The sequence below is a fragment of the Sturnus vulgaris genome, chromosome 9 (assembly GCF_052056855.1).
Source record: "Sturnus vulgaris isolate bStuVul1 chromosome 9, bStuVul1.hap1, whole genome shotgun sequence".
In the NCBI taxonomy this organism is placed as follows: Eukaryota; Metazoa; Chordata; class Aves; order Passeriformes; family Sturnidae; genus Sturnus; species Sturnus vulgaris.
Window position 1 is genome coordinate 6,628,214 of NC_142251.1, and position 1,153,433 is coordinate 7,781,646.

A 1,153,433-nucleotide genomic window follows, 5' to 3' on the forward strand; every position below is an offset into this window, starting at 1 on the left:
CAAAGTGTAATTAAAAGGAAAAGCACACCCAACTAACTGGTTTGTACTACAGAAGAACAAAAATCAGCATTATGTTCACAAGAGGGTTCTTTCATGGAAAGACAAAATTCAGTATGTAAAGAATACTGCTATAAAATATGAACTATACCTTCAAGCAAATCGAAGACAACTTGATAAGATACTGCTATGACTTACTGTGGCTTAAATTCATTTATGAAACCACTGTTGCACGCATCAGAGCACAAGACGGAAATACATGGAAAGGATCCAGTGTTCAACAGCACCTAAGTCTCCCAAGGAATCAAACCATCCCTATTCCATCATGCCTGCTATTTAAGCTATTTAAGTATTTTTTCTCCACTTTATTTAAGGTCAAATACCTCAAGAAATACTTCCATTACTATAAAAATAATACCAGTTCACTCAACGCTCTACAGCAACACCCAGAGGCTTGAATGAGATTGGGATCTTTGTGTTAGGTGCTGTACAAACACATTTGAAAAGTAATTTCATACCCAAAGATTTACAAACAACACTTACAAGACTGAAAAGACAAAACAGAGATGTGAGAAAGAACAATAAACAAAGAGCATCACAAAATGTCTTTACTGGCTGGGAAGAATTGGGCATCTCTGGCAACTGCTTGTGTTAAGGCAAAACCCAAAAGTTTATTTACTGAGGTTAAAGAACAAAAGCATTAGATGGACGAGGGCTTCTTTAGATTTACCACCTACAAAACACCATCACCTATTTCTTTCATTTATAGCAATCCATGCTGAGTAAGTATATGCAGAGTAGTGATTTTCTTTGCTGGCCTTTAACTAATATTAAAGTGATGCAGTAATGACTTAACCTTCTTGAATATGTATTGAGTTTCAAGTCATCCCTTTTTATATGAGAAAGGTTATTTGCATCGATTTCTGTTTGCATGAAATAAGCTTATTTTCTCATTCACCATATGCCTTGAACACTAATTAAAAGTGTCACTTTCTTCTAATGTAAAAACGTAATCACTTAGTAAATAAGTATTCTTGGCTTTTTGGTCCTTGTGATCATCTATTTAAGCACTTTTTATTTCAATGTAACTTCAGTGCTTTGATTACCACACACTCCTCTAATGTAAAAAACCAGTGGTTTACAAATACACATTTTTGTTGGATTTTTTTTTTAATGAAAAAAAAAATCTAGAATTACATCTTTAAGGACCCACACTCCTATTACCCCGAGGCAAATCCATCCAATCAATATGAAACCATTCACATGCCACCATCTGCCGAGCTGTAGAGCAATGTGGCTGGAACAGACCTCTTATAAAGCAGCAGTGGTCTCATTTTCAGTCTATTAGGGAAGCACCAGAGCTCTCATGTGCAAGGACACAACACTCCAAGTCAGACCTCCTCACACCACTGTCTCTGCACTGCTGCAGAACTCCGTAATTTTTGCTGCTTGAGTTTTCACACTAATCATCAAAGCAAGAGGGAGGAGAAAATGATCAGTAACAGCCCTATTCCACTGCAGCACAAAATAAAGAACTCAATTTAATTCTATCCTAATATGATTATAGCAAACCATTTAAATGCTGCTGCCTGTGAACTACAACCTGGCATTTTCCATCACCTCATTTTCTACTCTTCTGGAGAACTAAACATTTATCTCTGGAACAGTTTTACTCTTTTCCAAGACATTCCTCTCATACAATTAATATTTAATTCTTATCAAAGAGTTATTTTGTTGTTTGACAGATGGGAGGGTGCAGGTGGATGAGGAACCAAGGAGAGGCATGCGTGAGCAAGAGATGGATCTCGTGTACAAAATGATTTAATAAAGATAACGGGCAGGGAAAGGACATTACACAATGCAAGCACCCGGGTTTGTCCTATGCAGTAATTCAAGAACCTCTGCGGAAACAGCCTCCAGTTCAAGATACCACATCAACACTGTCTTCAACACTGAGCTCACACAGTTTTTCCATCAGAAGATCTCATAATAATTTAAAATATCCTCCATCACCTATAACCCCATGCAAACGCACTGCATGACTAGCTAAAAAAGAGCACTAGGAGAAAATGGGAACATGAAGGTGTGCAAACCCCTCATAAATATACACACAGAGAAAAAAAATTAACTAATTTAAAACACCTATGAAATTACAAGAAACTGAAAAGCTAAACATATAATTCATGTGCTGCTGACAGTCACAAACTCAGATGAGAAAGCTACAGTTGAATTGTTCATGGCATCTAACCCAAAGCCAGATTTCAGTAAAGAGAACAGGAAAGAAAAAAAGAAATCAGCCCAGTTAAGCTGACTGCCCTTTGCTGTACATGTGTGCAGGAGGTGGCAGGGACTAGGGGGGTAGAGGGAAAAACAATGGCTAAAGAGGTTAGATACAACAAGGTCACAGTTACTTGAACAGCTTACAATTAAGTGTATATATATGTAACTTGTTTAGCTACTGGGTAATTAAAGAAACCCAGCAAAATAAAACACCTTACCAACTGCCCTGTGGAAATCGAGCAGCAGTGGGGGATTGAGACTAACCTTGCGTGACACTGAAAGTGCTTTTCAGGCTCTTAAAGGTTAGTGAATTAATGTATTTGATGAAACAGTCAAATTTTTAAGGTTTCACTGCACAATATGTAAGTCATGATAACTGAACACTAGCCATATTAAAAAAAACACCAAACAATTTCTGAGAAAACAGTAGATGAAAAAGATGACTGACATGGTCTTGAGCTATTATTAGTTTTTTATTTGATGATCCACTCAAACACAGGAACCTGTCCCTGCCTCTTGTCCTGTTCCTGCTGTGGAACCCACTGACAAGCTGTACAAACTCTGCTGCCAATGCAATGTTCTGTGTGGTGCAATGAAATTCCTCCTGATGCAGAGGAGATGAAATATAACACACAGCTACCTGGAAAAACTATCACCTTTTGGATCTGAACCCAGAAAAGAGAGAAAGAAAAAAACAAACAAACCAACCAAGAAAAGTAAAGAGTAGACAGATCTAGCTCCTTAAAGAGCTAGACACTAGATGCAAAACAAGACAGAAAGCCTTTCTAAATACTTACAACCTTAAATGAGGAATTTAGATGCACAAAGCTTAGGCAAGTAGTCACAGTTCCCACAGAAATCACACTTCAGCTGCTTTTGCACAAATATACTATTTAACATTGCTTGCCCACTTTCTTTTTCATGCCTTATGAGATGTGTAATTTGGATGCTGCATAGCTGCTCTAAGTATCACATGCCAATTTTCCAAAGATGTGTGTATTTGCAAACCCCACTGTGGATACTTATGTTTGAACGCTGGGAGACTGGAACAAAACTCTCCAGGGCACAGCAGAGCACAGAGGTAACAAAATGAATAGATGTAAATAGCTCTGATGGAGAGAGAAGCCTTCGCAGTGATAGGAACCACATCCTCAATTGACAACTGGAAGCTGGGCAGCCACACAGATTAAGGCATGCATGTGTGCCAGTGAACAGGCTCAGCAAAGGACTCCTGTGACTGTCAGGGCACAGGCCAGCCAGGGAAGGGGGCCAGCAGCTCTGCTACAGTGCAAGAAGGGTTTGGAGAATATGATTCAGCACCTTCCCAGCAAGTCTGAAGGCCAGCAATGCCCTTGGCTCCACATTCCTCTCCCAGCTGAGCTGCTGCTCTGCAACACAGAGCATCCACTCGGTCCCAGTGTGTCCCGCCTGACCAATTTCCTATGCATTTTAAAGAACCCACTGCCAGCACTGCAAGACTGAAAAGCAAAAGGCAGCATACACTGCAGGTAAACATGTTAACACAGCAGTAAGGTACCAGTAATTCTTTCTTCCCTTTCCAGTTCTTTTACTTTTGGCTCAGGAATATAGATTTTAATGCCTCCAGTCCCCTGATTTTGTTTTCCTGCTTTTAAATTCAGAGATATTAAAAGTTGTATGCGACAGACATCCTAAATCCTACAGCTTGCTTTCCTATCACTACAAGCAGGACTCAATCCTACCTACAGGGAGAGTTAAAACATTTCTACACTGCTGTCAATTTTGTATAATACAGTTAGCAAAGTTTCAACTGAGCACAAATGAAGATGTTTTCAAAGATTTATGACTGCATTTTTAAAATGTATTTACTTGTAAATAATGAAAGGACCTAGACACTGAAGAACTCCAGACTTACCAGGGAGATTTACATGAGTTCAGCCATTTTTAATGTGCCTATGTATAAGCACAAAAACCTTCATAAAAAATGTGAACAGGGTCTTTCAACCAGCACTGCCTAATTTTAGAACAGCTGATGGATTTGCTTTAAGCCCATCTGTAATACAGTGTGCTATACACCTTCACTAAGGCCAAATAATATCAATAACAAGAACAAAGATAAAAACCTGAAAGGGGATTAATGGGCTGATGTTTCCAAGCTTTGAGACAGTGATCAGAAAGAGATATGGGGAAGAGTGTGAGGTGGCTGGATCAGAAAGAGGTACAGGAGGAATCAAAGGAGACCTGTGAACAGCATGCAGAAGGGTTATGCCTCCTGCAACTTGCAATTACACAGGAAGGATGAAGAACCAGGGAAGATACAAAAAACAAAGACAATAAAAAGCATCAAGAGCTATTAATTGTCCAAATTACTTCTTATTAGAGCAGCTGGCACTTACATAGAGCATTTTAGTAGCAGCAGGGAAAAGGTAAATAAGTATTACAATTTCATACATTAAAAAAAGCCAATTCTCAATTTCCAGGTAAACCCTTTAATGCAACCTATCACCAAAACAAGGATGCTGGAAAGGAGAAAAAGTTTAAAATGGCTTTACTGCAGAAACCAAGCTTACCTCATGCTCCAAAGCTTACACCTGTATCTGCAAGTGCCAGGACGTTCAAGAAGCTTCCTGTGTACATCTGTTTTATTCTACCCCTTAAGAAATAAAGGCTAGGTAAGCTAAATTTCAGGGATAAACAGCTCCCTCATTAATATGGTTCACACAAGTCTTTAGTGTATAATTTAGATTACAGAAATGACAATTTTATAATAAGGAAAAGAAGGTAAAACACAGAGAAGGTAATGGGCATAAAAAACATCTGATGCAGTATTTAAGAGAAGAGCAATGCCAACACTGAACTTTCCATACTGACACAAAAGCAGGGGGAGGCTAAAGACAGACAATCGAAAGAAATAATCTGCAGCTCCTCTTCTTGCCCTCTAGAGTTCCTGGATCTCATCTCTTGGGATCTGGATGACTCTAGTTTTCCTATCCAGTTCTCAGATTTTCTTGTGGATTTATAGTTTTCTTTAAACTTCTCTTTGCAAAGTATGACATACCTTAGCAGATTATTTTTAGCTTCTTTTAAAGGGGGGCAGATGAACAATGTATTTTTAATACAGTCCTTTAAAAAAAAAACAACCCTAAAAATATAGTAGTAGGTATAAAAGCAGTTCTGCAGGCCAAACTTCCTAATAAATAATTTTGGGTTACAATTACCTAGCAATAGATGTTTGGTGCTTTGGCTTCAAGGGATTTGTGCAGCCCAGCTAGAGAAGCTGGCAGGTTGGCACCCAAGAGTGAGTTCACTTCTGTGCTGAACTGCCTCTTCCACAGCCACAGCTGTTTTATTTTTTTTAATTGAACAGGCAAGTAAAAGATGAGGCAGCAGCCAGGCTGCTTGTGTTTTCTCCAGTCTGTGGAGAAAAGCTGTATGTGAGAGGATTGGCTTGACCACTCTTTAAAGTCAGTGTGGATGAATTTACCTCACCCAAGGTTACCCATCTGTTGGGCAGCTGCTCTCTCCAGCCCTTTGTACAGGAAGTTTTAGGAAATTGGCACTTCCAAGACACAGTTCATCTGTCCTGCTCTACAAATCTCTGAGAGAAAGATAAACTGTGCTCTTGTTCACTGGCTGCACACTAAGGAGGTGTCCAGTCACCACCAGGGGAACCTTGCTTCAACAAGTCACCTTTGGTCAGACCAATCCCACCATGGGGCTACCAGATGACCAAGGCAGGTGGTCTCCAGCTGACCCTCACCTAAATGAGCTTTGGCCACACTGGGGTCTCTTAACACCACAGTGCAATCCTTGCTGTAACTCAGCATAGCTGTTTGTAAGCACAGATAAACACTTCAGTGAGCAGTGATTCAGGCAAGGCAAGTTAGCACAGAGCCACACCCAAGGCCAACACTCAATGCACCCATAACAGCTACACAAAAGCAAATCCTGCAACACTACATTGGTCTGTACATGGAAAAAGCCTAACATCTTTGGAAGCATGTAAACAACTTATCAAAAGGGGAAAAAAAAGCCCAGCAAAGTTTATTTCGTGAACTCTGGGGTAGATAATCTCCCTTTCATAACAGAAGCTTTGATTCTGGACCTCCAAAGAGCAAAGCCTCAAGGAAAAGAAAGGGTTCTAGTACATCCAATTTATGACTGTTGGGAAAAACAACAATCACATCAAAACAGCTGCTCTGAAAACCTATCCAGCTACAGGCCATCACCCTGCAGTTTAAGAATATTTCACTCCATTGCCTGAACACATTTATATTCTTCCAGGCAGTTTTCCTGATGTTTTATAAGGATTCCCTAATGCAACAACAAACGATCTTTCTTTTAATAGTATCACTGGATGCGTTGTAACCTGCACCTAGGGACACCCTGCTCTGCTCAGATAAAACTTAATTGTTCTTCTGACATCGTACAATGAAGGAACTCTAAACTCACATAATAAATGAAACAGTCCTATTTTTAACATTTTCCATAGCCCCAATACCTAAAAAACTCACTTAAAAAAATGTTCCAAGCGAGCACAGATAACCAACATAGACCTAGTGTGCAAAAAAAAATAATTACTTTTTAAAAAGGTGTCAAATAAAAGGTAAGATTTTATTCTGCTGTGGTAGAGGGTCCTACTTCTGTGGGTAAAGGAAAGCCAGGTATCAGTGATGCTGTGGAACACATAACAAAGAATTTCAACTGCTGGCAACAAATGGCAAAATCCCTCCAGCAGATCTGTGCTGTATCTTTCTTTAGACTATTTCCACAATTCTGTGCTTTCTGCCAAAGTAACCGGGCAGCATAGGTGCACACCATAAAATTCTGTGGTTTGGTAGTGGAAGTTTCAGCTCATGACCTTTGAGGTTAATGGTGCTATTTAAATTTAAGACACAATGAAGCTATTAACCAATTACTCCCACTGACCTCACTGTTAACTGGAAGACTGTCAACACAGAGAATGAGGCCAATTATTTAGGAGCTATCATTTGTTCAGGAAGCCACCCTCTTAGGCTGGTTGGGAGCCTATCCCAGGCTGGAGGATGATGACATGGCTTTATCCATTCCTGCCCTTGTCACTTCTCAGCTGCCACATGAGCATAAAGACTTCGATGTTTAGGAAACTCCTACTAGCACAGACCATTCCTCAGCAACCTGAGGAATGATGACTTGACATGCACAAAGGTTTTCTTTTCTCTTTGCACTGGCCTTGGTATGTTCAAGACTCCAACCATCACCATCAGAGAGCCTCCCATACACAGGGCCTGTGCCCACAACACCAGGTATGAGCACTGCCATGATAAGGACTGCAGCTCTGCACATGCTGCTGACAGATGCAGAATTCCCTCCAGTAATGAACTCCCTGAATTTCATCACTTGCTGTTCCATGTGGAAAGCAGAGCCAACCTCTCCTTCTGTATCATTAGGATCATAACAGTAATTTATTAAAAAAAATCTGTCAAAACTAGATGCTATTGCACATTTCATAAGCTTTTAAGTAATGAATGAAGGAAAAAAACATCTCACAGATAGAGTCACATCAACTATGCAAACCAAAATAAGACCAGATACTAAAAATGAATGTTGGGAAAAAACAACATGTAAGTGTATACAGTAAAATCTTGCTCCAAATGCTTCCATAAGACCCAGATAGAAATAATTTTAAAAACACTGCAATCAAGCTTAATGGAGGCTTTACTTGATTCATCTATTTAAGAATCCAGAAAAAAAAAAAACCCTCAATTTCTACACAAGAGACTGCTTGTAAGATTCAGATTAAGATGAACAGGCCAGATGCTCCAGTGTACCAAATTTGCTCCTCAGCATTTTCCTATGCTGCCCACAAACTCAGCCTCACTATTCTGTGGAAGGGCAACTGCTGGGCATCAGTTAACAGGATGGAGGAAAGAAAAGCACATCAGCCAATGACATTCCCATACCACAAGAAGATCCCAAATGTGTTGTTCAACACTACAAAAAGCAACATAACCTGGCAACATTTCAAACAGGTTTCCAGTAGAGTGACCTGCAGAGAGCAGCATGAGATTCAGGGAGTCAGGCAAGGAGGAAGAGCTGGGAGCATGGCACTGCCATGTACTCCCATGGTTGAGTGTCCTGATGGGTCCCACCTGCAGCCTCCACCACCACCCCCAGTCCAGGTGCTCCATTTAAACTCAGGGCTCAGGCACAGAGGGCAAAAATCTGGCTTTTCAGTTTCTAAGTAGGCCATTTTACCATTGAGGAAGTGGATGGAAAACCAGACAATGGCTGCATAGCTCCAGCTCTAATCTCCAGTACTATACCTCCAGTTGGGATTTTCATCAGTCAGATGTTTGCAGGGTAAGGTTAGTAAGGTGCACAGAGCACACACAAAGTGAGTGCCTGTACCACACAGGGCATCCAGTACTACAGATGATTTAACTCTGTGGTTCTATGACGTGTAGTTAGTTCTGGGTGTTAATAACCCTGATTCAGAACTGTTCAGCAATGTACTCTCATTAGCCAGACCATCTGTGTAAAGGAACAACCTACGCTGTCACAGCACATGGAGCCTGGGGCTGACCTTAATATCTTCCCCCACATACCAGCAGAGGACAAGAGGAGAGAAATCTGGCATCAGTTTGTCTTTCTTGCTGCCAGAGGAAGATATCTGGGCTGGAGAGGAAGCTTCTCACCTCTCCAGTCACTCTGCCAGCTGTGGCAAATGCAAAGTGGCAACTGCTCTTCCTCCTAAGGTCCCACTGGTGAAGTGGGAAATTTGGCTGCCCTATTATGACAGGATAAGTCTAGTTTAGGTATCACAGGATTCTGACTTATTGGGAAAGAGAGGCTTCACAGATCATGTGAAACAGTAAAACTCCTGACATTATTCAGTCAGTGTAAATTATCTGATGGACTGGAAAGTGCCGGGCACAACACAGAATTGCATTCCAAATATAAAGTATTTGTTTTTTCTTGCTCCTTCCTCTGTATCATGTATCTGCTAAGACAAGCTGCCTGGTGGACATTGCTGGAGGGTCTTCCTACCTGCACAAAAGTCTGAGATCCTTGGGGTGACTCCTACAACTTACACAGAAAATTGATGCAGATCAGAGGGAGTACAGGACAGTAAGGATACATCCCAGCCCTGAGTCAAACATGCAGCAGCCATCTTTAAGCATGCTGAGGTTTAGTCCTTTCTTTCTAGGCACATCATTCTTCCAGAAAGCTTTTCTGGCCAAAAAAATATCATGCTTCCTCCTCAGAACAGAAAACAAGCAAAACAAACCACTCAGACCCAATATGCTTAATGCACTACTTCCTTCCAGAAATGCCATTTTTTCCTTCTCTACCAATCTCTTTTCATCTTTGATTCCTTCCCTGCTTTCATCTGTTGTGTTTATTAACTTCCTCTGACTGGTGCCACGTCCAAGGAGAGCTGCAGAGAGCAAACCTGGTGCTATTGCGTGCTCTCTGCTGCTGAGAGAGCCCGAGGAGAGCTCCAGTGGGCCCAGTACAAACCACAGCACAGAGCCCCGAGTGAGAGGCATTTGAACGACTCTTCCAAGACATAATTAAAGCTGATGCTTTCTTCAGAGCAGTGGAATTCAGCAGTGAGTACATTAACAGAAAGCTTGGTCTTGTGAACACCAACAAGCATCTCAATTCAACCAAAAGTAAATTGTCTGGATTATGAGATGTTACCTAGGATGCCAGTAAGTGTGTACAAAGTGCTTTATCTCTTCTCATCGTGGCATGGCAGAAATCATCTCTCACACATTAAGGCTGCTAGCAGGAACCTTGTCCTGTGGAAACAATGCTTTTCTAAGGCTTCAGCATCCACTTCTGCTGCTGTGCAATTCCCTTGCAAGGGATGAGATCAAATGAAGACCCTTTTTGGACATTTGATTTCACAAAACCTGCGGTAGTTTGGCATCTTTGGAAACTGCACCTTTCTGCTTTCTATTGAAGACTTGCCAGTGGGTTAGAACTCTATTAAGCAAGGAATACATGAACAACAGACAAGTAGGGTAGAGAAAGGACTTCTCTTGAAAACTAGGAGCATAATCAAATAGAACTTATTTCAAACCAGAAATACTTGAATGAGAAACAACAATTAAAACTGTTGGCAAGTGACAGACCTGGATATAGGAGTCTGTGTCAGACCAGCTTTGCATCACATCAGCTTAACAGGAAAGCTTCTCTTTTGACATACAAAGCTTCTCCAATATAAGTTATTTCTTTTAAACAATATCTATTTTTATATTCCTTTGATAATTTAGGATTCTGCATAAGCAATGAGCAACAGCTTGGCAAAAGGTGACTTTACACGGGCTACTGCAACTAAGGAAACTGGCATGTCAAAAATGTATTGAGATATTAAAACTCATTAAAACACATTTAGAATTATGCATTTGTAAGAAAACAAATACAAATCATGTATAGTAGTCATGATTTTCAGGAAGCTCAGGAAATCAACTATTTATAGACTGGACATAAGAAAACATTGCCATGTAGGTATTTTACAGAAAGTGACTGTGCCTAACTGAAAAAGGCCTAAAGAATAAGGGAAAACGAACTAAACAGATGCAATGACTTCAGCTACACAAAGACTCTTTAGCTATACATTGCATGAAAATATGGAGGACAATGGTTCAAATAAAGTCAACTATGTTGGAAATAGTGCATGAAATCCCAGAAGTGATAAAACTACTAGTCAGTGAAGAAAATGAAAGGAACCAAGTGGAAGAAATCAATCAAGAAGAAAAAGTAAGCTTTTTTTTTTAATAAAGTCAGGCAAGGGGCCAGATAACATAGATGGACACACATGCAAAAAAAAAAAACCACAGAAAAGCAGCTCTAAGTACAGCAAGTGATAAATTTGATAATAAACTAGGAAGCTCCAAACTAAGGAATGACAGCAAGCAGTGAGGGGTGAAAATTTTTCTTGTGCTCAGAAAAAAAACCCACCTTCTAATGCAAATGGATGAGCTGATTAACAAAGCTTGCAGAGCCTGTTGTGAAAGACGGGTGAATGGAGAGAACCCGAGGGAGACACTAAGAGCATGTAAACCAAATCAGGGAGCAGCTGACTGCATTCAGAGGGAAGAGGCTGTAGGAGCACTCAGAAACACGAAAACAAGAATATGACCTAGGCTGCATGAAGCACCAGTAAACACACTGAAGTGGAGGGCAACAGGAGGCATCTGTTCAATGTGTTCTTAGACTGCAGAAGTGTCAGCAGTTTTACAAATACCACCATTTATTATTAGTAGTTTTTATAACCAGGGGAAGCACCAGAATGCTTATTTTTACTGAAGTCATACAAAACCCACAGAGAAACGACACTTGTTTTTCAGTACTAAAAACCCAACTGTTGAAAGGTGAGAACTCCTCTTAATTTATGGAAATCCCAAACCAAATCTCCCATGCATTAACTTTAAATCTTTATGGAAACAAAGGCTGCATATTTTGCCTATTGTAAGGATACTGAAGTACTTTTTTTTTCTAAAATAGTTGACTATGTCAATGAAATTGCAGATGCTTCTGTGCACTTCAGGGACTTCAAACATTGCATCAATTATCTGAATAAGTAATGAAAAGACATTGTGAATAAAATGGTTCACCAAGCCTGGTTCACAAGTCAATTGCTTTCTGAATCCAGTTATATACTGTAATAGTTGACATGTTATTTCTTTTTGCAAGAGGTTAAGAGTTTTGTGTGCTTCTATGCTACACTTGCTGCAGAGTTTGGAGAGGAAAAAACCCGACAAAATATTGAAAGACTGCAAGAAGGACAACACACTTTTAGATTCTCCACTACAACTTTCTTTTCACACAAAACAAAGCAAAGAAGGTCACTGAAACCAGAACTTTGAAGTCCAACCAAGGCAGAAACATGAAAATCCCCTAGCAGATTGCTTATCATTACAGCCCAATCTAATACTTCAGAATTCCACCTTTGACAAACTGGACTAGGTGACTGTAGAACATGAAATGTCAGTTTGTTGAGCTCTCGTTTCCAGAGAGTCTCTTTCTGGCACCTGGAAACAGAGCAAGCATAAGGCTGATTATCATTTCCATAACCCCCAAGGAAAACTATCGTGCAAGATGTTTGAGTAAGAGCAGTGCTGTTTGAAGGCAGCATTCATAAACAGAACAAAGACTAAACAAAAGGCTAAACAAGTATATCACAATTAACAACTACCACCAAACTTTTAATTAAGATATGCAAGAAAAATCAAGGAGAGCTAATTAAAAAAACACCAGCGTATATACTTTCTTAGAAAAATCTGAATTGGTACCATGAAGTAAACAGGCTAATTAGAAGTGACCACAATTATTTTGTCACTGTTACTGAGTTTAGTCATGATTTTTCAGCTTGTTTTTTAATCCTACACCTTGTTTGAACTCCTCTATTGTTTGAATGCAGGATTCTTCCATCAATTTATCCAAAAACTTAGCAAAAGTGAAGAAAATACCAGAGAGATTTAACTTTGTATGGCAGGCGTGTTTTGTCATTAGTTTTGAGACACACTCCTTTCTGCCTAGAACAGTATCATTCTTGCAGGGCCAAAATTATAATTATTATATACTCCTCCCATTAATCCTGAACAAATCCACAGTTACTACAAATGGATCCTGATAAAACCACATCAATAATGCTACACTCCACATGTTTTCTTTCTTTTATCCAGGCAGCTAGACCAGTATAAGACTATGATGCTGTTTCACACAGATTTTATACTGTTAGAGGTATCAACTTCCCTTAGGGCCAGAAAGCAGTTACAGATAATAGGAATCTAACTGGCAATATTAAGGTTTTACTTCTCTCTTCTTATATACTACCCTTTCATGAAAATACATCCATTCTCATTACTTTTGCCATTCTTCAAAACTGTTACAAGGCTGATTTGAACAGTAACAGTTAATGCTGATAGAAACAAGCAAAGAAAAACGCTGACACAACCTAGAGTTATTTAAGAACTTATTTGCTACACATCTATTTCCAGAAAAATTAATAAAAAGTTGCTGACTCCCAGCTGTAAAAACCCCAAGTATACCTAGACAAAGTAAAACTGGGTAAGAAAAAGAGTTCCCACCCACAGCCCAGAATGCAAACAGCAAAGCGCCTTGCAATTAACAACTTCTGCCTCTCCCCTACAGCGCTGGCACAAACCCCAACACTCCATTGGGATACATGTTAACTCTTTGCGATTCCCAAACTTAGGAGTCCTCTTCCAGCTAATTTCTGTGCCTACACAGAAGACAAATTGCACTTTAAAAAAAAAATACTCTTACATTTAGCAGAAGTCTGTGGCCTCCTAAATTCGATTCTGATATATCACTATACACTAATAGGGTAACCCTTTAAACTATGTGGGAAGATTTGGTTGCCCACAACAGCACCTTTGTCATTCCACATTTAAAAGTTCCAGGCACTGCTGTCCTGCCTGTAACTTTCTGACTTATGGCTGTAGGGTGCCACCTTTTCCCCCTTTATCAAAATTAGTAAACATGTAAAGCTTCTTAACTAAAGACACAGTATACATCTTCCTTGGAAGTCAGTAATTTTAAACTTGTAAATTTCAAGTGTTCCCTCCATATTGAGACAAAAATAACAAGTCCTTCCTGAATATGGCTAAAAAGAAGTTAACTGTGTTTCAAAAACCCTTTAAAATTTAGATAAAAAAATACACATGCCTGTGCCAGGTAACTCACCAGCAGTGCTGAAATGGGATGGAATCTCCATTTCCTCAGACTATTTCCAGGCTTCTCTACTGCAAAGCTAGACAAGCACTTTCTCCCTAGTCTACATTTTTCTGTTCAATAGGTGGAATAAAGTAAAAGGCTTATTTCTGTGCAAAAGCTTCTTCCTCTGCATAGCAATAAGCCTCACATTGTAATTGATTTTTTTTTTAAGTGTCATTTAAATTATTTTGGTATGATTTATCTTCCCTTACTTTTTCCTAAAACATCTCAGAATATTAACAAGGAAATAAATGTAGTAATACTCTAACATCTTCAAACATTACCTAATTTAAAAATCTAATTTACTTTCCATCATTTAGGCTTCCTTACTATTTCGGATGTCACTCAGTGTGGATAGTAAAATTAGACTATCAATTTCATTTTTGCTTTGAATGCATTGCAGGCTCTGCTTCTCAATCACTAGAACTTTCTTGTTTAAGGTTTCCAATATTGTTCTGGAATTTTTGAATTAAAAAACAGGGGGAACTATTGCTTTGTTTTTATTAAAAGAATTCTCAACTGCTCTCACTGGCCCTTCTTACAAGAAAAGGCCGAGTGCTGGCACAAAACCAAACCTCCAATATACCTGTTAAATAATATTTAGTGGTCCTCTATTAATACAAGGAGATAATAAAAGTCTTAAATAGCACTGAGGGTGCCACTGGATACAACGACCTTCAATGACGCCAGTGGGAGACCTACTTAAGAACCAGTAAACAAATTGAGCAAGTGTTGCAATATGAGCTGTCCTGCTCTTGCTTTGGTGAAATTTAAAAGATGATTTATCACTGTAGGCAGCCTCACTGCCAGCCAGCCTCCACAACCAGTGAGTCTTACTCAAGGCGTGCCATTGCACTGAAAAAGAACTCAGAAAATATTTAGGGAAATCTATATTCTTTAACACAGATGTTCGTTGCTAGAATTTGCTTTAGGAATTTTTTTAAATATATATATAGAATAACAAATGAACAGAAATTTAAACTCTATCCATGGCAACCTTTTAACACCTGGGAATATTTCATATACCATCAACCTGGCGCCGGAAAAACAAAAAAAAAAAAAATCACGCTATTGGCACAAAACCAGCGCTGACTTCCAGAGTAACTATTAGGCAATTAGGCAAAACTACAGAGTCATGGGTAATGACTTTAATTAAAAACACCTTAATTGTACTCATCACAGTAAACGGGACTGAGCCCGGAACTGGCGAATGCATCACAGAGCGGCACAGGTAGAGAAAGGCGGCGGCCCCGGCGGGGAAGGGGCAGCGAGCGGCCGGGTCCCCGCCCCGCCACATCCCCCGCAAGCCCCCGATGGACAATTCCTTCTAAAAAATCTCTCATTTCAGAAACGCAGTGCAAAATTATTTTTTGGTTGTCGTTTAAAAAAATAACTAATGAAGCCTTTCATTAGAAGCGGAATTAACTCAGCCGGCACCACCTAAACGGGTGCGAGCGCGGCCCCGCTCCCGGCGGCACTCGACGGCCCGGGGGCGGATTCACCGCCTGAACCGGTGGGAGAGGGAGGGGTTTGAACCTCGCGCCGCCGACGGGAGAAGGCAGAACGCGGCCAGGCCCCCAGGCCCCCGCGCCCCGTCCCCGTCCCGGGCGCTCCGCTCACCGCGCTCCGGCCGCGCATCTTCCGCCGCCGCACGTGGCGCTGGCGCCTACGGGGTCTCCCGCTCAGCCGGGCAGGGCGCTAGGCAGCGGCGTGAGGCGGCGCCGCCGCCATGTTCCGCTGGCAGCGCTCGAAGGGCCGCGGCGGGCGGCGCGGGGAGGGCTCTTATGGCGCACGGAACCGGCGGCAGCTGTGCGGGGCGCGGGGACAGGCCCTGGCCGCGGAGGGCGCACACGTGTGGGGCGCGGGGGTGTCGGGAGAGGAGAGCCGGGGTAATGCACGCAGCAGGGTCCCCACAGCTCCGCTCCCTCCCAGGTGGCTCCCGGTGTGGGAATGGAAGTCAGTGGAGTGCGGCGGGCAGGGTGAGGTGTGTGCTGTCCCCACCATGCAGGTGCTTCCCCCTGTCTCTGACTAGGTCCGTGACCCTCGGCTGTAAAGATGTATGAGGAAGAATTTTGAGTAGGTTAAAAAGCCTCTTTTTCAATCACCGCTCAAGGAAAGGATAAAATGATGTGACACAAATGTATGATCGTGTGCCACAAATAGAACATTGTGGGAAGCTTTTCCTTAGACATAAGCTTTGTCCTATATTTTTTCAAACAGTTTATTTTCTAGCTGTGTAGGTCATTCTTAACATTAGGCTAAATTTAGATTAAGATGCACCAGCAGTGAAGACAGACTGCCTGAGGAAGCTGAGTTAGACCCACAGGCTCAGCTGTGGCCTGGTCGGGAACCTGGGTGTGAAATTATTTACATTTTTACTGACTTATTTTTGTTTTAGGTAGCTTAGTTAAAAGTAACAGAATCTCAGATATTTAAATAAAGTACCTGGAATCGAAATGAATTAGAAGCTTCTAGCTTTTAGCTTGCCTGGTTTAGTTCAGTGCTGCAAGCCATAGATACAACTAGCATTAATTTCAAGGGTATTTCTACCACAAAGTAAGGAAAGACTGAACATCTTGGGCCTTTTGAAGATCTGTACCTGAAACTTCAAAACAGGGTCCAATCTTTGCTTCCAGTAAGGACGGCAGAATTTGTACTTGTTTATGCACTTTGATTTTCAGTTCTTTGTGTATAAATTTAGCTGTGGGTGGAGTATCCTGAGCCAGATTCCTCCCTATATGCTATACATACAGGATTAGAGAAAGACAGGCATGATTCTGTGTTAGATTGACAAGGAATTGCATTTCTCGGCAAATGCTGGATCAGAGCCATCTGTTTCAGAAATTAGCATAGCAGCAATTTGTTTGTTTGGCTTCATCTGTCTATTAGTTTGGTCCAAATCCTCTTGTTTTAGAGACATGCTATCACATAGGGAAAGGATCTGTGATACACTCTGTACAGACAGCCCCTAAAATACATGAATTATTCTAAACAGAGGAGATATGAAATGTCATTGTCAGAAATCCAGACGAAGCTAAAGTAAGATTATTTGTTTTCCTGTAAACAAGTTTGACTTTCTCACAGCACTCATATTAAATCATCTGTCCCTAACCAGTGTCCTGGTCTCTGAATGCTTCTCTCCTACCCAAAGTAGTGTTGCTGCACTTTTAGGTGCACTGGATATTTTCCTTGTGCTTATTTTGACAGAATGATGGAAAATCCTTCCTGACTTACAGCCTCTACAACTTTTGAAGAGGTATTGATATTCTTAAAAACTGAGAAGTCTAGCTGCAAACAACAGTCAGGAAAAGGGCATCAATCCATTAAATGATAAGGTATCACCACATTAGACAACAGCTTTTCTAAAAGCGTTTCACTTTGAGCTCTGTATGCCCAAGAAAATGACATCTCTCACACAGCTTTTTTACTTGTGGCATACCCAGGCTGCACTATTCAGGATTTCAGTTATTTGCCTAGATTTTTTAGGTCCCAGGAAAAAGAAACCAAACCATTTAATACTCCAAAAATGTGCATCTACCATTTTATAGTTCTTTCTGGATCTGGTTACAGTGCAAATATTTCTCCAAAGGTGTAGAGAAAGGTGTCTACACTGTTGTACAGCTAATGATCATCATGTGGCATTGACCTGATGATTCAAGTTTCGATTCAGAGGATATTCCTACCAACTCTTTAAAAATGTAACCAAAAATAGTCATAGGAAAGTCTTCTGTACCCTTGAAAAGTGTAAAGACCAATGTAGTTATTATTCTCTAAAAGAGAATTTTAGATATGCTCAAGTAGGAAATAATCGTGAATGTTTCTTGTAACTGAATAGTCCTAATCCATGATTTAGAGACTACACAAAGTAAAAGATTTTGTTCATTTTCATGTTACTTCATTTCTTAGTTACATGGCAAAACCACCAACAAAAACACCTTCTAAAATAAGAACTTACGTTTCTCCTTCAGAAAAATGAGTCGTATGTTGTAGGCAGTGAAAGTGAGGTGAAGTCTCAGCTCAGAGGACGTGTGTGCTCATTCTACACCTGCGCTGGAGATCACCTGTGTGCTCGGTGTGTCTGTCTCTACCTGAGCACCTTGCTCACCATTCTCCTCCCACCGCCCGCCCCGTTCCTTTGTCTCCTGGGAGCCACCAGCAATGGGATCTGCTGGCGTTTGGAAGCCTGGCCTGAATGGAGGGGGCGGGAGCTGCCAACGAGAATTGCTTACCCAGGTCACTGCTAAAATCATAACAGCCGAGGCAGAGCTGAGCTCGCATCACCTGGTGATGAAACGACAGCAGCAGCCGAAGTCAGACGGTGACAACATCTGGTGGCTTTGTGCTGTCAGAGCAGGGCAAGGAAATTGCCCGTTCAGAAGATGCTTTGTGAATCGATACACGGGTAATGCACACCACGGTGTTTAGAACAAATAGCAAATGTCAGAAGTAAATAGTTCTGTATTTTAAGCAATGGAAAGAGAGTGGAAGTGCTTTTCCAGGGTAACTGTAAAAAGCCATTACAAAGCTTATCTTTGCAACTGACCTATAAAAGCTATAAACACATCGAAGGCTTTGAGGACATCAGATACAAACTTTAATTCTTCACACAGTCAAAACTCCCATGAAGTCAATGTCCCAGGATCACGACTCCAAGTATGTTCAGTAATGCTAATGGAACTCAGACTTCCATAGGCAGCTTCATTCACAAGTGTAATTTAATTCAGGTTGCAATTTATTAAATAGTGATTTCTTGTAATGATTTTTCCTCTAAATCGCTGGATATAAGGCAACACAAATTTTTAGAATATAATTTATTGGAGGTTTTATTATTATAGAATAAAAAAAATGTAGCTGAAATACTTATTCTTCAAGACGACAGCTTTTTGTTTACATTTAGCAGGTTAAGAGGTTATATTTGTGTCATAAGTAAAGGCAGGCAAAATTTCTTCCAGGTAAAGAGTCTAGATTTTCATAGCAATGTCAGATTTCAGCAGCAAACACTTTTTCTTATATTTTTGTCCATCTCTAACCATAACACATTTACTCAATCATAGCACCATGAATTTTAGTAACTGTGGCTTTTTGATTTTTTTAAATGCTATGCAAAGGTGTCTTTTACTGTAAATACTTAACGAGTTAACCTGATAACATAAGCTACCAAATACAGAGGGGATGAAAATGCCAGTGGATCCCTCTGAATGTTTTAGCCTTAAGGCTCCTGCAGGTTTTATTCGGATTCACAATAGTAGGAGTGGGAAGGAGGAGATAAATAAAACATTTGTTTCAGAAAGTAGGTGACTTTGACAGAACACTGATGTAAACCATGAAGCCTCGCAGATCAGAGGAATATTGTTAAGAAGGGAGGCTGGTGAAGAACACTCAACACCAGCCCCCGAGTGGTGCTGATCAGAACAGTTCTGCTTTGCTTTTAAGTATTATTGCACCTTCTCTGCTATTCTGTAAAGAATTCAGTCGGTGACTCCTACTGATGTATCACAGTCACTCAAACGTGTTTTTACACCACTCATTGGATATTTTGGTGAAGGTCTAATCTCATTTGGATTTAGTACGATTTATCTCGGATTAAGCATTTATCTGCTAAGGATTATGACCCATACTATGAGGTACTGATGAACCATCAGAGTTCAGGAATGTCTAAGCACATTAGAATGAATCAGCAATATTATTTTTTGACACAGTCTTCACATATCTTTTTTCAATCAACTTTGCAACATTCATACAGATAAGTATCTAATTTTCCTTAATACGGCAGTAACCTGGAAAGCTCTTAACATCCAGTAAGAGCAAAGCTGCATTTAATTAGGAGCAGCTTAAAAGATCAGGCCTCAGAGCCACATGACTTCATATTCACTCTGCCTTCAACTGTCAGTTTAACTATTGATTTTTTATATACCAATTTAAATATTTTTTCTTAGTTTTTAAAATGTATTTTGGTGAGTCTTCCACTGCTATCACAACTTTCTACTTTTTTCTAATTTGCATAGCCAGGAGTGAAAAAAAGAACAAGGATAAATAAGACTATGTTGTTTATATCTTTCTGGACTTTTAAGATGTTTTTTTCTATTTGAAAATGTTTAAACTGCTTCCTCTATTTATATACACAGTACTGTACCTCAGGAAATGTTGGATTTCTCATGGGTTTAAAAGAAGGTCTTTGGCTTCAGTTGGTGGCAAAGCCACTGATGTATGGTGTAGTTGCCCCAAAAAGCCTTCTGGCTATTTTCATGCTTAATCACTTTGTATATATATATATAATATCTTAGAAATTCCATTTTATGTTGTTTTAATTGCAAAAATTTGGCGAATTCCAGTTGTTACTTTAAATGTGTATGTTTGGGAGTTTTCCTTACAATTCAGTTTTTTTCTTTATGAAGATACACACAAAGAAGGTTTAAATACTTTCTGGTACTGTTTTATAATGCTGGAAATAAGACCTTGGTTATGAAACTACACAACTTAATGTGTTTAACCACTCTTACTAAAGGAATTAGGGAGAAAATATATGGTTCATTTCCAGTATGCATTTCTACTGTTTGCTAAATAGAGTCACATTTAGAATGTTCAGTCCTGTGACAAATGACTACACTGCAGTGTTATTGTTCATTTTGAGGATTGCCTGCAATGTCTGATTTGCTAAGCAGGGAGCTTGCAGTACGAATGTAGCTGTGAAGAGATGAAACCTCTGAAAGGTTGTAAGGGACACCAGCTTCAGTGTGTTTGACTTCAATACATGGAGTAACGTAATTTAATTTTGGATTTCACAAGAACAGTGCAAAACTCCCATTTCTTTACAGTGTTGGGATATAGCATGCCCTTTTACCAATTTGTATCACAGTTTCTTATCCAATTAATGTTCAGAGCTATGGACACAGTGATGCGTATGAAACCTTAGCTCTCATTTCAGTTAAACAAGGAAAATATTCAGCTGATGAAAAATTAGATGAAACAAAAGAGAAATGGATGAGCACAAAAAAAATTGATCTGCCATAACTAAAAACATTGATGAATACGCTGTAAAGAGACATAATCAAAGACAAAATTATTTTTCAGTACCTTTTCTGAAAAATATTGAATAGAAAATCATCTGGATTCAGAAGAGAAAGGTTCTTTACCCGCTTTCACATGAGTCCGTGTGCAAGGAGAGAAAAATAGTGAGTGAAGCGTATTTTCTGCTAATGGGATACATTAACGTTGCCATGGAATTTGGGATCAGCATGCACAGGGTATTGATCTTAAACCTGCATTTGAGCTACAAGGATGAGGAGGACATGTTAATTTACTTATTTTTGACATCAGCCCAAAACTACACATGTATAGAGAAAACCTAAGGGTAGGATGGATGGCAAAGGCGAACTTTGAAAAGCCTCTTTTTCAGAATCATAGAATCATTCAGTTGGAATGGACTTTAGGAGATTTTCTAGTGCAAACTCCTGCTCAGATCAGAGTCAACACTGAAATCACATCAGTGTGTTGAGGATGTGATGCAACAAGGTTTTGAAAATCTGCAAGGATCGAGATTCCCCAACCTCTCTGGGCAACCTGTTTCAGTGCTTAAATATCCTGAAAAATAAAAAGGGATAAATGATCTGTACTCTGTGTTGTCTTCCAGGACACTGACAGATATTCTGTGGCTTAGGTTTAAGGGTAGGAGCCCAAGGAATGCTGCTGGGAAGCATCTGCCAGGTGGAGTAGGACTCCTTAGCTGCTTGGGCCTGGTAGCAGATTTTCACCTCTGTTGCAGTGTGCCCAGCCCCACTATAACATTCTGGCTTGGATACAAGTGTGTTGTGGAGACCATGATGAAAGCCTTGCTGAAGGCAAGGTAGGCAACATCTACGTCTCTGCCTTTGTCTGTTCATCTTCCAGGGCATCACAGAAGGTCATTAGGCTTGGTCAGGTGGGGCAAACCTTGGAAAATCCAGGCTGGATACTACTTTTAATCACCTTTCTTTCTTCGGGAATGGCTCCTGCAGACTTGCACCATTATTGTCCTAGAGGACAAGCCATAGTTCCCTAGATCATAATTCTTGAGTTTCTTTAGCATGATGGGCTTTTGGATAGATTTAAGTGTGAAACTAGTCTTTTAACTTCACAGTAAAAAGATTTGACATAGTCCACAGTGATACCCTCCTTACAAACTAGGACTAAAAAGTCTGTAAACAATTATTGATCTCCACATGCTACTGGGGAAATTTTCCAAGATCAGTGACAGCTGGGAAATCACTGGCATTTTAAAATTATATATCAGTGATTCACTTTTTTGGCATTTACAGTATTGCATTATGGCAATGAACATGCTAGATGTGTATTTAAAAAACCAAAATGCTTCTAGCATTTTAGTATATTTTGTTTGAGCCATATCACAGATGAAAATTTCTTGATAGAATTCAAAATAATGTTTTTTTTTAATTAAAGATATATGCCCATTAAGAAGAAGTTAGAATGAGGAAAATGCTTATTTATGTGAAAATAATTCTGCTTTCTCACCAACAGCATGTACTGACTTTCTTTGATTCATACCTGTTTACTTTAATGACTAAACTACGTTTTAACTCCTGTTAACACTGCAGAATGTTGAGAGCTATAGAAAAGTAAAACGTATTTCGCCCTCCTAAGTCACTGTTGACACAGCCTTCAGTTACATTTTATTCTGGAATTATTTGCAAGAGAGAGGTTTGGTTTCAAGTCATTGTCGTGTATAAGATTGCCAAAGCCTCTGGTCAGTCACTGAGCTGTCATAATTTGGGAGGAGGATCTGGGTGCTTGCCCACAAAAGGGCACAGGTGCATGAAAGGGAAAGGTTTATACTGTATTAGGTAACACAATGCTAAAATCACCTCTTTGCTGGAGAATAAAAAACGTGGTGATCCCAAGCTTGTTCTGTGCTGCTGGGCAGGAAGGACTTCATATTAACACAGTGATTCCTCTGGCTGATGAGGGATCTGCTCTGACGCATTCTGAAGGATGTTGCATATGCCTTGGCTGGGAAAATGATGTTTTCTTTGTACTGGTCGAGGATAGAAAAGAAGGGGAAATGGTGGGAGTGGTGACTCGGGTGATCTTTAGAGAAAAAAAATAATGCAAATAGAAATTGAAGATGAGCTCTGCATACTTCCAGGTTTGAAAATAATTAGTCATAGAGTTTGCAGTCCACTTTCTCAGGTTTCTGCACTGCAAAAACATATTTTAATATAGATTTAAAAATTGGTTAATGAGATTAGCTGGCTAATGCTTTAATGTAGGAGGTATGTCATAGAAAATTACAATCTGAATTGGGAGAGAAAAAAAACATAACAAACAATAAGCTGATTTGAGCTGAGAACTTTGAACACAGACTAAATTGTTGAAGATACAAGAGATTTTATTCTAATTCCATGACAGCATCATTTTATCCACTGTCTTGACATGAGTCCTGTAAAGGTTTGTATTTTGCCTTCTCAGTGTCCTTTAGGGAATGATTTGTGATCAGGAGTACAGAGACTATTTCAAATGCCTCTTAAAATATGTGGTATTGCAAACAACGGATATAAAATGAGATTCACACACATAGCTTTGCTGGTGGCCAAGAACTGCGTTGCAATATGCCGGAAATCCAAACATCCTCCTACTCCCAGAGCCTTGCTGACAGATCTACAACAACTTCATTCTCTTGAAAAAGCTACTTACAGAATCAGAATAAGAAAGAGAGAAGCCTGCTTATTCTGAGAAACTAATGTGATACATAAAATGGGAGGTTAAAGATTCCTCATCAATATGAAAACCACATTTCTTTTTGAAAATGTTACAGTTTAGACTATCTAAAATCCTCACAAAAACCAGAGAGGGGAATATCATGTCATCTCTGAAAAAGCAACAACCACAAACCCTTAGGATTAGTGTCATTGTTGTCTTGTCTAGCCTTTTAGACCTACAAATCCTTGGGCTTCTGCCTTAGTACAGGGGTGTGTATCAATGGAACTTGGTACAGAAATAGAACCTCAGCTCAGCAGATCCTCCTTTCTTGAAAAAAACATTTAAAAAGGCAAACACAAGGGAACAGAAAAACAAGTAACTTTTCCAGGGATGAGTATTTTAAACAGAGCACATTTTGCAAGAAAGGCTGTTGTTAGATGCTACATATTTTAATTAGCTGCTTAGAAAATCAGGTTGACAATGTCCTTTAATTAGTAGACATTGACTTATTCCACGTGTATTATGGCACAGTGAATCTTATTAAGATAAATGTTTCTCTCTGAAGAGATGAAAAAAAATCCACTATCATTTGTTTGCTTACCAGATTGCTCACCATCAATACGGCTGCTATTTAAAATGATGAATTTTAGTCACATATTTAATTAGCTAATAGCTGATCTCACTGTAGGGTCTTGATCCTTCTTATATGTGTTCTTTCATCCTGAAAAAGTCTTTGGTTATATCTTGGTTTTGAAGTTTTTGTTTGAAATTGTCCTTGCTACTTTCAAACCTAAAATGCAATAAATTAAATTATTAAAAGTAAAAATTCTTGTGAAAACATTTAAAGTTTTGAGTATAGTTTTATACCTACTGCTCATTTTAATATATTGCTAGAGGCTATGAACTTAAAAAAAAATTACAAATTTTTAATGTTAGGTTTTCACTTGCTGCAGGTGTTTAGTTTGTGAGAAAATTATGTGCACTTTAAAAGGCTATAAACTAACTTGTCAGTGCATTTGTCTGTCACTGCTCTACCTGCAGCCTTCTCATAGAATTCACATTGTTTGAGAACCACAGTTGGAAAGTGCAGCAAATGCACTGTAGCTTATGCTATGAACTATTAAAAAAAAGCCTTAATGGTGTTCACATAAAATACATAAACTCCTGTGGGTGTCACTGGTTTGGAAGAGGCTCTTCATTGGAGATTCTCTATTTCAGTTGTTCATTGTATGTCACAAATGATGCTTCTTAATCCCACTGATTATGTTAGTGCCTAGAATGGCATTTGAAGGCATGTGTCCCTCTCTCTTCACAGGTGACATTCTGAGTCACATGGATTGGGAATCATGCAAGGAGCAGGGAGTTGGCCTTGATGATCCTTATGGTACCTTCCAACTTGAGATGTTCTGTGGTTCTGTATGACTGCCCTCTAAGCCTCTCATTTCCCTTCCCATTTGCAGCATTAGGTCGTTCCAACAGTACAAGGAAGATAAGAAGGAAGTTAATAAATCAGAGTTTTCTTTGTTATGGAGACGGTCTTTGAAGGAATTGCAATGGCAGGTATTGTGCTGCCAAGGAGAAATGATGCTGGAGGTGCTGCAGAAGGTCCAGGCTTGCCTATGAATAAACCCGAAGGCAACCGGGGGGGGGTGAGGTAAAGCCAGGCTGCACCCATTGCAGAAGGTCTGAAGAAGTTCTGCAATATGGGTTTGCAATATGGATTTGTAGCTACATGGACGTGTACCTGCCATGGAATTTGGATTAGTTCAAACTTTATATATAACTATCACCAAAATTTGTGAATGAACTTGCTTTGAAAGGACATTTTGAAGTAATACATTGTCAATGATATGAGTTCCCAGAGGAACTTTTATGGGCCAGAGGGCTCAAAATCAAGAGAATTTGTTTGCTGAAACCAAAGACATGAGAGTGCCTAGAGTTTGGTGGTGGTGGGTCACATAAGACACCACCAGACAGGGTGGGATATCCATTAGGCTTGTTTTGCCACTGCCAGTTTCCTCACTAACATTGAACAGCAATCAAGCTTCAATTTCTATCAAAAACTGGCTATGTTACTTAAAGACAAAGTATTCTCTGATCTCTGGAGCATGTCATTACAAAAAGAAGGGCATAAGTGACTTTTTGGGTATGCAATTTTTTGTTCTCGCAGTTGTCTGTCCCACAACAGCATGGATTATAAACCTTACATCTTAGTCAGGCAGGCCAAACTCAGTTACCTTAGCCCTGCTGTTTAATTAGCTGGACAACTGTTGCTGTTTACAACTGGACATTGTTTATATCCCAATAAATGTTGCCTGAGTGAAGACTTCCCCTTAACCAGTTATACCAGATGCTTTTCTGGAGAGGTCCTAATTAAATAGCATCTATTCTTACGTTTCCTTTAGTCATGCCTCTTGTGTGAATCTGTCAGAATGCCATGCAACAGTGGGACACTTTACCCACATTTATGTCACTTTCAGGTTCAGTGTCTGGCTGCAGCTGCTTCCCTTAAAAGCTCTGCTTGCTCTATGGGAGGAAGGTGCTGATGGGCAACGCTGGGACTTGGGAATCCAAATCAGTTCCTTGCACTGTAGCAGAATCCTTAAGTGATTGCTAAGTCACACATGACCCCATCAGGATGGTGTAACTTCAGGTGGCTGATGGGGTCACTGCTGTAGTGTCCAATCCCACAGGCTCCAGCACAGAATTTTAAGCAAAGCTGGAATTTACTTGGAAGCCCTCCTCTAGAGGCATTGTCCAGGTGCAGATACTGTGCCTGGCTTGTGAGCAGTTCTGCCCCTCATTACCATTTTGGCATAGTTTCAGGAATGGTCAAGATTAGCTGTCCTGGATAGTGCTGTGCCCTTTCCTGAATCATATCCTCAGTACTGAGCTTCCCTTCTCCCATATAATGGAGAGAACTACTTTCTGGCAGGTAAGATTTTAAACACTTTTCTATTCCAGGTCCTTTTTTCTAAGAGCTGATTCCTAAGTTGCCACCACTTTTATGTGTGCTTAAAATATGAAAAGGAAATCAGCTTCCTTTCTCTGGTACAGCAGCCGCCCTCCTAAGTGAGTCAATGAGTTCCCAAATGTAGTATTTCAATGCCACGTGAAAAAGTATGGAGTGAGAGATGTATTAGTGGGAACACTGTCTCAGTGCCAATCCTTATGGGTCAGAGGATTACGAAATAAAGTAGCCCATCTGTGCTTCACCAAATATCTTCATTTAGGAGATAAACATGGTAATGTAACCACATTTTTTACTCTGTACTTCCTTCATCCAAACTTCAAGTGATTCTAATTTCATATTAATGCCTTAATTTTTTAATTGTCCTTGATTTCAAGATGGATTAGTTAGTAATTACATCAAATTATTTCTGCAGATTCTGATCAGATACATATATACCCATTCATTTCCTTAAGATCTTAATTTGAAGAGTTTTTTATCATCTACAGTGTCAGGTTGCAGTGAGGGGCAGAAAGTTTGCAGGCTGGAAGGGTCACTGAAGCTTTAGAATGCAGAAAATATTATTGATACAAACCTTAAAAAGTTCATGTAATTTTTTCTACAGACTCTAGGTTCAAGGTTGGGGACAGATAATTGGGTGTGATTACATCTTACTGGATATTCACTTCTTAGCACTGCTATTATAACAAGGGAAACAATTTTGGTAATCATGGTGTTCAGGAATACCTAGAATTTTGTATTACATGGACAAAATAGAGAGATTAAAGAAAAGATGCTATGTGTTTCATGTCTCCAAGCATCTAAAACAGTGATTTTAAAATGTTACTGTGAATGTAGCCTTGGTGTAATGATTCTCTAGCACCAGTAAAGCCAGGTGTCTGCCTATCTCACCATGGTCAGGCTGGAGTTTGTGTGGGGAGCACTAATCCCTGATCATTTTGTGGACCATCATCAGAAATGACATTGTCCTTAGGGGCATAATGATCTTTTACTCTTGAGTTCTCATACTTTGCCATAGCAGGTAGCATTTAGGACTAGATTCACTGAACAACTCTATTTTTTGTATTCTTGAGGGAAGGTTGTTGGCCTTGGTAGGTCCCATATTTTGCTTTACTCTATACCCTGGATTCCACAGAGAATGGGTCTAACATGTTCTTATCCCTTTCCTAAGCTGATGGAGTGCCGCTATGGGCTTGAGTTTTCCTTATTGTACTATTATTAATGGCAAATGTTAACAATATTTTGCACTACAAGGACTTGTTTTGGTGGCACTGAAGGGCTTATGGCATAAGTGGGAAGGCAGCAATGTTCCAGTGAAGGTACAAGGGGAACCAGGACCTCAAGGGCTGACAGTCTCGAGCTGTCAAGTGTGTTGGGCTCAAGCCATCACACCAACTTAGGTACCAAGGGCAATCAGCCTGCAGCAACTGAGTTCATTCCTTGGATTCCTAAAAGGAATAAACCATCATTGTTCATTCACGTGGCTGACGTTGGCATAGATCTCCTCCACTCCTATCTGAGTACTTGTAGCACTTGTATATGATAGGAGCAAAAAGAGTTCCTTGCCACTTAGTGTGAGAAAAAAATGCTAGGGAAGACAAGTGCATATTAGGGTGAGCCAACTGTTTACCATGATCTGCTAACAAATGTGAAAACTAAAAATGGCCTTTCTGCACTGGGATTTTATCGTGTATTAGTTGCCATGTGTTAGTGAACATAAGCTTATTGCATTCTCAAGTAAACTCCTGCCATTTCAGTTTACCTCCTCTCTCCCAGCTGCTATATGTAGTGATTGTCTCTTAGAGATTTGCTGCTCCTTTTTCTGTGCCACTGGAACCTTGAGAAATCATGAATTTATTTTATAACTATGGAATTTAACATGGTTCCTAAATTAATTATGAATTCTCCTTTTCTCTAAAGAATTAAATTTCAGTTGAGGGTGAAATAATCAGTTTCAAGAGAGCAAACAATTGTTAATCTGAAATTAAGTTCTCATTGTACCTCTCTCATTTTTCCAGATGTTCATTGGCTACCTTAAAAGAATTTTATCAGAGTAGATACTGAAAAGGATTAAAAGATAGCAGAGAACCGTAAGGTTTATAGATCATTAAAATGCAATGTATAAGATGTTTCTGTAAATATAGATATGGGATTGAGTCTGGACAATGTCCATAATAATACTGAAATATTGATGAAAAACGAATACCTAAATATTTCCAGTAAGTATATTAAAACATCACACAAGCCTATACTTTAATTTCTAAGTATAGGTGTAGTAATCTTTGTCACTGGGACTGGATCAGGATCCTGAAGAACCCTTGGGAATGCCTGTCAAGTTACAGACTGTGTTTAGCAGCTACACAATTAGAATGCCCTGGAAAGCGCTTTCCCCACTGAGGGCTTCCCAGGAATTCCAGGGTTCCAGTGTAGAAGAGTTCTTAGGGCTACTCCTCTGAGTGGCACAGAATTCTAGCTTAGCATTATTCTTTGGGTTTGAAATTCTAAACCATCTTGATCCACATGCTCAAATCCCAGGAGAACTGACTTAGCCCTTCACCTTTCCCAGATAAAGTGTGCTTTTATCACGTTCGTGTGTATACCTTTCAGATGGGAACTTAAAAATTAAGGTTATTTCCTGAAAAGAATTTCAAAGTCTCAGTTTTGTAACCGCAAGGGTTTACTTGAGTAACATTTCCTTCTCCATTCTGCGCCCAGGTGGCTGGCACTGACCTTCTTTCCCTTTCCTAGTCAAACGCAGGGCAGAAGTGCACGCTGGCAGCTAAGCCCTTGTCAGCCCTGCCTGGCTTACAGGGACACTGAAAAAGCAAGGACGTGCACCTGAGAGAGCTCTACACGTTGGTGATCCCCGGCTTTTACAAGCCCACAGTGCTTGTGGAAGAGTAGAAAAGCAAGGTAGCATTTCATATCCCAGAGGCACAAGTTGTTCACCATCCCTACAGCACAGTTGTCGTTTGCAGCCTGGGTTCCTTTGGGCCGACAGTGTCTCTGTAATTACACAATATTGATGCACATCCGTGAGAACAAAGTGTTAGGAACAAACAGTTCAAAGTATCTATAAAACGTAGAATTAAAAAAAATATTTTCAGGTGTGAAATGAGATGATGCTTCGCCTCCATGGGCACAAATTGATCCAAGTTTTGTGATGATAGTGTCACTGGTTTCATATCAGTTATCTCAGCATAACTTTTTGATTATTTCTGAAAGCCTGCACAGAATGAGGGGAGAATCAGTTTGACCTTTCCAGACTTGCTGCATTTTAATTTTTCCCATGCTTAGAAATAATACAGAAAAAAACCCAGCAGGTAATATTATTTTTGTATAAAGCTCTCTAATTATACTAGGCATGCTCAGAATACATTAGAGATACTGTCCTGACACAAAAAAATTTACAGTGTGCTTTTAGATATTACATAACTAATGAGAGCAATAAATGCTGGGAGAACGAATGGATCAAGGTTACAATAATAAGATTATAGGATTCCTCCACTATGTGTGCATAGTTTAAAATTCACTTCCAGTTTGCTACCTCAGTCTGGGCTTTGGTTTTTCATTTTGGCTTTTTCTTTATCAGATCTAACTTTCTCTCTGAATCCATCAGACCATAACAACCTGGCTAAAAACTCCAACCAGACTTTTGATTTTCTTTTTCCCCTTCTTTTAAAATTTGGATTGTGCTTGCTCTGCTTGCACAGCCACCATCGATGCCCTGTTTGTATCAGAACCATGTTTATGGCCTTTTCTCTGACAGCAGTCACAGCTGAAATATACTCGAATGCTTGCACTACTTTATTCTACACGGGGAAAGGGATACAAAAAAAGAGTAATTAAGTGATTTCTACACAGTTACACCTGGATTCTTCAATCCCCACATTGAAGACCCACAACATGCATGTGGTGTGTGAAATGCATGCAAAACTCGTGCTAATGCTCCATCTTCTCCTCATCCAGCCTTAACAGTCACTTACAAACGATTTGTGAAAAATCAATAATGCACCTTACTGGCTTTTTTGTAATGTATAAGAAAGGGCATTTTTTTGCCAATTTTTTAAACACTGAAAATATCAGGATTGTAAAATTGGATTTTTATTGATTTTCTTGGAAGATCTTTGGGGTTTCAACAGACATATTGACAGCAGCCACCTCTAGCTGAATCAGAAGTATTGAATGTATAACACAAATCATTCGATCTTCAACATATTTGAATTATCCTCATGTTAAAAAAAAAGTGATCAGGAATCTTTTCTCCTTTCAAGTCTTTGCTCTTGTATTATTATTCTTTCTCGTGTTCTTTAATCATCACAGCCTTGCAGGCTGCAAACGAAAGATAAACAAACAATGGAATATCTAATGTTTCAAATACAAGCACAGATAAAAAAAGTAAAGCATACTCCTCAAGTCCTTATAGATTATAAATAAGTAGAGAAATGGCACAAATCTGTATTTAGAAAAATAATTTACTTCTCAATATTTGTAATGAAGGGAGCTGTCAGTCACATTAATTTTATGTAAATTTACCTAAGCTGATGAATCATAACTGAAATATTGTCTAATCTTCCTGGTTTTGGACAGCATTTCCATTTCTATTTCGATTGCCTCAATTTATTTTTGTTTGCTTATATAACGAGTTTTACGGGCCCATCCCAGGACCCATAATGAGCAGAGTGAAAAGAGGAGCTGCTTCAAGGCACTGCCAGTCCCACACAAGCAGTGGCTGCCCAACACATCAGACCAGTCCCCATGACAGACACTCAGCTTGGCACACAGCTGACGATTCATTATCATTCCTTCAGTAGACATCACAGCAGAGGAGATTTTTTAGGGAGGGATTTGAAGGAGGAAAATTAAGTGAGTGGGAGTGCGAAGCAGCAGCGAGGGAAAGCATGAAGGTGCTGGTTTGAAAATGTAACAAGTAGAGAAGTTATTACTGAATGAAATGTGTGGGGGGAAGCCGTTGGTTTCTCCATAGGCTATTAAAAGATGATGGGGTGGGAATAAGCTGCAAAGAGCCACAGAAGTGAGGCAGCTTTTGCTTGCCAAGATGCAGAAGGGAGCTGGGGGACACGCTGGAACAAGGAATAGGGCTGAAGCAGCAAATGTGAGGACAACCAGTCCTCACTGGGGCACCAGTGGCTTGCAACAGTGTTCTGTTATTTGTTGTTCTGTAATGTCCAAAATCAGATTGTTGGGGCCAAAGGCCTCTTTGGACTAATGACAACCTCAACCTGTTCTCAGGTGCTCTAAAAATGCAGAAATAAAAATAAGCAACTGCTTCTCCTGAAACCATTTCCCTCATTCCTCAGCCCTGATTCGAGTTACACCATTCAGTTATCTATTTCCAAAAGAACCTTCTATATGAACTTTCCAGTTCTCTCTTGTCAAATTATCTTACTGTTTTTGGAAAGACTGCATATCATCTATATTTAACACCACTTCAGCTTGGTGAGGTGACTATAACATAGCATTAAACTCAGACTAAAAAAATGAGTGTGGCATTTCTAGGTTTTTCAAGTGTGTTAACTCAGAAGAGATAATTTGACTGGAAAAAGTGCTTTCCCCCAAATGTCTCTGATTTCAATAGAACTTCTTGCAGGTATTTGAGTTGAGTTAATCGGCTGGCAATTAGATGCAAAAGGCCTTTGGATTAGTATTTGTGGTCACCATAGAAGCGAGTCTTAGAGAAATGTGAATAAAGAGGTCACCCGAAGAACAGATATGGAAGGTCTCTCCACAGGCACTTAATTCTTAGAAATTTACAGATGAAAAATGCTATATGGGTATTAATAGATAGGAATGAAATATGGATGAGGGGACACTAAAGCTGGAATAGCAAGTAGAACAAAGGGAATAAGGGGATGTAGGGACATGGTACAAAACCAGACTAGAGCTGCAAACTTGGACAGAACTGTTTAAGATCTAAAAAAGCAAAAAAAAAAGAAACATGAAATAAAGGAATGAAGGATCAGTATTATGAGAAATTATTTGAAGGAGAGTTGGGATGGGACATGGCTATCAGGGAACATAAAAGAAAGAAGAGAAAGATCAGAGTATATGTGGCATATTCTGAAGAGGGAAGTCTCAGGATCATTTGCCCAGCAATAAATAAGGAAGAGCAGAAGGCCTGGGTGATTTGCTGGCCCGGAGCAAGGCTGTAAGGGAAAGAATGTGTCTGTGGGGGTGTGTGCTCTTAGTGTAGCTCACTGTCAGCAGTGAGACAAATCCACCTTTTTAGTATGCGAGTGACCACCTATAGTTTATAAAGACTGCAGAGGGGAAAGTCTAGAAAATATTTTTGCAGAGCTTGGATTTAGATGGCCTACAACGTTCTTCTGTGCAAGGGTGTATCTTCCAACCCCATCATAAAGCCCCCTTGGTACACCACTTCAGACAGGTATTTCATCATGGAACAGGAATGTGGCTAAAGTAATGTTCAATTAGCTTATATAATACTAAAGTAAGATATTGAGAGCAAAGAGAAATAGATAAAGAAAAGAGGCCTAAGTGCCAGTGAAAAAGAAAGGAAACAATAAAGGAGGTGAAACCACAAAAATAAATGCTGCAAAAATAACCTGAGAACTATGAATTGAAAGAAGAATGAACAAGACTGCAAAATGGAGCAAGCTTTCTCTTTTCCAGGGAGAAACTGACCCCACAGAAAAATCCAAGCATGTAGAACCTGTAGGTATCATCCACATGACTGTTGTTACGAGGAGCTGAATCGGAGTAGAAAAGGCACATACTAGGTAGGAAAACAAAGAGGTAAAGTGATGTTTAAATAACAGAACTTGGAGAAAGATAAAATTTTACATGCCTTAATTTTTAATCTTGGATTGTTTCTCTGACTAGTCACTGGTCACTAGGAAGTGGTTGCATTAATTTACTAGATCTAAGGAAGCAAACACCTGAGTGTGTGCACAACCACAAACAAAGTCCTGCCTATTTTCCATTGCTTAGCATTGCTCGAGCACTCCCTGTTTCAGAGTTTTAACAGCCCGCTGGTTTGGGGTGTATTCAGCCCCACGTCTGCCTGTGTACGCACATAAATATGAGTCGTGATGCTTGTGCTTGTAACACTGCGCTCGTCCCGCGGTCAGCCTTGCTTCCCGGAGGCTGGAGCTGTCTGCGGAGAGGATGCACAATGGAGCTTGCGCCTCGGCATTAGTGAGACACGCATGATCACACCCAGCCTGCCGGGTCTCCCCGGCACACATAATTAGCCCCTGTGCACCAGAGCCTTCATCGCCGTGTTTGCCACATGGTGAGTGTCACCCAGCGGGCCCGCGAACACGCGCACACAGAAGCCCTCCCGTCCCCAGCACTGCATTTGCCATATGGTCAGGCTCACCTGCTGGGGCTGGGGCAAGGAGACAGACGGGCAACACTCACACACATAATGAAGCTCCCCACTGGGCTGCCTTAAGAAATTAAAAAAAAAAAAAAAAAAAAAAGTTGACATAACTGCCACATGACCAGACTCACCTGCTGAGTCTTGGGGCAGGGTGGGGCAGTCACGCACGCATGAATTGGCCATGTCTGACCGAGCTGCACCTCAGTGCCTGGGGCTGGAACAGGAGCAGGAGAGATGTGCTCCCTTCCCCTAGGGCGAGGACACCCTGAGCTGTGCGGAGCGGGACGTGCACCTCCAGAACACCAGGACATCGGACAATAGGGAGAATTTCTTCACAGAAAGGGTGATTAGACGTGGGAATGGACCGCACGGGGAGGCGATGGAGTCGCCATTCCTGTTAAAGGAAAGACTGGACGTGGCACTTGACGTCCTGATCTACCAAGTTGACATGGTGGTGTTTGGTCTTAGATTGGACTCCATGTACTCAGAGGTCTTTTCCAACCTAACCGATACTCTGTGATAACGAGCCTCTCCTCCTCAGTGGCCCGTGAGCACCTCAGGCCCACACCGACTCCCACGGGCAGGCACGAGCCCCGGGAGGAGCTCCGGCACACCCCGTCCCCCGGGGCGCAGTGACGGCAATTGCCGAGGTGGCGGGCAGCCACCAGGGAGCGGAAAACGAGCCTTGCTTTCCCCATCCGAGCAGCGCCGGTAAACAGCAGCCGCGGGAGGCGGGGCGGGGCGGGCGCGGCCGGGCGGAGGGAGCCGTGCTGCGTGAGGGGCGGGTGGCCGGCGGTGCTCCCCTCACGCCCCGCCCGCCACCACCGCGGCGGCCGCCGGGCTGCGCGAGGATAGGAGCGGGCGCCGCTTCCCGCGCGGGCTGTCCCCGGGCAGGCGCTCCCGAGAAACGCTCTCTCCGGGCAGGATGAGCCCGGGAAGCCGCTCGCAGGGAAGGCTCTCCCCGGGCAGGCTGTCCCTGGGGAGGACCGTCAGCCCCGCCGCCATGTTGGGGGCACGCGGGGCTCCCCCATGGCGGTGACGCGCGTTGCCATGGCGACGGCCGGGCGGCGTTGGGGGGGTGGCGGGATGACAACAAATATGGCGGAGAGGAGCAGGACGGCAGAGACGGGTCAGTGCCAGCCGCAGTCGCCTGGGCGGGGGGAGAGGGGGAGCCCCCCTTCTCCAGGGGCTTCTGGCGGTAGAGGGGGCCTGGCTCTCAGCGGAGTGCGGAGACAGAGCCTTTCTCCTAGGGGAGACGGGAGGGAACACCTCTGGCCGAGGGCACTGAGGTGCTGAAGGGAACGCGGCAGAGGCCCCTGCCCGGGGAGCTGTGACGAAGGGCAAAGCCCCTTCCCTTGGGGGAGGAGGAGAGTCTTCCCAGGGAGGAAGTGGTCGTGAGGAAAGCTCCTTCAGGCAGGTAGAGAGGGAAGAACCCCTCGGCTGCCTCCAGGCCTGCCTGAGCGGGACTGACCCGCTGTGGGGTGGAAGATGTGAGGGCCAGAGGCCGGCTGAGCCGGCTGGCGGTGCGGGGCCGAGCCCCGCCGGGGCAGAGGAGGAGGCTGATGGTGGGGCAGTCTGCACCCTGCTCCATCCTCCCGCACCCTGCTCCATCCTCCCGCACCCTGCTCCATCCTCTGCACCCTGCTCCATCATCCCGCACCCTGCTCCATCCTCTGCACCCTGCTCCATTCTCCCGCACCCTGCTCCATCCTCTGCACCCTGCTCCATCCTCTGCACCCTACTCCATCCTCTGCACCCTACTCCATCCTCTGCACCCTACTCCATCCTCTGCACCCTACTCCATCGTTCCGCACCCTGCTCCTTCCTCTGCACCCTGCTCCATCCTCCCGCACCCTGCTCCATCCTCTGCTCCCTGCTCCATCCTCCCGCGCTCTGCTCCATCCTCCCGCGCAGGGGCAAAGGTGGCGGTGGCGAAGAGCAGAGCAAACCGGCGGTGCAGAGGAGCTCCCCTTACAAGAAACGACCGCCTGCGTGAATTAGCATGAAAAAGTAGTACATGAAGACACAGGTCTGGAACTGAGACTGCAGCACGAGACTGGTAGCTTGCAGGTTGACCTGCAGGTGCTGCTTGACTGTCTGGGAGGTGTAAAGTACCCGGAGGCTGCAGAGGGACAGCGAGCAGCACATCTGGCAGCTCCCATCCCTTACACTGTTACTGAGGATTTCTTTAAGGAAGGTGCCAAATGTTATTCTTCCTATTCAGGATGGCTTTAACTGTGTATGTGAGATAAGTTTGTCTGTGAAACTGAAGTTTTGTGTCTCCTCATAAATGATAAGGACCCTCTTGGTATAGGGGTCTTTACTGTTGTAAAATAACAAAACCAATTAAGGTCTTTTCCAATCCACATAAAAATGAAAGCCCTCAAAATACATTACAAAAATTAGAGATACTAACATTTGGAAGATGGAACAAAGATGACAGTATTCCTGAATATTTAATCTCCCACAGTACCATACATAACTTATCTGGGTTCCTGAACCAGGAATTCATTTTCCCAGCCTGCTGTGTTAGCTGCTGCACCTCTGCTTTTCAGCCTCAGAAGTGGCTCCAAATAAATATGCATTACCTGTAGAACTGATCCTGGATTTTTGGGCCACTTAACGTGAAAAAAAAGGGATAAATATGTCAAATGGTCAAATGCTGTTGTGTTCTGGGAAATGATACTACAGAGTCTACATCTGAATGGATTGTCCATGTGGTTCTTGAGCTCCCTGTGTTCAGCCATACTGTTTATGAACCCGTGGAAAAACACTGTGAAGTTTATTGTGTGTTGAACTTGTCCATGAGGCAGGTGATTATTTTCATCCTCTGCACTCTGCAACACTGCTAACACAGGTGGTGAGCTCTGCCTGAGCTGTGGATCGGGGAACAGATCTCCAGTGGCCATTGGACTTTGTCAGCATTCCTGCCTACCCCCTGTGCCTGTGCCCTTGTCAGTAACTTCACATGGAATGTAACTTTCATGCTATTTCCACATTAACTTACATTGTGTTCTCTGCAGTATTAGTTAAACCTGCAACTTCACAGTTATTTGCTATTTAATTTTAACCTTACCCAGAAATTTTTCCACTTCTGACCATTGCAGCTGACTAATCAATGATTTTCTCATAAATGTTGTGTTTCAGTTTGTGCCAAATTCATGTTTAGTTGCATGTCCTGGTACACGTCCCCTTCAGTTACACTATGCTTGTCTGGCCACTTTGCGAGTTTAATTTGCAGGTCCTTCTGTTTTGGAGAAAGCAGATAAGGAATTAAAAATGCAAAGATCCACAAACATAGGGAAAAGACCCAAAACCCTCAGAGAAAAGGAAGCAAGCTTGTGAGCTTGGCCCACTTTTAAGAAAGGTCATGGAAACTAAGCTGTGGGAAAAAAAGGTGAGGTGATTTGGATTTTTTCTGACTGTCAACTGACACTAAGTCGACAGGCAGGTTCTTTCCATGGCAAATCCCTCAAATAATCTCTTTTTTCCTCCCTTTTACTGCTGGGTGACACTGACACTGTTGTTGAGCACATAATTGAGCAATGTTCTTGCTTGCATCCTCCCTGCTTAGTGTGTCTTCATCATGTGTGAGATCTTGAGCAGTCTTTAGGAGATACAGGAACCTGTATGTAGCTCTGGAACCTGCATTTTGCACAAATGCAAGGAGAATAAAGCCATTACAGAAGGACTGAGCACTGTTCTAACCATATAAATCAATTTAGCCTGTGTGAGTATGTTCTATTTGGTGGATTTTTTTTTTTAACAGCTGATCGTATTTTTAGTCGTGGATCAGAAAACACAAATAATAACTCATCATCTCATCTTCCCATCCTGAAATACTGATTGTTATTTGCAACTTTTGCATAAGGAAACTGTGTTGCAGAGGAATTGAAGGTAACTTGTTCATGCTTTATAGCAGCATAGATTGCTGTGATGGACCATTCTTTACTGATTTAGTTCAGAACCCAGGTTTGACAAGAGTCGGTGTCAGAAAAAGTACAGTGTGCACTTAGAGATAAGGGATTATAAAAATTAGGTTTCTTCCTAAAAGTTATCTGGCAGTGAATTATGCACATCTAGGATGCTTATGACCCCTCTAAACTCTTAGATTTGAAAATACACTGTGTCAAGATGTTTTGTAAATCAGTTACACTTTATGGAAAATCCATCTTTTTATAATACAAGAATTTTTCATTTCAATTTTATTAGTACCTCTTTCTGTTACAGGGAAGTAAATATCTTAATCTGTATTATCCTGGTAATTATTCTTACTCTTTCCCTATATACAATATTTTCATATTCCATTCCTTTTCCCTGTAGAAGATTTTTGTTTCTGTTTTTGCAAATTTTTAACCTTTTAAATTTTTTTTAGTTGGGGAGGGAGATTAGGACAATAGAATTGCACAAAGCATTTCAGAAGAGGGATTTCCATCAGCTTTTAGTCTACTGTTAGGCTCAGCATTATTCTCTATGTCATGGTTTCAGCCAATCTGTGTATTTCAAATAAAATTGAGACTTAATATGGAAGGTAGATTATCTCACACCTGTCTAGTACAGAGTTCATATTCTGCTGCTGTCCTCACTGGACTAGGCAGACATCTGCTCTAATCCATTAAAATAGTTTCTGTATTCTGATGTTTGGTTAAAGTGCTGCAGGTCAGCTCACTTTACTCTGAATTAATCATTTTCCAGTTGTAGTTGGCTCCTTAGTCCTACCTGCTTTCTTGAAAGTGTTTAAATCAGTTTTTTGCAATAAACTCTGAATTTGTTTGCCTCCTGTTTGGTTTTCCAGGCTGAAACCTTCATGTCTCAAACTGGGAATCCAACTTAAAAGCAACGTAAATCTTCACAAATGGAGTCTGCAGGAGGATGAAAGTGATTGATTCTAGTTAGTTACTCTCAGGAGCTTCTTGGTTTGACTTCCAGTTGTTCTGCTCAGCTGACCTTGCTGTCATAAACCTCTGGAAGATACAACAAAACAACCAGTTTAGTTAAGTTTCCAGTAACCAGACTGAATGTTATTTTTCCAGTTCTGTACTAAAGAGGACATTGTAGCTTCACTAAGGAAGGTTTAGGAGTAGGTTGTAGTGAGTACAGAATGCCTGTATTTGCTAAAGTTTTTGACCCATGAACCAGATTAATGTATTTTCTAATTTAGAATTTCACTAGTTATCTCATTCTCCCCAGGTTTCTGTTCAAGGCATCAGTATTACCTTCAGAGGACTTGCATCTGGAGACCTGAATGATCAAAGGGTGCAGGTTATCTCTGAGTTCTGTAATAGTTTTCTATCTGAGGCAACTGCATATTAGCCTGGATTGACAGTTCTAATATGTGTTATTCCACAGTTGCTAGTAATTTTGTGGATATTAGTATTTCTGGTATTTCATTGTGTCATCATCACTGAAATCATAGTGAAAGCAAGAAAAGACATTTACTCACAGTACTGGACAGGATATAAATAAATGTCTTTAGACCAAAAATCCTGGTTATCAGAATAAACAGGCTTCCCAGCTGAATGTGGAATTTTTAATGTTTATTTACATGTCACAGTCGATACCTTGCAGAGTGGTGAGTCACATTTCATGTTAAGAATGGTTGGAATTTTCAGTGTTCACAGCCGTGCTGAGACCTGGCTTCAGAGAGGAAATCTGCAAACCTCTGCTGAATGCTCAAGCCCCACCCAAAGTTTGTGTAGTTATTAGTGTTCCTAGAACACTTAGTGTTAAGCTCATTGTTTCAGAGTTCTGCATGTGAAGGGGCCAATAGAACTGCTGTGTAAATTCTGCAGTGTTTTCTAGTTGATTTTAATATGATAGTGCTGAGCTGGATTGCTTTGAACATAGCTTTTCATTATTCTTTCAAAAAAGAATAGTTATTCTTTTAAAAATATTGAATCACATATGATATGACAACATTCTAGTATCAGGAACATAACTGCTTTCTTTTCAGTGGCCTTAATTTTTAAATAAAAAGCCAAACAAAATAAGAATACAATTTGTCTTTAAATGTAGGCATTTTTGATAACTGATTCAGCAGCTTTATCATGAGGAAATTTAAAATAGGAGAGATCAGCTAATTACTTTAACAATATTATTTAATCTCAGTCATTAAAATAGCACCCTACATCAGCGGTACTTCTGAGTCTCCAGGTAAACTTAATTTCTTCAGTGGAATTAACTTCTCCTGAATTATTTCTGAATTTTAAAGTGCATATGAACAAAAGAGCTCATTTTGTAATATACACAGCAAACCTGTAAGCAGAGCAGAATTCCAGTGTTTGGGCAAAGACATTTCAGCCTTGATGCTGAAAGGGATCTGCCCACTGTATCCTCCTATCAGCACAAGGAGGCTTCAAACGTCAGTGGAAAACTGTGTGGGGACTTGGCCCAGCCTTGCAGATGTTCACACAGCAGAAAGAGCTGTTTGCAGTTGTTTATAAAATGCTGCAGGATGGATTTGTAAACAAATCTAAAATGGGTTTTGTTCAATAAAGACATTTGCCAGAACTTACCAATTGCATTGTTGCGTTTCAGCCAGAGCAGTTGGAAGTCCAGGGAACATTAGAGAAAGGTTTCTTAGTAAATCTGAGGCCCTTTGCAAGAGTATTAACTATTTCAGTTTTAACTGCATGAGTTGAAATAGTCGTTGAAGTTCTATACAGAAATTAACTCTAGAAACTGCAGAAAGGTATTACAGTGATCATTAGACTCTGTTGCCAGTAGGCTGCTATTGAAGTAATTTCCAACGTTTTTCAGTTATCCAGTGGAAAAAAGAACCCCCACTAGAAAAATTCATCGAAGAAGAGCTGCTAATATATTTTTGGTACTTATAGCTTTGATCATATTTTTGTTACATAATTTGCCATATAAGGAGACCTGAGAAATACTAATGAAGGCTTTATACAGCCAGAAGATATAATTTCAGAAAAAGAAAGAAACAGGAATGTATTGGGTGTTCCAGTTGCCATTTTTGAATGGTTTACCATTTCTTAGCCATATTTTATAAATTTTTTTCTTTGACGAATAATCAAAGCTTTGAAAAGTTACTTACCTCAAGCCTCCCAACTTTTTTCTTTCAGTGAAGTTCAAAGCACCCTATTAATTACTAGCACTTGTGAGAGGAGGCTTTTGAATTTGTAAAAAGTAAAATGAGACATATTGAGAATTTTAATAGGTTTCATACTGAAATTTGTAAAACAGAAGTTTCTTCAAGTTGCTTTAGTGTGGCTGTCACTGCTTTTAGTAGGCAAAAGTCTCATGCAAAATACCAGACTAACCTCAGAATGCATTTATGTGGCCTACGTAGCTTTTCTGGTTTTGGAAGTGGAGCTATATAGATTTAATGCTCAATAAAATAGGTTTTTAAAGTCATCTCCCTGTGTTACAATGGAACCAGCTTGATCTCCACGTGGGGCCACTAACAGGACTGGACACTCAGATCTGCAGCACCAGCCCGCCCTCCAGGTGGGACACCTCACACAATGGCTGTCAGAAGAAATGGACAACTTGTCTACGCTGGGAAATTTCCCTTCTCCTCTTCCTCTTTCCTCCACAACAGCTGCGTAGGGACAAAAGTCACGGGGGGGAAATGGCTTAGTCATTGTTACCTTTTTGAAAGTTTTTTAATGAAGATGTCTGATAACTTAGTAACAGAAAGCAGCAAGCCCTGGATAAAGGAGGTGCTGGAGGACACGGAGGAGAGTTTGTGCAGCTGTTTCCTGCTGATGTTTCTGAGATGCAGCCGTGCTGCTTTGCTCACAGTGGTGCTGCTGGATACAAGGCAGCTCCAGCACCCCACCTGGGTGTGTACATTGGGCTGCATCACTCTTGTTTCTGGAGGATTGATCGTGCTGCCCTTTTCCAGAACGATGGGAATCTGTAGAAACCAGCTCGGATTTCTCAAGTGATCCCCCAAGGTACTTGGCATGCAGAGCCTTGATGCAAAATTCCCCTGTTTAGATTGCATTGTACCTGAGATAATAAGTTCTTCTGGGCTCAAGCTGTGTCTGCCATTAATCTCTAATAGAGATAAACCAATTTACAGTTAATTGAAGTTGGTTATGGGTACACATCAATGTATCCCATATCCCAGCTTCCTTGTCACATTGTCCCCACAACTCATTTTCTTGACTTTGCCACAGAGACTGAGCTGCCATTTAAGAAGTGCTGTATTTGTTAACTTTGGATTTTTGCATACTTTTTTGAAGTAATTTTACTATTTGTATGTTGAAATGATTTGGAAAACTGCTCTACCAAAATAATAATGACATCCATTTCATTTTGTCACAGATTCTCAAACTCGGGATGTGGACTTTAGTAATAAATCTAGGGCTCTCATTCTGCAGATGTTTGGCAATGAATTTGATGTGTTTGTGTATAGTAAATGCTTTTCATGATCGGTTCTCTTTTAGGATAAGTAATGTATAAAGGTTAGAGACTAAAACTTACATGTTCTGATACGTGTATTTTCTAGTATACATATGTATCTCTCTTCTCTCAGTATGGTAAACTACCTGATTTCATAGTTTCAATATGTCAAAAATTGAGCATAGAAAAGGGGATGGAGGAAGAGTAGTTGCCCTAAATTATTATGATTAGATGAATAAACTCTCTAATGATTCCATTTACCTACTAATTCACAGAGCTGTTTACTTAGCAGTGGATCTCACAATCATGAGTGAAAACTGGCAAGATTTTCCTTTTACATTTTGTTGCATAAGCACCTTGAAAAAGGTGTTGAATTTCAATCTCCACTAAAGCAAGTGGAACATCAGTTCCCGTGAATCACCAGGGCAGAGCAGCAGGAATCCATTGCTAAGAGAGCCTGTTTGGATTCATTGCAGCTCTGCTGATGTGTTTTCATTTGCAATAAGCAGCAGAGTCACTTTGCCATTACAGACAACTTCAGTGCTGGGAAGCCTGGCAAGTGGCTATCAGGTTTTCATGCATATGAAATGCAGAGGGGATAGTATGATGTGTTTGATTAATGAAAAATTCCTCAAATAACTTATACAAATCCAAAAGCAGCAGCATTATTTCATGGGAACTGTCCATGGGAAATAGGATTGTGAGATAAACTTGCCTCTGTACTATTTACCTACACCCAAAGCCTGTGTTGCTCCAGAATAGCAGATGTTTTGTAACCAGGCACAATAGCACTATATCTGCTGGTTATTTTATTTCTGAGCCATACAAATAAACAGCAATTTGATCTCAGAACTTCCTCTGTGTAAGCCTTCTTGAAGGTGGAATTTTTGGCTTGTGTTCTGAATATTTGAAATATTTTGTATGCATTTCATATTCCCATAAATATTGTATCAACTTAGTATTTGCTTAGTTAAAAAAACTGCTGAATATGCTGTATTAGTTAGTAGTGTTCTCTGTAGTTTTATTCCTGTTATGTTGCTGATGCAAGACAGTTAATAGATCGCTTGTTTTTGCTGACATTTTTTTATGTTAGAAAATGGGAATTCTGAAACAATATTTAAATTTGTTTTTGCTATGCAATACTTTGTGAATAAAATAAAACTGCAATTATCTAATTGTTTGAAATTAAATACTAGATTATGTTCTTAAATAAAGGGAATGTGAGTGAGCAATGCTTAGATCAAAGAAATTCTTAATTGTTTAAAATGCTACTTTTTGGAATGGACTGTTTTGGAAAGTAGGGAGAAATTCTGTTAAACAAAGAAGTTAAAGGAGTTGTTTCAATGAGTAATTATAACCATGGCACTAATTAATAGTGTAATTGATTTCAGCAACCTGGGGGAACAAATTATTTCAGAAGTAGTACTAAAATCCCCAAATTATTTTAAATATGCAGTAGTGAAGAAGAGTGTACTCAGAAGTGAAGAAACTGTGGCTGAAACTACTGCTGGCTTAAGTTAACTGGCAGAAGACATCCCTGCATCCCTAAACAACAGGTGAATAGGAAGCAAGAGCCAAGGAAAATAGCAGTTTAACCCCAAGAAGGATACATGAATGGGTATGTAATAACCAGGATGGAAATTGTCCGTGTGCTGAGGTTGCAGAGTTTTCAGTTACTGCACTCATGATGAGAGCCCAAGCAGCTGCAGTGACCACCCTTCTTCCAGTCACTTGGGAAAAGCGAGGTCTTGAAGAGAGAGATGATGCTGTACAAAGCTGCTGATGTGTTTCCCCACAGGATTTTGTGCCTGCCCTGGAGCCCTCATGGAATTCCCATGGATAAAGATACATTATGACCGTAATGATGTTAATGGTTGAGTCAGGAATTGAATTGAAGCCTCCTGAACACTTGAATTAGTGATAATCAAATACTTTTTAAAAAATTTGGACAGGTGCATCTGCAAGAAATTTACAGTAGTTGTAGTTTAGGTATGAAAAATTTAAAATAGCTGTTATTAGTGGGTTTGGTGTAGTGTCACAGCTGACCTGTGTTGAGACTCATTAGGCTGATTGCTTCTGAAAAATAGCTGAAAGTGAGATAAAAGCCCTGTCCAAATTAGAAAGCAGAGCTGTATTCCCTCAGTTCTAACCCATGGAATAATGTCCATGATCCAGATTGCCAGCTCAGCATCACAGCTATGCTGTCTCTCTTTGGCCTTCCTAGAATTCAGCAGATAAGCTCATGCTTCCACACTATACCATAGACATCTCTTTAAATATAAATTTGGGAAGTTCCTGTTCAATCAGCAGACATAGTAAGACATGAAAACTGCTAGGGAACTTGGCATGAGCCAGGCTAATTTTCATAAACAGAAAAAGTACTGTTTATATGTTCCATACGTGGCCTTGCTGATATTCTTGACAGACTTCCATGATACTTCATACTTGGTATTTTTAGGAGATGTCTTTTGTGGACAAACAGTTTGAATGTGATAGTCAGGGCTGAGGACTCTGAAAACTAGGGCAAGAAATAAAAACTTGGCCTTTTGCAAATGCTGAAATCAACCTACTTCTCTGCTATATCAAGAATATTTATTACCTATAGAGTCTTTTTCAGTTTCCCAGCTGAGAATCAGTTGGTCCCCAAGAAAGGAGACACACAAAGTTGTTAACTTGGAGAGATTAAACTTTGTTAGTCACTGAAGGCTCTATAATCCTGGGTCAGGGTCATTGCATGGGTTGCTACATATAAGATGCTTTAGTTACATTTAGCTTGGCTCATGTGAGTTATCTTTAGTTTAGAAATTTATTTTGTCATGACTTCTTCCACTTATGCTGTCAAGTTTAAGCGAGATAACGCGCTTTTGTTAAATCAGTGCCTCACACCCAGGGCAGCTGTTGAAACATGGCTATATACATATTATCCAGGAGTATATATATGTGTACACAGCATGTATCCATGAATCTCTCCTTCGACTTCTTCTATCCTCCCTCACATATAACACAAACCCAGGTATATAAAAGCTGATTTTTTTCAGTATTAAGTAGCCTGGGAAATATTTACAGCATTTTAGGATAGTGTCAGTAAATCCTAATGAGTAACTTCAACCACCACCATCTTTTTCCAGTTTTGTGAGTAATTTCAGGTTTTGCCCTTACCTGAAATTTCCTACAATACAATTCCAAACCGTGCAATTGCCTGCCTGCTTGACTCGGTATTTTTTGCAGGTCACATGCCCTCCTTGTCTTTGGGAAATCAGTTGTATAGAAATTTCAGACAGATATAGGATGCTATGGAAGAATTTCACTTCTCGAAGTTCTGTAGTACCACACAAGGGATTGGCTTTAACTCTTCAGTTCTTTTCCTGCCTCAGAATCCCTATACACATAATTTCTCTGGAATAGAAGGAACATCCCCAAATTTTTTTTCTTGACCCAGAACTTGAATTCCTGTGTACAATTCGACTGGTGTTTCAGCATCTCCTCTCATTCAGATGCAGACCTAATTCTCTGAGCCATTCCTTATTTCCCAGAGAGGGTGGACTTGCTGATACTTTTTTGCAGATGCAACTCTGAGGACTAGTTCAACTCAATAGCTATTATCTTCTCTTTTCTCTGCCAGCTGGGGTTGCATATTACATACTATATTTTTGTTTACTCTTTAGATCTTTTATGCTTTTGTTTGATGTGGTTTTTTTACTTAAGTATTGCTACTATAGCAACTGTTGCATCATGTGATACCTCTGATGTTATCAAGATACCAAATACTTGTTAAAAATAAATCTCTATATAATAAAACTCACTGATCCTTACAATGTTTTTAAATAAACATCTTTTCAGTTAATGTATTTGATACAACTGTATTTTCCATTCTTCTTAGTTTTCATTTGTGGTAGAATTTTAGTTTAGAGCTTATAAGTGAAGTAAAAAAAGTAATGGATTTTTTTTTCTTGCTTACTGAGTTCAAAGTATTAATTGCTTTTAAAAATTTTCATTAGAAAAATCTGTTCATACGTTCTTGGACACTTTGGATTTCACTAAAAAATTCCATTTGTCTCTAACAGAAAGGCAAGGTATATCCTTGGGGATAGCCCACTCTGAGATAACAAATGAGTAGTCTTGAAATAAAGCATTTAGGTTGAGGATTGGAAACAAATATCACGTATGAAACAAGTGCAAGTCCACACAAGCTGACTTTCCTTCTTTTTCTATAAACTCATAAGACAATGCCAGCCCCTGGGAGTGAGGAGTCATTGTGCAGAGCAGTATCTGTCTGCCAGATACCTTCAGTTGAATGTTCTTTGTAGGATTTTGGACAGGAGCTATAACTGACCTTGGATTGATAGTTGTATCTCTGCGTGGATCTGGTCTTTTTGAAAGGACCATATAGTGGAGATTTCTCACCACCTTTTCACACTTGACCAGCCTGGTGGTCAATGCTTTGTTTTTGTGCTAAGCATACCTTTTTGTCCCTACTTCCCCTGGGCTTTCTGCTTAGTATATTGCAGGCAAAGTCCTCTTTGTGGTGCCCCTGAGCCTTTCATAGACACCCCATGAGTCACCAGCTTTAGTGATCATTTTGCTTTACGTATTTGCCTATAAGAACAAGATTTTCTACCCTGAGCTTTGACTCAGATACCTGTTCCACAACCTTCTGCTAGAGTCAAGGAGTTTGGGTACTTGAAGACATATGAGGTATTTAGATCTACTTATGCTTCTAACCCAAAATAAAAATTAATGGTGGATTAGCTAAGCAGTTGTGTTAGGAAGGTTGAAAGGTAATATTGTCTGGTAGCCTCTGAAGAAAGAGTAATTTGTGCAATGAAATTAAACACCCAAACCATAAATTTTGTTTCCTTCCTATTGTGCAACAAGCCACAGGCTCTTTCAAGTCCATGGCAATAAGATTGCAGTTTATTTTTCCTGACTACTTTCAGAACCTGTGCAAATCTCAGAATTTGCCTAATAATCCCTGCTAAATGCAGTTCATCTTTACTTTGCTTGTTTTCTTGAATATCAATATGATCTCACAGTTTGGAGACAGACTTGACAAGCAGTCTGTTGGTCAAACCGTAGGAGGAAAGTAATTGAAGAGACAATTGCTGTAAAGCTGCTTTATCTCAAATTTGTTTTTAAAATGACAACACGATGTTACTATTTTTTAGGACTACACCAAGCTGTATGATAATGCCTTCTTGTGGTAACCAGTATTTTCCTTGTTCTGTTGGACCTTTGAAATAGGTAATGGTTACAGTATGGGCACAGTACCCCAATGTGAGGCAGTAGGTGTGGCTGCTACCATGCTAGTTATTGTCTCAAACCCTGGGATTTGTAGTCTAAACATATTTTTTCCCTTTCTTTTCAGATCACAGTGCCTGTGATTTAAGTACATCTCAGATTGACAGCACTCTGGAGTATGTTTAGATTCTCCAGGTCATGCCCAAGACTTGCTTCAGGATACGTGGCTGTGAAGATCAAAATGACAGTTGTGTTTTCTTCTTTTTCTTAGCATTATAGTCAGTGGAGCTGGAATTCCAAGTTCCTGACTGCTGCTGCTGCCTGTAGGATTTTTAGAATGGCTGCAGAGCACTCAGAAGTCATAGCAGAAATAGCTTGTCTTCCTGAATACCAGTGTTTCTGAAGCCTAGGGACAATGATATGAAGGCTTTTATTAAAAAAAAAAAGTCAAAGAACAAGATAACATAATCAACCATTGTACTAAACGATATAATTTAAAAGCATAAAAATGCTAAAATGGCATTGTTTTCAGGTTTGTGGAGGAGACACTGTTATTGGCAAAACTTCCCTAAGTGCTACTTAGCCAAAGTGTGAGTTGAGCAGTGTTCATCTGGAGACTTGGTATGTTTTGGAGCTAGTAGGAGTTGCTGTTGGTCATCTGAATTAATATTTTCGTTGCAAACGGTACTGAGAGTTCAGATTCACTTCTTTGTGTGGGTTTCTATTAACAGTACTTCTCAAGGCTGATGGAATTTTCTAGGATACCTGGAAACTTTTCCTGGCCCCTGGATGATAGGTATTTGGCTATTAGATCTTTATACCATAGATGTTTCCAGCAGCAAAATATACCCTACTTTTATACCCTTTTATACCCTATATCCTAAAATGAGGATCTCATAAGAGAATACAGGGTATCTTGATGATATTTGTAATTAAAGAAAGACTTCTTCAAAGTTGCCTTGCAGCTGTTGTAGGTTTTTGTGCTACCTCACCTTTCTAATTGGCTGTCATTGTTAGGCAGTAAGTGTGATTAGAAGAATGATGCAGGTTTTTCAGGCAAATTCCTGATATATTTTTCTGTGTCTGTTTCAATGTAGCTGTGCTCTCCTACCTAATATAGAATGAGGGTAGCTGCTGGCTGCTAACTCCGTGGGTTTTCATGTTTGGCACTTTTGGAAGCTGGGCTCATCGTTTACCCAATTCTAAAGAGGTTCCTTCCTCTAGAAACTACCGTGTTTAAAGAAAATGTACTTAAATTTGCATGATGTTTATTGTAGCAAATACTGATTTCATATTTTCCTAAAAAAACAACAAAAAAAGTTGGCTTTACCCTTTGAATTTAAAAAGGGCAAAGAAACTCTGGAAATTTCCAAACTCTCCCTCCCACGAATCCCAGTCTCCTGGAACTGATTCTATTCATTTTCACTAGTTTGATGTGAAATATATCCACAATGACAATAGTGATGAATGCAGATACCACAAGACTCTGTCCAGGTTTTATTTTAAAGCCTTATATACTTACAGAGATTTTAAGCACCTACAGATTTTATACCTGATAGAAAATTACCATTAAAGTTTAATACTGCGGTAAAAGTAAATCCTAGGGATTTGCTGGAGCCTCCTGGAGTTTAAGCTATGAAGAATTAGAATAAAATAGCTATGTGTCTTACAACCCATAAGAAAAATAATTGACAAAATAAGAACTACATTCTGAGACAATTTCTTTGCTAGGTTTTGCTTTGCTTTTCTTATCTAACCTTTTTTTCAAAGGAGAATCTGGTCTCTTTAAGTAGAATGTGCAGGATGTACTTCAGTTAATTCTCTTCTTTCCCTTTCAGTTTGTTTTAGATTGAAGAGCTATTTCCCTTCCCCACAAGGTTCTGTCATACATCTGTGCCTCCAGCCAGGAAAATCTGCTTAGGGCTCCCCAGTAGTGAGGATGGGATCTCTTTATTGGCCAGAGGACTGGAGCCCAGGGTAGCCCATCTCTCCACCTGAGGGTGGTAATGTATTCCCAGCACCACTCTCTGCATCTGCTGAACAGACAGGCATGAAGCCATGTTTTATAATGGGCTCATACAGGCTCCTTTTCGGGCAGTGGTCTGGCCTTTTCTTTGTCACCCAAGGAGAACATGCCAGAAGGGACGTGGTGCTGTTGTGCTGTTTAATAATGTGAGGTTCAAAGACAGCAGTTTTGCATGTTTATAGATTAAAGATAATATAACTCAAATATAGCAACAGGGCATTCTGAATATTCTAAGTAATGTGGAGTAACGAACATGCTAGGAGAGTTATATTGTTAAATGACTGTGAATTACAGGCTATTTGATGATTTTATTCTCATTCCTGGAGGGCTACATTAGGTCAGGAGGAGCAGATGGAAACTTTTTGCTGGGACACAGTTACTTGACAGCTTCCTTCTGCATTGTGTAAAGACTCCATTGGCAGATTTTCTAAATTGCCAGGGAGATGTAACTCTCTCTTCTGTCTGCTTTTCCTCCACTGTCTTATGGTGGCAGTGCTATGAATGTAATCCTTTCTAGTTTCTTAATCTTTAAGAGGTGTTTCTTAGTTATCTTTTACAATTTCTAAGAGACCTATTACTTTTAGCTGAGGCTTGAAAGGGAACATTTACCAAGAGGAGTTCAGTCCTCAAACAGCTCCACTCAGGTGACTCCCTGCCTCCCATTCTTTCACTTTGGTCCTTGGCAGCTCAGGCACTCGTGGTGATTTGCAGGTTTTCCACCAATTTTTCTTTGTATCCTTGATTCCACAATGTTTGATTGCAAATGACCAACTTGACTAAACTTAACTGCAACACGTATATATTAATCCAACCCAGGTGAAACTGAGGAAGTGGTTTTCCTCTGGCTGCTGCTCTGCACTGCAGCTTGCACAGGGCAGAGGGGTGAATTTTATCAAGGGACAGGATCACAGCATGAAGATGCACAGATGTCCCATCCAGGCCTCAGTTTGCCTCTGGTGCTCCCAGGCTTTAAGCAAATTGTTTCAGCTCACTAGTAAAAAACATCCAGCTAAAATATCCTAAGTAGCAAATATACACTTAAAGAAAGCAATTTAAATGCCAGAGATTGCTGTCTGTGGGTAATTATTCAGTCTAAAACAAATAACCCAGAGGTTACAAATAATAATTTTGCTAAAAAATACTATCATGCATTATTAAATATCTACATTATTAGATTATGATAAAGTAAGAAAAGGTCTAAATTCTGTTTGTTCTGTTGTAGTACTTCTCAAAGAGAGTAAGTTCCAAATTTCTTCCTGGGGAAGAATGGGGATTCATATGCCAAATGGTGACCTGGATTGGCATATTTTTTAATGTGGGATTTATGTACCTGTGAAAATATGGGTGTATGATAGAAAGCCTGACAGACCCTTTAACTATGGTGTCACTAATACATTGATATAATTTGTTACCTCAGCAAAGGTGTTTTGCCTCAAGAGGTGGAATACTTTTATATATGGAAAGGTCACTTTTAATTAATAAGCTGTTTTCATCATTCAAGGGCAATATGAATTGCTTGTAACATTTGTGTGAAATAGTTTTCAATATAAAAATAAAACAAATTGAGCTTTATGTCACATTTATCATCCTCCATAACCCATTTAAATGTCAAAAAAATCAGTACAGACCAAAAGTCTATTTCTAGAACCTTAGTAGCCCTATTTATCAGAGTGAAATAAGATATTATCATCCCATTATCCCATCACATGCCTTCTGCACTTGAAGCCATACCATTTCTTCATTTTCTATAATACAGAAGATAGTTTTTCTGTTGTTAAATATTCCTTGTCCAAGCAGTAAGTAGTGAAGAATGTGCTGAGTGTTTCTTACACTATAATATGAATGCATGATATAATATACAATTATTTACTTTCTTCTATATATTTCAAATTAAAAAAAAAGTTTTCTATCGCTGTTTGGAAACAAATATTTTGCAGACTGCAATTTGTTAATATAATTTTACCATAAGGATAAAGCTTTCAGTGTATTCACTACTGATATATTTTAACAAAAGTCATGCCATTGTGTGGAAAATTTATGTCCTTATATATTTTACCATTAAATAAATGCCACATTAAAAAAAAAAGTGTTAATTCAAGTTCTTTTCCTGAGTTTTGGTTCCTAACAAAGAGGACTCAGATAATCACATGGCTCCATGGGTGTATGTCTTTTCCTCCTAGTAATTCTAAAATTTCAAATATGAGTGGGACTGAACAGTCTCAAAGGTTCTAAGTTTATTTAAGATGCAGGAAAATAGGCAGCAGGATACAGGAGAAAGATCCCATAAATGCTGGCAGAGAGGAAGATCCTTCTGAGGGCTGTGATAAAGAAGCTGATAAAGGAGTTCAATTGCAGGGAATCCAGCAGGATCTAGAGCTAGAGAGTTCCTGTTGAAAGAAGTAGATCCAGCTGAATAGCAGACTAATGCAGATGAGAAGGCTCAGCCTCTATGACCTTCAGGTCATAAACATGCAAGAAACCAGGCTGGGTGGTTTGTTCCTTAGAGAGGCTTTGACAGATAATGCCATTATTATATCCAAATTCTTATATCCACTTTGAAAAGAAAGAATTCATTTACTAGTGCAGATGTTGAATGGTGCAAATTTTATTTTATGTAGAAATGCATGGCGGAGTAGCCTTTTACTGTTTTTTTATATATATAGATATATATATTTATATATATAGATATATTTTTAATGTGCTCATGGTGGTTTTTTCACTTTTACTGCAACAGGCAGTGCCATCAGAAGTGATGATATCATAGCAGGGAACGTGAGCAAGTACATTGTTCTCCCAGCTGGTTACTGCGGACAGCCTAAAAAAGGACATCTTATATTTGATGCCTGTTTTGAAAGTGGTGAGTATTTTCAGCATTATGCTCCTAGTTTTCAATATATTAAAACTTTAAACTCTATCACTCATCTTTTTATAAAGTGTCATTATTCTATAGAAAACTCAAATACTACTTAACAAATTTAGCTGATTCCATCACTCACAGTATGACTTCAAATCAGACTTCAAATGTCAAAAAGGTTGTGAAGTTTGCTGTTGCCTACAGTAAAAATTTCATCAGGTCCCTCTTTAACCACATGTGGATACATAACTGGATTTTATTCTGTCATTATTTATGTGGTAGTATTTATGTATTTATGATGTAGTATTTAAAATATGCTATTTAAAGATTTAATTTAGAACTTTACTGGGGCATTTAACCCAGTAAAGTGCCAAGCCCATCCTTGCATAATTAGAGAATTTTACAAATGTGTATGTGCTGTCTTTAAATATATTACTTTGGGTTTCTTGTGGCCTGATCCTATATTGTTGAGGTTAATGGCAGTTCTGCCTCTGATCTCAATAGGAGAATTAAACTTTAGGAAGCTACTGGAAACTGAAAGAGAAGTATTTTTTACAAGAGTTATAGTTAGCATATTAATTTAAAGAGTAATTTTAATTGCTTATATGCATGTAGGATATGTAGGTAAATATATCCATGAAAATGTAGCTTTGTTTAAATTTTTGTGTTGCATACATGTGTGCTACCAGATTTTTAGCTTAAATCTATTATTACTGGCTTTCAGATCAACAGAGCACTGTTAAACACCACATGTAGAAAAGGCATTTGGCAGGATAAACTATCGTTTTCAGCATGGTTTATGTGAGAGGTGCTGGTAATGCCAAAACTGCTCCAGTGTCTTGTAAAATGAGCTTTTTATGAAGAGTTACGTCCCTCAGGGTAGAATACTGGCTGCCAGTTCCTGGAAAAATATTAAATTGAGTTATTTAAATCTTGTGATCACATTATGTAAAAAGTGCAAATGATGCAGTGAATAATAAAGAGTATCTTTTTTTAAGGTGTGTCTCTGAAGGTTCAGACAATGGTTTCGTATTTTTAAAAATACTTTGGGTGCTATTTCATAATAGTTATGTGGGTTTTTTGCATTTTTGTAACAGAAAATGTCTTACGAAATGAATCATGGCCAAGCAGGGAAATTTACTTTATTGTGCTCAACTTCTCTGCAATGAAAAAGATCAGTAGCAGTCATCAAATTATTTGTGAAGTATTGTGAGTCATTGCATGATGGTTTAATTCCAGTTTTTGAACAATGGTATTAATTATATTTTTAAATTAAAACATTTATTCAGTTCAAAGGTAATGTTCATACTTTATATACTTTGGTAATAATAGAATGTGATAGAAGCAGGTGCTATTTGAAATACTGTGTTTATTTACATTGTGGCATGATGAGGCTGTGATGTTGCTTTGCATATTCAGACGCTTCCAAAACACAAATATGAATGAAATTAATACCTTCATTTACTTCCTCATGATGACAATGTATTAGCAAGAATGAGAGTAATATTGTGTACACTTCATATGTAGATTCACTTCATCTTTTGTTCTATGTCAGCCAAGTAATTGCTTAGAGTACCTTTACTGGTCAAAGCAAATTAACTGATATTGGGTTACTTATGAAATTGTTATTCATGTTGAAATCTATCCCATCCTATTGTCCAAACAGTAGGATAAAACATTTATGAATTGTTTTGATGCTCTTTGAGTACCACCTTAAACATAAAATCCTGTTGAAATTGCCTTTTTCAAAGAAGAGATGGTAAAACTGACCCCACCTGCAGTACTGCCCCCAGCCCTGGGGTCCCCACTACAAGAAACACAAGGACCTGCTGGAGGGGCCCAGAGGAGACCATGAAGATGCTCCAAGGTCTGGAGCACCTTTCCTATGGAAACAGCTGGGAATACTGGGCTTGTCCAGCCTGCAGAAGAGAAGGCTCTGGGGAGGCCTTTTTGTGGCCTCTCACTACGTAAAGGGGGCCTATAAAACAGCTGGAAAAAGAGTTTTACCCAAGCCTGTGGGGACAGGGCAGGGAGAAAGGGGTTTAAACTGAGAGGGGACAGGTTTAGGTTGGCTATGAGGAAGAAATTGTTTACAATGAGGCTGGTGAGGCACAGGGTGCCCAGAGAAGCTGTGGCTGCCCCATCCCTGCAAGTGTTCAAGGCCAGGTTGGGCAGGGCTCTGAGCAACCTGGGACAGTGGAAGGTGGCTCTGTCCCAGACAGGGAGTTGGAACAAAATTATATTTATGATCCATTCCAATCCAAGCAATTCAATGATTCCAAAATATAAGTTGTGTTAAATGTAATTCCATAAGTGGCTTTTCTTTCTTTGACTGCATTCTCTATTTTCTTGAAAGGTCTGGTTGATAGAACTGAAGGTTTCCTACTAAACCTATTTTTCAATGACTATGTTTTATATTGTAGAAATGGAAGTAAATAGATTTCAGAATAGAGAAGGGGTATTAAACTTGTAAAAATCAGGAAAAATATTAATACATACAGAAGAAATGCTATTTAATGCAGTTTCATTTTTGTAATTGCTATCATTATTGTATTAAATAGCATTGAAAAGTATGAATTTGTTTGAGACAGAGGTGTGTTTTTATGTAGGCTGAAAACCAATGTCCAGCTTGTTGTTTTGAAGTGCTGTGCTTTCAAAAACTCTTAAAAAATATAATGGGCATTGGGATTTCTTTTTAGTCCATTCTGTTGTTGAGAGGCAAAATAAACTATTTTGCCATTCCTAAAAGATATTTATCTTTTTCAGACACTTTCAGTGAGTTTCAATGAGAAAGCAGCAATTCATTCTAACACTGCAATTTGCTCAATATAAGAAACATTTTCTTTCTATGTAGAAATGTTCTTACCAAAAAGGCATTAATTCTTGTCCAGTCCTATGGGCACAGAAAGCAGATTATTCCTTTCTTCTTTGACTTAATGGAAAGCTGCTATCATATCTTTCCTTGGCCTTTTCCTCCTCAGGTTAAATAACTGCTATTTTTTTCAATAGGTCCTTAGTGCTCACATTTTCCAAATTTTCTCTCATTCTTTATTTCCTCTGGCCTATCTCCAGCTGTTTTGTGCCTTTCTTGATTGGCAGTGGTCCAAGGTGAGCATGATACTCAGATAAGCTGGTGCCAATCCTATGTAGAGTTTATTACATGACATGCCTTGCAATCTATTTACTTCTGCAGTGTGACAGTCCAATCTTTGTCACAATAGCATGGTGCAGCTGACTTCTATAAAACTTGTGGACCCTTAGACTGTCCAGATCCTTTTCAGAAGGAGGTGGCTTGCACTTTACTTACCCTTAATGACTCTATTAGTAGGGAAAAAATTATTGCTGTAAAATAAATGCAATTATTGAAAATGAAGAATGGTGCCCGAGCCCTTTATCATATTAATAACTGATAGAGAAGTAAAGAAGAGTGAGAATGGTCAACTTGCAAATATGTTGGGAATTTCTATTTCCCATAGTTCAAGCTAATGTTCTGCTTGGAATCTTCCTTGTTATCCTTATTAATATTTAAGATTATATACAGCCAAAAGAAACTTTTAACATTGATTTATCATTAGCATAAAAGAAACTGATGAAAATTCAGATTTATTGCATACCACACCATACTTTTTGGATTATTTTAGTTTTCACAAGAAACTTGAGTTAATTTCAGGGGAAAATGGAAGCACAGCTACCTATGCACAATAGAAATTTAAAGGAAATAAATGCCACATCTGAAATGTATCCATTTGGTCAGTTGTAATTTTGTTTCCTAATATTCATTAATGCATTAAATTATTAACACAGTTTCAGTTTAACATCAATGCACAATTGTACAAATGTTCACCTCTCATCCTACCTACTGTTCTGTTAAAATTACATTTTGTAAAATATAGTGTTTTGGGTAAAATGATGTATTCATTTCTGTTATGCAAAGAAGTCCTTCCTGATTGAGGAAGGCCCAGATTTTGATATGAACATGTTCTTCAGGGAATCTAGCATTTCATACTCAAGGTGAGTTGGTATTTCAGACATTTTATCTTAAGGACTTCAAAGTTTAGTTTAGCCAGCTGCCCATACTGTCTTGTGTTGCCTTAGTGCTTGTGATTTCTGATGGCATCCGTTAAGTCAGCAGCCTATTCTGTATTGTGGCTAAGAGCTGTTTTATCTGCTTAGTCATTTTAACTGTAAGAGATGTTTTTGGAGATGATACTTTCAGTACTGGAAGCCAGTTATTTTTCTGGAAGCTTACATATCTGCAGTAGCTCTGCTTCTGCATGAGGTCACAAATTTTTAGTCAATTTAACATGATACATGAGAAGCTTTTTATATGTCTTTTGCAAAGTGAACAAAGAAAACATAAACCAAATGACTCAGCCCTTAAAAAAAACCCCAACTTTTTTCTCATTGTGCACAGGCTGTTTGCTGGGTGTAGCCACAAGTTGCCTTCCTGGCTCCATCACGGAGTGATTCTGAGTTATGTTCTGGTTGTTCTCCAGCTTTTGCCTCCCTGGGCTCTCCACGAAGAGAACTGGCAATGAAAAACAGGCTGACACTGCCAGGTGTGTCTTTGCTGCAGAAAATGCTGGGGAAGTTGCAGTGTTGTTCGTTTTGCCTGGTGTCACTGGGTTGCCAGTCCCCAGGGATGTGTTGGTTGGTGGCTCTGCCTTGTGTACTCCGGGGTGCAGCCCAGTGCTGGTGGTGGCCTGGCATGTCACAGGGAATATGGGAGGCAGCTGGAGTCAGGCTGCAGACTGGGATGTGTTGTGAGGATGGTTATAAACCCCAAGCTCGACAGTTTCTGCTGCTTGTGGCTCAAATTGCTTGTTTTATAATTACTTTTGAGAATTGAAGGAGCAGTGTTGGCTCACAGAGGTTCGTAAATCTCAGCATTCACACTGTTAAATACAGGGGCTTTTAATAAGGCTTTGAAAATATATATTTTGGCTTGTTAGTCAAATATAATGCTGTTTAACTGTTAAAAAATACTGTGTTTCTTGAAATTAGAAATGAAGCTGCTGTCTGCTTTTATTCTCATTTCAACCAAAAAGTGGAACTCCGCCAAGAGTCATTAAATCTTCTATCCTTTGGATGAATTCTTATTTTTTTATGAAAAAATGTTATGATTGGGTAATTTCTGTATTGTGGTTTATGTTCAAAAGGTTTTAATTAAAGTTTTGTAAAATTTTAGATTCAATCTCAATTACTGTAAGCCTCAAATTATGTTAACTGCTGTACCACCACCTTGCAATGAAAATGATTCACAAACATTAGTTTGTCTTTTCCTACAGCAGGTTTGTAAAATATTTTGCATTAGAAACTTGATAAAAAATTCAGTGCTGATGGATTGCAAATGATACTAATCAGCTGGAAAAAGTTAAAATTTACAATGTATTAAGAGATCTCATATGACTGAGAAGTACCCTCGTATCATTTTTGTTAAGGTTTTAAATATCTTTCTATATTTCAAAAATAGGATAATGTACTTATAAAACACTTTGCACAACACTCAAAATTGCAATAAGTGATTGTAATTCCGCTGATCTCATTGTAAGCACTTACAGGCATGAAATAGGCCATTGAGCTTTACCATGAAAGATATCTTCTGAACAAAAGCACAGATAATATAGGATGGATTGCCCTTTGGGGGTGCTTGTGTCCCAGTTAAGACTTGACATGTAACTTTAGACAGCTAAAATTAGGGGTGATTAATCTTGGTTGTGATTAGTAAAATATCGTAAAATTCGATTTGCAAAGCATTTTCTGAAATGGACATTTTTGTTTGTAGAAAGTTTAAAAATGAAAAGTAAGACAACACAGATGATGATACTGATAAGTATCATGTTCAAAGAAAAACTGAAATCCAACTGAGGAAATAGTTGTATTTTTGCCATCTAACATAGAATTGTAACGTACTTCCAAAGTTATTAAACAATCTGACGCTCTGAGTGTTTAAATGAACAAAAAACCCTTTCCCCCTCCTGATTTCAGTAGCACTGCAATGATATCCTAGAACAGGAATAAAATAATACAGGCAAGTGTCATAATGGCCTATCAGTAGAAACAGAAAGTGCAAAAGTTCTTCCAGTGCAAACACTTTTAGTAGTAGGCTAAACTGTGTTTTGGAGCAAAAACTAGTTGATATTCCAGATTTCCTGAATTATAATCTCTAATGTATATCTAGAATCACTAATTCCAGTGGAACTGTTTTGGCCTTCAGTTCTACAAGGATACTCATCTGTAAAGCAGAAACAAAGGAATGAAAGTTGCTGTGTTATTTCAGTAATGATATCTGTTTTCAACCTGCTTTTGGGGCTTCAAGGTGTGTCTGATTAATGAAACATTTTAGTTATTTCCTTATTTTTGACAGTAATTTATGCCACATTTCACAAGAAGACATGAAGTGGTTATTGCTGCCAGTAGGGATAATTTAGCAAATGCTTCCCATTTCTGAACATGTCTGTCCCCAGTTCACAGCAGTGTTACTCTGTCAGAGTATCAATACCTTTGGATCACTGCAAGTTAAAACTCAGAAAAATAGTAAGAACAAAAGATTGATTTTAATTTTTTGGTGTGTTTTAATGATGACACTAGGCATAGATTAATGGATGTAGCATGCACAGAGTGCTATCAGTTAACATATATGGCATTACTCAGATGTCTCAAACTCCGGAAAAAGCACGTGAATGATTTATGGAATTGATATTAATCTCTTTCCAGTAAATGCATTACTAAAGTTACATGGGAAATTGATGTTACTGCTGTAATGCCAAATTAATTTCTTTCTTGCTGGGTCAGCATTGCAAATGGAACTAAATATTAACCTTTCAAATATCTAAACAGATATAGTGTGGAAGACATTTTTACAAATGGGGAGTGCTTGGTATCAATGTGATACCAGCCAACACATATGGCATTAGTCAGATAGCATAACTTGTGGGAAATAGATATTAATGACCTATGGAACTCATGAAAATGCAGGAAGTATTACTGTAACAACCAGAGTAAAGAATTAGGATGTTACTTGCAGTTGTTGTGCTGATTATGATTTTCACAGTCGGTTTACCATCTGATTCTCACACTACCTTCTTCAGGACCAATCCTTTCCTCCCTCCTACCATGTGTTTGCATCTCCTCAGCTGATATTAAAGCACATGTGTTAATTTGCTCTTTGACTGACCCAAAAGGGACCAGAATAAGCAACTGGAAACAAAAGCAGAGATGTCTGTGATCAGATATTTTAAGCTCATAGCAGATTTTCAACAGCCTCAGTTAAAAAAGCAACCAAATACACTCTGGATCCATAGTCTGGAAAAAAGGCAACTGAGGAATAATGTATTAAAGATGTGTAAAATCATGATTTGTAGTTAAAATATTAGTGTTTCCCTGTCTGTTCTCTTTGTACAAAAACTAAAGGCCATCAAATGAAACTAGTAGTTTATGTATTGCAAGCAAACAAAGGAGAATGGCTCCTTATATGTTGCTTAATTAAGCTGTGGAACTTCTTCCTGCAGAACATTCTGGATGCTAAAACTTGAAATGTGTCATGCTTTCAATAAAAAAAACCCAAACCAACTGATAAGACCAGGAAAGAAAAATCAGTTGAGAGCTACTAAACACTGACACCATTTCTGGCTCAGAAAGTTCATAAACTGCATTGTAAATTAGTGAATTATACTGGGAGGTGTCTTCAAATGATTGGTTTTTTTTCTTATGCTATTCTATAGGGATCCATTTCTGGCATTTACTGAGCTGGACCTTGATCTCACCTGATAGATTCATCTGATTAAATGGTTAATCACTGTTAGTACATTTAATAATACTCTATTATTTTCTAAAAACTGATTAAAGGTTATAGTTGCAAGCCAAAATTAACATCATGAAAAACTATTCTTTGATCAAATAATAGGAAGGAAAATTTTACAGTTCTTGTTTCCATTCAAACTATTTTCTTAGGAGGGCAGTGGCTGAAGATGATGTTGTCCAGAAAGAGACCTGATGCAGATCCATTCTTAAGATTTTGCACATTTGTGGTACTTACATTTCCATCAGATTTTAAAGTTTTCATGGGATTTTTGTAACCTTCTCTGACAGAGGAATTAAAAAAGACCCTCAACAACAAATATACTTTATGTAATGATGGCTAAGTAATTTTTGAGAATAAGCAAAAGGATTTTCCTACATATCAGGTTCTGAGATAAATTTTCCAGTTTCCATTTTTCTGGCTCTGTTCAAAATTTTCCATCTGGAAAAATGATAGAGGGAAATACAAGAAAGAATAGCAATGTCCCTGCCAGTGTGAAGGAACATTACATTACACTGAACAAATATCCTTATCTGAATGTACAATCACTGAAATAAATGCAGCTGTGTTTATTTCAGCATAATCAGATATATTTGAATATAAAATCATTGACATAAATGCAGCTGTGTTTATTTCAAGCTGCACATGTTAATATGAACATGAATGTGACATCAGTTAATCACTCAGGAATGTATGGAGGTATGTATATATAGTGACACAATAGGAGCCTGGGACAGTTGAAAGTATGAAGGAAAAATCTCTAGATGAGTTTGTACAGTACCCAAAGATTTTTTAACACCATTGGAAGTCACTAATGAGGAGATGCAAAATTCTTCTCATATACAGTCCTTGGATTTGAATAAATCTGTGGTTACTCTATAGAATAACAGGTGACCTCTGCCTCAATTACTGACTAAGGAAATAATTGCTTTGAATAATTGCTTCTTAAAATAGAGAATTGTGTTAGTTTTGAGTGATTGGTAGGTCCAGGTCAATCTCTTCTGATGGGTGCAGTGCAGACCTTAAATGTACCTCAGGTTTTTAACTGATTTTTGAGCTTTTAAAAGAGCTGCCAACCATCCTTCCCAAATTTCATCTTGCTGGGTTCTCAAACCCAGGGAAAATACAGTGTAGAGCAGTGCCAGTGGAAAAACTTTTGCATTGTTTATTTTTCCAGGAATGCTTCTCCTTGCTATTTTCTGAAAGTAGTATTCTGCCTTCACTGTCCTGTTCATATGCTTAACCTCTGTCTTTTGAAATCAGAGCCCTTCAGAACTAGAAGAAATTGAAGTGTTCTTAACTGTGCTTATGCAGATGGTGCTATATAATGTAGACTATCACAAGGAGTGTCTGTACTCAGAATAGAAGAGAAAGTGGCATCAGAACAGTAAATATTTGGGAGCTAAAGAGGTATTGGAAAGGCTCTGTTTTCATCTTGGAAGAACATTGAAATATTCTGCTTGACTAAATAGTGTTTTTTTTTTTCAGTTAGTTCAGTAACCTGTAATATTCCTGTTTTGCAGAAGTCAGGAACACAAAAGCCCTGGTTCTTGACTGCCTAGTGCCTTTTGTAGTGAATTTCAGCTGTGTGAAATGAGTGCAAAACGGCTGAGAAACGTTAAGAGTGCTTTGCATCAGATCCATGTGAGCCAAATTCAGACTGAAATGTAGGAAATTTCATATCTTGTACTATGTCTGCTAGATTTGATCAAATAGGGATGCTATAAAGAATAGGGGAACAGAAGGAAAAGCACTAAAGCAGAGAAGAACCATTTGAAATGTTCATGTGAGCCCCTGCCCTGGCAGGGCTGCTGGCCATGGGCACAGCAGTGTCCCTGTGTGACCACGACATGTGGTGCTGCTGTGGGCTCAGGACAGGGCTCAGGCAGCACCAGCTGGGAGAACAAAGTTCCTTGTACTTCCTTCCTAGCCCCAAATACAGGAATACCTTTCACAGAATCGCAGCATGGTTGGAAGGGACCGCAGTGGGTCACCTTGTCCCACCTTCCTGCTCAAGCACCTGGCACAGGGTTGTGTGCACACAGTTCTGGAATATGTCCAGTGAGGGATATTCCCCATCCTGGCTGGGAATCCTGTTCCAGTGCTCAGTCACTACACATGAAAATTCTTCCTCATCTCCAGGTGGAATTTCCTATGTATCAGTTTCTGCCCGTTCCTCTTGTGCCATTGCTCTGGGTACCACTGAGCAGAGCCTGGTCCTTGCTCTGATCCCTCCCTGCAGGCTCTGACAGACAGGGATGAGGGCTCCTCTCAGTCATCTCTTCCCAGGGCTGAACAGGCCCAGCTCCCTCACCCCTTCCTCGCAAATCCTATCCTTTGTGTGGTCATGTTTGATTTTTTTTTTCCCAGTGGGCTGAAGACACTGGCACAGGCTGCCCAGAGGGGCTGTGGAGTCTCCATCCACAGAGACATTCAAAACCTGGGCAGATGCAATTCAGAGCAGCCTCGTCATGCTGACCCTCTTCTAGGACTCGACAATCTCCAGAAATCCTTAAGAGATCACTTGCAAGATTAACACTTTCTCTTTTTTTGCCCTGAAATTAGAATACACTTCAGATAGATTCTGTTCTTGTTGTTCTTTAAATCACTTAAAAATTCTCAACTGCCTGCTGTTCCAAAGTTAACAAGCCAAATTAAGATCTTTGCTTGTTTGAGCTGCCACTCTATTGCAAGAAGAGACAAAATGCTGTGAAATAAACAGTGGTCTGTACTTTTGAAAGAATACTGGCTGGAAAACATACTTCAGAAGAGGTGTTTCATAAACAGAAAGCATTTTTATTCTTGGGTGGATACTATCTGATATTTTCAGGAGAAAATATTTTAGAATTTTTGCTCTGTCGAACAGGAATTTGGATGCAAGTTATTAGGTGGGAAACATTATTTTGGACACACGCAGAGCTTCATTTTGCATTTATCGATGCTATTTAGTAACCTAATTGCCTTCTAGGTTCAGCCTTTAGCATGCTAATTTTGATTTAGTGTTTGTATTTCTGAAAACAAACTAGGAACAAACCATAAATTATCACTGTGTGTTCTTTAGACAGCTACTGGAATTCCAGTATCTACTACAATAACATAATGTGAAGGTAAATTACCATAATATATTAAGGGTTATTATTATATGCTAACAGTTTCTAGTAGAATCACATCTCTTTTTCTCTCATCTGAAACGGTAGCTTTTTCATAAGAAGGATAATTTATTCTGTTTTAAAAAAAATTTGGTTTGAATGTTTATTGTTGCTACTGTACTATGTTATGAATAATTCATTTTTAGTAGCCTTTTTTTAAGATCGTAAGTGAATGTCATATTTCTGATGTGAAAAACTTTTAAGCCTTTATCATGAATGCAATATAAAATATGGACAGCTAAGGAATAATACATCTAGGGTTTTTTATTTTTCCTTTTAGCATTTTGGTGGTCAGCTTAAGAAATTATGTTCACAGTGAGTTTTTTGAATGATTGACTAAGAATTTTTTTGACACTTGTGTTCCTTTCTAGTCTTTCTTCTTACTTGCAGTTTTTATTATATTAGGATCCAATTATATAAGACTTTACATATGTATTTCATACTACTGTTAAGTTGTGTAATGAAACACCTTCAATGCAACATAAGACTGCCCCACGTACCTGCACTGGCCACTTGAAGGCACAATTAAAATAGATTGGTTATCAGTGTTGGCACAGCCCAAAATGTCTTGAGATTGGATGGGTACTGAGAGGGTGAGTTTGCTCTCGGGTTTTGTGCTGCTACAGATCCACTGCAGTCAGAATACCAGAGCTTTGTGCCTGATCTTGCTGGGGTGATGGATTGTAGCTGTGCTCCTTACTAAAAGTAAAGTTAAGACAAGGAATGGGGCAGCAATGTTATAATTAATTTATGCTTTCATCTGAAAAATAAAAGCTGATAGCAAGTTGGAACTTGACTTCTGGTTATTACTGCATGTATTTTCAGTGGTCCTTCTGTTTCAGTAGCTTCAGGATGATTCTCACTCATTCCAGACACTTCTCATTCTCTTACTTGATTATCTCTATGCTATCCTGCCTGTTATTTCTCTTTCCTCTGCATTTGTGTAAATGTTATTTTTAAAGTATCTTCTTTTGTGTGTTGATGGAATGTTGAGCCTCACTTCTTGAGCCTGTACATTAACTGCTAAATCAAATTAAACCTTGCTATTATCACCTCTAGGACTCCATGCTATTGGTCTTCCATTAGCATTTGTTTTGTTTTCATTATTCCTGTCTCTGTGCTCTTCTTTATCCTTTTGGATTTAGTAATCAATTTATTTCCTTCACTCATATTTGCATTTCATTTTCATCAGTAAACATCTTGTCCATTTTATTATAGTCAAGGTTTCCCATTTTCACGATTTCCTCTACCAGTATCCCTCCTTGAAAAATCTTTGTAAATCTTTTCAAAATGCTTCCTTTTTTTTTTTTCTTTTTAAATGTTTTAATTTCTATTTATATATATTTAACATTTAAAGGAGCTGGGATCCAGAGATGATGTCCAGATGTTTGTTTATAATTTGTCTCTATTCAGGCTGCGTGCTCTTTTGGACATGAAATGTTTCTTGCCCAAAACTCCAACTTCAGCTGTGCAGTCTAGATATTTTCTCTAGCAGAGGGGATCTATGTTGACAGATGCCAAATCTTCAGTGCTTGGTCCGGGGCACAAATCAGTGGAAAAATTTCTGCATAACTACAGTTTCTGTTGGTTTTGGGTCAGACCATAAGCTTGTGAAACTTTCTATGAATGAATAGTCGTGCAGCAAGCAGGCAAATGCTCTGTCACTCAATTTGCTGAAGGTCAGTCAGAGTGACTGCCAGAGGAGTCAGAACTGATTAGATGGCAGGAAAAGGAGACCATTCCCAGTGATTACTGGGAGTTCAATTAAAAGTGTCTGTCCCATATATCTGCAGGGTCACAATGACATTTAGATACTTCTTTGGATGTGAATATGTGCCTTTCAAGACCTCTGATTTTATTTTCTATTTAGGATGTTAGCCTAGTTAATAATAACTTATACTGGTAGTCTTTTTACTGCAGGAGATCACTGTGCTTTACAAGGTACTTTTGTTTTCATTTAATAGTTCCAGAAATCTGGGGTCCCCAGAAGTTCAGAGCTTCAGTGTTACATGGTAGAATCACCATTGGAAGCATTTTGACATTATCTTCGTTGAAGCACACTAATTGGATTTAAGCCCACACCTTTGATTACTCTTTAAAACTGAACAAAGCATGTGTCATCCTGAACCATGACAGATAAGATGGACTTTCCTTTGTAGGGACGCTATTTTATAGTCTGCCATGCTTCAACAGATATTAGGAATAATAGATACTATTTCAGATAGAATGTAACAAAAACTGATATTATTTCAGCAGTACGGGGGAAACTTAAATACTGTTGGAAAAATTGTGTTAGGTTATCTCCTCTGACTCAGACTAATGAAGAATGAACCAGCTGAGTAAAGAAAGAGGAGGGAGAACAAGCATTATCTTTTGCAACCTATTCAGTTTTGGCTGATTTAACCTAGATGAGGAGAAAAGCAATATTGTGTTATTTGACAGTACTGTAACAAGCTTTGCTAACTGATAATAACTTGAAGACATTTTAAATTGTTGGTTCTTCTGAGAAAGGAAGAATACTGAAATCAGAAAGTTGTATTATTATAATTTAATAATTGTGATTTAGTCTTTTTTATCTACATGAGTTCTTAGTGAGAGCAAATATAGGCTACTATATCTTAAGAAAATAAAATTCCACAAGGTATGAACTAGAAAATGTGGAGAAAATTCAGTGTTGGGTAGTTAATATGCAATCCAAAGTAATTTTACTGTGGTTGTTGCATTGAAAAGATGTTTGTGAATTATTTCCAATCCTGCAGAAATATTTCAACACCAAGAAAATCTAACCAAATAAAATAACCTTCTTTATTAGTAGTATTCTTAATTAATCTGTCTAGTCCTATAAAATTATCTTGCCCCCTAAAAATTGTTAGCCAGTCATTCCTCCATGATTATTATTATTATTATTATTATTTGCTGGATGATATTGGAAGATTGTGCTGGTTTGGTGTCAGACGCCTTGCAGAGGAAGGTGGAGGCTCAGTTTGAGCCCTGGGCAGTGTCCCTGCCCCACACACGCTGGGGCCACCTGGGGCCACAGCCCTGCAGTGCAGGGTGCTCAGGGGGAGGTCTGGGGCTGTGGGTTCCCTTCCAGAGTCTTCTAGGTGCTGCTTGATGAGCAGCAAAATGCAGCAGAAAATGCAAAAATAATTAGAGAAAGGGGAAAAAAAGAGACACAAATATCCATGTGGCTCTGGAATCAATGGTGCTGTACTCTGAGGCCAAATCCCTCAGTGTGTATGGAACTGATTTTTGCAGGTGAAGTTTTATAAGAGCTTAAAAAAAAATCACTTTGCTGACAGCAAAACTTAGTTTCTAAATAAAAATAAAAATATAGCTGCTAGCCCTTTAGGTTTCCCAATATCCCTATTTATATAGTTATTTGTAAAGGACTTTATAAATTGATATTTACAACAGCTCTGCCATCTTAGTAATTGTAAGAAGCTGCCCACCTGTTCAGGATTGGAAATCTTTTAAGTTCTAATTATGATTCCTAAAGTATAAACTATTTCCATCTCTAGAGGGGACAGTGGGGTTGCCATGTTTCTCTTGAGTCTGGGATGTTCTAAAGCCAAAGATCCTTCTGTTGCTGACTGCCTTTCACATCAGCAGTGTGACAGAAACTCATCTTTCAGTCACAGAGATAATGTTTTCCTGTCAGCGTGGTAAAAATATGAAAATGAATAGACAGACTTTATGAAGATTCCTGGTTTTGAAGGCTGGCTTTTGAAAAAGCAGGTCTGTTTGGTTAAAGCTAGTGACCTTTGTTCACTTCTTTATTTGAAAGTTTTCACTATGGATAGTAACATGTAAACATTTTTTTACTAACACGTTAAATATCTGATTTTTTGCTTCCAAGTAAATAAACTAAAGAAATACAGGTTATTGAGGTTAAAGTATTAGAATTTTATTAAAGTTAGGAACCAAAAATAACTATTTTCTTCTTAAGGTGATAATTGTTCTGTTATCTAAGTCCTTGTCCAGTGTTTAATAATGTATTAAAGCTTCCCAGTGCATTTAGTAAGAAAAAGATTTTTGTATGTCATAATGAATGAATGTTGTAAAGCAAATACATATAGATTCAACCCAAACATTTGAATTAACCATGGATATATTTAAAGAAGTAATTTTAATTAACCCTTTTATGTCATAGTTAATGTGCATTATGTTCTAAAGAGCTCATATTGTATCAGTAGCTTCTTATATTGTCAGAGTATATTATTAGAAGTATAACATAATACGTAACACAAGTAGCATGTCTTGTTGTTATTTTTAGCTGAAAAGTTGTAATATTTCTTTAAATCCTTATGTAGACTTAAAGTGGCACCTCTTTTCATAAATTCAGCCTAATTTTGAATAGAAATAGTATTCAAAAGTGTATCTATGTCTCTGCCTTTGAAAAGTGAAAAGCAAGATTGAATCTGTATAATTGATCAAGGTCACTTCATGCCCATGAGACACAACAATACAGCTCAACAATCACTGTAAGGTTATTTAAGTACTAATTGCTTTAGAAATATTGATTTCTTTTCTGAGTTCATAAAATAATTTATGAGAAAATTTTGTCTATTTTGAAAATCTACATATTTCCTTTTTTTAGATTTTTTTTCCTTTCTTTTTTGGAAAAAATATGTTCCTACCAAACACAAACCCAGTGAGAAAAAAAATTTTGTAGATACAGTAAAATAAAAGAAAATTTAATTTTAATACACTTAATTGGAATCCTAAATCAAGCTTAAGTGGGCGTCTTGGTAGCTAGAAACTTCTGGATATCAAAGAATTATTAGAAGAGCAGAAAAAGTGAATATGTGATGTGATTGGCTTTAAAATCGTAGTTTCCTCCACATTTTGTGAGATTCAGATAAAAGTGAAAAGTAATAGCAGAAGCACAGTGGGCAAGGGAGTTCTGTTTTGATTTTTGTTCCTTCATACTTTGTCATTTTGAGTTTTCTGTATTTAAAAGCCAATTAATCTAGTTTATTATATAGCAAAAAAACCTTCTTTTTGTTTAAAAGCTTTATTGGCTTTTTGGAATATTCACTTATAAGAAAAAGATCTAGGCAGTTCAATTTCAATAATATGTCTGACTCAGATTCTCATCCCATCCATCTTAAATCCATTTTCTTTCTCTAATCACCTGCACGCCCTGCTCACAGTTCCCAGGCTTGCTTTGCTTGTATGGGAGTTGGCAAATTGCACTTTTTAGGTACCTGTATGTCTGAGAGACAAGGGAAATTACACTTCTTTTGTGCCTGGAGCACGGGGGGCTGTGTCCAGGAGGAAACGTGAGTGCTCACTACCCAAACCAAGGAGAGAAGCTCAGAGTTAGAGAACTGAAGTGTGACATTGTGGGAGGATGGAGAAAGGCAGTGCCCTCTTTTTTGTCACACTCGTACTCTTCAGTCTGTTGCTTAGCAGGCCAATCCTAAATGTCTGCAAATATCTGGAACTGAATTACTTGTGCTCGTTATATAATTATTGCAAGGGGAAATTTCAGGAACATGTGACAGACAAGTCATTCCTTTGAAGTGGTTTGGTGTTTGCATGCTTAGAGACAGGACATTAATAGCTTGGTTCTGCAGAGAAAATATTGTTAAAATCCAAAATCTCATAAAGGAAAATGGCACAATTTTAATGGACATAGCAGTGTATTTGAAGGTAGAGATATACAAATACAAATGTCTATACATATATGTATACTTTATAGATGTGAATGTGAATTTTCATGAAAGTTCCTGTTTGTACTTTCGTCTGATTAAAATTTAAGATTAGCATTTAATGTTAACATAATACATGGACTTATAAAAGGTGTATCTATTGTAGAATACAAATTTTCATTGCTGGCTTTATAGCAGTCTTCCCTTCAACTTCCTACCTTGCCCTCTCCTTGCCCTTCTCTCTCCCCATGTTTTAGGCATCATTTTCTGATGAAATCCTCATTTTGTGTTAACATGGGGAGTAAAATAATATGTTGATGGCTTGGATATCTGTTGGTGTTCTGATGATCCCCGAGTAGAGAGAGTGATGTGCTGTCACTCTCTCCATAACTGTCCAAGGTTGAGAATTCTATTACATCTTTCAAAATGTCTTTTTACTTTCATCTGAAAATGAAAATAAGTTGAATCAAATCCAGTTTACATTTGAGCTGGGCTGCATACTCACTTCTGTGTATAAAATCAAACTTGATTTCCTAAGGAGTTTTTTCTGTTAATACAACTTTTTTTCCTCCTTATGACAATTATCATATATGGCTTTTTTTGGTTTGCTTGTTTTGTTTTTTTTTTTTGTTTTTTTTTTTTTTTTTTTTTTTTGTTTTGTTGTTTTTATTTTTTTGTTTTACTGCCACAGTTTGAAGTGAAAGCATTAAGTTAAATTAATTTGACTTTGCTTGGCAAATGGTGATAGTAGCACTTTAACAGCTGTTTGCTTTCCTGGATTGTCCTTGGTGCTGAAATTGCTTTTGTATCTAAACAGCAAAATGTGTTTATAGGGCTACAGAATATGGAGATAAATTTAGCCTGTCAAACAGATATTATTGGGGCTTTTTTTGTGCTGTGTTTCTGGGAGTGGATCCTGACTACGGTGCTTAATTCCAAGCTGTGTGTGCCTTTGGACATCATACAGGACTGTTGTGGAGCTTTTCTCTTTGATTTATGACCTTGCCTGTATGGACTTCTGATCAGATTTTATTCTCATTTAGTGCAAGAGGGGCTAATTATGAAAGTGACAAAGATTCTTTCGTTGTGCTAAAGCTTTTTGAATGACAAAAGGGGGCTTTAAATTAAAATGAACTTTAACAAGGCATTTTCACATTGAAGTGATACACACTCTACCATTGATAGAGTAATTCATTTTCAACCCTTTCTGATTCTATAAACACATTGTCTCACAAGATCAGTAATTTTTTACCTCTCAGGCTAATGAAGAGTGGATGGTAGACCAATGAATTCTCTTTTTGCAGAACTGTTTTGACATTCTTAATTTTTTCTTAAATATCAAAGAAAGGACAAAGAGCTGTGATTTTATTGCATTAATATTAATAATCATTTATCTGCCAGAAAAACATTTAAATATCACTTGACATTTGCAGAGAAAGATTAATGTTTAATTTACTACAAACATAGAAATACTTTGAAATAAAAGGAAACGCTTCCGGATTCAACAAAATAAAAAAACAAAACCAAAACCCCAACAAAATTAAGACAGACATTCAGATATAAAAACCATTGTAACCATAGCAGAAATCAAAAACATGGTGCCATCTAAAATGTCAATATTTAAATTATCACTTCTGATTGAAAAAATAACATCAACTGGACAGTTTTTTAAGGTTTAATTTAAGCTTTAACTGAACAAAGATAAATGAGGTAAGCAGTTTTCTGCTACATCCGTGTGGGTACAGTTACAAAGGCTTGTATAAATTCTAGCAGCATTTTAAAAACAAACCAACATAATGTATTTATGATAGGAACAGTATTGGCATTTCATAACTATTGGTAAATCTGAAAGTCAAGGAGGGACTTCCAGAACTGGCTGGTGTCTGGAGGAAAGGAAAATAGCAAGACACAGGAGTCAGAAAATTATATAAGGGAAAATACAGGAGCAAGTTCCATTACCTACAGAAGGATCAAAATGCTGTGTAATAAAGAGAAAAGTAGAGAAATCACCTTGTTCTACGAAAGAATTTCAGAGTAGGAGCTACGGAGGAGGAGGAGATGAGCAGAAAAGTTGTGTATCAGTCTAATCTGATGAAATGGCTAAAAATGTACCCAGACTGCAGGAAAGTCTATCTGTAAATTTTATCATGGAGATTATATGGTAAGATACCACTTTTAGGCAATGAAATGATGGGATTAATGTATTGAATGAGAATAACATTTCTAGCCCCCAAACTGTTTTTGTGACTAGATTGATAATGGCATAGAGAATCAAGTTCGGTTTTATAATAAACTAAAATAAGACTGTTTCTTCTGCAAAAGCTGTATGTAGGACAGATGCTATTCACATTCAGTATTTCCATGGAAAGTCTATCCTGGCAGTACCTTTTTCCAATAATTTTTTATAAGATAAAGAAAGTTTCAGCTATAAACCCAGTAATTTATTAGTTAAAGGGAGGTTTCTTATCCAGGATCCATCTCAAAAAGCAAGACTCTTTTATAAGGCAATACCTGGAACTTTTCCATTAATACTCTTTAATAAAAAACTTCTGATTTTATTTACAGCTCTGGTGACTTTTGAGAGGTCCTTGAGAATATAATATAAGTCTCTGATTAGAGTTTCCATCTAATAATTTTTATTCAAGTGTCAGTGTGTAGTTATGCTTTGGAAGGATTCCCCTGGAAAAATGGTGATTCTGTGTATAAGGCACCAAACTAGGCCAAATGCAGAATTATAGCATTAATGTTCAGTAATATATCAACAGGAATATTCTCTCTTGTAGGATGAAAGAACTTCCTTGTCTTTTGCATTACAAGAATTCTCAGGGTCTTCGCAAAATGATGAATATATTGAGTAGGAAGCATTACATAAGTAGGATGGCTGTGATGTGCTAAAGAATAAAGAATTTTCAGCTTTTAATTTTTTAAACCATTTTTAATACTTCTTGTGCACACTTGTGCTGTTAGGCAGCAGATATATATGAGAGTGCTTTACATCAGAGGCTGTAGAGAGCAACAGATTTCAGTGGTGTACACTGAGCATCAGGCCCTGACCGAGTCAGTATTTGGAACATGTTCCTGTGTGTGACACACCAGTGGTGGTACATCCCTCTGTGGTACCACAGTTCCTAATCCCTCCTCTGCCTTGCCTGGTGGTTGCTTCCGTGGTTAAGGCTGCAGACGTTGTTATAATTTATTTATTAACTCATTAATTATTTATTTAGGATAGCACCCATTATATGCTAAGTGACTTCCAAACAGAGCTTTCCCCAAATGCTTTTCCTGTAAGAGCTCTGCTCTGAAGGATGTGGTACAAGCACAGCCGTGAGAGACCCATTTTGGGAGCGCACGCTTTGTTAAAGAAAGCTGAGTTTCGTGACACTAATGCAAAACCTCTTTGTATTCTGATTTTCCTTTAACAAAGGTTCACTGCCGTGGATAAATAACTGCCCATCTGTCATTGGAGGCCTTTGGGGAATTGATAAAGAGGGAGCAGAGAAATCTGTTTTTCTGGGGATTTGGTGGATTTGGTGTAGTGGGTGTGCCATGGCCATCTTAGTGCACAGGCCTCTGATTTTTAAGCACTCTTGACACTCCCTACTAAGCTGCTGCTTTACTGCTGCCAGTTTGTGTGTTTACATGATTTTGTGACTTTTTGGAGCATTTGTCCTGCAGTCTTGGGCTCTGTTGATATTTCTGTAATTTATAATACTCTCACAGATGTAGGAGAAGGAGTGAAGAGACTGACTCCATTTTATTAATCTTTTACGATTTCCCTACGCAGTGAACATTGACATTTCATTCTTTGCAGCACCAGGTTTTTAGGTCCTTTAACTGAAAGCATTAGATTTTATTGAAAAGGGCAATTTTGAAATAAGGCTCTTTGGCTGCAAGTGATTAAATATCAATCTCATTTGATCAAAACTATCGAATTCTTTCAGCAAGATTGTATTGTATAATTTCTTAATACGTATGAGAGCCTGCTGTTTACACAATGGTCTTTGTAGTATTTTGGGATATCTGTTACTTGTATATTGTGCTATTTTGCTCATAGTGGTTGTTGAGCAATCATGATCACTGAATATTCAGGAATACTTGTTGCTGTTTTTCACTGTGCTTTAAACTAGCATCACCATTAGGACTGCTCTACTTAATGAACATAAAAATACAGAAAATACTCCAGTTCTAGCTGCTTGTGTTGTCTTTCTAAATTGCATTGTTTACTCTCCTGGACTATAAAACAAAGTTGCAAGTGATGTCAGTAGGTGGCCTTAGGGATTAACACATGCTAGAACTTTAGTTATTTATAATGTGAAATCTCTGTAACTGTATCCTCATTGAAGGAGGAACCTCAAGCCTACTTAATAAATTAATCCCTCTATTCCCCCTTCCTCTTTACCCAGGAATTATTCAAACACCTGTGACCAAGAAAAGTATTTTTTTCTGAAAGGAAGAATCCATCCTAAAGCTATCCATTGGCAGCCCTGTCTGGACTCCCGGTATATTAGAATCATTTTGTAACTGTTTTTAATAAAATAAATCATGGCATTGGCCACCTCACCCCTCCTTCTTTTATATTCAATGAATAGATTTAAGATTGATTATGATTCTCTCTTTTTTTAACCAGTCCTTCTTTCTTAAAGGTTTTCAATTTCCTTAGTTTTCTGTGTGGAAGACAATTCTACCTCCTACTCCTAATTCAGCTAAAAGTTTTAATTTATAAAACTCCTGTGGGTGTTTTAGTCTAGGCCACACACCATTAATATTTCTGCAATTTAACTCAATACAAAGGAATTAAAGATTTGTTCATTACACTTGTTTGGGACCACTAAGAAGCAGTAACTCTGTTCCCAGAGCCTGTGGGCAGAATGCCCCAGGAATGGATGCAGTGCACCTTATTTATGTCACTTGGGAGGAAAAGTATTGGAGAGAGTGGAACTCTGACTGTGATCCTGAAAAGGTCTGGAAAATCAGATCAGCCTCTCATTGTTATGGATTAAGATCAACAACAAAAGAAACAAATAAACCAATAGAGATCTGTAACTTATGTCGTCCCCCCCCCCCCCCCCAAATAGATACAATTTATTTTAATGCTGTTTACACTGCAAAACAAGAAAAGTTTAAAGCTAGAATTTTCACGTGCTCTCAGTCACAATTAGATTTTATCTCTTTGTCTACTTACAATAAAAGCTCAATCAGAATTTCTCGGCCTCTATGAGTGCTACATCCTGACCTACCCTTTGCAGAGATGGAACCTGGCCTTTTACCAGCTGCTGCTAACACCCAAGTCATTGCTCCCATACAATCTTTTTCACAAAAACGACTTATTTACTGTTATATGGATGTCACTACTGATAAAAAGCTTAAAACATTATGGAAACAACAATTTCAACTTAATTGAGGAGGGAAGATAGAAAAGAGACTGAAAATCGTCTGAAGCCTCTAGCTTTTTGAGCCATGTACTTCTGAAATGCTTTGTCTATTTGATATTCTGGACTATTTTTCAAAGAAAATCTGGATTTTGACCAAAAGTGGGATCACGAGCATTGCTGTGGTTTCGACTGAAACATCAGGTTTTTAAAAGAATGCTATATTGCTGAAGAGTACTGAGAGATTTTCTGCAGAACATTGATTTAACTGTGGTACTGAAGATATTACTTTCTGTTGCAGAGCTTGATTTGTGCAATTTTAATAATTTAAACCATAATTTACAGGTGTTGTATATGTGGGTTTTTATAGTGTTGTCTTCTTTTTTCAAATCGTGCTTTGTGGTTTCAGGTATCCTGAGCTGACATATGCTCTGGGCATGAATCTAGGAAATGATGCAAAAACTGTCCTGGGTGTTCAGAGCTCATCCCTATTTCATTAGATGTTTTTTCCTATTTAGAAATCAAATACTACTTAGAAGTTCTTTAGGACTTATTGCCAACTATTTATTGTGAATTCTTTTCACAGGCAAAGACCATAAAGCAAGTGGGAATTTACATCTGATATTCTTAGATGCACTCCTTTCAGAAGATACCTAATCCTTCACTCAAGAGAAGATTTTACAGATCTCAGTCCCTGTAGTTCCTGTTCCATTTAGAACATATCAATAAAATTTCTTTGCATTATCATCTCAATGTGTTTTATGATCCATGAGGATGAATTCCATTGAGATTATTCCATATTCAACATTTTACCTTATTTTGGGAAATACAGAGTTGCATGAAATATAGATTAATGCTGTTTGGCTATCTTGGACTTGATCCCAGGTTCAACCGGTGAAAATGATGTATATTCCAATCTGTTCCTTGGTTGTTTTTGTTTAAAGAATTTGTATAGATTGAAATGCAGCTGCAAGTGTATTAGTGATTTTCTATTGCTTACTTGTCAAGATTTTTATTGTGTGGATGAAAAATAGCATTTCAAAACCTGGCAGCATATTGACAAAAACAGAAGAGCACTTTGTGTAATTCTCTTTTGAAAAACTACCTCTTTTAGAGACAGAGATTGCCTCAGCTACTTCCATTCATATGTATCTTGATCAATAGATTTATTGATAGCTTTTAGCCAAGATTTAATTCTTTTTTATCCTCAGTTCACCATGGTGCTCACTTTTCTGAATTAAGAAACTAGAATTAGGCTCCTATAAGCAAGGCATACAATATGCAAGTGCTCTAGGTGTAAAAGGAGGCATTTGACCTTTTGTTGCTAATCTGTGACAGGTGCAGGCTATTTTCTTCCAAATGGTGTTAATTTTCATGTGCAAATCCACCCCCTGAAACCTGCATTCTATATATCCACCACAGGGGAATTGGTGGTCATCATGAGTACTGTAATGGACAGCTGAGAGGGATAATCACTGATATTTCAGCACATTTATGCTCGCGACTCAGCCGGGTTTAGTGCACTTCTGTTTTCACTGCTTATTAGGGAGGCTGAAGTTAGTTATTCATGGCCGGACAAAAAAAAAAAAAAAGTCTCTGAGAAAGTTCATGTGCCGGGAACAGCACATTGTTACAAATTAGTTTCCTTTACCATTTCTGGCAAACTCATTACAAAGTAATCGTGCCCTGCGCTGAAGTGCACTTCCTCTGGGACCAATAACTGTAAATAAGCAGGGCTGCAAGCTGGCTGATAAGTTGTTGTTCTGAAGATAACGGTCCTTTTTAGCAGAGTGTTTGACCTTTTTCTTTATATTGCCTCAGGCTTGTCTAAGACCCTCAAGGTCTATTTTTCATCTTAAAAATTCACTGTAGGCAAGCACAATGTGCGGTTTAAGAAGATTTTAGGATTGCTTAACATATCTGTATTTTCTTTTCTCGCATTTTTGTGATAATTGTTAGAATGTTTAGTAACTTTAGCTAGCATTTTCTTAAGCAGGTTTTCTTTGTGTAAAGTACACTTTTTATTGATGTAGGAAGCAATATACATTAATATTTTATGAGGACTAAGTGTATGTTGCATGATTAATAAAATAGTATCATTGGGCTTTTTTCTGACTTTGAAAGAAACTTGAAACATGCTATTGACCCCTTTCACTATTCACATTTTGAGAGCATTGCACTAAACATTACTCTGTAAAGCAATTTAAGCAAATATAATTAAGAATTTCGGCTTGAATGATTAAAGGAAAGTATGTCTCCTCTTTTCTCAGTATGCTAAGAGTATTGAACAGAACTGTGACTGAAAATTGAGCGTGTCTTAAAAACAAACCCCAAGGCTAAGTGAAAGTCAGTTTATAGACATTTGGGAATTTGATTTATTCACATCTTCTCATCAGTTTAAAAAGATCTGTGCTAATATTTTTGTAAAGTAAAATAATAATAGAAAAAAATACCCTGCAACTAATTTCAGAGTGCATAAGAGAGAAAATCTAAAATGTCTTGCAGAGTGCTGGCTACCCTAATAAATTACTTGTGTTACTTTTAAGATATAGTCAGAAAGTCATTTGACATCCAGATGTGCACCCAAATTATTGGCTTAGAATGCCAACCAGTTCAGGTTTTATTGCTCATAATGTTGTTGGGGTTTTTTTTCCCTTGCAAGTCATGCTACTCAATCAGTTCATTAATCATACATATACCTTAAATAACATTAATATCTTGTGTTTTATAATGTTAACCCCAAAATACAGTGCTAATCACAAGATATGGAGGCTTTGGAGAATGCTGTATACTCTCATATATCCAGCTTCTGTATTTACGGAATGGAGTGGTGATGAGTTCATGTGGGCATGAACTCAAAGTGAAGTAAAACAAAGCTGATGAATTAGTAGAGTGAGACTTTAAAATCTGCTTTTAGAAGAATATACTTAACCAATGAGGTTATGAACAGACTCTCTAACTGATCTCACAAATGACCAAACTAGAAATGTGCACAGCATAACTGTGCACACGAAGGGTCATACAGTGGTTGTATCATGACTGAAAACTGTTGGTAGGTACATTACACAAAATTGGTGCTATCTGTCTTTCTCTTACATTTGTCACAATTTCAGCACAGAAACTGTTGGCTGCAGGTGCTGCAAAATACAGTGTATGCATTGTGGAATTGCACAGAAGTTCCTGGGACACAGGAGGAACTTGCTGTCTACCCACTTATTAAGGAGTTTTCTCTCTTGCTATATATTTAGCAAAAAGACAAGAAAAAAAGTTATGGAACCTTTCACAGTTATTAAAAAAAAAATCAGTTTAGAGGTGGTTTGCACTTAAGAAAAATATTGTTTCTTTTCAGTGTTAAAATGTTAAAATGGCTTAATATCTAAATGGAATGCTGTAATCAATATTTTAATTCCCATTCCATAGTTTCTAATGCATGTCACTGTGGTAGTGGAATACAATTCTCATCCATTATAACAAATGTATTTCCCATGATTACAGCACTGTGAAGGCAGGACAAAAAACTTGTTCGGTTTGTTTATGAGATTAACATTGGGAAGTTTATATCCTTTCTTGGACACCAAGAAATGTTTTTCAGTGGCATTATCAGTTTTCTACAAAGCATCTCTTAAAGCGAGGAGGTGTTTTGTTCCTACAGTTCTTGGCTTCTTTGTACCAAAACTGCTGTCTTGTTTAATGACATTGCTATGTGGGCTGAAATTAGGCTGACAGATTGTGAGCAAAGGCTGTGATATTACAAACAATAGTCTATTGAGCTTGAGGAACTTGTTGAATTAGTTACCGAAGGCATTAGTGCTCAGTGCTCTTTAGCATCTGGAAGACAGAGAAGAAATAGTGGGCTAATGAAATGTCCAAATGACACCCAACTGCAAAGGGCTGCAGGTGACAATGGCAGCTGACGTGTGCCTGGTAAGAGGCAAAAACTAATAATGAACTAATAAACTCACAAAAGGAAAAAATAGTGCATTCAGAGGGAAGAGAGTATTCAAATCAAGAGAGAAAACCATGTTGGAGTTCCTGAGGAATAAAGCACCCAAATGATTAAATTTTAAGGGCTCTGCTGGATTTGAGATGGGTTTTCCAGAGCAGATTAGATGGCAGTGGCTCCAGCACATCAGCTCTTCACCATCCGTGATTCCCCTGACATCACTACAGTTCTCCAGTGCTAGTTTAGGGATCCTGAGGACTCTCTAGAGCAGTTCTGAGAGGGTCATCTGTTCCCCATCCAGTTCGGGTTAGCTTGATGTTGAAAAAGAAACTGAAATGTGCACAAGGTCAAAATCAAGGTCTCATTTTCCTCTGTTTTAATTATTCACTTAACAATCTTTTAGTTTCTTATGCCTTGCAGTACAAGTTTTTAATGGTCTTTGAACTTTAAATATGAATTTAATTGCTTCCATGTCCTTATTTGGAAGTAATTCCATCAAAATTTGCACCTCTGCTCTATGCTGCAGATAACTTAATCCATATCTGGAATTGCTGGGATAGCTGGGAGGCATGTATTAGTTTATTAGTTTATTGCGAGATGGACCAAGCCCCCCATCTGTGTTCACCCAGCCTGCTGCCTTAACCCGAGAGAATCTGCCAGGATCACATGCTCAGGCTGGAGTGAATCCACACAGCAAACTTGGTCCAAAGACATCTAAATCTGTGACCTGTAATGCAACTGGAATCTAAACTTCAAGGATGAATACCTTGGACTACCTAAATCCTGAAATATCCAAGGAATATTATTAGCCCAGCTATATCATTTATGCATGATGTTTAATGAAAAAATACAGCAAAACGAAGTCAGTTAATTAAAGGTATTACAATGCAATAGCTTGGTTTTACCATTTTTATTTACTTTGGATAATAATCTGTAGGAAATTGTAGTTTATGCTAAGATTTGAGTTCAGGTGTCTAAGGGATGTGTCTGACCCCTGTGGCAGAATATGCACTTAGATGTGTTGGGGACTTCAGCTGAAGCCAGGAGCTGTGGTGGGTTGGCTTTGCCCACCCAGTGCTCACTCACTCCCTCCTCACCAGGACAGAGGTGAAAATAAGGGGAAAAATCTCGTGGGTCGAGGTGCAAACAGGGAGGGCACTCAACAATGGGCTGCACAGGCAAAACAAGTAAATTCAAGTAAAATTCAAGGAGAAATTAAAACAATGCCTTCTCCCTGCCCTTCCCAGTTTCTCAGGATCAGCTTCCCCACTCAAGGAGGGGTGCAAGGGGCTGAAGGCTGATCCTTCCTCACTCCCCTGCTCCACCTTTCCTGCCTTTCCCTTCCCAGGGCTGCAGTCCTGCCAGGAGCACCTGCTCCAGCCTCTCCCCACAGGACACAGTGGAGTCTCTGTGCTGGCTCCCAGAGCATCCCCTTCCCTTCTCCTCCTCCTCCTCCTCACCCCCCAGTTCTCCTCAGGCTGCCTTGCCTCTCTGCCTGTGTAGGATTTTGCCCTTCACTGGACCCATTTTCACCCCCTGGGCTGAGGGGCTGGGCTGTGCCATGGGTGAGGCCATTCTGGAGCCGTCTGGGAATGTGAAGGACAGGCTGGAATGGGCAGGGGCAGCGCAGCCTCTCCCAGAGCCGGGGCTGCAGCCCCACTGCTGGCACCTGGTGACTTTATGTTTGCCACAGGTGTTCTGGCTCCCCAACAGAGCTGTTTTTTCAAATATTTCCAATGCCAAGTGTCTCCTTGAGGCGAGCCCTCAGGAACAGATTGAGAGCGTGGAGCAGAGGGAAGCAGTAGAGAGAATTTTCTTCTGAAAAGAAGGATGTGGGTAGGAAAGTAGAGGATAACATTAAAAATAGAGAAGATTAAACATGTTAGTAAAGCCAGAAACAATTTAGGATAAGGTAGAAATCCTGGAACTGTATTGATAAACAGAATTAAAAATGTCTTTTTCCTGCTTCTTTTCCAGCCCAGAGCAGCAGATCAGCTGAATTTTGCTGCTCGTGCTGGTATTGAGCAATGTGTTGCCAGAGAACAGTCCTATTGACTGCAGTGGGACTTGCTGAGGAGGGAATTGTTTAGCTCAAATAACCTTATAAATACACATTAGAACCCAACGGTATATTTCCAACCCAAAAATATATATCGAACCCCCAAAATATATTTGAAACCCTAAACCCAGGTTTTCAGTGCTACTTTTTAGAAAGAAATATAATTTAGCTAAAACATGGCCCTGTCTTACAAGACCTGATGAGATGGGTTTTGGATTGGATCAGGAAAATGCAAAGTCTTATTTTTGTAGTGTATAAATGGAATGGACAGTCTAAACCCTGCCTCTAAAAATCTTGGCACACTTCAGAGGAAAAATGCCATTTTAGCAATTTAAAAGCACTTAGTGGGTTTTCCCAGTGCTGAACTTCATTTCTATAGCCAGTGTGGTTGCCTGCTGAATAATGCCATAGGGGACAATGTAGCTCTGACTATATTTAAAAATACTATTCCATGAAATTCACTAGGAACAAGCTGAAGCAAAATCTCATTTGTGTCTTTGGAATGAGGTGATAGTGGCTGTAAATGGTGAAGGAAAAGGGTTGAGATGGTTTTTGAATCACAGAGGAGATAAAGGCAAGACCATCTGTGGGGAGAGAGGGATGCTTAGAGCAACAGCCAGAGGGGCCAAGCAGAAATCTGGAGACTCTTTAATGTTACAGGGACTTGAACAAGAGCAGCAATTGGAAAGAAAGAAATCCTAACAGGTGGGGACTAAAAGATGTGCAGAGACATCATTAGAAAAGTGAAAAAAAGAAAAAAAAGGAAACAATTAAAAGGATGTTAGGACGCATAATTGGAATATATAGATAAGACGAGACAAAAGGTCAATTTGATTGAATAATAAAAATCTGTGTTGTCTTCTTTTTGTTGTATTCATATGCATGTAGCTTACTGCTATATATTTTATTTTATGACTACAATTAAGCCTTTAAAAATAATTGTGAACTACCTATAAAAATTAACTCTGAACTGTTGTAAGGCCTGTTATACTTGCATATTTTAACCAACAGCAGTGGAAGTTTTAAAATCTTTTGTCAGTGTTGTTCCTGGAGAGTTGATCAGCCATTCATTAAAACACTTCCTGTTCTGTCTGTTCTTGGTAGGGAACCTTGGGCGGGTTGACCACATCACAGAGTTTGAGTATGACCTTTTCATCAGGCCAGACACCTGCAACCCACGCTTCCGAGTCTGGTTCAACTTCACTGTGGAAAACGTGAAGGAGTCACAGGTAAGTGACAATAAATTAAATGGTATGGTAGCTTCAAAAATTGAGTTTGCAACTCAAAATTTTCTTTGAAATGTATCTTTGTTCTTTGAATTTTTATAAACAAAAGCAAGTATCAGCAGGAGTGGGTATGACCGTGCTTTTCAGCTATCCAAGACAGGAAGTAATTGCAAAGAAAATGTAATTTTTGCTAACTAACAGAACTGGTATTTATAATGGCTGCCATGTATTTGTGCTTTTGCACTCCGACCAAATATGTGTGTTAATATATGGAAAAGAAGTCCATCATGGATGTTCAAATATTATCACTCAAGCCTTCATTTAATGCATGTAGAACAATGGGGTAGCTTTGCAAGCAGGCATTTCCCTCCTGACTTGTAGCACAGGAGTTGCTTTGCCAACGTGTCCCTTGTGAAAAAGGAGTTTTAAATGTGAAGCAAATTGATAGGCAACTGTTTCACTTACTTTTAAATAATATTTTTTGCAGTAAAGATACCTCTTAAGAAAGAAACTTCCTTGCTCTATTTTTTCACTTGTATACTTATAAAAGTTACATACTAACTTTCACATTGAAGAAAAAGGAAAAAAACCTCATTTCACTTTTCACATGCACCTTGAATTTTGTTCTGGTGGCCTGCCTTAGTTAATCAGAATCAGTCTGTCATTTTTACTTAATGGAAATAAAACATATTTAGTAAGAGAAAAAAAACCTGCAGAAGCTTGATATTTGTACTCCTGCGAGACTAATATCTTAATATCCAGCACTGTATCATTCCTGTTACAACTGGAAATCATGAAATTGTTTATCTATCGTCCTGGAGCCTGATACTTTATCAGACAGACCCTTTCCCCTGCTGTGCCTTACTCAGCTATGATCAAATTATATAGTCATGAGATGAATGGGAATCTGTCTCAAGGAGGCAAAGAGATCGGGTAGAAAGATACAATATATATCTAGTGCTTACAGGATATTTGTTTTCATGGTTGTCTACATGAAAGAGAATGGTTCCACTATTAACTTTGACTTGTGAGGTCTGTTTTTATAATGTGTGCTCCTATAATCTTTTTCTCATCTCTCCAATTTCCGTTAAAATGAGACCTGCCTGGACGTAATCTAGTCTGGAACCTTTTTTAGGTCTTTGTACTACAGGCCATGGGCAGCATTAGTCATTGCAGCTCAGCTATATTAAATGAAAGTTAGAAGTTGCTACATCAAACATACTGTGTAATATAATCTATTTTCTGCATTTTGATTATTTTATTTTATGTTTTACTAGAAGATAGTAACAAGGAAGCCCAAACTAGTCAGTATTACTTCAAAATGTTGCACTAATACAAATATAGAGGACCTTTGGCCACGTTATGTATAGAAGTAGATATTTTAATAGCTCTCTATAAATCGTTACCTGGATAATATTGTATTTATTTTTGAGGTATCATATAAGTAATTTGTGAAGAAGGCACATCTATATGTTTATATTTATTAAGTCTGGTTTCAGCCAGTTGGATAATGACTCACAAAGAGTAGCTACTTTTGTTTTTATATTATCTGTTAGTGCAGTATTTAGTGTTATTAATCTACTGGTAAATGAAAAGAAAGACCAGTTATACATTCCAGCCAATCTTACCATCCACGCATTATTGTTCTGCAAGAAAACAGGTTCTTTGAATTCTGGTTTTAATTTTCTTAAGTCATGGAGCTTCCACTTCCTATTTCTCAAAACTGTTTTATAGACTCCTCTCACTTACAGTAGTGTTGCTTGATTTTTAGCCTAAAGCTTTCCTTTATTTAATCCCACAATTCCCAGTTGCAATTCTGCTTAGTAATAACTCCTCTTGGTGCAAATAAATCCTCATCATCCCTGACTAACATTTATATTTCTGTAAATTATAACATTCCTCATCATTTGTGTCTCTACCTAGCTATCCTGTTTGGTTCTTTCAGCCCTATATCCCATAGACCACTTTACCTTTTAAGTATTTTTCCGCTTTGGGGCCTTTGGACTTTCATCATAAGTGAATCTTTCAGTCCTTTGATAATTAGCCCAGTTTCCCAAGGAAGCAAAGCTCGTATGATCACAGCCTACTTGCTAGCCTAGGTTTTGTGTGGCTGCTGTTCCCTCTCCTCTCTTTTCTCCTTCAATAGCTTCTTAACTCTTGGCCAGTTTCAGCACCACTGGACAGGAATTCCTGTAAGTTTTGGGGAAACAGGCTGCCAGATGGGCAAGAGACCCATTAGTGTTCCCACTGGCAGACAGGCTATAGTATGAGATCATTTCTTATTAAACATCAGAGAATCCACAGAGGAGATGAATAGGAGAAAGTACTCATTGGAATTTGCATTTTTAAGATACCAGACAATCCAACCATGAAATCCAAATCCATAGCATTTAGTAATTTTTCTTCTTGCAGAACTTCTTGTTTTTATTATTATTCTTCCTCTTCCAGTTCCTTCAATATTTTCTTTATAGTGCGGAACTAAAATTTAATGGATAATTCTGAGTATGCTAATCCCAATTTACAGAGAAGGGGCTTGAGTCCCTTTGCTCTGTTACTGCCTCACTATAGACAGCTGGAAATTGCAGCAGCCTTTTGTTGCTGTATCACTATGGAAACTCAGGCCTAATTTGTTTTTCCCTATCATACAGAAGTCTTTTTCAGAGTGATTGCTTCCTTGCTCCTGTTACGTATATCTGAGGTTACTGTTGTGCTTCATAGGTAATAGAGCTAAGCTCTGTACCATGCCAGTGACAGCCCTAATATTTCCAGAATTATTTTTATTTGGTTTATTTGATGTTCACTTCCCGATGTTGAAGTAGAACCAACAGGTCTTTTTTAATTTGGAAGCTGGTAAATTAATTTCTTCCTCCTTATGATTTGGACTTCTACATCAGACATTTTATGTTGTCAGTTTTATACTTTTTTTAACACGGAAAAAAGATTTTTAAAAAATAGCTAATCCTTATATTTATGGGAGGAAATGAATCAGCATGTAAGATACCTGCAAGATGTAAAATTTGGTCTTTTGGTCTCCTTATATGGTTTCTGTCTTGCAGGTCAGTTGGTCTGAAAAGATCTGAGCTATGATTTTTTTTGTCTCTTCTTTGGTGAATTCAATTAACACCAATTGAAAAGAAAAAACCGAAACTGATTTGTTATATGTAAGGAAAACACATGGACTTTTATGATTTGCACATATCCATGAAAGGGAGAGTGAAGGAAATAGGATTTGCTGTGGAACACATGGTCTCATGGGCAAAGCCTCCAATTTCTCTAATTATATACATGTCACAGGCTGCTCTCTATTCCTGATAATGCTCTTTGCTGGGCAGGGTTTGCTTCCTATCCACTTCAGCCATGGCCCTTAAAACACCATCTACGATTTTGCTAAATTTCTTCTCTCTGCAGTCGGAAATTGGATGAACAAATTTCATCTCCCAATTGCATTTCAAGTATTTTAAATACACAGTGCTTCAGGTTCAAGATTACCTCTGAGCTAGAATGGCTGTAATGCTATTATTAACAGCAGTGATTCATTTTAACTTTTTGGGAAAAAAACCCAGTGTATATGTGTGATAAATTATAAAAAATATGCTGGTGTACCAATATTGGAGGATTTTGCAGGTGAAAATAATGATTATTGTTTTTTAGGGCCGTAGCCAGAAATTCTTCTCAAGTGCTTGACATTCACTGTTCCAGATACTGTAACCACACTGGAAATAAATGATCTTTGTCCCGAAAAAATTATTTTTAAGCAATTTGAGAAGAGATAAGAGTTAAATACAGGAAAGCAATGAAAGGATTAAAAATATTTGAGGATTTTTGATTTAACATGCAACAGCCATATTATACCCCTAAGCAATGCACATCTAGGCCTCATGACAAATTCTGTGTGTGTGTACCCTGAGCAGCTCTGCTGTCTGATGAATCATGTGGAGAAATGGTATTTTCACTGAGATTAAAAAAAGAATTTCCAACAGAAGGGGTTTCCTAATAGTGCCAAATTTTGTTCTGTAAGTGTTGATAAACACATTTGGAGTTCGTCATCACAAAGGTACTGACAAAATATACCAAGAAGGATAGAGGAGAATGGATATTTGGCAGCTAGGACTTTATCATTACTTACAGTTAATAAATCAATCCAGATTGAGGTTAAAATCAAAGAACCAAATGTTATTTACTTCAAAGACATTCTCTCTGTTACTTCAGTTGCTGTTGCACTGAAACTAGAATTTTGACTCATGAAGTTTTTTTTGTTTTTTTTAATGTGTGAGTATGGATCAGGAAAAAGGATAGCCTGTTTTTCAGAAATTTAAACAGGATGCCCAGGTAAGACTGAGATTATCATAGCTGGACATTATTATGAATGCATGGAACTGTCATTTTCTGTTTTTTTGTTCTACACTGTTTTGTAAAACATAAAAGGCTATAAGATCTCTATTGTCTTTAATTGATTAGATATTCAGGAAATATTTGTTATTGACAGTGGATTTTACAATATGTTCAGGCATGTTTTTACTCTCCTAAAACAAGTCAATGATCCTTAGCAGACAATGGCTTCTTTATGATGATACAGCTGTGATTATTTAAAGATACGAGTGATACATGTATAGGGAAAGATAATGTCTCTCTTTATACCAACTGATACATTTTGGAGAGGCAGGGGGAAAAAAAGAAAAGCAGGCATAATTTGAGGTACTCAACCTTTTTTTCTGACCTAAGAACTCGTTCTGTGCAGTTAATTCCTGCATCTAAAGTAAGATGGAGTGAATATGACATCAAAAGCAGGCTAAAGTTGGAAACAGGTTACCTTTTTACTTTCTTCTTCTTAAGCAGACATGCTCTGCTCTTCGGTCATTTGGGGATTTAAGTTGCTGGTATCAAGATGCTTTACAATGTCTTAGACTCTTTCCAGCTTCTCAATTGAGAAGAGAGATATTTTCTTAACTGTGCATTAAAGACTATATGGCATTTACCTAGCTTTGGAAAATGAATATGTAGAAGGGCATGTTTTTTTGAAAGAGTACAGATCTGAAATTTTGAAGTGAATACATTTGAAGTGAATGAATAAAGCATTTTTTGCAACAATTCCTAACCAACCTTAAATGCATAATTTCTTTTGTGTGTTTCATTGCATATACCTTCTTAATAAGTTAGGTATATGTAACTCATTTATTAATAATTTACGTTAATAATTTATTAGTCTTCCTCTGGTCGGCTCCTGTAATCTCTCTAAATAGCTATTTATAGGAATTTTCAAGGAGAATCACTAGATTATTTGAATTTGCCCTGTTTTGGAAGCCCCCAGCTGTTACCCATCTTTATGTACTCATGTGAATTTTTCGCACGCTAGAAAGAGACGTCCAATTTTGGTATTTTAGTCACCGTTTACCCAGGTAGGCAAAACCCAATCTTTTTCATGTCCCAGTTTCGTTTTGTCATACGAATTTATTTTGTTTCCTTGCTTCTGATACTTTTCTTGAAAACCCTCTGTATTTGAGAGGTTAAATGGGTATTGGTAACCCAGCTGACACTACCAGCTCACATTCCCATTTTGACTTCAAGATGTAACTGTGAGTAGCATCACTGCTATAACTTTTCATTACTGCTTACTGTTGTGTTAGTATTGATTTAGTTAGAGCAGTATCAAATTTTTATTTGCTTCATACGTGAGTGAAGTTTTTGCTTTTCTCTTAGCTATCAAATAGTGGATTTCAGTTTTTGTGGCTGAACTTAGTTGAGATTTAAACTTCGACATGCATCTAAGGCTTCTGGGTTTGTCAGTCATTATCATTCATCATTATCATGTCATATCATACCATGATTTATTTTTCCCTTGGAGAAAAGCAAATACTGCATAAAGGTTGAAGTTACAATCATTTTTCTAAGATTAAAAAGGAGAGAAAGCTGTCTTGAAAGATTTTCATCAGGAAAAATTAAGTACAAAAAATTAATCCGAATTAGAGAATGATTTCAGTGAAAATTCCTGAGTGTTTACTAGCAAATACGACAACAGTTGAACAAAATAAGAATTTGTATCCTTTGCGATACCTTTCAGAATTTAATAGCAGCAAAAGTCTGGACTTTGAGTTGGTTTTTGTTTAATTTGATGGCATCCCTGTGTATGACAATGTTGCACTACATATCCTGCACTGGCCAAGTTCCTTAAAGGTGTATTTGTGTGCAAATGTATATTTTATATATAAACATGTGCCTAAATCTATGTCTATCTGCCTAGAAAACATGAGAGGCTGAGGTGAGTGCATTTGGATAATATCATTTTAGTAACAGCTTTACTACAGGGTAAGAAGATTATTTCTTTGAGTAGCACATGCCTTTCAACTTGAAAAAGATGGGAAAAGAAGGATGGAGGCAGAATCATGATGTGAATTTTGTAAGACCTTGTGGTACTATAATGCTGGGTAATATGAGTCTGTTACTTTTTATTAGGGAAGGGGTTGAATTATCTGGAATTTGTATTAAAAATAAAAATGGATTATTTCAAAGCAGCCTTTGTATTTTTAAAAGTAGTTTTACCAATCCCTGTGTTGGAATGTAAATCAAAAGTGCATAGGGTCAGACCATACCTATAGCAGTTGAGGTAATCATTTACTTACTGAGGAAGCCATAAGAAATGATAATTAAATAAGGGACAAAGTGATGACATTTAAAATAGATTGCATGTGCCTCTCAACATTTAAAAAAAGAAAAATCAATTGAACATACTGCAGTTTTGAAGAAAAATAATGGTACCATTTTGGAAACTTGTGCCTGTATTGGTCATGTATAAAATTAGGTTTATAAATGATGATTCTTCCAAGTTGGAATCCTTTCAAGTATGTATAATTTTATTTTGGATCAATAATTCAGTTGTGCTTGGAATAGATTGAGGGTGCATGTGAAACTTTGGTAAGTGCAATATAGTGTGCATCTCCATGAAATTTTCCAAAGCTGTCATGACAGGCAGCATCCTTTGAAAAGTAATGAACGCAGGTAACTTGGTAAACACAGGAAATAGTCAGCGTTACCAGAACAGCATCTGTCCTGGTGAAATAGTCACTCTTGGCAAGGCAGTGTTAAATTCATAAACTTTTTCTGTTCCAGGTGTCTGTAAGAACATTTCAGATGCCAGTGTTCAGTAATTATTATAGCACACACACTGTAAGCTTCAGATTTAACACTGTCTTTCGCCTGCAGGAATCTAATGGCCAGGTGTGTTTAATTTCCTATGATGGTGGCATCTGTCACTCAAAATGTCAAAAATACATTATGGATGTCATCAACAAAATCAGCACTGTGATAATCTTGATGTCAGTGATGTGACATGCTTGCTTTTCTTTCAATTTAAAACCTTTTTGATTTCTGATTAAATACTCCTGTTTTTAGTTCCAGAGTGAATTGTCTTCCATGCAAATTTGGTTTCATTTTCCTTTTATTACTGAAAAGTTTTTATATTAGAATGTGGAAGCATACATTGAAGAAGTGAAGATGAAATGTTTAGAACTTTCCTGGATTTTTAAATATTTTTAATTCAGAATAATTTTCAATTCTTAAAATTCAGTATAATCTATTTCTCCCCTTGATTTCTGAGGGAGCAAAGTTCCTACAATGTTAAATGCTGCAGAAAAATTCCATCCTCATCTCAATTAAATATTTTGTTCCTTTGCTATACTACTTGTAACTATATGTTTAGTTTATAAAACTCTGGAGCTATCACAAATTAAGATATGCACTTTGAACTTTTTTAGGGAGCAGAAAAAAATGCCACGATTTGTAACTACTTTCTTTTTGTTTGTTAGTTTGTTTTTACTGTTAATTGAAACTGGAAAACTGCATCGGTTACCCGAGATAGTACATTCTATGTAGTTAAACTATTATGTTTCTTCCAACAAAATATATTTTAATTTATCTACTGAAGAAGCTGTCAAATACTCTGTAAAATGACTGTGCCATTTTTTTTTTCTTTGAGAAATTAAGGAAAATTAACTCTGGATTTTTTAAACTGACTCTCAACCCAGAGCTGCTTTATTTTATATACAAAATGCAAAATAATCAGCTGAGTGATTCTGATGATTGAGTACAGTTCCCTCAGTTTAGGGTCTGACCTGTACACCCTGGATATGCAACATCTGCTGTTATACCACAGCTCAGGATGGCTCTGGTAATTTTTTTGTGATTTGAGAAGCTCTGTGGAAGCTTCTAATTTTCATAGTAGCACTACCATGATGAACTGTGGCTCATTACTGTAAACTGATGGCAGCTGTTAATACTATTACAGGCAGAGACTTTTTATTTAAGGGAAACATTAGCCAGTAACTGGTAGATTTCTGACACAGTATTACATAAGGCTTCCTGTTAGGAAGGAGAGCAAAGAGAAATGGATTTGAACCCATTAGTATCAGAATTACGTGTCAAAAAGCTAGAGCAGAGTTCAATTTATTTCTGCAATAAAGTGTAAGCTAGAGATTGACTTGACAATTATTTTACCTTACATTGCTCTGGTTGTTCTGAGATGACTATTCCAACATCAAATCATCTTGTTTGGACATCTTTTACAGAATAACATGATAGTCTAAATATGCATTATGTTATGTAGGAACTAAAACTCGGCAGGTTTTTTCAAGTAGAAATGAGTTTTTTATTACTCCTTTTACTAGAGGATGTATATACAGTGGAACACATTCAGCATAGATTTAAAACAACTGCATGTATTTTCTGCTAAATCTAGTGCATGTTGCTGAATGGCGTTTACATTGTAATAGAAAGGATAATATTTCTGAAGCTTTTAGTAGCTTGGTAAAAGGAATACAAATAATCTGCCCCAAAATATTTGTTTTCTCTAAGCCAGTCACTGAGCAGAGTTGTGGCTTCTTTTTTCCTAATAATTTTCCAAGATAAGAGACAACAAATTTGACAAACACTTCCTTATTATAATTTTCAACTTTGAGAGGAGCATTCTTACCAAAATTTGCCCACTTAATATGCATATTGTCCCACTGAACACCAAAGTCCATGAATTTAGAGCCTTAACCTTGTACATTGTAACACGCTTTTTTGGAATACCAATTTTTCCTGTCTTGAACTGATAGTCCTCTACAGAACACTTATTTAATTTTCTAATTGTGTAATTTTTGAAGGGTGTTGTGTTCATTGCCCCTCTAAAAATTCCCATGAAGCTTTGTAGATGTTTATTAAAACTTTAATAAAAGTGACATTTTACACCAAAGTGCAGATTCTCCTAGCAGGTTTTCCTTCCCCCCTGCCTGGTTTAATGCAGACCCGTGTCACCAGGGGTGATGCAGGGAAGCAGAATCGCAGCTTTGCAGTTTGTTGTGTGTTCCTGTTCTGATCCTCTGTGAACTCTGGGCAAAACTGATCCCACCATCAGAGCACTGCAGAGTATTGTGGGGTCCATGGCAGGGCATTTCCTGGCCCTGCAATTCGACAGTGATGCTGAGTACCTCCAGTGTTGGGTTTAGAATCACCTCAATAGCCAGATTAAACTGAATATCCTTCCTGGCAGGCATGTGGAATGGCAATTCCATGGCTTTGGAATATCCAGGATGAAATGACAATAGCTGTTCCTTGTGGGTTTTCTCTTCCCTATGGCTGCAGAAGGATTTCTTTGAACCAGAGGTTAATATAGTTACCTACCTAGGTCAACTGTTATTTTACGTGGAGTTATATATATATTTATTTTATTGATTTAAAACCTGTTCATTATAAAAATCAACCTATAAAAAGAGATGGCATGTATGCAGGGAGATAATTTCTATTTTTTTGCCAGTAATTTCTCATGCATAGATACAAACGAATTTTCTAAATGTAAATGTTTGGCTAGATTATTCTTCAGAGACACATATTGATTTCTGTTGTCACCCTTCAGTGAGATTTAGTGTAGGTTACTGGGAAATCCTTTCCAAGCACATACTGAAAAAAATGTAAAATATCATTTCCTTGACAGTTAGTAAAAAGAGACAGAGTAGACGTTAACAAATTAACTGTGTTTATTCCATCTTCACCAGTTTAAGAGTCTTTCAGCTTCTAAAAAATCAGCTTGTTTGATGCTTACAGAACACGGGTCCATATTGCACTGGGTGAGCTTGAAAGCACGTTTTGAAATTCATAGCTGAGCAAAAAGGAAGCTTTGCATTTCCTGATTTTCCTTTGCAGATCTAAAAGAGGAGTTGTGGCTCTCTTGCCAGAGTGGGAAGGACTGTATAATTTTGCAGTTTAGGCTATTCTATAATGCAAGTAGTGTGAGTCTCATGGAAGACTGTGTGTGATAGCCCATCTTAATCCTAAAACGTGTTTCATTCAGCTTTCTAATAAACCTGAAATTCATAAATTTCTGTGTGTTATCGTGGGTTTGATAATTATGGATTATAATAATTTTACACTTCAGTGCTTAAACCCAAATATTGTTCTACAAATACTTTTAATTCTTTTTTTCCTTTTCTCTTTGTTATTTAGAGAGTACAAAACGCCTTCAGTAATACCAGAGTACAACCTATGAAGAATCTGTTTTTATAACAATATAATTTTGTATCTATTAAAAAAAGTTATTTTAAAACTTAGATAATATTTTTATGTCTTACAAGGACTGTTAGATAAAAGTGTTGAGCAGTTTGTTATGGTTCAGTCATGATAAATATCAAGTTCACCTAAAAATTAATAAAAAATTATTATTTCAACATCTACAAAATCTGATTAGGTTATGCATTCTTGGCATTGTGGTATTGTTAAACTCCATTAATTTGCTTTGTAAATGGTTTAAAAACTATTAATGTCATGTCAGTTATAAGGTACGGTCAATAAATGTTTGGTTTTTAAAATACATTTTAATATATAGGAGATGAGACTACAATATTGCCATAAATTACTGCATTTTAATGAGATTTAAATCATAATTTCTATGCACTCCTTTGATCGTTTTGTAGATAATAATAAATGTACAGAGTTGGATGGAAAACTCAGCTTCCATTGTTTCAAGGGAACAGTGATGCTTGGGTTTGTATACGATTATTAGTGAAGCTACAAATATTAAAATTATACAATGGTATTTTCTCAAAACATTTGGGAACATTTTGAATTCAGAGGTTTTTTTATGATCTCTCTCTGATGTACTTAAAGGAAGAAAAGCAGAAAGAATTTTGGAAAAAATTAATCTTTGTGGTAAAAGTGGCTTTATAAAAAGCCAAACAAGCAGAGGCATTTTTAACATCATTTTCTCTTGACTTAAACAATCTTAATTTTATCACTTTGCCAAACTGTGTTCCTTTGCATGAAGTATGTCCAGGAGATACTTCTGAATTTGCATTTTCATTAGATTTAGCATGCAGCACCTAATGCCATAAATTTGTTTTTGAAACTCTTTAATTCCCCTGAGTGTTCCAACATATTGAATGCTATTTGCTTTGTATTATGTTGGCAGCAAATCTGCAGTGAAAATGCTGTCAATATATATTCATAGCTAACATTGTTAACTAAAAGCAATATTGTTTTTCTATTGTAAGCTGTCACAAATGTTTGGCACCCTGTTGTGTAAGCCAAAAAAATGTCAAAGAAAGAAAAGAATATTTTTGAAGAAAAGTGCAGTGATAGTGTCAAGTTTTCTGTATTAAAATACATTCCTTGTTTGTGCAGACCTTTACAATTTATGAAATTGTGTTTTGTAGTAATGTAAAGTTAGAATATTGTGAGAAGATGCAGGCTGTTACAGATATATTAAATGAGAGGAGCACAGTAAATGATACAGCCATTTTACTTTGTGTGTAATGCAATGCTTATCAGGCTGTAAAATGTATTCTACTAAACCCAAAGATTATTTTATTAATAGATGTGCTATATATATGTGGAAAATGAATGAACAATATTTTGCATTTTTTCCTAGTTTTGAAGATGAAGTGTATAATTAACAAGAACAAATGCAAAGTTTTGAACATTCTCCTAGGGAGTATCCTTATCTTTCTGTAAGAAACACTGATTTTGTTTATTTAAATTGTGTATTCCTTTTCCCAATCATTCATTCTTTTCTAATTTTTTTTTTGTATCTGCATGCTATTATAATAATGTCTTAGAGTATTTTAGAGAACTTCTGTGGGGAGAAATGAAAAAAGAAAAATCCTGTCTGCCATGCCAATAACCATGTTGGTGCTAATAAAAAATAATAAACACCCATAAGCTAAAATAAGACAAGTGGCATCTTTTGTGCTACTCTCACAAGTGTTTTAACCCAGAGAACCTGTAACCTAAGCCATGTAAATGGGAATTCTGGGTGAGGTACTTGAGGCACAACCAAATTTCCTGGCCACAGGCTGAGTTACTCTGGATCCAGCAGACTTCAGCTGGGGCAGTGGAGAGCACTGAGAAAAATCAGTGTTTCAGCCCCACACACGGCTCTCACTGAAGTACCAGAGCTTAAAAGATACAGATTTCCAAGGTAACATTTTTCTATATTCACCTAGGTGAAAATACTAATCCATGTATAGTGAAGTACTGGCAGCCCCAGAAATGTTGTCAAAGTCTTGACACTTTGTGTCATTCTCTAGAAAATTTGTTTTCTTACTGAATCATGATGTGTTGAATTTGGGAAACTTTTTTTGATAAACCTTTAATAGATTTGGACATTGGTCAATGTAGTTTAAAAAAATCCCCAAACCTTAAATATTCTGATCTACTATCTATGAACAATCATTGGTAAATTTGTTTGAGCACTCTATTTAATACAGCAATGTATTGGTGACACATATTAACATGTATAATCTTTCGTGGTTCTGGCACATGTTGTGAACACATACTGCCTGATCATGCTACACGATGCCAATAATAAGTCTTTTTTTCCTTGGAGCTGATTTCACCCCTCTACTTCAAAATAACCTCTGCTTTCTGCACTGGTATTTGCTCTGCTAGGGGAATACAGGTGCCACAAGTGATTTCACAAGGTCCCTGTTATGGACTCGCTATTTTCAAACATTTTCTAAGAAGTGCAAAATAACCCAAGTTTCCATTGACTTTAGTGACATTTCAGTACTATTAGAACCTTGGAAAAATGGCCTTTATATTCCTTTGCACCAATCTCTATAAATTCTCTCATGTGCTTTCAGGTAAAATTGCATAAACCTTCAGAGCTAAGTCTCCCACTACTGTCCAAATTAATTTTTTCCTGCTTTTTAGCTCCCAATATTCTTTCCTAATTTTCATTTTAAAAAAGAAATCAAACAAAAAACCATAAAACACATTTGATGTATGGAATTGCTCTCTGGGTCTTTGACTGGCATTATAGAACAATGTCAGGGATGTTTATTAATGTTCTAGGTGTATGTCCAGCACATTCAAGTCTAAGAGAGAACGTGTCTTGCTCCTCTACTTATTCTTTTCTAGATTATTCCAAGAATTTGCACATGATTGAGTCTAATGTATATCCGGAGAGGCAATATACTTGCACAATTACATTCACAGGTGAATAATATTTTTTAAACACAATAAAAAACTTTAACAGTTTTTTAAATGGCTCACTAGATAGGGATTGCTGTTACAGAACAGGAGATAGTACTGCATCCTGCAGACAATTGACAAAATGGACTAGCAGTTTTCATCCTTAATTTGATTCTTTTTCCTCAGTGGCAGAGAGATGCATGGTCTTTCTTACATTGTTTATCTTATTTTGGCATAACAGATTTAATCATGACTATATCCATTTTCCACAAAGTGTCTTGTGTCTTGAATCATAGAATGTTTAAATCTTTTTACAGATGTGGTTTAACTGTGCAGCTCATCCTACTGGAAAGCTTTGGGTTTCTGTGCATTGTGGAAGAATGTACCTTTCCCCAATTTTCAGAAATGTTTATGAAGCTTTAGAAAGTGCTGTGTCTTCTATCTGGCAGTTAGATTTCTATCACTTCTTGCTATTGTTAAGGTTCCTTTTTATGACTGACTTTATTATATATTGTACAGGGGGACCTGCTTTGCCTTTTTTGCCTTTTAACTTTTTTTACTGTTGTTTTGTTAGCATAAATTTGATGCTGCAGGAAGAATGAAGATGTGCAAACTCAGTTATTAATCATGCTCAAATCTTTTCCATATGTGTGTCTTAAAACACTTATTTTCCTTCTATTAGCCTTATATGAAATAAAATTGTATTTTTCTCTTTTGTGCTTGAGAGTTTTGACTTGATAAAATTGAAGGCTGTTGCTTGCTCCCCTTTGCAGAAGTGATGTCAAAGAAAAGAGCAGGACATTCCTCACTTTTTCTCTTAGCTCGAATTATGCTCATCCCTGCTGAAGTATTTAGGTGGAGGACTCCTCCAAGATATGTTCTCTGCTTTTTCTTCTAGCAGGAGTGACTCAGAATTCTCTTGAGGGTAGCTATTGCAATAACACTGGAGCACAAAGACAGAGAAATTAATAAAGTAAATAGGAAAGACAGTAAATATAGACCAGACCATCCTCATTTACTGTTAGAAATAAGAGAGGAACAGTATTAAGGTACATAGATGAGACAAACCAGCACTTATCCATGGTGAAATCTATAAAATGTCTTCAATTGCTCAAGGGATCTTTAGATATAGCATTATTTTCTCTATCTTATGGATGACTTGACCACCTTCACTATGAATTTTTCATGATTTTCCTGACCCAGCAGCTCTTGCCTGTGGAGAGAGTAATACAGTATTGATTTGGGTGTTAGGTTTCTGCCTTTTTTGCCATAACAGGATTTTTGTAGCCTAGAAACCTCAATCCCTGATTACTCATTAGAGACTTGAACAACTTTTCTTAGATCTGGAATGTGAAAGAAGAATCACTTGGTTACTTTTGTCATAGGTAGCCTTTGTAGTGGAATTTCAGCTCATCTTGGTAATGAGTGCTGTTATTAAGCTTTCCTGATTGAATGGGCTCTACTAGGCCTTTGGATTGCAAAAATACTGTTGCCTGTTAACAATTAGTGTGTTTGAAGCAAAATTACACTGGTGAATGTCTTTATTTAGCAGCATACTGCAAACCAGTGGAATAAGTAGGGGTCTGCATTCATCCTGGCATTGATGTCTTGGTGACTTATTTTCTGTGCCTCTTGGGCATATTAGAAAATTGAAAAGAGGCCATGATGTTGCTATTTCTCATTTAAACAGTTGTGTTTTTTTTTTAAATAAAAAATCCATATCTTACATCCTCTGAAAACTTACTCTCAGCATTGCCATGGAAACAAGATTTTTAAAAGGGACTTAACTGAAATTTAGCAGCAGTTTTTATTTCTTTGTGATTCATACTTCATAAAAATGCAAATGTCACACTAATACATATTTTACCTTAATATTTTATACTACCATTTTGTCTTAATTGGTCTAATGTTTTTCCTAATTAAATTTTGAGCTTCTTTGAATGATTTTAAAACTGTACTGTGGACCAATCAAGCTTTAAATTTTGACTATGTGACACACAATTTAAGAAACTGTCATAGACAAAAATCAATCACTTCAACCTGTAGTCACAGACACAACAAAAGATTTAAAAGATTTAAAAAGCCTTTTATCTTGACTGGAAATTTCTTGGCCTCTATAATCTTCATTTCTAGTGAAGTAACACAGCAAATAGCTTTTAATAATTTCTATTCCTTTGTTTTTCACTTTATTCCCTCTAACTGTGTGAAGTTGTTTAGAGGATAAATTACTGCTGTGCTAAATAAAGCTTTTATTCATAGTTCCCTTAAGAGGAGTGTTTTGTTTATGCAAAGCTACAGTGTGCACGTTGGTTTATATACATACTTGCATCAGCATGTGTAAATAAACGACATTAATTTAACATTTTATTTGTGTGTGAACATGGAGCAGTCGATAATGTTAGTTCAGACATGAAAGGGTATCTGGCATTCTCTTCTGAGTGCCTGTTTGGTCAGGCCTCACAGAACATACAACATTTTGCCTTTTAAAAATGAAAGTTTATATGATTAGAGCAGGGATCCTGGTGATCAAGACTGAAATCATAGAACTATGGAATCATTTAAGTTGTAAAGATCTTTAAGATCATCATGTCCAGCCATTGACCCATCACTGCCAAGCCCACCACTAAACCATGTCCCTGAACACCACATCTACACATCTTTAATTAACTCCAGGGATGACAACTCTACCACTTCCCTGGGCAGCCAGTACCAGGGCTTGACAACCATTCTGGGGAAGAATTTTCTTTCTAATAACCAATCTGAACCTCCCCTGGTGCAATCCGAGTGTTCTATCATTTGTTACAGGGGGAAGAGCCCGACCCCCACCTGGCTGTGACCTTCTTCCACGGAGTTGTAGACAGTGATAAGGTGTCCCCTGATCCCCCTGTTCTCCAGGCTGAGCCCCCCAGCTCCCCCAGCTGCTCCTCACCAGACTGGTGCTCCAGACTCTGCCCCAGCTCCCTTGCCCTTCCCTGGACTCACTGCAGCCCCTCAATGTCAGTTTTGCCATGAGGGGCCAGAACTGGACACAGCACTGGAGCTGTGGCCCCACAGTGCCCAGTACAGGGGACAGTCACTGCCCTGGTCCTGCTGCCACACCACTGCTGGTACAAGCCAGGTGCCATTGGCCTTCCTGCCCACCTGGGCACAGCTGGCTCATGTTCAGCTGCTGTCACCAGCACCCCCAGGGCATTTTCCCCTGGTTACTTTCCAGCTGTTGTGCCCTCAGCCTGTGGTGCAGCCAGGTGTTGTGATCCAGTTGCAGGATCTCACTTTGTCTCATTGAACACCATTCAGCTGGCCTCAGCCAGCCTGTGCAGATCCCTCTGCAGAGCCTTCCTGCCCCCAGCAGATCAACACTCCTGCCTCACCTGGTGTCACCTGTGAGCTGAGTGGGGGTGGCCCCAGTCCCCTTGTCCAGACCATCAATGAATGAGGAGATAAAGCAGAACCAACCCCAGCACTGACCCTTGGGGGAAACCATTTGTGAATTGGATGTAACCCCATTCACCACCACCCCATGGCTTTAAACTGGGACATCCAGCTAAAGCCAGTGTGTTTTTTACAATTCTCTCATCTATGAAACCACTGTTCCTTGTGACATTAGAAAGAAAAGAAAATGGTGTGCACCATATACACCACTGGCCTCACTTAGAAATTGTTATTACTCACAGCTCGAGCAGTATGGATCACAGATCCCACAGTGCTGAGCTGTAAATGAACTGTATTCTCTCCTTTTATTGCACTTTTATGAATGTTTTCAACAGGTAAACCAAGCAGATGGAGATTCATGTGAAGTTACACTTTACTGTAGGAAACAAAAATGTAGTCACAGAGACAATACAGAAACATAGGAAGGCTTCTGCTTTGAGGAATTTGTTTTTTTAATTAAAAAATTATTAACAAATAATTTTACACCCTTTACCCTAAAATTTGCTTTGTACATGCTGAAGATTTATTGACATATATATTGTCCACACTCTACCCTTTTCTGTAGAGTACCTTATTCTGATTAAAGGCATCATGGATGCATGTTGAATGATGAAAAGAGTCTGAAACTGTATTTGAAGCTCAATTGTATGCAATTTTCCACTGAGATTAAACAATACTAAGTATTTATGATTATATTTTTTGTAAGAAGTGAGTTATCTCATGAGGCAATGGTTTCATGTATTTGGCCATACAGTAAAATTGGTAGAAAATTATTTTAGATATATTTGTAGTGCTTAGAGCAAGTGAAAAAAAAGTGTTTTTATAACTGAAATTGCCAATTATTTAAATACATTAACCTATTAAATGAATGTATCATCATTGCCTATGCTACAAATGCATTTAAAAGCCCAGAAACGTGTTGGTCAGATTCCCAGGGCTGCCCACTCAGATTTAGCTGAGTGTGTATAAAAGCTTTCTTTTGTAAACACAGCGAGTCCTGCAGTTTGAGCAGTGTGTTTGCCCATTTTTGCATGCTCAACTTCCGTGCAGCCTTCTGAAGGATAATGCTTGACATTCTGGATAGGTGGCACTTAACAGGAGAGAAGACAAAATTCCTCAAAATATCATAATATTGTGGGGCATGCAGACACACAGATGTACTTACAGAAACAGTAGTGGAGTGTCAAATGAATGCATTTGAAATGTAATTACATCTGACTTTTATACTGAAACAAACAAACACAATTGTTCAACAGTGTCTTTCTTCACAGACTTGGTTGCCAGTGAATTAATAATCCCACCTAATTGAAACTATCCCTGTTTATATTATGTGTACTGTACTATTTGCAATCTTCAGTTTCTCCTTTTTAAAGTAACTGTTGTATCTGCCTCTCTCTGAAGATGAGCAATATCTTTTTCAAGTTAATGAGATTCCTATTTTACTTAAACAAGATACATATTCACTATCTTTCTGTTGTTTTAAAATATAATTGCTATGAATGTGTTCAACAGTTTGACTTGGTTTCTTCAAATTGAGTGAATTAATTAAAAATTGGTGTTTGCCCATAAAAGAGTGAATGAGCACACTCAGTTCTTGATGTCAGAAATCAGACTGTAAATGAACATAATTATGTTTCACCTTCCTATTTAGTCATTTGTGTGGGCATAAGCATTTAGTTGTTTGCAATATTATTTCTTAAACAGTTTCATTTACACTTTGGTTTTTTAAGAAGAGAGGAAGGGTAAAAGAGAAGTTAATGACTAGATAATGATTTTTTTCTGAAAGGCTGAGCATCACTTCTAATATTCAATTTGCAGAACATCAGGGTAGAAAATACTTCTCTGTTTTTTTGCTAACTGTATATTATTTTGAAAGAAATTCTCACCACAGAATGTGAGAGATCATTTTGGCTCCCTGTGCCAGGGTGTTATTCCTACACAGGTTTATGGTATGATGTAAGCACCATGATAGGAAAAGGTGTTTTCTATCTGTGTTGTGCAATATATTGGTTCAAAGCAGCAGACACTGATGATGGCTGCCATTTTGTTTAAAATAATCTGTATTATAGGGTTAAAACAACATGGCTTTTTTCCTTACATTTACATACCCAACACGGTAGTCTTTTTCTATTTTGACTGCTTACTGAATGGAAAATGGAATGCAGTTCAACCAGCACATTGTTTGTTATAATTTTGCTTATTGTAGGATTGTTTTTCTTGTCCCTAGAGAAACCCAGCATTATATTCATGATTTGGATAGGCTTATTTAACAGTAAGCAGTTGCTTTGTCTCCATGAAGGATTCCATGACCCAACAGCTCAATCAGATAGGAGAATAACTTGGCATTTCTATACAGGAATATTGTCTTGCTGCTGAATCAAACCCCACTTAGATTATTGTGGTTTTTGATATACATCAAATAAGGAAGTCCTCAGTGTGGGGAAGGATGCTGCATCAGTTCATTCTAAGCTGAAACAAATTAAATAGGATGATGAACAAAAAAATGTGCAACTGAAGATTTTAATTTTAAAAGGCGAAAATTGGAGAACGAGGGAATGTAGGATGTAATGAGAACTTAGTGGTGAGCACCTGAATATCCCTCTGCTATCCTGTCTGCTGCATGAAATATACAGAAATAATACAATGCTGGACAGGAAGAGAGTTTCTCTTGTAGACAGTTGAATTCCCTGCTATTACAAATTCCTAAATTTGGCCAGCTATCCTTTAAAATGAAGTATTCCTTTAGCAAACCTGTTTGAGATGTTAGTCCTCTGAAAGTTTGAGGCCCTCTAATTTTTTAACTAAATGCCCCAATAACCACTTAATACTCATTTGTTCTTTTGGCAATATTATTATTAAGAGTCAATTCTGCCTCCCAACTGTTTGTGCTACAACTTATGGAGAACATAATAAGTCTTATCCATTTCCATCTGAAACTGAGGGATGTTTTTGTGAGAGTACCCAAATAGGCACAAGAGTTTGCCAGTTCAACTTCATGTGCCTGCATTTACTGGCTCATATGAAATACCAGGTGCAAATTTTCAGTTTCTTTTAGAGCACTGGAATTCTACCTCGAGGTTGAAATAACAGTGTCAGGACTGAACAAAGAATTCTCTGTCAAACGTGCTCTTTGATCAATGCATTAATTCTCTACTTCCATTAATATCAGCTGTAATCTCAAAATCATAACATATAAATAAGATAGTAATGAGCATAAATTGTGACCTCTTATTTTCCTTGGATAGCCCCTGAGCAGTAAAGCAGTGGAAGAAATAGATCTGTAAGGCTGGTTACCACAGAAGTGTTTTTTCAGGTTTCAGGTTGTTACTCAGCAGGAATTTAATCAAATATGAGATATCAGTGGAATGTTTTTCTGTCTCATAATACTGTTTCAATTGACAACACAGATGCATTTTTAAGCATTAAAAACTATTCTTAATCGTCTACTAAAATTCCTGAAAATCTCCCTTTTACACTGTAGTGCAGTGCAATTCACTAGAACCACTTTGTTCCTGCAGAAAGGTGACCTCAGAAACTCATAAAAGGTTGTGTGATAATTTTATAACAACTACCAGAATTTTCCATTTACTGGTTAACAGCTTGTCATGGATTAATAAGTAGAATATTGGTAGTTAAAGGCAAATATGAGAAGAGATGCATGAATACTAAATATAAATAGTGCAGTGCTCGTTTAGCTGCCGTGTTAGACAATGAGAAGTTATTTTTTAATGACATGAGACACAAATCACAAAATGTAAGATACCACAGCCTAAAACTGGTATCACCTTGCAGTCATGAAGGCTGTATGACCTCAAAATCTTTAGTTCAAAAGATAAAGAGTTTTGAAAGATAGTTACCTTGTGAGTATCTGTTCTGCTGCCCAAGGATACAATTTAATCTTCAATTTGTATATATGGTGTGCTTGGGAAAGTGTGAATCAAAAATGTGCTAAAGGAAAAAAAAAATTGATGGCCCAAAATTGTTGGCTAAATTTTACTGTCTTCTAGTAATAAAGGAAATTTAAAATTTTGGTATAAAGATAGCTATTGTTTACATGACCGAGGCTTTTATAGAAATATAGTAACCAAAGATGCAAAAGTGAGAGCCAAACATACCTATAACAAAATAGATTCGAAATTAGAGAGAAAACTCCAGTTTGTGCAGCAGCAGATCTATAATAATAGGGCTTGATAATAGCATTTGATAATGTTAATCATAACTTGATAATAACAGGTAGCATCTTATGTCACATTGAAATGTTACATATTTCTGGTATCATTCATCCTTTTTCCTCCAAGACTGAAATTCAGTTTCTTAATGATAGTGTTCAGTGATAAAGTGATTATTTTGCCATATTTTGCCAGGCTTATTTTTTTTTTAGTGGTAGAGGTCAGAAATTCCACAATTCACTTTGCAAAGGAAAATATTATTTTAGCTAGAACTTCAGTGGAGAAAAAATAGATGTTCTGCAATAATGAATTGTACTGAGATGATTTGAAATCTACATTCTTGCTTATTTTAAATAATTCCTTTGATGTAATACTTACTGTATGATTTAAATCTAAAATAAATTTATTTTGCAAAATTAATGGTGGGAATTCCCTCAAATTCACAGTATCTTCATAATTTTAGCCCGTAGAAATCAGTCAGATCTCATTTTGTCATATGAAAAGTGTGGGAGGTACCCTTTAATGGTTGCAGACTTTCCATGTAGAAGAAAGGAATTTTTCAGGATCATGACTTAAATACAGAAGTTTATGCTAGTTGGATATGGCACTATTAACTTTTAAAAGTTTGGTTTTTGTTTTTTTTTTTTTTTTTTTTCCTTAAAAAACCTCCCCAGCTGTCAGGAAAATACCAGAAAACGTGAAAAAGCAAACTCTATAAATGGAGTAATTAAGTAAGGGTAAGAGAATTACCTTGGAAAGTATCCTGGAAAGCCTTATGGAATAATGGGACAAAGTCTAAGGAGACAGTGAGGAAACAGGGACCAGTAGGTAGCAGTGATTTATGCACTTCTTCAGGAACATGTGTAACTACCATTGAGTTCCTTTTAGAATAATTAGCAGCAAAAGCAGCAACGCCACCAATAACTAAACAGCAAGAAAATGCAACAAAACACTCTACTATGTCACTTCCTAATATTAATTATTTCTTCAAATTTTTATATAGGCATAAAACAATGTATGTAATGTGGTACATAGAAATTCCAAAATGAAAAGAGAAAAAAAATATTTCTACTGGGTAAAATATAAAAGTTTATGTAATTTCTGGGAAGTAGAATGAAAAATCACTGAATATACACAAACAAAAAATAATTACAACCAAGATGAAACTGCTCATTAAAGAGCTGCCAGGTTTGGTGATAAGTCTAATTTTATTTGACAATTTCATAAATGATGTGGGGGAGGAATAGACCTTGAATTACATTCTTAGATTGTACTAAATTGGAAAGTGCTGTATATTAATGAGGACAATAATACTTCAAAGGTAGTGGAAGATTTTAGAAATGTGAATATAAGGTAATAACGTTATTTCAGTTTGGGTAGAAAATGAGAATATAAAAAGGAGAAGCCCTGAAAAGAAAATTAAACCATAAAGAAAATGTTGACCATATTTTTAAAAACTGAAAAACAGAGACTTTAGAAACAACCAGCAAGTGATGCTTTTGCTGAACTAAAGCTATTGGTGATTTAAAAGAGAGGCTTTTATTACTTTTCAAGATTGCATTCCTTTTGAAAGTCTTTTTGCAATGTAAAAATATTTACTTAGATAAATCTCATTGTCTTTCATGATGCAAATTACAAATATAGATATATATATGTGTGTGTGGCATTACAGAGTGATTTTTTCTCCAAATTTGAGGGGTTGTTTGTATCTGCAGAACAATATATTCCCAGACATGATACTATCCTGACTTACATTCTGTAGAGATTTGTACCTTGATTAATTTTACAATGAGTAAGTCCACTCCAGGTAAATAATACAAAGTTATGAAGTATGTATGCCTTTGTAGGATTTTCTGCAAACTGCTGCCTGCAAAAATTGACTGATAATTTGTCTGCAAGTATATTAACACAGAGTTTTAAGTATTAATACCTTCATGCATGAACTTTTCCAATCTTTCTTTCAGAAAGTTAAAAAAGAGTGGGCAGACTATGGGATGACATTGTAGAATCCTATAACACCCTTGTAATTAGAAATAAAGCAATTTTTATTATGGTATTAGGTGATTTATGAAGCTTGCATTTCAGTCCTATGTTACATAATTTAAGAAATCATTATAAATTTAAAAAAATTAAAGAAACTTAGCTAAAGAATTAAATAATACCAAATTACTTACTGCATTTCAATTTACTCAATTAAAGTAGAGTATCACATTCTGCTTTTATTAAAGGAACACATATATTATTATTGGTTTCCTTATTTTATTGTTCTGAACATTTACTTCTCTAAAGACGTTATCTTATTAAAAATTATTCTCTTACATCTGTTTCTCATTTTCTTGTTATATTTTGCTGCTCCTAAGTTCCTATTTGCCACCTCCCAACAGTGTTACATATTTTAATCCAGATCCCATATTGCAGTAATGTTCTGAAGTCACACGAATTTTGCTCAGTGATCCTGATACTGCAAAAAAATTAGAGATGTGTTTGGCTCAAGGATGAAAGATTCCTAGTTAGTGAAATAGTTGGTGCACCAGGTAACCTCAGTCAAGCTCTAAGGACCCCAGCTTTAACTCCCAGTCATTACTGTCTCCATCCTGGTAGACTCCTTGATTTATTTTCCCATCTCATGCCCGTGGAGATTTTTCAGTCTGTTCTCCATCTGTCCTTCCCTCTGTAAACACAGATGTGGGTCCCTTGTTTTATGAAGGGACACTGTGGAAAGGTGCCTTGTCAGTCCACAATAATTATATTATGTTCAGCAAACCATTTCATAGAATCATGGAATCATATCGAATTTTAAGGATTACAACGGACCTTAAAGATCATCCAGCCCCAAGCCCCTGCTCTGGGCTGGGACACCTCCCAGCAGAGCAGAGTGCTCCATCCATCCTGGCCTTGAGCACTGCCAGGGATGGGGCATCCACAGCTTCCCTGGGCAGCCTGTGCCAGAGCCTCACCACCCTCACAGTAAAGGATTTATTCCGAGTATCTGACCTAAATTCCCCCTTTCATTTTATACCCTTTACCCCTTGTCCTATCACTGCAGTTCCTGACCAAGAGCCCCTCTCTGGCTCTTTAGCCCCTTCAGTTCAATCACAGCAACCACTGCAGCAACGTTCATTCATGTCCCAGGTCTGTCTGTGGGTAAAAATACCATGTCAGTCCTGCTTTCCCTTGTTGATTCTGGAGTATTTTAGGTTTCCTTTTATTTGCATTAGAAGGAATGCCAGACCAACAATTCAGTGGTTCCTCAGTGGAACAGGGCTTTCATCTGCATCTTGGTATCTTCAGAAGGAATTTTCTCATAACTGGATCACACCAATGAAACAATATGACAATGAGAAGTATGGCCATTAGAAGCAAGGGTCAGGCTAGGTTATATTTATCCTGTAGGGAACTTCAGTAGCACAGTTGAGGTAAGGTATGACAGTGTGAACTGTAAGATTTAGGAGTTAATCTCATGAAGCTATCATAAAGAGGAATCCATTAATTGCAAAACACAAAGGGTGGGAAATGGTTGAGTGTATGAGCCGAGCAGCTGTGGCTGTGAGACATCAATATAATGTATTTATGAACACAATTTTGAATATACATTAAGTGAATGTAACATCAGTGTCACCAAAGGCATCAGTAGGACCTAGAGTCTCCAGTTCGTGGAGTGTTAGAGGAATTGAGAAAGGAACCAGGGCAGATAAAGCTCATTACAATTACTGATAAGTGCAAAGCCTATCTTACAAGAAATGACCGATGCTTTCCTTACCTAACATCCATAAATTGGGAAAAAATTGTCCCAGTTGTTGTTTTAGTTGCTAACTGTCTTCATTAACAGGATATTCTTTATTTCTAGTGTGCATTTGTTGAGTTTCAGCTTCAAACCTTTGGGTATCATTATGCCTTTTTCTGTTAGAGAAAATAGCTGTTTTTAACTGTCTGGCATTTTTTACTAAACTTCAGCCACATCATCCATTTTGTTTAATAAAAATGAAATTGCTTAAGTCTCTTTTTAATTCCTATTTTCCTTGTTTGATTAGTGAAGGAAGATGGATAACTTGCTGCTCATATTGTGCTGTCATAATTGCAGAAAAATTCCAATCTCTATGCAAGAATTGTGGCTGTATAGCTATACTTCTGACTTTTGAAAATAAAAATCCATTTGCTTTCATGCAGTTGAGCATGTTTACTGAGTCCTTAAATTCTGGGCAGAGAGCATACGGTGCCTTTATAACTTTATAGAAAAATATTATGGTCTCAAAGTTTTGGATCATATTTATATTACATGACCTAAATTTTAAGGGAAGATGTTAAAAGATAATTATATTCTCATTTGCATATTAAGCGTGTTTACAGATATCTATATTGTTTTTCCCACCAAATGGCACTAAAGTTAGCTTAGCTAAGTGTATTGGGATTTTGGAATTGCAGGACTATTCATTCCAAAGCAGTTTTGTGTGAATTCTCTTATATTCCAGCTCATGTCAGTAAATCAGCAGATTATTCTTTAATTAGTAATTCCAGAAGGACTGCTGATGGAGATGTTATTCTCTGAAGGTGCAGATAAACTTGAGATTCTGATCTCTGGTGAACATTAAAGCTTCTGGGACCCTTTTCAAAGATAAAAGTATTGACTAAATATATTGACTAGATTGTGTTTTGGTTTTTGTTTCTCATCTCATGGTTTCCTGCTGTTAGATAACGTAGGTTGTGTTTCATGTGCTGAGCACATGCATTAGTAATGGTGCACTACTACAGTTGGAAAGTTAGGCTCAAAATACATGTCAGTCAAAACAGATTTTTTATAGAACAGCTTAATTTCGTGAGGCTTAATTAGATGCCTATGTTTCACATTACAGAGTTATATCCTACAGCATTTTGTCCACGACAATGGAAGATGAAATCTCCTTCCAACCATATTTCAAATACTTTTCTAGTTGTCTGTCTTTCTTGTCTGAGGATTTTTCTACAATGATATCATACACATTAATTTCACAGGAAAAAGGCTTTGCATTTAAAAGTCCCTCTGATTCTGCTCCAATATGTTATGGAAACCGTACACATATAAAATGCAAAATTCCAGAAGCTCTGGTTCTGAAAAGATGGGAAAAAAACCCCAACATTCTAACAATGCAATTCTCCAGAATAACAAGGTTTACTTTTTATATTAAGTAGTTTAACTCCATATATATATGTGCCTGTAAATATATAGGAACAGAGAACTGCATCTTTACCTGCAATCAGAGTGTGGAATAAATAAGGAATGTGCAGAATATTTACTCTTTACAGAAGTTTTAGTTTATGTCTTCAACTTTCTCAGCAGCAATTTCTTTTAAAATGCTGGTACATTGTGGTGATTTTCACAGAATGTTCTCAGGTGATAGCAAAATTGGTGGAAAATTTCCCATGGAAAAGAAGCCCACCCAAATGCCAGGTCTTTGCCATCACCAGAGACTGGTCTCCAAGGCTGCTATACTTAGATTAGTGAGGAAGTGCACATTAAAAAATTGTGCATAAAAATACTCAATATAAAAAATACTGGCAGCGCAAGAACTATTTCTATTTGAATATACCAATCACAGAAATATTAACTGTACAAAGGTAGCTTGGAATATGAGACCAGTCTATGTATTTCAGGCAGCTGGTGTGGTTTCCCTTCAGTATAAACAGGCACACGCAGGGAAGTGGAGGAAGTCCTTTATCACTCCACTAAGTGTGTCCAACACTGAAGCTGAAAACTTCTCCTTTATTTAGCAGAAATAGCAACTTACATAGTCTTTGTAGGCCAGCATCTGTTAGAAGGAACCTAATAATGCTGTCATGGTCATAAAGCCAGTCCTAGGGTATCTAGCATCCACAGGACAGGAAATTCCATAATTCAGGACTTCAGGAGGGTTTCACCCACACCCCAACCCTAATTTTATCCTATTTCCACGGTCATCTGGTTCCAAAGATAACTTTAAACAAACACCAAAGAAGAAGGTGAGCAATATTTATATTGCATATCTCTGTCTTTCCTGTGCTGGGCAGGAAGTCTTAGAGCTACATGGATTAACCTCCTCTCTAAATGTGTAGGTGGCTGGGTTTATGCAGCTTTGGATGATGGAAAACTTTAAATTGTTGAAACTTCCATCTTTCTGCATAGATCAAAATAAAAGTGGTAGAAACATTTAAAAACCTCAGCATGTCCAGAAAGAAAATGGACCCTTTGGCTGAATATTAGAATTTACTTGGCTGCCTCTTTCAGGAGGGTGGCTCCAAGGGACCATTCTGACATGAGAAAGGACAGCTGAGGGTCACAGCTCAGGGAAGTTATCTCCCACTCTGGACACAGAAAACTGAAGAACATAAGTGGTTACACCTTACTTGGTCTTGTATTACACATTTTTTTGTAACTATTTCAAGAAAAGCTTTTAAAATTTCAGGTCATGATTGGGAAGTACATGTACTGTTCAGTAAAATGGGACAACACAATGAGTTTCTTCTAAGGATGCTGGCCTGTTTGTAACTTGAAGAACTTCTCTTTTTTCCCCCAATTTTTCTGTTCTAACTTCATCAGACAGAATAATGCAGAAGTTACTGAGCAGAAATTCTAAACTGAGGACAAGCAGACCCACCCTAAAACCTGACAGAAAAACATAAAATCAAAATAAGTGGCCTTAACAGATACTCTTCTCACTTTTCTTGAAACATCAAAAAAGACTTATTAAATTTCTTTAAGTAGAATTTGGCTGGCAATATGATCAGAAGAATGAAGATTGTATATACTTGCTATGGCTACTTTGTTAAAGGAGCAGAGAAGAAAAAAATTTCTCCCAATTAACTATTTATAAGATTCCCTGGAAATTATAAAATATTAGCTTTGAATATGGAGGATGTCCATAAGACTTGCCAGGCAGAACTAACATGCCCGTGGGGTTTCTTTTGAGGTCAGACTCTGGAAAGCTGTGTTCCTGGAGAGATTTGTATATATACATCACATAGTTTGAGTATTCCCACTGAAGTCAGTGTAGAGGTATCCTGGTGCCAGAGGACACCAGGATAATAAGAGTTTGCATAGTCTGTAGAGATAATTAAATATCTAAACCTGTGATTGACTTCTTATATAAGAACTTAATACGTGTAAGAAAAGAAATAAGAAGGTTGGAACATAGCACAGGTGTATAGTTCATAGTTGCTTACTCATGCTTTTACCTTTCTAAAAATCTTTTGTTCTTCTTTAGCATTTCCTGTTTAAATAATCCTTTTTGTTTGCTCTTTTCTGTTTGCAGTGTAGTCCATTTCATTTTCACTTTTCTTCCCTCAAGCATTTGTGAGCTCTCTTCTACCTTTTTCCTCTTTGACCTGGTCTAACAACTGTGTCCTAGCCTATTTCTCAGCTAAGTGAGGCTCAAGGGTATTTGAATTCAATTTGGGGCCATCTCTACTCTGAGAACAATGTTGCTCAAGTAATACCATTAGGTCGCTAAGATACTGTAGGAGGCAAGAGAACATGGCTAATAAATTTTATTTCTTTTCTGGACAAAGTGACTGTGCATTGGTGTAACTGACGTTCAAGGAAAGTACTCTGTTATTTATACATTCTAAGCAATGTGTGATGTTCTGCAAAATGCTCATTTGACTGTTCTTTTTCAAAATTGATCCCCTATAAGAGAAGAAGCTTTTTTTTCCCTCCATGATTCATTTAAACTTGACATATCTTGTGAATTCTGAAGCACTAGGGAGGACATTTTTCCCCATCTCTGTTCTTACCAGACGTCTTCTGCTTGTCTCTGAAGACGAAAGATTCCCTACAGTAAACTGTAAAAGCAGTGTGATTCTTTTTGTTTAACAAAAGAGATTTAGTGTTAGAATGCTTTTAAAGTTTTGCTTATGGTTAGGAGGTAGATAGATGGGTTAACTTTGCCCTTTTTATAAAACAATTCTGAAGTGAAACAGTTCTGTGAAATCAAATAGATACTGAACTATAAATTCAACAAAGTCTGTGTAGTTTTAAAACAGGAATATTTTGTAAGTTTTATGGTTGGAGAAAAAATGGTAGGTGCAGTATAATCTTGGTTTAGCAGGGCTTTTGTCCCTGTTACTAATATTATCATCAACAAATGGTATCATTAACAAATGATATCATTAGCAAAATGTGTGTATAGATGAGATTATGTTATAGCTGATATAATATTTCTTTGAAAGCTTATCCAGAGAATGGTTTAATGGTTCACACTCAAAGCTGTGAAAAAACCTATTGGGTAGTACTCTGTGGAATTCTATTCCTCATTAGACTTAGATGATGGAATTAAATTTCTATGTGTTGACAACATTCTAGGACAGATTTTTAAGACAAAAAATTAGAATTCAAAATGATCTTTCACTCGGAGAGAGCAAAAAGCATTCTAAACTGTGTAAGCAGAAGCATAGCCTAGAACATGTGTGGAGTAATTTTTTAGCTTTTCACAGCATAAGCAAGGACAAACTGCATCCTGTTTTGCATAATTCACTTCCAGGAAACTGTGGGCTGGATGGAGGCAACTGAAAGAAGAGCAGAAATGATGATTAGAAATGTCGTAGGTGATCTGCAATGAAAAATGGAAGAACTTAAGCTTATTAGTAAGGAATTTTGAGATAGAACATGGCAATTTTGAGTATGTGTGGTCTCGTGATTTGGGCAGTAAGTAACAAACTTGAACTGTTGTAGCACATTGGAAGTGCTGAAGGAGAATTCAGAGTAGGTATTAGGTAGAGGCATTTTGCTGTAAAGGCAGAGAATCCCTGAAATGACATTCCAAGGAAAGTTGTGATGTCCATCATTAGATATGTACAACACGGATTAGACAGGAAGCTGCCCAGAGTGCCAAACTATTTTGTATGGTAGTGAGATGAAGAAAATGACATCTGAGGCCATTTGCCTTAGAGATATGCCTATTTTGTTGGTAAATCAAACTAATTCATGTTGCATTTGTACTAGCTGGAAAACAGCAGGATCTAGATTTACATCTTGATTACCTCCTTTACCTTCTCATTACCTGGGGGAAATTAAACAGTTTGCATTAGAATTGGCTTGCATATAGAACAATGTAAAATATTCACAATGAAATATGTACAAACAGGATAGTGCAACCATACTTGCATTCAAATTAGCATCCTTTCACAGGCTCCTTTTGATAAATTATAATAATAGGGATTAGTTTACAAACCTTAATTCACAGGTGGAAACCTGATTTACCCAAGTGGTTGAATTAAACAACTTGCTTTTTGGATAAGTGATAAGTTCCAGGATCAGGATAGTTTGGAAGGAGTGCTGCTAAACTCTGTAAATGATTCTTAGAAATGAGTGTCAGCTAATATTTAACTGGGTGTGCCCATCTTCAGAGTAAGTCTTGTTGAAAGGGATGAGTGTGCTTTACTGGATAAAGGCCAGGATAGGCTTCATCTTGGTTGGACTCCATCCTATTTGTTCAAAAACCTCATTTGTTACTTTCTAGGTCTGAAAATTATGATATATGATCAGCTTTGAGACAATCAAAGCTTAATTATGTCTTGAAAATAATGGTGCTAGCCATGTGAGCTCAAAAGTTGAGAATAAGGAAACTGTGTGCTCAGATTCCTTCTGTAGCCTCTTTCCAGGGCTACCTAAAACTTTACTCCATTTTCAACAATTAGTAAAAGAAGACACTGGTACATACTGTGTTCTGTAAGTACTGTAGACATGCATGTAAAATACTACATGCATCATAGATATTGCTATTAATATTTGTTAAATTACTTTTTCTTACTCATTGTTTATTTTGCAGAAGCACCTCCAGTTTGGAGCTGTTAGTGCTGCTTGTCTCTGATTAGATTTGAATAATAACTGTAATGATGTAAAATGCCCAAATGCTGGTAGGTATTTTAGTAAAATTAATATCTTCATGGAAGTTGGCTGCATATAACATAAAAGAAACAAAATAGCCTATGAAATCCTTACAACTGTGGGCATCTAAATTAAGGCTGTTGGCAAACAGATGAAGTTTGAGTACATATATGTGCATCTATTGATTTAAATGGGTCTTACTGCCAAGGCATTACAAATGAGACTGTCAGTGTTGCAGCAGAGTAAATCAGCAGTATCAGGCAGAGCAAGGAGACTGGGACAAAATTGTTAATGGATAAATCTCTAACAGCTAATTTAACTCAGTTTTCTTTCAGTGTTAAATTAGGAAAAAGTGTAACCTATAATTTTGAGTAAACATTATATATTACTTTTAAACTGTCACTAAAAATGAATCAAATTTGGGGAACACTTTTCTGGGGTAAATATGTTGTTATTACATAATTTTTTTGGAAGTGTCTTCTGGGGGGCCTCTTCACCAAAAAGTATTCTATATAAAGTATTCTATAAGAAATGTATTTGTCCAACTCAAAGTAACATGTGTCTTTATCTTCAGTTTCTCATGCCTATTTCCTTTTCTTTCTCACTGTTTTCAGGAGTTGTCTTCCATCAGTCCTTCTAGATTCAAACCCCTCTTTTCCTTTCTCTCTTTCTCTTTGATTTGAGATAATTTTAATTCTCTCTCTCCCCTTTTCTTTTTCCCCACAGCTCCAGGTTATATATATATTTAAAGTAGCAGTGGCATAAAATATAATTGCTTTCTATTTAAGGGAAAAGGGAAAAAAAGAAAAAAAAGAGAAAAATTCTGAAACAAATCTACTAGCCTTGAAATAGTTTTCAGAAAATAATGCAGCTGTTATGTTTTTAACTATACAATAATACACAAATTTTCATTACGGTAAATTCTCAGGGCTATACTTGAACTATTTTTGTGAACCGGGCTTTTATCTTTAGACTTTTTTTTTCCTTTAAAAATGGGATTTTGCTCTCAGTTGATGAGATTGGAAGTATTAAACTACAGTTGTCCTTGATTCCTTTTGCTGCTTCTTCATAGTCCAAATTGCCCTTCATGCAGAGCTGAGCTTGTAATATGTACTCTAGATGCTGAGTAAATGCTTTCCCTGACTGTCCCTGGCTTACTCACTCAGCCACTCTGAGTCACCTTCAAAACATCAAGATTATGTGTGTATACACTGTAATAAATAACCACCTGCTCTGCGGTAATGCAAATTGAATTTGTTGAAATATGGTCTATTATATTAAAATTTATGTTTCTATTATAATTTTTATTGTATGAAACGAATTTGTCCTGTGTAAAATTACTGAGAAATAAGAACTTTATCCATATATAGGAAGGCTTATCTTTTCTTGGGAACTATTTAATAATAGATTCTTACCCTACACATATCTACTGCATCCTCTTAAAACCACAGAGCTGGATTTTGTCATTTCTAAAACAGGTCAAGTAACTTAATCATGATGTACTCTTTGTATACATCCTGAACAGAGATAATTAGAGAGTTGGTTTCTTCTTATGCTTTAACCAGTTCTTTCTTAAATGTTGTCAACAGATAGAAAATACACCTATAACATTAATTCAAGAGATTTCAAGATGAAATCCAGCTGTAGGGTGATTTTAGTTTGGGATCTGTACGAATGGTGACATGGTGGGAATGAGGATGAGATGTGGTGAGAACAGAAGGACTTTTTAATACACAGTTCTGAAGCTAACACAACTCTGGTGCTTTTATTGGGCTGAAACAAGTTAATGACCTGTATAACAAATAGTTATTTTCCTGAATGAAAGAAATAAACATTAAAGAAGAAAATTTGAAATCAATTGATAAGTATGCAGGCACTAAATTAGCCTTATTTCATGCTAATTCAGCTTTATTGAATTCATATCACCATCCATAAAAGCTGCCTCTGCTGTTCAAAGTAATACCCAGTATATCTCAATTAGCAGTGTGTTAACCTTTCATCCAAGCTGGCTAGCAGAGTGAAACTAAATAGATTAAATATATAAAAAAAGGAAATAAAAATCTAAGAACAAAAAGAGAAGTTAAAAATACTTTTATTTTTGATAGTAACTTAAAAAAATGCCAGTAGAGTGGACAAAATAACATTAAACCATGAGTATTCCTAAGTTTGATAGAATATTTATTTCCTTTTAAAGGCTGAAACTAATAATGAATATTTGAAGGATTTAAAATATGTTTGGAATAACAATAGACCATACCTGTTGCTAACCACTGAAAGAAATTAGAATCTATGACCTCACCCTTCATTCCTATAGCTGTAGAAACATTTCTTGGCATTCAAATTCAAATTTGGCTTTAAAATTCAAATTCAAATTACATTTGATTAATTTATAAATGTTAGTTTTGATTAGTTTATCCTTCCGATAACATAGTTTATAAAAGTGAGGGCTAAAGGTAATGATGTCTCGAATTTTTGTCTTTTAGTTGTGATATTTAATCTTTCAGGACGGGACACTAACTCTGTATTTTAACTCTCTTTTCTTCTGTATTTTGTAAGTTAATCAGTTCAACGCTGAGACATTCTTCTTAATTAATTGGTCTTGGCTCTATTTAAATATAAGAAAATAAGTTTTTTTAATTTTTTTAATTTTTTTAATCACATGTAAAAGCACAACAAGAAATACAATCCTTGAGGTTTGAACAACATATGCAACAGATGCTTATTGTAGTGTATTTAAACCTCAATTTCTTTTTAAATGTAGCCTAATATCTACACCGAGTATTGCAGAAGTTTATGGACTAAAAATACACTCTAAATCCTCCAGGGTGGGTGATGTTTCAGAGTTATTGTCTCCATTGGTACCTTAATTCTTGAATCCCAAATTTCATTTCAGGCTTTTTCTGCTGCAGTCTGAATATGACATTAACTTTTTTTTCTCTTTTAGTCACTAATAGAAATTGTGACTATCATGAATGGAGGGACCATATGCTGCTTTGAAAAGGCAGCAGGGACCATGGAAGCAGTTTATAAATGATCTGAGTAAGAAATGAACAGAGACCAATTAAGCTAGTTAGGAGGCCGAAGGTTTTGGAAAGCAAGGATACTAAATTTGGTTCCCTTCAAAAATGATAGAAGATAGAATTAAAAATTAGTGCAATTATTTTCTGTCTTTTTGCTTTAAAATTCCTTTGTCACTTGCCACAACTTAGCATGGTTTATTTTCTCTTTATAATGTGGGACAGGGATTTTAACACTGGAAGTTGTTGCATGTGAGTGAAATTACCAGGATGGGACTTGCAGCCACTCACAATATGGCTTTTGTCACTGAGGAAAGTCTGTGCACTAAATAATGCATGCACAATTAGCACATTAATCAGGCTGGTCAAAACAGGTGATCCAGTGAATATCTTTGTGCCCACTGCCATTTAATGCTATTCACACATGTATCTATTATAACTATTCATTTAACACCACAGGTGTGCTCAGTGCTTTGCAGATAACAGGGAGATGAAGGTTCCTTTCTTACAGAATTTAAATTCAAAGTATCCAGTATTGGATGGTAATAAAACGCAGGACAAGCTGAGTGGTTTTTTTTTTAATCACACTTTAGTTTATTTTTTAATCTTTATTTAGCTTTTCAGAGATATTTTGGGAATATGTTTTAAGCTTTTTTTTTTGAATCTCTGAAAAGTATCCAATTAGTGAGAAAAGAGGATGTAGCCAATGAAGGGTTTCCAGATGTAAAAGGTGGAATGAAAAAGTGCCACAGAAGAGAGCAAAGGGACAATTTGAATACCAAAAGTCTGCAGGTAAAGTCACAAATGGCTTATTATAATTACATTTCTTTTGCAAATGCCAAAAAGAAATAATAAATTCAGTATTAATTATATATTGAGACAAGAATGGGAAAGATATAGTGCTGGCTTAAATGCAAAGGGGAAAATCATATTTACGGTTGGGACAGCATCTATTTTGAAACAAAGAAAACTCCAGGAAAGAACAAAGAAACAAAACAAAAACAAAAACAAAAACCCCAAACAAACAAAAAACCCCCAACCAAACAAATAACACCCCCCCCTCAAAAAAACCGAACCAAAAAAGAAGATTCTCCCAGGGAACATCTAAATTCTGTTAGAAAATCTCAGAGGTTCACACATAACAAAAATTTTTAAAAAGAAAGAAAAGTTATGATTCCACCAACAACTGCCTCAAACTTCCCACTGCAATGCCTGAAGGGGTGTGACTTGGTGTCATTATTTAGTTTACTGCTTTGTGGTTACAGTCATGAAAATAATCCATTATTCTCTTTTCCTCTCGTGTAAATCTGTTTTTTCCCCCTTGGCACAGACGCTGAGACAATGTGACCACACTTCTGTGCATGGCCACAGTGACTGGGGCTGACCAACGCTTTTTTTTTTTTTAATTGTTTCCTTGTGCTTTCCCACCTCTCTGCCTTGAGCTTAATGCTTAAAACTCCTTCAGCCAACACCATTTCTTCCCTCTGATTTTGGGCACAATCCAAGAAAAAAAAAAAAAGAAACTAATCAAGGCCTGAAACTCCCAAACATGAGGGTAATACCAGCAGTAAACAACAGTAGCAAAATAATGTGAAGAATGTAGATTTCTGTTCTGCCTGGATAAATAAGACAACAGAACATGGTGTATCTGAAGTGTAGTGCATATCTGAGTATCTGAAAACGCTTCACGGATTGTAGTGATTCACTGTAATTGCATCATGATATTGCCATTATGTTGCAGTCATGTTATCATTTCCGTAATAAACATTTATCTTAGGAATGCTTGTGTGCACCACATAATTAGTTCTGGAATAAAGAGTGCTAAACATGAGGTGTGATTCATTAGGAGAATGATAGAATTTGATTTTTAAATTCTAACAATTTATTTTAACTGTTACTTGTTGAGAGTGAAAACAAACTGAAGTTCTGTTAATTGCAAAACTGATACAAAACAAGCTTAATTAATGATTGAAAGCTAATATGTATTTAAATATTAGCACAATTAGTTATTGTTGAGTTTTTAATTTCATGTCACTGTAAAATTTAATTACTAGGTCTGCTCTATTTATGATCAAGTAGAACAGTTTGATCTAGAATCTTAAATAAGAAAACCCTTTATTCATCAAAATATAGCCAAGGATAAAAATTCCACCCAATACATTATTGCCTGAATCTGACCGTATCACTCCAATAGCAGTTTTAATAAAGTATTAATAAAAATAAATAATTATACATACTTATATATATATATATATATACAGTATTAATAAAAATAATTACAAATAATCTATTCTGCTATTGAGATGCCAGAAATACAAGGGGAAGCAGAAAACCTTCATTAAAGAAAAAAAGAATCACTTTAGCTTAAAAGCAAAATATACTCTGTTGCAAGCTAATCACTTAATTATTCTATTCTGCACAACTTTTGCCTTCTGAGGTTTGTCTGCATAAGCCAGTGATCTAACTCTAACTTAATTAGCTTGGTTAGTAGAAGAACTATGGCCATATTAGCTCCAAATATGTTTGTAGAGCACTGAGTTATGTGTGAGAACAGCATCCAGAGCTTCTGACACTTGGGGTGTTGTTCAATTCTTGTAAGGATGATATATAAACCCAAACCAAACAAGCAAACAAAATCCACAAATCCCAGTGCGAAATTAATGAAAACTATTTGGCTTTCTTAGCTCCCAGCCCCTGAGAAAAGATCATATAATGTGATCCTTGTGATGCAGTACAAGTGTGTAGTATCAAACTTTTTGTTTTCAGACTAGAGAATTAATAATTCTCAAGCATTAATCCTATAAAAATATGAATAGTAGGGTGAAGATCCACTTTCAGAGTTAAATTTCCAGGTTTACCATGCCAGCCTTCAAGGAGCCTGTGGCTTCAGTGGTATCCTAACAGTGGATTGGGAGAGTTGCATCTCTAAGAACAGGATTTCAGTAGGAAATAGGCTATAGGTGACCCATATCTGCAGAACCAAATTCTTTTCAGACATATACAAGGGGCACCCCATAATTACTTCAATACTATTGACAGAATACTTCGCCTAAAACGAAAAAGGGAGCAAAACTGTAGAATTTCTTAATATGTCAGACCAACTACATAATTTCATATTAATTCAGTAGAACAACTTCTTCTTAACTCACACACCAATTTCTTCTTTGAGAGCTGAAACTGTTAGATGTGTCATTTTTGTGATCACAGGTGTCTGAGATCAGTGCAACTGAGTGTAGATTGAACAAACTCATTGACATGCCTTTTCCCCTGCAGCCTTTGGCAGTCTATTTTTGAATAGTGTGAAAGTTGAAGTATATTTACTCTTTGGTTACCTGTGTAGTGTCCTATTTTTTAAATGTTTTTCCTGAGCTGCCTGAATTTCATATTAACTTGCAATTGCTCACTATGTGTAATTACATAATATTTTCCATCAATAAGAATATTTCAGAGCAAGGGGAGAAGCGTATATTAATATATGTATCTTGTATCATATTGTGTTAATTTTTGTAGAATTATCTATATTTTTAATTTTGTGATTTTTTCCTAGAGTATTATTTTTTTCAAGTTCTAATGGTATGCAGAACGAATATTTTTTTAAAGGTAATTTGATAAGGAAAGAAATTTTAAGGTTAAACCCTAAGTTCAAGGTAAGGTTATTTTGAAGAAGATGTATTCTTGTTATTAATGGGGTTTGTGTGGTTGGATTGTGTACAAATGATGAAATCCCAAGAGAGTTAATTAGACAGAAGATAGGCATAGTGTAAGCTCAGTATCTAGCATGACAGAGTCTAAGAAGTGCTTCAATAATGGTGTTGCATTTATACATTAAAAAGATTCCTTCAACTCTGAATTACTATATGTATGCACTAATATACACACTAATATATAGTGTATGTGCCCATATATATGCTAATTGCTCATATATATAGTAAAGGAAGATATATATATGTAGCATTTAAATTAGTTTGCACTTGGGAGAAGATTTCTGTAGATGGTGAATCACAACTGAGCTTCATTCCCTTCTGCCTGATCAAAATATAACTCCTGTAACGAGCACATTTCTCAGTATGCACAGAGAAAATGATAGCTTGTGTTTATGAAGACTTTTAAGGACAGAAAGGATCTATGGGGAATGCAAGGAAATGACCTAGTTATTTTCAACACCTACAAAAGGCATCAAATAATGGCCAGGTTTTTGCAAAGAATGTTCTTTTCAAAATTAACACCTATCAGCAATAACGTTTTTCTACAGTGCTTGTAGTTATTGTAGTTTTTGTCTGTAGGTTTTAAAAGTAGTCAAAACTGAGTACTCTGTGCCTTTATAGGAAAAATAACTATCAGCTCTTTACCTGTGATTATAGGTTAGTCACATTAGAATAGAATAAAGATTAGAAATCTGATCAAGAAGTGACCTATCCAAATATTTTTTTCTGAGTGTAAGTCTACCCTGTATTCAAGTTAAAACTCTGCCCACTTTTCTGAAAAAATTAGATCATATATTCTTCAAAGTGATAAATGGCTGTTTACCATAGGTAACAGGAAACTTTATTTCTTAGAGGATTTTTTAGCATAAAATGACACCTGGTCATAATGCCAACTATCTACTTTGTTCAAAGCTTTTCAATGTTATTTTCTCTAAATAAATCACTAAAGCATTTAAAATGAAATGACTAGAGGCTACCCGTTTATTTTCATGGTTTTCAAAGGAGTCCTGCACTTAAGGCTAAACTTTAATTACTATGTGTTTAAGTACCATAGGAAACTTGGGTTTAGTTCAAAATTATTTTACACTTGTTCTAGGCATAGCCGTTTGTAATTAATCTTCTGATATGAGGTCTTGGGCCTTTATATGATAATTCAGATTGTTTCAGCATATTTTGCTACAGAATGTAACTGCTACCATTGCTATCTCTATGCAATTAATTTTAAAATTCTTTCGTTGTTAATGCAAATGGAACCTTAGTCCCAGTCCAATCCTAGACAGAGAAGAACATTCCCAAAAGTATCTGCACTTACTTCAGATGTGCCTCATGCACTTTGAAAACAGAGGGACAGACTGTGTCTTGTCCAGATGAGTATTCCCATTTCATATGGTCCATGTAAATTACATTTTCTATATCATTCTTGCCTTCTTACATAGTATCTGCTTTTATGGAGACAGGAGAAAATAAGGGGCAAAGATATGAGAACTCTCTGTTGTGTCAGCCGAAATAACTAGATTTGATACAAAGGAAAGAAAATGCCACAATTCCTATGGAACAATTTCTGATTTTGATTTATTTAAGTCTAGAGAAGTGTGGAAACTGTGATAAAAGGTATCTGAATCATGTAGTTGGCAGGGAATAACATATAATCATCAATGACCAATATGTGTTTATCAAAACCTGAGTGGAGAGTCCAGGGTCAGAATTATATCTTATACCCACCAATTTTCATTATAAAAGAGAATAAAATAATGGAATTAATAGAAAGTGCTTTTGGACATTATGTCAGACTAGAAAATCCTTTGGCATGTTTGAAAGACAATATTAATATACTTTTTGTATAACAGCAGTTATTATTGCTTATTGTACCATAGTAGTCACACAGGTGATGATCAAATAAAGCTCAGTAGATTTGAAGTTTGAAATCAAGTGTTACTTCTCCTGTGCAGTTTCCTCCTTTCAAAAATTTTTTTATATTAAGAAGAAAATACTCTCACCTTTGGAATTGGTGTCTGAATCTGAGTATTTTTTTCCCAAGGAAATTTTTACTGAGATGTGAGTTACTCACTGGAAGTATTACTCAAATCTTTGAATATAGGACTTACATAATCAATTTTTTTCTTTATTTGTGTATGTTTGCATGACTTCAGCAAAGAACAGCTTTCTTCAGTGGCAGGTAGTTTTTTTGGCCTTTAGATCTACAATGTTTGACATCATTACCATGATTTGAATGAAAACATAAAGCACAGGAAGATCACAGTGATAAAGAACTGAGCAAGTAATAAATAATGGAAGGGATAGGTGTTCATGTCCATCTAGATGAAAGAACTTTGGCATACGAAAAAGGACCTTGAAAAAACCAGAGATTGAATCAAGTTGCTTTATGAATTGAATGTATAAGGTCAAGCAAATATAAAGTCTGGCTGAATTAGAAATGCTCCAGAGAAGAGCCACAACAATGAGTAAAATATTAGGAAACAAAACTTTGATAATGAGATTTTCAATTCAGTAAATAAAAGTATAAATAGAATGACTGGAAATTGAAGCTGAGATTATTTATCACTGTAGGTTAATTAATGTTGGAATGATTTACCATAGACTTGTTCATTCTCCATCAGTGGCAACTGATGGATATTTTCGCACTAAAAAGTATATACTTTAATTCAAAAGAAAATTAGTACATGCCTTTATTACAAAAAGGTTAGATTAGATCATTGCCATGATCCCCTCAGGCCTTTAATCTATAAATTTGTGAAATTCTCAAGCTGCTTTGGTTGCTCTGTTGCACTGAGACCCTGCTGATGGTCACTGCATCTAAATGTATTTCAGTATGGCCACACTAATGTGAATCTATTGAAACATATATCTAGAGTTAACTCTATTATAAACTCTGGATTGAATTATTTTTCTTCCAGTAAAATGCAAAAACCCGCTTATTTCAGGATTCCACCCCAGATACAAATACTATCACACACTGTCAGAATGAAGTGAGCATCCTGGGGATTCTGAGAATCATTCACCAAACCCAGCCTGTGTGCCTGCCTGAGATGAGGCACCTGTATGAACAGAAAGTCTGTCCTAGGCAAATGCCAAAAATAAAAACCTGTCATTGTATGAACAGGATGAAAAAGAAATTTCAGGACTGTAAGCTCTCAAACTCGAGAAAATAGGTTCCTTCTCTTCAGTATTCCTCTCTTGCTTCTTCCACAGGAATGTTTAATATATTTTGGATAAAATTTTCCAGACATGTTAATTTTGTTGGAGTTATAGACAACTCCAAAGCTGTTTGAAGGAAGACCATTAGAACTCAATGATTAACAGCACTGCTACCTATCCCACCTCTGTATCAATGTATTAGAAAAACTTCATTCTCATTCTTGACTAAATGCTGAAACTATTCAGAAAAAAAAAAAAGTTTTCTTTGAATTCATTACTGTTATTAGTTCATTCCTATTAATAGTAGTAATTTCTTTAGCTAAGAGCTGCTCCAGTGTGATACTGGCTATCTGATAATGGTGGCTTGTTATTGTTGACACACTTGCATTCAGCAATGCCATATTATACTCTTAAATTTGCAGTTCTTTCAAGAGCAATGGTGCTGTAGGAGGTTCCTCAGTCTTTATTTGTTGCCAGTCAGCCAGGGAATGAGTCAGCCTCATTTTCTCAGAACTGGAACTCTCCTTTCTGAAGTCTGTTCAATCTTTTACCTGGGTTGTGTTTTGCAGTTTTATTCAGCAAGAGACTGAAGTGTTGGAGAGCAGTTTTCCATGAAAGGAAACAAAAGATCTTTTGGTTGCATGAATCTCGGTTACAGGAAACATGGATCTTTTAGTTAAATGTTCGCTTATATACCTTGTTGCACACAAACACTTTTCTGATATTTAAAAACACTGAGGAATTCCTATTACCCTAAAGGTTGTAGGAGTTATGCATATCACTATGCAGATGAAGAAATTTAAACAGCTGATTTTAGATTCTTTTGTGCCCTGACTTGTGGCTTAATTTGAACCTGTGTGGGAAAGTTGACATGAAAATGCACCAGTCCAGACATAAATTCACTCATCAGCATTTTGCCATAGTGATTGACGATAATAGACAAGACTAATGATAATTTACTTACCTGTCAAAAGAATTTCTCACCCCAGGCAGTGGGCAATTAGGACTTTGCAAGGCTGACTTAAGGTTAGTTACTGTGAATTCTTTCACTTTTTAATGTTCTATGATATTCTTTGTCTTCTTTTTAAACAACCGATATTTGCAACAATTGCTGCATTTGAAAATTGCTTTTCTCTGTAGTTGTTTTTATCTTTTGAATGGATGATATTGACTTCTATATTAATGTCCCACTAAACACATTAAGAATATTTTTCAGGACTGTTCAAGTTACTAGGCAAATATCCATGGGAAATGGATATAATTTCTTCTTTTTAACTCTTCTCCGAACATAAAATTTTTGAAAACCTCTACTTTTATTTTGTTAGTCATTTAGTACAACAGGGTCTGGTGAAGAGAAAACTGTAGAACTTGTTATCTGATATATCTGATCTCTTGATAATGGCTGCAGTATAATAGTATTATAACTATATTAGCAGAAAGTCACATTCTGAAAATTTGGACCTGAGTTTATTGCCATGTGATGAAATTGTGATTCATCACAGGCTCACTGGCATGAAAATGATCAAAATGTTTTCATGCCTTCTTTCTGCAAAGATTTAATTTTCAAACAGTTTTATTTCATAACTAGAGTGAAATATCCATAGTAGTGGTTGGTGGTAGCTGGACTAAAAATACCAGTTCTGACTGGGGAAATGCACCAGACAAATTCGCTTGGATCTTTTGATTAATTGTCCTCGTTAATCCTAAAACTCATCTCACTTAAATGTCACAGTCCAAAGTTTAGCTCTCCAGTCTAGATTAGGTGTCTAAAACCCCTCTGTGCTTCTCACCCCACTCAAGTCACTCTGAAAGGCTTTTCATTCCACTTTAAAGCAGTTTGTGAGAGGGAGTGGGGTGATGGATGGCTCTGTAGAAGTGCCTGCCTCTTTCCATTCCTGCAATCCCAGGCTTTTGTTCAGCCCGTGTCCAAGCCTTGCCAGTTTTTCCCATGGCATCTGTCACAGATGTTACTTCCTCTGTACATGCTCCTAGAACTCTTATTCCACACTCCTTCCAACGTTTGGGTATGTGGGAGATGAAGGCTGGATTTAAGAACCCCCACTGTTCTATGCACACACCTTACACGAGTTCATTTGACCAAGAGCCTCATTAAACCAAGCCCTAGTGGACCCACTGCTCCGTGGAGATTCCCATATCCTCTGTCCTAGGAGAGACCATGTCAGTGTTCTGCTTTGCTTCTGTCACTGGTTTGTGTTTAATCCCAGTGAGGAGTTAAACTCCTCTTCCCTGAGCCACTTTTGCAATAGGCTGCTCACATCTTAGCCAATAAGAGAAAGCTTTTATTTATAAGCCTGGTGCCAGCATCTGAACAACTTGGAAGGACTAAAATATCTCCTCAAACCCTCAGATACAAATCGTGCAACAATAAAAAATTCCCCAAAGTATGATGTTAGTCATTTTGCTATTAAGTGCTATATATGTAAAGGACAGAAGACTGACTTTCTGGAAGGACTAACATCTTCTTGACAGATACAATTGGCCTTGAGTTTGTCTGTTCCCTATCTTAATGGATGACACCTGTAAAAAAAAAGTAAATCTATTTTTAATGGGATAGTCCCTAAATGACCCAATTTCAGGAAGAGTGCACTTTCATGAATATTTATTTATTACGAAAACACTAAAGTAAACAAGAAACTACACGCTATAAATAAAAAGAGCCCAGAGGGTCAAACAGTGATAGACTGTATGATATGAAAGCTAATTTTGTATTGCTTTATGCACTACGTTAGCAAAACAGATCCCAGTGTGTGGCTGCTGCTCACCACGGCAGTCAAGAGGTCTTTGTTACCTCTGCACAGGCAGCTTCTGTGCACTGAGAAGGGCTTGAAGCAGATACCATGTTTTAAACATACATTCTTGTATGTTTTCTGTAAAAAACCCTTCCAATTTTCTTCTGTCCTCCTTCAAAATCCTTAACATTCATTGTCAGTATGGGTTGCCATTCCAATTTAGAATGTGTTTATATGGGAGGTGCTTTTGAGAGGGCATGCAGAGACAAGTCCCTGGTTATTCTCCAGATTCTTGTTAGCCAATTTAATTCCATCTAGGTCTTCCTATTTAGTGCAGACTATTTTTTTTATTGTGGCAAAACAATAGCTGGTGTTCTATAGGGTGTCCTTAGGAGGTGAAACTAATAGCACTGGACAGCATTTGGGGATATGCAATTATTATGTTCCAAACACTTAAAAATGTATTGACAAAATAATTGGCAGAGTGTATCTAGTCTTATTCAACTCTCGCCCCCATCAAATGAGTTATATAGGCCCACCACGTCATGTTTATATTTTCTTGGGCTGCACATTTTCGTGTGCAGTTTATTTCTAAATATATTGTTTCACTAGTTTCTGAAAAGGACCTCGAAGTAGGCCACTAAGAGCTGTCATCATATGCACTAGAACTGGATATTTACTGGATATTTACTCTGTGTGTAGTATGCTTGCCCAGGACAGGAAGTGATCTAGCTAATGAGAAGAGCAGCACTGGAGCAGAATGAAAAATCCCACTTGTATTTTCATGCCTTTTTCAAAGGCAAGTTCAGAATGATTTAAAATAACAATTATTTCATTAAGCTTTATCATAAAACTGCATTTTAGCCAGAAAGTCAACATATCTAACATCTTTATCTCTGCTTGAATTATAAGCAATTATATTTGAGAGATTGCTATAAAATGTTATAAGTTTTAATGTAAATTTAGCTCTTTTTTTAGGTATCTAAGTGCCAATATACCTCATACATGACCAACGTTTAATTCAAAGCTTTAGTCATTCAATCACAGTTAATATTTCTCTTTCTTTGTGTTTCCTTAATAAGAATAATATACTTTCATTTATGGAATACTCAGCATTCGAGGCTAGGCAACATGTGATATCACTTTTTTTTTTTTTATGCAACACCAAATCATCACTCTTTTGGATTTAAAAAATACCAGTTTGAATGACAACATTTATAGGAAGTGTGTGAGAACTGCTTTCCTACACAGAGACAAGCTATAGCCAAACCATCTGGTTCCAGTGAGACAGTAACTTGTGAACCCACTAAATTCTTGTAGGTTCTCTGTAGCTGACTGTCCTGTGAGACTTTCCTTGCAGTAAACAAGATATTGCCAGTTAGGGTATCATTGGTTGCTTTCTGCAAGTTAAAGATCTCCACAGTATTTGTGGGAAGCCACTCTTCACAGAGTCTGGCTGGAGCCACTCATGAGAGATTGGTTTTCTCCTTGTTGAGGACCAATTCCTAGTCCAGGTTATTTTAGTAACCACATAAAGCAGCAAATCTTATCATTTTTGTCTTACCTTGAGGATAGAGAGTGTTTTACACACTGTTCTCCACATTTTTAAAATTGCAGGAGGTGCAGGAAGAAGAAACATTTTAAGAGCTGGAGAAAATGCTTTATAGTGGGAGATTTAAATAGCTCAATCTGTTTATCTTATCAAAAGAAGATTGATAGGTAACATGATTACAGTGTGCAAGTAAATTCACAGGAAGAAAATATGGGGTATTAAAAATCTTTTTTTATTCAAGCACAGAACCTTGGTAGGAACTAATGCTGGAATCTTAAACCAGATAAAACAAGTTGGAGTGAGGTGCAAATTCTTATTGATCAGAATCATTGTCTGCTGGAGCAAATTCTGAAATTGAGGCTCCATATCCTGTGGTACCTTTGAAAAGAGACTCCATGCCCTGACTAAAACCATGGCATTGTCCTAAATAAGAGCATGAGTGGCACATTTAATGGCCTATGAGCTGCAGGAAGCTATCCTAAACATTTTATGAACACTTCTGTCCTTCCCCTTTATTAAAACTACGAAATGCCAAAATTCTCTTCTGTTGGAGACATATTGAGCCCAAATGCTGAGTTTGTAAAAAACACTTATGCACATGCTGAACCTTAATGGATTCCAAGAATCTCAAAACACACACACAGACACACACACACAGACACAAGAAAAAAAAGAAATTAGGGAATTTATTATTTGCCAAGACTTTTAATATCATTTTGACATGACATTTTAGAGCTAGGATTCTCATGCTGAGGTTCACTGCTAGTCTGCTCACCTCTTGCAGCTGGGCATTTACAGAGAGCCTTGTTTCTTTGTTTTCCCCTAGCAACATGCATTAAAAGAAGAGAAAAAATACTCTTTGACTTCACTGAAGTCAAAGGCAAAACTCCAACAAGCAGTGACAGGGCTGAGATTTCACCTTAATATTTAGCTAATGCTTCTGTCTTGATATACACAATGCTTGTACTTCTCACAAAGATTTTAAGAATTTCCAGCTTTGCAGGTGGAAGGCCTTGGAATGCACAGTTGTGAATGAAAGGAAGGACAGATTATGAGATTATCTCTGTGAATACATATGGATTGCTATGAAAAACATGATGAGATTTTGTTTTGCAGTATCAGAGATTATACTTATTGTCATTTTATTGTTATAAGTCAAGGTAGTACATTAAAATGTAGGACCACATAAACTTTACTTTGGAACATTTGCTATGTCTCCATGCACATTATGAATATTTTTATTTTAAAAAATCAACAAAATAAGAGAATTACTCTTTCTTATTTTACCAGTGTACAACTTTTTCCTAGGCTGCTGCCAGTTTTTTTCATTTTCAAGTCCCTTTTCTCCATCCTTTCTGTCGTACATGCTAATCCCCCTTTTTATAACACCGTCTCCGAGTGATTCATTTGTGACAGTCACAGAAGCATGCACTCCAACACCCACACGCAGGTAAATCTGCTGTGGTGATATATTTTAATTACAGATTTAGTCAGAAGTAATTAAGGTTTTATGTCACAGGGATAGCGGAGAGTTTTAAAAATTCATGTGGTTTCAGTCTTTGTGAGCGCGCAGTTTGTGACACAATGGCTTGCAAAACAGGAACGATCCCTTAGTGCTGTTAGATTAATTAATAGAAAGAGAATAAACTTAATGGGGCTAGAAAAGTGCAAAAAATTGTGGTTTTTCCACTGTATATCACACAGATGGAATGGTCGTCCTGGGATTGCGGCGGGGGACAGTAATTGCATTTTAATTACAGTGCTGATGGCTTCTGCTTCCTACCAGATGGAAGGCCCTTTTAAAATAGAGGCACAATGGCAAGCCTCTGCTTATTTTCTCTTCTGATGCTGGCTAACATATAGTGACACAAGACAAAAGCTATTATGGTATGGTTTGATCAGAAAGACTTTATTCAGTGCTATAATACTTCATAGTAGGAAGAAAATCCATTCTCTGCCAATATTAAAAAGGCTTTTCTTCTGTCTAGAAACTAAAATGGAAATATGCAGGGAACTACCTACTACTTTTATTAGTAACAATCATAGTTAATCACGTTGTTGCTAGGTTGATAATATTTATAGAAGGAAAGAGAGATAACTGAGACTTCCTTTGTTTAGAATGCTTAGCAAAGATGGTTCTCAGGATGGCACTAGGCAGAACAAGGAGCAGGTTAGATTGAAGTTAAAAAATGCAAAGATTGCTCTGTGATGTCCTTTATTTTACAGATATTATTGGGAGTTAGCAAACATAAAAGTGCTGATTATTGAGAAACTGATGTTGCAGAGAAGGGTCAGATCTGTAAATAGTGTGAAAATTACATTCAAAGCCATTAAATTACATTAAGAAGCATACCTTTGTAGATTCACATACAGTATTCATAAGTGAATAAATGAATTATATTTAATACTATTTCACCTTTTTGTCATAGTTTAACTGCTTCATATATTAGTTTACTTCAGCAATATGCCCTTCCACTGTCATTGCACCTTTGAGACAATAGCCCCTGTTATTTTTTTATTGTAAAGATATATATCAGAATCTTTTATCTATGCTTTGAGTCTTTAAAAAGTGCAGGTACCAATAAATAAATTTGCTTCATAGTTAATGTATAACTGATTTATTAAGCTACTTCTTTGTGCCAAGGGTCACTCTCTGTAATTTTTATGGAAGAAATGCAGTGGTTATCACGCTTTAATGGTACTATTATTTAATACTTGTAATAATTAATAAAAATTAGCACATTATAGCTCAGAAAGATGTGACTTTTAGTGCTATGCTGCCAGCAACTCAGCTGCCTCTCGGGCAGTTTCCAATTAACCCACTGGAACAGTTTCTGTGTTGTCAAGGATGTGCTCAAAAAAATCTCTGAGCAGGCAGCCCAAGGTTCATCCTTGGAGAATGGGAAGATGGAGGGGACTGGGGAGGGACGTTGGAAAGGTCCAGACAAAGGATTTGTGTTGTCCATTCTCTGATTCTCTGGAATTTGAATACTGGTAATAGTGGGGTGTCTCCAGATGGATTATTCTTCATTAAAATATGTCTGCATAAGTATTTATGCAAACAGTATTTTTGCAGGCCATTAACACACCCATAAATTTCTTTCATAACAAATTTAAGTTTAATTTTTTACTGCTGCAGTCCAAAAGGTCACTTTGATTATTGCATTAAAGGTTCAAAAAAAATAATCAAAAAAACCCCAAAGAAGTGAAAACGCAAGTGAAACATTTAGTGCTTTCCTCACTTGGGTTTTCATGAGGCTACAATCAGTTAATATTTTGTAATCAGTTAAAGTGGGAGGGCCTGCAGATCCATTGGAAGGAGGTCTAAGTATTCTGAGTGATCTTGAAAGAACTACAGGAATGATCCAGTAACAAGAAGACCAAAGTGTAACTTTAAAGAAGGAAAAATAAATCTCGAGTACAAAATGTAGTCATGGATAAGGGAGTTGCACTATCTGAAAGTAGGAGGGCGATAGAGAAATAAAAACGGAATTTGAATTATTGCAATTGAATGGCAACACAGGACATATTTTTCTGTGATATGTAATTAGGAGTGTTGTGTTTAAGACATGAGATAGTTATTACAGTTTCCCTCAGGCTGGTGATGTTGAAGTGCATGACATCTCTTCCTTTAGGATTTGCTTCAAGAAAAATACAGGTAACGATGGAATTTTGGAGGAGGGCCCTCTAAAGATACATAAACCTTGATTCTTCATATTGTCATGTCATAGAACTTTACCCACAGCAAAAGATTTAAATTAGATTGTAAAGAGCTTTTCTAACTACAGAGTTAGTGAATGGAACAGACTGCCTGGGTTGTGAAGCCTCTTTCATTAGAGATTTAGATAAAAATGGTCTCAGAGTAAGGGATGTGTGATCAAGATGAAATCACAGGGACGTAAATGGTAAATATCTGAGTAGTTTTGGTCTTTGTCAATGTTTATCATAAATTTCTTATAGTCCTGCAATTACCCCTCATGGTTCCTTTCAGCTCTTCTTTCCTATGGTTCTTGGATATTTGATCTTCTGCTTTTCCTCTAATTACCTCTGTATTTTCAAATTGATGTAAAAATGTAGACCAACAACAGAAAAGGCAAGTTTCACCTGGGACAAAACCCATTCTTAAAATCAAATACGAAATATTCAAGTACTGAAAATTAAGTTTTTATTGAGAGTTTGTGAAAATGTTATAAAGTGTGAGTTTCATGTTGGAGCAGCTTAAAATATATATGTAAAATGTTTTGTACTTCTCATTCAATTCAGAAAAGCACTCGTTTTTTGAAGTCAAGAGAAAATCTGCAGAAGTGATAAAGAGATGGCAAATAATTGTCTAAGGCCATGGTGCAGTGAGGGAAAATGCCTTCTGAAAGGTATAAATAGATGTTCTGGCTTCAAATTTAGTGAATCATTTGGTTAAGTGCTGCCCTGGGTAAGAATTGATTAAATAATACCTAAGATTGGGAAAGGTACATGGTGATGCCCTGTAAATATTTAAAAGTAAGGGAGAGTATTTTGAGACAGTATGGGAAACTATTAAAAACGAATGGAGGGAAATAAAATACTACCTTTGTGCAATTTCAGGAAGTGACAATATCGAAATACACTTGAGGATGAAGATTTGATGATGAGATCAATACACTTTACAATAGTTTTCCGAGACTAGTGGTGCATAAAAACATAAAGGTCATAGTACAAGGTCAGAGAAAATGTCTGTCTATAACAACTTCTTGGCACCAGCAGATGCTGAAATTAGAAAATAAAAGTAGGTGAGATTAAATAGCAGCTACACTAATTAACATTTAAAAAACAGAAACAAACATCAGGAGAATGCACCATTGTAAAAACAATGCAGCACTAATTATTGGAGTAGGGAACATGACTTGTTTCTTCCTTCTCCAATTTCAAAACATCTATCTTAGGAAATGTCATTTCATCATGATGAAAAATCATCAAAATTATCAGGAGTGGCTAAGAACTTACCAGTATCAAGTATTCCCTCCTTATTTAGAGATGTTTATACAGGTATATTAGTTCAGGCATTAGAATTATAACATTTCTCTCACTCTTATGCACCGTGTAGAGAGAACAAAGATGGCTTTAAACCTGCAAGAATTAATATACAATTCTTTGTGTGAAATTTGCTGTTGGCCATCACAGCACTTGTGAGCACTTCATACAATAAATGTCTGATGTTTTTAGTACTTCTGGGCTGAAAAAATTAACATAATTTGGCCTCTAATTTTCAAAATATAAAATTATATTTCCTGTTATTCTAAGGTAGGCTGTTCTAGCACAAGAAATATTTAGGTCCCAAAGGACTGTGGCAACATTAGCAGAGCTGCTGGACATTTGTATAAAATATCTATTTTAATTGTTCTATTGTGTTTCAAATAATAAATAACAGAAGATTCATCTATCTAGCATAGTAATAGGTGCTATAGAAATTAGTAAAAAGAAACAAATATTTGACATGTGTATATCCATATTTAGGCAAATTGATGATTTCTGGCACGGTTATAAAATTCTACACTGTAGTGAAAGTTTGCCAGCAAGGAACAGAAGGAGTATTGACTTTTTACTATAATGACATTTCTGTCAAATTAATTATAAACTTGGGAAATATTAATCTAATTGAAATAATACTGCTAAAAGAAAAATCAGTTTAGTTTCTTTTTTTCCTGACAGTTCAGTGGTTCACAAAAGTTGAAGGACATGAATACAAGAATATTAGAGAAATAATTGCTAGTATTATAATAATTTGCATGAATATTGTTGAAAAGTATGAAAATGTCTATTCATGTCTATTAAATGTCTATTCATGTCTATTAAAACTCCAACTGACAACAATGGAAGAAATTTATCTTTAATAAAGAATAATAAAGAATTAAATAAAATAATAAAGAAAATGATGAGCAAAGCAGTAATAAAGAAATATTTATATAATCCTTATTAATTTATTATCAAACACATATTGATCAGCAGTCTATCATGTCATAAACTTTTCATGACACAAAAAGTGGCAATAACCAAATTAAAATGAGATTCAGCTGCCTATCATGCATGCTTTTGCCAAACTAAAGAAAGAGTATCCTAAAATAGATGACATGATTTAAATTAAAGAAAATATGAAATGCTGAAGGATTCTATATGGTATTGCACTATAGGAAGGATAGACACTCTTTTCCAGGTGAGTGAAGGCTGGAGGTAGATGCACAAACCCAGCTCATGCTCTGCTGGACTGGGCTAAATCCAAACTGAAAGCCAAAACTCGAGGGCAAGCTGGGGAGTTGATGAGTGCTCAGCATTTATTGAGCATTTATTGAGGATTTAAGTGTAGAATGGCATAAATGAGCACCTCTATTGAAGCAAAAGAGACACACAGAAGTTGGAAGACTTTGACAAAAAGTCAGTGACAACACTTTGTTTGTACCTTTGTGCCTTCAGTGAAGGCAATGATCTGAAAACTCTGAACTGGTCTCTTGATGCTGTTTTCTTTGCGGGTGCAGAAAGTAAATTTGGTGCATCTGGAAAGTGTGAAAGTATGACAAGAGAGCTCTTGAACCAAAAAGGTTCCCTTGAGTATTCATGGCATCTTCTGGTTTACATGTGAACAGACTTAGCAGGCTCTGGGAAGTGGCTAAAGCAATCTTTTCACCTTATTTTGTATTGGTTGTCTAAACAATGGCCTCATAGGCACTGGGAAAGGATGTTGCTTAGATTGAGTTTAATAAGTGGTGGATTCTTGAATCAGATATTTTACTTATTCACCACACCTGGATCTTTAAAAGAATTGTTGACTGAATTATATGACACGATGCAAACATACCCAGCTGAACTTACCTGAGGGACATGGCGTGGTCTCCTTTTGCCCCATGCCATGAACAATTTACTGATGGTTTCTTGGGGCATAGACTGAAATCTTTCTCTGCACCATGAGAAAACCACAGAGCTCCTCAGTGACTGTCACTGCATATTCATTTCCATCCAAGCCATGCATATGTTAGGTTACACTTCTGCAAGAGGACTGCCTTGTGTGCTGCAGTGCTCAGTGTCAGCCCCAGCACTGCTCCTCTTGCTGTATCTCCCTAACTGGGCACTCCCAAGGAAAAGAGAGGGGCAGAGGAAGGAAAACTCTGGGAAGTCCCAGTGCCACAGGGTCAGCACAGCAGGGCTTCCAGACATGGATCCTTCTGCATCAGGGCATCTTTGGATCCCTGGAAAGGGACATGGGCTGGATGTGGTGAGCATTAACAATTCATTCTTTTCTCTACAAATGGTCTGAAAATTATTTGAAGTGTAATGTCTGAAGTGTAATGTCTTGAACAATCCTGGCAGGTCCTGTTGTTGGTCAAAGCTGCTTTGGGCCTAAGAAACTGATTGGCTGACTCTTAAATATTAGAATGGGCTTTCTAAGCTGCAAGTCTATTAGATTCAGGCAGGGTTGAGGTATCTAGAACCTGACTCAATTCTCTGCAGGTCCTGTATCTCACCATGTGAAAAAAATGGTACCGCTAGTGAAAACAGCATGAAGCTTGTGTTTTGTTAGATTTACAAGATGGAAAATAATTGGTGCTGCTTTAGTATTAACAACTTTCTCATGAGAGACAGTATTCACAGGAAAAAATTGCTTTTTCTGATTTTTGAGTAGGTGGGTAATACTAAAGCAATTTAGGTCTGGTTGTTAACTAGAGAATAAAATTAACTCCACTTTAAATTCTTTGCCATATTCCAGAGTTGGATGTTGAAATCAGAGTTCTTTTGCAGCAGTGGCATGCTGTGACTGAGAGCTGCACTTACTCTTTACCACAAGTCTTGTTAATCTGGGCTTTCTAAAAATACAAATGTGCTTGATTATCTGTTCCTGTTCAGACTTACCTTTCTGCAGTCTTTCCCAAATTGCAGTTCTTGCTCTGGAAGGGCTTTGTCTGTGTAAAGATGCAAAGTGTTTTGGAATGGGATGGTTTTCAACGTTAGTGATACCTCTGGATGGCACATTATAGAGAGCTGTATTCCAAATGTGTGGCAGTATTAACTCCACACTTAGATCAAACACTTGGTTATTTGGCATAAAATTTGGTTACCAACTTGGTTTTCTCATTTTCTGCATAAAATGTGTGGCTCTGCTATAACTACATGTTGTTTGCTTTTATTGTCTTCAACACATAGTTAACATAGTGTAAGAGTTACTCAGAAACGTCTCTTTTTTCTAGAAGTGTATTTGTTTAGGGGTTCATTTGCAAGTTCACTATATGTTGATCCATCACTGAAGCAGGCAACCCTTGTGTAAATGCAGCCTACATAAATAATACTGTAAATATATAAAAGACATTTATCAGAGAATAGCTAAATGAACCCTGCATAATAAGAAAATGATAAACTACTTTGTATTAATTGCTAAAAGCAGTGATTCTATTTGACAGAGCACTGAACTGAAACTTAGGAGATCATATTCACTGGCCAGAGAAAATTTGCTTATCAACTTGCTTCATTTTCCACATCTATATAATGGGAAAAATGTTATTGGCTTGCTTTTTAAAGCAGTCTCAGGATTTAATACTGAATCATTCCATATATGAGATATGTATTGTTTATAATTTACTGAACAGAGAAATACAAAACCAAAGTGACACTTTGTGTCTAGGAACTATTTGGAGTAAGGATTTGCAAATCTTCAAGAGAGAGAATTCCAGATTTATGGCTTTTAAAAGCACTGACAAAAAAAGTGATGTGTCTAAATGGGCCAACTTCCATACAGCTTCTGGAAGTTTTAACTGTTGACTATATTTTGATTTACTTGTGGCAGATAATTCCAGTGTGCATGTTTGTATTGCAAACACAGGGGTTGTATTGCTCCTTTGACAAACAGAGTAGTCTGTTCTGCACAGATTTGGTTCCAAACCCGGGTATTTCCTGGACTGCACATCAGCTCCCTACCACTCATCCCAGTGTCCCAGCCCGTTCAGTCAGGGTGGTTGTTGAGCCACCTTCCACAGCACTTCTCAATGGGCTTGATGAGCACAGACAAAATGGAAATTATGGTTATGGAAGGCCATGCCCAAAACAGCTTCCTTATGCTTTGACACTTCCTGTTTGAATTCTGCTCTTCTTTAGTTTCCCAGGTCCTTTATACACCAATCCATCATATCAACAGTTTTCTGGTGTGATTGAATGAAAATATATTCATCTAGGTGAGCTTCTTCAAATAAGAAATATGAGAAATATAGATAAAATGAAGCCTGATTACAGTTCCTCTTAAACCCAAATAACATTCTCCCTACAGTTTCTCTAGAGTACATGCCTCTTTCAATTTTTGCTATGGTTGATTAATTAATATTTTCTTAGAAAATTCTTAAAGGAATTTATTTTATTAAAAACAATTCTTAAGGAAATAATTTAGTGATTCTTTGTAGAGAAGCCTCTATTCAGTCACACTTTTTTGGGCATAGAACTGTTTTTATCTCAAAGACTGCAGATGCATTTACACTTCATGGACAGAGTGTTTCTTTATAGACTGCTTCTGTTCTTGAATCTCTCATCTTCCCATTAAATAATATTTATTACCATGAATGCTTGTAGAGGAGCTTTTCAACTGTGAGGAGTATCTAAGGAAAGAGAAGAAAAAAAATTATTATTATTACAGTACAAATGACAATTATTCAATGCACATTCCTAATAAAATGTGTAAAGAAAGGTGAGTTTTTTGTGTGTGAGGAGCAGTCTACAAACTTAGCCTTCATTACTTAGCCTTCATACATTACATTCAATGTTGCAGCAAGAAGTTCATTTAGTGTTTATGCAGAAAAAAAAAAAATTACCAATTAAGTTGTAGTCAAGGTCAGTGAGATGAAAGAAAAATGTGATAGAAATACTTAGTATTAAGTCTACAGCTTGTATTTAATTTCTTCCCCTCTTAGTTTTGGAATAGTAAATTATTTGATGCCAGTTACCTTGGTTCATGTCTTATATCCAAATTTATCAACACTTTCTTTCCTGGCATCTTGCATAGTTCTGGAATCAAAGAGTGAACCTCAGTATTTCAGTATTTATTGGGGATTACTGTGTATGTGTGATGAATTTTGTCATGCTGGATAGGGTGATGAATATTTGAGTCAATATGCATACGGGATAGGTTATTCATATGCTCTGGTTCATATGCAGAACCATAATTTCAAGCTCATTTCTTGACTTCTCTGCATTAAAATTCTCAACCACAGTGTTTCATTAATGGGTTTATTGCCCTAGTAAGTTTCAGTGAACCCCAGGAAAATGATAGAAACTGTCATAAGTAGATTTTAAAAGTTTAGATGTAAAAATCTGTAGTTGAAATATCTAGTCATTGTAATATTGTGTGCCTTGCAGACACTGTAAGAGGTGTAGAGAAGTGAATTTTAGGTAGTGCCACAGAAAAGACTGATATTCCCTTCTCAGAGGTTCCAAGTGATACATCCATTATTATTAGAAATAGGCTGGGGTCAAATTTCCAGAGCAGCCTAGCTTATCAAGGGCTGACAAAAAAAAAAATCTATATCTTATTTCTGAATAAAATTAACACATCCTTACTCATTATTGCCAAAGTGAAGTCTGGAAGAGAGAGGACAATACTATGCAACCTCCTGAGAGGAAGCACAAATCTAAAATGACCTCTTAGACTTAAGAAGTGCAGGCTTTTGTTTAGGGACCTGCCTGGAAGAATCCAATGGGTTACAGCCCTGGAGGAAAGAGGGGTCCTGGAGAGATGGTTGGTTTTAAAGGAATCCCATCTCTCCTGTTGGGAAAGAAATCAGATAAAGACAACAGGAGTCCTGCATGAATGGACAAGTTGGTCCTGGAAAAGCTCAAATGTGAAAAAAAAATGGGTAAGAGATGGAAGAAGGGTAGGTGACCTGGAAAAAGTAGAGAGACTCTGTTTGAAGTTGCAGGGATAGGGTTAAGAAGGCCAAAACCATCTGGGTTTGGATTTGTCCAGGGACTTGGAGGGAAACAAGAAACTTACCTGTAAGTACTTCATCTGTAAAAGAAAAAAATAAAAGAAATTATGGGCTCTCTGCCAAGTGAGAGAGGCCGTGTGGTGATACAAGACACAGGGAAGGACGAGGAGTTTTGACCAACTTCTGAGTGTTGGTCAGACTGCTTTTCAAGACTCTCAGTTCCCTGAGGCCAATGTAAATTCTGCAGCATGGAAGGCTTAAAGATGGAGGAAGATGAAGGAAAATTTAAACAAAGTAGATTGTCGGGGAAGTGGGTCTAATCAGTGTGCATAAATACGTGTTGGGAGCTGCCAAGAAGACAGAGCTGGTGTTGAGGAGCCTGGTGCAGCTCAGTTTGCAGACTGAGATCCAGGCTGAGCTCGGGGTGGGAGCCTGAGACAAGAGGCTGTGAGCTGCCAGCCCTTGGTTAACCAAGGGCACAAGGTGACACCATCCAGGTGAGCTGACCCCGAGAGCCACAGCAGCAGCAGGGCACTCAGGAGGGAGTGTGGGACTGGTGTGGGGAGACTGTGAGCACATAATTATTAAAAAAAAAAATTCTGTAAGTCTGATGGGACACTGAAACGACTTGCCCTGAGAGGGTATGGAGTGTCTGTCTCTGAAGAGATAAAAAATTTGGCAGGACATGGTCCTGATCAGCCTGCCTTAGTTCACACTGCTCAAGCAAGAATATTGAACAAGACAACGTGCAGAGGTCTCTTCCAAACTCAACTTCTCTGTGATTTTGTGAATATAAAAGAAAGTACTTTTTTGCATGAGAAAGAACAGTATTTAAGCATTTCCCAACTAACAAATCCCTTAATCAAAGAAAATGGACTATTATTCTTTTGTAAATACTCACCCAGAATAAGAAAAAGGACTGTTCTTAAGAACATTAACTGATGACCTCTTCTTTCTTTATTGTAATTTGTGATAATATGGGATGGTGTTAATGCCTTGAAAATGACAGTGCATTGTAAGAATGCTTTGCAAGAATGCTTTGCATAATTTTATACTTTAAACTTTAAGCAGGAGTGGAGATTTTGTTTCAGTTCACTCACATATAGAATTTGCATGAATGTTTTGAAATAAATACTAGTAAATACTAAATATATTCTTCTCCTGCTCTTCAAAGCATTGCTTCCCTTATGCACATGCTCTACCTAGCATGTTATCTCTTCTTAGAAACATTATTAACAGGAATAAAAATTTGATATGATCAATAATCACAATCAATTATTTGATTAGTCTTTAATATAGATTATATTAACAGTCATGTACGGTTGCATTTCCAATAATAAACATTTAAAGCAATTATTTATATGAAATATCCATACTGTGTTCCCGTACTGCATTTTTCATTAGGATCCCCAGAGAGATGAGACAGTAAACATAAAATTCAAAAATTCATAACATTTTTTATTAGAAAGCATTCAAGGACCTTCAGCATTCTGACTATGTTAAAACACTCTGTCAGTTCTCTGTGAGGTTACTAAGATTAATTGCCTTTTCTGAGATTCAAAGAGCTTCAAATGTACTTGGTCTGAATGTGAATTTTCTGTATATTCATGTTTGTTGCACAACAGTAAAATATAAGCTAGTTTGTCCACTGTGCATAAATTTCAAAGTTTATAATAAATCCTAATTTTTTCATATCTCCTTAAATAAAAGCTAGGGACAGGGAAGCCAGTGGATGGCGAGGGAGTCTGATTTCCTCTTCCCTTTTTCCTGTGGTGCATATGGGAGTTTCTTTCTGTAACTGTGGACCTGAGAAATTGGATGTGAATTGTTCTGCTAAGAGGAGGGATCTCTGATATTTTTTCTTAGCATCTCTATGTTGGTCCTGATGTCATTTTCAGCATACAGAAACTGAAGATTGGATACTTGCTTTGCTTGTGTTGGTTGCAGACATCTAACTTGCTTGTTTTACAAGTTGAAGAAATATGTGCATGAATAATAGAATTCTAGAAGGCATGAATGGTTTTTAATTCATCTCACTTGAAGTTCAATTTTTTTACATTTTTACAAATATTTACACATTACAAATATTTTGGCACTCTATTTCAGGGACATTTTGGTTCTTGAGTCATTGAAATAAGCGGGAATTAGGAAGTCAGCAAGCCTTTGCAAAGCTAACTTTAAATCCTCTATAATTCTTGTATGGTAGGATGAAAAACAATAACTACAGAAAGCAAAATAGCCAGGTCCAAAGACTGCTTTTATTTATCTCCTGTGCATTAAAAGGGAAGAAATTGGATAGTGGTCAAGCCTTTAATTCTTTTAAGTCATAAAAAGTACATGAGCTGATGAAGATCTTGCAGAAAAATTCCACTGTGTAGTTGTATTAGAATTGACTGAATCCTGGGCCTTGTGCTTGAGCCATTGGTCATATTGCCTCAGTCAAATTATGGAAGTACTGCAATTAACTAATTCAATTACTTGGCATCCCAGTCAGGAGACTGGGAAAAAGGAAGCCTCAGCTGGGTCTGTAGATGCCATTTCTGAATTAGCAAAAATGTTTTTGCTATTTACTTTTTTTTGAGGCCTGATAGGGTAATGCTTCTACTCTCTTGAAAACTTGTAATCAGTAATAGGCCAATGTTTTAGTGTACAAATAGCACGGACTGGGCTGTGTGCTTGTGTCAATATATTGTTATACACAGCACCAGGCCGTGCAGGGTCCTGCAGTATTTGCTGTGAAGTCTCCAATGACTCCTGCTTGTTCCACAGTGAAGTGCAATATTTTCCCTCTGTACTTAGTTTAGGCACTGAGAACAGGATTGCATTTCTGTCAGAAACTGGTGGGTGATTCACTAGAGACAGAGGCAGGAGAGAAGCTTTCCTCTCTTTTTCAGAGGCTGTACCTGTGATCATGTTAGCATCTGAGCCTGGTTTAATCTCAGACCTAGTTAGGCCAAGCAGTGCAGTCTCCATAAATACGTGAAAGTGAGCCTGGCTATATTTCTGGCAGTGCATCTTGGAGAAAATGATTAGAAAGTTCATCCACAAACTGTTTTTTGCTGTTTCAGATGCAGGCAGTAAGAACCCAGCTTGTCATTCAAACACAAGGCTGAGTTTACCTGGCTAGCAGTAAGACTAATTATCACTTGAATAATAATTTAAACAATTAGATATGGACATCACGGAAAGAAAATTAGCAAGGAAATCTATAACACTATCTTTGCCACCCTTTTCCACCGTGTGAGTATACTCTGAAAACCAGCAGAAGATGGCTTATGGTAGTCAAGGGTTACTCTTCACATTGTAAAATACTGGAGAAAAAATTTAAAGCAAAGTTATTTCTTTGAAACATAGTGGGAGTGCAAAGGAGGAAACTTCCTGTTGTGCTGAGATGCTGTGAAATGCATCACATTTCAAAACACTACCATCTTTTCTATACTTTAAACCCACCATACCTACTAAAAAAAGAATGCAAAAGTTTCAGTATCTCACATGTATAAGTTAGGCTGCCTGCAGTTTTAATTTAACTGTATGATGGGATACTGCTTCTTCCCACCAGGGAGGAAAAGGTTAAACAGTTGATTTTGAGAGATGATTATGTGAAAGTCATAACAGGGCTGGGAGAGTAGGGATTTACAACCAGATGATACAAATAAAGGATGGGGAAGTCAGAGGATCAGAAGTGTGGAAGTGTTCTGCTTTTACAATTTTTAGAGTGAAGGTTTAGTGATGTTTTTGAGATTGTGAGGGCTTGGGGATGGTGGGAACTCTTGCAAAGACAATATTCTGTCTTGTCAATGGTGACTCACTTGAGGATTATGATTAAAAGCCCATAATTGATAACAGGAAAAGATATGCAAAATGGGGGTAGGACAAGCACTGGAGGCAGACTGCCCCTCTGAAAGGTGTGAGGATTGGTTCTGGACTGCTGTGGAGCTGGAGGGTTTCTGTGCTGGGGGCTGCCCAAGCAGCCTGCCTTGTGAGCATGCACTGCTCTGCAATCTTTAAATATGTAATCTCACATTGCTTTCACATAAGAGATAAGAATTTAATGAGCACTGATCCAGTATTTTGTTTTATCATGTTCAGTGTGTGGTCCCAGGCTGCAGTATAGGCTGTTTACTATACGCTATTTAAATGCTGTGCTGAAGGCAGAATAATTAACTTCCTCATGGGCTTTTCTATAGCACTCATTGTGGTGAGATTGGAGTGTCTTACAATGTGAAATAAATTGCCACCTTAATGCATGTTTGTTGAGGAGAGACTATTCCTGCTCTCGAGCACAGACAAATGTCAGGCATATTGTATGTGCCCAGTTTGAAACATCTGAGACTTGATTTTTGTGTGTACTCACCAATATACAATACTTCATTTGATGTATAGTTCTTATTTTCTCCAGTTGCAGCTGAGACTATTCAACCATTCCACAACTCTCCAACCGAAAAGCTGAACTAAATAGGGAACACCTGTGAGAATCTCCCGTTTGAGTGTTTGAAATTTCTGGTAGAGAAAAGTGTTATGTGTAGCTGTACTTTTATATAAGTGGGATCTTGTGTGCTCCTGCTCTTGTGTTTAGACTTAGATGCAGTGGTTTACAATGCTCCCAGGAGCTGACTGTTTGGAATTATTTATCGTCTTTACTGAGCTGGGACAGGTGAGTAAAATGATAGAAAAACTTTCAAAATTGCTCAATAACGTAGACTCACATTTTCAAAAGCACATAACTTGTTTATGAGCTTAGGTGCTTTCAGAAAATTGCTTTCTCTTTTATTCCGTAATAAAGATGATGAAATAATAACTATATCACTGTTATAGGACAAAAATTTCTAATTTGTAAGTGCTCTGCATGCAACTTTTAACAATACTCCAAAATTTAGTTGAAAGCTATTAAAGAAGCATATCTGAATTAAATAAATACAATATATCTGCCTTGTGAACAATGTATAATGATAATTTATCTATTATGTAACTAAACTGAATCTTTAGAGAAAAGAATGCTTCTTGAGAAAACATCATTAACTTTATTGCTGCTAGCAGCACCAGAAATTTTCAGTTTTATATTCTTACCTAGAACACTCAAACAAATTAGCTTTTCTGAGAGAGGGGAATCCTTACTTGACTTAGAAAAATAAGTTTACGACTTGGAAGTGAATGTTTCACACCATTTTTAAACTCTGCATTGAATATATACTACAGAGGGAAGGCCTAATAATAAAGGCCACCAAGAGTATAGCAACACTGTAGTGTTTAAAACTGATTATTTCTTAAATTGCTGCATGTAATCGAGTGTATTAACATTGATTACTGCTGACAGCCTAATAGAAAGAAGATATAAAAAAGTGCTTCAAAAAGATGCATAGCAGAGGATAAAATAGTACAGGCAATACCACTTGTGAAGCTAAAGAACATTTTCATAATTAGTGACTAATTTGTATGATGCATAATGTAAAAATGTGCTTGATTTTAATTCTCTTTATATAGTTTCTTTTTTTGGTCTCCATTCCTGATTTCATGTGCTTGTCATTGCCCTTAAATACTTCTATCTGCTGTAATACTTCTCTGAGGTATTTGAAGAATATGCTAATATAGATTGTAATGTTTTATCATGAAATAAATAAATTACATTAGCATAATGCTCAGTTTGAACCAGCTTTTGACTGTGAACTGACCTGAGATCTCCAAATTCACTTTTGCAGTATCTTTCAGAGGCTGTGGTACTGATCTGACTATTCTTTGTACTTTTAGTCTCTTAAACTTTTGAAATGCAATCATTAACTTGGCTGTACAGTGTAGTTACAATTAAAGCTTTTCAGAAAAATAGAATCTATCTGCTTTATTACATGACATCAATCTTGCATTTTATCTGTTAATGATAAACTGTGTTTAATCAAAATATATCTCCTGAAAATGTATCTGATCATTATTCAAAGATCTCAGTCAATAGAGTAAAGAATTGCTAAATTCAGTAATATCTTCCAATCTTTGCTTTTTAAATTAAAAAATTAACAGTATAGGTTCTTAAGAACTGTCTGGCTGGTTACATGTCTAAAAAGCACTTAGAACAAAGTATTTATTATCCTTTGGAAAAGTTTAGCATACTCTATTTAAGCCACTTCTCTGCCCTTGCCCGCACTGGCAAAGTTGTGTGTGAAATTTCCTCATGAAGCAGCAGCAACTCCGTGAGAGCTGCGTGTGATACAGGTTCCTTATGCTGCTTCTGTAGTGGAAGAAGCTACCTTGGATAAAGGCCAGAGTATAATTTAAAACTGTTTGTATACAGAGCTAATGCAGTGTAATTCATACTCTGTGAAATGACACTTTAACAGTGTGGTAACTTCTTGGACTATGCTTGTGTTTAGCCTTTTTTTATTATTATTTTTTAATTAAAAGCACGGAGCTCCAGCAGTTTTGCTGTAAGGTACTTTCAAATCACTTTGGGAATTCACTTGTCAACAACCACTTAAAACCAGGAACACTAGAATTATGTACAGCCCAAATGTCAGGCTTTCCAGTGTCTTAAGTAGAATTAATGTTGTAGTTCTTATTTGATTCTTTATTTTCTTGTTTAGGCATTCAAGAGTCAAATTTGCCCCTTTGCAGCACTCTAGGGAGTTGCAATATTTAATTACTCATCCAGTATGAACTTGGCATTTCCTACATCTCCCGTTTCTTATATTATACTTAGCAAAAAGTTTGTTCCTGAAAGTTTAAAAATAGAAATTGTGATTTAATATATGCACATAAGGCAAAATAGGTGTTTCAGTTCACTTCTGTAGCTGCCTGTCCTCTGCATTATTTACTTGCAGGTTTTATTAGCAGACTGAATTCTTACATTCAGATGAACATGTTCCCCGTCAGGTTGCACATTAATCCCTCCAATGCTTTTCTAAAACAGCTGATGAGTTTCACAGAGTAGTTTCCAGTGGGAATCACTACCAAGTTAACTGGCTCCTGGTACATCTAATACATGCTTTGCTGATATTCTGTACAGCTAATCTGTAAATTGCATGCAGTATGGCTTGAAATAGCTTTAAAAACTATATTACATGTGAGATTAACATGATCAACCTCAGTTTAAAATACTAAAATAACTTTTTACAAGTCCCATTTTCCATAAAATCATTTTGACTGACTTTTAAAAATGTTTTCTCCTTTAATTCTTTATTAATTGAATCCCCTGTCAGCTTTTTCCTCTAACCTCCTCAGGACTGATGGGGTGAAATGGGGCAATCTGCCTCGCCCTTTATTAATATTTTCATGGCCTTTTAAGACTGTAAGAATTTGTATTTTTTACCCACAATACTTTGTTAAAAGCAGCAACCAGTGGCAGATCACTCCAGCATCTCTTTAGTCTACAGGTCATGAGTCTTTTAAGAGTAACTGCTTTAAAAAATTATCCAAAGTTCCTGTAGTTGAGCACTAAAGCACAAAAGGTCTGAATCATTCAGATAGCTTTCAGCAAAACTGCACAAAATCCCAAACTGGTCTCAGATTGCCTGGCCATTGTGGATTGTACTGTGGTTTTGGTTTTTTTTCAGCAGTGTCCTCTGTGACATTCAGGACTGATTCCAGCCCTGAATTTCCTTACTGTTTTCTCTGCTACAGGAAAATAGAGTGCTTTCCAGAAACTCCATCCAAGATAACAAATGCCTGTCATGTGTTCTGCTATCTCTAAATCTGCATTTACAAGATTTATAAGAGGCAATTGTTAATTTTGTTCGCTGCAGCCAGCTTGGTGAAGAGAAACGGACAAGAAAGGAAATAAATTCAGTATTTGTTGCAGAGTAAAGAAAATGTAGGAAAGTAAGTTTTCACCAGTCTTTTATCATTGAGTCTCCTGTGCTCTGGTCTCAGCATCATTTATTCCTGTCCTGGCAGTGATCAGTCTTTTTGGACACCATTAAATTCATCGTGTCTTTTGCTCCTTGCAGACCATTAGGAAATTGCTATAGAATTGCAGTTTATAATATTACTTACCCATGCAATCCCTGCTAAAAAGTTATCTTCATACACAGAGTGAACATCTTGACTCTGTTAATGGCAAAATCATAATTCCATTTAAGTAGTGAAAGGATTTTTCTCTAAATCTTAATTCATTGTCAGGCCCTTGAGTTTTCAAGGAAGAGGAGAAGATGGTCCCCTAATGAAATTGAATTGGCTTTTTAAATTTTTCTGGTTCAGATGGAAATTGTAATTGCCACTGGCCACTCTTGAATGTATTTGTTTTTCTGAAATATTCACAATTACAGTGGGAAAAGGATTGCTGCAGCAACACTGCGTTTCCCAAAGGCTGGTTTAGGGAGTCAGCCTGCAGAGAAAGCTGAACAGGAATTTTAGCCCTAACTCTTGACTTTCCCCCTCGTGACTCCTCCTTTCTTTTGTGTTTATACCTGTGTTGAGAAAGTATTGATCCAGTCTGTTAGCCCAGGGCAGAGGGCAGATTTCAGTAAGATGTGAAATTCCATGAGGGAGAAGGGGAAGGATGAGTGGGGAAACATCACAGCAGCAGAGTTGTATTCCTAGATTTTGCTATGGAAAATTTAAATATAAGTAGGTGGCAATTCATATTCTCACTGGAAAAAAGTTGAATTTATTAAATTATCTCAGGTATAATCACTGATTTCTCATTACTGCTGGCACATTGCACTCTCAGGGCTTGAAATGTTCTCTGAAAAAGTATTTTTTTAAGAACAAAAAGACACGTGTATCCCATGTTAAGTGCTGGAAATGTATTATAGTACATGTATAATAGAACAGAATTTTATTTCAAAGAGTGCCTTTCCTAAAATGGTTCTGGAACTCCTGAATGAGTCAAATGCTGTAGTTCAGTGCTGCACAAGCTCTCTGAGTCACTTTGTGTGTTCTTGACAAGAGCCCAAGCAGAATGCCGATTGGGAAGGGGATGCTTCTCAGTGCTCAGAGTTTCATGCCCTGCTCCCACCTAGGAGATGCTGAACTGTCTTTGAGCACACCTGAGGAGTCACCTCGGGAGCTGTGACTGAAATTAGCCCGGCCTGGTTTTTATGACACAATGTGCAAGTGCTTTTCCTGGCAGTTCTTTCCCCCCACTTTCCCCCTCTGCATGTTTCTGTTTTATTTTGGCATTGATCCTGCAGCTCTGCTCAGACACGCTCCTACGAGCCCACACAATGTGAGGTAGGTGCAGCAAATTGCGCAATCAAGTCCATTAAATAGAATTGCACTTCCATAACAAAATATGACAGCTGTCATTTAAAGCTGAGAATTCCCTTCCCCAGAAAGCATATTTTATTCTGAGGCAGGAGCAAAGAAGATATTCTTCAATCAAAAAAAGACAGAAAAATAGAAACTATAATGGGGGTTATTTAAATCTAGCTTAATCATCTGAGCAAATAAATGGCTTGGATATGAACTGATTTGTGTGGTTGGTGCCACAAAGGGAGGGAAGACAATTCCTAACAACTCATCCACACTTCCTTGGCATTGAATCTGTAAAGTAAAATGGGCTTTAGAATTTTATTTTAATTATTCCATCTGATTCATACAGAAACTCTTCTAGACTTGAAACTCTGTGCAGCATAGACTTAAATTTCTACGTGACCTTTTGTGCTATGTTTGGATTATTTGGACATGTTCCAGCACTGACCTGTGCCTGATTATCTGCCAGAAAATCTAAGATAATCATAGGTAGAGCACAGAAAGAGAACTTTCCTCTGGGTTTTGGACTTATCCTACAGTCTGTAAATAAAGAAATTCTGGTGCTCATACAGCAAAACTCATAAGTGGACTTCCAAGAATAATTTTCATTCCTTCCGATGTCTTTCATGAATAACCATTATGAAATGCAGATTATAGGGATAATTCTGCATATATGTCTACGAGTTTGATGGAAGGCAGCAGGCCAAAATTTGGCTAGCAAGATAAATTCTTAGTAGTTAGACAATGCAAAAGAAATTAATATGTGAATAACTCTGGCGAGTATGATAAGTGTGATAATACAGTGGGCCAAAAGGACATGTGGGTGCAGATTGCTAAAAGTGTAAAAAACCTGTAGTACGACTTGTTCAAATGGAAGTAGAAAACTTGTCAGGTGCTCTGTAGACTGAAAAAATATTTGCCTGAGGTTTCTTAGGTCTTCAGAGCTCTCACTGGATTAGGTTTTGGATTGTGTTCTATAAAAAATGAGATGATTTCTTCCACTCTTCAAAATTTACCTCAAAATCATCAAGTAAAACTGTTCTGATTTAATTGTATGACTTCATGGGATCTTTGCCAGTGTGGGACCTGTGCAGCACAAAGACTGCTTCTGCTGATAGAAGGAAATTATTTATTCCTATGGATACTTTCAGAATCATAATGGGCTTCAATATGTATTTGAATCTCTCTGAACAAAAGAAAAGGTGCCTGTGCTACTGGAGCACCATAACCCATCTCTTTAAGAGCTGTGTTTTACTCTGGTCCTCTGTGATGGGGTAATTTTTGCATGAGTAGAGGGAAAAAAAGTTTTTGATAGGTGATACAAAAAAGTTACTCAAAATAGGAGCTTTCATGTGCTTGGTGGCCACACTCTGATATGGAAATTGGAATATGAATTGACCAGTGTTAGGAGAGAAATACCCAAGTTACAGAACTTAAAGAACCTTGAGCTTTGTTAAAAAATAATTTATTTAATAATAAAACACTGACGATCTGAGATTAGGAAGTACCATTCTGATGTAGTTTATTTTTTAAGATATTCACTTCATACAGCTGCATATTTGTTCCTGTCACTCTCTTCAATATTAAATTTCATGTCTCTAAATGATATGAGTTCATTTTATTTTCCTCAGTCAGAGACTTTAATGCTTATTTTATTGATTCATGCTAAAAAAAGGAAACAATGAGGGGCTTCTTCAGGATACTTGAAATCTGATCAATTTTTTTTCTTTTAAATTGGAAATATAATATACCTATTACTCCAGGATATGTGTCTCTAAGTGCAAGTGGTTGCAGCATACATATTAATTTCCTGTTGTATTTGAATGTACAGGCTCAGCATCTGTATTTTATAAATGCTGACACCCTAAAGTTAACTAGGCTAACATGGCAGTTTTGAAGTAGTAATTTATGTTGCAAGTAAGGCATTATTGAAGTCAAATAAGTGTTTCACAACTTGTGTTATCATGCACATATTTCATATACTTGGTGCAATGTTTGTAAGTACAGCTCCAGGACATGACAGGAGTTTTTAGAGCAGGGGCTGAATTCCTGTCACTTTCTGTCCAATACTGATTTTAACCTTGTACATAAGATTAATATGCACATAATTAATAGATGAGTGACAAAAGAAGGTTGAGAAGGCAAACAGAAAGGGATTTCTTTAGACACTGCCTTAGGACTGTTGGAACATATTTATACCTTTGTTTTGATTTAATTTTAGTCACTAAGAGAAAGAACATTTGAAAAAAGAGACATCTTTATTATGTGTCACGGGTAATAAACTAGGGAGGAATATTTAGTCAATACAGAAGGACTCAACTCTAAATTTCTGCTTCTTACACTCATTTCTGCAAGGTGAAATGAGATATGCTTGTTTCCTGTTCCAAAGTAATTTCTATTTTATACTGAAAGCATTAAAAGAAATCCATAAAGATTTTGTGAGGGTACAAGAAGATATTTAGATTTTAGTTAATTTCTTTGAATAAAAGACTGAATGCACACATAGAACTAGGAGTTACAAATGAGCAAGGGAAGAATTGAGAAGTTCATAAGTGCCAAAATTTACAGTTGTTTCTGCCTGCCTGGATGTAAAAAGCAGATGGGATTTTCTTAAAATGCCCTCCTATAAGTAACTAAGAACTGAAAGCTGTTGACTGAAAGCTCACTTTTGGACGGTCCTGGTTCCCCTCATTTTGGTTGCAGTTTCTGGCTGGTGTTCCAGGAAGGGAGGGGTGTGTGCCTGTGAGGAGTGCAGAGCCCAGCCACACCTGGGAGGGTGGCCCAAAGTAGAGGAGAGGGTGTCAAGGCTGTATCATACAGAAGAAAGGACAATTCCAGAGGAAGAGTCCCTGGAAATTTCATATAATGGACTCCTAAGTGTCTACCATTGGGACTTTTCTACTAGGGAAATAGGATCACATAATAACATATATCTATAATGTTGACTTTTGAGGACTATTTTGCAAAAGCTGTTTCATTTTTTGTTTTTTTTCTCCTAGTAGGTTGCATCTTAGTTCTGAGAATCCCACGTTTTACAGATTGCTACTAAAGCTGCATTCTAAAAGGGTCATAGTTTGAGAACGTTCAAAGTATAATGTAAATGAGAAAAAATAAAAGGTGTATCTTTCATTGTATCACGAGGCCAGGGTGCTTTCTATTGCATATTCCTACTCACTTTATAAATTCCTGCAGAGCTTTTATTTTAACAGCTTCCTTTATGTATTTCCACACGGCTGCCCACCTTCTTTCATGCTGTTCCCTGTGCTTGTTTCATACTCCTCCTCTCCTGCATTAACTCCCTTCAGACAGGGGCTCTGGGTCCTCTCAAGAAATGACACAATCTCTGCTGGTGAAATTTGCACTTCTTCCTGCAACATGGGCAGCCATGGTGCTTCCTCTGTTTAATAGGGTTTTATACCCACTCTAGTAATAAAGAGTACTTTTCATTTTCTTTTAAAATACAACAGCCATAAATAATTAAAGGTTAAGTAAAGAAATTATTCTTAGACAAGTTCTTCATCATGCAGGACCTGGAGTTCTTTATTCATATCAATTAATGACAGAATTAGTACGTAAAAAGGACTGTAAAGACTACAGTGTCCTATTCTGTTTTTGCTTCTAAAATACCATCCAACTATTGCAAGATGAGCACGGAGATGAATGACTAAGAGTCACACTCTTAGAGCACTTCTCTTATTAAACTTTTAATAGGAACATCAGTAATTTGCACTAATGATTTCTATTTGTATTAGAGAAGACCAAAATATAAATTAGGAAGCAAATGAATACATGGAATAAATATCTCAGAGATACTGCATTATGTTGTGTACTTTATTCTTTAATTGAAAATGGTATTTTAATTTAATTAATAATGATGATCATGCAACAGAATGTGTTTTGGAGTATGACTTAGAAAAGAAATTCAAACAATTGGGTAGTAACTATCCTTCAGTGCAAAGGGACAGGGCAAGGACCATTTTTTGACTTTTGTGGCTTTCAGCACTTAATGTCATTAGTTTGTTTCTGTAAGTGAAGAGAATTATTTTCTAGAAACACAGAAGCCATTTTTTTTCCTGTAAAAAGTGCAATTCTGTCAAACTGCTGTGAAAATTCTATTTGCAATCCTCAGAGCTACCCAAGGAAGACTTTTTAAAAGCAAATAGTTTGTTCTCCTATATTTTCTATTTTCACAGTCTTTTGCATAATTGTTTTATTCTACAACATTGTATTTTCTTATTGTTAGAAGACAAAGTATAGTAATAGAATTGCAACTGTCAGGAATACATTTATTGGCAGGACTAGTAAACAGTTAATTTTTTTTCAAACTTTTCCTTCTGAGAAATAACATTTCTAAGTCCCACAACATTGTTTCAGCTTCTTGCCATGTGGCTGATACAATGAGCCTTACTAAGATTAAGAAAAGCTATAAAAAACACTGGAGGGTTTTCTTTGTTTTGTGTTTGTATTTTGAATAATAGGTGGCAAGACATGTTTGACATAAGACTGCAGAATGATTAAACTAAGGATTTGGAGTGCAGCTGCGCTGATGATATTTGGCAGCTTTATTGACACATTGTATTGCCTCAGGCTAATGGTTTTTGCAGTTTTTCAGTCATTTCTTGCAGTCTGTTTAGGGAGAAAGCACTTAGGCCTGCTTATGAGCTGGGTTTGTCTCCAGCCTGTGTCTCACAACCTGCAGTGATGAACCAAAGCAAATGGCTGTGTTGGAGAGGAGGAACCCCAGATTCCAAACTGGGCCTCTTTTCAATGCTTTACATTAATATAAGTTTTTATTAGGTCAAATGTTTCTCGATGAAATGGCCAGATTTTAATTTCAGGTAATCTGGTTATTTTCCTTCACGATTCTTCTCCAAATTTCATTGAAACTCAATTTAAATGCATATTTGAGCTGTAAGAAAGGCAGTGTTCTGTCAAGATATGGTTACTGGGATTATTGCCCTAAACTCCTTGTAGCATTTACAGGCCAGATTCTGGTGCAGTCCATCAGAGTGTGACTTTCCTGGACAGTTCCAGGACAGTCTGTTCCCTGCACTACTATTCCATGGCTTTCCTCAGGTGTAGCCTAGCACTGTCTGTGCTGCTGCTTCTTACTGTGCCTGTGCCCAGGCCTCCCTTCCTGGTCACAGCAGAAATAATATAGAAAAAATGAGAATATTTGCTATGAAAAAATGGTTTGATGGGTTATTTGTTGTTTTTCTGGCTGTCTGTCTGAATACACCTTGTCCACATGAACTTTGTGATCCAGGCTGCACTTGCTACCTGAGATCCTTAAGGGGTGGGAAATAGCCCTGTGTTTGCATTTCTGACACCTGTGGCTCCGCTGATCTCGAGGCCATTAATGAACCACGGACACCACTTTTAAAAATAGTTGTTTGATGCCATGAGGCACAGGCATGTGACATGTTCAATAGAAATCACAATAACTCGGAGAACTGCTGTTGCTGGAAGATATGCAACTGATCCTGAGGTGAGATTGTGTCATTAGATATATAATTCATATTAAACATCTCATCATTGCTGCTCTAGAAAATGGTTTTTACTCCGTGGTTACAAATAAAAATGTCAGCCTGGCAGGAGTTTGAAGCTTTTTTTCATTCCCTTGGCTTTGCATCACTTAAACGAAATGTTCATTCTGGTGTCCTGGCTCTATGAGTGATTTTGAGGCCATTTGCTCTAATGTGAATTTTAGAAAGGCAGCTGTACACTGCTGAGTGACAGTTCTCACTGAGCTTCCCTGTGTCCCTGAGATGTTCTGATCTTTAATGTCTGTAACTGTGCAGTCACCTGTGACTGAACCTTTTACCTTTTCCTCTCCATTGGCATGTGGGTTATCCCTTAGATGGGGAATAATTACACTGGAGGCAACTTTGTGTTCCTCCATCTAAGTCTTGCCGTTTGAAGACTCTTAAGGAGTTTTTACAGGCTCAGACCTTTGTGGTAACTTATTGAGGTGAATCCAAACACACTTTGCTTAATCTCAAAACTTCTTTTTGTGGTATAATCAAAGTATCAAATTATCTTACAGAAATATTTCTAATCCAGAATTCAAGATGTGAATCAATGAGTAAAGTTTCCTTAGGGATTTTTTTTATGAAAGTTTTCATTGTTATGAGTATCTTCCAGAGAGGAATGAAAAGAATGAAAATGATGAGTTTTTTGCATCCACTTTTAACATATTAAAAAAATTCACAAAACATATTGAAACTGATCACAAATGGAAGTGTGTTGTCAGTACCAATCAAGATTTAAAATGTTTTATGTTCCCCAAAACACAGAAAACATTGGATAGTTTAAACTTGCCTGACAACTTTTTTAAAAGATATCTCAAAATGTCTATACTTCAATCAGATGGCTTCCATATCTTCTAGATTTAGTTAAGATTTTTCTTTGTTTTATATCCTTGTACATAGTTAAATACTAAAGACTTGGAATTATTTGCTGCAGAGCATTTTGTCACTTTAATAGTTACATAGCTGATTTTAACATGCAAAGAAAAGTTAGGTGGTGTTTTTGACATGGTTTGTCCCTCAAACAGTTCATACTCTTTACTGCATGATAAAAAACCCAAATAAACAAAAAACCCCAGCTCAACAAAACCAAATAATCCCCCCTCTCCCCTAAACCAGGAAATATGCTAAAATGAAGTATAATGCATCCAAGCTAAAAATCCATTTCCAAATCAGAAATCAACTTTTTGGCCAAATGACATTTCTTACATTCTATTATATTAAAGGATGAAAGCTCTGCCTCAGTTTCTTCCTCATCTGATTGAAATCTGAGTTTGTGGCAACACTCTCACCATGAACTTCCTCTGCAGTCAGTCTGCTTGGAGGAATTAGCTATAAGATTAATTAGATTTAAGGTTAAGAAACCATTTAGTTGCCAGAACAGAAGCCTGCAATGTTCCAGAACAGAATAATTTAAACAATTTTTTCTATATTTGGTAGAAACAACCCTCCCCGTCCCCCCCAAATACATTATTTGGAATAAATTAATTTCAGCACTTAAAAAAATGAGAATTATTATTTGAAGAAATAATTACTAGTCCATCTCAAATCTTGAGAAGGTATAACTCAAATTTCTTGTGTAACAGGATTACCTAGGAACCGAAATGTAATCCCTGTAATTATTTTCCTTTTCATTTCTAATATCCCTTCTTGTGTTATTTAACATGTAAAGTGGCATGTACATTTGGGCTTTTTTTCAGAACTAAAACAAAACCCTCCAAACCTTGATTTGCTCTAACTTCAGTATGTCATTTAATGAGTTTGGGATATTTGAACTTTCAGCAATCATTAAAATGATAGCTTAAAGTAAGTAGCTAAATATTAAATCCCACTGAACAGAACGAAATTAAGTCTTTTTAATAGAACACAAAATATTGGTTAACTTGAAAATAGTGATCTGAACCAATCACAAGCTGTTGACCAAACTAAGAGAGAAGAGAGAGAAAATTTTTTTCACTACCATTGGAAAGGTGGTTGGGTTACAGCCACTGTAATTGTAGACTGTAATTAAAACCGTTCTGAGATTTGAAACTTTTTTTGTTAAGATTGAGTGTGAAGAACTGTGGAAGTAATTTACACAAACTCTAATCCTTTGACAACAGTGGAAGCTTTAATAACTGCATACTTTGCTGACAGGAGTGAAAACTTCACACGTATATGTTCCTCAACATGCTATATTGCTGTTTTCACCAGTTGATTGTAATTTTAAAATTATTTCACATTTTTAAGTTAAGATAAATATCCATAATTTAAGGTCTTCAGTCAGTTCTGTGCTCTGATCTTTCAGAGCACTGTGAGTGGTGCACCTCACAAATACTTTCCTGGGCTTCCACAGTGAAATTATTGGTAATTTCTGGCTTCATATTTCTTTCATGGGACAAAATGAGCATTACAAACATGCTTTTTCAGAGATTAATGCTTTTACTCAATAATGTCCGTATCCTCATGAGTCCTCAGCAACTGAGACAGAAGAAAGGGAAAGGCTGAGATTTGTTTGCTGTGTGGTTGCATAATTATTGTGTGACTAATGGGAAGAATTGTGCTCAGTAGGACTAATTTCACAAAAATTGGACTTTTATACAATTTGTTTACTCAGACTGAGTTAACTTGCCCTGACTTTAATGTTTGCCTGAAAAGCTATTATTTCTCCTCTTAGTACTGCCAGTTACTATATTACAGTTATTACAATGTGTGCCTTATGTATTTTTATGGTGTCAGTCAACATTATGGAAAGTTATCTGGAAAGATTTTAAACCTAGAGCATTCTGCCTGAGGGACTGCAAGAAGACTGATGGCCATATCTTTGGAAGGTCATTAAGAGGATTTCAAGGATTAAACCCCTTCTTTTTGTCTGGGTGGAGATTAGTGGAGGAACCTGCACCAGTGGGCATTTGGTGTAATCAAACCTGACTGTGGAGCTCCCTTTGTGTTGTGGAGGCAGCTGGACAAAAGGGAGCTTAGTGCTGAGCCTGACCCAGCCAGAACAGGCTGTGTACAGGCAGGACTGACAAATTCTGAAAAAAATAAAGAGGGCAGGCCTCGGGGAGGAAAGTCTGTGGTCAAGCAAGAGACAAAAGAAGACATTGTTGTGCGCAGATATAGAATCTATAAATGCAGAGAATTCATAGAGAGATTAAAAATAGCAGTGGTTTAGTTCATTTTCAAGTGAGATGCTCATCTGTAGCCTTCCCATTTTGCAAATCCAGATGTAATGTAAACAGGGCAGTGTGTGTTGCACTTACATAAACAGCACAGGAGAAATCACAGGAGTAAAGGACATACTCTGGTTCTTCTGTCTCAGTAAGGACTGAAAGGGCATCTGTGATGGCTGGGGAGAGGGAGAATGTTTGCCAGATCAGGAGTTTCATACAGGAAACTATGGAAACTATGCTGGAATGTCATGGGGAGGTCTTTAAAATCAGAATAATCAGGAAATAAAGAGGTCAGCTATGGTACTGAACACAAATGGCTGAACATGGTATAGAATCACCGAGTGGTTTAGGTTGGAAGGGACCTTCAAAGATCATCTAATTCCAACCCCTCCTTCCACCAGATTGTGTTGCTGCTCTCCAGTGGTGATCTCCAGTGATGGGGGTTAAGCAGAGGCAGGGTCAGCCTGTGTAGGATGCTCTCACAGCAGTGCCTGTGCTCCCAGAGCTCTGTGTTGGGGTGGTCTTTTGGTTCTCCTTGTGGTCTCTGCCTATTGGTGAACATATATATATATGAGAGAAAAAAAGGAGAAGCACCTCTCCTTTCTGAGTGGCTTTCCCAAACTGCAGTGTGTACAGTTTCTGCAAAAAAAGTCCATTTCAGAAAAATGGTTGAGTATCTCAACTTTTTGTCCGGTACAAGCTAGCTTGAAATATCTTCCTTTTCAGTCACTCAACCCTCTACAAATTGACTTGAAACACTTGGAAAAGTTTTTATTTAACATCCTAGTATAATGTTTGTATTTGGAGTTACTAGATGAAAGCTCTGTCATCCTGTTTTCAGATTTTTAATGTTTATGCTGTTCATTATGCATCTAATACTGAAGGTCCCTCAGACTTGTATCTGGGGAATTCTGGCATATCTGGATTACTGGGACAGTGATGTAACTCCCAATGTATGTTGACTCCTTTGTCAACATATTTCGCATGTCTGCTGCTGCTGTACCTTTACCTAAAGCTTAGACACAGCCTGAAAAAGACATTTTAAATGGAGTGTGGCTTCATTTCTTCCTGAAGCTGGACCAGGGGATTTGTGGTGCTGGGCATTTGGCTGAAGGTCACAGTGGAAAGTCTGAGGAATGTGGTTTTTGTCTTTTTTTGTCTTTCTAGGCTGTCCAGAGCAGATGAGCCTGGGCTTTGTGTTCTGACATGGAATGAAAGCTTTAGAAAATTTGGTGTGGAATTCTACAGAATTCATGTCCTTGAAGGAATTCTTAATTATCTTCTACTAAGAATTTTTAAAAAAATATATTGTAAAAAAACTCCAAACCCTCTCACTTTGAGATAACTGTTTTATGACAATACTGGTAACCTAACTGATCCTGGTAGTAGTGCTGCTAATACTTAACACCATTAAGGATAAATTAATCTCTCTTTAGAATAAATGTGTTTTTTCACTTGAGTATTGTCTCTAATAATAACTACAGTTTAGCTCATAATGCAACAATCAAAGTTCCAGTGAAAAGTTATCAAAGGTGACAGATCTATTCACATGACTTTCTAATTGAAATCAATATAATCTCTTTGTGTACTCACTGTAATGTTCAATGAAAAATATCCCCAGCCTTAGGTGGGACAAGTAAATAACTAAGATTCTCAAATATTCCTCATTTTAGAGCATGCAGTTTTCCTTGTTTGCTTAAGACCAAAATCTACCAGCTAAATAATCATTCCAAACAGATGCTGTTTATTTATTCTTTCTTTTTCTACTGTTTTCTCATATTTATGTATAAGAAGCTTTACTACTATCTAAAAACTCATAATCAATGAAACTGATGAGAATGGAAAAATTCTCAAGGGGTAGAAAAAGCCACTGTAACAGAAATAACATTTGTTGCATTTTGGAATTTGGCATTCAAATTCACTGCCATCATATTTAAATAAAAGTGAATTTATATAAGATATGAAATAATTTATGTTTTCACAATCAGAAATTAGTGAACTATTAGTCATAAATCTGATCTAAACTGGATTAAGGTATAAAAGGATGAATATTTCTTCTTCAGATATCAGAATTTTTAAAATATTCTCTATAAAAGAATATATAATGATTGTTTACTGAAAAGGCTTTCAATGGAACATAGGAACATTGAAGAGGGAACTGTTGTTTCATCTGTGCCAGTCTTGCATTGCTGCAGGTGGCTGATGTGGCAGTAAGTTTTTAAATTTCACCTTGAAACTGGTTATTTTGCTTTGCTACCAATGCTTTTACTGGAACACTGTCCCAGAGCTTGACTTATTTGAAAATTAGAACTTTGGAAAAGTTTATTATGAATAGTTTAAGTTAATATACCCTTAAGTATTCTTGATAACACCCCCTGTGGTTTATGGATAAACAGGATTATAGAAATGGTGAGGTTCCTCTGAGAACCAGATTCCTGCCCAAAACAGGGCCAGCTTAAAAGTTGGTTCAAATTGTTCATGGTCTTGTCACATATGTTGGATGAGACTTTAGTTTGCTAGTTCCTCTATCACTGTAAGTTGTTACACTTATTTCTGCTGGACCAATACTTGTAGGATGTGATATAAAACTCCGTGATTATGTCACACAGACCAACTGTGTTTTCAAGTAATGTTTTCTCTCCATTATACCTTTCTTAATCTTAATAATAATAATTTATAGAATAGCAATTAGTTTGTGTGTGTTTTGCTATTAAAAATCTTGAAGGGTGGGTTTTTTCCTCTAATTCGTAAAGATGTGGATTTTCCTTATGCATTTGAAAGAGCAGTTTGAGCTAGCTCACAAAAAAATCTATGTATGTTGCACAACCCGTACTGAGGTTTGTGACACTAAATAATTGTCTGATACATCCATAAACTTGGTGAGAGTTTCAGGCAGAATTGATGCAGGACTATTGTTTTAAAATAGCAATGATAGTTTGACAAGCAGCCTAGAAAACATAATGGATTTTAGAACAAGCATTGTCTGTTCCATTGGCTAATGCATTGATTTTTATTTATTATTATTTTCTGAGGCTTTTTAAAAATGTATATTGAGTGGAAATAAAGTAGTGTCAATGAAATCAGTATTACTTTAGCCATTTTAGGTTGGCTTTTTCTTTTGCCATGCAATAGGTAAAATAATTTTAAAAAGAAATAAATACTAGAGAAACAAAGATCTTTCATACGTTTGGATTACACCAAAGTGCTTGTTGTAAGAATGATAGAATTTAAGGTGTAATCGAAAAATAAAATGAAAGATACTTTCCATAGAATAGATCGGAAATAATGTTCATGACTTTGGAGTATACAAAGCAATAAAAAGCTTTCACGGGTGATTAAATGCTGAAACGAAGCTAAGATGTTTGATCACCGTGCAAGTAATTTATTTCAACACTATGAAACATGATTCCTATTATAAGACAAGATAAAAGAAGATACAACAATATTTTTCTTCTCTTGTGAAGGTCGGGTAGAACAATTAATAATGGGGGGACCAGATGGCTCAAGGGACAGGCAGTGGGCTTAAGATTGTTCTTTTAAATGTGGAACATATCAATAGTAAATAACCTTTGGTATCTTCTGTTTTCCTAGCATATGCAAAGCAAGGCAGTTTTATCAGTCCCTTTCTCTTGGAAAGTGTTTGCAGCCTCGAAAGTCACTCTCGTGGTTGGCACACTTGATCCTCTTTCAGCAAAAAGACTAAAGAATACATTGACAGTGTCAACCCGGAGTGAAGGAAATGAATTTATGAACTCAGATTTGTGGAATTAGGTGTGCACAGTTGCCCACATATATTTGCAGACTAACAGACCATGTGTAAACACAGATGTATTCCAGGCTTCGGTTCATCTCACTTAAAATTTTTTGGCTCATATCCTGTTTTCTTTTGGGGATTTAACTGTTTGAAAGTAGTCTTTCATACAATTGGGTATCCAAATACCTGAGTTGTGAAATACAATAACAATGTGAACTCACCACCATAAACCACGTGGGTTGACTGACAGCATGATAAATAGCTTTATAAGTGAACATATTTGGGGGAGGGTTTGTAAATCAAACAATAGAAAATTTAAAATTCCAAAGCCTCTTGTCATTGTAGGTGCTGGTAATGGTTTAAGAACTATTTTAATACTGTCTATTTTATACAATTTCTATTACTAAAGAACTCTCTCGCTGAACTTTCCAGGTCACAAAAATCTCTCCCATGTCAGTAATCCAGACTGTGTGTGGAATCTTAATGGGCAGTTTTGTACACACTCATGTTACTACTGTACTGTTAATTATTCTGCTATATTTGCATACATAAATATCTCCAGTCAGTAAAAATGTTCATTTGTAAGAAAATGTATCAGAAAGCCTAACAGATTTCCTTCACCTAATGCTTTAATGGGGCAAAGAAACACTTTTGCTTGGTTTTGTGTGATTTATCATATTTTGGTTTGCTTGCACTTTCGTTGCAGACATCCTCAGGTTATAAATATTGTGTTTCTGTGACTTTTCAGTTGAAGAGCAAATTTTGCATGTCAAAAGCAACCTTTTTTATTTTAAAAAGGAGGATTTTCTCCAAAGCAACAAGCCTTGACACTGATAAGTAAGAAACATTTAACCAAAAAAATGATTGCTTAGTACAGAAGACTTTCACTGTGCAGATTACAATGTCTTGTTATAATAGGAAAGACAAGTTTTGCTTAACCCAGAGTTCTGTCTTTGGAGTAGCTTCCACTTTGTTCATCTGCCTTATCCTGATAATTATTAGGGGCCAAACTGTGGTAAATAATTCCATGTTTCTTGTTTATTGCAAACCTTGGGGTTGCTTAAAACTGCTGCTGCAGCAGCATTGGCTGCTCTAGATGAGTCATGGAGCAAAAAAACTTTGAGGTGGAATAAACTCAGCTTCTCTGCACGAGATCTCAAGATCTATTCCCTTCTATAAAATTCCAAATGCAGGAAAGTTCATGGTTCAGTCTAAACCTTGGCAGGACAAAGTGATTTATCTTGTGCCTTTTCAGGCCTACCTGGTGCTTTTAGTTGTGTTTGTATATTTCTTAATTTTCTGTCACCTCTGACTTTGGCAAATGATCTGTACATTGTGCAGCAGTGACAGGTCCTCTTGTTAGATGATTGATGTGTTTTGCCTTATTGTATCTCAATGATTTAATTTTTTTCCCATGTTAAATTGCTTTGAGTGAAGGATGGCTGAGTGAAATGTTGGAGCAGTGAATGTAGGCTTAACTCTGGTATGCAGCAATATTCCTAAATTCTACTGCCATTTTCTAAGCGTGCTGCTCTGGCATTCAGTACAAAGCACTACCTCTGTAATTCTTATGAAATATTGAACAAACTTAGCTATATGAAAATATTCAAAATGTCTGCAACAGCTTTATTGAAAGGTTAAACCCCATCTTTAATGCAGTTCTCACTTTTCCTGAAGGCTGAGATAAAAGTAGAAAGGGCAGTTTTCTTGATTCAGTTCACATGGCAACATGTTTATAAACTCTTGCTTCTGAGCACAAACAATTATATTTGAAAAAAAAAAAAAAAGCATTTTATTGTTGTGTACCCTTTGGCAAAAAAAAAAAAAAAGAAAAAAATCTGTTGCTTAATAACTGGTACCATTATTTTCTTAGACAAATGTAGGAAGCATGCAGAGTCTAACAATAGATGGAGGTGAATAATCATACATCTGATATAATAATACCTCAAAGGGCATGGATGATGGGATCCGTGTTTCCTTACTGCAAGTTTTGCAGGAAGGTTTTACTTGGTCATCTACCTGAAGTCTCTCCAGTATAGCAAATTATGGTAGGGAAATTGCCATGTAGGTGGCTGGTGCTTGGCTGGGAAGGTGGATTTGCATCCCCTGCACGGAGGTGTGGAATTTGCACAAAAACCTTGCAGAGAGCAGGGACTCACTCTTAGCCATCAAATACCTCAAGTCCAAACTTTCCCGTGATCCTGAGGCATCAGAGCAGAGACTGTAAGAGAAGGAAATCCTCACTGGTAAAATATTGGTGGGAAGGGGAAAATCAGAAGGCTGTAATGTAGCATTTGGTGGTTTGATTGTGTTGGGTTTGCAGAGGAATTGCCAGGTTCTGGTTTCACCTGGGAATCTCAGCACTGCAAGGGATCAGCACACACAGCCCGTGGCTTTCAGGGAAGCAGCCACTCCTGGAATGTTCTTTTGCAACAATTCTGATTTAGCCAGTTTGAGGTCTAATGCCACATTCAGGTTCCTGTGGTAGATGAGTATTTCAGCTAATTTTAGTGCTCAAGGACATCTCTGCTTTCAGTTCTTCCTTCCAGCCTCAAAACAAAGATGACATTCATACTTGGGGAGTTCTGACATTCAGATTTATTACGAAATTCTAATTGGAAACGACTGTTTCTCAAGGAAAAGAAAAATCCACAAAAGAAATAAGTAAAGAGGATAATAGTGCAGTACTGTGATGGTTTAATTAATGTTAGGCTAACCTTAGGATGTCGCAGATGTCATTTTCTATTGGCTGCATTGGGACTGAGCCGGGTTTTAGCCCAGAGCAATGTGCGGGCGGTGGGTGGGCAGAGCACTCCGAGTGTTCTGCCTGAGGATCGTGCTGCTGTTCTCCAGTGCTTCTTCTTCTTTTCCCAACACCCTGTGGCTCAATAGACATTTTATTTTCTCCCTTTTCTACTCTTGCTGTTTCCCAGTAGTTGCCCATGGCTAATCCAGAGGCTGACATTGGCATGGAAACAAGTTTGAGTACCTGATAGAAGTAGGTGTGTTTAATTAGAATATCTGGGTTAGCTGGTGTTAGTTTTTTGGTGTTTTTTTTTTTTTTTTTTGGTCTTACAGAGTTCTTTGCATATATCTTGTACCTAATAATAATTCTTAGCACTTTTACAATATTTGCAATTTTCACAACACTGTACAAACATTGTTTAATTTATCCTACCTGTCTCCTGCAATGCACATATTGAAGTGGCAGCTCACATGAAAGCTTGGACCCCTCCGGGCCTTCCTTTATGCTTTGCCCCTTGCCCTCAGAGATCTGTATTTACCATCATCCCCCCAAAAATCTATTTATTCCTCTCTTTAAAAAAATTCCTGAGGAAGAAAACAGAGATCACGCACAAATATTTTCATGTTCCCTCCTTTATCCTGCTGTTTTACAGGCTTTACAATGTGCTTTTCCCCCTGTCTCTATTTCTGATGTATTTTCTTCCCACATGAAACCCAAACCTAATCTCTGATACTGCAAGCTGATATTGCACCTCTTCAAACTTCAACTCTAAACTCTGAGTAAATGCAAAAACCTGCTCAATATTTCTTCTGGTGCAGCACTGCCTCTAAGACATGGGGAGGATGACAAGGCATTCTTTTCCTTTTTTTTTTTCTGGGGGAAGGCAAGCTGCCACAAGAATCTCTGTGGATCAATAAAGCACAATTTATGTAAATCGCAGCAGCTGTCTCCCTTAAATTAAACAAATGGAGCTGGTCCAGCACGCAGTACTTCAGTGGCCCTTTCCATTTTGGGCTTGCTGAAAGTTTCCCTGAGCAACTGAGAACTCTACTCTTGCTTCACCTTGGGACTCTGGCAAGTTAAGAAGTGCAATTGCCTGTTTTTTTTCTCATTATCTGCAACTTGGGTCGGAGAGTACCTTCTGCACTATCATTTGGATTAATTAATTCACATTTTCCTGTGCTGTTTTGCCATTCTGTCCATAAAACCAGGTCTCCAAACTCCTGTAAAGATAATACAATATACATGTAATTTCACTTCCATTACTCTTAGGGTCCCTGCTAGGCACTGACATCATATTTGCAACTCTTATTCATATGTTCAGTTTGAAATCTCATATTTGATTTTAAGATAATCATATTTTCATGAAAGTGCACATAACTTCAGTTCCATCTTAACTCAGTAAAATTATTTATCATACTGTTATTGGAGTAGAAATTATTGGAACAGCACTGGAAACTTGCCAGCTAACAAACACTGAAGCTTTGAGGTATTCAGTCATTTTACATAATATGCTGAGGTAAATTTATGTAGACTTTGCTTGCAAATTGTAGTAGTTTTCCAATTATTTTCTCCCCAACTGAAGATGGTTGAGGAAACGATTTAAATGTTTTTATGAAATGCTAAAAAAGAATTTAATGTGGAAAGAGAATAAATTTAAAGGCTCACTTTACCGTTCCTCACATAAATGAGTGGAATACAAAGAAGAATGTCTGTGATATGGCTGGAGAAAATGATCTTCCTGAGCATTTCCAGGCTCCAAGTGACTGCTTTGGCTTTTCTTGGTCCCATCCTCCCCTCCTTTTTTTTTTTCCTTCCCCCTGCTGATACCTTTCTGTGTCAGATTGCTTCTGAGAATGCTCTTTATAGATGAACTAAACACTGCTTGCGGTATCTTATACTTGAAGTAGTCCTTGGAGTCTCTCTGAACAGTTAATTTTTGGGTTTCAGACACGAAAGGCACTTGGTATATGTTAGACTGACCTTACAATCTTCTTGAGCCGGCCATCCTCAATTTGCAAATCTCTGCAGCCTCCTGGTTACAGCTTGTTGTGAGCTCAGACTTGCAGAATCCAGGATCTGAGATAAACCTTTCCACAAGCCCATCCTTTCCTGCCCTGTGTGGGCAAGATCCCATGACTGCAAATGCATTGGGAAGCAGGAACAAGTTTGCTTGTCCTGCCTGAGGCAGGTCATTTCTAATAAGAAGTGGGGATGGTTTTTATCTGTGGATACCAATAAATGCATAGACGAGGGATGGATGGCTCAGGTCTAAGACTAAGAGTGACCTTCAAAGTCAGCCTTAACTGACACTGTAAGCATAGATTAAAAAAACTAAGGAATATGTTACAAAACATGTGAAACTTAACATGCCTTGAAAAAAACATTCATAGGAATGTTGAACAAGAACATAGGAAAAAAGGAAGATGGGTTACACAAGTCAGAATCCTGAGTCCTACTATGGCAGAAAACGTCATAAAGGCCCTTTTAGTTTAAATTCCATCTTAAAATAAACTTAGATTTTTCCTATAATTGCTTAGAGTGATTAGATTTTTTTTTTGCTTTCAGAACAGAATCATGAATAATGAAATAGAAATGTGTGGAAATATTATTAAAATTAAGAGTAAAATTGCATTTCTGTTTAATATAAATGTATGTAGCTAACAAAGGGAAAAACATTGATTATTCTTATACAATCTTAAGTAGTTATTAAGGTGCTGAACCTTTTAATAAAGAACTAGATTATTTTTAGAGTGAACGCAAAGTAACAAAACCCCTTTAACAAATTATCCTTAGGAGATTGTTAGAGTTTTAATCGGTTTCTTGTACTTAAACTCATTTTCCCAGCATGATGTACGCTATCTGTGGGAGCTTTTCATAAGAAATTCACACTATGATTAAGGCACCAGCTATTTCAAGTGAAAACATTGTGAAATGTTACTATTGTTTGGGCAGTTGGAACTGAAATGATTGAGTGAAGGATGATAGTTATGCTGCAGGCTAATTACATGGCTAATGTCTTTGCTTTACATATGAATAGATGCTTCTAGAGATGAGCAATAACTGAGACTCCATTATCAGTCCAATACAATGCACTTAAATTAGCCACCATTTATGGATACTATTAAAATAAGAGCTGGCTAGTGCTTAGTGATGTTGCACTTGACATGTTTTTTGTTATCAGTCTGTAGATGCTGGATATGGTATACAGGGGAGTTTTGACATAGTCAGAGAAGATGTTTTTACAACATTTTGCTGTTAACTATGTATTGATTAAAATCACAGGATTTTTCAATGAGGTAAGAGATCACAAAAGGCCATCAGAACAAAGGAAAAATGGCATTAGAGGTAATTGTTGCCTTTGCAAATGCAGTATAAATTAAGTGTCATTGGTGAGAGGTTTCAAAGCCAAACAATGAAGTTCAGTGGAGCTAATGGGTGCTCTGTCTCAACTTTTGATACAGAATATTTCAAGCTGACCGAATTTTCAGCTTTAAAGTCAAAATGAAAGACATCATCCCATGTCTGAAAGTGCTTGCCGTGGTTTTTCATGGATACTTAAGGAGTTATTGTACTCTGTGAAAGGCTTAACACAGATTTTGTGTTAAGCAAGATATTGTCTCTTTGGCATTACCTCTGAGTTCAGTGTGTGTGGGAAAAACCACAGCAATGTCACGCAGGCAGCACATGGATTAAAAAGAATTAGGTTTTGCTGACAATATGCCTCTTCTAAGTGGCAGCTTAACTGTTTAAAAGCAAAGATTAAAAAGGTGGGATTAATTATTAATTCCTACTAATCACAGAGTTATTATTAGGTTGTTGTCCCCTTCTCTGCATTTGGGCAGCACGGTGTTCCTCATGTGGGACACTTCCCATATTTTGACAGTAATGCTGGAGCCTGGTGATATCCAGAGCTGATTGATGTCTAGTGACAGCAGGCTTTTGTCACCTACTTACACAGCACCTATTCTCCAATAATGTACAATTTATAGACCAAACTATCAATCTTCAATGCAAACATAATTTATGCAGTGCTGTATAGCTGTGTAAGCTGGAAAGAACATGAAGTGTACAGTCAAATTTCAAAATGCTTTTTAAAGCAAATGCTCAGAAAAATATTATCTAATTGAATGGAATCAATTCATAGCAATTCTGAAATTCAGCAGACTTCAACTCCTTGCTTAAAAATTAGAAGAAAAAAATGGAAGCATTTCAGATGTGTTTGAAGAATGAGGCCTGAGTGTGTTCCTTGCTGCCCCTGACACTGGACAGAAAAAGGTGAACATGAGAAAAAACAATCAAAATAATTGCTCGATGAAATGGAAGGAAAGAAAAGGTACATTGGTGGCATACACAAATGATAGACAAGCACTGTGAACCTTTCCTTGAGAAAAGAGCTGCTGTATATGTAGTTTATATATTATTGTTTAGCCAAAATCTTCATTTAAGACTGCTGTAACAGAATGACCATTAAATTATCTTTTTAATGTATATTTGATTAATTGTAGCATTGTTTTTTTGCTTTTTACAGCAAGACTTAGGAAAGTTAAATGCTCTCTGTTACAATCATCTTGTTTCACTTATGGGAGTTGATATTAATATCAACTGATTTCATTCTGTTTTTTTCCCATCAATTGTTTTGTTTTTAATCAGTTTTATGTCATACTTATAGATAAATACGGCTTGTGAATGTAAGCTTGCTTGCTGTCTAGGATGCCTAGACCACAGCAACTCCTCTTAAATACAAAATTGCAATTACAGGATGCAACCTTTACATCATGCCTGAGTCTCAGGTAGCAGGTAAATGTGAATAACCTGTGGTAGAAATGTCAGTGTAGGAGTGAACACAGAAATATTCCTTAACCACCTGTATTTTGTAGGCACACAACTGCATGCATAAGTCTCAGTGAAGTTACTTTTCTGGTTTGCTTAGAAACCTATGCAAAGGGAAAGCTTTTTATTTTTATTTGGCTTGTAAAGAATGGTAGAGCAAATCTGAACTCCTATGATTGCATTCCTAGGAAAGATTATGCATTCATTTTTTCCAATAGTTCAGGTAGAAGACAAATCTTCCAGTGTACTTCGAATTCCTGCCTTAAGTGCAGATAATTTTCTCCATTTCCATGTAGCATAGCTTAAACCAAAAATTAAGATCTTACTTTAGTTTGCAGATAAGTCTCACCTCACCTGAGACAAAACTGAAAGATATTCCTTCTTCAATGCATGTCAGACTTGCTTTTATTTAATTTCTTTCCTTTTCACAAATGGCAATACAGCCCATATTGATCATCTCTAAAACCTGTACAGATTTCCTTTGCTCACAAAATTAGAATATATAAGAGCAAATGACCTCTACAGTCTCAGGATGCAGAGGTTAGTTAATGCTAGTTAATGCTAGTTAAATGTGATTATTGCTTCTCTTTGTTTATCTCATATCTGCTAAGATCACCAACTTCTGTTAAATTAACATAAAAAATGTTTGTGGCCACTGTTTTGTTACATGCTTCACAACCTTTATCTGCATTCAGTTTCTTCTCTCAGTTTTCCTAGTAAAACTAATAACTGGATGGCCTCCAGGATCCCCACTTGGAAAGGTTTAGTGTGTTTACTTCATCATGGATACAGCAGTGAATGTGACAGTGAAACATGTAATAAAGTTTCAAATTTCAAAGCTGGTAGCACATAGTCAGGATAATTGAGCAGAAATATATCTATCTGGCTATCTAATGCACGAATAAACCACATATATAGGTTTTCTTTTCCTGTGCCCATTACATTTACAATTGCATTCCTTTGTATCCTTTCCTGCACTTAAGGAAATTGTCCCCACCAACATGTTATGCAGCTGTGAGTAAATTCCTGGCATGGAGAAGCGTTTTGGATTATCTGAAATATTTTTGAAAAGTAATGAATTCAATATGAGGCTTAAATTTATCTGAATTGATTTTCTGACAACATTACCAACGATGTGCATTATGTAAGTTTTTAGTTATCATTTTGTTATTGTCATTTCGATGTGACCCATATGTGGAGAGCATTATTGTTGGTTCTCTGGTAAGCAATTGTTAGTGCTCATTTTCCTTTAGTTTTCGTCTCCTTTATAGGGGAATACTTTAAATTCAAGAAGATATTAAATTTTTACAGACAAAAAATACATGTGCTGTATTATAGTGTACAGATATTCCCTTCAATCTATGAAGAACAAACATGGATAATGATGTCTACCCTCGTTCTGTGTGTGTAGGTAAAAATTCTTCATATTCATGGGAGAAGTGGTCATGGTGCTCCAGCTCAGGGGTGACTGTACTTAGGTCAGTTTACCTCTGCCTGTTTATTAATTAGATAATTTGCTGATTTTGTTAAGAGCTGGCCCAATATCAGAATTCTACTTAGTCTACCAGCTTTGAGGATAATTTCTATTTTTTACCTTTTTTTTTTTAAATTTTTTTTATTGCCACTGGACAACATAAGATTCCCTCAGCCAATAGCAGGATATCCATCCCAACATACCAACTCAAGGGATGTCCCCTGGATGGTTTCCTGTGAGAAGAGGTTCAGTCTTTGCTGTGTGACAGAGCTTTGGAGAAAGCTCCTGGCCATTGCTGGTTAAAGCATCCATTTAATGACAGACACCAGCATAGCTGTGCTTTGCATGAGCAAGCAAGGAAGTGTCACATCAGCTCCTTAATGCAAAGGGGTGATTTGTCTGGGGAACTGCTGTGTTTTCCCACAGAATAACAATATCTGTGATTCATCTCCTCTGCTTTAGAAATACATTGGCAAGTCCTATTGGCAAACATTTCTCACAAAGTCTGGAGTGGACAGTCAAGAGTTTGATCTTTGTGCCTGTGCTGGATCAATGGAATTGGCTATTCAAATGCCATAAGGCCTTTCTTGCATTTCTTACATTTGTAATGCTCCAGAGCAAGACAAACTATGTAGGTTTTTATGGGAATACAAGTTCAGGCATGGCTTATGCCAGGGTTAGCTGCAATTTTTGACTGCCAGTGTTTGTACTACTGGTCTCAGCCCTCTAAGCTGAATAAATCCAAGACCCTCAACGATTCTTTGTATTTTAAGTTCTGCAACACCTTAATCATTGTGTTGGCCTCCTGCTGAATCACTGGCAGGTTTTCAGGAGGACCAAAACTAGACATCTTATTGTTTGTGGGTCTGAACAAGTGCTGACCAGAATGGGGCGTTTATTTCTCATTTAATTACACATTTTTAAGAATCTTGTTTATTGCCTAAAGCTATGTACTGTTGTTGTTGCCTAAGTTAAGTGATGTGTTCTAATGTGAACGCTTGTGAGTAGATCTTGAATGTTGCCCTTGTGTTTCAGCCTTCTGATTGTTGACGGATTCTTTTTACAGTTTCTCACACCCTGTTCTTGTAAATAATGAATGTTTTGCATTCCTCTTTGGAGGAAGAGAGAATTGATGGACTGTTGATTGGACAGGAGGTATTATCCTCACTGTCCAATCTATGGTCATTGTTGGAATTCTATAAATAGACATGAAATGTAAATAAAGTGATTCTTTTCCTGCTTGATTCCTTGGAGTCACTGAGTGTGAGTGTCTTTCCTTCTGTGTCATTTCAGTGACACTTGAAGGTGCTTATGTATGTCATAAGAAATATTATTGTCACCTTCCAGATGGGGAACTGAGCCATTCCATGGCAAAGTGATTTTTGAAAGGTCATCTCACAGACTGAGTCTGGGAAGCATTCAGGTATTGGCTCTCCCTTAACTGTCACACAGAAAAGGTGCTAAATCACATGAGAAATCAACCAGTCTTCTGATTCTTTATAAAAATATATTTTTAAAACTATCTGACAGATATACATGGTAGGATAGCCTGAGATCACAAGTTGATCCTTTTGCTTCTGGTGCAGGTTATTACATAAGTTCCTATCATACCAGATTGACTTTATCTTGTTCCTGTGCTTATAAACCAAATATTAAGAAAAATTGTACAATCCTTCTCAAAACACCTTATTCTAGTATCTCAGAAATCAAATGTGACAATTTAACAGTTGCTGCCAGCCTTGCCTGTGTCTTAAGGGTGTATAAAGTGTATTCCAAAAACTGCTTTGGTTCAAGATTAACTCCTACTTTTATAATATACAGAGATACACACAATAAAACCCTGAAGATAAAGAAAGAAAGAAGTGTCCCCACACAGTACTTCCTGTGATTGACTGTAAAACTTTAGTTGGAATTATCAGTGTCAGTTTGGTGAATTACTCCACTTAAAATAGAAACAGGTCACATGGATTATAATAAGATTCTAAATGCTTTGGAGACAAGTGCTGAATGGAGCTTCATCCCACAGAAATACACTTGTCTACCAAGAAATAATTAGTTCCAGATTGACCAGAACTCCTGGACTGCAACACTGTGCAAATGAGTGTGGAACATGCCAAACACTTTGGGTGCAACTCTACAGCACATTTAATCTTTTTAGCCTGGTTCTGTGATTGTAGCCACATTCTTTTGCTCCCTTAACTGATGAAATATAAACTCCAAGCCCAGTGTTAGATCAGCCTGGTCCTTTTCTCCCCACTGTACAATTCCCAGTGCAGCATAAATGATTTCCATTGCTGATTTGGGTGAGTGGCTGTAGTTCACAAGACTCATTCAGGAGTCTTTCTCTGGGTCTTCTCTCTGTAGTTTTTGTCTCCCCTCCAAGATGTGATGGGCAAGAGGCATAAAATGTCCACTCAGCTCTCTTTTTAATCTGAGCCACATTTTCTGATACACACATAATTTAGTCATCATCATCAAGAGGAGCTCTTCTCAAAAAAGAAGTTGCCATGATAGTGGAAAACTATTGTAAGTGTGATGAGAGACCACAACCATCATGTACAGAAGGACAAATTACTACTTACTTAAGCAAGTTGAACAGAATTTAGATAAAGGAGAGGAGAATAACAACAGGAAATTACTTTTGAGAGTGATCATATGAGGAAAAATACTTGGTGAAAATTATTTTCATTAAATAAAAATGTGTTAGACTCAGCAAGATGTATATAACACTTCCCAGATAAAGTTGGCTTGCAATGACTGAACCAAATAAATATACATTAGCGTGCCTTTCTGATTAATCTAATTTAAATGCAAACTAAATAGCCATACAAGTGAATATTTTTTAGAAATCTCCACTCTAAAAGAAAGTTTTATCTGACCAGACTACAGACTTAGGAAGTATATTTTAAAAATATGATAATATTTTTTGAATTTCAAGTTTATTGAAACTTCTTCCTGGAGGAAAACATTTTTGGCCATTTTTTGTAACTCCAAACCAATCAGTTTGTTTTCAGCACATGAAAGTCGGAGGAAACACAAACACTGAGGGAAGGATTTGAGATGTCCCTTATTCAGCTGAGTTAGGGTCTCATTTGATATGGAGAATCCATCTTCTAAGCAGGTTAGGGATTGTGGGCTGTAGGTGTTGGTTTTTTTTTTTTTTTTTTTTTTTTTTTGTTTTTGTTTTTTTTTGTTTGTTTTTTGTTTTTTTTTGTTTTGTTTTTTTTGTTTTGTTTTGTTTTGTTTTGTTTTGTTTTTGTTTTTGTTTTTTTTCCAGATGTACTGATAAAATTAATGTAGGAGGGAATAAACAAAATATTAAGCATGGAAGTGTTTTGGGGATCAAAAACTTACCACCCAGGTACCCCACTTGGCTGAAGAAGAGATGCCAACTCTCTTCAGAACCTCTCTTACACCAGAGCAGCCCTAGGGATGTGCTCTTTGTGCCTTCTCCCCTGGCTGGAATCATAGAATTGTTTCAAATCATCAGCTGGGTTAATTTATTGATGTGGAATACAGAATTCCTCTGGTAAGCCCTGACTCCCCCACTGCTGTCCCAGGGCAAAGGCTGAGGCAGCCACCTCTTATTCAAATGTAACAATATTCTGTTTCAACAGCATTACCTCAAATCTCCACGTGCTCTTTAGACTTATTTAAAAACATTCTTATTAAAAACATTAAAACCACGTGTATGTCCAGTGCCAGCTATTATTAGGAATCTATTATAATAACAATCATATCAATAAATAATGGCTTTCTTTAGTCACAGTCATAAGATCTGAGCATGATAGTTTTGCTTACTAGATCCTGGGAAGTGAACTTCTCTCTCAGTATTTAAGGGGACTCCCAACCCTCTGATTTATTATCTTTTGGCTGCCAGAGGCAGCCCTGAGGGCAACATCACCTCCCCAGACAGATCATATTTACCTGTAATCTCAGGCTTTAGCCCAGGACTGGGGTATTGGTACAGCTACAGTTGCTTCTTCTGAAGAAGTGATGCTAAATAGATGAAAGAAGGACTATGGAGACAGGTTTTCTGTGGGCAGGTTGCAAAATGACAGAATCATTGACAGAATGTGCCAAAGGTATTATTTTCTTCATAAAAAAAAAAAAAAAAAAAAGCAAAAATCAGCCCAATGCTATCTTCAAAAAGAAGCACAGAGATTAAAGGAGAAAGAATCAGTGTTTCCATTTTGCCATTACAGAGATATATGCAACAAATTGTTCTGTCAGGAAGCGTGTATTATATTTTGTTTTTTGTCTAGGTGTTAGAAGCAGAGGGAAGTTGTGTGGCACTTTCATACTCAAAGCAGGAATAGAATCATGGGTCCACAGTCATAATTCTGCACTCTGAAAACTTACTAAAAGTCTCTACTTTATGAATATTTTTAGACTGAGTGGAACTGTAATATAATTATGGAATTGTCTCTTTGCAGCTATTTATAATATCCTGTCTTTCAGCCTGAAAAATCCATGTGTTTGAAGGGATTTAGGTCTTCAGGGATGTCAGCTGTGACTGGAGCTTAAAGAGATATCTATCAGTGTTTAATTGCTCTACTCCTAGACTTGCATACATGAGTACTGTGGGACAGGACACTGAGTTATTTCTTTCCATAAGTAAGAAGTGCAAGATATTTTGATATTTTTGGTTTTGTTTTCCCCAAGAATAGACAAAAGATAATTTCCACAAAACAGCACAGAAGAGAGGCAGGAGGAAGGATGTAGCACTAAACATGCTTGGTTGCAGTATTTCTTATTAGTTCCTACTGAGTGTGCTTAGCACTTTAATATCAATTATACTGCTTTTGTTGTAGGGCTGATAAATTTTGTATTAAGAAATTACTTTTCATCCAGCATTTCGTAGTACTTTGCAAAGTTGGGAAATATAATTTCTTTCCACAGATGTTGTATTTAAATCTGGGGGTTCTGTTCATTCAAAGTTGCACAGATAATGGATAGTAAATTAGGAAGAGTGTCACTTGATTGCTGCTCATCTACTCTTTTTACAAGAGACATACTTTAAAAAAAAATTTTGTGTACAGAAACATGCAATAACCTACTTTTAAGGCATACTACAACCTCAAAGCCTTCACAAGCTGATGAGAGCAGTTAGAAAGCATTTATATCTTGCTTTTTTGGGTGGCTTTGCTAAATCTTTCCAGGAAAGTCTTGACTTTTTGTGCTCAGAGAGGGCTTTAGGGCATAATGTTACAAAAGTTTTTCCTGATTAAACTATTCTTCCCACTGTTATAGTAAACTATGAAATAAACTGTGTTCCAATTGAATGTCTTCAAGTACAGAGTGCATTCCTTAGTTGCTTTTTTCAGTTTTCATCTATATGTTCAGTGGTGTTTAAGAACAGTGAGGTTACATTTATGGTACTCTGTGAGGCATGAAAGGCTTTCCTCAGAGGGAAGACAGTTCTGTAATGAACAGCATAACTCCCAAACGCTTAAAATATTCCTGTGTTTAATGTCTGATCTGACGCGCGTGTATAAAATTAATAATTGCTTGAATTTTGAACAATGAAAATACAGGGGAAATTACAACATAACAAAGGCAAACTATGCAAGTGAAAGTATCAGCTGGAAGAATAATAGCTTTATTTGACAGTGTTTTGACATCATTGATGTACTGTTGTCACTGGAGACTTTCCTTTCTGTGTTTGTGATATACTATTTCAATCCATATTATCCCAATAGAATCACAAACATTGAAAAGATCTGATGTGTGATAGTCTCTTACTAATATGTGAGTTGACATGTTGATTGTTCTTTCATATCTGGGACTTGTGAGAATTCTGTTTAAATACAATTCACCAATACTAATAAAAGATGCACAGTTGACAAAGGGGATACAGGTGTTTTGAAAGTGATTAGCATGTAAAAAAGCAAAGTGGCTTCTCTAGTCCATTTTGTGGAAAGTAAAAGTAAAAAGTAAACTATGATTAAGAGTATCTACAGTGGTTTCTGCCTTAAGCTAATGACAAGTTTATTATCCTCAATGAATACACCAATAATGCAAACTGGATGCAAGAGACTTCTTGAAATCTAAAACTTTAAGGTTTCTATTTTTGAGAAAGGTACATAATGGTTATAATTATTCCTGATTTTTATGCAGCTCTATCAGTTGGTGTTTTTTCCCCAACAGACAGACACACATCAGAGCAAGGAGGTCTGGGAGAAAAGGGAAACACAAAAGCAGTGGGGAAATAAACCTTAGGAAAATGTAAAAAATTAACAGTTACTGCAACTCTCAGCCAAATGGACTGACCTGTCCAGGCAATGTCTGGGCAAGCCCACAGGCTCCACCTGGCAGTGTTTGGTGGTCTGCAGCTTAGGTGTGCTCACAAGTGAGGAAGGAATCCTCCTCTACTGTTTTGCTGTGCCACTTCCATTTTGCTCTCCCTTGTTGCTTGTGTGAAGGACAATTTCCCCACCACAGCAGGCAGACTGTAACAGCTCTAGCGGGCTTGTTAAGATTTCTCCAATCATATAGTCAGTAAATTTGTGTGTTTAGACGTGGGTAGGGTGACGTGGAGGAAGCCCCTTGGAGAAAGATGGGATGAACAGAACTTCCAAGACCAGGTCTGCTTCCACTCAGGTGCCACTTATGAGAGCAGTGAGAAGAAGGAGGTGTTGGTGGAGAAATTTGGTGTAGAGCAGCCACCTGAAGACAGCCCATTATTCTTTTGCTAATCTGTCCTGCTGTCACCTCCAATCTCATCATAGGAGCACAAAAGTGCTGTGACGTGATAAAGCAGGAAGGAAAGATGAAGTGTTCATGCCTACAAAACCTGGTGAGTAAGGACTCCTCAGTTTTTTTATACAGTATTGGTTGAATGTGAGAAAACATGGGTTTGAGTTTGAGAAGAGCACACTGAGAGGAATTTCCATATGCAGTGATAAAATTTTCAGGGTTTTCTTTCTTGCAACTACCGTGTGTCTCTCTAGGTCATAAAGAAATAGTTTTCTCAAATAAACTGTGTCTTGGGTTTCCTTTTAGATACTTCTGTTTATCCCTGCCAAAAGCTGCTTCTTTGTCTTCCCAGTATGGATTAGAGGTATCAGTCTATCCATCTGAAGATGAACAAGATGATTTGGTTTGCTCTCTACATATTGTCTCTGGAAAATGGGCTCCATTTCTTCATTTAGTTCACTAGTTACTATGTTTCTGGTAAATATTTCAATCCTAGGCATAAAGCAGCAGATGGGAATAAAAATTGTGGGTGCCAGGATGTGTGGGAGAGGAAAGGACTGTTAAATTATGAAAGGGATTGCAACATTCAAATAGAATAGTCTTTGTGGGAAAAGAGGTGGACAAAATCAAGGGCAGGGCTTAGAATGCATAGTGAGAGTGAAGAAAGAGATAAAATAAGTGTGAAAAAAAGAGGGAACAACAGATTCCAAAAATCATTTATATAAACTCTGTGATGCTGTGGAGGAAAGAGGAAGCACAGTGCAGACGAGAAAGCAAACAGTGGGTGGAGAACTGTGCTAATGCTCCTAATCTGCTGCTCGTGTCCTTGGTTGTTCTCAGTGAGTTTATATCCTTGGTTGTTCTCAGTGAGTTTATATCTCTGACACTCTTCCATGGAGATGTGCAGACGATGGTTTTTTTTCAGAGGCTGAGCCTCACAGATTGGATGGATTAGGTTATTAACCCAGCACTCATAGTAAGACAGGTTTCTACAACTTCACTTCTCAGATGGTTAGAAATAGTCAACTAATTCTCAGTCTCAATTTAATCGTGGCTGTTTTCTTATTCTTGCTTGGGGTTTTCTTTAGTATAAACGTTTTTTTTTCCCTTCCTTAAATGACAGTTTCCCTGCTATATTTGATATGTACAGGTTTTAATCCTGCCTTTTTCTTGTCTAAGCAGCCCTGAGTGCACCCTGAGTGGAGGAGGTTGTGCTCAGCCCCACCCTGGGGTTTGTGGTGCCCCACAATTTTGTGGCTGCCCCATAAGAGCTCCCAGCAGTGTGTGTTCACTGCAGCATCCACCCAAGCCTCTGCCTTTCCATGGCTTGTGCCTTGGTAAAGCTCTTCCTCTTGACAGTTCCTGACATCCTCTATATAATGGAAATAAACCAGGAGCTGACAGTTTGCTACATTATAAATAAATACCTCATACTGTGAGTGATACACAAATGTTGTATTCCTTTCAATTGTAGAAGATGAGGCTTTTAGAGCATGTTACCACTGGCATTTTTGCCTGTAACAAGGGGCTTAGACTGCAGGCTAGGGAATGTTAAATAAATTTCTCAAGCTCTAATGCCATCTATTTTTTTAAACAATGTTGAATTGGAACTGGTGACCTTGTCATTTCAGAAATAGAAAATTTTATTTTACAGTTTTCTCTAGCTGTATTAGCAAAAAGTATGTTGCGAAAATGGGCAAAAAAATACACCCATGTTAAATACAGGGTTTTATGCCCAGTCTAATGAAGATACCTTCAGCAATCAGGAGCCACTTAGGTGACAATAAACAAAACAATACGCCTTTCATTCTCATAAGCTAAGTTATATCATATTAAAGAAGTAACAAGTAGAACTACCTATGCAGAATAATTCTAGTTTGCAATCCCAAAATTTTCCTCTGCCTTTTTTTTAATGACAACCTCTTATTCTTCTCAGAGTATTATTGCAAGCTGCTTTAAGCACCCTATCATTAATCCTGAAATATGTATATATCTTCCTGCATTGTTAGTCAGATAAAAGTGCTGTAGCTCTTATGATCACCTGAAGAAAATTACAACTCTGTGAGAAATATTTATATTGTAAATTTTCAAAATATTACATGATCTCAAGTCCAAATATATAATTGCCTTCTATTACAGATAGAAAGGATGTGATTTAAAGAGAAAAATACTTCCAGGAACTGGCAAGCAAATGGTGTCTAAATTTCACCTAATTTATATGATCTTTTAAATCCTTCAAGCCAGATGTCTAAAGTCTGGTAGATACCCGAGATTTTGCCACTAAAGTTCTTTCTGTGTCTTCAGTCCATTACCTGCCAGAGCTGCCAAGGTCATTCCTGGCCACCCGAGGCACAACCCATGCTCTGGAGATGAGTGCTCAGTCCATGATTCTTTAATTTAGTTTATAATAGAGGGGGAATCTCTTCTTGCCTCTTGCCTAGAGTGATCCTGAAGGAAGGCTTGTCCTTTCCAAACTCGTGTTTAAGGTCTGCTCTTGTTCCTAAGCTCCCCTGGTTTGCTGGCTTCTCCAAAGGTTGTCTCCCTGCTGGGAATTGCTAAAGCACATGGCCTTTTCCAAGATTATTTAGGGAATTTTTTCTCCTGAGGTTCATGTCCCTGCTCCAAGCTGTGACAAGCTTTGTCACCGGGCCAAAATCTCTTGGTGGTCCCACACATTGATCGCCTGTTAAATTCCAGGGGAAAATGTGTGCCCAGCTTTTCTAGGTGTCTTCCAGCACCCAGACATCCCAACAGGGACTCCTGGACAGGGGTTTTATCTAGCAGTGCTTGATGTTTGTAGCTGCTAAACTGAACCAGAAAAGACCATTGCAATCGTACTCTGTACTCTCCAAAAATCCTCTTTCTACATGGACAGATGGTAAAATTGTTCTGTTGCTGTCTTGTAAACTGATCTTAATCTCTTCTGTAAATGATAAATAAAACTCTAATCTGAAAATTTTCCTTGATACATGAAAAAGTTCCCAAACTTGTAACCAGGAATTAAATAAGTAAATGCTCTGATATTAGTCTACAATGTATTAGAAGATGCAGTGATGCTATTTTTATTTATTTGATCAAGAAAACCTAATGGACAAAAAAATTTTAAAGTTTTAGCTTTTCTGTGATGTAATAGATCTGTTCAACTCTAGCAGGTTTTTGTACCTTTTATTGAGACAAATCCTGAAATCCTTATTCTTTCCTTCCTCAGGACAATCTCCTTTTAACTTCAGCGAGATAATAAGGCTTATGCTGCTTTGTAAAGTACTTTGAGATCTATGGTGAACAAGATTTAAGTTTAAATTAAATAAGGAACTTCAGGATTCAGTTTATGGAGATTGCTCTTTTTCTTTTTTACCACATGGTTCTTCATGCATTCATAACTTCAGACTTTGGTTGCAGTAGTGAATTGCTCTGCCCTGTGGGAGAGTGTGGGAGGGACACTTGTGGCTGGCCTTGGAGCAGGGCTATCTTCCTGCTGTCCTACACAATCTGGCACTTTATGGATACATTTGCTAACAGAATTACTTGCTTAAATAATTTACTTTGACATGTGGCCGCAGCATTACAAGGAAAATACAGATTCTTTATTTCAGCTTAAGTAAAACCTGACTCACACCAGAGTTTGTTCTATTAGCTGGGGCCAGCAGGGTCAGAAATTTAATGTAGGAGCCCAGTAAGGTAGATTACAAGTAATTTTAGTTTCTGAACTTGGTCAAATTCATGAAACATGAATAATGCTGCTTAAATAAATGAAATTTCATGAAGATACAGGCATGTCTTTTGAGAGAAAATGATAAATGAAGCGGAAGTAAAAATGGAAAAAGTGTAATCATATCAGTTTCCTATTGACTTTTATTGAATTAGTCATATCCGCTACTTAAGTGTTTTGTAATCTACTAAAAATGCTTTTATAGTGTAGAAATTTCATTTTATGAGTTTCACATAATGCAATCAAAACATTTAGACTAACATCTTCATGGTAGGAAATTTCATCCACATGTTATTTTGCAATTCTTTTTGATGGAAGGTAATGCCTCTAACGTTAAACGGAAGTATCTTGAAAGAAAATACAAGAGTTATGTAAAAGCATAGAATTCATTGTTTGCCAGTGATCTGGAATGAGAAAATAAACTTGTGAAAGAAATGCTAAGTTTAATCTAGCATTGGAATATAACTTGGCACCATGACTTGACTTGCCATGTCCTTTGAAGCTCATGGAAATCCTGACGTTGACTTAAAGTAAAATCTGCTTGACACTGAAACAAATTATGTGAGATTTTCATGCTTCTCAGTACAAAAAGGAAGAGGGAACTGGAGGAGCGAGGCCACCCAGATTTGGATCATACACCACAGAAATGTTGACAGTGCCAGTGATTTGGGAGAGGATGAGGAAGATGAGGAAGAGGAGGAGGAGCTCTGTTGTAACCTGGGAGGTGAAGGGTGCACTGGTAACCCAGTAATGTGAAACTTCTGACCAAACCTCATTTTCTCTCACAGTGGGGAGGGATTTCCTCATGTAGGCTAAGTCAATATAATTTCTTTTATGTCACCTGCTATACTGGTACTGCACTGCCAGCTGATTATTGTATTGCCATGTCTGAATGAGAGGGACTCGCTGAAAAGGAAAAAATTTGAATTAACTTGAAAATGGTTGTCTTCAGTGTTGCCCTAATGTAAAAGTATGTAAGTTTAATAAGTGATGAGGGTAGATTTCATTGGGTTACACAGACCCAAGCTGGGGAGCACTTGAAAATCAATTTTCCCACCTGTTGGTAGAAGCCTTCCATTCCTGCTCTCTAGCACAGCTCTTTTGGGGAGTGCTGGTCTGAAGACTTGGGCTTTGAGGTACAATAATTCTTGCAAATGAATATTTGAAAATTTCCAGGCACTTCATGTGTCTGAACATTTCAAGCTGCACCTTTGCAGTATTTGTGGAGGCTGCAGCTCAGACTAGGCTGGACTCCCGTGTGATTGTTTTCCAGAATTTGGTCAAGGATTGCTGCAAAGCCTGAATTGTGGGCAGGCAAATGATGTAAGACACTTTATTTCTGTCTGTCACTGTATCCATCACAAACACAGTTGACTGGGTCAGGATTCCTCCTCTAGGCACTGACAGAGGAGGCTGCTGGGTTTGGCTACTACAGCAGATCTCTGTGGACTGACTTCCCAAGCTGTCACATCCCAGTTGTGGCTTCCACCTAGGGAAAAACATCTGGTTTCTAACAATGTTTTGGGCCCAGTAGCTGTGCAATGACTCTTTGGAGGTCAGGTACAATTATCAAAGAGGTCTTTCTTCCTTTCCTCTTGTTTTTGTGGTGTTGTGGTTTGGGTTTGTTTTTTTTTTATGTTTTTATATCTGCTTTGAATTAAGCAAAAGGTGCAATATGTCATTATTTAATGAAAAAAGGAACTTGTTAGTGTTGTCAAAAAGCAATATTTTGTAAAAGGGAAAAATATGGTTTGGTGAGGTAAATGTCACTTCTTTTAAGTTTGCAGGATGTGGTGACAGTGGGAACTTTGCATGGTGGTACTTAATTTTTGCATGAGGGAAAGCTTGGTTTGTGAAGTCTCTGTGCATGACTTGAACCACTTGAGAGCAAAATAGGAAACAGATCATCTGAAGCAGATATAATTAGAATGATCCTCCATCTTTTAGTGAGGAGGACCAGAACCAAAGATATTGTTCCTGAACTAAGGCTAATATAACTTCTTGAGGACTGTTCTACATTTTATTCCCAAGTAATGCTTCCCCCTATCTTTAATTAATATCTATTTAAACACTATATTTAAATACTGTATTTAAATTCAAATAATTAAGGTATTTGAAAAAATTGAAATCCAAGTATTTAATATACTTAAATAATACCTTTATTTGCCGAAACCAGGTTTTATCTCAAATTTTAGGGAATCTATTTAGCCCACAAGAAACTAATTTCTTATTTCTCAAAGTCTTCCATCTGGAATGAATGCAAATAGGAAGACATCTTGAAATGAGAAAAGATTTACCTTTGTGTACCCAAAGCAATGGGTGATTTCATACTCAAATAGAATTTTTTCACCAACAAATCAGGGAGCTGAGTGTACACATGAGCACTTGTGAATAAAGTTTAAAAAACAGCTGATGTGTTGAATTCCTGGAGCCCAAAATTGTAACATTTCAACATGCACCAACTAAGCACATTTTAAAAGTTTTGTTTAGTTTTTTCAACTGATGAAATTTGGGACAGTTGTAGTGCTAATATACAAAAGGATTCCAAATGTAAAATCACATAAACTTTATTCCAGGACTTGTTCAAGCTAGTAAGAGTCTTTCCATTGACTTGGATGGACACTGGATTGAACACAGAATGGATATTTTTGTTTAAATAAAAAAGAAACCTATAGCAGACAACTGATTCTCTTTTGTTTGCTCAGTTAACAACTTCTTGAGAATCACTGCATTTGTTATTCGTATATAGATTAAGGATGAGCTTAAATAGTCTTCAAATTGCCACCCAAGTTTGTTCAATTCTTGGAGGCAAACTGAGTAAATTAAACCCCGAGATTGGTAACTAAGATATCGTAATTCAGAATATTTGTCCTTCCACATCTAAGCTGCTTTCAAGAGACTGAGGCCTTTTTTCCCTCCCCAGTTAGTTAATTCAGCTATTGAATCATTAGAGATTTTTGAAAATAATGGCTGAAAACTCAAAAATAAAAATACATATTATGCTTTATTTAGCAAACATTTATTTAGCTTCTACTAATACAATTCCTTTTATTCATGTTGTTTGCTGCAGGTGCAATACACCTCTTTTTCTTGTATCTGCAAAGCATTAAAGGCTTCTCCCCATGAAGAATACTTAATTTTTTTTATTCTTTTCTTGCCTTTGGCTGCTGTTACAATATGGCATTGGTGTCTGATTGTCTTCTGCTGGAATACATTGTGATTTGCTGCCATATTTTGGTGTCTCCTGGAATGTGTGATCGCTGGGCTGAGCAGTGGTGGTGGCTGTAGGCTGCAGTGACCGAGTGCTGTCCTAGGTGAGTGTTTCAGCAGAGCTGTTACCCCCCTCCAACCTGGTACAGCACATTAACTGTGCCAGCAGTAAACTGAGGCCTGCCTTTAACCATTTTCATTCATAGTTCATCTCCGTTTTGCTTTTGTGCTGTCAGGAGATTTTTGTTTTGTTTCTAGAACTGTTTCATATCTTAGCTTTGCTTTCTTTTCTCTTGTGTTCTCCTCTGTTGATGTTTCTCATGTTTCTTTTTTCCCCCTCAATAATTTCTTTTTATTCTCCATTTCATTCCTGCAGCTCAGTGCTGTTGAGGAAGAGGCTGTACCTTTTGTCTGGCTGTGTGTGTCATGCCAGCTTAACCTACTGCCTATTTAACATCTGCATCTTCAGTTTCCTGCCATGCTCTGCTCTCCCTTGTCCAAACTTCTGTCTTCCTTCTCCTCCTGAGCAGCCTCTCAGACACACTGTGTTTCTGGCTGAGTATTCCAGTGTGTGCAGAGAGCAGATCTCTGCTTGCCACAGCTGCCAGCACCACTTGCCTCACTTTTTGTGGTGCTTCAGAGGACCAAACCCTCCTTGATGTACCAGAGTGCAGGGGGGAGGTTTAGGAAGTTTTACACACAGGGCTCCTCTCTGCCTTCCATCACTGCTATTTATCAAATTGCTGACACATGGATGGAAGCATTTCCCTTTTATGTTAAGCTTGGTCTATACAAAGGCACTGGAAAGTAATTTATACACTGCTGCAGCTTGTGGAATGATCAAGGTGTTTTTACAAGTTTGAGATATTATCACAGTTAAATAAACCAGGGTAGTGATGAGGAGGAATAAAGTGAAAGTGGCTGTAGCAGCTGCACTTTTCTGGTAGGGAAAAAATTACATGGGAATTATGTCTTGCAGCTTATTGGGGTAACATGTGTACAGCTGCAATACCTGAGGCCACAGCTGGGCTTGGACACCATGGTGCATTGCTTTGAAATGTACACATTTACTGACCTGTGGAAGGTCCTTGCTTTGTCTTTGCCTTGTCCAAGTCATCTGTGACATGTGGCTGCATAAAGTTTTAGATAGGAATAATGCACAGGAAGTGGGGGAAAACTGTGCCAAATAGTCAAGTTAAATAGTTTACCTACTTAAAGTTTGGTTTTACCCTTCAGTATGGCTTCAGTGATGATATTTAGGTCAGCAGGATGATTTATGCTGATATCACTTCAGTATGAGACAAGATGAGGAGCCTGGTCTGATAGGAGAAATGTGAACATATATGATTTGGTTTGTGGTTTTTAGTTGGTTTGTAAATATATTAATCATTAAGCAAATCCATTGTGACTAAAAAACGAAGGTTTGTACACATAGATTCCTCCCTACAGCCACAGTTTATGTTTGCATCTGTGAAGTGTACACCCCTGGCTTGGATTTGTGATAATTTTTTTTTAAATGCTTCTCAGAGTGGAAATGTAAGTGCTAATTGAAATTCTTATTCTGCTTTGTTCTCATCCTAAAATTGCATCCACTTAGAGAGGAGTTAGGCTTTAATTGTTTAAAATCTGCTATATCAGGCAGTGTAAATTTTTAAAGGATGTATGTTCTGCTTTTCACTATGAAAGAAAGGCAAGTTATTAAATTTACCAGAATGTAGATAATCTGAAGAGATGCGGGGAGAGGATTTCTCTCCCTCCTATCCATATCGATTTGTCGGTGCTACAATCACCCTTATTTTCTTTTGTAAAAGTTATAAACTCCATTTTGTCTATGTGTAGTGTCCCTGTTACTGCTATGCCCAGAGTCTCCAGCAGGAGTTCTGTGCAGACTGAGGTGAAATTTGCCTGATGTGTTGGCATATATTACAGTCGATTAAACCTTACTGCTTGCATCATCATCATCAATTTTATTTGGTCATTTCACCAGTGTTTTCCTCTGACAGTGGTTTTTAAGTCTGAACTTCAAACCATGTCTTTGCTAACAACAGTAAAATAGGTATAAATCTTACATTCAAGCAAGTACATACTCTTGTATACATTATAAAATATGCTAACACATTTATAAAGCTCCAAGAAGGTGTTTAAATTACATCATATGAATTTATCAGCAAGTGGAGCTTCTCCAAGTGAAGGTTGTGGTTGTACTGTTTTTAACTGCAAGTTTTTATTCAGAGGGAACCTGAGGGTATGGAGAGAGGAAAGGAGAGCTCAAATTAAAAAGTAAAAATAAATGGCAAATGGCTGACCTATTCCAGTGGCTTATGAGTGTTGTATCTCCCTAAAACCCTTCTTTTCTGTGACTGGACAACAGTGTTCTGCTCTGGCTCCTGCCTACAGCAGTGATCACAAGCATCTTGTCACCTTCCATCCCTCTCCATCTGTCCATATTCCCCTTGTCTTGCAGATGGTGAGCTGTCTAGGGCAGGAGCTGGGGTTTTGTTCTCTGCTTATGCAGCATTTAGTGAACAGCACTTGGCACAATGGAGTCCTGGTCAATGACAGAAACTGTGAAGTTTTATGATGATGAAGCAAGTAAAATTGTCAACTTCATACCCGTTAGAAACTTTAGTTATGTAAATAATGAGTTTTCCCCCAGAGTTTTTTCAAATATTTTACATTGCTGAATTATTTACGGTAAACACATTGTTTTACTACTCAGCATAAATTTAAAAGATAATTTTAGCACGGTAAGAAAATATTCATGAAGGAGATACCAGAGGAAGAAATAAAAGTGATAAATTAATGAAAATACACTGATAATGGCAATGGTCCAGATGAGAAATATCTCTCATCTGAGAGTTCACTTGCTATTGTAAGGATGATGTTGCACCTGTATATATAATGTGCTGCATTTGCCCACCTTTGTGATCCATGTACAGCTCGGGAATAGTGGAGGACAAAGGCGTTCTGAAAAGATTTTGGAAAAAAAATTACCTTGAAGTACAGTAGGCAGTGAGGAGCAAGAACACAATAGCGCTGCTGGGAGGTGTTAATACCATTTGAAGTTTCACTGGGAGCTGTAGGAGCAAGGGGGAAGAAATCAGGGGCGTTTGGGGTGTAATAACAATGAATAACCTTTAAAGAATTGCTACAAGATAGAGGTAGCAGGAGCAGACAGGAGAGTCCATGGCCCTGAAGCAAGAGGCCGTTCATAGCAAGGTGTGCCATTTTTGACTGCAGAAAACTATAGGCTTGCCTCAGGGAGAGGTCCCTCATGGAACAGGGAAAGGTTGTAACAAGATCTTTCTATACTGTAAATATCATATGTCACCTCCACACTGGGTCTTTTCTCCTCTAGTTTATGTAGACTGAAATGTCAACAACACGCTTCTACTCAGTTTCATGTCACTTGCACAAAATCAACTATTGCTAAGAAAAACTGGATTATGAGTGTTTGCCTAAAAATAATCCAAGGGATGATGGTTCTGACCATGGCCCCAGAATCTATTATTTAATGCAGATATACTTTTATTTCAACAGTTTAGAAAGACAAGAAACTTTTGCATTCTGCAAAAAAAAATTATGAAAATGGTATAGTCATTAATTCATTATATACTCATATATATGTATATATAATACCTAATTAATATATATTAATATATAGTCATTATATATTGTATACTCATTTATAATGTAATATTTTTGGAATTAATCTTTATTCCTACAGAGATGGAGACAAAGAAAGACATTTTGTCCAAGTAGAAAACATGGATAATGTGTTTGTACCAATCATGAGGAGTTTTCAATAAGCAGAGTTACCTGAAAAATGCTGTGGATGTGGGCACACAACTAAGCTTTGCTATTTTGTTCTAAACAGCACCAAAATCCAATATCCTCCTGGACTCTGCTTTTATATCATTATCCTGGATTCTTGCATGAGTATTCTGTTTACTCTGACAGGAATTATAACAAAGTAAGAGGTGGCAGCACTGATTGTGGTCATGAAGGCTTTCTGTTCCAAGGATGTTTTCCAAGAGGCAGGATTATCCTTGGTCTCTGTAGGAATTGTTTCAGTTGTTTCAGTCTTGCTCCTGGGGCATGGAAGGCTTCAGGGAATTCCCACCCTCACGGCACCATTCCCCCATGCTCTGCAAATCTGGCTGGAGCTGAGCGTGTTTATATTTGTGTATGTTTGTGATTCTGTCCCCTACCACATTTCTAAAGAGTTCAAATACCAAGAGAAAACGTCTGCCTCTGGAAACAAATGAAAAAGATCATCTGAGCTGTGTTAGTCATAGAAATATATTTTTCTTTAGGTTCCTGGACGAAATTCTTTCGTGAGCAATGTCAAGCATTGAAGATAGTGGGTTTACTGAATTTCCAATCAAATTTGCTTTTCATCTTGGTGAGGTTCAGCTCAGAGTGCTTTTCTGCAATCAAATACTCCTTAAAATGAGTGCAGTGGATGCATTTTAGTTTCATAAAATTAGTTTCAGGAAGTTTCTGCACAATTGCACTATCAAGGCAGATACAGGAATGCTAGTTGTTTGTTTGTTTGTTTTCTCCTTATTTCCCAGTGGACTGTTAGCAAAAATTTTGGCAAGATGGAATGTCAGGAATTTTGACTGCCCAAATGGCAAACACCACGTCTTTTATCACTGTCATGTAACACCCTCTGTGCTGTAAGTGTCTTGTGATACCTTTAGAGACTGCAGAGAGCAGTTTCACCTCTGCACACCTGAAGGCAAGGGATTTGTCTGTCCTGCAGCTCTTTCATCACTGGTGACTGCAAATCACCGTGTGCATGGCTTGTGAGTGGCATCCACACTTGGGAACATGGAATATGTGACTGGTTGAGTTGTGGTGTCAAGTTTCTTGGTCTGCCATCAGCAGTGAGGCAGTTCTGCTCCAGCCTTGCTCTCGAGAAGAGCACATGAAGTTAAAACAGGGACTTGACAATGTGATGTTGAAACCTCACAGCAAATTCTGCTGCTCTGGTATTTTGTTGTCTTATATTGCACTTTTCCAGTGTTCTTACATATCCAGGATATTTTGGGCATGCTTTGGAGAAGCCTGACAAAAGCCTTTGCATGTACAGACAAAGAGCAGTGAAACTTGATAAAGGTGTGCAGAAGGGAAATTTTTTGATTTGTGGAGTTGCTGTCCTCTCTGTTGGGAACTACAGTCAAGGACAATCTCTTCATGGCCCTAAACTTGAAAGCAGAAGTGACACTGCACTACAGAAATGGCAGATTAAAGCCACTGCCATGAATACAGGGAGCACGTGTGTGACACATGGAGCTACCAGTGTGCTGTGAATGTTTCCCTGATTTCTCAGGGACCCTTCATGTACAGAAAGAAAGAAATCTCCACAAGGAGCTTTAAACTACAAGGAATGACCTCAACTTTACACTAATAGGAAAGAAGAAGGGATTTTTAATATAGGTCTACCGAGGTATTTAAGTTTTAGGTATCACTGCAGACCACTCTGGATTTTGTTGCTGGTTCATGGGAATCTCAGTTGTCACACAGGTCTGCTGAAGAATTCATAGGCTATTGTTTTTTCTTGTAGGGCTTATATTTTTGCCCTTTAAGTTAAAAAAATGAGAAAAGGCATTACACTCATATTTTACTTTTTCCTTCAGTGAACTATGGAAGTTCCAAAATGGAAGTGTAGCTATTTCAGGACTGGGAAGATTAGTTTTAAAACTGTGTTATGATTAATAGAAATGATCTATACCATTCCTTGGTTACAAACTCTTCACAAATTTTCAGAGTAAAAGAAACTGGGAACAATGGATAAGTAAGATTATTACCGTTCTTTCTGGGCTATACTTACCTATCAATATTTTTCAGAACCTTTCCCAAAGTATCTCTATGGCTAGAGACAGAAATCTGGAGAAGACAAAGTTCTTTGGAACTGAAAGAGTAGGTTCTGTTCAAGATGACCCTTGATCTGGAGTTCTTGGAGTCCTCCTGCTTTTATCTGTCCTTCAAAATAAGAAGGTTAAATTTGGTTAGATTTATGGGAAGATCTCAGCTACGTATGGAGATATCCCTTTTCCTCTAATCCTCTGCCAAACAATGCCAAAGTGATGCATCCATCATTGAACACTAAGAAATGCTTTTGGATCATTATCAGGTAAAAGATTTGGAGAAACCTGGGAATACACCAAAGGTCAAAGCTCAAATATTTGTGTAACTTTACAGTTGACTTGAAGATAGATTAATCCAGTGGTAACAAGCAGCACTATATGCCAGATTTATAAAAGAAAGAAAGAATATGCAGAGTCACTCTCCCCATTGTGAAGAAGCAGCTCAGCTATGAAAGCAGCAGATTTAGCAATGTATATCTCATATTTCAACTCTCTGGAAGATACATTGCTATTTTGGGATTATATGAGGAAGCAGCATTTTCATCAATTCCCAAATTGATGGTGAAAGGAATTAACTTCAAGTGAATATTCAAGTAGTTATACAAAGCACCCAAATGGACATTAGAGGAATGGGGTCATCCATCATTAAACCATTTGCATTAGAGAAACAGAAAAATTGTCGTTGTTTGGGACCTCTTTTGCACACTCACATACCCAGAATTTTGGGTCTTTTTCTACATCGGCTGATTAATTCACCAGCTCAATTCACAGTCAGTTGCTGGCTGTGAGCCACTAATAATGGATTGCCTATGCAGTAGCCTTCAAAGAGAAAAAGAAAATAAATTTTTATTACCACAGCAATTTTGGCTCTGCTATGAAAATGAATTTTACGATCTTTTGTTCCAAGCTCAAGCAGAATGCTTTGTCATCACGAGTTTGTGGTAAACTCTGGGGTTTTAACTGCTCTGGGGTTTTACCCCCCTGGATATGACATCATCTCTGTGGATGTTGAGGGACAAAAGACTCTGAAGTAAAAATCTGAAATACTAATTTTACTTTATGGGAGGTAATTAACCTCTGTCAAAAAATGGGTGAAATTGTCCCCAAAGAGGACGATGCATGGATACCTTGAATAAATCTAGTCACATCCTTCTTCTCTGCCACTGATGAATATTCAGTATGAAATCTACCAAGAACAGCCTGTTCACATGACATCAAACCAACAAATCAGGAAATCAGAAAATATCTATGTTAGTTCTAAGCTTCTAGTCCTCAGTGGTATCTTTTTTGTTCATACTTTGCATACAAAGTAAAATAATTTGTAGTTTTTCATATATAATTACCTATGAGTTATCCTGAAAGTGATGGTGTGATTAAATTTCCAAAATATTTTCTTTTTCTGTTCCTGACAACTGTTAATAAGATACAACTATTAATGGGAAATATGAGTCCAAACTGGGACCACAGGTGACTATTCTCCCTCACTTGTAACACTCTGCTCACTAAGGCAAAGCTATTTAATTGGTTCCTAAGCACCTAATTTTTATGAGTGGGGCTTAAGTGCTGAAATATAGGAAAGCACATTTCTTTTTGCTTGCTATCAGCACAGAGGAATATAAAGGTAGTTCAAAGAAAATCCTAGAAAGCTTCCTAAATTATTCCTTCTTTGGAAAATGGAAAGCATTATCCTGTAATCTTTGTTTTTATCAGAGAACAAAGGGGTTTTTTTTGGAAAAGCACAGTACTAATTTCTGATTACTTTTAGTGAGAGTTTCACAGAGGGGTGAAGGAAGAAGATGTGACTTTTTTTTTTTTTTGGTGGAAGGGTTGATATTAATGCTTAAAATCTCAGAGATATGAGTGCTATGGTGTAAAACACAGTGGTACTTCTTACTGGTGTGAGAAACTGAACTTGATATTATGTTCCTGTCATCTCCATCCCATTGATTTTAATCCTTGTAATTGGAGATTCTGATTGACTTTGTATGTGAAGCTTGAAATATTTCTTTAAAGTAAAGAAAAGCAATGTTTTCTGTTTTCCAAACACCTGACAAAAAGCAAGCATATTAAACAATACCACTCTACTTTTTTCCCCCGGGCAAGATTTAGGATCTTTACAGGTTTATTCTGATGAGTTTTTTCCTCTCTTTAAATGAACATTAAAATAACAGTAACGTTTTTCTAGTTAGTTCATTGTCTTTAGGAAGCAACATAATATAAACTAAAATTATGTCTCTGATTGCTTTCTTTTGTAATGCGAGACTTCTATGAAGTCTTAATACTGGTGTCTCTTATTTGTATCTTATTTTCATAAAAACAATTGCTTGCAGTATTCTGATTATGGTAGGTGTTAATAAAAGTCAAATTACCAGACTGATATGGATAAAGTCTACAAAATACCATCCATAAAAGATGGAAGATATCAGCTTAATGAACAGTGTCATTGCAGTTTTTATTTCTGAAAAGGAAAAAAGGGTAAATTGAAATGCCTAGATAAAAAAGTATTTTGGCACTTATATTTATTTATTGTAGCTATTATATTAAAAAAAATCTATCCATGAAGACTTTATTTAATGATTGTAATGGTTTAGGGTAATATCCTGGCCCATAGTTCAGGGTTGGTGGCAGGACTGCAGCACAGATACTTATACTAAAAATAATCAGAGCTGTAGAATGAATAATTTAAAAAAAATCCCTCTTCATAAATGAGGCGGAATAAGTGATAGAAATAAAGTACTTCACTTACATTTCTCTTTTGTTTCTGTGTTTTGATGTTTTAGGGTTCTTTTTGTTTTTTTTTTTAAATATATTTGACATGACTTTTACATGCTGGTTTGTACCCTTTAAAATATGAGGATGCTTGCATTAAAAGTTCAAACATGTGCTTTGTATATTGAAATCAAATGGGAGATGTTTCCATCTACCACTGATGGGAGATGGTGCCTTGATGTCCTCACCCCTGGCAGTTGAAATAAAGAAGAATTTATGGCTTCTAATAAAAGCTTATGCTAATGAATGAACTTCAGTACTTGAAGGTGCTAAATCCACTTGCCAAAAAAGGTGTCATAAAACTCTTCTTTTTCCAGCCAAAGAGAAATGATAGAACAACTGAAAAATTAACCATCATTTAAAAAAAACACTTTATGCACACGCACTACGCATAAAAGTTACAGCACAAACAATTTAAATGTTTTATCTATTAAAAGTTTATGTATCTATGGCATAATTTTAATTCTAAAAAGCTCAAAAAACCCACAACCTTTGGCAAGGTATTTTAGCTCTTGATTCTCTCTCTTATGCGTGTGTAGTTTAATCTGCCTCAAAGGTCTTGTTCACTTAAGTGTGTGCTATGAATTATCCTCTTCCATGTGCTGTGTACACACCATGTCTGACTCCTTCCCCCTCAATGGAAGGAAAAAAGAATCCAGCAGCACTATTGTCTTAAAAATGGTTATTTTCATATTTTATTCACCAAAAATTGCTATAATACCTTCTTATGAATAACGTGATTTCTTTTTTTTCTAGTAATTTTAAAAGAGAAAGCAAAGTAAACTGTGGGTGCCATCTGGTAGGATATAGGAGCTGCAGGTAAGCACACTAATAATACTTAATGCTGCTGCAACATGCTGTGTTTTCAGCACTGTAGGCATCAAGTGATGAGTTCTCAGAACATTTCCTGTGCTCAAGGTAAATGTTACTAATCTCTTTAAGGAATCTTCTTGGTCTTGCTGAGAATAATACCTGTGTGCTTGCCAGCCTTGGAACCCCTAAAATCGGCTTAATATTGTGTTTGCTGAAGTTTGTTCTTTCTCTGTCCAGCTCTTCTTTTTCCTTCCCTTTTCACCAGAGAACCCTCAGTGGAAAAAAAAACCTGACAAAATTAATGATTTTTTTTTTTTTTTTCCGGAGAGATCTGAGTGAGCACAACGAAGTTTTGACCTCCTGTCATGGTATAAAGAAAGGCAGATTTCCTTACTACTGTCCAGACATTGCCCAATAGAAACAATAAATACTGTTCTGTGCAGGTTTTTGTTACAGTAAATATGCAGACATATTTGCCAGTCAGGAATCCCTGCATGTTGCTAAGTTCATATTAGCTAAAAGAGACAGGCAGCAGTAAGTGTAATATATTGTCACAATTAATGTTCTAGCCTGTGACCATGTTTAATTAATTATTTGTATCACACTAGCAGTATGCTTAGTGTATAATTAATTAGCCCAAAAGCAGAAGAGTAAGGAAGAACAACTTGAAAACTGATGGTGAAAAGGTTCCTGGCATATCATATTTAGGTTTGTTCATTCTGTCTTTCTTCACTGTGGAAGCCCTTGCAGTGTTTTTGCTTTAAAGTAAACAAAATGGATCCCTATGTATTTGCTAAAGAAGTTAATGTATCATTTTCTCTGTGTGGGACATGGCATTAGTCTCAGTGCAGGATGTGTAAGACAAGTGCATGAATTTTTTTGATCTCTGTGTTACCTCTTAGGCAGGAAAAGCATCAGCTCCGATTCAGTATCTGTCAATGCTCCAAGTGGATGTGTTACATTTTTCTCACTTCCCAACATGACAGACACTGGGACTGTGGCTGTGTCTTGGTCTTTCTAGTTCTGGCAGCTGAATTCTAATACTTGCTCGGGGCTCTCAGTGACAAGCACACTCTTTGGTAAGGATGTGAGGAGCTTCCTCTGCCTTGGCACTTTAAAGCAGTGCAGAAGCAGCTCTGCTGCTGCTCCCTGGGGCAGGTGGGCAGTGCAGCAGCCCTTGCCTCTGCCTCTGCCCCCTGACCTTTGTGTCAGTTTGCTGGAGTTGGTGGAGCTGGGGGAGCAGAGACACAAACCAGGGCAGTTTTCCAGACCTGAGGAGGGAATCAGCACAGCACGGCACTGATGCCTCCCCCAGGAGTGCTGAACACAGACCTGGCACCTGACACCGGTGCTGGAATGTGGCAAAACAGACCCTCGTGGAAAGATGTGGAATGCAAAATACATGTAAGTTGAAAACATAAATACAAAGACTTGAACATCCAGGACTCCAGAACACTGGAATCAAGGAAAATCACCACTTTACAATGTGCTGTGAAAGTTTTTGCCCTATTAACAATTGGATCCAAGAAAATGAAATGCTGATTCCACTCTTTCCATTGTGTTTAACTGGGTTTAACTGGCTTTCAAATCAGAGTCACCACTGGATGAGTGAGTCTGTGGTGGTGCCAAATAGCTGCACAGGCATAAAATGTGACATCAGAACAATGCAGTGGGTAAGATTCCCATTGCAAATGCCACCTGGATTTGTAACTTCCTCCGTGCTACTGAAATTACAACAATAGCATTAACAATTCAAGTCAGGCAGAAGTTTTTCTGTCTCTGAATAGAGATCACTACAATGCTTACACTCTCTAAATACAGATAATTAGAGGCTGTGGCATAATTCTCTTCTCCTTCGACCTAAAAGCAGTCACAAGTAAAGTCACTGCAGCAATTGGTTACTGTCTCAGAGAGCTAACAGAATGCATTGTGCCTACAGTGAGATCCTTGACTTGCATTAATTTGGGTGGCAGGATCTTTACATTACTTCTTAGGGTTGTTTTTTTTTTAACTTAAATTGCACAGTCTCATGGCAACTGTTATTTGGAGGTGAACATCAGCAGATGTAGGGAACAGTTGTGATAATGTCTAAACAGTAGGCAGGAGTGGAACGGGGATGCCAAATTTTAAGAATTTTCTCTTTATTTTTAGTGTTTGGGGAATAAAGGAATCTATGCTATCTACTTTGCTTATAATTCACTAAAATGGGTCAATGCTTGAGCTAGCAGTTGCTCTGAAATTACAATGACTGACTGTAATTAAGAACTAATTTGTAGTCATAAAAAAGCCAGATAAGGGGCTATCCACTTCATGAGAAATGAATATAATCAGGATAACTGGCACAGCTGGTGGCCATAGTCTGTCCTCAGTGAGCACACACAATTCCCATATTTCATAATAGGACTTATGTATCTGCCTCAGAAGGTGGATACTTAAGAAAATTTCTTTTAAAAACTCACAGAGTGTAGAGATGGGGCTTGGGGAACACAGTTCAACCATTTATTAACTATACCATATTAGCATTTTGATAGGTGACATGTAAATGAATTGTGGAGTTTTCTTTTGGTTTGATAGAAAATGTCAGGTTTGTTTCAGAGGAGTTGTATCCAAGCTGAATGTGCCATTTTATAAATGTGAGCAGGAATTGACTTCAACTGAAGCCATTCCTTCATTGTATTTGAATTTGTGGGCTTCTTTTCCTTGATATCACAGGCAGAGCTAGCAGGACTACCCTGTAACCTTTTCATTTGTGATATTCAACTAACTTTTGTATGAAAACAATAAGCTTTAGCTTTACTGCAGAAAATATATCTATAAAACCCTGTTAACTGTTTTCCATATGCAGAACAGCAATTATGACCTCTTTGACGTAGCACTTATTCTACAGAAATAAGCAATTGCCATTTGGCTCTATTCATTTTGTACTTTGTTTCACACTTTCTTAAGATGTATCAGCAGACTTTTAATTATCCTGCAAATGATTCTATTAAGCATTCTCCTTGCATATTAAATGCAGAAGACATTGTTTTGAGCTTCCTTTTCCTCTTGTGAATAGAATGTGGGCAGACATAGAAAAATCAAATTATTTTACTAAATGAAAACAACCTGAGCAGAAGAAATCATTTTGAATAATGACAGCTTGGGTGAGAGTGTCACCATTTTCTATCAGTTTGCTCTGCATCACATAGGAGCTCACTTGATGGAATGTTAAAAAAAAATGTCTAGTAAAAATAAGCTGTGACAGTCTCTAAGTAAATGTAATAAATCAGGAGGATTTTCAAAGGGAATAAAAAGTGTCATTTATGATGGTTACAGCTTATACGCCCACTATGATTCCTGTACTGGTACAGTTTATACTCTCCCATGGTAGATAAAATTATTACTTGATCTGTCAAAATGGAGTGACAAAATTTTTGTGGGTAGACAGCTTATTTAAGAATAGTAAAGTTCTATTGTGTGTTTGCTATCCTAACTCAAGTACTGTAGAAAACAAAAAATGAGGGAAAGCAATCATTGTTCAAAAAGTTGAAATAAAATTGGGAAAAAACAGTTTAACAGCAAAAGTCCTAATGTTTTACCCATAAGAATCTGGAGGAATAGTAAACATACTGTCATCTGAGAAGTGATTATTTCAGTACCCTGTGAGACCTAGATTTGAGCAGATTTCCTGTGCTATAGTGAATTGATAATTCTCAGAAAAAGTCTTTGCTCTGCTGGAAGTGGACTGGATTCATCACTCAGTTCCAGGTGTTCCTTGGAATGGGATTAATTCTGAGAACTGACTGTGGTTCCATAGGGCTGGCTCAGATTTGCCAGACACCCATATGTGACCAGGAAATTCAGAGACATGGAATATTTATGCAGCCTCAAGCACTGAATTATTGTCATTTACAGAAGTTCTGTTTCTCTACTTTTTGAGCACATAATCGAGAAGTCACCAAGTCATGGTGTGTAACTGCTCATGTAGGTAAAGGCATCTAATACTGGAAAGCTTTTAAAGCTAGCTGAAAATGTCTTATGGCCAGAATTAAAGTCAGCAAGGTATCAGAAATAAATAAAGTGCATATGTTTTGACAGTGGGAAGGAATACTTAGCCTTTGGGATGGGTTGTGAAGGAATGTATTGAATCTGTCATTACTTAAAGCCTTTAAATTTTGATTCAGAATCCTTCTAACTCCCTAAACTCACCACAAACTACTTCTGAAACCTGAATAAAGGCCAGGCATACTCTTCTGTACCCTTTTTTTCTTTGCTTGCACATTTTGAAAGAAATGTTGTGGAGTTACACTTCCAGTGCTAAATGTGGAGTTGGAGTTCTGTGCTCTGTTGGAAATGGCATTTAGAAGATGAATGCATTTGCATATTTTCTGAAGAAGTGATCACAGTTGAAAGCAAAGGATGATTCCAACATGAGCAATAAGCCCCATATTTCAAAATTGCTACTAATTCCCAGTAACCAGATGGTACCAGTTCCACTGGGCAGTTGAAACCCCAAGTGCTCTGGAAGGAGCATGGCTCTAAAAATTTTAGCCTGATCTGTAGTGTCTTGAACTCCCTTCACTGACAGAAAAACTCCTTTTTCTCTGCTATGGCTATTTCTTGAAGCTATTTTCTGTTCACATAGCTTCATAGGGCATTCACTTAACTTTGGTAAAGGAAAAGGGGAGCTGGGGGAGAAGAAGCAATCCAAATTGGGAAACTATTCCCTCCTCTTCAGATGAAGGACCAGCTGTAAAGTGAGGATCTGGATTTTCTAAAATGCTTGGTGAGAAGATGCTTTGGGTCTAACCTTAGTGAAGATAAGCTGGTTTTCACGGATGTCAGCTTGCTCCTACTGCTTATATAGCTGAAAGAATGTTTGTGGCAAGTAGAGTCAAACTGGACTTCTCCCCCTAAAAAATGGACATTCTAGGAAAAAGAAAGCATTCCCTTGTACCAGTAGAAAAGTCAGCATAGTGTAGTCTCACTGGGTGGACAGCAAAATTCATGACAAAAATAAGCAGGAGACATCAAACACACCATAGATTTTTTTTTCCCCAAGAGCAGAGTCTTCTAAATATAGGTTATAGTAATTTACTTTCAAACAACTCATTTTCAGCATCTGACATGTTCATTAACCCCAGGTAGAAAAATTATTGTGGTGCATTAATTTTTCACCAATGAAGACATTAGTCATATTTGCAAGTATCATTAGTGTCTGCCACCGAGGTGGAAAAGTCTTACTGTCTCTCTCCAAATGGAGGATGCATTAGAATGTTAACTAGGGTCTGCTGAGTTCTCTGGGTTATCAACCCTTGCACGCTCTTATGCATTGAATTTTAATTAGACTCTTCTAGAAGTACATCATTAAAAGACATGTTTTATATGTGAATGGGAGAGATACGTAATCCTTTGGTAAAATAAGGCAAAATGTACAAGGATTTAGTGTAAGTATTCTGATAGTTCTTCTGACAATATGAAAGGTACAAGTTCGTATATTAAACTGTGTGTGTGCTCAGCAATTATAAGAAGGAAATGAGATCAGAGGTATTAGAGTACACTGGGGGGGAAGGGAAGGTTTCAAAGGTGCCAACAACAGCAGGTAAGTGAGGTCAGAGACACTTGGGTGTTTTTCTTCCCACTGTGTCAGGATAAATCCCTTACACAGTACATTCCTAAAATAAAAGTCAAGTATGGGAAAATGTCTCTGAATGATTGGCTCCTATCTTAGATGCTTTTTCTCTACATTATTTCTACTAGATGCTCACAAAGTCTTTTATCAAATCTTTATTTAAATGGTTTTGCTTTGGATTTATCTATGACCTATTTTTTTAATCCTTCAGGGAATAGTCCTTCTAGCTTTTGTTAAAGACATGATGAAAAGGAGACCAAGTTGAAGCAATGTTGCTCTAGTTAAATTTTTTCACATTAAAACAATGCTCAAATTTTGTTCCCTGAAGTATAAGGCTATATGTTTGTACAGTGGATAATATTTTAGAACATTGTTTTTGTAGGTAGAAGGATGAACATGTGTATAACTGATGAATAGGACTAAATCTTGGTCAGGAGCCAAGGGGAACTGACATTCCCTTTAGTAGTGCTTGTAAAACTTGTAATCAATTATTCCCTATTTCCCCAGTTCCATCCCCTTTTACTTTCAATGTCCAATTTCCACTTAAATGAAAGTGGAAAGTCTCTATGCAGAACCTGCTGAGAATAGTCAGCAAGTTCACTAATGGGAGTAACATAATGTAGTGGAAAACATACTTGATTCTGTTCTTCCCCTAGTACACTCCAGGTTTTTTTTGCATCTTTCCTGATACTTTTTGGTATAATAAAAGCAACAGTCTGTCAAAAAAACCCAAAACAACAAGCCCAAACTATTTATAATTCAGTTATTTTCTGACTAATCTGTCCATTATTAGTACAGAAGAGAATAAATTGTGGAGTCCTCTTAGTAAAGACTTCCATTATTAGGTTTGTAACTTACTACTACTACTTACTACTATTTTTTACCACTCCTGTAAAGTATACTAGATCTTTCTGATTACAAAGAAGATTTTTTTCTTTTCTTGGTAGTGTAGGTGTTAGTATACAATGTGAAATTCCATGAGATTCTCCAGGGAGATAAAATATTAGAATTGGTAATGCAGTTTAAAAATGAAGGCAGGAATGCCCTTTGAGCTTCATGTATCAAAATAAAAGTAAACTTATTAGAACTTTGTTGCATTATTCATGGACTTGCCTTGATTGTAAAAATTTGGTTTAACTGGTATTTAATTTAGTCTTTCAACCTAAATTTTTAAAAATAAAGGTAGTCAGTCTCATTGCTGATTATATTAGTAATGGAAACTTTGGCTCACGCATCTATGAATTATTGAACATTTGAGTGATTATTTGATCACATCATGAGTAGTTGAATAGGTACAGATGTTGCTTGCTTAATTTCAGTGTTATAATTCAAATTTTTTGAATATAATAATAAATCCATAGATGAAGCCTTTGTGTAACCATTCTTTTCAGTAGGGTTTTCCTGTGGAAAAAGTTTCTAGGAACTAGAAAGCTCACCGAATATTTAACCACTGTACAATTTAATGGCACCTAATGTTACTTTTCTGGCATTTACACAATACAAAAGCTATTTGTTGCATTTTCATTTGTTTGCCTTTGAGCTCAGCCACGGAAAGTTATTTTCATCTCGAGATAGTTGTATTATTTAAGCACTTTTTGTTTTGATGGAAATTACTTTTGTAGGCAGAAATTTACCGCTTTGACTGCGATCAGGGCCACAGCTCAGTCCGTAACATTCACTGCTGACATGCCTATTTCCTACCTGTCAGAATGAAATACTAATGGTAGGTCCTATGAATTCTGACATTGCTTTCTTATTTTTTATAACCAAGGTCACTTTGCTTCAAGTTTACATTTGGCATGCAAATAGCAACGAAACTGTAAAAAGGTTTATTTTCTTTTTTTTTTTTTCTTGCAGAAAAATTTGTGCTAATTATGTCCTATTTTAATATTTTTTCATTTCAAAGAATAAAACGTTGGGAAAATTTAAGTTGATAGATAAGGCATTTACTTGTTGGAAAGCAGAAAAAGCTGTTTTTTCATCTTTATTAAACACACATGCTAAATCAGACTGGCTAATCAGCTGGTTCTTTTCTCAGCGTCTATGTTATTGCACATAGTTTAAATGAAGCATTTGAAAGGTGTTTAAGGACTATTGTCTAACCCTTACAACATTTCTGTTCACAAAGAATCGAAAGGAAGCTTTAGTCTCTGTAGGAAAGGGAAGTGATGGTCTTTTAGGGTAAAAGACATTGCATTTCCATTGAATGCACCAAGGCTTGCATTTCAGTTCCCGGGGCCTATTTCCCACCAAATCTTTGTTCTTTAATCATAATTTTCACTACTGTCTGCCTAGAATAATTTCATTTTTTTCAATACTCACGAGTAAGAAGCCTTGCTTATGGTTCTGTCAGATGGCAGAATTGCACTCCAAGGGAATCGAGGGAAAGCAGTGCCCTCGTTTTCTCTGCCTGCTTTGCCAGGGCAGGCAAAGCTTCTCACCTTCACTGCCAGTGCCCTGCCCCATCCCCTGATGGACTCTGGGCAGCCCATGAGAACTGACTCACATTAAAGTCAGTGTTTTTGGGGACAGCTTTTTGTCTGTTACACGTTTTCAATTGCAGTTCTCATGATCTTAACAGTGAGATCAATCTGTTACACTGAGCTGATTTTGTGTCTGTTTGGTTTTGTTTTGTTCTAGGTTTTTTGGATTTTTTTGGGTTTCTTTAGCCAACTGGAATAAGCTTCTTTTAGCACTGCTCTGACAAAAACATTCTCATAAATTGGGACAATAGGCAGGTTTTGTGTAACAATCTTTTTATTTATTCCAAAACTATGAGACACTGTATTTCCATTGTTAAGAGATGCCAATAAAAGGAGTAGTTTTCATGGTATAAAACAAGCTGCTCTTCTGATGGAAACTCAGCAGCAGAGTGCTTAGAATTAGAGTCTCTGGATCATCAAAATATACCTTAATAAAAAGTCTGCTAGGCAATTTTTGGAAGAGAAGGGTGTGATCTCTAGACTTTCTTGCAGTGCACTCAATTTTACATCTATGCCATTTTGCAGCAGTAAATTGATACAATGATGCAGAACACCATTCTCTTTGGAATACCAGAAAGAAACAGTGGGCTCTGTATACTTATGTGTGACATAATTTTTGTAATTTTATCCTTATTAGGGAAATTCCCTTATTATATTTTGAACGGTTGCATTTTATTTTTGTTAGTATCAAAGGGTATTTCATGAACTGGAGGAGGCAGAGCAGGAAAATCCTGTTACTGCCATCCCTTTCCTTTTGGCAGTCACTGGGACTTTGTGCTGCTTTACAGAATCAACTTCATTCAGTCTCCATCCATTTAAATCTAAAAATAAGTAAGAAGCTGAAAGTAAAGCAAAAGTAAGGCTTCTGGACTGTACTTACCTCTGTTATCTAGTCAGAAGTGTAGTTACTAGATTTGTTTCCATGTCTGTGGATGATGTGGTTATGTCTATTATACATCTACAGTTTTAAAATGCCACCTCTCGTGAAGGAAAGGTATCTTTTTTCTTGACTTTCTTAATTTTTTTCCTTTTTTTCTTTTCTTTTTTTTTTTGGGTTGTGGGAAAGTCTGAACTCAGTGTCATTCAATGGCAGTAGCCATGCAGGGTGAGAAAATCCATGGAAGGCATACAAAAGCCACTTACGTCTTTTTTTTTTTTGTTTTTTTTTTTTTTTTTTTTTTTTTTGTTTGTTTTTTTTTTTGTTTTTGTTTTTGTTTTTGTTTTGTTTTGTTTTGTTTTGTTAAAGAAAACGTCTCTACTTATATACCTTTTGAGTAATAATGAAAAAGCTTCTATTGTAATCTGTGTACCTGGCATTGTATCTTTTTCCTCTCAGACACAAGGAATTGGATTTATTTATCTAATCTGCCAATCTAACCTGTGCAATTCTGATGCAGACATTTACCAGAGGTCCGAGCACTGTTTGTGCTGCTCTGATTTATAGAGAGTTCTCAGTGATATATGGCCTTGATGTTCCTCCTCGTCTGTATTTTAGCTGTTGGTGACTGTCTTTTGATTGTTATTTGTTAAGTCTTGTTCTGCATGGCTCTAATTATAGCTCCCATTATTTTTAGGGAAATGCTGAAATACAAGCTCAAAAGGGGCTTTAGAAGTGCTCAGATGAGAATTGAAGATGTGATAAGCACTCGTCAATAGGCTACTGGGGCTTTTCGTTTATCATCATTCAAATAATAATTAGAATATTTAGATGCTAAGTACATATCTGAGGGAGAAAATCAAATGGAAAGGTTTGGGGCTTTTTAATGTATATATAAATAGAATATAATACAGATCTTCACTTGTGTGGATTGACTCACAATGTAGAGTTATGTGTATTTTGCCTTTGTTTTGCAGAGCTGTTCTTTACAGGAAGCACTGCATACTTTTTATAGTAAATGAACCTGCTAAATATGGATTTTGTTGGAGCAGTATTGGTAAAAGACCTGCAGAATGGCTCTGTATTTAAATGCTAAAAGAAAAAAAAGGCACAGTCTAAATTCTCTTGGTATGGACAGTCTAAATAATTTCTTCAGCCTAGTTTTGATCATAGACAATTGTCAGAACTTTTTGAAAGAAACATCATAAAAGAAGGGAAACTTATTTATGGAAATAGGGGGGACTATAACCCTGAATAAATGGTAAATAGGAAGTAAAATGAAACATATAGTAGAAATACCTGGAGAAGTGATCATTATGTGTATGTCAGGGTCCATATGAAAGCATTCCCAACTTCCCATGTTTCAGGATTGGAAGGCTGCCTGAAAGCCATACAGTAATCTGTGGTTGCAAAATGTCTAACTTTGCAAGGATGACTCCAGTTCCTTTGCCATTTCTTCACAAGCATTGGAAGCAGCAGAGATGGTTCTTCTACACTGGTAGTAAGACCAACGATTTGCTGTGTTTTAAATCCTTATCTTACAAAACATTTTGCTTTTGTAGCTGAAGCCTTGCTCTCTCGTGACTATTGACTCTCCATGAAGCTAATTCTGCAGTAAATATTTTTTCCTTTACCAATGTAAACGTTCCTGATTTCTTATGCATCTCACCCCCCTCTCTCTATGCCTGGTGATCTTCCCTATAGATCCCTTCTGTTTGGATAACTGTGTGCATCAGATGGCAAATAGTTGACTGCTGGTTTACATGCTGCAGGGATCAATCCTTCACTGATAGGGCAATGGACTGGATGACCTAAGATATGTCTTTCATCTCTATTTTATCACTGCAAAATGCAAGTGGGCGTGCAAATCCCAGCTCTTTGCCAAAGCCATCTGCTCAAAAATATTATACAAACAGACAAGGAGGGTTTAAACTAATTGCAACTTTTGTCTGTTTATGAAAATTCTTCTTTGCTACTGCAATCATATATCTGGGCTTTCTCTAGTTGTGTCATCTTTTAATATCAGAACATCTCCTCCGAGGATAAGCTGAAGGCTTTGGGCATTTTTCAGAGATTTTTGGATGTCCCTAGTCCACTTTCTCTGGAAACTAGCAGTTTCTCTGATTGCCAATCAGTTCAATGCACTCATTGTACAAAGATTGCACATATTTTCCCCTACAATACCACAGACAGCAATAGGAAAGGCCTAATCTTGGTTTTTTATTAAATTGTTGCCTTTTTCTTGCTTTTTCACCTTGAAAGGCCTGTCTCTTGGGAAGAGCTAGGATTCACATCAATACAAATTTTGTCTTTGGCGTAGGAAACTCTTTACTTGCACAAGATAGTTCATTCTGCCTGTGTTGAGAGGAACTTCATTTCACATGGGCTGGAGAAATTGGACTGAACATAACCCACTTCTAGAGCCTCCCAGCAAACCACAGAATGGTCCTGCTGAACTTCCATGCTCTCCTCTTTCCCTCAGAGTTCACTGCGCCCGTTTCCGATTTCCCAATTTTATCGAGAAATGCTTCCAGGGTGACGTGGACAATTTCCCCAGCTGGCATGGGTTGTCCCTTCTTTTGTGTGCCCAGCTGTCCTGGGCAGCCCTTCTCCATCCTGAGCTGTGCAGCAGCCAGATGAGGAGGGAATCCTCCCCCCATGCAGCAGGTCACCGAGCTCAGCTCCGAGGCTGTGCCGTGTTACTGCCGGCGTTTTGGGCGACAGATGGAAAGCCATAAGCTTTGTCACTAAGTGTTGCCTGAGCCAGTAACAGTTGTATGTGCAGTTCAGGGTGCTGGTGTATTCAAAGTTTTATTTGTGTGTTTTGCTTGTGTTTGTGTGATATTGTAAAAAAGAAAAAAAAAAAAGGGATTAATCTCTTGGCTGGTTGAAGAGACCTCCCCTTAAAAATAGTATAGAGGAAAAGGAAAGCTGTTTGTATTTATTTTTAATTGGATTTTTCAACTAGTATGGATTTTTTTCCCCTTTCTTTTTTTCTTTGACCAACCCTTTATGGCTTTTACGTTTCCAGGTGGTAACTAAAAATATTTTTGGCTGTGTATTGTTTTAGAGGCATCAGCTCCAGAGAAACTCTGTATCTAAATAGAAGGCTCACTGTTGGCTCAATCTATGTAAGCTGAGTTTGATCACACTTTTAACACTCTCTGAAGTAATTACATTATTTTTCTGTTCCATGAATCTGTATTTCAGCATGTAGAGATCTTTTGCTACCAAAAGTTCTTTTGGAATGGTTAAATTATCTGTGGTGATCATGTATATCCTTGCTGCCATTGACTCAGTCCTTAGTCTCAGGCTGAACAGTGCTAAAATCTGACCTTAGAGCAGGATATGTGAATATTTGCTTAGAATGTGTGAGGTTGGTTCATCAGAGAAAGCAACCAATGTATTTAGCTAATTATTGGACAATTTTTACCATTGTATTAGTACATAATTAACAGTTTTGCAACTAGCTTGATAAACAAACAACAATTAAACTTCCACATATGGCTTACTTTGCAAAGTTACACCGTCATGCAGAACTAATGGGTTTGCCACCACATGTTAGGAACAATTCTGTAATAGTTTAATGAAAGTGGTGGTTTGTTTGTTGCAGGAATAGCTTTATATTCATATCAATATCAAATAAAGTATTGGCTGCAGGTTGCATTTTATTGCCTTTTACCAGACACCTTGCATTGGGATTTGCAGGGAATTTTAGAGTGAGCACTTTTTTCTTATGTTTTAATGAGGAAAATTAACTGAATTTGAAGAGGAGTCACTGCAGTGTTTGGCATCTTAATGATAATAATGAGATATGATCCTCATCTTCTGCAGGCTCCATGTCAGTCAGATATTACTCAGCTTGGACATCCAAAATATCAAGGAAGATTTTCATGGCTGGAAACTGTTTTGAGAGCAGCAGAGCAGTGTGGCTGGAATGGCACCAGGGGCAGGGCTGTTGGAATCCAAATCATGGATGGGTCCAGCCTTGTTCCAAGCACAGGGAATGTTTTCTGCTTGCACTGCTCATAATGCAAGTTATAATGGCCAGGTAGATGTGGCTGAAGGAGGGGTAGACATTTCCTTCACTAAAGCCATTGTAGGTAAAAACTAAATACTGCACAGGTTTCTCATGAGCTGTTGCTGCCCAGGAGTCCTGTCCCTGAGTGGGACATGTTACACATGTTACACATTGTTCTGGGAACCAGCAGAGGAGGATTTTTTGCATTTAAAGTTTTGTTTTCCAAAGTTGCAGCTCTGGTTGGAATTTGCAGCTGCTGAGGGTGCAGGGCCAGCTGTGAGCCCCCTGCAGTGCTGCAGTGGCAGCCTAATGAAACTCTATTTGTGGGCATTTCATACCAGTGACATTAAGGGCTGCTGCTGCACCAAAACCCCTGAAATTCAGGAATTTCTGTGTCTTTATTCTCTTTTTATTAATAAATAAATAAAACAGGAAATTGTCTAGATACACAGACTTTAATGCATTTGAAATGCATTTTAATGAATTTTCCTTAATAAACCAACGAGAATTACTTTCTTCTCCCTTTTTGTGTTCTTAAAGAAGTTGAATTATTTTGAAAGGGGAAACTTGTCATGAAGGGAGATTTGGTTTGTATTGGTTCATGTGCAAACTTCAACTTCACATTTATAACTTCCCTGTGCTGTTTTATGCCTTATGACATTTGTGTCAGAACTTTTTTTGTTTCACAATGCAGGCTATATTCTTGTACACTTCTGACTGTATGTCATCCCTCTACATGAAAGAGAGCAGGACAGAGGTTAGGATGTTATCTTTTTGGAGCTAATTAAGTTCCAGCATAATCATTACACATAGCCTGTATTTTCTTCTTGAATATAAAACTTGCTTTGAGCAGGAGCTCAGCTGAGATAACCTCCCAAGGTTGCTTCTGACCTGAATTATTCTGATTCTAGAAAAACAACAGTTGAAGGTGTGTGTTTATTGTAGAAAGAGACGTTTCATTGCCTAAAATTCTGTTTTTGAGAAGTCAGAGTTCATTGTAGAACATTCTGACTCGTGGTAACAGAAAATGAGATTTCCCAGAAGAAAACTGTAACTCTAACATGGACACAGCTAAATACATGCTTAAAATTCCCATCCTCCAGCCTCTGGGACCTGCATCCTGCAGAAAATACCTGTTCTTCTCAAGGCCATGTAGCTAACAGAAGGCAAAGATTTTTTTCTAAAACATCTTACTTTTTAATAAAAAGGATTGAAATGAACTGGAAGACTATAATTTAAAAACAAAAGTCTCCACAGTTGCAGGTTGTGGAGAACTCATGCTGTATACATTTTTTAGAACACCAATATTTTAGTGGCTGAGTTGATGGATGAACTTGGCAGCCTGTCCTCAAACGATCTGAGATTTTTAGAAAAACAAAAAAACAACACCCTTAATGCCAGGCTTTAAACTGTATTTAATAAAAAATAGAGCTGTGTGCAATGTGCTTATTTTGCTTTTTTTAGCTATGAGGCCTGTTGCTGCATTCAGCCATTAACTTCTACCTCATTCTGTCAATATCCAGGATTGGAGATACAATAAGCCACCCTGGCTGCCTTCAGGAGGATGCTTACTGAGGAGAGAAAAACAGCTGCAACTTAGCCATGGCTCTCTTAACTATTTCTTCTCCATGTCCTGCTGATCATGTTTATTCTCTCATTTACATCTTGAGAAACTAAAAACTAATTTAAACATGATCCAAACTCCCTCATGGGACAAGAGCACTGAGTACTGTGAGCACAGTGTTCATATTCAGCCACTAAGGAAGACATATGAGCTTACATCTGGGGTGGGTAAAAGGTCCATGGGTTTTGTGTGCTTAAACTTCTCTGTGTGAAGTCAAAATAGATAATCCCAGAGAAGCAGGCAGGAAGGGCAAGGAAATATGAGTAGGATATGAAGAGATCACGGCCTCTGCTCTTCACAGAATAATTTCCATTTCATTTTCTAAAGTCTCCAAAGAAGCAGGTCATCTGGCCTCTACATCTGACAGAATACATATAGAATAGAAGGGTTCTGCCTCCAAATCCAAGTGGCCACTGTTTGTTGTTTTCTGTTCATGAGATTCCACAGACCTGCTCATATGCAAATAATTAAAGGTCTGACTAAAAATGTATAATGCTAATTAGGATAAGATTATAATTCTTGAACTTTACTGTATCTTTTGCAGTTTCTATTGCCTTTAAGATTGGTACATGCAAGAGAAAAGTACATTAAGCAATGCTTTAGTAAATACACAGGAAATTTAAAATCAGTAAACTAGTCCTTGATTGCGAATCCAGCTGTGCAATAGTTTCTTTCTTAAGTTGTTCTGAGTCACAGGCAGTTTCGATATAAAAATATACACATCAGGCTAAAAATCCACATGCTTTCTCCACTGCACCAAGCTCCAATATGTCAAATTTTGTGCAGTCAGTCAGGCTACATAACTTTATTTACTGGAGAATACTGAAAGCTAGCTCTCCCTGTCAGCACTCAGAAATAATTAAACAAAAAGTAGTTTGACAGAGGGTTGGGGTAAGAAGAAAGCAATTTAATTTCTTTCCAGCTTAGGTTTCATGCTCAGTTAATTACAGAATCGTGGAATCACAGAATAATTGAGGTTGGAAAAGACCTCAGGAGATCTCTAGTCCAGCCTCTTTCTCAAAGCAGAGCCAGCTGTGAAATCAGACCAAGTTGCTCAGGGCTTTATCCAGTCAGATCTTGAAAATCTCCAAGGATAGCAGTGGCACAACCTCTCTGTGCTGTCCTCATGGGAAACAAGTTTCTCCTGTGCCATCAGATCAGCTCTAATATCAATTTGCATCAGTTGTTGCTCATCCTGCTGGGATGGACCACTGTGGAGAGGCTGGTCTCCCTTCTGTGGAGCCCTTGGTAGGCTCTGGGGTCTGCTGTCTCTCCTCCAGAGTGAGCAAGTCCTGCCCCTCCAGCCCCAGGGCAAATGCTTCACCCCACAGCCATCCCAGGTGCCCTCTGCTGAACTTGCTCCAGATGATCAATGCCTCTCTTCTATCTGAAGGGGCAAAACCAGGCTAGGGCTGAGTAGAGGGGAATAATTGCTTTGCTACATCCCCTGTCCATACTCCTGTTCACACATCCGAGGATGCTGCTGTCCTTCTTTGCTGCTAGGGCACATGGTTGGCTCGTGGGAAACTTGTTCTCTCCCCAGCCAGGCAGTTCCCAGCCCTCTGTCATGGCAAGGGGTCTCAGGACTTTGCATTTCTCCTTGCTGAGTTCCATAAGATTCCTGCCTGCCCTTTTCTCCAGCCTGGGTGGCAGCCCTGTTCTTGGATTTTGACTTATCCCCCTGGTCTGGTCCTCTGCATTTACAAAATATTGCCACGCATTTCTAGTAGAGCCATATCTGCTGTATTTATTATAGTAGAAATAAAACAACACAATTTAGATTCAGTGTTTTGACAGTATTTTTGTTTATATCATAGTTGTAAAGATGTGGGACAGAAAGCTTAATAAAACTTAACTAAATCATACTGACAGTTAAATACATTAAAAATGTCTTTGTGTGCCAAATACCTATTTTACTTAGGTTTGATTTTAATTCATACATCATGCTGTCCACATTCAATTACATTTGGAGCCTCTGTGTTGGACTTGTTCTTGGAGAAAGGTAGATGCACTCCTGTCTGTTTCCTGAGTGTGTTAATACGTCAGTACATTGGCTGTAAAATGCATGGTGATATCCATTTGTAAAATGGATATGAAAACGCTAAAAACCAGTGGCTTGGTGCAGTGTCCCATGGGGCTGCAAAAAGAAGCCAAATCACAAGTCCCATTCCACTGCCCAGGCGTTAGATTAATACTCTTTCTGGCAGCTATTTAATTCAGAATAGATTTAGATCAGAACTTTTGTTTGAACACAGTGGCCATTTAATCATGCCAAAATGTTTCCACTGTTCCCATTTTTTCTTTCATTACATTGTGTGCTAAAGAAATTATAATCAGCAAAGCACTAGAATTATCACCTGGCTATCCTGAATCATAATGAAGTACTGTGTGGCATTTTACCGTTCCAATTCCTGATTTGTGGTTAAATTTGATATGCAGCATACTGAATTCACATTATTGTGTAAATATTCTCATTATAAGCTATAATTTGCTTTTGATCTGAAAAGGTCATAAACATGCCATCAGTTATTTCATAGTAGTATATAACAATTCATTGGGTTTTTTCTCCACTCAGAATGGGAGGTGTCTGCAGGAACTGTATGGTAATGCCTGGCAAATGTTGACTTTTATCAATGGCTTGTGTTTGCTTCACGCCTTCAACTCCTACATATTATAGCAGTGATTGCTGTTTCTGTTTTATTCTATGGTGGTTTAGTATTATGCTGGATATACTACTTTGCATAATGTTATCAAATTCCTACTATTAGGCCTTGGAAAATATTCAGCTCAGATTCCAAACTGTTCTGACATAATGGTAAGTTTAAATCTAATTTGTAGTCAATCATTCAGGGTCTATAAATGATTGTCAACCATCAATTTCACGTATCTTTAATTCTGTTTTGAAAAACAAACATTTGAATTTTATCTTTTTCTGGTCCTATCAAAGTCTGGTTTTCCCTTTTTCTTGACTTACTATTCCTTCTGGTCCTGTCACAATCTCTCCATGAAATCAGAGCAACAACTGTGGTGCAGAAGCTTTTCTGAGAAAGCACCTCAGCATCTCATGGGACTTAGGGACTCATACTGAGCCAGAAAGGAAAAGATGGAACAGGTGACTTCTCTCTCACATAAAGGTGTTAGGGGAGGTGACAAGTCAGCAAGAGCAGGAAATAGCATTTTTATTATTTCAGTTCAAGTTATTGCAAATTATGGGTGGCTGCTGCTTGGAATTGTCCCAAATCTGAATGGGTGCTTTATAATAAAGTAGAAATGCAGTAAAAGGAAGAGTTATTAAATGCAGAGGATCTTTGGGGCATGGCAAAAGCATGGATCCTTTGTTTTGATTGCACAATTCACTTCAGTTTAACTCGCCACCAACATTGCATTTCTGTGCATGGAAATTAAACTGTAAGATTAAACAAAAATTAGCCACTGCCAAGGGCTGCCAAAAGTTCCCTACAATTCAGGATTTGGCAAACCTGACAAGCACTCTGTATTCCAGCACCCTTTGGGCTCATGGAGAGGAGGGACAGGGGCTGTGGGCTCTTCCCTGTACTGTCATGGGGGCAGATACGCCAGGTGGCACAGAGATGAATCCCGTCCATGAATTCCTGGTGGAAAGCTGGGAGGAGTTCAGTGATGACACTTCCCGAGCTGGGATGGGAACCTGAGCCCCAATGTTTGCAGGAAACAACAACCCCATGTCAAACTTCTCAGCCAGGCTCTGCAGCTTGTTTGCTGATGGCTTTTTGGGGCTGCATGGCAGCTGACAACCCTTTCACCTTGGTCTTGCTGCTTGCACTTTGTCAGAGCAATCTGTGGGAAAACTCGGAATTATCAACAATCCAGAATTACGAAGTTTGGTGATTAACTTGCAATCTTATTTTGTGACTTTGCTGTCTATCTGGTGAGGAACATCTTCTGTATTTTAAGGAGTTTTCCTGAAGGCCATCACATAATATGGCTTTAATTAATTTCCATATAGGAACATTAATAAACCCAAATCATAGATGAGGAATGACTGTACTGGTTCTGAAGTCAGTGTACCAAATTCACTTGAATTTTCATGTTAGCTGAATACACAGGTGCTGTCTTACAAACCTACTCAGACATTTCACTGCATGCCCTTCAAAATGTAAAGGGAGGTGATGAGCAAGGATTTTAGTGTTACCTGAACCCTCTTCATACACAGCAGCAATTGACTCATGCACTTTTCCCCTACCATGATATACACAAAGGAGCAACACTTATTTTCCTTTTTCAAAATGTGTTGAAAAGCATTTTTTGTGGCTTAAGACAGCTACTTTTATGCAAGTTTTCCCTACAGCCTCAGAATTTTGACGGAATTTTCAAGGATGTGCTGTGGATTTAATCTTACCAAATTTACTAAATTTACTCCAGCCAAAGGTATTTTAAAATCAAAAGCAAATACATATCTAAGAAAAGTGCCTCATTAACAGTTCCTTCCTCAATTAAAAGAACATATTCAAGATTTCCTTTTCCTGGGATTCTCAGTCTTTTGATGGTAAGGGTGTGGATGTATTTACCACAGAAGTCATAGCTGAAATTCCAAGACTCTATTTGCTGTGTGTTGTCAAGGATTTTAGTAATAATGGAGATCAGTCAGAGAAAGCCCAAATTTTTCTGGCAGACTTCCTTGGCATAATTTTGTCTGGAAAATCTTCACATGGCTCATAAAAATTCATTTATTTCCACTATTGCCTCATGTGATAGAAAAAACCCACATAAAATCCTTATCCTCAGATGTTTGTTATATATATGGGTAAGAAAGTCTTATTGTTCCCATGGCTGTTGTTCATTATTTTAACCTCAGCACAGAAATCAGATAACAAAGAACAGTAACTTTTGTTTTCATACTTTTATTCAGAAAAAGAAACAAATTATCTCCCTCATTTACATTTACATTTACAATCCATGAGACATCTTGTATTTTTTTTTCTGAGGAGCAGGGAACAGATTTGTGTCCAGATAGATAGTTTACCAGGATCTGCCTTTGAAGGCCTATTAATTAAAATGTGGATATCTGCCTTCCTGAATCTGTTTAAATATGCCTTAAATATGTCTTAGCCTGAAGATTACACTTTTGCTTTTATACAAATAGCATTAAAAATAATAAAAATAATAATTTGTAAGGCAATTTCTGTGATAAAGGAAATTATTTTTGTATATTAACAATGTAGGAGCCATCAATTTTTGTAACTTTTTCCTGTGACTGCTTCTTAGCAATTTCATAACACTGAGGAGAAGCATATTAGTAAAATGCATTGTTGTTAGTTTTTCTCTATTTATTTTCACTGATGTTCTGGATGTAGAAGTCCTTAATATGTCAAGCTCTTTCTAAAGCAGGTGCATGCTTTTGCTGAAAAGACTCATGATGCCAAGAACTGAGGAGCAGGATCGTGTCAAAATATCCCAAAGTCAGCAGGAAATTCTTTTCTAGTTAGAGGGCCTGCACAAAGCTCAACATTTCAATGGTGCCTCATTTAATTCAGGATGCAAATGAGGATTAAATACTGCCTAGGACTACACGCAGAGCTTGCAAAGTCCAAGAAGAGGGAGAAACTGAAAAAAGAGGTTTTATATAGGCACGAAATTGAAGCTAGGAGTAAGTTCCATAACATATAGGATAAGACAAGGTGGCAGAATTTGTTGCAAGCAGCCCCCTTTCTTTATGTTTAAACATTCTGGTTAATATTCCAGCCTGACTGAACAACTGACATCAGTGGAGCCAGGATTTCACTCTCTGGCTGAGGGAAGCAGTAGATCTTCTTTATTTCTCCCTTTCTTTAGAACTCAGGCTCCAAGGAGCTATTTGCTTCACATTTGACTTTGCCCATGGGACATCTGCTTTTCCCTTCAGTAGGTGATCAGTCCCTTCCTGGCAGGAACCTTGGAGCTTCCCCTGTGTGTGTGTGTGGAGGTGCACACGAGAAATGGCGATTTTTCCTTCTATCCTTTGTGATTATGTCAGGGGAAGATGTTTATAAATGTGCTATTTTTATTTGGGGTTTTGTTAAGGATGTGGTGTTCTGAATCAATATATCCCTTTTAACATCAGTCACCAAACTACAGATTGTTCTGCCAAGTGGCAGAGCCCAGCAGAAACCACCCATGCAGGGAGCACAAGTCACAAAATGGTATGGGAGCAAAACTTGTTAGGCTTTGGTTAATTCATTATATTAGCAACTCTTTAAAAAAAAATTCGTGGGGGTTAAAGAACTCTCAGTTCCTTTAAAGGCAATACTTGCCCTGTTATCAGAAATAAAACTGCTTTTCAAACTTACCTTTCATTAGTTTTTTTGCCTTCTTGCTCTTTCCCTTTCCTTCTTTTCTTGATCTTCTTCATAATGGCAATTTTTTTTTATTTTTTTTTTTAATTCCTCATTTAACATTTGGGTTGTGCATGATGTTCCCTTTCTGTTTGGGAAATACAAAGCTGTCAGTATTCCACAGCTGCAAAGTTACTGCTGTCTTGAGGCTGACACAGAAACAGACACAGAGCTTTAGTCTGTTTAAATGGAGATTAAAATTTTATGTAGCAATTAATGGTTAACTGGGGGTAAATGATCCAAAATTACCCAGCAGGGTCTTTGTTGAACAGAAACACTGCTTAATGTGCCTTGTTTACTAACAATCTTTTGATGAGTGAGAAGACATTTCTTGTATTCTGTCAGGTCTGTACAGAAGCCAGGATGTGCTCCTGTGGAACGTGGAACAGCTCAATAGAGACCTGAGAAAGCTGTGCCAGTTGCAATAAGATGCAGCATTCAAAAAAGTCAGCTCCCTGACTTCTGGACATGATAGAGAATGTGAGGAGAACCAGATATTTGCTTGCCAGTTTGATCACTCAGGACTTTTCTGTCCACAAAAACAGTTTTCATTCACGTTCTGGGCACCAAAAGCAATGTAGGTGCTGGTTTAAAGCACCTACAGGTTAGGATTGAAACTCTTATTTTGGGGAAAAAAAAATTATTTTGACACTCCCTCCTTGACTCTGGGTTTCAGGCTGAGTAGGATAAATCCAGAGGCTGCATCCTGGTGCTGCAGCTGTGGGAATGAAAGAAAATATGGGAAAAGGATGGGAAGGTGTGTCAGCAGGCTTTACCTCCTGAAGGTGGAAAGAAGGAGAGAAGAGGAATTTTGTGAAATGTTCTTCTAAGTAAACTGCTTTGTTTGGGAAAGTTTGCATTAATGGACATTGATGACTTGAGATTATTGTGGACAGCTAACTATACTACAGTTCAGACACCTTTCTAAGGACATAATTTCCTATAAAGCCTTTGGATATAAATAATGGTACTGTAAATATTGGAAGAGGTGAGTTTTGCCAGAAAGTGGTCCAGATCCCCTAAGTCTTACAAATCTACTCAGACATTTCATTGTATGCCCTTCAAAATGTACAGGGAGGTGATGAGCAAGGATTTTAGTGCTTACATTTGGAGATGGTGATGAGCTGGTTGTCCATTACTATTTCCTCTAAATAGGAGGTATTTTCTTCCCCTCTTAAGCTAAAATATAGTCCTGTGACTTTAGTGCAACATATGAAATAGTAGAATTTCCCCCCCCAACACACACTTTCCACAGCAATCCTCCAAATTTATCCATGATAAAAGACTCCAAGCAAATAGGAGTAGGAGTTAAGTCATCTGCTATGCATTAAATGTACAAATACTGAAAATTAAAATCCTATTTGCAGCATGCATCCCAAAAGGTTTAAAGATTGTTCTGTAAGGAAGAGTGGGAAGGCAAATGTCTCTCAATGCATTTTATATATGCTACCTGTGACAAATATTTCATAGACTTGAGGAATGGAAGGGAAAAGAATCCTGGGGAGGGAAGAAAATTGCTGCTTGGTTTTCAGTACTTGTAGATCTACTTAAAAATTAAAATGGAGAATATACAATAAGCACTTTAGCTTACATGATAATAACTACCAGAAATTTTCTGTAAAAATTAGGTTCATAATGTGCTGAAGTATCCCGAAAATCTTGGTAAAAAAATTGCAAATAGCCACTGATACAAAATCCGAGCGTGGGCAGATTACACTGCAAGGCGACGAGCCATTTTGCATTTGCTGGCAGGAGCTGGCATCTGTTTTTAGATGTAACATCCTCAGTGTAGCTGAAGAGCCTCTCAGAAAGAACGTTGCTGGGAAGAGCTCCAAGTGAAGACAAAGCCAGGTTTGCAAGATGTGGAAGTGAGCTGGTGTTAGACTTCCACCACTCAGCAAGACCTGCTCTGTGTAGTGAGCTCAGGGAGGTACAGAACCCGTTCAGATTTGGCAGAAACAAGAGTCACTTGAGTTTGAGGTTGTCATGATCTTTTCCAAATAGCTCATTACATTTGCAGTTTCCAGGTGGGCTGGATGATAATCTTTGGTCTTTGTTATTGCTTCTTGGATGACTGGGATTTTCCCCTGATGTTCCTCAGCTTGACTGTGTGTGACAGTTCTGGCATTGTCTTGGGGAAATCGAGAACTGGCAGAGAAGTGCCTGAGCTAAGGAATCAGAACTCGTTCTACATGGTGCCTTTACTGACACCACACTGTTAAACAGCTCAGAAAGACAAGATAACACTTCCTTTTTTTTGGCCTCTTTGCCTTGATCCCGTACTCACATGCTGAGGTGGGACTGTCAGAGCCCTGACAGCTGGCATGATGACACACATACACACATCTCTAGAGCTTATTTTTCAAACTAACTCCTCAAAGGGCTCGAGGATGTGAATGACAGTGTCTGCCAGGCTCCACTGTACCTGAGTCAGCACCAGCTGTCTCCAGCCAGAGAGATATCCATGATTATTTATTCTTCTACAGGCTTTTCTATGTGCAGTGTGTGGTTCACCTTGTGCCTGTGCCCTGGCAGAGCCAGCTCATGAAAAGGCAGTTCGGAATAAAACGGGTAATATATTTATAATTGCTGAGTATTCAACTGGTAATAAACCTGTCTTAATCCTTGAGAGATATTCCAGTAAGATGACTCCTTGAAACTATCTTGTTTCAACAATGCATCATTCATACAGATGCTAAAGGTGTGTAGAAGCCACCTCTCCAATCACACTGGAGTTAGCAGCCACTTACAGCAACAGCAGAGCCCTGCCAAGGTCCTCCCTGACGGCCACAAACAATTCTCTCCTTTGGCAAATGGTCATTATTTTAACTTGTCCAGGAAGCCATGGCCAGCTGTGTGCCAGCTGCTGAAGGCCTGGGCATGCACAGCCCAGGTGAGTGAAAAGAGACCCAGAGCTGTGGTGTTAAAAACCACACACATGCTAGGAACTATTTTCTGCTTCTAGCATGACTACTGTTCATGGGAAATATTTTCTGGGATCATGGCATTTAAAATCAGAAGTTGTGGGATTTTTTTCTGTGGGAAGGGTGATATTGAAATACTAGCAAGCACATCACTGACCTGGAGTTCAGACAGTCTGTTGTAGATATTTGTGATTTCTCAGCTGGTGAAGATTTTCTTTGGGAGAGGAGGTTTCTGATGGTGTTGTATCTAACATCCAGGGTCTTCCAGCTTTTGCAGAGCTCTCAATATGGTTGATTTGAAAGCCTGGCTGTGCTATGACCTTAATCTTTGATACTTCTATTAGCTTCCACAGATGCAGTTTCAGCATATTTATTTTCTGGCTGACACACTCTAACAAAATACAACAGTCCTTTCAGGAATGTTAACTTTCTGGGGGTTTTCTGCAGCCATTTCTTGTACTGTACTTGTACTCCATTTTCTTTTCCTCTTGGACTTTCTCTGGCAAGGTCCAAAGGGAAGCATATCATGCAAATAAGATTTTTGCCATTACAGTAATTAAGAAGAGACTGTAACTAAAAAGCATTGATCAGTTGGTTCATCTCAGTGATAGGGGACTGAGACTCCTACACACTCAGACTTCAGTATTCAAATAGTAAAAAATCAGTTTAGAATGAAAGACTTTACAGAAAAAAACTGGAGGATTTTTTTGTTTGGAGTCAATTATTTTTCATATCATCGTGAAGCATTGGTATCTTTACTTATAAAAATGACATCTTGAATGCAATATCTCCCTTTTATTCTACAGCATGTGATGAAGGCAGTTTGTAATTGCTGTGTGGTGGGACTTTATAGAAGTAAATCCACTGTACCTTGTATCCCATTTACTTTTATTCTAAATGCATTTCCAAAGAGTACTTTTTAAAAAAGTCACTTAAAAGCATGTGATCAATATTTCTTTGATTCTAACTGCCAGATACTGATTTAGGTAGTTATTTTTATCTAAAACTCTTCAATCTGCCCATACAACCTAGAAAAATGGTGTTTGTGATCAGAGAGTTTCACCTTGGAAAATAAAAAAAGTCTACAGCAATACTGGAAACACATTTGCTGAGCTGCAAGAATTCTTTCCTGGCTATAGACTGTCCATAAAGAAAGTACCTAATTGTACTAGACACACTTTGGAAACTTTCCCAGAGGAGTAATAGATAAGTTAACGGAGCACTTTTTAATTTTGCAAAGTGCACTCTTCCTTATAATTTACTTAATATAGAAATTTAATGTACTGCAGTTTACTGAACAAATTACATTTAAAGTATTTCAGAGTTAAGTTGAAAGCTCTGCTTTGGTAGCCAGTTGGACTTTATTATTTGATTATCCAGATAAGGACAAGCAGTAACAAAGTTCTCTGTCTTAAGTGGTTCCAGGGATTATCTCTCAACCATTACCACTGTTAAATACAGATTTTAAATTCCCTGGGAAAAAAGCCCCACAAAACAACAAAAAAGATACAGTAGTCCTTTCCTGCCTCTGCACTAGTTAATGCTTAGTTTTTATTTGACCTAAGTCTCAGAGGATTTTATGTCTGTTCCATGACAGCTTTCATAAATGAACTATAACTTCATTAAATAAAACCCTAAAGTTATAGGAAAATACAAGGATGCTAGAAATTAGTATGGGCAGAACCAAATGTCCTCTTTGTGTGTTACTGCAGCCCAGCTAACTGAGGTTCTTTTCCATTTATTTGCCTGAAACATGACAAAAAGCACAATCCTGGATTTGAAGTAGGAGCATATATTTTCATTAAGCCATTGCCACAGACCCATGATTCATCATGAGTGATACTTCTGTCCTGCCCTCCTGTAGGGCAATCATGTAATGTAACCCCCTCCCCCTCCATTTGTTTTTAAAATTATGTTAGGGTTTTGTTATCAGACAACAGGTCAAATGAGTGTTTGTACTTGGAATGACATAGACTGTGGCATAAATTATCCCAGGCTCCAAAGAAGCTCATTAAAAATTTTCATCTGATACATGATGGAGCTGCACCCATCTTCTGTGTCAGATGTGGAATTGTGATCATAAAATGCTTTTCATGGAGGTTTTTGCCCTGGATGGGCACATAGATCATTTGGAGGAGAGAATTATTTAAATTTTAGGAGAAGCTGATGCAGAGAGTAGAATTCAGAACTGTTCTTGAAAGTCTTAGTGACTGAGGAGATGTACTGCTGTGTACTTCACTGTTCAAATTTTCCTATGAATGGTTTCTCTGTCAGGAGGAGTTGTAGGAAAACAGGGCACCAAAGAAAAGGAAGTATTCCTGAACCTTATGGTGTCTGCTGCTGGTGTGTTCTGCAGATGGGAGTTTGAAGAACTTGATGGACTGTGGGAGAGGGTGGGATGAGAGCAATACATGGCAGCAGACTACAGTAGCAGACATCAATGAAACCAGGCCATCACATTAGGCATGGAACAATTTTATAGTCAAATTGCCAGGCAGTTCACAGATTCTGCAATGAGGTGGAGTCTGAGAATCATCAGACTGAAGAATGGCTCAGACATTCCCAGCTGGGAACTTCCAAAAAAGCCTTCACTGCAATGGCAATGCCTCAAAATATCACCTGCTCTCTCTCAGAGCTCTCAGAACCAGTACTGTTCCTCAGTTTAGTTTCAGCAGTTCACTGATGGTTAACCTGATCATCTTGGCTTAACACAAAGCCAATCTGGATGAAAAGATTTCTGCTACTGAAATGTGGAGAGGTTGTGTAGGGTTTCATATCTACCTTGTGCATGTATCCCTCCATGCAAGGCATGGGGTGTCTGAAGGAATTTTAGCAGACATCCCGTCCTGTGGTGTATCAGAAAATTCTAGTGATGAAATCTGTTGTATGCTGCTGTGGTCCAGGGGGAAAAGAGGTGAACAAATGCCCTCCATCAACAAAAAACTGAATGATGCTGTTAGGACAACTTCTGTTCCTAATCCTTGCTGCAATCCACGTTGGGCTAATGGAAGAAGTTCAACTCAGTTGATCTTTTATGCAGCCTTTGATATATTTCCTTATGGGTACCCTCAGAAAACAAAGCTTGGAGTTGGATGGTAATTGACTTTGTTTTATCAAGATAGGCAAGGAAGGTGAAAGAGAATTCACTATTAAAGAATTTATTGCATTCTTGAAGAAGAAAGAAAATGTCAAATTGGGCCAAGGGAGGATTTGTCACTCCTACATCTCTTTTACCAGCTGTGAAAACAGAGATGAAAGGGCTAAAAATTGGACAATCGTTCATATTTTTTTGATGAAAAGCTGTTGAATTCTTGAAGTGAAATCAAGTAGTTTCCTGGCTGGTAGATGGACATGACTTGTGTATTAATAAGGATTCCAAATGTAAATGGTCATGGAAGCAGGTAGGCAGGATTTTCGTGGCACTTGGATCTGGGCAGTACTGCTGTCTGTGGATAGACTGATTATACATCTCAGAGTTTGAATAGCTTTTTGGTGTGAGACTTGATGGCTGCAGGTGAAGAATGAAGTTTGCTTCATCTGGCATACAGCCTCAAGATAATATCCAGAAATATATTTTATGCTTCTGCTTCTTTGAAAAACGTATATGTGCTGTTCGCTTTTAGTGAAAACATAAATGGATAAATGGGTAAATGGCCTCATGAGATTAACGTTCAATTAATGGATGATTTCTGCTATACAAAGATTTTTATTAGCATTGTGATTACTGAGAATAATTAGTCATAGAAGTCTATACTATCATCAAGTTGAAGAACATGACTGGATCTAATTAAAGCTAATGTGAAGAATTGGGTATTGCATTTTGACTAGGATGGCAATGCAAAATCCCATGCTCCTGTGAAGTATGAGCTTCAGTGACATCCTGTGGTCGGGACTCATTTTGTTGCAATGAGAAAAGGCATTTTCAAAACCTAGGGATGAAGCCATCCTGTTTTCTGAAAATCACATGTGAGGTGTGGGTGTGTGTGGTGATGGCACCTTGTCCATGGTCACCTCCTGGCAACCTCAAGGTGACAAACTCAGTTTCCTTCTGGGTCACGAGGTGGTTCTTCAATTCAAGGAGGAACAAAAGGTCTTCTGCAAGACCAGGGAGTAGGCAAGTGGAGAAAAGCAGCAGGCAGTGTTCTAATAGTTCCTCAGAAATGTGATTTTATTATTGGAATACTGGAAGTAATTTCTGCCTACATTTTTGGATTGAGTTAGAAACATAGTTAGATACATCAAGTTGTTATTATTCACAGACATGAAGATATTTAAGGTAAAGATCATCATTAATTTCCCTGTAATGACTAATGCTTTATATTCCCAGAGGCCTACCCCTTCTTTGATGAAATACCTGCCAAGCTTTGGCTCACACACAAGGTTTTCTGCCTTCTCAATGAAACTCTGCTTGTACATCTTTCAGGGAAAAAGGATCTGGTGATGTTGATACAATGCACATGCTATAACAGAAGTGAGATGATCAGGTACACAGATCATTCAGAAAAAATCACTATCCACAACTGAAATGAAATGTTTTCTTAGGTTAGAAAGGCTTAAGTCAGAGCTTTATTGTATTTTTGCCTCTATTTTTTATCTCTAGCAAAATGTTGTAAAAGACAATCTCCTGTCCGTTGGGAATAAATAAGTAAGATTCATAGGGAATTATCTCACAAATATACCAATATGTAGATTAAGTGGGCAGATTGACTTTTTGTATAACAACTCATATTCCAAGCCATTATCTCCAGTGAATTTGACTGCAAGGGAAGGAAATTCCTGTATCTCAGTTACGGTGATAGAAAAATAATAATTAAAAAAAAAAAAAAAAAAAAAAAAAAAGAAGGGGCAGTGTTTGTTGCTTCTTTCAATTTTTTTTTCCTTTGATGTGCACATAGTTGATACGAATTATCAATTGTTTTGTAGGTGAATACTGGAAGTCATTTAATGAAATCAGCTTGAATAGTTTTCCAAAGATAATCACATGTGCATCCAAAGAAGGTTGACTTCTACTTTTAACTTATACATGAACAATTTCTTTACATTTCAAGAATACAATGTTGGGACTGGCAATTTGAAAGAATTTTCTATCATTTTGTGTAGGTTGTTACTGCTGCTGGGTGTTAGCAAGTGCATCTCTAATATGCATTTAGAAGTTTTGAGAAACAGAATTTTTAAACATTTTGTCTCTTTTCTAAACAACAATTGTTGCCATCAGCTATTTTTTCCCCCCTGCTTTTCTCACAGATCTCCAAGAAAAAAAATAATATTTTCAACTTCTGTGTATGAAGACAGAAAGGTCTGAAAGACAGACTTGGATATCTAGAAATACCACTCATCTCATGACTATTCGGTATTAAAATCTACGTGAAAGTGGTGGAATGCAGGGAGAACAGATTTGAAAGCTCACAACCCAGCAAATTCTAAAAATCTGCTTGCTCTTTGTTTAGATGGAAATTTCAGAGACTTGATAACACATCAACTACGAGATAAGCTGGAGGTGTGAAACAGCTCAGTGTCTCTACCTCCTTTCTTTTTTTGTTACAACTCCTCCTTATTTTATTCAGGTGCATTTGCAGTCAGAAGACTCTTATCATATGTGTGCTTATAGTTGAAAATGACACACCTGCCCAGTATCTATGGTAACAAAGGCTCTCTTCAATCTCAGACTTCTTGGTGCTCTTTTCTGCCTTTTTATCCTTTGGAAGAATAGATAATAAAAAATATTTGTGACAGTTTGTTTTAATTTCTATTACCATTTATAAATTTTCTGTAATAATCCAAGCATCTTGTCACTGAAAGCTTTTCTCCATGATTACAGAGGATTGGTCTTTTGTGATGATGCATGGCTTTTGTTTTTCTGCTTAGGAATATGATTAAAAATGCAAGAAATGGTAAAATCAACATTGTCTTTTTAGAAAAGAATGACAATGAGAGAGATATGTATAACAAGTAGAATACCTACAAATGCATCAAATAATTCTGTTTCTAACATAAGAAACTGCAGATCTACAGGGAAATTACTTTAATCAAAATGATAAATAAACTCTAGTCCATTTATTATTATGGGGAACTGATCCAATGTACTAAGCTCTTTTCTCCTGTTGATGAAAAGGCAACTCTCAGTATCAGTTAGCTTGGATCACTGCAGTGAATCAATACTTCACAGAAAATAATTGGATTAATAACTTTCTCTTTATTTATAAACCCTGACAATTAAAAAAACAAAAAAACCAACAAACCATAAGGTCTGTTTTTCCTCTTAAACCTCTCGCTCTTTCCAGACTTATAAGTACAGCCAGTATTAGCTAAAGGAAAGGGCTTCAGTACCATCTGTTTTGCCTTTTTCTGAGATTCTTTCAGTGAAATCAGAAGACAGCCTGAGCATATTTTAAGTGGTATTGTTTGTACGTTCTTTTAAATCAAGGTGAAGAGACAAGTCCCCCTGTGGAGTTCAAGAATCACTTAGCAAACCAGATCCTTGTCAGAAAACATAACAATATTCTTTCTTTATAGTGCAGTCTATTCAAGGCTGCCTTTCATATGACTACCCATGACATAAGGCTGCTATTCTTCAGTTCCTCCTGCTCTCCTATTTCTCATTTGACAAGCACCTTCCAACAAGTGCAAAACCCTTCACTTCTAAGAACAGGCTTTCTATTAAAATGTGATGTAATCCTCACTATGCCCTACTTACAAAACCTCACAGCCCTAATATACTTCCCCGAGGTCTGTGGGTCAGATTTTGTCCCCTTGAACATCCATGTAAATCTCAGTGAGTTCACTGGAATTACTATAGATTTAAACTCGTGGAGCAGAGCAGTGCTCTGCTGTAATCAGTACATAATTCCTTAACCACTGCATCATTTTAATATGATGGTTAGGAACGTGATAATTTACTATTTTGTTCTCATTACAGCTCATCAAATTTGGATATACAGTATGCTGGGATTTGTGCGAGGGCTTAAGGAGAGAAACAAAATTATTGTAGCCTGTTTTAATCTGAGCCATTAAAGAGTTTTGCAAATGAAGGTGAATAACTTGGATACAGCTGTGAAAAAAATGTGTACAGGGATTTTAAGACTAATATGGTCAAAGCAGCTGACTTGGGAGAATAAACTTCTGTCAACAATTTCTTGAACAACTCCAATCTAAGCAAGGACACAAGCATTCAGAAATGACCTGATAAGGGATGTTGTGACATTATAAATGCAAAATAATGTTGAGAGGATTCAAATCTGCAAAAATCCTTTAATTTAGAAGCTGAAACACTCAGCTCAGTGGTGGAAGGAAAATTTGGAGTCCGTTTCCTGTTTGACTGCAAGGCAGTGGCCATATCCAGTGGAGATTTTCCTGAAATTTCCCAGATTCTAGGACCAAGTCCTAATGGACTTCAGTTAGTTAGTTTCTTAAGGCTAAAGAAAACTACTTTGCAAATATCAGACCTGCTAACCTGATTCAGTTGATAACATTTTTGCTCTGTCTGGGAAAAGTTATTTTCACATCTCTGTTGCACAAATTGTGGCTTTTATTTCTCTCCCAGCATCTACCTCAGCCTTCCCCACTGCAGTTTGTTTTCCAGGTGTGTGCAGTGACTCTGGGGGAAAGGTTTAGGGCTGGACTGTGCCTGTGTGGGGTTGGGTGTGCTTGGACACCTCTCAGCTGGACCTGCTGCAGGGAATCATTGCTGACAGGCAGAAGTGGGAGCTCATGATGCCAGGGCTGGAGCACTGTCTCAGGTGATGCTGCTCCTCTCTCCCTGGTGAGAAATTTACCTCACACAGAGGCTGTTGAAGAAAGAATGGGTGAGGCAGGGCAGCATGAAATTTCGTTTGCTACCTATGAGGAAAACTCTTCTGTTCAGCCTGTTCTTCAGATGTGACCAACACTGATTGCCACCTGATGCCTGATGTCTGGAATTTCCTGACCTTGGAATGGTCAGCCTTCATGTGGAGGCTGGGTTCAGGGCAGAAGAGCAGAGGTTTGTGCATTTAGTTGTAGGTGAACGTGATAGGTACATATATAAAAATATAGAGAAAATCGAGAGTGCACATTATCACTCTCCTTTAATTTCTACTTTTGTACTACAGAGTCCATAGAGGACAGTGATAGCAGGGAGCAGAGGTCGAAACTATTAATAGGATCATTTAGTGTTCTAAAAGAATTCTGTTTTTCAAGGTTATTCTAATATCCCAGTCAATAGTAATATCATCACAGTGTCTTCACGTAATCAAGTTATGCTTAATAAAATATAGTGCTGAATTCTCAAATTTAAAATGAAGATGGAATAGGAGGGGAAGATTGTGATAAAGAAAGTTATCATCATTTTATCAAATAACTTCTACTGAACAATAGTAAGAGTCCACATAGGTTCAGTGGCCCTGTTGCACAGAGGTCACCCAGAGATAACATGTCCTTCCCTGTCACTATTTCAATTGTTCAGTTGTTTCCATTTTCTTACAGAACTGGCAAGCATTTTAGAATCCATGGGATTTGCTGCTCGAAGGGAGAAAAATTCTCTTTATTCAAAGTACAAAATCACAGAATAGCCCAGTTTGGAAGGGAGCTTGGTGAAAACCATTTTGTGAGCAATGAGTTTAGATGAGATTATTTAGCATCCTGAGCAACTGTATCTCAAAAACTTCCAGTGAGAGGGACTCTACCGTGTCCTTGGGAGCAAATGAAACATGAAGAGCTATCCAGTTTTCCCCAGCTCTGAAATGTGGGTGTAAATACTCTCAGAAAAGCTGTTTGGGAGAAACTCCTCCTTTCTTATTTAGTCACTCTCTACATCCAAACAAGGCAGCAATCCACAAGGAAATTTGTATAGAAGATGAAAATGAGTGGGGAAGAAGCTGAAGGCTGGGAGAACAAAGGAAATGATTATTTCTAAGGGGAAGAGAATGTGATTGCTCAGGAAATAATTACACTTGTTACTTAATAAATAGTGTTTCTTCCATTTATTATGTAGCTAGAACTTGTTTGGTGTCTATGAAGAAATAATTGATTTGACTTTTAACACACACTTAATGAGTTATAGAATAGCTCAGAAATCTTCACACTGTGAATGCAATTGTTTTCACAGCTGATTTGTGAAATTCATGAAGATGGGCCCAGAGATCAAACCCAGAAGTGAACTCCTCCCACATCAAAGGTTTATTTGGATCATCCCTCATGCTCAGCCCACTTGTAGCAATTGGATTGAACCTCCAAGATGAAATTTTACTTTCTAAGCTTAGGGGTGTTTGAGACCAATGTGCTGTTGTGAGGTCCCCTTTGATTTTTTTTTTTTAATTAGTGATTGGCAATATCTTCACATAGGAGAAAACGAGGGCACTCCAAAGGCAGTTTGATTCACACTAAATTTCTGATGGATGCTCTCAGAACCATGAATTTAAGCATCACTCTATGATTTTATCTTGGTTTATTAACATGCAAAAGCACATAGAGCGTTTTGTTGTTGGTGTTTTTTTTTGTTTTTTTTTTTAATTGCTTGGAAACTGCAACATGCACTGAGTACTTTTGCTGCATTTTTACTCCACTTTCAGCCTTGTCACTTTAAACAAGGGGTAAAAAAAGTCTCTTTTGCAGTCTCAAGGGCTTAAAACTTACTGGACTGAAATGTGACTGTGGTCAGTTACCAGATTGTGAGTAAATGCTGATTCATTTAAAAGTAAAAGAAAATAATCTTTTCTCCTTAACTTCAAATGTAAGGGAAAAACTGGATATGGAGACTTTAAAGTAAAGGGTGCCTTTTTATTCTCCCCCCACCCCCTAGCTGATCAAGGCTGATTTGTAACTGATAGTCAGTAAATTTTGGGAAATATCTATAAAGACTGAGGTTGCTTTTGCAGCATTTGATAAGAGCCTCTGTGGGAAGCAGATAAACAAGAAAATTATTTTTTATATCCTGATCGAGTATTAATGTGTTGCACAATTTTGTATATATAACATGTCTCTATAAGTAAATACTTTCAACCACAAGAACAGATTGTTCCAATAAAAGGAAACCTCTTTTAATGGAACTAATAGATTGAAATGCTGGGAATTTTGTTCCCTTCATTTTAAATGAAGCCAAATATAATCCAAGTGGGGGATACAGAGAGTTGAGGAGACTGATTGAAGGAACCAGTGTTTTCAGCATATGGCTACTATAAATACCATAAATGCCATTTTTACCTGCTTCCTGTGATTTTCTTTTATTGTTGTAGCACTCAAGGACCTGCAGCCCACACTGCTCAGACACAGGGTAGGGACAGCTCACATTTCGTGTGTCCAAAGGAGTGGGATTATCCAGTCAGTGGGAACAAATCCAGGCCATAGGAAGGCACCACACATTTGCAGCAGTGGGAGACATTGAACATTTTCAACCAACTTAGGAAATAATGGACTTGTCCATCATTTGAAATCTTTAATCAGTCTGATATCTTTTGTAAAAGTACATTATTCCATCAAAAATTTTAGGTTTGATGAGAGTTATGGAGTGGTGATATATGCACTGTGGAGCCTAGGCAATAATTTAAAATGCAAAAGCAAAGCTACTACTCGTGTTCAAAATCTCAATACATCACCCTTCTGTAACTGTTTTTTTCTTCAGAACAACCAAAATATTCTTTTGGGTAGGATGAGGGCCAGAAAGGAATGCAGTAGTCCAGCTGGTGGGTAACAGATAACAAGATCATAAAAATTAAAGTTATACTTTGGGTAATTAGGAAGTTTGCTTATTCTATCATTAATTGTGCAGCTGTTTAATTTAAATATAATCTGATTCAAAGTGTTAAAGTTTACTCCAAGCTGAATGTTACTGTTTTCCCTGCAGTCTGCAGCATTTTGCCAGGGAAATATAAAATCTGGGAATAAAAGGAAAACAGTATTTTTTGTTTGCAAAATTACATGTTATGCCTATCTATAATTTTTTTTTTAATAAAAGGAACTTGAAGTAATGCAATTATTTCTACTGGGAAAACCTCTCAGGAGCAAGTTGTACACAGTAATTATGATTTTAGACTGAGCTGACATCTTTACTAAGTTCTGTGTTATCTTACCCTATATTAAGTATGTTCGGTTTTTGAAGTGGGTGTTTCAAATGTCTACTCTTAATTATCACTGTGTAACTGAAGAGAAGTACAAACTCACAGCCCCATAAATGTGAACACTGTTTTGATTTGGCTTGTTTTGATATTTTTTTTTTTTACATATAAATCATATGGGCACATCTGTGACTGAAATGGAGATAAGCCTCCTGGTGTTATTTTATTTCTTAATTGTAGACTCCTTTTCTGGGGAGGGTGTTGACTTGGTCCTTCCCTTATCATGCCCTCCTCTGCTGTTTACTTGCTTATTTACTGGCAAAGCTGCTTATATTTTAAACCTATCTAGGCAGAGCAAGCTTTAAAAAAGGCATGTCAGATTCGTTTTAATTCAGAAACCATTTTGTTTAGCAGCACATGTAGGCTTGCTCCAATTTTCTATTTCCTTTTTTCCTATTTCACACTAGAGTCATAGAAATGCCTCCTCCAGATAACAGAAGGAGGCAGGTGTTATTGAGAATAGTTTTTTTTGTGAAAAAAGTGGAACCATTATTAAAAATACTCTCAGATAAATGTCAGTCTTTATACTTCCTGATATTTAACACACATTTCAACTTTTTCTACTTGCGTATCTCTGGTGTGAGATGCTCTTTGAAACGAGGCAGTCAGACACAAACCAGAGCTGCTTCTGCTGGGATGCTGCTAGTGCTGAAGTCCCAGGCTGAGAAAGCCTCGCAGGATTTTGGATCTAAGCTCATATTTTTTCATCTGGCTGCAATGTGATTAGGGATAAAATCCTGCTGCACTGCCTGTGGTCGGATGCTCTTTCACCCTGGCACTTGGTAGTCATTCGGAGCTTCCCACTTGATCATTGCACATTGCCTGTGCCACTTCATTTGCAAATATACTTCCAGCCTTATGAAGTACATACAGGGTTTTTTTCCACTGGAAAAGTGGAAATTGGAGTGTTTGAAGCAGGAAGGACTGATGAGATAGGATAGCAATGGGAGAAAGCTGATGCACTGGCAATCAAGGTTCCCTTTCTTCTCTTTTTCTATCTTGTTTGTCCATTATCAAAGCTATTCAAGTAAAAATCTTTATAAACTGTTTCAGCTTTCAGATATTAATTACTTAAGTCTAATTAACTAAGGGAAGACAGGTTAGTGCTGCCATTTCAGTTCTGGTGATGGAAAAGTGGAGTCCAAGGGGTCTTATGATTTAGCTCAAGGTTAAAAAATGTGCCAGTGCCAGACTCAGGGCTGTGAGATGGGATCAAGCAGCATCCCTGGGAACGTGCCCAGTGCCCAAACAGCCACAGCTCCGTGTCTCACGTTTGAGAAAACATTTTCCCTGCCATAGTGTCCTGCTTAATCGACTCCTGCTTGGCCTTACATGTGGGAGCAGTGTCCCAGGGCCCTGGTATCCCTTTTTGTGAACTTTTTGAAGGTCCATTCTCCATTTTCCACAGCTGTTATATCCTGTCACAGTTATTTCGTAAGTAAAAAGTGTATTTTGCATCTTGTTTACATGTGCCAGATAAAATGGGGAAATGAGAAATGCGAGTGGGATTAAAAAGTAAAGGTTTAACCTTGCAGACAGTGCTGAAGAGAATCTTCCAGATGTGATAAATCCATGTCTTTAGATGATTTATGTTGCAGTTAGCGGTGCACCCAGGCAGAGAAAAATTAATAGAACAGAACCTGAAAGTTTTGAAAACAAACAGGAGATAAAAGTATTTGGAAAATATAGAAACTCTTCTTCACCACAACAGTAATTTTAAACAATTCAGTTCTGGTAATCAAGTGTTCTGAGAAGAAAAAGCAAATTCAGAAGACTCCAGACCTAGAGAAGCAGCAGGAATTTTCAGAGGTTTAAAAGAACCACTTTCCTCAAATATTGCTGAATACGTTTCTAGATAAATTTATAGTGAATGATGCATTTTGCTGAAATTTCTCTCAACTTATATATAGGACAAGTGGAAGAGTCAAATAAGAATAATCTCATCTGTGAGTTTCTGAATAACCTAAAAATATGCTCTTAGAGGATAAATAGAAATTTCAGAAATAGAAGTCAGAGTACAGTGCTTTCCATTTTTAAGTCAGATGTCTGTGACACAGACACAAAATTCAGAGATCCTTTCTGCCTGAATTCAGAAATATTTAGGAGCATCGCGTTGCTGTGTATCTGCTAGACCAACTTCAGCAAATAAGTAACAAAGAATTCTGTGTTATGTTGGATACTGTGATTTTTTTCCCCCGTTTCTCCTTGGAACTCTGGTTATTTAGTATTTATTTTTCTGTAATTTTCTGTTACATTTAGAAACCCCAAATTATTTAGATTTATTCCTATCTGATCCTTTGCAAGTTTTGATTTGTCAAATGTTTAGGGAATTTGAAAAAAAAACCAGTCTGGACAATGTGCAAAGAATTTTCTAATTTATTGAGGTTTTTTTTTTCTCCCTAGTAACATCCTCTTCCTTAATTTATTTATATTTTATGTTTGTCTTTCTAATTAAAGTAGATCAAAAATTAAACCAAACATTTCCCTAATGGATAGAAATAATAGACTGGCATAATTAATTTTCAGCATTTAGATATATCCTTTGCATTGTGCCCTCTCTGTGGGTAGTTGAGGTCACTCCGTATGGTTTACATTGTGAAGACCACAGTTTAAAACTGTTCTAATAAAACCCCATTTCAATTGCAAGTTTTTTCATTATCTGATCTTTTTACTGTGCCCTCCAGTATGCCAGTTTGCCTGAAATTTTAGTCCTGTTTTAAAGTTTGTATGAAAAAAGAGTCGCTGTCCCAGGGGCAACAGGATGGCTAAAGTAAGATTTAATAAGAATTAACAGAGAATCACCTGTCAGAGCTTTTGTGTGCAAGGCAGAAGCCTGCAGGCAGGACACTCCATGCACACTGGGGTTACTCTTCCCCTCCTCTTGAACCCCAAAATTCTGTGGCTCAAACTGCCTCACTTCCCTTGTCCAGACAGAGTTTTACCTGGGTTTATTCAAGGAGCTTTTCCTCAAGACTCCTGGTATTAACAGCAATGATACTCTGGAGCCTGCAGCCGTAGAGAATCTGTAAAAGAAGGATGAGACAGTAGGTATGGCCCTGGGAATTTCCCACACTCTAAAGCACGCAGGCAGGTAGGTGTAAACCCTGGAGAAAACATTTGTGGAGGCTTCTGCAAATGAATCCTGCAGGCTTTGTGCCACTGCACTTAAAACGCCTTTCCAGTGGGAATAACACTGGAACTGGTATTTTCACCCAGACTGGAAGCCACAGTTTAAAGTGTTATTGTGCATCCTTTTTCTTAGTAGCACCTCGAGCTATTTATATTTCATTGAATTTAATAGTTTGTTGTCATGCTGTGGCAGATTTGCCAAATAGTTCATTACAAAAGTATTAAAAAAAAGTTGCTGGGGTTGAGGAAGCATTGTGGAAGCTGAATTCTTCACGGCTTGAAGAAATGAAATGTTGTTTTTTGACTATAAGATAGAATTGCTGTATGTTTGTGCTCAAATTATCCACAGTGAAACAGTTAATAATAGTAACATCAGAGAGATAAAAAGTGCAGTTCACACAGTTTAGAGTTATCACCTCTACCTGTTTGTAGGAGGATATAACACTGTGTTGGATTATATTCTCTTGTTAAGTTGTTAAAAGTCACAAAGGAGGAATACTTTAATGTGATCATTCTGTTTTTTTTTAGTAAAGTGAAAGAATCACAGAGTGCTTAAATGCCAAGATTAGGGAAAAAACAACAGACTGGGATAACTGGATTAAACCCCAGACTACAGCACAGAGACACCTTTAATTTCAACCTCTTTAACATTTCCCTTCTCCCTACTTCTTTGTGGATGGTTTTAGGAGAGTAATTCTAAGGTAACTTAGAAATGTGCCCAAGTCGTGCCTTTTTGGACTAAAAATTTTTCAGCACCTCACGCAGTACTGGACCACCCACCAAGGGACTCCACTTACATCTTTGCATTGTTTTACTGATAGGGCTAAACCTGTTTTTTCATTAATTAGCTTGTAAGCTTTTGTGGCAGGGACCAACTCATTGTTATGTCTCTGTGCAATGCTGAGTCCAATGGGATCATTGCTTATTATTCATATCAGAGGCAGCTTAAGGCTTGTCAGCTGCGTAGGCAAAATTGAATTTTGCTGCCCCTGGGAGGGCTGGTGTGGTTGGAAAGGTTTTTTCAGGGGATATGGCAGAGGGGACATGGAGGGCTTTCAGTGTTGGGAGTGTTAATGTGTTTGAAATGATTGTGAGATATGTGGGGATGCTGCAGAATAAACTATGCTAGCTCCTTTCTGCAGCTGGGGAAAAATAATTAAAAGCTTGGTTGAAAAGGTATATTCTTCTCCATGGCTCCTGAGATTTCAAAACTACAATATCAATTTTTTTTTAATACTTTTTCAGCCCTATATGTCTATTTGATTACTTTGAAGAAAGAAGTGAAAGTGTTTCAGAAATACCAGGTAATATAAAAGGTAGAGTGTGACCAAACGTTTTGAACTTTGAGAGGATGTTTTTCTTTGCAGCTGATAATGTTACTGTTCACTTACAGAGGCACTAGACTGGCTGCAGACTAAGAGAAAATAGGAATAAATATTTAATTTTAGTTATTGCCCCTATTATGCATAATATAGAAATATAGTTGTTACTTGTAGGCATATAGCAGGAGTCCTAATAATTTCTTCTTGAAATACTACCAATACCTCAGTTGGTCAGCCTTTAAAACATGAAAAGGGTGAGACATGGCCATGAGATAAATATCTTTATATCCTGTAGAAGTAAAGATCTTAAAAATGTTTTATGTACAAAACTTTTTTAGTTGGATATCAAGTGAAGATTGCTCAATTTTAATCTTACATTTCTGGGAGAATAGAAAAGATGGGCATGACTCAGTTGGTTGAATGTTACTTAGGTTTCTGTCACAGTGCTTCAAAACTATTTCCGTTTCTGATGCTGTCTAAAATCTGATCACTCCTCAGCTTTGAAAAAATTCCTTAATTAATGGATAGGTTACACCATTATATTTGCAACAAGTTCTGTCAAAAATGCAGCTCACCTGAAAACAAATCATGACAGAACTGAAATGAAGAAGGATCTATTCAGTAAAATGTATTTAATTTCTGAAAACTACCATGGCCTAGAGATTTCCATGCATACTTCTGGACTCTTCAGCTAGGAAATGTTGAAATCCTTCAATTATTCTCCATTACCTAAATTTTGCAGAATTTTTATCTGTTTTCATTTTCAAATACATCAAGAGAAAAGATAGCTCATCCAGCAAAAAAAGACTTTATGAGTTTATTAAAGATAGATTTGAAAGTTTAAAAAATTCTCATAAATCTGATCTAAGTAACATATTCAAGCTTCGAGTAACTAAACTTGATACCTGATAAGAGTAGACTTGCACAGATTAGAGAAAACATGATGTGCCAAGTAAAATGCTGTTCTCCTGAATTATGCATTACAAAGTTTTCTTCTTGTGTCTGCCCCCAGGTGCCACCAGGAGGATGAGGTCTCTTACCTCTCCTTACACAGAAATATCACCAGTCTGTGCAGCCCAAGCTGTGATCTCCCTTTGTGGGATTGCTCTCCACAAACTGGGATTCCAGCTGTCCTCATTATTTTAGTTGTCACTCCTTGTTTATTTTTGTGAATGTGCATCAACAGGTCCCAAGCCATGCATTTGTCCAAAATGGTGCCAGAGAACCCCTGGTGGAGTGGTGGAGCAGAACAGCTCAGCTTCCAAGGTGCTGTCATTTATTTTGGGGTGCTAAGAGTTATTTAACAGAGAAAATGTTCTCTTTCTGATATAAAAAATAATTTGGAGAGAGGTGGAGAATGACACAGAAAAGATGACCTTTTCCAAAGGCACCCACTCTCATCTTGCAAATTTCAGAATACAGTAAGTGTCAAATGATTTCTGGTTCATAAAGTTGTGAGGGAGAAGAATTTTAATTTCAACTTAATCCATGGAATATGTATGTTACAGAGAATATAACCAAAGAAAATCTGTAAATGTGAGCCTTTTGCCTGGCTGGAGCATATTAATGGGTTAGAAGGAAGTATGCTGCACTTGAAATTTTGGGGAAATGGAAATTAATTTGGCTTTGAATTTCATATGGTTTCCTTGAAAGACTGTTCAAACAGTATTTTGTGCATAAATGTCTTGTGGAGTGGGAAGTGGTTTGCTTTCCTTTTTGGAAATTCCTTTTAAACTCATGCTTGCTGCAGATATTAATTATCAGTATTTAATAGATTACATGCATGAAGAATACTTCTTTTAGTCTCTCATTCCCTCTTTGTTTTTTTAATAAAATGGGCAGATATCCATACATAAGACATTTTCTTCACACAGCTGCCAATAAAAGTTCTGCATTCTTACGGGCTGTAAGATAACAATATTAGAATCGTGTTATAAAATGATAAAAAAGGGTTCACACCACATTTATTTATACACATAGCTGGATACTCTTGGTATAAGAAAAATAAATGAATGCATTGGAAGTAAAGTAATATTTAATTTAATATGGTTCCAACTTTTCTGTTCAGAAGGTGATGCTCTTGATAGTGAGATTTAAATTCTTATCTCTGCTCTATGGCTTTGGACATTACCTTCTATTTGGCAGCAAATGAGAAATTTCAGAGTAAACAGCTACAAGTAAGCAAATATTGTAGACAAACTCAGTTGCTACTGCAGTTCTTCTGTGTAAAAGCTTCTGAGATATGATTAAAGTTGAAACCTAAATGGAGATAAAACAAATAGGCCTAAGCTAAGTCCAAAAGGTAAAGCAGAAGAGGTTTATTTATTTTTAGGTAATGAGATTACAGTTTAAATTGCATTTCAGCTCATTAAGGGACTGTTAACGTCTGTTACCTCTTTTTCTGACATTAAGTTACCATATACCACAGATTCCAGCTAATGACTTTTTGAGGAAGACATTTAGGACATTTCCTAGGAGAGGTTATATTCATTTTTCTACTCCAGGAAAAGATTGAAAAATTTTTTGAACATACCAGTGAGTTAATTTATCTGATTAGGGATTAATTGGGATAATACAGTCCCAGTGATTAGGTACCTTCAATGTAAAATTTGACTTCGTATATTACAGATTTCTAGATTAAAGATCCTGATAGTCTTTGACCTGGTAGTGACCCCATGTTTGAAAGTAATTTTTTTGAGTAAGGGGGGGACAATTGCATTTATGGCCAAGTTCTGAAACCTCAGTTTGGGCTGATTTGATTTTTGTTTCAGTCAATTTTTTTTTCTGTAAAGTTAATATAACTTCTGGTCCACCATAAAAGTGATCAAATCCCTGTATGCAAGTGTTGTGCTGCAGGGCACGTTCTGCTCACAGGTCAAAGCTGCTTGGTTTTCTAAAACCTAGGAGAAGTAAACTTTTATATATTGAAGTTCAGAAAAAATTAGACCGACCTTCTGATATTTTTTGTGGGAGTGAACCATGCAGTTTAAACACTTATTAATCCCTCTGTAAGTGCTATGACAGAATTCTGTCACAGCAGGCCAAGGCATGAACGTAATTTACTGTTAATACCAGCTGAAACCATCCCTGGTTTCCTGGTGAGCACTTCTGTACAGTGAACACACAAATAAAACCCATAACAAATGAGAGGACCTTCAGTATATTCTGGTGAATCCAGGGGTGATAGCAGGATGTCATGCAAAGGCACTGAGCTGAATTTTGCCATTATTCCTCAGATTTTGTTCTTCTTGGTAGCAAAGTTTCTATTTTTCTGTAGTCTGTATCTTTTAGTTTGGATTTACTCATTGAAAATTATCCCATAATAAAATGGTTATCCATTAGTGAAGCTGAGGGAAATGAGAGAACCCTGAGACAGTAGCAAGTTAGTTAATAACCTCACCAAATCTGTATTAAATGTCTGTCTTGCTATTTAAAAGAAATAGAACACAACTAAACATAAAAAGTGAATTGAAAGTAAAAAAAGGTCATGGAGGAAATCTCTACGTGAATATTACCCCATTTGTATGCATCCACTTTCAGATTTTGTAAATTCTAAACCACAAACATGCTTCCTGCCTCATTATAAGAACTTATGAGTAACAAACTTTTATTTCTACCTCCCATGTTTTTCATGTGATGGAATAAACAGAGCAATGTCAGCCTTTGGCCTGGCTGGGGTATATTTAGGGATTAGAGAGAAAATCTTTCTGCATTATTTAGGATTTTTGAAAAGTGTTCTGGGTTTGTTTGAATCTAATGTTAAAGGCAATGATGATGATGTCTGATAATGCTTTCTTTGGGGGTGCTGGATCTGTTTTTCAGGATTTTTCAGGATTGTCCATGCTCTGGGATGGAGCAGACTCCATTTCACTGTGTGTGTGCAGCCCTGTGTAGTGAGCTGAGCAGATCTGATGTGTAATTGAAAGGAACAGCTTTGTGACTGAGAGTAATGGAGATTAATTAATGTGTTGTTATTGCTAGAGAACTGTTTGTGAGAAATTTTGCAGTTATTTTGAATACAATAGAAATATGGGAGACTGGATTATAATTGGCATGGGTTTGAAGCATGTCCCAGTTTATTTTCTCTCACTGTTGCATTTTCCTCCCAAAATTGTTCATTTTCCAAGCCAGATGTTTCTTTCTGTATTTAATTTTAGTAAATGGTTTAAATTCTTGAGATCAAATTCTGTCAGTAATTTTTCAGTAAATTTTCCCCTATATATGCCAGGACTGCAGTGGCTGGACAAACAGGATTTGTTCAAGCAAGGATTTCAACCTGGACAAATAATGTAGCTTTAGCTATTGCCCAGCAAAATCCCATTATCCTTAAATTATTCTCTTTAGTCAGCTTTGATTGTGTTATAATACTACACAGTTTGAAATGCTAGTATAGCAATAATAATGCCCAAGATTAATATCAATATTAGAATTTTTTTAGTGATTAGTTCAATTTTTAATCTAAAATATTAAGAGAAAATAACAGTGGGGGTTTTTATTTTGAACAAATTGCATGTAAAGGATAACTGCAGCAATAGTAGTAAAAGGCAGGAAGCTATATCATTGCTAATCAATCTAGAGAGCTCTGTCTCTTAAGATGTCAATACAAAGTTAAGTGCTAAAATAATTGTAGTGTAGGCTTTCTCATAATTACTGTTGTTCATTTGGTGTGTTGTGCAAAAAAAAAAAAAGAGAAAAGAGGAATTTGCTTTGCAGTCAGCAGCCGCAAATCTCTAAGGAGAAAGAAAAAGATAGCAGAAGGCTGATAGTCATCCATCATTCCTGACAATTTCACAGCCTAGAATAACTTGACAGAGACCCAGAACAAAATGTTGTTGAGAATTGAATGCTGCTAAGCTGAGTGAATTGACTTTCTGATGTCAAAGCAGGACCTGCTTGAAGTGGCTGATGGTTTTCCTTTTCTGACTTCAGAAACACTGACGCTGAAAGTTCCTTGTGGTACAAATGGGCAAATTTGGAACCTGAGGAACAGTTTTAAAACTTTCAAGGTTCTTTTGAAGAATTTATAGGGTGATTCTGGTCAGCAAGTGTGTGGGTGAGTAGCACACCCTCTGTTAAAGAGTATTTGATCATTACCTTCCTCACAAAGCAGGAATAAGGAGTCAGAATTTTTCCCAGTTGTCCCGAAACATAAAATTTTTCAAGACCTGGTTCATTTAATCTAAATTTGTCTCTGGTGCTGTGCCAGCCCCCCTTTTACAAGCCTTGGGAAGATAGGCTTAGTTTGTTTCTATCCAGAACATGGGGTAAAATTTGCTGTATTCGAATCCACATATTTATTTCTTATTTTTCAGTTTAAAAAATTCTTGCATTTTGTTCAGAAGAGGTGCAAAATTTCTTCATGATAACATTAGAATGATGTAAGTTATTACACAATCTTGATTTAAGTATTATTGTTGGATGAAGGAGATAATTTTTGTAGCTATTTATTTAGAAAAAAACCCGTGATATTGGAAATGTTCCTAAATTATTATAATTAGGCATTTATTTACCAATAAATATTGCCAGTTTTATCTACTATTCAAAGACCAACCTAAATTGCTTACAGCCATTAAATTGTATGAAGAACACAAACTGCAGGGTTTAAATGGAAAGTGCTCTTGTTTTGTAAAAGACACATTATATCTTAGAAGTGTAAAAGAAATAAAATGTAAATAGGACGTGTGGGCTAAGCATGCCATCCCTGATCAATAATGCAAAAGGTTAGCAGGTTTATTTGTAAACCTAACAGCAAAGATTTAGTCAGAATGGGACCTTGTACAGTACATGGAGGTATTTAAAGGTTAGGAACAAGGAATTTCATTAGTCTGGCAAATCCTCTGCTGTCATTCCCCAATCTCTTTGAATTATTTCCAAATGTATTCTCACTTTTTTTTTATTTAATTTTTTTTTTTTTGCTAGTGGCTATGTTACTAATACAGAGCTTTATTGCTAATTTAACTCCACCACAAACTGGCACAAGGAGCAAAGATTTTCAAAGTGCCTTGATTCCCAGTAATGATATTATAGCAACTATCTTTATGTTAATGTAGTTATAGCTGGTACAAAAAGGTTGCTGTATCAAGCCTGCTAGTCTACAACATTTTATCTGTGCTTCCAGTTTGCTTAAAAAAAAGAAATAAAGCATGATGTCTAATAGATTGAGGCTTAGATCTGGTATTTTACAGCATCCACTGCAACCTGAAAGCAGCACTGAGGGACATAAACCTGAAAATTGGCGAAGCACTTTTACTGAATCTTTGTGCTAAAATAAAAAACAAACAAACAACCCGACACTTCTTGTAGCTCAGCATGGTCCCTTCCCTCTCCTTCCTCTCTGCCTTCCCTTTCCATCACCACAATGAAAAAAGAAAACCTTAAGCTTTGCTAAGAGTTAAAGAATAACATATTAATAGAGCACAAAGCCAGACATTCTCCCATTTGAAATGTACAATTGTTTTCTGCATTTGTCTAGAGGTCTTACCTAAAACATAGACTATCCAAGAAGAGGTTTCTAGGGATAAAATAGCTCTCATTGTCACAGAAATTATTTCTTCAAATGATATAAAATATTTTGCCTCTCATTTATTCTGTTCTTTTTCAATAAATCAAATATGAGAGCATTGTTGAAGACAGTGTTCAGTGGAGCTCTTGTATCCTTTTTCTGACAGCTATGTTGTGACTGGGTACATTTCTGTGGTGTAGAAACATGCAGGGATCTGTTTTTACAGGGACTAAATGTCTAAAAGAATGGAGATATTTGAATTTTTACATGAATGTCAAAAAAAGAATATTTGTTGTTTTAATAATTCATTGTTTTCGTGTACTTTTTAGTTTTGGGTTGTAAAACAGAAGTTTGTTTGCAGATTGCAGAGTTTCTACAAATGCTTTTCAAGTGATCTGAGGTTGTCATCTGTCTGACAAAGACATTTTGTTTGAGATATTCATCATTTTGTGACGTTTGTGTTTTGTTTACACTGCTTCAGTAATTCACTTCTGGGACTAAAACTTGCTTTTGAGGTTTAGGCACACTGCAGGATGCCAAAAAAGCATCAGATTCTTCTGTATTTGAAAGCTTTTGGGCCATCAAGAGATCAAAAGCTGCCAGAATCAAACCTGAGATCTGCCATTATAAATAAGGCACTGACAATTCTTATTGTGAGAGGTCGTCCCAGGGGTGAAAGAAGCAAAGAGAAATGAATTGCCCTGACTCTTTCCTAAGAAAAATCTGGCTATGCAATGGTTTCTTTCTTTGGGAAACTTAGGTGTATATTAGAAAATAGAGTCTGCCATGACATGTTCTGGTGAGGAAATAACCATATTAGCTCAATTAAAAATCTATTAGGATTGAAATAAACCTTAACATCCTTCTGTGGTCAGCAATGCCAGATTCTGTCGACCAGAGCTGCCCTGGTTTCAAACTATAATTTACTCTGCTAATCTTGTATTTATATACAGAAATTTATAAAATGTAAAGAAAATATTTTTATAAACATCGAAACAGATATTTTCAATTTACCAGACCATTTCTCTGGTTTATATTTCATGCATATATAAAGGATCACAATTCTTTACCAATTCTATTCCATTACACAGGTCTCAGCAGAAGTAACTAGCTAGAGCAATTCAACATATTTACCCGGGTTGTGTTTGTAATGAAACTCTTTCTTTTTCCCAGCTGTGTTTTAACAATTTTTTTTTTAATAGTAAACATGCTGTTAATGTGGTTAAACCCTTGAAGCTATTTACAAGAGACTTCATATATGTTTATATCTGAATGTCTCCATTCTTCTGCTTGTTTGCTGATGGTAAGGACATAATGCAGAACTGCTATAGTTATCACATTGAAACTCAGCAATAAGATCACCAAGCAGACGTCTAGAACAATGTTATTTCAAAGCGATCTATAAGAATTGTTCAATAAAGAAAATGTTCCTTATATGTATAATTCAGGTTTATCTTTATTGATTTGTTCATATTTTTAATAGGTTTTAAAATTGTCAGTGTTCTAGTAAAATATCCTATAATCTGGTTTATTGTTAGGGTAATAGAGTTACAAACTTGGACAAAATTTTAATCTACCCTGCAAAGCAGTTGTTATTTTTTTCCTATAGGCACACTTTTAAAAGTCTATTCCTTGAGGAAGAAAAGGCTCAAAGCATGTGCTGTGAGGAACAATATGAGAACAGGAATTGTTCTTTCCAAAAGAGGGAACCTGACTGCTACTCATTTTTGGAAGATGGGCATTTTTTACCTTGGAGAAATCTTCATGGCCATATTTTGATGCCAGCATTTCAACAAACAAACAGTGTTAGACCTGCCTTTAGACACAGGGAAAGCACAAGGGTTATTGATGTGAGGGTCCTGTTTGTCTGCAGACTGTCACCTGAGGCTGTGCTGCGCCAGGTCACCAGTGCAGAGCTGTCATTGTCACCCCTGCAGGGAAGGTCCCCATCTCGGGAGCCCTTGGTGACAAAGTTTGCAGTGGGTGCTGCCACAGAGCGTGGATGACTCAGCTCTCCCACCCTGGGGATCTCAGCAGCTGGGGTGAGGCTGTGCTGTTTAGATTTCTTTGATTTATGCTGAGGAAATCCCTAATGATCCAGAACTAGGGCAGTGCTAAGCCATGTATTTCACCCTCTTGAGACAGCACAGTGTGCTGCTCTTGCAGCTGACATCCCAAATCTGAATCACCATTTTATTTCTCACAGTCACATTTACAGCTTCAGTCTTTATTGCTGGCATATCTAAAATTCCTGTCGAATCCAGTGTCAGGCACATAAGACCCACAGAAAAGCACTCTCCTATGCAATGGGAATTTGTGTTTTGGTGACAGAGCACTGTTTCAATTTTGTGGGAAACTCCTCATTATTTTTAAGGTCATATTAGCATTTTTTCTTTATTGAAAGTCTTCTGCTGCTGCCACTGCAAACACTTTTTTTGTTGGTATTTTCCTGCCTCCCTAGTGATAAGTGGGTTCCTTCCCCTCCCCAGGCTTCACCACCAAAATAGTGTTTGCAGACTTTTCCTCTGTGATACACGGTTATAGGCTGGCTGTCAGAACAGCGTTCATGAGGTGATGTAACTATAGATATAAGTAAAATCAGGGGAAAACTTATCATATGCATTGCAGTAAAAATAAGTGTAAACTGCATTAGTGTTCTGGAAAGCTCAGGGTTGAAATGATACTCTGGGAAATGAGACATGATCAGCTGTGATTACTTTGTAAGGGAACTGAGGAATGTCTTGGATCTTTGATTAATTTTTGCTAATAATTTGTATCTTCTGCTGTTACAATTTTTTAAAATTCTAAGAAATCTGAATGGAATTAAATTTACATATGGTTTCCAAAAAAACTCTTGAGTCTTTTCCAAAATGAAAAAATTGAACAACATAAAGTGTGAAAGATCTTTTTGCAGCATTACGGTTAATATTGAGATGTTGTATTAAAATACTGAGTTATGAGAAGCAATGTTATCAATTTTCACATTTCCCCAGAAGGGTTTTCAGCAACTTTGAATATTCCATCAACCTGGCATATTAAAGAGTGCAGAATTTACCTGTTAAAATGCACAGAGCATTCATAGTAGCCTCATAGCAGCCTGCTGTTGCTGTTGCTTTGCAGAAGAATAAGCAACCATTTAGAGATGATGTTTTCTCTACCAGAAGGGCACTTCACAGCAGATTCCTACTCTACCTTTTGGAGTGATCTGAAGGAAAATCAGATCTGTATCACATTGAAAGGGGCTTTGGCCATACTTGATACAGTTTTTTTTAAGAAAGATGTTCGGCACTGTACCATATTTATATCTTTTTGGAGTCTTGCTTTTGATGGAAAATTACCAGAATTTGTGCTGAGACTTGCTTAGTATCTGAGCAATATTTCTTATAACTCAATATAATAGTTTGAGCAAAGTACCAAATACTCAGTACTTCAAAGCCAATAAAGATGAGCAATCCATTTCCAAATTCCTTTTATTCATGCAGCAGATTGATTTACATAAACTAACAAAACAATATTACACTTAAAGTTGATCTGTAACAGTAATAAAAATGTTGCTTCTTCCCAAAGCTGCAGAAACGTCACTTCCAATCTACAGTGATCACTTACTAAGGATAAATGGTGCCTATGGGATTTTTGGCAAACCCAGCATTTTTCTCCCATAATTCTAGGCTGTCTTAAATCCTGAATCAGAAATCCACCCATATTCAGCAAGAAAGTGTGAATGTTTGGTTAACTTTAAGCCTCTAGGAACACTTCAAGTGAGGCTAAATATTTATGTGTTTGAGAGCTTTTCTGAACACTTTTTTTTTTTTAATCTACATTTTAAACTCAGGCAGGGCAAAATGAAGTTTTACCTCTGTCATTTGAGAGCAAAAGGACCTGACTGACTGAACTGCAGTAATACTGCTCACCCCAGTAATGAGAATTTGCCATTGCTGAGGTTTTTTCTTTTTTTCCCCCTTTCCAATGCCAGGAAGGAATGCCAGAGGGGAATGACACCTGTGTTACACAAACACAGCACAGGGCACCTTGCTTTAAGACACTTGACTTTCCTATTGAAATCCTCCCTGTTCCTTTGTTTAGCTGTTCTGTTCATGACACTGCCAAAACATGTTTATTCCACATGCTGTGAATCACCTTTGCAAACAGACAGAGATCAGCATTTGAATCTAACATTCAGCATTTCAGCTTCAGAATGGGATTTTCAAAGCTTTGAGTACAATTCATTTATCCCTTCACTATTAGGGCTGGTTAAGGCAGTTCTGAGGTCTTATTCTAAATGTCAAATAGGTATACAAAAAATAGCAGGAATTACATCAGATTTCCTTCTAGCTACCCTTGGGTTTTCTTTTGAAGCACAGAACTTTGAGTAGTTTGTTAGTACATGAGTTAGACTCTTGGAGTAGACTTTTATGCAGTGAAAATTGGAAATACAAGAAATAGTGCTGAAGAACTGTAGAAATCATGAGCATTTTTTTTCCAAATCAATACTGCAAGCTCCTGGTTGTCAATGCTAAGATTCCAATGTACACTAACACATCGATTACATTTTCTTATAGAAATTGGTGAGTTGTGTGAATGCTGCAGTCTTGCAAAAGGATCCGGCTAGAAAGAGCAGAAAAAACCCAGTATTTTAACCCTGCTATCTAGAAATAGAAGGGATTATTAATTTTGCAAAGGAAAACTAGAGGGTACATGCTATAACAGTATCCCTTATTTTCATGAAATTGATAGCATATAGTTTATATTTTCCTTTAAAAAAAAGAGGTTTTTTTTCATCAGCACTGCAGCTACTCCAATTCAAATTCTGTCTAAATATAAAGGAGCTGTATAATATGGGAAACCTTTATTCTATTACTATTCAGAGCCATGCATGGAAGAACATAGAAGGTTCAAAGGTTTCATTGTAATAGCTACTAAAATGCTTGAATTAAAGAAAATAAAGGGAAAACCAAGGACCTCCATGAATAACCTGGACACAAAGCCCATCTGTGCTTAGTTACTGGAGAAGTAAATAGAGAGAGTTTACGTTTGCAAGGCTGTGATCCCAGTAACGTGACCAGGACCACTGGCAGTAATAACCAGGGGTTGTACACATCAAAATGTCATTGTTTTGTAACCCATCAGAGAACACTGGGGCAAATACATCGGTGCTGGTTTCTGAGCTCTCCCATATATCCTGTCTTGCCTTCTATGTGTTATCCTCTCCTTCTTTTCCCCCACAGAATTTTCCCACAAGCTCCAGACAAACATTAGCTTTTAACCGTGAAAAATGCCAGCTGCAAAAATACAAAGTAAACAATTGCTGGAAAAGCTTCATCCAAATCTCTCCCTTAACAGGGCTTTCTTTATCTTCCTCACAAGGACCTACACTTGAAAAGGCTTTTTCATTCTCATCTTCCAGCCTGGGTATCAGATGGATTTCTGCCTTTCTGTTTGCATGCTATTTAAATCGTGATTATTACCTTCTGTGTGTTTAGGGGTTGAGCAAAATCATGATCCATACAAATATCAGTGCCACTCCGTCATGGTTAGTGCCACTGTCACCTGATGCCTGGCAGCATTTTGGGTGAGTGTTCAGCACTCCACCTGCATGCTTTAAGCTCTGCATCACTTTGGTCTCCATCACCAGGGTCTCCTTTGTTGCTAAGTGTATCCCTTGGTGGTAAGGGAGGTTTTCATTCTGGATCATGGGATTGTTTGCACTTTATGAGGGGCCCAGAAAAGCAGTCTGTGCAGGGTGTGTGGAATCCTCCCACATCAACTTAGTGCCACTTCATGCTCTGCTCTTCAGGACACACTTTATGCCAGTGCTCATAAGCATGGCCTTTTGGTTTTTACCATAGTTCCTATATGTGGTGGCTTTTTCTGGCCCTTTCCCTTTTCCAGGCTGATCTTATTGTTTTGAAGCCTCCTGTGGGCCCTGCACCATGAAGGGGATTTGGACTAGAAAACATTTAGTTGATATCATTATCTTATTGTACCACCAAGAAGATGTCGTTATTATAACTATTTCAAATCCTACAAAACTTTGTAGCATTTCTTCTCACTGGCTAAATAATTTCTATTAGGAAAAGGAAAATGTAAGTCTTTTCAGCTGCTTCCTCTTGAGGGATGTAAGATATCCGCAAATTTTGCTAACACGTTCCAGAACAGCCAGCTGTTACTATCCACCTGCAGCCATAATATTGATTGAAAAGAATATAGAACCTAAACATGGATAGCTTCTGTAATTATGCAGAATGAGTTTAATACATGATGCTACTTCAAATGTCATCTGGCAGTGGCTGCAATGTGGCATGGAATCTATTAGGAAATAATTTAGCTGGTTGAGAATGTCTCAGAGAAAGACTATGAACTGTTTTCTTGTATTACTGATTCCTGAAAATATTCATGGATATGGAAAAAGGCAATGACAAGACCAACAGGACTCAGGCACCTGTCAGTTATCAAATAAAAAGTTGCTCCCACATTCCTGTAGCTCTGCAATTTCCCAGCAATGGCTCTTTTGCCAAAGCCTGCCTATATATTAAGAAATGGGAAATAATAAAAGTATACAGTTTTATTCCCCCCAAGCTGATTAAATAAAGATGCCTTTGTTATTTTTGCAAAAATCTTGACCTTTTGCTACAAAAAATGGAAAAAAAAATGGCAAGAAGGTTTCAGCTTCAAACCTGTTTTAAATAACTCTGTAGCCTGGTTATATGCCCTGTCAGGACTTGTGCTATTTTCTTTTTGATGAATCAACACAATCCAATACATGTCTTGTGACACATTTGCAATTCTATTGGAGATTTTGGCCCAAGGGAGCAAGGAACAGGAGTCAGTCTAATTACACAACTGCTGGCTTTCCAGCTGAAAGTGTCAGATTATTGATGTTCAGATGAAAAGTTAAAAGGGAAAGCTGACTTATGATTTCAAGAGAACAATATTTTTATTCTGTTCATTGAAAAAGTTGTTTTTCCAAAAAAAGTTGAGTTGGGATAACTTGGAGTGACTCTTGCTCTCATAATTTTCAAGACCATCAAGTCACACAGAAAAGCCAGGTTAGTGGTCAGTCCACAGCATGGCATTAATCAAGGAGTAGCAATTCCTCTGTAAATCCTTTTGGAAGCTTTCTGCTGGAAAAGGGTCTTCTCCACGGCTTCCCTCTGCCATAGAACTTAGTGAGGTAAAAGTGAGATTTCAGATGGGGAAGGAACACTGGCTTGCACAGGTCTTACACCTCCTGTGGGTCTATGCTTACACATATTTGTTTGAGGGCAAAGAAAGAGCTGCCAGAAAGGACAGATAACTGGGAAAATGCCTAGACTAGTATTTATTTTTAAAAGTATTTTTTGCCATTGACATACAGTTAAACCCCGTTACCTGAAAAACACTCATACAGCTTAAAGGTGCTGGGCTAGCATCAAACCCAAGAATTTCTCCCACACACAGATAAATACCACAATAAATGCTAAACTAATTTAATAGTTAGCAAAGAATTGTATCAGAGGTCTTGCTGTATTAAAATCCTTTGTGTCTCATTTTAAAGTTGCTCTTTGCAACATCCCAGACTTCAACATTCCTTGCTTTCAAGTAACTAAGCGAAGATCCCTACCAAGGGAGAAACACTAATAATTCACAATCTGTGATACATTTGCTGCGTCACTTTCCTAAAATTTTGTTGTGTTGTAAAAACTCGACAGTTTCCAGTTAACAAGACACAGGTGCAGCTGATGAGAGAGGTAGGTGGAGCTTTCAGTGGTCCCCAGCATCCTCCCCCCTCTGAAAGTGAGAATTTATGTTTCCCTCCTGAGCATCAGCAGGTTTTGAAAGCTCCTTACCTGAAGAGAAAAAGGCTAAATGCTGTCAATATTAAAAACTGTTCCATTTGAAAGGACAAGTGTTCCTACAAAGGGAAAAGAAAAGCATGGGTTATTTTAAAATGTTAACAGTAATGAATGATTTAAATTTGAAAAGGTCAGAAAAACGTTATTTGTACATTCTCATTGGGGATTTTGCACAGACCTGACTGTTATATTACTTGTTTTCTTCAGCATTGATAACAGTTGCAGGTGACACTTTTTTCTTTCCATTTGGAAGTCCCTCCAGTGTAATTTATTTTTGTACAGCTTTGTATAAGGTGCTTTGTCAGAAAAGATCCTAAAGACCTTCTGATTAAAATACAAAAATTCAACGCTTTTTTTGGTGAGCAGGCAGCAATCCCATATTGCCACTTTCTCACATTCATAAATGGTGTCTCAAAATCCCACAAGTCATGGGGTTGGTGAATTTTTCTTTGTGTTTTGTTTTTAATTCTTCTGAAGTAGATCTGCCCTTTAAAGGGATGAAAACTTACATCTTTTCTTTTTAAAAGGAAGGAAGGAAGGAAGGAAGGAAGGAAGGAAGGAAGGAAGGAAGGAAGGAAGGAAGGAAGGAAGGAAGGAAGGAAGGAAGGAAGGAAGGAAGGAAGGAAGGAAGGAAGGAAGGAAGGAAGGAAGGAAGGAAGGAAGGAAGGAAGGAAGGAAGGAAGGAAGGAAGGAAGGAAGGAAGGAAGGGATAACCAATATTCTTGCCAAGGCAAGAACCCAACTCAAAAAAAGGTGCAGGTTTCAAGAATTCACAAAACACTTTAATATGTAAAGAATTAATAGGAGAAGAAAGCAAGATACCAAGCAATGTAAGCGAGGCAGAGCCCCATGGTATCCACCTTTGGATCTTTAATGTTCATTCAAAGCACACTTAGATAAAATTAATAGACTAAATTTCAGCTGAAAGGTCTTAGTAGTAATAGTGCCCAGTTCTCTTATTTTGGCTGGTTAAATGAAGAAATTGTTCATGACTGATTTCAAACAATTGGTCCCCAGGTACTTTGATAGCTCATACTGGTAGCATTCAGCATTGTCCACTGAATTAAACATATTATGCTATTAGTATTAAATATATTATATAATTTAAAGTATTTAATATATGTATGTTACATCAATATTAAGAAGGCCTGACACTTCCTACTGCAAACCCTATTTTCAGTTTGTTAAAACTTCTCGTACTTGTAATGATTTGACACAAAATTTTCCCTGCCAGGTGTCTGCCTCAGGCAGAATTTTGTGGTGTTCTATGGTGTGTTTGTTTTTTTTTTCCCCTTTTAATGTCAGCCAGAGCTGCACAGTTATTTCTGTGAGCAGCCGGCCAGGGAAAACCATGCAAAATGAACCTGTGAGCCTTTTTGAAGGGACCTAAGTGTGTCCTTATCCTGAGGGAAGGCACTTAACCTTTGTCAAAGGTGTGACTTTCTTTTGGAAACCTGCTTCAGTTGGAAAACCTGCTGGGAGCTGGGTGAACCCTGTTGGAATATGATGCTCAATACAACCATCCACTCTCAGTGTCTTCAGCTCCAAACTAAAACTACCCTGCTGTGTGCCTAACCCCCAGATACAGCGGCTCCTTCCAGCTCCAGTCAGGAAAACTGCTGGCAATAAGAAAAAAAGTGACATATTTCAGCCACCTTTCCTCCTTATGTTCATGGTTCATCTTTTTCTTGCTCGTGTTAAGTGTGCTGAGCATCCCTTAATTCCTGTTCGTGCTTTTAATTCCTGAAGTAAGTCTGCAAAGGACTACAAGGAAAACTAGACATAATCATTAAATTTTAGGGCTAAATGAAGTACCAAGCTTTTCCTTTGTTTTCTCTCGAAATGGTTTTATCAGCAAGATACCTTGAAATTCAAACTTATTGCCCATGTTATGGAAAGAGGTTCTCCTCCTTTTTCTTCTCTCAGTGGGCAGAACTTGCCTGCCTCATGTTCTCCAACCTCTGTCTCAGATTTGGCAGCCCAAGCACAGAGCCTGGGACTGCAGCATTTGTCTTCCCTCGTGCTGTGAGGCCACAACACATCCTGGTGCATCCCCAAGAGCATGGTTTGACTCAATGCTGTCCTGAGAGGCTTTTCTACACCCTGCCTCTTCTACCTACCCAGAAATTGCAGATCAGCTTGTCAAAATAATGCAATAGATTTAAGATTTTATCCTAAATGTGAAGTGAAAGCATAGAATTATAATCTCTGGTACAGCATCAGTTTGAATATTGCTTCTTTTAGTGGTATTCATACACTGCCAAATACTCAACAAGTATTTTTATTGTAAAAATTTCCACCATTTTTCTCTGTACTGATGTTCTGGAGACTAGAACAATTTATAGGGATTTTGAGTACATTTAATCTAGTCTTATTTTGTTAACTTGACATTTCTTAAATTCTTGAATACTCAGTTTGGAGTATCTCAATTATATTGCTTATAAGATGACAATGTTGTACATCTCTGTAACTCATATAATCATTCAGAATAGTGATAATTTTCTTGAAAAAAAAGTGTTTTAATGTGCACAGTTTGTTTTTAGTCCTTTTGCTCTTTATGCTGCATAACGGGTGTGTTAAGGGATAGAAGTATAGATAGAAATTAGACTAAAAATTAGATTTGTTCAGCAAAACTTTGATTGCTGTATCACAGCCTTTTATGATAGCATTCAGTTCAAAGCTGTTTGCATACCTTATTGAGCAAGCTGCATATTTTTCCAGCGTGTGTATCCAGTGTGTATCCTGCAGTCATTACATTTTCGCACACTCCACTGGCTGAGCTGCATGGACTGTTTTAACTATCACCAGGAACACTTGACGGAGTTCAGCTGCTCATTTGAGTGCTTCGGTTTGTGTGCTTTATTACTTCAGTGGTGTGTGTTGATAAAGTCCTGTTCTGTGCTGTTAAATTTTTGGTTCTGCCAATCCAGCTCGGTGCCATGCTGGGGGAATTGCACGCGTTGCTAACGGCGAGCAGGAGTGCTCGGAACGCTGTAATCTGCAGTGTTTTGTTAAATGAGCTGCATATTTTTGTTTTTATATACATTGCTTACCCAGTTGTGTACATTTGCCCAACTCATTATACAAAATAAGCTTGATTGGAATAAGAACATTCTCTACCAGCTGTCTGCTCTGAGTCAGTATGTAACAAAATTAGCAACTTTCCCTTTCCAACAGTGACATGATTGCATCCAAAGTTTAAGGCAATTGGTTTGGAGATCTTGTTTGTTTCATTCACTCCATGCAAACATCAAGATTAACAAACCAATTTGTTGCAACTTAATTTGTTTTCAAAAATATGAAGAGAGTTAAGTAACAGAGGAAAATCTGAGCATTCTAATAGAGGGAAATGTTTCCATGTAGAGCATAAAGCATGTAGAGACCTAGATATCATTCTCCACCTTGAAGCCATCCATGGTAAATGTAAGAAGATTGAAAACTGGAGGCCTCCCAAGGTGGATATTTCATCAGATAAGCAATGTCCTAAATACTTAAAATTACAAACATAACATTCTGTAAATTAAGTGCATTCTTTCATCCAGGGTTATAAAAATAAGTTAATTTCATGACCATTAGAAAATCTCAAAATACATGAAAGCTCTTGTGCAGGGATATGTAGTTTCCTCACTACCTTTGGTGCAAAATTGAATTACTACCTTCAAGAAAGTGATTTTCTCAACTTGCCAGTTTTTCATGTCAGTTCTAGTCAAACCTACAGGTTATTTTTAGATTTTGCTTTTAGTGATTTGCAGAATTTGCAACATAGATGTATTTGCTCCCATTCACAAAATCTTCAACTCTACCTTACCTCAAAAAAACTTACTTATTTTTTCTTGAATACAGAGCTACTTAGGGCTGTGCAGATGACCTGGCTTCCTCCCTGACCCATATGAAAGGATAAATGTTCCTGGTTCCTGTTTGTGTCCCACTGCTGATTCCTCTCTGTTTAATCTTATCGCTCCCTGTTGCCTGAGCAAACTGCCTGGAAGGTCCAGATTTGTTTTTGCAAAATATTACATATGAAAGCTGAATTAATCTTATTGTTTTAGTCAAAATTTGTTTGATTTTAAACAGTGATCAATGAGTTCTTAGGCTTCTCATGGACCATTATGAAGGGTACCAGCATTACAATAGTTTGTTCTAAAAGAAAAGTGTGAATATAATTTTTAGTGATTTGTCTTCACTTCTACCTTTAAAAAACAAATGTAAAGAAAGACATAGAGATTGAATGTACCATTGTGTATATTGTGGACTGTTTTATAAAAATGAATTTAGACTTCATATTTTATTTTGTTGGAGCACATCAATGTTAGGTATCAAAAGAGTACAAGAAATGAGGGACACTGCATTTACCATCTGAAAAGTCAGTGTAATCCATGAGATGAGCCAGATTCAATTTAGACTTTCTTAACAGAGACACAATAAGTGATTTTGTATGAAATGACTTGAAGCAGACAGATGGTAAAGAAAAAGGTTTTGCCTCTGTTTTCTCTTGTCTTCCCCCTGCATTAATTTGCTTTTAGTATCAGTCCATTACCCTTAAAGATCTAAATTTTGCTCTTCTCTTGACCTATTAAATATCACCTACAGTTTTCCCAAAGTTTTAGTTTAAACTAAGATCAGATTTAGAATCTTTTCTCCTTATATATCCACACAACTGATGACTATGTGCAATTTCTGTTTAGGTATCCTGTACACTTTTTTGCAAAAGAAAATTATTCCTTTCGCTAGGGGAAAGGAAGAGAAATATTCCTATCTTTGGATAGAAAAATCAGAAAACTTTTTTTTTTTTTTTTTTTTTTTTTTTTTGCTGCTGCTGCTGTGTGTAGGCTAAGAAGGGTGGGGGATCAAGTGCACCTTTGGTCAGTTTGCAGATGACACCAACTTGGATGGGAGGGTTGATCTGCTGGAAGACAGGGATGTGCACAGGATGGGTTGATGAGCCAAGGCAAACTGTGTGAGGTTCAACAAGGCCAAGTGCCAGGTCCAGCCTTTGGGCCACTACAACCCCTGCAGTGCTCTGGGCTGGGGCAGAGGGGCTGGAAAGTGCCCAGGGGAAAATGTCCTGGGCGTGCTGGTGACAGCAGCTGAACATGAGCCAGCTGTGCCCAGGTGGGCAGGAAGGCCAATGGCACCTGGCTTGTACCAGCAGTGGTGTGGCAGCAGGACCAGGGCAGTGACTGTCCCCTGTACTGGGCACTGTGGGGCCACAGCTCCAGTGCTGTGTCCAGTTCTGGCCCCTCATGGCAAAACTGACATTGAGGGGCTGCAGTGAGTCCAGGGAAGGGCAAGGGAGCTGGGGCAGGGTCTGGAGCACCAGTCTGGTGAGGAGCAGCTGGGGGAGCTGGGGGGCTCAGCCTGGAGAACAGGGGGATCAGGGGACACCTTACAGGTACCTGGAAGGAGGTTGTAGCAGGGTGAGGGTCAGTCTCTTCTCCCAGATAACAAGCAATAGGACAAGAGGTTTTACCAGAGGAGGTTTTAGATTGCATATTAGGAAAAAAATTCTTCACTGAAAAGGATGTTAATTATTGGAACTGTCTGCTCAGGGAAGTGGTTGTTTTCTCCAGAGGGATGCAGATGTGGTGCTCGGGGACATGGTTTAGCTGTGGACTTAGCATTAATGATTGGACTTGATCTTGGAAGTATTTTCCAACTTCAGCAATTCTATGTTTCTATCCTATGATTCTATGAAGCAGCTAGAAGGTTTTCACAGGGAATGCTACCCCATCTCCCAGCTTTCCATCCACCTCTGCAATGTTAACTGCAGCACACTGGACTTGCTCTGCTTATTTTTTCATCTGGCTAGGGTTCCTACTGAAAAATCAGCATGCTAAATTAAAAACATATATTTTATATCTACCAATGCAGTGTAAAACAACATAGACATTTTAAATACTTGGAGCAGACAGGATATCCATTATCTGAGGTCTATGGAGAATAACAATAATTCATAAGGTACACATCTATTTCATATATTAACTGTGTATATATTTATGCATCTGGTATAGACAGCACATATAGAAACTCTTTCAGAATTTATATCTGATCTCTTTTCTTTTCCTTTTTCCCCTCCAGAGAGTAATTTTCAATGTTGTCAACTTCAGCAAAACAAAAAGCCTCTACAGAGATGGGATGGCTCCAATGGTGAAATCCACAAGCCGACCCAAATGGTGAGTTATTCTCTCAAAGAATTAATGAGATAAATGTGTTTTTCTTGGCACTTATACCAAAGACCCCCTGGTTGAGGAGCACTTTTACCTGAGATGATGAGAAACCTTGATAGAGCAGTGTTGTGAGGACAGGTTCTCTTTGGAGCAGCTGGACAATGTGAATTCTGGAGGCCCCTTTGTAGTGCCTTGTTTCAAGTGGCATGACTGAAGTGATGTCCATTTGACCAAACTGAGACGTCAGACCCTGGGGAAAATTCTTTTTCAGCGACTGTCCAGCTCTTAGGACAGTAACTGTACCATTTTTGGCCTGTATTAATCTCCAAAAAAACCCCTGCAAATATTATGGGAGATGAAGTGGGTTTGGTTTGGTTTTGAAAAGGTGCTTGGATTATTCTGCCTGTTTTGGGGTGGCTGGAGTTTGGTGGAGGAATGTGAGCTCTGCCGTGTGAGTTGACCTCAGGTGAATGAGCAGTGTCTGGTCTAAGACAGAGGGAGGCCAAACAACCTCATCATCAGCTACAGAAAATGTACAAAATGGAAAGTCATGTGCATATTAAACATGTGAATACCCATATAGATTGTACATTTTCTCAAAGCAAATGTAATGAAACATCTACTGTGAATAATAATATGTAAATCTAGTGAGTCTGAATGCATGCAAGACTCCCAAGAATTATATGATTTGTCTTTACCAGGAGACTTGTTTGAATATGGATAGTGAGGTTAGGCCAGAGGTGTACAGTAAGTTATTCTTGTCAGCCTTCACCGCTGCTACTTTTTATTGGTTAATTAGCAATACATTTGATCAAGCTGGACTTTATGTGGGCTTCATAAATATATATTTCTTAAATGCTTCAACTGTCACAAATTTTCCGCTCACAAGATGGAAATGGTGGTCAAAAGATTGTTCTCATTATGTGGCTTCCTCTTCATATGACCAACAGAATGGATATTTGGCTTTTTGTCTAGATGATAAGGTCATATGGACAACAGAACTGTCTCACAGTACAGTTAGTGGATTGAGTCAATTCCAGCTCAATAGGAACATGTAATAGCATTTAAAATTAATTAAAAGTATCCACTGCATTTAGTGTTTTTTTGTAGCAAAAGTCATGTTAATTGTGTTTACTATTTAACTTCAGAAAAATCTTTTGGGGCATTTCAGGGCCAAATTTATCAAGCATATTTTAATCATCTTTCAAAACCTTTTCCTTCTCTCACTGGGGTCTGGTATTTGCAGCTAAGTGTATTGTGTTTTAAGTTTATCTATAAATCAGATATTGCTTTCATACAAATTTTATGCCTTACTTTGGTTTCAAATTAAAGTGTAAATCTTACAAAACAATGCAAAATGGACTTATTTTTTTAGAACATAGAGGCTCCTTCACTATTTTTAAAACAGATTTCTCTTCCATTTCCCCGGAGATCTATTTATTTTTATGTTTTATATTTTTAGAGGATGTGTTTTGCTCCCATGAAAGCGAGGAATGAATAACATTGCCTGAAGCCAGGCACAGTGCAGGCAGCAGGTGCTGAGCATCTTCCTTTTACAGGGCTACTACCACACTTTAATCCTGTTTCAAAAATTTAAGATGTAATTTTTTTCTTTTAAAATATGATTATTCTATTAAGATATTTTTATTTTTTTCTAATAGTCTGCATATGAAAACATTGTGCTCTGCTTTGAAGGTGAACATTAATTCATACTGTTATCAGGGACCTTAGTGATATTGGGGTCTACTCAGTATAATTTTCTGTCTTGATGTTAATAGGATTTATGCATGTGTTTTCCAAGTGGGAAAACATATATATTATTTTTGGATATATGAGCTCTATCAGGACTGTCTTCCATTTGGATTATGCCTTTCAGAGTTACCTCTGTATCTGTTTCCATGGCATTCTAGTGCAACCTGTAAACAAAATTTTCTCTTTCTCTGTTTGCTGAAATAGGATTTAGCAGTACTTGCAGCTGCTGTTGCAGCACACAGGTGGTTGTGGTCCTTGAGCACGAGCAGGGCAATATCCAGCTGCATTGATTGGATCCTGTTTGATGTTTTGTATGTATTAGTCTTGTAAGCAATGCTGGATCATTCACTGCTGTAAATGTGCTGAGCTTTACATGAGAAGTGGGAGGTGTGGAAATAAACTATTGAAACTCTCCACCTCATATCAGGGTTTATGTCAGCATAGCAGTTTAGTGGACACAATGTGATTAAATTAGAAAATTATATATTAATTACAAAAGCTGAAGAAACACTAAAGGTTTTAAAATCCAGTTAAAAGGAAGATTACCAGTAGCCATGGGCTACAAATACTCTGTAGCTCAGGCTTCATCTCTGAACTCCTCTGTATGAAATACTTGAGGAATTAATCATTATTGTGCCTGCCTGTGGAGGTATTTGTTCCATACTGAAAATCACCCAACTTCCTCTGGCCACACTGATAGGCACAACTCTGTGTCACACAGAACTATTCCACTCCCTTATGTAGATACCCAGTTTTGAGTTTTAGATGAGAAAGTGCCTGTTTTCCTTTTTGCATTTGAGAGATATAGGTACATTATCTCTCTTAATAACAGATGTTCAAGCCTGAGTTATGGCTTTTTGATTTAAATGAGAAGCTTCTTACTGTATTCAGGCTAGAATTTGACCGTATTGCTCACAAACCCCTGCATATCAAAAGTAGATTGGCCTCCAGAGACTGAATTTTAATATTTGTTTTGAATGTGGTTATGCAAACATGGCTCCGAGCTTTGCAACACTTTGTGAGTTTGATTCTTGACTCTGGAACAAATTGCTGCCAAGTGCTCTTGAAGTAGAGAGTGTATCAAACAGAGATCAACATTTTTGACCTGTATTCTCTTGCCCTGTGGGGTAAGATCTTTAAATGCAGACAGCATCAAGGTTCAGCTCAGTGTTACTGATGTAAATGGAGTATATCACTGTCATCAAAGCACTCTGTGTGGACACAGATGTTCTGGTGTTGACATATTCTTCTCTTTTGAAGTAAGGCCAAACATTTCTAGTGATGAGCTACTGGAAAAGAGGAAGCAGTAAGGATATCCTTGACAGCTAAGGAAAAATATAGGTTTCACTGTTAAAAAAAAAATATTTCTTTAAAAAAAAATTAAAAGCCTGAAAAAAAATTCTGATTAAAAGGATATATATGTTTTTCCCACACGTGGTCATGGACATTAAATTATAAGGGATTGTATCAGTTGTGTCAAATTTCACTGCATTGAAGCACAGCTCACATATAGAAATACAGCAATGTGCCACACCTCGTGACATCACTTGCTCTCCATAGCAGACTGGAGAAGATAAAACTCAAGATTTTATTACAAACCAAGGAAATGGGCCATGTCACTTTAACATTTTTCTTAAAATTAACTGGTTTTTCACCTATATTTTACCAAGATTTTAGAGAATTCGAGAGGATTTTAAAATAAAAACTACTATATACAAATTTTTAATATAAAATCTCAGTATCATAGAGACCTGTTCTGATTTGCCTGTGTCTGTTTTCCCTATTTAATGGAGGTGAAGAATTTGAAGGGAGATGGATTTGAGGAAATTGAATTTTGGCTGTGTTTATGGACTTTATACTGTAATCCTATTTTTCTTTGCTGCTTGATTTAAGTACGACATTATTTTGTTGCAGCTTCTTAATCATGATTTCACACTAAGAGCTCTGTCTTTGGAAGTAAAGGTAGTAAAGCCTGCCATGTGGGCATAGCAGTGGAAGGCCATCTAAGTATATATACTGTACTATTATATTGATTGACAAAGTTTTCCAAGTTTCTCAAAGTTAAATAGAAGAGTGAGTTGCTTGAGAGGCAGCAGATTTTCCAAATGATGAAGTGAGCAAATATTCCCTTTGGGCAGAGAACAGCTATAACTCTTGATTATTCAGTGTGAGCATTGCCTCATTGGGGACATTAGTTTTTCAAATTGTGCTAATCTTTTAAAAGTAACAACTGGCCACTCATCACCTTAGGTATTTCAGCAAGATCATGTGCAAAACTCTAATTAGTATTTATAGAACAGCAACTCCTCCCAGTAGAATAGTAGCAGTAGCTGGCAAATATCTGGTTGACACCTGTTAAGTCTTTAGACATCCATTGTATTTTATTCTGCATTTCAAATGAGCAGAGAGCAGTAGGTGAAGTCCCCATAATTAAGGGATAAAGGATAATAAATAACATGGCTCTTGAGTGGATGAACACAAGGTTAAAGGCTGTTCTGGAGTTTTGATGCTGTATTTCAGGAACTGTTTGCTTGTAAGTAATAATGCTAGCTAAAATATTATTGAGCCTTCAGCATACGGAGGATTTATGTCTAGATCTAAATGTGTTTTGTTTATAATGTCAGATTTCAAACTGCTTCCTGGCAAAGCAGTTGCTTTCTTCCCTGTCTTTTATCTCAGTCAGCATTGATGGCTTTTAACTGGGTAGCTCCCTTCCCCAGCAAGCACTCTGCTACCTCTGCTGCTACAACATCTACTGCTAAATGCTCACAACACATTGCTTCTGAAGTGTTTTTCTTTTCCAGCAAACCTGGAAGCACAGAAAAACTTCTGGGTAATTAATTCAAATTGGAATCTGTATGTATCTTGGTAAATATTGTCATGATGAGGAATTTTGGTAGACATCAAGAAAAGCAATCTAAGTTTTATGAACAATACTCCCATATGTTCCATTCATCAGAAGGGGACAAGTCTGAGAAAATCTGAATTTTGAGTAGCTTTGAGTGTTGCTTCTTGCCAAGTTTCTTTAACATTTGTGTCTACAATGCAGTGTTACAATCACTACCATGTCTACCAGGCTGCATTATACATTCTGAGACTTTCAGCAGCATTTTTAGTATGTATTTATATATCTTTAGCCATAAGATAAGCTGTTTGTGAAATGAGCTGTCATTTGTGGTGAAACAGTTTGAGAATAAAGCACTAAATATATATATAGCTTGCTAATCTGAAAGACTAAAATTGCTTACTATAAAATATATAGCAGGCTGGGGCTAGTGATACCATCACCTGAATTTAGGTAAAGATGAACAAGCTGCTATCATTACCTGATTCCTTCCTTGGCCTATTTTACAACTTTGGCTACTCTTGGAGGCTCGTTCTTTTGCCAGCTTTATACTGTCACGTGTGCTTGCTCCTGCTTTCCTGAGGGATGTGCTGAGGATGCTTTTGGAGTTCAGGAATATGTCCCGTGGCACAGGTGGGTGTTGATGCAATCCTCGCCAGGTGCAGCTCCAGCTCCTCAGAGCTGCCCCTCCCTCATCCTGGAACAGCTCTGCACAGGAGCACCAGGCTGGGAGTGGGACCTGGGCAAAACCAAAATTTCAAGGAAGACAAAGAGGACTTTGTCTTGGTCTGGGTCATCACAGAGATCCAAAATCAGCTGTATAGCTCCAGCCACAGGAGCAGTAAGGGAGTTGGGAATAAGTGGCTGAAGCAGGGACAAGGGAATGGGGGTAGCAGCTCCCACAAAAATCCGTTGAGAATTGTCTATGTCATTTCAATAACTTGTAGCATTTTATTTGGAGAAAATACTTGGAGAAAATAAGGAGAAAGACATTTCAGTGTCGACCTCTTGAAACCTCACGTTGAGTGAAAAGCCGAAGTTTTGTCTTGGTCTTAGTGCAGATCTTTGGAAGAAAAGATCTTTTTAGACAGGTTTCAGGTTGGCATGTATATTAAATTGAAATAACTGCCAATCCTGGGGCAGATTAATGTTTATGAGAATCTTGTGAAATAACAAAAGTAAAGTTCTAACCACTCTACAAACCTATAAAAGAAATACACTCTCTTCCTCTTTCCCAGCTCAGCAAAGGTGGTTATTCCTGGAAGTCTAGAGGAGGTTCCATATCACTGTTATTGACAATAGCTTTTGTGGAAATAGAGGAGAGAATATATTCTGCTGAAACAATGTATGAATCAGATCCCAAAATTAATGTGTTTATTGTGTAGATTAAATGGGATTTGTTTGTGTCATTGTGTCAAGTTACATTTTATTGGAGGGATACTTCACTGGAAATTTAAGATGGAATTATATTGTAGAAAACTAATAACAAGGAAATTAAATTAATATAAAAGAAGGCAAATGAGTTTTAGGATTCAAAGAGAAAATGATGAAGAAGTTCCAAAGGCTGCTACTATGCCATCATGAAAAACCCTAGCTGTTTTATATGTAAGTGTGTGTTCCCTTATCATTTATCTAACTGATCTCCTATAAATCAATTTCTTTAGATTACAGCAGAGTCAAGAGGCCCCAGCCAGGATCAAGACTTATTGTGCTTAGTGCTGTGGAAACATATAAACAGACAAAGTCCTTTTCTAAAGTTGTGAAAATTTTATGATTGATTTCAGTAAGAGCAAAGTTAGGCCAATATGGAGCACTTCTGAAAATTCCATCCTTAAAGATTTATTCCAAGCAGTAACTGTTTAAAAAATGACATACTGCTTACATAAGAGTCTAAATATTTGATGGTTATAGTATTTACATCTGAAACACCAGAGGCTATGTGCTTTAATACCTCAATCTGTTTCCCATATTCTCTGTCAACATGAGTTCCCTGTGTTGATTGAGGGCACCCTGTGATCCCTAAGGTTGTATTCATGAAAGGTTACCCTTGGTACTACTTTATTCATGAAAGGTTTGAAGCACATAGGAAACAAATGGGTTTGTTCCTGTTAGGTGCATTTTTGTCATCTATAAATACTTAATTACTGGAGTTCTGATGAGAAATTCAAAAATCTTAGAAGAGTACAGTTGTGTGAAAATATCTCCCCCATCACTGGTGCAAACCACAATGAAATTTGCAGTTGGGACATTTTGTGGCAGTTTAAAACAACTGTATTGTAGGTTTTTCCCACTACAGTCCATGGTATTGAGTTTAATAGCTGAAAAATATGACCAGAGCTGTGCATTATATCCCATCCTGAAACAGGTCATTCTCTCTCCTCAGGTGATAGGCATTTGGTGGAACTGATTGCATGAAAAGTGTTCACAGAACTGGGTCCCTAACCTTGGCAGGTTTAACAAAAAGTACATAAAATTGAAGCTTTTTTTCCCCCTGAAATGAGTCTGTAAGTTAGATAAATATGGGCAGCACTGAGCTCAAAGTAGAGTCAAACTACCAAGAGGACATTGCAGCTTTTCATTGCAATTTTATACTTTGGACTAATGGAGTGAAGCAGAATGAAAATCACCTCTGTTAAGAATGGCATTTATCAGCTGTAAGTACTTAGTAGTAAGAGCTCTACACAGACAAAGCTGAGTGTCACCAAGAAATGTACTTGAAAATCAGACTGTTAACACAAGACTACACAAATAAGAGCCAAAAACTGTAATCAGAAAATGTAACATCTCTTTAAGAATCTTTTAATGGTCTGAAGAGTGCTAGACAAGTTGAATTTAACAAGATGTAATAACCTATGACATAATATAATTGAGAATGCACCAGGACCCAGTACAGTCAGGTTAAATTTTGGCTTTCCTTCACTTAGCCTTGCAACTTTAAAGATCTTTCAACACAGGGTTTTAAAAATACATAGTACTGTTTAAATTTACATATGACATAAAAACATAGAATGTGCAATACATCAGAAATACAATTCTAAGCAAAGTTAGGGCTGCAACATCCTGACTAATATTTTAAAATGTTTGTTTGAATCATTAACGAAAAAGTTTTTATTCATTTGCTGTGAAGAAACAATGTTTAATGCAGAGGAAAAGGTGCAAACTTCTGCTAAAAGTGAGACTTGCCTTATATTCGAAGTGCCATGGTAAAAGTCAAAGCAATGAGTTCAATTTCTTTTTTAATAGAACTTAAAATAGAAGACAAAAACATTTTGCTGTACTGTGGAAAATGAGAATTGTAGAGAAAATAAGCAGTGAATAAGTATGGCAAGTGATAATGCAGGAACAGAACATTAAAATAATAGGTGCTGTATATTGAACTTGGACTCATGGGATTCAACAGTTGTATACAAACCCAAAAGATAAAAACCTGATTTTTATGCTGTGATTACTAGGGATAAGTTATGAATTAACTTTTGTATGATATGGCACAGGTTTGAGAGAATTAAAATTTAATGATAATACAATAGGGATAAGATCTTTCCTGTATCTCTAGATGCTGAGGCAGTGGTTAAAGTTTGTTTTTAAAACTGCTTCAGGTAGGATTATTGAATTCCAGCTTGAAAGTGAAACTTCGTCTTCCTGCTTCACTGTATTAAGCATCTCTGAGATTGAAAACCTTGCAAGAGCTCTCCTAGTGTGATTAGAAAGTATCCAATATTTTTTGGCAGCAAATACTAATTCCAATCATTCTGTCTAGTACTGCTCAGGCAGCACGAGGATAACTGGCTGTCAGATGCTTTGGGTAATGGAAAGGTGAGGCTCCAGGCTCTCAGTGGAAAGCTGGCAGCTTTGCTGACAGCTCCCTGCCTCTGGAAGATCAGAGTGCTGCTGGGGAGGGGACGGGCTGTGCTGGGTGAGTGGCGTGGGCAGCGCTGGGTCTTGGCTGGAGCAGCATCCCTTTGGAAACCATGGATCTTTGGTAGAGGTGTGAACGACACAGTGCCTTCATTCCCACCCCCAGACCCTCAGGTTTCCTTGCAGGTTTCCCTGCCTTCTGCTGAGCAGGTCTGGGTGAGATGCAGGGCTGGTTTATCTTTATGGGCTCCTGGGGTATTTGGGAGCATTTCCCCGGCACCTGTGGTGGCATTCCCAGGCTGGACACTGGACATGCCCACAGCACAGCCGTGCAGGTGGGTGACAGGAGCAGTGCAGGTGGGTGACAGGAGAGGAGAGCAGTGCAGGTGGGTGGGGATGAGCAGTGCCAGGTGGGTGACAGGAGAGGACAGCAGTGCAGGTGACAGGAGAAGAGAGCAGTGCAGGTGGGTGGCAGGAGCAGTGCAGGTGACAGGAGAGCAGTGCAGGTGACAGGAGAGCAGTGCAGGTGTCAGGAGAGCAGTGCAGGTGTGTAGTGGCTGAGCCATTCAGGTGAGTGTACAACCCTCAGGGCTGTACCTGCTGCCCGAGGCTCTGAGGCAGGCAGGGGAGCCTCCCACATCCCGGCCAGGGGACAGAACCTACACGCGAGCCCTTACCTGATTTTGTCTTTTAACAATGATGAGTGTGTGAGAACTGTTCAAAATGTTGACAAAGAAGCCATAAAATGTTTATTTCAGCTGGACTGCTTTCTTAGAAAGAGAGTGCCCAGGCTGAGGGGGCCCTGCCTGTGGATCCACCTCCCCTCAGGTGCCCTTTTCTTGGCTTATTCTCTGTTTTTTTTCACATTCTGTGCTCTTGCGCAGACACCACCAGGCCCCATGGAGGGTGACATCCATGGTGAGGGGATGTGGGACTCCCTGGCACAGCCTGTCCCTTCAGAGGCACCTGCAGGTGTATGAGCAAGGTGTGGGTGCCCACCCTGCTGCCACCTGCCCCAAAAGGTGTGGCCAAAGGAATGGTGCCGTGAGAAGCACAGTGTGTACAAAGTGTCCTCTCAGCAGCTCAAGGATTAGATTTTTATTAAAGATTGGTTGTTAATTTATTAGGGACTTGCACTGGGTAACTGGACTTCTGGTAAACTGATGTGAAATGGCAAAATTAGCGACTTCCCTAACAGGAATTGCTATTGAGATTGAGGAAGAAAATGGTGTTTCTGTTTGCTTTTTGTTTAAAGATGTCACTTTTTTTTTTTTAGCCTTTCTGAGGTGCTGCTGTAAAAAAAAAAATCGAATTCATTCTATGGAGAATTCTTTTGGAATTGTTTATTGGAAATATGTGATACCATTTAGAAAAATGATGGGCAGAGGCACTTCAGCTCAAGATAAAGAGATTCAACCTAAAGGATAGGTTTACCACAGAAAGAAATTGAGGAATATCCAAGTTAAGATTAGGTTTACCACAGAAAGAAATTGAGGAATAGCCAAGTTAAAATAACTTCTTGTGCCTTTTAATATTCGGTAAAGTCCTCTCCTAATATTTTTCCTAGAGGAGTTAAAAAACATCACTACCTCATGGCTTCACAACCAGAGTGATATAATAATTTAATTTTGATAAGAAAAGGAATTTTTTCCCCATCTGCTACGGTACTGAATACTTTAATGTTCTTCTGGTTGTTTTTTAAATGTCATTCAGTCAATGAAGGGGAGTCATGTAGCATGTGTATTTTTCTGTGTAGTTTTTTTATTAAACATAATTCTCTGGGCTCTCCTGAGGGACTGTCTCTATCCTGGGGGTACTGCTGGAAAGGATTGTGGTGCAAATCCTGCCCAGGAAGTGTTTGGCTTGTTTCAACTCTGTGAACTTGAGGGATGACTCAGCCAGGGGAAAAGTGCTGCTGCATGTGCAGTCAGAAGGGCTTTACCTTCAGGAGCAGCTTCTGTGGCTAAAAGCAAAGTAAGTCAAGATAAGTAGGGAAGGAAACACATTCAGATTCACTGAGTGTTAACCCCTGCTGGGAAAAAGCTTGCTTTGAAAGGAGGGGAAGAAAAGAGAAATACTGGTGAAATGAAGGGGAATTGATTTAGGTGGGAATGATGGATATAAATATAGTTTTCTGTATAAGTTAAAAGACAAACAAACAACAGACCCTGTGCTACATGTCACACTCTTTAAGAATACATGTTCATGTTAACTGTTCCATTCCTGCCTGAAATCTGGGGTTTTTAAAACCAGAAAATTATTTGCAATCAGTGAACGTTCACTTGGAGGAAATTTCCACAAGAGTGGAAATTTCCCAGCTGATGTGAGGTACCTGTAAATCAGAAGTTAACATCTGTGATCTGCGTGGCTGCTGTCTTTGACAAGAGTCTCAGCGTACAGGAAAGTGAACAGAGCATCCTGGATTTGTCATTTCTAATACTCATCAACTTGTTTGTGTGTGCTATGAAAGTACAGAAACCAACAACCTAAATGAATCATAAATGTCTGGGGTGGGTGTGTTGGTATTTTCATATGGGGGATAGTCCTTCAGTTTGTTTCCCTTTCTTTTTCTTTTGGCAAAGAATTCCAAGTGTGCACTAAGGAACTGGGCTTTACAAACATATCTGAGTAGAGGAAGGGAAGGAGTGGATACAAATAGCAAGGAAACAGTAGCCTGGAGTGAAATGTGTGACTGTGCTCGGATCTCTGGGTACTAAAATTAAAGAAGAAATAAATTGCATGTTGACTGCATGTTCTCCTGTATAGAAAAGAAACAATCAACTTAACCATAACCAAGGATGGAAAACTGTATTTTAGCTCTTAGCAGCTGCTGCACAACAGAACAGAGTGTTTGCATTCACAGTACTGCCACTGTGTGGCTTCCCCTGAAATTCTGCAGGTAGGGAAAGCTCTTCTCTAGCAAATTATCAAGACACTCAAAGCTGCACGTAGATGTGGGAATGAGAGTGATGGCAGTGAAAATGGCGTGGTGCATTTCCAAAGGTTTGCTTTTTTAGTTTTGGTTTTGATTTCAGTCTGCCTTCCTTGAAGGAGGGATTTCATACTTGAAATTTCATACTTCTGCCCTCCAAATATAGGTTTTCAGCACAACCTGGCATTTCAATACCTTAATATTTACAGTTGAAACTGAAGATTTCCTTTTGTTCTTTGTTTCAAATGTTGGTACAAAATTTTAGGTCCAAAACAAACTTGTTGTTAGAGTTTCTTTTGAAGGTTTTAGTTCTTGGAAAGTACAGTGCAATGAAATAAAGATATCCACTGACAGAATCTTGTGCTAACATAAATAAAGGCTGTTTGTAGCTTTAATTTAACATGTAATTAATAAAAGCTATCTCTCTTGAAGCCACCAAAAATGTGAATTAATGTTTAGAAAACCTTCTGGTAAGTGAAGCTGAGATACTTTATAGCAGATGCACAACATTTACAAGTATCACTAATATGATCTGCCTGACAGCATGAGCCACATGCATGAGAGCTTAATCATCACTAATGCCTCAATAAAAGCTATTTATTGGAGTATATTTTTTAAGATACACCTTTAAGTACAGATACTTGGTATTTTGAGTTCCAGTTTCAAAATGTGCCTCTGTACTCATTTCTTGTATTGGTATCCTACCATTTGTGCATTGGGAGGGGATTATAACCAATTTAAAATATCAAAAAACACTCTGACCCTAAGTGACACAGCACAGATATTGGAGTCAAGCTTAAAAAAAATATAATTTAGGTGCATTTTATTAAAGGATAGATACATAAAAATATATCTCGTTACTATTCTATTGGTAAATGAGACTTGAATTTGGACAGTTTTTGAACAGTACTCATTTTTTACCTTCAGTTTGTGCAAGATTCTGCTGGATATCTTCCATCTTAGCTTCAAATGAAACACTTGTAGTTTTGAAATGCTGGTCAACTACTCTTTTTTTCCTATCTATAAACCTGCAACTTAGTGAAATGTCTCTTAATTTTTTCCTGTTGTCTCTAAATGCCACAGTATATGCCAGAGTCAGAAAATCTGGAAGGTAATAATGAACTGCAGTGTCTCTGACATGGTTTGATTTCTCCTCTCCTCCTCCTGTTTAATACTGGATTTCCTTGAATGTGAGATGTGAACTTCAGAAAGCTGTGCCTTGGAAACAAGCATGTTACAGCTGTGAAAATTCAGTAGTGTTCAGAAGCTGGAAATGGATGCAGTTACACCACAGTAACAACAAAATAATTGTGGAACTTTTTTCGTTTGTTTTGCAAAGGAGGAAAATGTTTATTCAGTAAAGACGACATCTGTAAGAAATAGAGAATAGAAAAATCCATGGTTCTATAAATGATGGCACCAGACATGGATTGCACAGCAGAGCTGAACCTGCTCCCCAGGCCAGCAGCCAAGAGCTGCCTTGGATGTGGGTAGAGATGAACACAATTGACTTGCATGGATAAAAGGAAAGTCAGCTGAGGTGGAAGGAGAGATTTAAATGTAAATCATAGTGACTTGATGGGTTTTGAAGAGTTAGGGTTATTCTAGTTAAGTTTTTGGGGTTATAGAATGTGAGGCTGACTTTGGAAATTCAGCCAGCAAAAGCAAAGTGTTTATAAGGTTTTGCTGTTTTCCTCTCAGAGCTCCATCCCAAGATAGAAGATCTAATTAGTATTTATTATCACATTTTACAGGAGGAGAGATAAAGGCAAAAGATAATAGATTTTTTTCAAGGTCATTGTAAGGAGCAGCTTAGGTACAACCTCAGAATTTTTTCATTTTATTTGTTTCTCAGTTCAGTGATCTGCAAGCAGTAAAAAATCTAGTACCAAATTTACTACATTATACTGTTATGTTATTACCTTAAAATTTCATGCCAGACATAGATGACTGTAAGCAAGCACAACTTGGGTTCTGGGGCTTACTTTGATTTTTTTTCCTGGAGATTTATTTGTTTAAAATCCCAGGGAAAACTTGAAAGTTTCCAGGATTTCAGACATCAGAAAGTAATTTGCTCTTTTTTTCAGAAGTATACTATTGGTCCTAGCAGATTTAGCACATCTTATTAGTTATAAAAGAGTATTTATACTCATTTATTATAACCTGAGAGCTAGAATTTTCCTCTCCCAATATTTACATAAGAGTTATCTCTTGCTAGATTACTGAAAAAGAAATCACCCTTCATCACCTCAGAATACTTTTTTCTCTCTTTTTTTAATGCTTTAAAGCTGTCTAAAAATACATCCAGACACTCCAAGCTAAAAAACAGAAAGGCTTCCCATAAGTTCCAGAACAATTAAACTCAGTGCTCCCTTCTAAATAAACCATGTGCTGGGTCAGGAGAGCCAGCAAGAGGCAGCCTCTTTAGCCCCACTGTTTGCACAGTGTTCTGCTGGAGCCCTGCACAGGTTTGAAGTTTTTCTCAGGTCTAACTGCCAAAAAAACCCCCCTTGCACATGGTTTTAAATTCAGGTTTTAGAAGTTTTTCCAACTAAGTTTGAACCGCTGAAATGAAGGTTCATAACACAAAGGTTGTCGTACCCTTTGTGCTAATGGTGCCCTTATAATGTGGCATATTAAATATTAAACATAGTTTGCAGCAGATAAAAAGCAATTTTGTTTAATTTTTCCTAAATATTAATGCTATCAGGCACCTTAATCCTTTCATTATAACAAAAATTTGTTCAAGCTCATTCTTATTAAACATTTTCTAATTTATCATGATATGGATGTTTTTCTTCTGATCCTAATAATTAAAGGCAAAATGCCATTGTCAAGAAAAAATCTGAGAGCTGGGAGGAGGAGTCTTCACTGGAATATTGGGAAGAATTACAGACGAGAAAAATAGCTTTATTTTACCCAAGGATACCAGAGACAATGCCTATCTCTCAAGTAATCCAGCTCAAAGTTTTGGGTCAGTTGCCAAAGAATGAAATGGAATACCTGCAAAACACTCAGTGAAATGACCTGGAAAATAATGTATAAAGAGGTTGCCAGTCACTTCTGAGTGAGGACCATTCTTCCATCTCTATCTCTGAACTGCAGAAAAAGAAATAAAATTCCTGAATTGGAATTAGTTTCAAATCAACTTTTCTCTGCATCCCAGAACAAAAATGTAGTCAGCAATTATTTATAATGCTAATTAAAGACCTGTTCTAACAGGGTTACTGAAGGCTGAAAGCCCTTGATACGACAGCAAATGTTTTCCATAACCACCCATTGGCATTCAAAGGCAGTATAAAGGTAGAGGAGGGGTAAGAACAATGAGAAAGAAACAATTGTAGGGAAATACTGTTTAGAAATTGAATATATTTAGGTGATGTTATACTTACTCCAGGCAGACTGAAGTGGCAGTAAAACTACAGCTGACAAAAAAGGGGACTGTGGCCCATTTTTGGAGTGGGTCCAGTATCTCTAGGTTGTTTTAAGAAAAATGATGTTTATTCTTATTTTCCTTCTCTCCCATCTAATTCTCATTTATGCACTCTCACAAAAGGACATTCACACATTTGCTTTAAAATGATATTATTATTATTATTATTATTATTATTATTATTATTATTATTATTATTATGATGCAGCTTTTCTCTCCTCATAGAATGACTGTTTTTAATTTTCAATGTCCACAGCTTTTCAGTTGAACTGAAGAAATATGGCTAATTTGCTTGTGGGCAAAAAAAATTTATTGCTATTTTGGTAGATGCACTTTAAAAAAATGTTTCTTTTAAATAGTAAGCTGCTTAAAAGAGTCTTTGCATAATTCTTGGGTCTGCTGAATCCCATGTTAGTTGGCTTTCTGAGCCAATATTACTCATGCATAGAATAATTATATAGATATTTCTGTTGAGAAAGTAAAGAATGAACTTACAGGATAAAGAACTGAGTGTGGTGGCTGTGGAGTTTGTGAATGCAATAGGTCAGTACTTACATCAGGGAAAATCTGGAGAAACCTCTGGATTTAGCTGGAGTGATTTTTAGATTTAAATCAGTGTAAGACAGGCTCCTTTCCTCCATTATATTGTTGGATTTTGTGATCTGAGGTGAAGCATTCGCTTTATTTTGAGAGTTTGATTGAAGTCAAAGTTGAGCACATTTTTAAATGCCTTGATGGATGTAGACTTCTCCCAAATTCCACAAATGCACAGGTGGCCATCAACCCTAAATCCCACTTTCACCTATTCCTAAGGGCTGTGTCCCAAACATCCTTTACTGGGTGGGATCAGCACCCATGTGTGAAGAGCAGCTGAGGTCAATCTAAAGGCAGATAGAGATGGGATTGTAGCTAAAGTCAAACTCTCCAAGGATGGGAAAGCTCTTTTATTTTAGAAACTGGTTCTGGATCATGTGCTGCCTGTGGAAAATTGTGGTAGCATATAAAAATCCCCCTCAATTCACTTCCCTCGGTGGACAGCTGGAACACTCTATTCTCTTCCACGCTTGCATTCCTGCCAAGACATGTTTGAATACACCTGCAGCTTCTCTTTAGCTGTAGCAGCTACTGCAGATTCTGTTGTGCTGCCTTCCTGGTGTCCTCAGAAAACACAGGGAAAATCCAGGTTTAGTCTCACGGGCTGAACAGCACTGATATCTGTCTTAAAAGCTGCCATGTATCTTGGCCTAGGATAACCAACAGAGACAGGCTTGGTCATGAGCAGTGAAATTCAAGGTGAAAGAAGACAGTTCCTCAGCAGGGTTTGCATTTTGATCTCTTTTACCAGAACAGATTGGAAGAGTGAGGAGTCTTGCTGTCCTCCATAAAGAAATGGAAAACTTCTGTCAGCAATTGTGGTGAAAACTAGTAATAAACAAGAGGAGAGAAAGAACAGAAAGTAAAAAGAAGAGATTTGTAATAGTAGGAGAAGCTCTAAGAGAAAGAAGGAAATATCCTAACAAATCACCAGTCCTAACAGAAGCATGATACAAACCAGAACACTTGCCTCTGTGAAACTGCATCTGCATTGTACAGGATCCAGAGCCTGTCCTGGGTAGTCACAGAAGAGACAGATAAGTGAACAGACATTCATATTTTCTTCAAGGAAAGTGAAGATTTAAGTCAAAAGGTGAAATAAGGTTGTTTTTTTTTTTTTAATGACTTAACTAATTACGGTACATTCTTTTCTTTGGCACTTATAGATGGACCTCCATACAAGAGGTTGAATCTGGTAAATCTCAGTGACTTACAACTGTGAGAATGTACCTGGCAAGCTTAGAGGAGAAAAATGAGAGTAAAGGGGAAGGAATAAGTCGACATTAATGTTACATGCCCACATACTAACTTGGCTTAAAGTAGATATGGAAATTGAAGTCTAAAATATCTCTCAATATCGTTAGAGGAGACAGATTTTTAATGTTTTTCAAATAAAAAAGGTTCTTTCAGTTCATGAAGATCTATAAAAGTGTAACTGTTCTCTTCATGTAATTGAAACGTTAATTTCACCAACCTTTCCATGGAATGCTTGAATGTCTCATACTCGTGTCTCTCTTCACAAATATCAAGTTTAAAGGAATTTTTCTTGAACCTGTGAAGATTTCTTTAGTTGCAAAAAACCAGGTTGTTATGAAACCCACAGCTCTGTACATGAAAAATATTGAAGTTCTATTTTAAGTATTACTTGGCATATCAAAAACTTTACACTGGTAATTGCATTGTCAATCATGTAGTGTCCCATTGCTAAAGAAATAGGTTCAAATCCAGCCATTCTTTATTTTCCAATGGCTAAAAAAATTGAGTTTTATAATGAGAAAATAATACAAATTATTCCCTTCAAGAATTGCACAGCGTATATTGCACAACAAAATTATCATAAGCAACAGTTAGATCATGAATTATGCTTGAAATATCTGCATTTTCCAGCTTCCTACAGTCTTTTTTTAAAACACTTTGAGCTGTGCTAATGCCCACTGCGTATCGCTTGAAACCTGCAGAAGGTTTGTAGTCAGTACGAGCTGATGTGCTGTTGATCTCTGTTTGCAAGCTGTTTAATGTTAAAAGTTCTGCTGAAACTGTCAGTAGAAAGACTATGAATAATTTCAAAGACCCTCCCAGGCTTATCTGTTCTCTTGCTTCCAGCATGCTGCTTTTAGTAATGAAACTATAGGTGCTGCCTGGCTGCTGGAAAAGTGACTTTGAAGCAGTTTCACCACAGCTGTGTAAGGCTGAGATGGTGCCTGCACTGCTGGATCAATTGCCTCTCATTCCTGGTAGCAGTGATACTCCTTTTTCACCAGACAGTGGTGAAAAAAATATTCAGTGCCTATGAATGGATGCAGTGTGGCCCCTGGATTGTTAATGAGATCCAACATTTCTTGCAGAAGCCTACAGCACTTATAGGGTTGCTACTTCCTGCAGGGTGTGTTTGCACATGGTTCTATGTATGGTGGGTGCTGTTTTTAAAAGTCCAATTCTCTTTGGAGCATGTAAAAGCCATTATTTGATGGAAATTTTGAAGTACTGGTTGATCTCATAAGATATTTCCCAGTATCTTGCGAAAATCCTTATGCTTTTAATAAACTGGTCTCATCTAAGCTTGAAAAAGGTGACAGATTTGTTCTGTTGTTGATGAAAGTCTAGCAAGAAACAGGAGTGTGGTGATTAGGAATCTGTATTTCCCATAACCACCCTTTACATATCTGGTATTCAAATCTTTAAGAGTTTTTCATCATCTTGGTTGGTGATTTCTTTTTGTGGCTTATTTTTCCTTTTTTTCCCCTTTGTTTCTTTTGGGGATGGGTTTTTTGTATTTTTTTAGTGTTTTTGGTTTTTTTCCTTTCTGAAATCTGTTTGTTGGGAATTGTCTTACTTAATGGAAGACTTCAGATAAGAAAAAAGTTGAAACTGAGAAGGGCAAATATTTTAGAAAGCTTTTGGGGCTTTTAGGTAATAGTTCAGTAAAAATAAAGAAGAAAAAATAACCAGTATTGAGGTGGACTGCTTCCTTTTCAGTAGAAGGGTGGTGCAGTAAAAGGTGATCTGCTGTTGTAGAGTCTCTACTTCTCATACTTATTATGGTACCATGGTAACATCAGAATTAGACACAGAAAATGGGGTAAGTAGCCTGATAGAACATAATCAAGAGCACACAAACAATGTGTTACAGGAAATCTATAAGAGAAATTATTGGCAAATATTGTAGGGTTCTGGGAAGGAACATTGTAGAGCTCTTCGGGGAACAGCTCAAGGAGAGGATCTGTCTGTAGGAAATGTGGAAACTGTTGGAAAAACACATTGTCTGGGCTGGTGAGAGGAGTGGGGAACATGGCACTGCTGCTGCAGAGGGGTGGTGACACTCTAGGTTGGGAGGAGTAGAAAAGTTAGCTTTGGAATCTGTGAGAGGTGTGATAAACAATAATTCACTCCTGCTCTGCCTGTGTGCTCAACCAGCAGGGTCTTAATGAGGTCCTTTCAGTGATTTTTGTGTCTGTCTGGAAGCAGAGTGTAGGCTGGTGTGTTGTAAGTGTTGTTTAGGGTAATCACCTGTCCAGACTCTGCAGTCCCACAGAAGACAGAGGCAGTCACAAGCATTTTTGGCATGCAGGAAGGCACAGGTAGCGTGGCTTTGACAGACTGTAATTGTGAGGGATAAAACTACAGTACAGGGAATATATGATCCCACATCAAAAAAACGTCTGACAGGTCAATATTCCTGTCTGAGAATTCAGCAGTCGCAGATTATAAAGCTGGGATCATGGGAAAAGAAATTAATGCAGAATCATAGGCATGACTGCATGTGAGACATTAAATAGTGTAGATCACAGCAGACTGTTGTATTTTCATTTTTGACTGCTTTTGTTTCTCACAGGAGGTGTTTATGCACATTGTTTCAAAGGGTTTGTGTACACATTGTGAATTTACTACAACAATGTTGTTGATTTTTGTTCCCCAGCTGCTATGGGTAACATGGGTATCTTTGTACCACCTGTGCAGCAGGAGGTCCTTCCTTCCTTCAGCTGATTGCAGATTACAGGTTTGGATGTTATCAAATTAACCTCATGAACTGCTTTGGTTATTCTCAAATCAACCTTTTGACCCACATGTCAAAATTGTTGCAGCTGAACGTGTATGAGCATGTGAGGATTAAGGTGTTGGGAATGCTATCCTACCATTTAATATCAAAGCCAGCCTGGAAGACATTGCTTATGAAATTGATTGATCTTTCTGTTGTGAGGAAATGATAAGGTTGGGAGACACAGACAGCATAAAAAGTGTTTTGTGCAGAGCAGATGCATTAAGTGCAGCTCCCACTCTTACACTGGTTATTGCAGTGCTGGTGTGACAGATTGAGGGACAAGACTGCAGGAGCAGGATGTCCTCTGCCACTGTCTATTGCCTTGCAATGGAAATGGAAACAGGGAGAGTTTCTTAGTGACTGGAGAAAGAAAAAATATTGTCCCCATCTTCAAAATAGCCAAGAGGTCAGCTTGGGGAAGCACAGGGCAGATGAACTCGCCTTGGGCCCTGTATGGAGCAGGTTCTCTTGAAGATAGCTATGGGCTTGTGAAGAGGAAGGCATTTGGATGCTTGATTGACCTGATTGCCTTCTCTGATAGGATAAATGGATTTGTGGATGATGGGAAAGTTGTTATTTACCTCAACTTTAACAGGGCTTTTGATATGGCCCTTGAGGATATTTTTCTAAGTTGTGTTGGTCTGAGTGCATGGACAATTAAATAGTCTTCAGGTATCAACTCAGGTATCTAAATGTAAAAAGAGACTCCCAAAATATCTAGGGGAATTCAGTTAGTAGTCTTCAGAGAATGATTCAAAATTATTCAGAGTGTTTTCAAGTGATAAAGTCAACTACTGTTTGCAAAGCTGCAAAGCATAAACAGTACTTGAATCTTATTTATTAGGAAGGCCATAAAATTTCTTTTTTTACACATAGAACTCAAGCCAACAGAAGATAATGAAGAGTATGCATAGTAATATTGTAAAATTAAAACTCCTACTTGTTATCCCTTCCTCTTAATAAATAATTACTGCTTTTGTTCATTTTTTGGTAATACCAGGCTGTGAACAGGGAGGGCTAGAGGGGAGGGAACATGTGCTGTCCTCCTCAAGAAGTGGGCAGTGGCCACTGGGAAGGTGACAGGCACTGATGGCCCAGGCAGGTTTCCTCCCCCTCTGTACAGTAACTCAGCAAATATGCAAATAATTCACTTTCTGCACAAGGTTTCTGCCACATCAGTCTGCTGCAACCAGATGCTTCAGGTAAACAGGGGATGAGGATCAAGTCAAACACCAAAGCAGCTTCTTTCTTGCCTTTTCCTTGAGTTGTGGGTGCAGTTCATCATTAAATGGAGTTTACAGCCCTTTAAAGCTGACACTCCAGCACATTTACAGCAAGGACCTACAGCACACATAGGTTTGGCAAAGGCTTAGAAGCAGTCATGGGTTTGGGATGTGAGAATCTGTAAAACTGTGTTTACTTTTCCATTTTTCCTCATACTTATGGGAGCACTGGTGATGAGAGAAACTTGGGATGGGTTTACTGTGTGAAATAGTGATGTATTTTTGCTTTGCAAGTCGCTGCACTTGTGTAATAGAAGATGTGATAGTAAGCAGAATGGTGCCTGTCTTAAGACAATACTTCCTGGAGAGCTGCACTAAAAGCAGTTTCATTTAAATGAAGACACATGTGGATTCAGTGAAGAAATAACTGGTAACTGATTTAGCCTTATTAGATGAATAAAATAACACCTGGTTTGCTGGACTTGGAAAAAAGGAAGATTGGTGAATATTGTAATATCTTTCCCTGAAAAGCAAAAGCAGACAGATACAATGGTGAAAAGAGCAGGCAGTGATTAAAATGATGAAAGTCTACAGGAGGCTACACTGAGCCATTCTGGACCGTGTGTGTGTGTGCTGAGTCACTGGCACAGGAGCTGATGAACACTCCTGCCCACTCCAGGAGCTGCTCCAGCCCCTGCCAGAGCTGTCCCCAGCCCTGGGGCTGTCACTCGCCCAGGCCACCAAACCCTGCCCTGCTCACTCTGTGGTGGCTCTCAGCTGCTCAGCACAGCGTGTGGAATCAGTACCTGACAAGTGCAAACATCCCTGCTCAGATGGCAGGGCCTAGGGATATTGTGGGAAATGGTATCCTCATTATGTAAAATGTTTTCTCTTCTTGCACATACCCAGGGTTGTTAGCTTCCTGTCAATTTGAGTTTTTTTTATTAAAAGTTTAGGTTTGGATGTATTTTGAGATGTTTTGGCACGAAAGATCCAGCATAAATGCAGAACTGAAAATGAAAAGCTGCATGAATATAAGCTATTACAATACTATACATGATTTATCTTGAATTAGACCCAGAAAAAGATGTGGTAGAGCCAAAGCATATAATATCAATGAAAAGGCAATCCCTACCTCTGCATCTCTCTGAGCTGTTACAATTTGATTTTTCTCTTTTTCCTTGAAATTGCATTAGCAATTCCAGATAGACACTCAGTCTCCGAAAGAAAGGCCCTTGACATTAAGTGTACTGAAAGGTCATTGAACAGTCATAGCTTTCTTTTAATTTTAAATGCATTTATCCAAGAAAGCACAGCACTGGTACAACATCTGCTTTTCAAAGGGACTTTGTCTTTTAGCTGAGCTGACTGAGGCTTGCAGAGGTCAATTGAAATGCCTAAGGTCACTCAGAGTGCCAGAGTAAGGGATGAGTATCTGGAAAACACACTAAAACAGCAACCTACTTCCCCCCCCCCAGAAATTACAGGATTCTCCTTTAAACTTCTGGGTAAACAGCAGTATGGTTCTGAAAAAAAATATAGGAATGTTAAAGATGGTAAACTCCTGCTGTGTTGATTACTATTGATACTGTGAGTTATTTGTAGAGGATTCTAAAAATTCCTGTCTAGAAAAATGATCGAGTTTCATATTGCAAAAGCAACAAATACTGTGAAGGCAAAAGGCTGGGGAGGGCTTACAGCATTGTTGCCACATACACGCTGCTTTTTCAAACTTGTTTTTTAATAATTTTTCTGTGATTGACTTCAATTAGATGGCACTGTCTAAACTGGCTGATGAGCACACTCATAAGATCAGAGCTATTTTGGGAATGAAAGATCCTTTCCCCCCGTCATTGAGCAGTGAAGTAGGATGCAGTGATGACTGTGATTAGCAGAATACATGCATTCGCACGAGGGGAAAACGCTACGCTGAGGATGGAGTACAATTTTAGCTTTGGAAATCTGCACAAAAGTGTCTGCAATGTTGTAGTGATATCTTTCACTTTCGTGGCATTTAGCCCTCTGACTGTAGAAATTCTGTAAAGTTTCACCCAATTTAATAAATTCTGCCATAACTAAAGAGAAGAAAATACAAGTGATTTGTTTTAGATGGGGGTTTTTCAGAAGTAAATTCTGTTGAGGAAATGCGTAGCCTGTCAACACTTTTGTGTAAAGAACTCTGAAGAATTGCTATGAATTAAAAGTAATTTATGAACAGTGGTTGTAATTCTGCCTTCTGTACCTGCCTCCATCTCCCATTGACAAGGATGTTTGAGATGTACAAGGAAAGATGTACAAGGAATGCAAGTTATAAAACTAAGTGTCAAAAAGAAAGGCAGCTGTGGGATAAGTTATAGGAAGCAATCTTAACGATTAACAAATTTATTTAAAGATTGCCAAGGGCAAAAGCAAGGAACTATCTTCCAAGTAGTACAGTTGAAAGATAGCATGACTATCTTTCACCTTCATTGCTGACAAAAAGAGCATTACTATACTCTGATGGCCAAATAGGAATTCATAGAGGCTATCTTTGTAAGGTCAGATGGGAATGGAGAACATGAAGAGGAATACATGGGAAGTACAGCTATGCTTCCATTATGACAGCATGCTGAAGAATGATCAAAAGAAATGTGACCTTTTCTGAAGGTGACTGATGCATTCATTGCTGGCTTTAACTTTTTCTGCCAATATTCTGATGTTTCATTTGCCATTTGATTCCCCAAAAGGCTTATTTTGCACAGAAAATAGAGTGGATGTTTAAAATCTTGTTTGGGGTTCATCACCCACCCCACCCTCCCAACCACTCAGGAAACAACCTGGGTGCTGGGGAAGAAAAACTCAAATCATTATTTCTCAGAAGGATTCTAATGTTTTTTGGTGGGACACTTTGTAATCTTGTTGAACATTGCAGTTCTCTGTATTGACTTCATGTTGTCCAGTAAAAGCTCTGGCTGGAATATTTTTCTTCTGCTTCCAAACTGCATGTACCATGTCTGAAAAATGATTTTGCTGAAGTAAAATACAAACTGATCAATCACACAAACAAGACAAAACTCCCACAGAGCACATGGGAAAAGGAACAAAGATTATTTTTGTCTGTCTAGTTAGAATTTTGCATATGCTTGAATATATCTGACAGGTTGTTTGTGCCTTTTAGAAGATTAAAAAAATATAAATAAATATATATGGAGAGAGTTCTGATAAGTACAATAACAGTATTGTTTTTCATACATTTGGGGTGCTGAAACAATTCACAAGGGGCAAAGCAGACCAGGTTGTCTTATGTTGTGCCCTGCAAATGAAGATAAATACCTTGTTCTTTATCACTCTGGGTTACATTCATGAGAGAAGGATTTTAAAAATGGATTTTTAACTTTCTATTCCTTTTTTCCTTAGTTATATCTGTATTTAAATTACAAAGGAAGCACTTGCTGTTAAAGCTGGGCTCCAGCTATGTTAGGCCCTGAAATATTGTGGCTATCCTGAGGAAGACAAAAAAGAGAAAAAAATTATGCTAATCCTAGAATATGTAGACCTATTGGGACTGTAAAATTTCAGAATGTGATTGTAATACATTTATTGGAGCTAAAACCATAAAAAGATTTATCCTTTTTTGCTGTCATTAAGAATTATAAGAAAATAGAAAATAAGTTTCAGTACCTTGTTCACCATATGGAACTGCCCTGCTGGTTTTCTCTTGTCTCCACTGAAATGATATCTCCTTAACACAGCTTAAATTGTGAACTTCCTTGTGTTTGATTCCCGTGCTTTCTGATAAACATTTCAAGACATCTATGTCTTTGCTTGAAGGGGCATCCATTAAAGGCAATGGCAAGTCCAAATTTTAAGCAAGTCCAAAAGAATATTGAGTGGTGTCCTAGGGACAGCTGAAACACACAGATCTGCCTGAGTAGCTATGAAAATCCATCCTGAATGATTATGCAAAGTTCAAACCATCTCTAGAAAAAACCCAACCAAACAACCAACCTCAACAACTGTCTAGACAAGGTTCTGCTTCTCTGCCCTTCCACTTCTGCCTGGACCTGTGAAACATTCCACTTTACACTGGATTTGAACCCTTGCAGTAAATATAGTTTAAAGATCAGAAGAACCCCGTTGATGGGAAGTAGGAATGAGGTGAGAGATGTGTCCTGTCCATTGAGATGTGTCCATGGTGTGGATTCTGAGTGAGGCTTCACTAGGGGAATTTATCCAGGCAGCTCCAAACCAGGAGGCTTGGCCGGGTGGTCTTTGGAGAAGGGAGAGCAGGGAGTGTCCACTTAGTTTACAGACAGGATCTAAAATGGGATGGAAGAGATGTCAGGCCCTGGTCTGAGACATGGAAGGATGGAATGAAGAGACCTGTGTGGAAGCACAAAACTATTTTGTGGTGGAGGGCATTTAAGAGAGAACTTGCACGTGTGTTTGAACTCTTGTGGGTGTTAACTCCAAACCTCAAATATGTTCAGGAAAGCCTAATGAAATCAGTTTTGGATTCAAAAAAATTGTTCAGACTTGTTAATATTTGATGGTAGAAATTCATCTGTGTCTCCATTCATGTGTGACCCACTTTGTGTCCTTTTGGGAAATACATATGGGAAGGCCAAGAAATTGCACATGGTTCTTCTTGTTAGTGTATGCACTGAAAATCTGCAGCTTGGGAAAATATGTTTTTTTCTTCTCTGTAGACCCCAGGGACATAGCCTTTAAAACTTTCTGCTTCTCTGAGATTTGTGTAGATCCAAACATCCAACAAGGTCAGTAAGTGTCAGTAAGTGTCCCTGTGCCCTCGCTGTAACTGCAGAAGTTCTGCCCCAGGGGACACTTGCAGCACCAGGTGCTTCCAGCTGGTTTGTGTCTCCAGTGTGCTCTTCAGAGAATTTGCCAGTGAAGATTAAAGAAAAAAAATCAAACCCAAATACTACTTGTGGAAGTATTCATCCTCCTCTGGCTGGAGGAGGGAATATTTGGCAGCCTACCTGTCCTGTGCCCATGGCCAAACTCCTCCCAGCTGCAAATGTCCATCCCTGCAGAGAACCTTCTGCAGAGCCCAGCTGGCTGAGCCACAGGGCAGCTCCCTTCTGCTGCTGAGCAGAGATGGACAGGGCTGGGTGCAGAGGCTGCTGCAGATCACTGTGATTTACAACCAGCACAGCCAAGAAGTGACTCTCTATACAATAACCTTTGGTTTTGTAGAGCTGGCTAAAACACAGTCAATTGAATGTGAAAGAAGCTAATTAAGAAACAGTAGACCAAAGTAGTCATCACTGTAATTTCTTTGGCTTCAGTGAGCTTATTGCATGGATGAGTTTTATTGGAGACGTTATTACTAATACAGAAAGTATGTGCAAAGTTAGGAGTTATGAAGTCAAAGCTGTAATTCACCTGGGAATACTGTTCTTGATTTTCAAAGAAGGCTGAAAAGAGTTAAACATAAAACTTCTACTTTATTTCTTTTGCATTCGGGCACTTAATCTTCTTGAACTTTTAAAAATATCCTACCTAGTGAGGCAGTTGCTTAGCTTCTGTGAAGAGGAGTTCCCAGAGTGCTAGGTGATATGCCAAGGAAGCTCTTGCATTAGTATTTCTCTGAATGTAAGTAGTCTGAATTTTTAGCATGCTTGCTCAGTCAGAAAAGGATGGAAGAAGCTGCTTTGTGCAACTGTTTCTATTCCTGCACTTTCCATTTAAGTTGCACTGGAGATTTTGTACCTTTTCACACTGAGAAGGCAGAGTTCTTCATTCCAGGCTAACTGGTTTGCCTCTCTTTTGGTTTTCTGTCTAACTGAACTCATTTATGGAATTCCAGAGATGTATTTTATGGGTGCCTCACAAACAGAGCATTGAACTCTGCCCATGAGCTGCTGCTCTGTGCTGTGAGTCTGAAGGACATGTTGGCTTCTCAGAGTTTTTGCCTAATTGACAGGGGTCTCAAGTGCACTGAGGTGATGCATCCCTGCCATAAACTTCACCAAAATAAGTCTCCTATAATGACATATACCAGGATAGAAAGAACAATCTTGGCGTTCACAGCTTTGGCTCAGATCAGATCTGGAAATTTTAATTAGAGTTTTGATCTGCTTAGGTTTGGAAACTGAAACGACGTTGAAATCTTTGGAAATTTGGTGTCTAATTACCTCTTGGGGTTCTGGGACTGAGTGATTTACTTAAGGTCACAAATGGAGTAGAAACAGAAACTGTGCAGAGAATTCCCAAATCCCAGTCCTTTGCCATTTATCCTTGACTAATCTGCTATCTTGTGATCTAGGTTTCACTTCAGCCAGCTGCCTTCATCAAGTCGTTGGTGTCATCCTACCCTGGGACAGCTGGCCAGAGTTTAATGCAGGAGGAAGTGGCATCTGCATATTCTTGTTTATAGCCGTGGCATTATGGGATGCCCACTGGCAGCTCGGCACAGACACAGGCTATAAAATGGGAAAGAACAGTGTCTGTGAGTCTCCAAGGAAAACAGAAAGTTTCTGATCAGAGATTTCAGAGTCTGAAACACAGTGCTGTTTATTTAGATAAATAAATGTAGGAGTGAGGAAATTTAATCTCACAAAGAATATCTGCATTTCAGTGTATGCATACATACTGAATATATATAATATATAATATAATAATATATACTATATATTATATATCTATATCTATATCTATCTATCTGTCTATCTATCTATATATAATATATATATATAATGGACATATCTAAGAGAATGAACTAAGAATATGTCCAGAGATTTCTGTGCCATTCCTCACTTTTTTCCCCCTGCTTGGCTAGGGAAGGCTTGCAATGATTTGCAAGGAAATACTTTTTAAAGAAATATTATAAGTAATGAAATGTAAAAAAAAAAAAAAAAAATCCAAAGTATTGAAAGAATGACTTTTAAGTATTTAAAATCCAACCCTGATATTTGAAAAGAAAATGCTAAGTAATAAAGGGGATGAATTTCCACACAGCATACTGCACAGGAAATTTGCACATGCAACCTTTTATTTGTTTAATGGATTTTCTGTGAATATCTTCCATTAAATGTTTGTAAAACTTCAGCCCAAGAAATTTAGCTATGGAAGTGAAAGCATTTATATTCATTAAATGAGCACAGACTTTTTGCTCATGATTTGGGTGGAATTTAAAATGATTAATGCAGCTTAAAGTAGTTAGGTGATAGGAATTTTCTAAAACATTTTATCTATATCTAATAAGCCCTCTTGGGGATACAAGAGCTTATGATGCATATAAAGAAATTTAGAATCAGTTTATTAGAAACACACTTCCACTTACTTTATTGGTGTTCTTCCATTGTATCTAAAGGCTTCCAGATATTTTATTATCTAGTGAAGCCAGTCCATAGAGAATAGAATCATATAAACACCTATATCTGAGAGGCCCAGCCTTTTATTGTAGACATGGGAGTTGCAGCTGACAAAGGGTGAAATGAATCCAGGAATATGTCATAACTGAAATTCAGAAAATCCTTCACAGAAACTGAAAATATCTTAAAGTGAATTAGTCTACCGAGGAGCTCTTAAGCAGTACTCTGTAAAATTTTAAATGTAAAAAAAAGCATTCCAGTCAGACTATAGTCTCAAATTAAGCCTTTTAAGTGGCTTTGTGATAAGGTAACACTAAAAATACTGAATGTAGCAGTTTATTCAAATTTTTCTAGAGAAGGCCAATTTGGATTTGCTTAAAATTAAATGAAGGACTATTCCAAGTTTTTCACTGACTTTGTAGTGATACAGAAATCAGTGTGTATGACAGTAATAAATAATTTACTGCGTTCATAGAGCAAATTAAAAGTGGTACTAAAACACTTGGTGCTTTGGATCCCTGGTAAGTCAGCCTCTGCAAAGTCACCATGGGCAGCATTCAAAGCCAAGCCCCTCTTGGATGGAAAATGAGTGCAGTGGTGTGTGAATTATCCCGGGGCAGGCTCTGCAGGTGATGGATGGGAAGCAGGCTGCAGGCACTGAGACACTCAGTCCTGCTCGGGATGAGTCAGTCTGCTGTGAGCAGTGATGATCCAGCTCTGCTGAGGGCTGGGCAGCTCTGATTCAGCATTGTCACTGACCTCTCTGTGCACCGTTTTTTCCCTGCTGTGTCCTTCTGCAGCCTGATTTACAGAGCAAGAGGGGCTATAGGCAGTAAGGTGGCAAGTTAAGCATTTGTTAATCCAGTTTGCTGAATATCTGTCATGTTTGTTGTGCATTTCTGACCTGCCAGGTATCGTTTCCCTGAATTTCTTTCAAGAGTTGATTTTACTGAGTTAGAGAAGCCAAAATTTTAGAGTTGGAGGGTAAAAAGCACGAATGAAATGAAGTTATTCCACAAAAGTTGAAACATGTATCAGTCTCTGGTTTCATGTATGAGGTCTATGCTTAAACTCTATGCAGAAACTCTTTCCTAGGATAACATTATGATGGAGTTGCTGCACTTTATGCTGGTCAGTAGATTTAGATTATGAGTATTCAAGTGAACCCTTCCAGTAGCAGGGATTTAACTGGTACTTATCCACAGCCATTGCAGTGATGCTGGCAGAAATCTGTAGCCTTGACATAGCCTGAAACTCTGTTCACCTCAGTTCTTCCAGCCAGTCTCCTTCTCCTCACAAGGACTCACTTTAATGTGGCTATAAATTTTTAAAGAAACGTTCTGAACTGAATGCCACAGCAAATAAACCATTGTGATAGCACACAGCAAGGCTTCATTTCTCAAGGAATGGTGAAAAAAATAGAAAAATTTGTTCTTTGTTAATATGTGCTCTATGCTCAAAACAGGAAAAACAACTGATATGTTCAGCCCCTGCTGTGCTGGCTGCCCAGGTGGCAGTGCAGGGTTTTTGCAGAGTCAGTTGTGCAGGCAGATTTTGGGATGTGACAGTGAAGTGTCAAATTCTTCTGGACCTGTCATGACATGGATGGATGTTTATAGAAAGGATAAACAGAAAATTTAAAGTCCAGGAGAGACAGGCTCTGAATACTTACTGGAGGAAGTACTCTTCTGATTGTTCAGTCAAAACACAGAAATAGCAAAATTCAGGTAATTTCTTCTTAGTTGCTATTTGTTTGGTGTTCAGTGGCCTACTTTAGGTATAGCATATGTTTAACAGATAATCCTATGCAGAACAGAATTTTTCTACACTTAAATTCGAGGTCACAGATGTGTTTGTTTCTAAAGATTTATTGAAAGGCCATCCACTCTTTGGGCAGAGAAATTTCTACCCCCTTTTCTGCTGTCAAACTGTGTGATTCTAAATGTCTCCTTGAAATACACACTGCCTATTTCTTTGTAGGTACAGATAGTTTTAAAAGCTGTCTTAAAATAGGTGCAGGGTGAAGAAATTGTCTGCCATCAGATGAGTAAGACTTGGCGGGGCTTCTCTCTTCCTATCATCTACATATGCACACCTCTACAGTGATAAAAATATCCTTTTTAAAACCTGCAAGGATCTACTGCTACTCTCAGAAATGCCTGGCTGCTGTGGGGCAGTTGTGACTCTTTGTAGCAGTGTAGGGTATAATGTGTGTAGTTCTGCTTCTGGTGGGAATGTCTCTGCAGGCAGACTAAAGAGTAAAGGCTGAACCAAAATTAATCCATGTTAATCTCCCACTATGCTGGACACAAGGACCTTGCTGAGGTTCGACTGATGAATTCTGATCCTTGCTTATGAAGTTACAGGAAATAGAATATGCTGGCTTGAAGAAGAGTGATGAATCCATAGGAGTAGAAACAATATGCCCCCATACTAGACTCATATTTCCAACTCCAAATGCTCCTTTTCTTTGCATTCCAACATCCCAGATGGCAGATCTCCTTAGCACAGTTTAAATTTTTCAGCTTACTGAAACTGATTTATTATTTTTTTTCTTCTTTTAACCATCTTGTCACTTAAGACCCCTTCATTTAATGAGTATCTCCAGGGTCACATCGGAGAATGAGCTGACAGGATGAATGACAGTGTACATGGACAGGGTGAGAGATTCCACTTCAGTTTGCAACCTTGTTGGCACACAGTCCATAGCGTCTCTAATAAAAACGAGTCATGGCTCTCTAGATTTCTCAATTGTTGTTTTAATTTCTTTGCTCTGTTTGCTACTTCATCGCAGCATGGGATGTTGCTCTGATTATCTTTGTTGTAGCATTTTAATAATAAAAAACAATGCCCTAACTTATGTTCTCTAGAATAGTTAAAACAGGCAAAGGGAGAAAGTTTACTCATTGTAGACGTTGACATTTTTGGTCATCTGGATTCAAAGAGAACAAGCAGATGTCATTTCAGGTGCTCTAATACCCACCAATCTATGACTATTTTCCTCAGATAAAAGGATTGTAATTTTTTAGTCTAGAGACATCATTAGTGATTTCATCGACTCTAATGGAAAGCAGGCATTTATTTTAACTGAGCAGTGATTTAGCTGAACCCTACAAACACAGGCATAGCTGCTGCAATTTACTTTCAGGAACACTTGAGGCTGAGGTCAATGGTGTCCTGCATTATTTCTTGGAAAGTCAGCGATGTGTGCAACCTCTTTTACTAAAAAGCCCCACGGTTCTTTCTGCACAAGTAAGAATTAGTTAGTCTTAGTATTCTAATTATATTCTTCCAAAAATTTCCCTCAAAATTCCAATTAATTATCGTCTTCACTTCCTCTTCTGATGAGCTGTCACGTCATGTAGTTTCTGTGAAGTGCCTGATAGCCACTTCAGATGCAGAACTCTGTGTTTTGCTTAGGAACGAAGCCTTGCTGTGGATAAAGGGTCAGATCCACCACCAGCATGTGTCAGTGTGATGTGCTGATTACAGGGAAGGTATTTTAAATATAGCAGTGATGAAACTGAGTCTAAATATTCATGCTTAGGGTATGAAATGAGGTGTGAGTTTTCCCTCCTTTCACCATATTATCTGTGGTATTCTGCACTCTGAGAGCTCTGTTCTTATACCTTAATCATTGTGCCCAGAGTCCTTCCTCACTAACAGGAGGGAAGAGCAGGGAAAAGCCTTCTATGGTAAGGTAATGGTACCAGCACATATACTGCTTACAAAATTTAAAAAGGGGGATGGATACACCACTAAAATGCATATCTGCAATTCAGCTATACTGATGTTGCCAAGATTCCTGTTGTTGGCTGCTGTTGAAATGGAAACTTTTAAAAAGTCAATAAGAAGAATGCTTTCATTCTTCTTTAGAGAAATGGGTAAAATACTTCTGTTTAAAAAAAATGAAATCAGAAGTTTGGTATTCTAGCTATTTAAAAATCCTTCAAAATGAGGCTTTGTAAGAGACATTAAATAGATTTAAGAAATATTACAAATATTTTCCTTGCCATTTGGTTTATAACTACAGCTTCTTCCAAAGGATTACAAAATATGAGTGACGGAGATGATCAAAATACCTGGGTGCTGGAAACTCTGTGAAGCTTTAGGAAATTATTTCACAGAATCAATATTTCATTGTGTTGAAAATGTGCTGGAAAGTGAGTCACCATCTTGAATTTCAAATGTAGAAAGAGTAAATTATAAAATCAGGGTATATTACAGCTGTATCGTTTTTTCCACAAACCACAACTCAAGGTGCACATCCTTTCAAGATGCTGATATATTAAATAGGTATCATTTCTTCTCATACTACTGCTTTCATGAGCAGTACTTAGTGACATGAGAATGCATTTAGTTGAAGGAAAGGGTGGAAAAGAGAGGTTGTAGTGGGAGATACTCTTTTCTGTCTTTCACCTGCATATTGATAAGCTGGCTTTGAGGTATGTTTCCTGTTTGTTTGCAATTGCAAATTCTTACTAAATTGCAGTAGAACATCTTGTCTGCATTTTATAAATTCACAGCCACTCTACTTAAATACAGTTCTCACCCACACAGAGTTTCATTTGCACAAAAGTCATAGCAGCAGAATATCAGCAATTCCCACAGAAATGACAGCCTAAGCCTTTAGTTCATAATATTGAAAAATTTCCCTAACTTGCAACGTTTCCTGAGGGAATGTCAGAGTTGGCATACATTTCTGCTGCTTTTCTCTAATTTTTAACCTCTTATTACAAATGAAAGCTTGTAGGGCTTTTTAACAGGTGGTTTTTGCCTGGGAGTACATGACAGAAGTAGAAAGCCAGAGAACTGTGATAAAAATTAAACTCAGCAAATCTAACTAGTTCTAGTGAGAATGCAGTAGGGAGTTACAAATCCTCAGTGAAAAGAGCTAAAGATTGCTTAATTAAACAGGGTTGCAGAATTAGATTTAACTTTAAACTTGAAATTTAAATGAATTTCTTTGGTGAGGAGACAGTGACTTCTTGAATGTCTTCCTAGAATTTAAATCAAAGTGGTTGCTTATTTCACACAGAAGATTTAAAAATCCTAGAAAATAGGCTTTTATCACTATATTTATAAATTGTCTATAAAGAAGTATTAAGTGATGATTAGCGACTATAACCCAGCATAAAAACCCAAAAGAAAAGGAATAAACATCTTTGTGGGCTGTGAGTACTCAGTCACTGCACTGATATGAACAGGAAATATTTCACATACATCAGGTTTTCAAAACCTCATGTAACAGCAGATTTCACAGAAGATCTTGAAGGCCCTTGGAATCTGTGAGCAAGGATTTATAAACACAAGTTAAAAGCAGTGGAAATACTGTTGGGAAAGCAGGTAGAGATAAATTAGTCTTGACGAAAGGTTTTGGGGCAAGTATCTGAAAATAAATTTGGTGTCACTTGTCCAACGGGTTGTATTTATGATTTGTTGTTTCCTTTGCAACTCAGAAGCTGTAGATTCCCTTACAAATTATATTTCTACCTGTTACCTTTTAGCTTATTGAAAACGATCAAATGGCATTAATTGAATTTTGAGGAATAACCCATTGACTTTATGGTTAACCCCCAGAAGTTGTATTGTGGGTACAAGGTAAGCAGGACTAATTCAGCTTTGAGTATCTTGCCACTGTCACCTGAGCATCTTTGACAATTTTCACCTGTCCAGATTTTTATTAATGTAAATTTCTGCCTTGTTTTCATCAAATACTATGACAAGAAGTTTTAAGGCACTGGGCTTCATGGTTTCAGAGGTCCTTGGCATAGATCTTCCAGCAAAGGGCCCTGAGGCACTTTATCTGAAAATGCAAAAGTGATGCTGACTGGGGATGTGGCAAGGCCAAGGTGCCTTAGGGAAATGATGGTTCAGTGCTTCAGCAGGACAGCTTCCCTTGGATGATGCCAATTAAGCTGTAGCTGTCATTTAAAGTTGCTGTCTTCTGGATCGCACCTCCTGTGCACAAGCAGGAATCAATCAGTCTCTGGTGCTGTGTTATAAATAAAAATGAAGGTTCGTGGTAGTGTAAATGTAAAAAAAGTCCCCAAAACAACATGTACCCAAATGTTGCTCGTTTCCAATAGTGGCAATTATTTCCTGGGTTCTTTCAGGAGGTATTGAAGTCTGTCATCTCAGAAGTTTCATTTACCAGCTGAATTAAACTAAAGCCACCACTTAAACTCCTCTATAAGGCTGTGAATTATTTTAAATTCAGGCAGTGTTATATCAATAAACAAGCATGTAAAAAGATATAGTGTAATCAGGTTTATTGTTTCATAATAGGTTTATACAAATTATGAATACCAGAGTTTTATTAATTGGACTTTTAATTATCTACTAGAGTGAAGAGTGATGTAACATTACTAATAGCTCTATTAATTAATATGGAGATTCAATGGTTGTTAATTAAGGGCAAATGGGACAGGGCTAACACAATCCCCTTTTGACTATGATGAATAAAAAGTCAAACCAATAGCTTATTTCCAAATTAACATGATTGATAAAAAGTCAACTCTGAGCACAAGTCATTCATCCTAAGGGAGCTGCAATTTTAATGTTTAGATCTTACAAAAAACCAGAATATGTCTATAGGCCTTGAAATAAAGGGAAAGGCTGCAAAAAGCTTCAAAGGGCTAAACTACAGATTTGTAAACTTGCTTTTAAATATGTAACTTTGTGCACAGTGAGGCTTTGCAGATCACTTTCATTCCTCACAGATTTAAATAAAGGTGGCACATGAATGACTAGACAAGTGTAATATATTCCAGGAAAATTATCATTATTTGACTTTCTTTTCTGGTTATCAGATATTCTGAACAGCACTTTACACACTTAAAAAAAGGAGAGGGTGGTGTTGAGGGGAGAGAAGCACCTTGCCAGCAGCTGGTTTATCAGCCTGCCTCTGTGATCATTGAAGTCTATCCCCTTCTGATGGCTGGCTGCTCATTACTTGCTTTCCTGCGTGTGGCTAAACATTTGAAACTTGTGTTTAAAATATTCATGAAGTCAAATCTGGGTGTGTACATCTAGAAAAACCTCCAAGACAGAATCCAGAGGGTTTTGTGGAGTGCTTTATGTGACACAGATACTGTAGGATGTATTAAGAGTTTTCATGTAGTATGTGAGGTCTTGAGTTTGATTTCCCCTTTGCTGAAGGAGGTTAAATCTTGTATTTCCCATGATGAATGACTACCAAGGTAAAGACTGCTTTGTTTTGGGATTGATTCTGCTTGTTCTGCTACACAAAGGTTGTGTAACACGAGCAGTGAGTACCCAGGACAAGAAGTCAGATGTATAAATGTGGTTTCAGGAGCAAATATTTAAGGCAAGTTTGAGCCTATTAGGAAAAACAAAAATTCAAAACATTGAAAGCTATAATTGAAACACGCTGAAACTAGAGGAAAAACAGGAAAACATTTTGATCTTTATGAGACAGAGATGTATGTATGCTGTTTGACATAGAGTGAGGGTAATTTGCATAGTTGAATATGAATTTAAGAATTTGAGATTGGAAGGAATCTCCTGAAACCATATTGCTTGGTCCTCTTGTATCACAGGCAATTATTTCACATAAAATTTTCACAATCTTTCACATTCCAAATTAAAAGAAGCATTTTTTTCTACCTTTGAATTCTGAGTCTGTGCTTTGGTTCTCTGATGGTTAAAAGCCTCCTAATCCCTAGGCTAAATTTATTCATGACTGATTTATTCTGATTTTGTTCATGACCATTTGTTTCTGTTCCAGCTCTGATTTTTAGCTTGATTTTCCCCCTTGAACAAGTATTTCTATCTGCAGGCTTTTTTGACTTTCCAAATGGGGCAATTCATATTGGGCTCCTTTATGGCCCTTCCTAATTCCTGTATTGTATTTCTCTGCATCTTTTCCAACTCCTTTCTGTGCCCAGGCAGGGCCTTGTCAGTGCTTTAAGCAGTCCTGGGAGTATTTTTTAAGCTCTTTGGGAAATGAACTGGCTGATGTATCCTAGCTGTGATCATATTTGTCATTTTTTAAAGTCTATATGTATCATCCTATATGTCTTTTTCTCCCTCCCTTTTTCAGTGTCCTGCAGTTCAGGTTCATAATTTTCAGTTTCCAGTTACATACCCTTCACTGCACTGAATTTCATCCTACCTCTATTCCTTTACTCCTCAAGGTTTTTCTTTATATGTGATAGCCCAATCTTTTATGTTGATATTTCCTCCTTTTTTGTTTATTAGGAAATCTCATTTTAATTCTTACCTTTTTTGATCAATATTATTATGAAAATATTGATTGTTCTACTAACTTTCATTCTGATACAGGTAGAGGTTTTTTTTTACTTTAAGAATTTGGTAAAAAATATCTGTGGGGAGTGGTCTTCCCCATGCTTTGTATTTCAGTAAAGGCATAGTAAGTTACATTTCTTAAGTCAATAGGTGCTATGTTATTGTGAAAAGATGTTTTTTATGATACAGGGCAGGAACTATGTCATGTGCAGTTTGGTTTTTTGAATGTTTGGCTTTTATTGCTGCCAATACATAAGAGTATGTATATGAAAAGCTATATTAGCAATAACATTTTCTTTAATTAATTTTTCCATGAATGAATTCCTATTAGAAATTCATTCTTACTACACTGTATTATGTTGTGATGCACTTTAGTGAAATTAACTCAAAGAGCTGCTCTTTGCAATTTTAATATTCCGCTGGGTTTTCCATTCTAGAAAACTCATTATTATACATGTACAGAGCTGAAAAGAAACAAGAGAGAGGCATATTGTGTGAATAACAGTCAGGGAAAAGAGACAGCTGGCATGATAATTTTCTAATAAAGCTTAGAAAAGGCTGCTGTGTCTTGAAAAAAATGAGAGTTTTAATTTGAGTATTCCTTTTGTTTGGATTTGCTTTGTACTAAAAAGTTCTGAATCCTATTCACACCTTTTATGAATATTAACTGAAAAACAAATATATCTTGTCAAGCCCTTCTACTTGGTAGGTGCAAAAGAATCAGTGGTGTGTATCCAGCGGGGGATGGTATTTCTTGTTCTTCTTATCCACTTATTCTCCCCCAACCAGACTGTGCAGTTTGGATCTTGATAAATAGAGATTTTTCTGAATCATGGACAACTTATTAACACATGGAGCCTTTAACTATCTGTGTGCCAAACTGCAGCCTCTAAGAAATGTTTGTACCTTTCTTAATTCCCATCACATTTAAGATCCTGACCTTTGGAGGCTGTGCCTAAAAGCCCACTAGTGGGAAGCTAGGAAGATTCTAGACAACAGCCATGGAAATTAAACATTTCACTTCTGACCTTTGAAGTCACTCAAATCTTGTTATTTGTAAGTAAAGCTTTAATTTTTTTCAGATGTGACATTTTTAAAAACTACGTGCTACTTTCTTACAGAGTTTAAACCAGATTATTTTTAAAAATGTACTAAGTATTTACATTTAATTAGAAAACTCAAACACACAGCTTAGAGAGGCAAATTAAGGTGAAATTTAAATTAGTATGAGGGAGAAATGTTAATCCCTTGAAGTGAAAATTGAAACACCAAATTCTATGCTTGCTGCTACCTTTCAGGAGAGGATGGCCAAGAAATCAGGTAGCCTTCCCTAATCTGCATTTCTGAGTGGTTTCTTGCATTTTGTAAGGCTTTTAGAAATGTAACAAATGCAGTTTTGAACACATTATCATGGCAGTGTTTTAAAAATGTATTATTCCTGTAAAATATTTTCTGTTTTTCCTTGGCTTGATGTATTGTACTAATGTGTTGCCCTGATATTAGATTATCCTAACTCGTCTCTATTTTCATCCATTCATCCTTTTTATACAATATAATGTTATTTGCATTAATGAAGTTACTGCTAATTTATGTCACAGTGAGAAAGGAATCAGGCTTGTTATATCTGGTATCACAGTTCATGAGAGAATCAGTTAATTGCATTCCATTAGTAATTAACATAGAGGAATATGAAATACTAATGTTTTGTAAACTGCACATGTAATAGTCCTTATTCTCAGTAACCACAGGGCTGCAGGTGGCAGAGAAACAAAGGTCTCCATCTCTAGATGGGACCTTCGCTGCTCTTAAATGAAAACCACTGACAATAGTTCTCTGAAACCACAGTATATAGTCATGGACCATGTGCCACTGCTACCAAACTGGAGATATTTATCTGACATTTGGTTTCATTATTAAACAAATTATTAATTGGTCCCTTTTTTCCTATGTAGGTTGAGGTTGGTTAATTTAATTTTTTTAAAATTGTTGTCAGCTTTTTCAGTACTTGACACATTTTAACTCATTTATTTGTTCGACCTTGTCTCCTGAACTGTGTGTATCACAGTGGGTTGCTGTCACTGGGTTCAGGCTCTCAGAACCCTGCCTATACCCGGGGTAGTTTCATCAGGTTCAGTGCTGCAGGGGGGAGGATACAGCAAAAGGGTCAATTTTAACCATGCTCCTGCTCCACTGGAGGCAGAGATTGAGTGACCTGGCAGGAAGAAATCCTCATGATAAAGTCAAGGGAGTTCAGGTTAAGAAATCTTTCAATTTAAATTAAACAGTGTGGGCTCTGTTCTGTTAGAAGTGTTTGGAAGCTCCCTGCTAAGAGCCAAAAACCACAGGTACAGGAGGTAAACAAACACTGGGGCTTCTTTCCCACTTCTTGGTCTGTAGAATTGATGCAGGCAGCTTCCCCGTGTAGACAAAGAACTTTCCTTTACATTTCTAAATGCCATTCACATGTATTTAAAATTAATTTAGCCACAACTTCATTTCATTCATTCCACTGGAACAAAGATTTTAATTGGGCTGTGATGATACCAGGTTTTGTGGCATTATGAAAGACTTGAGTTTGATGCTGAAGAACACTGGGAGTTTGAGCACAAGTCTGCTAATGGAGTGGCTTTGCTGTTTAGAAAGCCACGTCTAGATGTTTTCAAGAGAATTTTTTTGCATGTTCATTGTTTCAGTAGTGTTTGTCTGTGAACCCACTTTGTGGCTGGTCTTGGACAGGTATTTCTTCCATTCATTGGATGTTGTCTCTCTCATCTCTAGGTCCATTCCTATATCTATCCTTTTTCTTGGTCTTTCATTCTCAGCCATTTCCTCATTCCTGCACAGAACAAATCCTCAGACATCTCGTGTGCATTGCAAACTGATTCACTTAATAGGTGATACTGTTTAAAAATACAGTGTATGCAGTCTAGCTGTGAAATGGGAAGTGTTTTGCAAAATCAGTGAGCAATTAAATTTCACTTCTTTCCTGGTGGGGACTATGTAGAAGTCCTTTGAATGTCAGAAAAAAATACCAGCAGCCTCTAGAAGGATCCAGTCCACTTGATCAAGATGTAACAAATTAACCCATTAGTTCTCAGTTCCATTTCCTGCTGTTGTAAGTGGCATTGTGGCATCTCCCATTGATAGGAACTGAGCTGCTGAACTCCTTTCATGGGAAGGCTGAGACTGCAGTGGGTATCAAAGTGCTTGCTGACAGAGCTGGTTCTGGAATCATTTGAGATTTTACTACCATTTTCATGACCAGAGCAGAGAGGGACCTTGAAATATGGGGGACTCAGAGCTTTCCTGTTCAGGATTTTTCATCTGGGAAACATCTTTACATAAAATAAGTATAAGCTTTTATCCCACCCCCTCCTCAAGTGACAGTGGGTGAGGCTGGGCCATAACTGAAAAGTCCTGGCTGAATATTGCATTGTGCTTAACACGTCAGAAAAGGCACTTATATTTGCAGTAATAGTGCACCCAGTGTATTTCCCCACTGCTTCATGGCTTCACTGTTTGCTGCTACTGTAAAATCTGGGTGTGAAGTGTGTATTTAAACAGTGTTTCTTTATTTTCCCTAACTAATTTTAGTCTTTGACTTTGAATGACAGTTTATTTGTAAATTAGGAATAAGTGTGAGTAGGAAGGAATGGATAGCCCAGGTGATAGGTAACAGATAGAGAGCCTTTCATTTGTAGCTTGCCAGTTCAAATTTGGCTCGGATCTGTATTGACAGAAATTCATTATCATCTGATGGTTGTTTGGGAGTCTGTGTGAAAGGAACTGATGGTATTCACATTCAAAAAAAAAACAACAACAAAAAACAAAACCTGTCACAATTACATTCTTTTTGGCAGCTTCTGTGAGCATGAGGATGAACTTCCCTCTGACATCTTAAAGCAATCTTTCCAGATAAGGCTTCAGGCAAATTGGCAGGACGGTGTGGAAATTTGCAGACACTGTCCAAGTTTTATCTATCCTTTGTCTAATCAAGAGATCCTAAGCCTGCAAATGATGAGAAACAAAAGTGGCTTCTATGTGGCCTCTATCTTTTGCTGTTTCAGGTGCCCAATATGCAATTGCTGCCCTCTGATTACAAGAGAATACCAAGCATCCCCAGCAGCTGAAAAGAGATAATTTGGATGAGCCACTCTAGCTTTAAAAATATTCATCTGAGAGATTTGCCCTTGGGCAAATGTAAGTCTGCCAGACAATCAGAAATATAATGGAGTAATTTTTGTCCCTTAGCCTTGTCTGCAGTTTGGCAAAATTAACTGCTAAATGCCAACAAACTGCCAAAATCTTGTAGCAAAGGTAGAGACCAAATCTCTCAGCAGAGCATTTTCTGAGTGTGGTGATATTTAACTTAATTGGGAAAGTGCAGTATGTCAATATGAACTTTTCCCACCCCCTAACTGTCTCGCTCTGAGGCAGTCATACCATTTCATTTTAGCAATACAGAAACCTTCAACCACCAAAGGATGTGCCAGCCAAAAAACATCACTGCCAACAATTATATGCTAGATGTGTGTGGGCAATAACATACGCACTTAAAAGGACTGAAAAAGAAGGTATACATGGTTCTTAGCATTTTATCTTATCTTGAGTTTCAGTGTCTCCCTAAAATTAGAATTAATTTCAAACAGCAAAAAGTCTCTGGAAACAGAACAAGTAGGACCCCTGTGATGAGACAGGAGATTTTCAGACCACAGTTTTCTTACTTTTACAAGGGAAAGCATAAGCAGAACTGTCTATATTACTCTTAAATAATTAATGCTTTCAGTATATTTCAGCATTGATTATCTGACCGGTTGTTAATGGACAAAGCTAGGCTACCTTATGGTATTTTTTAATTTCTACTTGAAATCTCTAATAACCCAAGCATATGTTGATACCCACGTAGGTACAAGAAGTAGGATTTTAGTGGTGACTGGAGTGTGACATGACTCATCTCCAACATATAAAAAATAGGCAAGATGTATTATAAAGGCAGACTTAATGCAAAAAACAAAAAATAGAAAGTGTGCAGGATATTTCTATGCATGTATAGGAATGAAAGCAAGGAGATGCAAAAGGTCCATGATCTACTGGGGCATTTTCTATTGCATTTCTAAATATATTTCACTGTTGATCCAGCAATAACTGGAGTCAAATTTGGGCGAATTTATATTTTTGGTCATTCAAGATCTAGTTAAAATATATTTTTAATACCTCCCACTTCAGCCTTAGACAATTAGATAGTCACCCTTTAAATTAAATTATCCTGGGGCCAGGAAAGGAGAATGAAATAACATAGGCCCAGTTTTTACTTTATGCAAAAAAAAAAAAGACTTATCTACACCTGTACACTTCTTAGTTTGGCTTTTGTGGATCAGATGACTGTCTCATTTTATGGAACTATTATATAGTATACCCAATGAAGAAGGTGGACTGATAGCTTGGAATTACTCATACAAAGAATGTAAATTTGTCCATGTGTGCCTTGTCTTTCCCTTCTGAGTACTCAAAAAGTCCTTCTCTGGGCTGAGCTGGGGTGTACTATATATTTATTAAAGCCAAAGGATGCTCTGTGCAGTGCTGTGTATGATTTTTACCATCTATTTTCATAAAAGGTGACTACCCTTGGCACAGGTACAGACAAGGTCAGGGAAGTAAAGAGCAATCATACAGAAGAGCTTTTTTTGTTTATTCCTGTAAAGTGAAGTCAGAGAAAGGGTAAAATTTACCCTAGTAATATAATTTAGGATTGATATCCAAGAGGAAAAATTGGCATTAAACTAAAACCACATGGGTAACACTGTCAATGAATAAATTTAGACTGGAAATTAGAAGAAGATTTCTAAATACTGGAGGAGAGAGGTTTTGAAACAGCTGTCCAATAACAGGAGAAATAATTCTACCTCGTATTTTGAGACAGTTATGAAATGACATAAATAATGTGTCACCTTTAGTCATTAGAAACTTAATGAGTCAAAAGCTATTTCTAGTCCATGCCCAAGACAGGAGAAGCAGAAATTCTGACTCCTGAATTCTTACCCCTGTCTTCTGGATGAACAACTTAATCAACAGGTGGATATTGTTGTGTTTTTTTATTGTATGGGTCTTTCATAGTATAATAAGAATTATCTAGGAAAAATATTTGAGAACTTGTCACAAGAAAGGATCTTATTGTAGTGCGAGAGGTGCAGGCATGGCCATTCTGTCTGTATTTCCTTCTCCCTCTGGTATTGTAATCAAACACAGATATTCTGTAAAAATATCACACTATTTGCCTGGGTTTAGCTCTGGTTTTAATGCCAGAGTAATTTTTAGCTACAAGCATAGTACAGAATCCAAATTAATAATCAGTGTTCAAATGCTATGTAATTATCTATCATGTTTAAAGGTTTCGCTTTTGCTGTCGATGGTCTTACATTTTTAAATGTGATTTTTTTGCACTTGGTTATTTCTGCCTCCCCGTTTTGTTTGGTTGTTTTGGGTTTTTTTTGGTTGGTTTTTTTTTTTTTTGACCATGCTAGTATATGCAAAATGGAGATTTTACATTTGCTTTTATTCTACAGTTGAGTCATGCTTTCAAAAGTAAGGTCTACCTTTCTAACTTATAGAACTGTGGCAGAGATTAATAAACTTCATATAGTGCTTCCTATTACAGCTATAATTAAAGCCAAATTATATTCAGGTTGTGTCTATGTATTGTGGTTTGAGAGAATCACTATGCCAAGGACTTTACATATTATGCACTTGTTCTGTTACTAGTAAAACAGCTACAAATATATTCTTGAGCATTTGAGTTTTAATCCTAGTCTGTTAAGAGCTTTGTTAGCCTCATGCCTGAGTAACACAGAGCATCAGTGACATAACTGAGAGTTATTGATAAATGTCTAAACCTGTAAATAAAATGTGCCTGCTGCTCTACTCTGCTGGCTTTGATTGGAGATGCAACATTTCCCCAGATGTTTCACTCACTCACAAGCTCACCAGTATTCTTTTCTGGTGAACAAACAATAAATGTTTGGAAATAGCTCTAGCAAAATGTCAGTGCTATCACAGGCACGGTATTCATCAGAAAACTAATGTTTACATGTGTGTCACTTTATGCAAAACTCATTTTAAACGATGGATCTGATCAGGGATCTTTTTATTACCTAGATCTTCATCATCAGGGTTGCAGATGGTGCTTAACTGGGAAACAGTAAGTTCTGGTTTGCCTCACCTGGTTCCTGATCAACACAAGCCCTGCAGCAGGTGCTGATGACATGGACACCTCTCACCTCTTGTCCCTGAAAACAGAGCTCTGCCAGCCGAGCAGGGCAGGGTTTGCCCAGTGCCCTGTGAGAGGAGAGGGGCAGAGATGTCAGGCAGTGCTGCAGAGTTTTTCCCTCCCGGGACCTTGCCCAGGTGAGACGTGCCCAGGTGCAGTGGAGAGCCCTGGGCCTCCCTCTGGCTCTGTGGCTTTCTTTGCTGCCAAAGGTGAGCATTTGTCTCAGAGCCAGTGCAGAAGGCTGAAGAAACAGCTTAGCTGTCTGTGGTTTGTGCATTTGATTACACATTCTAGCTTGGTGAAGTTCTCTAATTCTTGCTTTCCAGTTTTCTAATTCTTGCATTCCAATGAATGCATTTAGCCAAAAGTGTTGAATTAATTTTGTTTAGTTTTATACTGACCACAAGGTCACGGACAGCAAGATAGCAAAGTTAGCTAAGTTGATTCCTCCCAGCCGAGGCCAAATGTGTTAGAATTTCTGTAGTTAAACAAATCTGAGTAGAGTGAAAGGGAAGATCATTCCTACACTGCCATTCCATTGGGACCCTTTAGTCCTTTGTCCTGCTGGTTTCTATTTTGAAAATAAATTGGAAAAATCTTTTAGAGGAAAGACTTTAGAATATAAAGCCTTCGGGACTTTCCAGTTTGAGAGAGAAGCGTAGCTTTATTTGCCTTTAAATAATAAAGTTTATTTTTTTCTGTTTAAGTATTTATAACAAGTGAGACTGGGGCTTACAGTATGCAGTGAAGAATTCCATTTTCCAGAATTCCCTATTACTTTTTAATTGATTTATGTTTTTAAAAAGTGATAATATAAAATGCTTAATCATTCAGATTAATGAAACAATCTATAGAACAGGCAACTACTTTCTATGAAGTTTGGTTTATATGCTATATATCAAAGTAGCAGCTGTACATCCCATGGCCAACCTTTTATTCTGAAAATTGAAGAGCAAAATAAAATCTGTTTTATCTAAAGAAATGCCCTGTACTTGCCCTAAATTTTTACAATACTGCTTTCCTCCTTGTCCAAATTATTTTGTATCAAAACCACTTTTTCATTGACTGTATTTTTTGTAATAATCTGGCAGTCTCAAAGCAATTCATTAACTTTAATTAAATTTTTATATTACCTAAAAAGTGACTTTTGAAAAATGGTATTGGGGGAATACAGGAATCAAGAGGTCATTTCACAAGATTATTACTACCCTGAAGTGCTGCTGAGATTTAGCTTTTGGTTCCTCTACCTTTGGTTTAAATTTAACAGATGAAAAGAACCAGTTTGAAATGTCAGAAATCAAAATATGTCACTAGAACTAGCAGAGTTCAGAGATACAATAATATATTTGCAATCTCAAAGAGCATTGCAGTGATTTGATTTTTAAAGGAGTATCATACTGAAATGCCCAAAACAATTAAGATTTTCCAGGATCTGTACCTCAAGTTGCTTTGCTTATAAACAGATGTGTAAATCTGTTTGGCCAATGAGCAATTGTTGATAAAAATAAGCCCCAAAATATTGGAAATAACATAGGTAAATAATGGATTGAAGTGATTTCCTCACATAATAGTGTGATATAATCACTGAAAGGAAAAAAAAAAAATGGAGAGAGGTTGCATAGAATGTACAGCATTCTGGATGCAGAGGATTTCAGCATTTTTGTTAGTCTCTGTCTCAGACTCCTTTCCTGGTCTGTGTGTTGTTTCTCTAGTAGTGAAGCTGGAACCACAGCTCCAGTTTCTCTCTAAAGCCAGTGTCTGTGCAGCCAGCACGAAGTCTGGATAATCACAGAGCATTGCTCATGACTCATCAGTGTTTTAATGCAAAGGTGATTATTGATGAGATCTTAGTGCTCTTGGCTAGTAATATCCTTTAAGCTTACGTGCTATGCACATCCCTGTCTTCGTGACCAGACCCCAAAAATATTTTTGCTGACAGCTTAAGCCAGGCCCTGATTTATTATTTGGCTGGTGCTATGTGTGTGGGGTTAGGTTTTAAAACCATATCTCTGTTGGATGATACACAAGAAACCAAATCAATGTCGGTATGAATGTTGATTTAACCTGCTGAGTCACCTGATCTCGACCCTGGAATCCAGAGCAAATTGATGGGCATTGCCTTTCTGAGCTAAGAGATAATTTTGTGACCATTTTAATGCAGATTTCTCATTTTTAAAGGAGGAGGGGGAATGATGCCCACCTGTATTGCTTTTCTCTTTTCTGCCATGAGAAAGCGAGGAGGCACTAGGTGTGGGGTTGCCCCTCAGCCTGATGGTTGGCATCAGTTTAGCTCCTTGCCCACAAGGTGGGCAGTATTAGCTCCCAGGTGTGCTACATCCCAGTGTGTGACACGGCTGGGTGGGCCGTGGGTGCTCAGCCATCATCCGAAACCCGCTGCAGTTCTCATCTCACCTGTGCTTTTCACACAGAGCATCTTGAACCTTCCCAAACCTCAGCCGCAGGTCGCGAATGAAAGGGCTCTGTGAAGGTCCTCATTTGGTTAATGTTTGTCCTTTATTAAAAAATTAAAAAAAAAAAAAAAATTAGAAAAAAAAAAAAAGAAAAAAAGAAAAAAGAAAAAGGCTTTGATTAGCATTATCATTCGGTTGCACAGGGAGCCGGGCCCCGAGCAGAACGGGAACAGGGTGATTCAGCGAGCGGCGTGGGGATGCTCTCGCAGCGCCTGCCTGCAGCCGGGAGAGGAGCCTCGCTGCAGAGAGAACAGATGCATTTCACAGTCGCCCGCCAAAGGGAGTATATTATGCTCCCTTTTTAAACTTTCCCAAACACACACCATCTGTTTCACACTAGATACTTACAGGGTTTGATCAAATTAGAAGTCATACTGAAAGGAAAAACTAAGGTTAGCATGGACAGCTTTCTTAAAGCTACAGGCGTCCCAGTTCTGTTCCATTAAATCGGGAGTATTAACCTCTGTAAGCTGGATGAAACAGTGCTGCGTAGTGGCACTGCCAATTGCATTTGTTCACTTATCTGGTCTCAATCAGGGTAATATTTGCAGAAGCAAAATTGAGAAAATATCCTATAAAATGACAGCAGGAGAAAACAAGAATGGTGGACATGGAGTGGCTGCTAAAATTGAGTTAAAAGTACTGAAACAGATGTTGGCTGTTTCAGAATAGCTACCATTAGCTATGCCTGACTGCCGAAACAACCTCTGCAAATACTGGAGTTCAGAAATCTTCTGGCACAGGATGGAAAGATCTAGTCCCTAAATCTGGGCTAGGGAAGTCACCTAGTAATTGTATGACAGTGATACAAATGAAACTGAGACAAGTGGAGGAAACAACATATTGTGATAGGATGAGAATACTTTTAGTGATCAGAAAGGAAGGTAAAGAGAAAAGAAAGGATGGCAGCTTATAGATCTCACAGGTTTTGTCCCTGTTTCATTTCTGAGGTTGTGATTTGCAAAGGTATTTAGTTTTTGTTTCAGCATGGCAAAATGTGGTTTGCATAGCTAAGGCATTGAGGCTCCAGAAAAATCCATCACTTCTGAATACAAAGCTTAGTCTGTTTGGGGTATTTTTTAATAGCTGTTCTTGAGGTTTGGTTTAAGATCTTGGAGCTAAGTGGCTTGAGTCAAATCCAAAGGAATTTTCCTGCCTGTCCTTAACCCTTGCTCTGTGCTCCCTGGCAGGTCTGGGTGCCAGTTTTTCCTCTACTGCAATTTTTATACACAAATGCTGTGATGCCATAGACAGTGGATAAACCAGGTGGGCACTGCTAAGCTGGGGAGCCCTGCCCAGGTATCCTGGGCCTCAGCTGCTGGTAGTGAAATGTTGTACAGGTCATCTCCTTGTCCTGAAACAAAAAAGTGGGAAACCTGAGATATGAATGTGGAGAAATCCTTATCAAAAAACTTTGTTTTAGCTGTGTCAAAATTGTTGTAGTTAAATTTGAGACATAGTCACAAAAAACATATGTCACATATTATCTTGTTTTGTTAAGCGTTGTTTGGCTTATTCGAGACAATTCTAAAATAGAATTATAGACATATAAAACACTTCTAAAATAATGCCAGAATGCCATGGAAAAGGCTGTGTTGGAGATATTTCTAACACATCTTGCAGCATGAAGTAGAGAAATTCTTTTTTAACATCCAAGATCCAATTATTTCAAAGATGTTCATCTTACTTCAAAGTAAAATCTTTTAATGTGGTGCTGTAGTTAACTGCCAGATGTGGATAATTATTTAAGCCAAATATCCAAACTCTGTAAAGTTCATTCATAACTTCTCATTTCTACCATTCATTTAATGTACATTTTAGTAAAAGGAGCCCTAGTTTAAGGCATGCTTTTAAGTCATTAATGTTTGTAAAGCCCCTTGGGCATGAGTGGAACAGATTTGGTGGCAAATTTGAAATAATAATTTGATTTTTTACTCTGTTAGAATATTACCTACTTCTTTCTCTTCCCTCCCAAAATAGACAGGCACAAGACATCTTACTAGCTTGGGGTTTTCTTTGAATTATATATGTAGAACTTGACATAAAACCGACAGATACAAAGGAGATTGTTCTTCTGTTCACTACCCTTCTGGAACCAGGAGGCATTGCAATTTCCCATGTGACATCTTGATTACATTCCTTTGGAAGATAGCATTTTTCTAAAAATTAATTTGCTTTTTAAAGATCATTTCACAAGCCTACACTGACATTCCACATGAACGGAATGTGATACTGCCAAACCAGATAATCTATACCACAAAGTCTTGACAATATCTGCTCAGAGGACTTTGAAAGCAGAGCTGCGGGGGTTACTCGTGGCCTGTGGGCTAAGGGAATTTAGACTAGCAATGTTGCCAGGATACTCTTTGCTGATTAGGAATTAATTTCAGATCCTTTCTCCCATGATAAATTTTGTACACTTCCACATAGGTATGATCTAGAATATATAAATACTACAGTGACACCATGGAAAAAGGGATTGGCGAAAGAACTGCGCACATCTGTCAAAGTTTTATCTTTACCTTGAATTATTTTTGAATTAACCTTTCTTTTAATCTACAAGCTTCTTGCTTGAGGCAAAACAGTCTTTACTTCACAAAACCATCTGCCTGGTTTCAAGACTTTCATGTCAATGGACAGACCTAGAATAAGGCACCATGTAGCGGTAGGCAATTTGACAGGAGCTTTGACAAATTGGAGATAAATTACATGAACATAAAGAACATACCATTGAGTGCTGAGTGATATACTAATTATATTTTTATGCTTTATGAGTGAGAGACAGCTCAAACTGAAGGCAAAGTCACCAGTCCCACTAGTTGGGAGGTGCATTGAGAGCATTGCATACTTCATCAGACAATCTGGAAGTTTGAGTTTAAGGCTTGCAGAAAAGAAGCAGGCATTTATCAAGGTAAAACTTTGTCTTCAATTTTTGCATATCTCAAAGAAAGGAAATTAATTGAGAATAAAGTAGGTTCTATATCAGGCAGTGGTATCTGCATAACAAATAATCTACTCCCATTGTTGATAGTGTTCCCACTTTTTTAATATCGTTAAAACTAAAATCAGCAAGCTTGTGCAGCAGTGAAACCCAACCCTAAATCTAGTGCAAAATATGTCAATTATTCTTATGTTTTTCATAGAGAAAATCCTGAGTTGTAAAAAACCCACAAGAGTCACTGAAGTCCATCTCCTGGGCCTGCACACATCAGCCCCAAGAACCCCACCATGTGTCTGGGAGTGTTGTCCAAGCACTGAATGTCTTGGGAGGGTGTGCTCTAGAATTTCTGGAGATTAGGGGAGAAAACACAATGTTTGCAATGTTTATGGATTTTTATCAGAGCTAGATAGCAGACAATCCCTCTTACTCTTTTTCCAGAACAAGTGTGGCATTAGTGAGATCAAGCCCTGTGTGAGATGTCATGGTAGCCCTTGGGAATTCAATGGGACATCAGAAGCAACTGGTAATGGACAGGAAGTGTCTGAACTGAAAAATAAAGGTTGTAGTACAACAGTAAACAGAGCATATTTATAATATTCACATCATGCTTCCTTTCCAGCTGGGCAAGTTTTTGTTATATTTGTACTGCACCTTGCACAGTGAGGCCTTAGTCTGTAATAGGAGCTTCTAAGTACACATAAATAACAGTGTTTCTGTTGCTCACTGAGCAAATTTAACTAAGAATGTTTTCTTCAGAAATGCAATATGGGGTGAATAGACCATGAAAACTGTCAGTGGGCTTTTTTCTATAATCTATCAGGTTTTATGTGCTGTTCCTGTAGTACTGGGTTTAGCCGTAACGTCTCACAGGGGCACTTTTCAAAGATACACCCTGTTTTTATTTGCAATTAGAGCTGTTATCACTCTCCTTAAATAATGCATTTCATAATTTAAAGCAGACAGGGAAAGCTACACAAACATGAACTTAAGTGTATCTCTACAACACTCCTGCAAGGAAGTTTAAAATTATGATATTGTTGTTACTTTCATTGCTAAATCAATGTACCAAATACAGTAATCAAATTTTAGACAGGGGTTACTAAACGAGTTTTCACTGAAAATTGCTTGCAGTGTTTGGCATTATGAGTTTGTTTATAATCTACTAAGCAGTTGGCAAACATTAAAGATACACCTATTTTTACGACATCTTCCAAGTAGAATATTTCTACCAGATCTTTAAATTTCACAAGCCACTACTATTAATTTATGAGAAAAGATAACGATGGAGTAAAATGAAAAGAAAATGAAGACTCACTCCTGAGTATACCTGCAGTCAACATGGTATACAGGCCCTTTTCCAGAACTTGTTAGGGAGAAGGAGGATTCTTTCACTGTTTTCACACAGATTTTATCCACTGAGAAAATGTAGAAACTCTGCATTTAAAAATGTTGCAAGGTCCTGTAAAGGATCAAAGGAGAAAAGAATTAGTTGGAATCCCATCTTGTCTCCTGGACACAATGAGGTCCTTTAAAAAAACTCATTACATTCAAATGCCAAAAACTTCTGAGCAAGTGCAAATCTGGATGTAAATAGTTTGAAGTGCTTCTTACCTGTCTTGATGACAATTCCAGGTACAACCTTCACTTAGAGAGGAGAGAATACAAACAGCAGAATTATTAAAATATTAATAAAATATCAAAGGCTAGACTCTTCACAAGTGTCTCATCTTTGTTTTAAAGAATTTACATTTACTTAAACATATATTTTATAATATATCGATTCAGGGTGAAATTTTATAATGCTTACCTGAACCTCATTTCCATGCTCAATGTTTAGCAATGTTAAGCGTGGGGGTGGTGGTGGTGGTGGTAGTATTTATTTATTTATTTACTTCAAAAAATATTTGGTGTTTGGCTTGGAACTTTTTTCCTAGGGTTGTATGAAATATATTGAACTGATCAGTGTTCCCTTAAGGCAATATTTCAAATACTACTGTAGAAAGCATCCATAGCAGCAGACAGACCACACACATTTCAGTTCACATAATTTATTGGTTTCCTTCCTTAGTAATTGCCCCTTGGATCTTACAGCTTCAGTGTAAAAGCCTAAGGCCCTCTAATAGAGGTCACTCAGTGATTTCCATGGACTTCAGCTGAGATAGCTTAAGCTATGTTTACCTATTTTGCAAACAAATTATGTACTGCTCAGTGCATATTTATCTGCACTCACAGAAATGGATCAATTAATAGAATAAGACCTCCCAGAATTCCTGTTTGTCAGGAAAATGTATCCTGACTTGCTGAGACATTCTTAGATTCTCAGCTACCAAAGAAGTTAATCAGGCAAATGGGGGCAAAACTCCCTTCAAAAGTAGGAGAAAAGGAGTTGAAACAGAATTTGGGCAAAATTCGTACTGAAGTCAGTGAACTTTATTTTAGTAACTGCTAAGTAACAAGGGTGTGGGAAAAGGAGCCTAGGAGTCAATTCCATATGTGACAGAAAAAATTGTGTTTAATTATCATATTCAAATAGTGCGTTGCTATCAAATCTAGATTGCAGTGTATGGGAGTGGTAAACACCTGTCTGGTATTTAAGCTTTTTAAAATTACTTCCCTTTCACTCTTTTAAAGTTAATGTGATCACAGTGTTCTTATTTGCCGTGGCAGCAGCATTGCCATGTAGATCTGCCTTTTTCTGTAGTGGGGAATGAGTCTCTTTGCACTGCCCTTCATCCTGTCACAGAGCTGGGAGCTCTGTGGCCCCTCATTAGGCAAACCTGGCATCTGCTGGCCCCAGATGCCCATCACTGGGAGCATTTTTTTCTCAAGGTAACATATGGACTTTAGCATCCCTGTGTGCTTTACTTGCTCCTTTCTGTGTCCCTCTACTTCTCCACAAGAAGCTGAGACAGTATTAATGTTATTTTCCGAGAGACTTCTTGTCCTGTTTTGTCTTGTTTTATATGTGCCAGTCCACACTTTGTTTACATTGCTGTTTATGAATATATGGGGAGTTCTTTAGTAGTTGGGAATGTTCTAGCAAAAATATACAGGATCTTCGTAGTAAACCAGGCCTGGTAAAGCATGTTACTCCTCTCTCAATATCCTGGGATATTGAATATGGCAAAATAGAGCACTTGTCTTTGTCATAGCACTGCATGAGTTTATGCTGGATGTGAATGTGCCCTAGGGAAAGCAGATACAAGCAATGGCTGAGAATAGCTGGGTGGGCATACAGGCAAGGCAAATCACAAAGAACTGATGTAAAGGCTGCCCTACTGATCTAAGAATAGTCCACCTAATATGCTGCTACATTTGTGGAGTCATGGTAGAAGAGTATGGGATACATGTGAAAAGGCATCATTGAGTTATCCTGAAACAGGTTAGAGGGAAATTTTTCTAGAATAATTTGTTTGTTGGAAACTTTTGCTGTGTGCAGACTAATTCCTTTGGAACTGCCATCACTGCCACTACAGTGCTTTATTTTAACAATTCTCACTTTTGTTACAGCTGTGAACCTTTCATAGTTTCTTTGTCCTTAGGATGTCAGACATGAAAGGGAGGCAGTGTCATGCTGTTCATGAATTCTAGGTGCCTTGATCCTTGATCACTTTGTTAAATCATTAGAGGGAGGTCCCTCTGGGAATTATCAAAAGTCTCTGAAGAGTCACTTATGAAAATGAATGTACCTCTCACATAACATATATCACTTCCAATCCTGTCTCCAGTCTGGCTTTTCTCTGAAATGTTTCTGAATGTTAATCAGCAATCAGGGCACAGATTGGCACATGCTGCTGGGCTTTGAAGCTATTCCTATCGTATGATTTGTCACATCCTTAGTAGTACTTTGCATGATTTCCATACATATCCTATTAGACTTTCTTGCTTAAGGACTTTAGATTTCAGCAAAATACTTGACAGCACCCAACTGTTGGACATTCTTGAGAGTTTCACATTAGCCAAATACAAGGTGCCACTTGACAGCTCCAATTGACTAGAGGATTGAGAAGTGGGTTATATTGCTCTTCTGTTGTAACATCACTGCTGGATAGCTTTTCCAAATGTCAGGGCATATCTGTGCTTCCCAGACTGGATGCTGTGAGACTGCACCCCAGCTATTCTTCCCATTTGCTTGGCAGGACACATCCCAATATTATTTGCTGTGTAGAGTTCGGCACAGCTGCTCCCCCAGGGTGGGAAACTAGTTTTATTGTGATGTAAATTTTCTTCTCTCAAAGAAAGGGTGTAAATCACAAGAATGGTTTATTGTTAGTTGATGTTTCTGTGTAAGCACTGCTTGGCAATAACTGAAACATACCTGTGCTATCAAAACTGTTTTCAGCAAAACCAAAAATATAGCTCCATTCTGGCTGCTATGAAAAAACCTACTCTGTCACAGTCAAAACCAGCACAGTATATTTAAAACTCCTTAAGGAAATGTTTAAATACCTTTAAAATTAGAAAAATCCCTTTCTTTGGGCTAGTTATCATCATTCATCCTGGGCAGAATCTCTGCAGGTGGTTTTCCTTTTTTTGGTCTGGTTGTGGTTTGGGTTTTTTGGAGAGTTTTTTTTTTTTTTTTTTTTTTTTTTGTTGTTTTGTTGTTGTTGTTGTTTTTGGGATTTTGTTGGTTGGTTGGTTGATTTTGGGGTTTTTTTGTGTGTATGTCGGTTTGTTTATTTGTTAATTTTTTGGGGGTGTTGTTTTCGTGATTTTTGTGGTTTTGTTTTTTGTGATTTTTTGGGTTTTTTTTGGTTGGTTTTTGTTTTGTTTGTTGTCGGTTTTTATTTGTTTTTTTTTTTTTTGGGGGGGTTTTTTTAATGGCTTTAAACTGACAGATGGTAGGTTTAGACTGGATAGTAGCAAGAAATTCTTCAGAGAGCAAGCTCTGAGCAACCTGGTTTAGTGCAAGGTGTCACTGCCCAAGGCAAGGGCTTTGGAATTAGATAATCTTGAAGGTCCTTCTCAATATAAACCATTCTATGATGTAAGAAATAAACTGCAATTCAGACATAATTAAGAAAGGAAAAGAATTCTTGTGCTATTCTTTTTTTCAACAGTGTGTTTTTGAAATTTCAATTTTAATTTTCACATTTGTTTTAGACTTTTATACCCATCTTTAATCACATGCAAGTGAAGGAACAGTTGAGACTACCAGCTGTAGATTAGTGTTTGTGATGATTCTAACATAACTGAGAAATCAAATTAGTTTTTAGCAAAGTCTAAATTTTAGCAGTTTTTCATTATGTTTACAGCAACTATTTACTCTCACTTCCTGTGTGTATATATGCATGGGGTTTCAAAATATTTCTAGAACAGAAACTGAACTTTTTGTGATTAATATGACTGGCTGAAGGGAATTAAAAATATTTTTATGAAGCAGTAGGGAAAACATTAAATGTTGATTAGATAGTGTTCGATTCTTTATAAGATTAGGATGGTGGGGAGAAGAGTCAAAAAATGAAAATTATTTTGAATTAATTGCTGTATCTGTTCTAATATCAGTCATCTGCCACTTGTTTATATCTACTGTCAAAACACCTGGAGAATTTCTTAACATTTTAAAACAGTTTTTTATTGTAGTCTACATTTACTGACCACTAAACAGGTTGGACCTAAGATATCCTACATTATTCTGCTCCTTTTGCTGGGAAAACCCTCTGGTAGGTGCCTCTCTAGTCATCCCCTGCAGGAATGTGAACAAATAATATAGAAAGAGGAAATACAGAAACATTTGCAGTGGGGTTAGCTGAGCTGTTACTGAGGAGCACAGTTGCTTTATTTTTGTGCTGGGCTAGCCAGAAGCTGAAAAGGGAATGTGTGGTACCATTTCCTATCACAGTTGGATAAGGAGAATGCCTTCCACAGTTGGGGAAGAGGCATTTACTGAAGAAATTATTCTGTAAGGAAATAACAAATAGGAAACAGACCTGCAGTGGACATAAGAAATATCTAAAGACGCTCCTGGGAGGAACTTTCAGCTATGCAATGTTAGCAGATACAATTATAGAGGATTGTGAAACCACATCTGCCAACTGAAATAACTGGCAGTGAACAAAAGATGATGAGTGAAAGAAAATAACCATTGGCATGGTTGTGAAATGCATTATCTAGGCATTTCTAGCATCTGTAACAGAAAGCACATTCCTATTTTATTTGTGGAAGCACAAGGAAGGTTCAAATCTGATGGTACAGCAGTGAATGTATTTGTAAAATTCAATATTATAACTTTACAATATTGTAAGGCATTTGAAAATCAGGTGTATTTGTGTGGTGTCTAGAGTTGCAAAGAAAGATGACTTGTATACTCTGGAACAGGTTTTCATTTCTCTTTCATTCCCTGGAGTACATATTGAAGAATGATGACTGGTGCATAATTTTATGTCACTGGCTAAGTCTGACCTGACCCTGTCACACTGCCAGGGTCACTTTCTCTACTTGAAGAACCAGTTTCCTCCCAAATAAATAAAACAACACACAAGCCTTCCAATAGGATCTTTCCTTTGAGCACAGTAGTTTTCCTTCTGTCATAAATGACAGACAGTAGTCTGAGATGAAAGGGAGCACTGGTAATACAGGTCTCCCAGAAGTATTTATGGAGAGAGAGACCGTCCAGAGGTGTGAATGATGGCAAAGCCAACTTAATTTGCTTGCAAATGCAGTGACCTCCATGGGTGGTTGTACTGGAGCAGCACATGTAAAACAAAAAGAACTGAGGAAGGTCAAATTAGTTCATCAACCAGGCACTATCTCCAAGAATAGGACCACTTTCCTGAGTATGCTACCTGCAAATGATCTGTCTTCTGTGAACTACTTGCCACCAACAGGCTGGCTAAATCAGGATTTAAACATAATTTATGACATCAGAAGCAAATATGTGCTAGGAAAAACAGGTTCTCTGCCAGGCTAGAGCTTAATCTCATGAGCTTGTCTCTTTCACAGAGAAGTGAAACACATGAGCAAGCTTTCCTAAATTACACACTAATCTACTTTTCAGTGACTTTAAAATTTATTACTGAAAGTACAAATAGCTGTCAGTTTGGAACTAATTAAAATGTTAGGATTAACCTAAGGTGTACTGTTGCCCAGGCTTTCAGCAAATGAGAAAGGCATAGAAAAAAATAAATGGATATTTAACTGGTACTGTCATAGAATAGAGTTCTCAATGTAATCTGATGACTTCAGAGAAGGAATGGATTTCTTAGCAACAATTAGAAGTTGCACAAGTTAGGTGTATCGTGTAATGTACCACATTACCTGAAGTAATGATGTTTTTAAGAGTGGGACTGGGAATCTGATTCTTCTGATTTAAAAAAAGCAAGTGTAATTTAAAATGTGCCATTTCTTACCGGCTGTGGTAGCTGAGGGTCCCTTCACCCCTACCTGATAGATGTGAAGTAATTATTTCATCTAATGGATTATATGTAAAAACATAACTGCACACCAATCTATAAAACCAGAGGAATTCTTAGGCCAGCCCAGTTCCTCCATGTGCACACTCAGGGGTGTGGTGCTGCACAGCCTTGATTTGCACACCCTGTAGCAAAAACACCAGAGCTTGTGTTTGTGTATGGGCAGATCAGAGGCACTTTCAGCCTGGGGCAGGACTGTGGGCTATGGGAATGCCTCCTCTGACACAGGGCTGTGCAGGGGCTCAAACTGCAAACCATTCTGGCTGCAAACCCAGCTCTGGTATTTCCAGTGGGGCGGATAAGCCATGAGGAACAAATCCCATCTTCAATCAGTTTCTTGGCCACTTGGTCTGTTTTTCGTCTTTCCTTTAGTTCCTTTGGTCTCGATCTGCTTTCAAGAGGCTTCCTTGTCCACAGAACTTCATCATGGGGAGGACATAAATCAGGAGTATGGGAGGAAAACCTTCTGGCTTATTTTTCAGATCAGCAACTGAACCTAAGAGGAAAACATGATGAGTACTACAAATCAGAACACGAATCTTGGGGGAGTTTAGTTGAGATTTTAAAAACTTGTACAGAGAGGAGCAAATTGTGATGATATGAGATTTTTTAATCTGGACAGAGTTCATACAACAGTCAAAGGAACATCTAAGTCCAAATATTCAGTGTGGGAAGCTTCGGCTTAAATCATGAGCTTCATCATAATTTCAACAACTGAAAACCATTCTTAGTGAGTTATGATTCAGAAAGCTTGAAAAGAAGTTATTGTCAATCATATCCTTAATTCATCTAGCTTTGCAGCTAGGAGAAAACTAGCACAGTACCTTTTAAATCAATTATTGCTTTCATTTGATGATTTGGCCCCATTTGCAGCTCATTGCTTTTACCTCTGCAATATGTAGCTATCACATTTTGCTCATGTTAAACCAAAATTTTTATATTTTAATTTTGAAAACATTAAATGTTTATTTGCTGTTTCTGCCTTGAAGTCATCATGCTTCATTGGTGACATAAATTCTATGGAGAAAAATGAGTAAAACATAATGGTTTCAGATGAAGACAAAAACAGAGGAACAAATTAAGTTTCTAAAATCAAAGGACTTGCAAAAAATTTACCCAAGAAAACAGAAAAAATCGGGGGTTTATATAGAGAAGCATTTTAACTAAAATCCTTCTCGAAGTTTTCCATTAAGTGTGAGTCTTAAATTTCATGTACTAACTGTCTGGATGCATGTGGCAAAAAAAGTAATTGGGTAATAACTTATGAGCATCTGCAATGCATTTGAGAAAACAAGTCATTCCTTGTTGGTCTGAGGGGCACTGTGAACAAAGTGAAAGTTCTATGTTTTGTCCAGAAAGATGGGCAGTTGAACTTCACTTTCTGCCATTGTATTTTTACCACAATGGAGCTATCATTCAGCCAGCCAGACACATTAACCAAGCAAGCCATAAATTCCACAAGATCTTGCAATTGTACTTTTCAGCTTTTTACTTCTTTTAGCATTCCTAAAAGTTATTGCTCTTTCCCTGGCATCTTCCCACATATATAAAGGTTCTGTCAGCTCTGACCTTCACCGTGGACTTTTACCAGGTGCTTTCTATCACTTTCTGTAGTTGCTCTGCATATGCACTGTGGAGCCATCATCAATCAAATTGTGTCACCTCGCACCATTCCCATCTCCTGCCTGGTGTCATCCTGGCATTGAAAGTTTCAAAAAATACATATTTGACTTCTACTGACCTGAGTTTTAAATCCATACTTACAGAAAGCCCCGGTATAAATTAGCCATTGTGATAGTTGGCATCTCTGTGACCTGAAGGACTTTGTCACCCCCAGCCACGCCCCCTTCTCTGCTTTTTGGAAGTGATGAGCCTCTGGACCAAATGGACCCTACAGCCTAGTGGGGAAACAGCCTGTGCTTAGTGCTTCATCCTGTTCCCACATCTGCTGCCTTGTCACTGCTGTGAACTCTGTCACATGGCCTGGGGAAGGAGGGTTATTGTGGGCTTTCAGTAAATGTGAAACAATTGATTCCCTTTACTGTTACATGACTGTGACTTCTAAGCAGTTTCCTAAAAGGGCAACATAAGAGATATTAATATTAAAGCAGGCAAATGTGCTCTGCCCTTATTGCCAGTCCTGGTGTGCATGGGTCAGAAATCAGTCCATCAAAAAAAAAAAAAAAAAAAAAATCACAACATTGTCTGAAAAGTCATGAGACTGAAACACTAATTCTGTGAAGAAAAAGGCTTGCTCTTAGGGGAAAGTGGGAATATGGAGAGCCTCAAAGGGAGACACAACTTCCATAAAACCAGGTGCCATCACCACTGTGCCTTCCCTCTAGATCCCAAACATTCAGATTCTCCTGTGGGTGTCTTCTCAAAATCCCATTAGCTCTTTTTTTTACTTCCTTACTCTTTGCAAAGTGAGGGTAATGGATAATTTAAATTCAGCTGAAGGGCTTAGTACCTGCCTCAGTGCCCTGGGAGTGTGTCCTTTCATTGTAACCTTGCAATGAGAAGCTGTGCTGAATTTGGGTTCTGAATACCCTGTCTGCACCCCCAAAACTACTGTTGTCCTTCCTTCTGCACTGCTGTTATGCAGTCGTGCAGTGTTAGAGCCCTTCTCAAATGTGGGAAACCTGGCTTCAGCTCCCGTTTTCATGTGAACAAAATCAGGGTCTCGTTCCTTAATTTGGTCTCTGATCTGGAGGTTCCAGAATAACCTCCCCTATCAGAACTTCTCACACAGTGAGACTGAATGTCTGATGGAACCTTGTTGCTCTGTGCTGTCACAGAGCAGCAGAATAGCCTGGCTTCCAATGATTTTGTTCTAATTTAATCATATTTCAGTATGAAAAGTAAACTACTTTTTGAGAGCATGTATAGGGATGAAGACTCCCCACCACAGGTGTTTTCTGAAGATTGGGGCTGGCAAACTTCGGTTCTCTTCCCTTTCCTCCCTCTCGCAGCCAAATCAACAGGGAGAGCTGAAAGCCTCTTCTCCCAGTCCTGTTACCCTTTAGCAGAGTGGCTAAAGTGCTTTGAGGCCTTTGCAGCTGAAGTGAACAACTCGTGCAGCTGCGTTCTGCTACCCAGACACTCATCTGAGCCCTTCTGGAGCAGAGTGTGAGTTTGGAACACATGCATAAGCAATAATGCATTAGCAATTGCTTAATAACTTATTAGAGCCTGGCTTCTGTTGAGACACCAGGGAAAAGCTACAGCCAATTAGTTGTAAGAGGGCGGTGGAACAAAGTTAAACTTTAAATTACTGCTGGAAAGGTGAGCTGATAAACTTTAGACTAAACTAGTGTATCAGCACTACAATGGAACTATCAGCTTCGTATAAAACATTAGTATGACAAATTAGTGCTTTGATTGTGCTAGATATAACCATATTCATTTGTTTAATTAAACAATCTAGGCTTCTCTTAGTGTGGGTCATTTAAAAAAATGTTAAAAATAAAATTAAACACATAATTAAGCTGACAACAGATAAAGACCCTTGTGCAGCAAGTTGAAGGCAGTTAATTTATAAGGAGCTTGGTCCCTGAAGGCTGTGTAGTTTATTAAAGTTACTGAGGCAGAGATGTGATAAAATATTTTATGTAGTGCTTTAAAGGCTAAATTGCTCTGACACTTTTAAAGTCCATGGGATATAGTCAATTAGGATGTCTTGTTATCATGTTTTTTACTCATAAAGTAATCTAAACAAAATCCATGGTTATACTAATAATTTTTTTAAGTTCCCAGATTAACCTTTTCTCAGATACTTCACTCTGGTGCATGTAATGGCCCTCACTGCTCTCTCTGGTCATAATGAAACTCATCTGAAACATCATGTCTCTCCCAAAATACTGAGGCAGAGACTGTCAGGGATTTAGGTTGGACTCTTGGTCAAAATTTTAAAAAAAACAACCCACCTGGTCCTGCATGTTTCCAGGTACAATGTCTGTAAATTTGCTGTATGAGGGGGGAAATATTGGTCTTGCCTTAGGTGTGTGGAGCTGAAGGAATTCTGGTTAGGTATTTTCCAATACTTTCGTCTAGATTTGAAAATAAAGCATTGATATACCTATGACAAAATGTGCATTAGATAATTAATTAAGCATTTGCATTTACAACCTGCTCTCTTGAAAGATTAGAGATATGTTTGAAAAGGTATTTGCAATACTCAAATTGTTGTCTTACATTTTTGGGAGTATGCAAATGTGTCAGCTTTATCTCTGATATTTCTGAGGCCTGAAGGGGTTATTTCTCCTGTATTTTCTAATGGGATATTTCCAATATTTTTTTGCTACTGTCTTAAGTCAAGTCTATCCTTCATCTTTATCAAGGTCACAAGGGCAGCTACTAAATTTCTGTTGGGCTTCAAAGAGTTTTTTATGTAACCCTCAGACTTCTAAAACAAACAGGAAGAGGGGGAAAAACCAAAGGATAACAAGCTGTATTCAGGAGAAAACAAAGGAAAGGCACAATAGGATGAAGGCAAAGGGACATAACCCAAAACTTGTAAAATCTCCTTGTTTTAAAAGGACAAAGATTTTGGAAAGGATGTGTTACTTTGTAAAAGAGATTGGGTGAGGTCAATCCCTGATTTTTAATACTCCTGGTCATCTCTCCTCCTCAAAATATTTCTTTTTCATCTGACAGTTTCTCTGAGCCCTGTATTTGTCATGCAGTGTAGTGTGATAGAGTTGGAATACAGTCTCCACTTAAAATTTACTGAAACATGGGACATGCTTACTTTTACCTATGTTCACAAATAGCTAAAAAAAACCCCACAAGCATATTTTTAATCATCTTCATAGAAAATATCTGATCAAATAGATATTTTTCGCTGGATTTTGCACTGTCTGTGTTTCAGAAGCACGATTTAAATTGAAGTTGTAAATTTCTGAGGGTTTAAAGATTTGTCTGTAGCACTGAGGTTTGCAGCTGTCAAAGCCACGTTGAAGAACTGCAGCCAAATGCTCCCTCACAAAATATCCTTCTCCAGAGAGAGGGAGTGACAGGGGTTGGCTGCTCAGGGATGGGTGACTGTTTGTTCTGCAAGCAATCTATAGCTTTACATATATATATTTTTTTTTTCCTGAAACTTTTCATCCTTCATAATTTGAAATTAATACCAAGTCAACTGTGCCTAAAATTTCGCTACTGCATTGGGTTCCAAGACTTCTTTCTTATCTTTTAGGGCAGGCCTATCCAACACTGAAAAGAGAATGGGAGACACAAATTCTGTGCTAATCTTTTAAGGGAAACAAGATGACATGTGGATGCATTGATAATATTAATGTAGATCTCCTGCCAGGCCTTATAGCCTGTCTCCTTCCAGATTTTGGAGATCTGCATTGCAGATCTGAGGGCCAGCCTCAGATCATAGAAAAATAGCTAGCAATAAGTGATTCCCAAATGAATTTTTGCTGTGTCTGCACATTATTCAGCTTTCTAAACTTCTATTACTTTTGACTGTGGGTCAGTTTTGATTTATCATTTCAACTATAGTTACTATGTGAATATAAAAAGAATAAGAAATCTTCCTCTTTGTTATTTCAGTGTCATCAAGAAAAGCTCCTTTTAGCTGAGACTTTTTCACTAGTTCATTATATTCAAATATTCTTTGGGGTTGCATCTACTAACCCATAAACACAATATTTGACAAAAAAGATTAATATACCATGGTTTAAGATTTTGTATGCAGGACAAGCAAATTATTATAACTAAATTTCTTTTTGTTTAGCACAGATATTTTGGAAGCATTGGAAATTCATGCTTGAACGCTTTTGTGTTTTTTTCATAAAAACTACTTTTGCAGATGAAACTAAATATTCAGTGTCTGAAAGTAAAGGGAGAAATTTGGTTCACTGTGGGATAATGAAAACTGAAAAACAATTATGTTGCTGCAATCAAGATCTCAGCTACAAATAACTAATTTCAGTTCTCTTCCACTGCTCCAAAATATACTGCTTATTGTTCTTAAAATATTTATATGTCTTTGAATTATTTACTGAGCAAAGGACGCTTGCACTCTTTTAACATAGAAGGAGATGAAAGATTATTTCGTGTCAACATAACAGAAGACAATAATAAATCCATAATGTAAATAATATGCCTGGAAAAAGAGCTGTGTATGATTAGTGTGTGTGTGACTAGATTGCAACTGGGCTTTGCTTATGGAAATGCTTTTTCTAGCAGTGTGGAAACACTTTGTTTGAGTGAGCAAAGTAATCAGGAAAAACTCTTCTGCAGTTGGCTTCTTTTTGAAAGATACTTGAGTAGTCACCTTGTACTAGTTTTAGATTTGATTGCTCAGAAGACTTGAGGATATGGAAACCAGCAAACAATGAATTAATTTCAATTTGTTTCCCATTTCTGTAGAGGTGGATTTGCAATATTAATGCGAGCAGTGTGAATTCTGACCTTTTCTGTCGTTGTGTTTAGGAATGAGATATTAGGGAGAAATTCTTTACTGTGGGAGCAGAGAGACATTGGCACAGGTTTCCCAGAGCAGCTGTGGCTGCCCCATTCCTGGGAATGTTCCAGGCCAGGCTGGATGGGCTCTGAGCAGCCTGGGACAGTGGGTGGTGTCCCTGCCCATGGCTGGGGCTGGGAATGGATGATGTTTAAGGTGTCTTCCAACCCAGCCCATTCCAGGAATGGTGCCTTAGCTTTGCCATTCCTGTCTGGCCATGGGCCCTTGTCCTTTCATTCTTAATTTCTTCACAAAATTCCTTCGTGAATTTTCACTAATAATGTCTGCTTTATTTCAAGTATACTGATAAAAACCCCACCTAACCAACAGTGAAAAGCATCCCTATAGGAAAAAAATTAGATGGAAGCAGGGTAATTTTATGTTTTTCACTTGTACCTAAACAATTTTTGCGTTTTTTCTTTTCCTTCATGAAAATCTGACCCAGTTAATCTAATACTTTGCATCTTCAGGCTCCTGTATAAAAAAATTAGCTATAATTTTAATGCAAAGCACAAGTATAATTCTGTACATCTTTCCAAAAAATGGACAATATCCAACATAGAATTTGACACTGTGGAACAGATCAGGAGTCTTGCCAGCCAGCAGCCTCTGAGAGCTGACAGTTTAAAATAATTCAAAGGTGCCCAAGAAATACATTTCCCACATGGCAGTTTCTTTCTAGCCCCAGCAATTATGACTGACTATTAAAATTTTGAAATGTGGGGCAAAAGGAAAAGAAAGGATAAATGATAAAAGAGGGAGGGGATAATGGTCACAAATGTTCTCCTTGTGTTTCCTCCAGAAAGGCGCATGAATGGAGCCTCAGGACGTTTCCTGCTGCCATTGAAACCAATTAGATTTTTTGCATTAACTTCAGTAAGAGCAAATGCAGGCCCCTCGAGATAAATATTTCTGTCAATATAGCAAAAAACCTGTTTCGTTTCAGGTCATAATGTAGACAGAGATATGATTTTGTCTTCTAATCTGGTGTAGGATTTATATAACTGAAGGAGAAAGGCACTTTAATCCTTGGGTTAAAATGATTATATTTTGTCTTCTAAAAAAAAAGAAATCACACGGGAGTTGTTCTGTTATAAAACTATTGAGATTCTTTCCTGTACTAAAAGAACAATCATCTGATCTTTGCAATTGCTGATTTGTGTAGTCAAAGAGTCACTGAAGCATATTCTGTTGCTTCTATTTTAGGAAGACCAGATACCTTCATGATGCTGCCAAAAATTTTTCGCTTTTTTGGGGGGTCTAAAATTTGAAATGCAATAGACCTCTACTGCAATGCTTCATCATTCAAGTTGCCCTTTTAAACCCGTGAGAGTAAAGATCATCTCCAAGAATTAGAGCACAAGGCATAGATCTGTGAGAAAAGGTCTCTATAAGAATTGGAAAGTTCAGTAGTTTGGGGTTTTCTGCTCTGAAAACAGATGTTTTGAATTTCCAATATAGCTAAAGCTTTTTCATCAGAAAATGCTACTTGGCTTTAAATGAAAATATGTTATAGACATATTTACATTTGTAATTTTTTTTGTTTCATTTTTCTGCCAGCCCTCCTGCATAGGAATCTAAACCATGCTTGAATTATTGATTTACGTAATGGTAAGCCATCAAACAACTGATTATTCAAGTGTAAAAGTTTTCACATGGCAATAGAAGAATTCATTAGGGAATTGGAAGGTGTATATAGATAGTAATTTTTTTTTCCTCTGGAGAAACAGTTACCAGTATGAACATATAAATAAGTTATTTCCCTGCTGAAATAAATCTGAAGTCTTAATTCTGTCTATTGACAATTTAATAGATTTGATTTTAGGGATCCTCCTTATGATGTGATTTATTAAATAATGTACAACTTTAACTGTGAAATTGAACAAAAAAGTCATCTGAAGGTGGCAGAAATCTAAACAAATGTATTCTTTTTTCACTTTCAATGAAAAAATTGTGCTTGGTCGAGGTTTTGAAAAAATTATTTGTGAAAAAGTTCTTCTCAAAGTGAGTGCAAAATCAGAAAATATGAAAAGAAGACCCAACCCACAGTATAATCCTGCAAATATTTGTTTTGTAAAAATCCCGCATTAGTTTCCTCATCAAAGACAACCCAGATTGTTTCCAAGGGGAAATAGATAAGATGCAGCAAAGCCTTGGAAATTCCTTGTAACTGTGGGCAGAAAGTAACACAATTCCCACTGGTTGTGTTTGCCCACTAATAAATACCACTAGGGCAACTGATCAGCCTGTTAAAACAATTCCTTAAAACATAAACAAGGCTGGAAGCGTTTGGCAGCTTTTTTGTTCAGTTGCCAGTGCTTCCAAGACCCAAAGTGGCTGCGACCAGACCTTTGACTGGAAACTGGCTCCAGAGGGACTGGAAGCTGGGAAGTCCAGGGAATTCCACAGTGAGCTGACCTGGAGCAGCCAGCATTAGGAACAAGGACCTTGAAACCAGACTGGTCCCTGAGCTGGGAGGCACAGGCAAGAGTCGTCCAGGTTAGAAATGGAACTCTTCCTGCAAAGTGTCTTTATTTCCGTATTCAGCTAAAAACATATCTGAGATTTTCTGAGGGGCTTTGCTTAGATGTTTTCAGAGGTCTAAGAAGTGGAGATGTAGCACAGTGGACCCTCCTTGAAGTTATTATTTTTATGATGTAAGCTGGAATAAATCCATGGTGTGACCTCCTTGGACAGATGGGGCAAACACTTTAACAACTGCAGGAGCAATTTCTATCATCCAAAGTTGATGGGACAAACAGCCCACTCTAAAAACGTGTCTAGAGGATGCTGAAATACACACAAAAACTCTGACTTGTTTTGCTTGACAAATGAAAAACAGATAGCATGAGTGGCTGCAGAATAAAATAGCAGATAAATTCAGTGTAGGTAAATGTCAGGTGATGCACATGAGAAAACCAAAATCCCTTACTGCCTAGATCTGTGATGATTCTTGTGATTTTATCCTCTGTACTGGGGTAAGATATTCCAGTGGCAGTAGGTAAGGCCCTGAAGGTGTCATTTCAGTGCTTGATAATGGTTAGAAGACAAATCAAATATTAGAAATCATTAGAAAATTAAAAATAAAAAATAAAAATAAATTGAGAATATCATTATTGTGCTGTATGTAAATTCATGATCTACCTCCAACTAGACTCTGAGAAGTTTTTGCCACCCCTACAGACCTCCCTCCTCCCCAGTCTCCAGAAGGCTGTGATAGAAATGAAGAGGGCCCCATGGAAGGGCTAAAAGATAAGCAAAGCATGGAAGAGCTTCTGTATTAGGAATGATTAAATAAATGAGGATCTTTCAGTCTGGAAGAGAGAGGGCTGATGGAGACTGTGATAGCAGTCTATAAAATCATAAAGTGCAGATAAGGCTCAGTTGTTCACATTCTCTTCACAGTATCTTGTCCAAGAGCCAGGGGAAATCAAATGAAGGTAGCAGGAGCCAGATTTAAAAGAAATAAAATGACACTGATCTCATGTAGTGGGTAGGTGATCTTGCCAAAAGATTGATGGATGGTAAAATTCTCTATTGGCCAAAGGGGAGAATGGTCAAGTTCATGAAGGAGAAATTCACTGAGGTTTAGCTGAGCATATGGATATTGTGTCTGGTTCAGGAAATCCCTAAGTTGAAAATAAGTGGAACCTGGGTGAATATTAGGGGAAATATTGATTAATACTTTTCTTATTTTTATACTTTTCCCTATTTATCCACTTTTGGCCATTGTTGGAGGCAGAATACTGTGCTAGAGGTGTTTCTGGTCTCACTATGGCTGTCTTTGTATTCTCAACTGCTTTTCAAATTTACCTGAATTTGAGAAATTATGTATTCTGTGTGTGTTAAAAAAAAAAAAAAAAAAAAAAACAGGTCAGACTTGTAATCTGAAGTTTGAGTCTAAAATGCAATTTCTGACCTTGATGTGAACTTTTAAATCTGGAAAGGAACAGAAATTCCCCAGTGGTAAATATATCATTATAATTAAATAAACACTGTGCCTGAAGGTGCAAAATAGAGGAATATAACCCCAAGCAATTCTACACTGATTTCCCTTTGCCAGTTCCTGCTTGTTTGCAATGCTTTTTCAAGAACTCTATACAGAATGAAGTAAAGGGACAAGCATTTAATTCAAAATTATCATGTAAAGAAATAAGAAAAATGCACTGTAGATAAATGAGCATGCATTCAGCAATTTATGCCAATTATCTGTCAAGTCTCTATCAATAGGTACATGTAAGCAAACAAATTTTACCATATCTGATGGGCCAAGTGCCTATAGGAGAATTTGATTAAAACTTTTGAATGGGGTACTGCTCCCTTCAACTTTATTGCTCCTTGCTCTGATACATTTATGTTCATTTTTCTATTAAAAAGCTTTAGGAAAAAATGCATTCAGAAATGCTGGCAAGAGGAAATCCAGAACTCGACACTATCCTTATGATTTGACACAGGCAAAATGTCTGGGGGAGCAGAAATGTTGGTAATAATCTTTGTGGCATGTTTTATGAACTGGTGGTGCTTGTTTTGTAATTGCACTGTGTGAAGTTCAGAAATTATTCTTATAACTATTTGCAGTGATGACTGTGTGAAGGTTAAGCAATATATGTAACTGTGAACAGGAAAGTGAAAATTCCAAGTCTTCTCCCCAGGCTTTCCCAAAGCTGCTTTTTACAGAAACAAAGGATATGGAAGGCACAGCATTTCTCATTCGTGGTCATCGTGTGCAGAGCATCAGTGGCACACTGGATGTAACCAGTGTGTGAGAGCAGAGCTGGTCCCACAGCCTTGCTGCTCCTGCTGAGCTCTTCCAGGGGTTTGCCCATCCGGAGATTCCTGGTGTGATTCTCAGCAGCAGCTGCGAGTGATGTGTGGGGAGCTGGTTATGGCCCTTCTTTATCTGCCCTTCTCTTCTGGCCGTTTAATGCTCTTAAGCACAGTTTTAAGAACGAGTGCAGGGAGAGAGTTGTTTTTCTCTGAAAGTGAGTGCAACGTATTCTGCAAGAATGATACGGGCTACAAAGAGGAGAAAGGGAAAATATGTGTGATCAGGAATGGAACTGGCTGTGAAACAACCTCTCTTAGCAACATGACTTCCCTTTCTTAAGGCACCAGGCTCCAGTTCATGGAACAGCCGCTGGCACTCAGCAGAACATCAGGGGCAGATACCACACAGGCTGTCTGCTCCTGCCTGGCCACTCGGCTGAGACCAGGCTCTCTGATAAGACAGACCTGTGTGGGAGCCTTCATACTAAATCTGGGAGTGTTTTGTGGAGGAAAAGGTGGCACAATCTACAGTACATGTTGCAGGTTTTTTAGAAACTGCTATGGCAGGAAATAAAACTATAAATATTTCCAGCACCTTTAATCCATAGCCTGCTACTTATTTCTCTATTATCCTATGATGCTGCATGAGTATAAGGTAAAGAATCACTATATAATCCTATTATATGCACACTCTCTTTCAACATTCACTGCTTTAGACAATTGTGTAATTACTTTTCATTCATTTCCACCACTTATTATGGAAACCTTTTCTTTCTACATCCTTGAAGCATTGCATCCCATAGGTACGATGGGATATCTTGTGCTAAGAATAATTTTCCCCTGTAAAGCGTTGGAAGCATTATAGAATCTCATTTTTTCTAATCAGCACTCTAGTTTCTTGTGGGCTAAAATTAGGCTTCCTGTCTCTGGCATGCGAGGCGTCAGCGTGTGTGACCTTCAAGCTGCCATCCGGCCTTGAAGTGCAATTTTTGCATCGGGAAATCTAGAGGCAGCAGCTTTACCCTTTTTTTTTTTTTTTTTTTTTTTTTTTTTTTTTGCATCAGCAGCAGCAAGATCATCAGAAACAGTCAAGTGAGCAGCAAGTGCAGGGATCTCACTCCCGGGAAGCCATGTTACGGTGATGCACAGAGAGCTCTCTCCAGAGCCGAGGCACCCGCGGAAAACCGGGCTGATCCTCCTCTCTGTGCCTTCCTGCAAGGTGACCAGCCCGGAGGGTCTGCATGAATATTAATGGCTAAACTATGGAATGATGAAGAATCAATACTTTAATCTGCATGAGGATAATGTGCGTTCCTTATGCATTGTAAAGCTGCTGCACTACAGTGTCTGAATTTCACTGGTACGCTAAACTCATCTGCAAGCTCTCTCTCCTTCTGAATTATGCATACATTGCATAGCCTGTTGCCTACAACAGATTTATGACAATCTCATTGCACCTATGCAAATCTTTTTTGGTTTTAAGCATCAAGCACTTAATGTCTTTACCGAGGGAGAAAAAAATCATTGTGCAGGAGTGGATGCAAAAAGGTTTTATTGCTCACACTGTGTGCTGCTCCTCCTAACTTTCGTATTAGTTCCACATTGTATCTGGTCAGTTAAATGACCATTTTTGCCATGCTCTCAGCACTTTGTTCACTGCAGCTACAGCACAATATTCTTTGTCCTCTTTTTCTCTCACGTACTGAGAACAGCAGCTGATAATAACAGAACTCAAGTTACAGCTTGGAAATCACCGTTTTAGGTGATTTTAATTATGATGGATGAAGGAGAAAAATGGCAAAAACATGCTTTCAGTAGTACTGAGCAAATATGACATGGAACTGATACACAGAGCTTATATTACAGATCTGTCAAATTACCCAAGGATAATTTGGGTAGCTGGCGGATTCCCAGCTCATCAGTTCAGTAGCACAGGCAACACATGCTGGTTAGTTTTGCTTGGGCTTGACATATAAATTTCTGACCATCACCAGAGCGGCTTTAATTGATAATGGACATCTAATTCGAAAATAGGTGTGTTCCCCTTTAAATGGTAACTGTCACATCACATCACGTCACATCACATATGTCACGTCATGTCCCATTAAATCACATTATATGCTGGCATGATGCAGGATAGCATGATGAGGGGCTAATGGAACGTGACAGCTAATACCTGCTAACAATTTGAGTGGTGGGTATCACGTCTGAATGGGTGCCAGACTTCAGCGGGGTTTTTGTGAGAGAGAGCACAGTCTTTGCCCAAAGACTGAGCTTTTCCTCAAAGGGTAACTTTAGCAGCTGCCCAGCTCCAAATTTAAAACCAGTAGTGGTATATATTCTAAAGTAACTTATGACACCTTAAGGGACATGCTAAGGGAGAGATATAGGTCTGTCAGAAAACATGCAGAAATTTGACATACATGGCTTTCATTTCTCAGCTCCTGGCTGATTTTAGGTGCCAAAGTACTGTGGGGATTTGCCTAATATGAAAAATTAATTTATGAATTGGACTAAGCCCTGCTTAACGCAAGAAAGTTCAGCTCAGTGATCTACTGGAAAACGCTCAATAATCTGCAAAATCTGTGATACAGTTTTAATGATCGGGTTAAGTTTCCTCACGGTGTTTGTACAGCCCCCTCTGGGATCTCCACAGGTTAAATTACAGTATATGCAAGAGTGAGTTATGACTTGAGTAAAGGCAACAGGGAAAGCACAGTATGTGCAGCTTCCATTTTTCATTGCTTGCACTACATTTGCAGCAATGTCAGTAACACAGACCTTGGGGAATCGGAGTCATTGCCAAATCACAGGGGAAATTTCTCATGTAGCTCTTCCCAAATATTGATTGTTAGGCAATCTTTGAAACCTGCTATGTAAAGAATTTTTTTGCTTGTAGACTGAAGGGATGCAAAAGTTTCTAAGCTAAACATAAAGCAGGATAAAAACTCTCCTAATTGGTGAGGTTTTGCCTCAGGATTTTTGCTGTTGCTTTCTGCACTAAGTCTCATTAAAACCCTGAATAATTCCTGTGTCCTGTGTTATCTATTTAAAGAACTGATTGAGTTGTGGGGTGGCTTTCTCCCCAGTACATTCTCTTTGAATCTTGATTTAATGGGGAAAAAAAAGGACCAGTCCTTTTCTAGACTTGCTATGGCATAATCATTTACTCTATAATTTTAAAATCTGGGAAAGTCTGCCTCAATCATAGATGTATAGTAATGGCTGGGATAACAGTTTCAGGGTGCTTAATTATTATGAAACATTAGGATTGTGTGTGTGTTTGTAATCCTTCTGTTAGCCTTTTATTCCCTGCACCATATCTGCCATATCTTCCACTTCATGGAGTGCATCAGTCTCTCAACAGGTAAGTCCTTCTGAATGCTCTTAAATCCTGGTATCCTCGGGTACTTTAGGAACAGTTAGAGTGGTCATTATACTGAGAATAACCATTTTTCAATTAAATTGATTCTGATAACTCTCAAAATGTCAAGACTTTAGCTTTCTGGAATCGCTCATGGGAGATGCTAAATTGACAGTGATCATTAATTATAGATTTTCACCTCTTGCTGGGGTTTACTGTAATGGGGTCTGTTTAAGATTACCTTTGGAGAGTTACTTGGATTTGTAGCATGTGCAGGGAGCAGCAGGACCAGCTTCCTGCTGTAGGGTAGGTGTGCTTCAGTCTTGAGTAAACTCTATGTGAAATTTCAGAGACACTATTTGTGTGTTCTTTTCCTTGTAGGCTTACAGATTTTAGTGTTATTGAACTCTAGTCTTTCTTAAAATCAATATGACTTGAAGGGACAGTGGGAGGAGGGGTAATCCAGAAGTCAGGGCTTCTTTCCTATATTGTTGGAAAGATGGGCATCAGTGCAGGGCTGCCTTGCTGCTCTGTTCAGGTGGGGTAAATTCCACTTCAGCCTCTGGATCTTGTTTCCATTTGACTTTCCAGTGAAGGTGAAATTCCAGGTGCAGTGGCTGGGATGGAGTTTGGGTTACCTGCAGAGAGCACCAGATGTAGGTGCCCAAGAAGGCTGAATATTTTTGGTAAAACCTGTACATCTCTCACCTTTTGGCGACCTGCCAAGTTCTGTGCACTCTACAGGTACCTGGTTTGGATTGGACACTTTATCAGTGTTTCATTACTTCGGAGGTTTTTCTTCTATTGAGCATGGCTTCTCTAATTTGTCCATTTAATCCAGTTATTTATTTATTTTCATTTTTAATTTGTTGTGTTCCTAGAGACTGTGGTTTGTGGATGCATCAGATAACTGAAAATATGTTATCACAGCTGTTGTGTTACAGCATAAACAAAGAATGAGAGAACAGTGACTTGTTATTTTTAATATATAATATTTTTAATATATTAGATTTTAAACATTTGATTAACATAAATACTGATAATTTTTTTCCAGGCTGTAATGCAGATGTGGAGGCTGTATAATATTTGAGTTTACCAGCAGAAGTACTGACATACTGTTCTGGTTTCTATCACCAGCTATATTTTATCTGTCCAGTACATGGTACATATTTTTTCTTAGTCAACACAACTCTACGAAAGCTTGCCATCCCTCATCTCCACTCTTATCTGCTACTGTACAACTAAATCCTGCTCCTTGCTGAGAATCAGATTTGTCTGTCCCATCACCCTTCACTGCAGACACTGGAACAACTGGTTTAGGATTGTCACTTCAGTTCTGGCTTTTATGTATTTCCAATTTGAATGGGTTTCTTCTCCCTGATCTGTTCAAATTCTGCTATTAAAATAAGAGAAGTCATCAGAATTTGTTATTTTCTTTCCATCCTTAACAGGCCCTCCACAATTCATTCCTAGTTTTTCTTATTCTACAAATGAGTTTACACTGAATATAGATAAAGGCACAAGATATACATTAATATATGGAACTTAACCACTGAATGAGTAATTTTAAGGAGCTATTTCTATTGTATGGTGATTTAAAGACTTGTAAGTGATTTACCAGGCAAATCCTCCTGCCCTTGGCACTCATGCAAAATAATAATGCAAAATAATTCTCTTAATTTCAGTGTAATTACAGTACTCTGTGGGTAAGGAGAGCTGAAGTTGGCCTGCTGAATCATTTTAATAGAATTGTTTTAAAGATGGTTTTGTCTGCCTCAAAGTCAGCAGTCTGTGAGAGGCCCCATCTCCCCACTTACCTGGCTTTCCTGTGGCATCTGGTTTGTTATTTTGTCTTGTTTTGTGTCCCTACAGCAGCTTGGGATCCAGTTCAAAAAGGAGGGTTGTTTTGGGGTGTTTTTTTTGTCAGTCTCTATGTTGAGATAAGTACTTGGAAAGTGAGGATTTGGGGCCAAATGGCCTTTTTCTGTTCTGATGCAAATTCATGTTCTTCATCTAAATTACGGCGGGTCCTATGGAGATAACTGTGTGCAAAGGATCGCAGTAGCAGTGGGATGGTGATGAATGCAAACTGCTGCCAGTAGTAAACGCCCCAGGTGATGGGGATTTGTGCAGCATGCAAGGGTTTTGTTTCTACATTCATGCCAGTGATCACCAGGAGCTCAGGTGCTTTTGCTATGACTGGCTACAACGCCAAAATTATTAGCAAAAGAGTGTGATATGTAAGCTGTGTTATCATTTTAACTACTTTTGTACTTCCGTTTTAAACCATGAAATATTGGTGTTTTCTTTAATAGTTTGCTACACTGTAGTTTGTGATTTTTTTTTCCCCTACTTCAGACATATAAGGTCATAAATGAGTTACAAAACTGTTGTTCCAAAATTGAAGGGATTGATGTGTCTGTTCAGCAACTTAGGGGGTTCTGTTCCAGCAGCATCAGTTGATATCAGGTTTTATCATGAGGTGTATCATTTCATCATAAAGGACCTAATTCCTAAGTGTGAAACAGCTTCCACTATTGGTTTCAATTTACTCTACAAAAGCATTTTCAGTGCTGGCTGAAGGCTCAGTAAGAGGGGGGAAATAACCCCAGAATGATGCACCAAATTGCAATATAATTAACTAAAAAAGGAGTTATGCAATGTGCTTTATATTTTATATATCTTCTAGTAATGCCACTGGTTTTAACCATGGAAAATCTCAAGATAAGTGCCATTATTTTTCCCTGAAAAGAAGGCTTTTATTTGAACAGCATTAACAAATGTAAGTGATCTATGAGTGTCCTAGTACTTCAGGTTTTTTGATGCAAATTCACCACAAAATGCATAAGGATTTGTGTTTTGCCATCTTGACAGAAAGAGATCTAGGATCAATTATTTCTTTTAATTTGAAAAACTGGTGCATTTTCTATATATCCCAGACAGAGCCACTATCTTGCTTGTCTCCTGCCCCTGGGGGAATGTTTGCCATCACTGGATTGAGATCAAGGAATGCCCTCCACCACTCTTGCTGTGTGACTAAGGACCAACTGGGAATTGTGCTTCTACCAAAGGACCAACTGGGAATTGTGGTTCTACCAAAGGACTAACTGGGAACTGTGGTTCCTCCTGCTCTGGAGCTGTGGATTTAGGGAACCCCCAGCTTTGCCCACGCAGACCAAGGTGTTGCAGCTGCACTTCTCCAGGCAGGAGGAACAGCTCTGTTTTACCTCTGCTTCTCCTCACAGGATGCAGTGAAGCTGCTCTGAATGTAACACTTGGAAAGTATGGGAACATGGGACCCAAATGATTGCTTGTGATGAACCCAAGCACTAATTTGCTGATTGCCCCTTCTGCAGAGTGTGCAGTAAGTCATGTATTGAGCACTAAAGAGAAAGCAAAGAACAGCTGCACAGCAATAACTCTGTCCTGCCTTTTGTTTCCTCAGTGTTGCTCGAATTCCATGGAAAATACAAGCAATGAAGATTTCGCTATGCAATGAAAAATTCATTATTTAGCATATGCAGAAAGGGTATAGGTCAAGATTTAAAAATTCATCTGTTTAATTTTGCAGACTAGCTGCTATTTTGATATGCCCTTTATTTTTCTACCCATTGTGCTTGTCCATGCTTTCCCATGTGCTATGTATGGTGCAAGTGCTGACCAGAATGTAACTGGGCATCTGTGCAAAACTGCAGACACTTCAACACAGCTGCTGGAGTTTTTCCAACTTCTATTATTGGTCACATGCAGAGAATGACAGTAGGAGGCAAAGCACCTCATGCAATCTTGTGTTGATTCACACATTTATGCATTAAAAATTTGTCTTTAAATGCTGAGGTTTTGTTGTCTGGAACAGGCTCATCCTCCTAGAATTATGTATCTGTAGTCACAAACAAGAACATCCTGAAAATTAGTGATTTATTCCTGTGCTCCTTTTTATGTTTTAGCTGTAACACTGGCTACGATGCTAATGCTTGTACACGTGTCACGGTGCAACATGAAATTGCTGTAAGATGTTCTGTCAGTTTAAGTTGTTTAAATTAGCTGGTAGTAGTGACTGCATAGTCAGCTGATCCCAGAAAAACTGAAAGTATAAACACAGGCAAGTTTAAGAACATTTCTTACGTTGCCTACTTGGCAATATAGTGCAGTATATATATGAACATGTGTTCTTACATGCACGAAACTTGTAAGAAGAAGTGATTAAAAATCCAAGTTTATAATGAGAGTTGAGAACTGTTCCTCTATGGGGGATGTCAAGGAAATGGTCTGCTTCTAGAATGAAGCACACAAAATGTATGTCTAGAGAGGAATACTTGACAATCCTGCTGCCACCTCTTGATCGCATCCTGTAGTTACAATTAGTGGTTGAAAATTTCATCCAAAATATCAAAGCTGAAAAAAGTGTAGATATATATGCATCTATAGAGGAATAATTATTGAATGCATTGATGCTATAATTTTAGCTGAGCACGGGGCAATCTTAGGCTCTGCAGTTGATGTACGGTTTTATTAAGCAGTTTTGCTCAAACTGTATAATAACTTAAACATTTAAAATGAGAGGACTGATAAAAATTATAAATAACTAATGAATTGCAGCTATTTTTCTAGTCATTTTCTCAACTTATCAGATCTTTACTGCAAAGCATTTTTATTAAATGTAGCTTAAATCGGGGCCGCTGACCTTCTCTGTCATTAAACTGACCTGGCTCTCTTGCTCTCTGCTACTCCTTTCCAAGGGGTTTCTTGGAGATTCCTCAAGTGTCTGCAGGTCATCTCTTGGGACTGAAATGTCAGCATCCCCTCTCATGTGAATGTGTTGTGAATGTCTCCTATATCAAGGTTGCATGTGTGTGTCAGATTGTGTGATGGGGCTCCTTTTTGGGTGAACACACCTCCTGGTAGGGGAGAAATGTCTCATTTTTAAGCAGATGTCGTGCACTTCCAAGCATATGATAGTGTGTGGTACTCATGTGCTGTGCTACAGCTTTAGATAGCTCACCCACACCACAGATTTGAGCACTGGCCTGCTTGGTTTGTGAGAGCATCTTGTGAGGGTGGACATAGTGCCCACTGGAGTGTGGGTTGGTTTTTTTGGATTTTTAGGAGTCTAAATAACAGATTCTGGACTTGGACTGGGGTGAAAAGTATGATTGCCAGGTCTTGTGCTCATTCCTTGGTTAATTTTCAGTATTTTCCTAAATTTCCAATCCATAAAGCATAGCCTGCTGTGCCAGAAACTTGTTTTAGAATTAGTTCTTTAAGGACCAAATAGTCCAATTCTATGCTGTGGTGGCCACATAAATAGTGATAATAATAATATAAAAATTACTTTAAAAAGTCAGTTCTAAGAATAACCTGAATATTTGAATCTGTTGCCAATAGGGAGATATTAAATTATTATACTATGAAGATAATTTTGTAACAAATGAACAATCTTCTTCACAGTGAAATTTCTTAATATGAGAATATGAGAATGTGAATCTATGCTTCACTGAATCACAGGCCAAACTTGCTGCTGCCATGGGAGAGTGTTATTCTGGCAATACAGACGTTTAAACTTGCTAGAGAGCTACTATATCCTTTCCAAGTTTACATTTCTGTAGGGTTGAATCAGTGAAGGGGTTAACTTTGATCATTTCCTTGGGCTTAGATTAGTGTTTAGAGGGGAGAGTGGCCGGGAGCTGGTTCAGAGCAGTGTGGTTACAGGAAATGTTTGAGGGGGCTGCCAGCAAGGGGGACAATGTTTTTGTTGGCATGTCAACAGGCAGAAATGTGTATTTTCCAATTCCTGCTAAGAATGGGAAGAACCTTGGAGTGCTGGAAGTTATTGGTCAGGAGTGATTAGCAAGAGCCATGACTTTATGGGAAAATCATTTGAGAGAGAAGACATGGTCCCTCAAGGAGGCAGGGGAGCACTGGAACACAATTCTGGAACACTGCAGCAGCAGGGATGCTGGTTGTGCAGAGCCCAGAACTCCTCACTGTGGTCAGCATTATGGATAAGATGTGTGATTATTAACAAACATTGAACTCTTGTCAAAGCCAAGGGCTGAAAGCAGGAGTGAAATGCAGGGAGGGAGTTCTAGAACAAGCTGGAGCAATCTGAGAACAAGAGCTAGAACCTGTTTTAGATGGCCTTTTGTTTTCAGGGCAAATTTTACCACAGTACATGAGAAATCAGGTTTGTAATTTGCAATAATGGTTGATGCACCTGACTGGTAATAGTCCAAGCAAAAACATAATGCACACAATTATTTCATAAGACTGCCTTGTGAACAGATTTTGCTCATTTGCAGCTGAGTTGTTTGTGCTTCTGTTTATCTCAGATACCCATTACACTTTCATTTATAGTGTGACAGTGTTTGGCTATATCTGATTCTCACCAACTCAAGGCAATTAAAACTGCTGGCCCAGTGTCACTTGTCTCAAAACATGCTCAAGCATAGTATGATTACTACAGCTTTCCTCTAAGACTGAAATGTGTGTTTTTAATAGTTTCAGCAACAGTATGGAATAGGCTAATTAATAAAAGCATTGGGTAAGTGAGATTGTTGGAAAGAAGATGTGAAATTAACCGTGGTGTTATCACCTTTGTGTGATGATGCCTGCATGGAGGTGAAACAATACAGAGCTCATTATGGCAGAGTGCTGAGCCAAGTGATGTATGTGCACCAATTTCACCACAACATATTCACCTCCTGGTAGTTGTCCCCTATAACAGACCAAACACCTTAAAAGACAGCAAGCTAAAGTGCTCAAATTCATAGCTACTAGATACTAGTCTGTAAATGCACAGAGGTTTGTTGCTTATCACAAAGGGAAGGAGAGTTGGAATGTGAGTGATGAAGCTGAGACAAATGTATGGAGCTTGGATTTTGTTTTTAATTTTTGTTGAAGAATAGTGTCTCTGTGTGAGAAATGAATGACACAGCCCAGAAATGTTGGCTGCTTCAGGGTGAAGTAAGTCAGGTGGGAGAAACCCTGATCACGAGCAAATGTCAGCTCTGGAGAGGCACCTATTACCACATCCTTCTGTACTTTTTTTTTAATGTCTTATGTCCTTCTGTCCATTTCCTGTTATTGACCCTTTTCTCACATGCTAATTTAGTTGTGGCAAGTCTGAAGAGCTCAAACCAATTGTGAGGGGGAGGTGGAACAGGCTGCCCAATGAAGGGGTGCAGTCATTAAGATGTTAAAAAAATGAGCGGGTGTGGCACTTTGCACTATGGCTTAGTGGGCACAGTGGTATTTTCTTGAAGGCAGGTCTTGATGATCTTGGAGGTCTTTTGCATCCTTAATGTCTCCATGATCCTATCACAGTGAGCCTGAGCCCTGTGATAGAGCAGAACTGTGAGACCTACCAGCAGGGTAATGTGCAGCAGCTGAATTGAATAGTGTTCTGTAATCTCCAGAACATGCACAGAAAGGTTTGTCTTATCTGCTTCAAAATGACAGCTGCCTGCACACAAGAAATGAGTGGTGTTATTCATTAAGTATGGTAGTGGTGAACCTTATATATATTTTGCTTTTTAACTGATTATCATTGGTGCTGGCCCAGTTTGGCACCTACCCCAGATGCTTTGCTATTGCTAGGAAAGGTAAAAGTCAGTAACTTAATATAGCAAGTGTTGGGAGGGTGACATAAGTTTTGACATCTCCTTATTTTATAGCCACAGCTATGAATACTTTGGACTTTTCAGAATATTTTCTTGAAGTACCTGTTCAGCAAAACGTGTAGGAATATGGTTAACTTTATCAATTTCAATGTGATTTAGGTGTTTGTGCAGAGTTGGATTGAGAGGGGTTGTGTCTTCTCTTATGGATGCTCAATGTAGCAAAGCACCCACATGTGGCAAAGAGCAATGCTTGGCCTGTGCCTGCACTTTAATAACTGCCCAAAATTAATGCTTTGAGACATTCCAACCTTTAGCATTTGATACAAATTTCAGATACCACTGAGACCGGACTGGACCGATGGCAAAACATCCTGGCCTAAAATTGTCTGGCTTTAATGGAACAATCAGAAATCTTACTTGTGGAAAGGATTCTGGTTTTGTCTAATGGGTAAAAATGTGTCCAGTAAAATATCTCATTATGGTAGTTCTCAGGTGCAAACTTTCATTCTTTCACTATATAAAGATGAACTAGACAGGGGGGTAAATGCACTGCCTGAACAAAATTTTTACTGTCTTTGGAACTCTTTTTTTTCCCTCCAGATCTGTATTTAATACCAAAATCTTACTTCTTGTTATTTAATATTATTACATATAATTTGTTTTTTTTTCTGTAGCCAATTTTTTGCCCCACCTGTCTTTATGGACTAACATTAGGCATGCTTCTCCCACATGTTCATTAATGAAAGGTCTCCAAGCCTTCACATTCAAATAATTTAGTTCAGTAGATGATGACTCAGATGTATAAACAACTTGTTTCTTTTCTTGCAGTTACCCAGCTGCCAGGCCATAATAGGATTATTTTCTTGGATATTTCATCTAAGCTTACACCCCACTCTGGCAAAATAGTCATATCATTTACACTATACTTAATTTCTGAGAATGCAGTTGCTACATGAGTCATTATGAACTGAAACTCTTGCTTTAGGACAACTATTACTGTTGCCATATCTTTTTTTGGGGATATGAGTGTGTGTGTGTGTGTGATCCAGTAAGGCAATATGTCAGCTGCTTCAGATGATGAAACCACCTCAAGGTTAAGGCTGAGCTTTTGATTCCTTTTTTCAGCATGAAATTTCTTTTTATTATGAAGTATTAGCAAAGGCTCAGAATGAAAGTCTCTTCTGACTGCATTGTTGTTGAGAGGAGGGCAGCACAGCCTGGGTCACATCCGATGTTCCCAATCACATCTGTCACACTTGTCATTAGTCACCTCCACCAGCTCCTTCTTAGAAGTAATAATGAAGTCACTGCAATCTTGCTGGCAGAGACATCTTACTCAACTCAGAAAAGAGTGGAAAGGAGCCTCTCTCTCCACTTTGTCACCCTCTTTAAGAAACTTCTCCCAAATTCAGCCCTGCTCTGTCTGCCTGCTTCATTACCAAGCAAGCAGCAGGTCTCAGCTGAATTCTGGAAATCCTTATTCTCAAGGGCCCAGTGTTCTCTTACAAAGCTTCATTTCGAAGTGCCAAAGACAAAAGTAGGTATTCTGAGGCAACTGTGTCCCAAAGCCCACTGGCTAATTAGGCAGTGGCAGACACTTGTAATGGAAGCTGCCTCTCCAATATCCCTGAGCAGAGTAATATGAGTCTGCTGAAGCTTTGAGATGTTGCTTTTTTGGGGAGATCAGATATTCTTGCTGGATGAGATGTGATCAAAATATTTTGTTTCTCTTACTCTAGTAATCTAATTCTTGAAATGTAACGTGATCCCTTTTTGTGGAGCATCACATCCAAATTGGCGTATAGAATAGAATAGAAACTGTCTGAATAGAAACTACCAGTTATTTCACAAAAAGCACAAAGAACTTATGACTCCAGTTTTATTGATTAGGGAGATAAATATCTACTTTAAGGCGTTCTTGGAAATTTTGTTTGAATTATATGCTTGGCAAGCCAGCATTTTGTTTTTACCACGTTAAACTACTCATTACCCCGTGGAGAAATGCAGGGGTATTTGGACATTTTTCTCAAATGTCCCTGCAAATTTTCACAGGTAATAAAGGCCAGAGATCTGTGATTTGCAAATCTATATGGTTTATTTGGTGCTTGTATATGAAAAAATTAAGATAAATCAAGAAGTCCTGGATTCTTAATTTTCTGTTGTAGATTACATGAAAAATATATTTAAATCAAGAACTATAAGGGGAAAGGATGAAAAATTTTAATACTCTGTTATCCCCCTTCCAGGCTCAGAGAGCAGCAGTGAAGTGTCCCCTGGTTTAGGCAGAGCAGAATGCCAGTGCAGGGAACAACCCTCCAGAAAGCTGGGCCTTACAAAGCCTGACTCAATACAGTGAGATGGGTTTTCCTGGGAACGGCTTGAGGTGATCTATTGTGGTTCCAGAGTTCTGAACTGGAAAAGGAGCAATCTTCTTCTTAACACAAATAATTAGCAGTGGCCATAGGTGATGGAGAACATATCAGTCTCTAAAAAGAGGTAACTGAATCCTGGTGTATCCCAGATTTATTACATGTGGTGTTGGTATTGTGCTATTAGCAGGTGAATTATCATTGCTGTGTTGATAGAAGTGTGTGAGCAGTCAATATCACTGATGAGCTGCATTTTCAGGACACAAATACATTCCTGAAATAAAAATTGGCACCCACAAAGTTGGATAGTGAAATTATATTGGGCTCCAGCATCATCCTTGCTGGATGTACATTTGCAGTTTGCTCACAGCAAGCAGTGGAGAAAACAGGGCTACCTATATCTTGGCAAAAGATTAAATCCTGACCAGCTGTATCTCCATTTGCAGGGGTGACTTCTGAATGAGGAGTGATTGGCAAAATCAGCAGCTACTGGGGCTGGACACATGTCTGAAATAACTGTGGGGATGCACTGGAGAAGTCTGTGTGGAAGGGTCACACAGGTGTGAGAACACATTCTCGAGCTGTTCCCACACACTCAAGGTGCACCATATGCTTTCTGTAGGTGCTTAGCCAAGAGTGCTGGCACAGCTCTGAGAAGAACATGGACACATGGGGAGGGGTTCACGTGTAGGTTGTGGAGGGAACCACAGCAAGCAGCTCCTGTGGCACCCTGCTGCTCGTGTGCATGTCAGGGGTGTGCAGAGGCACTGAAGTGGAGATGTAGCCCTGAAAGAAGATGTGGATGCCTCTGTGCAACAAATTAGTTTGACCTCATCCTTGCTGTTTGCTGACCAGCTCCAATGTAGGGGTTTGAGCACTGATCAGGCAAACTGGGTGGACTTCCTTTCTTATTTTCTGGTCATTTTATGTTAAAACAAAACCTTGAAGCACCAGCTCCTGCCCTTTCTGAAGCAGTAAAAGTATGCCCTGCAAGGAAGTGTATTGTAAAAAAAACTCAGTATTTCTTCCTCCTAAGTGTCATGGCTTAGCCCCAACAACTAAGAACCATCCAGCTGCTCGTTGATATTCCCCAGTGGGATGGGGAAGAGAACTGGAATGATAAAGTAAGAAAACTTGTGGGTTGAGGCAAGAGCAGTTTAATTATTTAAATAATAATGATATCATTGATGTGCCAAAAATAAAATACAAAAAGCAGAGACGCTTAAAAGTCCTTGACAAATGTAAATACTGCTCAGCAACAACTGAAACACCAGTGTTAGCAATATTGTTCTCATTCTAAATCCAAACCACAGCACTATAGCAGCTACTAGGAATAAAATTAACTCTATCCTACCAAACCCAGCACAAACACTAATGACTGTTGCTGTAATTAAGAAAATGGTATAGACTGTTGTTGTACAATAGCAATCTCCTGCTGCTGCATAAGTGTTGAAGAATTTATTTTCCAAGCAGGAGACATTGATCCTGTGGCAGAGTTCTGTTGCCTTAACATTGTTTACATAAAAAAGGAAAAATGATTGATGTAATCATTTAATTTATGGTGCTAAGAAGTGTCAGTTGCTCACTCCACTAGTATTGATTTAAGGCGTTCTGACTGGCTTATGCATCAGGCCTTTCAAAGTTTTGGATAATTGGAGACCAAAGTAAAAGTACAGTTTGATAAGCATGATGTTTCCCAATTACTGTTGTGCCATTGATTGCACTTTCCCATAAAATGGCATGACCAGTGAGTGACTACTTGTTATGAAATTACAGTTTTTAAGAGGCATCACAAGGCTTAAGAAAGCAGCTTAAGTAAATAAAATTATATATATATATATATATATATATATATTTATAGATAAATACTGGGGTGTTTGAGTACAATTCTTCCTGACAATTCTTTTGATTTGATTGTGCTTGCTTTCACTTTAGTCTCAAATATCCACCTGGGAAGATTAATTTTCAGAAATAGGATCTTAGGGCAGCAAAGCTGGGGAAGGGACTGAAGCACAATTCCTGTGAGGAGCAGCTGAGGGAGCTGGGGGTGTTTGTCCTGGAGGAAAGGAGGCTCAGGAGGAGCCCCTTCACTCTCCACAATTCCCCCAAAGGAGGCTGTGGTGAGGTCAGGGTTGGCCTCTTCTCCCAGCTAAGAAGGACAGGACGAGAGGCAATGGCCTCGAGTTGCAGCAGGGGAAGTGTAGATTAGAGATTAAGAAACAAAAAATCTCAGAAAGGGCTGCCAAGCATTAGAACAAGTTACCCAGAAAAATGATGGAGTTGCAATCCCTGGAAGTGTACAACCAATGTGTGGATGTGGAACTTGAGGACATGGTTTAATGGTGAACATTAAATGGTGGCTGTTGGACTTGGGGATGTTAAAGGCCTTTCCCCACCTTGACAATTCCATAATTCTATGAGTGTGTTAATTTCTTTTTTTTTTTTTTTTTTTTTTTACATTTTAGTTCATATATATGTTTTTATAAATGTAATCGAGGTCTTTTCTTGAGGCTATATGGATATACATAATATATCAAGAAGGAAAAATAATTAACATTTAAAGAATATGCAATATTATAATAAGCAAGAGTTTTAAGACACGGAAAAGAAAGTGTAAACCTTTTTAAGGGATTCAAAGGAATAGCCTTTAGTATTTGTAAATTTAAATTAGTGGGATCTAAAATTAGTGAAAACACCATTCAGATAAAGTTTGTGCTTGAATGCAGATGTGTGGGAGCATTAACCTTCACAAAGTTTTAAATATATTTGAAAAGAAAACCCACAAAACCTAATTATACACCATTTTACTTCCCACCAGTTTCTCTGAAGAATGAAGAAATTGCCCTCTTTAGGTCCTTTTCTACAGTTTATACCATTAAAAATAGATCTTTCTTCTGCACAACAGGAAACACTGAAAGCCTGGTTTAAATTTTCAGGAAACTCCTTTTATTTTTGATCCTTTGAAATTGTAATGTTAATACATTTTCAATTAAATAGGAACAACTCTCTGTGCATCTCAACATGAAACACAAAGGGATTTTGGGACCCTTCCAATTACTAGGGCTTGAAGATTTTTCTTAATTATTTAACTTTTACAGTATTTCTTTTTATTTAAAATAGAAATTGTGCTGTGGGGCTCCTTCTAACATGGAAAGGAATATGACAGCATTCTGTTTGCCCTTTCAAGCAATTTGTTAAATAAAGTCTGAATTTTAAGACAGATCTTTTTCTGTAATGTTCTTTTGCTTTTACCATCTGCATTGCTGTCCAAGATGAAAGCTTTTGTTTGTTCCTGCAGGAAAGACGAGGACTGAATCAAAACTACGATAAATCTATGTTCAGTTATTTCATCTGTGAATAAATATGTTCATTTGATTGCCACAAAATGGCTTTGACATCTCACCAAGCAGTTTGGGTAGTCAGGGTCCTTTGTGCAATATCCTCTCTCTGACACTGTAATACAAAGTGTTGATGAGTGAGAAAAAGGTGTTTTGCGTGTTACCATGTCTAAATGTGCCTTCAGGTGACAAAAGTTCAGAGATAACCTCGGGCTGACAGACATGGGCTGAGTGTTCCCGGGCTGTGAAAGGCAGAGCAGGGGGAGAGCAGCGAGCGCTGAACCGCAGGTGACAGCATCAGTAACAAATCGTTATATTTGACTGATGCCATTTAGCAGCTCCTGCTTTCCATCACTCTCATGGAGGACACAATGCACTAATGACACCCACTATGGACTTGGTGCTCTTAAAATGCTGTTTCATTAAATATCTGCCACCTGCTCAGCTGAGTAAAACTGGAGGTTCAGGGCGCTGAGCTCACCTGACTCCTCGGGCGGTGGCAGGAGTTACAAAGTGGTGGTTTGTGCATATTCCTACCTCCCATTTTTTGAATTCTTTTCCTGAAAATGGGGAAACAAAATGGTTTTACTCTCTTTGTTTTGTTCCCTCATCTTAAACATATTCTGTTGTGTTACAGAGATAACGAGAATTCAATTCTAGTCATCATGGTGACAGGTGTGTCCCTGTCTCTGAAAACGGTATCTGTTGCTGCAACCTCAGAGCAAGACAGCATGCAAATTACTTTTATGTCTTGTAAAAAAATGTCTGAGAGGTTTTATTTATCATCTACTCATATGCTAATTTTAAAAAATCCCCAAAACTGAAGAAAACCAGGGGAATAAAGCAGTGATATCTACTGTTGCTCACAATAGCATTCATCCCGACTTTGTTTTACATAGCAATATGTCCCAAGGGCTCCTGCAACTGCGTCATCTTCTTAACAACTCTTTAATTAAGAATATAGGTAAATTGTTTCCAAACTTGGGTTTCTAAACTGTTACTTTAAATCTACATGTACAGCCAGTAACAAGGAGTTTGATTTTCAATCACAAAGCTGCACTACCTGCAGCAAAATCAGTATTCAAAAATCTGTAGGTGCTCTGTAATGGATTTATCCTTCTGGCCTTAGACAACTCAGAGTGAAAATCACGATAGTGCTTTGGAGCTTTGACATTTTTCAGGCTGTATAATTGATATCAGTGGTTTTAGGGATTCTCAATATGGAAGTTAATGTTTATCACATTTAGTAGTGAAGTTTATCATGGTGTATATCCCATTCTATGCTCAGAGCAAGGAAAATACCATAGATACATTTCACAAAGACAAATGCTCCTGATATTTTAAAACAGCCTTACTTTTTTCACTGAATGGAAAATGTTGGTAAAATTTGGAATTCAGGGCTCTTTGTCTGTGTTTAGCAGCATGTTTCACATATTCTTTTAACTAAATGAAAGTGGCAGTATCTGAATTGTGGGGTAGCAGATTGTGGAGTGTGTGGTTTTTGTGGTCAGATATTCTGTCTTGACCAGATGTGTATCCAGCTCCCATCATGGAGAATTTCAGGTTCCAGCCAAGTATAAAAGCTTGTCAAGTGTGATGGGCAGCTCAAGTAAAATTTCTTTCACACCTGTTTTCTTCCTCTGTTTCAATTTGTGGGAATACAAATCAGTTTCTTCCCTTCTTTCACAAAGGTGGTATTGTGTTAAGCAGGATTGGATGCCTTCATTCCTTACTCAAGTGTGGCATTCGTGCATCATTTGTACAACAAATACAATTTCTGGTATTTTATAGTTGTTTTTATGTTCAACTCAACAACAATAATTTGTTTTTCTAAAAGTTTATTTTTTTTTTTCGTCAGTGAAGACGTGATTTTTGAAGCTAAATTACTAATAAGAACGATTGAGGTCATTTGAAAGATGAGAACAGACAAAAATAATTGTTAAATACAAATGTCCTGTGAAGACTTTGGTCTTTAATAAAAATTTTTACACTAAACAGTTTTTTTTTAAAGATGGGTTACTGTACTTTTATAGACCATATGTACTGAATATCCTTGAGTTACTCTTGAGAGCTTTCACTGATGACAGTTTGGTTTAATTTAGCTACTACTACAAAGAGATTAGGTTGTCAAGAAGATACTATTGGAGGTTTAGGGATTGCTGAAATCCTTCTGAAATGAAAAGTAATATACACTGTAACTTTCTTTGATAGTTCTTTCATGAAGAAACTGGATGAAAATCAACCACAAGGGAACTTTTTTATTTTCTGGACAAAAGAGAGAAAAAAAAAAATCTTCTCATGTTTAGCAGTTCATGAAAACGAAAACAAAAAAAAAATAATAAAAAAAAGACCCCCAAACCCCCAACCAAAAAAAAAAGCACTTTTATTTATTTCTTTCACTATTATAGGCCATCGAGTGACTTCTGTCACTGTATGTAGACTGATAGTTGAAGGTATCCTCCTATCTAAATATAATTTTGCTTTTTGTTCTGTCTACACATATGGGATCCCTCAGGTCTTTGCTCAGTTATTTTCAATGCAGTCATAGGAAGCAAGTTAAGCCTGAACCACAAAAGCATATTTTGTTAAGAAAAAGGTGTTTGTCAAATTTAATGGACCCCATTTTTCCATGTTAATGGAAATATATCAGAAAAGCCTGTTGGATTTAAAACCTTCTCTAATTTTAGATTATCATTGCTATATTGCTTCTGTTTAATGCTTTCATTACTCTAAAATAATTTTTAAAACATTAATGTCATATATCTGAGGCAAAATGTTTTATTTTTGCAAGTTCTAGGCACAATAATAGTAAATAATGACTATGGCTGATTCTACCTTTTAGTTTTACTTTTGCTGCTTAAATTTGTGTGAAGAAATCTGAGTCATTGTCCCAGTGCTATAATAAGTATAATCCTTGATCTCCCATAAGGAGACTTTGATTCAGAGTAATCTATTATACTTTGTTTGCAATTAACTAATCCTCCACGAAATAGTTTATTCTGTTCTTCTACTTCAAATGACATTTTATTGCATTGGATATGAATTCAGATTAGCTGCAATTTTCCAATATACAAACCTTGACAAGAGACAGTTGTAATTAATTTGACCTCCCAGGTTGGCCTTGCACTCGGACTGTCTTTGGAAGTTGCAAATATGGAAACTGAGCTCATTGCCCATGTAAATAGAATTTATTTTCTTTTAATGCAATTGTAGAAAGACACTGCCAAGTTGGAGGGTTACTGAAAGCATGAACTTGCAATTTCTGACAATTTTTTATAGCCTCTAGTGTTTTATCTGGTTTGGGCAGTGTTTTGAAAGCTATTTCATAGAAAATTGTTTACAGCACTTTGTCTCTTTTCCCCTGAATAGCTGTGAATCTTTAGCTGTATGTGCTGTTAGCCATCTTGTGCAGTGAGTTGCATTACCTTGTAAACATTTTGCTTTATCCTGGGAATTTTGGCAGATTGGTCTCAAACAGATATAATTCAGTTGGCATAGTTTCAAGCAAAATGAATCATAAATGGCTACAGAGAGTTTTCATTTTATGTAAGAATGTGTGGAATTTGTCCACATAATCCCAAATAACCTAATCTCCTCGAGCCATGGTTCTCCTGCTCCCTTGTCTCAAATGGAGCTCATATGCTGATAAAAGGCAACAAAAAAGGACAGCAGTTCTAGGCAATCATGGTAGAGGGGAAGTTCTCTGTGTTTTTCAGTTTGACAATTCTTTTCCTGTGATTAATTCTGAGATTATTGTGTTTTGGCCATAATCAGAAATTAGTGTAGATTGGGGATTTATTTATGCTCTCCAGAGTAAAAACAGCTGGACTTCCAGTTTGTACCCAACATTTCTCCAGGTAAGAAGCTGCACTTCATGTGAGTTTACTTCATATGAGATCAAAGACAAGCATCAGAATATTGGTTAATTTAAAAGTAGCAGCAGCATCATCAAATCTAAAAGAATAAACTCAGCCCATCATGGAGCTACATTTTCTCACTGGCTATTTACTGCACAATGGAACAGTCTGTAAGTTTCCTAACCTGTGAAATGGCATGGGGTACTTTAAGGCTATGCTTTCTAGCACAATATTTGACCTTGATCTGTTCAGTCTGAGCAGCAGCATTTGAAGCCTTTGTGGGTTGCAGTTCGGGGGACTGGAGGAAGCCTTGTAGAATTCAGTGGCTGATGCGAGAGCTGTCTCTGATTTAAACCCCTAAATGACACAGGAGATGCTTGAAAAATTCTTTATTGTAACTGGAACGTAAAATGAGCTTTCTTCCTACACAGGGCAAATCCCAAATCTCTCTGGAACTGTAATTGACTCAGAATGTGATTAATGTAACTTAATTGTCTTGACTGTACATACATCAGGCACATCACCACCATCTGAGTCCAGGGTGCATTGAATCGCTGTCTAATTTCCAAAGGCACTTTAAAGGATGTCATCCTCTTTGTCTAGACACTGACACCTTTTAAGATGAGGAATACCATGTTCTGAAGTCGGTGTTGCACCTTGTTTATACCAAAGATCTGATCGCTGCCTACAATACATTAGGCACATCAGAATGGCATTTTCATTCATCAGCTCCTATCTGAACTGTCACTTGCAGAAAAATTGAGGAGACTGACAAAACCTTCTTCCTTTTCAACCTGAAATGAAAAAATATATTAAAAATATTGTCCGTTAATGGACAGCAGCACATGACAATAAATTGCAAAGCTGCTCTCTGATACAATCTCAAAGAATGAGGCAGAAGTGCAGTCAATTCACTTAGTATTTCTGTGCGTAAGCTCAGCCAGAAAGTTTGAAACTAAAAAGCCATTTTTATATAACTGGTGATTTAGCTGCCTGTCCCTCCCTCTTCCAGGTCATTAAGTAGGTGGTGCTGTGTTTTTGTTTGGTTTTAATATGTCTGTGCAATAAAAATATAATAGATTTCAATGTTTTTTATCCGTTTGCTCCTGAAATGGAGTATAAATGAATTGCACCATGAGGTGTAGAACAGTGTAGGGATTCAGAGGTGACAATACCAGCATATGAATTCAAATGTATACATATGTATACATTGAAAAGGACATCTCAATTCTGACAGAAAGCATTAAAGACATGAAATTCATGGATATAACTGAAATGTACCATATGTCCCCCAGCACTTAGACACAAAGAGCACATTAGCAGAGTAATTAAAGGGCACCCTGTTGTGGCTAGGTGGTGGAAGACATATGGTGTAGCATGAGTAACCATGAATTTTTAAGTTCATATTGTTTTTGATCATAACCTTGTTTTCTGTATTTAATATACTGTAATTTCAATGCATTACTATATGTTTCACTTGTGTTGGAGGTCTCCATTTCAGCAGAGAGGTCTAAATCTGCCAGCCTAACTAATGCATTTTTTTTTGTGAATTTATTATTTTAATTTTAATTGACTTAGAATGTTGAAGTCACAGAACACTGACTTCATGATAAAGGGGGCAGCACATGTATTCATAGCTTTCTTCTCTTTCACACTTGCACTTCCTTCTCACCAGTGCAAAAGACCCCACAGGACACAGAGACACTTGAAAAACATGGATTATTGCAGTCAGATTCTGCAGATTCCACTTCCTCTTGAAAACAGAACAATTCTTTTGTCTCTTCCTCTTTGTCACTCATAGCAAATATGATGCTGCCAAAATTCAGCTGAGAGTTTTTGCTGATGATGTACAAAGTAAGATAGGATCCTCCTTGCATGACTTCAGGTGAAAGATTTCCAGCTGGAACAGAGCAAACCCATTGATTTATTTGTAAATGTGTTATTCAGGGACCCAGAGCTGTGTAAGTCACTTTATTTACACAGCTGAATTTCTCAACATAGCCATCTTCTGGAAATGCAAGTATCTGATAGGGATATAAAATCGGAGTATAAATAAGCCTTTTGTCTTTAAGCAAACAGAACACCTCTGAAAGTTTTGTTTTAAGACAGCAAAATTAAATAGCTGCCTCAGCACGAGCTGTTAGTTGAAACCAGGCTTTGGCTGTGTTTTTGCCCTGGGATGTAGCTGATCAATGTGAAACTTGAGGCTGACCTTGGGGAAACAGCAATGAGGTGATTAGCACCTGTCTGGATTTGGGTCTACCAAGATGCAAATCTAAGGATGCTCTTGCAGCTGAGATCCTTGAAACTGCAAGATATGGTGGAGGCACTAATCCAGTTCAATACCAACATTCCCTGGCAAACCACGTTGTTGATATATGTACATGGACACCGAGCCAGATCTGTGCCAATTGCACATCAAATTTGGCAGATGTCTTCAAACTACTTCTAGCACTATTTTTCTCCCTCTTATTCTCAGGAATTAAAGCTTTTACTTGGAATGTGGGTCCTTCACAGATCTTTGAAGTCCAAGAAAGTAATATATTTTTAAAACAGTTCAACTTTTCATCAAGTACTTAAAGATTCATAGTACCATTTACATCAGGTGACCCACAATATTTCTTTTTATCCAGGGAAGATCTCTTGTAAAATATATGTACATTGCAGGCAGTGGAGTGTGGAAACTCACTTAGAGTCATCAGGCTGGAGGCAGGGATTTAGTCATTCTCCCAGGACATGGAAGATACAAATTTGGTTCCATCAGACTGTTCAGAGATTTGAATCCACTGCCTCCTACTCCCAGTGTGAGTAATCCAACCATCATGCTGCTAGAAAAAAGCCAGGCATCAGCACCAAAGAGTATAGTGCTGACCAAATTTGACTGTTCAAGTGCCTCTGGGAGGCTTTAGAGAGGTTGTATGCTAAAATCAGATTGTGGAGGCTCAGCTCAGGAAATTAAGGCCTAACTCCAGAGCTTTAGGGTTCTTACAGTTTTTTGTGTCTTCAAGATTGGGTTTCCCAAGAAAAACAGTGGGTTGGTGGGCTTCAGATGGACCAGGTTCAAGTTTCATGGCCTGATTTCTTCCTGCTCCGTTTGGACAGAGCTCTCAGCATTCATTGCAGCAGGGAATGAGAGCAGCTCAACCAAAAAAAAGAGCCTGCATCTTGAGAGGTGGACAATTTTAGCTGAGATGCACTTGGGTAAAGGAACTAATTGAATAAGTGTTTGGCACTCCACAGCAGTGCTCAGCCCTACGCTCCAGTGAAAGGTGGAACTTCGTTCTTAACTTTAATTTCATTTCAGTCTTGACTATTATTGTGTTAGGTGCCCAGTTCCAGACTGTGCCTAACCAGAGCTGCATTAATTGTTCAGAAACAAAAGAGGAGAGGGAGATTTCCTGTATTTCTCAGACAATAAACCAATTTTCTCAATTCAACATCCTTCTGCATGTGGTAGTGCTGTGAGCTTCACATTGTGTATCATAATGGAAGTTGAACTAGTAAAAGTTTTCTACCATGTTGCTATTCATTCAGTTACCTTTTCTGATTTTTTTTTCTTTTCTTTTGAGTGGGTGTTTAGCTCACTATCTCAAATAGATAAATGTTTAATTTAACTGTGAGGTATTTCTTTGTAGAAATTAAACACTCGCATGGTCCTAGAACAATTATAGTCTGTGATGTCTGGGTAATGCAATGTAGCCAACTGTAACCTTTAATTAGGTTTGCCTTCAGAACACTGCCAAGTGAGAATCTGAATTCAGACAAATGTCCAGATCTCCTTCTTGGCATCTACTTTTAATATCTGTGAGAGCTTATTTTTAGCTTGCTATGCTGTTAGTCCTACATGCTCCATTAGTGTTAGAAGAAGTTGTACAGGAAGAGTTTCATTTCTAAAGTGTTGTTTTACAAACTGACTTTTCAGGAATCAGAATTTCCTCAGCTGTCGATTTCTATTCATTTAATCTTCAATACTTATAAGAAAAATGTGCACATTAACAAAAAAAAATTATAATCATTTAACCTTTTAACTGAGAAGAGACTTTTCTTGGGATTTTTTGTCTCATTCTTTTTGGATACAAAAATTTAAAAGTAAGCTCTTCTGGGCTTGGGGTCTTATTTCTCTCTGTGCAGCATTACACTGTTTGTCTCTGGATATTCTCTGAACTATCATGAAGTATTTTAACTAAATGAAGTGTTTGAAAAATGGAAGAGAAAAGAATGGGCTTCTCTTTTTTTAGCAAATATTTCTTCAGGTTTCACTGGCTCAAAAAATTCCTAGATTCAGGGTGGAGTTTTGGTGAGATTCATGAAGTTATTGAAGATGTGTAAGACACATCTCAAGTACTCTTATGGTTTTGCCACAGCTAAAACCTTGAACCAGAGCTTGTTTTACCACATGCAGGAGCACCCATTGCCAGGCTCTTGGCTCCTATGAGAATGCCTTGTGCTCATTTCCTGGATTGGATTTGTTTATATAAGTATTAATTTGGTGGAAGTGTCACATTGATGAATAATCTCCTGTGTGTTTGTTGATTACCCCACCAAACCTTTATTTTCTGAAAAAGCAGTTTTGAAATATTTTGACCCATGCATAGGTGTAATAGAAAGTGCAGCATTTCAAGTCAAAGAAACAGTTTTTCATAATTCATCATAGGAAACAACATCTTAAGATATTTGCCTTTATGTCAAACTACCTGCCTTTTACTCCATAGTGATTCATAGCTCTCCTCAGCAGTGAATTTTCCTTTTCCTACTATTTTTATATTGCACTGAGCTTGATTTGTGGACAGGAATATAATCTTGATAATCAATATTCTTCTGATCCAGGAACTGCCTAGGATGTATCTCTATTTTGTACCTTCCATCATAAGCTGCTCTTGAACAGAAACACTCTGGCAATCCTCAGTTGTTGTCCTGTTCTCTTGCTCCTTCTGTTTTTTTGTTTCCCAACTCCTTCTTACTCAAGACTGTACTGAGTTTTTTGAAATATCTTTTTGCTGATTTTCTTTTCTTTTTTTTCTTTTTTCTTAAATTAGTCACTGCAAACAAGCAGTTTGTAAATAATTTGTGTCTAAACACACAAAAATAGAAAAGCTAAAATAGGTACCTCCAGGGATAATTCTATGTAAAACCCAGGTCCCTGTTGAATGTGTAAGGCAGTGGTCAAGGTTATGTTAGTTGCATATTTTGCTGATCCCGTGGTATAGCCAGGCAGAAATAAAGCACAAGGATATCTTCAGGATGTCCCTTTGGTTTAATGAAGAAAGTTGCTGATGCTCTGCAATGTTTCATCTTTAATATTTAATCAAGGACATGAAATCTGAAAAACAAGAAATGTTTTGTTCAAGGAAGTTTATTTTAGAAGCTACGTTTTTGCTTTAAAAAGCCCATTTTATTTCCATCTACATTTTTTTTGTTGAAAATGATTGTGGGGGTGAGTCAGAATCTTATGGGAAAAATAATCATGCTGAAATGTCAACAAAGCCTACTTTGTCTTGTAGTGATGGCAAATTTCAGCACTGCTGAATTCCAGTGCTGACTTTGCCATTTTCCTGGTCTCCATTTAAAGAAGTATAAAAGTCTACTTTCATTTAGTAATGAGATGTGATTGAAAAATGTATCCTTGTTAGATTATCATCACTGGGAGATTAAAAAAAAAAATTAGTGCAAGTATCCATATCTTTCATTTTCTTCGATGTGGTTATTCAATTGCAATATTCAACCTACTTGCAAATGGGAGGAAATGTTATGTCAGAAGATTCAAACCTTTCACACACAAGTTCATTTTCCTCCACTGCTGTTTGATTTAAATCAATGCCTGAAAGGTACTTTTAAGTCCTTTGTATCCTTTGGAGTAGTGATGTAAGCTGTCAGGGAGCCACCAACATTAAAGAAGCAAAATAACTCTTGCTTTAAACAGAATCCTAGAAATCCAATAGAAACTTTACAATTGGCATTAAGAATTCAAGTGCAGTAGCTTAATGAAGATGTTAGCAGGTGATGTTTTCTTAAGCAACATGTCACTTTAATGTTCTTCTTAGAGCAGATGTTTTTACAAAAAAGAGTGGGGAAAAGAGCATTGTAAATCAAAGTCTATTTGGTTATTTATGGGTCACTGGGAATTGAGGACTCACAGGTCCAAAGTTTGCAGCTCAGGTGCCTGAACTCTTTCTTAGGGCTGTATTCTTTGAAAAGGATGGATCTGTTCCCAAACATACAGAATTTGCATCAGGAGTGCTCTGGAAGGTGTCCAGTCTCATCTGCTGTCTGGCGTCCCCCATATTTGCCTTCTATTTTTGCACTTCAGGGAGTTCCCAGAGAGGAAGAATACCTGAATACAGTTATAATTTTACTTGAGACTTCTGATTTTTTTCCATCTTTTTGAAAGTGCAAGGGGGAGAAATGGTGATATAGTTTTAAATATCCTGTTTTAATAGTTTTAATTATCCTGTAGAACAGAGCTGTGGTCCTGTGATGTGTATTTCATCTGCTTGCATTTAATTTTTATAGACTTTAAAATATGAAGCATTGTTGAGGGGATACATGTGGGGATATATTTAACACTGGAGAGGATATAGAAACCTCTGCTAGGCTCACACCAATGCAGGGTGGTTTACCCAAATCTTCGTGTTTGCTCTTTGAAGGTGCAAAGGGTGTGTCCAGCTCCTCCCCATCCCAGCATTTTCCATTTGGACACCAAAGCACACCTTTGTGGAAGTGGGGCTCGAGGAGTGCCAGGAATTCCTCCCATCCTGACACCCCTGGCTCAGCCTAAACCTTCGTTTGTGTGCCCCCATCATCTGTCTCAGATGTTTTATCTCAGCAAATGAAGCTCAGATTCAGGATGTGTTACCAATAGGATCCTGACAAGATTTGCAGATGTACAGAGAAAGGATTTGGAAATGGTTTTTATTGAGTATTGAAGACCTGGGAAGCATTTAAGAAAGCTCTGACTGAGTCCAGGTGGTGTTCAACTTTAATTTCAATCTAAGATTGAAATTTTTGCCCTCCTTATGGGCTCTAAATATTAAATTCCTTACATGTATTTAGGAAGCAAGTCAGATACTGTAAGTGAGCAGTAACGGTAAAATATTGGAACAACAGCAATATAGTATGTTTTTTAAACATATATTTATAGAATGCTTTCTGCTCTAAGGATAAGGGGAATAGAAGCTGGGATTTTTCTGCTCCTTGATGAGTGTTAGAGAAGCATATTTGCTAACACAGTTTGACATACAATATATTTCAGTGCTTATGGTACCTTATGGTATGGTACTCCTGGTACAGTACCTTATGGCATTTTATTTAATGTTTGTGAGGTTTTCTGATTGCTTCCCAGATAATTTATTTTTATTGGCAGCTAGCTTTGTGCCCTTGTATGGAAATAAAGCTGAAGCAGGGTGTTTTTTAGCATGTACAGAATTTCTGAAGCATTTAAAAATAATAATACCTTGTTTAGCTGTTTTGGCTAACAGATTTGCCTCTAATCACTTGAAAAGTAGGGAAATTCTTATCTTGAATACTTATGTGCTATGAAATTAAGATAAGCCCAATCAGATACCATAGAAATTTTCTTAGCTTGGAATTTTAAGAATCTAATGCTCCCACAGTCATTTCCAGTCTGTCTGCATGGATCCAAAAGAACATTTTTTTTCTGTTTAAGCCATGAAGGATGGACTCATCTCTCAGCTCAAGATATAAACGTTCTTTCTTGCTGAGAATTGATAAAATGTTTCATAGTTATCTTCCTGCCTTTTGTTTATATTCTGTAGCATACACTTCTCCCCTGTAGTTCCCATTTGTTTGCTGCCAAGTATAATTGCAAATCCCAGAGACTTTAGCAGCTCTGGCTTTATAGAACCCTATTTTAATCATGGTTAAAATCCAATATGAAAGAACGTCCATATTGTATTTTCTTTATGTAGCATTATGTCTTACTTGATGATAAAAGAGAGATGACTTCTCAGATAAAGACAATATGGGAAGGTCCTTTCCCACACAAAACCACGTCACAGTTATTCCTATTTTAGTTTAGAAAATACTTGTGTTAAGATTTTCCTCTAACTGAAAACATACTGTAAATTTGTAAAGCCAAGTAAAGACCTTTCCTTCAGCAGATGTTTTGCTGTTTCATCACTCATTTTAATTAAAAAGCATGTGCCTACTATTGTGTTTTGTATGGTCCAGTCACGTATCCAGGTCACTTTTTAAACTCCTTCACGCCTGAGGAGCAGATGGTTTGAAAAGCAAGCCTTAGTGCAACAAAATCCAACATCTCCCTGCTTTCATTGTTCAGAGCCCTGCTCTTGTTTCTTGTGCTGTGCTCCCTGGTGCTCCTCCCAGCCAACTCTCAATTTGCTCAAATGGGCTCATTTCTTTTGCTTGTCTTGGAGAAACCATATCAGAAACCATATCAGAAACCATATCAAATCAGCTTAGCTCTGCTCTAAAATATTGCTTCATTTTTATTGTTATTTTTCCTGGGTTTTTTTTTGCTACACACAAAGAAAAAAATTCTCTAGTAATTCTCGGTTTTACTCACTGCATGCCAAATTATTGGCCAGATTCATAATGCATCTGAAGAGAGATGGAAGTAGATAAATACAGGTGGACAGGAAAAATAAAAAAAGGGAAACTAAAATTATTACTCCCCAAAGTAATAAAATGTGTATCTTGGAGACAATGGGTTAAATGTTGGAACAAAAAGAGGTATCTTATTTTTCCCTCATTCTAAATATACTTTAAATGCCAAAATAATCTTCTGTTCTATCCTTACAAATTGATTCCAATTTGTTAGTCAAAGACTGTAATGAAATGACTCAAACCATAGTCTTGTTCCACTAAGCAGTTTTCTACAGCTTTTTTTTATTAATTATATTCAGACTGCAAGAACTGTCAGAATGTTAAAATTCCTAAGGATAGTTTGCCAACATCTATCACTAGATTAGAAACAGCTCTGCAAAACCTTCAACAAAGCAAATAATATTCCATCATAAAATCAATACAACTAAGCATTGTCAGCATAGTGCTGACAGTTCCAGCTAAAACAATTTATAATTTTTGAAGAAGATATGTTGTAAATAGAAACTAAGAGGTCTGTGAAAGATGTGGCCAGTAAACAGAACCCAGATGTAAACATTTTATTGCTGGTACGTGTGTGTCAGTTCTGCTTGGCCTCTCTCTTTACCCAAATTATCCCTAATACAAATTCTGAGTTGCATGGATCGAGTTTATTTTTCACAGAAGTACAGCACCCTGTACACTAGAAAGAGTCCAAGGGCCTATTTCCTCTCCTTTGCTGGAATACCTGCTTCTAAGAACACTGAAAAAACCCGGGGGAATAAACCAATATGAGCACTCATAAGAATAGAGAGCACTACTCTCCTGGCTGCTAAGAATATCATGCACCACCATGGTCATCTGGTACTGCTTGTCACAGAGAACAGATCTTAGAGTAATACTCATAAATTCTGCAGTGAGCTCTAAATGTTGGTCTGAGTTGCAGTGTATCTCCCAGAAAATCTTCTGGTCTTGATTTATGGATGTCAGGTAATACAGGGCAATTAACAGAATCTTTTAAGATTTATTTTTTCTTTTTTTTTTGTTTTCTTTTTGATGATCAATAATTCTCATGCTGTTCCTAGTTTGAATAACTTTAGTTTCAGCTTTCAATCTTGGGTCTTCACTAGCCCTTATTCAGCTGAGGTTACAAATGTTGCTGCCTCCTAAATGTCACCCACAAACCTGGGCAGTTTTTGGGCTGTTCCAGCTGCCCGAGCATGACTGTGCCATCTCCAGCCTGCACTGCTGGAGTGTAACCACACTCTGCAGCATCAGCAGAGGCTCTGCTGCAGACATGCCCTTTCAGTGAGCCACAGATGAAATATGATTCTCTTCCAAACTTTTCCATTATTACAACTTTTTTCTTTTTTTCTTGAAGTGTTGCTATCAAAACTTTATTCTGCCTGACGGTGCAGACCTGAGCTCATTGCATGTATGTGATCTGTATTTGTTTTTGCTGTTCCATGTTTGTTCATTGAATGTCCAATTACCACGGTGTTTCATCCTACCCACAGTCTCCTTATTCTAAAGTAAAATAATTGCTGAGTGATTTTTTTTGTCTCTTTTTAGGTTGTGTCCTGCAGAACTTGTATTTACCAAATGCAGAGACAGTTTTAGATGTCAGATGGACCACTGACTTAACCCAATATGACATTCCTTATATTAAAATATGAATACTCCAGTGATTTCTCCATGTCATTATTCTCAAAGAATATTCTGCATATGTTACCCAACATATCACCATGTTTTCTTTCAGTCTAGTTTTCTTTTTTTATTCATAAAGCAGCCAGAGAAGGGTAAATTTACAAGGGGCCCACATTAGAAATATTTCATGGAGTGATTCCTCATGTTCAGAAACCTTTCTGGCTCCATCAATGTAGTCAATTTAATTAAAGAAAATGGGGGTTCATGACATTTGGATAGTGCTGTTTTCATTCCAAATATTATGAGAGAGGAAGCCAAATACTTTGTGAAGCCTGAAGCAGGGGATGTTGATAGAGTGCCTGACATTGCCCTGCAAAGGAGAGATCCTCACCCCAGGGTGTACCCAGCTTGCCACAGAAGTGAGAACAGTGCAGTTGCTTCCATGTGATCCTCTCCCTCACCTCTAGCCTCCCTAAGAAGTGGGAAATACTCTGTTGGAGGTGTCAGTACTGTGATAAGGCACATTTCCAGGACCCAAGTTAGGCTCTCTGGAGCCTTATTGTTTCCTCAGCAATCTCTTAGATGGGATAACTGTTATCTTTAGGAAACTGTAATCTTATTTCTTAGAAATTACCTATGCTCTGCAAATCCTGATGTTTGTTAATAATTATCATCTGTTTTTCTTCCTTCCTGATTTTTGCATTTCTCAACATTTGTCTGTGGATTGCACATGAGATGAAAAGGTCATATTTTGAATCTTTTTTGCACTATAACTCTTTTTGTAATACCTGCACTGATGTTGTTATATTTGTCCTCAGAGCCTGTTTGTGTTCATTATTAGTCATTGGACAGCAATTTGGATGAATCTTTGTTCTATCCTAATGCAGCAGTTTTTACACAAACACATCTACTCTGTGTATTTTTTTTTTCCCTGGTAATTCATGCCATTGGGCGTGAATCCTCTTCTGGAACACTAAATATTTGCAAAGGTGTTACACCTTGAAGCTTCATCCAGATTCTAGAAAGAAGTGTGATGAGTCCCTCAGTGAGAAATCCATGCTCCTGTTTGGATTTTGAGCGTAAATGTGTGCAGTTGTAATAATTTTCTTCTGAAACTTAAAGGCTTGTTTTTCAAAGTGTCTTTGAACAAACAGTTGGGAGCAATGATTTGCCAAACTGTAATTAAAAGGAAATAGACTAATTCTGAGAAGTGTAAATAACGTGCTGAAGATAGCAAAAATAGGATCCTTAAACTGATCAATCGTGAGCCCGGAACAGGACTTGAGTTTGAGGAGGATTTAATTGCTGGGGTGAGACCCAGCATCTTGCAGGACTATGCATTTAGTGTCCTGCAGTAACATGTGCAGTTTCTATGGGTTTGCCAACAAATTCATGGAATTTTTTGTCCTCAGCTGCATCAGCTCCCTGTTGCTCGTTAACATACTTTGCCAGGAAATTCATGGCATTTTTAGGTCTTCAGCTGTGCATTAATCAACTCCCTGTTGCTAGCTAGCATACCTTCTTTTTCCTCTCTGTGATAACAGGTTTTTGCTTTACAAATAAAATCTGAAAGTAAAAGCTTGACCTACCTAAAACTAATGTCAAAACATCCTTTTTCTTAGAAGCAAAGCATGTGGATTTCTTACAACACTGTTCTCAGAACAACTCTGCTTTATATAGAAGCTGTTATATTGAATCTGAGAACTGTGGGGCCATATTTCCATACTGAACCCTCATCTCATTTTTCTTTGCTGTTGCCTTTGATCTTATTTTTTTCGTTAACAGCTTCCAATAGTTTAATGTATTTTCATTAACCTAAGAAAGCCCATAAGATGCCAGAAGTGGAAGCAGTGAAGCATTATTGGAAGGATGAGGGAGAGGATTCCCCTTTTCCCTTCAGTGCTGGTGGGACACATGTGGGATTCTGTGCCTCCTTCTGGGCTCCCCAGGACCAGACAGAGATGGAGAGCTCATTCTCACAAAGCTGGTCAGGGACTGGAGCATCTCTCACATGCTGACACTTTAGCATGGAGCAGAGGAGGCTCAGGGGGAATATTATCAGTGTCTATAAATACCTGATGCCCCAGAACAGACAAGGCAGAGCCACTTCTATTCCTGCTGGTGCCCAGTGACAGGGTGAGGCAAAGGACGTAAATGGAAATGCAGGAAATTTCCTTCAAGTGTAGGAAAAAGCTTTTGTAAGATAAGGATGGTCAAACACTGAAAAAGGTTGCCCAGAGAGGTTGTGGAGTGTCCATTCATGGAGTTCTTTAAGCCTCACAGAAAACATTCCTGAAGAACCTGCAGTAGCTGACCCTGCTCCGAGGCAGGGCTTGGACCAAACAATCTCCAGAGGTCCCTTCAAACCTCAACCATTTCTTTAAAATCTGTGAGGAAAAATGAATTCGAAACAGAAGATTTTCTTGGTTAGACTAACAGCTTGCTATTTAACTTAAAATATGTACAGTCACTTTTGTCTGAATCACTTTTATAATTATTTTGATATATTTTGTCATGTATTATCATTTTGAAATATTGGCTCATTCAGACACAATTTTTTTTTTTGTTTCAAAAATGTGTCTTTTTGTTATATTTCTAGGATGTGTAATGAAAACATGAAAGAGAAAATTTGCCTGTGTAGTTTCTAAATATCTTATATACTTCTTTAAACTATGAAAGAAGTATAATTATCTTATAAAGAAATACCTATCAATAAGTTATTTTTTTCTGAGTAAAACTGTCAGATACCTATAAAATGTTTCTCTTGTAATTTATCTCAGTGTTTAATTTTTTTATACATTTGTTAAACATGAATGCTGGGCTTTACAGGATTTTGAAAAATTTAAATGCATTAATGTAGTAATATAAAAAATTGAGACATTTTTCTAGGCACACTTATGGCATAAAAGTAGTCGGGTTTTATAATAAAACAGTTTCTGCAGGTTATTCCAAAAACTGTACACTTTTTCCTGGAAATGTAATTTTTGTGGTCAATTGCTGGATAGGCACAGGTATAGTTTGACACTGGATTTCTCTGTAGGCTAAAGCTGTTTGTGAGAGGTTCTTTTAGCCATTTCCCATCTTTCTGTTTCCTTTCTGCTCTATTTCTGCATCTGTTTTACAGTTCATTGTAAACTGACAGGTGAGGTGGTTTAAGGGCTATGGAGTATTTTTAAGTCTTTTTTAAAAGCCTTTAGGTCACTTGACTGCTTAGTTTAGAGTCCAGTGCTACAATCCCATGGAGTAAAGATGTCCTTGGAACACCTCCATTGGATCATGTATGCTGATAACTTAAGTAATGGATTTTTATGTTAATTTTTTCTATTTTCCTGTAAACTGTGTAGCTCTGTGTACATGTGAGCCTGTATAGATCTCTCAGTAATCTGATCTGAAGAAAAAAAATGTATTCCAATTATTCATTTTTATTAATGTGCAGAAATCCATCATTCATGTTCAACTCTGCAATTTGTTAGCCATGTTGAGTCAAAGTGACCATGGAAAGTGCTAGGACATGGTCAAGCCTCATTAAAGGGAGGAAGTTTAGCACCCTGTGTAATGGCACCCTTTATGCAGTGAATGGCTTTTCCCATTTATTTCTATATTCTTGTTTCTGTCTGTCAGTGGTAGTAAAACTACTTGAAATTCCTTCTGTATCACAGCTCTTTTTTGCTTCAGTAAAAATTGGATATTTCTTCTGCAGTCAAAATGAAAAATTTCCACACTTGCTGACTGAGAAACATATAAGGCAAGGTATACTCACACATTGGTATCCACTCAAGATAAAAATTTTATTTTACTACATCATCATATTTTGAGAGAACATACCACTTGTTTTACTTTTGACATTTCTGATTTAGAATTTGTGTGGGCCTTTTTTAAAATCTTAATCTGAAATTTGTTTCAGCTTCTTTCTAAAAAAGAAGAGAAATCCAAGTCAAGATATTAACCTTTTTAGTTAATAATAGTGTTCTCACAGAGTTATTACTGACTGTATAATGGAAACAGTGTCAAAAGCTGACAAGAAAAATGATCTGTCCAACAAAGAGTGCTCCCCTTGTAAAGCCTTTTGTCTCGTGAAGAAGAAAGGCCACTCAGGGCATTTTTATCTCTTTTTGTATTCATCCATTTAGAAATTCTAAATGCCACTGCTTGCAGGCCAGCTTTAGGGTTTGGTGGATTTGGTTTATAAACCTCAGTGTATTAAGGTTTGCAGTACTTTGGTGGGGGAAAAAAAATGCATGTTTGGCAAGACTGATGGTGCCAATTTACCAATCACAGTGTTGTAGAAATCACAGGTTTTAAGTTTGTGTTGCTTATAATGCAGTAATTGCTTATCTTGCTCTGAAGCACTGTGAGCCACACATGTCTCCAGTACACAAAACTGGACCAGGGAAGAAATCCTTGGAGAGGGAGAGATCCAGCCAGAGGGAGGACTTGCTTTCTGCCTTAGACTGTGTAGTATTTTGTGCTGGAACAGGAATAGTATTGGTGTGAAGATGGAATTGCTGAAAGTATTGGCTAGACTAAGTTTTATCATCTTATTTCAGACCTTTGGAAATGCATAACAAATGCTACATCTTTGGTATAAGTGCATCCTAACCCCTTGGAACTACATTCTCCACCAGACTGGGCACAACCATGAGGTCCATGATCTCCATTTCCAGGCAAATACTGACAAAAGAAAGGGAAATGACAATATCTACCGTTATTTCTGATTATTGTTATTCAGACCTGCAAGTCTTCTGGGGTTGTGAAGGTGACTTAAGGGGGCTGTAGTAATTTTTGGAGCATAATAATGGGGAGTATTGCTATCTCCATTATTTTTCCAGGTCACTGTCTAAGCCATTCCAAATACCTTCAGAATGTCTGGATTTGCGTACTAATTAGTCTGAATCAAATATTCATCACATCCATGGTGATGGGATTGGTTGGAGATCTGATTAACCTTCAAGTGGCTCAGTGGCTAAACACAGGTTCTTGTCTAGCTGATGGGATAATTTCCCTGCTACATATATTTCTTGTTCCTCCAATATGAAATTATTGCAAAGAGATGCCCAACCTGAGCTTTCTTTGACCTTAGTTAGGCACAATATAAAAATCTAAAAGAGACCAAAGCTATCATTTTAATAATAGAAGAAAGAATAAGCCCTATTATTAAATGAAAGGAAGACTTCTTTTGAGGGAAAGGATGAGGCTATGAAAATGCTGGAGGTGTTTTCATGTCTTATTCTTATAAACCCATTACTATGGTTCACCAAGATTCATCTTTGAAGGTTATGATCAGGTTATAAAAGAAAGAAAGCTGTGTGGAAATAAAAGTGAGTTTGCACGTGGTGTGAGGGGGGAGCAGGTTGTTCCCATTAACCATTCTGAGACAGTCCCTGCACTGCAGTAGGGCCTTATCCTCAAATCCATGACCAGGGCTGCTGCAGAGTTCTCTTTAAATATCCAGAACTGGAAAAGCACTCAGTGTAAAGTTGTGCACAAAATCTCTTGTATGTTCTTGAGCAAATAAGAATTCTGTAAAGCTTAGCAAAACCCAAGCAGCAATACACAGTCTGTTCAATAAAATCATTACAAATATTGTAGTAGTGTAGCAGCAACATGCACTTATCAAGGAGATGTTCCTAAAACAATAAGTTGCTTTCAATAAACGAGTCTTTAATATCTCTAAGCATGAGAATATTTAATTTCAATTTTGGTGTTGTGATGGGGAAGGTAAATTAACTTGTGAAATTAATCATTTTATTTTTAATGAAAAAATATAAATACAGAAGCAATTTTCTATCTATAGTATGACTTGAGGGGATGATGATTTATATTTAAAATTCTATTCTCCTGGAATTTCTGCTACTATTCGAGATAATTTAATTTGTGTAATTTGCATATGAAAATATGCATTGAACTAGAAGCAAAATAACCTTTACACAATTCTATAATAGCATAAAATACAGTACATTACACTTTCAGTTATTAAGAATAAAAATACTCCATCCAATTTTGCAAAGAAAAATACTTCACATAGTTAAAAACCCACACAGAACTTGTATCAGATCTTTGCAATTTGTCTTGCTTTGTTATCAGCCAAAGATCTGAATTAGCTAAAGGTATTTCCACGTATTTTATCTTGCTTTTTCTTTTTAATTAGCTTCCTGAGGCAGAGATGCATTCTGTATTTTGCATGCTTCCCAGTAAGGTCATCTTGACAATAGCTCACAGAACCTGCCAGGGATGGGCAGGACACAAGGTCTTGAACCTGTGTGTAATGCTCCTCTTACCTGTTATTATTCTCTCACTGAATAGGCATTTTCTCCAACAGCAGCTCTTCCCTGGCATAGGAATATCTTGCTAATAAATCAACAGTAAGCATTCCTCATCAATGCTTGGTCTATTACTGACGTTGAAGGCTCCCATCAATTAATGCCATTAGCTGCAGGAGGGCTGGGCTCTGTTTCTTTACCATCTTTATTTTGTCTCTACTAGAGGTACATCCATTGTGGTAAATGCATTCTGAGTAGCAAGATTTCCCCTGGAATGGGCCAAGATGAGGAGATTATCAAAAATACATTGCTGAAAATACTGAGGACTATCCTTCCCTGCCTAACCCTTGTATGATTAGGGAACGTTGTGTAGATTTCTAAATGCCATTAAGAATTGTTCCATAACTTCTTCCAAATTCATCCCTACTTAAATGTATTACATAATGTGTGGAGGTTTTTAAATGTATTCCAGTCTGCCCTTTCATCTCTGGTGGGTTAAGCAAACAGTCCCAGGTTACCTGAAGTGCACATTCTGTCCAAAGTGCCATTTTTTTCCTCTTACTCTTTTCATTTATTACTATTTTAAATTATTTTTACATTCCAATAGCCAGTTTCTCTAATCATTCCTTATCATACTTGTTGTTTTCTCTGGTTGCTGCCCTGATAACCAAAGCCATCCCTACCCTATGGACTCAGATCCTACCATGGCTGGATCTTCCCCCTTCATGCCCAGAAAGCAGCTGCAGGTTTCTGACTCCACTCAGCAGTCTGCCATCAGCCCTTCTCCATCACATTTATTAAAAACACCCATTTTCCAAAGAGTTGGCTCTCTCCACCTGTGTTTACAGAAATTTTCCCTGAGCATTTGGCCTACATTTTAATTGGCTTCTGGAAGGTTATTTTTTTTATACATCTTTCTGAGGTACTCTAGCAGCATCTCTTCCTTAGTGACAGCAGGGAAATTTCGGTGAAGGCCAAGAAGCAGCAGTGTGAGACGAGGAATAACTTCCTGCTCCTCTGGCTCTGAGTGGGACTGTCTCCAGACACACAGCCCAAAGCAGCAGAGGAGAATTTCCTCCTTATTAAACCCCACTGCCTGCGAGGGCTGGCACGGGGTGAGGTTTGGCTGCTGTTGATTTCCTGAGATGGCTGCGAGTTCCTGTGGAAAGCCTGAGCTACCTCTCCATCACTGCCCATGCTCCTTGCAGCAACTTCTCAATTCTATTTAAATACACCAAAAGGAAGCTTTTTTCTTTAAAGTTTGCTTTTCCCCTCTACACACTTTATAATCCTGAACTGGCTTCATTGCTCCTTTTGAACCTGCCTCTGGAGGTGCTGAGGTTCCCTTCAGTATTTGAGATCTCTTGGTGCCAAGCTGGGTCTTAGAGGGCCACTGGCTTTAGTGTCCTCTAAGGCTGCCCAGTGCTATGTTTGGAAATAAAGCTTTGTGCATAATTTCATTCGTGTTGATTACTTTTAAAATTCTTATGCTTTCTTTTTAGGTACCTATATCTTTTACAAATTAAATCTTGATTCATTTCAAAATGAGTTTGGGGTTTTTATTAGGACATTTTATTCTGAGTAAGTAAAAGCAAAGTATTTCTTCTGTGATAATTGGTCTTTTCCTCCCCCTTTTTCTTCTGGATGAAAAGTGTTTTGACTAGTTTCAGTCATTCTGAAGCTGCACTTGTACATATGCACTCTTGCAGTCCAACTGTAAATAAAAATTGTAAGATTCTAGTTGAGTGTCTCATAACCTAATAAACACACCTGTTCTCTCTATTCTGTGAGTTCTTCACAGTAGAATGAAGAATAACATTCAAGAAGGAAGCAGCATAGACTGAAGAGTTTATTTAAAAGAGTAATCTTGAAAGACTGAACAGACACATGCAGATCAGCAGATCAGTATAATTACAATAAAAAGTACTACTTCTTTTCCCCACTATCAAGATAAAATGCAAAAGGATATGCTAAATCTATTCTGATGTTGATTTTATCTTACAGAAGTGTTTAATTTTATTGCAAGGGCAGTTGAGCTCTGCAGAGAAATGGATCAAGCAACCTTCTTCTTTCTCAGCTTTGGACAAAAAAAGCCCACCAAAACCAAAGATCTATTAAAAGACTAATTAGCTTGATTTTCCTCTCTTTTATGCAAATAAACATACATATCTCAAAAATGCTCTTTTTATCTCTTTAAAAATTATTTTTCAAAGGGATGTTAGTCTTTCAAAAAAAAAAAAAGAATTACATACCATTTTCTATACTTTATAGTAAGAGCTAAACTTTCCCTACACAAGTAAAGACGGTCTGTGTGAGATCTATGCAATCACTGTAGATAGTAAAAGAAATCTTATGTTGTAAAATAAAGATTTTCTACGGAAAAAGAAAACTTTAATAAATCAGCAATTTCATAGTAACTCAGATTCACCCTCTGAGTGACTTGTATCAATTTCATAGGTTAATTGGGGGTAAGGTCAGAAAATTCCAATTGAAAGGGCATAGAGAAGACAAAAACCCCTTTCCATCTTTGTGTGGTGTGCTTTTAGCAAAACCTGAACTAGCTTGAATAGTTTAGAAATCTGAAAAGCCTGCCAAGAAGAATGAGTAGTTTTACAACCAGTCACAAATTTGCCACCTCTTGAGAAAACTCTCAGCGCCAGCTGCCCCTTGTTTCCTTGTCATCTCATGGTTTTAGACAGGTTCTGGGTCAAAGACTCTTTTTACACCCTGGGCAGGTGGCCTTTGCAGGGCCCATGATGTCCACAAGTCTTGTCTCTAAAGAGGTTAGAAATGGAAATTATTTGTTTTTCTCTGAGTTGTCCCACTTTGATGTTCATTGCCTTATATACCAGGACTGCAATTTCACAGATTTATTGGTCAGAGTACAAACCTGTGTGTGATTGCCAAATGCAGCACCTGAGAATTCTCTTTTTTTATCAAAAAAGCTTACCTGTTCTTTCTTCTTCATGCCTCAGGTATAAAATTTCCTTCTCATCTAAGTCTTATGGATTGCTGTAAGATATGTGTTTTGTTTTAATACTTATTGTGAATCTCTTTTGTGCATTGATCTTTATATCTTTATGTGTATGGTTTGGAATTATTGTGACTAGCAGACTTCCTGAGGACAAAAACTGAAATCCAGGTTTATGTACCAGTATCATAGTCTTGCCCTCCAGAGTGTAAGTACACATTTATCTGAACTGCATCAGGGCCCAGGGATCTCACTGTAATGCAACTTTTTTGATAGATCCTGCACAGTCAGATGAAGGAGAGTGGGCCCTTTTAGATAAATGTACAAAAACCCCACGTGTAGCTCCTTGAGTGAGAATGTCAGCAAACCAAGGCATTTTTTTTCATCCTTTTTTCCTTCAAGAATGGCATCAGGCAGAAGGATTCAACAAGGTTGCCAATAATTCTGGAATAATTTCCATCTGTGGCCCTTCTTTAGTGGCCAGATGTTGATGGCCAGAGCAGCGTGGTGGGGAATATGGAATGTTCCTGTGTTTTTAGTGACAGGGGAGCTGTTTGAGAAGAGATGACAAAACATAACTGGCATGTGCTGAAAGACTTGCATCAGACAGATACTTTCAGTGTCACATATCTGGCATTTACTGGAATACCTATTCTAATGGATGTCACTCACCAGCCAGTGCATGTGTCACCGAGCGACTCTTGATGCCAGTTCTGTTCCAAAAGCTGCTGCCTGCTGCTCTATTCTGGGTGATGCTGGGAAAGAGAACATTTCAATGCTACTGAAAAGTACAATTATTTTTTCCACGGGGTGGTATTTATTGCTATAGAAATTCCAGGTAGATCAAATCCTTCAAACTCCTGATGGCAGGCCAAATCTGTTGCTTGTTTACTGTTCAAATACAGGTAATGTAGGAACTTTATGTTCCCTGAGGAATGGGCCACCAATTTTTCTTTTGTTCTCTCATGAACACTGGTGGGGTGAGCAGGCCAGGTGAAGGTATCATGGTGAGTCAGTTTACCAAACAGGGACTCAAAGAGCAGAAATTGAGAGTGAGGGTATCCTTCCTCACAGACATGGTATGATATTGCTTGAATTCTCTGCATAAAAATGTTGCACATGCTCCTCATCAGTGCAGGCAAGCACAGCTCAGAAGATGAAAGGAGTTTTTCCACCCGGTGGAGGTTACTGCATTTATTGTTTGAGGCTCTTGAGGAGAGTCACCAAAGCAGCAGTTCCAGCCCTGCCCATGTCCCCGCTGGCAATGCCACCTTTGTGCAGCCTCAGTCCTTCCAGCCAAATAAATGAATCTGGCCATCTGTATTTACACTCATTGTCTCACCAGCTCCCAGAAAGCTCCTCTATTGCTTATGTATACAGTACTTTAATGATATGGAAATTCACTAGTCACAACTTTAATGAACAACTTTTCTTGTATTCAAATGAATAAGATGCTGATGGCTGTTTCTTTGTACACAGCAAATGGTACTTCTATAAAAGCCACAGTAAATCAACAGCATAAGCTGATTTAATTACTAATTTGTTGCAGTGGCTATTCCCATACCTAGCATAACACTGTGTATTCAATTATCTTTCACCCTAATGCAGGTATGCTTTTGGGTTACATCTCTAAATAGGAAAACAGTTTTTGAATTTTTCTGTTTGTGTTTTTTTTGTTGTTTCTGTTGTTTGTGGGGGGCTGTAGTTCTTTTCCTTTCCTTTTTTTCTTTGCAGCTGGTAAAACTAGCAGCAACTAGCATGTGTCTAGTGATTAAGACTTTTTCTCTTTGTAATTGTCAGATTGATTGGGACAATTGAATGATAATGAAAAACAGCTTGTTCCCTCATTTCCAGAGGTGACACTTTCTGCATAATACTGCAAAATATAACAAAAGGGTTTTCTTGGACGCTGCTTAAAGTTAATTGACAGCATCTGTTGTTTGGAACAACGGAGAGAAATAGCATTCCCTTGGCTCTTGGTCACGTTACTCAGGATTAGGCACTGTCACGCCAGCTGATATCTGAATGCACTGTATCTATCCACGGGGTCTTAGCTGGGCTTTCTCTTACATCAAGGTTCCCCTTTGTACACAGCTGAGTTGAAAAAAAAATAGCTACAGCTCATTAAATGAATGATAAATTTCCTGACAAATCTGTGGTCTTTATTAAAAAAAAAAATAAAAGAGCCGAATTACAATAAACAGTGGGATATGGAAATAATGGAATCATTATGAACTTTTAATGTTTTTTTTTTAAAGGATATTTTAGTTTAAAAATCTAACATCTTTCCCCTGCTATTTTATATATTCTCAGGGTCTATATATCTATAATAACAATAAACACTGCAGGCACAGGGATTGTTTATTTTGGCAGATAAAATTCAAAATATTTTTGAGAGCATGTGAAAGAGATTTTGATTCTAGAATTCTCACAAAAAAGAAATATATATATAGCTTAATTTTGCTCTTAGAGTGGTTGTCTGCGTTCTGAGAGCCTGCTGCCATTAAATATGCACATCCTTTTATCTTTTGGCAAACTTTTGCTTTCATTGCTGCTCTTTAGTCAGATGTGCATTTTTCTTTATGAGATTTAATATTTCTCTTTTAGAACATTGATCAGTGTCCAAAGTCACTTAAGACCAGCAGAAAAATCAATAGTGAGTGTGGATTGGCTGACTTGGAGCTGCTGCTGCAGCTGATCACCAAGAAAGCAGGGATTTGATTTGATTTTGCATTTTCAAGTCATTCTCTTGCTCTGTACTGTCTGTCAGTAAACTTCGAAATTGCTGATTTGAAAATAAATGAACACATGTTACTGTTTGAATCCATTTATTTTCTTTTCTTTTTCTTTTTTTTTTTTTTGGTCCTTAACACAAAATGGCAAACACAAATATTAGCATTATTGTTGCTTACATGGCTGCAGGTGTGTGGCGAACTCCAAGCTGAACTCAAGGTCAGATACTTTATGATGTAAACTCTTGAAGTTAAGATTTGTGTTTACATGGAGGGTGCATCAAGCAGCATATGTTAATGAGCCAGTTTTGTCATGTTATTCTGGCAAGTAATTTGACATTTTGCTGTAATACTCTTATATTGAGCTCGGTATCATTGACAGTCAGATATTGAACTGATTGTAATCAGGACCAAGAAAATATTTCATAATCTGTGCTCTAATGTACAATAGGTTGTAATGTAAGATTTTTCTCTACAATATAAAATGTAACAAATTGCCTTATTTCTTATTCTGAACTCTTAAGATATTGGTACAATTACTGAGTTGAAACAAAACTAGATTTTTGCTGGAGTTTATTGTTCTATTTAAGTTTGATAATGCACTGTATTATATTTTTTGTGTTTATAAATAATGCTTTGGAGAGGAAAGGCACTAAAAATGCTCCATGTTATAATAAAATACAGAATAGTCACACTGTGTTAAATTACCTGTTTTTAAATTATGTTTATGCCTTTAAAATATTTCTGGGTTTATATATTTATATAGGTATATATGTGGCTATTGCTGCATAGTATTTCTAATGATTCTTATATTAATGCTTATTTCATATTTATTACTAAGAGTAGCTATAGCAAACCTGTGCTGTGTTCTGTTTCAGAGCTAAGCAAAGGAACACGTGTAAGGATCATGTTCTTTTTAATATCAACTAAGTTATAACACTTGTCATAATATAGCTGATGCAATATCCACTTTTCTGTGCTCACACCTCAGCAACAGATCTAAATTATGTTTTAAAGAGAAACTGTAAAGATTTTAAATAGTCATACAAGGTTGGTGATGCTACTACAACACTGAGAAACCTAGATTCCAAATTATACAATTTGAAAGTCCTTAATGTAATTGAAAAAGATCCTAATGCCATAAATACCGGTATGAAAGTTCAGGAAATGTATTTCTCTCCTACTTTCTCTTCTCTTTTGGACTGGTTAGGGCTGATCTCAGCAGTGTCAGTAATTATTATTCTGATGACTTGCCCCTGAAAGGCACTGCCTTGTACCTGTGGGGACAGAGAATCCATTTGCCTGGCGCCGGGGAGTCGGAGGCACAGGCTGGCGCCAGCCAAGAGAAGGGAAAGATGATTAATATGTCTTATAGATTCACTGTCTCTTCACTTGTCCTAGACCTGCCAGTAATTCCACTCCCCTGTGGTTCCACCTTGATCACAGATAATGGAGGCAGATTGAAAGTTTGAAGACACAAGCCTTTCTCTCCTCCTGATCTGACATTACTCACCCAGGCTAAATGAGCTGTACAGCCACCAGCACCTGCCTATGGGAAGGCATCTCAGTGCACTTAGCAGTAATGCTGCAATAAAGCAGCAACTGTACTCTAATTAACCAGGTTCCCTTTCTTCCCTTTTTTCCTTTCTTCCTTTTCTTCCCTTTTTCTTTTTTCCTGCTCAGCAGGCTGCCATTAGCAAAGCTATGATATTGCAATGGAAACAGTAACATAAGTATTCCTTCACCTCTGAAATATATTATAAGTTACCTTTCCCTTTTTATTTCTTTGCAGAAATAGTAAAATGCAAGGTTATTTTGTACCAGCAAGGTAGCTGTTGCATTCTAAGAAGTGGAATTATGAATGGAAAAAATAATCCTGTGAAGAACATCTTTTAAAAATTTTCTTACAAAGGTGTATCTTTTTAAAGTTAAACCCCTCTTATTTACCTTTTTTTTTCCCCCCCGAGCTAAACTGGACTTTGCAGTACAAATGTCAAAGGGTAATCTCACAAGACCATCTTTGCAAAACTTCTAGCAGAAGTATGTACACATGTATTGGAAAGAAAAATTATTTCAGAAACAATACAGCAAAAGCAGAAAACAGAGTAATCACTTTCTAGGGGTGTTTTAGGTGATGTCACAGCATACAGTAAATTACAACATGCACCTTCATATGCCCAGTTTGCATCTTCCTTTTAGAATTATGCCTTATTCTGAACTGGACTGTTAGAGACAAAATGTCCTTTTGTCTTTCCAAAATCAGAGTGAGCAGAACATATGAAAAGGTTTTACAGTGGGAAAAGACAATGTTTCAATGTTTTATACAGTCAGGGAGTTAAGTCATACATCTCCAGAGAGATACGTCATAATAAGGACCTCTAAACATGAGCTTTTTTTGTGTGCCTGTGAAGTATTTTGCCCTGTAGTTCTCTGTGAGGGATTGAGCATTCTGAAAAAGATATCTGGTATTTTAAAGTGTCTTTTATTTCTTGGGAGAAAGCCTGACAATCCTTGGTGGACACAGTAAGTTTTAAATACCTTTGGCTTGTTTTAATTTTTAAGGTTTGTAAAAGCAGATCTATTTTTTGGGGGGGGAAGTTCATAACTAACTCTTTAAATTAAGTTAAGCCCTGTGCTGTATATAATTACACTTCTAATAGAGATACTCCAAGCATCTGTAGATAGTGAAATGTATTCTGGTTAAAATAACAGGTCTGTATCTTCTGAATATTAAAGAAGACTAGGTCTAGCTAGAGAGCTAAATTCCAGAAACTGGCAGACAGCCCACTTTCATATAAAAGTGATGCCATTTTCAGGTATCTAGGGTATTATTATGAGTAAGGAAGAAAAGAGGAATAAATAAACAGAGTAGCCCAAAATATTTCCAAATGCAATATAACCAGGAGTATAAATCTTAAGAGTCGTGTTCCTTTAGCAGAAAAACTCTAGTTACTGTATAAAATAGGAAATGCTTGCATGCTACGAGGTCATAGGGAGTAATTTAGTCAGCAGCAAAGGATGCTAGATCTATTAAAAAATAAAAAAAGAGAAATCCTCTGTGTCATTGCTCACCTCATGTTGCCACTGGGGAGATATCAGTTTGGGGGTGACCTTTGAACTTCCAATTCCAGGTCCTGCTAGCTGGCTTCTTGAAGGGATTAGCTAATGCAGCACCAGGGGCAACCATATTAACAAGGAGAGAGAATTGGGGTTATTGTGAGAAAAACCATGACTCATTCACATGGAAATTCTGGGCTCAGAAGTTGTAAAGGTCTCCAAGCTGGTTATGGGTAAAGGCTGATTTATCATAACAAATAATGGGGGAAAGTTTTAATGATCTTTCAAGGGAAAAATTCTAATTTTAGAGTAAAGAAAAAAGCCATAGCAGATTAAAATTTCATAATTCAGGCTATGATCCATTAAAACCTTCATAGTCATGATGTGTAAGGAACTTTCAGACAGGTATAAGACAACTTTCACTGGTCTGCCAGGATCAAGGACTTTATGTCCTAAAGATTCACACGAGTTTACAATAAATTCCAGAACCTGTAAAAAAGCTGATATCTTAAAAAAATTAGAAATAGAGAAAAAAAAAAAAAGGTACCTGAATGTTTCAATTTTTTTGGTGTTTTTTGTTAAACGAAATTACTTCTAAAATCTCATGGAGCAGTACTTGAGTAGATGTCAAGGCTGAAAGCAGGTCTTGTACAGTCCATTCCATGACTTCAGCTGTGGAAGTGCCTTGTCTTTTCAGCAGGATCAGCTGCTGGCAGGCCTGTTCACAAGGGCACTCACTGATTTCCAGGAGTCCTCCTGCAAACACTTGTGGGCTATTAAGAAACAACTTGTACTTTTCTTGTCCTGTTGGGTGTAGAGCCTTGTGTGATGTTTTCTTTTTGAAAAAGGATTGCAAGCCCTAGAAAGCATGTAGAAGACTAGGCTACCTGTCTGCATGCTACTTAAAAATCACTTACTAGTGGTCAAAAAATCTGCGGGATGGAGCAATAAACTATGCAGTGTGGATAATTTATTTCTTACAGCATTGGAGTAACAAACTTCCATTTCCTCATTGAATCTGTATAGACCATGAGTAAAAAAAAAAAAAAAGAAAAGCCAAATATGTTTTCAGCATCTATGTAATTTTTCACAGTATAGTTTGGCATCTTATTAGTGCTATAGCTAGAAAAATCATAGTATGACATTTGCTGGGCTGGTGACTATAAACTCTTACTTGTGGGCATAATGCTTACAGCCATGAGTAGTTTCTCTGATTTACTATTTGCCACTCTGATTTAGAGCAGTGCTGCTAATGATAGCAAGCATTACACCTGCTGGTAAATTATTTCAGATTTGGCATTTTTAATACTGGATGTTGGAAGACTAGATGTTGAGTTTAGATGTATAATTTTGTACACAGTGCCACCTGGAGAATTTGGGAATAAGGTTTTGAATATTTAATTTTTTTTTCCTTCTGCTTTGCTTCATATTTATTTTAGCTCTGTGAGACTATTAATGAGCTTTCTTGAAGTCTGCTGTGTTTTGGTACTGTTACCATTTGGTATTGTGACATTCTGCCAGTTGTCTGGTCTAGAAGATGGATCTTCACAAGAACTTGGTTAGAATCGAGTCTGATTCCAGTTATTGAAACCCAAGTATAGATATGAAGTTATTAAAATCCCTTCAGAGCTGCTGTCTAGCTTTGTAAGTTCACAAATATTTTTGGTCTCTATGTTCCTATGTTTTGACTTCTGAATTTCTTGGATGCTTAAAGACCTATCTCTGGATGCATCCATACACTCATCAATTGTAATAATGTCAAGAGCCAAGTCCTAGACTTTGGCTTCTGCCAAGACTTTTAAATTGGGAATTCTTCAGCCTCTTCTGGCCTGATCTGCTGAGTGGGATCAGGTCACAGAGAACTTCCCAGGGTTTGCAGAAAACAAGTATATATATAAGGTAGGTGCTGAAAGTTTTCTTATCCAACAAATCTCCAAATTCCCCTCATGCAAAATGGACCATGCATGTAAGATCAGAGGCATTTCCTGTGCAAGCCAAGCCAGCAGCACACTGGTTAGTCCCTGCCCTGAGGGGACAACTCCTAGGCAGAGGTGAGAGTCATGGCAGGGTCTCCTTCAAGCTGGGCAGGCAGGTGTCCTGGGTGATACAGCAGCCAACAAATGACTGCCACTGTCACCAGGGTCTGCATGACCTGACTGGATAAATCTCTTGAAAAACCTGGTCTGATCTCATGGCTGACCCCGACTTGAGAAGGAAGCTGGATTTGATGACCTCTTGAGATCCCCTCCAACCTGAATTATCCTGTGATCACAGAGCAGATGAAATTGTCCAGGTCCTGGGCATTTCCTGCAGCCTCAGAGGTGTCTGACTCTTTGCTTGTATTGGACAGGCAGCAGATGCACTTTATTTAGACTTGAGAATCTGTTGAAGATTTAACTCTAACTATCAGCCAATGTTCTAAGGAAGAGTTTGCCCTCCAAGGACTCTTTGGTCTTTCAGCTGTACAAAGTACAGTGGAAGATGAAGCAATGGAAGTTTTCCTGCCTCATTTCAATTCTTATGGAAGCCTTCAAGTAAATCTGTCCCTGCACTGAGCAAACATAGGCCTAGATTTTAGGGAATTCTTGTTCAGTTTATGGTTTACATCAAGGTCATAAGAAATTTTTATGCTATGCATATTTTCATTGTGAATCATCATGGTTTTGAACAAGTGTTGTTTTAAGAGCTTGACTTTATAGTCTTACAAATATTTTGTAGTGGTGAGAGTCTCAGGATAAAATCTCTAATTTCGGAAGAATATTATGGTAAACATAAAACTGCAATAAACAAATACAAAGCAGTATGAAAAATTAATGGGTTTGGTATTTTCGATCATTTTCCCCCTAATTTAAAATACAATTTTCAAAGGTTCTGCAGGAGATTGACTCTCACTCTGTAAACAAGGTACTCAAATAGAGAATTTTCATATTCTTAGCATGTGTCATCTTGATATTCAACTTTGTCCAAAGATTTTATCATTCCTCAAGTGCACTCCACAATTGAGCTAAGTTGGTGAAGCTTTTATAACACAGTACTATCATCAGATGATCCTATTTTTAAACACAATTGAAATCAAAGAGCTGGTAGATGACCTGGTGTTTAAAAAACATGAATCTTAGTCAGTATAATGCATGCTTTCAAAGATGATCAAATGCACCAAAAGCTATTTTCATTCATCACTAGAGCAAGTTTGGGCATTTTTTTGGGTCTCTAGAATCCCAGCACAATAGGATTCCATAACCATGGATCAGTAGGTTTCGAAATAATTATATGGGAACTAAATTACCTCTTTGTGAATTTTCATGTCTAGCAGAAATGTTGAGCTGGTATGAGGGTTTTGAAATTGCCTTTTTTTTTTTTTTTAACGTTTTCTCTCCGAAGAAATAAAAGGTTTAATTCACTTATAGGTTTTCCAAGATGTAGTAAGAGACAGAGACTCTTGTCCAGAGTTTCTCCAGCCCTACTATCCCTTCCTATCTGTCTCCTCACAGAGGAACTGGGCTGATAAGCACTGCTCAGTAAAAAGGCTCAGCTGTTACCTCAGAAATGAGCTTCCTTCATCTTCCAGTGTTGCCAACTTCTATCATGCCGACATAATTCCTCTTGGAAGAACATTCTGCTAATACTTGTAGGATCCTCTCACAAAGAGATTTGTTCATTTCTGTGATGTGTGGCAAGAAGAGGAACAGAGAAGAGTGGTCAGAAATTAGCATTCCCTCTTTCCCAGCCAGCACCTAGATTATGGGGCAAGGTAGAATTTACCTGCATTTATAATCACTGTGTGGTTCTAGGACTCATTCATTTCTGTCCATGATTTTTTTTATGCAGAAGGGGAACATATGGTCCTAACTCCCTCACTTGTTCTGAGGAGAATGGCAAAACAGAAAATCTAAACTGCTTCAAGTCAAAGCCTTTCATAAATTAAGGCTTTTATATTCTACCTCTTCTCTGAATGGCTCAGAATTTTCTTTCCCATGTGATGTTTTGGTGTGTTTAGTTGCTACATATGAGCGCAGTGACATTTATGTGAAGTGAATCTATTAAATTCTTTATAATGAATAGCATGTAACTGTAAAACATATACAGTTTTCTCATTTTGCCCTCCTCTGGGAGACTACGACAACATTTTGGCAAGTAGGAGTAAACAGCTTTGTGTTGGCATGCAGTAAATTAAACTGAGTAATTAAAATCAATAGCAAAACACTAGCTAGGCAGAAAGGTCATATAACACAACAGAAAACTGTTGGGTAGCATATTGCAGGAAATCAAAATAAATTTCTGAACTTTTCATTATTCTTTACATGCCTGAAACTGGTCTTAAAAAGCTAGTGAGATACAAGGAGGTATTGATAGAGACAGGATCATTCTCTGACTTGGAATAAAATGTTTTAATAATAATATATGAGATTTTGCAGGTTAAAAGGCTGCCAGACACAGTGGAAAATAGAAGACAGGCCTTTAACTACTGTAATATAAACTTTTGTTTGTTTAGATTGGCTTAATGTATTACATAGTAATGCCTGCAAGTGCTGAAGTCAGGTATTCCAGTCACTCATCTCTGTCAGTGCAGGTGTCATTTACAAGTTTAAAGTTAATGTTTCCCTGGCCAGCTTGAATGTGGCCTAGCAATTTAGGGGATAGTCCAGGTTTTAAGCTACACATAAGATCTTTACTCAGATTATCAGGTTCGACTGACAGATAACAATTCTGATTTTTGCATACTGTTCTAAATCATTGCACTTCTCTTATGACCATGGCTTTCCAAAGGAAGCCTGTGGTGGGTTTTTTGCATTTTTTTGCTGATGAAATGTGTTACGGTGGTGGAAGAAGGTGGGAGGAAATCATGAGACACGATTCCGGGAAAAGTGGAGATGTGGGATGAGTCACTTAGAGGAGTCTTTGCTTGGGAGAGACCGAAAAGGAATCAAAGGCACAACTAACCTGTAACGAGTATGCTCAGTCATGAAGTGGATATGAGCTAAAGGTAAAATATTTTATGAAATGAACTGGCCAAGTTGAGAAAAGCAGAAAGCTTTAAGGCCCATGAGCTCTTCTGGCTGGATGTGTTTGCTTTTCCCAGTTCAATCTGTTGTTCTAATAGGCAGTGCTACTGTGCCTTTCTTATCTCCTGAATTTGCTAGCTCCATTAGCTTTCTCTCAGGCAACTGTCAGAGAGATCTTGTGTCATCATTCAGGGGGTATGAAATGTTGCATTTGCAAGCCTTTCTTTAGGTCTTCATTTTTTGGATTTGCAGCATTTCTCCTGCACAGTTTTGAAGAGCTTTTCCTGACGGTGCAAATCCTGGGACACTGTGTGGCTGCAACAGCAATTGGCTGATCAGGGGGGTTTTGGGGGTAAATGATCAGTTACAGCACGTTTCTCTGGCAGATCAGAGGCTTCAACCAAGGGAATGGAGAGACAGTTGTGAAACAAAAGCACTGGCTTATGGTTGGTGTGTGCTCTTCCTATTTATTCCTGAGGTCATTTAATTTCCCTTCTGATGCTCATAGTTTCAATTTAAGACAATACCTTTTTTTTTTATGTTTCCATGTATATTGTCTGTTTTGAATTTAATAGTTGCAATTGTAAAATAATAAGAATGATAGGCAGTTTTTGTGCTGGCTGTCTGCAGTATCTGTGTCACTTAAAGCAACACTGCAATCTAACAACTGAGTGCTGGAACTGGCTGAGAGCAGCCACTGTGCAAACTGATCTGTCATTGAAAGTTGGGTTCAGATTTGGTTTTCTTGAGTTATGAAAATGCCCTGGCCTTTTAGCCCATTGCCCTGAGAGTGTGATGTGTCCACACACTGCAGCAGCATGGGACAAACACAAACCAGGCATCTCCTGATGGGAGACTCCAGCGACCTGGGCAGCAGGAGCACTGCAGACCCACATTATCTGCATTAGCATTGCTGTGTGCCATGGATTATATCTGGTCTAAGTGGCTTAACCAGCCAGGCCTCCATGGTTAATGGACAGCAAGTTTAATGATTCTGAGACAGAGATTCATAAAGGAATATGAGCATGATCACATCCAGTTGAAAATGCTATAAGCCACAATATCTTTTTTCTCCCAGTTCTAATCTAGGTAAATAAAGCAAAGAACTGTTAGAGATTTTATATATTTTCATTTTTAGTGCTGTGGGACTTAAACAAATACATACCTATATTTTTATATATACAAATGGTGTATGAAACTACACAGAAATACTTTTTGTTCTTCTGTTTTCATGTTTTAATGTACTGTGTGGGCTTCCTTTTTAAAAGTCAGCTGTTAACTTTTAAGACCTTTCAGCATATATTTTTCCCATGCTTGAATTTTTATAGTTATTAATGGAATAGGAAATGACATCTACCTTCCTGCCTCTTAATGCTAAAGCCTAATTTATGAATCCTACTTACAACTGTGGTTCATGTTCAGCAGGACTGTGCATCTGCTTAAAGCTAAGCTAATGTACAGCTGTGAGAAAATGAGACTGATGCAATGTCTTCTACAAAGATTTCAAACCAGTGGGCTAAGTAAGAGCTTGATGTATTTTTTAAAATTAATTGTATGTTTATGTGTATTGAATTTTCCCGCTATTTCAGTGAAAATACTGTACATTTTATCTTCAGTATTACCTGGCTAAATTTCCTAAGATGCTGGCCATAACAGTTAACACAGACTTGTGTTTGGATATATAACACCTCTGTGCCTTCTGGTCCCATTTAAAGACCAGAGGGACAATGCTTAATACATGGTATTGCCTGGAAAAGCAACAGATAATAAGAAATTGTCACTCCTGCTTGAAAGCCTTTAAATATTTAAGGATATTACAAGCTAAATTTTCACCATTTGTGTTTTCAAACTGATAGCTGTGTATATTATTTGTCAAGTACTCTTACAAAAATTTCCTGCAAGTATTTTGACAAATGTCCTGTCATTCTCCTGGAAATACACAATATATGGAGCATTTTGAAAATGATTTGCTTATAAAAGTTTTTGTATCCCATATGTTGCTTTCTCTTATTTTCTCTTATTTAAGCATAAATATTACTGCTTCTTGACACTGTTTGGAAGATTTTTTAGATGCTTTGTTTCAACACCTCAGCCTTATTGCAGTAAAGACTGCTGTTTTTAACAAAAAGTGCCAGTTTTATAAAGCCTTACTTGTCCAAAATGGAAGTTAGTATTTGGACCAAACCTTTAGAAATGTGAAACAGACGAGTTCCTGGGAGAACTGCAAATTAATCCCCAGGAAGCCTTACATCAAATATAAATAAAATGCAATGATAGTCCTACTGGCTTTTCTGTAGGTGTTAATGTTTTGTATGCTTTTGTCTAACATAGTGAAGGTAATAGAAGGGTAAAAACCTGAAAGAAACTGAGGACCATTACTGCTACTTACTAATATTTCATTTGGAAAACAGAAAGACAAATATTATTATCATATTTTGCTTTACATAAATTTGTCACATCCTTCCATGTATGACTTCATGTTTAAATTGTATTTTGCAGTTTTTGGTTCTGATCAGTTAAGGAGATACTGAGGAACATAGAAAGCTACTCCATCATCTTGGGTTCTTTTCTGTTTTCCTTTTTTAAATTTTATCATTGGAGACTGTGACCTAAGACTTTCTTTTAGGGTTTTCTCTGCCCACTTTTTCCTCATCTGAAATCTACGAGCACCACATATATTTCACAGTACTAGGAATATGTGGTGATTGGCCTGGATTAGCAACTAGTGCAGCATCTGCTTAGATTGTCTCATTGATTGGGCCCTGGAAGTGCAAACCTTTGAACAGTGATTTTAAGAGTAACCTCTCTGGAGCCTTACAGTGTGTGCCTAGAAATCATTGGAGGCATGGTTTTTCCAGGTTCATACCTGTCACTTGGAGCTCAAACTGTTCTAAACCTCCATACCTCCTCCCAGAGCCTCCTGAAGATTTAGCTCAGAGAATCTTGGAGGGGTGAAGAGTGAGGAGGGTCTTCTCTAGTTTGATTACATTTGCTGAGAGCACAGAAAAAATGCTTTTTTTGACCAGATATCAAGCTCTGCACTGCTTGGTGATCACTGGCTTGTGGATAAGTACCTGATATACAGCTCATACCATCCTCACACAGGTATCAGCCTCTGTGCTGAGCTGGGAGCAGTGTCTATGTTCTCTCACCAGGTTTTATAACAGGCTAAAGAGGAAGGAAAGTGTTAGAACTTTGTTAGCTGCAGGAAAATGTGAAGACTCTTTCAAGGCTAAATAAAACTTGTAATTTAACAAAATGTATCCTACATTTCCCTTCCCCTCGCCATCATGTCTAGTTATATTGCAGAAGAGGGTAAAGGAGGTAATGCTCTTGTAGTCTAAACAAACTCAGCACGGTGAAATGGGGCAGTACTTTTAAATATGCATAAGGATTGCAGTTGCTCCATTTTGTGACACTGACTGTTCAGGTAGAGGAAAAAAAAGCAAAACAACAAACCACAGAGTTTTCCCAAAATGAATATTTTTTAAAAGGCTATCAAGAAAAATGATGCTGTAACTATTATTGTGAAAAATTGGAGTGGCCTGGGTGATATCACACATGCAGTTTGGAAAAACAAGATTAGAGCAACACACCATTTTTCAATTTCTCCTGTCTTCAACAGCTCCAACCATTGCAGCATCTCATTTTTTTAACTTTGTGTCTGGGATGAGAAATCCCATGTGTGTACAATGGTTTCTGACTGCCCCATCCTCCCAGTCCCAGTTTTTCCCCTTTGCTCCCATGTTTCCAAGTGTATTGTAAATAAGGAGTGACTGAGAAAGCAGGACACTTGGTCTCCTCTTTAGATCAATATACTCTGGGGGTCAGCAGCTAGGAATGTTTGAGAAGAGGGAAGGAGGGAATTGTCTTTTATTTCCCCTGCAGACTGAGGCCAGCACCTCTGCATTGGGTTCATCCCTGTTACCTGGGCAAGAAAACCTGCTTAGGTTATTACTGAAACAGCATCATCTGGCTAAAAGACCAATGTGAATAAGATGGCAAAGAATTTAGGTAGTGAGAAAATCTCAGAATTTTTTCCCCTCACTAAAATAAGGATTTTATTCTCTAGGTGGCCTTCTAGGTGATGTTTTTGGTTAAAGCTGGGCTCCATGGGGAGAGGGATTGAGGTCAGCATGTGCTGGAGTTGGAATGCCCAAGGTGTTTGCAAAGCAGTAGCTCTCGGTCTTTAGAGCCAGAATATTGAAGTCCTGTTTCATTCATTTTCATCTTTCAAGAAAAGGGCTTGCCATGTTTGTTGCTCCCTCTTGACTGGGAAAACCGAGGCTTTACCTTACAGGCTTCTTTTTTTTTTTTTTTTTTTTTTTTTTTTTTTTCTGTGTGTTTAATGTGATAGCTCTGAGTGCTGGCTCCAGAAGAGATAACTAAAGGACACAAAAGGCAGGGCTGCCCAGCACAATGCATGTTTAGCCCTGAAAATGCAGTATTGCTATTGCTAACAGGCCACATGCTGGCACAGGGGATAAATGGGAGACCTACAGCCTCTCCTTGTAGCAGAGAAATGCAAGCACCCTTGGAGATGGGTACTCTGCAACGCTCTCAAGAGTAGGAGGATGTTATAAAGTAGTTTTTCAATGGAGGAAGGTGAAAGGAGGGAATTTGAAGGAGTTTACAGAGGAGCATGGAGAATAAAATTTGTGTACGTGCAAGATGTGTAGCCTGGGGAAGAAATAGAAAACTTTGCGATGCTGAATTTAAATTATTTTGCTCTCACATTGTCATGTCTTGTACATGTTTTAAAATTATGTGTTTTCATGCAAAGAAATTAGGTTCTACAGCATAAATCAGTCTTTATAGCAAACAAGGAGGTACCTATCTTAGACCTGCTCTTCTCTGGGAATAAAGATGAGGCACTATCAGAGATTGAGAAGATGGAGCAAATTGATTAATTAAAAAGTAGTAAATCATCAGTCCCACATGATTTATGTATAAAATAATTCTGAGGAAGATTAGGAATGAATTAGCTGAACTGCTAACAAAGATATGCACTCTCATTAAAACCAAGCTCTTTTCCAGAGCGTTGGCAAGTATCTGGGGTTTATCCTATATTTAGACCAGTAAGCATTGCATCTGCACATTGCAAATGGTCGAAGCAGGAATTTAAAAGGGAATAATAAAACACCTGGAAGATCGTGATGTGAGAAACTCTAATGAGAACAGGTTCAGCAAAGGAAAACCATGTCTCACTACATTGCTTAGAACTCTGTGAATGTGCCCATAAAAAGGAATTAGAATGATCATCCTGGATCAGACCAAAATTCCCTCTAGCCCAGCATCCCACCTCTGTCAGTGCCCTGTCACAGCCACACAGGAAAGAGGGAGGAATAAAAAGAGTTAGATAACCCTTTTCCCCTGGACTTGATTGACAGCAACAAAGGCCACGTCTGAATTTAAGGGGGTCATCTGCTGACATGCTGCCATCATCCCTTTCCCAGAAACCAGTCCTGAACTCACTGGTGCTCAGAGAGAGAATTTCCCCCACTCACAAAATGGAATTGGGTGGTAAAATAAACAATGTTTTCCTGAAAAGGATCAAAGAGAACTCTGGCAGGTTGGATGTTTAGAGTAGCAATAACCAGTTCCTGAGGTATAACTGCACCATTATTTTCATCTAGTGAGGCCACTGGGTTGTTTTGTTAGCTTTCCTTCACTCCCCCAGCCAAACATTTCCTGGCAGGTCACACGTGGAGCTCCTGCTGGCCACAGCTCTGGGTGCTCTGCTGTCCATGGTGCTCTGTTCCCATCAGCTCCCACCCCTCTGCTTGCTCCTTTTGCTGTTTCAACCCTTGGAAAAGTAACAGAGTGCTGAGAACCAGGCACAGGCTCTCAGCTCTTAAGAGAGGCTTAAACAGCTTCTGGCACTTGCATGTCTTGCAGAAGGCTTTAAGTCAATTCTCCTTTTTATCCCCCTCTTTTTTTTTTCTTTTTTTTTTTTCCACCTAAGGTGTAACCTTTGTATTTTGTTGCTATATACTCTTCCTGGATTGACTCACTTGGACAGTTGGTTGACGTGGGCTTTTCCACATTTTCTCCTTGTGTAACTCCTTTTGTAACAGAAAAAAAAAAATATGATTTCACTTAGATGTATAGTTGCAATATGTGCCAAAGAAAGGTGTTTCTGGCTTTCTCACCAACCTTTCCAGTTTATCTCCCTTCGACCAAATTGGATGCCAAGGTGCACTTTCCCCCCTGGGAATTCCTGGGAATGTTCCCTCACCTTTGGGTTTCAGCTCCCAGGCTTTTGAGACGAGCTGCCTGACATAATGTATTTTGACTTTTTAAAAGCATGTGACGAAGTCTGTCACAAGACAGTGCTGCAAAGGCTAAGTAGTCACATATGGTGACAGGGCAAGTATCCCCATAGATCAAAACCCGACAAGGAAACAAAGAGGCAGAGGGCTAAGTGGTCAGTTTTCATCCCAGTAAAAGGCCAGCATCTGTGTTTTTTAAAGTTAGCTATCAGGTCACATGCTAAATATCTTTATTAATGATCTTGGGAGAGAGAGGTGAAGGATTAGGTGGTAACATTTACAAACGACGTGTAATTACTTTTGTAATTTAAGCCTGTAGCACACTGTTGCAAACTTTTGTGTGATCTAGCAAGCAGGTTCATTCCTGATAAATGAGAAGTTAGTCTGTGGAGGAAACCACACAAAAACGTTATCCCCCGACTAAAGGGAAAAAACCCCGAACATTGCTGTTGGCAGTTCCACAGCAGAAGTCATTTGAGATGCTGTTATGGTAGAAAAAATGAACAAGGTGCTAGAAGGCGTAAGAAATGGGGCATTAAAAATGAATTACTGAACTCGGTCTTCATTGTGTGTAGACAGATGAGAGGATAAAGCAAAATATTATGGGGAAGTTTCCCCAGCTAACAAAGTCTGATCCATGATGACAATTTCCTGTTTTCTTTTGTCTTTATCCTGCTCATACATCATCTTCTATCAGAGATGCACTGATCTCTATCAGGAATAATATACTTTGGGAAGGCAAAGGCTTCCAGAGAATGTGAGATTTTGCTAAGGGCAGTTCAGTGTCAACCAAGCTACAATTGGCAAAAACCTCTTTCCTATCTGTTCTCCTTCCTTTGGTAGTTCCTTAAAATTCACATCTAAATGACATAAATTAAAAATCTCAACTTTGTGTTTAGACTGTTGAAATCATCAACATTTTAAACATGGATTTCAGAATTCATATGTTACTGAAAAGCTTCTTCAACTTGGGGCTCTTATGAGATTTATAAATTATTCTTGCATAGAGAAGTCACCTGAGACTAACCTAAATGAAGTTAACATAGATTTAAAAAATTATTCTTGCAGAAGAACAGGGAGTGGTGGGAATAGATGAACAGATGGGAAAGGGAGAAGAGGAGGCTGAAGAAAAGGCTAATTAGGTAATTGAGGCTAAGAGGCTATTAGAGCTGACCCAGTGGTCTATTGGTAGTGCAGTTCAGGGACTTGAATTTGGGATTGAGGTTGGTCCCTCATTCCCAGGCCAACACATGCTCCAAACATCATAAGGACTCAGTTTCACAGCCTGTACCATCCTGTAAGTATGTGTCTTCCAGTCAACATAATCTGGAGGGATTGTATGTCAGATTATAGTGGAGACAGGAAAGAGTTATGGAATAAAATCCTGAATGTGGTCATGAAGATGTTAAATTATTATGTTAATGGATAAATTGTTCTGTGAAATTCTTTGGAATTCATATGAATTTTCTGTCAAAAAAAAGAAAAAAAAAGAAAAAAAAAGAAAAATTGAAATAAATGTGTTACAAAGAGATTCTTAGTAAGAATTAACTACTTCTCACCAAGCAGCCTTTCCTAAAATTTGTCCAGGTCGTGATTCTCTCAAGAATAATTTTTCTTTCCAGAGGTAGTAGACAAAGAAAAGGCCTAAAAGGGCATTTATTTTAAGTCATCCCATTACCTTGTTCCTGGCCAATTTGAAACTGGTGTACTCATGGTGTTCCAGTCCTGTCCCCTTCTCTCTATCTCCTGACCTACCTTCATTCCAATGCAGTCAGTGATACATATCCTTCTGGATTTTATTTGCTTATTTTCTCCCTGATGTCAGTATATTCAAAATATCTTCTGAAGTTGTCAGGAGTGTTGCTATTTTATGGCCAGAGTCTGGTATAGGTCAAAGCCAGGACAGGCGTTGTGCTGAGGTGGAACATTTCTTGTCCTCACCTTTTTGTGGTACAACATTATTTATGCTGACTTTATTCTTTTAAATTTTTCCACTTATTTACAGCATTTGTGGCTACTCAGTTTCTTCCAAACCCTTTTGTTTTTCTGTTCTACATTGCAAACTTTGGAACTACAGTTGTGTGTCACTCCTTTGCTTCCCTTGTTCCTTACCTTACTCAGTGATTCTTATCACAAAATCTCATGTGCCAATTAAAGTATTTTTAAAATTTATTTTTAATCTCTATGGGTTTTTTATTTCTCATGGTAGCTGCATTTCATTACATAAATGCTGGCCCCTGCATCCTTCTCTTGCACTCATGATATCTTCAGAGGATCACACCATCTGTATGGCTAACTAGTATTTTTGTGGAAAGTTGAAAGTTGGCTTCTCTCCTTCTCTTTCTTTTTTGTAATTTACAAACACTGCATAGAGATATTTCCATTGAAACAATCCATGGCTGGAATACCTGTGGTCAGTAGGCAAATCATATTTCAACAGAAGAAAAAATCAGCACCATTCATTATCCCTGCAGTTTAAAAGAGAGTTTCTGTAGAATAATTGCAGTATTGGAGCTGCTGCTTCAGAGGAAAGTCACTGCAGTTTAAGATTTAGCAACTGGACAGAATAAACAAAAGATGGAGGGGGGAGTACAGCTTTGGCTCTGAGGGTAGGCAGGGGGGATGAAGAAGGGGAATTGGCTGCTTGTCCACTGGAAATCCCACTTGTACCTGCTGCTGGCAGAAGATTTTGGATTTTGCTATCAGCTGACAGCTGCTCTCAGACATATTAAAGTGTTTTGTCAAAAGAGTGACAAATTTTGACTTTTGTAGACAAATTTCATGTTTAGGGGAGATAGACAAGCGAGGAGTAATAGAAGGCATTGAATGAAACCTCCTCCCACAAAATCAAATTGAGATTTGAAGAAGCTGAAACTAACACTTAGGGAAACACTAGATCCCTGAAATGCAGCTATCTCATATGAAGTTGCTTAAAATTAATTTAGTCATTTAAAAATTTATTTCTTGCCAGTTTATACTCTATCAGCCATCCCTTTCATTCTCCTAATTCTGGCAAACTGAAGGATGGTGCCTTCATTTCTGCCAGCAGAACCTGAGGACAGGTTTTCAGCATTGCTTCCTATCTCAAAATCATGACCCTTCCCTGCTTCTTCCCCATTCTTCCCACAGTGCACCCACTTTCCTCACCAATTCTTGTCACTCTTAAGAGTAATGATTCCACTTATTCCCTCTGGTTTTTAGGTAGAAAAGGTTTCTTTAAGTTTTTGTTATTGTATTATTATATAACAGACCTACAAGACTGGCCTGTTGGACCACATTTGTGTAAGGTATTCTGCAAACAGAGGAGCAAGGACATTTCCCACTGCTGTGACTTTGTTTATTGTTTTTCTTCACTACAGAGTTTTCCTTGTCAAAACACTGGGCTGTGCTCAAGACATAGTTTGGATAAAAACCTTTCTTAGCAAGTTCCTCCTGAATGCATCCAAAGTATGAAATCTGTGAAATAATTCTCATTAGCATTTGCTCACAAAAATCTAATTCAAGGTTTTGGCTTTCAAGTAGTAAAAAAAGGAATTATGTATGTTCAGGATATTCTGTTATCTTAGCATCAGCTAATGAGACTGATTCATCTGATGTGCTGGTCACATTAAAAAAAAGACTAGCACTGATAGGTACCCAATACCATGTTTATTATAAACATTTACATGCTAACTCTCTCTCTCAAAAAAACAACCAACCAACCAACCAACCAACCAACCAACCAACGGCTTAATGAATTAATGGAATTTTAGGGGAGAAAAACCTTAAAAATGCAGTTTTCTTGAGGTTGTAAAGAATGGAGAGACTTTACAAGCAGTCTTTGTACAGTTCATTATTTGGATTCCTGCACAGTTTTGATAGAAGTTGCTTAATTATTTCAATTAAAAAATGAAAGCTGCATATTTAATATGTAGGGTTTCTGATTTTATGAAATCAAATTACATAATATTTTGATTTTTATATTTAAGAAGAAGTAACCAGTTACTGTTAGAGGTGGAAAACTTTGAGGTCTTAAGTTATGAAAATATTTGGGAAACATTGTAATACACAGTAGGAAGAATAAAAGCAGGACTTATTTTGCAGTGTCTGAAACTGAGTTAGCTGTGCCAAAACCCATTCAGTTGTCTGCAAAAAATATTTAACACCATCTGACATATTCACTGTCACTCCATGCTCTGTGAATCAAATATAAAATTATGTGCAAGAAAAAAACCCTAGAAACTTATTTTGTCACAAGTAAGCTAGGAATTTTGAAGATGGTCAGCTCCACTTGTCAACAAGAATAAGCAAGAAGAAAAATAATGGCTTAGGCTACAGAGAAAGTAGCCAGGAAGGCCTTCAGAGGGAAAGGGCTGCCTCCCAGAAGAGGAGTTTGCAGCATATGATTTACATCCTTAGATTTTGTCCAGAGCTTGTTGGAATTCTTGCAGTTGATAACTGGGGGCATCCAGATTTAGGACTAAAATTTAGGCACTCAGAAAGAGTAGCCAAATCTAGTATTTAGGGCAACATCAGTAAATACCTGGAGGTTATTTTTCAAAGTTGAATCAGAATCAGGTTTTGGGTCATCAGGCTTAATTTTGTCTGGGACTGTGACTCGGGCTCACCCCTTTGAGTTCTATAGGCAGGCTTGGAAATTTGTAAATTCGTGAAGTATTATCCCTACCCGTGCAAACTGGTGGCAATTGAAAATGATCACCACAGTGTGTCACCACAGCTAACACTGCACCACAACTTGAGCATTTCTCTACAAGGCAGATCCCATAATTTTTCTTTTGGCCATCGATTTTTCACAGCACCTGCAGTTTTTTGTTTTTGCTCCAAAGATCATCATTTAACTTTGAAGTCTACTGACTGTGGTGTGTCTAACCCGATCCTGTGGAGGCAAGGAACTGAATAATTACTTTGTCAGTGCCATATTAAAAGCAGTCCAAAGACTATTTATGCTGCTCATTAAAGTCATTGGGAATTTGGCTGGGCCAGAGCTCCCTGCTCTGGTCATGCAACAGGGAGAGGAAAACCTTCCAAAAATTGTTATTTTGTAATTACTTGTGCCGTGGTAGCACAAGAGGATTTGATTAGCACCCTTGGATGTTTAAAAGTTAGATGCCACGAAGCAGTACCACCAGTACTCCCAGTGTTTGTCCTCCAAAGCATTGATTAACTTCCTATTTTCAAATGGAAATAAGCAAAAAATAGCAGGAAAAAAAGAAAGAAAGAAAGAAAGAAAGAAAGAAAGAAAGAAAGAAAGAAAGAAAGAAAGAAAGAAAGAAAGAAAGAAAGAAAGAAAGAAAGAAAGAAAGAAAGAAAGAAAGAAAGAAAGAAAGAAAGAAAGAAAGAAAGAAAGAAAGAAAGAAAGAAAGAAAGAAAGAAAGAAAGAAAGAAAGAAAGAAAGAAAGAAAGAATCAGGAGAGATAGCAAAGTTTGATTTTAAAGTGAAAATTCTTAGAGTTGAAGTTAAAATTATGTTTTAATTATAAGTATAGTTAGGATAAAATTTTTGAAGTTCTCTATTATACTCTTTACTGCCTCTTGTAGTGCCAAAGACTAAAATCATGGGACCTCTAAAGTCATCAGATATTTAATACTGGATAAGGACTACGATTTGGATTGTTACTTTTTGTACACTGACAAATTTGATCCTATGGCACAGTACCAAAACAGAGCAAATGTCCTGACTCCAGACTGCAAGGAGACAGGAACAGGCAAGCACATGCACACTCACACTTGGAGCAACAAATCCACTGGCTTGAGAGTGCTGCCTTGTCAGATACGGGGAGAGGACACTCAAAGGCTCGAGCTTTTGGCACTGGACTATTAGCATCAAAATAGAGAGAAACTCCTCATTTCTGTGCTTCCTTCTTCCTTGACAGAAAGAGTTTTGTGTTTATCTTTAAAAGTAGGCATTCTGAATTTGTGTCAAACTGATGTATAATATCAAGCTTCGTTTCTTTAAATGCATCTAGAAAACAGACTGGAAATGAGATGTTTGCATGTTATTTTCTGTGGCTGAACTTGGACTGGGAGTGGTAATTTCTCCTTTAACCATTAAGGAGCTCAGAGATCCGGGCAGTTGTGTATCAATTAGCAGGATGCATTGCTGAGTGTGAGCTGCCTGGAAATGCAAAGGGACAAATCAGAGCATTGAGGTTTCCACCATCATTTTGCCTTCCTGCCTCTAACTACAAATCAGCTTCATTGTGACTCACAGCGTAAGAAGTTGGTGCATTTCTGCAGATCCATGATAAGATATTTTTCTTTAGTAAGAAATGCAGTTAGACTGCATTCTGAATCTATTCCTGCCAGGCCCTAGATGCATTAGTATTCCACTGGCAGCTGCCTGTAGGTAGGAATATTGTTTTTGTCCATAACCAGAGGGAACAATCAGACTAAGCCGTTCCCCAGCTATAAACCAGCCAAAGTAATTGGGTTTAATTTTAATTTTTGTAATAGCTTTAAATTAATAGGAGCAGCTGCTGCCACAGTGTGTGGGTGTCCTTTTCCAGAAGGCATAGAACAAAAAAGGGAAAGAGTAAACAATAGTGTGTCTAGGACACAAAGGTTAATTCAAGAACTGAGCAATGTCTTTTTGTTATCAAAAACTCGGTTGGTGATATCTTGCACTTTGTCTCTTTTCTTTCCTTTTCTCTCCCTTTTTTCTTTTCTTCTTTAATTCCCTGATAAGATCTCAATCTGATTAAGCTCCTGTGTGTAAAGATGTGTTGTTGGTATCTAAACGCTAACTCTCTTTCTCTATATGACTCACAAATAGATTAGCAGTGACAAAGTGCTAGGAGAGATAAAAATAGATTAGCACTGACAGGAGTACTATTATAATTATTTTTGGAAGATATGGTTTGAATTAAGAGTTTGGGCACTTTTTGCCCTGGGAGGGTGAATTTAAACCTAGGAACTGAGGATGGTTTCTGCTGTTGTGTCAGACACCAGATAGTGAAATGTCAATACCAGATGTCCTAGACATCAAGATTAGCCATAATAGCCAAATGCAGCCATAAAGTGATGTGTCAAAGTGGATAATAAAACAGATGCTTAGCTTTTATAATGAAGGGGAAAGGGAATGAAATATCAAAAGTGCCTTTAATACATTAACAAAGTTGTCTTCAACTTGCTTAAAAGTAGAAAGTTATTGAACCAAGGAGAACTATGTGTCATTTAAACATTAACTATCAGCAGATGAATTTCAATTAGCATTAGCCTTTCTAAAATCCTGAATTTCCTCCTATTGGTCTCATTTTACATGAAATTTTTATAGCACAAAGTGAAGCTTGTCCTTTATTATTTTTCCCATGCTAATTTGGAAACAAATAAAGTTCAACAACTCAGCAACATACTGTTTAAACTTGCATTACGGTTTGAGGACTGGGAGCTGGAATACATTTACCCACTGCCATATCATCTGCTTGATTTGAGATCAAATGAGGGATGTCCTATAGCACTCCAGAGTGAGGGTGAATGATAGAAATATGTTAAGATACTGAAGAAAACCATTAGGTAAGAGTGCTGCATGCAGATGGCTGGTGGCATTTTTTCCCTACTGATACTTTTAAAAAAAATAAAAGGTTTGTTTTCCTGTCTTTTATATTCATGTGTTAAATATAATTTCTGGATCTTAGTGATGAGCAAGTGTCTTATTTAGCAAAAAAAAAAAAACATCAAATCATAGATTTCATTAGGTTGGAAAAGTCCTTTAATATTATTGAGTTCAAATTTTATGCTGGCACTGCCAATGCTGCCCCTAAAACATGTCCCCAAGTGCCACATCTACACATCCTTTAAATACCTTTGGGAATGGTGACTCCACCACGTGCCTGGACAGCCTCTTCCAATGTTTGACAACCCTTTCATTGCAGAAATAAATCCAATCTAAATTCGAGGTGTGGCCCCACAGTGCCCAGTACAGGGGACAGTCACTGCCCTGGTCCTGCTGCCACACCACTGCTGGTACAAGCCAGGTGCCATTGGCCTTCCTGCCCACCTGGGCACAGCTGGCTCATGTTCAGTCATGATGGTGAAGTTCTTGAGGCCCTGAATGTTCAAGAAGCAGGGCATTAAAAAAGGTAAATTATTTTTCTGAGTGTAATTAACTGCATCACTGGTTCTTTATTTTCCTTTCTCAAGAAGATCTCAATTCCTTTCTGTTTCTCTTTGTAGATCCTGAGTCTTGCTGGTCAGACTCGTTAACTGCTGCTAATTGGCAAACATGTACCTGTGTATAACGAGAGGGTTTTGTCCTCTAGTCCATATTAGCAATGAGAGGCCAAAACTGAGGCTCTGCAGCAGATCAGCTTCTCGGAATGATTACACAGAGATGCATTACTGGTGCTATGTCTGTAAATCTTGTTATGTTTTTCCCTCACCATGATCCCAGTTTAGCTGAGATCTGCTTCAATCATTAGATGAGACCTGTTTATAAGGTTGTGTAATTGAATCAGGTAGAGTCTGCAGGACCATAGCATTTTGTTGCCAAACACAACTGGTAAGTTACTTACATCAAATTACAAGTGCATGGCATGATTGGAGACTATTCCTGTCTGAATGAAGCTGGAAATTCCACCTAAGAAATGAACAAAGCATACAAACAGATATAGCCAACATCTCTCACCCATAGAACAAGTTTCACCCCCCACCCTTCAAAATATTACTTATTTCTCTTGAAAAGTAAGAAAATAATTGGAGTTGTGTGAGAGATTGCAGGCAGATATTTGTTATTCCTCAAAGAGATACCATCTTGATAAAAATGACATAAATGTCTTTATTATAATTATTTACCACCATGTATATTCATTTCTATCTTGTCAGATAAACCAGAAATATTGAGGAGGGCAGCAGTCCAATTTGGAATGGGAACAAATACTCTTTTCTCCTTAGCTTTCTATTTTAAGACAGGGTTATTTTCCATACCTGAAGGTTTTATTTATGATTTTTAGATTGTTTGTTTGTTCGTTTTTTAACCTCAAGAATTTATCTTTTGTTCTATTTATTGGCTAGATGTCAATATGTATCCTGACCATATATACACATTTATGTGTGTGTGTGTGTATAGATGTTCTGAATTTCAGTAATAGTTTTGTCAGTGTTGCCTTATACTGACATTCCTTCATTAGTTGTGCCTCCTGTCTGTGCTGGTGAATTGAGCCTGTAAGAAAGGGTGTAGGATTGGCTGGAGCCTGTGCTTGAGCTATGAGTTGTGGGAGGTTGCAGCAGCCAGGTAGTTGAGTAGAGGATATTTGGGCACCCCATGCATCCTTTTCACGTTGTGGGAATGGGTTTCCCTGGTTGTAAGATGCTGTGATGACTCTGCCAGCTTGGGCAGAGCTGCAGTCCCTGTGGTGACAGTGGCCCCAGAGCTGTCACAGCCCTGGTGTGCACAAGTGCTCCCAAACACAGGCTCTGGCATCTCCTGAACAGTTCAAACTCCTACACCTCCGGTACTTTGGAGGAAATCTGAATCTCACACGGCCCTTTTGGTTCAGATTTCTTATGTCCGTGTAGAAATGCATCAATTAAATACATATCCATGCATGGTTTTGTTTTTCAGGCAAAGAATCCCCTCCAAAAACGTGTACTACTACCGCTGCCCAGACCACAGGAAGAACTATGTCATGTCCTTTGCTTTTTGCTTCGACAGAGAGGACGACACTTACCAGTTTGCCTACTGCTACCCCTACACCTACACTCGCCTTCAGCACTACCTGGACAACCTCCAGAGGAGGAACATGGACTACTTCTGCAGGGAACTGCTGGGGCTCAGCGTGGTAAGTACCAGGCATGCTTGCCAGCAGGATTCATTATGGGTGTCAACCCTTAAATGCTCCCAGAGCATCATTCATCATCCTTGCTAAAGTACCCACAAACACATATTTGTTTTCTTGCTATCAATGACACAGGAGGAAGTGTATTTGCATGGTGAAATATAGACAAATGCTAATTTAATTTCACATAAAATATTTCCTTTGCGATAGCCAAGGCAATGCTAGATTCCTATGTAGGATCAGTTCACCTCCAAAGACATTAAAAGATGAAACTGAAACAGCTTTATTGAAGAAATGTGATTTTTAGAGTACTCTGACCATTTGTCTTTCTGGAAGAGCTTTTCTGTTCAGAAAGAAATATGGGGTTTTGAACCCAGAAGATAACTTTTCTTGATAAAATAATGCAAAACATTCACAAACTAGCTATTTTATTTTCTCTTAAAAATTCGTGCTTTGGTGATTTGCAATTAGAAAGGATTTAGTGGTCTCTGTACTGATCCTAATGGCCACATAAAATGAAGTGTCATAGTTCTTCTGGAGCAGGAAGGAGGGTTAATGGTAAGGCTGAACTTCTGCTCACTTTGCTATAATCTTCCTCTGAAATGTTGCCTGTCCAGGGGATTTGGCAAGCATGACTCAGCCACTCCCATGTCAACTCAGAAATCATCAGATTAAAAAATAATAGCTCAAATCTCTTTTTAAAAAACTTTTTCTTTCTCAGACTTTATAATGCACTTGTACCACACTCTTAATCTTTTCTCTGAGATTTGATTTGGTCTAAACTTGTAGTGTGTGTTTCAGAATCAGAAAGCTGTGAAGGCTGCTGATTCCAGCAGCAGGGGCTTTGAAAAGAAACACAGCATATATTGTGAACATCAAAATGAAATCATATATATACCTTGCATTGAAACAAATAAAAGGCTTCCATCATTGAAGCAGGCCATTGAGATTCCTATGGTGGCATAAAACTTGGAGGAAAAAATTAACTTACAGACAAGAGTAAAAACAGAATTAACAAAAGAAGTATTTTTTAACCCTTTTTGTAGGTTAAGTACAGTTCTTGTTCTAAAGATGACTATTGCATAGCCACGAACTGGCATTAATTATTAATCATTCCAATTAGGGGGACAAACAATTATAAGGGAAAGGGGTATTAAAAAATAGAAAAGTAAAATCTGCAGAGGCTGTGCAGAAAGAGCACTATCATCTTAATGTGTGTAGGGCTTTAATTCTTAATCTTAGAGGACAGAGCTGTCAATTCTATAATGAAACTGAATTTGTTTCCTTTCACTCTGAAACTAGTGTATAAACAGTCACATTTGCATATTCATCAAACCTCTGATCTGACTGATTAAAACACAGAGATAGAAGGATTTGTCTTTTATCTGCATTTTGACAGACAGAGCTGTACTCTTAAATCTTGTTAACATTGTGTTACCAGTAGTTGCTAAATATTATTTTTCATATTTCAGCACTAAACAAACAGATGCCACTCAAAATGTGGCAGGAAATGTGCTATGTATAAGTCCTGCTTTTATATCTATATGTACACACACAGTATGTTTTGCAGAAATTGATATGGTAACATTTTGCAGCTCACCAAGCTGTATAAAAAAGCTTCTGAATCAGGCTCATGCTGTAATCTTTGTGAGCAACATTACAATCTCAGAGCATTTCTGGCTTTTCTCCACACACAACTGTCCTAGAACAGCTTGGTAATTTAATGTCTTTGCTGAGCTTGAATAGACAATTTCCATAAGTTCTCTGCGAGTTAAATATTTTAACATAGAGCTTTGTTGCTATCATACATCTTTAAATGGTGAAAAACAGGATCCTTCATTCTTCACTGCACAGTGCTTCATAAAAGCAGAAGCTGGCTGTACTTTGGAGAATTGCGTGCCATATAGGATAGATTTAGAGCTAAGAAAGCGAGCTCTGTCCCTGCCCTGGCCCCTTATGTAAGATAAGAGGAATGAGATTGGCATAAAGAGGCCCTTAGAAGCTCTATTCCTGGCCAAGGGACGATACCCCTGGCAGCTCATGGTGAAAGGGAGTTAGAGATGCTGTCTGAGGACAAACTCTCCAGTCCTCACGCTGGGCACGGGGCTGAGGAGGGATAACATGGAAGGGGAAGGCTGCAGCACATCTGTCCAGATGCCATGCAGCTGCTGGTCCCCTCGGGTTCATTCCGTGGGAATTTTACAGCCCCCCTGCTGCAGTCTGTGATTGTGTGGCTGGGGAAGCGTTTGAAACAATTTCACTTCTGGATTCTGTGGTTTTGAGCTGTGTCTCGTGGAGATGACAGAATCTCACCACAGATCTTTGGAACTGTTGTGTTTATTTTTTTTTTCTTTGTTGTAGAAAACTAAAACTCAAGTCACAAGAAGCCATGCCTAAAGGATTACTCCTGAAGGCTTTCTGAGTGCACATTTTGCTGCATATAATGTTTTCAAGGCAATCTAATTTCTGATCTAATTTCATATCTACTCTAAAGAAAGTACTCTGCCTCTGTTAACTCCTGAAATACTATCACTAATTCTATGAAAATTGAAAGTGAAATATCAGTATGGGACATGTAATTGTCATTAGGATGCAGAATGACAAAATGGTACAGAGCCAAATGGCAAAGTTTCTCATTCCCATTTAAATGGATAACTTAGCTGCACTATTTCTGACCTTTTAATGTTTATATTCTTTACTTCAGAGAGCTATCCCACATTCTAGATGTGCCAAATGTTCTTGAAAATAGTCTCTCCTGCAAGTGAGCTGATATGGCCACCCAGGTACCATTTAAACTGCTATTTTCATTCTGCTGTTATTGGCCTTGGGTAACTTCAAATTTTCTTTGGTTTGCCCCAACAGATTAGAAGTTCAAAATCTGTGAGCACTTTTTAAAATTGTGTAATTTAAATTTTTTTAATTTAAATACTTTTCTGCATATTATTGATGTGTCTCTCCTCTCAGCAAATACTATGCAGCATTTCATTGCACAGCGCAGTAAAAAATAATTTTTGTCTTTCTGTGAAAATATAAGCACAGACACATTTTGCATTTACAGTACCTATTTTATGATACTTATTCAGTCTCACATGCAATAGCTATGTGTGTAGCATTATAACCAATTTTTCAGAGTTGGCAAAATTTTGGAGTGTGCTGTCATTTGAAGTTGATAGTTCAAATTGCCTGTGTGTGCTTGAAGTGTGTGGACAATTGATGAGACCTGTACGTCCACCAGTATTCCACAGACACACATAATAAATTAAATGAGTTTTGGACAGCCTGGCTCAACTCCTACAGCCCACTTTACAAATTGACACTGGCTGGGCATTATTTTCATTACTCACTCCAAAGAGAACCAGGATTAATCAGAGCCAGATACTTCCTTTCACTCCATTAGGCAATGGTGCTTCCAAATTACACTTGAGGAGAGTTGTGACTGCACATAGAAAACCACGAGCCTCAAAGGGACTTGCACAGTACACAGAGACTGGAATATGGAATTCTGTTAAATTAAATATTAAACACACATATTTTAAAACAAGAAGGCAATATGTCTAATGTAGGGCTCTGTAAATGAGCCGATCTCTTAAGTCAGATATGGAGCACTGAAAGACACAGACTGGAACAGAGAGTGCTTCCTCCTGACTCCACACCACTTTGGGGTGTGCTTTTAATTTACATGAGTTACTCCTGAATCATGCTGGTACCAGAGAGAGCAGAATGATGCCCTAAGACTGTGAAACTGCACACCAGATGTCACATTGCCGGTTCGTTGATCAAATTTCCTTTATTTACTGACTAAATGACTTCGCACCCTGGTAAAAATACTTGATAGGTTCTACCGTTTTCTACTGGTCCATTTTTAACTGCTCAGTTATGAACGTTTTAAAGCATGAAGCAAAGAAAATAGGCAGTTTTTCTAAGGTTAAATTTCCCATTTCTGCATTCAACTCTAGGTTATGTAATAACAGCTCTGTAAAAGAAAAGTATACTCTTGGTCTTTGAAAAAAAATAGAAGTTACAGGCTTCTGTGTGATGTAAGGTACCTTTGAAATCCTGTTGGTGTCAGATACTGTATTTTCCAATGGATTTGACTGTAACGAGGTTGAAATGTCATGTAAATGTAATTTGTGGCAATTTACTTGGCCTGAAAAAGGCCACAGAAATGTGCTTAGGAAAAGTAAATCTCCTTTCTCATTTCTCAGTAGTGTAAAAGCACAGCTATGTATATGTTCAGGACACATTCTCTTTAGTCACTGGTGTATTTTTTACTCCTATAGTACTGCTGTTCCCAAAACATTCATAATATGCATGTCATCCCAACACTGTATGTGAAATTTTAAATGTTCCTACAGCTATTTTCTTAGCTGGATTGGATATCAGCAGAAGTAGATTTGGACCTAAAAATAATACCACCAGCAGTTCTTTCCAAAATAAAATATGATTTATAGCATATAATAACACAGTGTGCTACCAGGGAGATTATATAAATACCATGAAAAATTACAGGGGACTATTCTATACCATCAGTTTTGAGGAAAATTTCTTTGTTACAATTTAAAGGGAGTTCTGGGAGATAACCTGGCCTGTGGGAATCACAGAGTAGGAAGGATAGGTGAAATGATGTCACTGTTGAATGTTGTGATCTGTCTGTAGGATATATACAAGGGCTCATGGTAAAACCAGGAAATACTTTGCTTTAAGTTGGCAGCAATATAGAGTTTTTGAAGAAACCAAACTCAATAACATCATCATTTGCAGATATTATCATGTGAAGTTACTAAATGCATAAGCAGGTTGTTTCTTAAATTACAGAAAGAACACTGTTCGATAAAGTACAATAATTTCTAGAAAGATTTGCTTTAACTGCTCTTTATCTAACTATGAGTAAAAAATCTTAAATTGTGAAGAAGGATTCAAATCTTAAGTCCATTTTGCAGCTCACATTTTATAACTACCATTCTCCATTTAAAAAACTCTTGGAAAAAGCACTTCATCAAAAAAGAAAGATTGAGCGCAAAAAGTCCATTGAGGTAAGAAATCATCTGAAGAAAAAAAGATGTTATGATCTATTTTATTAAGGAAAAAACTTCCTGAAAGAAATGACAGTAAATGAATTATGTGTGGCAAAGTTAGTCTACGCAAACTGTTTTCATGCTCAGGTCCCAAATTTCACCCTTTCATCTTGTAGCCACTCAGGGAAACCTTTGGAAAGTCAGTGACCTTTCTGAAGTTTTCACTGGACTTTTTGCAGCTGTTCAGGTTGGCCTTTTGCTTCATGGCTCTTCCCATTTCCAAGTCAGACTCTTCATCTCACCTTTACTCCACACTTGTCCTTCATCTGGCTTGCCCTTTCTTTGCCTCAAATCTAACCTTCCCTTTTCTTTCCATTTAGTTTATACTCTCCTAAGATAACTAGAAGAAAAAAGCTGTGGTATTTGTTTTCTGCTCTTATGTTACTTATCCTGCTTTGTTCTTTCCTATTCATTCACCTTATCTCTTTGAGGTGTGAAGGGCAAATCCAAAATAGCTGTGAGGTCTTTTAAATACCAGGACTGCACAAGGCAGTCATGTTCTCCTCTGGGCACTCGATATCCCCATCTCAGTGCCATTTCACATGACTTCATATCCTGCTCTAGGACTTGTCTTCCTTGTCCTTCTGTCTTTTGTGTTCCCTATTTGCTCCATCCCTTAATACATACTCCTGCATTTCCAGACAGGCTGAAATAACAAGTTACTTGTCCAGTCCTCAACCTGGAAAGGGAACACTAGTGATCTAGTCAGATGTCCTGAAATGGCTGAACTAACTCCTTTTTTCATGGCAATGGCAAATTTCAAGTAAAAGGTGTGTTTTACTCATTCCTGTCCTCAGCACTTTCTCCTACTTGGTTGAGTGCCACAAAACTCCATGGGATAACTTTAATCCCAGTGGGAAACCTACTGGTTTTGTCCACACAGAGAGTTCAACCTCCAATCTAGGCAGTTGCCCTTAGTTACTGCACCCTAAGCTTCTGGGGACATGAAGAATATATTTTTACTTTCCATTTTCAGTGCTGACTAGAATCCTTGTTTTTTAGTTGGTTCTTGGGAAATAACATAGCACAACCAATTAATATAATCTCATAAAAAACCCTCAGTCTGAGGTCCTGTGTGTACACCAGCATAAAGCTTTTTCATGGTTTTAAAATTTATTTAGCTGCCCTGCAGGCCGTTATGTATTTTGAGGGTATGTAGGGCCCTTAGAACCCTGAGAAAACCCTAGAATGCCTTCAGCCTTCTTGCACTTCCATTTCCAGAGATTTGTTTTCCCTGCTTTGCAGCACAGCATTAAGCAATAATTACCATGTTGATAGTGATGCTGAATGTACTTGCACGGAGGGGAAATCGTGCTATGTGGAGCTATTAACTACATTTGCCCCGTAGCACTTCACTGCATTGACTCTGCTGGGATTTTGGCTATGTTTGAGTTGGTTTCTGTTTAGATCTCCTGAGTGGTGACTGTGTAATGCATCTGTGGGGCTGGAGCAGTATTTTAATCTGTATTCTTTGACTGAAGACCCAGAAGATGGTTAGCCTGGCTCACATTACCTGTAGGGCTAAAACCTTGGGATTGAAGACTTATTTAACAGTTTCAAAGTTTGTTCAGTCCAAAGGATTTGGATTTATGCCTTTTAATTTAACCACAGAAAGAACTATTTATTGATTTAACTTTATACCAGTTCTAGAATGTAAGTATAATGTATTAAAATCTCTAAATACCTCAGGCAAAATCTTGTTCACATAATTTATGTAAACTGAGCATTGTGGCTCTGATCCAGCAAAACACTTAAGTGTAGATTTAAACTTAAGCATGTTAAATAGACATGGTAAAGTCACTTCAAGTTTAATGTGTGTAAAGATGTCTTTAAGCTCCAGGGTCAAAACAATCAGCACTTAGGCCTGGTGCCCTAATGTTTTGTTGTGAACTTGTACTACCACTATAACAACATGACTACAGGCAAAAAATAATAATAAAACCCCCCTTTTTTTGCACTTCTCTATAAATATGCTGAATGTCTCTGTGTAAAGTGAATCCCACCATTGCTCAGCAATCTTTTTTTTTAGTAGTGTAAGAGTAAGGTGTGCATTTGAGGCCTTCTGCATAAGAGATTTGTGCTAATCCTGGAGTTCTTTGTCTTTGCCATGCACAGGTTCTGTAAGACTTTATCTCTTTTGTCCTTAAGCCTTGAAATCTAAAAGCTGGCTCTAAGAAGACTTCTGCCTGTATGTCAGAAGGGATTTGGGAAGATATCATATAGAAATGAGAAAATAAAGACATAAGAACATATTTTTGATGCAGATTATAAGATAGTAGAGACCAAGGCAGTGTAGCTCAGGTGGCCCCAGCTGGCTGAGTGCATCTTTACTGTTGACCCAAGTATTTGAAGATACATCCTTGAAGAGAGGAAGGCTCATGAAAACATAATACATGTAAGGAAGCACAGCTGAGAGATATTACGTGTAGCCTATGATCTGTTGTTGATTTCAGTGTGATTTTAATGACCCTTACTTTTCTGCACTGTTAGCAAAGCATTTTTGAATCAAAGCATAGTGCAATGATGAAGCACATCAAACTTACATGTAAATGAGGCCAGTGCCATCCTTATTTTAAGACCTCATGTTGCATTCAAGCATATTTTATTTTAGAAGATTATGATATTCCTGGAAAAGACAAAAAAGAGTGTTTTCATAGAAAAAGCCTGCTGCTGTTGAAGTGCTGCTATTATCCACAAATACTGAAAGCAATATTTATCTTTGTTTTGAAGACAAAATGACACACAAATAACACGAGGAGACAGGAGCTGTAAAGCAGTAGGTACTTAATTGAAAACCGTTTTTGTTTTACTTCTTAGGAAATATAAGATACAGCTTAAAGCCTTTTTAATACTCTTTAAAAGAGATCTTACATGGCAACCAGTCATATTGGTACATGAAAAGAACTGCAGTCTCTGATAAAGATCCTCTTTTTCATGTTTTCAAACAGCAGCTGAGCACCATACTGTGGCAGCAGAGAACAATCTGAGAAAATGAACACGGATTGAAAAGGCCCCAGTTACATGACATTTCCAGTGGAAAAAAAAAAACAACCAGCCTTAGGCCCACAGTCAAATATTTTCACTCAGAATTCCCTAGAATTGTGGACATACCTTTCTACAGAAAGTGTGTTTTTCTGAACAACCTTTTCTGATGTTCTAATAAATGTGCAACATGGAGGAAGACAAAGGACAGATATCATCCATTTCAAGAATTTTCATGAGTATGCATGAAAGAAAATTCTGTTTTCGAAATAGTTTTCCTCTCATTTATTTTTAATTTCTCATTAATTATATCCAATTTTGCACTTACTCCTAATTAGTTAAAATTTAAGATGACTATGACTTTCTCAAAATATGGCAACTTCAGGATTTTATGATACATACTTTTCCCCTCCACTTAGATTTTCTGCATTATGGTGGTTTACAATAATGCATTAATATCCATAATTCTATTTTTAATCAACTCCTTAATTCATTAGTAACAGCTGCATATTGTTAAATGTTGTTTGTTTTTCCTCCCCCCCCCCTTTTTTAAAAAAAAAATTTCTATGTTGCTTAGAATTAAAATATTAACTAGTCTTTCCATATTTATGAATGCTGCACAGTTCTCAGCATGGAATAAGGGAAAATTTCATGCCTGTCTTTAAAGAAAACCTTTTTTTCTTTTCTTTTTTTTTTTTTCCAACTTTTGCTCTGACAGCCTCCAAAATATTGCATAAATATCAGTGAGTTAAGGTTCATAACATTCTTCTGACTGCAGTGTCGTTTCATGGGAAAGGACACTATTGCAGAAACCCGGACTGCTTGGAAGCAGCCTGTGGAAAGCCTTGGGTGCTCATTTTCAGAGGTCAGCCGTGGCAACCAGGTAATTTAGGAGCAATTTCGAGCAGGATCGAGTCTTCCAGTCCTTGCCAGGACCCTGGACAGCGCAGCCGGCCGGGCTCCCGAGCCCGTCCGCACATTCACTTCAAGCTGAGAACACGAACTTATCTTTTCAGAGCTCCCGGTACACAAAACTGAGCCCCAACTTCTGACATTTACACCCCAAAAATAATTCTAGCGTTTTGGAAACCGGGCCCTCTGTGTAGCTGCTGAGCTCCTCAAATTGTGGCTGTGGTTTTCAGGAAAAGAGCTAGAAATGGAGTCTGCTATTTTGCACAGTTTATGTGATTCAGGACCTCAAATCTGTTTTTCTTATTTGCCTTCTGAGAATGAAAAATAGCCTGTAATGTGTTATGTCTGATGGGAAATTTATAGGAATGTCAGAGATGACTGATTAAGGGCACTTTATAGATTAACAGATGACGACTAAAACAGAGGTTGATGGTACTGTGGTGAAAAAAGAGGAGATATTTTGGCAATACAGTGAGATCCATCAAGACTTGTCTGAGACCTAGACATAGATATTAATCCAAACAATGAATATTTCAAAGTCTGAAAGGTACTGTGTAGAACAAGAAGAGCATTGCTGCACAAAACAGGGTGCTCAGCAGCATTGCATCTTCTTTGTCTCCCCTGAGTGGATATAATATACTCTCCTTCTTCCTTAGTCTGTCTTCCTCTCTAAAGCTTAAGGAAATGGTCCAAATCTTTGGCATGGCCTATACAATCAAGTTATCACCATAAATTACTTTGCTATCTGCTATGTGGGGATCATCTATCTCTTGTGGGAATTAATGATACAGAGGTTCCTAGAGAATCTATAAAAGGTTTTGGGGTGGGTTTTTCTTGTTTTGGTTTTTCCTTTAAATTGTAGTGGCTTCTTTATGGAGAGTCCACACAATTTATATCCTTGCTCTCAAGAGAACAAACTGCTCAGAATGTGAACTCAGGAAAACAGAATATGTGTTCCAAAGGTGTACTTTTCTGCTGTTGTAATCACCCTTATGAGATACTGTGGCAGCACGAGATTTGCCTTCAGCTCCAGCTGATTTTGAAATCCTTCAGAGCTTTAGGAATAAAACTGCACATATCCCCTAGATTTCTTTTATAGAAATAGATAAGGTTTTGTAACAGCAAATAACACTGCAGAGCTGAACAAAATTGTCCTCCTATAAGTGAGACTTGGATGCACTCAGACCAAATAAGATTGTAGACTCATACTACACAGACTCATAGGAAAACAGAGGAAAAGGTATTATATTCCCTATGGTCAAACAGAATTCTTGTCCATCTTGGCTGAAACTCCCATTAGCCATGGCAACCAAGGAGGGAAATACACAGCAACAGATAACATCTAATTTAATGCTGACAAAGAGTTGGGATGCATTGATCTGTTAGGAAGAAAACTTCATTCTTTTTCATTCCTATAATTCAGATTTTCTCATTACTGGACACAGATGGCAAAATATAATTTTATTAACTATGACCATTTGTTTTGTGGTTCATCAATTAAATTGCAGAGATTACAGAGACTGGTTCATGCCAGCCATTAACAGAAACAAGTTAGTAGCTAGAGCTATACTGCAAATGGCTATAGATGTTGCATACAGCGCTTCAAGATCATTTGTTGCTATGACAATAATGGAGCAGAATGACTGTGGTCTCTGAAATCTCAGATTTTTCATCTTCCCAGAGAAATACAGGGAAATATGAACTCTTCTTTTAGGAATCTGGACTTCCTTTGTAACTACAGTGAATTTATATATGTTACAATACAATGACTTTATGTCTGCCACTCTCTCTCTGCTCATTAGAAAGTTAAATCGGAAAAAAAAAAGGAAAATCAATGTATTGCAAAGCTCCTGAACAATAACCACTTCCCCTTCTATGTACTGCAAACTCAGTCTGAACCGTCAGGTAGTACCAAGAAAAGTAAACTGATGGTTCCTGCAGCAGGCATCTCCAGAATCTCCTATACCAGCAAACAAATTTTTGGTAGAAATGAAAGAGAACTGCATGCCAAAACCTTTCCTATTCTCATCTGTCTTTCCTTATTAGATAAGAACTGCACCTGTGTTCATTTTTTAACAAATTGGATTCTAGAAATTATTTTCACTCCAGTTTCATGTGCTTACATGTAATGGCACAAATTTCCTGACATGCTCAATCTGAAAACTTGGAAAAAAAGAAGTTCTCTCCTGCAACTGGGGACCACAGAGTTGCTCCATAATCTCTTTTAAAAACAACCCAGGGACTGATCCTTTTTTCTATCTATATAATTTTTGAAATGCTAGTAAATCTCTCTTCCCTTTCATACAGTCACAAATTATTAACTTTACATGCAATAGTGCTGCATCACAACAAGAGGTTTAGAGGTTGGGCTGATGGTGATGAACATCCCTAAAATACTAATTCACTTCTTTGCTTAACTTCAGAAGTTGCTCCATGTGCTAGAAAGTAGGATAGCCTGTACTCTGTTAGCAGCACACACTATATGATTTATTGGAAAACGTCAGAGATCTTCCTTTAACATGAACCCATGTTCAGACCACTGGGCTTTTCTGGGCATTGCACAGAAATGTACTGGAAACCACAAAGGTGTTTCAACATATTCTTTCCTGACTTCAAAAAACCCCATAATGATGATAAGGCGAGGATCACAGCTGACTGTGTAACAGTAATATGTCGTGATAGAAAACCTCTGGAGCTGATCACACATCATCATATCTCGCTGGCTGCACTTAGCATTGGTGGCAGATGCATTTCAGCAGTGACCATGGATAGAATTCCTTACAGCAGCTTCATGCCACATTCTGTGTGCTGGGAATACCCATCTGCACCCCAGCTGCAGCCAACACAAGCACAAAGTTTTACACTTTTTGTTCCAGGGACAGTCCACGTTTAATCTCTCTGGGAGACACCTTCACCCTATCAGAGTTATGTAAACTGATTGTTACTCAAATGATCCCAGATTCCGAAAGCCTGGAACAAGTCTCCTGTAAATAGCTCACATCTAGCCAAGATTGCTTATTTTCAGAAGTCCATTGCATCTCAAAGCATTTCGTGTGGATATATCCTGATTTCAAAAGGTCAAATTCATTACAAGTTGAAACATCATAACTAACAATAAACGGGAATCTATCTGAATGGCATTAATTTCTATACGGAAACATATGTGATAATTCTCACATTTCCTGTCGTCTGATCAATACCATTTGAAATATTTAATGTTTTAATATTGCTAATTTTGGGCAGCCTCTCCTTTCAATTTTTTTCTTTATTTCTTCCTATTTCATTCTTAATCGACAGAGCATCTGAAAGTGCAGCAGTCGAGTATTTCATCATGCTGCATTCAGTATAGGAGTGGGTAAAGACCTTTTTTTACTATTATCAAAACCACTTCCTCTCATTTTTTATGACACCTGCACTGGAGCATTGGTCACAACCTCCTTACCCTCCCCCTGCCCAAGCTGCCTTCATTTGGAGGCCAAAGTCAGTGACAGAGGCAAGAGGACAAGGTCTGATTTCTGGCTTCTGAGCTGTACCTCATTACATCTAGGTGGTTTGTTTGTTTCAGAATTAGCCAAATTATTATCTCTGTCTTTTCCTAGGCTTCTTGATTTGAGTATATAATAATTTCTAAGATTCCAGGAAATCTTTAGAGATCTGCTTTCACATAACTAAATTATTCAGGAATAATCTTGATTCATCGGCTGTTTAGGTGGTTTTAACACAGGTCTCCACTCTCAACAAAATCAAAGAAGCCACAAAAGAAACACAGACATGAAGTTATTCAGTCGTACCTTGTAGATACATTCTGACTGTTGGGTAAATCAGTGAGGGACCTATTGGAGTTTTTAACATCCTTTATGTGGTGAGGATTGTCTTGTGGTTTAGATTTCTTTGCATAAAACAGTTCTGACATATTTTCTTCTTCAGCAGAGCAAGGATTAATTTGTTTAATTTACTGTTTGGGAGTTTCTCACAGTGGCATGCACACAGAGGCAACCATGCATAAGAAATATTCAAGTTACGCACCAAGAAACGTCTTTTCTTGTAAAACCACCTTGCACCTTCCTGCACCATGTGTTTATATAATTTAAGATGGCAGAGAAGACAGGAGCTCCAGAGCCATGGCCAGCAGTGAAAACAGGGAAAAATGAGACAATTCTTTGAGAAAAACAGATGAGATCATGTGGGTAGCAGGAGATCCATGTGGATGCTTTCAGGGGCTGTTTGTCTCTCAGTGTCACAGCTGAGCCTGTGGGGACACACAGCCTTTGTGCTTGCCTAATATTCAGAAGACACTTATGACAAATAGGGTCATGAAATGATGATGCCTTACCAGATTTGGGAATATGTATTGCTGCCATTACTTCAGAGGTCAGTTTTAGCTTTTTTCAAATTAGGGTGCAGTCATCTTCAATCACACCGTAAATTTTGGGAAAATGTTTGTGATGAAATTTGGGAAATGTCTGTGAAAAATGTGCAGAATCATTTGCTGCAGTTTTTTTCTATATATTGGTAGTGTTTGAAGTAAAGTTGTTTCTTTCCTTTATGTATTACAAAATAATGTGAAATACAAGAGCCTTAGAGCAACTGTGCAAATCAAAGAACTGGTATGTGTCCATGTTGGTGTTAAACAGGATGGAAATGCACAACACTTTCCTTTATTGTGAGAATAAATGCTAATGTGGGTCATGGCAATAGTTGCAAAGGCAATTTTTAATATTTTAGCGTCTATAATCCTCTGCAAGTGAGCCAAGCAATGCACTCAGGAGTGTCTTCATTCTGCTTGAAGTCATCCTCAAGTTCCACTCAGTGAGCTTCCACAAGAAAGACAGTGCTTCAGAAATTGTAAAATTTCTGAAGTGTTGCATTTTCAGAATGGATATCCAGCCCCTACTAATATGCAGCTTATTAATTTAAAACATCTATTTTAATAAGTCCTCAAACAGGATTATTTCCCTCATCTGTTTTGGAGACCTCTGCGCATTTCTTGGAAGAAATGAAATGGTAAAGAGCAGCTGTTGGAATTCAGGGATGCTAGAAAGGGGAAATATCTTATAGTCACATAATCCAAATATCTAAAAAGAACTTGCTTAAATCTATCTGCCATTGTTAAAAATCTGTCTTCCTTGTAAGTGCCTACTTGTTCAGGAAAGAGAAGTGTGTGCATTTGGTTTTGTCCATCAGAGAGCTCAGAGACTGAATAATGTTCAATCATGATGTTAATCCCAGCACAACAGTTTCTACTGAAGTGACTCTATAGAGGATTTATTCTCCCATCTATGCAGGTGAACAAAGAATTCTTTTAATGGGTGGTGCATATACTGTTGTAGAAGAATAGACCCCTTTGTATTAAAATTACATGCCTGGGATTTTAACATAAAAACTGAAAAATCCCACTGTGTAAAACTGACTTAAACTCAATTTCCCTCTCCTCCTTTTACAATGTCAAGATGCCTGAGTGCTCAAGTGACTGAATAAGTACTAAATATTTAATGCATGGAGGTTACATTAACTGAGTCTTTGATCTGAAACTTCTTAAAAACATCTTAAAAGCCCTTCAAAAACCGGTTAGTATTTCATTACAGTCACTTAAAATAGATTTATTTTATCAAAACATCCTGTCAGAAACCCCAAAGCTGTGATTAATAACCTGCAGCATTTTGACTAAAGCATCTCCTAATACTGGTTTCATAGTGTATCAACAGATTGCCTGTTGTGGGTAAGAAATCACCAGCCCGATTGCCTCTGTCAGGCACTTGCAGGTGTTCAGAGTGTGTCTGCTGAGAGTTTGAGCAGGTATGCACAATGGAATCCACACTGGGATTCTGCATGCTTGCTGCTTCTCAAACAGAATGTCTCTCATGTAATTCTGAGATGAAATTAACTTTTTTTTTTTTCCTTCGTGGAATAAATTTATTAGGGCAGTTTGGTACAGATGTTTTTGTATAGTAACATTTACAAGCATTTGGGCAACATGAGAAATGGGATAGATCAATAATTTATATCATCCTGGGAAACTCCTGCATGTTTTTAATCTGTGCAGCATAATTTGATAGCATCTCTGGCTGTGTGAAGGCTCTGCCCTTTACATTGTTTTTGTTGTTCAAGGGTAACAGACTGCAGTGTGAGGCTGTGTGAGTATCTGCTGGGTTTGTAGAAGATGGAAGCATGCACAGCAGCAGCTTTCTATATAATTCATTTCTACTGCATCCAGCAGACCTTCTGTGCCAGAGCTTGTCCCACCCAAATCTATCCTTACCCTTTGTTGTAGATTTCCTTCTCATTGGCTTTGTGCACCTCCAGATCCCACTCTGAAATTCCCACTGTTGTTTTCCTAACACAAGATGCTGTGTCCTAACACAACGTGAACATGAAACTTGGGATCTTAAATGATTAATCACAGACCACCTGGTCACTCTGGTGCTGAATTTTGAAATATGCTTCTGGTTCAGGAGGTTTTAGCCTGTGCCCATCATTTCTACTTCTTAACTTATACCTGCTTAACCAGTGGAAAGAAACTGAAACAATCAGTTTGATAATTGTTCTGTTTCCTTCTCCTCAGTAATCAGTAGATTAAAGCAAACCATTAAGAGTATTCTAGGATAATAAAGGAAATTAAACACTAGGTTCTGAGCTCACTGTGTGTGCACTTGGAGTCACTTGCCATTATTTTCTCAAAACAAGAGTTAAGGATTTTTTTCTCAAGTCTCCTACAATATTAGCAAAAGGCACATGGCCGAACCCTCATGAACCACTTTGAAAACACATTCCTTGTTTCTTCAGGGAAATGTGCTTTTGTCAGTGTATACCTTGTGTAGAAGATGTTTTGCATATAAAAACCACGTGGAGATTGAATCCTGTTATATAAAGAAAAGCTGGGTTTCTGTGGAGTTCTTTGTAGTACCAACATTAAAAGGGTTGTTATAAATAAGAGTGGAATATAATTATAAATGCCCTTCTGAGGAAAAAAAATTCTTGATTACCTTTGAATTCTTTTGCCCTTTAAAAAGGTTATATTTAACTGGTTCAGTTTCTTACTTGATGTTTCAGTTTCCCAAGGGAAATCAACCTCCAGTACGAACAGTTTCAATTGGGTTACATGACTTTACTTTGTGTCTTGCATTTGTTAACAGACAGGTTATATAACACTGCAGGCTAAATATACATTGCTCTGTTTTCAGCTACCTCTGGTACTCCTGTGTTCAGAGGGATGACCAGAGAAGTGGGAAGTGGCTTTCAAAAGTTCTGCTGGAATTAACCCCTGCTGCTAATAGCATAAATTGTTTAGAAGTAGAGACTTCATGAGTAGCGTGAGGCTATAAGTCTTAAACTATAAAATTATATTTAATATTTTGATGTGCTCCCTATCATCCTTGAGGCTTTTTTATGATCAAAAAGAAGTGGGTCAAATTCTGCCCTTGTTCCCAATGGCATATAATCTGTGGAAGCACTATTGACTGGAACAGAATTTCCTTGAGTTACTGAAGTTGTAACTGAGAAAGTAATTGGAGTGCATGTGTGCTGCTTCACTGAAAAGCAGGAGGCTCAATTCTAGGGGGATCTTTTCCATTTCTAGGTAGTTCGGTGTTGAACAGCTTTAGATTCATTATTCTTGCATTTCCATCAAGTAATGCTTTCCTGGTAGAGGAGGAGATGAAAGGACCTTTTAAAAAATATCAATAACAAAAAAGAAAGGAAAGAAAAAGGGGTTTCATCCTGGCTTTTTTTCTTCACTCACTGATCAATAGCAGCACAAGCGAGCTGTATTTAGAGAAGAAAGGCAAGCAAGCAAGAATCTTAACTAACTAGCAGGAAGTTGATTGTAGCATGCTGGTGTTCAGGCAAATGATAAGAGAGGAGGAAACATTTATGCTGAGAATCAGCAAAAACAGGAGCATGTTTTACCACATGCCTATTTCATTTCACAAGTCCAACATGCTGCACATAAGCTTTGGAGATAAATTTAGAATAGTTTTGTTAATTGCATGATATTAAATTTGGAATGGGATGAACAATGAACTATGGCAAATTATATTTTGATTCACAGTACAGTGTTTGTATTTGAGATTCTGGGCTGAAGTAAGGATCAAATACTGTATAATTGGCACCAATTCCTATGTCCCTGGTGGTGCAGGATGGCACACTGGGGGTATCCCCCAGTCCTTGTCCTGGCAGCCAATTGCTTGCAACAGGAATGATGTATATGGTGTCCTCATTTTTACCTGCAGAAAGTCAGAGAGCTCAGTTAAATCTCACAGTGTTTCATTGTTGTGCTGTCTATATATGACTGAAAAAGGAGCTGGGCTAAGACAATGCTTGCATTTTAGAGCTGGAATAAACTTTATGGCCTTTTTTTCTCCGTTGAAATTGATTTTTTCACCCTTTTTGTTGGTATTTATTAAAAATGCATATTCTACCTGGAATGATTCCTAGAGTTTTTTTGAGCACTGCTGAGTAAGCCAAACTAAATATATATTTCTTTAGAGGCATCAGTGCTCCTGGCAGACACCATTATTCTTGCCGTCACTCACAGACTGGATTTTAAAAATAAAGTCTTTTTTGTTCCTTTTAGTCTTAGGTTAAAAATATTAAAATAATTACTTTGAATTTCAATATGTAATAAAAGAACATAATTTAAAAAACCAAATCTTTACAGAACACTTTTTTTCTGTCCTGCCCCCTCCAAGTTTATTTCTTTTATTCACTGTGAGCATGTCTTGCCTTGCCCAAAGTTTATTTAAAGTTGTTTAAGAGGCAGAAATAAATCCACCTCTACCTTCTCCATTATGATATTCTCTGTGCCTGAATTTATTCTATGTTCACTGAAGTCAGACTTCTAAGAGAGTTGGGAATTTTGAATTTTATTTGCAGTTCTGGAGTGGTTGTATGTATTTTTAGCAAAATGCTGGCATGCTTTGTAGGATTTTTCTTTTCCTGTGGTTCAGTTAATATTTGCACAGGAAGTTTGAATTAGAATGATGAAATATTCACTCTGATGCATAATGATTTGATCCCCTTCACTGCCACATTCTTCACAGCTGGGTTTTTTTGCTCACGCTATTTTGCATATGAACATTTATCATGCAATAAATTGATTTTCCTGTCTACTATTCTCATCTCCTTAAACCTGCACATTCCTGCAGTGTTGATTCTGCTGTTCCTTACTTGTCCTATGCATAATTTCTTAGTCACGACTAACTTTAGTTATGACACATTTTGTAATTCTTACAAAATTATTGTAACATTTTAAAATGTGCTTGCTCAATGCCCCTTCTTCAGATAAGCTGTAGATTACTTTTTATCACTGAAGTTATTTTAGCTCCTTAGGTACCGAGCAATTTAGTTTTTATTTTGCAAACTATTTTAACAACTGTGTTTTTTCCCAAGAAACCTTTCAGTACTTAAAAGACTGACCTGTAATCTTTTATACAGGAAAAATATCTACTGAAACATGGTAAGGCTGTTACCACAAAATCTCAGCTGGCAATTAATTTCTTGCATGTGCCATGTCTGTGTGGCTGATGCTCTGGGTTCCATTTGATCCTGTTTCCTTCTCTGATGAGGGGTGAGTGGGAACTTACCTTGACAAAAATGTTTCCCTGCCTCTCTTTTTGCACAGCTTTTATTTGACTCAGTATCAGAGCAGTAAAGATTCAGGGTTCAGTGTGATTAAGGCTTTCCAAGCCTCTGAAGACAATTTCTTGGCTAAGTTCAGTGGGTGCCCTGAAGGTCTGCAGCAGCACTGTGTCTTTATTGCCTTTAGCTTCTTCTCCCCAGCCCTTCCTGCTGTGTCAGCTGAGGCATTTACAACTCACCCTCTCTGCTGTTCAGCATCACCCAAAATCAATCTTGGCCTTCTCTTCCCCATTTTGACTTGCTGCCTTAGCACACTGTGTACCCTGGTATGTAAATTGCTTCTTTAGTTTTCATCAGGCTTTTTGGTATTTGGAAGCAAAATTCTGTAATTTATTTCAGAAGTAACTAGTATGATTTTCTTTTGTTTGACTTTGCCCAAAATTATTGTATGTCACTAATAATTCAGGGCAATAACTTGGGAGCAGGAGCTCTTAACCATTTTTGTTCTTGATAATTATTAATATTGTTCTAGCATTCAACTTGCAGCCAGGGCAATAGCATGTATACTCTGTGGTTTTAGTGCACTTTGCATCAATGTTATCCCTGTGTGTGTTCAGAAAAGATCCACTAAACCTCCTAATGCAAAATAATTCTATTTGTGGGCATATGGGAGTTAAACTTTCTTTCCCTTACAATTTTCATTAGACAGGGGCTTACTGGTACCATGGCAGAATGATCAAATAAGCATTTTAATGTTGAATAAAGGTCAACACACTGGAATTTGAAACCATTAATCCTTTTGCTCTTAAAGCAGGCAGAACTTTTACAGACTAAATAAGGCATTAAAAAGTAGACTCTTAAAGTTCTGAAAAGGAGAAACATATCTTCAAATTACCCATTTAGCTTTCTAGAACTTTTCATTTTCTGTTAGTTCAGCAAAATATGTTTTGAGGGTTTGGGGAAAGATGTGTTTTTTAAATATAATTTCTTCATTTCCCAACTTTATGTTGGGAAAGGATATTTCTGAGTTCATAGAGCTATAGAAAAGAACCTCAGTGTATGAAAATATGATATCTCAGTGGAAATACTGCCATTTCAGGTTCTAATACCAGTCTGTGGGTGTAGGGACCCTCCTGTTCAGATGAAAAGAAGTTCAGGCTCACTTTAAATTAATTCCTGGACTTTGAACAATTGTGGGATCCCTCTAGGACATCACAGACTGTTAAATTAAACCTCTATTGCCTTGGGTTGAACTTTTAACCTATGTATGACTGAAGTCTGTCTTTGGGGAAAGCGTCCAGTCTTGAATACAAGGCATCAGGAAGCAGAGTATCTACTGCTTCCTTTGCTAATTTGTTCCAGTGTCTGATTACTCTCACTGTTAAAAACATAAATCTAATTTCTGAGTTGAATTAATCTTGGATTATATAATATTTTTTTTCCTCTGGTAGCTAATTTTTTGCTACAAGATTAAGAAGTCATTAAGCTTCTATGAGGAGATAGAGATGGGAAGTTAATGGTAATGGTAATGCAACATATTGTAGTACTTGAGTCTCATGTCAAGATATTATATTCAGCTCTTAAGTATTTTCTGTGGCTTCTTGCTGTGTCTCTTTCAGTTTCTCAACATCCTTTTAAAAAATATAAGTTCTAAATTTCCATAATTTTGTTCAGCTTTTAAAATACTTCACTTGGAAAAATATAGATATTTACTTCTGCTCACTGCTCCCAAACATTTGCAAGGATTTCATTTCTGGGACATTTCAGGAGGGCTCGTGGAATCACACAAGTGGGGAAGGACCTTTGGATAATCTGGATCACGCTTTTAGTGTGGCAAGATCCACATTTATTTTGGACAGATTTCTGTGTTATTTCTGACAGCTTTTTCCAGGAGTATTCCAGAAGTTCCACAGGCAATCTGTCTTCTTTATTGTTTATTGCTGCTTACTACTTGACAGTTTTTTCCTAAAATCTAGCCTCAGTCTCCCTGGCTGCTCTTTAAGTCATTTATGTCTTGCCCTATCTAACATCAGCACAAAGAGCAGTTTACCAGTTTTGTGGTTTGGGGCTTTTTTCCTTTCTTTTATTTCCCCCTCCATATTTTTCTTTGTTTGTTTTTAATTTTTTAGGGTTTTTTTCAGCAGCATTTTACTTATATCTATACTTGTTTTTCTTTTTCTTTTTTTTTTTAACAACCTCAATTCTTGTGTTTTATAAATCACAAATTTCTTCTGGGTTATCACAAGTTGGTCCTCACTTTTCAGAGGTGCAGTTCTTCAGATTGGATCAAATAATGCAGCTGCAGCTTTCCTGGTGCTGAGTAGAAAGATTCTTCTGTGTCAAACAAAGTAGAACTAATTTATCCATTTCAGTAGGACATTCATCTTTACTGGAGCAGCATGATATTGTTGATGGATTATCCAGCTTTGATCCACAGTAAGTTTTAATTTTCTACAGAATGGCTACCAATGTCAGTGCTTCTCCATCCCAAGTAGTTAATTTTTCTTGGCTCAGTGAAGTACTTTGCATTTATCCCTACTGAAAAAGTGCTGTGGATTCCAAATCAGATCTTTAAATTCATCACGTTTTCTCTGAATTCTGGTCATTATAAATCCAGTGTATTTATAATGTCTCTGAGAAGGGTATTGTCACAACAAGTATGTATGTGATATTATTTTCCAGGTCATTAATCAAAATCTTAAACGTTACCAGACTTAGGAGGGTCTCCTTCAGATTGCCACTTGAGGTAACTTTTCATGTCAATAGGAACATTGCTAATCACACCCCAGGTATGTATTTCTGAATCCGTGTTGCAGCCACTTTGTGCTGTTTTCATCTGAATCATGCTTCCATGGCTTGCTTAGAAGATTGATAAGTGGAAGAGGATCAAAAAGAGTCCAAAGTACAAATGACATCTGATGCTTTTCCTCTGTCCACAAGGCCTGTTACCTTATCAGGGAAGAAAATTAGATTGCTCTGACATGATTGTTCTTGACAAATCCATGTTGGATGTTATACATGTTCTCATTACCTTCCAGGCACTTACAAAGAGTTGGGCTATTTGTTTCAGTATTTTTCCATGAATTGAAGATAAGATGATTGGCTTACAATTGTCAGGCTTGCCTTTTTCTTTAAAATACTTTTTAAAGGTAGGCATTACACTGGCCCTTTCCTAGGACTTCCACTTTATTCACTGTCCTTTTTAAGTTCTCAAAGATAAGCTCTGATGACTTTGAGATTCCCATTTAGCTCTATAAGTACTGGTGGGTGAAGTTCATTAAACTCAGCCTGTTAAAAACATCCACCTTATCTAATACTCTGAATATTGTACCTTCCTTATTTGAGGCTCAAGTCTGGCTCTTTGTCAGTGATATTAATTGTGATAGATACATGATTGCAATTGACCTTATAGTAAAGAGTGAGGTGAAAAAAATAGATATTCATTAGTCTTTTGGCATCATCCATCATGTCTCACTTCTTCCTTAAGGAGTAGGGTAGCCTTTTCCTTGATATCCCTCTCAATGGAGTACCTATAAGTGGTTTTTGTTACTCCTGATGTCTCATCTACATATTTATTTGCATTTTTAGCTTTTATCCCTACCAGATGTGTAGTTCCTTTCCATTGCTATACCAGTCCTTGTCTGTGGGTATTTTTATTCATAAATGTGTACTTCCATATTTCCTTGCATCTAGACCACAGAGTTTGAAGTGGTCCAAGTAACACAGTGGCCAGTTTTCTGATTAACCTGCTCCTCATCATCCATCACCTCTCCAGCTGTCTGTTGGCCACAGATGACATCTGTAGTGCATCCACCTTTTCTTTTAGATCCTCAATTCAGAGACTGGACACTGTTATCTAATACCTATTTTTTGGAATTTCCGTCAAAAATATCTTCATTACATGTTAATTCTTTAATTACTACTTCAAGGAATTTTATTCAATTAGCACTTCATGCACTGAACATACACTTTATTGAACTCATGGAATTATCCATTTTTAAATCCTAGTGACAATTGGAAGTAAAAAGCTTCATGAAATTATTGCTGCAGACATCAGTTACATACCCTGGGCTTGTTCCTACCCTTGGATCTGCTCAGTGCTTGGGAAGGAGGCTCCATTGCTTTGGTGATCACACTTTATAACACAGGGCTATTGCTTCTGACGTTTATATTGACTGAAGGGCAGCTTCACCCAGGCCTGGGATTGCTCATAGATCAAGGACAGATTTGCCAGCTGTCACCAGCCCTGCCCAATGTAATGAGATGCATTGACAATTATGATACTAAATGCACTGTGATTGTTTATAGATCATTTTTTGATTTAACCAATTGAAGAAGCTATAATATCACTGTGATGCAACAAATCTAAAGAGGGAATAAAAGATTTGATTAATATTGTGAAATAATGAGGTAGGATATTTGCTCACAAGGAAACCTGAAGGTTAGTCGTTCATACTCCAACAAAAATCAGACTTTGTGAGATCATATTATAGTTAATTGAAGAAGTCAAATGCTAAGGATGATGCCATGTGTAGCCTTGTTGATTATATCAGTGGAGCTAATTTGGAAGTTTGGATTTCCTCGTGTAGAAATGTATTTCTCTCTCTATTTGGAGGATGGCAGTGAATGTGGCTGTGTCAGATTTCATTACTTTAGACTTTACTCTTTTTCATTTCAGTCTGCAGCAGAACTGTTTCTGAAAATGGGATTATTGACCCCTGCCATTGATCACACTGCTCTGGTGTATGCAACTCTGTGTGCACAGTTAGCACTACTATCAAAATATGTACATCTGAAGGTAAAAATAATACATGATCTGCAGGGTAAACAATATCTCTGGATCTTCCCATTCTCCTTCTTTTTTGCCCCTCCCTTTTTTCTGAGGCTAGCTTAGTCCATCAGTAGGATGAAAGGAAAAATTGCTACACTTGTGTTAAATTTCCCCTGGGAAAGTAAATTATGGACAAGCCTCCAAGGACAGCCCAGAAAGAAAGGGATAAGATATTGATGCACACTGTACCTCTCACTCTTTCTTCCTTGTCCCACAATTGAGCACTCCTTCAATGAAAAGTTACGAGTTCCTTGTTAAATTGAATTTCTCTTCTCCTTGTCTCACAATTTATTGTGACGCTGAAAATTTTATAACTTGGTGAAAACTGGCAGCAGCTCCATTTGTCCCTGCAAAAGGCTATCCAGCTTTGAAGAGGTTTTGAAACAGAGCTATGAATGCTCACACTTAAAGACAGATAGTCATGCCAGTTCCCAGCTTATTCTAGGAACTTTTTTAGTTATTGTATTTTTTCATGCAGTTTAAGCGTTGTATTTTGTGGGGGGCACCAGGAGAGGAGGGAGGGGGATGGATGGAATATCAGCTTGGAAGAGGAAAATTTGGAATGGTGAGTGAGTATCCTTGTGCCAGAATCACTGCAAGCATCATCTGCTGCCTTCTTTAAAGAAGTACTGATAAACCTTGTCTCCTAAATTTCATGCTGTACCATTTTGATGGTCACCAAAAGCTCAGGGGTCAGTTTCAAAGTGAGACTTTAAAGATTCATTTCCAAGCCTGTTCATGGATGCTTTGGGTTTGATTCCTAGGTTGTTAAGAATTCTGCTTTGTTTTACTCCACCAAGTAAAATCTGTGTCTTTTTCTCAATATGTATTTTAATAGCGGACAGAAGATAGGATACTTTAGATTTAAACTTTGTTAGATTTGATCATAATGTCTTTTTTCCTGGATACACAGAGTATGGCACCTCTTGTATCAAATCTAAATGTTGAAAATAAATTGCTTTTTCCCCCAGTAGCTTTCTCTGAAGTCATTCAGGGTGCTTAATTCTGGTGAAAGTGAAAGCAGGAAGACTGACATGCTACATGACATTCCAGTTATGGAAGAAAAAAACTTAGCAGATTGGCAGGCCAATAAAATACACAGAAGGTTTTTCTCCTTTCCAAGGATGCATGTGTGAGAATGTGAGAGAGGAAAAGGCTGGGGAGGGTGAAATGTGATTACATATAGGCACACACATATAAGCCTATATGCACAGGCAAACATTAATTCAACAGGTAATGATGTATGTTCAAAACACCTTTTGTCTTAATGTTGGCCAAAATGGTGCAATTCTCAGTGCTCATCACCTTAAACTGAGTCTGCCATTGGTGTGACAAATTTGGAAGAACTTCTTCTGTGTGAGTTGCTGCAAAGCAGTTAGATGAGAATATTTACATTGTATTTTGGGTTTGATGTGTTAGTTTGAGATTATCACATGAAAAAGGCAGGGGTGGTTTGAGCTGACCTTCCTGAGGATGACTGCTAGTCTGAAGGTGCAGAGAATTAAGAGAATTATGCCAATCTCAAATTAAGGTGTGGCTTCCTTTCCTATGGGAGAAGATTAAGATTTTCCCACAAATGTATTTCCTCCATTTGCAAAATCCTGAAGACACATTTGATATTTTTCTAAGAGCACCAGGTAGTCTGGCCTATAACAAACTATTTTTGCATGTACAAATCAGCCAGTTTTGGTATTTCTGGTAGCACTTTTTTAGTGACTTTTCTTAAGCAGATATTTTTCTAAACAGAAGAAAAGAACGAAGAGGAATCCCATAAACTCTGACACCCTTTGGCATAAACAGCAAGAGAAGGCAGCTCTGCCTTTGGTATGTAGCTTGATTTACAGCTTTACCATAAATCAGATACTTGCACAGGGTCCCTTGTGGCATGTAATATATGGAATGGAGGCACCAAGGGAAATGTCACCCCACTGCTGGATATCCCCTCCCTTCCATTCCCTCTTTTACATCATCTTCTCCTCAGGAAGGTATTTCACCTGTTTTCATGGTTTAACCCCAACCAGTAGATAAGCACCACATGTTTTCTCTCTCTCTTCTACACGAATACAGGGAGTGAGGAAATAAAGAGGTAAAGACAATTTAATAGGTAAAACAAAACCCACACACACAAGCAAATCAAAACAAGGAGTTACTCCACTTCCCTCGGGCAGATGTATGTTCAGCCATCCACAGGGAAGCAAGGCTCCATCACATCTAATGATTACTGGGCAAAACAAACCCTATTGCTCAGAAAATTCCCCCCTTCCTCCTCCTTTGCCCAACTTTATATGCTGAACATGATGCCATACAGTCTGCAATATCCTGGTGTCCCATCCTAACTCCTTGTGCACCCCCAGCCCACTCAGTGGTGGTGGGGGGTGAGCAGCAGAAAAGGCCTTGGCTCTGTAAGCTCTATCCAGCAATAGGTAAAACATCCCTGTATTACCAACAGTGTTTCCAGCACAAATCCTAAATATAGCCCCAAAACAGCTACTATGAAGAAAATTAACTCTGCCCCAGCCCAACCCAGCACACCTGTAATCCTGGGAGTAATGTGATATTTACCTGCAGACAATAGACAGAAGAAGAGAAGGGATGAATAGCAGTGAGCTGCTGTTGGCATTTGGGGTGCTAGAGGCATTTCTGAGACTAGTAAAAGTGGGATGGGTGGTGGGATGAGGATTGGAGAGTTTAAGAGAGGTCATAAAATTTTGTACTTGTGTGCATTGTGAGAGAGACAAGGCACAACTGTTAGATAGGAGAATTTTGAGAACAGTGCCCTAAATTATAAGAAATAATGCTTCTGCTTGGAGTCTGTAAATAATACCAGGACAATCTTTAAAATTGCTGAATACACTGTCCAAATATTCTCTCCAAACATGCGTGGAAATGTTGGACTGCCAATAACAAAGAGTAAATAGCCCTAGTGATGCATTCCTTATGATTGTTTCTTCCAGTTAAAGAGTACATTCATCTTTACATGAAGAAGATGGAAGTTTTAGCTATTACAGTATAACACTATATATTGCATATTTGATACATTAGACACTGACTTTTGCAGCTTGTATGTCTATATATGTCTTTTACTGTGAATAAAGAGAAAAGAAGTATTTGAATTCTACTGCCATATGTGTAGGGTATGTCTCTGGTTTTTTGTTGTTGTTTTTTTTGTTGTTGTTGTTTGTTTGTTTGTTTGTTTGCTTGGTTGTTTTGTTTTTTGGAGGTTTTTTTTTGGGGTGGTTTTTTGGGGTTTTGGTTTTGTTTTGGTTTTGTTTTATTGTTCAGATTGCAATACTGTAGTTCATTCTTTTACTACAACTGTTTTGCTGAAATGTTGGTAGTTTATTAAGGAACTCTTTGAAGATGGTGTACTTTATGGTCATATATACTTGTATGTATGCAACCAAACACTTGGGAATGAACAATTCCTTCCCTGCTTGGAACCTGCAAAACTCCCCATGACCAGGTGGAGCAAGGATCACCTGAGCCTGCTGCCACCTTAGTGTCTTACCTGGGTTTGGAAGAACTTCTGTTTGCTCTCTCCTCTTTGCAACTTTGGGAGAGCAATTCCTCCTGGCTTTATTCAGCTTGTGTGGGTAGTTAGGGAATGACATTTAGTCTATAGTAGTGTTTAACATTCCCTGCAGTGTGAGGAATCTAAGTGCAAAAGCTTAAAGGAGAAAGAAATCTAGCAGTTCTTGCACAAATTATGTTGTTCCTATCTGCCTTTTCAGCCCTTTTCCCTGGTGCCTCTCCCTCAGAACACTTGCTGGACTTCCAGGGAGGTGGAGGTTGAGAGGAGATGGTGCTGTACCATGTGTAATTTTCCTTTATGGTGATATGGTGCTTATTTTGAGGTATTCATGTGCCTTGTCAAAGATCTCAGTGGCTGCTTTTCAGGTTTTGATGTGTGCACACTTCCAGAATCGTGTCCATCTGAATGCTACAACTCAAAGGGAAATATTTAAAGAACCTTTTTCTGTGTGCCCTCTTGCACTGTTAAAGGGAATAAATTTTGTCATTGATTTCAAAAGCATTTCCAGGTGTCAGCTTCCAGACTTGCCTATGGATGATGACCATGTGATTTAATTTTCTTTACAGATACTGCTCTGTGACAAAGTTTTAAGGAAATACCAAATGTTATTTCTTTTCCATATTATTCTGTTGGCACCAAGTATAAAATTCCTGTGAGAGTTTGTCAAATTGTCAGGCATTCTCAGTTCTACTGGACTTTCACAGGAACTGCAGCACCACCAGACCTGGAGGCAATTGTCACCAATAAACTCCTGAAAGATGAGAAAATAGTGACAAAGCTTGAGTACTTTGTGATTACAGTTTTGGTCTTGGTTTCTAAGTTCCTATGTCTGAAAAAATATATGTAGGGACAAAAACAAAGTTAGATTTTGTGCACTGCACCAGTGTGTTCCAGGAAGTGGCTGGAGATCCATTATATTACAGATGGAATGTCATCCAGGGCTACTTTAGCAGAAGAGTTAATGTGCTGTACCATTGTGTGCATAGAAAAACCAAGGTCTTAAATGCAAAAGTCAGGCCATTCTCTACCTCTGCTAATGATTAGAATTACTCTATTTCAGCAAATTGAAAAAATGCATTTAATTCTCCAAAAAACTATTTTCTTTGTCATCAGCAATGCCAAGTCTCCTTTTGCCTGACTGGGTTAAGAGCCAAACTGCTCAGCTCTGTCAAAACTCAGGCAATTCTGAGCGGGTGCCAAAGCAGAACTTGCTAGTCTCTAGTCAGCTTTACAGCCACAAAATGCTGAATGAATGGGATACAAGTGGCAGCTGAGGTTCACAACTCAGGATCGCAGCTCTGGGTTTCTCTACCAAAATTCCTCCTGATTTCAATTTTATGCCTTCAACTCCTTTTTTTAGACAGAGTCCCAAGTAATGTAGCTGACATTCCTGTCAGAATATAAGCTCTGTCGAGGCAAGATTGTTTCTTTCCTCACTTAAAATGGCATACACATATACGACTGAAAAGTCTGAACAGATTATTTCTGTGAGGGCATTCTTGAGGGCCAATATGATCATTCATCTTTTGAACAATAACAGTGTGAATATTTATTCTCAAAGGATTTCTTCACTGTACAGCAATCACACAGTTCTGTTTTCTGATCAAATCTGAAGTAGATATGCAATAGACTTCTATAATGTAATTTACATTCAGTATCCAACTGTGATCTTAGAGTCAACTTCTGAGCATCTCTGTGCTTCGTGTCCCATGGCACATACTCTCTGTGTCAGATCCTTTGTTGGTTTGCAGTCTCTTAGGCTGCACAATTTGACGGCCTGGGTATACACGGTAGGAGAGGAATATCTAGGTGACTTACCTGGCTTGTGTCTGCATTCTCTGCTGCACAGTGCAGCTATACACTAAATATTCCCAATGCAGTGGCTTCAGAGTCTGCCAGGAGCTGAGCCAGAGCCCATGGTGAGTCCCAGGATTGTTGTTCTAAGAGTAACAGAGAACGCAGAAGGTGCTGTCTGCTTCTCTCATTGTCAGGTGAATTGTTTGTGCCACTATCAGCATCTCGAAAATATCAATTTACATTTTAGTTGCCAAATCAAGTGGATGTGGCTGTAATCAGCTCTGTGTTTACCCTAAACAATGTGTGTCCTTATTAGTGTCTTTTCAGTCCCCTCAGACATGCTGATATTGATTGAATAAACACGGACCATAATCTCGATTAGCAATAAACCACGATATGCACACATCCCCTAACCTTGCTGCTGCTGTCAAAAAGGCTGCGAGATTTCACTTGCATTCATTGCTTGGGTATAAACCTCACAGGGTGGTTTTCTCAATCTGTCTGAATATCTCCTTGAGTGCTGTGTGTGGCTAAATGGCTGCTGTCTTGGTTAATGTTTATGATAATGCCACTTTGAGATACTTTTGTGAAAAGCACAACAGAAATACAAAGGACAGGTCCCCGACTCCAACCCGGAGGAACCAGATCACAACACACTCCTCACCTCCCTGGACGGGGAGAACAGAATGAGCTCTATATCCAAAGGAAATTGCAAGAGCAAGTTGAGACAGGGAGAAAGGAGCAGTTTGAGAATTTGGCTGGGACACATTCCATTACAACAGCCCTGGATTATCTGATTACAAGAACGGTCAGGACAGTGATTCTTGCACTGCAGATGAAGGATCAAGTCTTGTATTTTCATAGGCTTAGTTCTGACTCACCTAGTGATTGGAAAATCATGACCTGCTGAGTCATAAATGTCTTAAAACAAAGGTTTGTTTACTTGCATTTTCAGTTCCATGATGTTCATATTACTCTATCAGTAGGCAGTGTATGAACAAATAAGATTTCACGTTTGGCCACAAGATGTTGGAAACAGCTCCAATAAAATGCCTCCATACATGTTTTTTTATTTGATGGGTTTTTTGTCTGTTTGGGTTTTTTTTGTTGTTGTTTTTTTTTTTCTGGAATGACACACAAAATACCCACCCATCAAATTCTGAACTGCACATGTGAGCTCTGTTCACTTCTTCCTCATGTGGGAAGCAGTCTCATCCATAAATGACCAGTTAGATGATTAAGGCAGAATGACAGAGCAAACATGATCTGTTTTCTTTGACTTCACTGTTTGCTCTTTGCCTGCCTTTCATGGTTTCTTCATGCAAGTAAAAATATTTTGTGAAGCATAAAGCCCTGTGGCAAATGCTAATCTAACCAACAATCAAGAGAATAATTGTTTTGCAGGGAATATTCTCATTCTGTAATAGAGAACAAAAGCCTTGCAATTAAGACAACAGAGCATTAATAACACACATTTATCATTCTATATGAGCTTATTATTTCTAGTCCTTTTCAAATAGTTCTAATTTATATACCATTCCTTACAAAGCTGTATGTTAATGTGCCCTGCATTGTTGTGTTAGTATCTAGAAATATTTTTAGCTTCTTGCACTATAAACTTCTCTGGATTCTTTGAAGGAGAGTGCACAACCTTGAAATTCATGAAACATACCCTCAGCCTTTCTAGCCTAATACTCTCTACTACCTCTTCCTTGAGGTCTAAGAGCTGGATTAGAGTTTCCTTCTAAACCAAACCAAATCCCTTCATTTTCAGCTTGGTGTTATCCAGCTTCTTCCTCCTACCCAGCTCATTTTGCCCTTCATTCTCAGACATTCCTTGCTCTCAGCTGGCTGTTTATGCTTAGCTGTTCTGGCAGTCCCATGCTCCTACAGGAGAATCTGTGCCTTTTCCTACACCACCCCATATGTCTGGGCTATTTTTCCTTTCTTGGTCAATCCAGATAAAGTTTCCATAGTTGGTTCTCATGCATAATTCCAATGTTAGGTTCTCCTTTGCTCCCTGAGACAGATGAATTTACTGGGAATGAAGCCATGGCTTCATACTGGTGTCTGTCGGTTAAAGAACCACTGGCTGAATTCAGAGGGGAGAATAACTTGCATATGTTGAAGTGCCATCACTGCTAGTCTGCAGATGTGAGCACTTAATACAGAATTCTTACCAAAAAGGTGGCTTTGTTCCATTTTAGCCACAGTCCATATGCTTTCCATATGCACCATTCCCCAATATGTATTTTGTGTGTAGAAAGCTGGGTGGGGGTCAAATGGTTCAAATATTAGTGGAATTTACTTTTAATAATCTATTTAGCAAAGTATAATTTTTGTTTTGTAAATACTGAGGACTTGAGTGTTGAAAGAATATTTAAAAATATTGTAAAATTATATATATGAATGTGGCTTGCTTATAACTAAATTTTTGTCTTTCCGTGGCTGTTGCAGTCTAATGCAATTCTCTGGCTAAGATTGAGAGAGTGAGCATGTGAATAAATTAGTGATATTTAAACAGAGGTGTTAATTTGCAATGTGTGAGCTGCTCCATAGTAACTGCTTATATGTGTGCTCTGACCTGGTGATAAATGGAAGATACTGTCATCTTACAGCAGTTGAAGTTAGTCCAAAGAGAACAACTCTTCTTCAGAATGACTTGTCTTTTCCCCTTAGAGGGTATTTTCATAGAGCTGATCATGAAAGAGTGCTGTTACAGACAATGTAAAAGATAATCAAAGGTAGAAAATGGAGTCAGAAGCATGAGAAAAATATTTGCTTATTGGATCTAGAATAACATTCATCATAAATTAAATGAGATAATTTTCCCAGTATGGTTATTGATTTTGCAGAGTGGAAAGTGTGTAACATCTTTGAGATCAAGCCCTTTTATTTGATCTTCCTCACACTTGTTTTTGGAATTGTTTGAGGTAAGGCTGGGTTGTTCAGAAGTCGTTTTAGGACTGCTTTAGATACCCTTGAGTAGCTGAGGCATTTGGACGGGGACAGCAAACAGGGCAGAGATCCCCAGGAGACCAACACCATTCCAAAATGTCAGAGGGAGGCTCTTGAAGTTACACTAAGTAATATATGAAATATATGAACTCGTGTCAGAAAGTTCTATTGGAAATTTGTCATTGCTAAGTTGTTTGTTTTGTTCAGTTACCAGTATATCAGAAGAGTTCACTACTTTTCTTAACCAATATTTGTCAGCCATTTGTAGACTGAAGACACAGGCAACCTTCTATTAGAAAATTATTAAAGCAAAAAGGACTTTTAAACAATCATTAATAAGTACATTTTAAGTATTTAGTGTTCTAACTTGGGTTCCCAGACCAGCTTTATCTAACTTCAGCCCCTGTGTAAATCCCTTTGTCTTTAGCAGGGTGCAGGGTGAATTACAGGTGGGTCATTAGACTTTCCTGCACAATTAGAATTATTTATGCAGCTGTCCTGTCCTGGTTTTCATCACTTATCACTAACTATGCACATATTCATTATTTCCTACATTCCTATGGTAAAAGAATGTGGAGGTTAGATTATGGTCCCACAACAGAAATTGCAAAGAATGAAGATATGTAAGGGAAAGCCAGAGACTTCAGAACATGATATTAAATTTTTATCAATATAACCACTTGGAGGAAAAAAATTAACTCAAAGAATAAAGGGTTATGTCTCTAGAGACACAAGTTCTGTATCAATATGGAGAATGAAGGAGAAGGACAGAAGTAAGGGGTATATATGTTTTTGTTTTATTTCCTGGGAGTTTTTTGTACTTTGGAAGACTGAGTTCAAATTTGGGTTTGACTGAGATAAATATAGCAAATATATTTTTGACTTTTCCTTTCCCAAACCAAAACAAACGTTTTGCTTCAGGGTATTTTTGGAATGTACAATAAATCAGTAGAAAAAGGAAAAAAAAATATTTAAACACTATCAAAGTGTTCTTAAACATCCATTGCCAGAGAATAATGATATTCTAATGCTGCCACATAATGTAAAAGGAAAATAGGACACTTAGGGAAAGTAGCTTTTGAGATAAATTTGACGTATTTATTTTGGAAGGAAGAGAGAGGATCATATGAGATTGTTCTATTTTATTGATTTGAATTTATGAGAGCTAATAATTTCTGCATCATTATAGGAATGTGACATGACATAGTTATTTTTTGTGCCCCTTGGAAGTAGATGGTGAAACTTGGGTGTAGACAGATCCTTCCTCCATCGAACAGGCAGGGGGCTGCAAACAAGGCAGTGAGATTTTGGCTCCTTTTTTTGGTTGGTTGTTTTTTTGTTTAGAGCAGCTCCCAGAGTTCATTAGACAACTGTGTGTCCTTTCATTCAGCCCCATGCTAGTCTAACCAAAATGTGTGATAAAGGTTGTGCTGGAATGTGTATTTTTCCATTCATCTTTTATCTGAGGGGGTGACATTTTTTTTCCATTGCAGGCACATTGCTGATTTGGTCTGTTGTTATAGCCACCACATTTCTGGTTAAAGGAAACAGAGCAGGCTTCAGTAGGAGCTCTCACACTGTTGGGATCTGGAATCATTGCAAATTAAATGGCGTTATGTAAGTTTGCCCTTCAGAAATTTGCTTTGGGAATTTCTAAATCTAAATAAAAAAGTCCTTTGTTGCCAGTTAATGGAAAAGTTGCCACCAAATGATATAAAGTACATGCTGTTAGGTATTAGTGCACAGGCTCAACAATGTTACTAGGGGGCTAGAAAAGCTGGATTAGCTATCTTTTGGGAATTAATTTGTTTATATCACTAAGTACGTGGTCAGCCATACAGCAGTGTGATTAGCTGCCATGGATTTCTGTTGGCACAGGATCACTTCTACTCTGTCATGTAATTATTGTATTTTAGACAGGTTAGCAAAGGAGAATTCTTAGCCTGTAGTTACTTACTCTCCACTATCTTTTAGGGAAAAAAAAAGTAATACCTCTTTCCACCTTTATAATCTCCCATTACAGCAAGTGTTCTCTATCTCAGAAAATATATAAAGACCAGATTTTGCCCTCTGGATGCCTGCAACTTAGTGGTCAATCTGTAAAGCTCCTGTTAAGTAACAGAGTGACTTCTCAGTATTTTTTTTTGTCCTTCATCTCTGTTCCATTTTAGGGATAAGGATCTAAGTATCTGAGTAGAAGCAAAATGAACTACAAAATGAGCCATGGCTGATACTTTTGTTCTCTGAAGTCTGGATTAGTATAACTTTGTTTGGTTTTCTCACGTATTATGGGCAATTTGTCAAGTAGATAACATTAGTAGAATTGTAGTTTTAAAACACTTCTGATCACAATCTATTTGTCTGCAATAGGAATGTGAAAAAAAATGTAAATTGGTTATTACTCTGAGTGCAATTTCAATATAAAAAAATTCCTCTTAAAGTGAGACAGAAAAATGAGAACTTAAATCAATGAGAAGGTGTGTGCTGACTGTTACAAACATAAGGTCTTGTTGGTTTCTGTGTTCTTTTTCTGTAGAGGATAAGAAGGATCACAGCCCATTCTCTTGCTAAATAATAGGTCCTGAATTACTGAGCCTGCTCTGTCCCAGTGTATGAACTGCCTGCAGTAGCCTGGGGCTTGTTTCCTGCAGCAGGAGGAGGGAAGGCAAGGACAAAATTGTCATTGATGATTGGCCAAACTCTCATCCCTAACAGCAGTGTCAGGGACACCGTGTTGGAGACTAAAGCTTTATATATGTCTAATTTGACCTTGCCATGTGTTGTGCACAAAACCAGGTCCTCTCGGGTGTGAACTGTAATCCTCTTTAAAAGGACAAGGTGACGTCTGAAGAACAAAGATTTGGATGTTAATGTAGGACCTACACATTGGATCATTTGTTTATTGCTGAGCACAGTGGAGTATCCTGAATATATGGTGTCCAGGGCTGCCTGAATTCTATAGCATATTGTGTGTACAGTATTCTGCACAGCCTGGCAAATGTTAGTGAATTCAGTAGCACTTCTGTGGCAGTAATGACATGTAACCATCTGTGATTTCGCACCTGCAGAAGCCAGTGTCAGCTGTTGAAGATCAGCAGCCCTGGCTTTGCATGAATTTATTGCCAAAAAACTCACTCATTTACTAGCCATGGAATTCAGATAACCCTTTCAGTGAACTTAAAGCTCTTGCACGTTATGTGGCAGAACGACAGTTCAGAGAGAAAAATCTCTACCAGGGTGCCTTTCTCAGTGAGTACTGTTTGTACGCTGCAGTGCTTTCATGGAGTAAATAAGTTTACATAAAACTGGTACCACTGCTGGGGCTCATCCTGGGACACTCCCACTGGTACTGTGGCCTTTTCATGCAGGCACTGGATGAATGCACCCGGGGGAGAAAAGCTCCCCTCTGAAATGTAGAAAGGGGAAAGGTAAACAGAGGCACAGAACGGTGAGCTGGCGTTACAGGCTGTACTGCAGCACCATGGGGAATTCAAGATTAAAATCTCTCTCTCCGTTTTCCCACCAGTGCCTTAAACACTATTTTATACCATCTGTCATGAAAATGAACAGGATTGGCTGCTTTCTTCAGATTCTGCTAGCAGGCACTCACATGAAATGATTTTATATAACTAACTGCAGAATAAATAAAAACTTTGTTTATTCTACTAGCAAGAGTAGTTCTATTAAATGGGAACAGATATCAGCTGTTTCTTGCCAGAATGTGTGCTGAGCATGGTATTTCTCACATGACTACCCAGATTCATCACAGATGTCATTGTATTACTTTCTATATCCTTTTACAAAAGATTTTTGTGGAGATATGCAGACTTTATGGCTGGCAAAAACACCATCATCCTTTTCACTTGAGCCCTACTGCATAGGCAAAATATGCAATGAGGGGATGAAAAGGACGGGGGGAATGATGGAATATGACACATGGCAGATCGTTCAGTCTCTATGCCATACTTATGGGGCAAATGCTTTAGATTTTAAGGTGGATAAAAAAAGAAAAAGTATTTTAATGTCTTGCTAACATTTCCCATCTTGAAAACCTGTTTGTTTTGTCTAGAAAAGTTTTTGTTACAAGGCACATGAAGAGGTTATCTTAAACCAACATTTTCTCAAATTTCAAATTTTTCCAACATGCTGATAAAGTCACATCAGATACAGTCCAAAGTATTCTTCTTTCCAGTGGGACAATTAAAAAGGTTCAAAGACAATTATAATTTTTGAGTAGTGAATGAATCAAAAAATATTAGTTGCAAAAATTGGCCTAACTTAGGCAGTTTCCTACATGATGACAAATGTAATAGCTTTGCTCAACTTACTGACATCAGATAAATGATCATTTTTCCTAATTCCTGCTATTATGTGATTTAAAGAAGAAACATAGATTTCCAAGAACACACAAAATGAATGAATGATTTTCTTTATCGTGAAGACTGGGGGGAAATCAATTTGTTTAATAATAGTTGGGTAAAAAATGATAATGGTTTAAATGATGTTAGTCACAGCCTTTGAAGCTGTGTTATTTCAGCTACAGAACAGGAAATGATCTATGGCCTTTGGAGGAGCAGACAATGTAGAAGGGAAGAGCCAAGAGAAAGCCACATGAGGCTGGGAAAAACTTCAGGAGAACTCATGGAAAGTTAATTATAAAGAATCCACACTAACTTATTTAAATCTATATCTGTTCCTTTAGCCCTAATTAGGTTGTTTGCAGTGCAAGAGCTTACATGTAGAACTATTAAAAATATGAAGAGTTTTGTAAACCTGTCAAAAGGGGAACAGCCCCTTAGCTTTTAGAATTAGGAAAATAAACCCCTTGTCTTGTGTGCTAGAGTATCAATGCATTTAGAGAGAGTATGCAAATATACCACGAGCTTGGAAGCTTAATTAGTAGCTAACTCTGTTGATGAAAAGACTCATTACTAACACCTAGGAACTGGATCCTACTGACAATTTGTTTTTAGTACCATTAGTTATAACTAAAATTTTTTCTGTAGTTGTTACTGAGCTTCTTCTTCACTTCTCGAAGTAAAGATCCTAATGGATGTAAAGAGTATTTATAGCTCAAACCATACCAGTGCATAACCTCTAGAATCGATGTAATTAAGGGAAATCAATAACAATAGCAAAATCTCAATGTGTCAGCATTTAACCAGGAGTTGGTAGGACCAGTACCACGGAACACATTTTCAGAAAAACTGTGGTGAGGTTTTTATTAATGTAACACTTCCTATTCCTCCTGCTTGTTTCCTACAAGCCTTGTATTAGCATATACATTCATCTCACACCTAGTGCTGTTTTTTTGGCTTGGACATAATGATATTCCTGCAAAGAAAACCATCTGAGTGCTCAACTCCTTTCTGGCAGTTCCTAGAATTTCATGTCCATTTACAGGATTACACAATTGGGCAAGGCCAGGCAAAAGGGGTAGATTTGGAAGTTATTATTTTTCATGACTAATATACACAATGATTGAAGTAACCTAATTGAGATGAGTAAAAAAGAAATTATGGCGCTATTTTTTTTAGAGGCAGAAAAAACCCTCTCGTTGCTGATGCTATGTAGGCATTGACTTTTAGAAGCAGCTAAGTAGCAATGTCATCCCTTCTTTCTCTTGTCTTCCACAATGGCTTTTGTGTAACAAGATCAAGGGTTAAGTTGAATCAATTATCACCCACTTTTTGTCCTTTCCTTAAATACTTCTTACTCACTTGCTCTGAAAAGGAAGTCAAGAGGCAAACAGCTGAATTTATTCCTAGGTGCTATGAAACAATTGGAGGGTAAATCCTTTTCTCATATTTTAAGCTTTGCCCAGCCCTTTACCAGAAGAGAGCATTGTGGTTGTTCTCTAAGTCATAGTTATTTGAGATGAGTAGTGCTCAAACAGAATATAAAAATAACACTCTGCAAGATAATAAGGTAATCGGAAGAAGTTAATGCAATACAGTTGAAACAAGTGATCCAAAAAAATTGGACAAAATTGTTTCTTGATATGACTCATGTAACTCATCAGACTGCTAAATACCCAGGTTTTCTTTAAAGCATCTTCAGTATTTACAGAAATAAAATTAATATACTTTTAACTAACACATATGCATCATTAATATAAAACAGATCTAGCACAATAAATTCAGTGGGCCAATTGCAGGTCAGAATCACAAAGTACCTTGTATTTATTACCTACACAGGTATTTAATATATGTGCTAAGTAAGATTATCTCAAGTTTTCAACAAGAAGGTACAATGATAGATACAACCCAGAAAAAGGTTTTCTTCATAACACTGTCAACATGCACTCCAAATGAACACTAAAATAAATAGTTTCATGAAACCTTTCAATTTTTTAATAAGTCAAAATACACTTTTCTGACAGTATAATTGCTTTTCATACTAGGCCTTAAATCTCCACTACTATAAAAGAATAATGCTACAGTAGATCATTTGTGAAAACTTAATGAAAACTGAGTTAGTGAACCTTGGAGCCAGTAGACCTTGAAATTCACTTTCAAAAACTAATTTGCAGTAAATGTATGAGAAACATATTTAGACATGATAAACTTTCAGTCCTCTCTTAGCTAGGTATAGAAGTTTATCTTGATTAACTATTTTTTCTTTTAATTACTCATTCATGGAGGTAGCCAAAATGTGTGGGGTTACATGTCCACCAGTGACATTCATCCAACAAGAGAAAATTTATTTCTTTTTTCTTAGCTTCCATAAATAATATACCAAATTGTTCTGTTTCAGTAGCCTTTGATTTCTGTATCTTACTGATTAGTGAAGATCCATAGGGTATCTTACTCATAATTTCTACGAATAAAAAAATATAAACTGCGTTGCAAAACAACAAGAATTTAGAAGCTCTAAGAGCTCATTTTGTGTGAAAATAAATACTTCACACTGCCATCAGTCTGTATATGAAATTTTAACAAATGCAGTCAAGAGATCTTTCACATTCTTTCTTCAAAATTCTGCTTCCTCTGGAGCCCTTGAGTTGGAGGGAAATGAGAAGGGAGTTGCACTGTTTTCTATGGGAGATCCATTGATAGAGGACAGCACATAATTTCAGTACACCAATCTATTTTCCATTAAACAAGAACAGGTTAGCTCAGAAATGTTTGTGCTCAGGAGTTCTGCAGTAATGCACCCTTTTAAATGAGCTTCCTACATTTGAAAGTGAACTGTACTTTATTTATTAAAAAATTATGAATTGTGCAATTTCAACTCCTATCTCAATTTTCTAGTGCTCAAGGTGAAATAACTCTAGCCTGGAGATGTCTGACTCTGGCAACTGAGCACAGGTTTTCTGGATTTCCTTCTAACTGCTAATTCCTCAGCTCCTTCCAGGACTTTGCCTCAGCTGCCCCTGCAAATTGCAAAGCATGGAGTGAAGGCTTTGCTGGTGTCAGAGGGATTTATCTCTGGTCTACTGGGAATGGGTTGCAGTTGGTTATATGGGTTTAACATGATAAAGTTCCTGTTCTTGGAATAAAAATGATGCTTAGAAGATGCCACTGTGATTAACTACATATTTCAGCTTTCAAAATATTTTTTGTAGTAGGTGAGAAAAATTTAAGGTCAAAAACCTGGAACGCCAGGTCTACAGTCCAATAGGTTTCCATGGCAAACTTTCTGTGCATTTGCTTTCTCAATAGCTTTTCTAAATGTAGGAGTGTGCAATCACTAAATTACCAGAGGAAGAGAAGGAAAGCACAGTTATGTTAGTTTTGTTACAAGAAAATCAAGTTCTGTTTATCTTGGCTCACTGGTAAACAGAAATTATTAGATTTTATTGTCTGATCCATTGCAAAGCTTTCAGTTCTGATAATAATAAATAATGGTGAACAGTTACACAGCCATTGCCATCAATAACTCAGCCCTGCCTAAAGATGAATAATATATATTTACCCCGATTTAAAGATGGAGTAAACAAGATGAATGCTTTTCCCATGGTCACAAAGGAAGATAGTCTAAAGAGTAAGTTGTTTCTCAGACCCATTCCTCATCCACAAAGTCTTCATTAGTTTCTTGGTTAAAGCTGAAATATGCTCTAAGGTACTTTGGCATATCCAGGTACAATAGGTGATTTCTTGTTCTGCTGTAACTCCTTGCATCTGTATCAGTTGATTTGAAATCCACTGATAAAACCTAAACGTTTATAACCATCTACTTAGTATTGTGGCTTAAATTTCTACTAAGAAATTTCTTTTTGAATGACATCTGGCAGCTCTTCCTAGTCAGTGCAGGAGCACACTGATCAATGAGAGTCTTGTTCCTGTTCCATTACAGTGTTGGGGTGGGGTGATTTGTAGCCCAGTGGTCCATTCATGTTCCCATTGAAGGCAGTGGCACAATTCCATTGTACTGAGAGGCAGGAAGACCTGATCCCTGGGTCCAGGCCGAAAATATATGGGAATGTGTGTCCCTTTAATGCAAAGTTCCTCCTCCCTATCCCTGCATGCCTTTAAGGAGGTGAATAGAAGCTAGTTTAGGGAAATGAAGCTGAACCATCCCTGAGTAAAGTGCTTAATATTTACAACAATAAAGCATTTTGGGTCCAAGTCATTGCTTTGTAATAATAGAGGGGAAAAAAAGTGCACACAAATGCATTACTTGCCAAATCATCCAAGACTGGAGTGTTCCTTTCTCTTTCTTAATTGGATAGATAATGCCCTAATCTGTTTGGTATTGTTTCACTTCTATCTATCAGTTGCTTAAAAATACTGAAACAAGGTTATCACAAAACTCCAGATTTGCCCAGCTTTGTAGCCCAAATGGAAATAATTTACTGAGAATGCTTTTCCAATCACCGTTCTTTAATTGGCTCAAGCGGAAATAAATGACACAGATCAGTTGCAGTTTTTGTAAAACTTTCCAGTGTGAGGTATGTTATGGTGATAGAGTGGGTATGACTGAGCAGGATGTGTTTTAAATAAGGTATCAGCAGGGTGCTATGGTGGCCTCCCTCCTCAGGCTGCCAAGGAACTCTCCTGTCAGCCTTTGCCTACTGCTGCTAACGATTACCAGCAAGAACCAAAATTATTTGTCCTGCGAACTTCTTTGGGTGAACATTAGAGTTTTTTTATTTTCAGTGGTTTATAAAAATATGTGTAAAATAAGTATGCTTTCTTTACTTTTGAAAAGTCTAGTAAGAACGTCTTATTTCTCACAAACCAGAGTTAAGTTCACGGACAGGGAAAAAATGTAGGTAAATTCCTTATAGAAGACTGATTTATCTAAAAATACTTAAAAACATTGCTTCCATATTATAAGCATTTCTCAAGTGAAAAAAGGGGAAAAAGGGGTTAGTCTGTCATTAATGTACTTTTATCTACTGATATTGAAACAGCACATCATAAATTTATGTATCAATCAAACATCTAGAACCATTTGAGTTTTACAAAGTTGAAGACATTCCAGTGGCTTTTTATTTCCCAGCACTTCCACTTGGGTGGTTGCTGCTGCACTCAGCAGGAATCCTGTGTCTCAATCCAAGCAAACAACCAGGCTTTGACCTCACTGTTCTTGGTTTCTGGAAGCACGTGGAAGAAAGACTTTCTCAGCATGCACAAAGTAAAACAAATTAAAACCACAGTGGGATTAAAGTAATGCCTCTTATTGATTTCACCTATTTAAGTACAGATTCAAAATAAAAAATAGAAATAGTTTAATTATTTGGTCAACAATCCATCAAAGCAAAGAAATGAGATTATACACTTAATCATAGAGATATTTGCTGTCAAGAGTAGGTGTAAACTGCAAAAGGTGAGGTGAACAATGAGGGCTTTTCTATGACGAATATTGGTTGGCACATTCCTTGGTGGCACAGGAGAGGGATAATGCAATATATATTGCTTTTTAATCTTTTCATTTCTAAAAGAGCAACAATCCTGGCATTTGTACAGCACCATTAAATTGCATTTTCAGAGCTTATCAAACAGTTGAATATGCAAAGCATCATTTTATGGTTACCTGCTTCTCCTGCTCTCAGGTTTAGAGTTATTGACAAGCCTCCTGACATCCAGGGCATTTCTCCTCAGTTCTTTGACACGCATAATACTGACACATCCTGGAAATCCTTCTGGACAGCATCAGCCATGACATGCAAAGCTGGCCTTTAGCTGGTTTCTCTTGCTATTTGACCTGGGATTTAAAGCCTTTAGACGTGGCATATCTCAGACTTAGAATAAGAGACCACAGTGGGACTCAGTGTGACTGCCAATAGGGAGGAAAGCAGTGCCTGCTTGGATCCAAACTGTGTCAGTGTGATTCTGGATACAAAAAAACTTTCAGTCCTAACTTAAGCTGACTGAATCATCCTTCCAGATCCAGGAGCATAGTTTGCAGGTGTGGAAATTAGGCAGCTTGCTTCTTAAAATAAGATGTGTGAATATGGCCTAAGTGCCTTAAAGGCAACTCATTTTTGTTCATCACTGCTAATTGCTAAGTGAATTTCAAGGTTCTTCATTGTGCTAATTACAGGATAGCAAGAAATCCCGGAATGAATCTCTGTGAATTCAGAGAGCAGTGCTGTCACTGTACGCCTCAGTCTTTAATTATGATAAAATTACAATGGGATTGCCTATTTTGAAAGTTGGGATTTTAAAGGGGAAGAAATTAGACCCAGTTCCTGTCCCTTATGTAGCAGTAAGGAAAACTACTGTTGTGTGCCAGCCTTGTACTAGGCTGACTCATCCTTCAGATGATCAGCTTCATTACAGATGAGGACAGATGAAGCCAGTGTGGAGGTGGTGTTTGGCTCACATAAGAGCTCCACACCTCTGCAAATCTTCTTCTCTCTGTGGCCTACATCCACTGATGTACATAAATAGATGGGTAAATCTTATTCCAGGATTAGTTCTACTGAAGTTGGAAAACACAAAGCATTCTGTTTTCGCTGCTGTAAGAAGCACACACTGAAGAACAGTTTTGGAAAATAACCTGCTTTGCATTAGAATGGAGGGGATCATAAATTTTGATTGCTGTGGAGAAGACATTTCCAAGAATTCAAAGAAATGTTTTGTGGCCAGCGGTTCCTGCAGGCACATGTACAAACAGAATTGAGTAAGGTGAATAAAATACTGACCACAGATATTACTGACAATACAAATTACTTTTTTTCCAATTTGTTCAAGGACCTTTTATTTATAGGAAGTCTCGGATACATTTCTCAGTAAGTCAGTAGCCTGTGGGTCAATTAAAATTATGCCATTAGGTTAATGTAGCAAAGAGAAAGAATCACTGCAAAAATAAAGTAGATTCTAACATATTCTGTGATAATAATGAGGCCTGATCTATATTCCCTGTTTTGAGCAGCTGAGTAATAAACCTTGTTGAGACTTTGCTTGATTGATAGATGGCTTCTATCCAGTGACTCCAGATAAGACAGTAGGGAAAAAGCAGCACAAAAACAAAAGGGAAAAAAATAAAACTGATCTCAGACTGTTATGGTCTGATGGCTCAACGTGCTACTGGTGTCTGCCAGCATATTGATTTTTCACATTTGATAGCACTAAACTGGCACTTTTACCAGCTGAAAGGATGGGATCAGGAATGACAGAGCAGAGGGAGTCAGTGCCTAGTTTCTGTAGCTTCAGGGCAAACAAATTGCATGGCAACGATTTACTTTTGATAGGGATAAAGGAACCCAGTGAAGTTGACCGTTGGTTACTAACCTCGTGTTTTACAGGAAAACCTTTGAATGATTTTCTGCTGGTTGTTGTTACTCAGCTGTACAGAGATATTATAATTCAGAATGAACTCACAGGGCTCTCTGTGTGAGTTATCAGCAAGTTTACCAGATGTGTGTGTTCATGTGGTATTGCTTGGGCAGAGAAAAGTGTTGTAAATCAGTATTTCTGTATATAAACGAAACACAATCAGCACTATGTTCTACACAAAGTACTGGCTGTGTTTGAAAGCACTGTATGACAAAAACGGTTAATGCTTTACCAAGCAGACTTCACAAATAATTTACACGACAAATTTTGTTCAAATTTCTACTGTATTGATTTGGATTCCATCTCCCTATACATATAAACTCCTCTTCATAAAATTGGCTGCCTATGCGTGGAGAGAGCACAGAATATTACTGAAAGTATCTGCTGTGTAAATGGCACGCTGGTTTATGTTCAGGAGCTCTAGCAGATATGAATGAAACTCTTGAATCACATTAACTTGTACAGGGTTTTTTTTCTGTGTATGATTTTAATAGGGTGAATTTTGCTTGGAAAATCTGTTTAGATATACTAGAAACTGTACTGTGTTATTTACAAGGGGTCATTCCTGTTCCTGGATTTTAAAAGGAAATATCTTTGTCTTCCAATTATATACCATGATTAACATTCACACTGAAGATCTTTTAATTCTTCCCAGCTTTCCCCATGAACAGTTTAGCTTGCTGCTTAGGAATGTATTATACTCTTGGATGTGTGGTTGAGGAAGATGTAATCAGGTCAGACACATACTTGAAAAAAAGCCATTCAGACAACATTCCTCAGATGTTGCAAATAGTCAGATTTTACTATAAATGAGCAGTATCTAGCAGTGTGCAGGGAGCAATGTGGGAATGTTACAGAAGGCTGTATTTCCTGTGTGTGGGTTAAAGATTTAATCCTTTATGTAAGATGAAAGGCACGGTAGGTTTCTGAAAGGGTATATGCATTCACTGAGCCAGAGAATAATTATAGCACAGTGAGTTATAAAATTGATGTTTCTATGTTCAGTTTCATTGTCTTGTTGTAGCCTGTGTCTTAATGGAATAATTATCCCTCCATTAGTGTGTTTACTCTGGGAGGTGGAGTAGTATCTGCTTTCATTTATCTGACTTGTTTTTTAACTCTTTTATGAAATTTGCTTTTTATGAAATCATTTGATTGTGAAATTTCCATTTCTTAGATGAATAAAAGGTGAGGGGAAGAAGGAAGAGGTACTTCAGATTTGATTTGTATCCAAATTTTTTTTTTATCTAATCAGGATTCAGATTTTTGTAGTGTTGCTGGTGTGGGTATTTAATGGTAAAATTTTTACTTATAACAGGGAAATTATATATTTAAATTGGTCTACATTTTGTTATAAACATAGCTTGTTTGTCTTGCCACATCCATTCTCTCAGTGACTCAATCACCTAATGTTCCTTGATCAGGTGCTGGGTTTTGTGATGTCAGTCTCAGCAATTGGTGTCTGATGCTTCAGTCTATTTCTGCCTTGGAAACCTTTGAGGGCTTTGGACCTTGTTGAGATGATTGCTCTCTCCCCTTTGTCCATCCTTCCAGGAGAAATGCCATCAGAGTGAGATTGTCAAAACAGCTGCCTGAGTATTGATTCAAGGAATACAGGCAAGGCTTTAAATGAGCTGTAAGAGCAGCAGATCTAAAAGGCTGGAGCATTGGTCTGCTTATCCAGCAGCACCAGCTCCACTCCTTTTTCCCTATAAGTATGCTTGATAAAAAGATGCAAAGAATTCTAACCTCATTCCAGCTTCTTACAGATTTCTTCCATTTCTTTGTACCTGCTCTTTCTGTTCCTTATTTCTGTCTGTGGGTTATATTTAGTGTTGGTGTCACAGCCAGTCTGTGAATCCTACAGGAATGAAAATTTCCTTTCCTACATGGAATGAAATAAAGACTCACAGTAAGCTCGTGCTGTACTGTTTCTCTAAACCAACTCTAGGTTTTTTGCACACAGTTCTAACACATTGCACTGACAACTTTATTAATATTGACATTAATTTTGCAGATTTCAGTTGCGTGCTAAGATGAGGGGTTTGATGTGAGACTAGATCATGTAAGGGAAGATTACACGAGGGGAAACATTGATTGCTTTTACAAGCATTCATTTCTGCCAGAGAGTGAGTCTTTGGTACCTGCTGTACATCAGAAGCAGCATTCCTTGCCCTGTCGATAGAAAATGTCCACAGCAGGGTTTACTGGGGGACTGGAAGGGCACAGATGAGTGATGCCTCTCACACTTTTCAAGGCACTCTTTGGAGGAGCACACAGGTGAGCTGGGCTCCCTCCTGGGACTTTGCCCATCTTTGTACATCCATTTTACAGATACAACACTGCACAGTGTGAAGGAGGCTTAAATACAGTATTTAATTTAATTATATATCATTATACCTCCTTTAAAATAGGCAGGGTGTTGATAAAGAAAGAAGCATAAATTCCATTATTTCTTTAAATAACAGGAATGAACTCTTCAGCACAAGTGAAAGCAGACCATATGCCTTCCCTTTGGGTATCCCTTGGCTCTGAGGTTCTGGCATCACAGTCCTTCGTGTAGAAGCCAGCAAAAGATGTTTAATGGCTTTCAGACTCTGAAATGAGTTCTGCGGCCATGTGTGTCCCTCTCCAGTTGTCTGAGGAGATGAGCTTGAATTACAGCTCAGCCACTGCTGCCAAGTACTTTCCATTATTCCAGCAGACCAGGTTGCCAAGCAGGATTTATGGTCCTTTTAACTCAATATCGGGCGATGGAGCAGCATTGTGTGATACAGGCTGTGTACCAGATATTCTTATCAATGGAACAGGACTCTCTAGAATCAGGGAGATAATCAAGTCTGCAACTCTCACATTGGTAATTGGCACCACTCAGAACACAGTTAAATATAAAAATACAAACTAGGAGTGCAGAAGAAATGACTTTGTTTTTGCTGTTGATTAAGTTACTATGCAGATCATACAAATTGCTCTCACATTAAGATTTTCTAACCTCCTTCCTTGCCCTCTGTCCATGAAGTTTTGAATATGCCTGCAAGACAGTAGCTCTTTTGATTGGGTACAATTTTGATAATTGCAATTGAATATTATTTTTAATCAGTTGTGATCTGAGACGAAGCTGGTTTTGTGTTGCTAATAGCAATGAAACTCTGAATATATTAAGCTTTATTTTTCATTCCTATGAACAAAGAGATAGTTATGATATAGAAGTAAACATTTACATTCACATGTAAAAGAACAATTCTTTTTCTGTGATATTCATAGTTTAAGACTCAGTTTTAGCATGAACCAGAAATCTATCTTTCCAGTTATTTATAGCCAGGGAAGAAAAAAGGCAAATCATTTTAGAGTGGTCTACATATATTTGCAGAAAAGATAAGCTATATAACTGCCTGTGCTGTTGTATCTCTACTAATTTGAATATAATGAGCAAACTCTCACCTCACAAAAATTGGGTCCTGGGGGTTAACATATTAGCTTTTTATCTCCAGTGCTATAAAAAATGTCATTGCCTGGCAGCTAATTATATTAAATAGTTACAGATATAAAATACATTGGAATAGTAGTTTAATAAGCAGACAAAAATAAATGGCATTGCAGCTATAATTTTCTTGATTCTGTTTTCCCCAAATATTGCTGATTTACAAGATGTTTTAAATGTCCTTGACAGGGATACAAGCAGCCCTGCTGACCTTTAGTGTAAGCTCGAAAACAACAGCTGTAAAACACAGGTAAATTAGAACATGGCTTCTGTCAGTGTGATTACAGTACCTTTGTATAGCTAAATAAAAAATAATAATAAAAAAAAGAAACAGTAAAACAAAGAGCAACATTTGCTCTTTACTGTTCACCATGAAATATTCAAGTATTGAAGCAAATGATTCTTGTTTGATAAATAACTGCTGGTGGATTTTACTGGGCATTGGACTTGGCTTCCGAAAACAGCTTATGCAGTGAATCCCTTAAAAATCTATTTCTTTTCCTGTGTCTGTGCTAGACACAAGCTTCAATATCCTTTATGTTATATATGAACCTTCTCAGATTCCAAAAAATCCCTTTAATGGCATATCTGGTGCTCACTATCATGAATACATGCATGCTTCTCCTCTTATATTTCATCTTATTGCTTGAGAAGAAAGGCATTGCATTTATGCTACAAAGCAATTTAACTAATGGCTAAATTAGTGGTATTCAGAGGATACTAACTAAAGCTAAATTTGTATTGATGTTTACAGTTTCCATTAGATTTCTGGATTACTAAAGAAACTAATTATTAAGCTGATATAATGAGACCTGATATCCTTATGTGATTCTACCATCTCAGACTGTGCCAAGAGAAGCCATCTCAAGTTCTGAAAAAAAAAAAAAAATCCACAGAAAATTCACTCCCAACTGTACTAAACTCTTAGATAAATAAAACATGACTTGAGCAAACCTGTACTGGAAGCTCAACTGCTTTCTCACAGTGGTGTCAGTCTTCATAGTGTGTTCATGGTTTGCCAGTAACTCCATTTTCAAATCTGTTCCTTTGGTTAGCTTTAGCTGGGTTTAAACTTATAGAAACCCAAAAATAACCCACAAAGAAAGACTATTTCTTCTTCACTTTATTAGGAAGGGCCCCAGAGCTGCTGCTTTCTCTCTGCCTCTTTCTCTGCTCCAGTGGTGAGCTGCATCTGTAAGGTTCCATTAAATGTTTGCCACTGTGGCTGTGGGGAGTGAATGCCTCAGACATTTTCTGTGGAGTGTCTTTGTCTGTCCTAAATTGCATCCATCTGACTTATTTGCTGGTATTTTTTATTTGAAGCAGTAGAAAAAACAAGGTTCTGGTAATGTACACTGGAGCTGAAAAGGACAGTTTTCAGTGAGGAAGTCTTTTGAGGATTTTACTGTTTGGAGGAATTAGGATTTGTTCCTCTATGGCAGCACTCCTCAGAAATGTAGGACTTCATTTCTCAGTTCCATGAAGTCATTTTGGTATTTTATGTCAGCTTCAGTTTCCCTTCCAGAGAAGTTTTAGTGGTTAAAGGATGTCCTATTTAAGGTGATCAGGTAGAGGTTACAGGAGGCCTGTAGATTTTGGAAAGTGTTATGAATTTCTCCCTGGTAGTTTTCTTATTTTCCTTCCTCTGCCTTCCAGCACGTGGATTGCAACTTCCTGGAGCACTTGAGAGTGCCTGGAGGACAGGCATCCAATGCTGGGCACTGCAGGGATGGGATCATCTCCATCCTGGTGCCCATTCACTGGCAGAGATCCTTTTGTGCACAGATTCCCATTCCCACCACAGGCAGGTCTGTGGGAAGACTGGGCCTGTGGGGATCTCTGGCTTTGTGCACCCTGTTCATTGTGCTCCTTGGACACAAGGGCTGCTTTGGTTTGTATAATTTTACAAGCTACTGAAGCAGGACCTATTGATATTTAAAAAATAATTAAAGCAGTCAGAGTATTGACTATTAAAATGCTGCCTTTATGCAGTATCTACTTTTTATATTACAGCATAAGACTTTCACTCTACTTTTGCTATTATGAATCCATTACATGTAAATGAATGAATACTATTGTTAATAACCATTTACAGCATACAGTGTTAAAGCTCCAAAGGAGCTATTAGAGTTTACTGTATGCTGTGAATATATATGAAGAACAATACACAGACCTCAGCTAAACCGTAATGAGTGCATTGACATAACATCAGCCCTGAAAAGAATCTGACTCCATAGCAGGTGAATGGCAAAACAAAGAAATTCAAGGTCCAGAGTCCTCTTTAAATCACCCAGCTCCAGTGCTGTGTGATGGGTATCATTACTGGAAGCAGTTGTGCAGTGCTGCTGGTAATGGACTGTGCCCTAATTGCCTCTCGTAGTGTTTAGTTCACTGTGTCACCTCCTGTGGGGCTGGGATGGCCCCCACGTTTGGGATATCCTGCACATCAGCATGCAGAGTGCACAGGGACATCCAGAGCTTGTCTGCTTTGGAATATTTTAGGTAGAACACAGCCTAGGTTTTGGGTATATATAGGTGCATTTTTGTCACAAGAGTGTGAAGTGTCTCTGTAGCAAAGTTAGAGATTTGATTGTACTGTACTTTCAGTACAGATCTGAATAAGTCCAAACACCCAATAGGCTTCCTTCAAACCACTGCAACACGAATTCCTGCTGCTTCTCAGACAAATCTGGAGACAATTTCTTCAGAGGTGAGATACCTTTTGACTCTTTGTTGGTTTGTTCTAACACTCCAGTGACAAACTTTGTGGTACTGTCTCATTACCAGAGTGGTAAGGAACAGCTCAGAGGGAGCAACAAGAGCTCACAAATTGCTTCAGTTCTTATATCCATTAGCCTGACCAAGGACTTCCAGTTCCTACTTTTTCAATTATATTTAGTGTTTTAGTTTAGTGCTTTTGATTGCAGCATTAATCTGTTCTGGAGGAAATGTACTGAAATTCTTCATGTTCATTGACCACACTCAGAAATTACTGGAAATGGAAACTTAAATGTCTGTCCAAATTTGGTGCTAATTTCAATACCCTTGGCTTTTTACATTCATTTTAAAAACTTTTCTCCTTGGTGATGTTTTACTGACTTCCCAAAATACGAACCAGATTATTGCTAGCTGGCACAGACTTTCATGATGAAGGTCACTAAGGTCATCCTTTAATTTTAGATTCCTCTGAGCCAGTTGAAGCTTCTGAAAGTTTCCTGAGAGCCAGGAGCACTATCTAACAAGCAATCCTTGTGAAGTTAGAATTCTTGCTTTTCTGAAATGCAGGTGGAAGGCAAGCAGAAAGCAAAGTTTTGATCTTTGGAATCCAGACACAATTCTCAAAACATAGACAGCTCCAGAGGGTAATGTTGCCTAGAATTTTCTGACTATCCACAGTTGTGTCCTGCAGAACTCAGTCCTGAGCTCCAGTGGCTTGGTAAAGGCAATGGTGAAATTACATTTGAAGTTTTAAGAACTGATTTTCTGTCACATGGAAAAAGTGAAATTCTTTCTCTCATGATGTCAGAACATGAATTAAACTTGTTAAGCCAAAGAAAGGATAATAAAATGCCCATATTAATAAAAAAAAATAAAAAGGAATATCACTCTGATGTCAGGTATAAACTTCTTCAGGCCAGAACATGAATGAAATGGAGGGGCCCTGCAGCAAGGCTACATTTGAGCATTAGTTGAAATAAAAAGGTAACAAATGTGCAGAGACTTGCCATACCAGCCATTTATTTTTAATCAATAAAACATCTAAACAGTAAATTCATGGTAAGTCTGTTCTGTGCATTTTCCCTCAGCCATATTGAAGTCAATCAATTAAAACTTCTCCTCTCTGTAGTGTATATTTCTGGTGGAGCAGGGTGTGCTCAGTCGTCCCTGAAGAGTTTGTAAAGTGAACCTTTCAGAAACACACAGAGCCATTGAGGGCACTGCCTGGAGCTGTGCTGCTACCCACAGAGTTCTAACAAGTAGCCTGCCTGACAACCTCCAAAAATAAACACCCTAAAACTCATACTCTCTCTTCATAGTTCATCTCTAGCCCAAAAGTACTCGTCTGTCATTTTGGTATCTGTTTTCTAAGCACGTCTCCTTTAATTAGGTCCTGTGCTCTTCTCAGATTTGTTTCTTTGCCAATATTAAACAGTTTTCTGTATAGCAAGCAGATTCCAAGGCAGATGTCCAATCTTTTTGGATTTTGCTAGCTGATTGTAATAAATTTATTACTTCTACTATGCAAACATAGAGAAAAATTCTTTTGTTGAGCAACAGACCTACACTGAGTATCTGTAAAGCCACATCAACACAGCAGGAGCTCGCAAGCATTAGTGGTAATAACTTCCACTGTGGCATTTCCATGTATTTTACTTCATGTTTCTGGGTTTTTTCTCTCTTCCATTTCTTTAGCCAAGAATTTGGTTCAAGCTTAAACTTCGTGTTACATGCACTCCATTCAAAAACGTTCAAGGAAACTTGTTCGGGAGACTCCTCCAAAAACTCAGTACCAAAGCTACTCATAGTTTAGAGTGTAAATGTAGTATATATCAATAAAAAGTTAGAACTAGCAAAGGGCAGACTTAATTGGATTAAGTCTGGTTTATTGTAGAGTAGTCTTTCAACAGATTTACTATTAGATAGACACAGAGCAGATTTTGTTTGTTTCAGATAGCAAAAAACTCAAACATGCTGAGGGGAGAGACCAGAAGGAGGTTAGGCAGGAAGGATCACGCCCTTGACTATTATTCTACTCTCTTTAAGAACTTCAAAAAGGAATAACCAGAGAATAAGTGCCTGATTCTATTTGAAGCTGGTGTTGTCTGAAGAGGTGGGTTTCCAGAGGTGCAGGCTGCACACCTGTACCTTGAAGGAGTCTCTGCAGACCCATCAGCCAATGCTGTATCTGTCAGCTCTCTGTATTATACCTGCTTTTTACATATTATAAGGTCACATTCTATGTTCTCTATAACAGATGTGTGAGAAAGAAGTCCTGAAATATTATTGGAGGCATCTATTTTTCTAAATAGATAGAACCATTTTGAAAATCAGCTACAATTTATGCCTTATTTATGTCCTTTCTTATGCTATACTGAGTCTCTCAGACCTACTGGCCATACATGGGGTCATTCCCAAGCTATGTGCAGTGGTTTGACTGGCTTTGTTTCCATCCTCAAGTGGCTTTGGAGCACCACCATTCCCAGGGCCACCACTCTCCCTAGCACTGACCACGCTCAAAGGGTCCATTGTGCAAACCCACAAATTCAATGAGCCTGCCTGAATGGATAAAGTTTCACATGGGGTGAGTGTTTGGGACCCTACTGAGCCCAGCCAGGTTGTGTTGCTGTCAGGCAATTAACTTCCCAAAAGAAAGAAAATTGAAATGTGTCATTTAGGCCATTCTGTGCATTGTTTGCACAGAAAGGAGAACAAAGTATATGCTCTTAACAACTAACAGGAAGAGCATTTTTTTGTTTTCTCTTTGTCCCTGTTAAGGCACTCTCAACATGCCAGAGCTGAGAACCTTTAATTTATCACCTTCCTGTGCTTGGGGCTTTATTGCACTCATTGCTTAAGCTAATGCAGGTGGTTGTGCCCTGCTTTGCAGCTGCTTTTGCTGCTTCTAATGGTTGCAGTTTAGGTTTTTTGCTCTGCTCCTGTTTCTTAGACATAGGAATTGATGCTTCAGTTTATTCCATTGACATTAATCAGTCTTTTATCATTTTATTGCCACTTCTCTGCTGTGACTCTAAAGGAAGAACAATGTTTATTCCCTCTGCCCAGCAAGGTTTAACACTGATTCTCTGTGCTACAATTGTTCTTTGTTTCTTTATAATGCAGCTTCATCTATTGTTTACAGTGTATTTATGAGCAGCAGAGACTTGATGCCTTTTAGAACGAAATGCCTTCATCTTTCTAAGAGTCTCCTTGTGTTTTTGTGAAGCACTAAGTATCCTGGTGGTGTTCAAAACAGGGTCATGATTATGAGCACAACAGAGAGGAAGAAAATGGTCACTCTAAAAATGTTTCCTCTTACTCAGCAAATCCCCTCTGTCTGGATTCTGAGCTGTTGGATGGTAGTGGCACAGAAAGCTTCTGGTAATCTTTATTGCACCTGTTCACACTGCAAAGTCAGTATAACTCTCAGGGCTTCAGCTGGACTGCACTTTGATCACACATGTTGGTATCTATAGCTCCAATCTGGAAAGGAACTGCTGCGTGTAGAGTACAATATTAATTATCAATTAAGTAATCTAGGGGCTCAGTTCTATTTTCAGACATTATTTAGGTACCTCAGGCGCAAAATCTCTTGGCATTTTCACAGCAGTGAGATTTTAGTGAGTTTTTTTTCAAGGTAGTGGTTGCTGTCATGTGGTGAAAGCATTTTGTTTACAAATAACTCACATAGGGTTGGGGCTGGGTACCCCCATACCAGAAATTGTATAGCGTTCATTAACAGGAAGAACTATGATTATATTTATGTTAAATTACACTGAAGAAAGTAATACCAAATTCTAGCCATTCCCATGCAAATAGATGAAGGGTGAAATTAAAATTTTGCTGAAAATAATATGCTAATATGGAAATTAAGGTCATTAAATGAAAGGGAGTATGAAGAAACAAAACAATCAACTTGATAATAATTTTTTTAATACTAAAAGTTACAGCTTGAACACTCAAAGGGCTTTTCAGACATGGAATGTGAACTGCTTGCATTTTCATGAGGCCAACTTTAAAATAATGTCCTTCCTGATTAGCACAGTGAGCATCATTGCATTTAATTGGGTAATGACCTCTGCTTAGTGAATGTTATAAACTAGAGTGAAATTTGAAAAGAGGTACAATAGCAAGCTGCAGTAATCATGTTTCTATTGGTATTGCCAATTGAAGATCATGAATGATAAACATTAAACCACAACATGTAAACAGTTTTTTCCCTGCAGAATTTAGGCTCAGACTGATCACTTGTCTCTCTTAATATGATTTGTCCTGGCTATTGAAAACAAGGACTCCTCCTTCCCCCGATATCTCTTCTAATGTAATTAGCATCTAGTCAATAATGTTCAGCATTTCATTTTACCGCTTTAATTAACAAATTCAATTTGTTCAAACCGCTGTGAAAACAAATTAAAAGCCCAGTGAATAAAAACCTTAGTGCCAGAGATGTGTCTAAGGTGTTCACCAACCCTTCCTCTGTTAGAAGATCACCTTCTGTGGTTTCTTTCCCCCTATGAAGATGATGGGGATTTTCAAAACTTGGGCTGATTTTTTTCCACTGCAGCAAGTTCAGATTCATTGTTGCAGGGTTTGTCTGGATTTTTAATTCTGACAGAGATGTTTTCACACCAAATGCCAAGTCCAAGGAGCAGAGCAAGGCTGTCTGGTCATGTCAATGTCGAACATTCAAGCATTTCCAAAGGTTCCTCATCTTGGCTCTTGCTGCACCTCTCCCATTCTGCATCAAGAAGTACAAGACAGATTTTTGGTGCAAAAAGTAGCAGAGCCTGTACATCCACAGCTGCCTGTGTGTGGCCAGAGCAGCTGCTTTCTGCTTCAGCTTTGAGGAAGTGGAGTCTCTCCTGAGGCTGCAGCACTGGCTGCCCAGGTTGGTCTCAGCCTCTCCTGTCCCCACCTGGGAAGCCACCAAGCCTCTCTGTCCCATATTATCATTTTCCCTTTAGTTTTTTCCCCCAGTTTCTTTCGTAGATGACAGCATTTATTGTACAAACATTGTCAGAGCTCTGGAAAGGTTGAAACAATACAGATTGAGTTTAATAACTACTGTAAATGTCCCGCAAACTTGGTCAACAGACCAGCGTGTTTTTATATGCACAATAAACACAAACACAGGCAACCCCCATAGGCTGTTTGGAGGTCAGCCTTCCCTTCCCAAAGAAGGTCACTGGCAACTGTGGGCTTCCTGCCAACATGCAGCATTTAGCTTTGCAATATTCATGCAATGGCTTTTTAATATTTACAGCTTTAGATTTGACACAGCTCTCCTAACGTATTTTGATTGCTTTGGCTTTTTCCAAGACCTTCCTGAGGTGATTGTTTGAGAAATACGTTTAAGAGAGTAAATGTTAGCTACTGAGCAGTGCTGGAGTTGGAAATTGAGGCTGCTGAGGTAAGTGTTGCACCTCCACCAGCCAGAGGGGCTCAGGAAAATTTGTTGGTTTGGATTTATTTTGCAGATCAACATGGAAGCAGTGGACAGTGCACGCAGGCTCCCTGTGGCACTGCTTTGCATGGCAGCTGTGCTGTGTAACACAGCAGGAAGTTTAGGCTGTTTTTCCTCAGCTGTGGATCTAGTTTGAGTGTCTGTCCTTTATTTACCCCTGTACAACCTGTCTAACTGCAATATAATAGAATGAAAGCCAGAGTGGTTTGGGTTGGAAGGGATCTTAGAGATCACCTTGTCCCACACCCTGCCATGGGCAGGGGCATCTTTCACTAGAGCAGTTTCCTCAGAGCCCCACCCAACCTGGTCTTAGCCATTTCCAGGGATGCAGCATCCCCAGCTTCACTGGGCAACTGTGCCTAAACCACCAAATATTCATATATCAGTCAGATGTCCTTGAGAGATTTAGTGAAAATTGGCTAGTGAGTGCAGTGATGGTAGAGAAGACTGACAGATTAATAGAGATTTTTACATAAACTTAATTCTTCAAGAAGCCAGGCTGAAAAAGACCTTCAATTTGCTGTGTTTCCCTTTGCAGTGCCCTGGAGATGATCTGTTATTTCTCAGTTTGGGAACGTGTGGCGTTTACTACTCCACTGAGCTCATCTCCACTTTTATGTGCTCTGAAGTTCATTACACTGCAATTGACCATCATATTTGAAATTCTTTTATTATGATCACTCCTAAAATTGATCTAGTATTAGCTGGAACTTTACCTGTTCTTTGCCGTACAAGAAAAATGGTAGTGTTTGCTGCAAGCTGAAGTCTGGAGGAAGTGAACCACTGAAACCTGATACTTTTGGATGAGCGAGAATATGAAGTGAAAAGCATGATCATGTATTAATGTAAACAAATGGATGCAAGAGCTTTCTGAGATCTTCAGATGAGGGTGTTTAAAAAATAAATGTTTGTATTGTCCACTATAATTTCTCCTTGGTGGAGTCACCAATCCCTTTCATTTAAAATTGCCATTATAATATTTAGCGACACATACTGGTGGTGTTGCCTGAGCAAATCTGTGTCTAGTGATTGCCTCTCTGCTCAGTTATGTATAGCTCATGCCTCTCTGTCTCTCTCGGTTTCCTTTATTTTCTCTTCTCCTTTTTTTTTTTTTCAAATGTAACCTCATGCCAAATGGTATAAATTATCCAACCATCTGTCCCCCTTCTTCAAAACCCTGAGGGAAAATAGATCTGAAGTGTAGCTCATTTTCGCCAAAAATGCCAGTTGTAATAGATCCTGACTTTTGTGTCCACTCATCTTGTAACTGATGGGAAATCCCATAGCCTTGAATTTTTTGGTAGCTATGTCAGACCCTTTAAGTAGCAGGTGGCCAGTATTGCCCCAGCTCAGCGATGGCAGCAGCTCCTGGACCTTCTGGTTTTAATCTCACCTGTGACCAGTAGAGGAGCTCCCCCTGCCTGTTACTTCTACGCCATTTTAAAGGGACGAACCATTCACATTTCCCAGATATTTTCTTTGAGGTTTAAATAATTTCATGTAGTTATATATCTGCATCCACCCCCCCCTTAATTTTCTGTCTCGTAAAATAATAATAAGGAAACTGATTTTGCTGCTTGAGTCAATTTGCAAATCAAGCAGCCTTTACATTATTTCCCTGTCTGCTGAGTTTCTGTGCCATGTTTCTCTGTCTCGCATTCAGCTTTCCCCTACTCTGTCTTTCTGACTTGTCAGCTGAAGCTGAAATGCTAATTGAAATCGAATGGGCCTGTCAAGTGTGCTGCTCTCCCCCGGTGTGCTGAGCTGGTCTGTTCACTAACTGGGAGGATCCAAAGCTCGGGGAAGATGCTTTTCTTCCTCACAGCATCACATCGTGCAATGAACCAAACTTGTGGTCCTGTGTAAACTTCCTGTACTGGAGGCATCCTCCAAAGCCATGTCTATAAACCAATCTTCCACTAAACTCCAAAAGGAGCATGAGTGAAGGCAACTGACCTTGGGACAGTTCTGAAGTCCTGGAAGCTTCTTCTTTGTAGCCTAAATCGTTGTTAAATGGGGAACTCATCAACTATGCTTCCACCTTTCTCTCTAGTATATTGCCTCATCTTCTGATTGAAGAGATAAAGAGAATCAGATCTGAGATTAGGAGAGCTTCAAATGTAGAGATCCTTCAAAGATACCCAGCCCTGGTGGCATGATGATTTATATATTATCACTAGAGCTCTGCAGCTGAGGTGAACTGAACTACATGGTCTTCCATACTTCATACATAAAAACCTTTTATCTTTCAAAGAGATCCATATGACTCTTACACCGGTCTACAAAATCTTTACAAGGTGTAAAAGAGCCCATGTTACATCGGGGAACTTGAAGGAAGAGGTAAAGCACATAATTTATTTCTCCTCATTAATAATGGCCCTCATATTAGGTGAGAGCTTTATTACTGGGACTGCAGCCAATATTTCCTCACCGTTGTGTTAATTTTATGTAGCACTACATGGATAATACACCGTCAACTGTGCACTCCCAGAATTTGCTGTGGTCAGTAAGATCTGTCCTGGCTGAACCCACGGGTCTTAATAATAAACCACATAATTCTGGCCCCTCACCAGGATATGCATCTCAAAAACAGTTTTCATCAGTTTGAAACTCACCTATTCACATTGCTGTGCCAAGGCATTTATGCCTTCAGTCATCCAGTGAAGTATTATTGCAGTTGTGCAGGGGAACACAGATGTTTATTGACTCACTTCTGTTAAGCTGGCACTGTGATAGGTGCCGAGTCATGATAAACACAAATATATAAGCAAGCACAGAGAAATTCGTATACGTTTTGGTATGTGCACCTCTGGTATCCTTTGAAAATATTTCCTTTTACTCTGTAGAAAGTAGGCTACTGGAACTGTTTACCTTGCTACAGAAAGAATTTCCAGATAGCAATTTTTAGTAAAACAAATTTTTAGTCCTTGAGCTTATCTCAGTGTGACAGCTCTTCCATTTCAGAAAGATTAAGATCTTTTCCAAAGTACTCTGGACTGGTGGCTATCCAAGCATATGTCATTAGGCAAAAATGAAGGATAGATATTGAAAGATGTACTCAGGTGCTTGATTTTTTTTTTCCAAAAGGACTGGTTTCTGAAATTAATTTTATGTTTTAACTAAGCACACATAGATATTCTTTCAGCAGAACTGTTTAACCCTGCTATCCCATAGATCCCTTTACTGTGTCCCCCAGCCCCAACATAACCCCACCTCTTCCCCTTGTGCACAAGATGTGCTCCAGGGGATCCTCTGGGCAGAGGAAAACAAACCAGGGCTTGTCTTGAGTTTTATGTTCATGTTGGCTATCAGGTATTGTTGCCAAATAAAAGGTCTGGAAAATGTAGACCTTGATGCCAGAGGGACACTATGTTGGATCATTGCCTTTGCTTGCCTCCAGACTTCAGGAGGAAATTACCAATTATTGAGACTTCAGTTCTTTCAAATGTCACTGACCATCAGGTTCAAAAGCAATTTCGTATGATCTGGATTATACCAACAGATGAACTGATAATTCTGCCTTGCTTCCACAGAAGGCCAGCATTTCTTGCAAAGACTGTATTTAATGCTTGCTCCAAGTGTTAATCTAGCAAGATGTGTAGAATCTGTCTGCCTTTAGTTTAATATCTGTAAAACAAAGATAATAGTGCACCTCCAAGATGAATTGCCAAGATTAATCCATTAATTTTTATAAAGTTACTTTCAGCTTCTGAGATAGAAGGCTCTAAAACAATGCAAAGTATTATTCATACAGACGCCCAAATATTGATACCTTTCTATTACTTGTGGTTTGTAATGTCAACTTAATAATCTTGCAATTTCTACAAGCTCAGGTTGATAACCACCGTGCTGAAGCTGGATAAATTGTTTATTTTTTTGGTCTTCCAGCTTTGGAGAGATCCTTAATAATGCTTAAAAAAAAAAAAAAAGAGAGAGAACTGATTGCATCTAATTGATGTTTTATGAAGCTATCTGTTCTAATAACTTCAACCTGGATAGGAAACAACACAAGTGTGTTAAATACATCAAAAAGTACAGATGCAGAGTTCCACATGCAAGATGATCATTCCAAATCAAATGCATTAGCATAAATGCAGAAATCTTAGCTTGCTGCTTGCCTAACCAGTGCCAGATTGGAGTGACTTATAGCTATCACTCAGAGGCAGAGGAAGGTGTTAAGAACACGTTTAAATGAGAAGATGATGGCAGCTCTACAAATTTTGACAGTCAGTTTATCTGACGCACAAGTTCCTTGCTCTTTGTTCTTCACCAGTTCCCGAGGGGCTTGATTTTGAGAAGTGCTGAGCACTTGCAGCTTCTATTGACTTCGAGTGGAGTTTTAAGTGTTCTGCACTTGTGAAAATCATGCCCAACTGGATTAACACAAAGAGGTTTTTTCTTTCAACATCGGCCAGAAATCTCTTTTCTTCCTACCTGACGTTTTCAGCAAAACACAGTTACCATTTCCTAGCAGGCAAAATTGTGTTATTTTATTATTTATTTCAGTTCCTCAGTGTCTTAGTGAATATGTGCTAGAGTTTATTATGCATTTGTACCATTTCTCACAGAGTCAAAGAAATAAGAGATGGAAAAGACCTGCTAGGTCAGCTGCTCCATGTCTGCAATAGTACAGCATTGTTCCTTTCAATAAGTTTTCTTGTGTTTTGTCCTTTCTAAATACAGGACTCATCTTTGGGGTTTTTTACAGCGACAAAGGCTGCACAGAAGTTTATTTTTCCTTCAAAAATAATACCTATAGTTGTAAAGAAAAGAAAGAAGAGTATTTTTAATCTTCCCTGCAAATTGAGAAAGTTATTTCTTTTGATTTGACAGGCAGAGACAGTTGCTGTCATTGTAAATAGGGATGTAAATGCAGGATGCCTCGCAGATTATATTTTGATTGAAAAACCCCCCAACCCATGACTGCATAACAAGGGACATCTTTGTCTTTCTTAAATTCTGCTTTTTTTGCTGTTTCATGGCCTCTGTTTGTCACGATTTCTGGATGTTTCTCCACTTTGGCTTGTGACCAGGGAGGCAAAATACCCCCAAGAATACATTCAACAGTGTGTTTTAGTTCCACATTCAAATATATATCTTTGGCCACCCTCTTCCGGAGAAGTCATTGCAATAGACATAATGGGCCATAATTCTGCCATTAAATCCAGCCTGATGATAGGAAGAAGTGTAGTCATTCCAGTAATAAAACTGACTGCCCAGTACAATATGGGCTTTCTCCCTCCCCATCTGCATTAAATATAATTATTGGAAGAGCAATCTCTGGATGCATTTCAATAAAATACTTTCTCATAGTACTGTTTTCTAGGGCAAAATAATTTGTTGTCTGTGCTAAATGCCCTTATGAGAAAAACTGTCATGTGAAATTTTTATTTAGAAGATGAATCTCTCTAAAGTTTTCTGATATGAAGATAATATTCATTTTCTTTAAATTTTCATTGTTATATCTATTAAAATATAGTACCTGAAGATTTCTGCTTTTATTATTATTATTATTATTAAAATGACTGACTAAAAACTGAAGGAGGAAGATAACCTTTAATTTATACTCTTTCTCAAGAAGAGGTCTTTTTATAGTTACATTCAGGTCATTTTTTTTTTTTCCTGTGGATCATCTATACTATTAAATGGGGTTTTATTCCAATTCAGGAGACACTTCATCTTTAAACCTGTACTTACATTAACTTTTGTACGTGGTTGCCCAGGCAACAATGTAATTGCGTGAAACAATGGCATTCTCCTATGTACCATTTGTGGCAAGTTTGCATTTGAAAAAACTTCTTGTCATCAAAGCAGAATTTGTAACCTTCTGACAGCTGAAGGAATGTTCAGGGGCCTTGATTCATTTTCATTTTCCCTTGTAATTTTAACGAGTACCATCATCTTTCGTTTTCAGGGTGTTTCTTTTTCCCCCCTCATGATAGTCAGTGTTCTAAATGAAAATTCTAGAGCAAGCAAAAGAGGCTGGTTAAAAAATAGCTCCCAGAAAATGCTGCTGGTACCATTCTACTACGGCTTGTAGCCTGTGAAATTGCCACTGTTTAATTGATCTTCTATAAGCTTATCTTTCCAGTGAGATGTACCATTATTGTGCATTAATCAGTGCCTCCAGACATTATCACTGAGGTAACCAAGAGCTAATCAAGCAAGAACGGAGCTGGCAGATGCCAGGATGTCACGGGTGCCTTGCTGTGTACGAAGTCTGTCAGAGTTGCAGCTTCCAGAGGAACTTGTTTTCACAGAGCTGCAGACTTTGTGTAACCTTGTCATAGCAATGGAAGAAAGGGCAAAGCATCCTGAATATCAAATAGTTGGGCCATGCAGGGAGCCAGAGCTCCTGGAATCCTCTGGATGGCAAAAAACAAAGTTACTCTCCACTAATAACAACAACAACAGCAACAACAACAATAGCAATGATGCTATTTAAGAATAAACAAAATGTTGACAAGTTGATTCATTTTTAAATAGTTTCCTAGGGAAGAGAATCAAGGCAAGCAGATTTATGGTGGAAAAATATTCAAAATATATTAATCAGTCATTGCAAAATGCCACTAGAAATTGCATTCCTGCTTTTTAATTGATTTTATTTTATACTTGCTCAAAAAGAGCCAAAACAACCACAAGCCACTGAATTTTCCTGATCATAATTCCTGACAGCTAAATACCATATTACGAAAATAACAGAACAGAAAAACAATGTAGAGGTGTAGCAGATTCATTTAATCAATTTAACTAAAACTATGCTCATTCTTGCTGAAATCTCTGTGCAATGCTTTTTTCGTCAGTTGACAAAATCTGTGATTTGGGATAGAATGGAGCCTAAATTGCGTAGGGAAGTAGCTGAATCTTTGTGGCATAGGTTCTGTCATGTGAGACAAGTTCCAACTGATGGCATGTCAGTGCTGCTTCTTTCTTGCTGGCACATCGATGACTCCGTGGCATCCTTCAAAAATTTCTTCCTTCCTTCCTTCTTGCTGGTTGTAGTAGAGAAACTACTCCAGAGCTGGCATCAGCACTGGTGCAGGGCTAATATTCATTTGTGGGATTTATCCCAAAGATATCCAAGGACTTGGGACCAACAACTGCCCCATGATTGCATCCCTTCCTAGATTTACTAGAAACCACAAAAAAGGTGAGAACAAGGCTTTTCCCTTAAACAGAGGGTAAAAACCAGAGCCTGTGGTTGGATACCTGGCACTTCCAAGCTTGGTGTTTCTGATCCCCTTTTTTGCAGCCTGAAGCAGCAGCCAGGTTTTCTCCCCACTCACTGATTTTCATGCGACTTCCAGTTGCATTGGAGGAAGAGAACTATTTTTGGCAGACATAGCAAACAAAGTCACTGCCATACAGTTTGACTTCTGCAGCTTTTTTCCTTTAGGTTTTGGTAAGTCACTATATTTTGCATGGTCTATTTTTCCCAGTTCCCAATAAACTGTAAATTAAAGAAATACGGTATGAAAGCATTAATAAGCAGATTTTGCATAGTTTTCACTTTGTGATTCCACTGACTTTTGTTGATGTGCTCCAAATATAAACAGGTAACAGATCAAAATTTACCCACTGAATACATATACAGTAAATGTAAAACACTGAACCAAATTGCCTGCTGGCGTTCATCCATTGACAAAAAGGAGTTTTGCCAGAAGGTAGTTTGGCTCATTATAGCTAGTAATTTGAGTATTAATAAGTGGAAAAATATTACTAATCATTGCTAAGCTTTATTGATGACATTCTTAAAACTCTATTACTTCCCTAAGGTGAACCTGTCAGTGCTGCCTTCCACCTCTCTTGGATTTCAGTGAGGATTGTACATTGTTGATGGTTTGCAAGGGCAAGGTCATTAATGAAGATGTTTTCTGTTGGGTAGGAGGAAAGGACTGGTTTTCTTTAATTAAAAAACCCCATGAAATAGGAATACTGCAGAGGGATAAATGTTTCCCTTTCTGAATATAAACATCTTGGCATCACCTCACTGTTTATTTTCAAAAACTGCCTAAGTTTTGCTTCCATATTTATCTAACAGCAGGGGATCATTATCCTGTGACAAAGTTCTATTCCACTGACATTATCTCTTAATTAGAATTCATCCTTTTCTAGTTCTACGTAGTCAGCCTGTAGTTCCCACAAGTCCCATAAAGCAATGTACATTTTTGGAGGCAGAGGGAAGAGGGAAGGTCTCACAGACCATTAAGAGCTGTTTAATAAGCAGCCTGGTGTGGAGAAGGCTGCTTTTATTCTACATGGGCACAGCTATGCAGAATTGCTGATGAGGGCCAGTCTCTGTCTGCCCTTACATCACACCAAGTGACTTGGAGTGATGTGCCAGGCCAGGAAGGAGGGCACTGCTGCAGAGGAGAAAATAAATTGCTTGTCTTCCTTAGGAGACAAGGAGAGGAATCGGCTCAGGGCTGTAATCACAGCACTCTTGGAAGGTTGTGGTGCTGATGGAGGTAAAGAGCAGTGCTGTAAGGTGCTCTGCAGTGCATTGGGAATGTGCTCTGGGATTGTAGTCATCAATGGCATCATTCCTATTGCCAGGGAAGGTCACTCTGCTGTCCCACGACTCCTTTTAGAGCCATGAAAGCATTTGCAGCTCCTAAGGCATCTTTCCCTTCTCTCAGGAAGCGTGAGCAGCATTATTCTGTGCGTCCCTTCATGACAGCAGATAAGCTACCTGACACCAGAACTATGTGTTTGGGTGTGGAAAACAAAAAAAAAAAAAATAGAATTAATATATTAATGTAGAGATGTTAAGGCCCTTGCTCTTGCATCATGACTTGTGCTAATCTATTGCAGTTACAGAACCATTAAAACGTTTTCATGTTTGAGCAGAAAGCACTGAGTGAGAATACTAAAGCAGAAATCACAAATAGAAATTCACAGATCTATTTCCATGTCCTCTGTTTTGGTGGGTAGAGATGTGAGTAGTCCTTCCTGCTGGTGTGTGGACACTCTGCATCTCCTGAACTAATTAGCATCTCATATCCTGGGTGTGCCTGTATAAGTGAGAGCTGCAAAGCTTGGCAAAGGTGATGGAACACTCAGCAGCTGCTACATTGTGTCTTTACATAGTGCATTGCAACAAAAATCACATCAAACAGACAAAAATCTACGGAAAATGATGGTTATCCACAGAGTGCCGAGAATAGTGCTTGCTACTGGAGTAGTACCATGAAAAAATCCACTGTGGAACTGTTAGACACCAGGTGTAACAGAGACCAAAAATACAGAAACATTCCCCTAAGATGAGCTCTTTGAGTGCTTATAAAGAAAAGCTAGAGTTCTAATTGCCTAACAAGTTTCCCATAATATTAAAGCATATGCTTCAGCATTAAATTATTTCATTTTAGTGATTGTGAGGAGACCAAAGGGAGTAACCTTACAGCTGTGTGCAGCAAGGCTGTGGGGCTTTTTCACATTTTCTTCCAAAATACGAGCTATTAGACATTGTTAAGGAAAGAACAATGGGGAAGATCGGTCCATGAGATTCATTAATTGTGGCAATTCCTAAGCTGGCATGATTTTTTGAAATGGTTTCCTGATAATGTTTTGCTATGAAGTAGCTCAGGAGGATAAAAGAAATTTCCCTTAAGAGTCCCTAGTCTGTAAATTAGCCCATGTACTATTTCACTTAATGTTTTAAAGTGATTTTCCCAGTTCTGCTTTTCACATTATTGTCATCTGCACTTAGACCCTGTAAACTTGCTCAGATGTTCAAACTTCCTCTGTCCAGAGATGCAAAAAAGAAAAACCACAAAAGATACAAAAGCAAACTGTCCACAAGTTTATTACATCCAGGATGTGGCATCTAATTGAAAAGTTTGCTAAATTTATTTAATGACGTGGCGCTACTGAGAGCTCTTATAACTTCAATGCATTGAATTTTGCAATATGATACTCCATTGTCAAATATTTCCTTTATCCTCATTAAGGCTATGATTCATGATAACATTACATCATTTAGACAAGTTCCTGAAGCAGTGTTTTATTATTATTTGTTAATTTATGAAGCATAGTTTCGCTGCATCATCATACTTTATAACAATAAGGAAGGATAGAATATTAAACAACAAAATGCATCAGATACTTAGGGATAAGTCAGTTTATAGGAGACAGCATGTGTGAGGAGACAAAGGAGATGGATTACATGCCATTCAGGAACATCTGACAGTTTTCCTAAATGGAGTCTCTCCTTTTACATGGGCTCACATTCCTTTCAGCTCTTTGTCTGTGTGTTGCTAGGTATTCAATGTGAGTGTTTGCATTTCTTGCAGAGTCCTTTGATTCTGCAAACTTCAAGGAATCTTCAGCCATCCTGACCCTTTTCTGTGGCTTATAGAATCACAGAATAATGGAATGGTTTGGGTAGGAAAAGCCCTTAAAGCTCAGCTGGCCCCAAGCTCCCTGCCATGGGCAGGGGTGGCACTCACTGGATCTGGTTTTTAGGGTCTGATCCAGCCTGGCCTTGAAGCCTGAACCCAATTTCTGCTGGACCATCCAAATTAACCCAGTTGTGGATGTGGCCAGGGCTTTTCTCTGTTTGCAGAATGGGGACACAGCAGTGCAGGGTGGGCCTGGCCCACTTTGGCAGGGTGAAAATGTTGCATGGGGAGAGAAAGAACAGTGAGATTTGTGCTGCTCCTCCTCTGGTGTGACTGACATGAGTGGGAACAGCAAGGCCCTCCAAGTTCCTGCTGGGGACACCCTTGGGAAGCCTAAAACTCCTCTGCCAATTATTTATTTTGTGGATGAGGAAGCAAATTGGAGTGCAAAACTATTTAGTTAAAGTATGGTTCCTGTGATTCCTGAAGAAAGGTGTTATTTTCCTGACTGCAAATAGAGAGGAAGTCACTTGCCCTCCTCTTCATGTGTCTTTCTCTATTTTCTCACTGAATTTAAATCAAGATATATTTTTGAAGAAATACAATTACAGAACAACGTGCCATTTGTTTGTTTTCATTTTTTTTTTTATAAAAATAAAGATCTTGCACATAGAAGGAACTGGCTGATTTGAACCTCAACACCTCAGTGTCATAGAAATCTTCATCCTCAATTCAAAAATTAAAAATATTTATTCAAAGAATATATAAAATAGCACAAAAGTCATTCTCACATATAGAAACTTAATGGATCTTCCAAGAAAAGAGCTGTACTAGCTTCGATCTCGTATGATGCATTTTGCTTTTATTTAAGGGAGGGAAATCTAAGTTTCTCAGCAAGTATAGAGGTCTGTGACTGTGTATTCATCACACAATGCCAAACAGCAAAGTGCTTACAAAAAGTACTGCACTGAACATGGTGATATTTGTCTCCTTTCAAACACTGGCTGCTCCTAAATTTTTCCAATTCCATTTGTTATGAAAGAGAAGTATTAAAAGCCTAGATTTTGATTTTTTCTGTTTTCAAGTTCCCCATTAATGGTCATTATTTTCCTGCTTTTGTCCTTTTTTTCCCCCTTGCAATTTTGCTGTGAGTGATTCTCTCTGTCATCTTGCCGTAAATTGATTAATACTGCCCACTGATGCAGTGCACCACATGGCTAATATATCAGTTAAATGGAAACAGCAAACACCACCTGCTCCTTCAGGCAAATGGCACTTTGGAAAATGGAATGTGTAATCAATAGAATTAAACCTTAAGCAAAGCACTGCAAACAAATCCAGGGGCAAGGTCTTCGTAACTCTGTGGTATGAAAGGTTTTTTTTTTTTTTTTTAATTATTGCTTTGGCTTCCTTTCAGTTTATCAATTAATCTCCATGTGATATACAGTATTATCACTTTAACTGTTGTTATACAGTTTGATACTGCTTGGATCAAAGGTGATTTTTCTTATAAGAGAATTTTTAGATGGGTCTGTTTCCCATTGTATGTTGGAGATACACAGGACCTATTCTTGTCAATGGCAGTGATAGGTAATAGGATAAATCCTTCCCATTGATGGTGAGATAAATGCTGCTTGAATTTAACTTTCAAATCTGCTAGAGACTGCTTAGCATTAAGGCATTTTCCTCGTGAGCACTTTAAAGATTAAGGATTTGAAGAGCAGATACAAAAGACACACAGAAGCTTTCAGCTGATGTTAGAATGATCTTCCCCGAATAAATATTTTTTAGAAACAGCAGCACTGCTCAGCTTTACTTCCCCAATGGAAGAGTGAAATTTTAAGATGGGTTTTTACAGGGAAGGGCAATAAATACTGAGGACGAAATAGGAACTTGGGCAATTTGCACACAAGGAGAGAAAAGGATAATCTGTGCCTGAGATCATTTGAAAGCAGCATTCAGCTCCTTTGGGAAAGCAAATCATCACTTGGGAGACTTTAGGCTGCCTAACAGTGTCTAATAACCGTTTTAGTTCAGCAAAGAAATAAGGAAAACGAACTCTGCCCTTTTAGGCAGCCTCCCACAGATCAGAGAAGGCTCCCAGCACACTTTCCACATCCACGCAGTGCCAATGGCCGCAGACACTCCATGGATCCGTAGATGAAAGCTCACGCAAAGCTCCTGTCGCGCCACATTCCACACCTGCACCTCGCTACCCCTGACGGAGCCCTGTTTGTTTGGAGATGTGTTCTGTCTGGGATGGAGCCCATCAAAAACGGGCACCAGGCCGGCCATGGGCGCGCGGGCCGCCCGATGAGCGAGGAGCTCCAGTGGCACTGCATTGGCACTCCATTGGCACTCCATTGGTGCTCCATTGGTGCTCCATTGGCACTCCATTGGTGCTCCAGTGGCGCTCCAGTGGCGCTCCAGTGGCGCTCCATTGGCACTCCATCGGCACTCCAGTGGCACTCCATTGGCACTGCATTGGCACTCTAGTGGCACTCCATTGGCACTGCATTGGCACTCCATTGGTGCTCCAGTGGCACTCCAATGGCACTCCAGTGGCACTCCATTGGCACTGCATTGGCACTCCAGTGGCACTCCACTGGCGCTCCAGTGGCACTCCATTGGCACTCCATTGGTGCTCCAGTGGCACTCCAATGGCACTCCAGTGTCACTCCATTGGCACTGCATTGGCACTCCAGTGGCACTCCACTGGCGCTCCATTGGCACTCCAGTGGCACTCCAGTGGCACTCCATTGGCGCTCCATTGGCACTCCAGTGGCACTCCACTGGCGCTCCAGTGGCACTCCAGTGGCACTCCAGTGGCACTCCATTGGCACTGCATTGGCACTCCAGTGGCACTCCAGTGGCACTCCAGTGGCACTCCAGTGGCACTCCAGCAGCCCAGCTCTATCCCATGGCAGCTCCAAGCAGCTCACAGCAGACCCCACTCTCTGTTTGTGGTGCAGCAGTAATTACGTTCTCGCTGGCAGCGCGTCGGGCTCGGTTGCCAGGGCCCGAGCACCGTGTAGCAAGTGTTTTGGTAATGAATAAAGACGGCAATCAGCAGCAACCTGAGAGCTGGCTGAATGAGACAATCTGGCGGGCACCGAGGGGGTCCTGCTGGCCTGCTCAGATGGGCAGCAGGCAGGGATGAGATAATTGATAGGAAAGGGTAATGAAAGGAAAGGAAGTGGGGGGCGGGGGGGAGAGCAGGCAACAGATTTAGAAAATAGACAAAGACTTTGACCTTAAAGCTAATAGGCTACTTAGGATATTATTTTATAAAGACCAGGATGAAATGAGCTGGCAGCTGAATGTCAGCATAAAATAATCCTTTGTGTGTGTGTGCGTGTGCACATGCACATGTGGAGGCAGGAATCCCCATGTGCAGATCCCAGATGATTTCTAGGAAATTTTATAATAGAAGCAATGGGAATGGTTATCCATAGGATCCATACGATTGCAATGTCCTCTTACCTACACAGCCCTGCTGGGACATTTTGAAGTCAGGGAAAAATTCAAGGCAAGGGAGAGATAGGACCTAGAGAAATGCATGTAAATATGGAAGAGTTTCATGTTTCAGAGAATCGAGTCCTCATTTGAGACATACTGCAGTCAATAAAAGAGTTTCACAGATTTTTAAAGACCTCAAACTATCCTTACTTTGAAAAACCATGTGAATATTTGTCTCTCCATCATCAAAAATAAGAAAACCATATGAAAAAAACCAGCACATTTTCCATTGTATGACCTGGAAAAGGAGAGATTTTAAGATTAACAAATGAAGTTGTATATAACTTTCTTTGCAAATAAATACTTTTCTTAGGTTGAACTCTTGCAATAGAATTATTCCTTTAGCCTTCACAAGCATGGAAAAAAAATAATAATACCCCCCAAAAAATGCATAGTCACAGAAATCAAACTCCTCCCAAGACACAAGAGGCAGATTTTTTTTTGAGAGCTCTTTCTCTGTAATTTTGCATCCTTCTGACATCAGGCATGCTTCCAGCCTTGTGAGCATATGAAGAAAACCACATTTTTTCACTGTTGTTTCACTGAAGATAGACAGATAGACAGATAGACAGATAGACAGACAGATAGATAGATAGATAGATAGATAGATAGATATTGTAAGAATGGGCACAGACTTCAAGGAAGACAAGGTAAGAAGATGGCTGTCTGAACCAAGTGGAAATATTTTATACTTGGTAATAGGCCTTTGTTTTTATCCTCTCCTTATTTTAGGCATATATTTTTGTGTGATATTGACAAGCCTGTCAAATCCAGGCCCTTGAAGATTTTCCCTGCAGCAATCTATCTCTTTCTTTGTTTTTTTTTAATTGTTTAAACACATTATGGCTTTTAAACACAGATCATCTTTCCTAGATACTCAGGTGAGATTCCAGGAAGGTTTTGTATGGTTTACTGACTGTTAAATAACATAGGAGTGTGAGATTTGCTGTGTCACATGGACTGGAATCTCTTCAGTTCTGATAATTCAGATCATCTTGTTCTGAACTAGAGCTTTGATAGGAAACCTCGGTATTGGACACGGATTTTGAAGGGCATATTCCCTGTGATTCAATAGCTAATGCTCCTCTTCTGAACTTACTCTAAAAAAGTTGTTACACAGTGCACAGCTGTGCTGGATGTTCTTGGCTTTGGACAGAAGGAAGCAGCACTTCAGAATGTTTGCTATTGAAAATGTACTATGCTAGTGAGGACTTTCCCCCAAACACTGATTTCCCTGCCCAAATTTCAAACAGAAATGGTATTCTTCCCTTTCTGGGATTCTGAAAAATTTCATGCTGTGCTGCTGTGTAGAGTTCATCAGTGCACTGCTTTCTCAGAAATATGGGAACGTGTTAGTGATAAAAGAAATTACTCCATGTAGAGTTTTACAAAGTGCTCTGGGATCCTTTTGATAAAAGGTATTATATCAGACATTATGATAGGTAGTACTTATTAATACCTGTCATATTGTGACTTTCTCAATCACTTTTATTCTGCTCAGAGCAGTCTCAGGAAACTGTGTTTTACCCAATTTACCATAATTGTGATGTGACCCATATTGTACCCTTCTCCTTCCCAAGACCTTTGGAAATATATTATAGATGCTCTCCATGACCTTTCCTAAAAGCTTTTTAATTGAAATGTTGTCATGCAGCTTCCATATTTAAGGTAATTTCATATTTTGATGGCCTTCAAGCACAAGCTGAAGGAACATTGCAAAGAGGGAGGAGGGTAATGGAGTTGGTTTTTATGTGAGACCCATTTAGGGCTTTGCTGATCCTGCCAGAATGCTGCATGCCAGGTTCATCTCCGGCTTTTAGTTTTACCAAATAAATTCCAAGGTGTAAAGACCTCCTGCAAACCCAAATTATACACAGAGAGAAGATGACTTGTTGCAACACAGTAACATAAAGTGAATTTGCTTTTACTGCTCCATCTTTTGCTCTCTGGACTATAGGAGAGGTTGTGACAGGATTTCTGTATTGTTATTTTTGTAACTCTCACCTTGGTTGGCATTTGTGCAGTGCTTAGCTTAAAATAGTCCTGTTTTCTTGTTAGGACATTTATAGTGCTATAAATTATTATTAAAAATTGTAATATTTGTGGCTTGGAAAAATGAGTTCTATGACTTGATTAAAATTATTGCCCAAATGTTTATATCTGGTTGACTGAATGCCTGTGTGGAGGCTTTTGATCTCTATGAACACTTATGTTACAGACTTGTAATCTGTAAGATAGTGAAATATATTTTATTAGAAATGTGGATCCAGGGCTCTAGATTGGGTAAGTCATAATCAAAGAAGAGGAGAGAAAGCTACATATTTAGCAGTGGCTTCATTTCAAAATAAACATTTGAGCCTATTTCCATTTGTACATAACACAGAAGACTATAAAAATCAGCACAATAAATAGTCAAAAGAGAACTTCCCTCCTTTCCTGTAGGCAGGTATTTGTTAGATAGAAAATTATGCTATTGTTGCATCACAAGAAAAGTCAGACAATCACAAAATTCAGAAAAGAATGCTGTTTACTATATAGGGCAAAATTCTGTTTTACAGTCCAGAACTGAATTTATTCATAGTACAGCCTTTGTTTTATTAAGGTTTCCAGCAGTTTCATCTTATGACCTTCCACAGGTGAAGAACCACAGAATATGCAGAAAAAAATCAGTCATTGCAGATAAAAAATTCTGCAGTGTTGCTTGGACTAAAGAATTATTCATTGGGCCAGATTCTGTGTTGTGTAGTTTTCCTTGGCTGTATCGAGTTCATTGACTGTTTTTATTGACCTTATTTCTTTGACTTCATCGTGGGTGTTCTGATTTACTTCAGCTCAGGATCTGGCTCTTGGTGCTTAATTTGCACAGTAAATTTCAGAAAGTCTTTAGAAATGGAATCTGCAGTGTAGATAATGAGAGCTGATGCTTAACATTGGATCCTTTCCCAATAGCCTGTTATGTGGCATTAAATATTATGGGCCAAGTACTGATTTCACATTTTTACGCCAAATTCCTATTGACCCCAACAGGAGTTTCATGTGAGAAATGATAGCAGGATATATCCTATTATTTCCTGAGAAGGTCAGTGTTCTGAGAGAAGTGGATGAAGCTGTCTTTTTCATAGCTGTCAAGCAACTTGGCTTAATGTAGTGATGGAATCTCACCATGATAATAGAAAGCTGGCATGCCTGCCTTGGTGCACCACATTGTATCTGACCATGAGTCCTTGTCCTTGCTTTATGGGATGGCTGAAATTCAGACCTTCTGAATGAGATATTAGTTACTGGAAGCGTGAGCAGCTCCACTCAGAGGAAAATGTATGCCTCTCACACCAACGTTTGATAACCATTTATATTTATAGTTGTATCAATTCTTTGCTGGGCTTTTACTCCCGTGTTTCCTGTTCTGTGCAGGATGAAGGAAACCCTTGAGTAGATTTTTGGATCTCAGGTAATGGTAGCATAATAACTACAGTTCAGACACTGAACAGCATTAGCTGACAGAGAAAAATCAATCCATTGCTGGTCACTCAGCATTTGTTCTACCTCTGCCAAAGAATAGAAACAAAATATCCTCTGAATTTGCTATAGCTGTTATTTATCATATTACAGTTCTATGGCACCTATAGTTTTAGTCTTTGAGTTTTATCTGCCTCTTGGTCTCCCAATTTGCTTTAAATGTGCTTAGACAATGCTGTTTTGACTGTTACCATGCAAAGAGACTGCTTGTCCACATAAACCACCAGAGGAGGGTAGAAGAGTATAAAATCAGAGCCATTCAAGGTTTTTGTGCCATTTTTTCCCCTGCAGGGTGGCTCAGCGGGCTGCTCCAAGCTGGAAGAGCATTACCCCCATCACCCCCAGCTATAGCTTCCTCTCTAGGAACTGAAGCTTGAACTCTTTGGATGTCTCTCTCCTTTCTTCCCTCCCAGGCCTCCCATTTTCCCTTCCAGCTGCCAGGCAATCACTGCTCCTTCTCTCTGCTGCTCTGGATCTGCAGCTTTGCCCTCGGCTCAGTGGGTAAAGGCTCAGGCACATTTGTCCCCATTTGGTGTCTTTTGCCCCAGTCTTTGTCATGACTGTATAAAAGCCTGGTTGTTCTTCCAAACCACTTTTTCAATCCAGTTTTTCAAGGATTTTGATGCACTTCATATGTTCCTTCTAAAGGGGCAGGAGGTTCAGATGTTTCTGTCCTGATGGTTCTTGGTCTCCTTTAGTTTGTTTTTCAGCTTCTAAAATTCTGTGTCAAGAGAACCCTTCACATGAGCTCTCAGAAGAATGAAGTGGGGAAAAGGCTGTGGAGTGCCTTCTGTGGCATTTAAATCCTTTCCTTTCCTTAGCAAAACTCAAAAGGAGCTTGCTGGACTGTATCTTGTTACAGCAAGACAGGAAAGGTCAGTAACTATTATTAAAGTGGTTTTTTTTAAGTATGTATTTTGGGATACCACTTATCAGTTCTGGGCAAAAATATCATTAATCTTGGTATCTCAGTTTGAGAGCTGAAGAAGTGAAGGCCAGTTCTGTACTATTGTCTCCTGAACAGAATTCACACTTTTTGCTGTTATTTGTGTGAACACCTGGCACATGCTACGAGCACAACTTCCCTAATATAAATGTGGATTAGGAACACCATCCTCATCATCATGGCCTTGGATCAGGCTCATCTTGTCCACATACAGTGTTCATACAGAACACTGTATGATATATTTCCCTGTTTACATATATGAATAGAAATATGTGAAATATGTGAATATGAATGTAAAAATATATATATATATATATATATATACATGTAACTACAACATATATAAATAGAAATGGCTAAAGGGGAACCTTCCCCTTGTGCCATCGGGGAATGGAAGAAGGCAGGTGAGTTTAGGTCAGTTTTGTCCCTCATTTTCACTGATGATCCACAGCCCTTTGCATGCTTTGGCTTTCTGTACAGAACAAGGAGTTTTCTTAGAGAATGCTGGTGTAAAATGGGAGTAGATATTGTTAGTGAGCTGTGATAGCTACTGGCTGTCTGGTTTGGATTAAGGTATTGGCCTGCCTCTGCAGATGTCTACAGCCCTAACTGATCCTTTTTTTAGCATTTTGCTGAGATTTGCTCTAAGCTAGGAGCTTGATCTGGGGCTTTCTTGGTAATCAGTGAAGAAAAAGGCACTTTCATAGTGAATTTGATCTTAGGTTGGCTCAAATGCTTTCTGCAGGTGTCTGTCTCTCTCCCTTAGCTGTTTAGGTTACTTAGGGTGACTTAACTCCTAAATAAGGTGTATCAATTCAGTTACAAAGGAGTGTGGCCTCCTTAACCTAATCTGGGGATGAATGGATCTAAAGCAGTGTAAAAGAGAGAGTGCCAGGTTTTCTTTCCAGGAAAGGATCCCTGATTTTGGGAAGTACTTCTGAAGTGCTCTGGATGTTGTTTTTTTTCTCCTTAGAGATGTATGCTCTAAGGCTGTAGTGTGTCCCCAGGCTTTCTCAGGAAGAGGGGAATGGCAGGGGTGTTTGAGGAGTGGGTAAGACCTGATTGCTGACAAGCCTTGTATTGCTTTATTATTTTAAAAGAAGGCTGGTGAAGTGAATAGCACAGAGGCTTCTGTATAGACTTCCTTTTTTGGGAAACAATGATCCCATCAGATTGCCAGTATGACTCATGCTGGGTGTTTGAATCATTTTTATTGCACTGCTGATGATGGCTTGGAAAAGTCAAGTTTTGGTCATCAATTCATTCTACATCTTTTATATTGACTGACTCTTGTATATCAGAAACATGGTCAGTTAGACACTTTTATGAGTCCAAGGAAAGATGTTCTGTGTAAATAACATATAGTCAAGAATAAAAAGCCAAATGTGCACATAGGAGCTGATAATGGGAAAGTATGAAGGCTTTAAAGCTTTATTTTGTTTGTAGTATACTAAATCAGAGAACTGGATAAAAAGATTGCTCAGCTGACAGAAATAAACATAATGCTAAAGGATTGAAAAGTTTTAATATTACCCAGAGCCACCTAGGTTCTGAAACAACGGAGAACAGACAATTTCAGGGGAAAAAAGTATAAAATAGCTCACCAAAAAACCCCAAACACAAGTACTAAACCTCTTCTTTCCCCATTTTTGTTTCTTTTCTGTCCTGAACTGTTTTTCAAATATTTCCATCCTGATTGAAGGTTGGGGTGGAGAGGTAGGGAATCAATTATATTATTTTAAAGTAGGGTTCTAATAGCCTGGCAATGGTTATACTGCTTAGGCAGCAGCATAGATTTGCTGTAATTTTTCTCAGGATTTATTTTTTTCACTTTATAGCTCTTTCTTTGCCCATATTGCAACTATTTAACACCTCTCTCTACAAGTCTCCCACCTGATTTCTTTTATAAGTCTCAGCTACCCTTTACAACTCATATTTTCTTTACCTTGAAGCCTCAACTGAGAAGGCTTGAGAATATCAGGCGAATATGGGTTTGGGAGCTGAGAGAAAACAAAAAAAGTTATTTCCCCCCACAAGTTCTGAGGATGCTGTGTGACCTGTCAGGGATACAGGGCAAAGGAAATTCTGTGTGGGATGAGCACCAGAAGAACTAATGGGGGAGCTGATGAGGTGTCCTTTTCCCCATCACCACTGATTTATAACTAATTCTGTTTAGAAGCAGAAAGTAGTTAAATTTGTGGGTTTAGACCTGAAAGATTACATGGCTTCTTTTGCAAAAGGATGCTTAAATATATTCTATTTAAACACCTCAAATGCCTAGATATAAATACTGTATTTGAGGCTTTTTATCTCAACATAGGCTAAATATCAGGATGCTTGCACTTTCCAATGAAGATGTTTTTTCCACTTTGGCAGTGCTTTAACCACTAGATTAGACTGTGTTTTAAAATCTCAGTAACAAGCCTCAAGAAATGCTCCAAGAAAACCCTGCAGCAGAGTCTGAGTGTGTTTATCTCATTTCACATTAGTTAAGGGTAAGGCTTGATGTAGTCCCATTATAATCAGTGGGACTACTCCCATTAGTATGGCAAGCAGGATTTGGCCCTTTGTTTGTGATTACACATTCTGTGCCTGGTCTGTTAGACTGAAGGGTATAATAAAATTAAACTATTGGATTAGAATGGTAATTTCAAAACACAAATCAGCAAGGGAACATGATTACATTTGCTTTTGGAGGATAAAGGGAAACATTCCTATTTCTCTCTTGGTGTATCTAGGCTGCCTAATGGAAGTAATTGTGTGTATCCAGAACAAGAATGTGAAAAAACTGCAGAAATATGGAGAGAGAAATGTGCTCCTAAAAAGAAGCAGAAAAACCCCTACAAATTTTTCTGATTCTTCTTGATGTGTAGATCAGCACACATTTCTAAGAGCTCCCAAAATCATTAAGGGCTGCTCCTGTACAGATTTTATCTCTACAGAACTAAGAATAATTTTTCAGTTTAAATAGCCCTCTTTATCCAAAAAAAGAACTCACCTTTTTATTTTTCTTGATGATCTAGGATGGTGACTACAAGATGATGTGCTCTGAAGGGGAATTTACTTCCAATTTCATTTGGTGTTAGGAACTTAAAAGTTCATCCATCCCTGTTTTCCTCCAGAAGATGATGAGAGCATGGTTTGCAAAACAAATGCCCTCATGGATCAGTTTGCTGATAAACCTGGTGTGCAGTGCTAAGAGCTGGCTTCCACAGGGCATCTTGGAAATTATTGAAAATTGCCTTATTGAATTATGCACATTTTGGATCCATCTCCAAGCAATTTGCGTTTCAGCTTCTACAAAATTCTTTGAAACATAGCAAATTAAGCTTCTGTGTTTTCTGTCAGGCTAAATAGCATAAACCTCATTTAACAGACAAGCAGAACTAAGGCCACAAATGATTCATGCTCTTCCATCTGCACTTGGGTATCCACCACCCTTTCAGTCCTAGGAAAACCATTTTCCCATTACATTTCTGGTTTCCATTCCTCTCACCACTGGTCCTTGACACTTCAGATTCTTTTGCACTCTAATAGACTCCAGTATCCTTTCTCTGTAACCCCCTAAAAACATGTCATATTACATTTTTTGCTCAACTTATCTCTTTTTATTTTTAAACCTACCATGTAAAGGTGAAATCTGCACATTTCAGAGAACATTCACTTTTGCAGAGCAATATAGAAACATCAGAAAGGCCCTGCTGAGGCAGGCAGGGGTCTGTCTAACTCAGGGCACAGTTTCCCACAGTGGCAGCAAGAGATGCTCAATAAAGAGGGTGGATCAGGCTGGCCACTGCTTGCAGTCCCTTCCCTTCTCAACCTCTCAGCAGCCACCAGCATTGGATTAGGGATATTAAAAAACACATCCTCACCTATTCACTTTAGGATCTGTTTGTGGACCTGATGTCCCTGGAGCTCTTTTTAAACTTGCCAATGCTATCTGTCTCCATGGCCTCCTGTGGCTACATATTCCAGAAGTTCAGACCCTGCTATTTAAACACTATAATTTTGTCTGCTTTAACCCTGTGTTTCACTAGTTTCAGTAAGAATAATGGCATCTGGTTTTAATTGGGACATTTGGTGAGTGGCAACTCTGTTTTCTGATTCCCTATTATCCCCAAGCTCCAGGATTTTGTAACCCTCTATCCCATCTTACAGACTTCTCTATAAGCTGAAAAAAACCCAGAATTTTCAAAATCTCCTCATTAGGCAGATTTTTCATCCTCTTACTCATTTGTAACTCTTCTCTGTACCCTCTCTCCTTCTGCTATGTCATGGATTCATAGAAATGTAGAATCACAGAATGCTTTGGGTTGGAAGGGACCTTTAAAGGCCATCTAGTCCAAACCCCTGCAATGAAGAGGGAGATGATCAAGACCAAGCTGTTTACAGCTCTGTCCAGCCTCACCCTGATTGTTTCCAGGGATGGGGCATCCATGATATCTGTGGGCAACTTGTGCCAGCGTTTTACCACCCTCACTGTAATAAAAGTCATCCTTATATCTAGTTTGAATTGATTTTTTTTGGTTACAATCTTTTCCCTTTTGGTTTCCCCCTTGTCCTACTGTTGCAGGCCCTGCCATAAAGTCTGTCCCCATCTTTCTTACAGGGCCCTGTAAGCACTGAAAGCACAAGAGCTTTCACTTCTCCAGGCTGACCAACATAACTCTGTCAGCCTTCCCTCATGGCAGAGGTTTCTCCTGATCATCTTTGTGCTCTTCTCAGACTGCTCCACATCCTCCTCATGTCCCAGAGCTGGGTGCAGAACTCCACATGTCCTTCCTAGAATGCAGGAGCCAAACACAGGGTTCAAAACATTCATGTTCACAAGGGTGTGTATAGCAGAAAAATCATTCTGGCTTGTATGCAACAGCTTTCCTGGTGGTTCCCAACATCCTGTCAGGGATTTTTTGGCTGCCATTGTAGCAAATACAAGTGGGAAGTGAATATTTGACATGTTTTTTTCTTAACACAGAGGGGGAAGAATGGAAAGAAGTAGTTTACTTAAGCCTTAAATTTTTCAGGATGGAGTCTTTAAATAATCATTTGAACACAAGCTACAAACTGAGCCATTTGACATTTTTCTAGTTTTTTTACAGGTCAGGGATTTTCTCTGCTCACAGTTTAAGAAAGCGACAGAAATGTAGTTCCAGTGGTGATTAGGATGGTTTATGGTTAATGCCAGAGGTTTATGGGTAGGAATGTCCAACACAGTAGGTTATTTTTAGTCTGCCTAAAGCAGCTTCTATGTGTTTTATTCTTGTTGTTTTTCAAATTAACTGGTACTGAAATGGGAGCAAGATTTTAAAAAGTGAACAGAGAACAGGTAGAAAATGCCTACTCCATTAAAATGATACTCAAATATTTTAAAGGCTCTGTCATTCTAATGGCCTATGGAAGACATATCAAACCCTTTGCAGGCCAAATCAAATGATAAATATCTTCCCTTTTCCTGATCTGCTTGCAGCCTTTTGGTGTGATTTACTTACAACACAAGGCATTTTGTTAAGGCAGAGAGACAGTAAGGGCTGAAGGATTAAGCAGAGATGAGGGTGGAGCAAAGGGGACCCTGCACCAGCCCTTCCCAGACCCAGAGTGTCCAGGATGTGACCCTGGGACTCGCCTGGAGAGGGATCTGAGCTCCTTTGCAGAGAGCTGGCCTTCCCACTGCAAATGAAAATCGTGTTTTGCTTCACCCTGCTGGGAGCCCTGAATAATTTGCTCGTGGTTCTGGCCTGACCTAAGCAAGCAGGACTAGGTGCAGAATGAACACAGACCAAAAAGACAAAATGTAGTAAAATCTCAGTAGTTTACAGGGCATGTTAAATGGGATGACCATATTTTTCAGCCTCTCAGATGACCAAAATCAGAATTGCTCAAAGATCCACATTCTACCCTAATGGAGCTGTACATATACTGAGGAGGACAGGGAGCTGGGTAGAAAAGAATATTTCAATCTCTGTTCAAAACTGAGTAAATTTTATTACAATTTTTTAATATAAAGAATGCTGAAAGTACATTTTAATAATCTAATATGTTGCTGAGAAAATAAAAGAGGACTATTCAAAAATATATTTATTCTCATGGCAACCCCTTTGAGACTGTCAAGTGTCCTCAGGTGAAGCTGTATAACAAAGACATACAATTGTCTCCCCTACTTGCTAACGACTCCCAGTGATATCCATCCTTCAATTTCTTTGTCACCAAGAGAAGTAGGTAGTTAGTAATTAAACACATTGAAAAAAGAAAATGAACAGAAAATATTAATTAAGGATTAGGTACAGCTTGTTTAACTGAACACATGCAAATACTGTAGGAAGGAAATATGGAGCTGCTATACAGAAAATGACCTACAGAGTTTGCTCTGCTAAAGACTCGCAGGGAATTGTGATGAGGGAAATGAACACAGCCTTCAGAAACTGGTGGGGCTTGTTCCCATTAGGTCTCTGGAATTTATAGTAATGTCTTTTTAAACACAGAGTGGTAAAACTTAAATTTCCATGACCTGTGTTAGGTTGGAAATATATAGGATTATTTTCAGAAAATGGAAGAGGGAGCTTGAAAGTCTTTTAAAACCACATTGGGACAACATTTTGGTGTCATATGAAACAGAAATTCAAGCAAAGGCAACTGATTCAAACAAGATATAAACCAATCTTACGTTGCTATAACCCACAGCATTCTTTAAGTCCTTTTGGAAAGAGAGCCAATAGTAAAGGAAATAATTTTCTTTTAATGGTACCTGATAGAGACAAATTTAGAAAGCTCACAGTAAAAGCCCATTTGCAAAATCCTCAAATTTCATGAAGTTTCAATGGAGGCAATGCCATCTGAGCCAGGAGTGGGTGGTTAGTGGCAGGATGAAGCACTACCTTCTGCACATCTACAAAAAACAATAATTGCTCAGCTCCATCTGACAAACAGACCTGAATATGAAAACTGCCACGATACTTCAGTCCAGCAAGGCATCAGTGGAGTTAATGCATTTCAGCTGCATAAACTGCAAATACATATAACATGGCATGTATGGAAAGGCCACTGAATCTTTAAAGGGAAACAGGCAGAGCTAATAGGTTTCTTTGAATATAAACATCAGTATATATTTTTGTGACTCAACTCAGCATATTCTATATGGGTTGTAATTTTAAAATTAGTGGTTGAAGGGAGAGATAAGCACCATCAATAAATTAAACTGTAACCCAGCGGTTTAGTCATGAAAGGTTAAAATAAACTTGCTTGATTGATTATGAATTTTAAACAGTTTTTCTTCAATGTAATCAGTGCTCTACCAATGTCATTGCTCATTAAAGAAAAGATTTTCATTCCAACATTTGATTGAGGATGTTTTTTCTCATTTGCATTTTGCTTTCTACCGAGTAAGCATCTTGCCTTCAGAATTATTAGATTTTTTCCCCCCTTGTCTGTCCATAAAAGCCGTAAAGTGGGATGGAGCAGTGATTTAGAGGGATACTACATAAAGATTGAATGAAGATATTGACTACAGGCCCTAATGCAAACAGGACTGTCTGATGGACTGCCTTTGACAGGAATGATGGAAGGGAGCCTTGTGGCCTACTTAGCTGCCCTTCTAATTGGCCTTTATGAATATTTAATGAAATCAAGATGAAATTCAATCAGAGCTTTTACCTGCTGAATCTTAGGGAAAAAAGCGGGATATTATTAGATTTCCCTAGCCCTTGTATACAATAAAACTGTACAGAAATCTTTGTGTCTTAGTCAGGTGGCCGAGATGTGCTTTTTATCCAGGGACTTGGTTTCTTCCAAAGGAATTAACCTTTTTACCACAAAAAGCAGCACAATTTTCCATTTGCATGCATCACTGGTATTTTATTACTGGCATAGTATAATGTTGAAGCCATGAACAAGCAACAGCTATTTCCCTTTGAAAACATACCCTTAGCAAATTCTTAGTCTATGCCAATTTGAAGCCTTTTAGGGAACTTTGAGGTCATATAATAGTTTCAGAACTACATAATGCTGTAGCCTAATATTTTGTGCCACATTGGTTGATTTATGAGAGAGAATTTGCACGATCTCATTTCTCAAACATAATCTAGGTTGCATCAATAACATTAAATTATAGCAATGAGGTATAAAACAGTCTGACAGGCTCCTGCTGTAGTACACTCTTACATTCATTTAAATGTAGATTTTGTTTTTCTGAGTAGAATGCCAGAAAAGCTTTTCATAGAAGCACAATGGACAGATTAATCTATAAATGGTAAATTCAACAGTGAAGGAGGTTTTCCCCATTTTTAGTTTTGTGAATTTTATCTTTCTCCCCCAAGATAAGCTGTTTATTCACAGTATGTTGCTTTTATGCATTTTCAGTATCAGTTTTTTTGGACAGAAAGGAGTTTGGTACTTAGAGATAAACACAGCATGTTAATACTAAGCAATGCATGAGTAAAACCTTACAGATGTGACTAAATAAGAACATTTCAGTATCGTTATTTAAAGGCTTGCTGTCTCTAAATAAAAGCAGTTTTGTGGACATCAGGAATGCTCCCTTGGGTCACTAGTGCTGATGTCACCACATATAGAACACGTACTTGAAAAACAAACAGGTGCAGGTGCATGGATGAATGGATACCTGGCTTCCCTTGTTTGTAGGTATTTGTAACTCTCCCTGAACACATATACAAATGGTAAAGTTTTTAGGTTTATTTTTACAGGGCTGTGCATGAGGACAGTGTGGTAAGCTCACAGGTTCTGTGAGAAGCTCCTAGCATGGTGCTTTTACATCCATGCGACTGGCAAATATCAGAAATAATAGTAAATAATGAAATAACATTCATTCTGGGGGAGACCACAAGCCTGTGCATTCCAGATTCTTGCTCCAGCAGTGCCCAGTGGTCAATACTCAGAGTGGGTCCCTGATCCTTCTGAATTTCCACCTCTGATCACTGTTCCAGTGTGCCCCATGGGGCAGGGCTTCTTGGACTCTGTGGGCTGCTGTAGGAGCTATAAATACTCAGAACATAAAAATACTAGGAAAAAAGGGAGTGATAAATGTTACAAGGACACTGATCAGAGGGGCAGCACTGGTGTTTCTGGTGGTATCTCCCTGAGCTGCACCTGGATGTGCAAACACCTGACTCTGGCTTTGCTCCAGTGACCTGGGCTGACACCAAACGTGCCTGGCCACAAGGGAGCAGCTGCAAAAGCAAGAGCTTAACAGAGATGTGCCAGCACTTTCCTGCTCAGCTCTCACACTGAGGCATACTTGATCTTCTAATTGCATTTTTTTTCTTCTCCCCTTCAGTGGCGTATGAGCTGTGAATCTTGGGAGTTGGGAATTCATAAGCAGGTTCTGAATTCGCAGAGAAAAAGCAGTTCTCCCCAAGGCCCCATTCCTTCAGGTAGCTCTTTACCCAGGGGATAGTCATCTAGTGTAAACAGCAGCCTACACCCTGATGACTAAAACCATCTTAGAAGCAAACTAAATGAAGTTATATCAGCATATTTTACTTTCTGAGTCTTCTCAGTGTATACAAAAAATTGAAGAATGGTTAAGAGATTGAATGCTTATGCATGTATCTGCATGCATGAATGCTGAGCTAAGGAAAATAAACTTGACAGTCTTTCAGAGGCTAAGGACTTTGTATAAAGGCAAGTACAGAACTGGCAATCAGACTATAAGGCTCTCCACATCAGCCTTAATTTGGATTTATGTCAACTGTACACATGGATGAGATATTTCTGCCCACTGGTAACAGAAGTGTGTTCTTTCCATCTTATTGTCTAAAGTCTTTTTTTAATCTCTCCATATAGAAGGTGTAGGCAGCAATTATCTTTTCAAACATCTGAGAAGAGAGAATTCACCAGGCACAGTACCTTCTGCAGTGTTTTTCAGTAACCACTTAAATTATTTTGTGAAGCTTTTTTTTTAATGGACTGTGAATATTCACGTCACACATTTGCTTTCAGTAGATTGAACACATCAGTTTGTCTTCAGATCAAACAGATATGCAGTGGATTTCCACACAGAGATTGGATTGCTTATTTAAACACAAGTTTTAGTGGTGATAATTAAAGAGAAAATAGGGTTTTGCACAAAGATGGTCAAAACAAAGTAAATTTTGATGCACACACAGAGCAGAGCTTAGAAAGAGAAGTCTGCTTGTTTTCTCAGAAACAAGATACCAGTAGCCTTTGGACCATGAAAGCCATGACAATGAATGATAATTTTTGAATGTTTTAGAACTGCCTCTGTTAAATTCAAAATGCACATCCCTTTGTAACATCTCACTAGTCTGCACTTGATGTATTAGACTTTCATCCAACTCTCACTCTTTTTTGATCCCCTGGCAGTGACCTCAGCAGGACTAAGGCAGGATATGATTTACCAAGTAAATTATATGGTCTGAGTCTGACAATTAAGTTTATGTTCGAGTCAAATTCAGCTCTGCACAGGGGATGCATTCCTTCCTGATGTTGATCAGAAATGAAACCAGATGCTTTAGATTTGGGGAGGCTTGCTGGCAGCAGTGGAAGTTAAGATGAAGGTGCTAAAGTACATCAGTACATCCCAAAAATTCTGAGATGAGTGAAGGGTGTCCTGCTTTAGGCTTAACAGGGTTCAAATAGAAAATTAATTTGTGACATATCTCTGTGTATTTCTTTTGTCATTACTTCCTGGCAGAAACTTAGTTACTTGAGAAACCACTGGTATCTAGAAATGATGGATTTGATCTCAATCTTTTCACCCAGGGCAGAAGTTCAAGTTGCTAATTATTTTGTGGTTAGTTACCAGTGTGTGAACAGGCAATAGAAATCAGAAGGGGGCATTAACTGTTGTTACAGAAGAAATATTACTAGGTAACACTTCTGAAATTCTACAGATTTAAAAAGAAATTGGTATTACTTGCTTCTTCAGCTACAGATTTAGAACCAGAGTAGCACTGGGGAGTTACTTTAGAGGTCTTGGCAAGGCTAGGATTGGATCTGGGGCTAGAAGCAGGGGCTTGGAACTACATCCTTCCAAAGTTAATGTGCCTTCTTTCTCTGTTGAAGAGGTCTTTGTTCCTTTATTTACAAAACTGAGAAGCGAGTAGTGTCAACTTCTTAGCTCTTGGAGCTGAGATACAACCGCCTGGGATCTGCTCCCAGTTGTGTCACTGATTTTCTCTGTCACCTCAGGTAAATCACTCTTACCTCACTCCAACCATTTGCAAAAGAGTAACCATACCAAATCAGATCAAAGAGTAACTTCATCCTGTAACCAGTAATGAGCTGTAACAAACACATCATTGAGAATTCCTAAAGTGGATAACCATGGAATTACATATTATGGCCTGATTTCTTCTTAAAATACCAGAAAATTATTAAAGTCTTACTCTAAGCAAAGAGCTAATTCCTTTACTTCTTTCTAACCAAAAATACCCCTGAATATTCTCATTAGATGTACAGAAATCAAGTAATTCTTAAATCATACAAAATCTTTCTTTTCTGGTTTGTGCTAGAGTATTTCAGAGATTAGCTATGCATATTGTAAGAATTATTCATATAATGTTTCAAATGTTCAGCCCTTCCGTTCCATTGAACTGTCCTTGTCTCCTGCCACTTAATAATGGTAAATGTCAGTCAGATTAATTCTTTTACACCATTACTTACTGTCTGTAATGTTTTTTTCCTTCTACATGAGGAGGCCCCAACCTTTGCTGTATGCTCTGAGCTGTGTGCCCACACTTATTTCATCTGTTTCAAAGAGTTAACACTCTTTGAGATACAGTGACCAGAATTTAATGCAGCAGGTAAAGAAATATTTCTAAGGTCAGGAGTACTAATGCTGTCTGATAATCAACTCCAATCTTCATGCTTTACTGAACTGCTGTGCAGTTCACTCCATGTAATACATTTTCAGATCATTTGAGGATAGATACTACCCAGAAGCAAAGGACTGTGAGAGTATTATCTGGTGCTTTGTATGTCCAAGAAGTGAATTCCGTTTCCAGGATCAGACAGAAATGAAACCAATATCCAGGCCACTGTATCATCTATATACAAATTCAGAATGCTCTGATCTCTCACCCTAAGAACATGACACAAGGTCTTTCCTTAACTGTTGTGGTATTAAGTTGATTAAAGATATTTTATCTAAGACTATCTCTGGACTCCAAGGCTCAGAAGTTAGAGCTTTTGCCCAATTTCATTTACTTTAATCCTGCTGTTCCCATAGAACTTCAGCAGAGGGTCTTCTCTTTCTCACATTTTGTAGAAAATAGAGCTGAGCTGTAACACAGCATTTTATCCCAGCAATTCAACCCCAATCCAATTTGTTTGATTCCAGTCAGAATTGCATTGAACAGTGATTAGCAAACATTTCTAAAACACAAGCAGTAAGCAGCAAATACAGCATGGAGCCTATAAAAAGGATTTTTTCCCTGTGCATTGGATCAGGGAGTTTTACAGAATTTAACTTTGTGGGTAGGTTCTTCACCTACACCTTCCTTCAGCAAACGAGGACTGAAAGAAAGGCTATGACAACTGCACAAATGGAGCTGATCAAGTTGAAGAATTATCACAACAGTCTGAGAACTGAAGTGAAACACAGTTTGAAATGAGATATGAGACCTTCAGCTGGTATAAATCAGCTAATGCTATAACACCTGAAGAGCTGGCCAAACATCCTTGGACTAGGATAGGATAAAAAATTTTGTGCAGAATTTCCAGCAAACTGAATTTCTCCACAGAAGCTATGATTATGAAAAGAACAATTAAAGGGGAGGAGTGGCATGTTAATATTAATAATGTAATATAATATAATAAATATAAATCAATCCCAGAATATAGGCTATAAATGTTTCATTGCCATGAATCTAAGAAGTAGGATGAATTTCAACTAGAATGCATAGGAAAAACAATTACACAGATGCATGTACATTATTGCATTGCAAGGCAGTAAATGAAAACCTTAAATTGTTACTAAATAGCTACAATTCTTCGGGCCCCCCCCCCTTTTTTTTTTTTTTTTTGTTTTGTCAGGAATAATGACTATGTTTATGTCCCAAAGGAAGGCAAATATGTGTTAGTCAGACTGCTGGTTCAGGACTGAAGCCTATGACAGTATTTTTAATAAAATACAGAGTATTTAATATCCGCTTTTTTGTGTCTGCACAACTTATAATTATTGCCAGCAGGCAAAAAAAGGAACAGTAGGGGAAAAGAAAACAGTGAAAAAAAAATCTTTCCCGATTGCTAAAAAACGGTATGAAAAGATAGGCAGGACATATTAGCTACAGTGCTTGCATGCAAGTGAGAGTGAATTGCACATGTACAGTGAGACAGTTAAACCTTGGAAAAGTCTCACTAAACCAGCATTACCTCACAGGAGATGGAGCATTTGTAAGATCTAAAACCAAATCCAGTTTCAGCCTGCAGGCCCCTTAGGAGCCTGGACTGTGCAATTACAGGTACTGCAGATGGTGGAAAGCTGAAGGCACTATTTATTTTTTGGTGGCAGACCAAAAGTACTCACATGGATTTAAAAAAAAAAAAAAAGCGCCTCTTATTTGCTTTGGTCTCTGTGTGCCCTCCACAGCACATTCTGTGGTTGCTTGGAAATGGACAGGTTTTCAGAAAACCAGCTCCAAGTTCAAGGGCCAAATTCTCTGTTGGCACAACTCCACCAACACTAATGGTGTTAAGCCAGCAGAAAATTTGGCTCCAAATGCTGTCTGATCAAGTGGTCTGCCCATAGACTCCAAGAAGCCCAGAAATTTTCAGCATGGTTTAACTCAGGGTAGCCAGAATGGAGTATGGGCTGTGGTTTTCCTTGTATAATCAAGATTGGAGGTGCTGCAGGGTATGGAGTAGAAACACATTTATCTGTGTTACTAACCACTCCCTGTTGGAGAACTTGGCTCAAATTTGTAGGAGCTATGGAGTCAGGAGTTTAGTAGCCAAATACTATTTCTATTCCCTTAAAATAGACCCCAAAAATCCCACTCCAAGGAGATCCTTATTGCACTGTGGAAGTCTCTTCACATGACATTCCCAGTTGGTCAAAACCAAGGCACCCACTGAGGGTGGGCAATATGCAGGAGTGGCCTCTCCATTTCAGGTTATATTTCCAGACTCATTTATTTCAGAGATACTGCTTCACTTTTTTCAGGGTTTTTAGGGAAAATGCTTGTTGGCTTTCAATACTGATAGATGATTCAACAACTGGTATTTGTCACTTCAGTGTGCATTTTGTTTCCTTTCAGATAGGTTTAATGAGATGGGTTAGCTTCTGTTTTAATTTGATGATCATAAAATGTACTTCTTACATAATTAAAATAAGAATTGACAAATATATAAAAAATGGCCATTTACAGATTTATAGACAGTAACTGGAACCAGTTTAATTGGCTGGCAGTGCCTGTTTTAGGTTGCTGGATACAAATGGATGTGAACCTCCTTAATGTAGAGTAAACAAGTCCTCCATTATAACTGACATTGGATATTTACTTGGAGAGACATTCTGATTTCAAAATTATTCTCAACAAATACAGTTGTTTCCAGATAATTGAGACTGCAAGTTGCCACCCATACTGTTTATTTTGTTCCACCTACAAGTTCCTCATTAAAGAACGTTGCCTATCTAGATTGATAACCTTGTCCCAGACCTCTCAGAGAAATCCTGTTTCTTTTCCTGGCTTCAGTGCTGTCCAGCTTTTAAGTTCTATCTACCACTTCTGTGAAATCTCTGAGCTCAGTTTTCATAGAAGCAGAGGAAAGGTTTTTTTGGTGGTTTAGGGGGGTTTTTTTTGTTTGTTTTTTATTTTTTAGTTTTTGGGTGTTTTTTTACTGCTACAGCCACAGGCTTAGAACATAATTTATGGAAGCACTGGTAACCCTGCCTCCATGTAAAAGCAGGCACTGCTTCCCTCACAGTGTTCATACCGATGTGGGCATAAACTCCAAAGGCTCTTTACTAGAAGGACTGATGTGAGAAAAGAAAACTCAGTGGTTTTCACAAGCAAGCCAGAGCTGGAATGCTCCCAACAAATGCTTTCACTGGCACTGGTGCCCCATAAACACTGAATTCGTTTTCTCATACCAGGCTATTTATGATTCTCATGTGAGGCATGACAGCCATTCATCTTTCTCACAGGACAAGCAAACAGGGCAGGACCAGCACTAACACTGAGCATGTTGTTACCATTACTCAGAAGGAGATTTATTGGCATTGTATCTTTCAAAGTAACAGGAGGTAGCTCAAAGCCTTCCTCTACAGCAGCTGTTTAATAAAACTACTCTGCTCTAGTTGCTTTCATATTTTAATCCCAAATCAACCGCAGTAGGGTGAAAGAGGAGAAGCAGCACTAAAGGGAATACAGAGTTGCATGGACAGCAATGAGATGGAGAGCTGATTTCATGCCTTTCAGCTACAGCCAATTTTGTTGGCATTCTGTCTAGCGCTATAGGGATCCAATTCTGCATTCCCTCCCTCAGCCAAAGCTGCTCTTTATTTCTGAAACATATCTGTGACTCCAGGAGAACATGCTAATGTGTTGTCTTACTGGGGAGAATTATTCTTGTCTGACCTTATCAATTAGAGTTGGATTTCTTCAGGAATAGCTGAAGAAAAAGAAAAAAAAGCCTCACATCTACAGGGCACTGTACTCCATCCTGAGCTTGTTGTGTACAATAGATGAGACTAAAAGTCCTTTGGAGGGACCTGTTTCTCTTATTTGAAGAAAATCCCAGTTGACCAGTTCAGCTTTGATGCATATCCTGTAAAGATAAGTGAGATGGATCCCACAGAGTCTGACTTGAGACAATGCCATTTTCAAAACATGTCTATACAGAGAAGGTTTTCCTGCAAACTTAGGGTTTGAGAGAATATAGATGGTCCAGAAATACAGAAATCCTACTGACTTTGGGAGAGCACAAATCCTCAATTTGTGTGGTTTTCCTTCAGGTGTTTTTCTACCTTTGCTGCCAGCTACACAAATTACAATTAGTTTTGTGTTAGCATTTGTATTTTACTGATATCTAGTATCTCTGAGCTTAATTTCCTAATATTTCTTATTTTTAGTATAATAATCCAACAGAAGTTAATATCAGTTTCCACACTAAAACTCCATCTTGGAGATACAGAACTTTTGGGTGAAAATGAGAGAATGTTTTTGCCTGAAATTAGCTGAAATTCCCGTTCAGTACAACAAAGTCACTTCATCCCTGGATTTCTTGCAGGGACTTAATTTGCAAAGAAGCTTCCCCACTCCAGCCATTATATGAAAAAAAAAATTAACATTGTGCCTGTCATTGCTCACGAGCTGCTTCCAAGCAGGTTGTTTTCTTCATATACAAATGCAAGCATAACTAATGTCAGGCACACCTAATTCTAGTAGTTGAATCCCTGGTCTGGCTTTTATCAGTTTCTGGAAGCTGGATATACACCTGTATCCACGTATTTGTTTGGTTTTATGGTGTACCTCTCTCCTGGGTCAATCCTGACTGTTCAGTGTGATGGAGCTGTTTTCTTTTACTTTCTTTGTACATGTTCTTGTGAAAGCACAGCACCATGTGAGGCTCACGTTGGGCATGCATGGAGTGGAAGGTTGTAGCTCATCCTGTCAGAGTTTACTCCTCTCTCTTGTTCTCCTCTGTGACTGAGTGCTTTTCCCTCAATGCTGCAGAAGCATCAAGACAGATCCACCTCCATTCATCTTTGTCAAAAGTTTTTCTAGTTACTGAGCTTACAAACTTAAGCTGTGTTTGTAGCACACCTATATTCCAGTACAGTAGCTTGGCTTTTTCTTTTCTTTTGGGGGGAGATTTTTTTCTTTTTTAATTTTAAATCACTAACAAATTGTTTGTGCAAGACCTACTTATGCATCTCAACTTTTCTTCTTGCCTGTGCATCCAAGGAGCACAAATGAGCCCCTAACCCCAGTGCTGAGTGGGTGCCACCCAGCAATTGTCAGATGCTGGTGCTAATGAATACAGGTATCTGGCACAGGCAGCAGGGCTGGATTTCAAGCTTCTGGAGGTGATGACTTTAGAGGCACAGAAAGAAGATCAGAAATTACAAAAATACCTCCATTCCGGACTGTTGGGAAGGGCTCTTGTTTCTTTCATGCCTAATTCAAAGAATTTACCCTGTTGGATGTGTGGTGATGTTTGTATCAAGAGTTCTTCCTGTTCCTTCAGGAGTCTCAATCCCTTACATTTCTTCAGATGTGTTCTTCAGGCTTTGTCTTCTCAAATACCTGAAGTTAATTGGATTTCAGAGAATAAACAGAACAAAATGTTCAACCCTTAACCTCCTTTCGTTTTGTTATCTCTCACAGAAGTTATGTCCATTAATGCTAACTGGCTTTCTGATTCAGAAAATCAACCTTCTAGAATGCTATTATTTACAAGGTTATATTTAGTACCATTTGAAATTCATTTGACTTGTTTTGCTTGTTAGTCCTGCTTATGTAATGTGGTCTAAGTGTTTCAAAATTCCTTTCCCTATTTTTAGATTTTTCTTATTCTGTAACACCTCTTGCTAAAGGGGCTTAAACTAGAAATGGAAGTTTCTGCCTCCTTTCTTTACTACTGTGTTGAGAATCTTTCTACAAAGATTAAGTTTAAAATACCCAATCCAGAAAAGCATCAGCAGCTGGATGGCTCAAGGAAGTAGCTGTCCTCAAACTTTAGGGTGAAATTAATTTCATCTGATGAAAAACCTTAGTTAAGACCTTGTTTGAGCTGCCGATTTGGGCTCTTTCTAAATTGCTGGTGTGTGCAAGGAAACTCTAAAAGATGATTCCCTCTCCCCTAAGACATTTATCCAAGAGAAGTAAAAATCATCCTATAGAAGGGATTTTATCCATCCATTGATACTAAAGAGAGACAAGATAGCTAACTTACATTAGATGATTAGTTTCTAAATATCCAAGGCTGTGAACTTCAGTCAGTCCTATGACACATGGAACATTCACACACAATATTACAAAAGTTGCTCACAATGCAAATGTGTGCACCATTATGCAAATCAGTGCACCAAATTGTTTCTGAGTGAGAAATACAGCCAAGCTTCACTTGGGCTGCCTCAATAATACCAAGTTTTCAGTGGCTTTGGCATGGCAGCAACTTTTGAGAGAGAAGTTCAAGATGTACCTTATCCCAATCTCAGGAGCTTTGGTCTCCAGTGGACATTTTTCACTTGCTGAGCATAGTTTTCCACACATGTGGAATTCACTGTAAAGATGGGCAGAAAAAAAGAAAAAAAAATGTATTGATTCCTGAACAATGCTGAAAAATCTTGGCACTTATGGCCTGACTGTGGTGCTGAGGCATCTTGAGAGGAGGATCAGCTCAGGATGGCTGCAAGTGCTGGTAGGGGCCTCTGAACTGCCCCAAATTGTCTCTCTTGGCACTACTGGAAATGGAGCTAAAAGGGAGCCCCTACAGCCAGATGCTGTCAGTTCCAACAGTGACTGGATCCACAAGTTTGTGTTTCTGTTCTGAAATTGCTTGTAGTTTACAATATAGGGGTAAAAATTTTGAGACTTTGTGGGCCTTGCTTCTAGACACTTTCTGAAGATGCAGGTCTAGAACCATTTACATCAAGTGAGTGTTTCTCCTGCAGTCTTTAAAGAAATATAAGGACAATTTATAAAATGTTGTTTAAAAGTAGGTACTTTATTTCCATTTTCATACCCAAGAAAATCCTTATTGTTCAATTTCTTTGAGTAAGTATTTTAAAAATAGCCTGGTTGTAATATATTCAATGTGTACTTGGGATCAAATGCAATTTCTTCTTGGAGATTTATATGTAATTATTTTATCCAGGCTCCTTCCCCCTTCAGCAATCTTAACGGTGCCCAAGGTTACTTTAGACCAACACTGATAAAATTCATTCTCTGATTAAAAAATAGTCTGATATCGAAACTCTATGTACACTGTAGAATTCCATTGTTATAGAGTCCTTATTGTCTTGGGTTCATAGGCTGCAGTCTTTGGAATATTGTATTACTATACAGCTTTCTGTATTCTCTCTCCCTCTCTGCATTTTAAAGAGTGTTCATAAACCATCATTTTATTGATGCCATTTGAATACCAAAAAATTTGCAAATTCTTTTAAAAGCAGTGGATACCAGGAATGCCTTTCAGCTATTGCACAAAGACTTCCTTTAATGTTCCCTGGTTGTTAGAAAAGGAAAAAAAGACAAGCCAAAAAACCCTAGTATTTTAAAATTGTCTCTCCTTTAAGACACTTAAAAATATCCACCTATCTGTTTTTGCCATTATATTTATTAAGGAAACCATATAATGTCTAGAACATGTAGAGCACAGTGTGAGCTTAATTCCTTTAGATGGTGAATTAGTAACTTGCTGAAGATTACACAAGAATTTATGGGAAACCCAATAACAGATAACTGATATTTTAGACATGGTATCATCTACTGCTGATATAATGAGCCCAAAGTGTCCTGTGAGAGAAGGATATTGTTCTACAGTGAGAAGAAACAAAAAGTAAGGACTATTTCTGTTATTTTCTGTCACTAAATCAGGATTCTATTCAAGTTGCATTGTTATTAAATTTGAATGAAACTAATTATTAAAAACTGCAAGATTTTTTTTTTCTTGGAATTTAATAAATCAACACTTAGCAAGCCCAGCCCACAAAAGAACAACTACTGCTTTAACAACGTTGGGAAGGAAGCAGTCAAATGATATTACATATTTAAAGTAAAGGAGTGAAATTGAAGGTCTGGAATTTTAGCAGACTTCAGCACCACTAATACATTTACAGGGATTTAATGTGTGAGCACAGTAGAGACAGAATGTGCAAAAGAATAATTCTGTCGCAGAGAAAAGGACCAAACAAAAACTGGCAAAAGTTGTTGAATTTCTCAAATGGCCAGTGTGTGCTGAGCTCCCTGTTGACTGGATGAAGTAGGTCATAAAAAATTCCCTTCCTACAACAGTGCTCATACCCAGGGAACTGAAAACTTGCGTCAAAGTGTTTTGTTGCCACTGAACAGATCCACAGAGGGGGAATTAAATGTTGAGTGCATTGAGAAAGGGACTGGATGCTCCCACAGCAGTGCAATGCTGGCAGCTGGGCCAGTCACAGCATCTCTGGTTGTGCAGCAGGGTCTTCCCAAGCCCTTGGGACCAAAGCTCTTTCTAGGAAATGAGGAGGATGGCAGGAAGAAGGGGGTGCTGGAAAAACACAGAAAGCAATTTCTAGCAGGCAGAAGGGCTGAGGAAAGCAAGCAGCTATTGTTAGAGAAAGGAGCAGCGACAGTCAGCAGGAGACTGAGAAGCACTAATCACTGCTAAATCACTGGAAGATGTCCCCACTAAGCAGAATTGCCACCCCTGCTAACCAGCAGCCATTGGCATTAAATATTGTGGAGCTGAGCTCGGCTCTCTCAGAGGCATGCTGATTAAAAATGCCCTGATGAAATGGTGTGTACAGTAAGAAGTGGTACTTAGTATTTTGTCTTCATAATGCTTTAAATTGCTCTGTATCCCCACAAGGTATTTTGCCATTCTCCATTAAAAATGGGCAACTGAGTTTCAGAAGCACAGAGCTACTGCAGGACTCCACCGACTTAATTTTTGATTTGAGGATGCTCAAATAATTTTTGAAAGGGCCTGAGTTTACACTGTTTGATAGGCAATAGTGAATTCTTTTTCTTTAGCATACCTGTTTTCAAACTCTGACAGTGTCTCTAAGTCAGTCTTAATACTTCTTGCTTAACATAGATTAGAAGTTATATAAAAGACCAGAAACTGTTCCTCCCACATCAGTGCAAAATATTATGGTTCATTGTTTTGCCCATGCTGATTTATGATTTCACAGCAGTAGCTCCATAAAGCTCTAGAATGGATTTTCACATCATAAAAAGCACACTGTTTTGAAATTCTTTATATTTTAGGACAATTTAATGAAGTAGTTAAAAATTATTCCAGACTGAAAATGTTTTCTGCAATCAAGAAAAAAAACAATTTGGTACAATATAGGAAAGCAATTAAAAAAAAAATCAAATCAAAACAGCTCATTCCTGATCATAGAATGATACTTCTGAAAAAAGAGGAGTTCAGTGGGAGAGTTTTCCTTTTTCTTTCCTACTCTCCCAAATGCTTGTGATGTGCCCTGCAGTAATGTCACTTTCTTTGCACATTGGGGAACTTTCAGGGGAAATAAAAAAAAAATAAATAATGCTCTTTTTATTACTGACGAAGGTCACATTTTGATTTTGCCAGGCAAATATTTTGAAATAGTGGGGGCTAGGGACAGTCCTTTATGCCAGATATTTCAGGGCTTTTATCTAACATTGCAGTATCCAGAAATCTTTCATGTGAAGTGAATGTCTACAGCAATAGCCATAACTTATTTGAGAGAAATGGAAATTTTCCCTTTTAAGCAACAACAGTTCTGCCTGGGCTAAGATGCCAGGATATGGTCGTGTTTGTTTGTTCCTTTTATTTTTATTAATATCTTAGATTTGGAGAAGCTTGTGGAGTCCACATGGGGAAGGGGACATCCAGAGCCTGGTACAAAACTTCTCCTTTGAATGGTCCAAGAAAATCTCTCAGACCCAAAGCAGTACTGACAGTCCTAAGAAGGAGCTGTCTCTCTTCAAAGCCACATGTGTTTTGTTTCTCTTGAATCTGCAGAGTGCTCCCTGAGGCTTCAGAAGAGAGACAGGCTGGGGGAAAAGATCCCTCATCCTCCCCATCACTTGACTCCTCACAATGTCACAGGGAAGCTGCCTCGGGAAGAGCAGCCCTGGAAATCAATACTTGATCAGATCTGCTTGTGTTTATTGACATAAGAGAATATTTCGTAGAATCGTTGAGGTTGGAAGGGACCTTGGGAGATCATCTAATGGATGCTTAATGTCAATAAGCGTTTTCTAATGTGATTGGTCCTTCTCCATATTCCTCTCCAGAGGAAAGTGACTGTGGCTGCAGGGCTGCTGAGCAGCCTGTGACAGCAGCACTGCTTGGCAAGCTCAGCACCCACACTGCCACTGCAATAACTGGGCTTGCAGCTCAGCCTCCTGCATTTCACATGATATTCACATGAACTGCACACCAAAATTCTTCTGCCCCGATACCTGGGCTTGTCCTAATGGTTGGCAATGCAGAGAACAATTCCATGTAATGACACTGTAGCCATGAGGAGTGAAATATTGGTAAAATGGGCACTAATCTTCCAGGTGGTTATTATCACATTACCTTAGCAAGGCCTCTCTCCAGCTCTGGAGTTCTTGTGCAGCTGTTGTCAAGTTTCACAGCTTACAAACACCCAGTTCTGTACCTGGAGGTTTGAAAAACATATTTTATTCTTGCATAAAACCCTCTTTTCATTACTTATTTATTATTACTAACTGGAGATCCTGTTCCAACAGAGAGCTGCATATACCTACCCCCCACCACGATTTTGCTATTTTGAGAGCTTGTTGATATGCAGTTTGCAGGTGGCTCAGAAGGTGACTCATGACAGTGTTTCTTCTCTCTCTAGAAAAGGCCAGTGCCTTCTAACCAGGTTTTGGCTGCATCCCTCACACAGCTGCTCAACCCCATTGCTGCTGCAGTATGACCTGAATTCCAGAGTAACCATTTTATTTATTTATTTTTGTCTTGCAAACCCAGTCATTACTACTGTACTTCTACTTGGAGTAATGCTCTGCATTTTGAGACAATACTTGAGAACATTTCTAAGCAGTGAAGATACATAATAAGATATTTTTTTTTTATTTTTAGGGATTCATAGTGTTTCTTGTGACTGTGTTTATATTTGCTTACGAGTAATAATTATAATAGATGGTAATAGTGCTCCTGTAGTATTTAGTCATGTTGTAGGTATATTTCTCTAAGTACAGTACACATTACTGTCTGAATATATCTTCTCTGCAGTCAAAGCTGCATTGCCAACTTGGGTAGAAATATCCAGTCTGGCTTCAAACTTTCTTGAGTAGCTGGAGCAGAATGGATCTCAGAGTGGGGTGGAAAACTTGCTAATATCAGGATAGCATTTCCTCCAACAGGTTACAAATTATACTGTTCTGATGCTGTTGAGAATGGGGAATAATTCATCTCTCAGAGCTATCACTGCATATTTGTTATCATGTATTGCTATAGATAGGTGATTTCCATAACCCTATTCATACCCCATGGAGTGGAAACGAGTTTATCAAGGCATCTGTAATGAATATGTGAATGCTGTGGGGAGGGGCGAGACAGGACAGTGCTGAAAACAAAGGAGAAAAATACAAATACTCTAAGCTTTGGATAGTAAAATGCCAAATGATAACAGAATATTACATGTTTTGTTACCAGAGGTTTTCTATGAGTTGCTTAATATTGGGGAAGGGAATAGATAAGCACATGTGAGGGAACTAGGATGACGAGCAATAAAGCAGAAAATAAAAAAAGAAAAGGTTTGAAGAAGCAGAAAGTTGCTTGAAAACTGATTTTCTAAAATATATACAGACACCTTAAGAGATCAAAATGGCTGTTGAAAGTGAAGCTGCAAACAGGAACCTTTCAGGGAGGTTTTTCTACATGCCCAGATTGTCATGGCAGTTTTCTCATTCCTGTGCCTTTGCTCGGGAAAAGGCTGCTGGGTGTCCGGACACTCAGACAGGGCTGCTGTGCCTGCACAGTAAATCCAAAATGTCTGACATGCACTGCTCTGGCTGCAGGGAAATAACTGTACATTACAGCCTGCTTTGGAGGATGGGATTGCTTTTTTTCCAATTCACTGAACAAATGTGTTAAAAGAAGTAAAATGTGATGCTTTTGTGTTTTACCAAAACTGCAGGGAAATCACATTTTTTTCTCCCCTTTCTAGTCATCAACATATTTTCTTTATTCATGTAACAGTAGGTGTCATTTTTCTTTAATTATGCCCAGCTATCATATGTTGCTTTTATTTGTTGAGGATGTTAGTTTCAGGGAAAATAATTTAGACAGTTCCATTTTTCAGGCAACAATACACTAAATCCTGTGCTTACAAATTGCAATTAGATAAGAATTCTTCTTTCCACAATCAAATGTGGCAGTTTCTTACTGGAAAGTAATGATGAATCAAACTTATAGCATAAAATGGGAAGATCAAAGCATTCAACGAAAATGTAATGAAGAAAATACACTTTTATGGCTTGGCATTTTAAATGTCCTCTGTTATATATCACCGTGGCAGCATACAATGGTATAAGTCTTTCTTTAGGAATGAATACAGATTAACACAGCCCCATTTTCTCTGCCAGAATTTCCTTCCTCTGATGATGATATTTCTCTTCCCCCCGCCTCCCCCCACACACATACCCCTCTCTTCCCACCCTCAGACCTAAAAGTATTTTAAACATGTTTAGCCTGTCAGCATGCCTTTGCTAAAGGTTTTTGTAGCCTTTGGTAATGACTTCTAATTTACGTGACTAATTATCCTGGGATAAATAGAGATGAGGTGCTTTAGGATAAGGCTCGTCTGCATGTCTGCTGGAAGCTTGAATGGTGCATTTTATAAAGATACAAAACTCAGCAACTCGATGAAATTAAGGTTGTGACAAAAGGCAGGCAAATTCAAAATGAAGGCAAACACTTTTCTTCCTGAGCTGCTGCAGTTGGGTGCAAGAAAGGCACTGATGGGATGTACTGAAAAGAAACATCACTCCAGATTCTGGAGGTTATTCAGCTCCAAACTGAAGCCTGGACAGATTTTACCTGTACTGTTTGTACAAATATATTATCATACAGAATTGCATCGTCATTTTCTTGTCTTCACCATCCACCTTTTTGCATTTTATTTTTGCCTTCATTCTTTAAATCCTCGTGGTTATCCATCTATTTCCACCTCACTCCTGTTCATACCAAAGGATAACCAGGCAGTGATGTATGGAATTGTGTATATACATGTAGCAAAGGACAATCTGCACAGAAAACTTAGTCTGACACCTCAACACTGCATGAGGCTCTCCCAGATAGGACAAACTTCTGCTGGTAAGAGGGAAAGAACAAAAGAAAGGAAATACAGCAGCCTTTTTGCTGAGCTGAGTGGTTCGGTTTTCCAAAGAGCTCTTGAATTTAGAACTTGACCTCCCCAGCACTATGTAGAGTAATGCATAAGTACTTTAGGTAGTTTAGTCTCATTTTCAGAAGTGGTTTGAGGTGTCATACTCCTCAGGATGCTTTTCAAAGCCCAGTGCAGGCTGCTCGAAGGCAGAGCACTGGGTTCAGACCTGCCCTGTACATTCCAGAGCCCTCAGCAGCTCCTGCCCAGCCTCACATTTCACAGCCACGGGTGGTTCTCACTGCCAGGCTCGAGATGGGCAATGCTTGGTTGTCTTGGATGATGTGGCCATGCCTTCCATCCTTACTGGCCACCTTGTCGAGCTCCTTGAACCTTCTTAGTCCAGGATGTTGAAAAGACCACAATTCCAGGATGTGCAAAATGTAAAGAAAATACAAACTTTTATTTAGGAATGTACCCAAAATTCTGCCTTGCTTGCTGAAATTGCTTTTGGGAACATGATGTCTAACTCTTTTAGGAGCCTACAATGCAGTGCTTAAGACACCCAGAGCTAAGTTGCCCAGAGCAGGGAGAATGACAGATTACTCAATTCCCTTTTCAATTACTTAACCACAGGATCATCATTCTACTTCACTCAAATTGTGGTATATTGATTTCTGTTGTGACTCAAAAGATTTTAATTTTTAATAAAAAGTTAGCATGATATTCTCTTTATGTGTATAAATCCAGAATAATCTGCCTTTTGCAGACAGGGTATTTAAATTGAAAGACCCCATAATATCTGTCATGTTTATAAGGAGCTCTCCCTGAGTTCACAGAACCAGCACCCCCTTGCTCCATTCCCCACAGGACAGCAATAACACAAAAGCCTTTGAGGCCTAGATGAGACAATTATAACATAATTAACTTACAAATTTCAATAACCCTTACTAAAAGTTGCTAAAAAGCTCCTATTGTAAAAACTCTCAACTTCAGAATATCAGGTGATATAAATTACAGAGAAATAAAAGAAAAAAGTTATCCAAAGCCTTTCCTATCTTTTATAAAAAAAATATATATATATTTATATATGCACCTATAAGGCCAAATTAATATGAATGGGTCTGGAGTTTTAATACAATACTAAATAACTTGCCTTAAATTGCCTATAGGTTGTGCATACTGATCCCAAACTCCATTTTACTGAAAAACGTGGTAACAACTGAGGTGAACAGATTTTCCTTCCTTGGACATCCCAGCCCCCAGGTAGCTGCAAATTCAGGTGTACACCCTGCAAATTCAGGTGTACACCCTGCAAATTCAGGTGTAGCACCTGCAAATTCAGGTGTGCACCCTGCCAGTGCAGCCACACTCAGGGCAGGGCCCCTTCCCAAGCCATCAGCAGCTCTTAGAAACCCCGTGCCCAGGTAAAAATCTTCTGTGCTTCAATCCCAATAGTGATAAAAAAAATCTCTAGATGTTTTTCCGTTTGACAGCTTCCTTGGAAAAGCTGCACAGTGAAACTTGGCCTGAGGAAATTTCTTGGGGACCTTCTGTGCTTTCTGGCACACTTCCCAGGAAGGGACTAATCAGAAAAAGGCATTTTTCACACTTGTTCTTTGGCCTGTCCTCTGTGCCCTATTTTCTTGACTAATCCTGTGATTTTTATCCCAGCCAAATTGCTTTTGTTTCTGCCTGCTCCTGGCCAGTCCTGTAACTCTTAGCTCCCAGCAAGATTTTGCTCCCAGCAAAATGTGGAATTTTGGGTGGTTCCTCTTGCTGCAAGTACTCTTCAGAATCAATGGACAGGATAAGTAACTCCAAAATTCAAGAGCAGCAGCATTTTTTCGACTGCTAAATAAAGGCTTTTGGGCAGCTGAGGTCCTCCCTAGAAGATAAAATACAGTGAGGCCAGGCCATGTGTGATGTGAGGTTTGTACTCCTGAAAGCAAAGAGCTCCTTGGAAAAGCTTTCAGTGATGATCTGCGAAGATTTTATTTTGTTGCCAAAAGAGGGAGCCCTCACAGAATTCTCTCTGCTTCAGCAAAGGTTTTGCTTTTGGGAGCTGCTCTTTTAAAATGCTCTGAATTTTGTTTTTCTTACAAAATTTGAGGCCTTTTAGGTTTAGAATAAGTTTATGGCACAGATAATGTGAGCTGTGAGTTTTGCCCTCTTAGGTATCAATGACCTCAGAGAACAAAGAGAGAAAATAAGCTTTTGGTTTTCAGAATTATTCAGCTGGCTATCATTAAGTACATAATGCAGCTTCATTAAATACCATATTTTAGCATTCCAGTGTTAGAAATAATAATCCTGCTAAACTGGACAATGCTTGCTAGGCACAGCATTTGTTTTAAATTGTGTATGATTTTGTGTGTTGTAATTTGGGTTCCACATTGCCTTCTGTTTATGTGAGCTGGAATTGTCAAAACTGGTTCGTGATTCACCTCTTGGCCACACCAGAATGAGAGTTTAATTCTGAAATACTGAATTAATTCTGAAATTCTGAATGTTTGAGACAGGTGAGCAGGATCTGTCCAGTTTGCCTGAAGATATAAAGGGTAAATTAGTGCTGGATTTATTTGTAATCACTTGTAGAACGTAATCCAATAAATTTTGGAGGGGTTTTAAGAAATAGGCAACTTGCTACTGATTTTTACCCATGGGTTAGGTTCAAAGCAGAAAGAGAAAATACAGGCACTTTTATTAGTGTTTACTGCAGAGGGAAAGCCTTTGTCTTGAGTTCTGCAAGAGACTGCAACAACAAATAATAAGTTTACCAGAGAGACTCAGTGAGTGTTGATTCATGGTTCACCTTACCTCTTTCTGAGCTTGAACTGGTTAAAGGAAACTCTGGCATGAGAGATTGCAAGTATTTTAGCTGATCTCTGCCATCTTTTCTGAACTTGTACTGATCCCTAGACTAGTTTTCATTTGAAGAATTTATTTTCAGTGTAATGGTTCCTCTGTCTCTGTGGCTCCAATGCCCCATTTGGTATCTTCTCTGTTTTGCACAGAAGCTCTCTCTTCCCTTGGGATGTAGTCTGAGTGGATATGACAGTCCAGACTTTCTTATCTCCCCCCAAATCAAAGCAAAACTTGCAAAGCAAACCAAATAATTTGCCAGTATGATTTTAAAAAATACTTTTATTTGATGATCTGAGATATTTTACCTTGCTGTTTTTTGGATGCAAAATCAGAGTCTCCAATCTGACCTGTTTAGTGAGATTTTGATGCTTAGAATAATTCTGAAAAATACATTATTGTCTAAAAATTATTTAGGTGTCTAATTCACTCTGAGGTCAATTGTTGAAAAATGTTACATCCTTTCTCTTGGCAAGACCCGGAGTGTGATATAGCAGAATTATTAAATCAAAGCAAAATCCCATTTTAAATGCATATTTCTGATTTGTTGTTGATCAATACTGTGTTAGGGTTGCTGTAGAATTATTGTACCCTAATGGTGGTGAGATTCAGAATAAGTGCAAGGAGTAGATGGGCTGAGATAGGATGGATCACATTTAGATGATCATTTCTTTTTCTCTTTTCCATTATGTTCTAGTTGTTGTTTTGAACACTATTAGCATTCCCAGTGCACAGAAACACAGGGGAGACTTAGGGCAGGAGATAAGTTGATTGCAATCAAATTACATTATAAAACAGAAGAATAAACCCAGAAATAATTTTAGGCATTTTGTTTTTAAAAAAAGAACATTCAGAGTTAAGACTGAAATGGCCCAAATGGGTGTTTCTGACATTTTATGGATGTTCTGCATAGGTAGTGTGCCTCCAAATATTGGATACTCTGATATACCATATGTGCTGCAATTCCTAAGCAATACAGCAGATGTTTTAGGTGATCAATTCAGAACTCACTGGCTTTGTTTAGCTCTCCTCATTCCCAATTTTATATGATGTGAATGTGCCTGTCATCATAAGTAGAGGAACAGTTCCATATTTAAAAATCTGTGCATAATTCAAAGTTGACACAGTAGCAATACTAAAACACTCTCCAACCTAGAAAATCTCATGTTCCTCAGAGTCCAAAACACATAGTTAGGGAAAGCCAAGGCCAGCAAAAATTAGCTTTGTGTGGCTTGAATCAAAACTTAACTATTCTTTTGAGTTTAGGTTTATTGTACAAGGCAGATGAAAGCTGACAGTTCTGATTTCTTTGCTGATCAGAGCGCTGGGGGAGCTGCTTTGTTTGCTTATTTGGTTTTAAGAAAAATTTCATCTTATTTCTAAGTAATCTGCTCCAAAGCCATCTTCCTAATGGCACTTTTTTATCTTCAGTTCTCTTAACACTTTCTTCTCTGCTGCTCCTTGCTTTGCCAGTTCCTTGTATGCAAAGTGGCTTTTCTGCCCTAAGATCAGTTTCTCTTTCTTGTTTCTTTTTTCTTTCTTTTTTTTTTTTTTTCCAAGGAGCTTTTTAACAGTAATCCCCAATGATTTTACTTAGTTTTCCGCTCATGTGGGCTGGAAATCTATTCAGGCTTCATTAAAAAGCTCATTTGAAAATACTGATTCTATTGTATTGTCTGAACAGTTCAGTATATTTATTTGGGGATATAAAAGACGTGAAGTCTCATATTTTTTTCCACTTGTAAATTAGCACAGATATATTTCTGGTGGCTGAAATAGCAGAGAGACTTTCTTCTGGAGTGTTCTGTGGGGAATAAACTTCTCTCTGGGGAGGCTGGGACTGGAGAGGGCAAAGCTGAGCTGGGCTCCTGCACCTCCTCTGTAACCCAAACCTGCAGGACTGTGGTGAGGGGAGCCACATTTCAGAAGGAAAAATGTTCTCTGTCTTCAGTGCCCAAAAGAAAAATTTAAGCTCACTGAAAACAAGAATGAATCTGACACCTAATATTGCCACTATAAATTGGAACATTTACATTTGTGTTGGTCTTTCAAAAATAAAAATAAAAATAAAAATAAAAAAATCTGAAATATTGCTGTCTGACACAATGGAGTTCAGGCTAAGAACAAAGATAAATTTTCCTGGCATTTTCACCTGTGGAAACTTTGTTCACCTTTCCTGCAACTGTGAAATTGATTTGAAATGATGGACTGATGCGTCCTCCTGAGTTATTCTTGACATACCACAGCTTTTTTGCTAACTGAAAAATAGGTACTCTTTGGGGAAGCAAATTGCTTTTCATAACAGTGTGTAAATGTTGTTGTAAACATCTAGATAATTAATTTTTAAGGTTAATTCTCAGTGGATGTTTGGAAACCTGTTGGATTTCCTCTAAAAACGGAAGAATGTAAATAAGGTCCATGGTAGCAATTAAAATATGGAACTATCTATTTCTAAAAAAAAAAAAAATGGAAACTTCAGAGTGACTCACAGATCATAGCTAAACATCCACATTTCAAATTACCCAGAGAAACATATTTTCCATGCAGCCCAAAGGACAACTGCTTTGCAGTATCTCATGACAGAGTTACCACATCCTTGGTTAAATGTTTGTTACACTGAGCAAATCTCAGCTTCTCTCTTGTGGGATCTGGTTCTGAGGGGCACGATCTGCCCTCAGTGATTGTCTCACCAGGGGGAGCTGGGGAAACTCAGCCTTTGGCTGGACTGAACCTGAAATATCTCCACATTTGTGATGCAAAAAATGAGCAGTTTCAGGTTAAAATTGGTTAATAGGGTATTTGGTTCCCTTCTCTGTTCCACTAGGTCCTCGTGCTCAAAGTAGTCCCCAGCTTTCCAGTCCCCAGATTTTTCACAAGTGTGTGCTCTGGGTGTTTTAACCACCATTAGAAATACATCAGGTAGCAGGTCCCAGTGAATTGCTTATAGAACAACTGTAAAAGAGAGATAATTTGAACCAGCTAGCAATGAGGCTAATGAAATGAGGGCTTCAGACCTCTTATCTCTGTTCAGCTGACAGGACAAATGTTGTCCCCTATTTTATTAGTCAGAATAAACTGACATGGACTGAGGAGAGGAGCAAACTTGTAATATGTGGATGGCCTCATTTTCTTAGATGAGATGGATGGTCTCCATTCGAGGCTGCTCCCAGGCAAACTAACTCAGCTCGGTGATTTTGATGAACCAAACTTTTATTTCCTCCTTTAATATAACATAACATATTATTTACAACATATATAACTCTCTTCAACTGCTGTGAATAAAAATTCCCCAGGAATGGTTTTCACAGTTTAAAGCATCTGGATGAAGGATTGAGTTTAAAATGCCAGATTTAAAAACTAAGATAAAACTGTCCCAATTGAGATGTACAGAGTGAAATGCTGCTTTGGTTCCAATAGCCTCCATTTGACTTTTTTATTAACAATTCTAGAGACACCGCCCATTGATTAAACATGAATTACACCAGGTAGTGTACAAAGGCAGAGTGACCCTGGGAGTGGCTGTAAGGAGTCCCAGAGCTGCCCTGGTAGTCCTTAGGAATTCTGATAGCAGTTGCAGCCTGAATGTACTTGTTCCACAAGTTCAGATTCTCAGCTGCAGGAATTAGTAATGATTTTAGCACATTTCATAGGAAAGTACAATGACATTACTTCAGAAACAAATGGGAAAGTGATGGGTCTGTTTGGAAAGTCACATTGTTCCTTTTACCTTCAGAAGAGCCCACGCTCATTTGTGCCATTTGACTTCTCCAGACAATGCTGTCGTGGGCTGTAATTAAATAGACAGGTTTTGGGAGAATAAAGATTGGGATGCTCTGATTCATTTGTTGAAGTGAATATGACAAGCAGTGGTCTGGTTTGGAAAGAAATAATAATTTTGAGCAATAGAAAAACAAACTCACTGCCATGGATTGTGAAGGGAAACAGACTCAAACTGAAATTAGATGAAAAGCTTGAAATTAGATGAGACCAAAATAGTTGGACATATAAATTTATATATTTGTCCATACATAATAGTTTCTAATTTGGCTTTTTGCTGCAATTTTTATCATGTTGCCTTGAGTTATACACAGTAATTAAGAAACATTACATAATATGTGGGGGTTGGAGAGGGATTTTCAACAATCCTCGTAGTTTAAATGTGAAAACACAGAGTTATTCCCCCTTTCCTCCTGCCTGTCCCTATTGCAGAAAAGTCTTTGGCTGTAGTGGTGCCTGAGCAGAGTGTGGAGGGCTGGAGTCAGTCATTCTTTCAGTGGAAAATTCTCATGTTTCAGAATTTTTCCCAACATCTTTAGAATCCTAGGTGTTTTTTCCCCCACTTCTCCTAGAATTCCCTTTTTTTCCACACCAATAATGTCTTTGAACCCAAGTCAGTCTTCTCCCCACCAGTGTCCTGGCTATTCTGGCATGAAGACAGTTTATTAAACTTATTATTACTTGACATGGAGAGAATAGAAAACTGCTACTAAACTGCTACTAGCTGGTAGCTAAGCTGCTTAGGCCAAACATGAATTTTGGAACTTAAATCCCAATTTGAATAAATACTTATTTAGGTATAGACAGCAAAAGAATGTTTGGGAGAAGCAATCTCTGGGTTCAGAGCTAAATTTGCAGACCCAGATGGGCCAGAGCAGGGACATGAACCCCTGGATTTGTGTCTCCCTTATGATGTAATTACAGGTTCCTACAATTGCATGTTTAGTTTAAAAATTGCCCATGCTGGGGGTTAATCTGTCCTGTCTGTTATCTAAACCAGCCCATAAACAATGGCTGGTCAGTCAATATCCCATTACTGGTATAGGTAGATATGCTTTGTTTCTAATTAAACATTCATTGAACACTGTTGCTTCTCTCCCCCTGCCCCCCAACAAATGGTGAACTTTCAAAGTTCATAATTGCTTTCCCAAATGCTGCCCCTTTCCTTGATAAAACTTAATGTAAGACAGGAATCACAACTAAAGAATGGCAAGGCAGTGCCTAAAGGGATCTGTGTCATGGATAGATTTTGGTTTTTAATGGCACTGTGTGGGGTCTGTACGGTTTTTCCTGCCCTTGTTTACTCTATTTTTCAAAATAAATAAATCTTAAATAGAAGAGTTTATTAGCTCCTGCTGCTTACTATGTACTTTAAAACATAATCCGTTGTTTGTGGCATTACAATAATCTCTATAGGCATTAAGTAATTGATGTCACAAGCACAGGATTATAACCACAGCTCTGCAATTTACATAGTAATACAAGAAACTATGAAAAACCTGCATGGCAGTGTTTCACCAAAACAAACCCCTTAGTGTGCTGAGTTAAATTGTGGAACGAGTAGATTCTGAAGCCTTGCTATGTAAGTACATTGAAAACATGCACAAGCCTTTTTTTTTTTTAGTGCAGCTAAGAAAAGGCTTGATTCCTATCTGGATGTGGGGCCAGACCATGGAGAAATGGGTCTCTTCTCTTTCTCCATTTCTTGCAGGCCCAGAGCTTTTGGGAAGGAGCAGAACAAAGGTGTTGGCTGTATCATCCTTTCTTTTCCCTTAGTCAGAAGAGGCTTTCTCTGCTGTCATAACTTTTATTGGAAAGTTAAAGACCAGTTCATTCCAAAGCAGCTCCTTCCTCCTGCCTTACTTGCCAGAGATGAGAGAGTATTAACAACTTTCTGCTGTGATTGTTAATATTACAGTGAACACAGAGGTGCCTTTTTTTGGATTCCTAGAGTTTCACTATGAATGTGGTTACTGCTTTATGAGTGCTGCATATGTAAATAAGGCAACCTACAGATGAAGCACCAGTAGATGTCACTCCAGAATACATGGAAGAGACCATGAATTTGTGGGGCCCATAAAGCTGAGAGTGCCCATTGTCAGTATTCTCACAGTGCAGCCACTGAGGGAGCTCAGCCTCCCATGGCTTGGGCCATGATCCACAGATTTTGGTAGGAACCTGCTCACCAAGAGGCTGCAGACTTCTACTACTGCCATGGCTTATACTGACAGTCTGCTAAAAAATGGCTTCTCCACTTTTTCTTACCCTTTGTTGTATTAATGTTCATTCTATTCAGCTTTGGAGCAAGGGCTGTAAGAGCATTATGTGTGGATCTTCTGCTCCTGAGACAAATAGTTCAAGGGGGAAGAAGGAGACGTTTCAGCTGCTTGTTTGGCAGTGCTTTGGGAAAGTAGGAAGGTATCATGCAGCACTGGTTTTGGGAAAGAAATAGGCAAGTGTCAGATTTTAAGTAGAAGAGTATATGCACTGGAAGAATGAGTAAAGTAGCTTAAAGGTTTGGCACTGTCTGTCATTATTTGGACTTGGCTTTGTTTCTAAACCAGAATCGAGTCACCACATATTGCAGTGATCAAATATCTGCAGAGGTCACTGTCAAAATGGTTTAAAATGCTCATTATAGTTCTTAGCATGAGCGATAACATATCCCAAACCACTTTATAAATGTTCTTCCACACCTATATTATCAATAATTGATTCCACAGGGTAGGCTACAGCAGATGCAATTTGCTAAAATCCCAGTCAAGTGTCAACAAGCTGACTGGTTCATTTTATCATTATACCAGGAAACTTTAGCAGCTAATCATAAAGGAAGTACAAAATGTGAGATCTTATTTCATTATGTGAACAAAAGCCTGTGATTTCAGGATGGAAAGAAAAGATTATTGCTCAGCATCATGATGGGGGGAAAGAAAACTTTAAATCATTGAATTATCCATTTTTACGGGATTTGAATTAGTAGTTTTTTTGTATCATTACTTAAATCAAGAGTTTCTCTCTGGAGGTAACTCTTGCACTCTGAAGGGAAGGAGGTACAAGTAGTGAAACTTGCATTTGAGGAAGATATGAATGCTCACTTTATCCCCAACACCTTCCTTCATTGAAGCCTTCCTTAGAAAATTTATCCAGGTGTTGATCAGCCCTGAATAATTCTTAACCTGTCCAACAACAGGTGGCAACAAGGAAGGATGGGGTACAGCCTTTAACCTCCCCCTCCTGCACGTTTTCCCTGCAATGCAAACCCTGGTGGTGCCTGTGGGCAGCCAGGTTGTGCCACCCAACTGTGCCAAGTTTCACACTTGGGAATCTCTCTGATCCTTTTCTGAGCTCCTGAGTTCTTTCATGCCATAATGTGACAGGACAGATTTCCAAAGCACAGACTGTGGCAATCTTAAAGGCCACAGAAATGTGAAATGCAGCCTTCAGTACATCCTCAGCTTTATTTGCGATAAGATACGCTGGTTTCAATTACTCTTGTGTCAACACAGTTTACAGAAAAGAAACACTGGTTTTGAAGTCAAAAAGAAAAGGTGCTATTTGTGACAACTTGTGGCAAAGTTTCCAGGAAAAAAATAACATTGTGGACTTCATTTCAATCTTAAACCCCTGCACGGTAAATTGAAGGTGGTGAGGGACAGACGCACGTTCCAAACACACTCAAATTAGGGGGAAGAAATCAATAGCAGAGACCAGGCTGGGTAAAATACATTTTGGAAGACAAAGTCCTTGTGAGGTCCCATAGAGTCAATTCCAGCTTCCTGTGAGGGGGCTGTGGCAGGAGCTGTTAGTGAGTGGGCAGCCTGGTTTGGGGTTCACTGCAGCAAAAACTGCACAGAGTGAAGGCAGTGAAAGGCACAAACCCAACAGGAGCTCTCTAGAGCTGAAGCTGATCTCAGCTCTGGGCCCAGGAATTTTGTATGGAGACTAGAGCAAGGTAGGAATAGATGGCCTTGCTGGTTCCTGGGATGTGGATGGCTGGGAAGCTGCAGGAGCTTCCAGCATAAAGTATGGGATAGATCCTGAGTAGCTGCTGCCAGCTCCATCCCCACTTACCTGCACTGCTGGGTGTTGGGGCCTTGGAGATGATGTGCTGGGGCAGAAGGCAGGATAAGGATATTTTTTGGATCATGGCTGGAGGAGGAATAGGAAGATGACTTTATAATTGCTTTTTTATCACTCTTTCTGACTATATTGACTTAATACTTGACACAGCTTTGGCTGGCAAGTAAGGCCCAGATACATTCAGAATTAGATATGACGAGGCTCATTCTTACATGAGAAGAAAATCATCGGTTGCTACAGAAACAGCTCCATATCAGTCTCGTGGGGCATCTTTGCATCTGGCTTTTTTTCCCTTCTCTTTTGCTAATCTGTAGATAAGAGTCAAAGCAAGTGCAGCACATCCCACATCTATATAAAAGGTTGGAGGAACTCTGCAGAGAGCAAAGTGTGAAAGAACATCTCATAGATAAGCTAAACTTAAATGAATGAGTTAATTTACACTCCCCCTGCAATTTTTCCCCAGTTTTGCCACTCTTACTAAGTTAATTGAGGTGAAAATTAAATGACACCAGTCAGTAAATATTTTAAAGACCTCCAAAACCGAAGAAGAGAAAGGAGGTACTTAGAAAAGGAATTACTAAGAAACAGGAAAATAATCTGAGGGGTGAGTTAGAATCTGTGTTGAGAAAATTGTATCTTGCAATGGAGTATTAATCCAGACTCACTTTCGGGCAAGCTGTTTAACTTGATAAATTCAGGAATTAGTTAAAAGTAAGTGTATATTATGGGTGAACAGGGACCATTCTGCACACTGCAGACCAGCTCACCAGCGACGTTCTTCAACTGGTTTCCTAAAATGTAATGAATTCTTGATGCTTAGTAGATTAATATTTATTGAGTGAATCAATGCTTAATTTATTAAAAAATTGCCTTCCTTGTATTTTAATATGATTTATTACTCATCAGTGCTTATTGCATTAATTAAAGATTGTGTTAATTTTGTGGAAGTGAGCACGATCTGCTGCAGGTTTGCTCCGAGCCCTGGTGCACTGTAGGGACCGTGCCTCTGGGTAGTGCCAGCGATGGAAGCTGCTCCAGGTGGGGAGCAGAATGAAGCACCAGTGGCCTCCTCCTGCCCTTGGGATCTCAAAGAGCCAGCAGAGTGGAAAAGAGGATGCTGCCCCTTAAGGGCAGGACAGGATTAGAGCAGCAGCAGTGACACTGTGATGATGCAGGGAATATTTCTGTTTGCCTCTTATAAATTATGGCTGATGCTGTGGGGATCATTTTTGTGTCTCTCATGGAATGCCCTTTGGTCAACGTGGGTGAAATCCAGCCTCGGAGACACGGGAAGCTGTCACCACTTTCCCCACAGGGGACGACACTCACTGCATTTCAGTGCTCAGATTGTAAGAAATTCTTGGGACAGTAGGTTGCCTGAAGATTGGGATGGTCCCAAGCATCTCAGCAGGGGCAGGTGTTTGAAAAGTGGAAAATTCCTAAAGGCAGAACAAAAAAAGCCAGACATCTTGTGAGCTGAGTCTTTCAAGAAATCTGTCAAAACAGGGAGAGGGTGATCATGCTGGGGGGGGGCCACAGCTGCAATTTGCATCTTTCAGCACTGAAGAAAGAAGCAAATATATAAAGCCCCACAGCCACGATTCTTCTGATGAAATTATTTTATTAATGGGTGTGACATTTGTAATGTCTCTCTCTTTAAATTCAAATACTGCTGTTTTTATAGCTACTCATAAGTGAGTCTGTCTGGTTGTATTTTTTTTTTTTTTTAAATCCATCTAGTTACTAGGCTGCTTGCATCCAGCTGAGCCCTGGAAACGGCAGAGCTAGCCCTGAGATCTGAGAGCAGGCAGGAATTTCCAGAAAGCAATTGTGTCCATAATTAGGGCATTTTTGCATGTTTAAATGCACGATTCTGGAATGCACTTTGCTGTTTGCTTCTCTCCAGGGCTGGGGTGAGTGTACACAAACTTCCCTCGACGAGCTAAATCAGAGAAACTTCTTCAAGGTCCAGTGAAGGTCAGAGCTGAGAATTTTTTCCTCCCTCTGTCACCAGGCAGGGCAGGAACCACCAAACTCCAGCCTGGAGCACTTTGGGTGGAGCCAGTGCCAAAAACCTGGTGGCATTTCAAATCCCTTGCAGCAGTTAGGTGTTAGATGCAAAAGATCAGTGCTGCTCCACTTGAAGTCAGAGAAATAACTTCAGCTTAAAGTTCAACACATACACAAAGATTTCATGGATCTGGAGTTAATTTGTTTTTTCCAAGGTCAGCTTGAAGGCAGTATTCAAACTGGAAAAACATTAAAAACTGAACATTTGACTTGTAATAATTTCATTTTATTTCCCATTTGTTTGACCTGTCCTATATGCTTTTGTTTTCCTGATTTGTCATGCTAAGCTATTTTGGTTTTTTATTTCATGTTTATTTTTACCCCATTTAACAGACTCAAGTCAGGACTGGAGGCCAGTTGGGCTGCATGTCTTTGTCTCTGTTCCATATCTTTACATTTTCCAGCTTTCTTTGATGCAGGATATTTATATTCCACCTTTTTTCCTAGTGGAGAGGCTTTCATGGAGTATAGGCTTTGGGTATATATTTTCTGCTCTAGCTGTTCGTTGGATATACAGCATTTGGAGTTCCAGTTGTGCTGAGAAATGTAAGCAAAGCTTTTGGCCCAGTGGGGGCTAAGCTCTGGCATTTCACAGCTTTGTACATATGAATCAGGATTAAGGTGCAGGATCTATATAAAATTTAGCTCATTAGGAGAAGTTTTGTCTCTGGGCTCCCACTGGGAAGGTGGGTCCTGTACTTACACACAGAAATTCTTACTCTGCTTTGCTGCTCCCAGGATAGGAGGGGGGTGAGCAGGTGACAAAAGGCAGCAGCAGGGTATTCTGCTCCCATTTACCCTGGCACACCTGGAAAAAGGTTTGGCATACACTGGCCCCAGTATTTGAAACTAAAACAAATGTGCTCGAGCACACTGTTAAGGTCATGCTTGGAATGATGTAGCAGAGTTAAGAGAACAAGGAGTACCTCTGGAAAAAGACAGAGAGGAATTTTTTCTCAAATATACTTTGTGTTGTGCCAGACGTAAGGAACTGAAGGCCAGGAGGGTTTCAGAAAATGTGTTTTTTCCAGCTTGACACCCCACTTGCTTTCCCAGCAGGCCAAATTTGCTGTTGTGCCCAACACAGCTCAAATGCATTCAGTGGATGACCAACTGTGCCCCTGCACTCCAGCCAGAGAAGCTTTACCACAGAGAAATGATGGGTTTGGAAAGGAGTTTCATCAGTCATGATTTCCAAGGAAGAGCACTCAGGGTGGGGAATACCAAGTCAATGTTTCCTCCTCAAGGACTTTCAGCTGTCACATAGGGAATACAGTGAGTGCAGTGATGAGAATTAGATTGGAAGATCAATAGGGCTGACAATAAATGAAAGTAACACAGACATTATTGAGCAAATTAGGAGAGAGAAATTAAACTGGACAGTATAATCTTCAATACCTGCTAGACACAGTGATGTTGGGCAAAGTTAGGAAGAAGACAGTAAGTTGGAAAGTGCTATGATGAAAGGGCTAACAGTCTGTCCGTGAGATGGGGAAAGCCCTGCTTGTGATGGAAAACTCTCAGCCCACAGAAAAGTGAAAAAAGATGACAATGGTCCAGGAGCACCTGGAATTAAGAGGCAAGCTATAGAGAGACAGTGGTGGAGGGATCACCTAAGACTGGGAACATGGAGTAGGCAACAGCACTGGCTACATGTTAGGAAAAAGGGAACCTCAGATTCACTCCACCATCACAAAGGCTTTGGTGGGATAGCTTGTTCCAGGCCAAAAAATTTCCTAACTTTCTCATCATATGGGTTTGTTTACCCCGTGAAGATTTGCAGCCATTCCAGAAACCAATCCTCTGTGTAAACTTGATTATTTGCCATAATAAGTCCCTGTATTTTGCTATCTGTACACATATCCAGTGATGATCAAATCTGGCAAGCTTTTGGGGTGAGGGATATCCGGTGGCAGTGAGATCCATGGGCTGACTGCATTCAGCATGAAAAGAAGCCTTCCTTTTATCAGTCCTGAGTTTGTCTAGATCCTCTTACATGTCTTTGAAAGGTTCACCCCAAGGCAATATAATTGTGTTTGATCACATACAGGCATTGAGTCAGTGATTGATATGAATAAAGAACTTAGAGTTGCTTGTCCTGGTTCCATGTCTTCTTCCCTGTGGAATCAGAAATCACTTTTATAAATATATCTGTCCATCTGTGCTTCCAGCTATCCATTTCAAGTATATGTTCCAAAAAAGAAATAGTAACACTTTATAAGTGCAAATAAAAACACATTAAAAGGACTGAGGAAGGGGTTTTTTTCTCCCTCAAAAAGTATATGTGGATCCCATCCAAAAGAGTTACTGTGAGCCATGTAACTTGTAATTAATCCTGCTGTAAATGTCAGAACACTTACTTTGCAGGTCTAAGCTGACCCACTAAAATTAGTCCCCTTTTAACAATTCCTTTTATAATTTGTTTTTCAGCAGAAACGGCGACTTGACCTCCTGACAATAACCAGCCCTGGTAAGTGAGCTCTGCTCTCTTCTCTTTTCTTAAAGAGATGGTTGTCTAAATGTGTTTTTTCCCCGTCTCTGACATGCAAAATGAAAAACACTGTTCCCCAGAAAATCTTTCAGCTAATAACAAGTGACAGCTATATTGTGCTTGGCAAAGCCCCGGGCAGTTATCCATTCACAGAGCTGCCTCTCAGACCTTTACTCTATGAATTGGAGTGCTGATATTTCTTTAAGCCTCCTGGGGTTACAGTTAGTGGTATATCTGCAGGGCAGATGCCCTCATATTCACCAAGTGTGCTCAAGTATCACAGAAATGCAAGCCTGACTTTCCTTGGTGGCAAATGGGAGCAGTTTGGGCAACTGGGAGATGGTCATGCTCTACACGAGGTCCAGGCTCAGGGCTGAGAACCCCAAAGTGGGTCGGAAAATATTTAGGTGGAATTTAAATCCCTTAAACTCTCTGCTTCATGATGGCTTTTGTCATTTGCCTGTTGAGGAGATAAACCAAAATTTGTTCTTATTGAGAAAGTGTGGGGCTCTGGCAAAAGTGAGTTTTGAAGGTCTCAGCACTGTGGTGGAAATGCAGGTTGGATCAGTTGTGTTCTTCTGTGATCTCAGCCCTTAAGGCGGAGTGGTTTTTAATTTATTCCTATTTGCCTGGCTCACTTTCTTTCCCTAAGCTGCTACAGAAGTTTGCTGCCCACCAGCTCCAGATGAAGCCCTGCTCAAACAGTGCCACATTTCAGTTAACTTTGTTTATTTTTCAGATATGTGTATGAATTAAGCTTTCAGGTGGGCTTTAACTGGGACTAATGAATGCTGGCCTTAACTGGTAATAATGTGTTAGCAGAGTGAACAGGTGTTATGGGAAGTGAACAAAATGTGACACACATTTACTTGGATAACAATTTCGCATCAATAATCGTTCTGACACTCTAAATGTAGATATAATCTGTGACATGGTTTCTCCTTCACTAACCTTGTTAAAATAATAAGAATTAAAATAAGGAGGAGGAACACTTTGTTGGGACAGATGTTTGAGGCTATTGGCAATTGCATCACATTTTTGCATGTTCACTTTTCACGCAGTTTGCAATTATGTTAATGTATGCTCAGGGCACTTGCTGATAAAAGCAACAATACAGTGTGATACAGCTATTGTCACCATTCTAACTGTAACTTCAAGGACAAACATGGCACATTTTTCATTTTCCATATCTTTAGCATTCCCTGTTTCTAGAGGAAAAAGAAAAAAAAGATCTCTGAAGGTCTTAATCATAGCACACACTCAGATCTTGGATAAGGGCACCGAAGTCCACAGGCACTTTTTCAATAAGAGAAAAAGTGTTTTGGGGGCCAGAATGACTTAATATGAGACTTTTCTGTAAAATAAACTTATGATACCTTTCTCATAATTTCTGATACAACATTAGCTGTAAAAGAGTTGATTGGATTGAGTTTGTGCATAGATGTGATCAGTAAGTACCTGTAGTTTCAGATCTCTATTTAATAAAGTGATTTACTAAATGAACACAGCAATTACTTAGAAGGATCTTCAATTACTGTATAGGTAGGCATACTGCACTAAAAGGGGGGGGGAAAGCTTTCTACCTTTTTTTACCTTTTCTGAAATACAAGTTTTACCCTTTGATATTTTACCAGAAATCTACCATAACTGGATACATAGGGGAAAAAAATAATACTTGTTCATAATTACATAATAAAGTGTATGTAGTTTTACCTTCAGTAGAGCCATTTTCAAAAGAAACTTGGTACTGGATCAGGCCAAACTTACCAAAAAAGCCTAAAGCTGAGATTTTTCAAAGGGGTTGAAAAAGTTAGGCACTCAATTCCTAGTAGGATTGGAAAATGTCAGCCTGTGGATTAAAGGGTCTGGTTTCAGCCCTACAAATACAAAAATAAAATAAAATAAATCATAGCCTTGGGGCTTTTATCTGTCTTTGGAGACTGCTACTTTAAAATATTTAATTCTTTGAGTCCTAGCTCTAAGATCTGACATTGACAGTCTGCTTTTACAAAGTCGTGATATCAGTTATGATGGCTGAGATCAGCCATAATCAGTGTCAACCCTTAATTTACTGATTCAAATGAGGGCCTGAGCTGTTTAGTTGCACCTGACAATCCTCTGGGACTTGTTTCTGTTCTCCACCTTGCCGCAGGCAGGCAGCCTTTGCTTTTGGCAGAGGTCACACAGCTTTAGTCAGAGCTCTGAGAGTCCTCTGTGTCCCACTAGGGGTGTCGGCCACCAAAACCCCGTTGCTTAATTGTAGGAATAGACAAAGGGCTTCAAAAGAAAAGGTGACCTCTGAGATTTGCACCTCTGTCACAATGAATATCATCTCTCTTTCTTGTGTGTGTGTGTGAAGATCTTGAACCAGTTTTTCTACCTTTAGTAAAGAATCGATGGTGATCCCTTGCAGATAGTACAACAGCTCTTCTCCATGTGCTAATAAAACAATTTCCAAAAACTGATCAGCCAATTAATGAGATTAATTGCAAGGTAAAATAATGCCATTAATGAAGTTAAGTGTTGTTGAGACTCGGATGCCAAAATATTTAAAGAGAGTTTGTGGAATCACAGAAACCCTAACATGATCTCAGGGCAGTCACCCTGCTCCCCATGGCCATGGCTGTTGCATGATTCCCCAGAAATCACTGTAGGGTCACAATTTGTGCCTTTTTCTTGTTCCCTGACCCTCACCCTGCCCGTGCTGTGCTGAACCCACACCAAGGGTGACCCAGCACTGCCTCTTGCCCTGCTCCACATGGCTTCCAACTCCCAGGCAATGTGTGCTTGGCTTCCTGACACCTGGCTGAACAGGTTCTGGGCTTAAAAGCACATCTGTGTGTTAAACTGAACAGGTATAGACCATTAATCTGTACCCTGGACTGAGAGAAGTCTGAGCAGAAGTGAAAAAAATTAAAAAAAAAAAAACAGGAAGAAATACAGATGGCTGGAGCTGCAGCTCCAACTACGTGGTTTGTATGCAGCATGCAGGGCTCACCTCTTCCAGCACCCTAATAAAGCACGTATGGAAAGCTCCACACTGTGCCCCAAACTGGAGGAAGTCTTTGCTTTGCTGTGGATCTCCAGAAACAGCCAGACACAAATGATGCACAAGCTGGGAACAAGCCAGACTCCCTCGTGCCAAAAAAAAATTTCCTTTGAAGAAACTGACACCCCTGTAAAATGTGGGAGGGAGTTCACTGCTCTGCCTTGCTGCTGAGTAGCTGGAGGAATGTTAAGTTAAATTTATCAATGCTCTTGCCACACTGCTTTCTTCTTGCCCCTTGACATGTGAGGTACAATTAGAGTGCAGCTGTACAGTTCAGGGTGCCCGAGTCAGAGCTGATGTGCGCAGTGGGGTGGGGGAAGGATGTTAAAAATTCATTAGGAGCTGGCAGGGACAGCCTGGCAGGGAGTGGGACATAATGAGGTTTAAGTTTTGGTAATTTAAATTTTCTTTAAACCCAGCTTTACCTCTGAATTGGATCCAAAATATTTCCTTAACGCTATTCCAGTTGTCTTTGAGGTTTAGGACCAAAGCTTGAGGTACTTTAATGTGGCCTTGTAGCACAAAGGAGATGAGGATCTGCCCTTCATTTCTCTGTGATCATGTTCTAGTAGCACTTTGAACACGCACATGCAATCACATCACATTTTGTGGTAACCACTCAATAGCTGCAAATAAGATACCCCTGTTTCCATAGCTTTTCCATGGAGACGCAGCTTTTTGCATCTCCTGTGTTTATGATAATAATACAGCTTTCCAATTTCTCTTCTCAGTAAGGTAAGTTCCTCTCCCACTGAAGTATTTTTTAATTATTGATACCATAAATGGAAGTGTGTTGGAAACTATTGGCTTTGAAAATAGCTAACATGTGATATTATCCAAGAACCATCAGGAAAATTCTTTTGAAATTCTCTTTGATTCAGCCATCCTCAGGGCTTTATCCTTCTCTACCAGTCTCTCTACTGCCAATTTAAAATAACATTCTCTTGAAATCAGTGCAATGTCAGGAGAAATTCATCAGCACCGTAGGTGCATGTTTCCCAGATGTATATAAACCTACTACATTTGGCAGCAGTAAATTGATTGCATTTAAAAAACCTGGGGTAGTTGAATATTCCGTAGTGTCCAGCTTGGCTACAGCACGGAATATAAAGTAATTTTTTTTAAGTTTCTTTCAGCACTGTTTTAGATGAAAAAAATATATAGGTGCTGACTCCATAATTCCTGGCTTTTGATTTACTCAGATTTTCCTAACGTGTAAACCACATCACAGTTTTACAGGCAGGGACAGAGTAAAATAATCCTAATCTCCATTGAGATTTGATCAGAAATATTAATGGTTTGTATGTGCTTCCTCCTAATATTCAAGCTCTTGCACTTTCAAACAGAGAAAAAAGCTTGATTTTGAAAGTATTTATCAGTCTGATCTATGTGGTGAAATATTGTCCCCCCTTTAATATCATCAGTGCTGCATGCTCTAAAAATGTCTCCATTTCATTAATTTGTGATATAGTGCTACCCTGAATTCTTTTAAGGTGGCTTTAGATTCTGCCATACATATTTTACTGCTTTAAATTATAGATATAGGACTGTTGCCTAGTTAATTTCCTCTGGTTAGGAAAATATATTTCTGCTCTCCTGGCATTGCATAAAATGATATGTGGGATTTGCTATATTTTTTAGCTGATTAAGTTTTGCATTTCTACATATTACTGCTTATGAGACCTCGAGTAAAAGAACGTAGAGGAAGGAGAAGTTTTATAGTATATTTCAAAGTTTCATTTAACTATAAATTCCACCACTAAGCCCTGCTACAAGACTTTTCCATTACCTTCCTGGATAGTCTGGCTATCAACTTCTTTCTAATTGAAGCATGAAAATAATATGAACTCAAAGTCATGAAGCTATAAGACAGGTATTAGTAAAAATGATACCAACTAATAAAATGTGACAGAAAGTTGTTTGCTGCTAAAACTCGGGGACTTTTTTTTTTTTGCAAGTCCTTATTAATTAATAGCACATTGATTTTGGTCTAAGTATGTGTCAAAGGATGGCATTGAAGATTTTAAACAGCCTAACATAACCACTGCTCATGTTTGTTAGTGAAGCTTCACATGCACCAGCAAAGCTGGTGGAAAAAAAGAAATTACTTAGAATGCCAGTAATAATTGAGTCTTTTAATGCTCAGTGAATTATTTCCCATATCACTGGGTATTAATCCACCTATTTGCCCACAATAATATGAGATAACCAGGGGAGTCAGAATCTCAGCAAGGCAATAGACCCCAAATGGTTTGTCTGAGCCTACAGTACAAGAATTTCCATACCTTAAAAATAAAATATAAAGTCTAAAATCTTAGCTCAAAGTGGAATTCCTATGTTGTCTGTCTTAGCTGAGCCATAAAGCTACAGGAAGAAGTTTGTTCCAGACTTGAAACTTTAGCAAGATGATTGTCCGGACAGAGAGCAGAAGGAAGACGTGGACTCTTTTTGTGCCATTACATTGACTTCAGCTGTCCTGAGGCTAATTAGGAAATTTTACTATATCCAATTTCTCATCTTTACAGTATCTGCAGAGCTGTAAGAATTTCCATTTGCTGTGATAAGGAGAAATAATATTGTTGCTTGCAATTACTCATTCATGCAGATCAGTACCTTCCTAATTCTCAGTTTTACCTCTGTATTTGTGAGAATAATAATTGCAGAGATGCCTTCTACGCCACTTCCCTTTTCCCTTCCCTCACACCATGTCCCAAGAGGATAAGTCCTCCCTGATCTTTCTGCCTGTCCCCTGACCTATCTCCACCTCTGTCCCCAAAGATCACCCACATCCATCTCAAATATCCCAGTTTGGAGTTTTACTGAAATGACACTTCTTTTTTTATTCAATAATGAAACCAGAACTTTATGCCCATTTGGTTGTAGAATGTTTACTTTTAGTAAGGCTGTTTCATCCCCACCTCTGCATTTTAAAAAAGTGACCTTTTTTTGGATACATGTAGAAGATGTGATATTTGCGAAATCAAAATAAGACTGAAGAGATGATATTCTAAAGGCTAATCCATTACTTTTGAAGAAAAATATCAAGCTTTACCACAATCCCTTATTATTATTCTGGGTCACCATGGTGTTTCCATGCACCTTGGCATGTCCCTTTAATTGGATCCTTACATGGGAAGGTCCGGCACAGTTGCATTGAAAGCTGACATTTCTAACTAACTGACCTTTTCAGGCCCAGTGACACTCCTATAATGATTATCCTCTAGCATTGTTTGGACACAATACCACATACTTCACAGCACATAAAGAATATGTTCTTTGAGAACTATTCAAAATGCCCAGTCTCAAGTTAGCAAAATGAGAAAATTGGGTGCAAACATTCATCAGAGTGTTATTGTGCAGGTATCGATTTGAATGCCCTTTCATTTCTCTGGGAAAAAGTGTTGTATTATAGAGCTCTAAATTAACTTCTGTTCTGTTTTTTTCCCCCAGTAAGTATAAAAAGGTCAAATTCATTCATAAGGCTGAATAGATTTGCAGGATATAAGCAATAAGATAGCAATCAACCTTCAAATAACCTTTAAAGAGACAGTATCTTTTCTTATGAGCAGTAATTGATCCGCTCATTAAGTCACCGGGTACTCTTTGGGGCTCACCTGGGCAAAAGTGTGTAAGACCTGTGACGAAAGGATGTCAGCTGCAGCAAAACAGGAACAAATCCTCACGTGGAAATCTAAATATTTTACAGGATTTGAGGGGTGGAAAGTTGATGAGAGGATTGATATTGCAACATGAATTCCTTTACTGTTACAAGGGTGAGGGGAAAAGATGTAGAAAAGAGCTCAAAGTGTGAATTTGGTATTTGTGAGGGGGACAATCATAGCATTTTCATACTTGCCTGAAACCTGGACACATCTTCACCTTCCCTTTTGGATTTAGTGGCTAATGTGGCAGGGTGACCACTGGCCCTGGTCAGTCCTTGTGCACATACAGGGGACCCTGTGCTACACACGGGATATGGCCGGGCACTGTTCTTCTGTTAAATTCAGTCAGATTGTCAAATAATGGCTTTCTGTGCCCCACGAGGGCTTTGGGGATGCGTGTATGGGGCTTAATCAACTCTGCCTGCACAGACACAAAACCCACGTGCAGGTTGCTGCAGCACTGGCTCCCTGGGTGCTGCCTCCTGTCACCTCCAGTCCTGGGCTGTGGCTCTGCAGCTCCTCTTGTGTAAGCAGGAGCTGCTGAAGGACTGCTGGGAATTTCCTCAAGGGAACAGAATCCAGCCAGAGACTTGCTCAAAGTGCTGGGATTGCCAATTTCAGATAGCAATCAGAAGATTAGTGTTCTGACCATGTCCACATTTCATTTCTGCATGTAAATCCACGTTGTTTTTAGTATTATTTTTATGAATTGCACATAGGCTGAGGACTATCTGTGCATAATTGATTACAGTGAGTTGTCTTGGTTCTTATCTTTGATCAGAATTTTCAGAAGCAGCAAGTATCCCAGGTGACAAGGCTTTTTATGCTGTAAATGTTTGCACATAATACTTTCTGTTTTACTTCACAATGTGCAGAATGAGCATCTCACTCATTTAGAGGGACTGAAAAGGAGCAAGTCTGTGCACAGGTGTATTGTGCTTCTCTTTGTGTAAGCATAGGGAAAACTTAAAATAGAAACTTTTTTTCATAAACCCCTTATTTCTTCAGTATCAGATGTTTTTAGAAAGGATGGAAAGTGTTCTTCCTTTTTAATGAAATTTTAATTTTCAAGGTCACCTGTCACTCTTCACTTAGGCACATTTCTTCTTGCTGAGTGACCTGAACAAGACTAAGTAGAAATCGGTGTATTAAATATCTAGAAGGCAGCAGAGGATTATATTGACACTACAAAATGGAACACAGTGCAGAAAAGCATGAGCCAGCAGAGCCCTGAACAGCAGAGCTGTGCTGCAGCCTCACCAGTGTGGGGACAGATGCCTCCAAGCCCCATTTCTTGGGTGCTGTGCCAGAGACAGAAAAGCCCCAAGTCCTTTTTTTCACTGGCTTTAGGGTGCTGTCATTCCAGTGCAGCTGAATTGCACCTAGGCCTGAACCTTAGCTTGTGTTGTTTTTTTTTTTAACCTAGCCAAGCACAAGCAGCAACTGTGCTTCATTTCTATTTTAGCAGCATCCATGTACCCCAGTCCACAGGAGTGTCATCCTGCTGGATGCAGTGACACCAAGCTGCTCCTGAATAGTTGGCAACTTAAGTAGACAAAGCTCAGGGCAGTGGATGGGAAATATGGAAAGAGAATGTAAAAAAAAAATTATTTTCATAGAACTGTGTCTCTTTCCTCCCCCTTTCCTACAATCTCTGATGTAACAGAAAAGGGCAAAACCAGTGGTGATTATACAGCAACATATACAGAGTGGGACTGAGGAAGAGGGAGCTGGGACTGCACAAAGGACTTTTCCTAAGCTCATTTGTTTCTAAGGATTGCCAGTGGGCTCATTTTTTTTTTTTTTTGTATGCAGAACATTTCTGTTAAAGCAGTCAGCCAAGGTCACAGGGAAACCCACAAGAAAGGATAACCCAGAGCCCTTATTATTATTTTGAGCTTGTAACAAAGGAATTTTTAGTAGAGATTTGAATGGGGAAGGTGTGCTGGTTCTGTGAATTCAGACTGTAAGTACAGCATAAGCCATGGTGGAAAAGGGACTTGTTCATCACACAGCTCAGTGCAGTTTTGGAGGGAGTCATTTGAGCTGCTGCTAAATGAGATAACATGAGGACCGTTAGGCAGTAGTAGCACTGCAGTGTCCTTAAGAAGAGGGTTAAAGGAAGGTGAAATGCTGTTTTAACACCACAGTCTGCTCCTGACGTTGCACAAGATCCTGCACTGGACTGCAAAGATGCTGTGAGTGCCAGGACAGAGAGTGCTGCCAGAGGAGACAGGCAGGGGAGGGGAAGGGCCACAAGGCAGAGAGGATAAGGGGGGAGGCAACATAAACCAGAGTCACATTTCTGGGCCATATGAATCAAAATGAAAATAACTGTTTTCAAAATACCTAGGAGATAGCAGGAGATTGTGTTATTCTTGATGCTTTATTATATTACCTGCCCTGTTGCACAGCTGCATCTCTTGTCCTTATCCTCTGGGGACTACTGGAAGGAAGGAAGGATTATCTGTAGAGACCCTGATTTTCCTGCCCATCCTCCAGGGAGCCTCACAGTGATGCAAAATTCTGTTGTGCTGCTGCCTATCCCCTGTGCTGAACCCACCTTCCTTCCAGGGACTGTGAGGGTGTAGGGCCTGTGGCTGGGGATGCAAAAGGAACCCTCACTTAGACCTGCTGCACGTTTGCTTTGGGATCTGATCCAGAGCACTCAAACTGCAGCTGACTTGGACCAAACCCCCAATTCTTGTCAAAGGTTGGACAAACCCAACAGCGAGAGCGACTTCACGCTGATCCTCAACTGAACCCCCTCACTCTGGGAGATGGGCTCGAGTTTTGTTATCCAAGCACTCAAAATTCTTTCTGTGCACTGGAAAGCTTTCCTAAATGGTCTCACCTGGGCTCTGGGCTGGACCAGCAGCAGCAGCACAGCCAAGCAAGGCATTCCCACCTCTGGGGGACACCTGCGCCAGGGCGATGGTTTTCACACCGGCTGCCTGGCCACTTGTGGCATCCCAAAAAACGCCTCTGGAAGCAGCAGCCGTGGTGTTCACACACACCCAGCACGAGCAGAGCTGCCAGGCTGCAGTGCTGCTGCTCATCAGCACAGACCGTGGAGATGTCAGGCTGGCCTGGGAGGGAGCTGTGCCTGCAGCCCGGGGCTGGCCCTGGTGCTCAGCAATTAACTGCAGGGTATTATTCTCTTAAGGCTGCGTGTTATGGTTCTGTTTTCTTCACCTTCAACCCCACAATGGATTATGGCCATACTTTCTCTTATAACTAAATGCTCTTCTGTCCTTTGACAAAACAGATTTGTGTCTTTTCATAGCTTTCTGTAGAGGGCTAATAATACATGGGAAAGCTTTACTGCCCACAGGAGACTTTGCCTGGCCGTAATAATAAGAAATGCTGTTGAAAAGTCATGATCAATGTTAATTCAGTTATTTTTCATTTTCTCTTTTTTTTTTTTTTTTTTTTTTTTATATAATGAAATCTTGTACTTTATGCATTTTATCCTGTGCTACCCTATGAATTGCTTGTTGGAGAGAGGGGTCATTGGATATAAAAATGAGTTCTTGTTGTTTGTCCTCATATGAAAATAACAGCAATATTTTGAAATGATGAATTTAAGGGAGGGGAAAAAAAAGTGGAATCTTGGATGTACAAAAGATGTAAATATTGTTTTCCAGGTTTTATGGTTCCCAGATGCCTCTTCTAATTGCACAGCTAACCCTGAGTTTATTAAGTTATTTTCCAGAGTCAAACTCATTTGTAAACATGTCAGAATAAAAACTAAATTTGAAAAAAAAAAAAACCTTTGGATTAGAATTCTGGAGTGATAAACAAACTAATTTAGAATGTATTTGCATGTAATTTCCATGTGCCAAAATAGGATTGCATGTGGTTTGTAAATACAGGTCTTGAATCTATTTAACATTATAGAATAGCACAGAAGAAATTAATTGTAGCTCCAAAAAAAAAAGGTTAAAATAATAAAAAGATGGCTTAAAATGGTCCATGTTTGAATGTGATTCAATGTGCAGAAACTGGTGAGGAGAGATAAGCACGCAGGGAAAACTGTAAATTCTAGCAGCAACATCTGTAGTAGTTAGAATACTGTGTTTTATAGCAATTCCTTACCTCCCCCCACGGACATTACTATAGCACACAACATATTTATTATTCACTTTCTGCAAGAGTTGTTTGCCTAGCACAGCCTTAAAAATAAAGTCTGTTTCCTTTCTTTTAATGTTCACTTAAAGATGATGAGAGCTTCCATTTGAAGCCTCTTGGCCAGTTTGACCTGTAGGCTTTGGCTCAAGATAACAACTTAGAATTATCTGGGTTATTGCAGGGGTACCAAAGGATCCATCAGCAGGTAAATCCTTTGCTGGGAGCAGTCTCCATCTGGAAAAGACCTGAATCCTTCATGTTTTTTCCACCTGAAATACACCATAGAATCACAGAATGGCTTGCACTGGAAGGGATGATAAAAATTATCATTATGTCAAAAATCAGGGTGGAACACATGTTACCACCCCATCTCTGCCTGCTCTTTCCCAAATAAGCAGGCTAGAAGGAAATACCACCTGTGCTGACTGAGGCAGAGGGAGTGACAGCAGCCTTGAGACTCAGCAGGTCTTGCTTTGGCTCCTTGGCCTCTGCTCCTGCTGTCAGTGCTGAGATGAATCTGCATTCTGGGCCTCGGGATTAAAGCAGCTGTGCTTGGAGGGAAGAGGAAATGCTCTCTGGACAGCAAGGGATTGAGAAAATGCAAATGTAAGCACTGAGTTTAATAGTACTGGATTGCATTGCAGGAGTTATGGAAGAAAGAATCCTTTATTTACTATGAAAAAAAAGTAATGCATGTTTTAGGCTTGTTTTCAAATGCCATGGAATATCCCTTCCTATATTCACAGTGCAGCAGCCTGGAGCTTAAAAGTGACAGCAAAGTGGTCCTGAAATCTTTGCTGTAAGAGGGTCTGTACAGCTGGTCAGTGTTCAATCTCACTTTTTTCCAGACTTCACTGAGAATAAGTAGAAATGTAAGGATTTCTTCTCTGAATCCTGGATGATTTTTTCTTCACAGGATTAATTTCATATATTTTATTTAATTTTTAGACAGAGAAGAGGGGAAAAAAAGAGTAGGGAAAAGCAGACTTTAGGGATAGGAGGCAGAGCTTTGTGGCATATTTGTTACTCAGGATTTTGTTTGAGCACCATGGAAGAATATTATCAAGGAGGACCAGATGTCAGGAACTTTTCCATACATTTTTCAGGTCATAATACTTCTATTTCAATGTGCAGATAAATGTTGCTAAATATTTTCTTGTACATCTTATCATTTCATCTCTGGAAGAAATTAATTGTAGCTTGAAGAAAAGGGGTTTATTTCCCACTTGGCTATGAGCCATTCTATATATCTGCTTTAAATGTTAATTATTAATTAGGATATAATCTATTTAAATCTATTTAGCTGTCTGTTTCTTCCAAAGAAGGCAGCTGGATGATACAAGAAACATGCATCATTATAGAGATGATAAATTAGGCTCTTATCTCAGGAGAAGACAGTTCCTCAACACCAAGGTTGAGATATTCCAGGGAGTGGAGGAGCCTCCCAGCCTTGTCCACTTGCTGCTGGATACAGAGAGTGAGGATACCAAGATGGATTTTATAATTAAATTATTGGTAGTAAGGGAACATCACTGCTGTAACATTCATTCTAACAGAGTTATTGTTGCTGGGGAATGGATTTAGTGGGAGGTTGAGTGGTTTTAAGTTGTATTGGAAAGTGAGGAGCTGGAAAAACAAAAGGTGATAAAAAAAAGAAAAAAAAATTCCAATAATAAAACTCTTTTGCACGTATCTCAAGTGAGGCAGATCCCTACCATGAGCATCAGTGAAGCTTCAGCACTTACATGTCTCACAAAATCAGAATGAATTTGCTGTTTTGGGAGAGTGAAGTTGGGACATGAATGGCTTCTTTACAGAAGATGTGTCATGGCTACCTTAATCATCTGAGTCCTGAAGATGAAATGTGAGGCTGGCAATTAGCACCAATGACCAGCTGTGAAAACAGGAGTTTCTCTCATTTCTTTTAATTATATTTTTGTTCAAATATTTACATATTTTATCTCTTATTTATTGCAAACTTTATATCAACATCAAAGGAGACACTTTGGATTAAATTTTGTATATTTGTGTATTTTAGGTCTTTATTTGCCAAGTTGAAGTCAAAACAGAACCTTTGTTTACATGAACAGCATCTATATGGACTTATCTATAGGGACAGTTGAAAAGCTGGGCACTAGACTTCACAGCTCATCAGTGTAGCTTCAAACCTTTCCCAGCAAACAGCTGAGGGACTTTGGAAACCTGCAGGGTGTTCCTGAAACTTTAAACGATTCCATTGTGTTACCTGAGCAGCTCTGTGGGTCACACATCAGTGGCTGGGAAAGCCAGAACATTTTCTCCCGTGTTTTATCTGTATCCATTGTTCATAGATGATCAGTTCCAGAAACAAACACCCTGTCCATGCTGGTATTACTTTCAAAAAATTGCCCCCTGGAGCACAGACACACAGCCCAGCTCTGATGCAAGTGCAGATGCTGTGGGGTTACAAATATGTTTGTGGTACTGACAGTAATATGGCTTTTACAATTTTTTAAAATTATTTTATTGTAACTGTCGTGTGCTCTTGTGGCACAGAGAAGACAGACACAATTGAACTTTTGTTCTGTCCAGGACCTGGGCAGGCAGCTCAGGCAGATGGTCCATTTAAGATCCAGAGCCAGAATACTGGCATATTCCTGATTTCCTTCAAATGTGGCTGGCAAGAGTAACATTCAGCTGTGATGGATTTACCTTGGATAATGAAATCCAGAAGGGCACTCCCTGCACTTCATGATATAGAAGCTGAAAGCTCCTTAAGATAAAGTGGATGCTGTGCCCCAAATTCCCGTGCAGTTGTCTTGACTTGAGGAGTTCTTACCCCTCAGGAATGACATCCCAGAGCCTCTGCAAACATCTGCTCAGAGCACAAAGGCACTCAGAAAGGCAGTGTTTGATATCAGCAAAACTAAGGAATAAATTAGATGTAACAATGCACAGCTTACAAAATAGGTGCCAGAGCCAACAGAGGTACTCTGAAAAACAATGAGGATGATCAGTAAAATTACTTCATCTAGAAAGAAATGAAGTAGAACAGTGATTTTTTTTTTTCTCCTGTAGGATCTGCCACTGTGGAATGGAGCTTGAACTGAGTTTCTAAACTTTATGTTTTTTGCTTGGTTTTTTTTTTTTCATAGTTAAAGATGCTGCATCCACTGCTGTGTAACTGTTTTTTGAGCCACATGATGGTGGATAAATACAGCAATAAATACAAGTTACTACTGGCCCAAGGATCGTAACAAGTTTATATTCATTAAGGGAGAAGAGAAGGCTGTACTATGGTGTGTTTGAGAAGGACTAAATTCCCACAGCTGTAGAAATTTCTTAGCAAATATTTGAACAGAAAATACTTTTCTGTTCTTTTTCTGTGTGAGTTTTTTGGGGTTATTTTGGTAAGAACATGTATTAATTGTGTATCTCCAAAGCCACATCCCTTGACATGAAAGAAAACAAATTTAGCTAAAAAATCCGTTATGGTTCAGTGGTACAATAAAGAAAGCATTTAAAATTAATAGCAAATGTTTAGCCTTATTTGGAATAGGGGACATAAATAGCTTTCTAGTATAAATAGGAGAAGGGCAAGAAAAGAAGGGGGAAAAAGAAAATAAAAGACATGAAGGAAAATTCCATGTGGGCAAAACTAAAAGTTCCAGTTTAGTATATTTTTTGGGATCTCTTTAATTCTAAATAAATTAAAACTCAGGTTTTAGTTCAAAGTGATGATGTTCAAAAGGCCAATATGCCTGGTAAGAGTTTCTTTTAATTTCTATCGCCTTGGAGTAAAATGCTTTCAAGTCCAGCAGTAACAGAGAGGGATTTTGTTGGGGATAAACACTCTTAAATCAGGAGTACAGGAGTTCTAAAGGAGCTGGACCACCCAGACCCAATGCTCTGCTAAATGAACGTCTTGGAAATGGGGGGTTGGCATTTTGTTGTGCAAATACTCAGAAAGGCAGTTCGTGTGACTCAGGTTAGCATAGACTGGTATTTTGACAACAACCCCCGGGAAACTAATTAAAAGGCTGATGAAGGTTTAGTTAGCAAAAGTTAAATACTAATGAAAAGCAGTCAGTGTGAGAAGAAGGATTTGTCAAACAATTCTTTTTGGCCTTTTGAGTATATCACATATACGGTTGATGAAGCTGCATAAACTTTTTAAAGGTGTTTGATTTAGTGCCTTGCAAACTTTTAAAAATATAGAATGCATTAAATAGGTTAAAGTTCAGTCAAGTGACACATCTCACACTCACTCATCATGGGGGAGCCGCCCTTGAATGGGGCTCTCTTTAATGGGCTCCTTTCATGTGGTGGGCCCAATTCGACCACTAATGATGATTAGTCGGTAATTAACACATCATTGTTGAGTGGTAAAGAAAGATGTAGAAAGGTTTATCACACAGTGTAACCGTGATCTCCCGACTGGCTGGATCCTTCACACAATATAATGTATTTCTGCATAGAAAAAAACCCTAGATTTCTGCTTCTTAAAGCCAGGAATTCAGCCAAAGCCTGTTTGATGGAGCAGTATTGACCAAAAGAACTTGGGATTGTGTTTGTCTAGTAATTAAGTTGGATGAAGCCTAAAAAGATATATATTCAAACAATTTTTTTCTTATTTAATGGAATATACACAGGGACATAGAATGGATCAGAAAATCAAAATAGTATTTCAAAATATTTTATACCTCAACATGTGCTATTCTGCTTTTCACTTACAAAAAAAAACCAAAAAAACAAAAAAACAGCACTGAAGTATTGAAATTTGAGAAACCAGTTTAAATTATAAGATTTTAAACTCAGTTTAGGTAATCAAAGGGAGATGCTGTAATACACTTTTGAAGGTAGGTTCTGAGCCTACTGATAGCATGTGTGTATTTGTCTTTTAAAAGAGACAATTTCCAAATCGCAAATGTAATTTTCCTTTTGTAGAGCAGCCTTTCGTGCACGTGCCTGTTTGTGCTACACAAATGGGAGAGCTGCAATCCATAGGAATTACATAGGAATTACATAGGAATTACATCCCTGGACACACACAAAATAAGAGGTCAATTTACAACAAGAACATATTTACAGCAAAGAACTGTCAAAAGGTATTTTGTCTATCTCTTACAATCAGGACCAGAATCCCATGGCAACAGGCAAAGGTCATTTGTAGGGCCTGATATGAAATTTAAAGCAGAGTATTTACAGTAATATTAACTGCACTGGGTGGGGCATGAGCTGGACTGGTGTTCTCCAAGGCTGCCTGAAATTATATGGACTTGCTGTGGAGGGATGAAATCATTGCTTGCCTGGGTTTAGAATCAAGTAGGTAAATAATTTACAGCTTTGTTTTGCTCAGAGTCTCTCTGTAGTGCTCAGACAGTGTCGAAACGGGCAGAGCATCAGAGATGGATTTCTGGGAAGATCTGCCCTTTAGTCAGAGGAGATAAACATATCCAAGTGCTACCAGGCTGTGATCACAGGCGAGAGTTATGCCAGTGGAGAGCACTAGAGCTAGAAAAGCTACCAAGGAGAAGTGGTAACAGTCAGAGTTTAACAGAATATGTGAAGTTTTAGAATAGTCTGTGTAGTTCCAGCACAAGAGCAGAGCTCACAGGTCAACTCTCAAACACTCAGGGCATTTTTTCCTGACTTCAAGGTGACCAATTACACCGTGTAAACCAGTTAAAGTATTTCATGCTGTGCTAAGCGAGAAAGAGACGAGAACAGGGGAATAAAGCACAATAATTCATCTGCTGAAGTACTCTGAAGTTAATAGATCTACATGGACAAATGAGATGATGCTTAAAAACCCACCAAAATGGCTGGATCAGGCATAGCATTGAGCAGTCTACCAAAAATTACATTTCTGTTGTACTTCCCTCCTTCCACTTTGAGTGTCCAGTGTGATGAACTAGCCCTGGAAATATCTGGACTAATTTGCAATGTACTAGAAAAGCAAACGCTGTTGGAAGCATGGAGAATAAAGAGTGAACAGAGCAGGTCTGCTTCTGAAAAAAACCCATATTATTCTTATTTTGTATGTGAAACTCTGACAGTCTCACAAAAGTTAGAGATCAAACTGGAGGTGGGGAGCTCACATTGCTAAAATAACAACATGGAAGAAAATCACTTGCATGGGGTTGAACATTACTTTTCCACTTACTTTTCTGTTTGGGTGGTTGGAAGTTCGTGTTTCCCCTTAACAAGGCAAAAGAATTTAATGGCTTCATATTGTTTGGAGTGGAGTGAGTGCCTGCAGGCTTGCTTGATGAGCAAAGTGACATCCTGAGGAAACGTACAGCAAATTGCAAACAAAATCCTTATTAGTAGTGGCAGTTACCTCCTGGAATAGGATTGATTTGAAATCCCTGTAAGGATAGTGCTCTCCTCGCTCAGCCAACTCGACAAATAAAAGCATTTCGTAGGAGTTCATATTCAAGTTGTGGTGGAGGTAATAGAATTTAACTTTCAGATTCAAAACAATTAAAGCAATGTACTGAACATCACTGTGCCTGAGAGATTTATTTTAAAAGTTACACATACAGCCCTTTTCTATTCCAAATGCAATAAAAAAGCTGGGTTTTTTTCTGCACATCCTTAGAGTGGTTATGAAGAGCAACTGGAATTCAAAGACTGGGGATGTTCCCAAAGAACAAGAGCATTCATTGTGGGAATCTATGTTTTTTCTCAGCTCAGAAACCCAGAAAATCATTTTGTTGCATCCTCTGCCATAGTCTGGACTATTTGACAACAGCAATGTGAAGCAGCAGACATGTTATTTTTCAAAGTGTTTAAAAAAAAAAAAGTCATATGTGAACAGTGTAATAACAGCCTTGACAGGAATCAAAACAATCTGCAATATTTGTTTTATTTCCCATCAGCCACTACTTATGTCACTGCAACAAGAAATAAGAAGTACCAAAATGCTCATTCCTCTTTTCCCCACGCAACTGAAATATCTGAAAACATTTACATTGAGTATGCAAAGAAACTCTGGAGTGGAGACAGTTGAGATAAATACTCAGAGTTAATCCCAACTCCTATTGCTCAAGCTGTGTTTAGATTAGCAAATTGTATGGACTGACAGAATTGGATTTTTGGAGCAGAACATTTGGCACTGAAGACATGACCATACCTACTCTGTGCATTCCTGAGGTTTTCCCATTGCATCAGCTCTAGTCTGCTTCTGTGGCTGGAATGCCTGTTGGTGACTGGAGCACATCTTCTAATTAAATTTCATCCAAGGGGAATCCATTTTGTGTTCTCCAGGATTGCTCTGTGATGGGAATCAAAGCATGAGACACACAGATATGCAGAAGATAGGCTTCAAAACTTAAAATGCTTAGGATGTCATATGGAGGAAAGAAATGTTTCATTAGCTTACTAGTTGTCAAACATGTTTATCCCAAATTATTTTTAACTCAGGGCACCACCAAAATGCACTCGAATTGGTTTGAGTATTGTTTAATTTAGTGAGATAAAAGTCTCTGTTAACAAAGTAAAATAGCAGCTGTTATTGTAATGCATCATGTGGAAAGGCAAGGCAAGCATCTCAATATTTGCTGGTTTAGGTTTTCAACAATATTTAGTAGTTGTTATCTTTACAGCTGGAAGGTTGGACTTCTGCATTTGATAAGCAAAATGATGTTGCCATTGAATGTGAAACCATTCAGAAATGCTAATTAATACTTCTCTTAATGAAATATGTGCTCATATCCCGAGTTCTTTTACCTCGAAGTGTTTTACTATTTTACCATTTTAAAAGGGCTAATAATAATAATCAGAATGGACAAATGACATGAGAATAACAAGCTCACTAGCCTTCTAAGAATTTACATGTTGTTACTCTGAAATTTGGCTGCAAGTCTTGAAAGTTGCATGCAATATTTAAGATTTCAGCCTGCTGTGAGATGTGTATGGTAAAAGCCTGTTGTGGGGGGATCCTTGAGCATCCAGAAGCAGTCTGTCCTCATGAAACTGGCAAAACAAGATTCTAGGTTGTTGGGGGTTTTTTCAGTTTTCTATTTTGAATTAATATCCCACTTTTAGATGCCGTATTTGTTATGGCCTAGTATGAAAACCTTGAAGAATTGTCACATTTCATGCACCAGGCCTCGATACACAGTGTCCCAGCATACTACAACTCTCCATTGCCAAATGCATTTTTCCTCTTGGGAAAGGATTGGCACGGGTTGGTGCTGGGAAGAATGCAGGAGGTGGAGTCTGCTCCTGAATGTTAATGCTTTGTTTTTGTGGAACTCACAGTAATCAATTGATCTCACTTCAAGAACGATTTGATAAGTATCCTTGATACTATCTTGGCTTTTTCTCTGTGAATTACTTTTAGAGGTTTCTCTTTTATGAAGCACTTTTTTCTCTTCTCCCCTTAAACTTCTACGAATTCTTACTGAACAGTGGGAAGGTATTTTTTGTATTACCTGCGATGGGGGAAATGGTCAAAACTTTGACCAGGGAGTGGATTGCATACAATGAAAAGTGGGGGGTTTTATGCTGAGTTATTCATTCATCTGTTTAGTTTTGATTCCCTAAATGGTCTGTAAGGAGAGCATCTAGTTGACAGAAGCCTGAAGTAAAGCCAAATGAGAGATTGATTTGCCCCAGAAATACTGCTCTGTTTAGCAGATTTGTTTGTATGACTTTTCACTTGGTAGCAGTCTTTTGCTAGCTGGTATAAACAAAGTCCAACTTCCAGGGTTACTTTGTGTTTGTATAAGAGCTCTAGATTTTACACACTGGATATCAGCTTTTAGAGTGTGAAGACCTCATTCAATGACACACCAAAGTCACTATCTTCTGAAAAAGCTGGTACATTAAAAATCTCTGAGAACATTTCTTCAGTTTCATCACAGCATTGGTCTTTTCTTCTCAGTGGCAGACTTGAAAAATTTAACAGGGTAACCTAACACTTCCAGCACGGTGTTAGAAGGAAGATGCTCCTGTGCATAAGAAATAGAAATAACATTACATAAACCATACTTCTTATCCATAATTCTTCTGGGGTCTGGGTTATTCTTTGAATTTTAATGGAGAATATGCTGAATGCTGACAAACAATTAAATTATGGCAACATTCGTAATGTCTCTGCTAGGCTCTGTTTGTAAAATACGCCCTCTGGTTCTTCTCTTATTGAATGGATTTGCAGAAAGCCAGGCAGTCCAGAAGTTTCCAGTTTGGTGTGTCCATGCCCAGAACAGACACTACAAGGCCCTGGCAGGCCAAGCAAGCCCCAGGGTGCCTCCACTCCTCCCTGAAGGAGACGAGCTGGAGGAGGAAGAGGACAATCCAGCACAATCCAGCCCTAGTGCCCGTTCAGCCCCTGGCCTTTTCCCCCAAGGCTGTCAGCAAGGGTGCTAATTGGTGTCAATTATGACAGCCAGGAATAGGACCTGTGCCACAAAAGCATTTGCTAAACTACTCTGCCAGCAAACAACCCACAGATGGACATGACTTTCATTCACCACCAGCCTGGGCTCTGAAGTCATGGCAGACCTGAGAAAGTTGTCTAATTTATTGCTATTCCCCATGGACTCTGCACCCCTCCTATATTCCTTTGTTTTAGAAGAAATACAGGAAGGTTGAATTCAAATGTTTCATTTTCCAGTCTCAGTCCTTTCCCTCCTGTGGCAGACTGCTCTGTAAGTGCTTCAGTATTGATGAGGATACTTTCTCAAAGGCGTCTGAGACTTCTCTTTTTCAGGGATCAAAGGAAGGAATAATCTGGATTTTTGCAATTGGATACATGACAACACTGATGTCATATCATCAGTGAATTGCAGAGTTAATGTGCTTCATCTGCTTCAGAGGCTATTCTAAGCCTAATGTGCTTTTACGCCTTAAAAAAGTCCATGACCTAAATACAAATAGGAAATACAGTATGATTTTGCTATTTTGTTGTTGAGAGATGCAAGGTTTTCTGGCCTACCCTGGATTTTCATGTCCTAGTTTTGCTTCACTCTTGTCCATTTTTTTTTCTTTTTACTGTTTTCTGCAGTCTCTGGCACTATCATTTCAATCCATTGATTCTTTGGGATCACCAGATACTGAGGTCTCATTTGTGCTCCTCTCCACCTGTTTGAATGGCAATCAGAGACCCCAGCTGCCAAGCTCTGCAATATTCTGCTCAGTTGAGGATTGTGGTTGGCATCAGTGCAGATTTCATTTAGTTATGCTGGCAGCTTTCACACTACCACTGGGCTTGCTATAGGTGCAGACTCGAGTATTTTGGTCATTTATTCCTTTTACCTAGTCTAAAACCATATAAAAAATGTGCCCAGGCAAGTTGTTCCTCCATCCAAATTTCCTTTATTAAAAAGGCATGCCATTTCAAGGTGGAGGCAGGCAATCCTGATCCTCACTTGGCATCTCGTCCCCGCGCTGGCGGAGATGTTTGTGCTGCCCTTGGCATTCCTCAGCTCTGTTTTTCTCTCTCACTCTTGGGGTGGCTTTGGCAGCTGCACGGGCCAGATGCAAAGCTCTCTCCTCTTTTCCAGCAGAGGCATGTGAGGTCCGTGTAAAAAGCTTTCTGGCAGAGGCTCTGCATTTTGCCTGGCTCTGCTTTGCTTCCCCAAGATTTGCTCCTCATCCTCTCCTCGCGTTCCATCCCGATCCACAAACAAGTGTGAGGAATTCAGCTGCACGGGCTGGGGGTTTGGAGAGAAAGCAGCTCACCTAAGGCACACAAAGAGCCCTATTAGTGCCCGTGTCTGCTCCATTTCTGATGTATAAACAGTTACTTTGACATGTAATGAATTTGTCATCTTATATCTTGGAAGCACAGCAGCACCATGCACTCCTTTGGAATAAGCAGAAAGATTAATAATGCCTGCTTGCAAGTACAGGTTTCCTGGTCTTTAATAAGTAGTGAGCTCATACTACAAATTTTCCCCTGATGAAGACACTTTAATAGTCTCTTTCTCCTTGAATGGTCTGCCTGTTTTCATTAAAATTGAAGGAGCCTCTGATTTTGCAGGCTACTACCCTTTGTCTAAGAGCTTGAAATTGTTCAACAGGTACAAGACTTACTGTAAGCATGCGTACTCCAGGCAAAAAAAAATCGAACTAATATGAAATACAGTTTTCTTTAATCTGTCAAAATAGTCAGCAAAAATTCAAACAGGAATGCTATTTCTGGCCTCTGCAAAGCTAACACTGTCCTGGAGCATTTGTGCTGGCAGAGAGCAATACCCTTCATGATTTCTCTTCAGTGCTAGTTATTGCTAAATATTCCTCTTGTTAACAAATAATAAAGACCTACCTTCAGAAGATTTTGACAAAGTTAGTGAATTTGGCAGCCTAACACTTTATTTTAGGATATTTACTTAAATAACCATGAAAAGTGCTGTCTTCACGTACTGTACCTGTGAAACTTTATGTTCCCACTAGAATTCAGGACTTAAAGGTTAATTTATAAAGCCATACCGTGGTGGCAGAGGAGATGCAGCTGGCCAGCAGGTCCCCTATCCTTGCACAGGGTAAACATTTGGAAAAGTGGAGAATTTTCTGAAACCTGATGGTTGTTTCTCTTCTGAGCATAAGACTTGATGGTTGTTCTTTTCTGTCTGTAAAATAACTTCTTGTTTTGACACTTGGGATTTAGGTTGTTGGAAATCTTTTCATGTTTAAGTTGGTGATCACAAATGCTAATGGTGGTAATATTAGCAGCTTAGTTTGTAGCTTGTCACTTTGTGATCTCAGTCTTTATGTGAGAATTGAGGATTTTTCATCTTATGATTAACTGGCAGAGATACACAACTCCCATGATGTCATTCAGTGCCACATTCAGGAACAGGCTGTGGGAGTCGTAGCCTCTGTCCCAGACCCAAACTGTGTCACAGGAATATGTTTCTACTCTTTCCACTTCCATTTTTGTGAAGATTTTTTCTCCGCCTTACCTGCTGCATTTTTGTAGTTGCAGACATTTATAAGCCCACCACAGAAGCATTCAAGTGTCACAGCATTAAATGAAAGGCAAAACTTTAAATAAATAGTGCATGCTCATCACTGTCTGCTTTACAGTTAGAATTGCTGCTCATGCTGAAGCTTTGATGAAAAACTGATTTTTATCAAGAAGATCCCTGATGGGATCAAATCTGCTGTCACAGAAAGGTCAGATCCAGGATGCCTCACCTAAGGATGCTGGCCAGGAAGATGATCTGGGGGACAAATAGGTGGAGCAGTGCATCCAGAGTGTCCAGAAACCACCAGATGCACCAGAAGGCTGCCACAGGGGATGCTGGGCAGTTGGATCGGATGGTGATCAAGAAACATTTCATTTAGGACAGTACTTTTACTAGACATAAACATCACAGGAAAATCGAGCCATTGTGTTTGACGTTCTGAGGCTGCTGAGCTGCTACATCACCAAGGACTTCACAGTTAATAACCAGCACTTCAGCCTGCACCTGGAATGAGCCTGGCAGCCAGCAGGAGCCCAAGAGCAGGTGCAATATGCTCTTGTCCATTTACTCATCCTCTGTGGCAGGCAGCCACCTCCTGCACCAGCTGAAGCTGCCAGATGTCCTTGGGGTCAGTCCCACATCACACGCATTGCAGCAGTCAAGAGTTTCACTTGCTGCTTGCTTTTGTTGACTGTTCCTGCCAGGGTCACTACCTGAGCCTGTCAGTAAAAAACTCCCAGTATAATTCTGTGTGCCTCCTAGGGAATGCCCTCAGGATAAAGGGGACTTGTTTTGAGGTTGAAGTCACCTATTGGATGTTAAATTTTTAGTTTTCTCCATCTGATGTGATAGCACATTAGCCATCATTGACGTCTTTTTAGATTATTATCTTTAGTGAATCATTCGCTCATCCTGCATTTTATCCATAGGAACAGTAAACTTCCCTTTATCAAGAAGGGAATTTCCCTTAAGTCTCTTGAAAATGATAATGTTACATTCTGTAATTATTAACTCCTTCTCTTTGTATTAACCACCAAGCCCAGCAGTGCTCCCTTCCCAGCTGAATTGGCAGAACTCACAGTGTGACACCCTATTGTCATGCAGCTCAGGTGTTTTCCCTAATGGCAGCAGGAAGCTCAGGTAACATTCCAGCCCCATTCCAGCTGCCTGTACTCACAGGTTATCATTTCCTGAGATGATCTCAGACTGTGGTGTTTGCCCGCTTCAGGAGACAGTGAAGAACATCAAACATGTCTTCATAAACATCATAAATTTTTATTTGCGATTCTAAATGAGGCACACGTTTAAATGTTTTGTGGGCAGGAAGCAGTATTGATCACTGGTTGACATTTTTAAGAAAAACTATTACCGCAAGTTGAAATTGGCCACTCTCCTTACACCAAGCAAATTGGAATAATGTCTGTTTATAGGAAACAAAGGAAAGAATGAGGACTATTGAGTGACCAATTTTGTATTAATATTTGATGGTGTTTGCAGCATTTTTCACGGTAATACCAAACATCCTGATTTCTAACAATTTTCCTCTTTTATTTTGACTCTTTTTCAAATTGTTGCTGAAAGGGTAGAGTTAAGGTTGCCTTGTGTGCTGTGTAATTCTCTACTAGCTCCTAGCCTTTAATTTGTGTTTTTCTGGCCTTTTAGTGCTTGATTTTACAGTGAAGTTTGGTTTTGTTGGGTTTTTGTTTGTTTCCTTTAATTGTTTGGAGGTTTGGTTTGGGTTTTTTTTAATAGCTGTGCAAATTGTTGCAGGGTTTGTTTGCCCTCAAACTCTCAAACTCTACTTTTTTTTTTTTTTCTCCATGATAATATGAAGTGTTTTCTCTGATGGCAACAATTCCCCTTTTTGTGTAGTCTCAGGTTTAAAGTGTATCAGGCTCGAGTGTATTTGTTTGTACTTTAATAATATGCACATCCCCTCTGTGCCAATGCTGTTTCCCTGATGGTAACCAAGAGTGCTGTGAATCCTTATTCACCAATCCTTCTCTCCTCTTAAATGTCACAGCTGTCAGCAAAGGAGTGATGTAAAAAATATTAGAACAACATTTTCTAGATTCTTCTGTGATCTGCTGCTACTTTCTCTCACGCAGCAAGTGATGGGAATCATTCAGCAGGGACAGCTTAGAAAACGATAGCAGCTGAGTAAATCTGACTTGTAGAACTAAATATCATGGATCAAATGGGCTTGTGCCAAACTTTCCCACTGGATTTACTGTAAGACTCTGACCCTTGTAGTATTACAAAAGTGGGTCAAAATTTCTGTGCTTGTACAGTAGGTCTTTTGACATTTTGCCAATGCCAGTATGCACTATCAAAGGTTTTATCATCAGTTGCCAAAGAGATAACTACAAGTTTTGAATTTCAATAAAGAATGTAATTGAATGTCCTGTGCCTCAAGAAAACAGGGGGGAATGGATCACAGTTCATGTTACATCTCTGTGCTGCCGTGAGGAAGTTTGGCACTGAAACTTGGCTGGAGTCTAGATGGAAAGGGTGAAAACATCCAACACAAGAGAATTTTATCCTTGTGGATTAGGAGACATTTCAGTGCCCTCTCAGACCTCTACACCACTAGTCTGAGGCTGTGCTGTTGTGTCCAAGAGGTGCAGGTGGGCTGCACTGGAAACATGGTGTGTGGCTCAAAAGGAGCTTTTCTTCTCTCTTTTCTCCCCTCAAGTACTCTTAGCCTAGTCCTGATCTTGGCCATTCACCTCTCACTCTTACTCCCCTCATTTTAATTACAGAGATTTTGTGATCCTTGTGTTTCTTTCCTTTTTGTTGGTTGGTTGCAGTCCCCAGCCCTAAAGATCTAACGCCCATTTTTCTCAAGTAGCAATGGTTCTCTTCTTCTCAGCCCCTCTAGTGAGGCACAGCTGATGAAATTTGTATTGCTGCAGTCTGGCTTTCACCTGACTATGAACCTGCATCTTTCCATCTTTTCCATCTTGTCCACTCTGCTCTGTCTCAGAGATTCCACAAGTTCAAGAACCTGGAATTCTCAGCACAGTCACTTTTCCCCCTTCCCACATTAGTGGCATGACAGCTTGTCATCAGAGAAGTATTTATAGTGTTGTGAACTGCTTCACAGCCTCAGGTAGAGCACAGGAAAACCGAGAGCTGAGGATAAGCCAGTGCTGGGTGTCCATCACCCACTGCAGGTCTCAGTTCATCCAAGGCAATGGCCAAGTGATGCCAGAGCTACAGGGCAGCTTAATGGTGTGACAGCCACAGTTGCCATTGTAGAAGCTTGACTTTTTTCCAAAATGAAACAAAATCGAGTCTTCTAAAATGGTGATAATCCTCCTCATATTACCAGGGTGATACTGGAGGGATCATTTGTCTGCGGGTGTGCTGTGTAACCTCAGACTGGTTGCACGCCAGACCCAGCCTCCCTTCCAGTTCTTATAACTCTTAATTCTGGCAGCACAGAAGTTAATAGTTTAGGAAAATTTTGCTTTTTTAATAATTAAGTCTGTAGAAGGTAGAAATCAACAGTACAGTGCGTTTTCCCAGCAGAGACCGTAAATTAATTAGGAGCAATTTGCTGTCAGAAACAATTTCCATAATTTTAAGTAAAAAAGCAGAAAACCCGTTTTTATCCTGAAGTGATTTAACTCCTGTGATGATGAATTATGTGAAATTGCAATTTACCTGCTCTTGGCTCCTGGTACCCAGACAAAGTGGGTGAGAATCAGGTGGTGGTTTCTACTGCTGGGGCAGAATTTCTGAGAGTGATGCCCTCTCTCTCCACCGTTCAGATCTTGACCTTTTCATAACAGAATTGTCTTTGACACTTGCAAATTCCTGTCAGGAGATAATGAACAAATTGCAGTGCTAATCGAACACAGGCCTTTTGTAGGTTTTTGCCTGATAGTCACGTACCAAAGGTCACAGTCTAACTAATGAGGGCTTTGGGTGATACCTACACAATATGAGGGCCTTTCTGAAAGGCCAAAATTTATGGGTGCCACTTGGGGACAATTCAGCTATCACAAGCATCTTAGATGTACAGGAAAGGATGATCCATCCATCACTAAAACCCCATTATTGGACTTAAACACTCAGCCTAATATGCATAATTGCCAGACCTTGGGCTCCTCAAAAAGGGCCCAGTGTCATTATGATAGATCCTCCTCCCTGTTTACCAGGAAGAATGAACATGAGATGGTCCATTGTGGCATTTAGTATTTCAGGCCATCAGGATTTTAGGGTGATTTGCAGATATAAAGTCACTGGGATGCTGATTTAAATGAAGGGAACATTTGCAGAATCATAAATTTGTCCTGTGAAGTCTATTATGTGGATACCTTTCTGCAGCTGATAAGCATTAAAAAATTTACTGCTTCACACTTGCATTTTCTCCCCCTTTTTTTTTCTCTTTTTTTTTTTTTTTTTTTGGTGGCCTTTTCAGGTCCAAATGCATTTATTAGTCCTTTTGTACTTTGCTGTCGTACAATTAAAGCAGTCTGACCTCTAGCTGCCAAAGGTTTCACCAAAATACATCATGGAAACTGTGCCTTCCAGAGCAATGGAATCTGCTTTATCATTAGTTCTTGCTTTAAAGTGACATGTGCACTTGATTGCAACTGCTCCCAAATATACAGGAATTATAAGCTAGAGATGAAAAGGCACTGGAAGATAAATTAGGGTACTATCCTCAAAATCTACAGAATTTTAAGCCAGCCTGGAGCACGTTAAGGCAGCAATGCTGCTCAGCCCCTTCCCTGGGGTGCTGGCACGTGGTTCCAGCCTCAGCAGTGGCATTTGGGCTGGTCTCCCTGTGCTCCCAGTGCACTCAGCTTGGTGCCATTCCCTGTCACACAAAGGTCTGGGGCATTGCCATGTGCAGCTCCACAGCTGCTGCATTGGGCGCTGGGCGAAGCGATCCCGCATGGAATTGATCCCTGTTTGGCTCGCACTCCGGGATTCTGTGGGATGGAAGGTGCGACAGAAATGGATGCTATATAAATATTTTTGAGTTCTGGAAGTACAGGCTACAGGAAAAGCTCTGCTCAGAACTGACAGCGTAATCAGAATCTGCAGTTCACACCACAGCGACGGCGCCTTGTGCGACACCGTCTGCTTAGCACCACCAGCACCACTGCACCCTTCCAGATCTTCAGAGGAACCATCAGATGGGAGGTTTGTTAGTCTGAGTATTCCTGTTCTTTCATATGTGCTAAAAAATGGCTTTTCTCTTTTTTTTTCCCCATTAAATGATTACCTTGAAATTGTTTACCTACTGATTCAAACTCCTACCAGATGAGAATTTCTATTTCTGCACTGCAGTTCTTGCTAGATGTCTGGGTAGCTCATAGAACTGATGAAAGGCATTGAAGACACCCTCTCCTGGTCATCCACTGAATGCACTAATTTATTTTCAAATGAGCTTGCAAGTCCTATTTGTGTTATGTGTGTGTTTATTTAAGGATACGTTTGGAAATTAGTGCTCATTTGAAGTTAGAGTCTGAGACAGTGACATGAGACATCTCTTTCAAATTATTGCAGCACGTGCATCAGATGCCAGCTCCAGGTAAGTTGTGCTGGATATGATAAGTTTGGACATACTGGTCCATGCAGTGAGAAACATCTTGTGTAACAGGCTTTGCACATTGCCACCAAGATCAAAAGCTGAATGACTCCAGGGTCTATCTGTCCTTAAAGCTTTGTTTTGAGTTGGGATTTTTTGTCATCCAGTCTGTCACTGAGTTTTTGTTCTGAGTCACTTTGCAATCTCCCCTCCGAGTAAATCCTGCAGCCACTGCTTGTCCTGCTCACAGTGACAGCACTGAAAGACCAGATCTGAGAGGTGTTGGATGATGGGCATGACTCAGTTGCAGCAGGAGGCATGAGAAAAAAATCAGAGATATTTTTGCACTTTGCTTCACGTCTTCTACTTTGTGAAACCTTGCACTTTTGAGGGAAATTGCCTGCTATGAACTACACAGCCCATTTCAAAACACACAGTCAGCTATTTCCCCTATAATATCCAGCATAAACCCTCAGAATTTCTCTTGTGTCTATAACTTGAGTCAAATATAATCAGCAGCTATTTTGGCAAAGTATGCACTGGCCAGGGCGTGATCTTGTTTCAAAATAAATATATAAAACCAACATTCAATCAGGAAGAATCTGTGCATCTGTCACACACAGCATAGGTTCATTAGGTATTACAAAACCTCTCAGAGAATATATACACTATTTAAAATAAATGTACACAGTATTGGGCACATAATACATTGATGATTATAAGTTGGGCCACTTGGGCATTGTTTAGATATAATCTCTCTATGTCTTGAAAATATTCAGCTGGTCTGACTCCTTATGGCATTCTTTGCTATTGGAAGTCATGAAAAAAAGTTTAACGGGAAAATCTCTCTTCTGCATCCACCCTCTCCTTCAAGGTCTTCCTTTCAGTCTTCCAAGTGAATGTGCTACACCAGAGCCATTGTTAGATTAATAACTTCTGGGTTTAACCTAAATTTCCAGTTAGACGTTTCTTTAGGCAGAATGGGTTGAGCTTCTAGATCAGTAGGTGACTTAGGATAAAAAGTTTGATTGCTTTTTGCCATAATTAGGCCAGGATTTGGAGAGTTCCTTGTGGCTCAGACCTGCCCTCTGCAAATTGCTGTTTCCTCCTTCTTGTCATGCTCCTGGTCCTGGACATAAGGATGGCTGCACCACTGGGCTTCTCTGGGCTGCTCTTCCTTGAGTTGAATGCAATACATCAGGGCTGCCATCCCCAAATGATTCTCTTACCTCTGAGCATGGATTCCTGTGTTTACTCCATGTGAGCAATGACTTCTTTGTGGGGGCATGTTTTGATGCATCCTAATCTGGACGTGGTCTTGACATAATGTTCCTGCAGCCTTTTAGTAAAAACTGCTAAAGTATTTCAGAAGAAACTTTTAGGAAGTTTGTCATGGCACAATCCTGAGTGTACTGATTGGGTAAATCACTCCTATAACTCCTCACACACAAGCCAAGATAATAATAAACACATTGTCTTCACAGTTGTTAATTCTCTTTCTGGAAGGTGGGAGTTTTGCCGGGGCTTTTTTTGTTGGTTTTGTTTCTTACCTTCTTCTACATAAGTCTTACTTGCTATTAAGCATCTGAAAATATTGTTGCCATGGGATAGGAGAGAGCTTCACACCTCAGGCCATCAGGAACACACTGATCTCTGAAGCAGATGTACAACTGCATCCTGAATTCCTGCAATGTGAAGTGTTAAACTTTATCAAATGGACTCTCCTGTAACCTCTTGGAGACCATCATTACAGAAATAATTTCTATCTGACTTTTCAAGAGGTTGCTCCAATGGGATTTAAGCAGTAGGGCTCTGTGATGGTTCCCCCTGAATTTGCCTGGAAACACCAGGTGGGTATTGGTTTCCTATATGGACTGTGTGTTTGTCCATAAGAACGTTGAATCTAATGTGTTCTTAGCCTTGTCATGTAACTAAGAATGAAATTTAATTAAAATAACTACCAGACTGGGAAGATCATTGGAACTATCGCTTTTGTGGCTGGGAGAGAGACTCAGTAAAGGCAAATCATGAACTTAGCAGTATCCTATATATTAAATGTTTTGTAAAAATTGGATCTAGGGAACAAATAATCCAAGTAAATTAGTAAAATTCCTTGTGTTGCTTGAGGGGGGGGGAATAGGAGATACTGCTTGGCTTGGATCCAGAAAAGTGTTTAAAAGCATGTTAAACTTTAATGAGGTAAATAGTCTCATCTCTGTGGTGCAGAACGTTTAGGCTTAATTTTAGGCACATGCTTAAATTCTTTGCCAAATTGGGGTCTAAAAAAGAGTTATGCTTTTGCATTTGAGAAGCAAGGATGATATCACATGACTTCTATATTTAATCACAACTACTGAAGGCAGCTGGGATTTTGAATACAGAATACTTAAAGCAAACTGTTCTTGATCAATCCATAGAGAAATGCTCAGAGGGAGAAAAAAATATATACAGTAAATTTGAATAATGAACAGTTTTGAGGAAATTGCAATCTGCTTGCAGACATTTGGAGAGCAGAAAAGAAGCTAAATTTGTTGAGTAAGTTACTTGCTGTGATCTATTCTCTTGGCTCTAATTAGCAAGAAGTGAGCAGTAAGGGAACCCAGAAAATGAGACTGCTGTGAACTGAAGTGCCCAAAGAGAAGAGTTTAAGTTGGAAGGGGTTTTTTTAAGTGGATTATTTTCCCCAAAGTATTCTTTAAATAGGAGAGGAAACTGTAAAAACAATCAGCTTTGATGCTTGGCAAATATGACAGAAAACATTTGTGTTTTCTTTGGAATTCAAATCTTTAAGTTTGCTATAGGAGTTAACGATGTTAGTTAACAACTGACAACTCCATAACTTTTGTGTTAACGTCCATTATGATATCACCAAAATATCTTCATTGGCTACTTCAGCTCAGACTTGCTCATTAGCAGCATTTAGGTCACAATGCAGCAAATCATTCTATCTCTGAAGACCTTACATGACTGATGGCTGCTCTGTGAAACACTAAAATATAACAACTGTCACTACTGTTTCTTCCAAACAAAGCTTCCAGCCATCAGATGGAAGGTCATGTCCGGAAACTTTAAATTCAAACACTTCCCTGATCAGGCTGCCCCTTGCTTTGTAGCAGGTCCACAGTGACAGGCTCTCCACACAACAAAACTCACCCTCTGTAGTGATAGGAAAACTCATTTGTGGAGGGCAGAACTTTCTCAGGCTGGTGGTGAAACAAATCCAAAGGAATGCAAGAAGATCACATCTCTGCTACAAGCTCAGGTTACATTTCTTTAGCCCTAATTCTTTAGTACAAAATATAGAGTGTCAATGTTTTTTATTAAAAAAAAAAAGCCCAAATAAGAAAAACCCAAAAAACCCAAACCAATCACTCTGCAAAGTAATTAAGGGAGTAAATGGAGTCTCTTCTCTCTTATCACCAGTATTGTGAGAGTTGGAACTCGATGTTCATTAAGGTCCCTTCCAGTCTAAGATTCTATGATTAGCAACCTATTGAACTCATGGAAAGTCAGCTTTTGGATCATTTTGTCATGTCTCTTGTACTAGGGAGGAGAGTTAGGAGGTCCTGCTTTGAAAGTGGGACTTGTTTGTTACATTTCACTTCTTAAAAAGCAAAAAATATTTTTACCATGTTTTTAATCTTTCCTGTGCACTGGAAGCATACATGGTGGGCTGAGTGCTGTTTAACTGTTTCCATGTCTGCTTTTAAACATAGCTTCCATTCCAAATTTCCATAGTTTGTAGTCTTTCTTTTCATTATTACTGCATCACTGTGGTCGTTGTGATGAATATAGAAAGAGAGGGAGACAGACACACACTTGACTCCAAGTTAGATGAACAGATGACATGACTATTTATGGAAATCTAACAATGAACATGGATTGGACAGTGATGCAAAGACCTCTGACTTCACTGTGGGCTCATCACAATGTCAATCAGTGCTCTCTTCCTCCAAAGAGGAATGCAAAAAATCCTTATTTATAGTAAGAGTGTGAGAAAGTGTAACATGAATATGTCAACATCAGAAGGCCAGAAACTCCAGGGCAACACATCACCATTTGGAATTCTCATACAGAAGTTCTTATAAACAATTCTTTTGGACAGGATTGCAGTACATGTACATGGATAAAAATAATGTTGAAACATCATTTATAACACAAAAATCCTCTGCCTGGAATTCCTAGAGTTCCTTCAGATTTGTCACTAGCAGAACTGATGGACTTTAATTCAATAGTTTTCTGTTAGTCAGTTTCCAGCAGAGGAAGTGGTAGATTGAACAGTCTTAGGCAGTGAATGGCAGCACCTCATTCCTTCCTATTTTCTCTCGCTACCAATGACATCCCTGTTCGTGCCACTCAGATCCATGATTTTTCCCCTTGACTTCATTCATTCTATTGTAGCCTTGCAGGATTGTTCTCAGGGTACAACAGCTTGTTGAAAGGTGTTTATAATAACAAGTACAGCTACTCCAATCACTAAAGTGTAATCCTTATCTTTATCAAAAAAAAAAAAAAAAAGAAAAGAAAAAAAAAGGACAAGGGAGGGCAGAAGAAAAAATATACATCACAAACTACTCCAAAGTTCTGCTTGAGTTATTTTTCAATTACAGCAGGTGAAGCAGAATGAAATTGTTACAGCCATTTATTGATTGTGTTACTATCCATTAAGGTACAACAGAAGAAGTCCATCATATTGTGTAACAACTTAACTATTTAAAATAACAAAGGCTTCCTATTGTTTCCCTTTTTGGCCATTATCCTGACAAATACATTCCACTTCCATGCTGGAAATCAAATTCAGGAATCATAATGAAGAAATTCTGTATTCAAGGTGACATTATTACTTCTTCTAGCTATTGAAATTCTTCAGCTTTTTCATTGAAAAATAACTGAAGCAGAACAAAGGTAATGAAATATATTAATTATATTAATGATGTTTTACTGAAACTGGCTGCTTCCTAAAGAGAGGGCATATATAACTGTAAGGAGAGATTCTATCAGTGGGTAGACGATTTACAGGTAATGCTGTCACAGGAGCAATTTTAGCTGCTATGAACTATTCAGCCACCTGAATGACAAACCCTTCTGAAGTTTCGTGCTGAAGAGCCAAGTTTATCATCTCTTCTAAGGTGGGTGGCTGCTCTGTGCTGGGGAGGGAGCCAGTGGAGTTGTGCAGTGAAGGGCAGATTTTTGAGTGATATTGTAGATGTTGGTGAGAGCAGGCTCTGTACTGGTGTGCTACTGCAGCTAAAAAGCAGTAGCTGATGTGCAGTGTCTGATGAAGAACCATATGGTCTTGAGCTGCTAAAACTTCCCTCTAAAGAGTCTCTGTGTGTGTTTAGTAATATCTACATCTTATTGGCAGCCCAGTGGGAAAGGTTTTCTGGACCTCTTTGGGATGATGGTAAAAATGGAGCTGCACAGAGAAGGGAAGTTATTCATGTGCCAAGGAGAAATCCTGCCCCTGGCAATGCTGACTGGCACTGCTCAGGGACAGGGATGGGAGTGCAGTGTCACTTCTCCTTGCAGGCTCTAGCAGCATGTGCTGCACAGGATCAAACCACAGACATGTGGGGTGTTCAGTTTGTTTAATGTTTATTTTCATGAGTTCTTGCTTTTGGTTCTCACATACCAGCTTAAATTTCCTATTCATAAGAGAAACAAAATCTTAGGAAAATGAGGATGACAGATAAGATCTTCATTCTACTTCCACCAATACTATAAAATAAATTACTGAGACAGGAGCCAGAGCCCTTTCATCCATAGTATTGACCATGCCTTAACCTTGCTGCCACTTCTCTTCCCATTTTCAGTTGTCAGATCACTCTTCCCAAGCACTGATAATCTTGTGGTGTCGCAGGAACTGCTAACATGAAATATTCACTGCCTGTTGCTGTAACCACAGCTTCTCTTTTTGAACCTATTCACTACACATAAGCTTCAAGTTTCTTGTAGCTTCCTCCAAGTAAATTAGACTTTCTATTTTGAATGCCCATTTAAAGACAAAGCAAGGCTGGCATTCATGGATTTCTTGTACAGTTATTTCTATCCTAAAATCCCGAATGACCATTTTTGGGGTTTCAAACCATTGTGAAGTTTTGTTGCCAGTTCCTGTGTCCTGCCCCACTGTCACTGCGTGTTTGTGCTCTTGCAGCTCTCAGATGTCTTTTATTTGACTTGTACAGTGAATACCTGTCAGACCCTTGAAGCTGTTTTATCAAACAAACCCCTTGATCTCCATAATTGATGCTGAAATGCTCAATATGAATACCAGTTGTGTGTGTCAGTGTGTTTTAGGATTGGCTTGAGTTGTGTTTTTGTAGGGTAGTTCTCCTGCCCTTGTGCAGTCTGGTCAGGGGTGCACTGAGCAAAAAAGGAGCTGCACATCAGGACTGGGTTAACATTCACTGCCCTTTGTGCTTTCAGATGTCTGGAGTATTTCCTTTACGAGCATATAAAGAGGTTGAAAATAAAAAATTAAAACATTACTGTGTACATATGTTATTTCTTAATATACCTCTAGAGCTGTGAGGCAAAAAGGGCACCTGTACAGCCACCTCCGGGTGTCCCATAAGTGCATTGCAGGTATTTCTGACTTACCTGGTGATGAAGCAATAGGCCATGGATTTCCTTGTTTCACTGAACAAGCAGCTACCACACGCCTGTGTTGTGTGGTTGCACGTCAGGGGTTAATTTTGTTCTCCAAGCACATTTGGGAGTGTGTTCAGGCAGCACACAAAGTGAAGGCTGGGAATCAAAGCAAGCAGGCTATCTCCTCCCACAGATCTCGCAGCAGAATTTAGGAGCTGAACGATGCAACATGTGCATAAAAGCTTGATAATGTTTTTAAAACATATCACTTGAAATATGTTAACGCATATGTTCCGTCATTTAGAACTCTTTCATAATACATAATTTGGCCCTTTAGTTTTACACCCAGCTCATTACGGCTCATGTGCAAAGAGAAACATTCTCCAAAATTTCTCCTGGTCTTTCCCCAACACTAGCATGACCTTTCTTTCCCACCTTGTGCCGTCCCTTTTTTTCTCTTGGCTTCTCACTTTCCAGCTCTTTCTGAGCCATTTCCAGTCTGGTGGCAGTTTATCCCATCAGTGTTTCAAGCGTGGCTGAAAGCTTCAGGCTACCTAAAGGAGGATTCAGCTCACTCTCATTTCAAACGTTTAAGGCTTTCCCACAGTTCAAATTTGCCTGATTGTCTGTCTGTGAATAATTGTTTCTTTTGAAGCATCAGGTTATTTTTGGTTTAGGTTTGGTTTTTTTAAATTTTTTTTATATCAAGATTATATAAATAGGATAACAGAACTCCATTGTTACGGGAATTGTTATGAAACAGGCAAATTTCATGTAAGTTTTACGAAAAAAAGTTTTAAATTCAGGTAAGAGTGTACATGCACATGCACAAGACCTAAGTGTCATTTTAATTTCTCAGGCCTGGTAAGATAATAAGCCAATAGGCAGAATGGCATTTTCATTTAAATACTGCAAGAAAATCAGACAAATCATTGCACAGAAGTTCCTTGGATAAGGTAATGCTTTTTGTATTATATTTTCAGTTAAATAAAATATGTCCTTTACACAGGGCTGTAAATTGGCCTTGAGCACAGCTCCAGGTGGAATTCCTCCCTCTTCCCAAGGAGCACACACTGCAGGCTGCCACTGAGCCCTTCCTGTGGGCACACATATTACAATGCTGATTTTGTAAAGTTGCCAATTACTCAGATGTACGGATTCCTCAAATCGGGCTCTTTCCTGACTTCTGAATTTTATACAGTTTTGCCCTCAATAGTTCCCTTTCAAGGTCAAAAGCAATTTCTGCACTTCTAGGAATGTTCTGCTTGCAGGAATTTTTGATGTTCCTACAGTTCATGATTTTTACTAGAAATTCATTTGTCTCAGCAGATAGGGGGTGATCAGATGATGCTGAGCAATACCCACAGGGAGTTGCCTTCCTGATCTGTCTCATTTTGTGTAAAGTGGGGTAGAAACTTCTGTTTGAATTATGACTGACTTCCCTCTGCACAAGGGTTCTGAAGTCTGAGCCAGGAGGTTTTAAAATACCAGCTGCTGATCATGGGAGAAGAGCTGAGGTGCTCACTTACTCTCGAACATCTGAGAGCTGCCTGTTGTTGTCACCTGGTACAGAAACATGAGAATCCAGGGAAGAAAGAACAATGGTACCCCATGGAATGAACTGGTAGCCTTGAAAAGCTGAAAATTGGATTGAAATAGGAAAGAAGATTCCATATGAAACCTTTATTTTCTTGTGGTTAGCAGTCTGTGTTCAGAGTTTGGGCCTTTCTGGGTTTGCCTTTCATTTTGTTTTCAGATAAACAATATTGATGTGTTGGATTTTAAAATATTTATTTACATTTCCCTTTCCCCATTTTCCTTTCCTGCTCCCCACCTTTAATTGCTGCATATTCTAAGGGTATGTGAACAGCCAGAAAACTGCAAACGGGACTCAGAATGGCAAACCTCTAATTTTTTATAAGTTTTATGTTTAAATAGCTCAAAAATCTGCCTCACAGTACCTTCTCTGTTCTGTTTAAAGTAAAATATAGAAAATACCTCAATTCTTGAAGTAAATTAAGTCTACGTTTTGGTAAGACAGTAAGAACATCAGCTTATTCTTTTTTTTTTTTCCCCACAACATATGGGGCTTTCTGTTTATTGTCTTTCCCTGATTTCAATATTTTCCTTTGAGCTTTTGTCAGCAAAGGCACACGCTCCCCTCTGCAGTTTGTATTTCTTCAGAAAAACTGTAGGTGAATTTGAGTAATTTCCTCTAGCGAGAATGCATTGGGTTTGAGAGTTTAGGTGAATTATATTCTGCTGATTAGCGAGGCAAGTGCTGTGCTCCATCTGCTAGAGAATGGGAATGGGATATTTATAACGTGATGGATGTTACTGCTGGGTGGGTTTGCAGTGCTCCAGCCTGACTGAGGGATTTACCCAGGCTGTGGGCTGCTCCCTTTGGGCTGTTCCAAACAGGACGTGCTCACCTGGGGACAGGTAGAGCTGCTGTAGGACTGGGCAAGAACCACAGCTCGTGTACAACAGCAGCAAAGTCAAGGGGCACTACCCTTTTCAGCAAGAAAATCAGGAAAATAAATTATTCCTCAGTTATATGGGAATATATTCAATGTTAGGTTACTATTTTCTTCCCCCCTCAGAGCAATTAGAGAACGTGCATATGAAATTTCTTCTGCATTGATTGTGCACTGCCTAACAGGATGTTTCTATTGTCCTAGCTTGCTCTGAATTGCACGCCTATATTTGTATAAATCCTCTAGATTTTACACCTTTCCCCATCCCAGGAATGTGTAGGTGTTTCAGTACTGCAGAAATACTCAGTGCTGTTGTTAGGGCACCTTTACCAAATGCATTTCTTTATTTCAGTAAGTGGAATGAGCACTTGAAAACACTGCTGTTCATTGCTTAATACACTTTCCCTCCCAACATGACCAGAGCAACTACTTAGCTCCCAGAGATGGCATAGTTAAAATAAATTAAGAAGCCTCAAAAAGCCCCCCAAACTCGGAATTAATTACAGTGGAATTGCACAGGGATGTTGTAGTACTGAACCGTGTTGAAATCTGCTGCTCTTTACAAGTCAAAGGGACGTATCCTGCTCTGAAGTAAGGCACTTGTTTTTCTTAAGGTCATACAAAACAAGGCATATTATTTGAACAAATGTCAGAATAATGTCTGTAATGAAATATACTATTTACTCGCTTTCAGCATTTGGACTGTGACAAATCTGGAAAGGAAATCAACAGTTACAGCTCTTGTTAAATAGTCCTTTTAATATTACAAGTAAGTTTACATTGCTGGGCCCATGTGTACTTTAATGATTCCTGGAAGTACAATGACTTGGCCCAAAGGAAAGCACAAACCTAATATTTTATTTTGTGTGAATTAAATGCAGCTAATTAAAGCACAGGAAAATTAAAAAGAATTAGGCAAAATAAAAGCACTACTGTAAAGCTTTTATTAAACACTTATACAGTGTGTAAAGAATGTTCAGGAAAAAATGAGGCACTGATTCATTTCTGAGAGCTGCTGACTGCAGCCTCCTGGCTGGGAAATGAGGCACCATCTTTCATGTCTTACCTAGCCCTGAGCCAGAACTCACCCAGCTTTGGCCCCCTGGGCATTCAGAAAGGTGTTGTGTGTGAAATGATCCAATCTGAAAGTGGGATTCCCCTTGCCACACAACTAAATTACCCCCTGCACGGGTGGAACAAGTTACTACTGACAATGTTATGGATAACACACGTGCTCTGCCACTTTGGCTGATGCTAAATGAACATTTGCTTTCTTCTCAGTGGAAGCTAAAACCCACTCAGATGCCACTGAGGTGAGTGGAAACAGGAATAGATCCTACCTGGGAATAATAAATAAAGATACACAATGCCAGAGAATTTCATGATGATTAAATTTCCAAGCAGAGGAGGTTACACTTCACTCACGCTGAATTTTCAAAACATGTTTGCCTCCATCATTTATTTCTCTGGACTTATACTGATGTGCTTTCTTGGGAAAGTATTTTTAAGAAGTTATTTGCATGAAGGATGTGTGGGTAGAGTTGTGCTGAGATTAAGGGCTGGCAAGGATCTGATGGACAGACATGCCTGGAGAAGACAGTGACCTCCTGGATTAGAGCAGAACATTGGGTGCTGTTGCTGGGAGTCAAACATCCCAGTTTGATTTGGATGTCAAGGAACTTCATTCAGAAGTCGGGTGTTACCTAATAACCAGGAGAGGCTTTGTATTTTCATGGCAGTGTGAGATTACAAGCTTGGAGAAGACAATGCCTGGGTAAACTCAAGGCAAAGAACATTGATGTTGAAGGCTTTGTGGCATTTCAGATGGACAGCTGATTTCAGTGTAGTTACTGGGAAAGATAGGAGAAAAATGTTTGAAAACTTTCTACCATCTGTTCCTCTGAGAAACAGGAAAAGTGAGAGAGGACACAGCAGAATCTCAGGAAACTGAATAAAAAACAAAGCAAGTAAATAGGGGAAGAGGAGTTAGAGTATATGAAGCCAAAGTTGACTTGATGAAGTTGAGAGAAAATGTGGAATGATGCTAAGTTTGAAATATTTTTTATGATATAAGACCTAAATATTTCAGTTTTTGAAAACAAAATCTGGTATTATTGTCTTCAGGACACCTCACTTTTATCTTCTTTAATTTTTTTTCCCTCATTTGTTTGTTGCAGCTTGGAAATAAAACTCTTGCAATGCCAATGTTTCAAATGCTATGGGAATCCTGGATGGCATCCAGCTTTTGCTGCTTTTATTGTACCATGGGTCCCACAGAAGGGCTATATTGCTCTTCCAACACAGTATGGGTTTTATGAACAAAAATTCCATCTCCTGGCTTTGTCAGTGAGTTGGGAGTTTCCCTGAAGTGCTTGCCTGTTTTGTACACACCCAGCAGAACTCTGGGTTGCTTGTGATGAGGACGACCACTCTGAAGGGGGCTAATGCCAGGGATAACAATGTCCAAGAGTGGGCTTGGTATTCACAGTGAAATACACACCAAGAAATATCACACAATGCACTAGTTTTATATATTTAGGTTCATTTTCTGTTCTTGCTTATGCCTTCATATCTCTTATTTTCAGGTCATTTAAATATGAGACATGTGGTGGGACTCTATCATTTAAACAAAATTGGTATTCTGCCATCCATGAAATTGCATGGACACCTTCAACTTATCCCAAAGTGCAAATTACGTGTATTTCTCTCCCTTAAAAAGTCAATGTGAATAAATGCTTAAAAATATGGGTCACAAAAAAACAACAACAAAAAAACCCAAAAACAAACAAAAAAAACCCCCCAAACATTAAAATTGTTCTTTCTTTTTTCCTCCTTCAGAGTTCATCTTGGTTTTGCCAGCTTTTCTCTCCCTCCTTCACAGCAAATATACTGAATTAGATAGTTTTTGACTAAATAAAAGGAATAGTTGACACATCTGACAGCAATTTATTGTTTCAGTCCACATGGTTATATTCCTCCTGTTTGCTCCTGCTGAAGTAGCCTCTCTCTTATGAGATACACCTGCACTTCCCACAGGAGCAATCCTGGGATGCATTTCCAGGCTGTGGCTGGTGTGACCACATTGCTGAGCAGTCTCTAACTCCAGAGGAGCCTGTTTGACTCCTCTGCCCCATTGAAAACACCCTGCCAATGCTGCAGGACGTGCAGGGCCCTTGGCACAGAGATGTCTTTGGGTTTGCTGCAGGCAAAATGCAAGAGCAAACATCTCACTGTCATACTTTTGGTCTCCCCTGAAATACAGCGTGTCTGGGCTCAGGAATACATGGTGTAATTCTGGAATTTTGCAAGGAGAGTGTAGCTGGAAGTTGTTTCCTTTGGGTTAGCACCCTTACCACCAGAGTTAGCACCCTAGTTTTCTTTGGGTTAGCACCCTAATCACTCACTCTCTGGTTATCCTAACAAAGTCTTGTCCCAGAAGATTCCTGGATTGTCACCTGGCCCAACCCAATCCAAGGAAACACACACCATGCTTGGGGGATGTTTCTGTAACCTCGAGGGACAGAGACTCCCCATCCCCATCTTGCAGTCTCAGGTCAGAGCAGTCTGAACTAAACTGACCCTGCAGAGATAAAAAGTCCATTGCTTCTACCCCTTCCACAATACAGAACAAATTGTTCCTTTCCTTTTCCACAACAGACTTTCAAATGCCTGAAGTTTGCTTTTTTAAAGACCAAATAACCTCAGTCCTCCCAGCCATTTCCCATGTGTCACCTCTGTACAAGTCCTTGTTCTGTCCAGGACTCCCTGCAAAATTTCTTCACTGCTCCAGCTCTGGCCCCATAAAAGCTGAACAGAGCAGGCAGATCAAATCCTATATTTCATATTGGCCTCATTTGTAAAGTCTGATGTTGTTCACTTGGGTTGAGTTTCTGATTTAAGATATGTCACAGTTTCTTGCAAACTCTCTCTCAGGTTGTCTTCTAGCTTGTATTTGTTCAGTTAGGTATTCCTTATGTATAACCTTGTCCTTATTGATCTGTCACCATTTTTTCATCAGGCTCTTTCTTCAATTTGTCATGCTCATACTGAATTTTAATCCTGTCCTATGATATTTCTTTTTGTGGTATTTTCAAGTCAATACCAGTGAAAGAATCCCTGAAAATGATGAAGGGGGAGGAACAGGACACTCAGTCTGGATAACTTATTTCCTAATTCTGTATTTTATTATTAATTGTTTGGTCTCTATGAAAGGCTGTTAGTAAGCTGACGCCTATACTATCAGTAAGATGTATGTATACCTATTATTTCCTAAGGTACATTGTTTATGAAGTATTGAACTGTTATGAAAAATTATAAAATATTGAAGCTGAAGATGGAAAAAGTTGGAAAAATACTAATATGGATAGTCATTCTGGGTTCAGCAGTGTGAGCAATAAGAATAACAATGGCTGCAAGCCTGGAGAGCAGAGAGAGCAGTAAAAGTTTACAGAAAGGTTAGTCCCCAACTTCAAATTTACATTACTCTTTGAAGGATGATGAACATTTGCATTTTAATCTGGAGTAACAGCATCTTGGCTCCCCAAGATAAGAAGATAGTGATTCAATTAGTTAATGTGTGTGCCTCCACTTAGAAATACTAGCCTGGCTTTTAATGATGTAACACCTTCCTTCATTTCTTCATGTAAGGTGACTTGCAGACTTGTTTCTGCCTGCAGGGTTAAGATGTAAAATGGGATCTTTTAATAATCCCAAAAGGCAGGACCTGCCTGCTCTATGCCATCGAGGAAAGCTTGATTTGCTCTTCTGGGCCTGCTCCAGGTCTTGAAGATGGTGCAAGTTGGATTAGATTTTAACAAGGTAGAAGAAGATGAATACATAACAAGACCTGGTCCCGTCCTTATGTCGATTGAATGTGCTGCAGTTGTTCCAAGCCTCCCTGCTTCACCAGCTTTTCAAACTGCTGTTCACATACTGTTGGCTAAAAATGAACGAGGAAAAATACATTTCCTTGCTGCTTGTGCCTGAATTTATGACTATTGAGCCTCCAACTTCCAGTTATGATCTGTCTCATATATGTAATAACACATTTTCTGCAGGTGATGAGGTTGCTGTAACTTGTGATGAAGTGCAGGCAGCAGTTTGGTTTATTTTGTAATGCTTCTTTGTGTGTACCTGAAAATGGGTCATTTTTCTCCTGCAAGAATCACAACAGGTATCTCTGCAGGGGGACAGGCAGCAGCTGAACCGCACAGGGAAGGAAGGATGCTGCTGTTAGCTTTACTCCGATTAAACTATTGCTGCAGCTGGAACAAACCCACCCAGACACAGGCTCCAGGCTTGCCAGGTGGAAATTGTTCCCAGGAATAAATAAAAATGGTGATGATGAAGATTGCCTCTTTAACACACACAGAGGGGGAATGGAAATTTGTCACTTATGGGTTCTGTTTTGGGGATGGCAGAGATCGTTTCCTTGCGTGACCTTTATAACAAGAAGTGTCAGACTTCATCCTGTATGTATCAGACTAGTGTGACATTGGATATTAATCCTGATGGAAAAGGATTATGTGATTTTCACAGGCACTCAGATAGATTATCCCTTCTGGCCTGGCTGGAAGGTAGCAAGAGTCCCTTTCTGCAGATGCTGGCTGGGAGCAGAGTGTTCCCTGGAGAGCAGTACCAGAATAACTAAGCATGGGCAGCAGCTCCGGCTACTGAACTTTCTTTTCACTTTCCATTCATGTCTGTTGTTCAAACATGTTGTTTTGAGGACTTGCCCCTCTGAGCAAGGGCAGTGGCATGGATGGAAATGGTGCAGACTTTGAGAAGTCTCTCTGTTAACAAGCTCTTTGAAACACTGAGTAGAAATACCTGGGAACTTTTGGAGTAACATTTAAAAAGATGTTGTTTTGTTTCTGCCGGCCCATTCTTACACTTAAGTTTTGTCCAATATTTTGATAAATAATATTTTGCCTTAAGTCTGGCACAACTGATAATTTTGATGTTTCACAGTATCATGTCAAGCCCTGAAATATCTGCTGGGTTTCACACTGGATAATAAGAGAACCAGTCATGTTTTGTCTGGTTTGATATTCACTTTCCACTGCATCTCTCCCAGGGATCATGTCCCCACCTTTCAGCCTTCCAAGTGACCTCACTGAACTTCCCTGTGTTATCCCACAGAAAATGTTCCTTCCAGGAAGGGGGAGGAATGTCTGCTCTTGTTTGCAAGAAAAAAATCAGGTTGCTGCTGCTCTAAGGTATTATGGCACTATGGCTTCTGGGACTGAGGGGTCCAGACCACCTGTGTGAAAGGTGTGTGCTGCAGGAGAGCTGTTCCCCAGCTTCTCCAGGGAAAAAGCAGGGCTTGGGTAAGGGATTGAAGGGCTGGGCCCTGCTCAGCAGCTGCACCAGGCTGTACTGGAGCAGTGATATGGGACAGAACTGCATGGGTGTCACTTCAGCCCCTTCCTGGGGTATCAATTTACAGTAGCTGAGTCATCTAAAACACAAATATATTTGGGTTCGTTTTTTTTGCTTTGTTTTAAATGACAATAAAAGCTGCAGTTGTACAAAAAGCCTTTTGGGGAAGTGGCTAATGCCATAGGCTTGCACTGGGACACTGCAGCCTGCAACCACTGCTGAAGCCTTTATAATTTACATCACTTTCTTTTTCTTCTTTGGTGTTTATAGACTCAAGCATTAAAAAAACCCCACATGAGTAAATTTATATTTTAAGCTCTTCTATATTTGCCTCCTGACTTCTGAGGAATTTCCTACAGAGAGCATTTTCCCAGATCTTCCGGAATCATACTCTTTCCTGAAGTAGGTAAGGTCAGCTTCTCAGAAATATACATTTTTCCCTGGCTCCTTGGCAGGAACCTCACAGACTGGACACCTGGCTTCTAGACAAGCCAAGGAAAGAAAAATGAGAAAAAAAAAATCCCTCTCTCTGTGATGCGAAAGCAGAACCATTTGCACGCTGTGTCAGTAGCTTCTGCTCGTTAGACCTGCAAACTTTCCAGTGAAAAATGATCTGAAAATAAATGTGCAGTGAGTCATTTTTTTCCTTCCCTGAGTTATACCTTTAATTAATCTCAATCAGTTTACAAAATCCATTTTTACTCAGATTTAAAAAGCATGCACTCTGACAAATAAATCTTGTACCAAGTGCACAGTGTTCGTGATTGTTCCTGCTCAGGACCTGTCAGCAAATGTATCATTACTAATTGCCCAAGTTCCAACAAATCAAAACACTCTAGTTTTATGTTAAGGAAGGAGTTGAGCCCTTAAATTACTGTATCAGCTTTAAACTGCTTTAGTGCATCACATGGGGGCATGCCAGCTTCAATTCAGAAGTAATAATCCAAAGAGTTGTCAATAATTGAAGACTGTATATATAGGCTTATTTATTTTAATCCAGTTAGGCTTGTTCTTTTGATTTGGTTTGGTTTTATTTTTTTTCCTTTATCCTAAAATCCCTTTAGGACCTAAGAGACCAGTATATAAGCAGCAGGTGAAGGTCATTAAAAAACTTAGTCTATTTACTTCAATGAAATCCAGGCTCAACTCAGGATATTTCATGCAAATTACAAACAAAACCAAAAAACAACCTGATGATAGAGATGTGAATCAGATAATGTGTTTTATTACAAAAAGTGCAACTTTTTCACCTCCCTTGTCTCTGCATGAGGGCTTTATATTTCATGATCCAGACTTGCTGTGAGGACTCCCCATTTGTAGCCTTGTTGTGTTCTGACCTATTGCCAATCCTAGGTTTGTTCCTGTCATCCCATGTTTATAGAAGTTCATATTCTGCAAAGTGAAGAGTAATAACCCTTTAGCTGCAGTGTTACAATTATTCTGAACTACCCTGAGATCTCCATCCCTTTCTCATTTGGTTTATTCTTTAAAAAGCAACGTAGAAGACAAGTGTTCATTCCTTCTCTAAAAAGGGACGTGGTTGTGGCTTCAAGTTGTATTTTGAAGTAATTAAAAAATATTCTTCTCTTTACATCTTTGCCAGACATACTTCTTTGGTGTGTCATCCCAAAATTGCTGTACATAGACTGTGTAATCCCAAAGACACCCATCTCTCAAGTACTAATAGCCTTTAAAAAAAAATCATTTTGAGAAGTATAAGATTTTCAGAACAATGTCACCAACATTTACATAGTCTGCGATTGAAGGTATATCTAATATTCAACAGGCAGGAATTTATTATGGAAAACCAAGGTAAAGGCAGCCCTGTGTTGTGTCAAACTGTTGGGAAGGCTCTCATTCCCACTGGGCATACCAAGAGCCTTAACATAAACCTGAGAATAGTCAGCAGCCCCTTTCTCAGTTACACTGTGCTGTAAAAATAGTCACCCAGACCAGCAACCAGAAATTTGACCTTATAATGCTCTACACTAAAGCTAATCATTGTTACACTAATCTTGCTTTCTTGCTTTATTCTGTCCCTGGATCTGTTGCATGCTACTGGTGACTTTTTTAGGGGGATTTTTATTGCATGTGGGAGGATATGAGCTGGCCAACACCAGGCACTGTAGCAAGATCTCTCCCTAAACTCAGGCCTCTACTAATACAGGGGCACAGGAGGAGAGAGAATTGCTTTGTTTTGGGTGGGGATGAAAAGAGATTGATTTTAACGTTGTGGATGTTTATCAGCGGAAATGATTTTTAACCTGTCTTAGAATTCTTACCTGACCATGATAGAGAATAGACATAAAATAAATAAAAGGTAATAAATATTCAGGCCATGCTGTTGCTGAGTGACAGTTGATGCTTTCAGTGGATTTTATGTATCCATCAGTGATAACCTGCAAATAATTCATTACAGTGTGCCTTCTGAAATGATGAGACTTTGTTAAGCAACATTCAGCTAATGAAATAGCACACCTTTAGGCAAAACACCTCCAACATGTGCCACTCATCGCTGCCAAGACTGAAATCACTCTCTACAAATGAGACAAGTGAAAGGCAGTTACATGTTGTGCCAGGGAACAAGCATATTCCTTTCAATTCAAGGGCATTCCATCTCAGGGTGCCTGCTACATGAGCTACTTTTGTATGGTATTTGTAGGGTTGCTTCACTGCCTGACTCACAGCACAGACTCACTTGCCAAACCGGCACAAGATCAGGATCCCAACTCTTTGCTGTAATCAGGGAGTTTTATGAGACTGTTTTGTGGACGTCACCTTCTGTATCTGCCTTTGGAGCAACAGCTACTACCAAAGTGCAGTGGATTGGCTGAGAATCACTTCTCCTGCTGCTCACAACTAAGCCTCTTGCTCTTTGAATCCTTTTATTGCTTCCCCATCTTTTCGATATTAACGCTGAGCCTTCTGTCCCTGCTGGCTAAATCCCACCTAATCCAAATCCTGTCTTTAGTACATCTCTGCTATTATCTCCTGTATCCCTTCTATGTCATGTACCCCTCCCATCTCAGCTTCATCATCATTGCAACATAAATACCTGATGCCTTTCTGACACAGCTTCCCAAATTTTGTCTTCCTTCTTTAAGCTTATTTCTGAGGGCACCTACTACCTGTTCTTGCACCTCTTACCCGCGTCATCTCACAGCCAACCTGCTGTCCCAGACTGATTCTCAAGTCTAAAAGCATCAACCCTCTAAATCTCAGTCTGCAAAAACATAGTCAGATAGAAAATGTTGTGGTCTGAATACCTTTGTTAGTCATATATGTGAATCAGAGCTTTTTGTCTGGCCATGTGAGTTTCTGGTAGCTTCAGTGGGCTTACTCATGATAGCAAATGCTACATTCAATAGCAGGCATTTGCAGGATCATCCTCTGTGATTGTAATCCCTTTTAGATGGGGAATGTGTCAGCATTTTATAAAGGGATGTAAAGATGTGTGTGGCCTGTACAAAGTCTCCATAATTAATGTTGCTCCATCAGTTGATTACAGGAATTTAGAGGCTGCACTATTATAATACAATTGCCTGTTGGAGTTTAAAGTTTATGAAGAAAGGATGGAAGCAAAAAAGGGGGAAATTTGTTCAAACGTTCCTTGATGTGGTGGCTATTTCTGTGGATATAATGTCTATCTGTTTAGGGGTGCTGTTAGCAATAGACAGATATCTCTGTGGAGTTTTTTTCCTAAATTCTAGCTTGTGTCTCAGGCTTGCATTTCCCCCACTCTGTGTGTATGATATTTGGGATTTATAAGCTGTTCCTCTGTGAACTTTGTGTGAGCATCACATTGTTGAACTGTTTGACAGACTGAAAGAAACTGAGAATGAAGCTCAAAGGACAACAATTCTCCCTTACGCAATCCAGAAAACAATTCTCTAAAATATTACATCAGCTGCTGGCAGCTGTAGGTTTGCCTGCCTGCTAATTTACTATCACAAGTGTTCCAGAATCCTTTGTAATCCAGCCATTGCTATTTATATTCGTAATGATTTATTTAAGGTCTCTGTATATGTCAGCATAAAGTCATCAAAAAAAGCAAAATGAAGATTAGTTGGCTGGAAGCACACAGAATGGAGAAGAATAACCCAACAATGGAATTGAGATAAAGCTTAGACACAGTAAATAGCTAAAAAAAATAAAGGGCAGTCGTTTTATTTTCAACTCATCATATAGGAGGCAGAGCCTGTGATTTTGGCACCAGGCAGTTCCCATCACAGGCTATTAAGAGCAGGGAAACAGGTGTCTGGTGGCCAGGGAAGGAAATGAGAAGCCGTGACACCTGAATTGAGATCATAGACCTGCTCCTGCCTTTGTGTCTAGGGAAAAGGCATTAACTGCCTGATGGCTCAGTTCCTCAGCAGGCTGTAGTGGCACCCAATTCTCAGCCGTTAAAACTTTTTTACTTATTTATGAGATGGGTTTTTTTCCTATAGAGAACTGTAATGATGCAAGGCAACTTTATTATGTTCAGGGGAAAATGCGAAGTTAAGAAAAAACGCTGAAGGATTGTGTAGTGGAGCGCAACACTTTTTAGAGCTGAGTCTCTAGGTCATTCTGAGGCAGGGATTTGAGTGGTGTCCCTTAGGATTTGCTGTTATATATGCTGAAATGATCAATCAAGGATAAAAAATGGACTGTTCTCATCTCATAGATCATTTCACAGTGAAACAGTTAAACTCCTGGCTGCTTTCTGAAAAACAGAGATCTGCATTAATAAGGTGACCTTATCAGAGCCACCCCTGGGGGGAAGGGAGGGAGAAAAAAGGTTGTAGAAAGAAAGCGAATCCTATTGTTAATCTTTTTTTCAGGGAGACTTGGATACCTGAATGCAAATTACTTTATATTTAAATTGTGTGAAAGCACAAAAGGTTTGTGTCTACAATTGACAGTTATTTCATTAGCTGACTTGTGCAGCCTTGCAAATGGTTTCTAGTGTTAACTTTCCTCGGATTTGTTTTCTTTGTTCTTAGCAGATCTTGCAAGGGTGATCATTTTGATTAATGTATTCAGCGCTCTGTTTTACTCCTGATTCATGTTTTTTGCAGCAGTCAGTGTTCTGGCCTGGGTAAGGTGAGACTGTGAGGTGGCTCTAGTTTTCCTCCTGCAGTGCCGATCTGATGGGCTGTTCTCCAGCTGGAGAGGAGCATGGAGGCTGCTGTAATGCATTTTGCATGTTAGCGACCCCAAACATGAGTTAAAGCAGGTTTTAATCATCAGATGTAGGATTGATGCAGCCACATCCTGCTGTGACAGCAGATGGGTGCTGTGCATGGGGTCTGTGGGGTTGGAATATCATCTTTGTATCTCTGTGAGCCTTTCAGGACTATGTATGCTGGCTTAGGGCCTCTCTTCACACAGGTTTGTGGTTCAGAGTGGTTCACTACATCCCAAATTTAGTGTTTCTGTTCTTGTCTGTTTAAAAAAGCTGCCACATAAACTGAGGTATTAATCTGGGGGGAAAGGAAAAGGTGTAGGTTAAAACTTACCCTATATTGCTTCAGCCACACCATGTGTGCAGTCTGTGCTACATATCTGAGGAACCAAAAATCACTCCAAGAGACAATGGTCCTTCCTACCCCAAAACTGATAGGCGATCTCTTATCTGGAAGTGCTGGCCTTCCATTGATCCGAAATATTACCTTCATGAAGCCACTCAAGGTTTAGTAAAGTTGAGTTTTAGGGTAGATCCTGTCAATCCAACCTGCTGATCTGGACTGAACAGCATCATCAAGGTTTACACACCAGTCACAGGAATTGCTCGATTAATTGTGCCCGACGCACATCGATCTGCAGGCAAGTTGCCGGAGGCGTGCAAGCTCTTACTATCTTTCCCCCCTTTTCTTCTTTATTTCTTTTACTCAGACTACATTTTTCTTCCTTTCAGAACTTTTTGGCATTAGTTGTTGCAATCAATCTGCCATTCCCCGCTGATGCCTCTTATTGCATTGGTTTTTCAAACTCTTTCATCGGCGCCTCGAGCATTACATCGCTCTTCAATCCGCGCCAGGCTCCGAGTCCTAAAATACAAACACCTCAGGGACCTGGGCCTGAGCTTCCTCACAAGTCACTTGTCCCCATCACCCTCCCTGAGAGTCACAGCTTCGGGAATCAAGGCAAGATCCCAGGACAAAACACTTGGGATGCAAAGGCAGGGCTTCAACAGTAAAATCAGAAAACGTTCAGGCGCAGCCACCTCTATAAAGCATCACTTTGAAACTGCTCTTCATATGCAGGGACGTGAACTCATCACAACAGTTTTTACTTCCTCATGAATATTTGCAGGCCATTTCCTGTTTTTACAAGAAATCCAACATACAAAAGGTTTTCTGAGAACTGTTTGTGAAAATAGGAAACTTGGGGCTTTTTGTGTTCAGAGCCATGAATTTTTTTATCTTGATTTTACATGGTCACCTACAGAAAAAAGAAAAAAAAAGAATTTTATGGGTCTATAAAGGAGGCTCTGAGAGAAAGCAGTAGAAAGGTAGATTATTTTTTGCTTTACAAATCTAAGTATTTTCCCTGCTCTCTCTTCTGCTTCACAGCAATAATTATAATAGGATTTTTTCAGCCTTTATTCTTGGACTTACTTCTTGGTAGATGTTTAATTTAAAAAAGTGAAAGACAAGAGCAGGTATAGATGGGAATGAGTATCAGGGAAGAGAAGAGATACTTGAAACTCAAGGGAAGGGAAAAACAATAACTGAAGTTAGGTCAAGATTTGTTCATTCTCTTTTAAACTGTACTTGGAAGCAAAAATCTTTAGACAAATATTTGTAGATAAAATTCCATCTAACTGCTTTTTCACACAAGATTCTCACAAATCATTAGTCTGGTCCAAAACTCGACAGCTCTTCCAGCTGATCCAGCAAAAAATATTCTGATCTCTTTGTCCATGATAACACTGAAATCAAATAGGTGCTCAATATACAAAAATATTAGATAAACAAATACCTTCTTCTGCCTAATTTTGCTTTACATAGTTTTTATGTTAAATGGTAGACTTTCTGAACACTGTGATAGAGAGCTGTTACTTGTGAACAACAATTTCAATGTTTTGGGTTGAGATTTAGCTTAATGTATGAAACCCACGTCCATGCTGTCACGAAATCTCCATTTTCCCACTTTTACAATATTGTTGGCATATGTCTCCAGCTGTCTGTTGCTGACATAGAATTGCTTGTGATTATCTGATGCTGAGCTGTTCTGCTCTGTTTTTGTGGTTTTAATCTCTCCAACAATACCTGAACACGCTGTGCAGATCGTGATTATTGGGGCAGAATACAGTCGTCTTTGAAATTTATTGTCCCGCACAGAAAATTGGAAATCCTTAGGATCTTTATATCTGGAATGAATGTGAACTGCACTGCTTTCTGATTTCATAATTTAACATTGCAGACTGTTGACTTATTGACTACAGCGTTAGCATTTTCCAGATTGGCAGACAAATTGCCTTGTAGGAGTGTCTATGCATATTTATACATCATCCAAAGGTTAAACGATAGAATATATTTTAATTGCCTAGAGATAACTTTGCAAATTATATCGCTGGTACCAAACTTCTAAACTTAAAAGATGGAAGTTATGCACTGAAATCCATATTTTCTTCCAAGTAAATAAACCACTCAGCAGTCCTGATTACTGACAGTCTTCCACTGATGTTAATTAAATAGCAGCTCAAAGACATAGCTGCCATTTTAGGCAAAATTTTAAGATAGAGGGAATTCTAGTTTTCTTCTTAGTCTTCCTAAGCATGGCATTTATATTGATCTTGCTATTTGAGAAAGGACCACAGTCAAATAAACCCCAAAATGCAAAACAATTAAAGTGAGTCATTCATATGTAAACATTTTTTTCCACTTCCATTTGCCTTAAAATCTGAAGGTTTAAAAAACTAAATCCCCAAAGAAGCTAAAACACGTAATGTGCTACAAGAGCACCAAATTCACTCACTGAGAATATTTTTCAGAGAAAACATAACCTTGGAGCTATTTGAGTATTTAAGAGAAAGTCTAATTGCTACTTACATTTTTTACTTCCCACTTCAGCAATACTTTTCTCTCTAGAATACAGACCCCTAAAGAAATTATTGAGGAATAACAAGTGCTCTGCAAATTTGCTGATTTACAGTGGCTGCTCTTATATATATGCTCTTAAAATAAGATCCTGCACACGGACTGGGGCAATCCAAGGTACAAATGTAGGCTGGGCAGAGAATGGATTAAGAGCAGCCCTGAGGAGAAGGACTTGAGGATTTTACTTAATGAGAAGCTCAACATGACCCAGCCATGTGTGCCTGCAGCCCAGAAAGCCAAACCTATCAAGAGCAGCACGGTCAGCAGGTCAAGGGAGGTGATTTTAGATAATCTTTAAGGTCCCTTCAAGCCCAAACCATTCCATGATTCTGTGAACATGAGTAAATTGAAAGCAGTTTGCTCTCAGTGGAAGAAATACATGACCCTGCAGTGGCTTGGTTACTTGCTGTGCTTTTACCTTTACAAGTGATCAGTAAGAACTCATCTGGAGTTTAATACATTGAGCAGGAGACTGGGAGAGATGTATTCCTCTCCTGGCGGTTTTTTAGAGGAAGTTATGTGTGTTTAGGTGAAGAAAAGGATTTTACAAGTGGAGGTGCAGAGTTGGAGGGCTGAACCCCTTCAGGCAAGTGGGGAACCAAAGCCAGGCACCTCACTTGCCAGACAAGAGTCCCAGTGAGGAGTTTATCAATTAAAAATGGAAGGCAGAACTCTGGTGATCTCGTGATCTTGTTGGTGGATTTTGAAAGAAATCTCCCTTGGCCTAGTTTTGAAAGGACCTTTGTATCTGCACCTGCTAGGAGTGAGAATTAAAGTAAGAGGATGAAGCTGTCTTTTTTCAATCTTTCCTCCAGAGCAAGATGGGAGTTACAACACTCTGTGCTCCATGGTTTCTGTGGATGGGGTTTTGGCAGCTTCCACACCGAGCACAGATGGTATTTGAGATCTTGTACTGAGAGAGTCCTGCAGGGTAAGCAATAACTCCTGTGTGTTTTCTTGGATTGTAAAGCTGCATGTAGACATCTGAGGTCCACCGGAGTCCTTGCTAGGTCCAACCTCTCTTTGAGTTCATTTTGCTACGTCATGTGAGGGTAAGAACAGCTACTCTCTTTGTTCTTTTGGTTAACAGAGTCAAAAAAAACCCCGAAACAAACTAAACCCATGAGAACTGTCAGGAGTCATTTTGTGAGATTTTTGGAGAGACCATGAAAATGTCCTGGGGGTGCTGGTGACAGCAGCTGAACATGAGCCAGCTGTGCCGAGGTGGGCAGGAAGGCAAATGGCACCTGGCTTGTACCAGCAATGGTGTGGCAGCAGGACCAGGGCAGTGACTGTCCCCTGTACTTGCTTTGCAGTCTTTTCTCTTGCATTTTTGGATAAAGGCTGAAGGTATGCCTTATATTTATGTTCTCTAAATACTGTGATATATCCTCAGTAGTGCCCTCTTTTGCTTCTAATAAAATCCCCACAGATCCTATCTTTTCTATTTTGTTACTTCTTATATGTACTGGTAAAAATAAGAGAGGGAATTTGGAAAATAAAGGCCATTTGGAAGAAATTCTGTGTGTATCATATCAGAGAATTTGAAAGATTAGAGAAATATTTACAGCTCCCAAAGAGTCAATCTTTAGTCCAAGATTTAATAAAGGCATGGACACGAGCCCTGTTTGTTCTCACTGTTCTGGTAGGACTGGTTTTGCAATATTTTCTGTCTTTAGAACAGTAAAACTACTTCTGATGAATTGAGCAAAGTCTGAATGCTGCAGTGCCCCAGACACTCTTATTTTCTTTGACATTATTTTTTCATCAGTTTGGACTGTGTAGTATCTGCAGACAGTGCATGTTCCAAATATTGGATTGATGTGTTTTTGCATACAAACCTTGTAAAGGAAAAGAAATACCAGACTATGTGTACAAGCATCAAAATCTGATTATATGCAGGATTCTAATCTTAATATCACACCATCCACACTGAAAAGTGTTTCAAGAATATTCCAATTCATATTCTGAATGGCGTGTTTCTCTACAGTCATCTTGCAGAATTCTTATTCCTACTAGGAGAAAATCAGTATACTGAACTGAATAAAAATGTATACATTAAATTGCTTATTCAAATGTCCACCTTTGATGTTTGCAGAGAATTCAAGCAGGAAGCAGTATAACCAGAGCTTTGTTTTATTGATACAAGAGGCTAATGTGAGTTACAAAACAGGAAAGAATGAGAAGTTGCTTAATACACTGGAAATGTGGAAAAAATGCAGATTTCAGTTATTAGCTTTCACAGCTGTATTTGCATAGAAATATACTAACGGCTGGGTGACATTTCATGCATGAACTTGATAGAGCATCCTTAAAAATATTCATGTTAGAAGAGTAGTACTTAAAGGGAACCTCAAACTCAAACATTCCCGGCTTTGTTTAAAAAAAACCCAAACCCTGGTTTCCCTGGGGTATTCCAGTGCAAGGTATTTCTTTATGAAACAAAGCTTTCTTTGTTATGAGGAATTCTGGGACAGCCTAGGAAGGGCCCTGCTTTCTGATCACACTTTAAAAAAGATCCTGATTCCCCTGAATGTTAAATATTATGGAACAATAGATGTTGCCCAGGCTTTTGTGGAAAATACCAGCAAAGCAAGAAGACCCTTGAGGTTTCAAACACCTCTTAGATTATCAGTTTCCTATGCCATTTTCTATTTTGAGGGAACACCTTCCTTGTAAATGTGACAAAGATGAATGCCAATCATCTACACCACGTGAGATAAAAGGAGTTACTCTGCTTTGAAAAACTAGAACAATTCTTGGAGGGGTCTATCACAGTTACCCCCTTGTACGAATTTTTGGGAGCTGGGTCACAGCAACTCCTTTCAATTCACATTTGCTTGTTGTGTGTTGTTGTTATATTGTTTTTTTTTTAATTCACCTACTAGAGCAGACCAGGTGCAGCTTCATTTGTAACTCATAAATGATAAAGATGTCTGGTTTTACTTAGAGTGGAGAGGTTCAGAGATCATAGTGAAGGATTTTAGATCGGGTAGCACACTTTCAGTTGCCAGCAGTTTCAGCATTCATTTTCTGTTAATTTAAACATGATTATTAACAATACATAGCTGAGGAAGGCACTTCTCTGAAATATTCCAAGGATTATTCCTGCTCTGTTATCTCCCATTCACCTTCCACAGGATTTTACGTGTTCACATTAGTTGATGTTCTTCAGAAGAGCAGCTGGTCCATCTCTGATTGTGACTTTCATTAGAAGTAGAAAACTCTACCTTCTGAAGTCGGGAGATGTGAGCACTAAGTTCTGGGAACATTTTCTAAAAACTCACTTTATAATGAAATATAACCTGCCTTGAAAGGGACTAGAAGGAATATGACAGGAGTATAAATTAAAAAGCACTGCGTTGTGAAAACATCTATTTAAGCAGTTTTGACTCTGCCTTCACTCAGTCCAATTCCTGCAGCTGCTGATTGTCCAGAACCTTCCAAAACAGCAAGAACCATCTCTGGAGCCTGTCCTTACTTCTTGCTAAAATCAGATTTCTAAAGGAAAGTGGGAGTATGTGGAGGTACTTTTTTGAAAAAAATGCAGTCCTGCATTTTTAGTAGCTGACCTCCTTTCCTTCTGTATATATCCTACATTACTTGTATGAACCTCTCAAGCAGAATAGGTCTCTGCAGAAAAGGGCTGCAGGATCATTTTCCCTGTCAGTGTGAGACATAAATGCTCACTCAAGACAGAACAGTGCTGTACAGACATGAAAATAGAAAACCAAAATGAAAAGATTACAAAAAAGGGTCATTAATACCATCTTACTTAGAGAATCTGTCTAAACCATAACATAATCACAGGCAGTGTCTAGTAATGACATTTTACACTGAAGCCCAAAGGTTACAAAAAGACTTTAGACTTTGCCAAAGAAAGTCACTTTTTCATCTGAAGTACAGAAAGAATCAAATTCTTGCGGTGGAGCAAAATCTATGTACATAAAGCTACTTTTAGAGTCATATTAGTAAAACGCCTGTCAAAAGCCAGGGGAAAGTCTGGTTTATAATAGGAAAGGGCAAATCTCAAATAAAATTTCCAGTTAGAGTGAAAATATATAGGCTGAAGCCATCAGTGGATGGTAGTAGCAATAAAGATCATTTGGGCTGCAAGAGCAATATCATCTCCAGAGCAGTTTCTGCAGACGGTGGCAATGGCACCTGAAGGACGCATTTTACAGGTGAGCCCATGCACGAGTCAGCTCACACAGAGCCTTGCCTATTTCCTCACAGGAAAGGAGTTTATCACATGGAAAACAGCATTTCCCCCGAGTGCAAAAGATGGCATTCAGCAAGATTTGGAATGGTGTACATGAGGGTAGGAGCTGTTTGAGGCCACGATGTTTGGGAGTCATTTGCAGCTCCCAGACGAGGCTGGGTGAGGGTGGGGGAATTGCTGCTCTCACCAATGGTGCCGACTGGCAGCGTCTCCTGGTTCCTGTTGACTTTCTGTGGGCACGTTTAACCTGTAATTTGGAAGAGGAAAATACAGTCTGGCACACATTCCTGAAGGGATGCCAGTCCCAGATCTATCCATTGTATAGCCTGCCAGAATGGGAAAGACAAGTACCTTACAGATCAGTATCCACAGCAACAGACACCAGAATTTTATATTTTTAATACATATAAAAACCCAAAGAAAATAATTACTTTTTCATTTTCCAATTTTATAATAGTAATAATGACCTTTAGGTCAGGAATTTTCAGCAGTTAATGACTGTCTGGCTTTTTCTTTGGTTCTTGGTTTCTCCAGCCAGTCATTAACAGTGAGAAAAGTGCCTTCTCCTGTGGACACTTTGGCTTAATCGTTACCTTTTCGTGCTACAGAATGCACCAGCTGGGAAATAAGTGTCTCCTATGCGAATGGATCCATAAAGTGTTCCCTGGGTTTCATTTCTTTGAAAGAATATTCTGTGAGGGTGTGAGAGTTTACTGTAAAAGATGATTGAGTATTATCCACAGCCCTGAGAAAAGTTAGATCACTCAGAGGAATTGGGACTGAGGATGGTTTAAGGCCATAGATTTCAAAAGATTAAATCTTCAGAATTTATCTGTGTAATCTAGGTTCCCTTACTCTTGGTAATGAAGTGCTTCGGAATTATATATAGGCACAAATATTTTCTTATCCATCTTCTATGACCATACAGGAACAGGACCTCTTTTTTGTTGTTGTTGTTTGTATTTTTATATGTAATCACTGTGATGCTGAAAGCACAGTGTGGCGACAGTGTCTCAAGAGTTAAAATTTATTTTAAAATATAAAGGAGAACAACTCTGTGGAATACTTACCCTGCTCCATCAGGATAGTAGATTCCCTCCTTCCAAGCACCATCTCTCTCAAAACACCTAGAAGCTGTACATGACTTTGTTCAGAGGAAAATTCATTTATACATGGAAATGACTTTGTCTTGTACTTCATTTTAAGATAAAAATGCAGACCACTGAATGGGGTATCTTCTGATCACTCTATGATCATATTCTTCATAAAAATTAGCCAGATTGCGACTATATTGTATGCCTGAACATGCATAAACTTTTGAACAGTCTTCAGTTCTTGTGCACTGTTAGCTGAGTTCTTCTTTAAACTGTATGACTTCTAATTCCATTGTTGCAATACAGCATTACCCAAAAAAATTGTGACTATATCTTTCCTTCAAGGTATATTTGAGCTTGGAAATAATTGTATAAGAAATGCACTACTTAGAGGACAAATAAATCCACAAGAAAACAATAGTTTTCTAAGCCACATATTCAGTGTGTAGGGATTCCTAGTAGTAGTCCAATGTATGGTTACTACTGAACAGTAAGGTAGAAGTGAAGCATCTCCACTGGAACAGTAAAAGAAAATGGGAATTTCTTCTTTAGAAGATTTAAAGTCAATATGGTGTCCTTTGAGAATTTGGTATTAATGAGCCTAATTTTAATGTTTTGCTGTGAAAACAGATTTAGCACTTGCATAACTTTTATTGGAACTATTAGCTTTTCATTTAGTGCCTTTAAGTGAAAACACAGAGTGCACATGAAAGCTGCGGACACTGGCTTTTGCTTGAATGCTTCTATACTTTTCAAGAAAAATAACACCAGCAAAATATAGGTAGTGTTCCAAGAAAGAGCCACTCAGGAGTCCCATAAGGGCTGGGACTGTGCTCTGTGGTTTCTCCACTCTTGGAGTGACAGTATTACTTTCTAAGCTGAGGCTTGATTTGCATTTTGAAAGTACAATTTACTTCTCAGCAGGGCTGTGCTGTTTCTAAAAGGTTGGACTGGCTCGAGGATTTAAATCCAGTGAGGTTCCAGTAATTCCCTTAACAATGAGTTTTAAAATCTACACCTTTAAAATAGCTCTGCACCTTTAAACTTCAAGCTCAACTCCGCGTTAAAGCAGCTGGCTAACCGTTAGTAGAAATGGGAAAGGTCCAAAAGACAGGAGTGACAAGTGACTTGTGTTTCATTTGCTGCTTTAATGGATTTTTTTTTCCTCAGCTTCACAGCTAACCAGTGCAGATTATTTATAGATTTTAAAGCCAGAAATTAACACTGTTCCTTGTAGGCAGAAGAAAAAATGTATTGGGATCATTATTAATTCTTTAGCATTATAATGCCTTCTGGCTCAACGTGTGTGCAAGGGACCAAGAGTAAACATACATTTATCATCCTGACCCTTATCTGTTCCCAAAAACGTCCTTCAGTGGAGAACTGTGGAACAGCCTGCCTAAAGGATTTGAGACCTTTTATTTTTTTGCTGCTGATACAAAAATCTTTACAGTCTTCCCTTTAATTGAACATTCAAATGTAAAATATTGCAAACACCAGTTTAGAGTGTTCCTTTTCCCCAAAACCCCCAAGCAACCAACCAACAAACCCACTATGGTGCTAGCTGCCTCCACATGAAGGAAGCCTTTTGGTTTTCTTTCATTGGGACAAATTACACAGGTGTCTTTGGTATTCAGAGATCTCTCCCCTTCCAACTCAAACTAATTTTTGTGTCCTGACCTTCACTTTGTTTCCTTTTATTTCCAGTTTTACCATTGCTCTGAGCTGCTTTCCCTCAACAGCAGCCTTACACACCCCTAATGAAATTCATCTGTGGAGGGAAGACAATCCTGGCAGGAGGCAGTCTACCCAATCCCTCACTGGCCACTGAACTTAGTAGGACAAAACTGTCCTTCATGTAATTTTAACAGTCCATAGAGTAATTCCAGCAATCAGCCTGTCCTGTCATCTCTCTGCAGCTCCCTGTACCCCACTGTAACACGAGGTAGAGGAGACAGCAGTGCTACAGCAGCTGGTATTGTCTGATCAGCAACACAATCCTTGCTGGAATTTCATTTCCCTTGCAGACTCGCTACTAGAATACATTTGTCATCTATACTTTGTAGCACACTCATATTTGCCTGCAATTACACACCAGTCTGGCAATACTTTATTGTTAACATAAAGTACTGCCATTTAAATCCCCAATCTTAAACTGGAGTATTTGCGAAACTCTGTAATTGCTAAAATAATAAAGCTGCCATTACTGTATGGGAAGTTTACAGCTTGTTGGTGAAATGCTTACATTGGCTTAACTACACCTGTATGGATTCCTTATGTTTTCATATGCTGTTTAAGACAGATTTCTGCTGGGCACAGCCAAAAGTTTCTGGCACTGTCACAGAATGGCTGAGGTTGGAAGAGGCCTCAGGATCTCACCTAATCCAGCCCCTGCTCAATGGGTTGCCCAAGACCACGTCCAGATGCTTTTGAGTTACCTCCAACTCAACTTTATGGAAACTCCATAAGCTCTCTGGAAACCTGTGCCAGTGCTCAGTTAAAACTGAACTCCATGATTTCCAGCTTGTGGTCTGTCCCCATGTAGGAGGAAGTCTATAAAAGATAACCAGGATAAACAAGTTCAGTGTGGTTTTACTCAGTGCAACGGGCACAGATAGTACTGCAAATGCCTAGGGATATGAAAACCCACAAAGATGATGTATTTTGGTTTCATTTTGTGTTGGTGTTTTGCAAACAAAAATCTTGTGATGCCCCTCTCTCATACTCATCCTGTGATTTCTTTCTTTTTTTTTTTTTTTTTTTTTTTCTATTTTTACATTAAATAGTTCTCCCTGTGTGATTGTTCTATTGCTAAGTCTGGTTGGGTAAAACAGACCTCAGGACCAGAAGCAGCAGTACGAGTCTGCTCCAAACCATAAGCAGTTTTGCCACATTACCCTTTTCAAACGTGAAGCTCAAAACATCCATACTCAGTATGTAAGAGTCTCCAAAAGTTCGGGAATTCATGATGAAACTTGCACTGTCTCTAGCCCTTGTTCTGACACACCTGCATTTCTCAGCTCTCTGTGCTCTTTTGGGGGAGGATGGGGGATCTTTGTGCTCTTCCAGCAACCCCCAGGGCACAGAATGATGGAGTGCAGGTGGTTCTGTGTTACCAAGAGGACCTTCAGGTAAAAGCTGAATGCTCGAGTGCTGTTGCCAAGTGGCAGACGACTGTGGGGTTCTGTGTTGTGTTGTCTGGCCAGGAAGCATCCACTCTCCTCCACATGTCCCTCCTGCCCCTTTTCTCTGCACTCACTGGCTCTGCCTCGACCCTCAGAACAAATCCCACAGTGTGCCACCCCTCTGTTTCCCCTCCAAAAGTGACCACAAAGTTGATCAGAGCGGCGGAGCACCTCTCCAAGAAGCAAAGACTGAGAGAATCGGGATTGTTCAGCCTGGGGAAGGCTTCAGGGTGACTTTTTTATGGCCTTGCAGCACCTGAAAGGGACTTATAAGAAAGATGAGGAGAGACTTATTACAAGAGCATGTAGTAACTGGACAAAAGGCAACAACTTCAAATTGAAAGAGTGTAGGTTTAGATTGGCTATCAGGAAAATTCTTTAGGCTGGTCAGGGTGGTGAGGCCCTGGTACAGGTTGTCCAGGGAAGTCAGGGATGCCCCATCCCTGGAAGCGTCCAAGACCATGCTCGATGGGGCTCTGAGCAACCCAGTCCAGAGGAAGGTGCTGCCCGTGGCAGCAGGGTCGGAACGAGATGATCTTTAAGGTCTCTTCCAACACAAACCACTCCATGATTCTCTGGAACAAAGCCCATTTCTATGGCACACGCGTACGGAGTTTTCAACTAGGGGGCAAAAAGAGCTTCTCGAGGCCTTTCCTGGGGCCGAGCTGGAGCACGGGCACCTGCCGGGTGCCGGCCACGGCCGAGGGTCGGGACGTGGGAGCCGGGACCCGTGCTGGCTGTGTGCCCGGCGGAGCCGAGGGCCGGCCCGGGGCCGTGTGGGGCCGTGCGGAGCCGCGGGCGCGGCGCTGTTCGCGGCGGGCAGCGAGCGGGGCCGGGGCCGCTCCCGCTCCCCCCGCCCGGGCCCGCCCCGCTCGCGTCGCTCCGCGCTGGATTGCTCGCGCCTGGCCGGCGCCGTCTGGGGCCCGGCGGGCGGCGCGGCCAGGCCCGCTCAGCCGAGCGCAGAGGCGGCCGCAGGAACAATACGGCGGCGGGCGCGGAGCCGCGCGGCCGCCCCGCACCATGTACGCGTTCGTGCGGTTCCTAGAGGACAACGTGTGCTACGCGCTGCCCGTGTCCCGCGTGCGGGACTTCAGCCCCACCTCCCAGCAGGACTTCGACAACCAGAAGGTCTACACCGTGTACCGCAACCCCGAGGAGGCGGCGGACGAGGACGACGAGAGCCCCGGCGAGTGGGGCGACCGCCTGCTGCTGCACAAGGCCCAGATCCTGGCGCTGGCAGGTGAGGGCGGGCCGGGCCGGGCCGGGCCGGGCCGCGGGGGCGCGGTGCCGCCGCCGCCCCCTCCCCGCTGAGGGAGGGCGGGCGGGGGGCGCGGGGCTGGGGCTGGGGAGGGGCAGCTCCGAGCCGGTCTGGGCCTGGGGAGGGGCCCAAGGGTCGGTTTCCAAAATCCCCGCGACCCCCGAGATGCTCCCCGCGGTACCGGGAGGATGGGGGGGGAGGAGGGAGGGGGGGGGGGAGGTTGGGGACGGTGGAAACTTGCAAAAAAAAAAAAAAGTTTAGATTTTCGTCTGCGGCTTATTTATAGTGCATGGAGTCATTTGTGTACCTTTGCAGTTGTTGGCAAATTTGAGGGGTGCTGTTTTATGTCCGCTTTGTTAGTTTAAGTGACTTCACAAATTGGAAGGCAATGTGGAACCAGACCTCCAGGTACTGCTCTTGTTAACGGGGGCTTGCTTTGTTTGGTTTGTTCCATGTTTAAAGATAACAAATGTCTCCAAGCTAAGAGGACCAATTACAGCGTATACTGGGAAATAACCCCGTATTCTGGCCACTTGAAGGTGTTCAGCCCATGTGAGATAGTGCTGTTGGTACATTGCCCCCAGATAGTGACTCTTTGGCAGAGTGTTTCCTTGAAGACTTTGTGTTGTTTCCTCACTGCCATAGACATAGTTGACACGGAAAGGAAGTTTGGTGGCTGTAGGAAATTGCTGGTTAGTGTGGACTTGCCCATTAGGCTTTTGAAACATTGTAATGACCATTCGAAATGTTAGTCTGGGTAGCAATAGTATCCTGACTTTTCCACTTTGGGCAAAGTATTGGTTATGTCTATTTCCCTGGAGTTGGAATAGGCTTAAAATACTCTTTTGTTTAGTACTGAGCTGTTAGAAGGCAGTGCTGAGTTCTGATGTAACAGAGTAACTTGCTGTAAAAGTCAGGTAGAACTGGTATTTTTCTTATTTTATTTTTTGAAGTTAACAGTTCCTAAGCCAGTTTAGCCTGGTGGTGGCCCAGTTTGTCCCTGCTCAGCCAGTGACTTTTGCCATTATCCTGTTTCTAGTATTGGCCATAAACAAACACCTCAAAAGAACCAGGAGCAACCAAACATGAGTTCCCTGCAAAGCTTTTCCAGTTTCTGAGTATTTGTAACTCCAGAAGTTCAGGAGAACTAGTTAGGCTGTCTAGCAGAGGGGTGGATTCTCCTGCTAAGTTTTTGTTGTCCTGTGCCAGCCCATGGTTTGTCTGTCCTGTCTGTGGCAGAGGAGTGTATGTGAAGTGTTTCTTGCAGGTTCCCTGCCAGATCCTCTTTCCAAAGGCAGCATCCCATTGGACTTCTCCTTCCTCTGTCCCACTGGGGAACAGTGCCCTTTCCGTTCCTGCTGTCTGTCTCAGCACAGCTAAAGTGCTCCAGAGAAATGTTTAGAAATAGACCCTTTGCTCACATGTTGAGTCTGCAAGGTTGCCTCAGTTTTCCTGCAGCAAATGCTTATTTTTGCCAGTTCCCTTGTTCCAGGCAGAGCCTGTGTCTGTCCAAGATATGCTCTCCTGAATTTTTCTGTGCAGTTTTTCTTTGTTTCATGTATCTTGAACTAAAGCAAACCAATATATGCTGTTTCCTCCAGAGAACAGGACTTGTTACCTGTATTAGTGATTTGCACTAATTGCTCTCCAGAGATTCTAATTTCTGCAGGAAATTCTCCTGTTGAGCAAGGAACACAAGGAAACACACAGCTGTCTTTATTACAGCTGTCACATCACAGTATATTCTGACTAGATCTGTGTTTTGCATTCTTGGAAAACTTCTCACCTGAACACCAAATGAGTCTTTACTTCTGTGCTTCTTTCCACCTTGTACCATGCAAAAATACCTTAGGTGAATTCAACAGAAGTTGTATACAAAGGGTCACTTCTAAAGTTGTCATTTCTCCCCAAAATGTTAATATTGGTGTTTGTTTTTATTGTGGTTAAAAACCTTGGAGAGAAAACTCCTTCCATGAGGACATCCTAGCACAATTCTTGGTTTGTACTGACCAACTCAATTATGACAAGTTTTTATGGGAAACATTGCAAGTGTAATGTTATACTAACTGCTTATTTAGTTAAAAATAATTTTGCAAGTCTGCAGTAGCATTTCACATACCAGTTCAGAACTTTTAATTCTAAACGTTTCCAGCCTATTTTAGTAATAAGGTAAATAACGTGTATAAAGTTGCTTTTTTATTTCAAATATGTGGAGTTGATTTCGAATTTTTTGGAAGGAACCCTTAACTGCACAAACCATGCATCAATGACTTTAAGGGTTTACTGCTTTGGTCCAAGAATTCCCCATTAAAAAGAGATTTCGGGATCAAAGTTACGCTACAGATATTAAATTAAACAAACAACAAAAAAGAATAAGAGGGGAAAATGGGGTTTTTTGAGCCTGCAAAATGTTCCTTTACAGTTTGAATGGCGACCAATTTTCTTGCACATAAAGCTGCTCAAGTAAGCAAAGTTGTGGCTTTTTATATATATTTTCATGATCAAACACTGTCCATGCAGTGGAAATTAATCAGTTTGAGAAACAGACCAATTTGTTTTCCTTTCTAGTAACTTGAATAAAGAAGGAGAGAAAGAACACACATACAAGACCACATATTAATGTTTTTTTTCTTTTGAAAAGAATTTTTCTTTCCTGTTATGTCTAAAGAAATTTAGATACCTTTCAAACTTCTACCCTTGTAATGTAGGAAGTCACACAGGCCTAAGTACAGGTTTATGCCCATAATGCAAAGGTTTATTGGAGCATTGGTTCTGTAAAGAGTTCATAAAGCAATTGTCCTGTTTTGGGAGAGTCTAGAAGCAATTCTTTGATCCTTTGTGCTGAGGTTGGATGGTTGGAAGCCAGTGCAATTGTGAGGGATATTGTTGCTGCAGAGCAGAGGGTGCTGCTGTAAAGGCACCATAAGCTTAAAAAGGAAAAATAGAAGAGGGAAGTGTGTTGGGACATGCTCAGTGCATCAGGTCATTGTGAGAGACTTGGTCTGTTGTGGAGATAAATGCTGTTGTCTTTTATTCTGTGAGGAGTAGTACATGATAGTGTTAGAGAAGAGTTGTAGATGAACTTTGAGCAGCCGTGCCTTCCCTTGTGTCCCTGTGTGCATGGTTGGGAACTGCTGAGACTGCTGGGATGTGCTGGCCTGGAAACCTTCCTCTTTTTCAGAAGTCAGCCAAAGTCTAGGGCTCAAACCAGAAAGGCTGATCTGACTCAGATGGTTCCAGACCTTCCAGCCACAGAAGGCATATTCAAGTGAATGTCCCTTGCTTTAACAATTCACCATTTGGCTACCAGCAGTTGATGTATGTATTAATAAAGGAATAATTTTATTTGCCTCTTGAAAATAGAGCTCAGCAGACTTGACTCAGGAGTTTGACTACAGAGCAGTTTCTTGAGGTGACGTCAGCTGGTCTGTCTTGTTAAGAATACAAAAATAGCAGACAACTTTTCAGGAAGAGCTTGAGTCTTTCTTCCTCATCATCTACACCCTTCCTTTTTCTTTTCTCAGAATGCTCTAAAGCTGTTTTTTCTGGTCCCTCTCCTTGACACGCATATGCCACTGCAGCTTTTCCACACTTGTCTAATAGTCACTAGCAGAATGTTATCTGTGAGCATGTGCACCTTATAGCAGCATGATCTTTAGAAGACTCCATTGGAGCTTTTTCTTTCTTTTCTAAATGATGAATATTAGGTGGAAGGAATTGAGTTTCAGGGACTTCTAAAAGTTCCTTACTTCAGGCTATGTTTGTTAACAAGTAAATAATTGTGCTCTCTAGCTGCTGCCCTCAACATTTCCCACCCACACTTTCATAGCAAACATATCTCCATCAGATTCTCACAGCAATTCCTTAGCTGCCACAGCAAATGTGTTAATACCTGGTGCATCCTTTCTTGCCCCTTTATAAAATGTTATGCTTCGCTCTTTATTGGAGTAGGTCATGTGATTTTTATTTTTATTTTTTTAATTTTTTTTTTTTTTTTTTAGTTTTGAGAGCCTGTGCAGCTCATGGTGAGATGTTACTGAGTATTTCAGAAGGATATAAAATCTCTGTTCATAGAGAAATTTTTAATTAAATGATTCTAGGACTGAGTTTCGAGTAAGGTTGAGAGTGTTTCAACTTTTTAGTGTGTCCAGGCTTCTCTGCTGTGGAAAGTTCATGGCAGAAAGACTCTTCCCTAAATTCTGGAATATGGGAAAAATTTGCAATATGAGATTTTAGATTATACTAAGAATATACAAAATCTAGGTCAGGAAGTCGTCTTGATGTGTAATATTTAAATCCAAGCTTTTATTGTTATTTCTGTAGTCTTGGGCTTCTCCGTGGATTTTCCTCCTTGCATCATTCTGACAGCTTGAGGAGTTGGAGTACACAAAGCAGGTCCTGGCTGTGGCCACTGTCCCCGTGCTCCATCCCATGCTCCTGCATGCTCCACGTGTCCCATTTCCTTTCCCAGGGCAGTCGGTGAGTGAACCATTGTGGTAGGGACAGCTGGCTCTCTTCCCAGCAATCTCTGGGCCTGTCCCCTGCTGGGATGCATTGCTTGGATGGTGTGTGACAGACACCTGGGGAGAAGTGGCACCAGGAAAAATGTCAGAGCACCTGCAGTTGCTTCTGGGTGATCCCTGGGGTTGTCCTAAGTGAAAAAGTGCCAGGAAGAAGTTGCAGGAAACCTCCCAGTACTGGTAGTGGTTCCTCACAGGCTCTTTTTAATTTGTTTGATTCTTTCTGGGCCGGTTTGGGTGTACTTGGGATGAGCTTTTGTGTCGATGCCCTTGAGCAGCAAATCCAGCTGTCCCTAATGGTGGTGTCACCTTCCGTGCCTGTGCAGGGCCTGCCATGCCAAGGGTCCACTCTGCTCATCGAGAGAAACTAAGCCCAGCAGTTTAGGTACTGCTCAAGTAACCTTGTTCAGAATAGCAATTTTATATTTCAAAATTTAAAAAAAAAATTACTGTGATAATTAATGTGCATGGCCACTTTGTCACCCTTAGCTGAAGTGTTACTGCTGTGTTTTTACCTTTTCAGCAGGTAAAAGAGCTGGCTGTACGCAGAGGATCAGCAAATCATTTTCTATAACAGTGTAACTAACTACTTCACACTCCTAAATATAGTCCTGAACACAAGTGTGGCAGTATTCATGAAAAATATTTAAAGCTAAATTTCACACTCATTTTGTATTTGATCCATTTCTGGTTTATTTTTAACTCATGTAAGATGAAGGGTGGAGGATTTTTTTCCCCTTCTTCTAAATTCTAATGTAGGGCCATATCTGAGATATGAAGGACTTGTACAAATGCACAATTTTATGGAGTCTTTTTGGTGTTGTTTCTCTTTGTTCAGTGTTGAAGCCTTATTGTGGCACATTGACACAAAGCTAAATGGAAGCAGCAAAAAAAATTTGGAACTTTCAAAATTGTAACTGCTAAATATTGGTTTGGAGTAACCCTAATGAGAGTGATGATGTCATCAGCAGGCTAAAATGCCAGTAGAAATTAATTAAAAAGCTGGGATTTATCCATGCAAGAAGATGTTGCACTTACATTTAATTTCCTCCTTTTCTGTATTACCCTGCTTATTCTGAATATCATAATCTAATTTATTTTTATAACATAGAGTCATACAGGTGACCTACACTATTGTTGTTTTTCTTGGTCTTAGTACCTATGTTGCACGACTTAATACCAGTTATGCTTGTAAATGTTGTGTAAGCTCAGCTAGCATACAGTAAAAACATGAAATTCAGGATTTTAATAAAATTGACTTCAAAGATAGTATGGTTATGGTAGCTATGGTAACTAAAACTAATTAAAATATGCTAAAATTTGCAGAGGAGTGAAAAGGGAAAAATGCAACTTAGTGTTTTTGTTTTCATAATTCAACAGTAAAACATTTTTTCCAGTGTATTGCCTAAGTGCCAGTCAGTCAATTATTTGCTTTTTTAAATAATTCCTTTAAAAATAGTAATGGCTGAACCACATTGTGATTTTTGTATGGAAAATGAAAAAAATGCATAAATCTACCTGCTATTTGCATAGTGAGCTTATTCCTTGGGCAGAGATGTTGTGGAGGCTTCCTGGAGTGTTCTCTGTAGGCTGCAGCTTTACCTGCTGGACAGCTCGTGGGCAGCACCTCCATGGCTTTGTGGCCTGTGTGATCATCACAGGGTTTGGTCCTAATACAATTGTACAGTGTGATACAGATGGGCTGCTGAGGGCAGCCAGATTGACAAATTATAGCTGTCATTGAGACTGATGTTCTCTTTCAATGAACTTTTGAACTTCTAAAGAAATACATAGTTTTTGTTCTAAATATTTTTTTGTAAAATATTTATTGTGTTCCAGTTTTTGAAAAGTAAAGCTCATAGGTGAGTTTCATGTGTAGGTGCAGAGGAAAGATTTAAAGGATGGAATTTTCACATCCTGCTTGTTTTCAGGGTTTCTTTTAAATTTAGTGGTAATGCTGTATTAGTGCATTTGTTTCGGAAAGGATTAAGAGAGTTGTTCCATAATAGCTGTAATCCTTTGCGTTTGACATGTGCAGAGTATTGTACAAATATTAACAAATCTGTACAACACTTCAGTGAGCTAGATGGAGACAGTAAGATGAAAAGTTTGAATTACTCAAGGTCAGTATTTAAGTAAATATTGGATCCAGGATTAAAACCATCCTCAGTCTTGCAGAGAACATGATTTCCTGTTTCTCAGCATAGTCTTTTCTTAACTTCATTGTCCAGCTCCATGTGTTTGTGCTGCAGCCAAGTTCTAGTACCACTAAAAGTTAAATGAAAGGGAGAGTTTTGCTGACAAAGAATAATGGCTATTTTTAGCTGTATTAGTTTGAGCCTTGTAGCCTTTGGTTAATTATTTTTGATGAGACTTTGTATTTACTTTTGAACTGAAAAGTAGATTTCATATTAATAATGGAAATTAAAGAAGAAAATACATGTAAGTTTTTGTTGCAGATCTGTAGATCTGAACAATCTGCTGGTAAGTGAGCACATGCAAAAGGAGACTGTTATAAAATACTTGGGTGTCTTCATGTGCATTAGAAATTTGACTACAAATAGGTGGCCTTATCAGTAATGCTCACTCCTTCCGGAATAAAACTGGGTATCTCAGTTGTTCCACTGGAAGAAAAATTGCATTGGGACCTCAACATTACTTACTTCAGTAGCTGGCATAGTAGGTTCTTTTTTGTATTTAGTTTGTTTTGGGTTTTGTGAGCGCAGCAGCAGGTCCATGCTCTGTGCATTTGCTTGTGTTGTTGTATTAAATATTAATGAGCAAGAGCTAGACTTGATGTAGAACTTCAGAGAGGACTTAAGAGGTTTATATAATCTATGCTCTGCTTCTGTAGGATTTTGGCTCCTTTATCTTTCTCTCCCTTCTTTAGTGCCTTTGTATGAAGCAGGTGTGGCTTTTTCTCCATCATCAGTGAGCAGTCTTGGTTCAGGCTCTTGGCACATCATCCTTCTTACCCATCATCTCTAAACCTGTCAAGCAGTGGTTTAAGACCTTTCTATCTTGCCTTTTCCCAGTTTGATTAAGAATTATTTTCACCCTGTTTCCTATTCTTTAGACTTTATTGAAATTCACTTCACAAGATTTAGCAGCCTTTTGGGCCGGTTCCTCAAGTGGATGTCTTCACCTTCCTGTGCTTATCAGCCCTGCCTGTCACAGTGCTGCTTGATGTGTTGTTCTTCCCTGACTTTGCTCACTCTTCTTTGTGCTCTGAAGACAACCTTGCAGTCACTCATTTGTGTGTTTTCTCTTTTTCATGTGACTTTCTCATTTTCTCTTCCTGGCGAGGTGCTGCAGAACTACTTAGTTCTTAAAATTTTGGGAGTGATACAAGTCCAGATGAAGCCATCTCTCAGCTCTGCCTTTTTATTGCTAAGTTTTCTCACTTACATTTTTTTCTCAGCTTCCCTTTCTGACACCCTTAGCAGAAATCTTTTTCATCTTATGCTTAGGATGTCCCAACATATTTTCTTACAATTTTTGTCCATTTGCCTTGAATTTAGAGTCAAGGGGAGGAATAATCTCGTTTATCATTTCCAACTCAAAATCTTGCTGTCTCTTACATACTCCTCATCCACTTTGTTCCTTACAGTCAGCTCTACCTTTCTGTCCAACTAAATATACTTCTGAAGTGCTTTCACTGTGCCCAGTGTTTGTTTCTGGAATCTTTTTCCTTTGTCCGTCCAATAAAGCTCTCCTCTAGTCTGAAAAAAAAAAAAAAAAAAGCAAAACAATATAGTAAATTTTACTACCCAAATCCTGAATTGACTGTGCCAGCACCTGGTTGACCCTGCTTTTGCACACTCCTCCCTTTTATAGCTGCATTGATTTTGGTGGCACCTGTCCTCTTCAAATAACTTCTGCATTTCTGTTGCTGTCTGTTGGCCTGTGTTTGTTACTGTCATTCTGTTTCTTCTTTGGTAGTGGTCGTAATCTCAGCGTACTCCTAGCTCAGACATGTTTTATATGAGGCACCTTGCTTTTTGCTTTGTATCCTGAATATCTTCTGAGCTGGCAGGATCATTACATCTTCTGAAATCTCATCTCTTCTTCCTCTTCAAGTCCTCCTTTAATGTTTGTATTAAATCAGCTAAGAAAGTAATTTATAGTTCTTTTTTTTCCAGCTTCAAATAAGCTTAGGTGGCTTTTTTAAAATTATTATTATTATCGTGCTGTTTTCCTTCTCAGTCACAACAGTACTGAATATTGTTTATTTGTGTGTAAGTGGCACTTAGGATTCCATGCCTGTTGTGCTTGGTGTGTTTGCTTTAAAGCACCACATACACCTTTGGTTATGAGATCTTTGCTTTGGTTCTTATGCATCTTTTGCTTTTCCTGATCTGTAACCAGTGCACAGCCTGCCCAGGCAGGTGATCTTACCTTCTCTGTAGAAGCAACCTGGCTAAATCAGTAGCAAAGCAGTTCAGTGCAGCAGTGTGTGGGGAATCTTGTGCAGGTGTTGTCCATATGTGCTGGGTACATGCCTGGAAGTGGGAAGGCTGATGGTAAGTTTTTTCATCTGTCAGCGTATCATTTTTCACAAGGAGTGGAATTTTTTTGAAGGCTTAGGGGAAGGACGAATTCTGTTCAAGGTTCTTTCATTTTATTACTGTAAGATTTATAGCATTGCCAAGCCCCTTCTTTGGACTGATACCAGACCTGCCATCCCTCATCCATTTGGAGTGCAGAGCTCTCTTCCTTTATTTTTCCAGCTTTCATTCCAAAGATGGAAAAAAATCAGCATTTGAACTCTTTTTTTGAAGGGATTAGTTTGTTCAGTCCTTATTTCTAAATTATAAAGTAAGGGACGCTTTAAGAAGACTTCGATTTTCATAGTTTTACTTTACTTCCCACAATAGGGTTTTCAGTTTTAGAGCACTAACACATTTCTCCTTGGATTTAACCAATTCGCTGCCCTGTTAAAGTTGCTTTCTCTGCCTCAGTTCCCTTCCCCTCTAGACTTGAAGATGTTACCTTTTGGCCTGGATCCACCCATCCTGACGCTGCAATGAGGGCCTCATTGAAGAAAGCATTCCAGGAACAGTTTATGCTTTGCTAGTTGATACGGATTTTCTGATGCAGGGTTACTGTTTAGGCTTTTCTTTCTTTGAGCGCTGCTGAGGCCAAATGTGTTCCCAGGCACTCTGAAATTCCTCAGCAGTTCACTTTTTTTCTAACTGCCCGTTCAGCTTTGGGAGAAGCTTGGATGGGGAGAGATGCTGTCATATGCCCTGGCTCTTGAGCCCTGTGCCTCAGAACCGTGAGGAGTTGACTGCCAAGATTTCTCCAAGTCTGATCTTTTCTTGGAGTGCAATTATTCCAGCCTGCTTTACTCTTTATCTTGAATCGCGGAATGCCAGGTTCTCTGTGAACAAAAGCAATTTTTCCTAATTTACATGTGTCTTTCAGAATGTCCCTTCCTAAAGAACAGAGGGAATCCATTCTTGTATTGTGCATTCCACCCTGCATATTTTGTTACGAGTGTCTAATTATGTATGTTAAGTGCTAGTTCTCAGTAATTGATATCACTGAACCACTCATTGCATATCTAGGGAAAACAATAGACACAACTTTATAACAAGCTGATCATAGCCACCTAGGGGAAGGTGTAATTTTTAACTTCTAGCAAGGTTTAAATGACTGGGAACAAAGTCCAGACAAATGATTTGGATTGTCACAAAATGAAGCTCTGAGCTACAATGCTTTTAGGCTGCCCTTCTCTCTCTTCTGTAGCCTCAGGCACTGAGTTGCAGCTTGTCCATGTATTTGGTTCCTATCCTGGTTTTCTTCTGGCTCAAAATCACAGGTGTGATTTTGTTTTTTGCTGGATTCTTCTTTTGTACATCTGCAACAGCAGACATAGAATCCTAGGGAGAACTGCTGTAAATGCATGTTCATGTTTCTCCTACCCTTCCCCCAGTCTCCACTCTCTCCCTCCCACCCCTTCCCAAATTCCATTAATATTTACAGAACAAGAGCCAGAACTCTAGCATTAATCTCAAATTCAGACTGATATTTTTCTGGCTCTATCTGCAGCTAATGCAGAAGACAACAGAGGTTAGAAATGCACTTAAAAAAAAGAACAAAAGGCCTTTTCATATTCAACACACTGGATGGATTGTGTTAGGTATAAAAAGCTTTCAAAGACCAGAGCATATGTAAAAAAATATTATGTGTATTGTTGTTGGAAGGCAGAAGAACATTTATTTGCTTACTGTCTACGTTGAAAGTTCCTGAGCTTTAACTCTATAACTCATTGTTTGTTCAAATTTTGTACGTGGAGAAGACAGCTCCTTTCTTCATCTTACTGGTTCATGTAGAAATAAGCAGTAAAACCAAAAAGTCAAATGAACGGAAAGAGAACTGTGTTGATAGTTACATGCCAGCAATGTACAAACTAAGCATTTGTAAGGAGATGTATAAACAAACTTCAAAACCAGTGAAGTTTTGCAAACATACATTTCATAGGCAAACTGAAATTCAATGGAGAGTGAAGAGAATGAACAGTTCAGATGCTTTGCATTTGTTTTCTTTGACCCCAAACTAAGTATTTCCTTTCATTTTCAATGTTAAGTGCATAGAATGTGTTATTAGCTTTTATGAATTGACTTTAAAAGCCAACATCAAAGATAAATATTGCTGTTCTCCCAAATTGTTTTTGTTTTAATGTTGGTTTATTCACTGGAAAGCATTTGCTGACTTCTGTAGTCTGCACAGGCACTTTCTCCTTTGTGACCCCTGTCCTTGATTGTTTTGAGGGTCGCTTTTCCCTGCAGTTGGGAGGATGGCTCGTCTCCCTGTCCAGTTTGTGTGGGGTTTTGGCTTCTGGTGCCCTCAAGGAGTTGTCAGCAGACAAGTTTGTTAACTGTGTCAAGTAATGGATTGTGTCCATCTGGTTGTGAGGCCAAGGGTTATTTCAGAGGACAGAAACTGATCTCAGTTCTTTAGATGAAGAAGGAGGTCATCTGCATATCCTATGGAAGATGGTTTGGCAAAGCAGTCTGGAGAAGCTGGCTCTGCAGTATCCACGTGCTGCTCTTCCTCCAAGGAGTTGAGAGAACATATTTTAGCAAAGGATTCCTCAATCTATCTAATGCCTCAAAATACAAGAACACAGAAAATGTTGGTGGTTTTCTTTTTTTTGCCCTCTTCAATATGGATTCATTTATTCTTAAATTCCAAGAACATACCAATACCCATCAGTCTGTCCTTCAGTCTGGAAGTTTGTGTTATTTGTTTTTTTGGGAAGGGCTCCCTTATTTTCTTCACATGTCTCTGGCATTAGAATTGGCTTATCTCACTTTTCTGATGAACCTACATTTTCCAGATAAATGAAAACATAGGGGTTTATTTTTCAAAACTGAAACAGTTGGATTGCCTTTTTGTTTTACTGGGATAAGCATCCACAGTGCTCTGGGGAATGGAGAATGATCTAAAATAAGCCTAGCTGGTTTTTGTTGTTTATCTGTTTCTTTTTGCATCTGTCTTAGTATTTATTGCTACCATCTGCGTTTCATTTCAGGTTGTCTAATGTCTCATTCTGCATGTTCTTTGCCTATTCTTTTTACATAGCCTTGGGCTGTAATATCACCATTTGCCTACAAGAGATCCATTTCTATCTGTAACAAAATGAATTGCATTCATCTGTGTAATTCATTTCTAATGAATGCCTTGCTCCTCATTAAACAGTGATTTACCTTTGTTTCCCTTTCCTACACTGTCAACACGAACCATTTTGAGGTCCTGTGGAGAGATGCTAATTTGAGAAAGCAAAAGTCAATGCAACTAAGCACTCACGGGAGCCATCCACCTTGGCACTTTCAAAAATATTCATGGGACACTTTGCAGAATAAATTTGCAGGTGGATAAGAAGACTCAAAATATTTTCTTGTTCATAAACTCTCAGTGTATGAAGGCAATGCTTGATAGTTTAAATGCAATTCTCCTTGACACTATCAGGAAGAAGTGAATCTTCTCAGACCTTGTGCATTGTGCAAGAATTTTACCAATCACAGGCACGTTTTGGGAGACTCTTCTCTTGGTTTACTGTCCCCTCTCTACCTTTTAAGGAATATTAAAATATTTTGAATGTATTTTCAGATTAATATTTTTAATACCTAATTTTGAGATATGTTAAAATGTTACAGACTTGAAAATATTTTATTTAAATTTTTAATGAGATGCAAAAATTAATGTAGGTATTTATTGGCTTTGCCAGTACTTCTAAAGGAAAAACATGACTACCATTAATTCATGAAATAGGGATTGTGTAGTAATTTTGTTACAGATTTGGTTCTCCTGCAACTTTTGTGTAATGCACTTTGAAGCTCTCCAGCAACATTCCCTTTTCCAGCCCTGCACTTTGCAGAACAGCAGAATCTGCCATGTGTGCAAATAGATCTGTGCTGCTGACAGATGATGGTTAGAGTATAAGATGAATTATCAAGTTTATTTTCACTTTAACCCTAAGTAGAGTTTGAACTGCAGCAAAGGATTATGAATATGAAAATACCATTGGTAAATATAATTTAAAGCAATACAGGAAGTTTTATTTAAAGTCTCTTCAGCTCTAACTTTGGTGATAGTACAAGCCACTCATCAACAGTTTGGATTGTTTGAATTTAGCTTGGCATTTTTCAGTATTTATTCGTGTTGTTGGGCCAGACTGATCCCCAGTTGAAACTTTAGAATTGCTAGTGGGTATCGGTGGATTTACACCATGGACTAATTTGATCATGGTATTATGAGGGAATTGGAGCCTGGGAGGTTGGGTTTTTAACTGGTCTTGCCTAAGTCGTGTAGTATTTGGAAGTAAGAACACTGATTAATGTAACAAAACCTTATTTTTAATATACATTTTAGAGGACAAAACTGACCTTGAGAACAGTGTGATGCAGAAGAAAATTAAAATCCCCAAACTCTCTCTCAATCACATAGAAGAAGCTGGGGAGGTTACAGATTATGGGGAAGAAGATGTGGAGCTTAGACACAGTAAGGTACTGAAGTCTTTCTGGTTTTTTTTTCCCCTCCTTTCCTTTTTTAATCTTTTTTGTAAGTGCTTGCGGCACATACAACATCCTAGCTTAAGAATTCCAGACTTGCTTTTGATCCCCTTAAAACAGTGTGTTTGGTGAAATTGGGTCACATTGTGTGTGGGGGTGGGGTATGGGTTTTCAAAACTTCATTTAAGTGCAGTCAGACGTTTTCCCGTGTATACTGTCCACACAACAGACAATGCAACAATGCTCTTGCACTTTGGCCCAGAATGCCTTAAAAGTCACCAGTACCTGGCTGTACCAGCTGTTCTTGGTGGCACTTGTGGCATTTTGCTCACGACTTGTTTGGAATTGGGAGGGGTGCTCTGAGACTGCCCAGCTACAGCAGTGACTGAGAAGAATTGACAGGACTGGATCACTCCATTATAATTCCCAGTTGCCTTTTTAGGTTCAAATGACAGAAACCCACTATAATGTATTTATTTTTTTATATCAATTTTTTTATTTAAAAGTCTGCCAACTTCAAAATAAGATATTGCTCTATGGCTTTTTATGTGTCTTGTAGCTGCAGAAGTGACATTTCTTTGTGGGGGACAGCTATTTTTTTAATTGTTAATTTTTTTTTAGAACATGAATGTAGCAGGTGTAACATCAAATAATTTTGTTTTCTGCCACATTACTCATGGATATTGTGGTATAGGAATTTGATAGTGTCAGCTTCTCACCCCTAATCTATGAACTGCATTTGCTTTCCTTGCGGTTGCTTGGAAATTCAAATGCCTTTTCCTATTTGGCCAGTAAAACTAGTGACTTTACCTGTACTGTCACATATTAATCCCACTATCCAGGCCCCAAGAAAGTGATGTGATTTAATTTGTAGGGTTTGTGCAGATGACTGAAGGTAAAATTCCACTGAGAGTTCTCAGGACCTGAAGCCTCTGCAATGCAGTACTAATGTAGAAGGAATGAGTTGATAAGAAAGATGAGGCTGGATGATATATTCTGTCTCCAGCTTCAGTGTTTTCAAATCCCTTTCAGTGTTTGCTGATAGTGTTAACTCAGTCACCTGCATCAGGCAGTTGGATGAACGTGTTGTAGGGAGAGTCAGAGGAGGTTTTGTCTCCCAAAGTGTGGGAAGGACGAGCCCTCAGTTCACAGAACAGCTTTGTGCTGTGCTGCTTTCACCTCTGTTGTCGTCACAGGTGACAAGTGGAGTACACAGTTGGTTCTTTCTTTTGCTTATCAGAAAATCAATTGCTGTCAGAAATCTGAATGTTAAGGGTAAACTTTAAAGAAAAAGAGATGTAGATCCACTTTTTTAAAAAAATAATGATACAGAATCAAATGACCTATATACACTGCCTTTGTAAGTGCACAAATTTGCACAAATGCAGGAAGGCCTTTAACTGCCTCAGAAGTTTGTACATGCATGTAACTGAGTTACAATTGCATGTTGCTTATGCTGTATGTTATGTCCATAAGAACTTGTTAGGCAAAATATTTTTTGCAGATTGGCTTTGTCTTAGTTTTTTGGAAAACAGGAATATTAGCAGTTCCCAAGACTGTAGAATTTTGATTTTATTACGTCTTAACTGCTCTCCTAATTTATTTATTTTTTTATTGTAACGTGCAGAGACAAGATGGGAGGAAACAAAGTGAAGGTACACACAAAAGCATTGAAGCAGTTGTTGCTCGCCTTGAAAAACAGAACGGGATGAGTCTCAGTAATACTTCCAGCCCTGAGGAGGCTTTTATGGAGGCTACAGAAGGCATGAACAATATGGACGATGCTGTAGTTCCTCGGATTCTCTATGAGGAATTGCTGAGGAGTTACCAGCAGCAACAGGAAGAAATGAGACACATTCAACAGGAGCTGGAGAGAACGCGGAGACAGCTTGTGCAACAGGCAAAGAAGCTAAAGGAGTATGGGGCACTCGTGTCAGAAATGAAAGAGCTCAGAGACTTGAACAGGAGGCTCCAGGATGTACTGCTGCTAAGACTAGGTAGTGGTAAGTGCCGGACTTAAGTGGGACTAGTTTGAATGAATTTTGCAGGTGTGATCAGTAGTAATGGAAATGTATTTGAAGAATAGCGGTGGTTGTTAAACTGGACATTGAATGTTAAAAGGGTTTTCTGCTGTGGCTGTACAATATGTGTCGAATTTGTATGCTATGTACGTCTGGGGTTTTCTTTAAAAACTAGAGGTCTTTGTGCTGGTATGGCTGAATCAGAGTTCCATTTTAAGCAGCTGTATTATAAAGAGTCTCTGACCTTCCAATATATGCTAAAAAAGTTAATAAAGCATCATCTGCAAAATATACCAATATGCTCCAGTTAAAAAAAAAAAAAAGTAAAGAAAAGGCACTGGAATGAATAGCTGGGCTAAAACGAATTTATCCTTTGCAGTTAGGGATTTTGTTTATTGTTATGTGACTATGTTACCTTCCATTTTCTGATCCCTCTTCTCATTAGTAGCTTATTAGAATGTGATATATTCCTGAAGTATTAGCAGTGGCTTTAAGCAGCCATGCTACTTGAAAAACAATGAATTGTTAAAGCATCATTAAAAAAAACTTTATATTAGTGTCCCGTTTATCAACACTTGTTGCAAAATGCAGGCTTTTGTAATCTGGATTTCAGTTTTAAATATCTTGGGTCAATTGCTCCTTTGTTTGGGATTATAACAATTATTTAAGCATTATGTTGGAATAAATGGGAAAAAAGACAAAATAAAAAGTTCATCATTTTCATTGAAGATGGTACCCTTGGAATACCTTCAAAAATTTGACTAATTACATTTATTTGCGATTAGAGTGTGGTACTGCTGTGTTGAAGATTTGCTTGGTGACTGAAACTTGGTTGAAATCTATGCATCCAAACTTAGCATGCCATTCTTATGTCTGCCTTTGTGTATCTGGAAACTTAATTTTTTTGCATGTCAATTGGAAATTGGCTCTTCTCCTGGACTGGAACGAGTGCATGCAATTTGCATGTGGGTCTGAGTTACCCTCACGTACAGAGCTGGACCTGGGAGAGCATGTGCCTGTGCTGTAGCATGTGTTCAGGTGTGCCCACACCCTTGGAGCCAGGTTCTTGGAGTGTCCCACAACCTAAACTGGGTGTCTGATTGTGAATGCTCACCATTGTTACACTGTGCATAATTAAAGTGTTGTTACTTACCATAAGCATTCTAGTTAACTTTCTAAATAAAACTAAATAGGCAAGGTTGCTGCAGCCTGAAAAACACGATGTGGTTGGCAGGAGATTCCACTGAGCTTTCTAAAATTTTCCTTGGATGGAAAGATGTTTCTTCATCTGCAAGTAGTTAGCTGGAATTTATGGGAATGGAGCACGAGCCAGATGTTGGTAGGCAATGGGGCTGAACAGCGTAAAGTACCAATTTAGTTGGTAGACTTGACAGCAGTTGGAGTGGTGAGACCAGCAGTGAAATGAAGACAGCTACTGAATTCTGTCTCTTTTCTTTCACTTTAAGAAAAAGAAGATGCATTTTTTTGCTTCAGACAAATAAAGAAACCTTTGGAGAAAAAGGGAAACAAAAATATAAAGAGGAAAAGAAATTCTGGGAAAAAAATATACTCAATCTTCTCTAAATATTGGGCATTAATTTCTATTCTATGTATCAGTCTGACAACTGAAAACAAATCTCAGTTACACTGAAGACAAGTTCTTTAAATTTAATCACACACCTGGAAAAATATCAGCTATATGACACTTCCCAAAAGAATCCCTTATTACTATTTGTAAGGAACACTGGATGGTAAAAGTAGAATTTGGCCGTGCTGGCTTTGTCCTTCACAGGGTTTGTATTTCTTAAGACTCAGTGTATTAACTGTTGCTTACTCTGTTGTTTTTCCTTTTAGCCTCATTCACAGCAGAGAAATAACCATGTTCTAGAAAGATCAATACAAAACTTATGAATAATTAGCAAGGGAGACATCTTCAGCATCTTCTAAATTAGAGAATCTGATGACAGTATGAAAAAGTACTACTTTTAATCAAGAATAGATACGTAAAGACTTTTTTAGTCTTTAATTTTCCATCTTTAAATGAGGTATGTTTGGGTATGTGAATAATCTCTGAAAATTGTTCTGAAAATAAATTACATCCTGAATTCATCTGCAGTTGCAGTGATCTCTTAAACCTAGAGTTTCAAATTACATGTAATTTATGTTACACTGCACTTCTAGCAAGCTGGACTTAATGCAAACTAATTGCATTTCTGTTTCACCTTAGAGACTTGTGATTTCTTTGCATGAGATGACAGCTGGTTTGTGCTGATGAATTGCAGCTGTGGGAAATGCGTGCCTGTTGCCATTTTAAACTTGCAGATCAAATATAGAACAGCCTCTTGAGCTAACGTGCAGTCAAGTAGTCAGTCTCCTAATTTCCCATCAACGTGTTGAATTCAGTGAGGAGCTGGAAGTCAACATATTGAACTTGAGACTTCAGCTCTGCTACTGAACAGGAGCCACTTTTGTGGCAGGAGTGAGGAGGTTCATCTTCATCATGGTGACACCAAATTGCTCTTTGTCACAAAAGAGCCTTGGGGGCAGCTGTGGCAAATGGCAGGTGCTGGAATCAGTACTGATCCATACAAAAATGCTTGATACCATCTTTATGATCTTAGGATATTATTTCCCAGCACATCCTTTCACAGAGGAGGCAGGCATTTCACCAGGGCTCTAGGGACCAGAGCAGTGGAAAAATGTGATGAGTATTGTGGAAAAGGTTATGGTGTCCCTCTTGAGCTCCTGGAATAATGTGTGCAGCCTCTTGCCTTGCCCACCTGGGGAAGTGGAAGCTCTGCAATTGCAGGCCTTTGCAGTTAGTTTTGTTGCACCTGAAAACACACCTAATTGGGCCTCTTTTTATCAATAGAGAGTAAGATAATTTAAAGAATTAAATAACTGACTCTCCCCTGTAGGGACTTTAAATAGCCCTTGGATTGCAAAAGAAGAATTTCAATAACTTCTTAAAAAAACAGCTGTCTCCTGGGGAAAATCTGTGCAGTTTCCTGTGGCTGGAAATATGATCAGAAGTACTGAAGTTGTGCAGGGATAATGCTTGGGTGTTTTTAGCTCCCTGATAATTTCTTCATTTTCATGTTATATTACTGAGAATTAGTGTTGCTCCAAAGTCAGGACATATATTCACGTTCATTCAGAAACATTGATTCATCAGCACGTGCACACAGACCCCCAAGGTTTTATTTTTAATCCCAGTTTAATTTCAATGATCCAGTTTGCAGTGTCTTGGGACTGACACCAGAGTAGTGAGAATGAAGTGGGATTTGTGTTTTACCACATGTCAGGAGTTACTGTTTTTCAGCTTTTCTAGATTTGTTTGGCATTTTGATATTTTTTTTTTTAAAAAGAAAGGCCCAAGGTTTCTATCAGAAAGTACAATATTACCACTTCTTAGACTTGTGTTGTTTTGTTTCAGATTCTGGTAGATCATGTGCAAAAACTTACTGCTTGCAAATTTTCCACTTTATCAGTCAATTTATTTTTACGTTCTTACTAATTTTAGGAGTAGCTGTAGCCTAAGATGCATTTTTGAGGAAAAGGGAAGGTAAAGGTATCTCTTCATCCTGATTTTTATTTGCTGGCCTCTCTGATATTATAAAAAAACTGCAGTCAGACGGAGAAAGATTTTGCAATAAAACATGTTTCCTTCTTGCATTCCGAAAATCGTCTTTTTTTTCCCTGATCCTTATTACTAAGTGCTGTCATTGTTAAGCCTTTAGATAGAGGTATATATTTTTATATGTCCCATCCATCATCTTCAAAATAAGCTGCAGAGAGGGGGAACTTGGAGCGTGGTGAATATGGGGCACACCACTCTGTTGGCAGGCAGGCAGCAGTGCAGGTTGCATGACCAGTTCACAGCATGCAGGGTTGAAAATGCAGAGTTGTTGTGGAAACTGCCTGGTTAGAGGCAGGTTTCTGTTTGGGAGTCAAAAATCAGAATGTAAAAACGGGATTTTAAAGGCTTTCTTTTGGTGACTTCTAAGTGAGTAGTGAAGCATGAATTGGAGCAGAGGTATTCTGACCTGTGAAAGCTGTGGTTGTTGTGGACTTTAATCAGCTTTTTCCTTGGGGAAGCTCCAGAAACCAAATTCCAGCTGTGTCAATATATGGCTAAAAACAGTAAAAGACTTCTAAGTAGGGACTAGTAAAAGGGAAATAAACGTTTCCTGCTAGGAAGAAGGTGGTTATACTTAGGTGTCTTCCTCGAAGTGACTTTCAAAGTATGAGAAAACAGCCCTTTGCTGAAGAATGTTTTCTTAAAGTAACAGCTTCAGAAACGACTTATTAAGGTCGCACTGGCAATTACATCTCTGCATCTGCTTGTTCAGTTGTGCCCATGCTGTGGGCAGCCTTTGAGTGCTTTAACCTGTCCAGGTCTTCCCCCAGTATGAATCAGCTTTATAGGCTCAAGTTTAGGAAGTTCAGTTTGTCTTGGCTGCACCGTTCTATATTCATGGTAGTAGAGGTGCTTACTAAGATCACAATGAAACTACAATGCAAATGGGATGTTCTGTGCTTTCTCTTTTTGTGCCATGCTTGCATTGGGGCTGGCTCTTAAGACCCTCTTTTTGGTGGCACTGCAGTGTAGGATTGTCTGAGTTGCCAAGACAACTTTTAGTCATTGGTGAGCGTGGAGTGGCAGCCAGCTGAGAACATTTAGCTGGCTATGTAGGTGTAGAATAAGCTATAGGATAAATGTCAAATGCTGACAACGGAGGAAGCACTGCTATCACTGTATAATAATCCCTAAATGAAACTGCACAAAGTAGGAGGGATGAATGCTGTGCTTGTTCCAGGCACAGGAACTATTTAAGATGCGTGACTAAGACCTGAGCTGTGGTGCCAGCGTGACTTGCAGAGTTGGATCAGTTCAGGGCTGGGTCCCTGTGCACAAGCACTGAACAGGGAGCTGAAGGGTGACCTGATGATTGGGTTGTCACTGGCTGAAGATGTCAGGGTTGGGCTGCAGAGTGGTGCAGTGCTCTCAGCACCAGCCTGGTACAATCTGGCACTGTCAAGTGGGCGAGTTTATCCTTAGAGTTCTGGACGTGGGGTATTTCCATGGTGTCCAGTCTTAGCTGGCAACCTTGCTGTGCTGTGGAGCCACCAGCCCTGCATGGAACTTCAGTGCCTGCTGGAGCTTCTTGGGATCCTAGAGCCACACATCAAGGGACACTGATATGCTTGGGGCCATAGCCTAGACTTCTGGTGGAACCCCTGCAATGAATGGAGTCATGAAATCCAGTTCACAAATTATTATTAGTTTGTTCTTCTGTCCTTTTAGGAACATTTTATAACTTGAATCTGGAAAAGAAAATTTGATGACTGACAAAATAATTATCCCCCTTTTAAGTCTCAAACATATGTTTAGTAGTATTCCATTGTTTAATTTGTGCATAATTTTTGTTGATTACATTAAAAATAAAAATCAGTGTTGGATGTATTGGACAATCAAAATTCTAATTTATGTGGGGTTTTTCTAACCTTTGATGTTCTTTCTGTGCATGATACTTCAGCATAAGGAGCCTGTTTCCTTCATAGCATTTCTGCAGATCCTCATTATTTTTATACACCTCTGTTATATCTCAAGAGATTTTGGATTTCTATAAAATTTGTAATTCTGTGTGGATAATTTATGTAATTATCACAGTAAATTATGCAGGTTCCTATGCAACTATATAGCAATTCTTATTTGAAGAATTACTATTGTTGCTTTTGGTTTATAATTTCAGTGTCATTTTAACATCATTTCCTTAGTGTGTGTTGAAGAAATCTTACCCATATCTGTAATTGTCCTTATGCTTTAGGAATAAAATTAAGCACTTAAATTAAAATTAAACATTTTAATGTTTATAAAGCAGGAAAACTTATCCTGCTTTTAGTTATTGATGTTCAGAAGTAACATTTTGGTTTAGATTACTTCTAACTTTAAAATGAACATGATTAATATGTTATTTTATGCTAATCATGGGTGATGAAGGGATTGATTTAATATTCTCTGGGATAGCAGACAGCTCTCTTTTCTTAACTGTCTAGGACCTGCCATTGAGGTTGAAAAAGTAAAACCTGAATCAATTGAGCCTGAACCTGAGGTACAGAAGACCTTCAGTGAGGAAGCAAATACATCAACGTACTACCCTGCCCCTGTTCCAGTAATGGACAAGTATATTCTCGAGAATGGAAAGGTATTTCATATTAAATATAGCATGAGTAATTTTTCAATGTCCATCTGGTGATGTTCTTGTGGAATTTTCATGATTGTAGGGGTTTTGCATGGTGGCAGCTTGTACGAGCTTCCTCAGTTTTCATGAAGGTGTGCTGTTGTTATGCTGAGAATTGTGAAGTTACACAGATATGAAGAGCATAGAAAAATATCCTCAGTGGTGAGATCATTGAATGCTGTGCAGCATGAGGAATATAGTTATTAAATATGCATAGACAGGCAAATTGACATAGTCTTCAGTTAGTGACATCCATAAATACACCAAATATTGACCAAGATCAGTAACCCACATTATATTACATGAATCTACTTAATCAAAAACACTTCTTCCTAAAAGTTTTTTAATGCTTATAATGTGCTGTAGTCATATTGCAGAGAAGCCCTCATGTTTGGGTTGGAGTGCAGGAGGTCGTTATGAACCCTGGAAGGAAATGGGCTCCCTTGATGCTGGTAGGAGCATTGCCACTGCATTGAGCTGATGTAGTGCTACTTTCCAGAGACTTTGTGAGGTTGCTGAAATACCAGCTAGCTCTAGTTTTCCAGAACCTGACTGGGAGTTTCTCAGGTTTCGGTGTTTTTAACACATTGACTGCTCATCTACCTAGGCCCGCTTTTACAGCTGTTTTCATTATCATTAAATAAATGTGATGTTTCTTAAACAAAACTGTAAGTCCTTCAGAACTCCCTGTGCAGATCCCGTTTCTTGATGTATATAGATGCATTTGGTACTCTAATCTGAGAACCCTTAGGGGGGAAACATCGTTCCATCTTTACCATTCAGTGGAATTATTGATGGAATATAGGATGAAACTTGCATTTTCAGATTTGTGCTAAAAGATTGACTGCACAATGTCTGTCCCTCTTGAAGATTAATTCAGCATATCATTGAGGACAGAATGTACATGAAAAATAGTAGAATCTTGACAGTTTGACAGGTGTTGGTTCAGATAGCTTTTCTTGCCTAATGTATTTAAATATGTCATTTGCTTGATTATTTTGTATAAATTTGTGCAGTGAGTATTTAGGGTGTATTACTGTGCGAGTTTTCTTTACCTCCTTTTCTTCCACTTAAGGTCTGTGGGATAGGGCACATCCTTTAGTATTTGTGTACAGCTTTTCCTGCACCCTTTTTTCATCTGTCAGCTTCTTGGCACTTCTTTTGCTGATATTTTCTGTCTTTACAGATATTAGTATCTCTTTAATTTTCCTTTTGTAGTTTTGGTTCTTGGTTTGCCTATTTACTGGGTCTACAGCCAGCTCAGATGCCAAAAATGTGAACTAATAAAGTGTTTGGAGTGTTAGAGGGTAGTTTTCTTCAGTTTTCCTTATTTGTGGCTTTATTTCAGTATTCCTGTATTGATATGCACCACTAGTGTAGTTGAAATATTTTTTTACAAATCTTACCCTTTGTGGCATCAGATTTGATCTTAGTAGGATTCTTTCAAAGCAGATAAATCTCTTCCCTCCAGAGGGAAAACCGAGTCACTGAAAAAGAGCCTATGGAATTCATTTAAAAAAAAGGAAGAAGAAGAAAGAAAGAAAAAAAAGAGTTCATCTTCTGAGACACATTTTAGATCTATTGCAGATGTTAGCACAGCCACGCTGGTGAGCGTTGCTTTGAATTCGCTGCTGTCTCTGTTGCATTGTGCTTGAAGGTTGATCCTGCAGTTGCTGAAATTGGGAGTAAATTTCCCATTGATTTCATCAAGACAAGAGTCTGGCTCATGGGGCAGCTCTTCCAGCAAGAAGGGAATGTATTCTGAGTGTGGAGTACAGTAAGCTTCCCAGAGCTTTGGGATTGATAGGGAGCAGTACCGGGCCTGTTGTAGAGAGGTAAACTGAGACACGGGCACATGGAATTCCTCACCGTAACAGTGCTAGAAATAGAAAAAGGGAGACGTAAGATTGCTGTGGCTGTGGCTGTCTGTCACATAGTTGCTGTTGCCATAGGTGTTTCATACCAGCAATTGCTTTTTTAATAAATGAATCATGTTAAAAGAAGAGATGATCTGTCTGAAGCATAAATATTAAAAATACTTCCTGTAACTTGTTCTTTTCTTTTGAGTAACTTCAAGCTAATGAATAATGTAGTAGCTTGAGAAATTAAATAATCTTTGGCAAAGGAAAACCCTAATTTTGGCAGAGAGGAATTGAATTTTTGATCAAATACAACAGTCCCTACAACTAATGTAACACAGACACCCAAAATTTGCTATGTCACAACATTTCTAATCTTAGTTATTTTCTAGGTAACTTTCAGACATTTTCCCAGAGAACTTTCCAAGATCTAATCAGAAATAACTGAATTTAAAAATGTACTAAGATTATTATCTGAGCACAGACCGCTCATAGAAGTTGCCTTGCAGAATATGTAGAGAGCACCAGAAGAGTGTCTTTTTAAAAATCATTTATGAAGAGGCTCAACAGCGGAGAAAAAGGAAAAAAAAAAAAAAGGAGTGTTTGTGTTGTGGTGATTACTAGTTTAATTTCTATCCATGCGGACTTATGAAAAGCTTCTTAGAATCCCTTTAGTGTAGAAGATTGTGCAGGAGAGGCAGCTTGCTGCATGGTTTTATGCTTTAAGGAAGTTAGAGTTTTCTTTTTTATATATATAACATAGCTTGTAGCCAAACCAGTCGTATTACTCTATTTAAGTTTTTAAACATCTAGTTTAAAACATCTTAAAACATTTTAAACATCTAGTTGCTTTTGAAGGATGCTGTTGTAATAAAAAATTTCTTGGGGTTATAGTTCTCATTAATAGTTAAAGCAAGTTTCTATTTAAAGGAAAAATGGTATTCAGTTGAATACAGGCAGTAAAATATTTGGTATATAAAATTTTACAGTGGCTTTGTCCAATTTTCATTGCATTTAATGGGATTTCTTTGATACTGCTCAGATTTGTATGGGTAGCAGGCAGGTAAAGCCAGATTAAATGAGTAAAACCACAGAAAACTAAAGGCGGAGCAGTTAAGGCAAACAGTCTTCTGATGCAGTTTTGCTATGGGATTTTGTTGATCGAATTTTTTTTAGTCATAAGAAGGTCAAAAGTTTTTTTTAAGTGTTAATATTACAGAAACAACCCCCATTGGACCAGATCTAATCAAAGCTAGATTTTGGATATGTAGCCGTCCAGTTGTTGGGATGTTGCACTTATGCAGATTGTGTGAAGGTAAGTGCAGTGAGCTCTGATCAGCAGTTGGGAGGTGTAGGTCACACCTTCCCTTGTTATTCTGAGAGCAAGTGTGTGTCCCAGTGAGTGAAGTCCATCACCATGTGAACAAAGCTTGCTGTGTGCAGAGGTAGCTCACGAGTCTGCACTCTTCTCCAGGAATTGGAGCATGGACATAGAGGGTACAGAGGATTTGTGGTTCACACAGGGCCAGTGTGTGCGTCCTGCTTGCACTTGTGTCAGACTTGTGCTGGTTACTCTGGAGTTACCTCCATGCTGTTGCTGAAGGTGTCCTGATGTCAGGACTATCAGCTCCAACACATAGTGGCAACCTAAGGATGGTGCTCGGATTCTTGTCCAGCATTTGTCTTAGTGAAGCACTGGGAATCTTGGGATAGAGACAGGGTGATCCTGTGAGAGACAACCAAGCACAGTCAGTGCTGAGCAAGACTAATAAGCAAAGCCAGACTTGAGCATCTTCCTTTTAGAGACTCCAGTGGCTTCACACTGCATTTCCCGGTACCTATATTATCCTCCTTTACTACTTCGGTGAAATATGTCGACTTCCCATTGTTCAGATAATGGAAAGTTTATGATGTTGCTGCAATGGGTCATTGCCTAACCACAAAACAGTATTCATGTGGTGCATTTACGTTGTGGTATATGATAGACACACTTTGTGTTAGAACTGGAAGTTTTACAAAGCCTCCAAACTCTCCTGGCTTATATTGAAACTGTGGCTCTCAAAATCCTTTCACCCCTTCCATTCATTTACCTTAAACAATCAGGCTGGGTCTTGCCACCAGGTACAGAATACAACTTAGGAAGTAATTCCCTCTCTACTGCCTCTGGAATATGCTTTGGGTAAAGTCTGTTTTAGCTGAAGGGAAGTGTTTCATCTTGCTCCTGAATTAGGCTGGTGCAACTGCTTGGTTTATATGTTGTGCATTATTTTATAATACTGGATGTGTTCACTGTTTCCTTCTTCGATCTCTGTTCCTGACCACAGTCTTTCAGGAGAGAGGTTATGTGGGGGGGAAAAGTAGAGATTACTAAAATATTGAGGTTGACTTGAACTCCCTGACCCACAAAGTTGGAGAAGTTTCAGAGTTAGGCAGAATGGATTTGTTCAGCCCTAATTACTGTTATTTTAGTTCCTAATATTAATGTTCCTACAGCACTTGGATACTGTTGTGTGCTACATACCATAGATAAGTTGTTATTATTACTACCTTCTAGGTCCATCTTGGCAGTGGAATTTGGGTAGATGAGGAGAAATGGCACCAGCTGCAAGTAACACAAGGAGATTCAAAGTATACAAAAAATCTAGCGGTTATGATTTGGGGAACAGATGTTCTCAAGAACAGAAGTGTCACAGGAGTTGCAACCAAAAAAAAGAAAGATGCCGTTCCCAAGCCACCTCTCTCACCTCACAAATTAAGCATTGTCAGAGGTAGGTTATTTGAAAACTTTTGCTTCCTGCTTTGGAGTTTAACCATTAATCACTGAGTTGAAAGATGCTTCTTTTCAGCTCATTTAAAATTAACTGATTAAAAACTGTAATTCAGGTTGCTATTGCATTGTGAAGTGCATACATACCCAGGAACAGTAAAACACATTGCAATAGCTGTGCACAGTGCAGGCCTCCACAGCTGAAGAGTTGTGCACTGACTTCAGGAAGGTTTGAAAAGGTCACTTTAGACCACTTGCAGGGCAGGACTCTGAGCCTGGAGAACAACATGTTGTTCTAGAATTCATTTATAACATGCTGATTTTTTAAAGTGCATATATTCCTTTAAACAAGACTGAGAGTAGCTTTACCACATTCTTTCATCTAGAATATAACCAGCTCTGGCATGAGGCACAGAAACCATTATAGCTGTGACTATAAAAATATGCATACCTTCAAAGGCAAGAAAGAATAGTTTTACCCTTTTAAGTGAAGAAAATGGAAATAGTAAAAATTAATTGTTGTACTTGAATTGGATTTGGACAGGAAGTGTAAATCGCTGATCTCATCTGGTAGGGAAAATTGCAATGACACTTTTCAGTAACTGCAAGCCTGAGTCCATGTGTGTAGTACTTAGAGAGAGAGGAGGCCTTCTCCTTAATTTAAACTGAATGGTGAATTTCAGTCCCTTTGTATCATCATGCCTGTGTTGCATCATTTCTGTCTCTTTTGGTATTTCAGGCTTCTTTTTAAGTCAGAACTGAGTTGGTTCCTCATGGAATACATACTGAAATTGGATTTCTAGGTTTTGTGTCCATACTAAATTGCAGTAGGGCTGAAAGAAACCTCCCCATTTGGTAGAACTTCATTATTCTGCATTTCCTGTTCTTAGTTCCTATGTGCTCTTAACTGTGAACTCATTAAGAGGTGTTGTAATCGGCCATGAAAGTACCATGTTTTGGAGTAAGAAATATGATTCCTCTCTGAGTGTGTGCGTGTGTCTGTGTCTGTGTTGTGTGGGGAAAAGTTGGAAACCTATCTCCGTACTGTCATCTTTCTTAGTTTGTAAGAAATGAGTAAAAGACGTTGTTTTGTTTTGGTTTTTTTTTTCACTAATCTGCTTCAAGATTATATGTAGAGGTGGAAGTGGAAGCTATTCCATGCTGATTTGCTAGTTCTGTCTGGGATCTTTAGGTACCATCCTTACCCATGTAGCTGAGCAGTGATGTACTAGCCACATAAGGAATCCACTCTGTGGCAGTGGCTCCCCTTGTCAGCTCCAGATGGGAAGCAGAATTGGTTGCCCTGGTGTACGTTTACAAGCATGCAGCAAAAAGGGGTTATTTTCCACTGGCCCATTGCAATGTGGTTTCCAGTTTCCCTGCTGGAGGCTTTTGCTCCTCAACGCTGCTGGCAAGGTTGTTTCTGTGAGAATTTCCTCTTCTACTCTGTCAGGGCCACTCTGAGTTGCTTGAGCCATTTAAATGACAGCTTTCTTCCAACTCCCCTTGTTTTGACTACAGTGATTTTGGGAGTCTGCTCCAACAGGTACATGATGAGAGGCAGATGGGGCCCTTCCCTTTCTTCTCTTCCATACCTTTACACTCACCAGCAATTCAGTTCTTCCCTATTTCCTTGTTTTTCTGTGTTTTCTGTCATACTTCTGCTTCAAGCCTCAACCCTCATTTGAATTCCACTGTTACATGCCCTGGTTTTCCATGTTCCTCTTTTTAGTGTTTCTTTCACCTTGTCTCTGATTCCCCTTTTGTTAGACTGCAGCCTGTACAATCTCCTCTTGATCCAGTTAAATTGCATGGCCAGTGGTGCAGGTGTCAGGCTGCCTGTATCAGTGGGACTGGGTAGCTCATAACCATGATTTTCCATGTTGTTGTGTCCTTTGCGTCAGTGTTAGCAGGTCTTGCCCCACCATGGAGAAGAAAGAAAATCAAGACAAAAAAAAAATTAGCAAGAGGACAAATAGGTGAAATGTGAGGGAGTTTGCATAGCCAGTGATTTGGATCAGGCATCACAAAAAGTAGTGAAGCCCCTGGTCAGCCTTTGAGGTCTACTTGAATCTTTGGTATTCAGCAGTACAAAGGGATGTCTATGTACTCCTGTAAAGACAAAAGACAAGGGAGCAGAACCCCCAAATTAATCTTAGAAGCCCTAAGCCAATATGCAAGTATTAAACTACTATTTCTGCACCCCCTCACAGAAATGGAAGAGATGGAGAGGAAAAACTGTGATCAAGGATGTCTGGTTCACAGCAACTTTTAAAATTACAGCTTTTGAATGAGTTCTGTCAAGTGATTCATTGCTTGACTTTGTGGCTAAATGAACAACACAGCCTGTGTTTCACTGGGAGTTCACCTTACTGGGTGTATCTGCCTGGGAGTGTTCCTGGCACTGTTGTAGGGCCAGCTTATGTCCTGCAAGCATACTGCCTTTCTTCAGGCTCTCAGGGATGTGCCTTTTCTTAGGTGTCGTATTTCCAATCATAGTTTACGGATGATCAGCATTTCAGCTATCAGGCTGCATGCTGGTTAATTTCATTTATTTTATATTCAGTACGTCTTAAAACATAAAATTCACATTGCTTTAGATGTTCTCATCATTCTGTGGACACAGACTAACTTATTTAAAATAGATTTTTGAACGACAACATTAGCTCTTAATGTGTCTGATATCTCTATAGCTTCTTAAAAATCCCCACTGTGTAGTATGTAATAAAGAAATGATAAAAAGTATGATGGATGTGCACTGTTATAAACCTTGTTAATGCAAAATAACCTTTTATAAAACTTCTCAGAGGTTTCCAAATGAACTACAAAGCATGCATAGTACTTAATTTTCATAACTTTTTAATATGGTGCATTAGAAATGTTGTAAACCACGTTAATTAAGCAATAATCTCTATGGCTTTCTGTATATGAAGCAATAAACAGCTAATGGAATAGATCACTAGGCAAAGCAGAACAGAGTTTGTTTAACCAGTCTGGGAAGCCTACACAATAAAATACATCGGTCTGTTTATGAAAACCAAAAAAACCCAAACCTGCCTGTCACTAAGGAGTTGTGTGTATTGCACCACTTCGGATTTTCGGAGTAACTTCTGCAGGATTCTGGCATCAGACTTCCAAATCTGGGAAGAAAAATTGTCTCAACTTTCACTGCCCACATTGCTTTTGCAGTTATTGCTATCACTTGGTTTTTGTATTCCAGATAATGTGTATTTCACAAAGTGTATTGTTCAAACATGCAAGGAAATGTGGTGCTTGTCCTGAATAATCCACCAGTAAAAGTAAAATAAGCCCGGGGACAGGGCAGCTGATAAAGACATGGACATTAATGTATGTGGAAGAGATATAAAAAATTAAATTAATGAGTTAAAGTGTCCTCCTGCTGGTTACTGCCTCTATTCCTAAGCATTGTCATTTCCATCCCCTTCTGAAGGGGTGAAGGTGGGAATGACTCACTGTGGATACAGCTCTGGTGGAACTTCACCTGGAAAGAGACTAAACCTGCTGTGGAAGTTCAGACAAATGCAGGAGTCAGGCAGGCAAGGCTGGCACTGTAAAAGGTTGGATTTAGCCTTGTTTCTGTATGGAAAGCCTATTAATGTAGTCACAGCATAACTGGAAGTTGGTCATGCCACTGATTCAAGCCTGGTGACAATCTTGACTTTAACAATATAGACAGTGAATCAAGGAAAGCTTCTCTTGTCTTGCAACAAATATACACAGTGCTTACTCACTGCTGTCTCTTGAGTAGTTAGCCCAACTCAGGGCTATATTGTTTTCTAAAAATATTCTAATGACTCTTTTCTTTTTTTTTCTCCCCAGAATGTTTGTATGATAGAATAGCACAAGAAACTGTGGATGAAACTGAAATTGCACAGAGACTCTCCAAAGTCAACAAGTACATCTGTGAAAAAATCATGGATATCAATAAATCATGTAAAAATGAAGAAAGGAGGGAAATTGCAAAGTACAATTTGCAATAAATTTTGGATTTTTAATAAAGTCTTAGTGTTTTACTTAAGTGTTGGTTTTTGATTTGTGTGGCATTTTTGATGATGGAAGAAGATGACTTGAAGCGTTGCCCTCTTCCTATAACTGATTCTTTTTTCGAGCGGTTCTGTCATGGTGTAAACTGCTTTTAACTAATGTAAGATATATTGTAAGTTCACTCAGAATGAAAACTGAAGTTTCCAAGGTTTCTCCAGCGAGTTGCAGTTTGTTACCTGCGATTGTACATAGGTCATGGTTCTGTGGACACCAACCCATTTGCCCTACGTTGAGTTTTACTGGAGTTAGTGGATTTCAGCTGCAGTAAAACATCTACTTAAAAGGAAGAACTGTACAAAATTCACTTTGCTATTGAAAAGGGTTTTACTGTATTTTACAAAGTGTTTTTTTCTGAAATGAAGTTTCAATCGTTTGTTTTTATAAATCTTTGTTTTGATCTCTAACAATATATTTGATCAAAGATACACAAAGAACGTTTCTTTTTCAATTATCTTGTAGGTAGATCACTATTACCATCACAGTTTAAAAAAAAAAATTATCAACCAATAAACAACAAAGAACCAAAAGCTGTGAGTTGTAAAATCATGATAATTCATTTTAATAAATCTAAAAGCAGTTCTTTTTCAGGGACCAAGACACTTCAGATTTCTGGTTGTGGTACAAAGTTCCTCAGTGTGTCCATACTATTGTTCTTGAAATATTACCTTTTTAGTGTATTTGTAATTTCAAACAATTTAAAAATTGCCACACTATGGCAAAAGTATGTACAGTAGAAAATTTAGTACAATTTTGTTTGGGTCCATAATTTCATAATGGACACTTTTAGCACAAATTTTAATTACAAATAAAAATAATTTTCTACATTGAAGTTAGACTTGCGATGCAAAGTTTTTAGAAATAATTTGTCATCTGAACTATATGTTATTGTCTGTAAGTGAAAAAAAAATAACCTGATGTCTCTTTTCATGAAGGATTTCGAGATAACTTCAGATGTGGATTGATGAATTTTGAGGGTTTGTTATATTAGTGATCTTGATTTACCTTCCATTTATTTTATGCTCACAGATGTGATTATCTGCCTTTCAGGGTGCCTGTTCCTGAGTGTCAGGATTTGTTTCTTTTCTACCACTGCAATTCTGTTTCCTGTAGTTTTGAAAAACTTTAAATTTCTTACCACCTTCCTGTAGCACCAACCCACCCTGATGTGAAGCCTTTTTCGGTGTCCTGTAAATGTAAATAACTTGGAAAGGAGCAGGTTACTGGGGTGGACTCACCATGCCTGGAAGTGTTTAAATGATAAAAGATATAGATGTGGCTCCTGGGGACATGGTTCAGTGGTGGCAGTGCTGAGTGAATGCCTGGACTTGATGATCTTAAAGGTATTTTCCAACCTAAAGGATTCCATAATTTTTTAGAGGGCTGGGTAAGTGGAAGAAAAAGAGAGGAGAGGAGAGGAGAGGAGAGGAGAGGAGAGGAGAGGAGAGGAGAGGAGAGGAGAGGAGAGGAGAGGAGAGGAGAGGAGAGGAGAGGAGAGGAGAGGAGAGGAGAGGAGAGGAGAGGAGAGGAGAGGAGAGGAGAGGAGAGGAGAGGAGAGGAGAGGAGAGGAGAGGAGAGGAGAGGAGAGGAGAGGAGAGGAGAGGAGAGGAGAGGAGAGGAGAGGAGAGGAGAGGAGAGGAGAGGAGAGGAGAGGAGAGGAGAGGAGAGGAGAGGAGAGGAGAGGAGAGGAGGAGGTGTGCTAGAACTGCCATTCCTCTCTTGGAAGAAATGAGACAAACACCAGGTAGTTTCTCCCTGTACATCACCTGTATGTAAATAATGTCTTAACTCCTAAGTAAGTGTTTGCTTTCTAAAGTCCACTTTCATGGTTGCCTTGCACCAACCTCATGCTGTGCTGCCAAACAGGAACACCTCACTTTCACCACTGGTGTTCCTGCATTCCTGTCCCTTCCCTTAACCCCACAGGTGTGATTGAACAGATGTGTCAGATCCCAGTGATTTCCAGGGTTCATTTCACAACAGCTGCTTCCCATAGGATGGAGCCAGGGCTTTTCGTGGTGAGGGGTGCAAAGAGCAGGAGTGTGTTTTTCCAGTGTCTTGTGTGTGCCCTGATATTTCTTTGAGCAGCCTCCCTTGTCTCCTAATATCAAAAGTGTTCTTAGGTAGTGTTTAATGAAGTGCATAAATGTTTATGCTTCCTAATTTGGGATGGTAAATAGCAAATTAGTGTTTAAAATGTCAGTGCACGTATCCTTTATTAATTAAAAAGAACAAAATAGGGATGACACTAAAATAAACATTTAAACAGCAAATTCCCTCTTTTCAAGCAGACTTGTGAATGTACAGGATTGGAGGTTTTTTTTAAGTGATACTAAGGCAACCCACTATTTTGGGGAAAATGTCCATAATTTCCTTTATGGCTTTAGTACTAATGTGTTCCCATTGTAACAGATTCTTAATGAGAAGATCAAGCTGTACTTTTTAGAAGATAAGCCTATTTGAGACAGCATTTTATGAAACCTGGAAAAAGCAGCTTAGAATTTAATTAGAGTTAGGACTCCAGCCTGGCCCCAAAAATCAGAGGTGTTAATTCCTTCTGCAAAACCAGCATCATCTTTCTAAGGCTTCTCCTTGACATACTCGTCCCATCAGATGTTAATGCTGCATTTTGCTGAAGAGTTTAAATGTTCTCTTTGGGCACGGGATCTTGGAAGGTTTCATTAACTTTTGCCTGGAGATTTTGTCAGCCCAGGTTAGTTTTTGTTTGAGTTGAATAGGGGTATTTGGGTGGCACAAAAAAAAAAAATTCTCTTTGAAACATTGTGTCAATGGGAGCTAAGAAATGTGTCCATTGGACTGGGCAAGTGGCATTTAATGTGTCACTCGAAACTTTGTTGAGTCATGTTTAAGGAATAGGACATACTAAAGGTAGAACACGTCTTCATTATATTTCAACTTGAACTAAATCTTTGGATAATGGAGATTAGTTTTTTGCTAATAATAAGCCAATTTTGCTCACTGTGGTTGTATGGCAGCATGCAGGGGCTCTGCAGGGGGTAATGGGTGTGTGAATAACATTTTATACTTGTATTAGGTCATTTCTCTTGTCTTTCCCTGGCCATGAGCCGGTGTCCAGGTTGTACAATTGTTTCCCAGTGTGTCTGTTTGAAGTAGGGAATAGGCTGCAGTTACATGTTCCAGCAATACCCAAGAAAAATAGGAACTTTAATGGGGTGTGCTTTTCTGCATTGCAAAACTGATACATAAATTAACTGAGTTTCATTTCATTTTCCTACACTGCATTTATGGCCAGGACTGTTCTTGTTGGTACATTAATTCTTCCATAATTGTGCCTGCCTGTACATGGTTTGCTTTGTTCATATTGAGTCTGCTGTGAATCTGTCATAAGAAACTTTATAGAAAATAGTCCCTACTACCTTCTTCCTGCTCTGGGGTAACTTCATACCTGTACATCATGGGAAACAGGAGAGAGTTTTGACAGAAAATGAAGTAGGTTTTATTACATCCTGTAATACCCCTCATTCGTCATTCTAAGGTTTGTGCTGTGCCATTACCTCATAATGTAAACCTGGATTTGTAAGGATCAGAAAGACACGGATTTAAGAGGAAGAGACTGTTTACTCTTTTTTAAATCAAAACAGGAAGGAGGTATTGCTGTTATATGAATAATCTGATCTTCTGTTGCCACACGTTGCTGCCATAATTTGTGATATTCATGATCTGATCCATATTAAAGTGCCTCTGGCACACTTGCAAGGTAGCAAGATTAGAGTTAACAAAAAGGGCTTTATTTTCTATTAGTGATTTTATAAGGAATATGAGCTGTTGTATTAAAGGAAAGGATCTTACCAGGAACTTTAATACCTGAGTCAGGAAATCTAGCCACTCAATTAAAAAAAGAAAGCTAGTATTTATTAGAGAAGGGAAAAAATTGTTCGTTTCTCCTGTTCCAGAACAGGTTTGGATTTAGTGGTGCTTTATGGAGTTGGGAGGGGTTTTTTTAAAATAGTAAAATGGTTATGTCAAAGTTGAACTCTAAGTAGGAATTCAAGGTTGCATTGGTTGGCTGTCGTTGGCTGTCAAAAGCAGGTGCATTCTCCCTGTGGGAGGTCACTTCTTTGCACCGTACCTTTGATGTTGTATCTGAGAGATTACTGTGATGGCTGCTTTGTTCTCTCAAGCAAAGATTATTGTCCTCTTGGAAGTTTTAAGTAGCAATAAATTGAACTTTTTGGGATTTAGTGAAATTGTAAAGATATTTCTACTTCATGCTTCCAGAATCTATAGACTTTTAAAAATTAAAGCTAAGCGCAGGTCATTGTTAAAATGATGCAATCTTGATGCAGAACCTCAGAGAATTGTGCGAATTGGGAACATTGTGTATTAGCTGTAGCTTCACTGTGTATTAGCTGTGTTCATAGCTCTTGAGAACACCAAATCTGGCTTGTTTCAGAAAGAGAAAGCAAAGTTGTGTCACATGGAACTGTACTGAGGATTATTTCAATGTTCCATCTTTTTGACATGAGAATTCTCTTCTGAAAGAGACAAAGACACAACTTGTGCCTCCTCAGAATGAGGTAACTTTCTCCATACTCTTGAAAATATTTGTCATTCTGTGCGTGCCTTTAGTCTCGGATTGATGAAGTCATAACATCAATTGCTCAGACTTTATTGGTGTCATTTTTTTCATCATAACAGTGTGGAACTCTGAAGTGATTCATACAACACCGAGGCAATAAAAGCATTATGAAGTGCAATCATTGCATGTTTCATGCTCAATAGCTAATTTTTAATTTCACCATCTTGGATATTTTTTCATCCCCTCAGGGTTCCTAAATAGGAAAACAGAATCATTTGGACTTGGAAAACAGGAACAGTGATTCAAGAAGGAATTAATTTATGTGGTTGTTCATCTATTTTACTTTTGCAATTATTTCTCCTTTTTATGTTTGAACAATAACTTTCATTCCATGCGTCAGATACCCTCCTGTCCTGCAGTGAGATCATGGTCCTGTGGTTGTGAGATCATTTGTTTATCATAAAGAGGAGAACACCTCACAGCATCAGATGAAGTTGCATTATGGCTGGATCAGAACAAAGGTGAAAGTGAGTCTGGGAGGGGAGGAAAAAGCTGAGCCTAAAGGATTTTTTTCTGTGCTGCCTTCTGGCTAGAAAACTTCTTCCTACAAAGGAAATCGTTTCCTCCTCTTTTAGCAGAATATCAACTTTATGTTCCCTGTTTATTGATAGTAAAGCCTTAATGGAACTAAAGTCTTCACCAATATATGTGTTTATTGCATCAGGCCACTTACTGTCATGCTGAATTTTGGTCTTTGGTGATTTGAAATTAAAGAGTCACAGAAAATTTCCTGAACAACCCAAGAGAGGCGTAGGCTGGGGGGTGATTTAGCTTTTATTGTAATGTAACAATTGCTAAAATTCTGCAAAAAAGAAGATAAGGAATTATGTGTGTTGGTGCTTGTGTATCCTTTATAGTTGGCCTGAGCTTTCATGCTTTTGGAGTGGAGAGGGGTGCAGGTATCGTGGGATAGGTTGATTATCAGAGGAGTTGGCTCTGAACACCCTTTGGTGTTCACCCTGGTGCATGTGAATGATGTCCTGGGACAGCAGCAGAGGGAATGTGCCTTGATAGTGCCATATCACACTGGTACCAGCCCCTTCCACAGGAGACTCAGATGAAAAAGCTTTTGTGGGAGTTTAATATCCTTTATACTCAAATATATCTTTAATTTCAGCCCAAATGTTTATATAAATCTTACTGAATTGTAGTTTAGTTTTAAAAAAATGTACTTTCATGTGTTTCTCATTTTTCTTGTAATTAGCTGAGTATCGGTGTTCTGGGAGATGTCTTTCTCCGTGTTTCAGCTGGGGTATTAAGCCACTGATACTTGAAAATAGTCCATTTGGACATTTTGGTTTTGTGAGCCAGATGAACTATGATTTTACCTTTCCTTACAGAGTCCTCTGCAGGATTTATGGAAGTACCTTTAGAGACTAATTCTCAAAATGTGTAGGATGGAAGGTGGATGGTTCAAAGCATTGCCTCCAAGTTAATGTTCTGTGTTTTCATTTCTTTAAGAGCCTTAGCTTATGAAAAACTAAAAACTGTAAATTAGGATTTTGCTTTCTTTTCTTGCACTGTATATTAAAATTCTTTAACACTCGTTGGTTTCTTTGCGTTTGCAAGGACACTTCATCTTCCAGGACCAAGTTCTGCTTTTTGCTATAGATCTTTACAGGAATAATCAATCAAAGGGTGCCATTTGGGGTTAAAAAAGGCTGAAGGCGCTGTTGTAGGATCATCTCCACTTTGCAGGATAATGCAAGGAGCTACCCTCCTTGCTAGGATTGGGAAGGACAACCTCGAGGGTTGGCTTCTCTTTAGGTGTTGTCCCCTAATGCAGCTCATCCAAGAAAGGTTGTTTACTGCCACTTTGGTGGATATGTGCAGCTTCCACTCTGTGGCTTTCCTGAACTTAGAAAGTAACTGAGATTCACTCATCCCGCCCTATGTGGAGGAGTATCCTAAGTCTGATGGTGCAGGAATGCAAAGAAGAGGTTGTAGAAGGGTCACCTAGGCCTTTTCCCCTTTCCCACAGACAGCTAGTATGTGCAATTGAGGTGAAGTCAGTAGCCAAACAGCAAATTCCCAGGCAGTTTAACTGGCATTTAAGGTTTCAATCAGTGAAAAGTTGTATTAATTAAAAAACTCCAATCACTCTTAACGTTCCCAGAATTTAACCTTTAAGAAGTGGCAAAATCACCATTTTCTTCTGCAGCCAGGGACTTCTATCCAGTGCACATACACAGCTGTATGTGTACAGGTGTGTTGTGCCATTATTCTGTGTAAATCCGTAACTTGATAATATTCCTGATGGTCCCCAGCCTTGCCTGTTTTCCTGATTTCCTTTTTCCATGCTGCTCCTTCTACAAATGGGAGTCCATCCTCTGTGCTTGCCTCAGAGGGACAAGGCAGGAGAGTTTCATGATTCCTGCCCTGCAAATTGTCAGCAGGGCTCTGAAGTGAAATACCTGCTTGTTATTCCTGGGGGTGACTGACACAGAACTAGAGCAATTCCTTGGGAGATCTGGTAGTGCAGCTGTCACCGTAAGGCAGACTTTGCCATTCAGGGACTTCACACAGCAGCATTTTCTTGTTGGGTTTTTTGGGGCTTTTTTCCTCTGCCCTGGCAATGTCTAGATTGTAGCAAAGAAAATTTCATTCTCATGTGGAGGTCTTTAAGTGATAAGATGGAATGAGTAAATCTTTCAGCAGTATCTCTTAAAAACATTCATTTCTCAGAGGTTCCCCTGCTTTTGCAGAGGGTCAGTGGCTTACCAGTTTCTCACCTAATGGCAGTGCCCAGGTGAATGGTGGACAGCATTGGGCACCTTGACAGATTTATTCTGATCTGTAGCTTTAATCTGCTGTCTGTTACTTCCTTTTCCCAGCTGCTGTGTGAAAACAGCCACCTGGTGAATTGGGGAAGAAAGAGAATTTCCAATTCTGTGATCTAAGTGTGTTTCTTGGTGAGGATGTTTTTAGCTGTGCTTAAAGGTGTGCAGCCTGTGGTGGCTGCTGGGCAATTCCATGAGCTGGTGTGGCTCCCTGCAGAAAACATCACAAAACTTCACTCAGCTGCTCCCTTGAAAAGAAACCTTGGCTGGACCACAGCAATGCTGTTCAGAAAATCAAGCATTCTTGAGAATCCATCAAAGTGTGAAATTCATCTTTTCCTTGAGTAGTTTATTCCAGTGCTTAGTGCTACCCTCGCTGCTCAACCTGTGTCTTATTTCTCTGTGAGTCTTTCTGGCTTAACTTCTTATTTCTGGTTCTTGATTTGCCTGCCTTAATATCTTCCCCCAGTATTTCTGCAGCTCATGAACACCTCAATAGACTTGAGTGCCCTCACTCTCCTACCACCACAGATTTTCTGGGTCATGACTGACTCATTTTTGTAATAGTTTTCCTTTATGCCGACTCAAACTCATTTTAGTTTAATGGAAATACTTTCTATAGGAGTGCTTGGTTTAGTTAATGTGATACGATCTGGTGGTTTAGGACACGTGTCACTTTGTATTAGAATGTGATATACAATAGTAATTTCTTTTTGTGGGCCAACCGTAATTTAATTTTGTAGGAAAAACGTCCTGATATTATTTAATTCTTAAGCAGTTGATGTCCCAGGGTATTTTCCCTTTTTACTCTATTACTAAGTATAGCTCTGTGCTGGAAATGTTCTTCAGATGAGTGTTTATCTCTACTACACTTTCCACTTTGACTCTGTACCACTCACATGCCAGTGAGGAAACAGAGCACGTTCTTCCTACTTTCCCAGCTGCTTATTCCTGTGCTCACAGCTGGGCCAGGCAGGTGGGTGACAGGCTGTGAAGAGCATCAAGTGAACAGAGTTTCACAGAAAATAGGACACTGAAGTAATAAAACTTAGAAGAAAGGGAAGCCAGAGCCATTTTACTCCTGTAGGATGTGCCTTCAGAACGTGCACAGGGTTTCCTTGGTTAAAGATGCCTTTGAATTGCCAAAGAATGGTGAAGAGAGATCACCATTATGTTGGGATACATTCTCAGAACTGGGTAGGATATCCTTAGGCAGAAACTTCAACTTTTGTGGAATTACTTTGTGGAATTACTCTGGAGCCTCTAGCTAGGTCCCATGAAGGAATCAGACCTGACAGAAGAGTTTGCTGTGCATCAGCCCTTGCTGTGGCTTCTATGATAAATGAAAGGTTGCTTTGGGTAGGAATTACACACGTTTTGTTTGACCATTCCTGCTAAATGATAAATATCCTCTCTGAACCTCAGAGATGAGGAACTGCCAAGTTTCTCCTCTGGGATGGTTTAATGAAAATTGTTCTTTGCTGGAATTTTGAAGGTCAAAACCAGCTTAAATATGTAAACAGATATTCTATCAAGGTAAAGTAAAAAAACTTACAATTAATCTCTTCTAAGAAGTTGCTTCCTTCCTTTGAGAATTTTGAATAGTGCTAGACAAGGTTCTTCTAAATTTCCTTCATCATCTCTCTGAAGATTCCCTCTTAATTAACTTCGTCATTTATAAATGTTATGAAATCATGTTATTGACTTATTTCTATTTGTAAAAGCACCAGAAAATTTGTGTACTGCACCCTTTGAAAAGTAATTAATGTTTCACTTCTAAATGCCAATTGATATTTTTGTGCTTCCTATTGATTTGAAATTAATATCTCTGTCAATTTAAAGCTCACATGCTGGTTTGTCCAGCCTCCAAAGAATGGACAGGACATCATCACTGAGCTGATCTAGTTAAAATGATGACTCTCATCTGATGACCCCAAGAAAAAAAATACTGGCAAAGTTCTGCCTAGTCTGGGCTTCCTCCCTCTCTGGGGCTGGTGGAAGGTGTCCCTTTCCCACGTGATTTGGAAGGGCTGGGTAGTTTTTAACTCACCAGTGGCTTAATGACGGGAGGAGTTTGAGAGCAGTTTAAGTGCATGTTGTAATACCAAGGGCAGAAACCAGTTGATGCCCTTATCCCAGTGCTGCAGGATTATTAAACATTCTGGGCAAGGCCTTGGTGATGTTGTGCAGGGTTCTGGGTGGTGCAGAAGTTGCTCTCGAGGTCTCCTTGTTTACATGACTAATCCGATTTCCTGTTCTGGAGCTCAGGCAGACAGAACCTGTACCTGAGAGGTTTCACCTTTGTGGTGCAAGATGTTGATGGATTTTCATTCTCTGTGAGATTTAATTCGCCTCAATACCTACCTGTGGTGAGATCCAGAGTCCCACTGGCTCCACTGCTAAGGGCAGCTCAGCTGCAGCAGCTGCAAGTTTACTAAATGCACTCAGGGTGGGGGGTACTTCGTGTGCAGCCCCTCTCTGCTCTTGGAACCTGCATGGCATTCTTTTCCTTGGGCAAGGACTATACAGGCAGTTCTGCAGAAGTTTGGGAACTTTTATTGCTGGGTAACAAAGTATTTTCTGGGGAAACCAACTTTAGTGGAGCTTTTTTAGCAGAGGGAGGATTTGTTGGCCAGTATTGCCTCTGCTCTGCATGTGAGAACCACCTATTTGTACTGTCAGGTACCCCAAATGTAATTACTGGAAGGATCAGATATGGCATGATTGAAGGGATTCATATCTGTTATTCAAGGGTTTTCCCTGTATTAAATACTTCAGCAAAATTTCAGTAACCAGTGACCTCTTTTGAGAAGTGACTCATTGCATTTTAAAGGCTTCCTAACCATGTCATCCCTTCTTGTCAGGGACATGGAAGATGAATAGATCGTCCCTGCCTGCGATTTGCAGTCTCAGGGGAAATCCCTTTTCACTGCCTGTGGTGATGCTCGGCTGCATCACTGCTCTTAATTGCCTGCAGGCTCCTGCAGGACTGCCCGTGTCCCCTCGGGCGTGACCCACATCCTTGCAGAGCCACGAGTCCCTCGGCACTGCCTGCTGGAGCCTGAGCACAGGATGGAAAGTCCTGTTGCTGCTAATCCCTCGCTGACTCCCAGTGCTGGAAGCTGTGTGACCATCTCTTGTTTGCCTAAATTCACCTGCCATTATTCTGCCTGTAGAAGGATACAAATGAATTTTCTGCATTAAAGACGTTGGTAGAAAATGTGGGTGGTGTCTTGAGTATTATGGATACTGGGTGTATTACATAGAAACCCAGGGAAGGATGTATTAAAAAGAGCACAGCACCTTATCAAGCCAGGAATTCATACATCTTGATATGTATGTGTTTTTTCTTGAAAGAGGGAATAAATAATGAAATAATCATTCCAGCTGTAGCCCGAATTGTCTTGCTGCAGGTCACATCAAACTGTATGAATGTGTCAGATAGTTCAGTTTCATTTGGAAGGCTTGGGCTAGTGGAGGAATAAGATGACAGTATTTTGGGTGAGTTAAAATAAACATTACAGTCTGCTATGGAAAGGAAGAATTTATAAGATGTAAGAGTCTTCTTGCTCATTTTGGAAAGTTCTCCAAGAATATCTGTTCTACTATTCTGTAGCACTGGAAGTGTCTGGAGCTGCTGCTAGACATGTAACACGGGATTGAAGTTACTGGTCCTGTGCTGTTGAAGTCCCACAGGTTCATCTGTTCCAATTTTGTTTTTTCTACACTAATGGTGGATAAATTGAGAACATAGTTCTAGAGGACTTGATTGTTTTGTTTCCTCCCACTCAGCTTCCAGTTTGAATTTACTATGAGCAGCAGTTTATTTGCTCTTGAGTGAATATTGCTGCCAAGTTTGAGCAGCTTTTTTCCCCTGTCTTTGAAGAGTTTATGAGAGATCATATCCACTTTACCTTTGCTAGGCTGACCTGTCTTTTAAATTTTTCTTGGGAGATACACTCACCAATTCATCTGCTGTTATCCTATTCAGTGTCTCCTGCACTTGCCTGATCACAAAAGTGATGCTTTTGTGCTGAGTTTTATCTTGAGTGGTAACAGTACATTTTACAGAGACATTATCTTTCCAGAAATGCCTTTCTCTAGAAATATCTTCATGGCTTTGTCATACTGAGGGCTCATAATTCAGCTGCAATCAATGGCTCTGCTGAAGTTGTTATCCTTCCTTTGAGTTAATGTATACCAGACTTCCTATCACTGTAGGAACTTGATGTCAAACTTAATCTCACCTCCATTACTCCACTTCTGAAAGTCATCTGGAGGGATCTCTACTTCCCATCTGGTATTTCTCTGTTGCCACATCATACTGATATTACCTCCCAGTATGGTGCCATTAGTTTGTCTCTCTAGAGTCTGTCCTTAACCAGTGCATAAAAGAAAACTGTCTTTGCTTTTATGTAGACTTTTACCCACTCTAAAACTATTTGTAAACATTTAATGAAACCTCAAATTGTCCCAGTGGAGCAAGTCGTTTTCCTTCCAGTAAATGACTGATAGTTCTCAGAAATAGGGAGCTGGTGATTTGTTCAGCATCATGCCTTGAGTCAGAAATGAGCACTGATGACATAATCCCAAATCCTCTGTTTTAAAAGTCAAATAACACTGTACTTTCTTTACCAGGAAACCATCCAAAGGCTTTTGTAAAATGGGGAATGTCAGTGCAAACTTGAGGCTGGGATCTGGAAAGCCATCTGGAAGATAAACTTAATGGAAACTGAGTTTTCAAGGTTCTTGGGTAGCTTCAAATAGTGACACTTGGATATTTTAGCCACTGATATTTTGGTGGATCTGATTTCTGGGGTACTGATATTGCACTTCCCCATGGAAGTTGCAATATCAGACTGAGCTTCACCATTGTTTTTCTTTATGTATTTATTAGACATGAACAGCTCAGGTGAGCTGATGGTACGTAATGCCACGCTCATCTGTATTTGCTGTTTCAGTGGCACTTGCCTTGAGGACTTGTTGCAAGATTCATTTTGAACTTTCTAACTCTTGAGCTGCATGTGTAATATCCCTGAAAAAAACCACCCCGAGTGTCCATGTTGCTCCCTGATGCCCTCAATTCTAGTTGCTGTTGTTGTTGTGTTTATTGTGCAGATTAATCTCGAAGCATGGAGTGACTGTGAGCTTAAGCAATAATGTGGAGTGAAATCTCCTCATGAGTTACAAGGGAGAGCATTCCAGAGAAAGCAAAGCTAAGCTTTGCATCCGGCTGTGTGACATGGCACCTCCCTTGTAGCTGGGATTACTCTAATTCCCTCTGCTGCCTCAGCACCGCCTTGCCTTGCTTCACTTCCCCGGCATCCCAAACACCACACACGTTCCCACACAAGTTACCCATCTGGGATTTGCACACAGTTTTACCTGCCCATCCTCTGCAGCCACCCTCCTGCCTCCGAGCCAGGGAGGAAGCTCCAGCTGAAAGCTTCTTAAAAAAAACAACAATAAACCAAACCAAAAATACAATAAACCTGGGCAAATTACCTTTTGTTGTTTGTTTTGGGTACAGGGTAAGATTATGCCAGTTGTGTGCAAAGGTTGAGAAGAGCATTTAGCCTCAGATAGGATAATCTTTTGATGACCAAGGTTCAAATTGGCAATTAAATTGCTGAAGTTTAGCAAATCATAGCTTTTTGTTTGTGTGTGAGAGCAATTGCTCTACAGTGGCTGAAAACCTACACCCTCTCTCTGTGAGCCAAAAGAAGTCAAACTACTTCAGGGTTTTGCTGTGGAAGTGCACAACAGGGGGGTCACTTTGGTTCCCACGTGGCCAGAACAGGAGTCTGAGTGCTGCTGTGGCTGAGCTGGATGCCAAGGTTTAGAGTGAATCGTGTTACAGGGTTTCTGCTGGCAAAAAATGTGGTTTTTTTCCTCATTTCCCATTATTTCACTTGCAACCCGAAAAACCCCAAATTATCTTTGCTTTTGGGAGTACACAGAAGCACATTCCCGTGCTGGTTCACAGGTCCTTGGGCAACAGCAATCTAGACAAGAGGGTGCATCTTCTGTTTTTTTTTTTCACTCTCTGGATCACATTCCAGAGGCGTGCTCGAATCCTGAAGCCCCTGTTGGATCTTGTTGCCTGCACTGCTCTGTGCGTGCTCTCCGTGGTTCTGCTGCCCTGGGCAGCCCTCGGCGTGGGATGTGGTGCTGAGCAGCTCTGAATTCCTATTAGAGGCAACGGGAACCTTTCCAATGGGCCACAAAGCGAGCCTACAGGGAAGGAATCTGCCCTCTGCACAGTAGCAGCCCTATTGCTCAAGCTCAGGGTGGGTACAGCGAGTGCGAGGTGGCCTTGAGAGGAAGTTTCTGCAGTGAGATGGCCTAGTATGGGGTGTTTGCATAGCTGAGCATTGTAAAGAGGATTTCTCAGGAGCAGCTTTTAATCTTTGCCGAAGTGGAGTTGTGCAAACACCGTTCTGACATCAATCACGCTGACACGTGTGCACAGAGTAGCAGTCACTCCTAAATATGGGAATCACAAATATGTGTTGACAGAAAAATATATTTAAGCAGTTTCCAGTGCGTGCTGTAATAAGTAAGCCAGCCATTGTATTCCACAGAGCTGCATGCTTTAAATGCCTGACAGTGGAGAACAACCCAAAGTGAATCACAGTAATAGGAAAGGAAGTGTTTACATCTCTCAAAACGTTCTTTACAATAATCATTCCTTCTTTATAAATTTGATTTCGGCAAATTTGAATCCAAATGAGATGAAGTTTGAAACACAGGCTTTCACAGTAAGGTATACCTCGGTGTGTAATCTTTTGCAGGTGGCTGTTATTCATTTATTGTTTGTATTTCCATATTGCTTAGCAACCCCTGTCCTGGACCAGGACCTCACTGCTGTGAGTGCTCTGCTAACACTGATGGAATGGATGGCTGCTGCCTGGGAGAATGCACTGTTTTGTAGAGAAGCCAAAAGTAAACTAATGGTTTCTCATTCTGTCCTCTCCGAATGGGAAATGATGAGGGCCAGCTGATATTTAGCGATGGGATTATAACTCTTGAATTACTGAGTCAACACAAATATTTGGGGGCCCTGTCAAGCATGCAGGCTCAAGTGGGTGTAGTTTTCCCAGGTTTTGTGTCCTGATGGGCAAAGCAGGGAGCACAGGCTCCGAGTGTGGGGCAGGTTGGGTTGCTGCTCCTGGAATAACCATTTGCTGACAGAGTTGCTCAATCAAGCAAATAACCACTCATGCTTTGTGCGTCCTTGCAATTAAAGAGGAGCAGCCTACCCCACATTGCTAAGCACTTACTAATACCTCCCCTGCCAGTGGCACAGCACCTGGATCCCTCACACAGCCAGTGCACACCACGCTCTGTTATGTAAGCCAACATTTGCCGAGCTGTACCCGAGTCCTCGCCTAACCTCTGAAGCAGAGATGTCCTGATGTTTCAAGGGTTTGTAGAAAGCAGTAATATCTCCGTTTGAGAGCTGGAAAGTTGGAAAAAGTAGACTAACTTTTAGTCTCAAAGTCCTTTCATCAGCAAATTCCACACAGCTCTGGCACAGCTGTGCCTGAGCGCTTTGGAGCAGGGATTTGCTGCTGCAGAGCAGAGGAGCCACTGATCACTGGCGGCTTGTGTTTGGTAATCATGGCCAAGATCTTAAATGGTGAAGTTCATACCTGAGCTTCAAACCCTCCCTTCTCCCTGCAGCAGCCCTGCCTGCCTTGGACAGTGGACGGGATGCAGTGCAGTGCCCCTTTAGACAGGAAATTGATTGTCTGACACTGGAAGGGGGTTCGGGCACTAAACTGGTAAAAACTAAAACTTGGATGGTATTTAATTACTCTGGGGAGGTCCTTTTGAGGTGTTTCTGGTGCTGTACTGGGGTGTGTTTGGCTCAGAAGTGGTGAGAATAATATTCTGCTCCATGACAGTGCCCAGGTGCCCCCCAGGACCAGGCCAGGACCCAGGCTCTGCACAGCTGTGTCAGGATGTTGGTGGTTTGCACATGGTGGTGTTTTTTTTAATAGCAGACCCTTGTGCCCAGAGGTCACACAGGGGAACCATGTGAAAGGCCTTTGCATCAAGAGGTTAAAAACAACTTATGTTAATTCTGGACTCCAGCCAAAGCTACCCAGCTGTTTAGCTGAGACTGGGAGCTGACAGACCGAAAAAAGGGCACACGCAATTAAAATGTCATTCTGGAGAGACAGAGAGAAGGGGGTAGCCATCAATGAAACCAAAGTGATGCAGGTCTGACTGCAGGAAATGGTTTGGGAGGAGTGGCCCAAGTGTGAACACTGTGGGCATGTGCTCAGTTTCCCCCAGGTGCCCTGGGAGATGAGACAAACCGTCCTGTGATGTACTCGTGGTGCTGGGATGCTCGTGGTAGCAAAGGACACCCTAAGCTTTAGTTTCTGGAGTTGTGTGGCTGCAGTGTCACTAATTGAACTTTACATTGGCGACTAAGGATGACAAATACCTCGTGGGATTCACCTTTGTTGCAGGGAAGCAGTGGCAAGCAAAACGTTTTTTTAAATGGTCCCTTTAAATTGGTTCCCAAAGCCATGAGCTTCTGTGTTTCATTTCTCCAGATTTGGTACTGATTGACTCGTCTGTGACTGACATTTTGTACACAGCTCTCCTGAATTTCTGAATAGTGTTCTGTACACAGGTCAGTTATTGGTCTGTAAATGCCAAATATTTGGACTCTGAATGCAATGGCCCACACTTCTAGTTGTAGTCTTCTCCAGCATTATTGTCCCTGCCTCCTTTCTGCCCACAGAACTCACACTGCTGCATGGGAGCACGTTTTGTTGTGTACTTCCCCTTCCAGTGCTTTAACGAGTTGAGCAAACTTGCTGAACAAACTCTCAAGCCAAATACAAAGAAATTCATCTTCAAACTTTCCCAGCAGAAAGATGGAAACTGGTGAAATATCCTTTTGGATCAGCCTCTCTGTCAATAGATGATTCAGCTGAGAGCTTTCCAATGCCCAGCTCCTTCAGCAGGTATTTTTTTACAGCAGCTGTGACACAAGAGCTGTCCTAAAAAACTGACATCTTCTCAACCTTGGTGTCATTGCCAGTGACTGAAAATCCAAACCAGCTATTTTTCTGAGTTTGTCTGACTTTGTTCTACCTGACATGACACTGAGAGTGTTATGTTTGGCTGAAATGCAAATGAAATGGTGTCATGTGCAAGCCAGTCCAAAAGGTCAAAAGAAGGAAAGTTTAACATCAGTTTTAGGGGAAAAAATCCCCAACAAACATAATTTCATTTTCTATATTTATAGGCCTCCGAATCATCCATTATAGTGATGTAAACCAGCAGACATCAATCTTTTCCCTAATAAAAAGAAGCATAGGTTGTCAACAGTAATTTACTTTTTAAAGGATCCTGAAGTGTGAAAACATAAATACTTTACACAGGAATAGAGATGAACAAAAGGTAGGAAATATTTTTCATAGATGCCTGATGAAGTCTGATTCTCTGTGGCCTCATCAGATTTTTTTAATGAGAAAAGAAGGGTAATTTCAAGCTCCAAATCCAACTTAGCTGTGAAATGAGGCAAAAAAAAAAAATCTATTAAAGTATCTATTTCTGAATGAAGGGGAAAAATTATCTTCCTGTAAAATAAGCTAAAAGTGATGCTTATTCTGTGCTTGTGTACTCACAGCTCACAAAACCCTTTCAGAAAAGAACTTGTCTTCCTTTCACCAGGGTCCTGGAAATGGAGAAGTTGTGTGGCAAATGTTTCTTAAATTCATTGCCTTGGTTGCTTCCAGAGCTGTGAATCCTATTCCTCCTTCCTCCAAGTGTAGGGTCCTGTTCATTAGAAAAAGCTGTTATATACATCACTCTTCTACCCTACCTGAAATGCTAAGATAAAGCAAATTTCAGTTTGTTGCCAGTTTGGTTTTGGATTTGTTTTTGTTTTTTTTAGTAGTATTATTTTTATTATTAGAAATTAAACCATAAGCCCCAGGTCTAAAGTTGGTTTTTTTTCCCCAACAAACTTCCATTCTGCCCAAAGCTTTCCCCTATTGTAAGGCTAAAAAATTTTCCATGAACCTTCAGTGCAATTTGTGGAAATTTTTGTTTTTCTGCACGCCTGGAATCTCCAGAGACAGACATTTCTGCCTTTGTGTGTACAAGAGCAAATGACAGGAGTCAGAAGCTGATCAGTCTAATGCCACCTGACAGTGGGTGTGTGGATTTTACAGCACTGACATCAGTGGACTATTCAAAGTTGCTGCACCAGTTTAGAGCTTACAAAGGCAGAAGGGACTGGTGGCAGCTGGGACGTGGCTCCCAAGGAGGGAGATGCTGCTCAGCTTTGCCTCTCAGCTGTCCCCTCATGTGCTGCTTGCTTTGCTTGTGTAGAGAAAAACTTTTTTGCCTTTCATTCTCTGTGTGGCCTTTTGATATTAATAGCTGACAAATTTCCACTTCTTTGCATTTTTTATCTGCTTTGTATATGCCATTTGTTATCTCTTTTGTATATGACAACAGCGTAAGGCTTTTGTTGTACAAATTTTTAATAAAAAAAGCCAAAATATTTGAAAGCTAAAGCGGATATTACTTTTCCCATGGAGTACACAACCTATTTTTGATAGCCTAGACCTTTGATAAAGTGTGTTGTAAGCCAGGTTGTGTATTCAGAAAGTATTTAAATGTTTGGTGGTGGCTCTGTTTTTTTGTAACAGATGAGCATTTTACTCATTTATTAGAAGCGTAGTGAGAAACACTATTATAGTATTATAATAGTTACTACTACATAAACTACTAGTTAAAATATAGTTATAAACTACTAGTTATAATTCCAGGTAGTGCTGACACTTGACATTCAGCCTTTGATTCAGTGCTGAGCTCTTTCAGCTTGGGGCTGGTTTTTGGCTGGGGTCTGGCTTCCTCCTAGAAGGGTTGAGGGGCAGATGAGGGAGGTGTGAAGGTGTGGCTGTGGGGTGGAGCACAGTGGCAGAAGGGAACCCCATCCTTTATCCCACATCCTGGTGGAGAACACCTCCTGCCAGGGGTTTTGCATCTGCCCAAGGGGCAGGGGAAGGAAGCTGCTCCTCCAGGAAGGGATGGGGTTTTTTGGGATCAAAGCCCTCGGTGGCAGTTCCAGCAGTGCCAGCCGGACACTGAGGTTCTCAGAGGTCTCCTGGTGGTTTGGAGGGGCTCTGGAAGGGGAGGCAGGACCCTGGTGTTGGATGCTGTGTGGAAGGGTGTGGGCAGCAGTGCAGGGGCCTTGCACCATCTAATTAGTGGTTTGTCAATGAGTTTTGTTTTGTCTTCTTCTTAGAGCCAGGATTAACAGAAACACGGTTGAAAAAGGCTTGGATGTTTATTATATCTTATCAGAAAGTACAGAAAGTATGACAGCACTTCCAGCTCCTTGCTAGAAGTAAGGAAAATGGCTACAGAGGCAACTGCTACAAGGTCTTTTAAGGCTAAACAGTCCAATAGAGAATTAACACCTGTATTATTTATACTTTTGACCCAATAACTACATTCTCATGACCTTTAGATTGACACTAACTGATAACCAGAAACTACTACTTGAAATCCATGAAGAAAGAGGAAAAAGAAGAAAGATGAACAAAGAAAGAGACAACGTCCCAAATCTTCCATCTTGTCCTATACCTGTTACTCTACTATAAAACCCTCAAATTTAAAAGCCTGTGAAAGCACACACGTCTAATTCACTACACACTCGTGATTTCTACTTCACCACTCATATTTAGAAGCTCTCTCCACGGCCTCAGGTCAAAAGCAGTGTTTTCCAGGGGGTCTGTGCCTGAAAGCACAGAAAGTTCAAAAACTCCAGATTTCTGGGATCCAACAGAAGGGCAGCCCCAGCCTGCCCTGGCTGAGTGCTGAACTCTGGTGAACTCATCTTTCTCACTCTGGTGTTTGTCTTAGAGGCCCTGGGCTAGAACATTGCTGTGCCATTTCACCTCCTGGCCCACAGCCCATCGTGATGCTGCTGCCTACCCTTGCATAACTGAGCCTTGTTATGAATGACTGGAGAAAGTGCTGGGGGCACTCCCCAAAACAACTCACAGCAACACCCTGTGTCTAAAAAAAAAAACCCAGGCACTGCATGAATTTGCAGAGCCCTTGTTGTGCTGATGTTACAGCAAGTTTTGGTGCTGCACATGACCCACTTACAGCCTGGGAATGGGTTTTTTTCTGCATTTTTCCTCCTCGTTTTCCCCTTTGTTGTCCACTTTTAAAAAGGAAAGGAAATAAAAAGACAAAAAGAGAAGACTTCTCTATAGCTGTGGCTTACGTCCTCGCATAAATCCCTCTGTCATTATGATTTTCACACTGGCCTGCTCTTGTGTGTCTTTGTTACTTTGCCTTTCTGTGGGGTATTCCCTGTTCTCACACTCACTGCCCTTAGCAGCTGAGGTGAATCTAATGCACACCCATCTTTGTATACCCCTTTCCCTGTTTCCTTACTGATAATCTTCATGAAAGTGCCTTTATTTTATAAACAGAAAGTAATGAACAGGAAGAAAATAATGAACTTGGAAGGAGAAGTGTTGAAACTACTCGTAGTGAAAGTTTTTCTAGTGGCATAGCTCAGGTTGAGCCATGGTGGGAGAGCTAGAAAGTGTTCTTCCTTTATAAATAAACTGCTGAAACTCCTCACTGCAATCTGTTTATGCTCTCTGTGAGAGACAGGCATCTGCCCATGGAACCCTTGGCACTGATCAATCTGGATCTGCTTATCAGCTCTGAGAGGGCTGGGAGGGAGCAGAGAGGGGCTCAGTGCACTGGGAGCCACTTGCTGAGTGCATTGGGAGCTTCACCTGGCTGTGCTGAGCCCACTGACACCTTCACCTGAGTGTGCTGAGCCCATTGGGGGCTTCACCTGGCTGTGCTGAGCTCACTGACAGCTTCCCCTGGCTGTGCTGCCCAAGCCCCGTGCTCAGGGCAGTGCAGGCTGCCCTTCCCTGACCTCACCCCAGTGCTGAGGTTGGCAGCAGGGTATGGGCAGCTCCAAGGAGCTGAGAGCAGCCAGTGCCAGATGCTGGATCCAGTGTAAGAGCTGCATTTAGCCCCCATTTAGTGACAGTCTCTCTTATCTCATGGCACTGCTCCTGAACAGGATGATGCACTGCTGAAACACTCCCCTCAATGCACCTTTTTTCTATAGGATGCTCATTTTTTGCATCTTTTAAGCTTCAAGTAGTGTGGTGTTATCAGGATTTAGCACAGGCATCACAAGTGCTGAATGACTTAGAGCATGGGGTGTAATCTAAGTGATGCACCTCAAGTTATGAATTTGCTAATCTGCACCTCTCCTTGGCACAGGCTTCTGGTTAGTGAGGAAATCCCATAACCTTTCTGCCTGGAATTGCTCTTTAAACAGGGGTGCTAATCTTTATGGACCCTGATGGTTATGCTATGCCCATTCGCTAGTTAATATTTTCAAAGCACTTTGAAGATGAAAAATGCTGAGTATTATTGGCCTTTTATCTAAAAAAGACATTTTAAAACATGGGGCTAGGGAAAGATCTGCATAAATTAACACGTGTTGATTATGCTCTATCTTTCCTTTTCATCTGAATGTATTAAGTAGCAAGAGAACTGCGAGAATTTGTATCTTTCCTTTTCATCTGAATTTATTAAACAGTAAAAGGATTCTGTGAATTAGTAATCTAATTTGAACATCAAACCAAAAGCAAAATTCTTCTTAATCCATCTTGCAGATCTCTCACCAGCAGCAGAGTTTTCTTCCATATCTCAGGTTAAGAATGAAATTTCAGGCTCAGGTCTTGATACTTTTGGATTGACAAAACTACAGAATTATTCTTCCAGTTCAGGCTGGAGGGTCAGTAACAACTCCACTTTGCAGTGGAGTTTGCAGAAAAAAATGATGAGCATCAGTCAAACCCAAGTTGCTCACGCAAATTGGTAATGTTGAACCAGGCAGTTTCCACTGATTTTGGGAGGGAGCTCTGCTTTAGAAACTCCTGTGATTTTCTTGCCATTTAACAGAGTAACATTAGTTCAGTCATGTGAATGTTTTCTTCAGTAAATTTACACGATAAGGGTAACTTTTTGTACTTCATGAAATTTTATTCACTCTTGCAAGATCTTTTCAGTTGTGAAGTGCAAGATAGTATTACATTGTGATCTGTTAATTTTTTTGCTTCCAAAATCAGATATTGCTAATTTTAATAGAGGGTATATAGCACAAAAGCTAGTGAAGGATTCTGTGTTGGCTTCATGATTCTAGACAAGTTGCAGCTGAAAAATCTTTTTTCCCTCTCCAATTTCCAATCCCAGGGTGAAAGGAGTTACAGATCTTTGGTGAAAATCTTTGAGGAATTTTAAACCTTCTCAAGACTACAACAAGGTATGAGGAAAGGAGACAGGCTCCTGATGAGCTGGGAGAGGAAAGGCAAAATCCCAGCTACTTAGGGAGAAGTTCCAGAAGTCGGGATCTTTCCAGCTTGATGCAAATTACAGCTGCAGATAGATATTATGATTTTATGCAGCCACCAGATGAAACGAGAAAAAAATTCAAAGTACTTTTCTGCTTTTATTTGAAGTGTTGTGGATCTTTAAAAAAAAAAAAGGAGAGAAAACCCAACCCACCAACACAGAGCAAGAGTTTAGCCTTTGAAATGGTAGAACCTTCATTTACCAATAACCTTTTACCCAGACATCGTTGCCACTGGTCTCCCCAGGGCCAGGAACAGTGGCTGCAGACATGGTCCCCATCATGGTTCCTTAGGATGAGTGGCTCAAACAAGCACCCAGAACATCTTTCCAAACTCCTCATCCTCAGTTTCCTGCAGCTGAGACCTCGAGGTGGCAACACAACCCCTAATCTCCTGTTGGCAATGAGATATTTCTCTGGCAGTGACACTCAGAAGGGATATATGTATGCATGTGTACATTTGCTGTGCTATGAAGATTTTTTCTTAAGTTTTAAAATAATTTCCTCTTTGTGCTATGGTGAATTGTTCTGGATGGAGGTACCTCCGTACTGTGGAATAAAAATTAAGCCTCATCTTTTTAACAGAAATGAAAGTCCTTGGTAGTCACTGGAGTAGCTCTGAAGCTCATCTGCCAGTCAGCTTGGTGTTGAAGTAATTAAAGAGGTCAGGCACAAAAATATCGTGTACCTGGAGCTTTGCCAGCCTCTTTCTCCCATCTCTTATCATGCCCGTCCATTTGGGATTCTTCCACAAGCTTTGTTATATTCATCGTGTAGATTAGTGGTCTGCAACTATTAACAACAAACTTTGATGCTACAGAGTGGGAATTGCTTGAATAAACAATTTCACAAGTAAATGGAGTCACAGCTCTGAACCAAGAGAGCTCCAAACTTGTTTTAATTTACAGAGGTCAAAAAGTAAATGGGATTGTTGCCTGGGGAGGTAATGTGAGGAGAACATGCAGTGTTCCCTCACAACAAAGAGATGAAGGGCAAAACATTTGATTGACTTTTGGAGTTTGTTTTAATTGGCTTTATTTCTACCATCACCAGCACAGCAAGCAACCCGTGTGAGCAGAGGGATGCTGGTTGGTAAAGGTGCATTTTTGTGCATTTTTTTACCTTTTCAGAGCAGTTCAGTACAGATTCTCCACAAGGGATAAGCAGGAGAGTTTGCTTCTGAAAACAGAAGGCAGGCAGTGGGGCAGGAGCTGCCGAAGGAGTGAGTCTGGGTCACTGATTTCTGCTTGGGTTTCCTGAACATCTTTATTCCAGATGCCCTGCAGCTGCTTCTGAGAAAGCAATTTTATTTTGTTTATTTGCTTGTAGTCTGGATTATTTGTGCAGAGGAGTGAAGCACCAATTCCAGGCGTTTTTAATTGCAGCAGACTGTCACTTGCAGTGTGCAGGCAGCAGGGTTTACTGAGCATTTCCTGGGAGATTCAGCAGGATATTGGGAGATCAGTTAAGTGTCTGTAAAACATCTGACTGTTCACTCTGGGTTTGCCCACAGCCATACAGGTTGTCAGTGGTGGCTGCCAGGGCATTTCTGGGTTTGCCAGCCCCTTCCCTGCTGGCCCTGGGTGGTGGCATGGGGGGGACACACACTGCTGCTCCTCTGCGCCAGGTGAGGGCTGGGCAGTAATGTTTAATTATTACTGTTTATAATAATAAACAGTTTAATGGAAGTGGCAGAGCACTTGGGATTGCTGGAGGGGCACAGCAAGCACAGACCAAGCTTCCTTAGAGCTCAGCTGCTGGTGGAATCATTTAATCCCAGGATTATTTTTGCTCAGAGCTGTTGGGAATGATGGGAAGTCAATCACTGACTTTCCTCCTGACCCAGCCAGCTTCCCACCAATTCATCCAACCTCAACACGAGCCAGTGATCAGAAACTTTTCTCCAGCAGAATTCCTGACAGTACTGCAGAAAGCTGCTGCTCCTCCATGCCTTGTGTTCACTGATAAAGAGAATTTGTCTCTGCATCCTGACCTGCATCCTGCCCTCTTTATCCTCACATAGCTCTGCCTTCAGCACCTGACCCAGGTGTTGGTAAGAGTCCCCCTCAGCAGCCAGCAGGTCCTGGGCAGGTGCAGGTGCCAGGCAGGGATCCTCAGCTCCCCTGCCCATCCCCTCCTGCTGGGCTTCCATGGCCCTGACCCCGTGCACAGGACAAGCTCCCTGGACACTGCCCTGCCCTGGTGGCATCCCTGAGATTCCCGAAGGAGCTGTGAAATATCCTGTGTGCTTCCCATGGATAATTAAAGGCGACACAGATGGCAGAGCCTGCGATGGTTCCCGTAAGTCACAGCAGAGAACAGAAAATGAAGTGATAGTTTTAGGTGGTGGCACATGTAGCTTCAGGTGTTTGTTTAATATTCAGCGTTCATGCTCGGTGAGAGCTGGGATGTGAGCTTTCAAATGTTGCTCCATGGCTGTGCATCACTGCACTTTTTTTTCTTGTTTTTCCTTTTCAGGGTCTGACAGATGGTGATGTTTAGATTAAAAGTAATTTCTTTATTAAGCCGACATCCGTGTTACCAGTGATTTTTAACGGGAGCTTCATTTGTTGAAACAAGACTGTTGTGCAGCTAAAGTGTCTGAAAAGGATGGAGGGTTTTAGAAAGACACCTGAGAGAAATTTGGTGTCTGAAGAGCAAGCAGTGATAGTCACACCCTGGGGCTGGCAGATCCAGCTTCTGTGTCTTTGGTGTTGTGAGTGAGACCTCAAGGGCACCACGAAGCCTTCCCTTCCAAAGGGATTTCTGCATTCCTAAACGAGGAAAATGATCCAGAAATTAGCAATGGGAATTCTAGACAGACTAAAGATGGGCTCTTTTTCCTGTACTGTTTCCCAGCCACGTATTGACCATGGCTGTATTGCAGGAGGTGGGTGCTAGAGGCAGCCTGTGTGAGCAGGAGAGGCCAGAGCACTCCAGAATCCACCTCCCACCTAAGAGATGTAAGAGTTGGACCAGCTTCTGACCTGTGGGCCTCTCGAGAGGGGACTTGACCCTAAATCACATCCCTCAGCAAGCAGGGGTTCCTGGAGGGGCTGTGGTGGGCAGGAGGTGGAGAATCAGAGACGGGAATGGAGGTTTGCTGTTTGCAGTCCAGAGCCTGTGGAGTAAGTGCCAGCCTGTGTGGACACAGTCCTGGGGGTCACTTCTGCCACTGGCAGGTTCCCTGCATTCCCATGGCCATACCTAATAGTTCTCAGGTAGTTTCTGGAGGAAATCAAATGTCCCTGCAGGTCCTGTGGGCAGAAGCCAGTGTGGTTCCCTGTCACAGGCTATGGCACAGGGCTACCTTTGGGTTTCTGTACAGGGACCATCTGTAACATCAGACCCATTTTATGGGCTAAAAACATAGTGACTAGTTAGTTAGCTTGGAGTTTTCCACTCAACACTGTGCTCTATTGTGGTCATCTTGGGAATAAAAATGTCAGTCAAAGAAAACCAAATTTTAATTCTGCCATTGAAAGCCATATTTTTTTTCTTCTAAGTTCCTATGGGAAGGTAGATAAACCTTCAAAAAAATGAAAATGCACTCTCACTAAAATTATTCTGCTTTTGGGGTCACGTTTTAATCAAAACCATACCTGCCTTCAGGAAAAAAAAAAAGTAAAACTGATTGAATTTAATAACTAAAGGAACATAAACTGTCTGCTTTGAAATGTATAATCTCACATGACATTTATTTCATAATGTGATCAAATCATATATGTTGTTATGGGGACAGTCTTTATTAAAAATGCCATTTATTTTAACAAGTGCAATAAAAAGAAACCCATATTTTTTATTGTGGTAGAGGAAAAAATTGCTATTAGTCTGCTTTCAGCTAAATGAAAACATCTTTCAAGATTTGTTCAAAAATATTTAAATAAAGTGCTGTGGAATTTATTCACTTGCTGCCTTCCAGCATGAATTAAATTATCTTAAATACAATAAATGATATAGAAGAGTTTGTTTTGGTTAGGGATATCCTTTGCTGATGAAGAATGAGATCATTTAAATATAATGTTTTAATATAGGGCTGTAATTATGTCATTGAAAGCCCAGTTTGATCTTAGTGAAGCGCAGAGTGAGCTCTGCAGCTGCAGCCAGAGCTTCTGAAAGGCACCCAAGGGGAGCTGCTGGGACATTAAAAAGGGAGGGACTGGGAGACCGGGGAGCACATCTGGCTTCAGTGAGGTCAAATTCGTGTCTGAGCCCGTGCAGGGAGTCAGGGATGGATTCCTCACTGCCTGGGATGGTGGTGAGGAGCAGGATGAGCACAGCTCCTGTTGCTCACAGGAGTTCCTGCAGCAGGAGCCTCACTGGCAGGAGCCCATCGTGCAGTGACAGCCAGATGTGTCCAAAGCATGGGGATGCTGCTTTGCTTCTTCTTGTGCTTCCTTCCACACTTCCCTGGAGCAGAACATTTCCACCATGGCTCAACCTGGTGGCTTTGTGCCATGGCCTCCCTGCAGTCTGAATCCCCTGATTTCCCAGTCCCTTGGTCCAAAACCCACATCAGAGTGTCTGGAACATCTGATGTGGAAGGTGAGGAGGGATGGGACAGGGTTATCCCTGGGCTGGGGAGCTCCTGGGAGCACTGGGGCTGGGATGCCTCCCCCTTGTCCTACCCAGCCCTACAGACTGGCTCTTCTCTCCTCTCACCCCAGCCTGAGAACCACCAGAACCAGGGGAAATGTACACTAGTGCTTTATTACAGCTGTCAGATTTGCAGGTAAAAGTTAGGTGAAGATAGTCTTCCATTAATTTAAATTCCAGAAGCCAGGCTAAATGATAATAAATGTAACTTGGTTCAGTGCAGGAACAATGCTCACCTGAAAACATTGGAGATACTCCAGTTCCCAACCTTGCTGGACTTTCTTAGGAAGTAGGGCAGGACCATAACGGAGTTAGACTTCATTCTCCTCTTCACAGGTGACTTGGGGCCCTAACGAGTTGATAATTAGCTGAATGATATGAGAAGCACTGAGAAGCTAAAATGTGTGTAGCAGCTTAATGGGAGGAAGGACCTTTGTTACCAGCTGGACAATGCAGTCTGATAGTTCCTTCTGCTTTTCAAATTCTGTGGGGAAAAAGCCCACTTCTATTAGTCATACTTCTGCAGCTTTTTTGGTGCTTTTCCCTTAAGAAGCCATGGCAAGACCTGGAAAAAGTCAGTTTCATTTCAAACAAAAATCCATTTATGGTATATGGAAAGTGGAAGATAACCTGTGGCTGTGCTTTATCTGTAATGTTTTCTTGCAGAAGTATTTGAAGTTTTTAGCCATGTAACTGGTAGCTATACAGCTTGTAGCCATATAGCTGTTGAAGAAAGGAACTCTTTACCCTTCCTGCTGATTCCTTCTAGGTCATGTTATTTGACCATTATTAACCTAAAGCACCCACAACAGAAGGCTGTTTCCTTCCCCCCGAGGCTTCCTTGAAAGTATATGTTCATGTTTTGTTTGCTTTTGTGGTTTTTTGGTTTGTTTGGTTGGTTTTTTGTTTTTCTGTTTTTTTTTTTTCAGTTATTTTGTGGCTGCTTTATCCACTGTGGTGTTTATGCTGTCCTAAAAGCACCAGGGCACAGCTTGACTCTCCATTGACTTCCTGGGATTTCTCTTGCAGTGCCCCGTGAGGTTTGTTCTGACAGTCCCTGCAGTCTCCTGGGGCACGGAGGGACATGGACTGACTTGATTCCTGGAAAATAAATTAATTGTGGGTGGCATGAGAGACTTCAGGATGAAGAACACGCTTCTTTCTGAAGTACCTAAGAAAATGCTGAAGTGTAGTTTGGGTCTGAAAGTCAATGAATACTTGATGCAGTTCCATGACAGCAAGTGATGTTTAAGTCAACAGTGTTCAACCAAATAAAAATGTGACTCTCTCATTGGAAAATCCATGGTTCAGTCTTAGCTAAGTTTAGCTCTCCGTGCTATTTACTCCATACTTAACTAGGTGGAGAATTAGCTCTAGATATGATGAAAAAATTGGTGGTAACATCCATACCAGAGCTTTTCCTGTTTCCCATAAGGAAATCAGATTATTAATCATCAAAGGGACTGCATTGGCCACATTTTATCTATATTAGACTGTTTCAAAAAATAAAAAGCATGGTAGAAATACTCTTTGAAGGTATAAAAGTACCAGTGATGCAGAGTGATGCCCTGGAGTGGGAGTGTTTTAAAGTGAGCCATGGCTGTGGAGCTGGTTTACCTAAACTCATGTGAAATCAGCAGGGTGACAAGCCCAGCACATTAAGTGATGAAGGATTGCTCTGTGACGCCGTCCGAGGCACCGGGTTGGACTCTGTGCAATCATTTCCTTCTAAATTGGTTGTAGTCCCCTTTCAAATTGTCAGAGTCGTTTTCTTCTGCTTCGTTGCACTTGAGAAGCAGGTGGACAGCAAGTGCTGGGGCTTGTTTGGTCCACAGGCTGCTGTTCAATGGAGAGAGCAAATCAAACTGGAAGGGATTTCTGCTGTGGCTGTTCCTGGCTGGATTAACAACAGGGAGCTGCTGCAACCCGGGCAGGAGGACATCTCTAATTCTGTCTTTCCTAGGGCATACTAACAAAGACAGTGATACATTTAGCTCCTCATTGCCCAGAATGGCAAGTGTCAGTGTGACACTTGAATGCAAAATGTATAAAGTCAACCATCTCTGCATGAAAAATCAATTTATTGGGTTTGGAGCACAGAGTGGACTAGTTCTTGGAATACAAGAGATTTCATTTAATCTAGCTCCCAAATCACTTTGGGAGTTTCCACAGGCCAGCTTTGCCATCAGCCATCCTTCAGGTTCCCTCATCTGAGAAAAGAGGGGAAAGAACAACTTGGTAAGGCTGTGTGGCACAATTCACAGAAACCTGCAAAATTTTTTTGATTTCTTACATGCAGAATGAGGGGCACACATCACTTCTGTCGAGGAGTTCCTGAGCTCTCTTGCTGCACTGGGCAATAACACAGAAGATGCCAATGTGCCCTCTGTGTTTGTTTCCTGCAGAGGTTCCTTTGCAAGGACAAGCTCTGGCTTATTTGAAAATTCACCTGAGGTTTGGGCCATAGGTTGTGAAACAAAATGAGAATGGAAAGAGAACATTTCTCGTCAAATAGATTTGTGTTCTCTCATAATGAAAAATCAGCATCCTGCAAAATGAATTTGCAGAGAAATTCCTTGGAGCTGTTCCCTACCTTGATCCCAGTGAAAGCTTAGCCTGATTTAAGGAAAGGGCACCCAGGCAGTAATTTGAATAACACCTCTGCAGAGCTTCCTTCATCCTTGAGTCTTACAGGGCTCCTCAGAGTTATGACACGAGCTGTGCAAAGCATCCAGGCACATCAAGTGTGGTCACACACAGCGATATCTTTGAGCTTTTCACTTGTCCCTTGTCTCAGCAACAGCCTCGGTGGAGAATAAACTCTCCCTGCCTTTAAGGAACCTTCCAGAAGCCAAGGCTCCTGATGCAGCCAGATTCTAGAAAAGATGTGCACATCTCTCTTTATCTCCTCTTTCTCTGAAGCAACTTGGCACAAAATGTTTCTTGAGCTTCTCTGTCCTTTGTGAGACCTGCAGACTGGGTTAACTTAAATGCATGTAAATAATACTTGGATTTTTTTTTGCAAACTGCATGGCCAGGTTGGGAAGCCTTCCACTGCTCTGCAGCACCAGGATTTTCTTCTGCTGCTTCCTGCTAGTGGCTTTCCCCAGTGAGGCTTCCTTTCTCTCACACTTTATACAAATATAAAATGTGGGAAAGAAACAAAATGACACATAATTCTTGACACAGAATAAAATAGGGCTGGGTTTTCCTTTAAAATCCCTCTACCCACAGATCCTGTGAATTGCAATGGCACAAAATTGTTAAATTGCTTTACATTTGGGAAAACTCAGTTCATAAAAAATTGCTAACAATTTATTTTTGTACTACATGGTTGACATCCTTCTCTCTCTCTTTCTCTCTCTCTTTTTTCTCTTCTCTTACTCTCTCTGCTGGTAATATGCTGTTTTTTTCTCTGCATGTCTGCTGAGATTCCAAGAAAAACCCAAGTGTGTCATACAACATTGCTTTCTGATTTGCAAGTTAAATAGTTTACATAGGCAAAAATGTGGAGCAATTGGAATATTCCCTACCCAAACACTTAGGGACTCAAACTGCACATTTTAGCCTGGCAGGACTCCACTGATATTTTTAGCTAGAAAAAAAAAGAAACATTCTGAAGTAACAAGGAAAGACAGATCAGATCTAGGAAAAAAAAAAAAAGTTAAAGCACTATTGGACATGTTTTGTGAATGTTGCAGATTTGGTGTTGGTTTACACCTTGCCCTGTGTGTTCAGGAGTGCAGCACACATCGACTCTGAAAGTTGAGGCCCTTCTGAAATGACTGTTCCCAAGATGGGGTTAGCCTTCTTGCTGATTGATTTAGTCTTTTGGAAACAGGCAAACCATCAGGAGCTTTCTGCTCAGAGAGATTAGCATTCATAGCCTGCTGTTTTTTAATTAAAAAAGCCATTTAAATACAAGGGTTGGGGTTTCTGCCAGCAACCATTAAAAATACTTGTTTTGTAATTATCCCCCAACCCCTTTTTCTATTTAATTCTTTTTTTTTTTTTTTTCCCTTTTTCCTTTTTGTTTCCCTGAAGTCCTTGGCAGATTCTCCCTGTTCCATCTACCTGCTCTTGTGGCACTGCACCTCCCACAAGGTGAGCAGCTGGCTGCAGGCAGCTGGCAGGAGGCGTGGGAAGGATGTTCAACATCCGTTTTCCAGGCACTCAGTCCATCCCCTGCCTCCTGCTTGGAGGATTAGGGGCACAAAGCCAGCTTTGTCCCCACTGCAGGACCTTGGGGGCACATCCCTCTGGGGATTCTCCCAGTGTAAACACAGCTCTGTTTGCACACACAGCCAGGGGACCTGCTGGGGCTGGGACAGACCCTGGGTGGAAACTTAAATCAGTCTTGGCTGTGCCAGGTACTAAACGTGGTGTAGCTGTGCTGTGTGTGCCTCTGCTTGTCTCTGGTGTGGAGATTGGAATGTGGGAGTTGTCCAGACAACCTTACCAAGGTGCTCTGTTCTTGGTGGCTTTCTGTCAAAGCTTGGAGGTGATGATCTTGGAGGTCTTTTCCAAACCTCATTCTCTGAATGTTCTGTAGCACTGGGTTCCACAGCCACCCTGGGTTCCTCCTGGTATTCTGCAGCTGTAGATATATAATATATATGTATTCAAAATACACCTGTATGCTCACTAAAAATGTGGTGACCAACCTGAGTCATGGCTGCTTTTTTATTGCTTTTGAGGAATTTACATTCAATGATCTTTGTCTTCTTAAGTCTTCTTGGACTATGGCCTTGGGCTAGTGCAGAAACCCTGCCCCACAATATGAGCATCATAATTCAGCAGCATTGTTTGCACACAAAATCTCTAAAATTTTTACTGCTCTGGAGCACTGGGTGGGGCCATATAATTCGATGGGGGGAAGAGACAATTCCTGTTTTGGAATCAAGTCAAGTTTTCAGTTAATTTTCCTTTAATATAAGAGCCTCACCTGTGAAGTTTCAGTCTGTGATGATCCTGTTTTGTCCCTTGCCTTGGTGCTGCAAAATGGGGAGGGAAAGTTCAGGTTTGGTCACCCCTGATATAAACAAAAGGTTTATACCTTATATCTTATCTCTTGGCTGCTGCCTCTGGCTGGTGCAAGCTCCCTTTTCCCTCTTTTGTTGCCTTTTCACTGCGTTTTCCTTCTGCCCAGCTGCAGCCCTCTGATTTAGTGTTACTGGTTTGAAAGTTGCATGTGGTGATAGTGCTTTTGACAAAATATTCTGCAGGTAGGAACAATTCCTTGGGGCAGCCTGCTGGTATTAGGTTGAAGGCCTAACCTCCTCCAGCAAATATTTAACACCAGACTGATCTTGATTTCATCTGGCTGAAAACATCCCACTGTGGTCCTCAAATCAGAAGAAATTTTTCCCCCAACAAATTCAGACAGTTGTATTCTACACAAATTGATAGCCAAATAAAGGGCCAGCCCTTTATCTGCTTCTAAATGCATACTTCTAGATTTTCCCTCAATTTCTGATAGCAGTTTTCAGTTGTATTCTCCAGATAGAAATGACCCACGTGCTATTTTACAAATATGTAAATACCACTCTCATCTGACTTACAGACCACACAAAAGTTTAGTAAAAATTGTTGGAGAAATATTAAGGCTCATAAAGGTCTCTATTCAAATCAGTGCTTAAAATTATCTTCAATTTGTGGTGGAAATGCAATAGGACTAGAGCAGAATACTTTTGAAATCCTACTTGAGGTGATTATGTAAGTTATGAGATATCTACCATCCAGTGTAAAGCTCATGGAGATGTTTTCATTCCAGGGGGGCTTTTTTTTCCCCTGCCCTGGTAGGCCAGTGCTATCAAACACCACCTTACACTTGCAGCACAAATGTCAGTAAAATAACTTGTTAAAAAAAACCTCCCAAACACTGATTTTCTTGTTTGCATTGTCATTTTCTTTGACAGACACCAAGTGAATGAGTGCAAACTCTTAGGCTGAGGGCTATAGAGGATCAGAGCAGTGGCAGGCCAAGATTTCTTTTGCCAAAGAGACAGAGGGCAAAAGTTTTCTCCTGTCCTGGTAGAGATGAGTCCTGCTCTTGGTGTCATTGCAAGGAATGAGATCTGCATTTGAACAACAAAGGCCAGCAGTAACCACTCCATGAAGTGGAGATTTTGACTCACGATTCAGAGTTTGCAGAGGTAGCTGTGCCTGCCAGATCACACCTGTTTAAAGCAGCTGGAATGGGTCTTAAGGTTCTTTATTCTTAGTACTATTTTGCTGTCAGGAAACAGCCATGAAAGCCAATAGCAAAGCATGTGTCTGATCTCATCTCCTTTCAGAGCTGATTCTCAGATAGGATGAAGGCTTTTTGCTGCTTTTGGTTACTAGATAAGCTCACATGCTGAGAACTCTAGGTGGATCTAAAGGATCAAACTCTGTTTATAATTCATCTGTGCTCAAGGTGAGGCTATGTGATAGAATTTCCATTTTTATAAGTTTGCTTTCTTTAAAAAAAAAGAAAGGAAGAAAAGAAGAAATGGAAATACACCAAAGAGATTTGTTCAAAGAGCCCCACCTTAGGAAATGGCAGAATGAAGTTGGTTTTGGTCTCTTTTCTGAACTCTGGCAGGATGGTGTTAATAACCTTCTTTTAATGTAGATTTTGAGCATGCAATGCATGCAGAGAGGGGAGTGTACTGTGTTTAACATGTCTGTAAATGCCAGATCTTACAAAGCACAAAAGTCAGACTTATGTGGGCTGACAATGGCTAAAATCCTCTTCTTTCTTTGTGTCAGTTATATTTTGAGTTCAGGGGGTCTGTACAGAATTTCAGATGTTGGTTGAAGATGCTCATTGAAGGAGGCTGGACCAGATGACCTTTAAAGGTCTCTTCCAACCCAAACTAGTCTGTGATCCTATGATTCCATGTTTACAGAAGTGCTTTATTAATTTTGTCATGCAAAAGGCAAAGTTGATAATTGCATGAAGAGTGCCATTTGAAGGGGGCCTCTGGTTGGACCAAGAGAGGGAGCAGTTTGTGAGGTGTTGCCAATGTTTCCTCTCTTAGTCTGGGGTACCCCAGACTGAAAAATATCGTGGGATTTCCCTTTAGACCTGGAGAAATCCCCCATGGCCTATAAGGAGTGAGAGGTGGTGCAGCTTCATGTTTTACTATGAAGAACAGAAGATGCTCATGAAAAAGAATGCACTGGTGCCAGATCTTAGCACCTTGTGGAAGATCCTGTCACCACCCAAGTGATTTTCCTGTACAACAAAAGTCTGGGGAAAGTTGCCAGTGCCTGTTATATTGAGCAAAGTAATATGTGCACTTTTTTTTTTTTTTTCTCACTGCAAACATTTTTGTGTAATGTGAGACGCTGATCTGTCTGAAAGCCATTGATGGGTTCTGTGCCATCTCATGGGAAGAGCGAGGCAGTATTTTAAGTGATATAGTCATATAATGTCTTTGTTTAAAAACATAAAAATCTAACTGCCTTAACACTCCACCACATAATTCCGCAGGACATGTGAAACACGGCACGCTGCAGCACTTAGTCTGTGAAGGATTCCCTTGTCACTGTCAAAATTGTTTTAGAAGTCTAAATTAATGCATAGCACTGCATTTATTAAAATGTGAAATAATCATAAATTTTTCATTCTTTGTACACTTAAGCTAATTTTCACATAAATGAAGCACTTGGCAGTTGAAATTCCACATATGGTTGACAGTGATGTTTGATGTCAGAACAATGCCCTGAGCTCCATGCAAATTAAACATATTTTAATTATTCGGGATATCCATTCTTCTTTTACAGTGTGTCTAAGCAGAATATTAAAAGGAATTTTAAGTGTAATATATTGTCAGCAGCTGACTCCATCAGCCAGGGTGAATCCTCTTGCCTCTCATGCTGCTGAAAGGGAAATGACCAAAGTGTGACCCAGAAAGAGCACAAGAGAAAGTAAAACTTTTCTTAAGCTTCTGTTGCTGTCTGGCTTAAGGGGAGCAGATTGAGACTGCCCCTCCAGCAGTGACCTTTGTGGGCACAGGACAGAGCAGGGAGCTGAGCCAGAGGCACATGCTGCTTTTGGAATGGGAGCTCTGGAATGGGAACCATGCTGCTTTTGGAATGGGAACTCTGGAATGGGAACCCTGGAATGGGAACCATGCTGCTTTTGGAATGGGAGCTCTGGAATGGGAACCATGCTGCTTTTGGAATGGGAACTCTGGAATGGGAACTCGAGCTCTCCCTGTTGCTTCCCAGGCACCAGGTTTCAGTTCTCTGTGACAAAACCACTGGGTTTCCATGACAGTGATGATGTCATTGCTTGGGCAATTCCAGGGTTGGCAGTAATTGCAATCCCAACCATGCTCCTGCTCCTGGTATGGTGGGCAAGGGGCTGGGGTGATCTGGAGCTGTGCATTTTTCTCACAATTTTACAAAGATATTTAAGAGATAAAAGATCTGGGCACCCCTGAGTTTCAGTTTCTCCTTTAGCACTGCCAGGTTGTATGAACAGCATCTTTATGCCATATGTTTTTACAGCTGTCTAAAGGCAGATAACTGGACCCCAAATTTCATGGGTGTGTTTAGATGTCTTTAGTTTCCCTCAAGAAAATGAAAGGAATTCAATCATCTTTAAAATGTCTCTTTCCATCTCCGTTTAATAATGTTTAATAATGTTTAAACATTGACTGGAAAAACAAAATAAATTCAGCCTGGTATCTCTAGGGCACTGTTTGAAGGGTACCCCAGCCCTTCTCTTCCTTGAAACTGAGGGGTGTTGGCCTGAGCTCCAATTTGGTTAGATAGCAGATTTCTAAGTAAGAGAGACACTTTTAGCAGACAAAAATAAACAAAGCCTACTAGGCTCCAGTTTAGGCAAAAGGAAAAGTTTTTCTTAACTTTGGTTAAGTGCTACCACACAACCTGGAGTGGAGAGACTTTCTGAAATGTGGGATCATGCATACCCCAGGGTCTTGTGCAGATGTTTTGGGTCAAGTCTCTGTAGTTATCTGAAATCCTAAGACAGTACAAACAATAGTTAATTCTTTATTACATCTGTTGTTGTAGGATTGCTTATAAACATTGACTATTGTTTAGGAGCATTGCTTTGCTAGGCTGCTTAGAATTTATTTGCACTTTTAGTAGCACTTGTGATTATTTTTAGATGTAATTACATTGATCTTAAGAAGCTGAGAGCAAATAAACATGTAGTAAGCAAGGAATTATGGTCTTGGATTATCAAATCTTCAAAAAAAGAAAAAAATTAGTTTGAAAGAGAAAAAAATCATTCCCAGTGGAAATTAAAAGGGATGTTCCAAAATGCCAAGGATGTTTTGCTGAATTTCAGCAGAAGCCATTGATTCTGCCCTGTATTTAATTAATAAAGTGGATGACTTGAAAAATTAATCAGACTTCCACTTTCCTTGGGATTACTTTCCTTTTGCATAAAAGAAAGACTCTTTAGCTAACTTTAACCTGTGTAAAACTTTACCATTGTGTTCAGATGCTTTGTTTTTCTGAAGGTGGGAGGATCCCGTGGTCACGATCACAGGCATTTGACTCAGTTCTCGTTCCTGAAACAAAGACAAAACCTTAAATCTCACTTATTATTTCTGGGTGGTTAGTTTTGGGTTTTTTTTTTTTTTTTTTAGATCATCTGTCCTCTGGGTAAATTTAAATCTCTGACCCCCTCTAGCTGCTGTATAAAAGAGCTCCTTGACTCCTTGCCTTCCTGCCCTCCACTGCAGAGATGAAGGGTGAAGTTCTGAGAAGGTTGGGGCAGGAAAACTAAGGAAGATTTTTGGCCCAGAGGAAGAGGAGAGGAGAGTGAAGGCATGGAGCCAGTAAACCTTAATGGCCCAAGAGTCAAAAAGTAGCTAATAAGCTTCTAGATTAAATGGAGGAGACACTTCATGCAGTTTTTCAATCATCTTATTTTCTGTGGAAAGGCTTTGGGATTTGAAATGTGGATGTAAGCACTCCAGTAAGTTCTGGCTCCCTAAACCTTGCTCCCGAGGGTTTCATGTGGAGGATCAGCTATTAAAAATGTGCGGAGGCACTGTTAGAGATGAGAAGTAAAACATTCTGACACTTTAAAAGTATTTTTTTCCTCCTCTTAACTTTTCCTGTTTCAGCTTGAGGAATGAAAGCTTCAGTGCACTTATTAGCTTCCCAGTTAATGAGATCTTGAAACAGGGGTGTTTTGCTTTGCTTTCCCCTGGCTCATCACACTGCCTTCTCCTTGGAGAGTGGCCACAGAGTGAAGATGAGGAAAGAAGAGTGCAAGACTCATTTATGTGCTTGTTGGTTGTTGTGAGCAGATAGACACTGAACTGGCTTTTTTTCAACTCAGTCCTTCCCCTGTGTGTGTTCCAAGTTTTGCTTTTTTGGCACCTTCAGACGTGGTGGGTAGTGTGCTGTTCACAGGCAAAATGTGCTTGCAAACTTTTGTCAGGCACCTCAAAATGCAGATATAAAACTCTTAGAGATTGTCTCTGTTCCTTTTCTTGTTTTAAGAACCTCTGCCACCTTCTCTATTCATGTTCCTACAGCAAGGCAGAGCAAGGAAATCATGTGGACCATCAGATCAGGTTCCAGCAAGAAGTTTGCAGTTAAGTAATGTTGACCACATACGGGACATGAAAATTACTGCTAAAGCAGAATATTTATTTCTTGTTTCTCCCTATGGGGCTTGCAATAGGTGATGAGACTGGACTAGAAGGCATGGGAAAAACAGGCCTCTGTTTTGGGAGGAAGGTGAGAATTAAAGGCATTCAGACAAGAAACTGATCTTGCTTAAACTGTCAAAAGATAGAAATACTTCAGAACACCTGAGCATTGCACAGAGCTGAAGAATTACTGAGTAGTCCTCTCTTCTCAGCAGGGTATTTCATATATTCTCATTTATAAAGTGAGCCATTCCTCAAGCAGCCATCAGCTCCTTAGAATTAGATGTGGATTAGGTTGGGGGGTGTGTGTGTGTGTGCATGTGTATTCTTCTTTTTCAAGCTGCTGAGTATGAATCTGGTTTCAGAGACAAGTTGATCCAAGGTAGTGTGGGAAAACAGGGACAGCTTCATAGAAGAGGTGGCAGAAAGGCAACCAAAGAATTGTGAGTTTGTCTAAGTTTTAGAAGTTAAAGATATGGGCTGAGTTTGGCTACAGTGTTAACCCTGGGTGCACAATGCAGAATTCTGAAGGAGAAGGAGGTGAGCTGGTTTATTTCTAGATAAGAGAGCAAAGTGAAGCCAGACAGAACATCTGCACGGAGCAGCAGGACCCAAGGAAATAGAACTCCTCCATCCATCTCCTCTGAAAAAAGCCCAGCTAAGCCTGGCACTTGCTCAGGCCATGAGACAGAGCCCCCTTGGGCTGTTCTCACAGGGCTGAGGGACCTGTGCCCTGCCAGGACCTGTGGGACAGGCCAGGCCAGCACTGTGAGAGATGTCCCTCCCTTTTCCACATGCTCCTTCCACACTCCTCATCACTTCAATCCAAGGCAGATGTTTCAGCAAATAAACACAAAACAACCCTTTTGCTGTGCCTAAAGGTTAATAAGGTTAGTGCTGGGAAACAATGAAGCCTGAGCAAATTGGTTCTGCACTGAGTTTGAGGGTTTAACAAGCTGCTTAGTGGAGGCAGCAGGGGACAGGTTGGGGCTGTGACTGCAGAGATTGCACCAGTCTAATGAATTGGTGCTCACAGCAGATATTGTTGGGGATGTGGCATCTAAAGATGGATGGGATTGCATCCCTAGGCTTTCCTGGCTTGAGCTGTGTTCCTCCTCTTGCTGCTGCTGAACATCACTAATCATTCCATTAAAGTTCAATAGCAGTGTCCTGAAATTAAAGAAAGGCCTGTAAATGTGGCAGGATAACTCCTTAGCTCCTTGCTTAAAGCAAGAACTACTCAAGTGATTTTGAGAAGGCTGGGGGATAGATTTCAAATGTTGAGGGGGGAATTCCTCTTTTTCTGTTGCTTCTCTTGCATCTAGGAGTGGTGAGAAGGAAAAACAGGGAGGTCAGGATATGTAGGAATACTGAAGACAAGTTTTCATAGCACATTCTCATCAGCTAAAATGTGACCCCCTGTACTGACTGGTTGAAAAGCTGTGTGAAAAAGAACCTTCAGCTGTTACCTCATGAACATTTGCACAAGAAGAGAGGGATTTTTTTCTTACCTAGGAGAAAAAAAAAAACAAAACAGAATAGAAAAAAAAAAGAAAAAGGAAGCATCAGGAGCCAAAAGGACCATTTATCATCTCTAAAAATATATTTTCATTTTTACACAAAACTTAGCAAAGCACTTTTGTTGCCTTAATAGGAAAACAAGCAAAGTCCTGGATGTTGCATTCTTGGGAATAGGCAGTGGCAGCGACAGGGACTGCTGCAGTGATAGTTACCCTTCAAAAACAGGCAAAAGGCCTTCAAAAAAGGCAAAAGGCATGTCTTTTGATTTTGCCAAACCCACCACTATCTGGCTATTTTGCTAAAATGAGTGGAATTCCTCCCTTGGTGGGCTTCTGACTGCTGCTCAATAGGATTAAATTAGAACTGGGATTCTTCTAAGAAAAGGCCTGGAATCAATTGTGTATTGACGCTATTCCAGAAAAGAGAGAGAGCCAGCATGAATTCAATAAGCCTCAAATAATGCCCAGTGACTTTCACTGCTAAATGGTTTCTGGAAAAAAAAAAAAAAAAAAGTTTTTTTTTTCCTTGTCTAGGTCTTTAATTAATCTTTCTTCTCGTAGTCTTCTGTCATCCCTGGAACAGTTAAATGTATTGCATGACTGACTCATCCTGTCCTGTGTCTCTGGATTAAGAGTTTGGCATATGCAGACAGTGTTTGCAAATATGGGGGCTGGAGAACTGAGCCAGGTAAAGCAATTCAACTGTCTAAAAATGCTTGTGAGTGCTCTGTCAAACTTTTCAAAAGCTCTAACATGGCTGAGTTAATTAGTAGGAATTAGATGACTTGAAAAATCTCCCTTGGTCCTTTGTATTCTTAGGTCTGTGAGAAACAATAAATGTTTCAAAATCTGGACCAAAAGGTCTGTGGAAGTGTAAAGAAAATATCCATTGACTTTTGTGTGTTGGATTAGACTTGGATAACTGGAGGAGGAGCTGGGAAACACATGAGTGTTGGCAAGGATGTGCTGTGGGCCCTGCACATCCATCATCTGGGTTAATGAATACTGAGCCAGAATATGGGTCAAAACCAGCACTTGAATCCAGCATATGGAAGTGAAAGCTTTAATGTTTGGTGTACAAGGTTAGGATGAGTTGGCTGAGAGAGGAGATTAAATGGGCTGAGAGCATTCCAAGACCTTGTTGTTTCCCCACTGTACTAATACTGAAATTCCTTGCACCTCTCTGGTTTTCTTACCATCACTAATGTTGATGTAGGACAATTTACAGTGCCTTTCAGGATGGCAATTAAAGAAGCCAACAACCACACAGTCAATTAGTGGGGAAACAACAATCAATAGAACATACAATGAGCCCTAACTAGCAGGCAGACAATTAAGACACTGGAGATAAAACAGTGACCATTGACAAATGTTAAATCTCTTGCCAGGAGTGTAGGTGAGAGGAATAAGCTCAGTCCCTAGGGATAGCCAGGTTCTTCCCTCAGCCTTGCTACTGACACACCCCATTGCCTCTGCCATATCTATTAAGTCCTAAATTACTTGTGCCACAGTAGAAGTCTTCAGGAACAGAAGTGGCAGTGGGGATTTGAGCCTTCACATTTCTGTCAGCTCTGTTTTAATGTTGTAGGTGCTGCCTGGTAACCTCCTGGTGCCAGTGGTTCTTCTCATCTCACTCACAACCATAGAGGTGAACTTCAAAAAAGACAGAGCTGATTTTTCAGGGTGTGAAGCTTTTTGGACTCTTTGCTTTGGCCCAGTTTATCAGCATCATTTTATTGTGGATTTAAGGAAGGCCATTGCTCCTAATTCCATTGGGCTTGCCAAGAGGAAGAGAAATATCTTTGGGCTTGCAATGGGCCTCCATGGCCATGGAGAGAGGTGCTGCCTGTTGAATCTGACAAAGCTCAGAAGTGTTTGCTGAAACAGGAATCATACAGCAAATTGTGCAAGTATTGCCAAGATGAAAAGATTTAATGCACTGTGTATCTGCCAAAGGCATCCCAGACCCAGCAGGGGTAGTGGTGCTCTGGGGGCTGATCTTTTAACAGCAGTATCCATGTCTGCTTGACTGATCTGCTGTGGTCTTGAAGAGCAATAGATAGGTTTAATGTGCAACAGCAGCAGAACTGTGTTTCCTTTCTCTTTGGTGCATTAGCAGTGTCATTCATAAGTGTTCCTGAGTTACCCTGCCATACTGCACGAGTGAAAAGTGCAGGAGTTCATGAATAAGTTATAACCTGAACCCTATTAATAGTCCCACTGATGATATGTTATGGCAATCCTCTGGCTTCTCCCCCGCCCTCCAGCTTAACTCTTTCTGTGCCTGTCAGGACCTGGGCTGTGAAAAGCCTTCCCAGCAGTGCTGTGAGAGCTCATTGCCCTTCTGTGGGTGTTGGTGAGCTGCAGACCACACATGGGAGCCTGCTTTTTTCTCTTTCAAAGGAAAATATCCCTAGATGTTGTCAGAGCCACTGGTCTTCATCCAGAGCCTGTGAAGGTGGGGTTTTCCAGGGCAGAGCCTCCAGGTTTCACTCCTGTTACTGCTGGCAGCCAGCTGGTGCCAGGTGTGCATCCTCTCAGCCAGGGTGGCAGTGGTGTTTGCTAAGGTTAGTGTTTAAAGCCTTTAGGGTAAATGAGAGGTCTCAGGGGGTGTTGGCAGAGCATGGCTGAGACAGCTTCATTCAAGAGACAGCAGAAGACGCCACTTCCACAAAACCATTAATCTTCTGGCTTCAAAATATTTGTTATTAAGGACAAGATAGGTTGGAAAAATGCTACCTGGGCTTGTAGAAGTGCTTTCCTGGAGATTACAGGGCAGCTTTCATTCTGTGATGGCAGTGACATGTACAAGCTATTCTTTGCTGCTGATTTGAGCTTCTGAGCTGAGCAAGGCTCTACCTTTCTCCAGACCATAACAAATCCTTCCCCACTCCTACTCCTCATTCCCACTGCAGGCACAGGCTTTCTCCTCCATCCCCTGTTCCACCTCCACCATTTATTTCCTCCATTCCATCTCCAAGAGCAAACTCTTGACACGAGCCAAGTATAATGCATTTTAAATGATTGCAAACTCGATCTTCATGTTTACCCACATCAGGGTAATTCCATGGAGCTGGAGGATCAATTTGTCAGGTGCCACTTTAACTTTGCCAACCTCAGCCTAAATGTATGGCCAAGCCAGCAGGACTGTGCTTGAGTTGGTTACAACCATGATGTAATTCAACAAAATAAGCACATATTGGTATTACTGGTTCTGCAAACTTTTAGAAAGATATTTTTGAAGACCACTCTCAGAGGTCTGAGAATTTGCATATACCACATGCACCTGTGCAAGCCAGGTATCTTCAGCAGTAGAAAAATGATCCTAAATGCCATTACTGAAGAGAAGACCTGCAGTGAAGTGAGCCTGTGCCATCCTGGAGCCCACTGAGAACAACAGATAGATTTGCAAATAGGGGACCAGTGAACTGATATGTAATAAGAAATTGTTCATGGAAGAGTTTATGAAAGTGTAATGATCCCGAACTATCAAAACCCTCTAAAAAGTCAGGTTAGAGTAACTTTCTAAGTACTTTCTAAATGTAACCTCAGACTTCCCAACTGTATGTGTTGTGTGAACAAAATTGAACTTTGTTCCTTCCTTATTAACATAAAAAAGGATTAATTCTAATTCTATGGGAGAACAAGAGATTGTTCATTACTGATAAAGGTTGCATTAAAGCTCTATCTAGACTTACAGAAGGGAAAGTGGGGAATTTATCCAATATTTTAAAACACATGCCCCACAGATTTTCCAGCACCATGGAGAAAAGTTTTATAAACCAGCTCAGATAGATGGAAGGCTGTGATAGGTCTTCAGCTGAAGGCATTGCTGAGATATTACAGTGATAGTCATGTTAGAAAAGATGATAGATTAGATGCAGCCCCACTGGAGGGGGCATGTGTGCACTGACTGCTGAATGCTCTGTGCACATAGAGATACAGCTCTGGAGCCATCACTTAGCAGCTCTGAGATGTCTGTACAATTTTTTATGCTGTAATTTTGTATTGTTCATAAATATTCATAGGTACTGCTGCTTTTCTTGATCTCGTTTTAGGTGAAGCAGCACAGTCTGTTGGTTAGGGAAGGAAGCTTGGAAGCAGTCAGAGCTCCAGACTTCTGCCCAAATGCCACTGGATTCCTGGGTGGCTGCAAACCAGGCATTTAACCTCATCATGCTCCAGTTTTCCTATCTGTAGATTAGCTATCACACCAATAAGTGTCCTCTTTGCAAAGGAGTCAGAGGCATTAATTAATGCCTGCAGAATGACTCGAGCCCCTCCATTGAAAGGTGCTCCAGAAGTGCAAATGGATTATTGTTATTATGATGCTTATCCATACTGAGCCATATTGAAGTGAAATGCTCTACTTTTATTGCCTATCCTGGGGCTGGATCAGCATCAGTGGGGACACAGCTCTGCATTTGGGAAGTGTTGTTCCCATTCACTGCATTTTGGGCAGGTCCCATCTTGTTAAGCCCAGCAAAGGTGGGGATCAGAGCATCAACTGGTTAACGTGATGGGGGGAAGGGCAGGAAGAGTGGAAGTCCCATGCTTTTGAGGAAAATCGGCATTGAAGTCCTGGGGACATTATGTTAATGGCATTACTCAATTTCTGGAAGCAATGCTGATTAAATATTCATTGACTTTGATTATACTGAAATTAGGACTAAAGCGTGAACTCAAATTGAGTGGAATAATGGCAGTGTAAATAATGCATACTTTCTAAATTGAAAACACCAGCTTGTGCTCTGCTCCCCCTCTCCCCGCCCCCTCGGTTTGTCATTGTGCCATTTGTTTAGGAGACGATTATACTGATGTGTGCATATCCAGCTATCATTTTTACCAGCTGGGAAAAAAATGTGAAATTAAAGGTTTTCTACATTGTTTGCTTTTCCCTACCCTTGGAAAACAGAAGTAAATACAGTGCAACAAAGACTAAGCTTCTTTCAGGAGAAGGGGTTAGAGGCTGCTGCTCAGCCTTAGTCCTCTGCATCTCTCCTAAAGGATGAGAAATGCTGATGGCAATTGAGCCCTTGGAGAAAAAGGAAGAAATTGAGCCCTTGGAGGAAGAAATCACTGTGGGAGATGCAGGGCACAGGGGGAATAGGCTTGGTCTGGCCATAAAGGTGACAGATGGTGACTTGGCTCAGTGCTCTGCTCCACTGGAGACTCCAGGTGTGACCTGGGGGACAACATCTGTCCTGTCCTAGGTGTGTGCTGGAGCCTAAATCACGACTGCTCATGGAGAGCAGGCTCTGAGGGGGCTGTGGGCAGAGATGACAGGCAGTGAGAGGTCTCCTCCCTGCACATCCCTTTTCTCTGGCTGCAGCTGGGTCTTGCAGAGCCCCTCAGTTCCTGGTGCAGTGTGGTCATCACTGGAGAACATTCAGCACTGCCCTGCACGCAGCTGTGCAAGGTCACCCTCAGGAACTCTCATCCCTCCTGTCCTTTCTCTAGAGGGGGAAGAACAAATCCAGGCCTGGTCCTCCCCTCTCACTGGCCCCAAAGGATCCTTTACTCCTACCCGAATCCCTCTGGTTTCTGAGGATCCTGTCTGACTCTGGGTCTGCAGTGCTCATGTGGGCTAAGCTGCCCTGTTCCAGACTTCCTTTAGTAACATTTCTGATACTAAAAATGCATCTTTTTCAGCTTTTAGCAAGGTGATGTTACAATGGCATATTTTTAAAAACTCTTTTTAAAATCAGAAGCATATTATTTTTAATACAATACATGATGTAGAAATTGCAGGGAGGCTCTTTTGGCAGGGTTGCCAATCAGGCAGGGGGAGAACAGGGAGCTGCGTGGGTTCCGTGGGCTCAGGACTGCACACTCTGGAAACCAAACCGGTAGTTTTTCAAAGTTCACATGCTGATTGCAAAGAAAAGGCCCATTAAAGAGCAAATCGTTTAAGGCACAGCCTTCCTTCAAGCCCCAGGGAACTTGCTTTCTGTGACAGCGTGATGGAAGGGTTTCTCAGTCACACTCGGCTTTTCCCTGCGCAGCAGGGCTCATTGCTACCTGAGATTTACTCTATTGTGAAGTCCTCAGCAGAAAATAGCGGGGGCAGGAGTTCTGTCTAGATCTGCCTTTGCTCCTTGCAGGCAGAGAGGTGCTGGCTCCCAGCCCATGTGCTCCAGGAGAGCAGGCTGAGGGAGCAGGGCTGGCACAAGGAGGATGCTGCTGCAGTGCTCAGAGGCTGCATGGCTGCAGACACCACGGGCACTGGGGTCCTTTCAGGAATGGTTCTTCTCTCCATCCTTGAGTGCTGCTTTCCCCTTGGTGTGTGTCACCATCCCCAGCACCCAAAGCTGTGAAGGTATCCAGACTCCTGCAGTTCCTACGTACACAAATTGTCCCATTCTTGCTCCTTTCTCAGAGTGTCTAATTTCCCTCTAGGTCTTGGAGAAGATGATGTTTATCCTTGGTCCATGTTTCTGCCACCTTTGATTTGGATCAAGGCTCTTTCTGTGGCTGTGGAATAACTCCATTGCTAAGCCATGACCTCTATGAGCTGTGTGATACTTGCACATTTCTGTTCCCAAATCTCTTTCTCCTCTGGAGCTGTTGTTCATGCAGACATGGGCTGTCAGCCCCTGTAGCTCCTGTCTGGGAGCTGAAAGGGAGGCACATCTGTGTTCCAGTGGCAGGGATTAGAGGGGGTCTCTTGGATCTCTGTGTCCTCCAGCCACTTGTAGGGCATCCCACAGGGACAGGCTGGGACCCCTCCCTGCAGAGCCACTGCACAGCCCATGATCCAGCAGGATGCTGGGTTGGCTTCAGCTGCCTGGTCCTGCTGGGGGGAGAAGGAATGACCTCCATCTTTTATGGCAAATTTGTGCCTTTATGAAGTGATTTACCTAATCTACCTGCAATACCATGAAAGCCAATGTGAGAAGGAGCAGCGTGCCCTGCTAAGGCTCATGGATTCCTGCTTTTGCTCCCTCCTAACCTATGAGGGTTGGTGGAATTTTAGAGTCACTCTAATTAGATTTTGTCTTTTCCAGCCCTTTTTTCCAAGGACTAGCTTTTTTCCCCCCTCTCCTCTGACCTCTCATTCACATTTTCATAGTTGCAGATGAGGTAAGTAGTGATAGTTCTGCTTTTGCTTTTTTTAATGACCAGAAATTCCCAGTCAAAGGAGGAGACTGTGGGGCATTTTGCACTAGAGATTCTTCTGTTCTGTGAAGTATCTTTTATTACAACTGTTACTCACAAATCAAAGCAAAGTCACCACCTGATTAAAACTTGATAGGATTAATTTCTTTCCAGGCCAAATTAATTTAATGACATAAGCATAAAGATTTGTCTTTTTCCTCCTTAGGAGTTTCCTCTCATTAATTTTACCATTGCACCACAACACCATTTCTTTGAAATATCTAGACTTGCAGAAAATTTGCAAAGTGCTTTTTGGTGTGCAGAATGATAAACAAATGTGGAAGAATTTGCACAGATGTTAAACAGAAGTTTATGTTTCAAGCTGAATAATTGGGCAGTGGCCATGGTTTTCAGTTTTATGTAAAGAGCAGAATTTTATCTGTAGTCTTAAGTGTGTCTTAAGCTAATTTGAATTTTTTTAATGAAATATTGAAAATGAGATCATCCCACCTGAATAGCTGGACAGGCTCAATGTTGCCATTTAGCAATAACTGACTTGCCTTTTAAAGTATATTGGGGCAAATCTCCGAGAATTACTTGATCTTAGGAAAAGATGATAAATTTTAGACAGATGTTGGAGGATTTTTAACTAAATGAGGAGAAATGTGTGCTTCCACCAGAGTACAGTCTACTTGAGGAACTCATGGCCATGCTTTGAAATGGGTTGGGCAGATGACAGATGTCTGTCTCTGAAGTTTTGGTTTTTCCTAAATTTTCCTCTGATTGCAGTTATGTTACATGGGGAACAGGTGAGCAGTCACTGTAAAACAACCTAAATTTAATGATGTTTCCCAGTGCCATGCACTCCTCTGAGGCATTTGGTCAGGCTTATGGCTAAACACAGCTTTCCTGGTGGATGTGTTGACATCAGAATTTTCTCTCCCTGCTGTAGCTCACTACCAAACTGGGAAGTCACAACATTACCTGTAGTGCCCTGGATCAAATCTGTGCTCTGAACCAATGTCCCAGGAGCCTAAATGCAAATTGCTGGATCCTAGGATAATATCAAAGCATTTGGATGATTGTATCCAAAAAAGTTTGGAGTCTGTTTCTTCCCTTTTCTTTTTAAAAAATCTCCTTGCAGCCTGGCACAGCGCACACGTACTTAATAATCTATGCTTGTCTCTATGTAAATAATTAATCAGAAAAGGAAAATAATATAAATCCTAGCTATCATATTGCTATTAAAATTGCAGAAGCATTAGTGCATCCAATAAGTATTGTTTCTGTAATTAGATAACCTTTCTTGGCTGTATCAGCACTCAGAATAGGGAACATATGAACATCTGCTTGGAGGCAGCATGAAAGGAAGGAGGAAGCTTTGTTTTATTTGGAGACATGGATTTCCTTGCAGTGGGGAGGAATTAGCCCAGCACAGGAGATAATTGATGCCTCTCTCATTTCCCTGAGAGCTGCCTGAGCATAGTGGTTGAGGTCTGCCTTAATCCAAGATCAGGATCACAGCATCCATGCCAGCCCTGGCCACACATCCCTGTGTGTCACTTGGGGTGTGACACCCTCCAGGCTTGTGCTTGGTCTGGAATTGCCATTCCACAGCCTGATGAGGTGAGACACAGGGGATGAACAGTTGGGCTGAACAACTGGGGACCTGCCAAATCTCTTCCCTGTATTTTTTAATGTCAGGGCTTTCAGTCTGCAAGGAGATGGGTAGGAGAGGGAGCACACGGCCATCACTGGACTCTTGCCTGTGACTGAAACTCAAGTTCTGTTGGGCAAAGAGGGGCAAATATTCACTCTGTCCCCACTGTGTCACCTGCATCACTCCTGTCAGACAAAAGGTGCCTATCAGCAGCATCTCAACATTGGAAGGGCACAAATTCATAACCATGAAGTGTTTGTTTTTCACCTAAATGATCCATTCCTTTTTTTCTGAAATGCTGATAAAACCCCACCAACACACCACTGAATTTCTGTAAGAGTGGCATTCTCAGTAATACCAAATAATCAGGTTTTTGCTTGCAGTTTGAATTCTTAGTGCTCATGGCAGACAAGCAAGCTTTTGTATCTGGGTACAACTATAAAATAATTATGCAGATAATTCATCCTTTTGAAGACTGTGTGAGAGTTTTTTACAATGTGTTTGCTAGGCAACTTGGGCTCTCCCTGCAGGACATACACTGGCTGTACCTGGCTTTTTCTTCTCTGGAGAGACTGTCATACTCTAGATTACATATGGGAAGAAATCTGGCTCTGTCACCACTCTCATTACTGCATATTCTTTTCCATATGGCAAAGCTAACATATGGTTAGTGGAAATTAGGGGATTTCTATTGCCCAAGTCCAGAATGGGATTAGAACGGATGGTGCTGTCCAGGGCACAGACATATGGACAGATGCTTTAGGAGCATCTTATTTAGCACTCATCAGATTTATGCAGTGCAAGAGCAAATTCGACTAACTTGAAAGTCCAAAGCTTCTCCACCGATTAATTTAAACTGGATTTTTCCAAGGAGCCTGAACAAATTAGGTATCAATCCCATTACATTTTAATGGGAACTGGACACTTTTCATTATTAGGTCCTTTTGAAAATCTATCACTTAGAGATCAATCAGTGGAATAATTGAAATTGGGCTATATCTTAGTTAACAATTAGTTGAGGTTTGTTTTTTTTTTTTTTTTTTTTCCCCAGTATCTAAATCACTCTTAAATGATTTGGAAAAACCCTCTGTGTGTGCTGGCACAGTGGGCGAGTTTCACAGCCTTTGTTCTCATTACACATTACTGCTGGACACAATTAAAATCCCAGATAAACTAAACCCCAACAGGACAATGATTGCAAAATTCTGCAATGTTTTAAAGGATATTTCTAAACCAGCCAACCCCCTAGTGCTGGTGGAGAGGATGGTCCATATCTCCCTTCTTCCTTCACTGCTGTGTCAAAGTCTGGGACCTGTAGTTCTGTAGGGCTGCTGGACAGATGTCTTGTGTCCATGCCCAGCCCTTTGCAGGGTTTCATCCATGTGCAGATGAATTTTTGCTGTTGCAAATGAAGACTGAAAAAAATATTTCCTCTCCTGTAGACAAGAAAAAAAAAAAAAAAGCAGAGGGGAAAAAAGTCTGCCTATAGTAATGTTTCCAGAGTGGCTTCATTTTCCTTTGAAACATCTGATGGATGAAGCTGGTCAATCATCAAGAAGCTAGTTAATGTTATTATACAGGATGAGGACTCCAAATCAAAAATAAATTATCCTGCAGCTGCTCCTGAGTTCTCCAGCATGTCCTATCACAAGGATGCTCCTCGTACAAATGTTTCTATGGGCAACATGTGCTGTTCTGATAGCACTCATTAGCTCTCTGCACTGCAAGCCCAGAGCTTCTGCCAGTCAGGTTAATGCTGAGTTATGGAGAATCTCCTTTCCTGCAGGGGCTCTGCACTGGGCAGCCTGGCCCATGGGGGTGCAGATTTCCCACTTCTCAATCCCTCCATCTCTGCCACATTAGGAGCAGTGACATGTGCATTTTGTTGGAATATGTGCTGGATATGAACCATTGGAATCATTTAGTCATCCCTTCACATTAGCTGATGAGCTAATTTTCAGCACAGAAATCCATATATATGTGGGATTTTATTTGCTGTTGGTAAATGTTTCCTCTTTATTGATGTTTAAAATAAAATTAATACTAATATTGGATGGAGGTGATAATGATTTAATTGCTCCTTGATTGAATTGTTACAAGAGGAAATGAACTGTGGTGTGTAATGTGTTGAAGTTAAAATAGAGTAGTATGAGTTAATTTTATATTGCTATCAATTTTGTAACTGTAATATGCCTTTCCAAATTGCTTTTTTCAATGACTCTTGATTCTTACCTGAAAAATTTCATTTGTTCATTTCCTGATCTTGTGTCTATTGTCTTTTAACCTTCTGAGGTTGTGGTTCTACATTTTTCTTTATTATCCCCAGTCCTACTCTGGAAGTGAATGTTTTCTATAGCTGATTATAAGAAGCTAATTATGAAATACACATTTAAGATATTCTTAATGTTTATAATTCATATATCTCAAGAGTAAAGGGGGGCTGTAAGCAAAAACTATTCTGGCAAGGTGCTGGCTTGCCACACTGACTCTGCAGCAATTTCCATTTTGCTCTGCCAATTCACTCAATGACTTAAAGCTGGGGTCTGTGTCTGTAAAGAGGGGTGGGAAGAGGGTGATGGGGTTGATTAGGGTGTGTGGGATGTGTTTGCAGTCGGAGCACAATGTTATGCTGTTCTAAGTGTGAAGTTGTGGTTTGCTAAGAGGAAAACTCGAGTCTGGGCTGTTGAGGAGCTGCGAGGTTGGGACTGTGCTCTGGAACCAGAGACATCTTTGCAGCCCCTACCAGTGAGGAGCTCTGGCTTTATCCTGGCCCTGGAAGGTGTGCTGGTGGCAGAAAACATCCCCTGTTTGGTGCTGCTGTGTTTGTGCCATCCTGGTTTAAGCAGAGAGAATTGTGCATCCTCCAGGTAGGGGCAGGACTCCAGCCCTGCACTGAGCTGTCACCACTGCACTGAAGAACAAATCTGCATTTTCCTAACTCAAACTCCCTGATAGGTCTATTAGCCTTGAACCTCTCTCTCCCTCATCTCTCCCCTTTCCCGCTGTACAATGCAGGCAGTCCTTCCTCGTGGCACTGAGAATTATTTTCTTGTTTTAAATCTCAGTTTGAAAATGTCAAAGTTCAGGTTTTGGAGAGAGGAGTCTGGGTGCTAAAAGCAAGAATGTTCTTTTTAATTAGAGTTATGCCCTCGAGCAGTGAGAAACCATTATGTTTTTATTCTTCCTCTGTACTTGTTCCAAAACCTTTTACATGATCAGACTAAAAGGTAAGTGCAAATGAGTAAGCAGCTAAAGGAGTAAAGCAGATTCATAAAATAAAACAAAAAACAAAAACCAACCCAGCCACAACTGCAAGTCTTGCTAGTTTGTGTTTATGAAATAATTGACACTTTAGATTATGCTGTTTCTGGAGACAAGATATTGGAAAAGACAATTTCCCTACCAGAACACCGTACTTCAGAGGTGTATGTGGAGCTAAGCTCTGTTTGTGTGACATTTTTAATCACTGTCAGTTATTTGGTGTAAGGGTTGGTCTGAAGTTTCCCTCGTGTTTTTGCCTCACAACCATCACTAGAAGACCCCGAGGGCCCCCACCCGGGCTGACTCTGGACAGTGGCTTTCTGGCCAAGGTGGATGCTTGCCAAGGGACCGTGTGCAGGTGCTCGTTGTGCTCCATGGTACACTGCCAGAGCAGGCACTGGCTGGACAGGCAGGTTCTGTTCACCTGTTTCTTGGAGCAACCCTCACAATAGTCCATAAACCTTCCCACCTGTTGGCCAGAAGCCAGTCACTTTGGAGAAGGACTATAAAAGAGTGACCCTCTGGAGAAGCTTTTGAGATCTCCCCACGGATGAAGACCTGTCCATTGGCTGGCCCATGAGGACACTTGTCTCATCTGTTGGCATCTATTTCCACATTCCCCTCTTTTTCTCTCTATACTGTGTTTCCTGTATCTCTCCTCCCTATTCAACTGAGTTACTGGCATTCAATAAAAATGCATTGCTGTGAATAAAACTGATTTGTCCCCCACTGTTGCCTTTTTGCACATCTGAGATCAAAAGAACCATCGTGAGCCCCGCCCTGTGTTGTCGGATGGTGACACTTGGTAAGAAAGTGATGTGATGCTTCAGCCAGGGAGGCTGAGGAAGATGCAGCTGTGCTTTTCCAGGGCCTGATAAAGCCATGGGTGGGATTCCCTTGTGGGTGTCCAGGGCTTCTCCCTCTCTCTGGTAGTATGACCAGAGAGAGAAATAATTTACTCCTTGTCTTGGTTTATTGCTGAGTGGGCTTTAAGCCTTAATGACTTAATGATCATAATGAATTTTGAGAATGAGGACATTATATTACTGGTGTAAGTTACTGGAATGCAAAAGAAAAATGAGGAATTTGGGAGGGGGAGCAATGGGTATTGAAGAAAAGAAACAAACCAACCCCAGACTTCGAGGCTCTTTTTTTTTTGTTTGTTTGTTTTTTGTTTTTTCTATTTCCTTCTGGTGAATGGGCAAAAAATGTATTTGTGTTTATGGCCTTTGGCACATGCCTGACCTGCAGGTGCCAGGGCCATCTCGTGCTTGGAGCTCCTGAGCTGCAGCTGAGTGTGGCACTCACCACGTGTGACTGCCCAAAGCCCAGCTCATGGCACACAGTGCTGTGGTTCCTGCCCAAATTCTCTGTGCTCTGCCTGAGCAGCCAGAGCCTGGCTCTGGAGAAACATCAGTCTAGAAAACTGAGTTTTTTCCCCATAGTCACCTAATGCAGCTATTCACACAGGCTCTGTGTAAGCTGTTCACTCACAGAGGTGTCCATGTGACAGACAGATAGATGCCACTAACACATGCACTTCCAGATGCATTCCTGCATAAATTATATTCATGTATTACATGAAAGACACATCAGCCAACGTGTGAAACCCTGACAGGCAAGGAATTTTGAGATAAGAGAGGGGAGGGGAAAAAAAATTCTCACCTTTTCTGTCTTATGTTTTTCCTGATAAATTTTCTTGCTGTGAGTGTTATAAAGGAGGATGTTATTTAATACAAGATACAAAAATAGGAAGGTGTTATCGTGGAGAGGAAGGCACTTTGTTTACCCTGTTCAGTCTTTGCCACAAGGTTGTTCTCTGTCTTGAAGAGTGTGGGGGGAAAGGCCTGATTTTCAGAGGTGTCTGGGGCTTTATTTTCTTTCTAAAGTATGTTTTAGCATGGAACAGTGCAAGGCTCTAAATGGAGTTGCCTGGTGGGGCTGTAACCCTCAGGCTGGGAGTGGTGCCCACTGTTAAATTATTCTACAAATCCTGAAATAGTGGAGGAGGTGGAAGCTGCAGCTGTGTGTTTATCTCTCAGTGCATTGGGTGGTGAGGATCCAAGCCCAGGGCTGATTCCCTTGAATGTGGTTTAAATGCATGGCAGAGCCTGGTGACCCAAGAGCCAAGCACTGCCCAAGCAGGCAGCACAAATTTTGGGACACCTGAGGGCAGCAGGAGTGTGAGCCTGGCCCTGGCACCTGGAGAACGACTGGGACAGTCTCTGGGCAGCACTGTGGGGTGCTGTGTGATGGGAACAGGGGGAATTATTGCTGCATACCTGCTTGCAGAGCCAAACTTACTGAAGGCTGCCAGCATAGCCCAGTCATAAAGCAAAACACTGTTTTTGGGGATTCCCCCTGACATTAGGGGGTCTGCAGGCTGTCCCTGCTGAACAGAGGCTGCATTTCCAGTGATTTTTGGGCTCCCTCTGTGCCCATGGGAGGGTGGTGGTGCTGCTGGAGGGGAGGGACCCAGCCCTGGCAGCACCTCTGGCTGCCCTGGCTGGGGCAGCAAACAGCTGAGCTGAGGCTTCTGGGCTATAGTAGCTGCTTTTCCAGCATCCACTCAACTAAATCATCTCATTAGAGGGATGCCTGGAAAAGAAGCATCATGGCTGTGGTACTGCTTTGGGCCTGAGGTCTGAACAACAGATGTGCCTTGTATCCAGAAGCCTGCATGTGTCCAAGAGCAGATTTTTTCTTAGGGGTGAGAACTCAGGAGGATGAAAGGGACCAGGAGGAGAGTTATTTAATGGAGCACTGATAAAGTCTGACTAAAGAAAACAGACTTCTGTTTAGTTTTGTTTTTCCTCTTGCTTTTGCTGGTTCATTAAAAAGTGTTTTATTTACTTTAAAGGTTTTATATTTGTTCCCACCACAAAGGATGGAGTGAGGGAGGGCAGGGAAATCAAAAAGAAACATTTTGATAGCAGTTGCTGTCTGTCTAGATGCCAGCTTTCTTCAGGGAAAATCTTAACTGGCATGCTAGCTTGTTGAGTATTGAATAATAAATAATGAGGTGCAAGGTGGACAGATGGGTGATGGATGAGTTTTGCAAGGCTTAAAGAGTGGATAGTTTCCTTTTACTGTTTGGGGTTTTTTTAAGCCTGATTCAAACAAAATAGAAATAGATCATCAGCTGGGAAACAAACCAAAACCTACATTCTCCCATTTTAATGGAGTTTCATTTCAAATATGTTGAGGAAAACAAAGTTTATCTTATTTAATGTAATTATATCTTCATGTGCAGGATGCCAGGGATCCTTGAGCTGCTCTAGTGGGCCAGGTTTGTGTTATTCTCCCAGGTGTTAAAACATGAAGCAGAGGATGTTTACTCAAGGTGCTCTCCCTTAGTGACTCTGCCTTAATTTCGGTTTTATGCTTCTCAGTAATGAACCATTTGAGTCTGGAAGGAAGTCTTGAGCTGTGTATGGCAGTGCAATAATAAATGGGAATATTTATTTTCTGTTTATTTTGACAGAGCCCATTTCTCATGAAGGTGTTTATGGTAGGTTCCTGTTTCCCAGGGTGCTGGCAGATGCCTCTGCTATCAGTGATGCATGTAGATACCAGGACTCTATGGCCTGGATTTTTGCCTACCCCATCTTGGAAGTGATTGAAAATTGACTCCAAATGAGTCTGTGAAGGGCAGTGGGGTGTTTTCTGTGGCATAGAAAACTAAGGTGTATTGGGTTGGATGGCAGCTGGGAGTGAGTGGGATCCTGGAGGATGAAAGGGAAGAAAATAACTCCGTTTTTGGGGGTTTTGTGCAGCCCAGCATCTCTGAGCCTGAGGGGCACTGAATTGAAGTGAGGGTGCTTGATCCAACTCTTTACTGGGGGAGTTGCCCTGCTGGTGAGAGCCCTGAGCTTGTCCTCTCCCCTTGCTGCCAATTCCACCCCTGGAGTTATCAGAACACCTTGGGTGACCTCTCTGAAATGCTGTGTCTCGTGCAAACTGCATAAGAGAACTTCTAATCTTTCAATTAAAAAGCCAACTATAGAAGAGGCTGTCTCAGCTGCTCTGCCTTGATAAGAAGGGAAAGCTTTACAACTTGCTGTCAAGTCATAACTCCTTTGTGCACACACAGGTCTGCTCTGCCAAAAGCAGGCAGAAATGCAGCAAGAAAACCTCCCATCAGTTTCATCTCTTTATTGAAAACCATCTTGTCTGACAGTGAGTCTTTTGAAGATAGATGTTTTCCACCTGTAGAACTCACCTAGGACTGTCAGCATCCCATCCCTGTTGCCTGAAGACTTTCCTGCATTCCCTCATTGACTCTTGCAGTCTGAGATTCCCTCTCTGCTTCTGCCTAATGAAATATGAAAAATAAAATAAAAACCAGGCCTTAAGAGCACAGGTCTGGCTGTTAATCACAAACATATTGGTGCTTAGGCATCAACAGCTTAATCATCCACTATTTATCCACTGCTGGGAGAACACAGTGTTTAAGTTGATGGCAACAGAAGAATTCCTTCAAGTGTTTCTCCACTTGTGAACATTTAGGATGAAGGGAAGTAACTACCTTAGGCTACAATAAAAAAACTTGCCTTGGACTCGTGGGTTACTGATCAGGAATTTCTATTATTTGAACAATGCTTCTAATCAGCTGAAATAGCAAGTGCTGTGTCAGAGGATTATTCTAGGAAATGAGTATTACGTTTGATTATAACATTGATTTCACACTTATTAAATCCTAGCCAAAGAAGGTGTTAAAGAATATTATTTCTGCCCAAAAGTGTTTTGTTACAGGCAGCATTTGTGCTTGCTAAGCCTTCTCTTAAGCTGGTGGTTATCCATTAAGAACAGTGCTCATTGCCTGAAGGGAGGACACCGGTGTTTTGCTGAAAAAAGGGAAGCCCAGACATTTTAAACAGCTTTTCTGTGCTTCCTCGAGGTGCTTGTGCAGAGGCACACAGAATCATAGATCAGTTAGGTTGGGAAAGATCTTTGCTAACTCAGCACTGCCAAGTCTACCACTAAACCACGACCCTTAGCACCACATTTACATGTTCCTTAAATCTCTCCAGTGATGGTGACTCCACCACTTTGCTGAGTAGCCTGTTCCAATGCTTGACAATCCTTTCACTGAAGATATTTTCCTGTTACCCAGCCTAAACCTTCCCTGGCACAACTTGAGGCCATCTCCTCTTGTCCTTTTACTTGTCACTCGAGAGAGGACACTGAGCCCCACTTTTCAGGGAGGTGCAGAGAGTGACAAGGTGAAAAGGAGAGTGCCTGAGCCTCTCCTTTTCCAGGCTGAGCACCCCCAGCTCCCTCAGCTGCTCCTCACAGGATGTGTGCTCCACACCTCACTGGCTTTGTTACTCTCCATGTGCACATCTGCCTGTGATGGAAATGGTGCTCCTGCCTGCCCAGTGACAAGAGACACATTAATTTTATTTTTTTTCTCCAGTGGTTTGGAGCTTTGAAAAAAATCTGTAATTATTTACTGGGAGAGTCTGGCCTTTTGATGTGTTTGAGTCTGGAGGCCTAAGTCAGGGTCAGGGGATGGGAGGGGAAGTGTGCTCCCAAAGGAACAGGGAAAAGAAATTAGCAATCACAGGTCAAATAAGCAACTACGCACTGTTTCTTTGATATTATTTGTACAAATGTAGTATAGTTAATATTGAGGTTATTTATTTAAGTTGTGAGTCTTCTTTTTAGCACTCCTGTGAATGTCACTTGGCACCTTCTAATTCCCTGTACCACCAAACCTGTGAAATCTCAGACACTAAGAGGTTAACTAGCTCCTTCCTATCCACCAGCTAAAGGCTGTGTGTTGCAAAAAAGGGACACCAGGAACCTGGAATGTGGTGGTCTCTTTCTGAGTCAGCTAATCAATAAGCATTAATCTATTATGCCAATTAAATGCTTAGAAAAGGTGAAGCACTATGTAAGTGCCAGGTGTTGTGGGAAGCCTGGGGTCACTGCAATGGCAAAGGTGCTGTCTGATGGATGGGAGATTAAACAGAAGTCTCCACTACAACTGCTCATTAATGATTCTGTAGCATTTTTCATGACAGAAATCTTCCCTGGGAATTAAAGGTGAACTGATCAAAATCTGAATTTTTTTTTTACCTTCTGGTCAGTTAAAATTGGATGCAATGCTGAAAAGCAGTATGAGCTATGAAAAACACTAACCTGAAGGTAACAGATGGTAAAAGAATAATGATGGATCCAGTCAACAATAATTTCCTGTCCTATAATTTTTCTGGCTGGGGCACTGCACTGCATGCTGAAAGGCTGAGCTAATTTCCGGGCTGTACCGTGGGCTTTCTGTATGATGAGATCAGATCATGTAGGCCCACACGCCTCATTTGGGATGTCTGGATTGATTCCCTTGGGAAGGTTTTGAGCTGCTTGTTCTTCCAGCACTTGCAGTGACTGTGCTCGGGGCTGGAGCTGGTCCCCAGGACTCGCAGAGAATACACAGCTCCGTGTGCCAGCAGCCAGCTCAGCAGGGCTGAGCAGCACCCAAGTGCTCTGGAGGTTGGATCCTGTGTGATTTGGCCATCACAGAGAGGGGAGCCTGAGCCAAATCCCCCTCTAGGTCTAACCTAGTCCTTAGCCAGAGAGGGACACTTCCAACCAAAGCAGTGCTGAGCCCCTGCAAGTGAAGTCATGCAGAGCTAATGCTCCTTGTAGGCTGGAGAAGGAATGAGAAGCCCACCTCCTCTGCAGCTGCAGAATATGGCCAAGCTCATTAACATTTATTAGGTAATGATGAGCTGAGCTATTGAAAGGCCTGTAAATAAGCAAACCATCTACAGATGGCTGCTTAATAGGCTCTGCCTCCAGGTTGTAGTACCTGACCCCTCGCACAGATGTTGCTTTCCTCCAGCAGCTGTGAGTGCAGGAAACCTTCCCTCCCTGCTCCAGCTCCATTTCAGCTTCTGGAATCCCGTGTGCTCCCTCCCCAGCTCTGCTCACCCCTGTTCCCAAGGTATTCTGATTTCCCAGTTGGCTGTGTGGAGGAGCAGGCTGTGGTGCCTGTCATCCTTTGTGTGTGCTTTGTCTTTGTGCCAGCTCGCATCCCGAGGAGCTGCAAAGTGGCACCCGCGCTCCCTGTCTCACAGCAGGCATGTTTTGCATTTACTGACACATGGGGAGTGACTGACTAATACTAACATGAAAACAATTCTGACAGAACAAGGGCTTGATGCAGGGGGGGAAAGAAAAAAAAATATCCGGGAAACAGAGCGTGTTCAGCATATGCTATTGCCTTCACCAGTTCAATAAATATTTATTGTATTTCTTATAATTGAGTTTCTCCACGGTAAACCTAAGTGGGAGAGGGTGTAAGAAGTTTAGGCAGATGGCCTTTAGAAAAAAAAAAGAAAAAAAAAAAAAGAAGAAAAAAAGATTTCCTAACCAACACACAGGCAGAGGTTTCTTACAATATAAATGAGAAAATATTCCAAAAGAAATTTTTCCCAGGAGTGAAGAGAAAGGGAGGGAGAAAAACAACAATAGAAAAAGCAGAGGAAATGCAACCCTCCAGCCTTCTCTCTGCCTTGGTTTGGAACTTGAGGTGTGCATGTACATGGGAGTCTTCATCCAGCAAATCTTGATATCAGATGGAGCCTTTCATCACCAGAGCTTTAAAACACTTATAAAAAAATAAATCTGTAGTTAGGAAAAGGCAGCAACCAGGGTCATAGTAGTAAACAGTCTGAATCCATTAAAGATGAGATGGTAGAAAAACTACTTGATCTGGTGGGAATAAATCTGAAAATCCATAGGTCTCATGTTGGTTCGTTGGATAGCTTTTCCCTGGTCACCTCTCCTGCTAACTCTTGGATGTGTGTTTTTCTTTTTTTTTTTTTTGGTCTTCCCATTCTGCCTGCCTTGGTTGAGCTGTTAAAGCCTTGGATTTAACGAGAATGTTCAGGCTGTTTGGAATTTGTCATTTTTAATGCTACTTTTTGGCAGAAGCATCCATGTTCTGTGACATTTCCCTTTAATTTAGAGCCACTTTGGAGCATCTGTAAATGGTCATGAGATAGGAATTTTAATTGTTTTAATTATATTTCTATCTTCCGCAGCCCCCTCTCTCCAATGGACCTTTTTTACATTGCATCAGGGAGAATTTTCTTCCCCCCAATACATTTTTCAGATACTGACATCTGGAGACATTCATCAAAGAATAACTTCTACTAGAAACCAAAAATCCATTAATGAAGCTGGAACTATTTGCATAGTAGAAATTATACTTAATAACCTTTAAGGGGAGAACTCCTGTGATTGATGTAGAATACAATTATAGTTAATGGTCAGGGTGCAGGGGTGCTCAAGCCTGTTGTTTTCCATATCTGCTCTCCATCTGTGGCACGCTGGGGCCAGTGCCCCTTTGCAGGGCAGGGGAACTGGAGGAGGGGGCTGTTCCCAGTGACCCCACTGAAGGGCATCCTCTGGGGTGCACATTCCACCTCAAAGCTCTCCCAGTGAGGGGGAAAGGCACTGGAGGTGCAGCAGAGGGCTGGGCTGGTTTGTACCAGCTGTGCTGTTCACCAGGGCCTGGGTGTGGGGATACAAAGCCTTTCTTTAGGGTCTGTTGGGAAACAAAGCTGTCAGTAAGGACTGCTGTGCTAGGAAAGGACAAAAGTGTAAGGTTTGCTTCAGATGTGAGGGTCTAAAACCAGCTGCTTTTGCCTCCTTCTATGTGTAGGATGCAGGGAAATCCCAGGAGGAAAATGTTGCCTTAGTGGCCATGGGTATGGGAGGCTTCTTGGAAAGGTCAAGTGTTCTGTGTGTTCTGCAAAGATGGGCTAATAGAGCTGGCAGACAGAGAGCCCAGGAGGCCCCTGGGAGCAGAGACATGGGAAGGTGACATGGATGCTGAGGGTGCCCAGAGGGAGCCAGGGCTGGCTCTGTGAAAAGGAGGGATTTTGCACCAGCGTGGAAGAGGTGGCTGGGAATGGGATTTGTGTGCTCTCCTCCTACCCTGAGGCTCACAAAGGAGCTTGGCCTGCTCCCCTTCAGCCGTGCTGCTGCCCCATCCCACCAGGTGACAAGGGGATAACTGGGAAAGTCTGCAGTAGCACTGGTGTGCCTGTGTGAGCAAGTGAGCAGCTTGCACTCTGGATTTGTGGCAGATTTTTGATCTTTTCTGATGAAGTCGGCGATATTTCTGCAATTTGGAGTTTATTGCATCCAGTGCACGGTGTCAGTGCTGGGGCTGTTGTTCCCATATCCAAGCAGGGTTAGTACTCAGGTCTCTCAGTCCTTTAGAGAACTATCTCAGGACATCTAATTATGCTGCTGCTGAGCCGCCCCTTTGCAATCTCTACTCTTCCTGCCCTTCAGTACTGCTCATTGTGTTTTCATTTTCCAGCACTTGGGTCCTGGCCTTTGGCCAGAGAAACAAAAAAAATTGAATTTGAATTCAACATAAAAGTAAAGGTGTAGTGTTATCTCCTGTGTTCGAGGTGAAGGCAAAGGGCTGAGCTCTGGGGAAGCAGATGGATATTTCAGAGTCTGTGTGTACTAGGAGCAAAACAGAACGTGCAGGAAAACAAGCCTGTATAGAGGAATCTGATTTAGGGGACCTCCTCTCCTGTTTGGTACAGCTGGCCGCTCAACCATCTCCATTCCTGCCTAAGAAATATCAAATCCTTTTTTAAAATGTGCAAAGTGGGAAGCAAGCCATGAGGGTGGGTGTGCTCTGTGAGCAGCAGTGAAGAGCAAATTCTTCCCTCTGTCCCCTCAGCCCTAGAAGGGAGCAGAGACATCTGTGCTCCATTGCCTGCCTGTGCTGGACCCTGCTTGGTCCAGGGCACAGTCCTGCCCAGGCAGCTGTGAGGCCCCACAGTTGCAGCAAATGTGCTGCATATGGGGATGCTACAGTTCTATATTCCTCTAAGGATCTCCGGATTACAGAGTTTGTTTTTCTGTTTTTAAAGGGATCAAAGTTTCTAAGCTGATTTTCCATTCAGATGTCTAACTGATAGCAGTGACAGTAGAGGAAATCAAAGGAGGGAATTATTGTCTGTGCATCTCAGTTAGTCATTCTCATGGCTGCCTTTATCTGCCAGAACATTTCTGTTCCTTAAAGCCACACTTAACATAAACATAAAACCTTTTTGGCAGGTGGGCTCTGTGCTGCTACTTGGATTTTTGGATTTCTCTGTGACAGATGGAGTCTTTGTCCCTTTCAGATCTGGGGCTTTGCACTTACATTCTGTTTTCAACCGCTTCTTTATTTATTACTCATCAAAGGGAAACGGCATAAAGGAGGCAGTGGAAAAAAAGAATATTTAGTATTTTTCGAGGGGGAAAAATACATTAAGACCTTCCATCAATACTTCATGAGTTTAGGGCAGTATTAGTATGTTTTTTTTTAAGCTGATTTCCTTAAACCAAAGTATGATTCACTATCACAGGTAGGCTTCCAGTTTAGAGCTGCAGGATTCTGTGCACTGAAGAATTTGTCCTGAGAAACTATTCGTAATGATAGAGGAAAATAGCTTTGCATCCTCATAGATGGTGACCACCATATTTAAAATTTTAGCTCTGCCAATCCTTATCTATCCATAATACAAGCTGATAAGCTGTTCTGGTACAGATTTGCCCAAGCTGAAGAGTATTTCAAAGAGAAAGGGCTCCTTGCTGTACAGTCTGTTTGCCAGTGCCTGCTCTTTAGTCATGCCCATAATTGAACTGTGAGCACTCTCTGTGCTGGTCTTGCCAACCTGAGATGAATGCAAGGCCTGGAGGGGCCACTTGACATCCAGACTCTTCATAACTATGGAAATTCAGACTTGACATTTAGGGCATGGCCTGGGCTTCTGTGGGAGGCAGCTGCCAAGAGCCAGGCGATGCCTGTAGCTCTGGCTGAATCAAAAGGTGTGAAAAAGGCAGGGCACAGATCCTCCTTCTGCTCTCCCTCCCTCCCTCTCTGTTTCAGACCCAATTTCATATTCCAGACATCCCTGCACCTGGTGCCTCCACAGTGTGAGTGGGAGTTCAGTGAGGACATTGCAGAGCAGCCTTGTCCAGGAGGCAGAGCCAGCCCAGCTTGGACAGGAGAGCAGCCCCTCCTGTCCTGGGCACCTGCTGTGCTGTTTTCATCAGCCACCCCCACAGAAAATAAACACTGCTTGGGTTGCTGGCCAGGGCAGCCAGATCTCCCTGGGAAAGCAAATCAGCTCACCTGCTGAAAGCTGATGGGAGGTAGGGAACAAGATGCTGAAATCAAGATCCTATTCAAACCTGAGCCTGTGAATGATTATTCTTTGTCTTACCACTCCTTGAAGATGTTTAGAGGACGTTAATGACTTGTCTTTCACTCAGAGAGATCCCAGAGCAAATTGTACATTGCACACAGTGTGACAACCCTATTCTGCAGTCAAAGGCATGCCTGGGCCAGTCTGAGGCGTGTTTCATTTGTACTGCAGTGCCATTAGGTGGCATGAAAAATAATAATTTGTCAAGCTCCCACTTTAGCACTGTGCTTGAGCTAACCCATGAGCCTGGGACAGCTGCTGGCCTTTCCCTGTTCAGCTGGGGCTGGGGGTCTGTGCAGAGCTCAGGAGCCCCCACAGCCAGGGGTAGGGTCTGTGCCAGGGAGAATTCAGTCTGGATTTGTGATGCTGGGGTGTAGCTATCTAAGGGGCAGCTGTTCCACCCAATGCTGAGAGGCAGCTATCTCCAGGGGAAATGTGTTTGCTTTTAACCAAACTGCTTAGGATTAGTGGCAAATAAGTTGAGATTTGGTACACACTAGCAAAGATAAATTAGAATTGCTCAGCAGTTATTCTCCAGAGTTAGATTCTCCCTGGAAATAAGTGATTAAGGCTTTGGTGTTGAGTTTTCTCTAAAATCCTATTGTGTCTTCTCTCCCATTTCACTTCCAATCTGATCAGAAGAGTGGGCTGTGAAGTGATGCTGGTGAAGAGAACCAGCAGCAGCGTTTTTCCTGAGTGCAAGTTTGAATTTCATTGGCTGTCTCCAGTTGTGAGACTGATCCAGCCAGAGGGCCCAGCCTAGGAGCTCTGGTGGGATCACAGGCAGAGACCATGAGAGGAACAAGTGGATTGAGTATTAAGAGTTTCCTCAAGACAAATCTCACTAGCACAGAAAACTGAACAGGTCTTCTCTGTGCACATTGCAGTTTGGTGAACTCAAGAGACACACTTTAACATGCTTCATTTTACTACCAATTAACTTTAATACATTTTTTCTTGAGCTCTTGAGAAGGGAACCCATGCCAGATTGGTTGTCTTAATTTCTTAAAAAAAAAAAAAAAAAAAAAGAGAGAGAAACAAAAAATGTGAGATTCACACTGATTGCACCAAATTCTTTAAAATAAGAGTATTCAAGTGAGCTATTAAATGTTCACCTCTATGGAAATAAGGCTCTATGTGCAAAGTGGAGAGCCTGACAAATGATTATTACTTTCTCTGCAATGTAATTGCCTTGAAGTAACTAAGGAAAAAAAAAATCCAAAATCCTCTCACTTTGTCATTCATTTGGAATGGTCCAATGAATAATATTAACTGGTCCTACCAGAAAAACACATTTTGGGGCAAGCCACTGACATTCCATTTTGCATTGAGACTAGGATGCATTAGATATGACTGCAGTTCTTTTTGTCCAAAGAAGCATAAACTCATTTTGGAGTGAAAAGAATAGAAGGAAATTCTGTTAATTTCTTCCAAATCTGGAAGAATTTCTGTGGAATTCTGTGGAGTTGGCCTAAGTGATGCCATTTTTCACAGACACTCCATTTAATAGAAGTGAATAGTTTGCATACAGCATTTTCTTTTTCTTGCTCCCCCCACTTTTCAAGACACAGGGATGCCCATTTGCTCAGAGCTTTGACTGCTGCACTGCACTTGTGTGGGCATGGGAGCTCAGACATAAGATAAGGGAATAAGCTGAATAAAAACAAGAAACTAGGTGCTGCAGATACAGAGTTTCTTAGGGAGGCAGTTAAAATAGAAACTTGTTGAGCTTGGATTCTTCCAACATGTGAACCTTGCAGTATAAGCTGAGCAGTATTGCAGCCTGGGAGTACAAGTGTGGCAAAACACTGAGCATAAGCAAGGTGGAAACTGGAGAACCAGCAGCAGAAGTGTCCCTTGTCTTTGACTGAAGTTGTTTTGCCAGCAAAAAGTTATTCTTATTGCTTTGTATCTCTTTAACCTGGCAATAAAGTCTCCCATCTAACAAGAACACTTATTATTACTGCCTGATCACCTAAAATTGCTGTGCAACAGGAGAACACCTAATAGCCAGAGCGTTATCCCCATGGAAGGAAATGATCCATTAGCAAAATGCTATAAACTGGCAGGCAGGAGGGCAGCTAAGCATTTTGACCCTATTAGCCTGGAGATAGCAAACCTAGTAATCCTAAATGTGATTGCCTCAGAGATAAGTTTAATTACTGAAAATGCTAGAACTGCAGAAAGCCTGCAAAAATCTGTCTTTCTTTGGGAGCAAAAGGAAGCAATGAGTTAGTCTAGCAGCTAGAAAAAGGTACAAAGAGCCCAATAGTCAGTCCATTTCATCCTTATGTAATGCTAACACATTAAATATACCAACTCTCTCCAAGGGGTTATGGGATGTCCTCTTGAATAAGTTATTTCTGCTGCATTTTGCTTTCCTTTTTCCTCTCTCATCTGAGTGAGGCCCTCACTTCTGAATCTGTGAGATATGTTGTGTTCCATCCTTCCAGTTGGAGGGTGCAGAGAAAGTGTGGTCACAGAGCCAAGGGCCAGGAAAGTGAATTCCATGAGCAAGACTCCACAGTGCTATTAATTGTGGCTGTGACAGGAGATCATGGAAGTTACGTTGTGTGAGGTGGGAAACTTCTCAGAAATCAAAGTATTGTCCTTCAGAAAGTTTTAGCACCAAGCATAATAGCTATTAATTTAATCAAGCATCCAAGTTGGGATGTGAGATATGATATGGGTGCTTTGTGACATTCCTTTGACAGCTGATCCTTCTGGGAATGAAGACCAAGGAAAGCAATTCATGCTGCAGCTGAGGTCTGGAGGCAGTAGTTTTGAGGGACAGGCAGTTTGCTGTCCAAGTCTTGTGTCCTCAGATCTGGTTCAATGCTTCAGGGGCAGTGAAGGGTAGTTCAACTATTTGAATATACAAATCACAAATAACTATGCCTATAGCCAGTTGTAGACTTACAGAATTTTTTTTCACAGCACTGTCTCTCTTTCTGTGAATGCAGAAGTAGTAGTATTCCAGCTTGTCATTAATTTAGGTCCTTGCTGACGGCAGTGTACTGATAGCTGATGGCTACTTTAAATAAAAAGTTATTTACATTGCTTGTTATAGAAAATTCCATTATCAACACCTGAGAGAAATGCCAGGAAAGCCAAAAGCTTAGTTAGGTGGCAGTCTGAGCAGAGATACATCTTGTATTTATGGTGACAATTGGCAATTTATGGTGACCCTTGGCATGACTGCCCGATTTTAGCCTGTGGCTGATTAAGTAGAATAGTCAAAGTTATCAGTGAAGCCTTAATAATCTCCACCATGTCTCCAAAGAGAAGTGTCATTCCAGGAACATAGCCATGGACAGAGGTAGAAAGAAACTGTTGGCATCAAGTGGAGCTGAATTTAAGGTAATGATTCCTGCCTCTTTTTCTCATCTTTCTCAGGGATAAAATTAACACCTAAAATTCAGAAGTCAGGTGCATCAAATAATGTCCTGTTCAGTGCCAGTTGTGCATTGGGAAATGATAATCTCTTTCCTGGAAGGGCTTGGCACGTTCTGTGTGGGCCCCATGTGTTCACCTGCTGGTATGAAGAGAGATGGATATATCAGCTTTCTGAGAGTACCTGTTGTGTGAAATGGTGAGAGCCCCGAGTGCAGAGGTTTGTATCTATTATGGTATGTCAGAGTGCCAATCCAGGGAAGCAACTCAGCAGAAGTTCCATAGATGTGTCCTCAGAGCCTTTTTAATTTAATGCTTAAAACTTTTCCAGCTAATCCAAGGGAAGCAAAGCACAAGTTGAATCTACAGGTGGGGACTCAGGCAGCCCAAGCCAGGAAAAGAGAATGTTCCCTCCCTGGGGGAAGATGTAGGGAGATCCTGAAGCCACCTCTCCAGTCTCAGGAGCTGGAAACGAAGCCAGCTCTCCTGTTTGGCTGAAAGCCACCGAGGACCTTGCACTGTTATTGCAAACGTGATCAGATGGGCAGGAAAAGTTAAACTCCAGAGTACTGTTGTGCTTGTGATCTGGCCCAAATGGTTTGCAAAACAGTCTGTATGACTGAGGAGAAATAATTGTGCTCTTTAGCAGCTCAATAGCAGAGTATATCAATCATGTGGAAAAGCCCCCTACCCTACCCACTAATTGAAACAGGAGTTGATTAGCAGCGGGAGCAGCACCCGCTGTCGTGGCAGGGAAACTGGTTGTTAAGGAATCACTTGGAAAGGACTGGCATTGCTGATGAGCTGAAGGATGAGCCATGCCCTGATGTCACTGCAGGAGAGGGACTGATGAACTGAGACCGAAAGGGGTGACCCCCACTGCTGCTGGAGAGGCAGCAGCCTCCACCACTGGTTTGCTTCCCCCTCTCCAGGTTTGGAGTGCTCTTGCATGAGGCTACTTGGGAAAAGCCTCCAGCAAGTCTGAGGCTTCAAAAGACCAGATGTGAGAATTTTGTTTTAATGCACTGACACTAAGCTCAGGGTCATTGGTAATATCTTGAAGAAATAACAAGTAATTGTGTAAATATGTGTCCCCCAGCCGTTTGCTTCTGTTAGACAGTGCTGGGTATTTTATCACGGATTAATCATGCATTCTGACAGTAGCTGGAGTGGCATTTTCTGCTAAACTTATCCCTTTAATTAAATGTAGATGCTCCATCTTCAGGCTGACAGTCTCAGGACACCTGTTTAATTTTTTAATTGGGGCCAGTGCTTTGCCTGTTCGTTGTGCTTTTTCCTTTTTGCATCTCCTCGTCCCCACACATGCTCACAAAATGTACCAGGCAGAGCTACAGCTATTGAACAGGACAGGCTGGGCTGACAGCTAAGGTCACTCCAGCAAAGAACCAGAGTGCTCCTGTGCTTGAACTGAGAGTGCTGCTGTGTCTGTTAAATGCAGATTGACAGAAGTGTCCAAGGGACAACCTTTCTTTTCCATAGGAAGCATTTAATTACTGCTTTGCATTCTGTGGAAACGCTCACAAGTTTCTGCACTCAGATCTCCCTGACTCATGATGTGTCTGATCACAATTTTCTTTCTCTTCCATCCAGCCTGCCTGAAATGTGTTTGAGAGAGATTTTTGTGAGGGATTTGGAGAATTAAAATGGCCTTTTTGATCCTCTTAGAATACCAAAACAACGAGTGGGTGAGCTGCTCTTTTCTTGTGAGAATCTAGATGTATGTGCCTTTGCTCTGTGCCATTTCAAAAGGCTGGTTTGGAAATATTGTCTTGTTTAGTGATTATGTTCTGAAGTGTTTTATGCCTCATTCCTCCAAATGGAGGATTTGGCATTTTCTTTGCTTTTCTTTGGATTCATAGAGCTTTTCTGAAGTCTAGAAAAATATCTATATATGTGTGTGTGTGTATAATTATTGTTTTTAAAGAATGCACTTTGCATTTTTGGCACCTGTCCAGCTGTGGCTCTTTGAAGACCTCACAAATGAGCAATCTGGTGGTGGGAGGGGTCCCTGACGGTGGCAGGGGGGAAGAGTTTGGAACAAGATGATCTTTAAGGCCCCTTCCAACCCAAACCATTCTATTAATCCATGATTGTAATTAAGCTGTACATCACTTCAGGTCTGGTTTGCTGCAGGGGCTTTATGGAAGAAACTGAAGGGTCTTCCCTTCCTATCTTTCCTGCCCTCTGGAAACATCATTCTTAGTAAACATCTTTTCTGGGTGCTCCAGTTGGGTAAGGAAGGGAAGCTCTTGCTGCTCAATGTGCACCTGTTTTTACAGAGCAATTTGTGAGGTAGCAGCTGTCAGATGGCTTCTGGTGGAAATGAGGCCTGGGATAATGCAGCACTTATTCAATTGACTTGGGTCAGGCTACACCAGGGCTGCTTGTACAGCTAATTCCCATTGCTGTACCTTGCACCCCACTTGTGTTGCTGATGTTTCAGGCTTTGGCTGGAAATAATTTCTGGAAGAAAGGAGCTCCACAGTGCTGGTGTTTTGTATGATAGGAGAGTTGCTCAGAATCCTTCCCCATGACCTCATCTGTGGCAGTCTGCCAGCCTGCAGTCCCATCTCTAGTGCATCCTGTCTGGTTCCCCTGCTCTTGTGCACCTGGGCTGCCCCATGGGCACCTTCATGGGATGACATTTTTCTGTCCTGGTGCTGGCAGGGAGGTAGAGGTGTCACTCTACTTCTATTTGTGACAAATAGCTGTGAACTGCAGGAACACCTGTGTTTTATGAGTCTCTGATGTGGACCTACTCTGTTGAAGCACTTTGACTTGCCTGGGCTGGACTCATTGGTACAGCAGGATTTCTCCAAAGTCAGAAGTCTGCTCCTAACACTGTGCACAAAAGGTGCATTCCAGGCACATGCAGCCCTAGCTCAGGATCCTAACTCAGGCTGGAGAGATGGGAAATCTCTCAGTGCCTGTCAGGGGACAGGGCTGGGGAGGGCTGGTGCAGAGGAGATGTATCTGCTGCAGGGAGGGAGAGACTTCCAGGAACTTTATTGTTAGATGCAAGTTGGGAAGGGGGTGCTAAGGGGTTATTCTCAGTTTTGGGAAACATTCTGCTTCTTAAATACAGCAATTGGTGAAGGGTTGAGAGTGGATGAAGGGCTCTCCCTCGCTGCTCCTCTCTTCTCCCCATGGTCTTTTAAACGGCACTCTCAGGAGCAAAGGGTTGCTATTGGCACAGCAGCACAGTGCCTGGAGACAGTTTTCCCCGATGTACACAAGCTCAGTGTGCTTCCTGGGGGAGCAGACTTTGTGAACAATGCCCTACCATGTTCAGGAACACATTTATTTACACCAAGATGATGATGATGATGATGATTATTATTATTATTATTTTGCTGGTTTAGATCGTTTTGAAACAGCTATACTTGAGGGCGTTGGAGCTTTTTCTCTTTGTATTAATGCCCTCCCTTCCAGAAGAAGGCTTGACAAGAAAGAGAAATTTGGCTTCTTTCACAGAAACATACATTAACAAATAGCAGCAGGACACTAATCCTGTCTTTGGTTCGTTTCTGTATTGTTTTTGTAGCTTTATTTTTTCCTGGAATGTGCAGCACATGGAGCAAACTCAGTGGAGACATAGAGAGGGGTCCAAAAGAGGCAGTGAGTGCTGCTTACTGACTGAGCACGGCTCAGAACATGCACTGAGTATCTGAATGTGAAGAGTTAGGAACCAGAACGAAGTCCTGATGGTGAAATACAAAACCTGACAAATGGAGCTTCTTGTTTAAAGCCCTGACAACCTCGTCCAGGTGCTGTGCTGACAGGGCTCCAAAGCAAAGCAGACTCGTTAGGTATGGTTGTCTGGGTCTTGCTCATGCACCTTCCTCTCCAGGGCTGGACTCTGCTGGTGTAGACACATCACAGCAATTAAAAGGGGTCTTGCTCTGGCTCTGGATCTTTCTACCCCGATTCAGATCACTGAACCAGTGCAGAGCACTGTGTGAACATTGTATGGGCTGTTCCCCAGCCTAGCACTCATGGCTGGATTTGATGTGGAAGTTCATACTAAAACCCTGCTGTTTAAGAAATGTTTTACCTTTTACCCCTCTCCTCAGGCATTTGCCCAGAAATGGCTGGTGTCTGATAGCCTGATAGCATTTGTGAATGAGTTGGTCACAGTCCAATCCTTAATAGCCATCTGTATTTCCCTGCATCAGACCAGGATCCAGCTCAGTTGGTCTGATTAGCAAAGCCCCAGAGAGGGCCCTGGCTAAATATCACAGTGAGCAAACCTCAGCCTCCAGCTCTGGGCTGGGTCCATCACACCTAGAGGCAAAGGGATGCTTTTTAAATTTTTTTTTTTTTTTATCCACTGATGATGCTGTTTTGTCAGAGTCTCTGTTTCTCATCCAAATTGTTTTGGGCCAGGTTCCCTTAAGTTTGGCTTCATTGTAGCTTAGTTTGCCTGTAGCCATACTAGTGAAAATAATTAAAGTGTAAAGGATTACTTGGTGTGAAGAAAGGTGGAAGAATTGGGCCCTTGATTAAAGCACTAAAAATAGCAAAATAGAGTTTCAAAGAAGATGTAATTACTTCTTTTATCTGCCCAGCTCTTATCATTTGTGACAGTTACTGGATGTTTCTTGGTGTGTTTTCAGACCTGTGACTTGATTGCATATTGCAGAGTCTTTTATTCGGCTCCTGAACATTGCAGCAATCTCTGCTTAAACAAATGTAACAATAGCAGTCAGGTACCCATTGCATTTGCTATTTTTGCCCTGTCAACTCATCCTTTCAGAAGACACAATCCGAAATCAGTTTCTTCCATATTTATTCTCCATCAGTGAACTCCCAGATCAGATTTGCTCAGCTTTAAAGCCAAAACAAGGTTTCTGTGCTGAATGCTCAGCCTGGCATCTAAACCTCAAGCTGTGTTCTTCCTGCCGTGCACGTCCCCGTGTCAGCAGCCACGGTGCTGGAACCAGCCCTTCACTGGCAATTTTGCTGGAGGTGCAGGACGTGGGAAAAAAAAATAAAATTTTTTGCTTTCTGGTCTACGCAAATTTTGTTATCAGAAAACTGAATACGTATTAAGCCAAACTTGTTTTTCTTTTGCAATGGGCAAACTCCGGGTTTTTATTTTTGGAGATGCTTCAGGAAAGTGCAGGTGCTATAGAGGGGAGCTGGGACCATGGGCATGGGACAGGCTTTGAAGGCAGCAGTGGGTGGTACCACAGCATCCTTTAACTGATGTTGCCCTTCTGTTTAAGAGCAAACAAAGAAATGCCTCCTTCAGTGTTTAGTCTGTATTGTTTCCTGGTGCAGCCCATTACAGAGACAAATGGGTGTAAAGCAGCCCCCAGGACTGTCCCATGTGCTGTGGCTGAGAGACAAATGACAGCTTGACAATTTCCTGTGTGTTTTCTCAGCAAGGCTCTTTTTAATTGTTAGAAGGTTTTCTCTTCTTCCATTAGTGTGATGTCATTAGACTGCAGCTCATGGGATTTTACACTAAATTTTTCATGCTGGGAAGCAGAAGTGGTTCTGATTTTTTTTTTTCGCCCCGCTTGTCATGGTTTTGATTAGGAATTCAACTGATCCCTGTCCAGAAGAGCCTTTATCAAAATGCAGCTAGGGAATTAATAAGTAAAAAGTACACGAAAACTTTTTGTCTGAGTTAGAACAATAAGCATTCCTAAAGCTTCTTAGTCTTCTGTCTGTCTCTCAGCCCTCTTAGCTTGAACAGGGAGATAAATTAATATTCTATTAAGAAAGTTTTGCTTTTTTCTTGTTGAGTTGATTTTGGCTTGAATAACCTGCTGTGTGCATGGGAAGTTGTCAGGGATCTTGTGAGGAATAAACTGTGCTTTGGATACTGGGGAATGTTCTCTGTTCATTACAGTACCTTTGTTTCTCTCAAAGTTTCAGTATTTCAGATCTAGTAGGAAGACCTTTGGCAGAGGCAGGATGACAGTTAGTTAGAAAGTCAGTTGTATTTTCTGAAAATACAAAAAATCCAAATGTCAGTGTAGTTTCTGTGCGTTCTTACAATTGAGTCGGTTGAGTAATCTAATTTTTCCCCCCTCTAAAGTTAAATCAAACTATGCTGATTTATTTCGAAGGACAAACGTTCCCCCCAGTTCCTTTCTCTGGGGCTAGACTTGAAGTGTGCAATCTATGGGAGGCCATCTGCCAGTGCAAGGAACGTGAGCAGAAATCTCTTCCCCTTAATGAATGAGTTTACTTGCCATTAATATTGTTGATTGGTTTCCTGACAAAATATTGCCATGCTCAACAGAGAGCTGCCTTGTCTTCCATCCAGGAGCTGCTTATCAGCCCTGACAAAACAAGCTACTTCATTGTAAGTTTTCAGAGGATTGTGAAATTTCTTAAAGCAAGTGGCAAAAGGTGATTTCTTTTTTTTTTTCCTTTGTTTTTTTTTGTTTCTTCAAGTCTGTGCATGCCAAAGTCTTGACAAGGTGAAGCCCCGTGCAGTGTATTTGTTGGCATATTTCCTTGCCCTTCTGAAAGTCTGTTTTGATTGCGTTGGTTTTTCTGCTTTGTACCTTCGAGCAACAACTCAACTTTAACAATGCATGTGAGAAACTCCACAAAGAGTTACTTTTATGTGTTGGCTGCTTGGAAACAACTCTTTTCTGTGACTTACATCCCTTCTTCCAGCTGCCAGCTGAGATATATAGTGCTTACTCTACTGGATAGCAGTTATACAAATTGTACTTGTGTGGGCAGCACCTGTCAAATCCTAAACCTAAGTACTCAACTTGGAGCCCTAAAGACTTTATTCCCATGATTTGTTTTTATTCCTCCTTTCTGTAGTGTGTCATCATAACTTCTGGAGCCACTGATTGCTATCAGCTAACCAAATCTGACAGGAAAATGATAGCCTCAAAGGGGAAATCTAAAATCTTTGTGGAAGATGGCTCATGGGGCACTTCTATGACAGTGTCCTCTGCCCATATTGAAAGTGTGGACTTAGCTGCCCCTGGATAAAGAACAGCTTTGTCTTAGAGAAAAGACCTGCATGGGAGAGCTTTTGGGCAGGCTTGGCTGCAGGAGGGATTTTGGAGAAAGGTGATGCCCTCTTGTTTGGCTGTTTTGGTCAGTGATGAGGTGAAAGTCTGCTGGGAAGGAGGCTTCATCCTACACCTGCAGAGGTCCTGGTGTGACCTGCAGAGGTCCTGGTGTGACCTGCAGGCTGCAGACTTTGCCCTCTGCAGGTTTAAGTCCAGCCTGTGAGGGTGGTGGGCTTGCTCAGACCTCTCATGGGGCTTTGACTCGGCTCTTCTCTCTTCAAAGGCCTCAGTCAAAGTTTCCTATGCAGGGTTTGTTGGAGCAGCAGGCAAAGGCTGGCAGCCTTGGCAGGTCCATTCAGCTGCCACTCAGTCTGAATTCAAGCCACATTCAGCTTTTCCATGAGCAGGATTGGGCTGGGAGCTCTGGGGTTGGCAGTGTGTGTTTCCCAGCCCCTAAAGCTGTACCCTTGCTGAGCCAAGGACTTGAGAAAGGCAACAGGAGAACAGAAATTTTTCCCAAATCCCTAAAGTTTCCATTCAGAGTAGGTTCTCAACTCTTTGCCTGTCTTTCTCCTTGCATTTAAGACTTTAAATATTGGGAAATGGTGCTGTTTTGCTTTTGGAATTGCAATTTAACTCTCCTGTAATCCTCAGCTGTTATGTCTCAGTGACAGTAACAAGAATTTGGAAGAAGCTGTGGTTTGATGCCAGGGTGAGAGGTGTTTGTCTTGCTTTCCCAAGGAATTTAGGAATTTCTGTTCTACATCATCCCTCCTGATTACAAAAGCTATTGCTGTCCTTGAAAATAAGCCTTGTGCTCTTCTCCCTGTCACCCCAATCTGTGTCTTCTCTGTGCTGGACCGTGCCCAGATCAAAATTCTCCAAACCCTTTGATTCTCACATGTGCCACAAAATCTGTAGCCTCTGCCCTGTTTGGGTGTAATTAGAGGGACCTCATGTGATGGCTCACCTGCTTGTGGCTATTAGAGAGCACATTTCCTTCCTCTCTGTCTTGGCACGTCCCCATACTTTGTTGGATACTCGGAGATGAAATCTGGTTTTGACTTCATTAAGTGACTCTGAAACATGGACACAAACCAAAGCCCAGGCAGATGACAGCCTTGATTGTGCTGTGTATATTTTTTCACTTTTTTGAGTGGATGAGTTTGTAGCTTTCATAATGATGTTTGGCTGGTGTCTGAATGGGGCTGAGATGGCAGATTGCCCAAAGTGTTGTGACTGATCTAGAATGAGCTGGGAGCCTCTACATCCTGGGGAAAGTGAGACTTGGCAGGCACCATGTCCCATCTCCTAATGTCCTTGGCTTCAGGAATTTTTCATTTCTTTAGCAGAGAAGCCCAGTCAGGCCCAGCATGTCGTGAAACAAATCTGCTGCAGATGAAAATGGCATTCTTGTTTCTTAGCAGATCCCATTTAAATGGCAGCATGAGCCTGGAGATCATCTGCTGTGTGCACTCTTTGTTCTGAGCTTGTCCAGACGGGTGATTTGCATGGCCATCATTTCCAAAAGTGTCATCTGCCTCAGACCAGATGTTCACCCTTCCTCCACTGAGACTCTGAACCTTTCTTCTTGTTCCTTACTCTTGAAATAAATCTCCTGTAGACATTATCATCCAGATTTAAACTAGACAAGCTGAGTGACATATCCAGCTAATATCAGGATAGTTAATCTTGCTGACCATCCTCCATGAGGATGAGACAAAGGTATGGTCTATTTTATATCATAATGTACAAAAAGAAGATCCTGGCTGTATAATATCTTTTCACCAGCTATCCTGGTATAATGAAAGCATCTCCAGTTTGTTTTGTTGCTTAGGTTTCTTTTTCTGCATTTAATTCTGCCTCTGAAGTTCCTAATTCTTCCTGCAAAAAGTGAAACCAGCAATTGCACACTGGGAGAAAACTCTGAGATCTTAAGTTGCTGAAAATGTACAACATGTTGCACGGTAAAAGGAAAACTTTGTCCTTTCTGTTCTCCTGTCTTTCCTCCTCCTATGCCCACTAAACATTTCTATAATGTAAAGATAACTTGGACAGAAATTCCTATTCTAAATTCCCTTTTTCTGACTGAATAGGGCACATAATCCTTACAGCAGGATTACTTTCACTTTTGATGCCATCTTTGAAGATTTATTGTTCTTTAAACATTTCTTGGATGCTACATTTGAATTTGATGCACTTTTTTTTTTTTTTTTCCAAATAGCACGAATCCTGTGCATTGCTTTTGTGCCTTTCCTTCTGTAACAGGAGTCAAATGATGCAACTAATTATAAGGAAATGAAAGGTTGCCTGGTGTTTATTAGGCCCTGGCAGTGTGCTCTGTGCCTCGTGGAACAGGAAATCAGAGTCTCTGCTTCAGTGCTCTCATGAGCTGAGCAGGGCAGTGAATATTACATCCAAGACAAGCAAGGTCTGGTGAATCAGACAACCAAAGCTTGGTCTGAAAGCTGTTTTTTACAATTTGTTGGTGAGTTTGTTTGAAAGGTCTCACCAAAGTGATGTCTCTGCAGAGACACAAATGTAAGGAGTGTGGTCAGGCACGTAAGAAAGACCAGATTTTATGCATGGGTGGAAGGTGAGACTTCCACAAGAGTGAGCAAAAGACAGAATCTGGTTGGGAGCCTGGAAGGGAGCACAGGGAGTAAAGGGGGAGGATGAGTTGTTGGGGAGATGTGTGTGGGAGGCAGGAAGCTTGGACTTAGAGTGGTAGGTGAAACGAAGCCAGTGGTGTGGTTGCAAAATAGGATTGGGCTCAAGTGCATGCAGAAAAAACAGAATTGCAGAGGAAGTGCATTGAGCAGGCAGAAAGCAAATGAAAAGCAAAAAGCACCAAGGCTGGACTGTGGATGGACACGAGTTAGATCAGTCCTGGATTCCTGAAAACAAAGCTTGAGGTTACACTGAGCAAATAAGAAGTGAGCAAAAGCAGATGGCAGAATGGATTGAGTCCCTGAAGATAACAGGACAGTTCAGTGCTTAGTAACTTCAGTATTCCTGACAAAAGAGTAAATAAGTCTTTCAAACTGGTTTTCATTTTTTCTCTTTATTTTCTTTGTTTTGGAGTACAAAGCATGGCTGAGTTTACAGTGGTGGACTTGGACCTGACCTGGGAGGTGGAGCTGAGCCAGGATGGTTGGTCCAGTTCAAGGTGCTGGGCAGAGTGTGCTGCTCCAAAGCATGGATTTGGACTCTCCCTTACATCTCCTTCCCTCAGAGACTGCCCTGAATGCAGGTAATGCAGACAAAATAAAACGGCAGAAGAGGTAGATGGAGAGCCAGTGCAGAGCCTGCAGCCTGCTTTGCAGGCACTGGGATGTCACTCCTGCATGGAACTGGCACCTGGGGCTGCACTTGACAGAGCAGTGCCTGCCAAGATCATAGTTTCTTCTTTCCTAGTTGTATTTTCTTCAGAGGTTAATTTACATAATGGAATGCAGTAATGGGGTGCTAACATGTGGCATGGTTGAGTTCAACTCTGGCATGGCTTATTTGCATTAATGCCCATCAGCTGGTGCTGGCATCTGCCTTTTTTATTTGAAAAGGGAATCTCCCATGTCTCCTTGCTATACCTGCCACCTATTCAGCAGGAGATGGGACATCAGATCCCTGTCTCTTCTTGTAGTGTCTCTGGATTAAGACTTGGAGATGATAATGCTCAGGAGAGACAGACACTGCTGGATAATTTCCCTGATCTGCTTGTTGATGTGTTTTTCAAATGGCTGCAGTGTCAATGAAGTGAGCTGATGCCAGATTCCTATTGAACTTATCCTAGCACAAATTCTCACGCCCCATCCTGTGTGCAATGAGTCCCTTTGCTAGCACAGTTCCCTGCAGTGCTTACACCCTGCTCCTTGCTGAGGTTTCATGGGTTTCCCAAAGCCCTCACAGCTGAAGGAGTTGGTGGCCTGGCCCTTCTGGCCCATGCAGGGAGGGTCTCAGAGCTGAGTGCCTGGTGGCATTCCCTGGATGAGCAGGGGTGAGTGGCACGTTCAGCTGGAGCTATGGAATCAGGGAGCAGTGCTGACTGCCAAGACCAGAGAGGATTTTTTTGAACAACTGGAGTGTAGAGCTCAGACTTGCAGAGCTGGGAGTGCCAGGTGAACTATGAATTAATGTGTAAAAAGCCCTGGGAAAGTTCACAATTGTGTATGTTGTTATGAAGTCGATACCCAAGTTATGCTGGGTCTATTGAGCTGGATACATTTTGTGATCCTTTGATTGCCCTTTAAGCTTTCTTTCCCCTCTAGTGTGATTTTCTGTTTTTCCTCTACCCTCTCATCCTCCAGCACAGTAACCGCACCTTGGTGCATTTCTTTACTCTCTGCAAGCTAAAAAGGGACAAGCTTTACAGATGCTGAGATCAAATGGGGTCTTCTGGAGCATTTCAAGAGGGAGCAGGCCCCTTGAGCAGACTGGAAAAGGTCCAGGATTGCATATGGGCAGCAGATTCTGAGAGCTGATGGGAGGGGTGAGCAGTTCCTCCATGTGTCAGCTGCCTGCAAGTGGTTGTAAAACAATCCACCACAGAATGAGAAAAGGTTGCAAACATATGGAATCCTTCATTTGGCTACCTTTGAGCTAGAAAAGAAAATAAAGCAGTGTAATTGATCCAAAGTATATGTAGGATACAGTGTCATTTTTTGGAGGGCTCTTTTAGTGTTTGGTGCTAAGGAAGGATGTGTTTGTTAGGGGCCTTTTCAGAGCAGGCAGGAGGAGCTGCCAGGTGGAGCTCCAGCTAGTTTCTGTACCCCCAAGGTGACTGGGATGAGGTGAATAATCTGCTGCTTGGGACTCAAATATTGTGGGTTGTTTGGCTTTGCTCTAAGAAGGAAAGACAGAAAAAAATTGGAAGATGCAGTAGGTTATTATAGGCAAGCAGTCACACTTTGATCATTTGCTAGCCAAGTGAATCCCTGAATCCAAGTGAATCTTGAATCCTGGCTGCATCAGGTTGGGGTTGTCCACAGTAAATCTGCTTGGCTTTATTGCCTAAAACGTGTGACTGTGGCAGTCTGTGTCTCTGAAGGTGGCACTCCATCCTCTTGGGCTGAATTGCCCAGAGTCAAGACCATGGGTGAGGGCTCTGTCTTCCAGTACTGGAGCTGGAAGATGAAACATCCTCTGAGAAGGTCAAAAGAAGGGCTAGAGAGGAAAGTGGGAAAGCAGAGATCATTAAGTGCCTCTTTGATCCTGGCTTTTCTTACATGATTGTCTGGAGTGGAGGAGGGAACTGATCCAAGCAATCCTTTCCAGTCCTTGACCCGTGCTTGCTAACTTGCAATTGCTTTTTACAATCACCACTTTAAAATGAATATTTGCATGAACAGGCATGAGCTGGACCAAAACAATCACAAAAGAAAAGCTGGTTGGAAGCTGTTTCTAGTAGCACTGTCTGCAAACAAAACAAGATGTGCAGCACAAAACCTATTAACTCGATTTGCTATATTTATGCTTTGTGTGTTCAGGAACAGCATGTTGCTATGGGCCATCGTGTAATCCAAATTGCCTTGCAGGGGCTCAGAGGTTTAAACCATTCCAGAAGTTTCACAGCACTTTCTTCCCTCCAGAGGCCACCTGGCAGCACTGCACATTTCCACATGTGATTTTCATCTAAGGTCTTCCCCAGCTATATATAAATCATGGCAGTGAAATCATCTGAGGATGCTAGGAACTTTAGAAAAAGCCCTTTGGGGCTGAGATGTAAACAGGCCTTTCCTGATGGGATTTCATTTATGTTTCATTGAGGCTAAATTCTTCCCTTAGCTACGCTAGGCTGTTCTTAAAATAAATGGCTTAAAACTGGTTTTGGGACTGGGTTTTTTTTTTTGTATAAATGCTCTTTCATGTCAGAGCTATACTGGGTCAGCTCTGCCTAAAAGGTTGAGGCTCTATTTCAGGTATTACTCATAGTATGTATTAGTGTTTTGCCCATGACACAAGTGCCTAGGAAGTCTTCATGTGGTTGCCCTAAGAAGGGGAAATGGTGGCCTGTCTAGGCACAAAAAGGGGAAACTTTTTTGGTAATAGGACTTTGGAGTCACCCACCACACTGATAAAAGTGTCCAGCATTGGGGTGGTGGGTGCAATTGCTTTTCAATACATTTGGATTAGCAGGAAAAATAATGGAAGTGTGGTGCTGCTTTTGCTTATTTTTTTCTTAGCTGGAAATTGGAGTCAGCAGTTTCTGCTGCCATGGCAAACCAGGTGTTAGTACCCCAGCTGACAGAATAGGTGCATGTGCAATCAGTGCTGAGGTAAAACATGAAAGAACTGTTTTGTTAACATTGGCTCTGATGTTGTAGACCAGGAACTCACACACATTCAGCAGAATTTGGCATTACTGCATGGGTTTTGGCCCAAACCTTGTCATCCATTACCTCAGGGCTCTGGAGAAATCTTTCAGTAGTCACCTATTCCTAATACCCAGTACCAAAGACTGGTTGCTGATCAAAGGTGTTGGGTGTTTTGTTTTTCCTTCAAATACTGAAAACTAGTTTTATTTTTGGTACCTGATACCAGTATGGGTAGAAGGGATAAATTCCTTCTGAACTAAATGGGCTTTAAAAAAATATGCAGCAGGTGGATGGTGTAGTAGTGCTGCTACAGCTTTCCTTTAATGTGGGAGAGTGGAATGTAATTGCATCAAGTAGTGGTTTTGAAATATAAAATGTCCATTAGTGCATGATTAGGGAGTTAATGATGTGTTGCCAAACATGTGGTAACCTCTTTTTCTCTGCCAAACTTGGAGACACTGTTGCTTATTGCATTAGTTTCTTGGAAAATGTTCCCCACTGGCTGTACCTACTGGGTCTGTCTCCAGGAGCTCCTGGAACTGGACTGAAGGTCTTTGTAATGCTGAACATGCCTGAAAATGTTATCCTGACTACATCTGGGCCCAGCCAGTCTGGGCTACCTTGAAACATGAAGAGTAGAGAAGCAAAAGGTCAAAATGGAAGAGCACAAGGGAAATTCAGAGCAGTCTGTTGAAAGAAGTGAGTAAAATTCTTACAAACCTGTCTCCAGTGGGATGGAAGGACCTAGCACCCAGTCCTGCTAATGCTTTTCTGTGGTACCTACAGAGTACATGATTGTCTGAGGGAATAGTTACAGATTTTCCTTGATCTCCTATTCACCCAAGACTGACCTGCTTAGGAAAGCCAGCTCATTCACCTAAGTAAGTCTCTTGCAATAAGCTTGAATCCAAATGTGGACATTTTAATTGAAAATGGTTGGTGATAAGAAAGGAATGGTCCTTTGTTCATTTCTGACATTGCATATTATGTTAGGTCAAGTTTCTTTTTGCTTCATATTAATGAGATGTCTTCACTGATGATTAAAAATAATAATTAAAAGATTATTCCCTTTAGCTACAAAATCTCTATCTGTTTGGACAGCGAGAGTTGTCCAGGGTGAGCAATTGCACGTTCTGTCAGAACCAATTTTGGTGTTTGGTTATGGGCTGACAAATAGCTTTGTGCACATTGTAATATCATTCCAGGAATGATACTTGGAAATTCTTCATGCTAGATGGAAGATACAGTGCAGATCTCAGTGGGTAAAGTAAAACACCTACAAATTTCCTTATGATTTGGCAGCTACAGTTTAGGGTTTTTTTTAGGATAGCCAGGTCAACTTTTGAATTAAAGGATTTTTGTTTCAAATCAAGCTTGGATTACCTTGACCTGTGAGAGTGTGGCATATCTTTGTACTGCTGAGTTCCTTTTCTTTGTCATGTTCAAGTATTCTGCTTGTAAATTCTCCCTGTGTTTCAATCACCAGATCTCATTGTCCCGTTTTCTTCCATGCCAGCTTTCACACAGATCTGCCTCTGTCTCTTGGAAGATTAAGTGATTTGTGTCTCCCTTTTCCTGGGTTTTTTTTTTGGATATAGTATGTTTCTCCCATGAAAAATGATGCTTGCTTCCTAATAAAGATGAGTTGTGTTATGTCCTGCTCTGGAATGGTCTTACAGTTTTACTTTTAAAGAAGTTGCATTTGCTGGAGCCGAGTTACGATTTACAGCTCTACAAGAAATATGATTTGAAAGAAAGAAGTATTGCTTTGCTCAGTCTGAAAGGCCCTGAGTTGTAGCATGCTGCAAAGGCTACTGCTCATGTTAAATATCTATTGGGCCAAATTCTTGGCTTGCATAATTCTGCAAACTCTTTATGTTGATGCTTGCTTGTTCTTATTTGCTTCAGCTTATTACTCACAGCATCAAACTGTAAGTCAAGTTTTAGAGTGATTCAGAGTTCTTCAGTTTGCTGAGGCAGCCAGGATTATAGCTGATTTCACCATCTCTGAAATTCACTCTTGGTGCTGAGCACAATATAATCATAGAAAAATACAAGATAAAACTTTGTCAGTTCTCCTTCATTTGAGGTTTGAGGGGTAGGGGAAGATCTATAAGAAATTAGAGGTTATAAAACAAAATGGTGCCCCATTCCAGAGGAACACAGAAGTACTTGGGAATTCGAAAGTGATACCTTCTTTGCAATGGCAACAATAAATATTTGATAAACATAGGAGAAAGAGAAGAAAATCTTCTTGTCCCTAGTTCAAGAAAATCTTGCAGGATGTTTATCTGCTGAAGAATTTATTCTAGAAAACTGTGATTGGTTTGTGTGGAAAAACTGGCTGCTGTGAGGTTGTCAAGGTTCTCATGAGCTGTTGAACCTTGCATAGGGAAGTGCAAGTCCCAGAGTTTCTCTCTGCCTGGGGGTCAGCTTCATTCATGGGAATGAAACACTTTGACTTAACTACATTCAATTTTGAGGTTGGTCCTACTAGAGTGTTGGAGTAGAAAATAATCCAGAAGATGTTTTTCTATCTGAATTTTTCTGTGATTTCTCTACCAGTTTGAGAAGAAAATATAAATTTTCTCCAGTAATGCTGGCCTGCATAAATTCTGTTCTGTTCTGAAGAAATGTCTATATTTTTTATATATTCTCCTTTTGTTTTGATATTTATTTGAGGTGGTAGAGAGGGCAGACAGAGTGTCAAGAATTGATGAATTTAAAGAAAGCTAAGAGAATAATCATTTAAAGTAGGCAGAAAGTGGTGTCACCATTTGACAACTTAAGACTTTAAAAATCTTTCCCATTTTGAGCTGGGTGAAGCTGTGAAATCATAAACAATCAGGCTTGTTTTAGTTGAGCTGGGCAAGGGAGGATTGTCTGTATCTTTGTTTGAGAACAAGTCAACTAAAAGATGCCTTTTTATATTTCCAACCATATCTCCCTTTCCTCAGTTTAACTTTAAACCAGTCAAATAGAAAATGCAGATAAGGTAGGCATGAACAACAAGTAAGAGATTTGGGAAGACTGCCTTAACTTTGAAATTCAAATTGTGTTAAAATTAATCCTTTCCAGCAAAACACTCATTTGAATTAATTGGTGTGTTACTTTATTTTATTTTCCCACATAACACAATTTATTTTAAGCTTCCTATTTGTTTAAAGATTTTATCTTTGATTGATGGCTGGGATATTCCATAAGTAAGCAGGGCTTTTTTCTGAGATGAAAGTGTAGTAAAGGAAGTCAAGGAATCATACCATCATACCTTTGCCTGCTCTTTAAAAGACTGTTTTTAATCTTGACATCCTAAATAACTGTTTAAATCATCTACAAGAAGAAATATTTCAATACCATGATCTTATATTAAAAAAACCCACCAGATGTGACTGGCAGAGTATGTGTATTTATAGCTTCTCTATTGCTGCTGTAATCTACATTCATTTCTCTGTGACTCCAGAGTTGTACAAGCAAGACTGCATCTCTTAAAAGCATTTGAATGATTACTTGTTCATGTCAGTGTGTCTAGTGATGCAAAGGAAAATTCTTTTCCTTTCCTCCATTAATATGCCCTGTAAATAAATGCTTGTTTGTTCTTCATCGTGCATATTAATTCTGTAGAAAATCTGTGATCTCTTATGGCCTTGGATGAACTGTCTTTTTCATTATTATTTTTCCTAGATGCCTTTTTAGAAATGGAAAAAGCACTTTAAGTTTTTCTGTAGCAAAAGATGCTGCCAAGTGGTATGAGCAGTTCAATTAGAATATGCTTATTTTAGAAGGCTGCTTTAAAGAGGCTTAACAGTAGGGGAAAAAAATGGTGCAAACTCTGCTTTTTAGAAGTGGTGCACCTGGGTTCTGATACATTATGCTCATGTGAAGAGGACAGGACTGGGTCTTTTTGGAGCACCCATTTAGCTGTCGGCAAGTGATTAAGTGGCACTTGAATAGGTTCTGCAATATGTGGAAAAGTCTGATCTTTGGCTTCTTAAACTAGAAACTGCAAAGTAATAATGAAGGAAAGAAATATGTGGAATGCAGTTAATAATATTTTGGGTTTGCAATTTCCCCACTTGTTTTATTTTAGATTGAAAACAAACTGCGTCCATAGTGAATTGGAAAGATCAGCTACATAGAGATATTTCCATTAAAGGTTTCTACTGCAGTATCTTTTTAGAAACTCTTTTTTAGTTTTCTTTAGAATGAAAATGTGCTGACAGTCACGGAGTTAAAAAAAAAAATCCTTTCCCCACTATATTTTTCCCAGAGGATTATTTTTATTACCGATGTGCATGAATTACAGTAGGATGCAGTAGCTAGATCAGGCATTAATACAACCCTTCAGTGTAACATTTCAGCCCTAAGATTAATCTAAATCTACCCAGGCATCTAAAAGCAAATGAGAGGAAGTAGGAAATGAAGGCAGGGAAAAAAAAGAAAAGGAAGAGGAGATCTATCTTGGGACCATGATTTATATAGTTTTCCGGGATTATTCTGCAATCTATGTCACTGAAATGGGCTCTGGATTCTGTAGAAATACAACCCAAAACGTTACTTTAAGTGCCAAAAAAGGCCTTTTCAGCCAGCCCAGTGAGGCCTGTGTTCCACAAAAGCAGGACAGTGACTTGTTTGTTCTTCATCCCCTTTTCCACAGCACATAGATTATGTGCTAGGCAAGGCTGGGCATTGGAATTTTTCTTGGGGCAGGAAGATTTGGGGAGCTCTTGTTAAAATCTGCAGAGACAATGGGGAAGGACAAGATGCCAAGGTCACTAAAACTTGACTTTTCTTCTTGTTTTATTAATTGTCAGAGCCCAAATCCTTGTCTCTGATTTCCCCTTCTCCTTCATCCCTGTGCCCCTTAAAACATGTGGAAAACTCGAATTAATTTTGGGGGGTTTGGGTGGTTTAGAGAACTATTATGGTCTGGGCCCTGGGAACCCTGAGGCAGACTCTTGCTGCTCTGGGGTCTTTCTTTGCCCTGCTGATGTTGGTGTGCTGAGATGGCAGGGAATGCTGTCACTGCCTGATCCCACAGAACTCTGCGGTGCTTAATGTGTCCCACCTGCACTGGGGGCCTCCAGACAAAAATTAATAAAGAATGAAGGTGATAACAGCTTTTTTGAACAGTCACTGATCAAATAAACTCCTACCATGCTTAAAAATTAACAACAGCAACAACAACAACAACAAAAACCTATATGGAAGGCAAAATTTGGCACGCAGCACCTGCCCTGATTTTTTTTTCATTTTCTAAAGTAGCACATCTCTTTGCTGACGCTTGACTGCAGTGACTCATCATAGGAGGCTAAATCAGCCATGTAGAGTAATGCAGCGTGACTGATGGAGCCAGCTCTGATGCAGCATGATGAGAGCAACTTTAACCAGGAATTTCAGCTCTTTCCCCCTCCTCTCCCAGCCTAAGAACAAAGGGAAAGTTAAACATCTTTCCAGCAGTCAAGTATCTTCCTTCAGGGCAAAGCTTTTTGTTTGTTTTCTGTCAACTAGGAGTCTTGTGTGTAAGAAATAAACACTAAGATCTTGAACCAGAACTGTGGAGGGATTTGCAGGCAGAGCTTGTTAAAAACATCTGAGTATAAGAAGTCTTTAGTGCCTTCTTCATCTAGGACACTTATCCAAATGCGAGGTGAGGATTTCTGAGGGCAATTCATTGAAATATTGCCTTGTGTGGTGTAATACACCTAGAATATAGCCAGGTTTTGTAAGCTCACACAGATGGAGCACTGGCAGAGTGTGGCTGACCTTATGAGACCTGGCCAAATTCCATCTGCCCATCCAGTTATCCAGCATCAGCTGAGCCCTTCTGGTCAGAAGCAGTAACATCATCCCTGAATTTAAGAGATTTAAGCACAGAGAATTTGTTTCACAAGGTGAGCACATTGAACTGCAGGAATTGTCCCAGGTGAGAGGCTTCTCAGGACTGAGAAATTTGACCATGGGTCTGAGCATTTATTCTTGGATGCTCTGCACATTTTTCCTGAGGCAAAGGAAGTTGGCTTTGTACCCCAGCCACTGAAACTCAGACCAGACCACAGCGCAGAATGTCAACCAAATGGTGCATTTTGAGATTAAATGGAGGAGTAGGCTTAGAGGGGGAATGAGGGCATGTGTTCTCATTTTTGGAAAAATCAAGAGGATTCAAATTCTGCTGAACAGGAGTGGCCATATTTTTCAAAGGGGAAATAATCCTGTTCAAGAATATAATTGGCCTGTTTGAAATAACCAGCATCACTTGAAAGTGTATCCTAAAATGGAAGAACAGAAAATAGAAAGGTAGGAAGAAGGAGCTTTTCTAAACACTTGTTTCTCCAGATGTTCAGCTGAATCACGTCAGTGAAGCAAGTGTGAGTGGTTTTTACTGTTCTTTCCAAATTTAGATATTAGGGTAGTGATGAGGAACTCTGCTTACACAGTCTTTTCTCCCTTGAATATGGTCCCTTGAATCTCTTCTTACCGATTATCAGTGATTTAGCAGTCTTGCAACAAAGACTTTTTGTGCAGGTAATCTTTCAATCAGCCTCAAGTGCTGGCCTGTGTGTACATATATACACACATATATATAGATATAAAAATAGATATTATTTTCCTTTGAAGACAAAAGGTGCACTGAAGAAAATGGGTTTAACTTCACTATTGCCTTAAATCCTACCTGGGATCAGCTTCTGAGCCCAGAAAAATCAATTGTCAGCCCTTAGTCCAATGGAACATCTTGAGAAATGATGTTTGATTTTACGTTTTTTTTTTTTACTCCTTCCAAGAGTTTTGATATGAAATAAAATATTTCAACCTTTGAATTCAATAAATAAGCTCCTCCAACTGCACATGAAAAGGAAAAATTCATTACAGTATATACAGATACTTCTTTCTCCCTTATTGCTGTTCTGTGGGGTGTAGATGATTGGTGGCACCTGTTCCTACACAACAAATGCTGGTTCTCATGTATTAGTTTTGAAATACTTACTGATTGTGTCTTTTCTCAGTGTTTGTTTCACAATACCACCTCAAGATTTTTAGATATTAATAAAATAATGATTGTGAGCTACACATTGCTCTGCAGCCTGAAGAATGTCAATGCAGAACCAGAAACTCTTCAGCTGAACTGTATCTTGTTAGACACAGGGTTCTCAGCACAGCTCGTTGCAGAGTCTTTTGTAGGGGCCAAAATGTAGCTGTCATTTTTGTGATTATTTTTTATGACATGCATGATGTTAGTTCCTTAAATGGCCTAGAAGAAAAAGCAAAACAACATCAGAAATTCTGTGGTTTTTTTTTCTCATATATGATCAAAGTAAGTGGGAAGCAGAATTGTGTAGTGAACAGCAAGGAACACAGGCACATTATCCCTTCACTTGGAGTCAGCCTTTGTTAGCCTTACTGACTAACCACCACGGAAATCTACATTGATACAGAAGAAATACCTGAAACTGCCTCTTTGTGCTGAAGGGTAGAGTCCAATTACTGTGTTTAATAGCAAGGTCTGAACTTAAGGCAGGAAAACAGGATGCCATAGCCATGCAGTGGCAGAGAGGGCAGGAGAGGTGAGGGATTATTCGTGTGTGGGCTGGGGCTCTGCTCATGGGAGAAGGGGGTTTGTGGACACAGCATGAGAAAAATGTTACCTATAGCAGGGCAGGAGAACAGAAGGAGAAATTGCAAGTCTTCAGTAATTTGTTTGTTAAACATAATATTCGAATAAGCTGCCCTGATTTTTTTTTTCATTCAATTAATATTTTCTGTATTTTCTTCAGTTTATATTTTTGTGCATATTTCAAGTGTTACTTTCTTGTATAGCTGCTTTAAAATCTGGTTTATCTCAGATTTTAAGTGTTTTACTCCTATTTTGTTTTAAAAGTTAAACAGCACTTTATTAAGAAATTCACTTTTCTTCATCATCACCTACAAAAATATGAAATATTTTTACATATTTATATTGCATTTCTCCCCATACCTGCTGGCTACTTTACAAGCATACTTAGTTCATGAGAATTAAGTGAAATATTAAGTACAGATTAAAGAAATGGTTGCTCTGTGCAAGTTTAGTGATGGTTCTGTGCTGCTTTCTTCTAGTATGAAGCTCAATTGTTTTGCCCCAGTCAAAGACTGCAGCCCACAAACACGAGTTCATGTTTCCCTGCAGTCCTTCCAGACTGAGAAGTCAATAGTGAGTGGTGCTCTTCATTGTCTTCCTCCTCAGTGGCAATCTCATTATTTATGGGATTATTCCTGGGGGTGTGGGGCTAGATCTGGGATTTAACTCTGTTGGGAGGTGATAGATGATCTGTTGTTCTCTTGAACAAGAGCCAGTTTAAGCCTGGAACTCTTGTCAGTCCCACTTTTTCCAGCCTCCTCCAACACAATGCCTTTCCAGCCCCGGGCCATCCTCCTGCCTCCTGCCTCTCCTATAGGATGAATGAATTTTGTTTTGAAGCCCATGATGATTTTCTTTAATAACTGAAGGAGTTGATCAAGTTATTTTGGGCGAGGGGTGATGTGTTTGTGCAGCACTGCATGGAATATGGTGGGTTGGGGGCGTGCTCTGGAGATCACATCCCCAGCTCAGGTGGGATTTGGTTTCCAGCTCCACAGCTCGTGAGCTCTGTGTCCTTGGATAAGCTGTTGAACACTCTGTGTCCTCCTGTGTGTATGAGAATGCTTATCTCACAGGTAGGGATTAATCAGTGTTTGAAAAGTAATTTGAGATCCTTGATGAAAAGCACTGTGTAAGAAGAAAATATGTGACCGCACAGGAGCCTCTTGGAGATTGTGATCACCCCCATTTCCTTCCCTGAGCTTAAGGGAAAAAGTGGCAAGAGGGTTTTTTAAGCAGGGGGAAGCATGCTTCTGTGTGTGTGTTTGTTTGCAGCACAAAGCACCAGCTGCCCCTAAACCCCAGGTGTGTTTATCTCGCAGGTGTTGTGCTGTGGTTTCAGCTATCTTTGCAGGAAAATGACTGCTCTGGCTCCCGAGACCTCTTTAAGCAATTATGACCTAAGTTAGTTCACAACCACCATCCTTTACAGGGCTTAATCAATAAGCCCTGAAAGCAAACTAATCTTCATTTACTTTTGGAGGCCACTGCAGGAAAAGAAGAATTGTCAGATAAAGCTGGGGATCAGCATTCCTACCCCAAGGCCAAGGGTCAGATATTAGCACACAGAGATTGTAAATACAGTTTGGTCCAACAGATGCTAAAATGACTATGGTGGAAAATTATACCTCCAGGGGACATCACTTTAATGCATGCAATCACTGATAAGAAGCTTCTTTATTACCAAAAGAATGAATTTAAAAACCATATATAATTTGTGCTTAAGGGAGTGAGGGAAGAGAGTGGACTATTAGGTGGAGAGAAGTGGCTCACTGGAATATTGTATTCATATTGGGCTATTTACTGAAGGACGGGAGGCAGGGTGTCCCAGGTAAAATACAAATCTGATGGAGTTTTAGCATGGTTTTCTCCCTATTAAGGAAAGTTTTCTGTGCACCAACTTGATTCCCAGTATGGAGTTAGCAGTTAAGTGTGGAAAGGAGAGTGGATACTACAGAGATTCTGCATCATGGATTGCTACATTGTGTGGTGCAAATGAGCAAAACTCTGTAGGTGCCTTCTCAGCTTCATTGCAGAATATGTCTCCTAGCTTTAGAAATGTGATTTTTGAAGTATACACATCATCTCCACATGAAAAAACAAAAACAAAACAGGCTTGGCATACTAGAGGATCTGCCTTTGAAAAATAAACCTTGTACATGTTCACAATAAACAGAGGGCTAATGGTTTTGGCAGGATTTTATGTGGTAATCAGTCTTAACCCCACTGTGTTTGATGACTCCTCTTACACCTCAACTTTTCTTAATTTCATTGTTCTCACTTCTTTTAAATTGTGAAGCATTTGAGCGAGGAAAGGATATTGTAACTGTGTTTGTTCTCATATGCCTGGCCTCTAGGATAATAAATATAGGGTTTCCTATTAAAAGGAAAAAGTCCATTTAGTAGTTTCTTCCCTATTTTTATTATTTTTGGTTTAAATCAATGAAGGTGATGGTGAATATGCTTTACCTTTAGTGTTGGTAGAAAGAGGATGTCACTAGTGGCCAGAAATCAGGTGAATGCTGGCATGGACATTTGCTGCATAAGTTTCTAAAAGTAGAATCAGAATTTCTTTGCTATAGTCAGCATACATGTTCTGTGTGTTTATGTTGAAGAAAATGCCAAAACTTTCAATTATTGTGCTTGAATGTTACAATTTTTTGGCAATCTTAAGAGGCAAAACCACCTGATTTTGTCAGAAACAGCTGTGTATGGCCTTGCATTGTACATATTACTTTTGAAAATTGAGAATAGCCTCCTCATTAATTATGAGAAAACTTGACATAGTGAAATTGATGATTTAATAGTAATTTAATTTAGTCCATGTAAAACTTTGAACCTGTGCCTGCAAATGTCCCATTTTGTCCACCATCTTGTTTGACTGGAACATCACTTCATAAGGAATTCCTGCCAGGAAAAATCACTATGTACAGGGCCTTCATGTAGCTTTTCATTGGCTGAATAATTGAGTTCCGAGAGGACCTATCTGATTTGAAGGCCAAAACTTTCTTGTACTACAGACTATATAAAAGTAGTGTAAATCACAGTGAGAGATGAAACGATGCATTTAAATGTACTCTAAGAAAGAAAGAAGCTGCCGTGTATTCAAGCCTTTTGATTGTTCACCAGCCAATTACCCATGTTATTTAGGAATCATCTTGATAGTAATCTTTTGAAAACCCTTTTGCACATTGATGATCTCATCCTACTTCTTAAATTCACCTTTCAAATATATACATCTTAAAAACAGTGACGGATTTATCGAATTTAAATGTGCTTCACTTTATCAATTTCTTTTGCTGAGCCAACTTTGTTATTTCCTCTTCTCATGCCAACGCTGTGGATAATTGACAATTGATGATAAGCTTTACAGAGGAGATTAGGATAACATTATGTTTCATTAGTTTGGAGTAATACAGAAGTGCCTAACCATGGATAAAAGACAGTGGTACAGCTCTTGGCCTGCAGAATGTGCAGTGTGTGAGGTGAACAAAAGGTTACACATAAAAGCAGAATTATAGCTATATTTATGTAGGATTACAGAAATATAAATTACTTGCAACCTTTTCTCCATCAGTTTTCCCAAGCTGATAAAACTTGTCTTTTGCTGATGTACAGAAACTGATCCCCATACCCTCCTTACTGTATTTTCCTTTCCTATTCCTTCCTGTCCTATCTCCTCTCCCATGAACACGTTATTCTAACAGCAGACTAGAGGACCTTGGTGTTTATGTGCACTTATTTCAGGAAAAAATTGTCTTGAAAACAAGAGAAGACTTTTTAAGAAATAGTGAGATGAAGAGTTGAGCAGCAAAAAAATCTTCCTCAGATGGAGATTTATTTGTTAGTAATTCTTAGAAGTCTTTGTTTCTGGAAGTTTACTGTCTATCTAGTCTACCTGAATTGATCAGACTTTAGGTTTAGATTTTTAAGGGCCAGTTTTAGTCTTTGCATTCTGTAATCTCTTAAAGGCCATTAATATAGGCCGTTCTGCTCCATTAAAAACAGTTTAAGGGAGAAAACAGTCAAGTTGTTCATGTTTAACTCTTTGATTTTCTGGACTGATATAAGTACCTGAGGCCTTGACTGCTGTTGCAAGTTCTGTAAATATTTGTTGTGACTTTTTGTGTTACTCTAACAATTCACAATTGGTAATTATGTATTCTGTCATTCTGAGCCGTTCAAGCAATTCGTCCTTAAAAACAAACAAACAAAACACATCAAAAACCCCACCCAAAGCCCTAAAAACAAACCCCAACCACCTGAAAAGAAATATGAACCATAAGAGATTAGCTAAGCAAAGGCGTTTTGAGTATAGCAGTTGAGGCAGTGAAAGAAAGAAAACATGTCATGAGCAGGCAGATGTATCTAAATGCCCTCTAGTCATTGTCATGGGAGCTTCAGCGGGTTTTGGCCTTAAAAGCTAAAGATGGTTTGCATTTATCTCATTCCTCTGGATGCAAATTGAGTTTCTGACAGTTTGAAATCTCTGCAAAAAGCCTTGAAGGGCAAAAATGGTTTTATCACAGTAAAAGTTAATGTGAGAACCCTTTGGATTTCTGCTGGTGCAGATCCTGAAATGGGTGTGAGTTCTTGAGTCAAGAGCCCTTTGCCTGCAGGTTTTGGGTTGGGGCTGTTCATTTGGATTTTTGTAATCACATTTTTATTTTTGAGCTGGTGTCAAGGCTACAACGGGCAGTTGATCTCTTGGAGCCAATTGCTTTGGAACTCCTGCATAACTGGAAGAATTCCTCCCTCCTGAATCTGGCCTGAAAATAAGGCCCCTTTTTTTTCCTGTGACCAGCTTCAGAAAGTTGATTATCCAGGTTCTGCAACTGTGGAATCAACCTTGGGAAGAGCTTATGAAGTTATAATTAGGTTTCTGCCTGCTAAGCTTCAAAATGTACAACTTCCATGAATATATTTGCAGCACTTTTTGCCTGGTTTCAGACTCCTGCCAAGTTCTTGCCTTGAATTTAAGACATCTGTAGGTAGAAAGAGACAGCAGAGCACTTTAGCTTAGATGGACAGAAATGTATTTTGGGAGACATGTTTCTGCTGTCAAAATGCCTCAGCCACCAGTCATCTGTAAACAGATTCCCCTTGGTCACCACTGAACAAGGGCAGCACATCTTACTAATGGAGATAGGCAGGAATTGTTTTTTTTGTTTGTTTGTTTTAAGTCTTATTCTTAGTGTTTTTTTCCTCATAATTTATTTTCTTAGAAAGACAAAATGACCCAAGAAAGCATTTATAGGAGTTCAGTGCATTGATGCACTGGATTTTCACCCCTTGAGACCTATCTTTAAATACTGGTGTGACTTTGGGATGAAAATGAGCTCTTACCTGTCTGCTCTGGTACTGGATTTTGCACCTTGGTTAAAAAAGCTGCAAGTTTTGCCTTGACTGGCTGCTGGCAGGTTTACAAAAGGAGACTTACTGCTCCTCAGGTGCTTGCAGTGATGGATGCTGTGCCAGTTCTGCAGGAGCCCGTGGTCAGGAGAAAGGTGAAATGTCAGAACCAATCTGTTTTAAAAAAAGACACTTTCTGAGGGAGGCTGGCTTGCACTGAATTTTTAACAACACATTCTCCTTTCCTTTCCTTATATGTATCTAAACATAACTTTATTCAGCTAGGAGAGATCCTCTTGTCTCCCTCATTTCCATTAATGCAGAGTTGGATTTCAGCAGGCAAACTGGTGTTTACCATGGCAGTGCTTGCCATGTTGACAGTGCTGAGTGATTCTTAAGTGTTCAGTAAATCAGTGAAATTTTCTGAACAGTGGGAAGTTTTGATGTCATTAACAAAAGATGCATGTTAACTAGCAGCTGCAAATTAATTAGAAAAATAAATTATAAGTTGCTGCTTTTCTTCCCCCTTCCTTTCTGCTTCACGCTGTGTGAACTAGCCAGTCTAAAACAAAGATATCCAGTGAACTCACATGTCCAGAGCTTTTAGGATCTGAATATTCCAATTTTACAAACATTCAGTTTTATATCCTGCACTGGCTGCTTCTAGAATATTATGGGTCAGGGCATTGCCTGTCTTACAGTGGTTTTCATTGCCAGTTTTCCTAATGTGCTCATCTGAGGAATGTTTGAGCCCCTCTCAGTTCTGTGCCAGCCAGGACCAGCTCATGTCCATCTGAGCAGGGTCCAGCCTTGCCAAATGAGCTTCACTTGCTGAGGATCCCATCCAAAAAGAGGCAAATGGCATCGGGGAAGGCAAGGCAAGCAGCATTAAATGTGTAATGATACCAATTAATGAGTGCTTGCCTCATGTTTTGGAATACAGGGATTCATTTCATATACCTGTTAGGGCTGTGTTTAGAGCAATAACATCCTACTTTCTTCTAAAGGGAAACAATCTTACTTTTTTTCATGTGCTGCTTCTAGCAGTGTCAGCTTCTTTAATTATTGCTATTTAATTATGTCTTAGCATTTGAACTCTCCTCATTAACCTTCATCAGACTGAGACACCTAGGATAATGCAATGGCAAAGCCAACATCTTGTATAATTTTTTTTTCCCTCCCTCCACCCCCTTCCCAAATCTCTGGAATTCATTAATTGAATGTTAGAGCATCTGGGCCACTTGAGTATTCGAATCATGCAGGAACATGGGTAGTGTTAGCCTGCTATGGCTCAATAAACCTCTCATTCTCTTGTTCACGGTTCATTTGAATTTTGCAGAAAACTCTGGGAAAAAAAAAGATGAGGCATTCAAATAAAAATGGTGCAGATAATGGTAGGAGGAGATGAGGAACTCAGACAAATGTTTACTCCAAGTACTGTGTGTATGTGGCACTGTCATTCCTTTAATTGAAAGAGAGAATGGGCTTTAGAGCAGAAACCCACAAGCCAGGCTCTATTCCTGTGTGACCTTCAGCTGTCAGTGGAGCTGTCCTCTCTATCTGAAAGCAGAGTTTTTATTTTATGCTGCTAAAGTAGCAGAGCCTAATTTCTCATTTGACAAGTGCTCTAAGATCCTGTGAGGAAAGGTATAATAAAAGTGCAAAATAAAACTATATGTGGCAGTATTACTCCCGATTCTAATGGATTTTAGTAGGATCTTTAATCCCTTTATCTACCATGAATAGATGCATTGTCTATAAAAGAAGCTTTAAGCTCTTTCACTTCACTTTGGTAACACCTTGGCAATGCAAATATGCCTTTGGAGTGTTCCTCACGATACTGGAAAATGAAAGTGCAGGAATAAAGTGCAATGACTGTGATGGGGCTTCTTTAATGTGCCTGCTGGACCTAAGCAAGACTTCTGTAGTTTCCCCCCATTTCGTTTGCTCTCCACAAAGACAAGGCTCTTGCTGCCTTTTATCCCAACACAGAGTATTCCCGGGTCCTGGCTTGGATTAGGCAGTCCTGGAATAGAATATAGGCTGTGTCACACCTGACAGAGCTTTATCTCAGAACTGAGGTTTTGCTCAGATCCCTCAGCTGTAGAACTGCTGTGTGAAGCAGGAGCAGGGTGAAGCTTTCACACCGAGAACTGCCTGTGGTAAGAATGGATGTGCTTGTGATAGGAGAGGGCTGACCTTTATTTCACAGAGGGAGAAACGGGCAGAGACTAAACTATAGATCTGTCGTGACTAAGTATGAGCATCTGTCTTTGCTGCCCGGGCTGGAGGCTCCACACCCCCCTTGCAGTCAGTGCAAGAGGATGGGAAGCTCAGAACGGTGCCTGGTCCCACCAAGGCTTGCTCTGCTCTCTCTTGGCTCACTGCTTAAATGCTTACAGCCAGGTGGGATGAATCCTGGTTGAAAGCCAAGGCACAGGAAGGCAGTTAGGTGCCTGATTCCTCCTTATCGTCTAAATCCCGTGGATTCAAAAAGGACAGAGCCTTTTTGAATATCCTCCTGGATGTGTTCCTGCCTAATCTCTTCCCTGCAGCCTCAGTGCTTCCTTTGTCAGGCTTTGCTCTCCTGCGCTTTTCCAGGGAGCCAGAGGAACTCTCCATTCCTCTGCCCGAGGCTACGAGTGACCTTTTTTTACCTTTTTGTTCCATGTAACATTGGCTGCTACTGCTGGCAAAGGAGCTCTCCCAGCGGCTGTGCTCTGGGCAGCCTGACTGCTGGGACTGAGGTGCAAACCTTGCCCTTGCCAGCGCTGCAAAGGGATTCAAGGCTTCCAGCTCCGCTGGGAGAGCAGAGCTCTCCTGTGAGTTCAGGGTCTGAGCCGCTGTGCCTGACCCGGCTTTGGCTGGGGGTGCTCAGTCAGGCAGTGAAATTCAGGGGAAGGGTTGTGTTGTGGCTTGCAGTGGTCACATCAGGCTGTGGCTGTCACTCTAGCAGCTCGTGGCTGCAGGAGAACCATCCCCACTGAGGCTGTCGCTGCTTCGTTTTGGCTGCTTCTTATTTCTGGCTTTGGTTTTTCTATGGGCTGGTTCTTTCTCTCCCAATCCTTCAATAACTGGGAGTCTGGAATAGATGCTCTTTTTTCCCCCCTCTCCTCTTTACTGTTTGCATTCTACATTTGTTGAGATTCAGTTATAGTCTGTCTCCATCCCTGGAAAATCGAGTGAAATCTCCTCCCTAGAAAACTTTGACCTTGTCTCTTTACAGAGATCTTGATTACCCTGAACAAGGTGTCCAAACCCAGGTATTTCACTGCTTTCCTTTTGTTAAGAGCTTGATAATTTTTTTGCCCTTCATGCAGAAGTAGTTTTCTTTACTCATCTTGTCCTTTTTTACCTCTTTCCTTGTCTGAAACTGAAGTGGAAAAGAGGAGTGGAAGAGCCATAAACAGTGGAGGGAAAATGACAGACTGCTCTGTGTCACTGACTCTGCAGAACAGGTCACCAGGCAGAGACATCAGCTTCTATTGCCTATGCTCAGTGTTTCATATTTTTATTTGTCTTTACTGTTATGTATCTGATGTAGAGACATGCATTTTTTGGACAATGACCAGCCAATAAGTCCACATTTGTCAGAGAGAAAATGAGATAATCATCATGTGGCCTGGTATTACTGGGAGGGCAGATTAGATTTGCTCAAAAAAGGTGGCATTTTATGGTTACTTTTATGCTCTGTAAATACAGGCAGAGACAGATTGAAGAGATTACTTTACAAAAAATTCCATTTCAAGTCACTGGGGAAGCAGGTAACCTTCAGATCTGAGCTTTGCATAAGAATGCAGTGGAAGAGGAAGGATTTCTATTAACAGTGCCAGCTTCTTTAAAAAAATAACAAAACCAAAACAACCCTGTCTGCTGCTCTACATCAACCTTTTCTCCCTACTTGTTTTCTCCTTTCCACCCACCTTGTCCCTGCAGTGCCATTAGAGATGAGCCAGTGACTTGGGGCCATTCCTTAGCTGAGGCAAGTAGTCACAGTTCCACTGGCTCCAGTGGGGTGGGAATGATTTATTCTGGCTGAAGGATGGCCCCTTGTGGTTTGAGCCTTACCCAGAAGGGTTTTTTATCAGCAGTACTGGGATTTTTGTTTGGTTTTCTGAGGTGACAGAGGTCATTTGTAAAGTTTGTACTTGTATCCAAAGTTTGAGGCTGTTCATGATGGGGTATTAACACCTTTCAGAAATGTTCTGAATCAAACGTTGGGTAAACTGGCCTAGGGAGACAGGTTGGCTTCTGACTGAAAAAAATCTATGGATGTTTTAAAATAAACAAACTAACTAGATGGACCTTTGTATTATCCAGATCAGGATAATTTGTGCCATCAAATCAGGTTTTTGTTCTCCTGTTTATGCTTGGATTGTGGAAGAATGGAACTAATCTGCCACTTTTGTGACAGCTTTTGAAGCAGGACTGTGGTTTCATGCAGGGCATAACCCAGTGGATCTCCTGTTTCTTTAGTAAGGAAACAACACAGACACTATAAAAATGCTTAAATAATATTGATTGCTTTCATGAAAAACCAAAAGGAGTCTACTGCATAATAACTGTTTGCAAACTTTTGGGTGACAATTGAGTAGAAATGGGAACTTCTGGATGCTTTTTAATCCAAGCATCAATATTATGTCTATCTTTGCACTTGAGCTGTGCACCCATTTTGGGACTATTTCAAGAGCAATAAATGAAATCAGAATGTGGTCCATTATGCTACCCACAATAAAAAATAAATTGAGCCAATTAGAGTTGTGTGTCAAGCTCAGATGTGTAGCTCTCCAAATATCCCCCAAACAATATGTTTATTTTAATAAAGATTCACGGATGATCTTTGACCACTGTTTTAATTAGGTTTAAATGAAAATTAATTTTATGTTCCATCTGTGACTCTGGTGCATTTACTTTTCCATCTACTTCAGGTGCTTGCCCATATTCCCAGATTTGTCATATTTGACTTTTTAACCTTGTGAAATGAAGCATGAGGTCCTTTGGCACCGATCACAAACCTGATGCAGGAAGTTGTGTGAAATCTCAGCTTTGGCTTTGGTAGTCACAGAAACTCCCAAATAGTGAAATACTCGTGGCTGTACTGGCTGAGCACACAGGGGAATCACGGATCTATTGAGATCAATGGCACAATTATCTTTTTGCCCACAATTTCATGCTTGGGGGAAATTAACTATTCACCTGAAAGGGCTGGGAATGTTGAACAAACATCATGGGCAGCTAAACCTGGGAAAGGGAACTGTGAGATTTGGCAGGCTCTTGTTTGGGTTGAATTTGTGAAACCCACAGCAACTCCATCCACTGCTTATGAGGAACCAGTGTTTCATCACAGACCTGCAGACTCTCTTTCCTTTGGGGTTGTCTCACTTCAGAAGCAGGAGATGACCCTTTTTCTTGTTTGTGGTGGTGTCTGGGTACTCTGTTATCTGCACCTCCTTGCAGAAACAACCTCTCTGCAGAGCTGGCTGTCCAAATATGAGATAAGTAGGAGATCTCAGGAGAAGTCAGGTATTTATATCTGCTCTACCCTCTTCTGCTGTCACAATACTTTTTCATATTACTCCTAGGCCCAAATGTTGTTCCAGTAGATGACTTGTAAGGTTTGCATTCCTTTAACTTCCTTCCTAAGTAAAAAAAAAAAGCTTTTTTTTTTTTTTTTTTTTTTTTTTTTGAATTGAGGAAAATTTAACTGGCTCTGCACACAAATAGAACAACTGCTGTTGAGCTTGTCAGCCCTGGCAGTGTCCTGTTGAGAGGCCTCCTGGTGTCAAGTGCACTTGCCTTCTCAATATGAAAAGGAATTTTTATTTGTAATGAATATTCATACAAGAAAGACATGGGTGATCCACAGATAAAACAAAGCTTTTTAGCCTCACAAAAGCAGTGCTGTGAGAATTAGTATGGAGGGAATCTTAAATGGTACATCAGCCTATCCCATCCCAGGAGCCAAGGGGTGCAATTCTGCCCAAATTGATGGAGTGGCTTTCATTTACCCCGACAGTGAATTTGTTGCCTACCCAGCCAGACCTAATACTCTTTGACATGAACAGATGAGAGGATCAGTCTATCAATGCAGAAGATTTAGTACTATTTGGTGAGTTTTCCCCATCTTTGACATTTCAGAATGGAGCTTAATGATGCAGCAGTTTAGCACAAACAACCTGACTGCATGGGGACATTTCTTTTACTCTTTTTCTGCTGCCTTTTCCAGGCTTGGTATTCTCAGTGTGGATGACTTGGGACAGTAGGGTCCCTTTTCAAGTGTACCTACAGGCTTTGCCACAGCTGTTAAGCTTCCTTTGTGAAGCCTGAGTTCTACAGGGGCACAGGTTAGTCAGTTTTTCAGAGCTTAAAATAATCCTGTTTCCCTGGTTCCTCAGAAGATGTTGTGTTTAAAAAAAAATAAAATAAAAAAAAATTACACACTTTAATAGAAATACTTTTCCTTCATTAAATTAAATCTCTAAAGCCCAATAGCATTTTCAGTGCTTATATGAAAATGCCAGTGGGGATTTGAGATTAAAAGCGGTATTTTTGTACAAGTCAATGAAGATCTCAATAGGAAAGAACACTCTTCAAATATAAATTCCTCCAGTATCGAAAAAGACAGATTTTCTACTTAGGTCCTTGATAATACTTTTCCCAACCTTGTTATGAAACTCTGTTTTCACATATCTGATATAAGGCTGTTACACATTAGCTCTCCATTTAATGAAATCTTATTAATAGTGCCTTTTTTATTATAGAGATATGCCAAGCTACTCAGATTTAATTCATGTTTAACAGTAAACATGAGGTACTATGACCCATTTATATGCAGCTCAGGTTTTCTTTTTCTATTAAAAAAAAAGATTGAATGGAATATTAAAAATGGAACTAAAATATATCTACTATTGATTTATATTGAAATAATATTGGATGTATGTTGCCATGAAAGGCCACTTACATACGTGACCCACAGCTAGACGAGTAGGAAAGGAAAACAACAAAAAAATTCCTAGGAAAGGTTTGTTTGGTAGTTTGCTTTGGGATTTTTTTCTCCCTCTTCTGATGTATTCTATCCATTCACAAAAAAAAAAAAAACCCAAACCCTCCTAAAAACCTGAGATCTGTGTTTTTGTAGATAAAATACTGCATGATCAAGGTGCAGATTTTGGGAAAGCACTTACCAGATTGTTTTACAGGGAAGAGAACAGGCATAATTTGGCTTTAGTACTAAGTGCAAGGAGATATAAAGGTTTTATTTGATTCAGGGATCTCAGAGCAATGTATAAAACCGGATAATCATTACCAGTGCTTTCCAAATGGAGGAAAATAAAGCAAGAGTTGAAAACAGACATAAAATAAAAAAGTAGGGTGGGTATGTACAGTCCCTATACAAATTTTCTTCATAGAATGGTCTGGGTTGGAAAGACTTTAAAGGTCATCTCATTCCAGCCCCCTGCCACGGGCAGGGACACCAGAGCCCTGCCCAACCTGGCCTTGGACAATTCCAGGGTTGGGACATCCCCAGCCTCTCTGGGCAGCCTGTGCCTCACCACTCTCAGTTTGGAGGTAGCTGATCTGCTGCTTAAAATAACCATCAGTAGTCACCTGTGCTCCCAGAAAAAGCCCAAAATAAGGTTTAAAAACCCCATTTAACTCCGGGCAGTCAAGTAGAGTGTGCTCAAGGACAGTGCTTGGATTCTCTCCCTGTTTTCAATTCACATCTTCTGCCAGCACTGGGAAGAGCCTCTCACTCTGGCTCCCTCATGAAGTTACACAGACAAGTCAGGGGACACCTGGGATAGGGAAACAATATTTTAACACACTCTGTAATTTTAGGTTTTCCAAACTGTGCTCTACATTTGAACCTTCAGAAAATCCCAGTCTTTAGGCTTTGGGGATGGGAAAAAGTGTTTATGTCTTCATGCTGAAGCTACTTTTCTTTGTCACCTCAGTCAGTATTCGCTGGATTAGGTGTTGAGCACGAGCATTCAGGGTCCTGTAATCTTCTATTCAGGGTGTCAGTGTGGAAGGAGGAAAAACAGGATTCGGGTTCATGTGCTATTTAATGCTATGTACTTTTAAAATGGAAAAAAATCTGCAGTCTAATGTGTTTGGGATACTCCTGGAAGTGCAAATGTGGTTTCAGGTGTCTTCAGCCTAAAGAAGGAGTTCTGCCTGGAGATTTTCCCAGTGCTGGGCAAGCCTTCTTAGCCTATAAGTGTTGAAAACTCGGAGATTGTGGCCACTATTTTTTTTACCTCTAATTTTCGTGGTGCTCTTCCCTTAGGTACAATTTGGAAATATCTATTAAAACTAGCAGGAGAGGCAGAGGCATATGGATTTCTGGGAGACTTGGCCAAAGGAAGAACTCTGGTTGCCTATGGATACTGACATCTCCTGAACTAGGTGACAGCTGAATGCAGTTTTTGAAGATCTAAACTATGGACTTAAATGGGATTTAGGCTACTTTAGTGGCTAAATCTGTTTGCGGATTTATTCCTGAATGTCTTTTGAAAGGTTACTCATCAGTTCGGTGGAAGAGCAACAGAAAGAACACAGGATTTTTGACTTCTCTCCTCATATTCAGACAGTGCTACATTATGTGTTTGATAGAGGACAATGACCTTCAGAAAGTTTTCCATCATTTTAGAAGCTTTCTCAAAACTAGGACAGTGGTCTGTGCTCAGCCCTGACAACTTCTGAAAAACCTCTCCAGGGTTCAGTCCTAAATATCATCACTGTGGACATGTCTGGTTTGAAAGCTTAAATTCTGCAATGATGAGAAAAATCTGCTTGAATTTAATGACATGGAAGCTCTCTTTTTTTTCTTTCTGTGCTTTGGAAATGTGCAGGGCTACATGAACCAACCAACACTCTGGAAACAAAACCCCTTAAATCCACTCTGGCTTTTGCATGTGCTCTGTATGATAATAACTGTGGCTAATGGGAAGATAGCTTCTACAGTTATTATAATCAATAGATTGGGAATGCAAAGATAAAGCAAATTAGGACTAATCTGTTCTCTATTTTTTTTTAATCAGTTCATAAACCAAGACGATGGTGCAAGTGCTGACTTAGCTTTTAATTCAAATCAAGCTTTTGTGTCACATGCTCCTAAGGAGAGCAGGGTTACCTCTTGTTTTTCCACTTGTCTTGAGAATCCCTATTAATTTTTCTTGCATCTGAAAAAGCTCAAAATCTCTCAAATATTTTGACTGGAGTATGGTTGGGTAACACATGGTTTTCATCAGAGGTCTGGGTAAGACCAGGGAGGTTTGGGGAATTGGGGTACAGACGTTTTGCTGGTGGGTGTGCCAACCACTCAGTGGTTGATGAGCTGGTTAACCCATACTGCTTCAAGGATTCATCACTTGAATGGGCTTGAAACTGCTTTTCTCTTACTGACAAAGTGCTGCCTGAAAAATACCTTTTCTATAGCCTGAGGGATATTTGGGAAGAATTACCAACTCCTGCACAACTGGAGGACGCTCAGCACAAACTGGGATGTGTGTGGTCGTGATGTATTCACTGATTTTCAGCTCCATGAGGAACCCAAGGTTGACTGTTGGCTCTGAAGTCTACCTTTGATAAGGGAAGTGCTGCTGGATTCCAGCTCAGCTGAAGGTCATTAGCATTCTCCTGCTGTATCACATGCAGATTTTCTTGGCTCACAAGAATAGCATTACATGGAGTATGCATCCTATATCAGCAAAAGAAATGCATGCATGCAGAGATATAGCCAGGGTTTATAGGCTTATTAGAAGACTTTTAAACAGTCCTCTCCTCCACCTCCTCTGTCCTTATTTCCCACTGACATTGCCCCTGGCTGTGTTTTCCCTTCTTCACCCTTAGATACTTTCAACAGATTGGGGTGAGAAGGTTTGTTTTTACTTTAAATAACTTAAAATCAGCAGTAGAGTCTTTGATCTATCACCACCCTGTATTGGCTGACCCTTGGGTGCATAGAGAGTGTTTGGGAGTAAATATAAATTCAGTTATGTATCCTTGGCTCAGGAATTCAAATGCCAGGTGGCAAAATTCCTTATAGTGAGGGGATGTAGAGGCAGTCCTCCCTCAAACAGGGAGGGCTGAGCAGCCAAAATTGTATGAAATGATGTAGACAAGCATGTTGAAATTCTCCCTATGGTTGTTCAGGAATTTTTGTACCATACAGAATGTGTAAACAGAGCCCTGTTAGCACCAGAGTGATATGGGATAATGAATAGGATGGGGGATTGGGGAACTTGGAAAAATGGATTAATCTTTTCCACTCCCCCTTTAATTAGTCTGTTTTTTCTATTTAAATCAGAATGGGAGTGGGGGTAGGGAAACAGCACTTCTTCTGCAGATGTGGGAAGAGGCCTGCAGAGGAAACCCCTTTGGAAAAGAGCAGAGAAATCCATCTCAGCTGCCGGCCTTGGCAGGTGGTGACACAAAAGCAGGCTCAGTGGTGGCAGCAGCTGGCTGGTCTGCACTGAAGGGGACCCTGGGTGCTGTGTCCTGCTAAAGCTGGGTGCATGACAAGGGAGCCTCTGTGGTTTTGGAGATGTTTTCAGTGCAATCATTGCTCCTTTACGTGGAAAATCTGTTGCAGGCTCAGACCACCTTCAATGCTGCCCTTCTGTCATTCCAAAATGCATCAAGTGAACAGAAATCCAGAGGTAGAAGCTTAGAGGTGCCTTGCAGAATACTGGGATGTTCTGAGGACAATGATAAGGAACTGAAAGCACCCTGTATGATCCAGGGTCATCCTCTTCCATGACTCTTTCTCTCTGGAGAAGTGTTCAAACTACATTAGGAATGCAGTGAGGTGCACAGGTGCTGTGATGGTTGACATGGTCTGAGATGCCAGTGGACTCAATGAGGCAGGAAGATACTGGTGGCCAGGGAAGTTAACTTATATATCATGAAATTATTTTCTTGCTTGTTTTGCCATTTTTGTAAGCGTTGTAGGGTCTGTGTAGCAGATGCAGCTGCCACCTTTGATGGTCTGGATGGATAAAAAAAGCCCCAACTAAATTCCAGTTGTGGCAAAGTCCTGGGCTTTATCTTGGCACTGAGTAGCTCCTCAAGTTCAAGTGACTTTAATTAAAGAGAAGGCAACAATGTGTCAATGCTGATGGAAGCAATGACACCATCTCAGATATCCCTCTGTGATGTCAACTGCTGTATGAACATTTTTTTTTTGCTTCTTAATTTTTTTTTTGTAAATATGCCCATTGTGCACACTGTCTTACACTTTTTACTAATGAGAAATGTAAGGCTTTAAAAAAACAATTGCACTGTAGCCTCATTACTATGAAAAATCCATTACGTGGAAGCCATTTGTCAAAGACAACTGTTTAGTTGCTGTAATTTACATATTTATCAACTTTGATTGGAATGTAATGACTTTGACTTTCTTCATTTTTTTTAACCTTTCTAACCTTCTTTCCATGAAAAGGATGTTTTGGCTTGTTTTATGGGAAAGGGCAAAACATAATTCAATTTACATTGACTATCAAATATACTTATTAATGTTTTGAATAATTGGATTTTTTTTTCCTACATTGGAAATGAGTTGTATTTCCATGCTTTTACATGGGAACCATTGTGGTGTCTTATTAATCCATGAATTTTTTGTTTCTACCAAGGGATCTAGCTGGAAAATAGACAGCACAAGACTCTCTAAATAAGATAATAATTGTCAAGATAGGCAGTCAATATTAGATCTCCATAATTCTTGTAGCTGAAGGCTGAGAGTGGATGGGTTTCCAGTATAATCACATGATTTATTATGAGTGATTAACTTGCATCTGATGCTGGGGATGTTTTGACACAGAAGTATGACTTTCCCTTGGCCACAGGCTGGTAGCCAGGAGGCTGCTGAGGCTGCTGTGATCCACACAAGTATCTTACACTCCACGGAGCTGTGTTAAGACAGGCAGAGGTGATGAGAAATTGTTCCAGCAGCTGATATTGGGAGTTGTTAAAGTTAAGGGATGTGGCACTGCTTGTTTGCAACTGGATCTGAGTGAAGAAATCTCTTGCCTGTGCTATGGAAAAGGCTAAAGATATGATTTGGTGTCTGCAAAAATGACAGGTGAAGAGCAGGATGCCAACTCTCCTCTGAGCTCTGGAACATGAGAATTGAACTGATCTGTGGTTTGCCTGCCTCTAGAAATTAATCTGAAGGGTCAGTCAGTTCCTCTGGAGTAGTCTATGGCCCAAACAAAACCTAGATCAATGCATAAAAAAATTAAGAAATTTTAAAAATATATAAACACCAAGAGAAGAAGCAAGTGACAAATAGAATGAAATTCGGCAAAAGAAACTGCTGGCTGAACACCAAGAAAAATACCCTCAGGTTGAGAGAAAGGAATAATTTTCTGCAGAAATTGGGTGCTGACCAGATAAGGATGGTCTAGATGAGCTAAAAGGTCCTTCCCAGATCAACTGTGAAAGGAAATACAGATATTTCAGTGCCTAACTTTGAGAGCTAGTGAATACCAAGCAGCAGGTGGCCAGCCACAAGTATAACCTACGTGACAAAAAATGATCTGCTGCAGAAGCTGTGGCATGCAGCTCGTCAGTGCCTTTTCTGTCCTCTGCTGCTTCACAGCATCTCCCACTTGACATTCCTATCTTTGACGTGTCCCATCCTTTAAATAAATGATGACTGAGAGTGATCCCCTTGAGCTTCAACTTGGAGCGTGTTTTTATTAATTTATTTCTCGCTGTGCTAGATTTCTCCCCCTCCACTTTTAAAGGCTCCTTTGACTTTAATTAAAATTCTCCATAGGCTTATTGCCTTGAGAGAGAGAGTGTGAGTGTGTATAAATTGGTTTTAACAGTTTGCTGACTAGATAGGTTTTACAAAGCTCTTCACAGCCTTCCAGTGTGTGTCTAGTGCAGGCAACAAAATGTGTTTTCCCCTATGCCCCGTGCTGTATTGATTGACTGCGCCTCTGGAATTTATTGCTAACTAATGATGGGACAAAAAGGACAATTAGGATCGGTGGACACTTGCGTGCACATGAAGTTAATGTGGTGCTTACAGGGGTCTTTGGGGGGGAAGACGTCTGTGAGAGGAGCTGTTCTCAGTTTGTGGCAAGGCAGGGGACTGGGCTGGCTGGGGAAGGAGAAGGTTTTATGTGTCCAGGTGGAATTTAAACATCTTGGCTATAATTGTTTTTGCAGCAGAGGGGGAAATGTCATAAGCAGCATCTGAATAAGAATGGCAGCTTGCTTAATTGTTGGCCCTTAACGAGAATGGAAAGTGCCCTGCCTCCAGGCAGGCATCTCATTGCTTTCTTTTGAAGGAAAGGACAAGGGTGTGACAGGACTTTCTCGTGCCAGACTCTGGGATTTATGACATAGACCCAATATTCTTAGTGCACGTCTGTCTGAGGTCATGTCTGTGACTCTTGTTGCTGCTGGAGCCACTTGGCAGTGAACGAATGGAGAGCACACACCTAAGCAAAGCTGATTTAGGGCTGCTGACTCCTCCCAAGCCACAGACTCCTTGACATCATGTCCCTGTGATTAAAATCTCTGAAGAATCAACAAACAAAAGCAGGGGTCTGTGAAAAGGGGGCCTTTTCCACCCCATCTTTGCCATCCTGCTTTCGTTAAGAACAGGTTTCTCACCCTGATTTGAAGCCAATGTCTAATATTACAGTAAAGAAAGATTTGCTCCTGGCTGCCTTGGGGGTGTGTGTGCTTCAGCCCTGAGGGTAGGCTGCATCCCCCACCTGCTGAAGTATTTCAGAATTTGAATTTGGTATGTAAGACTGAGCATCTTAATTTTTGGTGCTGAGTGTTTGGGGCCGAATTCTGATTTCAGGCAAGAGGTGAATATGAAAAGAGAAAGGATTCACTGGTGCCTATTTCTTGCCTGTGGGCTCAAGCCTCTCTCCAAGCAGAGTGCTGGTGCTTCCCAGAGAGGTCAGTGCCACGTTCTGAGGAGCATGGCTCTTCATGAATCTCATTTCAGCAGGTTGCTTTTTATTGACCCCCAGCTCAGCTACTGAAGAGCTCACAGTCAGAGTTCAGCAAAGGCCAAAGCCCCTTGCAGAACACCCTGCACGTCTTGTCTTGCTTGGGATCACTGCTTTCAAGGTTTTGTGCACTCAAGGTTTTATTCTTCCTAACCCTGTCAGTCCTTGTCCTTCTGCCCAGGGAGGGTCTGATGCAACACATAAATCAGAGAATTAATCATCTCCTGTGTCCTGTAATTGATCATGTCCCCACTTCTTTTCAATGGGTGTTCAGGTAGAATAAGAGAGAGAAGAGTTCATGTTGTTCGGGTCAGTGTCAAAAAAGGTGGAACAAAGGAAATTAATCGGTGACAGTGTTGGTTGTGTTGTTTCTTTGCTCCCCCAGGTTTGAGATTTTAGCCCAGCAGGCTTAAACTCTGGTTGTTTTCAGGTTTTTTTCCTCACAGAGAGAGACATGAAGTAAGTCTCCAGCTTTGTTCACTATTTCATGCTGCTCCAACCTTTTCTTTTTTTCTAATTCTCCTCCTGTTATACTTTTTGCCTGTTTCTTAAGTAAATAATATGAGACCTAACCCCAGTGAATGGATGTTTTCTAGTTACAGCTTCCCAGAAACATCTTTCCTGGTTTTTGCATGTTGTGTTGCAGCTTGTTCCTTCCGTATTTTTTTTATCCTTTGACCTTGAGATGTTAAAGATGCTGGACTCACAGATTCTGGAGTTACATCTCATGGCAGCCATAAATGTCATTTTCAGCCCTGCCTTCCTTGGAAAAATCCATGATGAGCACAAGGATGTGGCTGTGCATCTCAAAGAAACTAGAAGAGTTTTAGAATAGCTGTACTGAGACTCTCAATTCTGTTCTGAAGTGCACATGGTTTTTCTCAGTTTTTATATGGGAAAGTCTGAGCACTAAAGTTAATCACAGGCAAAGCCACAGCAAAACTGGAAAAAAAAAAACAAAACAGATCAAAGGTGTCCTGGCTGCTCCTGTAACTGCTGGACTACTCTGTGAGGGGCTGGTAATTCCCTCTTTTCCACCTTGGCTGAAATTCTGACAAATTATTCTCTTATCTTTAAGTCCATGCATACTTATAGCAAACAAACAGAGCTGTAGCCCTCTCCACTGGAGAGAGCTGATAGAGAATTGCTTTTTAACAGGTCCTAGCATCATCTTTTGAATCCCTGGATTTTAAAGACAAACTGAAAAAGTGCTCATGTAATGTAGTATTTCAGGTGGAAATGTCTTGCATCTGAATATTTTAGTTCTATCCCTTTGTAAAAAGTGAAGGCTACTGGGATGGTGAGGATTCTAGAGGGATGATAGCTCTGAACAGAGAGAGCAACAAAGATACCAGTTAGTATTGATTCCTTCCCAAAGGATGAGGTCTGCTTCCTCTGGGGCAGCAGGCAGCTCCCGAGTGTTTCCATCTCCTCTTCACTGATGAGGGGCTGTGGAGCTCAGTCAAGAGAACCTTGTGGAATGGCTGAAGATCATTATTGCTGTCACTGGTGGTGACTGGAGAAGTGCTGCTGCATATGTAAGATACTGCATTTCTATCTGATGTAAGATTTTTAGAGAGAGATAGATAGGATGTGCTTTGGTTTATTCAGTTTGCAATTTATTGTCAAGCATTGCAAGGAAAAAAAAAAAGTAGTAGTACTGTAGATCAGAGTTCATGTATTCAAATACAGATGGGTGAGTTCTGAGTCAATGGTGTTTAAGGAAATGGCATTGAAAGACACTCAAGTAAAATGAAGACTTTAGCAAATCGTGTCTAGAATGTTTTTGTCTTGGTGTTTCTTTTTTTCCTTTTCCCTGCAGGTAAACTTTACTTTCTTGCTCTATATCATCTGAAGGACACATGCATTTTCTGGGATTTTGGGAATGATTTCTGGGGTTCTGGGATTAGACATCAAATTTAACAAGATGATGTATAGCTTTGAGGAGACACATTTGATGTACCACTTAGCCTTCCCATAATTTACTGTGTGCCTCCGGTCTCTGGAGGGCAAGGGGTTGATCTACACTCCAACCTGACTTTATAAATAGCAAAGCAGAAGAGGGAAAAAGAAAGCAGGCTGGGGACCTGCCTGCTAAACTGTTATGATATGACAGTGATGCAGGTAGGTGACATTAAATGCTACTGTCTGCATCCTTAATTGTGAGTTGTCATCACCTTGGCCGTTTGAGGACGAATAATGTGCTGCTCATATTCCAGATTTCTATTCTTATTCATAGGACTGTATGTTCAAATGCATATGTATAATTTAAAAAACAAAACCTCAGGTTTTTAGGAGTGTTTTTTGGAGTTGGTTTTTCTTTTTTTTTTTTTTTTTTTTTTTTAGTGGAGATGAGGAGGGAGGAAAGATGTGAGTGTATCTTGACTGGTTTTGCGTGCAGTTAATTTTCCTGCCTCGAAAGCGTAGTGAGCTGCCAGTATCAGAAAGCCCAGATGGAAAAATGGTTGCTTACAAGATGTAATGAAGATTAAAAACAAGCAAATGGGGCTGGGAGGTAAGGGGGCCCTTGCTCTGTAGTCATTTGCCATTTCTGATTTTGCAAATAGCTCTGCAGTGTCGTTCGATCTGTGCTTCAGCATAATTTTACCAGGAGATATTTCTGGCCTTTTGCTTCACAGTCAGATCCCTTTGCTGGGCTATTAAGTTGAAAATGCAGTCAAGTATTAACATCAAAACTGTTTATTTTAACCTCCCACCACATGGAACCCCTCCAGAACACCCTGCAATTGAGGAAGGGAAGGGGAAGGAGGGGATGAAAACCAAGAGCTGGGTAGAAATACTGCCTGCTCTGAGATGTAAATAGGCCAATTCCTTTCAATAAAAAGAAGTTAGGCTGTTGATATATGCTTGTCCACTTCAACTCTCATGGAAGTTCACTCAGCTGCATTCCAGCAGGGCTCCAGGCCGTTAGGGATGCACGAGCCATTGTTACAGAGGACTGAGAGGGAGGAACAAAGGCAAATCCTAAAAGAACATCACACAGGTACTACAGTTTCAGATTCCTGGTGGCACTGACAAGTGTTGATAACTCTGTCAGCATCTGCCTTCAGAACACTGAGTCCCACTTTCCTACCTGCCCCTGTTGGTCCCAATAGGATGCTCACACATGGCAAAAGTCTAAAAGTTCCTTTTTCCAAGTTTCTGCTGAAATATATTTAATTTGCTTTGAGCAAGAGCAAACCCAGATCCCAAGGCCTCTGAATAAGGGGGAGTTATGGAGGGGGAATACAATTAATGTCTTAATCCTGTGTCACCCTTTCTTTGAGACGCTGTGCTACATTAAATTGATTTTGCAAATGAAAGCTAAAAGCTAAGCAAAAGCCACCAATCTATTTTGCCTAAAGATGATTTTAGTGCTCTTTATGTTCCCCTAAATGACAAACCAATTTGTTACCTGCCTACATAAACATTTGCCTATATTAGCCCCAGAAATGTTTTATTTTTATTAGCCCAAACTTTATCTTTTTATGAAGACACAGGGGCCCAATAAAATTAGTGTGCAAATATAATACCCAATTTGCATTTTTCCATGGTCAGCAGAAAAGCTGAGTAAAATCAATTTGATATTAGGTCAGCATATACATCAATAAAGCATACGCTCACACAGGACCATTGTAATGGTTCCTGTAATTTCTATGCTGCCAGAGTAAAGAGATTAAATAATATTAAATGCTCCAAAATAGCTTTGCTTTTAAGAGGAATGTAAAAAGAAAGAGAGACTTTGGCATAAAACGGGCAATAAAGGATAATAGTTGCACAATCTCCAACTTTAAAACATTGTGACAATGATCTCAGAGGCAGGCTTCCTGCAAAATGGCCCCAATTCAGCACAGCTCTCATGCCAAAATTATGGTTAAGCACATCTTTGAGCACCATACAAGTCCATCAAACAAATCATGTACTTAAGCACCTGACAGAGTCAAGGACAGAGTCTGAATGGAAATCCAAAACTTGGAAGGTTTTGGATGCAGTTTGGAGCATTACGTGCAGGGCCATTGCTGAGTAGATGGTCCATGCACAAAGGAGGCTTTGCTGAAAAAATCCTAGGCAGGAGAGCCTGGAGGTGATGGGAGGCCCTGTGGCAGTGCTACCCCATCACAGACCTGGCCTTCCATAGCTTTTTCCTGAGGCACAAAATACTGCTGCCCCCCATTTCAGGTAAAACTACACAGGAATAGATGTCTGACTTCCAAAAGATGTAGTGCAGTCTTTGCTCTTCACTCTGTGGTGCAAATGGCATCATTTTGACCTTCTGTCCCACTCAGTTTCTTTGTACTGCTCAAGCCAACTATAAGAAGGCAAGAAAGACAATGTGACCTCACCAAGTCCAGTGGGGTTTGGTAGTGACCAAAAATCCTGTTCCTTTGCACTCTTGCATTGCTGAGATGCGTGCTCTACCTGAAATGACATTTGTGGCCAGAAGGAGCAAAAATAAATGGGATTAGGTGCTGATCTGGTCTCTCAGGGAAAAACAGTGTGCAGTAAATGCTGCTTGGATTTGATTTGGTAAAGCAGGTTAATGTGGTGGACGAGGCACTCGGGTGTTCACTTTCCACACAGATGTTCCAGCTCTGCTGGACACAAACGAGCCGAGGTGGCACAGAGCAGTGTAATGCAATAGAGCTGTTTTTATTTCCTCTGTGGAGTCTTTAACTCACAGGGTTTTGCATTAAAAAAATGATGGCAACAGCCCACCTCATATTGTAAAGTACCTGAGACAAGATGACAATATGGAATTCATTTGTAGTGGATAATGTTTCATTAAAATATATGTGGGTATTTCAATCAAATCCTTATTTTGCCCTAAGTTCTTAGGATGATGGATTCCCATGTATTAGAGTCTTCTGGTCTTCCAGAGATGACAAGATTTTTCTAGTGCCTTCCTCAATTTTGAAGTCCTCTGCAAAGGAGTAAAATTCACTCCCAAGTTCTCCTGATGAGCACCAGCCTAAAAGGCTTTCTGGACCAGACTTCTAGGGTCAGACCTCTCATCCTTAGTGCTAATTTCTGAACTAGAATCATTAGCTACATCATGGCTGCAAGACCTAAAGAAACCACAAATCCTCAGTCTGATTCTGGTCTGACAAGGTAGCAGAAAAGATCCTGGATGTTGAGGAGTGATGTTCTACCTCAGTTCTATTATAGTACTTCATCTTGCTGGTGCAAATGAAATTCCATAAATTTTATATTTCTGTTTGAAATTTTCTAGATACTTATCATTAAACTGCTATATACAAACACAGTCATTTTCATGTTTTTATAATAGCATAAAAATGAAAATTGAATGAAAATGGCTGAGTGAATTTGCTGCCTTCCTGTAAAGGTTTAGAATTTGATCTCTCTTTGTAAGTAGAAAATGTTTTCTGTGCGACCCTGCTCTAGTTGTAGTAGCATAATAAGCAACCAGGAGTAGAAATTGCAGTCTCCTGGGTGAGAACTGAGGGAGTGTTGCCAGTGGGGTTGTTTTAAGTGATTGGCTTGAATATGCCAAAGCTTTAGAGGGGAAAGTACATGGGTTGAGGGCCAAACAGCACAAGTGATACTCAGAGTGAGAGATCTGAGCTGCTTGCTTGCAGCTCATTGAGTTTCTTTCCAGTATGAAATTTATTTGGTGTTTATCACTACTGTGGTTTCTGGAGAGCCAGAATAGATGTCGAGGTTGGTGTTGATTGCTCTGAATAGCATCTCAGACCTTCACAGCTTTGCTTGAGGGAATTCTCCTCTGAGCAGAGGCAGGATGGCCGTGGGTGAGTAGCAGGACACCAGGGTTAACACACAGTGACAGATTGTTTATCTCTCAGTCACAAATCAAGGCAAATAGGCAAATATTATCCATGATGATGATCTTGGTAGCCTTCAAAGGGAAGAGAAAATGTTCATTTCAACCTTCAAGATACTTCCCAGAACAGAAAATGTAAAAGGAACCATTCCAGACACGTCTACTTTTCTTTCCTTTCTTTCCAAGAAAACCTGTTTTGTCAAAGAGTTTTGTTTCTAAGATTCACTGCTATGGTGTTCAGAAGGGTAAAAGTGGCACCACAACAGATTTCTTTGCATCTCCACAAATCTCCAAGCTGTGGCTAAATGGTGTGTGCCTTTCTGTCATTTTCCTTAAGTGCTTTTGGCATCTACTAAGCAAAACTAAACACTTCTACTCTTCTTAATTTTGATTGATCTTTTCAATCCTGAAGTAGAAAATAGGATGTATTTCTAATGTAACATTTAAATTTAAAAATGAAATGATGTTTTGTAGTTGTTCAGTGGGTTAACCTTGGTTAGCAGCCAGATGCCCACACAGCTGCTCTCTCTTATCCAGGACAGGAGGAGAAAATAAAAAGGAAAAGCTCATGGGTCAAGAGAAAGACAGGGCTATCATTTACTAATTGCCATTGTGAGCAAAGCAGACTTGACTTGTGGGGATTTTAATTTATTGCCAATTAAAATAGACTTGCATAGTGAAAATTATTGATTATAATAATGATTCTAATAAGTGTTATGAAGCACAAATAACAACAGTTTTGTAATTGAAAACAAACAAAGCCAAAGCCAAGAAACACCCCAAACCAATCCTCTGTCCAAAAGATTCCTAACCAGTGCAGTTCCAGATCCAAAGAGTGGCAGTCATGTTGCTGAGCATCACATCTGTGCTGAGCCACAGTCCCTTTAATGCAATGCTGGTTTTCCAAGAGGGGAGGAAAACTCATCTCCTCTTGCAAAAGTGATCCCAGCCTTCTCCTTTTGTTCTTTAAAGTTGGTTTGCTGATTTACGTCCTTCCTCCCACGCTACTTAATGTTAATGCAAATGTTGTGGGATGGTCATCGACTTCTAGCTGATGGGGTTGTGCTCCTTTTTGCTGCCTCCCACTTTTCTTCTGCCAAGAGAATTGACTCCACCAGCTGCTGGGTTTGGCAGAGACTTTCTTTCTTATATTTCTTTGCTTCTGGGGTTCAAAAACATCAGATAATGGTGAAGCTGGTGTAAGAAAGAACAAATGAATGGCTGAGTTATAGGGAGAGCAGCTGCAGGACTTTGAGATGCTAAGGAAATAAAAGAAGAAACCTGCTGCAATTGTCTCTTGAGAATGGCAAAAAATGTATTGATTATTCCTATGGTTCTGTAAGGTGTGATTTGCCATGGGGAAAATGGAGCATTTCTAAGAATTTTAAAAATTAAAACAATTTAACTAAGGTATGGTCTTGAGGACTCTCACACATATTTGAAAACAAAAGTGTGACTTTGGATAAATGTGCAATACATCTACCTAATTAAAATAGGGGGGGAAAAAGGAGCTTGGATTTAGTTTCCAGTCTGTAAACTTTTTACTTCAAAACAAAGATTTAAACTATCTCTAGCAATTGGAGCCTGCTGTGTTGAGCATTACCCCTGCTGTGTGAGTTCAGGTTGAGATAAGACATCTAACTGAGGTCCTGACCTCCTATAGTCTTTAAAATTCCCAGAACCCATTTTGAAAGAGCATAATTTTCATTTGCTGTTTATTAAATGCAGTCACAGCACAAACAAAGATAGGATTGTGGTTGACCCATGTAGTTTATGGCTGAAACAGGTGACCAAAGTGGTGTAGTTTCAAAACTGAGGGATTAACCATGTTAAATTCAGCATAGTTGGGATCTAAATCTGCCCTTCACCTATCTGTAATTTGAAGAGGAAACAGCACATTTTCATGCCCTCGCTGGAGAAGGTTCCTGGATTTAATCTTGGTCTCTTTTCTATACTTTTTTTTTAGTTTTTTTTTTTTAGCTTTTCTTTCAGTTGAACAGATGCAGTCCCAAACACTTAACAGATTTTTTAAAAATCACCTCTAAATCCTCCAAAGCAAAGCCTAATAAATACAATTTGTAGCACTTTGCCATTGCCTGGCACTGTTAAGGCTTGCACCAAGTGTAGTGCAGGGTGCAATTGGCTTTACCTTGACTGGAGCCCCACTGCCATTCCTGTGGCCCAGGGGGACATTTACCACGAGTGAGAGCACAATTACAGTGCAGTTAAACTCGCTGCAGTAAATCTTGGGGTTTAAAAAGAGAGCTAAATTTGTTGTTGCAGGTTTGGCTGCATGTCATTAGTCTTGCAGCCCTTGTGCAGCCTGGGAAGGAGACCTGGTGACGCTGCCTCTGGTCAGGGATTGTCCTTGTTTATAACGTGTGACCAATCTTAGTGAAAGGATATGCTTTAAAAATTAACAATTGTGTGCTTCTACATCTGGGGCACAGTTTAATGATCTTCATTTCTCTTTATTTCCCCTCTTCCCCTGCCCTTTTCTGCTGCAGCAAACCTGCGTCCAGGGGCTGAACAGAAAGTGGTGTTCATCACTGCACGGGTCCATCCTGGGGAAACACCCTCTTCCTTCGTCTGCCAAGGTGAGAGTCTGCACCGAGGGGGCACATCTGGTGGGACCTGATCTCCTGCTGATCCTCCATGTGGATGGCTGTGGCTCTGAAAATGATGTGACAGATTTTCCCACAGTGAGGATATCAGCAGAATCTCCCATCTAATACCCAGCAGCTTGTCCTCCTTGAGGCCACAGGAATAGATTGTCTCCAAGTCTTGTGAATGTTTGCTGGACTTGGTCAGAATTGGACAGAATCAGGCTCTGAAGCAATTTGGGAAGAATGAGACAGTCACACTCATATGCAATATATTTGTGTAAAGGTCCTTTTCTCAGAGCTTTTCCAGCCCATTTTTCGTGGGTTTATTCTGTTAACTGCTTATTATTTTCTTGCTGTGTACTATCTCCAGCTTCTTTTCCATCACAAAGCAGTGACCCTAGTTCTCCAGTTGAATTCTAAGAGGCTTCTCTTTGTCTGAAGCTGCTGCTCTGAGGAACACAGCTCCCAGTGGCTGACAGCTGTTTCCTGCACAAAGCATTCCTGCTAAAAATAGAAAGCAAATTGCCCAGCTTGTATTTATAAAGAGTTGTAAATCTCAGGCTTGCGGGTACAAATAAATAAATAACCCTGGCACGCCTTCATATAACTTCATTGTATAGGTCTGAAATGTTGTACTTCTGCATGTGACTGTCTGCAGCAGTGAAGTGTTGATGGTGTAAATCAAAATAGCTCCCCTGGAGCCAGGGCAATTTGGTAATTCTCTGCAGCAGCTTGGACCTGGCCCTGCTGAGCCGATGAGTTGCATCAATCAAGCATATGCAGAGTTTATTATGTTGTGTGCTCATGATGCCACAGACTCGGTTGCCATTGGCCCTGCTGGTACCCAAAGACCTCTGTGGGGAGGGTCTGGCACATATCCATGGTGTTCTCTGTGTGCTCCTCATCCTGGCCAGGTGCTGTGCCTGGCATCTCTCTGAGGCAAAACATCAGCAGTGCCCCTTCTGCTGCCCCAGCCCCCTGGGCTTGCAGGACACTCTCCTTGCTGGCCTGGAGTAGCAAAGGTAAAACCCTTCCTCTAATAAAACGATGCTTCAGACTGAGAGCAGGAAAACTCAGCGAGTTCCCCATCTCCTGCTGTGCCACAGTCAGTGCAGGGCATTACAGCACACATGATGTTTGTTAATGAATATGGATTTTTAATTGGCTGCTTTGATTTTGTTTGTGGCTGCTGGCATAGCCCTGTGAAATGAAAGCTGAGGCATGCTGCTGAGGTGGTGCTTTGTAAATGATGTTATTTTATTTTGATAATGGAGAGTTTATTCAAAAGAGAAATAATCAAAAAACCCCAAACAAAACGATGTGTAAAAGCGGGTGGCATGCTTAGTCTGATGAAACAGCTAGATAGAAGTCATGCCCTGATTGTCTCAGAAACTTTGTGCTTTGTAAGGAAAAAAGCAAAAAACAAACAAAGAAAACAAAACCAAAATTTTTAAAAAACCAGGAAATATAAGAAAAATAGCAAGGAAGGTATCAAGGTATCAGTTTTGGAGAAGCACATGAAAAACTGCTGTGGCTGCAGTTATAACTCATGCTTGACTCCTTTGGGAGTGTCTGGATCCACAGGCACTGGATCTGCACTGAGCCCCTGCCCCGTGTGCAGAATTAGCATCCAGACAAGTAGAAATGTCAAACATTTCAAGGCCATTGCAGCATTGTTTCTAGTGCTGCCAAATGTGAAATTGGGTGCTTGCTCCATCTTTGGAAACTTTTGTGTGGGAGGATCAAAAGAAGGGATAAAAAAGATTCCTCTGGCAGTCAAGTTGAGGGCACACTTAGGAATTTTATTTCTGGAGTCTCAGGAAGCTTTTTGGCATAGTTAGGTGTTGCAGATTTTATATCCAGATGCCAGCTCAGTGCATATGGAACATGTCAGGGTTATTTTTTTTCTTGGTGGAGAGAATGTTTGATCATGCTCACCACCTGGAGTATTAAGTTCTGGAAACTGATCCCAAAGATTCCTCAGGAGCCAGCAGCAGCATCTCATGGATGGAAGACCAGAACTGTGACTGCCCAAGCTTGGAGAATCAGTCCATAGGGGAATGGAGAATGAGCTAGAAGCTTTATATTTTTTGTTTTCCATTTTTTCCCATTGATCTTTGGTTTTATTCAGTTCAGTCACTGTCTTCTTTAAAGCCTGAAGATAATATCTGACTCCTTACTCATTTTTCTACCTGTCATTGAGCTGGCCAGTTCCCTTACTGTTCTCTTTGGCCTTCTCTCTGCTGAGGGATTTTTAGCTGTATACTCCAAACAGAAGCTTCCTGGGGCCTCACAGAAGCTGCCTATTACAACCCCCTATTACAGTCTTCTTTCTTTTGACTAGTCAAGGTCCCTGAGAAGTTTTGTAGCTTTAATACATTAGGAGATGCTTGTGCCTGTCTTTTGATCCTTTGTCCTCCACTTTACCCACATATTATGAATCTAAGCAACGATTTCGTGTTCCTGTGGGGAGGGGAAAAAAAAACAAAAAACAACTTGTCGTCTCTCTGTTCAAAATGGTTTCTCTGTCATTCTTCTTCATATTCTACTGTGAAGAATCCACTGAAAACTGAGTTTTGGATACAAATGCCCTTCATTCCTGCAAATGTGCAAGTATTTTAAACTTGGATGCACATTTCTGTCACCTTCCAACTGTGGAGTGCTTGCAGCAGTAGCCAGACCTCCTCAGAATCATCAGGCACCTCATCCAGCAGCTACAAACAAATGCTGTAATATTTCACACATGGCACAGCTGCCGAGCTGCAGCTCAGCTCCTTAAAAGGCAGACAAAACCCTGGAGGGCCTCTTCATAAAAAGATGGATTAAGAACCTTTTGTTTCTGTTTTGGTCTTTTAAGAGTCAGTACATTGGTTAGCCTTTTTAGGAAGTTTTCCTGGTGGTGGTTAACTGCTGGTGGTGGAGCTCAGGGCTGGAAATGGAGACCCAGTCATCAGAGAATATATTCAGAATGTTCACATGAGTACCATTCACATCCAAAGGTAGGGTGGTCTTCTCCTCCTCAGATGGTGATGGTCACCATGAGCTTGGATGTTTGTACCACTTTTAGGGATGAATAAGTAGGAGTAGGGTCCAAAATTAAGGTGATTTATTTTCACTTTGCTCTTATAGAGCATTTTGTAACCAACTGGAATCACTGCTGCTCCTGGAAGGCTTTTGCAGTGAGCACAAAGAAGTGAAAATTCATCTTGCAGCCTGAACTCATCTCTCTTGGGCTGTTCAGATTTCTGAGGGATTTTTCTGAAGTTGTGGGTTTAAATTATTTCCCTTTCTTAGGTACTGTTCCTCGTTTTTCTCCTCTGCAGTATTTTCATTTAAGAAAATATGTGCTGTTTTCTCTCCCATACTTTACTGTAAAGGAAAATAAACTGACTGTGTGCACTAATGTGTGTAAAATCTGTGCAAACCCCTACCCTCTAAGCACTGGCCATAAGGCAGCTTTCAAAAGGCTTGGATTTTATCCAAGATCTGGCAATAGGAGTGTTTCTAGCCTCCAGTTTTCTCAGATTATTTTCTTTCTTATGTTTGCTAGATTTTATTTTCTTTGTGAGAGAAAAACTGTCCCTCATTATTCACATACATGGAAAGTTGTAGGGGACACTCCTATGTTTAAGTTCATCCTGTATGCTCTGGCTTTTGCCAGCAGTCAGTAATTCCAAGGTTACACAAGTCTAGATGTACCAAGAGATGTATTTTACTTATTGATTTAGCACGTTATATTAGTAGGATGTCATTTGTTGATTTGCCAGTGTGGCATCCACCGTGCCATCTAAATGCAGAAATGAAAATTTGTACCCTAAGCCTGTAATAGGGTTTTCAGACTGGGATTCCAGAATGGGATCCCAGTGCAATACAGGAGAGAGAGGAATCCCACAGCTGGTTTTGAAGTTGCTGAGCATCTCAGGCTCAGTGTAATTTGACCTGGAGCTGACCTTGAATCTTATGGGCTGAAAAGGGAACAGCCATTAAAAAGAAAATATAGGAAAAACAGATTCCTGGGACTTTTTTCCATAAGAAACGGAGCAAAAATTACTTTTCAATCAATCTTTTTTTCTTCATAGCTGCTTAAATGAATGCTCCCTCTTGCTTCAGTTTAAATCAGATGATATGAAATGAAGAAACAGATTACACTGGGCAAGGTCTCTTGATTTTCTGTTTGCATTCTTCGTCTCTGGTTTTAACCCTCACCCTCTTGCCTGCAGAGGGCAGGGAAAAAAAAATCTGAAAACGTGTACAAATTTTGATTCTAAGTTTAAAGAATGGAATAGCAGGCAACAGACTGCCCAAAAACAAGTCTCCCAGCAGCTGTCTCTCAAGTTCTGATGTTGCACTATAACTCACTGGGCCAGAGGGTAATTGAGCTTGCTCTCTGTTTCACCAGGATGCTCTAGGATCTATGAAGGATTTAAGTCCTGGAGAGATTCCAAAGTGGCCTCTTAAAACTGTTTTCTAGTTCATTTTGTGGAGGCAATGCCTTCAAATTCTTTGAATTTGATCCTGCAGGAAACTTGAAGGAGTTAGTAGGAGACTGAAGTTGCTGAAATAGAATAAATGTGACTTGGGTGGGGCTTTTTCCCTTGTGTTATGGAGTTTGTTTGTTTTGTTTTGTTATTTATTTGGGATTTGTGTCTTTTATTTATTGTGGGAAACACAGTCATAAGTGTGAAAAAGGTCCTTTTGAAGCTTGGTCTTCTACTTGGAATTTTATCCAAACTCTGTCCTTTCTTATGAAGAAAGAGGAGGAATATACTGTCACAGTGGAAAGCTGCTTTTCTGTTTCTTTTGTTAAGCATAAGTCTTTTGAGCATTAGAACATAAGTGATAGTAACTGAAGGCCAGGACATGTTTTACATGCAAGTGTAAATTCAGTCTTTACATGTGAAAAGAACCTTTCTGAAGTGCCAGAGGTGATGACCTTGCTTAGCCATCTCCAGGGCATAAATTTCTCCTGAGGGGAAGAAATTGAGTTCTGTAGCCATCGGTATAAGATGCTTTTGGTAACAGCAGCTGTACTGGAGAAAAAAGCACCTGGGAATTCCTGTGGTGGCAATGACTGGCTCCTCAGAAGCTTGGGGACATCATCTGCCAGATTTCCTATCAGACTGAATGTGCATCTGAATAAATGCATGGCTTGCATCTCACTTTATCTGTTTTATTCTTCTGTCTAGCAAGCCAATTCATCTTCGTTTCCAAGCTATGTTTCCTACCAGAGGAGGAAACAAAATATGATTCCATAGGGAATAGGAATCCTATAAATGCATGTTTGTTACATTACTGTCAAGTCTCACTTCTGTCTTCTGTGCCAAATGAAAGAGAATGGAAGCAAACACTTCTGCTGTCCTGGCTACTTCTAGACTCCAAGTGAATGCCTCCATATGTGTAAAGGCTTAGTGTGCAGTTCTTCTTTGGATGTGCTTGTAAGGCATCTCTGGGTGCAGGAGGGGGCTCTGCCATGGCCGTGCAACCAAGGACTGAGTGCTCTCTGCTTCAGCAGTGCCTTTTTTGGGAGCCTCTTCCAGTGTTTCTCTTTGTGGGCTGCATTGCTAAGAAGAGAACTGAGCAACACAGAAACTTCACTTTAAGGGTATTTTTGATACTCTCTTACCACCTCAAAGACACAAAGCTTCCATTCCCTTTCAATATTTAATGTATCCTATGCAAATCTTTTCTGGCTGCAGTCCATAGGAAAATGCATCCCCTAGTGCAGAGCTCCACCCTAGGGGTGACTGCTCTTGGTCAAAAGAAGAGTAGAATCTTTCCACAAAGTGAATGGTGTTCTGCATCCAGACAACGTCAGGAGAGGATGGGAGCACTCCTGTACTTTAGGAGCAGTGAGGGAACATGATGAGCAGGGGCTGCAGTTCGTGGTCTCTTTTACAGGAGTTCAGAAAACCAAATGAAGCAAACAAAGGCAACAGAATTCAATAGCCCAAACATAAAATGAGCTGTAGAACGCTGTTAAAGTTGTAAAATTGCATTCATCCTTCCCACCAAGAATTTTTTAAGTGCATAGCTCCTCAGCTTCAATACAAAGGGAAATACACTCTCCTGACTTCTAAAGCAACATGAAAAACACCATTGTCTGTCCCTGGTATATCTCCTGGATGAGACTTTAGCGTGAAGGATCCCAGGAGAGAGAAAGGTTGTTCTGAGAATAATAAGACATCCATATCGGAGTAATGGAACTAAAAGCTCCTTTTAAAGTCATGTTGATGTAAATAGGCATTAGAGGAATTCCTGCTACCCCGTGTGACATTGGCTGTTACAAGATACCACAGGCTTTGAATCAATTCACTGTGGTGTCAGGCAGGTACGAGGGGTTATACACCTGGGTTCCTGAGCTGCAGGAAATTTATGATGAGTTTAAATTTCTCTGACTGTGGAGTTATGTAATTCACTCCCTTACAATGTGTGTTTTCTGGAACTCCTGCAGAGAAGAGAAGGTGTGATTGTGGCAGGGTGTGGAGGGAGACTCTGCATTGGCTGGGTGTTGCTGTTTGCAACAGCAGAGAAATTCCCAGAATTTTGGGAACCTGAGCTGTGCCCAAGGGAGGAGCTGTGTCACCTGTGGCAGTTCTGTGGATAAAACATCTCTCTCCACCAACAGCAGAGGTTGCTCTCCCTACTCTTCTGCTCCATCTGGAGCAGCAGGAACAGAAAGTTGTTCTGGTCAGGCAGGCTCACCCCTCTACAGCCCAGCCCTGTGTGCTCATCTTCCTGCTTCCAGTAACTCCTCATCCCTGGGACAGCAAGGTCAGCTTTGCCTGTGCAGCTGAGAAATATCAAGTGGCTTTGTTTGATTTGGCTTGCCCTTTGCCCAGAGCAGGCCTTTGAATACCTCTGCTTAACAAATCCTCTTTACAGTAATCACAGAGCTAAAGGAGCCCTTGGTTTTCAAGGGGGAGAATTGAGAAAGGCTTCACTGTAGAACAGCAGGCAAATTTGTTTTGTCGTCATGTGAGATTGGCCAATTAATCTCTTGGACATCCTGGTTTTGCAATGTTTCTTGACTGCTCATACTTTTGGATAACATTGGCTTAAAGATTATTTCCTCCCAGCTCTACCAACCTCCCTCTAGGGCAAAGCACATCATAGTTGTACACACTGTGGCACTTTGCTGATGTCTGAGGATAGGAAAAAGAGAAAATATTGATTCACCTGGACTTCATGATCACTTGGCTTTCCTTAATATGGCCTGTTTTTCCCACTAAAAATTGCAGCCCGAGTGGATTCAGAAGGTGCTTATCCATGTCTGCCCAGTTATCAAGGTAATTTTCTGTGTTTATTGCTCTGTGTGGTCATGGGCAACAAGTCTTACACTTTTAGGGAGCAGTATTACCCCCAGGTACCAGATCTTCTCTGGGCCAAGGCAGGAAAAAATATGCAAAACTCAGGACCAAGATGTAAAAACCACAAGAAATTTGGGGTTGTCTTAGGTCTCATTTGCATGGCTCTGTTAATGACAAAAAACCCCACTTTGATAAGTGACCATCATTGCCATCAAGGAATCAAAGTTAAATAAAGCCCTTTCAGTCAGTCCTGCAGTGTGTGAGAGCTGTGCTGCTCAAGCTGCAGGTCAGGATTCACAATTAGGAGTCTCTTCTAGTTTTTATAATTTAAGCCCTTTCCATTCTCCTCCAGCAGTGCCCCAGCTCTTCCTCACAACTGATATTAATCTTGCTGGTCTATTGTTTCCAGCTTTGTCTTCTGACCCTTTGTTCTTTGCCTGCCCTGGCTGGGTTCAGCTGAATTGATTTTTTTTTGTTTTGTTTTGTTTTCATTTTGTTTTCAGTCCTTTTGTCTCTGAGGTGCCCTGCACTTACCTTCCTGCTCCTTCTGCTTTGCTCTGAGGAGCCAGCATTCACGAGTGACTGGGATTTGGCTGCTGCAAACTTTTCTTTGACACGAGGGCACTGAGATTAAATTTTCCCTCTGCCCCTGCACAGATTGCTCAGATGCTCCTCGGGTGCCTGTTGCATCGTGCATGTGTTTATAAGAGCCATGTCACCCTGCCTTCTCCAGATTATAGAGAAAATGGTACAAAGCTTGTTTGGAGGGCAAGAGGCAGGGGCTGGGGATGAAAAGAGGCTTCTGCCCCAACAACAGCCCTGTGGAGGTTGGCTTTGCTCTTTCAATGCAGTCTGGCTTCTCTGCACTCTGAGGGTGGAAGGAAAGGGTAATGGGGCATGTTCATTACCAGTTCTGCTTAATTTTACCGAAGAAGAAATGTAGGCACACATTGCTTAGCTGAGACCTAATGCAGGTGCAAACTTCTGTTAAACACTTTGTAGGCAGAGAGGGTAAATTTAGGGGAGCTTTGAACAGTGGCAAAGAGCTCTCTAAAAAGTCACTTTTGCCAGGAAGGTTGGTTCCTTAGTGACTGATGTCCCCCCTAAGTGGCAATTTCCAGATGTGCCCTATAGTGTTAGTCCAAGGGTCAAATCACTTGTTGCATGTTCTGCAAATGGTAACACACTCCTGGTACCTGTGCTCTGACTTGGAGGTTATGGATTGAGTCTTTGCTGCTGCTAAATGTAGAAGATAATTGGAGATGGATGAAAAATAATTAATTTGTATTTTTTTTCCCTAATGCCACAGGTTTTCAGAGTATTATACATTTCATACAAACTCACTTATTTTTCTGCTATTTTCCCTTTCTCTCTATTGTGTTTTTCTTGTTTCTCTACTTTTTAATCACTTTATCACTGATGGAAAAAAATGTGGTGGGGAAGGCAAAGAACAAAGAAAGGCAAATATCTGTGATAAGTTAAAAGAGGAGGAAAGAAAAAGTCTGTAGGTCTTGTTATGTGAAATTTTGTTCAAAATTATCACAGTTTACTTTAAAATTTTCAGCCAGTTGTGCAGTGTGTAGGCAAAACTTTAAAAAGATGGGCGTGCTTTATATTATTAGCATGTTTTAGATTATATATTATAATACATAATATAATATATAATATATAATATATAATATATAATATATAATATATAATATATAATATATAATATATAATATATAATATATAATATATAATTTCATTATAGTTATATTTTATTAATATATTATAATTCATTACATTCTATTATTTATTAATAATTATATTCTTACTAATAATATATTATATTATTAATAATGTCTATTAATATAATATATTATATTAATATATTATATATTATTATTTATATATGATATATGATATATGATATATGATATATGATATATCATATATGATATATGATATATGATATATTATTATATATATTAGCATAAGCCAAATCTTTGGGTGATTACAGAGCAGGTGTGACACAGACAGTGACAACAGGGCAAGTTCTGGTTCACCACGGCCTCCACCTACCCAAAAGGAGCATCACTGAGAGTTTTCAATTTTCATGGTTATTAAAGTTGAACTGCTGTGATGATTTTAGTACAACACTGATCAGCTCAGTGTCTTGTTCCCTTAGAAATATTTGTGCTTGGTGTCATAAGAGCAAAGGGAGAACAGGAGGGTGCCTAATTCCCAGGTACAGGAGAAGCCATTCAGCCTCCGTGAGCTTTACCTGCCTTCCATCAAATGGGACCTGATCTGCCAAAGAGTCAAGAGTAGAGCTGGAAAATGCTGTGACCCAGCCTTGGTCCTGGTGCCATCTCTCCAAAGCTGGGTGTGTCACTCATTTCTTGGGAGAAGCAGGGAACAGAGCTGGAAGCCTGTTGGACCTGCACCCCAAATTCCCTGCAGGAGGGTTGCTTGCCCTGGAGCCAGCAGATCACTGGGATCTCAGTTTGCCCAGAGTGGCACCTCTCCCTTCTCAAGCCTGGCTCCTTCATGCAGTAAAAGGGGCTGTTCATTAAAGTTAAGTTTACCTTTAAGATCTTAAAATTCAATCTGACTGTTCAAGGTAGAAAGTTAGACAGTCCTCACCCCTGGTTCCACATGAACTCTGATTCTTCTTCCTGGCAATGCTCCTAATGGCAAGGATATGAGGGAAATAGCACCTTGACATCAGCTGGTGTGGTCACAGTGCTGCCAGAGTTTAAACCCATCATTGCAAAGTGCTTGGGGAGAGCTTCTGTCTGGGGCTTGCTGGCACTTGAGATTTCATTTGCATCTGAGGCAGACTGTGAATGTGGAGTGCAATAGAACATTTCTCCAGTAATTCTTATTCTGGAACAGGAGCATCTTATGCCTTCTTAGTTTAATATGCTTCAAAGATGATTTTGCAATAAGACTGTCTCCAAACAGAATTCTTTAGGAAATGGCAGGGTTTTTTGGCTGCTTCTTCCTAAAACAGCAACAACAAACCCCCTCAATCCTTGGAGGCCTCCTGAAATATATATCCTTCTGACTTTTCTCCCTCATGGTCCTCAGATGGAAATATATACTTTTATACCCTCCTGGAGAATTTCACTTCTTCACAAGGAGATATGTCAGTTGTTTGTGGTGGTCCTACTCATGTGAGGGAATTTTGCTGATTATTCCCTTTCCAGTGGTAATTACCATCACCTTTAGGATCTGCAATGCATCTCCATTTTCACAGCAAAATTTTCTCTGTAGTGAAGGTAGGGGCTTATGCCATATTCTGCTGCTTAACAGCCAGGAGCACATCTGCACTGACAGAGAGTGACCCTAATTTATTTCTGTGGAGCTTTTTCTTGCCTGGATGTCATGCAGCGTAAATAAAAGAACAGATCCCTCTCCACTGACGAGGGGCAGAGCAGAGATTTTGCAATTTCTTTCTTCATGTAGAGACATGGTCATTTTTTTATTCTTCTATAAGACAAAAAAATAAACCACAGGGAAAAAAGCTTTTTCCTGCTGGAGCCTAGTGCAAGCAGCTATCCAACAAATCCCCTCCAGTACCACTGAAAGCAACTTGCAGATACACAACTTTCATCTCTGAGTCAAGGGGAGGAAGTTCAGATGCATCCAGAATTTGCTTGGCCATCACATTTTCCCTGAGGATTAGGTTTTGTTTAATAGATCACTCTTTTTTTTTTTCCCCCAGAAATAGTTCAGATGTTGAATACAGTCCCTGCTTTACTTTCCTGTCAAAACTGAAGCCACAGACTTTGCTGTGCAAATGGACTTCCATGGTTCATTTTGGTTTTAACTATCCTTTGACACTGATTAGAACAGCTCAGCCTCTACTACCTTGATACCATCTGCCAAGGGGGAAATGGATACAGATCTGCTTTAGTCTGGTTTTGCTCATGTGGTAATTTTGGATACCTTTGAGAGACAAACCCAGAGCAGGGAGGAAGCTCCCACTGGCTCCAGGGGACAGGTAGCCACCTCTGAGGAAGCTGTGCCACTCTTGCCCTTCTCATACCCAGAAATTAACCACAGGAGAGTGTAAAACAGCTCTTCATTAACAGGATTCTCTCTCTCTGGCTCTGGAATCTGATGGTTGTCCATTTTACAGCTGCTGTCTTAGTGGTGATACCAGCCTTGCTCAGTGCCTGCAGACTTTGTGCCCTGCTTTGCCACTGGAGCCTGGCAGGTGCCTTTGCCTCTCTGGGAAAAGAAGAAACTGCCTTGTACCTTTTCAGTCAATTTGAACAGAGGGACAGGAAAATCCTATAAAAGTGAAGCAGTATAACCTGCAAACCCAGTAAAGTGGAAATCAATGAAGCAGCCAAAAGGTGCCATTACAGCTGGCTTAGTGTAAGTTCTCGTGTATCAAGAGCTACAAAGTGATCTCTTCGTTCATCCCCGCAGGGGAAATGAGGGCAAATGGCTGTGCAGGTTCCTGCCAGGCCATTGTTTGGATCTGGGGAATGTATGGATGTGCCACATAAGAATGGCAAAGCCACATCTCCTGTAGAAATGAACAGCTGGGGTTCAGTCCTGAGGAGGGGACACCTCAGCTCTTCTCTTTAGCTGAGTGGATTAAAGTTCTGAGCACAAGAAAGAATTCCTTTCCCATATCCCAGTTTTGCTTGGAGTCCTGTACCTGTGTCCTCTTGAGATCCAGAGCATCAGGGCACCACATCACCCATGAGGGCACCCAGGGTGCTCTTGCTCCTTCCCAGCAATACATATTCCACTTTCACCCTGACAGTGGGTGGCACCAGGAGTCTGTCTGGCTGAGGAGCCCATTTGTGATGTGGCCAGCAGCAAATGTCTACAGCTCATTGAAGATAAAGGTAAATTAAAAGAGATACCCCCAATACATCCCCTTCACCTGTAGGGTGCTGGGGACTGGAAAGGAGAGGTGTGAATGAGTGATGTTCTGCAGAGCCCCTCTGGTCTGTGTGTGTGTGCCTGCCTGACTCAAGCCTGTTGCCTCTGGGTCTTTGCTTGGCTGAGCAACGTGTTTGCAGATGCTGGAAACCATTTTTAGAATGTGTTTAAAAATACATATTTTTCATTTCTTCCCTTGCGTTATTTATGTAATGCCCTTTCCCTTTTTCACTGTGTATGAGATTTTCATATGTAAATGTATTCTCCGTCTGCCTCCAGAGAAATGCACCTTTTGCCTTCTCAGCTTACAGCACATTCTTTGCTTGGGCTAATCTATCCATCTTCAGGCCTCTGTAGCTCTAGTTGAGAGCACAGTTAATGCTGCAAGAGCTCAGTGCAGCTCTGCTTTGTTTGCTGGCCCTGCAGAGCAGCATCTGGGACAGACCCAGAGGAGGTGTTGGGTAAAACGAGTCCAGCCCTCTGCTCCCAGTGCCCACCTTTGTTGAACTCAAATCCCAAAGGCTCCTGATTCCCAAAGAAAGGCACCTGCTGCCAGGTTATGAAAAGGTAACTCTGGTCATATAGGAAAGGCTCTGAGTCTGGGGAGACAATTCAACAAAAAGCCTGAAAGGAGAAGGTTCATCTTCTTTGGCTATTCCTTGCAACTTTTAGTGGTTTCCCAGGTAGAAGTAAGTCTCCTTAGTCCTCCTTGTGTCCATCAAAGTTTATTTTTATCACTTTTATAGCTCTACTGGGAATCTTTTCCCCGGTGCAGGCATCTCTGGAAAATTTACACTTGTGGTGCAGTCTTCTTGCTGGCCCTGGAAAGGTTTCTGACCTCCAGGTCTGCAGTTGTCATGATGGGGAAGAAAGCAGTCATCTTCCAGGCTCTGGGGAGATGAGTGTGGTCCTGGCTAAAGCAGCAACACTGCAATAATGATGCAGTTTCTCTATTTCCCCTGCAAGACCCTTACAGCTCTAAATAGCAAACCGGAGAATGAAGTGATTTTCTGTTTTTGGTTTTTTACCTCCTTGCTGGTGCTGTGTGAGCTGTTGGTGGACAGCTGAAATTCCCCTTCGGGGCCATGGTGAAAAGTCTGGTGTTTTAAGTGAGTTGATGAGGATAGCAGGAAGCAGTGCAGTGATGCCTGAGTTAATTCTGCCAGGGTACATGCCTGCTTGACTCTGGTTCATGCATTCTGGATTTTACTCCTCTTGTGTTCATTTCCCCCCTCTTTTCAATCAAGCCTCTATTCTGGGTTGTCTCTTCTCTTGCACATCAGGGAAAGTGGAATCTTCTGCATATTTCTGTTCAACTCTAAGGCTGAAATCCTAGATGTATTTAATATTAGCTAATTCTGTAAAAATGGAGGGCTGTAATGCAGTGAATATTTTTCGAGCTGACTGGGGGACTCACACTCATGGGAAGGACAGACTTTGAATAATAATGACCAAGCACATCATATTCTGAGGTAACATCTTGAGAATGATTCTGATAAATCCCAAGTAATTCATTAATGAAACAAGATCATCTGATCCTTGCAGTGTTTCTCCAGGAACCCTTTTGTTTTTCCCCAGGAGGAAAAGAGGCATTATCCAGGGGGTATTGGTAGGCTCATTTTGATGCAAAGAGAGCTCCAAGCTCCTTACAGCATATTAAGAAAATTAAAGAAAGGAAAGCCAGCCAACAAAGCCACCCACTCAGTCTGTGCTGTGCACTGAATTTAGGAACCCTTCAGGCAATCCTGCAGCAGCAGCTGTGTGCTCCTGCCAATACCTCCTCTCTTTGTCAGCCTGACAGGTTCTTTCAAGCCAATTCCACAGGTCTTTGCTGTTGCATCAGTTCACTGGAGAACTGCACAATGCCCCTGGGCCTGGGTTTGTGGTTAAGCAAGGAGCATCAGCCATCAGGGTAATTAAGGGGCTGAGATTTGGGCTCATCACTGCAGAGGGCAGGAGGCAGTCTGCTTCCCTCTGTGCACGTTTGCACTTTTTACCAGACAAATCCAGCCCTGGCCTCATTCTGCTCTTCTAAATTAGTCTGCTCCTTTGAAGCTTGTGGGTATCCCATTGCTGCAAGGAACAGGAAAGGCAGAGACCATGAAATAATGGGAGGGATTGACCCAATGTTCCAGAGAACATCCAGAGCTGCAGAGAGCACGAGTCCCTGCACTCAGAGCTGCAGTGGAACGGGGGAAATGGTGCCACCAACACCCTGCTGCTGCTCTGATCCAGTGCTCAAGCAGCCTGCTGCTGCCTCAAACACCCAGGCTGGAATCTAGTGGGTTTTTTCCTTGTTCTGTGTCTTTTCCTAAAGTCCAAAAATCCAATTCAGTAGCATCAAAATGAGTCCTGAGGCCAGAAATTGCTGCATCCAACAAATAAGAGAAAGGGTCAAACTGTTTGGTTCCTTGGAGTTTCCAGCTGTTAAACTGCCAAAGCATCAGAACAAGTCTTGAGGCATGTTAGAAAACAATTTTATCAGAACAAGATTACATGAATATGACCTAGGTCGTCTTTTGTAGCAAGATCATTTGCATGGTCTCATCATCTACTCATGTCTGTTTAGTAATGTTTAATTGGTTTTGGTGGTTTTGCTTTTTTTTTTTTTTTTTTTTTTGGCTTATCAGACAGGATCAGGTTTTGGGTAGAATAAAGTATCCAGAGAATTTTAAAGCAGGAACTAGACTTGTCTTCACAAAATGCTTAACTGTCTTTTTTTTTTTTTTTTTTTCTGACAATTTTAACAGGCAAAATTCAATGCCACATTTTACCCTCTCCAGGTAATCCTGTGAAGTTCTGAGAATCAGCTACAGCTTGTGGAACACTTTGTGTGCTCCTTTCTGTGCTTACTTGTTTGGAGGAAAAGAAAACAGCAGAAGTGAGAGCACTCAGGGCTGCAATTCTGAACTGACCAGCAACACTGATTGTCTCCAAAATCCTTTCCATCTTGACCTCTGCAGGGCTTATTTTCAGAAAGTTCTTATCTTTAGGGAAGAGTGGGCTGGGGATGGACTGTCAGTGGCACAGATCTCTCTAGTGACAGCTGAGTAGGAACAGAAAAGTTTCAGAATTTTACTCAGCACCTAGCATTTTGTGGCCACTTGCCATGTTTCCAACCACAGTCGGCTCCAATGAGCTTTCATGAGTTTGTTTGGAAAATCCATCTGCTGGTTTTGGCCCCAGAGATGCCAGTTTTGCTGCCCTGCAAATCTGGCCATTGCTATCTCAAGTTGAACACACTAAGATAGCAGACTGGGAGCAACTTGCCAAAAATCAGCAGTGCTAGAGACTAAGATCAGGCATTCTGGCTCCTGGTCCCACATCCCAGTCACTGGGAATGCCAACTTTAATTATGTTTTACTGGCAATGTATATCTATATCTTTTCAGCACTGAATTGGGATGTTGTGCTCCAGCCAAGCACCAGCAGCCACATATCCTTCAAAGCAGATGTGAATCTTTTTATGAGGAAAGAGCAACAGCTCATAAAAATACATAGGAAATCCCAAACACTCATCACTTAGCAACTTTCTACACTGAACTGATTGCACTTCTAGACTGCTGATGTGTGACTGACTATTCCAGTCACATCCATTTCACTGAGTATTCTCCCTGTTTGAAATGCATCTGGAGTGTCAGGGTCTGGAACTCTTTGGTGTTCTGAAGCCTTGTTTGCATGGTCTAAATGTAGAAGTCTCAAAATAGTAGGATAGTGCACATGAAAGGCAGTAGTGTAATTGTACCTCCATAATAAATATCCATAATAAATTTAAAGGTTTCCATCTCAGTCAGTCCTGTCCAATCAGCAGACACATTAAAATATGAAACAAGGTCTGCCTCATGGTATCATATGGCCCATTTTCTCACCCAGGAGTCTCAGAATGTTTTACTATGGCACAGTTTTCCCAAATCTTCATTGAAGTTGCAGTCTTAATAGATGTCAAATCTCACTTAAGGCTGTGGTGGCAGAAATGTCTCCTGTATCCTTACAAGGATTTTTATGACTATATAATTGTGGAAAGCAGTTGAAATGTTGGGTACCAGAATGGTCAGAGTCATTTTATCATAGAGCTGTGATGCAGCAGCACAACTGCTCACTGTCCCCACACCCTGATCTGCTGATGTGTTTAGAGAGGACTAAATTATTAATTTATTGTGGTCCTCCACTACAGACTTCAGTCCCATCTGTTGGATCATTACATGCAAAATAAGATATCTGGGAGACCTGGAGAGGTGGAGGTGTTGGCTGGGGTGCCCTGACTTGGGTCAGCAATTGGCAGAGCAGTTTCTCTCTCATACTGACAGAACCCAACTGGGAGGTTCCTGACTGCTTCCCACTGCTTCACAGGGATCTGTGTTCCAGCCACACCAAATTCCAGATTAATTATTCCTGAAACCCTGGGCTAATTGGAGAAGGGATGGAGGGAATGGTCAGGAATGATGGGTTTTTTAAATCTTCTTTAAATCAATTACTGTCTGTGCTTACCATGCACATTAAAACTGGAGAAAATCCACAGTGCCTTGCTCTGCCATTTGAAGTATTTGCTGCCAGTCATTCTCAATTCCTTTGCATGCAGCCCCTCCAGCAGAAGCGTGGTTTTCTCTGGAGCTGACATTAGCGCTGTTCCACTGGGCTGGCAAAATGCAGTGAGGATTGTGTTCCCTGGGAGACTGGCTGTTTTCCATTTATTTCACTGCTCTGGAAACAGGCCTAGCTGTAATGGCCTAACATATCTTAAAGCAGGAAAATTACTAATTCAAGTCAGTGAGCATATTTTCATTTTAAAAGAGTAACAAATTAAATAAACTCCCTGCATTTTGCATTTGAGACCTCAGTGTTTCATCTGCTGTAATCTAATTCACCCATTCATTTCCTGCACATTCATTTTATCCCATTATTTGAGATTTCCTTTGCTTTTAATCCTGTGTTTTGAAGAGACCAAGAGTTACAGCAGAGAATAGATGAGAGACTAAACGGTAAATAAAAGAACAAACATGCTGTAATATAGCTTGATGTGTTTCTAATCAATCTGCTTATTGCAGCTGCATCCTTAGTTAGGTGTGCAACTTTTCTGACTCAGATTGATTAAAACTTCTTTAAAAATAGGTGAAATGGGGCTCTGTGCACCATTTACCAGGTACTAACTGTTGATTTGGGTTTTTAGGTTTTTTTTTTTTACAATAGCAATGGTGGTTGCAGGTTTAAAAAAACAACTGAAATCACCATGGGGACCTATAGACTTTTTGGGGTGCTTTAAACCAACCGAAATCATGCAACAAGATCTTACTTAGCACTGAAATATTTACCTGTCTAGCTGGGGACAAATTTCTGTGTGATCAAAAGGTTTGGTACTCCAAGAGAATCAATCAGCCTTTCTCTTTCTGTACCCTTCAGAAATAATGCAACCAGGGATGTCCTTCCTAGAGCTGTCTCACCTGCCCTGCTTGGCTCTGATGTGTTTTGTCGTGGGCAATTGTTTATTTGTTGTTTCCCTTGAGACCTTGCTGTCCACAGGAACCACTGGGGAAAATTGTTCACTTCTGTGCATTTTCAAAAAACTTGATTGTTCTTCACCATGTGCCACCAGCAGGCCTGTGCAGGTCCCCTCTGAGCCTTTCCTGGGGGAAGTCTGAACGAAGCCTGAGCATCAGCAGAGGAAGCAGGAGAAGAGTCTGACCTGAAAAGGGGGGTCTGATGGATGCTCACCCAGGTTTTGTGCAAGGTGCTGCATCCCTCTGAGAGCAAGAACTCTCATTTGCCTTGCACCTGGGAGTGCTGGGGATGGCCAGAGAGGGGTTCATGGAAAACAAACACTGTCCTGGATCTTCCCAGTCTTGACTGCAGAAACTACTGAGAGAGAAGCACGTGTATGCAGATGGACACCAGTTTGGGCATTTGGAAACTGGTGACATAATTCAGACATCAAATTTTCCTTCGTCTAATGCAGTAAGCTGGTGTCTGTTTTAGTTTTGCTGTGCTTCTTCACCAGCCATATTAGCTTTTATAATTTTGATGAAATAAACCTTGGTTTTGCCATGGATTCCAAAGGGACCTTTGGAAAGGTAAAGCAACCTATTAATAAAGCACTCAGAATCTCTAGATTCTTTCTGGATTGATGTTAGCATCACCCTCCTTCACCCCTTTCCCTGCCCAAGAAACATGTTTCTAAAAAAATGTAAAGTACCACAAATGAAACACTCTGGAGTTTGTCAATCTGTTTTCCACATTAGGAGGAGGAGTAGAACTGGAAGAAGGGGCAGAGTCAGCATCTGTGATGATTTTGTGCATATGGACCCCTCTGTGATGATCTTTTGCAGGAATAATTTTGGTGACAGCATGATGTTAGATCATGTCAGTAACCTCACTATGAGTCAGCTCTGCTCGTTTATCACCCTTCACATGCTTTCATTGTTGTTCTTGCTGTTGTGCTGAATATTGAAGCACTTCAGACAAAGGCATTTTTGGACCGTTTCTGCCTGTTGGGCTCTGCTGGGGCTGCACTGGAGGAGCAGATGTGCATTCTCTGGAGCCCACTCTGGCACAGCATTGCTGTGACCTGTGCTGGGCATGGTTCACTGGGAGTGTGACACCTTTGCTTCCCACCATGCTGGGGTGGAGAAGAGGGTCCATCTGTCTTTTTCATGTTTTGTTTTGTTGTTTTGGATGTGTTTTTTTTTCCTGCAGTCCCATGAGACAGGGCAAAGGCTGAACAGACCCTGTTGTTGTAGGAAAAACACTTCTTAGGCAAATGGTGGCACAGTGATGGCTTGCTGTCATTTATTTTATGTACTGTACTTGGGTTTTTTTGAGAATATTCTAACTGCTTGACCATTATCACCTTTTTGTTTTATTTTTTCAGTGTCACATTAAAAAAACCTCTCCAAAAAGCCCAACCCCATATTTTTGCTTACTTATTCCCCACTGAAACATAACTATAGTGTCATTCACATTGGGTTCAGTCTCCTTTAACAGTATACTTCAATAGTTTTATATGAGATAAGCATCTTTAAATTTATTTTCCAGTGAATAAATCCTATGGCTCTTATGCCCAATTGTCAGAGTCTCTTTAACCTGCAGGCTGTGGTGAGCTGAGTGAAGGATACCAGCAGCATTAGGAAATGGGTCTGAAAACATAAATCACTTCTTTCTTGACATATACTAGATACAGTGCAGGGTATGTTTGCATTAGCAGTTGCCATATTGCATTAGGATCTGTGCTGATTAGATTTTCACTAATAGGAGCAGGGCAAATGTATTATATAGTTGCACAATTAAATATATTGTCAGACTGAGGGTGAAAGGATGGAGTAATGGAAAAAGCAGGGGATAAGGCTGGCTTTTCTTTGGAAGGAGCAAATGTGGAGAGGTCATGTTAGAGCCAGCAGGAAGTTTAAACAGAGTTGAAGGAGGTTGTTGAGGAAATGTCTTGACAGAACAGTGGAAATGACGTTATGGAAGAGTGAATGATTAACTTGCTTGAGAAGAACCAGCAGATAATTTGAGCTGGATTGGGCTGGGCAGAAAGATGCTACAGAACCTAACACTGGAGCAGCTGAGGGGTGCTGAGCTGCAGGAGGCAGGAGAAATTTGAAAAAGTGCATTCAGCCTTGAGAAAGAATAAAAATGAGGAAGTGACTCAGAGCAGAAGGGATTTGGTCCAGATTTAGTGCAGTTTCAGTGAAACTGGTTTAACAAGAAGTCAGTTTTTAACAGTCTGATATTTTAAAGTCAATGTGGCCGTGTCTCTAATAATTGCAGGTGTGAGTATTGTTTTCCCTTTTCCTTGTTTTCAATTATTTCTTCCTTTTTCACTTGCACCTCTGAAAAGCTCCTTGAAGTTCATGTAAAGAATTTGGTGGATTTTTAGTGGACTATGAATAAGCCTCTTCTTGTGTCATGGCTGAATGCTGATTTCTGAGCTGTTCTGCTTCCAGGCAGCATCTATAATTGCATATTATTATTTGAAATTGTTTTCCAGAAAGCTTGAGAGGAAAATAATCCATATTGTTTTGCTTCTTCTAATTGGAGAACTTTTCCACACTGTAGTGTGTCTCAGTAGACCCATTCCATCATATTCTCTATTTCATTTTGAAGTCTCTTGAAGAGTTAATACTTTGTTATTGGGCTATTTTCCTTGATCTCCAGCCACAGAGGTTTGTGTTTTTAAATAATGCTTGTCTTATTTTTCGTAGCTGATGTGACTGATTCAGATTGGATTATTTCCTTTGACCCAAACTGGGGCTACAGTTCGAAGATCCAACCAATCTGTGGGCAGCCCTTTTTTTTCTTTAATAGCAGACTAATTGGCAGACCAATTAATCTGCTCATCTGTGAAAAGAAAATTTATGGCAATAAGTAGCTCTATTTCCAGAAGTCATTCTCTAAAGTAACATTACAGTGGCCTTGTTTACTTCATGCCCTGCAACACGATCCAGTGCTTCAACAGTAGCACAGGTCAATTAGTGGACAATTTAAGCAATTATTAGCCACTAACAAGGGTGACTGGCATCATTACCCTTCCTGTTTACCAGCAAACTGTTATTTTAATACAAAGATCAACAAATAAATTAGGGCATCTGTTGTATTGCCATGTCTGCCTTGAAGTAAATGATATTAAATGGGCTTTGGTTGCTGCCAAATTCTTAACCCTGGCCTAATGAGATACACTGATATGTCTCTTGCTGATTACAGAAGCTGTAAAATTTCGTTTGTATTGATTTATTAACAGGAGGACCAAGTTCTCGGCAATGGTATTTTTTTTTAATAGTCTGATATCTGTATTTTTATCTTAAACATTATTGATCCAGAATATTTCAGACAGTCCAGAACTACTGGGTTCCTCTGAAAGACAAAGCTATTTCCTAGTTGTATTGATTATTTGGATACTTGAAATAATTTTAGGGTGAGGCTTGTATATGTAAATATATGCTTTTGTCTCATGCTTTTCTCATGCTCCTTAGAACTGAGCATGAGAAAACTACTTCCTCTACTCCCAGGTTAGAATTCTGAGAGTACATCTCCTTTTGATGAGTAACTTGGCTGCATCAGCCCGAGGAGATTGGGGTGCCTGGGGAAACGCTGGGTCATGTTTGACACCAAGCCCTGGGTGCCCACGGTCAGGCTCCTTTAGTTGGGTGCAGCAGTGAATCAGGCCCAGCAGAGCCTCACCCATTGCATGTTTTTGTGCAGCTTTCCACACCATTGCATGTTCTTTCTCGGGGAACAGTAATTGCCTGCTGAAGCTGAGAACTGCAGCTTCCAGTGGCCGAGATGCTCGTGCTCTGTGAGCGAGGCTGCATCAATGGCAGGGGTGAAATGAGCAGAACATGGACAAGCCCCTTCACTGGCACAGTGGCAGCCCCAGCAAAGCCCTAGAGCCTGGGCTCTTGTGTCAGCTCCTGAAAGAAAAGCAGTCCTGTCACCCCTGAGCTGTTCACAGTGCTCCCTGCAGCCTGAGGAGCTGTGCCATGTGCCTGCCTGGTGTGCTGCCAAGGCTTTTGGTGGAGCAGTGGTGCACAGTGCACACCATGCAATATCTGTGCTGGTTTTGGTTCAGCTTGGAGGGTCTCATCTAACCCAGGACTAAACTTGTTCTGTACACACTGATTTCTGAGTAGTTGACTCCTCCAAGCGTTTTAGAAAACACAAACTGATGTGATGTTTGAGTCTAGTTGAGTCAAGATGCAAGCTCTTTAAAACTAAAACCAGCACAATGTCTTCAGAAATCATGGACTAAGTGAGAGGTTGTTTCCCTTTAAGTGATTTTGAGCCCTCCAGGTGTGAGGACTGTGGATTATGTTTCAGACACTGCCAGGAAACAGTCAGAGCAGCAGTTTAACATAGCTAAGCTTTTCGTGTTTGCACACAGTTAGGAAATCTGGTTATTCAGGATCCAACTGTGTCCCTGTCGTTCCTTCGTGTTCTTGCTGTTGGATAATGAACAAAAATCACAACACCAGCCAAAAAGCAGATCGATGTTCAGTTTCCTTCATCGAGAGAAGGTAATTGCAGGAACATTTCCTGAGCAATATAATTATGTATATGCTAATTTGCCTCAGAAATTCAGTTTTAGTTTCTTCTCAAGTGGGAGACCTGGTTACAAAAAAGTTCCTCTCTCGTCTTCAGGATTAGTCACTGAGACATGAAAAAATTGCTGATGTTTAGAGTCAACTATACCTTCATCATCTCAGACATTTCAGAACCTTATTTTTTTCTCCATGTGCCTCAGAATATTAGAATTCATTCCAACAGCAGCCTAGGTTCAGACTTTCTGGTATTTGAAAAAAAAAAGTAGGCCAAAAGAAATTAGCTAAATGAAGGAGTCATGCAGAATGTGAGATTTTGGTCTCATCTTTAATGCATGTTTCAGCCAAGCTGTAAACAAGTGCATTTAACCTGGCACAAACATGGGGTTTAGGGTTTTTTTTTAATAGTTTGATTGCATCACAAAAAATCAGGTCTGGAGTCAGCTAGTTAGCCCAGGCCATCCCTTCTGTGCCAAATTGTTGCTTGTTATAACTATTCCCTAAAGCTTTACCCTGTCCAGTGTTAAATGTTTCTGATGATGGGATTCCACTCTTACCCTGGAGAGACAATTCCACACTCTAATAGAGCTCACCATTACTGAAATTTTACTGATGAGCAGCCTTAATTTTTCTCTGCTTAATTTTATCCTGTTAGTAGACCGTAGTGATTGATTTATTCTGGGGAAATTCAGTAAATGGTTCCTGCTTCACAGGATGGACCTTACAATAAATAGCAAATTGTCATGACCTATCTGTGGGTGTCCTGAGATTACACAGGAACTCAATTTATCTCAACATTAATTCCCTGGAAGCTATTTCTGTCAGTACTAACTCAGTGGAGGGATGAGCCGTGAATTTAAGTGCCAGATTCCTGTCTCCTGCCCCAGCACCAGCCCTGGACTGAGCTCCTGGTTTTTATGAGTGTAAAAGAAGTGAATGACATGACCTTATAAATTCCAGTCCACCAGTGGCACAATATTCCTGTGTACAGTGCACATGTTATGAAACTCCTTCAATTTTTGGGGGGCACTTTACAGTTCTTTATACATGCAGATGATCTGAAATCTGTGTTCATACATCATGGGTAGTTCTGGGTGTATGCTGAAATGAATTTGAGATGGCTCAGCTCAACAAATTTCCTGTCACTGAGGAGCTGCAGTGTGAGCCCTGTGCAGGCTGGGTGTGAGGGGAATCTTCATTTCTCCTCCTAGGAGCAGAAAGGTTTTGTTATCATGGCTCACCTGATGAGCAGTTACCTCTCCCTCTGTGGAAACTCGACCGTGTCTGGTAGTGCAGCTGTGGTACCTGCATTATGAGGACAGATTAAAGCATTTCTCCCGAAAGTTCTTGGAGTTTTAAGCAGGTGGCAGGTGCTATGTGATTGCAAGTGGTTTGTTCTGTTGGAAGCAGGAGCAGTGGCAGGAACCAGCATGAATCATCATTCCAATCTTTTAGATGTGGAATTTCAGGTAGACATCTGGAAATCATTGATGTCATAGACTCCCTCCTCTTCAAACTCCTTTTTCTTTTCCTCAGGTATAATTGATTTCCTCGTGAGCCACCATCCAATTGCAAAAGTACTGAGAGACCACCTGGTCTTCAAGATTGCTCCCATGCTCAATCCTGATGGAGTTTATCTAGGAAATTACAGGTATGGTGTGGGGAATTAACCCATGTATTGTTATATTTGCCTTATACACCTTGCAGTGTTTTTTCATTGACTCTTTTATGACTTGTTTCAATTAATTCCTCTTAAACTGGAGATTCTCACGTGGCCATGTGCTTCCTGAAATTCCCACGAAGGAAAGGGGCAAATGGCAAATTTGTTCACTGCAGGAGGCAGAGAGCAGCTCTCCAAGACAGCAGGGTATCTGCTCTACGAGCCTCTAGGTGTGGGAGTTAATGTCAGCTCAGAGTTAGACCTTAGCTGTGTTTCATAAATGCACTCATTATGCTGCTCATCAGCTTCTATGTAAATGTGTCAGTCAATCACAGCTCCCTTAAACTACCCAGATCATCCATTAAAGTCACGGATTTCACTCTGTTATTGTACTGTAATAGATAGGGATACACGGAATGGAATAATCATTCCACCCTATGCTAATTTTGCTCCATTTTAGTGTTTGAATTACTACTTTACTACGTCCTCTGTTGAGATCGTATTCAGATAATCTTTTGTTTTCCCTAAAATTGTTTGCTCTTAATGCATTTATTTACAAAATAAATGTGCTGCTGGAGGTGATAATGAAAAGCAGTTGATTAGTTGATGATTTGTTTGTGGGGGCAATTACATGTACCACACAGTTCTCTGGAGAAGCCCCTGAGAAATGAAATATACTGCATGTGGTTTTGCTTACAGTGCAAGACTAAATAACACAATTCACTTTGTAGCCAGGCTACCCTGAGCTTTGGTCTAATTAGGTATTGCATTGCTAGGCAGAATAAGGCTGGGTTATTGTATGGATGAGGAGAGCACTGAGGAAGGAGATAGAAGGTGCAGAAAATGGGGCTGCTGGCAGTTCTTTGTTGAGAAAACAGCCTCAAGTTGTACCAGGGGAGTTTTAGATTAAGTGTCAGGAAAAAATCTTCACTGAAAGGGCAGTCAGGCATTGGAACAGGCTGCCCAAGGCAGTGGTGGAATCAGTATCCCTGGAAGTGATAAAAAAATCATGTGGATGTGGTGCTTAGGGACATGGTTCAGCAGTGCTGGGTTAAAGGCTGGACTCAGTGGTCTTAGAGGTCTTTTCCAGCATTTGTGTTTCTGTGATCTGTGCTCCTTAGCCCTCCTCTTTTTTTGCCCATTGTTAAACTGAAGCAGCAGGGAGCTGTGGGGGCGATTTCAACAGTGGTTCTGAGTGAAACTTCTGAGAAGAGGTGGTGTCCTTCCAGCTGCAGTGATACTCACCAGCTCTTGGCAAATCCCAAATCAGACAGTGGTACTGCACTGGTGGTGTCTGACAGCACCAGGAATTTATCAGAATGTGTCACCACACAGGAATAAAGCCCCAAAATGGGTCTAGAATCTGATACTACATTAATTTCCTTTCTTCCAGGTGTCTTGCACATAAGCAAACTCCAGTTGCAATTATGCAGCTTTTGTTTTCCCCATAAGTTCACTTACCCTGCAGAGATTTTCCCCTGCACTGTTATTTATAGTTTTTGAGAGACACACAGCTTTTTATAGGCATTCATATGGCTCAGAACTTGAAAAGCCTTTTGGGATCCCAGGTAGTGAGAAAGGGCATGTGAATTAATTTGGAATTGCTGAGCTTGATGGTGTACTCTTGGTTTAACTTTCCATGATATGCAGGATTTTCAACCCTCCTGAAGTTAAAGAGAATTTTAATGAGCTAGTTGAAAAAACATTCGGTTTTCTTGCAATTCTTCACTGTATTTACAAATGGCCTAATGTAACTAATAACTTAAAAATGAGCATAATAAGCAAAATGCTACCCATTATCTTGAGAAGAATATTAAAAAGCCTAGTAATGTGCCAGCATTGCAGTTAACTAGTGCTGAGTGAATAATTTACAGCAAACACTTTATTTTCTGCTCATACAAAATCCACAAGCACATCACAATTTATTTACTTGAATTTACTGGATGAATTTCTAAAAAAAATCTCCAAGGATCACTTGCTTGCATTTGAAAATTTAACTCTGAGGCTTCTCAGTGATTGGCTAGATAATTTTGCTTCCTCTCTTTTGGTCTTTGTTCAGATCAGCACATAAACAGGACTTTCAGAAGTTGTCCATGTAGTGGGGTCTAACACAGATCCACTGGCTGGGGATAACCCCCTGCTTTTGCAAACAGGGGTGCCACATGCAGCAAGAGCAGTTGTAGGCATGTGAACTTCTCCCTGTTATCTCCCTCTTTCTCAAAGCAGCAGCTGGTGACTATTTCTTTGGTTCATTGAAGGTTCACACTCAGAGCTGTGCAAGCTAAGATAATGAAATGGGTAATTAAACCTCATGCTTGAGTTTGTAAATTGATCTCCTGCCAGTGTGAGAGAGGCTTTTCTTTTACCCCACCAGCTCACAGCCTTGCACAACTGGCAAAGTGCACTGCTGGATGCACTTGGCTGTGCTCTGGAACCCCAGGCACAGTGGGCACTGTTAAAGCCTGAGTGTGTCAGCAGCTCCAGTGAGAGACTCCAAATGAGAAACACAATTTAATAGGAAAAAAGAGAAAAAATAAAATACATGCAATAGTACAAAAGAGAACCAGTGACAGAATACAACCTGACACCCTGTCAGTCAGGGTGTTGGTAGCAGTCCCATTAAATGGTGGCTGCAGTCCTCCTGGATGGCAGATGTGGTTCAGTTGAAGCAGTGCTCCTGTAGAAGGGTGCAGGTTTCCTCCAAAGGTCCAGTGATGGTGTTGAAAGGTCCAGTTTTTCCTCTGGGATCTAGGGGGAAAAGGCTGCCTTGCTCCAAATCTGTTTTTATCTAGGTAGGAAAGGCTTGGCTCCTCCCCCTGGCTGGAGCATCTCCCAATGGGATGATGGAATTTTATCAGTCATGCACTGGCACCCAATGGCCCATTAACAGATTATATCCTCCTGGAGGAAGGATGGGTTGTGGAAAAGATAAAGAACACTGCCTCACCTGGTTTTAACAGATGGCCCATTAGCAGAGGATTTCTCCCACAGAGAGAAGGATCACTGCCCCAGCTGGTTTCAAGAGATGGTGATAGAATACTTGCTTCTGGGCACATCTTTACATTGTAACCCAGGACCATGGCATGGCATGGTTCTCCTGACATCAGGGTACAAACCAGCCACTCACTAAGCCAGGTTGAGATAGTAACAGCTAGCTGGTGAGATTTCTTCATTGCCATTTCTGGGGATGCAGGACTGACTGAGGGTGTGAGTCCTGTGCTCTCCTCCAAAATCCTCCTTCCTTTGTTGTTGTGAGCTGAGGTTTAGGAGTTTAAGCCAAATCTGCAATGATGCCACCAAGAATTGCCTGTTTTGCACAAACTTGTTCATTCTCAAGAGAATAAACAAAATGGGTTGTGACTCTGCCTTGGGTGTGGTGTAATGTTCATCACCAGCAACAAGTGAGTTTAACACTGCAGCTATAAAGCACAGACTCATCTGTGAGGAAAGTTGTTTATATGTTGCATGTATATTCAGGTGCTCTAAAAGAAATGGTCATGGAAATGAATGTCAGGGCTCAGTGTACCAGGATGCATGGAAATGGGATGCTAAACTTTACTGATTTATTGAAGTTTATGCAATAGTTTAAGAATTTGTGAACCTATGCAGTTAGGAATGAAAAGACAAGGTGCCTTGTGAGATGTACAGGGGAGATTAAGCAGCTCCTTCAATTCAGAATGTTTGGAAAGTCTATACACAATTTCAGTGAAAGTTTTTGTGGGGATTTTTTGTTTGTTTTTTTTGTTTGTTTGTTTTAAACTCTCTTTTCAGTAGAAAAAACCACCCTCCAAGTCCTTTTCTTTCTGCATGATTCTACCCAACTTCTCCTAAAATACAGAATAACGATAGATATCTGCTATTCTCTGTGGCCAAGGATGTAGAGTCTCTCCCAAAACAGGGAGACTTTAAAGCCTGATATCATTACACTTCTAAGTGTAACTGGCTTTGCATTTACAGTGTATAGATGATGTTATGCTGCATGGGCTTGTTAATTAAATTACCCAGGAAGATGCCATTGTTTGACCCAACTAAAATAAAGAGTCTTCAGAATAATTTCCCTCATTTCTAGCTGGAAACTTGTCCTCAGCTCTCACCTGAATAGAAAGATTCCTTTTGGTGGGGGTAAGTGCATGACTTCATCTTTAGCTTTAGTTTGAAAGAATGTGGCACAAAAATAAAAATATTTATGAGTTTCTCCATAACACTAATCTCACCCTCTCTGACGGATTAAACTGTGAAACAGCTTTAGGAAATAAAGGAAAACTAGTGCAGTGAAGAGACTTTTCTCCCTCTCTTTGCAGTACAGCATTATCATATTGCCATCCCCAGGGAGGAGGGGGTAGACTTAGGGGGGGGGAAAAAGTGTTCTTGATTTAAAAGTCGTGCATCCCCAGGCTTGGCCTGAACTTTCCTTTATCAAGAGCTTGTTCTTAAGCTGGCATTCTGCAGCTGAATGCTGAAATGTGTCCCTGCAGGCAAGATGACTGTACCACACCGTCTTAGATTAGTTCCAATTTGTCAGCCTCACCTTTCAGAGGCAAAATCCTACACTGGCACCAAAAGGGATGTGTTGCTTAGCCTGGGAAGCTCTTCACTGAGGTATCCCAGAAATGCCATGACAAGCAGATGAACTATCCTGACCGTCCTCTGAAGGCTCTGTTGCATGACCCAGTGAGTGTTCCCATTCCTTGGCTTTTCTGTGCTCCTTCTCTGGGGGAGCTGTGACAGGATCAGCTTTTGGTGAATTACAGCCATGAATTGGCTGAAATGTTCTGAAATGCCACCACTGCTGTATCCTCCTAGCCTGATTGTAGGCACTGCAAGAATTTCTGTGAATGGAGAGGAGAGGGCACACACCAATTCCAATCCTCCCTCATTTCACTGTCAACCACAATATTTTTTAACTCAACGCAGTCCTTACTTCTTGCTTGTGTGAGGGGTTAACAAATTAATTTGTTGGACAGAAAGGAGGCCAGCCCTACCCAGACTGGAAAACCAAATTCACCATAAACAGTGTCAGATTCCATATGAAAGCTGTGTTGGGATTTCATGTTTTGAGAAAATTGTATACTTTTGTCTCTGAAATGTAGTTTTGTAAGGACTTAAATAGTTTGTAGAAGAAAGTCAAATTTAGCAAACTGTTGTAAGTGAAAAAAAAAGGGAAGGCTTGAGAAACATTTTAAATTATTCATACCAGCATTTTGTAAAGCACAATCGTCTTTCATATTTGTTTGTTAATGGCACGATTTGTTTAAAAACTGACCTTTTCTAACCATTCCTTTTGAAAGATTTGAAACACAGTCAGAAAACTAGGCTTTGGATCAGGTGAAATACTTCAGATTTATCCTGAACATGTTTTTCTGGACTTTATTTCTGTGACTCTAGAAACAGTCAAAAATTCATGTTCACATGTAATTCATAAGGGTTTTTTAACAGTAAAGGTACATGTGGACTTTATCTAAATTATTTTATTATTTATGTCCTTTTTGGGGGGACTGGATATGTCAGGTGGTTCTTACTAACACTTATTCAGTTGTAAGACACAGCTCCATACATGCAAACTATCATTTGTTTGTCTCGTCATTATTTTTCACCTATTTTTCTGGCAGAGAAGTGTTTTTTTTTTTCCCTTAACTTCATTTAATACATGTGAAATTCATGCATTTCCTTAAACTGAAAACCAGAGTATCCATCTCAGATGACAAGATGAAGCTCTCAATGGAGTTTATTTTTCCTAATTAGGTGTTTGTCATTGTGTATTCTATATAGCAACATATAAGTAAACAATCGTGGACCTTTTGAATAAATTTATTGGTTTTATTTATGTTACTGGGCATAAAAAAATCTATAATTACCAGGTACAGCAGCAATATAACCGGTATTTAATGACAATTACTTTTTGTTACCATAGAAATGAGTCCAAAGTAGTTACCTATAATTTCTCATTTCCAAACCTCACACATGTTGTATTGCAGTATTACCATAGTAATTGCCTATTAGTCATCATAAAATAAGCAGTTACCCAGAAGATATCAGGATAGTGTGAAATTTCTCATCTTACTCAAAACTTGCAGCACATGCTGCTTCTCGTCTTCCTTTGGTGGGATTTTTGTCTGAATGACAAGAATGTCCCTTGCACTTTAACCCAAGGGAAGGAGGGATGTGGCTGAGAGAGGATTGTGCTCTACAAACACACTGAGTCAGGAAAAGCATGCTCCCTCCTCAGAAAACTCATTTTGAAGAAACAAGGATTTCTCAAGCCCATGAAATGGAGGTTTAGTCCTTGCTATGCACTTCCCATTTATATTTTTCTCCAATTCCTTGTGACCAAAGCAGAGGCTGCACACCTTGGGGAGCTCTGGGAGCCCAGCCATGTGTGCCAGACCCCACAAGCCCAGGATGCAGCCACGGTGCAGGATGCTTCCTGCACTTCTCCTCTTACACCTTACTTGACTTTTTAATTTAGATTGCATATTATCGAGGCCAGTAAGTCTGTCTGAGCTTGCCTAGATCACGTTTGGTATCAGCTGGGAATGGCCATTTCCATGTATCACCTTCTCCCAGGAGGCTGGAGGAGAGGGAGAGGCATGGCAGCATGGCAGAAACTTTTTCCTCCCCCAGCTCTTGCTTGACATTGAGGATAGGTCAGGAATTCTGTCTTCCTCTCACATCCAGCAGGTCCCAGCTCATGTGTTGTGCCAGGCTGGGGGCTCTGGGATGCAAATTCAGGGGTGGATGCACAGCTGTGACCCAGGTGTGCTCTGGGCAGCAGCAATGGGAGAGCCCAGGGAGCAGCAGAGTTATCTCTGCCCTTACATCCACCTGGCTTGCAGCATTGCTGCTCCTTTCCTACCTGGAAGTTTTCTGTCCATGGTGGCTTTTATTGCCCGGAGAGTGCTGTCCCCACAGGACAGCTACAGGGGTTGCTGCTTTGCTCACCATTGCTTAAAAAAATCTCCCTTGTAAAAAAAAGTTGTCAACCTTTATCTTAAAACAAATACCAGGTTTGCAGAAGGGCTCCTATCTACTGCCGTTGAAATGCTCTTTATATTGATGTGGTAACTGCTCATTTAAACCATATTACAGCTCCTGAGTATTTTTCAGTTGCTATTGATGTGACAAATTCTCTTGCACAGAGGACTGCACCAATCAATAGAGTCAGTATATGTGCTTTAAAAACAAAGCCACATGCCTTGGGGTTCCAGTTGGATCTGAACGTTTTAGTAGCATTAAATAAAGCTATATTTATTTTGCTTTTGGTGGAAGGAAAAAAATCCCAACCCAACCTAATTTAATACAACTTGTTGGAAAGGTTTGAAGGCAGCATTATGGGCCATTTCCACATGTGATGAATACCTAACTAGTGTCAGAGCTGCTATTTTGTTTTTGTAAGCGAATTCTTCTCTTTTAGTTAGATTGATCTGGAACTACAGAGTAGCCTTTTATTTTTAGATGAGCGGGGAGAGAAGTCATAACAAGAAATACTGAAATCATAGCTTTTTTTATAGCTGCCACTATTCCACTGAGAATGAGACATGATGTCCTTAAAGAGACAGGGCTATTTATTTTCCATTTAAATAGCACCATTTGTGATTATTACCTTTGAGCCATTATGCAGAGAATAAGCACCCAGCTCATGAATCCCAGCCAAGTGAATCAAAGTTTTGTACCTAAGTGCCATTTATGTCTGCAAGCTGCTGTATGAGCCTATTCTTGACCTTCACTGACTTTATTTCTTTTGCATATCTTTTTCTTCCAGAATGTATTTGTAATTAACAGGGATGTTAAAGTCCATTTGGTTGAAATATTTGTTTCCCTTTTCTCCTCTCCTGAATAGCTGATCTTAGGTCTGAATAATCCTATCTGGGTTTCTTAGATTTACTTTCTGTTAAGTAACTAAACATATTTGGCTTTCTTCTGTTTTTTAATTTCCTCTATAAATCTGGCACATATCTCTGGTGGTTGGAGTTCTTAGTTCTGTTCATAGCAGCAAACAAAGGACTAAATTCTCCAGAGATTTTTTTCTTTGGGTTGGTTGCTTTGCTTTGCTTTTGTGTTTTATTTGAGGTTTTGTTATTATGACTCAGTAAACTTCTGCCAACGTGCTGCAGACCTTTGTTTTGTTTTACCCCTGAGAGAGGGGAGTGTCAGTGCAGTGGCAAAGGGCAGCAGAGATGTCCTTTGGGTGCTTCTCCCAAGAGGACAGAGGCTGTGATAAGGTGTAGGTGTCCCCAGTGGGGACAGTCCCCTTTCCAATCACTGTTTGTCCCCTGCCTTTCCCCAAACAAGATTTGTGGTGCTCTTGCTTTGCTGAGGCTCTGGTTCAGGGAGGTGCCCACAAGTGGCACTTGCAATGAGCACTGTGACTCAGGAGCATTGTTGATTCTCCCTGGGCTTTCTTCCCCTGCTGCCCTTGTCCTTGTTTGGTTTTCCCTCTCTAACACAATTATTGGCCCAAACCAAAGTTGTGGCTCCTTGCAGAAGGCAAAAGCAGCTGGGGAGCTCGGGGGGAGCCCTGCTGACTTTGCTGTATTTGCCTTGCCAGCAGCATCACAGAGATCTCAACACTCCTGGGAGCAAATCCCAGACCCTGAAGTGTTGATGAAGTTGAGCTCCATTCCAGCCCTCTGCTCTTCTGGCCTGGTAAGAAGGAGCTGCATCCATCCCTGAGGATGCCCATAGAGTTGAGGCTATAAACAGGGATTGAAGCTGTCCTTGTGCTCTAGTTACAGAGTTAGGTTGTTCCCTAACTAGACTCCTCCATTCTACCTCATCTTCAGCAGTTATTTTGGAATAGATTTCTCTGTCCTGACTCCTGGTGAGGAGTACAGAGTCACTGTAGTATTTGGCAGAACTTCTTGAATTCCTGGAGGAGGCTCCAGGGAGACCTTATTGCTGCCTTTCAGTACTTCAGGGGGGCTTATAAAAAGATGGGGACAGGCTTTTTAGCAGGGCCTGTACCAACAAAACAAAACAACTGGCAATGGTTTTAAAATAAAGGAAAGTAGATTCAAACTAAATATAACGAAAAAATTTTAGGTTGAGAGTGGTGAAACATAGGCACAGGTTGCCCGAAGAGGTGGTAAAAGCCTCATCCCTGAAAACTTTCAAGGTCAGGTTGGATGGGGCTCTGAGCAACCTGATCTATTAAAGATCTCCCTGCTCTTTGCAGAGCAGTTGGATTAGATGGCCTTTAAAAGTCCTTTTCAACCTGAACTATTCTATGATTCTGTGACTCTCAGAGAACTGAGGCCCCTGTCTCAGCTGGTGCATGGAGCAGAACCAAGCTGCTTCTGTGTTTTGGCTTTGCAGGTTACACTCCAGTGCTTGTTTGTGCCAGCAGGGATTGTCTTTGCCACAATTAAGGGAAAAATGGAAACTGCAAGTCGAGAGGGGGACATTTTTTCCTTAACTATAGAAATTACCAATTAGAGATGAAATTCTGCCTTCGTGAGAGCACCTACTGTTCCTTCTGGGTGAACAGCCTAAAGAGGAAGAGTGAGGAAAGTGTTGTGCCTGTTTTCTGTGAACATAGGAAGGCCCAGCTTGTGATTAGTGTATGTCCCAGTTTTAAACTGTTCCACCCCAAGCAGCATCTCAGAATCTTTTTCAATCTTTTCTCACTTCCACTCTGCCATTTCTACAACATCTGTTCATCTACACAGCTTCACCAGCTGCCAGGGCAGGCAGTAGAGGGATTAACTTTTCCTGAAGACCTCTCTGGACAGACATCCTGGAATCTTTTGAAATTGTACCCATTTACATGAGATCACCAGCAACTACTGATCACTCCCATGAACTCTGCATGAGCCTCTTTCCTTGTAGTCATAGTTATATAGGATATAATAATATAGTTATAATGCTATATAAGGGAGGGTTCAATACTCTAAACTCAGAAAGATTTTGTCAAATGGCAATAGAAAAGTCCAGTCTTCCTATTCCAACTGCTGCTGTGTGGGTGGGGAGGGGGAAATACCATCCAAGTTATTAGGGAAACAATAGCAGCCTAAGGGAATGTTTGTTTAGGTTCCAGTTTTGCTGTTTCCTTTTCCTGGGTGACAGCTGTTCTTTCATTTTTTTTATTTTTAAAATTACAGCACTTAAAGTGATGGCAGCTTGCTGTTTAATTTATAATATTGGTCCTAAGGGCAGTGTCATCTAATGTCAAAACAATCCTGAGACAAAGCTAAATAATAAACATTCGTTATCAAAACCAATATTGTATTAATAAAAGAAGATTAAAGATTTTGAGTCTCTGCATGTCTTCTGAGGAGTGTAAAGGCAGACACCTGCCCAAAGCTCCCACTCGCATGTCTTGGTCAGCAAATTAACTCTCTGTAATCTCTTTGTAATTTGGAAGAGCCTTGTGAAGCACCTCTAAATGGTTCAGAGTTGAGATGTTTCATTTTCCGTTTGGAGAAGAAACCATTTTTTCTTGGCTTAATTCTCGTAGGGGTGGTGTCCCAAAAGAAACGTTTAAATATTGAGTTTAAGGAGCTTGCAAGGCATCGAGCTCTTGAAAACTAGTCCTAGTGTTCATTTGAAAATTTAGGTTGTGGTTGTAAAGGAAACTTTATTTAGCTACTAGTACACAACCCTTTTCTGCTGAAGCACAGAGGGATGGGACACTGCTGTTCCACAGCTGCTTTAAGCTCAAGAAAATGTGTTCTGGGTACCCAGAGGGGCACTTCAGCTCTGTTTTCCTCCTGGCTGTGCATCCCTGCCATCTCCTTTTTGCTAGGACTGGTGCCTGTGTGGCAGTGCTGTGAGCTAGAAAAATACTGATCCCACAGAAAACCAACCTGACAAAACAGTTCTCTCTTGTCTGCCAGTGCAGCCAGAAAAGTGGGACCCAGACAGAAGAGATGAATGAGCAGAGAGGGATCCCTTTTTCATGGCAGCTTGGATGGGATGGACATAAAACAATTCTGAATCCAGAGCATAAATTGTAGGTGGCTGTTGTGCAGTGATTCTGGAGGTCTTGGAAATGAAAGACAGTGGCAGCAGTGATTCCTTGGATGGGTTTTTGTGTGTTCAAAAGCAACCATGCTGATATGATATCTTTTTCAGGAATATTATTTCCCAACAGCAAGCAAACTATTATTTATACTATTTGGTAATAAATTGAGTGAGGTGGCATGTCCATTTAAGAGAACAGGGGCTTTTTGGTGTCAGAAGCTGGAAATTAAATTTCCATGCAACTGTTATATCCATTATGTACCCATGGTGAAAAACTGTTAAAAAACCCTGTGAAAACTCTTTTTTTCTCTGCTCCCTGTAAATGCAGAAGCCATCATGGCTGTGCTGACATGGCAGAGGGAGCAATTAAATCTCATAGCAGATCACTTCTCTGCTGCCCCTGGGGCCAGGCAGAGGGGGGGATGTCAAGGCAGGCTGGGAGCAGGGAGATGTGACAGCTGATGGACAGAGCTGATGGCTCTGCCTGGTTGGTGCCCAGGAGCTGGAGGAAGAGCTCTCAGCCATGGAGGAGTTGGGATCACAAAGGGGATGTGGAATTTCTGGCCATGCAGTGTCCAGCCACAAAAGCATTGTCTGCATGTGTGAGTGGGACAGGGATTGTGCCACCTTGTCCCCTCCCAGGCTGGGAAGGATGGACATTGCTGGAGCTACAGGTGACACAATGTGCAGCTCCTCTGTGTTACCCAGCTCCTTGGGGGAGAGCAGTGCTGATCTCGGGCTGCACAGATCATAAACCTGCTGCCTCCTGTGCTGCCTGTGCCTGGAATGCTAATGCTGCCTCTGCTCTCCTTACTGCCACAGCCACGGAGCTGGCTGCTGGAGACATGAGACCATGATAATGGATGGGGAAGGGGACTTTCATCTGTCTCTTTAACCATAATAGGAACAGTCAATCCTGTCAGTTTGCAGAGAACAGCTGGATTTCTAACAACACTGGAATGCTGCTGTGGTGGGTGGGATGGGTTTAGCTGTCCCCTCCTTTGCCACTGCCATTCAGACATCCAAATGCTGGCAAAACAAATGGAGCTTCCCAACACCCAATGCAGCATTTATCCTGGGACTCTGCCAGCTCTGATGGAGCTTGGCAAAGCCTGACCCCTCTAAGGTGCCTCTACATCATGGCCAGGGAAAGAAAAGGATGCAGGTGTCTTGCCTTTGGTTCTCTAAGTAACAGCTGAGTGAAATAACATGTTTGTCTTGTGTACAAGACCAATCTCTACTCCCAGAGTAGGCTGAGCTGTTCTTTGATTCTCTGCAAAGCAGTGAGTGAAGTGCATCATGGAAAGGCTTACAGTAAGGTTGTATCTTTGGGACGCCCAAGAACTGAAAGAAAGATGTCACAGGAGTGGGCAAAGCCTCTCTGACTAGTTGTATTTTGTTTTATTAATAACAAATTTTGTGCATTAGTTTGAATAGAAATAGGTCAGCAAGGGAGGCTGAATGTTGAGATGGTCAATAATGCTTTGACACTGCCATGCTGACCAGAAGCCACAATCCTGTCCTGCTAGGTGCTATACAAGTATATCATAAATGATCCTCACTTTCCCAAAGTGCTTTCAGAGCTAAAAGAGTATGGCACAGTGGGGGGACAAGGCAATCAAGCAAGCTGTTATAGCAGGGGAAGAGAGAGCACTAAATATAATAGGATGAATAGTGGTAGGTTTTTTTCCTCTTTTACATCTCCTTTTCCCCCCTCCAGTTGGTGGAAGGGAACACAATAGCAAACTATACAATCAGGCTGAATAACCTTCATATATCCACTGAGAGTAGGACTACAAATTCGGTGGACCCAGGGAAGGAGCTTTTAGTGACAAAATACATTTAAAAAGGATGGTAGACTCAAAAGGTGTGTTTCTTCAGAGTAGATTACTTTTAGAGGTTCTCCTCTTCTTTACTCCTTGGGCAAAACTGTGGAGTTCTACTCAGCTCCCAGTTCAGTCATCAAGTACATTCTAGCACCAGGATTGCTGTTATTCTGCTGCAGCTGAGCAGTATAATGGTTCTACCCATTGTTTTACATCTGGATTAAATAGTCGTTTTGTGCATCTGGAGATAGGTTTGTTCAGTAGGTTTTGAAAATCCACAGATGTTCAAGGCCCAGTCAGTCTTTTGGCAGTGCTTGCCTATGAGGAAGCTGCACAGTGAGAATATATATCCCATGCAAACACTCCCAGCAAGTTCTGTACCCCAGCAGTTGTCCTTGGATCTTCTGCCTGTTCTCCCAAGTCTGGAAAAAAAATCAATTAACAAACTGCCTGTCAGCCTCCTTTACTTTCTGCTGTGCTTTTGCTAATCTTCTGTTCATTTTCAGCTTGGAAAAATCTTTGTTTTTAATTCTTCCAGTAGGATTTACTTTTCTTCTTGCTCTTGATGTGCGGGGAGGGCTGATGCTGGCATGGGTTTGATCTTGACATCTCCATCATGGTGATGCTGTGCTAACTCGTGTAGGAGAGCGACAAGCAGGAGATAATGCTGTTATCAGTGTGGGTGCAAGGCAAGTGCAATCCTGGCAGACAGTTCTTTCTCCTTACATTGGTCACCTTTTCAATTACAGACCTGATCTGCTAAGGTTTTGTCATTCTCATTCTAGTTTCTGTTAATGAAATGCATTTAACTGTCAGCTCTTGTTAAAAGTAACAACACAGCCGAGGATTCATAAATTCCCATGGAAGTCAAATGACTGCTACCTTAGAACTGAGTCAAGAACTGAGTTGGGTTTTTTTAATCTTGAAGCTGAAGGAGGAGACAACCACAGCTTGCTTGATCAGACAAGCAAAATATTTTGAACAATGAATCTACCTCAGACTTTTATTTTTGATTCACATGTGAAAAAATACTGTGTTTCTTAGACTTCTGGGAGTTTGAGTCCATTTCATCATTCAGTGTTCCTCTGTGTTTCTTGGATCTATCTCAAATAATTACTTACTACCCAGAATGTTCAGAATTTCAGCTTTCCAAAAGCCAGTTAGACAAGTGCATTGATGTGCAAACAGTTGTGTTTAGCACAACAGGTTTGACCTGTTCTAAAGACCAGCAAGAAGAGTTTAGGAAAAACTGTTCTACGACAAGGCAGTCCTGGAACTTTGCTTTGTTTAGCAGAGAGCAGGCAAGGGAAGAATGATCTGGAGCCAATATATGGGGACCCATTGTTCTGTGATCTGAATATATACATAAGGAACATAAACATGGAGTAACAGGAAGGGAACTCTTCAGTGTAATAGGGGAAGGCATGACAGAGCTGAATGTCTTGGCACATCTTCTCAAGAAAAAAAGATGCAAGTCTTTAAGGGGACACGGTGTGTTTTCCCTGATGGACTATTTTTATTTGAAATAAAAATATTTTCTTAAAAGATCTGTTTGGGGTTTTGACGGTTTTTATGTTTTTAATTGGTTTGGGGTTTTTCTGGTGGGGTAGTTCATTTTTTTCTGAATGACAATGGCATCAAAAAAAGAGCTTTGTGTGTAAATGGTAGATCATCAAAGATGATCACAGTAACCTCTTTCTGGATTGAAAATGTAAGATTTTCAAACTATTCTGCAGTGCTCATAGTTTGCCTTTGCAATACGCCCATATACCAAATTATTTCTTGGTCTTTCTTAGAACTAAAGGATTGTTTGACTGGAAAAATTGGACATAGTGCATATAAACTAAGTCATTCCATCTAATTGAAGTATTCTATGAGTTCTGGAGAGAATTTCTTCCTTTCAAATGACAAATTCCATTAGAATCAATGGAAGCTAGAGGCTTTTTCTTTCAACTGTGCAATGCAGAGGGGGTTTGTGGTTTGGTATCATGTAAGCTTAATAGGGTAAGGAAGAAACATCACAAAATAAAATGTTGTACTTCCTTAGAAAATCCATTTAACTTTGCTGATGCCTCCCTGAACACTTGCCCTAAGCAGAAAATGTCGAGCTGAAGCTGTGTAAGCCCTATAGTTGTTCCAGGTCTGCAGAAGCAGGAGAAAAGTCAGCTCTGACCATTTAACCATTGCTGGCATGAGCAGAAATAGTTTGTACCTGCCTGCTCCTTGGTGACAAGTTCATTATAGACATGGTGCTTTAGTTAAGGTCAAACATGAAAAATAGACTTTTTAAAATTATAAAGATAAAATCTCCAACGTGTAATAAAAAAGGCTGATACATGGAATTTGGAATTATTATTTAAGTTGGATGCAGGCTATGACTGAGTGCTGTGGTGAACAAATAAAAAGAATGTGGCCACATCCTTAATGATGGGTCTGTCAGATACTCCACATATTTTTTCTCAACAATAAGGTATTTTCCTATATCTGAGGGCATAAATTGTATTAAACTCTGAGCTCTTAAATGGTCTCAATGTGACTGTGACCAGCTCTGAAGGTGAAAATTAGTACTGAGCTCTGTCAAGAACAGAATATTTTGCTTTTGGTCATTTAAGTAAAGCGACCACTTAAAATTCTCTCTATATATGTGTTTATCACACTGAATAGCTGAAGAAGTCATCTTGCAAATTGACAAAATACAGTAAAAATGCCAAGTGGTCGCTTCCATGGTTGGAATTACTTTAATATGACTGGTTGGTAGTAAGAGCTTTGTTTTATACCAGCCCATGTCCCTTAAACCAGTACTTTCAGAACACCTCAGGGAAGATGGAGTCTGGACATCAGTTCTTTGCTCTTCCCAAGCTCCTGTGCCTTTCTCACTCCATCCTGCTGGAGCTGGATGTGGCTCCTGTTCTACCCTTGAGGAATGCCTTAGGTCTGCCCTGGATTTGGGGGCTCGTGGTTTTCATTAGCAATTTGTGGTCCTCGGGTGCTGAAGTTTAGGTTGCAGAGCCTGAGACATGTCAAAGGCTTCTGGAGTCCAGAGGAAGATTGTTTAGTAGCTTTTAATATTACAGGTCCTTTGTAGCACCTCTCAAATCAAAGAGTGAAATATTCTTGAAAGGTTTGGCTTTGGAATTTAGAGTGTGGCACCTCACTGGTGCCATGGAAAGGCTCTACAGTTATTTGTGCTGTAAATGAAATAGAGGGGCAAGTGGATTTTTAGATGGATGATGTTTCCTCTTCTGACTGCAGTCTTACACCCAGTTTCCATTCAGATGCACTTGTATTGGTGGCCTGTTTGGCATTTCTCATCTCCCTCAGCCCCTGTCACTGGATTTTGTTCCTTTGCATGAGTGAGCCTAAGAGGATGAGTGGGTATAAACCAGCTGCAAGTAAAATTTCCCAAGGGGTTGCCTGCAGGCATAAATGCACCATTGTAGGGACCAGAGCAGCTGCCTCTGTCCTGTTAGCTGAGGTTTGGGGCAGGATGGGGCATCTCAGGACATGCAGAATTTAAGGAATGGAATTTCAAGAAGAGTGCTTGTCTGCAGGATACAATTATTCCTTGCTGTCCTCTCACTCTCTCTCTTTTTTTTTTTTTTTCTATTTTCTCTTGAAACTATTCCATTTCTCCCAGGAAGATAATGGAATCCTGGGTTTCTAGAGCTGTTTGTTAAAAAAAAAAAAAAAAAGATAAAAAAATATTTGGCATCTATAGTTTAAGATGGTTCCCTTTCTTTAAAACTTTGTTTGCTAAATAGGACTTTTCTGCAGATTATCAATTAAAGAACTCCAAAAATGCAGCTTTCTGGTAAGGTCAGGTTTCTATAGCTAGCTCTGTAATTCTTCTTCAGCACATGGATGTAGTTCTATATGAGGTTGTATTTCTGGAAGCAGTTGATGCTACAGCAAGTAATATTCAGGATGTCTCTGCAAGAAATTATTAGATCTGTAAGTAACATCATAAAAGCTGCATATTTTAAGGCTGCACTGGAGACTCTTCCTAGTTGTCCTAAAAGATCAACAATATGAGTTGGTTTTAGAAATTGCTTTACCCTGAATTAAAATAAGTAAGAAAAAAAATACTTCAGAGGTGGTTTAATTAAATGGGCATTTGCCTGTGTAACACACCTCTGTAAGTACAGTGTGTGGGAGTCACAGTCTTCTAATCTCCTAAAAAAGCTGAAGAACAGGCCTTTAGGATATAGACCTGAACAGGAGGAAGAAAGTGCTGTCATTTGATTTTTTTTATCTCTAAAATACTGAATCCTCTGCCCAGAGATTAGGAGTGAAGGTCTGGCTTTAGTGCTGTAATACCTAATTGAATCACGAGCCTTGGTGTAGTCCTGAGAGAGGACTTAGCACAAATTCTCATACTGATTTTGGCATTTCAATTACCTTTCAAGCAATGACACTTCCTTTAATTTGAGTACCTGGACTGCAGCTACTCTGGGACATATTTTAAACGGTAACTTTTGCCTAATTCCAGCAACTTTTCATGGGACAGAATCTGCTAACGAGAAATTAAGAGTTTGGTACCCTGTGGCTGGGAGACAGGACCTGATGTCTGTCACCCACACACCAAGTGTGAACTCCAGCAGGAAATGACAGAAGATTGCCATTAGTGAGAATTTCTGTGGTTAATCCTTGACTTGAGAGGAGACAGAGTTCAAGAGAGTTTTGGGAATGACTGTGAGGAGCAGAACCATAATGACAATTGATACTCTGGGCATGAGCAGAGCCAGAGTGTTGGAGCTGAAATCTGCTCTGAGCATGGCTGAGGAGGAGAAGAGCCTTCTCCCTCTCCTTGCTCATTAGTCTGTGTTGGGGTGATTTGTGTGCTGGTTTCTTGTCCCTGGCTGATGTGCCACTGCTGTGTTTGCTACTATTTGATGTGGAAATACAGAGTGGAGGGAACATTAGATACCTTTTATTTATGTGGCACCCTCCTGAGCACTGAGGACTACACTCAGATACTGAAAGAGCTTGTTTGGGCCACTGGGCTAACCCTGGGCTCTCACCTAGGCAATAAACCTTGCTGCACTGGCTCTGCTTTGGGAAGTTTAAATTGGGATGTAAGACAGAGATGCAAGGATCTGCCTGAGGTCTGGCAAACATATCTTGTAGAACAGGTTAAAGGAGATAACTTTGTTTAATTCAGGAAGATGGCACCACCATCATGCCCACGTTCAGTCAGAGGGGCAAGGCAGGTGATGACAACTTTAGCCGAGGAGGATAAGGCAAAAATATTTGGCTTTCAAATAGGAAAGTAAATGTTTCAAATAGGGAAACAAGCTGCCAGTGCAAATAGCAGACTGTCACCTCATGAGGACTGAAGGTGGAGAACAAACTTTTACCTCCCTCATAGGGGTGACTGTATAAGTTTGTTGGTATCAAATGGTCCATTGTTTTAAAAAGTCAGCTCAGATTAAAAGAGGATCTCCCCTGAGTTTTCATAGCATGTGTATATTCTGAAGTTCATCACAATTTTCTGGGCCCCCTGAAGTCTAATTTTCAGGTCCAATTCTGCATTACTGTCTAAAAATCTACTCCAGGAATGTGCTCTACTCTCCCAAAGGTAACTGTCTTTTGCAGAACTTGGCACTCTGCTGACCAGGACTTCCTTCAGGACAAACCTACATAAAGTAGAAATAGAAAACTTATGGGAAGAATGATACAAAGCTTCAGATGTAATAATTGTAATCACTTTTCCCAGAGTACTGTTATAACAAGAAATAAAAATCGAACAACGTTTACTTTATCCCTTTTCAGGGGACGATAATGTGGCCATATTAAAAAATAATCTTTGGTTTAATGTTCCATATTACCTTCATTAACTTTCTTTACATTTCTTATTTTATAAACCTTTAAATTGAAGGTGGGGCAGGGGAAAAGAAAAAGAAGGACACATTTTGGAGGAAAAAGAGCAAAGGAAAGTTTTCTCCCAAGCATTATGCATTCCTCTACAACATTAAGAATGCCACTCTATATTGTGACTCCTTGGATTGCATGTAAATCTTTGGTTGAAAAGCTTTTCACACAAAGTTTTTCTTTGGAAGCCTCATTTCATCCAATTAACTTTTCTGTATCTTTGAAGTTCAGCCAAGATCAGTCAGACAGTGGCTGCTTCTTCCTAGGAAGTGACATAAGTAGCACAGAAGTCATATAGGGTAACAAAGCTCTTTTTTTTTTTAATTAAAAAAAAGTGGGGATGAGGATTTGAGAACCCTCAGGTTCTGACACCTTTTGCTATTTCAATGATTTGGATGCTGTAGGAAGGCACAAGCCACTTGGTTTCATTTTCAGTGGTCTTTTGCTGTGTGCATGAATTGCACCTATTAATGTGCTCTTTCAGATTTATTCACTCTGCAGCAGTGCTTTGCATGCTTGCATTTTTAAAAGAGATGAAAGGATCCTTGTATGCCAATTTCTCAGATATAGAGCAGTATCCAATGGGGAACAGAACTGATACAAGAAAGGATGGGTCAGTGAGCCAAAGCTTCTATCCTCTTCCCCAAAGGGTAGACTCCCAAAAGTTAACCTAATTATGGAGGGCACTGAGGCCGTGGGGTTAACATCTGTTCAGGAAGAAGCAGAGAGCTTTTCTAGGAGCTGAGGTTCGATATTGGAAATGGTTCCTCGTGGGAGCACACAGGGAAGTTGCTGTTCACACGTGCATGTGTGTGTGCAGAATTCAGAACGAAGGCTTTAGGCACAGCAGCTCCAAGGATGGAAATAGGTCAGTTGGTTTAGAGCTCTCTACGTGTTCCTCCTCTGCCACAGCTCTGAGCAGCAGCTGGAAGGCAGCCTGGGATTTCATTTAGAAGCGTGAACCAGAAGAAAAGGAAAAAGAGAAAGGAGGGGGTCATTTTGCTTGTTTTGATGCCCATGTGTCCCATTTTCAATTATCCCTCTCATCCACTCTCACTGGGATACAGTGAGATGCCTACAAATGAGCCATGAGAGAATTTCAAAGGTTTGGATGCTCCATTCGTAAAAACTCAGTGGAAAAAACTATGCACCTCGTTGGGTTGTAAAACTTGACTTGAAATTGATTGAGGACAAAATTTCCCTTGGGTTTTTAGTATTTTGAAAAGCCTGAAAGATTCTGTGTACCCGATTAGGGAATTATAGCTTTATTGTCAGATCTTGCCCTATAGATTCTAGACTTTGTTTAGTAGATACAATACCACCTACACTTTAAATACATTTTTGAATTATGCAAGTTGGATTAGTTTTGTTTAGTCTTGGCCATCTAAAAGCTGGTCATGTGTTCTGGCCTGGTGGCTTAGAGCTGCCTGTGGTCAGTGGGGCATTCCCAGAAAGCAATTTGTATCATCCACAGTAAGTGGGCTAAGCTGCCATTTGAACAGATTTCTGTAACCCTGTTAACTTGGGGCTGGGGTTACAGTGAGATTTATCCTGCCTCTCTTAAGCTGTTTAACAAGAGTCAGAGATCTGCTCTCCAGCTGCTGTAAATTTACTGATATCCACGCATACAATTGTCAACACTCGTACCAATTTACCCTGTCTGTGGATCAGGACCTCTGGATTTGTAAATTTTTTTTAAAATTTATTCTTGTGAGAAAGTGTGATCATACCAGATGGAGGTACCTAGGATCTAATTCTGGGTCAGCATCTACACATGAATGGTCAGTCTGATTAACAGGGAAGTGTTTAAGAACTGCTACAGAGAACTAAATCAACATTCTTATATTGATTATTGATCTACTGCTCTTTTAAATCTTCCTCCTTGCCCCCTGTCCCCTTGTGATGTGAATCCAACTCTTGCTGTCATTTGTGTCTACAAGTGTCATGCATTGTCTGCATTGCATTTTGGCCAGGGCTGTCTGTTGCTCTATGCAGAACTCCTTTCAACCTCTTAGGTTTAAAAGTTTCTCAACTTTTTGTCATGCCCTAAAACATGAAATCAGGCAGCGTGGCACAGTGGAGAAAGAAGCAAAGAGGGCTAAAGAGGTTTTTGTGATGTCAGATTTTGTCTCAAAGGTTAATGAACCTCCTTAACTGAGCACAGCAATGACTGCAGAGAATGTTTAGTGCCAATGAAGAAAGGGCCTGTGTTGGGAAATTAAGGTCCAGACTTACAATTCAGGATTGGGGAGAAGTCAGAAGAACTATGAACACAAATTTGGACAGAGAGGATTATTTTTTCTTTGAGAATTGCCCCATCTTTGTGCTGATCACCTCAGGTAAGCCAGCTTTCAGTTTTCAGTGATATGCTTGTGTATCGTTCATTACTGGAAAGCAGTTTCAAATTTTCTGAAGGAGAAAAAAGTTGATAATTGGCCTTTTTTTCTGCTTTACATCTTCTCTGAACCTCTGTCTGATAGTCATCTTGTCAAAACTGTCAGGAGAAGTAAAAAGCAAACAGATTTTTGCCCAAGTAATGTAAGTTTTTCAGTTCAGCTTGGATGTTGCATTCTGTGCACTGGGGAGGTGTCTGTTGTGCTTTGGGCAAGCAGGGCTCGCTGGGTTTATTTATTTACCTCCCCACACAGACCACTGAAGCTCTTCTGCAGCACTGGAGAGTAGCAAGACCAATTTTTTTCCTTAGCTTAGGTAAACTTGCCTGTCCCAGCCTAGGGCAAGTTGTTTTTTCATATCTGAAGGTAATTTTGCTAACCTGGAAATCTGTGTCTGCTTGGTGAGTGTCATTTCCTATTTAGCTCTGCCTCCATAATTACCTGAGAGAGAACAGGTGTAAATTTGGAACTGGGTTATTTTCCAATAAATAAGACTTATTAAAATATCCAAAATCCTTATACCAGTATCTTGGATCTAAATATTCAAATTTATTTCTTATGAGGAGTCATGGGGTTTGAACACACAATTTATGGCTAAAGGTCTGCCTGGAGTGACCTTGCTCAGAACGTTTCCTTTCCTGGCTGTAAACCAGCAAGGATGCATGCAGTCAAAATTAACCAAATATTTTGCTGCATATTCGAGGGAGGAAGGTTTTATTTGCTTTTTGTGGAATCCTGATTTCTATTTATGACTCTGTCAGACAAGTGCAGAATGATCTTGGCTGCTTCACTCAATCCCCCTCTGCTCCTTGGTCTTAGTTGTAAAGTGAAACTAATTCTGTGCACCTGCCTCACTGAACCATTGGAGGCCACTCCATTAATGCTTGTGAAATGCTCCAAGAAACTCCCTGAAAAGCAAACCAGAGATGTCTGAATTTTAGGGGATTTGATTCAGCTCTTGAGGTCTCTGGTTCTGGGAAGAAATCTGTGTAGAGCTGCAATGTCTGAACGGGAAATCTCCATCCCTAGCCAGAGGTTACATGGATTTGTTCTCAGTTTGACCTCTATTAACGTTGGATACCTAGAAATAACCCAAATATCCCTGTCACAGCGTGAAACAGTCTGTCTGTTTGATCAGGTATTGCATCCTTGGGGCCTGAGGGGAGCATAACACATCAGTACATCTGTTAACTGCAGTGTGTATCTCTGCAAGGGTGGGCAGAACGGGCAGCCCAAGCTGCTGGACATGATTACAATGGCCAGGGCAGTGGGGAGGGCTCTCATTTATGCTTTCTACCTGGCTGGGATTTACTACACTCTTAATTCCTCTAAAGGCAATTTGGACTTTTTTGGATGCATTTAATCTCTTTTTTTCTTTCCCACCCCTTTCCTACAGACAAATGTTTCTTCAGGGTTTGGGGTTTTTTGTGCTGTTTGTTAGAACATGTTCTTTTTTGCCTCTGGCACTAGCATATGGATTTTCTATTTGTGTGACAAACAAGATAGCAGTTTACTTAGGAATTCTTGTTCCACCTGTTGCTCAAGATCCCCAGCTTTAAATCTCACTCTTTAGTTGGAAATGTTTTCAGGCATCCACTGTGACACTTGATGATGTTACAAGAAATGTAAGAATTCAACCTGTGAGCTGCATAATTTCAAGTGGCTGTCCAGATAGCAGATCTTTCTTTTCTGTGGATTTTCCTATCACCTTGCATTGTGCTAAACAATAATGCTAATCCATTCAATCACCTTGAATATTTTGCTAATCTGTACTTATCCTGTGAAACTATCTTCAGTAGTTAGATAGGAAATGCAAGCTGAGACCAGGCAAATACAAAGTGATTGTGATGTTCTTTTTCTTTTGAAGGAAGCATTTGATGCCATCTCTCTTAAATGCACATGCTTTCTGATTTGAGCTCATGTTATTGATAATCATGGGCTATTTTTGTGCCCTGCTTTTGTTTAGGACCCATCACAAATCAATCTCATGAATCTTGCTTCCTGTCCTGTGGCACTGGCATTAGCACATTTCTCTGTTCTGTGGCAATGACATTTGCATGTTATTCTTGTATTTAATCTGTTTTGTTGGATATTTTGCTCTCAATGTTTTGTGGTGTTTTAACCTGTGGGGTTTATAGGATTTTATGGTGTTATTTATCTCAGTTCATGTATCTTTCATCCCATCATTAGCATATGTTTAGGAAGAAGGTGCAATAAATGGAAGAAGGCAACTGTGTTCTTAATTTGAATAAAACATAGGTTTGTATCAGAAGTTAATAAGAAATCATATAGGGACATAGCCTAATTTTTGAAAGGATGTTTTGGAAAAAAACTGCTATTTTCCTCCGTCTGGATTTTCATCTGCCTTCTCATCATTTCTAATCCTGTTGCCAAAGCTGCTTTCTCAACTTTAAAATCTTTCTGGAATTAAGTGGCTTCTGGATCTCGACAATGCAACATTTTGATGCATGTGTTTGTCACATCCTGATTAGATTGGTATAACTCCTGCTCTCCCAGGTCCCTCTCAAAACTCAATTCATAAACCAGAGTTTCATACAAGATGCTTCCACTAGGGTGATGAAACAGAGAAATTCAATCATACCACGCATAGGTTATCCATTTTCCAGAGGCTGATGGGAGAGATTGGATTTTCAGAGCTCTTCTGGGCTGTTTTGTTTTGTTTTCTTTTGTTTTCTTTGCTTCTGTTCTTGTCTTCAAGGCTTCAATAAATTCTCTTTTAAAGTGGAGAAAAGTAATTTCCATCTCTTCTTTTCCTGGCCATGAAACTACTCTTTCCATGGGCTTTGACTGCAGGTGAACCATTTAAATTTTGTCATCCTTGAATTTGTTTACCTCCACATTCTTTTTCAAGCCCATGCATGCACAGAGTGACCCATTTTTTGGTTTATTTTATTAGTTCTGCCTTGTAAGTTTTGTATAGAGATACCACAACTTTCTTGGCAGGCATTTAGGTCAAGCCAGTGTAGAGGAATCATTTGATTCTGAAGGTAGGGAATTGCTCTTTTCCCTGCATGCTTCTAATAATCATATTTTGTGAGCCTTACAAACACAGGGCCTTGCATTTTTCTGCCAGAAGGCAGCAAAAACCAAATTCTGAACGACTCAAATTTGGAAGCACTGGCTACCAAATTCAAAGAACTAAATGTGTGCACTCTGGAAGCCACAGCACTGAGATCTTAGTCCCACCTTGAACAAACCAGGTAACAGTTTTGCTGAACAGTTTCCTTTCTTGCCTGCCAAAGACTGGAGGGTTTCAGGGTGGAATATGACTGGAGGGATTGATTTCTGAGCCCTGTCAGGAGGATGACATTGTGCAAGTGCTCAAACAGCCAGAACCTGCACAGTTAATCATTGTTTCATGATGTTTATATGGTGTGGGACACAGCAAGCTAATGGATAGATCAGATGGGAAGATGAATTCTTTTGTCCATTTGCAGCTCAAATGAATGTTTACAAGAACCTGTAACAGAAGCAAACCATCTCCCTAATCACTTCATATTCACTACAAGATCACTGCACTCCCTGTTGCTAAAAGGTGTGGAAATGGGGCACCATCTCAGAGGAGTGCTTTGAGTTTTAGTCCCATATCAGCTTGGATGCAGGCAGAGGATGAATTTATGAAAAATAAAAGAGTGGAAAATATAAAATTTAAATAGACTTTGCAGGCTCATAAAGAGAATTATCTCAGTATGAGTTCTTTAGAAGCTATTTCTGCATCTTTCTCTAGAAAGTTATTAGACTATTCTTATTTTTTCAAAATCTGTTCACCCATTCCAAATTTTGACAGAGATTTTAGAAGCTCATTTTTGTTAAGAGGAAAACAACATTTGACAGAGCTGGCTTGTTTTTGGCAATCTAGGGGGGTGGCAGTGGATGAAGAGAATTGTTTTTGCAGACCCACTGAATGAATCAGGAAAGTTTCATCTTTGTTTCAAACTTTCCCAAGGCTTTAAACAGTTTTTGAGATGTTCTCTTCGCTCCAGGCTCCCTTGTTCTCAGTCTCCCTGTGTGTCTGGTGACACTGTCAGTATCCCCCTCCCACCTCTATATTTTGAGGATGAATTGCTTCATGTTTGTTTATGCTAAGCCATGAAAGCTTGAAATTGAAATTTGTTTGCTCCTCCGCTTCCCATTCATATATGTTCTCATTCATTGTACATTTTTGCTATAGGATTTTATCTCAAGGGTGCTGAACTGTGTGAGGCTGCAAATATGCAGAAAGAAAAATAAGTAATTCTGTGAGCCTGTGAAGTCACCTGTCCCACAGCAGGGTTCTCTGGTGTCTATCGAGGTATGGGCAGCAAGTGAAACTTTCCATGTGCCTGAGACTTTCACAGAATTACAAAGAAAAATGTTTAATGTAGCCCTCTGGAGGTCTTCACTCCATTCTCAAAGCAGGGCTAAGTTCAGTGTTGTGTTGGTTACTTAGGGCTTTCTACAGGCAAGATTTGAAAATCTCCATGAATAAAAACTCATAATGTGGGAGGTTTTCCTCCTCATCTGTGTTCTCTGTTGCCTAATTAAAATTTACTTCATTAAATAGTCTTTTCAGTGGAGATTGAAAGCTGTGGATGTCCCATCCTTGAAAGTGCTCAAGGCCAGGCTGGAGGGAGCCTTGAGGAGCCTGGTCTAGTGAAAAGTGTTCCTGCCCTGGCAGGGGGTTGGAACTAAGGTCTTTAAGGTCTCTTCCAACCCAAATCACTCCATGATCAGCTTCCACCTGAACTCTTTCCTGGTCTTTCTGTATAACAATTATCAGTAGATTTAGTTTTCCCTGGCGTTTCATCCTCACCTCTTTTCTTCAACTGTTGCAAGCCTTTAGTAATTGTAGCATTCTTTTATACATCTCAGAAAAGGGTATAATAATAATTTTTTTCTGAAAAATTTTACACCCATTTGCACCTATTTTTGAGGCATAACCAAAAAAAATTTTAAAAATTTTAAAAAATGAGAGTGAGGAAAAAGAAAAAATGCTCCGAATCCCTGAAGGTTTACATTTTTCAGCTTTAACATTCTCATCAGGATTCTCAAACTAATCTGTTTTTTCACCATTATTCATTGCAATGAGATGTATCAGTGCTCTGGAACCAAAATGTGTAGTTTCAGCTTGGCTTGGTATCAAATCACATTCTGCTGGTGTGTTGCAGTGATTGATAGAAGCCACGCTTTGAGTGCTTTACATTCCCATTCTTCTGCATCCAAACCAGACAACTGACCCGTGTCCCATGGGATGGCACCAAATCCCCCACACGTGGCTTTGAGGTGGGAAGAGGAGGTGCCATGGAATATGATGAGAAACGTCTGTGACAGGTAATTCCCTGTTGGGGTGCACAGTGTGCCCAACTGCTGGGACTGTGGAACATGGAGAGTGATTTGAGGTAGGAAATGGACCAGAGACCACCATGCTGTCAAATAACTCCTCATTCTCTGTGTTGTTTGGGCTGAGGCAACACCACACAGAGAAGCACAGGTGGTAAAACTCTGCCCTTCAAATTAACAAGTGATTGGGGAAGATCTGAGACTGATTTAACTCCCTTCTAAAGCATCTGGGCTTTTTATTGATTGCAATCAGAGCTAGAGCAGGACTTTGCAGCTTCTTTGCCATCTTCTGAAATGTTATGTGACAAACACAACACTGGTATTATTTCTACTATGAAATGCTTGTTAGTTTATCATAGTAGTGATTCTGGGAAGAACATTTGCAACATTCTCATTTTCTGGTGGACTTTCCAAAAATGAAATAATCTGGAGGTTTTGATGTGTTGTTTTGTTTGGGTTTAGATTTTTTTAGTTGCTAGTTTGGGGTTTTGTTAACTGATTTGGCTACATTGTGCCTTTGCTAAAGCAGAGTAGTCACCTGGCAGGTGTTAAAATAATCTAATAGAATAAGGTTAATCTTCTCACTTTAATTAGACAGCAATATGTAACACAGCCAGTGGGCCAGATAACCTTGAAATTTAAAGTGAGACTAAAGATAGGTTTGAGAGGAAAACATCTTTAGTTACAGGTGGTAAGGGGTAGAAGAAACAAGAGGGAATGTTCACTGACAGAACAGCATAACCCTACAAAATCTCTTTTCTCCACCCAGACCCTTAGAGAATGTTTCTCAAAAACTGGACTGGGATAACTTATGCTTATCTTATGTGCTCTTATAGGTATTGCAGGATTGTTTGTTAAGTACAAACTTGAGCAATCTTGTTGGAAATAAAGCTCAATAAAATTCAGGGTCTGTCAGAAAACCTTTCTTTGATTCCATTGCTCAATTAATCTCCATCTGCAGAACCGAATATATCCCTGTTGCATATAGGTAACACCTTACAAAGGGAAAGCCTTGTAAAACCATGGCTCAGGCCTGTTACTTTGGCTAAGTAGAAAAGGACTGAATTAGAGGTAGAAAAACAAGTTATGTAACCATAGCGTGTTCACATCATGGTGTGTTGAATTATGGTTGAATTATGTTTGCTATGATTTAAAACTGTGTAGCTGATAACTGGCTAATGGCTTTAAAAGGCTGGGTTTTTGGAATTAAGGGCTCTTCTTTGCAACTGCCTGGGGACCCTGGGCCACTATGGACCCCTCACCTCACATATCCCCATCACTGTAGCACCAAAACATTCTATAATCTTTCATGTATTTCCTCTCAAAACACCACGGAGGGTTTATGATTATTTTAGAAGTGAAGAACTGAGGTGCTGCAGTTCTGACCTAGGTTAGATAAGAGGCAATGACAGGGCAGTCTCATGGTGTCACCCTGAGTGAACCACTGTGTCACTTGTCCCTCTCCTGTCTTGTGACAAACTGGGATTTTGTTCAGGGCTTTGCATACAACTGTAAAAATTCCAATTAGTTGTGGTAAAGGGAGTGTTTGGCTAATGGATGTGTCCCTGCCTTTGACTTCTGATGACATTTATACCTGCTAGCCAAGGCAGCAGGAGCAGGCTGCTTGCAGACCATGTGTATGGGAGTGCAGGGAAAGTAAAAATGGCCTTCCCTCCCACCAACCCCAAATAAATGGGTCCTTATAAACGCAAAAAGTCATTTTCAAGCTGAACAGTTTGTAGGTGCAGCAAGATTATGAAGGAATACAATTAATATTGTGGTTATGTATGGGAGTGAGAAATACCTAATTGTGTCAGAGCCTGCTAGCAAACATTACAAAAGGGAGCCAGCAGTGCTCTGGTGCTGGGAAGTTAAACTTTGCTTGTTCAGCCAGCAGTTTGTCAGTCCTGTAAAGTCCTGACTGCTTCCCTGTGTGCCAGCACACACCTTCTTGGCAGTTTGGTATCAGGTCAAACCCTTCCTCCAGATATCCAGGAGGAAGAGGCCTTTGGGATGCTGGAGATGGATGATTCCTGGCATGGCCTATTGAGGATGTGTGTGCAGGATGTCCTGGGTGCAAACAGTCTGGTACTCTGTAATGTAGCAAAGTAATAATTTAATTCTATTCAGGAGAGTAAAGGAAATATCAGGTACAGTGCTAACCCCAACAGCCACATATTACAGCAGTTCTCAGACACAGCTGAATGCAGCAGTATCAGGACATAAAGCCAAGAAAAGTGGCTGAATTAAGGTATAACTGAAACCCACCCCAAACTCAATCATGGTCCATAATACCTTACCATTTTATAGTAATCTCTGACTGCTCTAATTCCACAAAGATAGATACTTCTAATATTCTGTCTGCTCACAGTGCCATTTTTTTTCAGCCTTGAATACAGTCAGCTTCAGCTCAACTCAGAGTTAGATGCTGGACATGTAACATGCTATGTAAACCCAGGTTGTCTTAAAAGAAGTCCTGTCCTTGGCCTCTCAGATAGAATGGTTCAAATTAGTGGCTGTCTCTTATGTAAGCCAATTTTTGTCCCAATTGCTCTTTTATGAATTGGGGACAATGTAGACCCCTCTTGTACCAGTGCTGTTGGGAAAATTAGTCCATCAGTGCTTATAAAGCAGTTGTCTCCTGCAGTGCTGAGCACTTTAGAAAAGCCACGAAGAACTGAATAGCTCTGTCCTTGGAGCAGCCTTTGAGTAGCATGAGCCTAGGGTTGCATATGGAACAATAAGGAAAAGCCAAAATATTGAATAGTGCACTCATTAATGAACAGTGCAGATCCTGTGCACAGAATAAAGGGAGAGCCTGTGGAACAGCAGCCTGTGCTCCTGCAGTTAAAGGCTGTGTCACAATAATGACAAGCACAGGGCTGAAGGAAGGCTGTGTGGACCTGTGCAGCTGTGGCATGTCCAAACTTTTGAGAGCTCAGTGCTGAGACATTAAGGTTGGCTCCTTTGACTGCAGCTCTGTGTGTGTAATGGCTCTGTTAGCAGGAGCTGAACTGTCTTCTGGGGGTGTTCCTATAACACTGGGCTACAGGGACCAGGATGTGTCTTTCCTCTGTCCTAAAAGTGAGTAGAATTCCAGATTTGTGTGCCAGACAGGATAGGAAATGTGTTGTAATATGGAGGAATACCATCCTACAGCAGCTGGAATATTCCCTAATAGCTGTGAGATGTTTTGTGTGTCTACTTGCACAGTCTGAGGAAGGCCAGAAGTGGGAACAAAAGCACAATTCAACAGCAGCCATGCCTCCAGAAATGTTTATGTGTGTATCAGCTGTTTTCTGTGAACCACTGTGATGATGAAACACTAACTTCCACCCAACCTGCCCCTCCAGGAATGTAGACAGACCAAAAGAAATACAAATGATTTCAAGAAGGATTGCTTATCTGAAGGGAAACATTTGTTAGGAAGCAGAATTAAGACATTGTGGGAAAGTGTCAAGTAGATAGGGCAGGAGGGCCTAGAGGAGTTTGACTTGTTGACAGGGTAGGAGTCCAGTAAATTAAGCACATGCTAAAATCCTCTTTCTCAGTGGTTTGCAGCTTGTGTTCCATGAGCAGGTGGCTTTTGGACAACATCAGAAAAGAAAGTTTATATAATACTTCATTTTGGGCTACATATGTGAGAGTTCTGAAGGCCCTATGCCTCCAATGGAAATATTTTGGGATCCAAAAGTTGGGAAAAAAAACCCCTGTCTCCTGTGTCAGTAAGTCAGTGATGTGTCTGGTTTTGAAAAGGCCAAACAATGAATCAGGCAGCCCTGTAGGTGTTGCCAGCAAGTTGTTTAAAACACCTGAGTGCCCAGGATTGGCGTGGCAGTGACTCAGATCCAGCTGGGAGCAGGAGTCTGAGCAAGGGCAGGACAGATGGGACTGGCTCCTGCAGGGTTCACTGGGGAGATCCACACGTGGGGACAGGCTCTTCCTAGGGGAGAGCTTTGCTAAACTGGGCTTGCATCCCAGGGGAAGTGCTGGAAACCCTGTGCCACTGAAAACTGGGCTGGGCACAATGCAGATGTGAAAATACACACAGTCCTGTGATAGCTGCAGGGGTGAGCTGCACTAGGGAGGGGATCTTACCTCTGACACCCCAGGCACACTCACAGGGTGGAGTTCTCCCACCTGCAGGATGGGTTTTTATTTCCAGCATGCTGCTTTGTGCCCGGGAATCCTTCTGGCATTACTGAGAACCTGGCGTGTGTAAGGAGAGTTAATACAAGAATTGAGATATATCCTGAAGATCAGAGCGTGCCCATGTCAGGAAGGGATGCATGTCTTCCTTGGTGTGTGTGCCTGTGGCACCTATTACCAGCCCTGAGAAATGCATGTATTCATCAGAAGGAGAAAATATCCCTTTGTGTTTATTCTTATTTAACATTGTTTACACAGAAAATGGAGAAACACATCTTTAACCGTCATGTACGATTTAAAATTATGTCAGTACACCAGGCAGTGCTCATTCTGCAAACATCTACTCCACCATGTGGTCTCTGGGAGCTAATGCTGCTCTCTGAGTGCAGAGCACACTGCAGTGGTTCTGTTAAATAGCCTTTGTGAAGGTTTCCAGAGCTCTAAATTAAAAATGCAGAAAGCTGGGGAGGAGGAGAGAGTTTTCAGAGCAGGGGTTCTCTGTAGCTGGAGCATTAGGATGTCTTGCTACCTAATTGCTTTAGAATATGTGGGCTTGAATGAATCCTTTTTAATGAATAATAGGCAATGCATAAATCTCAAACCCCAAGCACCCAGACGGTGAAATGTGCTCTAATGAAGACCTGACTTGGCTGGCAGGTGTGGAGCTGATTTGTAAAACGCCGTGAATATATCAGTTTTGAAATGATATTTGTGAAAAGTAGCAAGTCTGTGTGTTGCCCTTGTCTTTGCTCTGCTGCCACACGCCTGCTCCAGCTTTGTGCCACTGCCTTGGAGAGGTGCAGCAGGACAGACCAGCTGCCCTGGCTCTGCTCTCACTGCAGCCTGCCTGAGAGGGGGGAAAAATCAGTGAGTGCTCCCCCTTCCCCACTGCCTTTCCAATTTCAACCCTTAACCCTGGTGGTAGAGCCATTTGTGGGTTGGAACTCCCTGGCTTTGTGTGTGGAGATTATCTGGAGATTCACCTGGGGCTGATCCAATGAGCCAATGCAGCCTCACAAAGCTGAAGGGGAGGGTGCAGAGTTCTCTTTGTAATAAATCACATGGCGTGAAAAAGGATTTCTTTTCCTCCTTTCCCCCATTATTCTCCATATCTCACCTTGTGGAAAGGGGTCTGTTAGGAAGAGACTTAGACTCTTGGTAGGAAGAACGAGCAGGGCAGGGAGAGCTGAAGGTAAAGGAAGGCAGAGATCCTGGAGGTTTCTATAATTTGGAGATTCCAGGAAGAAGAGGCACAGCCTGCAAGAATAGGAAGAAGCCCTGAAAAATAAACCCAGCATGGACCTTGGTACTAAATCCCTCCTCAGGATGTTGTCACTAAAGCAGCTGCATAAGAAACCCTTAAAAGCAGTGATGAGTTCAGCTCCACAGGAAAAGGAGTTCTGTCCAGAGAACTGCCCAGCAAGCCTGGTGCTGGTCTGAACATCTTTGGTTTTACTGAGTTGAGCTGGTAACCTCTTCAGATCTGGCTGCCTCCCAAGTAGGGAGGGATGAATACTGCAAAATGTTTCAGTTTCCAGTGCAATTTTGAAACTCATTTGCTTTGACTGAATTTGCACTGTGTTTATGTAAATTTATAAACACTGTAATAAATTTATCTACTTACAGAAAACAGAAATTTTAGAAAAAGGCTGGAAAACATTGGTGAAATACAAATTCTAATTCAACAAGAATATTCACAGAACCTGATTTAAATGAACATTCAGTCACGAAGCAGAAACACAGCATGTGGTCTGTATATCTAGCAAACTATAGCAAGCATAATCCAAAATTCAAACAATGATTATCAGCTTAAATGCTTTAAATTACATACATGCCATTTTTTTTGTGGCTGCAGTGACTATGTGACTAAAACCCAGGTTTTTTACAGTGGGAATGAAGACCAAGATGAGGTAATAGCTGCAGGTTGCTACTTTGCTTATAGCTCATCTATTCTGAGAATGCTTTTTCCTAACCTGGGGGAGTCTGTGCCAGCACATCATTCTCATCAGGCTCTGTGGCACTGTGACCTGCCATGTTCATAAGGGCATTTATGGCCATGGTCATTAAGGCTCATGAAATGGGATATCCTCCAGTGCCCTTGCTCCAACCCTCACTAATTCTGAAGCTGTTTTTGTCTTCCCTTGTACCTCTTAGAGTCTGTAATGTTTCCTGATTTTTTTTGTCTTTTGTGTCCCCCTTCTAAGATCATCCTTAAATAGTCCTTTGATATAATTTAGGGGTTTTTTTCCCCCTTTGTCAATTTTATACTGACCACATTAGTTTATTTATAGCACAAAATAAATCTAATCTGTATAGGGCAGATTTTGAGGCACTTTCTAAATCAGGGGAACACTTAGAGCCATGTGAGGAGCTGCATTAAAGCAAATGACAACACTTGCACTCTAAGTAAATGAGCTGGTCTCAAATATTGAAAGAATATGTATTATTTTATAACACACTTGTTTCCCACCATAGAGATGTTGTTCTCAGAGCATATCTGTATTTCTACTGTGCCTGTCCAGTGTTTGAAGCAGCAGGCAACCAGCTAAACAGTGGAACGAGCAGCAAAGTGTTCCAGAAATTATCTGGTTTAAGACTAGGAGGATGAATTGAAAAGCAGTGCAAGATGCAATTTTTAAGTTATCCTGTTCAAGCTCCTGCATTGGAGGCATTAGCCATGAGGGAGATCACATCAGCTGGGAGCAAGATAATAAAATTAATGCAGGATCTGTAATAGGCACATGGGAGACCCTTGCTGTATGTTTTGGTCGTGTCCTGATATACGTGAGCTTTGGGAGACAGTTCTACATGTAATAGAGTCAATAATCAAATCTGAAGTACCAAGGAACACAGCTTGATGTTTCCTCAGAGAGGCCAAAAGTTTGCAGCAGATGAATAAAGAGAGAATGTGGTAGATACAAATTTGACTTTAGGCAAAAAGGAAAGAAAAAAGACTTGAAAACGGGAAGCGGGGAGAAAATATTACACTGTTTCCAGACTGGAAAGAAATAGTAATGCCTACATCAGAAAGTTAATTAATTGTTGTTACATTGATAAATATGTGATATACCACATCAAAGACTAGCTAAATGATATTTGGAAATTAATTTGGATTCCTATTAAACAGAGCTCAGAGGAGCTTCCCAAGTGAATAACTTGTTTGCTAAGCATTGCTTCCTTCTGTTTGTAAAGTCTTTTCAAGTAAAGACAACTATTTTCAGCTGTTCTTGTTGCTTTAAATGAACTTCGAGATTCATCACTTACCAGACATTCCTGACACATCCAAATACTGCAAATTGCAATACCTTATTTAGGATCTTACAAAAACTAGGTATTGCTTACCTCTTTTCTCTGTGGGGATGACTTAGATAAAGTTATCTAAAAAGTCCCCAAATTTAATATTGACAGTTTGCTCATTTTCTCTAGTGTTAAATACTATTAAAAGAAAATGCAAATGTGACACATTAACTATATAAATATAGGTTCAGATTCTGAGCACTTAAGAAAGTTTTTGTACAGTAAGAATGTTGTTTTCTTGGGAAATGTGCCAAAATACAGTAAAACTCATGACAGTTTCTGCTTTTATTAAATTAAAAACTCATTCCTCTCATTCTGCACTTCTGCCAGTTTTATCCTGGTGTAATTCCACCTACATCTCTGGAAGTACTTATTTTTTTTATTAATGTCCATGAGTTCAAAAGAAGATAGGATTTAGTAGAACTGTGTGCAGAGAGTTTGCATGCAGACAAAAAGAAGAGAGAGAGGGAAATCTGACACAATATGCTGTAGAGTGGGACGGCAGCAACTTTCAGAGATGTTTGTGGAATTGCAGTTGTTTAAATTGTCCAGGAAAAATCCATCTGGTTTCTGTACAAGCAGAGAAATGGCCACCATGACAAGGAGGTGGCTTCTGCACCCCAGCAAGCCCTAGCAAGCCACCCGGGTCAGCAGTGATGGAGCTGCAGTTGGGTGTTTGAGCTCCCAAGGAGCTGATGGCTGGGTTGTGCAAGCCCAAGGAGAAAAGCAGGTCCTGCTTGCTTAGATACCCACAAGAATTAGTGCAAAACAATGTCCCATTCACTTTGCATCCTTTGGTTCATAAGAAAATATTTATTCATCAGGTTTGGAAATTAATTTCATCCTCTGGGTTCATCTCTTCACTTTTTAAAGTATTTCACCTCTCTTGGTTTTATTTTCTTTTCCCTTTGCCAATTAAATATATGTTTTGGGTCTTCAGAGCCTCAGAATGTTTTTGTCAAAGGATAGCACTGCTGAAGTGAATCTCTATTGTTTGCATAGGTGTGTTTAAAAGATTAAGGCTGAACAGACATTCTTGTAATAGACATGGGATCAATGAAAGCTCTTCTTTTCTCAAGAAGATTTACGGCTTAGTAGAGAGGTTGATTTTTTTGTTTGTTTGTTTTACTATAGAAGAAGTTGCATCTCTACCTTGGCTTCTATTATTTGTGTGGTCTTCCACAGAACTCCTGAGCAAGAATTTACCCAACTCATCCCAAGCTTAGCTTGAGATGACAGAGTTCCGTTCCTGCATGTATCAGTAGCCAAAGATTTTTTAGGTGATCTCTGCAGTAGGCAAGTGACCTGACTTCCCCTTTCTCCTACTTGTGACACTTCCAGCTATTTAATTTCTTTTTCAAATTTCAAATTTTCAGTTTTAGTATTCACTCTATTGACAGCCTCCTGAGTTTCAGTGGATCCTCACAAAGAATTTGGATACTACTCTGTGGGGCTGTGAGCAACAGAATCCAATTCAGGACAGTGTCCTGGGAGGCATCTGAGTCAGGGCAGGAAGGAGAGGCCAAGGTGGAATCCATGCTTTAATGCCTATAGGATTTGATGGCCAATAAGCATTTTAACTTGGTGATTTGGTTGGCTTACTTTTGAGTAAGCAATTGCAGACCGAGGCTTGGGCTAGTGGCACAATGACATTCATGTTTAAATCCCTTAAGCACAAACTTAATGGCCATTGATTGCAATGCTCTGAACAGCCCTGCTGATCAAAGCCTGACTGAGGACAAGCTGAAGGTCCAGCTTGGTGGTGCAGTGTGTAAATCAGCCTCAGAGCTGCAGAGCCTCAGCCAGAGCAAAGAGAAGGGAACCTCCAAGGTCAGGCAAGGCTGAACCTCACCCTGAACCTCCAAGGTCAGGCAAGGCTGAACCTGAACCTCCAAGGTCAGGTAAGCCTGAATCTGAACCTGAACCTCCAAGGCTGCTCCAGGGCCAGCCTGCCAAGCTGGGAACAAGCAGAGGATTCAGTGAGCACAGACTGTGGAGGGGGAGAAGGCTGAATGACCAGAGCTGTTTCAGTGGGTATTCTGCTGGTTATTTCTGAAAAGTGCCATTGCTGCAGCCTCTCCCCAGGGGAGCGTTTGCTTTGTTTCCCCCATGAGAATATAATTTAACTACTTCAGCTGCATATATATATATCACCCTAATATATATATATATTTATCACCCTGAGGCTGCAGCCCATCCCTAAGTGCTTTGTGTCTGTTCTGTGTGTGTGTCCGTGTGCAGGTGCTCCCTGATGGGGTTCGATCTGAACCGGCACTGGGCAAATCCCTCTCCGTGGGCTCACCCCACCCTGCACGGAGTGAAGGAGCTCATCATCGACATGTACAACAACCCGGTGAGTGGGACAGGAGCTGCTGAGCCCCCCTTGAGCTCCGGGACCGATCCCACCCTGCAGGACATCAGGGAACAGCGGTGCCTTCTGCCACAGGAAGCATCAGGAGTGGAGAAAGCGAGTGAAATGAAGTTCAGCTCGGATTAACTATGGAATAATTCTGAAAGCAGGGCCTAAATTCAGTCAAGCTGCTCTCATTGCTCTGAGCTGGATTCAAAACAGCAGGCACCCCAAATTGAATTAGGGAATGGCAGTGATGCTTAATCCAGGGCTCTGGCAGTGGTGGCTGTGTGGTGTGCAGTGCAGGAGGGGGAGAATATTTTCAAATATTCTATAAAAACACACACACACACACTCATGCTCACTCAGAGAAGCAGAGGTGTTCTTGAAGGTGAAATCTTGGCTAATCAGAGGAGATGGATTGTGCAGAATATGGAGGAGTGGGAGGGAGGCAGACAGCTATTGAATGTTTGACATCAAAGCACAGAAGGATTATTGAACGTGGCACCTAAGTAAAACTGCTAGAAAAAAAAAGGAGATGGGTAGGAAAAAATCACTACCAAAAAATAAGAAGAGACTTTATAGATTATTATTTTTTTTTCATTATGGGATTCCTGCTATTTGTTCTTTCTTGTTGCTTCTCACAATGGAGAGGGAATTTGAATGTTTAAGTCCCTGAAGTTTTGTTAATTTTTCCTTTTTTTGTTTCTATGAATAAGGACCTGGCTTGCTTTGCTAATAAAGAAAGAGGATTCTTACCCCTGGCTACATCATGTATAGGATAAACCTCATTTAATTTAACTCCTGGTTTTCTCAATACGTCTTAAATGGACTTTCTATCTTCCAGTAATACCTGTACAGAGGAGGCTTTAGGTACAAGGAAGATAGGTTAATAGATAAGATCCTTACATAGGGACTGAAATTCAATTTCATGAAAAATATTTTCTTAGACTGCTAATTGTTTGGCACGGAATTTGTCTTTCTATTCAGTTTCTGCAGCACCTTGCACTGTGCATTGTGCCTCTGACCAAGGCTCCTAAGCTCTATTAAAATGATGATGATAATGATGGAAAAGCATACAAAGGAACTTTGGAGCCAGCCTGGTTGCTCCTCTGCTTTCTACCCCGAAAAGCAACACAATTTTATTTCTAGACAACGGAGTGAGCATGCAGACTGCTTTAAGAAGAGTTTTTCCCAAGAATGAAGAGGTCCTTAAACATTACAGAAAGCTGGGTGTAGGGAAGTGCTGATAGCCAATAAGGAACAAACCCTGGCACTATTAAAAGTCACTGTCAGTAAAGTAAAGCTGTTCTAGGAGGTCAGGAGAAGTTCTTTTCAGCTGCATCCCATTCTGAGGAAGCTTTGAAAATTCTGGTAGCTTCCAGCTGTCCTGTGTGTGAAGAATGAATTAATTTACTTTGGTGGCTAAAACGAAAAATCAAAATAACTGTTTGGTGAGAACTGATCTGAAATGAAAATATTTTTTTTCTTCTATCTTTCTATCTCCTTTTCTCCCCAGTGATCAACCTGAGATGAACCAGTTCCAGTTCATTTCTTTCTAAGGGAAAAAAAAGGAGCCTTATAAACACAAGTGTAACATTTCATTTTCAAGTTTATTTATTTTTTAAAATACTTTTAAAAATATATTTTTTTAACTAAAGTACCAGCAAAGTTCAGGTTGCTCTTCAGAATTCCATTTCTTAGTAAATTAGCTACCCACCATAAAACCCTTCCTGTCTGGTTTTATCATCCCCTTGTCAACACCATCCATTCTGGCAGTTTCAGGGATGCTCAGCAATGCAATGCAGTATATAGGATTACTGTTATTTTCAGGCAATACCGGATTCTTAGTCCCCCTGATCCCAGTAATATTGGTATGAAAAGACTATATCCAAAGTGCTGGGACAAAAGGGGGAGACATGCCAGCTTCCTCAGGGCAGGCTAGGGACTGTCCATGAACCATCCTGCTTTAGCAGTGACTGCTTTTATTAAGTTGTGACAGAGTGCCAGAATAAATCCTGCTTTGAATCCCTTCAGGCAGCTAAAAATTTTAGGTGCTTTTCAGGGGTAGAGTGTTACTTTCAGATGACTAATACATGATAGATGGCTGGCTGCATGCACAGGTGACCTGCTGCAGGAGGGCTGGTGTCAAACTGTGTCACATCAGGCATTTGGCATTTGAGCATGTCTGTCCTGCCACCCTCTCCTCACCTGAAGTCTTCTCACACTGGGGAATATGAAATGAAATCAAATACAAAACCTAATTCCCTGAGAAATTATGTAATAAAAAAAACCCCTTCATCCCTCCCATGCAGACAAGGTCTGCTGTGAAGGGCTGTCCACAAAAGACTGGATTGTTTAAAGCAAGAGGAAGTTTGGCTTCATGTTGCCATTGCAGAACAGCTCAGTGCAGGACTTTTAGATGTATTCATTCCCTTAAATCACTTAAGGAAAATTAGCTGCCATAAGACCATAAAACCGTGTTTTAAATATTGCTGCATAGGAGGATTTTTCTTCTGCTCTGCAGTATAGGAGATAAGCTCTTTCCTTTGAAAAAAAGTTCATTCTGGAGCAGGGAGGATGAGTGACACAGAAATAAGTGAAGTGGGTATGAGGCACAAGCACAATGCCACAGCTACAGTGATTCCAGCACTGAGTGTTCCAAGGCTGAATGTTTGCTTTAGTTACTGTATAAAAATAATCCAAAGCACTTGTGGTTCACTGTTCTTCTGGGTTTTACAAAGTGTTCTAATTTTATTTTATTTTTAAAGTGTTTCAGATTCTGTAAGGACCATATCACCCTTAGGAAGGAATGGATGGGTCAAGAAATGAGAGGACAATAGGAAGCTTTTGATCTCCATGCCACTGATTTTAACACAGGAACTCTGATGATCAGTGTCATTATGTTGACCTAATGCAGTGAGGGGATATTCTCAGCTGTTTCTATTGGTACCAGTCTTGCAGATGACACTGAAGTGATAGTGTCCTCTAGATCATGTGCTGCTGGCTGGGGATATTTCTGCTCCCAAGTACCTTTGCCTGCCCATACATGAGTTAGCAAAGTCTTCCTACCACTCCACCAGGTGATATTATATTTGTTGATGGTTTCCCTGTCTGTGGTGGAGCAGGTAGCAGAATTATCTCAGAATATGAATGTGTTGTTCAAATCAACTCAGCTGACTCTTGTTTGCAGTTTGTTAAAGCATGTTCATATGAGCCATTCCAGCAGCCTTTAAAAACAGATTTAGTCAGTGCACTCAGGTCGTGTGCTCAGTGTCAGCTCAGCCCCCTCAATCGGAGCATTGTGATATGGCCTTTGCTCACAGGGTGAGTGTTATTCTCCCCTCTGGACCTCTGCCTCACCAGGTTCTCCAAAACTCCCACATAATAAGCAGCTACTCAGTGTTTTGTTTTACCTTCAATGCTCATTGTGCAGCCTTGTTCTGTGTTTATTGTGAACTATGCAGGTCCTGCTCTGAAGATAGAACTGTTAATCTCCTCGTAGGCTCTTTTGTTCTGCTCGTTGCTATACCCTGGGAGCACTGCAGAAATGTGGATTATTTCTGGGGAGGGGACTCCTGTGAGAGACAAATGTTTCATCCTTGTGTGGATAAGAAACAGTCATGATCACACCTACTCATTTGTGATGGATGGTTTAAGATGCCTGGAATCAGATTTGTTTCATGTCATTCAGTAAAGATTGATATCTTCAATGTCTTGTTTCTACTTCTTGCTTCTGCAAGGAAGATTGGGATGGACTATTTCTGTCATTTGGTTCTCCAAGGAGCTAGGAGACAAGGAATAGGTGGTGACTGACCACTTGGGATGAATCTGTTTCAAGTAATTTGCTCCTCCCAAATGAAAATGCAGACGTGGGACTCAGGGCTCCCAGGCGCTCTCACTGCAACACTGGACTTGGTGCTTTTTCTTCCATGTTTCTTCTGTTCTGCCTGTTTTCAGATCCTGTTGAATTGAAGCTGAAGTCCTACAAGCAAATGATTCCTTTGCTAGATGCTGTTCACCTTGTGCCCTGAGTCAGCTGGACACTTGTCCAAAACAAAACAAAAGAAACCACTTACCTGGGATGTGCTCCTTAATTAGCATCTCCTTTGTCATGCATACTGAAATTTAAATTATTTCTGCAAAAGTGACTTTTCTGTATTCATTCCTCACTTTGGAGTGCTTGATGTTGCAGCCCTTGCATACTTTTAATACTATTCTGGGTGAAAGATTTCACTGATTCAATGCAAAATGAAAGCCCCAGCATGCGAAACTCTGAGTCATCTGCTGGGCTGGAACCTTTAGATCCACCACACAGACATCTGTCACAAGGGCTGATGAATTAGCTGATAGAGGATGGCAATCTGCTATTGCTGTGGACAGGAGAGAGGGAGGGAAGGAGCCTGTGGGTTTCAGGGGTATCTGCTGACAACAGCATTAGTAATAAGATAGGATGAGTTAATATAATACTGTAGGCATGGGGAGGGGGTGATATTTAAGGGTGAGTGACACGTTTTATCTTTTTGAGAAAGTTTTTTAAGATCCCATGTGCAGGCTTAGATTTGAACAAAATCATTATTTCCCAGTATTCCTGTCTCTGAGGACGCCTTGCTTTTGATCCAGCTAGGCTTGAGTGGGCAAGCAGTAAAAGTACAGGGAATCAGCCTGGTAAGTCAATGTAACCGGGTTCTCCAGCAGATGACTGTGCTCCTCTTCAGAAAGAGAATATATTTGCTTTCTTCCAAAGCTATGGTCCTCTAGATCTGTGTTACCATCTCTCCCCAGACCCTTCTTCAGAGACTGATGGGTGTGCTCCCAGGGCTGGCTCCTCTCAGAACATCCTGCCCCTCTCTGCTGCAGGAAGAGAGCAGAGAGAGCTTGTTTTGGGGGGAAAGTCCTGATCTCCGAGTTCCAGCTAGTGACTGATAATGGAAAACAGGTCAGGTTGAAGGTTGAGTGGTGTGTGAAGCAGGTGAGCTCCCAGATGAAGGGAAGCACGTTATCCCCCCTGTCTATAACTCTAGAGCTGGCTCCTGTCCAGCCAGGTGCTTTCTCTAGGTTTTCCCATTGCCAAACAATCTCTTTCCCCCCTCTGTGCTCACAGACTTCCTTTCCATTTTCTGTTTTTCCCATTCTTGGTCTGGGTTTTCAGGGCTGTCAGGTGTTCTTACCACTCCAGACCACTTCCCAGCTCTTTCAGAGATGCAGTTTGGGTGTTGATGCCCCATGAAGTCCCTCCATCACTGCCCCTCCTTGTGCTGCTCTGTTTCAGACACCCTTTAGGCTGCCCACTGCCAATGCTGTTTTCAGCCTACATCTCTCCTGGGCCTCCAGAGGCACCATTCAGAGTGCACTGCCAAGGACAGGAGTTGTGACTGTGCAGGAGCCAAGTGTGGTGTTGTGGGACTGCCCCACATGCAGCACATCCAACCCCCCACCTTCTCCATCATGCTCAACTTTTGCAGTGAAATAAATCAAGATTTTTTTTTTTTTCTCTTATCTCTGCCATACTTTGAGAGAGGCATTCTGTTTTTATGGAAAACTAAGTCACAAAATACAGACTTAGAATCCTGGAACTGATACTTTGCCAGTTGCAATTATCCCCAATGGCATCATTGCTTTAGTGACCTCACATCCTCTCAGCCTTGGGCAGTGCCACATTCTTCACCAGACAACTCCACATTTAGAAAAATGCAGCTGGTCTCCAAGATGTGTGTGCTTTGCTGGAAAGTGACATAAATTTTATTTTTGTCAGTCCTGTAAAGTGTGTCAATCTTAGAGGCTCTGCTTCCACTCATCTCGTGAAATGATGTTAGTATTACCATCAATGTGATACTGGATAGTTGACAAGTATAACAACAGATTTTGCAAGGTTTTCACATCAAAACTGCACATTAGGCTTCTTATGTTATAAGCCCTCAAGTAGCATTTTCTAATCTAACATTTGAATGACTGCAAGCAATTGTTTTCTCTTCAAAAATTCTTTTTTCCCCTCATCATCTCCCTTGCTCCTGTTATAAATTGGAGCAGCAAACTAGAAAATATTTCACTGGAAAATTATAAGATAATTCTCATTCTAGCTGATGCCAGTTTGGATGTTAATAAATGTTTGGAAAGGCTGTGGGTTGGGGTTTGGTGTTGCTCAGAACTCACTTGGAGCCAAACAGATCGGCTGAGGTCTGCATCATCTGGTGTGAGGAGCCATAGCAGATTAACACAGGGTAATGAGCTCTGTAACATCACTCACTACCTGGCCCCATTTGCTGTTAGCAGAGCTCTTACACTTCCTTCTAAACAACACAATAGTAGTGAATAATAATTTTTAACTCATTATTGAATTTTAACAACCAACCAGGAAATGACACTCAGAGAGCCCCTCAGACATCCTGGGTTGTCATTTGTACCTGATGGTTTTTACTCCGACATCAAAACAGTCATTGCCAGGCATCATCTTTTGCCAACAATTCTCAGGATAATATAGTATATGTTCTGAATTCTTAGGCAGCATGGCCAACATGCTGCCTCTCATTTCTCTCCTCCTGGAACTAGAAGAGGGATCACCTCTGCTCATGCAGTGTGTGTTCAGCTGTGATAGCCCTGTGGCCACTTACTATGGCAATGCTCCTGTTTGTGCCACTTTGTTGATATTGCAGAAGTGCCCTGTACCTTCTCTCTTGCAAGTCCCTGTTGAATGAAGTGTAACTTTTCAGTATTTTGAAAATATAATTCTGATTTCAGTTCTCTGTTGAATAGTAGTGACAGCCTTTCTCTCAGTGCTGTAATTTAGCAGTGTGATATACCCATCATTGTCTGGTTCCACAGCTTGTGCTCAGGATTTTGACTCTATTTCACACCTTCCTGTTGGACCAGCATAATCAGAGTTACTAATGCTCTGGCTAATTTTCTACTTCTGTTTAAAAGTAATCCCATTAAACTCTGCTCATGGGTAAATAAGGATAAATTTGGTATCTGCTGACAGAAGCAAAGGTGTGCATGAGCAGTTTGTTAGTCAAATGTTTATCAGCATTTTCTGATAAGCAATCTTGTGAGAGTAACAATTCAGAGGAGCTCCTCAGTTCCTTTCATGCAATTTTACCAATTCTACTTCCTGGAGTAAACATTCTCTCTTGATCTAGTAATATGTTCTATGTTTATACCTGGTGAAGCAGCTTCTGATCTTAGCTACTTTCTTCCCACAGCCCTTTAAACACACATAATATTCAAAGAAACCTGCAAATGTAGAGCTGGTTTTACACTAGAACAAATTATTTGCAGGAGATGCTGAATCTTTGCCACTGGAGGGTTTTATGACAGGTATTTATTGGAAAAAGGTTTAGATAGAGTTAATTCCCTTTTGAGGCAGTTGAATACACTCAATAAACTCTACAGATTTCCTTCTCATCTCCAATTAATCTATTATTTTTGTCCTGTCCCTTTGATTTGTTTTCAACATGTAATTCTTCATAAATATAAATGAATATATAAAAGTGAATATATAATTTCTCTGGTAACTTTTAGGAATCATTGACACTGTCAGATGAAGTTCCACTTGCAACTGTGAACTCCTTTTTAAAATGATAGTCAAGGAAGAGACTGCTATTCAGGCAAACCAGTGCTAATAGTCTTATTTTTTGCTAAGTAAAATTTATATTTTGAAATTATAAATCACATTTCATCTAAACTAGACAGGCTTTTTGGCTGGTTTTGTTTTGTTTTGATCACACTTGCATGTTCACAATCTAGTCCTGGATGATGCTCCACTGTATTTTTGTCAAATACTCCAGACTCTCCAGGAAACAAGTCTGAAATGTGTCTACAGCTACCAAATTTCTCTCTGTTTCTACTCAGTCATTGTACTAATCATATCATAGTGGTAATCTCTGACACAGGCTATGATTTCTTTGGTTGACTGGTTTGGGTTTTTTTTTTTTTTTTGCTATCCTTTTTAGTAATGTTTTTAACTAGAATAGGAACAGTTTCAGGTAAAACCAATAACACAAAGAGGAATGAAATGCTTTAATCCCAGGGACAAAAATTTTCCTTTTCACAACATAATATTGTCCAGTTTTCATTTGTACCTGACACCCCTAAGCTGTTGTTCTCCACGATACTCAGACACCTGCATGAAGCACTGCAGACAGATTGGTGTGTGGTTCACCATCATATTCCTAGACAAGTGTCCCTTTACTCAGCTCTGATATTCTCACAGGTTGTGTCCATTCTTGCATGCTGTGATGTGGGGTGTCTGTGTGCAGCACCATCTGGTGCTCTAAACATCTGAACTAGTTTGTTTTTTTTTTTCAGGAGTTTGCCATTCGGAGGAATCTCTGTGCTGCTGCTTTTTGTTTGGGGCACACATGTTATGACCTCGACTTTGCAGTGATCTACTGTACACCTTATCTTTTCTTCCAGGTGTTTTATTGCTATTACATGGAACTTATGTTGTTGCCTTCTTAGTTTTAGCTCAGCATCTCAGTCTCTTTCCACGGCTCTTTAGGGCCTTTAGTCAAACTCCTCTCTTTTACCTTGGATCAAAATATTATCCATCAAAGCTTTAGTATCCTCTCTACCATCAAAACATGGTTGTATTTTCCTGGGATGTGCCTAGGGGGCTGAACACAACTCAAATATCCCTCTGAGGAAATTGTGTCTCCTAAAATGTTTTTTTGAAGATGTACAGCCATGTTCTCTATTTTTCTAGGGGCATCTGCCAGCACCCTGCTGATGAATCAGAGCTGTCTCTTCAAAGAACTTACCCCTTGCCAATGGAGGAAAATATGCCCTTTATATAATACACTTTTTTTTTCTTGGACTGAGTGTACAAGAGGGGTTCAGTATGGATTCTTTTCTCCTTCTCATGCATCTTCTTCCTGCTTCAACATTCCTTAATTCTTACAGGTGTAATGTTATCAAATTCCTCTTAACATCTGCACTGGGGAGAGAGGATTTGGGATTTTTAAATTTTAAGTAACATTAATCAGGGAGTGGCTGACATGTTCAGTGCTGCATTGAGAGTTTCCTTGAGTCTGGGAGATATCATTAGCTCCTCCTCAGTAATTCTGGTTTCATGTTTCTCCTCCCCTTCTCAGCTTTTCAGTGAGACACGAGAATTTGAGATTTTTTTTTTTTTTTTTTTTAGCCACTTATGAAAACCTCCCCCTTTGCGTCTGCTCCTTCCCCAAGTGCTTCTATAAAGTGGGTCAGAGTCAAGGTCACTGACAAGTCTGCTTCAGTGCTTGCATTTGAACTGCTGAGCACTGAGGAGAATGAGCTCCTGCACAATACAGCACTCAATTCCAGCTGCCTCTTGCCACAGCTTCTTAGACTCTGGGCTTCTCACAGGATGCAAGTGGAAAGGCCTGGAATGAGCTGATCCATTTCATTTTTCCCACTTCAGAAGGTGTTGGTACCATGCCCTTTGTTCAATTTTCCTGGGAATGCATTTGCCTTTTAAGACACAGGGGCAAAGTCACTGCTAGAGCTTTTTTATTTAATACAAAAGAGCTCTTAGTATTCAAAAATGATTTAGAGACAGCTGGCCAAGTGTTTGACCTAACTATGTCTGCTCATGCTTTTCTACTGGTGCAAGATAGCAGTAATAGAGCCAGTGGACAATTAGCCCAGTGTATGCAATGAAGATGGGTAAAGTAAAATGCTGATTTTAAATGAGAATATTGACATAATAGCATCTCAATCAGGGAGCACTGGAATAGCAGTGTAAAATAATCCACTAATAACAGAGGAAACCAAGCCAGCAGAGGAGTGACATTACAGTTCAAAGAAAGATCAGAAGGAAAAAAGAGAAAAGAAAAGAAGAAAAAAAAAGGCAGGGAAGTGGAATTGCATCAACAAGTACTGAAAAATCCCACAATCTCTGTGCAATAAAATTTCATGCCAAAATGGGATGATAGCACTAAGCATCTTTAGTGCATGCTCAGAATTATCACAGAAGCAATGAGGACTCAAAGAATGTAATGACAGAGGCTGATTAAGGGTCATGATTAAAGTTGATGTGGAAACCACATTTATACACTTTAAAATGACATTTTCTGGAAGCAAGAAATCAAAGAGCCTGAAAGAGAAGAGCAAATGTAAAAAAAAAAAAAAAAAATATCCTTTAGTAAGGATTAAGTCTTGATTGAAGATGTACCTGTCATAGAATCATCCCATAATAATAAATATAAACATGTTCAAATTCATCATTCGTGGTGGAATATGAAAACCAAAAAGACCTTAGAATGGCACAAACTTCTGATAGGGGACCAATATAAAATGGAAAAGAAATCTAAAAGCAGTAGCTAAATGGGCAAAACAGAACAAAGTAACACTTTGGGGTGACATGGCAGCTACATGAAAACACCATTTTAGGATGGATTTTTGCAGCTTTACCTTTAGAGAGCAGGAGTGTTACCCCTATTTGAAAAACTCCACAAGTTTATAAAAGGCTGCATGAGAAGTTAGGAACGGGGATTATTAGACAGAAGAAGGTCATTAGCATTAAAGGACACCCTTTGAAGTCTTGCCCAAATGAACTAAGGCAAAAAAAAAACCCCAGTACACTCTGGCAAGTTAAATGCAAACCCATAATAATAGCGGACAAAAACAATTTTGAAGAATAACTTGCTAAAGGCATAAAAACTAATAATAAAAACTTTTTCAAACACATCAGAGGCAAGAAGCCTGCCTGAAGGTCTATAAGGTTGATAGATGATCAAGATGTAAAAGAAGTGCTCAAGGAAAATAAGTTTTTTGCAGAAAAGCTAAATGAGTTATTTGCTTTGGTGTTCACAGTGAGGAGCCTAAAGGGAATTCCCAAATTAGAGCTGCTCTTTATGGGGGACAAGTCAGATAACATGGATAACAGTGGTTTAATGGGAGTTTTCATTTTTGAAAGCAAAATTTATACATCTGCTAGCCTTTTGTCGGGGGTTTGACATGCAGGAAGATAAAGGCAATCAACCTGTTGCCTGATTTGAATTTCTGAAAAGCATTGGCAAATTTCTAACCAAATGATTTTAAAGAAGTGAAGAATCCAAGTTCTCTTGGATGATACGAGCTTTTTGTGCTCATTTATGCTTTTACTTGCATTGTTTCCTGTGCTGCCCACATCCAGGGATCTCTGTGTGGCTGCTCTTTCATGAGTAAATGACAAAGAAAACACAGCTCCTGCTCCTGCTCTCTGACAGCCTCTTGTACTATTCCCTGATTAAGGTAGAAGAGGTGATGCCTGGAAAGGCTGACCTGGAACAGAGACTACACAGAGCAAAAGGGATAAAATAGGTATTTATTGAAAGGATACACTTCGGGCAGTGCTAAAACCCAAGGCATCAGGGGTGGCTGTTTGATGGCTGGATTGGCACTGTCAGGTTTGTGGACAACCAATAATGGTTGTTCTGCATAGAAGAGAGCTTTATTCTGTCCTGTGTACCTCTGCATTCCTGTAATTCTGGTGCTGGGGACATCTGAATCTTGGTGGAGTTACTTTGCAGTGCCATACAAAAAAAAAAAAAAAAAAAGTGAAACTGTGTTTTGATGGGAAATATCTACATACTATATGATTTCCCTGGATAAAAGATCATTATCCTCAGGGGAAGCCATTATATTGTCTTTGTGACAATATGCAGAGGTGTAGGATAGGTCCACTGATTTTTTGGTATATGCCATTCCAAAATAGTAATCCCAGATAGTCCTGTAGATAGGATTCTCCACTGCTTATTTTCAGCCTGTGCCTGGCTTATTGTGTCAGCCATGCCTGAGAACAGGAATCCAGTGAGAAAAACAGATTGACTGCCTAACAGCTGAAAGGAAGGTAACTAATGGATCCAGTGGGATATTTAAGCAGATGAGTTTTAGTTACAGAGTGGGTGACTAGAGCTGAACAAATAATGCTGTTTCCCTTCTGCAAAGTATAATAGATATCCCTTATGATTTCGACTGGCCAGGAGCTTTCCTTTTGCAAACTCATCCTATGAGGATTATAACGAAGCAGAGCTGCTTCCAGAGTTGTTATTTTCCTTAAACCTGAAAAACTGCTCTTTTAGTTGCATAGGCATCAAAAAATAGCTTAATGCTGGTAGCATTACTAGCTGGCTTTTGCAGGCAGCAACCCTGCAGTTTTGCATATGTTTTCTTGATCTAGAGCCCAGTTTAAGCTGTTGAATGGGGTCTGTGTCTCTAATGTTCCATAAGTGCAATTATGAAAAGAAATTGCTTATTTGAATCATTAATCAGTCTCTGGATGGCTGCAAGTTCTTATATTTCATGGCTGGTTTCCATGATGTATGTGACCTATTCATAGCATTGCTCAAGCTGCACTGGAACAAGACTTAATTCCTATTCTTGTTAAAGCTTTTCTGCTGACTTCCTTCACTACTTTATGCTTAGAAACTCTCCCAAACCCAGAGGACCACTATATGCAAACCTGCTGGAGAGGCTCCTCAGACAAGAAAACTGAATTAGTAGCTTAAATCTTTCGAGTTAGTGTTACACGACAGATCGATGTTTCCTATGTGGATGCATTCAGTCATCTCTTCAGAATCTGATTACTATATGCCTTGTGAAAAATCCAATTAAAATTAATGTATTAATTAACAGAAGTTTAATTTTCTTCTTGTCAGGAGATACATCATGATGTTGGAATTTTACCACATCAAAGTTAGCAATAGTCCCTGTCTTAAAAGTATTTTGAAAGCTTCTACTTGCTGTCTTCTGCAGTGCTGACACCAGTGGATCAATAGGTTTTTAAAAGCAGACAGGAATCACCGTGATAATCTAGTCTGACTTACAAAGTACTAAATATCATCCATCATGGTTTTCCTAAATGGGCATCAAAGTCTGAGCTTCCCCAACTTCTGGTGGTTTAGCTGCTCGAGAAAATGACTGATCTAAAAGAGCTTAGAGGATTTATCTCACAAGAGTATCTGGAATATCAAATCTTTCTCCAAATATCTTCAAAACTTCATTCCTGTGCTGGTAAGGTAGTTTTCTTTAAAAAAATTATTTTCTTTTTTGTAAAAATAAAAAAAAAAAATTTCTTTTTTTCTTCAGTGCGTACACCTTCTGGGAACTGACATATAGGAAACTGCAGTGTAGAGCTGGATTACTGAGCTGGGTCATTTTGATGGCCTGAGCTGCAGAATCTGACCATACTTTATGTGATAAATCTGCCTGCACATGCCAAAAGTCTGGGCTGCCCCAACGTGTGAGCTGCCTCCTTCATTTCTGTGAGGCTTGTTCGTGTTCCAGGGTGACTTCTTTGGAGACAATGCTGATAATTATTTCATTATTTCTCAAGACATGGGAAGGATCACATTATGAAGACTGATAATCCTTGATTCACATAAATGTACATCTGGGAGATAGAGAGAGTTGCTTGAGCATAAACAGCAAAATTTAAGTTAACACACACCATGGAGCACATGAGTAGGGAGGAAAAATCAACAATGTGTTTGATAGTGCTCAAAAGGGAGCTCAGCAAAATGATGTGTGTGCCCGGTTTGTAAAGGCAGTGCAGCTTTTCTCCCTCCTTCAGCCTGGTATTTGTGTCTGGTTTATAGAATCACAGGACACTTGGGTTTGGGAAGGATGGCCAGAGGTCATCCAGCCCCCCTCCAAGGCAGGGTCACCTGGAGCAGCTTACACAGGAACATGTCCAGGTGGGTTTGGAATGTCTCCAGAGAGGGAAATCCATAACCTCCCTGGGCAGCCTGTCCCACTGCTCTGCCCCACTCAGTGGGCAGAATTTCTTCTTCGTGTTGAGGCTGACACCACTGCCCTTCCTTGGCTGCAAGGACACTGCCAGCTCACGGCCAAGGTGGACAACAACCCTTTATATGTGTTGATGTATAGAATTTAATAGGGGGTTTTGGTAGTTTTAGTGCTTTTCCCCAATTAACAACACTGCATAATACGTAATGCTACTAGTGTTATGTGATTTTTAAAAATAGGTTGTTGCTTTAAATCTTTTTATTTTTGGGCTGTCTCCTGAAAGTTCCATTTTTAACTGTGAGAATATCTTGCATTTAGGTTTTGATTTTCAGTAGCACCCTCTGAAATAGGATCCTGTCCTGTCTCATTATATCTTGAAGACAAACCTCCAAAGTTTAAATGCAAGTTAGGAATCAGTTTATGCCCTACTGAAATGCAGTCACCTCTGGAAAAGACCTCATCAGCAGAGCACTATTTGAAGGCTGTTTACTTAGATGTACATCAAGAAAAATCTATTTCTGTTCTGAGTCCAGCTAATCTATTGTTTTGTATTTTTTGAAAATAAACTGCCTTCATCTCAGTATTGGTGTTCTGCTAGGGAATTTGTGTGGTTTATGACTTCCCCCCAAAAGGATATTCACTGTGGAATTAAACCTCAGCAGGAGTAGATTTAATCCTCCCTGATGACTTGTAGTCTATGGAAACGTTATTGCCTGTGCTTGGTTGGTGAGTCTGCCCTTCAGGAACTGGATGTTCTCCTCTTGCTGCAGTTAACTCATGCAATAGAGACAGCTTTTTATTCTGTTTATGTCCCTTGATAATGGCTGTATTGATCTGGCCTGATGTAAGCAAAGGTTCAGAGTTCTCCCAATGTTGCTAAGGGTACCAGACTATTACTGCCACCAGCAGACACATTCCATCATCCCTCAGCTTCGGTGTGTGAAAGCTGGAGCAGCAGGATGCCACATGTTGGTGACTCAGGAAAATGGCATGTGTCAGAATCTGGCATGTGTCAGACTTGGATGCTGCTAAAATTAGAGTATATTTTTTGTCATTTTTGTTTTGACTGCCAAGCAATGCGGGAACGTTTAAAGGTTAGCCTAATTTTCACTTGTTTGGAAACATAAGTCACAATGACAACCGTGTGCAAAACCACCTATGAATTTTGTTTTCAGATAACTGAGCATTCCTTTCTTTGAAAAAAATTATCTAAGTGGCTAAAGCTGCCCTGAGCCAGGAGTGAGAAGGGTGAGGAAGGTAAGATCCTGTCCAGCCTGACAGCTCTGGGCAAATTACTTCATCATCTTCTTGCCTGTTCAGTTCAACAAGGAATTTTACTAGAAAGCAAAAGCCAGGAGAAAAGGTTTTGAGCCTGAGTTTTTACTTGCAGCAACTCCAAGTAGGGCTGGAGGAGTGAGAGCTGCTGATCTTCTAATACTGCTGGAGGGCTTTGGCTCTTTGTTTAGAAAACAATTTAAGTCTGTGTACTTGATTTTCCTAGCACAAACTCCCAGGTGTCCCTGGAAATAAGAAATAATATTCCAGCTCTGCAATGATGAATATGTCTCACCATGATGGAATACTTTGACATGTTTTAGTCTGGTTTTAAAAGCAAGAGGCCTGACACCAGAGCTGAGAAGAGGTGGTGGTGAGAGAACTGGATTAACTCTAAATCAGTAGGTTGGGTTTTTTCCCCCAGAGTCCAAGGTGGAGGATAGATTAGCTGATTTAAAGTGAAAACTGCTTTCATCTTTTTTCCTTCTCCTTGAGAGCTGGAAAATGCTGATTGCTTGATCCCATCTCATCCTGGTTGTACTCTGTTAATTCCATTCTCCAAGTGGCTTGGTTTCCTTCTAACAAGATTAGAGGAAGGGAGGGAGCAAACTTCCCAGCTGTCCTCTAGGGACCTTTGGCAAGGGTGATTTGGAGTGAGTTGCCAGAAGTGGTACAAAGAGCCCTGTCCAATCCAGCCTATTTACAGTTGTCATATTGGTGGGTTATTCTCTGCAAAACCAAATATTTAGCAGTTGTGTTGTAGTCAAACTGAGATATAACTGTTGTATAAGGTGGGATTCTGGACAGAGTGTTGGCAAATGACTTTGTTGATTTCTGCAGTGTTGTAATAGCAAAGGGCAGTGAAAACTGATATCATAACAGACATTGTGATTTTATGTTATGAGCAAAGATAACTTCAAATGCAGTTTGCTAGATCTGAAACACAGAAATTCATCCAAGTACAACAATATTTTAGTTTTCAACCTTGCTTTGAGAGTGCCAGTATCTTCTATTGAAGTCAGTGGAAGCTGTAAATGATCACTCTGACTGCTTTTAGCCATGCAGATTGATTTATCACCTGAACCATTAATATCTGTGCTCTGAAAGCAGTGGGGAAAGTGTATATGTGTGTGTCTATACATATATTACACCTATAGTATGTTTTATGCATTGTTTTTCTGTTGATTATGTATTTTGCAGAGGAATTTATCTGCATCTCTTCCCTGTGGAGTTCAGAAGTATGATTGGATCTAGTTGTGCTGCAGTTCAGGGAGAGGCTGGAGCATTTGAAATAAAGCTTGGGAGCCATTTACCAGGCTATTACAAAAGCTGTGGTCTGCACTTGGTACCCAGCCCCAAAATGCCAGGGAGAAGCTGCCATCTGGCTTTGCAGGCTGGCCAGCATCAAAAGGGTCAGTGCTAATTGGAGCACAGCCCCTCAGTCAGCTGTGGGGATCCATCCTGCAGGAACCTGGAGACTGGCTGGAGCAACTGATGGGAATTTTCCTTCTCTTACTTGTGTGATGCAGGGATGGAGTGCACTGCCAGCTGCCATCCTCGTTCAGGAGCCTGCAGAGAGAATAAAGCTGCACTTGGGCTCACTGGCTTTGAACCCCAGCTAATTTTGTTAATAACAAAGTCAATGTCCTCTTGAGCCACACTGGGACTTGATGGGGTATTTTAGGATTTTTATCCTTTGGACTGGAAATGATAGAACAGACTGCAGACAGAGCATATTGGATTATCTCCTCCTAAGTGCACATTTCACCTCACCATAGATTTCTCCAGCTTAGTAGAGTTGTTGAAGTAATGCACAGGTGAAGCTATTTCACTGCATGAAAGGCTGTCACTTTAATAAACAAAATAACCAGTTCTGGTAAGCAAGTGAATGCTGTTTAGATGTCTCTGAGCTTTATTATTTTAGTACCAGTAAATTCCATTTATTTTAACTTTTCTCTGCTCATCTGAACTAATTGTGTAGCCTAAGCTTTTCTCACAGTGCTAGTCAATCCTTTTACATTAAAATTAAAGGAGAGGAGGAGGGTGAGATACCAAAATTCAGAAGGCAAAGTGACTTATGTTTAAAAACTAAGAATGTGGAAAGAGCCAATTTGACTGTAACAGTTTGACATGAGAAATTGTATTTGCAATAGGAAGATATTTTTAAGATGATCTACTTTTTTCTCCGCCTTCTCAATATCTTTAAAAATGCATCTGGTAATGGCTTTCAGAAACAGCTCTTGGACAGGATATGTATGAAAAACCTTGCTGAAATTTTGCTGAAGGTACAAAAGGACAAATACTCAGCCAGACAAATGGAGACAGAAGGGCACAGGGAGGATGTTAGTTTTCCCTTGAACTTCTTGTAGCAGTAAGCATTTTAAAGTAATTTTGAATAACCTCATGGAATATGAGTGAAAACAGCTTTACTGTACATTGGGCAATAACTGAGCAGGCTTGACATATTTTGTGAGTTGACACCCTTGAATGTAATAAAGTGCATGGATTGAATTTAGGAGCAAAATAAATAACACACAGGTTATTAAACTCCCTGTGTTATTCATGACCATCTTGCATTTAGCAAAACTTTCCATTCTGAAGTCTGCTGCAAGCTGCCATGGAAAATCTAGTCTGTCCCAGGGGAGCAATGCAGGAGCCCAGGGAATGCCACAGCAGGCACATGGCTGGTTTTAGAGCATACAGAGCCTTGCTGAGGCCTTAAGGAGGTGTGCTAAGAGCACAAAACCTTCTAAGAAATAGCTCATTACATTCAGGGGAGCTGCTGATCATTCTTATGGTATTATAGGAGGGGGTGACCAGTCTTCCTCTACAATGTCCAGCTAATGATGAGGAATCTTGAGACAAAAAACTCCACTTGTCTCTTTTTAGAGGTGTGTCAGAAAGAAAAATTAGTGACAAATTTTGCTTGAGGGGCTGCCTGGTGCCAAGTGGCCTCCAGGTATTGAGTCACCTGGCAGCAGCACTTCACTGCTTGAAGGGATCTTAGAGGTATGTGTGAGGCATAGATAAGGGTGCTTGGGAAGAAATGGCATTTATTCTGAATAAAGATGGATCTGCAGCCTCCCTACTGGCATGTAATCCTTGCAGTTCTGGGGTTATTTCAATCAGCCTTAGGAGATCTCCTCTTAAATCTGGCTGTCATTCAAATGGATTTGGCCACTGCAGTGGTGCCAGGGCCACAGCTAGCTGTGCAGCACGCTGCTGTCCTCACCACAGCACAATGAGCCATCAGTTTCTGTGTTAAGCTGTACCTACAGAGCCACAGCAAACAGGAAGATGAGCCTGACTCGATGGCAGTGGAGGGAAGCATTCCTGAATCAAATGAAGCATGTTCCTTTGCTAGAAGTATTGGGCATGTCGTGGATGGCTGAATCCATGCAAGGAAAATTAATTACTGTTGCTGCCAAACATGTTTATTCTGTAATTTGGTCAGATTTTTCCCCCTTGTTAACTGTATCTAAACTTCAGACCTTATAGTTGACACATTTGGGCAGATAGAACATTTCAGCTTTCCACTTTTTTCCTTCTAATCAATGAGTGTTTTAAGTCAGTCTAGAGTTTCCTGTCCATCTCACTCTGGACCAGGTGCTGGGTTCACCCACCCAAGGGCAGTGTGTGAGCCCTGACAGCAGGAAGAGGAAGGGGATCTCATTTTCCTCCTTGTGAAGAGCATCCTCTGGCAAAGGAAGGAGCTGATCTTTTTGCTGTAGGTGCTTCATAGGCTTGAAAATGATTTTTCACTGGTGCAACAAACGTTTTGCTTTGTGCCAGGAACTGGCCTGTCCCTTTGGACATTGGATGAGCAGATGCCTAATTAGCCTATTATTTACCAGGGTTGAGATGGCTGAATTTTGATGAAAGAGACTTTACTTTAATCATTGATTCATGACACAGATGCTCATATCATGCATTAGGCTGTTTAACCTTCCACAAATATAGTTGTCCCACGTACCCTTTTATAAATATCCTGGCAACTGCCCTCTGTTCCTGCATTCTCTGTGAGGGGGATGTTTGGGAGCTCCCAAATTGGTCCTTAGTGCTGATAATATGAATATTGAATGCAAGCAGAAGACACTGAATGGCACCAGGGCACTGGGTGCCTCAGGCATATACTGATAGCTTTTAGGGAAGGAAGAGATCCCTGTGCTGAGGTGAAAGGGGCTTGCTCTGAATCCTGCCATGCACTGTCACCCTGGAAAGCTGAGCTGGGGCATCCTAGAGAACAAATCTCTCAGGAGGTCCCTGTATTTTCTGGGCAGGGGTGCAGCTGTAAACACAGGACATCACTTAGATGGAGATGAGGCTGTTCCAGACTTCCTTTCTATGGCTCCCAGTGTGGTTGTGTCAGACCCCGACACCCTGACTCGTTTATTTTCTCTCTGGAATGAGTATTCTGAGTATTTCTGGAGAAAGGGCAATGCTACTCTGATCACTGGCTTTGAGGAAGGTGGATCCCCACATGGAAAGAGCTGCTCCCCATATTCTCTTTTTCTTTGGTGTCCACTTCTGGACTGACTACACTTTGCTATCAGAAAGTCTGAGAATAAAATGAGAGACTTCTGTGTCAGAGAGAAATTCATCTGTGGTGATGAGCAGGGCTGTGAACTTATGGGCTGGGCTGATCCCTTCATTGCACCCATCCAGGATGGTTTCACAGCTGTGGGGATCCTTAAAAACTATTCAAATCTGATGTATGCAGGTGCTAAACTTCTGTAGAAAGTGTAGCAGAACAATTCCCTGATGCTATCTTAAGGTCTGAAACTTTCAAAGAATTCTCTTCCTCAGTAATGCCAGGCTTCCTCAGATATGATCCTGAATTCAGGAGTGGATTGTCACAAATACTCTTCAATAGATGTCAGTAGGAAAGCAGACCCTTTTTAAAAGGCCTTTTCAAATGTATTTTTAATCCACTCCTTTGCACCCATCTCCCCAAGACACCTTGGTTCTCATGTGCTCCCTGCTTTATCAGTTTCCTGCTGTACATCCAGAGGCTGGAGAAGTGAGGAGCCCAAAGAGGCAGAGCTGTAAAAAGGAGCTGGATAAACATCGATTTTGTTTTAAAATCTGAATAATTGTTGGGTCTGTACTGCTGGGAAGAGAAAAGGAGTTAAAGATTTGCTCTCTGTTTGGTGTGATAAATGGCAAATTCTGTGTAATACCAATGATGGATGTAGCCTGAAAGGTCAGGGGAATTCCCAGCACAGGGTCTGACCTTTATTTTACTCAGTTCTCTGCACTGAGTTTAGAATAAATTCACCAGTTAGAAAGAATCTACCACTGGAGGTTTTATCTTTGTATTTTATTTTTGAATGAGCTCTTTAAATTCTTCTCAGAGATTTTTTTTTTTTTTTGGTGTGTGTGTGTTTTGGTTTTTCATTGTTGTTGTTCGGGGTTTGTGGTTTCTGGTTTCTGTGGGTTTTTTTTTTTTTTAGTAGCAGGAGGAGGTGCAGAGAAGGGAACATATTTTTAAATTATTTGGAAGATTTGAGAGGCCAAACAAAGAAAAGACACTTTCTTTTTTGGAGCTTTGAGATTAGTCATGCTGCTGCCTGTTTTGGAAAAGTGTTGATATAACAGAGAACCCAATCTTGTGTTAATATGTATGGACTGATATAGCCTTCTCTATGCTGCATAAATCCTTCCAACTGTAATAAATTGGAAATGCTTTATTCTGAGAAGAGCAATTATCAGAATTCAGCATATTTCTCCCCCTCCCTGTCACCTAACTCTATGCTCTCTTCCAGATCTTTTTTGACTTGCATAAGCCCCAAAGAGAAAAGGATTTATTTAGTGTTGACCAAAGGTTTAGCAGTGTAAGTTTACAGAAATAAATTAAGGGGGAAACTTCCCTTAGTATGGGGTTTTTCTTAGACTTCTGGAGTAGTCTTCCAATTAAAATGGAAAAAGGGACTAATTTTTTCTAAATGCCTGAAAACTGGCACAGAGAAATTATTTGGATATTTGCAGTCAGGACCATGGCCCACTGTTGAGTTCTGTGGAGATCACTATTTTTAGTAGAAGAGTATTTCTAGTAGAAGGGTATTTCTAGCAGAAAATCCTACTTGAGGGGCTATGCAGTGGTGGAGATGTTACTGGGGCAACTCAGGAACTTCTATGGGCACTGGTGGGTATCCACTGTAACCACTGCATGTCAGCGTTTGTAATTCAGCTTGGCTTGGAGACTGCACTGGATTCTCTGGAATTGATGCACAGCAGCAGCTGAAGTCACCAAGGGAGGACAGAAAGGCAGCAGGAAGCTGAAAATGTTATCCAGGAAAATGATTGTGATTGTGTGGGTTAAATTAAGGGGTTAAGCAGCCCTTTCTCAGGCCATTAGGTGTGCCCTGCACACTATTGCACAGCCGTGCCTGTCAGCAGCACCTGCAGCTTCTGCAGGTGAAATCACCTCACAAAAATATAGAAAAGATTTTTCTGGACTGCACAGCAAGTCATCTGGGAGATGTTAAAGTCTTCTTGTGGGATGAGGTATGATGTTACTGTGGCTGCCACAATTTCAGAATAGAAAACCCCCAAGGTTTTTAGGAGAGGAGGTAACAATTTTCCTTAGCCCAGCTGGTATTGTTGGAGAAGTAAGACAGGTTTGTCATTGTTTTGTGACGCAGACACTCTGCCAGAAGTCACATCTTATGAGTCACATCTGGTCCCTGGAGAGCCAGGCTGGATTTTTCACCTGAGAAATACAGATTCCTAAAATTCTATTTAAATTATGTTATGCTGGTTTTATAACCAGGTGTTCATAACAATTTGTTCCACAGTTTTGGAGACTACTGAGTGTAACTTACATTTTCCCCACAGAGTTTGGTGCTTGTGAAATAGGATGAAAGGATCATTTTTCTTTTCACAAAGATGTCCCATAGGTGGCAAAGGTGAAAAGCCCATAACATCTTCTGAACTTTGTTGGCTTTTGCCCTTGGATAGATCCTTGAATCCCCTGAGAGAGCTGTGGTTTCTCTGCCCCAGTCTTACCCTAAGGAGTTTCTAATAATTCAAAGCTTCTGAACATACTGAACATACCCAGAAGAGCAACCCAGCCCTAGAGACCCCAACAGCCTTACCAGTTTGGAAGCAGTCATAATGAAGAACTTTCATTTTTTCTAGATTTAAATTTCAGTTTTCTGTAACTGAGTGTTAACTCTTTGCATACTCAGGAGAGTTTGTCTCTCAGGAGAAACCCTCATCATAATCCCACTGCAAAGCATCTGAAAACCAGGAAGAATTGCAAAACAGCCCCTTCCCTTTTCTGTTGATTAATATCTCACTTGTCTTTCAAATTACTTCAAAAACACCCATCTGAGCACTGCAGAAATTACCACTTTCAGTTTGTACCATCCAACAGACATCATTCCCAGAAAACACTGGGTTGGCCTATTTCCAAGAAAACTATGTTGAAAATATGAGAGAATAGGTATTAAAAAAACAAAAAAACCCCAACAACAACAAAACAAATGAATGAATTCCTGCCTTTTGCATATAGCAATTCCTGGAAAGAATTAACTTTGACCAGTTAATCAGTACTAGCATTTATTACTCAAAATGTTATCCCTTTTGATTTGACAGGCTGGTTTTGGATAATTTGTCAAAGATGACAAAAAGGCTCATATGTCTCTCGTTCATTCTGACCTTTCTTACTATTAGGAAATTAATTTCAGAACTGAAACAAATGTATTAGTGTTGTCATTTGAAAAAAAAAAAAAAAAAAGATGAATACCTTGTCTTCAAGCTGTTTCTTCATATTAATCCATCACACTGTAACATGATCGCTTTTTGACACATAACATCTTACCAAGATACTTTCGACATTCACACCAGCTCTTATTAAATATTGCACATAAATTCCAAGTGCTGGAAGTTATTGATGCAAAAGGGTGAATAATAGGGAGTATACATATGGGAAACACAGGGAGGAGAGAAAGGTTTTCTTTAGTTAAAAGGTTTATCCGAACATGTGGTTTTATGATTGTTGAGGGTAAAAACAAGCAAATACTCCATTTGTCCCTTGATAGTGTTTTATTTTGTAACTCACACAGAAGGAGTAGATAAAAACTTCCAATCAGTGGGTGTTTTTACTTAGAATTTTTAGGTCTTCTTTTTGTTTTTCTTAGTGGAAACAAGTTTTTATCCAGTCAGGTTTTAAAAAAATCAAAACAAAACTGCTTTTTACTTGTTGTTGTTGCTTTGGTTGCAACATTTGCTTCCCTCTATTTCATTTTAATATTTGCTGCTGTTTACCCATAATTCCCACCACATCCTCCCCCTAAATTGCCTGTAGCTCTTGGAAACGTGTTGGTAGGTGCCTTACTGAATAACAGTCGTGAGCGATTTCTTTGATCCTTTCAGTTATATATCAAAGCAAGCATTTGAGCTGTATGGACAAATTAAATGATGCACTACTCCAAGACATAAAGAACTACAGTCTTGCTAGGCACTGGTGGCTGTCAAGCACAGTCACTGGGTAATGTTGGATTGGAGTCACAGTTGGTAACGAGGGCTAAAGCCTGGCCAAGGTTGAGTCCAGGTGTAATCTGAATAAACATTCAAACATTTGGATGCATGCTCAGAAGAAATGTTATTTAGTTTCGTTCTTTGTATTGGTAAGTCTGTAAATCTGGGCTTCACAGCTTTGGAAAACTTTGGTAAGGGTTATGATGCAGAAAAGAATGGGGATCACACTAAGATATTGTTGAGATGCCTTTTTATCCAACACACTTAGCATGCAATGGGCTCTGGCTTTACATTCATCATGTAACCATATTATTGAACCTTAACAGCCTCTTTGATTTGTGAATTCCAGCTTTCCAACAAATCCACTTAATGTGTGGATTTTAAATCTATGGTTCATGGGTAGACTGGAGCAAAAGGGTCACATCAGCCACATTTTAAATACCATGTGGGTAAATCAATCAAGTATTATCACATCAGACCAGCCACATCTATTATTTTGCAGAGATGAGTTCAGCAAAGTGCCAGTTATGCTCTGTGGACAGTTATGTTTATACAGCCATCAGCAGCTGCTGCTTCCCATTTCCATAGCTTAAGTGGAAGGCAGACTTCTGAAACTAAAGGACACATTTTATTACCATTGGTGCTGCCGTTTTCTCGCACGGCGAGGTCAGAGTGAAGAAAATGTTGAGAATTATTTTTAGTGAAGGGTATAAAACCTCGATAAAGGCAAGGGGGGTGCAGAGAAGTGGAGCATCTGTTTGCACAGGGACATTGTGGCATTAACAGGGCAGGGTGGGTGTGCCAGGCTGTTCCAGCTCCCATGGCCACCTCCCTGTCATGTGTGTGTGTGTGTCTCACCAACCCCAGCCTCATAATTTGGCATTTGTCTTGAATCCTGATTTGTTTTGCTCATGCAGAGGAAGGAAAGACCATGTGCCATAAAGAACTGATCATTTTTCTGTCTGTGTGCATCAGTCAAAGGCATGTGTTGGACATACAGACCACTGGAGCCAGGAATCCTCTCCTGGTTGAGCACCTCTGTTTCCTGAGGATATATTGTTTAAAACTTTGCTGGTGGTTTCCTGTAAGACCACATGCATTGAGCTCTGTGTATTTTCTGGAAGATAAAATCAGTCTGAGTTGTGGGTAGACGTTGCTTTCTGAAACTCAACCCCATCTCCAGTCCACATCACTGCAGTCACGATGGGGAAATGCAGATAATTGTGAGTCACCTAGGCTGGCTTTTGGGTAGATTTGTCATTTCTGTAGCAACTTGGAAGACAGAGACAGGAGCACTCTGTTAGATTAGCCAGTCCACCCCCACAGTCAGCCAAGTTGTTTCTTACCCTACTGTGTTGTTTTGTTTTGTTTTAAACCACTTTGTTCTAACAGCTATTTTCTGTACTCTCATGAAGAAACCCACTATCACGTTGAAGTTGCATTTACTCAAATATTCAATGGTTACAAAGGCATAATTCTGTGCAGCATGCACAATGTTTTGTACCACAAATACATACATGAAAATGGCCATGTTAAAACAATATTAGGAGAGTTCTGGTACTAAAGTTTTTCTTCTTTGTAAAGCCTTTGTCATACATACTTTAGTCTTTATTAAAATTAATTCTCTGTGATATTTAGCTTAAGCACAGTGTAAGGATTTATTTTGGTAGCATAGAAGAACAGAAAATGATATTTTTGCATTAAATATTCACTTCTAGACAAAAGGTTTTTCTTTTTTGCCCTGAAAAACCATGTGCTTTGCCATAGCCCTTTTTTATCTGGAAAGGCTCAGGCAGTAGCATTTCACCCAGTTCTCTTGTTTTGGAGGACAGGGGCTGCTTGCACCTACTCCCTCTGTCAGAGGCAGAGTTCCAGTGGACACCAGTCAAAATGTGATGAACAGGGATTTCTGCCAGGCTTCCTGTCATGGTTGGCTGAGGCACTCACATTCTACTGAACACACCAGGAAAGCATCACCTGGGCCTGAGTCCCCACCCAGCTCACAGGTGAGTCAGGACAGTGAACAATGGAGAAAAACCAATGCGTTTGTACTGTGGTCCCTGTGACCCTCAGCTCCACGAAAAGCAGGTGATTATTACAGCCAGTGGCTTGGTTTTCTGGATTGCTCTGTGCTGTTTCTTGGGATCTCAGTTTTCTCCCATCGTGGCTGAGATACTGAGGGATATTCCATAGTTTCTTTTCTGCAGTGTAAGGCCATTTGAGCCCTGCAATCCATTCCTTTCTCATTCCAGAGCCATTGCAGTAGAGAATAAGTAGGCTTTCCACTTGAAATTAATCTGTTTTTCAAATCAAATCTTCTCAGAACGTCCACAATTCTTGGAAGATCTTCGATTAAAGGAATGGAAAAAGATGATGGCTCCCAGGTTTCAGGAAAAAGCTTGGTAGGGAAAGGTAAAGCTGGCAGAAGAGATTTGCAAATCAAAGACTCCAGTTCAGGTAATTGCCTGCAATGGGAATTCCATTCCACCTTCTCTGCTCTCCTGGGAATAAACAACACTCCAGCAGACAAATCCCACCCCTTGGGTTTGCTGCATCCTCAGAGACAGAAGGAATGGGAACAGCATGAAAGCCTCTGGTATTCCAGGTGAGGAAGGAGAGGTGGCTCAAGCCCAGACCAGCCTCTGGCTGGGGCTGGGGAACCTTTTCCTCCTTATCTTGGGTATCAGTGGTCCTTGTGCTGCTGTGGGCATGCAGTGAGGGACAAAGAGCAGCTGCCTTGTTGAGGAGGGGCTGAGATCTGCTCTCTGCAGCTCTCACATGGGAACCACCTGCATTTTTCATTTTTTTTCTTATCATGGGCTTTTCAATCAGCAGCACTCAAGGAGTCTGTGTGGGTATGTGTTACTCCTTGAGATTTCTTGGGCCTGTCACTCTCTCCTGCATGCTTCTTCAAGTCACTTCTGACTACCTTGAAGAGGTAAAGCCCCAAAATAACATCCATCCTGCCCTTCCCCAACAGCATAAAGCTGAGGAAAATTGAGGTTGGAGTCTACACCCTAACACCTTGCTCAGACCCTTGTATGCTGAACAGAAATAGAAGATATTACTCAATTATTTCCCCAGCTGTGCACACATCCTTCATGCAGGTGGTTTCTCTACTTGCACTGAGCAGGCAGCTGCAATGTTCAGCCCCCCAAGCCACAGAAAATGCTAACTGTTCCTTTAAAACATCTGTACAGTGACTTTCCTTTTCCCTTGATCCTGCTTCTCGCTGCCACCTTCCTAACAAGGGAGTTGTTACCCAAAGACTTGTTATCCCTCTCTCTGCTGATGACTCGCTTGACAGCTCTGTCTGTATGTAAATTAACTTTTTTTTTTTTTCTTTATTTTTTATCCAGAGGCATTTTGGTTTTGGCAGTCTCATCAAAAAAGCATATTCTCTTTTAAATTACCCCCAGTTCTCTAAAATGCCTCCCATACCACACTTAAAAATCATTCTTTCTTCTTCTGATTGGGAATTTCAGCAACACTTAAGTCTTAAAATAAATGGCTTGTTTGTGGTTGAATGCTTCCCTCATGCAACACCTTTTGTTATTAATATCTGCACATCTGTTTGTTTAATTATTTGATCTCCTGCACGAAACCAGAAGTCATAATTTTTTTAGAAGTTGGTGCAAGCTGATCAAAGAAAATCTTCTCATTAGGGGTCACAGCAGCTTTTATTCCTTCGCCTTTTGGGCACTGTTCCAATGTCAGTCACTTATCATAAATAATCAGTTTCATCAGGTTGCTGCAGAGATTCAGCCCATTGCAGACAATGCAGAGGGTAAATCTGGCCTTAACTCCAGGCTGAAAGTGGCCTTTCAAAACTAATTTGGGGATTTACAAAACGACAGACAGGCTCTCCTCACCACCGAGTTGCTGCTCCTTGTTGTTGCTGGTTGGGTGTTTTTTTTTAATTGCCTAGTTAATATAATCTGACACACTTCTAATGGCCCGCTGGTGAGTTCAATAGGGTAGTGGTTTTCATCAGGTGCTGGTAATAGGGAAAAGGAGCTTGGTTTAAAACCTGTTAAAGATGCAGCAATCTCTTTTAAAAGCTTGCTGTTAGCAGCTCTTCTGGAGCCTGTGTTAAAGGATATTAATGTCAGGAGCTGCTTTGCTCCCAGAGGCTCCAGCTGAGTCCTGCCTGCTCTTGTGTCCCTTTGCTAAGTAGGAAACCCAGCCCTTGTGACAAGTTCTAAGCTGGGCTTTGGGGTGTAGAATTTCCAGCTGAGTCTGGGGCAGAATAAACTGTGTTCCAGAGGAAAAGCCCCACAGAGGGTCGTAGAGACACTGAGGGGTTTGGTGTGTGAAGACCAGCCTGAGAGCAGGGATGGGTGTCTTTGGGGTGAGGTTTTTCAGGGAAGAAAATCTGCAGCTGTAGAGAGCATGCCTGAGGTGAGAGAACCAATAGGTTGTATGTTTGGAAGGTCATGCAGGAGCTAATCAAGTGTTCTCCATCCTCTTGAGCCCCAGTCGATTATGCTGACCATGACCATTTAGGGTATTGAAAAGTTTGCTGCTTCTCCTGTTGGAGAACTATTTAAACACTGGTGCAAAGAAATTACCATTTTTAAATTCCTCAAATACCTTCAGCAGTCACTCTTGGCTTTATTTCTGATCAAGGAAGAGCCTGTAATGATGGGTGAAAAGTATAAAGTCCCAGTGAAAAGGAAGGGTTTTCCTAAGCTATGGTTTCTTGTAGAAATATATTGCTTCTTCCAAAATTTCAGACAGACTGCTAGACCTGGGGTGGTTTCCCATTTGTGCACAATTTTAATTTCCTGTTCTTCATTTTGCCTCAATTCTTATGGTGGTTTTGCTTAAGAAATTTAAGCATTCGTTGAATTTCTTCTGCTTGACAGTCCTGTTTGGGAGTGAAAACCTGCAATAATTCTGCCTTTCCCTATGCTGTGAACTTGCCTTCTCACATACCTGAAGGGAGGCAAACATCACAAGCTGTCAGCCCTTCTTTGCCTTTGCAGATAGGGATGGATCAAAGCTGTGGGTTTATTTAGTTTCAAAATATATACAGTTTGGCTGCAGACTGGTTTGTGGACTTTGAAGTACAAGCTCACTTCTAATTGCTCTCCGTCTTTATTGAAGTGGTCAGCGTTTTTTCAACAGAATCTTGATTTTCATGGTTTCTTGGCACGATTATTAGTAACTGAACCACCATGAGTGCCCTGACCTGTGCCATGCCCTTTTTCTATCATCTCTACTTTTTTCTGCCTGAGGGACCTCATGAGATAAGGGCCCCATAGAATGAGGTATGATGTGGAGTTTAGCCCTCTGTATTTTTATTGCAGGTGGCCCACACATACTGCACATGAAGTTTTACCCACATAACAACCTTTGAGGGGCAAAAGAAAAAAAAAAAAAACAAAATAGCAAGAACTCTGATTTCCACATGGTGAAAGGAGCAAGGACGTTTGAACTGGCTGTTTCACCAGTTTTTCTGCATGGGTGTGGTGCTGTGTATGCCAATCCCCCCTCTGTCACAGCAGCAGGAATGCTGTGCAGGGCACCAGTGATTGCAGAGGGATGTTTGCATTTTTCCAGGAGAGTGGGCAGTGGGGAGCACCCGAAGATGCTCGTGCACACAGTGACTGTAGGGCTGTCCTGTCTGTTCTGGGACAGCTGAGACCCAAGAACAAAGACACCAATTTCCCCCCCATATTGAGAATTCATCTCTTTCCTCTTCTGTTTTGTGCTGAGGCGGGGAAGCCTTGCTCGTGCCCTTGTATCACATCGCCATCCTTTTTATTTTCTCTGTGATCACTGCTGGAAATTTTGTCCGATTAGAAGAAACTTTTACCTCTATTAAGCCCCCGAATCTCCATCAAGCATCTGATAGACTGGGCCCTAACGGCAGCCGCTTTACTTCTTTTCAGGCCCCATCCATCAGGCTGACAGTGACTGCCGATGGGCCAGTCATATTGTCTATATTTCATACACAAACATCAGGCCTGCTGACAGCACTTTGCACACTCGGAAATTGCTTTTGCTGTGAGCTGAATTTCAACTAGAGCTTTTTTGCTGGCTCCATCTCTCAGTGTTTATGACCCTCAGGAGCAGAGGAACTGCTGTGAATAGATAATGCTGAAAGCACTCTTGTAGCACAGAAGGTTTCATGTCTGAAGTATTTAATGTTTACAGCAAATTTGGTGTTTGTTAATTTGCATTTTTATTCTTTCCTTAAAGAACTGTCACCTTATTCTTCCGCCTGTCCTTTGTACAGATGTGTGGCAATTTGTGCTGGGGGAGCAGCGCTGATAGGGTGGGGGGAAAGGGGAGAGGAGGTGTTAAGGGGTGGGAAGAAGGCTGGGTAGAGTTACAAAATGCTCCATGGCTTAGGCAGCAATCCTGATTAATGCTGCTTCAGAGGATGGGGAAGGAAGGGTTTCCAAGCTGTGTGGAGCTACCCCTTTGCTCCACATTGAAATAACTTTGACAGACTACCCATCATCATCTTAAAAATCAAACACATTAGCATACAGGAAAAAGACTTTAACCTGGAATGAATGGTATCTGCTGGTCCTTTCAGAGAATAAATTGTTTTCATTACTGGAAAGGACAGATCCCTGCTAATAAAACACCCCTCCCAGCAGCTGAATTGTATTTCCTTTGGGAATAGAAATACTCCTGCTGGAGCCCAATCATTGTATTTGCACATTTACGTGGGTTTGCACTTGGGCTGATACACAAGGGAGTGTGAGTGTTAATGGGCAGCCCTGAGTCTTTATCTATACCACTGCAAAGGTTCTCACAGGAAGAATTGTGTTTGTGCTCATCCCTGTGTTTGATCCAGCTATCCCTGAGAAAGTGTGTGCTGGGAGCCGCTCAGAAACGGAGGAAGGGATGAGGAGGAAATAAAGATGGCTCTTTAGAAAGTTGTGCAGCAGTTTCAGATGAACTATGGAGGTCACATAGATTAACCTGCCCCTACCAAAAGTTCCCCAGGCAATCAGTGCTCTGGCTGGCCAGGCAGTTTTATAAGGACTGTAAAGAATGTACAGAGACATATCCCTGTAAAACCAGCTCTTACCTGGAAGCTCAATGAGCCATCAAATTCAGGAGAAGAGCAACCATTTCTAGGGAAAATGTAATGTTAAGTGTCTCAAAATTAAACTCCAAGCCAGTATATTTTGGTGTGCAGCTAGAGTAACCTATGTTCAAGAAACATTAAAGATAAATTGTCAGAGTAAAAATCTCACATTAAAAGGAAAAAGAAAAACACCCAGCCCTCAGACTTTCCCCAGTATAAAGAACAGCTTATTATATGTAGTTGAAACAGAAACGTTTTTGAAGTGTTACTACTTCTTTCAGTTGCTCTAATGGGGTTTTCTTGTTTATTTTTCCTTTGGTTATTTTTTTCCAGCCTGGAGAGAGCTGGAGATTTGACTGGCTGGTTTGCATATGTGCAATAATTTTTATTGTCATGCTCTAGCTCAGTGATCTTCTGTTTGGGTTGCAAACTATAAAGGGTAACATTTGATCTCTGTGTTCCTTTTTGCCAGGCCTGAATGACATTTGTGTTAGTGATTTTTTTGGGGCATTTTTTTCATCTACCCTTTTACACTTTGATTTTTAAATGGAAACTGAATGTTGTGCCTCTAACTTCCTGACAGGGTTAAAGAATGACACTTCTATTTCGAAAATAATTTGACTATCTGAAAACTGATTTTCAAGAGACAGTATTTTATTGATGATATGTTGTATGACCTTTTGCATCATTATTGTTGAGATAAGAGAACAGAAGGAGAATTTCCTGCATTGATTGAACCTTAGGTATGAAATATTAAATACAAAGTAGGGGTAATTTCTTAAGTAAACAGCACCTTATCACATAATATTTTTCTGGATGTTCCTTTTTCCTATAATTCTTGCACTTCCACCCTGGAGCACGAGAAAAGGGTGTTGTGTTTAGGTCTGTGTAGTGACAGGCTATATATGGTACAGCAGTTCCTGTTCTGATCAGCATCCCATTGAATTTTCACAGCTGTGCACTATGGAAAAGTGTCTTCCATGAGGAGGTGGTGATTTATGGAGATTAGACAAACTGGTTTCTGCAATGCCCATTATAAGAGTGAGAGCTGAGGGGAACTGGATGATTTGTTGAAGGTCAAATGCCAAGCCTATGTCAGAAGTGAGAAATCAATGCACATGTCATTTCATGAGAGGGAAGCTCCTGCCCCTTTTGTTTCTGCTGGCTTGGGAACAGTGGAGGCAGGGCCTCCTGAAGTATTCCCTGTAGCATTGGGAAGTATTAGGAAACAACAATCTTCAGTGTGTGATAAATGAGCACAGTGACTTGGGACCCAACCAGAGAAATCCAAAAAAATATCAGAGCACTGGGAGCTATGTTCCCAGGCAGCTGACACTGCATCCTTATATCCAGTCGAGTGGAACGGAGCCAAAATTATTCCTTAGTGTTGGAATAGTTCTTTATATCTCTGCCCCAAAATGAAGGAAGGAACGCTCCCAGTGTGAAGTGCAGCAAATAACAAAGTTGTTGAATAGTTTCCCTGAAAACCACCTTCTTTCTGTTTCATTGATCAGTGGTAGAAGCTGGACTTGACTATGAAGGCTTCCTGTCTCCCCTAAAGTAAATATTTATCCAGAAGAAGAGAGAGATGAGTGACCTCCCATCTCCATGTCATTTTTGTAGTTACAACCTCCACCTTCACTCTGTTTGGAAACAGGGTCTAACATGGAAAAGGTTTCAGTTCAACACCTGGAGCCTCTCTCTGCCCCTCCAAAACAAGAGCAGCAGCACAATGGACAGAAATCGAAGGCATGGGTTGGCTTTTCCTCACACCCTGCATGACCTTGGGCAGGTTGTTTTCCCCCTGGGCTTTGGTTGCTGGGCTGCAGTGTGACCCTGCCCACTGAGTCAATTCCTGAAGGGTTTTAAGATCAGCTAGAAAGTGCCACAGGAGTGCAGGCACATTGAACAGCAGGCACAGGTATCTGTGGTGCCCACTGTCCCACTGGGAACATGGTGGTTGTGGCTTGTAGCACAGGACATTAATAATTGGGACAGTACATTAATAATTGGGATCCCACCATGGGAGCATCTCTGTGATTTTACTACAGGAAATCTGACAGTGCTCCTGAGCTTTCTCTAGCTGCAGTGTGAAGGCAGGGGAAGGATGGACAGTGATTTTACAATGTAAGTTATGATGGCCTGACTGAGGAAGACAGAGATGTAACCACTTCACTCTGATAAATCTGCACACAGCTGTTAGAATAGAAGCATTTGTGAAGCAGAAAAACAAGAGCTTGATTATGGGTTTTATCAACTTCCAAGCTCCTCAGAGAGCAATAGGTGACTTTTGGGGGTCATGGGGACTTTCAGATGTGGCTTTCCTAGGCAGCCCTAGGCAGCATGGTAGTCAAAGGCAATAGAATATCCTCCAGACCCCCTTTGATGTAGAGGATGTGTAGCAGGTTCCACCTTGGCAGGGAATCTCATTAGCTGTTGCTGGGAGGAAGCAACACAGTCAAGAAGCTACTCAAGCTCCTTCTTTTCCCTCTCATCATGTTAGCCATTGGGAGGCAATTTTCTTTTGTTGTTTTATGATCCTTAGAGATGAGTCGATGATCACAGCTTTGTTTTCTGAGTAAGAAGAATAAAAGGGTTTGAGAGGTGTGTTCCCCCCTCTCCTTTTCCTGGTATTTGAAAACTGTTTTCCCAGGCCCTGTTTTGATAATACCAATATCTATAATATTTATCTGAAATACTGTGATACCCTAAACAAGATGTGTTCTGTTTATGAACACTGGAACTTCATGGCTCCTCTTCCCCTTCAAACATTTATGTATATACAGTTTATCTTTAGCATTAGAAACAACATTTTAAATCTCCTGAGAAAATTTCAGTGATGCTTTTTCTGTCATTCACTGCAATGTTTCCATTTTAATTGAATCATTCCTAATCAGTTGAGATTGCTTAGCAAATACATGTGTGAGACTTTTTTTTCCCATAGATAAAATAAGACTTTATTTCCATGTCAAGGGGGTTAAGTAAATTTTGCCACATCATTATTAGTCTTCATATTTTCTTGGTGATTCTACAACATATGACAATAAGTTGGTTATGGAAGGGAGATCTTAAAGGTGTGCAGTTCCTCTGTTTTTTTCCCCTGGAGCATTCCTCATTATTGATACATTCATAGAGTTAAGATTTACATCATTGATTAGTGTGATTTAGAGTGTCACAGCTTCGCATTCTTTCAGCCTTTCTAGCAAAGCAAGCAATTTAAAGTCATTGCATGTGATACAAGATTTCAAAGCAGTAATTCAGCTGCAGCGTTGTTTGATCCAGTGTTTACTGCTGTAACAACTGGCAGTTTATAAACTTAGAGATTAAAATGATGAGAGATCTAGAAGCTCGTATAAACCCTAATGAAGAAGTAGTGTGTGAATAGCTGTGATTGTTTTGTGCAGATTTTTCAGCATGCTCAGGTATTTGGGGGTGTTCATTGGAGTGTGCCCAGCCCATAAAGTGTAGACCACTCATCCAGGGAGAGTTCAGAGTTGGAGGATTTGTTCATGTCTGTCTCCCAGATAATTTTATGCAATCTGAGTATCTGCCTATCAGCAGCACATCTCGGCTCAAAGTGTGAAAGTGAACTGCAGTTTTTATTTCCTCCAAGCCTGATAGTTATTTAGATTATCACTGGGTGTCGTATCGTGTAGGGCTTAGCAGTGCCACAAAACATCACTGTCAGAAAGAAGGCACTGCAGTGGATGGACTTAGGTCAGACTCTGTCAAGCAATCTTTAAATCCCTAACCATGTCCATGCTGTTCAGGAACTGGATTGGACCTTTTTATTTCTGCCACTGGACTCAGATCTTTCATAGCCCCAAATTGTCATAGTAGAAGTTTTTAAAGTTTGTCTCAGCTGGAGCTATTCCCTGGTTTATCAAATATCACATTACTGCTGTTCCCAGAGAACTAACATTTCCCCAGGTCCTTCCATGCAGCCTATCCGTAACATACCTGTTGACATGAAAACAGAAGTTTAAAAAAATGTAATTCATAAGAAAAGTCTAATTATTTGTGACATTTCATCCATCATTTCTTAAGCTTCTCCAGAGGAAAGTAGTAACATTTCGTCTCCTTGACAGCAAACAACATACTGACGGACTGAAAAATGTTCTGCTATATTTCAAACTGTAGTAAACTGAGTAAAGAGCAAGTACAAAATAAATAGCAAGAGTAAAGAGCAGAAACCCACATAAGTAGGGGGCAGAAGCTTGGCGAGCTTTCTAAAATATTTCTCTTGGGTTAAAATACAAAACAATCCTTCAAAAATAACCAGAACATTTCAGGATAAGCTATAGCAATGCCACTGAGCCCAGTCTGCTTTGACTTTGCTGACCACTCCTGGGAGGAGGTGCCTTGGGCAGCTGTGGCAGCACAGTGCAGTTCATGGACACCTGCAGCACTGAGTGAAGACAGCTTGACACAGGTTTTTAGGATATCCCCCAGCTGCCCACCTCCAGCATTCCAGGACTGCAAAAGGAGAGCTTCTGTTATCTAAAGGGAAGAGCAAGTCTAGGAATCCTGGCCTCCTAACTGTTGTATTTTGAAGATGATGTCTAATCTCCTAAGGCATTTCTGTCATTCCCAAACTGTCTCTGCCTCTGAAAGCTCTCTCTAGGATGTGCCAAGCTCCCCACCCTGGCTTTCTTCCTCTCTCCCTCATTAAGCTTTGATCAAGTTTTGGTGGCCATCTGTTCATGGACAGCCCATCTCTTTTTTCAAGGCTCCTGCAGTCTTGCTTACACATCTGGATGTCTCTGCTCCAGAACCTGCAGGTCCCTCCTGCCTCAGCAAAAAGATCATTTCTGTCAGTAACCCAGATTCCTACACATTTGGATATTTAACTCACACTGTTTTCTGGAAATTCAGAGATTTTGTGGAACACACAGGTTCCACCCGCTGATGGAGTGGGAAGGTCATCTGTGCTGGCACATCCAGCTCCTCAGCTGGTTTCCAAACCCTTAGTGGTATCCTCTTGGCAGATCTCATATTCTTTGTCATTTAAACAAAGAAAAATGCAACATCCCAAAGTAGGATATCAATCAAATCTTCCATCTGAGAATTCTAATGATGAATAATAACGAGTTGGAGAATTTGGAAGTAGTTTGGGTGTTCTTTATGTTTTGATCTTTTATTTTGGAAGAAATCTTTAGATGAAGAAGCTTCAGCACAGTACTTCTCCTTTTAACTCTGAAAGGCTGAGATTGTTCTTTAAGAAAAAGACAAGTTTATGCAGCCATTCCTAGTCTTTCACAGGGTGGAGGCCCTTTCATTTCCATTCTTTTTCTTCTTTTTCCTTTTCTGTTACATGCACACACACACACACACACACAAAAACTCAGGAGTACATCATGAGCAGAGCTGTATTTTCTGTTTATTGCCACCAGGTTAATAACAGTAATGGTGCGAGGAGAAAATGAAGTGTTATGTAAAATCCTGCATTGCAGATTTTGGTGCTGATGCAAAGAGCTCAATAAAGTGTAACACTTTAATCATGGAGATAAAAATCACACAGCAGCTTCACAGTCTTCCAAGATGCAGAGCCTTGAGACAAAATAGAAGCTGGAGAGAAAGAGAAACTGACAGTATTATTGAGTCCCAGAAAACTTAGGCAAGAAAAATAAAAGCCCACTTTCTTTCTTTTTGATGCTTTGATTCAGTCTTTGTATTCACAAGATAAAAAACTGAAAAATGTGTTCATATTAATTTCCTGGTATTAGAGAGTAAAATGCCACAGTTTTATATGCAGCCCAGTGTCATGTACTGGAACCTGGAGAGCCCTTAAAAACAAAGCAAAAAATGCCCTTGCCACAGAGAACAAAGCCTATTAACCACCAGAAAAAAAGAAGACAAAAAACAAACAAACAAACAAACAAACAAAACCCCAACAAAAAACAACAACAACAAAAAAACCAACCCCCCCCCCAAAAAAAAAAAAAAACAAACCAAAACACCCAAAAAACCAAAACCTTAAAAAAAAGCCAACACTCAGAGCATGGTATGATAATATGTATTGTTTTTTTTCAGGTAGGTCAGCAGCCCAGCACAGTTTTAGCTATGGTGGTTTGAGTATGAATTCATCATGTTGGCACAGAAGAGGAATCAGGCTTGGATGGTGCTTTGCTTCTCTTCACTGTACTGTCCTTTATGTCTCTGCTTCCCAGCTGCAGATTAAGACTGTAATGTTGTCAAATTACTGCACATAAAGCTGTAGGCTATTGGCTTTTTGGGTTATTTTGGAGTGGGTGGAGGAAAAGGAAGAGATATGCTAAGATCTCTCCCGTGCAGGGAAATTTGTGGATGTATGGACATGGAGTACTCTGCTAAAATTTGGGACAGTGCTAAGGACTGTGTACTTTCGTGCTGGACCACTTTCCATGAGGGACCTGACTGCAGTTCTGTGCTGAGCTTATTCTTCTTTGAACAATATTTCTAAAAGTCCTTTTCCCCACAAATTGGTTATTGAAAAAACGAATATTTTTTGTTGCAAAAAAAAACAAAAAAAAAATCGAGAATGCCTAAGCTAAATAAAAGTGTTTCAGGTAACTTGGAGAAATGTCACATAGACCCAACAGCCACCAGCCACCCCAGAAGGAGCTTTTTCACAGCAGAGAAGCCATTCCAGAGAAGTTCTATACTCAGCATGAGGTGTAATTCTGCTTTAGTTGGTGCCTGGCCCTTTGGCATCACTTGCCATTCCTTGGAGGAGCACAGCAGCTGGCTGAGCCCTGTCCAGCCCTCAGCAGGACGAGGAGGAAGGGGTCAGTATTTTATCTTTATTGGCCCTGCTCTGTCCCAAAGCTCACACCTCTGCAGCCAGTTAGCACTGCCTGTTTCAATATATTCCACAGCTTTTCCCTTGGGTAAGATTCAAGGTTAGTTCAAGGGCAGGTTAATTCTTACTAGGGCTTGAAGGTAACCCAGAAGGTTTAATGTTTCCACCAGCTGTGATAACCATGTGCCAAATTTGGGGCCACTGATTGAAAATCTCCTGCAGAGGCAGAGTCAGGAATACGTTTTAGTGGTATCTGATAAACTCTGTCATCACTACTTACCTATGATATGCCCATCATAAGGAATGCCTGATTACATGGCTGGCTTTAGCCAGAGAATATGAAAGCTGACATTTTCTATTACTTTATATCCTCTTGTCCAGCTGAGTTCACTTGTGTGGAATTAACAGATGTCAGATTTGGATGTTGTGGGCATGGATGCCACAAGAAATGGGTAAATAAACCAACCCTTGTGTAGTATTGTTAGAACAGGTCATGGTAGGAAATGGCAAAGAAAAGGAATGTTTCATTGGATCCTGTGATATTTTCGGAACTCAGGGTTGAATCAAGCTGATATCACTTGGAGGCTGAACTCTTATCCTAAGTATTGCCTGAAGTAAAAGCCTCCTGCTTTTTTTCTGTGATAAGTCTGTGTCCAGAAACAGCATTACAGCATCTCTAGCAATGGCACAGTGATCTCAGCACTAACTTAATGGTCTGCTTCATGTTTGGGGTAAAGGAGGCTGGCCCACAGGGTGGACACAGCTGTAGAGGGGTGTGTTTGGGAGGCATTGTCAGCTATTCCTTGTGCAGACTCCTCAGACTATTTGGATTGGTACCACATGGATACCAGTCAAGTCAGTGCTCCAGGTACAGCCAGGTACTCCCAGATGCTTCTGGTTGTTTGAGGATAAAAACAAGACACAGGTTCTTCATGTGTTGTGATGTCTGTCCTGCTGGCTCAGTAAAAATCCTTTTAATCTCAGGATAAGTCTTTAGAATCAATTGCTTTAACATATTCCATTTTCTTCTATTTTTTTCTTAATGCTTGTAAGTTTGGAAGTGCTAGAAAACCGGGCAGCATTTGTTTCCTAAACAATGGATTCTTGTGCAGTTTGTGAGAGCAACAGAAAGGGAAATTCTCCAAAGACAGAGGGACCAATGAGATGATGGGTGAACATCAGAATACATGTCCCAGTAGGAATGTGATTGGGATGGCTTCTGGTCCTGGGAGTCTAGAAACATTGTTTGCAACTTTATAAAGAGTGAGAGAGTAATTTCCTAGTGCTGGGTATGGAGCGATAGCGCATTTGCCTCCCAGGCATTTAGATTTTGTGCTTGTGCCTTTTCCAAACAGTTATTATTATTCCTGGGGTTTTTCTTCTTGTTTCTTTTTGTTGTTTGTGGTGGTTTTTTGGTGGTTTTTGTTTTGTTTTTTTTGGTGGTTTATTTTGTTGTGGGTTTGGTTTTTTTTGGTGGGTGTTGAAAGGGGAGATTTTGGTTTGGAGGTTTTTTTTTGTGAGGAGAGGGGGAGGTGGTTGGGGGTTTTTCCAGTTTGTGGGGTTTCAGACATTCATTTCACTTAGTATAAGGCACAAGAAACTGTTAAAAGCATTTAAAATCAGACTCTACAAATGGCTGGTTGCATCTGTGGTTAACCCTTGTTTTAAAAAACGTGAGGTTAACATTTTGTCTGTGTCTCCTTTTAACACTGTGGATCAGCTCTCTGTTAGCAAAATCCAGAGAGGAGAAATCCAGCCCAGAATTTAATGAGCTTCTACTGCACCTTTCCATGGACTAAGACAGTATTATCTGAGCACGTTTCTTGCACTTGTACTTGTTTGATAGACTCCTTGCTTAAAATCAGTAATTATTTTCCTGGCCTGGAAGTAAACAAGAAAAAAGTAAAGAAAAAAAAATTAAAGGAAGGTAATTGGTAGGAAGCTTTAAGGGTCGTCACAGTATTTGTGTCCACTTTGATATTTTACAATGGCTTTAATGCCATGCAATTATGGACTTGTTTTGAGTCTTCTCATTTTCTCTTACAAGCAGACCACCTCACATTTCAAACATCTGCAGTAGTTCTGGCAATGAAACCAGGGCTATTGTAGCACTGAAATCTCTAAAATTGCAGTGATTTTCAGTTGGATAGTGATCCACTGTACATCTGGAAATGTAGGTGTTGCCCTCAGGGAGCTGAATTTGGCATAATTTCCTCCTTGGGAACAGGACACAATGGGATCACAGCTTCTCCTGGTCTCAGCTGTTGAGCAAATCTGTGTCAGGCCTAGTAGCCAGTGCTCTTTTCCCCTTGATCAGCTGGGCTTTGGTCTTTGCTGAGCTGAACATTGTTCACTAAATGAATAGCTCTCAGAATGCAAAGTTCACCTGTTATCCGTCCATTTAGGAAAATTGAGAGTTTTTAATCTTTTGTACTCTGCATTCAAGAGATGAGAGAGAGAAAAAAAAACCCAGCTAAATGTCTCCATTTAAATGTAAATTTTGACTTTTCAAGTCTGACAAAGTAGAGTGTTTGTTTTTATAAACAATATATATATATAAATAAAAACCATGGAATTGAAAGACCAAAACCCTGCTCTTGTTGATATTTTTTCCACACAGTAATCTTTGCTCTCATCATGCTATATACTTTCTTTTTGGTTTGTTTCTCTATGCTTTAAAACTAATTTTTCTGTGAGAACAAGAACAGAAGATCATTAGGAGGAAGTACTCTGGCACTGGCTTGTGCAGAGAAAACATGCCATCTGCCTAATATGCTTCATCTTGTGTCAGTCTAAGATGTGTTGTTTGGGTTTAACATGCCAGTCACTAGCCTAGAAAGAGAGCAGGCAGCAGCTCTGCCACATATCCCAGCCAGGGCTCCAAATCCTTCCTGTTTCTCAGGGATATAGGGATATATCCATATGATAGAGGCCACAGAACTTTGGACAGAAGATGCATCCCATACCATGTCCTCACCTGAGGGTCCCAGGGGCATTTGTGCAAGGTACAGAAGTAGTTTGGGTTATATTTTTCAGCCTTCACCATACCTAAATCTAACGGGCAAAAGCAAAGACTCAGCCTCAAGGTGGGTTTTTTGGGGGGGTCTGGCTGGTGCACCATCCATGGCCAGGTTCAGGTATAGGATAGGAACACCTTCTTTAGCAGATGCTTCCTCTTCCAGTGACAGCAATCTTTTCTGATAGATGGATGGTGCATGTCTCAGCTGGGTGAATGTAGCTGGTCGTATTTTGTTACACAGTGTGTAATAAAGACTTTAGCTTATTTTTTTTATTAAGAAAAGACGTTGGCAGACACCTTTAAATGTCTGCCTAAGGACAAAATGAACTGAATTTTGTAGATAGCTGAGGTTTTTTTCCTTAATAAATAAATAAATGGAAAGATTTTTATGTTGATAATAAAAATAACTAATGCAGAGCTTCTTCCACTAGTGCCTGGAGACATGGACAGATGTGGGATTTTGAAGGGATAAAGAATTGAAATCTGTTGGCAGGTAGTTGCTATAAAAATGCCTATCCTCCCTGCTTCTTATTACAGACCAATATTCAGCAAATGAAGAGTCTCTGAGAAAGTTAATGATGACAGGATCAGGTTCCAACCATCAGAGATAGCAGCAACCTCCTTCCTTCAGAGAAATCCAAAGTTGAGGAATAGCTCTGGACTTTCTCCGACTCACAGTGTGGTGTGTGGGAGTGTGGAGGGGAGGAAACTGTCAGGGAAACTATGGAAAAACACAGCAAGTTCACCAAAAGTTTGCTTTGCCCATGAGTTTTCTGCCAAAGTTTTGTGCAAGACTTTGCTGTACTGCTGTTGCATGGAGTTGGTTTTTGCCTTACTGTGTGGTCTGTGGTTGGAATAAGAGGGTAAACCTTGTTTTCTCACTTTTATCCTCCTTGATTCTCTTCTCCAGTCCACTGCAGAGGGAGTGAGTGGCTCACCTGCCTGGGAGGGTTAAATCATAATATTGTTCACAATACACAACCTGAAAACCATCAGTGATGATGCAATGCTTAAGAGAGCAAAAATTAAAAGTTGTTCTGGTTTATTGACAGTTCAGAGCAAATTGCTTTGTTGTCCAGTACAGACAGCTGTAACAGATACAGAGGAGAAGGATGAAAACAAGCTCAAAATGTTTGTACTTAAAGATGTATTTTTACACACAGACATCCTTATAAAGGTGTCTATATACACATACAGAGAAAAAATCATGCAGAAATTGCTTAAATCTCTAAGTCAACCATTGATCATGTGGGTCGTGCTGCTGTCTAGGGTGGGAAATATCCTTCTGAGTCCTACCATACCTTTTTTACGTGTGCCCAGGTGGGTCCTCTTGAGATTGCCACTTCTTTTCTACAACCCTGTGCTGAATCTTGAGTCCCTGATCTTCTGTGAGAACTGAATATTCTTTCTGTTTGAAATAGTAACAAATAGTGGTCCCCAGGATGTGCTTGCAGGGGAGACATTGTCTCTGAGATGTTGTGATCCTCTTACAGGCACAGTTACCTGTCCTGCTGTTTGATCTGACAGGAAGGTGACAAGGTGACATCGCCTGCAGGAATACCACAGAACCAATGGTTTGGGTTGAAAGGGACCTCTAAAACCATCTCATTCCTGTACTCTGCCATGGGCAGGGACACCTTTCACTGTCCCAGGTGGCTTAGGACCCAATCCAACCTGGCCTTGGATACTGCCAGGAGAGCAACCTGTGCCAGGTTTTCCTCACAGGAAAGAATTTTTTCCTAGTATCTAATATATTAATCTATTAATCTATTTATCTAGTTAAGTTTGAGCCATTCTCCCTTGTCCTTGCACTACACATCCTTGTCAAAAGTCCCTCTCCAGCTTTCTTGTCACCCTAGGGAGGTACTGGAAGGTGCTCTAAGGTCTCCCTGGAGGCTTTCCTTCTCCAGGCTCAGCAACCCCAGCTCTCTCAGCCTGTCTGCCTAGGAGAGCTGCCCCATCCCTCTGAGCACCTTCATGGTCTCCTCTGGACTTGCTTCAGCAGTTCTGTGTCATTTTTATATTGGGGGCCCCAGAACTGTTTAGAGCACTCCAGGTGAGGTTTCAAGAGCAGGAAAGAATCACCGCCCTTGACTGTGGGCCACGCTGTTTTTGGTACAGCCCAGGACACCTGCTGGCCAAGTAGGAGTAGGTGAATATTGGGGAAAAAAGTTGCAGATACAACTGATGCTGATAAAATGCCCTGGAAAAGGCATGATATGTTGTGCTTTCAGTTGTAATGGCAGCCCCTTCCAAAATGTCCATTACATTTTAGCTTTTATAGCACTGTGCAGACAGTAAATACTGCTAGATGTAAAGCTCAGAGAAAGCATCCCACAGTTTGGTACAAAATGTTATGCTGAGCTATCTCCGAGTAGGACAAAGCCAAGAAAACCTGTTCTTCCCATTGTGGATGAATCATGGGTCAGCAAGACAATACCTGGGTCAATTCTGATTTGTATTTGCATGCTGTCCCTCCCTTCAGCATTTATGTCTGCTGTATAGCCCCTAATCTCTTTCGGTGTCATTGTGTTCCTGTTTATCAGCTTTCACTTTTATCTCTTCCTCGATGTGCTTGCTGCTCAGCCTGAGTGCAAGGAAGGAAAAGCAAGGCAAGGGAACAGGGTGAGACTAATGACCATGGACAGCTTCTGCTGTGGCCAGGCTGTGCCAGGAGGGTGAACAGAAAGAGCTGCTTTGGCTTTCAGCTGTCAGTCCCCTGGGAAAGCATGAGCACAATGTCCATCCACAGCCTTCCTGTCCTCTCAAGCAAGTGGACACCCACCCAACCTTTGAATGACACATGCAGTGTTCTTTCCTTCCACCTGACTGAGCAGGTTTGCAGTTTCCATCCAGGTATGGTTTTTTGCTCCTTACTCCACACAGATCCACACAGCAACTCTTACAGGTCCTCTAAAAGATCCAATAATCCAGTTTTCTGAGTATGTTCTGAGTAGGTGAGAAAAGACACCCGGGACCTGTTTAAAATATTTTACATCTGTAAAATGGACCTTTACCTTTGATGTCCAGCTTATATTTCTCATTGTTTTAGGGCTTGGTGAGCTGAAAGCTTTATATAGATCAGGATCTACCTTAGAGTAATTTGTCTAATCTCTTTTTAGAGATTTAGTTTAAACTGGAGAAATACACATACTTTTCACCAGCAATCAACTTTTTTAAGAACTACAGAAGTCTCATTCTGCAGCATAAATTAAGGTGTAATTGAAAAATAAGAACAGCTGCATCAAACCCAAGGTCTGTTTGGCTCAGAATCTTATTGCAGATGCTAAGGGATAGACTAAGAAGAGAGCAAGGCTTCTGATAATGTGTAATTTGGGGATTTTCTGTTCAAGGAGTTATGTTCACTGCTTTGAGTATAATACCATAATTTCTCTTTGAATTTATCTAATTGATCTTTCTGTTCACCTGTGTTTTGGCCAAAATCTGGTGGCAGTGAGTGCAGCAGTATAAGCTAATTTAAAAAAACACTTCATTTTGTTTGCCTTTGGTCTTCTGCCTGATGACTTTATATTCTGCCAGCTGCTACTTATTTAGTAAGAAATAGTGAATAATGATATATATTATTTGAGAGGCTAGAGAAACTGGTAGTTAAAGAGTTTGATTTGCCTACACACAATTTGTCCAACTGCAAGAGTTTGTAGGAAATTAGGGGACAGGGAGCCATAACTCCTAGCCATTGTTTTTAGTCTACCACTCTTTGCCTTTGTAATTAAGGAGAGGCAGGCAGTGTCTTTGGGCCTTATTTATGGACTTGTAAAGTCTGTGCTCCTTCGTCCGAGGGTTCTGCAGAGGTACAATTAAAAGTTAGTGGTAAAACACAAAGCTATTAATACTGCTATGAAGTGAATAGTTGAACAGGAATTCTTGACCTTAATATAGATGCAGGTATATAAGCAACAATTAATGATGCCTGAAGACATTAAATGACTTGTGTATTGTCACACAGCAAGCAAGTGCCTGTCTAAGGAACAGCACCAAGGCATGCTAAAACCTTCAATACAGATACTGGGAGCATTTCAGCTGAGAGAACCTTCACAACCAGACAGCTGCTGAATTTAATTATCCAGTGAAAACATGGTCATTTAGATATTTCTGTTTCATAACCTAATTTTCTTGCTTTAATTATACGAGAATAAGTAACAGTTACTGCCTGAGCTTCTTTCTGCCTTCTCTTTACTCTCTTGTTTTCTTTCTTTTATTCATTCATTCTCTTTTATGGTAGGATTTCTTCCCTCTTCTAAAAAGCTGTCGATTCTTTTGCCACTTGTCTTTTCTGAAAAGTCCTCTTTCTGTGGAGCCAGTGCTGCTCAGTAGCAGAGGGGTGAGCAGGGTAGGATTTCTAAAGCTTGTTCCGTGGGTCATCAGGTGGTGACACACAAGTGTAAGAACAGCAAAGCTTGGGGTGAAGAAATGCCCCAAGACCCTGTTCAGTCCCACTGCCTTTTTCTAATAATTCAGGCAAGGAGATATTTCAGAAGTTGTGGAGGTCAAAAAGCAATGATGCTGAGTGTATGTGCGTGCTTGCTTCATATGAGGGACAGAGGAAGGAGGCAGAACAAGGACTGTCCTCCTTCAGACTCACACTTCTAGTTTTGACTTGTGGTCAGACCCTAAATCCATAAGAGTGTATTTTCTGGTTCATAATCATTTAGGGTAAAAATTATACAAGAATTGTCCATGCAGCTAAGCCAAAAGTCTTGTCTAAACTTGATCTGGGTCTTAACATTGTCTCTTTGGCACCTCTCTAATTTAATATGCATTTGAACAGAAGTGGCTTCTTGATAGAGCCTTTCACCTCCAGGTCACCCTTTCAAATCCAATTCAGGCCTGTCATGACCAAATGTTGCTGCCATCTGACAGCTCTTGTGTGTCCTGTGTGAATTGCTGGCTTCAGTCCAGGGGCTGGTGGACAGGTGCCTGAATTGCAGAACCTGCCAGAGCTGACACTAACTGGACGTGTCTGCAGAGGGGTCAGAGTGAACCAGCCCAGCAGATGAATTAACACTTAACTTGTACACACTGTGATGCTTTATACCTTCAAAGTGCTTTACAGACGTCAGCTAATCCTCAGGAGGTGTTGTTATCTGCACTGGCAGGTGAGAGAAGCAAGCACATAACAAGCCAGGATCAGAATCTGCATGTGGCTGACCTCCCACTCTGAGGCCAGGGCTGAGTTTAGCTTCTTTTGGGGCACACCAGAGTAAGGTTTAAGTTCCTGTTCTTCTGTGGATAAAAGCATCCCTTACTTTTTAAGGCAGGCAGGAAAGCAGTACTGATGGGCTTCCATCCTTTTGCTGAACCAGAGACCAACAGAGGTCTCTTCTCCATCCACTTTGAGGCTCTAGGGACTCATGTTCAGGTTACTGCTACCATCAAGAGGTATCATTATTTATCATTATTTGCCATGAAACAGGGTTGGTAAACAGTTACTTTTGAATAGCAATTGGGTTGGAGTGGTTCATTCTGAGAGACAACAGCTCCTGGAATATCATTGAAATGTTATGAAAAAAATGCTTGAAGTGTTATGAAGAATTGCTGGAAAGTCATGCAGAGTTAGTGGCACATCAGAGTTTGCAAGCTGCTTCTGCAGGGACATTTAAAAGACATTGTCAGACTGCAAAAAGTGTCTACAGAAAAAGAAAAATTGTCTTTTGTGCTTCATACCAGTGAGAACAAGAATGGTGCTAAACTGGCATGTTCCTTTCTCTGGAAGCAAGATGGGGAAACCTTTTTTTCTTAAGTTTTTTAGAAATAGTAACTTCCTTTCCTACTATCAATTTCATGTGTAAATAATTGCTGTTGTTGCCATGGTGTTTACAGAGGTGAATGAGCAGGTGGTCCATGGGATGATGAATGGAAGGAGAAAGATGTCCCTGTGCTCACAAAAGGGGAATGGTATAAATCTGAAATAGTGCCTCTAAGAAGGTGTGGTTTGCGTTGTCTAAAAAAACATGTAGGACTAACTTGTCAAAGGTTATATAAGGAATAGCAGAGGAAAATGTGGAAGAATTTAATGCTTTTTTGGGGTGGCCAGGGAAATATGGAGACAAGGTAGAGGTAAGAAAAGTAATTTGGGTAAAATTCGTCTTACCAGGCATCCAAATCCAGCCATTTCAAGCCTGAAAATGTGTACTATATCCAGCAAGTTTGAATTTCACCTCATGTTCCCTTGGAAATTCGGGAGACAAGTGTCACACATTTCCAAAGAGCAATTCAAAGCACTGGGCAGAATTCAGTGGGGCTGAAAGGGGAAGGAGTGGTGCTTTGTAGCTGAATGTGGACTGGGGACCATGTGATGCTGAATATCAGTTTTCCTTCATTTTCCTTAGGTGCACTCTGTGCTCCTGTGTTTTCTGGTGTCACCACTGTAAGCATTGCCAAAAGAACTAATCCTGAGGAAACAAAGCGTTTATGTCAAAAGGGATGTCTTGGAGACACATGCAAAATTTTCTTCTGAGAGATCCTTTTGAGGAATTTTTCCTCAAAGAGATACCTGAGGCAGCATTAAAGAGTCATGCTTCTGGGAATTTCTGAATGTCTCCTGTATGAAAAGGGGCAAACTCCTTCTGCTGAGCCAGCTGTTGAATGTCCATTTATTCCAAACAGTGGTTTAGCAGCAAGAGCACAAAGTCTGCCTGGAGGCTGTTCCCTTCCTTGCAACAAATGGCAGTCCATGGTTTTAGCAGCTTGTATAAAACATTGCAAGGAGTTTATCCCATCCCCTATATGAAATACTGGAGTGGAGAAGGCTTTTGGATGCCTCTCTCTCTAAACCAATTGCTATGCCCAAGAATTAATAAAATCCATATTGAAGTGACAGCTGGTGGACAGAGCTGGCTTCTTCCTGAATCACTTGTCTCTCTAGTGGCTCATGTTCTGGGCTCAATGCACATTTATCCTTTTATTACAGCATTTATTGACTTCTATTTATTTATTTATTGAACCTCTGTTTTCTTAAGAATCATAATTGCACCATTCAAAATCTAAGTTTGGTCATATCAGCATTAGCTATTAACATAGTTCTTCCCTTTTACTCTTTAATTACTGACCTTCCAAAGGCATTCAGTGAAGAAAATAAAAATGCAGACAAGTGAGAATATATATTTCTGAAAACTTTCCGTGCCATCATGAACCAGCTTCTGTACTACTTTAACTATTTCCTCTCTTGACAATGACAGTTATTTTTCTTAATTCATTATTTCTTTCATTTTCACCACCCCCTAATTTATATGTACATCTCTCAAGCTGACAGAAACTTCAGACTGACTCAGTAGAGCAGTGGAAAGTGTGTGTCACAACAATAGGGATTCAAATGAACTTTAGAGCAGAAATTCGTTTGCTTGTTTATTTATGCTGGGTTTATATGGTAAGTGACAAGAAGAGATAAAACCATTCTTTTCAAGGGAGAGAATCTTGTTTTCCAAAGAAGTGGGGTTCAATCATTGTCAGTCTAGTAAGTGATTTCTGTTTTGAGACTCAGAGAAAAGAAAGACCAAGTCTGCCTTTGTTTTCTGGAGCTCTGTAACCTGGGTCATCCAGGTAATTACAGCTTTACTTAAGAAACAGTATGAGAGAGGAAAACTCTACCTCTGCTTGTAAGCACAAAGAAAAGACACTTGAGAGAATTAAATTGCATGATGACTTTTATAGGGCATCTGAATAATTCTGCATTCCACTTCTAAAGCTGAAAATGATGAGTTTAATATCATATTGTAGGATGCAACTGGTAAGTCTCTCAGAAGGCAGCTATGGCATCCAGAGCTATTTGAGCCTAGTTATGCATTATTTTCTGCATAAAGGCTAAAGAAAGTGTGACTATGAGACTTTGAACCATATCTAAATTTATTCCCTCTGTCACTTGTAGGTGGTGCAGCAATAGAAGCCCTAATGGGGGTGGGTTGTGGTGTGTAGATACTGGCAGATACCCTGGGGTATGGCAGCAGATAGCAGTGGGTTAAGTGTGTTTGCATGTGCTCATGTCAAGGCAAACATACGTTTATTTGCTTCATTCTCCCACTAAAGTTCTCCTATCTCCAAGAGCAACAATTTCAGAAGGTCGCCTCTCTGCTGACTTTACTGAAATTGCCATCTGTAGGTGACATTATATATTTCATAAAATGTTAATTCTATGATCCTACCTGAATTGCTAGAGAACAGTAATTATATCAAAATCTTCCAGAGAACTTCAACTGAAATATAAAACTTTATTCCCTTGCTTAAATTTGTTGTGTGGCAGTGGGGGAAACAGTTCCTACATGTAAAGCACCTATGAATATGTATGACTCTAAAGAGGAAGAAGAAATACCATTATTGTTCAGGAGCAGAGCATAATTCTTGTGAAGCTTGTGTGCAAACAAATTTTTTGCTGCTTGGCCATTACTTGAGGCACAAGGTGGCAAACTTGTAATGTCCCAGTGACTGGGCTGCTATTGTCCATTTTAAGACCACAATAACTTTGTGTCTGGGAATAAGAGGACTTTTTCCATTAGGAACTCATGTGTTTTATCAACAATGCACTGAATTATTTTGTTCTGTAATGGAGAATGCTCAACATGTTTCCTTTTGATAAAGTAATGAATGTGAGGAGGAGAAATGTGAAACACTGAAATGCTGTTCTGCTCACACACAGCAGTGTCTGGAAGTAGTACCTCTAAATGGCAATTACTCTGGCAATGTTTAAAAACATGCTGAATAGGATGGACAGTTGCAAGTTTGGACTAAACTTAGTGAACAGGAATATGTGAAATAGAGATTTTATTTGTTCAGTTGGAGGCTAAGGAACAAAGACCATAAAAAAACCCAGTTGAATAGTCATTGTGGGCTAACTTAAGAAATTTCTTTTTAATTATCTTGAAATGGATGACTTGAAAAATGTTTTTGAACACTTGTTTGGGTGATAAGCTACCTGTTTAATGTCACAGCTTCCAAATAAGGGGTCTGGAAGCTTAATCTTTAGGTGACAGTGACATCTGTGAAGGACACTGTTCCCCCACAAATAACCATCGCAACCAGATTATTTGAAAATAGTTTTGATGAACAAAAAAGATCTTCAAGGAAATTTCAGCACTCCAGAAGACTTTCTAATATTCTCTGTGGTACTTCTACAAACAATTTCTTTGAGTAAGGATCCTAGGAGAATTTAGAAAATACTCCAGTGACATGGTATTAGACTGAATAATTTGATAATTGAATACTAAACTGAGGCTCAGGTCACTCATGTTCTGCAGGTGAATTTCTTGCTGGGTAGCCTATGGAAAATTATCTCAGTAATTTGTGCCTCTGCATCTCTGTTTGTGGTCACCTTCTTTTGGAAACAACTTGAAAACTATGAATTTACAAGTACACTATGAATACCACAAATCCTGCCATTTACACCAGCAATTTTATTTTTCTTAAGTCACAAATTATTCTAGTCTACTGTTATATATCTCACTGTGCTTCTCGATTACTTTGTGTTAGTAACTATATTCCTATATAGAATTCTGTCTGGTTGTTCTAAAATAAGTATGACTTAGGTCACTGACTTCTGTGTGAAGGACATTCATGCTTTACAAATACCCAGTTTAACTAGATTATCTGCTCACTTCATCAAATCACTGCTTTGAGACTCTACAACATGTTCTGTTTTATGGTGATATGCCAGTGTGCATCTGATCTCATCAAATTCTGTTTGTGATGGGGAAATTATCTCATGAAAATAGTATTACTTAATCTTGGTTTTTAATTTCTGTATGCTTGGAGAGGAAGAAAATCCTGTGTGGTGTTTCATCCTGTCAATGCTAATCTTTCTCCTCAGTGCTGTATCTCCAAATAGCAGATGTGTGCTTTATTGCAGGGCTGGTCCTCTATAGCCCAGCAGAATGTTTTGGCAGGAGCAAACAATTTATTGTATTAGAGTCAAACACAATCAAATGTTCCCTTTCCTACGAAGCACGGTCAGATATGGATATTGCATTAGGTAACATTTTTACATAGCAGAGGCTTAATAAGATACATTATTACTCTCTCCAGGCTGTTTAATTAAACTAAACAGTCGCTGTGTATTATACATTGGTTTTCTGCCAGGGGAAAGTAAATCTGTATTATATTAGTGTCACATACCAAATGATGTTCTCCCCCCATCAGAAGAGCTGTCACTGCTGTCACATGAACTGCACAACCCACCCTGCCTTCCCCTTGCACTGGACTGTCCCACAGCTCAGTGTTCTCAGCAGCCTGAGCAAGATTTGTGTGCTGGGGAGACTTTGTGGCTGCAGAGCTTCCTGCTGTGCTTCAGTACAGCGAGAAGCACCATGAGCATCGTGCTGCCAGCAGAGCTCTTCTCCATCCCTCTGCTGAGGCAGGGACATCTGAGCCCTGGGCACCTGGACTGCTCCAGTGCTGGCCAGGTGACAGGGGTGGGCTTGTCATGGCATTTGCTCAGGTCCAGAAGCTGTAAGAATTTGGGGAAACTGGGTAATTCAGTGGCATCTGCTCTGGTACCACTCTATAGTGCTGGACAGTGCCATCCCCTGCTGCTGATGGCACTGTATGTGGTGGTCCAGGTGAGCATTCCCTCTTCCCCACTGATGCCATGGGAAGGGTCTGGGCAGAGCAGGCACTTCTGTGCTAGGGGGTCCTGCTCTCTTCCTTTAAAGCAAGAGTTGGTGCAGGATCCTGTAGGGAGCTACAAGCAGAGAGGCATTCTAGGCACATGATTTGGAGAATTGTTCTGTTGAGTTACTGCTAGAAAGCAGAGGAAGACAAAACATTTGCAGTATTTCTCCTTATATACAGAAATAAACTGCACAATAAATACTGGAGTCTTTTTTACACAGTTTTGAGCCAGTTTCACCTGGCAGAAGGGAGCATCTGCATAATTCAATGCAGAACTGTGCAGAGATGGCAGAGCTATGCCCAAATAATCATGCTCTAGAACTGGAAGGTGCATATTTTTATCACTGACAGTAAGCCCTGTATCACAATGAAGGATGTTTTGGCTCTATTTTGCACAGTGTCCCGTGCAAAATGTTCCAATATTCTCAAAAAGAGGTAAAGAAATGTCTGTCATGGTCCTTTGTTGTATTTCACATGCCCCCACAGAGAGGCAGGAATGGTTGGGTGTATCTCAATGAGATCTTTAGTGTGGCTCCTTGGTGCTGCCACCATGGATGGGTTCAAGAATGGCAGGACTGGATTTATGGGAGGCTTCACCTGCATATCTCAGTTATGATTTATCTCGTGCTGAATGTTTTGTTGTTGTTGTTGTTTTCCCTCAACAGAAGATTAACCTGGAGTTCTATATCGACATCCATGCCCACTCCACCATGATGAATGGCTTCATGTATGGGAACATCTTTGAAGATGAGGAAAGATTTCAGCGACAGGCTGTTTTTCCCAAGCTGCTCTGTCAGAATGCTGAAGACTTCTCTTATGTAAGTCATGTTTTACTTAATTATTTTTTCTTAGGTTTTTTGGGGGTTTTTTTTGCCTTTATGATAAATCTCTGGCTTTATTTGATTGAGTGGATTTTATTTCAGTATGAATAAAACTTTTATTATTAGCTACCATCTTCCCTCTTATACTTACCTGAACCAGCAGTGATAAGTTGTGATCTTAACTATGTCACTGAACGTATGAACAAAAGCAGGTTTTTCATCTTCTGTTTAATAACCTTTGATTCTGAATTACTGGCACACCCTGTTTTCTTCAGTTCTTTTGTCTTTTGATCAACTGGATCAACTTTATTGTTCTATTGTTTATATTAATTTGTCAAAGGTCTTACTTGTACATTCTAAATAATGACATGCTAGCAAATAGAAATAAAATTAATTAGCTTGAAAGAAAAGGTTAGATCACATCTATTGAAAGCTGTGGCAAAGGGAATGTACGCTTTTGAAATTCTTTGATATTACTGTAGAAAACTGTTCTGCAGTAGGATTTACAATTGCCCAATACTTACAATTTGGAGAGTGGGAAAGAGGAAGTTGGGTTCAAGGAACAGCTTGTACTTACCCAAGGAGGCCTCAATGATTGAGTTTCTGGTCTGCACCTGGTTGTTTCAAAAACACATTACGGGTAAGGGGCATTCAAAGATCAGAGCAATGAAAACCTGCAATTGATAGGAGTTGAGAGATTCTGTGCTCAAGTGTGGGATTTCTCTCTGCTACTGTGGGAGATTAAGTGTTCCTCTTAGCACAAGCCTTGGTTGACAAAGGGAAAATCTTTGAGAAGATGATGTAGGAAATAGAAGCCAATAGCTAAATAAACAGCAGTCTCTCCCTTTTCACTCTCGAGCTCAGAGTTCCAGCTAGGTGCCACTGGCACTGGGTGCATTCAGCCTCCCCCTGACATCCTACTGGTCTCTTGAGGCTGGAAGCTTTTCCCCTGCCATCCATCCAGGCCATTCTTCCCAGGGAGCTGAGCAGATAGAATTGTTGGAAAAAGGGACAGCCACAAAATTTCTGACAAGTGAGGATGTGTCCCCAGGTAGGAAAGTCTGTTTTCTTGTTTCCAGCTCCAGCCTTGTGGGTTATGTGATTCGTTGGAAATATCAGATGAAGAGAGGAAAGGAATCCAAAATGGGGGGGAATGTGCTGAAGACTTAAAATAGTGTATGTAAATATGCCCTACTGCCTGCTCAAAGGGGAGGGGGGAAGTGCATCGTTAACATTACCAGGCTGGTGTTTGAAAGTGTGGGAATGGACCACTGTTGTTACTAATGAATTTTCCAAAGCTTCAGGAGGTCTCATTTACATTGTATGCTGCTGTGGCCATTTGTTGGGATTATAATACTTCAACAGCAGCACTTCAAGTGAAAACTGGCGGCTGCATGAAGTGTTGTCCATAATTGACTAGCTCCATGTCTTCACACAGCACAGAGACAATGTTCCATTATGTTATCCATTGACAGTATCATTGAAAAGATTACTCTCCTTAAAGCATCTGTCAACCTTGATTGATTTACAAGGGACAAAGCACTGAAAAGGTTTGAAGTGCGGGTACAATTTTTGCCACCGTTTAGCATACATAATGGTTCTCCTTTGATGTCAAAAGCTCATCTTCTATTAATAATGCAGAGGGCTTTTGAATGCAGGCTACTTGTATGGAGTTCCACACTAATAACCTACTTGCTGTGAAATGGGATTCACTTTGGAGAAGCAGTCATTTGGGTTTTACATGTTCGGAATGAATCCCAACTCAAAGGGATTTCTTTCAGTGCTCTGCGTGATTGCAGCTGAGCCCGGCACGGGTTAGGGAAGGCAGGCAAATCCTAGTCTGCTCCTCCAGCCGAGAATCTGGCAGGAATCACGCAGCCAGATGCAAAGGAGCATGAACAGCAAGCCTGAGATGATGCGATCAAATGCCTTGTGCCGTTTCGTCTGGCAACCTTCTATTAATATACTTTAGAGTGCATTTCATGCCTGGGCTGCTTTCTTCACCTGTCATTTCCAATAGGCCTTTTTATTTAAATGACAGTATCCAAGGGAGATTGGTGATTAGAGTAGGGGATGGATAGGGGATTTGTACCCACAGCCTGTTATAGGACCAAAGGAGAGTCACCCAGTGTCTCTGTGCCCTGTCTGTTGGGCAAAACATGTGACCCCACAGCTCTCTGGAAGGCTGACTGTGGTTCACAGGTTTAAGTTGTGAAAGAGACCAGAAATTCCTCATTTGTACGTGACTCCAGAAAACAGAGGCCTGCCTTTGGTTTAGCTGTCAGCGTGTGAAAAGGAAAGTTGAAAGAAGGGCTTGGATGTTTTGGTCCCAAATAAATACATGAGACATTCTTGGACAGCTTCCTGGGCAAAAGGGACAAAATCTCTAAGGAAAACATTTTATATTTTCAATGTTTAAGAAGGACATTTTTAAACACTGGGGAGTAAATATAATCCATATGAAAGCTCTAACAGTGAAAGCTGACATACTCTTTTGAAAGGCTGACTCACTGCATTTTAGGAGCAGCTGTTGACACCATGTCTGAGTGCATTACACATCAGCCATGGCTTGGAATAGTTGCAGTTTTTGGCAGTTTTTGTAGGGATGTTCTTCATTTGACCTTTCTTGTTTGGGAGAGTGGATTAGTCATAAGGACCAGACACAAGCATTTGAGCATTTCAAGAACCTGCTAGTCCTAGGGGTGGCTAATTTTGACCTTTGTGACAGTATGAGAGGAGACCATCTGTTCTCTCAGATTCATTTAAAAGAAACAACTGCAGCTTTATACTTTGCAAAGATTGCTTTTCTTTTCAGTTAAAGACCAGTCAGGGGTACTTGGCCTGATCTGGTCAGTTTGGTTTGGGTTTTTATTTCCTTTGGACTGTGAACTAGTGGCACTTGAGATACGTTTGAGTTCTCATTTAATTTTCTTGTATTCAACTTCCCAGAAAAGAACCTTCCTTAGAAACACTGTTTGACCTTTGTGTGCCAGAGTTAGCCAAAGACCCTGATAAAAATTGGGGTCCCATTATTCTGGGTAACTTCTGAGGAAGTCCACAACCCTAAAAGCTTCCAGTCATGCTGAGAAAGAGGTAACAAGTGTGTGAGAAATTATTTGCTTGAAGAAGTTGGAGAATAAAACTTGGATGTCCCAAGTGCCAGTCTTGTTTCTTGGTCAGCAGTTCCCTGTTTTATATCACGCTCATACTCAAGAGTGAAGTCTCTAGACAGCAACCCACCCAGTTTACTTTAGGGAAGCATGTTGTTAACTCCAGTGCCCTAACACTGTGACCTAAAACATATTTTAGAGACTATCATTGTCTCAGCAGTTTGAGAAGATGCAGATATGGAATGATTTGCACTGGTACTTTTTGTGGGGTGTTTTGTTTGGTTGTTTGTTTTTAGTTTGGATATCAAACACAGAGCAATGAAGAAAAACATTTTAATCTCTTTATATCTTGTGCTGCCTTTCTTTGACCCACAAACTCCAGGTCTGCTGTTCTCATTTTCACAGCACCCTCTATCCAAGCTTTCTTAGGGAAGATGTCTTTGCTCCATTTTGCCTATGGCAGCCTCTCTGGGCTGTTATGATTTACCCTGGCTCTGTACCTCCCTCTGAAGGCACTGGTGGTGCAAGTGCTTGAGGCAGTAATATGAACACTGACTGACCAAATCACAACAATTTGCTCTGAAATAAAAAAAATAAACAGCTTATGTTGCATATGGCTGGGCAAGGAAGGGGAAGCAGTAAAGTTGGCTGGAATTTATCCTGAAGTAAAATGCATACTCACTTTCATCACCACTTCCTAAGTGCCTCTCTGCTGTTTTGGTAAAAAAAGACTCTTGTCCCAGAAAGGGAAAAGCTGCTGTGTTCAGGTAGGTTTTGTTAACATCATGCAAGCTTAACAGATCTACTCAGAAATCTCTTAAAACCTGAGCACAACAAATGATCCTGCCTCCTTTTTTTGTAGTCTTGTACCAAGGCATATCCAGAGAGACAAATACAGCTATTATGTGCTTTAGCACCCCTCTGGGATGCATTTCTGCTTGCTGCTTCTTGGACGTGTTGCTCCATAAATTTATTTATTTATTTATTCTGGAGGCTGGGTGAGCCAAGACAGGAAAAGCATTACTGGTGGCTCAGGGAGCAGACTGTAAAGTCTGTCCTCAGTGTTACAGGCTTTGGTCTCACAAGGACTCTGCCTTTTGGAGAGTCTCAGTGAAATGAAACTGTTCCATTATGTTGTGCTGCACCAGTTCACTCCTCCTTGTATTCTGAGGATTGAATTAGTATTGAAAAGAAAAGGAGAGGGGGAAGTGTTGGAGCAAATGGATTTTCTTTCAGTACTTTCTTGCCTTGTTGTTTGTGCATATAGGAGTCAACAGCCCCTTCTCCATCCCCACACAGGTAGAAATTTAGAATGTACACCGAAGAAACAAGTTTTCATAGCAATTTTATGGCGTATTTTCAAAAACCATCATTACTCTTACCTAACGTCAGCCCATGGGGGCAGGTGACAGCCTCCCAGAGCAGCAGCAATGAAAGGAGCTGCTGTAGATTGTCCTGCAAGCTGCCTCTCCTGCAGAGCATCTCAAACCCCTTCAGATGAGACAAACTGTGCTGTGAAGGAAGGGCAGAAAAGTAGTTAAGAACTGGACACCTGTCTCCCTGGCAGGATATATTTTTTGGTATTACTTTTTTAACCAGATGATATTTTTATATATGTAGAATCCAACTCTGGCTCAGGGAGCTGTCCTGGAGCAGTGAGAGAGCCAAGGAGTGTGAGCAATGGGCTGCACTGGGCTGCTCTGGGAGCAGCAACCTTAGGAAGGTTGTGATCCCCTGATTTAGGCCTGCAGAACTTCTTTTTGCCATGGAGCAAACCACTTTTTCTGCAGACTATTCAAAGCAACTGGGTGCATGATGGCTGTATTTCCCTTTTTGCTTCTCATTGTCCTAGTTTTCTGTCATTTGTAGAGATGATTATGAAAGCACTCCCAGGAGGCTGCGCTCACGCTCATGAAAGTATTGTAAAGAGAAGCATTGCAGGCTATTGCTAGAGGCTATTTTATTGTATATGTTGAGGAAACGTCTCGTTTTCTACTGACAAATGGAGAAAGTGAGAACTCCAGAGACTTGAGTTATTTTCTAAACAGTGTGATTATTCTGCAGAGCTTAGACTAGGAAATGCCACCATTGGCATCTTTGGGGGAGGATGTGCTCTGAGAAGCAGAGGCTGCTTTTAATAAAGAAAACAGGGGTAAAAGCAGGCCTTTTCTTCATTATTAACCTGATGCATTTTCAGATCCCCTATTTGTGTGTAGCACTGGTCACAGCTTGGCTCTTAAAAGGGAGATGAGTTCTAGCCTAACCGTGGTTAATGGGTGCCAGGATAATGTTTGAGTAGGTGGCATTGTCACTTGTGGTGATGGGGAGATGCAGACTCACTGAAGGAGCTGAGAGCACCTGAGGAAGGATGTTTTGGGATGCACACTCTGGGTGTGTGTGATCAGCATGGCAGATCCACTAACAAGGAACTGATGTTTGCTTTCAGGATGAGGTGGGATCTGCCTCCTCTTCCTCTTGTTTTTTCCAAGTAGGCTGTGATGGGCTGCCCAGATCTTTAGGGAACCCTTGTCTGGCTCTGGGAAGGTCTCAGGCCATCTCCACCCTGCTGTGTTTAGCTGCAGGTGCTGTTTAAGGAGTTCTCTCTCAGAAGAGCTGCTGGTTTGATTTGGATTTCAGTCGTGTTAGCTGCCATGCTAAAGCCAGCAAACTCAATAAACAACTTCAGAGCTGGAGCACCCAGAGGTGGGAGCTGGGAGTACCATCAGTTTAGGTGCACATGGGAAGGATTCTGGAACGTGAAATGCAGCCCAAATCCCTGCACTGGTGCTGCCAGGGTTGCTGGTTCAAGGTGCAGAGACCTCCATCAGTCCTGGAGCTGTAGAGCAGAGCACGGATATTAATGAGCAGTAAAAAGTGCAGCTATTGTACCTCTCACAGGTGAACAGCTGGAACCCTGAAGCATGAAAGCCAGTTACTTTTCTAGCTGCAGAATTTCTTAAAAAAAGAAAAAAAAAGGAAAAAAAAAAAAAGAAAAATAAATCTAATTTGGTAGTTTTGGTCTTGAGGCATAAACTGAGAGCATATAAAGCACCCTCCTTCCAACCTCTCTGCTAATGACCATGCAAATATGTGTTTTTATCAGGAAACCTAAGCAGGCATGACTGAAAGACACTTGGGAGGGGGAAAGATCTAGTATTCCTGCACTGCACATTAGAGGGATAATGAAGCCCCTCAGGGAGCAGATGTGTGTGTGGTGACAATGTACCTTTAAAACTGTTATTTCTCTGAGGAGAATTGCACTTTAAAGCCTGAGAATGTGGTGCTAGGCAAGTTGTGTTCATGGTACCCCTATAACAGTGATGGTACCTCTAAGAAAGGGTGATTGCTCTCTGCTTTCCACCGAGCAGGAGGAAGAAGGCAAAAAGAAGCAGGGACGAGAATGATTAAAAATCTCTTAGGACTTGGGGCTATTTGGTCTTCAAGTTTCAGTTTTAGGTATTCTTGTATTCTTGGTGCAGGTCAAATTGTTCCAGGTCTCCTCTGCATGCCTTTCCTCAGATTTCTGCAAATCAAACTCTAGATCAGAGAATATTGCCCAGCTAAGCCCAAGCTTTGCTGCCCACCTCAGTGTTTCCTACCAGGCACAGAAGTTATGAAACAAAATGCTGTCAACTGCAGAGCCTTCTGTGAGAGTGAGTGAGCCCTATTCACAGGAATATCAGTCCAGTCTGCCTGTTCCTAAGGGACCTGGAAAAGCTTCAAACAATGGAATTCCTCTTTGAAATTATCCTGAACTTTTCTAAACCTCCTCTTCCCATATTTCAGTAGTCACAATTGATTTTGAGATGAAATAATTTTTCTTCCTGTGCTTTAGAAACACGGCTAAGCTGCAAGGTGAGATGAATCGAGGAGTAATTTTGAGCTCTGTTCCCATTCCATCACACCTCTGCTCCCAGAATCCTTCCTCTTTGCCTGCTCCCTCCTTCAGATCAGCTGTCTGCTTTAGGGATTGATGCTGACTGTAAATTGGAAGGAGCCTGCCTGGTACCAGCCTCTCAAATGCCATGATTTTCAAGTCTCCAGACCCAGCTGACATGGAGCTTATGATAGTCTATCACAAAACAAACAAACAAACAAACAACAAACAAAAACAAAACAAAACAAAAAAACCAAAAACAACAACAAAAAACCCCAAACAAACAAAAAAAAACCAAAAAACCCAAAAGAAACAAAAAACAAAACCAAAAAAACCCCAAACCACACCAACACATCTCCTTTCCAGTCTATCAATAGAGTTAAAGGAGCTGGTGAGAGGTGAGTGTGATGAGAGGGTTAAGTTGGCTTTTGAAGTGAGAAGTTTACTCAGTGCTTCCAGAGGAGTAAGGAGGTTAAGTTTTGCTTGTGAGACAGTTTGGCAGGGTCAAAGCAGTGACAGCTGGACACATCATGTCAGGAATCAGCTCTACCCACACAAAGAAAGCAAAATGCCAGTTGCACCTGCTTAAAGCTCCCTGTGCAGGGGCAAACAGAAGAGCCACCGTTTGTAATATTGCTGTTTGCAACCTTCTGTGGCAAAGATTCCAAAGCCAGTGCATTTCTGTGTCCTTTCTCAAACTTTTGCAGACTTCAATAAAGCATTTTAGAAAATGAGAGTGAGTGAGTTATAGCTGATACTGTAAAACTGCTCTCTGAGATGGATTTGACACTGCCTGGGCTCCAGTCCATTTCCCAATGGCACGTCTATTCTTCCTTGATGACAAGTGTGCCATTCCTTTTTTTCTAGAGCACTAACTTTTTTATTATCACTTTTTTTTTGCCACACCGGGGCACTGAGTTGAGGGCTCATAGAGGTCAGACCTGCTTTGGAAAAAACCTTTCTCTTCATCTATAAGAGCAGCATCAGCAGACAGCTCTGGTGATGTTGTAAATCCTGGTGACACTTGGCCATTGCTGGTGTTGATCACTGAAGAACATGAAACAACTTGTGTGCATAATCCCAGTTTACACCAGTAGGTAAAATGTTTATTTCTTAATTATATAATGAGCAAAATGTGGGCAATTTTACTAGGTTTGGAGTGGGGATTTTTAGGAGTAGTTAGGCTCACTTGGGAAACACAGCTATGGAAATGGCATGGGCTGACCCAGCATATTTTTAATTGTATGTTGTAATATGAAACCGTTCTCTAATTATGAATCCTCTTAGTGTTTTTGTCTCTGCTTTTCTCCAGGAAAGATTTCTAACATAATTTTCTGATTTTTGAGCATGCAGTTGTTCATGCTACACCCTTTTGTAGAACACTTCCCAGACCTACATCATCTATATAGATCAGCAACTTTAGGGAAGATCTCCTTATTCTGAGTTTCATGCAGATACTTTCTTTGTGAGGAGAAGTAATCATCTGGGAATCATTCATGTCCACACTAGAGCTCAGATTTTTGAAGATATATGCAGTCTGCTACTTCCTTCCACGAGCAGATCCATAATCAGTTGTGTTGCAGGAGATGTGAACAGCTGGTAAAAATCTCTCTCTTGGATTTTGGGAACCTCCCTGGACCTTGCTATGCCAGAAGTTCATCTTCTGCATTCTGTCAAAGCCTGTGACCAGATTTCTGCCTGGTTGGCATTTTTCTGAATGTTTTGTACTTTTTTATTTTTCCGAGTTTTTTTTTAATTTTCTTTTCTTGCTGGTTTGGGGAAACACCATAGGATTGGTCAGAAAGGATGTGCAGTCCATACCATGGATCCCACGTTAGGAGCCTGGCAAGGTCTGACTTGCACTGTGGTCATACTTTGCTCCTTTTTCCTTAATGTGTTGTGCAATTTCAGAAGATGACAAAGATTCATTCCTCAAAAAGCTCTGGATGAGAAGGTCCCTTTGTCCTGCTATCAGTGAAATTGATATTTAATCCCATTTTGTTATCCCTTATTCCACTCAAAAGCGGATCCAGTTTTACTGGAGTTTGCCTCCAATTTCTCCTTTTGTGCAGCCTGAGGTTTTCTGATGCTGAAGCAAGCCAAGCCCCCTCTGAGCTCACACATGCACTGAGGAGGCTCCACCAGCTGAAGCTCCCACCATGCAGGGCCACTCAGATTCTGAGCCCATCAGGGCTACAAAGGGTGGGCTGGGGCAAATTCAGCCTCAGACGTGTGAGAAATCTCCCTCTTTGCCTTTTGGAGCCACTCTTGTGGCTGACAGGCATGCAGAGGCAATCAGCACCCTGCCTAATTAGCGAGCATGGAGTGCCCAGGACATTGATTCTGGGTGTTGTTGGAGGGAAGATGGAGCAGTGCTGAGCAGCCAAGAGGATCCCTCGGCCCTGTGGAGCTGCCCAAGCTGCTGAGCTCACATTCTGGCTACCAGGGGGCTAAAATTCACTGAGGAGACACACTGTGGGGCAGAGTGTCCTTGCCAGCCAAGGGACAGGGATTCTGGCCCTTCCACCTTTTTCCTGCTTTGAAATCACTCCAGAAACAACTTATATGCGATTTTTTTTTTTCTTGCTTGCTGCCTTCCACACACCTTTGTCTGCTGCAATGTCTGAATAAAGTCCAGTTGGTTCACGAATGTCTCTGTAGTGCCTGGCTGTTCACTGCCATTCCCAGTGGGGAAACTGGTCACAGTTTCACACTCAGCACAGCATGGGGAGGAGGGATGGAGTCTGCTAGGGAGGCTGGGGAAGCTGCCACTAATGCCTGATGTGTAGAGAGAGGGTCAGCACACCTTGAGGCTCCCAGAATCTGTTTGAAATGTGTTTTTCTGGTGAGTTTCTTCCCACCAGAAAGTAAAGGAATCCTCCGTTCTTCCTTCTCTGCTCTTTTAACACTGGATTTCTTGGCAGCTTCTAGTTCTGTGGATAGCTATTTGTTCACTGAATTTTCTCACACCAGCTGGGAAGCAAAGTCCATCTGTGAGCGTTAATGTATCTGTGTTTTTTAATAATGCAATACTGTTGATTTTATACAAATATCACTATTTAAGAACTTCAAAGTCCTTGGTGTTCCCCCCACCCTCCAGACTGCACTTCTTGCTGCTGCTGCTGTTAACACTCCCATGTGTTTCAGCCTTGGAGAAATAAATATTTGTTTAGCTGTTCTCCTGCTGTGCCTGCTCAGTGCATTTGTTTAATGATGACTTCAGTTTAGCTTTGCAAAGGGGTTTAGGGAAATAGATTCTCCCAGAAAAGCAAGAGACTCATTTGCAGATAACTTTCCCTGCATTCGTGCCCCCCTCTTGCCATCCCCATCCCTTTTTTCCCTGGATTAGGGTTTGATTAAATAAATGTGCATGGGCAAAACTTCAAGATCAGCTGCGGTGAGGAGTCAAAGTTTTCTCTGGTTTATTTTGGGTTTTTTTTCCCACTCCATTTATCTTGACCTAAAACAGTGAGTAGAAGGTTAGACTCAGCAAATACCTGCTGCTTTTTCTTGTCATTACCTAAATTTTCTTTAATCTTTCGTTTTCTTTTTCTCCTATAAAATATCAAATCATATTTTGGCTTATAACATTTGCTCTGGAGCCAGGCCCAAGCTGCTATTTCAAAACCTGTATTTGTCATGTTCTACCCCAACCCTCTTGAGTCAAATGAGAGATTTTACCTTTTACTCAAGACACCAAATTGGTCTATGCAATCAGATTTTTTTTCAAAATGAGGACAGTGATAACCTTCAAAATCTACATTTGTGCACCTAAATGAAGGGTCAGCTTTTTATTCCTGAAAATTCAGTACCACTTGGCAAAGAAATGAAGAGGATTTTATTAATACCTTTTCCATTTCAAGTAATTTTGTTCATCTGAAACTGAAACTCTTCTATTAAACAAATACCCACAAACACAAAAAAAAAAAGAACAAAAGCTCCCACCCCCCCAAACAAAACCCAAAGCCCCAAGCTCCATGAAATAGCCTTATAAAAATTCAAACTGAAAAGTTCTAAATTTGGTGGGATTTTTTGTTTGTCTTTTACTCTTAATATAATGTTTTGATAATATTTAAACTACTTATGCTTCAGTTTTGAAACACAATAAATATAATTTTGTCAATAATTAGATTCAACTTCTGCTAGAAAGCAAAAATCATTTCAGTGAAGTAACAAGTAACTCTTTCTTCATATATTTCCAACTGATGAGGTTGTAGCCTATTGCAGAATTTTTTTAAATTATGCTTCAGTGCATGACCTGGCACTTGTGTAGCTGAGTTTCATCTGACTACAATCACTCTGGCCCTCAAAGTCATCCCACTGCTTTTTTATTTGTATGATATTCAGAACCTCCTCCATAATGATGATTCATTCCACAGTGTGTCATCAGAAAAATTTTTTTGGCATGGTCCTCCTTTACTGTGCTAAGAACTGTGATGAAAATATTATGTAAGATTTATCTCAAGAATCATCTATTAGGAATTCTACTCATAACTTTCTTTTAGCCTGATTAAAATAATGGGAAATAGGAAAAGGATTTCATGTGCAAACTGTATCCCAAAAATACAAGCTGTACTCAGCAGATACTTGTACAATTTGTTTTTAACATAGTTGATGAGATTCCATAATCTTCACAAATGCTCCATATCAGTAACTGAGTCTCCTACTCACTGAAGTACTTCTATCCCTAATGTCTTCCCTGAGTCACCTCCTCCCACATTTTCCTTGTTTTTCCTGTGCCAATTCAGCCTCAGAATTAGCTTAGTCCCTTTGTGAGTGATGCTTCTGCACACAAAGCCCAGTATCCTGTCCTGACACATTTGTTGTCCTGTTCCTTTGAGTTGTTTCCATCAGCAGTTGATGCTCTCATGCATTTAAAGTTCCACTACAGGCATTTGTTTGAAGATGAAGCACCATGCACTGAAGTTGATGTTCACTTGGCTCAGGAAGCAATCCCCTGAGCATGATCATCTTCCTGTTTCTGAAATTTAACTGAGGACAAAGTTTCCCTCAGTTTCAGGATCTCAACAGTCTTTTGAAAGTTTCTTTTTAAGGAAGCCAGAGAACATTCCCTCTCGTAGACCTCTTTAAGTATTTTATCCCATATATCAAATTAACAGTTAATTTTCCCAACATTCTTTATGAGTGCTTTACTCCCTCTCCCATAGGTATTCAGAATATCCTGCAGGCTTCTGCCATGTAATTTGGCAGAAATTATATAGTATGTACATAGGAAAATGCATTCTGTGTACAAATTACCACAAAGTTAAATATTATCTTACCAAAAAGACAACAAGTTGCATTTGGAAACACCTATATGTAATGCTAATAAGAAACCCAATTCCATTTTATTCTAATTAAACTGGAAAACCTTCCTTTTTACAAGATGAGAGAAACTTCAAGACATTTAGAATCTTAATGAACCCACAGGTATTTCTATTTTTATATCTCCTGGTATACAGTGTTTACCAAGAATTGTTGCTCATTTCAGTATTAATCTGATTTTCTCAGTCTAGAGAAGTTCACCATTTTGAACCATTGCATCTCATTTCTTAAATACAAAGGGAAATTTATTTTCCCCAGTTTGGGTAGGAGATGGATTTCATAAATATTCACACTGTGTTGGCTAGAAAAGGTATCAGCCCTAAGGCTCCATAGGAGGACACTGGACAGCTCAAAGAATTCACCATGGGCATAATGACAGAACAATGAGCTGTGTTAAGGGTCCTTTGTGTTTCACTGGCAACATAAAATTCTTACAGCAGGAGATATTATGACCTTTTATTCAAGAGATCCAAGTTGAATCTTTTTTTTTTTTTTTTTGGTTGTCACTAGCTTGTGCAGAGCCTAGATTGGCTCAGTCTAATGGTTATGAGGTTTCTGAATAGTGTCTGAAAATCAAAATGAAATCAGAATCCATTTTTCTGTCTAGTTGGTAGGAACAAGCTCTGAGACTTCAATCAACCTGAAGATGAGCTGCCCTTTAGTCTCCAGATGTCATGCCTTCAAAGGAGAGCTAAAATTCATTTATGGAAATACTTGGAGTCCTCCTCTCCACCCCTCAAATGAATAGTCATAAAGCTGTAGGGCTCTTAAAGCCAGATCTTCAGTAATAGCACAAAATACTACCTTTTATACTGTGCTGTAGAATAGTGAGGTAGATTTTTCCACCCAGAGAACAACACTCTGTTAACATTTAAGTTAGTGAAGTGGAAATTTCTGTGACCTAATTTAAGAACCAGTCAAATGTCTCAGGTGAGAAAGTTTCACCAAAATGTAAATGCCACTGTATTTCTGCTTTGATTAAGAGTCCAGGTGAAGGGGTGGGGGGAATGGTTATGATACAGGGGAATTCAGTGATAAAGGGGAGACAAAGGAATCCAATATCCAGGCAATGGTACAGCTTAACTCCTGAGCAGGGGGGATCTGGAAGGCTCACTTTCAACTCGTGCATGTGACAGCCTTGCTTTGTGTTATCTGAGAGGGAACAGGAAAAGCTGATATTAATGGTGAACCCAGAAGGATTTTGTGAAAGCCTGCAAGGTACCATTTATAGCCTGTGTGCCAGAACTGTGCTTCCCCTCCAGGCCATGATCAAAACACAGAGCAGTCTGCACAGTGTAAATGAGATTTGGCAATGTGAGTGAAGCTGCTCTCTCTTCTAAGAGACTCCTTCCCCTGCTCCCCTCCTGAACTGTGCTCATGCCCCTGTGCTCTTGTTCCTGCAGTCCAGCACATCATTCAACAGGGATGCTGTGAAAGCTGGGACAGGCCGGCGCTTTCTTGGCGGGCTCCTGAATGACACCTCCTACTGCTACACCCTGGAGGTCTCCTTCTACAGCTACATCTTGGGTGGAACTGCTGCTGCTGCTGTGCCCTACACTGAGGAAGCCTGTATCCTTTTGAAATCCATCCTCTTGCAGCACACGTGAACCAGGCACTTAAGGTAAACACTTCTGTCTCCATAAGAGTTTGCTGAGATAGAAACACACACAAGTGGAAATGTGAGTCTGCTCCTGATGCTTTAATTTCCCTCATATTGATTCTCCATACTGTGGAAATTCAAGAAGAGAAAGACATTAGATCAAATAAGCCATTTCCCTCTTGTAGGAGATTGTCTCACACACTTGTTATAGAAGCTAGTCCTGGAGAGTCTGTGATCCATTCCCTTCCACTGTCTTCCATTTCTTTCTTCATTTCTCTCCTTATTCCCTCATTAGCCCTGCGTTTGTGTTATTGTTTTAATAGCAAGTTGAGAGTACATCTTTGGTGAGTAAAATATCTTCTCTGCCTTTGAACTGCAGCCAAAAGGATCCATTAGGTTCTGCAGCTGCCTCGAGGACAAATCTTCAACGCCAGTTGACAAAGAAATGGAAGTCAAATTGTGAAAACAAAACCATCAAAGTTGTTGGCATTTTTGAGTGCTCAAATAGAAGCGGTGTCTCATTCCTCAAAAAACACATATCCATCTGGCTATCTCAATGTATCAGCAATTTGTAGAATTGTTCTGACTGGTCTTATGATCTGCTTTTATGTTTTTCTTTTTCTTTTTGTCACCATGCTCAATCAAACAGCCAGTGCCCATACTTCAACGCTGGGTACGTTATTTCATTTTGTCATTCTATCTTGGCAGCTTTTAAAATTTCCACAGGTTTAGAAACAGTGCAGAGGGAGAGAGATTAGCTGTGATTGCCTATTTACCTCTCTGCTGCATTTTGGAAGCTGGGGGAAGCAAGGGAGAAATTTTCATGAGAGACATAATTCTTCACCATCCATGTATATGGGCTCTCAGTGTGAGAATAAGAGCAAGAAACAGGGAGCAGGGAAAGGAATTGTCATTTAGGCTTTTCTGGTTTGACTTCTCCACTGAAAGTGAAATTTGGGGGAAGGAGGGAGATGAATATATTAAAGTGACTTACCAGGCTAGAGCATTTGGAATAGAAGCTCTTTTTTGTCCAGTAAAGTTAACTGATGGAAAAGCTCCTTGCAGCATACACAAATGTAGTATATCTTGCCACTGTGGAAAAAAATGTCCTTACTGTTAGGTTTAGGTATTTATTTTCTTAAGCTGATATTTTGGTGTTTCAAGAACCTGTGCCTTAGTTCTACCTTTGATTTTCTTCCTTACTTTGTGCTCATTGTGCTGAAAACTGCTTATTTCTCTTCCTTATTTATCAAGAACAGTTTTTACAGTGAGGAATGGAAAGAGCCCCTATACACATGAGATCATGATTCTCTTGGATATGTTTTCCTTCATGACTGGTAGATCAGACTGGCTTAGTTTCCTTTTCCTTAAAGATTTCTGGTTTGTGCTTCACATTGCAGAAGTTTTACCTGTGGGGTCCAACATCTCCATTTGCTTGGCTTGCCTTGCCTGCTGCAGGCAGAGATGCTCCATTCTCTGTTCATCCCATCAGCAGCTGGGGCACAGAAAACAGGCTCCAGATCTTGGAGCTGGCATAGGGAAAGCTCAAGCAGCAGCTTGGTTTCTGCAGTTAGGGTTTTACCCAGCTGAGTGGAAAAGGAGAAGCAGGTTTTGGTTGGCCTGGCAGACAGCAAGCAGCAGAGGCTCTTTGCCTATGGAGTATGCTCCACTGGCATTTTGCCCTAGAAGGTTTTTATTATTTCCTTTTCAATGTAGGAATTCTATCCAGAGTACTGCCTGTGAGATCTTTTCCTCACGTGTGCAGTTTTCTAGTTAGTGAAAGAAATGGAGCTGCTTGAAATAGTCTCTAGACTGGTCTGATCCAACATAGGAGTAGCCACTGGATTTATGCACATCCTGTCCTGGCAGGGGAGGAAGTTTCACATCACTGAAGTGCCTATGACTGAAAGTAAAACAATTGCAGAACATTCCAATTTAGCCTGAACAGCCTTTCCAAGCTATTTGCAAGTCAGTGATTAATTAATGCTCGGATTTTTTAATGGACCTGAACCAAAGACACAGGCAGTCAGTTCATATTGGCCTCCAAGGACAGGGCTGTTTCTATTAACTATCTACTTACATGCAGACAGCAACTCAAGCAAATAAATGAAGAAAATAGAGCGAGCCCAAGAACTGTGAATTGATAGTGCAAGTATTCTGCAAATCTGCCTTTTTAAAGATGTATTTCTTAGAACTTTGTTCATCCCACTATTTGGTTGTGTGAGTCGTTTTTCCTTTTCTTTTCCTTTCTTTCTCTTTCCTTTTTTTCTTTTTCTCCTTTTTCCCTTTCCCTTTCAATGGAAACAGGATCAGGGAGGGTAGGATTGTTCAAAGCTCCTACTGTTGGATTAAGAAGTGCAGACTGAGATTCAGCCTCAAATTCAGGTCACCCATGACCATAAAATGAGACTACAAAGTGGATCACACATCCAGAACTAGCTATACTGGCTCCTTTTAGAGAACAAAATCAATTAGGGTATCCAGATTCTGCAAAATAATATTTTAACCTAATGTTGTTTGTGTTGACAGGTAGGAAAACTCTGAATAGACTTGTGTTTGCACTGGTGACAAGTAATGATACCTGTCAGCTCCTTTTCTTTACAGCATTTGTGGCAAATAAGATCACAGTACTACTCCCTTTCATGCCATTATATAAGTGGATCCGGTTTGTTGGTGGGTTTTTATCTCTTCATGTTCTCCAGGTTTTACATGCTAACTCTGTGATCCATACAAACCTCTGTGTGACAGTAATAGATATATTTTTACACTGGGTGAGATTATCCCTTTTTTTCAGATTTGTGTGACTGACTGAAACATACTTTGTAATTTTTGAGATAAGTGGATACCTTACATGCATGAAAATGGAAGACAGACTTTCAGTCTTTGAATTCTTCCCATTAACGTGGACAGTAACTTTTTACAGTAAGAAAAGTAAGAAAAAAAGGATGGGAAGGTATCATTAGAAGTGGAAATCGGTTTCAACTTACTCCAGTTAGTGTGACTGAATGTTCTAAATGAATTGGTTCCGAATTTAGAGGATGATACCTGGATTGTTCTAAAAACAAATTGGCTGCTGAAGCTGCACTATTGAAATGAAATCCAGGAGGGAAGGGTCTTCCTTCAGCCTGTACAGGGGGAGTATGTTTGGGGCATATATGGTGGGATAACATCATGCAGAGTGTTGAGTTTCTGGCCTTTTCTAACACAGAGAATTAACATGATTGCATCCATGTCTCAGGCCTTGATTGGCACGATATCACTAATGGTTACTGCTGGAGCTCCTGTTGTATTTTCATCCAGCAAACAAAGCACTTAGACATTCCTGAAGAGCTGTGTGTGTGCCTGCTAGGTCTGTGTCTAACAGATACATACCTGGAGTGTGAGAAACATTAGGGATATGTTCTGTAAGCTCTGCAGAAAACCCTACGATAACACGTGCTGCAGATAACAGTGAATGGACTCTGTTTCAAAGGCACAATAAGAGGATTGTAGGCTTGTCTGTTACTCGCCTGGAAGTGGACAGAGAAATGTTTAAAACCCTTCTCACACATGCACACATTTGGTGGTAACTGATTAAAAAAGGCAGCACAACAACAGTTAGCTCAGCACCAGGTGAAGGAGCTTTAAAATGAGCTGATATGCTTCCATTAAATTCCATGTTTTACTAGGCATTTACAGGGCTTATGACATGAGGCTTGTAAACTGCTCTGTAGCACTCACCAGCAGCAGCTCAGCTGCTGAGCTGTCTCGATTCACACCAGCCTCAGAGCTGGGCAGGGAGCAAGGGATAACAGAGGGGGAGGCAGGATGAGCCCTGCTCTCACACTGCACCCACAACTGGTGTTTTCCTGTATCCCACTACAGCTGTGAGCAGCAGCCATCACAGCCTGACCTGAGAGCAGCCAGCAAAGGACTCTCACAGCAACAGAGCTTTAAAATCTATTTGGTTCATTTTTTAGTGTTTGAACTGGATCCTTGCTGCAAAGGAGGCAGCCCATAAGAGAGAATAAAAGGTTTTATTCTTTCACAGCCCAGCCATGAGGCAGGGAGGCAGAAATGATGGAGACCTGGCTGGAACTGGTATGACCATAGCTGTAGGGGAGAATAATCATTGAGATGGGTGGGCACCACAATTGTCAGCATGTCCATAGCTTCTTTTGTGTATTTTTATCTTAATTGCAAGCTTCCTCCAGGTGGAGAAGGACCCCATCCAGAGGCACGCTGCTGAACTCTCTCTTGTTTGTGGGCATAAAGAAGTATTTATATGGCTACAGCCACAGAATGAGGGCTTGGATTTACTAGAATCTCTTCAGATACCTAACAGGAGATCACATCCTGGACTCTAAACACAGAGACCACTGGGTTCATTCTTATTCTTAAATTCAAGCAAAATATCTGCCTGCTGCTTGACTGGGGACTTGAGAAGTTAAATCCCTGGAGGGAACAGTCATTTGTTACATCTGGATTCCTTTTAAAGAGTACTTGGATCTCACTAAATGCCTGTCCTGGGGAAAAGGAATCTGTATGCAAACTACAATTCCAGTAAAAGCATCTATAACTTTTAGAGCTTCATGTACCTGCCAGTCCCCTAGGGCAAATGTACTTGGTTATTTTTGGCTTTTTTACATTTCTTTTTTTGGCAACTGCCTGTCCTGATCCTCCTATCTCTGTTAGTGATATCCTTAAGAGAAGATCCTCATGAGACAGATTATGGCCCTTGCAAGTTCATTCCCAGCCAGTAAAGGCAACATTACTAGCAAAAGCCAATGAGGTATGAAAAGCTGTGCTGATAAAGCTGAGGGAGCTCTGCAGAGGTTATCCAGTGTGGCTTAGGTTTGAACTTCAGTTAGAGGTTCTTGCCAAGATGATTTCAAAGTAAATCAGGCACATATTCAGGGAAAGGGATCCAGAGGTCTACTTCTTCTGCTAAGCTCCTGGGAACAGGAGCTTTCTGTGTGTTGCAAAAGGTGGCATTAATCCTACTCCTGCAGATTTTTCTAAGAGTGATCTCCTTGCACATCTTCTCTCCAGTACTTGGTTGTTTCTCAGTTTAGGGCTGGTTTGGAGGAGAGGAAACAAAATCCTCTTTTCAGCTCCCCAGTCTGTGTGAAAGTGTCAAGGTTTACAGCCACAATTTCAAATGCTCTTAATATTACTGGAAGCATAGAGTTAAATTATAGAGTTGTAAAGTTACTTTATAGTGATAATGCTGTCAAGCATCAATATCTCTGCCCCAGGGCACCATGGAAACTCGGTTAATGATATAAAAAGCTGATATTTTTCAGGGTTGCAGCTGTTGGCTCATACCCAGAAGGAATCTGTGTGTTTGTTCATATTGGATATATACAGTGGGACCTGCTCAAAGAAAATTAAGAAACAGTGAAAGTCTGTTTAATGAAGTGCAGTGGAATGAAAGTACAAAGCAGTACATGGTGTTGCAGTATGCACACCTCGTTCTCTCAAAGGGCTCAATGGAGTGGACAGTGCTGCACAAAAATACTTCTCTAAGAGAGGCTGGTTGTGGGGGACAGTTTAAATTTGCATCTAGATTTATCTAGTTGCCTGTAGCACTGACTGCACCAATCTGCAAACACTGGGAGTATCAGTAGAAAAATTGAAATTTAGGAAAGTGACTACAGTCAACTTAGGAACATGCATAATTTTTGTAATGGATTTCTTAGGACTTGTATCTCAAAGTGCTTTGATAGCCTTTGATGAAAGATGCTATAAAAGTAGAAAGTGTATTATAAAGGTGCTTTTTTATTTTAAAGAAAGTTTGTTTTTTTTTTTCCCACTTGAATGTAGATATCAGTCTTGGAAAACACCTTCAAAATTATTCCATTTAACTATATGATTCCAGTTACTTTTTCCTTCCTCTTGCATATTTCTTTCCCAGGTATACCAATGGAGGTTGTGGGATGAGAATGTAAGCAGGATGAATATTCAGACTTATAGAAATGCCCTTAAGTCAGTTTCAGACATGAATACAGGAGTTTGCCTTCTTTGCAGAGCAGGAAGAGTTGAGTAGCTGTGAGCCTGGACTAAGGAATTTGGACAGGTTGGCTTGAGAACCATCAGTATTTACAACTGTATTCAGCAACTGGGACCTTATGGACAGCTGAGCACGAGCATCTTAGAGACACATGAGCAAAAACCATCCCTGCATCCCAGCAGCTTCCTCCCCTCAGTGCTGGCTCAGGACATGCTCCTCAGCCTAGGCAGGGCTGTATGCAGTGCCATGGGAAGACTGATCCTCATAAGCCCAGCTCTAAAAATGGTCTCATCCAAAGCAGCCTTTGGGGTCTCTGTTGAGACACTGAATGCTACTGGTGCCAAACGTTCATTGAGGTTTTGCTCACTGAGAGTCTCATCGGTGCTTCCCACTCAATGATTCTTGATCTGCAAGCACAAAACTCTCTAATTTAAAAAGGTTTTCATAGTAGTATATTAAAAAACAACCAAACAACAACAAAAAAAACCCCATAAAATTTTCCAGCTAATAATAAGCATCTTAATAATAATGCAATAATAAACATAATAACAACAATAATAATAAGCATAACATGTTTCTATTAGTATTTCTTTTGTACACAGGAAAAATAATTTAGACCAAGCACAAGTTAAACTTTTGCTGAAAGGCTGGAAGGTGAGGTTGATCACATGAGTGATTGCAGGGTTGTGGATAATATAAAGAAGGGAAAGCTCTCTTCAGACACTGCTGCTATCCTTCTTGGAACTGGCTTTCTTGGATTTAAATGTCTCTGTTACGAACTTTCTTTTTCTTAAACTTGTATTTTTCCTTTTTCTTAGAAGAAACTTAGACAAAACTGAGCATATAGAACTGATATGAGGCTCTTGGGTGCTCAGAACACCATACAAATGCTATTAGATCCATAGTTAAAATAATTCTTTGGTAAATGTTAAATTCCTATTAGTAACACTTGCTAAACTTAAGTGCAAAGGAAAGGGCAAGGCTAATCTGAAAGGCAATGGAGAGCAGGGCTTAAAAGATATTAACAATTTGTTGGAAATGTCTGAGGGGAGTGGTTATTACTAGTGTCTGGGTTGGAGACTTAGGTTAGGAAAGGGCTTTAGACAGTGCTGTGCTTTGAAGCTTCCCCAAATGTCATTGGGATTGAAGAGGAAAAAAGCCATTCAGAACAAGGTGTTTTTCAAAAAGCAATAAACAGCCAAATTGCAGTGTCTCTGGGAGTGATCTCTCCTTTTCTGCCAGCCTGTGGTGATGTTTGTGTGTCTCCATATTTGTCTTCTTTTTCCTCTTTGTGTCTCTTCAAATCTGGCTGAATCTTCTCCCCGTGCCTGTCTTGTCTGTGTTCTCACCATCTCCTTGGCATTTAGGTCATTAGCCCTACCCCAGGCCTTCCTGTCATCTCATGGGGCTTTTTTTCAGGAGGTGTTTCACTAATCAGACACACCCAGTCTCAAGGTTTTGGTCACTTTTTACTGTCTTTCACCACAACTATTCCTTCTTTCTTTCATATTTTTTATATTGGCTTGATTACTGTTGATTAAAGGGAATAACAGCATGGGAGCAAAAGCTCTTTTTTAACGACTACTTCTTTAGTCTCAAATACCAACATTCTGAAAGGGGATCAGAGATGATTTTTAGGAAACTCTGCAAAGAAACAAGCATCTTTCTGTCTGTGTGTCTTTCTCAGCTGCTTGACCAATTGCAACTGAACTTGACAGTGATGAAGGTCTCAGAGATATTACATTCCTAAGAGTTTCATGAAAAATAGCTGGCTGAATGAGCAGAGAGACCACAATTAATCTCTCCAGTAGGGACAGCTGCATGTCTATTGTTAGAAACCAGAGGAGGACAGTAGGCATGAAAGTCACAGGAAACAGATCCAACATCTCCTTTTCTTCCTGAGCGTGCCCCTGGTGAGCTGAGACTTCACTTTGCTGTTCTCTCTACACTTTGACCCCTAACATCTGTGAAAACCCTAACAAAGGATATCTTGTGGCATTCTGGAAAGCAGATTGCACCTTCCCCATCAAACCTCTGCTGCAAGAGGCCAGAAACCTGTCAGGTTTCAGTTCACAGGTGATGAGAATACTTATCCAAGCCAAGGCCAGTACAGGCCCACCCCAAGCCAGCTGTTTCTTGTCACCCACAGGTGAAACTTTGTCCACAGTTCAGAAAATAAAGCCTGAACATCGCTCAGGTAGAAACTAAAGATAACTTGCAGCTTTGATCTAGTGTTTAGAAACTTCTGTGCTTTGATAAGAGCAAGGGTGGGTTTGATTCTCTCATGTCTCATCTCTTAAGAAGAGAAGAGCCAAATCAGCTCAGATCAAAATCAGTTCTCTGCAGTGTCTTGTCTCTGGCAGAGGTCAAAATAAGGTGCCTGAGAAGAATTTAATAACAGAATAAGCTTGTAACTATTTTCCCTGAATATTCTTTGGCTTCCAGCAATTAGTGGATTGGGGATTCCAGACCCACAGTTATTAGAATCATTAAATCATTTAGGTTGGAATGGACCTCTTAAGATCATCAAGTCCAACCAGTAACCCAGCACTGCCAAGCCCACCACTAAACCAGGTCACCAGGTGCCACATCCACATTTCCTTTAAATCCTTCCAGGAATAGTGACTTCATCACTTCCCTGGGCAGCCTGTTCTTGTGCCTTACAACCCTTTCTGTGAAGAAATGTTTCCTAATGTCCAACCTAAACCTCCCCTGGCACAACTTGAGGCCATTTCCTCTAGTCCTATCACTTGTTACTTGGGAGAAGAGACCAAAACCCAAACATTGATTATATCTGAGATGACAGTCAATGGATGTGTCTCCCATGAACCTGTATACATTTTTAGCATCCATGCTGTTCTAGTGGAATGCAGCTGGTTTAATCAAAATAGGAAATGGCTCAGAGGCTCCAACTTTCTTCCCAGTGTCTTTCTAGAAGAGAGGCAGCTGGACTGCCAACACTCTGTGTGGAGTCAGCACTGCATGATGCTGCCAGCCCAAGGGGAGAGAGTTTCCAGTACTTCAGTCTCATTATTCCTGTTTTCAAGCCTTTTGATCATTGCATTTCTGTGAATTTCTTCAGGGTCTGCTAAGTGGCTGGTTCTGTTGGCAGAACACAGCTTCAGGCTCTTTGTCTCTTCCTGTGCAGCAGTGATACTTCCACTTGAGAAGATGCCCATGACTGTGCCTGGTAGCACTCTCACAATCTCATACTCTTGCTGTAACACTGTGAAGATTTGAGACTGGGCTATTTCTGGGCAAACGGGGTTATCATCCTGCTGTTCCTTCTTCCTTACTTAATGATTCTTCTTTGCACCACATCCCTCACGTTTCTGCCAAGCAGATTTTGTTGCATTGACTTTCTTTCCAAAGCCTGCTCAGAAGGACAGCTTTCCTTCAGCCAGGACACAGAAAGGGCCTGTGTCTCTAGAACCATCAATATTTTTCTTGAGATGATAAATGAGCTGCCAATAAACCGAGGCAGCTGCCAGATCCATCTGAGAAACAGACCTTCAGACCCGATTTATCCGTGCTTGGTTTATTCATGTGTCTGGAAACTTTTGGGATGCAAACAGAGGGCTAACTAGTCTGAGGCAGCCACTTAGAATTAGATGGTATAGATTGATGCAGTGGAAGTTTATGGGCTGGTTCAGATACATTAGCTATTACTTTGTGCTCGCCTATCTCAAACAAGAAAATGGCTTCGTATTTGTCATAGGGAGCACCACAGAAAAGAAACAAAACTTCCAAAGCAAGACCTAAATAGTCATACTTGCTGTATCATTCAGTTTGTTTTCTTCATCTCCTCTGGCCATTCTTGCCTTTAATTCAGGGTTTTGCATAATCTGTGAAATTTTGTTGTCAGGAATTTTCTAAGGATCTGAGGCATGGCTGATTACGTTGTGCCTGCAGGGATGGGAGCAGTTTTTGTGCTTCAATGAGTAAGGTTTGTAGGGAGACCAGTCTGGTTTTGAACCAGATGACACAGCTGGGAAAAGCAGCCAGCCTCTGTGTTTAGGACGCTTTGCTGGGCAGCAGGCATTTGTGAGTTTCGTATACATTCTCCCCAAAACTTGTGACCTTATTTGTTTTGGTTTCTACCAACAAGAGTTCTCAGCAGTATTAAGTTTGGGCAAATTTGATGAGAACTGGCAGCTGAGCAAAGGAAAGGAACTCAATAAATGCTTCTGCTGGGGGCAAGACTGTAAGGAGTTTAAATATTATTGCACTCCAGAGGGCCTGTCTGGGGAAGCGACCACAAAAAGCTCCAGCAAGGAGAGAATTTCAGGGGGCACACGATCCATATTGCTGGAGGAACACAGGTTAGGGACCTGTGTGCTGCAGGAGCTGCAGCTCTCTGCTCGGGAGGGGACTCGAGGAAGCCCCGAGGCTGGGAGGCCAGCAGTGGGTGGAGGAGAGCAGTGGGTACCACTGTCGGGACCGCATCCCCGGTGCTGCTGGGAGCGCATCCCCGGTGCCATCGCGCATCCCCGGTGCTATCGGGAGCGCATCCCGGCTGCTATCGGGAGCGCATCCCGGCTGCTATCGGGAGCGCATCCCGGGTGCTGTCGCGCATCCCCGGTGCTGTCGCGCATCCCCGGTGCCGTCGCTCATCCCCGGTGCCGTCGCGCATCCCCGGTGCCGTGTGCGGGCGCGGCTGGTCCTGCCGAGCATCTCCCGCTTGCTGGAGCTCAAGTGCCCTCTTCTGGCACCGACCGTGCCGTCCCTCCGTGGCAGCCGGCTGACAGCAGGGCATGTTTTCCTGATGGTGCTAAAGCCAGGAACAAAGCAGGTTTTTTCTCCCTTTGCATCCCCTCTGTGTCCGGCCTGCCCTGGTTGTAGGATTTGGAGCATCCCTGTTGTAGCAGCCTGGCCAGATCCGAGCTTTCCTGTGACACAGGGCTGAGGAGATTGTTTTTGCATCTGACCTGATTAAACAAAGATACTTTTATTCTCTTTTGTCTTATTTCCCCTGCCTTAATCCCCTGGTGATTTACACCAGCTGAGATTGTGGTGGCCTTTTCCTGCTCATGTTCTCTGCTCTCTGTTGTATAAATCCTCTCTTGGCTAATTCCTGACCTGTTGATGTCAATAGTTTTCACTGTGAATCCCAATGGGATCTAGATTTGACCTCTATTGATTCCCAAGAGATAGCTGATCATGAAATGAGGGGAGAGGGGAATGTGCAGCAGTTGTCAGAGGAGTCCTCATCCAGGTTGGAAAAGGGAAATTTGGATACACTTGTTAATGTCAGTTCAAGGTTAGCAGTACACAGCACAGCAACTGCATCTGTCTGCAGAGGCACTTAAACTCAACCTTAAGAAAAAGGAATTTCCTGCATGCTTTATCACATCAGTTACCATCAGAGGCCTTTGCATGTGCTTTGGATTTTTCTCTATGTTTTAAAGAACATTTCAAGCCATAATTGATTATAGCTGAATTTGTGTTACAAAGTAGGGAACAGCAGGTCAGGACATTTATGCTATGAGACAAGACTGAGCCTGATTCCCATTTAGATGCTTTACAGCAGAAGGGTAGTGGCTTTTTCCCCTGGTTACAAGCAGTGTCTCAGCTATCGAGTGCAACGCTGTATTAATAATTCTGTACTTATGGTAAGCCCTCTGAATGCAAATCCCTCGCACGCGAGCTGGATTGGCATAAACCACTTTGGGAAGCACACACACAATTTATACTGCCCTCCACTGCCTTCATCAGGACTAAAAGGAGCTGGAGTCAAGATTGCCAGGTTTTGCAAAGTGCCGAGCTGAAAGTGAAAATCCAGCTTCTCCCTTCAAGGTGAAAAGGACATAGGAGATCCTGGTGGTTTTGGTCTGCCTGAGGATCTTCCTGCAGTGATCCCTGCTCTGTTATATGCACTTTTAAACTGTCATATGCTGACACTGTTTTTTCCCGGTCATTTCACTATTAGTTTAGTAAGGTCTCAGAGCTGAAGCTTAGGAAATGTGACTGCTAATTATGTGATTTTATTTAAACTTTGTGCCTGTGTTTCATCTCACTTCTCAGTGCTGCGTGTTTAGCTGGAATTTAGGCAGAGATGGCATGTGGCTGCAGATAAGTGCAGCACCCTTGCAGTGCTGTCAACCAAACCCAGGAATTCAGGGACAGGTAAGGCCATGTGCCAAGAAACGAGGTGAGACAAGCTAAGAGTTTCCAGCCAATACAAGCTGAGAAATTAAAGCAGTTCATGTGAACAGAGATAACAGAAGAACATAAACAATGCTCAAAATTTACCTGATGACTTTCAAAGTGGTTACCTGGAATATGACATAAGGATAAAGTGAATATAGTCATCTTATAACATATCACTTTAAGGCTGCTGCTCTGCATAGGAAAATTTTCATGTGTGAGTGTACCCATACATTAGATATGCACATATAGCAGAACTTTTTTTCTTGAGTACATTCTCAAGATTCATGAAGGAAATGAATGATGACAGCGAGAGAAACTTGCAGGCCTCCCTTTGTGTGGGGAAGCTCCAAGCCATCATTGCAGTGAACAAAGATGCCCCTCTATCAGGCCTCTGCAGACAGAGCTGGAACTGGAGCAGCCCAGAGTAATGGTGCTGAGAAGTTGGTACAATAACAAGGCAAAGCAAAGCAGAGCCTAACAGGATGACAGCGTGAGGCACCAAAAATAGGTGGCTTTTGTATGACTATAATAGCACCACCTGCTTTCAGAACGTTAGTAATCCTGTAAATGTGTCCATTCCAGTGAATATCCTTGAGGGAGTTGACACAGAAATCCATAGAAACGAGGCACTGAATCTGAGCAGAGAAAAGGGAGAAGAGCAGGGATGCGTGAGGCTGAAAGGAGCTGCTGGCAGGGGAAAGGAGCAGCCTGGGATTGAGTGTGTGGGTGTGCATGGGGTAGCAGGGAAGTTTGCATGCTCTTGAAGGGAAGAATTTGTTTCCTCCTCATCAAACCCCAGCCCCTGCTGCTTTCTTTGATTTTTCTCTAGCAGGGCCAATCTAGGCACTCAGTGATGATAAATAACCCAGTATCACAAGGTGACATGCACAGTGACATGATAATGTGGAGAGAAAGAGAAGAACCCAGAGGGACATTGTTTCTGTCATTTATTTCCCCAGCGTGCTCTGCAGCTCAGGCACTTTGGGAACCCCATCCCACTCCATCCTCAGCCTGGCGAGGGGCCCGAGGGGAGCCAGGCAAACCTCGCTGCCAAAGCAGTCCCTGGAAATGCTCTGCTCTTCCTGGGAGCTTTGTCTGTGCTGACCTTGGCAGGATGCTTCAGCCCTGTTTTGATTGAGGGTCTCTTGGGAGCTGGTGTTTGATCCGAGGTGAAGGGGTCACTGCATGTCACAATGTCACGATATAGACTCTGCTGTGTCCTGGGGGTGGTCACACCACCTCCCTCCCTCCCTCCCTCCTTCCCTGCCTGCCTTTCCTGCTTAGCAGCTTTCACCTCTGCCATCCTAACAGGGTTTATTGCTTGTTTTTGTTATTTTTTTTTTTAAGCATTGCGTTTCTGTGCCGTTTCCTGGATTTTGTCAAAGCAAGCTGAGAGCAGAAGTATGTTGTGCTGACATGAGCAGAGCATCAGCAGGGCAGGGTGCTGTGTTTGGGCTCACAGAATAGCAGGTTGTCGTTCTCTGTTGGACCAACATAAGGAAAGAAAAAAAAAAAAAAAAGAACATTTTGCCAGAGGGTTTTCTGGCCATTTACTGGTGACTAGGGGTGTTGAGACGTGGGGATCTGAATCTGTTTGTGGCTCTGGAAAGAGCTTTGCAGCCTCAGTGCCTGCCCTTTCCTCTCCCAGATTTTTCTTGGATGAAAATGCAGGACAGGAGAAATGGCGTTGTCTAGACAATGACACAGTGCTAGGACACAGTCTAGTGAGATAAAAGGAAAATGGAACAGGCATACAGAGCAAAGTGATTTGCCTAAATCTGCACAACCAGATCTCCTGACTCCTTCACTCTCCCTCCTGTGGCTTCTCCTTAGGAGATGAAGTTGATTGATTGAAATTGCCCTTTTTACTGATTACCATTTTAATAATCTAACCAGTTATGTCAGAAATCCAGCATGAGGGGTGGTTTTTTTGATGAAATCTGTTTGTTACTTGCATTTCTCACAGGTGGGCACCAAAATCAGACTAGTTGGGTACTCTTTTTATTTACATTTAGGTTTGTGTCCTTGTCATTCAGGTACAGTGTGCTGTTACTGCTGCAGCTGCATTCTCACATGACAGGGGAATATTCTTGTTAGAAGGAAATTAAAATTTTTAAGAAAATGTCCCACTCCCCACCTATCCCAGCGGGAAAAGCCCTGAACACAACATCAACAAAAAGCCCAGCAAACCAATCTTCAAAAATAAATCTTGACTCATAGGTCTTGGGTAAAATCTCTTTGCATATGCGTGCATGCTTCATTTCCTTGGCAATTGTCATCCTGTGTACAATTCCTGATTTTTGAGTGTAGGATGGGAACTATTGCTGTCTTCTGCTCTGACATTTCTCTCTCCTCACCGCCCTCTTTGCCTTTTGTTAGTTGCTTCTCATGCCACATCTGACTGGTTTTCAGTGTTGATAGGGAGTCTTTGCCTTGGAGTTTTACAGGACTTATTCTTAACTGACCACCCCATTCCTTTGAGGTTTTAAATAGGTGAATAACAACCCAGCTTCACGCCCCAGGGTACTGATTCTTGATGGGTTTTCCCACATGCTGTCAGCCTGAAAATAAATAATACCTGCAAGAAAAAGGGACTAAAATCATGCTAAATCTGCTCTTTTTGCTGAGAGCCAAACGGACTAGTGGCTGGAATGCAAGAAGAAAGGATATTCCTATTCCCTGCTCATTTGGCTGACAGCGTAATCACTCAGAGTAATAAATCTTCATTGGAAACTCAGATGAAAATGGAAAAGGAATGAGAATGCTTTCAGAGAAGCTGGGAGGGGGCTTTTGTCTGTGCTGCAGCACAGCCTCGGAAGGAGAGAAGAAGGGCTACAGGAGCCCCTGTGCTGGGTGCAGAATGGCCCTTAGTGCCCAGGGCTGTGCCTGTGGCTTGTCCCCCTCAGCCCCAGCCATCCCCCAGTCCTGAGCTGTGCCCTCTGCTCCCCATAGCCCCAGGTTTGAGGAGCAGGGACGTCTGTCTGCCAAATGCACCTGAGCAGCATGAAGGGGCACAAACATGGGTTAGGAATAAATGGTAGAGATCTAGAGCAGCTGGCTACCTGCTGTGCTTGCTCTGTAACCCTTCAGGAGCCAGCACTTTCCCCTCAGCCTTATGAGAAAACAAAGAAAAAAAAAAAAGCAACCACAGAGCTGAAACATTTTATTTCCCCTGCTGGACCTGCCAATTAACCCTGCCAGGAGCTGGAAACCCACAGTGGGCGCATCAACAGACAAGGAGCTGCAAGAGGGGGAGTGCTGGAGGAAGGCAGTGCAGGGATCCAGTCACCTCCCCATAGCCCTGCAAGAGCTGAGCTGTGGTGCAGGGACAGTGGGAGCCGGTTTGCAGGCACCTTCATGCCTCAGAAACTGCTGCAGGGCACACAGAGACACCGAGCACCAGCTCCTGGTGGGATTCTGTCTCCTCACTCTCTGGCTGCTCTGTCTGTCTCTGCAAATGTGCAAATGCCACTGTTCCTGCTCATCCTCATCTTCCAGCTGTGTAATCTGTGTTGGCTTTGCAATATGTTTGGGGGTGTTGAAGGGGCTGGAAGAAGCAGGAGGCAGCAAACACTTTCCCCTCTCCCAAAGCCCCCTGTGACTTGTACTGCTCCCGATCTGTTTCGGTGCTTGGGTCTTTGTGTTTGGGCAGGCTGATTGCCTCTTCCTTTGTTCCAGGGAGTGGAAAGTTTGACCTGGACTTAGAGTAGTGATAACTGTGTGAGTTGGATGCAGCACGGGTCACACAGGATGTATTTTGTTTGTTCCCTCTTTCAACTGCACATGGGGATGTGTAGAGAGCTGGGTCAAGATGAGAGAGTGAGCAGAGCAGGGCATCCTTCATTGTGAGGATGATGAAGTGATTGTATATGGGGGCTGCTTGGGACCTTGAGTGCAATTTTGTTGAAGCTACTTGGCTAATTTCCTCCTGCATCACCTGTTGAGTTTCTACTGAAATCATCAAAGTGACACCAAAGATAAAATCTGTCCCACAGTCACCTCTGCAGCTTTTGGATCAACGCTGGCAACAAAGCAGAGAGGCAGGCATGGTGCTTAATTAGCATTGCTTTTATTCCTTTCTGCAGAAAGCAATCTTTTTTTGCCATTTGTTACTTTCTTTGGGGATAAAAATCAGGTGTTGCCCCATCTGCTGCGGGACTGGCACAATGGTCCTGCATGAGAGAAGCCCTGTGAGCCCTCTGGTCTCCCTGGCCTCACACCTCATCCCACACACTTCCCAGCTCCCTAATCCTCTCCCTGCTAATTGCCTTTCCGGTGCCTTTGGGCAGTGGTGGCTGGGAGGGGTGACACACAGCGCTTGGCAGAGAAAGGTGGAGTGGCTGTGACGAACAGCACACATGGAAAAAGAGGGGCCGGTTTGGAGCTGAATGGTGCACAGTAAATATTCTGACTCTCGGGCCATGAAATCGATCTTCCAGGTGAATTTGTGGTGTCTTGAATTCATTTTGGGCACGGCACACACCTCAAATGGAACAGGCTGCAGCTCTTGACGTCAGTAAATGCTTTCTGCCCTGCAAAAGAACACAGCTTGGATTTCATCTTGTTTTTACACCTTCACTTCTCCTTGTAAGGCTCATTGTCACCAACGGGTCTGGTGTCATCCAACTGTGGCAGTGAGACCAACACTCTGTGCTGCAGAAATTCCCAGAGCACAACACTCAGCAGCTGCCAAAGCTTTCTGCTGGCACCTGCTCAAGGCAAGAGAGAGAGAAATATCACTTTGTGTGCCTCCTTTCATTGCTGCCCACCAGGAGCCAGCAGGGACAGCACTTTGCTCCTCTGCTTGAGAGACACACAGGTTAGATGAGTGAGGCAGACACCTTGAGCCTTTGCAGCCTTTTCAACAACCCACGTCCCTTTTTTCCCATCCCACGTTTTCCCAGCCAGATTGTGGCTGCCCCATATCACTGTTCCCTGGAAGGCTGGCATAGAATGGTATTTTGCTGTGCTTTTATTCTGCTGTTTCTCACCTGCCAAAGTCCTTCATTTAAATGTCACAAGTCTAATTATTTTGAGTATGAGAGTTGGCGATGGCTGCATTTGGGCAAACAACAAAAGGATTCTTTCAGCAAGGCAAGAAAGAAGATCAGATGTTTCTGGTGGTTATGGGGACAACTCTCCTCTCACCAACTTTCTTCATGCAGCTTCATTATCTTCAAATTATGGGTGTCTGCTGTTTCCTTGTCTTTCCATCTAAACTGAGATAACAAATATACTAAATCCCTTCTTTATGTAAGAAATTCTGCAAGTTGAGAATGTCAGCTCTTGTGCCTCTCACTTTTCCAGCCAGCTCAGCTCTGAGCAGTGGAGCAGACAGTTTGAATGACAAGAAGAGGCATCCTTAATCCAGATATTACACAGAGTGCATGTGGGGGACAAGAGTGAATGCAGTGCTTATCACAGCCCTGCAGTGAGCAGTACAAACTTCCTGGAAGGCACAGAAACAGAGCCGGGAGCACATTGTGCTGGTCCTTGCCTACCTGGAGCTAAACAGGGCCTTTCTCTGAAGCTGCCAACGAGGGGTGGGTGTGTTTGTACCTGCCTGGTGCTGGTTTGGTGGGTGCTGTGCTGGCCTGGGGACCTGGCATGGGCGCACAGTGTGTGCAAAGCTCCCTGCCAAACGAGGTCATCTTTTCCCTGGTTCTTCAGCAGGCAGCAGGAGCAGGATTGTAGCCAGCCTGCAAAGCTGGCTGTGGTGGTTTCCCCTTCCTCCTGCAGCAGCAAGTTGTCGGGGTGAGCTGAGAAAGGCTTGGAACCCCATGTGCTGTGAGAGAGCTGTGCAGCCTCTTGTCCATCTTCCCTGAAACATGCAGGGTCTCTCTTCTTCTCATTCCCTGCTGCTCATCCCACCTTCTCCACAGGCTAAACAATGCTTCTGGCTCTGCCATGTCCTCTCTTTTGAATGCTGTCACGTTCTTCATTTCCTTGATTTTTGGTGGCAAGGATCTCCCCAGAGTATGTGGGGAAGCAATCCCTGAGCAAGCCCTCCATGAAAGGTCTAGTCCTGCCTGGTCTGGGCTCTCTATAGCACTGTACACTCTGCCACAGCTTCAGCTCCACTGAACAGATATAAAACGGAATTAAACTGTGAGATGCATAACTTCATCACCACAAAATGGCTTTACAATGCCTAGATATAGTATGAAGAAATATTTTGTTATATTTATTTTAATTGTGTTAGGGAAAAGATCTTTCCCTCCCAGGAAAGTGGTAGAGACTGTATAGAAATGGGAAATAAATGTTCTTTTCCAGTGCAGAGAACGTAGCCACACCAGACAGCTGGTGTGCAGCAGAAAATTCAGGCAATGAAACTACCCAAACTTGTTTCCGTGTCCCACTAGGATGAAATGCACAAAAACGTAATAAAAGGAATCATGATTTAGCAGTTAAGAGTGAATCAGATAAAAAACCCTCTTTCTTCCTAGTGCTATTTGCTGCACAAGGCAGAATACCTGGAGGTTAATTATATTTCAAAGTTGGTGCTCTTTAGGGATGGGCCAGTTTATTAGGAGAGGCTGGAATTGTTAAAGACAGATTTTCTATGCATCAAAACAGTTCATATGAGGCTCAAGGCTTGGCTGGTCTGACCTCAGGCAACACTATGCACTTTGATAAAGCTTTTAGTGGCAATAAAGTTTTACTGAATAGTACTAAAGATGAATCAAACTGGGAGACATAAGGCAGAGGAAATTCTGAAGTATTCACCCAGTTTTTGCAGTCAGGACATCAAGAACTTTCTGATCCAGAGAATGCATCAGGCTATCTTTAATAGCCACTGATCTGTTTGTGATTCCCAATTTAGTATCTAAATATTAGTTACAGCGTTGACTCAAAGGTTAGGAATCTCTAACGAACATAAAATGTAAGAAGATGATACAATAGCTTAAAAGGAAATAAAAGACAATATTTTTCACTAGCTCATTCTGTAAGAGAGGCCAAGAAATAAATGTATAAGCAATAAAAGGAACAATATTTTTTGACTATTATTTTCTTGACCTCATATGGAAGGCTTACTTGGTAAGATGAACACCCAGGACTGGGAGGGCAGATCTACTGTGTTTCTTACACTCCTGCACTGGTACAACAGCACTGCTACTCCTCTTGTGGTTCAGAATGCCACTGGATGGCCAGTGCCCCCCAGCCTCAGACTGCATCTTTGTGGGGGCATTTTCCAGGTTCTGCATGTCCTGCAGCAGAGCACTGTGCATCCCCCTGTGACTAAATGTGTCAAGAAAAGGCTGAGTAATTTGCAAAATGAGAAACATATTTTTTGAATTTGCATTTGGGAATGACTGGGATCTACTTTAATAGGATAGTGTGGAGAAGTGGGGAGACACTTTCCTGTGCAAATCTTCTTAAAAGCTAAATTCTAAACTTTGGGGAGTAAGCTTTCTAAACTTTTGGGAGAAAGCTCTGACAGTGGAAGGGGGACACTGGAACCATTCTGCAGGTCCTGTGAGCCAGAGGTATTTAGTTTTTTATAACGGCTTTTTGGCTGCTGTGCTCAAGGAGATGACATTCATAAAAAGATTCAAAATGGAGTTCAGCTGCACAATCGTAACACCTTGACAATGCTGCTAGCATTTAACTTAGAGTAGCTAATAAAATGCTGTAACACATAGCTGGTGATTGATAGACTACCCCAAAAAGGGGCTGATAAGGCGTTCTCACTGTGTACACAGTGTTCTGTTGTTCCTGGGCTGATGCAATGTGCATTGAAGTGAGGAACAAAATTACTATGAGCTGAACATTGAAAGATCAAACCTTTGTGAAGATTAGATCCTAAGTCTACACTGACTAAACCTTGCTTTTTATTGTCTCTGAAAGTTGTATAATCTCAGGGAAGAAGATAGGAATGGCTCTGAATTCCTATTTTTGTCCATTTTATGATTGCTTGCTCTGAACTGAGGGAAAAAATGAAACATGTTTCCTTGACTACAGCACTTGTGATGTCATCTGTGTTGTATTTTTTATTCCCTTCCTTTTAGGTTCCTTTCTGAACTCACCCTCTTTATAGCCTACAGTAGTCCTATAGGTTTTCCTGCTGCTCATTTCACTATTACAGCATGGATCACTTCTCTGTATCTAGGTCAGCCATGGCTGTGTAATATATTTGCCAAAGCAATGTGCAGTCTGCTCTTAATGGCTGAACTACAGCATTCCAAAAGGTTACTTTCTATTGCTTTTATGAAGATGGAGGACAGTCTGGGAAGTTTTGTTTTTAAAATAAGTTGATTCTGCCTCTTTTATAGTTTTAGGCTTGATCTCTGTAGTCCGCCTTGTGCTGCAGTGTGATCACTTGGCTGTGCTGGCATGGGCAGGGTTAGAACTCGTGTGATAGCTCTCCCTCAAAACTGCCTTATCCCCGACAGCTCTCGAGTCCTGATCATTTGGAAAAGCCTTCCTTGCAACACATTTGAGTAGAACTGGAATCAATCTAGAGGCAATGACACAAACACCTTCTCTCTAAGACTTGACTTTTGTTTCGGACATTGGCATTTCTGTACTCTAGGGCTGCCCAAGTAGCACAGGAATGAAATTTCTAAGCAGGCCTTGCCAGAAGTAACTCAGAAGTCCCCCAGAATTAGCTGTAGCTCCTTTCCATCTCGTTCACACAAAGCTCACTGCATTCACTTATAGCAAGGTCTTGCCTGTGCTTAGGCTTTGCAGAGTATCAGCTATGCAGGTGTTTTTGCCAGCTACAGACTTTGCTGTAGGGATGTAATAATTGATGCAGGTCCATTTTGCTGATTTGGGGGGTTTATCTTTAAGCAACCTGAATGTGGCTTTTTTTTTTTTTCTTTCTGTTCACCTTGATTTCTTAACTAGCTTAAAAATGCATTACATGGCTGTGCCACCTGGCTTCTGTGTGAAAAAGGCTGCTGACTTCCTGCTGTAGCCATTTTAGCCTCCCCTTGCTAAAGTTCAAGGCAATTCCCATTTTTTCCTGAGATCTTGCAAATAAATTGTATTGCTTTTGCATTTGTCAACATTAGGAGCTATTTGCTGCACCTTGTCCAAATTACCCAGCAAAGCTAAGGACTCTGTAGAATTTCTTTGCTTGCTTTTTTCCTTCCCTCTCCATGTCCACTTCCCCAATTCTGTGTTGTCAGCAGGCTTAACCAGTTTGTAGTCAGCTTCTCAGAGCCATTTATATAAATTAGGCTTAGCAGGGGTTCTGAGGATCGTGTGGCGATGAACATTACTTTGCATTTGTTGACTTTAATTTTCTTTTGCCGTATGTTGACCCAGTTCTAGAGCAGGCCTAAATTGTTGGATATTTCTTGGCGGTGTTTCTCACGTCCATTACACGGCCCCACTGGCAACCACAGGAACTCTGAAAACGACCTGGCTTGGAGTCATTTACACAGCCTAAAACTGGAGCAGGAAGGGGCAAATTCACTGACCTAATTCAGCAGGCCCCATCATTTAGGTCTCTTAATTAACAGTGACTCTGCTTTGCTGTTCTGTAGCCTGATCACTATCTGTTCTCATTTGCTACGCTAACTCCTTGCAAAATTTCTGCTGAATTTGCAGCTTTCTGTGGAGTATTTAGCCAGGCTGCCTAAATAAGCCACAATAAATTGTAGGATGAACACCTTGCTCTTTGATTTACTCCCCTCTCCTTCTCAGCCAAGGAATCTTTTAAAAGTTTTTTTGTCATCACTTCTCAACCTTAAAAATTAAAGCGCTTGGATGGAGATCAAAAGTTTGTATTTGTCTTCAAGATACTTGGTAGTGACTCTGTAGTAGCCAGAAATATTTCACCCCGTGCTCTCTAGGATCTCATGTGCAGATCCATCTCTCCAGGACAAGCTCTCTGGGGTGGCAGCAGCCCATGTCACCCGTGGGCACCACTGGGCCCTCTGGAACCCTCTCTGGACTGGGAAGAATTCACAGCCCCTCATTTCAGCTCATCTGAATGGGTTCAAGAAGACTACAGGGAACCTGGCACAAATTGACCTCTGCTTCTCATTTCCCTGCCCAAAAGGAGAAAGATGATCATTAAAACGATTTCTTTTAGGGCTCACTTAGCCCATTGTTTGTAACACGTGCTCTGGTGCTTCTGGCTGCTCCAAGCTGTATCTAGCAGAGCTCCCAGGAGAGAAAGAAAATCATGGATGTGCCCCCAGGTCTGCTAAATTTGACTGAGTTGATCATGTCTGTGTTTTTTACAGCTTGTCCAGGACTTTCAAGGTTTTAAATTAATAGGAATGGACTGGTCCTATTCTCTCAGCTTCAGGGCCTTTACTCACTATCAGTTTGGAGCAGCTGCATTTATATACTTCTGGGTTTAGGGGAGAGAAAACTCCTCTTGGAGCTCTCCATGGGATTGAATATTTCCATGTAAATTGTATCTGAGGGCATTTTTTGGCCCAGTAATTTTAAGGACAGTATGCTGAAATTAGACTGGCCTGATGTTTTTAGAAAGGCTTTTAGAAACTACAGCATCCTTCCATCCTGCCTCCCTGTTCCAGCTGTTGAGCAGGCAGGAGACTGAAGCAAGTAAGATCTCTGCTTTTTGACAGAGACATTTTCTAGCCTATGGATGCCACAACATCCAGCTACTGTTTGCCAGCCTGCCATGTCACCAGTACAGATTTGTAATCTGTGCACAGCTCAAGCAAAGCAAGAGAGCTGCACAACTGGTTTTACTGCAGTGTTGGAATAAACACTGCAGAATTGTGCTTTTGTCTATCCAGCACCTGAAAATTAGAATCCTACCCTTATTCTTCCAAGCAAAATGGTTCATGTAGGTTCATTGCCTTCTCCAAGGCACCCCTGGATTGGCAAGGCAGGGCCTCCTCCTATCCATCCCCCAAGACTGGGTTTCCAGTGAGACAATCAGCATGTTTCATTCCTCCAGGGAAAAGACAGCCAGGGCTATATTTCAGTACACCAGGAGCCTCTTGAAAAGGTGAGGCCCCTTCTGTTAGCGCTGTAATGGAAGCAAAGCCTAAAGAGAAGAAATGTGACCATTTCAGGGGCACAAAGTCATTGCATTTCTGCTGTTACATTCTGGGAACAAAAATAGCAGGGACAGGTCCCAGCTGCCGGCCACAGCATGTTTGAAAAGGTTATCAAGACATTATAGCATGTAAACAGCAGAGCTATTAGCTCTGGGCTGTGAAAAGTTTCTAACCTTCACCGCGAAAACCTTAAATTATTTTTGAAGTGTTAATGAAAGTCAGCTCGCCAAAGATGGATGTGGAGCATGGAATTGCATTAGACAAATGGCAGGAACATTTTAATAGTTATTGCTTTGAGAGCCCCCCTCTGAGAGGATCCAAGGGGGGTTGGAGACCAGACACTTTCATGAGCCTTTTCTTCACGGGGGTAAACAATGTGTGGTTTATATCGAGTGATTTACAGAAGCACACGGACATTGTGGGTTTGTTTAGCACATGTTTGGGAGTTTTTCTTACCTACTTCAAAATCCTGGAAGTGCCTAGCAGCTCCAGGGTGTTTAGCATGGCTTTAAATCTCTTGCTACCCTGTTCAGCAAGGGAGTCTCAGTGTGACCCTGCAGGTGATGGTACATAGGTGTAGGCTGCCCTGTCACAGAACTGCCTCTGGAATAGGTGGGAAACAGCCACAGGCAGAGCCTGGGTGCCATCCAAGCAAATTAGCAAACCCCCATCCGGTTCAGCAAGGGCAAAGTTCCTCCTGTGTCTTTATTTTATGTGTTTGTGCTACTGAACAGATATAGCGAGAGATATTGATATATATAGATATATCTCTATATATTTACATATGCACCCTAGTGCATAGTACTTATCTGTATATATGCATATGTGTTTTGTGCAATTGTATATAATTCAATTACTTAATTGCTAATTAACTCTAATAGGCACTTGGAGAGGAAAGCTGCACAGAGTGTGCCCTTCATCCAGAAGTGCCTGTGTGAGCTTTCAACTTTCAACTGCACATGCATCCAGAGTTTAATACAGCAGCATCACCCCCAGTCTGTCTCAAACAGCACAAAATGCAGCCTAAACCACAGGTATTCCATGGACAATGTTTAAGCTGAGAGATGAGCCTCTAAAGATCAAGGTGACTTCACCTGCTACAAAGGTTCTCTTCTATCTTTAGTCATATTGTGACTGTGTGCATGTATTTTCCCAATTTATTTTCTATTAGGAAAGCTGAGTCTCGCTGAGGCCTTTTGATTCCATGAGGAATTTTTACAAATGCTCACTTGGGTCACAGGAGTAGAGTAAGTGCATAATTCTCTGCAGGATTGGAGCCAGGGGAGCCCTGTGTTGTGTTGGCACAACCGTGTTGTGCCCTGGAGTATCTGCTAATATTCCATGTTAGAAGATCAAGAAAAGAGGTGAATGTGCAGGCTGCACCTGTATTTAAAGACTGGGTTAACTGTGAGCAGAGACAGATTTCAGCTGAGTCTCCTGCACTGAGCAGCACCAGGCCTGGGTGAGGTTCTCATCATTTGGGCTCTTTCTCTGAGATCCATGTAATGCTTTTTGCTTCTCTTATACAATTTTGCAGGTAGAGCCAATTTTATATGAAGTACTTCTTTCTTGCAGTCACTTTTCACTGTCAGGTCAGATATTTCCCTGCTCCTCCCCTTTTTCGCAACAAGGGGGAGAAACAACCCTTTCACCAGCCCCATAACCATTTCATGCATAATAAGGTTTTAGGCTTTTATTACTCTGTTGAGACAAAGCAGGCTATGATGAATTTCAATTCAGCACAGAATCGACCATGCTACAGTATCCAGTCATCAAAAGAGAAGAAAACCTCTCTCCAATTCTGAAATAGGTTGAAAGACCAGCAACTGCGATTTTAATACCAGAGTCAATAAAGCTTAAAGCTCTGTCTGGCTTCCCCACTAAGGAAGGTGAAACAAAATCTTCCTACCCCCTACAAATCAATTTTGAAGCCATTGCACAGTGATGACGTTCATTGGCATTTTCATTGCATAAATGTGGACTCATTTCTGTGCTGCGTGTGCTCAGTTAAAGGGACCCCAGCAGCCCAGACAGGCTTTGTAAATGAGTTAATTTCTGGCACTGTGTCTTCTCCTAATTATTGCTTCAATGTTTGTGAACTTTTACAGCTCCTCTTCATTATTTTGGGATTTTCTAATTCTCTCCCCGGTTTCCCTGTGCTTGCAAGAAAAGCTTGAAGGGAATGCATCAGTGAAGCTGGAATCTAGCATTGCCAGGTGTCTTTGGGAGCCTTTTAAATTTTTTTGAGTCTATTTTTAGATCTGCATACAGTTGCATTATTAAGCTTCTCTCTCCAACTGTGAAGCCTACAATTGCATTTTTAAATGAATGCTGGGGAAATCTCAAGTAATCATACAGCTCCCAGAGCCTAGAATCCTACAGGAGAAAGACCCGAAAAAAACCTGCAATTCTCTGTCAGCCTGGCTTCATAGCCTGGGAGGAAGAGGAGGTTGGATGAGGTGGCAGGTCTCTTTCAGATTGTGTGCTCTGCACTTGAGTGGCCAGATTTCTGACCCAAGCTGGTGAGGTCCCAGCTGCACAAGTCCTCTCATGGATTCTGTCACCATGCAGCTCCCACGTCTCTGGTTGTGAGGACACATGGAGGGGGACAGGACCTCTTGCCAGGTCTGAGTATTTCGGGACTCAGGAGATGAGGCATAAGGATGGGAAGGGACAGTGATGACTTTAGGTGCCTTACTCATATTTTTCATTTACCATTTAAGCAAAAGAAAAAGAGTGACTTTGGTTCTCAAGGTAACTGCAGAAGAGACATTTTACTGATCCACTGAGTGGTGCAGCTCCTTATGGAGTGTGAGGATTCGGCCACCAGCTGGGAGAAGATACCTTGGACTTCAGGGTCTTTCTGCAGAGAACTTTTCCCAGCCCATACCTGTACTTGTCCTGCCTTTGCAGTGTCTGCTTCAGTGATGGATGGTTTTGTATCCCTGCTGATCCCTCATGTACTCTCCTTGTTCCTCTGCATTTTCCTTCTCTGTGGAAAGCACTGCACCACTTTGCCAGTGTAGCTCTGTGAAGTCAGATATGTGCACAGCCTGCTTTGATCAGCCAGGCATTAAATTTACATCCAGGCTAAGCAAAACCCTCCCTGTAATTATACTTGGAATTTGAAGTTAAGGTAACATCCTTCTAAGTAAAGTGGCATGGAAAACCTTTGCACAGGTGACTCAGTCAGCCAGCAGCAACAGCTTTGAGTTTGATTTGCCTGGAAAGATTCCTACAGCTACTTTGAGTATCACACAAGCTTCCAAGGAGAAAATTTGGGGGGAAATTCAGTGGACGCTTCATATTTTTATTTAGATAGCAGCTGAATAGAAACTGTTTTCTTAAAACATTTCCTTACTTTGAGCCTTTTCCCTGTGAAATGCTACCATGGTTAGCATGAGATGAGTTCTCCTCCTCTCCAATAGTTATGTAAAGAGTTTTCTGCCCCTTGGACCTCTCCTGAGAGTTGACTAATGTATTTCAGGAAATGTCATAGCATACTTCTGAGGCAAGGGATGATGCTTATTACTGTACTTAAAATAGATGAACTGAGGCAAAAGACGGGTGAAGGTTCTTAGAGGCATTTAAAATACAGATAAGTGTCTCCCAAGACTTTATAAAACATCTAGGGTTTGAACCTATTTTAATTCCAGCAGTGTCCTAGGAATTCTGATTGCTTTTTAACTGCTTGTGAAGGTTTTAGCTCTGCTTTTGCATCTGGCCCAAAGGAATGCATGGGACAACATTTTAGGTTCAAAAAATCCATTTGGGTGACCCAAACATCTGGGTCACATATCTATTGCCTTCATGAACTGTTGGATGTCAGGAAACTTCCTCTTATTCTGTGCCATGCAAAGGGGGGGTACGATAGTCCTGAGAGCAGGAATGCCCTCTGTTGCAGGGAAAAGTTGCTTTTCACAAGGCAGGAGCTTGATTCAGCACCTCGTGCAGGCACCTTGTCAGCTCAAATTGCGCTTGGAGCATCTCAGCTGAGGAGAATTTGGCACCACCACATCTCCTTCCAGTGCATCATTTCATGGTTACTGTTTGGAGTGGGGAGAGAAAGAGATTTTAAGAAATTAAATTAAAGGAATAATAAAATTACATAAAAGTTTCCTGAAGGGTTTAAATGTGCTGCTTTTGGCAATATAGCTTCATTTTCTGTATAATCCTTGCTTTAAAGCTTCTGCAAGGGGTAAAATCTGTCCCGCAGGGTAAATTTTCCACCCCACTTGTATCCAAACCTCTTGACTCTATTGACATTCATGTCTTCAATTCAAGCCCAAATTACAGTGGCATAAGCCTCCATTTAGTGATGGTGAAGCTAAAAAGGCTTTGGGATTTGGTTTAGCTTAGCTGAAACTTATCAAACCTTCTCCCAAATGATTAGTTCTGGAGCTCCTCAGGAGAACATGGTTTCTTAAGGAGTGTTTATGTCACTGTGTTTTTATGAATATCAGAAATGCCTTAAGTCCCACCCCATCTCACTTTGTAGTTTCCTTTTATCTTTGTTTTCTGACATCAACATGGATGTGCAAAGCCACTCTGCTAAATATGAAATACAACTGAATGTTTTCAGGCTTGGTAATTCTTGTGAGGGAAAAAAAAAAAAAAAAGAAAGAATGAGAATGAAGGAGCTGTTCTGATCATGAACCCAAAGCAACCCTAGCAAAGGATGCTCCACTCCTGAAATTTTTTTTTGGCAGGGCCTGGTCCTCACACCTGGGGAACTCAACACTACAGCACTCAGAGAGGAGAGAAAATGGTTTGTGGATTTGAACTGGTTTAGTGAAGCCGTTCAGTGAACTCTCAGAATAGCTGGTTCTCCCCTCCCAGCTGTTTGGCTGGAGTCAGACATGTCTGTGCTGGCTTGGGTCAGCCTCAGCCATGGATGCTGCTCAGAGTGGTCTTTGAGCCTGAAGTGTTGCCCCAGATCTGTTTATGAGTGTAGTTTGTTCTGAAACACTGCAGAATCCAATGAAACTGTGCTGCTAAAACACTCACAGGACTGGGAAGGGGCCTGAGGACAAATGTACCTTAGCAGAGCCACGCTGTGATTGTGTCATAATGACATCACTACCAATATCATTTATATACCAAATACCAATATCAATACCAAAATCCCAGCAGCTTGGAATTTCGTGCAGTATTAATCCTATTACCTACCTACTTTCCTTTCCTATTTCTGCTCCCACACTACAGACTCCAGCACTTTGAAGGAACAGCCTGTGCTTGGCAGCATTCCACCATATTCCCTGACCCCCACCTTCTTCCTTGGGATCACCAGGTAATACCAGCATGCATTAGAATAATTAAGGTATTAATATTTAACAGTAATAGAGCTGGAATCAAAAACACCACTGGGCTGCAGTGGGCAATAAATCATCATCAACCTCTTTATTTTGTTTGTGTTTCCACAGAGAGATGGGAGCATCATGAAAACAAATTCCAAAGCTTTCATTAGTTTTTATTTCATATGCTAGGGACTTGCCTGCACTTGGTGCAGTGAGAGATCCCCAATGCAATCAGAAAGCCTCACTGAGTCCAGGAGGGGGTGTGCTTACAAGCCACCATAATCCAGAGGAAGCCTGGAGTGTTCCAGATATTACAGCAGCACTTGATGTGCCTGTGTCTGCTGCTCTCCATGGATAGATGGTATGGCAGAGCAGAAATTGCTCTGGAAAGTAATTATTAAACAGTTTCTGCTGATCCAGCTGAACAGCACTGTTTACTCTAAGGCACTCACAGTGGTGGGACTAACTCAGGGACCTCCTCTGCCAGTGGTTAACTTTCCTGTCAAGCAGAGTAGAGATTCCCTGGAAGCGTGGTGTCCTGCCCATCCTTCCCATGGTGGGCACTTCTCCCTGCTCAGAACTGCCTGTTTCACACTGCCCATCCAGCACGGCTCTGTGTCTCAGTCCAGCATGTCTCACCCCATCCTCCCAGCAGAAGATGTGCTCCTCACACACGGAATTTGGACTCTGGGAGGTATCCTGGAGATGAAAACCACTGTGTGCCTTTTCCTGCTCCGTGACAATGGCAGCTGTGACTTGGCACTAGTCAGAGCAGTTTTTTCTGGCTGGCAGTATGAAAGCACAGAGCTGTCTGTCTAGCCATCACTCCGAGCCTGGTTAAATTAATATTAGCTCTGAGAAATAGGTAATTATTTTCCTTGTTTATTTGGTTGCACCTATAATTATTGCTTTACCTGGTGGGAGCCATAAGCTGTTGTAATTATGCTTCGTTAAAATGCTGATTAATAACGGCTTGCTCCTGAAAGGTGTGCTGTGGGACCTACTTTTCCCTGGCTACACTTATTAATTGTAATGTAGATCTATGTACCTATCTATTAACTCTGAGCTAATATACATAGAAATGATGCTAAGATCATATTTCAGCACCTGACTTAGACTCAGTAGAGCTAGGAAGTCCAGACCTCAAGTTATTTTTCCTGGTCAAACAAAGACTCTTTCTGGCTGTGAATCTACTGCACATTTCCAAACATTTCTAGAAACAACAAGGTGAAAGAAATGGTGTCAATGTGCCCTACATAAAGAATAGTATTTTAGAGCTCCCAAACAATAATCTTTATGCTCATGAATTTTAGATTGCTCTAGAGAGGAAGGCAAATATTCTTTCCATTTTATACATCAGGAATGTGAGTTTTGGAAAATGATCCACTGGAGTACATGATACGTAGATTATATGTGTTTATTTTGAGTATAGGTTTTATTGTGGTTTAATTAGCCAAACCTTACTGCTTGAGCTTCAGGCTGAGAAACAAGATTTCAGCTAAAACCTGACTTTACCAGCTACCTGGTAACTTTTGCAGTGTTATTTGAAGATGCCTGCTCCTACCTTTGCATTCTCTTTTGTCCACAAGCTCTGTTATCAAGCTGGAGCAGGACGTGAAAAATCTTGAACCATCTTGATCAAAATACCACTTTTTCTTTTGAGGCAGAACCAGAATATCCCTTTAATAATTTGCTAGCAATTGTTCTTTATACAACAGCAGAACAATAGTTAAAGTGCCACATAATTTGAATAACTGAATTTTGTCACCTGTATGCATATGTGTTGCAGAGAATGTCCTGCCTCAGTGCCAGCTAAGCTAAATGGCATAGAGATTTAGAATGTGTTTGGGGGGGAGAGTTAAAGATAGGTATTCCTTGTGTTATTGAGTGATTTGGTGACTCTGAGATTCAGTATTACAAAAGAAATAATATATATGTTTCTCTGATATCACCCTCTTTCCCAAGGAAACCTGCCCTTGAGGTTTGAATCCTGCAAGGCTGGTAAGCATCCTGACTGTTGCCAACCAGAAATGAATATAGATTCTTTCTTTCTCTCTTTTAACACCTGTTCTGTTGTGAAAATAATGCAGGCAGACTTTGATTTGAGAATTCCTTGGTCCCAAAACAGTGAAGGAATTCATAGATAAGGTTCCCATTTGGGCCATTCCTAATAACACGCATTAATCAACCATACTGTTCAGAGAAATTTTTTGCTTTGTCTGGGTTTCCTAAAGGTCTTCTTTCTCCTAATTTTTCTTGAGTGAATGGTAATAGCTCAACCCAACCAGTACAGTGTCCAGTCACAACAAAGCACCCTTTAATAATTATCCATTCTTTAGACTTCATATCAAAACCTGCAGCATATGAGGAGCTCTGTCTGTACAGAAAAAAAAGGAGCTGTTGATGCCAATGAATGTGTTAAGGATGATTGAGTGGGCGAGACCAGCCAGAGCTTAATATAAGTGAGGCAAAGATTCAGTCTATAAGTCCATGAGATTGAGTCTATACATCTTCATTAGTCCTTTATGCCTTAAAACGTGGTAATGGTTTCAAGAGTGAGCACTGTATTTGTGCATTAACTTTTTTCACCTCTGAACACCTTTTTTATACCTACTTTGCCTTGACCAGAACTGATACTGGGATCATTTACTGGGCTCATGTAGACAGTGGTCCCAGCTTTTGTATGTTCCCTGTTCTTGACTTCAGTTAGATTTGGCCATGCACTTGCCTCATTACAGAACCTGTTCTGCTCGTGGGTTGTCTCATTCAATGCAATCTTATTAACTGCAGTTGCATGGCAGGTTTGGTACAGGAGCTAGAAATTAGCAGTGGGGAGGACAAAGGTTCCCTCCTGTCATAAAGAATCCATTTTCCATCAGCTTGATTGTGTTTTGATTCAAGTCCATCTACCTTAATGATTTCTCTTTTTTCTTCAGACCTGAAGAATGGATACTATGGGTAGAACCAGCTGCTTTGTAGTGAGTGTTTTACCCTCAGCCTCTTCTAATCACAGACTTCATTTTGTGACATCCAGAGCAGTGAAGCCCCCAGGTACCTCTGCAGTAAAATGCTGATGGTTTGGAAGTCAGCTATGGACCCGAGAGGAAGTGGAGCTGAAAGGCCCTGTGCTGGGGAGGTGTGGGACAGTGTGTGCACACACTGGGAAGAAAAAGCTTTGTTTTTAGATTTGGAACACTCTGTTCTTCCAGATATGAGCTGTACTGAACAGCTCAGTTCTGTGTGAGGTTGCTTAAAGCAAATCAGGGATTTACCACCATTTTTATGAAATGCCATCTTTGTCATAATCCTCTTGTTTTGTCATGCTCACAGAAGTTGATGGTTTGATTCCAGAGCTCAGGCACTGCTTTGTGTTGCTTTGATCAGAAACTAAGTTTGAGCTGGTCTAGAACTTAGAGAGAAACATGGCAAATGAAGAGGAAGTTTGTGTTCTACTTGCTCGTTTCCCAGTGGACTTAACCTCTAAAACAGAGTTGATGCATGATCTCAGCAGGTAGAGAGTGTGCCAGATATATCTCCACAGCTTAATTTGGTGACTTGAATTCTATAGTCAAGACAAGAATCCTGATGCCAGCAGTCAGGCATTCCCACACACTGGAAGAAGGGGGTTTTCAGAAGGAAGGATGATGCAAGATACATGGCAAACTTTAGGATTGCCTGGGGGTTTTGGGGTCAAATCCCTGGATAATGTGCAAGAAACTGTGATGGAAGAGTGTCTGTTGAAGTCTTGGCATTTTTGTGTTTCCTGCATAAAGGGAAGAGTGGTGAGAAAAGGATCTTTTCATTTCCCTTTCTAAGAAAATGTTCCTATCAGCCACATATCTAATTGCAGGCCAGCTGATGTCACTTGTGAGGCTGGCTTTACTTTTCCTATTAAGTTCTTAAAAACTATGAAAAGCCCTTCCACCTGCTAGCTCAGTTTGGGAAGGATGTGGTGCTACTCACAATCATTTCCAGCTATGGTATAAATTATTTGGAAAAATTAATACTGCACATTTTAAGGGGCTAGCTTATTCTCTTCCTTCTTGTCCCTCCTCCCAGCCCCCCACCCCAAGTTTTTTTTAGGTTCTGATTATACAAATGAATCATGCAAGTGAGTGTTCCCTGCAATGCCACTAATTGATGGGATGCTATACAATTGCATTGCAATAACAAAACACTTTCAGCCTCTGAGAGATTAGTTGCATTGGCCTGGGATTAAGAAACCTTTGAAATCCTGAATCTAAATTACCATTCTTTTGACTGCTGTTTGTGACGCTAATTAGCTGTGTTAATTGGATGTTTTGATACTTGAAGAGCAGAGCAATCCAAATTTTTTCTTTTTTTTTTTTTTTTTTTTGAAAGCCAAAATTATTAATGACTTTGGCAAGGAAGCCAGAGTTTATTTTAATGCTGTACACTTCCATATTCCCCTTTTTGTTTTAGGTTGGTATTTTTGTTGGTTTTTAATGTTGCTATTATTATTTTTTTAAGCACTCTGAGTGAGTAATCAGCGTAGGAGTGAATAGTAAATGTTTGAATGTGCTTTCCAACTGAGAGCTCTGATGCATCGCTGTCTCCAAATTATTGAACTGCTGGAGAGAAAATACATCCAAGCCAACATCATTTGTATTGTTGGAGAAGTGGGGCAATAAAAGGGGAAAGTGTGAAACAGATAAAGAAAATTAATGTGGAGCCATTTAGACAGAGGAGCTTCTTTTACAATGGCATGGTAGGTGATCTAAAAGGAGCTCAAGTTCACTTTCTCCTGAATTGTTGTGTACTCATTTGCTGTCCTTGCTTCAGGAACCATTGTGGCTCCCCAAGCTCTGGGCCCAGAAAGGAATTTGTGTGAATAATCACAAGGGTGTTCAGGAAAGGTTAGAAATCCTTTAATTCATAGGACCAAAACTCAGTATTTGCTTTCAACCACTGCTCCTATCTACATGACTTTATGGTCTTGATTCAGTTCCCACAGAGAGAACTTGGCAATGGCCTTCTCTTGTTTCTAAGTTTAAAAGAAATAAAAAAGTCAGACCCAACCAATAACCATGTGTATGAACTAGAGGAAGTGTCTCATGCTTCTCTTTGGACCCAGGCCATGCTGGCTTGGTATTTTGGAAGCACAGACATTTGTGGGCCGGGCCTTACAGTTCAGGTGTGGAGTGGTGGGGTCATACCCTGACCCTTGGGTGCCACCAGGGCTCCAGCCACCTAGGCTCAGGTCCGAATGTCTTTTATGGAGGCATTTTTAAGGCATTTGGCTCTTTTCTCTTGCCATATTTCTTTCACAAGCACAGAATTCACTCAGTTACATTTTTTGTTGTTGTTGTTGGGTTTTTAGTTCTAGTTTCAAAAATGTTGTCTGAAGATTTGCATCCAGTTGGAGCACCATCTGGATGGGACAGGACGGAGAGACTCAGCTGCCTCTAAAAAAAAAAAAAAAAACCCTGGAAAACATTCCAAACCTTAATGTGTAATTACAGTGTGAAACAACAAAACCCGGGCTCTGCCAGCTTCTTGGCAGCTCGGTGCTTTGGCCCTAAGGAAATTCCTCTTCCAAGGGAATTCAGGGAGTCAGTTCCTGGGCGAGCAGGAGGAGCGAGACATGGTAGGAAGCTGATGGATTTGATCTCTAGGGCAGGACTGTTTTTTTCATGGCTTTCAGTCTCCATCTGTCAGAGGATTCATGTGCTGACACTGACAACTGCTTTAGAGGAACCAGCACCTCCTGGCTTGGTGGCAGCCTGCTGGTGGGAGGGCAGAGGACAGGGCTGCAAGTGTGTGAAATGTCTCCAGGGGAGGCTGGAAGCCGTGCAGAAGTGAACTGGAGCCAGGTTCAGATGTCTGCAGCAGAAACACTTCCAAAGCAGGATAAACAATACAACATTCCAGTTTTTCACCGTGAAGAATAATCAGCTTTTTGTTTCCAAACAGTTTTCTAAAAACAACACGAATGCAGGAAGGGCATCAAAACTGTTCCACAAATGTTGAGCTTACATTTGAAATCCTTTTGCAAAATCCTTTTTAAGGGCAACTTCTTCCATCCCTCTCATGGCAGCTCTGGCAGCCAAGCCATGACAGACTAACACTTCTGAGGGTCAGCTGGGGATGTGTCAACAGTGAAGGGACATACCTGCTTGAGGAACTCCCATCTTCTGGCCTTCCTAACCCCTTCTGATCCCAAAGGAAGTCCCCCTAATAACATCAATGTGATTTAAGGGGGTGTAATTGTTAACACCTTACAAAGACAGTCCAACTTGCTCTTTCCCCAGCATCAGTGCAGACCAGGTTTGGCCACGCATGCTAAGGCTGTGTAGGAACCCAGATCTGAATGATTTTACAGCTCAGTTTGGGCTTCCCAGATGGCAGCTCGAGGGTCTGCAGTGTTTCAAAGGGCTCAGCCCCTGCAGACATTGTGGCCCTTGCTTCTGACATTTGGTATTTTGGGTGAATGCATCACCTACAGTTCACAAAGGAAGAAGTGACAGCATCTGACCTGTCCTCCTTTGCTTGTCTGGAGAAATGCTCTGTGCAGGACTTTGAAAGTGATGCCCTACATTGCACTCATTTTCAATCAGACCTTGCTTTGCAAATGGTGCTGTGTCTGAAATCCATGGAATATGCTCGATGCAAACATTTGCAAGCCTAGCTTTCTCCTGAGAAGAATATGCCTTCCTCCTAATTAAGGCTAGTCTACCCAGCTATTCCCACTGCTGGCTGCCAGCAATAATGCCCATTGTAGTGTGGGTGGAAAATATGCAGTTTTCAAATCTCATTTATTCCATATAGTATTAGATTCTCTCATGAACAGGCTGCTCATTCTCTGTGAAAAAAAAACCAAGCCAAAATGCTCTGGGAACAGTGTGGTCTCTGCCCACACTTATGGATGAGATGTGGGGACATTTACCTCAGCATCCCTTCTCCTCGTCAAGCTCTACTGCTTCTGACTCCCACAGTCTGCACCTTTTTCCCTAATAGTTTCCCTGTCCCTGGTCATCCCTCCACATCTGATTTGGTGGATTATTTGTGCGGGTTATCTGAGGATTTATTTTCCCAGGCTGGTACTCTTAAATGGGTGTGAATTATCTGATATGGGGATTATACACATGAACATAAAGTGGAGGCTGACATGGGGCATCCCAGCCCACCCTGAAATGCTGCCTGTACACATGATGATTATTAGCAACTCATTTCACAGTAGCCCCTTCAAGCCATCACCAGTGATTCAAACTAATGATCTAAGAAGGAGTGTCACTGGCATTTCCTGGGGCCAGCCAGGCCCAGCAGTGGCTGAGCTTTTCATGTAAAGCCTCTGAACATCAGTTAGCACATCCATGCCTTGTACTGTTCCTTGGTGAGACTGGGATCATTTGGTGAGAAAGAAGGATCAGAACACCCAACTTTAAAATTTCAATTGATTGATCATTACCCTAAGTGCCTGGCTAAGTCTTACACCTAGCTGGTGTTTTGAAATGCTGCTTAATTTTTCCTCTAAGCCTTAATGTGCTAGAAGGAGTTGGCAGATTCCTACTCAAACAGATCCAGAGGCTAAACTGCAACTGCAGTTGCTTTGACTGATAAGAGAGGCATCAAGAAGCTAAAATATGGGATTCTAATAGGAGAAGATTCTTCACTAAGAAGCTATTCTTTCTGGTGCTTTATACCACTGCACTGGTTGTGGATATCACAGAGATATTGTTGTTTTCTGGGAAAGCAGATGACAAAAGCTGTGTCATAACCTTAGCTCTGATTAGAAAAGAACACACATTTCAGGAACAGCCACAGAAGCTGTAGGCTGGGAATAATCAATAATTGCTCTTTTGGCAAATAGATGACCCTGTGGACTCACAGCAAAGATTTATGGAAGGCAGTGTGTTTTTCTTATGAAAAAGAACAATAAGGGATAAAATGGCTGTTCCAGAACTGTCCTCAGTATATAACAGTGGCTGATTTACACTGAAATTCTGTCCCTTCCTTGTGGTCTATTCACATTGAATATGATGAAAGGCAGGCTGAAAGTGCTGTGGGCAGAGTTGGTGTGCACCCTCTCACACAACAGGTCTGGTGATGCTGTGACAGCTGCTAGTGGATCCCATTTTACAGTATGTGCAGGCTGAGGGAAAATTAACTCAGGGGCTGTAAAGAGAGGAATGGATATTAGGCATAAAGTAGCAGAGAGCCCTCATGATGGGAGGCTGGAGCTTTACACCTTTTTCAGGCCAAGAAGAGCATAGAAGGCTGAAAATAAGCAACTCTGCTCTGAAAACACTAAGCATGTCCTTCTGCTAAAACTGGTGTGGTCTGAGAAGAAAAGTTTCCAGTTTTCTTTTGGTATTGAATTCTAAAGTTGTCTGTCCTAACAGATACAGCTGAGCAGGGGGAATCATCTGGTGCTATTCCCCAACTGAAAATGTTAGACAACCTCTTTGCAGTGAACACTGAAATGCTTTGACTTTTGAACCATGAAATATGGATCACTTGAACACGCACTAAAGCACTGAAGGTAGCTGAAAATGGCCAAAGCAAAAGCTTGTAAAATGTTAACAAATATTCATGGGCATTTGTTTGCATTACCCTCCAAACTCTGTGAAGAAGCCCTTTAAATTTCATTTTGAAATCCTCTGCCAGTGTGAGTATCTGTGCTTTAATTTAGTTTGCTCTAGCTCCCAGGAAGCTCTATTTCCAATAGTGATTTGAACTCCAGATCCTAGCCTGATTGATCTTGTCTCACCTGACAAGTCACAGTTGCTATTGTTTTAGTGCCTGGCTTGGTGCCCAAAAATGTACATTTGTACAGGGGTATAACTTGCCATTCTACTAAATGAAGCACTACAAATAATAACAATAATAGTTTTCAGTCTGAAAGAGTTTTATAGCCATCTCTGATTCCAGCCTCCTGCTGGCTCTGTGCAGTGTGAGGCCAGGATTTATTACTCTTGGTTCATGTTGAAAGGCCCAGACTTTCCTGTGTGAACTAGTGCTAAGGACAGTGCTGGTGCTCAGGGATGGAGCCTGAGATGCAGCACAAACAAAGTGGGGACAAAAAAAGATTTAATGCTTTGATTTACAAGGGTAAGGAATAGAACACAGACAAAAAAAAGTATTTGTCTGTGGGATCATGTGCCCTTTCACAAGAGGAGTCCCATATGTCAAGCTGCAGTGGGAGCTCCTTTCAGACATGGCAAAGCCTGATGTGGCAGAGGACAGGACAAGCTCTCCTGTTCCCTGACCCCACACGCTTCCTGGTGAGCAAGACCACGGTGAGACTTGGCAAATAAACCACCTGTGAGCCCAGCTGACCCTCATTTAGACTCCTTTTACAGAAAACTGGTGGATTATACATTCTCTCTATTTCTTTCTGCACTGCCACACACACAGATACAGCAAAATGTAGGGATGTATTGTAGGGATGACTCTGATTAGCTGTGTGCTGTGAGCTGAGGTGGAGTGACACCAAGCACCTGGGATTTTCTGCATCTCCACCCTGTGCACAGCCCCTTTGGAAGTCAGATGTGTGACATGCCCAAGGTCACCTGGGAAGTGGCTGGCAATGGCAGGAACCAAATCTGATTTATCCAAGTGTCCCAGGTTACTGACCTGCCCCAGCACTGCTCTCTGTTCTAAGGGTGATCTCCTGAACAGAGATGGAAAATAAATGTGTTCTCATCTATTTATTTATACCAACGTAATCCAAAACATATTTAGCATGTGTATAACTTGAAATAGTAATGCTATTCCACACAGGAGTATATTGATTTGCAGGGAAGGAACGGTACTGTCAGAATATGGAGCTTTTATCCCATGGACTTATTTTCTGCAAGATGTCAGGCTGTGTAATCCTGCAAAGCTATGAGCCTGGCTGCCATTGGAGAAGGCTGACAGTTTTTCAGTGTTTTTTTTAAGATCTACCATCCCCCATGAGCATTTGTTCTCTCTGTGTGTAGGTGGATTGATTGCTAGGTAGCTCAGTAAATAGGTTGGGAAAATAATACTTAATTGACTTGATATTACAGGTGACTTGAAGGAGTTGGGAAAACAATGTCAATTAAACAGTGCAAACATATATATATATGTATGTCTGTGGAAAATGTTTTTAAGTGCTTTTGAAAGCAGAAACTCCTATAATTTGAAATGCTGTTCAGCTCAGTAATGTATTTAATTGTTTGTGTATGTGTATGTAAGTGGTAAATGGAACTAAAGCTATGGTTTAATCAATAGCTTTTTCATAAATCTCATCTGAAACAGAACCCATCTCAGCAGATGTTGATGGCTGAATTTCTGAGACAGAAAGAGACCTCTGTCAGATGTTACCTGTGATTCTGGACCTCTTGTGTGCTCAGATTTCTGTATGGAACAGCTCACAAATGAATACAGCAAAGTGTGCTCTCTAACACCAGCAGTGCTTCGGATCACTTCAGCTGATTGAATATTGCATGAGGCAGCTCCTGGGCATCTTTATAGCATTTTCTTAGAACTGCCTGGGCTGTAGTAGAACTCTGCAATCCAAATAATACGGCAGCCTGGCTGTCCACAAAACATCTATCATTTGCTCCTTACTAAATATGTATTTGTGTTAATTTAGCATTCATGACATCTCATAACAGACCAGGATCCCACTGTGCTAAGTGTTGTATGAACGCCGAGCAAAATCTGTGCCCTGCAGAGCCCGCAGCCCAAGCCTCCATTAGCACCAGTGAAGATGCCTCTGCTGGTGACAGCAAACTAAGTATGCCCATTTCTTTTTAGTACAGTTTGTGCTACAGCGTTGGCTCCCAGGTTTTGTTAGTAAATCACTTGTAAATGCACGCTCACTTGTTATTTATCAGCATTTGCTGAGTGCTCTGGACAAAAAATTGCCAACATCCAGCTTGTTAAAGAGCAGCTCACAGTTGACTCTTTGTTGTGTAATGGAGCAAAATAGTCATCTGAGGTATCTGTTCTCCCATCTGCACAGTGTTAGTTCCATTACAGACTTATTTTAGGCAGAATAATCAGGCTTTTTGCTCATCTTAATTGCCTGAGTTACAATACTGCTCAAGACTCAAGAGGAAACAGGAGCCCTATTGAGCGATGCCAGATACAAACAGTAAGAGAAAGACCATCCTTGCTGGGAAGGCTGTTCAATTTAGATGGACAAATGTATTATGGGAGAAGAAAAAGGCAGGTGCAAAGTGAGATAGGAAATAAATTGCACAGCTAAAACAGAACTATGTTTCATGCCTGCCAAGTCAGTGCCATTTCCTCCCAGCCACAGTCTGGAATTTGAAATTTCAGCTGCTTCACTGAAGAATGCACTGGCCCTATATATTGTAAGAATAACAAATAAATAAAGATAAACTCCTAGTAAGCTAGCAAAAATAACCTGAAACTTTCGTTTGAGAACATAATGACCACTCATATTTGTTTGTATGCATTTCAGTTAACTCTACCTGGTAACTCAATTAGTGGTGGAAGAACTAAAATATAAGAACTCCTTTGTTAGTTCTAGGAACAACTACCGCCCACAACTCATGGAGAACCTGAGCCCTTCTGTGATTTTAAAAGATTTCTTGACCTTTGGCCCTGCTCTTGCCTTTTCTCTTTTGAGGTTTTCAGAAGGAGGTAAAAGGCCTGACATGAGAACAAATGCCTCTCTAGGTCCCTCAGACAGTATCCATGTGTAATTATGCATGCTTAGATTAAACACATATTTTGGGGGAATGCCTACCTGATTAATCAATGTTTTTCATATCATCTGAGTTTCTGTCACCTTCAGGAACACAACACATTCTTTACAAAAGCATCAGCTCTTTTGTGCAAATCAGAATAGCAAGTAGTATTTTCACAGCAGACCACACAGTGATGAGTTGCATTTGCCCATTGCTTATTAAATGGTAAAAGCTTCAAGCTGGTCTCAAGTTATCCCACCTGCTCCTTGGTATAAATCAACACTGCAATAAGCTACTCTCACACTGATAAAAAAAATATCCCCGCTTCTGAGGTGCCTCTGAATGAAAGTATTGGCTCTGAAAATGGCTGGTTACAATCAGATTGAGTGAAAATTGGAGTATAATAAAATACTGAAATTACATCTTCCTTGCTTCCTTTTATGCATGTCAGGAGCGAGTCAACACACTGTATTTGCTGGGTGCTTTTCCTGTCTCTGTCAGTACAGTGATATGTTAGAGAGATGAGGACACAGAGATTTTTAGCTTCCATGAAGTATAAAGCTACTGAAATAGCACAAGAAATGTTTCCCTGAGTGCCTACACCAAGCAGGAGAAATAAATACCAGTCAAAATTGCTCCAAGGACCATTGACTTTGTGTATCCCCAGGGTAAACCAAATGTTTTCTTGGGTTCAAAATATCTGCAAAACATCTTCTTTTTGCTCTCTTTATTTCACGTTCTGGTAGAAACCAGAAGTAAGAATGGCCATAAATATCTAAGAAAATCCCACCTAGAGAAGTGGGACATTGCAGCAGTTGCTTTTTTAGGAGTTTTCTTGAATCCAAAATATTGAAAGAAGACCATCCTTTCTCTTTCCCAGACCCCTCCACTAAGATAGCTCTCTTAGCCAAATTTTGATGCATATCTTTTCTCTCTCTGAACTTTTCATGCAGACTTATTGCTTGTCATTCTTGTCTTAAAGGGGTTTTGTGTTAATGTATGCTGCTAAGTAATTACTCATATTTTAATGCAGAGGTAGCCCCTATTAGTCATGACTAAAAGTCTAGAACATTTTGGATCACTTGAGAAAAGAAATATTAGTGCTTTTTGTAAGATTATTTCAGTTAATATGCTTTTCTTAGAGGAGAAAGGGTATAAAATGTAAGTGTGGAATTTCAGAGAATGCTGTGAAATTTAGAGGCATCACCTGACTCCAAGTAAAACATGTCTAAATCCCTGTACCAAATCCCATAACACTCTGTTGTCAGGCTATTGAGAGACTTGTTTAAGCCCAAAGATAGAGGCATCTAAATGAAGAAACTTAAAAATTAAAGAAACCTATCAGTATAATTATATCAGACAAAATTTTGGGATTTTTTTCCTTGCTTATTTATGGTTTTATACAGCTGTTTTTCTAAAATCACTGTTTAGATAATGTTCTACCTTTGGCATTTCTTAAAAGAATTTAGTGTCTCTTTCCCTCCAAACTTTTCTTGTTTAGTGGCCCATATATCTCTCTTCTACAAAAGAGATAATGTTTTCACCTTGTACCTAAGGGGTTAAACACCAAGACCTAGACCAAGAGGAGCAGCTCAGATCTGTCCACTGGTGGCCTCCCACTTCTTAGAATTGATTTTATTTAGCTGGTAAAATTCTGGATGCAGTATCACAGAGGTCTGAGCAGCATCAGAAAGTAGGAATTGTCTTTAAGGCTTCTACCAGTGTGTCCCAGTCTGGCAGACATGTGTCCTGAGGGTTCTGCTGAACACCCAATTCGTGCATTCACCCTGAGACATTTATTCATGCCTTGCACAGAAATTCAAACAGAGCTTTGCTTTGTCTCTCATTCATTCCTGATTTACTACAAGCACAAAATACTGAGCAAGAGGTGCATTTCCTCTCCCTTTTGGATTCACAGTTCTTTGAGCATTATAGTGGCAGACAGGCAGGAGCATGAGTGGACATTTTTCCAGTGGACATTCTCTGCAGTTGTGCTTTTCTCCTCTGTGATTAGAATTAATTATTGCTGCTTCCCCTCTGCAGTGTGAAAGAGAGGAAAGCTGAAGCTATCTGTCAGTGGTGATTGAAAACAAAATGAGAAAACATGGAAAAGAGGACAGAATTGGTTTCAGAGGCCAATGGATGTTGAGTGGATAGTTGTGCTACTTGCTAAAGAAGTTTCTGTCAGTTCTGTATGTCCCCCTCCCCCTGAAATCAATAACACATCAAGCAGTCAGTCCCCTGAGCTGCACAGTGTGCACACAGCATGGAGATAAAAGCAGATAAGAAACTACTTTTGCATGGAAAGTAAATGTCTCCACATAGGACGTTTTTGATATATTTGTAAATTCAGTCCCATTTGCTTACTTTATTTATTTATTTATGTATTTACTTTGTGTTTTTACTTTTGGTATGTATTAGTTTTCCTTTTTCCCAGATTGCTTCAGCATGCCATACAGCACAGTGCCACTTGTGTCCCAGTGAGCTGCTATTTCCATATAAAAAGTAGAGTGTTTTACAGTCAAGCAGATATTTTTAACACTGGGGAATTTAAACTGCACCATGTATTTGTAGAGGCTGCTCAGTGCAAGCGCTTCCACTTGAGAAGATCAAACAAATTGGAGAAATGTTCTGAAAAAAATGAAAGAGAGGGAGGATGCAATTCAGTGAAAGCAAAGCAGGAATTTATACACAAGCAGGAGGAATTGGCTGTATGGATTGAGGCAGGAGGGAAACTAGTGATGAAAAGGGTTTGGAAACTATCACCAGCATGAAATAAATTCTGTTATGGGGGGAAACCAGCATTTTCTCATGGAAATAGGTGCTGGAATGAGCCCTCAGCTTTCCTCAGCATTTGTGAGATCGCAGCCAGGGAACAGAGGTTAGTTCTGAGTATGAATTTTTTTTTTATTCCATCCCCAAAAATGTGGGTCAAGAGGAGAATACCTGCAGAAACAATTTGATATCTGGAAAACATGATTTGAGAAGAAGGTCAGTAGAACTCAGGGTCATTTAACATGGGAACAAATCAGACAGAGGGAGATGATGATTAAGAGCCAAGTATCCTGTGTCATGGACTCAGGACTCAGCAGAGAGGGGAGAAAGCTGCTTGTGAAATCCCAGCACCATCTTGCACAAGAGCTGACTGCTCCTGAGGTTTCCCATGCAGCTCCAAACTAGGCAAGGCTCTGCTTCATGCCTAAGAGCTGAGACATCCACAGCCCCAATTGCTGGCTCTGTTCATCTCTCTGAGTGTGGTGCAAATCCTAGTTATTAAAAATCAAGAACAGAAAATTCAATTCTAGATGTAATATCAGTCCAGGCCCAATTTTGAGTAGGTGAAATAAACTAACTTCAGACACCAACAGATAGTTGACTGCTGCACAGTAAAACAACACAATTTAGTACAATTTTCCACAGTTGACATATGTTGATCGATATAGGACTCAGAATTTAACAGGCATAGAATTTCAATTAAACTGAATTACTGAAGAGTATAGTCATCACCGTGCTGGGGAAGAGGTGCTTCAGCAAATTAGACAGACAACTACACTTTTTACATAGAATCAGAATTATTTGGGTTGGAAGGGGCCCTAAAGACCACCTCATGCCAACCCCCTGCCATGGGCAGGGACACCTTTAGCCTAGAGCAGGTGTTCAGAGCCCCATCCAGCCTGACCTTGCCATGCTATTCTGAATCAAAAAGTGGGCGTTAGCTTTCAAAATTAACTGTTAACAAAACCGTATCGTTAATTTCTTTTTAATTCCTTTTTTCTTTTCCACCTTTTCCATCCCTCTTAGGGCTTTGTAAAGGTTAAGCACTTTCTAAACTGATGTGTGCTTTGTTTCACAAATGGGCATCGAGCAAAATAGGCAAGAACAAGCCCAGGTGGGCAAATTCCATTTTGCTCACCTTGGTGAGCAGCTCAGCCAAGCCAGTGGAGGGCAGAGCCAGGTGGAGCACATGGATGAAAGGGCTTGTGAAGATGCAGAACACCCTGCTGCTCACTGAAATGCACTTGTGTGAACATGCACTCCTCGGATTCCCTCCTGTTGTTGCTCTTCATGCCAGATGTCTTGAGTTCAGACCCCAATTCATGGTTTTGTTTGCCCCAGTGTCCACTGACTAGGTCACGAAATTGTTGCAAACACTGACAGAGGAAATTGTCCTGATGTCACTTAGAGGTGCTTATATTCTTTACAGAGAACAACAACTTGTTAGAGTGAGGTCCATGAGCGGGTTTTGACTGAGGTTAAGAGGCAGGAGTAGATCAGCACAGCTACAAGTGACTAAATTCTGAGCTTAGGAAACTTGCATCCTCAGCAGCATCCTCCAGCCATGGCAGAAGTGTTTGCCCAAGCTGGATGAGGATGTAGCACAGCAAGAAAGAGAGAGACTGCTATTCACCCTGCTGCAGCTGGGTGTTTCCCTGGATATACCAGGAGGCAGGTTTAAGTTTCCCTGAAGGAGCAGGTGCCTTCAGCTGCCTCCAGCTTGTTTTGCTCTGGAGAGCTGCTGAGTGCAGGCTGTGTTTTTGAGAGCACAATACTCTCACATGTAATCGGTGTGAGACAGTTTCTGTGTTTCTGGGCTCTCCACTGAAACATCCATTACCAGCCAGGTCACCAGGGTGTAGGGAAAGGTGTAACTGTGCATTCAGAGGTGACCCAGTGTCTCTAAGTCTCAGCAGGTCTGACTGTGCTGTATTTGAAAGCTCCAGAGAGTGGCTGTGAGATACTGTGAATGGTGTGACATATACAAGGAATTGCTTTTATATCTTCTGATGAGAATGTTTCCCATGTGTGTGAATTTAGTGCTGAATTAACAGCCCCAAAAAATTGTATCCAGGGGAGAGCTTACCCATGCCACTGTGCCTCAGCCCTCATCTGGTGGAACCAGATTTAGAGGTGAAAAGTAAATAGCCTCAATAGCCTACTACAATAGCTTTTTATTCTGTGAAAATATGCAACAAGGCTGCCAACCCCTTCAGCAGGTTTTGTCTTGTGGACACATTTCCACTGGCAAATGGACCTAAGGCTACCACATTCCCTTCAGCTGCATGCTGCATGTGGTGGATTTGCTTTTTCCAATGGTATCTGCTCCAAGCTGACCTTTTCCAGCATTTTATAGTGCCCACCTGACCTTCTTGTCCCCTCTAAAGCCAGGCCCAGTCCAGACATGTTTATCAGCTTCTTGTTCATCTCCATTTGGTGACAGATCATCTCCACTGCAGCCCTGGGTGTTGTAGAGAAAATAAGGTTTGAGTTTGTCTCTCTGTATGCAGGTGAGCCTTCTGCAGCTCTAGGACCTGCTCTCCATTTCTTGGTGCTGGTCATCTGGCAGGAATATTGTACACATCTGGAAGAAGGCCTTTAACATCTCTCTGATTCCTTTGCATACAATGCCTCCTGTACCCAAGTGATCCTGGCAGTATCTTTACTTTAAATAACTGTGCTGTCCTTTCTGTTTCACATGCTTTCTCAGTGGGCTCCTCCTCTTTGAAAATTTAGGGTCTGATTCTTCTCATTTAGAGGTTATTTGACATTTCCATCACACTGCACTTGTAGCTCTTCCTACTAAATATCATTAAATTCACTTCTCTGTGGCTGAGGACACATCTTATTTACCCAGGAGTCCTCAAATCCCTGCATTTGCAAACACAATAGTTACATATCGTTTTCCTGTTACCTCTGTCGGGTCCTGACTACTGGAATGGGGACTGTGCTCAGGTCACTCCTATCTCACCTGCCCCACAAAACAAAGACTACAGGAGCAGCACAAAATTTAACCTACCCCAGGTACTCTCTTGTTCATTCTGAGTTTGTCTTCTATGGTTTTGTCAGGTATCAGGACCTACTTGCATCCTTCTCTGAGTTGAAAAATCACATTTTTTAAAAGTATCCATGACTACTGTGAGAGTGGCAAATCTTGCTGAACAGGGACTCAGTTCTGTATTCCACAGTGGTCTCGTGGCACCAAACCATATTCAGGTCACACACAGCTCAGGTGAGCTGTGGTTTCTGACAGCTCAGGAGCAGCACAGGGTGGGCTGCAGGTTTAAGTCTGGTGGTTTTCACCTGTTGGGTTTGTGTGGCAGTGGAGTTATGGCAGGGACTCCATCACAGCTCCAACCCAGGCCAGATCACTTGAGGGAACTGAAGCTTTGGAATATATGTAGAGATTAAAATGTTTGGACTAGTTTGAGAAATTTTTTTTTTTAATTATCAATGTACACAAGGTATAAACCAGTTCTTCAAAATTCTGGTTTGCCTGGTGGTGTATGAGGACATTTATTGATGAGACTGGGCAGGATCAGTGAATCTCCCATGCTTCAGTGGAATAAAAATTGCATTTACAGGACATCCCAAAGAGGACAGTTCTAGTAGAGATCAATTTCTGTCAGGACCAAGTAGGGCCTTGCTCATTTTACACACTGCCTATAAACAGTACTGTTAAGTTCTTGTTGGCTTTGGGGGTTTTTGTTTTGTTTTTTAATTATTCTTTCAGGAATTAGTATTACTTCTTTTGCTGTCACTAACACTTCTGTCTGTGTGATATAAATTGAGAGGAAACACAGTCACTCTGTACAGCATTGCTTTTTTCCTGCTTTCTGCAGTACCTGCTAATTAAATGGTTGGTTTGCTAGATTTCCCCCGTTGTTTGAATGATATTTGAGAAAAAAGAAAAAATAAATTTAAAATATATATATATATATTTATATATAGAAAAAAATTTTAGAAAGCCCAGCCTGGCCACAAAAATGCAAACCCTCGCTAAGGGAGTCAGAGCCATGTGGCTCATTGGAGATTTCATCTTTTGGGTTTCAAATTTAAGATTTTTCTTTCCCACAGGAGAGTATACCCAGTCTTACCCAGTACTTGACTTGGTGCTGGCAGACCAGAGCAGCATTAACACTTGTGGATGATCCTCTGCCCTGTGCTAGCCCCAAAGATTCCAACAGCTCTTTCTTAGTGCCTGGGTAGAAGCCTGATCCAGGGCCTGCTGGACACAGAGGAAAGCTTCCCACAGGGCTGGGACTTGGATCCCCTCAGCCTTTTGCTTGTGAGTTTCTATTAATGGAGCACTCAGGAAAAAAGGAGGTTGATTTCCAGTTGGCAAATAGAGAGACTGGCATTCAGGCACCTGTGAAGGGGCAGCAAAAGTTAACTTTTGCTGACATGCAGCAGCCCTGGAAATGGCTTTTGGTAATGCTGGGCAAAGGTAAGAAGATTGGGCAGGTCATGACAGGTCAGCACACCAAGAATGGGTATTGCTGCTTTGGTCTGAAGACTGACAACAAATAACAAGAAGGTTTGACTTCTAAAGGGAATGTTAAAACAGAATTGGATGGCAGCCCTGTACAAATGTTGTGTTTGCACACATTTGGCAAAGCCAAAGGTTGAGCCCTGGAGTCACTGCACACTGATGAGAGGGGGCCTGCCTTGGGGAGCACTTCTCCATTCTTGCATTTACAGAAATCCATGGATGAGGTGAAAGGAAAGGATAAAACCTGTTTATGCTTAAATCTGTGCTCCTTTAGTGAAGGTTATGTAAACATCTCAGAATATAAAAGTAGAGAAGAACTATGTGCTCACTGAAATAGAAAAAAGGAGAAACAATTCTGTGTGGAGAGGATGAATATTTCAAACAAACCTATATTCTCCCTAACAATATCATCCACTCTCTTCTAAATGCTATTGTTGGATAAGCTTTGCCTCGAAATCCTTCAGAAATGTGCCCCCAGGAATCTCTCCCTGGAAACCTGCCCTGCATTCCTGGAAGCACCAGGCTGTTCTTTCTGTTTTTTGCAGTGGACTAGGAGAAAAGAAAGGTCCAGTATCTGCCTGACACCTTCATCCAACCTGAGGATACCCTTGGACATAACTGGGTTTTGAAACATTTTGATCATAAAAATTAAATGAAGGTGGGGGCTAAATCTTATTTCCCACTGCTGCTGCTCTGGCTCATCTCTGACACTGGTATTTGATGTATCTAATCAGCTGATCTTGCTGGAAAGGTTAGAAGTGAAGGATGTTCCTGTCTCTTACAGATTAGCAAAATGTTAGAGTAGCTTTGGCTTTATGAGACTTGAGGTAAATTGGCTTAGCCCAGCTAAGTGCAAACTCACAGTTTGTTGGAAGCTACAGCTGTGGATGGAGAAGTTTCTTTTAGATCAAGTTTTGCTGTATAGACTTGAACTAAAGCACAGAGTACAATTTAAACTGAATAGTGCCAAAATATCTTTAGGTTTTGGCAAGTAATCTGGCAAAATCAAGATATTTTACAGGATTTCTGTCATCCTGCACTGCAGGAATCTTGTATGACTGCAAATTCTCTCAGCTTTTTTCTCAATCCTGAGTGCCCAGGTATAAAATGAAACTGAAGGCTGATTTTAGTGCTAGGATCTTGTTGGCCATGGACACAATGGAAATCAGAGGCTTGTGCTTACTGCAGATTGAGTCCAGACCTTTTCCTTCCTTCTGCTCAGGAGCCCCATGTCTTTTCCTTGCACAGCTAAACCAGACTGCCAAAAATAAATGCTCATAATCTTCCTCAAACTGTAGACTGTGGCCTTTTCCCATTTATTATTTGTTTTGTAAGATACAAACATGCTTTTGTCCAGGGTGTGTTCAGTTTCTCCAGGCAACTTGGATATGCAGAATCTGTCAGGATTTGAGGGTCAAATGCTGTGTATCATTTCAGAGGTAGCTTCTCCTGAATTGCCACCTGTCCCCAGATTGATCTTGCTGGGCCTCCAGCTGCAGATGGATTGACCCAACACATCTCAGACACCTGTGACATTCCTGTGGTGAGAGCCACCACTCAGCACAAAGAGCAGTTTTTACTTACCAAGAACCAGGACCTTAAGGAAGTTGTCACAAGCAGGAGAAAATCACCTAACCAGCCTCCTAGGCTCAGCTGATGGACTTGGTTTTACCAATTCCTGGTGATGAGAGGCAGATTCACAATCAAACTGGCCTATCTCTATTACCATGGGGAAACTGAGAGACATCACAGCCAATATTTCACCTGAAAAAACATGGCTGAGCCTTCCTTTGGCTTCAGGAGTCGAGGTCAACGCCCATATCTAATAATATCTAAATAATTTGATTCCTCTGCCCTCACTGGAAAACAAGCTGGATAGTCTAGGCATTAAAGCAGAGTGTTCCCTCTCCCAGTTCTGTGCTTTGGCAGTTGTAATGCCTCCAATCTCATAAGATTTCACGGAAATCACCCTTCTCCACCATGCCTCAGTTTCCCTGTTTGTCAAAGAGGGAGCCTGTTAGGAAAGAAGGTGCAGGAGCAGTGAGTAACTTAAGCCTTAAAATTGAAACAGAGGTGGAGGTAGCCCTAGTTACTGGTTGGGCAGCCTGTGTGACCTTTGCTCGTAGCAGTGCTACAGGACAAGTCCCTTTGCAAAGCCCCAGAGGGTCTCTGCAAAGCCTTCTATCACCTGGACCCTGTGAGAGCTGATCTGTCTCCACGCGAGATCCTCATCACTCATCGAGTTTTTAATTCCTTGGAGAGGCAGGAGAGACAATATTCAGCAGCTGGTTATTTCTTCCTTTCCCTCAGTCCCTCACACAGAGTGTCAGTTTAAAAAAAAAATTGCAGAGAACTGGCCATTAGCAAGGAAAACAGTTTAGGGAAGAGACGAAATAAAAATGCAATCAATTATCTCTCACCGTGCCCAGGTGTGTGGGTGCAGTCAATTTTCAAAGTCATCGAGAATTTTAGATGAGAAAAGGGAAGCTGTTCATGGCAAATTGCAAGTGTTGGGGGAAGGGGGGAGGGAGAAGGAGAGAGAAAGCAGAGAGGGGAGTGAAGGAGAGATTAATTTCCCTCTTGAGTGAGAAGTGTGTTTGAGACAGACAGATGGGCTGTAAATACTCCGAACCAAGGACAGGAGCTGAGACAAGGGAAAGGCTGGTGATTGAAGTGTGACTGTGATGGAAGTAGTATATTTCCTAGCCAAGGTGACTGGTTTTGTTCTGAAAGGGGGAGATTTCTGAGACGTGGCTGCCGCACTTCACATCAACCTGGACCAGGACAGCACATTTAGGCTTGATAAGTGATATCCAGGTCCCGCTGGGGTTTTCCTTACGGGTCAGCTTCAACTGCCTGCCTTGTAAGGGAAGACTAAAGGGGGAGAAGGGAGGGGAAGGAAGAAAGAAACGAGGGAAGGGGGAGGGAAAGGAAGAAAGGAAGGAAGGAAGAAAGGGAAAGACGGGCTTCTTCCCTCGTTAAAATTATTGAGCTGTCTACAAGTGGTGAGCGAGGGGAGCATGTGACCGGCAGTTAATCACATTGCTGTGAAATGTGACTGCTGCTGATAATAGGATCTTTCCTTCACTAGAATTTCTGTTTCAGAAGTAGTGATTTTCACAAAGAAAAGAGGTTGAGCGAGATATCATTTCAGATCTAGCAGAGCCTGTGTACATTTCCTTTAGGGAGAAAAAAAACCCTCCTTTTTCCTTTTCCGCTCAGCATCCCTGTTTGTATTACTGCTATCATCATCAAATTTTCATTTTCACAGCCGAAACTCATGGACAACAAATGTAGCCCAGCTCCAGTTTGCCTGCTAGCAGATTAGTTCCCATTTAGTTAACCAACCTTGCTCCAATCAATTAATCCCTAGAACCCTTAATTTATTGATGCCTCAGCCTATGCTAGCTGTCGAAAAGATGAACATCTTGTTTCAAAATGAACTGGTCTCCCTTTCTTCCAAGCTGCAGGAATTATAAGAGGATGGTAGTAAATAAGCATTTAGAAATCCCTTCTGTAAAATCAAAGGCAACAGCGGCTCAGAGGAGAATAAAGGGGATTTTAGCATCCATGAAAAACACTGCAATAAAGGAATTGGTCTCTTGGGACAGGAATAGCAGGGCTCTGGAGCCACTGTAGGCTTGGCTGAGTTGGCTTCTTCCATCATAAATTCATCTAATGTTCATCAGGTTACTGCAAGAGAAACAGGGGGATGAAAGAATGGTGGATCTAGACACCTAGCACTTTCAGAATTTGCTTGCCAGAATCTCTTCAGTCCTTTTTGACGACCCTGAGTTAATTTCACCCTTGTTCTCTGGGTTTTTGACTGAATTTACTGGTTGATCCAACATGAAACTTCTACAAAAAGCCTGAAATAAGTAGAAGTCTCTCTGTTGGATTCCCTGTAGATCAGGTGTTGCTGAAGCAGATGCTTTAGTCAGAACTAATTAGAGTTCATCTGGTTGCATAAAAGAGACAATATTGTAGCATTGAAATCATTGAAATGCTGAGGTTGTTTCCACTGGAAAGGTCCTAGTTTTTATTTTCTCTCCATATTTTAAAATGGAGTTGATACTAACATATGCTCTTTTTTTGGAAACACATGGTTTGGAAAACAAAAAAACACTAATAGTAATTTTGATATTTAAAATAAAATAAATAAATAAAACCCCAGAATTGCAGTCAGCTCAAGTGCTTCTTCTGAGCAGTCTAACATACTCTGTCTGACAAACGATCTGCAAACAGACCCATATTTTCTCAGCTACATCAGCTCAAAATTACTTTGCCAAGCAGTTCTTGGGTGGCTGCTCAATTGCTGGCTGTTCTTCATGGGAGCCATGCTTTGACAGGAGATCTGCTTCCAGTGGGCTCTCCTCTCCTTTGGTGTTTCCTTGGGCCTGCATTTGCTGAACCTCAGTCAGGCATCACCCCATGGCTGTGAGAGCTGAGCCAGCACTGCCCTTATTTCTTGAGAACTGTGAGGAAGGCAGTGGACAGCAGGTACAAACGTAGCTGGGGCAAAGGGATTTTCTCCTAGAAAATCTTTGTGAAAGTATTTTTATGCTAGTCCCTGGTCTTCTCACCAGACAAGGTGTCTACACTGTCTCTTCTCGTGCAAGCATCAGCTTGATCAAGGACAGGCAGGTTCTCATGGACCAAGTGAGGACATGGCTCCTTTTCCTCTTTGTGCTGCTGCATTTCCTCGATGGGGCTGCAAACATCACATCCCCTTTTACACTTTGGTTTTAATCTGTGTCAGATGGAGGAACCCAGCAGCCTTTGAAAGGTTTTTGCTATTGGCAGGTATTCTTTTATTTGTTGTGGTGACCAGCTCTTTACACCTCACAAGTTCTAAATTAATTTTTGCTTTGGGAGCACCACTTTAAAGGATGTACTGCAGCAAATGTTGATTCCTGGCTCAGGACTTGAAGTTGTGCCTGTGTGGTGTTTCCTGAGGTCTTGGTAGGCTTTCCAGGCAACAGGGAAGGGAAATTGGTTCTGAAAAGGGCTGAGCCATGTTTATCCCATTCTGTGTCCAAGGAATTTGGAGAAGTGTAACTTACCTGTTCAGCTCAAGGACAGCTCCTTGCTGCAGGAGCAGCACTGCTGCTCATACAGGGAGAAGGGGCTCATCCCTTGGTGTAAATCTTATAATTCTTCATGTGGACACTGGCTGGTGGCAAAGACAGGCTGCTGGAGTAGGTCAGGTTTGGTCTGAAGTAGCTTGGTATTTCTTGTGAAAGAATCTTTTATTCCTGCTCTCTGTAGATTTTTTTTCTAGACAGACCAGAAACTCCCTGTCCTTTTTGTGCTTTCTCTACTCTTTGTGTGCTAGAATAGCTGAGGTATATTTCTCTTTTAGCTTCTTCAGTCCCTGCAAAGCCATATACAGAGCAAGCACTGATTTCCTGCACCATCCTACTAAATGAATGGTTGGTTATTCAACAAGAACACAGTCCCAAAAATACCAACTCCCCCAGCCATTGCCAGGCCCTTGCAGCATGATCCAGCTGTTTTTCTTCAGGTTTCCAGAATGCTCATGGTAGACCAGGGGGTCCTGTCTGAATGCAGATCGAGACATGTAGCTCTGCCTCATTTCCAGCCTCACAAGTTCCTCCCCAGCCTGTCATCCCTTGTCCCCTATTCCTGGTCCCTACAGCCCTGCACCCCCCACTTGCAGATGCTCCTTGCTGCCCTTGTTTGCTTTAAGAAGTTCCTCCCTGTGCCCTACCAGCTTGTTTTCACAGGCAGTGTATTTATTGCTGGCTGGCACACGCCAGCGCTTGGACATACATTCAATTATCTTTGAACAATTTCCATTTACTCTGGTTTTGCTCTTTTCCCTTTCAGTTTCACTGAACACTGCCTGTATTTTCTCAGAGCTTTTCCAACTGCAACACAGCCTGTTTGTGTTCTTCCTGGTTTTTTTCTTTCTTTCTTTTTTTTTTCTTTCCACATTTTCCATGTTTTCATTAAGCTCCCTCACTAAACTCTGATGATCATTCCTCCACTGCTGTCCTTTCTGTACATTTGCACTGAAAAGGGTCCAAGTTTAACCTCAGTGTGTTAAATGCTCCCTTCACCTGGAAGGAAATCAATGGTACAGGCAGATTGGGATTTTACCTACTCTCCCACACCGAAACGTATTTCTTTTTGATGTCCCCCTTTCTTGTGGTTTTACTAGTACCTGATTTTCCATTAAAACTGTTATGCCAATGGAGTGCATTATGGGGATGATAAGGGTAATTTCTGCTTACTGTCAGGTGAAGGTGTTCTCAGGTATGGAATCTTCCCTGACAGCATGCCTACAACTCAGACTTGCTGCTTTCCACTGGTTGTTCTCCCTTCCCTCTAGCTGGTAAAACATGACTGTATCTGGATCAAGTCTTTCATAAAATCCCTTATATTTTTGTAACACAGACATTTGGATTTGCTTTCCACAAAGAGATGGGATATTGCTAGAAAGGAAAGGTTTTGATTGTCCATCTCTGGGATCATCCAGACTGGATGATTTTCTGTTGAAAAAATGACTCTTAGTCAAAATCTTCAAGAGCAGGGAAGTATCTGCAGCACAGAGGGACTCGAGCTATTTTTAAAGAAGCTGGCTCAGGCACAGGAGAAGCAGCATGAGGTGAGCTGTGCAGAGACACATGGGGCTGGAGTTTGAGTTCTCATGATAGTTCAAGTGGCCCTGTAACACACCACAGGTACTTCTGTGACTGCAGCACAGATACCAGCCTGTCACACAGCAAAGGGCTCCTCACCTCCAGTGGGGGCTCTCTGCACTGACATCCCTTGATTTAATCAAGTTTCTGGTGATTTGGATGAGAACCTGTGGAGATACCATGAAATTTAGGAAAGAAGATGGCAGAGGGTGATCTACCACCATGAGAACTGGAGCCTTTTGTCTGAGCTGTCTCCTTCACAACTTCATTAGCAAGAGGTAGTGGTGGGAGCTATCACAAAGATACCTTCTGTAAATGCTTTTTTCCATTCACCCACCCAGTTTGTGAGCACAGCCACCAGACAGAGACCTTTAGCCTTTCTCCTGTGAGTACCTGGGTATCACTTTCTTAGTGGGCACGGAGCTAATTGAAGGGTAGTTAATGCCATCAAGCATTGGGATGTATTTATATTTTTAACTACATGTAAGTGATTATCAACATTATAAATAATTACAGTCTGCCTCCCAGCCCCTCTGCTCCATTCCACCCTGCTAATTGCAGCGCTTAGATCTCAATGAGCTCATTATGTTTTGTCGATATTCAGCTCTTTGGCTGGCTCACTTCGGAGGGACCGGGGGGACACAAATGGGAGCTAAAGATTGGAAATGCCAAGCTCCCAGGGATTTGAGTTAGTGATCATCGCTGCTTCATCTCTATGCACAATTTATTCAGCACTCCACCTTCCCTAATAAATTATAGATCCCTCAAAGGGAAGCTTTGCCAAGAGATGGGCAATTGCCTTGCTCACGGGGGAGCCCATTCTGTGAGGTATTGAGCATCTCTGACATCTGGTCTTCGCAGGATTGGATCCCTCCTGCCCTTCCCCTCCACCCGTCTCTTCCACCCCTTTTGGGAAGCATTAACCTTTTCACTGTGATGTATGCGAAAGGGCGACAGTCAGCAGTGGCAGCTCCTAATGGATTCTGTTTGTCTGGTTGTTTGTTTGTCTGAACTGCCTGCAATGCTGTCCAGACCTCTTGGAAAAGCAAGCCCAGAGTGCAACCAATGTTTTAATTAGCAGCAAAAGGCAGAGAGGCTTTTAAAGAACAGTGTTTGAATTCAGAAGTTAAGAGCAGATGAATGTGGGACAGGAGATTTGGGATTCCATCCAGCTGAAGACAGTGGTGCCCTTAAAGAGGAGCTGAATTTTCAGTCTCAGGGCAGAGTGGTGAATGGTGAGCTGGTTAGAGTGGTCTTTTGGGGCTTGTGGGCTACAAAGTGGTGATTTTGTGCCCTTTAGTCTTCTTCCTGGAGATGCAAAAGGAGCAGAGGCTTGTCATAATTCCCTTACTAAGGACTGAGAAAAATCCTGGTGGAGAGTGCTCCTATACAGCAAGATCTGAGCCTAAGGAACTGAGTTATAGGGCAACCCTTTGCTGACCCCTCCATCCTCAAAAAGATTCAACTCACCTTTCCCCTGGCCTCATAGCTGTTTTCTCTAATTCTGTCTTAAGATGGAGATGCCACTGCCTCTCCAGGAGATATTTTTCTAGTGCTTCACTAGTCCTATCACTGTAAAGCTTCCCCCTAAGTCTAATCTTAATGTTTTATTGTAAATTAAGGCCATTGCTTCTTGTCCCATCACTAGTAGATGCTGAAAATTTTATCCTGTTCTACATAAGCCTTTATTTATTTGCACATTCTCTATCACTATTCCATGGTCCAAAGTCCAGAAGTTTTTTCAGCTTTTCTTCCTTGGACTTTATGTACTCCCAATCAGCCTTTTTTTAAGCCCTTGAAGTATCCAGACAATGAAGCTGAAATTAAACCAACTTCAGGAGCTCTGTGTCCCTACAGCAGGCAAACACTGCTTCCCACAAGAGCCTGGGATGCAGCTGGGAGCTCCTCCATGCAGCTTTGCAGTGACCAGAGGTGCTGCTCACTGAAGAGACAGTCCCAGCCCTCTGCATCAGGGCCACAGCTGCTGCAAACATCCTTTGCCATCCGTGGATGAATATTCCCCAGTGATTCCATGTGAACACCAGAGCCAGGAGTGGCTCTGAGAGGGAGGAGCTCTCTCCAGGTCTCACAGAGGTTGGTGCTGCTGTGTCACCTGAGCTGGGCATCAGTGAGATTCCTCCAGGATGATACTGGAACTTGTGAATAGAGGCAAACAGTGCTCCTGGAATTATATCTTGTTAGTAATATGGAAATAGAGATAGGCAACACAAATAGACTGTGAGACTGTGCCAATAGCAAAATAGGATAGGTTTAACAGAAGAGTCACATAAAATACTTTAACCAGAGGCTGCTGATTAAATTATTGTCACAAGTAGGTTGCTAGGAAGCCCCTTTTCACCAAGGATGGCAGTGGCTATAAAGCTGCCCACCAGTCCATGCTCAATTCCCTCACAAGAACTTTCCCTGAGATGCCCCTTTTAAAATTCAAGGGCCACTCCTACGCTGACTGTAGAGCAAGACACTGCCAGCTGTTCCAGGAAATCTGGTTGTTGTGACAATGACAGGAGATGGTGGATCTGAAGTTTGGCAATGGCTTATTCCCATCAGAGAAACATGGGGAAGAGGCAGGCAGTGGAGAAGGGGAGAGCTGCAGACCTTTCCAGCATCTTTCTGTGGACACAGCCCTGCTGCTGCCAGCAGCCCTTCCCCAGGGGACATGATGTAGGAAAACAACCCAGCTTCAGTGAGAAGCTGTTTTAGCAAGGGCTTTGTGACAGCAGTCAGACGAGTGATATTTGTGGCAGGGACTATGTATAACTGTATTTGTGTTTATGTAGATTAAATATATATATATACACACATATATATACGTATGCATAGTGCCTTATCACTGCATTCCAGCTTGAATGTAAAACACAAAGGAAAAATCAAAGGGTTTAGAAAAACCTAAATTTATCTGGGAATGGGAATTATATTAGCAAAGAGGCAATTAATTTAGAAGTGGTGGAGATTATAGTAATATTTTACTTCTTCCCTACAAAGACAAAAATATCATTAGTTTCTCTACCTACCAGTAATAGCTCTAATCCTCTTCTTACCTTCCAGCACCACCTCTCTGGAGTGACCACCTATCAGGTGTGTCCAGCTGATGTGGGGAGAGCTCATGGGTGTCCCTGCTTTGGGGAGGAAGCCCCCCTAGTGCAGATAACCTCAGTGTGGGGTGGGCCCTTCAGTCTGGGGGAGCAGTGAAGGCAGAAATGAGGTCTTGGCATTCATGGCCTCATGTCCCTTCCTTCCAGCATCATTTAGCTCTGGTTGTTCTCTCACCCTGTAGTGCCACTCACCCCAAGAGCCCTCCAGCACTGAGCCATCCCCTGCTCTGCAGCCTGTGCCCCAGCCCAGCCTGGTCCTTGCAGAGGGGCAGGAGCCCTGGCTCTGCCTTGGCCAGGCACAGTTGCCATTGCAAAGCCAATCCCTGGCTCTGCTTTGTGCTCTGGCAGCCCTGGAAACGCTCCCCTCCCAGCAGAGCTCTGGGCTGCCTGCAGCCTGCCCAACAGTGCCTTACTCTGAATCAATACTTGCAGATACTGGAGATAACTCAGGGAGAGAAATACATTAACGTAGACAAAGAAACAGAGATAATGGTATTTTTTTCTTCCCTCCCTCCCTTTTTTCTTCTTCCTTCCCTTCTCCCACAGAAAAAAAATTTAGTTTCTTCTCCCCCCATCCTCATCTCTATGATCTGCACTTAGCAGAGCTACAGACTCTTGAATTATTTCACAGTTTTCAATAAAGCATTAAATCTTTTTTAAAAACTGCTTGTTTTAATTGAAAAAAAATTCAATCAATCAATTCACCCCTTCTCTACCCTCCTGCCTTCTTCCCCTCCCCCAAAAAGACCCATTTGCAGTAAATAATCTGAAGCCAGACTTTCTGCTCTAAAGAAATAAATAATTCTGAATTTGCTGAATCCCGCCTGATCTCCCAGCTTTAAATCACTGCACTTTGTACTGAGCTCAGCTGAAATGCTGAACACACTGAAGCATGACTATTACTTGGAGGCTGCAAGTGTTTTTAAAGGCACAGCCTCTGAGGCCATGGTCCTTTTTCCTCACAGGACAGACTGAGAGAGGAGCTAAGCCAGTTCCTGAGGATACATGGTCCCTTCCCTGCATTTGGCCCACTACAAATGCAGATGGTGCCTTGTCTTGACTTAACAAAGACTGGCTGAAAGCAGGATAAATCCAATGTGAGCAAGTTCTTAAGAGCCATCTTGACTTAGACCATCTAACAGCCACTGGACTGAGTCCTTTTTCAGCTGGGTGACCTCAGGTAGGTCTCAGGAGGTCATCTACATCTGTTCAGACTCAGACACTGCCAATAGTTCCACCTGGAAACAGCAGAACCTGTGGTGTCCCAGCCAGGGAAGGAAGGTCCCCTAAAATCCCAGTGAATCCTGGCAATCACTGCCAGCATTCTTCAATTCTCTTTACTCAAAAACTTTAAACCCAGCTACACTCAGGCTTCTGCCACAAGGGAACACCCGAGTTTCTTAGTTCATCATGTTTCTTAGTTCCTCATATTTCTTAGTCAATCTAATTTCTTAATTTCTTCTTTTTAGGATTGCTCTTGTCAAAGCTATTTGACTATGCCCTGTCTGACAATGGAAGCTGCAGCTGAAGAGGGAAAATGCAGCACACAACAGATTACTGATGCCTGGTGGTGATTTATACAACTCATGAGCTTCCAGCAATTTAGAGATGAGAAATGGTTTATCCACACTTTGGTGTGTCGAAACACTCTTTCTACCATTTATCTTGAAACTGATTTTGTTTGGGTGGTAGTAAATGTTATGCCCAAATCCGTGTGTGGAATGTCTAATGGGAACTTCCAGGCCTGGAAGAACAGGGATCATCATGTTTCTGAGCTGAGATGTGAGGGACTAAGAGGATCCCCAAAGAGTTCAGCTTATGATTTTCCAGTGTATTTTGGGGGGTTTAATTACAATTGGAAAGTATTGTAGTGTTCTTGCATCTCCAACCAAGCTGGAAACAACTGTTAAAGCTTTGTTTTTCATGCTATTTTTCCCCCATGCATTGCAGGACATTAATTAGCGATAGAAGAAGGTTGTGAATGCTGGATTTTCACTCAGAAATTTCTTTCTCTGTCCTCATCCCTTCTCAGTACATCAGAGAGAATCAGCTCTGTAATTTTCATTGACTGTGTAAAGAGCTGAGGTCAGCTAATCCACAAGGGCTCCTTCCCAGAGCTGGCAAGTAACCAGAATTAAACAATAGCAAAGATCAGAAACGTTAAAATCACAAAAGAGACTCATCCTATGTTTTCCTGCTACTCTTATTAAAGATCCATCAGACATTAATGTAAGATCAGTAAATTCAGGCCCAAATTAATTTTGGGGCAGTTTGATAGAAGCTGTTACAATCAGGTTTTAAATGCATAATTTTAACAGTATACCAATTTACGAAGCGATGCTGATGCAATATTTTAATTAATTAAAATGTAGTGATGCTGAAATTCATTCTTTCAGGGTTTTTTCCTTTTTCAACTGTGAGCTTGGCTCTGACCTTTGTCCCTCAGAAAACCTCATCAGGAGTCAGCAACGCCAAGATATTTAATAAATCATTTTCTTTGGTCATTTTATAGCTTAGGCCAGATTACCATTTACAGGAGGGCCCATTTCCATCTCCCACTGGTGCAGAGGGACTGTAAGATGGACAAATGTCACTTGCATGGAGCAATGTGAAGAAAGCATGAGGATAATGGAGCAGCAGTCAGACATGTCCCTGTAAAACCCTGCTCACAGCTCTGGGAAAGGCACATGCATTCAGAGGTAAAATGAGCTGTGGCCCTGTGGCATTCCCAGTGCTACTCTGGTGGTGTGTGAGACATCTCAGCTCTCACTGTTTCCATGCTTGCTCGGGGCACCCTGAATTTCCTGTACCTGTCTGTGTGTCTCAAATCTTGTGTTGAGTCAGGTGCTCCCTTCTCATGGGCACGGGTGTGGCAGCCACCCCGCAGCTCAGTGTCAGGGGCAGGTTTCCATCAGCAGCAGAATGTGCTCAGTTGGGCACATCCTTCAGTGCAGATTTGGGGCATTGTGGTGCTCCCCCACACCTGCTCCCCTCCAGCCTCTGCTGCCCCTCCATGCAGTGTCTCTGTCCAGCCACTGGCTCCTGTGCAGCACCTCCACCCTCCTGTCTTTCCCTGTGTCCAGGTGTTAGGTGGGATCTGCCTGTTCCAGTTCAGTTCATGAGGACAGAATGGATGGCTGATATTGAAATGAGTTCACGGCAAACACAGCGTGGTCCTTGAGCACAGTCCCTCCGGCAGAGATAAAACAGTGCTCTCCAAGATACCTGTCCTCCAATCTCCTCTTTCAGAGCAGGAGGGAAAATTACAGGCCTCTGATTACTCAGGGAGAAGAGCACACAGCTCCCATCTTGGTAATTTCTTCCACCACAATCAAGCATTTCAGGAAAAGGGCCTGAAAGCCTGAAATGGTCGGTCCGGGATCTTTCCGCCTGGCTCCTTCCCTGATAACACACAAGAGGAATAGAAATGAAGGCTCGTCATTGCTGTTACCTTTTGCTTCCAAAAGCATCTGTCCTATCTGGGAGCAGGAGCTGGGGCTGTTGGGAATGAAAATGCTCTCCTTGGGGTAAGTCCCTTCGCTATTTCCAGGCTGGCAGTTCAGGGCATTTATAGATTTTAAGGCTGGATGGTCTGGCTGCATTTCTCGAGTTTGACCTGCTGAGTACCATGAGAGGGTGTCCCCAGTAATTCCCACATTGAGCCTAGTTCTTACACTGGAGCTATGGAAAACCCAATCTCCTCCCCACACTCCCATTTTAGAAGCTTCCTCCTTTGATAAAGATTTTGAAATATGTATCCAGCTGTGCTAGGCATTGGGAACATTTTTTCCTTGGAGTGAGTCCCAGGGAAGGATGCATCATCAGCATCCAGACTTGCACCATATTAAATGCTGGTGAAAAGCCTTGGAACAGCACCTCTCCCTACCTTCCTCCACCTCCAAGTCTCTATTTTGCCCCAGTGACACTTTGCTTGGAGTGGGCTCCCCATGAGATGAGACTGGGCAGCATCTGTTTATTAGAGAGCAGTGTCAGCACTGTGAAACAAAATAAGTAAGTAACTGGTGAAAACAGCTCTGCTAAAATAGAGGACTAGCTCTGATCAGTCTTGGCATGATATAACATGGTGGTTTAAAGCCCTGTAATGCCATTTTCCATTAGAGCTCTTGTTCGAGTCAGAAAGGGGTTTGATCCATTGATGGAAGCTGTTATAAACAGACGAGAAAACCTCATCCATATTTCTCTTGAGATTGTGTGAAGCTGACAGTATGCTCGCTGACCACAGTCATCTGGGACTCTCCCAAACAAAATAACCCTCTTTTCATAAATAAAAGGATCGTTGTTGTGGTGGACTGAGATTTGCTGTAAAATTCAGTTGTGTCAAACAAAGAGCTTCTTCTGTTTTTTAATTTGAGCTATTAAAAAGATTCATCTTTCTCTTTGTTCTCATTTTCCTTACCCTCTTTCTCCCTTTCCATTTTTTTTTCCTCTCTGTCTGTCTTTAGGATAAGTTAAAGCTGTTTGTCTGAAACAAAAGACTTGCGTGGGTCTGGTCAGTGGTGCCTCTGGACTGAATGGTCACATTTCAAATCCTGCTTAGGACTAAACTTGGATGAATTCCATAAGCTAATAACCCAGTGCAGTGTTTCAAATTGATGGAGGTGCCGTCCTCTAGATGAGACATAAAACCAGAGATCCAATCTGCTTGGCAGAGACCCCACAGGACTTATCAAAGATGAGTGGGGGCTGCTAACTGTTTTGCCCTTGTCAAATCCTTACCACCATCACGGTTTCTCTTCCTGTTCCAAAGCAATGACACTGGACCTTAAGAAAATGAGATGGTGAATTTGAAGGAGCCATCCTTTTTTCTAATTATTTAAAGCAGTTTGCAGTGTCTGGCAGAAGGAGGAAAGAGAGATAATCCACTCACTTGAAAGTGGAATGACCCTGAATTTCAAAAAGCAAAACAAAAGCGAGCGAATGGTGCCACCATGCTCTGCAGCAGTGACATTATTAAAGGATCAGTGAGCTATTAAAGCAGCAACATTTAGTACCTCCCCTAATGACTTGTACTGCTAACTGGTTTCCAAATTGAGATTTTTATTGCCTCCATGCACAGACAGAACAAGGCTCTGTCTGCGCTTCCAGAGGCTGGAGCTTAAGCAGACTGTTCACAATAGGCTCAATGAATCGTGTCAGCTGAAAACTAGTAATGGCTTGTGAGAGTCCCCTCTCTGTCCTCCTTTCTTACCAGGGCTGGAAGTTTTGGGCTGTGGGGCATGGTGGGATCATAAATGTGCAGGATTTTGCAGAGAGCCCAGCACGATTCTTGAACCTCTTAACATCTGTGAAATTTGGCAGAGTTGTGCATAGACAGACTGTCCTGAAAGCTCCCCAAATCTGCTGATGCCGTTCACAGAGTGAATGCTGTGAGAGGGCAATTGCAGGAGGGACACTGGTTTCCACTTCCAGGTAGAAATATGGAGAATGGAGGAATGAGTCTATGGAGGAGGAAGAGAGATGAGAAGGAGTTGTAGATGCTAGTGAAGGTGAAGATACACCCAGCTGTTTCCATCATGACTCTCCCAAATACATTTTGACTGTCTTGTCTTGAGCTGAGCTCCCATGTTGGGAATAGCTGGGAAATGGCCTTCTGTCAAGTGCAGTTCAGGCTAGGAAGGGAGTTCCTGTGGGCACACAGCACGTGTGATTGCAGAAAGGAAGCTGGATAAAAACCACCCAGCAGAAGTGGGTTTGGGTTGCAGTAGCTGTTATTTACGTGCTCAGGATACACTGTAAGTCAAAGTGGAGTTTGAGCCTTCCGTGCAGCAGAGATAAATGCAAATGTTATTGCTTTAATTTGTTTTCCTCTATTGGTTCTGCACACACGTGCTGCCAGCGGGTGCTGAGGGAGTCACGTCAGCTCCTGCCCAGGATGGACAGTCACAGGGAGAGGCCAATGCTGCTGCCCCTGGTTTTATGTATCAGGTGCCTGATTTCCATGACAGAAACCGCTCATCCCTTGCAGAAGTGACAGGCAGAGCAGAGGGGGCAGGATGGCTGGAGAGACTAGTACTAGAACATGCACATTTTTTATCCCATGCTGGTCTCTTTTCATCATTGCTGACTGCAAGTTATTCCCATTTTGTGACTTTTTGGTGGATGCACGTGGCACTGCATTTCCAGTTTCTTCATGCTCTCCATCTATCTGTGTGTCCATGCTCTGCAAAATGCCCTTACCTTTCTTGGCAATCTCAGCAAACAGGTCTCTATGTGAATTGCAAAATATGTTCAGAACTGTAAGAAAATGAGGTGAAGTGGCCTGAGAGGCCCTTTTATGTTTCCTTACCCAAACTTCATGCAGCACTAGTTATACCTAAACCATTCATGTCTGCTGTGGGTTTAACCTGTTCTTGAAGTCCTCTGGTCTGGAGATTTCCCAACGTGCTAAGGCAGGTTATTCCAGTGGTTAGCTGTCCTTAGCTTCAGAAAGCTGTTCCTAAGACGTGAGCTCAGCAGTGGAACCAGATTCATGCAGGTCAGGGTTAAGGCAGGGTTGTAAGGCAGGAGCTGGTGAAGCCACTTCCTCAGCTGCACCCTCTGCCATCCCAGGGCTTCCTCCCCCAGGACAGCAGGTCAGGTGCTTCCCACCGTGCAAACAAAAGCAATGCAGAGAGACAAAGAAAAGGGCAGCGGGGCCACTTCTGGCAGAGGAGCTTTCTGAGATTGCCACTGACAAAATGTCCTAGAGACTTTACCGAGTCCAATTACCACTTTATGTCTTTAAAGTGACGAGTAAATGAAAGAAACTACAAGATCAAGCCATGTTAGTCTTCTCAATCCCTTAAGTGTCTGACAGCCCTCTCCCCTTCTTCCTCGCTTCCTCAGACTACTCTGAACTCTTAACCTTCACCACTGCTTTGAGTCCACATCCACAGCAAGCAAGCTACCCTCAGCCATCTCCAAATTCTAGAAACAATCACAAAACTCTTTCATAGCAACACTGCCCTCCCTCGAATTGCAAAACTGCAGGCTGTCTCCAATTCTCTGAGCCTCCCTGCATGCAGGGCTGGTCGGCTGCAAGGGGAACCTGGGCACTGCCACAGCTGGGGAACAGCTGGTGCTGATCCACACAGCTGGTGCTGATCCACACAGCTGGTGCTGATCCTCACAGCTGGTGATGATCCACACAGCTGGTGCTGATCCTCACAGCTGGTACTGATCCACACAGCTGGAGCTGATCCACACAGCTGGAGCTGATCCTCACAGCTGCCTCTCCCAGTCCATGCAGACAGCACCAGCTGCTCCAGCTCTGCCCTGCTGCTGGCCAGGAGAACAGAGGTACTGGCAGCACACATGGTATTAGGATCACAACGAGCATCTCAGGAGGGACAGATCATGGAACCATCCCCAGGCACAGCGGTGGGAGCTGGAAAAGCAGGACAAGATCGTTGGAGAGAAAAGCAATGTCAGGAGTCATCCTCAGCCACCAGACCTGACTGCAGCACTAGCAGAGCTGGTGGCTGGATTTTTGCAGAAGTAAAGACTGTCAACGTCAGCTTGACCTTCCTTATAAATAAATAAATATAGGATAAGAAGGTCTCACAGTGATGCGTGAACCTGATGTCTCATGCTCACTTGTTTTGATGTGTCTAATGTAAGTGGGCGGGTAATAAAAGCTTCATTTAGAAGCCAGTGTCTTCAACAGCACTGCTGGAAGCCCCTGGGATGCTGCACTTCTGGAATTTTCCTCTAATGGAAACATCAGCAGATAACTATTGATAAAGCAAACATGCATATATGCACAAAAAAACCCAGCAGTGGTTTGTTTATCTTCCTGGACTGCTGGGTGTTGGATGCAAAGGTCTCTTCAGGCTCACCAGGTTCTGTGCCCACCTCAGCTGCCCTGCTGAAATGCTCCTCACCACAACCCTCTAGGGCAGTGTCCTGGAGCACCATGTGGTTACTGCAGCCTGGGCAGGCATCAGTTCAAAACAGGCAAATAAAGGAGCCTTCAGCCCCACAACACAGCTGTGGATAATGGATATCTCCCAGCTGGACATCACCCTGCAGATGATCAGGAGATGCTGCTCTGTAACAGGCAGACTTAAGGCTGACTTTTCACACGAACAGCAGATTCACCCCATGGACATGTTGTCTGGGATATTGTTTTCCAATGCAACCCACAGGTTATTCAACTTCTTTGAAAGCAGCTGAGTCGTTGGGGAGGTCTGGTTCCTCTGCCCCTGAGGTCTCCTGGCAGCTTTGATGTGCAGCACCTGCCTAATGCTGGGTTTAGGGGTCAGCTGAAGGAGAAATCGTGGCTAGTGAGAAGACACACCAGAGTTACTGCTGAACTCGTTAAGGTAACCTACTGTCCTTCCAGGTTGGTGCTAAAATCACCATTTCAGGTCCTGAATACAACACAGGGAAAGAACAGTGAATTCTCCCACGACATTCTGGGGGTCAGAGCTAAAGGTGTGGAGGGCTACAGCATTAATGCCAACCTTCAGCACACTGGTCCATGGCAGCTTCACACCATGGTAGGGCTGACCTTGTATCCTGGATACAGAAATACTGCCTGCATCCAAGCATTTTAAGGCAATTATTTTCTCTGAATGTGGAAATTGGAGGGCCCCTTTTGTCTAGTGTATTATTTCATGAGAACCACAGGGATCTGCAGCCAGGCGTGGGGGAAAAGGGAGATTGTTTCCTCCTGTCTGTGTTTTTATGCAGCATCTGCCTGTGAAAACAAGAAGCAAACAAGATGACCCCCACCTTATTTGCCTGTGTAAGTCATTTTTGCCTGAAGCCTGAGTTCTGTGGGATGGTTGATGTAAAACCTGTTCTTGTATTAAACAGCAATAACTTACCTTTAGACTCTGCTCTGTATTATTATTATTATTATTATTATTATTATTATTATTATTATTATTATTATTATTATTATTATTATTATTATTAATTATTTTTAAAATGTTCCTTAATTAAAAACTCACAGATATGAAGCTTGGAAGAAATGTGGCCAGGACGTTCTTGGATTATTACAGGCTGAACTCCTTGGTGGAGGGACCACTAGCACCCACTCCTAAACCTCGGTAGGTCAGAAAGCAATTTCTCTTGCTTTAGCTGGGCTGCCTTTTTAATACCTTTCATGACTAAACTTCAGTGCTACTGCATTACAACTTTATAATAAGTGCTAGTCTAACTGTGCTTATTTTATTGAAATTCCATTTGGAAATAAAGCATTTATGATCAGGAAAGATACCTGGTTTATGTCTGAAAAAATATTCAGAGGATTTTGGAGATATCGATATCTTTCCTGAATTCTGTCTGCTGTACACCAATCTCACACCAGTATCTTTAATGGACTTAGCCTTCATTTATCTCCTGAGAGCAAATCAGACCCACTTTTATTTCGCAAAGTTTTAATTCTGGAAGTGAAAACTTTTTCAGCACTTCAGGAAGTTACTGGCAAGGCTATGCTGAGGCAGAGTTCTCCACCTCCTCTTGGAGCTGCTGCAGTACTGGCAGCCAGAGGCAGGTTCCTTCTTGTTCCTTTTTGTTCCTTCTTGTTCCTCCTGCCAGTCCAGCTGGACACTTTATCTGGGCATCCCCTGTTGCTCTGAGCCCTTACTCCAGTTTCACAAGCTCAGTGGGTGTTAGTCCAAAAGGAAGGGGGACCTGCAGTGAGGCACAGGTGAGCAAGGCACAAAGGAATGAAATGCCCAAGCTTGGCTCCCTGCAGCACTGCTGGTCCTTCTCTGGTGTTGGCCAACTGCATCCTTTCACTGCCCCTTAACTTGTGTGAGGAGCAGGGGAGATACCACTGAACTGTCTATGGAGAACCTGCATTCCTTGAGCTGGAAAAGCTGTGTAACAACATTCAGAGGGGAGCAGAGCAGGAACCAGAGCACCTGTTTCATGGGAAACACCATGTTCAGTATTTGCCTCTGTTCTGAGAAAACAGCAATAATGCCTCCAAACTGAAACATTTCAATTAAATGCATTTGGACCAATTGGAATGTTTCATTTGGGTTTCAACTCTTAACAGCACAAGCAAATATAGTTTACATTTTGCAGTGGAAAAGGCAATTCCAAATTGGCAAGGGAGGCAGCTGAGCCTTGAGATTCACTCCTTCCTTCTACCCACTTTTTTCCTCCCTTAAAAGAGTAGCTGTGGGCATGTTCCTTGTTTGCAAAGGAACACTTTGCTACTGAAGATTTTCTAGTGATGTATAAGATGGATGTTACAAATATCAGCCCAGACCAGAGAGCAATTGCTGGAGTTCCTTCTGCAGCCTTTAAAAATCCTCTCATTGCAGCCATTCTGGCAGTTCCTTATATATGTGGTCAGAGCCAGGCTGCCTGTGTTAGGCCTGCTTTGAGCCCATCTCCCTTTTCTGTTTGTGATCTTGACACCACAGTTTAGGCTGGCTCAAGGAGGATTGTCAGCACTGCAGTTCTGAATGCTCTTATCTGCTGAGACCTGCAGGGTTAGCAGAGAAAAGCATCCAGCATCTTCCTCTCCTCCAGAAATTGAATGTATCATTTCTCTCAGACTCCCAGGGGCCACAGCCTCCAAGGCTAAAAACCCACAACTATTACTGAACCTAATTACCACCTGACAGCAAAGTGCTTTTCCATAGCATCATTCAGTTACCTCATCAAAAGGAATGTTTGTTTGCTTTCTTCATTTTAAATTAAAGAACCACTGACAGTGGTAACTGAAGCATTTTAATCTCATCAAATATCCATGTCCATCTCTATAGAGACAGCCATGCCAGCAGGGAAAGATATACATCTCTAATCAGGTTGCACAGAGCAAATTTTTCTAGTTCCCCCACCAGAGCCTAATGCAGTGAGGGATCTTTTGTTTGGGGGGTGCTACTTCACAGAAAAATCCTACATATGGGCAATGGTCAGCCCTAAGCCAACAGATGTTTACGGAATAGACTTTTAAAGATTCATGTTGTTAATTTCCTGATGGATTTCAAATACTGGCTTTTCCCTGTAAGTAGATAAATGCCTTCTATTTGTATCCTGGGCTTTGTCACCTGACATTTGACATTTGATCAGAGCCTTTACACACACACATACGTCTACATATATATATAGATACACACACACCTACAACATACACCAGTGAAATTAAATTGTTCTTTGAAGCTGCTGTGTTAACTGCAATCCTCTCCAAAAGGAATTCTTGCAAACTGCTGGGAAACAGAAGGGAGATGGCTGTGGCTTTAAATATGCCTTGGCTAGGCAGTGGCACTAGGAAAGGACTGGAATATGTAAAATGATACTAAATATCTGTGTAATCAGGACTAATTATATGGCACAGTTATTAGTGGAAACAGGACATGTTGTGCCCACAGTTTATGAAAATATATTAAAACATTACTGGATTTCACATAGTCATTGAAAGAAAGCTGCAGAGTTAATAAACGTGTAAGGGACAACTAATTGCCTGCTTTGTCCCAGACTAGGACAGGCAGAACAATTTCTGTTTGAGGGAATTAGTGCAGCCAAAATGTGTTAGAATGACAGGCCTGGAAATAGCAACAACCTGCAACACATCCAGAGCACGTCTGACTGTAAGGAAGGAAATGTTTATGCTGGAATCACTGTGTTTAGGAGAAGGAAATTGAGGCACAAAAAGGGAAAGGTGGACCTGAGGGTCAGAAGTGGGGCTGGTACCCGAATTCAGGCACCTTTACAAGAGCTTTGTCCCTGCAGTCAGGCTGTCAGAGAACAGCTGTCCTGCAGCATAGGCAATGCAGTTGAGTGGGAACAGAATCAGGAACATCTGGAGTAAGAGGCAACAACTGATGCAACAGCTCTGGTTACAGAACAAGATTGAGACTGGAGGTGGGGCACCCTCTGCTACCAAAAATGCAGCTTATTTCAAGGGTCAAGAGAAATAACTGTGTCTGTATTCTGTGTATAATGTGATTATGTGCCTATAAGTGAATCCACCTGGTTGGCTAGACCTGGGGTTAAATTCCACTTGTCCTTGCCTACAGGAGCCCAAATGCCACCTGTATGCCACATATCACAGAATTACACACTGGTCTGGGTTGGAAGGGACTTTCAAGATCATCCAGTTCCATCCCCTAGATGATGGACCTTCCACTATCCCAGGTTGCTCCAAGCCCCATCCAACTTGGCTTTGAACACTTCCAAGCATGGGGAATCCACAGCCTTTTAGGGCAACCTCTTCCAGTGATGGAGCCCAGCACAACTTATCCAGCTCCTCCCAGAACCTTTCACCCCCTTCCCTCTGACTCAGCATCCCCCCATGTCCCCTTGGAGTGAGCCCAGAGACCACAGAGCTTCCCACAGCCTGTAAATGAAGGCCAGGTTTCAAGCAGTAACCCCAGTGTGTCCTGCAGTCCTCATGACCCTGTGACCCAAAAAAACCACCCAGTTCACAAAGATAATGTCTGCTGTTATCAGCATGCTGAGCAATTGCTTTCCTGAAGGTGATATGTCTGCAGCAAGGTAGGAAAACATCAATGACTCAGCTGAGGAGGGCAAGAAGATTAGAATATTTTCCTCTGTGAGCTAATGAATTAAAAGCCTTGCTGAAAATGCTGCATGCTCTTTGGCGTGACAAACCAGAAGACTCATGAATTTCTAGCAAGGCAAGAGAGAGAGCTCTGTGCTGCCTGCTGGAGAAGAGAGCACTCCCACTTAGCTGTGCTTGAGAGAGGCTCAGAGAGCCCGTCCTGGACACTAGGACAGCTCTAAGGGTGGGTCAAGTGGGCACAGAGCAGGAGAGAGCAGTGCAGAAGGGGGCTGTTGGACAGCAATGAAGGTTCATGCCCTTCCTCTCCTCCTGTTCCTTTTCTAAGCTGTTCAGTGACCAGAGAGTTCCATCCCCAGTGCACTCACTGGGAACCATTTGAGTGGAGCTCCCTTTGATGCTGACAGTGGCTCAGGGAGCTCCTCCTCTTACTGAGTCTCTGTCCTGCTCTCACCTCCTTCTACTTGTGCCAGAGGAAAGGTTAAGATTTCTTGGGTTGAAAGTGTGGAATGTCCTCCTCTGAAAGGAGGTTGGTAAAAGGTGAAAAATTTGTAAGATTAAGAGACAGCAGAGTACAGCTGTTACAGAGAATGACTAAGGTGGAAAAACAGAATTTTTGGTGAAAAATTCACAAATGCCAGTTAGCTTGCACTGCCTGAAGCTCATCCCTTTGCCCATATCAACATTTCTCTGTTCTTTCGCTCTGGCTCCCTGGATACAACACAGCTCTGCTCCAGCACAGCATCAGCAGAAGAGATCTTCCCTCTTTAGATCACTGACATTTTTCCTCTGAGAGCCACCAGGTCCATGTTACTCATATTTTGGACACACTGAATTTCAAATTTTGGATGTCCTGAGTGTTTAAACAGCTCTGGCAGAGGTTAGGGAAGATGGATTTTGAAGAGAGACAGTGTGGGTATCCTGAAAAATCCCACCTGGGCTTTGCTGGGGGAGCATTCTGCAGCTCATGTCTGCCCCATATTTTCCTGTAGGTAAAACCCAGGTGCTCTGCTCACAGAAGTATTGGAAAAGAAATTCCTTCCTATGTGGAATCTCACAGTTGCTGCACTGATACTCATGAGAGAAAAGCCCAGGAGAAGACGAGTAAGAGCAGAGATTTGATGGCATGCGGCAAATAATGCCTGGGGCCACACACTGAATGAAAAAAGGACAGAACAAAATATTGACTGGCCCTTCATTAATTGCCGTCTGTCCATCGTGCCCTGAATAAAGCAGCAGCCTTGCTGAAGAAAAAGTAGGCTGTGATGAGGTAATTAAAGACCCCATCAGAAGGCATATCTGCCAGGAGGTTGAATTAAAATTGCTCTGACAGCCTTTATTCTGGCAATTCCTCCTTTTGCTGCTTGACTTTGCAGCTCTAATGATGATGTATGAGAGCACAGCTGTGTCTCCAACAGGCTGGGTCTGCCCACGGGACCATCCCACCATCCTTGGAGACCATGGGCACTGTTTTCTGCACCACACTGGGTGGGCATGGGGAAAGTCTTTGTGTGTGGGCACAGTCTGACCAAAGGTAGGTCCTTCTGCCTGGACAACTCATTTTGAGCCCCATCTCGACACTAAACAGCTGTGCCCAGAGGTTGTGTGGGCTGACAGGCTCTGAAACCATCCCAGGGCTGTGCTGCTCTCTGGCATGTGCTGAGCGTGGGTCCTGCTGCCACACTGGGTCTGCAATGTTCTCCCCAGTTCACCTCTACCTGTGTTTCAGAAAAAGTCCTCTCCACGCTTCCAGGCTCAGGATTTTTGAGGTTTCATCTACCTCTGGTTGTGCTTTCTTTGACCTGGCCATGACAGATGTGAGAGCTGGAAGTGAAGCCACGTCCCTGCTTTATTCCAGAGAGGTTCTGTTTCCATCCCCAGCTCACTTGTCCCAGACTTAAATTATTGTCTTGTTGTCTTTTCTCTGACCATTTTCAGTGGCTAAGAGGAGAGCAAAGTGTAATAAACAGGAAAAATGTTCTAGACCAAATGTGAAAGGTCAGCAAAACCTCTTACAATTTGTAGAGTAGGGAGGAAATGGAATGAGGGCAACAAAATAGAAAACAGTCAAACAGCTTCAATTGGATTTCTAGGTCTGTAAATTGTATTAGTAAAGGGAGCACTACTAAGGTTTAAAGGCAAATTATATGTTTTGCCTAAAAAAATAATTTTGGGGGGTTTTCCTCCCTTCTGTATTGGTAATTATAATCTGTCAGCTCACTCCCACACACGTCTGCACCTTTTATGCAACTCTTGCTACTTGTAGCTGTCATTAAAGAACACCTTCCAAGCTTTGAACAGTGACATTTGAGTGGGTTCAGTGAAAAGGATTCATTTACAGAGTTTAGAGATGTGCAGTGCTTGGCCAGCTCCCAGCAGAGGCTTCACCAAAATTCCTCATTACAACAATTAGCTTCTCAAACACTTGGGAAGGAGGCTGCCAGCTGCAGGGATTTTACCCTGGATTTAATCACGTGCACACTAAAGCCCATGCAAACACCCAAATACATGTCCAGCTTGGTCCTGCTCTTGGAGACTCCCTGAATAGAGGGAGTGTAAAAATACTTCAGGATAGGGAACTGGTGTGTCTGATGAGGGGCCTAGCAAGCAAAAATAATTTGCATTACTGTATGAGGTAGACTGGGTCCACATTAACAATCCCTTTCAAAATGAAGGTGCTGTCAGCTGTTTTAATTTAATTTACTCCACCTTAATTTACTTTTTTGGAAATGAGCTAAATGAGTAAATTGAATTATGGCTACTTTAACTCTGAAGGAGCATATCACATAAGAGTTTGCTGTGGTTTCACTAATCAGCTTTGCATTTAAATCCTAAATGTATTTAGATTAGCTCTCACAGGCATCCTCACATAGGTATTCCTGCAGATACCCACCTGTTCTCCTTCCATGGTCTTGTTGCTCTGAGGAAGCCAGGGCTCAATAAGGAGATTTACAGCATTTGTGTTACTCCATGCATTACCCTGGCCTGGGATTTTCCTGCTCGGAAAGCAGAGACAGAGACCTGTGTGAAGGGAGGGCTGGCATGGATAATGTCTGATGTACACAGCATGTTAATCCCAGTATCATACTGGTACCTGAATGAGACTGCCATTTTCTGCTACATCTCATCAGGTGAGTGCAATCCATTATTGTTCTGCTGCTCCTTAGGAAATGGGAGGATAGGAGCCACGACAAAACCCATTCCTATGTTCTCTGCAGCTTCCAGGGTCCACACGGATGGCTGTGTGTGAGCCACGTGAGTTGCTTGTAATTGTGGTTCCTTCTCTTTTGTGATAGTGTGGCTCCAGCTATAAACTAATTATTCCTGCCTCTGGGCACTGTCTCCTGGATAAAGCAGGTGTGTCTTGCTGCACTGAGCTGGGGAGGGAGGAATTGAGGGATGGATGGCAAGCAGCAGAATCCCTTCTGTGGTGGAGGGAGAGACATATGCACACCCTCTAACATCTGCCTTCTCTATCAGCAGTGTGGGCCAGCCCCTGCACTCAGAAGGGCAGAGCCATAGGATACAGACGTGAGGAGATTTTCAGGTAGTGCTGGGATTCTCCACACACCACTTTAGTGGGGTTTGTATGGCCCAGAAGTCACAATGTGCTGCAATGGATGGGTAGGCACCTGGCAAACATGACTACATGCTCACTCACCAGAGACAGGTGCTGCTGACTCCTGGAAAAAAAGAAAAATCAAGCCTGTGGTAATGGCTGAGGATTTCTGACCTTTGCTCTAACATTTGAAATTTGTTTTTATTGCTTCTAATTGGCCTTGCTTTGGAGCATGCACATTATCTAACTGTCAGGGCACTGGCTGTCATTATCTGCTGGGTCATTTGGTTTGTGTTCTTTATGACTGAAACTTGTCAGGCATTCCCAGAAAATACTGTGCTCCCCTTGCAGTGTCAAACATGGTGCTGGTTAATTGTGCATCCCTGAGAGTGAAGCATTGGGACTGATCAGGCATTGATTGTTTAGCTGTGATGGACACAATGGAAACGTGTCTCCTCTGTATGGAGGGGAAAGTGTAAAAATTAGATCAGCAGCAGCACGACAGCAGCCAGATTTCTTAGTTTCAGGGATCAGAGGTTACCCATTTTCCAGCCTTGATGACTCATTTTTGATCCCACTCACATGGCTTAGATAACTTTATTTTTACCTCCCTTTGCAATTTAAACATCAATTCTCTTCTGACTTTCTTTAATGCACCAGCTGCAAAGTCACTAGTTCAAATCACCCCACCTCGCCTTGCTTCACGAGATGGAAACAAAAGTCAAGAAATGACTATTTGAAAGAGCTCAAAATGCCACAGCAGCACAACTGTGCCTCCACTGGTGGCTCTGTAAACCTCAACTCATCCAAAACATCAGCCCAGTTTGAAAGTCTGCCAATTCCTTTTAAGGCCTTTAAGATTTGCTGACAATTAGAAATCAGGTACAGTTCTTTTGGATGTGAACTTGCACACTACATTCAGAGCAGGTGCACATAGGGCTTGTGCTCCTGTACATGGGCTGGGAGAGCTACAGGCAGCAATAGCAACGTCCCCAATTTTGCAGAGAAAAAAATGAGCTTTGCTGAGAACACCAGGCTGTTAGACCTCAGTGTGAATTATGCATCTGCTGTATTTAGATAGAAGCAATTTTCCTGTTGAAATCAGAGGTTGGCATTTTTTTCCCATGGGGTTCTGTAACTCAAAATTGTGTTGAGATCAAGCATGTAGCAGAGGCTTTTTTAGCTGTAAAGGTGAATGTATTCAGATTATTCAAGTGGTGATTTTTTGGATGTACAATTAGTTGAGTGAGAGATGTGGTATAAATTTGGTATTGTAATTGCTATGCCTCTGAGATTTCAATTTGCAAAACAGTTTGCATGGCTGCAAGATTAACTGTTGTCTGTGCAATGAACATGAAGCAAAGCTGTGGTTTGATTGTGACTGTCAATTGGCTGTATGTCCAAAAAAGCCACTTTGTCACAAGTACCTGATGTGAACCGAGTGGTTGATTCTTATGATGCTCCAGTTCAGCAGATGGCTGAAAAAGGCCAGTGTCTAAAAATCTCACCCATAAGTGCTGTTGGCATGACAGGATTTCCTTTTCCTCTGTTAACCAAATGAGGAAAAAGGAAGTTTAAGACCCATTTGTATCCTCTTTGCATATTCTGCATTATATTGTTTCCTTCATTTGCATGGAGGAGCATGGGAATGACACTCAGCAGTGGTGCTGCAGTGACTGGAGTGGGTGCACAGAAATGGGGGCTGAGTCCTGCCTGCCCATCCAGTGCTGGCTGTGCCCTGGGAGCAGGCAGGAAGGCTGTCAGCAGTGACATGGGGATGCTGATGCAGCCCCAGGGCAAGGGATGGGCTGCCTGGCTGGCTGATGTTTTTCATGAGTCTCCATTTGGTTCACAGCTGCTGCTGTGTTTGGGTCTCCAGTGTTGTCTAGGAACATGTCAATGTAATTATACACAGAACCAGAGAAACTGCTTGGTCTCACTTCATTGTGCCTTTCAGGTCTCCCTCCCAGGGTCCTAATTTATTTATTTTTGTCTCAATGTTTATCTCTTCAAAATGCCACTATGCCTTAGGTTGGTGATTGAACTGTAGAGATGCAGTAAATGCTGAATTGGTGGCAGCTGTGACAGTGGGGAGAAGGGGAGGGCTGGTGGAGGTAAAGCCCTCTAAGCCCTGGGCCCCATCAGCAGCTATATTATTATAATTTTTTTTTAATGTATATTAAAACATCTTTCTGCAAATAAAAGCAGAGGCACTGAAAAACACACACTTGTGTGGTGAGGAAGGCAGGTTTCTCTCTGTCATTACAGAGGGGCCCTATTTCTTGGGGTGATTCGGGGTGCTTGGATCAAGAAAACTGGAGTTTCATCAGCTCTATAAGTAAATAGAACAGAAATGTTACAGAATTAACTGATAGTAGAGATTTACTCTTCCTTAAAGTAAAAATTCATCATGCACACTGTAAACACACACACAGAGGAGTGTTTTGTCTGGGAAACAAGTAGTGAGACTTATTCAGTTCCTTATCAGGAACTGAAGTGTTACAAAGCAAGTCTTTCCACCAGACAAGCTGTGGGAAGCTGGGGAGCTGGTTCTGTGGTGCTGGGTTGTGAAAAGCTCAGATCTTACCCTGTGAACTCCTGGGGCATCACTGCAAAAAGTACTTTGTATTTATCTCAACCCTGCTCCTTTGGAGGCCAGTTATAAAACTCGCACAGCTCTGCTGGGGCTGCAGCCTGAAAGGGGCACTGGAAACTCCAAACAATGCTGGCAACTGAAATTTGGCATGAGTGCTAGATAATCGGAGTTAGATAATTGAAGTTATGGGCACAGTGAAATAGCAGTATCACGTCTTCGTGGGTTCTTTGAAGGCACTGGTCTGGATGCTGGAAGCACTGGCATCATGTGCTGGGTGCTGGGTGCTCCCTGGCCACACAGTCAGAGCCTGTCCCCAAAGACTCTGACCCATCTGGAAGTGGGGGCAATCCAGCTGTGAGCAGATGTGTGAACCCAGCCAACCTGTGAATGGTACATGCCCCAGAAGGAAATATTCACAGTGAGAAGAGGGCTGTTCATGAGCAGAAATGAAGGGAAATATTTCAGGTACAGGAACCTCAGTTGGAGAAAACAGTGGTAAGTGCTTCACCCAAAGAGAAGTAATGGAACCCTTCTCTTGGAGAGCTCAGAGCTAGCACAAAGCCCTTGAAGCCTCCTGGAAGGACTAACCCTGCTCTGGCCAGAGAGGGATGGGATCAGCTGGTCTTTAACCACCTCTAATCTGTCTGGGGCTGCCAAAGCCTTCCTTACAGATGCACTTCACTGCGAGACTTCACACAGGGCTTGTCCTCAGAGCTCACCCCACACACTCACCTGCTGCTGGGACACCGTGTGTCTGACAACACCTGTCCTCTCTCTTCCTTTGGCAGGAAGGACAACGTGCCCCACTCTAAATGCACTGCCCAGCGGGGCCCAGGGAACAGCCACGCTGCAGGAAAACCCAACAAGAGGAGCCAGGCACATCTGAAGGACCCGTCTGTCTCCAAACGCTGAGAGGAGAGGAGAGGAGAGGAGAGGAGAGGAGAGGAGAGGAGAGGAGAGGAGAGGAGAGGAGAGGAGAGGAGAGGAGAGGAGAGGAGAGGAGAGGAGAGGAGAGGAGAGGAGAGGAGAGGAGAGGAGAGGAGAGGAGAGGAGAGGAGAGGAGAGGAGAGGAGAGGAGAGGAGAGGAGAGGAGAGGAGAGGAGAGGAGAGGAGAGGAGAGGAGAGCTGTAGGGCAAGGCGGAGGAACACGTCGCAGTCAGGAATCGATGATGTTTCTCTTTTTTTTTCCCAGACAAATATTTCTAAGATAACAAATAGTCCAAGGAGCTATGAGGGAGAGGGAAATTAGCTAGAAATTTTACTATTGATTCTTTTTTATTTATAGATGGTGAATCAATTTCAGGGCTTTTTTTTTTTTTTTCCTATCTGTGGGGGGAAAAAAGAGTGTACTGATAGATTTGCAGAAATCATTTGCAGTGGCTGAAAAGCTATTTGTTAAAATGAGAAAGCCTCTCCTTCCTCCACCAGTCCCCTTCTCTCTCTTTAAAGGGGTAATCCATACAATGAGCTAACGAGGGAGTCCTGGCTCCTCTACTGCACCATGTGATGTCTCCCCTTTTAGTGTCAGGCTCAGAAGCCCTTATGCCTACTGCATGTGCTAGTCCTGTTAGCTTGCATTAAGAGAGCCTGATAAATAGCTTCTGGGAGCCAGGCAGGTGCTCCTCAGTGTGCAGTTTATCATCCACTGCATGGCTGGGTTTTTTGCTCTTCTTTCAGATCATTTGAGGAGAGGGGTCATATGAGAAATGGGACTGTCGGGCTGCAAGCATGAAACTTGCTGCAAGAGCTGTCCAACAGGCAGGGACAGTGGTCCTCCATCAAACACTGTTTGGGGTGCAGAAAGACCAGACTTGCCAACAGCTTTATGAGGCAGTGTGAGAGAGGAATGGTGCTGAAAGGGATGAACAAAGAGTGCTGTGTAAGAAACCCCAAGTAAAACCTCAGCACCTCCCCATTACATGGACAGCATGTGAAATCTCTGCTCAAAGCCACTGTCAATAGGCAGTCTTGTCTCCTGCAATGTGTGACTCTCTGAAACATCTGGTCTTGATTCTCAAACTGGAGACAAAAAAAAAAAAAGGTGACCCAGAGTGGAGTCTGCATGTCTCCCAGGGGGTGGAAAGGAGAATGCACTTACAAGTGCTTCTTAACCCATCAGAAGCCTTGGGAAGCAGCTTCTCTTCAGTATTCTGCCAGGAGCTGGGCTGGAATGGTAGTTTGACAGAGAGAAGGTGCCAAGACCCACTAGGAAAGAGAGGGAAAGGATGAATGAGACTGTGGGTGAGAAAGGATCAGTAAAACATGACTGAATGAGCTCCTCGTGGTGTGGGGTGGCCCTGAAGAAGTACTAACCCCAGACACTGTTCTCTAGTAAAAGAAATGTGTTGGTTGTCCCTCTCCTCTTTCCCAGGACAGGAATGCCATGATCTAGGAAGAGAGTGAAGCTGATCTGGGTCCCACATCTCAGTGGACCTCCTGGGAGCCACTGGCACATGGTATCCATCCAGTTTGTATTACTGCAGCCAGAAAGAGTGAGCAGGTACGAGTAAGGACAAAAGCTTGGCTCTGCATGCCTCTGAAGAAGGACAAGCTACTCAGGATCTGCCAAAACTTGAGCTGAATGCATCTGTGCATTAGCCACCCATTACCCTTAGTTGCTCTCTGACAAGGAATATTTGCTTGAAAGCAAGAAGGGGGTATCCCACTGGAAGGAAAATTATTTAAACCACCAAGCAAAACTGCTATCATCAGTATTTCAAGGTGAGAGGGTTAAACTGTGTACATTTTTGGGGAGAATAAAATGCCTTCATATGATGAATTCCAAGGCATCCAAAAGGCACAGTGCTGGCTCTCTGTCTCCAAAAGCAGAGTAATGAATAGCAGTGGCAGTGTGATAATTAAAATGACTTCTTGGAAATATGGATTAGAAGGTACGTAGAGGGGGGATAAGTTCTCCTTTGAATTAATCTAGTGCTAATTTATGACTATCATTGGGTTTTATAGGATTTTAGTGGAAGACTTTCAAAGTTGGTTTACTGGAGTAAAAATGTTCTGTCCCACGTTCATTCCAAAAGCACTTGCAGAATTCCTCATTATTTATTTTTGGATGTTTCTATATATACATATATATATATAATGAGAGAGTTTCAATGTTTGCTTAGCTGCTAAAAAGCCTACTCTAGAAATATGAATAAAGTTATAAAAGCAGCTGTGGAATGAGTGTGTTGTTTCATTTCCATTTCTTCCTCCTCACAGGCTCCCAGATCATTTCAAAGCCAAGAAGGCTGGATTCTGTTATTCTGTTATCAGCTGTCAGAGGCTCCCTCTGTCAGACTTGCAAAAGTATTTTAATTTAGATTTAATAACGGAATTTTCCTGCAAATCACTGTCTCCACTTCTTACTTGTCTTGTGCACAGGTATCTGCCCCACAGCCTGAAATCTGTAGGTCTTAGGACAGACCAAAAGTAGATTGCTCATCTCTGCCAGAGATGTTGCCTTTCTGCTGAGATATTCTGACCTTTCAGTGGCACAAGAAAGCACAGATTGGAGACAGTTACCCATATGGGGAATGATGACATCCCATTTGTCAAGTCCCATGGTGCTAACCTTCTTCCCATCCTCTCCACCTGCCTAGCAATGCTGTAACGTCCAAACATAAGGTTATCTGCCAAGAGCATCTGCCTTGCTCTTCAGCTGGGCAGCACGCCCATCCTGGAACCCATCCTCCCCATCCTTGTTCCAGAATGTCATGTTCAAACTCTTTGCTCTTGCCTCCCATTTCATTCCTCTTTCAGTTTGTCTCTGGCACCTTCTGGCTGGGCCACAGTTGCCACTCCCCAATTTTTCCATGCTGAGATCCCAATCACATCTCCCCTGAACCCCATAGGCAGTGCTGACTTTATGGTGCTTTCCTCAGAGACCCACAGCTGTTTTCAGGGTTCTCCAATACACTGTGTTTCTTGAAAGCTCTCCCTGAGTTGGGGATGGAAGCCTGAGCCTTTTTTTCATTGAGGGATCTCTGCTAGTTTGCTTGAGGGTTTACATATCCCATTTTTTGGGGGAGACTAGCATGGGAGCTCAAAATACAAACCCTTTTGTTCCCAGCCTCTAGTTCCTTTTCCTCTCATGTGAGTGCTGAAGTTCTCCTCCTCCACCTGAGCAGGCAGATCCTGCTTCAAAACCTACTCCTGGCCTGCCATCAGCCTCTTCTTCCTGGAGATGGTCCATGTCTCACAAGTAAGTAATGCATGTGGAACTCCCAACAGTAATTCCTTATTATTCATTTGTGTTAAGACCAAGGTAAGGTGACACCTTACAGATATTCTGACAGCTTCAGAAGCCAATATGGGTCCAAAACCAGGCTTTTATTTGGACAGAATGGTATTTATTCTTAAGAATAAAGGCACATGTTTATCTGCACACAAGTGGAGGGCTTTTCTAGTGAGGAGACCAGTGGCCCATTGCAAAGCCCTCCCTGCCTCTTCACATTCTCTGCCTGGGGACCTGCAGGACCCTCCCTTGGAGCAGTAGCAATGTATTAGCCTCCCTTTGTACAGAACTGGGTAATAAATATTAAAATGGTGAAATTAACTTGTTTTCTTTGCATTCTGCTCTCCTGACAAGAAAATCCCACTACAAACCCCTGCACGGGCAGTCCAACTGCACTGAATTAGACCCTGGCTGTGAGGGGATTATATATTCTGATTGGGGCTGAGTTTGCAATTATTCTCTCTGCCACACCAAAGACCTTTACTGCAGAGCTGCAAACCAGTTATAGGAACATGAAATGCTTTGACTTCTTCACTAGGGAAACATTAATCCAATCACAGGTTATGTCCATTGCAGACTATGGCAATATTGTATACAGGAATTCCCAGGAGAAAGTTCTACAAAAATTGGAATCTCTCTATAACCATGTTATGAGATTTACTGGTGTGGATAAAATGGGCAGAGTTAAAATTACCAGGCTGGCTATCTCTAAAAGACAGGTGAAGTCTGCTGGCTATCATTGCTTTGCAATATTACAAATGGAAAAGCCCTGAAGTAATTGAATAACACATCTGCTGAAAAAACCTTGTGAACTGCTATAACCTAAAGATAGACTGCGAGGAAACAATGTCGGTACAGCAGCCAGTTAAAAGGAAAAAGATGCTTTCCTTACCTGGTGCAGGAAGATATCACAAATGCAGGTACAGATTTTCTCTTTGCCTCCTAGATTACGTGTGTTTATGTGTGTGTGCTCTATATATTTATGTGTGTGTGCTCGTGTCTACCTACCTCTTTCTTTGCACATAAAAATAACTTAAACCAGGTTCCTCAGCAGCCAGAGGAATGGTGCTGGATGGCAATGATACATAAGCAGAGCTCATTCCGTTTCTTTTTCCACTGGAGGTTGCTGAAAACAATTGGCATGGCTGGCCCCTTAAAGTCTCTCTGACCTTGTGCAGAAAAAGGATTTCAAAGTACTTTGCAAGAGCTGATGGAGGTTTTCTCTGTGCTTTAGTAGCTGTAGTCAGTGATCTATAACCACAGTTGAACAGCAAAGAGCTCCACAGAGCTGTGTACGGATGGAGCTGCTGTGGCCAGGGGAGGATGGCACAGCCTGGCCACTGCCTCCACATGGCCCTGAGAGTGCAGCCACGTCACCTCCTGGCATGGACACCACAGCCAGAGCAGCAGTGACCCCCCTTTGCCTCGTCCCTTCCCTGGAGGTGAGTGTGCCATGGACCGCGCGTTCGCGGGATGTTGGGATTTCAGGACAGCTCAACGCATCTCCTGCAGCCCTGCCTGCGCGTGGAGGAGCTCCTCTCATCACTCATGTTCCTCCCCATCTGCTCGCTCTGAGCAGAGATCCAAGGGCAGCTGACATGGGTGCACTGCAGCAGCATGGCTGTCAGGGGCTGTCACAGCTGGTCAGTGTGTGGGGTGTGATTTATTTCACATCTCGTGCACCTCTCCATGGCAGAGCAGCACACACGGAAGGATGAAACACTTCTGAATGAATCAGGAGGGGTTTGAACCCTCCTGTGGGAGACTGGGAGCATCAGTACTGATGGGCATGGATGTAAAAGATATTTTTCTTTTTCATTAAGTCCGACATCAAAAAAGGTCTTTATCATCAAAAATGTTTTAAAGAATCCAAATTTGTGAAGTATAAAAATGCTGCTTTTGAAATTTACTTTCTGGAAGCAGTGGGAACAGAAAACAGCCAATTCTAACTGCACTACCAATAGCCTGCATATCTGAAGGAAGGTTTTATTACCAGCTAGTGTTGGAAGAAAAGAGTACTAGAGCAAGTTATGCCATTGGTGATGAAGTCTTTCTCACAGCCATAAGGGAGTCAATATCCCACTGTGATTCCCTGCTATGTACACAAAATTATCCTGGGTTCATTTTGCACTTTTAGGGCTGGTACCCCTGATACTTTCAACCAAAGCAGCCTGAACAAATGCTGAGGATTTGTACTCTTTTTCTCTTTGGTGCCAGGTGAAGGCAGGGAATTTTTGGGGTTGCTCCATGCATGTACTGCTAAGATTGATAAGGACTTTTCTATAGCTTCCAGGGCCCATTTTAAGGCTGGAATAATAAGTTTCTAGAGGTGTGATTATTTTAGGCCCTGAGCATTATCCTTGTGTGATGCCCCTTCCAGAGCGGCCATGAGCACTAAATCTGCTCGCTGGTGTTCACAAGTCTGAAGGCTGAGCACAGCCCTGCAGGGAGACAGCAGGCTCTTGGTGGGGATGTTGTTTTCTGCCAAATTCATGTTGTACTTAGCACTTAATCATTTCTGTGTCCCCTAAGGCAGATTTCTTTTCCCTCTCAGTCGGTCACAGCCCTGTCATGCTCCCAAAGAGTTTGAGCAGCTGATGCTGAGTCACCAAGTGGAAAACACCAAGTATGTCTGAGGAGGCTTGACTAAGAAGTAGGAAGAAGAGGGTAGAAAAAAGGGGGAGAAGCACAGTTTAACTTTAGCTGGGGAAACTGGCTAGAGCGTAGAGATGCTCTTCAGCATGGGAGTATTGAGTCCCTTCCTTTTCTGCCTTTTTTGGCATGGGAACATGGGTCTCACAGAGCTTGTGATTCAGCCTCAAGGAGCTGAACCTTTGGTCTTTTTAGGTGAAGAAGCATTTTGCTATTTTTAATAAAGCCAGGACTTTACCCTGGAAATCTTAACTGCAACTTTTAGCTCTTCTATGGATCAGATATGGCAAGATTTAGGATAAGGTGAGGAATATTTATCTCTGTGATTCATATCTGCCATCCAAACCTGCATGATTTTTTACCTCATACTAATGCTGCTTTATATATAATTTTTTCCATGTGAGGAAACACTCATTTCTCATATGGTAGCCCAAGACTCAGGCAGAGGAAGTGAACTGAAGCAGGATAGAAGTGGGTCACAGAGCCAGTGAGGGAAGTGAATGAGGCTCCATGGCTGGGTCACAGCAGCCAGTTGAGTGATGGCCATGGGTGCTTGGATAAATCACCACAGATGCTCCCAAGGCAGTGCTGGCAGAGAGTAAACAGTAATTAATAACGACTGTTAAATGCAGACATTTCATACTTCTCAACCTTGAAACAGGAGAAGGATTTTTGCAAAATACTTCCTTTTTGCTCTCTCTCAAACTCCATGTTCAGTACACCCCATTCTTGAATCAAGCTGTCATTTAGCCATCCTGAGACTTCCCAAGCCATTCATCTGAGGATTTCTATCTGAAATGGCTGTAAACATCACAGTCTCTAGGTTATCATTTTTTCCAAGTCCATGATATAACCAGGAAATCTCTGAGATGAGAGCTTGTGTGGAAAGCCACACAGAGAAATACCCTAAAAACCCCCATGCCCCAGCCTGCTACAATCAGTGCAGGTGTCACCTTTTGGGGTTAATTTTGCTTGTCCAAGATATACTTGATTAAAAAAATCAAGATTTCCTAAGCATCTTCACTCAATTTCATCATAATTTCACTCTTAGTTACATGCATGTAGCCTAGAATAAGCCCCGAAAGTTTAAAAAAAAAAAAAAAAAAAAAAAAAAAAGCTACTTCATTTAAGATGGTGACCTGGAGTAGTTTTGCTATGTCCTGCCTCATGATGCAGGGGAGGCATAAGGCATAATAGGGACAGAATGATGGTGCAAAAATAATGGTCATTACCAAGTTCTCCCTCTCCAAGTTCAATCTGGAGCACCTGATATCTGAATGAACTTATTTTCTGGTGCAATGCCATTTTTAAACAACTTATACTATACTTTTCAAATTTGGATTTGGAATTAAAACAGCCCATGTGTGGGTTGGATTTAAAAAATAAATAAATAAATAAAGGGAGGTTTGTCTTGATTTCAAAAATGTTAACAATCTGCACAGTATGAGAGCAGAGGTGGAAGCCCAGCCCTGTCCTGAGCGAGGTTCCATGCAGCATGGGACATGCCAGGTCAAAAGGAGGGCATGTTCTGGGAAGGGGAACATGTACTTGGAAATCACCAAGGACCATCAGAACAACTCGTGCTGTCCAGGCTAAACCTGCCTGAATTTTGTTCCAACCTTCTCACCATTTCAGTATCTAGATGCCTGCCCTTGGCTGTCCCAAAGCATCTTCTCCTGCCCCAGGGAAGATGGGAGTGCTGTGTGCTCCTGGGCAGGGCATTAACCAGAGGAGCTGAACACCACTAACCCCTTGGCACTGCCTGCCACACACTTAACCAAACCCAGCAGGAAGGAGAGGGATGGTAGTCTGGTGAAACCCACACAGACAGAGCCAGGGCTGCTCCCCGTGAACTGGGAATTTCTCCACCCATCTGGAGCAGTGCTGGCATCAGAAAAGCAGTTCAGTCACAAACCAAGCCATGAGGCCATCACTCATCAGCACACAGCACTGCAGAATAGCAGGAAAGGCTCTATCCCCATCTGCTTTTAAATCATCAAGCTAATAAGTACCCTGGATGATAAGATGTAATCTTTTAAATGCAGTATGGATTTCTTCCCTGAATTATGCATGATAACATCTTTAGGCAAGAGAGGTTTTTTTTTTCTCCTGGAAGAGAAATCTTGTGGTGGTGGTAATGACTGTTTTACAACAGGTTCACCTGGGAAAGGCTCCCTATTGCTGGGCAATCTCTGCTAACTTCCTAGGGCTGTGGAGCACTTGGATGGTGCCAGAGCATCTCCAGGTGATGTGAAACTGTTAAATCCATTGGTTCAACAAGCCTGTACTGGTCTCCAAGAAAAGTAGCCTGTGGAGGAAAATCAAGAGGGGGAAAAAAAGAAGGAACACTAGGATTTCAAAGGTGACTGGGCAATATTGAATCATATCTGGTGACATGCAGCCCCTGTCTGGGCCTCACTGGTTCCTCAGGGAGGTGTGGGGACCACATCCTGCACAAGAGGAAAAGGACACAAATTAAATGTATGAAATTCCATCTGAAAACAAGAAATTTCTTTTTAACTATGAGGGTGGTCATATGCTGGAGCAGGAGTCTCTATCACTGCAGATATTTAAAACCCAGCCAGATTCAAAACCCCTGGGCAACCTCACTCAGCCTGAGCAGAGTAGATGGACAAGATGATCTCAAGACCCTTCCTAACATCATCCATTCTGTGATTCTGTTTCCTGTTTCTTATACATGCTTTTGACAATTTTACTGGCCATTTCACAGCAATTACACCATTTTGCAGGGTAATAATATCAATATTTAGCTCTCATGCTGCATTTTTCCCTCCTTGATCTGCAGTGCCTTTAATTAGGGTTGTAGTGCTCAGTCCCTGTCGATCAGCTGGGGAACTGGGGCACTCAGAAACCAAAGGATTTGCTTAAGGACATTCAGGAAAGTGGAGGCAGAGGGACCAAATCTCCAAAGTGTCACCTCCCCTTCCCAGATCAGCACTGCCACTGCAATGCCTGTGCAAGTGGTATTTCCAGGGAAATGCCTGGTGTACCAAGCACCCAGTGACAGCAGAGGATGAAGGCACTGGAGGCAGCACTCTGTTCACAGATGCAGCCCTTGAACTGCAAATCCCAGGAAAGGAAAGATGTTTCTGTGTTTTTCCAGGGAGCAGTGGTGCAGGCAGCTCTGCTCCACTGAGCTCAGCTGAACCACAAGCAGGCAAGCTGGTGCTCTAGTGGAACTGCATCCATGACTGGTGAAAACAGGCTTTACCCACCAGTGCTTCAAGCCACATGTCAGGTTTCTGGGCATCACATGATTTTTTTTTCTTTTTCCAGTGTCCTGGTATCAGACTTGGCCAAGCTGCAACGCATAAAAACCAATACATTTGTTCCTTAATAGTACAATTATTGGCAATCCTTAGAGACTGATGTTTGTAATATCATAAAAATTACTAAAACTGATATTACTGTGATTTTGCATCTCAATGTGTTTTGATCTATAGGAAAATACATCTTTAAGAAAAAATATATTCTGATTTGTCTTATGGATAGTGAAAACCAGAGAGAAGAGCAGATGTGTGTGCATGTCTACAGACACACAGAACTGAGCTCCCCTTTAAGTACTTGCTTAAATCCCAGGTCCTAACAAATAGGAATGATCTTGTTACTCCTTTGGTGAGCTGAATAAATACGTGGACTGTGTTAGTATGGAGTAGAGGAAGCAGGCAATGGCCATTTATGGACGATTAATCACAGCCATGTATTCTTCATTTCCTATTTACGGGTGATATAGTGGCCTGAATTCTAATCAGCTCTCTCTATTGCAGGCTTTCATGTTTCTGCTTTCAGCGGTTAACACTTTAGAGATAGCTGAAATTAAATGAGCAGAATGGCTATGGACTGGGATCACACTGGTCCTAGCAATAACTTTGCCTATTGCTTTCATATTGTCTCATGTGTGGGCTCCATTTATGTTGGAAATGGGTGCAGATAACACCTAACAGTGAGCTGAGCCCAACTAAAACCAGTTCTGAACCCAGATATTCACTCTCACTACCTAATACAGTTATGAAAACTAATGCAAAACAGAACAAAATGCTACGACTGGAAAGCAGGGCACATTCCTATTTGGAGATGCTTTTCAGGTGCTCAAGTGGGATAGTGTTAAGTGGAAAAGGGAAGTTCAGCCTTGTGCCCCACTCATCAGCAATTCCTCCAACAGCAGGAATGCCTACAAATGAACACAGGGTTTTAATGTCATTTGGTAGGGAAAGCTGGCTTTTCTTAATGGTCAGAACTGGAAACTACTCCTGCCTGGAGGGGCAATGCTGCCTTCCCTGGCCTCTGACTCTGGTGTAGTTCAAAGGACTGGCAGGCCAAGTTCTCCAAGGTTTCAGGCAAAGCTCAGGAAGGCTCAGTTAAGGATTGCTGTAGGAATGATTCCTCCATTCTTCCTTGTTAGTTATTTTAAATATGCAATATGTCAGAACTCTCTTCAGCAGAGACACAATCTTCACCCCTTTTTTCAAGGAGTGGAGAGAAGAATAATTGACAGAGCTGGTACCTGTTCTCCCTGCACGATGCTCAGTTTGACCTTTCCCGTACTACAGTGGTATTAAGATAAGAATCATGTACTGTACCCTGACCTCAGTCACACCACAGCACATCTGAATTTGGAGTCAGTCCACTCAAGTAATTAGAATTGACTGGGACTGAGACTGGTGCAGGCAGTATTTGATATTTCTGGCATTTGCAGTGCAGGCAGTCGGTAGGATCCATTACCTCACCCACACCTGCCCTGGCGTGCTGCTCACAATGTGTTTATTACGCGTGGCACTAATCGCACAGCAGGAGGTTAAATTGGAGTGCTTTTAAAAGGCAAATTGGCCTTTTACATCACCTAATTTGGGATGGGGGCCAGATTGCTCTGGATGATTTAGATACCTAACTCAATCAATGAGTATGAGACATTGAAATGCCTTTGAAAAAAAAAAAAAAAAAAAAAAAAACCAACCCTGCAGTACCTAATCTTTAAATTTCATCTTTAATTTTGGAGTGAAATATTGGTGCTTAGAAAATATATCTCAGGGAGGGCAGGGAAAGAAGAGTCCATTGAGCAAAAGTGAAATCTCACTGAGCCAGGGACTGTCATTAACCAAAGAGGAGATGGGAAATTAGCACACAGCTCAGGCTGGCTCACTCGCAGGAATACACTGACAAAATCCATGCAAGCAGATGATGCCATCCAGCCCCTAAAAATCTAAAGTCCTTTAAAATTAGGGCCCTAGGTGAGAGTTACTTTTCCAGGCATTAAGACTCTGGCAGCCCAACCAAAGTGCAAGATCAAGAAAATAAATTTGAAGGAGTTACTTTATTACAGATAACACTCCTTTTTCCAGATAGCCACGCTTCACTTAAACTCACTGAACCAAAGGCCACGCTGCAATTCACTTGGGAAAAACAGCTTGGCCTAAGGTATGATACAGGACAAGAAAAATTAATAATTTTGAGATGTATCATCATAGGAAGAATGTGAGGAAAGTTTTTGATCTTCTTTTTATTGGGACTCTTGGGATCTCCTCCTGGGCTACCATTTAAGGCCCAGCTTTCTCTGTGCTGCTTGGATGCAGTTTCTATAGCCTGGCACAGAAACAGGCCTCTGAAGAGAAAGCAGCTCTAAATTCTGCCATATACAGTGGACCAAGAGGAGAAGAGCCACCTCAACAAGGTTGTTACTCAACAGTGGAAGAATTTAAGTGATTTTCAAGAAATGGCAATTTAGTCCACAAAGGAGCTTGGGGACATGAAGGCTTGAAAGATTTGGAGGCAAAATAATAGAGCTTTGCTTTAAAGTCATCTTGAGACTGCAGAAAACCACTCTGAAATTACCTGCTGGCTTCAGGTTATCCTTGTGTTGGGAAGGAAATACTTCAGCTGTCTGTTCTGGGGCTAGTGAAAGATCTCAGCTTCAGAGCTGCCTGTATTCAGCACTGCAGGTAACTTGTGACAAATAAGAAGGGATTTACAGAGGAAGAAGTGCCATTGAACTGCAGTAATGGAGGTAATAAAGACTTTCCTCCTGGACACACAAACAGGATTTCCTACTCACTTGACCAGCCTGAGAAGAGAAATGTTGCTCATTTGGACACATTTGTCTAAGTAAGAACACACCTGTGTGTGCATGGGCAGTCTGGGGTTAACAAAATATTTCTGTCAACTTCCAAGCATGGCCAGTTTGTCTGTCCTCTGCTACACCTAGGAAATGTGAACAGCATGGAAATTAAAATCTACTCCTCATAAGCAGTAACTTAGCTCTTTTATGTAACATGCTGTAATGAAGATTATTAAAGCTGCTTTCACAATTTCCAAGTCCAATTCTTTTTTCATTTTGCCAGGAATTAAACTTTCAGATCCCAAATGCAGCTGTAAAATCTCAGTTTGTAGGTCAAAAACATCAGAAAGGTTTGTAACAACTTCCTCCATGCCACAGGCTTTGTCCACAGACACAGCTCAATGAAATGGGACTCTAGTAATGGATGCAGACAAGTGACCAACACTTGGACCCTTCCAAGCCCTGGGACCACAATCCAATGGATGTGAGAACCCACAGCAGGAGGATCCAGCTGGCAGAACATGCACAGGCCATTCTTAATGCAGGAGAGCTTCATGCGTTTGCTCTTGTTACTCCATTTTACTGTATTGGAACAGTTACTTGATCTCCAAGAGCTGGACCGTGCAAGATTCAAAGCAAGCTAGCAGAATTCCTGTCCAACATTCAGGCAAATGAATATTAAATTCAGGTGAGTATTTGGTTGCCCAGTGTGGCAGGAAGAGGGCTCAAATAACAGGGGAAGGTTGAAGTCAGTCACTACAGCATCAGCCTGGGTTGGGAGGATCCCTTCTCTGACCTCCAAAGTTGTTTTGGTTTTTTGGGGGTTTTTTGTTTGTTTTTTTCTTTTCTTTTTTTATATAATTTCTATCTATATCAGTGTTCACAGACATCAAAACTAGTTAAGAATAGACTAAAATCTGAGCTAGTCCAAGCCACCAGGTCAGTGAAGACAGTTCAAGATGGCAGCATCATGGCCCGTGCCCACAGATCGACTGGAAAGAAGTCAGAGAGGGAACTGTACCTTCAGCCTGCTGGGATTTGTGCTCCATCAAGCCTTTGCAAGTCATGACTGTGTAAATGTGGTCCCCAAACCCCAGCTTTTTGGAAGAGAAAGCTACTACCATGGTGACTTTTTGGAAGGAACACAGTTGCAGCTTTAGATTGATGTCCTCTTTTCTTTTGTGATCATAACTAATTAAACAAAATTAGAAACATACACAGATCCAAAATTGTATTAGAAAAGAAACATTTTAGTTTAATTATACCACTATGTTGTGTATGACACAAAGCCCACTGAAATCTGAATATTTGATGATCTCTGGAATTTGACTCAGAGCTCTTCAGCCGTAGGGAGAAACTTGACAATTACTAATCTACATATGCTGACAATATCAGGGGCCCCATGAGGGTCTTTAATTGCTCTGTAAACTTCAAACTGGAGTGTTCTTCACTAGAACAAAACAAGATGCTGCATTCAAGCTAAAGAAGAGTGGTAGTTGACATGTTTATTAAATACCCCCAGGCCCCAAAGGACTGCAAGGTGGAAAGTTCTCTGGGTAGAAGAAGTTATAAACGCAGCATCCGATTTATTCCAGACAGAATAATTAAGCATTAATGCTCAGGTGCAGCTACAGCACAATGGATCCACAAAAACTTTCTGGATTTCCACAACTCCAAACTGTTTTTCCATTCTCTCGCTTCCACAGCCCTTTTTGCTACATTTGCTTAAGCTTTGTGACTGAGCACATGAAATGCCTGCATGATGTGAACAGAAGTGGGCAGTGGGTTCTATAAGGTGCTGACCTGAGTTTTTCAAAAGCAGAATATGTGGCATTTGCCTTACTGTTGCTTAATTGGAGGTAGCAAGTTTTGGCCATGTATCTGGCAGGGGAGGGACTTCTGTCCTCCAAGATACCTTCAATACAGGGCCTGAATTTTTGCCAGAAATTTTAGTAGGTCTGGCTCAAATTGCAGCTGCAGGAAAAGGGATCATTTCATAGGAGAACTGATAGTTTCCTATTCTTTCCCTTTAATTTACAGCTTGACACAAGCCCACGCTTTGATGCTGAAGGTTACGTGTGTGTTATAGCCAGCACAGAAGGTTATTCTGGCTCATTCTCCTGTTGCTGTATTGACTTTGATGTTTACCTTGCACGTTGTCAACATAATCACCAAGCAAATTCTGATTGCTTCATTTCTCATTTTATTTCTATTTCAGGAACGTGTAGAGTTATCCTCCCACTGCTGTGAGGGTTCATTACCTCTGCTGAACTGGCCATAGCTCGTGGAGAAAGAAATAACATTAACCCCTCCAGAAGTCACCTAAAACAGCAGCATCTATCTTTTAAGAGAGGCCTTTTACAAAGTGTTTTGTCATTTCTGGGGAGCAAAAGGAACAGATAGAGCTTGGATTACAACCCAATGGGATGTCCCACTTCCCATTAGGGGAGTACCTTGCCTTGCAATGAAGTTGATCAGGAAATAATAGGATGGAGTAAAACCCAGAAGGTGCCAGTGCCAGTTTCATTCTGGGCTCTAAGAACACAATCCAAACCTTTCAATTTGGGATGGAGAGTGTTATCGACACAACACGTTAAACAACCTTAACTCCAATGAGCAATGGCACCAGTAAAACACTTGTTTATTAGCAGAAGGCATCTGATCTCAAAGGCCTGCATGACAAGTTCATTACATATCAATTTAATTAGCTGATTTACATTTAATTTACATTTCAATTAATGTCTTTAGCAACAAAACGTTGCCTTAATAGGGTAATTGCCTATTAGGCAATATGTAAAAGAATAAATAGTTGCATTCTGAGGAAGAATTCCTATTTTCAATTTTTTATTACCATAAATAACCTAAATAATTATTGCTCTTAAGGGGCCACGTCCTGGCTCCCTTCTGGGCCTAATTATAAAGACTTAGTACCTCATTAAGCAAAATGGTTTCAGAGTCACAGAAAAGCATTACTCTAATCGTGACTCATTAGTTTCAACAAAAGAGGGGAAAACTGCAAAAGTCGGCAAATTTTGCCATATTAGTCTTGTGGTTCATAAGCAGCGGAACATTTGAGAAGTGGCTCTTACAGCAGTGTAGGTGTTTCTCTCACAAAGTCCTGTTTTCAGAGGGGTTTTTTTGGTGTAACTTTGGTCATAAAGAGAGAGTCACATCCAGCTGGAAAGCCTGGCCACGTGCATCCCTGGCATTGAGGGAGAACTTGAGGAAACTTTTGGGCTTCTGTTCCCTGGGAGCTCATCCTTTCCCCCCATGGCCATGAGCATGGGTGACTTGGTTTCAGGCTGTAATGTAGGGCTCATCTTCCACCATGCCAGAAGAGTTGCTTTCATCACCATAATATATTCCAATGCATTGAAAATGGACAAATGATTTTCAGGTTTCATTTTAATTCAATGGTGTTTTATCACAGCATAAAATTTACTGCAGGCTTGAGTGTGACCAACTGCGACTTTAAGGCTCTCAGTGTTGGATCTATCTACTGATGTAAAGCACTGATCTCCTATATGCTCACTCTGATGGTTTAAATTTGTTTTAAAAACCTATGGAAGGTTTGGCATAGTGCTGGTGGGGTTTATGCTACGTTAGGCATCGCCTCTCTGTGCTAAGCTAACATTACACTGGATCCTGAATCCTCTGTTCCTCTGACTGCCAGTGTAAAGCCAACACTAGAGCACCAAGCTGGCAAAAAGTGCATGCCAGAAGCTCTGGCTGATTTGATGGACATGTCTGTGCTTTGTTTGGATGAAGTTTGTTGTGCTGGAGATTCAGTGGTGCAGGGATTCAGAACTGATGAGTGGAACTAAGGGCACTGATTGCAGTTGCTTAAAATTATGCCATGTGAGGAAATAAAAAGGGACTAGTTAAGATATTGTTTAGCAAACAATAAATTAATAATATTCTAGGAATACATAGAGCTTTTAAAATGAAAATGTTTAAATAATGAAAAAACAACCTTTTCATACAGTGTTAGTTTTCTCATTAACCTTTAATGATGATTCATATATAAAAGAAACACAAACAGAGCTAGAAATAGGATTGTTAATTATAGCATTGTACGGCCTCTAAGAACAGATAATAGGTGGGGGTTCTCCTTTTTCCTTTTTTTTTTATTTTTCTTTTTTGTTGTTGTTTTCCTTTTTCAGTGACTAGGTGTTAGTGTCCTCATTTTACAGGGAGTTAAACTGGCAGCACAGAAATGTTAAGGGATGTTTCATATCTCAGAGCTCTAAGGAGACCCTCTACCCTTACACTCCAGCCATCCTGCTCAAATGTTTACTGAAGTCAACAATGTTTCTAGTCGATTTTGGAACTCCTGTTGAACCCCGAGATCTTCAGAACACTCATGACTGTCCCATACTGTGCCAGCTTCTTACTTGATGTAACTCACCCAACTCTGGAGGCAATTCATCTGCACTCTCTGTTTGGGCAAATTTATTGCCAGAGACTGGGCAAGTTCTAGTTCCTTAGTAATTAACTTTCCTATAACAAGGTGCTGTGTGTATATACCATTAAGACAGTGAAAAAGAAAACAGGTAGGAGTCACTTTCTTGTAATACTAAGTGCACTCTTTCACTAGGGTAACAGTGCTAGAGAAAGAAATAGAGAGAGAGAGAGAGAGAGAGAGAGAGAGAGAGAGAGAGAGGCTTCCACTTCCAAAAAATGTCTTATTACTTTCAAAAGTTAATTACTCAGGATTCAGATGTATCTTCTTCTATTCTACATTTTATTTTTGCCCCTACACCTGATGGATATGGAATTCTCTTTTGAGCTGCTAACCCAAAAGCTCATTTAAAACCTTCCCTACTTTCCCATGTCTCTGATTAACTCTAATCCACTCTACCCTTTCTTTTCCTACAGCTTCTTATGCTCACTCCTTGCTGCAGCCTGCAAGAATTCTAATTGGCATCTGCTCTTCTTTGTGGGTTTCCATTTTTTTTCCTTCTTCCTGCTCCATTTTCTCTCTGTCGCTATCTGGGCTGCTCTATACTATCCTGTTATACTTTTTAGCCCAGATCTGCCTAGTGCTGTAAAAGATTTTATGATTTTCTTTAGGAAGAACTCTAATAATAGCCACAATCCTGCCCCTTTACAAATCTTCTTACAATGAAGAAGAAAATGTTCTGCCCTCCAAAGTGAATCCCATTGAAAACCAAAAGTTCTTCATAAAAAAAAAAAAATTAAAAAAAAATAAAAAAATCCCTCTCTGTTCCTGATGGATTTGAGACATTTCAAAGGAGCAATGTTATAATATATGGGAAATTTGAGCATAGATCTCAGAGCTTCCTATTAGAAAATGTAACTTCAGTTATTATTTCGAAACAGCATTTCAGGTTTTTTTTTCTCTAACATAAAAAGCTACAATTTATAACAGGAAAACAAGCCAGCGAGAAAGTCCTTGAGGTTCTCTAGTGACTTTGCTGTTGTCAATCAAAATAACAGGGAAGATGCTCAAACACTGCTACTTTAATGGGCAGAGGGATAAAACTCCTGACACACTGCAGAGGCTTTTGGAAAACAAGTGCTTGATGCCATCTGAGCGGGTGAGGCTGGCACAAGCCAGAGCCTTTATCTGGATATGATGGATTTTGAGCTTTAACTGCTCTTCCAGGTGGCCTGTGCCAAATCTGTACTTCTCAGCCCCTATTCAGCTGCTGCCTCAGCCTGGCTGCCCAGAGGTGAAGCTTTTCCCCCTGCAGATTCAGAAGTCTCAGAAGCTGGCCTTCCCTGGTGCCTCCAGCAGCTCCCTGGGCAGTGCCAGGTGCTGCAGGGCACGGGCTCCAAGGCAAATCGTCCAGAGCCCGCTCCCCTGATCTCTGCTCAAGAAGCAGTGCTTTGCCAGTATTTGTTAAAATGCTGTATAGAGTCATGACACTCACACACAGAACATGCTGTTAGACATCAAGGCAGCCTCCCGTACATCACAGGCCATTAAACACCGTTGTCAATCTTCTTTCTGTTTGGCTAAAATATGTTTTGTTTCAAAACAAAAGCATTTCTTTTGTCAGCTTCTCATTTTCCTTTGGTATTGTCAGGAAATGGAGAATTCACCTTCCCTTTGATAGCCTGTTCCAGTGGTTACTCCCTTTCTCTGTTGCAATATAATGCCAAATATATAATTCAATTTTTTTCCAGTTTCAGCCTCCAGCAACTGCTTCTTGCTATGCCTTTCCCAGTTAAATTAAATATCCATATAGTATTCCGTGTTTTCCAACACAAAGGTACTATCTGCTGTAATCAAGCCACAGCTTTTGGCTTTCTGCTCAGGCCACTGGGCTCTTGCTGTTGCAGCCAGAGTCATTGGGGCTGACTTTACATCAGCAGAGAATCCTCCCTACAGAGCACTTTTGGATACTACTGAGCTGCTCAGAACTAGTGCAGGACAAGAGTTACTGTCTCTGGGATGGCAGAAGAACAGACAAGAATAGTGAGTCATTTTTGCTTCCTCCATAACCATTGTCTTGAGTTGCTTTGCCAAGCCAACAATGTTCTTTTCTTTGCTTTTTAAATACAAAGCTGTACATACATAAGGAATAAAAAGCTCTAATTTATTCTGTGAAAGTGTTCATCAAGTGAGAGACAGGACTCTGGGAAAAGATTAAGAGCTTACATTTTTCATTTGACTTATTTCACATAAAATTTCATAGAGGATAAAATGATGGGAGGCAAAGAAGCAATGATATTTCTGTTTTATCTCTTTCTAAGGACCATAAATCTTTCTGAAGTATCATTAATTATAGCAGCGCCATTCACAATGCTATTGTTAAGGGTCTATCAGCAGTCCCATTATAAAGCCCTATTTCCAGGGGTTTATAACTTGGTTAGAATAATTTTGTTTCTGGCAAAAACTTTGCTGGGGCAATGTCTCCATCTAAGACAGTTTATTTTAAATGTAAAGAAGCAAGAAAAATGTTACCTCTTTTGAACCGAGTAAGGGAGAGACTAGGAACTTTCTGGGGTACAAAGCTAATGCTGTCTTGACTGATTGAATTTGTGCCATCTGTGAATTCCTAAGACTGTATTCAAAGAAGTTATATCTTAGATGAATTTAGATGGTTCCTTTACAACACAAGTTTCCAATTACTACAACTGAATTCAAGATCTGGAATATTCCTCTAGTGGCTGTAATCAAATCAGGCTTGGTTTCTTTAGCTCCAGCCAGTCGAGAAAGAATTTAGCAGACGTGGAAAACAGCTTACATATTAAGAAAACTTCAGTGTCTTTAGCTAGCTTGCCTACTTTTTTCTTGCAGGCAGGATTCACATCAAGAATGAGTGAAGCTAATGCTCACACGCACCGAAGTGAGCATTGACTTAGCAGCAATATGGAGGAATTGCTCTGTCATGGCTGAGCCACAGTGAAATGTTAGAGGTACTGAGTTTCTCCAGATGTGCGGTGAAAATGCTCTGCAAAAGGCAGTGGTGAGACTGGGAGGACATGGTGAAGAAAGGTCACTGCCTCACCTACATAAAAACATGAGCAGGTGGCCTTTTGCCTGCAGCAACTCGTAGATCCATCAAGAAAGCCAAGAGCTCTGCCCAGTTGTGTCTTTGCACGTCAGGAAAGAGCAAGACGCTCGATAAGACAGGATCAACAAAATCATTGTGGCCTTTTTCGAAAGCAATAGATATTAATGAATGGGAACTTCTGGGAAACTTTTTTTCCTGCTTTAAAGTAGAAAGATTAGATGAAAATGTATTTTGTGAGGAGTGTGCTGACACCCTCAGGTAATCTCCATCCTCTGTCCTCATCAATAATCTAGCACTCTACCTTTCCCTGTTACATTACTGTCTGCAGTAATCCAATTCACTTTGGTCCCCTTAGATCCTATTAGAATCTCTCACATCACAAAATTCTTCCAGCTCTGCTCTATAGTGTTCTGGGATTATTTAGTCTTAACTTCTGCTGCCTGTTTTCCTCAACTACAATTCTTTGCACAGGGACTGACTTTTGTGTATTGCACATTTAACCTCACAGTGAGTCAGAAGATCAAAATTAATGCATGGAGGTATTGTCCAGGGGGGCCCCCAGAGCACTCTGTTTGGAACACTGTTGAATGTATCTTGTGATAACAAGTTTCACTATCTAAAGTACTTTCTTCTATCAGTTTTGATTTGGTTGTCTTTTAATTTCACTGCACGTGTCATTTGAAAGGATAAATAGGCATGGGCAAACAGAAGAATTTATTTCAAAATATTATTCAATCCCTTATGTACCTCCTTTGTATTACATCTTATTTTTCTCCTCTCTAAAGGAAAACAGTCTTTGTGTTTTGTTTTGTTTGCCTTTCTAATGTGAAAATCTTACCATATCCTGTAATTTATTGCTGTTATTTGAGCAGATGCCTCCCTGGAACTCTCCTCAGTTATTAATGGTAAGTCAGTCGTGCTTGGTGGTGGTATCTAAATAACAGGCTCGACATGCAGGAACAGAGATGTCTCCTCTGGCTGCCTGGGCAACATCAGGGGCTCAAAGTAGGCAGAAATGGACCTCTGACAACATTCCTAAGAACTGTAGCAGAGGGCAGCAAAATGTGGAAAGCTCCTTTACTCTCTTCACTCTGATGACCAGGATGACTGTGAAATACCACTTCACACCCAGTGTTCTACTTCCTAAGAAATGGAGAAAACCATTCCTGACTTCTTAGCTGAAAGTGAGCCTCTGACAAACTCGGGGATGTTAGGCTTGCTCTCTGATCTCCTAATCTGATCTAATTCTGTCTAATCCCCAGTATTTTTTAAATTATGAACTGTACAATACCCACTGTTTGCAAACCTGACTCTTCCTATTTTTCTCACTTTACCTATTTTGTAGCATATTTCAATGCACTGAAACTGCTGGTGCCTGACTATCACAAGAACTGCAACAATACGATATAAATCTTGCAGTAATTATTTTAAACCAGTGCAACTTCAATCTTTTGACAGTTACTTCTAGCTTGCAGTGGTAGAAATAAGAACAAAATTGAGTATTTTGATGGCATCGCAGCTCTTCTGTAGCAGCCATGTTGGAGGGCCCAGAGGACAGGAAAAGCTGAAGCCCATAACTAGAGGAGATTGTAAAAAAAACCAAAAAACCACAATGCAGAGCAGTCATTCAGAGCCTTTTAATACATGGAACTAAGTATAAGTAGTGTTGCAAGAAGATTTACTGCTGTAAATGCAAAGGAGTTCACGCGCTTTCACAGCAGGGAACTTTACAGCAGTTAAAATCTCAGGTCTATTACATGAGCAAGCACTTCTTTGTTGTTTTGCTTAACAGTTTTTTTTCTTATTAGAAATAGATTTTTACTAGAAGTCGGGGTTTTCCCTCAGATTTCTGCATTACTGTTCCTGCAAACACAAGTGTAAATCATGCATTTAACAAAAATCAGAAGGTCCAGCACTGCTGCAGAAAGGGCTGGACAGGAAAGCACTGCAGCAGCAGCAGCCTTTCTTCCCAAGGCCCAGCAGGGCAAAGAGAGAGAAACTCTGCAGACCAGAAGGTTTGCCAGGGAAAATTCATCACTGCCTTATCACTTTGGAGAAGCTTTCTGTCCTGCCTTGTGCTCCTTTTTTCAAGGGCTATAAAGCACTTCTGTTCCAGGGCACTGCACATGGATATTAAATTCTAATCACAAACATTATACCATTTTTGATTTCAGCATTTATCTATCTTCTGTTCTTATATGGCCACACTTACCATAATATCTCATACTTCACAATCTTTAACACATTATTTATTCCTCCAAAAAGCATGTATATGAAAGGTAGCTGAAAATATGCAATAAACCATTTTAATACTGTTACCATCTGAAGCTATGGATCTGTGAGAATTTTCTTCTCATTAACTCTGGAAAGCTAATCATAACCTTGAGACTCAGAGTGCTTAGAAAATTATTTTATCCAAGAGTAAGACCCTCCTTAATATATGTACTAGAAGTCTACAGAGAATTTTAAAGGCCCTTAACACAGAATCCTTTGCTAAGACAAAAAAAACCAAACAAAACAACACAACCCAAACCACACCCTAAAAAAGACCCCAAGCCACCTAAACAGAAACAAGCAAAAAACCTTCCCCACACCTTAGAGCTGTTACAGAAGTCACATTAATGAAAACAAGGCCTACCTCTATTTATTTTAAAAGATTGGTATCAAGCGTTAGTAGTGATATTTAATCCATCTATAGATTTCACTTTTGTCAGCACTGGCATATCATATTCTTTGCAGTTTCCTTTAAAAAAAAAAGAAACTAAACAAAAAATCAAAGAGAAAAATCAAAGCATTTTGAGAACGTTGTTTCTTTCCAGATCACTTAGCATGATTTTTCTTTGAAATTGTAAAATTAAAATAAAGAAAGCCAAGGGATATATTTGAGCCACTGCTTTCTTTTGGAAGCAATTAAAATTTTCTGTCCTCTCTACAGCTGTACTTGTGAATTTGGAAAGAGTATTTAAAGCCTGAAATCCCCTCAGTCTGAGACTGAAACAACTTGCACTTGCCAAGACTGAAACCCAGACTATTTTGGTGTTGGATGGGACTGTAAATAAATGAGTTTGTGGGAGGGTAGGAATAAACAGTTAATTTCAGATATGAGCATGCAGACAAGTCTTCAGAGATGGCACCAGCCAGAATAGACCCTGTGCACTTTCTCATCTACAGAGGACATTAAAATGGGATACTCGAGTCAAAAGGGCCCAGATGCCTACAACACAATGCAGGTGAATTGCATCAAAAGAGAAAGAGAAAAAAAGGGGAAAAAAAAAAGGCATGGAAATCTAGTGCTTTTTTAGCTGTTTAAGCCTGGAGCTGTATAAAACTTGATTGAGACCCCTCTGCTGAAGAGAAGGCTCTCTCTGTACCTTTCTGCAGGAGGACCAAGGAGCTGGAGGAACCTGACACATCTGAGCATCTCATTCCTCCTGGATACCCAGAGCATCCCTGTCCTTGTCTGTGACCTGCCCCACACCAGTGCTCCATCACCTGTCACTGTCCCTGTCCGACCTTCAGGAGACAGACGCTGGAAATTGTATTTTATCTACTATTTATCACTTTTGAGGCTGGAAAATGTATTTTGTCTACTACTTATTACTTTTGGTACACTCCAGCAGCCCCCCAGCAACTCGTCAAGTCCCTGTGGGGAGGGCCCGGTCAGAAGTGGGAAGGTGTAAGAACAAGGGATGAGCAGGGATGAGGGGCAGGATTAGCGACAGGACAAGAGGACGTTCAGGTTGGAAATTATGAATAATTTCTTCAGGAAAGGATGATTAAACACTGGAACGGACAGCCCACGGCGGTGGGGCAGCCACAGACCCTGCAGGCCTTTAAGCAAAGACGGGGCGTGCTGAGATAGCTCTGTTCGGCCATAGGTTGGACACGGCGATCTCAGAGATCTTCTCCTGCTTCTGCGAGGGCAGGAGGCCCTGTGGAGAGTACTGAAGGACACAAGGAAGGCGACACGGGCGTTGTGCGGACACGTGTAGGCAGGGCCAGCGTGGCCTCTGATCACTGCAGCGCGCTGGCGGAGGCCGCGGGGCGGGCACGGAGACAGGGAGGGAAGGCAGGGAGGGGAAGCCGCCCCCGAGGAGGGCGGAGCGGCCGCCGCGGGCCGGGCGCGCCCCGGTTACCGTGACAACGGCGTCGGCCGAGCCCCAGCGGCCCAGAGCCGTCGGGCCCCGCTGCCCGCCCGCCCATGCCGCGGAAAGCGCTGCGCTGCGGCCTGCAGCTGGAGCTCCGCTCGGTGAGTGCCCGGGCCGCGCTGCCCGCCCGCCTCAGCCGGGCTTAGGACAAGCCGCGCTTGGCTCTTCCGGCATCGCTTCCCGCCCCGCTTTCCTCTGCCGGCCGCAGCCCCGCGCTCCCAGCCCGGCGGATCTTCCGGGGGGCTGCTCCGGGCCTTGCTGCCGAGCGGAGGCCGTGCTTCGGCTGGCATTCCGGCCCCTGTGTATGGGCATCCTCCGGCAGCCCGTTCCTGCGGCCCCGGGCTGGCGTTGGCAACAGCCGTGTCCCTCCACAACTCCCGTTTTCCTGTGGAAAAGTTGGGGGGTGTTTGTCCCTGTGCGCCCCCCGCCTTTCCGCTTTTGTTAGCAACAGCCGTGCCGCTTTAGAGTTGTCATTTTCCCGTGGAAAACGTGGTTTTTTAAAACACACTGATTCTTGGGAAGCTGTAGGGTGTAGGGGAAGGCACTCTCGGGGAAAACAAAAACAAAACAAAAAAACCCCAACAAAACAAACAAAAACCACAAAAAAACAACAAGTCCCAGGAAAGAGCGGCTTGTTCTTGGCAAATGTGGCTCTGAACACCTGCGTGTTTGTTACACGGCGGGGAGTGAGGTCAGAAAGTGTGGAAGTGGAAAGTTTTGTACTCTTTGCGCTTCGCAAAGTTTTCTGCTTATATGCAAGCTGGGAGCACAGCAAGGAGCTCTGTCACTCTCCAGAAAACTTTGCCGAAGTAGCTGTGTTAGGCAGTGCCCTGTTACTCTGGAGTTAGTGGCTTTATTTACCCTGGTCCTGTAATCCAGAACGAGCGCTGTCACATACATTAGAGTACCTGCTGCTGAAACTAAAACACGAGATGCCATCCACAAAACGCGAGTGCAGACCCGGGAAGTGTATAGTGGGAAATTGCCCAGGTATTCCTGGTTGCTTAGCTACCCTTGTTCCCAAACTTGAGTGGCTGCTCTGAAGCAGAGCTGTGGATTTCCACGCATGGGTGGCGAGGGTGTCACCCTGGCCGTGTTGCTGTGCTGTCCCGACAGCTGGTGTTTGTCTCCACAATGCCAAGGCCTGCTCGGTTCCTGGAGCAGGGCAATGTGCTTTCCTTCTCTGTTCCCACTGGCCGTGAGCTATTCCTGTGCCAGGAGTGAGTACAGGGAAGACGTTCCCCAGGGTCAGGTTTTAAGTTGTGGGGTATTTATTATTCGCCCTGCTCTCAGGGCTATAAATAAGAATGGAAAGAGTCTACCCTTACAAAAATCTCAATGATGGCTTTTCACTGAAGGGATTTTTTCTTTCCTTGGTGTTTGCTCACGTGATGTGTTTTTTGGGCAGCAGTTCTTTCATTTCCCAGTTGATCTTTATCAGCTAAAGCAACCTGGTAGTATTTTCGGTAGTAATTTTGTGTGCTAGACTCACCAGACTTCTAACCATGTTAGGAATGGAAGCTACTCTTCCACTTTGAATTTGCATTGATCAGAGTCAGAATTGAACCCTACATTCCAAACGGGGTCTTGCTTTTGTCCTAGGTGATGTAAGGAAACAAAAGTCCAACTTTCATCCTGTATATCTTAATATGAGTTAGAGGGTCATTAAAAATGTTAAAAGACATGAATCCCAGTATACAGAGAAGAATGTTTTTAACAATAACTTCAGCTTGAAACCTCCTGGTTTTTGCACATTATTGATGCTGTTCTTTGGCCAGTTCTGTACCACCTTTGATACGAACTCCTCTACTACTCTTAAGTTTTTAATTATAAACAATAATTTCTCATTATATTATATGAAATCCTTTATCCAGAAAATGGATTTTCAAGAAAATGTAGAATTTTGCTTGGTTGATCTGTTTTTATGGAACATGTCCTGCTGGATTTTTTCTATTGATGTTTTCATCCATATCTTTATTCTTTATCTTTGAATATTTAAATATTTTGATCAATGGGGTTATCAGTTTTCAGATCTCTCTTTCTGTCTCACATGGTCCTTATGTTTGTTATTTTTCAGCAGATTCTACCTTCTCTGTTTTCATTACATTTAATTTAAGAAAAATTACATTCATTTACAACATATGCTGAAGATGATTCGGCCTCCCTGTGGCTTCTTGGTCCAGGCCTAGTGCATATTGTGTAACTTTTGTTTCCATCATTTAATTATTCGAATTGTCTTTTTTTCTCTAAGGTGAAAGGCACAAAACTCCAGCTAAAAATGGTTGTTGTACATTCTACAGAAAAAATGTCAGAGACAAAAGTGAGAAGTAAAGCTGGTATGACATGTAGTATGTAGTTTGGGGGATCTTTCCTTGTATGAATGAAATCTGTCTCTCGCTCCTGTTCACAGTTGCAACTGCATGAGTGTCATGCAAGCTGTTTAATGCCTGACAGACTGTTTCAATTGGGATATCCATTATTCTGACACTTTCCTTGTAGATTTGAAGCCCTCATTTACATGGAGCAGAAACTCTTTTTTTTTTTCTTCTCAGATATTTATGAGTAGAAGAACTATTTTTTACGTTATACTTTATCTGTAGTGATCTATCACATATTGTTTTCTTTTAGTTCATCCACCTTTTTTGCTGATGTTTATATAGTTTTCTTTTAAATCCGGTTAGGATTTCTCAAGTAAAGTGTTCACTTGGGAATAGGAGACTGTAACCAAACCACTTATTTTTATTCCCATCACTCTTCTCCTTTCTCTTTCTACCTGGCAATTGAAAGTCTGAACACTTTCTCCAGAAACCTTATGTTGGAAGAGACAACCTCGTATTTCTAATACTGACATAAAAAATGAGCATGATACCTTAAGTGAAAGGTGTCAATTCTCTGTCAGCAAGATAAATAAATCCACGTGGCTTGGAGAAAACAGCAAATAGTTTTGCAATGAGTTGTGTGCATTCTTGCAATCAGTTTTAAAAACAGACTGACCTCTAACTTAAAGAATTGTAAGAGCTGTGCAGAGAAAGTTGAGAGATCTGTGGCAGCATGTGGCAGCCTAGCAAGAAGCCTTCCCTACTTTGAGTTTAAAGATGGCCAAACTTCTCAAAGTAAGAAATGTGTCTGGTAGTAATGGAACATCAGTTCCTTTTTCTCATTTACAGAAAATTAGCAAATAAACTTGCTGTTTCTGCTGTCTGGGCAGAATATGGATATCTAAGCACATAAATTTACCAGCTTCATTCTGCAGTTAGGCTGACGTTTGGGTGGGATTTTGTGTGTTGGCATCATGTAGACTTGATTCTAAGTGAGTCTTCATATGGAAGGTGATTATGCCTTACACAGTCAGTGCATGCCTTTATCTGTTATTAACCTGGCCTTGGGTTTCAGTTTTGATTGAAGACAATGGAGTATGTTTACTTAAGCAAGAAGAATTTGGTCCTGATTATTTTAAAATGGTGACTTCTTTCCTGGCCAGTATGTACAAATAGAATTCCTTTACAGAAGAATTTTTTTTGCTCTACTCCTGTTATATCTTGACTTCCACAAATCAACCATTTCAGTCTTGACTGTTTCATTTTTATCTTGAAACCAGCCATTACTTGTCTAGCTAAAGTTCAGTTTGTTTAATGAGTGTGTTACTCCTACAGATCACTTGTCCTGGAGTGCTGCTGAAAGACAAACAGGAGCTTTATCTCAGTGTTTTTGTACTTGGGCAGTACAGCAAAACTGAATGTGTCCCTGCAGTGTTCCCACTCTTCTTTCAAGAAAAACTAGTATTTGAAAAGGTAAGATATGTCAAGGGCTGATACAAGTCAAATAAACCCCATCACAAATTTTACAAAAATTGTCTGCAAAACCCATGAGCACAAATAATCACACTGAGGATGGAGCAGTGTTTTAACTCCTGCTTCTCTTTAGAACAGAAGAGGAGTGTACCTGTATTATCCATATGGGGACTCAAGAATTATGTGTACTGAAGATTCTAATGTACGATGAGACTTTTTTATGTTTGTTGATTCTTTTGTGAACTGTCCTTCCTCAGTGTCTGTTTTCCTGGCTTAAAGGGGACTGAATGTTTGTTTTTATTCTAAAAATGATGGCAAGGTGAAGAGCAGAGACTGTACAATATAGAAGAGACAACTTAATTTAGTAGAAAGATAAAATAGCAGCTCAAGCCTTTTTGGTGACATCTTACTCCCTTTGAGGTACTTTTTTCACATTTTGTCACCAGAATTCCCAGATTGGTACTCTGGCCCTGTAATTTATAGTTGTTTATCTCATATTCTGAGAGCCTACTAGCTTCATTATTAGTACCACAGGGATAATGAAACACAGTATCTTACAGATATGATCTGGCTTCTTCACTACCTATGAATAATAATACTTTGCCCTTCCTAGTTCTTTTCCTTTAAGCATTCCCCAGCACTTTGAAAACCAGGCTGAGTAAACTTGCTCAGAGTGATGCTCTGGTGAAGTAGATAAGAAACAAACAGTGATAATTTCACTACCTATGAAGAGCAGAAAAGACCATCGTTCTTTAAAGGGAAACATAACACAAACTTCTTAAGGGGAATGTACTGAATGCTGTTTTCAGTGTAATATAGGGGACCTCCACCCAGTGCAACATCCTCCCCTATTCCTTGCTATCTATTCACACAGGATTCATGTTTAAAAAAAAACCTGAGCAAGAGACTGAAAAATCACCTCTGTGAAAATGAAGCTTAAACCATTACTTATAAATTAGAGAACACTGATCTATCAGAATTATAGTACATCAAGCAATTTATGTTTCTCTCTTGAAATTTTCTTAGACAATGCTTACCTTTACATCTTCAACTCTTCACAATAAATTCTGTTATTTACATACAGAGAGAACTCTGTATGGATAGAAAGTATATAACAAGAACTGCTGGCTTTCAATGAATTTTATCATGTTCCAAATGATAATTTTAGTATCCTTTCTTTTTTCAGTGGGATAGGACTCTTGACAAACATCTTGGCAAGGAGGAGCATTGCATTGATTTTTGGGGATTTTTTCTCCTTCTCTTTCCCCAGAGGTGCATCTGAATACTTTGACTGTGTTGTTGTTGTTATTATTATTATTACTATTATTACTATTATTATTATTATTATTATTGTTCTTTCTTTTTCAGGAATTTGCTAATATAGTTGATCCTGGAGACCTTGTGAAGTTACTGGAGTGTACGTTCTGGTTTTTTGTATACTGTGTTGTATCTATTTCTGCCATGTATATATGGGCTCTAAAGATATATTGGAGATTTAAAGTATTTGATAGTTTTTCTATCAGGAGCCTGTTCTCTGAAAAACTAGTGGGTAACCACTATTTAACAAAATGCCCCTAGAAATGTATATTCCATACTTTGGAACAGGAAAAAGGTAAAAAGTCATAAGGGCTAATCTGGTAGTAGGTTCTTTTATATGGTCGTTTTTTTTGATTAATTTTCAAATTATAGAAGAATAAACCTCCAATTTTTGTAAAATTATTCTTTTCATTTTTAAAAAAAATTATGTCTTGTTACCTGTGTATGATGAATTGTGGTGAGAAAACACTGACCCGGACTCAAACTGCAGGAATATGCACCCTCACATGGGAGTTATCTGTAAAGGGGGCAAAGCTTGTGTAATCTTTAAGAGAAGACAAACTTGGCAGAAGATAGAACTGACCAAGTTCCAAGTCAAATTTAGCGTTGTCATTTGTACCCTGCTAAAGCTATTGTGTTCATCTATGATGAATATGCAAGCTGTACTTAATTTTGTCCTATTATTGATGTGGTGGAAATAGTGCAGGAATGTACAGTGCTGTGAACCTTAAATCAGTGATCCATTTTTCTTGGGCTTTGACTATGGCAAGTTTCATTTTTGGTGTTTTTTTAACTCATGAAAAAACTTTTTTCCCTTCTAGTTGACACAGCAGTACTTGAACTAATACAGCTCGTTCCTCCAGGTATTGTATCAATCTTTCCATAAATTATACAGTTTAGTAGGTGAATTTCCAGGAGGACATCGCCCATTTTAGCACAAGCACTTTTTCCAACACACAAACAACATAGAAAGCCCTTCAACAAATAGTCCTCTGAATAGAAAATGTTAATAGATCAAGAGGATCTTATTCTTGAAAGAGAATAATAATTGAATATTTAAATGTATCATACTCAGGCTTAGGAAAGTGATAATATTTTAAAAATGGAAAATAAACTGAAATCATCCAGTGCATAATTATTAACTGCATCACAATTCACTTGCAGAGAGTCTGTCTGTGAAATTTCAGAGTGCATAATCTTGTTCTCAGAGTGACACTTTTTTTCCTTCCATTTTAATGGTGACCATTGGGAAAACTCTTATCCTCACTATAAGTATTACAGGTCTCTTGGGATGTGTGAAGATAATAAATAGCGATTTGTCATACTTCTGTTATTGGTTTGTGTGATTATAAAAATCTATTTTAATGAAATTCAAGTGTTCCCATGAATAATGTAAATCTGCATTTTATTGGAAATAAAGTCAAGTTTTAAAGAGGACTCATTTGGAAACTGTGGTATTAAAAGCACTCTCTGTCACTTGTCCTTAGTACTTTCAAGGAAACTACTGCTTCTCTCAGGTGACTCACCAGACTGTTTACTTGAAGAAATGTAGTGAATGGGGATTTTTTTTGTGGGAAGTTAAAGGATCTTGCATAAGGAATTTGTTTTCAGGGCTCAGACGTCGTTGTGATACAGCCCAACATAAGCTAGCAAGATGGCTGCAATAGCACAAGTTACATTTTTTACAATATACATTCAAGGGTTCACCTCTAAAGAAAAAAACTTTTTTTTTTTTAGAAGTACCAAGCCAGGGTACTGAGAAACTCTTGAAATAATTATTTTGCTGTTGCTTGTGTTTCTTTCTTGCTACCATTACTGTTCTGTAGTATGCAATGGGTAGTTTTTCATAAAGGATTGGCTGCCAGTAAAAAAATACTGTTCTTTCTGTGGCATGGAAGGGAAAGAAAGAAAGAAAAAAAGTACTGGAAAGTTACCTGAAGAAAACCTTTTATGTGCCTGTTACAGAACAGTTAACACAATCCCCTTTAATTTTTTTTTCTGGTAACATTGAAACATAGTTTCACAGTAGAATCTGCACATTTTTGCTGCTGATTTAACTTGATGAGGTTATTTCTTAGTGCTATAGGAGTTTTAGAGCCATGCTGTTAATTTGTAAAGAGCAAAATTTATCCTGGTTTCAACATGGCTCTGTGTGTGGTGTCTGTGCTGTATGGCTTTGTCTATTTTCCAATTAAAGTATGTATTTTCTTTTTAGTGGGAAAAGTTCTAGCTACATATGAAGAAAATACAAGAGATTTCCTGTTCCCTGACCCTAAGCTTACCCATGGGCGCCGTGGTTTAGAGCGTGAGATTTTAATGAAGAGGTCCCCGTCTTTCACAGTGAGTGAATGTCTGTGGATTGTATTTATGACACAGTCTGCTTCACTGAAGAAACCCCTTGAACTGCTTCAAATGAAAAGCGATTACTTCTGACAGATTTTGCCATTTTAAGGTGTTGAATGTACAAATCCACAGTTGAACTTTGGGGAAAGTATAATCTTTTTTCAAAATGCTTCAAGAAATTATTTAATGTGGAAAACTTAGTTTCCACTTGGTTTGCAGTGTGGCACCATGACATGTCTCCATTCAGATTAATCTGTGATGCAGCTGGTGGCTGAAGAGATGCAAGAGATGTCATATTGACTTCATGGTTCTCAGCAGAAGCCATGTAACCCTCCTCCTCGGTCCCTCTCCCCAGCATTTTGGAACAACAGCTAATTGGCAGAATGAGTGCAATGAATTAATGCTAATTTTCTGGAGATAAGGGCTCAAGTTCATATTAAATGAAAATTAATTCATTTCACATTGCCCTTTCATGAAGTTTGACTGTTGAATCTTAATTGTTAGCAGAATTAGGAAGGCACTTTAAGGAGGATGGTGATGATGTGTTTTGAGGTTATTGTGGAGTTGTCCTGGTGGATTGGCAGGACATTTGGATAAGAACTCAATTACCCTGTTCGTTGTGGTTGGACTAAAAGCACATGGGAGCGGGGAGATGCTGATTAAAGCTCATTGGTTTCTTTTAGCTGGTGTAATCTTTCCCCTGAAAGGGCGACCTGGAAACTGCCCAGACACTTGCAATTAGAAGTGCTGATTTGGTGTCTAATGCTGTGTTACATTTGAATGAATTAAAGTTGTGATTTTGTGCTACAAAATATCTGATTCTGCAGTAGCCTAAACTGTCTCTGCGAAAGCAACCATTATTTTTTGGCTGTAGTATCTCTTTGGTATGGTTCATCCTATGCATCGTGGAGTGGCTCAAGAGATGGGGTGGGATTGTTTTTCCTTTTTTGCTCATAGGGTAGATACTTTCCTGGTGTTGAGAAAGAATAGGGAGGTAGGAACAAATTAAGTGGTATTAGCTAAATGTTTTTAGATTTTTTTTTTTTTTGGTGAGCAGGGTATAGTGAGTCTTCGTAGAAGCAGAGCTGCTAGAGGAGTTTGATGGGTTTTGTCAAACAGATTTCTTTAAAACAAAAATTGTGTATTTTCTAATAAAGAGAAGGTGCCATAATTGGTGAGCTGTGAGAAGATGTGGTCAGAGTAATTTGGATGTGTAGCTGATGAATGATGACACTGTAGTAGCTTTAAAAAGTTGACTGCTGCAAGACACAGACATACTTCTGTGTCCTTGGGAGCAGCATAAACAAAATCCATCTCTGCCCTTGAACAGGGACTGCAGAAGCCTTTGTTGCTCCATTCCATCTCCATAGCTTAAAAGTACAGTTTAAGAGAGGATTTTGGCATAGTGACCCCCATTTCAGGAATAATGAAGAAGTTGTGTTTGATGGCATTGGAGGGAGACTCCCAAAAGGAGAATTTCTTGTTCCTTTCCTCGCTTGCTAAATGGAATAACTATGGAGGGATTTGTAGCTCCAGTAGAAATGCAGTCTCAAGTGCCTCCATCTCCCAGTGTTCCCTGAGCTTTACTGGCAAGTGTCTCATGCTAAGTCTGTCAGCACGAAGTGCTGGGTGTGAGTTCTAAGCAAAAGGAAGTGTTAAACAAGGTCGTGAGAACCCTCACATTATTCCTATGCTATTGAAGTCATGTTCTTCCCACATGAAAAGTTATTTATAGCCAGCTGAGATGTTGAATATTTTTGAATGGCAGCTGTGCTTCAGTGGCATTTTGAGTCCAAATAAATTTGTCTTTTATTTAAAAAATAAAGGTAGCAACAGTAAAGTTAAGGTTGTGGAGTTCAGATAGGCAGTGACAAGCAGTGTCTGATTAACACTGCTAATCTGCCAGTTGGAAGGAATCCCAAGTTGAGAGGATCAGAACTCCTTCAGAAATCTGGCACTTAGCTGATAATGTCCTTGGCTAAATGTCTTATGAGGTTTACAAACTCAGTGTGCATACAAGACATGCCTCGAATTATCTCTCCTTGTCCAGCGTTGCCCAGCTGAGGCTCTTGCTGGCTCTTCTGTATTTCTCTGCAACCTTTGCCTTTCAGAATATGTTTATGCCTGGACTGTGGTAGTGATTTCTTATAGATGTTCTTATCTCCATTCCCCACCTTTGTGCAGTATTTGCCACATTTCTTAAAACAGTTTCCTTTTAGTTGTGCTATCTTCCATTAACAGACCAGTATAAGGCCTTCTGTTATATTCTTATATACTTTTTTAAGCTAGAGTTGTACTTACGTTCCTTACAGTCAAAAGCACATATTAGACTTGTATTCTTCTAAATATTAAACACATTTATGCTTTCTCTGTGACCAAATTGATATTATGTCCCTTCTGTTTAATGATTGGTGCCGAACTGCTCAGGGCTGCAGACACCACTGAGCCAGAAGCAGAGGAAGAGATCCCAAAAACTTTCCAGTTGGATTTTCATTTACGGATGTATTTGGGGCTATATGACGGTCTTTACATAATTCTATGTTGAATATCCTACAGCAATCCCTGGTTTGGGAACTGCAGAAAACAGCAAATCCTCTGATGGCTTTGGCCTGTGAGTTGCTTTTGACATATCCATGCCTGTGCATTCAAATGCCATCCCATATTCCCTCTCCACAGACTATTTCTCTCAAGAAACCAGTTTGTGTCATTTTTTAGGGATGGGCACTTAACAATTTTGTAATCATTTCCAGTCTCTGTAAGAGCAGTAGGTGCTCTATTGTTGCATTTTGCAGTAGACTTACTAATTCTGGTGTGTTCTTTTTTATTGTTGATAGCACTTGACAATTCATTAGTAATAAAAACGAGTTGATTAAAGATGATCAGGCTTAAAACCTCTTTTATATGCCATAACTTGACTTGATTGAATCCTGGACTCTGTTAATTGCTGTGACTGAGCTTTCTTGGCTTTTTTGTCCTTTGATTTACATAATCTATCCTGGGGCCAGATCATGTTCCCTAATGGGAAATCAGTGTTTAAGCAGGTGGTAGAGAAGAGTTTGGTTCATCAATAGACTTCACTCATAAAGTTCCTGCTAATTCTTACAGATGTGGGACAGAGTCACAAACAGACCCAGCTTCTTTTCATGTGTCAGTGATTTCTTGTGTTCATGTGCACAAATGCCTGTGCATTGAGGTGCCTCAGGCAGCAAACATGTCCATGTTGAAAGACGAGAGGGCAGAAATTTTGGGAGCACTTGATTCTCTCTTGGATTCTGCAGAACTGTATAGGATGCACATAGATGATTGCCACTTGTTTATAGCATATGTGGCATTTAGTTCTTTTATGCCTTTCTGAATGCTGCTGTTTGGGAAATAATGCTTGTGTGTTGTAATCCCTGTCCTTTACACCCAGTAAATTTTGAATGCCTTGGCTGATGCTCAGCAAATAGAAAGGCAGTAATTTTCTGAGGTGTTGCATTCCTAGCCATGGCTGCAGTAAAAGGTGAGTGGAACAGAAGGTGCCAATCATGTAAAAATGGAGGGACCTGCTGACCATTATTGTGTGTGCTGTGCTTGACCAGGAGGCCCAGTTGGACTCCACTGATTCCAAGTGGGACAAACTAGGACTGCCCCATGGACAGGAGGGGATTGTAAAGGGGATGGAACATAGTTATGGAACAAGGGAGGCATCCACAGAAATCAGACTACTCCAAAGATTACAGAATGAAGGGTATTCTTAGTCAGACTGTTACAAAAGAATAGTTATTTCAGTGTGATTGACTGATTAAACAAAATGTTTTTACAAAAGAGATGGCACAACTGAGACTGTTCTCAAACAAGTTTACAAAGTTAGCATTAATGAAACTTCTAGAGCATGACTGAAATTTTTATTGATGCCTTATAGCATGGCATGAAAAATCTTTAAAAGTGCTTTTGACAAAAAAAAGTATTAAAATAAAAGTCAGACCTTAATTGTTGTACGAAAGCAGTGTAATCATCTGTAATTGAATTGTCAGAAATGCAAATGTTAGCATCTTGACATTTACCATTGCTGTTCTGTCTTTTCTAATTATCTTTATTAAAGGCTGAAATTAACAAAGGAAATGGCTGAAAATTAGGAATGGTTTGTTACATTAGGTGACATTTATCTCTTTGATACCCTTTATCTTGAGTTGGAGCTTGATGTTCAATTATTGTCTCTCTTCTAGGGAATTGCACCAAAATTGAGATTTTCTACAATCTCCATTATTTCAGACAGTCTGTTAAACTTAGGAAGGAGTCACATACAGGTTAGCACAATTTAATTGTTCACAGTTTCTAGATTTAATATTGATAGCCTTGCTTCCAATTTTTGCATGTGCTGCTCACTTCAAACTTTCCTCATTCTTTTGTTGTGGTTAAAGCAGGTATCATGGGTGCTTGACAACTTGATTAAATTTTTAATCAAGTATGAGTAAAGAGTGGGTTTGGTGCATGACAGTAGACTCTGAGAGTTCCTTGAATCTCAAACAATTATCAGCTGCTGTGTTTTGTGATCAGCTGAAGTGTCAGTCCCTGGTGTGTTTGTACATGGGAAGATGCCTTCTCACCATTTGTTACTGACACTTAAAATTAAGGACAGTGAAAACTAGGTGAAGTTAGAGAAGGTATATTATTAAACCAAACCAATTAATTTAATTGTTTTCCATAACTGTATCACTGACAGTAATGGAAATGCAAATTTTTGTTGAAAAGACTATCACCTATATTAATCTAGAAATGCTGCTTTTGCAGCAAGTAAGTTAAAGGTGAAGTAGCACTCTTCTCTGGTCTCACAGATTGGAATTTTGGTTTGGATTTCTGGCACAAGATGCCATGTAAAGTTACTCTTACATCCTCCCTTTTTTGCTGTACTATTGAAAAAAGGTGCAGCATCATTGAAAGGGAATGGTTGTCAGGAAGACTTGTGTGCAGACACTTAGGTGACTTTGACCTGTTGGTGGCATTGCTAATGACTTCAATGAGAAGTTTCTTCCAAATTTAGCAAATGAAATGTATCGAGATAGAAAAAGAATTAAAAATCAGTGAAAATTGTCATTGTCAGAAAATTGGCTTCAGTGAAGGTGACTTGAATAAGGGCAATTTGATTTAAAATTTAAGCTGTTCCTGAAAGTATCTATGAATGGCAGCTCAGATTTGCGTGTGTTGCAGTGCAGATCCAGTTCAAAACTGGTGTAAGCCGGGAGCAGCACTGCCTGCTTCTGATGAAGCTGAGATTAGTTTTAGAGAATTAGGTCTGGCTTTGTGTGGGCCAGGTCCATGCTGTATCTCACCATCAGCTGCACCAGTGGGAATTCAGGAAGGAGTGGTCTCAGTACTGCTCTGAATTCAGATCCTGTCAATACAAAACAAACATGAGGTGTAGAGGAAAGGGCTTGAAGGCAAGCTGGACATTTATTTCTGAGTTCCTCTGATCTGAAGCAGTACATGTGACATTCAGATTTAGGGCTAATGTCAACTAGCTCCAGCTTGAAAAAGAATTTCTAATAGGAAGAGTATTGTTTTTCTCAACTAAACTTTCTCTTTAAAGAACTAGTAAATTCACCATAATACAAGAAAATATAAATTTTAGAGAATGTAGCTGCACTTCTTTTGGAGCCTTAGGCAACTCTAAATATGTATAATTTAAACTATTAAATAGGCTCCTATTTAAATTTACGTCTTGTATTTTAAGGGGTAAAAATTTTAAAATAAAAACTTAAACAGATGAAAATATGCTTCAAATCTGTGTATGGCTAATTCAGGTAAACTGTGACAAAATTCAATTTAATTGTTACAATCTCCACTAACTGTGTGAGAAATCTAATTGAGTAAGTATCAGACACTTAACATCTAACGTAGTACTAGGTGTTTAACCTTCTTTTGGTTTCAGAGAAGATGGTAAATAAGTTATTTTTTAAATTGCTGTTTGATTATAGTTTTGTGAGGGGAACTTCAACTGCCATAGCATCTCTTTCAGAAAAAATTATTAGTTCCTTGTTTGCATTGTGTTCAGCGATCTTTATCCTACGTGCTGTCAAATCAGATAATTTCTCTTCTTCACTTCAGGCTGATATGAACTGGGTGCTTCATTCAACCCTAAATGGAAAAATGCACTCGAAGGTAGCAAAGAAGAGCCCTCCTCCAGCTGAGAAGGGCAGGCAGAGCTCGGCAGTGAAGGGCTACGAGCAGCCCACCATCGCCTCCAAGTCGCGCTCCCCGTCCCCCTACACCAAGCGCCGCATGTGCGAGCTCTCGGAGGAGGCCAGGCAGAGACTGGCCCACCTCAACCTGGGCCCTCACGAGTTCAGGAGAGACACTGACAAACCTCCCTTTGTCATCAGACGGGTGGGTATTTGATCCAAGGTGCTTCCAGCTTAAGCTCAGTTTAAATATTGTTCTTTCACTAAACAGCGCTCCAAAAATTCATTCAACTCTTAGTTTAGATGAATAATTTTCCCTCTCCTTAACAGTCTGTCACAGAGTGATTTAAATGTAAAATTAACTAAAATAAAATTTCTTTTATCCACTTTAGTAGCAGACAAAGATCAAATCCTTTCATGAATATCTTGGTTAAATTCTCCGAGGCCCCATTTCTTTTCTTCCAGCACACTAGACAGGATAATAGGTGTATAAATTCAGCTTGGAAGTAATTGATATTAGTATTAAAAATTCCTGAATAAGACTTTAAAGAAAGAGTGTCTAGTCACATTATGAACACTTACACTTCCTCTCTTTTAACTTTTTTTTATGTTGGCATCCTGTGATCTTTGGAACACTTCCTTTGCTCAGAGCTACATCTCAAACACTTTGACTTAGACATAACATAAGGACATTTTGCCATACATGAAAAATTGTCCTGAAATTAGGTACTTATTAAAAGAAACTGTGTGTAAGTCTTTTAAAATGAAGGGGCTACGTATCCCAGCCACCTGAAGGATCATATAGTCTTTTTCTTCCCCCCTCTTAATTTTTCTTCTTATTGCAACAATTATCTGGTTTTAGAAAATCACTTTGAATTTGTTGGGGCAGAAATGGGATTGTTCATATTCTCTGCCATTATGATTTGTCATTCTGTGACATTAGGATTTGTCTGCAGTTCTGGGCACTTAGCACAACCAGTTAGATAATCTAATGGTTAAATAGTTTGCTTCTACCTTATCTTTTTACCTAGTATCAGTACTAATTAATTAATAATATACTGTCAAAGTTTAGAATTCTTTCCTAAGTTTTATTCTACATATAACTACCTCTTAGAAATTCAAAATGACCTGAATAAGTCATTAATCATTCATCAACCTACTGTTTCTCTCAAATATTTTTCTTTTAACTCCTTTTATTCAATTCTTCTGGTTTTTTGATCTATAGGTGAAGTTCACAGTTTAATTATAGTATCATTAACACTGATTATTGATTTTCAATGCTTAGTTATGTTTGTACAAAAAAAGGAGAAAGCTTGTCTCTTAATTCAGCATATCCTGACTGTCATGGCATTTCTAGATTGAGAATTCTCCTTTTAGGGCATCTTTACTGCTGAGAACTCTTTTGGCCTGGAGATTTTGTGTTACATGAAGATCAAAATTAGATTATATTAAATGTAACTTTTTAATTAGGAAGAGATTCAGATCTCTCTTGGTGAGATCTGAGCTGTTTAGAATAAATATGAGATACCAGGAATTGTTTAAAAAGACTGCCGACATTACAGATGAAGGAGAAGCTCTCTGTATTTTCCCTTTCTTTGAACAATAGGATATTTAGAGTTTTCTAGACCTTTTTAGCACTGCTTCTGTTTATGCACAGTAATGCTAATAATGTACATGAGGCAAGTGCTATGAATATAAGCTAAAATAATATTTAAATAAAGTAAAATATTTCAGAAAGAGCTAGTTGTGGTCTTACGAGCAAAACCAGAAAAAACAGGAATTGATACATCTGATACTGAGCAATTTAACAGCATTTTAACATTATTTCTGCTTCAGGTTGGACAACCAAGTCCTGGTGCTAAACTTCATCCCTGGTGTTCCCTGCGAGAAAGCACAGTAGAAGCCTGGCCCAAGGCACCCCGTGGTCAGTATTTTCTACTATACATCTCATTAGTGCTTTTGATTTCTGCAAGAAGTAGTTTTACTTGGGGCTTTTTATTATTATTTTGGGTTTTTATTTATTATGAGAATGTCAGTCTATGATGGAGAAAAAGCTGTTAGTTCTTCCTAGGTGAAGGAAGAATGCTGAATAAATTACTGGGTGCCCTTGAATAGTTCTTTACCTCATGAAGCTTGGAACATATCTCTACATGATATGAAAATAGGAATAGAGAATTCCAAAGCTCAGACGAGTGCTCTGTTCCACTTCACCTCTTTTGTTGACTTGGATGGTGGAGAAAATCTGCACCATGGTATGTGGATGTGTTGATCAGGCTTGGAGTATTGATTATTTTGAAGTTCAGGGACTCTGTTCCTTCAAAGATGAATAATGTTTATTTCAGCAGTATTTGTGAGTAGTGGATCAGTGACTTATCATTATTAATGAGTATCCAGGGTGTGCTCCAATATCTGCTTCAGCATTCTTTGGTATCAGTAAGTGAGTGTTAAATAAAAAGTATGGGACCAGAAATTTAAGAAAGCACCTTAAAACTTGATATTATTGCACATGTCTTACAATATGAGGATTTTAATGAGTCTCATCAGTATTTGTTTATGTGTGCTCTGCCTAATTTTTATTTCATTTCCTCACTAATTTTAATTTGTTATGCAGCAAATCATTATGAACGTGTTATTTTACATTTGTTCTTTGCCATTGCACTGGGTGCTGGATTTTAAAGGTTTCACATCCCCTTTGGGAACAGATTTGCCAGTTTGTGATAGCTGGATAATGGATCACACCAGATCATCTGATACCATTGCACACTTACAAAATGAGCTGGTGGTTTCTGGCCAGTATTTAGGAGACCAAAATCTACATCACTGTTAATATTCAGAGGATTTTTTGGTCACCTGCCCGTGTCTTGAGGCTTAACTGTAACTTCTGAAAAGAACAGATCCCTAGGATTATAAATCTTAATGCAGACAGAACAGTTTAGTCCCTTTTTGCTTTTTCCTAGGTCACAGTGAGAGGGTTGTTCAGTACAAACTGGCAGAACAAGAAAGTAGATTTAATGTCAGTCCTTCAGGGATGAGGTGCATATTGACAGTGGTGAAAAATCCTAACCCAGCATGGGCCTGAGAGTTCTCCATGTGTTTCCCTGGGCTTTGTATTTGTGTCTGTGAGTCAGTGGTGAAGGAAGGAATGCAGAGGTGATAGGAGGAGGGAGAGATGCTCACAGGGAAACTTATTCAGAGAGGATTAGTAAGGTACAGCAATGTACATGTGAATTTTTGGGAATGGTAGAGCTTGTTTTTGATATTGATTTAAGCAACGAATAGTGTAACAAAATGTGCCACTTCTGTCTGTGTATGGTGCCTACACTGACTCATTATTGCAAACATTGCATTCCAGTCAGTGGGAAGTCATGGTTTTCAGCAAAAGAAGGTGAGTTCCTGAAATATACTGAGATGATGTATTTCCTAAAATACACTGAGGAGAAAATAATAAATTGCTTTAGTTTTGTTTGTAAATTGCTTTTGTTTTGTTTGTGAGGACAGATAGGATGCTTTGTAAATATTTCATAGAATTTAGGAAATGTAAATTTCTTTTTGATTTCTTCTGTCAGGGACTTTTTTTCCTTCTCCAGATCCTTCTCCTCTCGACAGCTACAGACCCAAGAAAACTGAAGTGAGTAGTTTGAAGTGTTTTGCTTACATACTTTTTTTTTGGGATGCTCTGAGCTTTCCAGTCTTGGATTGTCTTGCATAGGTATTTTTGAAACTTTATCCGTTGTATTATCAAAAACAAGATAAAGGGCATTTTAAATCTGATTTAGCCCAGTTAAGGCCTGCTAACAGATTATTTACAATCAGTAGAAGGAAGTTCTAACACTCTTTAGAGATGGTTATGCCTGCACATACAGACTTTACTTTTCCTTGGTGTTAAGGCTTGCAGCAAGGCCTTAGAGGAGCCTTTAAAGGCCATTTGCATTTGCCTTACCAGTTATTCTGAGAGCATTCTTCATCCTGGAACTGTGTGTGAAAGTGGCACTGGTAAAACTGGAAAGCCACTGTTACGTTATTTCACATCCTTTCTTTTTCACATTTTAGCTTCTTTCTGTATTAAAAGAATCTAAAGATTAATGTCAGGGTTGCTTTGGGTTTGGGAGGTTTTATTCCTTACGAACTCATTTAGTTGTTTTTTGCCTGTGTTCCTGAAATACTGTAAAAATTGTGGCTTTAGGCATTTAGTTATGTGTGCCCTCCTAAATTGCCTAATGGCTGGGAAAACTGATGATGCAAGGGAGGAGGAAAGAAAGGGAGTTATGAGGATAACCCTTGATATATATGTTAAGCACACTTTGTCAGACTCTCAACTTTTATTACCAAGGACTGTAGTTCAGTGTACCATATAAGTCTAATATATTGTGCTGCCTCTGGATTGTTCCACGGGTTGTTTAGACTCTCAGGTATTATTCTGAACCTGTGAGATTCCTGGGAAGGGTAGGCCTTTAAGTTGTGCACTCAGAAACGTTGATAAAAGGGCTCTTGCAATAGAGTTTCATGTAAGATGGTGTGTTAGTCATCAGCAGATTACTCTGAGACTTGTTGATTTATTTTAGATCACAGATTTTTGTATGAAATGAGGGTCCTTGTTCTTCCCCAGCAGACAAAGAGTCCTGGATGAATATGCAGTCTTTAACCTTTCAGGTTGAGAAATAAAAACATTAAAATTGTACATCTTGATATTTGTAATAAATTCTAGTTTGGTGGGATATTTTTCAGGCAAAATCTATCAGTGGAAAAGGCTTGGACAGTTCTGCTGTTTGCAAGGAGGATGTGAGCCCAGATCCACCCAACAGAGAGTCCCATTCTGCTGCTTCTGTGGAGCATTCAGCACCTCCAGCAGCTCAGGAGCCTTCTCTGAGAAGAACTTCTCCAAGTTCTGTGCTGAATCGATCTTCTCTGAGGGAAAGGTAATGCCCTGCTTTTGGTCAGGACATTCTGGAATTAGGAACATGAGCTGATGATAATATGACTTGCATGACTGTAGGTTTGCATGTTTGGAGGTATGAGGGCTGAAGAGACTGAAAAATCTTCCTGCAAGAGTGTGTTGTTGTTTGACTTTTGCTGTGTTTGCCATCACCTCTGTGCTTGACTGACATGGCAGTGAAAAATCTCTGAAACAATGACACCCCGGATTTTAGGCTGCCAATGTCCATCTGCCGCAGGGAATGAATAAATCAGCACTTAATGAATCATCACTGTTGCAGAGGTGATTGGAACCTCAGGAATGTAAATGCAGATATGTAAAAATGGCAAGTAAGCTTTACAGCAGGTACTTGGAAACCTTTTTTCCATCTGACTTCTCACAGGTGTTTTTGAGCATGTACTTGTAGCTGTGCTACACTCAGATGTGTCATTGGTGTGCATGACATGCTTGGACTAGCTTTAATCTACTCAGTGTGCTATTTTCCAATTTTTTTGTTGACATCCTAAGATTTTGGTTTTGATTTTTTGAGTTAATAAAGTGTGGACCTCTGCAGTTATTGTGGGTATATTAATTGCTAGATTTCAGTTATTTTTCTTAGCTATTTCCACTGACCTCAGTGGGATTGGGTTGGGGACAATATCAAATATCCTTTAATTTAGTGGATTTCAGTCCCTGGGTTAATATTTTGGGCCAGCTTCCCAGCTTCAGTGTCTTATGAGGGTGGGATGGAAGAAATGTCAAAAAAGCAACAGATGGTTTTATATACTTAAGCCCTCCAGTCCTTCAAGAGAATATTCCCTGCTTCCTGCTGAGTGGAACTCTTTCTTGGTGCTTCTCTTGTCCATTCAAGTAGCAAGTTACTGGTTGGCTTTCTGGGAACAGAAAAACTGTGTGCAAGGCTATGCCTGAGTAAGCAAATAGACAAAATAATTGGGAAAAACTAAGGATTAAACTGATGACCTGTCCTAAGTGCTGAAAATGTGCTTTGGTGACCAGTTCACACTCTGTTAGCATTGGTACCAAGTTAGTCAATGCTTGCAGGTTACATTTTGCAGCCTACACACAGCCTAATGCTTGTTTCCAAAATAGAAAAACTGTCTCATTTTTCTTTAAAAAGAAAAATGACAGATGGCAGGTGGGGACTGAATTTTTAATACTCACAAAGATCAAGTTGGTGTTTTAACATCTTCCTCTGCTTGAAAACTTGTTTGTTAGTTGTTCTGTGTAATAGTGTATCTTGAGAAGTGTTATGCAGAGATTAGGATGTATCTGGGATTTGAAGGAGGTTTCTTTGTCATCTTGTCTGCCTCCTGACTCTCCTCTGACAATGTTTGTGAATTAGTTACCCACAGCTGGGGAAGAGAAATTGTCATGGTAACTTTTTTTATCCTTTTTTCAGCTGGACTCCCTTTGGAGGGATTGGGGCTAAATTATATACACATTTTATTTAGAGCTGATGGGGTGCCTTCTATTGATAGCAGGAAAGTCTTGTATGTTGTGAGCTGCTGTTACATGCATAGTAATTTAATCCTGAACTTTTCTGAATGTTCTTGCTTTTTCTCTTTATAAGCCACTCTCCAGAAGAGAATTCTGATCTTGTGAAATTATGTTTTTTCTTCTTATTAAAGCAAATGTTCTCAGCTCTTCAGAGCTGTAACATCTCTTTATGTAAAATATGTAGCCATTTACTTCTGTCATCAGAAAAAAAAATCAAAATGAGAAATAAAGGGCATAGTCTAAAAAAAATTGATCTCTTTCATGCTACTGAGATAACAATAGTTTTAGCTGATTGTGTACTGAGAGTTATACTTAGAATGACAAACATGGTTTAGAGGTCAGTGTTTGGAAATGCATGCAAACGCTGCTGTTCAGATCATAGAAATACAGAGGAAATCAGGGCACTGAAAGTAAAGCAGTGTTGTGTAATTGCAAGAATATGGAGTCTTATCTCACAGTATTTGGTGTTTATTTCCTCAATTTTATTTTGAATTACAAAGACAAATTGCTTAGCATATCCAGGCTACTGTTTTTAGTGCTAGTCAACCCACAGTCAATATGAAACTTGACTTCCCACCTCGACCTTTAGTTCCCTCTTTTCCCTTTCTTTTTCAAAAAGTAGTGTGAAGTGACTGTCTGCCTTCTTGGGAGTACCAGAGCCCTGCTGTGTGGCTGTTAAGCCACTGCAATACTTTTCAGTGAGACAGAAATTGGGGTCTTGTGCAAGGTCCTCTGAACCCTTTTGTATCCTCCCTGGCAGTTTCCAGTCCCTTTCTTTGAGCCTGCTAGAGACACCACAAATCAGTCCTCTTCCCCTTTCCTCTGGGATTTCAGTCAGAAGCAGAACTGTAAATAGATTTACTATTGAACAAGACAGCCAAGTTTTGAATATTGATTTTTCATACTTTCTTTTTCCATTTTTCATTATGTACATCGTCTAAGGAAAGCATTTGCTGACGTTGGAAGCTGACACTCAGCTGAGTGATGTGGCCATACAACCCTGCAAGGATCCCTTCCAGCCCTCCCTGTTCCATGATTCTGTGAGGTTTGATTGCAGCTCCTGTGCAGACCAGGGGCACTCACAGACCCTCGAGTTCCTGCCTGCAGTGTGTGCCCTACAGGTGTTCAATTGGTTGTGCAGAGAGGAGCATCCTGGGTGCTTTGGGAAAGAGCATTCATACTGTGTCCTTTCAGTGCTGCTTCAGGAGAGCAAAATTGGAGTCCAGTCCTTGCTTTCCTGGTGCACAGACATCCTCATGCACTCCTAGAAGATGGGGTTTTTCTTGGGGGCTTACAAGCTAAGCCTTCCTTGCAGCACTGAAACCTGCAGCAAAGTACCTGTCAGAAAGAAAAGGAGAAATAGTGAGATGGATTCCATAAGGTCAAGAAGTCCTTTGAACAGAGCTGTGTGCTGGCACAAGGAAAATCCTTTCCTCAAGAGACTACAACAATCATGGAAGTATTTGACTATTTCTGTTATGTTAGAGGCAAAGCTACTTCTCGTGCATTTGGGATCAAAGGAGTCTTTTTCCTACTCTGGAAATAGCATGCTTCTGCTTTTGTTTCCAGATTGAAGTGCAGTTCGATAGCTTTTTTCATGTTCTCCTGGTTATGCTGCTGCTATGTGATCTTACCTGCTATAAAATTTAACAAAACCTAAGTTCTCTTTGAAGTGAGACAGAGGTTAAGTGTCTGGATCAGATGCCCTTTTGTAATACTCCTCTATTGTTTTACTACCATCTTTTTATATTCTCATTTTCCTAGTACTAGGGAAATAACAGCCTGAAGTTAGATATTGGTAATGATAGATATAATGACAGATACTAATAGATATTAATGAAATGCTAGATCCTATGTGAAGTCTTTGAAAACACCAGTTACCAGAATTTTTGGCTTCAGTGATCTTGAAAATGATCATCCCAGGATCCTGGGGGTTATTTTTATTGCACAGCAAAAAGCAGAAACAGTTGGTCCACCTGATATTTTAGAGACTGGCATGCATCTTGAGACAGGGTTTGTTTCTGTGAGAGGGTATGTTTTAAGTTTTGAGAACTTCTACTACAAAGTAGAACACTGAAAAATATTGCAGACTTCTTAGGGAAAAGCTTGCTCTCAGGAGAGGCTGCACCTTAATTTCCTGTCTGTAGCCATTTAAAAGCCATTATTTCTGATTTTTGGAATTTACTTTGGAAGGAAGGTGTTGGGTTTGCCAATCTCACCTCTTGGGAAAGTTTACTTCTTTTGCATCCTTTAAATATTAACTTCTGGAATCAGCACTTGAAAATCATTTATTTCATACTACATTCTGCAAAAAGGAGCAATACCTAAGCCTTGTTTTATATTTTTGACCAACATCTGTACTATTTGTCATCTTCATTGGTTGATTTTGCTGCAGCAGTAAGTAAATTTGAAATTGATTGCTGTCAAAGCCATTTTGTGTATAAATTAATAAATTCAGGGAAGATAGAAAGTAATGGAAAATCTTGCAAAGAGCATAAGGAGGTGCAGCCAATTTGTGACATACTAATGATTTAGTACCACAATGACTTCAACCTTTTGGGAGCAGCTGCTCAGCTGGAGTATTGACTTTCATTGAAATTTCGGAAGCTGTCTGCCATTAAGTTTCACTTTTTACATGATGTATATTGCCACAGTTTTGAGGGCTGGATATGAGAAGGAGGGGGGGTGGGAAAAAGCATTTACCAATTTAAGAACTCAGCACTGAACATGTCACAAGTGCTTCAAGGCCTAACTATAAACAGGGCTTTTGAAAGTAAGGGAAGCCACATAGAAAGCATGAGAAATTTTGCCTTTTTTTTCATGTCCTGCTGAAGAGGGAGAGCAAATTGGTACACAGCTAAGCTGTCAGCTCCTGTTTCCAAATATTTAGGCTTCTGTGCTCTGATTTAAGGCCCTGTCTGTGTATGGTTGTTCCTGCTTTGTAGTAATATCCTGCCACTGTGAAAGCAGCCACCCTCCTCCACTTCCAACATAGTGAGAATGTAGGGGGTTTGTGTTGGTATAACTTCATTACAATTCAGGCTTCTGTGTACAAACAGAGCCTCTAAAACACTTCAGAGCTGCAGCATAGCCATCAGTCACTTTAAGAAAAAGCAAACCAAAATTGTGACCTTGACTAAATAGACCAGCAAAACCCTGAAGTGTAGCCCAGGTTTTCTATTGTGCCTCCTTACAGACCAGTATGCACTGCAACCAGGCCCATCCTGCTGAATTACCACCTCATGTCTTCTAAAATGAGAGTAAAGCAATGTCCTTCCCTACTGTGAATGCTGAATAAATACCTGCATAGATATAAAATATGTGAGTTGTTTTTTTAATTTCATAGTTAATTTTTTTTTTGTTTTGTTGAGACTCTCTCCTGTTCCATGTGTAAGTTCTTGCAGATCATGTTTTTTTCAGGTTATATTCAGCATTAAGTGTTCTTACTCCCTCTTCCCCCCAGTTAGAGCAGCGTTCTCTGCTATTGTGAATCTGGTGCTACAGGACTTTGTTGATTTCTGTCCTCTGATATTTGTCCTTGTGCGTGGTTTTGCTCAGTGTGAGGGCTGTGTCTTTGAAGCTGATGAGTTCTGGTGGAGGCCACATGCACAGAATTGTTCTCAAGGCAGGGAGGTGCCGTGCTGGGGGAAGGAGTCACGAGAGCCACTGCAAATACTCTGCACAAGGCTCTGGCATTAATTCTGCTGATGTGAAATGTATTAATATCTCCTGCTGGAATGTGATATTAATGTTTTTGCTATGTGCAAGTGGATGATTGGATTGTCTGACATTTAAAAATTCCTATTTATTACAGCTCTCAAGTTTGCAAGCTGCTGTTTGAGTAGAGTACATGGGTGGATGTATCCTATTTGCATTTCTAATGGAGTATTTCATCCTCATGGATAAAATTATACATGAAAGTAATCTTTAGCACAAAATCTACACTGTCTGTTTGGCTTCTTTTTTTTTTTTTCCATCAAGGTAGATGTTGTCTGTATGACCTTAAAAAAATCCTTATCTCATAAAAGAAAATAAATGCCTTTTAGTCACATTACAAGGGAAAATGGTTCTGTTTCCTAGATCAGACTCAACACAACATCTTTGAAATTAATCTTGAAAAGTTTTCTGATAGATCTGGCTTTTTCTAGGTCACTGAGCTATATTTCCAAAGTGTTTATACAATCTATTGGAATCAATAAACAATTTAAACTGATGTAACTGCAGAATGTTTGCAAGGCCCAGGGAAAATTGAAAGTATGACAAAGAATACAGCTGTAGAAGTTTATTTCGTTTATCAGGACAAACAGTCATTGAAATGAAATGACTTTCCTTTGAACACTGCAATATGATAGTGACACCTTAATCACATAAATAAGTAGCTGGTCATTTTAAGGGGTTGTTACTGGTGATTTTGAGCAAATGGAATCCTTTATTTATACTCCAAGAAGCTGTGCAATAAAGCTTGCTTTATAAAGTATTTCCAATAGGAGAGTTAGAATATTGTAAAAAGGTTTCACTTCAGATTATAGTTGTTGTGTTTCAGGCATGATTTTATTTTAGTTTGCATTTCAGTTGGTAAATATTAACATAATTCTTGAAACGTGGATTAGACCCTATAGTTGTTACTAAAATTAGACAATGAAAATACTAGAAAAGCTAATTAAAAGGAAGCTGATACCATTTCCATTTTTAATCACACTTAAGGTTTTGAATTTTTTTTTAATTTTTTTTTTTGTAAATGAAGTTTGTGGTCTGTGTGAAGGGCCAACATTTGTTATACCACAGCGCACACTAGTGGATTGATCCATAAAATCACCTGGAGGAAGAATTTAATAGTTCTTGAATTAAGTACTTAAATCTTCTTCTTGCAGACATGGCCATGTATTTTCTAACTGATACAATAGCAAGCTGGGTTTTCTTTTTTTTCCCCAAAAGCAGATACATTTATCTCCAAGGATATTTGTAAATTTACAATTAATAACAATGACCTGAAATCTTACATAGGAATTTCATAAAATTTATTTCCCAAAGGCAATCTATTCCAGCTTCTCAGAGCAAGCAACCTGAGTGTTGGAAGAACAGCAGCTGCTGTATAAATAAGGGAAAATGCCATGACTTCATGGCTCTATCTTTTATTTGTCAGATGGGAAATGACTCACTGCATCTAGGATGCAGATTTTTAAACATGAATTTCAGAGGTCCTTTAATATCAGTAAATGTTGTAAATTCTAATGGGAAGCCATAAGATGATAGTATCATTGCAGACCCTTTTCCTTACCTGTCTTCTTTTAAAAAAAGAAGAGGCTTTTTTTTTTTCCAAAACACAGGATGGTAGAGCACATGCATTGTAATGCAGTACATCAAATGGGGTTTGACTGCTTTAGGGAAATGAATATTCCTTTCTGCTTAAGGGACTCAGACTTCTGTTTCTTTAAAGCCAATGCTTTTCTCCCCTAACAAAATTCTCAAACCATTTTACTTTATTTTAGAAGAAGTTATGTGAAATCTTTGCGTGCAACAGATTGCTGGGTTCTACTATGCAAAGAATTGTACAGTATGAATTTGCCTTACATACTCTTGGGTTTGGAATTAATAGTAAAATTCTCAGGATAGTAATATCAATGCTGTAGTCAGCTTGGTGAAAATTCCTGCTTGTAGTGATCCAAGCATAAACAATGATAAAATCATTAAAAATGTTGAAATACATCCCCATATAGATTATATGTTATATATTTCCAATATTGTGTCATTTCTTGGCACCCTTTCCTGAAGAAAAATAGAAGCATTCTCAAGTAGATGAATTGATTTAAAGAAACTCATAAATAAGCTGAAAATACCGTTGCTGTTTAGAACCAAGAGAGATATATTGGATGTACAAGCAACAATAAGTGAGTCCAAGTAAGTTGCTTAGATAAAAGAAAATAGAAGAAGATTACTCAAAAGCAGCAAACTGGTCACTTTCTAGTTATATTTCAGTCTCTGTCTCTGGTACTAAAAGGAATGATCCAAAAGATTGCAAAGAACTCTACGTTCAAGATAATCTGGCACTTCCCATTTTCAGAGGAAAATTCCCATTTCCCTGCTTTCATTAATTTTTACATTGCCAGGCCGCTTGTTTGGTACTGAAGCTTTCCCTGTGTACTTGGTTTGTTGTTTTTGAAAGGAGCTGGGCAGTTCTTTAGCTGTACTGAAATTTCTGGAGGTTTGGTGAAGGTGAACTGAGCCAGGCAAGATCAGACTGGGGATTTGAGAGTGATAGACTGGATAATGAAGGGAATGTGATAACCTGGAGAGAGGAGAGCAGAAGAGCTGGCACTCGCAGCCCCAATACAGAGCAAACTGTGCAATCTCAGGGTTCAGAGTCGTGCTGTTTGGGCACTGCATCCAATTTGGGAAGGCAAAGCCCGTGGGCGTTGCTGGTGCTGCCGATGCAGGCAGGGAATGGCAGCTCCGTGCTGCTGTTGGCTGCAGCTCGGCAGCTCAGATTGCAGCGCCTGCTTTGCCAGCTCTCAGCTCGCCCAGTGACCCGTGCTCACATGAGCATGATGCCACATCATCACTTGGGATTTTCTTGGTGCGAAGTCAAGCTCTCAGAGCTCAGGCAACATTGAAATGAAGATGCACAAATCTTTATTTGTTGCTCTGTTTCTTTCCAGTGTGACGAGCTTGTGTAAGTAAGCGCTCCATGACTTCCCTCCAATTATTCTATTGATGTCTCTTTTTTAAAAAAATACATTTTTTTAATGTAATAACACAATTGGCATGTAAACGATCCTATTCTTAAAATCTTAGTAGCCTCCCTAAGGCTGCTGAGAATAGCTATTGATATGAAATTTCTGCCATCTTTTGAACTTGCTAAGAAGGATGAGAGCTTTTTTTAGTAAAGTGGAAAAAAATAATCCAAAACATAACAAGGTAAAAATCCAAAAGTAGCTGTTTGTTTTAAATTACTCATACCAAGCAAGCTACCTAGTTTTTAATATTAAAAAGCTCAACTTGAAATGAAGTTCCTCTTGTGAAGTAAAGAATGCAATTGCAAGTTTTTGACTCCCATGTGTTTTCCAATTTGCTTGCATTGGGGTTAGGTTCCTTTTGATTTATTCCAGTGAAAAGAACTTCATGTGTGCAATACTTCCTTTAAAGAGAGGCAAATGAAACCTGATCACTGGGAATAGTATAGCTTTTTTATTCTGTAGGGACCACACAAATGTTACAGAAATACTGCTCAAGTTACAAAATCATCAACATTTTCTATGTTTTTCATCTTCTGTTGGTGTTGTGGCTGCATACTGTTTATGCACTGCTTTGAAATGTTTCTTTACTTGTACCCCAGAGGAGGAAAACAATCAAATTGAAACACTGTATGTGTTCCAAATAGAAGGAAGTAATGCATGCTTCATAATTAAAAGGAAAAAGAAATGTGAATCAATGAGTTTTTCAACAAGAAAATATTTCTTCACTTTGTTTTTCCTCTTCCTCTTGCAGATTTAGCACTGGCTGGCCTTCACCAGCAAATGGAGATGAGATCCATAAAAGAGTGAAAAATATTTTAAGGACACACAGTGCTAGACAGCGCCTCATATTTGTAAGTTTGACTGCATACTGAATCCTTCTCTTCTCAAAAATGGCTGAAAAAGGGAACTGTGCTCACAGTCTTGGATTTATTATAATGTTGTCCTTTGGGAGAGCCTTGATTGTAGAAATATGGATTTGGTGTGTGAGCTCAACTGTTTCACACTGGTTTCAGAAGCCTCCTTATCTTTCGCCTTTGTGGGCAAGTGGTACAGGCAACCCTCTCATGGCTTATTGAGAACAATTTTATTGGGGTTTAGAGTTTTTTATATTCTGATTCTCCACTCCAAATTTAAGGAAAAAATGTTACAGATGTGTGGAACATCAAGGATTATCATGTTGTGCAGCTGCACATCAGCAGCTGCATGTATCCAGCTGTTTCTAGAGCTAATATTATTCTTCAGATGTGTGCTTTTTTCCTTTAATTACCTGGCTTTCAATGAACAGAGCTCTTTGTCTAATGAGATTACACCTGGGAACAGAATATTTTATCCTTGATGAAATTTCGAGGTGTGGTTTTAGACAGACAAAATTTTTTCCCATTGTGATTCTGAGAAACACAGTTTCTCAAAAAAATGCCAGGGCATTGTACCAGCTGAATAAGAAGATTGTTCATCTGCAGAGAATTTAGAATCCTGAGTGTGAGGTGAGGCAAAAGAAAGGTAGGATAAAAAGGTTCTAAGGATGAGAGATGATTATGATACAATGATCATAATGATGATTATGATATAAGATGATGAGGAGCTCTGGCAATCTAACTCAGAAATGTTATTGGTGGGTTAGAAGAGACATAAGTCTCCTAAAGTGGAGAAAAGAATCTTTTTTTTGCTTCAGTTTCTCTCTTAGAAAATGGAATGTTGACAGAAATTTGCTTTTGAATGTTGGTGCAATTTTAAGTTGCTACTGTCTCCAGCTGTCCACCTTTCCCCTCGGCAGTAGTTCCCTGTATCAGTGGGAAGTGGGACGAAAAGTGTGGGAGCCCTGATGTGCCCCCTCACATTCCCCACAGCAAGGGCAGATGCAGCACTGCTGGGATGGGGGGACAGATGGCTACAGGAAACCCATGGCAGGAGTGATCTTTGTTGTCTTGATCCACTCCTGCAAGATGGATTGAAGAACATCTCTCTTCACTCTGAAGTCCTTGCTTGTTTATTTATTTATTTATTTATGTCCCCAGATTTAGCCATATTGGGCAGGTCATTCTTTCACCTTATTCTCACTTAACCTGATTATTTTCTCATTTCTGTTCAATGTTCGTTTTCAGCGTAGTTGTTGTGGGTTTTGTTTTGAACTCAGAAAAACCTTGTCTCATCCATACTAAGACTCTTTGGTCTAGTTCATGCTGTACCTCCCTGAGTTTTTATATGAATGTTATGATTTTGTGAGCTGCTGCCTCTCAAATAGAAGATGCCCATGACATTTTTCTGTATTTCAGCCGTTCAGAATAGGTACAAATCATGTCAAATGCTCCCCTGATGTTTCAATAAACTTAAGATAAACTGGATTTCCTGACAGTGCAGCACCTGCATTTAATGAACGCTTGTGCACCCTGAACTATCTCCAGTGTTTCTTGACTGCTTTCCTAGAACAGTAGACCATGACTTTATGATAAGGAAAGTTGGATGATTGGTTACCTGGTCTCTTCATATAGTCAAAAAGACTCTGCAAACATTGTGGTGGAATTCTTGAATTGTGGTCCTTTCTGTTGGCTTTCTCTTGGTGCACCTTGTCACTTCCAGAATCAAACACTTGCTGAATCATCACAGGGATTAATAAGCAAAGATGATACCTTATCCTCTTCTGTTGGAAAACCTTGTGTTTCTGCCCTAAAAAATCCAGCTATTAGGGTATTGTGTCTTTAATTACCAACCTGATCAAACCAGTGCTGGCAAAGGACCATTTTTCTCACTTTATTTTCTTCCACTGAGCAGAAGGAAGGGAAGGATGCTACAGAAAAGTCTTGTGGTGTCAGATAGTTGTGTAGAGCTGGCTCGTCAAAGCTGTGCTAACAGCAGCTGACCTGATTAAAACAAGAAAAAAAAAAATCAGTTCTTCTTGCAGTGAGTGCTGTAAAATACACCAGGATTGGTTGTGTTTCCCCACATGGCCCAAAATCGAGGCTGTGGTGTTGCCCAGCAGATGGCTGAGGTAAATGGGTCATATTGAATGTGAGGGAGTAGTAAAGCAAGTGTATTGGCAATGTTGTGAGCAGATTCTGGCTCCAGTCTAGATCCTCTTCAAACTTTGAAAGGTTAAAAAGTACCTCTTATTCTGTTTCATTCCAAAGAGCCTAATGCTAAATAACCATTCCCAGAAGCATACAGCTGTGTCTTCCAAAATTTCATTTTCATAGTGCTCTGCAAAAATAGTGAGACTCGAGCTCTGCTGCAGATTCCTTGGGGTGTCCAGTGTACCTTTCTGCTGTGACATTCTGACAGTATCATAATGTTTCCATCTTCTTTTGCTTTCCAGAACATAATTTCCCTCTGGCAAATGCTGCAGAGTTTTATTTACCACTGTACCCCATTTCCTCTTCAGTGCTTTGTAGTCTGTGACTGCTGAAGGAAGAGAGCTGTCCTGTTTACAAACACACTTATTACCTTGTATTTCACCACAATAAATTCTCTCAGGTTTTTCCTCATCCATATGCTGCTGTTCAGCTTGCTCGGCATCTTATTGCCATCTACCACTATATTTATTGTCTTTTCTCCCAGTTCTGTGTTACCAGCAAGTGTGATTGTTTTTACTGCAGTCTTTTTTCCAGTTATTTCTCCTATAGCATGAAAGATGACTTTGTTTACTAATCCTTACAGCAATTGACTTGTGCTGAAAGCATCACTTAATATCACCCCTTAAGTAGGGTCTTTGCTCTTCAGAGTAGAGTGAGCATGATTGTGTGTGCTGGAATTTCTACCATCCCATCTCAGGTGAGCAACTGGCTGCCTTCACACAAAACACAGTGTTTTGTTTCTTTTTTACTTAAGAGGGCAAATTTGGGTTCATTAATGTCTAGATACCATTTGGAAAGTAAAACTGCATTCTAGCAACTGAGAATAGCTGACTGAGGATCACTGAGTGTATCAGATTTTTTTTTTTAAAGTTCAGTTAGCATGTACTGAACCTCGGATATGGAATTGAAGAATTGAGACGTGTGGAGTGCTTCTGCCTTGTAAAACACATGAAATGGACAGCATAATAAGTTTTAGGTTCTTTTTCCCCTTTTCTGCAAGAAACACAAAAACAGTAAGCAGTAGGTTTCATAACATTTTGCCAATGTGTTTATTGGGGTTTATTGAAGCCTCTGCTGTCTGCATAGTTCTCTAGATCTACACTGTCTAGAAATTCTTTCCAGTTTATTACCTGAAAATTATTAGCTGAATTGTACTGAACTTAATTAAAAGTGTTCATAAATGGCATTTGGCTCATTACACTTTATCCCTTTCTCCCCTAAGAAATGTAAGCACTTTAATAGTCCTCTAAATGGAAAGAAAGTATTTTTGAAATGAGATCATTGTAATCAGAAACCAAGGTAATGAGAATTTGATTTCTGGGTTTTTTTTAGGATGATTTGCTTCAGACAAGAGAACCTTCAGATAATGTGCCCTTAACCATGAGTGAGCTGCAGAGCAGGTATGGAGTTCTTCTCTGACCAACACAAAGCAGTCATACTCAATATTGGCTTTACATTTAGTTAAAAATTTCTCTTCCTATTTTGAGCTTTGCACAGGGAAAAGGTTTCAGGTGGTGTTACTCATGCTAAGCTTTCTCACCTAAAAAGCAAAATACAGTTAAATATAATTATGCCTTTGATATTGTTTGGCACTGTGTCAGTATGGTCTTCATAAAACATCGGGTTTGGAGCTGGACTTGGCTATAAAAATTATTCTTGAGCAGAAGTTTTTGGAATTTGTCAACCAGAGAGCAAATGTCACTTAAAATAATCACTTGGTGATTTTTTTCTTAAAACTATGGGCGTGCAAAAATAAATTTAAGTTTATTTAGTAATATGGTTTGAGGCTGGGTTTTGGGGATTTTTTTTTTTTTGAAACAGATATTTGGAAAAGCATTATCCAAAAAATACAGCAAATTTGTATGGTGTAGTTTAGTGATTCAGCATGCCATATTTCAGAAGCTGTCTTGGCAACCTGAGGTCTTAAAAACCTGGTTTATGTACATTAATTACTCTGTGTACTCCTCATATATATGACCAGGGTTTAATTTGAACAATTTACTTATAAAATACCATTGTTAGATTTTTATGACTTCTGAAGTAGAAGTTACCAATATTGATGTTCTATGTGTATGCACTCAGTGTTTTATACAATGTTTTGGGTACCTTTTGGAGGAAAGATAGTAAGTATTGGAAATCTTCTTTGGGCTCTTCTGGCTTTTCTGGTTTTCTTGATTTTAAGGGAGAAGTTCTAGGATTATGGTGCTATATTTGAAAGGTGTTGCCATTAGAAAAGGCTTTATTTTGGTAATTAAATGTCACACACTGTTTTCTAACAATGCTACCCCAAATCACCACTGGATACCCCTGAAAGGAGGGTGTTTCAATATGGGTACCATAACAAACTTCTACTTGGAATTTATAAGCTCCAAAAAGTTAATATATGATTTGTGGACTTCTTTAAAAATCCCTGTGATTTGTAATCTCCTCTGTGCAAGGGATTACTCTGATTTCCAAATGGTTGTGAAGCTGCTGCTGCAGTTGTGGCTCCTGTACCCATGCTCACTCCTGTATTCTGTGGAGCCTTTCTGCTCCCTTATCCTTTGTCCTGACAGCTGGGGCAGTTAAATTGTGTAGGATGTGTTTGTGAGAGAGAAAGTGCAAGTTTTTGTTTTTAGATAGCTTTGGGAGTTTGAGATGTATGCTGAAACTGCAGACCAAGAAAAAAGTGAAAAACAAGCCCTAATACTCCAGAATCCTGAAGTGGTGGGATCTGAAGTGTGGCACTCAGGTTGGGAAAGGACTGCTCCTTGGGTTTAGAGGCCAGCAGCACTGGGGGTGAGCCATGAAGGCCTGGAGGACAGTCAGATTGCTGAGTGCTTGCCACAGTGCTTGTAAACAGGATACAAGGACAGAGACAGAGTTCATGGAAGGACAGGCTACTGCCGACCAAATGCTGGCAGTAAAGTAGATGGATGATTGAAAACCGCTGGGAGTAAGGAAAAGGTCTGTGTTTTGTGAAATATTTAGTATATGATTCACTCAGAAAAGAACTTCTGGGACTCTTAAAGGAGATGTATGAGGGAACAAAAGCATATGACAGGTATTTCAGAGCAGGGAGTTGCGTGCAGAAATCCTGCTGTTAATATGATTTGTGAGTGTAATTCCCAGATTGCTTAGCTCGGGTTGTCAGCTGGTTTCCAGTTGAGACAGGAGAGGGAATCTTCCCCTACTTGGCTGTAGCTTTGTCCAGGTATCTCATGCACAAGGGCTGGCTAATGGAAATACACAAAAACAAACCCCTCCAAAAAGAGAAGGGAAAATTAAGTCTTTTTGTAAGTCTTTGTCAATATCAGAATAAGGAATTTGTAGAAGTTACTGTTGGTTTTTGGGTCTTTACTGCAATTAAACTGTTGGATTTTGAGTGTCTCTAGGTAAAGTTAGCTTTTAGAAGAAAAGGCAAGAACTAGGCTGCTGTTGGAAATGGATTCCAAGGAAAAGAGTGTCAGAGCTGTTTGTTGTATAGTTACAAGTGCTGTGCCTGCTTGTTGGCCTGAGAATTCTCCATCAGAAATGAGGTACCACAAAGTGCAGGAAGGAGGATGTGAAACTGCAAGTTGTTGATGAGTCCCCAGGGGCCCGTCTAACTTCTCTATTGACTTTGGTTGGTAGGTTGTTTCTTTGTGTCCAAACTGTGAAGCACAGTTAACTTAAGATGATAAACAGGTTTAAATTTGCTCTATGCCATTGACTGACTTTAAATGATGGAGCTTTTTTGAATAAGTGTGAAAGTGGCCTTCCTCTATTTTAATATTGGAGCCATACAAGAGGTCTTGTTTTATTTGGTGTAGGTTGGCATCACCCTAATATTTGAAAGTAAGAAGTTTAAAGGCAAAAGCTGTTCCTTCTTTTTTTTCCATGGGACAGCAGAAGCTTAGAGATGTGAATTTAGAAAACTGATCCTACATCTTGCTCGTCTTCCCCCTTCCCCTTGTTCTTCAAATGAAAACCTTTTGTTTTGATGCAGCTGGATACATGTATTCATGGATTTGGCATAAGGTTTCTTTCAAATTTTGTCACGTGTTGGCTGATAATAATTTGAGGATGAAGTTTTAAGTACTGGTTTGATTGCAGAAGACACTATCATTAATAAATGACATGTATATAAGAAGCTATAAAGCTTCCCTGTGAAATGTAATCGATTTCTTAAGTGAAGATGGTCACCTTAAACTTCACATTTCCAGTTTCATTTCCCAGACAGAGAACATTTGCAAAAGCTGAAGATAACTCAGTCCTAATTTTTAAGTGTCTTAACTGCCTAAATCTCTGAGCAGATGTGAAAAATGTCATCTCAGTTGTAATTTTTTTCTGATTATTTTTGAGCTTCTTGTTTCATGCTTTATTACAGGGAAATTGCTCATTTAATTATATGACACAAACCTTTGTTTTGAAAGTATCAAGAGGAAGCAGATAGTCATGATGCTTAGATATAAACTATTCAGACTTGTCAGTGTTTTGTAATGATTTGCAGAGTATAAATTTCACTTCATAGATCTAGGGAATAATTTCTCAAAGCTACTGAAAGATGAGCCAGTATTTGTGTTTAGTATTAAAACAGTGTCACAGAAGATGGGGTGGGGAAGGAGCCCTGGATTGCCACTATATCAGAATGTATTTGGTAGAAAAGTTAATCCAAGATGCTTCCGATAGAGCACTTTACAGCTGCAACCACAGTAATTTAATATCCCCCTGATAGATTGTCTTCATATTGAAATAGCTGCTTGTGGTTACAATTTCACCTTCAAAGGACACAAAAAATCCTACTGTGGTGCTCTTGCCTAGTCACACAGCCTGCAAAAAGACAGCAAAATTACTGCAGGTTCTCTGAAAATTAATTCTATTTGGGGGGGCATTACAAAAGTGTACTCAGATCAGTTTGAATGAATGACATGGTGGGGGGGGTTCCCATTTCTTAAAAGTAGCTGCAGTGCAGTTTTTATTTTGGTCTGTGGAAGGTAATCTGTGCTAAGCAGCTCTACATTGGTGTTTCTGCTGGTTTTGTGCTGCTGATTCCTCTTCCATATCTTGATTTGATAATTGTTTCTTATCTTCTTTCCTCTGACAGTCCTCGAGTGCAGCAGAACGCTCCTGTTCACTTGGATAATGGTGAATATTGGTCTGGTCCTGCAGCTGTGTACAAAGAGAAGCCTCACAGAGCAATCTTGGAGGAGACTCTCGCAAAAATATATAGAAACATGTACCAAAAAACTGCTGGTGCTGTTTCAGAGCACAGAACACATTCCTGAAAGCAGCTCACCTGAAAATGCACAGTATACAGTATTTTTAACTAAACCTATTTTTATATAACAATATTTGTACTCTATTTTTTAAGGTGTCTTTATGGTTAGGCAGGGTTTTGGAGAAATGGGGATTTGGCCTGGGCTGAAAAAAGGAAATCATTAACATTCACCCCCCAAAAAAGAAACAAATAATCCATAACAAATTCCCCTCCATAGTTAAGCAAGATGGTGCTGCTCCTTTGAGACTCTGAACATAAAGTCATTTGAAGAGTAATAGGTCTCCTGGACATTCCTGTCTGACATCAAGTCGGGTTTCAGCTGCAGCCAATTCTTACTGAATATCTAAATCTACTTAGCAATGTCCTGGTGGTCAGAGAGAAGACCTAAAGGGGAAAGTGAATGTGAGTGTTGGTTTAAAAGTGACCCACCTAGGACAAAGAGAATTGTTTTCTAGACAATTGCCTTTGAATTGTTTCTTTTGGAGAACAGTACAAACTCTGGTACTGTAAGACTGCATAGGCATGTATTTGAAGTGGTTTTGAGCACCTTTAGCCACAAGTGTTCTAATACTGTGAGATTTAAAAAGAAAACCACACAGCCCAGCAGCTTTTGTGTGAGATGAAAGGTCATCTTCACACAGCTTTTGCATTTGAAAGCTTCCATGTTCTCCTAAATGCAGCCATGACATTTGCCAATACACTTGTCATTTTAAAAATATGAATAAGAAAGGACTGTGCAGGGGGAAGGACCAGAGCTAGTCAGCAAGCTCCTTGTGTTCTGTACAGGCCTTCTGAAATTCCTGCATCACAATCCCACCTAATTTGGATCCTGTCCTTCCGGGTCTGCTGGGATCCTGTTGGCAGCAATCACTTCGTTTTTGCTAAAGGCCACCAAATGTTCATCAGCAGTTCGATGCTTTCCCCAGGGATGGAACCTTTTCAGCCTTGCACTGAGCAGATCCCACATTAGCAGACCAGGGCAAATTGCCCATCCATTGAAAAGCTGAATGTTTTAAAAGGGCAAGAGTGTCCATCTCCTGCTTCCCCCCAGAATGCAGAAAGAACAAATGCCTGTTCTGGCTGCTTCCCTCTCTGAGCAAACAGAGGCAGCTCCACCAATGCCATTTTACCTGTTGTGATTAGATAGAGGATAAAGCTAGCAGTACAGATGGCACAACATATGACTGGAACCTGCCAGCATGCCTACATAAACAAAAAGTTGGTCTATTCTGCCTTGCCTCCTTTAGTGCTGAGACAACATAATTGATTTGAGAAAGCAGTTGGTGAGCAATTCCACTGGTGGGAGAGCACGTGGAGGGGCTGTGTGCTGCTGTTTCAGGCAAGGGCACTCTCAGAGGAAGTGTCTCACATACAGACATTTCTATTTATTGTAACTGTTGGGCCAGTTGAAGTGGATTAACAGTGATAACTTCCTGTCCCTGTTGCCATTTAGCACATTAGTGCTTTCAGAGGGCATTAGTGGCACCATCTCATGCTATGGAGAAGTGCCGAGTCACTCTGGGAGATAGCAGGACACTTTTTTTTGCAGAAGGGAAAAATAAAACTTGCCCAAGCTGTGTCCCTGAAGGCATGGAAGCCATGGAGGGTTGTGCTACCAGGATCTGGTGTTCACTGGCCTCTCCAGTGACCCCATATTAGTCCACAAACAAATAGTTTTCTTTCTGCTCAGAGGAGTAGCTGTATTCAAGTTGGTAATACATGCTAAATAGGTGGGGCAGATTCTGAGAAATACTTTCCAAGCTTTTGGTGTAAAATTAATCTGTTGAAACATGAAGGTTTTTGCAGTTTCCTGTATGTGTTTGAGCCATAAGATTCAGTATTATCCTGGTATTCTGCAGTTTTCATTCAATATTCTCTGTGCATTCCCTGCCCCGTGTCACAGCTGAGTAAAAGTTAGTCTTCTGAAGATTGGCTGCATCCCTTTGGCCAGATCTGGCTCTGTGACATAGAAAGCCTCTTTGATTTTTCCTTCCCCAGCAACCCAACAGATTTCAGTCCCTTTTTGTTCAGTGTGTGAGAAGGCCTGAACGCTGAGGGATTGTTGTGGGGTTTTTCTGTATGTTTGATGAAGGACACACAAGATGAACTGAGGACACAAGGGGATGAGAAAGGTTGGGGGCCACTATAAAAAAGCAAGGTGGTCCAAGGAATGGCTGGAGGATATCTGTTTGATTATCCTAGCTAAAAAAAGGAAGCATATGGTAATATGGCAACCTTCAGTTTTCATCAAAGATGAAAAATTTTCAGCAAAGGTGAAAACTGGATGGGAGGAAAAAAATGTCATTATTGAATTTTGACCAGTATGAATATTCTCAGTATAGCCTTCTTCTGCAGCATAACATCAAATGGAGCAGACAGACTCTGAGTATCCTTGGCCCTGCTCCAGGTGGGAGGGGGATGTGTTCAGTGTCTCTCTGAATCAGCTGCTGCAGGAGATGTTCCTCTCCTGGGTCACAGTCATTCCAGAGCTCGTGCCGTGATACAGCAGAGAGTGAGCTCTTCTCAGCACTGTGCTGGAAATCCAGTTTGGTAAATGGAAAACTTTTCCTCTGGATTGTGACTTCAGACCCAAATTACTCTGATCTGTCCCTAAAATCTTCAAGGCACTTTGTTTTCAGAAGCATTTTCCCCTTCCCTGTATGCTCAGGTGGCCCTGCCAGCACACACAGCTCTGCTGCTCGGCCCCTGCAGCCTGGGAGAAGTGGAGGTTCAGGCAGTGAACCAACACAGCAGTAAACTGTAATTGTTCAGTGCACCTTGCCTTCTAATGCAATTTAAATCCCTTCTATCAAATGCAAATTTCTAGGTTCCTGAGTGGAGCTTTAAATAGCATTTTCTGTGCTTATTCCTTATCTTTTGCCATCCACAAAGTTCTAGTGACAGTGGGATGGCATAATTCCACCCCTGACGTTTTAGCTCCTAAAAGAAAGCTGCCTACTCAAATCTGGCAATAATGGGCCAGATGAGGAGGGAATTGGTGCTTTTCTGTAGAGTCTGTGTCTCTCTCTTGGCCTCCCCAAGTTATTATAACCCACGAGTGTTCTCACCAAAAGCTGTTCAGCATCCAGTGATGCTTGCAGGATGCAATCAGTGCAATATTTTAATCACTTTCATTTTAGTGAGTCAGACTCTGCTTCCTACTTGCTCCCTTCCATCTCTCCTATGAATAACTTGGTACAGTTTAGGATCTTGGGCTGGCTTTAGGCAAACTGCCTGCCTGTGTTCAGAAGAAATGCAAATCCTTGGCTGAGGACTAGCTGCTTTGGAAATCACTCAGCCATTGACCTGGTGTGAATTAAAGGCAAAAATGTCAAACTCTTTAATGATTTGCCTTATCTAAGTTTTTTACTTAGAGGAAGAGAAGCTTAAATTGCTCCACTGAGGATAAGAAGCATAGGGATGGCTGGAGTAATGGGAACAGGTAGGAGCAGCTTTGTAAGATAGATAGGGAACAATGTTTATGCTCCAAAGCTGAGCAGCTTGGAAAGTGATGAGGGCTGTTCTTTAGATTGTGCATCACATGTTTGAGTTTTACTATTACTTCAGAGGCTGCCAAAATTGTCAGGGGAGAAAGAAGTCTACCTGGAGATGTTGGGAATCTATTTTTGGGGCAAAATAACAGAACATTTAGCTCAGCTCAGGCTTAAATAGTCTTTTCCAAACTCCTTCTCATTGTTACCTCAGCTGTAAAATGGGGAGTTTGTGCTCTGTTGAAGCTTAATTAAATGACTGTGAAGTGCTTTGGGATCCTGAGGTGAATCTTAAAGAAATTATTTTATGGAAGCCTGGCTGAAAAGTCCCATCTCATCTCCAGGTTACTAAAAAGGCTTTATTTTAATTTTTACAGGTTTATTATGTTTTAATCAGACAATTATTAAATAAATCTTAATCAGATTTAATAGATTTCTATCCTGATCAGAGAGGGCTAGAAAAGATAATGAGCTGCTTTACTACATGTGCTCTTAGGAGCTAATCTTTGCACTTGGTATCTTGCTCATCTTCTGTCTCCTGCGTGATCCAGGTTCATATCCTCACACTGATTGCTCTTATGATATCTTTTTAAACTTATTTTTAATATAAATTATTTTTTTCATCCTGATGTTTTCGTGCTGTTTGCTCTGTGTGCCAACAGGCACTGTTAACATCTCTCACATCATTTATCCTCATCCTCTCCCCAGGAAAAAAGGGTGCAGTGTGACAGTGGAAAAATTTGTGTGATGTGCCATGGGTTTGTCAGAGAAAGCTGGAAGGAATCTCTGCCTTCCCACTCCGTGTGTGAGGAATAACTTGGTACATCATTCTGCTCTTCCCAATTTTTAAGCCTGAAATGTTTTCTGAAACACTGAATGATGCAAAAAATTCTCAGCCTTTTAGCAGCAGTCTCTTGCTGTATAAATCTGGTAATGTGGAATCTCTGGGTCTTAGGAAAGGCCATGGTGTTAATTACTTCAGTGGTCATGGAGTGATCATTATCAGGATGCTGAGAATTTCTCATGAGATTTGTTTAGTATTCAAGGAATTTGAGGAAACTTTCAAATCAATGAAATTGAGCCTCTTGGTTCCAGTGAGAACACTTGAAGCTGAGAGAGGACAGCACTTCTAGGGCTGGTCCTGATGAGCTGCCTCCCTGATGGAAGGGGTGTCTGCCTTAGGTGATGTCTCTGGGAGCAGCAGAGAATTGGTCTTTGCCCAGTTCCTTTCAGTTCCAACAAATGCAGCAGTGTTGTGGGAAGTGATTGAAACCCCCAATATTCCTGTTTCCATTGCACAGCAGCTATTAAGCACAAGCCCCCTTGATTACTGTTGGCTTCTGTTGCTTTCCCCATGGAATTCAAATCATCATTAACCAAAGCCCTTCAAAGATGTGGCTGTATCTCCTTTTATCACTGTTGGCTTGCCAAAGGCATGGGGTTTGTTCCCATTTTATCTTTGTGAGAAATTCTCTGAAGTGTGGTGATAATTTGTCTGAATGGCAGCATTAAGGAACTGTAATCCTTCTCTTTGCTTGATCTATGTGGAGATTGTGCTTTTTCTTCTGTGCATTTCCCTTCAGTTCTGGGTGATTGCCTCTGGCCCGGCAGAGAACTCCCTGCAGCCTGAGCAATGGGATCTGAGCCACCTTCTCACCTCCTCGGGGAAAGGAGTTCGCTGCTGCAAAACAACATCCCTCCTGGTTCATAAGGATTTACTGATCCTGAGGAGACAGCACAAAAATTCTGTTCTGTGTCCAGGCCTTTCCATCACCCTGTGGAGCTGATGGCATGGAATGAAGAGCTTCACACTGAGCAGGATGGGAGGCTGGGAGCAGGGCAGAGTGTTTTTATGCCTGGCATGCCATGAATTATGCACTTCTATACCATGAATTATCAGTGTAGGAAATAGCCTGGGCAACTCCTGAGCAACAAAAGCACCATTTACATCACTGAGTGGTGGTGAATTCTAATGTTTGTATTTGTATTGTTACCCTGACTGTAGCTGTAGGAACTGTTTCATTCAGGATTCCAGTAGTAAACACTTGCTAAGAGGTTGCTTTCCCTGCCTGCCTTGTTTTCACCACAGTCATCTAGTGTTTACATACATTTTAGCCTCTGTGCCATTTTTGAAGGCTTTATTTGTCTCATTTATGTTTCTGGTTTGGATAATACTTAAATATGAAATCCATCTGGGAAACATATTGTATATTCACGTCGAAGGGTAAAACCAGTTTTTAATTAAAATTTTATACAGCACTTGTATTTCACTTTGTCCTGTTTTATTATGAAACACTTCAATCTTCTTCCTAAAACACATATGTCTTGTGCGTTTCAAGATGTTCCTTGTTGCTCATGCAGAACCAGTTTGGGAGCTCTGTCAGCACAGTGCCATATGTTCTGGGCTTCATTTAGCTTCTCTGCCGTTTGTGGAGGCAGCAGATTGGATGGAATGCAGCTCAGCTCGGCTCCATTCTTCTCTTTGTAAACTTGTCAAGAGATAAAAAAAGCAGGGAGAAGGAAAACACTGAATAATACTCGAGTGAGTTGAATTATCAATAAGTTATGGGAACATGGCCAATCAAAATTTCTCGTGTATTTGAGGATTTTCCTTAATTGCAGCTTTTGCAGAGCCTATAAATTGATGCATCCCTTGGTGCTACCCAGTCTTACACCCAAAACCAGTGCTGAAGATTGAGATATAACCCGAGTCATTTGGAAATGACAAGCATGAAGTGCTCAATTTTGCATTGATCTGCTGATTTAAATTAAAAAAAAAAAAAGAAAAAAAAAAAAAGTGAGTAGATTTCACAGAATATTCTGAGCTGGAAGGGACCCACAAGAACCATCGAGGCCAACTGTGAAGTGTGTGGCTTGTACAAGGATCAAACGCTGCCCTCAGTGTTGTTTGCACCAAGCTCTGACCCCTGGAGCAGGTGGATGTGTGGAGGGGTCCTGCTCCTCTTCGGTGTCTCCTGGCTCTGTGAGGATAATGCTCCACTCTTTAACTGCCTGGTACTGAAAACAGGAAGCTCAAGAGTGAAGGTGCCCTCCTGCTAAAAAAAAGCACACACAAACCCAGAGAAGGTGATTTTTGTTATCAATCCATTCCTGTTTCTTCCCTGCCCCCCATCACCTTGACCCTGAAGCAGTGGGTGCCATCAGCCTTTAATCCATGGCTGTGTAGGCACAGCCCAGCTGGTCACTGGTGGTATCCAGGGGCTCCAGACCCTGCTCTGCCCTGCGCAGAGATTTCAGGACCACCACAGTGGCTTTGACAGAGGACCCGAGTATTTCTGTGATTCTGTAACTAAAGTTTAAAAACAAAACCAAACCCAAAAGAGTAAGAAACTGGCGAAAAAGGAATCCATATTATTCTGCTTCCTCTTTGCTGAGGTGTGAGGCTGGAAGGGAAGGGCACGAGCAGCTGCTTGATGTGGCTGTGGAGGAGTGGGGAGGGAAACTTCTGCAGTCCTGACCTGAGGTCGGTCAGAAATCACCAGCTGGAGTGACATGAGTGTGAACCTGGTTGAAGTGACAGGCAGTTCAGCCCCTGGGACTCTATTTACATATGTTTAAAACAAACAAAAGAAAGCTGCCTTTGTTCCCCAGGAAAATCTATTTACTTGGCATTCAACTCGTGTGTAAGCTGGAACTTCTTTCACAGAAGTAGAAACAAAGCGACTGACATTTCTGCTTTGATGTGAGGCTGCAGCTAAGATTTGATTTTGAAATATGAGAGTAAACTGAAACTACCTCCAATTTAAAGGTGGATTTTTAATGACCTTAAAAGTTTTGAGAAGTTTTTTTCCCTTCCCTTAGGGACCAGAAAAAATTATAACAGTAATCTTACTCATAGCTGTAAGTCTACAGAGACAGTGGCTGTAGGTTAATGAAAAATTGACACTGCTACTTGCTGTGCTTCCAGCAGAATATTTTTTTCTTCAAACTGAAGTGAACTATTGCACTGTGTGAGCTGGTTATGAGTCTCACATATTAAACTGGATGCTGCTTTTGTGGAAACCACAGGAGCAAGTCACAAAACAGCATTTCTCTTTGGAACACATGCTGCAGTAATTACGGGTTCTTAAAATGGTTACCCTCCCTGGTCCTTCCAACAGAAATAAAGAATTAAAGAATTAAAGAATGAAGAATTAACGGTTGCTGGGTTAATCTAAACTGGAGAGTGGCAGAGGAGCCATTCCCAATGATCTCCATCCCAGTGCCTGATCTCCAGTGCTGTCAAGCAGCCCCATCACAGTCCAGCACAGAAACCCCAGAGCAGGAGCTGGGTGTTTTGTGTGCAGATGCTCCTGTTCTGCACACACGTGGGCACTGTTCCACCCTGCTCCTGTGGCACAGGGACTCCTTGGGGAACAAGTGCCCTCTCCAGGAGCCTCTCTGCAGATTTTTTGGGCACAGCCTGTTCCTGGGAATCAGAAATGGCACCAACTCGGTAGCTCAGGCTGACTTTGCTTCAGCCTCTGACAACTTCATGCCTGTTTGTTGTCCTTGGCATGGTGGTGCCATCTGGCCCTGCTTGGACAGCAGGGCTGTGATCCTGCACTGCTGGAAGCCCAGCTCCTGCTGAGGAGATCTTGGGCTGTGCTGGAATGGCAGCACTGGCAGCTGGGTGCCAGCCTGTGGCAGATGGAACACGCTTCAGTCACCCTCTGTGAGCTGTGCTGGAGATGGACACACAGAGGGGTTGGAATTGCCTGTGAGACAAAGGGAGGGAAGGCTTGAAGGTGGCTTCAGGTGTGATACAGGATCCCAAGGCAGGAATTAAAGAGTCACTGGATGTCTATAGCCCTCCCTGCTCCCCTCAAAGGATTTTAGATCCACACCAGTAAAAGTAGAAAGGGAATTCTGATAGGTTCTTTGGTGTATATTTATTAATATTATTGTTGTTGTTGTTATTTTTATTTTCTTATTTTACTCAAAAGAGGGAGAGGGAAAGTTAAAAGAGAGTGCAGGAGAAAGGAAACTAAACCATGTAAATTTAGTGAGTTTGTTTCTTTTCCTTCTAGGGAGCAAAAGTACAGAAGGGTTCTGGCACTCAGTCCACGTGTGCCCTCCTCTCCCTGAGTGCCCCACGAGCTTTACCCTGGTGGAGTTCCCTTCTGTAGGAGCACAGGGAGGGCAGTGCTCCCAGCAGGAATGGGAGCTGTGATCCTGGTTAGGATCCACTTCAACTGAGCAACAGGCACGTCCAGCTGCAATTCCCCTGGGCAAGTGCCCATCTGGGCATGCCAGAGATGCTGTGGGTGCCTCTCCCTCCTTGTCCCAGAACTCCAGTGCGAGGAACCAGAGAATTCACAGTCCCTGTTTGCTTACTCTCCACCCTGCTAAAACGCCTGTGGTTTGATTCTTTTCCTTTGTAATAAACTGTGCCCACCACAGCGTATATTCTTTTAAATAACATTTTAAAATATTTTCCGGTAAATTAAAGTGATGACATGTTTGTAGGGCTCATTGTTAATTTCATTTCCTTTGGCTCAGCCAGCCAGATAAAATGCAATGTTATTAATCTTTGTTTAAAAGAAGATCCTTTGCTGAACAGTAATAAATGATCTTGATAGATTTGTCAGGAAAATGAATGATAATCATTTGCAGATAGACACAAGCCTAGTATGGAAGATTAATAAGAAAATATGTATTGGCATCATTAATAACATCTGCTGCCAATGCATTTGGATATTGGTTCCAGCCTGAGAGCGATGTGTTCTTGTTAGGACACCACAACTCATCCCCTGCTGCCTGCACAGTGCTCCTGTTCAGCTGGAGTTTCATTTTTTTGATTGATTTGGGTTTTTGGGTTTTCTTCCCACTAATTGCATTGTTTTCCTAGAAAACACAAGCAAAGGTCAAGATGTTTTGAGACGACTTTGCTTTATTTCACTAAAACCTCTCAGACACCCCCTCCCCAATCATTCTTTTCTCCTTTGTTTCATTTCAGTGCTTCAAAGCAGAGTGGTGAAGTCAAAAAAGTTTACCAATGAAATGTGTTCCTCCTGGGGATGCACAGCTGGCTGCATCTGGCAGTGTGGGTGTCTCCACTCCTCAGGGCCAAGCTCGGAGATGCAGTCACAGCTCTCAAAGTGCATTATTTTGTTTAACCAACATCAACATCACTTCAAAGGAAAAGTTACCTTCAAGGACCTGTAGGATGAGATGGGGATAACTCATCACATAACCAAAGATCAAAAGTATTTTGTCATTAGAAAAAAAAAAGAGTGAAATTCAGTCCTACTCTGCAAAACTGAATGTTTCTTAGGGGAAAAGGCAATCTCAAATATTTTAAAAATTGCCCCAGTTTTTCTCATCCTGCTCAGTGTTGCTTTCCCATGCTTTAAAGGGGGATGTGTGGTCCAAAAAAGCCAATAAAGCCATCGAGCTGAGAGCTGCTGAGGGTCTCTGTGGCCCAGGGTGAGGAGGCGAGAGCCCTGGTATTTCTAAATGCATTAAAAATGTACCTATTATTATTATTATTAGACATTTGCCGGCTATTAATCACTGCTGGTAACTTGATTTTCTCTAAATGTTTTGAGGCACCTTCTGATCTGGGCTTGAAACTGAATATTGGAAAGGCAAGACCAGCTCTGTGTCAGGTGCCTCTTCCTGTGGCAGGGTGGCAGTTCATGGTGCTGAGAGCTCCCTTGTTCAAAGGAAATCTACTTTTTCCTCTTAGAATGAGCAAATGCTTTTACTGACCTGCATGAGGCCAGCACAGACCCCATCCTGCTCCATCCAGACTGAGGATAAGCAGGGAAATCATGGCCCAGCTTTCCTGTGCCTGGTGCAAACAGAGCCTTGTTTCTTCCCTCCTTGCTGACTCACGACTCATTTTCTTCACCTTTATGGTGCTGTGCTTCTCTGTGTGCCCTCACTTCCCCACACAACCCATGGTGATTTGGACGTGCCCTTTGGATGCAGAGTCCCATCCCTGTGGGCATTTTCAGCCTTCTCCAGGCACAGGTGTTAACAGTGGGTGCTGCTGTCTCTTTACACGGTGGCACCAAGATGGGTCAGAAAAGCCCAAACTTGCTCAAGGAAGTGAGATGCTGATCCAGGCCCCAAGCAAGGATATTTCTTTTCCCTGCCACAGCCAGGTCGCTGTGGTCTCAGGGAGCCCTTTGTGTGTCAGAGCAGGACAGATCACCACAATAACCACACTCAGGGCTGGCTTGGTTACCCAGGCACCTTTATTGCTGGAAATGCTGATAAGGGGCAGCATCAGCCCTGTGAACAAACAGGCTCAGGCTGGTGTCAGCCCAGCCCTCGTGCAGCAGAGGGGGCAGGATGGGGGGCTCAGAGAGAGCAAGAAGCCCCCTGTAGCCACTGCTGATGCCAAGGAGGGCTGGGGTGGGAGGGGTCACACACGGGTTGTGGGGAGGCTGTGGGAGCCAGGGCTGTCACTGCTGAGTTACTCCAGTTCCCCACGGATCCCATCTGAATTTTGGCCATATTAAAAAAAAAAACCACAGCTAGTGTTCCACACAGCACTGTAAACCAGAACTCCTTCCCCTAAGCACAGCAGTGCAAAGTCAGCCCTGAGAGAGACCCCAGCCATGCCACAGCTGGGCTTTCCAAAACCTTTGCTCTTTGCTGGGCTCAGCTCTGCACCCTAAAACTTGACCCCAAACCTCCTGACTTGCCCCACGTCCCCCACACATCCCCTGCACCCCAGATGTGAGCAGTGCTGAGTTTTGGTCACCCCTCACGGAGAAACTGAGCCCCACAGTCATTCCCAGCAAGCAGTGTCCCCAGGGAAGGGCAGTGTCTCAGGGACTGTCACCAGGAGCTCTGTCACCTGCTGCTCCCAGCTCAGACAGGAAGGTGAGAGCAACCAGAGCCATGTGATTGCAGATCCCAGCTCAGCCGAAATATGCCCAGAGGAAGACGTTGATGGTCATCAGGATGATGGCATTAGCATTGCACACATTCCTCCACAGGGGCTCTTCCTCGATGCTGGTGAGTCTCTGCTCCAGGGCAGCTCTCTCCTCCTGGGACACGGTGGGCGTGGGGCCGGTGGACAGACCACACAGCCACATACACACCATTTTCCAGCAGGGACGCTTGGCTGCTGCAAGAGAAGGACCAAAATAATGGCTGTTGGAAACTACTGGGGCTCTTCCCTCCCTTCTCCCAATTATTTGGCCGTGCATTGGCCAGTCTGGAGTGGGGCTTGAGAGGCACCTTGCATGGGAGATATGATGGAAAGAAGGGGAAAAAAGGAAAAGGAAAAGGGAAAAGGAAAATTCTCCCTAGACCATGTACAGCACAGCCTGATTGCAGTCGGTTGATTGCACCATTCACTCATTAGTTAATTAACAAACCTCTTCCTCCTCCTGCTCAACCCAGATTCCATCTACTTTTAAAAATTCCTGACAGCATGATGGTCCATTTAGAGATATCCCAGCTTGTTTATTACACATGGCATGCCAGGTGAAGTGTGTGTTTTAATTGTCAGTCCTACGCTGTGTGTATTTAACTTGCTGTTCTTTCCAAATATAACCTTTTTTTTTTTTTAAATACAGGATGTTATAAGGCCTTGAAAAAGGTGTTACCCAGAAAAAAACCCTCATTAAACTGTCAACTGCTGTGTTTCACATTTCCTTCCTCATCTCTGCTAATTACCAAAAAAACAAGATATTTGTTTATAAAAATCTGAGCTAGTGAACTAGGAATTGATAAGAAATAAGAAATAATGCTGAGTTACTGCATTCAACTTAAGCCCAAATTTACTCTATTGGGGAAGAAAAAAAATAAGGGATTTATTTAGATGTTCACTTCTGTTTAGCTTGGCTGTGATGGGTTCCAGTGTTCTTTGGACTGACCAGCAAATGAAAGGAGTGAAGGAATCTTGTGTGTGTCTTTATTCTGAGGTTCCTTTTCTGTAACCTTTGAAGGTTAAGCTGCATTTTTTAATAGATTTGCAGAATAAAGCTCTGTCTACTCTGAAAAGAACTTGCCTATGTAGCATCTCCTGCTACTGTTCTGTCTCCTGGTGATTCTTTCAGTTCACTTTGCTCTGCCTTCCTTCCTATTAAATACCTCTGGTAGGACACAGAGCTATTTAAGGTCTGAGTTTTAACCATGGCTTACACCCTAAGGGAAGATGAAAAGATCCTGTTGACATCATGGAAATGAGAAAATGAGGTCTCTGGGTTCATCCACAAAGTGCACATGTCTGCTTCCAGGGTCCCTTGGTCCCCTCAGACTGTGCTGCTGTTTTGGTGCTCTTTTTTCCAGAAATGGCAGCTTTTCAGAGCCATTCAGAGGGATGTGACATCAAGGTATGTTAGGAGGTCCAAGAGCCACAACACTTTCATTTGTCACATCCTTAAAAGTGTAATGGAACAGTGAATGGACCAGGTGGCCCCTCATTTAGAGATTTGCATGGGATGCTGGCTGTGCACTGCCAGGCACATCAGTGTGTTTGTTCACACTCAGACCCTTACCTGCCTCCTCCTTAGTGCCTGAATCTGCAGTTTCCACCAGGTCCTTCTCTCTGTCTTCTGGGGTGGTCTCTGCTGCTTCACTGCTGCAGTTGTTCGGGTCTATGGCAGGTGCTCTTTTGTGCCTGGTCCACCATGTGAGGCCATCCAGCTGCAAAGTGGAACAGAGAGAAACTGGTCACTGTCTGTCTGTCCCAATGTGGCCACCCAGACATCTCCCTCCTTGGGGGGCACAGGTCCAAGGTGATGCTGAGCCCTGTTTGGGGTGATCTCCCACTCTCCCTCCCTTCCTTCTTGCACAGATGCCCACACCCTGGGTAAGAAGGTTGGCACCATCCAGCTAGAGTTGAAAAGCTGAGAAAAAATGTGAAATAATCTGGTTTCTCTCCTTCCATTTTTTTTTTTAATAACTTATTCCATCCCTGTCTCTGAGGAGTAAGCCTTTAGTAGACATTGGAGAAGCAGTGTCTTATTTGCAAGGCTCATGTGATTGATCCAAAATAATGATGGTCTGCATCCAGGATGGCAGCCCTCCAACAGGGAAGAGCAATAAAATCAAATAAATAAAAATAAATCAAAAAGTAAGCCAAGATAGCCTCTCTGGATGCAGTCAGTCACAGACAGCTGTTGTGCTCTCAGAAGATTTTTTTTAATTCCAGATTTCTCTGATGGGCCAATACAAGACATTGCCTGTCCCTGCAGAAAGCCATAAAGGACAATCAGTCTGCTTTACAAATGCCCAAGTTCTGAAACTTTTATCCTGGAACAAGCCTGAAAGTCTTCTCCCTGGAACACAGGGAGTGCACAGGAGACCTTAATCTTGCAAACCTCAGTGGCCCTTTGGCAGCTGTGGGTGGTCACACACCCCAGGCGCTCAGGGATTTGGGGTTAAGCCAGGCCTGCTGCTGCTGTGGCTCACCTTGGCATGGCCAGGATCTCGGTGGCCCTTCCTGACCCCTGCCCTGGCCAGGCCAGGCAGCAGGGACAGGCTCATCCATCCCTCCCAAACACAGCTGCCAGGTCCAGGGCTGCCCTCCCCTCCCAGCCACGCTGCCTGGCAGAGGGGCACAGAGGGGACACTGCAAAGCTGCCCTGGTGACAACGGGGCAGCCAAAGCCATACACGTGCCCCAGGAGCAGCTGCCTCCCTGCTCTGCCCGTGTGGAAATGAACTCCCCCAATGGGTCACTTACAAAGTAACGTCAGTTTAATTTTTGAATTTTGCACACACAAATCCAGGCAGAAGCTTCCAGCTGACACAGAATGTTGCATAATTTCCAGAAGATTTATAGCTTTATTTAAATCATTTTCAACCAAGATGAGCATTGGGCAGGGCTAATCTTTCTTGTCATGAAGTGCTAAATTGCTTTGATTTGATGATCCTCATCTTTCTCAGGAATTCTTTTTTTTTTTTTTAATCACTTAGGAAATGTCACTGGAACATAGTAAAGTTTCAGGGTACTAAAGGATTCCTAAAACTTTTTTCCTTTTCTCTCCTCATGTGTCACTGAACCACTGTCTCTGCACATTGCAGCAAAATCTTCAAGGGTTGGGGTGTACCTGGATTTTGGGCTCCACCAGAGAGAAGCAATTCCCAATGGAAAGCAACATAGACTCAGGGAACCTCATGGCACCATGCCACTGACCCTCCCAGGAGCTGGTGCCTCTTCCATGGCAGGTAAAGCAAGCCCCCACCCTAGAGAGCTCCTGGTGAAGCACCACTCCAGCTTTGAGCTCCGGTGGGTTTGGGCTGGCTGCATTCCTTGAGATCCCCCTTTCTCCTCCTTGCCACTGGTGTGGGGCAGAGCAGCAGCTCTGTGTGGCCATGGAAGCCTCCACAGTGCAGCTGTGCTTGCCTGGCACAGCCTCCCAAAGGGATGGGGAAGGGAGGCAGGTGATGGCAGTGTCCTGGGTGCCTGGAGAAAGCAGGAAAATAAACTAAGAACTGCCTACAGGGGAGCTGTGTCAGCTTTACCGACTGGGACCTTGGAAGTGCTGCCTGAGGTCACCATGCCCAAGGGCAGAGGAGCAGGAGGGAGCCTTGTGCTGTGTCCTGGGGTGCCCTGTGTCCCCCCTTAGTTTGCTCCTGTCAGCACACACAGAGCCGAGCATGTCTGGCTCCCAGTGCCACCCAGTGATGCTGTGGGAGCTCCAGTGCAGCACTCAGAGCTCTCAGGGTGGGCTCAGGCCAGCCCAGGTGGGCTTGCTGCTCCTCCTAAGCTGTGCACCAAGAGGAGCCAGACCTCAAGACACAGGGAAAACATCCCAAGCCCAGAGTACACCGGGGGAATTGCCAATCCATCAGCCTGTCTGGGTGAGCCCTGACCCCTGGGGAGCCGACCTGCTGCTGCAGCACTCACTGCTTTGTGGGCTGGTCCCCTCCCTTTTCTCCCTCACAGTCTCCTTGGGCAAGGGAGTTTGCAAGAACTCAGCAAAGTTTTTCTTTTGTTGTTTGTAAACTAGAATAAATCCTTCTGTTCCAAAATGCCATCTGGCACCTGACAGTTGTGTTTCAGCTTCACAGTCTCAAATTTAATTGTAAGCTCTTTTGCAGGGTTTTCAAGGACGGCGTGACACAATATGGACTACCTACAATGAAGACATATGAACTCTGGAGCATACCAAACAAATTCCTTGCATACTTGTTTTCCAGCACAGCATCAATCACCACAGGGATGGGAGAGTGTCCAAAACAGCAGGAGAAAATGCTACAGCTTGCAGTTCTCAGATTGTAATTCATTTAAAGCCAGGAACATTAGCTGTACCACTCTAACATCAGATACAAATCTCTTTTCTCCTTTTGCCCATTTACTATCTCAAAAGCATTGAGATTCAATATTTAAAGTTGTCCAGTGTAGATCCTCAGCTGGTGCAAAGCAACATAACTGTGCTCAACAGCTGTTGCTGGTCTTTGAAGGCAATGGAGCTGTGGTGATTTACATCTGCTGAGGTATGATCTATCACTGTATTTCCTCAGCTTTGTCTTTGCCGCCTTGTTTTTCTACTCTTTTTGCTTGACAAAACAAATGACACAATTCCTAGCTCTTGTACCATGTCTTTCATCATTCCATCCCCAAGCACTGCAGTTAAGGATGAGCAGAACCAGCCCCACACGAGTCTTAGGAGAAAAATACCAAGGCTCAGGAAGGGAATTGATTAACCAGGGAGCACCAGAGCTTCAGAGATCCTCATGCAGGACCCCCAGCACAGTGTCCCCCTCCCAGCCACTCTCACAGGGACACTCAGGCTCTTCACCACAGGTTTGCCCACTTGCATGCCAAGTAAATAATGGCCAAACACTAAAACTAGGAGCCAGTTTCTACCCAGACAGTCAGAGCCTGGCATATCCACCCTGATCTCCACCTGCCCTTCCTTCCTCAAACACTCGTGTACCTGGGCCAGCCCAGCACAGACTCACTGGAGATGAGGGCACAAACCATGACAAACCATGTCACCAGAAGTGATGGTCCAAGCCCACGCCTCTGCTCACATCCAGGGCAAAGCCTGGGGTGAATCTGACACAGGAAAATGAAAAACTTTGGTCTCGGTGCTGCCCACTCAGAATCGTGCCAGACTGGCAGAAACCCAGCAGAGTTGTCTCCTGCCTCAGTTAAACCCCACGCCTTCCCTTTGGCTGTTCTCTGAGGAACGTGGGCAGACTTATCCTGATGAAACTGGGGATCAATAGTAGAAACAGAATGGAACAAGACAAAAAGAAATGGGGACAGACTCTCCTATTCCCATCGAGCTATAGAAAGAGGGAATGAGCTACTGTTCAGTGGCATGAATTTCCTGGCAGTCCGTCCCATTTTCCTTGTGGTGGGAAGACACTGAGGGACAGGGAGCACATGGGATGGTCATCACAAATATCAGATAATTGATCTGAGTCTCTGTGTCCAGCCTTTCACTGCCACAGGCGGTATCATTAATTCTCATTCATTTTCTACAACAGAATCTCTTACACAGAGGTCGGGCACTGAGCTCAGCACTATGTGGGGTCCATAGCATATTAAAAGGCTATCCTGAACATCCCTATTGAGAAAATTTCCCCCAAAAAGTCCAGTGATGTTAGTTCCTGGCCAGTGCTGCCCTTCTGCAAGCTCTCCTCCCTCCCTGGCTCTCCAGAGGTACCTGAGGCAGGGCAGCCACCAGCTCTCATCCTTTGTTCCTCTGGGATAACTGCACACAAAACTGCACACTGCTTCAGACAAAATCCTGCCCTCCCTGACCATACCCCTGGCTCTTTGAGGAATGTGTCAAATAAGGTCACTTACATCCAGCACCTATAAACTCACTCATTTCAGTAGAAATATCACTGAAATCTCCCCTGGGGAATCTCTTAAGGTCATAACCTCTTTTCTCTGATTCTTTTATAGTGGGTTCCATGCTGAACTCCCCCTCTTGGAAGATGCTTTAAATGTTTTCATACCTCTGAGGTCAGACTAAAAAGCCTGGAGGTGCTGGGACCAGTTTCTCCATCTCCTGAACTGCTGGTTTGATGCTCACTGTTCACCAGTGCTGTGTTAATACATCTTATCTTCCTATTGCTGTGGGCAGGGAGCACTGCACATGTTTAGCTATCACAGGTCAGATGATGAGTGGGAACTCATTAAACCACAGTAATTAATTGCTGGCAACCATCTGGCCACCCCTGAGCAGTCATGAACAACGTAAGCAGCAGAACTAATGGTGCCTCCTTGCCAGTATTTCTCTCTCCCATGTGGATGCTCTGATAGCTAATAAAAGCTGAGAGTTTATCTCCAAGCAGACACAAAGACAGCCTCTCTCCCCCCTCCTCTCCCCTATCTGAGCACCTGCTTTCATGTAATCTTTAGGAGTGGGGTGCCTTTGACACCTATAATATTCTATCAACATTGATGGAGCTGGTTAATGCTTTACAAGTTATGAGGTAGCAACAGATTGATGTCATCATAACATTTTCTCTCTCATGCAGCTAGACAGGAAAAAATAGGTCTTTTTAATCTATCCAGTAACCTTTGCTGAGAGGTAGGTGGCCGTTTTGTTATACTGGCAGCTGCTTTAAAACTTGGGACTGGGAAGAGTTGCTTTAAGCTTTTATAATATAAAGCCTCCCAACTCTGCACAATTTTAATGTGCTAAGTAAAAGAAAGTTGTGCTTCCCTCAAAGTTATTAAATTTAATTGAGATCACACTGGGACAAAATGTTATTTTCTTAAATGCCCATGTTGCAAAAGATATTAATCTTGTTTCCCTGCAAGATTGATGCTGGCTCTGCTGAAACAGGCTAGATGCTACAATTAGATATATTTAATTCCTCCTCAGCAGTGCTCTGTAATGTGATTTCATCTCCTTCCCCTTCTTCTTTTCTTTCTATTCCAGTTATGATGGGCTGTGGTGTCTGCCCAGCTCTGGGCACAGCATGGGAACTCACACTCAATTTGAAGCACTCAGTGCTCAGCAGCATTAACACTCTGTGACCTGGGGAATAGAGAGGGCTGAGGAGCAAGGGCTTCTTGGCAGCATATGCATTACACACCATTGCTTAGCCACTGCAGGAACAGGAAAGGGCAGATCCCAGGGATTTTTGGTATGGGAAAAGAGTGTCACTGCAAGTCACTTACCTTTTCTTCAGGGATGGATGGGGTGCAGAGGCTGATGATGACGATGACAATGGCAGTGAGGGCACACAGGATGAGGGCAAAGTAGAGGTAGTGCACGTCCTTCAGCACAGCTGGTCTCCTGTCCTCCTCCCCACAGGCTGGGGCACTGTAAGCAAACTCCAGGATCATCCGAGCCAGACCAACAGCAAGCCCAGCCATGAGGCCCCAGAAAGCCCCCTGGGAAAAGGCAAGCACAGAGAAAAGGTCACTGCAAATTACCTCTGGGTGTAGTTTTCCCTCTCCTCTCCCTCTTTCCCAAGACTTTTTATGCCTGATGGAAATCCACACTGAGGTACATCAAAGGAGAAATTTTTCAGGTAAAAATCCTCATTTTCTCTCTCTGCCCTTGAACATGGAGCACATAGAGTACAAACAATGCAAGAATCTCCTCCTAACAACACTCCTCCAATGATACTTTGACACTAAATGGCAGAACAACTTCCCTTTCATGCTTTCAAATGGGACTGCTGAAAAGTACCACTTGCAGTGACTTCTTAGAAGCAAACCCACATCCCCTAGAGACTGGGCTAAGATCCACTAATGTGTGCCAGGAAAGGCTGTCTAATTGTCACACTTGAGCTGGACTGGCTCCGAATTCAGTGTCTCAAGGGCTAAGTACTGAGGGAAGAGATATTTATTTTATCAAATTAAGTACATGTATCAATTGGTTGTTGACACTTCACTTACAGGCTCATTAATCCTCTTCCAGAAGATTGCCAAGATGAAGAGGGCTGTGATTGGTGGGGATAGATAGCTGCCTATGGACTGAATGTAGTCAAAGAGCTTTCCACTGTTGGCTGACTGAACAATTGGGATCCAGAGAATGCTGATGACCACAAGGATGAGGATGAAGACTCTGAAAGAGAAGAATAAAATTGTATTAACTCTGTAGGCAGATTTGCAGCAAAACATGTTCCCAATTGCTCTTGGAATTTCCTAAGAAAAAATCCACACATCACCCTCAAGAACCTTTCCTTGTGTACACAGGAAAAGAGAAAATTGTTCTCCCAATGAGTCTGGTGTGTCCTAAAGTGTGACATGCTCTTCAATGACCTTGCTCTTGGATATGACAGAAAGAAGGAGCTGGTAGCTTGTGGAAGCAATCTTTCTGCCACCTTTCTAAGCAGGTAATGTGCTCAGTCTCTCACCTTTGCCAAATTCCAACTCGTTTGCTACTTATTAAAATTGTGTTTGGGGTCTCAGGTGAATATTGTAACCTTCCTCTGCCTTTGCACTGTGTGCCACAGAGGTTTGTCCACACTGCTGAATTGTCCCCTCCCTACTCTGCCATGGTGAATTGTGAGTTTGCCTGCAGCCTTCAGCCACACCTCAGAAAGGTTTAGAACTTAATGCTCATGACTGGAGAGCAAAACCTTCACAGTGAATGCAGCCTAAATTCCCCTGAATGAAGGAGAACTTTATATGCCCCTGATATAACACAGCACCAAAGCACTACAACTTATCACAGAGACACAGAGCTGGGAGGCTCAGCTCCGCACTTTTCCCTGAAAAAAAATAAAAAAGAAAAAGAAGTAATTGCAACATATCACTCCTGTCTGATGCAAAAATAACATTTTTATAGACCTCTGGTGACAATTACTCAAGAGCACTTTTGGCTTTTCTAAAAGTTACATTTAAAGCAGTATTTATAATAAGTTCTGAGAGAAGTGAGACAATTATCTGCTTAGCTCAGTGGAACACTCAGAGTTTCTCCTTGACCAGGCCTATCCAGGATGAAGCTGGAAAACACAATGCTCTTTCCCGAGCTGTGGTCCTGCTCTATACTGCAGGCACCAGATTTTTCTCAGTGAGTCCAGCCTGGGGGATGTAAAAAAGCTGCACTCAGAACAGATGAAGAGAGGAACGAGACATAAATAAATGCAAGGACCTGCCCACAATCATCAGCTCCTGCTCGGAGGCTTTCCTGCGCAGCCGCTGCCAGATGTCCACAACGAACAGGGTGCTGCTGCTGTTGAAAACGGAGGTGAGGGAGCTCATCAGGGCTGCCATCATCACTGCAATCATCAAACCCCGCAGCCCTGCAGGAGCAAAACACAGAAGGGGAGTCAGGACTGAGCCCTGGGGCTCTGAGCACTGCTTTTCCATCCTGCTGTCTGCTGTCTGCAGTAAGATTTCTGCATCCTTAGGATGGGTAAGGGCAGCCTGATGCCCCCCAGGCAGAGCCTGGCTCAAGCCCAGCTCCACAAGGCTCACCATCAGGCATGAGTTCAATCACCAGTTTGGGGTAGGCAATGTTGGAACAGCCCACAGCAGCTCCACAGATCCTTTTGCACATTTCTGGGTCCACGCAGCCCACTTCATCTGTGGAGCACAGGGAAACGACAAGGAGTCAGTGCAAACCCCACTGAGCCATAGGTTGTTTAGCTCAAGGGAACAAATCCTGATGTCTTGTGCTGTTCCATATAAATTCAGAGGTGGAATACAGCTACAATGAGTGGAGCTAGAAAATGCTTTATATCATATAATAGAGGTGAAACTTTGGGATGATATTTTGAAATTCTGTTCAGGGTACAGCTAAAACTCTCCAGGGTGTTGCATAACTGTAATCCTTGATGATTTGTCACTTGTGGGAACTGGACTGTTTCCATGAATCTGTCAGCTGGGTTCCCAGGGATGCTGGAGGCTCACTTGTCCTATTTAGGCAACCTGGGAAACAGGCTCTTTCCTCTGGGAATGGTTCTTCTAATCAAGGTATTCTTCCTGGAAAGGGGAAGGCTCTGGAGAAACCAGCAATGAGAGCTCCTTGGGATTTAAGGGAGGCTTGTTTAGCCTAATCCACCAGGACCTAAATGAATCTGTGTGATAGGTTCCTAAAACTCTCCAAAATACCTAATGGATGTAATCCATAGGATCTGAAGGACAACCTCAGTGTTCCATGAATTTAATTTCATTGACTCCCTCCAGACAGACAGATGAATGCAATGTCCACAGCATGGAGATATATGCCCCAATGGCAAAGTGTGTCCCTTATGGCTATTCCTGGTGATTTCTGCCACTTGGGAGAACTGGAGGTGGAGGGAGGGCTTGGGAACACCACGGTGCAACAGGAATCTCTATGAACATGCCTGCAGGACAGCAGTTTCTAAGATGTAAAAGTGCTGGCAGACCTGTGTGGGATTAGTGGTCACAGCAGGTATGGAGCCCCATGTCAAGGAGGATGGGAAGGCTTACCTGGGTAAAGAGCTCTGCTGATCATTCCTGGCATGACAATGAAAAACACAGGCAACGTTTTCAGATGTCCTGCCAGCACTGAGCCACCTTTGGCATGGGAAAGGTTCTTGGCAGAGAGAGACCTCTGGACCATCACCTGCAACCAGGGCAGAAAGGGAGCAGAGAATGAAACAGAAGCACAGCAGGGAGAGCAGGATCCATTCCCTCTATCTCTCCTTCTCAGGGATGACTTCCATCCTGCAGGATCCCAGGGTGTTTTGCATGCCAAGGACAGCTTTCCCACCTTGCTGACTGCAGCCTGCTGCCACCGCTCAGAGCTCAGTCCACAGGCTACAGGAGAGGGCAGCGTGGAAATTTCCTTTACAGGAATAATTTCACCCTTGACTGAAATGAAGCCACCTTCAGGGCTGGAGACAGCAGCTGTATTGCAGCAAGAGACACTGAAGAGACAATGAAGCAGACTGTGGGTGTTTTGGAAAAAGCTCAGTGGTGGGGTTTCATAATTGTCCCATCTGAAAGTACAGAAGCACCATGTCTCGAGAAACACACGCAGCTTTCCTTGTTTGTAGCTTGAAAAGGAATAAGGGACATGAGACATCTGGAAATATGAATGGAGGAATATTTTCTGGAGGTCTACTCAAGGTCACAGCACAGCCAGCTCCAGATTCACGTTTTTATATCCTTGTCATGCTAACTGCATGAAGACTCCCAGTACTCGCCAGCCCACAGTGGGATAAAGACAGATGAAAACAACCTGTTCTCACTGCACTAAGAAGTGCATAAAATTAGCAGCTTGCTGAGAAGGTGGAAGGAGTGAGACATTCTGGTCTAGACCACTAAAAAAAGTAGCAACTCCTGCACACAGAGGCACAGTGTTTTTTCAGCTCACATATCCACAGACTGAGGAGTGGACTGAAAATAACACTTGTGGTGGTTTGTCTGCTGAGGGAAAGATTTTATTTACCTGGTCAGTGCACCAGCACCAAAGAGCCACCACAGTGAGACCAAATACAAGGCCAGGCCAGGGAAGGTCTCCTGTGATGGGATCCCTGAACAAATGGAAGGCATCTTCACGTGGGAGGTGACAGGTTGTGTTTGGGACTGTGATCTTTGGTATTGCTGTTCTGTATTTCTCCTGAAGTCCTTCATACCAGCCAACTTTTTCAAATCCTGTAAAGAAAATGCCAGTGATTTAAGGGCTGTTGCAATATGCAAAGTTATTATCTTATCTGAGTATCGTGATTACTTTTCTTTTATCTTCCAATTATCTCCTTTACTTTTCATTCTACCCTTGCTTTTTGCAGTCAAAGTTTCTATGGAAGTCAGCTGGATTTTGCCTAGAGTCCTTGTCGTTTAAACAATACATTCTGGAAGAGAATCAATGTAGGAAAATCTCCATAGTCCTAATCCCTGCAATGTCATCAGCATCTAGTTTTCACTTATACACCCTCCAAGAGCTAGAGCACGAAAAAATAACATGAAAAAAGGTTTAGATATTTCTGTTTGCCAAGAAGGCTTAAAACAAAGACTGATGATGATCATTTCCTTGTTGCTCTTTATTTTTTATAACGCTCAGTTATACCCACATGAATCCACAGTAACTCCAAAAGTCAGCAGTGGAAGTCAGCAGGATAACTCTGGATTGACATGGGCATAATGAGAGCTGAATTTGGCTCTGAGAATGGGATGTTCCAAAGCTCTTTGGCAACTACAGTGAGGTGACATTATCCAGAGCCTCACCTCCATACAGTTAGTACAAAGGATGAAGAAAGTATGATGGCTTGGAGAATGAGACTTGTGCTGGCACCACTTCTGTGAGTGGTTGAAACTCGTTTCTGCACCACACATGAAAGGGTGAGGCACCCTGCTAAGGTCTAGTGGCCTTGGGACCACTAAACTGCTGTGTGGTGCCACTGCAGGTTCCCCTTACCTATGAACATGAGGACAAAAGCTCCCAGCACCATGATCACGGTCTGTATCAGGTCTGTGTAAATCACAGCAGTCAAACCCCCTGCCAGGAAAACCAGAGACAGCAGTCAGTGTGTCACTGTGCACAGGGAAACAGGTACCTCAACTGGAAAAAAAAGCTTTCTTTAGCCCCAGCCCTGTGATTTCAGGACAGACCCACTGGGAGAAGCTGGCTCTGAGCTGTTCCATTGGAGCCCACAGCTGTCACAAGCCCTCCCATGAGGAACAGCGTGGAAGGTTTTCTGTGTTCATGAGACAACTTGGAGGCAGCTCAGCATCTTAACAGCTAAAGCTGCTAATTTTGCAGAAAGGGAACAAAATAGCAAATATGGGCAGTGGTACCTTCCTGCACAGAGGGAGCCAAGAGCCTTGTGCAGTGTTAGAAAATCTTCTAAAAACAGTGATGCTCCCACCATACCACTTTCTCTTGGGATAAGAGGGAAGAGTGGAAGAGTCAAAGCTCTCCAACAGCTGTGAGTGACAAGGCAGGTACTACCAGCAACTGGGGCAATCTCTCCCTCAGACCAAGACCTGAATACTCTTTCCCCTCTTAGGAAATGGGAAACTTATACCCTAGGCTCCAGTTTAAAATTTGTCCTTTAAAACCAGCTAATTACCAACTATGGTGTAGACAGCAGTCACTGCTAGCAAGACCGCAGTGGACAAGTAGAGGTTCCAGCCCAAAGAGGTTTGAATGAACAATGCTCCAGCAAAAATGTCTGTCTGGAATAAAAAAAACAAGGACAGTCTGGCATTAGTAGTGCTTCGTGCAAGTGAAATCTAATAAAGCAGCCGGCAGCCCTCTGCAGCTGAAAGCACTGACAGGGGAGGACACCACGAAGGTGAACTAGAAGGGGAGGAGAAGAACAGTCGGGACTCTTGGCTCTGAACCTTGTTTTGCTGTAAGGAAAAACTTTCCTCCAGGTCAGAGCTTTCAGGATCTGGGAGAGCAGGAGGGTGAAAACGAGGGTGCTATGCCAAGGGACTAAAGAGTCATCAAAATAAAGACTCATCTTGAGTCATTGAATCCTGGCTGGCACAGAGAAGGACTGGTGTAAACTGTCATTTCTTTTGGTGGCTGTGAACACATCCCTGGAGAGCAGAGCCCATATATCCACAGGCACACACAGGAGGGAAAGAGGGGAGATAGCAGAGACCTTGTTCTTCCCAGGGCTGCCTCTTGGTGGCCTCTTGGTCCAGAGACCCTCCCACTTGAATGACTCCTTAAGAGTCACTGATGTCTTGTACCATGATTTGTTTATCTGAGAAGGTCAACAGGTGGTTTTTCTGCTGGTGCAGTTCAGCATATTAAAGTGACTCCAGAAAAACAGGTTATACCTGCTGAGGACCTCACTAGAAATGCAGAAACCCCCATCAGCTGTGTTTTGTTTGGACCTTCTGGCAGAAAGTGACACCAGAAACCAGGTGAAACCTGGAATTACACAGATAACATCATTCAAAATTGCAGAAGGTGATATGGGAGATGTTTATGTTGGGAAAGCAGATAGAAGGACACCTGCAAGTCTGGTATGGGGTGAGATGAAGACCTTTGAAAAGTGAGACAGAAGGGATGGGCCAAGAATTCCATTTGCTGCATCTGAAATGAGCACCTTAAAAGCAAGGAGCCAGTGCAACCCCTGACCTCTGCAGGCCTGAGGCACGACAGGCACAGCCACTACACCACAGGAACCACTGTCCCTTCTGGGGTTCAGCTTCCCAGCAGGAAACACAACCACCTCTGTACTCGTGCAGGATCAGTTCTCTGACAACACTGTTTATCGAGATCTCTGTTTTCTTTGCAAGCCAACAAGACTCTGCAGTGCCCTGGCTGTTGACCTATGTTTGGGCAGAAAACACAGAGAGAAAAATCCTTCTTGTAACCAAGTGCCTGCTGTCCAGCCAGCCGCTAAATGAGCTCTCCACAAACAATAGCTCTGCTTAATAGAAAGCACCTGTCATGGCCATAAACTCCCCCAGCCACATCCGTCAGCCACGCGTGAATTGGCTGCTCAGAGGAGAAACCACTGAGATGAAACAGCCGTGATGGGGGCCAGGGTCCTGCTCTGAAAAGCACTGGCAAATACTGCTCTGCTGAAGGTCACTCTGAAAGACAGCTCTGTTTCATACCTTGGCTGTGTGGCTGTGCTCACTGTGGGCTGCTGCAGGAGAGAGTTGCCATTTATCCTTCACAGTTAAAGAGGCTTCAAGTGCCTCTTTGCAAGACCTAACTCACTTTGCCACCAGGGGCAATGCTTTGATCCCACAGAGCAAAGCTGGAGGCAGTGGTGACAGCAGTGGGTGACATGACCAAGAGCTGCCCATTAGAGGAGGAAATCTATCCCACACTCCCAGCCTGGAACTCCTCTTAATGCCCTTCCCAGGAGCTGAGACATAATAAGCCTGGGAGAAGGACCTTGAAGCCACAGGAGCGTTTCATCTCCAGTCAGTTTCTTCTAAGGCAATTTGACATCTGAATACTTCAGCAGGGTCTAGTGAAAACTGGCATGTACTGATCTTGGGATAATCAGCTGGAGACAGAGGACTGGCCTGTTCAGTCCCTGTAATGGACTCTCAAATACACTCCTCTCCCTCCAAGGGCACAGGTAGCTCTTAGTAAATATCTGAGCATAACTTCTGTTTCTTTGTGAATGGTATTTAAAAGGGGGAAATATCCAGTAGGCTACACTGGGTTTTGGTTACCAGCAGGGTACAACGCTACAAGCAATCCAGAAAGGATGGTAAGTTTTGTCTTAAGCCAGAACCTACATCCCTTTCATAGTACCCTTTTTGGGCAACACAAATGAGAGAAAGAGAGAGGAACAACTATAAAATACCTAATGCTGTAAACTCAACTAGAAGAACAATAGCAGGTTTATGATAATTTAAAAGAATTTCATTTCTACAAGATGCAACCAGCCAGATTTTCAGATGGGGTAATGCAGTCCTTCCTCTGTCTCTGATGCCTAAGGTTTGATGTGATAGAAGAGGAAAAACAGGCAGACAGTCCGTGGTACTTCCACTGTTTAGTAATTAGCTGCATATCCCTGTAAAGTTCTCACTGTGCATTGCTGTTTAATGAGGGCTCTGTCTCTCTCTTAGGAAAGGTCTCCATGATCAATACAGAGGCAAGAGCAGCACAGTCTCACACTGCTGCTGTTCCTGGGAGCAGGGCTGCTCCTCTCAAGGAGTTCTCTCTGAGCTGCCCTCGTACCAGGATGCCCTACCCCTGCCCTAGACACCAGGGCTGTGTTCAGCTGGATACATACGGATATCCTGGTGAATATATAGAGAATCAGGGACAGCACGGACATGTAGATTTGTATCCTCTGCCCTCCAAACCTCTTCTGCAGGTACTCAGGCATGGTGACAACTCCTGCTGCGATGTAAACAGGCAAGAAGATCCAGCCGAGAGCCAGCAGTGGCCAGATGGCCTGTTAAAGAGACAGAGAATAAAGACACAGGATTCAACACATGGAAACAGCTTTTCCCCCTCTTCTGTCAGTGGTCAGAAAGCAGAAAGGTACAGGGCCATGCAATGTATTTGAGAAGCAGACTGACTTTTTCTCCCTGCTCAGAAGATGAGCCAGCAGCTGAAGGAATTGTTACAATTCAGTAAGAAGCTTTTGAAGATCTCTTCCTAAGGCCTGTATTTCCCTCTGCCATGGGTGTCACGCCCTCTTCCATCCCCATGTCTTTTGAGCAAGGTGGGGTATTCTGTTGCTCTGGTTCTCTGAAGAGATGGTGGCACATTTGGTGGCCTTTAAAACCACTGATGCTGTGGCAGTGAAGAGTTAAGTGATTCAGAGCAGGATGGGAGCATCTGTTTGTTGCTTGATTAGCAAGTGATGAGGCTGAGGCAGCAGACCGTCCCTGCGGAGCATAAAAATAAGCAACAGCAAAACTCTGCTGGGATGTTCTCCTTGCAGGCTGGCGCAGATGTGCTTCTGTCACTGGTAGATAAAGAGGCACTTTAGTTGCTTTGCCACAGGTGAAGAGCCTTTTGGAAAGTGTAAAGGCATTCTCATGAATTTCTTCTCCGATTCCCAGCAAAAGCCCGAAATTAAAGGTAAATGAAAGCCATTGGATCATCAAACCTCACCTCCTGGTTGTCTCCAGCCTTTATCTTTCACCCTTACATTTATTTTGATCAGTTATTTAAGTTTTCATTAAAAAAACCCTGATCCCTATGAGCAGAGATAGTGACTGATTGAGAGCAGCCGTGGCTCCTGCAGTGGCAGAGACTGGCTGAGGTGAAAGATGCTCGTAAGATTCCTCCAGCTGAATGATGTCCCATGGCACAGGGAGAGAGTAATGGCATATCTAAGTTCTCTTTCCAATCTGAAATAAATTAATCTGAACTCATGAAGTTAGATTTGCCCTGAAACATAGTCTTGTCTTCACGAGCTTCTAAAGTGACTTGGATATATTTCCTTTGAGTACAGCAATACTGTGTCCTACATGCACCAGGCTGAACACAGTCTCTGTTTTCTTCACAAAAGATTTAAAGGTGACCTTAATGGTCTAGAAAAAAACACATTGCAGTGAATACATACCCCAGGAGAGAGCTTTTGGTGGGCCCTGTCTGTGCTTGGCACTACTAACACTATCTGCTGAGGTTGGAAAGAGATTCAGAGTTAGATGAGTGATGCTTCTTGTGAGGCTGGCACTAATCTCACTCCTCATCAGCTGAGAAATTTCATTAACACCACACACCAAGGGCCTGGTTTTCATGCTCTTGTGTGGTGTCAGTGGCAATATTCCAGGCTGCTTCAACAGGGCAGAATGAGACCTGCCTTCACACCCAGATGTTCAGAGATGCCACATTTTGGCAGCTTCCAGGTGAAGAGAGTTGCTGATTCTCATGGATTTACAGTGAATATGGGAGCACATGCTGCTTCTTCTTGGGTTTTTTTTTTCAACTACTTGTACTCAGAATCCTGTGATTATCCAAGTACCTTTCCAGCATTCATTATCCTTTATTTTAATCTTCACGAGTGCAGACTAAAGCTTAAAAATAAGGCCATGTACCACTGGGAAGGCCAAAGAGCTAATAATTCTAGTGAATTCCACTTAAACTAAAATAAAGATCTCATGTTTCCAAAGCTGTCAGAATGTCTGGAGGCTTCTCTCCTGAGAGTTGAGCACTTGTTGCTGCTGATACTGTTAAACACCTGAATTTGGAGAGAAACCCCAATCCCTTTGTAAACAGTGACATCTTAGTTGACAACAGAAGTGACTCTTACGTTCCACTCAAAGCCCCCAACAGCAAGGCCCCCAGCTGCTGCAGTGCCTGCCAGCCCCATGAATGAACCACTGCCCACATCACTCGACATCAGGGATGCTCCAATCTGAAACACAGGGCACAGGGAAAAAAATGAGAACGTCACTTCGAGGAACTTCTGTACCAACCCAAGCATTTCCCCCAAAGAGACTTTCCCCGGGATCTCATCTCCTTGCAGTTAGGCAGGTGGCTGCTAACAGAGAGGAGGGTTTTTCAAGAGGTGAATGGAAACATTTTTATATCTTAAAGCATGTTCCTGCTCCCTTCCACTGCCCCCACTCCAGTGCAAAGCTTAATCTCGGAATCAGGACTCACTCTGCCAGTGGTTTCCCCCAAGAGCCACACCTGTTACGGGGCACAGCAGAGGGAGGGGAGTCTGGTGACACCACAGATTCCTCAGTGTCCATGAAAGGTGGTGTATTTCCCCATTCCCTTGTTAGGCAGCCAGCAAGGTGCCATGTCTGACCCTGCTGACCCTTGCTCTACCTCCCCATGTCTTGCTGACAGCCTCTTTTGAGTGCTGCTCTGAGCATGTGTGGTGCTGGCTCACAGAGCCATGGGGACAGGAGTGCTCTGTCACTGCTCCTCCTGAGGGAGAGGATTCCTGAACTGTAGCATGGACGTGCTGGGAGCATGCAGGTCTTGTTTAGTGTCCAAGGGAGGTTCAAAGCTATGGAGCTCTGCAGCAGGCTGGGAGATGCTCATGCCTCAGGTTTACTTCAGCTGCAGGCTGTGGGCAGGGTAGGATGTCCCTGCGTGGCTCATTGACACCCTAATTGTAAGAGTGCCAGCTCTGAGGCTTTTTAAACAGGGCTGAGGCTATCTGACTTAATTACTGCTTTTACTGGCACAAAGCCTCACCTCCTTTCTGCATGCCAACATCAAACCTCTCTCTGGGTCAAATGAACAGTTACCCAAAGGACAAGGTCAAGCCCTTTTCATCCTACAGTTTGCTTTTAGGCACATCACCTATGAGGAGCTTTTCTCTCCTTAGTACTGCCACATGTGAAACAAGCAATGATGGAAGCTGATCTGCTTCTCACCTTTGGGCAAGGTAAAACATTAATATGGCATCAACACTCACACTGACTCTGCCTTCTTGTCTGTCTGACAAAACTCTTGGGTACAGAAGCTGCTGCAACAGGACTTTGCAACCAATGCTTGCAAGAAATGTAAGCAGTTTTCCTGATCTGTAGATCAGACACAGAAATAAAAAAGATACATTGCACAGGACCAGTAGTTTCATATCAGGGCTTAGTTGAGGCTGTTTAATGCACAGCTGAAGCCTGTCACTCTCATAAAAACAATAATAAAATGCAGATAAGCCAGTCATGTACTCAGGGTGAAGGCCACAAGGAACTGAGCCTGCAGGAGAGCTGCAGAGGTGGAATCAGCTCTGACAAACAAATCTAGGAAGTAAACAGCATTAGAGGTCTCTCTGAACATAAAACAGTTCAGAAGAGGCAAGACCTGCACCAAACAGCCTCCGTAGCCACCTGTGGTTGGAGCCAAAAGCAGTGAGGATGTTTTGGGATTTGTTTGGGGGACTTTTAAATAGAAAAAAAACCCAAAACACAACTACAGAAATCTTGTTTAAAAGAAAAAAGATTGAGGAAAAAAGTATTCAATTTTACTATATTTTAATTTTCCCCCTCCTAATTAGAGAAAACTATCAAGCTAAGTTTTTGCATTAAATGTCACTTGGCTGAGACAGAAGTTTTAAGAATATTTAAGAAATTATGTTTTAGAGAGGGTGTATGTGTCTCTGGTGGAAGAGGCTGAAAATCTTGCCTAGTGAATTTATGGGCAATGCACAGTCAAAGTAAAAAAAGGGAAAACCTGTTTTGGTTGAGAAGTGCATTCCATTACCCAGACTCACTGGAGAGATATATGGTTCTAGAGTCTGGCATTGGCTGAGAAGAATCTTTATTCCTGTGGTGTTTTTATTCCTTTCCAACTCCAAATTATCTTTATATGTACCTTTCACTCCCAAGAAAAGGTGCCTTCAATAGATTATTTTTCCTTTGTAGTGAAGATTTTTACTTCAGTGGTTTGAATTATATCCTTTACATCATTAGTCAATAAACTCAACTCTGCTCTAAATAGCAAGGGCTCAGAAAGTCCTGGGATTAGGGATTATTTTCAATTTAGTGTCTAAATGCTCTTTACTGGATAGCACATTCCTAGGTTACCTCATGCTCTTGACTTGGGAACATCATGAGTTGAGGCCAAAAAGTTTCAAACCCAGCTAGGCAGCCAGCATTCCCTACCTTTCATCAATGGGAACATTTTTATTGCTGACTTTAGCGGAGAAACTGAGTTGGAAAACCCTGAAGATGCTGAGCTCCCCTTTTGGCCTGGCAGCTCCATGCTGCAGCCCACTGGCAAAGACGTGTGGGATGATTCCTTATAGATCCTTCATCCCAAAGACTACAGTCAGAACATGCAACCACTGGGTCCCCTCACTAGACCTGCTCTCACACCTGGAATTGTTTTCAAACCATGAGAAACAAAGGGAAGCATTTCACTCACAGGCAACCAAGTCATGGATCGTCCAGCCAGGAAATAGCCTCCAATGGTCCCCTGGCTCGTTCGTATGGATGACTGGAAGCACAGGAAAAAGAACAGAAGTGTTTTCCTCCATTCACCCACCCTTGAGTCAGACCAAGCCAGGAGAATCCTTAGTGACTGGCCTCAGCACCAGCTCCAAAATAATTGTATGGATCTGTTAAGTATGCCAGGCTTCACACACTGCTTCTGCCCCTTTTTGTGGCTTCTGATAGTCATGCTTTGGAAAGAAGCTGCTTGTACCTGTTAAATGACTTCTCCATGAATGCACCAACTGGGAAAGAAAAAACAGTTCAGCCAAGCAGAACACAGTAGGTGTCTGTGACAGAGGCCTTTGCCAAACAACATGGAAATATCATTAGCAACAATCTTTCCAAAGTTTTTAAGGTCCCGTTTCATTCTTCTCCAGCACAATCCTGGCTTTTCTTTCGCCTCCTGCCTGTCCACACCCAGCTATGAGACTGCTCTGCAGCACAGGAGTTGAGCATCATTCCTAGAAAAACTTCCAGGGAGTGATCCCACAGTTGTCCCCACATAGAGTGGAAGTGAAGGCTCACAGAAGGATTCCTGTCACCCACAAATCTGCTCCACCTGCTCTAGGATAAGTTGTGCAGAGGATGCCATTTGCAGGCAAGCCCCTTTGTACCCAGGAGGAGTCCAGGGAGCATCAAAGCCTCTCTGGCTCAGGCAGACCCAAATCCAGCCCCCTCAGGGACTCACCCATATCCCTACAGCGAGGATAAAGGTGAAGTACAGAGCCACCACGACGATGTCTGCCACTCCAAAGGCTGCTGCTGGGCCCCCTGGCTGCCCAGGCAGCTCCGTGGAGGCTGTGGTCACCTGGCTCATGGCTGTGGTCACCTGGCTCATGGCTGTGGTCACCTGGCTCATGGCTGTGAGCAAACTGATGATTTTCTTACTCACACTGGACTTAAGTGCACATTGGCCTTCATTGATTCCCTTGTAATAATTAACAGGGTGAAGAAGGTGTGAGTGAGGAGCAAAAGCCAGGCAGGACAGTGGCTAACATTTCTCAGCAGGAGCTTGGTCTCCATGGCTCACAGTGAGGGCCACCACTCAGCTCTGTGGTGTGAGGATTCTTCCCATTTCCCCTCGTGTCCATTTACCAGTGGTCCTTTCTCCTGCCCATTTACCCATTGGTGACACCCACTGGGATGTAGGAGATGGTTCTGCTTTGAGGGTCTGGGATCTGCCTGGAAAAGACTTTGGAATGGCTCTGCCAGCCCCAGCAGGAGCTTTGTGTCCCAGGACATGGGCAGGAAGGAGAGGGCTGGACCCTGTGCCATATCAAACTGTGAACCCAGGTCCTCAGCAAGGACATTTCTCATCCTGGTTTGCAGACAAGGTGGGCACCCTCCAGCACGAGCCCCCTGAACCAGGAGACAGGGAGTGGGTCACCTCAAACCTCTGCTCCTTTGCTGGGACAGCTTTGGGAGGATCACAACAGGTTTCTACTGGGGCTGGTAAAGCCCTTCCAGTCTTCTCCAGGCAGACCCCAGACATACCACGTGGGACATTTTAAACTTAGGTGAGCTGTGCTTGATCTTGGTTTCAAGGAAGGCAACAAAATCTCTCTCTCACTTTGTTTTATTCCCGTCTCTCACAGAGTTTTCTTACAAATGCTGGCTACCTACTTGCTCATTAATGCACTGCTAACACGAGGCCCACATCCATCCCTGCTCCCCAGTCTGAGGCTCCCTGGGAGCAGTTCCTCCCTGCAGGCTCATTATCCACAAGAGGCTTTTCAAGACTGAAATGTTTCCACAAGCTGAAGTACAGTTACCAGAAATTAAATATCTGGAAGCCTAAATCCCCTGGTATAAACAGGCAGCTCTCCCTGCACAGAGCTGATTTACACTCACCCACACACTTTTCCCTCTTAACACCTCAGCACCTGAAAGCAAAAGACTGTTGCCTAATCCTAAAATACATTAATACCTGCCCAAAAAGCAACCACAGCACCTCCAGTCTTCCCAAACCAGGAATGCTTCTCCACACATGGGAAGCCCAAACCCCAAGTACCTGCCTGACCTAGCCCTTCACCCCACTCTCCCACAGTGCTGTATCTTCAGCAATTAACACTTGCAAACACTTGAAAGGTTTCACCCCAGACCAGAAAATGCATCCAAAAAGCCATTCCCAACAGCCATGAGCTACCACGAGTCCACTGGACACACTGGAATGGCACAGGCTTATGGCAGCAGCATGTTGTCAGGTGCTATTACACAGCCTGGATCATCCCAAACTGCAATGGCCAGCCCAGTTGCTGGGCAGGATTGCAGCAACTGCACCTCAAACATGGACAACACCTTGAGTGCATTTGTGGCAGTCCTTTCCTCACTGCCCCATCCTGTTCAGGCAGGAGCTGCTCTGCTCCCCACTCCCAGGACAAGCTGCAGAGGTGTGCTCCTCCCTAGGGACGTGGCCACTGTCCCTGGCCACAGCCAGGAAATGACACATCCTGTTGTTGGGTGGCTCCCAGCCCTGCTGCAGCTTCCCTGGGCAAGAAGCAGGTGCACAGTGCAGGGTCCTGCCGGGTCCCAGCAGCAGGGCAGCACTTACCTCCTGCTCCATGCACTGCTAAATCAGCACTGGTGGCCATCCACGCCCCGGAGATGCAGTGCCCCTTGCACTGGGTCCAGATGTGGGAACTGATGTACCGAGGAAATAATAAAAATTCATCGCAGCTGCCAAACTAACAAGTGGCCCTTGGAGTGAAAGACAGAGCAGCAGCATAAGCCCTGCAGGTGCAATTTGGCAGATCTCTGTTGATTCAGAGGGTGGCAAACTCTATCTCCCACTTTTCTCCACGGACCTGGCAAGGGACCACGAGTTACCTGCAGCAGCAAACCCACCCTCCCCAGCTGGCACAGGGCTCAGAGCCCCTTGGCCATGCAGGCAATGCTGAATTTTCCTTGCCCAAAGTGAAGGAATGAGTTTATGTTACCTGTGCTGGTGGGAGTGGAGACAGCAGAGGAAATGCTGGGCATGAGCCAGTGAGCACAGGGGACAAAGCTGTCCCCAGTGTGTCACCCACAGCAGGATCAGGTGCTGGCAGAAGTGCTGGCTGCACTCATGGGGGCAATTGGCACAGAGAGCTGAGGAATACAGATCTTCATCCTCTCCCCATTCCTCCCCTCCTGAGACATCACTTGTACCTTCCAAAAAACATTCCTCCTCCCTCCAAGACCCACCTCCTGGTGTATGCCTGGCTTTATGCAGTCTTACTGCTGTCTTGGTGAAGGCTGACAGCAGGGCTATCAAACAGGGGGGCAGAAGACAGCCCTGAAGCTCACGTGGTGTCGCTGGGGCCACTTTGTCCCCTTGGCCATAGACAGACCCATTGTCACCGAGCCCTGCATCCATGATCCTCCCAGCCCTGCAGTGATGCCAGGCAGAGGTGTGGGGCAGGCTGCAGAGTTGCAGCAGCCCTATAAATTAACTCACGGTTTCAGCAGTACCTGGGAGCTGCGACCAGGCAGCCAGACCCCGCAGCACAGTTAATACACTCTCCTCTCCTTGCAGCAGAAGTGACAGGATTCTTGGTGTCCCCTTGTGGGGTGTTCACCTCACTCCTGTCACAGCAGCTGAGGACGAGCCCTTCAGGGACTGGAGACTCTAAGTGGTGTTTCAAAGTGTGCAGCTCAGAAAAAAATAAAAAGGTGCTGAAGAGTTAGCGTTTCTGGGGCAAAGGATGTTCAGTGGAGTGACAGGCAATTATTTTCGCAAATGCTAACGAATAAATGGACTTCCTCTTCATTACCAAGCTACTTCACAGTCATCAGCAAATACTTCCAATGACAATTAGTGAATTTCAAAATGGATTGAGAAATTGGCTTATACACAGATACCGATGCAATGAGGTGAGGTGATAGCCCAGCCTCACTCTTTACCTTTCCTCCTGGGGGATTTTCCCGTGTGCTGAATGGGTGAGGCATTCAGCTAACCATTATTTTCTTCTCAGCCCTTTCTCAGGGGAATGACTCTTGAATGAAATCCAGCAGTTTAATTTTAGTGTGATATGAATGGGCTTTGAATGTATTTAATGTTTAAAGGCAGCAAATTCAGCTCGGAGCCTGCTCCAGAGGAGCAGCGGGAAGCAGAGCAGACCCCCGGGAAGCGCAGTGGTGCTACCACAGCTCTTTTCTTCCCTCTGCAGGCCACACTCTGATTTTCACTCCTGGACAGTCCCATAAACCTGGAGGCAATCAGGCCATCACTTGGACTCCTGGCACTACTTTTCTTTGTTTTTTTAACCTGAGTGAGCATACCTGTGCTGAGGCAGGGATAAAATGCCGTGCAGAGGAGCCAGGGAAGATGCTGGATTCAGTGGGAACCTCAGTACCTTGTCAGGCTGCTCTGAGCCCTGCCACAGCTCTGTGTGCTGGAAACTGCTGCTCTCCATTGCTGGGATGGGCAGAGCTCCCTGTGCAGGCTGCATGGACTCAGCTCCAGCCATGCAATGCAGGTGGGCTCACATGGGATGTGCTTCCCATGTTTGGGCTCCTTTGGCAGCGAGCTGGGAGTGTGGATCTCTCCCAGCAAGTGGCCCTGGCCATCTTACCCCTCTTCACTCTCCCAGAGGTCACCTGTACCTGATTCCTGAGCACTGTGGGCCCATAACCCTGGCATCTGCCTGTGGACCAAGGACAGCCTTGACACACAGGACAGCTTCCAGTTACCACTCAGCTTCTGCTGCACCTAAGTGAGTTTAGTGAGAGGAGACACCTCGAGCTAAAAGTGGTGTTACCAACCAGCCAGTCCAGGATCAGGTGGTCTACTAAGAGTGGAGTCTCATCCTGGCTGTCTTTATCCAGACAACACATTTGCTGCCCCAAACAAGGGTTTGCACCTCCCTGTTCAGCTGAGCAACCTCCTCTGATTGCCCCTTCCATCCCCACACATCCCACTGGAAAACTTCTGTGACTGCTGGGAAATTAAGGTGATAAGACACAGAAGGAGTTTCAGGTCACACTTCCAGCCACAGCTGCCTAGAAGAATGATTCCAGGACCAAGCAGACTTAGGCTGGAAAAAATATGTCACATTTACTGAGTGACTTTTTTGACTAACAGCCAGACTTTGAAAAATATTAGCAAGGGTAAAACATTAAGTGACAGAACAAGGACACTTTAGATGAAGGATGTTGTTCTTCCTTTAATTTACTCCCCTCTACAGCCTTGCAAAGATCTCAGCAGAGTAAGTGTCCTTATTGATGGATACACTATCCTTGTTAAGATGGGACAACACACTTATTTACAGCTTTCATCATTGTCATGAAGGCACAAAGCAAACAGATATAACTAATGAAGATTTAGCTGTTACATAATGTCTTTGCCAACTCCATACAGAAGACTGGGTAAAAAACCTGGAAATAAATCTTTTTATGAGAGCATTTTTTAAATGAATTTAAGACGTGAAGAGATGTATTTGTAGTTTGTATTAAGATTCTGGGTGTTGCTTTTCTGGAAAGATGTCTCAGGTTTGGAGTAAAAATGAAATGATGGTCTGAGAAACACCAAGGAAGTAAAAGGCAATCAGCCCTATGATTCAAGCCATGAATTAGCACATTCATGGTGATGCTCCATGATAAAGGTGGTGTGAGCTGTGACCATTGGACCACCAGCAAGATGCAGACTCAGTAATAATGGATCAACAGGCAGAAGAGATGGAGGAGTTGCAGTAAAAGCTTGTTCACTTCATTTGATCTTCTCTGGGTCCCTCTGAAGATGACAACAACCATGGGTGGCTGGGACAATAATGCTCCACAGCCACTGCAGAAAGCAGGTTTGGTACTACAGGAACAACCAGATTCCTTTGATGTTCTCCTGAAATCCATTGTCTGATAATCACACGGAACTTAGTGCAAGAGTGGTAAAGCTGGAAGAGATGCATGATCACCTGGTAAGCGCTGGTGGAGCAGGGAATAGGATGCCTCTCTTTGTTTCCCACCTCACACAATCCTTTTACAAATCACACAGTGGGGAAGAAAACTGTCCTTGCTGAATGATTCTGATCTGTGCTCTCCCAAAAAGCAATCCAAGGCATTTAAATTCTTATTTTCAAAAGAAAATGCCCCATGGCAAAACCACAGATGTGAACATCTGTTTTGGAACTGTGAATTCAGACAGGTATCAGCAGCTTGATCCATCTCTGCTTGGTGGCTATTTAAAAAATCCTTCTCCTCCATGTCAGGAGAAAAATGGCAAAGTAGAATCAGATTCTTCATTTCAAAGCTGGGAGGCAGGATAAAGGCATTCTCCCTTGTGACAGGTCAGTCAGTGTTTGGGGGGTTGGTGGTTGGTCTCGCCAGGAGGTGAAATCTCGTACAAACCCACTTGTCTAGAAATACTGAAGTCCAACAGAAGCAATGAAGAAAAGGTTTCTTCACAGCTGGGGCCTCATCCCAGAGCTCTGCAGAGCTTTTATTAAAGTTACAAGGTTTGTTCCATGATGTTTCTGTGCTCCTTCTGTCCCTCCTTCACACAGAGCTCCCTCACTCGGTGTCTGTTCCCACGTCTGCATCAGAGCCCCAGGGCGAGCCCCTGTGCCAGCACAGCCCAGCTGCTGATGCTCCCTTGGAGGCAGCTCTGAGCATCAGGGGCAGCAGCTCCTCTTGCCCCAGTGAGATCCAGAGAGGTCCACCAACACATCTAATTTCTTTTCCCACCCAGGCTCAATAAAAGACAATATATTTCACTATAATTTCCCTGCAGTTACTGTGTTACGGACTCATGGAACTGGAAAGGAAATCCATGTCTTTGAGCCAAACTCTATAGATGCAAGACCCCCTTTTAAGCTTCAGCAAGAGCTTTCTACAAAGTCTGTTGATCTATTTCTAGATGAATTACATTTCAAAGAAAACTGGCCAGATAAGATACTTTTTTTTGTAGAAAAGAGCATTTTTGAATTGATGCTGAATTTTCTTTGACTAGTTGATAAAATAGAAGTCAAAAAGCTCTGAGGGTCAAAGATATATAGAAAGTGAGTACAGTCTTCAGAGTTACTATCCCTAAGGAAAAGAACCAGAAAGGAAGGCTGAGACAAAATGGTTGCTGAGAAAACGAAGGAGGAGGAAAGCAGTGGGGGGCAAAGGAAAAAGTAGTAAAATCAAACTTAATGGCTTGCTACAGTTTGTGGGGACTGAGGAAACAAATTCTGGAACTGAAGGAGTTGTCAGGCAGTGAGATAGGGTTACACATCCTCCACACAGAGCTCGCAGTGCTGGCTTGATTAGGCGAAAGGACTTGGGATCACTACAGACAGAGCTGCCTTACTCTCTGTCAACTTGCACAAGTAATCAGCATCCCAAAATGACAGCTCCCTCCAGGGCTGAGATTTCTTAAAGCAAAACTAAAATAAAAATAAAAGGCCTCTTTGGTCCTGCTTCAAACCTAGCTGCACTACCAAAAAGAAAAATAATTGTTAAGAGAAAGAAAGACTGACATTCTCCAGCAACATCCCCAATGCTAATCTTCACCATGATAATAATAATAACAACAATGAATTGTATTATTCCTATACCACAGTTGAGCAGCTCATATCCTGAGGAATACATCAGACTTAATAAACTGCTGCCATCAACTTGCACAGTGTGATGAGACTTAGCGTGGGAGGATGCTGATGTTTCGTGATGCCCTAGAGAAGCTGAGGACAAAATGTGATAAAGATTCCCCCCTGCAGACCTCAGTTTCCAGGGATGATATTGAGTACATGGAAGGGGAATCATACAGTTTGGGACATTGGCCAGGATATAGGAAATAATGCCCTTGTTCTTGGCCAAAGCATCAGTGAAGCTTCATCACTGCCAACTCCAAGCCTTAAAAACTCTTGAGATGGGGGCCAAAATTGAATGATATTGGCTTAAATATGATGAGGACTTTTTTATTTTTCCAGCAGTAGAGGTTTTTTCTTCTTTCTGGTTTCTGTTCCCAGAGGGTGCATTTTTATACTTTCCTCCATCATAATGAGCTCTAGCAGCAAGTCTCATATATGCATGAAAATTTGGGAAGTTTACTGCACTCCCATGACTGCAGAAACTAGGACTTCAGGGAAAACAATAAATCTCACCAGTTTCACAGGAGAATTGCCAATGCTGGTGCTCAGCTGAGGCCCCTCTGCACTCTACACTCCCCCACTCTCCTGCAAAGCCTCTGCTCTGAAATGTGCAGCCTTCCAAGCTGCAGCTCCGAGGGTGGCTTTCCAAAAGGGCCCCAAGAAACAAGGTCTTCAGTGAGCAATGAAACTGATGAAAACAGCTTTTTTTTTTGGATGTCCATCGTAGTGTAGGAAGCTCTGGTGTCAGAGGAAGGTGTGGGGTCCCACAGATCCACTCTGATGGTCACAGTGCACTGCTGCTGTGGATTCTCTCCTGGCTAAGGAAGCTTAAGCTCACACTTTAATTTTTCCTTTGTGGTGGGACTGTTAGAATCTTTCTCTTTTGATTCATAACTAATTTTCATAAACCTTGTAAGGACTTCATATATTTAAAACTACCAGTTCTGTACCACATGTAGTCAGTGTTAACCAAGCCACCCACTGGATTGTGATGCTCACAAGGACAGCCTTGCAACCTCCTCCCTGTGATCAGCCCAGGAAATCTCCCTTCCAAATCCAGGGAAACTAATTCCTCAGATCACTCCTGGCAGTATCTGTGGCTTTTCTCCTCTCACCTACAAGATTCCTACGTGCAGGGAAGGCAGGGATGGTGCCACAGGGCCTGGTGCTGCCTTGGCCATGTGCTATTCTTGTGATAGATCTAAGACCTGACTCATATTTTTATTGGTGAATATGCAGCAGAACAGTTCTGAAGTTGCACAATTCAATTAGAACCAAACAAACCAAAACAACTCCCAAACCCCACTAGTCAAAGACAAGCTCTCAATAACCTCTTTCACTTTTTGCTAACTCGCTTTTCTGTGCCTAAGTGAGCAGAAAGCAGCAGAAACATATTTTAACAGATTGTTTCCCACCTCTTCCCCGCCTCCCCGAGGCAGGTTTAATATCTCTCCAGAGAAAAAAAATTAGTCTCCAATAAATCATCAAGTTTACTGCAGCACTTAAACCTTGCCTGTCCTTCAGTGTTCTGCTAAAGAGGATTGATTCCTCCCGCACACCTTGAAGCAGGGTCCCTTTAGCTCAGCCCTTTGCCATCTCCCGAGCCCTGCTTGTCCCCAGCTGCAAGCCGGTCCTGGTGCCCAGGGATGCCCGTCCTGCTCCCCCAGGGATGCCCGTCCTGCTGCTCCCCCCAGGGATGCCCGTCCTGCTGTCCCCCCAGGGATGCCCATTCTGCTCCCCCAGGGATGCCCGCTCTGCTCCCCCAGGGATGCCCGCTCTGCTCCCCCAGGGATGCCCGCCCTGCTGTCCCCCCAGGGATGCCCGTCCTGCTCCCCCAGGGATGCCCGTCCTGCTGTCCCCCCAGGGATGCCCGCTCTGCTCCCCCAGGGATGCCCGCGCAGCGCTGGCAGCATCCCGGGACGGTGCCCGGCAGGGATGCGGTGGCTCCAGGCTCCGCGGGCGCAGTTACCAGCAGATGGCAGCTGGAGATCGCGGAGGGAAATTTGGGAGTTCTCTGCTCTTGCAAGCACAGCCCACAGATGCTGGGTGACCTCGGCACAGGCACGGTCTCACCACGGAGCAGGGATGGGACCTTCCCGCTTCTCACCCCGAGCTGGGAGGGATGCACAGGGAGCCGCAGCAAGGACAGAGAAGAGAGGGTAGGGAAAGACACGGTGCTTGTCCTTCCAGACATTGGAAACAGAACTGAAAAACAAAAAAATCTACCAATTCACAGGCCACATCTCTCCTCCCTTTTCCCCAGGCTCAACCTCTCAAGCCACAGAGTCATTTAGATGTCATTTTCTAACCCAATCCCACCACAGGCTTGCTCACGCAGGTCAAGCCAGCCCTCAAACGCATTTTAGGCAGAGTAGCTCAGAGGACAGGAGCAATCCCTGTTCTTGCACACCAAAGCTTCACCCACAGCCCACCACTGCAGCAGTTCCCCAGAAACAAGCATTGCTCTGTTATCAGTTCTTGCTTCTTTCCTTTTCAGGTCCTGCTGCCCATAAATGCCTCTCCCTCTACCACAGTCAGTCCTACAATAGGTCTCACTCACTATGCCATGGCACAACCCCAGCTCCACACCTCCTGAGATGTCCTTCTCTGCTCTGTGCTCCTTCCTCCTCCTCCCAGATAGCCCAGGTGAGCTATGTCACAGAAGACAACTGTGAGAAGAAATCATCCCCAGCTTCTCACTCACAGAACCTGGCTTTGAGGAGCTGCAAATGTGAGAGGATCCACCCAGTGCCTCATGCACTGATTGAATAATTGATTCTTCCTCAAGAGGTCAAGATGTGCTCTGATAATGCAGCTGCTTGGGTTACCCCTCCAAGCCAGACAACAGGAATGCTATGTATTAAAATATATTAAAAAGCTAAAGATAACTCCCCAGCTTAAAAAAGTTCCTTGTTGTCTAAGGGCCAGGTCCAAATCTGATCCTGAGGTATAAGAAGCACTGTGCATCCTCTGGATCCCTGGCCAAACATGTAGGACAAAAGTGTGTCCTACCAGGGTGACTTCTGGGCAGCCTATGCTCAATTTGGGGTTCACTGACCCCCTGAGCAGCTTTTATCCCCAGGAGGATCCCTGCTGTCCCAGCTCCTTGCACAGACTCCTTCCACAGACAGCACAGAGTTTATTCACACACAGAAGCTTTTCTTGGCAAGGACAGAAAATGAAAATAGGTTTTTTTTCCCATTCCCCCCCCAACCCCCAAAGCTTCAGTTCTGCAGAAGCCAATGGAGCCAAAAAAGGGAATAGACAACACATCAAGCACTACCCATTTAATCCAGCTCCAGTTCCTCATTTACCAATGTCAGCCTCCTGTCCAAGCTTTCTTTGGCTTTCATCTCTTCTTTTATCTGCATTCTGTCTCTGGTTTGCCCCTTCTGGTTGCTACTGCTTTGATCTCTTGAACTTCTGCAATCCAGACCCAAATCCATGAGAGCTTATGCTGAGGAGTTTCCAGTTTTTTCCCGTTGTTACAATCTTTAAATTCTTCCTTTGTTTCTCCCCTCCTGAAGAAACTTCTGGCAGATTCTTCCTGTGCAGCAAATAAGGATTTTAGATGTTCAGCCTGGGCAAGTGACCCTTTGACAATACCCCAGACCCTTGGACATTTACATCCCTGTGTTTTTTTGTTTCTTCCATCCCAACCCAGTAGCAGATCTCCTGTGCAGGCTGGGGTTGTACCTGGCTGGGAGAGGTCTACAAGAGCCCCAGAATTAATTGCAGAGTTTTGTCTATGCCATGTTATCTGGTTATTATGTGGCACAGTGAGTGTCTACTGTTCCATAATTAAATTTTTAAGAAAAACATGGGAGAGACAGTGGGAACTCTGTGTGCTAACTCATTTGATTTCAGCTATTTCTTATCCAAAGGTCGATGGTGATTCTTTGTTTCATCACGAATCCAGTGAGAAGAAGAAAAAAGGCAGCAGCAGAAGGACAGACAGGTTTTTCAGCAAGTTTTGCTATTCCCAGGTAGGGGTGTAGGCATCATGCAGTAATGGGAAAGCTCATCTTTCCCATCCTGGAGGATTCAGGAGCACTGCAGCAGAGCAGAGCATGGCAGGGACTGTGTGGATTCCCTGTGAGGGTCACTCAGCCTGCTTGCTCAGAACAGCCCCTCATGCTGTTCTGCAGTCATTTTAGAATAGCTGTGTGCAAGGGAAGTGTCCTCATTTCTACTTAGAAGTGTGGGAGAAGAAAAACATGAGCATACATGGTTGCACTTTGAACTTCCTAATTCTTCACCCTAAGGGACAGTGTCAGGGCAGACTGTCCAGTCTGTCCCTCGTGGCCTCTGGCTGATATGACTAATTTGAAAAGGAGCTGGGGTCACTGCACTGAAGTGTCTGCCCCAGACCTACCTGGGACAGCCCCAGACCTGCCCCTCGCCCCAGAACCACTGCAGAGTGGGGGCTCCCCTGCCCCAGAGCCCTCAGCACTGGGGCAGCAGCAGGGCCAGCAGGACCTGCCTCCCACTCACAACCAGCCATCCCCAGCCCGAGCCCTGCTGCCTCTGCTCAGGCTGATTCCTTTTGAAAGCAAAGCACATAACATAAGGCCTGTGTTTATTTTCCCCTTAAATTAGGGTGGCTTGATTTTAATTGAGAGATCTGCCAGAATAAGGCACGTTTGTGCAGCTGTCATCAGAAATGCATGCCTGCTTCTTTCTTTCTCTTTCTTTCTTTCTTTTCTTCTTTCTTTCTTTCTTTCTTTCTTTCTTTCTTTCTTTCTTTCTTTCTTTCTTTCTTTCTTTCTTTCTTTCTTTCTTTCTTTCTTCTTTCTTTCTTTCTTTCTTTCTTTCTTTCTTTCTTTCTTTCTTTCTTTCTTTCTTTCTTTCTTTCTTTCTTTCTTCCTTCCTTTCTTCCTTCTTCCTTCCTTCCTTCCTTCTTCCTTCCTTCCTTCCTTCCTTCCTTCCTTCTTCTTCTTTCTTTCTTTCTTTCTTTCTTTCTTTCTTTCTTTCTTTCTTCTTTCTTTCTTTCTTTCTTTCTTTCTTTCTTTCTTTCTTTCTTTCTTTCTTTCTTTCTTTCTTTCTTTCTTTCTTTCTTTCTTTCTTTCTTTCTTTCTTTCTTTCTTTTCTTTCTTTCTTTCTTTCTTTCTTTCTTTCTTTCTTTCTTCTTTCTTTCTTTCTTTCTTTCTTTCTTTCTTCCTTCCTTCTTCCTTCCTTCCTTCCTTCCTTCCTTCCTTCCTTCCTTCCTTCCTTCCTTCCTTCCTTCCTTCCTTCCTTCCTTCCTTCCTTCCTCCTCCCTTCCTCCCTCCCCTTCCTCCCTTCCTCCCTTCCTTCTCTCCTTCCTTCCTCCCTTTCTTCTTTCCTATATCAATTTACTTGATTCAATGCTTTCCAGGCTAAGCTGCCCCAATTCCAGACAACAGGACAAAAGGGGAATGTCAGGGAGGCCCAGCTGAAGTGTCACATTTGTTCTTGTGTACCTGGTGACACACTGGTGGCACTGGGCAAGCCATGCATGGCACCTCCAGAGGAGGGCTGCAGGGTACAGACTGACACAACCTCTCTCACAAGGAGTTTTCCATTGCTGTGGCCTAGAACTTCCCTATAATATGTGGAAGTTTGTGAAGCTGGATGCTGAAGGAAGACTCCACATCATTCCCAGACCCAGAGCTGAATAGCTGATGGACAGTGATGGTCCTGAGTATAGGATGCTGGGAATGGCTCTAAAAAGAGCACTTGCCCTTCAAGGAGAGGGGTCTTGCTGGCATCACCACCCCACTTCGTCTAACTTCCCTAGCCCCTTGCTTTATATCAAAGTCTACTTTACATTGTGGAAAGCAACCAGGGAGATCCAGCCCCGCCTGATTTTTTTTCTCATATGGAACAGCTGGAAAAAGACAGTAGCCTGAGAAATTGGCTGACCTTTTTGATACATTCAGCTGTCTAGCCTTATATTTGTCCTTTAAATAATTTGTCAGAAACCAAACAAGCCCAAAACAACCAATCAGCTGGAAAATAAGAGCCCAAACAAAACAAGAGAGACTTCCTTTTCCAGCCTTGCCCTTCTGCAGTTGCTGATCTGAAGCAGTTTAATCTAAAGCAGGCTTTGGCAATTGCTGGAGAAAGCAATGTCTGTGATGGGTATTTAGAGACCAGGGCTTGCCTGCCATACACTGTCCAGGGGTTTATTACCTGCTGAAAAAGCTTAATGTGCTTCAGGTGCTATGTGATGTCCAGATGTCGTGGCAGAAGCCGCTTGGAGAGTGCTGGTGATAGAAATGCTGCTGGGTGAATGCAGAAACATTAGTGCCAAATGTGATATTTAGTCCCAGTTCATCTATTTGTAGAGAAACACAGGCTGAGCTGCTCAGGGCCAGAGGCCCATCCATCCCAGTACCCCGTGCATGGCAGTCAGCTGTAGTAGGTACTTAATGCACAATATCAGGGCATGCAGATCGTGGCTCAGGGCCAGTGATTTGTGGTGCTGGGATTTCCGGAGCCAGACATAGTGCCTTTGTATTTAATAGCCCCTGGTGAATTTTGCTTCCAGGAATTTACCTAGCTAATTCTAAATCCCTTTGTACCCACAGTTTCCTGTGGCAAGCAGTTTCACAGCTTAACAACACATATTGTTTAGTGTTGCCCGTTTTTTCATACCCTGAAGCTGGGTGACTGTTCTCTGCTGGATGCCACTCAAGTCCTGCCCCGGATCCAGCTCACACAGGAGAAATGGATGGATGGGTGTATGGAATGTGAAATAATGTAGCTGTTGTGATCAGATGTGCAATTATCAGTAGGCCACAAGCAGGTGTGTTTTAGGAGCCAAGACACAGCTCCTCACCTGCCTGGTCACTAACAGGTCCCACGGTGCTGTCTGCATTATGGACAAGGGAGTTTTTTGAGAATGAACAGGAGAAGATGGGCACAATCTGGGGAGGGAATGAAGGGCAGCATTAAACTAGATATGTTTGTCAGATCAGTAGAAGATGGTGAAATTGAAGGCAGCATCCCCAGCCAGGAATGTGGAAATTGTGTTCTAACAGCTTTATGCCCAGTTCAGGTAAGGAATAAAGAGTTGCTGGCTGTGATCTGTATGCAAAGACTTGGAAGCAAGACCTTAAAGTGGGAAATCCTACAGGGAGAAAGGACACAGCACCCATTGTTGCAACACATGAGGGGACTGATTTTTTCTACAGAGGTCGGTGAGACCAACCTGGCAGATAAAGTTGTCCCTTTCATCTGAGCAGTGACAGCTTTGGGCTAAAGCCCACCAGTGGCTGGGTCCTGGGAAGGTAGAAAAGCTGTGTTTAAATTAGATCACTCAAGAAGTTCAATATATCAAAGCCACCTGCATCATTTCTACCCTTATCAGGAGTAGTAGTTGTTGGGAATTGTTCAGCAAGCAATGGCTCAGGCATGTGGATTTAGAAATTGTTCTCAAATCCGCATATGGTAAAGACATCACAGTGCTTTATTTCCCTATGAACACGAGTGATGAAGCAGAAGTGGGAATGTTTTCTACTTAGAGTCCAATTTCTAGAATTGCTCAGCTCCCATTTAGGCAACAAAGTCATTGGCCCAGATGTGGGAAAGAGACAGTCAAAGGGATGGTGCTGAGCAATCCTATGTGGCTCCTTTCTCGAGTGAGAAATTCAAAGTCTCCTCAGCTGACTGTGAGCCTTTTCCAAGGGCTATTTATGGATCCAGAGACTGTTTAAAAGCTTCATGGTTGACCTCAGGCACACGCTGGATGGTCAGCACATTTTTCTGGGAAAGCAAAGTGCAATTCAAGATTTCTTGTAACTTTTTTTTGTTCACCTGACACATGTGCTCCAAAGACAGTGAAAGATGAGAAAATAATATGGGCTTGATAAATGACCGAAAGAAAGTTTCCGATCTGTAGCGGTTCCCATTATTCTTCTTTTTCTTGGCATCAGCAGAGTTATGGCAATCTCCCCCTTCCCCCCTTCCCAAGCTCCACTCTGTTAATATTTTTTTTTTTTCCTGTCAAATTCACAGGAGTGGCACCTGGGAGCATTTTGACCAAGGGGAAATTGACTGAGCAAAGTTGCCTCTCTTCAAATACGTTTTCTTGAGGGACTGGAATGAATGAGAATCATAGTCATAACATGGCTAAACAGTCTTTGTTTAACTTAATGCAATATAATAACCTAAGTGTTGCAACACAGCTCCTTGCTGTGACATCCTTTTTCCATTTGCTTAATTTTCACCCCAAACACACGCTGTTAATAAGCTGCTGAGAAAATACAGCTCTTGTGACAAAATCCAGAAACTGAGTCCCTGTATGGTGTGTTAGATACACAACTCTTATTTGGACTGGCAAGTGGCACTGAAATTGGTATTGCAAAATAGATCCATTTTTCTTGCTGCCAAAAATGATGGACAGATGAAAAGGGAGGGTTGGAGAAGTGGATGGCAATAAGCAGAGAGCAAGTAAAATAAAATCCCTGACAGAATGGTAACATGTGAGTTAGAATAGACATGTGATTGCCAGAAGGGAAATGCAGGATGCGGGGTGCTTTGTCAACAGCCAAAGTTAAAATAAATGTCAAACTGGCACTGAAAACTACAAGATTAAACTCCTCCTGGTGATTTATAATTTACGAGAGAAAAAGGCCGACAGACACCCAGTGACTGAGCTGAAAAGAAAAACTCCTATTGACTTTAGTGGGTTTTGGAGAGGATCCAGTGCAGTAAAGGTTTCGATCTGATCTCTGGAGTCAGAGTATGTTTGACCAGTGATTTTAATCAGCAGAATCAGGCTCTTAATCACAGTTTGGTTTACATTTACTGCCTTTTTACTTGCTTTGTAGCAAATCTGGAAGTCATACTTGTTCTTTAGGAGCTAAGTGAAAGTAAATAAAGACTGCCATAAAATTTGGACATCTTTAAATTAAAAGACAATTACATTAAGGAATATGAATAACCCTTACCCCTTCATTTACCAAACCAGCCCAATGCTTTAGAAAAGCCTGAAATAAACTCTGTTTTTGTATAAACAACAATATCTTGAAAGTTTCACAAATTGTCCCACAGATGCTGGGGAAAGGAGATTTTCTCAAAGAGAAAATGCAAAAGACTAGTCTTCCTTAGTGAAAGCTGAAAAATACATTTTATATCATTTATAAAAAGTAATTCATACAAAAATGACATGGTGCCATGTGGAAAATAGGAAATAAGATACAAAGACACTGGTTCCCAGATCTTTGTCTTTCCCACAGCTATAGCATTCTGTGACTTTTTAATCAGGGATTTACAGACTTCAGCTGGAGAGTGCATTTGCCAGGTACTGAATATTGAGATCCAAGATGCAAAATCAAGGACAGAATGCAAAACAAGAAAAAAATTCCAACTTTCGCCACTCAAATCTTTTCTGAGAGTCTCAAATGTGTTTTAGGCAACAAGACCAATGTTTGTAGAAGGAGTGTTCAGCATGACATTTCCTTTGCAGAAAAGGAAATGTCTTACAAAGGCATCCCTTCTGCAGCAGTGGATGGTTTAGAAGCACATAGAAAACAGATAAATGCTGCTGAGGCTCTCCACACATTGGAAGTGGCTGTGCAGGGGCTCTATTAGCCCTGGACAATTTGGCACTGGCATTCAAACCAAAGAAAAGGCTGCCTGTTTGACACACTTCCCTCAGGAACACTGAGCTAGTGAGAGGACTGGGGGAGCCAAATGGACTGCAAGTGATCTACCAGGGATGGTGAATTCAAACATATTATACTTGGTTAATGAGGATTTTTTTTCCAGTTATTTATTGGATGAGTAGGTTTTCCTTTCAATTAGACCTGAAAGCTGGAGACATGCAAGTTATTTTTAAATTTTTAAATTGAGGCAGATTTCAAACCTCAGAAGCCTATGACTTCCCAAAAGAAGAAACACTTCAGATGATAACTAACAAAATTACTTTTCTGTAGTCTGACTGTAATTTTTTGCAGAATCTCTTACTTCTATCTACTAAAACCAAATAAAATGAGTGATTAACAGTTTCCAGTGTTCCAGAAGTTACGTCAGGCTCTGTCAAAGAGCTCCTGGGCTGTTCAAAGGGCTGTCTGAAGGGATTACAGCTCCCTCTTGTTGATGAGATCCTCTGCACAGAGACCTGGCTCAACAAGGCTGAGTCAGAGTCATGGATTTGTGAGCAGAGTCCTTTTGAAGAGTCAGGAGAAAATCCTTCCCCATGCCACCCCCCTTCGTGGTTCTGCTTCTTGCATAGAACTGGAGACAATTCTGAGAAGAAATTTCTGGCAGCCAAGAGCCAACATATGGCACAGGCTTTGCTCTGGTGCAGAGCCCGTGGCTGTGATCATCCAGGAGAGGAATGACTAACTCTGTGGGATAGCTGGAAATCACATAACTGAGATGGGAAGATGTCTTAGCACCAACACTAGGAAAAGAAATAAAACCTAAAGGCAAGAAAGAAGGCAAAAGGTACTGCCTGTAATAGGGAAGAAAATAAAGTATTATAACAGTTGCTCTAATGCATAGATATTGGGGAAAATCTGAAAATATCTCTACTTTGAAGAATGGAGACATCTTCATTGTTTGAAGGTGGAATTTGCTGCAGGGGATGAGAAGTCAACATAGCTGCAAGGCCTTTGATTTCAAGGACAAATATTACTCAGAGAGTATAGGCAAAATTGCCAACATAAGCTACAAGTGAAGACAAACATGAATCACAGGGACAAATAAAAACTCCAAGGAGCAATACCCAGAAACTTAGTGCTGTCTGTCTCTGTGAGACTGGGATTAGATCACACATTAATTGTGATTTTTGTTTGACATTAAAAATTCTTTTGGAGCAGACTTTGTGTAACAGCAGCATTACTGGAAAGAAAAGGTCCTGAAAAATGTCTTCATAGTTTTCTGTGTATGTGTATAAATATAAAACTGCCTTCCTTTCAGACATGCCACTGAACTCTGCTCTTGTTTGCATGTTGAACCTGGAAACTTCTCAAAAGTTTTGCCTACGGATAATTCATGAGTTAAAGCCCAAATTGAAATGCCATGTTACAACTTGTAGAAATGTTAGACAAATATAATGACCATATTTTCCAGTTACCTAATACCCACTCAAAATATAAACCCCAAAAGAACTGAATTGTTTTCATTGCTGTTAACCAGACAATATCGCTCCATCTAAATATAGTATGTGATGAAACCAATTTAAATATTGTCCAAGTATTTAACACTGTAAATATTAGACTTAACACTCCATAAAAACAGGCTTTGATGATGTAGGCTGACAAAGGGAGACTAGTTAATTGCAGATTACATCATGGCTAGGACAGCATCACTGCTAGGACAGCCACGATAAATGTGAGGTGCAAAGTAAATCTAATAAAATAAAAATAGTGTCTGTTCAGTGTTCACCTTTATCAGTTTTGCTAACCTTTCTTAGCAAAGACTGGGGGGGAAATGTAGTCCTAGAGGAGTATCTAGAGTTCAATATGTTGGTGAAGTTTGCATTTAGAGCCTGATTCAGAAAAACATCAAAATCTGTGTTTGACTTCTAGGATGGATTTTTGTCCTTTTCACTATAACGGGGCTCATACTTCTGACATTTTCCTGCAATGGGAACATTTCCTGAGTCAGGGTCTGAATCTGCCTCATGTTGTTGTGAAATATGGCACAGTTCCATCAGAGTTGGGGAAACAAAATGTAAAAGCTTTTGGTTACTGATAACTTCAAAGGATGTCTTAAACCTCTGAGTTCAGATAACTATCTTGAAAATGGGGACAATTTCCTGGCAATACAGGCCTGATTTTCTTCTTGTAGCAACCTGCACCCTTGTGTGTCTATCAATCCGGGTTAACCTTCCTTGACATCTGCCCAGATATTAACATAAAGATGCATTCTGCCCTGTGTTTTAAAAAGGACAGTTTTGTAGCACCAGGATGCCCTTAAAGCCTGGAGGTGGGATGTGTCTACATGGGTTCAGCTTCAGGCTCATATTAGTAGGAATTTCAGCTTCTAGGTGAAGCCTGACCCCCCTCTGGAACTTCTGAATGGGATGGAGGCATCCATTCCATCATCCTCTCCCCTCCACCCAGGGCTCCCAAATGTGCCATACAGGCACCTTCACTCTCACTTGCCCAAGACAGCAAAAGTGCAGTTCAACAGACTAGGAAAAGTGCATTGATTTTCCTGAAAGGACAGTGAATAACTTTGTGTAAGTTCCCAGCTGTTATTATGCTGAGCTGATAAAGTATCTTAGGGGGGATCTCATTTATTGTTGAAATCACTGAAGGTGTTTCTGGTGGCTAATGCGGCCAGCAAGTGGTTGCCACTCTATTGTGGGAATAAAAGGCTATGTAAATCCCAAAATGCTGTTTGCCCCTCTTATTTAATGCATCTCTTTTTATCTCCTTCTGCTCTATATAAGCTGAGTTTCTGCACTTTCTACAACATCCTTCAGCACCCAAAACACCTAAAATCAGTGATGCTGGAAAGAGCCTCCTGCTAACAAAAGATCTGGTCCCAAAGTGGCTTGTGAGGCCTGTTAACACATCAGAGTAAAATCAAAATACTGATGTTGCATAGAATAAGTGAGTCCAGCTGTCAATGTTGACACTCTTGAGCCATGAAAGGAGAAATGTGATATAACTTCGGGTAACTGTGGTTTGTGCAGGCTCAGCTCCATTGCCTGCCTTTGTGTTTGCCTGCACACAAGGATAGGTACCTGCAGAGATGCAATGGTTTAGGTGACTTCATCTGGAGCTGGTGGTCAGCATTACCTGAGCAGAAAAGCCAGGAGCTGAAATCTGCACTGGTTATAAAAACTGTCTTGTATGTGCGTGCCTTTGCTTCTCCTCCCTGTTAGGTGATCACTGTCCTCTGTCACAAGGGACACAGGATCACCCTCAGCCATGGTCCACTTTGGCATCTGTGCCGAAGAGGGGTGTGTAGCACAGTTTGCAGCAGCAGGGGACAACTTCCACACCAGCAGCACACTGGTCACAAGAGCAGGAATAGGATGCAGGCCCCCTCCAGCTTCCCTTGTTTCTACTGCATTTGTCTTTCTTAATTAACCCTGCACCATGTTACTGACCCAAAGACATGGCAACAGCAGTGTTGAGAACTGCCAGGATTAAGACATTTGAATTATAATACCTCAGCCATGAGATCATAAATGCCCTTATGGTGTATTTTGTTATCCTGGGTTGATAATGGAGGCTGATAAAGCTCCCACTTTCTCTCTGTATTCAAGTGAGTTAATGTGTCTGGGCTCGTGAGATCCCAGCAGGCTGAGAAAGCAACAGCACAGAGTCCCCAGTCTCGGATGTAATCAAGTAATGAGGCTGTTTGAGGACATTACTTGTTAACATATTAGCAGGTACCAGGGGTAAGTGAGTGTTTATTTAGTCCTGGTGTAAAAGCATGTCTAAAATGATTTATGCTGGAAGCTGTTTCACAGCAAACAGGCTGCTTTCATGAAAGCGGGTCAATCACCATCTCCCGTCTGCCCTCATAAATCACATTCAGGTGCTAATGTAACCAAAGGTTTATATAATCTGCACAATCAGCGAGGAGGTCTGGGTGGATACAGTAATAGCCAGCCTGCATTAATGCCTTCTGCCTCTAAAGGTTGATATTTGAGGGGAGTCAAATGATTGATTTAAAGAAGAAAGAAAAGAAATAAACTTCCATGACAAGTAACAAAGTGTATGTACAGTTTTCCAGCCACATTTTACACACACAGGAGTAACTTGCCACTGTTGAGATCTGCTGCTGGGACTGGGTTTGCATCAGGATAACTTCCATACATATTCTCTAACAGAAAGTGGACTGTGATTTTAAGGTAACAATGACAGATACCAGAAGCACAACACTGTAAACTGGGATTGGCTTTCTATGTTTGCTAAATTTCTCTGGTTAAAGGTTAGTTTCACATAACTGAACTCTTTTTCATACTGGTGGAGGACTCCTTTGAGAGATGACATAGGTCTGGCAGGACCTTTGGACCTACATCCAAAACTTAACTTCATTAAGTTCCATCTTGAAAGTTGCCACAGATAATATTTTCTACTGTTTACTTCTTCATCCTCCCTCCTCTTACAAGGACACATTTTCCTTCTTCCCAGTTTTCAGCTCAAACTTATTCATTGCCAGTTTATATTGGTAGCCAGATTTTATCCTATTCTTCCTTTTCTCTTTCCTGTGCCAACAGTGTCCTTCAGTTTAAATAGCTTTTCTCTCCCACATGTATTTACCACTGGATAGGTTTCTGCCTTGGGTCTTTATGAGGTCTCAGACCACAGAACACATAACCCCCATAAAATCACCCACTTTCTTCAGAAAAATATCTTGTTTTAGTTCACATTAGTCAACAGTATCTTCTCCTAGCCTTCAGTGGCTCACACCAAATAAGAGAAACCATTTGTCTCATAAACCAATTTGCATCAGTCTTTCAATGGCACACGGCCCCTACTTACAAAGCTGCAGCTCCCTCTTTTGCTAACAAATCCTTCAGCCAGCAATTTCGCTAGCACTGTTACTGCTGAAAAGAAGTTTTCAAAATCTTGTACCATAATACTTTGATTTGGGAACAATGTTTTATGAATACAAGAGGTGAACATATTTTTTCTGAGGAGTAGCATCATGTTACTTGTTTGCTGAAAGTGTCTGGAGACTTACTGATGGACCATGAAGTCCAGACTGTAGGTAATGACTGTGCTTGGACTTCAATTGTTAATTGCTCTTCATTATTTGCTTATTATGAGTCATATTATGCTATTATAAAGTCATAAAGCATTAAGAATTAATAAGGACACAGGAGGGATACTGAGCAAAATAAATAACCAGCCATGGGCAAAGATCAGTGAATATTTGGTATGAGCAGATTGAAGTTAATAAATAATGTTAAAACTTAGTGCTTGGTGACTAAATGTAAGTAAGAAAAGATTTTGTGGGAGCATTCAGTAACAAAAAATCGTTTTGTGAGCTGCAAAGCTAATGAAGTTGCCTTCTCTTGTATTGTTTGGGGTTTTTTAAAATTTCTTTCCCCATCACAATAACCCACTTTTTGTTTTTGGTAATACTCTGTACTAGGTTAAGGACAGTCGAGTTTTTTTATGAGCTGCACCTCTTACAAAAGCAAATAAAAAGGATTAAGTCAATCCAGATTATAGAACAGGTCACAGAGACTCAAGAAGGTTGAGTTTGTTTGATGTGCATCATAGACAAACAAAGCTGCATCTGCAAGGTGTGTGGCAGTTCCAATTACAGAATACTGCATGCTTGGACAATTCCTGTATTACATCCCTTTTAGTTAATTTGTGACAGAACAAAGGAACCCTTTACAGCAAGCAGAGGTGCTACTCAGCTGCTAAGAAAGCTGGTGAAGAGCAGGGGTATGGGGAGTCCAGAAAAACTCAGGTCTATATGCTAGGTACATAAATGAGATGTTCTTTTTTTCTTGGGAAAACTGATTTCAGGATGCTCCGAGGAACAGGGACTTCCAAATGTTCTAGTAATTGACTAGAAAATGTTTAGACAGTGACTTCTTTCCCCTTCAAGAAAGTAGTGGCATCACTCCTTGGTTTTGTTTATTTGTGTTGGGCACTCTAGAGAAATGGTGGGAATCAAAGTCAGTTCTTGTATCACCTTGTATTTTTCATGCTTTATTTCATTCCTGTTAAAGTAATTGAGGTAATGTGACAGGGGTCATTGAAAATTGCATTCAATATTCTTCTCGAGTCCCTTTGAGCTGTGTACTAATTAGAGTGTGAACTTGGCTGGGTGTTGGTTTGGGTGTTTGGCTGTCACTGATGCCAAGTCATTGCTCTTCAGAGATTTGCTGTGTGATGTTGGGCAAGCCTTTCTGCCCTGCTAGCCTGCTCTGCTTCCCTTGAAGTTCCTTGGCACTGATGTTTCTGTCTGGCTGTAGGCATGGCTTCCACTCAGCATGAGGATGGGGGGCCTCAAACTACACAATTCTAGTACAAAACCCCCAAATTTACAGTAAGACTGTTTATTGCACATAATGGATCAGCTTAACTGTGTCATTCTCATTCTGAGAATCTCATTTAGGCATCAAAGCCATCACCACAGGATGTAAATAGCCTTTCAGAAATTAAGTAAAGATGGCACATATGAGCCGATTTTGAATTCTTTTACTCCAAGTCATGCACATATTGTGGCTTTTTTCTGTGACTATTTATTTCAATTTTATTCCCTTCTCCAAGAATCATTTATTGGCTTAAGCCATTTCTCACTTAGACAATCACTGTGATCTTTAATTCTGACTTAGAAATCAATATAATATGAGACATACTTAATATACCTACTGCCAGTGATTAGACAGGTCTGCTCTGATTGTCCAGCCAGCAACACACATACAAAGAAGAATGCTAAAAATTGCTTTTTGCCATAACCAATAAAATATACAATTAGACAATGGGAATCATTTGTCATTATCTGTCCTAGAAAGGAAAATAGTACAGAACAGAACAGAAAATGGAACTCCCTGGATTGGTATCCTCAGTTGTGATTCACCTATCCAAGATAGGTGAGGTGAATGGAAGAGATGTGCAATGACCTTAAACAAGATACCTACTGTTTAAAAGACCTAAGTTAAGGAAACAAATTTCACCCTTTCACTGCAGATTTAAAGGTCAAACTACCTGACTCCTAAAACAGACCCACTGAATAACCAAGCCCTGTGACAGCCTTTCCTCAAGGTCGTAAGATGAATGTAGGGTAATGTTTAACATAACTGGGAAGAGAAAACAGAAGAAGTGGGATGTGGTGCTGGCAAAGGATGCACATTATCTCTCTGGTACTGCTAAACTGGATTGCAGAGACCATGGGGACATATCCTCCATGCCCTGGAAGAAGTCCCACATAAAGGTCAGGAGCAATAGGAGCCAATGCTCCTTCATTTTCCTACCAGAGTTTTGTTACTGCCCACGTGTGACAAAAACATCCCTGAGTGGCAAGCCAGGCATCAGTCACAAGATTTTTCAATGTATAATAGCACTCATCCATTAACCATAAATAATCTATATTTATCTCTAACAAAGCCATGTGTACATTGCACAGAGCATTAGGCTATCAAGGTATAAACTATTTAAAGCAGCCAGTGTTTGAATTGTCATTTCTCAAGTTTAACATTATGTTGTTTCAATATCTAAAGCCTCCTTCCCAATGCAGCAAAAATGCAAAACACATTGAGAGAAAATGTAAAACATACTAACTTGATTATTATGAGTGCTCTGGATTGTGTCACAATTCACTATTAATTTAGACCACATTCCAGTGGCTTCTCCCTTCCCTCTGCATTCTGGACCAATCTGTCAGGGACCTACACCACCAATTAAATAAAAAATGTATATTTGCATCTATGTATTTTAAAGTCTGCTGCTTGGAGGAAATGTTTGGGATGTGCAGTTTAGGGATCATTATTTTCCATTAGAAACTAGAAGTGATGGACTGATTTTGAGGGTCACTTGCATAATAAATTTCTTCTGGGCATCAGGGATATCCACATGCTCAATTCTGTAAATACCATCAAGGGCTTAATGGCGAGGTTTGTCTCACCTCCTCCCACCCATTAACCATCATTGACCAAATGATGGTTAAATCCCCTCACTAAGAAACTGTTGCAGCCAGAACCAATTTCTGCTTTGGGAGAGGTGGAATGGCCTTGTGGTTACAGCTCCAGAATATGGTTTAGCAAAATTAGGTTGTGTTTTTGCCTCTTTTATAGACTGCCAATGTAACCTTGGACAAATCATTTATTCTTTTCCACCTGCAAAGTGAACAAAATGAATTTTCCTATTTTCTCAGCTTAAGAACATAAATACTTTGAGGTAAGTTAATCAAAGCTAGTGTTATGATAGTACTAAGCACAATGGAATCCTTCTCTTAATAAAACTGTTGTATTTATTTAGGGTATTTTGACATCACTGTGTCCAAAGCAGCTGTTGGAAGGAAATGCAAATAATGGATATAATCAGACGTTTTAAAGGGGCGTTTTTTAGGGGAGTTTTGCTGATTTTCTAGATTATGCAATCAGTATGGCAGAGATGTATTAAAGAGGCAACAACTATTCCTGGTCATCTCTGTTGCTCATTCACAAGCTGAAAAGCCAGTCTTCAGAGCACCTTTTAAAAGTCTCACAGAAAGATTTCAACTCCTGGCAAAAAATGGCTCAGAATTCACCATACATAGCAACAAAAGGACAATGTCATGGTTTATCTCCACCAGAACACTGGACAGATCCCCCTCAGTCTGTGAGATTTTGATGTATTTGTTTTTTGTGCTTGATGGTGGTAGTAAATTTTGGACAAAGAATTTGGGATCCAAACTGTTCGTAGCTGGACAGCTCAGCTGCAATGTCTCTCTCCAGTTTGTACCCAGAGGGGGCCATAAACACCCAGCTGAGCACTCCCATCTGAGTTTCTTGCTTATGGGAGAAGAGCACGTCTCTCAGGGAAGACATCAGCTCCTCAAGTCACTGTCAGTGTGCGTGGGACAATAGTTTGAAGGATTAAGTGAGAGAACAAAAAAAAAACCAAAAAAACAACTTTGTGATCTATGCTAGGCAAATCCCATAGGTACATCTCCTGAATAGCAGAGGTTTTCCAAGGCTGCCTAGGGTGGTCTAACTGGGGAGTCCTGACCCTGGGGAGAGCAAACTTTAGCAAATAAGTGGCACAGGTTGGGGATGGTCCTTCCCTTGCTGAGTGGTTCTGCTTTTAAAATGACCTCTTCTTTCTCCACAGACACTGGCCTTTTTTGTGCTGATGCTCAGCTGCTCCTCCGAGGGCTAAACCAGATTATGCAGAGTTTGCTCTGGAACGACTGGAGCTGAGTTCCAGCCTGATATCTCAAACAAAGTTATAGCGACGGCTCCAGTGTGTCCTTGTTGTTTCCTGCCCCTTGCTGTAGTGCCCAAGCGAGGACACTCATCACTCTACACTCCTGCTGTATCCTACAGCCCAGAGAGCACCTCCAGCAGTACTCTGTCAACCCTGCTGATCTTTTCCACTGACTGGAGAGGGAGCCTGATGCAGGTGTTTCAGTGAAACTTACACAATCCAGATGTAAATCCAGTGGCAAGTCCCTCAGGATTAGACATGTCTGGAAATGAACATTATTGGGCTGATAAGATTTCTGAGCATTTTTTCCACAGGAAACCCACTGATTTTCATCTCCGGGTTTGGCATGCAAGCTCCCTAAGGCTCCTGGAGAGGCATACCTTGGATTGCCTGTGACAAGATATGAACAGGAGAGCTCCAGCTGACACGAAAAGCCAGGCTGGGATGGCAGTTAGGAAGGAAAAAACACTCTATTCTTTACTGCCGAGTTTGAAAATGTGTTCAGGAAAGGATTACAATGTCAAGATTGTAATACTGGTTGCGTAAGAATTGCTGTTTGGAGGAGTCAGTTTTTGGAGAAAAAACTGAGAGAAGAGACCATTCACTTCATTCCTGCAGATATACCAAATAAAAAGGGATCAGCTAAACCACAGACAAGCCCCTTTTTGCTTTTGCAACTATTCATTTTTTCCATCAGAACTCAGACCATGGAGCTAAAATCCAGTAATGAAAACCTTCCTTTCAGCCCGTGGCTTTGCAGTGCCCTAGACCAGGCTGAGATTGAAGTCAAATGGAGCTGATCCCCAATTCTCCAAGCTGCAGCAGGCAGACGATGGTCTGAGCTTCAATCTTCACACAGATGAAACTGCTGCAGTGGGACTGGTTTCCAGGCTGATGTTTTTCATCTCTCAGTTACTGAGAGCCTGAGAGGAAGCAGAGAAGCGTTATCAATTCCCTCTGCTCCAGACCATCCCTCTTTCTCTGCTGGCATACTTGACAGCTCGAAAATGATCAGGTAGCAGCTGCTTTTTGATTTCTTCTCTTATCTCTAATCCACTGTCTCATGAAATGGCACGTTAATGCTTTAAGGACATTCTAGCCAGGGGAGTGTGCTTTCCTCTCTAGCCAGCAGGTAGAGCCAGCAAGCCTTGATTCGTGTCGCAGGTTAATGGCAATTTCACAGAAACCTGGATAAACAGATCGCTTCCTCTCTCCCTTCCTCCCTCAGAGAAAGTCCTGACTCTAACAGTAATCCTAAAAACCTGTGCAGGGAATGAAGCATCTCACAGCTGGAAAAAAACTTGCACAGGTAACCTTCTGTAATGAAGATTTCAGCTTTTGCTCAAGTGACTGCACAAGTAAGACCAGGAGGTGGGAATCTCATTGGATGTAAAGCAGCATCCAGAAGGAGCCAGCTCTGCGATTGGGGGTTTTTTAGTAGAAAAGCAGAAAAAAAAAACCTCAAAAAAACTTGCTGTTTTCCACAGACAAGTCCCTTACACTGCAAGGAGTGGAGGGCTCAGGAAAGGCTGCTCTGGGCATGTTTGAAGCCATGGTCCACTTACTTCTTCTCCACTGCAATCATGACTTCAAGTCGTTATCTTCTTTCATAAACATTTAAAAGTGGTGTGTCACCTCTTTTGGCTCAGGAGCTTCATGCTGGCCACTACCTGTGTGCTTCAGTCCCCATCAGAACTCACTTGCCTGTCCCATAGCCAGGGAAATGGCCTTAAACCATGTGTTTGACAAAGAAAGTGTAGTTCAGCTTGTATAAAAAATCGTGTTATATCTAAGACAAAACCTAAATAATCCTACAGACAGTAGTTGTATATAAAGAATATATAAAGAATTTTTCATGATAGCATATGTACACAAACATTTTTGATCATATTTGTGAATCCTTAGACTGTTGCATTTCAGCCTGTGATTAGTTTGAATCATTCCAATATCATCAATGACAATAGGTTTAATTCATAATTTCAAAAACTTTACTGATATTATCATCACCATTTCACTTTTTATATAAAACATGTCATTACTCTTTTTCCCCCAGTGCTTTTAAAATCCTTTTGAAACTGCTCTCCAGTCCAATTTCTAAGCTTTCCCAGCACAGCCATTTACCTCTGATAGGCACAGTTTTTCAGAAAGAGGTCAAGGATGGTGAAAGTTGCTATCACATCACAGGAGTTGATAGTCCTACTTTCCCCTCAATGCTTTCTTTTGCTTGCCTTGCAAGGCCTCTTTCAGTTCCCTTGACCCCACTGCCCTGCTCCTTTCTACTGATACAAGAGAATTAATAATAGAGCTCTGGTTTTCACCGGAGCTGCACAACCACTGGGATATGGCAGTAAAACACACAAGCAAATGCTCACAACAGCAAAGCCCCCCCACCTCCTGAAATCCATTTTCCTTGATGCCTTTGATCTGGGGCAGGTGGGAAAGAAAGCAAAAGGCCTTTGGGAGAATTATGACCACAGTGCCTTCCTAGGTGGCACGGCTGTTTCCTTGAGAGCAACGGTGCCATTAATGGCTCCTTTGTGCCAGCGTGTATCAGACCACCAAGGCATTTGCCCAAAGGCTAGAATGTGTGGAGAATAAAAAGTAACGTTTTGCTGCTTCTTTCTGAAGGTCAGATTAATTTCAGTCGCACAGCAGCTCATGCTCAGGCAGATGGGTAATGGGGCAGCAGATGGGGGGAAGAAGAGGTTTTCTCATCTCTGTCCTGTGGGAACAGCCATGACTTCTCACATAAATGTGAGACTCTCCCTCCCCCACCCCCATTTCCTTAAATCACTGGATAAATCCCTTTTTGATCCACCTTCCAAAATCCACAAGGAAAGAGAAACAGCTCGTCTCTCTGCACAATGCCATTGTGACCTGAAAGGCCAGCAGTGAGTAAACACCCAGCTCTGTTCATGGATGTCTTCTGCTGTTGCAGTTGTGTCTTGCCAGGACTGCCAAAGTTCTGGGTAAGACTTCCCATAATTTGCAGAGATTACCTGCTGGACAGATGATATGGGTAGCCCTGTGTCAATTTTATACAGAAGAGGTCAAAGAGACATGGAAGTTCTTTCCCAGACTTATGAAGAACCTTTAAAAAGCAGAAGTGTCTGAAAGTGGTGTTTTGCATCTAATGGACTGAATGGAGAAATGAGCAGGTTGTACAAACTCCTTGTGAGTGCTTTGCCCATCAGAGGTGTCAGGCTTGAGGAAATTCTAACTGTAGCTGAGCAAGGGACAGCCAGACTCTTCTATGGAAATCTCTGTCTCCCTTGCCCTATCATCCTGCTCCTGCCACCTTTCCTCCCCCTGGGCCTGGTACTCATCCACAGACCACAGCCATGCAGCTGTGCCCATTCCATGGAAGAGTGTGGAATCTGTTTTGTGGAGGACACCTTCAGCAATGCTTTCAAACTAGATGGAGGGTGTCTCCAGGCAGAAAGGCTGCTGAGTTTGCCTCAAGCAGTGCAAAAGCTTTCCTAAACCAAAGGCAGAAATGTGACTATGAGGTTAATCTGCCTTGCTTTGAAGGGAAACACAAGTGCATTATTTCATTCCAGAAAACCCTTTACAGTGAAGTCTGAAGGGACAAGCACTGGAGTGTTGGGTATCCAAGGCAGTGTTTGAGTGGAATTTTGATTTATAGCCACAGTGGCTGTGGAAAAGACATCATACTTTTCAAACAAAAGAAAGAAACAGAAAAGAAAAATATTAAGGGGATGGTAATGTATCTTTATAAGATCTTTTGTGATAAATTCTCAGTAAAGGTCAGAGAAGCCCATTCAGACTAAAGAGAAAAAAATATACTTGAACCCATGATCTTTAGGCTGGCTTGATTCCTCCAGTCTCCTGCATCTGTGAGTGAAGTATTGAAACTGGAAATTGAGAGTGATTCCTTTCCCCAGCAATCATTCTAAGACAGCACTGCTTAGTCATGTAACTCCCTGAAGACATTAAAATGTCTTTCCCTTCCTGTAAGAAAAGATTTTCTTTTCCTTTTCTTAAGACATTAATTACAGGGTCACTGACTTTGGCAGATTACTTGCTAAATTGAGTTGCATCCCGATATCCTGTATTTTATTGGGATGACCACCCATCTTGACACTCAGCTTGGGCTTGACCTAAGATTATCCAACAATGAAACCATGAATCTTTAAAGGGAGAGGATAAACGGCCGGTCTAAAGTGATCTAAGATCATTGAACAAAGCCACAAGCACTCACCTTTCTCCAGCTCCTGGCCATATGGACCAGCTTCTCCTTTTGTCTCAACACCAGCAATCACAGAGTTGCATGGGGAGTTTCATCTGCTAGGTGATTTGTCCAAAAAAAAAAAAAAAAGAAAACAAATTAAAACACTGCAAATGTCTTTTTGTTAGGGTGGTTTTAAGCCGGATCAAAGAGGAGGACTGAATCTTCCTTAACTGTGATTGTCACCACTAAAAGGTCACAGGAGTAAATGCCTACTCTGCCATCAGCAAGAACTTTAGGAGAACTAGTATTTCCTCCTGGAAACAGAAATTCCCCCAGGAATGGACCACAGGAAAGCACAGGAGAGCTGTGAGCCTCAAATCAGGTCAGTATCTACACTGTACAGAACTCTAAAACCAAGGAATGGCACTCATCACCTGACCCAGGCAGGGGCTCAGAAGGAGCAGCAGAAGGAGCTCAGGTTTGTCTCCTCAGACCAGCAGTAGATTCATGTGGAAGAAGGCACACAAGCTGGTTCCTGAGTTCAAAAAGTTTTTCTCATCCTTTTCTTTCACACCTTGGTCTCTGGTTTTATGCAACATAGATGCAGAGCCATTCACTAGATTGCCATAAACCCTCACTATTCCATTGCCCATTATCCAACTGGAACAAGTTCTCTGGCACTTTAAATTAAGATTTTTTTTTTAAAGAAACCCAAAAAACAACTTTTCAGCTTGTGTTTTGAAGTTGATGATAGACAATCTCATAATTTAGTAGCTATGACAACAATGTGATTTAATACAGAAATTCAGCCTTCCCCATGCTTAGTGGAAAAAGAAGTGGCAGAGATTTTTATTGCCCCACCTGCAGCGAGGGGCTGAAACCCCAGGGCTGGTGGAGACAACCCCTGGCTGCAGTTTGGGATCAGCACAGTGTCCTTGCAGAGTCGTGGGTCTGGCTGGGACATTCCTTCATCAACAGGCACCATTTATCACCAAGATGCGGCTGGGTTCCAACAGCGACACAGGGAAAACACTGGCAATGTTTTCATTAAAAGGTACAAAAGATTTGCAGTGTAGCTGACAGAGGCCATATGTGACCTGCTCAGCGTTCAGCAGGGCTGATAAAGAGCAAAAGGAGTGTCCTGTGAAGGTAAAGCTATACCTCACCTTAATGAACAGCCACTCAGGGCTAGGAGGTGGGAGAGGACGATCAGATTTCCTCTGACTTGGAGTTCAATTTATTTGGATGCAATCAAGAGTGGCTGAGATAGCAAGGTAGCTCATAATAGAGTGAGAAAAGAGGGAGACCCTTTTTTTCTTCCTTAATGGAAAAGCTTGGCCTAGGGCTGTTCACAAGCTTCCAGTGGCAGCAATCTGCATGCAGACCACTGTGTTCTGCATGTCACAGCAAAACCTTACCAGGAAAAGAACCAGGATGAGTGCAAAAATGTCTCCTGTTTTCATAGGTGGAAGCATTTTAGAGGTGTGAAGGAGCAAAAGCCATCCATTTCCCCCCTGGCATCTTTGCATGTCAATTTTACACACCCGTGATGAGCTGTGGCAATGGCCATGAGCAGCATCACCAAGGCCTTGGCAGACAAATGAAGTGTCCCATCCCCTTAGGCTCTGTCAAGAGTTCAAAGTGCTGCATCTCCTCATATCAAGGACACACAGAAGTGCTGTAGGACTGTGGGCAGAAATTAAGAGAGTTTCTTACAACAGGGAGTCTGCTCTTCTCTAGCCTCAGTCGACACAAGGTGCTCATCAGTCCTGTTCATCTTCCTGCTACTCTTCCCATCTCCCTGACCTGCTACGTTTTGCCTGACGTTCCTTAGGTACATGTTTACAGAATGTTTCATATTTGGGATCTTTTATTTCATTCTAGTGTTTTCAGCTGCTACTGTGAAATCAATTTTAAAAAATTCTTACGGATGCAGCACAGGAGAGATGGTCTGTACAATCATACCAGACATAAGAGAAGAAGGAAACAAAGCTCCACCTTATTTCATGCTGTTGAAAAGCACTTGAATAAATCCAAACATCCCCTCAAAGTTAAACCGGAGGTCAGGGATAGAGGAAGAGACTTGAAGTTGCTTCATTCCCTGTAGGCTTGAGATCAGAGTAAACTACAGCTTGCTTGTAACACCAGGCACTGACACAGAGCCAGCCCTGGGGTGGCACTGGACAATGTTCAGTCCAGCCAGACCAGAAGCTGAAATTCCTCTGGCTGAAGGCAGGGGAGTGCCAACTCACCTGCCCTGGTTACAGCAGTGCTGCACAAAAATCACTGCAAATGTTCTGTCAATTGGGCATGTGAACCACAGAGAGCTGAATGTCTCCACGGCTAAAAGGTTAATATAAACAAGTATATTTTAAAATACTATTTATTGTTTCTTCAAGCAGCGAGCTTTCACAGCCCCATGGCTCTGTGGCTGGGATATGGTTTCACAGAATTTACGTGGGCACCTGTTGAGGGGTGTGGGGGGAAGGTTTGTGTTCCAGCATCCTGACACCCTCTCCTTGTATATCACTTGTTACTCACCTCGCTCCTTCCCTCTGCTCGCCTCCTTCACTGCCCCATCTGTGCAAAGGAGGCTTTGTAGAGCTGGCAGGGTCAGTGATTAATTACACAAAGACAAACAGAGTTAATATTCTTCCTGGATAGAACTAATTACTCAAGTGTTTGCTTTTATAAACCTCAGATTGATTGTTTCAGAGACAAATCAGTCTAATTGAAAAGACCGTTTGTTTCCAAGAGAGGAAAAATAACATGTTTGCAAATCATGGATTCGTGGGGGGATGCTTTTTTCCTCTCCTTTTCAAAAGGGAGGCAGTGAAAGAGTTGGTGCATATTGTTGCACCCTCGCTGGACATCAGAGTGGCTGTGCCTCAGCCATTCCCAGACCATCTCCCCTTTCACACAAGCTGTTATTTCTCTCACCAGCACTTTGTGGAGGATCATGTGGTGTGAGGTGGAGGGTATGCACATACTGAAAAGCAGTCCTAGCCCAACATGCTCAGGATTTAGCTGAACAAAGGCAGGAAGAGAGAAGGGGCACAAGATACACTCATGTCTTTTTCTTGTATATTCTCTGAATCAATTCATGAAGCCTCTCACATCTGGGGAACTGAAAACAACTGGCATATAATTTCTGCTCCAGTGCACTCAAAACACTTTTCTGCCTTTCTGCTGCCTTAGTCTGGTGTGTCACCTCCTACTCTCTCCTCTCCTTGGCACCTCACCATCTCAGAGCACTTTGAACTCCTTTGTCTTCCCCTGCAGCCCACCCTCTCTGATGTCTTCTTTCACTGATGTCTCCTCTGACCTTTTTCATTTGTATTTGTTCCTTTCCAGAAGATTTAAGCAGACAGGATTGGATTCATGGAGCAGCCACGGGACAAGAAAGCTGCCTGGGTACCCTAACAGAAAGCACTGATGCATGAGACAAGGTACAACAGAGAGCTGGCATGAAATGCATGCCTGGGCCCTTCAGCCCTGAGAAACCTGGCTGAAGGACTGAAGCAAGGAACTGCTAAAGGGGTTGCATCTCAGGAGGAACCTTGAGTATTGCCATACCAAGATGTCCAGGAATGTAGACTGAGGCTGGGCATCCATCTCCAGCTCCTGATCTCACTTATAGTACTGACCTGCTCAGCTTATGTCTGCATCACTGTGCACCTGGCCTCTTGGGAGTGAAGGGAAGAGGTTTTTGCTGTTGAATTGGGCTTGTGAGTAAGCAGGATACTTGCAGGCCATTCAGTTCAGGTTACTCTTAGCTAGGGAATTACACTGGTCATGATAATGCAGGAGGCAGATGAAATTCTGAGCCCTTTGTCATGTTGACCAACAGACCACTTCCCATTATTGGCTCCAAAAATCTCTCGACAGAGATGCACCCCATCAGTTTGCTCCCTGATATCTGCCACCAGAGTGAGGCTGCAGGACATGAAGGCGACCTTCCATTCTGGCTAGAAGAAACCAATCCTAGATTATCCAGTTTAGGGATGACTGAGACAAGGCAAAACCACCTCCAAACAAGTCAACTGCACAGAGGCTGGGGGACTGAGGGACAGGAGGCATTTCCAAATGAAGGTGATGTAGTACAGGAGCAGGAGGCTGACCTGAGAGTGAAGTGGCAAAACAGCCCCAGGAGCTCTCAGAGAAGGCATGAGAGAAGGACCAGAGACCAGGCAAGAGACCAGAGACCATGGCATCATCCTGGGGGAGAAAACGTGGAGGCTTTGCAGACACAAGGAGAACCATGTGCAAAGAAACCATCTCCCACTGCTAGTTTTCAGCTGCTTGTTTTCAGCTGTGCTTGGGAAAACACAGCAATAGGGTCGTTCTTCATAAATAAACACTCATAGCATCTGCTGCTTCACCAGGGAAAATAACACTGCAGGCATTTGCTAACTAGCCATGTCTGGGAGGGACAGAAATCTCACCACTGGATTAAGCTGAGAAAGAAGTGGAGGGAGACTCCAGTAAAACAAGTCTGGCCCAGCTGCTGTCCAGATTTTTTTTTTCCTATAATAAGAAATATTTAATGCAAATTTCTCCATTCTCCATCACCACCAAAGTCAGGTGAGCATTTTGCACCTTGAAAGAATACAAATCATAAAGCAGACAAGCACTTTTTCAGGAATGTTCTCATCAGGCAATTAGCCAGCCCTCTTCTTAGGCCATGACAGCAATTATGGCACACTGCTGCCTCCCACACTTTGACTTAGGATGAGAAAGCCCAGCAGTACCCTGTAAATCCCAACACTGCTGACAGCCAAAATCAGGAGCAGCTCATTCCCCTGGGAAAAAGATTTGTGAGAAAGGTGCTGAGCTTTCCTTACCCATATGCTTTCTGTTCTCACTGCTTCTATGCCTTCACCTGCTTTTTGTTTATCTCTGTTGCAAAATTCCTATGTGAGAGCCTAGAACTGAGAAAAATTTTCCTTTTCCCTTCCCTACTTCCCCTCCCTCAAGAGAAGACACTTTTAAGTATTTGAGAATGTTCTTACAAAGGGCTTTTCTCCAACTCCTGGCCTTCCCTTGCAGTCCCTCCCTTTTGTTCTGGATGAATTATATGGTGTCAAGTGTCCACAGCAGCCATTCCTGCTCTAGTCCAGCACTGCAACGTGCAGGAGATGCATGGTGGAGAGGGAAGAGTGCAGAGAGAAAGGGAACTACAGGATATTAAAAATTGCTGACCCTTTACAAGCATTAATGCTGAGAGAGGATATGTTTTTCATGTGGGAGGGCTGGGCAATTTTCACAAAATTGCTGGGCTGTTTGGTGATCAGGCAGAAATTCAACTGCAATAACATGTTCTCCAGTTTCCTAGCTGAATGCCAGGAGGTTTGGAGGTGAAGCCACAAAGGTTGATACCTTTGATCAAACCTTTCCTGCTCTTGGCAGGAGTTGTTGCTCTGAGTATCATACCTCGTTGTGGAGGTAACAACAATAACTTTCTTCCTTCAATTTCAGGGCTGGTTCCACAGAAAGCACCTGCTGGTACTGCTGTAATGGAGAAATGCTACAGAGCAACAGCCTTTCCCCAGGCTTAGTGGGAGCAGTCAATGAAAATTATCTGAGACATCTGCTCTTTCCCTGTTTCACTTGCAGCTATCATTTCTTATTTCTAGTTGCTAATAACAACCACCAGCCCGATCAGCAGCAATTCCACTCTGCATATTGCAAACAAAATCAGTCTTTTTTTACAGAGTGGAAAAAGCAAAGGACAGGGGAAAGTGAGGCTTGCCCAGCATCACCCAGTAATTCAGTGGCATACAGACAGATCTCTTGAGGCCTGATTCAGCAACAGAGCCCAGAAGAAATGCTACCTGACAGTAAATGTTTCTTAAGCATGCATGCATATATACACAGATGACAAGGTAAAAATTGCACATAGTATTTGGTAACAGTGCTGCAAATGGATACATGCCAAATTGTTTTCCAGAAACAGCCCTGACTTTCACTGTCAAACAGACAACATGATTGAGCCAGTCATCCTTGTAACCACCTCCCTCTTGCTCTCCTTCTTCCTGCAGCCCCAGTGACCTTATCTCATCATTGAAAGCCAAAAGTCAAACCCCAAATATGAAGACTTTTCCCAAGTGTTTCATGACAAGAGGTTTGTGGAGATTAACATGCCTGAAACCAAACTGACATTCCAAAAATCAGTCTGCAATGCTCTGGAATTTACTACACAAATACACAGCCTTTCTGCAGGTACTTCTGCTTTTTTATTTTAAATCAATGTAGTCTGGCCAGAATTTACAGAGAGGAGAGGAGAGGAGAGGAGAGGAGAGGAGAGGAGAGGAGAGGAGAGGAGAGGAGAGGAGAGGAGAGGAGAGGAGAGGAGAGGAGAGGAGAGGAGAGGAGAGGAGAGGAGAGGAGAGGAGAGGAGAGGAGAGGAGAGGAGAGGAGAGGAGAGGAGAGGAGAGGAGAGGAGAGGAGAGGAGAGGAGAGGAGAGGAGAGGAGAGGAGAGGAGAGGAGAGGAGAGGAGAGGAGGAGTTCCCTGCTGCTGTTTAATCCGTTGAACAGGCAGACACTCGCAGGACTTGTATTTCAGTTTTTCAAGCACAGTGTAGCATTGCACCAAGCAACCCCCCTCCAGAATATCTACAGAACTGCTATAAAGAAGCCCTCTTTCCAATCCTTACCTTACAGCAGAATGAAAGAAATTGGTAACAGAAAAGACACCCAATGGTTTTTCTCTCTGTTGCATTTGTTTTCTGGCATCCTATAACACCATCCTATAACATTGTGTCATGTGCTGAAAGGTTTTCTGTGAAAATAAAAACATGGAAACATGGTTTTTGCTTCAGCAGTGAACAGCAGTTGATAGGAGCACTTTGTGGTCAGATATGGCTACTGTAAATTTTATTGAATTTGAAACAGACACTGAAAGGCAAATCACTTTGCAGATGTCAGGGCAATTTGATCTGCAAGGAACCTGATCCTACAAGCTTCGGCACTGCACTGACTTTCAAACATTAGGAAATTTTAAACATCTGAAACAATCACTACAAGTTAAATGCTCTTGCTTATTTGTAAGCACAACCTTGTAGCCCACAGAAGGGATTTGAGGGTTTGACCAAATAGGCAAAGATCAGTCCCTTAGCCTAGGTTTAGCTGCACTGTCCAGTTTAGAGGCAGAAGGAATGTTCAGATCAGAATGCCACCAGTCAGGACAGACAGATCCACACTGGTCAGTCCTGTCTGTGGCTGCATCCTCAATATGCTGAGTGACTGGGGGCATGTTTGGGAATGCTGCTAATGCAACAGGTTTCACCTCAGAAAGATATTTTTCCACCTTGAGTCGGAGAGGTTTAGCAATTACTCTTTTGAGGTCCTTCTGAGACAATAGAGAAAAGGAAATTATTATTTAGGGTAACTATATTTTCATAATTAAAACTTGGGAATTTTTAGGGTCAATATTTCTCACGGCTGCAAAACACTCTGAATGCCCTTTCTATGGTCTTCTGAAAATGTCAGCTTTCAATTTTGCCTCAACATGTATATATTTCTCAGAGCAAGGACATAGGGGTTTATTTTGCCAAGTAACATCACATTCTGATGAGGTTCATTAATATAGCTGATGGGAAAAGGTCATCTCTGACCCTGTGCTAAATACCATTATTTTGACATTTGGATTTCAGCCTCCACTAGGGTCAAGGAGAGAGAGAAAAAAGAAAACCACCAAAGTCTTAGAGGATGCAAATACTTAAATATATATTTTGTTCATAAATCAGAACAAACCCTATAGTGCACACCTACACAGCTGCACATTCAGGAAAAGGGAGAGAGACTGGGCCAAGGGCATGAGGTTTAGATTTCCTGGAAAGTACCAAAGGAGCTCTTTAAAAAGCAGCCATTTATCTTCACCTGAAAAAAACCTCACGAATTTCAGGACACCAAACTAGAGGTTCACTTTGAACCAGTGAATATTCTCAGAATCTCCTTCACACACATTGAACAAATCCTTCTTCAAGCAGAAGACAGGATCAGACCAGAGCTGGAGGAAACAGCTGAGCAAATGGGAATTTTGGGGATGCTTTCTCACATCTGTTTTTCGCCTGTGTCCAATGAGGATGCTGAGTACACCTTTCTCAAACACCTAACATCCTGCTCTGCTCAGAGTTGCATCTCAAACAAATATTGGTTTGTTACAAGAATTGAACGTCAATTATGTTGAAATCAGTTAATAGGAGAACATTGCAGGAGACAGATTTTATAAAGGAAATTACTGAATAATAAGAAAAACAAAGTTTTGTCTCACAAGAACTAGGCCAGAGCTAGATGAACTGCAGTTTGAAACACTTTGCTCTTCATATTTTAATTTCTCACAGCCTAAAACTTTTTGTAAACCAAATTGAAATACTGAAATGAAAAGCCTGGGAGTTTATTACCTCAATGTAACCTCACTTTTGAGCACTAGCATTCCTGCTCAGGGGGTCAAAATCAAGAGGTAATAGTTTTAAGCCAGAAAATATCTTTAAGAGGGTAAGATTGTAGTTATTCTAGAGGATTTTTTCATTGCTTCATTGCATGAAAACATCCTGCCATTACATAGAAAGTGAGGCTCTACATCAGCAGTTTATTCTAAGTTATTCTCTTTTGACCTGCCTCTGAGCCAAGCCCCAAATTTAACATTCAATGCTTGAATCATGCATTACAAGATAAAACAAAGTCCCCAGAGTCCTCCACCCCACTACAGCTATATAAAAATAAAATTATTTCAGGCAGAGAAGTCACAAACAAGCCAAACACAACAGGGCCATAACATGCAGCCTGACATTGTTGGCTCTAAACAAACAAACAATTGCACATTCATTTCGACAAACATCTGAAGAGCTGCACTACACAGAGAGAAGAGTCCAGGGGCCAAGATTCATTCCCAGGCAAGTCCATCGGCTTTGGTGGAGTTACTCAATGGCTTGCAGAGCCATTGTGTGTCTCACTTCCAGCAGTCTCCAAGCACATCTGAATCACATTCTTCTGCTAACCGTTTCCTCTCCTCCTGCACAAAAGCAGCCCTAACATAGGGAGCAGCAGAAAGATCAGGCTTTGTTATCTTTTCTGCCTGCTCCAATATTTCAAGTGCTTTAGGGGCTTGCTGGTTCCCTTGAACAGCAGCCATTCCTTGGTTTATTTGGCATAAATTATACAATTATGTTTCATATCATCACAAGGCATCCGCAAATGAATAGCAGACACCCCCTTGCACTCAGCCTGTTTAAACAGGATGCCGGCAGAGGAAAGAATGTGTAATACAATGACTCCACACTATTTCCAATGGCAAGAGCCCTTCTACACCTGCACAAATAGAGCTGGGCCAGGCTGGTTGTACAGGCATTGTCTCTTCCAGCTACCTGCCCTGCTCTTGTACCAGTCATTGTTTTCATTGTGGCTTGGTGTGCTGCCCTGCCTTCTACAGGGAATTCATCCTCCACCTGAGTGGTTACCTTTGTGAAAAGGCAAGTAACAATAGAAAGTAACAATATGTTGTAAAGACCTTGCTGGAGCTATGACGTACAGCAAAGTTTCACCGAATGAACATGTTGTTGAACCTGACCCTCTGGTTGCCATAGAAGCAAAAAGCAACTTGTTTCAGTTCCTCCACTGTGAAATTTGCTATAAATCAAGGTTCTAGTGTCAATAGACTTCAGATTTTACTGGCCACTCTGTGCCTGAGCTCTGGCTGAACATTTCTGTTTATAGTTCAGGTGCACGCCATAATTCTCAGGATCACACAATTCATCCAGGATCACATTTGAAGCATTCTCCTTCCTCACATCAGCTCTCCAGAGAGCTTTAGCAACCCTTCTTTTCCTCTCTGATGAGGTGTGGCCCAGCTGTTGCAAATGGTGATGTGGTGGAGTCTGGCAGTGAGATGGACCATCTTGGACATTCAGATGGATCACCTTGGACACTGAGCATCCTCTCAAACCTTACCTGGTTGCTACCAGACTTTCTGATCTGGTCTTTAAACAGGTCTTGGATTCATGCTCTTGTTCAAAGGAATGACTCACCAAATCCTGGAGGAAAGCTCTCAAGAAAATAGTGAGGAACCTTAACCTATTTTACACAGCAAAAATGCTTCCTCAAAAGTAAGTCATGTCAAGGTTTTGTGTACAACTTGTCATGAATACACTGAAGGAGGAAAATAAACAGAAGAAACATGAATTCTCCAGGCACTTCCATATGGGAGGATGAAATGCCTCATCATCAGCTGTCAGCTGTCATTGGATGATCAGACGACTTTGATATTTAAAACAGACCTTTAAACCAGATGCAGTGTTAGATTAAAAACTATAAACCTGTTTAATTGTTTGGCATTATGCAAGGAACGGTTTGTTTAATTAGAAGGTATTTGGCAACTTGTTAGGTTGTAAAATGTTTGACAATATGCCAGTCAGACCCTCCAAGCGATAACAGCAACATCAGACACGTGCATGTTGTACATTTTGTGCCACATGTGTGGTACATTCTCCAGTGGAGCCATTCCAAAGTGGAATTTAACGGCTGGGGAAGGTGTTGGATGAGCAATGCAATTATTTTGCAAAATAGCTACTACACAAGCAAAGTCAGTGAAGGATTATTTGAGGCTCAATCCAAGCAGGACACCTCTAGTTTTGGTCCTGAGGGTCTCCCACTCTTACCCTCCCCACACACATGAAAGTCTCTTTTTTTACTGACCCTTGGTACATGACTCAAAGCACCTCACTTAAATCAGACTTTTAATGGCCGACTGTCACATCCAGTTGAAAGAGATGGACAGAAAAAAGACATAAAGATAAAATGCTACTCCTACAGTGAATTGGCTTTGCTGAGATTGCCATTGAAGGATGAGACCCAGGAGGACACGACACCCACCCAGACAGACACGAGAGAGCCATCCTCACACAGACATTTCTGCTCAGGTTATCATGCTCCCTGCTCGTGTTTGAAAAAGGGAAAGTTAAGTGGACACAGCACAGTCCTTTGCCTTTTCAGTGGGGGCAGCCGATTTCATTGCATTGAACATGGTGATACAAAAATAAACAGATTGACAACTCAGTAATTTCACTGATTGGAAATGTGAAAGGATCAGGCCTTTTGGGGTTATATCAGGTAACACAACTTTCAGCTAGAGAAGCCTTGTGTATTTTTTTTCCTGATCATTCAGAATTTTTTCTAGCAGAGAGACAGATTGTAATAATGAAAAATGCACTGACAGAGCTGCTCAAAAAACATGTTTGAAATAGGAAAATTTTGATCCAGTTTGGTTCAGCAAAACTTTCTGATTGCAACAACTACATTTTTGGCATGAGAGGAATAACAATTAATCATTTTTATTTCTTTCCTTTTGTTCTTTAAATGCTAAAATGTATGTGTCAGTGATAGTGTTCTGATGTGCTATTTGAACATGAATATACATCAGTCACTGCAGTGTATTAATGGTGCATCCTTCCATATTTAACATTATGTTTCAGCATTGAATGGAACATATTATCTTGAAGCCAATTCTGAATAAAGACATTTCAAAATACTGGAATTCTTTGCAGACTGGAAATTTTGGTATTTTGGTCAGTTTTTATTAAAAGCACATATGAGCAAACTACCTAAATCTTAAAAATGTAATCATCTGGCTCACTTTCTGCTTCTCTTTTGTTTGATATCACATAGTTGGGTAATTTTTTTTTTTTTTTAATATTATGTCCTAACACTTTTTTTAAAGCTCAGTAAGCTAATAAACCTGATTCCTACTCCTGCTCTAGGTTACCCATTGTGCTGTCAGAAAGTAACTTCGGTGTTCTGTGCTCACATTCTCCACCAGAAAAATCCTACAGCTGGTAGAATTAGAGATCTTGAGAGATGATACCAGCCAAATATTGCTCCATTCTGCCTTTAAAGGCTTACAGAGGCAGAGGCTCCAAATCCAGGCAATCTATCCCTGTGGTGTTTTTTCCATCCTCTTAAAAAAGTCTTCCTCCTGTCTAACCCAAAACCACCACTACTGCAATTTAAGCCCATCACTTCTTGCCTTATCCCCAGTGGATATGGAGAAGAGTTCATTACCTCCCTCTTTGCAGCAGTCTTTAGCATATTTGAAGGCTGTTATCATGACTGTCTCACAGTTGTCTTTTTCCTAGACTAAACAATCCAGCTTCTGTCAATCTTTTTCACAGAACTTCTACTTTCAGTCCTTCTCATCATCTTTATCATTTTTCACTATTTTCTCTTATTTTGTACCCACCATCACACCATCCTCTTTCTGCTACATTCTCGATTTTTATCTTAGTATTGGGATAATTTTTTCTCGAGGTGCACAAGCTGGCACAATTCAAGCTTTGGTGAAGGGGCACTGCTGTTACACCAGTAAATAAGCGTAGAATGCCATGACCCACATCACCAGAATGTGGAAACAACATCACCTCAGCCATAGACCTCAGGGCTCTACATTAAAATATAGAGATTAAATACAAGTTAGCTCAAGCTGATCATTGGCATGAAAGGTTTCTTTGCTTTGCTTTGGTTTTCTTTTATTTTCAAAGAAGAATTCTAATGAAAAAATGTTTGAATGACGTCTAGAAGCAAAACTTCTCAGGAAGTTGGTTGCCTTTGAAAATATTGAGAGGCATAGTTTTCTTTTCAGGTCACAATAGTGATTTTTATTTTATTAAAATCAACTGTTTGAAAATCTGAAATTGCTGGGAAAAAAGAATGCCTGGCAAGTATGCCTAAGTATATGAAAACCACCGAGCAGGTCTTTAACGTGTGGTATGCATGCTATTTCCATCTGTGTCACTAGCAACCATTCCAGAAAACCACTCTGAACTGGTATCATAAGCAACAAACTTTACCACATCTATTCTATTCCTAAAAATGCTCCCTGGGATCACCATGAAGTGACAGATCTAACACACCAGGGGTGACTAACATTTATGGTGTTCCTCTGCACACAAAACCACAAGGTGTCTATTATATAAATCTGGGCTGTTTTCTTCATGGCCCATAGATCTCTGAATAAATACAACTTAAAAGGGAAGATAATTATTTCAGCACAAGTCTTAGTATGGAGATTTGGAGTAAGGAGGTAAATATTTATTCCTACATTTATTTCTTGGAAAGCTGTCTCTGTAAACTGTTCCAGGCTGTAAATTCCTCTCTGAAAGCTGATTTCAGGCATATCTCAGATAGTTTCAGAGTGTGCTTTTGTTTCAGATAAGGTATAAATGCTTCAGAGACTTATCTGTGTCTCTTCTAAAGGTCTTCAGTTTGCAAAATTAAGCTATAAGTATCTTGACAAAGAGTTTCTACACGTGATTTTTTTCCTACTTTTCCTTCTACTGAAATTAGAAGAACAGTATTTAAGATTATTCCTCCAGCACTGTCTTTTGCTGGATAAATCATAGGAAATGCAAGAGAAAGCACAATTTAACCACTGGATATTGAAAGAGAACTCATGCAGTTATGGGCAAATTATCCCAACACACCTGGTTTAATGGCACCCAAGTGCCTGGGGTCCAGGAGAAACTTGGTTTAAGCCAAGTTTTGCAGGAGGTCCTGCACAGCAGGGTCACTCTCTGCAATCTCTGCCTTTCCTTGCCCCTCTGTGGGGCCCTGCTGACAGCAGAGATTCTGCCCTTTATTTATTTTTGAATAATGCTAAAATATTGACTATCTCACCTTTTCCAACAATTACTGTCCTTCTGAAAACTCCAGAGCACTGGTGTGCTCAGAGCAGTCTCCAGTGAGGTCTTGGGCTGTTGTGACCCATTGCTGTGTCTTCACCCAGACTTTGGGCACTCCAGTACAAACCAGGCAGGCACAGGGTAACCTGTCCTTTGGCCAAGCACCTTGCTTTGCTGGGTATGACTCTCTTAAATAGAACTCTTCCATCTTTATACTAAAAATTAATTCTACTGAAAAAAGAGCATCATTGTGCCCATTTATTTCACACCGGCCTTGGGAAAAAAGTAAACAACAAGCTAACCAAGATCTGTTTTCTGAAGAATCCTGTCTTGCCTCATGGATGTTGCATTCCCCCTCATTGCTACATTAGCAATGCTGCCAGGAAATTTCCCTTTTCTGCTGGCAGTCTTGTGCTGCATCAAAACCTCCTGTCCTGAAGTGATTTGAGCTGCAGGTTGACTGAAAAAACTAGCTGCATTCATTTCTGAATGTAACTGGCAAGAGTAATGGTAAAAAAGCAGGATGGATCCTCAAGCTGGCACCTGAATTGTTCCTGCTTTCAGGGATCCACTCTCAGAGATCATCTCTGAGGAACCTTCTCAATACAGCCAGCTGGTTAGAGAAGGAACTGTGGGAATTTCACTGGAATTCATATTGTTATCATCACTGTTTAACATTCACAGGGGCTTGGGACCTTTTGAAGATCCCACTCTCTGTGATCCCAGAACACATTAAAAATCATAGTCTCAAAGAGTTTGCTATCTAGCTGGCAAAAAAAAAAAGAAAAAAAAGTCCAACTCTGACACTACAGAGAAGGAGGGTTGTAATTGGAAACCAGAAACAGTTCTTTTCTTTGCAATAAAACTAATACTGGGAAAATACTGGATCTGTTAATATAGCACTGACTAGGTTACATACATGGTTTTACCCTTTAGTTTGGACACCTTCAGCTCCTACAGATCCCTGTGTTTTACTGGTGGCCAGTACTCAAGGCTTCTTATCAAAGATGATCAATTCAGCCAAATGCTAGATGGACAGAAAACTTTGGCATTACTCATGAGTTCTGCCCTTCTTTAGAGCATCCATCCCTCCAGCCAGTGGGGCATCTTACATGTGAAGTGGGGAAATTCAATGGGAAGTCAAGGGGAGAGGGCTGGTGATCCTCTGTTCACCCATGCCAGTGTCAGAGGAGACCTCCTCTTCCTCACAGCTCCTGAAGGGTTTATGGTAATCAGCAGGACTTTGTCCTTTTCCTCCTGGCATCAGCAACTTTCCCCTTTTATCACATTTGTTGCTGACTCCTTCCAGTCTGCTGCTCTTTGCAGCTGTCTGCCAAAACCAATATTCTCACAGCTGCCAGAGGCAGCTTAGACTGGCACATCATAAAAGGCAGCAAGGGCCACATTTCCAGATTAAAATAAACCCAGCCACTTCAGCGCCTTCTGACAATGTGTTTGACATGCCTGTGCTGTGGCCTCACTCCTTGGCTCTTGACAGGACACAGACATGGCCATGGCAGCTCACATGGGCACCTTGCTCCCCTCTCCAAATGCCCAGCAGGAGTGGCCCACAGGATGACAGAGTGCCATGGACCTCATCCTGCTCCTCCCTCATACCTGCCCTCTTTCCTTGGGATTACAGAGGTCTGTAGTTGAATACCAGACTGTTGCCTCTGGTACAGCCTGCCTCCTAACATTTCCAGGATTATATGCATGTATTGTTAATGTATTTATTGCTGTCTTTTCATACTGGTAGGAATAAGCAGGCACCTGGTTATTGCAGTACAATACATTTTATTTTGGAAGAAGGTTATTCTCTGTGTCGATCCACACCTGTAGTAAAAAGGAAGGGCATGTCAACACATTCCCAGCCAGCACTACATCCTTGTTTTCTGACAAAAAAATTATGAAGCTGGCACAGAAGATTGCAATTCCAGAAGACAGGAATTCCCAAACCAGGTGGTCCTTTCCCATTTGCCGTTCCAAAGAAAACTTTAGCATGTAGACAATGTCTAGCAGGAAAGAACTTCAGTGCAAAACAAAAAAAGAGCAAGCCCGGGGCAGAACAGGATAAACAGTGCCTGGACTTTCTGCTTTGTATGAAAAATACACTCACAGGCTTTGAAGGTGTAGGGGCTCTTTGCTTTTTTACTTAAGTCAGTCAGTGAAATCATTTGAAATACTCTGGGGGAGGATCCCAGGGCATGTGTTTATGGGTCACTGAGGGTGAAAACACTACCTCAAGTCACAGGGCAGCAATCAGCGTTTGCTGAAAACTCACCTTGCAAGGACACCAGCTCCCACATGTCCCTCAGCCTACTAAGAAAATGAGGCCACGGGCTGTGGCACACACTAACCCCTTCCAAGGAGCAGCAGGGGTGTGTCTTTTATATGTTTCTACTTCTGACACCATGAAGCAGGCGCATTGTTTTGGGGTAAATGTCAGACTGCCTTAATGCTTGTTTTCCCAGATTCCTCCCTCACTCCTAATCTCCCCATTGTCATATTCCAAATGAGTTGCCAGGTTTGCAGCATCCCTCCCTTCGGCCCATGCCAGGATGCTTTAGACACAGAGGATGGTTTGTAGGATCAGTGAAACTTTACAACCACCAAGAAGCATTGTTCCAACCTCTAGACTGCTACCATCAGGAGGCTGACATCAGTGCTGCTATGAAAATCAAAATTAATCAAAATCCACCAAAATTTGATCCAAGGAAATTAAAGATTACACCATGTCTGGAGATAAAAGCTGTTTTTTAACATATCAATACTGATTAATTATATTTAAGGACATTTCTCTCAGGTTCAGGTAATGGATCTAATCAAGAATTATTTTAGATCTCCCTCATTCTGCCTCTCTCTAGACCTCTTAATTCTGGGGAAAATCTTTGGGGATTTGTGTTCCTTGTCTCTTCTGAGGGTGGGAGACATATATTGTGCTAGGTAGCTGATCCATTCATAGCATCTTTATAAACTGATGGTGGGAATGACTCAAGTATTTTAGTGGAGTTCAGATGGTGCAAACTTCCTTATCAGATGCATTTTCCTTACTCAGAGCCATGCAAATTCCTGAGATTATAACACAGTTATAAAACCAGTGAGATGAGTCTCTCTCCAAACGTGCCTGTGTCTATATTGAGCATGGAATGAGATCAAACATTGCTTAGATTGGATGTCTAAATATTGCATGGGTAAAGTCAGTGCCAGTGTGAAAGAAAAGGCCCTCATAAATTTCAGCTGTGGAAGCCAAGAATATTATGGCTTTTAATCTATCAGCTGCCACTTGTATGCTTCATTAGCAAACAATTTTCTACCCTTTTTTTTTAACTTCTTGGAGCTGTTTCTTAATTTTTGAGTGAAAAATTTTCCCATGAGAAGTCAGAGTGTCATCTCATTCAAAAGTCTTCCCTATGGAATGGCTGATTTTCAGATGATTTTTTCTTTGCCAGAAAAAATTAAGATAAAATATTTCTCATAAGTATTGCACTCTGTATCAGCCAACATGTTTCTCACTGAAGATGCAGCTCTGAATTTGTCGTGACCTTGTCTTCTCCTCAGCTGAACACTATCTCCCCCCAAAAAATTTGGAAGGCAAGCAGTTAATCAAACAGGATGTCTGGATTCCTTATCTAGCCAGGACAGCAAGCAAAGTTATCTCCAAACATGCAGGGTTCTGTTGTATCTGAGCTGTGGTGGAAGGAATGGAAGGACTTCCACTCTAGACTGGCTCATCCCTGTCTTTCTCTCATTTTAGAAGATATTTTAGGCAAAAAAAAATCTATAAGAAATTAATCTGAGCTTCCTTTGACTGAAATGTTCCAGTGTCAGGATTCTCCTTACATTTGGATGAGAAATTATTTAAGTCTGATAACACCTTTTATTCCACTGGGGGAAACATTGGTACTCTCCTCTTCCGCTCTGACATGGGATGAAACAAGTATGTGAATTTCCCATGAGTCAGATTTTTTTTCCCATCCATTGCTATTTTTTACGCTGTGATGCTATATGTGGAGTTGTACAAGAAGGAAAGACTGCCAAAAATATCAGCTCTTCCCAAACAGCATGACAGATACAATATATGCAATACAGATGGAAAACGGCACAGCGTGGACACTTTTATAGCATGAAGATTCTCAGCACTGTCAAAAGCAGAGGGAAAAAACAATAGGCCTGACTTTCCTCCCATCTGTCCTGGTATAAATCAGATATAAATCCAGGGGAGCTGCACCTCTATAAAACCAAGAAGTGAGATGAATTAAGAACTGAACCCATCACACCTTCTAATCCCTGCAATCATTCAAGTTAGCACTATGTTACAGACCAGCTTTTATGAAAGGCAAGAGGAGAAATGGGCTTAACTTTTATGTGGAAATTGCACGTTTGTATAAATTCCTGTCCTCCCCTTTCTATATGCTTACAGCTCCTGAAACTTAGCAAATATAAGTTAGAAAACTAGACAATCTTTCAGGAAAGAGCTGCAGCACCTTCACAACCAAACAACTATTCACTGCTGTCCAGGTTCCTCCCCATCTCGTTTCTCCTTCCCCCTATACTACTGAAAACTCTTCCTGATTCTCAGCCTGTTACATTTCCTAACCTACCAGAAATAAGATGTGAAATTTATACAGAAGCAACATAAAAAGATATGACTGAGAAGGAGAGAAATAGCTGTCTGCAAAATCATGACTAGTCTGCAGAAGATTAAAACAGTATAATTATTCACAGTCTTTCAACTCAAGGACAGGAAAGAATAAAACAAACTGGAGAGTTGAAGACAGCTTTAAAAAAAAAAAAAGGTGGTTCTTCATTCAGCCATGGAAATGCTTGTTACAGGAGCTTGTGGAGAGTAAAGTTTTGCAACAGCTCAAAAAGTGGTTTTGGGGAAAAAAGCTCAAATCTATCAGGAAATGTTAAATGCTCAATACAGGAAGTCACCTGAATTGTATCATACCAGAATCTGAGGGGTATTCTGTATAAATATGCTGCCTTTACCATTATTCAGGACATTGGATGTGTCAATCATCTCTCTGACTTTGAACAGAGGGATAGAGCTTTGGCCTGTCTCAATGATTGTTCTTGTGTCAATCCATGGGATGCAGCCTGCTGGGGCAATGTGTGCATCTCCTGCTCTGGGAACAGGGGATCCACATGTGCTTCCAAAAACGACTCTTGCTTTGTGTTCATCCCCAGACATCTGGCACTGCTCGTTGCCTACCCAGCAAGCCAGTGGTAGGAGACCTGGCTGAGTCTCAGGTTCACATGGGAGCTTCCTTCCTTCCTTCTTGATCCTGTCAGTTCCACATCCTGCTCTCAGCTGCAGAGTGCCTCACAAACCTTTTGACAGCCCTCGAAGGCTGTGGTCCAGAACCCTGGCATTCAATTCTCGTGTTATCCAAGCCATTTAAATTATGGAACAAAGTGAAATCTGCTCTCTGAGCCCAGATGTACATATCTTAGAGGGGTTTTACAGCCTGAGCCCAACGGGGCACTGCAAACCCTGGTTGAGTCAAGAAGCCAGAAGATATTCTCCACAGGAGAGAGTGCAGTTCTAGTATATAACCCATCTGGATACATGCACAGGGAAACAAGGCAGATGAGAAGAAATATGTGGGGCATAGCTAGAGGATGAAGGCATAAAAACTGGCCCAAGCAGGATTGCAGCAAATTTCCCAGTAATACAGCATCATCAAAATGAAATCCTTCTTGAAAGAGAGTAGAGCATGGGATTGGAGAACTAAGGGTCTGTACATGCTTGGGGAAAGGGCCAGATGAGTGATTTTGCATTGCCTGAAATCAGACATCTGTTAAGGATTGTACGTGACAAACTCTTTGCTGAGAGTTAATGAGGTCACTTTAAATGGTTCAACATAATAAATTTAACGAGGCAATAAAAATAATTACAAATGGCCTGGCTTGTAAGAGTTTGGATCTGAACTTCCTCACAGTTCAAGGCTATTTGGACTGAAGGCTTTTGGCTTGGCCCATTACAGAAGGAGAGGTGAGGAAGTAAACTGGAATTCATATCTATCTCTTAGGTGGCTGGGTGTGCATTCAGGGCAGAGTTTAGACTGCTTTCATTTATTTTTATGAAGCACTGAAATCATACTACATGTACAAAAGCTTCATTGACTGAATCTGTCTAAAATAACAGATATTTAGATCCTTTGACACTGAAGACAACAAAATGCTAAATAGGTAGCTGGGAAGAAAGATGTGAGAATAAGAACCGTTCAGCATCAAATCCTCTAAAATTGGGAATTGGCTTTGTAAAATGTACACAGTAAAATTCACTATGTAATTCACTCACTCTTCAGAACTTGCAAATCCATTGGTGTCTAGTCCTTAATTACTATCTTCACTGGCTTAAAAGTTTTTCAGGCTCTGGAATTAGATGACAACACAACTTAGAATTACCTTGTATGTGGAGATAAATCTATCTCACATCTAGGACTCTGCTGTGATCTGGCAGCAGGTACCTAAACACGGCTACCTAAAGCCTTGGAGACTCATGAGCCATTAATATTAGTCTTGAGTAGAGCAAGCTCATTTTAATATGATGATGTGTATTGGTTAAAGACCTTTCCTGGAGAGGTAGTTCAGATTTCCTGAAGGTAACTCTAGAACCTATATCCATCCCCTGGGACAAATGTTCTGGCCACGAAATTGTTACCACTGTTTTTTGTTTTTTTTTCAACAAGAGCCAGGCCCATTTGATAATCTTTCTGTAAAGAAGACTTAACAAATCGTATCCTGAATGGAGATACATCTGTATCAGGTTAGTCTTCTTCTGCAAGAAAAACTGCAAGGATTTCTGCAGCCACATGGAGGGAATGCAACCCTACACTGGCAGAAGACACTTGAGTGTTTACTCTCAAGGTTTGAATCACACTGTAAACAGATAATGAGATTCTCAAAATGCCAAGTTCTAGGTGTCTAAATTAGATACACTATCATCCTGTATTAATATGTATACAATATTCTACAGGGAATTATATATTCATTAAATCAGTACAGTAGCTACTTCTTGGAGAACAAAGTGCTCTCTCATACATGGAACAGCTCAGACTGAGGATAAATGTGTAAACCACGTGCCATTCCATCACCTGTGCTCTGCAAAAGTCAGTACAACCATGGCAGCTCTTTCTGGGGTTGCTTGTCTTGGTGTTGTTACCATACACGGGTAGACTGAGAAACAGGTAAGTTAGGAAAGAGCAAAAATAATCAACAGCTTGAAGATGAGCAGACTGAATTACACACTGCACACTTCAGCTACTGAAAGTGCCCATTAATGTGGCACAGCCTTCACTTCATAATCAATCTCAAACTACTGATCCATTCAGACTATGTGCATCTTATTTCAGGAATTAACCTATCTCATGTTGCATCTGGAATGTGGGCTTCCTTCTGTGCTTGATCAAGGCTGGGAGGCCTGGGTTCCCAAGGAAAGAAAGCTGCTTCTAGGCTTTAGTGTGTTTGCTGAACCAATTGGATTAAGAGAAATCATTAACACCTCAGCACAATGACTTTTGGACCCTGCTGTTGTTAAGAGAAAACACAACTAAGGCCAGTGCTCCAAGTCCAAAATCGACAGAAGCCAGTGAGAGCCCTTTCATACTCTTATTCAAAGCTGCTGCGTGTCAAAATCTGCAATGTGCAGTGGGGACATCCCCACTCTTGTATAGAATGAGACTTTGCTGAAGCAATAAACTCTCTTCACACAGCTGCCTTGTTACCTTTCACTTATTTAATTTCCCTTGCTGTCTCGTGTTGGCTGTTTAATCCCACAGTATCAACCCTTCCAAAATCTGCTCTCACATTCAGGAATACTGACACCAGCAGAGCAGTGGAATCTATGGGATGATGTTGAATTCAAACACAGAGCAGGCAAATGATGCCACAAGACCTTTGAGCACCAGGGGCAGTAAAGGAAGAACTCAATTACCTCTGTGCCAGTTCCTCATCCCTGCTGAGGGCCCACGTATAACAATTGTGTCAGACCCAAAGGGCAGCAACTCAAGCCACTGCTCCACAGATTTAAAACTAAGAACCACCTATCTTGAGCCCAGGAGCCATTTTATCATTGAGTGGAGCACTTTTTCTCATGAGTGGAACACATGTTATTTTGTCACATCATTTGTAAATCTCGAGTAATGCTGCAAGATTTTTATCTCCAAACTTTTTTTTCATGTTGGGTTTTCGACAAGGTAAATGAAAATCCATCTTGCTTGGCTGAGTTACAGAGCATAACTTCAAGAGCATTCTTTCATTTCCAACCTTCTGTTGCTTTTGACATAAATCTTGGGAGCTGGACTACTTAGAAAGCAGCAGGACACTCCAGTCAACATTTCCTATTCTTTCTTTTCAAAATATTCTTGTTTTCATTATAAGGTACTCTCAGAAAGGGGAAGGTTTTATTAATTTTTTTGGTGAAATGATACAAATACGAGGAGGTCAAGAGCAAAACCCATGTCAGACAAAACTGTAGCTGCTAAAAGTGATCCATTGAGTTGTGCTACATTTTGCATATGTGTGTATTTAACCTCCTTGTTGCTACAGGATTTTTGTTACTCTTTCTTCTCCCTCTTCCAAGAGCTGATGGAGTTTTAAGATTCCAATGCTAAGATATTTTAAACTTCAGTATTAACTGTACTTTTCCTTTGGGATATCCTAGGTAAACTGAATGCTGATTTTCTTGGCATGCGCTGCTAAAATTTTATTGGTATCAACATTTTCTCTGTCTCAGGTGGCATGGCAGCAAAGTTCTTCCTGAAAGCTCATAAAACCCACACTAAGAAAAAGGCACTGTCCCCTCATTTTAAACCATTATAAATTAGGCTCTGGCAATGGGAAATTATGAGAATTATTCCTATGTGTCCATCTATATACAAGAATCAAATATGGGAATGTAAGGATCCTGGCGATTGTAGTGTTAGAAAGAAACAAAATATAGAAGAAACACATCCCTTCTGAAGAAATATTTGTATGCACACAGAGATATGCTTCAGTGTATGTATATATACAGACATCAGACAAAACATGACTGAAAAGTATCAAAGTGAAAGCCCTTCAGAGAGGGTATGATAGAGAGATCTGACACATCACTCATTTATGATGTTCCCAGGCTGCTTTTTAATGCAGCTGTAACACCAGACAACAAAAGGCCATTTTGAACATAGTGTCTATTTTGGGCACATGCATTTTCACAGAAATTGGAAAAGTGTGTGCATGGATTTGTGTCTTGTTCTGAGAAGACCCACCTACCCTCCAGTGAGATGTTCTACAGGTTCCCACAGTCTCTATCACAGACTCACAGACCTCTCCAGGCCCCTGTGATTTCTGCAACCAGTCCTTGGGTTCCCGTGCTTGGTGGGTTTTGTGGTACCACATGTTCTCATGTCAGGCCTCAAATTAAAGGCACAACTACAAGAACCTACATGCATGTGGCATGTGGGGCTCAGAAACGAAAAAAAGGAAACCCAAACACTTCTGTTGGGAGCTGCCTGTGGGAAGTAAAAGAGGAGGATGAATTTAGACATAAATCTGTTCTCAGTTAGGTGGGAATTATCATATCTTTTATCTTTCAGTAAGAACATTTCACAGTGTGATATTATCTAAGAATAATTAGCAAATTAAAAAAGAAAAACAAAAAAGGAAAACAAAAAGCACTAACCCCCTCAAACCTAATCAAAGCATCTTAGAACTAAAATACAGGTAATTAATGGCAATTCATTTGACTATGTAAACTATCTCACTTGGAAAAGATTTTGAGTTTTGAGGCTGGACTATAAATACTTTACACACAACTCTCCGTATAATCAGTTTTCAGCTGGGATCTGAGTGAATAACTGATCTGTTCCAGCTCACCTTGCCATCTGCTCAGCTGTGCCAGTGCTGTCTGCCTTAACATCCTGTTCTGCTGTTTCTCTAAAAACATCACCATTCACTACACCCTGTTAGGTCCTTTCAGAAGGCTCAGTCTTTCAAGAATGCCTTCAGTGAAACTAAGACTCTGCTTAGAGATTATGTAGTCTTTCATTGGGAAGGAGAACTTTTGGAGACCAGACAAATATGCCTGTTGGAAATTAATTTACAGTCACTGGTGGAGGAAGTGCAAAGGTGTAAATTTATGACGGGGAAAGGGAAATTTACTATATTTAATTTTATTTAGTATAAAGATAATAGAAAGTTATATGTGCTTCTCATTCCTGTGGTCAATGTCTTGGTGGGAAAATACTTATTGGGTGCTTTTTGGGAAAGGAACTTCTTAGGACCTTTCTTATGTATTGGAAAAATATCTAACAAGTTTCTGTTAGAACAGCAATGATATCACAATAGAAAAAATTCTTCATTGGAATTTTCTGGAAAGATGTTTGAAGGACTACAGAAAGAGGTGGTAAAGGAATCTTCATAGTCAATATGCACAATTCATCATGTTGAGAATGAAATCTCATGTGTAAGATGTGAAATCTCATTTGGATGAGAAAAAAAGAACCACCTTAACAACACTAGTCATCAAGAACTCTCACTGCCCACAGCACAAACTGTTCTAGGTTTATTTTCAAGTGTCAAAGCCCTGTGCAGGATTGGATGCTTATGTCTAGATGGCCTGTCACATCAGGACATGTCTCATCCATGCCCACAAGCATTCTGAAAGTTTAGGTGTCCCTATGTGCTCATGAATGCTCCCTGGTGCATCAACCCTTTGGAAGTTTCTGTTGGAATGGTAATTGAGGAAATCACAAGCCTGCACTATTTATGGAGATCATCTGGTCTCACAGTTCACTACACAAGATAGAAACAACATGTAGCTGGATATCAAAGGCCATGACAGCTGCAGACGGCCACATCTTTTTTCAATATCACTGCTTTGAGGGGGAAAAATGTCTCCTTTCTGAGCTCTTCTCGATCATTGATTTGACTCAGAGTCTGCAAAGAAGGTCTGCAAATCAAAAGGTATCAGTGAGTGGTTTGTGAGTTATTTTGTGAACAGAATACAGATCATTAAAGCCAAGTTCCCTTCTGTTTCTAATAACTTCACCTATAATTTAATCCCTTCACAATAAGAGAAAATATATGAATGAATGGCAGAGACTACAGAGTGATGTTCATGAAGAAGAAACAAAGAGCATTTGGTTGCAGTCAGGCCTGGACTAGGCTCAAGGCCTCAAGTGTGTGGTTGACAAAGTACAGGTAGTTCTGAGAGCAATTAGTAAATTCCTTAGAGTGTAGGGAACATGGTTTTAAATGGCAGGAGCAACACGGATCTGCAGGAATCCAATGATGTGATTTGACTCACATCAGTCTCTAATTTGCTGTTTCTACATAAGATCACTGGAAAATCCAGTAAAGTTGGCAATGAGCTTTTGCTGCCCGTGGCAAAGAAGCCGCACCCTTGAAATTCATCATTCAGAGCTCTGCTGGCTCTATACTCTGAGTCCATGTGCTACAAAGGCAAAGCCAGGCAAGTTGAGGGGAAAATAAAGGGCCACAATCCTGCCCATGTTTCTGAGCATAGCCATTTCATGGAAAGAATAGCAGAGGGTTACTTATATATCTGGGAGTCCTCATAGCTGCAAAGAATTCCCAAATTCCATGGCACTGACAAAGCAGGCTAAAATTTGTTTTCAGGTTTTTACTTTTCTTCCACCTTGGCAGCCTTGCTTTCTTTAAAGAGAAACACTGTGTAAGTTGCTGCTAAATAGACAGAAGACATACTGCTTCTTTTGTTTGCTTATTCCTTCATGACTATGCCAAAAAGAGATGTGGAACATGTTACTTTGCAAATTCTTCCCTGAGAAAGCACTTGACTGATGCTGAAACATGACTACTTTGCTTCCTAGCCTGTCAATTCTGATTTACCAGTCCTGTGCTCTCAGTCCAGTTCTATAAGCAACAGGAGCAGCTATAAAGATAGGAGCACAAATACAATGAAGCTGAGTGTGGCTTCAGGATGGGATCACATTCCACATACATTAGTCAGTTGACTTCTTGGTAGAGGAATCCCTAGAAAAGGAAAAAAATTCTGGTTTTCCCCCTTTCTTTCCATAAGAAGGCTGTTGGGGAAAAGAGCTTTCTTCCCATGCATCTCTGTTTTCATCACAGATGTTGGTGTCCTGGTCAATTTTCTTCAGTGCTTTGATGACCTCAATATCACATACTGTAGAGAGAAGTCTTCCACTTCTCTGAGACTTTCCCACTAACAGATCTCCCTGTGAAGTTATTCTATGTCCCCACAGTTTCCTTTCTCTCAAATTCACTGATCCTATTTCCTCAGACCTTTGTGAAATCATTCCTTTTAAATATGATTTTTTTTTTTTTTACATCATATGTAGGGAGGAAAAGTAGTTGCATCCGTACCTTGTCCCATCTTCATTCTGTGGAGAGGTTTCTTTGACATACACAAAGGCCATTAATGTTGATGACAAAATATTTCTATATGGCATTTCTTAGCCACATTTATGTGCTCTTGGCCACACACCACGCAACTGTGGTGCTGAATGCATTACAAAACATCAACAGAGATGGAAGCAGCAGGATTAAGAAAACAAATGTTAAATGGAACTGCAGATAGATTTGACATCCCAACTATTCCTTATCTCTCAGCACACACATTTATTATTTGTACATTTCCAGCAGTGTAGAAAATGCCTTTTCCAAATTCCATGCACTGAAAGGATAGTCCCCTCAATGAGGGGGATCCCAACATAATTTGTTCTGCTCAGACCTTCAACTCTGAAAGCTCTAAGACATGACTATTTTATGTATTTATATGCTTAAGAAACAAAACGTGGCACTCTCTACCAGCTTCAGGTTGGATATAAAGGCCACATTACTGCCATCTAACCTAAGAATGATGAAGTCTCCAACCACTGAAGGGCCACAGTGCTAAAGGAGTCAGCAGTCAGCCTCAGGAGGCTGAATGAGAAACACAGATATTTCTGTTTAGAATTGAACTCTTTTGTGTTCAGACTTCCTCGGTTTCTTCAGCTTCTAGAAGTCTTAAATTTGAGACTTCTGCAATTTTCCTCTGCAGGTCCTTCTGCTAACCACAGAGTGCTTTGGATAGGCAATGCTAGCTTTGAAGCTGGCAAAAGTCTGGAAACTTTGTATAAAACAAGGCAGCTTCAAGAAGGATTTAAATACAGTCAACTGCAGCCCTTTTCCTGACAGCAGAATAGAACTAATTACCATTAGTCACACTTGCAGAACAATTAATACATTTTTCCTTTGCTAAACAAATGTAATTTGCAAGACCAAACCATACAAAAGGGTGGAGGGGTTTTAACACATGCCAGTTGGATTTGGTTTCTGTGTCTCCAGATGGCAGAGAGTACAGAACAAGGCCACATTTCTCGGCGTGAACAAGAATCTCCATCTGCAGCCTCTGTGTGCCACAAAGCCTGTGACTCATCCGACTGCTTTGTACTGGCTGGGCTACTGCTGGGCTTGTGTAACCATGTCCTCCCAGGACTGGGCTCCCAAGTGCCTCAGTAGGCCCAGATCTGCTCATAGTTAAGTCAGAAGAAGGCAGATCTAAGCACATCAAGGATGTTTACCAGGCACAGAGTTCAGGATTCAATTTCTGTCCCTGAAAGCCCATCTGTCCCAAAAGCTCTGGGAATGATGCCCAGGACAACTGACTGACCTGCCTGCCCATGTGTTTTACACTCAGATTGCAGAGCACTTTCCAAAGTTTTGAAACCATTCACATTCCCAGAAATGTGAATGAAGACAGGTCATTCCCATCTTTACAGACTGAGCACAGATGCCTTTCTCATCTCTTTTCTTCAGCAAACTCTACCAGCTCCTCCATTTCTGTGGAGCTAGCTACAGAAAGGAGAAGTCCCCACACTTTGTGTGACCTGTCCCCTCTGAAGGAGAGGATCTCTCTGAAGAAAGAACAATAGTTTCATACCAGTAGAACCACCAGACATAGGCAGTGATGTAACAGTCTTTCTAATGCATTTCCTAAAACCCCTTTATCAAAAAGTACTGAAATACTTCGTAACCATGGACTTAGGTGAGTGTAAGTCTATCCAGCTGTCCCCTTTGTATGCTGGTGAACTCCCCTAAAGCCATACAGAAAAATGAATCAAACATCATCTGGTCTTCCAGCTCTACCTTTTCCAATCTTTAGTCATCCATTCTCTTAATACTCAGATTTTCATTCCACAGTGAAAAGTAATAATGTTTTTATTTGTCTGTGCTGCTGTAGCTTGAAGGACCTATAGATGTGTCTGAAATCCACAGGAGTAACTCAGGATGAAATAACATTTTTATTATCTAATATCTATGATGGACCAAGGTAGAACAAGAACATGAGACAGAAGAAGAGTGTGAACATCTATCTTTTAGCACTAGATTTTGGACCTTGTTACCTCCACAGTAAATGGCAATTTCCCCATATTGGAGACACATCCATGAAGGGTTTTAGGTTTCTCTGTTCATGGGAGATATAACTGGGAGAAACTTATAGATGCATATTTATATGTTTGTAATATAGAAATATTATCAGCTACCGTAGAAAGAGCAGGCCTAGAAACTATGTAAGGTCTGTCTAATGCCCAGCCTTTCCAAGTGCCAACCAGATACCATAATTGAAGATGTGGACAATTAAGTGTGGCTCTTGTTCCCACTCTCTGCTCACTAGCTGGTGCAGAATAGAAATTCCCACTAATTTCCAAACCAAGAAAGGCCAAAGCTACTTCTGGGTGCTATTGGGAGCCTGCCAGCACACATCATGTGGCTTCAGGGTTCAGATGGTGGGGGCTTTACTCTTCTCACCACTACAGAGGAGCACAGTGCCTGTGGGAATTCATGCCTTGGTCGGTTTTACAAGCTCTAAATGCATAAGACTGAATTTATAGAGTTTTCTTTCTGCTGTTTTTCAGTATAGTGGCTCCCTCCGTGTGGCAGCAGGCAAGCAAGCAGCTAGAACATTAGGAAGTATTGTATTTATTGGGTCCTGCAGTCATCAAGAAGGTGGGAGGCAGAAAAAAGTATTCTCTCAGGAGAGATACAGATTAGACTTTGAGTCAGTTCTACAGCCAACTGTTTTAAAAGCCCCAGAAGAGGCTTAACTATTTAAAAATGATTTAACTGGTGAAACTACTCCATATGAATTATTTGGTGGAATTAAGGAGATGAGAATGATGAGGAAGGAGTGAGGAGCTTTATCAACTCAGCACTAAATGCTCAGCTGAAAAAGGGAGGGCAGGCAAGACAGCTCATAGATGCCTGTGATTTCCAAGCGATCCGTGAATGTTTACTGGGACGTCATGTCTCTGACCCCAGAATGGGATGGGAGCCAATCTGTATAAAAGATACTCTTATATTCCTGGCATAGTTTTGTGGTGAGCAGAATCTGCTGTATGTATATTTTATGTTTCAGGTTGCAGGGCCCTGTGTGGGAGTTTTATATAATGTCTTTCAATATTTATTTGGTTAAACTTTACAATTATGATCCTTAGAGAAAATGATTCTCAGATGCTGGATCGTGCCTGTGTAATTTGACTGAGATTATGCACACAGACAGAGACAATCTCTTACTCGTACACAGCAGCATCTCTATCATGTGTGCTCCTCTAGCCTTTCACTTCTAAATATCTCTGATAATATATTTATCCTCTCAGCCACCATATGGGTAAACCAGCTCCCTATGGCAGACTGATAGACAGACACACTGGCAGACAGTGCCTACATTTAAGTGTTTCCTTGGGGTCCTTGTGGTTCCCAAAGACAAACTGGTATGTTCTGAAGGTGTCTCAGCCTACCAAAGACCCAAACTACCTATGGAAGGCAGAAACTTCCAGAAATATGTACTGGTTCCCTGCAGAACCAGTAATGCACAATAGTTTTAGCAGTTGATGTCAACATATCTAAGTTCAGACAAAGCTAAAAGTTCCAGTATTAGTGATTTTTTCCCACTCAGACTTCCTTTACTCTTTGTCTTCTCTAGAAGGATCACTATCTAAAGGTCTTACTTGTCCTTGCTATTGCCTCATTCCAAACAACTTCTCTAGAGCACTTGAAAGGGCACATGAAAGGTGTCTAGAGTTTAAGAACAAATGTTCAGACTGGAAAGATTAATGCAGGAGAGGGACTGTGTTGGCTGACAGGATGAGGACTGAGAAAACACAGTCATAAGTGGAAGAATAATTTAGCTGAATACCATCTCTGCTGTACATTACTGTGCAGTGGGAAGAGGGATGCTTTCCACCATGAAGAAGATCCTTCTTAATCATTCCAGACCACAGAAGCTGAAACAATTTGCCAATAGAATGGCAGTCAAACAGATAAAAGAGTTGTCCACCAGAAATGCAGAGACACCAAAGATATTCCAAACGTTATCCCAGCATTTTAGTCTGTTTCTTGTTGTTTTCTGCAGGTCTAAGCTGGTATCATCACTGCTGTGTTCACTGAGAAAAGCCTGTAGTGTTGTGTCTCACCCCACTGTGTATAACACGGAGCTCCCGAATTTCTGAGCTCTTCGCAGATTATTAAAAAGAAGGTAAATTAACAAAGGTCTGCTCTTGTACTTCTTTATCCCATATATAAATATCTCCAGAAGGAGTTTTCTGTATCACTTTGGGTGTATGAACAATAAAACTGGTCAGAGGTTGAGAGATTAGGCTGTGTGTGGGTTGGGTTTGTTCGGTGGTGGTTGAACCAGCTCAGAAACACAAGGAGACAAATGTGTGCCACACAGGCCACCAAAACTCGAGTGGCTTGGGACAGGCCAGGGCAGGCAAGCATGTGGGTCTAGTCACACCAGCAAGAACAATCATGTCTTTACTGTTCCCACGTAATGGAAGCAGCCAAAGATCTGTCAGCATAGTAGTTCTCATTAAACCCCAGCATTTGCCAGTGGTGAGTGGAACCTGGCACTTCCCAGGCAGAAGTATGTGCTGCACACACACTCTCTCTCTGAGGTTTCTGGGAAGCATCAAGCTATACAGCCACTCTGTGCAGGCTCTTAACACCAACATCTTTGATTTGCACAAGGCTGACTGCTCACTGAAAACCCTCTGTTCAGTGCAGGCACAGTCAGTCCAGAGCTTCCAGGAAGCACAGAGCTGTGGGCTCCAGAAAGGGCTGGGATTTTCAGGTGCAGTAGAGGTACAATCAGTTTATTTCCTCTGAGCAATACTCAGTAACACTCTGCTCTTCCTGTTAGGTAAGGAAATCCTAGAAATATATCAATAATCCTAAGATTCTACCAAAACCCATATCCAAGTAAAAAACAAACATATTTCTATGTAAAGACAGATGTGAAGTACCTCAAGCCATTGCACATATGCTAGAGACAGTCACAAGAAAAGTTAGGCTCTAATCATTACTATGCTGTTTCATATTACTATGTTTCATCTGGCATTCCCATGTGGGTAGGAGGGAGACAGAGAAATTAAATATCCTGAAGTTGAGTTTAGGTCATGAGGAGTCTTCAGGGTTAATGGGAACTGTTATTGCTGAGATGCCAGGGAAAACTATTTCAGAACTATCAGCTCTGCCAAAAAGAGCAAAATGAATCAAACATTTGAGTTCCTGTGTAGGAAGTAAAAATAATTATTCTGTTATTTATTACTGTAAAAAAAGGTCTAATTTCAGCTGAACTGTCTGAAAAAAAAAGCATTAGAATTTTATGCGTTTGTGGCTGTAGGAGGATTTGACTTGGATGGTTTAAATGAGTCCCTGTGTGTGTGTGTAAATGTCACAACATGCCAAATAAGCAAGGGTCTGAGGAGTCTGAATACGGCTGCATTTGAACTTTGGGAAAATTCAAATTCATGGCCTGCTTGTATTTTGGCATGACTGAGCCAAAGCCTTTACCCAAACATACCCAGGACTGTGAAAAGTTCAGTCCTGTATCCAGTCTCTGGTTCCATGTCTGTTGCTGCCCTAAGCAAGCATGAAGTGGGCTGCATAGGCCCTTTGTGTGTCATAGATGAACCAATATATTTCCTTCTTCCGTTTGGAAGTGCATTTTGTTACAGCTTCATCATGAGCTTTCTCTACAGCAGATGTCAAAAGCCAAATTTAAAAAGTTTATTTTCCATCCTAAATTCAGTATTTCCTGAGAAAACAAACTCTTTGTGAATATTTAAATCTGCGTGGTGACCTCCTTTCCTTCAGTGCCAATGCTTTGTGTGCAATGAGAGAAAAGAAGACCTAATTCCAATGTCCTCTTTTCCTTCCCACGCCACTGGAAGCTGTGCTGAGGCAGCACTCTTGGACCTCTGAGGCAATGAGGGAGATCCTCCACTGGAGGAGTCAGGAGGATCAGGAAAATTCAGCTGTCTGCTGAGCTGCTGCACATCCCAACGCTTAGCTGTGTCCCTGCTGGCTGAAGTCCCCTCCTCAGTTTTTCTTGGAGGAGTCCTCCTGTGGAAGCAGTGTTTTTGCAGGCAGAACACCTCCAGCTGTTGCCAATGGTGGGCTCTCACCTTCTACCAGAGTGTGCTATAAAATAATGATTTCCCCACTAGTTGCAGAATAGTCATACGGAGTAATAGAAAAATCACATTACAGCTATCAAATTCTGCAGAATGGTTCAATAAACATAGGTGACAACCCAATTCTCTGCTACTTCTGTGGAGAGGTCTAAAATAACATATGTAGATCCTCTGGGCATCATCCTCATTCTTTTAGATGAGACTTTGCCATAAAAGCATTTAAAAAAATAACTGTGAGAGTTGCTGTTTTCTCAGTTTTGGAAGATCACTGGGAATTGGTTCAATATTGGATCTTACTTAAGGGCAGATTTCTCCAAAGGGAAGTTCCACTGGAGATGAGTTCCCTAGGGATGGAAGAGCTCTTGGCTGCTCCTTTTATGAGATGTTATCTGGACTGGCCAGAGCAAGCTGTAAATGAGACATGATCAGGGCTGGCTTTACAAGGCCCATTTTCCCAATAGGGGCAACCTCCAAAGCTGCATAGTTCAGTGTGAATTCACCTCCTGGAAAACCAGGACTGCCTTGACAATCTGCTCCAGTCCTGCTTGTACTGATCTTTTGGTTATGTTATGGGTGACCCTTTACAGGGTGTTTAATGACTTTATGGGAATCTGGGAAAACATCCAATCATTCATAGTTGAAATATTGCACTTTGGACTTGGTACCAATACAAGCAACCTTGTACTTTATAAAACTGACTGGGAACTGGTTTCCCACCCCTTTTACTTTTCCAAGAACTACAGCCACCACAATAAAGTAACAGTAGAATTTATGATCATTTACAGTAAGTGGAAACAAGGCGCTTCTGGTATTCCATCCCTGGTGCTATTTTCCTTAAAGCATCAAGACTCCTAAGAAATGCTTCATGCACAGTCACATGCAAGTATCTACCAGGCCTTTCAAGCTGATTTGACTTGCCCCAAAAGGAACAAAAATCTCTTTGCAGCTGCAAAATAACACACATTACTTCAGATCAAGTCACCCACAAAGGCAGCGCTCCTGACTCAAGGTCTGTAAAAGATTCTCAACTACTTTTTTACTTCTTTGCCATCAGTATGTTTTATAAAAGTCCCTTCTCATGGTAATACTCTCTCATATATGCAATAGGGACTCTGACAAATGCAGAAACAACTTTAAAGCAACCTGGACAGAGATGAAGGCAAGGGGTCTTTCATTTCACAAAAAGTTAAGAAGGGGAGATCTTCCCAGCTTGAGTGATGGCTCTGCAATTTGAGTTAAGACAAACACGGATCCCAGCTCATCACTCCAGTGTGTGGACTGTTTTTAAAAGAAGGAGATGTTATGTCTGTCAACCTGCCCAGAAATCCTTTAGCCAGCTAAAGGAATCTGAAACCAAGATTGTCAAAGGCCAAAAAGGAGTATTTTGCAAAGGGTTTTGGGGTGTTAGGGCTGGGGAGAGGAAGAAAATTGCTAGAAAACATATCTGGGAAAACAGACTGGCCATTGACTTGTAATAAGACCTAAATCTACTGCAGTCAAACATAAACACATGCAATGCTGGGGCTGTGGATTGCTGGATAGAGAGAGGCCAAATGAAGAAAATGTTGCCCATGGTCTCACTGTTCATAAAAAGGGATTGAGAATGTAATATGGATGAATCTGAACTATGTGGGGGAGGCAAACTCCCCTGCTGTAGCTCCTGTTTTTTCTGGTATTGCTGTTCAGGAGCTTCTATCATAAGGGCTCAACTCTCCAGAAAATGTTTGGTTTAGTGTGTGAGCAGAAGAGCTGGGGAGGAGCCATGACCCCAGAGAGTATCCTTTGGAAAGCACACCAGCATGAATCTGACTGGTCCCACAGTGCCAGGAAGCATTTTCATTATTAATTATCCATAAATGTGGAAACTGAAGCACTGAGCAGAACAGACCTCCAGGTCACAAGGGATCAAGGGCAATGTTGGAGCTGAAACACAAGCTCACAACAAAAAGAATATAATTCAGTGTTTCCCATAATTCTCTGAAATTCTAGATGTGGGGAGGTAAGAGAAATGGATGAAAACAGAAAGACCTCTCAGAGCTCCTTTAGAAAGTCAGATCCTCAGAAACAAGTGGCTGCTTGAATACACCCAAAGTGAAGCACCTAAGGCACTAACTAATAACTTATGAAAATATTCTTTGAAAAGGAAGGCATAATCTCTGTTGTCACAGACATTGCATGTTTGCTTACATCTATCCTATAGAGTTTAAACAGTGTTTGATATAACACATACACAGCAGGAAATACCTATAGTAGATAAGGCAGCAATGGAACCCTGAGTTTGCAGAGACTCTGAGCACCTCTAAATTGCTCCTTGCCCTCAGGGTTTGTTTTTTATTGGTTTCACCACTTAAAGCATAATAAGAAGCCCATCATGAAGTGCTACAAGAGCTCCTGTCCAAACTCTTGTTGAAGGTACATACTCAGGGAAGGGGGGAAGGTAGAAGACTTTCACCTTCTGTTGAAGGAGGCTCAGCTTTCAAAACTTGAGAAAAACTTTAAAAATGCTGTCTCTCCAACACATTATTATGAACTGAACCAACCATGCAGGCTGGTTTCCTCCCTCTGTATTGATACATTTTGAAGTCTGCTCTGCCAGTTCTGATATTGTTCTTTGAAAATTGTTGTCATTATCTTCAGAGTTAAATAACCTGAAAGTGAGAGAGTGGCCCAAATTGACTGATTTAATTTTTTTTTTTCAACAAATGGATCAAACCACTATGATTGGGTCTGACAAAATCCAGTTCTCTCCTTCTCTGTCCTAATTTCTCCTTGTGACCACAGGGGACGAAAAAAGTATTTTTTTTTGTGCAGATCTGGCTCACCTGCAAGTAACTGCATCTTTCTGTGGCTGATTTGAAAGCAGAAAATTTAATCCAGAAATGTTGTTTGTTCATGGTCCTTCCACAGTACATAGATAGTTTTTGCTAACAAATCTGTCAGCAAAAGCAAGCAAAGTCACAGAAACCTGCTCTGACTGCTGTACAGACACAAAGGAACCTGTAAAGTTTTCTTGGCAAAACTAACCCATGGCTTCCACATAGTGAAAACAAGAGTCATGACAACACATCAGAGGGCAGGAAAACTCAAATAAAAATATTAGACTTCTTAACATGATTTTTTGCTTTAAGAAGCATGTACTAAGAAAGCATGGTAGTAATTATACATTTGCACTTTATTCTTCATTTAAACACATTAAAAAAACCACCATCAGAAAAAAAAAAAAGCATCCATTACATTAAATTACCACCAGTGGAATTTTGCAATGGCCTGGAGAGAGCAATCATTTGACTTTAGGGGCTACATGGCAAATGAAGAGTTGTTACCCTTCCTGTCTCAGAATGGAGCCCTCAGATCAGTCAAGCTTCATTTTGGAAATCAAGATCCCTTGTAAAATTTCTCTCAAAATGCTCCATCACCCTCTGGCAGAGCTGTTCACAGTGAATCCTGCAGGTAGAAACACTCACCAACTTTAACCCTGAAGCAGGAACTGCTGCTGTTTGAGGAAAAACAACAAAAGTTATTTGCAGCTTCTCCCCAGAATGAGACTTCTCAGTTTCATCCTTTTCTTTTTTCTGAACAGAAAAAGCTACTTAGTGAAATATTAATAAATGCTGTTAAAGAAAAACCTACGTGAACTGTTCTATAAATGGCATATCCCACCGGCTGCTTTCAAAAATCACATTTTTTGCTGTATTTGAAGGCATGCTGAAGGCATAACACTCTTTCTCTGAAATGAAAATGTCAGGACACAGCAGAAGAGGTTCAGAGGAGCCTGGGTATGACAACAGCTTTGATATCTTCCTTCCTCTCAATTCTGAACAAACATAGCCAGTATTTTCAGCTGGGTTAAGTACGCAGAGGCCAGGCCAGGTTGTGAGCAGACCTAACATCTCATTCATGCATCAAGGACAAAAAAAAAAGGCATTGTATCCTGAAGTCTTCGAAGTGCAAAAACACTTCAGGGTTGGACTTTGCAGAGCCATGTGCTTCCAACTCACTTCAAGGGAAAAAAGTAGGGCTTACATAATGGATTTCACCACAAACACCATCCTATAAGTACAGCAAGTCCTCACTCTGAGCTCTCTGTGCACACCTCAGTGAGTTACCAGAGCTGAAAACCTCTCCTAAGGACTCTTCTCTCACCTAATTCATTCTGTAAAGGTGTGGAACCATCTGCTTTTATTCTTTGGGGAGCTATTGAATTAATTGTCATGAAAAAGATTCCTTGCCTACAAGATTCCTTTGACTACAAAAGGCGAGGAAAGACAAAAGAGGAGAGGCTACAATTAAAGTGGACACACTACTTGAGTTATTTCAGCTTTTAATCTCCCTGGTAGCTCCTGTCTCCTCAAACCCGAAACAATCAGGTATCACTCGGCATGCTCCTCATGACATGATCTGATGATCTCTGGAATATTGTCTTCCCCCATCAGTTTCAGGAGAAGACAAACCCAAGGGTGTGTGGAGAGCAGTACAAATGAGTGGCCAGTCCTGGAGTTCCTGGCTTGGATCTTCAGTAGTGCTGGCTTAAGAGCTGCTTTTATACCTTGGATCACTACAGCTTCCTAAGAACTGCCTCTAAGACACATGATATGACAGGAATCTCCTGAAACCTCACTACATATTCTTAACTAAAAGATTAAAGCTAAAAGGGTATTTTTGTGTCTTTCATCCTCATGCATTCAATTCCAGACACCTCTAAAGAAGAGCAAAGACTGAGATTAGCCCTAAATTCCCCTTTCTTGAGGAGACTAAGCTCTTGGTCATAGATATTCCGGTGCAAGAACCCAAAGTCTCTGCACAGTCACAAAAAAAATGTCTACAAAATCACATGAGCCACACCAGGGTGTGCAATATCCTCAGGTCTCTTCCACCCTCAGCTCTGTTGATCAAATGTAAATTTGAGTAAATAAGATACACCAAGGAGGCATCCAAGATAGAAAATAATCTGTCTCTATACTGCTGTGAATCCATACATGCTACTCCTCATTTTCATCTGTGTCCTTTACCTTTCAGAGCAAGGACTTGGTTGTGATCAATCCTGCTTCAGTGACTTACTGTGAGGCTCTCTGGCTCACCACACTAAAAGCCCACAGGGAGTCTCAAGAGGGTTAAATGGATCCCTCCTTTCTTTTCCCATGCAGACAACATCCCACAGTGCTCACAGGGGATTTTTCTCCATTCTGTCCCACAGTGTGATCTCCCTTTCTCTTCACGTTGTGGATCATTTCCAGCCAAGGCTTTGGACAGGTAGCAAGGGAAAGTATTTGCATAATTGCTGCTCATGTTTAGGATCCCAGCTAATTTCTTGGATTCTGACTTCTGAGCCCTTCAAAATGCCAGGAACTGGCCCCACTCTCTCACTGGTTGGGCATGGAAAGAATATTAGGTCTGATAGAAAGCTCTGGCTGAAGACTGCCCTGAAATAAACGGGATGAAAACACTTCCAGCTGCCTCACCTGGCTGAAAGACACTCCAAAGAACTAGTTTACTAAAATGCACTCCTTTATTCAGTTTTTGCTATTCATTTTACTAGGAGCACAGATTTCTTTCTGCCTTCCAGTTTTGCCTTTGTTGTTGTGTTTTTCTCGAGTCTGTTAGACACAAGAATCAGTATCTCTCAGCACACAAGTGTGTAGGGGTGCCAGGCCAGAAAGGGTGAGTTAACCACAAAATGCTCTGCTGATAATTTGTTTAACTGCTCCTGTGGTCAGAAATGTGGTCAGGCCCACAGCATCCAGGAGCTGTTACTCACCTGTCAGCAGGCTCTTGCAGAGTCTTCTGCAATTGCAGCCCTTGTTGTGTGAAGTCCTGTCAGCAAGGGAAATGAAAAGAGCAATATTAAAAAAGCTTTCAAGAGAGAGAGAGCAACCCGGGGGCTGAATCTCATCCATGGTGTATCTCATCTGGGGGTGGATTTAATTTTGTAATAGAAACTCCAATTCTTATGGCAGTAAGGGACCATGCAATTAACATTATTTTGCAGCTGGAGTTTTAATGATTCCATACAACTTGTCTTTCCTCGTCTGTTACTCCATCCCACATCTTACAACATCTGAATACATTGGCCAATATCAACAAAACTGGACACACAGGAGAAGTCCTGTGCATATTGTGTTCCTACATGTCACTAAATCAGGGCAGAAGATAAAGTGTCATCCTGGGAGAATCCTTTCAGTGAAATCTCAGCGCCTATGTGCCTGAAACAACATCAATCTCCTGAGAGGAGTGCAAGTGCCCCAACTGCAAACAAACCTCGAGGCCACAACTAATTAGAGACATGAGAGAACACAGTGTCAGGACAGAGTCCCAGGCTGAAGGAGTCCCACACAGTCCCTCAGACAGATGACCTGAAGAACAGAGCACACTTTCCTGAAGCTCAAACGGCCCTTCTAAATGAGCCAGAGTTGAGTCCTTTTCTCTACCCTTAACACTGGAAAACTCAGGGCCAAATCTGCAAATCAGAGAGAGGAAAAAGCAGTGCTAGCCATGAGAACTAAGAGCAGAAAGGGGATTTCAGCATCAGATCTGTGTGAGAAGCGTGTTTTACCCCTTCACTGAGGAAAGAAGAAAACATGAAAGCTCAGAGTAAATGCATATTTCCAAGAACACTGCTATGTGATTAAGTGGTATGTTTTGATCACTAGCGGTGGATATTTCATCATCCAGGAAATTACTGTTAAGGGTCACTGTGCACTAATTAAGCTTTATTTGCTCTGAATCACCTCATCACATCCCACAGCATGAGCTCTGCCTTTACTCTGGCATCCTACGTCCAGTTCTGGGCACACACACAGAGAAGTGCTGGAATGACACCCCGTGTGCTGGGCAGGGCTGTGCTCCTGCCCACACTGCCTGGAATACACTGTCCTCACTGGCACCAGAGCACCACCTTGCCTCTATCCCTGCAAGAAATGCCTGGCTCCACTGATTTCCAAGGCAGCCTTTTAGGGCTGTGAGTTGCCAGATGATGTCTGCACATTTTTGAGAGCCCCTGGGAATGCACAGGTTGATTTTGATGGGCTTTAGGCTGGGCCGTTACGGTCCAGCAGCCAGCTAATGCACACCAGCTATTCCAGCAGGGAATGCTCCAGCACAGGGGCTGTGCTAGAGGGGAGACTGAATCAAAGTGACAAGGAATAGATAGATGGGGAGTGACTTTGGGGGTAATTAGATACAGCAGTGATGTGGGATTCAGACTGGTGCTCAGTGTGCCCCTCTGCATGAGGAAATCCTGTTTGGTTTCCACCTGGATTCAGGGATATCCAGGTTCTGGAGCTGGCAGGACTGAGTGAGTATTTTTCCAGGCTAGACATCAGCTTGGATAAGTTGATTGCTTACTCTGCTCTGGATACTCTGGACTTAATTTTCAGAACAGCCAATAAGCAGAGTCATGGGAACCAGATCCTGTCCTGCTCTCCTGGATTTCAAGCCCATGAGGGACTTCCAAGCCTTTTGGTTGACCTGCAGCAAAAGTGAGTCCATAAACCTCGCCTGGAGTTTCCTGCAAGGGGGCCAGGAAGACGTGGGGAATGAGGCTGGGCCTTCAGAGGAGGTTGGCTGGCTTTCTGCTGGACTTCCAGCCAGGTACAACTACAGCACCTCTAAAGCTTCAGATGTTTTGCACCACGGTGTACATATAATATCATCTGGCCTGGCCTTCCCGTGCTGTGTACCTCGGTTAAGCCCAAATATTTATGCCTATTCAGCACTCAGTTTATCCTAAATGGAAAGGACTGCTGCCAGCATGTAAAAGATATATGTAACACGAACATGGATCTACCAAACCTGGACACTGGCAAAGCTTTCTGAGACTGCAGAACAGGGCATATGCCTAAAGCAGGATTTCTGCTGCCAAGGGACTCATGTCTATCTTAGGGAGTTTATTTGTGGGAAGGAAAAAAGCGGCCCATAAACATAAAATGTAACAAAAGAAAATGCCAAACTAAATCTGACAGACTTTTCTCATACCACTTCGTTTTGTGGAAAAACAGCATCTATCCACTTAAATTAGACCAAAATACTGAGATGTTTCCTAATGAACTGGCAGATACATATGCCAAAGGGGTGAGAGCTGAAATCTGGAGAGGATATTAGCTTTTTCCCCCTGATCCGAATATGATCTTTATTATTATTATTTTTGCTTCTTCTTTCCATTTAATTTGGCAATGGACGTACAGAAGAAGTAAGTTTTTTGTGTTCTCCCTTCTGTGAACTCAGACTGAACACAGCCAAAATTAACTTCTCCCTGGGAGGTGAAGATAGAAGTAAATGAAACTAATCTTCATTTCCTACCTCCATCTCCCTGACATTATATCCTTTATTTACAAGACCCGCACATCATCTGCATATAAGAAAGAAAGAAAATAATGTCTCAAATTGGAATCTGGAAATATTTATTCACTTTATAATGGCATTGCCATAACAAGTTTGATTTTTTCATCTACTCCAGATTGCACTGTGTAGGAATAGTAACCTCTTTAGCCCACCACTGAATTCTGTGATTCATCAGTGTAACAAAAGTATTTTGGAGGGTTCAAAGTATTTCCTTTCTTTTCTGACAATACACATTGGAAAAATACACAAAATAAACAAGGAAAAAAGGACTTGTTTCTGAGGAGAGGCCAAAGAGGGGAGGAAGAAGTTTGCTGGTCAAAGTAAAAAGTCTGATGAACAAAAAAGTGGAAGAAATAGGCTTTGATGAGTTATAGACATACACTTTAGAAAGTGTATGCCTTTAGAAAACAAAGCAAACACTTAACTAGCATTAATTAAAATACTAACAAGTATCTCTGTTGCACTTCGGACCCCGGTAGAGAGAGATAGGAAATTTTGTAGATTCTGCTGGGAAATGCTCTGACTTCAGAAGTGTAACACTTGTGACTTCATAATGCAACTTCTGGTACAGGTTATCTTTCAGATGTAGACAATATAAGTCTGTCATATTTTTGTTTATGCTGCAGTCAGATATAAAGGTTGTAAATCTGAGTTGATCACAAACCTTGTCCAAAGCACGTGTGCACTTCCATGACACTGCTTATCTTCAGTGTTTGGCCAGCTGAGATAACAGGCTGCTGTGTCAAACACATGACATGTGTTATCTGTACACCATGAACACTTTTGTTGCAGGGACATGTTGACACAGCACTTTTGAGGAGATGTAGACAACCTGATGGCTCCACTTATGCTAAGGAACAAGATGAGTGGTCTGATGTTAATGCATGTGTCTCCCCCCATACCTAACTCTGTCATCTTGGGCTCACACTGTGGAATGACTCAGATGAATTCAACAGAATTAACAAAAATGTTAAAAAAAAAACCAACAACACTTTGTTTTAGGTATGAGAAGTATTTTGTTATTGTGGGATCAGAGAGCAAAAGGTAGCCAGTTCTTTTCCACAGAACACATGTACCCACATGGGAAACTTGCCTTCGGGTTGTTTTTTCCAAAAGTGTTATTTTCCTTTGTTAAGAATAAAAACACAGTATTTGAGATTGATAGGCTTGAACACATTTGGAGAGAGAAAAATTAAGAACTGCTATTCTCGAGGTGCTTCTCAACCACTAGGACAAATCACAGCCTCACTAAATATCACATGTCAAAATCTGTGATACCTGTATCCCCGAAAACTGCAGTTTTTCAGGGTTATATCTTTGCTTGGGGGACTCTAAATCCACTCTGCTCAATCTACCAACACTTCAATGTACAAGGATATCAGAAAGGACAGAATTTAGCTGAGGAGCTGCATTTTTGGGGTTGCAGGGATTAGTTCTTTATGAGCATGTCTATTCCCATGGCACGGAAGATAGCAGAGAAGGGCACGAGCTGGTAGGGATCTGAACGGGAAGTTCACTGAGCCCTGTGTGAAGGCATCAGATTAAATCTAGAATTATGACTGCCACATCTGTGGGATACCAGACAATGCCAGACCTCTCAGCTCCAAAGGCAGGACTGCAACAGGCTGATTTCTGCAGGTAACACTACAGAAACTGACCTGGGTGCAGCTGCCTCCCAGGTTCCCTCCCATACAAACAATTTCAGGGGAGGTGAGATTGCATGACAAATTCAATTAGAGATGAGCCTGAGGGGGAAAGAAGCTGTCAAAACAGATGATTAAAATGAATGCAGTTTGCAGCCAAGGGGAGTAACTAGCATTAAGTCATGCCCACAAGCAAGGGAAAATAACGTGCTAGAAACTACGAGGTAAAGTGGACTATTTTTTTTTTTTCATTGTGTTCCTCCTGTTTCTCCTTTTCCTCCCCTCCCACTCTCTATAATGCTACTGCTTGGCTACACATTAAACACTTTGACAGTCACACAAAATCCATGGCAGTGAAACACTAAAGCATAAACAGTTTATTTCTTGTGAAATTTGTAAGGAAAACAAACATTTTACAAGGCTCCGGTTCCCTCTGCCTTTTCCTTCCCTGAAGCCCCCAAAATTATTGCCAGTGTAAAAGACAAGAGAGAAAACAGACCTTAAGTAAACAGAGTCATGAGTGTTATTTACTATCCCCTGGTTATATGCCAAGGAGATATCAACCAAGCAGACATTAGGAAAATATTTATCCAAGCATTAATATATTCTTTGCACATGACACATTGCACATCATTATTTAGCTGGGCTGATAACACGGAAGCTTTACTAACAGCATATTTCTTCCTGTGCTTAGAAGTCTTTAAAGCATTTTTAAGCCTCGTGGTAAATCACAGTCCAGTCTGCAGATATATTCTGTATACACATGCAGATTCTGCTTCAGCCCTTCTAATCGTATGGTTGAGTGTCTATATCTGTTCATGCCTGGAACCTGAATGTCATTTCAGTGATTGAAAAAGGAAGGGAAGAACAATCACTGTCTGCCTCATCCTAAGCTCCTACTAAAATTCTCATCAGCATCTGCTTCCACTGCTTAATAAGGGCACTGATTGGGTGAAATAGATCAGAAAATACAAAAACTGAGACAAATCTGGAAAGACTCCTGAACAAATCAAGAAAGCCTTTAAAATGTCTGAAGCACTCTATTGTTTCAGGGCTGGGAGGTCATGGGCTTTTTCTGGTGATCTGTCAATATGTCTCCTCAGGATAAATCCTAAGAAGCCTTATTTTTGGTCTTATTCTCATATTTTTTTATTAAGTTTGGCAGATGAAAATGTTTAGATAGTTCCCATCTGTCCTAGGCAAGAAAATTAATCTCTCACTGTTCTGACTGTTTCTGTATAATAAATATGAATTGCAAAAGGTGGGAATTACAGATATGTCTGATTGTATTGACTGAAAATGGAACTAATGGACACAAAATTAGAAGCACAGATTTCTTAACTGTTTAGTCAGCATTAAAGGTGTAGGATCCACTGACCAGAGGACACCATGGACTGAACTCTGAAAGGGAGCAAGAAGAGGGTCAAGGCATGGATGTGGGTGGATTAGGCAGTGGGAACCCCTGAGTTTCCTTGCATCAGACCTCACAGCAATCAGGACTCCAAGCCCTTCACTGTGTCATTTTCACTAACAAGCCTAGGGAGACAAAGGTGTAGACACCAGTGTTCTGTAACTCAGCACTGATATGAAACACTTCCTTGCCATTTAGCCAAGCCTTTCTCGAGCTATTAACAAAACATTAAAATATTCCAGATCTTTCTCTATCTGTTTTACATGGAAATCTGGAGCCTGGAGAACTTTAGTGACACAATGAGAGTTGGTGACATTCTCATTGGAACAGAAACTGAGTCATGACTCCTCTTGTCCTGTCTGGACTCCCAGGCCCTCATCAAAAAGCCTGGACAGTCTTTGCAGCTACAGATTTGTGCAGAGATCCATAGGGACTCATAAAGGCTAAAGCTGCCTTTAAAAATGACTTCTTAGGCATGCAAAGGCATAAAGTTAAAACTTTCTGAGATAAATTGTAACTTACAGCCACAGCACATGCCTGCCTACTAATCCATCTTTTCAGTGAAAAATGTCACAAGGAATTGCAATCATTCTCTTCAGAGCAGCAAGATCCACAGGCCACTCAGTCCAGCAGCATCATGCTTCCACTTAGTTGGGGATTTGTCATGCTCTCTAACAAAGAGTTCACTTAATAATGTTCAAATAATGTACCATGTTAAGAGGAGAAATAAAGACTGTTAACACAGTGAGATTTCCCCCACACACTTAAGGGCTTGAAGCCTTGGTCCTGTGGCCTCTCTGTGCTATTGGCTGATGACACGTGCAGTCACTTGCCTCTGAGACCTGACTTCCCAGCTCTTGACTCACAAGGGAAACTCCAAAAATCTCCAAAATCTCTGAGAGTGCTGCAGTGAGTGAATTGTTCCAATTAGGCTTATGACTGTTGGTTTGCAGTTTAGCAATTGTGGAGCACTGTAGCCACAGGTTTGACAGAAAGGGAGGGGGGGCAAATATCTGCACGTTATTTCCCAGTGAGAAACTCTAGAAGAGATAAGAACATTTCAGGAATAACTGATAAGCTACATCCTGCTACTGTTTGTTTTTATTTATATTCATGGATTAGCTGAGCTGAATCAAGGATTCTGGGTGAGGAATGTCTTCAAGATGAATGGGAAGACAACACTCATGGGAGTGAGGATTAGAACAGACTGAATGTTGCCTACTGGCTTAATGGCAAGAGTGAGATTTGCTTAAGGAATTGAGGTGTCATCTCAAAATTTCATATTTTTTTTTATTATCTTCAAGCTTTTCTCTTTTGTGGTAAAGTTTCTGCAGCACCTCCCACAAGCCCACAACTTCTATTTAACACCTTTGTAAACAGTCTGGATTGAGATATAACAAATGAAAGGGACTACACTTTCTCCCAGAAAATGTATTCAATCCAACGTCAATAGTCCAGCAAGATTTGTGTTTAAACTTGATTTGCAGGCAGCAATTAATAAATTCCAGCATGGCTTATCCAGTTTGTTTAGAAAGCCCACTCCCATATGCCTTGCTAGTATCTTTCCCATGCTTAAGCTGGCACTGGTTAATTCTGACTCCTACATACCTCTGGGATATCCATCTCTAGCCTAACTGGTGGAAAATTGGTTGTTGATGCTCAGGAAATAACTGATTTTCCATCCATTATATTGTAGCCTTACTGAGAGTATTATGCTGCTGATACACAAACCACTGATTACAGTTTTTATTTAACAAATAGGTTTTGTCAATTGCCCCAGGCGCTGCCTAACAAAGTTGTGCTTAACGGCAATGGAGGCCGATTTCTGTGGGGATATTGCTTAAATGGAGCACAGATCTAGAGTACACAACAGTTGCTATTCATCAGGCACTGGGAAAAAAAAGCCTGTCAGCAAGCCAGAAATGTAAAGCAGCTCTGTAAGTTGGCAGAGTAGTTTATAATTACTGCTATTAAAGCATACACACACTCATATATATATATATATATATGTATATATATGCATACACACACACACATGTCAGATTTGCTGAGATACAAAATGCTGATATTGACTTCAGGGCAATATTTCTGTGATGATTTCATTCCGTGATTAAATATTTCGGAAGGAAGATACAAGATATTAATTAAAGCAGAGGATAAATACCTTCTTAATTAGCTGATGAAATACAATTTGCATGGAAGTGAATTCTTTTTAATAACTGCTGAATGTGCCTGGGGCAATGTTTCAGCACATCCCCACTTTTTCCTTTCTGTCATCCTCAAGGAGTTCTAAATAAATATTTAGAGACTAATTCAGATCTTGCTCACTGTGGTGGAATTACTGTGATTACTGTGGTCTGAGAAATCAGAAAGTTAAATCAGGCCAGCTGATTTTGCTCCTTTTTCTTTCCCTTCCTCCTGCACAGCAGAGTGGAAAGAAGCAATCAGACCCATATGAGATATTCTGGTTTTGCACAAAGAAGACAGCAAATGAGATGTTACTACAGGGTTTTCCTACACTGACAATATTATCATGTAAATTCTCACATGGGGTTTTTTGTTCACCCTCTAAGTTTTCTGACACCATTAGATATTCCCTGATTATATGCCAGTCCAGAAAATGTGAAGAAGGATACTCTGGCAGCTATGGAATTGCCAGTGTCTGAAAGATATCCTTATTCATTTGAGTTTTGCATGGTTTTGGTTTTGGTGACAACTTTGCCTCATGTAGCAGCCTGTGAATAGTACTAGTTTAATATGGAGATGCTGAATATTTTACTCTAACATCCACAATCAACATGTGGTCCCAAGGTCATATCTTTTCATCACACTACTCAAACTCTCTTCTGAAGTTGGAATTATTCATTTCCTTGTGGCCTCTTCTATGTCATTTATCACAAAGGAATCCAAGCATTTCGTAAATGATGATGAAAATGGGTTTATTTTCCCAACTTGCTGGTGAAGAGTTAGTTTGGCTGGTGTCACTGCTGCCTCATGGATGGGTAAAGGACAGAAGGATGTATTAAATCCCACATTTCTCCCAAGCCTGAGCAATTCAAGGGGCCTGTGGGTTGATTTTTTCGGCTGACAGTGCATCCTGCTTTCTTCAGAACTGCCAGATGAGCTTCTGGCTGCACTTTCCTCAGCTCCTTCTCACACCTGCACCTTACCAGACCTCTGCATCAGCACGGCCACAGGGCAGCTCCAGCACTGCAGGGAAAGCAGCTGATGCCTGCTGTACAGGAGGCATCTACTGAATCCCCAGGGCCTCCTGGGGAATACTGGACATGGACCACTTTCCTGTGCTAAGAATTCCCTGAACCTCTGACCTCATGAAGATTTTAGGTTTTTTGCTCTTTCACCACTTCATCCTTCTAATGCAAGCAGTTCCTGGCACCCAGGAGAGAACAAGCCTATGGTTTTGGAGAAATTTTTGACCTTCCCACTTAGGGCTTTGCTGGCAGCAGAGGCAGATGTATCTTGATGACAACTTATTTCAATCAGAGTGAGACTTTTCTGTGTAAGAAAAGGACAAGAGTTTTGGGTTGAAAAGGCCAATGTATATAATTAACTAAAACAGAAAAGTCACAGAAAGTGGCTGAATTAATGTTTTCAGGGTCATTTGGCTTCACTATTAAACAGCTAAAAAAAGAAATAGAGAAATTGGATGGCCTGGATGGGATGGACTTCAGCCACCTGAACAAAGACTAGATCAGCCAGTTCCATAAATTGTCACATCAGCTGTGCACATGAATAAAGACAGTTTGTCCCTAGGACTAAGGTCTCTGCTGATGCCTGAGGATTGGAAAGAGCCAGGTATTACAGGCCTTGTTTTAAGGTTGTATATGAGTGAGGTAGTGTAAATTCTTCTTCACAGTCTTTCCAGAGACCTCCATTTCCTTTGTTCTGTTCCCACAACAGAATTTCAGGACAAAGGAGAAATTAGAAATTTCAAATTAGCTCTTTCTTCCACCATGCTGTAACTAGACAGGGGAAGCTTTAGAGGGAGGCAGGGAGGAGATGGCAAAGGTATTCACAGGCCATAATGTGTGACCTCCAAACAATGGGCCCAAGTACATGCTTTTCAGATTTTTTGAGATGAATATTTGTGGGTTTTACTAAGCAAAATAATATACTTTTCCCCTGCACATACATTCTGTTTGGGTTTTCTTCTTGTTTTCTTTTAGTATATTCTGTATTTCTTTTAGTGATAAGACCACTGTTGGCACCCAACTTGTTAGATTTCAACCCAAAGTTCACAGAATTTTATAATAACAAGGTCTAGCCCATGCTAATAATACAGCTGGGCTCCCCCCCCGACCTGTACTAAGCACAGGGTAGGTAGAAGTCTGCTGTTCTCAAGCAATATTAAAGTCTCAAACACAATTTCAGCTTTGCCATGCAAACTAACAGGGAATTCACAGCTGCAGGCTCATTTAAAAAAATCTCCCCACTTCAGGCATCAAAGCCTCAAGGCCAAATTTCCTCTGCATGTTCCCACCTTGGCATCAATATGGTCCCAGTGCTGCAGAAAGCACAGTCTCTCTCTCCAGGCTAAACCTCTTGCACAGCCCAAGTTACACAGGTCAGCCTCTTTACTGGGTTACTAAAGATATTCTGGTTGTCTGTTCTGCTTTATTGCATCAGCAATTTCCTTTCAAAAATCCAGCCTTTTCCCTTGGCTTCTTATTTAATTTTCCAAAGAATTTCCACTGTGCTATCAAGAGAAACTTCGTACTGAACCCGCCCATATTTCCTCTCCAGGGCTGCATTCCTCCCTCTTGAGGATGGACAGGTGCTTTCAGATGCCACAGGTACCACAGAGCCACAGAAAGCAGGAAAACAAACTTCTGTCCAGGAGGATGAATATAGGTCCCTGTCCTGGCATATGACCCAGCTCGAGTATGATTTTGGAAGGGGGAGAGGAATAATCATACTGGGTTTCTAATAAATGTCATCTAAGGCAGAACCTTACACTGATGTCACATGGGGACGACACCACAGGGTTTCTCAGGAAATATCTAATATGGCATATAAGGAAGGAATATGATATTTTTGTGTGATTTGTTTCTAAATTCTGGGGGGGAAAAAAGGGGGAGAAGGCAAGAAATCCTATTCAGAATTAGAGAGTTCAACAAATGATTTCTGCAAAGAAAAATGCTATTCTTTTTATGCCAGCACCTTTTAGTTGTAGGACTTAAAAGAGTTTGGGGTTCTTTGTTAACCACTTGGACTGATGCCCAACAGTTGTTTTCATTTATCCTCGACATTCTCAACTGCTCCCATTGAAGAGAGATAAAGTAGCAGAAAGAAAAATAAACGGGGGCTTCTCCATCCCGTCTCTGCCCAGCCGCTGGGGTCAGTGCTGTGCTGCTCCCTGGAGCTCTGCTCGGGTGCCACACAGGGCAGGGAGTGACAGGCAGGGAGGACAGGCTGTGGCTGTGGCCAGGGGCTCCCAGCCCAGCTCCAGCTCCCAGCTCTGCTCCAGCCTTCCTGCACTGCCTCTGCCAAGTCACTTCACCTCCCCGTGCCTCGGTTCCTCCTCCGAGAAAGACAATATCGCTTCTTTTGCCTCATCTTGTAGCTTTTTCTCATCTCTAGCTTTGTGTCTGTAGACAGGAAGGTTTTTTAGGCCAGGGTAATTTCTCACTACCTGTTTCTTGCCCTGCCTAAAACAATGAGGCTTTGGTCTGTAAGAACATTTAGGTAATAGAAAAATTTAGCTAATAGCAAGAGTACTTGTCCAGATCTGCATGTCCTCTGGGTTTGCCTTACCTTCCTTATGGCCAGAACTGTTGGAACAGTTTTAATCACTCTGTGAATATGCTTGACAGCTTTGAATCAAACCCAAACCCAAATTGAAAACTGATTTAAATTGTTATTTCTTTTCAAAGCCAGAACTGAACCCACACTCTTACTTTGAAGACTACGTGGGACTCAAAAAAAACCCCAACCAACAGAGCAAACTTTCTTTGTAGCTGGACCAAAACTCAACTGAAAAAATGACTGGTTTGAGTCCATAACAGATTTACTTCCTTGATGATTTCAGTTCCCTGTTATTCATCATGTCATGTTAGCTGAAGTTATTAGGAAATACACCATTATTTGTGTAAAAATTAATAGTTCCTGAAAGCTTTAAAGTCTTGGCATAAATGGTTACTTGGTAGAAACTTGTTATGAAATGTCATGGTCACTTGTAGCAAGTCTTCCATTTAAAAAACTTTGATCAACTGATTTGGGAGAAAGTGCTAAACCAAACCCTAGACTAAACCAAGAAACAAGTTGTAGGTGGAAAGCACTTACCTGAAACCACCAAAAGTGATAAAAATAACAAAGGTCAACCTCACAGAAATGGCGTTTGGATCTGATTTTCCATCTCAGTTCTGGCTGCTGATGTGACTAAGTTGCTGTGCTTGGACTTGAATGGTTCTCAGGTTGGATTAAAAAAAAAAAAAGGTAAAGAGGAGGTTGGAATGTTGTGTTCCAGATAGTGAGCTGAGCAGAGACAATAAAACTTGGAATTTCTTCCCTCAGTTCAGCAAAACTTTTTGACCAAGTCTCATGATCCAGCCCAAACTATACATTGTATTTTGTCTTCTGCTTTTCTAAGTTTGACTTTTAAATGAAAAGTCCTGCAAAAAAAATGAAGAATCTAAACATTTTACTTTGATTTTCATGAGGTGTTGGTGTTACTTACCAGTCAGTCCTGTGTATTTAGGTACTATTTCTTTATGGTCTTTGATCTGTGCAGCTGCAGACAGCCACTGTCAGAAGCCAAAATCATTACAGATCATCTCACACGACCCAGGCGTGCAATGGTGCTCTTCTTGAAATCTTCTGCCTGCTGCTGCTGTTTTCCTAGCCCTAAAATTGAGGCTGTGTTGAGTGAACAGGGCAGCCTTGGTTTTGGCTGGACACACAGAGAAAAGGAGAGAGAAGAAACAGGCCTGGGAAAAGCCCAGGTATGCCAAATACCTGCAATTACCTGCCTCTACCCTTCCTTTCACCATCTATGAACAAGTAGTGATGGATGACTGCAATGACTGGAGCTGTTAATCTACAGCTCAGATGAATTAAGTCCATTTTAGTGGGAAAAAATGTTCCCAAACATTCAGGGCTAGGCCAGCAAAATTATGCAAAAGCAGGAGAAGTGGAGAGAGGGCAAAACATATCATATCTTCTTCATTCTTACTCTCACACCTCTAGGGAACATCTGCAGTCGCAGCCCTATCTGAGCCTTTTGCAGCCACCAGAACAAGCGTCTGGATGATGTGACAAGGCACCAGCAGGTCAGGAGCAGTGAAGCAGATGTGCTCCTGTGCAGATTAACTCCTGAGTAATGTTTGAGATTTTTTCCCCTAGATGGGGCTGTCAAACACATTGCCCACCACACAGCAGCTAAAGAGAGGGAGTAGCCTTTTTTCTACAGGAAGCACTTCATGGAGTGCCCTTTGTGAGCACTGCCTTTTGGTTTGTTTTGCTGTGCCAGAAGCACACAGAGTGTGCACAGCATGACAACACAAGTTCATTTCCATTTCCACTGCTGAAGAAAGAGAAGACTGACTGAAGGTGAATCCCTGCTCTGGTGTTGTTCATGGCTCAGGTGGAAAAGCAATCAGACAAGATCATTCGAGACACTGTCATTGGGAAAGGGGTTTGTAGAAGCAATAACAGCTGTCTGCCTCCTAAGGAAACCACAGCCACTGCTGAAAGCGTCAAGCCCATCTTCCCCTCACATCCTTTCACCCCATAGCTCCATGGCAGCCAAACCTCTGCTTTGTACAGGGCTGACAGACCAGACCCAAAGAGCTCTGCAGACAGCAAAGTGACAGAGATAAGGCCAATGATGCTGGAGCAGATGTCTTCTGTCTCTCTGGCTCCCATCCTTGTTTGTTTGTTGCCATGACCCATAAGCTGTTTCCACTCCACTAAGTGACTGTCACCACAACCCACTGTGTGGGGAAGATAGAGGCACCCTGTGATCAAATGCACCCAAACACCTGATAAAATCCCCCCTCCCTCTCTCCTCCTCATGGAGGTCTGCAGGCAGTCCCTCCTGCTGGCGCCTGCTTATGTGGTTGTGTTTGAAACCATCTTCTGTGACACCTCCATGGAGACTGGCTGGCTTGGACTAAGTCCTCTGCAATAATTCTCTGGTCCTCCCCCTCTTCTGCTTTGAATGGTGAAGATGGGGTCAGTGTCTTGGGAAAATAAGCCAAACCAGATCAGGTGATGATGCAGGATTAGGTGCGGTTCCCCACTGGGTGTCAAATCCCAGCACACCCACTGCTAGCCCATTATATTTTAATGGCAGGAGGATGATAAGTCAACACTTCAAAGAGAGAAAGAAGGCTGTGGGGAGCTTCCTGGATTCCTCTTTAAGGTGAAGAAAGAATCAGCCTTAATTGAAGTCACTTCTTATCTGTTTCCATCATTTTTGTTTCAAGAAAGTGGGAGGTTAAAATGGACAAGAAGAATAGCACAGGAAGAGTCTGAGAGAGAAAAGAGTTTTTCCCTGTTGCTGCATGTTTGTGATTTTCTTCCTTTGCCCTTCATGGATAAAATGACACAAACCTGCCAAAACCTGCACAGAGTCAAATTCTCATCTCCACCCTCCATTACCAGAGCTTTGTCCTTCACAATTTGCCAGATCCCTTGTTCTGCCTTTCATAAAATCATAGAATCATTTACATTGGAAAAGACCTTTAAGATCATCAAGTCAAACTGTTTACAGCAGTAACTAGAAGTTACTCAATGAAGTAGCCAAGTGTAAGGAAACTGTACAACCATACAATTAAAAATCATAAAATCTGACCTTTTCAGACTGATGCAATCTGGAATTTATGTCATTGTGCTGAAAATCAGTCATCATTTTCAGCACTTAGATTGTACCTCAGATAATTTTGCAAGGATATCAGCTGAGAAGGAAAAGCATTGGCTTTACCAAAAGCAAAAGTAATATCAAAGGGAAGAATTGCAAGGATTTATGTTGCACAAGTGTTTTGTCAAAGCCAGAGAGTTTTTTTTTTCACTGAGGGAAGATGCTCATGTCTTTTTGAGTTTGATGGTATGGGAAACAAAATTACAAAACCAGAGAAGATGGAGCAGCAGTTGCAAAAGTATGTGGTGAGAGGTAAATGTTGGCTTCTCCCCATAACCTTTATTATGGCCTGCTCACACTTGTTCACACAACAAACTTGTCTCCACTAGGTTTTCACCTCAGGCCAGGTGCCTCATGACAGTGAACCCCAAGGAGGAACACAATGTTTTCTTCCAGTGAAGGCATAGCCTGAACTTCTGTGTTCCCTTCCTGACCTATTACCGGATACAGCAGTCTGGGCAAGAAAAACAGGATCAAAAAGCAAAGCAGACAACAACCTTATGTTTCTGCTACAGACTAAAGCTTCAAGCTCATCACTTTCTGTGCCGGTAAAGCATAGCTTGTCTTTTCTTCTTTTTTTTTTTTTTTAAGAAAAAACTTTCACTTAACATCCAGAGCCAGATTAATGAACCACTGTTATACCCTAAAGGTGATTGTCTCTGTCCTGTCACAGACACAGATGGTGTGATCATGTTGCTGCTTCTGCTGAACAATGGTTTGAAGAGCCATGGGTTAAGAATTGTTAAGCAAGACATTTTTATATCTCTTGTGTCTCCCTCCATCAAGCACAGAAACCATGTATGCTACACTACTTGGAAGAAATACAAATGTCAGGTCCTGCAGCTCCTGGGGTAAAACATTCTGGTATGAAGAAGAGAAACAGGGTGATAAAAAGGTTTGAGCAAGGTGGGTTAAGTGTGCAGTCAACATAGAGAACTGGACATCACCTTGGTGAAAACAAAGGAACCCCTGCACTTCCAAACAAACATAGAATAAACAAAGCACCACTTTCAGACGGGAAGCTGGGTAAAGGACAAGTCAGCAAAAATGTAAGAAGGTTTTACTTTTAGATTGGGTATGAAAGGAAATCAAACTTGTGGGCCTGTCATTGTTGTGTCTCTGAACACAGCAAGAAATCCATTACAGTATTTCCCAATAATGTTTAGGTTCAGCCAAATTTAGCATAGATGTGGAAGGAAAAAAAGTTCTTGCCTATTTCTTGAACAGAGGTCATTTGCAAATTATTCATAGAGGGACTGCATGAATATTTCCACCTTACTCATTGGAAAAACCACATTAGTGTGCCACCCTTGAATGACAAACTCATAGAATGTCAATGAAAGTGATGTTCATGGCACAATCTGTTTTTAACTAACACAGATCATGAAGCAAGTTCTCCATAATGTCAAAGGTTTTTCCTCAATGAAGATACCAAAAGATTGGAGTAAAGTTCCAGAAAAATGGAAGTGGGAAAAATGATGAGTGAAAGCAACACAAAGTGAATCCTCCAGATTAGGGAAGAGAAACACCCAAAAAAATCCCCTGAACCGAGTAGAACATGCACAGTGGGGAAAGAGTTGTCATTTCATTGCTGCATAATTGACATACAACTGCATCAGGTTTGGTATTGCAAGGAGTGACTGTGTGCATTCACACACCCAGGTTACACACAGTGCTTAGAAACTCTACAGGTCTTACAAACTCTTCCTCTTCCAGAAATAAACTGCTAAGAATGAAGCCACTCCTGACCAGGGTGGACTGGACACTCCCTGCACCTCCTAATCCAAGATGTGTTTTTGTTCACCTCTGTCTCATAGAGCAGCTTGACTGATGAGAGTTACATGGGCAGTTCCTTGCAGCTGAAGAGACCTCTCACCAGTTTTCCAGTTCACTCATGAGACTGAAGTGGTGATTTGTATGAAGTCTACATATTAGACTGAGAAAAAGCAACAGGTATGTGCTGCTCAGAGTATTATAGGTGTTGGGTGGGCAGGATCCACAGTGACATAAAAGGGACAAAGGGAAAGGAAAATGAAAACGAAAATGAAAGGGGCAGAGTGTTCTGATATTGAGTTATTCCACTTTATGCTGCTGATGCAATCTGAGCAAACCAGCAATTTCCTCTTGGCCTCTGTTTTATGAGCAATCCTATTCAAGCTTTGATAATAAAAGGAACACAGGTGGGTAATTAAAGAGGCGTGAAACACAAACGAGTAGCCAGCTTTCTGCTAGTGCTTTTCGCAATGTGCTCTGGAAGGCTCTCCTCATCCAAGTGCTGAGTGATTGAGTGACCTCACAGACCGACCTGGGGACTCATTTTCTTCCAAAACAGAATGAAATTCAAAAGCTTTCTGTAAAAATTTTGCTCTAAAAATTGCTGACAGGTTTGCCATTCCAAGAGCTGTTCAGGAACAACTACCTCACTTGCAATCATGCTTTTCGTGGATTGCAGCAGAGCACAGAGACAACCATAGCAGGTCAGAGCAAGAGTCCACCCAGCACAAGATGCATCTGGCAGTGGATGTTCAGTGAAGTGTGGAATAGGGCACGTATGGAGAGATCCTGCCCCTTGCACTGCCCCTCAGCTCCTGGTTTACAGACTCACTGGAAAGCTTGCATCCCACCCAGCAAACAGCCTTCCATGGAGCTCTTCTCCACAGCTCAGTGGCAATGGAACATCCACACACTGCTAAGGACAAGACTCAGAAACCTTCTCTCCAAAAATACAGCTCACTCATTGGAAGTATTGTAAGGCCTGCAGCATAACAGCAGGGAAAGCCTTGCTGAAGGCTGAAGTTCTATATGGTGTGAGAACTCCCTTTATATGGGAATAAACCATGCACTTAACCTTTTGATTTACCCAACCACACAAATGCATGTATTTTAAACACATGCAATACGCTTTAATATATATTAACAGATAAAGTTCTATTAATGTGTTTAATTATATAACATATGCTACCTAAATATTGCTTATTCACACAGGTGACAAGAGAGTGCTAGCTGCTTTTTCAGCTTCGTTGAAAAGGCTAACAATGAACAATATATTTAATCCATCTCAGACATCAATTTTCTTCCATATTAATTTTTCTAATATTCAAGTCCAACAAATTAAATTTGAAAGTATTCAGAGTCAGCAACAGAAAAGTTTTACTTAGAAAAAACTGGAATGAAATTAACTGAGGATTTTTTTTCCTTACTCCTGTTAAACAAGTGGCAATATGCCCATATATTCTTTCTTTCTCAAAAATACCCAACCTTCTAAATCAGCCAGAAAATCTTACAGAGACCAAATATAGAGGCTATGAGCCACTATACTGAGTCACAAAACGAGGTCTTTTGGGCCAGTGCTCTGCCTTTATAGCAACCAGTAGCCAGTGCTCAAACAAGGCAGAAAAAGCCAAGTACTATAAGGTTTTCCTTCTGCCCTTCCAGCCCTCAGAAAGCAGCAGTTCATGGTCTTCTTAAGCAAAAGCTGCCTTAGGACACATCGTGTTTAACAGTCTGTGCTGAGCTTCTCCTCTGCTACCTTGCCCAGACCCTTTTGTAGATGTTTATCCTTGAGAACTGTGTGTACAGCCAGGTGAATGACAGGAGCAGGTTGATAGAACACCCTCCAACATCAGCCCCTGGGTTTTTTTCTTCATCCCATTGAACTCAAGTGAATTGCATGATGCCCATACACACCACTATTAAACATCAAGGAGGAGCCTTCCCACTTCTGGAAAGGGCAAGTTTGTTTAGTTCTCTTCCTTGGTCTATTTTGGTCCATGTGAAAACAAATCTAACATCACTGGTGCTTGGCTTGCAGCCTCCCTAACCATTTCTCATGTTCATGGGCATCATGGGACACAAGAAAAAGAAAAGAAAATCTGAGCGTTTAGAGAGCTAGATTCTTAAAGCTAAAAAAAATAAAACTCCATATGCAGCTTCCATATGACTTATGGAACCAAAAGAATTTATCTCTTCTTAATTTTTGCCTGTACAACTGAACTTCATGTTATTTATATGTTTTACTGGAAATCATGATCCAAACTCCGCTTTGTTTTTTTCCATTGTTATTTCAGGTTTTATATTTTGTTTTTTTCTCTGGTGTTTTTTGTTTATTTTCCTGAAGACTACTTCAGGGTTCAGCAGAGTTTCTAAGCCACAGGAATAAAGATAGATTGCAAAGAGGGTACCTGGATGTTCCTTCTGGTTGCAGTCTCACTAGCTGACATCCTTTTCTAGGAATAAATCTTGAGGCTAGCTGATCACAGCCAGCCAAAAATTTGCTTTATGATCTATCCCTCCTGCCCATGCCTTAGGAGTGATGGTTTTAAGAGAGGAAGTCACGGTTGTAATTAAACTAACAGACCACAGTGATACATCCATAGGAAACACAATTCCATAGTGCATATCCCTGTTCCCAGGGATCACGATCAGGACTTCTAAATATGTGTTGCTTGTTTGGTGTGCTTTGGTCTTTTTTCCTAACCCCAGTCCTGGCAAATTGGCACCTCCTCCATCTCTGGAAAGGTCCCTCTTTTAACCAAATGATTACAAGAATACTGTTCCTGTGCATGTCCTTCTCATCACCTGAAGTGTAGAAAGCTGGGCAATTACAAAGCAACCCAAATGGCTCCACAGAGAACCATAATCTGAGATTAAGTCCATTTAGGAAGCCTGATACCAAACATCCAACTGCAGCACAGTAAAACCAAAATTCCCTACCGACTATCTCTGCTCATAAAAGTGATTTAAATTGGTTCCCCCTCTACATGAGTTCTCTGCTGGCTGTCTGAAACAATTAACAGAGTAAATAAAAGATTGCCATGTTTTTCTTTCCATCCAGGTTTGTGCTTTATATAAGTGAACAGTTAAAAGATACATCTTAAAATATAAAATCCGGGAACCTCAAAATTCCCTTAGCTGCTGAGTAAAAAAGAACCAGCAAAGCTCACTTGCAGGGAACAGCAACAAAAGTCTTGTCATTCTTGCTGGAGATTCTCAGTTCAGCGTAGGGACTGCAAACTGAACTCTTCATATCTTCAGCTCCTGTGTGACCATCCCATCTGACCTTATTACTTCAATGTTTTTAGATTTTCAAGGGGAAAAAAATGGGAAAGAGACCCAGGCCATGGACTTTTCCTGTTTCAGCCTGTCATGTAGGAAATCCTACATGTTAAGGACACAGGGTCTCTGACTTCTCTACAGATATGCAGTATCACCCAGATCCACAGCAAAGTACAGATTCACCACGTGTTTGTTCATGGCTTCTGCAGGAATTTAGCAGACAAATTCATGCCAGGCTAAACCCCTAAAACATATATAGGTGGGTTGATACATCAGTTAAACCTCGAAGGGCAAACAGCAGAGGCTGTTCTCCCCTCCAGAAGCTGTTGCAAGAAGTGCAGCATCACATTCTTTTGGACATGAGGATTTCCTCACAGCTGGCACATAGTTTTGCTTCAGGGGGGAAATCCCAAAATGAGTGACTGCCCTTTAGTGCTGAGAAGAGCACAGGAGGTGGATGCAGGAGACTCAGACATAGACATAGCTGTACTTTATTTTCAGAGGCTTCCGTCACCTAGAAAAGAATATGAAAAATTGTGGGCACATCTCTGTCATGCAAAGCCTTCACTTTAATGAAATCTCCCGGATTTTTATTCTTTGGAAAATGCCCTGGTAAACATATTTTATCAATTGGCCACTGTAAACAAAGCTGACTTGATTTGGAGCAAGATAAATATGAAATGCAAGTTAGGTAGATTTCTGCTGGTTAAACCTGAGTCCTAGGCAAGAGGGGGGAAATGCAGAAAGGAAGACCCGTGTCAGAGCAAAGATGAATATCCTGCATGTGATTATGTCAGATGCTTGAGAATCCAACCTAGGAACTATCAAGTTTCCAGTCACATCATCAGTGTTGACTCTGGAGTAAAAATTAGTGACTTTTTCCATTAAATCCTATTGATCTATTTCTCCAACAAGAAGCTTCTTCATCTAAATCACTGGTTTATTGTCCCTCTGATTGTTTAAGAGGATGTCACGGGAGCCATTGAAAAGTCACTTAAAACACCATTTGTCCACCACACATAGACAAGTTGTGTTTCCATCTGAAGCTTTGCTCTGTGAATTAAATCTTTAAACATAGAGTGGCTGTTGTTTGCAAAATTAAAATAATATGTATATCTATTTTACATGTTCACAGACACTTTCAGAAGGATTGCCAAATCAATCTGCTGTTCAGCTATTCAGGCCTGAAATGCAAAGGGAATAGTAATTGATGGAATCCACATACCAGCTTTCTAAATTGGAGACAGGTACATGATATTTTTGCATCAGTAGGTGTAAATAGGGCTTGGCTGTTTACCTGCACCCTGACAGGTGGCTCATTCAGGTCTAAAATAGAATATGCTTTGTATTCCTAACTCCTTTCTGAAGGACAACAAATTAACACTTCTGCCAGCTCAAGTAGCAAGAGTTTTTGCTTTGACCTGTGAGATCCTGGTCCGTTCTCTGACAGTAAATGATGCCCACAGTGTATTATGAATATGAAAAATAAATGATCAGTCAATCCTGGCAGCAGGCAGAGTTCACTATTTCTGCATTTTATCATGGGAGGGTATGTGAGGCACTTCACTGTTTGGAAGTGAATCCCTTCCAGTAAATGTCCCTGGGCATTTGGGATGAGAAAGCAGTTCAAATGAAATATGGTCTGAGAGACAGCCCTCCAAAACCAGCATACAGATGCCTTACAATGCCCTTCTTTCTGGCAGCATTACCACAAAACTTTGGAAAAGAACAATTTTCTGGTTATCCTCCACTTAGCAGGCAACAGAACACAGTCTCATGTATATTTTGTATTTTGGGATAGACACTGATATCACAGCCTTAGAAAACTGACATTACAGAAAATAATACAGAAATAATCCCTTCTACTCTAAACCTTCTATCTCAAAAAGTCTGAACTACATTATATTATTTTACTGTCCAAAAATATTTAAAAGTGTTTCAGGCATTCCAGTGAGCAACTGGAAATAGACATTCCTTTCTCAAATCATCTAACATCCATGTCCCAAATACAGCATAAAAAACAGCCGAGTGATAGAAAAAATAAGGAAAGGAACAAAAATTATCTTATAGTCTGCTGGAACTTTATTCTGGAGAAGAATATGTTCAGAAGCCTTCAGATCTGAGAGAGAAAGATTCCACATCTTCCTTTTCAAAGTAACGTGTTTTTTTGATATTTAAAAAATCTTACATCCTACAAGGTTTTAAGAGTCACCACTAATATGAAATTGTGAAGTAAAAAGTTCCATTTGTCCCTAAAAACCTTACTTCTCAAATTCTTTCACAAAGAGTTTGCTATTTCAAACCAGAATTAACAAACCTCTGAAACTTTCTTTTCTCTGCCTGATATTACAATGTAAAATCTGGTTTCTTGCAAGAAGACAAGGATAACATTTCTCTAAGGGGAACTGCAGCTCTTCCACTGAACTAGGAGTCAGTCCCACCAAGAGTAACAGAGTCCAACACAGAAAGAGGGAGAATGTTCAAATGCCTCACTTTTTCCACTGTTCAGCTTTTCTTAGATTGTTATGTGGATTTTCATCAGGCTTCCAACTTTGGAGAACTTTTATTATTGTTATAAACTATGCTCGTTAAGTGGATTTTCTAATCCTTTCATGCCAGACATTTGGCCAAATTCAAGCAGAGAATTGGTCTGATATCTGACACACAGTCTCATGGAAAGCATATCCTGCCACTGAGACAGTGAGACAGCAATAGATGTTGTCATCAGATAGATCCATTCCTCCTCTATGCTTCTACCAGAGCTACCTGTTTTTAATAATGATGATATTTGGGGAAAACATCTGTGTTACCTCGCCATGTGACCAAAGTTCAAGTGAACAAGCCACATGCTGCAAACATTTCTTGGAATTGCAAACTACTGTTCTATTCAGCATCCAGCTGGAGGTCGATATTCCCAAATACTCAGGAGTGTAGGTCAGCAAATGCCTGTCTTTCATCTAGAAAATCTGAATCCTTAGTCAACAAGGCCAGGAAATATTAATGACCATCTCTCTGCCATGTGTGGCTTAAGAATTCAGATGGCTATGAGGCATCTTCAGCTCAATGAGGGGGATAATTAGTATATGACATCACAGTTGAATGCAGAAGTTATTAATTACTCTGATTTTAGCCTATTTAGTAATATTCCCAGCAAGTTGTGTAATGAATCTACTGTGTAACGAGGGACACAAAGGAGTGTCAGCTCATCTCAACATTAACCAAGGCTTAATATTTTTTGAACCGACTACCTCCAGAACAATGACAAGATTATTCAGCTCATTTAACAGAAAGCAACAATTATCAACACCATTCTGGGAGAATCCAGAACTGTCCAGGACAGAACCATACAGCAGCTTGCAAATTTCTAATTGACTGCAATTGAAATTCAGAAATGTTCTGTCTCCTAAATTATGACTCAGGGAAGGTCATGATTTAGCATCTGCCCTATTTCTGATCCTCTCTTGGCACTGCCTAGACTTACACACAGGCAACATCTCCATGGAGTTTGTTTTCCTTTCAGTCACGTGCAAAGAAACAACAGGAACTCGGGATAGTATTATTGTTATTTCTGCATTCTTCTGCAACTCAATCTTCTTCCTATCGCCAAAGCTCTTTATAAAACAATGGATTTTCCAGTACATTAGGACTTGCCACTAGCCCAAGGATTTTCACTGCTCCTGGCAGCCCGCTGCATTGGCAGAGTTCCCTCTGCATCCTCGACCTGCTGCTGATTGATCCCCGTAATCCAATCCATTTTCAACAAGCCACTTCAGCGCCAATAAAAACAAGGGGCTTTGCTGATTTCTGGTTTCAGCTGCAGCTGTCGGAGCCACAAATCTAAAAAGAAATGCTTTAAGTCTATTTGTAAAAAAAAAAAAAAAAATCCACTGGTAAAAAAAATAAAATATCTATTTCTTTTATTCAGTTAAACTCAGGGGGAAAGTAATTACTGCTTCTTTTTATGCATTATATCTTCTTTCTTATTTTATCCCTGTATACTTCTCTTGGTGTGATCATAGTGATCCTTTCAGCAAATAGGAGAGGAAATGTTATGACTAAATTCCCCCAGGTCATTGGTAAATGTAAGAATCAACAGTTTGCATAACATGGGTGCTGCAAACATTTCATAGACTTTAAATCTTTGATTTAGAAGAGACTGTTCTAATCTGCCCTTTCTACAAAGCACTAGCCAAATAAAAATACCATGTCATTCAGGATTTCTTGTACTGTAATTATATTTTTTATCTGAATTGAGAGAAAAAAATGAAAACATTGCAATCCTAGCACCTATACACCAAACTAGAGACAATTCCCAGTGCTTTCAGACACATAATTCCAGTTCTCAATTACCTGCAAAACTGAAGTTCTGCATTTTATTTTCAGACTGAATTTATCAAGTTACAGCTTTCAGTCATGAGATCTAGTAAGGAGTTTTGATAATGTGATTGCTGTAGAGTAAAGCTGTTATTCCATGTTGTTAATAAAAGAGAAAGTTTATATAATTTATAGATGAGATAATCTATTTTGGGAAAATAGATTTTGGCTCAGAGAAGAGCCAACCCTTTCTCTCCTCTTTGTAAAGAATGTTTTCTTGATTCAGACCAATATGATTTTTCTCATACCTCTTCCATCCTTCTATACCTGCATTTCTGCTATTAACATTTGTGGCTTCAGTGGTTTGTCTAAGGTGGCTGACACAAATAAGGACTGTGATGGAATCTCCCAAAGGAGTAGTCATCCTTTGAAGACAGCATATTCCATAACCACTTTTAGCACTCTAAGTCATAAAAAGAAAACTATCATAAGGCTGATCTTTTTTAAAAACAGTAGTGCAGAGAAGTCTGCAATGAATAATTGAAAACTGTGGAAAAATTTGTTAAAGCTATAAATTTTTTGGAATTATTTGTGAATTACTTGGGTTCACTGCAGTAGTTAGTGGCTTTTTGGGTAATGGTTTAGCTGTCCTTTTGTTTACAACTGTTGTCTGCAATAGCTAATTTTACTAAGAAGGGCAAGAAGGCAATAGAAATAGAAAGTATGGGCCAGAGAATTGTACTGGGAAAACTATGAGAGCCAGCAATTTTTATTTTTTTTTTTCATTGAGCCTTATATGCTACATTTGGCACAGCATTGGTTTAATGAAATTTTATTGATTCCAAGGCAAGCTTCCAATGGAAATCTGCCCAGATTCCTGGGGGTCTCTGCTGAGGCTGGAGACCTTCAATGTGCTGATCCTTGGCTGTAGCCTTTCTGTTAATGGGTCTGTCCTACAGACAGGGGATCAGGAGAGCCCCAGAGAAGCTGCTCTGTAAAATGAGACATCTCTCAGCTATTGCAGACAACTGCTGCTGCCATTTGCTCAGAAAATACAGAGATGATGATTTCCCACAGCACTTGAGGGACTAGGGAACTTCTGGTGTGTTAAGAATTAAAAGGAGAATAGTTTCAGGCACAATTTATCCAAGTATTTGGGGATAGAAGGGGAAAAAATGAAATCCTTACATGCTGAAAATCCCTGTCCCTCAACATCAGCATACTTCAGAGAAATAATAACCCAAAGTATTGAAAAATATTTGGGAAAAGGTAAAAATATGGAGAGCTGGTCACCCAAAGACACAAAAAGGACCACCTCAGGCAGTTTATTCTTGCAAAGGAGAGGATGTTTACCAATTTGCAGTGAGCAGAAATGGAGCTATCTCTACCAGATAGATTAGAGCAGAAGAGAAGGATATAATATTGCCTGCTCAAGTTCACAGCCAAGAAGGTCTTTTAAGCCATTGGGAAGTTTTCAAAAGAACACCTGTATCAGTAAAATAGTTAGTTTATAGTCTTGAATTACACTCAGTAGATGCCAGCTGTACCCATTCATGAACAGAAATTTATAGTAGAGATCTCAGATTGCCCAGAGAAATTAATCACCAACAGCCACGTGCTCTCAAAGCCAGAAACTGCTAAGCAAGTTCTGTTGTTTTTAAAAACCAAAAAACTCTCAAGGGTCCAGCCTGAGGGGCTGGGATATTGTTTTCCATTTTCGTCTTTGGGATCCACCCAAGACTTAGCTCCCTCTGACCATAAAATGAATGTTTATTGGGTGGGGGAAGGAACTCATCAGGTCACCCTGACCTCAACTACACCTCTCTTATATAATATCAAAAATTAATTTCTCTAACCCCCTTCTGAAGCAAGATTAGTGTAATCAGAATGGGAAGAACAGTGCATAACCAGAATAATGGAAATAACCTTCGATTTAATTGAATATCTTCTCTTTTAAAGAGTTTTAGGATAGGGGACAAGCCTTTGAACAGAAATGGCAGTTTGGAGGTTTATGGTTATACAATATAGTTTTATTATAGCACTTCCACAAATTTTCACTTCTCTAATGATATCTTCTCCATGTTGGGCTCAGAGGAACTTCTTTCTGCAGAACTCAAGTAGTTTAAAAGAAAAACAGGAGTTCAATTTCTTGGAGGATTGCTGTTCTCCTAAACTGAATTTTTCTCCTTGTGAAGAGTTTAATCCAACAGACAGTTAAGGGAGAACGTGCTACTGTGGAGAAAGTCATCACAGCAAGTCATCACTTAACATGTAATTATCAGTTCAGATGCATTTTATCATTAGCTGAGATACAAATTAAGGCTTATCCTTGTCCCCACCTAGTATGTAAACACAAATGTTTTCATGAGGTTTTGCACCCAAGCAGAGCATGTTTTCCTGCCAAGGGGTTTTCAAATATCCTTTGCTCTGTTTCTAAGCCTCACAGGACAAAAAACCAACACCACAACCACCAAACACAACCATTACCCCACAGTGCAGATCCAGTTCTAAGCTAAAACCCCCACCTATTAAACAGCCACAAAGAAGCAGATCTCCAAAAGATTCTGCTTCCCACATTTACTAGAGCCCACAGGAGCCCTCTATCAGAAAGCAGAGAACCACGGGGCTGAGTAAGAAATAAGAAAACACGTAAGTCTTCTTAGCACTGGCTCCTGAGAGCTGGGAAGGGAAATCAGTGAGCTGAAAGGGGTGTTCTTGGGCAGCCCTGTGTCACACAGCTCCCAGAGCAGGGTCAGCAGCCCAGAGCACCAGCCACACCTACTCTGAACTCACATTTCCTTCATTCTCAGGTGGGGTCAACTCCCCTCGCTCTGTGACCTTGTAATCTTGATTCTACCTTGTCTGTGCTTCTTTAAACTCAAGATTTAAAAAGCTCTTTAAACAGCTGCCCATTCTGCAGCAGAGGAAGGGAAGTTAAGCAAAGCTGAGGCTGGAGCAGTGAAACAGCCACGTGGGCATAACCACTCTGTCCTGCCAGATTTTAAGAGGCAGCACTGCCGTGCAGAGCTGGAGAGAAAGGGCAGTGTTCCCATGGCTGATTCAGCAGAGCTGCAGGTTGGGTGGCCAGGAAGCAGGAAGAGAGAAATGTCAGACTAAACACTGAGAGCAAGGCTCTTCTGTGCCTGCACACTGGATTCTGCCCAGTTTCATGGCAGAGACGGATCCACTACTCTGAAGAACTGAAGATCTGAAGAAACCAAATTCATTTTAGATCAGGAAGGGAAGTACATTACTCTTAAACAATTTCTTTCATACCAGTGCTGTGGCACATCCAGCTCCTAGCTGGTATAGATTCAAAGAAAGCCAACTTTGATGGAAACCACCCGAAAGTCCCTAAATGTTTCAGACCATTGCCTAGTGCAAACTGCAGGCCATAGTGGAGCTTGGCTTACAGCGAGGCTTATGCAGAGGTGGAAAAGATGAAATTAACTCGTGAGAGGTACACCAGTAGGTTGGAGATGCACATTAATCATAGCAGTCTGTACCAAAAACTCACAGGTTGCCTTTAGAGACTGTCCTCATAGATGTGATAGATGAGAATAATTAATAGGCAGGTGGTTTAGGCATAGACTCGAGGCCCCTACTGTTAGAGCACCACTGTCTTCAAGAGAGTTGCTTTAACCCTTGAGATGGAGAAAGACTTTTTTGTCTTCCCAATGAAAATTGTTAGAAAACAATTCCATCACTGTTCCACTGTTACAAAACGTGAAAGTTTGTGCTCAATATTTGGTCAAGATGTGCTATAGGAAGAGCTCACCAACACTGGTGTAGAAGTTGTGACAAAGCTGACAACATTACTGCAGTTCTGGGCCCTGCAGTAAAGTTTCCAAAGAGGGGACTGACCACACAGCATGGCCCATCAGCACTATCTATTTATGGCAGAAACTCCAATAGACTTCCTAATTCCTGGATCAGTGCAGCCTATGATTTCCATGTCACCTGTGCTCTTGCAATCACACTTCTTTTACTCCTGAAACTCACATCTTCACCTCTGCCTTTATTACTTTTTATATTTTCTTCCTTCATACTAATTTCTCCCTCATCTTGTGTTGTTTCCTGTAGGTAATGAGCAATGCAAAATCCCCAAAACCAGATCCCACTGTGGTCCAAAGTCAGCATCATGCTTACTTAGCTTTTAGATGGATTAATTAGTCTGATCTAATCACATCTCTTATTAGAATACCAGTGCTATACTCAGTGTATCTGTGTAGTGCTGCTTTGTATGGTATGGGTACATTTAATAAGACCAAAATATTTGGCCTCCTAAATCTGTGGCCATGGTAGGGGTGAATTTCATTCATCTGCCACCTCAGAGAAATTAATATCTTTCACAGCTTCAAATTTCAGTTGAAAAGCAAGAGCAGAGGCTGCTTAGGAGAAACTGCTAGAAAAGTAGCAATCAGGGAGAAGGGATGGGGCACAAGAGAAGAGAGCAGGGTCACAAGATGGAGTAGGTTTAGGCATTACTGCCCACGTTGAAAACGACAATATAATGCGTGTTATGTAATTCAGAGATGGGACCATTTCTTGAAAATCAGAAGCTAATTTATGCAGCCCTACACTGCAAAAATCAATCTTTTCTGGGGGAAAAAAAATCCCCACACACTATGATTTATGGCAGAGGAAGAGAATCTTAGATTTTCTTTGACTTCATGCAGTACTCCTTCCACATGTCTAATGTTCTGCCTGCAGCTATGCTTCTTGTGGAAGGTGTGTGTGTCAGCACTGTCCTCAACAGACTTAGACAGACTGATGAGTTTTTCTTATGTTATCAAGCTTTCTCATTTTTTAATTGCTATTTCTTGTTTTTCTCTTTTAATCCATTTATTGCATTTGTTCTTTTCATCTGTGTGCAGTTTAATTTGCATTGATTTAAGATGCTTGGACACTTTTTGATGATAAATATGTCTAATGAAATAGCCAGGAAGAGTGACTTAGCTTTGTGGCAGGAGCTATGAATGTTCTGAGTTTGACCCCAAGGGCAAGAATAAAGTCCTTAATTGTAGACAATTGCATCCTTGATCTTTCTACTGTGCTGGCCCACAAAAGGGCAAATGATGACAACTCTGATGATTTTTGTACTGCAAATCAGCCCATATTTGGGGACATTTATAAAGTATTCATCCACTGCCATTTTGTGAAGATAGAATTACACAGACCAGTAGGATTTCTAATATAGGTGCCTGAATGGCCTTCCAGTAGCAACAATAAAAGTTTTGCAAATCCTCTCTGTGAATCTGAAAGCAGACTTGTAATCACTGCTGGTCACTTCTGATCTGGAATGGATTTGACCTGCTGACCTCGGGGTGAAAGGCTCTGTACTGCATTACCATTCCCAAGGGCTCTCTGACTCTCTCTGAGGTTGCTTTTTTTATTATTTTGTAGTTAACCTCAAGACAGCATCACCAACAATGGATAACATCTGCAAAACACTGGTATCTGAACATTTTCTTGCTTTGCAACTAATCATTGGCACTCAATGAATCTGAAGGTCAAAAAGAAATTGCATGCCCAAATACAGACTGCAGAAATAGTGAAATCAAAATGGGGGGAAAATCCCTTAATAGCTCCTTCCTGATGCTGGTGTATTTTTTCATTTATTCATATAGTCTTTCATTTAAAGTAATGGAAGATGTAATGATTTGGGGGAAATCATCCAAATTTGTTCCTTTTAGCAAGAGAGAACCCATCAACCAACTGCCCTCAAAAAATAGATGGACATCAAGAAAGTTTTCATTACATCTGGGTTCTGTCTTTTACCACTCATTCAGCTGTTCAGGTGCTTCACCCATCCATGCTGAAGTATAAAATACTGCCCAACCTCACAGAAGCCTTAACCACACACTAAAAATGTTTGCAGAATGCAACAGAACTATCCTTTACATATCATATCCTTTACATATTGGCAAACAATATTCAAACACCCTCCTGCATTCTGCCTGGAGGATGTGACCTCACTGGGGAGTTAGCCACAGCAGGAATCCAAAAAGACTCACTTTCAGTGACACCAGGAGGACCATCCAGGACTTACATAGATCTCCACCCACAGCAGACCTGATCCCTGGAAGGCACTATTTTCCCCAGCTAACAATGAGTCTTTATGAATTCTGATTATTTGGGAAGCTCTGCTTAAGTACCTCCTTATACAAATGTCAAATCAGCCCTTAATGAGCATGACGTGATTTCACATTGAACTGTCCATCTCATAAGCATCAACATGTCCAAGAAAGGAAACCCATTTGTTTATTCCCAGCAGTACTTTGGGATACAGCCTTCACAAGCAGTGGGAATTAGACATGAGGAAGCAGCAAGATATTTTCCCAATTACATATTCACCCATCAATCATAGTTCTCTTTGGAACCTGGCTACTGGCCACTGGTCCCTGCTGGGAAAATGCTAGAAATGCAAGAAAAAGGGACATTTCTCCTTTTGTGCCAAATTTCAGTGTAGAGTTAACTTGAAGCTCTAAGTAGCACAGCCCAGCTCCTCTTTGGCAGATCTCTGAGAGGAGATCCATTGTGGAATTTCACAGCTGGATCTCAGCATCTCAGCCTGCTCCATGGTTTGACATTTTGGACATGTTTCACCATTGTTTCCCCAAATTTTTATCTTCAACTTTATTAAAAGAATAAATTTAAAAGAAATCCATGCTTTGGAGAGTGTGTTCTGGTAAATTTCTTTTTCCCATTACAACAGGATGCCAAGAAACAGAGAATGAGGCTGGACACATTACTATAGGTATGGTATAGAAGAACAAAATAAATTTAGAGAAAACTCCATCTGATTAAGCCAGCTGGCATTTTCAGGTCTGTATTTCTAGGACTTCATAAAACAGTCTGGTTCTTTTGGAGAAGAAGCTGACTCTGGGGTGGTCATTTTTTTGTGGTAGCAAAGGCAAAAGCAAATATCACTACCTCTTGGGTGAATGAAACTGCTCCAAGGGACACAAAGCCAAGAGTACTGTGGGGAGACTTGGTGTGTGCCCAAGCTCTGATCTTTTTGTCACTGAGGAACCAGGAGGAGACCAGGCCACAAGTCATATGGGAAAATACGACCCCAGGAAGCAGTAAAACCAAAATAGTCAAGACAGAAGAATGTTTCTGTGGAAATAAGGAATACACAATGTGAGGATGACAACTTCTAAAATGGCCCCAAACCAACATTTTAGAGCTGCCAGATGTTGAGTCTGCAGGCGGAGAATCTCTCTAGGGTAAGTCTAACTCATAGGCAGAGAGATTTTCCCCTAAATTCCTTGCTTTGCTTTTCCATTTTGAAGGTTTATTCTGTCTGACAATGTCTTTTTTTGCACTTACTTGTCACTTAGACACAACGACTTTGGAGCAGGTGAATTTCCACACTCCATATTTATCATTCAGACAACCACATGGTGCCAGGCTCAGTGGTGAATCTGGCAAGGGGAAGCATTTTGAAGGAAGATTGAAAGCCAGCCTTAAAGAATCCTCTCTCATATGACAGGTATTGATTATTCATGATGCAAACAATTTTCCACTAATGGCAAACGCAAGGAATTCTCTGTACTCCTTCCCATATCATTGTCATATAGACATAAGGAGCTCTGAAAATCAATTCCTAGATTTTCAGGAAAAAGGAGGGGGGAAAAAAGGAAATAAGGAAGTTGGCATTCAAGTTGATTGTGCTGTCTTCAAAGTCCTGGACCAGCTCTGACCATCTCCTGAAAAATCTGCACTCTCTCAGTGGAATGGAATTTCCCAATATGCCATGGTCATTTTGGCACCCGCTTCTCTGCAGCAGCTGTAAATCTCCTGCAGGTCACAGGACTCTGTAAAAGGAGAAAAAGTTACCCAAGTGCTCTTGGACAGAGCCTGGAGATCAGGAGAGGGACAGAAATGTATGTCTCATCCAAAGAAAACTCTGCCTGGCTTTAGACTGCTAATAGCTCAGTGGGAAAGTCTGTTTAACTGTGCGCATCCTTCAGAGGTTTCTGGGATGTAACCTGTTAGACCCTCACCTAGAACACATTTCCTCAGCTTTTGAAGGCTTGCTTGTCTGCAGAGTGTCTGCCAAGCAAAAGAAATGAACATTAGGGAGCAAAGAAACCCAGTGGCAGCTGTGCATCAGGTCCCAATTAAGACATCAAACTAAACCCTTCAGCCCTAGTTCTCAAACATCCTTGTATATAATATTTCCCATGAGGCTGGAATTCTTCAGCGAGATTTTTGCTGGCTTTAATGTATAGCATCAGTGTTCAGTAAGCTCTCAGGGCATTCATGTTGCTGTGTGAGACAGCAGGGTATGTTTTTTCACCCCCACACCTCCAAATAAAAGATAAGGGTGTGCTCTGTGTTATGACGTGACTTGACTTGGACCAAGGGAGCAGGTCCCAACTTTTTGACATGATGCTGCATTTGAATTTGCCACAGAGTCATGCTGGTTCTGAGCATTCTAATGTGCTAAATCTAGCCCCTAATTTTCTAATAGTCATTTACTGCATTGCACATACAGTCCAAAGGAAATTCAATTGCCAGGATCTCTCTCCCCTAAGAAGGGGTGGAGATGGCAGTTCATTGTATGAGGGGATGAGAAGTCTGTGAGGTAGAAGTTCACTTGCTGTGGCTTTGAGTGACAACAACCTGATTATGTTTAAGTACAATTTTCCTGTACAATTCCTTTGTGAACTCCAGTGCACTTTGGGCCATATAACCTCTTCAGTTCCAAGATGAAGTTTCTAGGTCAAGACTTCTCCATCATGGCATCTGATTTCAGCTCAGGTCCCAAGGAATATTGTGCTGTGATGTTATTGAAAGTCCCATCTGTACATTCCCGGCATTATTGCAGAAAATCTTGTACTCCCTAACATTTTTCTGCATTTTTCTTTTGGAAACACAGTCATAGAATCACTGCAGTGTCACCACGAGTGGAAAGTGCCTGTCTTACTAGCAGAGTGAAATCATACATTGCTCCCTGCTGAGAGGACCTAAGTCACCCAGCTGTCCTCACCAAAAAATTAACTGAATAATCCTGCAGATCACTTAAAATTCCCCTTGCTGTACTTACGAGACAGCCCTGCTGTGAACGGGAGCAGCATGCCCAGAGTCATCTCCCACTGCTCCACAACACAGAACAGATTTGGTTTGAAAATAACAGCAGTAGGAACATCTATGCTGCCAAATAGCTGAGCTCCTTAGTTTATTGTCAGATCTTGATTCTTCAGTTGTCTGTGGTGCTTTCCCTTGGGATCCCTTTGGGACTGGACTAGCTAATTCCTTCAGAGAAACCTCAGTGCATCTCTAGAAACAGCTTGTTGCAGCAACCCCTGCCATTCAGAAAGTAGGAGTATGCTGTCCAGCTCGCTGAACACTCTCCAGGGAAACCTTTCATTCATTCCAAGCCCCAAGATGAAATATCCTTAATGAAAAGAACATGGTGACTGTTACTGGGTACCACACAATCTGTAGGTTTTTTTCATGCAAAACTACCTGAAATAAGCAAATAAAGGAATTATTGTATCTCAAAGTTATAGAGATGTTACATGTGGCTCAGAAGGGACCAAGAAATTATTGTGAGCACAGAACAAAGTTCACTGACTTTGGAAAAGGATAAATTTGATCTTGGTGGATGCAAATCACTTTTCTCTCTGCAGTGCCAGGAGTCACTCCTTGGAGTGAAAGCCTTTAGAAGCAGAGATGTAACTGAAGAAAAGCCTAGTAGGACCATGATTCCATCCATTTTGATGCCCACTACTAGGTTTCCTATAAACAATACTTCTGATGGAGAACAGATCCAAGTTCACCATTGCCCGGGCATGCAACAGGATGTTTAACCTGGCAGTATGCCAGCTTTGAGAAAACAGACAAAGATGAATCAGAATAATGTTAGATAGAGTCTAACATGATTTGTCTGTTCCATTTTGTCACAGCATCTGCTTGGATAAATCCTTTCTCTATCTTTCTTTCAATTAACAAAGAGAACCCTCCTTTTTCTTTTTCTTTCTTTTTCTTTTTTTCTTTTTTTTTTTAAGTGCCTTCATTACAAGAAAAGCCCAGGATTCCATTTGGAGACGTAGCTGAAATAACTTGGTTTTAAAACCTGAAATTTAGTGAAAGTACTGGAGCCACATAAGTCTAAGTTTCTGTATGTTCTCTAGGACCAATAAGCCAAATAGGCAAATACAATGTGCATCATTCCCCTGCCATTACTGAGAAGGCATTGAAAAGCTTTCCTGGAGGAAGTTAGCTATCCAAAGCAGGGGATGACAGGGCAAAAGGGGTCTTTCAGAACTAGACTAAGGTTGTGAATGGCAAAAGTTGCATGAAAACCTGCACAGTGTTGTAGCCAGAAATGAAGAAGAAACACTCACCAGGATTTGGGGTAGATTGACGTTGAGAGGAAGTCTTAGCACTCCTGGTTTCTGGCTGCAAATTGAAGTGTCGACAGTTGGAATTAACTTTTAAACACAACATGATAGCAGAATGTGATCTCTGGACATAATTGTTCTCCATAATACAAACGTGTATTTCTAGGAGCAGTAGAATTAGTGAAGCCTCGTTTCCTACAGATGAACATCTAAGGCTAAATTTCTTTGCTGTCTAACAAGAGTAAGCTTGTGCTGTAAATTGTCTGACGTTATGCAGCCTCTGATTTCCATGACATTTCTAGCAGCTTGATATTTTTGGAAAGAGGACTCAACTGTTATACTTGTGGTTAAAATAAATCATCAGCTTTTAACACTGTTGGGGCAGGCGGGGGCGGGAGGGGATGACAGAGAAAAACAGACATATGGAGCATGTAATGTCATATTTCTCACTTTCTTAGGAAACCAATCTGAAAAGATAAAGATGGCAGAGCCCTACCACATTCTGCTGGAGTGGAGTTTTAATTGGTGGGATGAGTGTCAAGAAAATCCCCTTTCTAAAGAATTGCAAGAGAAAAAGCTTATTGCTCTGAGTCATCTCTACACAGGCCCTTAAACTATGCAACAGGTAACAGTTTTGTTGGAGGCAGACTAAGGAATAGATTAATTACCTCTTAAAGTGCAAGTCAGATGATGAGGATAAAGTTTTAGAGTGAATAATTCCCTTTTTCAACATGAGATTCAGGCAAAATTAGTGGTAATGAGTATGATGTAAGATTTACCCATCAAGTTACTTCCTGGAGTTAAACATATTACAGAATTGGAACAGTTAAGGAAAGGCCCCTGCATACACTTTCATAATCTGATTTACATTCTCTTTTCTCTTAGACTCCACCTCTTCAAGTCATCTTTTGACAAACCTACTGAGAAGACAAAAAAGAAAAACAGGAATTGGAGCATTCCTGAAATTGTCACTGCAAAACACACGTTAGTAATTTAGCTGGCAGCATTTTCCTAGGGAGCTCTTTGGTTTGGAGAGGAAAAAACAAAATCCACCTCAAACAGTACTGGTTTTATCAGTAAGTTAACAGTAAGATGTATCAGGTTCAGTGAAAATAGATCGTGACTTACAGTCCAAACTGAATTTGCATACACTTTTCAAGGATTAAATTTCCCCAACTCATGAAAAAAAAAGAAAAAAAACCAAACCAAACAAACAAAAACCTTTCCAAAAAAATCAGGAAAAACAAATGATTCTTAGCATTGCAGAATACTTCTAAGTGTGATGTGAGCATTATTAATTGGTCAAGCACAACAATGGCTCCATAATCATATTGATAATATTTCTTTCTTTACTTTCACATTTCATGGTATCTGTCTGTGGATGCTGGACATTCACATGACATTTAGGAGACCTTGCTGTAGGGTTCTGTCTGATTTTTAAGCTTCTTTTCTTTTAAGACTGGTCTGGGTGAGCTGCTGAATCTCAGGGCCTCTTTTGAGCACTCTTATAATACAAATATGGTTGTTGAGCTCTACGTTCTTGTGGTTCAACTGTTTATCCCCAAGCTCAGTCCTGACCCCAAAACTTCTTGAGCATTTAATTTCCCTAATCAAAGGAGGGAGTTCAGCTCTGAAAAGAGAGAACTAACACAAAAAGGTTTCACAAAGACTTTCTACCTGCTAGCACTTGAACATCAAAACATAAAAAAGATTACACATTACTAGAAAGGCAAATCACCAGATTATTTCATTCTTTCCTTGGAAGTTCTTGGAAAAGACAGCCAGTGTGCAAGGGGACAGGGCCAGCTGTTTCATTTATCACCCGTTTATCACCCAAATGATGCTTTGATCAGCATCTGCAGGGACCAGGAGATTTTATTTCCACATAAACCATCATGTCAATTCCCACCTTGCCCAGCACTCCTGGGCAGCTCCTACCTGAGAGGTGTGGGATGGCTCCCACTGTTTGGGGTCAGCAGTGGATTAATTAGGGCAATGTCATCCTGGTGCCAGCACCAGGATCTGCACACTGAGAGGAGCAGAAGCAAAGCAAAGATCAGGATTCAAGTCAGCAGAAAACATGTGGGCTATGTGTGTTGCACACTTCTTCCAGACTAACAGCATTACTCCTGAGTGGAAGCCTAATCTGCTCCCAAATAATTTGCTAGGGAATGATTCAGACATGAATGGACAGAGCCCCATTTTTGTAGGTGGGAGAAGAAAAGGAACAACCAACAGGAAATCAGGAGGGGGAAATGAGGTCACAAAGAGCTTCTGATAACTCGTTGATCCAGTCAGTGATTTCCCATCTGCCTGGACCTGCTGTACCTGTCAGTCTAATACTGCTGAAAGCACTGTAAAACACCCTTTGAGCTCTCACCTGAACTGGTCTGGGTCCAGTCTCAGAGCCAGTTCACTCCTTAACAGAAGGAGTAGGAAATAAGGGTGAGGTACTGACTGATCTCTGGCTCTCTCTGACCTCTGGCTCAGAGGTAGGTAGAAATCTTCCAGGGAAATTCCTGGGAGTAGTCCAGCTCATTTCTTAGACCAAAGAGGTCCAATTTGGAATCAGCTTTTTCTTTTAAGCCAAATGTGCTTGGTGAAAGGACCATCTTTTCCCTCTCTAGAGCATTCTGCCTCTGATTCCATGCCACTGCCACACTTCAAATACCACCAAACACATTCCAAAACATTCTCCCATCTTCCCTCCTCTTGGGAGAAGTTTCCAATTTTTCAGTTTAACCTTGCTGGCTTGCTATGCCCCCAGAAAAATCCCAGGAAAACACAAACAATGCGTGCCTTTTTGATGAGGAGAGATAACACTGATTCCAGGGAGATTTCAGCAAAATGCCTCAGCTGTGTTGGACATCAGTGCAGCCCAGGCAGAAAGTGTTCTGCACTGACTTCTAACACTCCTTTTGGCTGGTCTAGGCCTCATCCCGTGCAGATGTCCATGAGTTTGCCTATGCTGTGAAACACAATCCTTCAATTGCCTGAATGCATGTTTACACAATGTTCACAAATCTGTTATGCTGAAAAAGATCTATCCTTTAATTATCCAACACAGTCAACCACCTTCATTGGGATCCTGCCCAAGTTTATTTAAGAGGAGGAAAAAGTTATTATGAAAATTACCACAGATTCTTTTCTTCTTTTTGCAATGAAACATTTTTGTATCAATGATCATCAGTTTAATAGTTTCCTGCGGGTGAGCCCTTTCAAGTTGAGCTGTCAGGAGGATGGGTGGGGAGCCCACTTGGAGGAGAAGTGAGAATAAGCCCCTTTCACAACACCCCCTGAGGCAGACAAAGATCAGAATTACTCTGGGACAACTTGCACATGTTGTGGGCAGGTCTCAGCCTTCAGCACACAAAGGCATCCGCTTATGCTGAGGAAAAACCATTTTTTAGCAGGTTGACACCTCTGAAAAAGGGAACATGATGTTCTGTGATCTGCAGGTGAGCAGAAAAACATTACACCTGGATTTGTGCTGTTGCCCTGAGTGGTGAATCCTTTGCATAACTTGAAGAAAGTGGTGTTATGTGGGCAATGAGGATATAGGAGAGAGCTGTAAAACAACTGTTTTCTACATGTCTTTGGGATTCTTAGATGGAAGTTACATAACACAAAATGTGAAGCCCTTGTAAAAACAGATTTTTTTTTTTTTCAGAAAAGCTGCTTTTGGATTGGATGCACATATAATCACTTTCTATATTGCAGATGTTAATTGAAGGCATGTAATTAGCAAAATAATAAATTCTTGGGGACAAGGGAAAGAATTGTGCTGGTGAAATGGGATATTTACCCTTCATCTTCCCATGTGATAAATTACTGCCTTCTGATGAAGACTTTGGATGCTTGGGAGCTCAGATAGCCAAGTCTCTTCCAGCAGGATTTTCTGCTGGTCTTGCAAGGACTCTCATCTCCCAGCTATCATAAATGGCTTCTAATCTTGTCTACAACTTGCTGCCATTTTTCACTGCAAAACCTTTATTTTTTTTAATATTTGCAAAAAAAAAAAAAAAAAAAAAAGAAAACTATTTTATTAAATGCTCTTATTAAGAACCAGTGGCTGAATTTAGGGCATTGTGATTTTTTTAGAAACTTCAAACATACATTTCAGCTTTGAAGATGTTTCAGCACTGGCACTGTTTCTTCTTTAACTCAGATTTTTACAGGGGATCTGGACAGAAATGAACATTTTCTCATGTTTTCTCATAAAAAAAACAAATGGTAAGTAAAATTCCAAGCCACTAGAAGCTGAGATTCCTGATTTCCAAGTTGTTCATTTTCAGGGGTATGAGTGGAGCTGATGTTAGTGATCTGAAGTCAAAGCCCACTTTTTCAGATGTTCACATGAACTAACCCCTATTTTATAATACCACTGTGACAGTAACATTTGCCCATTATAACTTACACTAACGTTGCACAAATATGTTCAATCCACACTGAAAGAGAGATACAGGGAATGGGGTGGGGAAAGTTCATTAAAAATCGAAACACAATAATGATTTAGAAGCTCAGACAAATCAGAATGTCTGACACAAGGGTGAACACATGGCAGAGAAAACATGAAGTTTTCAAGACAAACCTCATGTTTTGGTATTTCTTATTATTTACGTGGGATAAGGAATTTGTTTTGTGCTGCCTGGGGTGCCAGGATGTCAGGATACTTTCTTGTGGTGAAGTTCACAGATGTTCTGCCTCTCTCTCCCTTAAACACATTGCCATGGTAGCTGAATGCTTCTTCAAAATATGCAGCAGGTACAGAATAGTCTGTCCATCCCTACTCCTCACATACAGAATGACCTTGAGTGAAAATTCCTGCACTGCCTTCACCACAGCTCCTCAAGGACTTAACAATCTCTACAGAAAAGGTAAGTCATGGTGTAGTTATCAGCAGCTGAAAGAAGTTCTGAGATCCTTTGATGAAAGGATTTAGTTTTTGTATTAAAAAGGAAAAGCAAAAGGGTCTTTGGTGGAATCTTTTATTTGCACCATATCATCTTACTTTAATGAACAATACAAATTTTAAATAATCATAGATCTTTATTCATTACTTACAGTAAGCATTACCATGATCAAATGTAATTTGAATTATTGCTGTAGAAATAGTTCTGCTCAGTTTTGGTAGGAACAGGAACAGAAGTCTGTATTGTTTCCATTCTATTAGACAGAATCTTTCAAACTTTTCCTTCCTCAAGACTCTGAATAATTTTCTAGTAAGGATGCAGAATGTTCAGAACTTTTGCATGTGGGATCCTGCATCACAAAATATTTCTGCTCCACAGGCTGAAGATCTCTGACCTACATGGTCTTCCCCTGCATCTCTCCATGCACAAGCCCCCAAATTTGAAGCCAGCACCATGATAAGGAGTGTGATGCTGAGACAACAATTTCTGGTACTGGAAGTGCCACGCTCTTCTATCTGATGGGTGAAACCTGTGCCAAAGAGTGCTTTAGACCTGCAGAGTGGCCCAAAACCTGGAGGCTGCAAAGACAATTCAAGGTTTATCAGTGGGGAGCTGTATTGCTCCTGTATGGGTAGGGTTTGAGCTTTCAGAAGGGAGCACCATAGGGAAGGCAGCTCTCAGTAGCTGAACATACTGGGGTTTATTGTATTTGTTCTTATCCTTTCAGGCCAGCACATCTGAGTTCTTTTGGGAAATTCTGTCATCTGCAGAAAGTGAGACAAAACCAGAAAATCTCCCTTTCTCCCACTCACCACAGAAGCACGGCAGACATGGTCCAATCCTCTGGCACTGGAGCAGATACTGAAAACTAATTAATTACAACATGATGGGGATTTGCCAGAAAAATCTGTCCCAATTAAAATCTATCAACACAAATTTGCAAAGGAGCAATGATAATTACAATTGCACATTGGGTGGAGCTAAAAAAACCTTGTTACCTGTATCCCCTGAACATGACTCTACAATTACTGACTTGCTGTGGTCCCAGTAAACAACTGAGATCCTGTTATGTCATGTGCTTTCCAAAGAGATCGTACAGATTGTTCCTGCTGGGAAGAGATGGGGTCTATTCACATTTTACACCAACGTCTCTCCCTCTTCTTAGAGAGATCATTTTCCTGTTCTTGAACAAGCAAACACACCCTCCTTTGCTATGCATCCAACCCTGAGAGGGATTTCATGCCAAGTATATTATGATGTATAGGAATACTGAAATCATACCAGAGAGCTATGGCACATCAGTCTGGCATGTTTAGGAGAGAGGCTGAGGTTTGTAACAGGGAATGGAAAGTCCCCTCCTATAGGAGTTCACACAGGTGACACTTAGCACACAAAGTTTAATGTACTGCATCCAATTTTCTGCTGTATTGGCTGAATTTCTTCCCACATCATTTTGTCTTGTTGATTCCATAAGTTGCCCAAGTATCTTGATATTTAAATTTCTAAAATCATACATATCACATGTACTCCTCTTTCACTTATCTCCTGTCAGCATGGCAAGCCAGGCCACTGAGCAATTGAAGGAAAGGTATCTCTGGATGAATTAAGGTGCTGAGAGTTGCAGGCCTCCATTTTAAGAACTCCTTTCTGAGTAGAGGAATTCAGGTTTTATGTAGAGTTGCAAACACATTTATAGAATATCCTCAGTTGGAAGGGGCCCACAAGGATCATTGAAGTCCAACTCCCTATTCCTGTTTCTGCCTCTTAGTGAGCCCCAAGTACATCTCAGACCTAACCTGCATCCTCCAGAGGAGATGTTTGGCTGCCCCCAGCACACCCCAGTTCCCTTTCCCCACTCATATTTCTGTTGCTCTTCAAGAAACCCTGGGACAGGACTTGAAAGAATTCAAGTGCTTCACTGTCAGCTGCAGTCCAGAAACTCACATTTTGGGATTATGAGCCTGCACTATTCCACAGAGCAACCTAACTCTGCTGGCATGGAGTCAGGGATAAAACTATCATTGGCTTCCACAGAAGCTAAGTCAGGCCAAAGCAGGGAGCAAAGCACACTTGAACACTTCACCTGCAAGATCTTCTGGCCATCAGCAGTTTATGGCAGCACTTCATCCCTGTCTGGTTGCCGTGTGTGAGTCTGGGGTTGGAACTGGCTTTACTCTGACTCACTTTTTCCATATAGTTCCCCTAAAACCAGAGATCTATTACAGAATTAAAGCAAGTTTTGCAGATAGAAAACCCAACCAAACAAATCCATGATGAGAAACAAAATATTGCACACATGAATTACTATGAGGTTGAAACAACAGATACTTCCATATCAGCCTAAATAATGGGAAACATTCAGTTTAATTGCAGTATCTCCTTTTAGATACTGCAGGCAAACAGGGGTATCTGGTTATTGTTAGATGAGAGGAGGGTGGGGAGGGGCTGGGAGTCTCCAAGCACCTCCAGAAAGCATCCAAGAGACAGGATCTCTGCAACAGCCAGTTGCTCAGTGCATGCTCTGCAGGCTGGACAGATGAGTATACACACAGTTTTCTCGAGCTTGGGTTCCTTCCAAGATCAAAAATTGAATCCACCTGAGGCAGGCAGACTCACAAATCACCTTATCTTGCATGACATGACGGACAGATGTTTTCCTGTTGCACTGAACTGCACAAATGGGACATGTTCTCCTCCAGTCAGGCTCCCAGGTTAATGCCTGGCACATGGAGATGCCTTCCTGCCTTTCTTGGGGGAAGACCAAAGGTGAAAAGGCCAGGCACTCTGGGCTTGCCAACAGGCAACCAACCAGAAGGTCCCAAAGATACTGACAGCATTGAGCCACACCTAAAATATTCCTTGTGTTGTGTAATTTGTACTCTAAGATAGAGAAGCAAGGACATGTCCATTGATAGATGTCCGCGCAGCAAGAACTGATATACAAAAACCAAAGTCTATCTGCCATGAGGCTGTACACAAACTACAGAAACAGAGTATCCACGCCTTCCCCATTCCCTGTGATCTGAATTGCTGCATGTAAGAGCACTTTGGAGGCCAGAGGAGCACAGCTGTGTTCACAGCAGCTGAGACAGAAGCTTGCACTGAGACATTACAATGTTTGTGGTTGCTTTTGTGCCCGCTTGTCACTCTCACTTGGACACTGCTCCCCAGCCTGTGGAGCACAGGGGACAGCATTCCATCAGGGTATCCTTCTATAAGGATGTGTCCAGCCTGGTGCCTACAGCACAGCAGTGACTGTTGGGTATACATGCTCCGTCCCCCAATTAACAAATTACTTTCTAGAAGCACAAAAATACACATCACAGTAAACCAGAAAGGCTTTACAGTAGTCGTTTGGGGGAGCCTTTTGAGCAGCAGGGATATTCCCATCAGCAAAAGGCAATCCCTCATGTAATAGTTCTACAGTCTTATCCTACTAGCAGTGAGCTCTGGTTAGTGATGTTAAATATTTGAATTATTGCTTCCTTTCACTCCTTCCTCCTCAGAGACTAAAGACAGTGCCTATGTAAACAAGTTCTCTGAACGTAGTGATGCATTTAAATTGCCCTTCTTCCTTATATTTCATCCCATACCAAAATACTGTGGAGCACTAGGAGCTTCCTCACTCAAAGAACTCAAGGTGAAGCTTAGTGACGCTCATGATTTCCAAGTGTTTGGTTTCTTCCAGAGCAGAGCTTTAATTTTGCTTTCTCTAGAGATTTATGGTCAAAAACTGGACCACAAACAGGCATATCAGAGTTATGAAGTCTCAGATGATGAACTAGGGCACTGAACATGCTTCTAACACTTCTATCAAGACTTTGAACTTGCATTTTATGTTGTCCAGCTTTGTGGCCTCAGCCTAAGCTCTTTCATTGGATAATCGGAATTGCATGAAATATTGCACAGTGCAGTAAAACAGTTGGCACTGGGCCAACTGAAACAAAGATTTACAGAGTCAATTTGGTATTTCCTCATCTGTTTTCACAAATGGAAGAAATCTTTGAATTTCTGCAGAAATAGGATTTGCATATGAAAATACAAGTGCCTATCAACTATTGGTTTCAAAGAAAACTCCCTTAACATTGTGCTACGTAGCCTTCAAAGAGATAAGATGTTCCTAAAATCTCAAGAAAGAAGGCATCCTAAGCCAAGGTAGAGGAAGAATTTGGAGAATTTATCCTCCCTGTATATAAAACTGTTGGTACAAGCATCTCCCATCACTACAGAATGTGGCACTCAGGCAAACTGGCCTCTCTTGCTTGTCTGACTTTCTTCCACAAGGGCACCCCTCAGATCCTGCTGGCTGTGGATGTGGATGCAAGGAACACCCTGGAACAGAGCAAGGAGCAAAACATATTTCTGGGGGAGAGAGACAAGTGAGAAAACTGATTTTCGTGGAGAGCTTTGCACAACACCTGGTTGGTGCTACCAGCTTGAACCTAACCTTCATCACTCAAAATTAATGAAACCATCTCATCTTTATCCACAGAGGAACTCACAAACAAAAGATTAAAAAGAAGTAAAATAACCAAACAAACCTCCCCAAAAACCTCTTCCCATAAAACCATTAATGTTTAAATTTTAGACACATAAGAAACATTTTTTTAGAGATTCTTTCACCTTAAGCATATTTTTTAGGAAAAAATAAAGAGAAGGCAAAGGTTGGTTTGTTTAATTCATAGATTTTCTGTTTAAAAAATCCACTTCAGTTCTGAATTCTACATTGAAACTCAATTATGCTTTATAGATTTACATAATTGTAGTATTTTATATTTGTTCAATATTTTACATTCATATTGGCACAGAGAATTTGCTAATGGTATGTGGAGACTGAATCACCAAAAACCTTTAGTCTGCACTCTGCCCATTGCATTAACTAAAAGGAAGACACAATCTGAATGGCTAATTTAGAAATTTCCAACAAAATGCTGATTTTGGCTGGGCATTGCTGAATATTTTGGAGATGCTCAGGAGAGAACACCTATCAGTCGAACTTTATTCCAGTTGTGTGATTTTTCACTACTCAGATAAGTTTAAAATCTTTCCATGACAATCTGACATCTCTGGAAACATACAGTAAATTAATTTGCCAAAGAAAGAGCAAGAATTTTTTAAAAAAATTACAAGTTTCATTAAAGTTCAAGCTGAATGTCATTTCTAAAAGATCAAAAAAGATAAAACGTGCCGTTCTAGAAATTGCACTGAGTATATTTCCTTCTTCCTGAAGAGTGTTTTTTAAATTGATATAAACCAGTTTATATTAACTCCAAATATTACTATTGTTTGCTGAAACAACAGTTTTTCCTTATGGATTGATGGCAACAATTTTAGAGCAATTATTTGATTTCTTGAGTGGTTGAAACACAGTAATTATTTTCTGCTTCTCATTTATGATAGCAAGCATTCAAGCAGATAGTCAACATTTACAAGGTCAGATCAGAAGTTGTATTAGCACATTCCTGCTTTCAAGTTAAGCACGTGCTTAAGTGCCTTTCTAGGCTGAGATCTGACACCTGTTTAAATCAAAACACAACTCCACTGAACTCAGTGGTGTTGCATCTGTATGTGAGCAGGATATGTGAGAAGAAAATGAGACCCATATGGCTTTGAAAAAATCTCAGCAAAATGTTAGACTAGTGCTGTGGATTAAAAGGAGGCCTAAAACTCACGGAATTATTTTTATTTTAGTTGTCAGTGCTGTATTTATATGGTATTTCCTGGCTGTCTATTATATATTTAAGATAACATAGCCTCATCATTTTATACCAGCTAAGACTTTGACCCTAAAAGTGAATTTTAAATGTATTATGCACTCCAGAAATCAAATAATGAGAATTACAGTCCTTTAATCAGGGAAAAGAAGTTACCTCATATGCTTATCACAGCACAGCTTAAATTTCCAATACTGCACTGCTAGGAGCAATCCAGCTGAGTGAACAAAGAAGATCTTCAGGACTGAAAGCAACATCTGAGAAAACCATGAGGATGCTGCCTATAAAGAAGATGATGGGATTCATTAAAGTAAGTATTTTTTTCTAGAAAAATTATAGGCCCAACACACACACACAAGCACAAGAGTACAGCTACACCGTGATCATAAAAGACAGTAACACAGTAAATGTACCTTGGATTGAGCTCCACAGTCCACATCAAAGTTATTATTAGGTACACTAGCACAAGCTGTATTTCCATGAGTCCGGACATACATTCATTGTCACTTGATGGAATTTGTAGATAAATGTCAGTCCTCCCACTGCTTCTACTGCTTGTGTTGTACTCTGCTTCCTTGAACTCCTTATGAAGGCCCCCTGAATAGATCAATACATCTACAGGACATGAAATAAAAGTTCATGTTTTCTTCTTGTAAAAGGTCTATTTCTAGCTTGACCCATTAATTCAAGGCCAGAAGTAACTGATACCTAATGATAACGAGTTGGCCTAGATTCCCAACAGATACAGCTTGGCAGAGATCCACTAGTGTCCACACAGCCGAGGTAAAGACCTGCTTCTTTAAATATAAGTCAGGAAAACAGAAAACTGCTGGTGAAAATTTTCTACTGAAAAGAGCATGGCACTTATAGGTCCCATCTCTTGCCATGAATGCTTCAATCATGGAAATGTATAACACAATATGCATAATTCCCATTCATTTCCCCTTGTTTGTTTGAAAGAAAATTACAAAGTGTTCTCAAGATTACACAAAAAAAATAAAATAAAATAAAAAAAGACACAATGCCTCGTGCAGTGCTCTTTCTGCTATTCCAGCACAACCCTGGGAAGCCATTCCATTCTGATTTATTTCCTTTCAGAATGATGCACACTGCAGAGAGAATCAGCAAAGAGGGAATATCTGAGGCATATCTGAAGCTGGAGAGTGACTGTGGTCACAAGGACAGTGCTACACAAGTGTTCTGCAGAGCTGTAATAGGCAGCAAATATCACTTAGCAAATATGAAGTCAGTAGTCTTTTCTTCTGGGTGGGTGAGCTGGAGGGATAAACACTGATACCCCAGAGTAGATTTCTGTGCAGGTGCACATCACTGGTGTGTCACTCTGACTTGTTACCCAGTGGAGTAGAACACCACAAACGCTAAAGGACAGTAAATGTCACTATTAGAGGCAAAGAGAAAAATGTCAAAAAAGGTTTTTCTGCTTACAGAAGATAGATGAACTACAAGGCATTAAAGACACTGGGAATTTACAGAGACTGAAGGGGAGGGTGAACAACTTTATAGAAGACAAATCCACAGAGGTTGCCACCAGCCTGTGCCTTCCTTAGTAAGATGAAAATGATAACATTTGGAGGTCAGGAATGCATTAGGGAGAGCTGTATTAGGCACTCAATCTTTTCTCATATCCTTTATTAGTTCCCTTCTCTGAGCCACGACTGGAAACAGAATCCTGGAATTGATGGAACTGTGGTCTGGTCCATTGCAGCCATTCTCATGGGACAAAAAAATCACAGAGCTGCTGGCCTGCAATCTGTCATCTTCTAACAATCATTTGTTGGTTGTACACACACTCAGAAGTGTTCTGATCATTACTAGTTGCTCAAGCAGGCCGAATGCCAGCAGCAGGGGAAGAAAGGTCTTGGTGGCAAGCGTATAAAGGCAGTTGACAATGTTGTACTGACATGGGTAAAGAAACTGCTGCCCTGGCAGTGTGCTGCCTTGGAAAGGCATGAGTGCCGAGCACCAGCCAGGACAGCCCTGGGGAGAGGAATTCAGTGTGTCTGCAATGAAGGCAACATCCGACTGCACACAAAAGCAAATGCCTACAATACAGTTGTCACTGCTCTTTTGTCTGCCTGAAAAGACAGGACAATTTATAGCTGTCATGGCAAGTGGCCTGGTCAATCCTTCTTGCAATGCCTCTGAGTCTTGGCTGGCACAGAAGGGCACGATGAGCTCTCCACAACTGAGATCCCGGAGTGTTGCCAAATCCTCCTCTGCTCTTCAGAAAATCGAGGCATGTGTCAGTTAACAGCAAATTCAAAGCCATCTCTGATGGCTCACTGTGACACAGTAGACTTGAAAGACTTTGAAGAAATTCTATAAACCCCTGCTTAAGGCAGACATCAGCTGCGGGGCATAATGTTGACAACTTTGGCTATTCAAAAGAACATCCCGAGCTGTCCCAGGCTAAGAGTAGCAATACAGTGCAGTTTGAACAGGCTAGCAGATGTAACAAATTCAGGAAAGCAGGTGTAGGTCAGAAATAAGTATTTGCTGTCTTGGGGGATTATAAAACTCAGCCTTGTTTCCTGCCTATAAGGCCACTCCACACTGATTCTGCAGCCCCTGCACAGCAGTCAGGGAGTACAAACCATCAGCCTCTCTAGGGACCTGCAGATTGAGCAGTGCCAAGGCACAGCTTCCCGAAATAGAGGGAGCAGACCCACCAACTTAGAATCCTTACCATGCCATTTTAATGATGGCATTTACTCCTTACCCCTTCATTTCCAGGAACATCCACCCCCTGAATACATCATGCTATCAGGAAACATTCCCATGAACAGCTTTTGTTGTCTGTGTTTCTGTAATTCTGTGAACTGGAGGTTCACTGATGGTAACACTGGCCCAAGACAAAGAACAGTGAAATGGGCCTGCAAATGTCTTCTGTGCATGGAACTAAGGACTGAGGAGGAGATGAGAGCCCCAGGCTGTGGTCTCAGCCACTCAGGGTATGAACACACAATAACTGCTGGACTCAGCATGGGCTATTAATCATGTAAAACAAATTTGCTCCTTTAATAGTTTCTTTTTTTCCTTAATCTTCTCTGAACTGTGTCCAATTTGCCAATATTAGGAATTCAGTGTTTGGTCCCAATGCCAGATACAGCCACAACAGATTCACAGAATTGTCAAGTTCAGAAAAAACCTTTAAGCTCAGAGGAGCTGATTATTTCCTTACTCTATAAGATGATGCCTTTTGCACAAGCAGCCTCAGACCTTTAGTTATGGGAGTTTTCTTTGCATCCCATTGGATCATTTTATGTGTCACAATGACCCCTCTGGAAACACCCCCGTGTTTCCACCAGTCTTGCTTCTGCACAAGTTTATTTTCCCTATGTTTCCTACTAAATAGATTGATCTCAGATTTATGTTCTCCACAGCCTGCTTCCTTGCTTGCCTGCTTCTCTCCCTCCTGTGTTATTTTTCTTTTTAGTAGCACATGCCTGTCTTTACCAGCCATGATCCCATCTCCCAGCTGAAGACTGCAGCAGAATTCATGACCAAGAACACATAATGATATTGATTTTTTTTTGTTTCTTTTAAAACCAGCTCTACAAGTTGAGAACCTGGATCTATACTGATCTCTTCAGTGACCTACTAAAAAACCCTGCCTGCATCTTAAAGCTCTTTGTTTTCATTGCTCCCATAGAGAGCATTTTCATCCCAGCAGCAGTACCTTTCTCCAAGACAACTTTGCATTGATTACCTAAGCAGGTTTCATTACGAGACACAGTGATTTTACACTTCTCTAAAATCTAAATACTCTGATAAAAAAAAGTACAGGCTTACCAGACGAGATGAACTTTTTATAAACCTGTACTGCTGAATTGCATTATTAAAATAAAAGTAAAAATCCAACAAGAAGATCCACTTCAGGTATGGCAGGCCCAGAACAGATCAGTTGTTGCAATTGCAACATGTGCAATTCTTTTGTTGAACTTGAAGATGGACTGTGCTGCTTTACTCTGCTCTTTCACTGCCTCCCATCAAAGGCTTATGTTTATTAAGCTATTCCCTAAACAACCTGGGATGTGCAGTAACTCCTTATCTCTGCATGTTCACATTCTCCTAGCACAGCTATTGAGACTGGGTCTTTCTGACCTAATGCCACATATTTTTCTTGGCACAGGATTTATTTTTTAAGGGGATCACTATTTCAGCCAATTTTTGCATCATTAACCACCTCCTCCTCTCTATTTATTTATATTTTAATAAACCACTAATTTCTCAATCAAGGAACAAGGCCAGTTTTGGCTAAAAGCCAAATTCAGACAAAAAACCAGCAGTAATAGAAATAGCTACACGAAGCCATTTTTAGAAGAAAGAATACCAGCATTAAATATCAGTTAGAAGCTGTGAATTGCAGGTAACTGATAAAGGAGGCAAAAGATATCAGGAAAGTTACTGCTGGCAGGTTGGAAGCCAAAGACAAATGCTTAAGCAAGAATGTGATAACAGAATTTCTAACAATTGTCTGTTACCTGACTGCAGAGTGTAAAATTGCTGATAAGAGACAACTGAGAAAAGAAAAAATATTCAGCAAGTAGTTTAGTTCTGGATTTGGAGCTCTTCAGATGGAGCACAGCAATATGGAGAAGGAGGATTCACCTCCTGTCTGGTCTATGTGGACATGTAGACTCCCAAAGACTTAGCCAAATGTCAGTACATGATTAGCACGTCCTAAAAAGTGAGAGAAATCCAAGAGGACTGACATGGTAAACACAGGGGGAGTTTCAGAAAAAAAGAGTGGCTTACCTTGCCAATTTTCATCCAGGGAGCCTGAAATCAGCACAGGCAAAAAGAATGGAGAAGGTGATAGATTATTCAGCTGAAAGGCAGAGAAAGAATGGAAGTCTGAAAATGAAACTAATGCCAATCAAGAATGCTTTATGGAAAAGTGAGTTTGATAAGCAAACCTGCAATCAGCTGGAGAGATGGCTGGCAAATGCAATGTGCAAACTCCAGCTATGCAGTTGACTGTGCACAATGCAACATTCCACATACAAACTGCCATTACAACACATCAATAAAGACACGTTTTAGGCAAAGCTTAGTTATTTGAGATATGTAGAAGAGTCTAGAGAGGATGCACTGACAAAACAGAGAGAAACTAAATATATCGCTTTTACCTGACTAGATCAACAGAGGAACAGACAGTCATGAAGGCAGGTGGTTCTCTCTTTGTGTGGTCTTGGTACAATACCAAGACCAATTCTTGTGTGAAAAATTAAAATGCATATCAGTTTGGAGGGGTTTTTTGGGAGGGTAAAACACAATACCAGAAGTAAAGGGATAGACAAAACCCTTCTTAACAATTAATTTACAGCCTAATTGGTTATCAAAATGTATTGAGACAAGTCGATTAGAGAAAAAAAAAACCTTCACCCAGTGAAAACACCTCAGGTAAATAGACCCTTTCAGGCATCAGAGAAAGGCATAGTTACAGTCTGTGCCTGAAAGGCAAAGCCAGAAACTGAGAAATAAAAGACACATTTTTGAACTGAGAGAATGATTAATTTTAGGACAAACTACCACAGGAAGTGGTGAATTCTTGTATGATTTGGGTCAGCAGAAGGTGGGATCCACCAGTCAGTGGCACACGAGGGATCTGATTAAACCATCTGCAAACCCTTTCAGCACTGAGGTCTGAGCATTGCTGAGGAAGCCCAGAGCTGAGCTGCCCTCTCTGACCCAGTAACCTGTCACAGGGAAATGCCTCTGCTCAGCTGCAAGTGATAACCTCGCTCTTCCTTGCTCCCTCTCACAGAATGGATTGCTCCCTCCTAAAGTGCCCATCCTGGCAACACAGGAGCTTAAGAGATGAACAGAGCTTGCTTTGAATTGGAGGGAAACTCATATACATACCTTACCAGCAGGGAAACACATACTTTACAAGGCAAACCGCACCTAAGACTTTTTTCCCTTCCCTCTCTTTTCAAATCAATCAGGCCCTGTAAGTTTGAGTCTACATGCACCTCTCTTGCTTTCTGTCAAATTTAAAAAAATCAATTCTAGGTGAATATACAATCTCTTCCATTCAGGACTGGTGCTGGCAAAGCATGGGATGATGGGAAGTTGCTGCTGGCAACACGAAGATGGGCTGCAGCCACAGAAATTCAACGGGATTCCCACATGCTGACAGAGCTTAGATGCCATCAAGAGTTTGGGGATTTGGGTCACTTTGCTGTGAAAGCTTTGCTACAGCTCAGTCAGGGAAGAGCAGCCACGGTGAGCCCAGGCAGGGAACCCTCTGCTTGCAAGAGACACTGGACCCACCACGATCACTGTCTTGTCCCTTCTCCTGCCCAAGCTCAGGTCCACACTCTGCTCTTGGCTTCCTATTCATTATCTTCCCACATTTCAAAACCCATGTTTTGAAACCCTGGTTTGGTCCTGGTTGTCACACGGACCCTGAATGTGGCTGGAAACCAGTGAGATTCACAGGTCTTAGACTCACAACTCAAAATCTGAACAGAGAAGATTTTATACTTGCTCCTAATTTGGGCTTTGCCAGATCTGAGCACAGAGACCGTCAGTTTTCCAGTCTGCCCATTAAATTCCCCATGCCAGCTCCATATTCACTGGAGGAAATAAATGAGAAAGAAGGTCTGGGAGAGATGAACTTTGTAACAAGCCACATCGGTGTACAGAAGCAGGGAAAGGTAAGTAGAGTTTATTTTATCAGCACTGCACAGGAAGTCTCAGTCCTAAAAATTGCTCTCATCCCAGCCAGCACTCCATGTTATTCCTGGCACCTTTGTAAATTGATTTGCAAAAAAAAAAAAAAAAATACAGGAGTCCCTCGGTATCTCTCAGCTCGAGTATTTTACTGCAGACCAGAGTTGTTCCTGCACTGTCCGGGCTCCCAGCACTGCAGCCAGCACAGACACACCGACTCCAGCTGCTAAATACAAAAGGCTGTCCCTGGGCACAGCCTGCTCAGAAAGCTGGGTTTGTCACTGGCTCTGGGAAGAAAAGCCAGCTCAGGCATGCAGGTAGAGGGACTTTGCACCTTCTGTACTGGTCTAGTTTAAGCGGAATATCCTGAGAAAGACCCTGCTGCCTTGTTTCCCTGTGAGAGACCTCATTTCATTCATACCATATTAAACCTGATTAAGAGACAATAATTTTTTTATTTTTTTTTAGCTCTTGTCTTAAAAAAAAAAAAATCCTGCATTCTGGGGCAAAAGATACATTTTTAAAACTCAGTTGCAAATTTTGTTTCAAGTAGAACTTGCAAATCATCCATCGATTTTTCTTGTTCAGAGGGGTAATCTGTTTAATTCACAATCTCCTAAATCTGATTTTCAGGCACATAATTCGGGGGTCAGACTCAGGCCCACCGGTTTGATGGACCCGTAGAGGGCACCAGACACTCATTTTTCAGTGCACTGGCCAGGTGCATATCCTGTCCTCCCCAGTAACTGTGCAGAGGGCTCCGGACTCCTGGGATGAGGAGTGGGAGCTCCATGGAAATAGAATATTTGCATTCTAATCTGAACTGTTGGAATGGTGGGTATTTCAGTTTCCTGCCTCTTCCAAATTAAATATTGAAATAAAATGTTGGCTTGATCTGAAATTACTTCCTCAAGTATCTGATGAAATGGGGAAAAATAATCTAAAATATTTACTTTTCCATTGCAAGATTTCAAATAAGAAACAAAAATTAATCTTTGACATGAAAAGTCCCTTCACATGGGAAAATACAAGCATTCAATTTAGAAACAAAAAGAACTGTTTTGACTTCTCTTTTTTTTCCCGTTCTACAACAGAAAATGAAATTAATTTACAGTTTGGTGTCACTGAATCTGCGTTTTTCACCGAAAAGTTCAAACAGGACACTTCCTCCCCCTCCAGCCCCAGTTGTCTCCAGTCAGGGAGGAGGAAGTGTTTCAATGGCCTTTGTAAAGATCACACCCTGAGAATCCCATTTCACTATTTACTCACCGGCAGCGCTAAATGAGAGCTAAATGAACGGGAAGAAAACAAGCCCCGAAAGTGACTCAGTGTCATGTGAGAAGTGTGCTGTCTGCCAGAACCACAAGTCCTGCTGTATTATCACGGTGGTTTATTTAATCTGTGAGTGAACTCTTGATATCATCTAACACATCTGCTCCCATCTTGCTGCCCTTGGCTGTCTGTCCTACAGGCAGAGCCTTTTCTGGCTTCAGCTCCACATCTGATGGGATAAAGTGGCTCAGGCAGTCCCACCCCAGCACTGATGCACCCTATGGGACAGGGCACCTGAAGCACCTACCAAGGCTGAAATACGACACAGATCTGCACAAGGGATTGCACAACAGTGCATGTGCCACTTAACTGATGGGATCGAGGAAGTTGCTCTCAGTAAACCTAGATAAATTTGGGAAAGGGAAGACAGGCACACCAGACTTCGAGGTAAGATTATGACCAAAATATTGAGGCAATTACTCTCTCTTGATAACTGTCCAAACTGGTATCCTCAATTCCAGACCCTTCAAGTCTCCTCAAGTTTGAAAACTTTCTTAGTTCAGGCTTCTCTCTTATTTTCACCAACCTTTACTCCTACTTGTCTCTCGTTTTTAAAACAGCTTTTCACTTCTTGCAGCATGGAGGATGCAACATTCACAAGTTTTCAATCAACTTTAGTGGAGTTGGATTAAGCCCAAATTCCTGCAGCAACTGGAATTCGGGTGTCTTTCTAAGACCACTTATTCCTTATTGCCTAGGACAGCCTTTGCTCTGCACTCCTTCCCTATTTCTCTTCCTTAAGAGATTAGATTATCCTTAAATAATATGTTTCTCAATTGTTTTGTGTAGCAAACCCTCTCTGCTTCCTGCTTTATACATGGTTTGCATTCTGTGCACATGGCCTAAGAGATCAGTTGTTCTGCCTCAGGGGGCAATTAATCCCCAGCACTGTAATCTGCACAGAGGCATTTAATCTTTCAGGAAAGATGCACCTGAAAGGAACTTTCTGAGAAGCACATGGCTGATAGAAACCACTGAGTAAAGCCAATAGTTTAGCCAGAGGCTGGGAATCTCCTTTCTGCTCTGATCAAGTTTCCCCAGCAATTAAATGCGGAGCCTTCCAACACAAGTGTTTTTCTAAGGCTGATGAGCAAAAGTCTCAGGGATTCAATTTCAGTACCTTCTCACAGGTCCCTGTTGTGTAACTCAGCTTCTCCCATGAAAGGCTTTGGTTTTGCTCCCACTGCTTGGGAGAATCTTGCCTGGTATTGGGCTGACCTTTCCGCAGCCCTCATAGAGAAGTCCAGTCCCTATATAGTGGATTTGCAGGGCAGAGATTCTTCCTGTTGCACAAAATCCAAGCACACAGAGGTCCTAATCTCTCCTTCAGCTTTGGAAGTGCAACTAAGGCCACAGTTATTTGAAAACACTTTGATGAGGTAATTACAGAGTGATGCATCCTTCATTTTGTCACCTTGCTCTGCACCAAGATATTCTGGATTACTTTTTCAGACTTTTCAGCTTCAAGATATTCAGACCTTTCTAAGGGAGCCAATACCAAACCTTTTGCCAGGGATTTCTCTGGAACTTGGCTGAAATTCCTAAGCTCTCTATTTCTAATTTGGCTTCCTTGACTTCTTTTCCATTTAGGCTATTCCTACCTGTATCCTGAAACAGCTCTACCTTTTTTTTGCATATAGGGTTAGTTGAGGACAATAAGAAACAACACAGGAATCCTAATTTTAAAGCAATAGTGGACAGGCACTACTGCCTCTTATGACCTTCAGTGCCCAGTTATGAAGAGAACAGTCAGATGCTCTCTTACCTGCAACACATTCTCTGCACACCCAACAACACTTTACAGCCATTCAAAATTCAGATTTATGATTTGGGAGACTTGTCCAATTTAACTTGCTGCTGGCACTCCATGTTGGGAACCACCACATTATGACATCCCTCAAAAGAGATGATTCATCTGCCTTCCATTGCTTTCCCTGTTTCCACTCGTTTTGCTTTGGCCTCAATCAGGAGTTTTCAAGTTTTTGCTCAGCTAGAGACTCTCAAGCATGGGTGGAAAGGGAAGGCAGGTAGCCTTGCTTTCCTGATTTATCCATGCTCAGCACATCCTCCTGTTCCCAGTCCACCAGAGCCACAGGCACTGCTTTCAGGCCAGCATGGCCCAGCTGCATCCCCCAGCACCCTCTCACACAATTCCTCTCCAGTGCTGGCTCGGCTGAGTGCAAGGAACAACACTCATCCTTCTCCCAGCCTTGCAGGAGAGCAAAACTGGGATAAACCAGCTGCATTTGCAAGGTCTGGTGCCTTCCCTTTGCCTTCCCTCACCTACAGAACAGGTCTGCCAGGAGTGCAGGTGCAGGGACCCCTTCACTGCAAGAGGTGAGGCTCACAGGTCAGCAGCACACATCAAAAGGGCCACATAAAGACCTACATTCAGGGTGTATTTCAAACCCAGGACACAGGCAGATGGACAAAAAAACACATTTAGCAGATAATAAGTTTCAGGCAAACATTTCTTCTGAAAATGGCTCCCTGAAAACCCATAGACTTTTTCTGCCAATAATGAGGTTTCTGCTCTAGGCTAAGGGATGTCTGTAATGCATATTACATATGAATATGTTCAGAATAAAGGGTCTTTAATTCAGCAACCAGTGCTGGACAAGTATAGGATGAGGTCAGTCTTAACAAAACTAAAGTTAAGCACTTTTGAACTGGTATCAGACAAAAGCTCATCTTCTAGGAAAAACAGAAGAAAAAAAACCCAACCAAGGGAAAAACCAATCTATGAGTCATGAGGTTGAAATAGGTTATTCAGTCACAATGTCCTGCAGCCACATCTCCCCTCCAGTAAAATGGGTTTGAAGTCTGGAATCTCATTAAATATTCGTGAAAATGAGCTCAGCAGGATGGTCACAGAAGAGTCACCTTGTCAGACCAGTGTTTTCTAAGAAGTCCCACCCGTCTCTAGTCTTAGATTGCTGCTGTAGCTCCTTGGACAATGTCAGGGAGTGATTGCTGCTGCATAAGAAGTGTCTCCTTCAGCATCCTTCTCTGCATTCTTGTTCTTAGGGTTTTTTAAAAAAAAATCGTATTTTGACCCATTCTTTAATTTATTATCTCTGTAATTGGTTATTTCTCCTCAGTTTCTTCTTCTTCAAACTTTCTTTGTAAAGTATCACTCTTAGATTTTGTAGGGATGGGAGTGAAGGGTGACAGTTCTAAATGGGAACAATAGACCTCCTGAGGAAAATAAGAACAGAGAACAAATACAGCAACACTACTGAAGCCCCCCAGCCTGCAAGGATTCCCTGAACCAGGCTTGGTTGTTTTGTATTTAATAGCTCTTGTTCGATTTTCCTTTTCCCATGGACTTGTCCAGTCATCCTTTGAACCCTTGGAGGTTTTTAGCAAGCACAACTTCCCCCAACAGTGATCCAGACCTTTCCTGTGAACTGGCTGTTCTTGAAAAGATCTCCCAATGCCATATTACATTCCTCAAATGTTTAGTAGCTGTATTTCTGGTAGACTCTCTGATAGATCTAATATGCACATTATGAGTAGGATACAGAACCTGTATCCTGAACTGCTGCAAGATATTTCAGGCTAAAATTTACCTAATTACTAATGTCTGTATTAATGTTATTTTTTTAAAATCATCTGAAGGAAAATTACCTGTGTTTATAAGAAGAAATATAACTGAATATCCATTATGAACTGGTAACATTTTAAAAGTCTATAGGTTTGAACGAACATCAACAGGTATTAACTACTCTGAGAAGGTTTTAGACGTCCAGTCTATACCCTGAGAAAATAACAGGACAAATCCAGTTCCAGAAAACTCCTGCCACAAATTAGGCAACGAAATGAAAGCATGAAGAAAAATAAAAGCGAATACAGAGGGCTCAAGTTTGCATTTAACTGGCTGACCCCTCTCTGCATCCCCCCTTATCGTGAACAGCAAGAAATCAAAAGCAAACATTTAATTGTCTCCAAAATAAAGCAGGATGGAAGCAAGCTTCAATTTGAGCTTTAGGCAGAGGTTTCCATGGCTCTTTTATTTTAGTTGCTTTGCTCACTGGTAAACGATACCTTCAGGAGCTCCTCCCCAACACATTGTCCTTAGGGATCCCAGGGAAGAACAATGCCGTGATTTTTATCAGCCCTCCCTCGGTGGCATCGCAACTGTAGGAAAGGATCGGCTTCCCTGGCAAACAAGGAGGAGTGTCCTGCAGCTCGGCCCTGAATCCAGCCCTGAGTGAGTCAGTGCAAAGGCAGACTGTAAATCACTGCACCCTGTGTTGCACAACTGCCTTCTGGGGAGGCAGGAATACAGCCCCCGGGGAAAAGGAGCAGCCAAACAGCCTGAAAAGTAAAAGTCACCTGCAGGGACCACAATCCCGAAACCCCAAACTGAACTCCGCAAGATTTTCATCAGCGTTTCCAAAGGAGAGGTTAGCAAGCTGTGGATTGAAATGTGAAATCATTGGGCAAACTGACTGAACCACAAAATGAGTAACTTCCTCCGTGAGCTCCCCCCGGAGGGGTCGGGATTGCTCCAAGGTGCACGGGCTCTGTGATGTAAATTGTCTTGAACCCTAAGAGGTTTTGCAGATTTACATGATAAGGAACTGTTTTCTCCCCCAACTATTAAGCACGGTGTGGGGGAGAGATTGAGTGGGAAGGAAAGAAGAAAAGCAGAAGCAGAAAGCTGGAAGGAGGCTGTGGGGAAAGAAGATTCTTACAGCGCACTGATAGAAGATATTGAAAGTCAGTGGGGTAAAGAGAGCAAGAGCAGGATTTGGGCAGGATTAGGGCAAAAGGAACTGCAAGTGGATATCACACCTGGAGCTGCTCAGGGCTGATGCCAATCTACCATGTACAGAGAGCTACCAGGTAGTCATGGAACAAAACAAACACAGTCCTGATTTTCTAAAACATTTCTCCAAATGTCAGAAATCATAAATCCAGGTGATTCTGGAGCTAGTGATAATGTCTTTGGGTTTAAAAGGACTTGGTGGATTTTTCTTCCATGAATTTTGCTCAATATTTTTGCCCTTATACAAACCTTTCATTTCTGTGGAATCACATGGCAAGGAGTTCCTTTATTTAATCAACATTTAATTAAGCAGAGGTGCTCCTTCACCTAGGAATGGTGCTTTGTCCAGATCCTGCAATGCAGAAGGAGTTGTGGGGGGTTTCTGAGGGAACTCAATGATCTTTTGAGACTGGATAACCAAGAAAAAAGGGGTACAGTGACTTCCAGGGACTGGAAAGTTCAGGGAAGCAGAACAGAAGTTCTTCATGGTGATAGGAGCAAGAGCAGTCCAGGGAGCAGAGTACACAAGTAAAGCTTTTGGAGTTGGAGGCCATTACCTGACACTTCATATATCCATAGAAAGAGGTGAATTGTCATGAGACCACATCTACAAATGCAGTAGTGATGTAAGGATGGAGAATAATCTGTGCCTCAGGCTCTCTTCCCAAAGGAGCAACAAGTCAAGCCTGGGAGCATGGAGTGGCTGAAAGGGTAAGATAAAGACAGGAGATAAACGGGTGTGGGGAACTACTGACATTCAGTGAGGAGAAAAGGAGCAGAAAGTTGACATGGAAGTGATTTCTCTGTATCTGAAGGAAATTTTCAATTCTTTCAGGGAACATTTTTCACCTCCTATTCCTCCAGGTCTTGTCACAACAGAAAGCTTCATTCTCTTCATGTTCTCAGTGGTACAACTCCCTCTACATCAGCAAACTTACATTAATGGGAGGCAGCAGAACAAATCCCAGGGCTGAAAGAAGAAAACTCCTTCATCATGGGTACCTCGGTACAGCATGTGAGAAGGCTCTTTCCTTTTAGCCTTGGAGAGGATATCAAATTGCTTTTAATGTTGCATCTATCAATGCTGGGCCACAAGACGTTTGTTTGCTTCGGGTGTCATGGGAGCTGAAAAATCTTTTTGCAGGGAATGATATCCCTCTAAAGCCTTATCTTAAGGAAAACATACATGATCTTGCAGGGAAGTCTCTCCCGGTTGCATTTTAACTTAACAGGAGGTTCCTTTCCTGGCATATCTGTTAGCACAGAAATATCTGCACACACACATCCACACAGCACTTTAGCAACCAAAGAATGTGAAGCCCTCCTCAGATGGGCTGGGGGAGGGAGGCAGCTGGGGGAAGAAGGCTTCCCATGCCATTCCAGCTTTGAGATATCCCTGGAACGAAGGGGCAATCACACAAAAGCCAAATATGTTGGTTCTGAACTGCTGCCAGCCGGAGGGCTCTGTGTCAGCAGGGCTGAGCCCCACCATCCTCCAGCCACCACCCTGGAGCATCTCACTGCCCGGTGCTGCAAAAGGGATAACACATCTGCTGGCCTGAGGATCTTAAATCTTGCTCTGAAAATAACCTTACTGGGCTTTTTACAGGGCAGTAGAGTGTAGTGCTGTGGGCCATGACCTTGGGAACAGGACAGAGAAAGTAGTTCCTGCCTTGCTGATGCTGCCAGAGAGGAAAGGGATAGATTCTCTACTCTGAGATAGGGACAGAAGAGGTTCAAATTACTGGCAGATTTTGGAAAGCTTTTTAAGTGATATCTTCAAAGGGTATGTTACTGGTCCTAACTCTGATGGTGTCAAAGAATATTTCAAAGGGGGTATTGTTTGAGCACTTTCAGATGTCTCACCTTTAATGTCTCTGAGCTTCTTCTCCTCCAGTATAAATGGAATTGCCTCCCTTGCCTGTGATTTACTCTATAGGGGAAACTTTTACCCTCTGGAAGACTCCCATAGTCCCTGAGAGAGTAAGAAGCAGGATAAATAATCACACCAAGAGTGTCTCTTGAAGTCTAAATGTTCTGGTTGTTAAAAATTGAATTCTTAGGTTGTTAGCACAGTTCTGCAATAAACTGCTGAATTCCCTTATGGCATTATTCTCTCTGTTACTGTTTATATTTTCCAGTATTTATTTCTATGGAAGAATTTTTTCTCTTTTCAAAACACATTTTTATTTTAAAACGTTCACTGTTTTTACCCATTGCTATCTTATTTCATTCTAAAGAAAACAAAAATTTAAGTAGAAATATGTTTGTGGCTTGCAAGAAAATCTCTGAAATCAAGATACAACGAGCTAGTAAAAAGGTAGATGTCACTATCATGTTTCCAGCTCATCTGGGCACAGTTATCTCTGCTTGGGATGGGTTTGTACAGCAGCTTACTCAGTGCTGGAGCTCGTCTGAGGTTTGTGGGCTTCCCTTTTAGACAAACAGAAGCAGTAATACAAAATCCAGCAGCATGAGTTCAGCCCTGCTGCCAAGGACCCCCACTCCTCATCCCTTCCAAACCCTTAAGAAATCCATCGATTACATGCTAGATTTTGGAAGTCAGCACTTTTGGGTGGTTTTGAACTGGGGGGCCTCTTCTAAAGCAAACATAAATCAGCACATGTGTATACACCCTCCTGCACACACAAGCCCCATACATCATTTTAATAAAACCTACCAAACAAGGAATCCACTGCTCTCAGAGAATTCACTTCCATAAGAAGACTAAAAGAATGAACAGTGTCAGAGACACAAGTCATCTCTACTACCAGAAGTCTGAAATTTTGTGGTCATAAGGATGGCATAAAAACATGGCTATAAAACAAGCACTTGGAAGCAAGGGTGCTTGCATGGCTAATGTGGCTAAAGAAGGAACAGTCAGTGTTAAATGGCAACAGGGATAAAGAAGCATAAAGAAAATTCTGGCCTTTAGAAGATTTGAAAGGGACTGCAGCATCTCAGGACATATGCTTCTGCCTTCCCTGCCTCCTACTTGAGTACTTTGCTGGAAAACAGGAGGTGGGGTATCAGGCAGAGGGAAATGTGTCATTTACTGGCACTGCTTCCTTCCCCAGCACTCCCACAGCTGCTGTGGTTTTACTCACAGGCCCACTGAAGGTAGGAGGAATTCCATAGCCAGTCTGGAAACACCAGGAAGGAATGAAGCAAAGAAACCCTGAACTCAGCCAGTGGGCTATAAGCAGAGCTACTGTGGCCACTGCACAAAACACAAACCACTTCTATTCCTGCCCAACAGCATCTTACCTTATCCATCAGCCCAGACTTGGACTGCAACGTGACTGGACACTTCTAGTCATGGTATTTTTCACTTCTTTGGGTCAGGTTTCTTTTTGGGTAGCTGTCTGTACCCTCAAAAAAAAAAAAAAACCAAACCAAAACAACAACAAAAAAAAACCAAACAGAAAACCACCCCCACCCAAAAAAACCCACCCAAAAAAACCCCCAACATTTGTTGCATTTTACAGCCCACAGTGGTCTGAATCAGAACAGCATTCTCCAACATTCCAGCCCTTCCCTCAGTGCTGTTCTGTGGCACTGATCCCTTTCCTAGAGATACTAGGACAAGACAGCAGTTTGTGACTTGCCCCTCTTTCTCCATTTCTTTGCATTGTGACAGAACATTTTGCCTTGGACTTTCTAGGGTTTTGGTGCAATCCTAAGGCTAAGTGCTACTTTAAAAACAGCAACAACAATACCATATTTTTCTGGCATTCATTTCTAGAAGAAATGAGAAGAGCCTAAGTTAATATGCATGACTTCAATAGGTCCAGTAAAATCTATTCCTTGTATACAACCTAATGTTCTTGTCGTAAATTCAGATTTGTTCATGACCACAACAAAGCCCTTCAATGGTTGAGGAAGATCATTACAGGATTTTCCTTGTTATTACAGCCCAGCAGAGAAAGCGGTTTCAGCACAGCTGACAGAAGTTTCCATCTAGCAAACTCTGCAGATGGGTCACAGGCTTCCAAAAAGTGTATCAGTCAGAGATGAATTGGATTAAAGATAATCTGCAATGTGAAATCCTGTTAGGAAAGGGGTTTCCACTGCTTCCAGAGCTGAAACTCTCCTGGATTGAAAAAAGGCAGCTGATGTTTGTTTTGACAGCTGTGCAGAGTGAGAGGTGTGTGTGTGTGCGTGCTGGGGAACAACACATATGGTGACCATGTGACACGACCCACAACCAGATGAAAGAAAACTGTCCAATATCTCCAGCAGCGTGGTTCAAATTCCACTTCAACCAAATTGGCGGGCGTGACAAATGCCAGCTAGTCCTTCTTCCCCACATTGATTTAGGAGGCAAAGTACTCCGTTTGATCACCTGCATGCTGTGGTTTTCATCTACTCCTAAAATTTTTGGGACACCAAATAGGGAAAAGCTGCTGGTTGTTAAATCATATCATTGCTTCTCCAGTTCAAGTTTCTTACTCTTCCTCCTTTCTTTTAAAAAGTGATGGGTTTTTTTCCTTATATCACTGTGGCAGCTCAGGGAAATGAAACTCTGTTCCTGCAGAAGAGGAGGGTGATGCAGCACCAGAAAATTCATCATCAGGGGACAGGACAGAAGCCCAGACTGGAGCAGAAGGAATCTGACCTAAACACAGACAGGCATAGAAAGGGACTGGACAAATTCAGGGAAGAGAAATCCACCTCCAGCTATTAACCAAATATAGTGACCTCTGCTCTCAGATCTCTGCTGCAAGGGACTGAGGGAAAAGAATTGCCCAGCCCATGCTGGCAATTCCATTAATTGGTAATGGCATTTTCATTAATTCTGAGTGATAAACAGATGTACAGGCTTAGGGCTCTCCTGATCCACTACTGCCATGGAGATGGGGCTTCTTTAGCAACTGCTAAATAACATTCACCTTGCACACATACAGATAATTATGGTCTTCTTTTTACTTTCATCAATAACACTGATGATTCCTTCATGCCCATATGGAACTCCAAAATATTACTGTGTCCAGAGGAAAAGATGGTTCCTCCTGCCAACCAGTCCATGGATGACACAAGTACTGACATATACCAACACCAATAGAACACACCCTTTTTAGATGTTTTCTCTTAGGTCACTTTTACTACTGAGGAGTCCTTGGTGTGTTTATTCCTTATTCATGTCTGCCTATGATAGGTCACAAAAGGTTCATGTTGTTACATGATACTTGGGAATGGCAGCATCAATCCAAGGGACTGTTCTACTGAGGTGGGAATTTGGTGAGTTGCAGTTCAAACCTTTCTTCTATAACTGACCTTGTTTGTAGCTTTGGACAGATCTGTTCTCTTCCTATGCTTGGGCTGACCCAGGCATGTCCCACATTATTCAGGTGCCCAACAAAGAGTGGCTGCTCAGAGTCTGGGGTCAGCTGTGGTACATGAGGCATCACACAATAAAGATTCAATTCTGGACAAGTTCTGCTCCTGCAGTAACACACTTTGCATCAGTGGTAACTCTTCACTGAGTTATGAAGCTGGTAAGATTCAATCTGTAGCTTCCCTTGAATTTCTAAAAGTGACCTAGGAAACACCTTCAAGCACAATATCTTTTCATGAAGTTCCAGATGGATTTGCCAGCAGCACCACGGAAAGGGTGAGGACTGTTTTGCTTCCCAATCTGTTAATGTAAAATATTGAAATACAACTGTCTCAAGGATCAAGCAAGGGAAGCAAGGGAAGGATCTGAAGACGCTCACTAAGAACAGATGATATAATCCAAGCTGAGGAGACACCCCCTCTCAGTTTGATTGTCAAAGCTTTCTGTGGACAAGCAATCCAGCAAAAGCCCTGACTGAGAAGCTGGAGAAGCTTGTTGAGTTATTGTGGAGTGACTTTCCCAGGAGCTGCTCTGTTTGCATGTGTCCCAAAACATTTAGGGCAGAAATCTTAACAGAAGGATCAGTGGATTTAAATGAGATTAATATTGCACATTGATGATGTTAGAAAATGTCTTGATTGTTCCAAATCTCTGCTTTGAGGCAACATCAGAAGCAAACGGTTTTGTGGATTGTCCAGCAGTTCCCTGCTTCCTCGCTGCCTGGAATGAAACCTTGAGCTTTATTTGAATTCTTAAGCTGACTTTTTAAATGAGCAGAAAACCACCTATAATGAGTACTTGGTTTAATTAAAAATTACTTTTGTTGATCTGAAACCTTTTCCTAACCACTTAAGATTAGCATTACCAGAAATTTGTTTATGCAAACCTGTCCACACAAGCTTTACATTAAATTCATTAGGGGAATAATCATCCTTTAATTCAATCAGCTTGGTGTTGATTGCAAACCAACAACCATTAAGTGGCTGCAAATAGCCTATAGTTCTGTCAAAAACACCTTGTCCTTTCTGTAGGGAGCTTTGCAAGAAAAGAAGAGTAACTGGAAACCTTGAGCAGTGGCAACCAAAGGAAAGATGCTACAGTGCTCCCTGCTTTTCTGGTCAAACTAAAAATTCCTTCTGCAACGGGTTGCTGAACATCACATTAATAAGATATGCTTAAGAAATAAAGACTGTTCCCAACAGTAAAGTGGGGGGGAAATTACACATGACTCAACTATTTCCTTGCTACGATTTATTAGATTTTAAATGTGCTCATGTTGTACCCATCAGCCTCTCTGCTGCTATGGGGTCTGTGCCAGAATTATGACAAATGAGATTTTTCTGCTCACTACAAGTTCTATCTGAATTATCTACCATGTTAGAGGTCATGGGTATAACACTTCATTTTTCTCTGTACCATAGATATACTGAATGTGGATGCCAGGTCATGAACTATTTCACAGGCTTGCTATCATGAACTCATGTGAAAAAAAACCATAGTGCACAATTAGGCTTATCTTCAAGAGTTCCCAAGAATGAAGTCCAGTCTATACTGATTTATCTGATCTTTCCTATAAATTGGAATGAGGATATTGTGGGGGCACAGAATTCACCCTGCGTGACTGTAGCAGAACAAAAGCAGGACTACAGAACACTGAGCAGCACCTGGGGAGTGGAACCCTGACAGGTCTTAAAATGATCTGGCCTTTGAAAGAAATGGTCTTCTTCTAAACAATGACTTGGTAAATACAAAGCACAGGCTGAGATAGCCACTGACCCTCACAGAGGAATCTGCCACCCGTGTAGACACAGAGCTCGAGGGAGAGCTTTCTGCAGCTGTTCTTGACCCTTAGATAGCACTGGAATGACCAAGTTGGGAAAAAGCCCAGTTAATGTCTTCCTCTCAAAGACAGTGGCGGGTGGAGCCTTGTCAACATTTGGGGTTACTAATAACTCCAAACCACTGAGAAAACAAAGCAAAAACATGTGAAATGTGGGATTATCCCAGATGTTGCACTTTAACTTCAGTTGGCAAAACCACGACCCGAGTAACCTAGTGAGATGGATTGCAGTGCAACTGGATGTATATTATCCATATTATTGGCCTAATATTTCAAGCTGATCTTCTGCTTACAGTTCATGTCAGCACATAGACTGGCTTATTCAACCTCTTGAAAACATCTTGCAGAGATAAAACACATGTGTATATATTATAATCTTTGGTAAGTCAGAGTCTTCTTTTATGAAACAGTGACGTTTACAGGGGGGGACTGATCATTTTCAGATGTTTTGCTTAATTCAGCTAAGCAGTTAGACAGATACTAACAACACAAGAACAATCCTAAACATTTTAGAGCCAGAGTCTCTTCATCACCCTGGACCAGTCACTGATCTGCAGTCCTGTGAACTACATTTACACTTTGAGTTTCCTTGTCATAAATTGGAGCTTGGATGTGCCACCACTTTTATAACCTTCTGCAACACTGTCCCTTTGAGGTGCTCGTGAGTCCTGTGATTGAGACATCACCTGTTTGAGCTAAGCCTTACTCTTCCCCATACAGTTTTAATTTTTTAATAGGTGGGAACCAGAAGTAGAGAAAGGGACCAAGAAAGATGCAAAGCTGAGCAACGAATTAGAGCAGAAACACTAGAGACACAGTCATCTGAACACACACTGCTTACGTACATTGCCTGGTGAATAAAAGCTTCCAGCCCCTTGTAATACAACACCTGAAAAACCACTTGATATCCCAGAAGCTGGCCCCACTATGTAACAGGAGATTGCTTGTAAATTTAGAAAAGAAATTGCCAAGCTACTGAACTACCGTGGGAAACCTGCCAGGGTATCACCTTAAGGAAGGCAGTGCTGGCTACTGGGACTGTGGTTGCTTCTCATTAAATGCATGAACAGCTTCTGGAGTAAGACATTTCTCTGTAGTATTACTCTGGCAGACTGGAATTAAGGAGTCAGAGGGGACAAGCTCTGCTCTCAGCCAGCAGGAACGTGACAGCCATTTTCTGGTCCTGCTTTCCCAGCTGCTGTTTGGAAAGGATCACCAGGCTTCCCCTTACAGGGAACGACTTTAAAAAGCAGGTCTTTTGTCCATAGATCTTCCCTGTACAGTTTATACATGACAGCAAATCAACCATGGAGAATGCATTAGTAAATATATTATGATGAGAGAAACTATGGGAGTATTTTGCTCATCAACCTCTGGGACCAGACTGCTGACTGGTTTAAATGGCACAGATATGTTGATTTCTAAAGACTGCTGCAAGTGGGAAAGCTCAGGTGACACTCAGATACCTCCATCCTGTTGATGACCATCCAGAATTCCATAGAGAACAGAAAGACAAGGACTCAAGACTGCTGTATAAACCACCAAGGACAACCACTCTTCCCAGTTGCCCTTAATTACAGTGGAGAAATCTCTTTGATTTCAAGGCTAGGAAGCTACACCTATTGCAGAATCAGGATGTGGCTGGCTGAGATTAGAGTGTGCAAATCTTCACGTATAAACTTCATTCCTTTGTAATGAATATCATTTGATGAATGTCCCAATTTTTTTTTAAGGTTTGAAACAAAGATTGTAATTGCTCAGCAGTCAGGTTGCCAAAACATCCCTTTTGCTCTCTTCATTTAAAAAGCTGACTCAGACTTGTATTGTATTTAAATATTTAACGTTGACAAACACTGAGAATCAGCTACAGAGAGCTATGGAGTAAAATACCAAAAAGGAAAGATACTTATTTGCACTTTTTCCACAAGGTGAAATGAGCACTTTTAGCAGTGGCTTCCCTGAGCAATTTTGGGTGGGATAAACTGCACTCTGAAAAGGCCCATTTCTTTCTGAGTTCAGTAATGTTTTTCAGAAGAATTGAGACATTTATTTGCTATTGAAGTTGAATTATTAAACCATTAGAGGACTGCCAATGTGGTATGCTTTATCTTTGTTCTTTGCAGGAGGACAAAGTTTTCCTCTCAGGGAAGAGCTATTTCATTATGGTATTTCAAATCTTTTCTATTAAATGATAGAGATGCACATGCCCAGGTTTGGAAGGATCTGCAGTGCAAATTCTTTGGAACTCCTGACTGTTTTCAAAAAACATTGAGTTTTTATGCTTTATAGACTCTACAGATATGGATGGAAATGCAATTTCTTCTGTTAGCTGTCAGTGACTCAGCTTAGCTTTGTCTTCATCATCTGAAGCAGCAAAGAAATAGCAAAAAGAAAGAGAAAGAATTCATTAAACAGACAAAGTGTGACAAAGAGCTGGAAATTTGACAACTGAATGGAAGAGGTGGTTCCCAACAGCTTTCAGACACTTTCCTCCCTTTTTCTACATAACCTTTTTCTTCCCTGTACAACCTTTGATCTAAAGCCCTGTGCAGAGCTACAGAAGAAGAAAGGATATTTGCTTGACTGTCCTGCTGTCACCTTGAAGAGACAAGAGAGTCTCTAGGAAATGCTGCAATTACTCTGACAGAGTCAGAAGTGCACTGTGCTCACTCTTCAAGTCTAGACACTGCTCTTGAAAACTATCTGGAGAAACATCCATCAACATGGCTGCAAACATTCACATCTGCATAGGACAGCAGAGCCTGAATTTTATCACACACTACAGGATGGCTGATTAAGCTTATTTAAGTGTGGGATGAAAAAACATATTAATTAGTTAAAACAAAAATGTTTAATGTTTTATATATTATATTTTCTATAGATGACATAAATGGGAGAGACCAGCTGAGAGTTTTGAGGCTTGTGCAAAATGCAGTAAGAAGCTTTCAAGACAATCTGCTCCAGAAGGTTTTCTGTGTTTGTGACACACTATTTCTTGCTCTCTTCTTTATCACACTGGGATAAAGGCTATTGTACAGTTGGAATTCTCTCTGCCAAAAGTCACAAAATGTTGCTTTTCTCTTTGTTTCAAGATTTCTTTCCCAGAGGTTCTTTCTACTCTTGGGTGAGCCTGAATATGGTATGACATGTATTTCCCATTTATTTTGAGACCCAGAATGAGATCTGGATACCAATTACCATGACAACCTGTATACAACTTTACTAAATGGAATGGATGTTGTGGGGAAGACACTTGGGTGAAGAGTGCAATGTACATAATGCATACATTGTAGTACTAAAAGGTACAGGAAAAACATGGCTTGAAACTGAACCTTCAAACTTGTCCTAGAATGAAAGAGAACTACCAGCCCTGTGGGCTGCAGCTTGACAGACACCACTGTTCTCTCAGTATATACTTTTAAATGTTCTCTTTGTGTTCACTTAGTGCCCTCCTTTGTTGTGCTAATTTTAAATAGTTTTCTGACTTTTAACATCCCATCTGCACCCTTCCTCATATTCAGTGGCACAGGATTTTCATTGGCACAGGTTTTCAGTGTGTTGCCACCATGCTAGGGAAGGCATTCCCAAGAAGCCAGAGAGGCAACTTGTTGGTTTCCTTCAAAACTGCAAAGCATGAAAAAGGTTTGATAACAAACTGACAGACTGAGGCTGGTGCCACTTATGATGAGGCAACAAAGAAAGTTTATTTCATCAGCTGTATCTGCTGTTGTCTAACATCTTACTCTTGAGCAGGAACTGCCTTTATGCACACTGCCTCACATAACATCACATCACATCAACAGTAGTTAGCTTTTCTCCAGGACAAAGGCTTCTGAGAGTCCCAGCAAGGCAAACAAAAATTATATGTGACCTCTCTCTCCTAGCACCTCTGGCCTTCTGCATTGCATCCTGCACCCACCAGCACACACAAGCCCTCAGAAGTGCTAAAGCAGACAAAATTGTGGTTGTTGCTGGCAAGCACCAGTGCTTCAGAGACAGCCAAAGTCACAGTTTTCATTTCTGTTACGTTCATAGTCCACCCTGGAAAATGTTTCTGATGTTGTTACAGGTTTTACCATGATGGCAAACTCTTTTCAGCATCAGCGTCAGAATGTCCTGTACCTTCTAGACTTAATGAAATACTGCCCACCCAAAGTGGATGAAAGTTTTCCACTAGTCCTGTCCCAGGACAAGGATGGCATCCTATGACTACATCCTTGTAGGCTGTAAGTGATCCAAGTGTGCCTTTCCATGTGAGAGCTGCTGGGTAATCCAAATTCCTAGCTGTGGCAGGAAATGAGCCAGCAGGGATAGCTGAATCTGAAAAAGATGTGCTACTTCAAGACACTTCCCAGTGGGACTCTGAAGGGAGCCACTGTCTCTTGCTGAGAAGCAATCCTGTTTCCTGAGAGGTCTACTTTGAGTCTTGTGGCTCTCGGCCACACAAAAATTTTGCTGTGAGGCAGAGAGGGTTGGAAAAGCAGGCCACTCCCTGAAAAAAGTCTTTTGCTAGTCTAGAAATATCATTCGATGTGAAATCACATTCTTAACTTATGCTGGCAGGTGATTAGGGCAGACCCAGCATGAGGCTGCCAATTGCAATATGTTGGAGCTCGTACGAATAACTTGGGTAGGTTTCATTTCTTTAACAACGCATTGCAACCCATGGGTCATGTGTCTGCCAGACTCCAGCATCTGAATCTGCATCCCTGACATATGAGCAGCCACTGGCTGACATTCGATACTGCTCCACTGAGCTTACTAACTCTCACTACTTGTCCTGCTGAACTTTTCGTGGCCACTCCATCCATTACAGCTACCCAAAGGGACAGGAAATCAATGCTGGTATCAAGCAAATGCAAATTCTGAGTCAGCCACATGGAGTAAAGGAATCACAGCTTCCAAATATGACAGCAGGCACAACGTGAAAGCGGAGAATTGTGGTTAACACAGCCCTGAATATTTCTGGGCATTTTACCCAACACAGCAGGAGCGTCTTTAGATGAATGAACTGGGCTCCTGACACTATGTGTATAAATTTTCAAGTGGGTTTCACTGTCTGCTTTCTCTGGAGGAAACAAGGGCCATGATAGACACACAACACACATACACACACACACATATATCCCCTCCAAAAAAAAAAATCCATAACAGAAACACACACAGGCAGAAGTCCCCAAAATCAGCCTGTTGATGTAAACCATAATAAAAAACACACTCTGGTTTGGGGAAGGTTCTCTGGAGACTTACATGAAAAAAAAAAGCATGCCCACTTTCTGTCTAATTTTAAACCTCAGTTTCGAATGGATACTCAAGGTGACCTAAGCTGAGCTTTGACAGATGCAGTGTTTAACTGAAGAGAAAGCGGCGGGGCGGGATGTGGCGGCAATAAAATACCGGCATTCCCCGTCAGGCTTTGGAATTGCTCAGCGGTTGTGGTTGGATGATGCACTCTGTGGACCAGCCATCTGGTGGGAGAGTCCTCTGATTTAGGAGGATATCTCAGATTGTTGGTTTCTCCATGCTCCCCCCGGGATCAGAAAAGAAGATGTTGACAACCCAGGGATGCTTTTTGCAAAAATGTAGCATTTCATTGGTAATGCTCATGGTGAAGTCCATCCACAGAGAGCAGAGCAAAGATTTGGAAATTATACTTGGCAGCTCTGTTGTCCCACCAGCCCCTTCTCCCTTGAGTCTGAATTTTCCTGCTGCTGGGGTTACTATCAAGGTACAAGGCATAAACTCAAAGAATCCAGTGATATCCCCATAGAGTTGGCCTGCCTTTCTGGTCGTGTTTGAATTCAGAAGGTTGAAAACTTGTTCTCAGAGTTGTAAAATCCTAATTTTTATGGACAGTGCTAACAAATCTCTTTTTAGGCTATTTTCTGGTCATCTGGATAATGTCTTTTTGCCATCCTGCATCTGTAGTTAAAATGCCTGTGGAAAACTTAGGAGAAAATGATATTTCTGCTAGAAGTGTCACTGATCTCACAAAATGCTTTACAGCCACCACCGCCACCACAAGGGAAATCAGTGGTGAAATACAGACCCAAAACTGAACCTTCCAAAGTCCAGGCTAGCATACTGTCATGGAGAATCCTTTCCTCAAGACCAGTCTGATATTCTTTATAACTGCCATAAAAGTTTAAAAAGAAAAAAAAAAAGAAAAAAGGGGAAATTCCAAACTTCTTTAAAACTAAAAAAGGCTATTTTTTTCTTTTTGTTTTCAAAACTAGATCAAAAAGATTACTCTGTGATTGAAACATATTGCATTTTTGCAGCCAGCAGTGAAAGCATTAAAATGAGAATATTTCTGTCCTGAATGTCTGTGAATTTACCATCTGCAGAGAGGAAAAGGCTCAGTTGCCTTCACAGTTCACATACCAATGGCCTGCTCCTGCCTTGAACTAAATTCCATTGGATTTCCACCACTGTCCAGTGAGGCTAATATTGTTCCCTAAGTATCTGTCCAAAATGGAAAAAAGTCAGTCAAAAATTTACTCAGTACAAAAAAAAGTCTCCCCCTGCCCTACAGTGCTAAACATTTACTATGTATTAAAGGCTTGCTAAATCCAGGAACTGTGGATTTGGAACATTTTCCTCATTATGAGGGATCACTATGATCTTTTTCCCACCTCAGACCTCACACAGCATGTAGAAGATCTTTGGTCCATAAACTGAAAATTATAATTGTTAACATTTTTAATCTCCTTCCAGCAGGTGGAGGTAGATGTGTGTTAGATTTTCCTCTGGGGAAACAAGCGAGATCTATAGCTCAGAAAGCAATTTTATGTGCATCTAAAGAACTGTTTGAAATATTTCCTATATCATCCCTTTACCTATGACTCCCTTGTGTTTTCTTCTCAAACGAAGGAGAAGTTGAGAGAATGAAAAGGAAAAATATTTGGAAAGTGAAAATATCTTGTCTCCCTTGAAACTTTAAAAATCCTGTGTGGATAAAATTAAAAACTCATCACAAAGTTGAAAAAGTTCCTAATACCCTTTATTTGTTGTCTCTAACTCTCAGCTTTTTCCAGTCTCAATTTGAAGATGGAAAGTCAGCACTGTGGTGGAAAATGCCTTTTTTCCAGAAGCCTTCTGCCTTACAATCAAGGGCCAAATGTTTGAGGTAAGATCCTGATTATATCTGGAAAGCCTGTGTGAAGTTTTCTTTACAGGCTTCTTTCCCCGACCTCAGCCTTTGCTCTAAACACTGATGAGATGGAAGAGTTTCAGGAGACATTCTCCAAGCGGGCTCCCTCAGACAGCCTTTTCTCAGGGCTTCACCAGGACATTACTGGTGTCTGGGCACATGTAAGAGAGGAGTAACAAACCTCGTGGGGAACACACAAGGGGAATTTACTGGATATGGAAGGGCCTCTCCACTAATGATTCAGATGCTCAACTCCAAACATTCCTATCCCATGTTGATCAGATAATGATCTTTAAAAAATTGGAACTGCCATACAAATGGAGAGCAGAGGAAGATGAAGACGCAGATTCCTGGAAGATTTGTATTCCAACCTGAAAGAATCCCTGGCTTGTCAAAGGGATTAGGGTGAGCCTAACAAGACTCATCCATATCTTCTCATGGAAGTTATTTGGGTTCATTTGGGGCAATGAGGATTTTTCTCATTGGGTTTCATTTGCAGCTCTCTTTTGATAAGGGCTTTCCCTGGAAAACCTCAGTTGTCAGGGTTAATGGCTTAAGCAGTGTTGATAGATTCTGTTTATGTTGGGTGAGGGGGTTCAGGTGGCCCAGTCTAATGTAAGCTTTCTGTTAACTGTAAACAGCAGCTTTTTATGTCAAAGCTGTGTTTCTGTCTTTTGACAAAGCATTAACAGACCTATGAAAGGAAGAACCCAGATTGAGGACAGTAGGAAGAGCAAAGAGGTTTAATAGGTCATTTCCACTACAAGTTGTGATAAGTTGACATAGGAGTTTGTCTTCTCTACCCAGGTCCCAGAGAGAGTTCACATTCACCATATTCTGGCTCCTATTCTGTTCTACCCCAGGAGCTGCAGAGAAATTTCTGGTGGTGTCTCTGCCAGCTGTGAGGAAAAGTTTGCTGTCGCTGCTTAGACCTCCCCAGTTTTATGGCGAGCTAGGGGAGGTTCTGCCTTTGACCACAGCCTTTTCCTGAGACACTCATTTAGAAATGGCTTGGCTGAAATGGGTCCTGCCTGGGAAAATATTTCCTGTACAGATTCACAGGAAGCTTCCCATGTGTTGTCTGTAAGCAGAGCTATTCCTAGTCTGACAGTTCTGTGATGACAATTGAACTAAATTAAGACTTACTCTATGCCTGTGGTCTGGCATTAAGACACGACACTTTGGATGGTATCTTCATTATCTGGTCCCACCCAGAAATGAGACAGATCCAAGACTCTTTGGCTTACAGGGAGGAGGATTGGCCACTGGCCCAACCTAAGAGCAGAGTGAATGTGGAGCTGCATGTACCTCACGTGGTGCAGGAACACCAGCTTCCCTCTCACATGCCCAGCCTTGGTGACTGGCAGTGCAGAGAGGGAGAATGCTACAAGGCACATGCCTTGCTCCAGGAGCCCAGAAGAAATTGGTCCATAGGCCAAAATATTGACTCTTCTGCCCAAGGATCAACATTCAGTCAGGAAAGGCAGTATGAGCCTAAGGGTCCTCTCAGGAACAGGAGAGAAAGGCCACAGTGGGAGATGAGATTAATTCTATCCAGAACAAATTAGACGGGGTAGGATGAGGAAGAGGGTCTATAAAAATTATCAGGTTAACTTACTGGAATTTGTGTCATATCAAGCGATCATCCATACTCTAAAAAGCTTGTGATGAAAAGCCAGGTTGCCAGCAACATCATTTACTCTTTTACCACAGCACCAGTAGAGATAAGCATAGTCCTGTGCTAGAGGGAACTGTGGAGAATGCTGGTGTAATCCAAGAACCCCACTACTTTTAACCTGTATGCATCTCAGAAACTTTAACACACAGAGACCCTACTCAAAGGATGAAGACTTTCAAATTCTGTTTAAATGTGTAAATTCTGTGATAATATGTAAATAACTTGGATTGGATATGGCAAAGTAAAAAAGTACTTGGGTCTGCTGCAGATTTCCTTTTATGCTGTAGCAAAGACCTCAAGAGGGAAATGGGAGTTGTGCAGTGTGAGACAGTCTTCATTTACTGGAGGCAGTTACCAGAATTAGAGAAAAATCATGGACAGGTTTTACTGAGCTCACAAATCACAGTCTCACTGACTGTGGAGTAATACTGCTTCCCAGGGAGGTCTCGCCTACCCCTGCTCTACCAAAAAAGTCCCAAGCCAAGACCAGTCTTGCATCTCTTTCTCTTTGCTGGGATCTTTTCTATTAGCTTCAGGATAAGATGGAAATTATCTTTATAACCATTTATTAATGTTGTCGACTGATGAACTGGCAGGAGAACAATCTGGTAGAGCAGTGAGTCTGCTGAGAAAAGACCAGTGGGACGCCTGTGTGAGACAGCAATGGACTGTAATCAGGCTTGCACCATCCGATTTTGCTTCTCTTATGCTGACAGATTCTTGGCTCAGACTCAGTAACCACAGAGGGTAAAGGATGGCAGCGAATATTTTGGCATGGGAATTAGCAGAGCATTGCAGGATGTCAGAGAACCATCATCTCAGAGGGGCACAAGGTGGTAAAAATGTGGCTTACAGGGTTAAACCATGTTAGAATGAACTTGCTCCTCCAGTCCAAAACAGCTGAAAAGTCTGTTATCTCCATTTATTAATTTAATCCTTTAATCCACCTTGCTGTCCAATCAGATTAATGAAACAAGAATCCCATTTACAGCTTGACCTGTGTTATCACACTTATAGCATGGGAATAAAAGCATTTATGGAAGTCGTGTTGAAGTTCCTGGGTGAGGAGTGCCATAGGGTTTATTTAGTGAGGGCTGAATAGCTCGTTAGTGACCTGAAGAGCACAGGAGGGCTTGTGGGACTAACCCACCATCACAAGACAAGGTGATGTTCTTGCCACGATATTGCCTAACAGAAACTTTAATAGTTCAAAGAAGAATTTATTGCTTTGCTCAAGTGCTCCTGAACTCACAGATTTTTTATTTTTTATTTTTTAATATATAATGGTTGGGACTAAACTGCTTTATATATTAAGAAATGGATCTGCTTGCAAGCAGGATCTGTGATAACTATTTAATGGAAACCAGCAAAATGCTTTGCTGGTGTGTCTGTAGGACTTTCCTTAAATTGCTAGAGGTGTTCAGATGAGTTTCCCTGACAAGCACTGACACACTTTTTCTCTTTTCTTGGGCCAGATTCTGGTTCCATGAATTACTCTCCAGAGCATTTTGACTTCAATAGTTCTCTCTATACTGAGACTGCTTATGGAGAAGGGCCAGTGCTGAACCACCCTTAACACCAGGGACTTTTGGAAGTCAACAGGATTGAAAAAGTAGCTATCACCAGAGAAAGACTTTTCTGGAAGGACTCGCATGCTCCATTTCATGCAATGCCTGAGGTACTTTTGCTTATCTCAGCATCAAATTAAAATCTGCCTTGTGCTAAAACGTACTATATAGGGAGGTAAACGTGGTTAAGGCACTCATGAGGATTTGGGAGGGCTTTGTTTAATTCTCTGCTCTAAGACTGGTTCCCTGCATGACCCTGAGGCTGTCCCTCAACCCTGTGGTGTTTCATTTGTAAAATGGGCAGGGTATCACAGAGTTCCTCCACAGGAATGCAGCAAGGAGAAAGTGTTAGACATTAGATTGTCTCTACTGTCCTGGTAAAGATAAGATACCATGGAAGCCAGAAGAGCTTATAATCAATTGAAACAAAGCTCTGGGAATTCTCTGTGTTTCTTTACTTCCTTCTGAGTGTTACCTGCATTAATGGGCGAAGGCACATGAAAGATATTTTTTACCAGTCCCTCAAATCTTGCCACTTGTTCTTCAGCCCCAAAGTTCTACTACTAGATCTGAAATACTACATGTTAAATCTACCCTGAACCACATTTTTTTTAGTCACTCTATGCCCTCTGATCTCTGAACTAACATCTGTCAGGACTGCTGCTTTGGTCAAAGCCACAGGAACATGAGGTAACACACAGCTTTCTCATTCTGAAAACCTGATATGGGAATGACATGAGCTCACCCACCACTTTTTCACTGAGTAAACAGCCTGCAACTTGAATTTAAAACAAAAATAAAAACATTAAACAAAAAAAAAAAGGCTTATGGTTGCAAAGGATCCTGGGAAAACCTTTAAAAAATCCATAGTGGCGAACTGTTCCTAGCCAAGTTTTTGGCAGTTGCATTATTTGAAGATAAACCTTGCCCCTGCAGACTTTAGCATTCTGAAACAAGTATTTTGCAGCCCAGGAAATTTCTCACAGAGGCTGATTAGATGACCCTTAGCCTATAAAATCAGAGAATCATTTAGACCCGATGGCACCTTTGGTGGTTTCTGGTTCAATTCACACCACAAGGCTTTGATGGGTTCCACCAGGACCTGTCTGGAGGAAAAGGAAAGATAATATGATGGAGATAGCTCTGGAAACTGTAAATAGCAACATCTTCGATGATTAGGGTGGTTTTATTGCTTTTTCTGTTAGGGAAATTACTAAGGGTGTCTTCATAAGACATCAGCATCCAGTGGGCTGGAAACAAGGTATTAACAGTCTTGGCTCTGTTTTGAATCTACATTCTTTTGCTATATAGTACTGAATAGAACAATTGTTCTTTTTGAATTGCCTAATGAAAATGCTATTATCCTCTTCAACAGTAGTGACACAAATCTGTGTTCACTGGATAAGAAGTTTTCCAGGAGTCAGGAATCCTGATTCCAGCTCTGATCCTGGCTTGCTCTGTCACCTCAGACAATTTACTTCTGTGTCCTCCTTTTCCTCTCATCTGCAGGATGTCCTTTGAAATGTTTTGATGAAGACCTCCATGAGTGACCTTTGAAAATAAAAGTTACCATAATAATTGAGGGTATATTTAGTCCCGCTTGAATAACTGAATGGTTGATTTAAAAAACCAGGAAAACATAACGTTTCTATAAACAAAGTCTGGTGAAAACTGCCAGAGAAGAAGAGGTTTTCGTTTTAAGGAGGTACTTACCTGACTCCTACTTGATGGTAGGTGCTTGAGGGCAGGCTCTGCTCTTTGGAGGAAGCTGGACACAATATTAACTTGCTTAATTTCTGTTTTGAAGCTAATTCCACACATGGGAACAGCATGATCTGTTGTTAGGCCTGAGTGAGCACAGAAATCATGAGCAAAGTAATGGGAGAGTTCCTCTGCCCCGTGTAAATGAAATCTTAGAACTTTCTCTCAGTCCAGGTAAAGGACATTGCTGCAGAGGGACTGCACACTCAGGTCTAGAACATGCTCCTTTTCTAGAACATAAGCCAGCCATTTTCAGATGGTGGAAGAACAAAGAAGAAAGACCATAATTGGATCTCACTGTTTGTGGTTTTATTTTCTCCCCTCCCTTTGCTTGCTAATGAGAGTCAGCAATTTGGAGAGTTTGTGGACACAGTGTTCACTGGAGGAGCTTTCATTTCATGGTTACCCATTTGTGCTCACTGCCAACTTTACAGCTAATTGAAACAAAACTGAGCTTGTAGATTAAATGGCAACCCCTGGGATTTGTTTCTGCAATTACCAGCACTCCTCCTAGACAGATTCTAATTCAATACCAAGTTCCTATACCCACATGCAGAAAACACTGGGAAAAATCCCACTGCCTGGATGACATCAGAGTTAACTCTGTCCAATCCAATTCAGCTCCTGCAGTCCATGACAACTGTAGGTGAAATCATGGCCTGTTCAAATCTGGGAAATCTGCCACCAGCTTTGTATAGTTAGATGAAGGCTAGGATTTCACCTTGGAAGACTGTAGGAACTCTTTTTTCTTGACAGCACCACATTTCCAGTTTCACAGCTTGCCTTGCAATGGCTGAAGTTTTACAGAGGACTTTTCCCTCAGTGTGGTCAAAGCTATTCATGCATTTCATAAAAACACATGCTCAGCTTTGGAGCATAACCTTTTGCAAGCCCCTTGCAGATACTCTGTACCCATACTGAATTCCCTGGATGGGAAAAAAAGGGAGCTACAAAATGCAGCATTTGCAAAAAAAAAGCTTTTTGAAAGCACTTTCCAGGGGTTAAAAAGTAACCAGTCACCTCTGAACTATTTTCACCGACAGATACTCAATCTGAAAAGCATTTGCAGACCAGGGGATGAGCACGTGGTTAAGCAGATTCACAGTGCAGTACCAGGCAAGCAAGAAGTTGGCTTTTGCTGCATCTTCTCGTTGGCAGACAGAGCTGGAGAGAATGCACACTGACTAGCAAGGATTTCTACTACTATATCTGTTTCCATGGTGTAAAGCAAAATTTATCTGCCAACTCACTGACAAACTTTCTCCACTTCTAATTCAATTGAACCTGCTTTTATTCCAGACAGTGCAGCTGGGTAGTAAACATGATAGAGCAGAAACCAGCCATATCAGGTTCTGGATCACCTTTTCTTGCCCTCTTTTAGCTCACCAATAAGAATTTAAGCATGGAACAAATGTTAAACTTCTCTAAGTGATGCTACAAGCCAAACAACCCTTGGCTTGGCCCTGGGAAACTGGCAGTTTTCATCCTGAACAGCCAAGGATATAGTAAAACTGGAATAAGGGAGAAAATGGCTGGAGAACTTTTGTGTGAGAATGCACTAAGATACTTGAGGGAAGAAAAGAAAACATGTATGCTCAAGCCCTATAAAACTTGAGGGAGAATTATGTGAGCAGTGAGGGATGGACAACACTCTGAGGATTCCAAGAGATGTTTGATGTCAGCTAGAATAAGCTGGAGGTGTGTACAGAGCAGAAGAGGGGAGAGAGGTTTTTACAGAGGTAAAACTGGAACTCTCTGCCACATGTCAGACCTTTACATGGGCTCAAAAGTTAGTTAGACAAAAGCATAGAAGAAAAATCAATAAATCAATTGCAGAGGTACCAAAACACAACAGATACCACTTATGGCTCAATGTCTCTGAATGACAATTTTCCAGAGGCTGAGAGAGAACACCTTTTCCCTGCACATCTGTCACAAATTACCAGTGCAGACAGCACCTTAAAAAACTGGGTACAACAAGATGAAAAACTGTCACGCTGGATCCATCTGTGTTCAGAACCAGACACTTTGTTGTGCTACAGGAGGGAGCATATGAAAGAAATACAGCCCTGCTTCTCTGAGCAACTGCCCCTACACTCAGGGTCTCACCACCTCCAGTGTAAGGACGCTCTGAGATGGAGACTTAGAGGTATTTTCCTTGACAGATTTTAAAAGTGATTGAACAGCTCTAATGGGAAGGAAATGTACCTATGATTTCACTTGTTACATGAGTTGAGCTGCCTGAGCATTTCTGCCTTCCTGTCTATCTCCTTTCTTAAGATGATCTGGCACAATGAAGTACAATGATGATGGAGAGCTCCACATCTTGTGGAAATAGTCAGGTAGAAGAGAATGAAAACTTATTAGGTCTCCCAGGGAGAGAAATCATGCTAAGCCTAAGCCCTATTAGACATCAGAGAACTCACACAGGGAAGTGTGTATTGGAAAGGTGGCAGTATCTGTTCTGCCCTCACAGGGTAATTAGTTTTGTTGTCAAGTTGGTTGCTGAGATCTGATACCTTTGCCCAATTCAATACACAGTGGGCTTTCCACATCTTTACTAAAATCCCTGTTTATGAAAAAAAAAAACAATCTTAGCGACTGCCATGCAAATGTCACATTTCATGAACAAGACAATTTCTCTAAGAAAGGCTTTTTTTTTCTTTTTTTTTTGGCAAGCTTTCAGTTCATGGCCTGGGTGTCCATGTCCCCTGTTCCCCCTCCACACAGTACAGAAATGGACACTGCAAATTTCTGTCTGAGGCCAGCCTTGGCAAAGGAGCCAACGAGAAGAGAAACAGCCTGTGCTCTAATAAGTAAAATATTTATGTCTTGCTTTGGCTAACATACCCTCTTTCAATAAAATATTTTTCCCATGAGAAGGTCTATGAAAGGGAGGGGGTTCCTTTATTATGTTCTCAAATAATTCTTTTCTGCTCCCCTTCAAAAGCCCTAAAATCAAAGGACACTGTGCTCTGAAGCTTTTTGTTGCCATTCTTGACTTTGTTATCGTTAGTTATAACAACTATTATATTGATTTCCATTACGAGCTCTCAGGAGGCCCTGGATAATCAGCACCCCATTCCAGGAAAGGCTCTGACAAATCTCTCACAGCCTATGCATACACAAAGCTTGCAGTCTACAAAGACCAGCTAAACAGACTGTTAACACAATCCCATGCCAGGGAACTGCAGCGTGGAAAATGCCAGCAGTTCAGCACAGCCCTGCAGAGCCCAGGACAGAAGGGAACAAAGCTCTTAACTGGCACTGCTCATTTCTCACTGTGTCTCAGGTGACCATTCTAACACGAGGAGATCCTCAGGTGACCTCCACTCACAGGAGAGCCATCCATGGTGTTCTGCACCTTAGCTCATGGCTCACCTCACAGCCAAACACTGCTCCAGCTTTACAGCTCCCACAGCAATTTGTGTGATTTAGGGCAGGTCCAAGCTCAGGTGGAGGGTCACTGGCCTGACCTATTTCTGGTCACATCATCTCCAGCACTCTGCAGTGCAGGTGACAAAATCACTCCTGGCAACTGCTCTCTCTCACTAGTGTTATATTACAGATGCATTTGGCCTATCTCAGTTACTTGTATCATCTCCCTTATTCAAGGCAGGAGACAGAATTGTACTCACCCAGCTGAGAAGGATGAATCAGTTTTGATGGAGCAAGATTTTACCTCAGAAAGCTATATGCAAACAGTAAAATTTCAATTCTTAGAAAGATGTGCCTATCCACTTAGAAACAAAGCTGGGTTGTCACTAATCACAAGACACATCCTGATCCATCTGAAGTTCCTTTCCTCAGTTTTGCTGGAAGGGTTTCAAGTGAAGGGAGGGAGCAGACATCTCTGCTGTTATAGAGATCCATCCCCCTCAGACTGCTTTTTGCTCACTGCTTACCTGCATTTCAGACCAACCCCACATGCACTCAACAGCCATTCTTTGCCATGTATCTCTGTGACACAAAGCTTTGTTTATATGCTTACAATACCTTTGTGTCAATGCAAGAAGCTGTGTCCTTGGAGTGAAAACTCATTTTATTTACCTGCCCTACCTTCTTTACAAAGATCCTCTCCCTTGCCCTTGAGTCACCAATCCAAGAGGCACATCTGGGATTTCAGCTGGCCCTTCTTAAATCCTCAAAAGTATGTACGTGACAGAGCTATTAGAAATGTCTCAAGTTTGAAAAAGGTTTCAGTGGTGACTCTCCTTATTATATTCCAGGGAATCCAACTCAGTCATCAATCCCTAGTAACCTGCTTGCATCATGTTTTTGTGATGGAAACCTATCTGCCAGCTCTCAGATGGTGGAACACTGCAGATGTTACTTCAGATCTCTTTGAACTAATGACCAACAAGCAAAGTGCTCCATTTAAGGGTTCACTTATGGCTCTGCAGACTCACTCGGCCTCTCCTTCTCAGTTACTACCCTCCCAGAAACTGTGGTTTAGTAGGGAGAAGGAGAAGAAACAAAAAAAAAAAACTACCCCAGGCGGTTACCTCTTAAGGAAACACAAGAGGAAAAGTCCCATGGATACCAATCGCAAAAACACACACAACCTGGAAGGAAGAGAGAAAAGAAAACCCTATTTGGGATTTTAAAAGAAAAGTTGAGCATGCACACACAATACCCTTTGGCAAAGGAGCCCAAGCTGGAAAATGTTGCAGCTCCAACATGCTGTGCTCAGAAAAGGTGTTAATGGTCCAGCCATCCTGTATTATTACACACAAACAGGAGAGACCCTGCAGAACTGTAGGGGTCTTTTAAGATCCCAGCCCAGATGGAAAGAGCAGAGAGAGTTATGTAGGATTAACACAGGAGGAGAGGAAAGAGGTGAAGGAAAGGTAATGTCCCAAGCACTGCAGCTCTGAATTATCAAGACAGGTCTGCTGTCTCACACATTGAAATGGGGATGCTGTGGCTGCCCCCACTTCCACACCTCAGCTTCTGCTCCATGAACTCACTGCAGGATGCTGGGGATTCCCTTCTCTCTGGGACTCCGGGCCAGAGCTGTGATTTAATGACTAGCTGCATTTAGGGTCACCAGTCCCAAACTCCTTTCAACTTGCAGTAGGAGTCAGAGGTTTCAGGCACTTCGACTGCCTGGGAGGAACCACCCAAGAGGTGTTTGCAGCTCATGTCTGTAGCTGTGGTCTCTTCTTAATAGCATCAGATACTGATGGCTCTTGTGCTTGAGGAAAGAAATATTGTAAAGGCTGTGACACTAGCCTATGTGTGTTTGCTTAATGAGAGCCAAAGAAATCTTCAGCCAAGTGTCAACCTTCCTGGCCCTTCAACCACACAAAAATCTTGACATGGCTATGAGGTCCCAGGCACAAAGCTCTGGGTGAAAGCCAGGAGTGTTTGTGCTTCTGGTCTGGGTATTTACATGCAGCATGGAAGGTGTGGTGTCTTCCCCAAAACCTGCCACAAACACAATGGGACACCTGAGGACTGCTTCGCTTGACCAGGGATGCTGCAACAAAATTTCATATCCAGAAAAAAGATATGGTCATATCCAAGTACAAGCTAAAGCTTTACAAGAATCAATATTGAGGGCAGAGCCATTATTAGACTGCACAGGACCGCAGGGGAGGCTGATTCTTCAACGTACAAATGTTTTAATAAATAATGAAATTTTCTAAATCGGCCATAAATTAGATGGACTTAAGTGAAGGAGAAATTTGATGAAGTTCAGTAAGCTAACCTCTAGAAGAGCTAATTGTAACAGCACTGAACACTCATGAACCTCTTCTGCAAAAACAACCAGCTGCTCTGAGAGGTGAGTAATGTCCAGAAGAAAATGCTGCTGAAAATTCAAGCAATAAACTGAATTTCTGGAGATGCCAGTACTGGCTTTCACATTTGTAGACATGATTCACTGTCATCATCTTTATAAGAATTCTTCTTAGAAATGTTTGGAGACCATTTTTGACTCGTCTGTGGAGGGACTAATTCAGAGTTACAATCAGCTGCACACTACTAGGCAAAGTGCTGGACTGTTGAACTCATGTACAATTTTCCTGTGGATTAGATCAAATTCCTGCTGTAGGAAAAACTATTAGAACCTCCATTCTGTTTTTACTTCTGAGAGCTTAACACACATGTTACTGACTTCAACCAAGTGATTTCCAACATATACCTGTGAGAATGCAGGATCAAACCACAATGTGTTATGTTTCAAAATATTTTTTCACAATAAGTTGGTTTAGTGAACTCACTTTTCACCCCTAGAGAGCTGACTGTAATGAGATCACACAGAGAAAGGATATGGAGTTTCACACTAATCTCCAGGAGACAACATGCCATACCCAAAAATCCTCTCTCAAATCAGTAGTACTTCTAGCTGTGGAGCAATACCATCTGTGGAGATAATTTGAAGGAAGCAGAGAGGTCAGAATTTCAACTGTCAAGTGAAGATCTGGAGTGTACATGTCAGGGATATTTGTGAGGATGTATTTGCTCTCAGCTTATGAAATTCTTCAGTCTATGCTTTACCTAAAGCTTCCTTTAACTGTCTTTAACTGTCTTGTGAATATCTGTGACATTTTTTATATTGTAGAGGATTTTTTCTTTTTATTTTTTTTCTCTACATGCACTTAGAAAATACAAAATTCTTAGAAATCATTAGGAAATAATTGTTCCCTGTGAGGGTGGTGAGACACTGACACAGGTTGTCCAGAGAAGCTGTGGATGCCCCATCCCTGGAAGTGCTCAAGGCCAAGGATGGGACTTCAAAAAATCCAGTCCAGTGGAAGGAGGCAGCAGGGCTGGAACAAGATGATCTTTAAGGTTCCTTCCAATGCAAATGGTTTTATGATTCTATGGTTTTCTAATAGGGGTAACCTCAAAATCTATCACGACAGCAGAACAGCATTTGATATCTTACTGTGAATAAACCTGCTGTGAGTTTTCTTTTAGCAACAGAAAGCAGCATGACAGGTTGAATTCAGCATTAACTAGATGAGATCTGAATTCTATTGCTACAAGGAAATGAGAATCGAAAAAGACACTCTACTCATATAAAATCACATTGCACTAATCCCAGTTCAACATTCAAGCTAACAAATCTGTGAGGGGAAATGTTTTTCCCTGCCCTCTGACTGCATCACTCCAAGATTTAACTGGTGTGTTTAATCCTTCATTTTCAATGCAAACATTTCAAATTCTAGGGGCAAATTCATGGTGTTTGTCAGTTCTAATTAAATTACATGCTTTATTTTTTTAATTAAATAGCCTAAAAGGAAATAAACTGCAAGAAATACTCTAACAAATTATTTAGAAGTATTTCATATGTATCTAAGAAGAGAGCCAAATATAAATTGACAGCTTAGTGCAAGAGAACTTCAATCTGGGTTTTATTGCAATAACAAAAGTGCATATTTAAAAGCCTTCACACAGAGCATCTATTCAGAAACAAGCCTGAAGACAGTCAGGGAATTAAAAAGAGGATAGTGTTTTGAATTAATCTAGAACATTTTTGTGGATTAGTTTACAAGCACAGAATGCCTCAGGGGCCTAGGGAGAGCGCAGAGCACTGAAGTCAGAGGGATCTGTCTTTTTCCCGTTGCTGGTGATTAGTTCATATCTCTTTGACACCATGTTTACAAGCCCCTAATTGCCTCATTAATACCTCATTATTACTTAGAAAGTGAAGAAGCTTTTAGCTTTGAAGCTGCTTTGCTGCACTTGAAGGCAAATATACGGTGAATTTTGAATGTGTTGGTACTAATTAAAGTTGAAGTCTGTTTCCTGTTGCTTGTGGGTGGGTGTTAATGGCTTCAAAGGAAAAATTAGGCTTCAATTTATATTACTTGCCCCTTAACTTACACACGCAGGAATAAGTACAAACAAGAAGCCCACTTCTGCAAACTGGATTTACAAAGGGACACAGACCCACAGGTCCATTTTCTTCAATGCTTTTTCAGTGTGAGCCACACTCTGAGAAGGCTCGTTCACTGTTAGACTGTCTGGAACAGACTGATGCTGGCCAGTTCAGTGCACACACATCCAGCACGTGCCTTCCCACGCTGCCACGCATGGACATGGCCCCATATTCTCCTTTTGCACCAGAACCTGAAAGCAAAACTGAGTCATCACCATGGAAAATTGCCTTGGGTCTGTCTCCTGCTCTGCATGGACATTGTTTCCACGTCACCCTGGAAAAGTTTGGTTCAAAGCAAAACTAAAATCAGGCACAAGATATTGTGATTTTTTTACTTCTAACCACATATGTATATATGTAATATGCACATATTTCATAAATACATATGTATACATTAATAAAAACATACATGTGCATGTATACATAACAACACACGACATCTCACTGTACTCCAGTAAGCACATTCTTCCTGAAATGTGCCGGAGGCTGAGACCTTTGGAAAGGGATCCAGTTTTCAAACGACTGTGCACAACTGTTTCAATATAGCCAGTGACCACAATTATGGTTACCGGATTATCATATAAATGAATAAATGAGATGTTTAGAACCTCATTTGGGCTGTAGAGATGCACTGTCTGATAATGTTTCAAGGAATTTTCTTCCAGACAGAAGACAGACAAAGCAGAAATGAACCACAACAAAATCAATTCCATGGGAATTTTTTTTAAGAGAAATGTGCTTTCTTTAATTTAGCTTGCTTTCAGGGGATGTAGTGAATGGAGAAGGGGGTAAAGGAGAAGGAAAAGATGCCCATTTTTGGTAAAAGCATTCCATTTCTTAATAAGAATTTTGGATGAGAAAAACAGTGAAAAAGTGTCTTTGCTGAAAGCGAATGGAAAACCCTACACAGACTGGAAGATTTGGGTACAAAAATAAAATGTTTTCCATACAAACTAAATTCCCAAAGAGGCATTTTTCACCAGCATTGTTTTTCAGTGGTAGGGGCTGGGGGTGGGTGCAGAAATAAAGCAAGTCTAGAAGGCTGAACATTCCTTGATGACGGAGTCAGGATTTGGCTGAGAGTCCCCCAGACTCAGGGTTTAGCTCAGGCTGCTCAGAGTCACCGGTGATTAACAGGCCCAGGACAGCAGGTCTTGGCTTACCATGAGCACTCCTAAGGCAGAGCTCAAAACAACTCAGCCTTTCATGTTCCTCTCATACTTCATATCTCCTCTAAGAGGAGGTAAATTGATAAAATTCTGACTTCTTTTGATTTCTGCATTAAAAATGTCAATAGCGTTAAATTACACACATAGCTTGACATCACCTCCTTACATACATGACTGTAAAGATTGCACATATGAAACAAAATTTACCTAAAATCATTGGACAGAAACTCAGTCTAAAATATCTCTAAGGAAGGAACCCACTCCTCCTGTGTTATATTTACAGTATCTTTGATTTATACCAAACATTTTTAAAAAGTATTAAAACAAAAATAATTAAGGCAAGCCAAATCCTTTCCTTGCCAGCACGCAAAGCTCGTCTGACTGGACATATTGAGGCTATCAATTGGTGATGTGTATTTATAACCCAGTGCTCAGACAACTTGGAACGACAAATGCAAACAGCCACAAAGAAGTTACTTTGTTCGCTTGGCACAAACAAATCCCTGAGATGAAAAGCAGCCTGGCGTTTATTTTGGTCCAAGCTTCCTCATCTGACGATCCACGACGTGGCACGGAAAGGGCAGTGTTACCAAAGGACACGAAGCACATGGAGATGCATCATTAGAGCAAACACAGACCAGGGTGCCAGATTTTGTTATTCTTGTTTCATCCTTCCCAGAATGGATGTCACTTTCCCTCCGTTCTTCTCCTCAAAGCACACTAGTT

The 1,153,433-nt window shown here is 40.3% G+C and overlaps 3 protein-coding genes across 17 annotated transcripts; 2 read left to right on the forward strand and 1 right to left on the reverse strand.

Moving 5' to 3' along the window:
* Window positions 1–35,057: 35,057 nt before the first annotated feature.
* On the forward strand, window positions 35,058–910,073 carry BEND5 (BEN domain containing 5). Of its 12 annotated transcripts, none has more exons than XM_014870680.2 (13): window positions 35,078–35,148; window positions 52,388–52,510; window positions 81,590–81,714; window positions 251,272–251,366; window positions 385,558–385,774; window positions 499,349–499,388; window positions 705,297–705,386; window positions 729,156–729,270; window positions 765,356–765,467; window positions 817,064–817,216; window positions 830,935–831,100; window positions 897,214–897,310; window positions 907,685–910,073. In XM_014870680.2, the coding sequence occupies exons 1-13, from the start codon at window positions 35,106–35,108 to the stop codon at window positions 907,806–907,808; spliced, it is 1,500 nt and encodes a 499-aa protein (XP_014726166.2). In that variant the 5' UTR covers window positions 35,078–35,105; the 3' UTR covers window positions 907,809–910,073. The 12 variants fall into 12 exon arrangements, with proteins under 12 accessions (XP_088025870.1, XP_014726166.2, XP_088025869.1 ...); XM_088169741.1 differs by lacking the exon at window positions 35,078–35,148 and adding an exon at window positions 47,354–47,874 and having other exon boundaries at window positions 499,352–499,388; XM_088169740.1 differs by lacking the exon at window positions 35,078–35,148 and adding an exon at window positions 47,396–47,874.
* Window positions 910,074–931,473: 21,400 nt separating this feature from the next.
* On the forward strand, window positions 931,474–966,641 carry SPATA6 (spermatogenesis associated 6). Of its 3 annotated transcripts, none has more exons than XM_014870665.2 (13): window positions 931,474–931,588; window positions 935,141–935,278; window positions 936,647–936,695; window positions 937,417–937,458; window positions 938,811–938,935; window positions 943,147–943,227; window positions 945,026–945,304; window positions 946,936–947,023; window positions 948,666–948,727; window positions 949,825–950,015; window positions 959,015–959,114; window positions 962,664–962,731; window positions 966,397–966,641. In XM_014870665.2, the coding sequence occupies exons 1-13, from the start codon at window positions 931,541–931,543 to the stop codon at window positions 966,575–966,577; spliced, it is 1,452 nt and encodes a 483-aa protein (XP_014726151.1). In that variant the 5' UTR covers window positions 931,474–931,540; the 3' UTR covers window positions 966,578–966,641. The 3 variants fall into 3 exon arrangements, with proteins under 3 accessions (XP_014726151.1, XP_088025873.1, XP_014726152.1); XM_088169747.1 differs by having other exon boundaries at window positions 948,687–948,727; XM_014870666.2 differs by lacking the exon at window positions 943,147–943,227.
* A 10,603-nt stretch (window positions 966,642–977,244) lies between these two features.
* On the reverse strand, window positions 977,245–999,021 carry SLC5A9 (solute carrier family 5 member 9). 2 transcript variants are annotated; one of them, XM_088169749.1, is made up of 14 exons: window positions 998,893–999,021; window positions 998,137–998,208; window positions 995,567–995,671; window positions 993,590–993,754; window positions 990,941–991,046; window positions 990,286–990,366; window positions 989,320–989,525; window positions 988,356–988,491; window positions 987,378–987,485; window positions 987,052–987,202; window positions 985,851–986,019; window positions 985,125–985,340; window positions 979,526–979,673; window positions 977,245–978,144 (listed from the first exon to the last, which is right to left on the reverse strand). In XM_088169749.1, exons 1-14 carry the CDS (start codon window positions 999,019–999,021, stop codon window positions 977,939–977,941), a joined length of 1,998 nt encoding a protein of 665 aa, XP_088025875.1. In that variant the 3' UTR covers window positions 977,245–977,938. The 2 variants fall into 2 exon arrangements, with proteins under 2 accessions (XP_088025875.1, XP_088025874.1); XM_088169748.1 differs by having other exon boundaries at window positions 977,245–978,147.
* Window positions 999,022–1,153,433: the final 154,412 nt, after the last annotated feature.

Coding starts and splice junctions, on each gene's coding strand:
- SPATA6 (XM_014870665.2), top strand. CDS start 931,541: ATGCCGCGGAAAGCGCTGCGCTGCGGCCTGCAGCTGGAGCTCCGCTCG. Junction 937,459..938,810: donor AATACAGCTCGTTCCTCCAG/GTATTGTATCAA, acceptor TTTTCTTTTTAG/TGGGAAAAGTTCTAGCTACA. Junction 945,305..946,935: donor CTCCCTTTGTCATCAGACGG/GTGGGTATTTGA, acceptor TTTCTGCTTCAG/GTTGGACAACCAAGTCCTGG.
- SLC5A9 (XM_088169748.1), bottom strand. CDS start 999,021: ATGAGCCAGGTGACCACAGCCTCCACGGAGCTGCCTGGGCAGCCAGGG. Junction 998,209..998,892: donor TCCTCGCTGTAGGGATATGG/GTGAGTCCCTGA, acceptor CTGTGCTTCCAG/TCATCCATACGAACGAGCCA. Junction 991,047..993,589: donor ATATATTCACCAGGATATCC/GTATGTATCCAG, acceptor TTTTTATTCCAG/ACAGACATTTTTGCTGGAGC.
- BEND5 (XM_088169744.1), top strand. CDS start 35,070: ATGGCGACGGCCGGGCGGCGTTGGGGGGGTGGCGGGATGACAACAAAT. Junction 385,775..499,348: donor AACTGCTGGGGCTCAGCGTG/GTAAGTACCAGG, acceptor TTTGTTTTTCAG/CAGAAACGGCGACTTGACCT. Junction 499,389..574,394: donor CCTGACAATAACCAGCCCTG/GTAAGTGAGCTC, acceptor TATACATTTTAG/AGGACAAAACTGACCTTGAG.